Genomic DNA, 1010562 nt, shown 5'->3' on the forward strand with positions numbered 1-1010562 from the left:
GGAACAACCCAAGCTGGGAATTGTTTTGGAAGAACCCTCGGTTCCCGAGCTGAAGGGGCAAGTGAGTTTTCATTTTGGTTCTTGGGACGGTCCCTTGAAAACCAGCTTAATTATTATGTGGGAACTCAAGAAGCCTTCTTGGTGTCCACATCCAAACGCCGGTTTAATCTGGGATATAACGGTAGATATTACGTTGGACTTGGATGATGACGCGAGTTTACACGATCTGGCCATGATACACCATCTGCTGGCCATGAGAGTAACGAAGCAGAAGAACAACCCATCCACGGAACCATCCGAAGGAAGTCCATCGAGTGACTGGCAGAGACAGGGCACCTGTCTAGCTCACAATAGTGGAATGGACGGACATGTGTGCAACTCGGAACATTGCTTGATTACACTGAGCGAGCAGTATCGCCAATTGGCACAACTTTATGGGAGATTGAGCATGTCAGATAAGAGTGGAATGGAGTTGATCGCGGAATGTCAGTGAGTATTGGAAGTAAACTTGATCACTGCCTTGGGATTTTGCAGCATGACGAGCTCGATAGAATCACTGGAACGCCTGAAGCGTGCCCATGGGCTAGTGACGTCCCTCAGTGTGGAAGTATTCCCTGGAGCACTACAGACAGAGCAAAAGATCGGAGGCTGGCGAGAAGCTCTGGAAAATGAAATGAAATTGAAGGATAGTGAGGCCTATCATAGAACTACTGGCTCGAAATATCTGGTGGGTTCCAGCTCTGCACCATATTGCAATAGTAGATACCCTACACACATGGTGGTGATGGATGCGAGGACACAGCAGGTGTTGGTCGACCAACTCTTCTCTGTACCAAAGTGCGTGAGGTTGGCCAGAATGTCGGAAAGGTCGCATGATTTGTTGGCGAAGATCATTCGGGCCGTCCCGAAGAGATCTGAAGGTGAGTTGCAAGATGTGGTGGGTGGAGAATTAATGAGATTGAACGAGGGTAATGTGAGTGAATTCCAGAAGAAACAAACGAGTGGAGCGCTATCATAGTGAGGCCTATCATAGAACTACTGGCTCGAAACATCTGGTGGGTTCGAGCTCTGCACCATATTGCAATAGTAGATACCCTACACACATTCTTAAGATACCCTTTCTTAACGCACAGAAGAAAAGGACGATGTGCATAGAGTAATGATGGAAGTGGAACCGTTGTTGGGAGCCTCAGGGTATCGGACCCGAAGGAACATACTAATGACCCATGGGGAGTATCCTTGCCACTGCCTGGCGCAGACGTTATGGTACCCCAAACGCGGGAATCTGGTGTTAGTGTGGGACGTGGAGGAGTTGTATTCCACGGGGTTGCCCGATCAAAGTCAACAAGTATCAATCGTAGTGGTTGGTGCCATTCTTGCGGTGAGATGGTTGGAGGCCAACGCGGGTACAAGTGGGCAGGAGACGGCCGTGCCGACACCTGAGCAGCTAAGCAACTTAAAGATGAACCGCAACCTAGATCTTTTCAGAACCACCTGCAAGGTTCTGAGAATACCCAAAGCCATTCAAGGAATATGGTCAAGGCAAAGGTTGATGGCTTGGTTCCGTGCGGTGATGACATCATGGATGTATGAACGCGCGAAGCGTCACATGTCTAGGAACACGGAAGCCTATCAACCTTTCCAGCTAGATATAGGACCGGGAGCCTATAAAAGAGCATTCTTAACGCACAGAAAAGCTGTTACCACGGCGGTGAAGCGAGTGGCTGGAGCACCTTGTGTGACTGAAACTGAAAAGAGAGAGGTCTTACGAGCTGACCTAGAACGGAATGTGAACCTGTGTCTTCACAACCGCTTTTGCAGGAACCGGGAGCAAAAGTTGAATGTGGACTTGCTACCTTGTTGCAAACCGAGGCTGTTGGGACAGGAGAGTTGGGGGACGGCCCGCAACTCCATGGACATGTTGGAGAAAGTCCTGGAAGACAGTGAAACTGAAGAGTAAGAACAAGAAGCGATGGAATGAGGAAAAGTGAAGACGTAAAAAAGAAAGGGAGAGAAGGAGAAAAACTTGATTGTCTCTGTGCGTTAAAACTTATACCAATCAACCAAGTTTGATTATTGAAACTGTTAAACTTATTGTTTTGATTTAGTTTGGTGAATTGAAAATTGTTGCAATTGTTGAAATTGTTGAAAGAAAATTTTAGTTGTGCTACTTATGTATTTATATAGAACATAGGTGAGTATATTTACCTATTTAAACACGACTGATGTTTTTAATCTGCGTAAGACACGTGTTCACTGTGTGGCGACCTGGTAAGTTTGGGTAAGCTCGCTCGAAGAAGGTGAGTAACTCAATAACTTTCCTAGCCACAGAGTTTCTTAGTTTTAATATCAAATAGGACCGCATAAATAACTAAATATACTTGGTCAGTGACATTAAGTTAATTTTAATGGGTGCGTGGCCGTGCCACGTCCCAACTTTTTAATCAGCAAGAGCGAAAAAGAAGTTTATGGCGAGATGACGTGAGAATGACGAAAAAGAAATTTTATCTAGGACACTCCTCATGGTGCAAATTTTGTGAAAATATTGAACGGCAGTAGATTACGTATGATGCCATTTGTGACACGTAGCGAATTGAGGTGGAGTAGATAAATTTTATTTTCTTATGCAATTTTTAAGGTTGATTGTAGAGAACTGGAACACTACTTGACAATAACCCGGTGTTATGCGATCAATAGGGACATTGATGGTGACTGTCCGGGGAGTATGTGCCAGTCTGCCAGACTGGCAGAGAGCAACTTTCCGGCGGCGAAACACGAAAAAACGGTTATTGGCCTTAACGACGAAAAAGTGCTGCGAAGGAGGGTAGAGATATTCTAGAAATTTCAATTTTCATAATTTCGATTGTCGGACGAATATTTCCCAGAAATACGAAAAACGGCCATTTTGACTGAAAAAGGCGAAAAAGTCAGAACAACAGCAAATCTAGTGGAAAACAGTCGCACGTTAAGACAGAAAAACGAAGCCTCTTATCGTGACGATCACGCACGATAAGGCTCTTAGCAGAAGAAGATAGTGGTAAAGGAGGCTTCAGTGGGGAAGTGGTGGAGAGCAGTACCCTCCCGTGCCACAAATTGGGAGTGATAACGACGTTATCTCGAGGAAAACACGGAAGCGGAGGCTCGGTCCCCCAGAGACTGATATATGGTGAAAGACTATGGTAAACTAATTTTTTAGCTACTCTGATGCCATAGAACTTTGAATTAACACCGGTATTATTTAATATTTTAGAATATGAGTAGCTAGGAAGAGGAAAGGGTCAATCCATATCCAATGGATTTAACATAGAACTGTCACCAAAAACATAATAAAATAGGACACTCGAGCCGTGTTTTCAATAGCAATCACGTAGTCTGAGGATCCGAGACCCAGCTATGTGGTTGTGTTTGCATGTAAACGAAAGCTGATCAAAAAACGTTTGACTTATGGCCTAAACATAGTAACTTTTTACTTGGCCCTAAACAGACCAGAAAATCAACTGGCAAGGTCGAGACGATGAAAAACGAGTAGGATTAAGGTAACTGACGCCTGCCAGTCGTTAATAGGTACTTTTTCTACGCTCCGTCACTGTGTAGTATTTGGGCGAATGTTACAGCATCTTTCGCTCCTACTGCTGAGGCTAATAAAGTGCGTAAAGCGAGTAGACGAGCGGAAGAAACGCCCAAACCGCCTTTGGCTGCCGGGAGAACTGCTTGTAAAAACTGGTTATCATCCATATTCACATTAATGACCTTGCATAACGAATTTCTTAATAATTTGTCGTAGCGTTCCAAAAAATTCAGTTTGCAAAAAACATGGGCTCGTATGCAAAATTTATAGGAGTTTTGGCATGCTAAAGCAATTTTTCAGGAGGTAAAAACCAAAATAGGCGTCTAGTTTGTCAATGACATCCGAGATTTTTTCAAGCTCCTTAATTTTTTCGTCGAGCAATTCTTTTCGGCGAAATTCGCCGATTGGAGATCCTAAACTGAGGAGTTCTTCTTTTGTTTTTATTTTTATTTTGTGGCATATTTTTCGAAATTGTGTTAAAATTGAATTATATGTGTGCTAGTAGTCGGTCCCAAAAAACAAAGTTCGCACTTCTCAGCGTTCAAGCTCAGGCCGTAAATTTGTTCCGATTTCGGAATGTTTTTAAGGTCCCGGAGTACTACCTTATAGTCGTCGGCTAAATTTCCATCATCTAAATACCAGATGTTAATTTTCGACTCCAACTGTTTGGATAGTGTATGAGTTATTTCCGCAAAAAGGGTGGGGCTTCAATATCACCATGCTTAGTTCCGTCTTCTGACATTATGACAGAGCTTCCGTAAAAAAGGTAACTAGGTTTACCATACGCGCATTTTGTGTAATTATACAATTCGGGGCGATTTGAATAAACGTGATTCAGCATCGTTTCTCTGTTTAGAGAATTGAAGGCATTCCTAAAATCTAGTTTTAAAGGAACAGTGCATTTTGGATTGTCGTCGCGTTCAATTGTGTTTCGAAACGAGTGTGCAGCTATTGCTGCTCCTCGTTTGGTATCGCATCCTACCTGTACATTTCAGAAAAAATTTTGTCGCATGGAGAAGGCCTTGCTTCCAGCTCATTTAGACGCGATACGTCTCAGCGTGTTGCCTATGGCAATCTGTCTCAACCCTCCGTCTATCTTTTTGAGGGCGATAAGCTTTGCGCCAAAAAAGAAAGATCTAAGGGGTTCGGGTTTTTTGCCATCTTCAATGAGGTTTATCAGCTTAGTTAGCGATTTCAGAAAACTAAGTCCTGCACTGCCATTCGACTTACTAACAAGATCTTTAAAAACTTGAGGATATATTTTATCAGTACCTGCCGATGATCCGTTCGGAAAGGACATCATCGCTTTGTATAGGTCGAAATCGGTTACGAAAAAACTATCCAAATTTTCTGGATTTGGAGCTGCAAATTTGGCTCGCTGAGGGTGCTTAGCCAACAATGTTTGATAGTTATCAGTTGAAAAAGGAGCAATTTTGTCGTCCGAAGCAGCAAGCTTTTTTCCTCCCTTTACATTTCCTTCATAGAGCTTACTATTATTAGCTTTATTCTCTGCTCGAGGTCACTCAGAGGCGGGCTTGAAACTTGGGGATGGTGTTTTGGAAGTGACACATCATTTGCTAGATTTTTTTTAATCATCAAAGAGCTCATGCTTGTGGTCTGTTTCCGTCCACTTCTTTTGGGTTGCTCCAAAAAAAAAACAAGAACAACGTTTAAAAAAAAAGCCATTTTCTAACATCATCTACAATGTAGACGATCTCATTTATTTTGTCTGACAGACTTTCCGCCAAGGGAACACGCGAGTCTTTTGCTACTCTCGTGAGTACTCGGACATTTGAGATGGCTGTATTAACATAATTGTCTAGCACTAAATCATTACCTATTGTTGCTTTATTAACAGATTTTACACCAACGCATAAAAGACACTGAAACCGTTGGGTTTTTCTAGAGTCGCTAAGAGAAATATTTACACAACTGATATCATACCAACTAGAAGAACAACAATCACATATAATCCAATTTATCAGTCCTGAAGGTTTTAAGCAACGTTTGCTTGTAGACTCTTTGTTGTTTTTCCTCATCTTGACGCAGCATATAGGTAAAAAAAGGATTTTGACTGGATTTTAGGGGACTGAACTAACCCATGATAAGCGATTAGTAGGAATTTTATAAATCAGCGAATAAACAAAAATAAAAGACAATTAAATTAAATTAAATTTTGAAATCGAAATATAAAAACCAAAAACAAGGAACAATCTCACCCGAGCTCAGTAGGTCCAGCGGTGCACCACAAGATTCTTCAAGCCAGTTCCAGTTTCCTACCTCCCCACAGAAAGCCACTTGACAGACCTGTCTCTAAAATCCCTCAGAGGGCGCTCCACAAACAGGCACAAACATCAAACATAACAAATCTGTTTAATAAGTTTATCACAACAATTAGGCTAAAAGCCTAATCGGTCGATAATGGATATTTTTGCAACCGCAATACAGATACAATGGAGTACAAAAAAATTCGGCAAGTATTAGGTATTTGAAACAAGAAAAACTTTTTGATTGGAAACAGAGAAATTTTTAAAGGAAGATACGGGCGTGGAGGCGTGGTCTGTTGAACTTCAAGAGGAGGCAAACGACCAGTAAGTGGTAAGATACTGTTGTGATTGTTTTTTTGCTGAGAGCCACATGAGTTTAAGTGCTCGTGTCCCGCAAAAAACAAAGATCACCGCAATATTGCTGCCACTATCACTCCTTAGATTGGTTCTGGAAAAAAACCTCTCCTGGAAACTTGTGTTAGATTATCTGAAACATTTTAACTAAATTTCTCAGAAAATCACTTGAAAACATTATACAAGATTTTCTACGGTTTCGCGTTCCTGATAACGGTGTTTTTTTTGGAAGAAGCGGTGCACAGCTTTCAATTAAAAAGATTTTTGATTAAGTAATTTTCAAACGTTTTCGCAACTATGTGCATCGTCAGGATTTTTACAATAAACTAATCTAAATAACTTGAGAAAGCGTTACAAATGTAAACTCAAACAAACGGTTTCGCACATTTTCGTGCATCTTCAGCTTTCAAAAACTCTAAACTAACTGTACAAAATGATCAAAGATCATAAAACATGTCATACACATCACTATTTTAAAATTTAACTATGGTTACGATTATCTTCTATTTAAACTCCTACCTACCACTCTCACTACCACACTGCCTGATATGCTGTCCAACTGGGGATACTGAAATCAAAAGTGGTGTACAGACTTCAATGTTGTGGGGGCAAATCTATCTATGTAGGCCAGACGGTCCGACATCTCAACACAAGGACTGAGGAACATCGAAAAGAGGATACCCCAACTGGACAGCACATAATGCAGTGTGGTAGTGAGAGTGGTAAGTCGGAGTTTAAATGGAAAATAATCGACCAGGCGTCCAGCAGCTTTATGTTACTTACATTAGAGGCGCTGCAGATTAGGAAAGAGAGACCGGCAACTAACACGGGCGACGAATTTAAAAGTTGGGAGCTGACACTGAGGCTATAGTTACAGTATCGGAAAATGGCCTAAACATAGTAACTTTTTACTTGGCCCTAAACAGACCAGAAAATCAACTGGCAAGGTCGAGACGATGAAAAACGAGTAGGATTAAGGTAACTGACGCCTGCCAGTCGTTAATAGGTACTTTTTCTACGCTCCGTCACTGTGTAGTATTTGGGCGAATGTTACAGCATCTTTCGCTCCTACTGCTGAGGCTAATAAAGTGCGTAAAGCGAGCAGACGAGCGGAAGAAACGCCCAAACCGCCATTGGCTGCCGGGAGAACTGCTTGTAAAAACTGGTTATCATCCATATTCACATTAATGACCTTGCACAACGAATTTCTTAATAATTTGTCGTAGCGTTCCAAAAAATTCAGTTTGCAAAAAACATGGGCTCGTATGCAAAATTTATAGGAGTTTTGGCATGCTAAAGCAATTTTTCAGGAGGTAAAAACCAAAATAGGCGTCTAGTTTGTCAATGACATCCGAGATTTTTTCAAGCTCCTTAATTTTTTCGTCGAGCAATTCTTTTCGGCGAAATTCGCCGATTGGAGATCCTAAACTGAGGAGTTCTTCTTTTGTTTTTATTTTTATTTTGTGGCATATTTTTCGAAATTGTGTTAAAATTGAATTATATGTGTGCTAGTAGTCGGTCCCAAAAAACAAAGTTCGCACTTCTCAGCGTTCAAGCTCAGGCCGTAAATTTGTTCCGATTTCGGAATGTTTTTAAGGTCCCGGAGTACTACCTTATAGTCGTCGGCTAAATTTCCATCATCTAAATACCAGATGTTAATTTTCGACTCCAACTGTTTGGATAGTGTATGAGTTATTTCCGCAAAAAGGGTGGGGCTTCAATATCACCATGCTTAGTTCCGTCTTCTGACATTATGACAGAGCTTCCGTAAAAAAGGTAACTAGGTTTACCATACGCACATTTTGTGAAATTATACAATTCGGGGCGATTTGAATAAACGTGATTCAGCATCGTTTCTCTGTTTAGAGAATTGAAGGCATTCCTAAAATCTAGTTTTAAAGGAACAGTGCATTTTGGATTGTCGTCGCGTTCAATTGTGTTTCGAAACGAGTGTGCAGCTATTGCTGCTCCTCGTTTGGTATCGCATCCTACCTATACATTTCAGAAAAAATTTTGTCACTCGGAGAAGGCCTTGCTTCCAGCTCATTTAGACGCGATACGTCTCAGCGTGTTGCCTATGGCAATCTGTCTCAACCCTCCGTCTATCTTTTTGAGGGCGATAAGCTTTGCGCCAAAAAAGAAAGATCTAAGGGGTTCGGGTTTTTTTGCCATCTTCAATGAGGTTTATCAGCTTAGTTAGCGATTTCAGAAAACTAAGTCCTGCACTGCCATTCGACTTACTAACAAGATCTTTAAAAACTTGAGGATATATTTTATCAGTACCTGCCGATGATCCGTTCGGAAAGGACATCATCGCTTTGTATAGGTCGAAATCGGTTACGAAAAAACTATCCAAATTTTCTGGATTTGGAGCTGCAAATTTGGCTCGCTGAGGGTGCTTAGCCAACAATGTTTGATAGTTATCAGTTGAAAAAGGAGCAATTTTGTCATCCGAAGCAGCAAGCTTTTTTCCTCCCTTTACATTTCCTTCATAGAGCTTACTATTATTAGCTTTATTCTCTGCTCGAGGTCACTCAGAGGCGGGCTTGAAACTTGGGGATGGTGTTTTGGAAGTGACACGTCATTTGCTAGATTTTTTTTAATCATCAAAGAGCTCATGCCATGCTTGTGGTCTGTTTCCGTCCACTTCTTTTGGGTTGCTCCAAAAAAAAACAAGAACAACGTTAAAAAAAAAAGCCATTTTCTAACATCATCTACATTGTAGACGATGTCATTTATTTTGTCTGACAGACTTTCCGCCAAGGGAACACGCGAGTTTTTTGCTACTCTCGTGAGTACTCGGACATTTGAGATGGCTGTATTAACATAATTGTCTAGCACTAAATCATTACCTATTGTTGCTTTATTAACAGATTTTACACCAACGCATAAAAGACACTGAAACCGTTGGGTTTTTCTAGAGTCGCTAAGAGAAATATTTACACAACTGATATCATACCAACTAGAAGAACAACAATCACATATAATCCAATTTATCAGTCCTGAAGGTTTTAAGCAACCTTTGCTTGTAGACTCTTTGTTGTTTTTCCTCATCTTGACGCAGCATATAGGTAAAAAAAGGATTTTGACTGGATTTTAGGGGACTGAACTAACCCATGATAAGCGATTAGTAGGAATTTTATAAATCAGCGAATAAACAAAAATAAAAGACAATTAAATTAAATTAAATTTTGAAATCGAAATATAAAACCAAAAACGAGGAACAATCTCACCCGAGCTCAGTAGGTCCAGCGGTGCACCACAAGACTCTTCAAGCCAGTTCCAGTTTCCTACCTCCCCACAGAAAAACACTTGACAGACCTGTCTCTAAAATCCCTCAGAGGGCGCTCCACAAACAGGCACAAACATCAAACATAACAAATCTGTTTAATAAGTTTATCACAACAATTAGGCTAAAAGCCTAATCGGTCGATAATGGATATTTTTGCAACCGCAATACAGATACAATGGAGTACAAAAAAATTCGGCAAGTATTAGGTATTTGAAACAAGAAAAACTTTTTGATTGGAAACAGAGAAATTTTTAAAGGAAGATACGGGCGTGGAGGCGTGGTCTGTTGAACTTCAGGAGGAGGCAAACGACCAGTAAGTGGTAAGATACTGTTGTGATTGTTTTTTTTTGCTGAGAGCCACATGAGTTTAAGTGCTCGTGTCCCGCAAAAAACAAAGATCACCGCAATATTGCTGCCACTATCACTCCTTAGATTGGTTCTGGAAAAAAACCTCTCCTGGAAACTTGTGTTAGATTATCTGAAACATTTTAACTAAATTTCTCAGAAAATCACTTGAAAACATTATACAAGATTTTCTACGGTTTCGCGATCCTGATAACGGTGTTTTTTTTTTGGAAGAAGCGGTGCACAGCTTTCAATTAAAAAGATTTTTGATTAAGTAATTTTCAAACGTTTTCGCAACTATGTGCATCGTCAGGATTTTTACAATAAACTAATCTAAATAACTTGAGAAAGCGTTACAAATGTAAACTCAAACAAACGGTTTTGCACATTTTCGTGCATCTTCAGCTTTCAAAAACTCTAAACTAACTGTACAAAATGATCAAAGATCATAAAACATGTCATACACATCACTATTTTAAAATTTAACTATGGTTACGATTATCTTCTATTTAAACTCCTACCTACCACTCTCACTACCACACTGCCTGATATGCTGTCCAACTGGGGATACTGTAACCAAAAGTGGTGTACAGACTTCAATGTTGTGGGGGCAAATCTATCTATGTAGGCCAGACGGTCCGACATCTCAACACAAGGACTGAGGAACATCGAAAAGAGGATACCCCAACTGGACAGCATATAAGGCAGTGTGGTAGTGAGAGTGGTAAGTCGGAGTTTAAATGGAAAATAATCGACCAGGCGTCCAGCAGCTTTATGTTACTTACATTAGGGGCGCTGCAGATTAGGAAAGAGAGACCGGCAACTAACACGGGCGACGAATTTAAAAGTTGGGAGCTGACACTGAGGCTATAGTTACAGTATCGGAAAATTTTGGCTGAAACAAAAAATTTTGAAATGAACTACATGTTAGCATAAAAATTAGCGACAAACGAACTTGTATACACAAAAAAGTTGAAAAAAATTTGTGACAAAATGTTCAAAATTGTAATATAACAAATGTTACATAATTTCAGTAATATTTGTAAAGTTTTCATTGGTTGACTTTTTTAAAATTTGAAATAATGATGTGTATGACACTTTTTATGAACTTTGATCATTTTGTACAGATAGTTTGGAATTTTTAAAACCTGAAGATGCACAAAAATGTGCGAAAACGTTTGTTTGAAATTACAATTTTAACGCGTTCTCAAAATATTTATATGTAAAATTTTGAAATTATAAATGACGATAAAGCATCAATTTGCAAATTTTATTTACAATAATTCACATGAATTTTGGTTTTAAACCATCATGTTAGGAAAATGGCTAATCACAGTTGATTTCTAAAACTACTAATTAGACTAAATTACTTATAACCTCTAAAAATAAATCAAAACTTTTTGTTTAATTTGTTTGGAATTTTCTGAGTCATTACTTCAATTTAGACATGTACGTTTTAAATAAAAATCCAAAAATTATTTTGGGACTAAATTTTCAGTGAACACCGTAAAGGGGACTACCCAGTAGGGAAACACTTGTTAGAATGTAATAAAGAGTTAGGTGGTACTGCTGAGCTGAAGTCAGAGAATATAGACCAAACAGCCCACACTCATAACCTACTCACACTAGAGGCTTTGCATATTTGGAGGGAGATGCCGAGGATCAATACACGCGATGATTTCAGGAAGGGATTAAACACTAAAATTATAGTCTATACATGGCTAAAAATTGAAAAACTGATAGGCTTCGACAACCGACGGTAAACCGTTTGTATGTTTGACAATTCGACGTATTTTATCCATCACATCTACGAAATTCCCCGAGACATTCTAGCCCAGTCAGGTAATTTTGTCTTGGAAGTAGTCGTCGCCTCAATAGAAACGACAAATTTCTCTAACGAAATAAGTACCCTGGGTATTATGTTTGCTTGGGATTGGGATCGATTCGGGCTGATCGGCACTTTCCCGTGTATTCGCTCCCCCACCTGGCTTCCCTTTTGTGGTCGGCTGATAGTCATGCCACCCGTTAAGCCTGACGCTGCTTGTAGTAGTACGTTAAATTCCTCATCAGACGTATCTCGGCTCTCACCACATTCATTCCTTGCGTTTCCATTGTGACCGCACCTGTGAAGAAACGTTCTCCCAAAAATCTCGGCGATCATCTTTAGCTGAGTGGCCTCGTATTATGCCTCAGGACCAGTTTAGGGGTCTGAACCAATGGGCTGCTCCAACTCGGCCCCTCCTACAAAGAGTTCTCCGTGGTATGTCCCGTCATAGCTCTCTCTGTTTCGATCGCCTCCGGGGTCGATGTCAACTCGCCTTCCTCTTTACTCTGTACGATTCCCTCCTGTGTTGCCATGGGATGTCCTATTCGGCGCATCCTCCCCCTCGTCCGTGGATGATAACACGATCGGCGTTGACTGTTTTCCTACGTTCGTACAACACTGTTCTCTTCCGAACTCGAACATGGCATAATGAGAACTTTGGTCGGGATTTTAACTCTCTTGTCTTCTGTTATCCCGGCTGTTGATTCGGCTGTTCTTTCGGCTGATCGTTTGTGAGCCGTTGTACCAGTCGTAGGCATCACCTTGATGGCATCGCGGTTAGCCGTCGGTTTATCCATGGACGTCAAACCTTTGGATGAACTATCGATACAGATGGGGTTGTTCGCTGTGCCCGTGACATTGCCAAACGGTAGCCGTAGTGTTCTTTATTAGGTTCCTAAGTGGTAGTTCGGTTGTGGCATCTAGCACCGCTTCCTTGCAAGGATCTGTTGGCCGTGGCGGCGAAGATTTATTCAGCGTCGTTGGTGACTCTGTCTCTGTGTCGAAACCACCTCAGCTGATCAAAAAATCAGATTTATGTTCCACCTTTCCTGAATCCAACGTAACGGTTTGTTCTGATTCCCGTATTACTCTCTAAATTTGATTTTCTCTAGAAGTTCAAAGTATGGTTGCGATTTCATTGATCCTGATTTTTCCAAAATATATGATAACATTTCTGTTGAGCGGTTAGGACCGGCGCCTTACTCGTGGAACTGCTTGGTTCTCCACTCGGAAAAAAAATTGATTCCGCGAGGGGATGCTCTACCCGATTGTACATGCCCATGGTAATGTCGTCATCTGGGGAAGTATATTTCTGCATAACTCGTGTCGGAATTAGGTTCAACAATGTAATTTAAGATTTCATCAAACTTCCTTAGGATTGCAAAAAATTCTGGCCACTCAAATATGATGCTAGGAAACATAGCCGGTGAGATAACGCCAAAATCAGCCGTTGGCTGCCGATTTGACGTTGTTCCGTGATAGTTGATCGACGGTGACGTTTTGGAAATTGGGGCCTCTAGCCCCTCTTCGTTTCGGCATTTGAATCCGTAATCATGCTACTCATCGGCAATGGGTTCAGTAACATACAATTTGAACACTTCTCTGTACGCGAGTGACTTGAAGTACAGCATCTGATCTAATGGCCATTCTTAATTGTGTCGATGCGTTGCTTCGCTGCCCATTACTTTTTACATTCTTTTCGTTCCTTTTTCTTTTTACACATTACGTTATTATTTCGGTTACGCGTTATTTTGTTACTGTCCATCGACGGTTATCATAGCCTATTAATACTCCTAATTTGCGCAACAACAAAATAATATTCAATTTCGATACTATCGAAGCGTCCCCATCTGGATGCTTGGATAAATAGTCAACTAGTCTCATATTCTTCCCAGTGATTTGCTCTATTTCGTAACCGAAAGGCAAAAACAATCGACACAACGGGCTAACCGCGTTTGTGTTGTTTTAGAATTCTTCTCTTCCGACAAGCTAGATAACAGCGCCTTATGATCCGTAACAGTCTTGAACACAGCCTCAAATAAGTAGTTCTGGTAATCAGCCACCGCCCAAAACACCGTTAATAGTTGTCCAGCCTCCTTTAAGAACCTCGATGCATCGGTACCGCGTCTCAGCCGTCGATATGAAGTTGCTCTTAAACGGCCTTCAACCCTTGTTTTGAAGCGTCGCTTTTTATTCTTGTTTATTTTCGACATCGAAATAATGGTTTTGGACGAAACTCCCAACCGTATTCTTAATTTCAGCAAAAGCCTTTTAATTATTAAATCCCCACTCAAACCTAGAATGTTTTTTTCATCAAGTTTCGAAATGGTTCCGTTGTTGCCTCGAGATTCGGAATAAATCAAATAAATTGGTTTCTCGAACCGAGCAGTGAACGGATATCGGTAACATTTTCTGGTTCTTTCATGTTAACGATAGATTCGAGCATTCTTTCTACGTGGACTGTAATTTTATTGGACATTCGGAACCCCAGCCAATCTATTTCTTTTACAAAGAAGGTAGATATCCTCCATTTGACTTCAGCATTATTAGTGTTTGGTATGTTCTGGACGGTTTTAACTTCACGCCAATTTTCTTCATACCCACTGGTTGCAACTTAAGAGTCATCTAGGTAAACATGCAGCCCCAGCAATTGCCCCAACTTGAAACTCGTTTGGCATAGCATCCAAACCGTAGAACACAGTTATACTTCCTACAACAGCACTAAAGTTGCATTGGCGACTTAATTCTCACTGAATTTCATGTGAGAAGTCAATGTTCGAAAACCATATTGGTGCACTTTTATCGCCTCTTATGATCAAAGCCACAATATCAACCAACTCATTCATGTTTGGCAATTGCTACCGGTTCCGATAAATCTGTTTTTGATCATTTTCGAGTTTAAGGGCAATTTGACTGATTCATCCCGTTTTGCCGTAATGACCGTAGGCAAAATGAAACAGTCCTCTGTGCGTTTCACAACTTTACAATATGCCATCTCTCAGCAAATTCTCGTTGGTATGTTCTACTTTAGGTAAGATTTGTATCGGAACTCGCTCGCCCTTAACTTGAATTGGTCAAAACGGTTGATGGAAATGAGTTCGTAATTCACAATTTTTGAGCAAACCCTTGCTTTGGCATATCAAGGACAAGCGATATGCCTATTCGTACATTCAACCATTATTAATGTGAACGTTTAAGGTACTTACGTTGAATATACGAGGACGTCGTTTGCCTCTGGTCTTGTGGCCCCCTGGCAACAACGTTCACACCTCGTGAAACTCAGTTTTGATGCACTTCAAGTCTCAATGAGGTTAATAAGTTGTTTCCAAGGATGTCCATCTGGCCTCCTGCGGTAATGGAATCCAGCCTCGAAAATTCAGCCCTCGGATTCGATTCTGACGACAATTTGTCTCAATTATTGTGTTGACCTAGCCCGTTAAGCTATTGAACACGTTGCGGAGATCATTCGGGACTGTTTTTACAGCTAGGTAGCAATCCCGAACTTTTGTTCTTGAAGCTTATTCTGAGAAATGAACGAGACAGGGCTAGCACCAACAAATTGGTATTCAGTTTCCCACTGGTTTGTGCCTATTCGCACGCAAAGCAATTTTTGATTATCTTTTCTTGCCTGATCCCACACAGTTCTATGCCAAATACTCCAAATTCGTCCTCTTCTATCTGCCTTTCCAATTTATGGATCACTTTTGTTTCGAATTCAGTGAAATCATAAGAATCGTCGATCTGATTCACCACAGCCTTCCTGCAAAACTTCGCAAGTTTACCCCTTCCGCTGCAATTGTTGCAGATGATGTTTTTTGTTGGAGAATTCTTCCGATGGTTCCGCTTCAACCAATTTCCACAATTGTGACCTTTGTCTGATCTTTGCCCTTTAATGGCGTTAATTGGTTCTCTTTTGATTTATCCTTGCTGATTGTTTTCGTTGGCGTTCTGTTGCCCCTGGTGAAACTTTTTTCGACCGAATTTTGAGATACCACCACGCACGCGTTTGTACGTTGTCTCTCCTCCTTCTCTCACCACCACAAAATGAAGGGCATCATTGAAGCTCATCGTATTCATGCAAAGCTAATTTCTCATTCTCATGCTTCATATAAAATTTGAAACGGTCTCTCACGATCATATCCTCCTCGGGGCTAAAATCACAGTCTTTGGCTAAGTCACTGAGAGCTCCAAAAAACTGCTCCATTCATTCTTAATCTCGCTGCTCACGTCCATACATGATGAACCTGACTGCGCAGTGTGGAAGTACTTCTAACCTCCGTATAGAAATAAGCTATGTTTAACAAAACAGTTAAGAAAAGATAATGTTCTAAAATATCTAGGACACGTTCGCCACTGGTGATCCGCAGTACAAACGTTCTCTATAACGCTGGCCTAGATCAAGTTACTTAAGTACCATACATAATAATGTTCCTAACATAAGTACATAACTACTTTGACAGTCTCCACCTCAGATGTGATCCACTTTAGGCACGAGATGGTTGAACAATTTTTCCAACGACATATCAATAGACTTGAGAGGGAATATGTGGTGACCGAACTCTTCATTTTTAGTCCGCCTCCGGAGAGACTCCAAGGACAGTTCTGGGAATAGCAGTAATGTGCTTCCGGGCACCACTTCGCACAAAAAAGAGACTAGGTGATCTCTCATTTTCAGTTCGGTGACAGAACAAGGAGGTGAAAGAAGAACCATGACTCGAGTTCAGGAAGACTGGACGGTCAAGTCCAGGTATCTCGAGCAACTTGAGAAATCAGATCTACAAAAATTGACGATTCGACAAGGGCTGATGGATGCACTGGAGCGAGGAACTGGGTGACCGTTATTGAGTGAATTTATTGAGGGCTCATGAGGTCCAATTTTCTCGAACCCCAATTATAGAAATGGCCGAGCTTCCCGGACTGTCGAGAGGAGGATATTTTGTTCTGTCAAACATAGGGTACTCAAGGGACTGTGGGGTCAAAGACTCCTTGTGGGGCCAGCATCACATAGGTCCAACAATTTGTCAATCCCATGCTGCCACTGATCACGGATAGCAGCGCACCTAGGACGCTTATAGCTGAGGGGCTCCTATGAACTCGCTGATATCTTGATTGAAGTACTGTGTCCAAAGATCTCGAACTTCGTGCTACAGCTAAAGTTGAATTAGATACTCAGTAACTTAGCAGCCAATGTGTAGTTTAGGAGCACAAAATCATGATTCAGGACTGGTTCAGCGACTCCGCTGCCCAATTGCAAGAAACTGGTGGATACGATGAAGTTCCTAGAGGCGATGGTGTACCACCTCACTTGCGAAAGAGGCAAGCGGCCATTCTTGACAGCTCGACTGGGAAAGATGGGAGACAAGTTCAAGGAGGGTGCACCTCTGCTTATAGACCAGTTTTGGAAACTCATGAAGGATCATCCTGAGCAAATGGAACGAAAGCAGATGACAATGGGAAAAATGGGCACACTGGCAAATGACACCACTACGTCGATCTTTTGGAAGGATCAAGTATGGAGGTATCTAAAAACGAAGAAGGTACAAGAGACTTTGAAATACTTGAGTCCTTTTGGAAAGAGACTTCCTGGATGCCCTATTCTCCACGATGGGGACCCTGTTTGAGTCTTTCATGGAAAAATCCTGAGCATGTCCATTAACGTGCTACTCGCGTTACTTCTATTGTTACCTAGAAACCTTTTCCACTTAGGGCCAGCCTTCTTCTTTGGTAAGGGCGTGGAAACTTTGACTATCGATGGATACTTGACAGCAAGCCTTTGACTCACGGAACTTTGGCAGTGTTTCATTGCCTGATGAAATATGTGGACCCAATATCTTTGGGCAGGGCCCACTCAAAACTAGAGACGTATTCATACACGTATGTCGAGGGAAGACAAAACACCTTCCTGGAGAATAAGTCTGACTATATAAAAGTCACTATCGGAGAAATGAGACACACGTTTTACTTGAGTTCAATTAGCGGGTACAGAGAAAGGTAGATAAGATGCATTTCAACGATGAGATATGGAGAATATGTCTTGTTTGGGACGGGATCATAAGGCACGCAAATGAATTTGGACTCTTTATCTAGAAACAGACCCAAATTTGGCGTTTCCTGTTCCATGACATCGATCTCCATTAGCTTTTTTTCCCAAACTACAACAACTCACCGAGCTCAAAATACAAATATGCGCTCCCTGCTTCATCATTCAAGAACGGGTTGTAGGAAACACCCATAATACCTGACACGTAATAATTTTCGCCCCTTTTCTGTGGTTTTGAATAGTCTTCAGCCTTCGTCGTTTTATTGGAAAACCTTCTTATTTCATCGATCTTTGCATGATTCTCTCGGGACTCTCTAGACATCTCATCATTCTCAACTCCCACACTCTGGTCGAGTCCAGAATGACTCTCGAGACCCGTATTTCTGAGGCTATTCTAATCTGATGATAGGCTATATTTTTAGCATGAAGAATCGCGGACATTAAGTATCTCAAGAAACACATCGCATCTTTCCTTCTAGCCAGACTCAAACGGACTTGCCCTGAAACAATTTGCCGATGAAGGGCTCCTCATTTTGTTCCCAAGGGACTCTTCCCCAAAAAGGTTTTCCCGGTTTTGGCCCAGCTGGCTCTTTTGATCTATACTGTTTATGTCAACTTCTTCTATTCTTCGCAACGCCATTATCCAATTGTTTAGGCAGCTTTCTAGCTCCTTTACTGTATGCAAGATAAGGCAAGGCATCATGAAGAAGCAATATTGCTGAATAATTTCTTCTCAAGTGATTCCTCAGTGACTTGTTCGCCAATGTGTTTTTAATGGCTCGAGGCCCGTTCAGAGCCCATGCCAAGTTCCCACGTTTGTACAATAGTGGAGCCCTTTCTTATCTTCACCCGTTGAGGTCGGAAATCTGGTTCTGTACTTGGCTCTGGGTCCGATGTCTATTTCCGCAGATGAACCCTGCTCCTGAACTTCACGCCCTTTTCCTAGTACTCTCTCGCTCTTAGTTTTTTTGGCTAAAAGTGTCAACTCAGGAGCAGCAGGTTGTGTTTTCTTTTCGAATCCTCTTGAATTGATTTTTGTACACAATCTTTTGACTTCTCAAGTTTCTCTAGTCCCCCTTTAATCTTAAAATAATAGTATTTTTTAAAATAGTGAGAAGTTTTACTTTATTAATAGGTTTTGCTCTAGTGACTTTCTTTTACGCTGAATTTTGAAGTAGAGATGTCTTCACAGGAATTAAGCTTCGTTGCCGGTCTCGTATCTCCAGATTGCACCATTTTCTTCAGCAGCCTCTCTCGAGCGACCTAGTCCAATCCCGTCCCAATCCAGACATGTTCTCCATATTCCAAAACAATGTTTCAAGGATCATCATTGAAATGCATCTTATCTACCTTTCTCTGTACCCGCTAACTGAACTCAAGTAAAACGTGTGTCTCATTTCTCCGATGTTGACTTTTAGATAGTCATACTTATGCTCCGCGAAGGTATTTTGTCTTCCCTCGACATACGTGTATGAATACGACTCTAGTTTTGAGTGGGTCCTGTCCAAAGATATTGGGTCCATATATATTATCAAGCAATGAAACACTGCCAACGTTCCGTGAGTCGAGAGGCTCACTGTCAAGTATCCATCGACAGTCAAGGTTTCCACGCTCTTACAAAAGAAGAAGGCTGGCCCTAATTTGAAAAGGTTTCTAGGTAACAATAGAGGTAACGCGAGTAGCACGTTCATGGACATGCTCAGGATTTTTCCATGAAAGACTCAAACAGGGTCCCCAACGCGGAGAATAGGCCATCCAGGAAGTCTCTTTTCAACAGGACTCAAGTATTTCAAAATCTTTTGTACCTTCTTCGTTTTTGGATACCTCCATACTTGATCCATCCAAAAGATCGACGTAGTGGTGTCATTTGCCAGTGTGCCCATTTATCCCCTTGTCATCTGCTTTCGTTCCACTTGCTCAGGTTGATCGTTCATGAGTTTCCACAACTGGTCTATAAGCAGAGGTGCACCCTCCTTGAACTTGTCTCTCATTTTTCCCAGTCGAGCTGTCAAGAATGGCCGCTTACCTCTTTCGCAAGTGAGGTGGTACACCATCGCCCGCCTCTAGGAACTTCATAGTATCCACCAGGTTCTTGCAATTGGGCAGCGGAGTCGCTGAACCAGTCGTGGAAGTCACAAAAATGATTTTGTGCTCCTAAACTACACATTGGCTGCTAAGTTACTGACTACCTAATTCAACTTCAGCTGTCGCACGAAGCTTGAGATCTGTGGACACAGTACTTCAATCAAGATATCAGCGAGTTCTTAGGAGCCCCTTAGCTATAAGCCTCCTAGGTGCGCTGCTATCCGTGACCAGCGGCAGCATGGGATTGACAAATTGTTGGATCTATGTGATGCTGGCACCAAGATTTTGGTGGCCCCACAACGAGTCTTTGACCCCACAGAAAATTGGACCTCATGAGCCCACAATAAATTCACTCAATAACGGTCACCCTGTTCCTCGCTCCAGTGCATCCATCAGCCCTTGTCGAATCGTCAATTTTTGTAGATCTGATTTCTCAAGTTGCTCGAGATACCTGGACTTGACCGTCCAGTCTTCCTGAACTCGAGTCATGGTTCTTCTTTCACCTCCTTGTTCTGTCACCGAACTGAAAATGAGAGATCACCTAGTCTCTTTTTTGTGCGAAGTGGTGCCCGGAAGCACATTACTGCTATTCCCAGAACTGTCCTTGGAGTCTCTCCGGAGGCGGACTAAAAATGAAGAGTTCGGTCACCACATATTCCCTCTCAAGGCTATTGATATGTTGCTGGAAAAACTGTTCAACCATCTAGTGCCTAAAGTTGATCGCATCTGAGGTGGAGACTGTCAAAGTAATTATGTACTTATGTTAGGAACACTATTATGTATGTTACTTAAGTAACTTGATCTAGGCCAGCGTTATAGAGAACGTTTGTACTGCGACTCGCCAGTGGCGAACGTGTCCTAGAGATTTTAGAACATTATCTTTTCTCAACTGTTTTGTTAAACATAGCTTATTTCTATACGGAGGTTAGAAGTACTTCCACATGGCGCAGTCAGGTTCATCCTGTTTGGATGTGAGCAGCGAGATAATGAAAGAATGGAGCAGTTTTTTGGAGCTGTCAGTGACTTAGCCAAAGGCTGTGATTTTAGCCCCGAGGAGGATTTGATCGTGAGAGACTTTATAAAATTTAATATGCAGCATGAGGGTGAGAAATTAGCTTTGCACGAATGCGATGAGCTTCAATGATGCCCATCATTTTGAGCTGGTGAGAGAAAGAGGAGAGACAATGTAAAAACGCGTGAGGGGTGGTGTCTCAAAATTCGGTCTAAACATGTTTCACCAGGGGCAAAAGAACGGCAACGAAAACAATCAGCAAGGATAAATCAAAAGAAAACCAATTAACGCCATTAAAGGGCAAAGATCAGACAAAGGTCTTAATTGTGAAAATTGGTTGAAGCGGAACAATCGGAAGAATTCTCCAGCAAAAAACATCATCTGCAACAATTTTAGCGGAAGGGGTAAACTTGAGAAGTTTTGCAAGAAAGCTGTGGTGAATCAGATCGACGATTCTTATGACTTCAATGAATTCAAAATAAAAGTGATCCATAAATTGGAAAGGCAGATATAAGAGGACGATTTTGGAGTATTTGGGATAGGACTGTGTGATATCAAGCAGGAAAAGAAAATCCAAATTTGCTTAGCGTGCGAATAGGCATAAACCAGCGGGAAACTGATTATCAATTTGTTTGTGCTAGCCCTGTCTCGTTCATTTCTCAGAATAAGCTTCACGAGCTACAGTTCGGGGTTGCTACCTAGCAGTAAAAACAGTCCCGAATGATCTCCGCAACGTGTTCAATAGCGCAACGGGCTACGTCAACACAATTATTGAGAAAAATTATCGTCAGAATCGAATCCGAGGGCTGAATTTCCCAGGCTGGATTTCATTACCGCTGGAGACCAGATGGACAACCTTGGAAACAACTTATTAACCTCCTTGAGGATTGAAGTGCATCAAAACAGAGTTTCACGATGTGTGAACATTGTTGCGAGGGGGCCACAAGACCAGAGGCAAACGACGTACTCGCACATTCAACGCAAGTACCTTAAACGTTCACATTAACAGTGGTTGAATGTACGAATAGGCCTATCGCTTGTCCATGATATGCCAAAGCAAGGGTTTGCTCAAAAATTGTGAAGTACGAACTCATTTCCATCAACCATTACGAACAATATAAGATAAGGGCGAGCGAATTCCGATAAAAGAAGATACCATCGAGAATTTGTTAAGAGATGAAAAATTGTAAAGTTGTGAAATGCACAGAGGACTGTTTCATCTTGCCTACGCTCATTACGGCAAAGCGGGATGAATCAGTCAAATTGGCCTTAAACTCGAAATTGATCAAAAAACAGATTTATCGCAACCGGTAACAATTGCCAAACGTGAATGATTTAGTTGATAGTGTGGCTTTGGTCATAAGCGGCGATACGAGTGCACCAATATGGTTTTCGAACATTGTTTCCCACATGAAATTGAATGAAAAATTAAGTCGCCAATGCAACTTTAGTACTGTTGTGGGAAGTATAACGGTGTTCTACGGTTTGGATGGTATGCAAACGAGTTTTATGTTGGGGCAATTGCCGGGGATGCATGTTTACCTAAATGATACTTAAGTTGCAACCAGTGGGTCTGAAGAACGCCATTGGCGTGAAGTGAAAACCGTCATGAACATAGAAACACTAATAATGCTGAAGTCAAATGGAGGAAATCTACATTCTTTGTAAAAGAAAAAGAGTGGCTGGGGTTCCGAATGTCCAATAAAATTACAGTCCCCGTAGAAAGAATGCTCGAATCTATCGTTAACAAGAAAGAACCAGAAAATATTATTGATATCCGTTCACTGCTTGGTTCGATAAACCAATTTATTTGATTTATTCCGAATCTCGAGGCAACAACGGAACCTTTTCGAAACTTGATGAAAAAACATTCTAGGTTTGAGTGGGGTTTTAATCATAAAAAGGTTTTTGCTGAAATGAAGAAAACGGTCGGGAGTTTCGTCCAAAACCATCATTTCGATGTCGAAAAACAAACAAGAATAAAAAGTGACGTTTCAAAACACGGGTTGGAGGCCGCTTAACAGCAACTTCACATCAACGGCTGAAACCCGATTCTGATGCAACGAGGTTCTTAAAGGAGGCTGAGGAAAAATTCAGCCTTAAGGAGTTACAACTATTAACGGTTGTTTGGGCGGTGACTGATTACCAGAATTACTTATTTGGGGCTCCGTTCAAGATTGTTATGGACCATAAGGCGCTATTATCTAGCTTGTCGGAAATGAAGAATTCTAAAACAACACAAACGCGGTTAGCCCGTTGTGTCCATTGTTTTTGTCTTTCGGTTACGAATCAAAGCAAACCACAGGGAAAAATATGAGACTAGTTGACTATTTATCCAGAAATCCAGATGGGGACGCTTCGATAATGTCGATATTGGATAATATTTTGTTGTTGCGCAAATTAGGAGTATTAATAGACTATGACAACCGTCGGCGGTCAGTAGCAAAATAACGCGTAACCGAAAAACTGACGTAATGTGTAAAAAGAAAACGGAACGAAAAGAATGTGAAAGGGAATGTGCAGCGAAGCAACGCATCGACGCACTTAAGAATTGCCATTAGATCAAAAGCTGTACTTCAAGTCACTGGCGTACAGAGAAGTGTTCAAATTGTATGTTATCGAACCCATTGCCGATGAGTAGCATGATACGGATTCAAATGCCGAAACTAAGAGGGGCTAGAGACTCCAAGTTCCAAAACGTCACCGACGATCAATTATCACGGAACAACGTCAAATTGGCAGCCAACGGCTGATTTTGGCGTTATCTCACCGGCTATGTTTCCTAGCATCTTATTTGAGTGGCCAGATTTCTTTGATGCAGAATTTTTTGCAATCCTAACGAAGTTTGATGAAATCTTAAATTGCATTGTTGAACCTTTACTTGATAAAAATTATGACCAAATTCGAAATCTGGGTCACTATTTTAATCATTATCTCGACAAAACTCCTACGTCACATGGAACTTTCTCCCTCGAGGACAGAATATTTATGCCACCTCAGCTTAGAGCACCAGTCATGATGCGGTGACACCAGGGATATACGGACATGATCAAGATGCGAGTTGTCGCAAACAACTATTTCTGGTGGTCATATATGAATCGGCAAATCCAACTCACCGCGCCTAATTGTAAAGAGCGTTTAAAGTCCTGCAAGATTTTGAAGTCAGCAAATCGGGAGGGGGACGTTACTCAGTTGAATATCTTAGAAGAACCCAATTAAGAGTTGCAGTTGGATTTTCTGGGTCCTCAAGCGCCGGAATCTGGTGACAATTAGTATTTGCTTGTTTCGATCGTTAGATTTTCAAAGTTTCCTTGAATGGAGATCACCACAAGAACTACTGTTACTGTGATTAAAAAATTTCTTGAAAATTATATCGCACTGCACATAAGTCCAAGAAGCTTTAGTACGGACCAGGGGTCAAGTTTCCTTGCAAAATCAATACGGGAATATTGTGCCACTAATAACAATCAGTTACTTTTCGACCCGGTAGGGTAGCATTGTGCCACGGGATTAGTGGAAAGATAACGATACATACGTACACTGCGAGAACGTTTTATGGATCGACGGCTGAGACCCGGTTCGATGCACCGAGGTTTTTCAATGAGGCTGAGCAAAAATACAGCCTTAAGGAATTACAACTATTAACGGATGTTTGGGCGATGACTGATTACCAGAACTACTTATTTGGGGCTACGTTCAAGATTGTTACGGATCAAAAAGCGCTTTTATCTAGCTTGTCAGAAGCAAAAAATTCCAAAACAACACAAACGCGGTTAGCCCGTTGTGTCGATTGTTTGTTGCCTTTCGGTTACGAAATAGAGCAAATCACTGGAAAAAAAATGAGAATAATTGACTATTTATCCAGGCACCCAGATGGGTACGCTCCGATAGTATCGAAATTGGGAATATTTTGTTGTTGCGCAAATTAGGAGTAATAATAGGCTATGACAACCGTCGGCGGCCAGTAACAATAGAACGCGTAACCGAAAAGTGACGTAATGTGTAAAAAGAAAATGGAACGAAAAGAATGTGAAAAGGAATGGGCAGTGAAGCAACGCATCGACGCATTTAAGAATGGCCATTAGATCAAAAGTGTACTTCAAGTCACTCGCGTACAGAGAAGTGTTCAGATTGTATGTTACTGAACCCATTGCCGATGAGTAGCATGATTACGGATTCAAATGCCGAAACGAAGAAGGGCTAGAGACCTTAATTTCCAAACTGCCACCGACGATCAATTGTCACGGAACAACGTCAAATGGGCAGCCATCGGCTGATTTTGGCGTTATCTCACCGGTTATGTTTCCTAGCATCTTATTTGAGTGGCCAGATTTCTGTGATGCAGAATTGTTTGCAATCGTATCGAAGGCCGATGAAATCTTAAATTGCATTGTTGAACCTTTACTTGATAAAAATTATGACCAAACTCGAAATCTGGGTCACTATTTTAATCATTATCTCGACGAAATTCCTACGTCACATGGAATTGTCTCCCTCGAGGACAGAATATTTATGCCACCTCAGCTTAGAGCACCAGTCTTGATGCGATTGCATCAGGTGACATACATACATGATCAAGATGCGAGCTGTCGCAAACAACTATTTCTGGTGGTCACATATGAATCGGTAAATCCAACTCAACGCGTCTTATTCCAAAGAACGTGTAAAGTCCTGTAAGAATTTGAAGTCAGCGAATCCGGAGTGGGACGTTACTTAATTGAATCTCGGTGATTAAAAACTTTTTAACGGTGATTAAAAAATTTCTTGAAAATTATTTTGCACTGCACACAAATCCAAGAGGGGTCGGGTTTCCTTGCAAATCAATTTGGGGAATATTGTGCCACTAATAGCGTTCAATTAATTTTCGCCCCAGTAGGGCAGCATTGTGCCACTTTATTAGTGGAACGATGACGATGCATACATACACTGCGAGAACGTCTTATGGCATACTCGTTTCAAAAATCACGGCCGACGCGTAAATCAGCACTAACGGAAATTTTGTACACAATTCGAACATCAATTCATGTTCGCCATGGGATGTTTGCCATTTGAGGCCCATTTTGGTTGTAAACCAAATATCGTCTGGCATAGGGTCCCGAATTGTGCTTCGTCGAGTAACTTATCTCGAAGAAAAGTTTTGTATTCTCTAGATTGCAACAAGAAGATGTTTCCGACACGAGTTATGCAGAAACATACTAGCCCATGTGACGACACTACCATGGGCATGAACAATCGGTTAGAACATCCGCTCGCGGAATCAACTTTTTTTCCGAGTGGAGAACCAAGCAGTTCCACGAGTAAGGCGCCGGTCCTAACCGCTCAACAGAAATGTTATCATATATTTTGGAAAAATCAGGATCTATGAAATCGCAACCATACTTTAAATTTCTAAAGAAAATCAATTTAAGAGAGTAATACGGGAGCCAGAACATACCGTTACGTTGGCTTGAGGAAAGGTGGAACATAAATCTAATTTTTCGATCAGCTGAGGTGGTTTCGACACAGAGACAGAGTCAGTAACGACGCTGGATAAATCTTCGCCGCCACGGCCAACAGATCCCCGCAAGGAAGCGGTGCTAGAGGCCACAACCAAACAACCGCTTAAGAACCTAATAATGAACACCACGACTACCGTTTGGCAATGTCACGGCCACAGCCAACAACCCCATCCGTATTGATAGTTCATCCAAGGGTTTGACGTCTATGAATAGACCGACGGCTAAACACGATGCCATCAGGGTGATGCCTACGACTGGTACAACGGCTCACCAAACGATCAGCCGAATCTACAGCCGGGATAACAGAAGACAAGGGAGATAAAAAAACGACCAAAGTTCTCATTATGCCGTGTTCGAGTTCGGAAGAGGACAGTGTTGTACGAACAGAGACAGTAACTCGAGGAAAACAGTCAACGCCGATCGTGTTATCATCCACGGACGAGGGAGAGGATGCGCCGAATAAGACATCCCATGGCACCACAGAAGGGAACCGTATAGGGTAAAGAGGAAGGCGAGTTGACATCGACCCCGGAGGCGATCGAAACAGAGAGAGCTATGACGGGACATACACCGGAGAACTCTTTGCAGGAGGGGCCGAGTACGAGCAGCTCATTGGTTCAGACTCCTAAACTGGTCCTGCGGGATAATACGAGGCCACTCAGCTAAAGATGACCGCCGAGAGTTTTGGGAGAACGTTTCTTCACATGTGCGGTCGCAATGGAAACGCAAGGAATAAATGTGGTGAAGGCCGAGATACGTCTGATGAGGCACATAACGTACTACCACGAGTATCTTCAGGTTTAACCGGTGGCATCACTATTAGCCGACCACAAAGAGAAGCCAGGTGGGGGAGCGAACACACAGGAAAGTGCCGATCAGCCCGAATCGATCCCAATCCCAAACAAACGTAATACCCAAGGTACTAGTTCAAACATTTGCTCAACAACTGCACAGGGGTTTATTTTTTTTAGTCTTGAGAAGTTTTAGTCTCTGCCCAACCGTTTGGGTCTTAGGAAAATCGAACAACTTCTAACACTTTTGGTCTTGGGGACTACTTTCGTTTTTATAAAATTAAGCAGTTACCTAACACTTTCTCAGCTGAGTTTTGGAAAATCAAATAGCTGCCCAGAGGTACACTTTTTGAGTCTTTTAAGCTCAAACAACTGCTCAACACTTTTTGCTTTGGGAAGGTTAAACAACCGATCAATTTTTTTTTCACTTGTGTCTGCCAAAGTTCGAACAACTGGTCAACAACTTTTTTTTAAACTTGGGAAGGTGTTTGAAGGCTGTAAAGATCATTTGAAATTGATAATCAATCTAAAAAGCTTAAATTTTAAATACATGAATGAGCTAAACTAATCATTAATGTATAGTTGAAGACAGATTAAAAAAAAGACCGGTGTAACCAAACGGGAAGTGTTTGAAACAGCGGAGATAATTAAGAAAGGTTAGAGATTGGAAGTAATGATGAAAAGAAAATTTTTTCAAAATCAAATTCGCCCATTATGACAATCACATATATTAATGTCGGCCCAGACATTGAATTTCAAAAAAAGTCTTCCAGTGAAAAATGTGAACACGCGACGAAATAATCAAATGGTAAATTCTAAATTATAGTTGAATTTTTTTTAGTCTTGGGAAATCAAACAGCTGCCCGACAGTTTGGATCCTGAAAAATTCAAACAAATGCCTAACATTTTTGTTTCTGGATAGTTCAAGCAACTGCCCAACACTTTCGGCCTTGGGAAGTTCAAGCAGCTGCCCAATACTTTTGTTCTTGAGAAATTCAAACAACTCACTAACATTTTATCACATGAGTTTGTGAAAACCCAAGTAACTGCCCAGGGGTACGATTTTTGAATCGTTGTAAATCAATTAACTGCTCAACAGTTTTGGCCTTGGGAAGTTTAAGCAGCTGCCCAACATTTTATCTCTTGTGTAAGCCGAAATTCAAACAATAGCTCAAAATTTTTTTTTCAAATTTGGGAAGTTGTTTGAAGGCTGTAGAGATCAATTGAAATCGATAAGCGTTCTACAAAAATTGAACTTTAAATTACCTGACTGAGATAAACTTAGTATTAAGGTATAGTTGTGGACAGATAAAAAAAATAAGATCGGTGTAACCAAACGGGGAGTTTTTATAACAAGGGGATGATAATTAAGAAAGGGAGTTAGAGATTCAAAATAATGATGAAAACAAAAATTTCTCAAAACCAAAACCGCCCATAATGACAATCACAGACATTATTGTCGGACCAGACATTAAAACTTAAAAAAATATATGTGAACACCCGACGAAATCAACAAATGGCTGAGAAATAAGAAAGGGAAAAACTGGAGTCGTTCTTGAGCAGAAAGCCAAGATACAAGAAGGGGAACTTGAGACAACAGATCACAGCCTAAATGAGCTGGTGCAAAGTGAAAGAATCATACAAACACCAGCTAAAACTAAAAAAAAATTCAAAAACGTTGAGGTCATCACCAATAGGCGATGATACTGACACAAATGGCAACACTCCTGTAACGGTAAAAGATGACTCTCAAAAACCGCAATTATCTTTAACCAAAAAAACTCAAAGCAGGGCTAATGAACATGGTTGGCATGAGGTCTAAATTTAAGAAAGGTTTTTTTTTGTAGAAAGACAACAAAAACCACAGACACCGCGGCAACGCAAGAAGATACCACGCGCGAACAGAGATTGAAAGCGCTGGAAATACAAAAGCAACTGAAACTCGTAGCGAGAAAAAAGAGTAGACAACTGCGGCATGAATTTAAAAATTGCAGAGGAGAAGTTTGCACAATTGATGGAAAAATTAGAGTTATAGAAAAAAAAGAAAAAAATCACTCGTAGGTATATTTTTCCTGATTCTTGGGAAGTTCAAACAGCTGCCCAATGGTTTGAGTCATAGGAAAAATATACAACTGCCCAACATTTCTGGTCTTGGAAAGCTGAAACAACTGCCCAATACTTTTGTTCTTGGATAGTTGACACAACTGGCCAACACTTTTGATCACGGGAAGTTCAAACAACTGCCCAAGACTTTTGGTCATCGGAAGCTCAAACAACTGCCAATCAATTTTTCACTTGACTCTTGAGAAGTGCAATTAACTGCACGTAGGTACATTTTCTTGAGTCTTGTGAAGTCCAAACAGCTTTCCAACAGTTTGGGTCTTCAAAAGTTCAAAAAACTGCTCAACGTTTTTTCAGATCAGCAAACATTTTTTAAAAAATCAAATCGACATATTTCACAAGATGTTAATATTTAGACTGTTAATAACTGCCCAGAGGTGCATTTTCTTGAATCTTGGGAAGCTGAAACAAATAGACAACGGTTTGGATCTTGAGATGTTTGAACAACTGCCCAACAGCTAAATAACTGCCCAGAGGTGCATTTTCTTGAATATTGGGAAGCTAAAACAAATAGACAACGGTTTGGATCTTGAGATGTTTAAACAACTGCCCAACAGTTTTGGTCACGAGAAGTTCCAGACACTCCCCAACACTTTTGGCCTTCCGAAGTTCAAACAGCTGCCGATAACTTTTTCACTTGAGTCTTGAGAAATCTTATACAGCTCGTAGGTACATTTTCTCGGGTCTTGGGAAGTTCAAACCGCTGCCGAATGGTTTGCGTCTTGGGAAAATCAAATAACTGCCCAAAGTTTTTGTTCTTGGGTAGTTCAAACAAATGTCCAACACTTTTGATCATGGGAAGTTCAAACAACTGCCCATGACTTTTGGTCTTCGGAAGCCCTAACAACTGCAAGTCATTTTTTGTAATAACTTTTTCACCTGAGTCTTGAGAAGTTCAATTAACTGCACGTTGGTACATTTTCTTGAGTCTTGTGAAGTTCAAACAGCGCTCCAACAGCTTGGGTCTTCGAAAAGTCAATAAAAGGCCCAACACTTTTGTTCTTGGAAAGTTCAAACAACTGCCTAGAAGTACAATTTTTTAGTATTGGGACGTTGAGACAACTGCTCAAAAATATTTTTTACTTCAGTGTTGGAAAAGTTTGACAACTTCCCAGAGGAGTTTTTTTAAATCTTGGGAGACTCAAAAAACTTCTGTCTGGGGAAAGCTCAAACAACTACCCAACCCGTTTGGTATTCGGAAGTGCAAACAGCTGCGATGAATTTTTCACTTCAGTCTGGAAAAGCCAATTAACTGATCAGAGGTACTTTTTCTTGAGTCTTGGGAAGTTCAAACAGCTGCCCAACAGTTTGGTTTTTAAGTATTTCGAACAACTGCCCAAAACTTTTAATTTTGGGTACTTCAAACAACTGACCAAATTTTTCGGCCTTGGGAAGTTCAAACAACTAACCAACATTTTTGATTCCGATAAGTTCAAACATTTGCTCAACAACTGCTCAGAGGTATATTTTTTTAGTCTTGGGAAGTTGAGACAGCTGCCCAACCGTTTGGGTCTTAGGAAAATCGAACAACTTCTAACACTTTCGGTCTTGGGGAATACTTTCGTTTTTATAAAGTTAAGCAGTTACCTAACACTTTCTCAGCTGTCTTTTGGAAAATCAAATAGCTGCTCAGAGGTACACTTTTTGAGTCTCTTAAGCTCAAACATTTGCTCAACACTTTTTGCTTAGGGAAGGTTGAACAACTGACCAACTTTTTTCACTTGTGTCTGCCGAAGTTCGAACAACTGGTCGAAAAAATGTTTTCAAATTTGAGAAGGTTATTGAAGGCTGTAAAGATCATTTGAAATTGATAATCAATCTAAAAAAAACTTACATTTTATATACATGACTGAGGTAAACTAATCATTAAGGTTTAGTTGTAGACAGATAAAAAAATATCGGTGTAACCAAACGGGAAGTGTTTAAAACAGCAGAGATAATTAAGAAAGATTAGAGATTAGAAACAATGATGAATCAAATTCGCCCATACTGACAATCACATACATTAATGTCGGCCCGGACATTGAATTTCAAAAACAGTTTTTCAGTGAAATATGTGAACACCCGAGGAAAAAAATGGTAATCTCTAAATGAGAGGTAAACTGTTTTTTTTTCATGGGAAATTCAAACGTATGTCCAACAGTTTGGGTCCTGAGAAAATCAAGCAACTGCCCAACACTTTTGGCCTTGGGAAGTTCAAACAACTGCCCAATACTTTCGTTCTTGAGAAGTTCAAGCAAATCACTAACAATTTTTCACATGAGTTTGTGGAAACTCAAGTAATTGCCCAGATTTACAATTTTTTGAGTCTCGGGAAGTTCAGACAGCTGCCCAACGGCTCGGATCTTAGGAACATCAAACAACTGTTAACACTTTCGGTATTAGGGAATAGTTTTGTTCTAGAGAAGTTTAAGCAATTACCCAGTTTTTTTTTTTTCAGTTGAGTTTTGGAAAATCGAGCAACTGCCAGAGGTACACTTTTTGAGTCTTTGAAGTTCAAGCAATTGCTCAACACTTTTGGCCTTGGGAATTTTGAACAACTGCCCAGTTTTTTTTTCACTTGTATCTCCTGAAGTTCAAACAACTGGTAAAATCTAAATCTTAGTTGAATTTTCTTTAGTCTTGGGAAAATCAAACAGCTGCCCAACAGTTTGGGTCCTGAGAAAATCAAACAACTGCCGAACACTTTTGTTTTGGGTAGTTCAAGCAATAGTCTAACACTTTTGGCCTTGGGAAGTTCAAACAACTGCCCAATACTTTTGTTCTTGAGAAGTTCAAACAACTCACTAACATTTTTTCACATGAGTTTGTTAAAACCCAAGTAACTGCCCAGGGGTACGATTTTTGAGTCTTTGAAAATCAAGCAACTGCTCAACACTTTTGGCCTTGGGAATTTTGAACAACTGCCCAGTTTTTTTCACTTGTATCTCCTGAAGTTCAAACAACTGGTAAAATCTAAATCATAGTTCAATTTTCTTTAGTCATGGGAAAATCAAACAGCTGGCCAACAGTTTGGGTCCTGAGAAATTCAAACAACTGCCCAACACTTTTGTTTTTGGGTAGTTCAAGCAACTGTCTAACACTTTTGGCCTTGGGAAGTTCAACAACTGCCTAATACTTTTGTTCTTGAGAAGTTCAAACAACTCACTAACATTTTTTCACATGAGTTTGTAAAAACCCAAGTAACTGCCCAGGGGTACAATTTTTGAGTCTTTGAAAATCAAACATTTGCTCAACAGTTTTAGGCTGGGAAGTTTAAACAACTGCTCAACCTTTTTTCATTTGTGTCTGCCGAAGCTCAAACAACTGCCCAAAAATATTTTTTTAAATTTGGGAATTTGTTTGAAGGTTGTAAAAATCATTTGAAATCGATTATCATTCAAAAAAAAATTTCTGTTTTAAACACTTGACTGAGGTAAACTAAGTATCAAAGTTTAATTGTAGACAGATCAAAAACAATAAGATCGGTGTAACCAAACGGGGAGTTTTTATAACATGGGGAGATAATTGAGAAAGGGAGTCAGAGATTTGAATTACTGATCAAAACAAAATTCCTCAAAAGCAAGACAGTCAATAAGGACAATCACAGATATTAATGTCAGCCCAGGCATTAAAACTCAAAAAAATCTTTCAGTGAAATATGTGAACCCCCGACGAAATAAACAAAAGCCTGAGAATAAGGAAAAGAAAAAACTGGAGTTGTTCTTGAGCAGAAAGAAGAAGCAAAAGCCAAGACACCAGAAGTGCAACATCAGACAACTGATCACATCATAAACGAGGTTGGCGCTTAAAGAATCTACACAAATGTCAGCTACAACTAAAAAAATCAAAAACAGTAAGATCATCAACAATAGGCGATGATACTGATACAAACGCCAACAATCCTGTGACATTAAAAAGGGGACTTAGTAGCACGAGCGATCGAGAAAAAACTGGGACAAGAAATTGTGTCAATCTTGAGCGAAACAAGGAGCCGAAAGATACTCATTAGGTCAGAAGCAGCTGCGATTCATTTAAAATGTCACTGGGAAACCTTTTGGAATCAAATTGAAAAGTTTTTTGCCGATTCCCAAAATTACTGAAAGTTTATCCAAAAGTGGCCCTCTTGGCTGCAGAAGAAACATATTGCCTCTATCTTAGTTATTAATTTTATGTCCGAGGTGGTCCACTCATAGAGTAATTTCAGATAAGGCACACCGTCTGTGTGTCACGTTATCTTTTTTTCGGCCGGATAGATTCTTGCAACTTCTTTGTATAATACCAATCTTAATCTTACTCTTATATCTCCTACTCTCAAAAGATCTAGTGTATACTGGTGTTTGCGAAGCTTGATATCAAGAAGCGTTCTAGGAACAGCAACTACTTGCTAAGTTAAATTTATTCTGTTCTGGCTGAAAGTATAAATAGTTTCAGCTTTACACATAATGGTAAGTGTTAGTTATGGATAGTGATTGATTAGTTCTAAATAATTTACAGAGATAGTTGATCATGAACATAGGTTTGATCATGTAGTTGATCAGATGATCAATTTGATCATGTAGTTGATGATGATAGATTTGATCATGTAGTTGATCAACAAGAGATTTCATCATATAGTTGATCATGAATATTTTATCAGAAGATAGTTGATCAGGTTTTCAAATTTGGGAAGGTTATTGAAGGCTGTAAAGATCATTTGAAATTGATAATCAATCTAAAAAAAACTTAGTTTTTATATACATGACTGAGGTACACTAATCATTAAGGTAAAGTTGTAGACAGATAAAAAAAGATCGGTGTAACCAAACGGGAAGTGTTTAAAACAGCGGATATAATTAAGAAAGGTTAGAGATTAGAAACAATGATGAAATCAAATTTTTGCAAAATCAAATTCGCCCATACTGACAATCACATACATTATTGTCGGCCCGGACATTGAATTTTCAAAAAAAGTTTTTCAGTGAAATATGTGAACACCCGAGGAAAAAAATTGGTAAATTCTAAATCAGAGGTAAACTGTTTTTGTCTTGGGAAACTCAAACAGCTGCCCAACAGTTTGGGTCCTGAGAAACTCAAACAACTGCCCAACACTTTTGTCTTTGGGTAGTTCAAGCAATTGTCTAACACTTTTGGCCTTGGGAAGTTCAAACAACTGCCCAATACTTTTGTTCTTGAGAAGTTCAAACAACTCACTAACATTTTTTCACATGAGTTGGTGAAAACCCAAGTAATTGCGCAGGGGTACAATTTTTGAGTCTTTGAAAATCAAACAACTGCTCAACAGTTTTAGGCTGGGAAGCTTAAACAACTGCTCAACCTTTTTTCACTTGTGTCTGCCGAAGTTCAAACAACTGCCCAAAAAATTATTTTTTTTAAACTTGGGAATTTGTTTGAAGGCTGTAAAAATCATTTGAAATCGATTATCATTCTAAAAAAACTTAAGATTTAAACACCTGAATGAGGTAAACTAAGTATTAAAGTTTAAATGTAGACAGATCAAAAACAATAAGATCGGTGTAACCAAATGGGGAGTTTTTAAAACATGGGGAGATAATTGAGAAAGGGAGTCAGAGATTTGAATTAATGATGAAAATAAAATTCCTCAAAACCAAGACAATCAATAAGGACAATCACAGATATTAATGTCAGCCCAGACTTTAAAACTCAAAAAAAATCTTTCAGTGAAATATGTGAACACCCAACGAAATAAACAAAAGCCTGAGATTAAAGAAAGGAAAAAACTAGAGTTGTTCTTGAGCAGAAAGAAGAAGCAAAAGCCAAGATACCAGAAGTGCAACATCAGACAACTGATCACATCATAAACGAGGTTGGCGCTTAAAGAATCAACACAAATGTCAGCTACAACTAAAAAAAAATCAAAAACGTTAAGATCATCAACAATAGGCGATGATACTGATACAAACGCCAACAATCCTGTAACATTATAAAGTGACTCCCAAAAAAATAAAACATCTTCGACTGAAAAATTCAAAGCAGGACTAACGATAATGGTTGGCATGAGATCTAATGAAACGAGAAAAGGTTCGTCGGGTGTTCACATATATTTTTTTGAGTTTTATGTCTGGTCCGACAATAAAGTCTGTGAGTGTCATTATGGGCGGTTTTGGTTTTTGTTTTCACCATTACTTCGAATCTCTAACTCTCTTTCTTATTTATCTCCCCTTGTTGTAAAAACTCCCCGTTTGGTTAAACCGATCTTATTTTTTTTATCTGTCGACAACTATTCCTTAATACTAAGTTTACCTCAGTCAGGTATTTCAAATTTCAGTTTTTGTAGAACGCTTGTTGTTTTCAAATGATCTTTACAGCCTTCAAACAACTTTCCAAATTTGAAAAAAAAATTGAGCTGTTGTTTGAACTTCGGCAGACACAAGTGAGAAAATGTTGGGCAGCTGCTAAAATTCCCAACGCTAAAACGGTTGAGCAATTGTTTGATTTTCAAAGACAAAAAAATCGTACCCCTGGGCACTTACTTGGATTTTCACAAACTCATGTGAAAAAATGTTAGTGAGTTGTTTCAACTTCTCAAGAACAAAGTATTGGGCAGTTGCTTGAACTTCCCAAGGCCAAAACTGTTGGACATTTGTTTGAATTTCTCAGGACCGAAACTGTTGCGCAGCTGTTTTATTTTCCCAAGACTAAAAAAATTTAACTAAGATTTAGAATTTACCATTTGATTATTTCGTCGCGTGTTCACATTTTTCACTGAAAGACTTTTTTTGAAATTTAATGTCAAGGTCGACCTTAATGTATGTGATTGTCATTATGGGCGGTTTTGATTTTGAGAAGTTTTTATTTCATCATTATTTCCAACCTCTAACCTTTCTTAGTTATCTCTGTCTAAAATTATACCTTAATGATAAGCTTACCCCAGTCATGTATTTAAAATTTAAGTTTTTTTAGATTGATTGTTTATTTCAAATGATCTTTACAGCCTTCAAACATCTTCCCGAGTTTGAAAAAACAATTTTTGAGCAGTTGTTTGAACTTCAGGAGATACAAGTGAAAAAAACTGGGCAGTTGTTCAAAATTCCCAAGGCAAAAAGTGTTGAGCAGTTGTTTGAACTTCAAAGACTCAAAAAGTGTTACCCAGTTACTCACTTTTCCAAATTTCAACTGCATTACGAGGCCAAACTGTGCATTCTCTGCATTGTAAGCGGAATCCGCAACAGGCCGTGATCTTCTATGCTGTCTTGGATTCCAGAAACAAATACCTAAATCATTGTACCGCTCAAAAGCGCTCCAAAAGTATGTGAATTTGCGGAATCCGCAACAGTAACTGTGGAATCCAGAACAGTTTGCGGAATCCACAAATAAATGATAAAACATTTGTATCGTTAAATTGAGCTGTTGCGGAATCCGCAACTGTAACTGGAATCCGCAAATTGTAAATGGAACCCGCAAATTGTAATTGGAATCCGCATTTTGTTTGCGGATTCCATTTACAAATATGTTTATATGTGGTAACGTTTTATTTTATATCTTTAATTTACAGCAGATGACGACTTCCCATGAGCTGTCAAGTAAAGTTACAAACATTTACTCAAAGCAGAAGTGGGCAACCCATGACCTGAAGAAGGTGGTTGACCATGTGGCGAAGCTGCTCAATGGTGGATCAAAGAGGAAGTTTCAGCCGCTTGAGAAAACCACAAACCTGAAACATACCGCCAACGACATTGAGAGCTTTCCATATGAGGCTCAGGAAGAGTTGCAGAGTCGTGCATTGGACCAGAGCTGGGTCGGCATATGTGATGTGATATTTCCTGCCTTGGGAAGAGGTACTTTATATTTTTGATAACTCGATAAATATATCTTACTAAAAAACTTCTTTTTTAAATCAGTTAATTTTTCAATCAGTGATTTCTTTTTTACTAGGTTTGATTGCTTTGCAATCGTTCAAGAAAGAAGACGAGTTGGTGGATTACCACGGCAAAAGAGTCACCAACATAAATGCCGACCAGTACTGTCTCCAACCAGGAGTTCTAAGCGAATACGTATTGCAAGTTGCGGGTCCTCCTAGGTCATTGATCGACGCTTCAAATGAGGAGTGCTCGTTACGCAATTGGAACGTTTGCCTGGGTCGCTTAGCGAACCACGCCACCCAGAAGAAAAACGAGGCCAACATGAAGATGGTAGAAGTTGTACTTTCCAGCATAAGTGAAAGAATAATCATCCTAAAAGCCAGGAGAGACATTGCGCCTTTCGAGCAACTGCGCTTTGATTATGGAGACAAATTGCTCAAGCGTTGTTTGACGACAGCAGTTAAATGGATTTTGGGTATTCTACAAAACTTTAACCTCGTTTCGTTCTGTGGAACTTTTTATCAGTTTTCGAGTCAATTTACAAATTATAAGAGTGCGTTTGTGTTCATGATTTTATACTTTAAACCTGTTCTAATTTATGGTCAAATTTACTAATTAAACTTTCTAATATTAAACCCTGAATATATACATTTATGTGCATTTACTGAGAAATTGAGAAAATAACGTGATTAGGAATGAATTAACATTAAAAAGTGAATGATCGAACTAAACTGAAAAATCAAATGTTTAAATCTAAAAGGGTATATCCACGAATTTAGTTGAGTAATGATTTACGATTTGTTCGCGGATTCCACAGACAATGGTTAAGTATTTTTTCGTAATTTCATGATTCGTTGTTCTAGCTAGCCATTGTTCAAGCTCGTTAGTGCTGGATATCTCACTTACAATCTGCGGAATCCACTAACAGTTTGTGGACTCAATAATAACAAACTGTCGCCCTCTAAAACAAATTTATTAGTAAATATTACGTGAGATCATAAAAAATCACGGTTGCCCAAAAATGGTACAAGGCGATTGATAGACGCTTCAAATTGATCGACTAAGAAATTGAGAGAATAACATGATTGAGAATGAATTACGAATGTCTTAATCTAAGGCAACCATGAAAAGTGAATGATCGACCAATGGTCGATATGAAACATACTAAACACGTGTCTAATTAGTGATAAATTAGCCAAAACTAAGTCTACAAGCTCTACAAATCGTAAAATGAAGAAATTGGAAGTTCTATAAGTTTTAAATGTATTCGGCGTCAAACTCTTCTAAAGCTTGCTGTACGTCCTGATCTATCGTCGACAATATTTCGCTCCTGGAATTTTGCTCTGCGACTATGACGGGTGATTTCCCGGTGGGAGACTTCCGCGATGTCTGCACGTACCCCGATTTCGCGAGGGGAAAGAGGTAATCAGAAGGTGACCAGCGCAAGAAAGCAGGCTGTCTGATTGTAGATCTGGGCTGGGGTGGCAACAGGATGCGTTTCCTCTGGTGTGCTGTCCAGCAATATTGGGTCTAGAGCGGATCCGAAGGATAATGATCCAGGAAGACTGCTGTCTTGAGACAATTTCTGAGAGGAATCCGGCATGACGATAACTTCTGTCGACGAATTTGTGGTCGTTTATATGAGCGTCGGGTTTCCGCCAGTCAACTTCCCACTGGTCGTCTTTTTCTGATGGTTGGCTCTGGTTGACTTCTGGGGAGTTGATGATTTCCTCTTTCCGGCTAGAATATGTCAATTTTCCAAAGTGACCGTGTGGTTCGAAGAATCAACAATCGCCTCTTTAAATGGATTAAGATACGATTCTCCAAAACAATAAAAAAGATAACCTCCCGCAGTCGCCAATTTTGGCAGAGTAGGCAGTTTCCGATTAGGGATTGTCAGTGGAGATTATTGGGTTTCAGTGGGTCAGATGTCCGAGTCTGAGGAGATGATTGGGGTTGCTCGACTTCCATGGGTAATCTTTGCCAGTGGGAAGTCCGAGTCTGAGGAGAAGATTGGGGTTGCGCGACTTCCTTGGATAATCATTGCCAGTGGGATGTCCGAGGCCGAGGAGGAGTCAATCACCGCGTCTTCTTATCCGTCCTCTGCTCCATCGTGTATCTCCCAATTCTTTGCCCGGCGGTCTGATATGATTGACTTTCCTTGATCTAAACGATTATCAATATAGATCAGAAAGCGCCCAAAGGGCCGGCGAAATCTAAATTAGCCATTTAACGTTGATAACAGTTCCGGCATTTGCTCATATGCTCCGATCCCAACAACACCTTAAGGTTCTTAGCGGCTTTTGAACATTGTTTGCAAGCTTTGCCGTGGTGATATATTTCCCTATAAATATGTGGTCACCAGATAAATTCAGCCAAAAACTTCATGCCAAACTGGCCTGGATGGGACTCGTGTAACATCGAGGTGAATGCGCTTCGGGCCCCAGCTGATAATCCCATTTTGTTGTCCAAGAAAAGTAGACCATCTCTGGTGTGCAGGTCCTTCTCATAGTTTTTCATGTAGAATCTATGAATTTCCAGTGGGCGTCCTGTCTTCAGTGTTGTGATTAGATACCATAAGACTTTGTCATCCTTGGTCATTATTAGTAGTAACTTCTTGGAGCATTGATTTTCTGGTATAATTGGGGAAGAAGGTAAAGATAAGTTAGCCTTGTAGCGTTTCAATAAGTTCAAGTGGTCCTTGTTAAGTAGGTTGTCTTTAAATTTCAAAGCAATATTGTGTTCCTCTGGTACGGGGACCGATAGTTTAGCAGACCAATCTGGGACGATTACTAAAGGTTCAGAAAAGTTCGATGATGAAGTTCCCGTGGTATTCAATTTTTTTGGTAGCAAACTATGATTCAGCATTATGAAATATAGTAGGGCCAAAACGAAATGATTTTGTAGTTAAAAAGCGAGGTATCTAGCGGTAAATAAAAGCAGCAATATTTCTATGATTAAATGAAGTTTAAGAGCTATTGATTCTAATTTCACCAATTGATTCTAATTTCGACTAGTCTTGCGAGGAACCACATGCTTCGAAAATTGAATATAATGGTGCCTGTTTAAGGATGCGGTTGCTCAACTTCTTGATGCGGTTGCTGAACTTCCATTAGTCCTTGGAGGCTAATTCTATGACATCGAACATAAAACAGAACTTGGCGCCAAAATTTTTCAGACCCATTTGGAGTGCGCCATTCTTGTAGTTTCTCCAGTACTCTCTTCCAAGTAGTCTTGCGAGGAATCACATGCTTCGAAAACTGAATTTGATGTTGCCTGTTTAAGGATGCGGTTGCTGAACTTCTTGATGGTTCTGAGGGTGATGGAAGAGCTAATGGTTGTGAGATTGCTGATTCTATTGATGTCGGGGTCTTGATGATTTTCCTAATTGTTCTAAGGGCGGTGTCGATCTGTTCTGATGGTTTTTAACACTAAAAGGTGAATATTCGGGTAGCATTGTTTCTGAAAAGAGAAACCTGACCAGGTTTCTCCGTTTTTCGTTCCACGGTATTTCCTTGAAGCCCCGTAGAATTGTTCCTGCTGCTTCTGCAATCGAATGACTGCATTGCCGTGGTATTGCTATTTTTCGTACAAAATCGTCAACTTCCAATTTAGTTCCATCGACCAATTCTGAAAATAGTTTTTTCATTGTTCGATATTTGTTAGCCAAATCTTTTCCTGCTAGTTCGTCAAGAATTTTGGCGTCTACAAATTTTCGATTCTTTTCTGATGCTATCGAACAGCGATTCCACAATTGTTGATCCATACTTGTCTCGGTCATCGAAGAGTGGTTTTTTGTATCAAGCGAGTCGTTCATTTGTATGTCGTTTCGTACACGTCGGTTTGTGCGTCCCGATTCGTATCTCGGTTATTTGACTGCCGATTCGAATGTCGGTTTGATTGTCGGTACTTCGAGTGCCGTATCGGGTTTTGTCGATATTCGTGTCGGTTTTATTTGTCGAAATGTTTCAGGTGCAGTACAAATGAATTTAGAAGATTTTCAAACTGAATTTGAAAGAGGTGCAGCGATGAATGAACAGAGGGTGTTACTTAAGTTATCCATAGCCGTGGAATTACCAATTTGCTTAGTTGGAAAACTTGGCCTAACCGGCTTGGCTAAACTTATCGAAACAATTATGAAGTTTTATAGGGTCATAAGTGTTTCGATACTTTTTAAGCCGTCAACTAAAATAGTCACTAATAGTTTCTTGAGTTTGATTGATTGGATTTTCAAGTGTTTAGATTTCATAATCCAAATGATTATGGTAATCGATCTTTCGAAGATTCCCGTTGCTTAATTAGGCGAGTAATTGTAAAACGGAACGAAAAATTAAATCTACACTTTCTGCGACCACCTTTACCGCGTTTTATTCTCTGGGAGTCTTTTTCAGCTACTTCCATTAGTCCTTGGAGGCTAATTCTATGACATCGAACATAAAACAGAACTTGGCGCCAAAATCTTTCAGACCCATTTGGAGTGCGCCATTCTTGTAGTTTCTCCAGTACTCTCTTCCGACTAGTCTTGCGAGGAATCACATGCTTCGAAAATTGAATATAATGGTGCCTGTTTAAGGATGCTGTTGCTCAACTTCTTGATGCGGTTGCTGAACTTCCATTAGTCCTTGGAGGCTAATTCTACGACATCGAACAATAAACAGAACTTGGCGCCAAAATCTTTCAGACCCATTTGGAGTGTGCCATTCTTGTAGTTTCTCCAGTACTCTCTTCCGACTAGTCTTGCGAGGAACCACATGCTTCGAAAATTGAATATAATAGTGCCTGTTTAAGGATGCGGTTGCTCAACTTCTTGATGCGGTTGCTGAACTTCCATTAGTCCTTGGAGGCTAATTCTATGACATCGAACATAAAACAGAACTTGGCGCCAAAATCTTTCAGACCCATTTGGAGTGCGCCATTCTTGTAGTTTCTCCAGTACTCTCTTCCAAGTAGTCTTGCGAGGAATCACCTGCTTCGAAAACTGAATTTGATGTTGCCTGTTTAAGGATGCGGTTGCTGAACTTCTTGATGGTTCTGAGGGTGATGGAAGAGCTAATGGTTGTGAGATTGCTGATTCTATTGATGTCGGGGTCTTGATGAATTTCCTAATTGTTCTAAGGGCGGTGTCGATCTGTTCTGATGGTTTTTAACACTAAAAGGTGAATATTCGGGTAGCATTGTTTCTGAAAAGAGAAACTTGACCAGGTTTCTCCGTTTTTCGTTCCACGGTATTTCCTTGAAGCCCCGTAGAATTGTTCCTGCTGCTTCTGCAATCGAATGACTGCATTGCCGTGGTATTGCTATTTTTCGTGCAAGATCGTCAACTTCCAATTTAGTTCCATCGACCAATTCTGAAAATAGTTTTTTCATTGTTCGATATTTGTTAGCCAAATCTTTTCCTACTAGTTCGTCAAGAATTTTGGCGTCTACAAATTTTCGATTCTTTTCTGATGCTATCGAATAGCGATTCCACAATTGTTGATCCATACATTTCTCGGTCATCGAAGAGTGATTTTTTGTATCAAGCGAGTCGTTCATTTGTATGTCGTTTCGTACACGTCGGTTTGTGCGTCCCGATTCGTATCTCGGTTATTTGACTGCCGATTCGAATGTCGGTTTGATTGTCGGTACGTCGAGTGCCGTATCGGGTTTTGTCGATATTCGTGTCGGTTTTATTTGTCGGAATTGTTTCAGGTGCAGTACAAATGAATTTAGAAGATTTTCAAACTGAATTTGAAAGAGGTGCAGCGATGAATGAACAGAGGGTGTTACTTAAGTTATCCATAGCCGTAGAATTACCAATTTGCTTAGTTGGAAAACTTGGCCTAACCGGCTTGGCTAAACTTATCGAAACAATTATGAAGTTTCATAGGGTCATAATTGTTTGGATACTTTTTAAGCCGTCAACTAAAATAGTCACTAATAGTTTCTTGAGTTTGATTGATTGGATTTTCAAGTGTTTAGAATTCATAATCCAAATGATTATGGTAATCGATCTTCCGAAGATTCCCGTTGCTTAATTAGGCGAGTAATTGTAAGACGGATCGGAAAATTAAATCTACACTTTCTGCGACCACCTTTACCGCGTTTTATTCTCTGGGAGTCTTTTTCAGCTACTTCCATTAGTCCTTGGAGGCTAATTCTATGACATCGAACATAAAACAGAACTTGGCGCCAAAATCTTTCAGACCCATTTGGAGTGTGCCATTCTTGTAGTTTCTCCAGTACTCTCTTCCGACTAGTCTTGCGAGGAATCACGTGCTTCGAAAATTGAATATAATGGTGCCTGTTTAAGGATGCGGTTGCTCAACTTCTTGATGCGGTTGCTGAACTTCCATTAGTCCTTGGAGGCTAATTCTATGACATTGAACATAAAACAGAACTTGGCGCCAAAATCTTTCTGACCCATTTGGAGTGTGCCATTCTTGTAGTTTCTCCAGTACTCTCTTCCGACTAGTCTTGCGAGGAATCACATGCTTCGAAAATTGAATATAATGGTGCCTGTTTAAGGATGCGGTTGCTCAACTTCTTGATGCGGTTGCTGAACTTCCATTAGTCCTTGGAGGCTAATTCTATGACATCGAACATAAAACAGAACTTGGCGCCAAAATCTTTCAGACCCATTTGGAGTGCGCCATTCTTGTAGTTTCTCCAGTACTCTCTTCCGAGTAGTCTTGCGAGGAATCACATGCTTCGAAAATTGAATTTGATGTTGCCTGTTTGAGGATGCGGTTGCAATTAGAATTATTCCTGCTGCTTCTGCAATCGAATGACTGCGTTGCCGTGGTTTTGCTATTTTTCGTACCAGATCGTCAACTTCCAATGTAGGTCCATCGAGCAATTCTGAAACTAGTCTTTTCTCTGTTCGATATTTGTTTGCCAAATCTTTTCCTGCTATTTCGTCAAGAGTTTTGGCGTCTCATTTTCTGATGCTATCGAATAGCGATTCCACAATTGTTGATCCATGGAAGGGTGGTTTTTCGTATCCAGCGAGTCGTTCATTTGTATGTCGTTTCGTACGCATCGGTTTGTGCGTCCCGATTCGTATCTCGGTTATTTGACTGTCAATTCGAATGTCGGTTTGTTTGTCGGTACGTCGAGTGTCGTATCGGTTTTTGTCGATATTCGTGTCGGTTTTGTTTGTCGGAATTGTTTCAGGTGCAGTAACGAATGAATTTAGAAGATTTCCAAACTGAATTTGAAAGAGGTGCAGTGATGAATGAATTGAGGGTGTTTCTTAAGTTATCCATAGCCGTGGAATTACCATTTTGCTTAATTGGAAAACTTGGCCTAACCGGCTTGGCCAAACTTATCGAAACAATCATGAAGTTTCATAGCGTCATAATTGTTTCGATACTTTTTAAGCCGTCAACTAAAAAAGTCACTAATAGTTTCTTGAGTTTGATTGATTGGACTTTCAAGTGTGTAGATTTCATAATCCAAATGGTTATGGTTATCGGAGGAGATAAACCAAATGGTTATGGTAATCGGAGGAGATCAATAAATGAAACACCCAGTTTAACTATACCGTTTAATTCTAGGTTATACCCTTTTTTCCTGTGATTTTTAACTTGGCCTAACTGACTTGGCCAAACTTGGGTCAAGCTTCAAAGCGATCGGATAGACTTCATTTCCAACTAAAGTCATAATTGTTTCGATACTTTTTAAGCCGTCAATAAAAGAGTCATTAATTAGTGTGTCTTGAGTTTGATTAATTGGATTTTCATGCGTTAGATAACATAATTCGTGATTACCATACGCTCCTCATATACGCTCCTCATTTTTCCTGTTTTTCTGTTCATCTTCTAAAATATTTTTTTCTTTCCAGTAAACAAAACACTAACTATATCATCGTTTCTGAATTGTATGTGTAGCCGTTTAGTTTATTAACCCACCCGAAATAGTCCGTTCAGTTTTACAAAATCTCAAAACTGTCAGGAGTTAATGGCGCCGTTCAGTCTATTTCTCATCCCAAATACTGAAGTAGTCGTTCGTTCGATTTTGTAAAATCTCAAATCTTGACGGAGAGGAATGTGTAATGGCGCCGTGCAGTCTATCCCAAATACTGAAAATCTCAAATTTTGACCGAAAGGAATGTGTGATGGCGCCGCGCAGTCTATTGCCTATCCTAAAAACTGAAATAGTTTGTTCTAGTTTCGCAAAACCTCAATAGTTCTTGTTGCAGTTCAAGTCAATCTCAAGTACTGATCAGTTCGTTCCAACTTCGGTCCAAATTCGTTCCATTTTACATTACAAATTTTAACTCAATGAGAAAACCTCAATATACACTGACAAGTTTTTTGCAACTGCAAAATCCAAAACACTGACAAAATCCCAATACTGAAAAAATCCCAAATACTGACAAAATCCCAGTTACTGACAAAACCCCAAATACTGACGAAACCCCAATTACTGACAAAATCCTAAGTACTGACAAAATACCAAATACTGACAAAAGCCCAATACTGACAAAATCCCAAATACTGACAAAATCCCAATAACTGACACAATCCCAAAAACTGACAAAATCCCAATACTGACAAAATCCCAAATACTGACAAAATCCCAATAACTGACAAAATCCCAAAAACTGACAAAATCCCAATTACTGGCAAAATCCGAAATACTGACAAAATCCGAAATACTGACAAAATCCCAAATACTGACAAAATCCCAAATACTGACAAAATCCCAAATACTGACAAAATCCCAATACTGTCAAAATCCTAAATACTGACAATATCCCAATTACTGCAACGAACTATAATCAGTATTTGGGATTTTGCAGAACTGCAACGAATTATAATCAGTATTTGGGATTTTGAAATGGGGGATGGATAGTTAACAGGGTACAAAAGTCGTGGGGGCAATTTAAGGGGATATGTCTTTATAGGGTGATATTCCCCGGCTTGCGCCTTATGGTGGGCAACCCGGGTCGCTATAAAAGGTACCGCAGAGGGGAAAAAAAACGAGATCCAAAACCTCCCCTTTATTTTCTCCCCTTTATGGTACCTTGTAACAAATATGCCATCAAGAATTTTGATTTAAAATATTTTTCCTCGAAGTGAAAAACCGCGGTTGATCCTACCAATTTAATTTAAAATCATTTTCAGATCTGATTCGGTTTCATTTTCGACTTGATTTTTTTAATTCATTACCGATCAACACGATATATGACTGGCTTTGAGTGCAAAAGTAAATTAATCATAATTCTTAACGTTTATCTTGGGATACTAACGGGTCTGATGGTAAAAACTATCGCTCCCAAACAAAAGGTTAAGGATCGAATCCGCGCCTCTGCAGGATGTTTTTAAAACAACGAAGTAAACGTGCATCACAATTATTGTGGACTAGAAGACGTTTTTTTAAAAAAAAATGTATATTATTTTAAAATTTAAGCCTCGCATTTCACAATTGAAGTTCCGGTTTCAGAGCCTTAACGGTATCACAAGTTTGATATGGCAAAAACTCAAAAATGTTTGATCCTGGTTTCTAAAAAAAAAAACGATTTAGATAGTGATTAAGATTTTGCGGATTCCACTAAAATCATTGGAACTTTTTTCTTTTCCCCCACCTCACATAGGAATCAATTTTTTATTGTATGGAGAACTTTGCTATTAATCCTTTCTTGGACTGATTTTATTTTTCTTTCCGTATCCAGAGTGCGAACTACAATTTTCGCAAAAAAGCAACATGGTCCGCCATTTTGCTGAAAAGCGATGCCAGAAGAGGGCTGCGAAACTGCAGAAACTGACTTTCATGTTCTGTGGCACGGAGGGCTTCAGCGACCGCTACAGAACTACAGAGCATTTGTTGTCGTCTGGATGCTGGGAGAGAATAAGAGCCAATCGAAGATCTGGGCTCAAACGAAAGCTGCTCTCTCCCACTCGGAAAAGTTATAATTTTGTGCGGGAAACTTATGAGGGGTGCCATTTACCATTCAGAACGAAGCAGAGGAGGCTAAATTTGATCTGCGAGGATGAAATCGGCGATGATCAGAGTGAGTGAAGATGTGTGCTTTTGAAATAAGATATAAAACAAGATATGTTTATTGACTTCATATTCAAACTGTTATAGCACTAAGACAAATGATTCAGTCGACGTCTGCGCAATTAGACTGTATCACGACAACGACAAAGAGACAGAAGACGAGACGGACTTCCGTAAGAAAACCGTTGGGAATCAGCAGAAAGACGACCAAGACCAAGATGACGAGCAGGATGACCTCCTGGAACAAACATGAGCACGCAGAAATGGGCATGATGTGACGACTATCTGGTGCAAGCAGGAATCACACGATGCAGATGCGACGAGCAGGTACAAGCAGGAACAATTGGCGACGTTTTGGTGCAAATTGGAGCCGGAGGATGAGGAACCCATTTTGGCGATTCAAATTGTATGTAACAAAACACCGTTTTTCTTTTTTATAATATAGTCTGCAATTAGATCAACATCACTGTTTTAGCTCTCTATTTCACTGAATGACGATGAAATCTCCAAGGGCACTGCTTCAGGAACTGTTGGTACTACAGTTACTGCTCTAGAAGTGACAAGTACTATCAATGAACATACCTCGAAAGTCACACATTGGTGCGCCAAATTGCCCATCGGTGCGCCAGCTGCGCCAATTAGGATGGTACCACTTCCCGAGGTGGATGAGGCCAAATACACTTCCTCTCGTACCAGAATTCGTTTCGCCCTTTCCTCTACCAGGCTCCATTTTGCAAGTTCGTCTGGTTGAAGCAGATCTGAGGACAGATGAACGACCTCCTCTGGTGCAGATACAGAAATCAAAAGCTCTTCGGGAAAAACCGCAGAGTTTTGTCGTGGTTTCAGGCAGCTCTTGTTGAACGAGTGCCATTCAGATTGACATGTTACCTCCAATTGACCACGGCAAAGTAGGAGAGAGACTTTCGCGAATAAGCACCTGAACCTAAAACTAGCTCAAAGTCGTTATAATTAAATTTCGATCATCTTTTTTGGGTATTTTGTTAGATCATGCCTGCCTCAATTCTAATACAGTGCGTGCCTGCGGTTGATCTTGTCAGCTGGATCCAGTCAGACTGGTTTATTGGCCAACAAGCAGCTTTGTTAGTTCCTTCGGCTAAATCCATCAAAGGGTTCAAAAGTCAACTAGCGGATAGTTGCCAGTTTGACAGCCAAATGTATAGGGACAATGTCCTTGACAAAATTTTGAAGGAATTCCCCGATGAATTCAGAGCTAGACGGTACAATTTAAAATAAAAGGTTATCAGTTTGTAAAGTAATTAGACTCCTAGTAAGACTCCAGTTTTCAAATAATCTGGAGTCTTTCTTTTCAGTTTTAATTAAACGAGGATTTTTAATCCAGTTTTCAGAGGACATTTCAGTTCAGCTTTCAAAAAATACAATCGATGCGTCCTTTATCTCGTCTCAAATGCTGATGAGTGCAATGATAAATTCTGAACCAACTGAACCATCTCATCTCAAAAACTTATGAGTGCGATGATAACTTCTGAACCATCTCATCTCAAATACTGATGATGATGCCTTAACCATAATTAAACCATCTCATCCCAAATTCTGATGAGTGACTTGCCCTCATATCAAACATGAACTGCCATTTCAAACCCTAAACAGCTTTTTCAAAACCGCATAGTTAACCAATAATTTAAGATTGGTTTGTGAATTCCGCTGACAAATGGATAAGTCATTTTGCGTTCAATTTTCTACGGATAATAAATCAAATGTTCCACCTCTAGCTTTTAATTGTTCATATGCAAGTTCAGTAATAAACAAAAATGCGGAATCCACTTACAATTTGCGGAATCCGGAACAACTAGCTATATTTGCTTGTTGCGGAATCCGCAAAAAAACAAATGTGCTTACAAAACTTACGTTACAGGTATATGTATGCGGAATCCACTGAAAATTTTTTTGTGGAATCCACTTACATTTTGGAACATATTTCAAGACTTGTCTCTGGAATCCAGGAACATACAGACACAAAATTGTGCTCCTATCCAGTGCAAAGTTTGGCCTCGTAATGCGAAAAAAAAAACTGGGTAATTGCTTAAACTTCTGAAACTATTCCCCAAGACCAAAAGTGTTAACAGTTGTTTGATTTTCATAATATCCATACCGTTGGGCAGCTGTCTGAACTTACAAAGACTCAAAAAATTGTACCTCAGAGCAGTTACTTGAGTTTTCACAAACGCATGTGAAAAAATGTTAGTGATTTGCTTGAACTTCTCAAGAACCAAAGTATTGGGCAGGTGTTTAAATTTTCAGGACCCAAGCTGTTGGGCACATGTTTCAATTTCCCATGTATGACAAAAAAATTACCTCTGATTTAGAAATTACCATCTTTTTTTTTCTTCGGGTGTTCACATATTTCACTGAAAGACCTTTTTTTGAAATTTAATGTCTGGGGGCCGACATTAATGTATGTGATTGTCATTATGGGCGGTTTTGATTTTGAGAAAATTTGATTTCATCATTATTTCTAATCTCTAACCTTTCCTAATTATCTCTGTCTACAACTATACCATAATTAAAAAAGTTGGTCAGTTGTTTAACCTTGCCAATGCAAAAAGGGTTTACTGGATGGACGGACGGCCCGATGGATTCTCCTATGGGGTAAAGTGGATAAGCCGCTGACAATTAAGGGCTGGCTGAGATGGGTGAATCGTTTGATGGATGAACAGATGGCAGTAAAAATGGAGGTCGCATTGATTGATGGAAGACTTGTTGAACTGATGCATTGCTAGTTGAATGGGCGGCTGGTTGGAGTAATCAATCGAAGATTAGTTGTATGTTGCTTGATGGATGGATGAATGGCTCATTGGGTGGATGAATGGGCGCATTCACAGGAGCTAGAAAAGCGGAGAGTTAGTTGGTTACGTAAACAGCAGGATAGTTGAAAAATTGATGGCTAGAAGAATGGTTGAATGGATGGCTGCCTGAACTGATGGGTCGCTTGAGTGGCTCCTGAATTGATGGATGGCTGATTTGATGGATGGATTGCTGGATGGTTGAGTGGTTCCAAGGGTGTTTGGATGGATGACTGAAAGGCTGGCTGAGTAAGTGGATGAATAGCTAGGTGATTAATGGCTGGCTATGATGGATAGATCGTTTGATGAATGAAAAGATTGATGCAGGTCTAAAAAAGAAAGATTGATGGAGGTCTTATTTGATAGATGAGCGATGGATCCTGCCTTTGGTTCGAGTGGATGAACCGAGTTAGAATAATGGCTGGCTGAGATAGGTGCATTGTTTGATGCTTGAACAGATGGCAGGAATGATGAAGGTCAACATTGATAAATGGAAGACTGGTTGACTGAAGGGATTGTTAGTTGGATGAATGGATGGCAGGATGAATGGTTGGCTGATTGCATTGATCAATCGATGATTAGGTGTATGGTGCCTTGATGGATGGTTGTATGGCTGGTTGGGTGGATAGATGGTAAAATTGAGAGGATCTAGACAGGGGGAGAGCTAGTTGGATACAGAGATAACAAGGGAGATGAAAAATTGCATGGCCAGATGGCTGGTTGAATGGATGACTGCTTGGAGTGATAGTTTGCTTGAGTGATGGCTGAATTTATGGTTGGTTGGGTAGTTCCAAGGATGTTTGTTTGAATGACTTGAGAACTGTTTGAGTTGGTGGATCAACAGCCGGGTTATCGATGGCTGGGTTACATGATTGGATTGTTAGATCGAAAAAAGGAAGGCAGGATTCGTGGAACTATTTAATGATAGATGGAAGACTGGTTGCTTGGTTGGATTTCTATTTGAATGGACGGATGACAAGATGAATGGGTGCTTGATTGGATTGATCAGTCAATGTTTAATTGCTTCATGGATGGATGAATGGCTGGTTGGGTTGATTGATGCTAATTTTGACAGGAGCTAGACAAGTGGTAGAGGATTGCTAGGAGTGATGGGTTGCTTGAGGTATGGCCGAATAGGTAGCTGAACAGCCAGATGGTCGATGGCTGGCTAAGTTGGGTGGATCGACGGATGAATGAACAAATTATGGATTGATGGAGGTCTATCGGAAGAATGGTTTACTGGATGAACGGACGGCCAGATGTTTATTAGCTGGTTTAGATGGTTGAATTGTTGAATGGATAAACAGAAGGCAGGTTTGGTAGAGGTCATTTTTGATAGATCGCTGATTGGTTGATTGGATAGATTGCTAGTTAGAGGGACGGATGACAAGGTGAAAAGATGGCTGATTGGATTGTTCAATCGTTGATTAGTTGTATGATGGCTTTTTTGATCGGTGAATGGCTGGTTGAGTGGATGCATGGGAGTATTGGGAAGAGTTAGACAGGTGGAGAAGTAGTTGGATTCAAAGATGGCAGCACAGATGAAAAATGGTTGGCTAAATGAGTGACTAAATGGATGACTGTTTGGACTGATGGGTTGCTTGAGCGGCATCTGAAATGATGGTGTTCTGATTTCAGATTAAAACAGAAACATGAATTAGTTTTTTTGTGCTGACAAAGCGTGACGCCGCCGCCACCACAAAATAAATATGTTTTGATCCCCTTGCAAAAGGGGGAAATGACATTAGAACAACTCGTATAACGTTTTAAGCATTGGGAATTAAAACGAATATTCTCGCTCAATGCTAATAATAACGAATCCTCTCGTAAAATAAGAGCATACAAAAGATTTTTCCGTGAAATACGAATGCACGAATAATATTCACAAAAGCACGAAAGAATACGAAAATAAAAAGTATTTTCTCACTCGATACGACAAATTTGGAGATTTCCCATTTGAGTATAGATAGAAGCTAAAAACTACTAGAATTCATTCCAACAAGTTCTCACAAAATACCAACACCACTCTCCTGAACAACACCACCCCAACCCTTCTTTATGAAATACTATCCATTCTCAGTAAAAAAATATCTATAATCTCACCCTTAAAATAAATATTGAGCCAAAAGGCAACTTGCAGTAAGTTCATACTAACTTCTTTTCTAATAAAATTTTTCTCAGCGAATTTTAGATTTATTTTCTAATATAGAAATTAAAAAGGACCCTATAGTATTCGCAAGCATTTTGTCCGGCGTAAATAGTATTGCTAGCGTTTTAAATTGGTGCGACCAGTGAGGCACGTCTTCTAAAAGCTCGCTAAAATTGCGAAAATCTCAAAAAGAGAAAAAAGCAAATAATTCAATTCTCAAACTGGACAATTGTTGATTTTCCCCTTACATTTAAGAAAAGTAGTAAATTTCCAAATCGGAAATTTAAATTGTCTAAGTGAATTTTTAAATTTTTCTATCTTTCTTCTTTTGATAATCTAACTTTTAAGCTAAATCTAATATGGCTGATTCGCTAATATTCCATTCCAAATTGTCCTTGATGATATTCTCGGGAAACGACCCGGATCAAAATGCTACAGAATTTTGGAATTCAGTTGAAAACAAAATATTTTATCATTAGGTCAAAGACCTAATGATTGCGACGCACGACGTAGCTATGATAGCAGACAACGATCCCTATTCGGATAATTGTTAACTGATACATCTCTTGAATGGTTCAATGATACTGTAACCAATACTACCACATGGGCACAGCTCAAAGATATCTTCATAAGCAGATTTACTGACGGACGAGATCAATTCAAACATATAACTGATGCTGAAAATGCAGCTCGCCAAGATGGCGAATTGAATAAAAACTACTCCCACAGAATCAAATCATCTGTAGACAGAGGATGGCCCGAATGTATTGATGTAACTGTCCACGCTGATGAAGCCGCTCAAAATGCTGAACGAAACATACAGACCAGGCAAAGAAGTCAAAAATATATTGATTTCTCAATGAACAGATTGAGACCTCTAGCCCTTAAACAAAAAGCTCATGAATATATGATAGAACATCCAAATTCAAATTGGGATCAATTCACTAATCATGTTATCACTAAGGATCTAATTTTCATTGTTGCTACTGATCCTGCTAATAAGTCAACAACGGATAAAATGACTTCGTTAGAAACTCAAATTAGAGAACCAACCAAAATGATCAACAATCAAGACCTACTAGTACACGATTTTGCGAATATTACAGAATATCTAGATAGAACTTGTTTTTATATTTAGATTTTAAAAAAAACAAGTTTAGGACGAGGTACAAAAAAACTCACAACAAAAAATCAACGAAAATTTCATTTGAAACCGATTATGAAAGAAATCGAAGACCGAACACTTTCTCTAACCAGAATGCCCCTAACCAAAGCAACCGGTTTCGGGATACCCAAAACAGAACTAACAATTCAAATCCTTGCCAAAATAATTATGGCATTCGTCATAATAATAACTACAATGGAAACAACTTCCAAAAGGCTAATGCACAATCATCCTTCAATGCCAAGAGGCCTCAAACCTATAATGATAGGTATCCTGGAGAAAACAGATTGCTAGAAAATGAACATATTGCTAAACAGTTCTACGACCAAAAAAATAGGCAATTTAATATTAATATAACACTGAAAGCTATAATAGCAATAACAGTCGAGACTCAACGCGATCTCAGTCACCAAAATTAGATCGAATCAAATACAGTCTGAATATAATCACTGGGTTGTGGAAGAAGTCAATTACTGTGATGCGATCACTGATTTCTTTCCTTTTAACTATTAAAGTCTCCGAAACCAAGCGATGATTGTAATCCTAAATCAAGGATATACCTTAGCTTATATCATTTTGCCAGCGGAGACAAAAGTTACAATAGTGGACTTGAATTCATGATTGTCCCAGGATCAACTTGTAGTATCATAAACCACCCAACTTATCAGGAATAGGAAAAACTAGGTCAGAAATGACAATTTAACGATCCAAAATTTGGCCATACATCTATCCAATCTTGTTTCGACACTGCTTTTCAAACTTTCCTTTAACCCGGTTGGAAAGGAATTATATACTAAACCAAACTAACCAACGCAGCTTACTAAACACCACAAATCATAAAATAACAGCATGACTAAGAAAAGAAAACCAACGGTACCCAAACCGGATTAACCCAGTTTAAAACTGGATAATTTATTCTTTTGAAGACTATTATAAAGTCTAAGAAAGAAATAATAAAACACAAAAAAGTCGAAAGACAAACCCATAACAAAAACAATTTGATTTTTGAAAAAAGGACACAACCAAAGGAACATAAGAAAGACCAACACAAACCAAACATAAAATGTTATCACATAACAGGACTTCTCAAAGAAACCGCACGAAATCATACTCCCACTCCTGGCCTAACCCACCAGAGAGGACTTCCTGAGCATGATCTATAGCCGGCCTAACCCACCGCGCTACATCCACGCTTTGTGACCACACTTCTATTTTTAATAAGAGGTACTCAAGGGTGAGTAGCTCTTCAAAATAACCGAACTAAAACAAAATGCTTTTGTGAAAACAACTAATTAAATTCATAATTAAAAAACTGAACTAACAAAAATTTTATAAAATGTAAATCATACCTTGCAGTATATAGATCAGCACGCAACAACAAAGACGAAAATCCAAAGACAAAATGACCCCACTACACTCGAACAAGAATGGCTAACCACAACCGATATGCCGTCCACAATCACAACTCAAAGGATTTAGAGTACGACTTGACTTCGCAGAAAAGGACTTCATTGGACTAGACCAATGACCACCTCGATGTTCAAGTATACGTACAGAGTTACAAGGCATCCCCTCCACGCACAATCTCCACGCCATTCCCAGACGAGGTTGAACAAAAAACAAGTTCTCTACATAATACAGAAAAACCCGTCATAGCAAACCATTTTAAAATCAGATTGATTTCGTTGGGAAACACAGTCGTTGTCACAAGAAGACACAACGATTGATGCCCCTAACTCCAGCGTCTTGGAACTTCTCTAACAGGAGGAACCGAACAAGAATACGATGTTCGCCAAATACCAACGTTCATCATCCATCCTTTGAATTGCAGAAAGGTAATTCTAAAAAACTCTGTAAAACCCGGATTGGTGGAACCTGATCTAAACTACATTTTATGATTGGATAAATTAGATATTTTACCACTGTAAAGTATTCAATATTAACCAATCATGATCCACCTAACTAACAACCCACTTATTTGTAAGTGCTGAAATTACTGGTAATTTCAGCACCAGAGAGATTTGAATTTAACTTAGAAATTAGTTGTCTCTCCAAAAGAACTTCAGCAGCCGCAACAAACCAGTATACCCTAGATCTATTGAGCCTAGCAGAGACTAGTTAAACACCCTGAGACTAGAAAGTATAAGAGTAAGATTAGGATCGGTATTAGACTAAGAAGTTGCACGAATCTATCCGGCCGAAAATAAGATAGCGTGACGAGCAGACGGTGTACCCTATCCGAAATCACTCTATGAGTTAACCACATCGGACATAACTCACATACATCTATCCAATCTTGTTTCGACACTGAAGGAAAGTATCCATCTAACCCCAAAGTGCGGGTAACTGAGGAAAAGACTGCTAATCTATTGGGAGTAGATTTTTCTCACCTATTCTTAAAAACTCTTTACTTTGTTATCCCCGCAGTTGAGCTTAAATCAAAAGAAGGTGTAATTTCCTAAGGGTTAATGAACACCGACAAAGAATATCCAAACGTGTCAAAAAATGTTGCAATTAACTTGAAAGAACCCCTGTTCATTCCAGCACGCTCAACGTACCTATACAAACACTCAGCTGAACCAAATCCATACTTCGAAAAAGGGACTACATTCCTGATTCATATGAAAACAACCAAAACTGAATTGGTTTTCATAAATCCAGTTCGCACTCAAATTGAGCAGAGCCTGCCAATCGTAATTGAGAATCAGAAAGATTATCCAGTCATCTTGAACAAGTGTGTACTAGGTCATGCAGTAACTGATATTCAAGGATACGAGAATAAAATATTTGCTATCCACGATTGTGATGAGTTCTCAACGACATTTTTAAACAAAAGTTCGGAATTCGATAGCTGTTTCACGCTGAACACTGTTGTCAATACTACACAGGAAAGCAACACCCAATTATCCAGCCCATGTCTACAATAAAATTACTTCAAAAAAGGTCCATATTCGAATCGACTATTCCCAATACCCATACAATCTCTGCAGATCGAGAAATGAAAAAAGGATTTGCTGAATGAATTTGCAAAAGGTATCCTGTGTTACGACACTTTTGTAACTCAATACATGCTAACAAAAAAGTTACTCTCAGCTTCACTGATCAAAAAGCTGGAAAAATTATATATAACCTTATGACCAACCAGAGGACCCACTTACGACCCTATTTTCAGGAACCCACTTACGACAAAACATTCAACACCTTGTCCGAAATCAAAGATGTTGTTATAGCAAATAATATTCGATCAATCGCAATGCCCAAAATCGCTTGTGGCTTAAAAAAATGAATTGGGAAGAAGTTTCAAAAATCATTGTCAATGTGCTCCAACAATCTGGAATTACTATCTTTGTCTATGCTTCAGGACAAGAAATCAAGGAAATGCTTGCCCTTGAAGTATTTGATACAGAAAATGTATCAGAAATATTTGAACAAATTGGTTCAGATATAGTTAAAATATGCAAAAACTAAAATGAGATAGCAACCGATTTTTCACATGATGCAAAGAACCTTTGCAGACCTCCCTTGAAAGAAAAAATACCGAAATAAAGAACATAATGATCGGCTAATTGCCTTTCTAGTCAACAAAACATTTATCCAATACTCTTCAATTGATAAGGACAATAGTACTAACTTAGAAAAAATTGAAACTACCATTAAACTCTTATCTGACTTCAATTTCACACGAAGTGATATATCGGATGATGATTTTGCAGACCTAATTTAGATGCTGATAGAGGATCAGGATGTATATTCTCATCACAAATATGACTTTGGAAAAACAAAGCATAAATTACATATACCACTCAAAAAGGACGCAACGTTCAAAAAGCAATGACCTAGTAAAATTCCAGTCCATCTAAAAGATGAATTGGAAAAATTGATGGATGAACTAATACAAGCAGGCATAGTCAGAGAACTAAATGGAAAAGATGATAGGAACTCATGGTTTGTAAACCCAGTCATCATCCTTCCAAAAAAGCCTTTGTTAAATTGGTTTTCGATGCTAGATATCTAAACTCAATCACAGATACTAGCAATTCTATTTGGCATTAGAACCACTACAAGTTCTCATGACCAGAATAAATGCATCATACTTCACAAGTAGTGATCTTTTATGCGCCTACCATCAAGTTCCTCTAACAGATGAGGCCCAGAAATTAACAAGCTTTATGGTAGGAGGCAGACAATACACCTACCAAGTTGGTTTCTATGGCCACTTCCCAATTTCTTTGTAGACTGATGAGATATGCTTTCTGACCCCTCTTTAAAGAAAAAAATCAATCACTTACATAGACGACACTCTGTTACGGAGTCAAAATAAAAACGAAAACTTTGATACAATTCGAGAATATCATTCTCTGTTACGGAAAGCCAAATTAAAAGCTGCCCCTGATAAAACTTTCTTCTTTCAAAGAAAAGTTAAATTTCTAGGCCATGTTGTATCTAAAGATGGCCTTTCTCCAATTGCATCACGAATTGATGATATGAAAAAATTGAAATCCCCTGAATCAAAAACAGAAGCTCTAGGTGTATTAAGTGTCATGGGATTCTATAGCACATACATCATCAATTTTCATGTAGACGCAAAAAATCTATATGAACTGGCAAATAGTAACGATAAATTTCGATGGCTACCATGCCACAAAGAGGTTTTTCAAAAACTGAAAGACAAATTCTGTCATGATATATCAAAAGCTATCCCAAACGTAAACTACCTATTCCACATTGACGCCGACTACTGAAATGTAGGAACCGGGTGCATACTCATCCAAGACCTTCCTGAAGAAAAAAGAATTGTTTCTGCTAAATTGAGAGTCTTTGATACAGCTGAGCAGAAAATGTCTACTCAACATCGTGAACTATGTGGAATAATATCTGCTTTGCAAACCTATGAATTCTACATTAAAGCATCGCACTTTCCTCTATAATTATACTGTGATCATAGACCTGTTCTTTTTTTATGGTCCAGAAAAGGACAACTTTCTCATCGATTCTTCAAATATCAAGTCGTATTGACAACTTTTAGCAATCTGAAAATAAAATATACCCCAGGTTCAAACATAGCCTTTCCTGACTTATTGAACCGAAATATGTCCATCGCTAATAGAAAAAAAAATCAATTCGAACACGAAACTATTCCGAATGATTTAAAGTTTATCCTGGACAATGGAGAGCAAATATGCTATTCAGTACTCCATAAAGATGATAACAACATCTTTCTGAACGATTGCTATCCAGTCATTGCTCAAATGCAACGCAGAAAAAAGAAGTTGAGCAATATATGTGACAGAGGAGACTTCAGTATTGAAGACGCTCAAGACTATTTGAGGAATCCTGTAGTTCGATTCAGAATATAACAGATTTCTTTAACAAACAAATCAATCAAATCAAAAGACTGTCTATCCCAGATATAAATGATCAAAGCATTTATGAGGAAATACCAGATGAAGTATCTGCACTGATGATCTTTTAGAAAATTCAGATTGGCTTGACTTATATGAGGGTAATGTTAAGAACAACCTCCTCAATGATTTGGTTAAAGCAAAAACTGATTTTGAAATTTAAACAAGAAACCTGAAATTAAGTGAACCTTTTAGTCTCCAATCTGAAGAGAATAAATCTGATTCTCTTGAATTGATAGCTAAAATGACTGAATTTGCAAAAGAAGCAAGTTTGGATTTTGAAACACTTGTGCAAGAACAATGTAACGATACTGTAATTATCGACATCAAAAATTGCATAAAGCAAAATGAAAAGCCAGAAAGAAACAAAAAAAATGCTTATCGTGAAGAAAAATGATCAAAAGTGTATATCAGGCAATTTGAATTACAATTCACTGAAGACCAACTTGATCTTCTATGTATTAATGAATACAAGGATGACTACACTAAGATTCCAAAAATTTGCTTGCCCATCTCCCTAGTGTTAAATTGCTTTGAACAAGCTCATAAACATCCTCCTAGCGGTCATCATGGTGAAACAAAAACTTTGGAAATCATCAAAAGAAATTACTATTGGCCTGGACTCTATAAATGGGTCAACATGCTTCTTCATGATTGTATAGAATGTCAGAAGAATAAACTTTAAAAAAAAGACCCCAAAGAAGCTCCCTTGCATTAGTGGGGGCATTTAGAAACAATACCAATGAAACAGTTCACATTGATCATACAAGTCCACTCAGACTATCAAGTCACGGCAAAACTTTTTGCTTAGTTGTAATAGATGCCTTCTCTAGATATCTTCAAGTATACCCATGCACCCATGCAGACTCTGAAGAAACTATCAAGCTCTTAGAGAATTACATCACAACCTCTGTATCCCACAACAAATTATTCATGATAATGGAAGTGCATTCATGAGTAACGATTTTGCTCATTGGTCCTCTGAATTGGGAATAACACTGTGACCCAGAACTTTATACTCACCTTGGACTAACGGAAAAGTCAAAGTCCAGAATAAATATTTAACCCAGTACTTTCGGCATTTCTTGAGTACCTCAAGCTCAAATTGGTCTGGATTAACAAAAAAATTTGCCTTTGCTCATTACACCGCTATTTATTCAAGTACAGGCTACACTCCATACGAGACAGTTTTGAGAATAAAACCTCAGGTTCACCTTAGCCTTAAATTAGGCCTCTACCGCGACCGGATTAAAAGATGTACGTCTGAATTCTGCGCTGGTCTCGAAAGTCATGCTCAAACCGAGCACAAGTCAAAAAATGAGACCATAGATAGATTTCTAAAAAATCAAAATTCAGCCGAAATAATAAAAGGGGAAAACGATTTTAAGTTGATTTATAGTAACACCTATACCCATTGCCGCCGCCTCACGAGTAAGGCCCACATGTTCTGAAATCAATTTAAATTAGGGCGGCCTATAAAAGAAGGCACAAAAGTGTTAGTAGAAAACAGATCCAAACCACTATTGAAGTCTCAAAAGCTTCTGAATTTATACCATAGCTCTGAATTTATACCATACCTTATACCATAGTTCAAAAAATCACGGAAGTTACGTACGGAATTCAAAGTTATTTCACTAACGAAAAAAAAGTGTTCACCGCAACCATATTGTTGAATACTTTCCTATAGAACAACAAATGCCCAAACTACTACAAGAGTACTCTATTGATTAGCTTTCAAGTGGTTTCAAGGATCATATAACAAATCAACAAATCAACTGTTTCAATAAATTTAAACCGGTTGAAAATATGCAATACACAATTTGGCCACTAGTCAACAATGGTTATCAGCAAATGACTCAGCATAACTCTACAAATGGAAATCAAAACAAAACAATCATACATGAACAATCAGTGGATCCAGGTAGAGACCATGCATCTCAGAGCCTTGTTCGATGTAACTGCGATTGATCAAAACCTTAGACCAATCCGCAGTTCCACTCTCTATTCTATTGATACAACTCCTAATCCTTCTGCTAGTCAATCTAGTAGTTACATCCACCGCCACCAATCTAACCGCAGTATAAGTCCTAGCACTAGTCATTCAAATGAGTTTGGCCGCCGCCACATTATAACAACCCAATATAATACTCCCTGTCCTCCTGATTTCTCACGTTTATCTGAATCATCAGATAGCTTTGCTGATAGACAAAATTTTCCTCATAGGTCTTGGGACATTTTCCATGAAAACACCCGATCCGCATCTGGATCCTTTTCTGAATCTAAAAGACCCAAATGGACAAATCGTCCTTCAAACTTTTATGGAACTAAATTCCATCTAGTCTAATTGGTAAATTTAAAAAGAAATAATGAACAATAACTGTTTATTTGGACAAACATGATATTTTTTAAACTCTTGTTTAATGGGTTTTCTCATGTGTAATAAATCTTTTCAATAAAACAACGAAAACTCAAAAATAATTTATATACATTAGCTTACGTTAAAAAATTTTTTATAAATCGGCGAATTTGCAACCGCAAAGAATTTGACTAAATTCCACGATGCCATTTTCTTGAGCGAATTCTCCGCGGCACTACTCAGGCTCCTCACTGCAATTTGCAGAGCTGAGTAGGGCCGCCACCAAGCCTGATAGACTTTTTTCAACATCCTATCCCACTCTATTTTTCTTGTGAAGTCTTCTTCCCTCCCAGGCTTTTTTAGGAATTCTTCTTGAAAATAAAACAAATATATATTCTTTCATCAACGAAATTCATTTTTAACCAGAGAAATTTTTTTTGATTAATAAACAATAAATGAATTTCAACCAAAGCGCTACAAAATGATGTTGCATTCGGTCCTTTTTTTAATGAAGAGATGCTTTTAATTTTTTTCCTCCTCCAATCGGGAAGAGGAATGCAGTCATTAAAGTTTAACATCAGCATAAACGACTAAAATCCTTTCGCCGCTTCAACTTAGCAACTAAAAATGAGTGGAAAAACTACGACATTAAACACGAGGCAACCAACCACCACATTTTAAAAAAACGCCGAAAGAAACACGATTTAAAACAAGTCACCTCCGAAAGACGCCGAATAACAACGGCCAATCAGAGCTTAGATTTGCAAAAAAGCAAAAGCAACCTTTAAAATCTAAGTGATTTACAGTTACTTCAATCCAACTCAATTTCACATTTTGCAATCTTAACCTCCTCTCTCCAACTAATTAACCTTCTGAATTCTCATAAAAAAAATAAATTTAACTCAGTTTTGTCATCGAAAAAATAGCCACAAAATGACAAATCTTAATACTGAACTAGAGGAAGGTGAATTGATGGATAAAATCTGAGTTAGATTTATTTCGAGGATTTGCTTAAAGTGAATACTCAAAAAAAAAATTGCTATTTATTCACCAAAAAATAAATTTGCAGCAAATTTATTTGGTTGGTCTTCCAATTCTAATAATCGGTTCAAATCAGACCTCAGCATTCGATCCGAAAGAACAATTGTATGCAAAAACTGCTAATAATCTTAGGGCTGCTCATTTTGATTGTCAATTGAAGACTTCTAACAAAATATTCTCTCTAAACAAAGTTGCACCTTGCAAAGTTCAACCAGAAAGTATTGAAGTAACCCATGCTTATGTTATTTTTTGCGAATTTAACACGAATTAACACGAATTTAACACCAATAAATGCGTTGGTTCTGCGATTCATTTGATTCGAGCGGTACCGACAACTGATCTCCATTTAGCTGCCGATCAATGTAAATCGGCCGCCAACAGAGGCTATTTTAACCTAGGCTATGCTAGTGTTGGAAAAATTCCTTTCAACTTTAATGTTAAATTAAAAACAAATGCCCATGCTGGCAAGTTGACGGCAAAAATCATGATGAATGTGATGGCCGTTCATGGAGAAAACTGCACACTTTTGAAACTTACGTGCAAAATGTATTTTTAACTGTTAACCTCGAAGATGGAACAGTCAACAATTGGCGAAACATTCCTTTGCTTTCCAGTGTCTACAAATGGATGTGAAACATTATCCTTAGACGCTTTTCCTTTTACTTGGGAAGAACCCAAAAATTGTATTTTTACTGTTTTAAACAGATTTCCGGCTAAAATGATTCAAAACAAAGAATCATACTAAATAATTAAAGACACTTCTAGCCCGTCTATTCTTTCTACCCAAACAAAGAATTCTCAAAAGTTCATTTTATGCTGCAGGTGATGAATAAACCGCAAGCTCTTTGTGTTCATCCCAGAATAGTGTATCCAACTTTAAATGATTCACTTTTTGTTGCATACACTGAAGGTTTCAATATCGATACTGGAATCCAAATTAAACCCTACCCCAGAAACGGGAACTATTCAAAATACTGGCCAACCAAATTGTACTTTTCTCACAAGTGAAGATTTGCCGCTACTTAAATTCTTAACTAGTCAAAATGACTACGAAGCTCATATAGGAACCAAAATGGACTATAATCTTTTCAATAGCTTCTAAATGCTTAGAACGGCCTAATTGGCCTTTTTGCAAAATCAATGTGAGCTAGAACGCTCCGCAATCTTAAATACTTTAATGCTTTCACTTGAAAGCCCACGTTTGGCTGGCCACATTTTAACTCAGAACCGTTCCATGTTGTCTGAGACCAATAGCTATGTTGCCTGGCTCTACCATTGTCCAAAACTTTATTCACTTTGCAATTAATGGATCAATGCTATAATCGCATTCCCATTGTGTATAAGGAAAATATTCGATTTGTCGATCCAATTACACAACAAACCTTTCAAACGGCAGATCTACAAGACTGTTCCAACAAACATTTAAATCTTTTTCAGCTAGTTGTTGATGATGACAAGTCCTCGATTGAATTAACACACCAAATCACACGGGTTACAAGAGCATATCTCTTTAAACCAAAAGAAATAATTCAACAAATTAAGCATTCTTTAGCATCTAGTCATTTGAGCGTAAGTGTAACATAATTTCCGATAATTCAGAAATGAAAGGAATACTGCAAAAAGTATCCAGGTCTTTTCTAAACGCTCCAAATTTTTTTTCTCAGACTCATATGGCCCGCTAGGCTCTTCTCAAAAAAAATATTTGGATTATCTCATTTCTCCAGATTTTTGGAAAAACTAATATTCTCGTATATTCGGGAAAATACAGTACTAGTAAGAAAAATGCGGAATAGTCTTCGCCTTTTTTCTCTTTGACTGAAACAGTCTGATTCAGTCTGAAACTACTCACTGGGTTGATGAAGAAGTCAATTACTGTAATGCGATCACTGATTTCTTTCCTTTAAACTATTAAAGTCTCCAAAACCAAGCGATGATTGTAATCCTAAATCAAGGATATACCTTAGCTTATATCATTTTGCCACCGGAGAAAAAAGTTACAATAGTGGACTTGAAACTGAATTTATGATTGACCCAGGATCAACTTGTAGTATCATAAACCACCCAATTTATCAGGAATTAGAAAAAATTAGGTCAGAAATGAAAATTTAACGATCCAAAATTAAAGCAAAGAATGATAATGGATCCGATAACCGTATGTTTGGCCATACATCTATCCAATATTGTTTCGACACTGATGGAAAGTATCCATCTAACCCCAAAGTGTGGGTAACTGATGAAAAGACTGCTAATCTATTGGGAGTAGACTTTTCTCACCTATTCTTAAAAACTCTTTACTTTGTTATCCCCGCAGTTGAGCTTAAATCAAAAGAAGGTGTAATTTCCTAAGGGTTGATGAACACCGACAAAGAATATCCAAATGTGTCAAAAAATATTGCAATTAACTTGAAAGAACACCTGTTCATTCCAGCACGCTCAACGTACCTATACAAACACTCAGCTGAACCAAATCCAAACTTCGAAAAAGGGACCACATTCCTGACTCATATGAAAACAACCAAAACTGAATTGGTTTTCATAAATACAGTTCGCACTCAAATTGAGCAGAGCCTGCCAATTGTAATTGAGAATCAGAAAGATTATCCAGTCACCTTGAACAAGTGTGTACTAGGTCATGCAGTAACTGATTTTCAAGGATACGATGATAAAATATTTGCTATCCACGATTGTGATGAGTTCTCAACGAGATTTTTAAACGAAAGTTTGGAATTCGATAGCTGTCTCATGCTGAACACTGTTGTCAATACTACACAGGAAAGCAATACCCAATTATCCAGCCCATGTCTACAAAAAAGTTACTTCAAAAAAGGTCCACATTCGAATAGACTATTCCCAATACCCATACAATCTCTGCAGATTGAGAAATGAAAAAAGGATTTGCTGAATCAATTTGCAGAAGGTATCCTGAGTTACGACACTTTTGTTACTGAATACATGCTAACATTAACGTTATTCTCATCTTCACTGATCTAAAGTCTGGAAAAATTATATATAACCTCATAACTCACCAGAGGTATTTTCAGAAACCCACATACGACAAAACATTCAACACCCTGTCCGAAATGAAAGATCAAGCTATAGCAAATAACCTTCGATCAATCGCAACGCCCAAAATTGCTTGTGGCTTAGATAAAGGGAATTGGGAAGAAGTTTCCAAAATCATTGTCGATGTGCTCCAACATTCCGGAATTACTATCTTTGTATAAGCTTCAGGACAAGAAATCAAGGAAATGCTTGCCCTTGAAGTATTTGATACAGAAAATGTATCAAAAATATTCGAACAAATTGGTTCAGATATAGTCATAATATGCAAAAATAAAAATGAGATAGCAACCAACTTTTCACACGATACAAAGAACCTTTGCAGACTTCCCTTGAAAAAACAATTTAAAAAATACTGAAACACAGATTATAATGATCGGCTAATTGCCTTTCTAGTCAACAACACGTTTACCCAATACTCCTCAATTGATAAGGACAATAGTACTAACATAGCAAAAACTTAAACTACTATTCAATTTTTATCTGACTTCGATTTCACACAAAGTGATATATCGGATGATGAGTTTGCAGACCTAATTCAGATGCTGATAGAGGATCAGGATGTATATTCTCATCACAAAAATGACATTGGAAAAACAAGCATAAATTCCATATACCACTCAAAAAGGACGCAACGTTCAAAAAGCAATGATCTAGTAAAATTCCAGTCCATCTAAGAGATAAATTGGACAAATTGGTGGATGAACTATTCCAAGCAGGCATAGTCAGAGAACTAAATGAAAAAGATGATAGGAACTCATGGTTTGTAAACCCAGTCATCATCCTTCCAAAAAAACTTTGTTAAATTGGTTTTCGATGCTAGATATCTAAACTCAATCACAGATACTAGCAATTGTAGTTGGCCATTAGAACCACTATAAGTTCTCATGACCAGAATAAATGCATCATACTTCACAAGTAGGGATCATTTATGCGCCTACCATCGAGTTCCTCTAACAGATGAGGCCCAGAAAATAACAAGCTTAAATGTAGGAGGTAGACAATACACCTACCAAGTTGATTTCTATGGCTTGAAGCCACTTCCCAATTTCTTCAATAAATTAATGAGATATGCTTTCGGACCCCTCATTAAAGAAAAAATAGCAATGAATTACATAGACGACACTCGTTTACGGATTCAAAGTAAAAACAAAAAAATTGATACAATTCGAGAATATCATTCTCTGTTACGGAAAGCCAATTTAAAAGCTGCCCCTGATAAAATTTTCTTCTTTATAAGAAAAGTTAAATTCTAGGCCATGTTGTATTTAAAGTTGGCCTTTCTCCAATTGCATCACGAATTGATGATATGAAAAAAATGAAATTCCTGAATCAAAAACAGAAGTTCTAGGTGTATTACGCGTCATGGGATTCTATAGCACATACATCATCAATTTTCATGTAGACACAAAAAACCTATATGAACTGGCAAATAGTAACGAAAAAATTCGATGGCTACCAAGCCACAAAGAAGTTCTTCAAAAACTGAAAGACAAATTCTGTCCTTATAAAACAAATGCTATCCCAAACGTAAACTTTCCATTCCACATTCACGCCGACTCCTCAAATGTAGGAACCGGGTGCATACTCATCCAAGACCTTCCTGAAGGAAATAGAATTGTTTCTGCTAAATTGAGATTCTTTGGTAAAGCTGAGCAGAAAATGTCTACTCAACACCGTTAACTATGTGGAATAATACCTGTTTTGCAAGCCTATGATTTCTACTTTATAGCATCGCACTTTCCACTATAAATATACTGTGAGCCTAGACCTATCCTCTTTTTATGGTCCAGAAAAGGACAATTCTCTAATCGATTCTTCAAATATCAAGTCGTTTTGACAAAATTTAGCAATCTGAAAATAAAATATACCCCAGGCTCAAACCTAGCCTTTCCTGACTTATTGAGCCGAAATGTGTCCAAAGCTGTGGCCATCGCCGCCAATTTAGCCGAGGTACAAATCCTAGCACTAGTCATTCAAATGATTTTGGCCGCCGCCATAGTATAACAACACAATATAATACTCCCTGTCTTCCTGATTTCTCACGTTTATCTGAATCATCAGATAGCTTTGCTGATAGAAAAAATAATCGTCATAGGTCTTGGGACATTTTCCATGAAAAGAACCGATCCGCACCTGGATCTTTTTCTGATTTTAAAAGACTTAAGCGGACAAATCGATCTTCAAAATTTTATGGAACTACATTTCCATCTAGTCTAACTGGTAAATTTAAAAACAAATAATAAACAAAAATTGTTTATTTGACCAAACATAATTTTTTAAAACTCTTTTTTAATGGCCTTTTTCATGTGTAATAAATCTAAATCTTAATTCTATTTATATACATTAACACACATTAAAAAATAATTTTTATAAATCGGCGAATTTGCAACCGCAAAGAATTTGATTAATTTTCACGATGCCATTTTCTCGAGCGAATTCTCCGCGGCCCTACTCAGGCTCCTCACTGCAAACTGCAGAGCTGAGTAGGGCCGCCACCCAGCCTGATAGATTTCTTTCAACATCATATCCCACTCTATCTTTCTTGTCAAGCCTTTTTAAGAATTCTTAGGCCTTTTTAAGAATTCTTCTCGAAACTAAAACAAATATATACTCTTTCTTCAATGTTTTTGTTGTTGCCGTCCCACAAAAATAAAAAATATATATTTTTCAATTTTTATTATAGGTGTATAGCTAAAAAAAACTTACATTCTGTCCAAGGAATTATTATAGGTGTATTGATAAAAAAATTTACATTCTGTCCAAGCAATAAGGACAAAAGTCCATCGTCTCCACTGAGACCACATCACCTCCAATCCAAAGACTCCAGTTTTTTTTGCGTGGTAATGGCTCTGGATTGAGCCTAGCATGAATAACTCCCCTGATTTCAACACCGGATAGCTCCAGATGAAACTCCTATCTATCCAGAGCATCGTTTCCATTGGTGTAAAGTTCAGGCCTTTTGCAATTAATCCATCGTTAATACCAACCCTCCTTCCAACTTCTTTGTCCTCCATCAAGGCTTCGTCCTTATAATCTAACTCGTATCTCAATTTTAAAAATCTCTCCAAGAAATCCACTAGGTTATCTTCCGACTCAACGAAATTCATTTTTAACCAGAGAAATTTTTTTTGAATAATAAACGATAAATGAATTTCAACCAAAGCGCCACAAAATGATGTTGCCTTTAGTCCTTTTTTTTAATGAAGAGATGCTTTTAATTTTTTTCCTCCTCCAATCGTGAAGAGGAATGCAGTGGTTAGAGTTTAACATCAGCATAAACGAATAAAATCTTTTCGCCGCTTCAACTTAGCAACTAAAAAAAGAGTGGAAAAACTACGACATTAAACACGAGGAAACCAACCACCACATTTAAAAAAAAACGCCGAAAGAAATACGATTTAAAACAAGTCACCTCCGAAAGACGCCGAATAACAACGGCCAATCAGAGCTTAGATTTGCAAAAAAGCAAAACAACCTTTAACATCTAACTGATATACAGTTACTTTCAATTCAACTCATTTTCACATTTTGCAATCTAAAGCTCCTCTCTCCAACTAATAAATCTCCTGACTTCTCATAAAAAAAATAAGTCCAACTCAAATTTGTCATCCAAAAAACAGCCAAAAATTGACAAATCTTAATATTGAACTAGAGGAAGGTGAACTGATGGATCAAATCTGAGTTAGAATTATTTCGAGCTTTTATTAAAGTGAGTGCTCAAAACAACTCTCGAGGATTTGATTAAAGTGAGTACTCAAAAAAAATTGCTATCGTTAACCACCAAAAAATAAATTTGCAACAATTTTATTTGGTTGGGTTTTTTATTTCTAATAATCGGTTCATATCAGACCTCAGCATTTGATTCGAAAGAACAATTGTATGCAAATTCTTCAAATAATCCTCGGATTGCCCAATTTGATTGTCAATTGATGACTTCTAACAAAATGTTCTCTCTAAACAAAGTTGCACCTTGCAAAATTCAACCAGAAAATATTGAAGTAACCCATGCTTATGTTATTCTTTATCAGAGACATTCTCGCAATAAAGTAAATGCGACAAGATAACAAAATTAACACCAATAAAAGCGTTGGTTCTGCGATTCATTTGATTCGAGCGGTACCGACGCTCGACAAAATGTAATCACTACTGATCTCCATTTAACTGCCGATCAATGTAAATCGACCGCCGACAGATGCTATCTTAACCTAGGTTATGCTAGTGTTGGAAAAACTCCCCACAAATTCAATGTTAAAACAAAAACAAATGCCCAAGCTGGCAAGTTGACGTCAAAAATCATAATGAATGTGATGGCCGTTCATGGATTAAACTGCACACTTTTGAAACTTACAAGCAAAATGTAACTCTAACTGTTAACCTCAAAGATGGAACAGTCAACAACTGGCGAAACATTCCTTTGCCTTGTCCAGTTTCTACAAATGGATGTGAAACAACATCCTTAGACGCTTTTGCTCATAGTTGGGAACAACCCAAAAATTGTATTTTTACTGTTTTAAACAGATTTCCGGCTAAAATGATTCAAAACAAAGAATCATACTATATAATTTAAGACACTTCTAGCCCGTCTATTCATTCTACCCAAACAAGGGATTCTCAAAAGTTTATTATGCTGCTGATGAATTAACCGCAAGCTCTTTGTGGTCATCTCAGAATAGTGTATCCAACTTTGAATGTTTCACTTTTTGTTGCATACACTGACGGTTTCAATATCGATACTGGAATCCGAGTTAAATCCTACCCCAGAAACGGGAGTTTTCAAAATGCCGGCCAACCAAAATCTATTTTTCTCACAAGTGAAGATTTGCCGCCACTTAAATTCTCAACTAGTCAAAATGACTACGAAGCTCATATAGGAACCAAAATGGACTATAACCTTTTCAATAGCTTCTACATGCTTAGAACCGCCTAATTGGCCTTTTTGCAAAATCAATGTGAGCTAGAACGCTCCTCAATCTTAAATACTTTAATGCTTTCACTTGAATGCCCTTGTTTGGCTGGCTACATTTTAACTCAGAACCGTTCCATGTTCTTTGAGACCAATAGCTATGTTGCCTGGCTCTACCATTGTCCAAAACTTTATTCACTTTGCAATTAATGGATCAATGCTATAATCGCATTCCCATTGTGTAAAGGAAAATATTGGATTTGTCGATCCAATTACACAACAAACCTTTCAAACAGGCAGATCTACAAGACTGTTCCGACAAACATTTGAACTTTTTCAGCTAGTTGTTGATGATGACAAGTCCTGGATTGAATTAACACCCCTAATATCACGGGTTACAGGAGCATATCTTTTTAAACCAAAAGAGATAATTCAACAAACTAAGCATTCTTTAGCATCTAGTCATTTGAGCGTAAGTGTAACATGATTTCCGATAATTCAGAAATGAAAAGAATACTGCAAAAAGCATCCAGGCTTTTACTAAACGCTCAAAATTTCTTTTCTCAGACTCATATGGCTCGCTAGGCTCTTCTCAAACAAAATATTTGGATTATCTCATTTCTCCAGACTTTTGGAAAAACAAATATACCCGTATATTTGGGAAAATACAGTACTAATAAGAAAAATGCGGAATAGTCATCGTCTCTTTTCTCTTTGACTGAAACAGTCTGATACAGTCTGAAACTACTCACTGGGTTGAGGAAGAAGTCAATTACTGTAATGCGATCACTGATTTCTTTCCTTTAAACTATTAAAGTCTCCGAAACCAAGCGATGATTGTAATCCTAAATCAAGGATATATCTTAGCTTATATCATTTTGTTACCGGAGACAAAAGTTACAATAGTGGACTTGAAATTGAATTCATGAACGACCCAGGATCAACTTGTAGTATCATAAACCACCCAACTTATCAGGAATTGGAAAAATTAGGTCAGAAATGACAATTTAACGATCCAAAATAAAGTAAAGAATTATAATGGATCCGATAACTGTATGTTTGGCCATACATATATCCAATATTGTTTCGACACTGATGGAAAGTATCCATCTAACCCCAAAGTGTGGGTAACTGAGGAAAAGACTGCTAATCTATTGGGAGTAGAATTTTTTCACCTATTCTTGAAAACTCTTTACTTTGTTATCCCCGCAGTTGAGCTTAGATCAAAAGAAGGTGTAATTTCCTACGGGTTGATGAACACCGACAAAGAATATCCAAACGTGTCAAAAAATGTTGCAATTAACTTGAAAGAACCCCTGTTCATTCCGGTACGCTCAACGTACCTAATCAAACACTCAGCTGAACCAAGTCCATACTTCGAAAAAAGGACTACATTCCTGACTCATATGAAAACAACCAAAACTGAATTGGTTTTCATAAATACAGTTCTCACTCAAATTGAGCAGAGCCTGCCAATCGTAATTGAGAATCAGAAAGATCATCCTGTCACGTTGAACAAGTGTGTACTAGGTCATGCAGTAACTGATATTCAAGGATATGAGGATAAAATATTTGCTATCCACGATTGTGATGAGTTCTCAACGAGATTTTTAAACGAAAGTTCGGAATTCGATAGCTGTTCCATGCTGAACACTGTTGTAAATACTACACAGGAAAGCAATACCCAATTATCCAGCCCATGTCTACATTAAAATGACTTCAAAAAAGATTCATATTCGAATCGACTATGCCCATTACCCATACAATCTCTGCAGATTGAGAAATGAACAAAGGATTTGCTGAATCAATTTGCAAAAGGTATCCTGAGTTACGACCATTTTGTAATTCAGTACATGCTAACATTAACGTTATTCTTTATTCTCATCTTCACTGATCTAAAGTCTGGAAAAATCATATATAACCTCGTAACCAACCAGAGGTATTTTCAGAAACCCACTTACAACAAAACATTCAACATCTTGTCCGAAATGAAAGATCATGCTATAGCAAATAACCTTCGATCAATCGCAACGCCCAAAATGGCTTGTGGCTTAGATAAGGGGAATTGGGAAGAAGTTTCCAAAATCATTGTCAATGTGCTCCAACAATCTGGAATTACTATCTTTGTCTATGCTTCAGGACAAGAAATCAAGGAAATGCTTGCCCTTGAAGTATTTGATACAGAAAATGTATCAGAAATATTTGAACAAATTAGTTCAGATATAGTCATGATATGCAAAATGAAAATGAGATAGAACCGGACTTTTCACACGATGCAAAGAACCTTTGCAGACCTCCCTTGAAAGAACAATTTAAAAAATACTGAAACACAGAACATAATGATTGGCTAATTGCCTTCCTAGTCAACAACACATTTACCCAATATTCCTCAATTGATAAGGACAATAGTACTTACTTAGAAAAAACTTAAACTACTATTCAATTCTTATCTGACTTCGATTTCACACAAAGTGATATATCGGATGATGAATTTGCAGACCTAATTCAGATGGTGATAGAGGATCAGGATGTATATTCTCATCACAAATATGACATTGGAAAAACAAAGCATAATACCCATATACCACTCAATAAGGACGCAACGTTCAAAAAGCAATGATAGAGTAAAATTGCAGTCCATCTAAGAGATAAATTAGACAAATTGATGGATGAACTGATCCAAGCAGGCATAGTCAGAGAACTAAATGAAAAAGATGATAGGAACTCATGGTTTGTAAACCCAGTCATCATCCTTCCAAAAAGACTTTGTTCAATTGGTTTTCGATGCTAGATATCTAAACTCAATCACAGATACTAGCAATTGTAGTTGGCCATTAGAATTAGAACCACTATAAGTTCTCATTACCAGAATAAATGCATCATACTTCACAAGTAAAGATCATTTATGCGCCTACCATCGATTTCCTCTAACATATGAGGCCCAGAAATTAACAAGCTTTAATGTAGGAGGTAGACAATACACCTACCAAGTTGATTTCTATGACTTGAAAGCACTTCCCATTTTCTTAAGTAAACTAATGAGATATGCTTTCTGACCTCTCATTAAAGAAAAAATTGCAATCAATTACATAGACGACACTCGTTTACGGAGTCAAAGTAAAAACGAAAAAATTGATACAATTCGAGAATATCATTCTCTGTTACAGAAAACCAATTTAAAAGCTGCCCCTGATAAAACTTTCTTCTTTCTAAGAAAAGTTAAATTTCTAGGCCATGTTGTATCTAAAGATGGCCTTTCTCCAATTGCATGACGAAATGATGATATGAAAAAATTGAAATCCCTGAATCAAAAACAGAAGTTCTATGTGTATTACGTGTCATGGGATTCTATAGCACATACATCATCAATTTTCATGTAGACGCAAAAAGTCTATATGAACTGGCAAATAATAACGAAAAATTTCGATGGCTACCAAGCCACAAAATTTTTTTTTCAAAAACTGAAAGACAAATTCTGTCATGATATATCAAATGCTATCCCAAACGTAAACTTTCCATTCCACATTTACGCCGACTCCTCAAATGTAGGAACCGGGTGCATTCTCATACAAGACCTTCCTGAAGGAAAAAGAATTGTTTCTGCTACACTGAGAGTCTTTGATAAAGCTGAGCAGAAAATGTCTACTCAACATCGTGAACTATGTGGAATAATATCTGCTTTGCAAACCTATGAATTCTACTTTATAGCATCGCACTTTCCTCTATAAACATACTTTGATCATAGACCTATTCTCTTTATATGGTCCAGAAAAAGACAACTCTCTCATCGACTCTTCAAATATCAAGTCGTATTGACAAAATTTAGCAATCTGAAAATAAAATATACCCCAGGTTCAAAGCTAGCCTTTCCTGACTTATTGAGCCGAAATGTGTCCGAAGCTGTGGCCACCGCTGCCAATCTAGCCGCAGTACAAATCCTAGCACTAGTCATTCAAATGATTTTGGCCGCCGCCACAATATAACAACACAATATAATACTCCCTGTCTTCCTGATTTCTCACGTTTATCTGAACCATCAGATAGCTTTGCTGATAGAAAAAATATTCCTCATAGGTCTTGGGACATTTTTCATGAAAACAGCCGACCCGCACCTGGATCTTTTTCTGAATCTAAAAGACCTAAGCGGACAAATCGTCCTTAAAAATTTTATGGAACTACATTTCCATCTAGTCTAATTGGTAAATTTAAAACGAAATAATAAACAAAAACTGTTGATTTGACCAAACATAAAATTTTCAAACTCTTTTTTATTGGCCTTTTTCATGTGTAATAAATCTAAATTTTAAATCTAAATTCAAAAATAATTTATATACATTAACATACATTAAAAAATAATTTTTAAAAATCGGCGAATTTGCAACCGCAAAGAATTGGATTAATTTTCACGATGCCCTTTTCTCGAGCGAATTCTCCGCAGCACTACTCAGGCTACTCACTGCAAACTGCAGAGCTGAGTAGGGCCGCCACCCAGCCTGATAGATTTCTTTCAACATCATATCCCCCTTGTTTTTCTTGTCAAGCCTTCTTAAGAATTCTTAGGCCTTTTTAAGAATTCTTCTCGAAACTAAAACAAATGTATACTCTTTCTTCAAAGTTTTTGTTGTTGCCGTCCCACAAAAAAAATTTTTTTTTCAATTTTTATTATAGGTGTATAGCTAAAGAAACTTACACTCTGTCCAAGGAATTATTATAGGTGTATTGCTAAAGAAATTTTACATTCTGTCCAAGGAATAAGGACAAAAGTCCATGGTCTCCACTGAGACCACATCACCTCCAATCAAAGGACTCCATATTTTTTTGCGTTGTAATGGCTCTGGATTGAGCCTAGCTTGAATAACTCCCCTGATTTCAACACCGGGTAGCTCCAGATGAAACTCCTTTCCATCCACAGCATCGTTTCCATTGGTTTTAAGTTTAGGCCTTTTGCAATCAATCCATCGTAAATACCAACCCTCCTTTCAATTTCTTTGTCCTCCATCAAGGCTTCGGCCTTAAAATCTAACTCGTCTCTTAATTTTAAAAATCTCAACGGGAAATCGAAGGGTTATCTTCCGGCCCAACGAAATTCATTTTTAACCAGAGAATTTTTTTTTGAATAATAAACGATAAATGAATTTCAACCAAAGCGCTACAAAATGATGTTGCCTTCAGTCCTTTTTTTAATGAAGAGATGGTTTTAATTTTTTTCCTCCTCCAATCGGGAAGAGGAATACAGTGATTAAAGTTTAACATCAGCATAAACGAATAAAATCTTTTCGCCGCTTCAACTTAGCAACTAAAAAAAGAGTGGAAAAACTACGACATTAAACACGAGGAAACCAACCACCTTAAAAACGGCGAAAGAAATACGACTTGAAACGAGTCACCTCCGAAAGACGCCGAATAACATTTGCTGAATAACAGAGCTTAGATTTGCAAAAAAGCAAAAGCAACCTTTAAAATCTAACTGATATACAGTTACTTTCAATCCAACTCAATTTCACATTTTGCAATCTAAAGCTCCTCTCTCCAACTAATAAATCTCCTGACTTCTCATAAGAAAAATAAATCTAACTCAAATTTGTCATCCAAAAAACAGCCACAAATTGACAAATCTTAATATTGAACTAGAGGAAGGTGAACTGATGGATCAAATCTGAGTTAGATTTATTTCGAGGTTTTGCTTAAAGTGAGTGCTCAAAACAACTCTCGAGGATTTGATTAAAGTGAGTACTCAAAAAAAAAATAGCTATCGTTAACCACCAAAAAATAATTTTTGCAACAATTTTATTTGGTTGGTCTTTTATTTCTAATAATCGGTTCAAATCAGACCTCAGCATTTGATTCGAAAGAACAATTGTATGCAAATCCTGCAAATAATCTTCGGATTGCCCAATTTGATTGTCAATTGATGACTTCTAACAAAATGTTCTCTCTAAACAAAGTTGCACCTTGCAAAGTTCAACCAGAAAATATTGAAGTAACCCATGCTTATGTTATTCTTTATCAGAGACATTCTCGCAATAAAGTAAATGCGACAATATAACGAAATTAACACCAATAAATGCGTTGGTTCTGCGATTCATTTGATTCGAGCGGTATCGACGCTCGACAAAATGTAATCACTACTGATCTCCATTTAACTGCCGATCAATGTAAATCGACCGCCGACAGATGCTATCTTAACCTAGGCTATGCTAGTGTTGGAAAAACTCCCTACAAATTCAATGTTAAAACAAAAACAAATGCCCATGCTGGCAAGTTGACGTCAAAAATCATAATGAATGTGATGGCCGTTCATGGATTAAACTGCACACTTTTGAAACTTACAAGCAAAATGTAACTTTAACTGTTAACTTCAAAGATGGAACAGTCAACAACTGGCGAAACATTCCTTTGCCTTGTCCAGTGTCTACAAATGGATGTGAAACAACATCCTTAGATGCTTTTGCTCATACTTTCATTCTGCCCAAACAAGGGATTCTCAAAAGTTTATGATGCTGGTGATGAATAAACCGCAAGCTCTTTGTGGTCATCCCAGAATAGTGTATCCAACTTTGAATGTTTCACTTTTTGTTGCATACACTGACGGTTTCAAAATCGATACTGGAATCCAAGTTAAACCCTACCCCAGAAACGGGAGTTTTCAAAATGCCGGCCAACCAAAATCTACTTTTCTCACAAGTGAAGATTTGCCGCCACTTAAATTCTTAACTAGTCAAAATGACTACGAAGCTCATATAGGAACCAAAATGGACTATAATCTTTTCAATAGCTTCTAAATGCTTAGAACGGCCTAATTGGCCTTTTTGCAAAATCAATGTGAGCTAGAACGCTCCGCAATCTTAAATACTTTAATGCTTTCACTTGAAAACCCACGTTTGGCTGGCCACATTTTAACTCAGAACCGTTCCATGTTGTCTGAGACCAATAGCTATGTTGCCTGGCTCTACCATTGTCCAAAACTTTATTCACTTTGCAATTAATGGATTAATGATATAATCGCATTCCCATTGTGTATAAGGAAAATATTCGATTTGTCGATCCAATTACACAACAAGCCTTTGAAACGGCAGATCTACAAGACTGTTCCAACAAACATTTAAATCTTTTTCAGCTAGTTGTTGATGATGACAAGTCCTGGATTGAAATAACACCCCTAATATCACGGGTTTCAGGAGCATATCTTTTTAAACCAAAAGAGATAATTCAACAAACTAAGCATTCTTTAGCATCTAGTCATATGAGCGTAAGTGTAACTTGATTTCCGATAATTCAGAAATGAAAGGAATACTGCAAAAAGTATCCAGGCTTTTTCTAAACGCTCAAAATTATTTTTCTCAGAATCATATGGCCCGCTAGGCTCTTCTCAAACAAAATATTTGGATTATCTCATTTCTCCAGACTTTTGGAAAAACGAATATTCCCGTATATTGGGGAAAATACAGTACTATTAAGAAAAATGCGGAATAGTCTTCGCCTTTCTTTTCTTTGACTGAAACAGTTTGATACAGTCTGAAACTACTCATGGGGTTGAGGAAGAAGTCATTTACTCTAATGCGATCACTGATTTCTTTCCTTTAAACTATTAGAGTCTCCGAAACCAAGCGATGATTGTAATCCTAAATCAAGGATATATCTTAGCTTATATCATTTCGCCACCGGAGACAAAAGTTACAATAGTGGACTTGAATTCATGATTGTCCCAGGATCAATTTTTAGTATCATAAACCACCCAACTTATCAGAAATAGGAAAAACTAGGTCAGAAATGACAATTTAACGATCCAAAATTTGGGCATACATCTATCCAATCTTGTTTCGACACTGATGGAAGGTATCCATCTAACCCCAGAGTGCGGGTAACTGAGGAAAAGACTGCTAATCTATTGGGAGTAGATTTTTCTCACCTATTCTTAAAAACTCTTTACTTTGTTATCCCCGCAGTTGGGCTTAAATCAAAAGAAGGTGTAATTTCCTAAGGGTTGATGAACACCGACAAAGAATAGCCAAACGTGTCAAAAAATGTTGCGATTAACTTGAAAGAACACCTGTTTATTCCAGCACGCTCAACGTACCTATACAAACACTGAGCTGAACCAAATCCATACTTCAAAAAAGGGAGTACATTCCTGACTCATATGAAAACAACCAAAACTGAATTGGTTTTCATAAATCCAGTTCGCACTCAAATTGAACAGAGCCTGCCAATCGTAATTGAGAATCAGAAAGATTATCCAGTCACCTTGAACAAGTGTGTACTATGTCATGCAGTAACTGATATTCAAGGATACGAGGATAGAATATTTGCTATCCACGATTGTGATGAGTTCTCAACGAGATTTTTAAACGAAAGTTCGGAATTCGATAGCTGTTTCATGCTGAACACTGTTGGCAATACTACACAGGAAAGCAATACCCAATTATCCAGCCCATGTCTACAATAAAATGACTTCAAAAAAGGTCCATATTCGAATCGACTATGCCCATTACCCATACAATCTCTGCAGATCGAGAAATGAAAAAAAGATTTGCTGAGTCAATTTGCAAAAGGTATCCTGAGTTACGACACTTTTGTAACTCAATGCATGCTAACATTAACGTTATTCTCATCTGCACTGATCTAAAATCTGGAAACATCATATATAACCTCATAACCAACTAGAGGTTTTTTCAAAAACCCACTTACGACAAAACATTCAACACCTTGTCCGAAATGAAAGATCTTGCTATAGCAAATAGCATTCGATCAATCGCAATGCCCAAAATCGCTTGTGGCTTAGATAAAAAGAATTGGGAAGAAGTTTCCAAAACCATTGTGGATGTGTTCCAACATTCTGGAATTACTATATTTGTCTATGCTTCAGGACAAGAAATCAAGGAAATGCTTGCCCTTGAAGTATTTGATACAGAAAATGTATCAGAAAAATTTGAACAAATTGGTTCAGATATAGTCAAAATATGCAAAAATGAAAATGAGATAGCAGCCGACTTTTCACATGATGCAAAAAACCTTTGCAGACCTCCCTTGAAAGAACAATTCAAAAAATCAAAAAATACTGAAAGACAGAAAATAATGATCGGCTAATTGCCTTTCTAGCCAACAACACGTTTACCAAATACTCCTCAATTGATAAGGACAATAGTACTAACTTAGAAAAAATTGAAACTACTATTAAATTTATATCTGACTTCGATTTCACACAAAGTGATATATCGGATGATGAGTTTGCAGACCGGATTCAGATTCTTATAGAGGATCAGGATGTATATTCTCATCACAAATATGACATTGAAAAAACAAAGCATAAATTCCATATACCACTCAAAAAGGACGCAATGTTCAAAAAGCATTGATGTAATAAAAATCCAGTCCATCTAAGAAATAAATTGGACAACTTCATGGATGAACTAATCCAAGCAGGCATAGTCAGAGAACTAAATGAAAAAGATGACAGGAACTCATGATTTGTAAACCCAGTCATCATCCTTCCAAAAAGATATCTAAACTCAATCACAGATACTAGCAATTGTAGTTGGCCAATAGAACCACTACAAGTTCTCATGACCAGAATAAATGCATCATAATTCACAAGTAGTGATCATTTATGCGCCTACCACCAAGTTCCTCAAACAGATGAGGCCCAGAAATTAACAAGCTTTAATGTAGGAGGTAGACAATACACCTACCAAGTTGATTTGTATAGCTTGAAGCCACTTCCCAATTTCTTCAGTAAACTAATGAGATATGATTTCTGACCCCTCATTAAAGAAAAAAAGGCAATCAATTACATAGACGACAATCTGTTACGGAGTCAAAAAAAAATTTTGATACAATTCGAGAATATCATTCTCTGTAAGGAAAGCCAATTTAAAAGCTGCCCCTGATAAAACTTTCTTCTTTTTCAGAAAAATTAAATTTCTAGGCCATGTTGTATCTAAAGATGGCCTTTCTCCAATTGCATCACAGATTGATGATATGAAAAAACTGAAATCCCCTGAACAGAACTGGAACACTTCTGTGATTTTGTTCCAGTTCAGTGATTTAGTTCCAGTTCAAAAACAGAATTTCTGGGTGTATTACGTGTCATGGGATTCTATAGCACATACATCAACAATTTTCATGTAGACGCAAAAAGTCTATATGAACTGGCAAATAGTAACGAAAAATTTCGATGGCTACCAAGCCACAAAGAGGTTTTTCAAAAACTGAAAGATAAATTCTATCATGATATATCAAATGCTATCCCAAACGTAAACTTTCCAGTCCACATTCTTGCCGACTCCTCAAATGTAGGAACCGGGTGCATACTCATCCAAGACCTTCCTGAAGGAAAAAGAATTGTTTCTGCTAAATTGAGAGTCTTTGATAAAGCTGAGCAGAAAATGTCTACTCAACATCGTGAACTATGTGGAATAATATCTGCTTTGCAAACCTATGAATTCTACTTTATAGCATCGCACTTTCCTCTATAAATATACTGTGATCATAGACCTATTCTCTTTTTATGGTCCAGAAAAGGACAACTCTCTCATCGATTCTTCAAATATCAAGTCGTTTTGACAAAATTTAGCAATCTGAAAATAAAATATACCCCAGGTTCAAACATAGCTTTTCCTGACTTATTGAACCGAAATGTGTCCATCGCTAATAGAAAAAAAAATCAATTCGAACACGAAACTATTCCGAATGATTTAAAGTTTATCCTGGACAATGGAGAGCAAGAATGCTATTCAGTACTCCATAAAGATGATAACAACATCTTTCTGAACGATTGCTATCCAGTCATTGCTCAAATGCAACGCAGGAAAAAGAAATTGAGCAATATCAGTGACAGAGGAGACTTCAGTATTGAAGACGCTCCAGACTATTTGAGGAATCCTGTAGTGCGATTCAGAATATAACAGATTTCTTTCGATTTGACAAACAAATCAATCAAATCAAACGACTGTTTATCCCAGATATAAATGATCAAAGCTTTTATGAGGAAAAACCAGATGAAGTATCTGCACTGATGATCTTTTAGAAAATTCAGAATGGCTTGACTTATATGAGGGTAATGTTAAGAACAACCTCCTCAATGATTTGGTTAAAGCAAAAACTGATTTTGAAATTTAAACAAGAAAGCTGAAATTAATTGAACCTCTTAGTCTCCAATCTGAAGAGAATAAATCTGATTCTCTTGAATTGATAGCTAAAATGACTGAATTTGCAAAAGAAGCAAGTTTAGATTTTGAAACACTTATGCAAGAATAATGTAACGATACTGTAATTATCGACATCAAAAATTGCATAAAGCAAAATGAAAAGCCAGAAAGAAACAAAAAAAATGCTTATCGTGAAGAAAAATGATCAAAAGTGTATATCAGGCAATTTGAATTACAATTCATTGAAGACCAACATGATCTTCTTTGTATTAATGAATACAAGGATGACTACACTAAGATTCAAAAAATTTGCTTGCCCATCTCCCTAGTGTTAAATTGCTTTGAACTAGCTCATACACATCCTCCTAGCGGTCATCATGGTGAAACAAAAACTTTGGAAATCATCAAAAGAAATTTCTATTGGCCTGGACTCTATAAATGGGTCAACTTTTTGCTTAGTTGTAATAGATGCCTTCTCTAGATATCCTCAAGTATACCCATGCACCCATGCAGACTCTGAAGAAACTATTAAGCTCTTAGAGAATTACATCACAACCTCTGTATCCCACAACAAATTATTCATGATAATGAAAGTGCATTCGTGAGTAACCATTTTGTTCATTGGTCCTCTGAATTTGGAATAACACTGTGACCAAGAGCTTTTTACTCACCTTGGACTTACGGAAAAGTCGAAGTCCAGAATAAATATATAATCCATTACTTTCGGCATTTTTTGAGTACCTCAAGCTCAAAATGGTCTGAATTAACAAATAAACTTGCTTTTGCTCATTACACCGCTATTTATTCAAGTACAGGCTACACTCCATACGAGACAGTTTTGAGAATAAAACCTCAGGTTCACCTTAGCCTTAAATTAGGCCTCTACCGCGACCGGATTAAAAGATGTACGTCTGAATTCTGCGCTGGTCTCGAAAGTCATGCTCAAACCGAGCACAAGTCAAAAAATGAGACCATAGATAGATTTCTAAAAAATCAAAATTCAGCCGAAATAATAAAAGGGGAAAACGATTTTAAGTTGATTTATAGTAACACCTATACCCATTGCCGCCGCCTCACGAGTAAGGCCCACATGTTCTGAAATCAATTTAAATTAGGACGGCCTATAAAAGAAGGCACAAAAGTGTTAGTAGAAAATAGATACAAACCACTATTGAAGCCTCAAAAGCTTCTGAATTTACGATCTGGACTTTATACCATAATTGAAAAAATCACAGAAGTTACGTACGGAATTCAAAATGATTTCACTGACAAAAAAAATTGTTCACCGCAACCATATTGTTGAATACTTTCCTATAGAACAACAAATGCCCATACTACTACAAGAGTACTCTATTGATTAATTTTCAAATGATTTCTATGATCATATAACAAATCAACAAATCAACTCTTTTAATAAACCTAAACCGGTTGGAAATATGCAATACACGTTTTGGCCAGTAGTCAACAATGGTTATCAGCAAATGACTCAGCATAACTCTACAAATGGAGATAAAAACAAAACAATCATACATGAACAATCAGTGGATTCAGGTAGAGAAACCATGCATCTCAGAACCTTGTTCGATGTAACTGCGATTGATCAAAACCTTAGACCAATCCGCAGTTCCACTCCCTATCCTACTGATAAAACTCCTAATCCTTCTGCTAGTCAATCTAGTAGTTATGGCCACCGCCGCCAATCTAGCCGCAGTACAAATCCTAGCACTAGTCATTCAAATGATTTTGGCCGTCGCCACAATATAACAACACAATATAATATTCCCTGTCTTCCTGATTTCTCACGTTTATCTGAACCATCAGATAGCTTTGCTGATAGAAAAAATTTTCCTCATAAGTCTTGGGACATTTTCCATGAAAACACCCGATCCGCACCTGGATCTTTTTCTGAATCTTAAAGACCTAAGCGGACAAATCGTCCTTCAAATTTTTATGGAACTACAATTCCATCTAGACTAATTGGTAAATTTAAAAAGAAATACTAAACATTAACTGTTTATTTGGCCAAACATAATTTTTTTTAAATTCTTTTTTAATTGCCTTTCTCATGCGTAATAAAGTCTAAATTCTAAATTCAAAAATAATTTATATACATTAACATACATTAAAAATAATTTTTATAAATCGGCGAATTTGCAACCGCAAAGAATTTGATTAATTTTCACGATGCCATTTTCTCGACCGAATTCTCCGCGGCACTACTCAGGCTCCTCACGGCAAACTGCAGAGCTGAGTAGGGCCGCTACCAAGCCTGATAGATTTCTTTCAACATCATATCCCACTCTGTTTTTCTTGTGAAGTCTTCTTAAGATTTCTTAGGCCTTTTTAAGAATTCTTCTCGAAACTAAAAGAAATATATGCTCTTTCTTCAATGTTTTTGTTGTTTGCATCCCACAAAAACAAAAATAAATTATTTTTCAATTTTTATTATAGGTGTATAGTTAAAGAAATTTACGTTCTGTCCCAGGAATTATTATAGGTGTATTGCTACAGAAACTTACATTCTGTCCAAGGAATAAGGACAAAAAGTCCATCGGCTGCACTGAGACCACATCACCTCCAATCCAAGGACTCTAAATTTTTGTTGCGTGGTACTGGCTCTGGATTGAGCGTAGCTTGAATAACTCACCTAATTTTAACACCGGATAGCTCCAGATGAAACTCCTTTCCATCCACAGCATCGTTTTCATTGGTGTTAAGTTCAGGCCTTTTGCAATCAATCCATCGTAAATACTAACCCTCCTTTCAACTTCTTTGTCCTCCATCAAGTCTTCGTCCTTAAAATCTAACTCGTCTCTTAATTTAAAAAACTCTCCGGGAAATCGAAGGGTTATCTTCCGGCTCAACGAAATTCATTTTTAACCAGAGAATTTTTTTTTTGAATAATAAACGATAATTGAATTTCAACCAAAGCGCTACAAAATGATGTTGCCTTCAGTCCTTTTTTTAATGAAGAGATGCTTTTAATTTTTTTTCTCCTCCAATCGGGAAGAGGAATGCAGTCATTAAAGTTTAACATCAGCATAAACGACTAAAATCCTTTCGCCGCTTCAACTTAGCAACTAAAAATGAGTGGAAAAACTACGACATTAAACACGAGGCAACCAACCACCACATTTTAAAAAAACGCCGAAAGAAACACGATTTAAAACAAGTCACCTCCGAAAGACGCCGAATAACAACGGCCAATCAGAGCTTAGATTTGCAAAAAAGCAAAAGCAACCTTTAAAATCTAAGTGATATACAGTTACTTCAATCCAACTCAATTTCACATTTTGCAATCTTAACCTCCTCTCTCCAACTAATTAACCTTCTGAATTCTCATAAAAAAAATAAATCTAACTCAGTTTTGTCATCGGAAAAATAGCCACAAAATGACAAATCTTTATATTGAACTAGAGGAAGGTGAACTGATGAATCAAATCTTAGTTAGATTTATTTCGAGGATTTGCTTAAAGTGAGTACTCAAAACAACTCTCCAGGATTTGCTTAAAGTGAGTACTCAAAAAAAACTGCTATTGTTTATCACCAAAAAATAAATTTGCAACAAATTCGTTTGGTTGGTCTTTTAATTCTAATAATCGGTTCAAATCAGACCTCAGCATTTGATCCGAAAGAACAATTGTATGCAAATACAGCAAATAATCTTCGGATTGCCCATTTTGATTGTCAATTGATGACTTCTAACAAAATATTCTCTCTAAACAGAGTTGCACCTTGCAAAGTTCAACCAGAAAATATTGATATAACCCATGCTTGTGTTATTCTTTATCAGAGACATTATCGCAATAAAGTAAATGCGACAATATAACGAAATTAACACCAATAAGTGCGTTGGTTCTGCGATTCATTTGATTCGAGTGGTACCGACGCTCGACAAAATCTAATCACTACTGATCTCCGTTTAGCTGCCGATCAATGTAAATCGACCGCCGACAGAGGCGATCTTAACCTAGGCTATGCTAGTGTTGGAAAAACTCCCTACAAATTCAATGTTGAAATAAAAACAAAAACCCATGCTGGTAAGTTGACGTCAAAAATCATAATGAATGTGATGGCTGTTCATGGATTGAACTGCACACTTTTGAAACTTACATTTTCAATTGGTACTTTACTCTTCGATGCAATCGCAAAATCAGTAGACTGAAAACGATTTTGATCTGACAGGTTTTCAGTTTCATCCAAATTTTAACTACAATCAGGGTAGTGACGCAGTTTTTAAACTATGAGTTTAAACTACGTCTCTATTCTCCAAAAATTTCAATATTTGATACAGTTATCGATGAGATTAGAAAACGTCTCTAATATCCCAATAATTCAAAACTTTTTCAAGACTTCGAAAACAACTCATCATCAACTGCCCAAACACCTTTTGTTCAGTCTCCGGGCGGCTGCCTGGCAAACTCAATAAGAGCCCACATGCCATAAAAAAGCTTGTTGATGTACTGAAAATTAAACTACATTTATTCCTTAATCCGGGTATCAAGAAAACAAGTCAGTTAGAAAGATTATTTTTTCACGATGTTGGAATCCTTGCACTAGCTTCTTTTCGAAACTCTATTCTTGTGAGGGTTCCGTTGTGGATCAGACGTCTGCAAATTGTTATAAAGCGTATAGCTTGAAGGTGAATATTATAAGACGTAAAAATTAAAATGTCTAAAAACCACGCTGCTTTCAGATCCGAATCTTTACTGCAAAAAAGAAGGTTATTTGAAACAATCAAAACCAAAAATTATACTGTAAAAGACGTTGCAATCAAACAATTGCAATCGAATTAATTCAATCGAAAAAAATCGAGCAACTTCTAATTCGGACTGGCACAAACCACAAGAAAATAGAAAAGTTGTTAAACTAACTAAAAAATCATTGGGAAAAGTTAAGATATTCAAAGAAAATTTTTACTTTTTCATAAGTTAGCGCTTTCATGCATTGATTGTTCAAACGTGCTTGAACTGTTCAAAGTTAGGACTGAAGGAAACAAAAAAAAACAAAATAAATTTTTATGAATAATTTTATATAAAACTTAATTTTCACATATCGTGAAGTGTTCCCTTGAAATTTTCCAAAAACTTTAGTCTAAAGTAATGACTGCAGCGGTATTTGACTTAGGCGAGCCCTTTTGTGCTGATTACTAGATCTAAAAACTGCGTTATCTGAGCAGATGATTGAAAGCTCATGCAACGGAAAAAAAATCTTTTCAGAGAAGATACGAAAATTGACGTAAAAAAGATGAAAAATATCCTGGCTTGCTAGGCTTTGAAAGTGCAAGTTTAAATAATGTAAGTATTCGGTCTGAATATGAATTTAAGAGTTGAAACAAAAGTCATAATTACGAGTTCAATGTACTATAGTCTAATAACCAGTTAGCGAATGCAAAAAACTTCTCTCTTTATGAAGAGTTGTTTAGCCAGAGAAAAAGGTTTTTTTTTTGGTAACGAACACCTCTGAGCGAATGAGAATCATTTCCAATTATAACTGTTCTTCTATAATTTATGTTTGACTGAAGTGTTAAGGAAAACACAAACAAACGGATGATGCATATTGAAAGCTTCAAGTGCTTAATCTAACATAAATTTAATGGAAAAAATAAGCAAATTTTAGGAATTTTGAGCAATCAACAAATTTGCTTAAAAATTTTAATGCAACCTAAGGATTTATTTCAAATTAGACGGTTAATTTCCCGATTTGAAACGCTTATAAAAATTGATATACATTTTAATGATCTCTAAGTCTTTCTTTTATGCAGACATTTTTGCCTAATTTAGATTGTTAGAGGACTTAATTGCAAGTAATCAGCTTTGGAGTCAAAATTGATTGTTTTATGGATGTTCTACTGTCAATTTTGCTTTTCTGAGTTTTCTTTTATGCAAAAGAAAATTTTTTTACCAATTGGAACTGACAGTTTTGAAATCACAAGTTTAAACTACGACGTCACTTTTATCCCAATACTTCAAATTTCGACTCAAATTTTGATTAGGTTACAATACGTCTCGAATATCCAAATATTTCTCAAATGATTTCGAAAGAAATTTGTTCTCAACTGTTCAAAACGTTTTTTGTTCAATTTCTTGCTGACTGCCTGGCAAACCCAAAACAATTGGAACTTCGATATCTTCGGAACAAAGACATAGTAAAGATTTTTAAAAAATCTAAATTTATGCAAAAAATAGCATACCTACACACTAGAGAACCTGTTCTAGATTCAGCTATAAATAGGGTTAGAAAAGAATTACAATGTATATTTATTATTACATCATTTGTAATAGGTTGGTTGTTGATGATGTAGGCAGTCAAACTCTCGAAACTGAGAATTCATTCAAATTGAAACTGTTTTCTTTACTGATTTTGCTTCAATTCCTTTTCTACGGATAGTAATGCGCAATTTAGATTTCAAGAGGTATTTTTGCAAGTCACCTCTTCGGGAGTCAAAATAATTTTTGTGGTATTTTTTTGCCCTCAACTTTTTTTCTACTGATTTTTTGTATGCAAACGTTCAATTGTAACTATTCCTACTTACTTACTCGATCTTGTGTACTTCCTCAATTTCAAGCAGTTTAAAAATTCAGTTTTAGTTCTTTTCTTCCGGTTATTTCTTTTCAGATCTATAGAAGCTTGTTCAGTATACAACGCACTAACATTCATGAGTGAACAAAACAATCCAACTCAATGAGTTATATCATCAGAATTCGGCGACTCTAAGTTCACTGAATTTTATTTCAAAAGTAATTTAAATATTAAATTTCATGATTCGTGTTTCTAGGGAATATGAAAATGGTAAACTTTTTTCGACATTTTGACTTACTTTTTTTTCGACTTTGCGTCTTCCATTTGCTAGCTTGCAATACTATGAGCGCTAAACAGCAAGTGTTGCAAGGCTCTGCTTCACCACTTTGTATGATATCACCTTTCACACGATATGAGCTGTCTTTGAAGTAGCTACACGGTTTCGATTCCAAACCATTTCGTCATAAGAATGGACAGTACGTCTCTGATAGTAAGCCAGCTCTTGAACTTAAATTTATTATGAGCCAAACTATCATTTATTATGAGCCAAACTGATTCACTTATTCTATATTAACAAGTCGTAAAACTGAAAAAAGTCTAAGCTCCGATTTGATGTTTGCTGATTGCAAAAATAATTACGCTCCAAAAGAATCAAAACGTTTCATCAGTTTAACTGCTCATCATTGGATATAATCGATATTGCAGTTTAACAGAAATGACAAATCTAAAAGATATTTGGCAACAAGTTTATCGACCAAAGAAAACCCCAAAAACAACAATAGACTTTTTTCATTAATTAACAATTATTTCAAAAGATAATATCACCGAACTGAAGGACCGCAGCTGATAAATGTTCTCAATATACTGTTATATTTTTCCTCTTTCTAAAGGTAGGAAGAAAAATATTCGCTGCAAGCCTTCAAACAAAGAAAGAATTAGTTCAGAGTATATTCCGAGTTTCAGAATTTTGTATTTCGTAGTTTTATTGCTATTTATGACTGAGCCGCCTGTGTACACTCTTTTTTAGCGGGAGGAGGTTGAGGGTTTCCGTCTTTTTTCACTGATGGATCAAATCTGAGTTAGATTTATTTCGAGGATTTGCTTAAAGTGAGTACTCAAAACAACTCTCGAGGATTTGCTTAAAGTTATAATTCAAAAAAAAATGCTATCGTGCACCACCAAAAAATTAAATTGCAACAAATTTATTTGGTTGGTCTTTTAATTCTAATAATTGGTTCAAATCAGACCTCAGCATTTGATCCGAAGTAATTCTGCAAATAATCTTCGGGTTGCTCATTTTGATTGTCAATTGATGACTTCTAACGAAAAGTTCTCTCTAAACAAAGTTGCACCTTGCAAAGCTCAACCAGAAAATTTTGAAGTAACCCATGCCTATGTTATTCTCTATCAGAGACATTATCGCACTAAAGTAAATGCGACAATGTAACGAAATTAACACCAATAAATGGTTGGTTCTGCGATTCATTTGATTCGAGCGGTACCGACGCTCGACAAAATGTAATCACTACTGATCTCCAATTAGCTGCTATCTTAACCTAGGCTATGCTAATGTTGGAAAAATTCCTTTCAAATTCAATGTTAAATCAAAAACAAATGCCCATGCTGGCAAGTTGACGGCAGAAAACATAATGAATGTGATGGCCGTTCATGGATTAAACTGCACACTTTTGAAACTTACATGCAAAATATAACTTTAACTGTTAACCTCAAAGATGGAACAGTCAGCAATTGGCAAAACATTCCTTTGCCTTATCCAGTGTCTACAAATGGATGTGAAATAACATCCTTAGACGCTTTTGCTTATACTTGGGAAGAACCCAAAAATTGTATTTTCTTTGTTTTAAACAGATTTCCGGCTAAAATGATTCAAAACAAAGAATCAGACTATATAATTAAAGACACTTCCTGCCCGTCTATTCATTCTACCCAAACAAGGTATTCTGAAAAGTTTATGCAGCAGGTGATGAATAAACCGCAAGCTCTTTGTGGTCATCCCACAATAGTGTATCCAACTTTAAATGATTCACTTTTTGTTGCATACACTGACGATACTGGAAACCAAGTTAAACCCTACCCCAGAAACGGGAACTATTCAAAATGCCGGCCAACCAAAATCTACTTTTCTCACAAGTGAAGATTTGCCGCCACTTAAATTCTTAACTATTCAAATTGACTACGAAGCTCATATAGGAACCAAATTGGACTATATTCTTTTCAATAGCTTCTTCATGCTTAGAACGGCCTAATTGGACCTTTTGCAAAATCAATGTGAGCTAGAACGCGCCTCAATCCTAAATACTTTAATGCTTTCACTTGAATGCCCACGTTTGGCTGGCTATATTTTAACTCAGAACCGTTCCATGTTCTTTGAGACCAATAGCTATGTTGCTTGTCTCTACCATTGTCCAAAGTTTTTTTCACTTTGCAATTAATGGATCAATGCTATAATCGCATTCCCATTGTGTATAAGGAAAATATTCGATTTGTCGATCCAATTACACGACAAACCTGTCAAACGGCAGATCTACAAGACTGTTCCGACAAACAATTAAATCTTTTTCAACTAGTTGTTGATGATGACAAGTCCTGGATTGAAATAACACTCCAATTCACACGGGTTATAGGACCATATCTCTTTAAACAAAAAGAAAAAATTCAACAAATTAAGCATTCTTTAGATTCTAGTCATTTGAGCGTAAGGGTAACATGATTTCCAATAATTCAGAAATGAAAAGAATACTGCAAAAAGTATCCAGGTCTTTTCTAAACGCTCAAAAATTGCTTTTCCCAGTTTCATATGGCCCGCTAGGCTCTTCTCAGACAATATATTTGAATTATCTCATTTTCCAGACTTTTGGAAAAACGAATATACCCGTATATTCGGGAAAATACAGTACTTCTAAGAAAATTGCGGAATAGTCTTTGCCTCTTTTCTCGTTGAGAACTTCATACTAGATTGCATAGTTTTCATAATAAAAGCCATGCATATTCACAAAATTTCCGGCCGCGCACTACATTTTGGCAAAGTTTTGCTTGCTGCCTCATATAACATACTTTTCACTTCTATAGTGAACTCGATTTTCACTCAAGTTGAGCAAACTGAAAAATTAGAAGAAGAACGTGATCAAAATATACAAGAACCTCTTTTAGAGGAAGTTGATAATATCAACCAGGATCGCATGTATCCTCGCATCCAATTATCAGGTTTTGATAGACGAAATCAAAAGTTGGAGCACCCAACAAACCCAGTCTAATAAAAATTTTCTACTTGTTCTAGGATATACCAGCGGATTCACCAACTTTCAACTTAACACTTGATGACGGCTTGAGAGGTTTTGAGAAATCTTCTCCCTCTACTACCACCAACCGATCCACTGGACTCGCAGCTTTCAACACCGACTCAACCACCTACTACTTCGACTACAACGGCCCCTACTGCAATGTCGGCCTCAACACGATCCTTCGTTGTACCACGACCTCACACAACTTCAGCTGTCTCAATAGCTACAGCATCACAGCCACCAATATCTAAAAGTTTCACCCCCTAATTTCAAAATACCCCGGGATCCCACAAATTGTCGAATTGAGAAACGAACCCAGATAGTAAGACCATATAAGATACTGACGGCAAATACACTGGTATCAATTTCTCAAGATCCTATGACCATTAGGCGACAGCCATTACACACCACTGAATTACATACCAAGTTACATATTCAGTTAAATCGAGAACGGCATATAAATTCCATCACTAATCCTGGCTTCGATATGGATCTCAATTATGCTTTGAATCCGTTAATCAGTCACTTTAAATTAGAAGCCTACCATCCCATAAAGAAAATGTACTCAATAACCAATTCCCTTCTTGAGAATCAAAAAATATATGTTCACGCAAAGTAACTCACTGCAAAATTGCAAACCCCGCAGTTGGATGTTTACCCTGAGCAATTTCAATGTAGCCATATATATGAAACCCATCAAGTCCGGAAGCTAAAAAAGCAAATTCACAATTTAAAACAAAAAACCTCCAACTTATAGCCCGGTTGGAAGAAAAATTATAAAAGTTTATCTTTTCTTTTTGTTTAACTATGTAGTATAGCTACTAATTGTGTCTTTTCAACAATTTTGATTTTGTGTACTTAAAAAAACAAAAAACTAAAAATACACCCTTTTATATAAACCAGTCCTCCCCAATTACGCATACGGACACCCACTTCTTATACTTCACGACGAAAAGGAAACTTCAAGAAAAAGATATCCAAGGAATGATAATAATGAACTGAACTTCAAACTTTTGAGAAATAAATTAAATTTGATGTATTTAATTTTATAATTTGATCATTTGGTTGTGTAAATTTTATTTGATTTATGAATGTAACTGTTGCATTCAAATTCAAAACAAAGAATCAGACTATATAATTAAAGACACTTCCTGCCCGTCTATTCATTCTACCCAAACAAGGTATTCTGAAAAGTTTATGCAGCAGGTGATGAATAAACCGCAAGCTCTTTGTGGTCATCCCACAATAGTGTATCCAACTTTAAATGATTCACTTTTTGTTGCATACACTGACGATACTGGAAACCAAGTTAAACCCTACCCCAGAAACGGGAACTATTCAAAATGCCGGCCAACCAAAATCTACTTTTCTCACTAGTGAAGATATGCCGCCACTTAAATTCTTAACTATTCAAATTGACTACGAAGCTCATATAGGAACCAAATTGGACTATATTCTTTTCAATAGCTTCTTCATGCTTAGAACGGCCTAATTGGACCTTTTGCAAAATCAATTTGAGCTAGAACGCGCCTCAATCCTAAATACTTTAATGCTTTCACTTGAATGCCCACGTTTGCCTGGCTATATTTTAACTCAGAACCGTTCCATGTTCTTTGAGACCAATAGCTATGTTGCTTGTCTCTACCATTGTCCAAAGTTTTTTTCACTTTGCAATTAATGGATCAATGCTATAATCACATTCCCATTGTGTATAAGGAAAATATTCGATTTGTCGATCCAATTACACGACAAACCTGTCAAACGGCAGATCTACAAGACTGTTCCGACAAACAATTAAATCTTTTTCAACTAGTTGTTGATGATGACAAGTCCTGGATTGAAATAACACTCCAATTCACACGGGTTATAGGACCATATCTCTGTAAACAAAAAGAAAAAATTCAACAAATTAAGCATTCTTTAGATTCTAGTCATTTGAGCGTAAGGGTAACATGATTTCCAATAATTCAGAAATGAAAAGAATACTGCAAAAAGTATCCAGGTCTTTTCTAAACGCTCAAAAATTGCTTTTCCCAGTTTCATATGGCCCGCTAGGCTCTTCTCAGACAATATATTTGAATTATCTCATTTTCCAGACTTTTGGAAAAACGAATATACCCGTATATTTGGGAAAATCCAGTACTTCTAAGAAAATTGCGGAATAGTCTTTGCCTCTTTTCTCGTTGAGAACTTCATACTAGATTGCATAGTTTTCATAATAAAAGCCATGCATATTCACAAAAATTTCCGGCCGCGCACTACATTTTGGCAAAGTTTTGCTTGCTGCCTCATATAACATACTTTTCACTTCTATAGTGAACTCGATTTTCACTCAAGTTGAGCAAACTGAAAAATTAGAAGAAGAACGTGATCAAAATATACAAGAACCTCTTTTAGAGGAAGTTGATAATATCAACCAGGATCGCATGTATCCTCGCATCCAATTATCAGGTTTTGATAGACGAAATCAAAAGTTGGAGCACCCAACAAACCCAGTCTAATAAAAATTTTCTACTTGTTCTAGGATATACCAGCGGATTCACCAACTTTCAACTTAACACTTGATGACGGCTTGAGAGGTTTTGAGAAATCTTCTCCCTCTACTACCACCAACCGATCCACTGGACTCGCAGCTTTCAACACCGACTCAACCACCTACTACTTCGACTACAACGGCCCCTACTGCAATGTCGGCCTCAACACGATCCTTCGTTGTACCACGACCTCACACAACTTCAGCTGTCTCAATAGCTACAGCATCACAGCCACCAATATCTAAAAGTTTCACCCCCTAATTTCAAAATACCTCGGGATCCCACAAATTGTCGAATTGAGAAACGAACCCAGATAGTAAGACCATATAAGATACTGACGGCAAATACACTGGTATCAATTTCTCAAGATCCTATGACCATTAGGCGACAGCCATTACACACCACTGAATTACATACCAAGTTACATATTCAGTTAAATCGAGAACGGCATATAAATTCCATCACTAATCCTGGCTTCGATATGGATCTCAATTATGCTTTGAATCCGTTAATCAGTCGCTTTAAATTAGAAGCCTACCATCCCATAAAGAAAATGTACTCAATAACCAATTCCCTTCTTGAGAATCAAAAAATATATGTTCACGCAAAGTAACTCACTGCAAAATTGCAAACCCCGCAGTTGGATGTTTACCCTGAGCAATTTCAATGTAGCCATATATATGAAACCCATCAAGTCCGGAAGCTAAAAAAGCAAATTCACAATTTAAAAACAAAAAACCACCAACTTATAGCCCGGTTGGAAGAAAAATTATAAAAGTTTATCTTTTCTTTTTGTTTAACTATGTAGTATAGCTACTAATTGTGTCTTTTCAACAATTTTGATTTTGTGTACTTAAAAAAATAAAAAACTAAAAATACACCCTTTTATATAAACCAGTCCTCCCCAATTACGCATACGGACACCCACTTCTTATACTTCACGACCAAAAGGAAACTTCAAGAAAAAGATATCCAAGGAATGATAATAATGAACTGAACTTCAAACTTTTGAGAAATAAATTAATTTTGATGTATTTAATTTTATAATTTGATCATTTGGTTGTGTAAATTTTATTTGATTTATGAATGTAACTGTTGCATTCAAATTCCTTTAAGGCTGACCCAAAATTAGGTCGAGCATAACATCTGCTAACGATAATCAACTATTTGAACAAAGATCAACGGTTGACTGCAACATCTGCTACCGATAATAAACTAATTGAACAACATCAGGAAGATGAACGAAAATAGCTCCGGTTGATTATTAATTACCTCGCTTGATTAGCAGCGTAAACTAGAAAAATATCCTTAGTTTTTTCTTCTCCCAATAGGAGGATGCATATGTTATGATTTAAGATTGAAACAGAAACATGCGTTATTTAATTTTGCTCACAAAGCGTGACGCCGCCGCCACCACAAAATCAAAATGTTTTTATCCCTTTGCAAAAGGAAGGGAAATGCTATCGGAATAACTCGTATAAAGTTTTAAGCATTGGGAAATAAAACGACTATTCTCGCTCTATGCGAAGAATAACGATTCTTCTCGTAAAATACGAGCATAGGAAAGATTCTTCTCGTGAATTACGAATGCACGAATAGCGTTCACGAAAGAATACGAAGTTGAAAAGTAACTTCTCATTTGATACGACAAATTGGGAGAATTCCCATTTGAGTATAAATAGAAGCTAAAAACTACTGGAATTCATTCCAACAAATTCTAACAAAATACCAACACCACTCTCCTCAACCACTCCAACCCTTCTCTAAAAAATACTATCCATTCTCAGTAAAAATATCTCTAATCCTACCCTTGAAATAAATATTGAGTCAAAAGGCAACTTGCAGTAAATTCATACTAACTTATTTTCTAATAAAAAATTTCTCAGGGAATTTTAGATTTACTTTCTACGATAGAAAGTAGAAAGGACCCTATATTACTAGCAAGCGTTTCATCCGGCGTAAATAATATTGCTAGCGTAATAATGGAGGGCTGCTTTGATCGATGGATGGCTGGATGGATGATTGGATCCAAAGATGTTTGGTTGGATGACTGAAGGACTGGCTGAATAAGTGGATGAACAGCCAGATGATCGATGGCTGGCTACAATGAATTAAAAGATGAATTAAAAAAATGAATAAAAAGATGGCAGGATTGATGGAGGTCTATTTTGATAGGTGGAAGACTGATTCACTGGGCCAGATGGATCCTTCCTTCTGGTAAAGTGGATGACCCGCAGATGATTAATGGCTTGCTGAAATGGGTGAATCATTTTTGATATTTTTGATAGATGGAAGACTAGTTGACTGGATCTACTGCTACTTTGATGGACGGATGGCAAGATGAATGAATTGCTGATTGGATTGATCAATCGATGAATAATTCTATGGTGGCTTGATGGATTGGATAAAGGGCTGGTTGGGTCGATTCATGGAAAATTGAGAGGAGCTATAGAGAGGGAGAGGTAGTTGAATACATGGATGGCAGAAGAGATGAACAAATGGATAGCTAGATGGATAGTTGAATGGATGACTGCTTGCATTGCTGGGTTGCTCGAGTGATGGCTGATCTGATGGATGGCCGTTTTGATGGATGGATGGGTATTTCAAGGAGTTTTATTGGGATAACCGGAGGACTGTTTGAATATATGGATGAACAGCCGTTTTATTGATAGCTGGTTTAGATGGCTGGATTGTTAGAAGATTGGTGGGGGTCTTTTTTGATAGATGGAAGAATTGTTGAATGGATGGATTGCTAGTTGGAAGGATAGATGACAAGATGAAAGGTTGGCTGATTGGATTGATCAACCGATGACTAGTTGTATGGTTGCTTGATGGATGGATAAATTGCCTGTTGGGTCGATTGATGGAAATATTGAGAGGAGCTAGAGAGGGCGAGAGTTAGTTGGGTTTATAGATGGCAGGAGAGATGAACATTTGGATAGCTAGATGTGTTGTTTAATGAACGAATGCTTGAAGGTGCTTGAAGGGTTGGGTTGCTTGAGTGATGGCTGATCTGAGGGATGCCTGTTTGGATGGATAGATGGGTGGTTCCAAGGATGCTTAGTTGGATGACCGTAGGATTGTTAGAATAAGGGGATCAACAGCCGGATTATTGATGACTGGCTTGGATGGTTGCAATGCTGGATGGATAAACAGAAAGCAGGTTTGGTGGAGGTCTGTATTTATAGATGGAAAAATTGTTGGCTGCTTAAATTGTTTGTTCGATGGACGGATAGCGAGTTGACTAGATGGTTGATTGGATTGATAAGTCGATGTTTAGTTGTATGATGGCTTTATCGATGGATGAAAGGCTGATTGAGTGGATGCATGGGAGTATTGAGAGGAGTTAGACAGGTAGAGAGGTAGTTGGACACAAAGATGGCAAGACAGATGAAAAGTGGATGGCTAGGTGAGTGGTTAAAAGCATGAATACGTGGAATTATGGGTTGCATGAGTGGTACCAGAATTGATGGACGGCTGCTTTAATCGATGGATGGCCGGATGGATGAGTGGGTCCAAGGATGTTTGCTTGGATGACTGAAGGTTTGGTAGAATCAGTAGATGAAGAGCCAGATGATTGATGGCTGGCTATGATGGATGGATTGTTTGATGAATGAAAAATTGAAGGATGTTTAAAAGGGCAGGATTGATTGAGGCCTAAATTGATAGATGGTCGACTGGTTGACTGGTTGGATTGACGGCCGGATGGATTATATCTTCCCTTCAAGTGAATGAATCGCGGATAAGTAATCGCTGGCTTAGATGGGTGCATCGTTTGCTGATTGAACAGATGGCAGGAATGATGAAGGCCAGTTTTTATAGATTGAAGACTGGTTGACTGGATCGACTGCTAGTTGGAAGGACGGATGGCAAGACGAAGGGATAGCTGATTGAGTTGATCAATCGATGAGTAGTTGTATGGTGGCTTGATGATTGGATAAACTGTCGGTTGGATGGATGCGTGGGAATATTGAGAGCAGCTAGACAACCGGAGGCGTGGTTGGATACAAAGATGGCAGGAGAGACGAAAAATTGGGCAGCTAGTTGGTTGGTTGAGTAGATGACTGCTTGGAGTGATGGGTTGCTTGAGTGATGACTGATTTGATGGATGGCCGTTTTGATAGATGAATGGGTGGTTTTGAGGATGATTGGTTGAATGATAAGAGGGTTGATTGAATAAATGGATGAACAGCCGGATTATCGATGGCTGGCTTAGATGGTTGAATTGTCAAATAGATAAAAAAAAGGCAGGTTTGGTGCAGGTCATTTTTGATAGATCGAAGACTGGTTGATTGGATGGATTGCTAATTGGATGGACCGATGGCAAGGTAAAAGGATGACTGATTGGATTGATCAGCCGACGACTAATTGTATGCTGATTGATTACTAGATTGATTGAGGACTCAATGCATAGCGAGATGGGTAAACGACTAGCCGAATGGATGACCAATTGGGTGAATGGCTGAATTGAGAGTGGAATTTATTAAGGTATTTATGGTCAGGAGCATAGATAGCTGGTGGGATGGTTGACTGGACAGATGAGTTCTTTGGCGGAGAGATGGCTGGTTGCATTGGTTGCTAGATCGACAGTGGACGGCTGCATGGTTGCCTGATGGGATGCAAAACTGGCTGCATGGATGGATGGGGAACGGGTGGTTATCTAGATGAATGGATATCTAGATCTTTTATCTAGGTCCAAAAAGATTAACTTATGTTGGTTTGAATTAGAAAATTTTCTTAAACAGACTTTTTGCTTACCTGAATCTGCATTATCAACCTATTTAAAGCCAAATGTAGTAAAAAATATTAAGCTCATGCACAAAATTGAACTTTGATTCATTGAAATTGTAATCCAATGACGGATCTGTTTAAACTTGGTGACTTGTGTAAGGAAATTCAAGCTCTGATCATTATGTAAGAAAACTACTAAAAGAGATTAAAAGTTGAAAAAATTAAAAATAACACAAATTAGAACTTTATATCAAATCGGAAGATGTATATATACAAAATACACACCTAGTCAGGTTTACGTCACCAAAAATCGGTTGCACATCGATATATTAGATCAATCGTTAGGTCGCAGATTTCAATTGAAGAGGTGGTATCAAAATGCAATCGCAAAATCAGTAGACTGAAAACGATTTTGATCTAACAGGTGTTCAGTTTCATCCAAATTTTATCTGCCATCAGGGTAGTGACGCAGTTTTTAAACTATGAGTTTAAACTACGTCTCTATTCTCCAAAAACTTCATTATTTGATACAGTTATCGATGAGATTAGAAAACGTCTCTAATATCCAATAATTCAAACTTCTTCAAGACTTCGAAAACAACTCATCATCAACTGCCCAAACACTTTTTGTTCAGTCTCCGGGCTGTTGCCTGGCAAACTCAATAAGAGCCCACATGCCATAAAAAGCCTGTTGATGTACTGAAAATTAAATTACATTTATTCCTTAATCCGGGTATCAAGAAAACAAGGCAGTTAGAAAGATTGTTTTTTCACGATGTTGGAATTCTTGCACTAGCTTCTTTTCGAAACTCTATTCTTGTGAGGGTTCAGTTGTGGATCAGAAGTCTGCAAATTGTAATAAAGCGTATAGCTTGGAGGTGAATATTCAAAAAAAATTTATACTTTTTCATAAGTTAGCGTTTTCATGCATTGATTGTTCATACGTGCTTCAACTGTTCAAAGTTAGGACTGAAGGAAACAAAAAAAAACAAAATTAATTTCAATGAATAATTATATATAAAACTTAATTTTCACGTATCGTGAAGTGTTCCCTTGAAAATTTCCAAAAAATTCAGTCTAAAGTAATGACTGCAGCGGTATTTGACTTAGGCGAGCCCTTTTGTGCTGATTACTAGATCTAAAAACTGCGTTATCAGAGCAGATGATTGAAAGCTCATGCATCGGAAAAAAATCTTTTCAGAGAAGGTACGAAAGTTGACGTAAAAAAGATGAAAAATATCCTGGCTTGCTAGGCTTTGAAAGTGCAAGTTTAAATAATGTACGTATTCGGTCTGAATATGAATTCAAGAGTTGAAACTAAAGTCATAATTACGAGTTCAATGTACTATAATCTAATAACCAGTTAGCGAATGCATTAAATTTCTCTCTTTATGAAGAGTTGTTTAGCCAGAGAAAAAGGTTTTTTTTTTCTCGTAACAAACACCTCTGAGCGAATGAGAATCATTTACAATTATAACTGTTCTTCTATAATTTAATTTTGACTGAAGTGTTAAGGAAAACACATACAAACGGATGATGCATATTGAAAGCTTCAAGTGCTTAATCTAACTTGAAGTTAATGGAACAAATAAGTCCAATTGCAAATTTTAGGAATTTTGAGCAATCATTAAATTTGCTTAAAAATTTTAATGCAACCTAAGGATTTGTTTCAAATTAGACAGTTAATTTCCCAATTTTAAACGCTCATGAAAATTGATATACATATTTATTATCTCTAAGTCTTTCTTTTATGCAGACATATTTGCATAATTTAGATTGTTAGAGGACTTATTTGCAAGTAATCAGCTTTGGAGTCAAAATTGATTGTTTTATGGATGTTCTACTGTCAATTTCGCTTTTCAGTTTTCTTTTATGCAAAAGAAAAAATTTTTTTACCAGCTGGAAGTGACAGTTTTGAAATCTTAAGTTTAAACTACGACGTCTCTTTTCTTCCAATACTTCAAAATTCGACGCAAATTTTGATTAGGTTACAATACGTCTCGAATATCCAAATATTTCTCAAATGATTTCGAAAGAAGTTTGTTCTCAACTGTCCAAAGCGTTTTTTGTTCAATTTCTTGCTGACTGCCTGGCAAACCCAAAACAATTTAACTTCGATATCTTGGGAACAAAGACATAGTAAAGATTTTCAAAAATCTAAATTTATGCAAAAAATAGCATACCTACACACTAGAGAACCTGTTCTAGATTCAGCTATAAATAGGGTTAGAAAAGAATTACAATGTATATTTATTATTACATCATTTGTAATAGGTTGGTTGTTGATGATGTAGTATGAAATAAATCGTAGTCATCACTTAATCCATGTACCAAGACAGTTAGAAAGAATTTTATTCACGATGCCGAAAGCCTTACAATCGTTCCACCAATAAACTCATTCTTAGTGACCGCTCCTCAATTTGTGCTAAACAAAATCTTTACTTACAAGCTGGAAGCTTTCAGTGCATAATAAAACTAATGGAAAAATCACAAGTTGACTTAATCAATTAAGATATCATTTAAATTGAAACTTTTCTTTTCTGATTTTGCTTCAATTCCTTTTCTACGGATAATTATGCGCAATTTAGACTTTAAGAGGACTTTTTCGCAAGTCACCTCTTCGGGTGTCAAAATTATTTTTGTGGTATAATTTTGCCCTCAACTTTATTTCTTCTGAGTTTTTGTATGCAAACGGTCAATTGTAACTATTCTTACATAATCGATCCTGTGTACTTCCTCAATTTCAAGCAGTTTAATTTTAGTTTTTTTTCATCCGGTTGTTCTATTTCAGATCTAGTAGCTTGTTCAGTATACAACGCACTGACATTTATGAGTGATCAAAACAATCCAACTCAATTAATTATATCATCAGAATTTGGCGACTTCAAGTTCACTGAATTTTATTAGAAAAACAATTTAAATATTAAATTTCATGATTCGTGTTTCTACCAGGAATATGAAAAAAGTAATTTTTTTTCGACATTTTTGACTTATTTTTTTCCGTCTTTGCGTCTTCCATTTGCTAGCTTGCAATGCTATGAGTGCTGAACAGCAAGTGGTGCAAGGCTCTGCTTCACCACTTTGTATGACATCACCTTTCACACGATATGAGCTGTCTTTGAAGTAGCTACAGTTTCGATTCCAAACCATTTCGTCATAAGAATGGACAGTACGTCTCTGATAGTAAGCCAGCTCTTGAACTTAAATTTATTATGAGCCAAACTATCATTTATTATGAGCCAAACTGATTCACTCATTCTATATTAACAAGTCGTAAAACTGAAAAGTCTAAGCTCCGATTTGATGTTTGCTGATTGCAAAAATAGTTACGCTCCAAAAGAATCAAAACGTTTCATCAGTTTAACTGCCCATCATTGGATATCATCGATATTGCAGTTTAACAGAAATGACAAATCTAAAAGACATTTGGCAACAAGTTTATGGACCGAAGAAAACCCCAAAAACAACAAGACTTTTTTCATTAATTAACACTTATTTCAAAAGATAATATCAACCAACTGAAGGACCGCAGCTGATAAATGTTCTTAATATACTGTTATGTTTTTCCTTTTTCTAAAGGTAGGAAGAAAAATATTTGCTGCAAGCCTTCAAACAAAGAAAAAATTAGTTCAATGTTCCGAGTTTCAGAATTTTGTATTTGGTAGTTTTATTGCTATTTATGACTGCGCCGCCTGTGTACACTCCTTTTTAGCGGGAGGAGGTTGAGGGTTTCCGTCTTTTTTCTCCGCAGTGACCAGATGGTCTGCTACGGACTCAGATTCCACAGTATTGCCGGATGATTTCCCGGCGGCAGCACTGTGCTTTTCTGTAGTCTCTTCTATGTCCCCAGCCAATTCATGTTCGACCACCTTGCGTTTTTTGTCCGTCGTTCCGAGTATTTTATCAGTTTGACCTAGAGCTATCAGCCGGAGAGCATGCTGAGAACTGGTTGTAATGTCCTAAAAAATATTAACTGCTATTTTGACAGAGGGCGGTACGCCAGCAAGCAAGGTAATGTAGAAAAAGATCTGAGTGCTACACTCATAGCTGAACTGACCTGACAATCTTGCAGCTTGACAACCCTGGCTGCATTAGAGTTTGACTTTTCACATGGATCAAGCACTCCCGCCTCTCCTGGAAGCAGAAGACCAGAAGCGATGATTTCAAAGAACCGACGCAACAACTCGGCGGGACCCATCTGATGTGCCACAGTTCGTAATGCCTTGTCGCAAATGAGTTCCATGATGTAGCACGGGAACGAGTTCCAAGTGGGGATCCTGCGACAGAGATCTCGTAGAATACGGACGACTAGACAGAGTGTCGGCTGGCTTTTGCACTTGAGGTCGAACCACTTGGCTCTTCGAGTGTCGGCTAAAGATGCCGCGCATTTAGCCTGGTCCAGAATTCTCTCATGGCCATTATTGCCGTCCAAAGTATCTGGTTCTCGCATTTCGGGAGAAGTGATGTGAACTGTACATTGCAGCGCACTCTCGCTCTTGCTTTTCACTGTTATCCAAGCATTTTTGGCGCTCCAAGACACAAGGAATGTCTCATCAGTGATCAACTCCTCCAGCTTATCGTTGAGCACGTGACATACATTCGCAGCCAGTACTTCAGTTGGCTTCTTGTCACATAAGACCACAAGCTCTAATTGTTTCTCTCCTTTTAGGAGGATGTTTTTGGCCAGATACCCCACACGCATTACGCCCTTCAACTCTTTCGTTTTGTGCTCGTGGTCAGCTGCTAGTTTTTCTGCTACTGCTTTCAGACAAGTCTCTATGTTCATGAGGAAACTGTCCGCCACCTGAACAGAACGACTCAACATGCGCCACAGCCAAACTGACAACTTCATATGACGACACTTCTACAGTACTGATTTAAATTATCCGGACAAAACGAACAAAATTTGAATTTCAAACGCGTTTTTCCCAAATTTGGTTAATATTAGACTTCTTATCAATTGACAAAGTAGTTTCAGCGTAATTTTTGATTAATTGAAAAAAGCCGAAATCACCAATTTTTGGGTTAAGTTTTTGGTTGAGATTTTCGGAGAAAAAATGCACCATATTAGTTCTGATTGATTTCTAAGCAACTTTTGTTCTCTTCACGTTTTGTCTAATATTAACCAAATTTGGGAAAAACGCGTTTGAAATTTCAAATTTTGTTCGTTTTGTCCGGATAATTTAAATCAGTACTGTAAAAGTGTCCTGATATGAAGAGAACAAAAGAGAACTAATATGGTGCAATTTTCTCAACCAAAAACTTCATCCAAAAATGGGTCATTTTGGCTTTTTACAATTAATCAAAAATTACGCTGAAGCTACTTTGTCAATTGATAACAAATATATATCACAAGAAGCCTCTTACACAGCCCAACCAAATCCCAGAAGAGTTAAATATCCAAAATCCTGTATAAGAGAAAATATTTTTGCTAGATAGTTGTGGTAAGGTGATGTAATGATGTAAGCTCAATTGAAAAAGATATTGTTTCAAGAGTTAATTCTAATCCGAAACTTAGTTTTCTCAATCATTAGACAGTTCCGTGAACCAGCTCATTTTGTCGTATCATCGTACGCAGAGCCAACGTAAAACTAAGGTCTATTCAGTGATCAACACTGAATGACCTTGACTTCAGTTTAACAAAATATATAATTACAGATAACGATATGCGTCCCAAGGTTAATGTGCAGCGAGGTTAACATGATTACTGCACATGCAGTATGTGCTGTACCACACTCCCCTTGGGATAAATAAATTTTATATAGTATACTTACAAAATTTAAAATAACTATGAGTTTTAGTACTCAGTTTAATCAGTTTTGAACAGAGTTTTGTTCACCTGCAGGTGCCCTCGCATTTCAATTTTCCTCTGGTCTGTTTTGTTCCTCTGCCAAATTGTCATAAGAATTTAGTGGGACCCGCCATGCAGCATTCCAGGTTTTCGTAATATCCAGTGCCTCGCTTCCAAATTTTCGTCGAAAAAGATGTTTTTCAAGCAATCCTATTTTCGTTTCCACTGGCTTGTTTACATCAGTTTTAAACGTTGCCAGTTTAATCCTGTACGCCTCCAGTGCCGCCTTATTGAGGTCTGTTATATCATGTTGTGAAGTAATGAGTTTGACTGAGTGTTTTACAGGACTTCCATATCGACTGGGACCTTTGTTTTTTGTCTGCCTTTCGCTGCGTCTCACTGTTATGTCGCTTTCGTCTGATTCGTCTTAGAATCCCGGGGGTGCGTTGTTGCCTTCATCGCCGCTCGTAACCACAGTTTTTAAAATATTTAATATTTTCTGCAGCTTTCTGCGCTCCCCTTGTTAGGACCTGGTCGCCTAACAGATTCCAGTCCTCTGTGATTAGGTCGCGACTTTGGAATATTTCCAGTATTTTTTCCGCTGGTGTATTTCGAGTGATTTCTTTGCTTTTATCTTTCATCTCCTTCCTTCGGGTGGACGTGTTCAACGTATAAGTTTTCGCCGGAGATGAGTTTGTTTGTTTCTTCTTGTTCGTCTGTTTTGTCTTTCTGACTTACTGCTGCTGCAGCTTTTTGTTTTCTCGCCTCTTGACACGTTAGTTTTTTGTCCTTTTTCGGGCTCCTTTTGTTTCCGAGCTACTCGCATTTCCCAACACTGGACCTCCGTTTAACTCTATGTCTTTAGATGTTACATTTTGTTGGCTATCTTGGTATAGCGCCGCTGCATTCTCCATTTCCGAGCTCTCCTGGATTTCAGTCATTTCTTCCGAGTCACTGTTTGTTTCTCTTGTTCCGCCGTCTATTTTCTTTGTTTTTGATTTGGGTTCGTCTCCATGAGGGCTTCTTCTAGATTGATCTTTTTTCGGGCTTTTGTCTCTGAAGTCACTGGTGTCAATTTTTGATTCGGCGATATCGCTCTTTCTGTAGATTGCCCCCGCAGCTGTTTTTACTGTGTGTGGAGTTTCCGATCGCACTTTTCGCTTTAAAGGGTTTGTTAGAGCCTTCCCGCTCTTACTGCCCTCGTCTACCTCAGTAGGTTTGGTGATCTTTGGTCGTCCTCTTCTGGCTTGTTCTCGATGAAGCCGTAAACCACGAGCATAGGAGCTCTTTTCTTAAATCTGGGTTGATTGTGCTCGTCTCGTCGACTATCCGTTTTATATCGTTAGCCGATGTGTCCCTCCTGGTCGCATTCCATCGAGCGTTTGCTTCTAGCAGTGTCTTTAGAGCTTTTGCCCGGTCTCTGTCCTTTACTGACTCTACTTCTGATTTGAATAGAGTACTAACCTCTCTACTGCTTTGCCCTTTTCTCACGATTTTGACGTTGTCCCTTGACTGATTTATCCGGCTTTTTAGTTTTGAGGCAAGGAGGGCTGATCGCTTCAGGTGTTCCTTATCTAAACGATCAAAGTTTTTAATGAACTTATCCCTTAAGATTTTGAACTCGGTTTTTGGAAGTCGTCCGAAATGAGCTTCGAATGGGGAGCATTTAATCGTTTTTTGTTTGCTCCACCGAGGATCTCGAACTATCGTGCTAAGAGCAAGTTTTATTGATGTGACATTTGCATCCAATAACATAACTCCCAGTCTTCGTTTTATGGTTCGTTCGACCAGACCATATCTCCTGTGGTCCCCTACTGGGCAGAATTTTTGATCAATATTATGTTCGGAACAGAACTTTTTCATCGTTTTGCCTTTAAATCCCGAGAACTGGCCGGTTCTTATTTATTCCGGTATTCCGTGTGTATCAATATAATTACGTAGAAATTTCACCGACGAATTGCCCCCAGTCGAATTGTGACTTCTACCGACAGGAATTTTGTATATCTATCTATGGCTGTAAGTAGGTAAATTTTCTTCCTCTTCTTATCTTCTAAGGGACCCGCATAATCTAATTGCAACTCTTGCCCCGGCTGCGTAAGCAGTGGAAGGGTTTTGACGCATTTTTTGGTACAATATATATTTAACATTCTTACCATAGCGGGTACAGCTTCTACATTCCTCTGCCATACTCACAATATCTTTAAGCATGTGTGGCCACCACAGGTATCTAGATACGTCCAGCATGGCTTCCTGTCCTGGTTGGCCTCAATGGATTCTTTTCAAGACTGCATGACTTCTACCGACAGGAATTTTGTATATCTATCTATGGCTGTAACTAGGTAAATTTTCTTCCTCTTCTTATCTTCTAAGGGACCCACATAATCTAATTGCAACTCTTGCCCCGGCTGCGTAAGCAGTGGAAGGGTTTTGACGCATTTTTTGGTATAATATATATTTAACATTCTTACCATAGCGGGTACAGCTTCTAAATTCCTCTGCCATACTCACAATATCTTTAAGCATGTGTGGCCACCACAGGTGTCTAGATACGTCCAGCATGGCTTCCTGTCCTGGTTGGCCTCAATGGATTCTTTTCAAGACTGCATGACGTAGTTGTCCTGCGACGGCTAGTCGCCCGTCTACGAGGATGCAGTCGTCTACAACGGACATTTGGTGCCAGAGCGAATTCGTATACGGCCCCATCATTTCAAATGTGTGACGATCTTTTCGTTCTATCACCCTCCTCAGCCTGTCCGTCCATCCATGTATCCTCCGTTGTTAGTTCAGCAAGGAGATTTCGGTCAAAGAGCTTTGACAAGTTGAACGGATTGTTGTCTTCTATATGTTCTGTTTGCCGAAATTCGTCTTTTCTTGATTTTCTATCAATTTTTCGTCCCCCAACTAGGCTAATTTCTGGGCTTGTTGTCGGGCTATCAGCCGTAAGATCCACTTCTATAATCCTCGAGTCGTTCTTTTCGGGTATGTTCGCTTTTGGGCTGGACATTTCTGTTGACGCTTCTAGCTCCAGTAAATTTACAGGTATTACTCTGTCTGCTCGTTCTGATCCTACAAAATCCCAGAAGGCCATAAGCTTTTTGGGTTCTGAATAAGTTGAGGTTGATTGCCCCGTTTCCTTTCTCTGATTTATGATATCCACAAAATGAATGGCGGAAAGTGGATATCATGTCTTCTACCGAACTGTCAGATTCGTGCCCTCGTTGTACTGTTCTTGTTTTTCTGTACGTCGTTTCAGTCACCTGTTCGAGCATCTGGTCTGTATTCTTTTCGCGCTCCATTATTTTTACGGTCTTTTTCGGTTTTTTTCCATTCTACTTTTTCTGTTTTGACAATGTTTGTTTTTGTATTTTTGCAATTGTTTCGAGTGTCAACCGACTGTTCACAATGAGATAGCTTGCTTAAAGTGTTTTGCTCACAATTTGAGAGACGTGAGTTTTGACGTTATTCGTTCCGATCGAGCCCTGTTCGTTTTTGAACAGTACGGTTGCTAAAGCAACAGTGGGATGGCGTGTCTTTTAATTTATCCAGCGTATCTCTCAATCCAGAATGTTCTAGAATGTTTTCGTTCTGAATTGTGTTTACTGTATCGTTTAGCCGACTGCTTAAGCAATCGAGTGCTTTATGAAAACGTTCGATCGACGCTACAACGAATTTTTTATCTAAATATGACTCCGGCCACGGTTCGCCGTTTGGGTCTCTTGACAGACAATCAACAATCCCCATGTCTTTACCTGGTATGTGTACCACTTTAAATTGATAGGGTAACAACCGGTCTATCCACCTAGTTAGTCTAGATTGGTCCGTTTTGTCACATATGTTCTCCTAGTGCTGATGTAAGGGCTTTGTGATCTGTCGCTAATATGAATTCTTTTCCTAGTAAATAGTGTTCAAATCTATCTACCGACCATACTACTGCGAGCAGTTCTAACTCGTTTGTCGAGAGCTTTTTCTCTTGGGTGTTAAGATAACGTGATGCGAACGCAATAGGTACCCATTCTTTATCATCTGTTTTCTGCTCTAGAGTTGCACCGAGACCGCTGTGACTTGCGTCACATTTTACCCGAGTATCCTTTTTGGGGTCATAATAGTGAATTTGTGCTATCCTTGCCATCACCTTTTTTATGTCTTCGAAAATTAGGGAGTGCTGCTCCCCCCACTCAAATTTTTTCACGGGCAATTTAATATTTTTCATCTTCTTTTTCTCGTTTTCTTCTCTTAACAGTGGTCTAAGCTGATCGGTTAGACTCGCAGCGTTAGGGCTGAATTTAGAGAGGTGGTTAATACTACCCATAAACGATCTTAATTGCTTTAAGGACTTTGGGTGTTGCAGTTTTAGTATTGCCTCTATCTTGGTGACTTTTGGTGTTATGCCGCCTGGTGTAAGTTTATGACCTAGCCAGTTAGCTTCTGTCTGAAAAAATTCGCACTTTTCCAATTTTAACGCTAGATTTTCATTGTCCAATTTTTTTAACACGTCGATTACTAGTTTTTCATGTTCATGATTTTCACCCTTCGAAACGATCGAAATATCATCAAGGAAACAGAAGGTGTCCTTTACATGATTTAATGTTCGGTCCATGGCTTTTTGGAATTAAGCAGGCATGTCTGCTAATCCGTAGAACCCGGTGAGGAACCTGATGTTGCTGTTGCATGCCCACCTACTATGTTAAAGTTACACTGCTTAGCTGTTTCTGCATTTAATCTGATTTGACTATAGGCGTATTTCAGGTCGAGTACCGTGAAATAAAGCGTACCGACTGTATTGGCAGTTACTATATGACTTACTCCATCCAGTAATTCATCCATATTTGGCATCTGGTATTTGTTATTATACAGTTGCCTGTTTATGGGTTTTGCGTCTAACGCCAATTTAATCGCTAGTCTTTTTTCACCGTGATGACTATTGGCGCAATGAAACAGTCGCTTGTGCATTCGTCAAGTTTTGTTATATGACCCTCTGATAACAACTTCGATAGTTCTGCTTGCACCTTTTCTTGTATATGTATAGGAATCCTCCTACCTTTTTCTTGCATTGGGCATAGTGGGTATTTGAATTTTGTGTTAACCACGTGATTTTTTGATCCCCCTTTCGATCAAATAGAGGCGGGAATTTTTTGTAAGATTGATATTTCATACCTTCCGACTGCTCGCACAGTAGCACGTCAAACCTGGACCTTTTTGAAGGTGCTGATTTATGTGAAGTATGGATTCCCAATTTTCCTTGTAAATCTAGACCCAGAATTCATCTTGCTCGGCGTTCTGTAATTAACAACGATGCGTCTTTCACTTCCCACCCCGCTGAACGGATACTAGTACATAATGCTCCTAGTATTTGAATTGTTTATTTAATGTAGTTAACAAACTGCGTCGTCAGGTTCAATTCTTCAGCTGGAATGAGTTTGATCTGTGGAGCTCCCCCCAGTAATTGTTTTGCCGTTGTCCGGTTTAGAAACGATACTTAGAAACGATAGACTTCCAGTATCTATGGTCATGTTTATAACTTGCTTGTTTATTCTTACCAGCGCCTTCAACGCTTTTATTTAGAGCGACTTTGGGTCTCTTCGAATGTCAATTTTTCGAACATCTTTCGTAGCTTTGATCTCACTGTTGTCATTTACTCCTGATGTAATTTTTCCAATTATTCTTTCCTGTGCGTTGTTTAGCCTTGATTTGACCACCATAATTTCAAACTCATCGCAGGAATCAAAACTGTGAATTAAGTTACATTCTTCGTCTGAACTAGAGTTTTCTTCCGTAATCTCGTTCACTTGATTCGAGCGACACATTTTTGCAAAGTGGTTTTGCTTATTGCAGCTTTTGCAGGTTTTCCCCATAGCTGAACAACTTTTCAAATGTCCTTCGCCGAATGTTTTGCCACATCTGGTACATGGTTTTTGATCAGTTCGGGTTTTTGTTATCATTCCATCTCTTTTTGAATTGGTTCCTATTCCATCTCCTGTAGTTCTGGTTTTTATTCCCCACTGCCATTATTGGCTCTTGTTTTATTTTGATTTGAGGCCCAGGGAACTGGCCTCCACTTGAGCTTCGTATTACCGATTTTTGGAACGCTTGTGGTTTGCTTGCTTTGTTCAAATTTGATAGCTCGTTTGAGTTATTCATCTGGTGCGAACGTTTCGAACGTCGGGGTATCTTGAAGTGCAGTAATTTTCATTCGGTATATGAATAGGTCTCGGACCAGTTCTTCTTCCAATCCACCCAATTCGGCCGTTGCTGCTTGTGTAGTTAGTGCTGCATGAAAAGACTCCAGTGTCTCACCGGATTCTTGTGCTCTGGTGAATAATCTATAGCGTTCATATGTGATGTTTTTCGTTTTTTCAAATGATACCTTAGCTAATCTCACCATGTCTCTGAACTCAAGTTTTGATATTTCAGTATGTGGATTTTTCTGCACGACTTTTTCCCGTCTGTGCCTAGCGCCAGGAATAAACGAGACGTAAGTCGTTTTTGGACTTCATTGTAGAACACATTATATCCGACTTTAGGTCCGCGTTCCCTTCTTTCTTGTTTTTCTAGTATTGCTTTGTCTCTTCTTAGTCTATCTCTCGCTTTCCGGTCCGTTACTGCCTGTACATCTTCGGTTGCTCCCGGAGTTTCTGGGCGAGGCATTGGTTCATCAATAACTTCTTTTTGGTTCCTCTAGTAATATCTCAGGATTCACATTCTCTTTCACCGTTACTGCTAACATAAATTGGTCCAACCAAATTTTAAAATTCCACGGTGGAACCGAACTAGCTGATATCCAGAACACTGGGATACCCATTTCCGTTCGGTTATCCTGTGCCATGAATTCTGCTGGCTGCGTCATGTGGTAAGGTGATGTAATGCTGTAAGCTCAATGGAAAAAGATATAGTTTCAAGAGCTAATTCTAATCCGAAACTTAGTTTGATCGATCAATAGACGGTTCCGTGAACCAGCTCATTTTTTCGCATCATCGTACGCAGAGCCAACGTAAAACTAAGGTCTATTCAGTGATCAACACTGAATGACCTTGACTTCAGTCTAGTAACAATATATATAATTACAGATAACGCTATGCGTCCCAAGGTTAGTGTGCAGCGAGGTTAACATGATTACTGCACATGCAGTATGTGCTGTACCACAATAGTCAAGAAATGTGATTTTTTACTATATAAAGCCCAAAATATTTGCTTAAAAACAAATTTAATACAGTTTACTCAAATTTTTAGAGATTGAAACCGTCTGGAGCTTTGTTGTGCTGTGTAAGAGGCTTCCTGTGATATATATTTCTCATCAATGAACAAAGTAGCTTCAGCGTAATTCTTGATTATTTAAAAAAGCCAAAATGACCCATTTTTCTGGTAAAATGTTTGTTGAGAATTTTGGTGAAAAAATTGCACCATTTTAATTCTGGTGAAAATCTCAGCAACTTTTGTTCTCTTCCCTTTTTGTTTAAGCTTAACCAAATTTGGGAAAAACGCGTTTGAAGTTTCAAATGTTGTTAGTTTTGTCCGGTTAATTTAAATCAGCACTTCATGAGAAGACAATATAATATTGAATGTTTAATTCATCGGACAGTTAAAAATACCTTCAGTTCCATGGGGGGTGGGTTTATCTCCAAGTGTTTAGCTGTGATGAGGTTGTCGTCTGTGGATCTGTATTCGCTCACTTGGCAACAGTTAGGGTAAGCCTTCAGAAGCTCGTGCTCTCTACTCCTGATCTTCGCTATCATGTTATTCTCACGCACCTACACACAAAATGTTCCATCACAACAACCAAGATGCAGCTTTTCTAGCATTATCAGAAAACGATTATTCTTTTGCCACTTCAAAACACTGATAGCATATATTTAAGCTGTGTAAAAAGAAGAAAGGGAGACATGATCAGCATAGTCTTGATGATTTATTGAAGATAAGTCTTGTAAAAGATCGCTCATAGACACCGAAAACCGAACGAACGCCTCACAAAACTTAAACTGTTCCAAAATTGATGCATCCATTGACCATTTGATTACAGTTTTTGACGTCAATACAAGGGCACTCAACAGTTAGTGTGTCAATTTTTCCTTGTGTTTACCCAATTGGCTACATGTTTTGAAAACCTATACAAAAAATTATAAAGCTCAGCGGTGAAGACAATCGTCTCATATTTGGTCTTAACAGGAGAGATCCCAGGAAGCTTGAAATAGCGGTTATAACAAACGAATTTGATCAGCGCAGTGTTGAGATTCACATTGATGGCGAGGCGATTGAGCGATGCTTGAGATCTACACACCTGGCGTCTCTTGAGCTCCTCCTGTTCGTTCTGCTGTCTCACTCTTTCTATTCTGTTGAACTCAGACTGCAGTTTGGGGTCTGCCACCTTAAGATTGGGCTGTATCTTCATCTTAAATTCCGTCAAGTGCTTCCTGCCCTTCAAATGCTCGTCTCTCATGTACACATTGTTCATGTCGCACTTGCACAACTCGCACTTGTAGTTCACCACTCGGCCCATTGAGTCCTTCTCCTCTTGGATCCACTCCACTCCCACCGACGGCCTATCAGATGACGATGACAACGAAACCACACTCCCACCCCCACCCCCCACTCCACCCGGCACAGAACTCGAACTTTGTCCAGACAGACCCGATGCTTGCATCTAGGTTGCGATGATGATTATTGTGAAACTCAAACGGTCCTATGATCACTTTTGAACTTGTAAAAAACAAACACCGCTAAAATTTCATTATCCTATTGTGGCACCAGAAATAACCAAACCTTCAAAAAATGAATTCTAACAAAAAATAGTAACACATGAGTTGTTTAACCTTTCATCTGGAATGTTTTTTTCCGCAAAACACTTTTTTGACTGGAAGAGCTAAACTCGAAACATATCACTGCCCAAATCAGCCATCGAAGGCTAGAAAGTTTTCCGGAAAATTATCTGCAGCGCAGCATCTAGATATATATCTCTAGTATGCATTAAAGAGGTAAAGCCAAATTTTCAAACTGAATCTCTCAAACTTTCTAAAGCAAATGACAAATTCCCACAACAGCACCCTGGAGCCCTAAAATAAGTGAATTAAATCAGAAAAACAACAAACCAGTCGAAAATAACAAAAAAGCTAAATGGATTGAGTTTCTTGGAAACGTTGACATTGATGAGCAACAAGTAAACTCTGGGCTGCAGTCCAAGAACAATTCAACACCAAAGCCAAAACACCACGAAACACACCTATACTTTTTGATGACGAACCAATTCACAAGACCCAAGCAAAAACAAAATTTAAGCAAGATAAAGCGCTGTGCTTTTTTTTACTGGACCTAATTGCATCTTCCACCATTTTCCTGGAAATTTGAACTTTAATCTCTAGGAACTAGAGATTAAAGTTAAAATTTCCAGGAAAATGGTGGAAGATGCAATTAGGTCCAGAAGAAAACCACAGCGCTCGGACCAGACAAGATAGCACCAATACATCTTCGTTTCATTGGAAAACAAGTCATAAAATTTTTGAGTAAAATAGTAAGCTTCTCACTGAGATGAGTAATCATACCAGAAAACTGGAAAGTGGGAAGAGTTATACCCCAGGAAAAGATCCAGAACAAGCCAGCTAAGAGCTGCAGACCAATTGCACTGCTCTCTCCAGTAGCAAAACTCGTACAGCGCATACTTTTACCTGAACTTAACTTGAGATTTTTGAGAACATTGGCACGACATAGAAAAGAAAGTACTGCTCTTAACTGCATCTCGTTCCACATTAAAGCTGGCTTAAACAAGGCAAAACCATGTCAAAGAACACTAATGGTCGCTCCAGATTAGACTGCAGCCTTCGATACTGTTGATAACTACTATCTGCTCAACGATATCGCCAGGTCGAATCTATCTAATACCAAACGATGGATTCATGCCTATCTTCGTGGTACATACATAAACTCATGGAGAACTCAGAGATACTAAATCCAAACGCAGAAAGGTGATACAAGGTGTTCTATCCTAGGTTTTTTTTACATACACATGTCTCAAATGCCACTATCTGAGAATAATAAGGCCAGACATACGCAGACGATATTACAACATACTCAGACGATATTACCATAAGAACACCAGGTCCCAACATCAGCAACTTAACCCAGCCTGTGAACCATACTTATAAAACCTGAACACCTGGCATACAAAATCTTTCACTATCAAAAAATAAATTCGGAACATCCATCTTTTCAAATTGGGCAAATTAGTTCAACCTAGAACCAAATGTCATTGTCGACGGCACCAAGCCACCAGCCAACCAAAACCTTAAGACTCTAGGCGTTCCGTTCGAAAACCAGGTTATCTTTAACAAACACTGTAAGAAGGTCTGAAAAACTTCAAAAAAAGGAATTGAATTCCGAAAAAACTTGCCCGCACTACTTGGGGTTACTCCAAAGAAACAATCATTATTACTTACAAGGCAATTGGCAAGATTGTACCAAAATATGCATCACCCATTCGAACTTCCACACGGAGCTACACAAACTGGCAGCGTCTACAGGTTAAACAAAACAATGCTCCACGAACAGTTACTAGTTGCGTGAAAGTGAGCCATATCACGCATTTACACGATGAATTAAAACACTTCCGGTCAGAAAATATAATGAAATACTCTCCAAGCAGTTTTTTCTGAATGTTATCAAGAGCGCACAGCAGATACCTATACTGTAAACTATATAGGGTACAACCTGAATATCAGGTCCACCCTCGAACACAAGTTCAAACCCGAAACTAAGCACTTGCTTACGAACAACCAGGAGAGCGTCTCTTAGCTTGAATATGTTTGCGGGATCAAAAATCTTCAAAATTTCCTTCACGAGAAAGCTAATCTAATTGCCTGAACTCCACCAATAATATCAGCTAATGAAAACAAAATTGATCGGGAAACAGATGTACGCTAGCACAACTTAGATCAAGTAATTCAACCTAACTGAATATTTACCACCATGGAAAGATTAATGATATACCTTACGCCTGCCCAAGTTGTTAGAAAAGGATCACAGACCACTGATTATCTGTTGAAATGTCGGGTACAGCCTGCCTCAGTTACCATCGATAGCCTAAGGAAAACCCCCGCAGAAGCTGCCAATATTGTAACACAAACCCAACTTTGAGTCCGTATAGATAGCTACTGTAAACAGAGCTAAGAAGGATAGCCGGTTGCTGTGCAAGTATTGATCTCTCCAATTCCATCTGAAGTTTGGAACCGAAATCAGTGTAGCTACAACAACAACAAAAATCTAAAAAGGTGGTCATCCTAAATTTTAGTGATAGCCTTACTTTTAACCCGAACTTTGAGTCCTTCTAGATTGCTACTGTAGCACAGAAAATTCGGATCATATTTATACAAACTAATTACCTTGTTTTCTTTTCAAATCACGTTGCTCAGTGTTTTTGGTGTGATCATTGAATCTAAATGAAAACCTAGAGCTACAATGAAAAAAAATCATGTAATTTCGACAAAAGCTTTCTATGTACAATAATTACAGTGTTATACTAAAATAAACAATCTGTACAACGAGCTACAAGACAAATTGATACTCTCATACCCCAAAGGACAAGATTCCCGCAAACTATTTCCATGTTTATCAAACCAAGCACTTCACACCACATTCGAATGCTAGAAACACAGAAAACAATACTCAAAGACAACCTACCAGCTACAGGAAAAGCGAAGTGAGTGAAAGAGATCAAACTTGTTACCAGGACCAAACATTCGGATCCAGAAACACCAGTTTCATCTTCAAGCATCTAAAGCATATCAACCGAGTTTCAAACATTCCAAAATCAACCATTTACAAGAATAAATCTTCTTAGATCTGCAAGAAAAAGTTGATCTCTTCAACCATTTCACCAAAAGAAACCTTCAACCTCAATGATATGAAGCGCGACACACCGACCTTAACGAACTTATCTATCTCGACTACGACAATTCACAATATAACAAATGAACTTGACACAACAAAAACCCGAGGCCCGAATGGCCTGCCACCTGTCTTCTAACATCGCTCAGGAAAGCAGATGAGATTGATCCTCAACAAGCTCTTCAAAAACATCAAACGCATGCAAAAACCACCATATGCATAAAGAGTGTTGCAGGCACCCCCATCCACAATAAAAACGACCCGAAACACGTTGAAAACTACCGTCCTATCTCTCTCCTCAATTTTATTAGCAAAGTATTTAAGAAATGAATGTATGCTTCTACGGACTTTTTGAAGAATTTGTGTCTGAAAACTAACAAGGGTTTGTAAAAAAGATCTGTAAAGATGATCCATTTTCTAAATAGAATTTATGAAGCCCTCGATTGTAACCCCCATGAAGACAATCACTATCTATGCTTACTTCTCAAAGGCGTTTGACAAAGTAATATCAGAAATTACTACAAAAATTAGTATCACTTGCCATAGTTGGATGTTTTCTTGATGGTCTTCATGATTATCTGAGCCATCGTCAGCAAATTGTTCGCATTGAAAATAACGCATCAGCTGTACTTGAGGTCACAAAATGTTGTTGTAGTAGCTAAGCCCAACGCCATAGGCTGCGGGATTTTTTGGGGTTGGGTTCGTTTTGATTTCGTTCTTGGTTACCATTGCTTTCCAGTACTTCATCAGAACAGTTAGAGATGAAGGTTGATTGGGTTTCCGCTAGTCCCTGCTTAGAGCCTTTGCCCCACGGCAGAACAGTTGGAGCAGGACACATGCGTGGTTACACGAATACCGTTTAAGATCTGGACTTACCATAGTTGGATGTTTTCTTGATGGTCTTCATGATTATCTGAGCCATCGTCAGCAAATTGTTCGCATTGAAAATAACGCATCAGCTGTAATTGAGGTCACAAGTTGTTGTTGTAGTAGCTTAGCCCAACGCCATAGGCTGCGGGATTTTTTGGGGTTGGGTTCGTTTTGATTTCGTTCTTGGTTACCATTGCTTTCCAGTACTTCATCAGAACAGTTAGAGATGAAGGTTGATTGGGTTTCCGCTAGTCCCTGCTTAGAGCCCTTGCCACGCGGCAGAACAGTTGGAGCAGGACACATGCGTGGTTACACGAATACCGTTTAAGATCTGGACTTGTTTAGATCCATAAATTGAAGTCAGCTCTTCGTCGTTGTCGATGTGTGCTGTTTAGAAGTCAGCATATTCGTCCTTATTTTGACTGATGTCACAAGTTGGGTCTCACAAGGATCGCTTCTGGGCCCACCATTTTTCTGCAATTTTGATAACGCTCTTCCCGATATTTTGAAATTCAATTATCCCTTCAAATTCGCAGGCGACCCCAAAACTCTATCGAAAGGACAAAAGTCTAAGAATATTCGACGCAAACCGGAAAAAAATGACAATTGCGTCTTGAAAAAAACATGACCCCAGACAAGTGTCCCCAATTAAATTTCAGAGGAAATAATATAAAACACAAAATCATGAGAAATCAGTCGTACAGCACGAAGTCATCAAAGACAGATACGAGACACGAGTCCATGGGACAGATTAATAAAATTCGAGCACTCATTCGACAGAACGCTCAAAAAGCCAATCGAAAACTGTTCTGTCTGAGACAAAATGTTGATACAAAACTTTGTCAAAGTGGGTCAATACAAATCTATCATGTTACCAATACTGACCTATGCAAAATTAAAACTTTTGTCAAATTGGATCGACACAAATGTATCAATTTTTTAATACTGACCTACAGTTATCACAGCGCGAAATTTTTTATGAAAGGACGTTTAGAAGCTTGAATTATTCCAGAGGACAGTTCTCAAATGCGTACGTCGAAATCTTACTCAAGACTATAATTGACAACTCTGACTGCTGATTGTTTTGCTTCTCACTCTATTTATGCAGATAAAAGATCTTTCTCCTTTCAAAACTCCGCAGATAGAGAACACCAAAAGATAGCGATACCAACCATCAACTCCATAGAATATAGAAGACAGGAGTTGTTTATGATGCCAAAGTCACGAACCGGGAAAAGCAGAGGAGAAATTATAGTCCGCACAACCAGAGTAGCTAACAGGATACATCCCGCGGTCGACTTCATAGCCGAAGCAGGACTCAAAAGTCGCATTACAGACCTCATGTGGAGATTTGTGAATGAAAACTTCTCATCTTCCAAAATGTGCACATGGGAACTATGTTGTGATTGTGCAATCAGCAGAAACAATTGGACAAAACTATAAATGCTGAGGAAGACATCCCATATTTAACCGCTGGAAAGCCACAACAACAACAAAAACAAATAAGTCACAACAACAACAAAAACAAATAGACCACATAAGTTTCATTTTTTTTTTCGATTTTCATAGACGATTGAACAGTAAGCTAAAACGAAAACAAACTGTAGGTCAAAACATATTAAAACTGATTTTTGGAGTTTTTGAAGAACTTGGATTTTTGAATGATTTTTTTTGAAAGCAGATGAGATTGATCCTCAACAAGCTCTTTAAAAACATCAAACGCATGCAAAAACCACCATATGCATAAAGAGTGTTGCAGGCAAACCCATCCACAATAAAAACGACCCGAAACACGTTGAAAACTACCGTCCTATCTCTCTCCTCAATTTTGATAGCAAAGTATTTAAGAAATGAATGTATGCTTCTACGGACTTTTTGAAGAATTTGTGTCTGAAAACTAACAAGGGTTTGTAAAAAAAGATCTGTAAAGATGATCCATTTTCTAAATAGAATTTATGAAGCCCTCGATTGTAAACCCCATGAAGACAATCACTATCTATGCTTACTTCTCAAAGGCGTTTGACAAAGTAATATCAGAAATTACTACAAAAATTAGTATCACTTGCCATAGTTGGATGTTTTCTTGATGGTCTTCATGATTATCTGAGCCATCGTCAGCAAATTGTTCGCATTGAAAATAACGCATCAGCTGTACTTGAGGTCACAAAATGTTGTTGTAGTAGCTAAGCCCAACGCCATAGGCTGCGGGATTTTTTGGGGTTGGGTTCGTTTTGATTTCGTTCTTGGTTACCATTGCTTTCCAGTACTTCATCAGAACAGTTAGAGATAAAGGTTGATTGGGTTTCCGCTAGTCCCTGCTTAGAGCCTTTGCCCCACGGCAGAACAGTTGGAGCAGGACACATGCGTGGTTACACGAATACCGTTTAAGATCTGGACTTGTTTATATCCATAAATTGAAGTCAGCTCTTCGTCGTTGTCGATGTGTGCTGTTTAGAAGTCAGCATCTTCCATCTTCGTCCTTACTCTGACTGAGGTCACAAGTTGGGTCCCACAAGGATCGCTTCTGGGCCCACTATTTTTCTGCAATTTTGATAACGCTTTTCCCGATATTTTGAAATTCAATTATCCCTTCAAATTCGCAGGCGACCCCAAAACTCTATCGAAAGGACAAAAATCTAAAAATATTCGATGCAAACCGGAAAAAAATGACAATTTGGTCTTGAAAAAACATGACCCTAGACAAGTGTCCCCAATTAAAATTCAGAGGAAATAATATAAAACACAAAATCATGAGAAATCAGTCGTACAGCACAAAGTCATCAAAGACAGATACGATACACGAGTCCATGAGACAGATTAAAAAAATTCGAGTACTCATTCGACAGAACGCTCAAAAAGCCAATCGAAAACTGTTCTGTCTGAGACAAAATGTTGATACAAAATTAAAACTTTGTCAAATTGGGTCGATACAAATCTATCATGTTACCAATACTGACCTATACAAAATTAAAACTTTTGTCAAATTGGGTCGATACAAATGTATCATGTTACTAATACTGACCTGCAGTTACCACTGCGCGAATTTTTTTAAGAAAGGACGTTTAGAAGCTTGAATTATTCCAGAGGACAGTTCTCAAATGCGTACGTCGAAATCGTACTCAAGACTATAATTTACAACTCAGACTGCTGATTGTTTTGCTTCTCACTCTATTCCTGCAGATAAATGATCTTTCTCCTTTCAAAACTCCGCAGATAGAGAACACCAAAAGATAGCGATACCAACCATCAACCCCACAGAATATAGAAGACAGGAGTTGTTTATGTTGCCAAAGTCACGAACAGGGAAAAGCAGAGGCGAAATTATAATCCGCACAACCAGAGTAGCTAACAGGATACATCCCGCAGTCGACTTCATAGCCGAAACAGAACTCAAAAGTCGCATTACAGACATCATGTGGAGATTTGTGAATGAATACTTCTCATCTTCCAAAATGTGCACATGGGAACTATGTTGTGATTGTGCAATCAGCAGAAACAATTGGACAAAACTTTAAATGTTGAGGAAGACATCCCATATTTAACCGCTGGAAAGCCACAACAACAACAAAAACAAATAAGTCACAACAACAACAAAAACAAATAGGCCACATAAGTTTCATTTTTTTTCGATTTTCATAGACGATTGAACAGTAAGCTAAAACGAAAACAAACTGTAGGTCAAAACATAATAAAACTTATTTTTGGAGTTTTTGAAGAACTTGGATTTTCGAATGATTTTTTTTTCAAATTATTGAGACTTGAAATTTTATTTCATTTGTGTTTTTTTTCTCTGTAATTATAGGGAAGTGATAAATGGAAACTTTTGCTCAAGGAAATACAGCTGGGCAAATTAAAAACTTTTTACACTTCTTGTAAATTTAGGAAACGTTTCAACAAAACTTCAAATTTTTGTCTTATCATTTATCTTTTCTTAGTTATCAAAACCAATGATCATAAAACTCGGTAGTTTCAGGTAATTCAAGTCTAATTAAATTGGAGAAGTGTTACTTTTTTGAAATTATAAGCCGACATTTTTTCAGCAGAAATATATTCATATATACTTTTGCTATTTTCCGTAGAGAAAAGCAAGGAATGAAAACTCATTTTGATTCATAAGTGAAACAATTACTGAAATTCAACAAAAATAATAAATTTGAAAAAAAACAAGGTATTATTGAAAATTAACAACTTTCTATTTCATTTGATTTGATAACATTTCAAATACACATTATTCAATTGCAATGATACTTAAACCGAAACGATTGCTAGCAGATGATAAAAATATCAATTAGGTTAAAGAACAAGCATGAATATGACGTTGAAATTGTTTCTCTACAAAATAAGAGAAAAACGTAGAAGCTTTTGAGACAATTAATTTTTTGCAAGATAACTTTTCTTTGACAGAAAATAAGGAATCGCCTCTATTGCAGGGACCATTATCGATAACCCGTTCTTTTTAAACTTAAATTTTCATCTCAGATTTGATAAGAAAATTCAAAATGTTTATTAAAAACGGTCAAACGTTTTTGCGAAACTCTCAATTTTTTCTACAAAAAGCAGGTCGAGGCCTCTGACAATAAGATTACCAAAACCGGGTTTTCCGATGATTAAATTGTCAACCTGAGAATAAGCACGTTTTTGAAAAAAATTCCAAAAAACGGTAAAAAAAATCTAGAAAACGGTCACAAGACAATCCGAAATTCATGAATTTTTCTGCAAAAGCAAGTCGTGCAAAAAGCAGAAAACATTCCCAAAATCGGGTTTCTCGATTGAACAAAGCCTGAGAATTAGCTCGATAGTTTTCGCGTAAAGGCAAGTTTCCAAAAAAAAACTGGGTTTCAGAACGTGGATGCCATGATTTTTTATTAAAACAAACTGGGCTAACCGAGTTCAAAGCTAGCGTTCAAAAACTCGTTGTTTCCATTAAACCAATGATATCAGATTTGGCAGGATAGTAAGCGAGAAAAGTCCAAAAACACCTTCAACAAATCAAAATTTGACAGTTCCGGGAATCATAGATTTTTTGAAAAATAGGACGTAGCCGCTCACACAGAAATAAATCACGCGGCCTGTAACTTCAGTTGAGCCTTAAATCTCAGATTTGGGAGGAGAGTTCGAGAAAAGTGAAAACCTTGTTAAAAAACGTACAAAAATCAAAATTTTGACTTTTCCGACGGCCATAACTTTTGTTGTCAAAAAAGACTGGGCGTAGTCGCACCAGCAAACAAACTGCCCACAACACGTTCTTTGAATAGACCCCAAGGTCTCAGATATGGCATCGTAGTTTTCGAGAAATTTTAATAAGTTTAAAAAAGGTAGAAAAATCGAAAGCTTGATTTATCCGAGGACAATAATTTTTGGTATGAAAAGTTTTCTGAGTGGCGCTAATGCAGAGCAACTTCCCAATAGCCATCATTTCCATTGGGTCTGCAATGTCAGAATAAAGCGCTTAGTTTTCGAAAAAAAAGTCAAAAGGATTAACAAAACGGTCACAATCAAAATCTTGACTTTTCTGTGGGCCCTAATTTATAGGTAAGAAAAAATAAGGCGTAGCCGCCTATGCATGGGAGCTTTTCAAAACCGTTCTATTCATTGAAATCAGACTTGAGACAGGTAGTTTACGAGAAATCGAAAAAAATATGGGTCAAATTGTGCCCACACAGTTTTTCGAAGGCTGTAGACAGAGGGGTCAGGAAAAAATGTGAATATGCAGGGACACAAGGGAGTAGGTGGTCTTTCAATTGATAACCCTTTTTTTGAAAATCAGTAAAAGTTTCTGAGAAAAACTTTTGCAAGTAAAAATATTAAAAAACATAAAATTTCAACATACCAATTTGTAAACTTATAACCACGTTAAAAAAGCGGAGGAGAGCATTAAAATTGTTATTTCCTTGCAATGACCCAAAATTAGCTCATTTATCATACTAAAAAAATAAGCCAAAACAATTTGGTCGGATGAACTTTTTTTCAGCAAAACAAAAAAACAGTAAAAACGAAGTTAACCTGATTGAAACCTCAAATTGCAAGAGTAACTCCAACAATAAAAGAAACACTATAGAAAAGAGCGCGCAACAAAAAATGAATCCAAGATGTGACAACCAGGACGACAACAGATAAGCAGACATATTTGGCCGACAAAGCAAGTTTTCCCGAAAAAAAAATCATATTCAAATATATTGAAAAACACAAGGTCCGGCCGGGACTCGAATCCCAGACATTAGGATATCAACGCAACTGAATTACCTACAGACAAAGTGAACAGTAAACTAAGTGACAAAGGTTCACAAATAAAATAACCAACTTCTTAAAAAATGTAATGAAAATTGCTGGCGGGGAAAAAAGTCTTAGTTCCCAATTACAAGACACTTACTCTAATGATGCTAGTTCAAAAAAGCTAGTTTAAGCTAGTTTAAGTTTCAAACATAATACAATAAATATTGTAAGCAAGTTGAAAAAATAAAAATTATTTTGAGAATTAAGCTGACAGATATAGAGCCGACATCCAAACAATTTCCAAATTCAAGGTTCTTTTTAAACTGAAATTAACACATCTGCAAACTTACTGGGTTTTAGATCTTCGTATTTCTAACTCTGAAGCAAAACCCTAAAAGGGCCGACAGCATACCATTGCATTTTCCTTGTTTCAAAAACAAATTAAAACGATTTCTTTTGCTAAACCATTTTATTCTTTAATTAGGGTGTTTATAAAATAAAAAACATAGGGTAAATAAGAAAAACGGCGAGATTAAGCGGGTCGATAAAAAGCGGAAAACAAAAAAAGCAATAAGGAAAAATTGTCCTAAAAACATTGAGCGATAAAAAAACTGAGCCGATATGAGATAAACTGAAACCACGTGGGTCAAACAAAACTTTTGAGTGAACGAGAAACCAAGGTTTAGCAAATTTTAAATTACAGGAGAAAATTAGCTATTCTTGCAATTACAGCTAAAAAGCTTACAGCACAAAAACAATCCCTGATGTGTCCCAATTACAAGGCACTTGCTATAAATATGCTAGTTTAAAAAGGCTCAATCAAAAAAATTAAGAAAAAAATTGAGTAACACGACAAAATCAGAAAGATTATTTTCAGAACTGCCAGATATAAACCCGACATCTAAAAAAACTTTGATTTTCTTGTCCTTTTTCAGGTAGTGTTTTTTTAGATGTCGGGTTTATATCTGGCAGTTCTCAAAAAAATCTTTCTGATGGACCGGGACAGAGATCAAACAACAGGCGCTTTCGGTCAGTACCAACCCAGCGGGGAGAAACGTAATAGAATGGTGCAAAGAACAGGACCTCTGCTGGCTTAACTCCTTTCCAACCAGAAGAGAAGGGGGACGTGGAGGAACCCAGTGACAGGGACGTGGCATGAAATAGATGGATTCATGACACGGGTCAAATACCGGAAAACCGTGACAAGCACATGGACAGCGAGGATGTCGGACCACCTTCAAAAGGCCATGAGACTCCGGATCCAAGCCAGAGAGACTCCCAAACCCCACAAAGGACCACAGCCAATCGCATGCGACCGGCTACACGAACCAAAGAAAGCCGAAGAGTACAACAAAGATGTTGAGAGCAGACTTCAAGGGAGTGAAGACATCGAGGCAGTACTAAAGGCAATGGAGGCAAGCGGGCAGCAAATCTGTGGAAAGAAGGCTAAATCCAGCCTAAACCCATGGATGGAGGGGAACTCTGATACGATAAAAGGATACCAACGAAGGATTCAGGTTTTGACCGCCAAGGCAAAACGAGGAATAGACAATGCCAAGGTAGAAAGGAATAAAGTCAGATCAGAATTCAAGAAGAAGAAGGAATGAGAAGATGCCTGGTGGATGAGACTCGTCGGTGAGATAAAAGAGGCTGAGTTATCAGGAGACACCAGGAGAATGTACCAGACCCTTCGGAGAATTGGTATCAAGGACATGCAGACAATGCAAGAAGATACTTTTACCGCCGAAGAATACCGAGCACATCTCTCTCAACACGAGGGTCATGCGTTCGAATCCCGCTTCGGTCACGGCTGGAGGGGTCCCAGTGTCATCCGCCTCCTCAAGGTGGAACCGGCTGCGGCAAAATGGATGACATCTCCCCCTCCCCCACGGTTGGTCCTGCACTGCGCAGGCCGGGGGCTAATAAAAAAAAAAAAAAAAAAAAAAAAAAAAGCGCATTTCCAAAACGTGTCTGAGAAAAGATACGAAAGAGAGGCAGACGAGATTGACGAAATATGTGCCAGCATACCGGAAGCGCGAGGTCAAGCTTTCATGGCAGCGGCCCTGGAGCTTGAAAGTGGCCAGAGATAGTTAAGGAAGGATGGATAGTACCACTATTCAAAAAGGGAGAAAAGACGACCTAAACAATTACAGGGGGTTATTGCTATCCTATTTGATATAACCAAGGCATATCCAAGGATGAGTAAACCCATCCTTTGGTCTTTATTCCGGAAGTTCCAGATACCAGAAAAGACAGTAAAGAAATAACAGGATCTGCATAGCACACCGCATACAGGATCAAGGGAAGAGGGGGCCTTAGCGATTCGTGGATACCTGCAAGGGGGTTAAGAGAGGGATGTGCGACTAGCCCGATAATGTTTAACGTATACCACGCACAGGCGACGGCAGATGCGGGGAAAAAGGGAACAGGAAGCACACAGAAGAAACATGGAATGTGGCCTCTCGTGGAGCTGGGTAGAAGGAAGTAGCCTACCACCGCAGGACACCCGAAGAGCGCTAAGGAGCACAAACAGGAAAGATTTCACCATCACTGAAACGTTGTTTGCAGATGACACGACGTTAATAGGCAATCTGGAAGAGCTAAAACAGGGCAAGGTAAAGGAAGTTCTATGGAAACCCAGGAAAAGAAGAAAACATGGCAAACAAGAATGCTCGCTACGAGAATCGGAAGGGGATGACGTCAATGCCAGACTGCAAGAGGATACCACGTCTGGAGCAAGATTCGGCGGTGGTTTTGGCAATCAAACCTGAGCAAAAGGACAAGCAATAGTGGTTCAGGCGGTAGTTGAATCGTCATTACGCTTCGACTGTAACGTGAGACCGTGGTTACAAGGAGACATCAAGAAGATGCAAGGCATGGTCGATAAATGTTACCGGTCAGTCTGGAATCATGGAAAGGGCCCTCCTCTAATGAGAATGCAACAGGAGGGTGTGAACTCTTATGGGGTGCGCAGAGAATTGGGCATCGACAGATGAATGCTGAAGATAGAAAAGCGAACTCTGGAAAGGGTAGGACATGTTCTGAGAATGGGAAATGAAAGAACAGTGAGGGAAGTCGTGTAAGGTCAGTGGAACATGGAGGAAACTAAAGAAGGCAAGTTGATGGGAGGGACGATATCCTACTGGAGACGCTTAGTCCGCGAGGCCGGTGAAGACGACAACAACCTTGAACAGTTGACCCGAGACCGTAGATCCTGGAAAACATTCATCATGAGACGTGTCAACTTCATCCAAGACTGAGAGGAGAAGATGAGTCTCATTGGTAGAAACGATAGTAAGCCTGTCAGGACACAGAGGACGGCCCAAGACGACACTGTCTTTAAATGCAGGTGGGACTACTGTGAAAAGGCGTGCAGGACGGCCGCAGGTAGAGTCCAATATGAAAAATCAATCCACAGGCCAACAGACACAAAATTCATATGCCCCAAATGCAATAGCAGCTTTAAAGAGAACAGCCAACTGACAAATCATGAAAAAAGCTGTGGGAAGAAGAAAAGTAAAGTGGCCTGTAAACAGTGCTGAGTTATGACCGATGTGGTTAACTCATAGAGTAATTTCGGATAGGGTACACCGTCTGCTCGTCACGCTATCTTATTTTCGGCCGGATAGATTCGTGCAACTTCTTAGTCTAATACCGATCCTAATCTTACTCTTATACTTACTAGTCTCAGGGTGTTTAACTAGTCTCTGCTAGGCTCAATAGATCTAGGGTATACTGGTTTATTGCGGCTGCTGAAGTTCTCTTGGAGAGGCAACTAATTTCTAAGTTAAATTAAAATCTCTCTGGTGCTGAAATTACAAGTAATTTCAGCACTTACAAATAAGTGGGTTGTTAGTTAGGTGAATTATGATTGGTTAATATTAAATATTTTACAGTGGTAAAATATCCAATTTATCCAATTAAAAAATGTAGTTTAGATCAGGTTCCACCCATCCGGGTTTTACAGAGTTTTTTAGAATTATCTTTCTGCAATTTGAAGGATGGACGATGAACGTTGGTATTTGGCGAACATCATATTCTTGTCCGGTTCCTTTTGTTAAAGAAGTTCCAGGACGCTGGAGTTAGGGACATACAATCGTTGCGTCGTCTTGTGACAACGACTGTGATCCCCAATGAAATCAATCTGATTTTAAAATGATTTGCTATGACGGGTTTTTCTGTATTGTAGAGAACTTGTTTTGTGTTCAACCTCGTCTGGGAATGGTGTGGAGATCGTGCGTGGAAGGGATGCCTCGTAACTCGGATCTGTACGTATACTTGAACATCGAGGTGGTCATTGGTCTAGTTCAATGAAGTCCTTTTCTGCGAAGTCAAGTCGTACTCTAAATCCTTTGAGTTGTGATTGTGGACGGCATATCGGTTGTGCTTAGCCATTCTTTGTTTGAGTATGATGGGATCATCTAGTCTTGGATGTTCGTCTTTGTTATTGTGTATTGATCTACATACCGCAAAGTATGATTTACATTTTACAAAATTATGTTAGTCCGATTTTTTTAATCATGATTTTAGTTAATCGTTTTCACAAAAGCGTTTTATTTTAGTTTGGTTATTTTGAAGAGTTACCCACCCTTGAGTACCTCTTATTAAAAATAGAAGTGTGGTCACAAAGCGTGGATGTAGCGCGGTGGGTTAGGCCGGCTATAGAGCATGCTCAGGACGTCCTCTCTGTTTTCTTTGAGCATGCTCTATAGCCGGCCTAACCCACCGCACTACATCCACGCTTTGCGACCACACTTCTATTTTTAATAAGAGGTACTCAAGGGTGAGTAACTGTTGAGTACCTCTTATGATTTCGTGCTGTTTCTTTGAGAAGTCCTGTTATGTGATAACTTTTCATGCTGGGTTTATGTTGATCTTTCTTATGTTACTGTGGTCGTGTCCTTTTTTTTTCAAAAATCAAATTGTTTTTTGGCATGGGTTTGTCTTGCGACTTTTTTGTGTTTTATTATTTCTTTCTTAGACTTTATAATAGTCTTCAAAAGAATAAATTATCCAGTTTTAAACTGGGTTAATCCGGTTTGGGTACCGTTGGTTTTCTTTTCTTAGTCATGCTGTTATTTTATGATTTGGGGTGTTTAGTAAGCTGCGTTGGTTAGTTTGGTTTAGTATATAATTCCTTTCCAACCGGGTTAAAGGAAAGTTTGAAACTTGTTATCATGTGTTAGAATTGTTGAGTGTGAGAACTTGAAGTTTAAAATCATTTTTTTAAGCAATTCTTCGTGGGCGGGCTGTGCGAGTTTGGATAGAATTCTTGTGCGAGTGAATGAAAATATCAAAAGATTAGTACTGCATTTTCGTTTTATCAATTTATTACATAGAATTTGAATTTTACTGCGTTTGGGGGAAATTTTAAAATTATAAATTTTCATCGTATTTAATTTTACTGCTTTATGGGGAAATAATTTATAGATTAATTTACTACATTTGGTATCAATTTTATTAAATTATTCAGTGCAAGATATTAATGAATTTTAAAAGAATTTTAACAAGTTTGTATTTTTATTTTGCTTTTCTGTTTTTGTAGGTGATCGTGGTATGAAGACTAGAAACATAAATGAAACATTAATAAAAAATGGTTAGTACTAATTTGAATTTATTAGTGAAGAGTAGTTTAAAATAAACTTACCTGTTAATCGTCTGGGAAAAAGCCGTGGGGGAAGATGTCGTGTATCATATCTGATGTAGTTAGTAATTTGGCTAGTATGCGAATGATGTTTTTAGTTTGGAGCAGTGGCCAAAGCAATTGAAGTGCTTTAATGGTTTTTAGTTCTTCGGTGCCTACTGCAAACTCGTAAGGTGTGTTTTGAATGAGGTTATATATTTTGTGATTATATTTAGTATTGTGAATGAATTCTAATATTGGGATTTCTATAGGCTGGATAAATTCATGCGGGATAAGGAAGGGTCGGGATTCTTCAGCGTTAAAGGTCTTCGTGATGGGACAAAATATATACATTTGTGTTACTGGGTCATAATTGCGGAGGATGCCGTGGAGGTTAGTATCTTTGATGCAATAAGTGAAATTAAGGAAAAATGGAGATGTGTATATTGAGTTAAGAAACTGAAAACGATGATGTGGTTGTCTCGATGGGGTATGCAAATCAAAATGATTTTGTATGAAACGATAGTATGTATTTGTGTGAGTTTGTTTAGTGCGCAACATAATATCGTGGGAACAGTGCAAATCGCGTTCATGTGGTGCAAGAAAGTGAAAAGTTAGTGAAAATAACTGAAATTTGTCATGGAAACTTTCGTAAGCTTGAATATCATTTAGTGCTTCAGAAATGATGTGATCATATTTTCTATCAAAAATATTAAGTGTGAATACATATGACGTTTTGATGAAAAATTTTTCTGTTCTGTTAGTTGTGGGTTAGCGAAGCGGTCTTCATCTAAAAATTGATCTTGATTAGGTCGGATGATATTGTGGTCGTAATATTCTATTGTAAATTCGTTAGCTCGGGGTGCAGTGAATGTTTTTAGTAACTTTTTATATCCTACGTAAGTAAATTGTCTAGGCGTTAGTGTTGCAGTGAGTCTATATCACATGTTTTTGTTCTTTTCTATGTCGCCATGAGTATTAGTTAATGGCAGGCAAAGGGGGTTAGTAAAATGATAATAGGCTGTCCAATGAAGTGTGGGCATTAAAACATGTTCATCTACAAAACTACGTGTGTCATTAGTGTCGTTAGGTGTATTTAATGTATATTGTGGAAATGAGGGTAAGGTGATCGCTAGGAAATCTTTTGTGTTGGTGTGTTGTGGGTGATTAATATATTCGCGGGCTGTTCCGGGTTTGGTCGTGAATGGGTGATTTGGGAATTTTCGTTTAAAAGTGCGATAAGCTCGGTTAGTGCTACTAGGTGTTTCGGTGGATGTGGATGATTGTGCTAATGATGCAGTGTAAGATGGGTTTGAGGATTCTATTGTGGATGAAAGTTGATTTATCGTGAGGGTGTTAGGGTGTATTAACTGTTGTTGTAGGGTAATGAAATTATCGAGTTCCTGGGAAATTTGGGGGGTATCTGGAGAATTATTATATGATCGGTCGGAATGAAGTGGAGAGTAAGTTGGGGTCACTTGCGAAGCATAAGAAGGAGTGGAAAGGGATGGGAGTGAATTATTTGAAGGGATTGGTTGAAAAGGGGGTTTTGAAAAAACTGAGGAGTTGGTCTGAAAATTATTTGAAGGAGATGGTTCGGAGTCTGCAAATTCGTCAGGGGTTTCTACATTAGGGTTATTTAGTTGTGAGATAGAGTATAAAACTGAGATATCTGAGTTAGTATCAGAATTCGTGCTTGATGATAGATAAATAATCGGAAAATTGGGTGGTGGGAAAGCAAAAAGTGGGATTATTGGGATTGGAGTTTGGAGGTTGGCTGGGTGGGAATTTGAGCGGTGTAGGGATCCAAGTTGTCGGCTCATCGTGGGCTAAAAAAATGATTATTTTGAGACTGAAAAGTGGTGGTATGGGGTTGTTCGATAATTTGTTCGTATGTATTATCATTTGGTCTAGAATTTGGGTTATTTGTAATTGCTAGGTTTCGAAAATTACGTGGGACTAAAGATAATGGATGGTTTTGTGGTAGGGGTGGCAACTGTGGTGCGGTAGGTGTTACTTCTATATTATTATGTTCTTCGTCGTAAGTGTTCTGTCTTGTCGCTATTTTCGTGTTATATTCTTTGATTTGTGCGTCTAAAAGTATCTTGTTTATTGATGATGAAAAAATTCCAAAAAATCCTGCAAACAGTATGCGTGCTACACTTGCTTGTCTGTTTACTTGTGTGTGTGTATAGCGCATGTGTTATAGATTCATTTTAAGAGTGAGAAAAGAAATCCTATAAAGTTAAACATTGCGTATAAGATAGTTAACTTTTCTAAGATGTAATAGGGCCATCCTAGAAAAGCTAGAATTTCATTCTTTAGGGTGACAAAACTAAAAAAATTTATAGGTGAAATATCTTGTGGTCTGTATTTTTTGCCGTTTAGATATATATATAATCTTTAATGTCTTTAAAATATCAGCTATAATCTTGTGTATAAATATCTGCAAATCCTGCGGTTTCAGCAAGTTTTCTTAAATTTTGATCAATTGATTGTCTTTGTATAGTGTCCATTTGTGTTAAAAATTCTTGGAATTGTTGTGTTCTAATGTGATGTTGGATATCTGATTTAGAATATATTCCAATTGATTGTAAATCAATATTTGGGTTTACAATCAATTGGAATATATTGATTGTAAACCCAAATATTGATTTGGGTTTAGCTCTGATGCTTTCGGGCAATAGCTCTGATGCTTTCGGGTGAAAAATTTTTGAGTGGTTGCATTAACGTAGGGTATGGAGTGAGATATTAATCTTCATCAGGATTCAACTGTACTACATTGTGGCTATTTTCTGATCCACATGGGACTGCGGTATCCCAAAAATATGTTCGTCTTGAGAGTGTGTCAACAAATTGTACTTTATTTTTATAGAATATAGGGATTCTTTTATAACAACGTTTATCTTCAAAAACATATAGTGGTGATACTTTTTGGGTACAAGTATAAAAGCATAAAATATTTCCTTCGTAGTCTAAAAAATTTGATCTATTTCCTGATAATAAGTATCCTGCGTAGGGTATTTTTAATACTGCTAGTGCGAGTGATTGTAGGATTTGTGTCCTCTCTAATTCACATGATTGGTGAAGTGTTTCTAATTCGGAGAGTGACATTTCTTGAAAAATTCGACTAATTGTGTAGTCTAACTTCATATCTAAGTAAATATCATAATGGATATTACCAAAGTAGGTGTTATTCATTAGTGATAATTCTTGTAAACGTGTACTTCTACTGTCATGTGGCTTTAGTTTTCCACCAGGTTGACCTGTGCTTTTTTGAAAGTTAACTGGTATGTATGATGTTTCTTCGTTTAGAGGGAAATTTTTCCAGTGGTCATGTCGAAACCTTTTTCGTATTCGACAAGTATTTCTGAATATTGTGTTTTATAAAATGGGTTTCTGTATTTGCATGCAATTTCTGTTTCTTGATATATTTGGAAACGTGTTAATTTATTTTCTATATTATGAATGTTTCTAAAATCATTACTTTGTTTTCGAGATGGATTTACTTGTTCGTACGGGATTGATTCGACAAAATATTTTTCGTGAAATTTTATCATTCGAGCGTGTATTTTCGCTACTTGAAATGTTGTGCATGTATCTTCGGGAAACCAAACAATTGTTGCTTGTGTCCGTGTTGTAGGGTCACAATAACCTTGATCATTTTTGCAGGGTAATCTAATTCCTTGATAGATCATTGTGTTATCTGATAAATCTCGTGTGAGTTGTATTTTTTCGAGTTGTATTTTCCAATCGAAAAACATTATTTCTTGATATCCTTTATTTTTTGTGTCCGCTTTGCAGTTTGAGGGATCATTTATTCCAATGTTTGGTATCCAGTGTTTATCGTGTATGTCGTAAGTTAATCTTCCGTGTGCGCCGTTGTATGGGTATTTTTCGTCTAGTCTTATATGTCCTTGATATCTTTCAAGTTCTACTTGATGTACAGAATCAGCAAAGACTTGAAAATTTACTATTTTTCTGTCTGTGTTTTTATTTCTTGTGATATTTAGTCTTAGTAACTCGTTTTTACAATCTTCGGGATTGAGATGTAAAAGTCGTTCTATATTACTCTGGTAGAATGATTCGTGGTCAAGTCGGTTTTTATTTCCATTTGAGACTTGTGAACAATGTACTTTCTTTTCAGAAAATGTTGCTGTGAATTTATATCCTATAACTGTTGTTGCTCGGGCTTTTGAATAAAGTGTCGCTATTACATTTGTAGTTTCTATAGCTTGTGGTTCTGTTTCGCATTGTGATACTTGATTTATTGCATATTTGTGTAGTGTTTTTTGTTCGTTTTCTTCACAATCGTAGTGTGTTACTAATAAATCCTGGAGTCCTGTGCGAGGAGAAGGATTTGTGTTCTGGTCGGAAAATATTAGAAAGAAATGTTAATATTTATATTTTTAGAATATACATGTGTATGATAATCCTGAGTATGGGTTATAAAATGTGATGTAACCAATTGTGTTTTTGGTATATCTATCGTACTTATATATTAGTTCAGTTGTTATAAATGGTGGTGGCGATTGAGCTGTTATATTTGGTGGATTTAATGGGTAAGGATGTTGAGCAATATTATTAAGTTTGATCGTGATTTCGAATTTTAATTGGAGACTATTTTGTTGGAGTATTTGAATATTATGTTCACGAATATCTTCGTGGATATCTTGTCTATATTGTAGTCTATTGAGTGCCCAACTGTGGAGTCGGTTACTATCTTGATGTTGCCCAAATAATGGTGGGGGTGCTACGAATGTATTCCAATCTAATCAAAAAGGGATATTTGTTGATGATTGTTCTCGATATCTAGCGTCGAGGTTATTTGGGAAATTTAAAGGGAAAAGCGTCGGTGAAGTCTGACTTAATGATGGTGTTGACGGTAGTGACAGTGTTTCTGGTAGTGATGATGATGTTAATGTATCTGTAGAAATGTCTATTGGGTCGTTTACTAAGTTTGGTTCACCTTGTGTATATGAGTGCGTTGTCCAATATGGTAGTCGTGTTGAGTTTGGGGGGGTTAAAGGGATTTTCACGTATTTGTTCAGATGTTGGTGTTGAACCTAAGTAATCTGAGGGTATACTTGAGGTGCTACATTGTGAAAGGAGTGGGGGAGCTTCTTGTAATGTACTATTTGGGTTTTCTGAAGTGGTTGGTGTTGGTGATTGGGGTATATCAAAATGAACTCTGGGGGTTTGAAAACTTCTGTTTCGTCGTGGATGTATAATTTGTCTATTTACTTCGATTGTGTTTTGGTTTTGACTAATATTTCTTACTCTACTTAATCCTTGTGGTAATGTTGGGTAAAAATTATATGTTGGTTCACTTAGGGGTGCCTGTCGCTGAACTGGTTCTAATGGTTCGGATAAGCGGGCGTGTCGTTCTTCAAAAGTGTATGGGTTATCTTGGACAGAAATTCGTGTGGATGTTTGGGAGTTTTGGGTAGTTGTAGGTATTGTCGGGTTTTCTTGGGATGATGTCGGTGAAGACTGATTTTGTGATTGTTGGTTAGCAATTTTTGAAAGTATTGATTGATTTTTTTTAGTGGAAAAATTTATGTTTATTGTAGTATTCTTCAAGGAAAAGAGTTAAAAGGATTGTGGCTAAAGCGAATGTGATTATTGCCTTTTTTATACATTTGCACATTGTCAATATTAGGGATGATAAAAATGTTATGAAAATTACAAATAGTAAAAAAATATCAGTTCTACTAAAAATTGTTCGTATCATTTAAATATACTTTGGATTATCGTACCTGTGAATATGGTCAATGATTTGGGAAAGTTGGAGATATATTTCAAATAGGGAGTAGAAAATTTTAAAAAATGTTGCAAAAAATTATTAAAATGATTATAAAAGCTTCAAAAGTATCAAATAGAAATATGAATCAAAGTTTGAGTAGTATAAAAAGGTTTATGAAAATGTTGAAAATTGTATTGTTAAAGAGATTAACTGATCGAGAGAAGAGCATTTAAGAAATGATTCCATTGCCGAATATTTTTTGTTGTTTGAGGCGAGGTTCAAGTGTGGTCGAGTTATTTATTGGTTTTTTGACAAGTGGGTTGAGTTTTGTGAAAAGTTGTTGGGGGCTAATTTTATGGTGTTCGGGAGGTCTTCTTTGCTTTATTTTTATTTGTTGGGTGATCTGGGGTATTTTTGAGATATTTGTACTTTAGGCCAAATGAATATGGTCCTTTTTTACTTTAGGCTAATTTACCATTTTTGGTTGGAGGGTTTTTGAGGTCTGAGTTGGGAAAATATTGTTGATCTTTGCGTTATTAGATAGGGGAGGGTTATGATATTATGGTGGTATTTATTTTAGTTGTCAAGTTTGAGCGGTTTGCTTATTTTTGACCTGGAGGTTGTAAAGTTATAGTTATAGATATGCCTGGAGTTTAATATCTTTAGTCTAATAGCTTGGAGTTAGAGATGTAGAAGGTGACGGATTTAAGTGAATCCTATTGGCTGAATCTGAACTAGAATTGTTGTGTTTGTCAGCATGTTATTTTGAAAAATGAAAGTTCAAAATAATTCAGAGGTGCAAAGATTGTTAATTTGAAAATTAAAGTTGTTTTTGAAATTCAACTTTTTAAAATGTTTTAGATTGTGGGATGAATAATTTGTAGTTTTTACGTGGTTGATTTCTAAGTCGTGATGATTCTCTGTGTTTTGATTTCTCTACTTGTTCTTGTGGTAGAATTTTTTCTATCATTTTCCTATTTTTTCTTTCTTTTTGAGGTATTTTTTGGTTTGGCGTTTTAATATTGTTTTGAGTTGTGGTTTGTTTTGAATTTTGTTTTTCATGATGAACGTTGTGTGGTTCATTTATTTCTTTTTCTATATGATTTTGAATAACTTTTAAACCTGTGAAAGAATATAATTGAGTTAACTCGCGTAGCGCGTCCTCTTTTGGGTAATAGGGCAATAGATTGTTGCGATGTTGAACAATTTCCTTTTGATTCGAGTCTGTGAGTTTATACGTTACGTCAGTGGGTTTGGCAATTATTTGGTATGGTCCTTTTCGAAGGGGTTGTAATTTTTTTAGAAATTCCTTTTTGTGTATTAAAGTTAGGTATTAAGACAAATGTTCCAGTTTTTAAATCTGTGGCTGGTGTAAAGCGTGAATTAATTTGGTCGTTAATATTTTGCCTTTGTAACAATTTCTTTGTTACTTTTTGGTAAATTTCATTGTGTTTTTTTATCTCTATTTAAAATCCATTCGGTGTGTGTGCCGGAGGCTAATTTAAGAATTTGTGGGTGATGAAAATGATCTTCATCATGTGTGTGTAAAGGTAGGTTATAAAAAATTGAGTCTTTGCTTGGTTGACAATAACCTTGTGCATTTTTATGAGAATTTGCTGTAAACATAATAGGCTTACGTGGCTTTTGATTAAAAACCATTTCGTATGGTGACATTCCTAAAGTTGTCGTGATTTGTGAATTATATGCTAAGGGAAATAATTTTACATCTGCTGACCATTCTGTGTACTTTGTATCATTTCAATTTATGATACATCTGAGATATTCTTGTAGTGAACGGTTCATACCTTCGACTAAACCGTTTGTCCAAGGTGCATGAGATGTACGTGGTTTATGTTTGATGTTATATAAGTGGCATAATGTGATGATTTCATTATTTATGAATTCTGTACCATTGTCTGTAACTAAGATTTCGGGTAATCCGAACTTAGCTATCCAGTGTTCATAAAGTGTCGTGTAGGCATAATAAGCGTTACAATGCGGTACTGGGTTGAGTGCTACATAATGTGTAAATGCGTCGACAATTACCATAATGTAGGAGTTTCCTTCAGAGGATGGTGAAATTGGTCCTTTTGTATCGAATGAAATACGATGGTTAAAATATAAACTTTGTCCTTTAAAATCTTGTTTTTGTGCTGTTTGTTTTTGATTTGGGTATGGTTTCTTTAAATGACATACTATGCAATCATTGCATAATACTTTTATCCAAATTGGTGCATTTGGAAAAAAAAATGTTGTGTAAAGTTTGAGTATGTTTTCTCTGTTTTTTTGTTTGAGTATGTTTTCTCTGATCCGGAGTGGCCTTTGGTATTTTGGGTATTTGAGATGTTAAAAGCTATTAATATCATACTTAAAGGAAGACAGGGAACTCTAGAATCATTTAATTGATATTCTAGAAGATCTGTATTTTCATTAATTGCTGTGTTATTAAATTTTCGGAAATATCGGAGGAGTGTTTTATTTCCTAAAATTGTGGTATCTGTTTTTGCGGACTGAGTTTTGTATTTGTGCCATGATTTTAATTGTCTAATTACTGGATCAAGATTTTGATATTGTTTTGAGAGTTCAAGTGTAATTTTATCTGTTGGAGGGAGAAAATAATTGTCAATTTCTATTTTTGACAGGGGAATTGTATCAAGTGGTTCATGGAGGTCAAAAACTTGACTTATAGTGTATTTTGAATCATTTGTTTGTGGTCCTGATAAATTTATTTTATCAGTTAAATTTTCTTTTCAATTAATGGAAAAAGGTCTTTTTTATGCGAGTGGTGTTTTATTCGTTTTTGTTGAGTGTTATTTTTTATCCATTGTGAGTATGGAATTGGTTTGAAAATTGATGTTCCTAGTAAATCAACTTCGTAATGATTATTCTGGCAATCTAAGTAATATGGAAAATGTTGTAGGTTATTTATCTGTGATTGATCAATGTCAGTTTTTACTGCATATTTGCATTCTAGTCGGGGTGATGTTTCATCTTTTGCGAGATAAAATTTAATATTTTTTGGTATTTCAACTGTAGTTTTTCGTGTAAGTAATTCAGGTGGCGTATTTTGACTTAATGTATCTGATAACGCAAGATTTTCTCCTGCTGTCCAAACTATATGTAAGTTTGGAAATTTCATTAGAATTAGTTGAAATCTATAAACTCTATGATTAGGGTTGGATTTTTGTGTAAAGAGAAAAATAATTGGTTTATGATCTGTGAATAGAACTGTTGGGTGTTTTGATCCAAGTATCAGAAATTCATATTCTGTAAGTGTATAGATTATAGCTGTACATTCTCTCATTAGAGTTGAGAGTCGTAGCTCTGCTTGAGTGAATAATCGTGAATTTGCTGATATAAGGTTCATTTTGTCTGTACCACTATGTGATTGTAGCAATGATGCGCCGATGCCAAAATTTGAAGCATCGCACATTGCGTAGATTGGTTGATTTGGATCTGGAATTGTATTTGAGATTTGTTCAGTCAAAAGTTTTTTAATTTCTTCAAATCGTGTTTGATGTTCAGTGGTCCATTCAAAGTTATTTTGTTGTCTGAGGATATTAAAGAAGGGTCATAAGTATAATTGCATTTTATAAACATATTTGCTTGATAAATTTAACATTCCAAGGAATTCTTGGATTTTCTTTTTGTTTGTTGGTGGCTGAAGTTTTTGAATAGCATCAATGCGTGATTTTAATGGAGTGATAGTGTTTCGTTCAATATTATGTCCTAAAAATTTAACTCGTGTTAGAAAGAAGTGTGATTTATCGGGAGCGGCCTTCAGATTTTCTTTCTGAAGTATTTTGTGATATTGTTCTAAAACTGTAAACATTTCTTCTTTAGTTTGTGATTGCATAAAAACAGCGTCTAAATAGGTGATTGCGTTTTTCTTGAGTATTAGTGGTCTAAAAATTTTACTCATAAAAGCTGAAAAAGCTGCTGGTCCTATGGAAATTCCATAGAATAAGCGATTAAATTCATATTGTTGATTTCCAATAACAAATTGTGTTAAACGTCGTGATTGTTCATCTAGTGGCATTTGGTTGTATGCACTATTCATATCTGCGGTTGTAAAGTATTTTCCATTTATCTTTGTTAAGATAACTTGTATTGGTTCAATAGTCCAATTGCATTTTGATTCATCAATTAGTGAATTGAGATATCTGGCGTCTAAAATTATTTTTAATGATTCACCTTTTGCTAGAATGATAACAGGGTTGATAAAAGTGTTACCTTTTGGTTGTTCTTCTTTATTTACTGGTGAGATAATTTTGTATTGTTCTAAAATATCAAGTAATCTATTTACTTTGTCGTGTAAATGAATTGGTACTTTACTGGCTCTTTGTTCTTTAAAAACTGCGTCGGGTTTTAACGGGAGATGTAGTGATGAACTGATTTTTCCAACGTCAAATTTTGATGTTGCGTAGACTGTTGATTATTTTAATAGTTGCTTTGCTAATTTATCAAATTCGGTTTGTGTAATTTGTGAATGTTCAAAATTAAACACTGTTAGAAATTTTTGTTGGTCATTTGTGTAATTTGTTATATTGAATGTTGGTTTAAAATATGGTGTTTTTGTAAAGTAATCTGTGTTTCTTTTTTCATTACTTATTATATTATTTATAGATAATTCTTCGTCAAGAATTGTGGATTGACAAATATCTAATAATTGGAGTATAAAATTAACGCGGTAGGCTACTTCATTTATGGGTGAAATCGTAGCATTTGTTTCACAATATCCTAAAAGTCCTAAGGGTAATGTTACTTGATATGGTGTATTGTTATACACGTGTAACGAAATGATGTCGGAATTCGTGTTTTTCAAATATTTGATGGATGAGATCGTGATTTTGAAAATTTTGTGAATAGGTTTAAATTCGAAATCTGACATAAAAAGTTGTTGTTTATTTTGACTTTTATCATACTGGTGAACTTGTTTTATTGAGAAATTATAAATATTTCCTGATAGTGGTTTCAGGTGTTTCCGTTGTTGATTGTAAATTGGGTAAAATTTTGAGAAGAATGGTGGTTGTTTGTTTAATCTCTGAAAGAATGTTAGGGCTGTATTTTTTGTCTTTGTGTACTTATCTTTGATTAGTATTTTACTATTTAAGATGTTGATTGTTGGTATATATTTGGATATAAATGGTATGCCAATGATATTGTGCTTAATATCGGTAATATGAAATATTTGTTTAAACGGTTTGTTTAAAATTTTATTTTGTTCCATTGTTCTCGTGGGGAGAAGGAATAATTGGATTTTTCCATAATTTACTAATGTTGATCCTTGTGCTGTTGCTAATTTACTAGAGGTTGCAAGAGGCGTTAATTTTGGATGTAATGTTTTGATTTCATTCCACGTGGGAATATTAATTATATTTGATTCTGCTCCTGAATCAATAAAAAAATCAATTTCAAGATCTGGTGGTTGAAATTCTTTGTTTCTTGGGCTTTCTAAAGGAAATGGGATTGTCCAAATTTTCTCTCTGGGTTGTTCTTTTTGTATATTTTGATAAATATGTTTTGTGTTTGAGCATTGTGTTTCATCTTTTTCATCTGGTTTAATTACCGTGTTAATTTCATTTACTTCTTGTGTAGTTTGTGTAGTATGACTGGGTCCAACATAATAGTTATGAAGGAGTTCCAATTGATTTTCATATATGTGTGATGTAAAAGGTTGTTCATATATGATAGGTTCATAGTCGTTTTCGGGGGGTTCTGATGTTGTTTCTTCATTTGTTTGCACTTGATTAATGTGTCTTTGATGTTTTGGTGTGCTACTTCTGTATCGATGTTTAGAATCATGATAATGGTTATTATTCCTGTGTGGTGACTGGGAATAATTTCTATATCGATTATTGTAACTTGAGTTTCGATTTTGTGAACTGTTTCGTGATCTGTTTTGATAATTATCGTTTGATCTGTGATAGTTTGATCTATTAGATGAATTATTTCTTGATCGATTGTTCGGATAATTTTGATTTCGATTGTTTGAGTAACTTCTATTTCTATTATGTGAATAGTTTCTATTTCTGTTGTATGATGAATTTTGCGATTGATTATTGGAATAGTGTCTATTCCTTGGGTTTGATTGGGAACTGGATCCAGAAACAAATTGTGTTGCATTGGAATTTGATCGTGAATAGCTATTTTGGTTATTTTGGCTATTCGATCGATTATATCTATTTTGTGAAGAATATCGTGTATTTCTTCGTTCTGGTGATCTTCCTCTATAACTTGAGTTATATGGTGATTGATTCCTTGTGTAATTGGTGTTGTTCGGAAGTGGTTTTCCTGAACTGTTATTACTATATATATTTTTGTTTGGTAGATTTTGATCTTTTTTCATGTATTGATAGAACGATTTATTTGGTTCTTTATGCTTTTGAGGTTTATTCTGATTGTCTTGTTGTTTTTGTCTACATTCGGAGATACTGTGTCCGTATCGTCGGCAATAATTACCCCATTTTTTTGATGGATGGTTTGCCTTTAAAGTTTGGATGTTTTTCATAGATATTTAGTATTTCAGTGATTTTTTCAATCATGTCTGTATCTGATTCCTGTATGTTATTTATATGTGTAGTGTTTGCACCACTATGGTAAAACTATGTTGAAGACTAGCCTGAAAAAAACACCGAGAGAAAACTGTCACGGAGGAAAAGTCGCGAACGAACCAGAAGAAGAAAGACAATTCCAACTCCCCAGGGAACAATGTAAGCTATGCCACAAAGTGACCGCAAAGACAAATATGTCAAGACATCGACGGGACATACACGGTGACCGCAGCGGAAAACAGGCAAAAACTGTGACGTCCGACATGTCTCAGCGATGGTGGCAAACAGTCTGAGCAGCGACGTGGAGACAAACCCGGGACCATGGGCGTGTACAGGGTGCAAAGGACCAATGAGGAGATCCGAGTGGTCAGTGAAATGCAATAGTTGCAAGCAATGGATTCATTGGAACTGCATAGAACTGGGGGAAAACGGGCGGCGGAGCAAGGACTTTAAGAGGCCATGTTGTACAGAAGGGCAAAGTCTTCGGCAGCCACCGAAACCCACGCCTCTGCAACCACCAGGCCCCTCAAGGGGAGATAAAAGACGCGAGCAGAGGGAAAGAAGAAGAACGCGACGCAAATACATAAAGAATCCCAAATGGGACGAGCGAGCGAAAGTGACGGGGAATAACAGGGAGACAGTAATATGGACGTGGAATATACAAAGGGCCAGAGTGACCTTTCCCAAAAGAAATCGTTTTGCTGACATAATAAAAGTTATAGTAAAAAGCAAAGCGGAAATCGTTCTCTTCTCAGAACTCAACGACGAAAGAGCAGCCATGCAATGGATAAAAGCCAAACAGATATACGGGGCACTAGTCCATGGAAAAAAGAGCGGCATTTTTCATAGGGATGGGTGGACACAGTTAATTGGAAAACTTAAGGGCGCCGGAAAGAGATCGGAACCAGGAGCACCGCCGTAGAAATTGACCAGTTAAGGCTCGAGGTAACACACCAACCGATCTGGTGCGGTGAGTCAATGGAGTTCAGGGCTTAGAGAGAAGAGTTAGAAGCATGCGCAACAACAAAGAGTGAGAAAACTACCCTTATAGTAGGGGGTGACTTCAATGCCTCTGTAGGGGACACCAGTCACCGGGACAGAGATCAAACAACAGGCGCTTTCGGTCAGTACCAACCCAGCGGGGAGAAACGTAATAGAATGGTGCAAAGAACAGGACCTCTGCTGGCTTAACTCCTTTCCAACCAGAAGAGAAGGGGGACGTGGAGGAACCCAGTGACAGGGACGTGGCATGAAATAGATGGATTCATGACACGGGTCAAATACCGGAAAACCGTGACAAGCACATGGACAGCGAGGATGTCGGACCACCTTCAAAAGGCCATGAGACTCCGGAGCCAAGCCAGAGATACTCCCAAACCCCACAAAGGACCTATTCAAGACAATTTGATGAACATGTCTTAAAAGTCACTTTGTTGAAGTCAAATTTAGTACTCATTAGTTCGGAACAAATCATGCTATTATTAAAAGATTTTACCGCATTTTATATTTAATGTGAGACAATTCATGTCATGAATATCCTCGGGGGAGGGAAATCTTATTTGGAACCGAAGGGGAAGGAGTTGAGCCAAGTTTTTTTGTTGTTGTTGTTGTTGTAGTACAATTAAAGTGGTCTTAAGTCTTCTTTTTTTGGGGATACGAGGGCAAGTTTCACCGCTGGTCTCGTTAAAGTACCTAGAGCTGTTTTCAGTTTACACGAGCGCGCGATGCCATCCGAGCCGGTAAAAATTTCTAACACTCGACCCAGTGGCCAGATGCCTCGTGGTGTAAAGTCCTCAAGTATCCACACGAGGTCATCTTTTTCGAGTGGTTTCTCGGGTTGCGTCCATTTATTCCTTCTGATGAGAGTCGGAGCGTACTCTTTAAGTAGACGCCTCCAGAAGCTGTCAAGTCTATCTTTTGCTCGCTTCCAGGACTTGTTGGACAGTTTACTGGTAGATGCTTCGTAGAAGGCTGCTGCTGGAGCGTAGACGAGTGGACGACCCATTAAGAAGTGGTTGGGTGTCAGTGGAAGGTCTTCGTCAAGGTCAATACTGACATGAGTTAGCGGACGTGAGTTGAGGATTGCCTCGGTCTCGGCTACGATAGTAGCAAATAGATATCTTGATTCGATCAGAACCAAGATTTAGTAAAGAATGCTCGTTTTATCATTGAGACGAGTCGCTCCCACACGCCGCCAAAATGGGTGGCAGCCGGAGGATTCGGGCGCCATTCAACATTGTGGATTTGTAGCGTTTCAGTTAGGGTGGTTTCGTTGAAGTTGATTGGTTCTGAGCGTAGTTGTTTACGCGCGCCGACGAAGTAAGTAGCGTTGTCGGAGATAAAAAGCTTAGGTGTGCCTCTCCTAGCAATGAAACGTCTAATTGCCGTTAAACAGTTGTTCGTAGTAACGTTCTCTGTTAATTCCAGGTGAACCGCGCGAGTAGAGAGGCATGTGAAGAGGCAAATATAGCTTTTTTCAGTTGTATCCTTTGTTGCTATGCAGAATGGCCCGATATAGTCAATTCCTGTGTTTTTGAACGGAAATGGGTCATCAGACGGATCGTCGATACAAGTTGGCGGCAAGTCGGCCATGAGTGGATGTAGCCCTTTGCCTTGGAATCTTCTGCAGAGATAGCAGTTATGTCTTATCTGTCTGAGTGTTTTTCGGAGCCAAATGATGACAAAATTTTGTTGCAGGTGGTTGCTAATGTACTCAGTGCCGTGATGCATGCAGCGGCTATGAGCTCTGTCGATCATCATGCGCACAATTGGGTCCTTTGCGTTAAGAACTATTGGATGCTTTGTTGCGTCCGGTAAAGGTGAGTTTCGTAGTCGCCCTCGCGCGCGAATAATACCGTTGTCGAGAAAAGGTGACAGCTGTTGCAGTTTGTCTTTGTTTTCAACTTGCTGCTTGGTTCGTAGTTGGTTGTAGGTGTCACAAAAAGTTTCTTGCTGTGATTGTTGATAAAGGAGGAGCTTAGCTTTTTCTAGGTCTTCCATAGTGGTAGAACGTTTATCGTTTCCCTTCAGTATATCGACAAAAACTATAACCCGAGCTGTGACCCGAACTAATCGAAACCAGTCTGAAAACCTGGAAGAATCGATTAAGGGTATAGTTGAGGGGCTAACCGTTGTAGCATTACTTTGTTCCATTAATTCGTTGATCCCCAAAATAGGCTCATTATGAGTAGAAATTGTGTCTACCAGGGATGTGTTTCCATTGTTCGGCTTTGCATAAAGTAAGTATTTCACCAACTGTGTTTGCGCAGTAAGTTTTCAGTTTACCAGGTGATGCGATCCAGGACAAAACAGTAGTGCTATCCGTCCAAAAGTGAGTGAGAGGGGCTTTAATCGCATTTCATCAGTAGCGAACTTGCATAGCCGAGCACCCACAAGGGGTAATTCCAGTTTAGGAATGCTCTCTTGGTTCAGTGGTGCTACCTTTGTTCTGCCAATCAAAAAGGTAGCGTGTATGCCAGAGCTAAAAGCAGTTCGGAAGTAGATACACGTAGCCATTGCGTCTTACGACGCGTCGCAGAAAACATGAAGCTGTATATCAATAGGTGACAGCTGTGGACCAAGTAAGCGCGGCAGCCTAACAGGGGGTACTTGTTTGCATTGGTCGACCCATTTGTCAATTATCGGAACAAAGTCACTGGGCACGGTTTCGTCCCAAGAGATACCAGACTTCCACAAATTTTGCAGAAGAATTTTGAGTTTTATGACAAACGGCGCTAGGATGCCTTGGGGGTCGAAAACCCCTGCTACTGTAGAGAGAACTGTTCGGAGTGTAGATGATGTAGTATTAGTTAGCTTGGTTGTTGGTTGCACGAATATCGCATCGTCAGTTGTGTCCCAGGACACGATGCACTGTAGCATTAGTAGAAACTTCGCCTCCATCAATGGAGTAGACCGCGTCATTAGTGTTAGATACGAACTTAGTTAGGTTGAATCCCCCCTGTCTTAGGGAGGATTTTGGTTGCGTAGTAGAGTCTCTAGCCTCGTGTGTCGTGTTGAGCGAGTGAACAAAGTCGTCCATGTAAAAGCTTTTGTGAAGCAGTTGAGCAATAATGGGTTTGATTACGCATTAATCGACAGCTGTTTGATGAAGCGCAAAGATGGCAATGGATGGTGAGCATTATGCACCAAAGATTAGTCGCGTGTATTGGTATTGTTTGATACCATTTTTAGTAGGCCAAAGGAAGCGAAGCGTATTTTGATCTTAATCTTTAATACCTATTTGCATAAACATACCTTCAATATCCGCCGATACAGCCACAGGTTTTTTCCGGAATCGTCGTAGACGTCCAAACATGTTGTTCAGGAGGTCAGGTCCAGTTTCGAGGCAAGAGTTCAGCGAGACGCCTTTGTACGTTGAGGCAGCGTTGGCCACTCTGCGTACCTTCCCGGGCTTGTTTGGATTAGTTACAGGGTGATGTGGGAGGTACCAAAGTAATTCAGGTTGTGGATATTGGAAAGTAACGGGCTTAATGTAGTTTTTTTTCCAGGTCAGTAGTAAGCGATTTCTCAAAGTTGCATGGTTTCAGGGTCTTTTCTGAGCCGTTTTTGTAGCGATAGTAGTTGAGCTTTAGCTACCGGATAATTGTTCGGCAATTTCATTTCGTTTTTCCGGAGTAGATTTATTTTGTAGCGATCTCCATCGTGCTCAATGCTTTTTTCCATAAATCTTAGTTGTCATTTGCTTTTATCAGAGTACGTAGCTTTGTTATCTTCCTGGATGCCTGATCCTTCCACTTTCCAGAATTTTTCCACTAACTCAGTGATATTAGCGTCTTCTTGATCATTTAAGTCAATGAACTTAGTTGAGTCTGAATTTGATCCGGAACTATTAGATTTCTGGTTGAGTGGGCCAGTGATCGTCCAACCTAGTAGGTTTTTTACAGCGTAGGGGGTGCCTGTAGGACCTTTCCTCATATCGCGCTCCGCAACATTCCAGAAAGCATCTACGTCAAGCAAAAATTGAACTGTGTTGTCGCCTAGTTCAGGAAAGTTGACATGTCGAAGGTGATTGTAGAGTGAGCACGTTTTGTTAAGGTTGTTTGTGTCGATGGCGTCAAAACTCAGAGCTTCAACTGAATAGACTGATTGTAGGTTGAAAGTAGGCTTTGTAGCGTTATGTGGTCCGATACTAAGCTGGACCAGCGAGGAAGACACTTTGTCCTTACTGAAAGCACCTCGTACGCTAAGCTGTAGTTGTTGGCTTGGTTTGCACTGAAGTGTTTCAGCTGTTTTGCTGAGGATATATGAGCAGCGGCTGCAGTTGTCGAGTATGGCGTAGCAATCTAGTTTGATGCCATTGTTAAACAGTGTTACCGGCATAAATTGTAACTGATTTCTGATGTTGTTCATATTTTGGATTGGATCCTCAGCTTCTTCCGAGGGCTTGGCTACTGTAGTGCCAAGCTGCATGTTATTTGATTTTTGGTTGTGCGTTTGAAACGGTTTTTTTGTCGATGTGTAGAGTTGAATGGTGTTTCCCTCCGCATTTGTTGATGAAACATCGCTTAGACGATGTGCATTCACTAAATATGTGTTGGCCTAAGCAGTTGAAGGACAGCTTATGTTGCTTCACCAGCTCTGCCCGTTGATCTACGGGAAGTTTCAAAAAGTCCGGACATTTTCCAACGTAGTGAACTTGGTTATCTATTGGACATGTTAAAGTTGTTGGTCTTGCTGATATGCCTGAAGATTTGTCGTAGTTTTGCCTGGACATAGAAGTAAATTGGTTGGGTCGGCTGTCGGATTGTTGTTGCTTCATAGGTTGGCGATTTCGACCCGCTTGGTTTGGAGTCGACGGCTCTATGTCCAGATTCTCGCATGCTCGCGAGTAGTTATTGAGGTACTGCGTCAAGTCTTTGAGTGTAGCATAATCGAGATCGTGCAGCACGCAGTGTTCTTCCCACTTCATTAGTAGACTTACTGGGAGTTTTGAGCGAGCAAGTCGGGTCAGGTTACTAGAATTTAGATCAGCGGTGTAGCCGTTGAGTTCGAAGTTGTGGATTAGTTTCCGTAGGAAAGCAGCGTATCTTATAAAGCCCTGTGGTTCGCTTAGTATTAATTTGTCAAACTTTTCAAGTTCCCTGATGAACGCTGACACCACATATTTTGGGTTACCGCATCTACACACTAATTCAAATATTGCCTGTTCATACTGAGAAGAATTGGTTCCGTAGCTCTCTATTAAAGATTTAGCATTATCAGTGCATAATGACTGCAAGTAAGTAATTTTTTCAAGCGGGCTTAGGCGTTGGTTGTTGCCAATCGCAGTCTGGAAGAGTTCGAACCAGTTGTTCCACTCCAGTGGGTTGCCGTCAAACTTTTGTAGTTTTATATCTGGCAATTTGAATCCTTTCATTTGAGTCCTTCCATATAAGCAATTTGAATTTTACTTATATGTTTTCAATTTCAAAAACTGAACGATAAAAAATTTTCAACTAATAGGTTAATTTTTACACTGAATGCTGGGCTTCAGATCAAAACCAAAAAAAATAAAAAAAACCCTGGACTGGCCGACGACATACAACTGCACTTTGCAGCCTGATTTTTGAAAAAAGTATACTGAGCCAATAAATTAAACCGAAATCATGTAGGCCGAATGAAACTTGCAAGTGAAAAACAGGGAAAATACACAAAGCCAGCATTACAGAACACCAGAAAAAATTGTATTTCCAGATGAAAATGGTTTCATCACAAGAACAACCCCTACTGTGTCAACTAAGCCGACAAAACAATTTACAGCGGAAAAAGACTCAAGTACACTGAACAAAAACAAGGTGCGGCCAAAACTTAAAGCCCAGTCCTTAGGACGTCAAGGCAACAGCATTACCTAAAGACAATGTGAGAAGGAGCCTTGATGTTATAAAGTTTGACTACTAAAGCAAAACCAATTTCTTACAAAGTTGGTTACAGGAATGAAGTCTAAATACCAATTTCAAGATACTTGCTCTAGTTATGCTAGTTTAAAAGAGCTCAACTATAAAATAAGAAAGATTTAAAGCAACTTGAAAAAATAACAAGTATTAAGAAAACTAAGCTGACATATATCCAAACAATTTTACCTCAAACAGAACTGAAAAAAAATCAAAGGAAATCAGTGCGAGGATCCCTCAAAAACGCAAGCACTCACTTATATGATAATGGTCGATTCAAATTTTACTTATTTTACTTGCAACGCATTACTTTGTTCAGAACGATTGTCAGTAGATAATAACAACATCAATTAGGTCAACCATCAAAATTTAAGGCAGAGGCGAAGCGGAGTTTCGCAACACTTGCGATACAACACAGCCATTACGTAACGAAGAAATGAAGAGAAGGAAATGAAATAAAAACTACATGAAACTCTAGCACAAAGAAAAACTAAACTTACAAAATTCCATGTTTGTTTTGAATGACGTTCAAAAACAGCCCTAAAAACATTTGGAATCATTCGGCAATGGAAAACTATGTCGACAAATTTGGTTTACTCATGTTGTTTCGATAACAAAACTTAGAGCAGAAAGATACAAGCGTATAATGCTTCTCCAGTGCTTCGAACCGATAAATGAACGTGAATTGTTCGTATTTATAAAGTATATGTTTGTTGGAAAAAAGTAATGAACGCAGTTGGAAAAGAGTAATGAACGCGAGGAAACTGAAAAAAAAAATAGTTTTTTTTTTCAAGAGCCTTCAACTTTTCTATTTCGAAGAAAAAAATAGTTGACGTTAAGGCTCTTTGAATTTGAAAACCATTTATGATGGATACTTTTTTGTTAAAATTAACGCAATCTGAGAAAACTGGATCAATGCGTAAAGTTTTTATTTCGTTGGAAAATCTGATAATTAATTTACATTTTCGAAATCATAAGTCGGTCACGTTTTTCGTGACCTTTACACTTTTGCTGTTCAAAAGTGGAGTTTGCCTTCTTTTTAACAATAGAAATGCACTGAACTTAAAAAGAAAACACAAGTCAAACCGCGAAAAATCAAAATTGAGCGAGAGCAAAAAAAAAGTCAGCAAGACCTATATAAGACTACTCACAAAAATATACTCTTAAAAATAAATGCATTTGTAAAAAAGAGACGGTGGCTTTCAACATTGTTTTAAAGTTCAAACATTGAACGATAAAACTAAATTCAACTTCGTATTTCGAGTTCAACTTCAGCAAAACCCTAAAATGGCACACAAAACTGGCCGACAGCATACAACTGCACTTTTTGTTTAAAAAACTTTTCAAACGATTTATTTAGCGAAATTACTAAAATCATTAAAAAGGATGGTGACCACCCTCTTGCAACTTGACATCACCCCACCGCTCGACAATTTCACATATTGATAAGCATTTTTTAAAATAGGACCTGTCAACACTTTAAACAAATCCTAAACGTCGTGCGTCGCAAGTTATGATGATTTGAGCAGTCGAAGTTGGAGGCAAAAATTGCAACCTTTGAGAGTTCCTTGAGAGCATCCCGCTAAAGGGGTGAGAATTTCAAACTTTGTGAAAAAAACTCAATTCCAGAAGAACTTTAGGTGTAAAAACTTAAAATACAAGGTACTGAGCTGTCGAAACTGGAGGCAAGTTTACCAACCACTGAAAGTACCCTCAAAGCATTCGACTATAGGATTGGGAAATTCAAATTTTGTAAAGTTTTTAAATTCATGTTTTTTTTTGAAAAAATATTAGAAAAACTTCATCTTCCGGAAACTAAATTGATTTCATCAGTCATATTTAAAGAGTAGAGTTGCAGCCTGTGAAAATACTTTGGCAGCACTCAGCTATAGGCCTAACAAATCCAATTTGGTGAAACTTTGCATATCTGTTTTCTGAAAAAATCATAAAAAACGTCAATTCTCGGAAACTAATAAACCATTTGGGCAGTCACATTTGGAGGCAAGAATTGCCGCCTCGGAGAAAATTTTGACAGCACCCATCTAAAGGTTTGAAAAATTTAAATTTTGCGAATGTTGATAACTGTACTTTCGATGAAAATTTTTGGAAAACTCAAGTTTGAGGCATAATTCGCAACCCCTGCAGCAACCCTGACAGCATCCCACTATTGGGTTGCTGCCTAAAAACTTCGAAGTAAGTACTACCCTCTGTTGGCAAGCTCGCAACACGTTGGCGCGACTGAGGTGGTCAGTATATTGCGAGATGTCAGTTAATACGCGTTGTATTTATTGCGAGCTGTCTTTTATTGCGATTTGTGGCATTACGAAAACAAACACTGAATTCAAACTGGGAAATCAAAAAAGTCTTAAGCATTGCAATTTACGATATAGCTTAAACGTGAAAAATATCACGTTGACAGGGTTAAAAATGGCGATAGTGAAGACAGCATTTAAATGTATAATATATAATATTTTACCACCCATCCGTTCAACAGTAACTTATTTTCAGCTCATTTATTCTGTAGCTGGTTTATACTTCGGCTGGTGTATATACAATCCAGGATATCATTATTCAGAAAGAACATACCATTCACTCTTTTCAACTGAACTGCTAACCAGAGTATATTAAATCCGCTGCATAGAAATAATACATCTCGAAGTTAATAGTTTCAAACTAGTCCCGTCCAAGCCACTGCAACCATATGCGAGCTTTATTAAGGTGCAATGCGAAGTTCAATCTTAGTTTCAAATTTTTAAAATCATCATCGCAAAATTACTTGTGCAGAGCCTAGCGGTACAGAAGTCAAATTGGTTGTTGGAATGACTTTGAAAACCTGTTGCTGCTGCTGCAGCGAGCCAGGTATCGGCTTTCCCATTTTCGTGTGCAGGCTCAGCGCTCTCTGATGCTTTTGGCCCCTGAGATGGGCGGCAAAAGCATCAGCATTAGTACAATGACAATTGCAAATTTCACAAAAATTGGGTGGTGGCGGGAGCGCGCTAGCGGTGGCGGCGGACCCACCAGTGGGACTGATAGATTCTATAGAGTCTCCCATTTCTTCCTCGTTGCCCCCGTTCAAGTACATGTTGGCTGGAATGCGCTTGCCTTGCTTCTCGGCAAGCTTCACTTTTTTAACATGCTGCTGGCCTTTCAAGTGCGCTCGCCACGAGTCTTTTCCCAGACAGTCGCAACAGCAGATCTCACAGTGGAACCGTGTCACCTTGTCCGGGTTTCTGGCAAACCAGGCCATGCGATTTTTGGAGCCCATGCCGTCGTAGGAGAAGGGTCGCTTCGGTTTGTTCGCTCCTGGTGCCCTGTGGTGGTGAATTGGGTTGGGCCTGTGAGGCAGAGTTGAAATCTGCTGGGGGGTCTGACCTGCAGGCGTGAAATTTGAGTAGCTGTTTGCCAAGCCATACGAACTGAAGTTCGGAGTCACCACAGTTTTGGTGGCACCACCAGATTGATAAGGGTTAAAGGTTGTCATCTTATCCTTTATAGCAAACACAACACTTCTCTGAAACTATTCTCATATGTTTTCATGGAGGTAATCACAGACGAAGCATCCTCCAATTCATTTATAGCCAACAGGTGGTTAGAAAAACGTAATCGGTCTCAAGGAAACCGAAAAAATGACTGTTCTTTTCCTCCAGGGTTCTTAGGTTTTACAAAAAATAGGCCACCTTAATACTCTTTAAATTTCAAGAAATTAAGTGGCTAAAAGTTTCTGACCACAAGTAACCTTATTTCAGAAAACTGGATCAATAGGCATAGCTTTTTTATTCCGATGGGCTAATCAACTAAAAATTTAAAAAAAGTTAAATACGAGGTAATAGATGAATGGTGAATCCTTTTTTAACCAGAAAAGGGTCCCAGACAACATTCGAACCTCCGCCCGTTTTGTTTCAATCGTTAACAGGTGCCTCAACCATCTGCCGTCTGAGCCATCGGACCTTTATTTGGGTCGATAATACACATGAGGAAATTAGCAAGTAAATTGTTGAAAAGTTTATTAAACATTTGAGATTCCCGTAAAAATACAAGTGAGTAAAAACTCCGCATAGAAAAATACTGCTAAAAAACTTCAAACCTCTGAGAAAATATGAGTGAAAACCTTGAGCATAATGCAAGACCATATAACAGACAACTTGAGATCAAATGATGGCTTTCTGTTAAAAAAAGGAACTCAAACAAACTTCCGACATAAAAGGCAGAAACTATATAACTTGAAAGCCTTAATATGACACAAAAATGCCAAACACAAATTACGTTGATTTCAAACTACAACCTGATTTAAATCATGCGGATAAAATAAATAAATTTTGAACTGTACACGCCTTTTTAAAGGGGCTTTGGTAAATTAGTTATTTTTGGCTCTATTTTGTGAATCAAAAAGTACGCTCCGGTCAATTATTGAGCAAATAATATCAAAACGAACCTCTTATGCAGCTCAACAGAATTTTAGAGTGGTAAAACTTTCAAAAATTAGAGTAAAACATTACAAATATGTACTTTTGTATGATTGTCCAATTTTTTAGTAACGCAGTTTCGCTTTAAATTTTAGAGTTCTACTTTTCTTAAGTTTTGTTGCTCTGCATGAGAGGATCACTTTAAAGTAATGGGCTAAGCAACCACTTACCGCGTAATTTTATGCGTAACTTTTGATTGACTAAATGAATAAAGTTTGGAATCAAACTTTAGGTCCAAATATCGCACAATATTTTTTTGTCATTTTACTTTTAGTAAAATTTTTTAGTTAAAACCAAATTTTGTCTCAAGCTAGCCTCATCTTTCGCGTTTTAATTTTCCAAATTTGATTCTTGGCATTCTAATCAGGTCTGTATTTCTTTCAACTTGCAAAAAACGGACACAAATAAGTCGAGGAAAATTAGTCGAAACCAGTTGGCCGTAGAGAACCCTACAACGTATTGTACGAAAAATGTTTTCAGCGAAAATTATATTCAGTGTCTTCTTGATAGCTGAAATGTTTTGTAATAAATTTCTATAGTCACTACAGCTGGTATTTGAAATAAACAGTATCTAGCCCGAAGAATATTTAACCGAACGGATCAAAGCGAAAACGATATTTTTATTCAGGAAAAAAAATTACCCGAAATGTCTTTGGCGCATATAAAACGTGGATACTTGTCACAAAAAATTGATCTCAAATCAGTAAAATATAGCCAATCGAAGAGTAATGAACGCAAGTAAATATATGAAAAAAACGCTGACTTTGTTGAAAAAATCTCAACTTTCGAATTTCAAAGAAAAAAATAGAGGCCCTTTAAGCTCTTTGAACTTCTAGAGCGAATTATGATTGGCTCTTTTTTGATAACATAAACCCAACTGGAGAAAACTGGATCAATAGGTTAAGTTTTTATTCCGCTGGGAAATCTTAAAAACAAATTCCACTTTCGAAACTAAAAATCGTTCACATTTTTTGTGCCATTTCCACGTTCGTATTTGGAGAGTGCTATTTATGTCACTTTCAGCAGATGAATTTCAATTGAAGTCACAAATTGCATTATACCTAAGTGCATCAGTATTTAAAGAATTTTTCCTAAAAAGAAAACAAACAAAAATCAGCAAGACCTATATAAGGGTCTTCACTACGTTCATTACTCCTAAACAAGCAATTTGGAAGAAAAGAACAGCTTAGCGCAATTTAACCGGGATGTACACAAAGATGTCAATAACAAACAATGGTCAGTTAAGTAATAAAACAATATTAATCAAGAGGTAACTAAGCAGGCACCATTTTGACTAGACCACCGTGGAGTAAAAAAAAATGTTATAAATAATATTAATCATAATAAAATTGTTTCCAGTATAGGTTCACAGCGATTTCTTGACATTCTTTAGAACGACCGTTATCTGGAAATTGAGCCCTGTGTTTTTGATAATTATTTTAGACTCGTTTAGACTATCTTATTCGGAAATGATCCAATATATTCCTAGAGATGACGAGACACTCCGTTCTTAAGGATTTTTTAAAATTATTTCTTAGAACATCTCCTCCTTATAGTGGTAGCAATCTGATTGTTAAGGCTGATTGGAGCGTTGTTTGAGGGCGTTTGTCTTCAGCAAGACTTCTAACATACGAGTGACGAATACTATGGTGTACTTCGGATGAACTAAATAATTTTCATTTTGCTGTTAACAAAGCTATCTCTTGTTTGTTACGTGCTGCCATTTCAAGAGTCAAGTTAAATAGTACAAAAGTCGATTCAATATCCGCTGTAGAGAACGGTATCGAATGTTTATCCTTTATTCTTGCTGTCCAAGTTTTTACAACCGATCCTGTTACAACTCCAATATCCCAAGCTTACCAAAAAAATGACGAAATCAGAATTCTAGATATTCCCGAAAGCTCCTCACCCACCAGAGCTGAGCGATTCAAAAACGATTCAAAAGAAGTGACTGATATATTGGAATTGATAGAATCAAACTTCTTTTGTTGTGTACAGACAACTGAAAATAGTTAAATTGTTGTCCTTCCAGAATTTTGGTACCTTCTGCGCCACTAAAACTTGGCTGAATAGCTGTACCAATTCTATATGGGTTTATCGTTTTTTTTTTCTGATTAGGTTGTTATTGCACGTTTTGACAGATCTAGTGGTTATTACGGTGGATGTCTCATAGCCATCAAGTCGACTTTGAAGGCCAAGGTGGACATCACACCGCTTGATTGTAACTCTGATGTTTGATGGGCTGCAATTCAGCAACTGCATGAAATCCTCCCGCATCATCGTCATTAACACTATCTTATTCATGAAACTTTTGAGTTTTTGTCTTCTTTATATTCTATCTATAGAAAGAAATATTCGAGGATTGGTTGCTTTGAGAAAATGTCCATCTTGGCGGTGAATTGAACTTACCAGGTTTTGATTGGAAAAGAGTATTATACAAAGTATGAAACGAGTATTCTTTTCATATTCAAGGATAACACTTTGCAGCAAATCATTCAGAAACCAACTAAGAAAACAAGGAAATTCTTGACATTCTTTAGAACGAAGGTTACCTGTAAATTGAGCCCTGTAATTTTGATAATTAGTTTCGACTCGTTTAGACTATCTTATTCGGAAATAATCCAGTATACTCCTAGAGTTGACGAGACTCCGTTCATTAGGATTTGTTTTTTTATTTCCTAAAACGTCTCTTCCTTATATTGATCGCACTCTGTTTGTTGAGGCTGATTGCAACATTGTTTGAGGGCGGTTGGCTTCAGCAAGACTTCTAACATACGAGTGACGAATACTAGGGTGTACTTCGGATGAATTTAACAATTTTCTCTTTGCTGTTAACAAAGCTATCTCTTGTTTGTTTTGTGATGCCATTTCAAGAGTCAAGTTAAATAGTACAAAATTCGATTCAATATCCGCTGTAGAGAACGGTACCAAGTGTTTGTCATTTATTCTTGCTGACCAGCTTGTTACAAATGATCCTGTTACAACTCCAATATCCGGATCGTACCACAAAAATGACGTTATTGCAAGTTCTGACAGTTGTACTGGTTACCGCGATTGTCCTCTCACAGCCATCAAATCGAATTTCAATTCCAAGTTAGACACCTTACCGGTTGATTGTAATTCTAGTTTTGGATAAGAAGCTACTTCTTTTCTATATCTTCGTTTCTGTACAAAGCAACAGTATGTAATCCTCGCGCATCATCGTCGACCTCGCGCTTCATCGTCGATATTCTCAAAACTTTCGATTTTTCGTCTTCTCTACATTCTATTCATTAAAAGAAACATTCGAAACTTGGTTGCTTTGAAAAAAAAACTTCCTTCCTGGCGGTGAATTCAACTTACCAGGTTTTGATTGGAATTATTATTTATGAAACGATTATTAAACAAAACCAAACGAGTATTCTTTTCATATGCAACGATAAAAATTTAAAATTTGCTCGATCTTAAACCAACTCAAAAAAGCGAGAATATTCTTGTCACTTTTTTGACTGATGGTTATCTGGAAATTGAGCCGTGTTTTTGATAATAACTTTTCCAATCACCAAGGTGCTGGGGTAACTTTCTCAAAGCATACATAATCTGAAGCAGTTCCGCCTGCTTAATCATGATTTTTTTTTTGACTTTACACACTTCCTTTTGACTTTAAATACTTCTTGGTTTTCTAGAATAATGCTATGATGCTTTACTTTACCCTGATGCTTTACTTTACTTGAAAACTTCGGCATATTTTATCTACCCTAAATAGCAGCCGTGTTGAGTCTATCTGCTTAAGCTTGAAGGGAAAAAGAGCCAATCTCTTTCGTTACACTACAGTTCCTCTTCTGACACCTGATGAACAAACTTCATTCAAAAAGAAAATTTCTCCAATTTTCTGATGATAGTTCTCCGAGTCGTGAACTTAAAACTTTAGAGCTTGGTAAAACTTGTTTGCTCTGCTTATTGGAACTTTGGATGCAAGCAACTCCTTTGAAGTTCAACGGAGTACTTCCAACCAGTCCTCAAAACCTGTCATTTTGTTTTGGGGATCGTAATAACTCAGAAATACTGTTTCAGACAAAACAAATCTATTCAATCGCTTTTTTGCCTCAGTTTTCAAACAGTAGTCCAGTTCTTGTGATGTGACGCTGCTTTATACTTAGTCCTCAATTCTTTTGAACACAATCAAAAAATCGTTTCATAAAGTAATCCATTTCTTATGCTCTTCAAATGATTCCTTGTCTGGCCTTCGCGACATTGTACCTCTCGCACGTCTTACGTTTTATTCAAATCAACTTTCTCCGTTGGTTATTGCTCTTTACCAAGATGTTTCCAAGCGCAAGATCTGGCCTGACAATTGGAAAACTGCAGAAATAAAGCTTATGCACAAGGAAAACAATCATAGCGATGTTACTAATTACTGTCAAATTAGTTTGTTACCGAAGTCATCGCTCGTTTTGGAAAAACGATCATATTTATTTGGAAATCAGAGAGAGTTTTAAGTTCACATTATGCTTTCATGTCTCGGAGGTCAACTGTAACTCAGCTGTTGAAGTGCTATGATAAAGTTTTTGAAGGACATGAAGGTAGTATTTCAGGCATTGTGCTTCGATTCACTACGTCATGACCGGCTCTTGAAAAAACTAGCGTCATTTGGCTTTGATTTGAGCTCTTGTAATTAATAAAAAAGATTTTTATCCAATTGCTTCCAAAGCGTTCGAATAAACGACGTATTATCCGAAAAAAACGCCGCAGTAACTAGTCGCGTACCCCAAGGCAGCAATCTTGGACCTTTGTTTCTCTTACTGTTTATTAATGGCCTTACCGAGTCATTGCAGGATTCTTCTTTTCTTAATGATCTCAAAGGCTGCAGCGTTGATCCCGTTTGTTTACAAATTGATCTGTTGACTCTACAGCAGTTGCGTTACAAAAACTCGCTTGATTTACATCCTGAGAGTCTGTTCAAGTTACATCTGTTAAGTAAGTCTCTATATAAGTTGTATTTTTCACATTCTAACTTATGCTTCTCATTTTTGATTTCCGAACAAAAAAGATCTTAAGCTAGAGTCTTTCGATAAATGATGCTTTAAACGGATTGTGATGACTGGTGATTATAACTGGTCTTTCTTGGGCTTGAATATTTTCCCGATTTGTTATAACTCTGTTCAATTCATAAAACAAAATTAAATCATGACCAATTTTTGTTTTTTGACTGGATTGTCAGATTGATCAACCAGCTCAAAATTGATGCTCGATGTCCTTTTTATGAATGGAAAAAGAAAGTTCAGTTGTTCTACAGGAAAAGGTTGATGACTTTTATTCGGAGCGTATGCTGTACTTGGTTAGCAAACTGTAACTGCCTTTATTGTCGATCCTTATTTCGCAAGATTTTTAAAAAGTTTTTGGGGTAAATTAAGCCCTTCTGTCTGTCTGTATGTCTGTCTGTCTCTGTCTCTCTCTCTCTCTCTCTCCCTCACTCTCCCCTCTCTCTCTCTCTCTCTCCCTCTCCCTCTCCCTCTCCCTCTCCCTCTCCCTCTCCCTCTCCCTCCCCCTCCCCCTTGCCCTCCCCCTCCCCCTCCCCCTCCCCCTTCCCCCTCAACCTCCCAGAAGTCATCTGAAAAATCGTTTGAACTCATCGAAGCTGGGCTTGACATGAGCTACAAAATAGGAGATTTAAAACCATTTTCAACTGAGAAAGAGATCACGACAAATGCTGCGGAAGACTGACTAAACTTTTAAATCGTTTGTCTTTTTCAATTAATAAAGATTAATTTCCTGCACAGACAACTGAAAATAGTTAAATTGTTGTTCTTCAAGAATTATTGTCCTTCCAAAAAAATCATCTGAAAAACTGGTTTAAACTCATCGAAGCTGGGCTTGACATGAGCTACAAAGTAGGATATCTAAAACGATTTTCAATTGAGAAAGATCACGACAAATTCTCCTGAAAGTTAATCTTTATTATTTCAGAAAGAAACTAGAGATTTCAAAATTTAGTCAGTCCACAAATCTCTAGCGTCTTTCTGAAATAATAAAGAATAATTTTCTGGACAGACGACTGAAAATAGTTAACTTGTTGACCTTCTGGAATTTTGGTACCTTCTGCGCCACTAAAACTTGGCTGAATAGCTGTACCAATTCTATATGGGTTTATCGTTTTTTTTCTGATTAGGTTGTTATTGCACGTTTTGACAGATCTAGTGGTTATCACGGTGGGTGTCTCATAGCCATCAAGTCGACTTTGAAGGCCAAGGTAGACATCACACCGCTTGATTGTAACTCTGATGTTTGATGGGCTGCAATTCAGCAACTGCATGAAATCCTCCCGCATCATCGTCATTAACACTATCTTATTCATGAAACTTTTGAGTTTTTGTCTTCTTTATATTCTATCTATAGAAGGAAATATTCGAGGATTGGTTGCTTTGAGAAAATGTCCATCTTGGCGGTGAATTGAACTTACCAGGTTTTGATTGGAAAAGAGTATTATACAAATTATGAAACGAGTATTCTTTCCATATTCAAGGATAACACTTTGCAGCAAATCATTCAGAAACCAACTAAGAAAACAAGCATATTCTTGACATTCTTTAGAACGAAGGTTACCTGTAAATTGAGCCCTGTAATTTTGATAATTAGTTTCGACTCGTTTAGACTATCTTATTCGGAAATAATCCAGTATACTCCTAGAGTTGACGAGACTCCGTTCATTAGGATTTGTTTTTTATTTCCTAAAACGTCTCCTCCTTATATTGGTCGCACTCTGTTTGTTGAGGCTGATTGCAACATTGTTTGAGGGCAGTTGGCTTCAACAAGACGTCTAACATACGGTGACGAATACTAGGGTGTACTTCGGATGAATTTAACAATTTTCTCTTTGCTGTTAACAAAGCTATCTCTTGTTTGTTTTGTGATGCCATTTTAAGAGTCAGGTTAAATAGTACAAAATTCGATTCAATATCCGCTGTAGAGAACGGTACCAAGTGTTTGTCATTTATTCTTGCTGACCAGCCTGTTACAAATGATCCTGTTACAACTCCAATATCCGTAGCGTACCACAAAAATGACGTTATTGCAAGTTCTGACAGTTGTACTGGTTACCGCGATTGTCCTCTCACAGCCATCAAATCGAATTTCAATTCCAATTAGACACATTACCGGTTGATTGTAATTCTAGTTTTGGATAAGAAGCTACTTCTTTTCTATATCTTCGTTTCTGTACAAAGCAACAGTATATAATCCTCGCGCATCATCGTCGATCTCGCGCTTCATCGTCGATATTCTCAAAACTTTCGATTTTTCGCCTTCTCTACATTCTATCCATTAAAAGAAACATTCGAAACTTGGTTGCTTTGAAAAAAAACTTCCTTCCTGGCGGTGAATTCAACTTACCAGGTTTTGATTGGAATCGTCCAAACGTCATGACCGGCTCTTGAAAAAACTAGCGTCATTTGGCTTTGATTTGAGCTCTTATAATTAATAAAAAAAGATTTTTATTCAATTGCTTCGAAAGCGTTCGAATAAACGACGTATTATCCGAAAAAATCGCCGCAATAACTAGTCGCGTACCCCAAGGCAGCAATCCTGGACCTTTGTTTCTCTTACTGTTTATTAATGGCCTTACCGAGTCATTGCAGGATTCTTCTTTTCTTAATGATCTCAAAGGCTGCAGCGTTGATCCCGTTTGTTTACAAATTGATCTGTTGACTCTATAGCAGTGGCGTTACAAAAACTCGCTTGATTTACATCCTGAGAGTCTGTTTAAGTTACATCTGTTAAGTAAGTCTCTATATAAGTTGTATTTTTCACATTACAACTTATGCTTCTCATTTTTGATTTCCGAACAAAAAAGATCTTAAGCTAGAGTCTTTCGATAAATGATGCTTTAAACGGATTGTGATGACTGGTGATTATAACTGGTCTTTCTTGTGATTGATTATTTTCCCGATTTGTTATAACTCTGTTCAATTCGAAAAACATAATTAAATCATGACCAATTTTTGTTTTTTGACCGGATTGTCAGATGGATCAACCAGCTCAAAATTGATGCTCGATGTCCTTTTTATGAATGGAAAAAGAAAATTCAGTTGTTCTACAGGAAAAGGTTGATGAATTTTATTCGGAGCGTATGCTGTACTTGGTTAGCAAACTGTAACTGCCTTTATTGTCGTAAGATTTTTTAAAAGTTTTTGGGGTAAATTAAGCCCTTCTGTCTGTCTGTATGTCTGTCTGTCTCTGTCTCTGTCTCTCTCTCCCTCACTCTCCCCTCTCTCTCTCTCTCTCTCTCTCTCTCTTTCTCTCTTTTTCTTTTTCTCTCTCTCTCTCTCTCTCTCTCTCTCTCCCTTTCCCTCTAACTCTCGATCTCCCTCCCCCTCCCCCTCCCCCTCAACCTCCCAGAAGTCATCTGAAAAAACGTTTGAACTCATCGAAGCTGGGCTTGACATGAGCTACAAAATAGGAGATGTAAAATCATTTTCAACTGAGAAAGAGATCACGACAAATGCTGCGGAAGACTGACTAAACTTTTAAATCGTTTGTGTCTTTTTCAATTAATAAAGATTAATTTCCTGCACAGACAACTGAAAATAGTTAAATTGTTGTCCTTCCAGAGTTATTGTCCTTCCAAAAAAAATCATCTGAAAAACTGGTTTAAACTCATCGAAGCTGGGCTTGACATGAGCTACAAAGTAGGATATCTAAAACGATTTTCAATTGAGAAAGATCACGACAAATGCTCCTGAAAACTAATCTTTATTATTTCAGAAAGACACTAGAGATTTCAAAATTTAGTCAGTCCACAAATCTCTAGCGTCTTTCTGAAATAATAAAGATTAATTTTCTGGACAGACGACTGAAAATAGTTAACTTGTTGACCTTCTGGAATTTTGGTACCTTCTGCTTCACTAAAACTTGGCTGAATAGCTGTACCAATTCTATATGGGTTTATCTTTTTTTTTTCTGATTAGGTTGTTATTGCACGTTTTGACAGATCTAGTGGTTATCACGGTGGGTGTCTCATAGCCATCAAGTCGACTTTGAAGGCCAACGTAGACATCACACCGCTTGATTGTAACTCTGATGTTTGATGGGCTGCAATTCAGCAACTGCATGAAATCCTCCCGCATCATCGTCAATAACACTATCTTATTCATGAAACTTTTCAGTTTTTGTCTTCTTTATATTCTATATATGGAAGGAAATATTCGAGGATTGGTTGCCTTGAGAAAATTTCCATCTTGGCGGTGAATTGAACTTACCAGGTTTTGATTGGAAAAGAGTATTATACAAATTATGAAACGAGTATTCTTTCCATATTCAAGGATAACACTTTGCAGCAAATCATTCAGAAACCAACTAAGAAAACAAGCAAATTCTTGACATTTTTTAGAACGACGGTTACCTGGAAATTGAGCCCTGTGATTTTGATAATTAGTTTAGACTCGTTTAGACTATCTTATTCGGAAATAATCCAGTATACTCCTAGAGGTGACGAGATTCCGTTCATTAGGATTTGTTTTTTATTTCCTAAAACGTCTCCTCCTTATATTGGTCGCACTCTGTTTGTTGAGGCTGATTGCAACATTGTTTGAGGGCAGTTTGCTTCAGCCAGACGTCTAACATACGGTGACGAATACTAGGGTGTACTTCGGATGAATTTAACAATTTGCTCTTTGCTGTTAACAAAGCTATCTCTTGTTTGTTTTGTGATGCCATTTTAAGAGTCAAGTTAAATAGTACAAAATTCGATTCAATATCCGCTGTAGAGAACAGTACCAAGTGTTTGTTATTTATTCTTGCTGACCAGCTTGTTACAAAAGATCCTGTTACAACTCCAATATCCGGAGCGTACCACAAAAATGACGTTATTGCAAGTTCTGACAGTTGTAATGGTTACCGCGATTGTCCTCTCACAGCCATCAAATCGAATTTCAATTCCAATTAGACACCTTACCGGTTGATTGCAATTCTAGTTTTGGATAAGAAGCTACTTCTTTTCTATATCTTCGTTTCTGTACAAAGCAACAGTATGTAATCCTCGCGCATCATCGTCGACCTCGCGCTTCATCGTCGATATTCTCAAAACTTTCGATTTTTCGTCTTCTCTACATTCTATCCATTAAAAGAAACATTCGAAACTTGGTTGCTTTGAACAAAAACTTCCTGGCGGTGAATTCAACTTACCAGGTTTTGATTGGAATTATTATTTATGAAACGATTAAACAAAACCAAACGAGTATTCTTTTCATATGCAACGATAAAAATTTAAAATTTGCTCGATCTTAAACCAACTCAAAAAAGCGATAATATTCTTGTCACTTTTTTGACTGATGGTTATCTGGAAATTGAGCCGTGTTTTTGATAATAAATTTTCCAATCACCAAGGTGCTGGGGTAACTTTCTCAAAGCATACATAATCTGAAGCAATTCCGCCTGCTTAATCATGATTTTTTTTTTGACTTTACACACTTCCTTTTGACTTTAATTACTTCCTGGTTTTCTAGAATAATGCTATGATGCTTTACTTTACCCTGATGCTTTACTTTACTTGAAAATTTCGGCATATTTTATCTACCCTAAATAGCAGCCGTGTTGAGTCTATCTGCTTATGCTTGAAGGGAAAAAGAGCCAATCTCTTTCGTTACACTACAGTTCCTCTTCTGACACCTGATGAAAAAACTTAATTCAAAAAAAAATTCTCCAATTTTCTGACGATAGTTCTCCAAGTCGTGAACTTGAAACTTTAGAGCTTGATAAAACTTGTTTGCTCTACTTATTGGAAATTTGGATGCAAGCAACTCCTTTGAAGTTCTATGGAGTACTTTCAATCAGTCCTCAAAACCTGTCAATTTGTTTTGGGGATCGTAAAAACTCAGAAATACTGTTTCAGACAAAACAAATCTATTCAATCGCTTTTTTGCCTCAGTTTTCAAACAGTAGTCCAGTTCTTGTGATGTGACGCTGCTTTATACTTAGTCCTCAATTCTTTTAAACACAATCAAAAAATCGTTTCATAAAGGAATCCATTTCTTATGCTCTTCAATTGATTCCTTATCTGGTCTTCGCGCCATTGTACCTCTCGCACCTCTTAAGTTTTATTCAAATCAATTTTGTCCGTTGGTTATTGCTCTTTACCAAGATGTTTCCAAGCGCAGGATCTGGCCTGACAATTGGAAAACTGCATAAATTAAGCTTATGCACAAGAAAAACAATCATAGCGATGTTACTAATTACTGTCGAATTAGTTTATTACCGAATTCATCGCTCGTTTTGGAAAAACGATCATACTTATCTGGAAATCAGAGAGAGTTTCAAGTTCACATTATGCTTTCATGTCTCGGAGGTCTACTGTAACTCAGCTGTTGAAGTGCGATGATAAAGTTTTTGAAGGACTTGAAGGTAGTATTTCATGCAATGTGCTTCGATTCAGTACGTCATGACCGGCTCTTCAAAAAAACTAGCGTCATTTGGCTTTGATTTGAGCTCTTATAATTAATAAAAAAGATTTTTATCCAATTCTTCCAAAGCGTTCGAATAAACGACGTATTATCCGAAATAAAACGCCGCAGTAACTAGTCGCGTGCCCCAAGGCAGCAATCCTGGACCTTTGTTTCTCTTACTGTTTATTAATGGCCTTACCGAGTCATTGCAGGATTCTTCTTTTCTTAATGATCTCAAACGCTGCAGCGTTGATCCCGTTTGTTTACAAATTGATCTGTTGACTCTACAGCAGTGGCGTTACGAAAACTCGCTTGATTTACATCGTGAGAGTCTGTTTAAGTTACACCTGTTAAGTAAGTCTGTATATAAGTTGTAATCTTCACATTCTAACTTATACTTCTCATTTTTGATTTCCGAACATCTTAAGCTAGAGTCTTTCGATAAACGATGCTTTAAACGGATTGTGATGACTGGTGATTATAACTGGTCTTTCTTGTGCTTGAATATTTTCCCGATTTGTTATAATCCTGTTCAATTCATAAAACATAATTAAATCATGACCAATTTTTGTTTTTTGACCGGATTGTCAGATGGGTCAACCACCTCAAAATTGATGCCCGATGTCCTTTTTATGAATGGAAAAAGAAAGTTCAGTTGTTCTACAGGAAAAGAGTGATGACTTTTATTCGGAGCGTATGCTGTACTTGGTTAGCAAACTGTAACTGCCTTTATTGTCGATCCTTATTTCGTAAGATTTTTTTTAGTTTTTGGGGTAAATTAAGCCCTTCTGTCTGTCTGTCTGTCTATCTGTCTCTCGCTCGCTCGCTCTCTCTCTCTCTCTCCCTCTCTCTCTCTCTCTCTCTCTCTCCCTCCCTCTCTCTCTCTCTCTCTCTCTCTTTCTCTCTTTCTCTCTTTCTCTCTTTCTCTTTCTCTTTCTCTCTTTCTCTTTCTCTCTTTCTCTCTCTCTCTCTCTCTCTCTCTCTCTCTCTCTCTCTCTCCTTCTCTCTCTCTCTCTCCTTCTCTCTCTCTCTCTCCTTTTCTCTCTAACTCTCGATCTTCCTCTCCCTCCCCCTCCCCTAAAACGATTTTCAATTGAGAAAGATCACGACAAATTTGGTTAGGTAACTTGGTTAGCAAACTGTAACTGCCTTTATTGTCGATCCTTATTTCGTAAGATTTTTTAAAAGTTTTTGGGGTAAATTAAGCCCTTCTGTCTGTCTGTCTGTCTGTCTCTCTCTCTCTCTCTCTCTCTCTCTCTCTCTCTCTCCCTTCCTTCCTCCCTCCCTCCCTCTCTCTCTCTCTCTCTCTCTCTCTCTCTCTCTCTCTCCCTCACTCCCCCTCTCCCTCACTCCCCCTCTCTTTCTCTCTCTCTTTCTCTTTCTCTTTCTTTCTCTCTCTCTCTCTCTCTCTCTCTCTCTCTCTCTCCCTTTCCCTCTAACTCTCGATCTCTCTCTCCCTCCCCCTAAAACGATTTTCAATTGAGAAAGATCACGACAAATGCTCCTGAAAACTAATCTTTATTATTTCAGAAAGACAAGAGAGATTTCAAAATTTAGTCAGTCTAGAAATCTCTAGCGTCTTTCTGAAATAATAAAGATTAATTTTCTGGACAGACGACTGAAAATAGTTAATTTGTTGACCTTCTGGAATTTTGGTACCTTCTGCGCCACTAAAACTTGGCTGAATAGCTGTACCAATTCTATATGGGTTTATCGTTTTTTTTTCTGATTACAATGTTATTGCACGTTTTGACAGATCTAGTGGTTATCACGGTGGGTGTCTCATAGCCATCAAGTCGACTTTGAAGGCCAAGGTAGACATCACACCGCTTGATTGTAACTCTGATGTTTGATGGGCTGCAATTCAGCAACTGCATGAAATCCTCCCGCATCATCGTCATTAACACTATCTTATTCATGAAACTTTTGAGTTTTTGTCTTCTTTATATTCTATCTTTATATTCTATTCGAGGATTGGTTGCTTTGAGAAAATGTCCATCTTGGCGGTGAATTGAACTTACCAAGTTTTGATTGGAAAAGAGTATTATACAAATTATGAAACGAGTATTCTTTCCATATTCAAGGATAACACTTTGCAGCAAATCATTCAGAAACCAACTAAGAAAACGAGCAAATTCTTGACATTCATTAGAACGACGGTTACCTAGAAATTGAGCCCTGTGTTTTTGATAATTAGTTTCGACTCGTTTAGACTATCTTATTCGGAAATAATCTAGTATACTCCTAGAGGTGACGTTCATTAGGATTTGTTTTTTTTATTTCCTAAAACGTCTCCTACTTATATTGGTCGCACTCTGTTTGTTGAGGCTGATTGCAACATTGTTTGAGGGCAGTTGGCTTCAGCAAGACTTCTAACATACGGTGACGAATACTAGGGTGTACTTCGGATGAATTTAACAATTTTCTCTTTGCTGTTAACAAAGCTATCTCTTGTTTGTTATGTGATGCCATTTTAAGAGTCAAGTTAAATAGTACAAAATTCGATTCAATATCCGCTGTAGAGAACGGTACCAAGGGTTTGTCATTTATTCTTGCTGACCAGCTTGTTACAAATGATCCTGTTACAACTCCAATATCCGGAGCGTACCACAAAAACGACGTTATTGCAAGTTCTGACAGTTGTACTGGTTACCGCGATTGTCCTCTCACAGCCATCAAATCGAATTTCAATTCCAATTAGACACCTTACCGGTTGATTGTAATTCTAGTTTTGGATAAGAAGCTACTTCTTTTCTATATCTTCGTTTCTGTACAAAGCAACAGTATGTAATCCTCGCGCATCATCGTCGACCTGGCGCTTCATCGTCGATATTCTCAAAACTTTCGATTTTTCGTCTTCTCTACATTCTATCCATTAAAAGAAACATTCGAAACTTGGTTGCTTTGAAAAAAAACTTCCTTCCTGGCGGTGAATTCAACTTACCAGGTTTTGATTGGAATTATTATTTATGAAACGATTATTAAACAAAACCAAACGAGTATTCTTTTCATATGCGACGATGCAAATTCAAAATTTGCTCGATCTTGAACCAACTCAAAAAAGCGAGAAAATTCTTGTCACTTTTTTGACTGATGGTTATCTGGAAATTGAGCCGTGTTTTTGATAATAACTTTTCCAATCACCAAGGTGCTGGGGTAACTTTCTCAAAGCAGACATAATCTGAAGCAATTCCGCCTGCTTGATCATGATTTTTTTTTACTTTACTCATTTCCTTTTGACTTTAATTACTTCCTGGTTTTCAAGAATAATGCTATGATGCTTCACTTTACCCTGATGCTTTACTTTACTTGAAAACTTCGGCATACTTTATCTACCCTAAATAGCAGCCGTGTTGAGTCTATCTGCTTAAGCTTGAAGGGAAAAAGAGCCAATCTCTTTCGTTACACTACAGTTCCTCTTCTGACACCTGATGAACAAACTTCATTCAAAAAGAAAATTTCTCTAATTTTCTGATGATAGTTCTCCAAGTCGTGAACTTAAAACTTTAGAGCTTGATAAAACTTGTTTGCTCTGCTTATTGGAACTTTGGATGCAAGCAACTCCTTTGAAGTTCTACGGAGTACTTCCAACCAGTCCTCAAAACCTGTCATTTTGTTTTGGGGATCGTAATAACTCAGAAATACTGTTTCAGACAAAACAAATCTATTCAATCGCTTTTTTGCCTCAGTTTTCAAACAGTAGTCCAGTTCTTGTGATGTGACGCTGCTTTATACTTAGTCCTCAATTCTTTTAAACACAATCAAAAAATCGTTTCATAAAGGAATCCATTTCTTATGCTCTTCAAATGATTCCTTATCTGGTCTTCGCGACATTGTACCTCTCGCACCTCTTAAGATTTATTCAAATCAACTTTGTCCGTTGGTTATTGCTCTTTACCAAGATGTTTCCAAGCGCAAGATCTGGCCTGACAATTGGAAAACTACATAAATTAAGCTTATGCACAAGAAAAACAATCATAGCGATGTTACTAATTACTGTCGAATTAGTTTGTTACCGAAGTCATCGCTCGTTTTGGAAAAACGATCATACTTATTTGGAAATCAGAGAGAGTTTCAAGTTCACATTATGCTTTCATGTCTCGGAGGTCAACTGTAACTCAGCTGTTGAAGTGCTATGATAAAGTTTTTGAAGTAGATGAAGGTAGTATTTCATGCATTGTGCTTCGATTCAGTACGTTATGACCGGCTCTTAAAAAAACTAGCGTCATTTGGCTTTGATTTGAGCTCTTATAATTAATAAAAAATTTTTTATCCAATTGCTTCCGCAGCGTTCGAATTAACGACGTATTATCCGAAATAAAACGCCGCAGTAACTATTCGCGTACCCCAAGGCAGTAATCCTGGACCTTTGTTTCTCTTACTGTTTATAAATGGCCTTACCGAGTCATTGCAGGATTCTTCTTTTCTTAAGGATCTCAAAGGCTGCAGCGTTGATCCCGTTGGTTTACAAATTGATCTGTTGACTCTATAGCAGTGGCGTTACTAAAACTCGCTTGATTCACATCCTGAGAGTCTGTTTAAGTTACATTTGTTAAGTAAGTCTGTATATAAGTTGTAATCTTCACATTCTAACTTATGCTTCTCATTTTTGATTTCCGAACAAAAAAGATCTTAAGCTAGAGTCTTTCGATAAACGATGCTTTAAACGGATTGTGATGACTGGTGATTATAACTGGTTTTTCTTGTGCTTGAATATTTTCCCGATTTGTTATAATCCTGTTCAATTCATAAAACATAATTAAATCATGACCAATTTTTTTTTTTTGACCGGATTGTCAGATGGGTCAACCAGCTCAAAATTGATGCTCGATGTCCTTTTTATGAATGAAAAAAGAAAGTTCAGTTGTTCTACAGGAAAAGGTTGATGACTTTTATTCGGAGCGTATGCTGTACTTGGTTAGCAAACTGTAACTGCCTTTATTGTCGATCCTTATTTCGTAAGGTTTTTTAAAAGTTTTTGGGGTAAATTAAGCCCTTCTGTCTGTCTGTCTGTCTGTCTGTCTCTCTTTCTCTCTCTCTCTCTCTGTCTCTGTCTCTGTCTTTGTCTCTGTCTCTCTCTCTCTCTCTCTCTCTCTCTCTCTCTCTCTCTCTCTCTCTCTCCCTTTCCCTTTAACTCTCGATCTTCCTCTCCCTCTCCCTCTCCCTCTCCCTCCCCCTCCCCCTCAACCTCCCAGATATTTTTCCGTTTTGAGCACTGTGTTTTGTTGTATATTAGACAGCCATAAAGTGTTTTTGAATTCAATATTAATTTTTTAAGTATTGCAGACAAAATTTTCAAGGCAAGACATGATTATCAAAAGCAAGAGTTGAAACTCGAAGAAAACAAAGTAGATATCAAGAACATGCTTTCAACTCATACTTAAACTTGAATCTCATCAGAAAATTGATGGTTAAGAAAATTTATAATGTTTCAAGTCCAGCTACTTGATGCTACAAAGAGCAACACTTGCACTTGCAATGAAAGTTGCTTACAAGGAAAACAAGATGTGTTCTGTGGCAACTAAACAGACAAAATTTAAGCAGAATAACAGAAGTCAAACAATTTAATTTTTAACGAAATTTTGTTTCAGTTGCATACATACTGACAAAAAAAGGTCCGGCCGAGAGCCGAACTCCAGACTTTAGGGTACAGAGGCGACTGCGTAAGCTCAAGGCCAAGTGGGAAGGAACCTGGAAGTTAAAAAAAGACGAGTAAGAAATTTGTCTCCTGGAACTAGTCTTGTTCTCGATTTCAAGACACTTGCTCTCGCAAGTCTAATAAAACCTGAATTTGTCGAACAGGAATTTTTAACCGCGAAACAACGCAATATATTTCCATTGTGCCATAAAACATAAACCGAAACCGTGAAATAAAAAAAATATAAAAAAACGCATTGTTAAAAATCTCTCGGTAAAATGATTTAAAAAACCTTCAACAAGACTAAAAAGCATTGTTATAAATGACTTGGTAAAATGATTTAAAAAACCTTCAACAGGTGTCTTCAAAAAACATAACCAAATAAAACAATGGGAAAAATGGTCATTAAAAAAGGGAAAAGAACCGACTGAAACTAGACCGAAAACCACGAATCCGAAAAATATCATCATTTTCCAAGAAAAAAATTTTGGAAAAAAAAGTAACACCGGAAAAGGACTACACCTGATTACTACCTAAATGAAGCTAGTTTTATCAGAATTTTCGAGAAATTGAGCATGCTTGAAACTTACCATTCCTACACATTTGACCATTCTGTGCCGTAATTATTTGCGGGAAAAAGACTAGTAGCCGATTGCAATACCCTTGCTTATCGCAAGGGTAAAAAGTAAATTAGACAAGAAATCAAAAACTTCAAACCAGAATTGCTCGAGTGGGAAAACTTCTTCAAAACTTTTTAATGCCGTTCGAATCACAACTAACAGGTCTTTAATATGTATCACTTGGGTAAAACGTTACCCTTGGGTTTTTACCCTCTGTATCACTTGCGTTTTTTTCAGTTTATCTTATATCTAAAAATTATCCGCCTATTACAAATTAGAAGAAAAACCAAAATTTTCGAATCGAGTTTTCTCGACACTGGGTAAATTACTTGGAAATTATGAAATGTTCAAATCAACCGAATACAAAATTCCGCCCAATTTTCAATGGTTGGAACAACAACATTATTATCGTTAAACAATAACTACACGACCTGCGTCATTTCATGAATTTTTCGATTCGACCTGAGATTCGCAGTATAACTTTTCAGCTATATGCTCGAAACCAGTAAACTTATTCACGCGGCAGCATTACTCCACGTGTGCCATAGAAAAAATTGCAAGAAACCACTTTCCTGTCTCGAATTTCTGAAATTGTTGGATAATTTTATAAGCGCATTATATACTTGAATGAAGTAAACAATTTGAGAAAATGGAAGAGATAATAAAAGGAAAAAATTTGGAGGGTAATTTGAAACGGAAATTGAACGGAAGAAAAATCTGTATATTGACTCATCAATTTTAATCGAGTTTGCTTTTTTTCTCGGGAATTTGGCCGCCGACGTCGTCTGTAATTTCAATTTTTACAGAAGCTGGCGGCGCATGGTGTTTCAATAACTGCAAGGGCGGTTTCATCTGCGAAGCTCCCTGTGGCTGATTGCTATAATCTTGCTCCTGACAACTTGCTCCATTAATTGCACTAAGCTCACCGCTGCTATCATTTTCCCGCTTCATGAGGGGACGTTCTCTGGTCAATGAAGTCAGTGGTTTCAAAGGAGTCAGGGGCGGCGCTGCTGCTGTTACTGCCGGTTTAGTGGTCATAACTTGTTCCTTTTGTGAATATGTGACTGCCCGTTGTTCCGCCACCGATCGCACATTCACAGGCGCTAATGCTGGTGTTAGATTGGGTAGAGGAGGCGTGGTGTCCAATACAGAAGGAGTTGGAAGTGGAGGCAGCTTAGTTTTAAGACCCAATACTTTCTCCGTTTGATTCATGGCTATTAGTCGAAGCGCATGCTGGGCGCTAGTTGTTATGTCCTAAGTAACAAAAAAAGAGCTCCCATTAGACCAACTGGGCATACATAAATCGATGATCTCCCTCTTAACCCTACTTGGCGGAGCATATCTGGTTTTGTTCACTCACCTGACAGTCCTGTTGCTCTACATCTTTGGCCGCATTCACATTATTCTTCTCGCATGGGTCATACACACCATTATGAGCAGGTAGCAGAACTGCAGCAGATACTATCTCGAAGAACCTTCTCAGCAGCTCTCCGGGACCCATTTCATGAGCGACCGTTCGCAGTGCCTTGTCACACAGCAATTCGATCACGTAGACTGGGAACACATGCCATGTTGGTATACGCCGCTTCAGATCCCTCAGACACCTTAGCACCACGATCAATGACGAATTGAGTTTCGATTTGGAGTCGAACCACTTCGCACGGCGCATTTCGGCCAGCGATAGATTGCACAAGTCTTTGTCTAGCATCTTAGGGGGATCGGTGGTGGGATCTGGGTCTTCGCGTACGGCTGGTGATGTTATGTTTACGGCACAAGTATATCCTAAATTTTTAGCCTTTATGTTAATGCAGCAGTCTTGAATGCGCAGCGTGACCTCAAATTCTTCGTTTTCAAAAATATTAACTTGAGGGATCTTTTCAGACACTAATGTGTGGATGCTCATAATTATTTTCTGATCCGGTTTCTTAGCACATAGCACCACTAGTTCGAATGCAGTTTCCCCCTTCAGCGAGATGCCTTTGGCGAAACAGCCGATACGCATCACAGCCTTCAGATTCTTCTCCGCACTGTTGTTTGGAGCACACATACATTCTGACACCAGTTTGAGAGCGCTCTCAATCACCGACAGGAACTGATCGGCCAACTAAACATGCAACGTCACTGACCTATATCGACTAAACACTACAAAAATAACATAGCTACACAGAGGCGAAGCTGAGCTTTGCACCACTTGAGATACAACACAAGAAAAAAAATCGAAAATGTCGAAAAAACAATCTATCAAAATGAATCAGGGAATATTTTTTCAAATTGAAGGAAAAAATAACGCATTTAAGTTCTTTGACATTCGAGGAACAGTTATGATTGTCATTTTTTACGATAAAATTAAGTCAACTAGAGAAAACTGGAATCAACGGTAAAGTTCATATTTCGCTGGGAAATCTGAAAATTAAAATCCACTTTCGAAATTTTAAGTCGATTACATTTTTCATGACCTTTACACATTTCTGCTTTTCTATACTGGAGTTTGCCTTCCTTCCCAAGTGAAATGAAGTGAACTTGAGAAACAAAAAGTCAAACGGCGAAAAGCCAAATTGGAATTTGAACAAAATAAGACTTTTCCTGAAAAAAAAATATCACAATCTATATATAAATTTATATTTTGTTAGCCCCCGGCCTGCTCAGTGCAGGACTAACCGTGCAGGACAAACCCCGAAAAAACAAATATGAGCACGAACAAAAAATAGACTTTTCTCAGAAAAAATAAACAACAAATCATCACAACCTATATAAGAGTCTTGGCTTCGTTCATTGACTCTTAAAACAAAAGAAGGGTTAAAGCTGCACTTCTCAAACAAGCCAAAAGTCTCTCTAGAGAGGTCCAATGAAACGCCACTAAGGAAAACGCAAGGAAAATCAGAAATATAAATTGCAAAAAAAAAGAATTTATTTCTCCGGTATACATATGATATGATACATCAAAACAAATTACAAAATCAAATTGACAATTTTTTTTCGTTATGCTCAATTATAATCAACAGAACACCGTGGAGAGGACAGGCTAAAGGCACGCTTAGGTGCCCTATTAATACCTACCCTTAAAATTAAATTATTTCCACAAACAAAACAAAAAACTTTTTTTTGTTAAATGATTTTAATTTTTCTTCTTTCTTTTCTTCCTATATTTCTTCCAGGAATAAGACGCCCACTGCAACAATAAACAAACATATCTACCACAAACTACAAACACACCTATCTAAAACTAAGCTTCCTAGGATGATAGAAGGAAAAAATTAAAACATCGATTATCAAATTGATAAATCATAAAAACATCGAAGTCTCGAAAACTATTTTCTCAGGATAGATTCGACACCCTACGTCTATTATCTATCAGCATCTAAATACGGGTTAAAAAACCAAAATAATAAATTGAATTGTTCATTATATAGCGGGCGGGTAAGTTCTGAATTTCCTAGAAGATAATTGTTTTTTAATTTGTGCACAAACAAAAATTTGCTTGCTATTCATTTGTCCAAAATTATCTGTTGTTACACAATTTTCGCATTAAACAATGAGAAGCTTTGCTCCATGGTTCTGGATTGATGCAGATTTGATTTTTTTGAAGCACGCTGGTTTTTTAAAAGCTTGAAGTGATGATGTACAGGTATTATATGCAAAATCACTTTCTGTAAATAAATGATTCAAAAAACTTATCGAATGCATTTTTTTCACAACTGATCAAAGGCAAAATTTTATTAGATCGTATCCATAAAGTTCAAGTACCGACAAAATCTTATTATTTTGAAATTCATCTGAAATAAATCATTTTGATCAGTTTCTTTTGATTTAGAAAAATTTCGTTCGAACTCAAAAAAGACGTACATTCCTAAGCAACAAACCAAATTGTATACTTAGTTGAACGTAAGCATTATGATATTTAATCATAACTGCTCTGGGTACAAAATATCTCAATTTGGAAAAAAAACATCGCAATGGCTACCTAGTGTCGATTTGATTTTTGCAATATGACTTTTGAAAATTAATTTATTGTCTACAATAATACCTTAATACTTACACGACTCTTTAGGACACAAACGATATTACCTGGAGCAACATGCAGATTTTATTTTTGAAAAAACTATTCAACGAAGTTTTATCTGTATTTAGTGTTAATTAGCGTTTAATGCACCGCCGGTGCCTCGAATTTTTTAGACAGCTCATGAAAAACCGCATATAAATTTGAAGCAAAATCTGCAAACTTTTAGTGTACTCTAACTGCACCGAATTAGAGGGTTGGTAATTTCAAAATTTGTAACTTTTTTAATTCCCATTTTGAAAAACCATAAAAGCGTCATCTTGAAAACTTAACTAGCCTCTGGAGAAATTTGGAGGCCAGATTTGCAACCACTGAGAGCCTCTGATAGCACCCCACTATACGGTTGGGAATTTCAAATTTCATGATTTTTTTTTACATAAGATTCCCGACAAAAAGTGAATAAATGATGAAAAACGTCTTATCTCGGAAACTAAAAGGATTTGAGCATTCATATTTAGAGATAAAATTTGAGACGCCTGGGTATACGCTGACATTAAGGTTGTGTCTTCATCAAGTTGGTAGTTTCAAATTTTGCGAATTTCTTTGTAGATAATTTCTTGGAGAAATTTTGAAAAAAAAATCAAAAACGTCACATCTCGGAAACTTAAAGGCTTTTAAAATCAGCGCTACACCCTGAATGTTCCGATTACCTTGAGTCGTGTCTGAAGCAGGATTTGGCAGAATTTTTGCAGTTTTTTTTATTTCTGTTTAAGTTCGATTCAAATTCATTTGCTAAAAAGAAGGCAAATTTATTCTCAAGTAACAAAAGTGAAATTGGCGCAAAAAATGCGTTTGTCGTTAGTTTTGGAAGTGTTTTTAATTTTTGAGAATTGCAACAATGTCTATTCACCCAGTGTTCAACCCAGTTTTCTCTAATTGTGTTGTTTTTATGAACAAAAGGTCACTCATCACAGATAATTGAAATTGAAAGAGCTTGAGCAGTCGCATGCGGCAAGATTTGTAACTCCTGAGAGTGCCCAGAGAGCAGTCAATTACAAAGTTAGGAATTTCAAACTAAGAAAAAAAAACTTTCTGAAATTTTTGAAAAAAAATCACAAAAATGTCATATCTCGAAAACTACAAGGCTTTGAACAGTAATATTTGGAGGCAAGATTTGCATCACTTTAGAGTACCCTGACAGCACCCAACTACAGGTTTGGGAATTTCAGCTTTTGCGAAAAAAATTAATATACGCTTTCTGGAAAATTTATGAAAAAATCACAAAAAACGTCATATCTCGAAAACAACAAAGATTTGAGCAGTCATAATTGGAGCCAATATTCGGAATCCTTGAGAGTACTCTGGCAGAACCCAAATACAGGGTTGCGAATTTCTGCTTTTGCGAAAAGAAAACTAAAATACCTTCTCTGAAAATTTTTTGAAAAAATCACCAAAAAAGTCATATCTCGAAAAATTCAAGGATTTGAACAGTCATTTTTGGAAACAACACTTGCAACAATTTAGAGTACCCTGACAGCACCCAACTACAGGTTTGGGAGTTTCAGCTTTTGCGAAAAAAATTATAAACGTTTTCTGAAAAACTTTTGAAAATATCACAAAAAACGTCATATCTCGACAACAAAAAAAATTGAGCAGTCACAATTGGAGGCAAGATTCGGAATCTTTGAGAGTACTCTGGAAGAACTCAAACACAGGGTTGGGAATGGCAGCTTTTGCGAAAAAAAATTTTATAAGTTCTTTTGAATATTTTTTAAAAAAATCACAAAAAACGTCATATCTCGAAAAGTACAAGAATTTGAACAGTCATATTTGGAGGCGAGATTCGGAATCATTGAGAGTACTCTGGCAGAACCCGACTACAGGGTTGCGAATTTCTGCTTTTGCGAAAAGAAAACTAAAATACCTTCTCTGAAAATTTTTTGAAAAAATCACCAAAAAAGTCATATCTCGAAAAATTCAAGGATTTGAACAGTCATTTTTGGAAACAACACTTGCAACAATTTAGAGTACCCTGACAGCACCCAACTACAGGTTTGGGAGTTTCAGCTTTTGCGAAAAAAATTATAAACGTTTTCTGAAAAACTTTTGAAAATATCACAAAAAACGTCATATCTCGACAACAAAAAAAATTGAGCAGTCACAATTGGAGGCAAGATTCGGAATCTTTGAGAGTACTCTGGAAGAACTCAAACACAGGGTTGGGAATGGCAGCTTTTGTGAAAAAAAATTTTATAAGTTTTTTTGAATATTTTTTGAAAAAATCACAAAAAACGTCATATCTCGAAAAGTACAAGAATTTGAACAGTCATATTTGGATGCGAGATTCGGAATCGTTGAGAGTACTCTAGCAGAACCCGACTACAGGGTTCCGAACTTCTGCTTTTGCGAAAAAAAAATTAAAATACCTTTTCTGAAATATTTTTGAAAAAACCACAAAAAAAGTCATATCTCGAAAACAACAAGGATTTGAGCAGTCATGAATTTATTAAACAACTGAGGATAATAAGCAGTAGAACAAACGTAGACACAAGACAATTGATAAGAGTAGGCTTGTCATGAGATGTGTCTACGTTCGTTCTACTGCTTATTATCCTCAGTTGTTTAATAAATTCATGAGTTGCTTCCTTCTCGGATCATCAGAATCATCTATTGAAGAAAATCTAAATCTAGCAAAGAAGGTCGAAGGTGCGATATCAAATTCAGTTAATGCGTTGATCCCAAAGTTGCTTGATGACATCGAAGTGCAAACCAAGGAAGTTACAAAATTGGCGATAAGCAAAATCAAAAGTGAAAGATCTGTGTAAAGGACGAAATATCTCACAACGAAAAGAATGTCAATCTCAAAACACTGTCGGAGTCTGAGTTGTTAGAGAATTACAACCGCAGGGATAATGTGAAAATCCTCGGGCTCAAAGAAACAAATAACGGGCAAAGGGAGATGATGGAAACAACAATTAAAAAAGTTGTTGACATAAGCGATGCACTAGAGGCCCAAATATCAGAGAACGATATATCCATTGCGCATAGGCTACCATCTCGAAACTCCGGCAACAAGCCAGTAATTGTTAGATTTGCCAGAAGAATGAAAAAAATCGATCTCCTAAAAAAGAAAAAGAATTTGGTAAACCATGAAGAGTTGAGAGATCAAAATATTCGAAGATCTTAGTGCTGCAAGAGTCAATTTCTTCAAAATCATGAGGTCGGATGAGAGAATTCAATACACTTCGACTCGCGAAGGAACAATATTTTTTTTTCATTTGGAAAGCAGACGAAAAATTGTACAAAACTAATGGGCTGTATGAAGGTGGTCAGTTCCTGGAATATAAACTGGATGTTGTTAGAAACTGTTTCAATGGCGTTTTCCGGAGCTCAGCCGGACAAATGGGATCGTGAAATGGATAAAGTGCAGGAACCAATTAGCCAAAAAATTAATGGTGCTACTGTTAACTTATTACTTTCTAATGTTCAATCATTAAAAAAACACCTTGAAGATGTGGAAACACTTCTAGGTAGTCTCGAGTCTCCGATGAATTTACTAGGTCTTACAGAAACGAGGCTTAGGGAAATTGATGATGTTAACTTGTTTAAAATCACAGGTTTCCATACCATCATAACTAATACCAAAAAAACTAGAGGTAGGGGAACTATGCTACAGCTAGGCGATAAGGTTAACTTATAAGAACAGCTTGAGAGTGGCTTTCCAGAATCCTTATCAATCCTTGTTGAAGTTAGTGGTAAACAATTTATAGTTGTGTTGGCATGTACCCCCACGATATGATTAAATTTGTCAATGAGCTCGATAAGGAACTAGAGCGTCTTGCTCAGTATAAAAAACCGATAATTCTAACGGGAGATATCAACATCGATACACTACAGAAAAATAAGTTACAGCAATCATATCTGAACACAATAATAGCAAATGGGTTTGAACTTTTGAGTAAATCTGCAACTCGAATGAATGACACATCAAAAACTTGTATAGAACATTTTATAATCAGGAATTTAGAAAATCCGACCATTGAAGTATTAGATAATGAATGCTTTTCTGATCATTATCCCATACTATTGAAATCTAATTTTGACATTAAAGGTGCTTTATCAAGTAATTCATTTCGTGATACGTCCTTCTTAACAAAAGAAAATAAAATGAAGGATTTTTTGGTTAAGTTTGAAAAAAAACTTAGAAGATGCAAATCTGATCAGCGATAACAACATAGACCTTGCGTACAAAAAGTTCAAGCACAGCTTGATGAAATCCTTAAACCTTTTGCATCATTACGTAATATGATACGCAAAAGCAAAACTAATGCTCCTTGGTTCACTAAAGGCTTGAAGAAATTGTTTATAAAAAGAAAATCGCTTGTACAAATTGTGGAAGTCAGACAAATTGAATTCTCTTAGAAAAGTTTACTTTCTTAAGCATCGTCAAAAAGTCGAAAAATTTATAAGAATCGCGAAAAAAGATTATTTCTATCAAAAATTTAATATATGTATTGGAGACCCGCGACAAGTTTTAAAGTTTTAAATGAAATAAATGGCAAGACCGCAAAATCATCAAAAATTTCAGCTCTTTTAATCAATAACAATAAATTATCTGACCCCGTTCTAAAATCTAACGCTTTTAATGATTTTTTCGCTTCGGTAGGAACCAAGTTAGCAAGCAAAATTGATCACGTGGAGCCAGTGATTAAAATAGAAGACGTAAGCCAATCTATGTATCTCTTTAATAGTACAATTTGTGAGATAATTGATGTGATAGAGAGTCTGAAGCCCAAGCATACTTGTGGCATCGATGGAATTAGTAACCTTTTTTTTAGTTAAAAGCAGGTATGTGTTAGCACCTTATTTAACATACTTAACTATTCTCTCATTTTGCTCCGGTATGTTTCCTTAAAGCCTCAAGTATACTCGGGTTTTACCTCTTCATAAAGCTGATAGCAGAATAATTATGAACAATTACTGTCCAATATCACTTTTAAGTAGCTGCAGCAAAGTTATTGAAAAAATCATGCACTCTCGATTTTACAATTATCTTGAAAAGTTTGATTTACTGTATCGTCGTCAGTTTGGGTTCCGGGAGAAGTTTGCCACATTTGATGCATTAGCTGAATTGACTAAAAGATTAAGACTAGGTGTTGATAAAAACATTAAAAAGCGAGATTATTTTGAATTTTTTTTTTAATTTGAAACTCCTACCATGTAGTTGGGGGGCTGTCAGAGTAATCTCAGGAATTGTAAGCTCGGCCTCAAATGAAGAATGCCCAAATCATTTCTGTTTAAGGGATAAAACAATTTTTGTGATTTTTTTTGGAAATTTTCAGAAAGCTCAAAATACAAAAAAATTTGTTAAAGTGAAATTCCCAACCCTGTAGGCAAGGTAATTAGAATGCTATGGAGTTCTTGGAAAATTATAAATGATTCGAAAGCTATCTATCCAATAGGTAGCAATGTGTACATGTAAACAACTGTTCATCTGATTGGTTGCAAGTAAACACGGGAATACCTCAAGGCTCTGTTTTAGGCCCTCTTGTTTCTTGTTTATTTTAACAACATACAGCACGCAGTTTGCAATTCAAATGTGTTTCTATTTGCAGATGATACAAACATATCATGTCAAACATCCATCTATAAAGAATACAGTTAGACTTGACCAACATTTCTTCCTGGCTTTGTTCAAATAAATTAACCTTAAACTCAGAGAAAACTACTTTAATTAATTTTACTAAGGATAGAAGTGCTTCCATTCTTTCTATTGATATACTTGATTTTACTTTTCAGCCAAAACTTTTTTTGCAAATACCTAGGTGTCATTGTAGATGATAAGCTTAAATTTTTTCACCATATACAGAATGTTCAATCAGAACTAGGTCGTCACAGTGGTGTAATATCAAAAATGAGACTTTTTGTATCAAGATCCATCCTACTGAAACAATATGTCGAATATCAAGCCAATAATACAAAATGGCTTGCTCGTCTACGGCGGCACGAGTTCTTCTTTTTTAACTTTGAATATGCAACGAAAAATTGTTCGCATGATCTGCTTCAAAAGGAAATTTGATATCATTACTAAATTCTTTTCTGATAACAAAATACTAACAGTTCATGAGTTATGTGTACGATTTGATGAAGTTTTGTTTACGATCACTAAATCAAAAACATCCAACTTGTTTTCTCAATTCTTTGTTTACTTTTAAAAATTTTGCCTATAATACGCGATTTTCAGAAGGTCAATCATTTGTTCCACCATTCTGTAAGAATAAGAAAAAATCATGTTCTCTGGCTAATAGGGGTTCAAAGTTATTGAATATTATGAGTAGAAATAAGCTGTTACCCGAAAATATTGGATTGATGTCAAAAAATGAAGAATAAAGCTTCGTCCATAAATTTAAAGATAATTGCATTTCTGGCAATTAAGAGTTGGTGCAAAACATATTTCTATGAAATTTTTTTAAATGGTACCCGCTATCAAACAACCATTCTAGGGTTGCGATTCTATGCTGAAAAAATGACACTCCAAATCCTTGTAGTTTTCGAGATATCTCATTTTTTTTTCTTTCATATTATTTCTCATACCCTTAGTTCGTCAGAGGGAATGAGAATTGGCCGAAATGACAGGACCAGATGTAAAAACTATTCCTTAATGAGGGCTTAATTTTAGGGGGAAAATAAATTTTTCCCACAATCCTATATTTATTCGAATGCAAATTTATCTTTATTACTTAGTTGCAATCATAATTTGTTCAACGGGTAGACGCCAAGTAGGCACATACTGCGCCTTTTGTCTATCCCCTCCATTTTGTTGATTTGATAATTTAAATAAATTGATGCTTGTATTATCAACTATATGGAGAAATAAATTCTTCTTCTAATTAAACCAAAAACAAAGAGGCAAAGCTAAGCTTCGCCCCAGTTGTAATACAAATAGATCTATCAAAATGAATGAAGACAGTTGCAAAAAAAATCTTGCAAAAAATCATACCCAAATAGCATAATGCAAAACCAGCTTCGGATTAGCACCAACCAGGCGGCGACAAAGCCGAAAATACCTGAGCAGAAACTCGTAGAGACAAAATCGCTGAAATTGTTTCAAAAACTTTATAATCAATATATTTACAATCATTTCATTATTTTCAGTATCCAAGTTAGCTGCGTACTTTCATAAGAAAAATTGAGCACTTCAACCTCATTGGTTAACTTCAAATTACGTTCCACGTAGAGGCTTTATTCTGATCGAACAATTTGAAAAATAATGAGAAAATACCTGAGCAGAAACTCTTCCAGCCAAATTTTTTAATTTCATAAAATTTTCAAACACAGGCGAAGCGGAGCTTCGCACCGCTTGCGATGCAACAAAAAACGGCACGGCAGCTAGCCCAAAAAAGATACGCAAGATGAATTGAAAAAAAAATTAAAAACTAATTTTTTAAAGTTTGTCTGGAATGCAGGTAAATTTAATGAAAAATGCAATTGCCAGTTTAAATAATCATTAAGAATAAAGTTCGTTGAGCGGATAATGAGGAGACAAAATTTGAGTAGACAATTGTCAAGCCGAACTAAAATCAAACTCAAGCTATAAAACATTTTGAGCCAAAAAAAAATTCTAAGCAACCCCCACCTTCCCTTCCGTAATCACAAAAGCAATTTGAAAAATTTGATGCTTCATACACCGAATTAACAAGGAACTAAACTAATATGCATCAGCCGAAACCATTTAAGCCGAAAAAACCTTAGTAAAAAAAGCAAAGATAAAAAAGCGAAAAAAGATAATTAAAAACAGGAGTTGATTTACAACCAACAATAAAATTTCGAATAGAACGGCCAATTAAAATAAAAGGCAGACATGCTCAGAAAAAAATCTCTTGACAGGCATTCTGTTCTGTTGCTATCAGCTACCTTCGACAGCGACTAACAGCCGAGCGAAGTGACTCAACTGATTTTGTTAAACTAGTTGTAAACTAGGAAAAAGTCTATATACCAGTTTGATAACGCTTGCTAATCGCAAACAGAAATACTTACTTTCCACTTCCCTTGATAGCACGCCAGTTTTTTTTCGCGTATCAAACGACGCAAAAAGCGACTACTAAGCTGATATAAAACAAGCCGAAATCTATCAAGCCGAAAAAAAGAACAAGCCGAGTGGTAAAAATATAACCAATTGAAAACGTGCGGAAGGAAGCGCAAAAAACGTGTTTTCGTTGAAACGACACAAAATTTGGTCACTAAATTGATAAACAACAGGCCTAAATAAATAAGCTGATTGGGACAATGTAATAAGATAAACGATGTCTTGTGATTGGAACATGAAGAATCACAAAAACTGGACTAGCATAGATAGATGGACGCTATTAAGAGAAAGTAGATACCTAAAACCCAAAATACCGAGATACTTAAGAGCCGATTCTATGTCACCCAAATTACCTCAACCTACAAAAAAACTGTCTCTGCTGCGTGGCTTCGTAGGATTTTGATAGATAAATATTTTTCAATATTCTCTCTCCCACCTCTGAAAATGAATGGTACTCAAAAAAACATAGCAGATAATTGAACTTTACAGCACAGCAACTTCAACAGGTTGGGTGGGGAGGCAAACCATCCATCACTATTGTGGTTGTTTTTATGTAGTGTTTTTAACCTGTATCTCCTCAGCAGACGGACATATCTCAGTGTGTTTTCTCAGTATGGTGTTGTCGTTGTTGGAGGGCACCGCACTGATCTGTACACAGCCTGGAAACATAGTCAACACTTCCCTCTCACGCTGCCCAATTTTAGCCCTCATACCTTGCTCGCGATGCTCACGTCGCAACATCTCCTGGTGCTCGGCCTGCAGTCGTATTTGCTCAATCTGCTGGAAGGCCTGGGTGAGTTTCTTGTCGTGTGCTTTAAGATTGGGGTTCACCTTCAACTTGTACTCAGTCAAGTGTTTGCGGCCTTTGAGATGGTCGTCGCGCATGTATTTGTTGTTCATGTCGCAGTCACAAATAGTGCACTTGTAGTTGATGACCTTGCCGTGTTTATCCTTCTCCTCCACAATGCACTCCCTGCCCACTATAGGCTTCTCCTCTTTCACCGGCGGGGCAGCAACTGGCATCACTTGCTCCTGTGACTTCTGCGGTCGATCAGAAGTGAGCTCCATCTGAACAGAACATGCATATTTACAGCACAAAACAGTCACAGTCATTGCCCAGTCAGTCAGAATCTAACGCAGTGTCGCAAATTTAGCTTTACTGTTGTGGTAAACTTGTTGAATAATTCAAATGAAGCAAAGCTACTGTACATCCACTAACAACAATTGAATTGACAATAATTTCAGGATGCTGTGTTTGAAAGAAACTGACGAACGAGAAAGAATGCACTATAAAAAGACTGTTTTTGAAAACAAATCAGTTTTTGAAAACACCTCAAGGATACTCGAGGAGACCGTTGGATACAACGCCCGCCACATAAATAGACGAGATCACGCTCAAAAATCTAAGCAACTAACAAGCGGCAGCGAAAAGTCAGCTCGACTCTCCTTCGAGCTACTCCGCCTCATATCAAGTTTGGTTATTGCATTCATTATACAGTGTTGATTTGAAGCTTTTCAAGGGTAAAGATACACAAAAAGTAATGAGAAAAAAATTTGCTTAGAATTTCACCAGAATCGACATGGTGCATCCGAAATTCTCAACCAAAACTTTACCCCAAAAATGGGCCATTTTTTTAATTAATCAGAAATTACTCTGAAACTACTTCTTAATAGATGCGAATACTATATCGCAAGAATCCTGTTAAACAGCCCAACAAGGTTAAAGAAGGATCAAATCTCCAAAAACATGTATAATAGAAAAGAAAATATTTTTGCTTTTGATAGTCAATAAATGTGATTTTTACTATATAAAACCCAAAATCTTCGCTTATAAACAAATTGTAAGCAATTTGCGCAAATTGTTGGAGATTCAAACCTTCTAGAAGATTGTTGGGCTGTGTAGGAGACTTCTTGTGATATAATTTTTTCATCTATTAACAAATTAGTTTCAGCGTAATTCTTGATTCATTAAAAAAAGCCAAAATGACCCATTTTGAGGTAAAATTTTGGTTCAGAATTTCGGAGAATTATAACAACTTATAAATTATATTGATAAGCAACTTCTCTTCTTTTCGTTTTTTGTCTGACTTCAGCTCTATTTGAGAAAAACGCTTTTTGAAAATTCAAGTTTCGTTTTGACCGGATAATATAAATCGGCTAGATCTGCTCCAAGATGTTTATAATCTGATTGGTTGCTTTGAATCCTTAAATGCAAGAAAATTACTGATTTAATCAAAACATTTCACTGAAAAACGTTTGGTAATTACTTGTGATTACTGAAAAAGAGAAATGATTTTTGTGAGATTTTTAAGCTATCAAGACTGACATTCTAAGCTGTATATTCCTGCTAAATGTTTTTTCAAAAAACCTTTTCAAAATTTGAAAATAGTATTGAGTATTCATAGCTAATAATACTACTACTAATGCGTTTATTATCCGTTTTCCAATAGTGGCGGGGTTGGACTTCCAGAAAGCGCGTTAGTTATGGTTTAGATGGATACAACCAAAATCAGCACTATACTCTACCGCATACGACGGCTAGATCTGCTCCAAGATGTTTATAATCTGATTGGTTGCTTTAAATCCTTAAATGCGAGACAATGACTGATTTAATCAAGACATTTCACAAAACTACGTTTAATGGTTATTTAGGATTACTGAAAAAGTTCTGTCTTTTCTGAGATTTTTAAGCTATCAAGACTGACACTCTAAGCTGTATATAGTGCAAAATGTTTTTTTTTTCAAAAACCTTATCGATATCTGAAATGGGTATTGAGTATTTACAGCTACTAATACTACTACAAAAGCATTTATTATCCCTTTTTGCATTGTGGCGGGGTTGGACATCAAGAAAGCGCGTAAGCAATGGTTCAGATGAGGGCATTCTCAATAACATTCAAGCTATTAAATGGAGGATAACACGTTTTTCCATGTCGTTCGATCAAAACAGTCTGTAGATTTGAGGCCTAAAGTACTCAGGACACGTTTAACACAACCGATCCAGCGTTTTTTAGGCCTTCCTGGTTTTTACCAGGGACTAAAACATGGTGCTGATTTTAGCGCATGGTCATTTTCTCTTCGGTGAACATGGCCATACCATCGTAGCAGCGACCGCGCTCGTAGCTTGTCCAGATTAACAAGACATCTCATTTTAATTTCTGCTTCGTTGATAACTTTGTCTTTATAAGCGAATCCTACGCAGATCTTTCATGTCAGCACTCTTAAGAGAGCTGGATATTGTATTGGTTTGCGCCCAAGTTTCGGAGCAGCACATCAGAACTGTCCGGAGACAAGCTCCGTAGATATGACACCTTGTAATCAAGTCAAAATCTTTATTCAGCAGCAGAGGGGCACTTTGCCTTCATTTAATTCAGAAAGCTGCTATTCTGACCAATGATACACATACTGCGTCACTATCAACGGAGAACACATCACCCAGATAGCAAAACTCTTTGACAGTACTAAGGATTTCAAATTGATTAGGCCGCAGAGTAGCATTCTGATTTGAGTGATAATTGGAAGGATTATTGCATCTTGGACAAACATAACTAGTATTTTGTTTAGGTATTTTTCTCAGGCTACTGCATTTTTCATGCACACAATGATGACAAGAATTGTAACGTATTGAATTGACGCCGGCTCCCTTCAAACAAGAAGATGGATATTTTCCAATTTTTTGAGGAGTAGAACTATGGCCTGGAAAAAAACGCTTTAAACCTCGACTTTTAAACCACGTTTTCGCAAAGACCTGTTCCAAGTATTCGAGTTCTCAATAGACCGGTATTCCGTTTCAGCGAACATCACGAGATCATTTGCATATAGCAAATCCCATGATATCATGGTACGATATCTCGTAGCCTCTTGCATTACCTCGTAGCCTCTTGCATTACTATTATAAAAAACAAAGGGCTTAGTGCCGATCCTTGATGCACGCCTACTTTAACTTCAAAGTAATCACTTTCAACTGGGTGTGCAAACAAATTATTAGTAGTACCAAATTTTTTTTCATGATGCTTATTGAGTATTCACTAAATTTTTGAACTAAACTCACACAAAAAACACAAGAAAGGTGGATGAACAACATGGAGGACTCCTAATAATTTTTATTTCATTATCTTCAGTATCCAAGTTAACTGTGTACTTTCCCAAAAACGCATTTGTTTAATTCAACCTGATTGGTTAATTTCACATTCAATCGCAACAATATTTGCGTCGCAACAATATTTGCGACTTAGGTTGGAAAAAAAAGATAGTTCATACTATTACACAAGCTATGCATGTGTAAAGACAAAAAAAACCTACCATAGAAAAGAAGTTGTTTCGATTATGCTCGTCGAATGTTGGCACACTTAAAAGAAAATGCCTTGAGATATGCAAAACTCTAGAACAAAGACAGGTATCGGTGAAAGTTTTGGAGACGGCGAAAAGAAAATTAATTTTTCTGGTAGAGGAACTCAGAAGGCACAAATATTGTTGCAATAGCCATCAATTGTCAACTTATTAAAAAACGTACTGAAGTCAGTATAGTAAAAGAACGTGTTCTAAGCCTTATACTTGTAAGAAACTCATGGTGCTAAGAATCTCATGGTTTCAACTACTTATATGACTAATACTAATATATAAACATACACAGGCGAAGTTGTACTTCGCATACACAAGCAAAAAATGACCAATAGTGCGACTGGGATCGCATGAGTGAAACTTTGAGTCTACAAAATTTCTCAAGTGACACAAGCCACTTAGCATTACCAGAAAATTCGAAAAACGAAAAATTTATCATATTCACATGCCTCAGTTTATAGAGCGGACGCATTTTAGCTAGCATACGAAAAACTTCATTAAAAACATGCGACCTCACCCAGGTTCAAAGCTTCTTATTTTGTTGCGGGTCTCCTCCCTACCTCTACGCTACAGACCCATGATACCTTAAAGCTAAAGTGCCATTTGTAATATAAAATCAAAATGAACAAATTTTGTCGCAGCGATAATTGCGACTTAGGTTTAGAAAAAAAAAGAGCTCACACTATAACACAAGCTATGCTTGCATTAGGACGAAAAAACCTATCATAGAAAACAAGCCGTTCCGATTATGCTCGTGGAACGTTGGCACACTAAAAAGAAAATGCCTTGAGATATGCAAAACTCTAGAACAAAGACAGGTATCGGTGAAAGTTTTGGAGACGGCGAAAAGAAAATTAATTTTTCTGGTAGAGGAACTCAGAAGGCACAAATATTGTTGCAATAGCCATCAATTGTCAACTTATTAAAAAACGTACTGAAGTCAGTATAGTAAAAGAACGTGTTCTAAGCCTTATACTTGTAAGAAACTCATGGTGCTAAGAATCTCATGGTTTCAACTACTTATATGACTAATACTAATATATAAACATACACAGGCGAAGTTGTACTTCGCATACACAAGCAAAAAATGACCAATAGTGCGACTGGGATCGCATGAGTGAAACTTTGAGTCTACAAAATTTCTCAAGTGACACAAGCCACTTAGCATTACCAGAAAATTCGAAAAACGAAAAATTTATCATATTCACATGCCTCAGTTTATAGAGCGGACGCATTTTAGCTAGCATACGAAAAACTTCATTAAAAACATGCGACCTCACCCAGGTTCAAAGCTTCTTATTTTGTTGCGGGTCTCCTCCCTACCTCTACGCTACAGACCCATGATACCTTAAAGCTAAACTGCTATTTGTAAAATAAGATCAAAATGAACACTTTCAAAGTGAACACATTTTGTCGCAACAAAATTTGCGACTTAGGTTGAAAAAAAAGAGAGTTCATACTATAACACAAGCTATGCTTGCGCAAAGAGGAAAAAACCAACCCCAGAAGTCGTTCCAATTATGCTCGTGGAACGTTGACACACTAAAAGGAAAATGCTTTGAGATAAGCGAAACTCTAGAAAAAAGAAGGTATCGGTGAGCTATCTACAAAAAACTCGTTTCAAAGGAAACGACAAGAAAGCTTTGGAGATGGCGACAAGAAATTTAGTTTTTCTGAAAAAGAAACTCAGAAGGCACAAATATTGTTGCAAAAGCCATCAATAGACAACTTATTGCAAACGTACTGGAAGTCAGTAGAGTAAATTAACGTGTTCTGTGCCTTAACCTTGTAAGAATCTCATGGTGCTAAAAATCTCTTGGTTTCAACTACTAATATGACTAATACTAATATGTAAACGTACACAGAGGCGAAGTTTCACTTCGCATACACAAGCAAAAATATGACCGATAATGATACTGGAAAAAACGTCATGAGTAAAAATTTGAGTCTACAAAACTTCTCAAATGACGCAATCTAATTAGCAGTACCAGACATTTCGAAAAAAAAAAATTTTTACATATGCACAAGCCTCAATTTATAGAGCGGACGCCTTTAAGCTAGCATACGAAAAACTTCATCAAAAACATTCGACCTTGCCCAGGTTCGAAGCCTTTTATTTTGTTGCGGGTCACCTCCCTACCTCTACACTAAAGATCCATGAAACCTTAAACCTTAAGTGCTATTTATAAAATAAGATCAAAATGAACACTTTGAAAATGAATATATTTTGTCACAACAAAATTTCCGACTTAGGTTGAAAAAAGAATTCATACTATAACACAAGCTATGCTTGCGTAAAGATGAAAAAACCTACCCCAGAAAAGAAGTCGTTCCGATTATGCTCGTGCAACGTTGACACACTAGAAAGAAAATGCCTTGAGATATGCGAAACTCTAGAAAAAAGAAGGTATCGGTGTGCTTCCTACAAAAAACTCGTTTCAAAGGAAACGACAAGAAAGTTTTGGAGATTGAAGAAAGAAAGATTGGAGAAATTTAGTTTTTCTGGCAAGGAAACTCACACTCCACAAAAATTGTTGCAATAGCCATCAATAGTCAACTTATTGCAAACGTACTGGAAGTCAGTAGAGTAAATTAACGTGTTCTGTGCCTTAAACTTAAGAATCTCATGTTGCTAAGAGTCTCATGGTTTCAACTACTCATATGACTAAAACTAATTTGTATATACAGAGGCGAAGTTGCGCTTGGCATACACAAGTAAAAACATGACCGATAATGCTAATAGGAAAAATCGCACCAATAAAACTTTTTAGGTGACGCAATTCAAATAGCAGTACCAGATAGTTCGAAAAAAAAAGAAATTTATCAATTGCACATGCCTCAATTTATAGAGCGGAGGCCTTTTAGCTAGTAGACGAAAAAGTTACAATAAAAACAAGCGACCTTGTCATGTTCGAAGTCTCTTATTTTGTTGCGGTTCTCCACCCTACCTCTACGCTACATATCCAAGATACCTTGAAGCTAAAGTGCTGTTTGGAATACAAAACTGATTGTATCAGGGAGAAACCCTGAATGTTCTGGCTGCCTTTGAACAACAATAAACGTTAATTAAAATGATTCTTTTTAGTTTGAGTAACATTTGAGTAACAACATTTGAGTAACAACAATAAACGTTAATTAAAATGAGAACTTTTTAATTCGAGATTTTTGTGAAAATCAATCCCCCACAAGCTATATGAGCTACAAAGTGATAACTTCGCTCCTAGTAACAAATCAATTATGGCAAAGAGGTTTTTTTCAACCAATTTGGACCAATTTCCAAGACCGATCAAATCTCCGCTTACGCGTTAATCGCACGAAATATATTGCGCATTAATTTCCTTAAAATGACAGGTGAAATAATTTTCCAGGACAACAATACCTTTTGAATGATATAAAAAAACTCAACAAAATAAATTGTTGAAACGTCGAGATTTCTCTGAAGAAAATAAAAACCAACCCGAGCACATATATTCCGTTACTTTCGTTACGAAAGTTGGAACAATAATAGTCGGTGTTAACATCCTTAGCATTGGCTCTATTTAATACCTGGTATTGGTCAAACTGAACTTAAATTTCATTGCAACAAAATTTGCGTCGCAACAATATTTGCGACTTAGGTTAGTTGATACTACAACACAAGCTATGCTTGCGTAAAGACGAAAAAACCTACCCTAGAAAAGAAGTCATTCCGATTATGCTCGTGGAACATTGGCACACTAAAAAAAAGCGTTGAGATATGCGGAACTCTAGAAAAAAGAAAGGTATCGGTGCGCTGTCTCTAAGAAACTCGTTTCAAAGGAAATGAGAGGGAATTTTTGGAGATGGCGACCAGAAATTTAGTTTTTCTGGCAAGAAAACTCACACTCCACAAAAATTGTTGCAATAGCCATCAATGGTCAACTTATTGAAAACGTACTGGAAGTCAGTAGAGTAAACTAACGTGTTCTGTGCCTTAAACTTAAGAATCTCATGTTGCTAAGAGTCTCATGGTTTCAACTACTCATATGACTAAAACTAATTTGTATATACAGAGGCGAAGTTGCGCTTGGCATACACAAGTAAAAACATGACCGATAATGCTACTAGGAAAAATCGCACTAATAGAACTTCTTAGGTGACGCAATTCAAATAGCAGTACCAGATAGTTGGAAAAAAAGAGATTTATCAATTGCACATGCCTCAATTTATAGAGCGGACGCCTTTTAGCTAGTAGACGAAAAAGTTACAATAAAAACAAGCGACCTTGCCAGGTTCGAAGTCTCTTATTTTGTTGCCGGTCTCCACCCTACCTCTACGCTACACATCCAAGATACCTTGAAGCTAAAGTGCTGTTTGGAATACAAAACTGATTGTAACAGGGCGAAGCCCTGAATGTTCTGGCTGCCTTTGAACAACAATAAACGTTAATTAAAATGATTCTTTTTAGTTTGAGTAACATTTGAGTAACATCATTTGAGTAACAACATTAAACGTTAATTAAAATGAGAACTGTTTAATTCCAGATTTTTGTGAAAATCAATCCCCCACAAGCTATATGAGCTACAAAGTGATAACTTCGCTCCTAGTAACAAATCAATTATGGCAAAGAGGTTTTTTTCAACCAATTTGGACCAATTTCCAAGACGGATCAAATCTCCGCTTACGCGTTAATCGCGCGAAATATATTGCGAATTAATTTCCTTAAAATGACAGGTGAAATAACTTTCCAGGACAACAATACCTTTAGAATGATAAAAAACTCAACAAAATAAATTGTTGAAACGTCGAGAATTGTCTGAAGAAAATAAAAACCACCCGAGCACATATATTCCGTTACTTTCGTTACGAAAGTTGGAACAATAATAGTCGGTGTTAATATCCTTAGCATTGGCTCTACTTAATACCTGGTATTGATGAAACTGAACTTGAATTTCATTGCAACAAAATTTGCGTCGAAACAATATTTGCGACTTAGGTTAGTTGATACTACAACACAAGCTATGCTTGCGTAAAGACGAAAAAACCTACCCTAGGAAAGAAGTCGTTCCGATTATGCTCGTGGAACATTGGCACACTAAAAAAAATGCGTTGAGATATGCGGAACTCTAGAAAAAAGAAAGGTATCGGTGCGCTGTCTCTAAGAAACTCGTTTCAAAGGAAATGAGAGGGAATTTTTGGAGATGGCGACCAGAAATTTAGTTTTTCTGGCAAGGAAACTCACTCCACAAAAATTGTTGCAATAGCCATCAATGGTCAACTTATTGAAAACGTACTGGAAGTCAGTAGAGTAAACTAACGTGTTCTGTGCCTTAAACTTAAGAATCTCATGTTGCTAAGAGTCTCATGGTTTCAACTACTCATATGACTAAAACTAATTTGTATATACAGAGGCGAAGTTGCGCTTGGCATACACAAGTAAAAACATGACCGATAATGCTACTAGGAAAAATCGCACTAATAGAACTTCTTAGGTGACGCAATTCAAACAGCAGTACCAGATAGTTCGAAAAAAAAGATATTTATCAATTGCACATGCCTCAATTTATAGAGCGGACGCCTTTTAGCTAGTAGACGAATAAGTTAAAATAAAAACAAGCGACCTTGCCATGTTCGAAGTCTCTTATTTTGTTGCGGGTCTCCACCCTACCTCTATGCTACACATCCAAGATACCTTGAAGCTAAAGTGCTGTTTGGAATACAAAACTGATTGTAACAGGGCGAAGCCCTGAATGTTCTGACTGCCTTTGAACAACAATAAACGTTAATTAAAATGATTCTTTTTAGTTTGAGTAACATTTGAGTAACAACATTTGAGTAACAACATTTGAGTAACAACATTAAACTTTTATTAAAATGAGAACTTTTTAATTCAAGATTTTTGTGAAAATCAATCCCCCACAAGCTATATGAGCTACAAAGTGATAACTTCGCTCCTAGTAACAAATCAATTATGGCAAAGAGGTTTTTTTCAACCAATTTGGACCAATTTCCAAGACGGATCAAATCTCCGCTTACGCGTTAATCGCGCGAAATAAATTGCGCATTAATTTCCTTAAAATGACAGGTGAAATAACTTTCCAGGACAACAACACCTTTAGAATGATAAAAAACTCAACAAAATAAATTGTTGAAACGTCGAGATTTGTCTGAAGAAAATAAAAACCACCCGAGCACATATATTCCGTTACTTTCGTTACGAAAGTTGGAACAATAATAGTCGGTGTTAACATCCTTAGCATTGGCTCTACTTAATACCTGGTATTGATGAAACTGAACTTGAATTTCATTGCAACAAAATTTGCGTCGCAACAATATTTGCGACTTAGGTTAGTTGATACTACAACACAAGCAATGCTTGCGTAAAGACGAAAAAACCTACCCTAGAAAAGAAGTCGTTCAGATTATGCTCGTGGAACGTTGGCACACTAAAAAAATGCGTTGAGATATGCGGAACTCTAGAAAAAAGAAAGGTATCGGTGCGCTGTCTCTAAGAAACTTTTAAAAATTGTTGCAATAGCCATCAATGGTCAGTATTGAAAACGTAATGGCAGTCAGTATAGTAAATGAACGTGTTCTGTACCTTAAACTTGTATTAGGGCATACTGTGTGTATTGTTGTACCTGCGTATGCACCACAACTGGCAGAGATGATTCGGAGCAATATTTGTATAACACGCTACAGATACTTTATCTATACGTGAACAAGAATATACATTCCTATGTGGTGACTTGAATGGACATATTTGAGATGGGCGTCTGGATGACTGCTAAACTGGCCCATTTTGCTTTGGTACTCAAAACTCAGAAAACAGAGACTTCTCAATTTCTGCCAGTCACAAATTCTAGGGTCAAATATTTGTTCAAGGCAGTTTAGCCGGAGATTGGAAATGTGTCTAATGGTAAATTTCTTTGTTAAAAAAGCTCTAGTTTTGTATCGCATACATCAACTGAGAAAAACCTTTGACAAAATCTTTTGTTCATTCAGTTTATACTTACGTTCCCTCAAAATCAAATAAGTATACAGAAAGTACGTACATCGGAAAAATGTTTGCTCCTTTGCAGATGCTCATGTTCTTGCTAATGGCTGGACTTCAAGTTCTGACACTGCTATTCCGCAGCGGAATAGAACTAAACCCGCCTAACTGAAGCATCTGTCACACCAGATTTTTAGTCAACCAATTTAGTGTATAGTGTCTCTTCGGAGGTTTGATACACCTTAAATGCTCCACCCTCACAGATTAGACAATATTCACCAAGTTTTTATGGTGGGCAACGTGATCGTTCAAAAATTAACCGCACGACACCCTCAACAAACAACAGCAACCAGCCTCATCACAGTATGATCATCAACTCAAAGTCCTGCAACTCAATGCAAACGGCCTAAGACGTAAATTAGACAAAAAAATACACCAAAAGCAAACAACTGACACCAAAATTGCAGCAAAACAACAGATATTCCTCGTTAAAGAATAATGAACCCAAGCCCATACATAGATACCAAACTGTCACTCAAAACCGACCTAGCAATCACGGCAAAGGAGGGACTTGCATTGATTATCAAGGATAATATCAAATATCAAACTCTTAAACTACCCCCAAAATGACCCCCACAGAACAAGAAACAATGAAAAAAGTAACCAGCGCATCCAACCTTACACTTAATAATATTTACTTCCCTACTTCCCTCCACACTCAAGCTGTAGTCCTTGATACACTGCGTCACTTCAAAAACTGCTTCAAAATATATGCAATCATAGTGACGTCAACGCACATAATGCTCTGTGGTTTTCCGAACTACAACCTGACTCGCGCGCCATGAAAAGGCACAAAAAAATGCTGGGTCCGGCTTTGTTGTACTCAAGGAACACACACCCACCAGAAAACAACAAATAGAGCTCACCTGACATTAGCTCAGCAACATCAAATTTTGCAATGTCCACAGATTGGTACTGTAACATCGTAATTGGGGTTGATCACTCTGCAATCAATAAAAGTCACCTGTGAAAAGCAAACGGTCAAGGCATCCAAGAAAACTTATAATTTTAAGAAAGCGAACTGGAGAAATTTACAAAATCAGAGCAAAAAAGACTTTCGAGAACTTCCACTGCCCAAATCAGCCATCGAAAGCGAGAAAGTTTACCGGAAAACCATATGCGGCGCGGCATCTAGACATATACTCAAAAATGCACTGAAGGGGTAATACCCGACTTTCAAAGTGAAGCTCTTAAGCTTTCACAAGAAAGGGACAAACTACAACAACAGCTTCCTGGAGCCCCCAAAAACAGTGAACTAAATCGTCGAATATAGTCGAAGATAACAAAAAGGCTAAATGGATAGTTTCTTGAAAAATTTGACCACCGAACACCAAAGACTATCGAACACCAATGCCAAAACACCAAGAAATACGCCCAACTTTTTCGATGATAAACCAATTTACCACACCCAAAAAAGTTCAACTAATAATTTAACACACCGCCTCCCCCCAAACAAAAAGAGACAGTTATACGCAAGATAAAACAAACAGAAACTGAAGAAGTTAAAAGTTCCATGAAAATAGTGGAAAATGCAGCTGAGTCAAGCAACTAAAGCAAAGCGCTCGGAGCAGTCAGCAGAGTATCAATACTTTCACAATTCATTGGAAAAAAAGCTATCAAAATTTTGCCCATTGTTATTTAAAGTAATAGAATCGACAACGAGAAACTGTCGTTCCATGGTACTAAGGAATACGATAAATGCAGATGACCATGTGATATCCGCTGAAACAGAATCATAGACTTTTGAGAAGTTTAACACTTGGAATTAAGCTCTTCAAAATCGTGGCTTAAAAATCAAAGTGGATAAGAAAGCTTATGATTTCAGACTAAAAGTCGATTCCTCAAAAACCGGAAAAGATCCATGCGCTCATTGTTTAAATGGAGTCAGCGCCAATTCAATATGCTGCAGTTCCTGTAATCAATGGGTGTAAGTTATTCATTTAAGACAACCGTTATCAATTATGCCTAACTCACTAGCTGTTTTAGCGTTTGTACGATGCTTGCATCATAGCATGCACAAAAAAATGAGAACGATTTGAAGAAAAATAATGAGTTTTCTTTGGTAGAACCGATACCGAAAAGAATGAACTTTGTTCGAAAGAACTGTCTATCAGGTTCAATTGAAAAAGCAGCGGGCGAGTCGTGAACATGTTATGATTATTTTTTCGACAAAACTTGCCAACACGAAAAAAAAAATTATCAAAAATTATTTTTTATTGCCCTGAAAAAAATCAACTTTGAAACAAATTTAATCAGTATACGAAATCGAATTGGGCTTGAAAAGACAAAAAATAATACATCGAGTAAAGGTCAACATCACGCATTAGCAACTGTTATGGCTGCACGAAAATAATGGTTTTGTATAGAAAACAAAGCGTTGGTCAAGATGTTTGTTAGAAACTTGACAAGTTTAAAAACGGTTACTTTCCCAAAAAGTATAAATTCCAAGTTTTTACGCTTTGCAACTACTATTTCTCCTAGAAGCGAAAACACGAATTCTGAATTAATCGTTTCCAAAAAATGTTGAGTGACAATTCTGCTGGAGAAAACGATCACGAGAACTTTTTAGTAACAGCAAGTTTGTAACTTTTCATAAGAGTTCTGATTTTTTATTTTCGAGATAAAACTTCAATCGTTATTTAAACTTTACTAGCTTTCTACCTTTTTCGCAAAATGGTTCTCATTAAAAAAAGTTTTCAATGAAACTGTTGCATAGAAAATATGACATTTGGGACTCTTTGTTATTTTTAGGCCATTTAGGAGGGATGCCATTTGAGCGTTAATCGTAAAAACTACGCACTATGAATTCATATTTATACGTATAATTTTTTTAATTCTGCTAGGAAATGTTGAAATTGAAATCTATTTGTGAAGACTTTCGTTTACTCTCCTGACTTGTAAAGTTGCAATTGGAGAGCGTAAATTTCCTTCCATTCCAAAATTATGCTTGAAAACGCAGTTCAAAAGGCAAGAAAATTTCGTTCATGGCCGCTCATCAGAGATCGGCGTACATAAAACAACATATCCAAATGGCAATAAATGCCATTTGCTTAAGCGAATAAAGCCCGATAGAAAACCGCAAAAATTAAGCTGTACACAATTTAAATTGAAAATTAAGTTGCGAGTTAGATTCAAAAAGTTAACAGATCTTATACTACAAGTAAAAAAACACGCATAAAGAGCATCAGATTAAAATTGAGAATAACAACTAATCTCTCAATTGGCCCTGGAAAAAAAGCGTTTCTAAGCAAGTGACCTCATTTGCAAAAACGCTGTTCAAAAACCAAAGCATTTTATTTCAGACCAAAAGTCGATTCCTCAAAAAACCGGAAAATATCCATGCGCTTATGGTTTGAATGGAGTCCGCGCCAATTCATGATGCTGCAGTTCTTGTAAACAATGTTAAACTTTGAACATTGATTTGTGATAGTTATTCTTTTAAGACAACCGTTATCGACTATGCCTAAATCACTAGCTGTTTTAGCGTTAGTACAGTTCTTTCATCACAGCAGGCAAAAAAATGACAATGATTTGAAGAAAAAGAATAAATTTTGTTTGGTAGAACTGACTATCATAAGAATGAACTTTGTTCGAAAGAACTGACTATCAGATTCTATTGAATAGGCAGCGGGCGAGCTCGCATACCAATGCTGGTATTGTGTCAACCTTGTTGAAACCATCATTTTAGATTATTTTGCTCAAACATTTTAATGATTGCGTTATTTTAAACGTTTTTGTTTTCATTGATAGAAATGCCTGATGACGATATTGTTATCGAAATGCATTGCGAGTTATAATCTATTTCTTATTTTATCTGATTTGTTTTCCCTGCCTATTTATTTGTTAGTTTTTAATGAATGCGGTCGGAACATTCTGTGGTACTCAGCTTGGCCTCTCTTACACTCGACATCAGCTTCCGTTTGAGATAGACGAATTTTCTTTGATCAATTAGTCTCCCTTGGAATTTATTAAGTCTAAGCCTTTCTAGACATAAAAGAGCTACGCGCCCAAGTATTTAATTGGTTTTATCTTTTCATTTAAGAAAATCAAAGAAAGCGCAAAACTTCCGAAATTATTATAGGCTTCCAATTCCTAATTACAAACAATTTGTCATCTTTTCATTTCTAAACAAAAGAAAGATTTCTTTGAGAAAGTAAGAAGCTGTACTTGAATGACAATCGACTACTTGATGACATGCTCATTGGTTGCAAATTTTTACTTTTCAATAAAGCAAACTTTTCAGCAGTAATCAGTTTTTTAACCATAAAAACTGGAAGCATTTTTTAAACATAGCAGTTTTTAAACATAGCCGAAAGACAGCTGGAAAATTGTCAAAGAACTGAAGAAGGTCGATAAAATGAACAACTTTTTACGCTTTGCAACTAATATTTCTCCTAGAAGCGAAAACACGAATTGTGAAATAATCGCTTCTAAAAAATGTTGAGTTACAACTTTACTAGCTTTCTACCTTGTTCACAAAATGGTTCCCATCGAAAAACTTCTCAATATAACTGTTGCATAGAAAATATGAAATTTGGGATTTTTCTTCATTTTTATGCCACTTAGGAGTTATGCCATTTGAGCCTTTATCGTAAAAACTACGCATTATGAATTGAATTTATATTTATACGTATAAAGTTTTTTTATTCTGCTAGGAAGTCTTAAAATTGAAGTCTATTTACGAAGACTTTCGTTTATTCTCCTGACTTGTAACTTTGCTTTTGGAGAGCGAAAATTTTCTTTTATTCCACAAATATGCTTGAAAACCCAGTGCAAAAAGCTAGAAAATTGTCTTCATTTCGTTCATGGTCGCTCAACAGAGATCGGTGTACGTAAAACGACATATCCAAATGGCAATAAATGCCATTTGCTTAAGCAAATAATACCCGATAGAAAACCGCAAAAATTAAGCTGTACACAATTTCAATTGAAAATTAAGTTGCGAGTTAGATTCAAAAAGTTAAGATCTTATACCACAAGTAGAAAAACACGCATAAAGAGCATCAGACTAATATTGAGCACAACAACCTATCTCTCAATTTCTACACCCTTCGTGGCCCTAGAAAAGAAGCGTTTTTACGCAAGAGACCTCATGATCAGCAAAACGAATACACAGCAACTTTGAGAAACTCTCTATAGCCAGAAAAAAAAACAACCTATGACACTTTTGATTTGAATCCTTTACTTATTTAGTCTATTCTAGATTCGCTCGGAAATGCCGCCGAAAAGTCCTATCGGAAAAATACACAAGCAGAAAACACCTTGACAGCATACATGATGCACAACAATTCACTTGCTCAAGGTTGATTCAAGCTATCCGCAAAAAGAACGGAAACTTGAATCAGCACTGTTATATAGTTTTTTAATCATGTACGCTGTCTCGGTGTCTGAACATCTTCGAAACCCTCACTTTGCCGGTTAATGTGTTGAGAGTTCCTCCCACAGTGAAGTTTGTCTTCGGAATCACTTTCACAACCTGCGGCTTCAGTGATTCGGGAATCGGCTTTCCTAGCGACTGCCACAACTTCATCGACTTCTGATGTTTTTGGCCTCTAATGTGTGCAGTGTATGCCTCCGAACTACTACATGCAACATTACACACTTGGCAGAAATTCTCAGGCGCTTTGGTTGCCACTCCGCCTCCCGAAGTGCTAGCGTTTTCCATCTCTTTTTGCTGTATCGCAGCATTTCTCACTCTCTTTAAATGCGGTTGACCCGACATATGCGCTTCGAAAGACTGCTCGCCAACGCAATTTACACAGCAGACATCGCAATAGTACTTAGCCTGTCGCTTCCATCCCGGCTCTGGTGGTTTGCGGTGGTCTCCTCGATCGCTCACACGCGAAGACGAATACCTACTATTGCTGCTTCCGGATCGACTGCTGTTCGAATACCTTCCCCAGTCCTCTCCTCCTCCACGACCACCCGAACTACTGCTTTGTCTGCTGCTATTTCTTACACCGTCGGACGGAGAAAGTCGCCTGCTGTTGTTGTGATTGGACGATGACGATGAATTGTTGTTGAAAGCACTGAAATTTGGCACCATCACAGTTTTTGCCGGCTCTTTTGTGCGAACATGGTCGCCAGTCATTTTGACTTGATTGCCATACAGAGCACACATGTTGATCTGAACAAATTCTCAATATTTCAGTAATCATACATCATTCTGTACTTAAGTCAGGATGTTTATCAAGAAACGTAGATATTCTGGTGACAAGTATTATAGATTTATTGAAACAAATAATTTCGGGCCATTTGAGATATACATATATTTATACATATACTCATACACATACATATATGCATATATGTATATACATATATGTATATACATACATATACATAATATATACAAGCGTGTAACTCACCTCCGGTGCTTCGAATTTTGAACAACACATAAAACCGTCTATATTCGTAATAAGAACTGCATCCTCTGACTGTACTCTGACAGCACCCAATTACATGGTTGGAAATTTCAAATGTTGTAAAGATTTTTTAAAATTCAAACCATAAAAATTTGTGAGGTTTTTTATATCTAACTTCTTTAAAAAAATTACAAAATGAATTCGGAAACATCAAACCTCATAAACTAAATGAAATTGAGCAGCCGCATTTAGATGCAAGACTTGCAACACCTCAGAGCACTCTTGCAGTACCCAACTACAGAGTTGAGAATTTCAAACTTTGAAATACTTTAAATGAAAGTTTTCTATTTTTTTTTTCGAAAAATCATTTAAGACGTTATATCTCGAAAACTACCATCAATTGAGCAGTCACATTTGGAGGCAAGATTCGCTACCTCTGCAAGTACTTTGACCGCCCCCGCAGTTACAAATTTCAATTTTTGGAAAAAATAACTAATTTAATTTTTTCTGATTTTTTTTTGAAAGTCACAAAAAATGTCATTACTCGAAAACTCAAAAAACTTGAGCAGTCAAATTTAGAGTCAAAAGTTGCAACTCCTGGGATTACCCTGACAGAGCCTCACTAAAGAGATGGGAACTTCGAATTTTGTAAAGTGTTTTATATCTAACAAAGTTATTTGAACAATTTAAAAAAATACAAACGTAACATCTTGGAAACTAAGAGCATTTGAACAGTGGGTTTTGGACGCAACAATTTCCATTTAGAACTCTTGAGAGTACCCTCACCACAAGGAAGGTTTGAAATTTCGATTCTTTCGATTTTTTAAACTATAAGTTGAATAAAAAATTTCAAAAGTCATGAAACACGTCATATTTCGAAAACTACGAGGATTTGAGCAGTCAAGGCAAGATTCACAATCCTTGAGAGTACTCTAACAGCACCCAATTACAGGGTTGGGAATTTCAAGTTTTGTTTTTAATTTGAAATTTGAGTTTTCTGAAAAAATCGACGTATCTCGTACATTAAAAAGATAAGGGGATTCAAAACTGGAGGCCAAATGCACAACCCCTGGGACAACCCTGACACCATCCCACTATTGAGCTGCATATTTAAAACTCGGTGAAATAAACACTTAAATCAAACAGCAAAATCGAAAAAAAAATCTTAACCATTGTAATAAACTATTCTAAATCTACGGTCTATGTACAACTAATGTACAGATACTTAAAAGAATAAAACTAATAAAAGATAAGGTGTTAATTTAAAACAATCTAAAAGGACAACTGACTACACACTGCGATCGACCGATGGTCGTATCGAAATTAGTTAACAGTTATTAATTAATTCCGAAGGTCATTTAAGACAACTAAAACAAATCACAATTTCCCACCGGGAATAAAAATTAAACTGCTTAATCACTAACTTATTCAATATACACCCTTTTACCCCCCTTCAAAGTAGAAACAAAATTTTGCAAACTGCGTCATGGAGGGAAAAACACAGCAAGCAAAACAGCATCTACAAGTAAAAGAGAAGGTAAAGAGTACAGGGTGAATATACAGAATTTACAGATTTACAAAATAAAACAAATAACTAAACTAAGACTAAAAATAAGCAGTAATCTACAACACGTACATTTAACACGTACAATCTTATATACAGTTAACTAATGAAACTGGAGAGTAGGGTAGGAATAAAGTTTTTAAAAATCAGTTAAATTGTTCATCAAAGTCATCAAGTTTTGCTTTTACTTCTGAATCAATTGTCGAGGAAATTTCGCTGCAATTATCTATCTCGTCCGAGGAGTCCTTGATGGTCTGGTGAGCTGAATGAGATCCCGACGAATTGTCATTTAATAGGGTCGTGATTGTAAAATGGACTGATCTGACCAAAGGGCATGAATTCTTTGTAGACCAAGTTAGGGTTGTTTCTGCAATGAGAGTTTGTCGGGGAGGAGCCTCCGCTAACGGTGTCAGAAAATCGGACTGAGAGGAAATCGTGAAGGTTGCCCTAGATTTCTCGGGAGAGGCGATAAATGAAGAGTGTGACGTCCCTATGTTGTCTTTTTCCACAACTACGTCGATAAATTGTCGATTTCCGTAAAATTGAGGGGGTCCCAAATTCCTGCGTGGCCCTGATTGACGTTGTTGAGTAGTCGGATTGGTCGCGGCTTTCGGAATACTGTCGATCAAGATGGAATTCTCTTCCGACCCTTCTATCTCGGCCGAGTCGGGAACGTTGATGATCTCCCGAAGGTCGGTGTTAACTGACAGTTTTGAGCTCAAGTGCGGGGAGTCAGCCGTACCTGTAACACTTAATCCCTGGTTAAATTCGGGTTGGTGGCTCTGGGGTAAGTTATTATTAGTCACGTCGTCGAAGTAACTATGAATGATCCCGTCCCACGGGTTTAGATTTAATGATGAGGAAGAACCTGAAGAGCTTCGGGTGAGGTCTTGAGTAGCCTCGGCCACTGTCGGTGCACCTGTCGACGATATATTTCTGCCTGCTCCTGAGGTGCCTTGATCTGAATGCAATGAGGGTGCCACTACTGACTTCTTCGGGGGTGAGAGCATCTTTTTTCCGGCTAAACTCGAATGAGAGTGATGTCTGTGCCCGGTGGGTGTTTGGACCACCACGATTTTATTAGGGCCAGGGAGTATTTTTCCTGTGATTGCCAAGTCTGATTTACGTAAAATATGGCCCTTATCAAGGGTTATAGTGTGTTCTGATAAGTCAATGATGTCTTTCTATACCAAGTTAAAATAAGGATCCCTGTTTTTCCTGTTAGTAGCCTTCTATATAGATTACCTCCCATGACTGATTTTCTCTTTGAAGGAGATCCTGGAGGTTGTCGGTGTCCCTCTGGGATGAGATTGCTCGTGATGGTCCTTGCTAGTAGCAGATTGTCTTCCGGGTCCGAAGGGCTGTCCTTTTCCTCGTCAGGTACCCATCTTCTGTCCTGTCATTAAGTTCCCAGTTTCTGGCCCGTTGTTTGGATATGATCGATTTCCCTTTATCTAAATGATCATTATCGGACATAAGATTTTCCATCTAATGTTCGCCGTTCTATTAAAATGTTTTTCGAAAGGGGTACAGCCGATTGCCGTTTGTTTCTAAATTCTCAGGTTCCAAATAATTTTCTCGATCGAAGCATTTAATGGAGGTTTAGGTAATTCGAAAGACATTGCCAGTAATTTCAATTTGATCGTATAAACTAATCTTTCCACTAGCCCATTGGATCTGTGATCGTTGACTGACAGTGAATAATCTCGATGTTGAATTTTTCGCAGAAGTTTTTAAAATCAGAAGATAAAAAATACGACCCGTGGTCAACTCTAATTTTTCTTGGAAACCCGTGAATGTGACAGTAATCGTTTAAGAAAGAAATCACGTTTTTCGCGGAAGTGTTATTTACGATCTTGGCCGAAGGAAACTTTGTAAAGCGGTCAATTCATAGAAAGATGTATTTTTTAATTCCTCAGAACGCGTCTAACGGGCCTGCAAAGTCCAGATTGATTTCTTCATTCGCGAATTTCAGAGTAGGTAGTTTTGAAATGTTGTTTGTACCTAGTAAGACTTTAAGGTTCTTACCAGCTTTCAAGCTTTGGCTGCACGTTCTCCCGTGGTGATAAGTTTCTCTGTAAATGCGTGGTCACCACATGTATTCGGCAAGCGATTTCATCCCAAACTGTCCTGAATGGGTCTCGTGGAGCGTAGAAATAAAAGTTCCCCTGATAGTGGCTGGTACGACTAGTTTGTTGTCGAGGAAAAGTAAATCATCCTTCACGTGTAGGTCGTTGGCAAAATTTTTCATGTAGGCTCCGTGGATGCCCATTGGTCGATTCGTCTTTATCGTCTCGATCAAGTCCCACCGCACTTTGTCTTCCCTGGTCATGATTTGTAAAAGTTTCTTTGAGCAATGGTTTTCTGGACGAATTGGGGATTAAGGTAAGTTTAAGTCCGATTGTATCTCCTTACAAGATTCGCGTGATCAGTTGAGAGCCGGTCGTCTCTGAATTTGAGGGCAATGTTGTGTTCTTCAGGGATAATTAATAGAGGTTCAATAAGTTTGTCCATTAGAAAATCTAAACGCGTTTTAGAAGATGGTAAAATTGTCTATTTTCGAGGATAAAATGTAAAAGGACTTTGTCCGAAAAGGTAATGCTTTTAAAATTGAAATTCGAATTATCAATGGTTAGGCAATTAGAGGTACAGTTTTCTGTCCGAGTATGGTGGTTATGGCAAATTTTTATCGACCGAGCAACAAAGATATGATAGCAACAATAATCTTGAGATTGAAGTAAGCTAGAGCTGTTTAAAATGTTTTGACCAATCACGTCGCTTGAATTTTCTATTCCCGACGGGATATTATTATTAACGAGAGAGTAAGTATTTACAGCGACCGCCGGTCTATCTACAGTATTAACAACTACAGAGTTAGAATGTGGTCTATTTAATAGAATTTTCTGAATTTTGTCGATTGAAGCGACTACAAATTCATCGTCATAATGGTAAGTTGGGAGGGCTTTGCCCGAAGGAAGTCTAGATAAAAGATCTGTAAAGCCCATATCTTTTCCAGGTAAATGGGATATTTTAAAATTGAGTGGTAAAAAAGTATTCTCCCAACGGGTCAGTCGACTATGCATCGTTTTCTTCCCGTCGTTTGCTGAAAGTGCTGAGAGTAAGGCTTTATGGTGTATTACTATTTTGAATTCTGTTCCATAAAGGTAATTTCTAAAGTGTTCTGAAGCCCACACCACTCCCAGTAGCTCTAATTCATTTGCTGAGTACTTCATTTCATGATTGTTCAAAAATCTAGATGCATACGCAATTGTTTTCCACTGTTCTCCTTGTAGTTGTTCTAGAGTCGCACCTAGTCCGTTGTGCGAAGCGTCTGTTTTCAGCCTGGTCTTCTCTTTTATATCAAAATGAATGTTTTCTGTAATATTTACAATTTCTGCTTATAGTTTTTCAATGCATCAATGCCCATTTGTAAACCGGTTTTTTATTCGGTAGAGGACGAAGAGGAGAGCTTAGAGTCGATAAATTAGGAACGAATTTTACATACTGACTTATCGAGCCGAAGAACGAGCGTAGTTCGGAAATGTTCTTGGGGATTGGCAAGTTTTTTATAGCGTCTGCTTTACCGACCAATGGTCGTACTCCATCGCCGGAGATTCTGAAGCCAAGTCATTCTATTTCTGATTTTAAAAAATGCGCACTTCCCCCATTTAACCGCCAATTTGTTCTTATCTAAGATTGATAAAATTTTGTACACTATTACTTTGTGTTCTTCCAAAGTTCCCCTCGAGACTACTAGAATGTCGTCTATGTAACAGTGAGTCCATGACCCGTTGGAATTCATTTGGCATGTCCCCCAGTTTGAAATGGCTGTAGGCGTTTTTCAGATCCAGATTGCTAAACCAGACTCGCCCGTTGTATTTCTCTGATATTTGTAGGGCTACATTATCTATGAGTTCATGTATGTTCGGCATTTGGTACTTATTTTTAAAAATTTGGTCGTTTAATAATTTGGAGTCTAAAGCCAGTTTGATCGAAGCATCCTTTTTGAGTAATTACAATTGGGCTGATGAAGCAATCTTCGTCGCATTTTTCCAATTTTATTATATGACCTTCGGTCTCCATTCTTTTCAATTCTTCGTTCACCCCCGCGAGTAAGTGAAGAGGGACTCTTCTCCCTTTAGATTGTACTGGTTTCAATGTTGAGTAGAAATGTGTTACTTTGCGATCGTTAGGTATTTTCCCCACTAGTGAATAGTTCTTTGAACTCATTAAAGATCTTGTCAGTTAAAGAAGGCAAGTTTTTGTACTTTCTCTCGAGTGGAGGTTGGTTGACCATGGTTGACCAGATCAAGAAGGAACCGAGCCTGAACATAGAACGGAGTAATTCATGCATGAAATGTGGGAACGCATTTACGAAAGGGCATTTAAACGTTTGCCCAGCGAAGGACATAACTTGTAAAAATTGTAATTATAAAGGACACTTCGCCAAATTATGTAAATCCTGTAATAAACGACTCACTGTAAATGCCGTAATGGATAATTATGTAAATACCGAGAATTGTACATATGTCCCTCCGGAAAACTCGTGGGCGGAGAATCAAGAATCGTGTGATGTAATAAACGCTTGGAACGAGTACGGACAGAGCGACGATGACGATTTCTCAGTGTTGAGCGTGAAAACCATCTACGACAAAAACGGACTTGAAACGAAGAAACTCCTGAACATAGGCATTGGCTGGGATATGATTGTGAAGCCGTCTCGCATGCTCCAAGAGCTTGGATGTCTTCGGCAGATTCATACTGTTTCATTGCGTTTTTGTTCCTTGTCTCTCTGTTGGCTCTTTCCGTGTCCGACTCGCTACCTGTCACTTGTTCCAAAATGGGGATTTGCGTTTCTGGAGTCTCTGGTCCGTGTAGGCTCTCTATATCCAGATTTTCTTTAGCAATAATCGCCAATTGAAATTGGTCGCTCCATTGGGTCCAGGTAAACGGTGACTCTAAGGTATGATTAGGCCAGAAGGGGGAATTCCACGCACGTTCGAATCATTAGACTGCGCCATAATTAACTATTCTAAATCTACGTTCTATGTACAACTAATGTACATATACTTAAAAGAATAAAACTAATAAAAGATAGTGTGTTAATTTAAAACGTTCTAAAAGGACAACTGACTACACACTGCGATCGACCGATGGTCGTATCGAAATTAGTTAACAGGTATTAATTAATACCAAAGGTCATTTAAAACAACTAAAACAAATCACAACACATATCAGATATCCATGTTGTATAGATCAGTAACCCGAGTATAACTGCAGTTTAACAAAATTCAGGTGAGAAAACAGTGAGTGGGCAGTGAGGAGTAGGACACCAATACCTGGCCAGCAGTAACGTCGCATTAAGTTTTTGTAAGACGGACAGCTGCTGTAAAAAGTACACAGCAGCTAGCCTCGGGTCACGCTTGGCGGAGCGGAAGGCAGTCGATAGAGGCGACACGGCACAGAGGGTTGCAGGCTGCAGGGAAATTATAATGGTGACCACCAGATCGGCGGAACAACCACGAGACTAGCAAGAAAGGAAATGTCACTTGGACGAGAACGCGATTCTCTGAGATGGGCTTTCTCAAGGACTGGAGAAATGACGGCTTTGGAGGCAAGGTTATAAATAAGGTCGCGTAAACTCGATGGACTCGGTCGCCACCAGAGGAACAGGCGAGGGCATGGTCGCCGAAGACATCCAAGCTCTTGGAGCACTTAGGGCATATGGACTCTTCGCTTAACAGAGGTATGGCTAGTCGGAAACACAAGGCGACTCTGAACTCAGCGGCAGACAAGGAGAGACCGAGGTCCTTCAAAGGGACAACCGAAAGCCAGTCGCCACTATTGACCAGAGAGCAGGAAAACAACCTGGCTGTTTCCCGTTCCGTGGTAGCCGCAGCAAGACACTCATGCGAGCTGCCGCCATTGACATTTGTGTCACTGACACGGGGCAGACTGAATAATTGGTTAGTGTCCTTGGAGGACGCAGACAGAGTTTCGCACAGAGCCTGGAGCTTGCGGGGAGGAGTTGTTACAAATCTGGCCAGCGGTGGTCTTCGTGTCGACATAACTACCTAGAAACGCGGCATGGCAGAGCTTGGAGGCGATGGGTAGCCCAATGCTTCCCTTCAAAACTGGTAGCGAAGACTGCAAACGTTGACTCTCGGTAACAGCGGAGCCGGTTATTGCTTCAAGAGCACTGTGAACAGCACTGTCGAAATCTGCGAGGGGCGAGGAGACTGAACTGTTCGTCGAGGTAACAGATGTTGCAGAGGAGCTCAGGATCTTGGACTTCAGCGACTCAATGATCGGCTGGATGGTAATGGCAAAAAGAAGCAGGGCGAGGGGCTCGCCTTGATGAACACCACAGGCGGAGAGCACGAGAGAATCACCAAACTTGAGCCAAGACAGCTGGCTGTAGCAAAACTTGACCCAAGGATGAAGTTCCGGAAACTGTTCAGCTACCCGGGAAAGAATGGCTGACCTACTCAAACTGTTGAAGGCATTCTCAGGTCAACTTGGAGAACGGCGAGGTCGGTCGAGACGCTGAGGGAGCTGACCAGATCGTTGAGAGCATGCGAGACGGCTTCGCAGCCTCCTGAAATGCCAACCAAAACCTGCAGAGGGAACAAGAAGAGTAGCCGTTGCGTCCACGGCGCATTAAGACGTTCATTTATTATATAAGATATAAGATTGAAATATTTATATTTATTTCATGGACCGATTCGGTTTTCGAAAAAATTATCTCAGCATGGAGGTTGCTGTTTTCAGTCAAACCGTTTCTGACTGAAATGAATCTGTAAACGCAAAATTTTGGACAAAAATAGGCAAGTACTGTCCAGCCTTGAAATTGGATCGAGTTCGTGTCTCTGATGGTTGCTTCGAATGATTCTTAAACGTTGATCTCGATAGAAAAGTTAAAAAGTTGCGTCCATAGAGCATTAAGACTTTCATTTAATATATAAGATTGAAATATTTATATTTATTTCATGGACAGAATCAGTTTTTGAAAAAATTATCTCAGCATGGGGTTGCTTTTTTCAGTTAATTCATTTCAGACTGAAATGAATCTGTAAACGCAAAATTTTGGACAAAAATAGGCAAGTACTGTCCAGCCTTGAAATTGGATCGAGTTTGTTTCTCTGATGGTTGCTTTGAATGATTCTTAAACGTTGTGCTTGATAGAAAAGTTAAAAACGTTGCGTCCACAGCGCATTAAGACTTTCAATTAGTATATAAGATATAAGATTGAAATATTTATATTTATTTCATGGACCGATTCGGTTTTCGAAAAAATTATCTCAGCATGGAGGTTGCTGTTTGCAGTCAATTCGTTTCAGACTGAAAAGAATCTGTAAACTCAAAACTTTGGACAAAAATAGGCAAAAACTGTCCAGCCTTGAAATTGGATCGAGTTCATTTTTCTCTGATGGTTGCTTTGAATGATTCTTAAACGTTGTTCTCGATAGAAAAGTTAAAACGTTGCGTCCATGGCGCATTAGGACTTTCATTTAATTTATAAGAATCAATTATTTATATTTATTTCATGGACCGAATCAGTTTTCGAAAAAATTATCTCAGCATGGGGGTTGCTGTTTTCAGTTAATTCGTTTCAGACTGAAATGAATCTGTAAACGCAAAATTTTGGACAAAAATAGGCAAGTACTGTCCAGTCTTGAAATTGGATCGAGTTCATTTTTCTCTGATGGTTGCTTTGAATGATTCTTAAACGTTGTTCTCGATAGAAAAGTTAAAACGTTGCGTCCATGGCGCATTAGGACTTTCATTTAATTTATAAGAATCAATTATTTATATTTATTTCATGGACCGAATCAGTTTTCGAAAAAATTATCTCAGCATGGGGGTTGCTGTTTTCAGTTAATTCGTTTCAGACTGAAATGAATCTGTAAACGCAAAATTTTGGACAAAAATAGGCAAGTACTGTCCAGTCTTGAAATTGGATCGAGTTCGTTTTTCTCTGGAGGTTGCTTTGAATGATTCTTAAAAGTTGTGCTCGATAGAAAAGTTAAAACGTTGCGTCCATGGCGCATTAGGACTTTCATTTAATTTATAAGAATCAATTATTTATATTTATTTCATGGACCGAATCAGTTTTCGAAAAAATTATCTCAGCATGGGGGTTGCTGTTTTCAGTTAATTCGTTTCAGACTGAAATGAATCTGTAAACGCAAAATTTTGGACAAAAATAGGCAAGTACTGTCCAGTCTTGAAATTGGATCGAGTTCGTTTTTCTCTGGAGGTTGCTTTGAATGATTCTTAAAAGTTGTGCTCGATAGAAAAGCTAAAAACGTTGCGTCCACAGCGCATTAAGACTTTCAATTAGTGTATAAGATATAAGATTGAAATATTTATATTTATTTCATGGACCGATTCGGTTTTCGAAAAATTAACTCAGCTTGGAGGTTGCTGTTTTCAGTTAATTCGTTTCAGACTGAAATGAATCTGTAAACTCAAAACTTTGGACAAAAATAGGCAAAAACTGTCCAGCCTTGAAATTGGATCGAGTTCATTTTTCTCTGATGGTTGCTTTGAATGATTCTTAAACGTTGATCTCGATAGAAAAGTGAAAACGTTGCGTCCATAGCGCATTAAGACTTTCATTTAATATATAAGATTGAAATATTTATATTTATTTCATGAACCGAATCAGTTTTTGAAAAAATTATCTCTGCATGGGGTTGCTTTTTTCAGTTAATTCATTTCAGACTGAAATGAATCTGTAAACGCATAATTTTGGATAAAAAGAGGCAAGTACTGTCCAGCCTTGAAATTGGATCGAGTTCGTATTTCTCTGATGGTTGCTTTGAATGATTCTTAAACGTTGTGCTCGATAGAAAAATTAAAAACGTTGCGTCCACAGCGCATTAAGACTTTCAATTAGTATATAAGATATAAGATTGAAATATTTATATTTATTTCATGGACCGAATGAGTTTTTGAAAAAATTATCTCAGCATGGGGTTGCTTTTTTCAGTTAATTCATTTCAGACTGAAATGAATCTGTAAACGCATAATTTTGGACAAAAAGAGGCAAGTACTGTCCAGCCTTGAAATTGGATCGAGTTCGTTTTTCTCTGATGGTTGCTTTGAATGATTCTTAAACGTTGTGCTCGATAGAAAAATTAAAAACGTTGCGTCCACAGCGCATTAAGACTTTCAATTAGTATATAAGATATAAGATTGAAATATTTATATTTATTTCATGGACCGAATGAGTTTTTGAAAAAATTATCTCAGCATGGGGTTGCTTTTTTCAGTTAATTCATTTCAGACTGAAATGAATCTGTAAACGCATAATTTTGGACAAAAAGAGGCAAGTACTGTCCAGCCTTGAAATTGGATCGAGTTCGTTTTTCTCTGATGGTTGCTTTGAAAGATTCTTAAACGTTGTGCTCGATAGAAAAATTAAAAACGTTGCGTCCACAGCGCATTAAGACTTTCAATTAGTATATAAGATATAAGATTGAAATATTTATATTTATTTCATGGACTGAATCAGTTTTTGAAAAAATTATCTCAGCATGGGGTTGCTTTTTTCAGTTAATTCATTTCAGACTGAAATGAATCTGTAAACGCAAAATTTTGGACAAAAATAGGTAAGTACTGTCGAGCCTTGAAATTGAATCGAGTTCATTTTCTCTGATGGTTGCTTTGAATGATTCTTAAACGTTGATCTCGATAGAAAAGTTAAAAAGTTGCGTCCATAGCGCATTAAGACTTTCAATTAATATATAAGATTGAAATATTTATATTTATTTCATGGGCCGAATCAGTTTTTGAAAAATTTATCTCAGCATGGGGTTGCTTTTTTCAGTTAATTCATTTCAGACTGAAATGAATCTGTAAACGCAAAATTTTGGACAAAAATAGGCAAGTACTGTCCAGCCTTGAAATTGGATCGAGTTCATTTTTCTCTGATGGTTGCTTTGAATGATTCTTAAACGTTGATCTCGATAGAAAAGTTAAAACGTTGCGTCCATAGCGCATTAAGACTTTCATTTAATATATAAGATTGAAATATTTATATTTATTTCATGGAACGAATCAGTTTTTGAAAAAATTATCTCAGCATGGGGTTGCTTTTTTCAGTTAATTCATTTCAGACTGAAATGAATCTGTAAACTCAAAACTTTGGACAAAAATAGGCAAAAACTGTCCAGCCTTGAAATTGGATCGAGTTCATTTTTCTCTGATGGTTGCTTTGAATGATTCTTAAACGTTGATCTCGATAGAAAAGTTAAAACGTTGCGTCCATAGCGCATTAAGACTTTCATTTAATATATAAGATTGAAATATTTATATTTATTTCATGGACCGAATCAGTTTTTGAAAAAATTATCTCAGCATGGGGTTGCTTTTTTCAGTTAATTCATTTCAGACTGAAATGAATCTGTAAACGCAAAATTTTGGACAAAAATAGGCAAGTACTGTCCAGCCTTGAAATTGGATCGAGTTCATTTTTCTCTGATGGTTGCTTTGAATGATTCTTAAACGTTGATCTCGATAGAAAAGTTAAAACGTTGCGTCCATAGCGCATTAAGACTTTCATTTAATATATAAGATTGAAATATTTATATTTATTTCATGGAACGAATCAGTTTTTGAAAAAATTATCTCAGCATGGGGTTGCTTTTTTCAGTTAATTCATTTCAGACTGAAATGAATCTGTAAACTCAAAACTTTGGACAAAAATAGGCAAAAACTGTCCAGCCTTGAAATTGGATCGAGTTCATTTTTCTGTGATGGTTGCTTTGAATGATTCTTAAACGTTGATCTCGATAGAAAAGTTAAAACGTTGCGTCCATAGCGCATTAAGACTTTCATTTAATATATAAGATTGAAATATTTATATTTATTTCATGGACCGAATCAGTTTTTGAAAAAATTATCTCAGCATGGGGTTGCTTTTTTCAGTTAATTCATTTCAGACTGAAATGAATCTGTAAACGCAAAATTTTGGACAAAAATAGGCAAGTACTGTACAGCGCATTAAGACTTTCAATTAGTATATAAGATGTAAGATTGAAATATTTATATTTATTTCATGGACCGATTCGGTTTTCGAAAAAATTATCTCAGCTTGGAGGTTGCTGTTTTCAGTTAATTCTTTTCAGACTGAAATGAATCTGTAAACTCAAAACTTTGGACAAAAATAGGCGAAAACTGTCCAGCCTTGAATTGGATTGAGTTCATTTTTCTCTGATGGTTGCTTTGAATGATTCTTAAACGTTGATCTCGATAGAAAAGTTAAAGTTGCGTCCATAGCGCATTAAGACTTTCATTTAAAATATAAGATTGAAATATTTATATTTATTTCATGGACCGAATCAGTTTTTGAAAAAATTATCTCAGCATGGGGTTGCTTTTTTCAGTTAATTCATTTCACACTGAAATGAATCTGTAAACGCATAATTTTGGACAAAAAGAGGCAAGTACTGTCCAGCCTGGAAATTGGATCGAGTTCGTTTTTCTCTGATGGTTGCTTTGAATGATTCTTAAACGTTGTGCTCGATAGAAAAATTAAAAACGTTGCGTCCACAGCGCATTAAGACTTTCAATTAGTATATAAGATATAAGATTGAAATTTTTATATTTATTTCATGGACTGAATCAGTTTTTGAAAAAATCATCTCAGCATGGGGTTGCTTTTTTCAGTTAATTCATTTCAGACTGAAATGAATCTGTAAACGCAAAATTTTGGACAAAAATAGGCAAGTACTGTCGAGCCTTGAAATTGAATCGAGTTCATTTTTCTCTGATGGTTGCTTTGAATGATTCTTAAACGTTGATCTCGATAGAAAAGTTAAAAAGTTGCGTCCATAGCGCATTAAGACTTTCATTTAATATATAAGATTGAAATATTTATATTTATTTCATGGACCGAATCAGTTTTTGAAAAATTTATCTCAGCATGGGGTTGCTTTTTTCAGTTAATTCATTTCAGACTGAAATCAATCTGTAAAAAGGCAAAATTTTGGACAAAAATAGGCAAGTACTGTCCAGCCTTGAAATTGGATCGAGTTCATTTTTCTCTGATGGTTGCTTTGAATGTTTCTTAAACGTTGATCTCGATAGAAAAGTTAAGACGTTGCGTCCATAGCGCATTAAGACTTTCATTTAATATATAAGATTGAAATATTTATATTTATTTCATGGACCGAATCAGTTTTTGAAAAAATTATCTCAGCATGGGGTTGCTTTTTTCAGTTAATTCATTTCAGACTGAAATGAATCTGTAAACTCAAAACTTTGGACAAAAATAGGCAAAAACTGTCCAGCCTTGAAATTGGATCGAGTTCATTTTTCTCTGATGGTTGCTTTGAATGATTCTTAAACGTTGATCTCGATAGAAAAGTTAAAACGTTGCGTCCATAGCGCATTAAGACTTTCATTTAATATATAAGATTGAAATATTTATATTTATTTCATGGACCGAATCAGTTTTTGAAAAAATTATCTCAGCATGGGGTTGCTTTTTTCAGTTAATTCATTTCAGACTGAAATGAATCTGTAAAGGCAAAATTTTGGACAAAAATAGGCAAGTACTGTACAGCGCATTAAGACTTTCAATTAGTATATAAGATATAAGATTGAAATATTAATATTTATTTCATGGACCGATTCGGTTTTCGAAAAAATTATCTCAGCTTGGAGGTTGCTGTTTTCAGTTAATTCGTTTCAGACTGAAATGAATCTGTAAACTCAAAACTTTGGACAAAAATAGGCGAAAACTGTCCAGCCTTGAATTGGATCGAGTTCATTTTTCTCTGATGGTTGCTTTGAATGATTCTTAAACGTTGATCTCGATAGAAAAGTTAAAACGTTGCGTCCATAGCGCATTAAGACTTTCATTTAATATATAAGATTGAAATATTTATATTTATTTCATGGACCGAATCAGTTTTTGAAAAATTTATCTCAGCATGGGGTTGCTTTTTTCAGTTATTTCATTTCAGACTGAAATGAATCTGTAATCGCAAAATTTTGGACAAAAATAGGCAAGTACTGTACAGCGCATTAAGACTTTCAATTAGTATATAAGATATAAGATTGAAATATTTATATTTATTTCATGGACCGATTCGGTTTTCGAAAAAATTATCTGAGCTTGGAGGTTGCTGTTTTCAGTTAATTCGTTTCAGACTGAAATGAATCTGTAAACTCAAAACTTTGGACAAAAATAGGCGAAAACTGTCCAGCCTTGAATTGGATCGAGTTCATTTTTCTCTGATGGTTGCTTTGAATGATTCTTAAACGTTGATCTCGATAGAAAAGTTAAAAAGTGTCGTCCATAGCGCATTAAGACTTTCATTTAAAATATAAGATTGAAATATTTATATTTATTTCATGGACCGAATCAGTTTTTGAAAAAATTATCTCAGCATGGGGTTGCTTTTCCAGTTAATTCATTTCAGACTGAAATGAATCTGTAAACGCAAAATTTTGGACAAAAATAGGCAAGTACTGTCCAGCCTTGAAATTGGATCGAGTTCGTTTTTCTCTGATGGTTGCTTTGAACGATTCTTAAACGTTGTGCTCGATAGAAAAGTTAAAAACGTTGCGTCCACAGCGCATTAAGACTTTCAATTAGTATATAAGTTATAAGATTGAAATATTTATATTTATTTCATGGACCGATTCGGTTTTCGAAAAAAATATCTCAGCATGGAGGTTGCTGTTTTCAGTCAATTCGTTTCAGACTGAAATGAATCTGTAAACGCAAAACTTTGGACAAAAATAGGCAAGTACTGTCCAGCCTTGAAATTGGATCGAGTTCATTTTTCTCTGATGGTTGCTTTGAATGATTCTTAAACGTTGATCTCGATAGAAAAGTTAAAACGTTGCGTCCATAGCGCATTAAGACTTTCATTTAATATATAAGATTGAAATATTTATATTTATTTCATGGACCGGATCAGTTTTTGAAAAAATTATCTCAGCATGGGGTTGCTTTTTTCAGTTAATTCATTTCAGACTGAAATGAATCTGTAAACGCAAAATTTTGGACAAAAATAGGCAAGTACTGTCCAGCCTTGAAATTGGATCGAGTTCGTTTTTCTCTGATGGTTGCTTTGAACGATTCTTAAACGTTGTGCTCGATAGAAAAGTTAAAAACGTTGCCTCCACAGCGCATTAAGACTTTCAATTAGTATATAAGTTATAAGATTGAAATATTTATATTTATTTCATGGACCGATTCGGTTTTCGAAAAAAATATCTCAGCATGGAGGTTGCTGTTTTCAGTCAATTCGTTTCAGACTGAAATGAATCTGTAAACGCAAAACTTTGGACAAAAATAGGCAAGTACTGTCCAGCCTTGAAATTGGATCGAGTTCATTTTTCTCTGATGGTTGATTTGAATGATTCTTAAACGTTGATCTCGATAGAAAAGTTAAAACGTTGCGTCCATAGCGCATTAAGACTTTCATTTAATATATAAGATTGAAATATTTATATTTATTTCATGGACCGGATCAGTTTTTGAAAAAATTATCTCAGCATGGGGTTGCTTTTTTCAGTTAATTCATTTCAGACTGAAATGAATCTGTAAACGCATAATTTTGGATAAAAAGAGGCAAGTACTGTCCAGCCTTGAAATTGGATCGAGTTCGTATTTCTCTGATGGTTGCTTTGAATGATTCTTAAACGTTGTGCTCGATAGAAAAATTAAAAACGTTGCGTCCACAGCGCATTAAGACTTTCAATTAGTATATAAGATATAAGATTGAAATATTTATATTTATTTCATGGACCGAATCAGTTTTTGAAAAAATTATCTCAGCATGGGGTTGCTTTTTCCAGTTAATTCATTTCAGACTGAAATGAATCTGTAAACGCAAAAATTTGGACAAAAATAGGCAAGTACTGTCCAGCCTTGAAATTGGATCGAGTTCGTTTTTCTCTGATGGTTGCTTTGAACGATTCTTAAACGTTGTGCTCGATAGAAAAGTTAAAAACGTTGCGTCCACAGCGCATTAAGACTTTCAATTAGTATATAAGTTATAAGATTGAAATATTTATATTTATTTCATGGACCGGATCAGTTTTTGAAAAAATTATCTCAGCATGGGGTTGCTTTTTTCAGTTAATTCATTTCAGACTGAAATGAATCTGTAAACGCATAATTTTGGATAAAAATAGGCAAGTACTGTCGAGCCTTGAAATTGAATCGAGTTCATTTTTCTCTGATGGCTGCTTTGAATGATTCTTAAACGTTGATCTCGATAGAAAAGTTAAAAAGTTGCGTCCATAGCGCATTAAGACTTTCATTTAATATATAAGATTGAAATATTTATATTTATTTCATGGACCGAATCAGTTTTTGAAAAATTTATCTCAGCATGGGGTTGCTTTTTTCAGTTAATTCATTTCAGACTCAAATGAATCTGTAAACGCAAAATTTTGGACAAAAATAGGCAAGTACTGTACAGCGCATTAAGACTTTCAATTAGTATATAAGATATAAGATTGAAATATTTATATTTATTTCATGGACCGATTCGGTTTTCGAAAAAATTATCTCAGCTTGGAGGTTGCTGTTTTCAGTTAATTCGTTTCAGACTGAAATGAATCTGTACACTCAAAACTTTGGACAAAAATAGGCGAAAACTGTCCAGCCTTGAATTGGATCGAGTTCATTTTTCTCTGATGGTTGCTTTGAATGATTCTTAAACGTTGATCTCGATAGAAAAGTTAAAAAGTGTCGTCCATAGCGCATTAAGACTTTCATTTAAAATATAAGATTGAAATATTTATATTTATTTCATGGACCGAATCAGTTTTTGAAAAAATTATCTCAGCATGGGGTTGCTTTTTTCAGTTAATTCATTTCAGACTGAAATGAATCTGTAAACGCATAATTTTGGATAAAAATAGGCAAGTACTGTCGAGCCTTGAAATTGAATCGAGTTCATTTTTCTCTGATGGCTGCTTTGAATGATTCTTAAACGTTGATCTCGATAGAAAAGTTAAAAAGTTGCGTCCATAGCGCATTAAGACTTTCATTTAATATATAAGATTGAAATATTTATATTTATTTCATGGACCGAATCAGTTTTTGAAAAATTTATCTCAGCATGGGGTTGCTTTTTTCAGTTAATTCATTTCAGACTGAAATGAATCTGTAAACGCAAAATTTTGGACAAAAATAGGCAAGTACTGTACAGCGCATTAAGACTTTCAATTAGTATATAAGATATAAGATTGAAATATTTATATTTATTTCATGGACCGATTCGGTTTTCGAAAAAATTATCTCAGCTTGGAGGTTGCTGTTTTCAGTTAATTCGTTTCAGACTGAAATGAATCTGTACACTCAAAACTTTGGACAAAAATAGGCGAAAACTGTCCAGCCTTGAATTGGATCGAGTTCATTTTTCTCTGATGGTTGCTTTGAATGATTCTTAAACGTTGATCTCGATAGAAAAGTTAAAAAGTGTCGTCCATAGCGCATTAAGACTTTCATTTAAAATATAAGATTGAAATATTTATATTTATTTCATGGACCGAATCAGTTTTTGAAAAAATTATCTCAGCATGGGGTTGCTTTTTCCAGTTAATTCATTTCAGACTGAAATGAATCTGTAAACGCAAAATTTTGGACAAAAATAGGCAAGTACTGTCCAGCCTTGAAATTGGATCGAGTTCGTTTTTCTCTGATGGTTGCTTTGAACGATTCTTAAACGTTGTGCTCGATAGAAAAGTTAAAAACGTTGCGTCCACAGCGCATTAAGACTTTCAATTAGTATATAAGTTATAAGATTGAAATATTTATATTTATTTCATGGACCGATTCGGTTTTCGAAAAAAATATCTCAGCATGGAGGTTGCTGTTTTCAGTCAATTCGTTTCAGACTGAAATGAATCTGTAAACGCAAAACTTTGGACAAAAATAGGCAAGTACTGTCCAGCCTTGAAATTGGATCGAGTTCATTTTTCTCTGATGGTTGCTTTGAATGATTCTTAAACGTTGATCTCGATAGAAAAGTTAAAACGTTGCGTCCATAGCGCATTAAGACTTTCATTTAAAATATAAGATTGAAATATTTATATTTATTTCATGGACCGGATCAGTTTTTGAAAAAAATATCTCAGCATGGGGTTGCTTTTTTCAGTTAATTCATTTCAGACTGAAATGAATCTGTAAACTCAAAACTTTGGACAAAAATAGGCAAAAACTGTCCAGCCTTGAAATTGGATCGAGTTCATTTTTCTCTGATGGTTGCTTTGAATGATTCTTAAACGTTGATCTCGATAGAAAAGTTAAAAACGTTGCGTCCACAGCGCATTAAGACTTTCAATTAGTATATAAGATATAAGATTGAAATATTTATATTTATTTCATGGACCGATTAGGTTTTCGAAAAAAATTATCTCAGCTTGGAGGTTGCTGTTTTCAGTTAATTCGTTTCAGACTGAAATGACTCTGTAAACTCAAAACTTTGGACAAAAATAGGCAAAAACTGTCCAGCCTTGAAATTGGATCGAGTTCGTTTTTCTCTGATGGTTGCTTTGAATGATTCTTAAACGTTGCGCTCGATAGAAAAGTTAAAAACGTTGCGTCCACAGCGCATTAAGACTTTCAATTAGTATATAAGATATAAGATTGAAATATTTATATTTATTTCATGGACCGAATCAGTTTTTGAAAAACTTATCTCAGCATGGGGTTGCTTTTTTCAGTAAATTCATTTCAGACTGAAATGAATCTGTAAACGCAAAATTTTGGACAAGAATAGGCAAGTACTGTACAGCGCATTAAGACTTACAATTAGTATATAAGATATAAGATTGAAATATTTATATTTATTTCATGGACCGATTAGGTTTTCGAAAAAAATTATCTCAGCTTGGAGGTTGCTGTTTTCAGTTAATTCGTTTCAGACTGAAATGACTCTGTAAACTCAAAACTTTGGACAAAAATAGGCAAAAACTGTCCAGCCTTGAAATTGGATCGAGTTCGTTTTTCTCTGATGGTTGCTTTGAATGATTCTTAAACGTTGCGCTCGATAGAAAAGTTAAAAACGTTGCGTCCACAGCGCATTAAGACTTTCAATTAGTATATAAGATATAAGATTGAAATATTTATATTTATTTCATGGACCGAATCAGTTTTTGAAAAACTTATCTCAGCATGGGGTTGCTTTTTTCAGTAAATTCATTTCAGACTGAAATGAATCTGTAAACGCAAAACTTTGGACAAAAATAGGCAAGTACTGTCCGGCCTTGAAATTGGATCGAGTTCATTTTTCTCTGATGGTTGCTTTGAATGATTCTTAAACGTTGATCTCGATAGAAAAGTTAAAACGTTGCGTCCATAGCGCATTAAGACTTTCATTTAAAATATAAGATTGAAATATTTATATTTATTTCATGGACCGGATCAGTTTTTGAAAAAAATATCTCAGCATGGGGTTGCTTTTTTCAGTTAATTCATTTCAGACTGAAATGAATCTGTAAACTCAAAACTTTGGACAAAAATAGGCAAAAACTGTCCAGCCTTGAAATTGGATCGAGTTCATTTTTCTCTGATGGTTGCTTTGAATGATTCTTAAACGTTGATCTCGATAGAAAAGTTAAAAACGTTGCGTCCACAGCGCATTAAGACTTTCAATTAGTATATAAGATATAAGATTGAAATATTTATATTTATTTCATGGACCGATTAGGTTTTCGAAAAAAATTATCTCAGCTTGGAGGTTGCTGTTTTCAGTTAATTCGTTTCAGACTGAAATGACTCTGTAAACTCAAAACTTTGGACAAAAATAGGCAAAAACTGTCCAGCCTTGAAATTGGATCGAGTTCGTTTTTCTCTGATGGTTGCTTTGAATGATTCTTAAACGTTGCGCTCGATAGAAAAGTTAAAAACGTTGCGTCCACAGCGCATTAAGACTTTCAATTAGTATATAAGATATAAGATTGAAATATTTATATTTATTTCATGGACCGAATCAGTTTTTGAAAAACTTATCTCAGCATGGGGTTGCTTTTTTCAGTAAATTCATTTCAGACTGAAATGAATCTGTAAACGCAAAATTTTGGACAAGAATAGGCAAGTACTGTACAGCGCATTAAGACTTACAATTAGTATATAAGATATAAGATTGAAATATTTATATTTATTTCATGGACCGATTCGGTTTTCGAAAAAATTATCTCAGCTTGGAGGTTGCTGTTTTCAGTTAATTCGTTTCAGACTGAAATGAATCTGTAAACGCAAAATTTTGGACAAAAATAGGCAAGTACTGTCCAGCCTTGAAATTGGATCGAGTTCATTTTTCTCTGATGGTTGCTTTGAATGATTCTTAAACGTTGATCTCGATAGAAAAGTTAAAAACGTTGCGTCCACAGCGCATTAAGACTTTCAATTAGTATATAAGATATAAGATTGAAATATTTATATTTATTTCATGGACCGATTCGGTTTTCGAAAAAAATTATCTCAGCTTGGAGGTTGCTGTTTTCAGTTAATTCGTTTCAGACTGAAATGACTCTGTAAACTCAAAACTTTGGACAAAAATAGGCAAAAACTGTCCAGCCTTGAAATTGGATCGAGTTCATTTTTCTCTGATGGTTGCTTTGAATGATTCTTAAACTTTGTTCTCGATAGAAAAAATAAAACGTTGCGTCCATAGCGCATTAAGACTTTCATTTAATATATAAGATTGAAATATTTATATTTATTTCATGGACCGAATCAGTTTTTGAAAAACTTATCTCAGCATGGGGTTGCTTTTTTCAGTAAATTCATTTCAGACTGAAATGAATCTGTAAACGCAAAATTTTGGACAAGAATAGGCAAGTACTGTACAGCGCATTAAGACTTACAATTAGTATAAAAGATATAAGATTGAAATATTTATATTTATTTCATGGACCGATTCGGTTTTCGAAAAAATTATCTCAGCTTGGAGGTTGCTGTTTTCAGTTAATTCGTTTCAGACTGAAATGAATCTGTAAACGCAACATTTTGGACAAAAATAGGCAAGTACTGTCCAGCCTTGAAATTGGATCGAGTTCATTTTTCTCTGATGGTTGCTTTGAATGATTCTTTAACGTTGATCTCGATAGAAAAGTTAAAACGTTGCGTCCATAGCGCATTAAGACTTTCATTTAATATATAAGATTGAAATATTTATATTTATTTCATGGACCGAATCAGTTTTTGAAAAAATTATCTCAGCATGGGGTTGCTTTTTTCAGTTAATTCATTTCAGACTGAAATGAATCTGTAAACTCAAAACTTTGGACAAAAATAGGCAAAAACTGTCCAGCCTTGAAATTGGATCGAGTTCATTTTTCTCTGATGGTTGCTTTGAATGATTCTTAAACGTTGATCTCGATAGAAAAGTTAAAACGTTGCGTCCATAGCGCATTAAGACTTTCATTTAATATATAAGATTGAAATATTTATATTTATTTCATGGACCGAATCAGTTTTTGAAAAAATTATCTCAGCATGGGGTTGCTTTTTTCAGTTAATTCATTTCAGACTGAAATGAATCTGTAAACTCAAAACTTTGGACAAAAATAGGCAAAAACTGTCCAGCCTTGAAATTGGATCGAGTTCATTTTTCTCTGATGGTTGCTTTGAATGATTCTTAAACGTTGATCTCGATAGAAAAGTTAAAAACGTTGCGTCCACAGCGCATTAAGACTTTCAATTAGTATATAAGATATAAGATTGAAATATTTATATTTATTTCATGGACCGATTCGGTTTTCGAAAAAAATTATCTCAGCTTGGAGGTTGCTGTTTTCAGTTAATTCGTTTCAGACTGAAATGACTCTGTAAACTCAAAACTTTGGACAAAAATAGGCAAAAACTGTCCAGCCTTGAAATTGGATCGAGTTCATTTTTCTCTGATGGTTGCTTTGAATGATTCTTAAACTTTGTTCTCGATAGAAAAAATAAAACGTTGCGTCCATAGCGCATTAAGACTTTCATTTAATATATAAGATTGAAATATTTATATTTATTTCATGGACCGAATCAGTTTTTGAAAAAATTATCTCAGCATGGGGTTGCTTTTTTCAGTTAATTCATTTCAGACTGAAATGAATCTGTAAACTCAAAACTTTGGACAAAAATAGGCAAAAACTGTCCAGCCTTGAAATTGGATCGAGTTCATTTTTCTCTGATGGTTGCTTTGAATGATTCTTAAACGTTGATCTCGATAGAAAAGTTAAAACGTTGCGTCCATAGCGCATTAAGACTTTCATTTAATATATAAGATTGAAATATTTATATTTATTTCATGGACCGAATCAGTTTTTGAAAAAATTATCTCAGCATGGGGTTGCTTTTTTCAGTTAATTCATTTCAGACTGAAATGAATCTGTAAATTCAAAACTTTGGACAAAAATAGGCAAAAACTGTCCAGCCTTGAAATTGGATCGAGTTCATTTTTCTCTGATGGTTGCTTTGAATGATTCTTAAACGTTGATCTCGATAGAAAAGTTAAAACGTTGCGTCCATAGCGCATTAAGACTTTATTTAATATATAAGATTGAAATATTTATATTTATTTCATGGACCGAATCAGTTTTCGAAAAAATTATATCAGCATGGGGGTTGCTGTTTCCAGTTAATTCGTTTCAGACTGAAATGACTCTGTAAACTCAAAACTTTGGACAAAAATAGGCAAGTACTGTACAGCGCATTAAGACTTTCAATTAGTATATAAGATATAAGATTGAAATATTTATATTTATTTCATGGACCGATTCGGTTTTCGGAAAAATTATCTCAGCTTGGAGGTTGCTGTTTTCAGTTAATTCGTTTCAGACTGAAATGACTCTGTAAACTCAAAACTTTGGACAAAAATAGGCAAAAACTGTCCAGCCTTGAAATTGGATCGAGTTCATTTTTCTCTGATGGTTGCTTCGAATGATTCTTAAACGTTGTTCTCGATAGAAAAAATAAAACGTTGCGTCCATAGCGCATTAAGACTTTCATTTAATATATAAGATTGAAATATTTATATTTATTTCATGGACCGAATCAGTTTTTGAAAAAATTATCTCAGCATGGGGTTGCTTTTTTCAGTTAATTCATTTCAGACTGAAATGAATCTGTAAACGCAAAATTTTGGACAAAAATCGGCAAGTATTGTACAGCGCATTAAGACTTTCAATTAGTATATAAGATATAAGATTGAAATATTTATATTTATTTCATGGACCGATTCGGTTTTCGGAAAAATTATCTCAGCTTGGAGGTTGCTGTTTTCAGTTAATTCGTTTCAGACTGAAATGAATCTGTAAACTCAAAACTTTGGACAAAAATAGGCGAAAACTGTCCAGCCTTGAATTGGATCGAGTTCATTTTTCTCTGATGGTTGCTTTGAATGATTCTTAAACGTTGATCTCGATAGAAAAGTTAAAAAGTTGCGTCCATAGCGCATTAAGACTTTCATTTAAAATATAAGATTGAAATATTTATATTTATTTCATGGACCGAATCAGTTTTCGAAAAAATTATCTCAGCATGGGGGTTGCTGTTTTCAGTTAATTCGTTTCAGACTGAAATGAATCTGTAAACCCAAAATTTTGGACAAAAATAGGCAAGTACTGTCCAGCCTTGAAATTGGATCGAGTTCGTTTTTCTCTGATGGTTGCTTTGAATGATTCTTAACGTTGTGCTCGATAGAAAAGTTAAAAACGTTGCGTCCACAGCGCATTAAGACTTTCAATTAGTATATAAGATATAAGATTGAAATATTTATATTTATTTCATGGACCGATTCGGTTTTCGAAAAAAATTATCTCAGCTTGGAGGTTGCTGTTTTCAGTTAATTCGTTTCAGACTGAAATGACTCTGTAAACTCAATACTTTGGACAAAAATAGGCAAAAACTGTCCAGCATTGAAATTGGATCGAGTTCATTTTTCTCTGATGGTTGCTTTGAATGATTCTTAAACGTTGTTCTCGATAGAAAAAATAAAACGTTGCGTCCATAGCGCATTAAGACTTTCATTTAATATATAAGATTGAAATATTTATATTTATTTCATGGACCGAATCAGTTTTTGAAAAAATTATCTCAGCATGGGGTTGCTTTTTTCAGTTAATTCATTTCAGACTGAAATGAATCTGTAAACGCAAAATTTTGGACAAAAATAGGCAAGTACTATCCAGCCTTGAAATTGGATCGAGTTCGTTTTTCTCTGATGGTTGCTTTGAATGATTCTTAAACGTTGTGCTCGATAGAAAAGTTAAAAACGTTGCGTCCACAGCGCATTAAGACTTTCAATTAGTATATAAGATATAAGATTGAAATATTTATATTTATTTCATGGACCGAATCAGTTTTCGAAAAAATTATCTCAGCATGGGGGTTGCTGTTTTCAGTTAATTCGTTTCAGACTGAAATGAATTTGTAAACCCAAAATTTTGGACAAAAATAGGCAAGTACTGTCCAGCCTTGAAATTGGATCGAGTTCGTTTTTCTCTGATGGTTGCTTTGAATGATTCTTAAACGTTGTGCTCGATAGAAAAGTTAAAAACGTTGCGTCCACAGCGCATTAAGACTTTCAATTAGTATATAAGATATAAGATTGAAATATTTATATTTATTTCATGGACCGATTCGGTTTTCGGAAAAATTATCTCAGCTTGGAGGTTGCTGTTTTCAGTTAATTCGTTTCAGACTGAAATGAATCTGTAAACTCAAAACTTTGGACAAAAATAGGCGAAAACTGTCCAGCCTTGAATTGGATCGAGTTCATTTTTCTCTGATGGTTGCTTTGAATGATTCTTAAACGTTGATCTCGATAGAAAAGTTAAAAAGTTGCGTCCATAGCGCATTAAGACTTTCATTTAAAATATAAGATTGAAATATTTATATTTATTTCATGGACCGAATCAGTTTTCGAAAAAATTATCTCAGCATGGGGGTTGCTGTTTTCAGTTAATTCGTTTCAGACTGAAATGAATCTGTAAACCCAAAATTTTGGACAAAAATAGGCAAGTACTGTCCAGCCTTGAAATTGGATCGAGTTCGTTTTTCTCTGATGGTTGCTTTGAATGATTCTTAAACGTTGTGCTCGATAGAAAAGTTAAAAACGTTGCGTCCACAGCGCATTAAGACTTTCAATTAGTATATAAGATATAAGATTGAAATATTTATATTTATTTCATGGACCGATTCGGTTTTCGAAAAAAATTATCTCAGCTTGGAGGTTGCTGTTTTCAGTTAATTCGTTTCAGACTGAAATGACTCTGTAAACTCAAAACTTTGGACAAAAATAGGCAAAAACTGTCCAGCATTGAAATTGGATCGAGTTCATTTTTCTCTGATGGTTGCTTTGAATGATTCTTAAACGTTGTTCTCGATAGAAAAAATAAAACGTTGCGTCCATAGCGCATTAAGACTTTCATTTAATATATAAGATTGAAATATTTATATTTATTTCATGGACCGAATCAGTTTTTGAAAAAATTATCTCAGCATGGGGTTGCTTTTTTCAGTTAATTCATTTCAGACTGAAATGAATCTGTAAACGCAAAATTTTGGACAAAAATAGGCAAGTACTATCCAGCCTTGAAATTGGATCGAGTTCGTTTTTCTCTGATGGTTGCTTTGAATGATTCTTAAACGTTGTGCTCGATAGAAAAGTTAAAAACGTTGCGTCCACAGCGCATTAAGACTTTCAATTAGTATATAAGATATAAGATTGAAATATTTATATTTATTTCATGGACCGAATCAGTTTTCGAAAAAATTATCTCAGCATGGGGGTTGCTGTTTTCAGTTAATTCGTTTCAGACTGAAATGAATTTGTAAACCCAAAATTTTGGACAAAAATAGGCAAGTACTGTCCAGCCTTGAAATTGGATCGAGTTCGTTTTTCTCTGATGGTTGCTTTGAATGATTCTTAAACGTTGTGCTCGATAGAAAAGTTAAAAACGTTGCGTCCACAGCGCATTAAGACTTTCAATTAGTATATAAGATATAAGATTGAAATATTTATATTTATTTCATGGACCGATTCGGTTTTCGAAAAAAATTATCTCAGCTTGGAGGTTGCTGTTTTCAGTTAATTCGTTTCAGACTGAAATGACTCTGTAAACTCAAAACTTTGGACAAAAATAGGCAAAAACTGTCCAGCCTTGAAATTGGATCGAGTTCATTTTTCTCTGATGGTTGCTTTCAATGATTCTTAAACGTTGTTCTCGATAGAAAAAATAAAACGTTGCGTCCATAGCGCATTAAGACTTTCATTTAATATATAAGATTGAAATATTTATATTTATTTCATGGACCGAATCAGTTTTTGAAAAAATTATCTCAGCATGGGGTTGCTTTTTTCAGTTAATTCATTTCAGACTGAAATGAATCTGTAAACGCAAAATTTTGGACAAAAATAGGCAAGTACTATCCAGCCTTGAAATTAGATCGAGTTCGTTTTTCTCTGATGGTTGCTTTGAATGATTCTTAAACGTTGTGCTCGATAGAAAAGTTAAAAACGTTGCGTCCACAGCGCATTAAGACTTTCAATTAGTATATAAGATATAAGATTGAAATATTTATATTTATTTTATGGACCGATTCGGTTTTCGAAAAAATTATCTCAGCATGGCGGTCGCTGTTTTCAGTCAATTCGTTTCAGACTGAAATGAATCTGTAAACTCAAAACTTTGGACAAAATAGGCAAAAACTGTCCAGCCTTGAAATTGGATCGAGTTCATTTTTCTCTGATGGTTGCTTTGAATGATTCTTAAACGTTGTTCTCAATAGAAAAGTTAAAACGTTGCGTCCGTAGCGCATTAAGACTTTCATTTATTATATAAGATATAAGATTGAAATATTTATATTTATTTCATGGACCGATTCGGTTTTCGAAAAAAATATCTCAGCATGGAGGTTGCTGTTTTCAGTCAATTCGTTTCAGACTGAAATGAATCTGTAAAGTCAAAACTTTGGACAAAAATAGGCAAAAACTGTCCAGCCCTGAAATTGGATCGAGTTCATTTTTCTCTTATGGTTGCTTTGAATGATTCTTAAACGTTGTTCTCGATAGAAAAGTTAAAACGTTGCGTCCATAGCGCATTAAGACTTTCATTTAATATATAAGATTGAATTATTTATATTTATTTCATGGACCGAATCAGTTTTCGAAAAAATTATCTCAGCATGGGGGTTGCTGTTTTCAGTTAATTCGTTTCAGACTGAAATGAATCTGTAAACCCAAAATTTTGGACAAAAATAGGCAAGTACTGTCCAGCCTTGAAATTGGATCGAGTTCGTTTTTCTCTGATGGTTGCTTTGAATGATTCTTAAACGTTGTGCTCGATAGAAAAGTTAAAAACGTTGCGTCCACAGCGCATTAAGACTTTCAATTAGTATATAAGATATAAGATTGAAATATTTATATTTATTTCATGGACCGATTCGGTTTTCGAAAAAAATTATCTCAGCTTGGAGGTTGCTGTTTTCAGTTAATTCGTTTCAGACTGAAATGACTCTGTAAACTCAAAACTTTGGACAAAAATAGGCAAAAACTGTCCAGCATTGAAATTGGATCGAGTTCATTTTTCTCTGATGGTTGCTTTGAATGATTCTTAAACGTTGTTCTCGATAGAAAAAATAAAACGTTGCGTCCATAGCGCATTAAGACTTTCATTTAATATATAAGATTGAAATATTTATATTTATTTCATGGACCGAATCAGTTTTTGAAAAAATTATCTCAGCATGGGGTTGCTTTTTTCAGTTAATTCATTTCAGACTGAAATGAATCTGTAAACGCAAAATTTTGGACAAAAATAGGCAAGTACTATCCAGCCTTGAAATTGGATCGAGTTCGTTTTTCTCTGATGGTTGCTTTGAATGATTCTTAAACGTTGTGCTCGATAGAAAAGTTAAAAACGTTGCGTCCACAGCGCATTAAGACTTTCAATTAGTATATAAGATATAAGATTGAAATATTTATATTTATTTCATGGACCGAATCAGTTTTCGAAAAAATTATCTCAGCATGGGGGTTGCTGTTTTCAGTTAATTCGTTTCAGACTGAAATGAATTTGTAAACCCAAAATTTTGGACAAAAATAGGCAAGTACTGTCCAGCCTTGAAATTGGATCGAGTTCGTTTTTCTCTGATGGTTGCTTTGAATGATTCTTAAACGTTGTGCTCGATAGAAAAGTTAAAAACGTTGCGTCCACAGCGCATTAAGACTTTCAATTAGTATATAAGATATAAGATTGAAATATTTATATTTATTTCATGGACCGATTCGGTTTTCGAAAAAAATTATCTCAGCTTGGAGGTTGCTGTTTTCAGTTAATTCGTTTCAGACTGAAATGACTCTGTAAACTCAAAACTTTGGACAAAAATAGGCAAAAACTGTCCAGCCTTGAAATTGGATCGAGTTCATTTTTCTCTGATGGTTGCTTTGAATGATTCTTAAACGTTGTTCTCGATAGAAAAAATAAAACGTTGCGTCCATAGCGCATTAAGACTTTCATTTAATATATAAGATTGAAATATTTATATTTATTTCATGGACCGAATCAGTTTTTGAAAAAATTATCTCAGCATGGGGTTGCTTTTTTCAGTTAATTCATTTCAGACTGAAATGAATCTGTAAACGCAAAATTTTGGACAAAAATAGGCAAGTACTATCCAGCCTTGAAATTAGATCGAGTTCGTTTTTCTCTGATGGTTGCTTTGAATGATTCTTAAACGTTGTGCTCGATAGAAAAGTTAAAAACGTTGCGTCCACAGCGCATTAAGACTTTCAATTAGTATATAAGATATAAGATTGAAATATTTATATTTATTTTATGGACCGATTCGGTTTTCGAAAAAATTATCTCAGCATGGCGGTCGCTGTTTTCAGTCAATTCGTTTCAGACTGAAATGAATCTGTAAACTCAAAACTTTGGACAAAATAGGCAAAAACTGTCCAGCCTTGAAATTGGATCGAGTTCATTTTTCTCTGATGGTTGCTTTGAATGATTCTTAAACGTTGTTCTCAATAGAAAAGTTAAAACGTTGCGTCCGTAGCGCATTAAGACTTTCATTTATTATATAAGATATAAGATTGAAATATTTATTTCATGGACCGATTCGGTTTTCGAAAAAATTATCTTAGCATGGAGGTTGCTGTTTTCAGTCAATTCGTTTCAGACTGAAATGAATCTGTAAAGTCAAAACTTTGGACAAAAATAGGCAAAAACTGTCCAGCCCTGAAATTGGATCGAGTTCATTTTTCTCTTATGGTTGCTTTGAATGATTCTTAAACGTTGTTCTCGATAGAAAAGTTAAAACGTTGCGTCCATAGCGCATTAAGACTTTCATTTAATATATAAGATTGAATTATTTATATTTATTTCATGGACCGAATCAGTTTTCGAAAAAAATATCTCAGCATGGGGGTTGATGTTTTCAGTTAATTCGTTTCAGACTGAAATGAATCTGTTAACTCAAAACTTTGGACAAAAATAGGCAAAAACTGTCCAGCCTTGAAATTGGATCGAGTTCATTTTTCTCTGATGGTTGCTTTGAATGGTTCTTAAACGTTGTTCTTGATAGAAAAGTTAAAACGTTGCGTCCATAGCGCATTAAGACTTTCATTTAATATATAAGATTGAAATATTTATATTTCTTTCATGGCCGAATCAGTTTTTGAAAAAATTATCTCAGCATGGGGTTGCTTTTTTCAGTTAATTCATTTCAGACTGAAATGAATCTGTAAACGCAAAATTTTGGACAAAAATAGGCAAGTACTGTCCAGCCTTGAAATTGGATCGAGTTCGTTTTTCTCTGATGGTTGCTTTGAATGATTCTTAAACGTTGTGCCCGATAGAAAAGTTAAAAACGTTGCGTCCACAGCGCATTAAGACTTTCAATTAGTATATAAGGTATAAGATTGAAATATTTATATTTATTTCATGGACCGATTCGGTTTTTGAAAAAATTATCTCCGCATGGAGGTCGCTGTTTTCAGTCAATTCGTTTCAGACTGAAATGAATCTGTAAACTCAAAACTTTGGACAAAAATAGGCAAAAACTGTCCAGCCTTGAAATTGGATCGAGTTCAATTTTCTCTGATGGTTGCTTTGAATGATTCTTAAACGATGTTCTCGATAGAAAAGTTAAAACGTTGCGTCCATAGCGCATTAAGACTTTCATTTAATATATAAGGTTGAATTATTTATATTTATTTCATGGACCGAATCAGTTTTCGAAAAAATTATCTCAGCATGGGGGTTCCTGTTTTCAGTTAATTCGTTTCAGACTGAAATGAATCTGTAAACGCAAAACTTTGGACAAAAATAGGCAAGTACTGTCCAGCCTTGAAATTGGATCGAGTTCGTTTTTCTCTGATGGTTGCTTTGAATGATTCTTAAACGTTGATCTCGATAGAAAAGTTAAAAAGTTGCGTCCATAGCGCATTAAGACTTTCATTTAAAATATAAGGTATAAGATTGAAATATTTATATTTATTTCATGGACCGATTCGGTTTTCGAAAAAAATATCTCAGCATGGAGGTTGCTGTTTTCAGTCAATTCATTTCAGACTGAAATGAATCTGTAAACGCAAAATTTTGGACAAAAATAGGCAAGTACTGTCCAGCCTTGAAATTGGATCGAGTTCGTTTTTCTCTGATGGTTGCTTTGAATGATTCTTAAACGTTGTGCCCGATAGAAAAGTTAAAAACATTGCGTCCACAGCGCATTAAGACTTTCAATTAGTATATAAGGTATAAGATTGAAATATTTATATTTATTTCATGGACCGATTCGGTTTTCGAAAAAATTATCTCAGCATGGAGGTCGCTGTTTTCAGTCAATTCGTTTCAGACTGAAATGAATCTGTAAACTCAAAACTTTGGACAAAAATAGGCAAAAACTGTCCAGCCTTGAAATTGGATCGAGTTCAATTTTCTCTGATGGTTGCTTTGAATGATTCTTAAACGATGTTTTCGATAGAAAAGTTAAAACGTTGCGTCCATAGCGCATTAAGACTTTCATTTAATATATAAGGTTGAATTATTTATATTTATTTCATGGACCGAATCAGTTTTCGAAAAAATTATCTCAGCATGGGGGTTCCTGTTTTCAGTTAATTCGTTTCAGACTGAAATGAATCTGTAAACGCAAAACTTTGGACAAAAATAGGCAAGTACTGTCCAGCCTTGAAATTGGATCGAGTTCGTTTTTCTCTGATGGTTGCTTTGAATGATTCTTAAACGTTGATCTCGATAGAAAAGTTAAAAAGTTGCGTCCATAGCGCATTAAGACTTTCATTTAAAATATAAGGTATAAGATTGAAATATTTATATTTATTTCATGGACCGATTCGGTTTTCGAAAAAAATATCTCAGCATGGAGGTTGCTGTTTTCAGTCAATTCGTTTCAGACTGAAATGAATCTGTAAAGTCAAAACTTTGGATAAAAATAGGCATAAACTGTCCAGCCCTGAAATTGGATCGAGTTCATTTTTCTCTGATGGTTGCTTTGAATGATTCTTAAACGTTGTTCTCGATAGAAAAGTTAAAACGTTGCGTCCATAGCGCATTAAGACTTTCATTTAATATATAAGATTGAATTATTTATATTTATTTCATGGACCGAATCAGTTTTCGAAAAAAATATCTCAGCATGGGGGTTGCTGTTTTCAGTTAATTCGTTTCAGACTGAAATGAATCTGTTAACTCAAAACTTTGGACAAAAATAGGCAAAACTGTCCAGCCTTGAAATTGGATCGAGTTCATTTTTCTCTGATGGTTGCTTTGAATGGTTCTTAAACGTTGTTCTTGATAGAAAAGTTAAAACGTTGCGTCCATAGCGCATTAAGACTTTCATTTAATATATAAGATTGAAATATTTATATTTATTTCATGGCCGAATCAGTTTTTGAAAAAATTATCTCAGCATGGGGTTGCTTTTTTCAGTTAATTCATTTCAGACTGAAATGAATCTATAAACGCAAAATTTTGGACAAAAATAGGCAAGTACTGTCCAGCCTTGAAATTGGATCGAGTTCGTTTTTCTCTAATGGTTGCTTTGAATGATTCTTAAACGTTGTGCCCGATAGAAAAGTTAAAAACGTTGCGTCCACAGCGCATTAAGACTTTCAATTAGTTTATCAGATATAAGATTGAAATATTTATATATATTTCATGGACCGATTCGGTTTTCGAAAAAATTATCTCAGCATGGAGGTCGCTGTTTTCAGTCAATTCGTTTCAGACTGAAATGAAACTGTAAACTCAAAACTTTGGACAAAAATAGGCAAAAACTTTCCAGCCTTGAAATTGGATCGAGTTCAATTTTCTCTGATGGTTGCTTTGAATGATTCTTAAACGATGTTCTCGATAGAAAAGTTAAAACGTTGCGTCCATAGCGCATTAAGACTTTCATTTAATATATAAGGTTGAATTATTTATATTTATTTCATGGACCGAATCAGTTTTCGAAAAAATTATCTCAGCATGGGGGTTCCTGTTTTCAGTTAATTCGTTTCAGACTGAAATGAATCTGTAAACGCAAAACTTTGGACAAAAATAGGCAAGTACTGTCCAGCCTTGAAATTGGATCGAGTTCGTTTTTCTCTGATGGTTGCTTTGAATGATTCTTAAACGTTCTGCTCGATAGAAAAGTTAAAAACGTTGCGTCCACAGCGCATTAAGACTTTCAATTAGTATATAAGATATAAGATTGAAATATTTATATTTATTTCATGGACTGAATCAGTTTTTGAAAAAATTATCTCAGCATGGGGTTGCTTTTTTCAGTTAATTCATTTCAGACTGAAATGAATCTGTAAACGCAAAATTTTGGACAAAAATAGGCAAGTACTGTCCAGCCTTGAAATTGGATCGAGTTCGTTTTTCTCTGATGGTTGCTTTGAATGATTCTTAAACGTTGTGCCCGATAGAAAAGTTAAAAACGTTGTGTCTACAGCGCATTAAGACTTTCAATTAGTTTATAAGATATAAGATTGAAATATTTATATTTATTTCATGGACCGATTCGGTTTTCAAAAAAATTATCTCAGCATGGAGGTCGCTGTTTTCAGTCAATTCGTTTCAGACTGAAATGAAACTGTAAACTCAAAACTTTGGACAAAAATAGGCAAAAACTTTCCAGCCTTGAAATTGGATCGAGTTCAATTTTCTCTGATGGTTGCTTTGAATGATTCTTAAACGATGTTCTCGATAGAAAAGTTAAAACGTAGCGTCCACAGCGCATTAAGACTTTCAATTAGTATATAAGATATAAGATTGAAATATTTATATTTATTTCATGGACCGATTCGGTTTTCGAAAAAACTATCTCAGCTTGGAGGTTGCTGTTTTCAGTTAATTCGTTTCAGACTGAAATGAATCTGTAAACTCAAAACTTTGGACAAAAATAGGCAAAAACTTTCCAGCCTTGAAATTGGATCGAGTTCATTTTTCTCTGATGGTTGCTTTGAATGATTCTTAAATGTTGTTCTCGATAGAAAAGTTAAAACGTTGCGTCCATAGCGCATTAAGACTTTCATTTAATATATAAGATTGAAATATTTATATTTATTTCATGGACCGAATCAGTTTTTGAAAAAATTATCTCAGCATGGGGTTGCTTTTTTCAGTTAATTCATTTCAGACTGAAATGAATCTGTAAACGCAAAATTTTGGACAAAAATAGGCAAGTACTGTCCAGCCTTGAAATTGGATCGAGTTCGTTTTTCTCTGATGGTTGCTTTGAATGATTCTTAAACGTTGATCTCGATAGAAAAGTTAAAAAGTTGCGTCCATAGCGCATTAAGACTTTCAATTAGTATATAAGATATAAGATTGAAATATTTATATTTATTTCATGGACCGAATCAGTTTTCGAAAAAACTATCTCAGCTTGGAGGTTGCTGTTTTCAGTTAATTCGTTTCAGACTGAAATGAATCTGTAAACTCAAAACTTTGGACAAAAATAGGCAAAAACTTTCCAGCCTTGAAATTGGATCGAGTTCATTTTTCTCTGATGGTTGCTTTGAATGATTCTTAAATGTTGTTCTCGATAGAAAAGTTAAAACGTTGCGTCCATAGCGCATTAAGACTTTCATTTAATATATAAGATTGAAATATTTATATTTATTTCATGGACCGAATCAGTTTTTGAAAAAATTATTTCAGCATGGGGTTGCTTTTTTCAGTTAATTCATTTCAGACTGAAATGAATCTATAAAAAACGCAAAATTTTGGACAAAAATAGGCAAGTACAGTCCAGCCTTGAAATTGGATCGAGTTCGTTTTTCTCTGATGGTTGCTTTGAATGATTCTTAAACGTTGATCTCGATAGAAAAGTTAAAAAGTTGCGTCCATAGCGCATTAAGACTTTCAATTAGTATATAAGATCAAAGATTGAAATATTTATATTTATTTCATGGACCGAATCAGTTTTCGAAAAAACTATCTCAGCTTGGAGGTTGCTGTTTTCAGTTAATTCGTTTCAGACTGAAATGAATCTGTAAACTCAAAACTTTGGACAAAAATAGGCAAAAACTTTCCAGCCTTGAAATTGGATCGAGTTCATTTTTCTCTGATGGTTGCTTTGAATGATTCTTAAATATTGTTCTCGATAGAAAAGTTAAAACGTTGCGTCCATAGCGCATTAAGACTTTCATTTAATATATAAGATTGAAATAATTATATTTATTTCATGGACCGAATCAGTTTTTGAAAAAATTATCTCAGCATGGGGTTGCTTTTTTCAGTTAATTCATTTCAGACTGAAATGAATCTGTAAACGCAAAATTTTGGACAAAAATAGGCAAGTACTGTCCAGCCTTGAAATTGGATCGAGTTCGTTTTTCTCTGATGGTTGCTTTGAATGATTCTTAAACGTTGATCTCGATAGAAAAGTTAAAAAGTTGCGTTCATAGCGCATTAAGACTTTCAATTAGTATATAAGATATAAGATTGAAATATTTATATTTATTTCATGGACCGAATCAGTTTTCGAAAAAACTATCTCAGCTTGGAGGTTGCTGTTTTCAGTTAATTCGTTTCAGACTGAAATGAATCTGTAAACTCAAAACTTTGGACAAAAATAGGCAAAAACTTTCCAGCCTTGAAATTGGATCGAGTTCATTTTTCTCTGATGGTTGCTTTGAATGATTCTTAAATGTTGTTCTCGATAGAAAAGTTAAAACGTTGCGTCCATAGCGCATTAAGACTTTCATTTAATATATAAGATTGAAATATTTATATTTATTTCATGGACCGAATCAGTTTTTGAAAAAATTATCTCAGCATGGGGTTGCTTCTTTCAGTTAATTCATTTCAGACTGAAATGAATCTGTAAACGCAACATTTTGGACAAAAATAGGCAAGTACTGTCCAGCCTTGAAATTGGATCGAGTTCGTTTTTCTCTGATGGTTGCTTTGAATGATTCTTAAACGTTGTGCTCGATAGAAAAGTTAAAAACGTTGCGTCCACAGCGCATTAAGACTTTCAATTAGTATATAAGATATAAGATTGAAATATTTATATTAATTTCATGGACCGATTCGGTTTTCGAAAAAAGTATCTCAGCATGGAGGTCGCTGTTTTCAGTCAATTCGTTTCAGACTGAAATGAATCTGTTAACTCAAAACTTTGGACAAAAATAGGCAAAAACTCTCCAGCCTTGAAACTGGATCGAGTTCATTTTTCTCTGATGGTTGCTTTGAATGATTCTTAAACGTTGTTCTTGATAGAAAAGTTAAAACGTTGCGTCCATAGCGCATTAAGACTTTCATTTAATATATAAGATTGAATTATTTATATTTATTTCATGGACCGAATCAGTTTTCGAAAAAATTATCTCAGCATGGAGGTTGCTGCTTTCAGTTAATTCGTTTCAGACTGAAATGAATCTGTAAACGCAAAATTTTGGACAAAAATAGGCCAGTACTGTCCAGCCTTGAAATTGGATCGAGTTCGTTTTTCTCTGATGGTTGCTTTGAATGATTCTTAAACGTTGTGCTCGATAGAAAAGTTAAAAAGGTTGCGTCCACAGCGCATTAAGACTTTCAATTAGTAGGTAGATATAAGATTGAAATATTTATATTTATTTCATGGACCGAATCGGTTTTCGAAAAAATTATCTCAGCTTGGAGGTTGCTGTTTTCAGTTAATTCGTTTCAGACTGAAATGAATCTGTAAGCTCAAAACTTTGGACAAAAATAGGCAAAAACTGTCCAGCCTTGAAATTGGATCGAGTTCATTTTTCTCTGACGGTTGCTTTGAAAGATTCTTTAACGTTGTTCTCGATAGAAAAGTTAAAACGTTGCGTCCATAGCGCATTAAGACTTTCATTTAATATATAAGATTGAATTATTTATATTTATTTCATGGACCGAATCAGTTTTCGAAAAAATTATCTCAGCATGAGGGTAGCTGTTTTCAATTAATTCGTTTCAGACTGAAATGAATCTGTAAACGCAAAATTTTGGACAAAAATAGGCAAGTACTGTCCAGCCTTGAAGTTGGATCGAGCTCATTTTTCTCTGATGGTTGCTTTGAATGATTCTTGAACATTGTGCTCGATAGAAAAGTTAAAACGTTGCGTCCAAAGCGCATTAAGACTTTCATTTAATATATAAGATTAAAATATTTTTATTTATTTCATGGACCGAATCGGTTTCCGAAAAAACTATCTCAGCATGGAGGTTGCTGTTTTCAGTTTATTCGTTTCAGACTGAAATGAATCTGTAAACGCAACATTTTGGACAAAATAGGCAAGTACTGTCCAGCCTTGAAATTGGATCGAGTTCATTTTTCTCTGCTGGTTGCTTTGATTGATTCCTAAACGTTGTGCTCGATAGAAAAGTTAAAATGTTGCGACCATAGCGCATTAAGAATTTCAATTAATATATAAGATTGAAATATTTATATTTATTTCATGGAACGAATCAGATTTCGAAAAAATTATCTCAGCATGGGGGTTGCTGTTTTCAGTTAATTCGTTTCAGACTGAAAAGAATCTGCAAACGCAAAATTTAGGACAAAAATAGGCAAGTACTGTCCAGCCTTGAAATTGGATCGAGTTCATTTTTCTCTGATGGTTGCTTTGAATGATTCTTAAACGTTCTCGATAGAAAAGTTAAAACGTTGCGTCCATAGCGCATTAATACTTTCATTTAATATATAAGATTGAAATATTTATATTTATTTCATGGACCGAATCGGTTTCCGAAAAAATTATCTCAGCATGGAGGTTGCTGTTTTCAGTGTATTCGTTTCAGACTGAAATGAATCTGCAAACGCAACATTTAGGACAAAATAGGCAAGTACTGTCCAGCCTTGAAATTGGATCGAGTTCATTTTTCTCTGCTGGTTGCTTTGATTGATTCCTAAACGTTGTGCTCGATAGAAAAGTTAAAATGTTGCGTCCATAGCGCATTAAGAATTTCATTTAATATATAAGATTGAAATATTTATATTTATTTCATGGACCGAATCAGTTTTCGAAAAAATTATCTCAGCATGGGGGTTGCTGTTTTCAGTTAATTCGTTTCAGACTGAAAAGAATCTGCAAACGCAAAATTTAGGACAAAAATAGGCAAGTACTGTCCAGCCTTGAAATTGGATCGAGTTCATTTTTCTCTGATGGTTGCTTTGAATGATTCTTAAACGTTCTCGATAGAAAAGTTAAAACGTTGCGTCCATAGCGCATTAATACTTTCATTTAATATATAAGATTGAAATATTTATATGTATTTCATGGACCGAATCGTTTTTCGAAAATAAAAATTTCTCAGAATGGAGGTTGCAGTTTCAATTTAATTCGTTTCAGACTGAAATGAACCTGTAAACGCACAATTTTGGACAAAAGTAGGCAAGTACTGTCCAGCCTTGAAATTGGATCGAGTTCATTTTTCTCTGCTGGTTGCTTTGAATGATTCCTAAACGTTGTGCTCGATAGAAAAGTTAAAATGTTGCGTCAATAGCGCATTAAGACTTTCATTTAATATAAAGATTTAGGTTAACGCTACACAACCCAACATGTCAAGAATCTACTTTCAAGATGTCAGTAGCGTTCATGTTATTAATATCTTTCGCATTTGTGGATTCTTTCTGTAAGATTTGACCAAAGTTGAACAGTGCCATGGCATCTGACGTAAATTGCGATAATTTCATCAAAAATTGTTCAATTATTTATTTTAGGAGATAATTGACGAGCTCTTTTCAATGATTAGTCTTAATTTTTTTTCATTTAATTTGTTTTGGCTACAGAATTTTTTCTTGGCTTTGTTCTTGATTTGATGAGCATAATGTTTTGCCTACCAAATATATTTTCAGCATCCTCAGTATCGACTAAATTATGTCTATGAGAAAGCTCCATTTTGATTTGCAATTAGCGCTTGCGGAACACAATTAAATGTATACATGCGCATTCCTTTAGAAGAATAAAAAATTCAAAATTTTTCATAGACTTTCCATTATGAACACTGGTTCCTTATTAACCGAGTTAAGTACATTTTAGGAAATATTTTACGACCGTTAACCCTATTTTTGCCTCAACTTAATCAAAATTAACTCTAACAGCAGTTTTCTGGTTCCTACTACGGTACCCAGGGAATGGCAGGCCTGATTGTTTTGTTATTATACATTTAAAAAAGCCATTTCGAGTGTCATCACCTGCGAAGCAGTGCTTCGCAAACACTAGCAAGAACTGTAATAAAAACAGCACTATAAAGTGCAAACAGAAAATACAAAAACTATTATCTACACGCAAGCGTCTTATCCCTGCCTCAGTGAAATTTAGCAGGCTTTCAGTTACAACATACGAATCCGCACACCTCGGCAATGTTGTATGGATGGGCAGAGCAGCTGAAAAAGCTTTTGCATGAAAGTTGCGCCCTTCCGGCGCCATTACAAAACACTGGAAATGATGGTTTAAAAATCAGCAACGATGTTTTTATTTCTAATTTTTGTATTATTCCGAGACGGATGCTATTCTATTGGGCCCTAAGGGGCCAACAAAGTAGCAAACGAGATTGTCAATTAAATCTTAAAAAAATTTCTGAAATTTTTTTATGATAGTTTCAGCATTTTTTACAACAGACCTCAACCTATCCGGCAGCTTACAATGAATGTTAGTAGTTCAGACTTTCCCTATTGCTATGGTTAACCTAAACTATGAAAATAAACAAGAAAAATACAAACACAACAAAATACTAAAAAAAAGATGTTTTCAGCATTTTTTCCACTAAGAACTTCATAATACTCAATGGGAAACTCGTTTTTGACATCAAAATCCATTAATTGTGAAATTTTTTAATTTTCTCAAAACCAAAAATATATATATGCCAAACGGTTAAATTTATTATGCCACATGTCTTGGGCACGATTAAAAAGGTCTTCTTGACCAAAGCCGAAAAATTTACTGAATTAGAGATAATAAAAAAAAACTTTTTGGAGTCACTGGAAAAAGGCTAAAAATGACCAAAACCCATCTTAAAAATAAAACCATCGCCAAACGGCATATATCAAATGCCATTATTTCCGGGTTCTAGAGTCGCATGCAAAACATAAGGGAATTCCAGCAAGGAGTTTTCAAGCACCCGACTAATTTTTTCAATAAAGACAAAATAAGTTAAGCTGGACAAATGTCAAACGTTCCGAGGGGCCCTACCCCCTCTCAATGGGTTTCTATAGCGTCAGGGGCACGAACCCATCAAGCCACAAATTAGTAGAAAATTCGGCTAGGTCTCGGATTTTTATGATTTCGAGGCTTAGTCTCAAATAAAGCACTAGCCTCAAATAAATTTCAGGCGTTGAACATAGCCGAGCAAACCATTGAACATAGCCATCAAATAATTGAAACAGTGCTACGGCGTTTTGACCTTTGGCCTGTACTCATAGAGTAATTTCAGATAAGGTACACCGTCTGCTCGTCGCGCAATCTTATTTTCGGCCGGATAGATTCGTGCAACTTCTTAGTCTAATACCGATCTTTATCTTACTCTTATATCTCCTAGTCTCAATAGATCTAGTGTATACTGGTTTATGCGAGTTAGTTCTTGGAGTTTATCCAGAAGGAAAACAACTGTATTCAAAGTTTTATTCAAATTGTTCTGGTGCTGAAACTACAAGTAGTTTCAGCACTTACAAATAAGTGTCAATGTTAGAGATGGAATATGATTGGTTAGTTAGTAATATTTAACAGTGATAATTTATCAATAAGATAATTGGTTCATAAATACTAGTTTATTACTGATTCCACTACTGAGGCAAAAAAGTCCTTTTCTAGTTTGTAATTGATTAGAGCCAAGTACATCAAAAGAGAGTGCTATCTGTTTCAAGAAACTTCTGTGGGTACTGGTCTGTCTTATTATCACGTCCTTTAGAAAAACAAATCGACCTTGATTTAATGTTGAAAACCTTGTTTGCAACAAAAAAGAACGAGTGATAAAATGAGTTAAATAATTTTCATTTCAGATTTCGAATAAAGATATTCATATAATCGAATAATAGCACCAACTTAAAACCAAACGATTTATCACTGAAAATTAGATAAAATGGTCACTGTTAATTTAACTCTACTAAATCGCAATAGTTTGAAAGCTAACACTTTCTATAGCATGCCGATCCGTAGGTGCGATCGTATCTCCCTTAATTTTGTTTGAGAAGTTTTTGAGAGGGTCGCTTACCTATTTGATACTATTTTACATCTATCTTTGGCCGTAAAACTCAAAAATTTGGTATCGAAAAGTAATAATTTGATCCCACCGAAAAAAAATCCGGCGGCTTTGGTTCATTTTAGTGCATCGGTGAAGCTCGAAAAATCTGTCAGCCCTAAAAAAATTGTCAAAATTTTTTCCAAAAACCACCGAACCTACTCGTCAGAAAACCCTGCGGACGTCACTGATTACAAATAGAGTGAAATGGAATTGGGCAAGCAATAATACACTTATTTTTTTCGAGTTTTTCTATTCGATAAAAATTTATAGAGGCAAATGACAGCCGGTTACCGATTTCCGAAAAAAAAACCTATTCATTTTCATACGACTAAATTACATCATTAAAACTCTTACGGCAATTGCTACGGTTTAAACATAGTAAACATTAGCAAACCAAGTTGAAAATTTGCGTTCTGAAGGTGAAATTAGACATTTACTCTTATTTCGAAACTTTTTTCGATTTGAGATTGATATTCAAGATTAACCCGGTAAAACATAAATTGAGAAATTTTTCTTAAGACTGAATGCTTCATAGCACAGAAGAATTCACTCAACCTGAACAGTGTGTTTGCTACCTTGTCTTGAGTAACACTAAATGACCAGAAATATTATCTAACAAACTAAATAGTTCTCCGTCCGTCCTCACTTTGTGACTTAGATTGGGACTGACTTGACCTAGCGCTGTGGTGCAGTCTGTCCATTACCATTGTCCATCTGGTCGCAAGCGGCGGCGGCCGAAGAGTTCAATTGAGCACGAGCTGCAGCCGCTGTTGATGACGAGGACGAAGAAGAAGACTCGAGTGAGGAGGTGGTCACATCTGCTCGCAGACTATGTACCCTAAGTTTGAGTCTATTCTCGAACTGATAGCCACTGAAATGCATAGTTTTGCTCAACAGCTCCTCCACCTCATCTGTGGTAGCAGATGAAAATTTGGGCGGTGATTTAGAATGGAGTAGCAACATGAGTTTGTATTTGGCCAGAGCCAGCTCGTACAGTCCGTAGGCCTTTTCCAGACTGAAACTACTGTGAGATGATGATTTCTGAACGGTTGAGAGATACGCTCGGAGTGAGGTTAAAGTGTCAATTGCGGAGTGGTATTCAGATGAGATGGTTTGCAAGGCCCCACAGAGGAGATTGGCCATCGGTCTGAGCTTCCTGTCAAACTGGTCCAACTTACCCATCCACTCGATTGCATCAGTCCTATTCTCTTCCGACAGGAGATTCAGATGGTTCCAAAAGTACAACATCTCGAAGATGAGCAACCTCAAGTGTGATTGTAACGTTGCCTCTTTCTTGTCCCCCTCTTTCTCTATATTGTAGCACAGTTTTGCTCGTGAAATTACGTAAAACTCTGAGTTGTTGGGGTGTTTCTTCTTAATCATGGCCACCCTTTTGATCATTGACAGAGCCTGTTTGGAACCGTTGCCGCCAAGGACTCCAACACAAAGCGCATTCGCATAAAGGTACAGTCCCTCGGACCAATATGAGCAGTCTTTAATTGTGGAGAAATGCTCGACTGCTTTTCGAAAGTGACATTTAATAACCCAACACCACCCGATCTCGAACACCAGCAGCACACGAAGCTTCTCTAAATCACTTTCTCCGCTGCTGATGCAACAGCTGTCTTTCGCAAGCATGTACAGCCTCAGACCATCTTCAACATCATTCTTACGCAGGATTGACAATTTACCTTTGAAAAAGTGAACAATCCACGAACACTCACTCAGAGCATGTGGAGATTCGGTCAAAATTTCTTCGGCTACGGAGAATCCGACTTCTAAGTCCTCCTTATTGCAGCACATGAGGGGCTTGGCGATTAAATAGTACCAGAGTAAAATTAGAGAGGCAAGTGGAGAGTGGAAATCATTTCCACGTCGACACAAGTCTAGATTCTTCAGACCTTTGACTCTGTCGCTCTCATAGCCCATCACATTCATCACTGATGCATAGGAGGGCGGCAGGATACTGAGAAGCAAGTTGGTGAAGCCAACACCAAAACACACCGCAGCGTACAGGCCATCATATGCACCTGTGCCGGCGGTGGCAAAAGCTGTGGGGCCGGCAGATGGGGTGAAGCGGCGGAGCACCTGTGACTCTCGCTGCTGTTTCAGCTTCATCAACGCCACCTCGTTCTGGTGAAACAACTTGGCCGCCTTCCTCACATACCAGCCACATTGCAACGCAACTGATATCTCGAACTTGATGAGCAATAGCGACGCTTTAAACAAGTAGGCATCTGCTTGACACACACTTGCGTACAGCTTCGCAAACTCACTGCTATGTTTGCAGTTTCTTATTTGTTTGTACATACTCTCGCATTCCTTCACCACCGCTCTAGCTTTCACAATATGGGCCGTATCTTGACTCAAAATTGCCTTTACAACATGTACAAAGGAGTATCCGTTAGCCATTGGCGCGCTGTATATTTTGAAGGACTGGAAATGTGACTCTGCTATTGCTAGACTAGTTCCACTGAGCACTAGTTTCACACCTTCGAATGCTGCATTGCTCTCGTCGAATTCTATTTCGTCTGGCGAGAACTCCACTTCCTCGAAACTTTCATCTGAAGAGTCGCCTGCTGTGCCACCACATTCACAATGGTTGAAAGAGTTGACGCTATCTGCGTTCGTACAGGCAGCAGCCCCATTAGAAGGCTCAGTTTGAAATTCAAGCTCTTCTCGGTCATGGTGAGGATAACCAGTTACATATATCTCGTCACATGCAATCTCAGCAGCAAAACCAGACTCTGTGCCCACCTTGTCCTCATCCTTTCTCAAGACGACTGCATCAGCCGCCACAGTATAAGACGAAGACGGCGACGAAACTCCCGTCTCCGCCTGGTCAAACGCATCACACATTACGATCTTAAAAGCAGATAGATATTTTTTCTTTCTTTTTTTTTAATAAATCAGGGACGAAAATATCATGATTACCGAAGTCACTTCACTAGTCCTTCATCTTATCACCCAGCCAAAAACCATTGAATTTCATAGATTAGAAATCATCAACAGAGGTTACTTGTTTCAGCCTGTCGCATTCGAAATACAAGGAGGCGCAGGACCAGCCACCAAACGTTTTCTTTCTAAGCTCGGCAAGCTGATTCAAGATTCCACCAACGAAGCCCGTGCTTCTGCCTTCCTTAGGCAAAGAATATCAGTTTGCATACAGATGTCTAACGCAGCATGTGTCATCGAAACTCTACGCCCTCAAGCTTCTCTCGATGAAGTTTTTATGATCCTCTAATTCTCTGTCACCTTGTATCTCACTTTCGGCTAATTTCTTATCATGTCATTGCCAACATCCGGCCTTTTTATCTGATAGATTTCCCATATGGTGCACTCTTTCACTCCCGGTGCTATCTTGGTTTCATGCTTCAGTTGTTGTTTTGCTATTTGAAATAAATTTAAAAAATAAAGTATAACGTGAATGAAAGTTACTACTGCTACTGCGGCCAAGTCAGAAATGGGCTAGGGCTTCCAATTTTTTTTAAAAAACCTCTGCATGTAGTACAATTGAAGTTTGTAGCCAAATAAAGCATCTCAAAGCATATTTTCACCGATTGCGCTTGTAACGGTACACTTTGGCCTGAAAAAAAAAATCAAAAAACAGTGGTTTTTTTAACATTGAATTTTTTTAAGTTTTTTTTCTCAAAAGTTTCTGAAAGTTTTATTTTTCATTTTTAAACCTACTGTATAGCTTAATCGGTTTGCAAATTATCTTAGCTTTCCTGGGATACTAAAATTGTTGGGTTGGGATTAAATTTTAAAGATTTTTTAAATTTTAGGACTGGAGGTACTTTTTTGGCCACCTATGTAGTAATTTTTAACATCCTGAAAAACACCTTTACCGAGTGTTTTTTTACCTAATTTTGAACCAGTAAGTTTGTATATGCCTCTTCTTTGTAAAAATAATACTTCTTGAGTTCTAACTTTTATCGGACTCGGGCCTGGAATTTTTGCTCAACTTTTGAAAGTGAGAAAAAGGCTAGGGACTTTCTGGCCAGCTCAAAGAAAGATGTTCTCCTCTGAAAACTACGACATTCTGAAAATTTGCATGTGTATAGATCTTTCCAAGCTGATTCCAATGATATATATTTCGTAGGGTTTCAAAATTTTACATCTAAATATTTTGAGAATGCGTTAAAATTGTAAATTCAAACAAACGTTTTCGCACATTTTGTGCATCTTCAGGTTTTAAAAATTCTAAACTATCTGTACAAAATGACCAAAGATCATGAAAAGTGTCACACACATCATTACTTCAAAATTTTAAAAATTCAACCAATCAAAACTTTACAAATATCACTGAAATTATGTAACAACTATTTTGTAACAACAGGCTGAGACGGGGATGGAATAACATTTCTATGCTCCTTCTTTTATGCGCTGGTGATATTGAAATTAATCCTGGCCCGGCTGTCGACCCTACTCAGTTGTTCAGATTTGTTAACGCCGCGGAGATCTTAGTCGGGTCGTCTGTGGCCATCTCGGACCTAACCTCCGGTATCTATGATGCTTCTATCCTCAAAGTTGACAACGATCGCTTCTTTGCTCACTTTCGTGGTTGGAATAAAAGCTATGACTCCTGGGTCAACCTTGATCAAATTTTCCGGCTCCCTGATGGTTATGTTCCGATAGGCCGGAATTCTCGCGGTCCTATTTGCCTTCTCCCGCCTCCTGTCTCCAGTCCTATCTCTGTCGCTTTAACGAGTTCTCCTTCTCGGGATGCTCCTGTTAGCTCTGGCCTCTCTCAAGGGATGTCAAGTATGACGATCTCGGCTGAGCTCGCCGAAAGCGCTGTGCCGGATCTTTCTGACGTCATGTCTTCCAGAGATGACACTGTCCGGTTCGTTCCGATTTCTCTTCGTAACGAGTGGTCTAAGGTTGTTGGTCACGCCCTTGACAACTGCGCCACCGCTCCGGACAATCTGAAAAACTGGACTCGGTTGCTCATGCTCCCCAAATGTATCTTGAAAGCCCCTCGCCGCGGAGGCAAGTCTCACGCCGCTAATAACTGCAGAGACATTCGCCAAAGAATCAAGTCCTGGAAGGAGGGCAATATTTCGGACCTCTGGTCTAACGCTACCAAAGGATCTAAAGAGCGAACGAAGAAAAACAGCAAACCTTCTCGTGACTTTAATGTCCGCAGAGCCAAAGAGCTAGCAGGCCTCGGTCAGTTCGGCAGAGCAGCTAAAGCCCTGTGTTCCGATGGCCTCGTGTCCAAAAGTGACGAGTCGCTTAAGGACCTTCGCAGTCTTCATCCTTCCGCTGACCCTCCCGTCTTTTCTGGCCGGGATGAATCCCCTCTTGCCTACCAATTCGAATCTGAGTTCGTTCATAAGTCTCTCAAAAGTTTTCCTAGCGGCACTGCTGCCGGTCCTTCGCGCTGGTTTCCTATGCACTTTGTTCACGCCGTTGAGTGCCCCACTCCTCAGACTGCTGCCAGAACGTTAGAGTCTCTCAACAGGGTTGTTAATATCCTCGCTGCCAGGCAAGCCCCTTCTAGTCTCTCTCCGTGGCTGTGCAGTGCGAATCTCTTTGCCACCGCTAAACCCAAGGGTGGTGTCCGGCCTATTGCGGTCGGCGAAGTGCTCCGAAGGCTCACTGCTAAATGCCTTGCTAAAGCCGCCAACGCTGAAGCTCGTGATTTTCTGTGTCCTCACCAGCTTGGAGTCGCTACCAGCGGTGGCTCGGAAGCCATCGTCCACGCTACTAAAATGACAGTCAAAAAGTGCTCGGAACATGGTCACCAAGGCGTCTTAACAGTGGATTTTGAGAACGCTTTCAACACGCTAGACCGCACCGAGATCCTCCTTCAAGTTCGCAACCGTCTTCCCGGTCTCTCCGCCTTTGTTGAGTTTACCTACGGTCACCACAGTCATCTGCTGTTCGAGGATGTCATTCTCAACAGCGAGAAAGGAGTTCAACAGGGGGGATCCGCTAGGGCCTCTCATTTTTGCGGTCACCCTGCACTCTCTAGTCGAATCTCTCAAGTCGGAAGTCCCCGGTCTCACCCTCAACTGCTGGTACCTTGATGATGGGATTTGTGCCGGCGACGAAGACTCCTTGCTCAAGGCTCTCGAACTCATCACTTCCAACGGCTTGCATCTCGGCCTCAAAGTCAAGCACAGTAAGTGTGAGTTGTGGGCCCCTGTGGAGTTCTCCTCCATCCCCGTCTCTATCCCGAGAGCAGCGTCTAATGGCTTCGAGCTTCTTGGCGCCCCCATTGGTGATACTGAGTTCTCAGTTAAAGTCCTGGACAAACGCATCTCGAAGGCCACCAAATGTCTTGAAAAGTTACCTCTTCTTGATGACCCCCAGCTCTCACTTGGCATCACTCGCACTTGCCTTGCTGCTCCCAAGCTGACGTACTCTCTTCGCACTCAGCCGCCCTCTCGGCCTGTCTCAGCTTCCCTGCAAGTTTTTGATGAACTCCTCCGCGATGCTCTTTCTGTCATAGTTGGCTCACCTGTTCCTGATCTTGCCTGGTCCCAGTCTTCCCTGCCTATCAAAGATGGCGGACTTGGCGTCCGGCAAGCTCGCGACCAACACATCCCTGCCTTCCTAGGGTCTTCGTGTCAGTCAGCTCATTTGGTCTCGTTTCTTACCGAATGCGACATCACTGATACGCCGGAGTTCCTGCGTGCCTCGAACGACTTCCGTGAACAGTCTGGAAGCGTTAACACTCCCGGTTTTACTCAAGAAGCTTTCCAAGAGAAACTCGATAAGGCCACCTACAACGCTTTCTTCTCGTCTCTTCCCGATTCCCGCGAGCAAGCTCGTCTTCAGTCGCTCTCTCTGCCTTACGCCGGCGCTTGGCTTACCGCAGTCCCCATTAAAGGTCTTGGCCTGCACCTGCTACCTGCTGAGTTCCAAGCTGCTGTCAGATACCGCCTTGGTCTTCCTGTGTTCGCGTCTGCTCGTAGGTGCCCCGCGTGTCCGTCTGGCATTCTGGACGTCCTCGGGGACCACGCTGTCGCTTGTGGGGGGAGTGGTGGCCGGATCTCCCGTCACGACAGACTACGGGACATTATTTTCAATGCTACCTCGGCTGCCTCTTTAGCCCCCATCAAGGAGCAACGGAACCTCATCCCTGGAGAACGGTCCAGACCCGGCGATATTTTTATCCCTACTTGGAGCGCTGGTCGCCCAGCTGCTTTCGACGTCACCGTGACATCCCCGCTGCAGTTATCTCTTCTCTCTCGTGCGGCGGAGACCCCCGGGGCGTCCCTGGAAGTTGCTGAGGACCGCAAATTTTCGAAACACGAGAAAAACTGTGAGGAACATGGAATCAGTTTTTTCCCGTTAGCAGTCGAAACGCTCGGGGGTTGGTCCGCTTTAGCTATCAAAACCCTCAAGTCAGTTGCTATCCTCGCTGATGCCAGACTTTCTGGTTCACGTGATGCTCGTGTTGCCCCAGTTCGCCCTCTCCAGAGCCTCTCAGTGTGCCTCATGAGAGGAAACGCCACTATGATTGTCAGCCGGGCCATCTAGTCTTGTGCAGTTTGTTACGTTTTTTGCATTCCCAATTCTGGTGCTCCTTTGTTCCTTTGCTGTTAGCGCATTCCCCCTCTCTTTTCAATCCTCAATGATTCATCCCACATTTGTTGTTTGTTTTGTATATGTAAGCAATTTTTATTATCGTATATTATTTTTATTTTACTAACTGTTATATTAATTCAAAATTTTGTAACATTTTAAAACATTTTGTCACAAATTTCTGAGAGTTTTCTTCATTTTTATTTTCACATTTTCGTTTTGTGGCTAATTTTTATGCTAACATGTAAGTTGTTTCAAAATTTTGTTGTTTTAGCCAGAATTTTTCGATTCTGGAACTATAGCCTTAGTTCCAGAAACTGCTCACTTTGTAAGCCTGAGTTTAATTGGAAAATAATCGACCAGGCGTCCAGCAGCATCAAGTTACTTACATTAGAGGCGCTGCACATTAGGAAAGAGAGACCGGCAATTAACACGCGCCACGAGTTTAGAAGTAGGGAGCTGACACTAAGGCTATACTTCCAGAATCGAAAAATTCTGGCTAAAACAACAAAGTGCTAAAAACGGCAGATCAATGTAAAATAAATTCCAGAAACGTTTTCGACATAAAAGTCATCATCAGCCAATCTAAAAAACAAAGCACCTGTAAAACCGGAATGGAAATGGATGTGTAGAAATTACAAAAAATGTATAAAAACTAACATTAAAAAGAATATAAAAAAGCATCAGTTAAGACCCGAGTTTGTCATGTGACTAAAACAAACGGACTTAAAAAACCTCACAACTTGACTGTGAGGTGCCGCTGCCGGTATTCCTCGCGCGTGTTGAGGGCAGGTCTTCTCCTCGAAATAAAAAGCGCTTCTAAGGTCAAAAGTTTATTCGTGTCTAAGCATCTGTCTAAAATTCTCGCCTCAACTGCAGCCTTGTCTGCTCCGCATTCCTTTAGATAACTACCCACCGGCGCAGAGTCCCTAAGGTGTTCAATTTTTTGGGGGATCAGGTGTCGGACGGTCTGTCCAACACAGCAGGAATTGCATCCTGGACAACATATCTCATAAACCACCCTACTCGTCAAATGCCCAGGGAAATCTGTTTTCAAAGTGGGAAGACAGGTTCTGAGTTTGCGGGTCGTGAATATTGTAGAAATACCGCAGTTTTGCAGCCTTTTCGAGAAAAAATATCAGATACTTTTTCTCGATACTCGAGCCGGATAACTGGTTTCTCGATACTTTCAGGCTTTATTGAGTTGGTTGTTGCTTGTGTGGTCGTGTCCTGGTTTTCCTTGATTTAAAGAAGAGAATCTGTCACTATGGTTTCATAAAAAGCCGGAGAAAACTGATTTGCTTCCCAATCATTTTTTGCTTTCCTCAAACCTTTATCAAAGGCCTCCCAAGTGGAAGTGGAGAGATCAATTCTGTGCAAGGTGCCCTGAACAATGTTTCTCTTGTATTTTGTTGGCGCACAGGCGTGAAACCCAAGGGTGAGTCCAGTGTCTGTAGGTTTGCTGTACCATTCTGTGCTGATAGTACGGCCGGACTGTCTAATAAGCATATCGAGAAAAGGAAGCGTCCCATTGAGCTGTAATTCTATTGTGAACTCCAGGTTTGGATGTAGCGTATTCACATATGACAACAAGCGATCAATCTCAGCAACCTTGACCGAGCGCAGGATGTCATCTACGTACCTACCAAAATTGTTGCACCGCAACCACAATTCCAATAATTATCAAAATAAAACAACAAAATTTTGAAACAACTTACATGTTAGCATAAAAATTAGCCACAAAACGAAAATGTGAAAATAAAAATGAAGGAAACTCTCAGAAATTTGTGAAAAAATGTTTTAAAATGTTACATAATAGTTGTTACATAATTTCAGTGATATTTGTAAAGTTTTGATTGGTTGAATTTTTAAAACTTTGAAGTAATGATGTGTGTGACACTTTTTATGATCTTTGATCATTTTGTACAGATAGTTTAGAATTTTTAAAACCTGAAGTTGCGTAAAATGTGCGAAAACGTTTGTTTGAACTTACAATTTTAACGCATTCTCAAGATATATATTTCTTTGGGTGTGTCTGTAGAAAAAAGAAACTTTCCTCGAAAAACTGATCAAGTCAGAAATGGGCTCCAACCCCTTTGGCCCATATAAAAAAAATTGATAGATTCTCGTGTAACCCCCATATTGCTCTTTTTTGTTGTTATTTAGACTAAGTCATACTCCACGTTCCATACTTTGCCAGAAAAAAAATTAAGTGGACAAAAACTGCTCAATACATCGAAAATGAACCTTTTCAGAGAAATTCCTTTAATAAATAAATCATGGCCAACATATGCCAAGTCATTATTCCACAACAATTTTTGGATCAATCGGTCACATAAACGTTCAGCTACAATTAGCAAATGTTTTGGGACAAGCTGATAACGGTTTCCAGTCAAATTTGTTTTGAAAAAAATCCCAATGGTCGTTTTTTGATCACAAATTTTTCTGGCAGAAACAGAACGTTGAACTCTCGAATCAAACTGAAGGTGCTCTTATGCAAAACACATTCTTCTTGTCTACTCTTGCTGACTGTTTTGAAACTGAAAAATACCCAAATTTCAATTTTTTTTCCATAAAATGTTTGATCTGGTCATTCGAACAAAAGTTGTATGAATTCAGTCAAAAATGGACTTGTAACATTCGCCCGGAAGATACATATTGACGGAAAATAAAACTAAGTCCTAAGACGACTGGCTAACGTCTAAACAGAGCTTTACATGTTTTTAACCGTCTCTACCAAGCCAGTACTTTCGGTGGTCTTTCTAACATCGGGTCGACAAAAAACGTTACTGCTTTCGGCTTCGGTCAAAACACTCAAATTAACTTAATTACATGCAGAAATAGTGAGCTCAGGGCTGGGTCTTAGTATCCTAAGACCGCGAGATCACTCCTAAAATCAGGGCTACTACTATTTATTGAATTATTATTGTTTTTGTTCAGTAGATAAAAATCATCATCTCCATCGAAAATGGATCAACCCTTTCCCCCAACTCCTAGCTTCTCATCCTAACAAAATGAATTCAGATGTTAATTAAATTCAACTCGGGAAATGACAGGGAAGCTAAAAGTTTATATAAGTTAATAAAAGTTCCAGTCCCGAGACCCCTCCGGATTCCTAAAATCGGGGAAATAAGGATCTTATTCTCCTTCCGGAAGGCTGGTTTTCCACCCTTTACCGTTGTTCGCAACGGCCTTGCAGCTATTGTAGCGACACAATAGTTGCAACTCGGAGCGGTCTCTGCTACTTCTGCAATTCTTCGTTGTTTTTCAACCACAATTCTCGTTGTTCTCGCTATCGCAACTAATGTTGTTGTGTTTTTCTTCCGGTTTTCTGCCAAAATGGCCGTTTCTGACCTTTCTCAGAAATATGACGTCATACTTCGAATTTTTAAAATTTCAAAACACCAGAATATCTTGACCTTCACCGTTTGACTAATCGTCCCAATAACGCTCGTATTCCTTCAAAATCGCAAATTCGGAAGGTTCGCTGCTAAAAACTCGAATATGCTGAATCTGCATTTTGGTCCATTCTGGTCGAATGTCACATACTCCCCGGACAGTCCGGTCAATGTCCTCATTGAATCTCGCAATGTTCGTAAAATAGGTACAGTGTCATCGAACAGAATTTACAAAATGCACGAAATTACTTTTATCCACGTCATATCGACTCACTGCAGAATATAAATGGCATCATACTACATTACTATAGCCTTCAATTTCTTTCATTAATCTGCACATTGAGGATATGACCTAAGATAAAACATATTTTCCGACTTCCAATGTCAATGCCCTGATTAAAAACTTTTTCTCCTAGATTTAAAAGGTGTTGGTTTGCAGGACAGTCCTGCCAACCAACAAGCTAAAATTATCCTACTATGCTTCTTCCCTTCGGAAATCTTGCTTGTTATTGTCCTGAATATTAAAACTAAGAATTTCTGTGGTTAGAAAGAACAATGAAACAATCTCCCTCTTCGAGAGATTACCCAAGACTTTCATGTCACCACAAAGTGATCAGTTCTCCTAGCTGATTAAAAACAGTCATGCAGGCTGGAATATTTAAATATACTCTTTCACTCAAGCCTTTCTAAATAAATAGTAAGTAAGTGTCTCTAAAGCAACAATTTCAAAACTCAACTAAATGTTTCAGTTTTCAATTACAACTTGGTTGCTTAGTTTCTCACTTGAGTTTTTTCACACTCATAAAACAATTCTGAGTTTTAACTTTTTCTTCATCACTCCTTTGTTTTCTTCTTATTTTGTCGTTTAGAAGTTCTAAAACGTCTAAATTCTCCTAATTTCGTCTCTTTTTGCATCTCGTTTTTCGGCCTTTTGTCAATGTTCCATCTCTTCCTCCTGTGATACTGACTCTGCACTTTCAGTTTCTGTGTCTTGCAACACATCATTAGCTATTCTGACGCTGTTGGAAGCAGTCCTCCAACACTTCTGCTCTTCTACCCTCTGTTTGCAACAAGGTAGGGGATCCACGTTAGATTCTCTGTTCCTGCAGAAGCTGTTGTGGAGGCACAACGTCACATTTCTCTCCAAATCTTCCCTCAACATCTCTGCCTTCTCCTTTCCACTACGTTCACTTGTCCTGGAAATTTTTTTCACAGCGGTGGTCACTGCATTCCGATGAGTCACGAGAGCTCGCTTGAAAGCTCCTGCTCCGATGTCCAGCTGATATTCACTGTACACTCTGCTGTGCTTCGACATATGCTTTTTAGCATATTCGTTCAAGCATGCAGTCATGTTAGCTCTGAACAATGGCATCAATCGATTTTTTGCCACTATCGTCTTCACTTCCATCGGAATGTTTAGAATCTTGCACATTGTCTCAAAAAGATTTGTCTCATTTGAGCCTGGTGAATTGAAAAATTCCAACGAGCCCAAAACGACTTCTGTAGCTTCAGTGTTCGTGGAGTAATCATCAGTTGAAATTTTGGGGGGAGCTGAAATTCGGCCATTTTGGAAGAAAATTGACCTAAAAGCTAACTTTTAAGTTAGTGCAATTTTTTTTCTTGCATTTTTCATAAAATGGGGTGCTCTCTGCTATCGCAGAGTGCATTCAAAGAAAACTTATCAAATAGATTTGAATACTTACCTATTTAATAAGTTTATCACAACAATTAGGGTAAAAGCATCTATCAGTATCCTGGCTGGTATTCCACCATATGCCACTAACGTTGAGTGAGCGGCTATCATGCCATAGATGGTCATCTAAGACACCCTGTACATGCTCCGTAGGTTTTGACCAGCCGATTTGGCCATAAAACTCATTGGGCAAAAAAATTCTGAAAATTGTCAATTTTTCAAATTTTGTTTGAATTGCATAAATTATAACGTGAGCGTGCAAATTTTTACATGGTATAAGAGCATATTTCTACTCTCGAGCGAGGGCGAGTGTTTTGAAGGCAATGTACATAGTTATATGCTAGTCAGGATATAAATGGAAGCGGAATTACTCAAATGCCTAAGGCAGAACCGCAGATTCTGTCTTTGTCCACATCGTTAAGCCCATGTCGTATGTAACGGCACAAACGCAGATGGTTATAATGTAGTCTACTGTACTCTCACGATAGATTTACTAGCCAGCAGGGGAGTTTTGTTAGGGCGAAGTATCATTATGGCTACCTCTTTTCAACTTTCCCCCATGACCTTTCATAAGTTCGTCCGGGAGCAACCCAGCTCTCAACCCAGTCGGATAAATAAAAATTTTTATGATGCGAGCTGTTTTTTCATTGTTGTGTTCAAGGCATGTACCAAAATTAGGAAAAGGTTTAGTTATCGCTTCTCGGCCTTTTGGCTAAGATCATGTGTAGTATCTGTCTTGTCAGCTTAATATCTGGCATGCTGGGCATTGCCTGGCACCAATTTTAAACTGATTTTTACTTCCCGAGTTGACACCGAGGCTTGCTTCAGTTGACTCACGGATTGTCCCGGTCTTACACTACCATCGGAAGCAGTCCACCTGAAAATTCTGAACCCGCACTATGCAATTTACCTTAACAGAGTGAAGATGTCAGTATGAAGAGTCTAATTGAGCCTGGTGAATTGCGCGAACGGCCATAACTTGCCCAAAAAACTTAGGACTTCCAAATTTTTCTATTTCTATCGTAAGACCATCGTCAAATCTTGGGGGACTGCCAAAATGAACCAATTTTGTAGAACCAGTTCAAAGTTATGAGTTCTTGAAAGCTCGGTGATGCCAAAAAGTTAAGCCTAATCGAGCGTGGTGCAAAAAACGAAAATTTCAAATATTTTGTTCTTTTCTGTCTAAACTTTTTTTTTTCAATATTGTATCATAATATTGGACTCAGAAAAATTCCAACGAGCCTAAAACGACTTCTGTAGCTTCAGTGTTCGTGGAGTAATCATCAGTTGAAATTTTGGGGGGAGCTGAAATTCGGCCATTTTGGAAGAAAATCGACCTAAAAGCTAATTTTTAAGTTAGTGCAATTTTTTTCTTGCATTTTTCATAAAATGGGGTGCTCTCTGTTGTCGCAGAGTGCATTCAAAGAAACTTATCAAATAGATTTGAAAACTTACCTATTTAATAAGTTTATCACAACAATTAGGCTAAAAGCATCTATCAGTATCCAGGCTGGTATTCGACCATATACCACTAACGTTGAGTGAGCGGCTATCATGCCATAGATGGTCATCTAAGACAACCTGTACACGCTCCGTAGGTTTTGACCAGCCGATTTGGCCATAAAACTCATTGGGCCAAAAAAATTCTGAAAATTGTCAATTTTTCAAATTTTGTTTGAATTGCATAAATTATAACGTGAGCGTGCAAAATTTTACATGGTATAAGAGCATATTTCTACTCTCGCGCAAGGGCGTGTGTTTTAAAAGTAATGTACATAGTTATATGCTAGTCAGGATATAAATGGAAGCGGAATTACTCAAATGCCTAAGGCAGAACCGCAGATTCTGTCTTTGTCCACATCGTTAAGCCCATGTCGTATGTAACGGCACAAACGCAGATGGTTATAATGTAGTCTACTGTACTCTTACGATAGATTTACTAGCCAGCAGGGGAGTTTTGTTAGGGCGAAGTGTCATTATGGCTACCTCTTTTCAACTTTCCCCCTTGACCTTTCATAAGTTGGTCCGGGAGCAACCCAGCTCTCAACCCAGTCGGATAAATATAATTTTTTATGATGCGAGCTGTTTTTTCATTGTTGTGTTCAAGGCATCTACCAAAATTAGGAAAAGGTTTGGTTATCGCTTCTCGGCCTTTTGGCTAAGATCATGTGTAGTATCTGTTCTTGTCAGCTTCATATCTGGCATGCTGGGCATAGCCTGGCAACAATATTAAACTGATTTTTACTTCCCGAGTTAACACCGAAGCTTGCTTCAGTTGACTCACGGATTGTCCCGGTCTTACACTACCATCGGGAGCAGTCCACCTGAAAATTCTGAACCTGCAAATTACCTTAATAGAGTGAAGATGTCAGTATGAAGAGTCTAATTGAGCCTGGTGAATTGCGCGAACGGCCATAACTTGCCCAAAAAACTTAAAACTTCCAAATTTTTCTATTTCTATCGTAAGATCATCGTCGAATCTTGGGGGACTGAGAAAATGAACCAATTTCGTTGAACCAGTTCAAAGTTATGAGTTCTTGAAAGCTCGGTGATGCCAAAAAGTTAAGCCTAATCGAGCGTGGTGCAAAAAACGAAAATTTCAAAATTTTTGTTCTTTTCTGTCTAAATTTTATTTTTTCAATATTGTATCATAATATTGGACTCAAAAAAATTCCAACGAGCCCAAAACGACTTCTGTAGCTTCAGTGTTCGTGGAGTAATCATCATTTGAAATTTTGGGGGGAGCTGAAATTCGGCCATTTTGGAAGAAAATCGACCTAAAAGCTAACTTTTAAGATAGTGCATTTTTTTTCTTGCAATTTTCATAAAATGGGGTGCTCTCTGCTGTCGCATAGTGCATTCAAAGAAAACTTATCAAATAGATTTGAATACTTACCTATTTAATAAGTTTATCACAACAATTAGGCTAAAAGCATCTATCAGTATCCTGGCTGGTATTCCACCATATGCCACTAACGTTGAGTGAGCGGCTATCATGCCATAGATGGTCATCTAAGACACCCTGTACACGCTCCGTAGGTTTTGACCAGCCGATTTGGCCTTAAAACTCATTGGGCCAAAAAAATTCTGAAAATTGTGAAATTTTCAAATATTGTTTGAATTGCATAAATTATAACGTGAGCGTGCAAAATTTTACATGGTATGAGAGCATATTTCTACTCTCGCGCGAGGGCGAGTGTTTTAAAAGTAATGTACATAGTTATATGCTAGTCAGGATATAAATGGAAGCGGAATTACTCAAATGCCTAAGGCAGAACCGCAGATTCTGTCTTTGTCCACATCGTTAAGCCCATGTCGTATGTAACGGCACAAACGCAGATGGTTATAATGTAGTCTACTGTACTCTTACGATAGATTTACTAGCCAGCAGGGGAGTTTTGTTAGGGCGAAGTGTCATTATGGCTACCTCTTTTCAACTTTCCCCCTTGACCTTTCATAAGTTTGTCCGGGAGCAACCCAGCTCTCAACCCAGTCGGATAAATATAAATTTTTATGATGCGAGCTGTTTTTTCATTGTTGTGTTCAAGGCATCTACCAAAATTAGGAAAAGGTTTAGTTATCGCTTCTCGGCCTTTTGGCTAAGATCATGTGTAGTATCTGTTCTTGTCAGCTTCATATCTGGCATGCTGGGCATAGCCTGGCAACAATATTAAACTGATTTTTACTTCCCGAGTTAACACCGAAGCTTGCTTCAGTTGACTCACGGATTGTCCCGGTCTTACACTACCATCGGGAGCAGTCCACCTGAAAATTCTGAACCTGCAAATTACCTTAATAGAGTGAAGATGTCAGTATGAAGAGTCTAATTGAGCCTGGTGAATTGCGCGAACGGCCATAACTTACCCAAAAAACTTAAGACTTCCAAGTTTTTCTATTTCTATCGTAAGACCATTGTCAAATCTTGGGGGACTGAGAAAATGAACCAATTTCGTCGAACTAGTTCAAAGTTATGAGTTCTTGAATGCTCGGTGATGCCAAAAAGTTAAGCCTAATCGAGCGTGGTGCAAAAAACGAAAATTTTAAAATTTTTGTTTTTTTTTCTGGCTAAATTTTATTTTTTCAATAGTGTATCACAATTTTGGACTCAGAACAATTCCAACGAGCCCAAAATAATTTCTGTAGCTTCAGTGTTCCTGGAGTAATCATCAGTTGAAATTTTGGGGGGAGCTGAAATTCGGCCATTTTGGAAGAAAATCGACCTAAAAGCTAATTTTTAAGTTAGTGCAATTTTTTTTCTTGCATTTTTCCAAAAAATGTGGTGCTCTCTGCTGTCGCAGAGTGCATTCAAAGAAAACTTATCCAATAGATTTGAATACTTACCTATTTAATAAATTTATCACAACAATTAGGCTAAAAGCATCTATCAGTATCCTGGCTGGTATTCCACCATATGCCACTAACGTTGAGTGAGCGGCTATCATGCCATAAATGGTCATCTAAGACACCTTGTACACGCTCCGTAGGTTTTGACCAGCCGATTTGGCCATAAAACTCATTGGGCCAAAAAATTCTGAAAATTGTCAATTTTTCAAATTTTGTTTGAATTGCATAAATTATAACGTTAGCGTGCAAAATTTTACATGGTATAAGAGCATATTTCTACTCTCGCGCGAGGGCGAGTGTTTTAAAAGTAATGTACATAGTTATATGCTAGTCAGGATATAAATGGAAGCGGAATTACTCAAATGCCTAAGGCAGAACCGCAGATTCTGTCTTTGTCCACATCGTTAAGCCCATGTCGTATGTAACGGCACAAACGCAGATGGCTATAATGTAGTCTACTGTACTCTTACGATAGATTTACTAGCCAGCAGGGGAGTTTTGTTAGGGTGAAGTGTCATTATGGCTACCTCTTTTCAACTTTCCCCCTTGACCTTTCATAAGTTGGTCCGGGAGCAACCCAGCTCTCAACCCAGTCGGATAAATATAAATTTTTATGATGCGAGCTGTTTTTTCATTGTTGTGTTCAAGGCATGTAACAAAATTAGGAAAAGGTTTAGTTATCGCTTCTCGGCCTTTTGGCTAAAATCATGTGTAGTATCTGTTCTTGTCAGCTTAATATCTGGCATGCTGGGCATTGACTGGCACAAATATTAAACTGATATTTACTTCCCGAGTTGACACCGAAGCTTGCTTCAGTTGGGATTGTACCGGTCTTACACTACCATCGGGAGCAGTCCACCTGAAAATTTTGAACCCGCACTATGCATTTTACCTTAACAGAGTGAAGATGTCAGTATGAAGAGTCTAATTGAGCCTGGTGAATTGCGCGAACGGCCATAACTTGCCCAAAAAACTTAGGACTTCCAAATTTTTCTATTTCTATCGTAAGACCATCGTCAAATCTTGGGGGACTGCGAAAATGAACCAATTTTGTCGAACCAGTTCAAAGTTATGAGTTCTTGAAAGCTCGGTGATGCCAAAAAGTTAAGCCTAATCGAGCGTGGTGCAAAAAACGAAAATTTCAAAATTTTTGTTCTTTTCTGACTAAATTTTTTTTCAATATTGTATCACAATTTTGGACTCAGAAAAATTCCAACGAGCCCAAAACGACTTCTGTAGCTTCAGTGTTCGTGGAGTAATCATCAGTTGAAATTTTGGGGGGAGCTGAAATTCGGCCATTTTGTTAGTGCAGTTTTTTCTTGCATTTTTCATAAAATGGGGTGCTCTCTGCTGCCGCCGAGTGCATTCAAAGAAAACTTATCAATAGATTTGAATATTTACATATTTAATAAGTTTATCACAACAATTAGGCTAAAAGCATCTATCAGTATCCTGGCTGGTATTCGACCATATGCCACTAACGTTGAGTGAGCGGCTATCATGCCATAGATGGTCATCTAAGACACCCTGTACATGCTCCGTAGGTTTTGACCAGCCGATTTGGCCAGAAAACTCATTGGGCCAAAAAAATTCTGAAAATTGTCAATTTTTCAAATTTTGTTTGAATTGCATAAATTATAACGTGAGCGTGCAAAATTTTACATGGTATAAGAGCATATTTCTACTCTCGCGCGAGGGCGAGTGTTTTAAAAGTATTGTACATAGTTTAATGCTAGTCAGGATATAAATGGAAGCGGAATTACTCAAATGCCTAAGGCAGAACCGCAGATTCTGTCTTTGTCCACATCGTTAAGCCCATGTCGTATGTAACGGCACAAACGCAGATGGTTATAATGTAGTCTACTGTACTCTTACGATAAATTTACTAGCCAGCAGGGGAGTTTTGTTAGGGCGAAGTGTCATTATGGCTACCTCTTTTCAACTTTCCCCCTTGACCTTTCATAAGTTGGTCCGGGAGCAACCCAGCTCTCAACCCAGTCGGATAAATATAAATTTTTATGATGCGAGCTGTTTTTTCATTGTTGTGTTCAAGGCATGTACCAAAATTAGGAAAAGGTTTAGTTATCGCTTCTCGGCTTTTTGGCTAAGATCATGTGTAGTATCTGTTCTTGTCAGCTTAATATCTGGCATGCTGGGCATTGCCTGGCACCAATATTAATCTGATTTTTACTTCCCGAGTTGACACCGAAGCTTGCTTCAGTTGACTCACGGATTGTCCCGGTCTTACACTACCATCGGGAGCAGTCCACCTGAAAATTTTGAACCCGCACTATGCAATTTACCTTAACAGAGTGAAGATGTCAGTATGAAGAGTCTAATTGAGCCTGGTGAATTGCGCGAACGGCCATAACTTGCCCAAAAAACTTAGGTCTTCCAAATTTTTCTATTTCTATCGTAAGACCATCGTCAAATCTTGGGGGACTGCGAAAATGAACCAATTTTGTCGAACCAGTTCAAAGTTATGAGTTCTTGAAACCTCGGTGATGCCAAAAAGTTAAGCCTAATCGAGCGTGGTGCAAAAAAGGAAAATTTAAAAATTTTTGTTCTTTTCTGTCTAAATTTTATTTTTTCAATATTGTATCACAATTTTGGACTCAGAAAAATTCCAACGAGCCCAAAACGACTTCTGCAGCTTCAGTGTTCGTGGAGTAATCATCAGTTGAATTTTTGGGGGGAGCTGAAATTCGGCCATTTTGGAAGAAAATCGACCTGAAAGCTAACTTTTAAGATAGTGCATTTTTTTTCTGGCATTTTTCATAAAATGGGGTGCTCTCTGCTGTCGCAGAGTGCATTCAAAGAAAACTTATCAAATAGATTTGAATACTTACCTATTTAATAAGTTTATCACAACAATTAGGCTAAAAGCATCTATCAGTATCCTGGCTGGTATTCCACCATATGCCACTAACGTTGAGTGAGCGGCTATCATGCCATAGATGGTCATCTAAGACACCCTGTACACGCTCCGTAGGTTTTGACCAGCCGATTTGGCCTTAAAACTCATTGGGCCAAAAAAATTCTGAAAATTGTCAATTTTTCAAATTTTGTTTGAATTGCATAAACTATAACGTGAGCGTGCAAAATTTTACATGGTATGAGAGCATATTTCTACTCTCGCGCGAGGGCGAGTGTTTTAAAAGTAATGTACAGAGTTATATGCTAGTCAGGATATAAATGGAAGCGGAATTACTCAAATGCCTAAGGCAGAACCGCAGATTCTGTCTTTGTCCACATCGTTAAGCCCATGTCGTATGTAACGGCACAAACGCAGATGGTTATAATGTAGTCTACTGTACTCTTACGATAAATTTACTAGCCAGCAGGGGAGTTTTGTTAGGGCGAAGTGTCATTATGGCTACCTCTTTTCAACTTTCCCCCTTGACCTTTCATAAGTTGGTCCGGGAGCAACCCAGCTCTCAACCCAGTCGGATAAATATAAATTTTTATGATGCGAGCTGTTTTTTCATTGTTGTGTTCAAGGCATGTACCAAAATTAGGAAAAGGTTTAGCTATCGCTTCTCGGCCTTTTGGCTAAGATCATGTGTAGTATCTGTTCTTGTCAGCTTAATATCTGGCATGCTGGGCATTGCCTGGCACCAATATTAAACTGATTTTTACTTCCCGAGTTAACACCGAAGATTGCTTCAGTTGACTCACGGATTGTCCCGTTCTTACACTACCATCGGGAGCAGTCCACCTGAAAATTCTGAACCTGCAAATTACCTTAATAGAGTGAAGATGTCAGTATGAAGAGTCTAATTGAGCCTGGTGAATTGCGCGAACGGCCATAACTTGCCCAAAAAACTTAGGATTCCAAATTTTTCTATTTCTATCGTAAGACCATCGTCAAATCTTGGGGGACTGCGAAAATGAACCAATTTTGTCGAACCAGTTCAAAGTTATGAGTTCTTGAAACCTCGGTGATGCCAAAAAGTTAAGCCTAATCGAGCGTGGTGCAAAAAAGGAAAATTTAAAAGTTTTTGTTCTTTTCTGTCTAAATTTTATTTTTTCAATATTGTATCACAATTTTGGACTCAGAAAAATTCCAACGAGCCCAAAACGACTTCTGCAGCTTCAGTGTTCGTGGAGTAATCATCAGTTGAATTTTTGGGGGGAGCTGAAATTCGGCCATTTTGGAAGAAATTCGACCTGAAAGCTAACTTTTAAGATAGTGCATTTTTTTTCTGGCATTTTTCATAAAATGGGGTGCTCTCTGCTGTCGCAGAGTGCATTCAAAGAAAACTTATCAAATAGATTTGAATACTTACCTATTTAATAAGTTTATCACAACAATTAGGCTAAAAGCATCTATCAGTATCCTGGCTGGTATTCCACCATATGCCACTAACGTTGAGTGAGCGGCTATCATGCCATAGATGGTCATCTAAGACACCCTGTACACGCTCCGTAGGTTTTGACCAGCCGATTTGGCCTTAAAACTCATTGGGCCAAAAAAATTCTGAAAATTGTCAATTTTTCAAATTTTGTTTGAATTGCATAAACTATAACGTGAGCGTGCAAAATTTTACATGGTATGAGAGCATATTTCTATTCTCGCGCGAGGGCGAGTGTTTTAAAAGTAATGTACAGAGTTATATGCTAGTCAGGATATAAATGGAAGCGGAATTACTCAAATGCCTAAGGCAGAACCGCAGATTCTGTCTTTGTCCACATCGTTAAGCCCATGTCGTATGTAACGGCACAAACGCAGATGGTTATAATGTAGTCTACTGTACTCTAACGATAGATTTACTAGCCAGCAGGGGAGTTTTGTTAGGGCGAAGTGTCATTATGGCTACCTCTTTTCAACTTTCCCCCTTGACCTTTCATAAGTTGGTCCGGGAGCAACCCAGCTCTCAACCCAGTCGGATAAATATAAATTTTTATGATGCGAGCTGTTTTTTCATTGTTGTGTTCAAGGCATCTACCAAAATTAGGAAAAGGTTTAGTTATCGCTTCTCGGCCTTTTGGCTAAGATCATGTTTAGTATCTGTTCTTGCCAGCCTAATATCTGGCATGCTGGGCATTGCCTGGCACCAATATTAAACTGATTTTTACTTCCCGAGTTGACATCGAAGCTTGCTTCAGTTGACTCACGGATTGTCCCGGTCTTACATTACAATTGGGAGCAGTCCACCAGAAAATTCTGAACCCGCACTATGCAATTTACCTTAACAGAGTGAAGATGTCAGTATGAAGAATCTAATTGAGCATGGTGAATTGCGCGAACGGCCATAACTTGCCCAAAGAACTTAGGACTTCCAAATTTTTCTATTTCTATTGTAAGACCATTGTCAAATCATGGGGGACTGCGAAAATGAACCAATTTTGTCGAACGAGTTCAAAGTTTGAGTTCTTGAAAGCTCGGTGATGCCAAAAAGTTAAGCCTAATCGAGCGTGGTGCAAAAAACGAAAATTTCAAAATTTTTGTTTTTTTTTTCTGTCTAAATTTTATTTTTCAATATTGTATCACAATTTTGGACTCAGAAAAATTCCAACGAGCCCAAAACAACTTCTGTAGCTTCAGTGTTCGTGGAGTAATCATCAGTTGAAATTTTGGGGGGAGCTGAAATTCGGCCATTTTGGAAGAAAATCGACCTAAAAGCTAACTTTTCAGTTAGTGCAGTTTTTTTTCTTGCATTTTTCATAAAATGGGGTGCTCTCTACTGTCGCAGAGTGCTTTCAAAGAAAATTTATCAAATAGATTTGAATACTTACCTATTTAATAAGTTTGTCGCAACAATTAGGCTAAAAGCATCTATCAGTATCCTGGCTGGTATTTCACCATATGCCACCAACGTTGAGTGAGCGGCTATCATGCCATAGATGGTCATCTAAGACACCCTGTACACGCTCCGTAGGTTTTGACCAGCCGATTTGGCCATAAAACTCATTGGGCCAAAAAAATTCGGAAAATTGTCAATTTTTCAAATTTTGTTTGAATTGCATAAATTATAACGTGAGCGTGCAAAGTTTTACATGGTATAAGAGCATATTTCTACTCTCGCGCGAGGGCGAGTGTTTTAAAAGTAATGTACATAGTTATATGCTAGTCAGGATATAAATGGAAGCGGAATTACTCAAATGCCTAAGGCAGAACCGCAGATTCTGTCTTTGTCCACATCGTTAAGCCCATGTCGTATGTAACGGCACAAACGCAGATGGTTATAATGTAGTCTACTGTACTCTTAAGATAGATTTACTAGTCAGCAGGGGAGTTTTGTTAGGGCGAAGTGTCATTATGGCTACCTCTTTTCAATTTTCCCCCTTGACCTTTCATAAGTTGGTCCGGGAGCAACCCAGCTCTCAACCCAGTCGGATAAATATAAATTTTTATGATGCGAGCTGTTTTTTCATTGTTGTGTTCAAGGCATGTACCAAAACTAGGAAAAAGTTTAGTTATCGCTTCTCGGCCTTTTGGCTAAGATCATGTGTAGTATCTGGTCTTGCCAGCTTAATATCTGGCATGCTGGGCATTGCCTGGCACCAATATTAAACTGATTTTTACTTCCCGAGTTGACATCGAAGCTTGCTTCAGTTGACTCACTGATTGTCCCGGTCTTACACTACCGTCGATAGCAGTCCACCTGAAAATTCTGAACCCGCACTATGCAATTTACCTTAACAGAGTGAAGATGTCAGTATGAAGAGTCTAATTGAGCCTGGTGAACTGCGCGAACGGCCATAACTTGCCCAAAAAACTTAGGACTTCCAAATTTTTCTATTTCTATCGTAAGACCATCGTCAAATCTTGGGGGACTGCGAAAATGAACCAATTTTGTCGAACGAGTTCAAAGTTATGAGTTCTTGAAAGCTTGGTGATGCCAAAAAGTTAAGCCTAATCGAGCGTGGTGCAAAACAACGAAAATTTCAAAATTTTTGTTCTTTTCTGTCTAAATTTTATTTTTCAAAATTGTATCACAATTTTGGACTCAGAAAAATTCCAACGAGCCTAAAACGACTTCTGTAGCTTCAGTGTTCGTGGAGTAATCATCAGTTGAAATTTTGGGGGGAGCTGAAATTCGGCCATTTTGGAAGAAAATCGACCTAAAAGCTAACTTTTCAGTTAGTGCAGTTTTTTTTCTTGCATTTTTCATAAAATGGGGTGCTCTCTGCTGTCGCAGAGTGCATTCAAAGAAAACTTATCAAATAGATTTGAATACTTACCTATTTAATAAGTTTATCACAACAATTAGGCTAAAAGCATCTATCAGTATCCTGGCTGGTATTCCACCATATGCCACTAACGTTGAGTGAGCGGCTATCATGCCATAGATGGTCATCTAAGACACCCTGTACACGCTCCGTAGGTTTTGACCAGCCGATTTGGCCATAAAACTCATTGGGCCAAAAAAATTCTGAAAATTGTCAATTTTTCAAATTTTGTTTGAATTGCATAAATTATAACGTGAGCGTGCAAAATTTTACATGGTATAAGAGCATATTTCTACTCTCGCGCAAGGGCGTGTGTTTTAAAAGTAATGTACATAGTTATATGCTAGTCAGGATATAAATGGAAGCGGAATTACTCAAATGCCTAAGGCAGAACCGCAGATTCTGTCTTTGTCCACATCGTTAAGCCCATGTCGTATGTAACGGCACAAACGCAGATGGTTATAATGTAGTCTACTGTACTCTTACGATAGATTTACTAGCCAGCAGGGGAGTTTTGTTAGGGCGAAGTGTCATTATGGCTACCTCTTTTCAACTTTCCCCCTTGACCTTTCATAAGTTGGTCCGGGAGCAACCCAGCTCTCAACCCAGTCGGATAAATATAATTTTTTATGATGCGAGCTGTTTTTTCATTGTTGTGTTCAAGGCATCTACCAAAATTAGGAAAAGGTTTAGTTATCGCTTCTCGGCCTTTTGGCTAAGATCATGTGTAGTATCTGTTTTTATCAGCTTAATATCTGGCATGCTGGGCATTGCCTGGCACCAATATTAAACTGATTTTTACTTCCCGAGTTGACATCGAAGCTTGCTTCAGTTGACTCACGGATTGTCCCGGTCTTACACTTCCATCGGGAGCAGTCCACCTGAAAATTCTGAACCCGCACTATGCAATTTACCTTAACAGAGTGTAGATGTCAGTATGAAGAGTCTAATTGAGCCTGGTGAATTGCGCGAACGGCCATAACTTGCCCAAAAAACTTAGTACTTCCAATTTTTTCTATTTCTATCGTAAGACCATTGTCAAATCTTGTGGGACTGCGAAAATGAACCAATTTTGTCGAACGAGTTCAAAGTTATGAGTTCTTGAAAGCTCGGTGATGCCAAAAAGTTAAGCCTAATCGAGCGTGTTGCAAAAAACGAAAATTTCAAAATTTTTGTTCTTTTCTGACTAAATTTTTTTTCAATATTGTATCACAATTTTGGACTCAGAAAAATTCCAACGAGCCCAAAACGACTTCTGTAGCTTCAGTGTTCGTGGAGTAATCATCAGTTGAAATTTTGGGGGGAGCTGAAATTCGGCCATTTTGGAAGAAAATCGACCTAAAAGCTAACTTTTCAGTTAGTGCAGTTTTTTTTCTTGCATTTTTCATAAAAATTGGGTGCTCTCTGCTGTCGCAGAGTGCATTCAATGAAAACTTATCAAATAGATTTGAATACTTACCTAGTTAATAAGTTTATCACAACAATTGGGCTAAAAGCATCTATCAGTATCCTGGCTGGTATTCCACCATATGCCACCAATGTTGAGTGAGCGGCTGTCAAGCCACAGATGGTCATCTAAGACACCCTGTACAGGCTCCGTAGGTTTTGACCAGCCGATTTGGCCATAAAATTCATTGGGCCAAAAAAATTCTGAAAATTGTCAATTTTTCAAATTTTGTTTGAATTGCATAAATTATAACGTGAGCGTGCAAAGTTTTACATGGTATAAGAGCATATTTCTACTCTCGCGCGAGGGCGAGTGTTTTAAAAGTAATGTACATAGTTATATGCTAGTCAGGATATAAATGGAAGCGGAATTACTCAAATGCCTAAGGCAGAACCGCAGATTCTGTCTTTGTCCACATCGTTAAGCCCATGTCGTATGTAACGGCACAAACGCAGATGGTTATAATGTAGTCTACTGTACTCTTACGATAGATTTACTAGCCAGCAGGGGAGTTTTGTTAGGGCGAAGTGTCATTATGGCTACCTCTTTTCAACTTTCCCCCTTGACCTTTCATAAGTTGGTCCGGGAGCAACCCAGCTCTCAACCCAGTCGGATAAATATAATTTTTTATGATGCGAGCTGTTTTTTCATTGTTATGTTCAAGGCATGTACCAAAATTAGGAAAAGGTTTAGTTATCGCTTCTCGGCCTTTTGGCTAAGATCATGTGTAGTATCTGTTCTTGTCAGCTTAATATCTGGCATGCTGGGCATTGCCTGGCACCAATATTAAACTGATTTTTACTTCCCGAGTTGATCCCAAAAAGTTCGGTGATGCCAAAAAGTTAAGCCTAATCGAGCGTGGTGCAAACAACGAAAATTTCAAAATTTTTGTTCTTTTCTGACTAATTTTTTTTTTCAATATTGTATCACAATTTTGGACTCAGAAAAATTCCAACGAGCCCAAAACGACTTCTGTAGCTTCAGTGTTCGTGGAGTAATCATCAGTTGAAATTTTGGGGGGAGCTGAAATTCGGCCATTTTGGAAGAAAATCGACCTAAAAGCTAACTTTTCAGTTAGTGCAGTTTTTTTTCTTGCATTTTTCAAAAAAATTGGGTGCTCTCTGCTGTCGCAGAGTGCATTCAATGAAAACTTATCAAATAGATTTGAATACTTACCTAATTAATAAGTTTATCACAACAATTAGGCTAAAAGCATCTATCAGTATCCTGGCTGGTATTCCACCATATGCCACCAATGTTGAGTGAGCGGCTATCAAGCCACAGATGGTCATCTAAGACACCCTGTACAGGCTCCGTAGGTTTTGACCAGCCGATTTGGCCATAAAACTCATTGGGCCAAAAAAATTCTGAAAATTGTCAATTTTTCAAATTTTGTTTGAATTGCATAAATTATAACGTGAGCGTGCAAAATTTTACATGGTATAAGAGCATATTTCTACTCTCGCGCGAGGGCGAGTGTTTTAAAAGTAATGTACATAGTTATATGCTAGTCAGGATATAAATGGAAGCGGAATTACTCAAATGCCTAAGGCAGAACCGCAGATTCTGTCTTTGTCCACATCGTTAAGCCCATGTCCTATGTAACGGCACAAACGCAGATGGTTATAATGTAGTCTACTGTACTCTTACGATAGATTTACTAGCCAGCAGGGGAGTTTTGTTAGGGCGAAGTGTCATTATGGCTACCTCTTTTCAACTTTCCCCCTTGACCTTTCATAAGTTGGTCCGGGAGCAACCCAGCTCTCAACCCAGTCGGATAAATATAAATTTTTATGATGCGAGCTGTTTTTTCATTGTTGTGTTCAAGGCATGTACCAAAATTAGGAAAAGGTTTAGTTATCGCTTCTCGGCCTTTTGGCTAAGATCATGTGTAGTATCTGTTCTTGTCAGCTTAATATCTGGCATGCTGGGCATTGCCTGGCACCAATATTAAACTGATTTTTACTTCCCGAGTTGACATCGAAGCTTGCTTCAGTTGACTGACGGATTGTCCCGGTCTTACACTACCATCGGGAGCAGTCCACCTGAAAATTCTGAACCCGCACTATGCAATTTACCTTAACAGAGTGAAGATGTCAGTATGAAGAGTCTAATTGAGCCTGGTGAATTGCGCGAACGGCCATAACTTGCCCAAAAAACTTAGGACTTCCAAATTTTTCTATTTCTATCGTAAGGCCATCGTCAAATCTTGGGGGACTGCGAAAATGAACCAATTTTGTCGAACCAGTTCAAAGTTATGAGTTCTTGAAAGCTCGGTGATGCCAAAAAGTTAAGCCTAATCGAGCGTGGTGCAAAAAACGAAAATTTCAAAATTTTTGTTCTTTTCTGTCAAAATTTTATTTTTTCAATATTGTATCACAATTTTGGACTCAAAACAATTCCAACGAGCCCAAAACGACTTCTTTAGCTTCAGTGTTCGTGGAGTAATCATCAGTTGAAATTTTGAGGGGAGCTGAAATTCGGCCATTTTGGAAGAAAATCGACCTAAAAGCTAACTTTTCAGTTAGTGCAGTTTTTTTTCTGGCATTTTTCATAAAATGTGGTGCTCTCTGCTGTCGCAGTGTGCATTCAAAGAAAACTTATCAAATAGATTTGAATACTTACCTTTTTAATAAGTTTATCACAACAATTAGGCTAAAAGCATCTATCAGTATCCTGGCTGGTATCCGACCATATGCCACTAACGTTGAGTGAGCGGCTATCATGCCACAGATGGTCATCTAAGACACCCTGTACACGCTCCGTAGATTTTGACCAGCCGATTTGGCCATAAAACTCATTGGGCCAAAAAAATTCTGAAAATTGTCAATTTTTCAAATTTTGTTTGAATTGCATAAATTATAACGTGAGCGCGCAAAATTTTACATGGTATAAAAGCATATTTCTACTCTCGCGCGAGGGCGAGTGTTTTAAAAGTAATGTACATAGTTATATGCTAGTCAGGATATAAATGGAAGCGGAATTACTCAAATGCCTAAGGCAGAACCGCAGATTCTGTCTTTGTCCACATCGTTAAGCCCATGTCGTATGTAACGGCACAAACGCAGATAGTTATAATATAGTCTTCTGTACTCTTACGATAGATTTACTAGCCAGCAGGGGAGTTTTGTTAGGGCGAAGTGTCATTATGGCTACCTCTTTTCAACTTTCCCCCTTGACCTTCCATAAGTTGGTCCGGGAGCAACCCAGCTCTCAACCCAGTCGGATAAATATAAAATTTTATGATGCGAGCTGTTTTTTCATTGTTGTGTTCAAGGCATGTACCAAAATTAGGAAAAGGTTTAGGTATCGCTTCTCGGCCTTTTGGCTAAGATCATGTGTAGTATCTGTTCTTGTCAGCTTGATATCTGGCATGCTGGGCATAGCTTGGCACCAATATTAAACTGATTTTTACTTCCCGAGTTGACACCGAAGCTTGCTTCAGTTGACTCACGGATTGTCCCGGTCTTACACTACCATCGTGAAAATTCTGAACCTGCAAATTACCTTAATAGAGTGAAGATGTCAGTATGAAGAGTCTAATTGAGCCTGGTGAATTGCGCGAACGGCCATAACTTGCCCAAAAAACTTAAGACTTCCAAATTTTTTTATTTCTATCGTAAGACCATCGTCAAATCTTGGGGGACTGAGAAAATGAACCAATTTCGTCGAACCAGTTCAAAGTTATGAGTTCTTGAAAGCTCGGTGATGCCAAAAAGTTAAGCCTAATCGAGCGTGGTGCAAAAAACGAAAATTTCAAAATTTTTTTTGTTCTTTTTGGTCTAAATTTTATTTTTTTTTAATTTTGTATCACAATTTTGAACTCAGAACAATTCCAACGAGCCCAAAACGACTTCTGTAGCTTCAGTGTTCGTGGAGTAATCATCAGTTGAAATTTTGGGGGGAGCTGAAATTCGGCCATTTTGGAAGAAAAACGACCTAAAAGCTAACTCTTCAGTTAGTGCAGTTTTTTTTCTTGCATTTTTCAAAAAATGGGGTGCTCTCTGCTGTCGCAGAGTGCATTCAAAGAAAAGTTATCAAATAGAATTGAATACTTACCTATTTAATAAGTTTACCACAACAATTAGGCTTTCAAATAATTTATTAAAGATTGTAATTACAAATTACAAAAAGGGAAAGCAATTAGTTACACATAATTAGTTACAGTTAGCAGAGAAAAAATATGACATCAAATGTAATATAATACACCATGAAGATAATCATTTTATGGAATGGAACCAAGTTTTTTGATATATTCAGATGTATCTTGACACCATGATGATATCAGCTTAGCTACAATGTATTTCATGCCTATTACAGTTTCTTCAACAAGCAGATCTTTTATTGAATTGAATTTAAGTTTTTCTTTAAAAGTAAAGCAGTTTTCACAAGCGAAAAACAAATGTTGCATGGTTTCGAACTCTCTTTCACAAGAGTAACAAAGTGGGTGGTCCACTAAATTTTTAATCCATTTCCTGGGCTTATCCAGATAACTGTTTAGGAAAAATAAGTAGAGAATGTTTTTATCTAGAAGGGTGAACTTTTTGTGTTTCCATATTTTGGTTAAAAATTGAAAAATCAAAGATTTGTCTGATAGATTAAGATCCGGGTAGAAATTCGCAATTTTTCTAGCTATAACTTTCGTTTTATAATTTGGAAGCATCAGCTCTGCATAAAGAATAGATATGTTCATCTTCATTGGATCAATCACTTTTCCATTTTGGACTAGCTTGAAACTATCTCGAGCAAACTCGAGGATGAAAATGTTCTTTTTAATTAAGAAATTTTTGAAGGATCTAAAAATTTTAGATTTTTTGAAGTAGATCACTTCTTTGTTGCTACCCAAGGTACTAAGTAGGGATACCATGTCAAAAATTTTTGCAGCCGCAATAAAAAAATTTAAATTTTTGAAGCCAGTGCCTCCATTATTGAATGGAAGGTATAAGATCTGCTTGTTGATTGAATGTTTTCCTCCAAGCCATACACTGTTAATCAATTTCATTTCTAACCTATCAATGAAAGTTTTTGTCAACTCCAAGTGCCTCATCACATATACAAGTCTTGAGGTCACAAAAGTCTCAATATCCAGGCTTCGCGCCCGGAGAGTCATACATTTTAAGCTGAATTTAGCTGAACTATTGATCGTTTCTTCCAATATCTTGATTTTTATTTTCAATGAATCATTCAAGCTTAAGCGTATGCCTAATAATTTAAGGGCTGATACTTTCTTCAAATGTTTAGGCACGAAACCTAAACTCAGAACGTTGGTTTTATTGACATTTATAGCAAGTTTTGATACCAAATTGAACTTATTGATTTCATCAAGTAAATTTCCGATACAAGCGCGTTTAATGAAAACACTAATATCATCGGCGTAGGCCACAATTTTAAGTACTTGGTTGGATTTGATAGATTTATTGTAGCGTATGGCTTGGAGTAAAAGTTCCATTCCTAAAATGAACAAAAGCGCCGAAAGAGGGCATCCTTGTTTAATCCCATTGTCGACTCTAATTGATCGTGATAGGTAAGCCACCTATTTCTATCATCGCTTTGGTATCAGTTTATATGATGGATATCAAAGAAGTTATGATTTCTGGACAGCCTATGGCTGTTAAAACGTTCAAAATGTAATCACGGTCCATACGATCAAAAGCCTTACTGAACTCGATGGCTACCACACAATTAGATTTTCCGAGTTTTTCTTGAGCTAATCTAGCCCTAATTATGGCTGTATGAATACTGCGCTTTGGCAAATAAGCAAGTTGATGTTTGCGTATTAGATTATTTGAAGGGTCTCTTAAACGAGATGCCAGAACATGGGAAAGAATTTTGAGATCAGTGTTAAGGAGGCTTATTGGTCGGAATTCGTCCACATTTAAACTGTTTTCAATTTTTGGGATGAGTTTTATTATTGAAATGAGAAACGACCTAGGTGCCGCTTTATTGTAGCACATCGAGTTAAATAATTCAGCGAGCAACGGAGCGAAAAAATTTGAGTGGCTTTTATACAAGTCTGAAGTAAGACCATCAGATCCAGGTGCGCTATTTTTACTTAATTTATTTATAGCTTGCTTCACTTCCTCTTCACCTATTGGCGAATTATTAAACATTTTGGTAATTTTCTTTATTCGTTTTGAATTTCGCAGCTTGAAAACATTCAAAAGCTCCTCCCTAGGTGCGTAGTTGGCGTCAGCAACCGTTTTTTTATAGTAAATATTGGAGTAAAAGCTCGAGAATTCGTTCAAAATTTCATCAATGTCATTGGAAATTTCACCACTTTTCAGCTTTATTTGCTTAATACTTTTATTAACTTTGAAGTAACTTAGCAGTGATTTAAGCGCACCCGAATCACCATGGTTGAGGTCCAAATAAAATCCACGAATGGACTTAAATTTGGTCCTCAAGTCCATCTCATCTCTGAGAGAAGAGAAAGGACAGTTGGCCTGTCTAGAGGCCAACTGGGGCTGTCTGGTTGTCTCTGAATTGATAGAAAGTATATCTGCAGGCGTACTACTTTGTATGTAGGGTGCGTTATCTTTATTCAATTGTCTATGGCCATTAATGCATAAAAAACGCAACCAGTCACGAAGTCTGGCTTTAAATTTTTTTGTATGTCCCTGATAATGGCAGTTTCAGAGACTCATCAGACAGCCCCTGGAGTGTTTCTACCAGTTCTGATGGCTTATTGTGCTCTCTAACTACGTTATAATTCAATTTCCAGTAACTTTGGCCATTTACATGCATCAAATCTTGAAAATTTGAAAAACATGCATGTAATGCATTATGGTCGCTATAATTTGTGTATAATGTAGTCAAGGTCGTTATTTCGTCAATTTTATTGCTAAAAATGTAGTCTAGACGCGATTCGGATTTTGATTTTTGGTCAAAATGGGTGGGATACATTTTGTTCCAGACCTTGAAAAGGTCAAAGCATCCAATTGATTCGAAAATGTTGCAAATTATGTGATATCTTTGAACCCGCCGGTCACTACGATGTAATGCAAGATTGCATAATTCAGAACTTGATCGGCTGTTAAAATCACCCCCAAACAAAAAACTATATATCTCTTCGTTGCTCGGCTAATTTGTTAGCCAGGCCAGTAAGGACTGAGTAGTCCTTGCTGAGGGGATTGATATATATAGAGCAGTAAATGCTGCCAGATTCTGACTCTTTCAGAGCCAAAGCCATCTGGCTTTGGTAAAAACTCTGAATTTTCCATTTATTGGGAAATAATAAAAGTAAAACTCCTGAAATATTATGGCTGCATGGCTGGATTAGATAATTCAATTTATAGCTGGTCAAAATGGCCTTATGCTTTGAGCTTAATACATACATTTTTGTTTCTTGTAACGCTATAACGTAGTCATGATGTAATTTCCCCCCATGTTTTGGCTTATTCAGATCAACCAGGATGCCTAGAAGTTTGAGGTGGTTACCTAGATCTCTACAGTTTAATGTATAAAAGCACGTCATGACTATATTATAAGTCTGTTGGAAATAATTTTGCATGCGAATTTGAATATTTAAAGATAGCCGGTTTCATGATGTTATTCGGGGTTCTATGATTAAAGACCCGATGGGGTTTTAAAATCACCACCACCAAAATCAACGTTTCTCCCCGTTGCCTATCATGCTCTCTAGCTAGGGCAGTAAGGAATGAAAAGTCCTTACTGTGGGGATTGATGCAAATATAGCAGTAAATACTGCCAGATTCTGACTTTATCAAATCCGAAACTTTTCGGATTTGGTAAAATCTCTGAAAAAATGATTGGAATAAAGTATACAGTTCATGATTGATCAAAATGGCGTTTTCCTTTAAACTTAAAACATACAGTTTTGATTCTGGAAATGCTATAACGTAGTCATGTCGTAGTTTTCTTTCAAAATTTGGCTTACTGAGGTCAATATAGATGCAATTCATACTGATGTGGTCCTTATAACCTCTAGGACGTTCTGAAAATAGGCACGTCTTGACTAAGTTATAAATGTTTCCTATGTAATTCGCATGCAAAATTACTAATTTTGTTTTAGCCGTTATTACGATGTAAGTCAAGGTTAGATGTACCAGTACGTGATGTCTTGCATTGCCCATCCCCAAGAAATTTCTCTCGTCTCTCCGGTGTCCAGTCAAACAATTGATTAGACCACCAAGGTCTGAAAAGGCCTTGCTGAGGACATTGACATACCTATTGCAGCAAACGTTGCAAGATTCAAAAATTTTAAAGATCAAAGCAATTTGACTTTCAAAAAACTTGTCAAAATTCCAATTAAGGGTAAAAAATGTAGCCAATAGTACTGAACTATGCAAACTGTCTGTCTGGAGTTTAAAGCCCCGACCTCTATTAGAGGAAAAGACTGTTTTTTTAGAGGTTAGAACGTCTAGTTTTTTAAATTTTAGACCTAAAATGTAGTGTTTATGCGACGTTTTCCCACGTTCTGGCTTTCCTATTGGAACAAGGATGCCTAGAGGTTTCAGCTTCTCAGTGAAACCGCTGCTCTTTAGAAATATAAAGCAAAACATTATGAAAAAGTTATGTATGAGAAGTTTTTAGACTGTTCGATACCTGTTGTTCTCTTTTTTGCAGTTTTGATGGAGTCTGCTTCTCCGCGTCTGGGCTGCTGTGTCGTCTCTGCGATTTCTGGCGGCTGAACGCCCCACTCCTTCTGAGGCTACTGCGCGCCTTCATCACATGCCAGTCCTCCTCATCCATTCGGCCCTCAGAAGCCGGAGTCCCATCAGCAGAATTGCTTATGGCCAAATCAGATGTCGTCTGGTTGACCTCTGGTGGTTGTTGTCTCCTGATCCGACACCAGGAATCATCATGACCAATATAAGGCTTCTTCTCTTCCTTGCAGAGACTGCAGGAATGAATTGACGGGACATGCGCGTTGAAGGGTAGATCGAGCCATTTGAATGGCCGAGTTTTGACAGCGTTGAACGACCACTGCCTCAGGTCAGTTTCAGCGCTCTCATTGGGGATTATGGTAACGGCCGAAGCTTTACCATTGAAGAAGCTCCCCTGTCCACACTTCTCGCGTTGACGCGTAACTTCTCCCTCCACATGAACTTTTGGGGGGAGCTGCAGGGCTTCGAGGACTGCCTCATCGTCACAAAGCCCGGGCACCTGGTTCATGCGTAGCATGGCCGTCTTTGGAAACCCGGTTGGATCGTATCTCCAGAAGTGGTCTCCAGTGTGGAAGATAGTCTTGTCAAGGAGCTGCAGTCCTTCTGTCTTCATGGTGGTCAGGTCATCCTCCGCCTCAGTTGGAGCGATAACGATTAAAGAATGTAATCTTTTTTCTTTGACAGTAGAGAAAGCTTTGGAGATGGTAATTTGATCTCGATGATGGGGTTTAAAGGAGGACAAGATGTCAACAATGGTTTTTTTTTGAGGCAGCGTCAAAACTAGCATTAGACTTGAAGTGTTCTTTTGTAAAGGGAGGAATGATGGTCATTTTTAAGAATGAAGTGACTTTAGTATGAGGTCTTGCAATGCCCTCAGCGAGAACTTCAGAGAAAGAAGGCGACTGGCTATCAGCCATGTCCAAAAATAGGTAATGTGAGGAAAACAATGCAAAGTTTTCTTCAGTTGGATTTCAGTAACAAAATAAAAAGTAATTTTGATATTATCACGCGCCAAATTATCACAACAATTAGGCTAAAAGCATCTATCAGTATCCTGGCTGGTATTCCACCATATGCCACCAACGTTGAGTGAGCGGCTATCATGCCATAGATGGTCATCTAAGACACCCTGTACACGCTCCGTAGGTTTTGATCAGCCGATTTGGCCATAAAACTCATTGGGCTACAAAAATTCTGAAAATTGTCAATTTTTCAAATTTTGTTTGAATTGCATAAATTATAACGTGAGCGTGCAAAAATTTACATGGTATAAGAGCATATTTCTACTCTCGCGCGAGGGCGAGTGTTTTAAAAGTAATTTACATAGTTATATGCTAGTCAGGATATAAATGGAAGCGGAATTACTCAAATGCCTAAGGCAGAACCGCAGATTCTGTCTTTGTCGACATCGTTAAGCCCATGTCGTAAGTAACGGCACAAACGCAGATGGCTATAACGTAGTCTACTGTACTCTTACGATAGATTTATTAGCCAGCAGGGGAGTTTTGTTAGGGCGAAGTGTCATTATGGCTACCTCTTTTCAAATTTCCCCCTTGACCTTTCATAAGTTGGTCCGGGAGCAACCCAGCTCTCAACCCAGTCGGATAAATATAAATTTTTATGATGCGAGCTGTTTTTTCATTGTTGTGTTCAAGGCATGTACCAAAATTAGGAAAAGGTTTAGTTATCGCTTCTCGGCCTTTTGGCTAAGATCATGTGTAGTATCTGTTCTTGTCAGCTTAATATCTGGCATGCTGATTTTTACATCCCGAGTTAACACCGAAGCATGCTTCAGTTGACTCACGGATTGTCCCGGTCTTACACTACCATCGGGATCAGTCCACCTGAAATTTCTGAACCCGCACTAAGCAATTTACCTTAACAGAGTGAAGATGTCAGTATGAAGAGTCTAATTGAGCCTGGTGAATTGCGCGAACGGCCATAACTTGCCCAAAAAATTAAAGACTTCCAAATTTTTCTATTTCTTTCGTAAGACCATCGTCAAATCTTGGGGGACTGAGAAAATGAACCAATTTCGTCGAACCAGTGCAAAATTATGAGTTCTTGAAAGCTCGGTGATGCCAAAAAGTTAAGCCTAATCGAGTGTGGTGCAAAAAACGAAAATTTCAAAATTTTTGTTCTTTTCTGTCTAAATTTTATTTTTTCAATTTTGTATCACAATTTTGGACTTAGAACAACTCCAACGAGCCTAAAACGACTTCTGTAGCTTCAGTGTTCGTGGAGTAATCATCAGTTGAAATTTTGGGGGGAGCTGAAATTCGGCCATTTTGGAAGAAAATCGACCTAAAAGCTAATTCTTAAGTTAGTGCAATTTTTTTCTTGCATTTTTCATAAAATGGGGTGCTCTCTGTTGTCGCAGAGTGCATTCAAAGAAACTTATCAAATAGATTTGAAAACTTACCTATTTAATAAGTTTATCACAACAATTAGGTTAAAAGCATCTATCAGTATCCTGGCTGGTATTCGACCATATGCCACTAACGTTGAGTGAGCGGCTATCATGCCATAGATGGTCATCTAAGACACCCTGTACACGCTCCGTAGGTTTTGACCAGCCGATTTGGCCATAAAACTCATTGGGCCAAAAAAATTCTGAAAATTGTCAATTTTTCAAATTTTGTTTGAATTGCATAAATTATAACGTGAGCGTGCAAAATTTTACATGGTATAAGAGCATATTTCTACTCTCGCGCGAGAGCGAGTGTTTTAAAAGTAATGTACATAGTTATATGCTAGTCAGGATATAAATGGAAGCGGAATTACTCAAATGCCTAAGGCAGAACCGCAGATTCTGTCTTTGTCCACATCGTTAAGCCCATGTCGTATGTAACGGCACAAATGCAGATGGTTATAATGTAGTCTACTGTACTCTTACGATAAATTTACTAGCCAGCAGGGGAGTTTTGTTAGGGCGAAGTGTCATTATGGCTACCTCTTTTCAACTTTCCCCCTTGACCTTTCATAAGTTGGTCCGGGAGCAACCCAGCTCTCAACCCAGTCGGATAAATATAAATTTTTATGATGCGAGCTGTTTTTTCATTGTTGTGTTCAAATAATGTACCAAAATTAGGAAAAGGTTTAGCTATCGCTTCTCGGCCTTTTGGCTAAGATCATGTGTAGTATCTGTTCTTGTCAGCTTAATATCTGGCATGCTGGGCATAGCCTGGCACCAATATTAAACTGATTTTTACTTCCCGAGTTAACACCGAAGCTTGCTTCAGTTGACTCACGGATTGTCCCGATCTTACACTACCATCGGGAGCAGTCCACCTGAAAATTCTGAACCTGCAAATTACCTTAATAGAGTGAAGATGTCAGTATGAAGAGTCTAATTGAGCCTGGTGAATTGCGCGAACGGCCATAACTTGCCCAAAAAACTTAAGACTTCCAAATTTTTCTATTTCTATCGTAAGACCATCGTCAAATCTTGGGGGACTGAGAAAATGAACCAATTTCGTCGAACCAGTTCAAAGTTATGAGTTCTTGAAAGCTCGGTGATGCCAAAAAGTTAAGCCTAATCGAGCGTGGTGCAAAAAACGAAAATTTCAAAATTTTTGTTCTTTTCTGTCTAAATTTTATTTTTTCAATATCGTATCACAATTTTGGACTCAGAAAAATTCCAACGAGCCCAAAACGACTTCTTTAGCTTCAGTGTTCGTGGAGTAATCATCAGTTGAAATTTTGGGGGGAGCTGAAATTCGGCCATTTTGGAAGAAAATCGACCTAAAAGCTAACTTTTAAGTTAGTGCAATTTTTTTCTTGCATTTTTCATAAAATGGGGTGCTCTCTGTTGTCGCAGAGTGCATTCAAAGAAACTTATCAAATAGATTTGAAAACTTACCTATTTAATAAGTTTATCACAACAATTAGGCTAAAAGCATCTATCAGTATCCTGGCTGGTATTCGACCATATGCCACTAACGTTGAGTGAGCGGCTATCATGCCATAGATGGTCATCTAAGACACCCTGTACACGCTCCGTAGGTTTTGACCAGCCGATTTGGCCATAAAACTCATTGGGCCAAAAAAATTCTGAAAATTGTCAATTTTTCAAATTTTGTTTGAATTGCATAAATTATAACGTGAGCGTGCAAAATTTTACATGGTATAAGAGCATATTTCTACTCTCGCGCGAGAGCGAGTGTTTTAAAAGTAATGTACATAGTTATATGCTAGTCAGGATATAAATGGAAGCGGAATTACTCAAATGCCTAAGGCAGAACCGCAGATTCTGTCTTTGTCCACATCGTTAAGCCCATGTCGTATGTAACGGCACAAATGCAGATGGTTATAATGTAGTCTACTGTACTCTTACGATAAATTTACTAGCCAGCAGGGGAGTTTTGTTAGGGCGAAGTGTCATTATGGCTACCTTATTTTCAACTTTCCCCCTTGACCTTTCATAAGTTGGTCCGGGAGCAACCCAGCTCTCAACCCAGTCGGATAAATATAAATTTTTATGATGCGAGCTGTTTTTTCATTGTTGTGTTCAAATAATGTACCAAAATTAGGAAAAGGTTTAGCTATCGCTTCTCGGCCTTTTGGCTAAGATCATGTGTAGTATCTGTTCTTGTCAGCTTAATATCTGGCATGCTGGGCATAGCCTGGCACCAATATTAAACTGATTTTTACTTCCCGAGTTAACACTGAAGCTTGCTTCAGTTGACTCACGGATTGTCCCGATTTTACACTACCATCGGGAGCAGTCCACCTGAAAATTCTGAACCTGCAAATTACCTTAATAGAGTGAAGATGTCAGTATGAAGAGTCTAATTGAGCCTGGTGAATTGCGCGAACGGCCATAACTTGCCCAAAAAACTTAAGACTTCCAAATTTTTCTATTTCTATCGTAAGACCATCGTCAAATCTTGGGGGACTGAGAAAATGAACCAATTTCGTCGAACCAGTTCAAAGTTATGAGTTCTTGAAAGCTCGGTGATGCCAAAAAGTTAAGCCTAATCGAGCGTGGTGCAAAAAACGAAAATTTCAAAATTTTTGTTCTTTTCTGTCTAAATTTTATTTTTTCAATATCGTATCACAATTTTGGACTCAGAACAATTCCAACGAGCGCAAAACGACTTCTTTAGCTTCAGTGTTCGTGGAGTAATCATCAGTTGAAATTTTGGGGGGAGCTGAAATTCGGCCATTTTGGAAGAAAATTGACCTAAAATCTAACTTTTAAGTTAGTGCAATTTTTTTCTTGCATTTTCTTATTTCTATCGTAAGACCATCGTCAAATCTTGGGGGAAAGAGAAAATGAACCAGTTTCGTCGAACCAGTTCAAAGTTATGAGTTCTTGAAAGCTCGGTGATGCCAAAAAGTTAAGCCTAATCGAGCGTGGTGCAAAAAAAGAAAATTTCAAAATTTTTGTTCTTTTCTGTCTAAATTTTGTTTTTTCAATATCGTATCACAATTTTGGACTCAGAACAATTCCAACGAGCCCAAAACGACTTCTTTAGCTTCAGTGTTCGTGGAGTAATCATCAGTTGAAATTTTGGGGGGAGCTGAAATTCGGCCAGTTTGGAAGAAAATCGACCTAAAAGCTAACTTTTAAGTTAGTGCAATTTTTTTCTTGCATTTTTCATAAAATGGGGTGCTCTCTGTTGTCGCAGAGTGCATTCAAAGAAACTTATCAAATAGATTTGAAAACTAACCTATTTAATAAGTTTATCACAACAATTAGGCTAAAAGCATCTATCAGTATCCTGGCTGGTATTCGACCATATGCCACTAACGTTGAGTGAGCGGCTATCATGCCATAGATGGTCATCTAAGACACCCTGTACACGCTCCGAAGGTTTTGACCAGCCGATTTGGCCATAAAACTCATTGGGCCAAAAAAGTTCTGAAAATTGTCAATTTTTCAAATTTTGTTTGAATTGCATAAATTATAACGTGAGCGTGCAAAATTTTACATGGTATAAGAGCATATTTCTACTCTCGCGCAAGGGCGAGTGTTTTAAAAGTAATGTACATAGTTATATGCTAGTCAGGATATAAATGGAAGCGGAATTACTCAAATGCCTAAGGCAGAACCGCAGATTCTGTCTTTGTCCACATCGTTAAGCCCATGTCGTATGTAACGGCACAAACGCAGATGGTTATAATGTAGTATACTGTACTCTTACGATAGATTTACTAGCCAGCAGGGGAGTTTTGTTAGGGCGAAGTATCATTATGGCTACCTCTTTTCAACTTTCCCCCTTGACCTTTCATAAGTTGGTCTTGGAGCAACCCAGCTCTCAACCCAGTCGGATAAATATAAATTTTTATGATGCGAGCTGTTTTTTCATTGTTGTGTTCAAGGCATGTACCAAAATTAGAAAAGGTTTAGCTATCGCTTCTCGGCCTTTTGGCTAAGATCATGTGTAGTATCTGTTCTTGTCAGCTTAATATCTGGCATGCTGGGCATAGCCTGGCACCAATATTAAACTGATTTTTACTTCCCGAGTTAACACCGAAGCTTGCTTCAGTTGACTCACGGATTGTCTCGGTCTTACACTACCATCGGGAGCAGTCCACCTGAAAATTCTGAACCTGCAAATTACCTTAATAGAGTGAAGATGTCAGTATGAAGAGTCTAATTGAGCCTGGTGAATTGCGCGAACGGCCATAACTTGCCCAAAAAACTTTAGACTCCCAAATTTTTCTATTTATATCGAAAGACCATCGTCAAATCTTGGGGGTCTGAGAAAATGAACCAATTTCGTCGAACCAGTTCAAAGTTATGAGTTCTTGAAAGCTCGTTAATGCCAACAAGTTAAGCCTAATCGAGCGTGGTGCAAAAAAGGAAAAAATTCAAAATTTTTGTTATTTTCTGTCTAAATTTTATTTTTTCAATATCGTATCACAATTTTGGACTCAGAACAATTCCAACGAGCCCAAAACGACTTCTTTAGCTTCAGTGTTCGTGGAGTAATCATCAGTTGAAATTTTGGGGGGAGTTGAAATTCGGCCATTTTGGAAGAAAATCGACCTAAAAGCTAACTTTTAAGTTAGTGCAATTTTTTTCTTGCACTTCTCATAAAATGGGGTGCTCTCTGTTGTCGCAGAGTGCATTCAAAGAAAACTTATCAAATAGATTTGAATACTTACCTTTTTAATAAGTTTATCACAACAATTAGGCTAAAAGCATCTATCAGTATCCTGGCTGGTATCCGACCATATGCCACTAACGTTGAGTGAGCGGCTATCATGCCATAGATGGTCATCTAAGACACCCTGTACACGCTCCGTAGGTTTTGACCAGCCGATTTGGCCATAAAACTCATTGGGCCAAAAAAATTCTGAAAATTGTCAATTTTTCAAATTTTGTTTGAATTGCATAAATTATAACGTGAGCGTGCAAAATTTTACATGGTATAAGAGCATATTTCTATTCTCGCTCGAGGGCGAGTGTTTTAAAAGTAATGTACATAGTTATATGCTAGTCAGGATATAAATGGAAGCGGAATTACTCAAATGCCTAAGGCAGAACCGCAGATTCTGTCTTTGTCCACATCGTTAAGCCCATGTCGTATGTAACGGCACAAACGCAGATGGTTATAATGTAGTCTACTGTACTCTTACGATAAATTTACTAGCCAGCAGGGGAGTTTTGTTAGGGCGAAGTGTCATTATGGCTGCCTCTTCTCAAATTCCCCCCTTGACCTTTCATAAGTTGGTCCGGGAGCAACCCAGCTCTCAACCCAGTCGGATAAACATAAATTTTTATGATGCGAGCTGTTTTTTCATTGTTGTGTTCAAGGCATCTACCAAAATTAGGAAAAGGTTTAGTTATTGCTTCTCGGCCTTTTGGCTAAGATCATGTGTAGTATCTGTTCTTGTCAGCTTAATATCTGGCATGCTGGGCATAGCCTGGCACCAATATTAAACTGATTTTTACATCCCGAGTTAACACCGAAGCTTGCTTCAGTTGACTCACGGATTGTTCCGGTCTTACACTACCATCGGCATCAGTCCACCTGAAAATTCTGAACCCGCACTATGCAATTTACCTTAACAGAGTGAAGATGTCAGTATGAAGAGTCTAATTGAGCCTGGTGAATTGCGCGAACGGCCATAACTTGCCCAAAAAACTTAATACTTCCAAATTTTTCTATTTCTATCGTAAGACCATCGTCAAATCTTGGGGGTCTGAGAAAATGAACCAATTTCGTCGAACCAGTTCAAAGTTATGAGTTCTTGAAAGCTCGGTAATGCCAACAAGTTAAGCCTAATCGAGCGTGGTGCAAAAAAGGAAAAAATTCAAAATTTTTGTTATTTTCTGTTTAAATTTTATTTTTTCAATATCGTATCACAATTTTGGACTCAGAACAATTCCAACGAGCCCAAAACGACTTCTTTAGCTTCAGTGTTCGTGGAGTAATCATCAGTTGAAATTTTGGGGGGAGTTGAAATTCGGCCATTTTGGAAGAAAATCGACCTAAAAGCTAACTTTTAAGTTAGTGCAATTTTTTTCTTGCATTTTTCATAAAATGGGGTGCTCTCTGTTGTCGCAGAGTGCATTCAAAGAAACTTATCAAAAAGATTTGAAAACTTACCTATTTAATAAGTTTATCACAACAATTAGGCTAAAAGCATCTATCAGTATCCTGGCTGGTATTCGACCATATGTCACTAACGTTGAGTGAGCGGCTATCATGCCATAGATGGTCATCTAAGACACCCTGTACACGCTCCGTAGGTTTTGACCAGCCGATTTGGCCATAAAACTCATTGGGCCAAAATAGTCTGAAAATTGTCAATTTTTCAAATTTTGTTTGAATTGCATAAATTATAACGTGAGCGTGCAAAATTTTACATGGTATAAGAGCATATTTCTACTCTCGCGCGAGGGCGAGTGTTTTAAAAGTAATGTACATGGTTATATGCTAGTCAGGATATAAATGGAAGCGGAATTACTCAAATGCCTAAGGCAGAACCGCAGATTCTGTCTTTGTCCACATCGTTAAGCCCATGTCGTATGTAACGGCACAAACGCAGATGGTTATAATGTAGTCTACTGTACTCTTACGATAGATTTACTAGCCAGCAGGGGAGTTTTGTTAGGGCGAACTGTCATTATGGCTACCTCTTTTCAACTTTCCCCCTTGACCTTTCATAAGTTGGTCCGGGAGCAACCCAGCTCTCAACCCAGTCGGATAAATATAAATTTTTATGATGCGAGCTGTTTTTTCATTGTTGTGTTCAAGGCATGTACCAAAATTAGAAAAGGTTTAGCTATCGCTTCTCGGCCTTTTGGCTAAGATCATGTGTAGTATCGGTTCTTGTCAGCTTAATATCTGGCACCAATATTAAACTGATTTTTACTTCCCGAGGTAACACCGAAGCTTGCTTCAGTTGACTCACGGATTGTCCCGGTCTTACACTACCATCGGGAGCAGTCCACCTGAAAATTCTGAACCTGCAAATTACCTTAATAGAGTGAAGATGTCAGTATGAAGAGTATAATTGAGCCTGGTGAATTGCGCGAACGGCCATAACTTGCCCAAAAAACTTAAGACTCCCAAACTTTTCTATTTCTATCGTAAGACCATCGTCAAATCTTGGGGGTCTGAGAAAATGAACCAATTTCGTCGAACCAGTTCAAAGTTATGAGTTCTTGAAAGCTCGGTGATGCCAAAAAGTTAAGCCTAATCGAGCGTGGTGCAAAAAACGAAAAATTCAAAATTTTTGTTCTTTTCTGTCTAAATTTTATTTTTTCAATATCGTATCACAATTTTGGACTCAGAACAATTCCAACGAGCCCAAAACGACTTCTTTTGCTTCAGTGTTCGTGGAGTAATCATCAGTTGAAATTTTGGGGGGAGTTGAAATTCGGCCATTTTGGAAGAAAATCGACCTAAAAGCTAACTTTTAAGTTAGTGCAATTTTTTTCTTGCATTTTTCATAAAATGGGGTGCTCTCTGTTGTCGCAGAGTGCATTCAAAGAAAACTTATCAACTAGATTTGAATACTTACCTTTTTAATAAGTTTATCACAACAATTAGGCTAAAAGCATCTATCAGTATCCTGGCTGGTATCCGACCATATGCCACTAACGTTGAGTGAGCGGCTATCATGCCATAGATGGTCATCTAAGACACCCTGTACACGCTCCGTAGGTTTTGACCAGCCGATTTGGCCATAAAACTCATTGGGCCAAAAAAATTCTGAAAATTGTCAATTTTTCAAATTTTGTTTGAATTGCATAAATTATAACGTGAGCGTGCAAAATTTTACATGGTATAAGAGCATATTTCTATTCTCGCGCGAGGGCGAGTGTTTTAAAAGTAATGTACATAGTTATATGCTAGTCAGGATATAAATGGAAGCGGAATTACTCAAATGCCTAAGGCAGAACCGCAGATTCTGTCTTTGTCCACATCGTTAAGCCCATGTCGTATGTAACGGCACAAACGCAGATGGTTATAATGTAGTCTACTGTACTCTTACGATAGATTTACTAGCCAGCAGGGGAGTTTTGTTAGGGCGAAGTGTCATTATGGCTACCTCTTTTCAAATTTCCCCCTTGACCTTTCATAAGTTGGTCCGGGAGCAACCCAGCTCTCAACCCAGTCGTATAAATATAAATTTTTATGATGCGAGCTGTTTTTTCATTGTTGTGTTCAAGGCATCTACCAAAATTAGGAAAAGGTTTAGTTATTGCTTCTCGGCCTTTTGGCTAAGATCATGTGTAGTATCTGTTCTTGTCAGCTTAATATCTGGCATGCTGCGCATAGCCTGGCACCAATATTAAACTGATTTTTACATACCAGGTTAACACCGAAGCTTGCTTCAGTTGACTCACGGATTGTTCCGGTCTTACACTACCATCGGCATCAGTCTACCTGAAAATTCTGAACCCGCACTATGCAATTTACCATATCAGAGTGAAGATGTCAGTATGAAGAGTCTAATTGAGCCTGGTGAAATGCGCGAACGGCCATAAGTTGCCCAAAAAACTTAAGACTTCCAAATTTTTCTATTTCTATCGTAAGACCATTGTCAAATCTTGGGGGACTGAGAAAATGAACCAATTTCGTCGAACCAGTTCAAAGTTATGAGTACTTGAAAGCTCGGTGATGCCAAAAAGTTAAGCCTAATCGAGCGTGGTGCAAAAAACGAAAATTTCAAAATTTTTGTTCTTTTCTGTCTAAATTTTTTTTTTCAATATTGTATCACAATTTTGGACTCAGAACAACTCCAACGAGCCCAAAACGACTTCTGTAGCTTCAGTGTTCGTGGAGTAATCATCAGTTGAAATTTTGGGGTGAGCTGAAATTCGGCCATTTTGGAAGAAAATCGACCTAAAAGCTAATTTTTAAGTTAGTGCAATTTTTTTTCTTGCATTTTTCATAAAATGGGGTGCTCTCTGCTGTCGCAGAGTGCATTCAAAGAAATTCTATCAAATAGATTTGAATACTTACCTATTTAATAAGTATATCACAACAATTAGGCTTAAAGCATCTATCAGTATCCTGGCTGGTATTCGACCATATGCCACTAACGTTGAGTGAGCGGCTATCATGCCATAGATGGTCATCTAAGACACCCTGTACACGCTCCGTAGGTTTTGACCAGCCGATTTCGCCATAAAACTCATTGGGCCAAAAAAATTCTGAAAATTGTCAGTTTTTCAAATTTTGTTTGAAATGCATAAATTATAACGTGAGCGTGCAAAATTTTACATGGTATAAGAGCATATTTCTACTCTCGCGCGAGTGCAAGTGTTTTAAAAGTAATGTACATAGTTATATGCTAGTCAGGATATAAATGGAAGCGGAATTACTCAAATGCCTAAGGCAGAACCGCAGATTCTGTCTTTGTCCACATCGTTAAGCCCATGTCGTATGTAACGGCACAAACGCAGATGGTTATAATGTAGTCTACTGTACTCTTACGATAGATTTACTAGCCAGCAGGGGAGTTTTGTTAGGGCGAAGTGTCGTTATGGCTACCTCTTTTCAACTTTCCCCCTTGACCTTTCATAAGTTGGTCCGGGAGCAACCCAGCTCTCAACACAGTCGGATAAAAATAAATTTTTATGATGCGAGCTGTTTTTTCATTGTTGTGTTCAAGGCATGTACCAAAATTAGGAAAAGGTTTAGTTATCGCTTCTCGGCCTTTTGGCTAAGATCATGTGTAGTATCTGTTCTTGTCAGCTTAATATCTGGCATGCTGGGCATAGCCTGGCACCAATATTAAACTGATTTTTACTTCCCGAGTTAACACCGAAGCTTGCTTCAGTTGACTCACGGATTGTCCCGGTCTTACACTACCATCGGCATCAGTCCACCTGAAAATTCTGAACCCGCACTATGCAATTTACTTTATCAGAGTGAAGATGTCAGTATGAAGAGTCTAATTGAGCCTGGTGAATTGCGCGAACGGCCATAAGTTGCCCAAAAAACATAAGACTTCCAAATTTTTCTGTTTCTATCGTAAGACCATCGTCAAATCTTGGGGGACTGAGAAAATGAACCAATTTCGTCGAACCAGTTCAAAGTTATGAGTTCTTGAAAGCTCGGTGATGCCAAAAAGTTAAGCCTAATCGAGCGTGGTGCAAAAAACGAAAATTTCAAAATTTTTGTTCTTTTCTGTCTAAATTTTATTTTTTCAATATTGTATCACAATTTTGGACTCAGAACAACTCCAACGAGCCCAAAACGACTTCTGTAGCTTCAGTGTTCGTGGAGTAATCATCAGTTGAAATTTTGGGGGGGAGCTGAAATTCGGCCATTTTGGAAGAAAATCGACCTAAAAGCTAATTTTTAAGTTAGTGCAATTTTTTTTCTTGCATTTTTCATAAAATGTGGGGTGCTCTCTGCTGTCGCAGAGTGCATTCAAAGAAAACTTATCAAATATATTTGAATACTTACCTATTTAATAAGTATATCACAACAATTAGGCTAAAAGCATCTATCAGTATCCTGGCTGGTATTCGACCATATGCCACTAACGTTGAGTGAGCGGCTATCATGCCATAGATGGTCATCTAAGACACCCTGTACACGCTCCGTAGGTTTTGACCAGCCGATTTGGCCATAAAACTCATTGGGCCAAAAAAATTCTGAAAATTGTCAATTTTTCAAATTTTGTTTGAAATGCATAACTTATAACGTGAGCGTGCAAAATTTTACATGGTATAAGAGCATATTTCTACTCTCGCGCGAGGGCGAGTGTTTTAAAAGTAATGTACATAGTTATATGCTAGTCAGGATATAAATGGAAGCGGAATTACTCAAATGCTTAAGGCAGAACCGCAGATTCTGTCTTTGTCCACATCGTTAAGCCCATGTCGTATGTAACGGCACAAACGCAGATGGTTATAAAGTAGTCTACTGTACTCTTACGATAGATTTACTAGCCAGCAGGGGAGTTTTGTTAGGGCGAAGTGTCGTTATGGCTACCTCTTTTCAACTTTCCCCCTTGACCTTTCATAAGTTGGTCCGGGAGCAACCCAGCTCTCAACACAGTCGGTTAAATGTAAATTTTTATGATGCGAGCTGTTTTTTCATTGTTGTGTTCAAGGCATGTACCAAAATTAGGAAAAGGTTTAGTTATCGCTTCTCGGCCTTTTGGCTAAGATCATGTGTAGTATCTGATCTTGTCAGCGTAATATCTGGCATGCTGGGCATAGCCTGGCACCAATATTAAACTGATTTTTACTTCCCGAGTTAACACCGAAGCTTGCTTCAGTTGACTCATGGATTGTCCCGGTTATACACTACCATCGGGAGCAGTCCACCTGAAAATTCTGAACCTGCAAATTACCTTAATAGAGTGAAGATGTCAGTATGAAGAGTCTAATTGAGCCTGGTGAATTGCGCGAACGGCCATAAGTTGCCCAAAAAACTTAAGACTTCCAAATTTTTCTATTTCTATCGTAAGACCATCGTCAAATCTTGGGGGACTGAGAAAATGAACCAATTTCGTCGAACCAGTTCAAAGTATGAGTTCTTGAAAGCTCGGTGATGCCAAAAAGTTAAGCCTAATCGAGCGTGGTGCAAAAAACGAAAATTTCAAAATTTTTGTTCTTTTCTGTCTAAATTTTGTTTTTTCAATATCGTATCACAATTTTGGACTCAGAAAAATTCCAACGAGCCCAAAACGACTTCTTTAGCTTCAGTGTTCGTGGAGTAATCATCAGTTGAAATTTTGGGGGGAGCTGAAATTCGGCCAGTTTGGAAGAAAATCGACCTAAAAGCTAACTTTTAAGTTAGTGCAATTTTTTTTTGCATTTTTCATAAAATGGGGTGCTCTCTGCTGTCGCAGAGTGCATTCAAAGAAACTTATCAAATAGATTTGAAAACTTACCTATTTAATAAGTTTATCACAACAATTAGGCTAAAAGCATCTATCAGTATCCTGGCTGGTATTCGACCATATGCCACTAACGTTGAGTGAGCGGCTATCATGCCATAAATGGTCATCTAAGACACCTTGTACACGCTCCGTAGGTTTTGACCAGCCGATTTGGCCATAAAACTCATTGGGCCAAAAAAATTCTGAAAATTGTCAATTTTTCAAATTTTGTTTGAATTGCATAAATTATAACGTGAGCGTGCAAAATTTTACATGGAGCATATTTCTACTCTCGCGCGAGGGCGAGTGTTTTAAAAGAAATGTACATAGTTATATGCTAGTCAGGATATATATGGAAGCGGAATTACTCAAATTCCTAAGGCAGAACCGCAGATTCTGTCTTTGTCCACATCGTTAAGCCCATGTCGTATGTAACGGCATAAACGCAGATGGTTATAATGTAGTATTCTGTACTCTTACGATAGATTTACTAGCCAGCAGGGGAGTTTTGTTAGGGCGAAGTGTCATTATGGCTACCTCTTTTGAATTTTCCCCCTTGACCTTTCATAAGTTGGTCCGGGAGCAACCCAGCTCTCAACCCAGTCGGATAAATATAAATTTTTATGATGCGAGCTGTTTTTTCATTGTTGTGTTCAAGGCATGTACCAAAATTAGGAAAAGGTTTAGTTATCGCTTCTCGGCCTTTTGGCTAAGATCATGTGTAGTGTCTGTTCTTGTCAGCTTAATATCTGGCAAGCTGGGCATAGACTGGCACCAATATTAAACTGATTTTTACTTCCCGAGTTAACACCGAAGCTTGCTTCAGTTGACTCACGGATTGTCCCGGTCTTACACTACCATCGGGAGCAGTCCACCTGACAATTCTGAACCTGCAAATTACCTTAATAGAGTGAAGATGTCAGTATGAAGAGTCTAATTGAGCCTGGTGAATTGCGCGAACGGCCATAAGTTGCCCAAAAAACTTAAGACTTCCAAATTTTTCTATTTCTATCGTAAGACCATCGTCAAATCTTGGGGGACTGAGAAAATGAACCAATTTCGTCGAACCAGTTCAAAGTTATGAGTTCTTGAAAGCTCGGTGATGCCAAAAAGTTAAGCCTAATCGAGCGTGGTGCAAAAAACGAAAATTTCAAAATTTTTGTTCTTTACTGTCTAAATTTTGTTTTTTCAATATCGTATCACAATTTTGGACTCAGAACAATCCCAACGAGCCCAAAACGACTTCTTTAGCTTCAGTGTTCGTGGAGTAATCATCAGTTGAAATTTTGGGGGGAGCTGAAATTCGGCCAGTTTGGAAGAAAATCGACCTAAAAGCTAACTTTTATGTTAGTGCAATTTTTTTTTTGCATTTTTCATAAAATCGCATGCTCTCTGCTGTCGCAGAGTGCATTCAAAGAAACTTATCAAATAGATTTGAAAACTTACCTATTTAATATGTTTATCATAACAATTAGGCTAAAAGCATCTATCAGTATCCTGGCTGGTATTCGACCATATGCCACTAACGTTGAGTGAGCGGCTATCATGCCATAGATGGTCATCTAAGACACCCTGTACACGCTCCGTAGGTTTTGACCAGCCGATTTGGCCATAAAACTCATTGGGCCAAAAAAATTCTGAAAATTGTCAATTTTTCTAATTTTGTTTGAAATGCATAAATTATAACGTGAGCGTGCAAAATTTTACATGGTATAAGAGCATATTTCTACTCTCGCGCGAGGGCGAGTGTTTTAAAAGTAATGTACATAGTTATATGCTAGTCAGGATATAAATGGAAGCGGAATTACTCAAATGCCTAAGGCAGAACCGCAGATTCTGTCTTTGTCCACATCGTTAAGCCCATGTCGTATGTAACGGCATAAACGCAGATGGTTATAATGTAGTCTACTGTACTCTTACGATAGATTTACTAGCCAGCAGGGGAGTTTTGTTAGGGCGAAGTGTCATTATGGCTACCTCTTTTCAATTTTCCCCCTTGACCTTTCATAAGTTGGTCCGGGAGCAACCCAGCTCTCAACCCAGTCGGATAAATATAAATTTTTATGATGCGAGCTGTTTTTTCATTGTTGTGTTCAAGGCATGTATCAAAATTAGGAAAAGGTTTAGTTATCGCTTCTCGGCCTTTTGGCTAAGATTATGTGTAGTATCTGTTCTTGTCAGCTTAATATCTGGCATGCTGGGCATAGCCTGGCACCAATATTAAACTGATTTTTACTTCCCGAGTTAACACCGAAGCTTGCTTCAGTTGACTCACGGATTGTCCCGGTCCTACACTACCATCGGGAGCAGTCCACCTGAAAATTCTGAACCTGCAAATTACCTTAATAGAGTGAAGATGTCAGTATGAAGAGTCTAATTGAGCCTGGTGAATTGCGCGAACGGCCATAAGTTGCCCAAAAAACTTAAGATTTCCAAATTTTTCTATTTCTATGGTAAGACCATCGTCAAATCTTGGGGGACTGAGAAAATGAACCAGTTTCGTCGAACCAGTTCAAAGTTATGAGTTCTTGAAAGCTCGGTTAAGCCTAATCGAGCGTGGTGCAAAAAACGAAAATTTCAAAAATTTTGTTCTTTTCTGTCTAAATTTTGTTTTTTCAATATCGTATCACAATTTTGGACTCAGAACAATTCCAACGAGCCCAAAACGACTTCTTTAGCTTCAGTGTTCGTGGAGTAATCATCAGTTGAAATTTTTGGGGGAGCTGAAATTCGGCCAGTTTGGAAGAAAATCGACCTAAAAGCTAACTTTTAAGTTAGTGCAATTTTTTTTTTGCATTTTTCATAAAATGGGGTGCTCTCTGTTGTCGCAGAGTGCATTCAAAGAAACTTATGAAATAGATTTGAAAACTTACCTATTTAATAAGTTTATCACAACAGTTAGGCTAAAAGCATCTATCAGTATCCTGGCTGGTATTCGACCATATGCCACTAACGTTGAGTGAGCGGCTATCATGCCATAAATGGTCATCTAAGACACCTTGTACACGCTCCGTAGGTTTTGACCAGCCGATTTGGCCATAAAACTCATTGGGCCAAAAAAATTCTGAAAATTGTCAATTTTTCAAATTTTGTTTGAATTGCATAAATTATAACGTGAGCGTGCAAAATTTTACATGGTATAAGAGCATATTTCTACTCTCGCGCGAGGGCGAGTGTTTTAAAAGTAATGTACATAGTTATATGCTAGTCAGGATATAAATGGAAGCGGAATTACTCAAATGCCTAAGGCAGAACCGCAGATTCTGTCTTTGTCCACATCGTTAAGCCCATGTCGTATATAACGGCACAAACGCAGATGGTTATAACGTAGTCTACTGTACTCTTACGATAGATTACTAGCCAGCAGGGGAGTTTTGTTAGGGCGAAGTGTCATTATGGCTACCTCTTTTCAACTTTCCCCCTTGACCTTTCATAAGTTGGTCCGGGAGCAACCCAGCTCTCAACCCAGTCGGATAAATATAATTTTTTATGATGCGAGCTGTTTTTTCATTGTTATGTTCAAGGCATGTACCAAAATTAGGAAAAGGTTTAGTTATCGCTTCTCGGCCTTTTGGCTAAGATCATGTGTAGTATCTGCTCTTGTCAGCTTAATATCTGGCATGCTGGGCATAGCCTGGCACCAATATTAAACTGATTTTTACATCCCGAGTTAACACCGAAGCTTGCTTCAGTTGACTCACGGATTGTTCCGGTCTTGCACTACCATCGGCATCAGTCCACCTGAAAATTCTGAACCCGCACTATGCAATTTACCTTAACAGAGTGAAGATGTCAGTATGAAGAGTCTAATTGAGCCTGGTGAATTGCGCGAACGGCCATAAGTTGCCCAAAAAACTTAAGACTTCCAAATTTTTCTATTTCTATCGTAAGACCATCGTCAAATCTTGGGGGACTGAGAAAATGAACCAATTTCGTCGAACCAGTTCAAAGTTATGAGTTCTTGAAAGCTCGGTGATGCCAAAAAGTTAAGCCTAAACGAGCGTGGTGCAAAAAACGAAAATTTCAAAATTTTTGTTCTTTTCTGTCTAAATTTTGTTTTTTCAATATCGTATCACAATTTTGGACTCAGAACGATTCCAACGAGCCCAAAACGACTTCTTTAGCTTCAGTGTTCGTGGAGTAATCATCAGTTGAAATTTTTGGGGGAGCTGAAATTCGGCCAGTTTGGAAGAAAATCGACCTAAAAGCTAACTTTTAAGTTAGTGCAATTTTTTTTTTGCATTTTTCATAAAATGGGGTGCTCTCTGTTGTCGCAGAGTGCATTCAAAGAAACTTATCAAATAGATTTGAAAACTTACCTATTTAATAAGTTTATCACAACAGTTAGGCTAAAAGCATCTATCAGTATCCTGGCTGGTATTCGACCATATGCCACTAACGTTGAGTGAGCGGCTATCATGCCATAAATGGTCATCTAAGACACCTTGTACACGCTCCGTAGGTTTTGACCAGCCGATTTGGCCATAAAACTCATTGGGCCAAAAAAATTCTGAAAATTGTCAATTTTTCAAATTTTGTTTGAATTGCATAAATTATAACGTGAGCGTGCAAAATTTTTCATGGTATAAGAGCATATTTCTACTCTCGCGCGAGGGCGAGTGTTTTAAAAGTAATGTACATAGTTATATGCTAGTCAGGATATAAATGGAAGCGGAATTACTCAAATGCCTAAGGCAGAACCGCAGATTCTGTCTTTGTCCACATCGTTAAGCCCATGTCGTATATAACGGCACAAACGCAGATGGTTATAACGTAGTCTACTGTACTCTTACGATAGATTTACTAGCCAGCAGGGGAGTTTTGTTAGGGCGAAGTGTCATTATGGCTACCTCTTTTCAACTTTCCCCCTTGACCTTTCATAAGTTGGTCCGGGAGCAACCCAGCTCTCAACCCAGTCGGATAAATATAATTTTTTATGATGCGAGCTGTTTTTTCATTGTTATGTTCAAGGCATGTACCAAAATTAGGAAAAGGTTTAGTTATCGCTTCTCGGCCTTTTGGCTAAGATCATGTGTAGTATCTGTTCTTGTCAGCTTAATATCTGGCATGCTGGGCATAGCCTGGCACCAATATTAAACTGATTTTTACTTCCCGAGTTAACACCGAAGCTTGCTTCAGTTGACTCACGGATTGTCCCGGTCTTACACTACCATCGGGAGCAGTCCACCTGAAAATTCTGAACCTGCAAATTACCTTAATAGAGTGAAGATGTCAGTATGAAGAGTCTAATTGAGCCTGGTGAATTGCGCGAACGGCCATAAGTTGCCCAAAAAACTTAAGATTTCCAAATTTTTCTATTTCTATCGTAAGACCATCGTCAAATCTTGGGGGACTGAGAAAATGAACCAGTTTCGTCGAACCAGTTCAAAGTTATGAGTTCTTGAAAGCTCGGTGATGCCAAAAAGTTAAGCCTAATCGAGCGTGGTGCAAAAAAAGAAAATTTCAAAATTTTTGTTCTTTTCTGTCTAAATTTTGTTTTTTCAATATCGTATCACAATTTTGGACTCAGAACAATTCCAACGAGCCCAAAACGACTTCTTTAGCTTCAGTGTTCGTGGAGTAATCATCAGTTGAAATTTTGGGGGGAGCTGAAATTCGGCCAGTTTGGAAGAAAATCGACCTAAAAGCTAACTTTTAAGTTAGTGCAATTTTTTTTTTGCATTTTTCATAAAATGGGGTGCTCTCTGCTGTCGCAGAGTGCATTCAAAGAAACTTATCAAATAGATTTGAAAACTTACCTATTTAATAAGTTTATCACAACAGTTAGGCTAAAAGCATCTATCAGTATCCTGGCTGGTATTCGACCATATGCCACTAACGTTGAGTGAGCGGCTATCATGCCATAAATGGTCATCTAAGACACCTTGTACACGCTCCGTAGGTTTTGACCAGCCGATTTGGCCATAAAACTCATTGGGCCAAAAAAATTCTGAAAAATGTCAATTTTTCAAATTTTGTTTGAATTGCATAAATTATAACGTGAGCGTGCAAAATTTTACATGGTATAAGAGCATATTTCTACTCTCGCGCGAGGGCGAGTGTTTTAAAAGTAATGTACATAGTTATATGCTAGTCAGGATATAAATGGAAGCGGAATTACTCAAATGCCTAAGGCAGAACCGCAGATTCTGTCTTTGTCCACATCGTTAAGCCCATGTCGTATATAACGGCACAAACGCAGATGGTTATAACGTAGTCTACTGTACTCTTACGATAGATTTACTAGCCAGCAGGGGAGTTTTGTTAGGGCGAAGTGTCATTATGGCTACCTCTTTTCAACTTTCCCCCTTGACCTTTCATAAGTTGGTCCGGGAGCAACCCAGCTCTCAACCCAGTCGGATAAATATAATTTTTTATGATGCGAGCTGTTTTTTCATTGTTATGTTCAAGGCATGTACCAAAATTAGGAAAAGGTTTAGTTATCGCTTCTCGGCCTTTTGGCTAAGATCATGTGTAGTATCTGCTCTTGTCAGCTTAATATCTGGCATGCTGGGCATAGCCTGGCACCAATATTAAACTGATTTTTACATCCCGAGTTAACACCGAAGCTTGCTTCAGTTGACTCACGGATTGTTCCGGTCTTACACTACCATCGGCATCAGTCCACCTGAAAATTCTGAACCCGCACTATGCAATTTACCTTAACAGAGTGAAGATGTCAGTATGAAGAGTCTAATTGAGCCTGGTGAATTGCGCGAACGGCCATAAGTTGACCAAAAAACTTAAGACTTCCAAATTTTTCTATTTCTATCGTAAGACCATCGTCAAATCTTGGGGGACTGAGAAAATGAACCAATTTCGTCGAACCAGTTCAAAGTTATGAGTTCTTGAAAGCTCGGTGATGCCAAAAAGTTAAGCCTAAACGAGCGTGGTGCAAAAAACGAAAATTTCAAAATTTTTGTTATTTTCTGTCTAAATTTTATTTTTTCAATATCGTATCACAATTTTGGACTCAGAACAATTCCAACGAGCTCAAAACGACTTCTTTAGCTTCAGTGTTCGTGGAGTAATCATCAGTTGAAATTTTGGGGGGAGCTGAAATTCGGCCATTTTGGAAGAAAATCGACCTAAAAGCTAACTTTTAAATTAGTTCAATTTTTTTCTTGCATTTTTCATAAAACGGGGTGCTCTCTGCTGTCGCAGAGTGCATTCAAAGAAACTTATCAAATAGATTTGAAAACTTACCTATTTAATAAGTTTATCACAACAATTAGGCTACAAGGATCTATCAGTATCCTGGCTGGTATTCGACCATATGCCACTAACGTTGAGTGAGCGGCTATCATGCCATAAATGGCCATCTAAGACACCTTGTACACGCTCCGTAGGTTTTGACCAGCCGATTTGGCCATAAAACTCATTGGGCCAAAAAAATTCTGAAAATTGTCAATTTTTCAAATTTTGTTTGAATTGCATAAATTATAACGTGAGCGTGCAAAATTTTACATGGTATAAGAGCATATTTCTACTCTCGCGCGAGGGCGAGTGTTTTAAAAGTAATGTACATAGTTATATGCTAGTCAGGATATAAATGGAAGCGGAATTACTCAAATGCCTAAGGCAGAACCGCAGATTCTGTCTTTGTCCACATCGTTAAGCCCATGTCGTATATAACGGCACAAACGCAGATGGTTATAACGTAGTCTACTGTACTCTTACGATAGATTTACTAGCCAGCAGGGGAGTTTTGTTAGGGCGAAGTGTCATTATGGCTACCTCTTTTCAACTTTCCCCCTTGACCTTTCATAAGTTGGTCCGGGAGCAACCCAGCTCTCAACCCAGTCGGATAAATATAAATTTTTATGATGCGAGCTGTTTTTTCATTGTTATGTTCAAGGCATGTACCAAAATTAGGAAAAGGTTTAGTTATCGCTTCTCGGCCTTTTGGCTAAGATCATGTGTAGTATCTGTTCTTGTCAGCTTAATATCTGGCATGCTGGGCATAGCCTGGCACCAATATTAAACTGATTTTTACATCCCGAGTTAACACCGAAGCTTGCTTCAGTTGACTCACGGATTGTTCCGGTCTTACACTACCATCGGCATCAGTCCACCTGAAAATTCTGAACCCGCACTATGCAATTTACCTTAACAGAGTGAAGATGTCAGTATGAAGAGTCTAATTGAGCCTGGTGAATTGCGCGAACGGCCATAAGTTGACCAAAAAACTTAAGACTTCCAAATTTTTCTATTTCTATCGTAAGACCATCGTCAAATCTTGGGGGACTGAGAAAATGAACCAATTTCGTCGAACCAGTTCAAAGTTATGAGTTCTTGAAAGCTCGGTGATGCCAAAAAGTTAAGCCTAAACGAGCGTGGTGCAAAAAACGAAAATTTCAAAATTTTTGTTATTTTCTGTCTAAATTTTATTTTTTCAATATCGTATCACAATTTTGGACTCAGAACAATTCCAACGAGCTCAAAACGACTTCTTTAGCTTCAGTGTTCGTGGAGTAATCATCAGTTGAAATTTTGGGGGGAGCTGAAATTCGGCCATTTTGGAAGAAAATCGACCTAAAAGCTAACTTTTAAATTAGTTCAATTTTTTTCTTGCATTTTTCATAAAACGGGGTGCTCTCTGCTGTCGCAGAGTGCATTCAAAGAAACTTATCAAATAGATTTGAAAACTTACCTATTTAATAAGTTTATCACAACAATTAGGCTACAAGGATCTATCAGTATCCTGGCTGGTATTCGACCATATGCCACTAACGTTGAGTGAGCGGCTATCATGCCATAAATGGCCATCTAAGACACCTTGTACACGCTCCGTAGGTTTTGACCAGCCGATTTGGCCATAAAACTCATTGGGCCAAAAAAATTCTGAAAATTGTCAATTTTTCAAATTTTGTTTGAATTGCATAAATTATAACGTGAGCGTGCAAAATTTTACATGGTATAAGAGCATATTTCTACTCTCGCGCGAGGGCGAGTGTTTTAAAAGTAATGTACATAGTTATATGCTAGTCAGGATATAAATGGAAGCGGAATTACTCAAATGCCTAAGGCAGAACCGCAGATTCTGTCTTTGTCCACATCGTTAAGCCCATGTCGTATATAACGGCACAAACGCAGATGGTTATAACGTAGTCTACTGTACTCTTACGATAGATTTACTAGCCAGCAGGGGAGTTTTGTTAGGGCGAAGTGTCATTATGGCTACCTCTTTTCAACTTTCCCCCTTGACCTTTCATAAGTTGGTCCGGGAGCAACCCAGCTCTCAACCCAGTCGGATAAATATAAATTTTTATGATGCGAGCTGTTTTTTCATTGTTATGTTCAAGGCATGTACCAAAATTAGGAAAAGGTTTAGTTATCGCTTCTCGGCCTTTTGGCTAAGATCATGTGTAGTATCTGTTCTTGTCAGCTTAATATCTGGCATGCTGGGCATAGCCTGGCACCAATATTAAACTGATTTTTACATCCCGAGTTAACACCGAAGCTTGCTTCAGTTGACTCACGGATTGTTCCGGTCTTACACTACCATCGGCATCAGTCCACCTGAAAATTCTGAACCCGCACTATGCAATTTACCTTAACAGAGTGAAGATGTCAGTATGAAGAGTCTAATTGAGCCTGGTGAATTGCGCGAACGGCCATAAGTTGCCCAAAAAACTTAAGACTTCCAAATTTTTCTATTTCTATCGTAAGACCATCGTCAAATCTTGGGGGACTGAGAAAATGAACCAATTTCGTCGAACCAGTTCAAAGTTATGAGTTCTTGAAAGCTCGGTGATGCCAAAAAGTTATGCCTAAACGAGCGTGGTGCAAAAAACGATAATTTCAAAATTTTTGTTCTTTTCTGTCTAAATTTTGTTTTTTCAGTATCGTATCACAATTTTGGACTCAGAGAAATTCCAACGATTCCAAAACGACTTCTTTAGCTTCAGTGTTCGTGGAGTAATCATCAGTTGAAATTTTGGGGGGAGCTGAAATTCGGCCAGTTTGGAAGAAAATCGACCTAAAAGCTAACTTTTAAGTTAGTGCAATTTTTTTTGCATTTTTCATAAAATGGGGTGCTCTCTGCTGTCGCAGAGTGATTTCAAAGAAACTTATCAAATAGATTTGAAAACTTACCTATTTAATAAGTTTATCACAACAATTAGGCTACAAGCATCTATCAGTATCCTGGCTGGTCTTCGACCATATGCCACTAACGTTGAGTGAGCGGCTATCATGCCATAAATGGCCATCTAAGACACCTTGTACACGCTCCGTAGGTTTTGACCAGCCGATTTGGCCATAAAACTCATTGGGCCAAAAAAATTCTGAAAATTGTCAATTTTTCAAATTTTGTTTGAATTGCATAAATTATAACGTGAGCGTGCAAAATTTTACATGGTATAAGAGCATATTTCTACTCTCGCGCGAGGGCGAGTGTTTTAAAAGTAATGTACATAGTTATATGCTAGTCAGGATATAAATGGAAGCGGAATTACTCAAATGCCTAAGGCAGAACCGCAGATTCTGTCTTTGTCCACATCGTTAAGCCCATGTCGTATGTAACGGCACAAACGCAGATGGTTATAACGTAGTCTACTGTACTCTTACGATAGATTTACTAGCCAGCAGGGGAGTTTTGTTAGGGCGAAGTGTCATTATGGCTACCTCTTTTTAACTTTCCCCCTTGACCTTTCATAAGTTGGTCCGGGAGCAACCCAGCTCTCAACCCAGTCGGATAAATATAAATTTTTATGATGCGAGCTGTTTTTTCATTGTTGTGTTCAAGGCATGTACCAAAATTAGGAACAGGTTTAGTTATCGCTTCTCGGCCTTTTGGCTAAGATCATGTGTAGTATCTGTTCTCGTCAGCTTAATATCTGGCATGCTGGGCATAGCCTGGCACCAATATTAAATTGATTTTTACATCCCGAGTTAACACCGAAGCTTGCTTCGGTTGACTCACGGATTGTTCCGGTCTTACACTACCATCGGCATCAGTCCACCTGAAAATTCTGAACCCGCACTATGCAATTTACCTTAACAGAGTGAAGATGTCAGTATGAAGAGTCTAATTGAGCCTGGTGAATTGCGCGAACGGCCATAAGTTGCCCAAAAAATTTAAGATTTCCAAATTTTTCTATTTCTATCGTAAGACCATCGTAAAATCTTGGGGGACTGAGAAAATGAACTAATTTCGTCGAACCAGTTCAAAGTTATGAGTTCTTGAAAGCTCGGTGATGCCAAAAAGTTAAGCCTAATCGAGCGTGGTGCAAAAAAGAAAAAATTTCAAAATTTTTGTTGTTTTCTGTCTAAATTTTGTTTTTTCAATATCGTATCACAATTTTGGACTCAGAACAATTCCAACGACCCAAAACGACTTCTTTAGCTTCAGTTTTCGTGGAGTAATCATCAGTTGAAATTTTGGGGGGAGCTGAAATTCGGCCAGTTTGGAAGAAAATCGACCTAAAAGCTAAATTTTAAGTTAGTGCAATTTTTTTTTGCGTTTTCATAAAATGGGGTGCTCTCTGCTGTCGCAGAGTGCATTCAAAGAAACTTATCAATAGATTTGAAAACTTACCTATTTGATAAGTTTATCACAACAATTAGGCTAAAAGCATCTATCAGTATCCTGGCTGGTATTCGACCATATGCCACTAACGTTGAGTGAGCGGCTATCATGCCATAAATGGTCATCTAAGACACCTTGTACACGCTCCGTAGGTTTTGACCAGCCGATTTGGCCATAAAACTCATTGGGCCAAAAAAATTCTGAAAATTGTCAATTTTTCAAATTTTGTTTGAATTGCATAAATTATAATGTGAGCGTGCAAAATTTTACATGGTATAAGAGCATATTTCTACTCTCGCGCGAGGGCGAGTGTTTTAAAAGTAATGTACATAGTTATATGCTAGTCAGGATATAAATGGAAGCGGAATTACTCAAATGCCTAAGGCAGAACCGCAGATTCTGTCTTTGTCCACATCGTTAAGCCCATGTCGTATGTAACGGCACAAACGCAGATGGTTATAATGTAGTCTACTGTACTCTTACGATAGATTTACTAGCCAGCAGGGGAGTTTTGTTAGGGCGAAGTGTCGTTATGGCTACCTCTTTTCAACTTTCCCCCTTGACCTTTCATAAGTTGGTCCGGGAGCAACCCAGCTCTCAACCCAGTCGGATAAATATAAATTTTTATGATGCGAGCTGTTTTTTCATTGTTGTGTTCAAGGCATGTACCAAAATTAGGAAAAGGTTTAGTTATCGCTTCTCGGCCTTTTGGCAAAGATCATGTGTAGTATCTGTTCTTGTCAGCTTAATATCTGGCATGCTGGGCATAGCCTGGCACCAATATTAAACTGATTTTTACTTCCCGAGTTAACACCGAAGCTTGCTTCAGTTGACTCACGGATTGTCCCGGTCTTACAATACCATCGGGAGCAGTCCACCTAAAATTTCTGAAACTGCAAATTACCTTAATAGAGTGAAGATGTCAGTATGAAGAGTCTAATTGAGCCTGGTGAATTGCGCGAACGGCCATAACTTGCCCAAACAACTTAAGACTTCCAAATTTTTCTATTTCTATTGTAAGACCATCGTCAAATCTTGGGGGACTGAGAAAATGAACCAAGTTCGTCGAACCAGTTCAAAGTTATGAGTTCTTGAAAGCTCGGTGATGCCAAAAAGTTAAGCCTAATCGAGCGTGGTGCAAAAAACGAAAATTTCAAAATTTTTGTTCTTTTCTGTCTAAATTTTATTTTTTCAATATCGTATCACAATTTTGGACTCAGAAAAATTCCAACGAGCCCAAAACGACTTCTTTAGCTTCAGTGTTCGTGGAGTAATCATCAGTTGAAATTTTGGGGGGAGCTGAAATTCGGCCATTTTGGAAGAAAATCGACCTAAAAGCTAACTTTTAGGTTAGTGCAATTTTTTTCTTGCATTTTTCATAAAATGGGGTGCTCTCTGCTGTCGCAGAGTGCATTCAAAGAAACTTATCAAATAGATTTGAAAACTTACCTATTTAATAAGTTTATCACAACAATTAGGCTTTCAAATAATTTATTAACGATTGTAATTACAAATTACAAAAAAGGAAAGCAATTAGTTACACATTTTTAGTTACAGTTAGCAGAAAAGAAATACGACATCAAATGTAATATAATACACCATGAAGATAATCATTTTATGGAATGGAACCAAGTTTTTTGAGATATTCAGATGTATCTTGACACCATGATGATATCAGCTTAGCTACAATGTATTTCATGCCTATTACATTTTCTTCAACAAGCAGATCTTTTATTGAATTGAAATTAAGTTTTTCTTTAAAAGTAGAGCAGTTTTCACAAGCGAAAAACAAATGTTGCATGGTTTCGAACTCTCTTTCACAAGAGTAACAAAGGGGGTGGTCCACCAAGTTTTTAATCCATTTCCTGGGCTTATCCAGATAACTGTTTAAGAAAAATTAATAGAGAATGTTTTTATCTAGAGGGGTGAACTTTTTATGTTTCCATATTTTGGTTAGGAATTGAAAAATCAAAGATTTGTCTGATAGATTAAGATCCGGGTAGAAATTCGAAATTTTTCTAGCTATAACCTTCGTTTTATAACTTGGAAGCATCAACTCTGCATAAAGACTAGATATGTTCATCTTCATAGGATTAATTACTTTTCCATTTTGAACTAGCTGAAAACTATCTCGAGCAAACTCGAGAATGAAAATGTTTTTTTTTAATTAAGAAATTTTTGAAGGATCTGAAAATTTTAGATTTTTTGAAGTAGATCACTTCTCTGTTGCTACCCAAGGTATTAAGTAGGGATACCATGTCAAAAATTTTTGCAGCCGCAATATAAAAATTTAAATTTTTGAAGCCTGTGCCTCCATTATTGAATGGAAGGTATAAGATCTGCTTGTTGATTGAATGTTTTCCTCCAAGCCATACACTGTTAATCAATTTCATTTCTAACCTATCAATGAAAGTTTTTGTCAACTCCAAGTGCCTCATCACATATAATAGTCTTGAGGTCACAAAAGTCTCAATATTCAGGCTTCGCGCCCGGAGAGTCATACATTTTAAGCTGAATTTAGCTGAATTATTAATTGTATCTTCCAATATCTTGGTTTTAATTTTCAATGAATCATTCAAGCTTAAGCGTATGCCTAATAATTTAAGGGATGATATTTTCTTCAACTGTTTAGGCACGAAACCTAAACTCAGAATTTTGGTTTTATCTACATTTATAGCAAGTTTTGATATCAAATTGAACTTATTGATTTCATCAAGTAAATTTCCGATACAAGCGCGTTTAATGAAAACACTAATATCATCGGTGTAGGCCACAATTTTAAGTGCTTGGTTGGATTTGATAGATTTACTATAGCGTATGGCTTGGAGTAAAGGTTCCATTCCTAAAATGAACAAAAGCGCCGAAAGAGGGCATCCTTGTTTAATCCCATTGTCGACTCTAATTGATCGTGATAGGTAGCCACCTATTTCTATCATCGCTTTGGTATCAGTATATATGATGGATATCAAAGAAGTTATGATTTCCGGACAGCCTATGGCTGTTAAAACGTTCAAAATGTAATCACGGTCCATACGGTCAAAAGCCTTACTGAAATCGATGGCTACCACACAATTAGATTTTCCGAGTTTTTCTTGAGCTAATCTAGCCCTAATTATGGCTGTATGAATACTGCGCTTTGGCAAATAAGCAAGTTGATGTTTGCGTATTAGATTATTTGAAGGGTCTCTTAAACGAGATGCCAGAACATGGGAAAGAATTTTGAGATCAGTGTTAAGGAGGCTTATTGGTCGGAATTCGTCCACATTTAAACTGTTTTCAATTTTTGGGATGAGTTTTATTATTGAAATGAGAAACGACCTAGGTGCCGCTTTTTTGTAGCACATCGAGTTAAATAATTCAGCGAGCAACGGAGCGAAAAAATTTGAGTGGCTTTTATACAAGTCTGAAGTAAGACCATCAGATCCAGGTGCGCTATTTTTACTTAATTTATTTATAGCTTGCTTCACTTCCTCTTCACCTATTGGCAAATTATTAAACATTTTGGTAATTTTCTTTATTCGTTTTGAATTTCGCAGCTTGAAAACATTCAAAAGCTCCTCCTTAGGTGCGTAGTTGGCGTCAGCAACCGTTTTTTTATAGTAAATATTGGTGTAAAAGCTCGAGAATTCGTTCAAAATTTCATCAATGTCATTGGAAATTTCACCATTTTTCAGCTTTATTTGCTTAATACTTTTATTAACTTTGAAGTAACTTAGCAGTGATTTAAGCGCACCCGAATCAGCATGGTTGAGGTCCAAATAAAATCCACGAATGGACTTAAATTTGGTCCTCAAGTCCATCACATTTTCCAAAATTCCAATTAAGGGTAAAAAATGTAGACAATAGTACTGAACTATGCAAACTGCCTGTCTGGAGTTTAAAGCTCAGACCTCTATTAACGAAAAAGACTGTTTTTCTAGAGGTAAGAGCATCTAGTTTTTTAAATTTTAGACCTAAAATGTAGTGTTTATGCGACGTTTTCCCACGTTCTGGCTTTCTTATTGGAACAAGGATGCCTAGAGGTTTCAGCTTCTCAGTGAAACCGCTGCTCTTTAGAAATTGAAAGCACAACATTATGAAAAAGTTTATGTATGAGAAGTTTTTAGACTCGATACCTGTTGTTCTCTTTTTTGCAGTTTTGATGGATCCTGCTTCTCCGCGTCTGGGCTGCTGTGTCGTCTCTGTGATTTCTGCCGCTGAACGCCCCACTCCTTCTGAGGCTACTGCGCGCCTTCATCACATGCCAGTCCTCCTCATCCATTCGGCCCTCAGAGGCCGGAGTCCCATAAGCAGAATTGCTTGTGGCCAAATCAGATGTCGTCTGGTTGACCTCTGGTGGTTGTTGTCTCCTGATCCGAAACCAGGAATCATCATGACCAATATAAGGCTTTTTCTCTTCCTTGCATAGACTGCAGGAATGGATTGACGGGACATGCGCGTTGAAGGGTAGATCGAGCCATTTGAATGGCCGAGTTTTGACAGCGTTGAACGACCACTGCCTCAGGTCAGTTTCAGCGCTCTCATTGGGGATTCTGATAATGGCCGAAGCTTTACCGTTGAAGAAGCTCCCCTGTCCACACTTCTCGCGTTGACACGTAACTTCTCCCTCCACATGAACTGTTGGGGGGGGCTGCAGGGCTTCGAGGACTGCCTCATCTTCACAAAGCCCGGGCACCTGGTTCATGCGTAGCATGGCCGTCTTTGGAAACCCGGTTGGATCGTATCTCCAGAAGTGGTCACCCGTTGGGAAGATAGTTTTGTCAAGGAGCTGCAGTCCTTTTGTCTTCATGATGGTCAGGTCGTCCTCCGCCTCAGTTGGCGCGATAACGATTAAAGAATGTAATCTTTTTTCTTTGACAGTAGAGAAAGCTTTGGAGATGGTAATTTGATCTCGATGATGGGGTTTAAAGGAGGACAAGATGTCAACAATGGTTTTGTTTTGAGGCAGCTTCGAAACTAGCATTAGACTTGAAATGTTCTTTTGTAAAGGGAGGAATGATGGTCATTTTTAAGAATGAAGTGACTTTAATATGAGGTCTTGCAATGCCCTCAGCGAGAACTTCAGAGAAAGAAGGCGACTGGCTATCAGCCATGTCCAAAAGTAAGTAATGCGTGGAAAACAATGCAAATTTATCTTCAGTTTAATCTCGGTAACAAAAGAAAAGTTAATTTTGATATAATCACGAGCCAAATTATCACAACAATTAGGCTAAAAGCATCTATCAGTATCCTGGCTGGTATTCGACCATATGCCACTAACGTTGAGTGAGCGGCTATCATGCCATAGATGGTCATCTAAGACACCCTGTACACGCTCCGTAGGTTTTGACCAGCCGATTTGGCCATAAAACTCATTGGGCCAAAAAAATTCTGAAAATTGTCAATTTTTCAAATTTTGTTTGAATTGCATAAATTATAACGTGAGCGTGCAAAATTTTACATGGTATAAGAGCATATTTCTACTCTCGCGTTTTAAAAGTAATGTACATAGTTATATGCTAGTCAGGATATAAATGGAAGCGGAATTACTCAAATGCCTAAGGCAGAACCGCAGATTCTGTCTTTGTCCACATCGTTAAGCCCATGTCGTATGTAACGGCACAAACGCAGATGGTTATAATGTAGTCTACTGTACTCTTACGATAGAATTACTAGCCAGCAGGGGAGTTTTGTTAGGGCGAAGTGTCGTTATGGCTACCTCTTTTCAACTTTCCCCCTTGACCTTTCATAAGTTGGTCCGGGAGCAACCCAGCTCTCAACCCAGTCGGATAAATATAAATTTTTATGATGCGAGCTGTTTTTTCATTGTTGTGTTCAAGGCATGTACCAAAATTAGGAAAAGGTTTAGTTATCGCTTCTCGGCCTTTTGACTAAGATCATGTGTAGTATCTGTTCTTGTCAGCTTAATATCTGGCATGCTGGGCATAGCCTGGCACCAATATTAAACTGATTTTTACATCCCGAGTTAACACCGAAGCTTGCTTCAGTTGACTCACGGATTGTTCCGGTCTTACACTACCATTGGCATCAGTCCACCTGAAAATTCTGAACCCGCACTATGCAATTTAACTTAACAGAGTGAAGATGTCAGTATGAAGAGTCTAATTGAGCCTGGTGAATTGCGCGAACGGCCATATCTTGCCCAAAAAACTTAAGACTTCCAATTTTTTCTATTTCTATCGTAAGAACATCGTCAAATCTTGGGGGACTGAGAAAATGAACCACTTTCGTCGAACCAGTTCAAAGTTATGAGTTCTTGAAAGCTCGGTGATGCCAAAAAGTTAAGCCTAATCGAGCGTGGTGCAAAAAACGAAAATTTCAAAATTTTTGTTCTTTTCTGTCTAAATTTTATTTTTTCAATATCGTATCATTATTTTGGACTCAGAACAATTCCAACGATCCCAAAACGACTTCTCTAGCTTCAGTGTTCGTGGAGTAATCATCAGTTGAAATTTTGGGGGGAGCTGAAATTCGGCCATTTTGGAAGAAAATCGACCTAAAAGCTAACTTTTCAGTTAGTGCAGTTTTTTTTCTTGCATTTTTCATAAAATGGGGTGCTCTTTGCTGTCGCAGAGTGCATTCAAAGAAAACTTATCAAATAGATTTGAATACTTACCTATTTAATAAGTTTATCACAACAATTAGGCTAAAAGCATCTATCAGTATCCTGGCTGGTATTCGACCATATGCCACTAACGTTGAGTGAGCGGCTATCATGCCATAGATGGTCATCTAAGACACCCTGTACACGCTCCGTAGGTTTTGACCAGCCGATTTGGCCATAAAACTCATTGGGCCAAAAAAATTCTGAAAATTGTCAATTTTTCAAATTTTGTTTGAATTGCATAAATTATAACGTGAGCGTGCAAAATTTTACATGGTATAAGAGCATATTTCTACTCTCGCGTTTTAAAAGTAATGTACATAGTTATATGCTAGTCAGGATATAAATGGAAGCGGAATTACTCAAATGCCTAAGGCAGAACCGCAGATTCTGTCTTTGTCCACATCGTTAAGCCCATGTCGTATGTAACGGCACAAACGCAGATGGTTATAATGTAGTCTACTGTACTCTTACGATAGAATTACTAGCCAGCAGGGGAGTTTTGTTAGGGCGAAGTGTCGTTATGGCTACCTCTTTTCAACTTTCCCCCTTGACCTTTCATAAGTTGGTCCGGGAGCAACCCAGCTCTCAACCCAGTCGGATAAATATAAATTTTTATGATGCGAGCTGTTTTTTCATTGTTGTGTTCAAGGCATGTACCAAAATTAGGAAAAGGTTTAGTTATCGCTTCTCGGCCTTTTGACTAAGATCATGTGTAGTATCTGTTCTTGTCAGCTTAATATCTGGCATGCTGGGCATAGCCTGGCACCAATATTAAACTGATTTTTACATCCCGAGTTAACACCGAAGCTTGCTTCAGTTGACTCACGGATTGTTCCGGTCTTACACTACCATTGGCATCAGTCCACCTGAAAATTCTGAACCCGCACTATGCAATTTAACTTAACAGAGTGAAGATGTCAGTATGAAGAGTCTAATTGAGCCTGGTGAATTGCGCGAACGGCCATATCTTGCCCAAAAAACTTAAGACTTCCAATTTTTTCTATTTCTATCGTAAGAACATCGTCAAATCTTGGGGGACTGAGAAAATGAACCACTTTCGTCGAACCAGTTCAAAGTTATGAGTTCTTGAAAGCTCGGTGATGCCAAAAAGTTAAGCCTAATCGAGCGTGGTGCAAAAAACGAAAATTTCAAAATTTTTGTTCTTTTCTGTCTAAATTTTATTTTTTCAATATCGTATCATTATTTTGGACTCAGAACAATTCCAACGATCCCAAAACGACTTCTCTAGCTTCAGTGTTCGTGGAGTAATCATCAGTTGAAATTTTGGGGGGAGCTGAAATTCGGCCATTTTGGAAGAAAATCGACCTAAAAGCTAACTTTTCAGTTAGTGCAGTTTTTTTTCTTGCATTTTTCATAAAATGGGGTGCTCTTTGCTGTCGCAGAGTGCATTCAAAGAAAACTTATCAAATAGATTTGAATACTTACCTATTTAATAAGTTTATCACAACAATTAGGCTAAAAGCATCTATCAGTATTCTGGCTGGTATTCGACCATATGCCACTAACGTTGAGTGAGCGGCTATCATGCCATAGATGGTCATCTAAGACACCCTGTACACGCTCCGTAGGTTTTGACCAGCCGATTTGGCCATAAAACTCATTGGGCCAAAAAAATTCTGAAAATTGTCAATTTTTCAAATTTTGTTTGAATTGCATAAATTATAACGTGAGCGTGCAAAATTTTACACGGTATAAGAGCATATTTCTACTCTCGCGCGAGGACGAGTGTTTTAAAAGTAATGTACATAGTTATATGCTAGTCAGGATATAAATGGAAGCGGAATTACTCAAATGCCTAAGGCAGAACCGCAGATTCTGTCTTTGTCCACATCGTTAAGCCCATGTCGTATGTAACGGCACAAACGCAGATGGTTATAATGTAGTCTACTGTACTCTTACGATAGAATTACTAGCCAGCAGGGGAGTTTTGTTAGGGCGAAGTGTCGTTATGGCTACCTCTTTTCAACTTTCCCCCTTGACCTTTCATAAGTTGGTCCGGGAGCAACCCAGCTCTCAACCCAGTCGGATAAATATAAAGTTTTATGATGCGAGCTGTTTTTTCATTGTTGTGTTCAAGGCATGTACCAAAATTAGGAAAAGGTTTAGTTATCGCTTCTCGGCCTTTTGGCTAAGATCATGTGTAGTATCTGTTCTTGTCAGCTTAATATCTGGCATGCTGGGCATAGCCTGGCACCAATATTAAACTGATTTTTACATCCCGAGTTAACACCGAAGCTTGCTTCAGTTGACTCACGGATTGTTCCGTCTTACACTACCATCGGCATCAGTCCACCTGAAAATTCTGAACCCGCACTATGCAATTTACCTTAACAGAGTGAAGATGTCAGTATGAAGAGTCTAATTGAGCCTGGTGAATTGCGCGAACGGCCATAACTTGCCCAAAAAACTTAAGACTTCCAAATTTTTCTATTTCTATCGTAAGAACATCGTCAAATCTTGGGGGACTGAGAAAATGAACCAATTTCGTCGAACCAGTTCAAAGTTATGATTGCTTGAAAGCTCGGTGATGCCAAAAAGTTAAGCCTAATCGAGCGTGGTGCAAAAAACGAAAATTTCAAAATTTTTGTTCTTTTCTGTCTAAATTTTATTTTTTCAATATCGTATCATTATTTTGGACTCAGAACAATTCCAACGAGCCCAAAACGACTTCTCTAGCTTCAGTGTTCGTGGAGTAATCATTAGTTGAAATTTTGGGGGGAGCTGAAATTCGGCCATTTTGGAAGAAAATCGACCTAAAAGCTAACTTATCAGTTAGTGCAGTTTTTTTTCTTGCATTTTTCATAAAATGGGGTGCTCTCTGCTGTCGCAGAGTGCATTCAAAGAAAACTTATCAAATAGATTTGAATACTTACCTATTTAATAAGTTTATCACAACAATTAGGCTAAAAGCATCTATCAGTATCCTGGCTGGTATTCGACCATATGCCACTAACGTTGAGTGAGCGGCTATCATGCCATAGATGGTCATCTAAGACACCCTGTACACGCTCCGTAGGTTTTGACCAGCCGATTTGGCCATAAAACTCATTGGGCCAAAAAAATTCTGAAAATTGTCAATTTTTCAAATTTTGTTTGAATTGCATAAATTATAACGTGAGCGTGCAAAATTTTACACGGTATAAGAGCATATTTCTACTCTCGCGCGAGGACGAGTGTTTTAAAAGTAATGTACATAGTTATATGCTAGTCAGGATATAAATGGAAGCGGAATTACTCAAATGCCTAAGGCAGAACCGCAGATTCTGTCTTTGTCCACATCGTTAAGCCCATGTCGTATGTAACGGCACAAACGCAGATGGTTATAATGTAGTCTACTGTACTCTTACGATAGAATTACTAGCCAGCAGGGGAGTTTTGTTAGGGCGAAGTGTCGTTATGGCTACCTCTTTTCAACTTTCCCCCTTGACCTTTCATAAGTTGGTCCGGGAGCAACCCAGCTCTCAACCCAGTCGGATAAATATAAAGTTTTATGATGCGAGCTGTTTTTTCATTGTTGTGTTCAAGGCATGTACCAAAATTAGGAAAAGGTTTAGTTATCGCTTCTCGGCCTTTTGGCTAAGATCATGTGTAGTATCTGTTCTTGTCAGCTTAATATCTGGCATGCTGGGCATAGCCTGGCACCAATATTAAACTGATTTTTACATCCCGAGTTAACACCGAAGCTTGCTTCAGTTGACTCACGGATTGTTCCGGTCTTACACTACCATCGGCATCAGTCCACCTGAAAATTCTGAACCCGCACTATGCAATTTACCTTAACAGAGTGAAGATGTCAGTATGAAGAGTCTAATTGAGCCTGGTGAATTGCGCGAACGGCCATAACTTGCCCAAAAAACTTAAGACTTCCAAATTTTTCTATTTCTATCGTAAGATCATCGTCAAATCTTGGGGGACTGAGAAAATGAACCAATTTGGTCGAACCAGTTCAAAGTTATGAGTTCTTGAAAGCTCGGTGATGCCAAAAAGTTAAGCCTAATCGAGCGTGGTGCAAAAAAAGAAAATTTCAAAATTTTTGTTCTTTTCTGTCTAAATTTTATTTTTTCAATATCGTATCACAATTTTGGACTCAGAACAATTCCAACGAGCCCAAAACGACTTCCTTAGCTTCAGTGTTCGTGGAGTAATCATCAGTTGAAATTTTGGGGGGAGCTGAAATTCGGCCATTTTGGAAGAAAATCGACCTAAAAGCTAACTGTTAAGTTAGTGCAATTTTTTTCTTGCATTTTTCATAAAATGGGGTGCTCTCTGCTGTCGCAGAGTGCATTCAAACAAACTTATCAAATAGATTTGAAAACTTACCTATTTAATAAATTTATCACAACATTTAGGCTAAAAGCATCTATCAGTATCCTGGCTGGTATTCGACCATATGCCACTAACGTTGAGTGAGCGGCTATCATGCCATAGATGGTCATCTAAAACACCTTGTACACGCTCCGTAGGTTTTGACCAGCCGATTTGGCCATAAAACTCATTGGGCCAAAAAAATTCTGAAAATTGTCAATTTTTCAAATTTTGTTTGAATTGCATAAATTATAACGTGAGCGTGCAAAATTTTACATGGTATAAGAGCATATTTCTACTCTCGCGCGAGGGCGAGTGTTTTAAAAGTAATGTACATAGTTATATGCTAGTCAGGATATAAATGGAAGCGGAATTACTCAAATGCCTAAGGCAGAACCGCAGATTCTGTCTTTGTCCACATCGTTAAGCCAATGTCGTATGTAACGGCACAAACGCAGATGGTTATAACGTAGTCTACTGTACTCTTACGATAGATTTACTAGCCAGCAGGGGAGTTTTGTTAGGGCGAAGTGTCCTTATGGCTACCTCTTTTCAACTTTCCCCCTTGACCTTTCATAAGTTGGTCCGGGAGCAACCCAGCTCTCAACCCAGTCGGATAAATATAAATTTTTATGATGCGAGCTGTTTTTTCATTGTTGTGTTCAAGGCATGTACCAAAATTAGGAAAAGGTTTAGCTATCGCTTCTCGGCCTTTTGGCTAAGATCATGTGTAGTATCTGTTCTTGTCAGCTTAATATCTGGCATGCTTGGCATAGCCTGGCACCAATATTAAACTGATTTTTACTTCCCGAGTTAACACCGAAGCTTGCTTCAGCTGACTCACGGATTGTCCCGGTCTTACACTACCATCGGGAGCAGTCCACCTGAAAATTCTGAACCTGCAAATTACCTTAATAGAGTGAAGATGTCAGTATGAAGAGTCTAATTGAGCCTGGTGAATTGCGCGAACGGCCATAACTTGCCCAAAAAACTTAAGACTTCCAAATTTTTCTATTTCTATCGTAAGATCATCGTCAAATCTTGGGGGACTGAGAAAATGAACCAATTTGGTCGAACCAGTTCAAAGTTATGAGTTCTTGAAAGCTCGGTGATGCCAAAAAGTTAAGCCTAATCGAGCGTGGTGCAAAAAAAGAAAATTTCAAAATTTTTGTTCTTTTCTGTCTAAATTTTATTTTTTCAATATCGTATCACAATTTTGGACTCAGAACAATTCCAACGAGCCCAAAACGACTTCTTTAGCTTCAGTGTTCGTGGAGTAATCATCAGTTGAAATTTTGGGGGGAGCTGAAATTCGGCCATTTTGGAAGAAAATCGACCTAAAAGCTAACTGTTAAGTTAGTGCAATTTTTTTCTTGCATTTTTCATAAAATGGGGTGCTCTCTGCTGTCGCAGAGTGCATTCAAACAAACTTATCAAATAGATTTGAAAACTTACCTATTTAATAAATTTATCACAACAATTAGGCTAAAAGCATCTATCAGTATCCTGGCTGGTATTCGACCATATGCCACTAACGTTGAGTGAGCGGCTATCATGCCATAGATGCTCATCTAAGACACCTTGTACACGCTCCGTAGGTTTTGACCAGCCGATTTGGCCATAAAACTCATTGGGCCAAAAAAATTCTGAAAATTGTCAATTTTTCAAATTTTGTTTGAATTGCATAAATTATAACGTGAGCGTGCAAAATTTTACATGGTATAAGAGCATATTTCTACTCTCGCGCGAGGGCGAGTGTTTTAAAAGTAATGTACATAGTTATATGCTAGTCAGGATATAAATGGAAGCGGAATTACTCAAATGCCTAAGGCAGAACCGCAGATTCTGTCTTTGTCCACATCGTTAAGCCCATGTCGTATGTAACGGCACAAACGCAGATGGTTATAACGTAGTCTACTGTACTCTTACGATAGATTTACTAGCCAGCAGGGGAGTTTTGTTAGAGCGAAGTGTCATTATGGCTACCTCTTTTCAACTTTCCCCCTTGACCTTTCATAAGTTGGTCCGGGAGCAACCCAGCTCTCAACCCAGTCGGATAAATATAAATTTTTATGATGCGAGCTGTTTTTTCATTGTTGTGTTCAAGGCATGTACCAAAAGTAGGAAAAGGTTTAGCTATCGCTTCTCGGCCTTTTGGCTAAGATCATGTGTAGTATCTGTTCTTGTCAGTTTAATATCTGGCATGCTGGGCATAGCCTGGCACCAGTATTAAACTGATTTTTACTTCCCGAGTTAACACCGAAGCTTGCTTCAGTTGACTCACGGATTGTCCCGGTCTTACACTACCATCGGGAGCAGTCCACCTGAAAATTCTGAACCTGCAAATTACCTTAATAGAGTGAAGATGTGAGTATGAAGAGTCTAATTGAGCCTGGTGAATTGCGCGAACGGCCATAACTTGCCCAAAAAACTTAAGACTTCCAAATTTTTTCTATTTCTATCGTAAGACCATCGTCAAATCTTGGGGGACTGAGAAAATGAACCAATTTCGTCGAACCAGTTCAAAGTTATGAGTTCTTGAAAGCTCGGTGATGCCAAAAAGTTAAGCCTAATCGAGCGTGGTGCAAAAAACGAAAATTTCAAAATTTTTGTTCTTTTCTGTCTAAATTTTATTTTTTCAATATCGTATCACAATTTTGGACTCAGAAAAATTCCAACGAGCCCAAAACGACTTCTTTAGCTTCAGTGTTCGTGGAGTAATCATCAGTTGAAATTTTGGGGGGAGCTGAAATTCGGCCATTTTGGAAGAAAATCGACCTAAAAGCTAACTTTTAAGTTAGTGCAATTTTTTTCTTGCATTTTTCATAAAATGGGGTGCTCTCTGCTGTCGCAGAGTGCATTCAAACAAACTTATCAAATAGATTTGAAAACTTACCTATTTAATAAGTTTATCACAACAATTAGGCTTTCAAATAATTTATTAACGATTGTAATTACAAATTACAAAAAAGGAAAGCAATTAGTTACACATATTTAGTTACAGTTAGCAGAAAAGAAATACGACATCAAATGTAATATAATACACCATGAAGATAATCATTTTATGGAATGGAACCAAGTTTTTTGAGATATTCAGATGTATCTTGACACCATGATGATATCAGCTTAGCTACAATGTATTTCATGCCTATTACATTTTCTTCAACAAGCAGATCTTTTATTGAATTGAAATTAAGTTTTTCTTTAAAAGTAGAGCAGTTTTCACAAGCGAAAAACAAATGTTGCATGGTTTCGAACTCTCTTTCACAAGAGTAACAAAGGGGGTGGTCCACCAAATTTTTAATCCATTTCCTGGGCTTATCCAGATAACTGTTTAAGAAAAATAAGTAGAGAATGTTTTTATCTAGAGGGGTGAACTTTTTATGTTTCCATATTTTGGTTAGGAATTGAAAAATCAAAGATTTGTCTGATAGATTAAGATCCGGGTAGAAATTCGCAATTTTTCTAGCTATAACCTTCGTTTTATAATTTGGAAGCATCAACTCTGCATAAAGACTAGACATGTTCATCTTCATAGGATTAATTACTTTTCCATTTTGAACTAGCTGAAAACTATCTCGAGCAAACTCGAGAATGAAAATGTTTTTTTTTAATTAAGAAATTTTTGAAGGATCTGAAAATCTTAGATTTTTTGAAGTAGATCACTTCTTTGTTGCTACCCAAGGTATTAAATAGGGATACCATGTCGAAAATTTTTGCAGCCGCAATATAAAAATTTAAATTTTTGAAGCCTGTGCCTCCATTATTGAATGGAAGGTATAAGATCTGCTTGTTGATTGAATGTTTTCCTCCAAGCCATACACTGTTAATCAATTTCATTTCTAACCTATCAATGAAAGTTTTTGTCAACTCCAAGTGCCTCATCACATATACGAGTCTTGAGGTCACAAAAGTCTCAATATTCAGGCTTCGCGCCCGGAGAGTCATACATTTTAAGCTGAATTTAGCTGAATTATTAATCGTATCTTCCAATATCTTGGTTTTAATTTTCAATGAATCATTCAAGCTTAAGCGTATGCCTAATAATTTAAGGGATGATACTTTCTTCAACTGTTTAGGCACGAAACCTAAACTCAGAACGTTGGTTTCATCTACATTTATAGCAAGTTTTGATATCAAATTGAACTTATTGATTTCATCAAGTAAATTTCCGATACAAGCGCGTTTAATGAAAACACTAATATCATCGGCGTAGGCCACAATTTTAAGTGCTTGGTTGGATTTGATAGAAATATTATAGCGTATGGCTTGGAGTAAAGGTTGCATTCCTAAAATGAACAAAAGCGCCGAAAGAGGGCATCCTTGTTTAATCCCATTGTCGACTCTAATTGATCGTGATAGGTAAGCCACCTATTTCTATCATCGCTTTGGTATCAGTTTATATGATGGATATCAAAGAAGTTATGATTTCTGGACAGCCTATGGCTGTTAAAACGTTCAAAATGTAATCACGGTCCATACGATCAAAAGCCTTACTGAACTCGATGGCTACCACACAATTAGATTTTCCGAGTTTTTCTTGAGCTAATCTAGCCCTAATTATGGCTGTATGAATACTGCGCTTTGGCAAATAAGCAAGTTGATGTTTGCGTATTAGATTATTTGAAGGGTCTCTTAAACGAGATGCCAGAACATGAGAAAGAATTTTGAGATCAGTGTTAAGGAGGCTTATTGGTCGGAATTCGTCCACATTTAAACTGTTTTCAATTTTTGGGATGAGTTTTATTATTGAAATGAGAAACGACCTAGGTGCCGCTTTATTGTAGCACATCGAGTTAAATAATTCAGCGAGCAACGGAGCGAAAAAATTTGAGTGGCTTTTATACAAGTCTGAAGTAAGACCATCAGATCCAGGTGCGCTATTTTTATTTAATTTATTTATAGCTTGCTTCACTTCCTCTTCACCTATCGGCGAATTATTAAACATTTTGGTAATTTTCTTTATTCGTTTTGAATTCCGCAGCTTAAAAACATTCAAAAGCTCCTCCCTAGGTGCGTAGTTGGCGTCAGCAACCGTTTTTTTATAGTAAATATTGGAGTAAAAGCTCGAGAATTCGTTCAAAATTTCATCAATGTCATTGGAAATTTCACCACTTTTCAGCTTTATTTGCTTAATACTTTTATTAACTTTGAAGTAACTTAGCAGTGATTTAAGCGCACCCAAATCACCATGGTTGAGGTCTAAATAAAATCCACGAATGGACTTAAATTTGGTCCTCAAGTCCATCTCATCTCGGAGAGAAGAGTAAGGACAGTTGGCCTGTCTAGAGGCCAACTGGGGCTGTCTGGTTGTCTCTGAATTGATGGAATGTATATCTGCAGGCTTACTACTTTGTATGTAGGGGGCGATATTTTTATTCAATTGTCTATGGCCATTAATGCATAAAAAACGCAACCAGTCACGAAGTCTGGCTTTAAATTTGTCGTATGTCCCTGATAATGGCAGTTTCAGAGACTCATCAGACAGCCCCTGGAGTGTTTCTACCAGTTCTGAAGGCTCATTGTGCTCTCTAACTACGTTATAATTCAATTTCCAGTAACTTTGGCCATTTACATGCATAAAATCTTGAAAATTTGAAAAACATGCATGTAATGCATTATGGTCGCTATAATTTGTGTATAATGTAGTCAAGGTCGTTATTTCGTCAATTTTATTGCTAAAAATGTAGTCTAGACGCGATTCGGATTTTGATTTTTGGTCAAAATGGGTGGGATACACTTTCTTCCAGACCTTGAAAAGGTCAAAGCATCCAATTGATTCGAAAATGTTGCAAATTATGTGATATCTTTGGACCTGCCGGTCACTACGATGTAATGCAAGATTGCATAATTCAGAACTTCGGCAGTTAAAATCACCCCCAACCAAAATCAATGTATCTCTCCGTTGCTCGGCTAATTTGTTAGCTAGGCCAGTAAGGACTGAGTAGTCCTTGCTGAGGGGATTGATATATATAGAGCAGTAAATGCTGCCAGATTTTGACTCTTTCAGAGCCAAAGCCATGTGGCTTTGGTAAAAACTCTGAATTTTCCATTTATTGGGAAATAATAAAAGTAAACGTCCTGAGTTATTTTGGCTGCATGGCTGGATTAGATAATTCAATTTATAGCTGGTCAAAATGGCCTTATGCTTTGAGCTTAATACATACATTTTTGTTTCTTGTAACGCTATAACGTAGTCATGATGTAATTTCCCCCCATGTTTTGGCTTATTCAGATCAACCAGGATGCCTAGAAGTTTGAGGTGGTTACCTAGACCTCTACAGTTTAATGTATAAAAGCACGTCATGACTATATTATAAGTCTGTTGGAAATAATTTTGCATGCGAATTTGAATATTTAAAGATAGCCGGTTTCATGATGTTATTCGGGGTTCTATGATTAAAGACCCGATGGGGTTTTAAAATCACCACCACCAAAATCAACGTATCTCCCCGTTGCCTATCATGCTTTCTAGCTAGGGCTGTGGGGATTGATGCAAATAGAGTAGTATATACTGCCAGATTCTGACTTTGTCAAAGCCGAAAATTTTCGGATTTGGTAAAATCTCTGAAAATTCCAGTTTTCGGTTGAGAAAAAGTTCAAAATTTCTAACTTACACTGTTTGCATGTTTGGAATGATTTATACAGTTTAAAATTGATCAAGATGGCGTTTTCTTTTAAGCTTAATACATACAGTTTTGATTCTGGAAATGCTATAACGTAGCCATGTCGTACTTTTCTTTCAAAATTTGGCTTGCTGAGGTCAATATAGATGCAATTCATACTGATGTGGTCCTTATAACCTCTAGGACGTTCTGAAAACAGGCACGTCTTGACTAAGTTATAAGTTTTTCCTATGCAAATCGCATGCAAAGTTACTAATTTCGTCTTAGCCGTTATTACGATGTAAGTCAAGGTTAAATGTACCAGTAAGTGATGTCTTGCATTACCCATCGACAAGAAAACTTTCTCGCTCTCCGGTGTTCAGTCAAACAATTGACTAGACCACCAAGGTCTGAAAAGGCTTTGCTGATGAGATTGACATACCTCTTGCAGCAAACGTTGCATGATACAAAAATTTAAAAGGTCAAAGCATTTTGACTTTCAAAAAATGTGTTAAAATTCCAATTAAGCGTAAAAAATGTAGACAATAGTACTGAACTATGCAAACTGCCTGTCTGGAGTTTAAAGCTCAGACTTCTATTAACGAAAAAGACTGTTTTTTTAGAGGTTAGAGCGTCTAGTTTTTTAAATTTTAGACCTAAAATGTAGTGTTTGTGCGACGTTTTCCCACGTTCTGGCTTTCTTATTGGAACAAGGATGCCTAGAGGTTTCAGCTTCTCAGTGAAACCGCTGCTCTTTAGAAATTTAAAGCACAACATTATGAAAAAGTTTATGTATGAGAAGTTTTTAGACTCGATACCTGTTGTTCTCTTTTTTGCAGTTTTGATGGAGTCTGCTTCTCCGCGTCTGGGCTGCTGTGTCGTCTCTGTGATTTCTGGCGGCTGAACGCCCCACTCCTTCTGAGGCTACTGCGCGCCTTCATCACATGCCAGTCCTCCTCATCCATTCGGCCCTCAGAGGCCGGAGTCCCATCAGCAGAATTGCTTGTGGCCAAATCAGATGTCGTCTGGTTGACCTCTGGTGGTTGTTGTCTCCTGATCCGACACCAGGAATCATCATGACCAATATAAGGCTTTTTCTCTTCCTTGCATAGACTGCAGGAATGAATTGACGGGACATGCGCGTTGAAGGGTAGATCGAGCCATTTGAATGGCCGAGTTTTGACAGCGTTGAACGACCACTGCCTCAGGTCAGTTTCAGCGCTCTCATTGGGGATTCTGATAATGGCCGAAGCTTTACCGTTGAAGAAGCTCCCCTGTCCACACTTCTCGCGTTGACGCGTAACTTCTCCCTCCACATGAACTGTTGGGGGGAGCTGCAGGGCTTCGAGGACTGCCTCATCGTCACAAAGCCCGGGCACCTGGTTCATGCGTAGAATGGCCGTCTTTGGAAACCCGGTTGGATCATATCTCCAGAAGTGGTCACCCGTTGGGAAGATAGTTTTGTCAAGGAGCTGCAGTCCTTCTGTCTTCATGATGGTCAGCTCGTCCTCCGCCTCAGTTGGCGCGATAACGATTAAAGAATGTAATCTTTTTTCTTTGACAGTAGAGAAAGCTTTGGAGATGGTAATTTGATCTCGATGATGGGGTTTAAAGGAGGACAAGATGTCAACAATGTTTTTTTTTGAGGCAGCTTCGAAACTAGCATTAGACTTGAAATGTTCTTTTGTAAAGGGAGGAATGATGGTCATTTTTAAGAATGAAGTGACTTTAATATGAGGTCTTGCAATGCCCTCAGCGAGAACTTCAGAGAAAGAAGGCGACTGGCTATCAGCCATGTCCAAAAGTATGTAATGCGTGGAAAACAATGCAAATTTATTTTCAGGTTAATCTCGGTAACAAAAGAAAAGGTAATTTTGATATAATCACGTGCCAAATTATCACAAGAGGCTAAAAGCATCTATCAGTATCCTGGCTGGTATTCGACCATATGCCACTAACGTTGAGTGAGCGATTATCATGCCATAGATGGTCATCTAAGACACCCTGTACACGCTCCGTAGGTTTTGACCAGCCGATTTCGCCATAAAACTCATTGGGCCAAAAATATTCTGAAAATTGTCAATTTTTCAAATTTTGTTTGAATTGCATAAATTATAACGTGAGCGTGCAAAATTTTACATGGTATAAGAGCATATTTCTTCTCTCGCGCGAGGGCGAGTGTTTTAAAAGTAATGTACATAGTTATATGCTAGTCAGGATATAAATGGAAGCGGAATTACTCAAATGCCTAAGGCAGAACCGCAGATTCTGTCTTTGTCCACATCGTTAAGCCCATGTCGTATGTAACGGCACAAACGCAGATGGTTATAACGTAGTCTACTGTACTCTTACGATAGATTTACTAGCCAGCAGGGGAGTTTTGTTAGGGCGAAGTGTCATTATGGCTACCTCTTTTCAACTTTCCCCCTTGACCTTTCATAAGTTGGTCCGGGAGCAACCCAGCTCTCAACCCAGTCGGATAAATATAAATTTCTATGATGCGAGCTGTTTTTTCATTGTTGTGTTCAAGGCATGTACCAAAATTAGGAAAAGGTTTAGCTATCGCTTCTCGGCCTTTTGGCTAAGATCATGTGTAGTATCTGTTCTTGTCAGCTTAATATCTGGCATGCTGGGCATAGCCGGCACCAATATTAAACTGATTTTTACTTCCCGAGTTAACACCGAAGATTGCTTCAGTTGACTCACGGATTGTCCCGTTCTTACACTACCATCGGGAGCAGTCCACCTGAAAATTCTGAACCTGCAAATTACCTTAATAGAGTGAAGATGTCAGTATGAAGAGTCTAATTGAGCCTGGTGAATTGCGCGAACGGCCATAACTTGCCCAAAAAACTTAAGACTTCCAAATTTTTCTATTTCTATCGTAAGACCATCGTCAAATCTTGGCGGACTGAGAAAATGAACCAATTTCGTCTAACCAGTTCAAAGTTATGAGTTCTTGAAAGCTCGGTGATGCCAAAAAGTTAAGCCTAGTCGAGCGTGGTGCAAAAAACGAAAATTTCAAAATTTTTGTTCTTTTCTGTCTAAATTTTATTTTTTCAATATCGTATCACAATTTTGGACCCAGAACAATTCCAACGAGCCCAAAACGACTTCTTTAGCTTCAGTGTTCGTGGAGTAATCATCAGTTGAAATTTTGGGGGGAGCTGAAATTCGGCCATTTTGGAAGAAAATTGACCTAAAAGCTAACTTTTAAGTTAGTGCAATTTTTTTCTTGCATTTTTCATAAAATAGGGTGCTCTCTGCTGTCGCAGAGTGCATTCAAAGAAACTTATCAAATAGATTTGAAAACTTACCTATTTAATAAGTTTATCACAACAATTAGGCTAAAAGCATCTATCAGTATCCTGGCTGGTATTCGACCATATGCCACTAACGTTGAGTGAGCGGCTATCATGCCATAGATGGTCATCTAAGACACCCTGTACACGCTCCGTAGGTTTTGACCAGCCGATTTCGCCATAAAACTCATTGGGCCAAAAATATTCTGAAAATTGTCAATTTTTCAAATTTTGTTTGAATTGCATAAATTATAACGTGAGCGTGCAAAATTTTACATGGTATAAGAGCATATTTCTTCTCTCGCGCGAGGGCGAGTGTTTTAAAAGTAATGTACATAGTTATATGCTAGTCAGGATATAAATGGAAGCGGAATTACTCAAATGCCTAAGGCAGAACCGCAGATTCTGTCTTTGTCCACATCGTTAAGCCCATGTCGTATGTAACGGCACAAACGCAGATGGTTATAACGTAGTCTACTGTACTCTTACGATAGATTTACTAGCCAGCAGGGGAGTTTTGTTAGGGCGAAGTGTCATTATGGCTACCTCTTTTCAACTTTCCCCCTTGACCTTTCATAAGTTGGTCCGGGAGCAATCCAGCTCTCAACCCAGTCGGATAAATATAAATTTCTATGATGCGAGCTGTTTTTTCATTGTTGTGTTCAAGGCATGTACCAAAATTAGGAAAAGGTTTAGCTATCGCTTCTCGGCCTTTTGGCTAAGATCATGTGTAGTATCTGTTCTTGTCAGCTTAATTTCTGGCATGCTGCGCATAGCCTGGCACCAATATTAAACTGATTTTTACATACCAGGTTAACACCGAAGCTTGCTTCAGTTGACTCACGGATTGTCCCGGTCTTACACTGCCATCGGGAGCAGTCCACCTGAAAATTCTGAACCTGCAAATTACCTTAACAGAGTGAAGATGTCAGTATGAAGAGTCTAATTGAGCCTGGTGAATTGCGCGAACGGCAAAAACTTGCCCAAAAAACTTAAGACTTCCAAATTTTTCTATTTCTATCGTAAGACCATCGTCAAATCTTGGGGGACTGAGAAAATGAACCAATTTCGTCTAACCAGTTCAAAGTTATGAGTTCTTGAAAGCTCGGTGATGCCAAAAAGTTAAGCCTAATCGAGCGTGGTGCAAAAAACGAAAATTTCAAAATTTTTGTTCTTTTCTGTCTAAATTTTATTTTTTCAATATCGTATCACAATTTTGGACTCAGAACAATTCCAACGAGCCCAAAACGACTTCTTTAGCTTCAGTGTCCGTGGGGTAATCATCAGTTGAAATTTTGGGGGGAGCTGAAATTCGGCCATTTTGGAAGAAAATTGACCTAAAAGCTAACTTTTAAGTTAGTGCAATTTTTTTCTTGCATTTTCCATAAAATGGGGTGCTCTCTGCTGTCGCAGAGTGCATTCAAACAAACTTATTAAATAGATTTGAAAACTTACCTATTTAATAAGTTTATCACAACAATTAGGCTAGGCTGGTATTCGACCATATGCCACTAACGTTGAGTGAGCGGCTATCATACCATAGATGGTCATCTAAGACACCCTGTACACGCTCCGTAGGTTTTGACCAGCCGATTTGGCCATAAAACTCATTGGGCCAAAAAAATTCTGAAAATTGTCAATTTTTCAAATTTTGTTTGAATTGCATAAATTATAACGTGAGCGTGCAAAATTTTACATGGTATAAGAGCATATTTCTACTCTCGCGCGAGGGCGAGTGTTTTAAAAGTAATGTACATAGTTATATGCTAGTCAGGATATAAATGGAAGCGGAATTACTCAAATGCCTAAGGCAGAACCGCAGATTCTGTCTTTGTCCACATCGTTAAGCCCATGTCGTATGTAACGGCACAAACGCAGATAGTTATAACGTAGTCTACTGTACTCTTACGATAGATTTACTAGCCAGCAGGGGAGTTTTGTTAGGGCGAAGTGTCATTATGGCTACCTCTTTTCAACTTTCCCCCTTGACCTTTCATAAGTTGGTCCGGGAGCAACCCAGCTCTCAACCCAGTCGGATAAATATAAATTTTTATGATGCGAGCTGTTTTTTCATTGTTGTGTTCAAGGCATGTACCAAAATTAGGAAAAGGTTTAGCTATCGCTTCTCGGCCTTTTGGCTAAGATCATGTGTAGTATCTGTTCTTGTCAGCTAAATATCTGGCATGCTGGGCATAGCCGGCACCAATATTAAACTGATATTTACTTCCCGAGTTAACACCGAAGCTTGCTTCAGTTGACTCACGGATTGTCCCGGTCTTACACTACCATCGGTAGCAGTCCACCTGAAAATTCTGAACCTGCAAATTACCTTAATAGAGTGAAGATGTCAGTATGAAGAGTCTAATTGAGCCTGGTGAATTGCGCGAACGGCCATAACTTGCCCAAAAAACTTAAGACTTCCAAATTTTTTTATTTCTATCGTAAGACCATCGTCAAATCTTGGGGGACTGAGAAAATGAACCAATTTCGTCGAACCAGTTCAAAGTTATGAGTTCTTGAAAGCTCGGTGATGCCAAAAAGTTAAGCCTAATCGAGCGTGGTGCAAAAAAAAAACGAAAATTTCAAAATTTTTGTTCTTTTCTGTCTAAATTTTATTTTTTCAATATCGTATCACATTTTTGGACTCAGAAAAATTCCAACGAGCCCAAAACGACTTCTTTAGCTTCAGTGTTCGTGGAGTAATCATCAGTTGAAATTTTGGGGGGAGCTGAAATTCGGCCATTTTGAAAGAAAATCGACCTAAAAGCTAACTTTTACGTTAGTGCAATTTTTTTCTTGCATTTTTCATAAAATGGGGTGCTCTCTGCTGTCGCAGAGTGCATTCAAACAAACTTATCAAATAGATTTGAAAACTTACCTATTTAATAAGTTTATCACAACAATTAGGCTAAAAGCATCTATCAGTATCCTGGCTGGTATTCGACCATATGCCACTAACGTTGAGTGAGCAGCTATCATGCCATAGATGGTCATCTAAGACACCCTGTACACGCTCCGTAGGTTTTGACCAGCCGATTTGGCCATAAAACTCATTGGGCCAAAAAATTCTGAAAATTGTCAATTTTTCAAATTTTGTTTGAATTGCATAAATTATAACGTGAGCGTGCAAAATTTTACATGGTATAAGAGCATATTTCTACTCTCGCGCGAGGGCGAGTGTTTTAAAAGTAATGTACATAGTTATATGCTAGTCAGGATAAAAATGGAAGCGGAATTACTCAAATGCCTAAGGCAGAACCGCAGATTCTGTCTTTGTCCACATCGTTAAGCCCATGTCGTATGTAACGGCACAAACGCAGATGGTTATAACGTAGTCTACTGTACTCTTACGATGGATTTACTAGCCAGCAGGGGAGTTTTCTTAGGGCGAAGTGTCATTATGGCTACCTCTTTTCAACTTTCCCCCTTGATCTTTCATAAGTTGGTCCGGGAGCAACCCAGCTCTCAACCCAGTCGGATAAATATAAATTTTTATGATGCGAGCTGTTTTTTCATTGTTGTGTTCAAGGCATGTACCAAAATTAGGAAAAGGTTTAGCTATCGCTTCTCGGCCTTTTGGCTAAAATCATGTGTAGTATCTGTTCTTGTCAGCTTAATATCTGGCATGCTGGGCATAGCCGGCACCAATATTAAACTGATTTTTACTTCCCGAGTTAACACCGAAGCTTGCTTCAGTTGACTCACGGATTGTCCCGGTCTTTCACTACCATCGGGAGCAGTCCACCTGAAAATTCTGAACCTGCAAATTACCTTAATAGAGTGAAGATGTCAGTATGAAGAGTCTAATTGAGCCTGGTGAATTGCGCGAACGGCCATAACTTGCCCAAAAAACTTAAGACTTCCAAATTTTTCTATTTCTATCGTAAGATCATCGTCAAATCTTGGGGGACTGAGAAAATGAACCAATTTCGTCGAACCAGTTCAAAGTTATGAGTTCTTGAAAGCTCGGTGATGCCAAAAAGTTAAGCCTAATCGAGCGTGGTGCAAAAAACGAAAATTTCAAACTTTTTGTTCTTTTCTGTCTAAATTTTATTTTTTCAATATCGTATCACAATTTTGGACTCAGAACAATTCCAACGAGCCCAAAACGACTTCTTTAGCTTCAGTGTTTGTGGAGTAATCATCAGTTGAAATTTTGGGGGGAGCTGAAATTCGGCCATTTTGGAAGAAAATCGACCTAAAATCAACTTTTAAGTTAGTGCAATTTTTTTCTTGCATTTTTCATAAAATGGGGTGCTCTCTGCTGTCGCAGAGTGCATTCAAAGAAACTTATCAAATAGATTTGAAAACTTACCTATTTAATAAGATTATCACAACAATTAGGCTTTCAAATAATTTATTAACGATTGTAATTACAAATTACAAAAAAGGAAAGCAATTAGTTACACATATTTAGTTACAGTTAGCAGAAAAACAATACGACATCAAATGTAATATAATACACCATGAAGATAATCATTTTATGGAATGGAAGCAAGTTTTTTGAGATATTCAGATGTATCTTGACACCATGATGATATCAGCTTAGCTACAATGTATTTCATGCCTATTACATTTTCTTCAACAAGCAGATCTTTTATTGAATTGAAATTAAGTTTTTCTTTAAAAGTAGAGCAGTTTTCACAAGCGAAAAACAAATGTTGCATGGTTTCGAACTCTCTTTCACAAGAGTAACAAAGGGGATGGTCCACCAATTTTTTAATCCATTTCCTGGGCTTATCCAGATAACTGTTTAAGAAAAATAAGTAGAGAATGTTTTTATCTAGAGGGGTGAACTTTTTATGTTTCCATATTTTGGTTAGGAATTGAAAAATCAAAGATTTGTCTGATAGATTAAGATCCGGGTAGAAATTCGCAATTTTTCTAGCTATAATCTTCGTTTTATAATTTGGAACCTTTACTCCAAGCCATACGCTATAATAATTCTATCAAATCCAACTAAAATTGTGGCCTACGCCGATGATATTAGTGTTTTCATTAAACGCGCTTGTATCGGAAATTTACTTGATGAAATCAATAAGTTCAATTTGGTATCAAAACTTGCTATAAATGTAGATAAAACCAAAGTTCTGAGTTTAGGTTTCGTGCCTAAACAGTTGAAGAAAGTATCAGCCCTTAAATTATTAGGCATACGCTTAAGCTTGAATGATTCATTGAAAATTAAAACCAAGATATTGGAAGATACGATTAATAATTCAGCTAAATTCAGCTTAAAATGTATGACTATCCGGGCGCGAAGCCTAAATATTGAGACTTTTGTGACATCAAGACTCGTATATGTGATGAGGCACTTGGAGTTGACAAAAACTTTCATTGATAGGTTAGAAATGAAATTGATTAACAGTGTATGGCTTGGAGGAAAACATTCAATCAACAAGCAGATCTTATACCTTCCATTCAAAAATGGAGGCACAGGCTTCAAAAATTTAAATTTTTATATTGCGGCTGCAAAAATGTTCGACATGGTATCCCTACTTAATACCTTGGGTAGCAACAAAGAAATGATCTACTTCAAAAAATCTAAGATTTTCAGATCCTTCAAAAATTTCTTAATTAAAAAAAACATTTTCATTCTCGAGTTTGCTCGAGATAGTTTTCAGTTAGTTCAAAATGGAAAAGTAATTGATCCTATGAAGATGAACATATCTAGTCTTTATGCAGAGTTGATGCTTCCAGATCACAACAATTAGGCTAAAAGCATCTATCAGTATCCTGGCTGGTATTCGACCATATGCCACTAACGTTGAGTGAGCGGCTATCAGGCCATAGATGGTCATCTAAGACACCCTGTACACGCTCCGTAGGTTTTGACCAGCCGATTTGGCCATAAAACTCATTGGGCCAAAAAAATTCTGAAAATTGTCAATTTTTCAAATTTTGTTTGAAATGCATAAATTATACCGTGAGCGTGCAAAATTTTACATGGTATAAGAGCATATTTCTACTCTTGCGCGAGGGCGAGTGTTTTAAAAGTAATGTACATAGTTATATGCTAGTCAGGATATAAATGGAAGCGGAATTACTCAAATGCCTAAGGCAGAACCGCAGATTCTGTCTTTGTCCACATCGTTAAGCCCATGTCGTATGTAACGGCACAAACGCAGATGGTTATATCGTAGTCTACTGTACTCTTACGATAGATTTACTAGCCAGCGGGGGAGTTTTGTTAGGGCGAAGTGTCATTATGGCTACCTCTTTTCAACTTTCCCCCTTGACCTTTCATAAGTTGGTCCGGGAGCAACCCAGCTCTCAACCCAGTCGGATAAATATAAATTTTTATGATGCGAGCTGTTTTTTCATTGTTGTGTTCAAGGCATGTACCAAAATTAGGAAAAGGGTTAGCTATCGCTTCTCGGCCTTTTGGCTAAGATCATGTGTAGTATCTGTTCTTGTCAGCTTAATATCTGGCACCAATATTAAACTGATTATTACTTCCCGAGTTAACACCGAAGCTTGCTTCAGTTGACTCACGGATTGTCCCGGTCTTAGACTACCATCGGGAGCAGTCCACCTGAAAATTCTGAACCTGCAAATTACCTTAATAGAGTGAAGATGTCAGTATGAAGAGTCTAATTGAGCCTGGTGAATTGCGCGAACGGCCATAACTTGCCCAAAAAACTTAAGACTTCCAAATTTTTCTGTTTCTATCGTAAGACCATTGTCAAATCTTGGGGGACTGAGAAAATGAACCAATTTCGTCGAACCAGTTCAAAGTTATGAGTTCTTGAAAGCTCGGTGATGCCAAAAAGTTAAGCCTAATCGAGCGTGGTGCAAAAAACGAAAATTTCAAAATTTTTGTTCTTTTCTGTCTAAATTTTATTTTTTCAATATCGTATCACAATTTTGGACTCAGAACAATTCCAACGAGCACAAAACGACTTCTTTAGCTTCAGTGTTCGTGGAGTAATCATCAGTTGAAATTTTGGGGGGAGCTGAAATTCGGCCATTTTGGAAGAAAATCGACCTAAAAGCTAACTTTTAAGTTAGTGCAATTTTTTTCTTGCATTTTTCATAAAATGGGGTGCTTTCTGCTGTCGCAGAGTGCATTCAAACAAACTTATCAAATAGATTTGAAAACTTACCTATTTAATAAGTTTATCACAACAATTAGGCTAAAAGCATCTATCAGTATCCTGGCTGGTATTCGACCATATGCCACTAACGTTGAGTGAGCGGCTATCATGCCATAGATGGTCATCTAAGACACCCTGTACACGCTCCGTAGGTTTTGACGAGCCGATTTCGCCATAAAACTCATTGGGCCAAAAATATTCTGAAAATTGTCAATTTTTCAAATTTTGTTTGAATTGCATAAATTATAACGTGAGCGTGCAAAATTTTACATGGTATAAGAGCATATTTCTACTCTCGCGCGAGGGCGAGTGTTTTAAAAGTAATGTACATAGTTATATGCTAGTCAGGATAAAAATGGAAGCGGAATTACTCAAATGCCTAAGGCAGAACCGCAGATTCTGTCTTTGTCCACATCGTTAAGCCCATGTCGTATGTAACGGCACAAACGCAGATGGTTATAACGTAGTCTACTGTACTCTTACGATAGATTTACTAGCCAGCAGGGGAGTTTTCTTAGGGCGAAGTGTCATTATGGCTACCTCTTTTCAACTTTCCCCCTTGACCTTTCATAAGTTGGTCCGGGAGCAACCCAGCTCTCAACCCAGTCGGATAAATATAAATTTTTATGATGCGAGCTGTTTTTTCATTGTTGTGTTCAAGGCATGTACCAAAATTAGGAAAAGGTTTAGCTATCGCTTCTCGGCCTTTTGGCTAAAATCATGTGTAGTATCTGTTCTTGTCAGCTTAATATCTGGCATGCTGGGCATAGCCGGCACCAATATTAAACTGATTTTTACTTCCCGAGTTAACACCGAAGCTTGCTTTAGTTGACTCACGGATTGTCCCGGTCTTACACTACCATCGGGAGCAGTCCACCTGAAAATTCTGAACCTGCAAATTACCTTAATAGAGTGAAGATGTCAGTATGAAGAGTCTAATTGAGCCTGGTGAATTGCGCGAACGGCCATAACTTGCCCAAAAAACTTAAGACTTCCAAATTTTTCTATTTCTATCGTAAGATCATTGTCAAATCTTGGGGGACTGAGAAAATGAACCAATTTCGTCGAACCAGTTCAAATTTATGAGTTCTTGAAAGCTCGGTGATGCTTGAAAGCTCGGTGAATTTTATTTTTTCAATATCGTATCACAATTTTGGACTCAGAACAATTCCAACGAGCACAAAACGACTTCTTTAGCTTCAGTGTTCGTGGAGTAATCATCAGTTGAAATTTTGGGGGGAGCTGAAATTCGGCCATTTTGGAAGAAAATCGACCTAAAAGCTAACTTTTAAGTTAGTGCAATTTTTTTCTTGCATTTTTCATAAAATGGGGTGCTTTCTGCTGTCGCAGAGTGCATTCAAACAAACTTATCAAATAGATTTGAAAACTTACCTATTTAATAAGTTTATCACAACAATTAGGCTAAAAGCATCTATCAGTATCCTGGCTGGTATTCGACCATATGCCACTAACGTTGAGTGAGCGGCTATCATGCCATAGGTGGTCATCTAAGACACCCTGTACACGCTCCGTAGGTTTTGACGAGCCGATTTCGCCATAAAACTCATTGGGCCAAAAATATTCTGAAAATTGTCAATTTTTCAAATTTTGTTTGAATTGCATAAATTATAACGTGAGCGTGCAAAATTTTACATGGTATAAGAGCATATTTCTACTCTCGCGCGAGGGCGAGTGTTTTAAAAGTAATGTACATAGTTATATGCTAGTCAGGATAAAAATGGAAGCGGAATTACTCAAATGCCTAAGGCAGAACCGCAGATTCTGTCTTTGTCCACATCGTTAAGCCCATGTCGTATGTAACGGCACAAACGCAGATGGTTATAACGTAGTCTACTGTACTCTTACGATAGATTTACTAGCCAGCAGGGGAGTTTTCTTAGGGCGAAGTGTCATTATGGCTACCTCTTTTCAACTTTCCCCCTTGACCTTTCATAAGTTGGTCCGGGAGCAACCCAGCTCTCAACCCAGTCGGATAAATATAAATTTTTATGATGCGAGCTGTTTTTTCATTGTTGTGTTCAAGGCATGTACCAAAATTAGGAAAAGGTTTAGCTATCGCTTCTCGGCCTTTTGGCTAAAATCATGTGTAGTATCTGTTCTTGTCAGCTTAATATCTGGCATGCTGGGCATAGCCGGCACCAATATTAAACTGATTTTTACTTCCCGAGTTAACACCGAAGCTTGCTTTAGTTGACTCACGGATTGTCCCGGTCTTACACTACCATCGGGAGCAGTCCACCTGAAAATTCTGAACCTGCAAATTACCTTAATAGAGTGAAGATGTCAGTATGAAGAGTCTAATTGAGCCTGGTGAATTGCGCGAACGGCCATAACTTGCCCAAAAAACTTAAGACTTCCAAATTTTTCTATTTCTATCGTAAGATCATTGTCAAATCTTGGGGGACTGAGAAAATGAACCAATTTCGTCGAACCAGTTCAAATTTATGAGTTCTTGAAAGCTCGGTGATGCCAAAAAGTTAAGCCTAATCGAGCGTGGTGCAAAAAACGAAAATTTCAAAATTTTTGTTCTTTTCTGTCTAAATTTTATTTTTTCAATATCGTATCACAATTTTGGACTCAGAACAATTCCAACGAGCCCAAAACGACTTCTTTAGCTTCAGTGTTTGTGGAGTAATCATCAGTTGAAATTTTGGGGGGAGCTGAAATTCGGCCATTTTGGAAGAAAATCGACCTAAAATCAACTTTTAAGTTAGTGCAATTTTTTTCTTGCATTTTTCATAAAATGGGGTGCTCTCTGCTGTCGCAGAGTGCATTCAAAGAAACTTATCAAATAGATTTGAAAACTTACCTATTTAATAAGATTATCACAACAATTAGGCTTTCAAATAATTTATTAACGATTGTAATTACAAATTACAAAAAAGGAAAGCAATTAGTTACACATATTTAGTTACAGTTAGCAGAAAAACAATACGACATCAAATGTAATATAATACACCATGAAGATAATCATTTTATGGAATGGAAGCAAGTTTTTTGAGATATTCAGATGTATCTTGACACCATGATGATATCAGCTTAGCTACAATGTATTTCATGCCTATTACATTTTCTTCAACAAGCAGATCTTTTATTGAATTGAAATTAAGTTTTTCTTTAAAAGTAGAGCAGTTTTCACAAGCGAAAAACAAATGTTGCATGGTTTCGAACTCTCTTTCACAAGAGTAACAAAGGGGATGGTCCACCAATTTTTTAATCCATTTCCTGGGCTTATCCAGATAACTGTTTAAGAAAAATAAGTAGAGAATGTTTTTATCTAGAGGGGTGAACTTTTTATGTTTCCATATTTTGGTTAGGAATTGAAAAATCAAAGATTTGTCTGATAGATTAAGATGCGGGTAGAAATTCGCAATTTTCTAGCTATAACCTTCGTTTTATAATTTGGAACCTTTACTCCAAGCCATACGCTATAATAATTCTATCAAATCCAACTAAAATTGTGGCCTACGCCGATGATATTAGTGTTTTCATTAAACGCGCTTGTATCGGAAATTTACTTGATGAAATCAATAAGTTCAATTTGGTATCAAAACTTGCTATAAATGTAGATAAAACCAAAGTTCTGAGTTTAGGTTTCGTGCCTAAACAGTTGAAGAAAGTATCAGCCCTTAAATTATTAGGCATACGCTTAAGCTTGAATGATTCATTGAAAATTAAAACCAAGATATTGGAAGATACGATTAATAATTCAGCTAAATTCAGCTTAAAATGTATGAATATCCGGGCGCGAAGCCTAAATATTGAGACTTTTGTGACATCAAGACTCGTATATGTGATGAGGCACTTGGAGTTGACAAAAACTTTCATTGATAGGTTAGAAATGAAATTGATTAACAGTGTATGGCTTGGAGGAAAACATTCAATCAACAAGCAGATCTTATACCTTCCATTCAAAAATGGAGGCACAGGCTTCAAAAACTTAAATTTTTATATTGCGGCTGCAAAAATGTTCGACATGGTATCCCTACTTAATACCTTGGGTAGCAACAAAGAAATGATCTACTTCAAAAAATCTAAGATTTTCAGATCCTTCAAAAATTTCTTAATTAAAAAAAACATTTTCTTTCTCGAGTTTGCTCGAGATAGTTTTCAGTTAGTTCAAAATGGAAAAGTAATTGATCCTATGAAGATGAACATATCTAGTCTTTATGCAGAGTTGATGCTTCCAGATCACAACAATTAGGCTAAAAGCATCTATCAGTATCCTGGCTGGTATTCGACCATATGCCACTAACGTTGAGTGAGCGGCTATCATGCCATAGATGGTCATCTAAGACACCCTGTACACGCTCCGTAGGTTTTGACCAGCCGATTTGGCCATAAAACTCATTGGGCCAAAAAAATTCTGAAAATTGTCAATTTTTCAAATTTTGTTTGAAATGCATAAATTATACCGTGAGCGTGCAAAATTTTACATGGTATAAGAGCATATTTCTACTCTTGCGCGAGGGTGAGTGTTTTAAAAGTAATGTACATAGTTATATGCTAGTCAGGATATAAATGGAAGCGGAATTACTCAAATGCCTAAGGCAGAACCGCAGATTCTGTCTTTGTCCACATCGTTAAGCCCATGTCGTATGTAACGGCACAAACGCAGATGGTTATAACGTAGTCTACTGTACTCTTACGATAGATTTACTAGCCAGCAGGGGAGTTTTGTTAGGGCGAAGTGTCATTATGGCTACCTCTTTTCAATTTTCCCCCTTGACCTTTCATAAGTTGGTCCGGGAGCAACCCAGCTCTCAACCCAGTCGGATAAATATAAATTTTTATGATGCGAGCTGTTTTTTCATTGTTGTGTTCAAGGCATGTACCAAAATTAGGAAAAGGTTTAGTTATCGCTTCTCCGCCTTTTGGCTAAGATCATGTGTAGTATCTGTTCTTGTCAGCTTAATATCTGGCATGCTGGGCATAGCCCGGCACCAATATTAAACTGATTTTTACTTCCCGAGTTAACACCGAAGCTTGCTTCAGTTGACTCACGGATTGTCCCAGTCTTACACTACCTTCGGGAGCAGTCCACCTGAAAATTCTGAACCTGCAAATTACCTTAATAGAGTGAAGATGTCAGTATGAAGAGTCTAATTGAGCCTAGTGAATTGCGCGAACGAACATAACTTGCCCAAAAAACTTAAGACTTCCAAATTTTTCTATTTCTATCGTAAGACCATCGTCAAATCTTGGGGGACTGAGAAAATGAACCAATTTCGTCGAACCAGTTCAAAGTTATGAGTTCTTGAAAGCTCGGTGATGCCAAAAAGTTAAGCCTAATCGAGCGTGGTGCAAAAACCGAAAATTTCAAAATTTTTGTTCTTTTCTGTCTAAATTTTATTTTTTCAACATCGTATCACAATTTTGGACTCAGAACAATTCCAACGAGCCCAAAACGACTTCTTTAGCTTCAGTGTTCGTGGAGTAATCATCAGTTGAAATTTTGGGGGGAGCTGAAATTCGGCCATTTTGGAAGAAAATCGACCTAAAAGCTAACTTTTAAGTTAGTGCAATTTTTTTCTTGCATTTTTCATAAAATGGGGTGCTCTCTGCTGTCGCAGAGTGCATTCAAAGAAACTTATCAAATAGATTTGAAAACTTACCTATTTAATAAGTTTATCACAACAATTAGGCTAAAAGCATCTATCAGTATCCTGGCTGGTATTCGACCATATGCCACTAACGTTGAGTGAGCGGCTATCATGCCATAGATGGTCATCTAAGACACCCTGTACACGCTCCGTAGGTTTTGACCAGCCGACTTGGCCATAAAACTCATTGGGCCAAAAAAATTCTGAAAATTGTCAATTTTTCAAATTTTGTTTGAATTGCATAAATTATAACGTGAGCGTGCAAAATTTTACATGGTATAAGAGCATATTTCTACTCTCGCGCGAGGGCGAGTGTTTTAAAAGTAATGTACATAGTTATATGCTAGTCAGGATATAAATGGAAGCGGAATTACTCAAATGCCTAAGGCAGAACCGCAGATTCTGTCTTTGTCCGCATCGTTAAGCCCATGTCGTATGTAACGGCACAAACGCAGATGGTTATAACGTAGTCTACTGTACTCTTACGATAGATTTACTAGCCAGCAGGGGAGTTTTGTTAGGGCGAAGTGTCATTATGGCTACCTCTTTTCAACTTTCCCCCTTGACCTTTCATAAGTTGGTCCGGGAGCAACCCAGCTCTCAACCCAGTCGGATAAATATAAATTTTTATGATGCGAGCTGTTTTTTCATTGTTGTGTTCAAGGCATGTACCAAAATTAGGAAAAGGGTTAGCTATCGCTTCTCGGCCTTTTGGCTAAGATCATGTGTAGTATCTGTTCTTGTCAGCTTAATATCTGGCATGCTGGGCATAGCCTGGCACCAATATTAAACTGATTATTACTTCCCGAGTTAACACCGAAGCTTGCTTCAGTTGACTCACGGATTGTCCCGGTCTTAGACTACCATCGGGAGCAGTCCACCTGAAAATTCTGAACCTGCAAATTACCTTAATAGAGTGAAGATGTCAGTATGAAGAGTCTAATTGAGCCTGGTGAATTGCGCGAACGGCCATAACTTGCCCAAAAAACTTAAGACTTCCAAATTTTTCTGTTTCTATCGTAAGACCATCGTCAAATCTTGGGGGACTGAGAAAATAAACCAATTTCGTCGAACCAGTTCAAAGTTATGAGTTCTTGAAAGCTCGGTGATGCCAAAAAGTTAAGCCTAATCGAGCGTGGTGCAAAAAACGAAAATTTCAAAATTTTTGTTCTTTTCTGTCTAAATTTTATTTTTTCAATATCGTATCACAATTTTGGACTCAGAACAATTCCAACGAGCACAAAACGACTTCTTTAGCTTCAGTGTTCGTGGAGTAATCATCAGTTGAAATTTTGGGGGGAGCTGAAATTCGGCCATTTTGGAAGAAAATCGACCTAAAAGCTAACTTTTAAGTTAGTGCAATTTTTTTCTTACATTTTTCATAAAATGGGGTGCTTTCTGCTGTCGGAGAGTGCATTCAAACAAACTTATCAAATAGATTTGAAAACTTACCTATTTAATAAGTTTATCACAACAATTAGGCTAAAAGCATCTATCAGTATCCTGGCTGGTATTCGACCATATGCCACTAACGTTGAGTGAGCGGCTATCATGCCATAGATGGTCATCTAAGACACCCTGTACACGCTCCGTAGGTTTTGACCAGCCGATTTGGCCATAAAACTCCTTGGGCCAAAAAAACTCTGAAAGTTGTCAATTTTTCAAATTTTGTTTGAATTGCATAAATTATAACGTGAGCGTGCAAAATTTTACATGGTATAAGAGCATATTTCTACTCTCGCGCGAGGGCGAGTGTTTTAAAAGTAATGTACATAGTTATATGCTAGTCAAGATATAAATGGAAGCGGAATTACTCAAATGCCTAAGGCAGAACCGCAGATTCTGTCTTTGTCCACATCGTTAAGCCCATGTCGTATGTAACGGCACAAACGCAGATGGTTATAACGTAGTCTACTGTACTCTTACGATAGATTTACTAGCCAGCAGGGGAGTTTTGTTAGGGCGAAGTGTCATTATGGCTACCTCTTTTCAACTTTCCCCCTTGACCTTTCATAAGTTGGTCCGGGAGCAACCCAGCTCTCAACCCAGTCGGATAAATATAAATTTTTATGATGCGAGCTGTTTTTTCATTGTTGTGTTCAAGGCATGTACCAAAATTAGGAAAAGGTTTAGTTATCGCTTCTCGGCATTTTGGCTAAGATCATGTGTAGTATATGTTCTTGTCAGCTTAATATCTGGCATGCTGGGCATAGCCCGGCACCAATATTAAACTGATTTTTACTTCCCGAGTTAACACCGAAGCTTGCTTCAGTTGACTCACGGATTGTCCCGGTCTAACACTACCATCGGGAGCAGTCCACCTGAAAATTCTGAACCTACAAATTACCTTAATAGAGTGAAGATGTCAGTATGAAGAGTCTAATTGAGCCTAGTGAATTGCGCGAACGGACATAACTTGCCCAAAAAACTTAAGACTTCCAAATTTTTCTATTTCTATCGTAAGACCATCGTCAAATCTTGGGGGACTGAGAAAATGAACCAATTTCGTCGAACCAGTTCAAAGTTATGAGTTCTTGAAAGCTCGGTGATGCCAAAAAGTTAAGCCTAATCGAGCGTGGTGCAAAAAACGAAAATTTCAAAATTTTTGTTCTTTTCTGTCTAAATTTTATTTTTTCAATATCGTATCACAATTTTGGACTCAGAACAATTCCAACGAGCACAAAACGACTTCTTTAGCTTCAGTGTTCGTGGAGTAATCATCAGTTGAAATTTTGGGGGGAGCTGAAATTCGGCCAATTTGGAAGAAAATCGACCTAAAAGCTAACTTTTAAGTTAGTGCAATTTTTTTCTTGCATTTTTCATAAAATGGGGTGCTTTCTGCTGTCGCAAAGTGCATTCAAACAAACTTATCAAATAGATTTGAAAACTTACCTATTTAATAAGTTTATCACAACAATTAGGCTAAAAGCATCTATCAGTATCCTGGCTGGTATTCGACCATATGCCACTAACGTTGAGTGAGCGGCTATCATGCCATAGATGGTCATCTAAGACACCCTGTACACGCTCCGTAGGTTTTGACCAGCCGATTTCGCCATAAAACTCATTGGGCCAAAAATATTCTGAAAATTGTCAATTTTTCAAATTTTGTTTGAATTGCATAAATTATAACGTGAGCGTGCAAAATTTTACATGGTATAAGAGCATATTTCTACTCTCGCGCGAGGGCGAGTGTTTTAAAAGTAATGTACATAGTTATATGCTAGTCAAGATATAAATGGAAGCGGAATTACTCAAATGCCTAAGGCAGAACCGCAGATTCTGTCTTTGTCCACATCGTTAAGCCCATGTCGTATGTAACGGCACAAACGCAGATGGTTATAACGTAGTCTACTGTACTCTTACGATAGATTTACTAGCCAGCAGGGGAGTTTTGTTAGGGCGAAGTGTCATTATGGCTACCTCTTTTCAACTTTCCCCCTTGACCTTTCATAAGTTGGTCCGGGAGCAACCCAGCTCTCAACCCAGTCGGATAAATATAAATTTTTATGATGCGAGCTGTTTTTTCATTGTTGTGTTCAAGGCATGTACCAAAATTAGGAAAAGGTTTAGCTATCGCTTCTCGGCCTTTTGGCTAAAATCATGTGTAGTATCTGTTCTTGTCAGCTTAATATCTGGCATGCTGGGCATAGCCGGCACCAATATTAAACTGATTTTTACTTCCCGAGTTAACACCGAAGCTTGCTTCAGTTGACTCACGGATTGTCCCGGTCTTACACTACCATCGGGAGCAGTCCACCTGAAAATTCTGAACCTGCAAATTACCTTAATAGAGTGAAGATGTCAGTATGAAGAGTCTAATTGAGCCTAGTGAATTGCGCGAACGGACATAACTTGCCCAAAAAACTTAAGACTTCCAAATTTTTCTATTTCTATCGTAAGACCATCGTCAAATCTTGGGGGACTGAGAAAATGAACCAATTTCGTCGAACCAGTTCAAAGTTATGAGTTCTTGAAAGCTCGGTGATGCCAAAAAGTTAAGCCTAATCGAGCGTGGTGCAAAAAACGAAAATTTCAAAATTTTTGTTCTTTACTGTCTAAATTTTATTTTTTCAATATCGTATCACAATTTTGGACTCAGAACAATTCCAACGAGCACAAAACGACTTCTTTAGCTTCAGTGTTCGTGGAGTAATCATCAGTTGAAATTTTGGGGGGAGCTGAAATTCGGCCAATTTGGAAGAAAATCGACCTAAAAGCTAACTTTTAAGTTAGTGCAATTTTTTTCTTGCATTTTTCATAAAATGGGGTGCTTTCTGCTGTCGCAGAGTGCATTCAAACAAACTTATCAAATAGATTTGAAAACTTACCTATTTAATAAGTTTATCACAACAATTAGGCTAAACGCATCTATTAGTATCCTGGCTGGTATTCGACCATATGCCACTAACGTTGAGTGAGCAGCTATCATGCCATCGATGGTCATCTAAGACACCCTGTACACGCTCCGTAGGTTTTGACCAGCCGATTTCGCCATAAAACTCATTGGGCCAAAAATATTCTGAAAATTGTCAATTTTTCAAATTTTGTTTGAATTGCATAAATTATAACGTGAGCGTGCAAAATTTTACATGGTATAAGAGCATATTTCTACTCTCGCGCGAGGGCGAGTGTTTTAAAAGTAATGTACATAGTTATATGCTAGTCAAGATATAAATGGAAGCGGAATTACTCAAATGCCTAAGGCAGAACCGCAGATTCTGTCTTTGTCCACATCGTTAAGCCCATGTCGTATGTAACGGCACAAACGCAGATGGTTATAACGTAGTCTACTGTACTCTTACGATAGATTTACTAGCCAGCAGGGGAGTTTTGTTAGGGCGAAGTGTCATTATGGCTACCTCTTTTCAACTTTCCCACTTGACCTTTCATAAGTTGGTCCGGGAGCAACCCAGCTCTCAACCCAGTCGGATAAATATAAATTTTTATGATGCGAGCTGTTTTTTCATTGTTGTGTTCAAGGCATGTACCAAAATTAGGAAAAGGTTTAGTTGTCGCTTCTCGGCCTTTTGGCTAAGATCATGTGTAGTATCTGTTCTTGTCAGCTAAATATCTGGCATGCTGGGCATAGCCCGGCACCAATATTAAACTGATTTTTACTTCCCGAGTTAACACCGAAGCTTGCTTCAGTTGACTCACGGATTGTCCCGGTCTTACACTACCATCGGGAGCAGTCCACCTGAAAATTCTGAACCTGCAAATTACCTTAATAGAGTGAAGATGTCAGTATGAAGAGTCTAATTGAGCCTAGTGAATTGCGCGAACGGACATAACTTGCCCAAAAAACTTAAGACTTCCAAATTTTTCTATTTCTATCGTAAGACCATCGTCAAATCTTGGGGGACTGAGAAAATGAACCAATTTCGTCGAACCAGTTCAAAGTTATGAGTTCTTGAAAGCTCGGTGATGCCAAAAAGTTAAGCCTAATCGAGCGTGGTGCAAAAAACGAAAATTTCAAAATTTTTGTTCTTTTCTGTCTAAATTTTATTTTTTCAAAATCGTATCACAATTTTGGACTCAGAACAATTCCAACGAGCCCAAAACGACTTCTTTAGCTTCAGTGTTCGTGGAGTAATCATCAGTTGAAATTTTGGGGGGAGCTGAAACTCGGCCATTTTGGAAGAAAATCGACCTAAAAGCTAACTTTTAAGTTAGTGCAATTTTTTCTTGCATTTTTCATAAAATGGGGTGCTCTCTGCTGTCGCAGAGTGCATTCAAAGAAACTTATCAAATAGATTTGAAAACTTACCTATTTAATAAGTTTATCACAACAATTAGGCTAAAAGCATCTATCAGTATCCTGGCTGGTATTCGACCATATGCCACTAACGTTGAGTGAGCGGCTATCATGCCATAGATGGTCATCTAATACACCCTGTACACGCTCCGTAGGTTTTGACCAGCCGACTTGGCCATAAAACTCATTGGGCCAAAAAAATTCTGAAAATTGTCAATTTTTCAAATTTTGTTTGAATTGCATAAATTATAACGTGAGCGTGCAAAATTTTACATGGTATAAGAGCATATTTCTACTCTCGCGCGAGGGCGAGTGTTTTAAAAGTAATGTACATAGTTATATGCTAGTCAGGATATAAATGGAAGCGGAATTACTCAAATGCCTAAGGCAAAACCGCAGATTCTGTCTTTGTCCACATCGTTAAGCCCATGTCGTATGTAACGGCACAAACGCAGATGGTTATAACGTAGTCTACTGTACTCTTACGATAGATTTACTAGCCAGCAGGGGAGTTTTGTTAGGGCGAAGTGTCATTATGGCTACCTCTTTTCAACTTTCCCCCTTGACCTTTCATAAGTTGGTCCGGGAGCAACCCAGCTCTCAACCCAGTCGGATAAATATAAATTTTTATGATGCGAGCTGTTTTTTCATTGTTGTGTTCAAGGCATGTACCAAAATTAAAAAAAGGTTTAGCTATCGCTTCTCGGCCTTTTGGCTAAGATCATGTGTAGTATCTGTTCTTGTCAGCTTAATATCTGGCATGCTGGGCATAGCCTGGCACCAATATTAAACTGATTTTTACTTCCCGAGTTAACACCGAAGCATGCTTCAGTTGACTCACGGATTGTCCCGGTCTTACACTACCATCGGGAGCAGTCCACCTGAAAATTCTGAACCTGCAAATTACCTTAATAGAGTGAAGATGTCAGTATGAAGAGTCTAATTGAGCCTGGTGAATTGCGCGAACGGCCATAACTTGCCCAAAAAACTTAAGACTTCCAAATTTTTCTATTTCTATCGTAAGACCATCGTCAAATCTTGGGGGACTGAGAAAATGAACCAATTTCGTCGAACCAGTTCAAAGTTATGAGTTCTTGAAAGCTCGGTGATGCCAAAAAGTTAAGCCTAATCGAGCGTGGTGCAAAAAACGAAAATTTCACAAAATTTTTGTTCTTTTCTGTCTAAATTTTATTTTTTCAAAATCGTATCACAATTTTGGACTCAGAACAATTCCAACGAGCCCAAAACGACTTCTTTAGCTTCAGTGTTCATGGAGTAATCATCAGTTGAAATTTTGGGGGGAGCTGAAACTCGGCCATTTTGGAAGAAAATCGACCTAAAAGCTAACTTTTAAGTTAGTGCAATTTTTTCTTGCATTTTTCATAAAATGGGGTGCTCTCTGCTGTCGCAGAGTGCATTCAAAGAAACTTATCAAATAGATTTGAAAACTTACCTATTTAATAAGTTTATCACAACAATTAGGCTAAAAGCATCTATCAGTATCCTGGCTGGTATTCGACCATATGCCACTAACGTTGAGTGAGCGGCTATCATGCCATAGATGGTCATCTAAGACACCCTGTACACGCTCCGTAGGTTTTGACCAGCCGACTTGGCCATAAAACTCATTGGGCCAAAAAAGTTCTGAAAATTGTCAATTTTTCAAATTTTGTTTGAATTGCATAAATTATAACGTGAGCGTGCAAAATTTTACATGGTATAAAAGCATATTTCTACTTTCGCGCGAGGGCGAGTGTTTTAAAAGTAATGTACATAGTTATATGCTAGTCAGGATATAAATGGAAGCGGAATTACTCAAATGCCTAAGGCAGAACCGCAGATTCTGTCTTTGTCCACATCGTTAAGCCCATGTCGTATGTAACGGCACAAACGCAGATGGTTATAACGTAGTCTACTGTACTCTTACGATAGATTTACTAGCCAGCAGGGGAGTTTTGTTAGGGCGAAGTGTCATTATGGCTACCTCTTTTCAACTTTCCCCCTTGACCTTTCATAAGTTGGTCCGGGAGCAACCCAGCTCTCAACCCAGTCGGATAAATATAAATTTTTATGATGCGAGCTGTTTTTTCATTGTTGTGTTCAAGGCATGTACCAAAATTAGGAAAAGGTTTAGCTTCTCGGCCTTTTGGCTAAGATCATGTGTAGTATCTGTTCTTGTCAGCTTAATATCTGGCATGCTGGGCATAGCCTGGCACCAATATTAAACTGATTTTTACTTCCCGAGTTAACACCGAAGCTTGCTTCAGTTGACTCACGGATTGTCCCGGTCTTACACTACCATCGGGAGCAGTCCACCTGAAAATTCTGAACCTGCAAATTACCTTAATAGAGTGAAGATGTCAGTATGAAGAGTCTAATTGAGCCTGGTGAATTGCGCGAACGGCCATAACTTGCCCAAAAAACTTAAGACTTCCAAATTTTTTTATTTCTATCGTAAGACCATCGTCAAATCTTGGGGGACTGAGAAAATGAACCAAAAATGAACCAATTTCGTCGAACCAGTTCAAAGTTATGAGTTCTTGAAAGCTCGGTGATGCCAAAAAATTAAGCCTAAACGAGCGTGGTGCAAAAAACGACCATATGCCACTAACGTTGAGTGAGCGGCTATCATGCCATAGATGGTCATCTAAGACACCCTGTACACGCTCCGTAGGTTTTGACCAGCCGATTTGGCCATAAAACTCATTGGGCCAAAAAAATTCTGAAAATTGTCAATTTTTCAAACTTTGTTTGAATTGCATAAATTATAATGTGAGCGTGCAAAATTTTACATGGTATAAGAGCATATTTCTACTCTCGCGCGAGGGCGAGTGTTTTAAAAGTAATGTACATAGTTATATGCTAGTCAGGATATAAATGGAAGCGGAATTACTCAAATGCCTAAGGCAGAACCGCAGATTCTGTCTTTGTCCAAATCGTTAAGCCCATGTCGTATGTAACGGCACAAACGCAGATGGTTATAACGTAGTCTACCGTACTCTTACGATAGATTTACTAGCCAGCAGGGGAGTTTTGTTAGGGCGAAGTGTCATTATGGCTACCTCTTTTCAACTTTCCCCCTTGACCTTTCATAAGTTGGTCTGGGAGCAACCCAGCTCTCAACCCAGTCGGATAAATATAAATTTTTATGATGCGAGCTGTTTTTTCATTGTTGTGTTCAAGGCATTTACCAAAATTAGGAAAAGTTTTAGCTATCGCTTCTCGGCCTTTTGGCTAAGATCATGTGTAGTATCTGTTCTTGTCAGCTTAATATCTGGCATGCTGGGCATAGCATGCACCAATATTAAACTGATTTTTACTTCCCGAGTTAACACCGAAGCTTGCTTCAGTTGACTCACGGATTGTCCCAGACTTACACTACCATCGGGAGCAGTCCACCTGAAAATTCTGAACCTGCAAATTACCTTAATAGAGTGAAGATGTCAGTATGAAGAGTCTAATTGAGCCTGGTGAATTGCGCGAACGGCCATAACTTGCCCAAAAAACTTAAGACTTCCAAATTTTTCTATTTCTATCGTAAGAACATCGTCAAATCTTGGGGGACTGAGAAAATGAACCAATTTCGTCGAACCAGTTCAAAGTTATGAGTTCTTGAAAGCTCGGTGATGCCAAAAAGTTAAGCCTAATCGAGCGTGGTGCAAAAAACGAAAATTTCAAAATTTTTTTTCTTTTCTGTCTAAATTTTATTTTTTCAATATCGTATCACAATTTTGGACTCAGAAAAATTCCAACGAGCCCAAAACGACTTCTTTAGCTTCAGTGTTCGTGGAGTAATCATCAGTTGAAATTTTGGGGGGAGCTGAAATTCGGCCATTTTGGAAGAAAATCGACCTAAAAGCTAACTTTTAAGTTAGTGCAATTTTTTTCTTGCATTTTTCATAAAATGGGGTGCTCTCTGCTGTCGCAGAGTGCATTCAAAGAAACTTATCAAATAGATTTGAAAACTTACCTATTTAATAAGTTTATCACAACAATTAGGCTAGGCTGGTATTCGACCATATGCCACTAACGTTGAGTGAGCGGCTATCATACCATAGATGGTCATCTAAGACACCCTGTACACGCTCCGTAGGTTTTGACCAGCCGATTTGGCCATAAAACTCATTGGGCCAAAAAAATTCCGAAAATTGTCAATTTTTCAAATTTTGTTTGAATTGCATAAATTATAACGTGAGCGTGCAAAATTTTACATGGTATAAGAGCATATTTCTACTCTCGCGCGAGGGCGAGTGTTTTAAAAGTAATGTACATAGTTATATGCTAGTCAGGATATAAATGGAAGCGGAATTACTCAAATGCCTAAGGCAGAACCGCAGATTCTGTCTTTGTCCACATCGTTAAGCCCATGTCGTATGTAACGGCACAAACGCAGATGGTTATAACGTAGTCTACTGTACTCTTACGATAGATTTACTAGCCAGCAGGGGAGTTTTGTTAGGGCGAAGTGTCATTATGGCTACCTCTTTTCAACTTTGCCCCTTGACCTTTCATAAGTTGGTCCGGGAGCAACATAGCTCTCAACCCAGTCGGATAAATATAAATTTTTATGATGCGAGCTGTTTTTTCATTGTTGTGTTCAAGGCATGTACCAAAATTAGGAAAAGGTTTAGCTATCGCTTCTCGGCCTTTTGGCTAAGATCATGTGTAGTATCTGTTCTTGTCAGCTTAATATCTGGCATGCTGGGCATAGCCTGGCACCAATATTAAACTGATTTTTACTCTCCGAGTTAACACCGAAGCTTGCTTCAGTTGACTCACGGATTGTCCCGGTCTTACACTACCATCGGGAGCAGTCCACCTGAAAATTCTGAACCTGCAAATTACCTTAATAGAGTGAAGATGTCAGTATGAAGAGTCTAATTGAGCCTGGTGAATTGCGCGAACGGCCATAACATGCCCAAAAAACTTAAGACTTCCAAATTTTTCTATTTCTATCGTAAGACCATCGTCAAATCTTGGGGGACTGAGAAAATGAACCAATTTCGTCGAACCAGTTCAAAGTTATGAGTTCTTGAAAGCTCGGTGATGCCAAAAAGTTAAGCCTAAACGAGCGTGGTGCAAAAAACGACCATATGCCACTAACGTTGAGTGAGCGGCTATCATGCCATAGATGGTCATCTAAGACACCCTGTACACGCTCCGTAGGTTTTGACCAGCCGATTTGGCCATAAAACTCATTCGGCCAAAAAAATTCTGAAAATTGTCAATTTTTCAAATTTTGTTTGAATTGCATAAATTATAATGTGAGCGTGCAAAATTTTCCATGGTATAAGAGCATATTTCTACTCTCGCGCGAGGGCGAGTGTTTTAAAAGTAATGTACATAGTTATATGCTAGTCAGGATATAAAAGGAAGCGGAATTACTCAAATGCCTAAGGCAGAACCGCAGATTCTGTCTTTGTCCAAATCGTTAAGCCCATGTCGTATGTAACGGCACAAACGCAGATGGTTATAACGTAGTCTACCGTACTCTTACGATAGATTTACTAGCCAGCAGGGGAGTTTTTTTAGGGCGAAGTGTCATTATGGCTACCTCTTTTCAACTTTCCCCCTTGACCTTTCATAAGTTGGTCTGGGAGCAACCCAGCTCTCAACCCAGTCGGATAAATATAAATTTTTATGATGCGAGCTGTTTTTTCATTGTTGTGTTCAAGGCATGTACCAAAATTAGGAAAAGGTTTAGCTATCGCTTCTCGGCCTTTTGGCTAAACTCATGTGTAGTATCTGTTCTTGTCAGCTTAATATCTGGTATGCTGGGCATAGCATGCACCAATATTAACCTGATTTTTACTTCCCGAGTTAACACCGAAGCTTGCTTCAGTTGACTCACGGATTGTCCCAGTCTTACACTACTATCGGGAGCAGTCAACCTGAAAATTCTGAACCTGCAAATTACCTTAATAGAGTGAAGATGTCAGTATGAAGAGTCTAATTGAGCCTGGTGAATTGCGCGAACGGCCATAACTTGCCCAAAAAATTTAAGACTTCCAAATTTTTCTATTTCTATCGTAAGAACATCGTCAAATCTTGGGGGACTGAGAAAATGAACCAATTTCGTCGAACCAGTTCAAAGTTATGAGTTCTTGAAAGCTCGGTGATGCCAAAAAGTTAAGCCTAATCGAGCGTGGTGCAAAAAACGAAAATTTCAAAATTTTTGTTCTTTTCTGTCTAAATTTTATTTTTTCAATATCGTATCACAATTTTGGACTCAGAAAAATTCCAACGAGCCCAAAACGACTTCTTTAGCTTCAGTGTTCGTGGAGTAATCATCAGTTGAAATTTTGGGGGGAGCTGAAATTCGGCCATTTTGGAAGAAAATCGACCTAAAAGCTAACTTTTAAGTTAATGCAATTTTTTTCTTGCATTTTTCATAAAATGGGGTGCTCTCTGCTGTCGCAGAGTGCATTCAAAGAAACTTATCATATAGATTTGAAAACTTACCTATTTAACAAGTTTATCACAACAATTAGGCTAGGCTGGTATTGGACCATATGCCACTAACGTTGAGTGAGCGGCTATCATACCATAGATGGTCATCTAAGACACCCTGTACACGCTCCGTAGGGTTTGACCAGCCGATTTGGCCATAAAACTCATTGGGCCAAAAAAATTCCGAAAATTGTCAATTTTTCAAATTTTGTTTGAATTGCATAAATTATAACGTGAGCGTGCAAAATTTTACATGGTATAAGAGCATATTTCTACTCTCGCGCGAGGGCGAGTGTTTTAAAAGTAATGTACATAGTTATATGCTAGTCAGGATATAAATGGAAGCGGAATTACTCAAATGCCTAAGGCAGAACCGCAGATTCTGTCTTTGTCCACATCGTTAAGCCCATGTCGTATGTAACGGCACAAACGCAGATGGTTATAACGTAGTCTACTGTACTCTTACGATAGATTTACTAGCCAGCAGGGGAGTTTTGTTAGGGCGAAGTGTCATTATGGCTACCTCTTTTCAACTTTCCCCCTTGACCTTTCATAAGTTGGTCCGGGAGCAACATAGCTCTCAACCCAGTCGGATAAATATAAATTTTTATGATGCGAGCTGTTTTTTCATTGTTGTGTTCAAGGCATGTACCAAAATTAGGAAAAGGTTTAGCTATCGCTTCTCGGCCTTTTGGCTAAGATCATGTGTAGTATCTGTTCTTGTCAGCTTAATATCTGGCATGCTGGGCATAGCCTGGCACCAATATTAAACTGATTTTTACTCTCCGAGTTAACACCGAAGCTTGCTTCAGTTGACTCACGGATTGTCCCGGTCTTACACTACCATCGGGAGCAGTCCACCTGAAAATTCTGAACCTGCAAATTACCTTAATAGAGTGAAGATGTCAGTATGAAGAGTCTAATTGAGCCTGGTGAATTGCGCGAACGGCCATAACTTGCCCAAAAAACTTAAGACTTCCAAATTTTTCTATTTCTATCGTAAGACCATCGTCAAATCTTGGGGGACTGAGAAAATGAACCAATTTCGTCGAACCAGTTCAAAGTTATGAGTTCTTGAAAGCTCGGTGATGCCAATAAGTTAAGCCTAAACGAGCGTGGTGCAAAAAACGACCATATGCCACTAACGTTGAGTGAGCGGCTATCATGCCATAGATGGTCATCTAAGACACCCTGTACACGCTCCGTAGGTTTTGACCAGCCGATTTGGCCATAAAACTCATTGGGCCAAAAAAATTCTGAAAATTGTCAATTTTTCAAATTTTGTTTGAATTGCATAAATTATAATGTGAGCGTGCAAAATTTTCCATGGTATAAGAGCATATTTCTACTCTCGCGCGAGGGCGAGTGTTTTAAAAGTAATGTACATAGTTATATGCTAGTCAGGATATAAATGGAAGCGGAATTACTCAAATGCCTAAGGCAGAACCGCAGATTCTGTCTTTGTCCACATCGTTAAGCCCATGTCGTATGTAACGGCACAAACGCAGATGGTTATAACGTAGTCTACTGTACTCTTACGATAGATTTACTAGCCAGCAGGGGAGTTTTGTTAGGGCGAAGTGTCATTATGGCTACCTCTTTTCAACTTTCCCCCTTGACCTTTCATAAGTTGGTCCGGGAGCAACCCAGCTCTCAACCCAGTCGGATAAATATAAATTTTTATGATGCGAGCTGTTTTTTCATTGTTGTGTTCAAGGCATGTACCAAAATTAGGAAAAGGTTTAGCTATCGCTTCTCGGCCTTTTGGCTAAGATCATGTGTAGTATCTGTTCTTGTCAGCTTAATATCTGGCATGCTGGGCATAGCCTGGCACCAATATTAAACTGATTTTTACTCTCCGAGTTAACACCGAAGCTTGCTTCAGTTGACTCACGGATTGTCCCGGTCTTACACTACCATCGGGAGCAGTCCACCTGAAAATTCTGAACCTGCAAATTACCTTATTAGAGTGAAGATGTCAGTATGAAGAGTCTAATTGAGCCTGGTGAATTGCGCGAACGGCCATAACTTGCCCAAAAAACTTAAGACTTCCAAATTTTTCTATTTCTATCGTAAGACCATCGTCAAATCTTGGGGGACTGAGAAAATGAACTAATTTCGTCGAACCAGTTCAAAGTTATGAGTTCTTGAAAGCTCGGTGATGCCAAAAAGTTAAGCCTAAACGAGCGTGGTGCAAAAAACGACCATATGCCACTAACGTTGAGTGAGCGGCTATCATGCCATAGATGGTCATCTAAGACACCCTGTACACGCTCCGTAGGTTTTGACCAGCCGATTTGGCCATAAAACTCATTGGGCCAAAAAAATTCTGAAAATTGTCAATTTTTCAAATTTTGTTTGAATTGCATAAATTATAATGTGAGCGTGCAAAATTTTACATGGTATAAGAGCATATTTCTACTCTCGCGCGAGGGCGAGTGTTTTAAAAGTAATGTACATAGTTATATGCTAGTCAGGATATAAAAGGAAGCGGAATTACTCAAATGCCTAAGGCAGAACCGCAGATTCTGTCTTTGTCCAAATCGTTAAGCCCATGTCGTATGTAACGGCACAAACGCAGATGGTTATAACGTAGTCTACCGTACTCTTACGATAGATTTACTAGCCAGCAGGGGAGTTTTGTTAGGGCGAAGTGTCATTATGGCTACCTCTTTTCAACCTTCCCCCTTGACCTTTCATAAGTTGGTCTGGGAGCAACCCAGCTCTCAACCCAGTCGGATAAATATAAATTTTTATGATGCGAGCTGTTTTTTTATTGTTGTGTTCAAGGCATGTACCAAAATTAGGAAAAGGTTTAGCTATCGCTTCTCGGCCGTTTGGCTAAGATCATGTGTAGTATCTGTTCTTGTCAGCTTAATATCTGGTATGCTGGGCATAGCATGCACCAATATTAAACTGATTTTTACTTCCCGAGTTAACACCGAAGCTTGCTTCAGTTGACTCACGGATTGTCCCGGTCTTACACTACCATCGGGAGCAGTCCACCTGAAAATTCTGAACCTGCAAATTACCTTATTAGAGTGAAGATGTCAGTATGAAGAGTCTAATTGAGCCTGGTGAATTGCGCGAACGGCCATAACTTGCCCAAAAAACTTAAGACTTCCAAATTTTTCTATTTCTTTCGTAAGACCATCGTCAAATCTTGGGGGACTGAGAAAATGAACTAATTTCGTCGAACCAGTTCAAAGTTATGAGTTCTTGAAAGCTCGGTGATGCCAAAAAGTTAAGCCTAAACGAGCGTGGTGCAAAAAACGACCATATGCCACTAACGTTGAGTGAGCGGCTATCATGCCATAGATGGTCATCTAAGACACCCTGTACACGCTCCGTAGGTTTTGACCAGCCGATTTGGCCATAAAACTCATTGGGCCAAAAAAATTCTGAAAATTGTCAATTTTTCAAATTTTGTTTGAATTGCATAAATTATAACGTGAGCGTGCAAAATTTTACATGGTATAAGAGCATATTTCTACTCTCGCGCGAGGGCGAGTGTTTTAAAAGTAATGTACATAGTTATATGCTAGTCAGGATATAAAAGGAAGCGGAATTACTCAAATGCCTAAGGCAGAACCGCAGATTCTGTCTTTGTCCAAATCGTTAAGCCCATGTCGTATGTAACGGCACAAACGCAGATGGTTATAACGTAGTCTACCGTACTCTTACGATAGATTTACTAGCCAGCAGGGGAGTTTTGTTAGGGCGAAGTGTCATTATGGCTACCTCTTTTCAACCTTCCCCCTTGACCTTTCATAAGTTGGTCTGGGAGCAACCCAGCTCTCAACCCAGTCGGATAAATATAAATTTTTATGATGCGAGCTGTTTTTTTATTGTTGTGTTCAAGGCATGTACCAAAATTAGGAAAAGGTTTAGCTATCGCTTCTCGGCCGTTTGGCTAAGATCATGTGTAGTATCTGTTCTTGTCAGCTTAATATCTGGTATGCTGGGCATAGCATGCACCAATATTAAACTGATTTTTACTTCCCGAGTTAACACCGAAGCTTGCTTCAGTTGACTCACGGATTGTCCCAGTCTTACACTACTATCGGGAGCAGTCAACCTGAAAATTCTGAACCTGCAAATTACCTTAATAGAGTGAAGATGTCAGTATGAAGAGTCTAATTGAGCCTGGTGAATTGCGCGAACGGCCATAACTTGCCCAAAAAACTTAAGACTTCCAAATTTTTCTATTTCTATCGTAAGAACATCGTCAAATCTTGGGGGACTGAGAAAATGAACCAATTTCGTCGAACCAGTTCAAAGTTATGAGTTCTTGAAAGCTCGGTGATGCCAAAAAGTTAAGCCTAATCGAGCGTGGTGCAAAAAACGAAAATTTCAAAATTTTTGTTCTTTTCTGTCTAAATTTTATTTTTTCAATATCGTATCACAATTTTGGACTCAGAAAAATTCCAACGAGCCCAAAACGACTTCTTTAGCTTCAGTGTTCGTGGAGTAATCATCAGTTGAAATTTTGGGGGGAGCTGAAATTCGGCCATTTTGGAAGAAAATCGACCTAAATGCTAACTTTTAGTTAGTGCAATTTTTTTCTTGCATTTTTCATAAAATGGGGTGCTCTCTGCTGTCGCAGAGTGCATTCAAAGAAACTTATCAAATAGATTTGAAAACTTACCTATTTAATAAGTTTATCACAACAATTAGGCTAGGCTGGTATTCGACCATATGCCACTAACGTTGAGTGAGCGGCTATCATACCATAGATGGTCATCTAAGACACCCTGTACACGCTCCGTAGGTTTTGACCAGCCGATTTGGCCATAAAACTCATTGGGCCAAAAAAATTCCGAAAATTGTCAATTTTTCAAATTTTGTTTGAATTGCATAAATTATAACGTGAGCGTGCAAAATTTTACATGGTATTAGAGCATATTTCTACTCTCGCGCGAGGGCGAGTGTTTTAAAAGTAATGTACATAGTTATATGCTAGTCAGGATATAAATGGAAGCGGAATTACTCAAATGCCTAAGGCAGAACCGCAGATTCTGTCTTTGTCCACATCGTTTAGCCCATGTCGTATGTAACGGCACAAACGCAGATGGTTATAACGTAGTCTACTGTACTCTTACGATAGATTTACTAGCCAGCAGGGGAGTTTTGTTAGGGCGAAGTGTCATTATGGCTACCTCTTTTCAACTTTCCCCTTGACCTTTCATAAGTTGGTCCGGGAGCAACCCAGCTCTCAACCCAGTCGGATAAATATAAATTTTTATGATGCGAGCTGTTTTTTCATTGTTGTGTTCAAGGCATGTACCAAAATTAGGAAAAGGTTTAGCTATCGCTTCTCGGCCTTTTGGCTAAGATCATGTGTAGATTCTGTTCTTGTCAGCTTAATATCTGGCATGCTGGGAATAGCCTGTCACCAATATTAAACTAATTTTTACTTCCCGAGTTAACACCGAAACTTGCTTCAGTTGACTCACGGATTGTCCCGGTCTTACACTACCATCGGGAGCAGTCCACCTGAAAATTCTGAACCTGCAAATTACCTTAACAGAGTGAAGATGTCAGTAAGAAGAGTCTAATTGAGCCTGGTGAATTGCGCGAACGGCAAAAACTTGCCCAAAAAACTTAAGACTTCCAAATTTTTCTATTTCTATCGTAAGACCATCGTCAAATCTTGGGGGACTGAGAAAATGAACCAATTTCGTCGAACCAGTTCAAAGTTATGAGTTCTTGAAAGCTCGGTGATGCCAAAAAGTTAAGCCTAATCGAGCGTGGTGCAAAAAACGAAAATTTCAAAATTTTTGTTCTTTTCTGTCTAAATTTTATTTTTTCAATATCGTATCACAATTTTGGACTCAGAAAAATTCCAACGAGCCCAAAACGACTTCTTTAGCTTCAGTGTTCGTGGAGTAATCATCAGTTGAAATTTTGGGGGGAGCTGAAATTCGGCCATTTTGGAAGAAAATCGACCTAAAAGCTAACTTTTAGGTTAGTGCAATTTTTTTCTTGCATTTTTCATAAAATGGGGTGCTCTCTGCTGTCGCAGAGTGCATTCAAAGAAACTTATCAAATAGATTTGAAAACTTACCTATTTAATAAGTTTATCACAACAATTAGGCTAAAAGCATCTATCAGTATCCTGGCTGGTATTCGACCATATGCCACTAACGTTGAGTGAGCGGCTATCATGCCATAAATGGTCATCTAAGACACCTTGTACACGCTCCGTAGGTTTTGACCAGCCGATTTCGCCATAAAACTTATTGGGCCAAAAAAATTCTGAAAATTGTCAGTTTTTCAAATTTTGTTTGAAATGCATAAATTATAACGTGAGCGTGCAAAATTTTACATGGTATAAGAGCATATTTCTACTCTCGCGCGAGGGCAAGTGTTTTAAAAGTAATGTACATAGTTATATGCTAGTCAGGATATAAATGGAAGCGGAATTACTCAAATGCCTAAGGCAGAACCGCAGATTCTGTCTTTGTCCACATCGTTAAGCCCATGTCGTATGTAACGGCACAAACGCAGATGGTTATAACGTAGTCTACTGTACTCTTACGATAGATTTACTAGCCAGCAGGGGAGTTTTGTTAGGGCGAAGTGTCATTATGGCTACCTCTTTTCAACTTTCCCCCTTGACCTTTCATAAGTTGGTCCGGGAGCAACCCAGCTCTCAACCCAGTCGGATAAATATAAATTTTTATGATGCGAGCTGTTTTTTCATTGTTGTGTTCAAGGCATGTACCAAAATTAGGAAAAGGTTTAGCTATCGCTTCTCGGCCTTTTGGCTAAGATCATGTGTAGATTCTGTTCTTGTCAGCTTAATATCTGGCATGCTGGGAATAGACTGTCACCAATATTAAACTAATTTTTACTTCCCGAGTTAACACCGAAACTTGCTTCAGTTGACTCACGGATTGTCCCGGTCTTACACTGCCATCGGGAGTAGTCCACCTGAAAATTCTGAACCTGCAAATTACCTTAACAGAGTGAAGATGTCAGTATGAAGAGTCTAATTGAGCCTGGTGAATTGCGCGAACGGCAAAAACTTGCCCAAAAAACTTAAGACTTCCAAATTTTTCTATTTCTATCGTAAGACCATCGTCAAATCTTGGGGGACTGAGAAAATGAACCAATTTCGTCGAACCAGTTCAAAGTTATGAGTTCTTGAAAGCTCGGTGATGCCAAAAAGTTAAGCCTAATCGAGCGTGGTGCAAAAAACGAAAATTTCAAAATTTTTGTTCTTTTCTGTCTAAATTTTATTTTTTCAATATCGTATCACAATTTTGGACTCAGAAAAATTCCAACGAGCCCAAAACGACTTCTTTAGCTTCAGTGTTCGTGGAGTAATCATCAGTTGAAATTTTGGGGGGAGCTGAAATTCGGCCATTTTGGAAGAAAATCGACCTAAAAGCTAACTTTTAAGTTAGTGCAATTTTTTTCTTGCATTTTTCATAAAATGGGGTGCTCTCTGCTGTCGCAGAGTGCATTCAAAGAAACTTATCAAATAGATTTGAAAACTTACCTATTTAATAAGTTTATCACAACAATTAGGCTAAAAGCATCTATCAGTATCCTGGCTGGTATTCGACCATATGCCACTAACGTTGAGTGAGCGGCTATCATGCCATAAATGGTCATCTAAGACACCTTGTACACGCTCCGTAGGTTTTGACCAGCCGATTTCGCCATAAAACTCATTGGGCCAAAAAAATTCTGAAAATTTTCAGTTTTTCAAATTTTGTTTGAAATGCATAAATTATAACGTGAGCGTGCAAAATTTTACATGGTATAAGAGCATATTTCTACTCTCGCGCGAGGGCAAGTGTTTTAAAAGTAATGTACATAGTTATATGCTAGTCAGGATATAAATGGAAGCGGAATTACTCAAATGCCTAAGGCAGAACCGCAGATTCTGTCTTTGTCTACATCGTTAAGCCCATGTCGTATGTAACGGCACAAACGCAGATGGTTATAACGTAGTCTACTGTACTCTTACGATAGATTTACTAGCCAGCAGGGGAGTTTTGTTAGGGCGAAGTGTCATTATGGCTACCTCTTTTCAACTTTCCCCCTTGACCTTTCATAAGTTGGTCCGGGAGCAACCCAGCTCTCAACCCAGTCGGATAAATATAAATTTTTATGATGCGAGCTGTTTTTTCATTGTTGTGTTCAAGGCATGTACCAAAATTAGGAAAAGGTTTAGCTATCGCTTCTCGGCCTTTTGGCTAAGATCATGTGTAGATTCTGTTCTTGTCAGCTTAATATCTGGCATGCTGGGAATAGACTGTCACCAATATTAAACTAATTTTTACTTCCCGAGTTAACACCGAAACTTGCTTCAGTTGACTCACGGATTGTCCCGGTCTTACACTGCCATCGGGAGTAGTCCACCTGAAAATTCTGAACCTGCAAATTACCTTAACAGAGTGAAGATGTCAGTATGAAGAGTCTAATTGAGCCTGGTGAATTGCGCGAACGGCAAAAACTTGCCCAAAAAACTTAAGACTTCCAAATTTTTCTATTTCTATCGTAAGACCATCGTCAAATCTTGGGGGACTGAGAAAATGAACCAATTTCGTCGAACCAGTTCAAAGTTATGAGTTCTTGAAAGCTCGGTGATGCCAAAAAGTTAAGCCTAATCGAGCGTGGTGCAAAAAACGAAAATTTCAAAATTTTTGTTCTTTTCTGTCTAAATTTTATTTTTTCAATATCGTATCACAATTTTGGACTCAGAAAAATTCCAACGAGCCCAAAACGACTTCTTTAGCTTCAGTGTTCGTGGAGTAATCATCAGTTGAAATTTTGGGGGGAGCTGAAATTCGGCCATTTTGGAAGAAAATCGACCTAAAAGCTAACTTTTAAGTTAGTGCAATTTTTTTCTTGCATTTTTCATAAAATGGGGTGCTCTCTGCTGTCGCAGAGTGCATTCAAAGAAACTTATCAAATAGATTTGAAAACTTACCTATTTAATAAGTTTATCACAACAATTAGGCTAAAAGCATCTATCAGTATCCTGGCTGGTATTCGACCATATGCCACTAACGTTGAGTGAGCGGCTATCATGCCATAAATGGTCATCTAAGACACCTTGTACACGCTCCGTAGGTTTTGACCAGCCGATTTCGCCATAAAACTCATTGGGCCAAAAAAATTCTGAAAATTTTCAGTTTTTCAAATTTTGTTTGAAATGCATAAATTATAACGTGAGCGTGCAAAATTTTACATGGTATAAGAGCATATTTCTACTCTCGCGCGAGGGCAAGTGTTTTAAAAGTAATGTACATAGTTATATGCTAGTCAGGATATAAATGGAAGCGGAATTACTCAAATGCCTAAGGCAGAACCGCAGATTCTGTCTTTGTCTACATCGTTAAGCCCATGTCGTATGTAACGGCACAAACGCAGATGGTTATAATGTAGTCATTTGTACTCTTACGATAGATTTACTAGCCAGCAGGGGAGTTTTGTTAGGGCGAAGTGTCGTTATGGCTACCTCTTTCCAACTTTTCCCCTTGACCTTTCATAAGTTGGTCCGGGAGCAACCCAGCTCTCAACCCAGTCGGATAAATATAAATTTTTATGATGCGAGCTGTTTTTTCATTGTTGTGTTCAAGGCATGTACCAAAATTAGGAAAAGGTTTAGTTATCGCTTCTCGGCCTTTTGACTAAGATCATGTGTAGTATCTGTTCTTGTCAGCTTAATATCTGGCATGCTGGGCATAGCCTGGCACCAATATTAAACTGATTTTTACTTCCCGAGTTAACACCGAAGCTTGCTTCAGTTGACTCACGGATTGTCCCGGTCTTACACTACCATCGGGAGCAGTCCACCTGAAAATTCTGAACCTGCAAATTACCTTAATAGAGTGAAGATGTCAGTATGAAGAGTCTAATTGAGACTGGTGAATTGCGCGAACGGCCATAACTTGCCCAAAAAACTTAAGATTTCCAAATTTTGCTATTTCTATCGTAAGACCATCGTCAAATCTTGGGGGACTGAGAAAATGAACCAATTTCGTCGAACCAGTTCAAAGTTATGAGTTCTTGAAAGCTCGGTGATGCCAAAAAGTTAAGCCTAATCGAGCGTGGTGCAAAAAACGAAAATTTCAAAATTTTTGTTCTTTTCTGTCTAAATTTTATTTTTTCAATATCGTATCACAATTTTGGACTCAGAACAATTCCAACGAGCCCAAAACGACTTCTTTAGCTTCAGTGTTCGTGGAGTAATTATCAGTTGAAATTTTGGGGGGGAGCTGAAATTCGGCCATTTTGGAAGAAAATCGACCTAAAAGCTAACTTTTCAGATAGTGCAATTTTTTTCTTGCATTTTTCATAAAATGGGGTGCTCTCTGCTGTCGCAGAGTGCATTCATAGAAACTTATCAAATAGATTTGAAAACTTACCTATTTAATAAGTTTATCACAACAATTAGGCTAAAAGCATCTTTCAGTATCCTGGCTGGTATTCGACCATAAGCCACTAACGTTGAGTGAGCGGCTATCATGCCATAGATGGTCATCTAAGACACCCTGTACACGCTCCGTAGGTTTTGACCAGCCGATTTGGCCATAAAACTCATTGGGCCAAAAAAATTCTGAAAATTGTCAATTTTTCAAATTTTGTTTGAATTGCATAAATTATAACGTGAGCGTGCAAAATTTTACATGGTATAAGAGCATATTTCTACTCTCGCAAGAGGGCGAGTGTTTTAAAAGTAATGTACATAGTTATATGCTAGTCAGGATATAAATGGAAGCGGAATTACTCAAATGCCTAAGGCAGAACCGCAGATTCTGTCTTTGTCTACATCGTTAAGCCCATGTCGTATGTAACGGCACAAACGCAGATGGTTATAACGTAGTCTACTGTACTCTTACGATAGATTTACTAGCCAGCAGGGGAGTTTTGTTAGGGCGAAGTGTCATTATGGCTACCTCTTTTCAACTTTCCCCCTTGACCTTTCATAAGTTGGTCCGGGAGCAACCCAGCTCTCAACCCAGTCGGATAAATATAAATTTTTATGATGCGAGCTGTTTTTTCATTGTTGTGTTCAAGGCATGTACCAAAATTAGGAAAAGGTTTAGCTATCGCTTCTCGGCCTTTTGGCTAAGATCATGTGTAGTATCTGTTCTTGTCAGCTTAATATCTGGCATGCTGGGCATAGCCTGGCACCAATATTAAACTGAATTTTACTTCCCGAGTTAACACCGAAGCTTGCTTCAGTTCACTCACGGATTGTCCCGGTCTTACACTACCATCGGGAGCAGTCCACCTGAAAATTCTGAACCTGCAAATTACCTTAATAGAGTGAAGATGTCAGTATGAAGAGTCTAATTGAGCCTGGTGAATTGCGCGAACGGCCATAACTTGCCCAAAAAACTTAAGACTTCCAAATTTTTCTATTTCTATCGTGAGACCATCGTCAAATCTTGGGGGACTGAGAAAATGAACCAATTTGGTCGAACCAGTTCGAAGTTATGAGTTCTTGAAAGCTCGGTGATGCCAAAAAGTTAAGCCTAATCGAGCGTGGTGCAAAAAACGAAAATTTCAAAATTTTTGTTCTTTTCTGTCTAAATTTTATTTTTTCAATATCGTATCACAATTTTGGACTCAGAACAATTCCAACGAGCCCAAAACGACTTCTTTAGCTTCAGTGTTCGTGGAGTAATCATCAGTTGAAATTTTGGGGGGAGCTGAAATTCGGCCATTGGGGAAGAAAATCGACCTAAAAGCTAACTTTTAAGTTACTGCAATTTTTTTCTTGCATTTTTCATAAAATGGGGTGCTCTCTGCTGTCGCAGAGTGCATTCAAAGAAACTTATCAAATAGATTTGAAAACTTACCTATTTAATAAGTTTATCACATTAATTAGGCTAAAAGCATCTATCAGTATCCTGGCTGTTATTCGACCATATGCCACTAACGTTGAGTGAGCAGCTATCATGCCATAGATGGTCATCTAAGACACCCTGTACACGCTCCGTAGGTTTTGACCAGCCGATTTGGCCATAAAACTCCTTGGGCCAAAAAATTTCTGAAAGTTGTCAATTTTTCAAATTTTGTTTGAATTGCATAAATTATAACGTGAGCGTGCAAAATTTTACATGGTATAAGAGCATATTTCTACTCTCGCGCGAGGGCGAGTGTTTTAAAAGTAATGTACATAGTTATATGCTAGTCAGGATATAAATGGAAGCGGAATTACTCAAATGCCTAAGGCAGAACCGCAGATTCTGTCTTTGTCCACATCGTTACGCCCATGTCGTATGTAACGGCACAAACGCAGATGGTTATAACGTAGTCTAGTGTACTCTTACGATAGATTTACTAGCCAGCAGGGGAGTTTTGTTAGGGCGAAGTGTTGTTATGGCTACCTCTTTCCAACTTTCCCCCTTGACCTTTCATAAGTTGGTCCGGGAGCAACCCAGCTCTCAACCCAGTCGGATAAATGTAAATTTTTATGATGCGAGCTGTTTTTTCATTGTTGTGTTCAAGGCATGTACCAAAATTAGGAAAAGGTTTAGTTATCGCTTCTCGGCCTTTTGACTAAGATCATGTGTAGTATCTGTTCTTGTCAGCTTAATATCTGGCATGCTGGGCATAGCCTGGCACCAATATTAAACTGATTTTTACTTCCCGAGTTAACACCGAAGCTTGCTTCAGTTGACTCACGGATTGTCCCGGTCTTACACTACCATCGGGAGCAGTCCACCTGTAAATTCTGAACCTGCAAATTACCTTAATAGAGTGAAGATGTCAGTATGAAGAGTCTAATTGAGACTGGTGAATTGCGCGAACGGCCATAACTTGCCCAAAAAACTTAAGACTTCCAAATTTTGCTATTTCTATCCTAAGACCATCGTCAAATCTTGGGGGACTGAGAAAATGAACCAATTTCGTCGAACCAGTTCAAAGTTATGAGTTCTTGAAAGCTCGGTGATGCCAAAAAGTTAAGCCTAATCGATTGTGGTGCAAAAAACGAAAATTTCAAAATTTTTGTTCTTTTCTGTCTAAATTTTATTTTTTCAATATTGTATCACAATTTTGGACTCAGAACAATTCCAACGAGCCCAAAACGACTTCTTTAGCTTCAGTGTTCGTGGAGTAATTATCAGTTGAAATTTTGGGGGGAGCTGAAATTCGGCCATTTTGGAAGAAAATCGACCTAAAAGCTAACTTTTAAGTTAGTGCAATTTTTTTCTTGCATTTTTCATAAAATGGGGTGCTCTCTGCTGTCGCAGAGTGCATTCAAAGAAACTTATCAAATAGATTTGAAAACTTACCTATTTAATAAGTTTATCACAATAATTAGGCTAAAAGTATCTATCAGTATCCTGGCTGGTATTCGACCATATGCCACTAACGTTGAGTGAGCGGCTATCATGCCATAGATGGTCATCTAAGACACCCTGTACACGCTCCGTAGGTTTTGACCAGCCGATTTGGCCATAAAACTCATTGGGCCAAAAAAATTCTGAAAATTGTTAATTTTTCAAATTTTGTTTGAATTGCATAAATTATAACGTGAGCGTGCAAAATTTTACATGGTATAAGAGCATATTTCTACTCTCGCGCGAGGGCGAGTGTTTTAAAAGTAATGTACATAGTTATATGCTAGTCAGGATATAAATGGAAGCGGAATTACTCAAATGCCTAAGGCAGAACCGCAGATTCTGTCTTTGTCTACATCGTTAAGCCCATGTCGTATGTAACGGCACAAACGCAGATGGTTATAACGTAGTCTACTGTACTCTTACGATAGATTTACTAGCCAGCAGGGGAGTTTTGTTAGGGCGAAGTGTCATTATGGCTACCTCTTTTCAACTTTCCCCCTTGACCTTTCATAAGTTGGTCCGGGAGCAACCCAGCTCTCAACCCAGTCGGATAAATATAAATTTTTATGATGCGAGCTGTTTTTTCATTGTTGTGTTCAAGGCATGTACCAAAATTAGGAAAAGGTTTAGTTATCGCTTCTCGGCCTTTTGACTAAGATCATGTGTAGTATCTGTTCTTGTCAGCTTAATATCTGGCATGCTGGGCATAGCCTGGCACCAATATTAAACTGATTTTTACTTCCCGAGTTAACACCGAATCTTGCTTCAGTTGACTCACGGATTGTCCCGGTCTTACACTACCATCGGGAGCAGTCCACCTGTAAATTCTGAACCTGCAAATTACCTTAATAGAGTGAAGATGTCAGTATGAAGAGTCTAATTGAGACTGGTGAATTGCGCGAACGGCCATAACTTGCCCAAAAAACTTAAGACTTCCAAATTTTGCTATTTCTATCGTAAGACCATCGTCAAATCTTGGGGGACTGAGAAAATGAACCAATTTCGTCGAACCAGTTCAAAGTTATGAGTTCTTGAAAGCTCGGTGATGCCAAAAAGTTAAGCCTAATCGAGCGTGGTGCAAAAAAAGAAAATTTCAAAATTTTTGTTCTTTTCTGTCTAAATTTTATTTTTTCAATATTGTATCACAATTTTGGACTCAGAACAATTCCAACGAGCCCAAAACGACTTCTTTAGCTTCAGTGTTCGTGGAGTAATTATCAGTTGAAATTTTGGGGGGAGCTGAAATTCGGCCATTTTGGAAGAAAATCGACCTAAAAGCTAACTTTTAAGTTAGTGCAATTTTTTTCTTGCATTTTTCATAAAATGGGGTGCTCTCTGCTGTCGCAGAGTGCATTCAAAGAAACTTATCAAATAGATTTGAAAACTTACCTATTTAATAAGTTTATCACAATAATTAGGCTAAAAGCATCTATCAGTATCCTGGCTGGTATTCGACCATATGCCACTAACGTTGAGTGAGCGGCTATCATGCCATAGATGGTCATCTAAGACACCCTGTACACGCTCCGTAGGTTTTGACCAGCCGATTTGGCCATAAAACTCATTGGGCCAAAAAAATTCTGAAAATTGTTAATTTTTCAAATTTTGTTTGAATTGCATAAATTATAACGTGAGCGTGCAAAATTTTACATGGTATAAGAGCATATTTCTACTCTCGCGCGAGGGCGAGTGTTTTAAAAGTAATGTACATAGTTATATGCTAGTCAGGATATAAATGGAAGCGGAATTACTCAAATGCCTAAGGCAGAACCGCAGATTCTGTCTTTGTCTACATCGTTAAGCCCATGTCGTATGTAACGGCACAAACGCAGATGGTTATAACGTAGTCTACTGTACTCTTACGATAGATTTACTAGCCAGCAGGGGAGTTTTGTTAGGGCGAAGTGTCATTATGGCTACCTCTTTTCAACTTTCCCCCTTGACCTTTCATAAGTTGGTCCGGGAGCAACCCAGCTCTCAACCCAGTCGGATAAATATAAATTTTTATGATGCGAGCTGTTTTTTCATTGTTGTGTTCAAGGCATGTACCAAAATTAGGAAAAGGTTAAGCTATCGCTTCTCGGCCTTTTGGCTAAGATCATGTGTAGTATCTGTTCTTGTCAGCTTAATATCTGGCATGCTGGGCATAGCCTGGCACCAATATTAAACTGAATTTTACTTCCCGAGTTAACACCGAAACTTGCTTCAGTTGACTCACGGATTGTTCCGGTCTTACACTACCATCGTGAGCAGTCCACCTGAAAATTCTGAACCTGCAAATTACCTTAATAGAGTGAAGATGTCAATATGAAGAGTCTAATTGAGCCTGGTGAATTGCGCGAACGGCCATAACTTGCCCAAAAAACTTAAGACTTCCAAATTTTTCTATTTCTATCGTAAGACCATCGTCAAATCTTGGGGGACTGAGAAAATGAACCAATTTGGTCGAACCAGTTCAAAGTTATGAGTTCTTGAAAGCTCGGTGATGCCAAAAAGTTAAGCCTAATCGAGCGTGGTGCAAAAAACGAAAATTTCAAAATTTTTGTTCTTTTCTGTCTAAATTTTATTTTTTCAATATCGTATCACAATTTTGGACTCAGAACAATTCCAACGAGCCCAAAACGACTTCTTTAGCTTCAGTGTTCGTGGAGTAATCATCAGTTGAAATTTTGGGGGGAGCTGAAATTCGGCCATTTTGGAAGAAAATCGACCTAAAAGCTAACTTTTATGTTAGTGCAATTTTTTTCTTGCATTTTTCTTAAAATGGGGTATTCTCTGCTGTCGCAGAGTGCATTCAAACAAACTTATCAAATAGATTTGAAAACTTACCTATTTAATAAGTTTATCACAACAATTAGGCTAAAAGCATCTATCAGTATCCTGGCTGGTATTCGACCATATGCCACTAACGTTGAGTGAGCGGCTATCATGCCATAGATGGTCATCTAAGACACCCTGTACACGCTCCGTAGGTTTTGACCAGCCGATTTGGCCATAAAACTCCTTGGGCCAAAAAAACTCTGAAAGTTGTCAATTTTTCAAATTTTGTTTGAATTGCATAAATTATAACGTGAGCGTGCAAAATTTTACATGGTATAAGAGCATATTTCTACTCTCGCGCGAGGGCGAGTGTTTTAAAAGTAATGTACATAGTTATATGCTAGTCAGGATATAAATGGAAGCGGAATTACTCAAATGCCTAAGGCAGAACCGCAGATTCTGTCTTTGTCCACATCGTTAAGCCCATGTCGTATGTAACGGCACAAACGCAGATGGTTATAACGTAGTCTACTGTACTCTTACGATAGATTTACTAGCCAGCAGGGGAATTTTGTTAGCGCGAAGTGTCATTATGGCTACCTCTTTTCAACTTTCCCCCTTGACCTTTCATAAGTTGGTCCGGGAGCAACCCAGCTCTCAACCCAGTCGGATAAATATAAATTTTTATGATGCGAGCTGTTTTTTCATTGTTGTGTTCAAGGCATGTACCAAAATTAGGAAAAGGTTTAGCTATCGCTTCTCGGCCTTTGGCTAAGATCATGTGTAGTATCTGTTCTTGTCAGCTTAATATCTGGCATGCTGGGCATAGCCTGGCACCAATATTAAACTGAATTTTACTTCCCGAGTTAACACCGAAACTTGCTTCAGTTGACTCACGGATTGTTCCGGTCTTACACTACCATCGGGAGCAGTCCACCTGAAAATTCTGAACCTGCAAATTACCTTAATAGAGTGAAGATGTCAGTATGAAGAGTCTAATTGAGACTGGTGAATTGCGCGAAGGGCCATAACTTGCCCAAAAAACTTAAGACTTCCAAATTTTTCTATTTCTATCGTAAGACCATCGTCAAATCTTGGGGGACTGAGAAAATGAACCAATTTGGTCGAACCAGTTCAAAGTTATGAGTTCTTGAAAGCTCGGTGATGCCAAAAAGTTAAGCCTAATCGAGCGTGGTGCAAAAAACGAAAATTTCAAAATTTTTGTTCTTTTCTGTCTAAATTTTATTTTTTCAATATCGTATCACAATTTTGGACTCAGAACAATTCCAACGAGCCCAAAACGACTTCTTTAGCTTCAGTGTTCGTGGAGTAATCATCAGTTGAAATTTTGGGGGGAGCTGAAATTCGGCCATTTTGGAAGAAAATCGACCTAAAAGCTAACTTTTATGTTATTGCAATTTTTTCTTGCATTTTTCATAAAATGGGGTATTCTCTGCTGTCGCAGAGTGCATTCAAAAAAACTTATCAAATAGATTTGAAAACTTACCTATTTAATAAGTTTATCACAACAATTAGGCTAAAAGCATCTATCAGTATCCTGGCTGGTATTCGACCATATGCCACTAACGTTGAGTGAGCGGCTATCATGCCATAGATGGTCATCTAAGACACCCTGTACACGCTCCGTAGGTTTTGACCAGCCGATTTGGCCATAAAACTCCTTGGGCCAAAAAAACTCTGAAAGTTGTCAATTTTTCAAATTTTGTTTGAATTGCATAAATTATAACGTGAGCGTGCAAAATTTTACATGGTATAAGAGCATATTTCTACTCTCGCGCGAGGGCGAGTGTTTTAAAAGTAATGTACATAGTTATATGCTAGTCAGGATATAAATGGAAGCGGAATTACTCAAATGCCTAAGGCAGAACCGCAGATTCTGTCTTTGTCCACATCGTTAAGCCCATGTCGTATGTAACGGCACAAACGCAGATGGTTATAACGTAGTCTACTGTACTCTTACGATAGATTTACTAGCCAGCAGGGGAATTTTGTTAGCGCGAAGTGTCATTATGGCTACCTCTTATCAACTTTCCCCCTTGACCTTTCATAAGTTGGTCCGGGAGCAACCCAGCTCTCAACCCAGTCGGATAAATATAAATTTTTATGATGCGAGCTGTTTTTTCATTGTTGTGTTCAAGGCATGTACCAAAATTAGGAAAAGGTTTAGCTATCGCTTCTCGGCCTTTTGGCTAAGATCATGTGTAGTATCTGTTCTTGTCAGCTTAATATCTGGCATGCTGGGCATAGCCTGGCACCAATATTAAACTGATTTTTACTTCACGAGTTAACACCGAAACTTGCTTCAGTTGACTCACGGATTGTTCCGGTCTTACACTACCATCGGGAGCAGTCCACCTGAAAATTCTGAACCTGCAAATTACCTTAATAGAGTGAAGATGTCAGTATGAAGAGTCTAATTGAGCCTGGTGAATTGCGCGAACGGCCATAACTTGCCCAAAAAACTTAAGACTTCCAAATTTTTCTATTTCTATCGTAAGACCATCGTCAAATCTTGGGGGACTGAGAAAATGAACCAATTTCGTCGAACCAGTTCAAAGTTATGAGTTCTTGAAAGCTCGGTGATGCCAAAAAGTTAAGCCTAATCGAGCGTGGTGCAAAAAACGAAAATTTCAAAATTTTTGTTCTTTTCTGTCTAAATTTTATTTTTTGCAATATCGTATCACAATTTTGGACTCAGAACAATTCCAACGAGCCCAAAACGACTTCTTTAGCTTCAGTGTTCGTGGAGTAATCATCAGTTGAAATTTTGGGGGGAGCTGAAATTCGGCCATTTTGGAAGAAAATCGACCTAAAAGCTAACTTTTATGTAAGTGCAATTTTTTTCTTGCATTTTTCATAAAATGGGGTATTCTCTGCTGTCGCAGAGTGCATTCAAACAAACTTATCAAATAGATTTGAAAACTTACCTATTTAATAAGTTTATCACAACAATTAGGCTAAAAGCATCTATCAGTATCCTGGCTGGTATTCGACCATATGACACTAACGTTGAGTGAGCGGCTATCATGCCATAGATGGTCATCTAAGACACCCTGTACACGCTCCGTAGGTTTTGACCAGCCGATTTGGCCATAAAACTCCTTGGGCCAAAAAAACTCTGAAAGTTGTCAATTTTTCAAATTTTGTTTGAATTGCATAAATTATAACGTGAGCGTGCAAAATTTTACATGGTATAAGAGCATATTTCTACTCTCGCGCGAGGGCGAATGTTTTAAAAGTAATGTACATAGTTATATGCTAGTCAGGATATAAATGGAAGCGGAATTACTCAAATGCCTAAGGCAGAACCGCAGATTCTGTCTTTGTCCACATCGTTAAGCCCATGTCGTATGTAACGGCACAAACGCAGATGGTTATAACGTAGTCTACTGTACTCTTACGATAGATTTACTAGCCAGCAGGGGAATTTTGTTAGCGCGAAGTGTCATTATGGCTACCTCTTTTCAACTTTCCCCCTTGACCTTTCATAAGTTGGTCCGGGAGCAACCCAGCTCTCAACCCAGTCGGATAAATATAAATTTTTATGATGCGAGCTGTTTTTTCATTGTTGTGTTCAAGGCATGTACCAAAATTAGGAAAAGGTTTAGCTATCGCTTCTCGGCCTTTTGGCTAAAATCATGTGTAGTATCTGTTCTTGTCAGCTTAATATCTGGCATGCTGGGCATAGCCTGGCACCAATATTAAACTGAATTTTACTTCCCGAGTTAACACCGAAACTTGCTTCAGTTGACTCACGGATTGTTCCGGTCTTACACTACCATCGGGAGCAGTCCACTTGAAAATTCTGAACCTGCAAATTACCTTAATAGAGTGAAGATGTCAGTATGAAGAGTCTAATTGAGCCTGGTGAATTGCGCGAACGGCCATAACTTGCCCAAAAAACTTAAGACTTCCAAATTTTTCTATTTCTATCGTAAGACCATCGTCAAATCTTGGGGGACTGAGAAAATGAACCAATTTGGTCGAACCAGTTCAAAGTTATGAGTTCTTGAAAGCTCGGTGATGCCAAAAAGTTAAGCCTAATCGAGCGTGGTGCAAAAAACGAAAATTTCAAAATTTTTGTTCTTTTCTGTCTAAATTTTATTTTTTGCAATATCGTATCACAATTTTGGACTCAGAACAATTCCAACGAGCCCAAAACGACTTCTTTAGCTTCAGTGTTCGTGGAGTAATCATCAGTTGAAATTTTGGGGGGAGCTGAAATTCGGCCATTTTGGAAGAAAATCGACCTAAAAGCTAACTTTTATGTTAGTGCAATTTTTTTCTTGCATTTTTCATAAAATGGGGTATTCTCTGCTGTCGCAGAGTGCATTCAAACAAACTTATCAAATAGATTTGAAAACTTACCTATTTAATAAGTTTATCACAACAATTAGGCTAAAAGCATCTATCAGTATCCTGGCTGGTATTCGACCATATGCCACTAACGTTGAGTGAGCGGCTATCATGCCATAGATGGTCATCTAAGACACCCTGTACACGCTCCGTAGGTTTTGACCAGCCGATTTGGCCATAAAACTCCTTGGGCCAAAAAAACTCTGAAAGTTGTCAATTTTTCAAATTTTGTTTGAATTGCATAAATTATAACGTGAGCGTGCAAAATTTTACATGGTATAAGAGCATATTTCTACTCTCGCGCGAGGGCGAGTGTTTTAAAAGTAATGTACATAGTTATATGCTAGTCAGGATATAAATGGAAGCGGAATTACTCAAATGCCTAAGGCAGAACCGCAGATTCTGTCTTTGTCCACATCGTTAAGCCCATGTCGTATGTAACGGCACAAACGCAGATGGTTATAACGTAGTCTACTGTACTCTTACGATAGATTTACTAGCCAGCAGGGGAATTTTGTTAGCGCGAAGTGTCATTATGGCTACCTCTTTTCAACTTTCCCCCTTGACCTTTCATAAGTTGGTCCGGGAGCAACCCAGCTCTCAACCCAGTCGGATAAATATAATTTTTTATGATGCGAGCTGTTTTTTCATTGTTGTGTTCAAGGCATGTACCAAAATTAGGAAAAGGTTTAGCTATCGCTTCTCGGCCTTTTGGCTAAGATCATGTGTAGTATCTGTTCTTGTCAGCTTAATATCTGGCATGCTGGGCATAGCCTGGCACCAATATTAAACTGATTTTTACTTCACGAGTTAACACCGAAGCTTGCTTCAGTTGACTCACAGATTGTCCCGGTCTTACACTACCATCGGGAGCAGTCCACCTGAAAATTCTGAACCTGCAAATTACCTTAATAGAGTGAAGATGTCAGTATGAAGAGTCTAATTGAGCCTGGTGAATTGCGCGAACGGCCATAACTTGCCCAAAAAACTTAAGACTTCCAAATTTTTCTATTTCTATCGTAAGACCATCGTCAAATCTTGGGGGACTGAGAAAATGAACCAATTTCGTCGAACCAGTTCAAAGTTATGAGTTCTTGAAAGCTCGGTGATGCCAAAAAGTTAAGCCTAATCGAGCGTGGTGCAAAATACGAAAATTTCAAAATTTTTGTTCTTTTCTGTCTAAATTTTATTTTTTCAATATCGTATCACAATTTTGGACTCAGAAAAATTCCAACGAGCCCAAAACGACTTCTTTAGCTTCAGTGTTCGTGGAGAAATCATCAGTTGAAATTTTGGGGGGAGCTGAAATTCGGCCATTTTGGAAGAAAATCGACCTAAAAGCTAACTTTTAAGTTAGTGCAATTTTTTTCTTGCATTTTTTATAAAATGGGGTGCTCTCTGCTGTCGCAGAGTGCATTCAAACAAACTTATCAAATAGATTTGAAAACTTACCTATTTAATAAGTTTATCACAACAATTAGGCTAAAAGCATCTATCAGTATCCTGGCTGGTATTCGACCATATGCCACTAACGTTGAGTGAGCGGCTATCATGCCATAGATGGTCATCTAAGACACCCTGTACACGCTCCGTAGGTTTTGACCAGCCGATTTGGCCATAAAACTCCTTGGGCCAAAAAAACTCTGAAAGTTGTCAATTTTTCAAATTTTGTTTGAATTGCATGAATTATAACGTGAGCGTGCAAAATTTTACATGGTATAAGAGCATATTTCTACTCTCGCGCGAGGGCGAGTGTTTTAAAAGTAATGTACATAGTTATATGCTAGTCAGGATATAAATGGAAGCGGAATTACTCAAATGCCTAAGGCAGAACCGCAGATTCTGTCTTTGTCCACATCGTTAAGCCCATGTCGTATGTAACGGCACAAACGCAGATGGTTATAACGTAGTCTACTGTACTCTTACGATAGATTTACTAGCCAGCAGGGGAATTTTGTTAGCGCGAAGTGTCATTATGGCTACCTCTTTTCAACTTTCCCCCTTGACCTTTCATAAGTTGGTCCGGGAGCAACATAGCTCTCAACCCAGTCGGATAAATATAAATTTTTATGATGCGAGCTGTTTTTTCATTGTTGTGTTCAAGGCATGTACCAAAATTGGGAAAAGGTTTAGCTATCGCTTCTCGGCCTTTTGGCTAAGATCATGTGTAGTATCTGTTCTTGTCAGCTTAATATCTGGCATGCTGGGCATAGCCTGGCACCAATATTAAACTGATTTTTACTTCACGAGTTAACACCGAAGCTTGCTTCAGTTGACTCACAGATTGTCCCGGTCTTACACTACCATCGGGAGCAGTCCACCTGAAAATTCTGAACCTGCAAATTACCTTAATAGAGTGAAGATGTCAGTATGAAGAGTCTAATTGAGCCTGGTGAATTGCGCGAACGGCCATAACTTGCCCAAAAAACTTAAGACTTCCAAATTTTTCTATTTCTATCGTAAGACCATCGTCAAATCTTGGGGGACTGAGAAAATGAACCAATTTCGTCGAACCAGTTCAAAGTTATGAGTTCTTGAAAGCTCGGTGATGCCAAAAAGTTAAGCCTAATCGAGCGTGGTGCAAAATACGAAAATTTCAAAATTTTTGTTCTTTTCTGTCTAAATTTTATTTTTACAATATCGTATCACAATTTTGGACTCAGAAAAATTCCAACGAGCTCAAAACGACTTCTTTAGCTTCAGTGTTCGTGGAGAAATCATCAGTTGAAATTTTGGGGGGAGCTGAAATTCGGCCATTTTGGAAGAAAATCGACCTAAAAGCTAACTTTTAAGTTAGTGCAATTTATTTCTTGCATTTTTTATAAAATGGGGTGCTCTCTGCTGTCGCAGAGTGCATTCAAAGAAACTTATCAAATAGATTTGAAAACTTACCTATTTAATAAGTTTGTCACAACAATTAGGCTAAAAGCATGTATCAGTATCCTGGCTGGTATTCGACCATATGCCACTAACGTTGAGTGAGCGGCTATCATGCCATAAAGGGTCATCTAAGACACCTTGTACACGCTCCGTAGGTTTTGACCAGCCGATTTGGCCATAAAACTCATTGGGCCAAAAAAATTCTGAAAATTGTCAATTTTTCAAATTTTGTTTGAATTGCATAAATTATAACGTGAGCGTGCAAAATTTTACATGGTATAAGAGCATATTTCTACTCTCGCGCGAGGGCGAGTGTTTTAAAAGTAATGTACATAGTTATATGCTAGTCAGGATATAAATGGAAGCGGAATTACTCAAATGCCTAAGGCAGAACCGCAGATTCTGTCTTTGTCCACATCGTTAAGCCCATGTCGTATGTAACGGCACAAACGCAGATGGTTATAATGTAGTCTACTGTACTCTTACGATAGATTTACTAGCCAGCAGGGGAGTTTTGTTAGGGCGAAGTGTCGTTATGGCTACCTCTTTTCAACTTTCCCCCTTGACCTTTCATAAGTTGGTCCGGGAGCAACCCAGCTCTCAACCCAGTCGGATAAATATAAATTTTTATGATGCGAGCTGTTTTTTCATTGTTGTGTTCAAGGCATGTACCAAAATTAGGAAAAGGTTTAGTTATCGCTTCTCGGCCTTTTGGCTAAGATCATGTGTAGTATCTGTTCTTGTCAGCTTAATATCTGGCATGCTGGGCATAGCCTGGCACCAATATTAAACTGATTTTTACTTCCCGAGTTAACACCGAAGCTTGCTTCAGTTGACTCACGGAATGTCCCGGTCTTACACTACCATCGGGAGCAGTCCACCTGAAAATTCTGAACCTGCAAATTACCTTAATAGAGTGAAGATGTCAGTATGAAGAGTCTAATTGAGACTGGTGAATTGCGCGAACGGCCATAACTTGCCCAAAAAACTTAACACTTCCAAATTTTGCTATTTCTATCGTAAGACCATCGTCAAATCTTGGGGGACTGAGAAAATGAACCAATTTTGTCGAACCAGTTCAAAGTTATGAGTTCTTGAAAGCTCGGTGATGCCAAAAAGTTAAGCCTAATCGAGCGTGGTGCAAAAAACGAAAATTTCAAAATTTTTGTTCTTTTCTGTCTAAATTTTATTTTTTCAATATCCTATCACAATTTTGGACTCAGAACTATTCCAACGAGCCCAAAACGACTTCTTTAGCTTCAGTATTCGTGGAGAAATCATCAGTTGAAATTTTGGGGGGAGCTGAAATTCGGCCATTTTGGAAGAAAATCGACCTAAAAGCTAACTTTTAAGTTAGTGCAATTTTTTTCTTGCATTTTTTATAAAATGGGGTGCTCTCTGCTGTCGCAGAGTGCATTCCAAGAAACTTATCAAATAGATTTGAAAACTTACCTATTTAATAAGTTTGTCACAACAATTAGGCTAAAAGCATCTATCAGTATCCTGGCTGGTATTCGACCATATGCCACTAACGTTGAGTGAGCGGCTATCATGCCATAAATGGTCATCTAAGACACCTTGTACACGCTCCGTAAGTTTTGACCAGCCGATTTGGCCATAAAACTCATTGGGCCAAAAAAATTCGAAAATTGTCAATTTTTCAAATTTTGTTTGAATTGCATAAATTATAACGTGAGCGTGCAAAATTTTACATGGTATAAGAGCATATTTCTACTCTCGCGCGAGGGCGAGTGTTTTAAAAGTAATGTACATAGTTATATGCTAGTCAGGATATAAATGGAAGCGGAATTACTCAAATGCCTAAGGCAGAACCGCAGATTCTGTCTTTGTCCACATCGTTAAGCCCATGTCGTATGTAACGGCACAAACGCAGATGGTTATAATGTAGTCTACTGTACTCTTACGATAGATTTACTAGCCAGCAGGGGAGTTTTGTTAGGGCGAAGTGTCGTTATGGCTACCTCTTTTCAACTTTCCCCCTTGACCTTTCATAAGTTGGTCCGGGAGCAACCCAGCTCTCAACCCAGTCGGATAAATATAAATTTTTATGATGCGAGCTGTTTTTTCATTGTTGTGTTCAAGGCATGTACCAAAATTAGGAAAAGGTTTAGTTATCGCTTCTCGGCCTTTTGGCTAAGATCATGTGTAGTATCTGTTCTTGTCAGCTTAATATCTGGCATGCTGGGCATAGCCTGGCACCAATATTAAACTGAATTTTACTTCCCGAGTTAACACCGAAACTTGCTTCAGTTGACTCACGGATTGTTCCGGTCTTACACTACCATCGGGAGCAGTCCACTTGAAAATTCTGAACCTGCAAATTACCTTAATAGAGTGAAGATGTCAGTATGAAGAGTCTAATTGAGCCTGGTGAATTGCGCGAACGGCCATAACTTGCCCAAAAAACTTAAGACTTCCAAATTTTTCTATTTCTATCGTAAGACCATCGTCAAATCTTGGGGGACTGAGAAAATGAACCAATTTGGTCGAACCAGTTCAAAGTTATGAGTTCTTGAAAGCTCGGTGATGCCAAAAAGTTAAGCCTAATCGAGCGTGGTGCAAAAAACGAAAATTTCAAAATTTTTGTTCTTTTCTGTCTAAATTTTATTTTTTCAATATCGTATCACAATTTTGGACTCAGAACTATTCCAACGAGCTCAAAACGACTTCTTTAGCTGCAGTGTTCGTGGAGTAATCATCAGTTGAAATTTTGGGGGGAGCTGAAATTCGGCCATTTTGGAAGAAAATCGACCTAAAAGCTAACTTTAAAGTTAGTGCAATTTTTTTCTTGCATTTTTCATAAAATGGGGTGCTCTCTGCTGTCGCAGAGTGCATTCAAAGAAACTTATCAAATATATTTGAAAACTTACCTATTTAATAAGTTTATCACAACAATTAGGCTAAAAGCATCTATCAGTATCCTGGCTGGTATTCGACCATATGCCACTAACGTTGAGTGAGCGGCTATCATGCCATAAATGGTCATCTAAGACACCTTGTACACGCTCCGTAGGTTTTGACCAGCCGATTTGGCCATAAAACTCATTGGGCCAAAAAAATTCGAAAATTGTCAATTTTTCAAATTTTGTTTGAATTGCATAAATTATAACGTGAGCGTGCAAAATTTTACATGGTATAAGAGCATATTTCTACTCTCGCGCGAGAGCGAGTGTTTTAAAAGTAATTTACGTAGTTATATGCTAGTCAGGATATAAATGGAAGCGGAATTACTCAAATGCCTAAGGCAGAACCGCAGATTCTGTCTTTGTCCACATCGTTAAGCCCATGTCGTATGTAACGGCACAAACGCAGATGGTTATAATGTAGTCTACTGTACTCTTACGATAGATTTACTAGCCAGCAGGGGAGTTTTGTTAGGGCGAAGTGTCGTTATGGCTACCTCTTTTCAACTTTCCCCCTTGACCTTTCATAAGTTGGTCCGGGAGCAACCCAGCTCTCAACCCAGTCGGATAAATATAAATTTTTATGATGCGAGCTGTTTTTTCATTGTTGTGTTCAAGGCATGTACCAAAATTAGGAAAAGGTTTAGTTATCGCTTCTCGGCCTTTTGGCTAAGATCATGTGTAGTATCTGTTCTTGTCAGCTTAATATCTGGCATGCTGGGCATAGACTGGCACCAATATTAAACTGATTTTTACTTCCCGAGATAACACCGAAGCTTGCTTCAGTTGACTCACGGATTGTCCCGGTCTTACACTACCATCGGGAGCAGTCCACCTGAAAATTCTGAACCTGCAAATTACCTTAATAGAGTGAAGATGTCAGTATGAAGAGTCTAATTGAGACTGGTGAATTGCGCGAACGGCCATAACTTGCCCAAAAAACTTAACACTTCCAAATTTTGCTATTTCTATCGTAAGACCATCGTTAAATCTTGGGGGACTGAGAAAATGAACCAATTTTGTCGAACCAGTTCAAAGTTATGAGTTCTTGAAAGCTCGGTGATGCCAAAAAGTTAAGCCTAATCGAGCGTGGTGCAAAAAACGAAAATTTCAAAATTTTTGTTCTTTTCTGTCTAAATTTTATTTTTTCAATATCGTATCACAATTTTGGACTCAGAACTATTCCAACGAGCTCAAAACGACTTCTTTAGCTTCAGTGTTCGTGGAGTAATCATCAGTTGAAATTTTGGGGGGAGCTGAAATTCGGCCATTTTGGAAGAAAATCGACCTAAAAGCTAACTTTTAAGTTAGTGCAATTTTTTTCTTGCATTTTTCATAAAATGGGGTGCTCTCTGCTGTCGCAGAGTGCATTCAAAGAAACTTATCAAATAGATTTGAAAACTTACCTATTTAATAAGTTTGTCACAACAATTAGGCTAAAAGCATCTATCAGTATCCTGGCTGGTATTCGACCATATGCCACTAACGTTGAGTGAGCGGCTATCATGCCATAAAGGGTCATCTAAGTGAGCGTGCAATTATAACGTGAGCGTGCAAAATTTTACATGGTATAAGAGCATATTTCTACTCTCGCGCGAGGGCGAGTGTTTTAAAAGTAATGTACATAGTTATATGCTAGTCAGGATATAAATGGAAGCGGAATTACTCAAATGCCTAAGGCAGAACCGCAGATTCTGTCTTTGTCCACATCGTTAAGCCCATGTCGTATGTAACGGCACAAACGCAGATGGTTATAATGTAGTCTACTGTACTCTTACGATAGATTTACTAGCCAGCAGGGGAGTTTTGTTAGCGCGAAGTGTCATTATGGCTACCTCTTTTCAACTTTCCCCCTTGACCTTTCATAAGTTGGTCCGGGAGCAACCCAGCTCTCAACCCAGTCGGATAAATATAAATTTTTATGATGCGAGCTGTTTTTTCATTGTTGTGTTCAAGGCATGTACCAAAATTAGGAAAAGGTTTAGCTATCGCTTCTCGGCCTTTTGGCTAAGATCATGTGTAGTATCTGTTCTTGTCAGCTTAATATCTGGCATGCTGGGCATAGCCTGGCACCAATATTAAACTGATTTTTACTTCACGAGTTAACACCGAAGCTTGCTTCAGTTGACTCACAGATTGTCCCGGTCTTACACTACCATCGGGAGCAGTCCACCTGAAAATTCTGAACCTGCAAATTACCTTAATAGAGTGAAGATGTCAGTATGAAGAGTCTAATTGAGCCTGGTGAATTGCGCGAACGGCCATAACTTGCCCAAAAAACTTAAGACTTCCAAATGTTTCTATTTCTATCGTAAGACCATCGTCAAATCTTGGAGGACTGAGAAAATGAACCAATTTCGTCGAACCAGTTCAAAGTTATGAGTTCTTGAAAGCTCGGTGATGCCAAAAAGTTAAGCCTAATCGAGCGTGGTGCAAAATACGAAAATTTCAAAATTTTTGTTCTTTTCTGTCTAAATTTTATTTTTTCAATATCGTATCACAATTTTGGACTCAGAAAAATTCCAACGAGCCCAAAACGACTTCTTTAGCTTCAGTGTTCGTGGTGAACTCATCAGTTGAAATTTTGGGGGGAGCTGAAATTCGGCCATTTTGGAAGAAAATCGACCTAAAAGCTAACTTTTAAGTTAGTGCAATTTTTTTCTTGCATTTTTTATAAAATGGGGTGCTCTCTGCTGTCGCAGAGTGCATTCAAAGAAACTTATCAAATAGATTTGAAAACTTACCTATTTAATGAGTTTGTCACAACAATTAGGCTAAAAGCATCTATCAGTATCCTGGCTGGTATTCGACCATATGCCACTAACGTTGAGTGAGCGGCTATCATGCCATAAAGGGTCATCTAAGACACCTTGTACACGCTCCGTAGGTTTTGACCAGCCGATTTGGCCATAAAACTCATTGGGCCAAAAAAATTCTGAAAATTGTCAATTTTTCAAATTTTGTTTGAATTGCATAAATTATAACGTGAGCGTGCAAAATTTTACATGGTATAAGAGCATATTTCTACTCTCGCGCGAGGGCGAGTGTTTTAAAAGTAATGTACATAGTTATATGCTAGTTAGGATATAAATGGAAGCGGAATTACTTAAATGCCTAAGGCAGAACCGCAGATTCTGTCTTTGTCCACATCGTTAAGCCCATGTCGTATGTAACGGCACAAACGCAGATGGTTATAATGTAGTCTACTGTACTCTTACGATAGATTTACTAGCCAGCAGGGGAGTTTTGTTAGGGCGAAGTGTCGTTATGGCTACCTCTTTTCAACTTTCCCCCTTGACCTTTCATAAGTTGGTCCGGGAGCAACCCAGCTCTCAACCCAGTCGGATAAATATAAATTTTTATGATGCGAGCTGTTTTTTCATTGTTGTGTTCAAGGCATGTACCAAAATTAGGAAAAGGTTTAGTTATCGCTTCTCGGCCTTTTGGTTAAGATCATGTGTAGTATCTGTTCTTGTCAGCTTAATATCTGGCATGCTGGGCATAGCCTGGCACCAATATTAAACTGATTTTTACTTCCCGAGTTAACACCGACGCTTGCTTCAGTTGACTCACGGATTGTCCCGGTCTTACACTACCATCGGGAGCAGTCCACCTGAAAATTCTGAACCTGCAAATTACCTTAATAGAGTGAAGATGTCAGTATGAAGAGTCTAATTGAGACTGGTGAATTGCGCGAACGGCCATAACTTGCCCAAAAAACTTAACACTTCCAAATTTTGCTATTTCTATCGTAAGACCATCGTCAAATCTTGGGGGACTGAGAAAATGAATCAATTTCGTCGAACCAGTTCAAAGTTATGAGTTCTTGAAAGCTCGGTGATGCCAAAAAGTTAAGCCTAATCGAGCGTGGTGCAAAAAACGAAAATTTCAAAATTTTTGTTCTTTTCTGTCTAAATTTTATTTTTTCAATATCGTATCACAATTTTGGACTCAGAACAATTCCAACGAGCCCAAAACGACTTCTTTAGCTTCAGTGTTCGTGGAGAAATCATCAGTTGAAATTTTGGGGGGAGCTGAAATTCGGCCATTTTGGAAGAAAATCGACCTAAAAGCTAACTTTTAAGTTAGTGCAATTTTTTTCTTACATTTTTTATAAAATGGGGTGCTCTCTGCTGTCGCAGAGTGCATTCAAAGAAACTTATCAAATAGATTTGAAAACTTACCTATTTAATAAGTTTGTCACAACAATTAGGCTAAAAGCATCTATCAGTATCCTGGCTGGTATTCGACCATATGCCACTAACGTTGAGTGAGCGGCTATCATGCCATAAATGGTCATCTAAGACACCTTGTACACGCTCCGTAGGTTTTGACCAGCCGATTTGGCCATAAAACTCATTGGGCCAAAAAAATTCGAAAATTGTCAATTTTTCAAATTTTGTTTGAATTGCATAAATTATAACGTGAGCGTGCAAAATTTTACATGGTATAAGAGCATATTTCTACTCTCGCGCGAGGGCGAGTGTTTTAAAAGTAATGTACATAGTTATATGCTAGTCAGGATATAAATGGAAGCGGAATTACTCAAATGCCTAAGGCAGAACCGCAGATTCTGTCTTTGTCCACATCGTTAAGCCCATGTCGTATGTAACGGCACAAACGCAGATGGTTATAATGTAGTCTACTGTACTCTTACGATAGATTTACTAGCCAGCAGGGGAGTTTTGTTAGGGCGAAGTGTCGTTATGGCTACCTCTTTTCAACTTTCCCCCTTGACCTTTCATAAGTTGGTCCGGGAGCAACCCAGCTCTCAACCCAGTCGGATAAATATAAATTTTTATGATGCGAGCTGTTTTTTCATTGTTGTGTTCAAAGCATGTACCAAAATTAGGAAAAGGTTTAGTTATCGCTTCTTGGCCTTTTGATTAGATCATGTGTAGTATCTGTTCTTGTCAGCTTAATATCTGGCATGCTGGGCATAGCCTGGCACCAATATTAAACTGATTTTTACTTCCCGAGTTAACACCGAAGCTTGCTTCAGTTGACTCACGGATTGTCCCGGTCTTACACTACCATCGGGAGCAGTCCACCTGAAAATTCTGAACCTGCAAATTACCTTAATAGAGTGAAGATGTCAGTATGAAGAGTCTAATTGAGACTGGTGAATTGCGCGAACGGCCATAACTTGCCCAAAAAACTTAACACTTCCAAATTTTGCTATTTCTATCGTAAGACCATCGTCAAATCTTGGGGGACTGAGAAAATGAACCAATTTTGTCGAACCAGTTCAAAGTTATGAGTTCTTGAAAGCTCGGTGATGCCAAAAAGTTAAGCCTAATCGAGCGTGGTGCAAAAAACGAAAATTTCAAAATTTTTGTTCTTTTCTGTCTAAATTTTATTTTTTCAATATCGTATCACAATTTTGGACTCAGAACTATTCCAACGAGCTCAAAACGACTTCTTTAGCTTCAGTGTTCGTGGAGTAATCATCAGTTGAAATTTTGGGGGGAGCTGAAATTCGGCCATTTTGGAAGAAAATCGACCTAAAAGCTAACTTTTAAGTTAGTGCAATTTTTTTCTTGCATTTTTCATAAAATGGGGTGCTCTTTGCTGTCGCAGAGTGCATTCAAAGAAACTTATCAAATAGATTTGAAAACTTACCTATTTAATAAGTTTATCACAACAATTAGGCTAAAAGCATCTATCAGTATCCTGGCTGGTATTCGACCATATGCCACTAACGTTGAGTGAGCGACTATCATGCCATAAATGGTCATCTAAGACACTTTGTACACGCTCCGTAGGTTTTGACCAGCCGATTTGGCCATAAAACTCATTGGGCCAAAAAAATTCGAAAATTGTCAATTTTTCAAATTTTGTTTGTATTGCATAAATTATAACGTGAGCGTGCAAAATTTTACATGGTATAAGAGCATATTTCTACTCTCGCGCGAGGGCGAGTGTTTTAAAAGTAATGTACAAAGTTATATGCTAGTCAGGATATAAATGGAAGCGGAATTACTCAAATGCCTAAGGCAGAACCGCAGATTCTGTCTTTGTCCACATCGTTAAGCCCATGTCGTATGTAACGGCACAAACGCAGATGGTTATAATGTAGTCTACTGTACTCTTACGATAGATTTACTAGCCAGCAGGGGAGTTTTGTTAGGGCGAAGTGTCGTTATGGCTACCTCTTTTCAACTTTCCCCCTTGACCTTTCATAAGTTGGTCCGGGAGCAACCCAGCTCTCAACCCAGTCGGATAAATATAAATTTTTATGATGCGAGCTGTTTTTTCATTGTTGTGTTCAAGGCATGTACCAAAATTAGGAAAAGGTTTAGTTATCGCTTCTCGGCCTTTTGGCTAAGATCATGTGTAGTATCTGTTCTTGTCAGCTTAATATCTGGCATGCTGGGCATAGCCTGGCACCAATATTAAACTGATTTTTACTTCCCGAGTTAACACCGAAGCTTGCTTCAGTTGACTCACGGATTGTCCCGGTCTTACACTACCATCGGGAGCAGTCCACTTGAAAATTCTGAACCTGCAAATTACCTTAATAGAGTGAAGATGTCAGTATGAAGAGTCTAATTGAGACTGGTGAATTGCGCGAACGGCCATAACTTGCCCAAAAAACTTAAGACTTCCAAATTTTGCTATTTCTATCGTAAGACCATCGTCAAATCTTGGGGGACTGAGAAAATGAACCAATTTTGTCGAACCAGTTCAAAGTTATGAGTTCTTGAAAGCTCGGTGATGCCAAAAAGTTAAGCCTAATCGAGCGTGGTGCAAAAAACGAAAATTTCAAAATTTTTGTTCTTTTCTGTCTAAATTTTATTTTTTCAATATCGTATCACAATTTTGGACTCAGAACTATTCCAACGAGCTCAAAACGACTTCTTTAGCTTCAGTGTTCGTGGAGTAATCATCAGTTGAAATTTTGGGGGGAGCTGAAATTCGGCCATTTTGGAAGAAAATCGACCTAAAAGGTAACTTTTAAGTTAGTGCAATTTTTTTCTTGCATTTTTCATAAAATGGGGTGCTCTTTGCTGTCGCAGAGTGCATTCAAAGAAACTTATCAAATAGATTTGAAAACTTACCTATTTAATAAGTTTATCACAACAATTAGGCTAAAAGCATCTATCAGTATCCTGGCTGGTATTCGACCATATGCCACTAACGTTGAGTGAGCAGCTATCATGCCATCGATGGTCATCTAAGACACCCTGTACACGCTCCGTAGGTTTTGACCAGCCGATTTGGCCATAAAACTCATTGGGCCAAAAAAATTCTGAAAATTGTCAATTTTTCAAATTTTGTTTGAATTGCATAAATTATAACGTGAGCGTGCAAAATTTTACATGGTATAAGAGCATATTTCTACTCTCGCGCGAGGGCGAGTGTTTTAAAAGTAATGTACATAGTTATATGCTAGTCAGGATATAAATGGAAGCGGAATTACTCAAATGCCTAAGGCAGAACCGCAGATTCTGTCTTTGTCTACATCGTTAAGCCCATGTCGTATGTAACGGCACAAACGCAGATGGTTATAACGTAGTCTACTGTACTCTTACGATAGATTTACTAGCCAGCAGGGGAGTTTTGTTAGGGCGAAGTGTCATTATGGCTACCTCTTTTCAACTTTCCCCCTTGACCTTTCATAAGTTGGTCCGGGAGCAACATAGCTCTCAACCCAGTCGGATAAATATAAATTTTTATGATGCGAGCTGTTTTTTCATTGTTGTGTTCAAGGCATGTACCAAAATTAGGAAAAGGTTTAGCTATCGCTTCTCGGCCTTTTGGCTAAGATCATGTGTAGTATCTGTTCTTGTCAGCTTAATATCTGGCATGCTGGGCTTAGCCTGGCACCAATATTAAACTGATTTTTACTTCCCGAGTTAACACCGAAGCTTGCTTCAGTTGACTCACGGATTGTCCCGGTCTTACACTACCATCGGGAGCAGTCCACTTGAAAATTATGAACCTGCAAATTACCTTAATAGAGTGAAGATGTCAGTATGAAGAGTCTAATTGAGACTGGTGAATTGCGCGAACGGCCATAACTTGCCCAAAAAATTAACACTTCCAAATTTTGCTATTTCTATCGTAAGACCATCGTCAAATCTTGGGGGACTGAGAAAATGAACCAATTTTGTCGAACCAGTTCAAAGTTATGAGTTCTTGAAAGCTCGGTGATGCCAAAAAGTTAAGCCTAATCGAGCGTGGTGCAAAAAACGAAAATTTCAAAATTTTTGTTCTTTTCTGTCTAAATTTTATTTTTTCAATATCGTATCACAATTTTGGACTCAGAACTATTCCAACGAGCTCAAAACGACTTCTTTAGCTTCAGTGTTCGTGGAGTAATCATCAGTTGAAATTTTGGGGGGAGCTGAAATTCGGCCATTTTGGAAGAAAATCGACCTAAAAGCTAACTTTTAAATTAGTGCAATTTTTTTCTTGCTTTTTTCATAAAATGGGGTGCTCTCTGCTGTCGCAGAGTGCATTCATAGAAACTTATCAAATAGATTTGAAAACTTACCTATTTAATAAGTTTATCACAACAATTAGGCTAAAAGCATCTATCAGTATCCTGGCTGGTATTCGACCATATGCCACTAACGTTGAGTGAGCAGCTATCATGCCATCGATGGTCATCTAAGACACCCTGTACACGCTCCGTAGGTTTTGACCAGCCGATTTGGCCATAAAACTCATTGGGCCAAAAAAATTCTGAAAATTGTCAATTTTTCAAATTTTGTTTGAATTGCATAAATTATAACGTGAGCGTGCAAAATTTTACATGGTATAAGAGCATATTTCTACTCTCGCGCGAGGGCGAGTGTTTTAAAAGTAATGTACATAGTTATATGCTAGTCAGGATATAAATGGAAGCGGAATTACTCAAATGCCTAAGGCAGAACCGCAGATTCTGTCTTTGTCTACATCGTTAAGCCCATGTCGTATGTAACGGCACAAACGCAGATGGTTATAACGTAGTCTACTGTACTCTTACGATAGATTTACTAGCCAGCAGGGGAGTTTTGTTAGGGCGAAGTGTCATTATGGCTACCTCTTTTCAACTTTCCCCCTTGACCTTTCATAAGTTGGTCCGGGAGCAACATAGCTCTCAACCCAGTCGGATAAATATAAATTTTTATGAAGCGAGCTGTTTTTTCATTGTTGTGTTCAAGGCATGTACCAAAATTAGGAAAAGGTTTAGCTATCGCTTCTCGGCCTTTTGGCTAAGATCATGTGTAGTATCTGTTCTTGTCAGCTTAATATCTGGCATGCTGGGCTTAGCCTGGCACCAATATTAAACTGATTATTACTTCCCGAGTTAACACCGAAGCTTGCTTCAGTTGACTCACGGATTGTCCCGGTCTTACACTACCATCGGGAGCAGTCCACCTGAAAATTCTGAACCTGCATATTACCTTAATAGAGTGAAGATGTCAGTATGAAGAGTCTAATTGAGACTGGTGAATTGCGCGAACGGCCATAACTTGCCCAAAAAATTAACACTTCCAAATTTTGCTATTTCTATCGTAAGACCATCGTCAAATCTTGGGGGACTGAGAAAATGAACCAATTTTGTCGAACCAGTTCAAAGTTATGAGTTCTTGAAAGCTCGGTGATGCCAAAAAGTTAAGCCTAATCGAGCGTGGTGCAAAAAACGAAAATTTCAAAATTTTTGTTCTTTTCTGTCTAAATTTTATTTTTTCAATATCGTATCACAATTTTGGACTCAGAACTATTCCAACGAGCTCAAAACGACTTCTTTAGCTTCAGTGTTCGTGGAGTAATCATCAGTTGAAATTTTGGGGGGAGCTGAAATTCGGCCATTTTGGAAGAAAATCGACCTAAAAGCTAACTTTTATGTTAGTGCAATTTTTTTCTTGCATTTTTCATAAAATGGGGTATTCTCTGCTGTCGCAGAGTGCATTCAAACAAACTTATCAAATAGATTTGAAAACTTACCTATTTAATAAGTTTATCACAACAATTAGGCTAAAAGCATCTATCAGTATCCTGGCTGGTATTCGACCATATGCCACTAACGTTGAGTGAGCAGCTATCATGCCATCGATGGTCATCTAAGACACCCTGTACACGCTCCGTAGGTTTTGACCAGCCGATTTGGCCATAAAACTCATTGGGCCAAAAAAATTCTGAAAATTGTCAATTTTTCAAATTTTGTTTGAATTGCATAAATTATAACGTGAGCGTGCAAAATTTTACATGGTATAAGAGCATATTTCTACTCTCGCGCGAGGGCGAGTGTTTTAAAAGTAATGTACATAGTTATATGCTAGTCAGGATATAAATGGAAGCGGAATTACTCAAATGCCTAAGGCAGAACCGCAGATTCTGTCTTTGTCTACATCGTTAAGCCCATGTCGTATGTAACGGCACAAACGCAGATGGTTATAACGTAGTCTACTGTACTCTTACGATAGATTTACTAGCCAGCAGGGGAGTTTTGTTAGGGCGAAGTGTCATTATGGCTACCTCTTTTCAACTTTCCCCCTTGACCTTTCATAAGTTGGTCCGGGAGCAACATAGCTCTCAACCCAGTCGGATAAATATAAATTTTTATGATGCGAGCTGTTTTTTCATTGTTGTGTTCAAGGCATGTACCAAAATTAGGAAAAGGTTTAGCTATCGCTTCTCGGCCTTTTGGCTAAGATCATGTGTAGTATCTGTTCTTGTCAGCTTAATATCTGGCATGCTGGGCATAGCCTGGCACCAATATTAAACTGATTTTTACTTCCCGAGTAAACACCGAAGCTTGCTTCAGTTGACTCACGGATTGTCCCGGTCTTACACTACCATCGGGAGCAGTCCACCTGAAAATTCTGAAACTGCAAATTACCTTAATAGAGTGAAGATGTCAGTATGAAGAGTCTAATTGAGACTGGTGAATTGCGCGAACGGCCATAACTTGCCCAAAAAACTTAAGACTTCCAAATTTTGCTATTTCTATCGTAAGACCATCGTCAAATCTTGGGGGACTGAGAAAATGAATCAATTTCGTCGAACCAGTTCAAAGTTATGAGTTCTTGAAAGCTCGGTGATGCCAAAAAGTTAAGCCTAATCGAGCGTGGTGCAAAAAACGAAAATTTCAAAATTTTTGTTATTTTCTGTCTAAATTTTATTTTTTCAATATCGTATCACAATTTTGGACTCAGAACAATTCCAACGAGCTCAAAACGACTTCTTTAGCTTCAGTGTTCGTGGAGTAATCATCAGTTGAAATTTTGGGGGGAGCTGAAATTCGGCCATTTTGGAAGAAAATCGACCTAAAGGCTAACTTTTAAGTTAGTGCAATTTTTTTCTTGCATTTTTCATAAAATGGGGTGCTCTCTGCTCTCGCAGAGTGCATTCAAAGAAACTTATCAAATAGATTTGAAAACTTACCTATTTAATAAGTTTATCACAACAATTAGGCTAAACGCATCTATTAGTATCCTGGCTGGTATTCGACCATATGCCACTAACGTTGAGTGAGCGGCTATCATGCCATAGATGGTCATCTAAGACACCCTGTACACGCTCCGTAGGTTTTGACCAGCCGATTTGGCCATAAAACTCATTGGGCCAAAAAAATTCTGAAAATTGTCAATTTTTCAAATTTTGTTTGAATTGCATAAATTATAACGTGAGCGTTCAAAATTTTACATGGTATAAGAGCATATTTCTACTCTCGCGCGAGGGCGAGTGTTTTAAAAGTAATGTACATAGTTATATGCTAGTCAGGATATAAATGGAAGCGGAATTACTCAAATGCCTAAGGCAGAACCGCAGATTCTGTCTTTGTCTACATCGTTAAGCCCATGTCGTATGTAACGGCACAAACGCAGATGGTTATAACGTAGTCTACTGTACTCTTACAATAGATTTACTAGCCAGCAGGGGAGTTTTGTTAGGGCGAAGTGTCATTATGGCTACCTCTTTTCAACTTTCCCCCGTGACCTTTCATAAGTTGGTCCGGGAGCAACATAGCTCTCAACCCAGTCGGATAAATATAAATTTTTATGATGCGAGCTGTTTTTTCATTGTTGTGTTCAAGGCATGTACCAAAATTAGGAAAAGGTTTAGCTATCGCTTCTCGGCCTTTTGGCTAAGATCATGTGTAGTATCTGTTCTTGTCAGCTTAATATCTGGCATGCTGGGCATAGCCTGGCACCAATATTAAACTGATTTTTACTTCCCGAGTAAACACCGAAGCCTGCTTCAGTTGACTCACGGATTGTCCCGGTCTTACACTACCATCGGGAGCAGTCCACCTGAAAATTCTGAAACTGCAAATTACCTTAATAGAGTGAAGATGTCAGTATGAAGAGTCTAATTGAGACTGGTGAATTGCGCGAACGGCCATAACTTGCCCAAAAAACTTAAGACTTCCAAATTTTGCTATTTCTATCGTAAGACCATCGTCAAATCTTGGGGGACTGAGAAAATGAATCAATTTCGTCGAACCAGTTCAAAGTTATGAGTTCTTGAAAGCTCGGTGATGCCAAAAAGTTAAGCCTAATCGAGCGTGGTGCAAAAAACGAAAATTTCAAAATTTTTGTTATTTTCTGTCTAAATTTTATTTTTTCAATATCTATCACAATTTTGGACTCAGAACAATTCCAACGAGCTCAAAACGACTTCTTTAGCTTCAGTGTTCGTGGAGTAATCATCAGTTGAAATTTTGGGGGGAGCTGAAATTCGGCCATTTTGGAAGAAAATCAACCTAAAAGCTAACTTTTAAGTTAGTGCAATTTTTTTCTTGCATTTTTCATAAAATGGGGTGCTCTCTGCTGTCGCAGAGTGCATTCAAAGAAACTTATCAAATAGATTTGAAAACTTACCTATTTAATAAGTTTATCACAACAATTAGGCTAAACGCATCTATTAGTATCCTGGCTGGTATTCGACCATATGCCACTAACGTTGAGTGAGCGGCTATCATGCCATAGATGGTCATCTAAGACACCCTGTACACGCTCCGTAGGTTTTGACCAGCCGATTTGGCCATAAAACTCATTGGGCCAAAAAAATTCTGAAAATTGTCAATTTTTCAAATTTTGTTTGAATTGCATAAATTATAACGTGAGCGTGCAAAATTTTACATGGTATAAGAGCATATTTCTACTCTCGCGCGAGGGCGAGTGTTTTAAAAGTAATGTACATAGTTATATGCTAGTCAGGATATAAATGGAAGCGGAATTACTCAAATGCCTAAGGCAGAACCGCAGATTCTGTCTTTGTCTACATCGTTAAGCCCATGTCGTATGTAACGGCACAAACGCAGATGGTTATAACGTAGTCTACTGTACTCTTACGATAGATTTACTAGCCAGCAGGGGAGTTTTGTTAGGGCGAAGTGTCATTATGGCTACCTCTTTTCAACTTTCCCCCTTGACCTTTCATAAGTTGGTCCGGGAGCAACATAGCTCTCAACCCAGTCGGATAAATATAAATTTTTATGATGCGAGCTGTTTTTTCATTGTTGTGTTCAAGGCATGTACCAAAATTAGGAAAAGGTTTAGCTATCGCTTCTCGGCCTTTTGGCTAAGATCATGTGTAGTATCTGTTCTTGTCAGCTTAATATCTGGCATGCTGGGCATAGCCTGGCACCAATATTAAACTGATTTTTACTTCCCGAGTAAACACCGAGGCCTGCTTCAGTTGACTCACGGATTGTCCCAGTCTTACACTACCATCGGGAGCAGTCCACCTGAAAATTCTGAAACTGCAAATTACCTTAATAGAGTGAAGATGTCAGTATGAAGAGTCTAATTGAGACTGGTGAATTGCGCGAACGGCCATAACTTGCCCAAAAAACTTAAGACTTCCAAATTTTGCTATTTCTATCGTAAGACCATTGTCAAATCTTGGGGGACTGAGAAAATGAATCAATTTCGTCGAACCAGTTCAAAGTTATGAGTTCTTGAAAGCTCGGTGATGCCAAAAAGTTAAGCCTAATCGAGCGTGGTGCAAAAAACGAAAATTTCAAAATTTTTGTTATTTTCTGTCTAAATTTTATTTTTTCAATATCTATCACAATTTTGGACTCAGAACAATTCCAACGAGCTCAAAACGACTTCTTTAGCTTCAGTGTTCGTGGAGTAATCATCAGTTGAAATTTTGGGGGGAGCTGAAATTCGGCCATTTTGGAAGAAAATCGACCTAAAAGCTAACTTTTAAGTTAGTGCAATTTTTTTCTTGCATTTTTCATAAAATGGGGTGCTCTCTGCTCTCGCAGAGTGCATTCAAAGAAACTTATCAAATAGATTTGAAAACTTACCTATTTAATAAGTTTATCACAACAATTAGGCTAAACGCATCTATTAGTATCCTGGCTGGTATTCGACCATATGCCACTAACGTTGAGTGAGCGGCTATCATGCCATAGATGGTCATCTAAGACACCCTGTACACGCTCCGTAGGTTTTGACCAGCCGATTTGGCCATAAAACTCATTGGGCCAAAAAAATTCTGAAAATTGTCAATTTTTCAAATTTTGTTTGAATTGCATAAATTATAACGTGAGCGTTCAAAATTTTACATGGTATAAGAGCATATTTCTACTCTCGCGCGAGGGCGAGTGTTTTAAAAGTAATGTACATAGTTATATGCTAGTCAGGATATAAATGGAAGCGGAATTACTCAAATGCCTAAGGCAGAACCGCAGATTCTGTCTTTGTCTACATCGTTAAGCCCATGTCGTATGTAACGGCACAAACGCAGATGGTTATAACGTAGTCTACTGTACTCTTACGATAGATTTACTAGCCAGCAGGGGAGTTTTGTTAGGGCGAAGTGTCATTATGGCTACCTCTTTTCAACTTTCCCCCTTGACCTTTCATAAGTTGGTCCGGGAGCAACATAGCTCTCAACCCAGTCGGATAAATATAAATTTTTATGATGCGAGCTGTTTTTTCATTGTTGTGTTCAAGGCATGTACCAAAATTAGGAAAAGGTTTAGCTATCGCTTCTCGGCCTTTTGGCTAAGATCATGTGTAGTATCTGTTCTTGTCAGCTTAATATCTGGCATGCTGGGCATAGCCTGGCACCAATATTAAACTGATTTTTACTTCCCGAGTAAACACCGAAGCCTGCTTCAGTTGACTCACGGATTGTCCCGGTCTTACACTACCATCGGGAGCAGTCCACCTGAAAATTCTGAAACTTCAAATTACCTTAATAGAGTGAAGATGTCAGTATGAAGAGTCTAATTGAGACTGGTGAATTGCGCGAACGGCCATAACTTGCCCAAAAAACTTAAGACTTCCAAATTTTGCTATTTCTATCGTAAGACCATTGTCAAATCTTGGGGGACTGAGAAAATGAATCAATTTCGTCGAACCAGTTCAAAGTTATGAGTTCTTGAAAGCTCGGTGATGCCAAAAAGTTAAGCCTAATCGAGCGTGGTGCAAAAAACGAAAATTTCAAAATTTTTGTTATTTTCTGTCTAAATTTTATTTTTTCAATATCTATCACAATTTTGGACTCAGAACAATTCCAACGAGCTCAAAACGACTTCTTTAGCTTCAGTGTTCGTGGAGTAATCATCAGTTGAAATTTTGGGGGGAGCTGAAATTCGGCCATTTTGGAAGAAAATCGACCTAAGCTAACTTTTAAGTTAGTGCAATTTTTTTCTTGCATTTTTCATAAAATGGGGTGCTCTCTGCTGTCGCAGAGTGCATTCAAAGAAACTTATCAAATAGATTTGAAAACTTACCTATTTAATAAGTTTATCACAACAATTAGGCTAAAAGCATCTATCAGTATCCTGGCTGGTATTCGACCATATGCCACTAACGTTGAGTGAGCAGCTATCATGCCATCGATGGTCATCTAAGACACCCTGTACACGCTCCGTAGGTTTTGACCAGCCGATTTGGCCATAAAACTCATTGGGCCAAAAAAATTCTGAAAATTGTCAATTTTTCAAATTTTGTTTGAATTGCATAAATTATAACGTGAGCGTGCAAAATTTTACATGGTATAAGAGCATATTTCTACTCTCGCGCGAGGGCGAGTGTTTTAAAAGTAATGTACATAGTTATATGCTAGTCAGGATATAAATGGAAGCGGAATTACTCAAATGCCTAAGGCAGAACCGCAGATTCTGTCTTTGTCTACATCGTTAAGCCCATGTCGTATGTAACGGCACAAACGCAGATGGTTATAACGTAGTCTACTGTACTCTTACGATAGATTTACTAGCCAGCAGGGGAGTTTTGTTAGGGCGAAGTGTCATTATGGCTACCTCTTTTCAACTTTCCCCCTTGACCTTTCATAAGTTGGTCCGGGAGCAACATAGCTCTCAACCCAGTCGGATAAATATAAATTTTTATGATGCGAGCTGTTTTTTCATTGTTGTGTTCAAGGCATGTACCAAAATTAGGAAAAGGTTTAGCTATTGCTTCTCGGCCTTTTGGCTAAGATCATGTGTAGTATCTGTTCTTGTCAGCTTAATATCTGGCATGCTGGGCATAGCCTGGCACCAATATTAAACTGATTTTTACTTCCCGAGTTAACACCGAAGCTTGCTTCAGTTGACTCACGGATTGTCCCCGGTCTTACACTACCATCGGGAGCAGTCCACCTGAAAATTCTGAACCTGCAAATTACCTTAATAGAGTGAAGATGTCACAATGAAGAGTCTAATTGAGACTGGTGAATTGCGCGAACGGCCATAACTTGCCCAAAAAACTTAAGACTTCCAAATTTTGCTATTTCTATCGTAAGACCATCGTCAAATCTTGGGGGACTGAGAAAATGAATCAATTTCGTCGAACCAGTTCAAAGTTATGAGTTCTTGAAAGCTCGGTGATGCCAAAAGTTAAGCCTAATCGAGCGTGGTGCAAAAAACGAAAATTTCAAAATTTTTGTTATTTTCTGTCTAAATTTTATTTTTTCAATATCGTATCACAATTTTGGACTCAGAACAATTCCAACGAGCTCAAAACGACTTCTTTAGCTTCAGTGTTCGTGGAGTAATCATCAGTTGAAATTTTGGGGGGAGCTGAAATTCGGCCATTTTGGAAGAAAATCGACCTAAAAGCTAACTTTTAAATTAGTGCAATTTTTTTCTTGCATTTTTCATAAAATGGGGTGCTCTCTGCTGTCGCAGAGTGCATTCAAAGAAACTTCTCAAATAGATTTGAAAACTTACCTATTTAATAAGTTTATCACAACAATTAGGCTAAAAGCATCTATCAGTATCCTGGCTGGTATTCGACAATATGCCACTAACGTTGAGTGAGCAGCTATCATGCCATCGATGGTCATCTAAGACACCCTGTACACGCTCCGTAGGTTTTGACCAGCCGATTTGGCCATAAAACTCATTGGGCCAAAAAAATTCTGAAAATTGTCAATTTTTCAAATTTTGTTTGAATTGCATAAATTATAACGTGAGCGTGCAAAATTTTACATGGTATAAGAGCATATTTCTACTCTCGCGCGAGGGCGAGTGTTTTAAAAGTAATGTACATAGTTATATGCTAGTCAGGATATAAATGGAAGCGGAATTACTCAAATGCCTAAGGCAGAACCGCAGATTCTGTCTTTGTCTACATCGTTAAGCCCATGTCGTATGTAACGGCACAAACGCAGATGGTTATAACGTAGTCTACTGTACTCTTACGATAGATTTACTAGCCAGCAGGGGAGTTTTGTTAGGGCGAAGTGTCATTATGGCTACCTCTTTTCAACTTTCCCCCTTGACCTTTCATAAGTTGGTCCGGGAGCAACATAGCTCTCAACCCAGTCGGATAAATATAAATTTTTATGATGCGAGCTGTTTTTTCATTGTTGTGTTCAAGGCATGTACCAAAATTAGGAAAAGGTTTAGCTATCGCTTCTCGGCCTTTTGGCTAAGATCATGTGTAGTATCTGTTCTTGTCAGCTTAATATCTGGCATGCTGGGCATAGCCTGGCACCAATATTAAACTGATTTTTACTTCCCGAGTTAACACCGAAGCTTGCTTCAGTTGACTCACGGATTGTCCCGGTCTTACACTACCATCGGGAGCAGTCCACCTGAAAATTCTGAACCTGCAAATTACCTTAATAGAGTGAAGATGTCAGTATGAAGAGTCTAATTGAGACTGGTGAATTGCGCGAACGGCCATAACTTGCCCAAAAAAATTAAGACTTCCAAATTTTGCTATTTCTATCGTAAGACCATCGTCAAATCTTGGGGGACTGAGAAAATGAATCAATTTCGTCGAACCAGTTCAAAGTTATGAGTTCTTGAAAGCTCGGTGATGCCAAAAAGTTAAGCCTAATCGAGCGTGGTGCAAAAAACGAAAATTTCAAAATTTTTGTTATTTTCTGTCTAAATTTTATTTTTTCAATATCGTATCACAATTTTGGACTCAGAACAATTCCAACGAGCTCAAAACGACTTCTTTAGCTTCAGTGTTCGTGGAGTAATCATCAGTTGAAATTTTGGGGGGAGCTGAAATTCGGCCATTTTGGAAGAAAATCGACCTAAAAGCTAACTTTTAAGTTAGTGCAATTTTTTTCTTGCATTTTTCATAAAATGGGGTGCTCTCTGCTGTCGCAGAGTGCATTCAAAGAAACTTATCAAATAGATTTGAAAACTTACCTATTTAATAAGTTTATCACAACAATTAGGCTAAAAGCATCTATCAGTATCCTGGCTGGTATTCGACCATATGCCACTAACGTTGAGTGAGCGGCTATCATGCCATAGATGGTCATCTAAGACACCCTGTACACGCTCCGTAGGTTTTGACCAGCCGATTTGGCCATAAAACTCATTGGGCCAAAAAAATTCTGAAAATTGTCAATTTTTCAAATTTTGTTTGAATTGCATAAATTATAACATGAGCGTGCAAAATTTTACATGGTATAAGAGCATATTTCTACTCTCGCGCGAGGGCGAGTGTTTTAAAAGTAATGTACATAGTTATATGCTAGTCAGGATATAAATGGAAGCGGAATTACTCAAATGCCTAAGGCAGAACCGCAGATTCTGTCTTTGTCTACATCGTTAAGCCCATGTCGTATGTAACGGCACAAACGCAGATGGTTATAACGTAGTCTACTGTACTCTTACGATAGATTTACTAGCCAGCAGGGGAGTTTTGTTAGGGCGAAGTGTCATTATGGCTACCTCTTTTCAACTTTCCCCCTTGACCTTTCATAAGTTGGTCCGGGAGCAACATAGCTCTCAACCCAGTCGGATAAATATAAATTTTTATGATGCGAGCTGTTTTTTCATTGTTGTGTTCAAGGCATGTACCAAAATTAGGAAAAGGTTTAGCTATCGCTTCTCGGCCTTTTGGCTAAGATCATGTGTAGTATCTGTTCTTGTCAGCTTAATATCTGGCATGCTGGGCATTGCCTGGCACCAATATTAAACTGATTTCTACTTCCCGAGTTAACACCGAAGCTTGCTTCAGTTGACTCACGGATTGTCCCGGTCTTACACTACCATCGGGAGCAGTCCACCTGAAAATTCTGAACCTGCATATTACCTTAATAGAGTGAAGATGTCAGTATGAAGAGTCTAATTGAGACTGGTGAATTGCGCGAACGGCCATAACTTGCCCAAAAAAATTAAGACTTCCAAATTTTGCTATTTCTATCGTAAGACCATCGTCAAATCTTGGGGGACTGAGAAAATGAATCAATTTCGTCGAACCAGTTCAAAGTTATGAGTTCTTGAAAGCTCGGTGATGCCAAAAAGTTAAGCCTAATCGAGCGTGGTGCAAAAAACGAAAATTTCAAAATTTTTGTTATTTTCTGTCTAAATTTTATTTTTTCAATATCGTATCACAATTTTGGACTCAGAACAATTCCAACGAGCTCAAAACGACTTCTTTAGCTTCAGTGTTCGTGGAGTAATCATCATTTGAAATTTTGGGGGGAGCTGAAATTCGGCCATTTTGGAAGAAAATCGACCTAAAAGCTAACTTTTAAGTTAGTGCAATTTTTTTCTTGCATTTTTCATAAAATGGGGTGCTCTCTGCTGTCGCAGAGTGCATTCAAAGAAACTTATCAAATAGATTTGAAAACTTACCTATTTAATAAGTTTATCACAACAATTAGGCTAAAAGCATCTATCAGTATCCTGGCTGGTATTCGACCATATGCCACTAACGTTGAGTGAGCGGCTATCATGCCATAGATGGTCATCTAAGACACCCTGTACACGCTCCGTAGGTTTTGACCAGCCGATTTGGCCATAAAACTCATTGGGCCAAAAAAATTCTGAAAATTGTCAATTTTTCAAATTTTGTTTGAATTGCATAAATTATAACATGAGCGTGCAAAATTTTACATGGTATAAGAGCATATTTCTACTCTCGCGCGAGGGCGAGTGTTTTAAAAGTAATGTACATAGTTATATGCTAGTCAGGATATAAATGGAAGCGGAATTACTCAAATGCCTAAGGCAGAACCGCAGATTCTGTCTTTGTCTACATCGTTAAGCCCATGTCGTATGTAACGGCACAAACGCAGATGGTTATAACGTAGTCTACTGTACTCTTACGATAGATTTACTAGCCAGCAGGGGAGTTTTGTTAGGGCGAAGTGTCATTATGGCTACCTCTTTTCAACTTTCCCCCTTGACCTTTCATAAGTTGGTCCGGGAGCAACATAGCTCTCAACCCAGTCGGATAAATATAAATTTTTATGATGCGAGCTGTTTTTTCATTGTTGTGTTCAAGGCATGTACCAAAATTAGGAAAAGGTTTAGCTATCGCTTCTCGGCCTTTTGGCTAAGATCATGTGTAGTATCTGTTCTTGTCAGCTTAATATCTGGCATGCTGGGCATAGCCTGGCACCAATATTAAACTGATTTTTACTTCCCGAGTTAACACCGAAGCTTGCTTCAGTTGACTCACGGATTGTCCCGGTCTTACACTACCATCGGGAGCAGTCCACCTGAAAATTCTGAACCTGCATATTACCTTAATAGAGTGAAGATGTCAGTATGAAGAGTCTAATTGAGACTGGTGAATTGCGCGAACGGCCATAACTTGCCCAAAAAAATTAAGACTTCCAAATTTTGCTATTTCTATCGTAAGACCATCGTCAAATCTTGGGGGACTGAGAAAATGAATCAATTTCGTCGAACCAGTTCAAAGTTATGAGTTCTTGAAAGCTCGGTGATGCCAAAAAGTTAAGCCTAATCGAGCGTGGTGCAAAAAACGAAAATTTCAAAATTTTTGTTATTTTCTGTCTAAATTTTATTTTTTCAATATCGTATCACAATTTTGGACTCAGAACAATTCCAACGAGCTCAAAACGACTTCTTTAGCTTCAGTGTTCGTGGAGTAATCATCAGTTGAAATTTTGGGGGGAGCTGAAATTCGGCCATTTTGGAAGAAAATCGACCTAAAAGCTAACTTTTAAGTTAGTGCAATTTTTTTCTTGCATTTTTCATAAAATGGGGTGCTCTCTGCTGTCGCAGAGTGCATTCAAAGAAACTTATCAAATAGATTTGAAAACTTACCTATTTAATAAGTTTGTCACAACAATTAGGCTAAAAGCATCTATCAGTATCCTGGCTGGTATTCGAACATATGCCACTAACGTTGAGTGAGCGGCTATCATGCCATAGATGGTCATCTAAGACACCCTGTACACGCTCCGTAGGTTTTGACCAGCCGATTTGGCCATAAAACTCATTGGGCCAAAAAAATTCTGAAAATTGTCAATTTTTCAAATTTTGTTTGAATTGCATAAATTATAACGTGAGCGTGCAAAATTTTACATGGTATAAGAGCAGATTTCTACTCTCGCGCGAGGGCGAGTGTTTTAAAAGTAATGTACATAGTTATATGCTAGTCAGGATATAAATGGAAGCGGAATTACTCAAATGCCTAAGGCAGAACCGCAGATTCTGTCTTTGTCTACATCGTTAAGCCCATGTCGTATGTAACGGCACAAACGCAGATGGTTATAACGTAGTCTACTGTACTCTTACGATAGATTTACTAGCCAGCAGGGGAGTTTTGTTAGGGCGAAGTGTCATTATGGCTACCTCTTTTCAACTTTCCCCCTTGACCTTTCATAAGTTGGTCCGGGAGCAACATAGCTCTCAACCCAGTCGGATAAATATAAATTTTTATGATGCGAGCTGTTTTTTCATTGTTGTGTTCAAGGCATGTACCAAAATTAGGAAAAGGTTTAGCTATTGCTTCTCGGCCTTTTGGCTAAGATCATGTGTAGTATCTGTTCTTGTCAGCTTAATATCTGGCATGCTGGGCATAGCCTGGCACCAATATTAAACTGATTTTTACTTCCCGAGTTAACACCGAAGCTTGCTTCAGTTGACTCACGGATTGTCCCCGGTCTTACACTACCATCGGGAGCAGTCCACCTGAAAATTCTGAACCTGCAAATTACCTTAATAGAGTGAAGATGTCAGTATGAAGAGTCTAATTGAGACTGGTGAATTGCGCGAACGGCCATAACTTGCCCAAAAAACTTAAGACTTCCAAATTTTGCTATTTCTATCGTAAGACCATCGTCAAATCTTGGGGGACTGAGAAAATGAATCAATTTCGTCGAACCAGTTCAAAGTTATGAGTTCTTGAAAGCTCGGTGATGCCAAAAGTTAAGCCTAATCGAGCGTGGTGCAAAAAACGAAAATTTCAAAATTTTTGTTATTTTCTGTCTAAATTTTATTTTTTCAATATCGTATCACAATTTTGGACTCAGAACAATTCCAACGAGCTCAAAACGACTTCTTTAGCTTCAGTGTTCGTGGAGTAATCATCAGTTGAAATTTTGGGGGGAGCTGAAATTCGGCCATTTTGGAAGAAAATCGACCTAAAAGCTAACTTTTAAATTAGTGCAATTTTTTTCTTGCATTTTTCATAAAATGGGGTGCTCTCTGCTGTCGCAGAGTGCATTCAAAGAAACTTCTCAAATAGATTTGAAAACTTACCTATTTAATAAGTTTATCACAACAATTAGGCTAAAAGCATCTATCAGTATCCTGGCTGGTATTCGACAATATGCCACTAACGTTGAGTGAGCAGCTATCATGCCATCGATGGTCATCTAAGACACCCTGTACACGCTCCGTAGGTTTTGACCAGCCGATTTGGCCATAAAACTCATTGGGCCAAAAAAATTCTGAAAATTGTCAATTTTTCAAATTTTGTTTGAATTGCATAAATTATAACGTGAGCGTGCAAAATTTTACATGGTATAAGAGCATATTTCTACTCTCGCGCGAGGGCGAGTGTTTTAAAAGTAATGTACATAGTTATATGCTAGTCAGGATATAAATGGAAGCGGAATTACTCAAATGCCTAAGGCAGAACCGCAGATTCTGTCTTTGTCTACATCGTTAAGCCCATGTCGTATGTAACGGCACAAACGCAGATGGTTATAACGTAGTCTACTGTACTCTTACGATAGATTTACTAGCCAGCAGGGGAGTTTTGTTAGGGCGAAGTGTCATTATGGCTACCTCTTTTCAACTTTCCCCCTTGACCTTTCATAAGTTGGTCCGGGAGCAACATAGCTCTCAACCCAGTCGGATAAATATAAATTTTTATGATGCGAGCTGTTTTTTCATTGTTGTGTTCAAGGCATGTACCAAAATTAGGAAAAGGTTTAGCTATCGCTTCTCGGCCTTTTGGCTAAGATCATGTGTAGTATCTGTTCTTGTCAGCTTAATATCTGGCATGCTGGGCATAGCCTGGCACCAATATTAAACTGATTTTTACTTCCCGAGTTAACACCGAAGCTTGCTTCAGTTGACTCACGGATTGTCCCGGTCTTACACTACCATCGGGAGCAGTCCACCTGAAAATTCTGAACCTGCAAATTACCTTAATAGAGTGAAGATGTCAGTATGAAGAGTCTAATTGAGACTGGTGAATTGCGCGAACGGCCATAACTTGCCCAAAAAAATTAAGACTTCCAAATTTTGCTATTTCTATCGTAAGACCATCGTCAAATCTTGGGGGACTGAGAAAATGAATCAATTTCGTCGAACCAGTTCAAAGTTATGAGTTCTTGAAAGCTCGGTGATGCCAAAAAGTTAAGCCTAATCGAGCGTGGTGCAAAAAACGAAAATTTCAAAATTTTTGTTATTTTCTGTCTAAATTTTATTTTTTCAATATCGTATCACAATTTTGGACTCAGAACAATTCCAACGAGCTCAAAACGACTTCTTTAGCTTCAGTGTTCGTGGAGTAATCATCAGTTGAAATTTTGGGGGGAGCTGAAATTCGGCCATTTTGGAAGAAAATCGACCTAAAAGCTAACTTTTAAGTTAGTGCAATTTTTTTCTTGCATTTTTCATAAAATGGGGTGCTCTCTGCTGTCGCAGAGTGCATTCAAAGAAACTTATCAAATAGATTTGAAAACTTACCTATTTAATAAGTTTATCACAACAATTAGGCTAAAAGCATCTATCAGTATCCTGGCTGGTATTCGACCATATGCCACTAACGTTGAGTGAGCGGCTATCATGCCATAGATGGTCATCTAAGACACCCTGTACACGCTCCGTAGGTTTTGACCAGCCGATTTGGCCATAAAACTCATTGGGCCAAAAAAATTCTGAAAATTGTCAATTTTTCAAATTTTGTTTGAATTGCATAAATTATAACGTGAGCGTGCAAAATTTTACATGGTATAAGAGCATATTTCTACTCTCGCGCGAGGGCGAGTGTTTTAAAAGTAATGTACATAGTTATATGCTAGTCAGGATATAAATGGAAGCGGAATTACTCAAATGCCTAAGGCAGAACCGCAGATTCTGTCTTTGTCTACATCGTTAAGCCCATGTCGTATGTAACGGCACAAACGCAGATGGTTATAACGTAGTCTACTGTACTCTTACGATAGATTTACTAGCCAGCAGGGGAGTTTTGTTAGGGCGAAGTGTCATTATGGCTACCTCTTTTCAACTTTCCCCCTTGACCTTTCATAAGTTGGTCCGGGAGCAACATAGCTCTCAACCCAGTCGGATAAATATAAATTTTTATGATGCGAGCTGTTTTTTCATTGTTGTGTTCAAGGCATGTACCAAAATTAGGAAAAGGTTTAGCTATTGCTTCTCGGCCTTTTGGCTAAGATCATGTGTAGTATCTGTTCTTGTCAGCTTAATATCTGGCATGCTGGGCATAGCCTGGCACCAATATTAAACTGATTTTTACTTCCCGAGTTAACACCGAAGCTTGCTTCAGTTGACTCACGGATTGTCCCCGGTCTTACACTACCATCGGGAGCAGTCCACCTGAAAATTCTGAACCTGCAAATTACCTTAATAGAGTGAAGATGTCAGTATGAAGAGTCTAATTGAGACTGGTGAATTGCGCGAACGGCCATAACTTGCCCAAAAAACTTAAGACTTCCAAATTTTGCTATTTCTATCGTAAGACCATCGTCAAATCTTGGGGGACTGAGAAAATGAATCAATTTCGTCGAACCAGTTCAAAGTTATGAGTTCTTGAAAGCTCGGTGATGCCAAAAGTTAAGCCTAATCGAGCGTGGTGCAAAAAACGAAAATTTCAAAATTTTTGTTATTTTCTGTCTAAATTTTATTTTTTCAATATCGTATCACAATTTTGGACTCAGAACAATTCCAACGAGCTCAAAACGACTTCTTTAGCTTCAGTGTTCGTGGAGTAATCATCAGTTGAAATTTTGGGGGGAGCTGAAATTCGGCCATTTTGGAAGAAAATCGACCTAAAAGCTAACTTTTAAATTAGTGCAATTTTTTTCTTGCATTTTTCATAAAATGGGGTGCTCTCTGCTGTCGCAGAGTGCATTCAAAGAAACTTCTCAAATAGATTTGAAAACTTACCTATTTAATAAGTTTATCACAACAATTAGGCTAAAAGCATCTATCAGTATCCTGGCTGGTATTCGACAATATGCCACTAACGTTGAGTGAGCAGCTATCATGCCATCGATGGTCATCTAAGACACCCTGTACACGCTCCGTAGGTTTTGACCAGCCGATTTGGCCATAAAACTCATTGGGCCAAAAAAATTCTGAAAATTGTCAATTTTTCAAATTTTGTTTGAATTGCATAAATTATAACGTGAGCGTGCAAAATTTTACATGGTATAAGAGCATATTTCTACTCTCGCGCGAGGGCGAGTGTTTTAAAAGTAATGTACATAGTTATATGCTAGTCAGGATATAAATGGAAGCGGAATTACTCAAATGCCTAAGGCAGAACCGCAGATTCTGTCTTTGTCTACATCGTTAAGCCCATGTCGTATGTAACGGCACAAACGCAGATGGTTATAACGTAGTCTACTGTACTCTTACGATAGATTTACTAGCCAGCAGGGGAGTTTTGTTAGGGCGAAGTGTCATTATGGCTACCTCTTTTCAACTTTCCCCCTTGACCTTTCATAAGTTGGTCCGGGAGCAACATAGCTCTCAACCCAGTCGGATAAATATAAATTTTTATGATGCGAGCTGTTTTTTCATTGTTGTGTTCAAGGCATGTACCAAAATTAGGAAAAGGTTTAGCTATCGCTTCTCGGCCTTTTGGCTAAGATCATGTGTAGTATCTGTTCTTGTCAGCTTAATATCTGGCATGCTGGGCATAGCCTGGCACCAATATTAAACTGATTTTTACTTCCCGAGTTAACACCGAAGCTTGCTTCAGTTGACTCACGGATTGTCCCGGTCTTACACTACCATCGGGAGCAGTCCACCTGAAAATTCTGAACCTGCAAATTACCTTAATAGAGTGAAGATGTCAGTATGAAGAGTCTAATTGAGACTGGTGAATTGCGCGAACGGCCATAACTTGCCCAAAAAAATTAAGACTTCCAAATTTTGCTATTTCTATCGTAAGACCATTGTCAAATCTTGGGGGACTGAGAAAATGAATCAATTTCGTCGAACCAGTTCAAAGTTATGAGTTCTTGAAAGCTCGGTGATGCCAAAAAGTTAAGCCTAATCGAGCGTGGTGCAAAAAACGAAAATTTCAAAATTTTTGTTATTTTCTGTCTAAATTTTATTTTTTCAATATCGTATCACAATTTTGGACTCAGAACAATTCCAACGAGCTCAAAACGACTTCTTTAGCTTCAGTGTTCGTGGAGTAATCATCAGTTGAAATTTTGGGGGGAGCTGAAATTCGGCCATTTTGGAAGAAAATCGACCTAAAAGCTAACTTTTAAGTTAGTGCAATTTTTTTCTTGCATTTTTCATAAAATGGGGTGCTCTCTGCTGTCGCAGAGTGCATTCAAAGAAACTTATCAAATAGATTTGAAAACTTACCTATTTAATAAGTTTATCACAACAATTAGGCTAAAAGCATCTATCAGTATCCTGGCTGGTATTCGACCATATGCCACTAACGTTGAGTGAGCGGCTATCATGCCATAGATGGTCATCTAAGACACCCTGTACACGCTCCGTAGTTTTTGACCAGCCGATTTGGCCATAAAACTCATTGGGCCAAAAAAATTCTGAAAATTGTCAATTTTTCAAATTTTGTTTGAATTGCATAAATTATAACGTGAGCGTGCAAAATTTTACATGGTATAAGAGCATATTTCTACTCTCGCGCGAGGGCGAGTGTTTTAAAAGTAATGTACATAGTTATATGCTAGTCAGGATATAAATGGAAGCGGAATTACTCAAATGCCTAAGGCAGAACCGCAGATTCTGTCTTTGTCTACATCGTTAAGCCCATGTCGTATGTAACGGCACAAACGCAGATGGTTATAACGTAGTCTACTGTACTCTTACGATAGATTTACTAGCCAGCAGGGGAGTTGTGTTAGGGCGAAGTGTCATTATGGCTACCTCTTTTCAACTTTCCCCCTTGACCTTTCATAAGTTGGTCCGGGAGCAACATAGCTCTCAACCCAGTCGGATAAATATAAATTTTTATGATGCGAGCTGTTTTTTCATTGTTGTGTTCAAGGCATGTACCAAAATTAGGAAAAGGTTTAGCTATTGCTTCTCGCCTTTTGGCTAAGATCATGTGTAGTATCTGTTCTTGTCAGCTTAATATCTGGCATGCTGGGCATAGCCTGGCACCAATATTAAACTGATTTTTACTTCCCGAGTTAACACCGAAGCTTGCTTCAGTTGACTCACGGATTGTCCCCGGTCTTACACTACCATCGGGAGCAGTCCACCTGAAAATTCTGAACCTGCAAATTACCTTAATAGAGTGAAGATGTCAGTATGAAGAGTCTAATTGAGACTGGTGAATTGCGCGAACGGCCATAACTTGCCCAAAAAACTTAAGACTTCCAAATTTTGCTATTTCTATCGTAAGACCATCGTCAAATCTTGGGGGACTGAGAAAATGAATCAATTTCGTCGAACCAGTTCAAAGTTATGAGTTCTTGAAAGCTCGGTGATGCCAAAAGTTAAGCCTAATCGAGCGTGGTGCAAAAAACGAAAATTTCAAAATTTTTGTTATTTTCTGTCTAAATTTTATTTTTTCAATATCGTATCACAATTTTGGACTCAGAACAATTCCAACGAGCTCAAAACGACTTCTTTAGCTTCAGTGTTCGTGGAGTAATCATCAGTTGAAATTTTGGGGGGAGCTGAAATTCGGCCATTTTGGAAGAAAATCGACCTAAAAGCTAACTTTTAAATTAGTGCAATTTTTTTCTTGCATTTTTCATAAAATGGGGTGCTCTCTGCTGTCGCAGAGTGCATTCAAAGAAACTTATCAAATAGATTTGAAAACTTACCTATTTAATAAGTTTATCACAACAATTAGGCTAAAAGCATCTATCAGTATCCTGGCTGGTATTCGACCATATGCCACTAACGTTGAGTGAGCAGCTATCATGCCATCGATGGTCATCTAAGACACCCTGTACACGCTCCGTAGGTTTTGACCAGCCGATTTGGCCATAAAACTCATTGGGCCAAAAAAATTCTGAAAATTGTCAATTTTTCAAATTTTGTTTGAATTGCATAAATTATAACGTGAGCGTGCAAAATTTTACATGGTATAAGAGCATATTTCTACTCTCGCGCGAGGGCGAGTGTTTTAAAAGTAATGTACATAGTTATATGCTAGTCAGGATATAAATGGAAGCGGAATTACTCAAATGCCTAAGGCAGAACCGCAGATTCTGTCTTTGTCTACATCGTTAAGCCCATGTCGTATGTAACGGCACAAACGCAGATGGTTATAACGTAGTCTACTGTACTCTTACGATAGATTTACTAGCCAGCAGGGGAGTTTTGTTAGGGCGAAGTGTCATTATGGCTACCTCTTTTCAACTTTCCCCCTTGACCTTTCATAAGTTGGTCCGGGAGCAACATAGCTCTCAACCCAGTCGGATAAATATAAATTTTTATGATGCGAGCTGTTTTTTCATTGTTGTGTTCAAGGCATGTACCAAAATTAGGAAAAGGTTTAGCTATCGCTTCTCGGCCTTTTGGCTAAGATCATGTGTAGTATCTGTTCTTGTCAGCTTAATATCTGGCATGCTGGGCATAGCCTGGCACCAATATTAAACTGATTTTTACTTCCCGAGTTAACACCGAAGCTTGCTTCAGTTGACTCACGGATTGTCCCGGTCTTACACTACCATCGGGAGCAGTCCACCTGAAAATTCTGAACCTGCATATTACCTTAATAGAGTGAAGATGTCAGTATGAAGAGTCTAATTGAGACTGGTGAATTGCGCGAACGGCCATAACTTGCCCAAAAAAATTAAGACTTCCAAATTTTGCTATTTCTATCGTAAGACCATCGTCAAATCTTGGGGGACTGAGAAAATGAATCAATTTCGTCGAACCAGTTCAAAGTTATGAGTTCTTGAAAGCTCGGTGATGCCAAAAAGTTAAGCCTAATCGAGCGTGGTGCAAAAAACGAAAATTTCAAAATTTTTGTTATTTTCTGTCTAAATTTTATTTTTTCAATATCGTATCACAATTTTGGACTCAGAACAATTCCAACGAGCTCAAAACGACTTCTTTAGCTTCAGTGTTCGTGGAGTAATCATCAGTTGAAATTTTGGGGGGAGCTGAAATTCGGCCATTTTGGAAGAAAATCGACCTAAAAGCTAACTTTTAAGTTAGTGCAATTTTTTTCTTGCATTTTTCATAAAATGGGGTGCTCTCTGCTGTCGCAGAGTGCATTCAAAGAAACTTATCAAATAGATTTGAAAACTTACCTATTTAATAAGTTTATCACAACAATTAGGCTAAAAGCATCTATCAGTATCCTGGCTGGTATTCGACCATATGCCACTAACGTTGAGTGAGCGGCTATCATGCCATAGATGGTCATCTAAGACACCCTGTACACGCTCCGTAGGTTTTGACCAGCCGATTTGGCCATAAAACTCATTGGGCCAAAAAAATTCTGAAAATTGTCAATTTTTCAAATTTTGTTTGAATTGCATAAATTATAACGTGAGCGTGCAAAATTGTACATGGTATAAGAGCAGATTTCTACTCTCGCGCGAGGGCGAGTGTTTTAAAAGTAATGTACATAGTTATATGCTAGTCAGGATATAAATGGAAGCGGAATTACTCAAATGCCTAAGGCAGAACCGCAGATTCTGTCTTTGTCTACATCGTTAAGCCCATGTCGTATGTAACGGCACAAACGCAGATGGTTATAACGTAGTCTACTGTACTCTTACGATAGATTTACTAGCCAGCAGGGGAGTTTTGTTAGGGCGAAGTGTCATTATGGCTACCTCTTTTCAACTTTCCCCCTTGACCTTTCATAAGTTGGTCCGGGAGCAACATAGCTCTCAACCCAGTCGGATAAATATAAATTTTTATGATGCGAGCTGTTTTTTCATTGTTGTGTTCAAGGCATGTACCAAAATTAGGAAAAGGTTTAGCTATTGCTTCTCGGCCTTTTGGCTAAGATCATGTGTAGTATCTGTTCTTGTCAGCTTAATATCTGGCATGCTGGGCATAGCCTGGCACCAATATTAAACTGATTTTTACTTCCCGAGTTAACACCGAAGCTTGCTTCAGTTGACTCACGGATTGTCCCCGGTCTTACACTACCATCGGGAGCAGTCCACCTGAAAATTCTGAACCTGCAAATTACCTTAATAGAGTGAAGATGTCAGTATGAAGAGTCTAATTGAGACTGGTGAATTGCGCGAACGGCCATAACTTGCCCAAAAAACTTAAGACTTCCAAATTTTGCTATTTCTATCGTAAGACCATCGTCAAATCTTGGGGGACTGAGAAAATGAATCAATTTCGTCGAACCAGTTCAAAGTTATGAGTTCTTGAAAGCTCGGTGATGCCAAAAGTTAAGCCTAATCGAGCGTGGTGCAAAAAACGAAAATTTCAAAATTTTTGTTATTTTCTGTCTAAATTTTATTTTTTCAATATCGTATCACAATTTTGGACTCAGAACAATTCCAACAAGCTCAAAACGACTTCTTTAGCTTCAGTGTTCGTGGAGTAATCATCAGTTGAAATTTTGGGGGGAGCTGAAATTCGGCCATTTTGGAAGAAAATCGACCTAAAAGCTAACTTTTAAATTAGTGCAATTTTTTTCTTGCATTTTTCATAAAATGGGGTGCTCTCTGCTGTCGCAGAGTGCATTCAAAGAAACTTCTCAAATAGATTTGAAAACTTACCTATTTAATAAGTTTATCACAACAATTAGGCTAAAAGCATCTATCAGTATCCTGGCTGGTATTCGACAATATGCCACTAACGTTGAGTGAGCAGCTATCATGCCATCGATGGTCATCTAAGACACCCTGTACACGCTCCGTAGGTTTTGACCAGCCGATTTGGCCATAAAACTCATTGGGCCAAAAAAATTCTGAAAATTGTCAATTTTTCAAATTTTGTTTGAATTGCATAAATTATAACGTGAGCGTGCAAAATTTTACATGGTATAAGAGCATATTTCTACTCTCGCGCGAGGGCGAGTGTTTTAAAAGTAATGTACATAGTTATATGCTAGTCAGGATATAAATGGAAGCGGAATTACTCAAATGCCTAAGGCAGAACCGCAGATTCTGTCTTTGTCTACATCGTTAAGCCCATGTCGTATGTAACGGCACAAACGCAGATGGTTATAACGTAGTCTACTGTACTCTTACGATAGATTTACTAGCCAGCAGGGGAGTTTTGTTAGGGCGAAGTGTCATTATGGCTACCTCTTTTCAACTTTCCCCCTTGACCTTTCATAAGTTGGTCCGGGAGCAACATAGCTCTCAACCCAGTCGGATAAATATAAATTTTTATGATGCGAGCTGTTTTTTCATTGTTGTGTTCAAGGCATGTACCAAAATTAGGAAAAGGTTTAGCTATCGCTTCTCGGCCTTTTGGCTAAGATCATGTGTAGTATCTGTTCTTGTCAGCTTAATATCTGGCATGCTGGGCATAGCCTGGCACCAATATTAAACTGATTTTTACTTCCCGAGTTAACACCGAAGCTTGCTTCAGTTGACTCACGGATTGTCCCGGTCTTTCACTACCATCGGGAGCAGTCCACCTGAAAATTCTGAACCTGCAAATTACCTTAATAGAGTGAAGATGTCAGTATGAAGAGTCTAATTGAGACTGGTGAATTGCGCGAACGGCCATAACTTGCCCAAAAAAATTAAGACTTCCAAATTTTGCTATTTCTATCGTAAGACCATCGTCAAATCTTGGGGGACTGAGAAAATGAATCAATTTCGTCGAACCAGTTCAAAGTTATGAGTTCTTGAAAGCTCGGTGATGCCAAAAAGTTAAGCCTAATCGAGCGTGGTGCAAAAAACGAAAATTTCAAAATTTTTGTTATTTTCTGTCTAAATTTTATTTTTTCAATATCGTATCACAATTTTGGACTCAGAACAATTCCAACGAGCTCAAAACGACTTCTTTAGCTTCAGTGTTCGTGGAGTAATCATCAGTTGAAATTTTGGGGGGAGCTGAAATTCGGCCATTTTGGAAGAAAATCGACCTAAAAGCTAACTTTTAAGTTAGTGCAATTTTTTTCTTGCATTTTTCATAAAATGGGGTGCTCTCTGCTGTCGCAGAGTGCATTCAAAGAAACTTCTCAAATAGATTTGAAAACTTACCTATTTAATAAGTTTATCACAACAATTAGGCTAAAAGCATCTATCAGTATCCTGGCTGGTATTCGACAATATGCCACTAACGTTGAGTGAGCAGCTATCATGCCATCGATGGTCATCTAAGACACCCTGTACACGCTCCGTAGGTTTTGACCAGCCGATTTGGCCATAAAACTCATTGGGCCAAAAAAATTCTGAAAATTGTCAATTTTTCAAATTTTGTTTGAATTGCATAAATTATAACGTGAGCGTGCAAAATTTTACATGGTATAAGAGCATATTTCTACTCTCGCGCGAGGGCGAGTGTTTTAAAAGTAATGTACATAGTTATATGCTAGTCAGGATATAAATGGAAGCGGAATTACTCAAATGCCTAAGGCAGAACCGCAGATTCTGTCTTTGTCTACATCGTTAAGCCCATGTCGTATGTAACGGCACAAACGCAGATGGTTATAACGTAGTCTACTGTACTCTTACGATAGATTTACTAGCCAGCAGGGGAGTTTTGTTAGGGCGAAGTGTCATTATGGCTACCTCTTTTCAACTTTCCCCCTTGACCTTTCATAAGTTGGTCCGGGAGCAACATAGCTCTCAACCCAGTCGGATAAATATAAATTTTTATGATGCGAGCTGTTTTTTCATTGTTGTGTTCAAGGCATGTACCAAAATTAGGAAAAGGTTTAGCTATCGCTTCTCGGCCTTTTGGCTAAGATCATGTGTAGTATCTGTTCTTGTCAGCTTAATATCTGGCATGCTGGGCATAGCCTGGCACCAATATTAAACTGATTTTTACTTCCCGAGTTAACACCGAAGCTTGCTTCAGTTGACTCACGGATTGTCCCGGTCTTTCACTACCATCGGGAGCAGTCCACCTGAAAATTCTGAACCTGCAAATTACCTTAATAGAGTGAAGATGTCAGTATGAAGAGTCTAATTGAGACTGGTGAATTGCGCGAACGGCCATAACTTGCCCAAAAAAATTAAGACTTCCAAATTTTGCTATTTCTATCGTAAGACCATCGTCAAATCTTGGGGGACTGAGAAAATGAATCAATTTCGTCGAACCAGTTCAAAGTTATGAGTTCTTGAAAGCTCGGTGATGCCAAAAAGTTAAGCCTAATCGAGCGTGGTGCAAAAAACGAAAATTTCAAAATTTTTGTTATTTTCTGTCTAAATTTTATTTTTTCAATATCGTATCACAATTTTGGACTCAGAACAATTCCAACGAGCTCAAAACGACTTCTTTAGCTTCAGTGTTCGTGGAGTAATCATCAGTTGAAATTTTGGGGGGAGCTGAAATTCGGCCATTTTGGAAGAAAATCGACCTAAAAGCTAACTTTTAAGTTAGTGCAATTTTTTTCTTGCATTTTTCATAAAATGGGGTGCTCTCTGCTGTCGCAGAGTGCATTCAAAGAAACTTATCAAATAGATTTGAAAACTTACCTATTTAATAAGTTTATCACAACAATTAGGCTAAAAGCATCTATCAGTATCCTGGCTGGTATTCGACCATATGCCACTAACGTTGAGTGAGCGGCTATCATGCCATAGATGGTCATCTAAGACACCCTGTACACGCTCCGTAGGTTTTGACCAGCCGATTTGGCCATAAAACTCATTGGGCCAAAAAAATTCTGAAAATTGTCAATTTTTCAAATTTTGTTTGAATTGCATAAATTATAACGTGAGCGTGCAAAATTTTACATGGTATAAGAGCATATTTCTACTCTCGCGCGAGGGCGAGTGTTTTAAAAGTAATGTACATAGTTATATGCTAGTCAGGATATAAATGGAAGCGGAATTACTCAAATGCCTAAGGCAGAACCGCAGATTCTGTCTTTGTCTACATCGTTAAGCCCATGTCGTATGTAACGGCACAAACGCAGATGGTTATAACGTAGTCTACTGTACTCTTACGATAGATTTACTAGCCAGCAGGGGAGTTTTGTTAGGGCGAAGTGTCATTATGGCTACCTCTTTTCAACTTTCCCCCTTGACCTTTCATAAGTTGGTCCGGGAGCAACATAGCTCTCAACCCAGTCGGATAAATATAAATTTTTATGATGCGAGCTGTTTTTTCATTGTTGTGTTCAAGGCATGTACCAAAATTAGGAAAAGGTTTAGCTATCGCTTCTCGGCCTTTTGGCTAAGATCATGTGTAGTATCTGTTCTTGTCAGCTTAATATCTGGCATGCTGGGCATAGCCTGGCACCAATATTAAACTGATTTTTACTTCCCGAGTTAACACCGAAGCTTGCTTCAGTTGACTCACGGATTGTCCCGGTCTTACACTACCATCGGGAGCAGTCCACCTGAAAATTCTGAACCTGCATATTACCTTAATAGAGTGAAGATGTCAGTATGAAGAGTCTAATTGAGACTGGTGAATTGCGCGAACGGCCATAACTTGCCCAAAAAACTTAAGACTTCCAAATTTTGCTATTTCTATCGTAAGACCATCGTCAAATCTTGGGGGACTGAGAAAATGAATCAATTTCGTCGAACCAGTTCAAAGTTATGAGTTCTTGAAAGCTCGGTGATGCCAAAAGTTAAGCCTAATCGAGCGTGGTGCAAAAAACGAAAATTTCAAAATTTTTGTTATTTTCTGTCTAAATTTTATTTTTTCAATATCGTATCACAATTTTGGACTCAGAACAATTCCAACGAGCTCAAAACGACTTCTTTAGCTTCAGTGTTCGTGGAGTAATCATCAGTTGAAATTTTGGGGGGAGCTGAAATTCGGCCATTTTGGAAGAAAATCGACCTAAAAGCTAACTTTTAAATTAGTGCAATTTTTTTCTTGCATTTTTCATAAAATGGGGTGCTCTCTGCTGTCGCAGAGTGCATTCAAAGAAACTTCTCAAATAGATTTGAAAACTTACCTATTTAATAAGTTTATCACAACAATTAGGCTAAAAGCATCTATCAGTATCCTGGCTGGTATTCGACAATATGCCACTAACGTTGAGTGAGCAGCTATCATGCCATCGATGGTCATCTAAGACACCCTGTACACGCTCCGTAGGTTTTGACCAGCCGATTTGGCCATAAAACTCATTGGGCCAAAAAAATTCTGAAAATTGTCAATTTTTCAAATTTTGTTTGAATTGCATAAATTATAACGTGAGCGTGCAAAATTTTACATGGTATAAGAGCATATTTCTACTCTCGCGCGAGGGCGAGTGTTTTAAAAGTAATGTACATAGTTATATGCTAGTCAGGATATAAATGGAAGCGGAATTACTCAAATGCCTAAGGCAGAACCGCAGATTCTGTCTTTGTCTACATCGTTAAGCCCATGTCGTATGTAACGGCACAAACGCAGATGGTTATAACGTAGTCTACTGTACTCTTACGATAGATTTACTAGCCAGCAGGGGAGTTTTGTTAGGGCGAAGTGTCATTATGGCTACCTCTTTTCAACTTTCCCCCTTGACCTTTCATAAGTTGGTCCGGGAGCAACATAGCTCTCAACCCAGTCGGATAAATATAAATTTTTATGATGCGAGCTGTTTTTTCATTGTTGTGTTCAAGGCATGTACCAAAATTAGGAAAAGGTTTAGCTATCGCTTCTCGGCCTTTTGGCTAAGATCATGTGTAGTATCTGTTCTTGTCAGCTTAATATCTGGCATGCTGGGCATAGCCTGGCACCAATATTAAACTGATTTTTACTTCCCGAGTTAACACCGAAGCTTGCTTCAGTTGACTCACGGATTGTCCCGGTCTTACACTACCATCGGGAGCAGTCCACCTGAAAATTCTGAACCTGCATATTACCTTAATAGAGTGAAGATGTCAGTATGAAGAGTCTAATTGAGACTGGTGAATTGCGCGAACGGCCATAACTTGCCCAAAAAAATTAAGACTTCCAAATTTTGCTATTTCTATCGTAAGACCATCGTCAAATCTTGGGGGACTGAGAAAATGAATCAATTTCGTCGAACCAGTTCAAAGTTATGAGTTCTTGAAAGCTCGGTGATGCCAAAAAGTTAAGCCTAATCGAGCGTGGTGCAAAAAACGAAAATTTCAAAATTTTTGTTATTTTCTGTCTAAATTTTATTTTTTCAATATCGTATCACAATTTTGGACTCAGAACAATTCCAACGAGCTCAAAACGACTTCTTTAGCTTCAGTGTTCGTGGAGTAATCATCAGTTGAAATTTTGGGGGGAGCTGAAATTCGGCCATTTTGGAAGAAAATCGACCTAAAAGCTAACTTTTAAGTTAGTGCAATTTTTTTCTTGCATTTTTCATAAAATGGGGTGCTCTCTGCTGTCGCAGAGTGCATTCAAAGAAACTTATCAAATAGATTTGAAAACTTACCTATTTAATAAGTTTATCACAACAATTAGGCTAAAAGCATCTATCAGTATCCTGGCTGGTATTCGACCATATGCCACTAACGTTGAGTGAGCGGCTATCATGCCATAGATGGTCATCTAAGACACCCTGTACACGCTCCGTAGGTTTTGACCAGCCGATTTGGCCATAAAACTCATTGGGCCAAAAAAATTCTGAAAATTGTCAATTTTTCAAATTTTGTTTGAATTGCATAAATTATAACGTGAGCGTGCAAAATTGTACATGGTATAAGAGCAGATTTCTACTCTCGCGCGAGGGCGAGTGTTTTAAAAGTAATGTACATAGTTATATGCTAGTCAGGATATAAATGGAAGCGGAATTACTCAAATGCCTAAGGCAGAACCGCAGATTCTGTCTTTGTCTACATCGTTAAGCCCATGTCGTATGTAACGGCACAAACGCAGATGGTTATAACGTAGTCTACTGTACTCTTACGATAGATTTACTAGCCAGCAGGGGAGTTTTGTTAGGGCGAAGTGTCATTATGGCTACCTCTTTTCAACTTTCCCCCTTGACCTTTCATAAGTTGGTCCGGGAGCAACATAGCTCTCAACCCAGTCGGATAAATATAAATTTTTATGATGCGAGCTGTTTTTTCATTGTTGTGTTCAAGGCATGTACCAAAATTAGGAAAAGGTTTAGCTATTGCTTCTCGGCCTTTTGGCTAAGATCATGTGTAGTATCTGTTCTTGTCAGCTTAATATCTGGCATGCTGGGCATAGCCTGGCACCAATATTAAACTGATTTTTACTTCCCGAGTTAACACCGAAGCTTGCTTCAGTTGACTCACGGATTGTCCCCGGTCTTACACTACCATCGGGAGCAGTCCACCTGAAAATTCTGAACCTGCAAATTACCTTAATAGAGTGAAGATGTCAGTATGAAGAGTCTAATTGAGACTGGTGAATTGCGCGAACGGCCATAACTTGCCCAAAAAACTTAAGACTTCCAAATTTTGCTATTTCTATCGTAAGACCATCGTCAAATCTTGGGGGACTGAGAAAATGAATCAATTTCGTCGAACCAGTTCAAAGTTATGAGTTCTTGAAAGCTCGGTGATGCCAAAAGTTAAGCCTAATCGAGCGTGGTGCAAAAAACGAAAATTTCAAAATTTTTGTTATTTTCTGTCTAAATTTTATTTTTTCAATATCGTATCACAATTTTGGACTCAGAACAATTCCAACAAGCTCAAAACGACTTCTTTAGCTTCAGTGTTCGTGGAGTAATCATCAGTTGAAATTTTGGGGGGAGCTGAAATTCGGCCATTTTGGAAGAAAATCGACCTAAAAGCTAACTTTTAAATTAGTGCAATTTTTTTCTTGCATTTTTCATAAAATGGGGTGCTCTCTGCTGTCGCAGAGTGCATTCAAAGAAACTTCTCAAATAGATTTGAAAACTTACCTATTTAATAAGTTTATCACAACAATTAGGCTAAAAGCATCTATCAGTATCCTGGCTGGTATTCGACAATATGCCACTAACGTTGAGTGAGCAGCTATCATGCCATCGATGGTCATCTAAGACACCCTGTACACGCTCCGTAGGTTTTGACCAGCCGATTTGGCCATAAAACTCATTGGGCCAAAAAAATTCTGAAAATTGTCAATTTTTCAAATTTTGTTTGAATTGCATAAATTATAACGTGAGCGTGCAAAATTTTACATGGTATAAGAGCATATTTCTACTCTCGCGCGAGGGCGAGTGTTTTAAAAGTAATGTACATAGTTATATGCTAGTCAGGATATAAATGGAAGCGGAATTACTCAAATGCCTAAGGCAGAACCGCAGATTCTGTCTTTGTCTACATCGTTAAGCCCATGTCGTATGTAACGGCACAAACGCAGATGGTTATAACGTAGTCTACTGTACTCTTACGATAGATTTACTAGCCAGCAGGGGAGTTTTGTTAGGGCGAAGTGTCATTATGGCTACCTCTTTTCAACTTTCCCCCTTGACCTTTCATAAGTTGGTCCGGGAGCAACATAGCTCTCAACCCAGTCGGATAAATATAAATTTTTATGATGCGAGCTGTTTTTTCATTGTTGTGTTCAAGGCATGTACCAAAATTAGGAAAAGGTTTAGCTATCGCTTCTCGGCCTTTTGGCTAAGATCATGTGTAGTATCTGTTCTTGTCAGCTTAATATCTGGCATGCTGGGCATAGCCTGGCACCAATATTAAACTGATTTTTACTTCCCGAGTTAACACCGAAGCTTGCTTCAGTTGACTCACGGATTGTCCCGGTCTTTCACTACCATCGGGAGCAGTCCACCTGAAAATTCTGAACCTGCAAATTACCTTAATAGAGTGAAGATGTCAGTATGAAGAGTCTAATTGAGACTGGTGAATTGCGCGAACGGCCATAACTTGCCCAAAAAAATTAAGACTTCCAAATTTTGCTATTTCTATCGTAAGACCATCGTCAAATCTTGGGGGACTGAGAAAATGAATCAATTTCGTCGAACCAGTTCAAAGTTATGAGTTCTTGAAAGCTCGGTGATGCCAAAAAGTTAAGCCTAATCGAGCGTGGTGCAAAAAACGAAAATTTCAAAATTTTTGTTATTTTCTGTCTAAATTTTATTTTTTCAATATCGTATCACAATTTTGGACTCAGAACAATTCCAACGAGCTCAAAACGACTTCTTTAGCTTCAGTGTTCGTGGAGTAATCATCAGTTGAAATTTTGGGGGGAGCTGAAATTCGGCCATTTTGGAAGAAAATCGACCTAAAAGCTAACTTTTAAGTTAGTGCAATTTTTTTCTTGCATTTTTCATAAAATGGGGTGCTCTCTGCTGTCGCAGAGTGCATTCAAAGAAACTTATCAAATAGATTTGAAAACTTACCTATTTAATAAGTTTATCACAACAATTAGGCTAAAAGCATCTATCAGTATCCTGGCTGGTATTCGACCATATGCCACTAACGTTGAGTGAGCGGCTATCATGCCATAGATGGTCATCTAAGACACCCTGTACACGCTCCGTAGGTTTTGACCAGCCGATTTGGCCATAAAACTCATTGGGCCAAAAAAATTCTGAAAATTGTCAATTTTTCAAATTTTGTTTGAATTGCATAAATTATAACGTGAGCGTGCAAAATTTTACATGGTATAAGAGCATATTTCTACTCTCGCGCGAGGGCGAGTGTTTTAAAAGTAATGTACATAGTTATATGCTAGTCAGGATATAAATGGAAGCGGAATTACTCAAATGCCTAAGGCAGAACCGCAGATTCTGTCTTTGTCTACATCGTTAAGCCCATGTCGTATGTAACGGCACAAACGCAGATGGTTATAACGTAGTCTACTGTACTCTTACGATAGATTTACTAGCCAGCAGGGGAGTTTTGTTAGGGCGAAGTGTCATTATGGCTACCTCTTTTCAACTTTCCCCCTTGACCTTTCATAAGTTGGTCCGGGAGCAACATAGCTCTCAACCCAGTCGGATAAATATAAATTTTTATGATGCGAGCTGTTTTTTCATTGTTGTGTTCAAGGCATGTACCAAAATTAGGAAAAGGTTTAGCTATCGCTTCTCGGCCTTTTGGCTAAGATCATGTGTAGTATCTGTTCTTGTCAGCTTAATATCTGGCATGCTGGGCATAGCCTGGCACCAATATTAAACTGATTTTTACTTCCCGAGTTAACACCGAAGCTTGCTTCAGTTGACTCACGGATTGTCCCGGTCTTACACTACCATCGGGAGCAGTCCACCTGAAAATTCTGAACCTGCATATTACCTTAATAGAGTGAAGATGTCAGTATGAAGAGTCTAATTGAGACTGGTGAATTGCGCGAACGGCCATAACTTGCCCAAAAAAATTAAGACTTCCAAATTTTGCTATTTCTATCGTAAGACCATCGTCAAATCTTGGGGGACTGAGAAAATGAATCAATTTCGTCGAACCAGTTCAAAGTTATGAGTTCTTGAAAGCTCGGTGATGCCAAAAAGTTAAGCCTAATCGAGCGTGGTGCAAAAAACGAAAATTTCAAAATTTTTGTTATTTTCTGTCTAAATTTTATTTTTTCAATATCGTATCACAATTTTGGACTCAGAACAATTCCAACGAGCTCAAAACGACTTCTTTAGCTTCAGTGTTCGTGGAGTAATCATCAGTTGAAATTTTGGGGGGAGCTGAAATTCGGCCATTTTGGAAGAAAATCGACCTAAAAGCTAACTTTTAAGTTAGTGCAATTTTTTTCTTGCATTTTTCATAAAATGGGGTGCTCTCTGCTGTCGCAGAGTGCATTCAAAGAAACTTATCAAATAGATTTGAAAACTTACCTATTTAATAAGTTTATCACAACAATTAGGCTAAAAGCATCTATCAGTATCCTGGCTGGTATTCGACCATATGCCACTAACGTTGAGTGAGCGGCTATCATGCCATAGATGGTCATCTAAGACACCCTGTACACGCTCCGTAGGTTTTGACCAGCCGATTTGGCCATAAAACTCATTGGGCCAAAAAAATTCTGAAAATTGTCAATTTTTCAAATTTTGTTTGAATTGCATAAATTATAACGTGAGCGTGCAAAATTTTACATGGTATAAGAGCAGATTTCTACTCTCGCGCGAGGGCGAGTGTTTTAAAAGTAATGTACATAGTTATATGCTAGTCAGGATATAAATGGAAGCGGAATTACTCAAATGCCTAAGGCAGAACCGCAGATTCTGTCTTTGTCTACATCGTTAAGCCCATGTCGTATGTAACGGCACAAACGCAGATGGTTATAACGTAGTCTACTGTACTCTTACGATAGATTTACTAGCCAGCAGGGGAGTTTTGTTAGGGCGAAGTGTCATTATGGCTACCTCTTTTCAACTTTCCCCCTTGACCTTTCATAAGTTGGTCCGGGAGCAACATAGCTCTCAACCCAGTCGGATAAATATAAATTTTTATGATGCGAGCTGTTTTTTCATTGTTGTGTTCAAGGCATGTACCAAAATTAGGAAAAGGTTTAGCTATCGCTTCTCGGCCTTTTGGCTAAGATCATGTGTAGTATCTGTTCTTGTCAGCTTAATATCTGGCATGCTGGGCATAGCCTGGCACCAATATTATTTAAACTGATTTTTACTTCCCGAGTTAACACCGAAGCTTGCTTCAGTTGACTCACGGATTGTCCCGGTCTTACACTACCATCGGGAGCAGTCCACCTGAAAATTCTGAAACTGCAAATTACCTTAATAGAGTGAAGATGTCAGTATGAAGAGTCTAATTGAGACTGGTGAATTGCGCGAACGGCCATAACTTGCCCAAAAAACTTAAGACTTCCAAATTTTGCTATTTCTATCGTAAGACCATCGTCAAATCTTGGGGGACTGAGAAAATGAATCAATTTCGTCGAACCAGTTCAAAGTTATGAGTTCTTGAAAGCTCGGTGATGCCAAAAAGTTAAGCCTAATCGAGCGTGGTGCAAAAAACGAAAATTTCAAAATTTTTGTTATTTTCTGTCTAAATTTTATTTTTTCAATATCGTATCACAATTTTGGACTCAGAACAATTCCAACGAGCTCAAAACGACTTCTTTAGCTTCAGTGTTCGTGGAGTAATCATCAGTTGAAATTTTGGGGGGAGCTGAAATTCGGCCATTTTGGAAGAAAATCGACCTAAAAGCTAACTTTTAAGTTAGTGCAATTTTTTTCTTGCATTTTTCATAAAATGGGGTGCTCTCTGCTGTCGCAGAGTGCATTCAAAGAAACTTATCAAATAGATTTGAAAACTTACCTATTTAATAAGTTTATCACAACAATTAGGCTAAAAGCATCTATCAGTATCCTGGCTGGTATTCGACCATATGCCACTAACGTTGAGTGAGCGGCTATCATGCCATAGATGGTCATCTAAGACACCCTGTACACGCTCCGTAGGTTTTGACCAGCCGATTTGGCCATAAAACTCATTGGGCCAAAAAAATTCTGAAAATTGTCAATTTTTCAAATTTTGTTTGAATTGCATAAATTATAACGTGAGCGTGCAAAATTTTACATGGTATAAGAGCATATTTCTACTCTCGCGCGAGGGCGAGTGTTTTAAAAGTAATGTACATAGTTATATGCTAGTCAGGATATAAATGGAAGCGGAATTACTCAAATGCCTAAGGCAGAACCGCAGATTCTGTCTTTGTCTACATCGTTAAGCCCATGTCGTATGTAACGGCACAAACGCAGATGGTTATAACGTAGTCTACTGTACTCTTACGATAGATTTACTAGCCAGCAGGGGAGTTTTGTTAGGGCGAAGTGTCATTATGGCTACCTCTTTTCAACTTTCCCCCTTGACCTTTCATAAGTTGGTCCGGGAGCAACATAGCTCTCAACCCAGTCGGATAAATATAAATTTTTATGATGCGAGCTGTTTTTTCATTGTTGTGTTCAAGGCATGTACCAAAATTAGGAAAAGGTTTAGCTATCGCTTCTCGGTCTTTTGGCTAAGATAATGTGTAGTATCTGTTCTTGTCAGCTGAATATCTGGAATGCTGGGCATAGCCTGGCACCAATATTAAACTGATTTTTACTTCCCGAGTTAACACCGAAGCTTGCTTCAGTTGACTCACGGATTGTCCCGGTCTTACACTACCATCGGGAGCAGTCCACCTGAAAATTCTGAAACTGCAAATTACCTTAATAGAGTGAAGATGTCAGTATGAAGAGTCTAATTGAGACTGGTGAATTGCGCGAACGGCCATAACTTGCCCAAAAAACTTAAGACTTCCAAATTTTGCTATTTCTATCGTAAGACCATCGTCAAATCTTGGGGGACTGAGAAAATGAATCAATTTCGTCGAACCAGTTCAAAGTTATGAGTTCTTGAAAGCTCGGTGATGCCAAAAAGTTAAGCCTAATCGAGCGTGGTGCAAAAAACGAAAATTTCAAAATTTTTGTTATTTTCTGTCTAAATTTTATTTTTTCAATATCGTATCACAATTTTGGACTCAGAACAATTCCAACGAGCTCAAAACGACTTCTTTAGCTTCAGTGTTCGTGGAGTAATCATCAGTTGAAATTTTGGGGGGAGCTGAAATTCGGCCATTTTGGAAGAAAATCGACCTAAAAGCTAACTTTTAAGTTAGTGCAATTTTTTTCTTGCATTTTTCATAAAATGGGGTGCTCTCTGCTGTCGCAGAGTGCATTCAAAGAAACTTATCAAGTAGATTTGAAAACTTACCTATTTAATAAGTTTATCACAACAATTAGGCTAAAAGCATCTATCAGTATCCTGGCTGGTATTCGACCATATGCCACTAACGTTGAGTGAGCGGCTATCATGCCATAGATGGTCATCTAAGACACCCTGTACACGCTCCGTAGGTTTTGACCAGCCGATTTGGCCATAAAACTCATTGGGCCAAAAAAATTCTGAAAATTGTCAATTTTTCAAATTTTGTTTGAATTGCATAAATTATAACGTGAGCGTGCAAAATTTTACATGGTATAAGAGCATATTTCTACTCTCGCGCGAGGGCGAGTGTTTTAAAAGTAATGTACATAGTTATATGCTAGTCAGGATATAAATGGAAGCGGAATTACTCAAATGCCTAAGGCAGAACCGCAGATTCTGTCTTTGTCTACATCGTTAAGCCCATGTCGTATGTAACGGCACAAACGCAGATGGTTATAACGTAGTCTACTGTACTCTTACGATAGATTTACTAGCCAGCAGGGGAGTTTTGTTAGGGCGAAGTGTCATTATGGCTACCTCTTTTCAACTTTCCCCCTTGACCTTTCATAAGTTGGTCCGGGAGCAACATAGCTCTCAACCCAGTCGGATAAATATAAATTTTTATGATGCGAGCTGTTTTTTCATTGTTGTGTTCAAGGCATGTACCAAAATTAGGAAAAGGTTTAGCTATCGCTTCTCGGCCTTTTGGCTAAGATAATGTGTAGTATCTGTTCTTGTCAGCTGAATATCTGGAATGCTGGGCATAGCCTGGCACCAATATTAAACTGATTTTTACTTCCCGAGTTAACACCGAAGCTTGCTTCAGTTGACTCACGGATTGTCCCGGTCTTACACTACCATCGGGAGCAGTCCACCTGAAAATTCTGAAACTGCAAATTACCTTAATAGAGTGAAGATGTCAGTATGAAGAGTCTAATTGAGACTGGTGAATTGCGCGAACGGCCATAACTTGCCCAAAAAACTTAAGACTTCCAAATTTTGCTATTTCTATCGTAAGACCATCGTCAAATCTTGGGGGACTGAGAAAATGAATCAATTTCGTCGAACCAGTTCAAAGTTATGAGTTCTTGAAAGCTCGGTGATGCCAAAAAGTTAAGCCTAATCGAGCGTGGTGCAAAAAACGAAAATTTCAAAATTTTTGTTATTTTCTGTCTAAATTTTATTTTTTCAATATCGTATCACAATTTTGGACTCAGAACAATTCCAACGAGCCCAAAACGACTTCTTTAGCTTCAGTGTTCGTGGAGTAATCATCAGTTGAAATTTTGGGGGGAGCTGAAATTCGGCCATTTTGGAAGAAAATCGACCTAAAAGCTAACTTTTAAGTTAGTGCAATTTTTTTCTTGCATTTTTCAAAAAATGGGGTGCTCTCTGCTGTCGCAGAGTGCATTCAAAGAAACTTATCAAATAGATTTGAAAACTTACCTATTTAATAAGTTTATCACAACAATTAGGCTAAAAGCATCTATCAGTATCCTGGCTGGTATTCGACCATATGCCACTAACGTTGAGTGAGCAGCTATCATGCGATCGATGGTCATCTAAGACACCCTGTACACGCTCCGTAGGTTTTGACCAGCCGATTTGGCCATAAAACTCATTGGGCCAAAAAAATTCTGAAAATTGTCAATTTTTCAAATTTTGTTTGAATTGCATAAATTATAACGTGAGCGTGCAAAATTTTACATGGTATAAGAGCATATTTCTACTCTCGCGCGAGGGCGAGTGTTTTAAAAGTAATGTACATAGTTATATGCTAGTCAGGATATAAATGGAAGCGGAATTACTCAAATGCCTAAGGCAGAACCGCAGATTCTGTCTTTGTCTACATCGTTAAGCCCATGTCGTATGTAACGGCACAAACGCAGATGGTTATAACGTAGTCTACTGTACTCTTACGATAGATTTACTAGCCAGCAGGGGAGTTTTGTTAGGGCGAAGTGTCATTATGGCTACCTCTTTTCAACTTTCCCCCTTGACCTTTCATAAGTTGGTCCGGGAGCAACATAGCTCTCAACCCAGTCGGATAAATATAAATTTTTATGATGCGAGCTGTTTTTTCATTGTTGTGTTCAAGGCATGTACCAAAATTAGGAAAAGGTTTAGCTATCGCTTCTCGGCCTTTTGGCTAAGATCATGTGTAGTATCTGTTCTTGTCAGCTTAATATCTGGCATGCTGGGCATAGCCTGGCACCAATATTAAACTGATTTTTACTTCCCGAGTTAACACCGAAGCTTGCTTCAGTTGACTCACGGATTGTCCCGGTCTTACACTACCATCGGGAGCAGTCCACCTGAAAATTCTGAAACTGCAAATTACCTTAATAGAGTGAAGATGTCAGTATGAAGAGTCTAATTGAGACTGGTGAATTGCGCGAACGGCCATAACTTGCCCAAAAAACTTAAGACTTCCAAATTTTGCTATTTCTATCGTAAGACCATCGTCAAATCTTGGGGGACTGAGAAAATGAATCAATTTCGTCGAACCAGTTCAAAGTTATGAGTTCTTGAAAGCTCGGTGATGCCAAAAAGTTAAGCCTAATCGAGCGTGGTGCAAAAAACGAAAATTTCAAAATTTTTGTTATTTTCTGTCTAAATTTTATTTTTTTCAATATCGTATCACAATTTTGGACTCAGAAAAACTCCAACGAGCTCAAAACGACTTCTTTAGCTTCAGTGTTCGTGGAGTAATCATCAGTTGAAATTTTGGGGGGAGCTGAAATTCGGCCATTTTGGAAGAAAATCGACCTAAAAGCTAACTTTTAAGTTAGTGCAATTTTTTTCTTGCATTTTTCATAAAATGGGGTGCTCTCTGCTGTCGCAGAGTGCATTCAAAGAAACTTATCAAATAGATTTGAAAACTTACCTATTTAATAAGTTTATCACAACAATTAGGCTAAAAGCATCTATCAGTATCCTGGCTGGTATTCGACCATATGCCACTAACGTTGAGTGAGCGGCTATCATGCCATAGATGGTCATCTAAGACACCCTGTACACGCTCGGTAGGTTTTGACCAGCCGATTTGGCCATAAAACTCATTGGGCCAAAAAAATTCTGAAAATTGTCAATTTTTCAAATTTTGTTTGAATTGCATAAATTATAACGTGAGCGTGCAAAATTTTACATGGTATAAGAGCATATTTCTACTCTCGCGCGAGGGCGAGTGTTTTAAAAGTAATGTACATAGTTATATGCTAGTCAGGATATAAATGGAAGCGGAATTACTCAAATGCCTAAGGCAGAACCGCAGATTCTGTCTTTGTCTACATCGTTAAGCCCATGTCGTATGTAACGGCACAAACGCAGATGGTTATAACGTAGTCTACTGTACTCTTACGATAGATTTACTAGCCAGCAGGGGAGTTTTGTTAGGGCGAAGTGTCATTATGGCTACCTCTTTTCAACTTTCCCCCTTGACCTTTCATAAGTTGGTCCGGGAGCAACATAGCTCTCAACCCAGTCGGATAAATATAAATTTTTATGATGCGAGCTGTTTTTTCATTGTTGTGTTCAAGGCATGTACCAAAATTAGGAAAAGGTTTAGCTATCGCTTCTCGGCCTTTTGGCTAAGATAATGTGTAGTATCTGTTCTTGTCAGCTGAATATATGGAATGCTGGGCATAGCCTGGCACCAATATTAAACTGATTTTTACTTCCCGAGTTAACACCGAAGCTTGCTTCAGTTGACTCACGGATTGTCCCGGTCTTACACTACCATCGGGAGCAGTCCACCTGAAAATTCTGAAACTGCAAATTACCTTAATAGAGTGAAGATGTCAGTATGAAGAGTCTAATTGAGACTGGTGAATTGCGCGAACGGCCATAACTTGCCCAAAAAACTTAAGACTTCCAAATTTTGCTATTTCTATCGTAAGACCATCGTCAAATCTTGGGGGACTGAGAAAATGAATCAATTTCGTCGAACCAGTTCAAAGTTATGAGTTCTTGAAAGCTCGGTGATGCCAAAAAGTTAAGCCTAATCGAGCGTGGTGCAAAAAACGAAAATTTCAAAATTTTTGTTATTTTCTGTCTAAATTTTATTTTTTCAATATCGTATCACAATTTTGGACTCAGAACAATTCCAACGAGCCCAAAACGACTTCTTTAGCTTCAGTGTTCGTGGAGTAATCATCAGTTGAAATTTTGGGGGGAGCTGAAATTCGGCCATTTTGGAAGAAAATCGACCTAAAAGCTAACTTTTAAGTTAGTGCAATTTTTTTCTTGCATTTTTCATAAAATGGGGTGCTCTCTGCTGTCGCAGAGTGCATTCAAAGAAACTTATCAAATAGATTTGAAAACTTACCTATTTAATAAGTTTATCACAACAATTAGGCTAAAAGCATCTATCAGTATCCTGGCTGGTATTCGACCATATGCCACTAACGTTGAGTGAGCGGCTATCATGCCATAGATGGTCATCTAAGACACCCTGTACACGCTCCGTAGGTTTTGACCAGCCGACTTGGCCATAAAACTCATTGGGCCAAAAAAATTCTGAAAATTGTCAATTTTTCAAATTTTGTTTGAATTGCATAAATTATAACGTGAGCGTGCAAAATTTTACATGGTATAAGAGCATATTTCTACTCTCGCGCGAGGGCGAGTGTTTTAAAAGTAATGTACATAGTTATATGCTAGTCAGGATATAAATGGAAGCGGAATTACTCAAATGCCTAAGGCAGAACCGCAGATTCTGTCTTTGTCTACATCGTTAAGCCCATGTCGTATGTAACGGCACAAACGCAGATGGTTATAACGTAGTCTACTGTACTCTTACGATAGATTTACTAGCCAGCAGGGGAGTTTTGTTAGGGCGAAGTGTCATTATGGCTACCTCTTTTCAACTTTCCCCCTTGACCTTTCATAAGTTGGTCCGGGAGCAACATAGCTCTCAACCCAGTCGGATAAATATAAATTTTTATGATGCGAGCTGTTTTTTCATTGTTGTGTTCAAGGCATGTACCAAAATTAGGAAAAGGTTTAGCTATCGCTTCTCGGCCTTTTGGCTAAGATAATGTGTAGTATCTGTTCTTGTCAGCTGAATATCTGGAATGCTGGGCATAGCCTGGCACCAATATTAAACTGATTTTTACTTCCCGAGTTAACACCGAAGCTTGCTTCAGTTGACTCACGGATTGTCCCGGTCTTACACTACCATCGGGAGCAGTCCACCTGAAAATTCTGAAACTGCAAATTACCTTAATAGAGTGAAGATGTCAGTATGAAGAGTCTAATTGAGACTGGTGAATTGCGCGAACGGCCATAACTTGCCCAAAAAACTTAAGACTTCCAAATTTTGCTATTTATATCGTAAGACCATCGTCAAATCTTGGGGGACTGAGAAAATGAATCAATTTCGTCGAACCAGTTCAAAGTTATGAGTTCTTGAAAGCTCGGTGATGCCAAAAAGTTAAGCCTAATCGAGCGTGGTGCAAAAAACGAAAATTTCAAAATTTTTGTTATTTTCTGTCTAAATTTTATTTTTTCAATATCGTATCACAATTTTGGACTCAGAACAATTCCAACGAGCCCAAAACGACTTCTTTAGCTTCAGTGTTCGTGGAGTAATCATCAGTTGAAATTTTGGGGGGAGCTGAAATTCGGCCATTTTGGAAGAAAATCGACCTAAAAGCTAACTTTTAAGTTAGTGCAATTTTTTTCTTGCATTTTTCATAAAATGGGGTGCTCTCTGCTGTCGCAGAGTGCATTCAAAGAAACTTATCAAATAGATTTGAAAACTTACCTATTTAATAAGTTTATCACAACAATTAGGCTAAAAGCATCTATCAGTATCCTGGCTGGTATTCGACCATATGCCACTAACGTTGAGTGAGCGGCTATCATGCCATAGATGGTCATCTAAGACACCCTGTACACGCTCCGTAGGTTTTGACCAGCCGACTTGGCCATAAAACTCATTGGGCCAAAAAAATTCTGAAAATTGTCAATTTTTCAAATTTTGTTTGAATTGCATAAATTATAACGTGAGCGTGCAAAATTTTACATGGTATAAGAGCATATTTCTACTCTCGCGCGAGGGCGAGTGTTTTAAAAGTAATGTACATAGTTATATGCTAGTCAGGATATAAATGGAAGCGGAATTACTCAAATGCCTAAGGCAGAACCGCAGATTCTGTCTTTGTCTACATCGTTAAGCCCATGTCGTATGTAACGGCACAAACGCAGATGGTTATAACGTAGTCTACTGTACTCTTACGATAGATTTACTAGCCAGCAGGGGAGTTTTGTTAGGGCGAAGTGTCATTATGGCTACCTCTTTTCAACTTTCCCCCTTGACCTTTCATAAGTTGGTCCGGGAGCAACATAGCTCTCAACCCAGTCGGATAAATATAAATTTTTATGATGCGAGCTGTTTTTTCATTGTTGTGTTCAAGGCATGTACCAAAATTAGGAAAAGGTTTAGCTATCGCTTCTCGGCCTTTTGGCTAAGATAATGTGTAGTATCTGTTCTTGTCAGCTGAATATCTGGAATGCTGGGCATAGCCTGGCACCAATATTAAACTGATTTTTACTTCCCGAGTTAACACCGAAGCTTGCTTCAGTTGACTCACGGATTGTCCCGGTCTTACACTACCATCGGGAGCAGTCCACCTGAAAATTCTGAAACTGCAAATTACCTTAATAGAGTGAAGATGTCAGTATGAAGAGTCTAATTGAGACTGGTGAATTGCGCGAACGGCCATAACTTGCCCAAAAAACTTAAGACTTCCAAATTTTGCTATTTCTATCGTAAGACCATCGTCAAATCTTGGGGGACTGAGAAAATGAATCAATTTCGTCGAACCAGTTCAAAGTTATGAGTTCTTGAAAGCTCGGTGATGCCAAAAAGTTAAGCCTAATCGAGCGTGGTGCAAAAAACGAAAATTTCAAAATTTTTGTTATTTTCTGTCTAAATTTTATTTTTTCAATATCGTATCACAATTTTGGACTCAGAACAATTCCAACGAGCCCAAAACGACTTCTTTAGCTTCAGTGTTCGTGGAGTAATCATCAGTTGAAATTTTGGGGGGAGCTGAAATTCGGCCATTTTGGAAGAAAATCGACCTAAAAGCTAACTTTTAAGTTAGTGCAATTTTTTTCTTGCATTTTTCATAAAATGGGGTGCTCTCTGCTGTCGCAGAGTGCATTCAAAGAAACTTATCAAATAGATTTGAAAACTTACCTATTTAATAAGTTTATCACAACAATTAGGCTAAAAGCATCTATCAGTATCCTGGCTGGTATTCGACCATATGCCACTAACGTTGAGTGAGCAGCTATCATGCGATCGATGGTCATCTAAGACACCCTGTACACGCTCCGTAGGTTTTGACCAGCCGATTTGGCCATAAAACTCATTGGGCCAAAAAAATTCTGAAAATTGTCAATTTTTCAAATTTTGTTTGAATTGCATAAATTATAACGTGAGCGTGCAAAATTTTACATGGTATAAGAGCATATTTCTACTCTCGCGCGAGGGCGAGTGTTTTAAAAGTAATGTACATAGTTATATGCTAGTCAGGATATAAATGGAAGCGGAATTACTCAAATGCCTAAGGCAGAACCGCAGATTCTGTCTTTGTCTACATCGTTAAGCCCATGTCGTATGTAACGGCACAAACGCAGATGGTTATAACGTAGTCTACTGTACTCTTACGATAGATTTACTAGCCAGCAGGGGAGTTTTGTTAGGGCGAAGTGTCATTATGGCTACCTCTTTTCAACTTTCCCCCTTGACCTTTCATAAGTTGGTCCGGGAGCAACATAGCTCTCAACCCAGTCGGATAAATATAAATTTTTATGATGCGAGCTGTTTTTTCATTGTTGTGTTCAAGGCATGTACCAAAATTAGGAAAAGGTTTAGCTATCGCTTCTCGGCCTTTTGGCTAAGATCATGTGTAGTATCTGTTCTTGTCAGCTTAATATCTGGCATGCTGGGCATAGCCTGGCACCAATATTAAACTGATTTTTACTTCCCGAGTTAACACCGAAGCTTGCTTCAGTTGACTCACGGATTGTCCCGGTCTTACACTACCATCGGGAGCAGTCCACCTGAAAATTCTGAAACTGCAAATTACCTTAATAGAGTGAAGATGTCAGTATGAAGAGTCTAATTGAGACTGGTGAATTGCGCGAACGGCCATAACTTGCCCAAAAAACTTAAGACTTCCAAATTTTGCTATTTTTATCGTAAGACCATCGTCAAATCTTGGGGGACTGAGAAAATGAATCAATTTCGTCGAACCAGTTCAAAGTTATGAGTTCTTGAAAGCTCGGTGATGCCAAAAAGTTAAGCCTAATCGAGCGTGGTGCAAAAAACGAAAATTTCAAAATTTTTGTTATTTTCTGTCTAAATTTTATTTTTTCAATATCGTATCACAATTTTGGACTCAGAACAATTCCAACGAGCTCAAAACGACTTCTTTAGCTTCAGTGTTCGTGGAGTAATCATCAGTTGAAATTTTGGGGGGAGCTGAAATTCGGCCATTTTGGAAGAAAATCGACCTAAAAGCTAACTTTTAAGTTAGTGCAATTTTTTTCTTGCATTTTTCATAAAATGGGGTGCTCTCTGCTGTCGCAGAGTGCATTCAAAGAAACTTATCAAATAGATTTGAAAACTTACCTATTTAATAAGTTTATCACAACAATTAGGCTAAAAGCATCTATCAGTATCCTGGCTGGTATTCGACCATATGCCACTAACGTTGAGTGAGCGGCTATCATGCCATAGATGGTCATCTAAGACACCCTGTACACGCTCCGTAGGTTTTGACCAGCCGATTTGGCCATAAAACTCATTGGGCCAAAAAAATTCTGAAAATTGTCAATTTTTCAAATTTTGTTTGAATTGCATAAATTATAACGTGAGCGTGCAAAATTTTACATGGTATAAGAGCATATTTCTACTCTCGCGCGAGGGCAAGTGTTTTAAAAGTAATGTACATAGTTATATGCTAGTCAGGATATAAATGGAAGCGGAATTACTCAAATGCCTAAGGCAGAACCGCAGATTCTGTCTTTGTCTACATCGTTAAGCCCATGTCGTATGTAACGGCACAAACGCAGATGGTTATAACGTAGTCTACTGTACTCTTACGATAGATTTACTAGCCAGCAGGGGAGTTTTGTTAGGGCGAAGTGTCATTATGGCTACCTCTTTTCAACTTTCCCCCTTGACCTTTCATAAGTTGGTCCGGGAGCAACATAGCTCTCAACCCAGTCGGATAAATATAAATTTTTATGATGCGAGCTGTTTTTTCATTGTTGTGTTCAAGGCATGTACCAAAATTAGGAAAAGGTTTAGCTATCGCTTCTCGGCCTTTTGGCTAAGATAATGTGTAGTATCTGTTCTTGTCAGCTGAATATCTGGAATGCTGGGCATAGCCTGGCACCAATATTAAACTGATTTTTACTTCCCGAGTTAACACCGAAGCTTGCTTCAGTTGACTCACGGATTGTCCCGGTCTTACACTACCATCGGGAGCAGTCCACCTGAAAATTCTGAAACTGCAAATTACCTTAATAGAGTGAAGATGTCAGTATGAAGAGTCTAATTGAGACTGGTGAATTGCGCGAACGGCCATAACTTGCCCAAAAAACTTAAGACTTCCAAATTTTGCTATTTCTATCGTAAGACCATCGTCAAATCTTGGGGGACTGAGAAAATGAATCAATTTCGTCGAACCAGTTCAAAGTTATGAGTTCTTGAAAGCTCGGTGATGCCAAAAAGTTAAGCCTAATCGAGCGTGGTGCAAAAAACGAAAATTTCAAAATTTTTGTTATTTTCTGTCTAAATTTTATTTTTTCATTATCGTATCACAATTTTGGACTCAGAACAATTCCAACGAGCCCAAAACGACTTCTTTAGCTTCAGTGTTCGTGGAGTAATCATCAGTTGAAATTTTGGGGGGAGCTGAAATTCGGCCATTTTTGAAGAAAATCGACCTAAAAGCTAACTTTTAAGTTAGTGCAATTTTTTTCTTGCATTTTTCATAAAATGGGGTGCTCTCTGCTGTCGCAGAGTGCATTCAAAGAAACTTATCAAATAGATTTGAAAACTTACCTATTTAATAAGTTTATCACAACAATTAGGCTAAAAGCATCTATCAGTATCCTGGCTGGTATTCGACCATATGCCACTAACGTTGAGTGAGCAGCTATCATGCCATCGATGGTCATCTAAGACACCCTGTCTACGCTCCGTAGGTTTTGACCAGCCGATTTGGCCATAAAACTCATTGGGCCAAAAAAATTCTGAAAATTGTCAATTTTTCAAATTTTGTTTGAATTGCATAAATTATAACGTGAGCGTGCAAAATTTTACATGGTATAAGAGCATATTTCTACTCTCGCGCGAGGGCGAGTGTTTTAAAAGTAATGTACATAGTTATATGCTAGTCAGGATATAAATGGAAGCGGAATTACTCAAATGCCTAAGGCAGAACCGCAGATTCTGTCTTTGTCTACATCGTTAAGCCCATGTCGTATGTAACGGCACAAACGCAGATGGTTATAACGTAGTCTACTGTACTCTTACGATAGATTTACTAGCCAGCAGGGGAGTTTTGTTAGGGCGAAGTGTCATTATGGCTACCTCTTTTCAACTTTCCCCCTTGACCTTTCATAAGTTGGTCCGGGAGCAACATAGCTCTCAACCCAGTCGGATAAATATAAATTTTTATGATGCGAGCTGTTTTTTCATTGTTGTGTTCAAGGCATGTACCAAAATTAGGAAAAGGTTTAGCTATCGCTTCTCGGCCTTTTGGCTAAGATCATGTGTAGTATCTGTTCTTGTCAGCTTAATATCTGGCATGCTGGGCATAGCCTGGCACCAATATTAAACTGATTTTTACTTCCCGAGTTAACACCGAAGCTTGCTTCAGTTGACTCACGGATTGTCCCGGTCTTACACTACCATCGGGAGCAGTCCACCTGAAAATTCTGAACCTGCAAATTACCTTAATAGAGTGAAGATGTCAGTATGAAGAGTCTAATTGAGACTGGTGAATTGCGCGAACGGCCATAACTTGCCCAAAAAACTTAAGACTTCCAAATTTTGCTATTTCTATCGTAAGACCATCGTCAAATCTTGGGGGACTGAGAAAATGAATCAATTTCGTCGAACCAGTTCAAAGTTATGAGTTCTTGAAAGCTCGGTGATGCCAAAAAGTTAAGCCTAATCGAGCGTGGTGCAAAAAACGAAAATTTCAAAATTTTTGTTATTTTCTGTCTAAATTTTATTTTTTCAATATCGTATCACAATTTTGGACTCAGAACAATTCCAACGAGCTCAAAACGACTTCTTTAGCTTCAGTGTTCGTGGAGTAATCATCAGTTGAAATTTTGGGGGGAGCTGAAATTCGGCCATTTTGGAAGAAAATCGACCTAAAAGCTAACTTTTAAATTAGTGCAATTTTTTTCTTGCATTTTTCATAAAATGGGGTGCTCTCTGCTGTCGCAGAGTGCATTCAAAGAAACTTCTCAAATAGATTTGAAAACTTACCTATTTAATAAGTTTATCACAACAATTAGGCTAAAAGCATCTATCAGTATCCTGGCTGGTATTCGACAATATGCCACTAACGTTGAGTGAGCAGCTATCATGCCATCGATGGTCATCTAAGACACCCTGTACACGCTCCGTAGGTTTTGACCAGCCGATTTGGCCATAAAACTCATTGGGCCAAAAAAATTCTGAAAATTGTCAATTTTTCAAATTTTGTTTGAATTGCATAAATTATAACGTGAGCGTGCAAAATTTTACATGGTATAAGAGCATATTTCTACTCTCGCGCGAGGGCGAGTGTTTTAAAAGTAATGTACATAGTTATATGCTAGTCAGGATATAAATGGAAGCGGAATTACTCAAATGCCTAAGGCAGAACCGCAGATTCTGTCTTTGTCTACATCGTTAAGCCCATGTCGTATGTAACGGCACAAACGCAGATGGTTATAACGTAGTCTACTGTACTCTTACGATAGATTTACTAGCCAGCAGGGGAGTTTTGTTAGGGCGAAGTGTCATTATGGCTACCTCTTTTCAACTTTCCCCCTTGACCTTTCATAAGTTGGTCCGGGAGCAACATAGCTCTCAACCCAGTCGGATAAATATAAATTTTTATGATGCGAGCTGTTTTTTCATTGTTGTGTTCAAGGCATGTACCAAAATTAGGAAAAGGTTTAGCTATCGCTTCTCGGCCTTTTGGCTAAGATCATGTGTAGTATCTGTTCTTGTCAGCTTAATATCTGGCATGCTGGGCATAGCCTGGCACCAATATTAAACTGATTTTTACTTCCCGAGTTAACACCGAAGCTTGCTTCAGTTGACTCACGGATTGTCCCGGTCTTACACTACCATCGGGAGCAGTCCACCTGAAAATTCTGAACCTGCAAATTACCTTAATAGAGTGAAGATGTCAGTATGAAGAGTCTAATTGAGACTGGTGAATTGCGCGAACGGCCATAACTTGCCCAAAAAACTTAAGACTTCCAAATTTTGCTATTTCTATCGTAAGACCATCGTCAAATCTTGGGGGACTGAGAAAATGAATCAATTTCGTCGAACCAGTTCAAAGTTATGAGTTCTTGAAAGCTCGGTGATGCCAAAAAGTTAAGCCTAATCGAGCGTGGTGCAAAAAACGAAAATTTCAAAATTTTTGTTATTTTCTGTCTAAATTTTATTTTTTCAATATCGTATCACAATTTTGGACTCAGAACAATTCCAACGAGCCCAAAACGACTTCTTTAGCTTCAGTGTTCGTGGAGTAATCATCAGTTGAAATTTTGGGGGGAGCTGAAATTCGGCCATTTTGGAAGAAAATCGACCTAAAAGCTAACTTTTAAGTTAGTGCAATTTTTTTCTTGCATTTTTCATAAAATGGGGTGCTCTCTGCTGTCGCAGAGTGCATTCAAAGAAACTTATCAAATAGATTTGAAAACTTACCTATTTAATAAGTTTATCACAACAATTAGGCTAAAAGCATCTATCAGTATCCTGGCTGGTATTCGACCATATGCCACTAACGTTGAGTGAGCAGCTATCATGCGATCGATGGTCATCTAAGACACCCTGTACACGCTCCGTAGGTTTTGACCAGCCGATTTGGCCATAAAACTCATTGGGCCAAAAAAATTCTGAAAATTGTCAATTTTTCAAATTTTGTTTGAATTGCATAAATTATAACGTGAGCGTGCAAAATTTTACATGGTATAAGAGCATATTTCTACTCTCGCGCGAGGGCGAGTGTTTTAAAAGTAATGTACATAGTTATATGCTAGTCAGGATATAAATGGAAGCGGAATTACTCAAATGCCTAAGGCAGAACCGCAGATTCTGTCTTTGTCTACATCGTTAAGCCCATGTCGTATGTAACGGCACAAACGCAGATGGTTATAACGTAGTCTACTGTACTCTTACGATAGATTTACTAGCCAGCAGGGGAGTTTTGTTAGGGCGAAGTGTCATTATGGCTACCTCTTTTCAACTTTCCCCCTTGACCTTTCATAAGTTGGTCCGGGAGCAACATAGCTCTCAACCCAGTCGGATAAATATAAATTTTTATGATGCGAGCTGTTTTTTCATTGTTGTGTTCAAGGCATGTACCAAAATTAGGAAAAGGTTTAGCTATCGCTTCTCGGCCTTTTGGCTAAGATCATGTGTAGTATCTGTTCTTGTCAGCTTAATATCTGGCATGCTGGGCATAGCCTGGCACCAATATTAAACTGATTTTTACTTCCCGAGTTAACACCGAAGCTTGCTTCAGTTGACTCACGGATTGTCCCGGTCTTACACTACCATCGGGAGCAGTCCACCTGAAAATTCTGAAACTGCAAATTACCTTAATAGAGTGAAGATGTCAGTATGAAGAGTCTAATTGAGACTGGTGAATTGCGCGAACGGCCATAACTTGCCCAAAAAACTTAAGACTTCCAAATTTTGCTATTTTTATCGTAAGACCATCGTCAAATCTTGGGGGACTGAGAAAATGAATCAATTTCGTCGAACCAGTTCAAAGTTATGAGTTCTTGAAAGCTCGGTGATGCCAAAAAGTTAAGCCTAATCGAGCGTGGTGCAAAAAACGAAAATTTCAAAATTTTTGTTATTTTCTGTCTAAATTTTATTTTTTCAATATCGTATCACAATTTTGGACTCAGAACAATTCCAACGAGCTCAAAACGACTTCTTTAGCTTCAGTGTTCGTGGAGTAATCATCAGTTGAAATTTTGGGGGGAGCTGAAATTCGGCCATTTTGGAAGAAAATCGACCTAAAAGCTAACTTTTAAGTTAGTGCAATTTTTTTCTTGCATTTTTCATAAAATGGGGTGCTCTCTGCTGTCGCAGAGTGCATTCAAAGAAACTTATCATATAGATTTGAAAACTTACCTATTTAATAAGTTTATCACAACAATTAGGCTAAAAGCATCTATCAGTATCCTGGCTGGTATTCGACCATATGCCACTAACGTTGAGTGAGCGGCTATCATGCCATAGATGGTCATCTAAGACACCCTGTACACGCTCCGTAGGTTTTGACCAGCCGATTTGGCCATAAAACTCATTGGGCCAAAAAAATTCTGAAAATTGTCAATTTTTCAAATTTTGTTTGAATTGCATAAATTATAACGTGAGCGTGCAAAATTTTACATGGTATAAGAGCATATTTCTACTCTCGCGCGAGGGCAAGTGTTTTAAAAGTAATGTACATAGTTATATGCTAGTCAGGATATAAATGGAAGCGGAATTACTCAAATGCCTAAGGCAGAACCGCAGATTCTGTCTTTGTCTACATCGTTAAGCCCATGTCGTATGTAACGGCACAAACGCAGATGGTTATAACGTAGTCTACTGTACTCTTACGATAGATTTACTAGCCAGCAGGGGAGTTTTGTTAGGGCGAAGTGTCATTATGGCTACCTCTTTTCAACTTTCCCCCTTGACCTTTCATAAGTTGGTCCGGGAGCAACATAGCTCTCAACCCAGTCGGATAAATATAAATTTTTATGATGCGAGCTGTTTTTTCATTGTTGTGTTCAAGGCATGTACCAAAATTAGGAAAAGGTTTAGCTATCGCTTCTCGGCCTTTTGGCTAAGATAATGTGTAGTATCTGTTCTTGTCAGCTGAATATCTGGAATGCTGGGCATAGCCTGGCACCAATATTAAACTGATTTTTACTTCCCGAGTTAACACCGAAGCTTGCTTCAGTTGACTCACGGATTGTCCCGGTCTTACACTACCATCGGGAGCAGTCCACCTGAAAATTCTGAAACTGCAAATTACCTTAATAGAGTGAAGATGTCAGTATGAAGAGTCTAATTGAGACTGGTGAATTGCGCGAACGGCCATAACTTGCCCAAAAAACTTAAGACTTCCAAATTTTGCTATTTCTATCGTAAGACCATCGTCAAATCTTGGGGGACTGAGAAAATGAATCAATTTCGTCGAACCAGTTCAAAGTTATGAGTTCTTGAAAGCTCGGTGATGCCAAAAAGTTAAGCCTAATCGAGCGTGGTGCAAAAAACGAAAATTTCAAAATTTTTGTTATTTTCTGTCTAAATTTTATTTTTTCATTATCGTATCACAATTTTGGACTCAGAACAATTCCAACGAGCCCAAAACGACTTCTTTAGCTTCAGTGTTCGTGGAGTAATCATCAGTTGAAATTTTGGGGGGAGCTGAAATTCGGCCATTTTTGAAGAAAATCGACCTAAAAGCTAACTTTTAAGTTAGTGCAATTTTTTTCTTGCATTTTTCATAAAATGGGGTGCTCTCTGCTGTCGCAGAGTGCATTCAAAGAAACTTATCAAATAGATTTGAAAACTTACCTATTTAATAAGTTTATCACAACAATTAGGCTAAAAGCATCTATCAGTATCCTGGCTGGTATTCGACCATATGCCACTAACGTTGAGTGAGCAGCTATCATGCCATCGATGGTCATCTAAGACACCCTGTCTACGCTCCGTAGGTTTTGACCAGCCGATTTGGCCATAAAACTCATTGGGCCAAAAAAATTCTGAAAATTGTCAATTTTTCAAATTTTGTTTGAATTGCATAAATTATAACGTGAGCGTGCAAAATTTTACATGGTATAAGAGCATATTTCTACTCTCGCGCGAGGGCGAGTGTTTTAAAAGTAATGTACATAGTTATATGCTAGTCAGGATATAAATGGAAGCGGAATTACTCAAATGCCTAAGGCAGAACCGCAGATTCTGTCTTTGTCTACATCGTTAAGCCCATGTCGTATGTAACGGCACAAACGCAGATGGTTATAACGTAGTCTACTGTACTCTTACGATAGATTTACTAGCCAGCAGGGGAGTTTTGTTAGGGCGAAGTGTCATTATGGCTACCTCTTTTCAACTTTCCCCCTTGACCTTTCATAAGTTGGTCCGGGAGCAACATAGCTCTCAACCCAGTCGGATAAATATAAATTTTTATGATGCGAGCTGTTTTTTCATTGTTGTGTTCAAGGCATGTACCAAAATTAGGAAAAGGTTTAGCTATCGCTTCTCGGCCTTTTGGCTAAGATCATGTGTAGTATCTGTTCTTGTCAGCTTAATATCTGGCATGCTGGGCATAGCCTGGCACCAATATTAAACTGATTTTTACTTCCCGAGTTAACACCGAAGCTTGCTTCAGTTGACTCACGGATTGTCCCGGTCTTACACTACCATCGGGAGCAGTCCACCTGAAAATTCTGAACCTGCAAATTACCTTAATAGAGTGAAGATGTCAGTATGAAGAGTCTAATTGAGACTGGTGAATTGCGCGAACGGCCATAACTTGCCCAAAAAACTTAAGACTTCCAAATTTTGCTATTTCTATCGTAAGACCATCGTCAAATCTTGGGGGACTGAGAAAATGAATCAATTTCGTCGAACCAGTTCAAAGTTATGAGTTCTTGAAAGCTCGGTGATGCCAAAAAGTTAAGCCTAATCGAGCGTGGTGCAAAAAACGAAAATTTCAAAATTTTTGTTATTTTCTGTCTAAATTTTATTTTTTCAATATCGTATCACAATTTTGGACTCAGAACAATTCCAACGAGCTCAAAACGACTTCTTTAGCTTCAGTGTTCGTGGAGTAATCATCAGTTGAAATTTTGGGGGGAGCTGAAATTCGGCCATTTTGGAAGAAAATCGACCTAAAAGCTAACTTTTAAATTAGTGCAATTTTTTTCTTGCATTTTTCATAAAATGGGGTGCTCTCTGCTGTCGCAGAGTGCATTCAAAGAAACTTCTCAAATAGATTTGAAAACTTACCTATTTAATAAGTTTATCACAACAATTAGGCTAAAAGCATCTATCAGTATCCTGGCTGGTATTCGACAATATGCCACTAACGTTGAGTGAGCAGCTATCATGCCATCGATGGTCATCTAAGACACCCTGTACACGCTCCGTAGGTTTTGACCAGCCGATTTGGCCATAAAACTCATTGGGCCAAAAAAATTCTGAAAATTGTCAATTTTTCAAATTTTGTTTGAATTGCATAAATTATAACGTGAGCGTGCAAAATTTTACATGGTATAAGAGCATATTTCTACTCTCGCGCGAGGGCGAGTGTTTTAAAAGTAATGTACATAGTTATATGCTAGTCAGGATATAAATGGAAGCGGAATTACTCAAATGCCTAAGGCAGAACCGCAGATTCTGTCTTTGTCTACATCGTTAAGCCCATGTCGTATGTAACGGCACAAACGCAGATGGTTATAACGTAGTCTACTGTACTCTTACGATAGATTTACTAGCCAGCAGGGGAGTTTTGTTAGGGCGAAGTGTCATTATGGCTACCTCTTTTCAACTTTCCCCCTTGACCTTTCATAAGTTGGTCCGGGAGCAACATAGCTCTCAACCCAGTCGGATAAATATAAATTTTTATGATGCGAGCTGTTTTTTCATTGTTGTGTTCAAGGCATGTACCAAAATTAGGAAAAGGTTTAGCTATCGCTTCTCGGCCTTTTGGCTAAGATCATGTGTAGTATCTGTTCTTGTCAGCTTAATATCTGGCATGCTGGGCATAGCCTGGCACCAATATTAAACTGATTTTTACTTCCCGAGTTAACGCCGAAGCTTGCTTCAGTTGACTCACGGATTGTCCCGGTCTTACACTACCATCGGGAGCAGTCCACCTGAAAATTCTGAACCTGCAAATTACCTTAATAGAGTGAAGATGTCAGTATGAAGAGTCTAATTGAAACTGGTGAATTGCGCGAACGGCCATAACTTGCCCAAAAAAATTAAGACTTCCAAATTTTGCTATTTCTATCGTAAGACCATCGTCAAATCTTGGGGGACTGAGAAAATGAATCAATTTCGTCGAACCAGTTCAAAGTTATGAGTTCTTGAAAGCTCGGTGATGCCAAAAAGTTAAGCCTAATCGAGCGTGGTGCAAAAAACGAAAATTTCAAAATTTTTGTTATTTTCTGTCTAAATTTTATTTTTTCAATATCGTATCACAATTTTGGACTCAGAACAATTCCAACGAGCTCAAAACGACTTCTTTAGCTTCAGTGTTCGTGGAGTAATCATCAGTTGAAATTTTGGGGGGAGCTGAAATTCGGCCATTTTGGAAGAAAATCGACCTAAAAGCTAACTTTTAAGTTAGTGCAATTTTTTTCTTGCATTTTTCATAAAATGGGGTGCTCTCTGCTGTCGCAGAGTGCATTCAAAGAAACTTATCAAATAGATTTGAAAACTTACCTATTTAATAATTTTATCACAACAATTAGGCTAAAAGCATCTATCAGTATCCTGGCTGGTATTCGACCATATGCCACTAACGTTGAGTGAGCGGCTATCATGCCATAGATGGTCATCTAAGACACCCTGTACACGCTCCGTAGGTTTTGACCAGCCGATTTGGCCATAAAACTCATTGGGCCAAAAAAATTCTGAAAATTGTCAATTTTTCAAATTTTGTTTGAATTGCATAAATTATAACGTGAGCGTGCAAAATTTTACATGGTATAAGAGCATATTTCTACTCTCGCGCGAGGGCGAGTGTTTTAAAAGTAATGTACATAGTTATATGCTAGTCAGGATATAAATGGAAGCGGAATTACTCAAATGCCTAAGGCAGAACCGCAGATTCTGTCTTTGTCTACATCGTTAAGCCCATGTCGTATGTAACGGCACAAACGCAGATGGTTATAACGTAGTCTACTGTACTCTTACGATAGATTTACTAGCCAGCAGGGGAGTTTTGTTAGGGCGAAGTGTCATTATGGCTACCTCTTTTCAACTTTCCCCCTTGACCTTTCATAAGTTGGTCCGGGAGCAACATAGCTCTCAACCCAGTCGGATAAATATAAATTTTTATGATGCGAGCTGTTTTTTCATTGTTGTGTTCAAGGCATGTACCAAAATTAGGAAAAGGTTTAGCTATCGCTTCTCGGCCTTTTGGCTAAGATCATGTGTAGTATCTGTTCTTGTCAGCTTAATATCTGGCATGCTGGGCATAGCCTGGCACCAATATTAAACTGATTTTTACTTCCCGAGTTAACACCGAAGCTTGCTTCAGTTGACTCACGGATTGTCCCGGTCTTACACTACCATCGGGAGCAGTCCACCTGAAAATTCTGAACCTGCAAATTACCTTAATAGAGTGAAGATGTCAGTATGAAGAGTCTAATTGAGACTGGTGAATTGCGCGAACGGCCATAACTTGCCCAAAAAACTTAACACTTCCAAATTTTGCTATTTCTATCGTAAGACCATCGTCAAATCTTGGGGGACTGAGAAAATGAACCAATTTTGTCGAACCAGTTCAAAGTTATGAGTTCTTGAAAGCTCGGTGATGCCAAAAAGTTAAGCCTAATCGAGCGTGGTGCAAAAAACGAAAATTTCAAAATTTTTGTTCTTTTCTGTCTAAATTTTATTTTTTCAATATCGTATCACAATTTTGGACTCAGAACAATTCCAACGAGCTCAAAACGACTTCTTTAGCTTCAGTTTTCGTGGAGTAATCATCAGTTGAAATTTTGGGGGGAGCTGAAATTCGGCCATTTTGGAAGAAAATCGACCTAAAAGCTAACTTTTAAATTAGTGCAATTTTTTTCTTGCATTTTTCATAAAATGGGGTGCTCTCTGCTGTCGCAGAGTGCATTCAAAGAAACTTCTCAAATAGATTTGAAAACTTACCTATTTAATAAGTTTATCACAACAATTAGGCTAAAAGCATCTATCAGTATCCTGGCTGGTATTCGACAATATGCCACTAACGTTGAGTGAGCAGCTATCATGCCATCGATGGTCATCTAAGACACCCTGTACACGCTCCGTAGGTTTTGACCAGCCGATTTGGCCATAAAACTCATTGGGCCAAAAAAATTCTGAAAATTGTCAATTTTTCAAATTTTGTTTGAATTGCATAAATTATAACGTGAGCGTGCAAAATTTTACATGGTATAAGAGCATATTTCTACTCTCGCGCGAGGGCGAGTGTTTTAAAAGTAATGTACATAGTTATATGCTAGTCAGGATATAAATGGAAGCGGAATTACTCAAATGCCTAAGGCAGAACCGCAGATTCTGTCTTTGTCTACATCGTTAAGCCCATGTCGTATGTAACGGCACAAACGCAGATGGTTATAACGTAGTCTACTGTACTCTTACGATAGATTTACTAGCCAGCAGGGGAGTTTTGTTAGGGCGAAGTGTCATTATGGCTACCTCTTTTCAACTTTCCCCCTTGACCTTTCATAAGTTGGTCCGGGAGCAACATAGCTCTCAACCCAGTCGGATAAATATAAATTTTTATGATGCGAGCTGTTTTTTCATTGTTGTGTTCAAGGCATGTACCAAAATTAGGAAAAGGTTTAGCTATCGCTTCTCGGCCTTTTGGCTAAGATCATGTGTAGTATCTGTTCTTGTCAGCTTAATATCTGGCATGCTGGGCATAGCCTGGCACCAATATTAAACTGATTTTTACTTCCCGAGTTAACGCCGAAGCTTGCTTCAGTTGACTCACGGATTGTCCCGGTCTTACACTACCATCGGGAGCAGTCCACCTGAAAATTCTGAACCTGCAAATTACCTTAATAGAGTGAAGATGTCAGTATGAAGAGTCTAATTGAGACTGGTGAATTGCGCGAACGGCCATAACTTGCCCAAAAAAATTAAGACTTCCAAATTTTGCTATTTCTATCGTAAGACCATCGTCAAATCTTGGGGGACTGAGAAAATGAATCAATTTCGTCGAACCAGTTCAAAGTTATGAGTTCTTGAAAGCTCGGTGATGCCAAAAAGTTAAGCCTAATCGAGCGTGGTGCAAAAAACGAAAATTTCAAAATTTTTGTTATTTTCTGTCTAAATTTTATTTTTTCAATATCGTATCACAATTTTGGACTCAGAACAATTTCAACGAGCTCAAAACGACTTCTTTAGCTTCAGTGTTCGTGGAGTAATCATCAGTTGAAATTTTGGGGGGAGCTGAAATTCGGCCATTTTGGAAGAAAATCGACCTAAAAGCTAACTTTTAAGTTAGTGCAATTTTTTTCTTGCATTTTTCATAAAATGGGGTGCTCTCTGCTGTCGCAGAGTGCATTCAAAGAAACTTATCAAATAGATTTGAAAACTTACCTATTTAATAATTTTATCACAACAATTAGGCTAAAAGCATCTATCAGTATCCTGGCTGGTATTCGACCATATGCCACTAACGTTGAGTGAGCGGCTATCATGCCATAGATGGTCATCTAAGACACCCTGTACACGCTCCGTAGGTTTTGACCAGCCGATTTGGCCATAAAACTCATTGGGCCAAAAAAAATTCTGAAAATTGTCAATTTTTCAAATTTTGTTTGAATTGCATAAATTATAACGTGAGCGTGCAAAATTTTACATGGTATAAGAGCATATTTCTACTCTCGCGCGAGGGCGAGTGTTTTAAAAGTAATGTACATAGTTATATGCTAGTCAGGATATAAATGGAAGCGGAATTACTCAAATGCCTAAGGCAGAACCGCAGATTCTGTCTTTGTCTACATCGTTAAGCCCATGTCGTATGTAACGGCACAAACGCAGATGGTTATAACGTAGTCTACTGTACTCTTACGATAGATTTACTAGCCAGCAGGGGAGTTTTGTTAGGGCGAAGTGTCATTATGGCTACCTCTTTTCAACTTTCCCCCTTGACCTTTCATAAGTTGGTCCGGGAGCAACATAGCTCTCAACCCAGTCGGATAAATATAAATTTTTATGATGCGAGCTGTTTTTTCATTGTTGTGTTCAAGGCATGTACCAAAATTAGGAAAAGGTTTAGCTATCGCTTCTCGGCCTTTTGGCTAAGATCATGTGTAGTATCTGTTCTTGTCAGCTTAATATCTGGCATGCTGGGCATAGCCTGGCACCAATATTAAACTGATTTTTACTTCCCGAGTTAACACCGAAGCTTGCTTCAGTTGACTCACGGATTGTCCCGGTCTTACACTACCATCGGGAGCAGTCCACCTGAAAATTCTGAACCTGCAAATTACCTTAATAGAGTGAAGATGTCAGTATGAAGAGTCTAATTGAGACTGGTGAATTGCGCGAACGGCCATAACTTGCCCAAAAAACTTAACACTTCCAAATTTTGCTATTTCTATCGTAAGACCATCGTCAAATCTTGGGGGACTGAGAAAATGAACCAATTTTGTCGAACCAGTTCAAAGTTATGAGTTCTTGAAAGCTCGGTGATGCCAAAAAGTTAAGCCTAATCGAGCGTGGTGCAAAAAACGAAAATTTCAAAATTTTTGTTCTTTTCTGTCTAAATTTTATTTTTTCAATATCGTATCACAATTTTGGACTCAGAACTATTCCAACGAGCCCAAAACGACTTCTTTAGCTTCAGTGTTCGTGGAGAAATCATCAGTTGAAATTTTGGGGGGAGCTGAAATTCGGCCATTTTGGAAGAAAATCGACCTAAAAGCTAACTTTTAAGTTAGTGCAATTTTTTTCTTGCATTTTTTATAAAATGGGGTGCTCTCTGCTGTCGCAGAGTGCATTCAAAGAAACTTCTCAAATAGATTTGAAAACTTACCTATTTAATAAGTTTATCACAACAATTAGGCTAAAAGCATCTATCAGTATCCTGGCTGGTATTCGACAATATGCCACTAACGTTGAGTGAGCAGCTATCATGCCATCGATGGTCATCTAAGACACCCTGTACACGCTCCGTAGGTTTTGACCAGCCGATTTGGCCATAAAACTCATTGGGCCAAAAAAATTCTGAAAATTGTCAATTTTTCAAATTTTGTTTGAATTGCATAAATTATAACGTGAGCGTGCAAAATTTTACATGGTATAAGAGCATATTTCTACTCTCGCGCGAGGGCGAGTGTTTTAAAAGTAATGTACATAGTTATATGCTAGTCAGGATATAAATGGAAGCGGAATTACTCAAATGCCTAAGGCAGAACCGCAGATTCTGTCTTTGTCTACATCGTTAAGCCCATGTCGTATGTAACGGCACAAACGCAGATGGTTATAACGTAGTCTACTGTACTCTTACGATAGATTTACTAGCCAGCAGGGGAGTTTTGTTAGGGCGAAGTGTCATTATGGCTACCTCTTTTCAACTTTCCCCCTTGACCTTTCATAAGTTGGTCCGGGAGCAACATAGCTCTCAACCCAGTCGGATAAATATAAATTTTTATGATGCGAGCTGTTTTTTCATTGTTGTGTTCAAGGCATGTACCAAAATTAGGAAAAGGTTTAGCTATCGCTTCTCGGCCTTTTGGCTAAGATCATGTGTAGTATCTGTTCTTGTCAGCTTAATATCTGGCATGCTGGGCATAGCCTGGCACCAATATTAAACTGATTTTTACTTCCCGAGTTAACGCCGAAGCTTGCTTCAGTTGACTCACGGATTGTCCCGGTCTTACACTACCATCGGGAGCAGTCCACCTGAAAATTCTGAACCTGCAAATTACCTTAATAGAGTGAAGATGTCAGTATGAAGAGTCTAATTGAGACTGGTGAATTGCGCGAACGGCCATAACTTGCCCAAAAAAATTAAGACTTCCAAATTTTGCTATTTCTATCGTAAGACCATCGTCAAATCTTGGGGGACTGAGAAAATGAATCAATTTCGTCGAACCAGTTCAAAGTTATGAGTTCTTGAAAGCTCGGTGATGCCAAAAAGTTAAGCCTAATCGAGCGTGGTGCAAAAAACGAAAATTTCAAAATTTTTGTTATTTTCTGTCTAAATTTTATTTTTTCAATATCGTATCACAATTTTGGACTCAGAACAATTTCAACGAGCTCAAAACGACTTCTTTAGCTTCAGTGTTCGTGGAGTAATCATCAGTTGAAATTTTGGGGGGAGCTGAAATTCGGCCATTTTGGAAGAAAATCGACCTAAAAGCTAACTTTTAAGTTAGTGCAATTTTTTTCTTGCATTTTTCATAAAATGGGGTGCTCTCTGCTGTCGCAGAGTGCATTCAAAGAAACTTATCAAATAGATTTGAAAACTTACCTATTTAATAATTTTATCACAACAATTAGGCTAAAAGCATCTATCAGTATCCTGGCTGGTATTCGACCATATGCCACTAACGTTGAGTGAGCGGCTATCATGCCATAGATGGTCATCTAAGACACCCTGTACACGCTCCGTAGGTTTTGACCAGCCGATTTGGCCATAAAACTCATTGGGCCAAAAAAAATTCTGAAAATTGTCAATTTTTCAAATTTTGTTTGAATTGCATAAATTATAACGTGAGCGTGCAAAATTTTACATGGTATAAGAGCATATTTCTACTCTCGCGCGAGGGCGAGTGTTTTAAAAGTAATGTACATAGTTATATGCTAGTCAGGATATAAATGGAAGCGGAATTACTCAAATGCCTAAGGCAGAACCGCAGATTCTGTCTTTGTCTACATCGTTAAGCCCATGTCGTATGTAACGGCACAAACGCAGATGGTTATAACGTAGTCTACTGTACTCTTACGATAGATTTACTAGCCAGCAGGGGAGTTTTGTTAGGGCGAAGTGTCATTATGGCTACCTCTTTTCAACTTTCCCCCTTGACCTTTCATAAGTTGGTCCGGGAGCAACATAGCTCTCAACCCAGTCGGATAAATATAAATTTTTATGATGCGAGCTGTTTTTTCATTGTTGTGTTCAAGGCATGTACCAAAATTAGGAAAAGGTTTAGCTATCGCTTCTCGGCCTTTTGGCTAAGATCATGTGTAGTATCTGTTCTTGTCAGCTTAATATCTGGCATGCTGGGCATAGCCTGGCACCAATATTAAACTGATTTTTACTTCCCGAGTTAACACCGAAGCTTGCTTCAGTTGACTCACGGATTGTCCCGGTCTTACACTACCATCGGGAGCAGTCCACCTGAAAATTCTGAACCTGCAAATTACCTTAATAGAGTGAAGATGTCAGTATGAAGAGTCTAATTGAGACTGGTGAATTGCGCGAACGGCCATAACTTGCCCAAAAAACTTAACACTTCCAAATTTTGCTATTTCTATCGTAAGACCATCGTCAAATCTTGGGGGACTGAGAAAATGAACCAATTTTGTCGAACCAGTTCAAAGTTATGAGTTCTTGAAAGCTCGGTGATGCCAAAAAGTTAAGCCTAATCGAGCGTGGTGCAAAAAACGAAAATTTCAAAATTTTTGTTCTTTTCTGTCTAAATTTTATTTTTTCAATATCGTATCACAATTTTGGACTCAGAACTATTCCAACGAGCCCAAAACGACTTCTTTAGCTTCAGTGTTCGTGGAGAAATCATCAGTTGAAATTTTGGGGGGAGCTGAAATTCGGCCATTTTGGAAGAAAATCGACCTAAAAGCTAACTTTTAAGTTAGTGCAATTTTTTTCTTGCATTTTTTATAAAATGGGGTGCTCTCTGCTGTCGCAGAGTGCATTCAAAGAAACTTCTCAAATAGATTTGAAAACTTACCTATTTAATAAGTTTATCACAACAATTAGGCTAAAAGCATCTATCAGTATCCTGGCTGGTATTCGACAATATGCCACTAACGTTGAGTGAGCAGCTATCATGCCATCGATGGTCATCTAAGACACCCTGTACACGCTCCGTAGGTTTTGACCAGCCGATTTGGCCATAAAACTCATTGGGCCAAAAAAATTCTGAAAATTGTCAATTTTTCAAATTTTGTTTGAATTGCATAAATTATAACGTGAGCGTGCAAAATTTTACATGGTATAAGAGCATATTTCTACTCTCGCGCGAGGGCGAGTGTTTTAAAAGTAATGTACATAGTTATATGCTAGTCAGGATATAAATGGAAGCGGAATTACTCAAATGCCTAAGGCAGAACCGCAGATTCTGTCTTTGTCTACATCGTTAAGCCCATGTCGTATGTAACGGCACAAACGCAGATGGTTATAACGTAGTCTACTGTACTCTTACGATAGATTTACTAGCCAGCAGGGGAGTTTTGTTAGGGCGAAGTGTCATTATGGCTACCTCTTTTCAACTTTCCCCCTTGACCTTTCATAAGTTGGTCCGGGAGCAACATAGCTCTCAACCCAGTCGGATAAATATAAATTTTTATGATGCGAGCTGTTTTTTCATTGTTGTGTTCAAGGCATGTACCAAAATTAGGAAAAGGTTTAGCTATCGCTTCTCGGCCTTTTGGCTAAGATCATGTGTAGTATCTGTTCTTGTCAGCTTAATATCTGGCATGCTGGGCATAGCCTGGCACCAATATTAAACTGATTTTTACTTCCCGAGTTAACGCCGAAGCTTGCTTCAGTTGACTCACGGATTGTCCCGGTCTTACACTACCATCGGGAGCAGTCCACCTGAAAATTCTGAACCTGCAAATTACCTTAATAGAGTGAAGATGTCAGTATGAAGAGTCTAATTGAGACTGGTGAATTGCGCGAACGGCCATAACTTGCCCAAAAAAATTAAGACTTCCAAATTTTGCTATTTCTATCGTAAGACCATCGTCAAATCTTGGGGGACTGAGAAAATGAATCAATTTCGTCGAACCAGTTCAAAGTTATGAGTTCTTGAAAGCTCGGTGATGCCAAAAAGTTAAGCCTAATCGAGCGTGGTGCAAAAAACGAAAATTTCAAAATTTTTGTTATTTTCTGTCTAAATTTTATTTTTTCAATATCGTATCACAATTTTGGACTCAGAACAATTCCAACGAGCTCAAAACGACTTCTTTAGCTTCAGTGTTCGTGGAGTAATCATCAGTTGAAATTTTGGGGGGAGCTGAAATTCGGCCATTTTGGAAGAAAATCGACCTAAAAGCTAACTTTTAAGTTAGTGCAATTTTTTTCTTGCATTTTTCATAAAATGGGGTGCTCTCTGCTGTCGCAGAGTGCATTCAAAGAAACTTCTCAAATAGATTTGAAAACTTACCTATTTAATAAGTTTATCACAACAATTAGGCTAAAAGCATCTATCAGTATCCTGGCTGGTATTCGACAATATGCCACTAACGTTGAGTGAGCAGCTATCATGCCATCGATGGTCATCTAAGACACCCTGTACACGCTCCGTAGGTTTTGACCAGCCGATTTGGCCATAAAACTCATTGGGCCAAAAAAATTCTGAAAATTGTCAATTTTTCAAATTTTGTTTGAATTGCATAAATTATAACGTGAGCGTGCAAAATTTTACATGGTATAAGAGCATATTTCTACTCTCGCGCGAGGGCGAGTGTTTTAAAAGTAATGTACATAGTTATATGCTAGTCAGGATATAAATGGAAGCGGAATTACTCAAATGCCTAAGGCAGAACCGCAGATTCTGTCTTTGTCTACATCGTTAAGCCCATGTCGTATGTAACGGCACAAACGCAGATGGTTATAACGTAGTCTACTGTACTCTTACGATAGATTTACTAGCCAGCAGGGGAGTTTTGTTAGGGCGAAGTGTCATTATGGCTACCTCTTTTCAACTTTCCCCCTTGACCTTTCATAAGTTGGTCCGGGAGCAACATAGCTCTCAACCCAGTCGGATAAATATAAATTTTTATGATGCGAGCTGTTTTTTCATTGTTGTGTTCAAGGCATGTACCAAAATTAGGAAAAGGTTTAGCTATCGCTTCTCGGCCTTTTGGCTAAGATCATGTGTAGTATCTGTTCTTGTCAGCTTAATATCTGGCATGCTGGGCATAGCCTGGCACCAATATTAAACTGATTTTTACTTCCCGAGTTAACACCGAAGCTTGCTTCAGTTGACTCACGGATTGTCCCGGTCTTAAACTACCATCGGGAGCAGTCCACCTGAAAATTCTGAACCTGCAAATTACCTTAATAGAGTGAAGATGTCAGTATGAAGAGTCTAATTGAGACTGGTGAATTGCGCGAACGGCCATAACTTGCCCAAAAAACTTAACACTTCCAAATTTTGCTATTTCTATCGTAAGACCATCGTCAAATCTTGGGGGACTGAGAAAATGAACCAATTTTGTCGAACCAGTTCAAAGTTATGAGTTCTTGAAAGCTCGGTGATGCCAAAAAGTTAAGCCTAATCGAGCGTGGTGCAAAAAACGAAAATTTCAAAATTTTTGTTCTTTTCTGTCTAAATTTTATTTTTTCAATATCGTATCACAATTTTGGACTCAGAACTATTCCAACGAGCCCAAAACGACTTCTTTAGCTTCAGTGTTCGTGGAGAAATCATCAGTTGAAATTTTGGGGGGAGCTGAAATTCGGCCATTTTGGAAGAAAATCGACCTAAAAGCTAACTTTTAAGTTAGTGCAATTTTTTTCTTGCATTTTTCATAAAATGGGGTGCTCTCTGCTGTCGCAGAGTGCATTCAAAGAAACTTATCAAATAGATTTGAAAACTTACCTATTTAATAATTTTATCACAACAATTAGGCTAAAAGCATCTATCAGTATCCTGGCTGGTATTCGACCATATGCCACTAACGTTGAGTGAGCGGCTATCATGCCATAGATGGTCATCTAAGACACCCTGTACACGCTCCGTAGGTTTTGACCAGCCGATTTGGCCATAAAACTCATTGGGCCAAAAAAAATTCTGAAAATTGTCAATTTTTCAAATTTTGTTTGAATTGCATAAATTATAACGTGAGCGTGCAAAATTTTACATGGTATAAGAGCATATTTCTACTCTCGCGCGAGGGCGAGTGTTTTAAAAGTAATGTACATAGTTATATGCTAGTCAGGATATAAATGGAAGCGGAATTACTCAAATGCCTAAGGCAGAACCGCAGATTCTGTCTTTGTCTACATCGTTAAGCCCATGTCGTATGTAACGGCACAAACGCAGATGGTTATAACGTAGTCTACTGTACTCTTACGATAGATTTACTAGCCAGCAGGGGAGTTTTGTTAGGGCGAAGTGTCATTATGGCTACCTCTTTTCAACTTTCCCCCTTGACCTTTCATAAGTTGGTCCGGGAGCAACATAGCTCTCAACCCAGTCGGATAAATATAAATTTTTATGATGCGAGCTGTTTTTTCATTGTTGTGTTCAAGGCATGTACCAAAATTAGGAAAAGGTTTAGCTATCGCTTCTCGGCCTTTTGGCTAAGATCATGTGTAGTATCTGTTCTTGTCAGCTTAATATCTGGCATGCTGGGCATAGCCTGGCACCAATATTAAACTGATTTTTACTTCCCGAGTTAACGCCGAAGCTTGCTTCAGTTGACTCACGGATTGTCCCGGTCTTACACTACCATCGGGAGCAGTCCACCTGAAAATTCTGAACCTGCAAATTACCTTAATAGAGTGAAGATGTCAGTATGAAGAGTCTAATTGAGACTGGTGAATTGCGCGAACGGCCATAACTTGCCCAAAAAAATTAAGACTTCCAAATTTTGCTATTTCTATCGTAAGACCATCGTCAAATCTTGGGGGACTGAGAAAATGAATCAATTTCGTCGAACCAGTTCAAAGTTATGAGTTCTTGAAAGCTCGGTGATGCCAAAAAGTTAAGCCTAATCGAGCGTGGTGCAAAAAACGAAAATTTCAAAATTTTTGTTATTTTCTGTCTAAATTTTATTTTTTCAATATCGTATCACAATTTTGGACTCAGAACAATTCCAACGAGCTCAAAACGACTTCTTTAGCTTCAGTGTTCGTGGAGTAATCATCAGTTGAAATTTTGGGGGGAGCTGAAATTCGGCCATTTTGGAAGAAAATCGACCTAAAAGCTAACTTTTAAGTTAGTGCAATTTTTTTCTTGCATTTTTCATAAAATGGGGTGCTCTCTGCTGTCGCAGAGTGCATTCAAAGAAACTTATCAAATAGATTTGAAAACTTACCTATTTAATAATTTTATCACAACAATTAGGCTAAAAGCATCTATCAGTATCCTGGCTGGTATTCGACCATATGCCACTAACGTTGAGTGAGCGGCTATCATGCCATAGATGGTCATCTAAGACACCCTGTACACGCTCCGTAGGTTTTGACCAGCCGATTTGGCCATAAAACTCATTGGGCCAAAAAAAATTCTGAAAATTGTCAATTTTTCAAATTTTGTTTGAATTGCATAAATTATAACGTGAGCGTGCAAAATTTTACATGGTATAAGAGCATATTTCTACTCTCGCGCGAGGGCGAGTGTTTTAAAAGTAATGTACATAGTTATATGCTAGTCAGGATATAAATGGAAGCGGAATTACTCAAATGCCTAAGGCAGAACCGCAGATTCTGTCTTTGTCTACATCGTTAAGCCCATGTCGTATGTAACGGCACAAACGCAGATGGTTATAACGTAGTCTACTGTACTCTTACGATAGATTTACTAGCCAGCAGGGGAGTTTTGTTAGGGCGAAGTGTCATTATGGCTACCTCTTTTCAACTTTCCCCCTTGACCTTTCATAAGTTGGTCCGGGAGCAACATAGCTCTCAACCCAGTCGGATAAATATAAATTTTTATGATGCGAGCTGTTTTTTCATTGTTGTGTTCAAGGCATGTACCAAAATTAGGAAAAGGTTTAGCTATCGCTTCTCGGCCTTTTGGCTAAGATCATGTGTAGTATCTGTTCTTGTCAGCTTAATATCTGGCATGCTGGGCATAGCCTGGCACCAATATTAAACTGATTTTTACTTCCCGAGTTAACGCCGAAGCTTGCTTCAGTTGACTCACGGATTGTCCCGGTCTTACACTACCATCGGGAGCAGTCCACCTGAAAATTCTGAACCTGCAAATTACCTTAATAGAGTGAAGATGTCAGTATGAAGAGTCTAATTGAGACTGGTGAATTGCGCGAACGGCCATAACTTGCCCAAAAAAATTAAGACTTCCAAATTTTGCTATTTCTATCGTAAGACCATCGTCAAATCTTGGGGGACTGAGAAAATGAATCAATTTCGTCGAACCAGTTCAAAGTTATGAGTTCTTGAAAGCTCGGTGATGCCAAAAAGTTAAGCCTAATCGAGCGTGGTGCAAAAAACGAAAATTTCAAAATTTTTGTTATTTTCTGTCTAAATTTTATTTTTTCAATATCGTATCACAATTTTGGACTCAGAACAATTCCAACGAGCTCAAAACGACTTCTTTAGCTTCAGTGTTCGTGGAGTAATCATCAGTTGAAATTTTGGGGGGAGCTGAAATTCGGCCATTTTGGAAGAAAATCGACCTAAAAGCTAACTTTTAAGTTAGTGCAATTTTTTTCTTGCATTTTTCATAAAATGGGGTGCTCTCTGCTGTCGCAGAGTGCATTCAAAGAAACTTATCAAATAGATTTGAAAACTTACCTATTTAATAATTTTATCACAACAATTAGGCTAAAAGCATCTATCAGTATCCTGGCTGGTATTCGACCATATGCCACTAACGTTGAGTGAGCGGCTATCATGCCATAGATGGTCATCTAAGACACCCTGTACACGCTCCGTAGGTTTTGACCAGCCGATTTGGCCATAAAACTCATTGGGCCAAAAAAAATTCTGAAAATTGTCAATTTTTCAAATTTTGTTTGAATTGCATAAATTATAACGTGAGCGTGCAAAATTTTACATGGTATAAGAGCATATTTCTACTCTCGCGCGAGGGCGAGTGTTTTAAAAGTAATGTACATAGTTATATGCTAGTCAGGATATAAATGGAAGCGGAATTACTCAAATGCCTAAGGCAGAACCGCAGATTCTGTCTTTGTCTACATCGTTAAGCCCATGTCGTATGTAACGGCACAAACGCAGATGGTTATAACGTAGTCTACTGTACTCTTACGATAGATTTACTAGCCAGCAGGGGAGTTTTGTTAGGGCGAAGTGTCATTATGGCTACCTCTTTTCAACTTTCCCCCTTGACCTTTCATAAGTTGGTCCGGGAGCAACATAGCTCTCAACCCAGTCGGATAAATATAAATTTTTATGATGCGAGCTGTTTTTTCATTGTTGTGTTCAAGGCATGTACCAAAATTAGGAAAAGGTTTAGCTATCGCTTCTCGGCCTTTTGGCTAAGATCATGTGTAGTATCTGTTCTTGTCAGCTTAATATCTGGCATGCTGGGCATAGCCTGGCACCAATATTAAACTGATTTTTACTTCCCGAGTTAACACCGAAGCTTGCTTCAGTTGACTCACGGATTGTCCCGGTCTTAAACTACCATCGGGAGCAGTCCACCTGAAAATTCTGAACCTGCAAATTACCTTAATAGAGTGAAGATGTCAGTATGAAGAGTCTAATTGAGACTGGTGAATTGCGCGAACGGCCATAACTTGCCCAAAAAACTTAACACTTCCAAATTTTGCTATTTCTATCGTAAGACCATCGTCAAATCTTGGGGGACTGAGAAAATGAATCAATTTCGTCGAACCAGTTCAAAGTTATGAGTTCTTGAAAGCTCGGTGATGCCAAAAAGTTAAGCCTAATCGAGCGTGGTGCAAAAAACGAAAATTTCAAAATTTTTGTTATTTTCTGTCTAAATTTTATTTTTTCAATATCGTATCACAATTTTGGACTCAGAACAATTCCAACGAGCTCAAAACGACTTCTTTAGCTTCAGTGTTCGTGGAGTAATCATCAGTTGAAATTTTGGGGGGAGCTGAAATTCGGCCATTTTGGAAGAAAATCGACCTAAAAGCTAACTTTTAAGTTAGTGCAATTTTTTTCTTGCATTTTTCATAAAATGGGGTGCTCTCTGCTGTCGCAGAGTGCATTCAAAGAAACTTATCAAATAGATTTGAAAACTTACCTATTTAATAATTTTATCACAACAATTAGGCTAAAAGCATCTATCAGTATCCTGGCTGGTATTCGACCATATGCCACTAACGTTGAGTGAGCGGCTATCATGCCATAGATGGTCATCTAAGACACCCTGTACACGCTCCGTAGGTTTTGACCAGCCGATTTGGCCATAAAACTCATTGGGCCAAAAAAAATTCTGAAAATTGTCAATTTTTCAAATTTTGTTTGAATTGCATAAATTATAACGTGAGCGTGCAAAATTTTACATGGTATAAGAGCATATTTCTACTCTCGCGCGAGGGCGAGTGTTTTAAAAGTAATGTACATAGTTATATGCTAGTCAGGATATAAATGGAAGCGGAATTACTCAAATGCCTAAGGCAGAACCGCAGATTCTGTCTTTGTCTACATCGTTAAGCCCATGTCGTATGTAACGGCACAAACGCAGATGGTTATAACGTAGTCTACTGTACTCTTACGATAGATTTACTAGCCAGCAGGGGAGTTTTGTTAGGGCGAAGTGTCATTATGGCTACCTCTTTTCAACTTTCCCCCTTGACCTTTCATAAGTTGGTCCGGGAGCAACATAGCTCTCAACCCAGTCGGATAAATATAAATTTTTATGATGCGAGCTGTTTTTTCATTGTTGTGTTCAAGGCATGTACCAAAATTAGGAAAAGGTTTAGCTATCGCTTCTCGGCCTTTTGGCTAAGATCATGTGTAGTATCTGTTCTTGTCAGCTTAATATCTGGCATGCTGGGCATAGCCTGGCACCAATATTAAACTGATTTTTACTTCCCGAGTTAACACCGAAGCTTGCTTCAGTTGACTCACGGATTGTCCCGGTCTTAAACTACCATCGGGAGCAGTCCACCTGAAAATTCTGAACCTGCAAATTACCTTAATAGAGTGAAGATGTCAGTATGAAGAGTCTAATTGAGACTGGTGAATTGCGCGAACGGCCATAACTTGCCCAAAAAACTTAACACTTCCAAATTTTGCTATTTCTATCGTAAGACCATCGTCAAATCTTGGGGGACTGAGAAAATGAACCAATTTTGTCGAACCAGTTCAAAGTTATGAGTTCTTGAAAGCTCGGTGATGCCAAAAAGTTAAGCCTAATCGAGCGTGGTGCAAAAAACGAAAATTTCAAAATTTTTGTTCTTTTCTGTCTAAATTTTATTTTTTCAATATCGTATCACAATTTTGGACTCAGAACTATTCCAACGAGCCCAAAACGACTTCTTTAGCTTCAGTGTTCGTGGAGAAATCATCAGTTGAAATTTTGGGGGGAGCTGAAATTCGGCCATTTTGGAAGAAAATCGACCTAAAAGCTAACTTTTAAGTTAGTGCAATTTTTTTCTTGCATTTTTTATAAAATGGGGTGCTCTCTGCTGTCGCAGAGTGCATTCAAAGAAACTTCTCAAATAGATTTGAAAACTTACCTATTTAATAAGTTTATCACAACAATTAGGCTAAAAGCATCTATCAGTATCCTGGCTGGTATTCGACAATATGCCACTAACGTTGAGTGAGCAGCTATCATGCCATCGATGGTCATCTAAGACACCCTGTACACGCTCCGTAGGTTTTGACCAGCCGATTTGGCCATAAAACTCATTGGGCCAAAAAAATTCTGAAAATTGTCAATTTTTCAAATTTTGTTTGAATTGCATAAATTATAACGTGAGCGTGCAAAATTTTACATGGTATAAGAGCATATTTCTACTCTCGCGCGAGGGCGAGTGTTTTAAAAGTAATGTACATAGTTATATGCTAGTCAGGATATAAATGGAAGCGGAATTACTCAAATGCCTAAGGCAGAACCGCAGATTCTGTCTTTGTCTACATCGTTAAGCCCATGTCGTATGTAACGGCACAAACGCAGATGGTTATAACGTAGTCTACTGTACTCTTACGATAGATTTACTAGCCAGCAGGGGAGTTTTGTTAGGGCGAAGTGTCATTATGGCTACCTCTTTTCAACTTTCCCCCTTGACCTTTCATAAGTTGGTCCGGGAGCAACATAGCTCTCAACCCAGTCGGATAAATATAAATTTTTATGATGCGAGCTGTTTTTTCATTGTTGTGTTCAAGGCATGTACCAAAATTAGGAAAAGGTTTAGCTATCGCTTCTCGGCCTTTTGGCTAAGATCATGTGTAGTATCTGTTCTTGTCAGCTTAATATCTGGCATGCTGGGCATAGCCTGGCACCAATATTAAACTGATTTTTACTTCCCGAGTTAACGCCGTAGCTTGCTTCAGTTGACTCACGGATTGTCCCGGTCTTACACTACCATCGGGAGCAGTCCACCTGAAAATTCTGAACCTGCAAATTACCTTAATAGAGTGAAGATGTCAGTATGAAGAGTCTAATTGAGACTGGTGAATTGCGCGAACGGCCATAACTTGCCCAAAAAAATTAAGACTTCCAAATTTTGCTATTTCTATCGTAAGACCATCGTCAAATCTTGGGGGACTGAGAAAATGAATCAATTTCGTCGAACCAGTTCAAAGTTATGAGTTCTTGAAAGCTCGGTGATGCCAAAAAGTTAAGCCTAATCGAGCGTGGTGCAAAAAACGAAAATTTCAAAATTTTTGTTATTTTCTGTCTAAATTTTATTTTTTCAATATCGTATCACAATTTTGGACTCAGAACAATTCCAACGAGCTCAAAACGACTTCTTTAGCTTCAGTGTTCGTGGAGTAATCATCAGTTGAAATTTTGGGGGGAGCTGAAATTCGGCCATTTTGGAAGAAAATCGACCTAAAAGCTAACTTTTAAGTTAGTGCAATTTTTTTCTTGCATTTTTCATAAAATGGGGTGCTCTCTGCTGTCGCAGAGTGCATTCAAAGAAACTTATCAAATAGATTTGAAAACTTACCTATTTAATAATTTTATCACAACAATTAGGCTAAAAGCATCTATCAGTATCCTGGCTGGTATTCGACCATATGCCACTAACGTTGAGTGAGCGGCTATCATGCCATAGATGGTCATCTAAGACACCCTGTACACGCTCCGTAGGTTTTGACCAGCCGATTTGGCCATAAAACTCATTGGGCCAAAAAAAATTCTGAAAATTGTCAATTTTTCAAATTTTGTTTGAATTGCATAAATTATAACGTGAGCGTGCAAAATTTTACATGGTATAAGAGCATATTTCTACTCTCGCGCGAGGGCGAGTGTTTTAAAAGTAATGTACATAGTTATATGCTAGTCAGGATATAAATGGAAGCGGAATTACTCAAATGCCTAAGGCAGAACCGCAGATTCTGTCTTTGTCTACATCGTTAAGCCCATGTCGTATGTAACGGCACAAACGCAGATGGTTATAACGTAGTCTACTGTACTCTTACGATAGATTTACTAGCCAGCAGGGGAGTTTTGTTAGGGCGAAGTGTCATTATGGCTACCTCTTTTCAACTTTCCCCCTTGACCTTTCATAAGTTGGTCCGGGAGCAACATAGCTCTCAACCCAGTCGGATAAATATAAATTTTTATGATGCGAGCTGTTTTTTCATTGTTGTGTTCAAGGCATGTACCAAAATTAGGAAAAGGTTTAGCTATCGCTTCTCGGCCTTTTGGCTAAGATCATGTGTAGTATCTGTTCTTGTCAGCTTAATATCTGGCATGCTGGGCATAGCCTGGCACCAATATTAAACTGATTTTTACTTCCCGAGTTAACGCCGAAGCTTGCTTCAGTTGACTCACGGATTGTCCCGGTCTTACACTACCATCGGGAGCAGTCCACCTGAAAATTCTGAACCTGCAAATTACCTTAATAGAGTGAAGATGTCAGTATGAAGAGTCTAATTGAGACTGGTGAATTGCGCGAACGGCCATAACTTGCCCAAAAAAATTAAGACTTCCAAATTTTGCTATTTCTATCGTAAGACCATCGTCAAATCTTGGGGGACTGAGAAAATGAATCAATTTCGTCGAACCAGTTCAAAGTTATGAGTTCTTGAAAGCTCGGTGATGCCAAAAAGTTAAGCCTAATCGAGCGTGGTGCAAAAAACGAAAATTTCAAAATTTTTGTTATTTTCTGTCTAAATTTTATTTTTTCAATATCGTATCACAATTTTGGACTCAGAACAATTCCAACGAGCTCAAAACGACTTCTTTAGCTTCAGTGTTCGTGGAGTAATCATCAGTTGAAATTTTGGGGGGAGCTGAAATTCGGCCATTTTGGAAGAAAATCGACCTAAAAGCTAACTTTTAAGTTAGTGCAATTTTTTTCTTGCATTTTTCATAAAATGGGGTGCTCTCTGCTGTCGCAGAGTGCATTCAAAGAAACTTATCAAATAGATTTGAAAACTTACCTATTTAATAATTTTATCACAACAATTAGGCTAAAAGCATCTATCAGTATCCTGGCTGGTATTCGACCATATGCCACTAACGTTGAGTGAGCGGCTATCATGCCATAGATGGTCATCTAAGACACCCTGTACACGCTCCGTAGGTTTTGACCAGCCGATTTGGCCATAAAACTCATTGGGCCAAAAAAAATTCTGAAAATTGTCAATTTTTCAAATTTTGTTTGAATTGCATAAATTATAACGTGAGCGTGCAAAATTTTACATGGTATAAGAGCATATTTCTACTCTCGCGCGAGGGCGAGTGTTTTAAAAGTAATGTACATAGTTATATGCTAGTCAGGATATAAATGGAAGCGGAATTACTCAAATGCCTAAGGCAGAACCGCAGATTCTGTCTTTGTCTACATCGTTAAGCCCATGTCGTATGTAACGGCACAAACGCAGATGGTTATAACGTAGTCTACTGTACTCTTACGATAGATTTACTAGCCAGCAGGGGAGTTTTGTTAGGGCGAAGTGTCATTATGGCTACCTCTTTTCAACTTTCCCCCTTGACCTTTCATAAGTTGGTCCGGGAGCAACATAGCTCTCAACCCAGTCGGATAAATATAAATTTTTATGATGCGAGCTGTTTTTTCATTGTTGTGTTCAAGGCATGTACCAAAATTAGGAAAAGGTTTAGCTATCGCTTCTCGGCCTTTTGGCTAAGATCATGTGTAGTATCTGTTCTTGTCAGCTTAATATCTGGCATGCTGGGCATAGCCTGGCACCAATATTAAACTGATTTTTACTTCCCGAGTTAACACCGAAGCTTGCTTCAGTTGACTCACGGATTGTCCCGGTCTTACACTACCATCGGGAGCAGTCCACCTGAAAATTCTGAACCTGCAAATTACCTTAATAGAGTGAAGATGTCAGTATGAAGAGTCTAATTGAGACTGGTGAATTGCGCGAACGGCCATAACTTGCCCAAAAAACTTAACACTTCCAAATTTTGCTATTTCTATCGTAAGACCATCGTCAAATCTTGGGGGACTGAGAAAATGAACCAATTTTGTCGAACCAGTTCAAAGTTATGAGTTCTTGAAAGCTCGGTGATGCCAAAAAGTTAAGCCTAATCGAGCGTGGTGCAAAAAACGAAAATTTCAAAATTTTTGTTCTTTTCTGTCTAAATTTTATTTTTTCAATATCGTATCACAATTTTGGACTCAGAACAATTCCAACGAGCTCAAAACGACTTCTTTAGCTTCAGTGTTCGTGGAGTAATCATCAGTTGAAATTTTGGGGGGAGCTGAAATTCGGCCATTTTGGAAGAAAATCGACCTAAAAGCTAACTTTTAAGTTAGTGCAATTTTTTTCTTGCATTTTTCATAAAATGGGGTGCTCTCTGCTGTCGCAGAGTGCATTCAAAGAAACTTATCAAATAGATTTGAAAACTTACCTATTTAATAATTTTATCACAACAATTAGGCTAAAAGCATCTATCAGTATCCTGGCTGGTATTCGACCATATGCCACTAACGTTGAGTGAGCGGCTATCATGCCATAGATGGTCATCTAAGACACCCTGTACACGCTCCGTAGGTTTTGACCAGCCGATTTGGCCATAAAACTCATTGGGCCAAAAAAAATTCTGAAAATTGTCAATTTTTCAAATTTTGTTTGAATTGCATAAATTATAACGTGAGCGTGCAAAATTTTACATGGTATAAGAGCATATTTCTACTCTCGCGCGAGGGCGAGTGTTTTAAAAGTAATGTACATAGTTATATGCTAGTCAGGATATAAATGGAAGCGGAATTACTCAAATGCCTAAGGCAGAACCGCAGATTCTGTCTTTGTCTACATCGTTAAGCCCATGTCGTATGTAACGGCACAAACGCAGATGGTTATAACGTAGTCTACTGTACTCTTACGATAGATTTACTAGCCAGCAGGGGAGTTTTGTTAGGGCGAAGTGTCATTATGGCTACCTCTTTTCAACTTTCCCCCTTGACCTTTCATAAGTTGGTCCGGGAGCAACATAGCTCTCAACCCAGTCGGATAAATATAAATTTTTATGATGCGAGCTGTTTTTTCATTGTTGTGTTCAAGGCATGTACCAAAATTAGGAAAAGGTTTAGCTATCGCTTCTCGGCCTTTTGGCTAAGATCATGTGTAGTATCTGTTCTTGTCAGCTTAATATCTGGCATGCTGGGCATAGCCTGGCACCAATATTAAACTGATTTTTACTTCCCGAGTTAACACCGAAGCTTGCTTCAGTTGACTCACGGATTGTCCCGGTCTTACACTACCATCGGGAGCAGTCCACCTGAAAATTCTGAACCTGCAAATTACCTTAATAGAGTGAAGATGTCAGTATGAAGAGTCTAATTGAGACTGGTGAATTGCGCGAACGGCCATAACTTGCCCAAAAAACTTAACACTTCCAAATTTTGCTATTTCTATCGTAAGACCATCGTCAAATCTTGGGGGACTGAGAAAATGAACCAATTTTGTCGAACCAGTTCAAAGTTATGAGTTCTTGAAAGCTCGGTGATGCCAAAAAGTTAAGCCTAATCGAGCGTGGTGCAAAAAACGAAAATTTCAAAATTTTTGTTCTTTTCTGTCTAAATTTTATTTTTTCAATATCGTATCACAATTTTGGACTCAGAACTATTCCAACGAGCCCAAAACGACTTCTTTAGCTTCAGTGTTCGTGGAGAAATCATCAGTTGAAATTTTGGGGGGAGCTGAAATTCGGCCATTTTGGAAGAAAATCGACCTAAAAGCTAACTTTTAAGTTAGTGCAATTTTTTTCTTGCATTTTTTATAAAATGGGGTGCTCTCTGCTGTCGCAGAGTGCATTCAAAGAAACTTCTCAAATAGATTTGAAAACTTACCTATTTAATAAGTTTATCACAACAATTAGGCTAAAAGCATCTATCAGTATCCTGGCTGGTATTCGACAATATGCCACTAACGTTGAGTGAGCAGCTATCATGCCATCGATGGTCATCTAAGACACCCTGTACACGCTCCGTAGGTTTTGACCAGCCGATTTGGCCATAAAACTCATTGGGCCAAAAAAATTCTGAAAATTGTCAATTTTTCAAATTTTGTTTGAATTGCATAAATTATAACGTGAGCGTGCAAAATTTTACATGGTATAAGAGCATATTTCTACTCTCGCGCGAGGGCGAGTGTTTTAAAAGTAATGTACATAGTTATATGCTAGTCAGGATATAAATGGAAGCGGAATTACTCAAATGCCTAAGGCAGAACCGCAGATTCTGTCTTTGTCTACATCGTTAAGCCCATGTCGTATGTAACGGCACAAACGCAGATGGTTATAACGTAGTCTACTGTACTCTTACGATAGATTTACTAGCCAGCAGGGGAGTTTTGTTAGGGCGAAGTGTCATTATGGCTACCTCTTTTCAACTTTCCCCCTTGACCTTTCATAAGTTGGTCCGGGAGCAACATAGCTCTCAACCCAGTCGGATAAATATAAATTTTTATGATGCGAGCTGTTTTTTCATTGTTGTGTTCAAGGCATGTACCAAAATTAGGAAAAGGTTTAGCTATCGCTTCTCGGCCTTTTGGCTAAGATCATGTGTAGTATCTGTTCTTGTCAGCTTAATATCTGGCATGCTGGGCATAGCCTGGCACCAATATTAAACTGATTTTTACTTCCCGAGTTAACGCCGAAGCTTGCTTCAGTTGACTCACGGATTGTCCCGGTCTTACACTACCATCGGGAGCAGTCCACCTGAAAATTCTGAACCTGCAAATTACCTTAATAGAGTGAAGATGTCAGTATGAAGAGTCTAATTGAGACTGGTGAATTGCGCGAACGGCCATAACTTGCCCAAAAAAATTAAGACTTCCAAATTTTGCTATTTCTATCGTAAGACCATCGTCAAATCTTGGGGGACTGAGAAAATGAATCAATTTCGTCGAACCAGTTCAAAGTTATGAGTTCTTGAAAGCTCGGTGATGCCAAAAAGTTAAGCCTAATCGAGCGTGGTGCAAAAAACGAAAATTTCAAAATTTTTGTTATTTTCTGTCTAAATTTTATTTTTTCAATATCGTATCACAATTTTGGACTCAGAACAATTCCAACGAGCTCAAAACGACTTCTTTAGCTTCAGTGTTCGTGGAGTAATCATCAGTTGAAATTTTGGGGGGAGCTGAAATTCGGCCATTTTGGAAGAAAATCGACCTAAAAGCTAACTTTTAAGTTAGTGCAATTTTTTTCTTGCATTTTTCATAAAATGGGGTGCTCTCTGCTGTCGCAGAGTGCATTCAAAGAAACTTATCAAATAGATTTGAAAACTTACCTATTTAATAAGGTTATCACAACAATTAGGCTAAAAGCATCTATCAGTATCCTGGCTGGTATTCGACCATATGCCACTAACGTTGAGTGAGCGGCTATCATGCCATAGATGGTCATCTAAGACACCCTGTACACGCTCCGTAGGTTTTGACCAGCCGATTTGGCCATAAAACTCATTGGGCCAAAAAAAATTCTGAAAATTGTCAATTTTTCAAATTTTGTTTGAATTGCATAAATTATAACGTGAGCGTGCAAAATTTTACATGGTATAAGAGCATATTTCTACTCTCGCGCGAGGGCGAGTGTTTTAAAAGTAATGTACATAGTTATATGCTAGTCAGGATATAAATGGAAGCGGAATTACTCAAATGCCTAAGGCAGAACCGCAGATTCTGTCTTTGTCTACATCGTTAAGCCCATGTCGTATGTAACGGCACAAACGCAGATGGTTATAACGTAGTCTACTGTACTCTTACGATAGATTTACTAGCCAGCAGGGGAGTTTTGTTAGGGCGAAGTGTCATTATGGCTACCTCTTTTCAACTTTCCCCCTTGACCTTTCATAAGTTGGTCCGGGAGCAACATAGCTCTCAACCCAGTCGGATAAATATAAATTTTTATGATGCGAGCTGTTTTTTCATTGTTGTGTTCAAGGCATGTACCAAAATTAGGAAAAGGTTTAGCTATCGCTTCTCGGCCTTTTAGCTAAGATCATGTGTAGTATCTGTTCTTGTCAGCTTAATATCTGGCATGCTGGGCATAGCCTGGCACCAATATTAAACTGATTTTTACTTCCCGAGTTAACGCCGAAGCTTGCTTCAGTTGACTCACGGATTGTCCCGGTCTTACACTACCATCGGGAGCAGTCCACCTGAAAATTCTGAACCTGCAAATTACCTTAATAGAGTGAAGATGTCAGTATGAAGAGTCTAATTGAGACTGGTGAATTGCGCGAACGGCCATAACTTGCCCAAAAAAATTAAGACTTCCAAATTTTGCTATTTCTATCGTAAGACCATCGTCAAATCTTGGGGGACTGAGAAAATGAATCAATTTCGTCGAACCAGTTCAAAGTTATGAGTTCTTGAAAGCTCGGTGATGCCAAAAAGTTAAGCCTAATCGAGCGTGGTGCAAAAAACGAAAATTTCAAAATTTTTGTTATTTTCTGTCTAAATTTTATTTTTTCAATATCGTATCACAATTTTGGACTCAGAACAATTCCAACGAGCTCAAAACGACTTCTTTAGCTTCAGTGTTCGTGGAGTAATCATCAGTTGAAATTTTGGGGGGAGCTGAAATTCGGCCATTTTGGAAGAAAATCGACCTAAAAGCTAACTTTTAAGTTAGTGCAATTTTTTTCTTGCATTTTTCATAAAATGGGGTGCTCTCTGCTGTCGCAGAGTGCATTCAAAGAAACTTATCAAATAGATTTGAAAACTTACCTATTTAATAAGGTTATCACAACAATTAGGCTAAAAGCATCTATCAGTATCCTGGCTGGTATTCGACCATATGCCACTAACGTTGAGTGAGCGGCTATCATGCCATAGATGGTCATCTAAGACACCCTGTACACGCTCCGTAGGTTTTGACCAGCCGATTTGGCCATAAAACTCATTGGGCCAAAAAAAATTCTGAAAATTGTCAATTTTTCAAATTTTGTTTGAATTGCATAAATTATAACGTGAGCGTGCAAAATTTTACATGGTATAAGAGCATATTTCTACTCTCGCGCGAGGGCGAGTGTTTTAAAAGTAATGTACATAGTTATATGCTAGTCAGGATATAAATGGAAGCGGAATTACTCAAATGCCTAAGGCAGAACCGCAGATTCTGTCTTTGTCTACATCGTTAAGCCCATGTCGTATGTAACGGCACAAACGCAGATGGTTATAACGTAGTCTACTGTACTCTTACGATAGATTTACTAGCCAGCAGGGGAGTTTTGTTAGGGCGAAGTGTCATTATGGCTACCTCTTTTCAACTTTCCCCCTTGACCTTTCATAAGTTGGTCCGGGAGCAACATAGCTCTCAACCCAGTCGGATAAATATAAATTTTTATGATGCGAGCTGTTTTTTCATTGTTGTGTTCAAGGCATGTACCAAAATTAGGAAAAGGTTTAGCTATCGCTTCTCGGCCTTTTAGCTAAGATCATGTGTAGTATCTGTTCTTGTCAGCTTAATATCTGGCATGCTGGGCATAGCCTGGCACCAATATTAAACTGATTTTTACTTCCCGAGTTAACACCGAAGCTTGCTTCAGTTGACTCACGGATTGTCCCGGTCTTACACTACCATCGGGAGCAGTCCACCTGAAAATTCTGAACCTGCAAATTACCTTAATAGAGTGAAGATGTCAGTATGAAGAGTCTAATTGAGACTGGTGAATTGCGCGAACGGCCATAACTTGCCCAAAAAAATTAAGACTTCCAAATTTTGCTATTTCTATCGTAAGACCATCGTCAAATCTTGGGGGACTGAGAAAATGAATCAATTTCGTCGAACCAGTTCAAAGTTATGAGTTCTTGAAAGCTCGGTGATGCCAAAAAGTTAAGCCTAATCGAGCGTGGTGCAAAAAACGAAAATTTCAAAATTTTTGTTATTTTCTGTCTAAATTTTATTTTTTCAATATCGTATCACAATTTTGGACTCAGAACAATTCCAACGAGCTCAAAACGACTTCTTTAGCTTCAGTGTTCGTGGAGTAATCATCAGTTGAAATTTTGGGGGGAGCTGAAATTCGGCCATTTTGGAAGAAAATCGACCTAAAAGCTAACTTTTAAGTTAGTGCAATTTTTTTCTTGCATTTTTCATAAAATGGGGTGCTCTCTGCTGTCGCAGAGTGCATTCAAAGAAACTTATCAAATAGATTTGAAAACTTACCTATTTAATAAGGTTATCACAACAATTAGGCTAAAAGCATCTATCAGTATCCTGGCTGGTATTCGACCATATGCCACTAACGTTGAGTGAGCGGCTATCATGCCATAGATGGTCATCTAAGACACCCTGTACACGCTCCGTAGGTTTTGACCAGCCGATTTGGCCATAAAACTCATTGGGCCAAAAAAAATTCTGAAAATTGTCAATTTTTCAAATTTTGTTTGAATTGCATAAATTATAACGTGAGCGTGCAAAATTTTACATGGTATAAGAGCATATTTCTACTCTCGCGCGAGGGCGAGTGTTTTAAAAGTAATGTACATAGTTATATGCTAGTCAGGATATAAATGGAAGCGGAATTACTCAAATGCCTAAGGCAGAACCGCAGATTCTGTCTTTGTCTACATCGTTAAGCCCATGTCGTATGTAACGGCACAAACGCAGATGGTTATAACGTAGTCTACTGTACTCTTACGATAGATTTACTAGCCAGCAGGGGAGTTTTGTTAGGGCGAAGTGTCATTATGGCTACCTCTTTTCAACTTTCCCCCTTGACCTTTCATAAGTTGGTCCGGGAGCAACATAGCTCTCAACCCAGTCGGATAAATATAAATTTTTATGATGCGAGCTGTTTTTTCATTGTTGTGTTCAAGGCATGTACCAAAATTAGGAAAAGGTTTAGCTATCGCTTCTCGGCCTTTTAGCTAAGATCATGTGTAGTATCTGTTCTTGTCAGCTTAATATCTGGCATGCTGGGCATAGCCTGGCACCAATATTAAACTGATTTTTACTTCCCGAGTTAACACCGAAGCTTGCTTCAGTTGACTCACGGATTGTCCCGGTCTTACACTACCATCGGGAGCAGTCCACCTGAAAATTCTGAACCTGCAAATTACCTTAATAGAGTGAAGATGTCAGTATGAAGAGTCTAATTGAGACTGGTGAATTGCGCGAACGGCCATAACTTGCCCAAAAAAATTAAGACTTCCAAATTTTGCTATTTCTATCGTAAGACCATCGTCAAATCTTGGGGGACTGAGAAAATGAATCAATTTCGTCGAACCAGTTCAAAGTTATGAGTTCTTGAAAGCTCGGTGATGCCAAAAAGTTAAGCCTAATCGAGCGTGGTGCAAAAAACGAAAATTTCAAAATTTTTGTTATTTTCTGTCTAAATTTTATTTTTTCAATATCGTATCACAATTTTGGACTCAGAACAATTCCAACGAGCTCAAAACGACTTCTTTAGCTTCAGTGTTCGTGGAGTAATCATCAGTTGAAATTTTGGGGGGAGCTGAAATTCGGCCATTTTGGAAGAAAATCGACCTAAAAGCTAACTTTTAAGTTACTGCAATTTTTTTCTTGCATTTTTCATAAAATGGGGTGCTCTCTGCTGTCGCAGAGTGCATTCAAAGAAACTTATCAAATAGATTTGAAAACTTAACTATTTAATAAGTTTATCACAACAATTAGGCTAAAAGCATCTATCAGTATCCTGGCTGGTATTCGACCATATGCCACTAACGTTGAGTGAGCGGCTATCATGCCATAGATGGTCATCTAAGACACCCTGTACACGCTCCGTAGGTTTTGACCAGCCGATTTGGCCATAAAACTCATTGGGCCAAAAAAATTCTGAAAATTGTCAATTTTTCAAATTTTGTTTGAATTGCATAAATTATAACGTGAGGGTGCAAAATTTTACATGGTATAAGAGCATATTTCTACTCTCGCGCGAGGGCGAGTGTTTTAAAAGTAATGTACATAGTTATATGCTAGTCAGGATATAAATGGAAGCGGAATTACTCAAATGCCTAAGGCAGAACCGCAGATTCTGTCTTTGTCTACATCGTTAAGCCCATGTCGTATGTAACGGCACAAACGCAGATGGTTATAACGTAGTCTACTGTACTCTTACGATAGATTTACTAGCCAGCAGGGGAGTTTTGTTAGGGCGAACTGTCATTATGGCTACCTCTTTTCAACTTTCCCCCTTGACCTTTCATAAGTTGGTCCGGGAGCAACATAGCTCTCAACCCAGTCGGATAAATATAAATTTTTATGATGCGAGCTGTTTTTTCATTGTTGTGTTCAAGGCATGTACCAAAATTAGGAAAAGGTTTAGCTATCGCTTCTCGGCCTTTTGGCTAAGATCATGTGTAGTATCTGTTCTTGTCAGCTTAATTTCTGGCATGCTGGGCATAGCCTGGCACCAATATTAAACTGATTTTTACTTCCCGAGTTAACACCGAAGCTTGCTTCAGTTGACTCACGGATTGTCCCGGTCTTACACTACCATCGGGAGCAGTCCACCTGAAAATTCTGAAACTGCAAATTACCTTAATAGAGTGAAGATGTCAGTATGAAGAGTCTAATTGAGACTGGTGAATTGCGCGAACGGCCATAACTTGCCCAAAAAACTTAAGACTTCCAAATTTTGCTATTTCTATCGTAAGACCATCGTCAAATCTTGGGGGACTGAGAAAATGAATCAATTTCGTCGAACCAGTTCAAAGTTATGAGTTCTTGAAAGCTCGGTGATGCCAAAAAGTTAAGCCTAATCGAGCGTGGTGCAAAAAACGAAAATTTCAAAATTTTTGTTATTTTCTGTCTAAATTTTATTTTTTCAATATCGTATCACAATTTTGGACTCAGAACAATTCCAACGAGCTCAAAACGACTTCTTTAGCTTCAGTGTTCGTGGAGTAATCATCAGTTGAAATTTTGGGGGGAGCTGAAATTCGGCCATTTTGGAAGAAAATCGACCTAAAAGCTAACTTTTGAGTTAGTGCAATTTTTTTCTTGCATTTTTCATAAAATGGGGTGCTCTCTGCTTTCGCAGAGTGCATTCAAAGAAACTTATCAAATAGATTTGAAAACTTAACTATTTAATAAGTTTATCACAACAATTAGGCTAAAAGCATCTATCAGTATCCTGGCTGGTATTCGACCATATGCCACTAACGTTGAGTGAGCGGCTATCATGCCATAGATGGTCATCTAAGACACCCTGTACACGCTCCGTAGGTTTTGACCAGCCGATTTGGCCATAAAACTCATTGGGCCAAAAAAATTCTGAAAATTGTCAATTTTTCAAATTTTGTTTGAATTGCATAAATTATAACGTGAGCGTGCAAAATTTTACATGGTATAAGAGCATATTTCTACTCTCGCGCGAGGGCGAGTGTTTTAAAAGTAATGTACATAATTATATGCTAGTCAGGATATAAATGGAAGCGGAATTACTCAAATGCCTAAGGCAGAACCGCAGATTCTGTCTTTGTCTACATCGTTAAGCCCATGTCGTATGTAACGGCACAAACGCAGATGGTTATAACGTAGTCTACTGTACTCTTACGATAGATTTACTAGCCAGCAGGGGAGTTTTGTTAGGGCGAACTGTCATTATGGCTACCTCTTTTCAACTTTCCCCCTTGACCTTTCATAAGTTGGTCCGGGAGCAACATAGCTCTCAACCCAGTCGGATAAATATAAATTTTTATGATGCGAGCTGTTTTTTCATTGTTGTGTTCAAGGCATGTACCAAAATTAGGAAAAGGTTTAGCTATCGCTTCTCGGCCTTTTGGCTAAGATCATGTGTAGTATCTGTTCTTGTCAGCTTAATATCTGGCATGCTGGGCATAGCCTGGCACCAATATTAAACTGATTTTTACTTCCCGAGTTAACACCGAAGCTTGCTTCAGTTGACTCACGGATTGTCCCGGTCTTACACTACCATCGGGAGCAGTCCACCTGAAAATTCTGAAACTGCAAATTACCTTAATAGAGTGAAGATGTCAGTATGAAGAGTCTAATTGAGACTGGTGAATTGCGCGAACGGCCATAACTTGCCCAAAAAACTTAAGACTTCCAAATTTTGCTATTTCTATCGTAAGACCATCGTCAAATCTTGGGGGACTGAGAAAATGAATCAATTTCGTCGAACCAGTTCAAAGTTATGAGTTCTTGAAAGCTCGGTGATGCCAAAAAGTTAAGCCTAATCGAGCGTGGTGCAAAAAACGAAAATTTCAAAATTTTTGTTATTTTCTGTCTAAATTTTATTTTTTCAATATCGTATCACAATTTTGGACTCAGAACAATTCCAACGAGCCCAAAACGACTTCTTTAGCTTCAGTGTTCGTGGAGTAATCATCAGTTGAAATTTTGGGGGGAGCTGAAATTCGGCCATTTTGGAAGAAAATCGACCTAAAAGCTAACTTTTAAGTTAGTGCAATTTTTTTCTTGCATTTTTCATAAAATGGGGTGCTCTCTGCTGTCGCAGAGTGCATTCAAAGAAACTTATCAAATAGATTTGAAAACTTACCTATTTAATAAGTTTATCACAACAATTAGGCTAAAAGCATCTATCAGTATCCTGGCTGGTATTCGACCATATGCCACTAACGTTGAGTGAGCGGCTATCATGCCATAGATGGTCATCTAAGACACCCTGTACACGCTCCGTAGGTTTTGACCAGCCGATTTGGCCATAAAACTCATTGGGCCAAAAAAATTCTGAAAATTGTCAATTTTTCAAATTTTGTTTGAATTGCATAAATTATAACGTGAGCGTGCAAAATTTTACATGGTATAAGAGCATATTTCTACTCTCGCGCGAGGGCGAGTGTTTTAAAAGTAATGTACATAGTTATATGCTAGTCAGGATATAAATGGAAGCGGAATTACTCAAATGCCTAAGGCAGAACCGCAGATTCTGTCTTTGTCTACATCGTTAAGCCCATGTCGTATGTAACGGCACAAACGCAGATGGTTATAACGTAGTCTACTGTACTCTTACGATAGATTTACTAGCCAGCAGGGGAGTTTTGTTAGGGCGAAGTGTCATTATGGCTACCTCTTTTCAACTTTCCCCCTTGACCTTTCATAAGTTGGTCCGGGAGCAACATAGCTCTCAACCCAGTCGGATAAATATAAATTTTTATGATGCGAGCTGTTTTTTCATTGTTGTGTTCAAGGCATGTACCAAAATTAGGAAAAGGTTTAGCTGTCGCTTCTCGGCCTTTTGGCTAAGATCATGTGTAGTATCTGTTCTTGTCAGCTTAATATCTGGCATGCTGGGCATAGCCTGGTACCAATATTACACTGATTTTTACTTCCCGATTTAACACCGAAGCTTCCTTCATTTGACTCACGGATTGTCCCGGTCTTACACTACCATCGGGAGCAGTCCACCTGAAAATTCTGAAACTGCAAATTACCTTAATAGAGTGAAGATGTCAGTATGAAGAGTCTAATTGAGACTGGTGAATTGCGCGAACGGCCATAACTTGCCCAAAAAACTTAAGACTTCCAAATTTTGCTATTTCTATCGTAAGACCATTGTCAAATCTTGGGGGACTGAGAAAATGAATCAATTTCGTCGAACCAGTTCAAAGTTATGAGTTCTTGAAAGCTCGGTGATGCCAAAAAGTTAAGCCTAATCGAGCGTGGTGCAAAAAACGAAAATTTCAAAATTTTTGTTATTTTCTGTCTAAATTTTATTTTTTCAATATCGTATCACAATTTTGGACTCAGAACAATTCCAACGAGCCCAAAACGACTTCTTTAGCTTCAGTGTTCGTGGAGTAATCATCAGTTGAAATTTTGGGGGGAGCTGAAATTCGGCCATTTTGGAAGAAAATCGACCTAAAAGCTAACTTTTAAGTTAGTGCAATTTTTTTCTTGCATTTTTCATAAAATGGGGTGCTCTCTGCTGTCGCAGAGTGCATTCAAAGAAACTTATCAAATAGATTTGAAAACTTACCTATTTCATAAGTTTATCACAACAATTAGGCTAAAAGCATCTATCAGTATCCTGGCTGGTATTCGACCATATGCCACTAACGTTGAGTGAGCGGCTATCATGCCATAGATGGTCATCTAAGACACCCTGTACACGCTCCGTAGGTTTTGACCAGCCGATTTGGCCATAAAACTCATTGGGCCAAAAAAATTCTGAAAATTGTCAATTCTTCAAATTTTGTTTGAATTGCATAAATTATAACGTGAGCGTGCAAAATTTTACATGGTATAAGAGCATATTTCTACTCTCGCGCGAGGGCGAGTGTTTTAAAAGTAATGTACATAGTTATATGCTAGTCAGGATATAAATGGAAGCGGAATTACTCAAATGCCTAAGGCAGAACCGCAGATTCTGTCTTTGTCTACATCGTTAAGCCCATGTCGTATGTAACGGCACAAACGCAGATGGTTATAACGTAGTCTACTGTACTCTTACGATAGATTTACTAGCCAGCAGGGGAGTTTTGTTAGGGCGAAGTGTCATTATGGCTACCTCTTTTCAACTTTCCCCCTTGACCTTTCATAAGTTGGTCCGGGAGCAACATAGCTCTCAACCCAGTCGGATAAATATAAATTTTTATGATGCGAGCTGTTTTTTCATTGTTGTGTTCAAGGCATGTACCAAAATTAGGAAAAGGTTTAGCTGTCGCTTCTCGGCCTTTTGGCTAAGATCATGTGTAGTATCTGTTCTTGTCAGCTTAATATCTGGCATGCTGGGCATAGCCTGGTACCAATATTACACTGATTTTTACTTCCCGATTTAACACCGAAGCTTCCTTCATTTGACTCACGGATTGTCCCGGTCTTACACTACCATCGGGAGCAGTCCACCTGAAAATTCTGAAACTGCAAATTACCTTAATAGAGTGAAGATGTCAGTATGAAGAGTCTAATTGAGACTGGTGAATTGCGCGAACGGCCATAACTTGCCCAAAAAACTTAAGACTTCCAAATTTTGCTATTTCTATCGTAAGACCATCGTCAAATCTTGGGGGACTGAGAAAATGAATCAATTTCGTCGAACCAGTTCAAAGTTATGAGTTCTTGAAAGCTCGGTGATGCCAAAAAGTTAAGCCTAATCGAGCGTGGTGCAAAAAACGAAAATTTCAAAATTTTTGTTATTTTCTGTCTAAATTTTATTTTTTCAATATCGTATCACAATTTTGGACTCAGAACAATTCCAACGAGCCCAAAACGACTTCTTTAGCTTCAGTGTTCGTGGAGTAATCATCAGTTGAAATTTTGGGGGGAGCTGAAATTCGGCCATTTTGGAAGAAAATCGACCTAAAAGCTAACTTTTAAGTTAGTGCAATTTTTTTCTTGCATTTTTCATAAAATGGGGTGCTCTCTGCTGTCGCAGAGTGCATTCAAAGAAACTTATCAAATAGATTTGAAAACTTACCTATTTAATAAGTTTATCACAACAATTAGGCTAAAAGCATCTATCAGTATCCTGGCTGGTATTCGACCATATGCCACTAACGTTGAGTGAGCGGCTATCATGCCATAGATGGTCATCTAAGACACCCTGTACACGCTCCGTAGGTTTTGACCAGCCGATTTGGCCATAAAACTCATTGGGCCAAAAAAATTCTGAAAATTGTCAATTTTTCAAATTTTGTTTGAATTGCATAAATTATAACTTGAGCGTGCAAAATTTTACATGGTATAAGAGCATATTTCTACTCTCGCGCGAGGGCGAGTGTTTTAAAAGTAATGTACATAGTTATATGCTAGTCAGGATATAAATGGAAGCGGAATTACTCAAATGTCTAAGGCAGAACCGCAGATTCTGTCTTTGTCTACATCGTTAAGCCCATGTCGTATGTAACGGCACAAACGCAGATGGTTATAACGTAGTCTACTGTACTCTTACGATAGATTTACTAGCCAGCAGGGGAGTTTTGTTAGGGCGAAGTGTCATTATGGCTACCTCTTTTCAACTTTCCCCCTTGACCTTTCATAAGTTGGTCCGGGAGCAACATAGCTCTCAACCCAGTCGGATAAATATAAATTTTTATGATGCGAGCTGTTTTTTCATTGTTGTGTTCAAGGCATGTACCAAAATTAGGAAAAGGTTTAGCTATCGCTTCTCGGCCTTTTGGCTAAGATCATGTGTAGTATCTGTTCTTGTCAGCTTAATATCTGGCATGCTGGGCATAGCCTGGCACCAATATTAAACTGATTTTTACTTCCCGAGTTAACACCGAAGCTTGCTTCAGTTGACTCACGGATTGTCCGGGTCTTACACTACCATCGGGAGCAGTCCACCTGAAAATTCTGAAACTGCAAATTACCTTAATAGAGGGAAGATGTCAGTATGAAGAGTCTAATTGAGACTGGTGAATTGCGCGAACGGCCATAACTTGCCCAAAAAACTTAAGACTTCCAAATTTTGCTATTTCTTTCGTAAGACCATCGTCAAATCTTGGGGGACTGAGAAAATGAATCAATTTCGTCGAACCAGTTCAAAGTTATGAGTTCTTGAAAGCTCGGTGATGCCAAAAAGTTAAGCCTAATCGAGCGTGGTGCAAAAAACGAAAATTTCAAAATTTTTGTTATTTTCTGTCTAAATTTTATTTTTTCAATATCGTATCACAATTTTGGACTCAGAACAATTCCAACGAGCTCAAAACGACTTCTTTAGCTTCAGTGTTCGTGGAGTAATCATCAGTTGAAATTTTGGGGGGAGCTGAAATTCGGCCATTTTGGAAGAAAATCGACCTAAAAGCTAACTTTTAAGTTAGTGCAATTTTTTTCTTGCATTTTTCATAAAATGGGGTGCTCTCTGCTGTCGCAGAGTGCATTCAAAGAAACTTATCAAATAGATTTGAAAACATACCTATTTAATAAGTTTATCACAACAATTAGGCTAAAAGCATCTATCAGTATCCTGGCTGGTATTCGACCATATGCCACTAACGTTGAGTGAGCGGCTATCATGCCATAGATGGTCATCTAAGACACCCTGTACACGCTCCGTAGGTTTTGACCTGCCGATTTGGCCATAAAACTCATTGGGCCAAAAAAATTCTGAAAATTGTAAATTTTTCAAATTTTGTTTGAATTGCATAAATTATAACGTGAGCGTGCAAAATTTTACATGGTATAAGAGCATATTTCTACTCTCGCGCGAGGGCGAGTGTTTTAAAAGTAATGTACATAGTTATATGCTAGTCAGGATATAAATGGAAGCGGAATTACTCAAATGCCTAAGGCAGAACCGCAGATTCTGTCTTTGTCTACATCGTTAAGCCCATGTCGTATGTAACGGCACAAACGCAGGTGGTTATAACGTAGTCTACTGTACTCTTACGATAGATTTACTAGCCAGCAGGGGAGTTTTGTTAGGGCGAAGTGTCATTATGGCTACCTCTTTTCAACTTTCCCCCTTGACTTTTCATAAGTTGGTCCGGGAGCAACATAGCTCTCAACCCAGTCGGATAAATATAAATTTTTATGATGCGAGCTGTTTTTTCATTGTTGTGTTCAAGGCATGTACCAAAATTAGGAAAAGGTTTAGCTATCGCTTCTCGGCCTTTTGGCTAAAATCATGTGTAGTATCTGTTCTTGTCAGCTTAATATCTGGCATGCTGGGCATAGCCTGGCACCAATATTAAACTGATTTTTACTTCCCGAGTTAACACCGAAGCTTGCTTCAGTTGACTCACGGATTGTCCCGGTCTTACACTACCATCGGGAGCAGTCCACCTGAAAATTCTGAAACTGCAAATTACCTTAATAGAGTGAAGATGTCAGTATGAAGAGTCTAATTGAGACTGGTGAATTGCGCGAACGGCCATAACTTGCCCAAAAAACTTAAGACTTCCAAATTTTGCTATTTCTATCGTAAGACCATCGTCAAATCTTGGGGGACTGAGAAAATGAATCAATTTCGTCGAACCAGTTCAAAGTTATGAGTTCTTGAAAGCTCGGTGATGCCAAAAAGTTAAGCCTAATCGAGCGTGGCGCAAAAAACGAATATTTCAAAATTTTTGTTATTTTCTGTCTAAATTTTATTTTTTCAATATCGTATCACAATTTTGGACTCAGAACAATTCCAACGAGCTCAAAACGACTTCTTTAGCTTCAGTGTTCGTGGAGTAATCATCAGTTGAAATTTTGGGGGGACCTGAAATTCGGCCATTTTGGAAGAAAATCGACCTAAAAGCTAACTTTTAAGTTAGTGCAATTTTTTTCTTGCATTTTTCATAAAATGGGGTGCTCTCTGCTGTCGCAGAGTGCATTCAAAGAAACTTATCAGATAGATTTGAAAACTTACCTATTTAATAAGTTTATCACAACAATTAGGCTAAAAGCATCTATCAGTATCCTGGCTGGTATTCGACCATATACCACTAACGTTGAGTGAGCAGCTATCATGCCATCGATGGTCATCTAAGACACCCTGTACACGCTCCGTAGGTTTTGACCAGCCGATTTGGCCATAAAACTCATTGGGCCAAAAAAATTCTGAAAATTGTCAATTTTTCAAATTTTGTTTGAATTGCATAAATTATAACGTGAGCGTGCAAAATTTTACATGGTATAAGAGCATATTTCTACTCTCGCGCGAGGGCGAGTGTTTTAAAAGTAATGTATATAGTTATATGCTAGTCAGGATATAAATGGAAGCGGAATTACTCAAATGCCTAAGGCAGAACCGCAGATTCTGTCTTTGTCTACATCGTTAAGCCCATGTCGTATGTAACGGCACAAACGCAGATGGTTATAACGTAGTCTACTGTACTCTTACGATAGATTTACTAGCCAGCAGGGGAGTTTTGTTAGGGCGAAGTGTCATTATGGCTACCTCTTTTCAACTTTCCCCCTTGACCTTTCATAAGTTGGTCCGGGAGCAACATAGCTCTCAACCCAGTCGGATAAATATAAATTTTTATGATGCGAGCTGTTTTTTCATTGTTGTGTTCAAGGCATGTACCAAAATTAGGAAAAGGTTTAGCTATCGCTTCTCGGCCTTTTGGCTAAGATCATGTGTAGTATCTGTTCTTGTCAGCTTAATATCTGGCATGCTGGGCATAGCCTGGCACCAATATTAAACTGATTTTTACTTCCCGAGTTAACACCGAAGCTTGCTTCAGTTGACTCACGGATTGTCCCGGTCTTACACTACCATCGGGAGCAGTCCACCTGAAAATTCTGAACCTGCAAATTACCTTAATAGAGTGAAGATGTCAGTATGAAGAGTCTAATTGAGACTGGTGAATTGCGCGAACGGCCATAACTTGCCCAAAAAACTTAAGACTTCCAAATTTTGCTATTTCTATCGTAAGACCATCGTCAAATCTTGGGGGACTGAGAAAATGAACCAATTTTGTCGAACCAGTTCAAAGTTATGAGTTCTTGAAAGCTCGGTGATGCCAAAAAGTTAAGCCTAATCGAGCGTGGTGCAAAAAACGAAAATTTCAAAATTTTTGTTCTTTTCTGTCTAAATTTTATTTTTTCAATATCGTATCACAATTTTGGACTCAGAACTATTCCAACGAGCCCAAAACGACTTCTTTAGCTTCAGTGTTCGTGGAGAAATCATCAGTTGAAATTTTGGGGGGAGCTGAAATTCGGCCATTTTGGAAGAAAATCGACCTAAAAGCTAACTTTTAAGTTAGTGCAATTTTTTTCTTGCATTTTTCATAAAATGGGGTGCTCTCTGCTGTCGCAGAGTGCATTAAAACTAAACTCATCAAATAGATTTAAAAACTTACCTATTTAATAAGTTTATCACAACAATTAGGCTAAAAGCATCTATCAGTATCCTGGCTGGTATTCGACCATATGCCACTAACGTTGAGTGAGCAGCTATCATGCCATCGATGGTCATCTAAGACACCCTGTACACGCTCCGTAGGTTTTGACCAGCCGATTTGGCCATAAAACTCATTGGGCCAAAAAAATTCTGAAAATTGTCAATTTTTCAAATTTTGTTTGAATTGCATAAATTATAACGTGAGCGTGCAAAATTTTACATGGTATAAGAGCATATTTCTACTCTCGCGCGAGGGCGAGTGTTTTAAAAGTAATGTACATAGTTATATGCTAGTCAGGATATAAATGGAAGCGGAATTACTCAAATGCCTAAGGCAGAACCGCAGATTCTGTCTTTGTCTACATCGTTAAGCCCATGTCGTATGTAACGGCACAAACGCAGATGGTTATAACGTAGTCTACTGTACTCTTACGATAGATTTACTAGCCAGCAGGGGAGTTTTGTTAGGGCGAAAGGTCATTATGGCTACCTCTTTTCAACTTTCCCCCTTGACCTTTCATAAGTTGGTCCGGGAGCAACATAGCTCTCAACCCAGTCGGATAAATATAAATTTTTATGATGCGAGCTGTTTTTTCATTGTTGTGTTCAAGGCATGTACCAAAATTAGGAAAAGGTTTAGCTATCGCTTCTCGGCCTTTTGGCTAAGATCATGTGTAGTATCTGTTCTTGTCAGCTTAATATCTGGCATGCTGGGCATAGCCTGGCACCAATATTAAACTGATTTTTACTTCCCGAGTTAACACCGAAGCTTGCTTCAGTTGACTCACGGATTGTCCCGGTCTTACACTACCATCGGGAGCAGTCCACCTGAAAATTCTGAACCTGCAAATTACCTTAATAGAGTGAAGATGTCAGTATGAAGAGTCTAATTGAGACTGGTCAATTGCGCGAACGGCCATAACTTGCCCCAAAAACTTAAGACTTCCAAATTTTGCTATTTCTATCGTAAGACCATCGTCAAATCTTGGGGGACTGAGAAAATGAATCAATTTCGTCGAACCAGTTCAAAGTTATGAGTTCTTGAAAGCTCGGTGATGCCAAAAAGTTAAGCCTAATCGAGCGTGGTGCAAAAAACGAAAATTCCAAAATTTTTGTTATTTTCTGTCTAAATTTTATTTTTTCAATATCGTATCACAATTTTGGACTCAGAACAATTCCAACGAGCTCAAAACGACTTCTTTAGCTTCAGTGTTCGTGGAGTAATCATCAGTTGAAATTTTGGGGGGAGCTGAAATTCGGCCATTTTGGAAGAAAATCGACCTAAAAGCTAACTTTTAAGTTAGTGCAATTTTTTTCTTGCATTTTTCATAAAATGGGGTGCTCTCTGCTATCGCAGAGTGCATTAAAACAAAACTCATCAAATAGATTTAAAAACTTACCTATTTAATAAATTTATCACATCAATTAGGCTAAAAGCATCTATCAGTATCCTGGCTGGTATTCGACCATATGCCACTAACGTTGAGTGAGCAGCTATCATGCCATCGATGGTCATCTAAGACACCCTGTACACGCTCCGTAGGTTTTGACCAGCCGATTTGGCCATAAAACTCATTGGGCCAAAAAAATTCTGAAAATTGTCAATTTTTCAAATTTTGTTTGAATTGCATAAATTATAACGTGAGCGTGCAAAATATTACATGGTATAAGAGCATATTTCTACTCTCGCGCGAGGGCGAGTGTTTTAAAAGTAATGTACATAGTTATATGCTAGTCAGGATATAAATGGAAGCGGAATTACTCAAATGCCTAAGGCAGAACCGCAGATTCTGTCTTTGTCTACATCGTTAAGCCCATGTCGTATGTAACGGCACAAACGCAGATGGTTATAACGTAGTCTACTGTAATCTTACGATAGATTTACTAGCCAGCAGGGGAGTTTTGTTAGGGCGAAGTGTCATTATGGCTACCTCTTTTCAACTTTCCCCCTTGACCTTTCATAAGTTGGTCCGGGAGCAACATAGCTCTCAACCCAGTCGGATAAATATAAATTTTTATGATGCGAGCTGTTTTTTCATTGTTGTGTTCAAGGCATGTACCAAAATTAGGAAAAGGTTTAGCTATCGCTTCTCGGCCTTTTGGCTAAGATCATGTGTAGAATCTGTTCTTGTCAGCTTAATATCTGGCATGCTTGGCATAGCCTGGCACCAATATTAAACTGATTTTTACTTCCCGAGTTAACACCGAAGCTTGCTTCAGTTGACTCACGGATTGTCCCGGACTTACACTACCATCGGGAGCAGTCCACCTGAAAATTCTGAACCTGCAAATTACCTTAATAGAGTGAAGATGTCAGTATGAAGAGTCTAATTGAGACTGGTGAATTGCGCGAACGGCCATAACTTGCCCAAAAAACTTAAGACTTCCAAATTTTGCTATTTCTATCGTAAGACCATCGTCAAATCTTGGGGGACTGAGAAAATGAATCAATTTCGTCGAACCAGTTCAAAGTTATGAGTTCTTGAAAGCTCGGTGATGCCAAAAAGTTAAGCCTAATCGAGCGTGGTGCAAAAAACGAAAATTTCAAAATTTTTGTTATTTTCTGTCTAAATTTTATTTTTTCAACATCGTATCACAATTTTGGACTCAGAACAATTCCAACGAGCTCAAAACGACTTCTTCAGCTTCAGTGTTCGTGGAGTAATCATCAGTTGAAATTTTGGGGGGAGCTGAAATTCGGCCATTTTGGAAGAAAATCGACCTAAAAGCTAACTTTATTAAGTTAGTGCAATTTTTTTCTTGCATTTTTCATAAACTGGGGTGCTCTCTGCTGTCGCAGAGTGCATTAAAACTAAACTCATCAAATAGATTTGAAAACTTACCTATTTAATAAGTTTATCACAACAATTAGGCTAAAAGCATCTATCAGTATCCTGGCTGGTATTCGACCATATGCCACTAACGTTGAGTGAGCAGCTATCATGCCATCGATGGTCATCTAAGACACCCTGTACACGCTCCGTAGGTTTTGACCAGCCGATTTGGCCATAAAACTCATTGGGCCAAAAAAATTCTGAAAATTGTCAATTTTTCAAATTTTGTTTGAATTGCATAAATTATAACGTGAGCGTGCAAAATTTTACATGGTATAAGAGCATATTTCTACTCTCGCGCGAGGGCGAGTGTTTTAAAAGTAATGTACATAGTTATATGCTAGTCAGGATATAAATGGAAGCGGAATTACTCAAATGCCTAAGGCAGAACCGCAGATTCTGTCTTTGTCTACATCGTTAAGCCCATGTCGTATGTAACGGCACAAACGCAGATGGTTATAACGTAGTCTACTGTAATCTTACGATAGATTTACTAGCCAGCAGGGGAGTTTTGTTAGGGCGAAGTGTCATTATGGCTACCTCTTTTCAACTTTCCCCCTTGACCTTTCATAAGTTGGTCCGGGAGCAACATAGCTCTCAAACCAGTCGGATAAATATAAATTTTTATGATGCGAGCTGTTTTTTCATTGTTGTGTTCAAGGCATGTACCAAAATTAGGAAAAGGTTTAGCTATCGCTTCTCGGCCTTTTGGCTAAGATCATGTGTAGTATCTGTTCATGTCAGCTTAATATCTGGCATGCTGGGCATAGCCTGGCACCAATATTAAACTGATTTTTACTTCCCGAGTTAACACCGAAGCTTGCTTCAGTTGACTCACGGATTGTCCCGGTCTTACACTACCATCGGGAGCAGTCCACCTGAAAATTCTGAACCTGCAAATTACCTTAATAGAGTGAAGATGTCAGTATGAAGAGTCTAATTGAGACTGGTGAATTGCGCGAACGGCCATAACTTGCCCAAAAAACTTAAGACTTCCAAATTTTGCTATTTCTATCGTAAGACCATCGTCAAATCTTGGGGGACTGAGAAAATGAATCAATTTTGTCGAACCAGTTCAAAGTTATGAGTTCTTGAAAGCTCGGTGATGCCAAAAAGTTAAGCCTAATCGAGCGTGGTGCAAAAAACGAAAATTTCAAAATTTTTGTTATTTTCTGTCTAAATTTTATTTTTTCAATATCGTATCACAATTTTGGACTCAGAACAATTCCAACGAGCTCAAAACGACTTCTTTAGCTTCAGTGTTCGTGGAGTAATCATCAGTTGAAATTTTCGGGGGAGCTGAAATTCGGCCATTTTGGAAGAAAATCGACCTAAAAGCTAACTTTTAAGTTAGTGCAATTTTTTTCTTGCATTTTTCATAAAATGGGGAGCTCTCTGCTGTCGCATAGTGCATTCAAAGAAACTTATCAAATAGATTTGAAAACTTACCTATTTAATAAGTTTATCACAACAATTAGGCTAAAAGCATCTATCAGTATCCTGGCTGGTGTTCGACCATATGCCACTAACGTTGAGTGAGCGGCTATCATGCCATAAATCGTCATCTAAGACACCTTGTACACGCTCCGTAGGTTTTGACCAGCCGATTTGGCCATAAAACTCATTGGGCCAAAAAAATTCTGAAAATTGTCAATTTTTCAAATTTTGTTTGAATTGCATAAATTATAACGTGAGCGTGCAAAATTTTACATGGTATAAGAGCATATTTCTACTCTCGCGCGAGAGCGAGTGTTTTAAAAGTAATGTACATAGTTATATGCTAGTCAGGATATAAATGGAAGCGGAATTACTCAAATGCCTAAGGCAGAACCGCAGATTCTGTCTTTGTCCACATCGTTAAGCCCATGTCGTATGTAACGGCACAAACGCAGATGGTTATAATGTAGTCTACTGTACTCTTACGATAGATTTACTAGCCAGCAGGGGAGTTTTGTTAGGGCGAAGTGTCGTTATGGCTACCTCTTTTCAACTTTCCCCCTTGACCTTTCATAAGTTGGTCCGGGAGCAACCCAGCTCTCAACCCAGTCGGATAAATATAATTTTTTATGATGCGAGCTGTTTTTTCATTGTTGTGTTCAAGGCATGTACCAAAATTAGGAAAAGGTTTAGTTATCGATTCTCGGCCTTTTGGTTAAGATCATGTGTAGTATCTGTTCTTGTCAGCTTAATATCTGGCATGCTGGGCATAGCCTGGCACCCATATTAAACTGATTTTTACTTCCCGAGTTAACACCGAAGCTTGTTTCAGTTGACTCACGGATTGTCCCGGTCTTACACTACCATCGGGAGCAGTCCACCTGAAAATTCTGAACCTGCAAATTACCTTAATAGAGTGAAGATGTCAGTATGAAGAGTCTAATTGAGACTGGTGAATTGCGCGAACGGCCATAACTTGCCCAAAAAACTTAAAACTTCCAAATTTTGCTATTTCTATCGTAAGACCATCGTCAAATCTTGGGGGACTGAGAAAACGAACCAATTTTGTCGAACCAGTTCAAAGTTATGAGTTCTTGAAAGCTCGGTGATGCCAAAAAGTTAAGCCTAATCGAGCGTGGTGCAAAAAACGAAAATTTCAAAATTTTTGTTCTTTTCTGTCTAAATTTTATTTTTTCAATATCGTATCACAATTTTGGACTCAGAACTATTCCAACGAGCCCAAAACGACTTCTTTAGCTTCAGTGTTCGTGGAGAAATCATCAGTTGAAATTTTGGGGGGAGCTGAAATTCGGCCATTTTGGAAGAAAATCGACCTAAAAGCTGACTTTTAAGTTAGTGCAATTTTTTTCTTGCATTTTTTATAAAATGGGGTGCTGTCTGCTGTCGCAGAGTGCATTCAAAGAAACTTATCAAATAGATTTGAAAACTTACCTATTTAATAAGTTTGTCACAACAATTAGGCTAAAACCATCTATCAGTATCCTGGCTGGTATTCGACCATATGCCACTAACGTTGAGTGAGCGGCTATCATGCCATAAATGGTCATCTAAGACACCTTGTACACGCTCCGTAGGTTTTGACCAGCCGATTTGGCCATAAAACTCATTGGGCCAAAAAAATTCGAAAATTGTCAATTTTTCAAATTTTGTTTGAATTGCATAAATTATAACGTGAGCGTGCAAAATTTTACATGGTATAAGAGCATATTTCTACTCTCGCGCGAGGGCGAGTGTTTTAAAAGTAATGTACATAGTTATATGCTAGTCAGGATATAAATGGAAGCGGAATTACTCAAATGCCCAAGGCAGAACCGCAGATTCTGTCTTTGTCCACATCGTTAAGCCCATGTCGTATGTAACGGCACAAACGCAGATGGTTATAATGTAGTCTACTGTACTCTTACGATAGATTTACTAGCCAGCAGGGGAGTTTTGTTAGGGCGAAGTGTCGTTATGGCTACCTCTTTTCAACTTTCCCCCTTGACCTTTCATAAGTTGGTCCGGGAGCAACCCAGCTCTCAACCCAGTCGGATAAATATAAATTTTTATGATGCGAGCTGTTTTTTCATTGTTGTGTTCAAGGCATGTACCAAAATTAGGAAAAGGTTTAGTTATCGCTTCTCGGCCTTTTGGCTAAGATCATGTGTAGTATCTGTTCTTGTCAGCTTAATATCTGGCATGCTGGGCATAGCCTGGCACCAATATTAAACAGATTTTTACTTCCCGAGTTAACACCGAAGCTTGCTTCAGTTGACTCACGGATTGTCCCGGTCTTACACTACCATCGGGAGCAGTCCACCTGAAAATTCTGAACCTGCAAATTACCTTAATAGAGTGAAGATGTCAGTATGAAGAGTCTAATTGAGACTGGTGAATTGCGCGAACGGCCATAACTTGCCCAAAAAACTTAACACTTCCAAATTTTGCTATTTCTATCGTAAGACCATCGTCAAATCTTGGGGGACTGAGAAAATGAACCAATTTTGTCGAACCAGTTCAAAGTTATGAGTTCTTGAAAGCTCGGTGATGCCAAAAAGTTAAGCCTAATCGAGCGTGGTGCAAAAAACGAAAATTTCAAAATTTTTGTTCTTTTCTGTCTAAATTTTATTTTTTCAATATCGTATCACAATTTTGGACTCAGAACTATTCCAACGAGCCCAAAACGACTTCTTTAGCTTCAGTGTTCGTGGAGAAATCATCAGTTGAAATTTTGGGGGGAGCTGAAATTCGGCCATTTTGGAAGAAAATCGACCTAAAAGCTAACTTTTAAGTTAGTGCAATTTTTTTCTTGCATTTTTTATAAAATGGGGTGCTCTCTGCTGTCGCAGAGTGCATTCAAAGAAACTTATCAAATAGATTTGAAAACTTACCTATTTAATAAGTTTGTCACAACAATTAGGCTAAAAGCATCTATCAGTATCCTGGCTGGTATTCGACCATATGCCACTAACGTTGAGTGAGCGGCTATCATGCCATAAATGGTCATCTAAGACACCTTGTACACGCTCCGTAGGTTTTGACCAGCCGATTTGGCCATAAAACTCATTGGGCCAAAAAAATTCGAAAATTGTCAATTTTTCAAATTTTGTTTGAATTGCATAAATTATAACGTGAGCGTGCAAAATTTTACATGGTATAAGAGCATATTTCTACTCTCGCGCGAGGGCGAGTGTTTTAAAAGTAATGTACATAGTTATATGCTAGTCAGGATATAAATGGAAGCGGAATTACTCAAATGCCCAAGGCAGAACCGCAGATTCTGTCTTTGTCCACATCGTTAAGCCCATGTCGTATGTAACGGCACAAACGCAGATGGTTATAATGTAGTCTACTGTACTCTTACGATAGATTTACTAGCCAGCAGGGGAGTTTTGTTAGGGCGAAGTGTCGTTATGGCTACCTCTTTTCAACTTTCCCCCTTGACCTTTCATAAGTTGGTCCGGGAGCAACCCAGCTCTCAACCCAGTCGGATAAATATAAATTTTTATGATGCGAGCTGTTTTTTCATTGTTGTGTTCAAGGCATGTACCAAAATTAGGAAAAAGTTTAGTTATCGCTTCTCGGCCTTTTGGCTAAGATCATGTGTAGTATCTGTTCTTGTCAGCTTAATATCTGGCATGCTGGGCATAGCCTGGCACCAATATTAAACTGATTTTTACTTCCCGAGTTAACACCGAAGCTTGCTTCAGTTGACTCACGGATTGTCCCGATCTTACACTACCATCGGGAGCAGTCCACCTGAAAATTCTGAACCTGCAAATTACCTTAATAGAGTGAAGATGTCAGTATGAAGAGTCTAATTGAGACTGGTGAATTGCGCGAACGGCCATAACTTGCCCAAAAAACTTAACACTTCCAAATTTTGCTATTTCTATCGTAAGACCATCGTCAAATCTTTGGGGACTGAGAAAATGAACCAATTTTGTCGAACCAGTTCAAAGTTATGAGTTCTTGAAAGCTCGGTGATGCCAAAAAGTTAAGCCTAATCGAGCGTGGTGCAAAAAACGAAAATTTCAAAATTTTTGTTCTTTTCTGTCTAAATTTTATTTTTTCAATATCGTATCACAATTTTGGACTCAGAACCATTCCAACGAGCCCAAAACGACTTCTTTAGCTTCAGTGTTCGTGGAGTAATCATCAGTTGAAATTTTGGGGGGAGCTGAAATTCGGCCATTTTGGAAGAAAATCGACCTAAAACCTAACTTTTAAGTTAGTGCAATTTTTTTCTTGCATTTTTTATAAAATGGGGTGCTCTCTGCTGTCGCAGAGTGCATTCAAAGAAACTTATCAAATAGATTTGAAAACTTACCTATTTAATAAGTTTGTCACAACAATTAGGCTAAAAGCATCTATCAGTATCCTGGCTGGTATTCGACCATATGCCACTAACGTTGAGTGAGCGGCTATCATGCCATAAATGGTCATCTAAGACACCTTGTACACGCTCCGTAGGTTTTGACCAGCCGATTTGGCCATAAAACTCATTGGGCCAAAAAAATTCGAAAATTGTCAATTTTTCAAATTTTGTTTGAATTGCATAAATTATAACGTGAGCGTGCAAAATTTTACATGGTATAAGAGCATATTTCTACTCTCGCGCGAGGGCGAGTGTTTTAAAAGTAATGTACATAGTTATATGCTAGTCAGGATATAAATGGAAGCGGAACTACTCAAATGCCCAAGGCAGAACCGCAGATTCTGTCTTTGTCCACATCGTTAAGCCCATGTCGTATGTAACGGCACAAACGCAGATGGTTATAATGTAGTCTACTGTACTCTTACGATAGATTTACTAGCCAGCAGGGGAGTTTTGTTAGGGCGAAGTGTCGTTATGGCTACCTCTTTTCAACTTTCCCCCTTGACCTTTCATAAGTTGGTCCGGGAGCAACCCAGCTCTCAACCCAGTCGGATAAATATAAATTTTTATGATGCGAGCTGTTTTTTCATTGTTGTGTTCAAGGCATGTACCAAAATTAGGAAAAGGTTTAGTTATCGCTTCTCGGCCTTTTGGCTAAGATCATGTATAGTATCTGTTCTTGTCAGCTTAATATCTGGCATGCTGGGCATAGCCTGGCACCAATATTAAACTGATTTTTACTTCCCGAGTTAACACCGAAGCTTGCTTCAGTTGACTCACGGATTGTCCCGGTCTTACACTACCATCGGGAGCAGTCCACCTGAAAATTCTGAACCTGCAAATTACCTTAATAGAGTGAAGATGTCAGTATGAAGAGTCTAATTGAGACTGGTGAATTGCGCGAACGGCCATAACTTGCCCAAAAAACTTAACACTTCCAAATTTTGCTATTTCTATCGTAAGACCATCGTCAAATCTTGGGGGACTGAGAAAACGAACCAATTTTGTCGAACCAGTTCAAAGTTATGAGTTCTTGAAAGCTCGGTGATGCCAAAAAGTTAAGCCTAATCGAGCGTGGTGCAAAAAACGAAAATTTCAAAATTTTTGTTTTTTTTTCTGTCTAAATTTTATTTTTTCAATATTGTATCACAATTTTGGACTCAGAACTATTCCAACGAGCCCAAAACGACTTCTTTAGCTTCAGTGTTCGTGGAGAAATCATCAGTTGAAATTTTGGGGGGAGCTGAAATTCGGCCATTTTGGAAGAAAATCGACCTAAAAGCTAACTTTTAATTTAGTGCAATTTTTTTCTTGCATTTTTTATAAAATGGGGTGCTCTCTGCTGTCGCAGAGTGCATTCAAAGAAACTTATCAAATAGATTTGAAAACTTACCTATTTAATAAGTTTGTCACAACAATTAGGCTAAAAGCATCTATCAGTATCCTGGCTGGTATTCGACCATATGCCACTAACGTTGAGTGAGCGGCTATCATGCCATAAATGGTCATCTAAGACACCTTGTACACGCTCCGTAGGTTTTGACCAGCCGATTTGGCCATAAAACTCATTGGGCCAAAAAAATTCGAAAATTGTCAATTTTTCAAATTTTGTTTGAATTGCATAAATTATAACGTGAGCGTGCAAAATTTTACATGGTATAAGAGCATATTTCTACTCTCGCGCGAGGGCGAGTGTTTTAAAAGTAATGTACATAGTTATATGCTAGTCAGGATATAAATGGAAGCGGAATTACTCAAATGCCCAAGGCAGAACCGCAGATTCTGTCTTTGTCCACATCGTTAAGCCCATGTCGTATGTAACGGCACAAACGCAGATGGTTATAATGTAACCTACTGTACTCTTACGATAGATTTACTAGCCAGCAGGGGAGTTTTGTTAGGGCGAAGTGTCGTTATGGCTACCTCTTTTCAACTTTCCCCCTTGACCTTTCATAAGTTGGTCCGGGAGCAACCCAGCTCTCAACCCAGTCGGATAAATATAAATTTTTATGATGCGAGCTGTTTTTTCATTGTTGTGTTCAAGGCATGTACCAAAATTAGGAAAAGGTTTAGTTATCGCTTCTCGGCCTTTTGGCTAAGATCATGTGTAGTATCTGTTCTTGTCAGCTTAATATCTGGCATGCTGGGCATAGCCTGGCACCAATATTAAACAGATTTTTACTTCCCGAGTTAACACCGAAGCTTGCTTCAGTTGACTCACGGATTGTCCCGGTCTTACACTACCATCGGGAGCAGTCCACCTGAAAATTCTGAACCTGCAAATTACCTTAATAGAGTGAAGATGTCAGTATGAAGAGTCTAATTGAGACTGGTGAATTGCGCGAACGGCCATAACTTGCCCAAAAAACTTAACACTTCCAAATTTTGCTATTTCTATCGTAAGAACATCGTCAAATCTTGGGGGACTGAGAAAATGAACCAATTTTGTCGAACCAGTTCAAAGTTATGAGTTCTTGAAAGCTCGGTGATGCCAAAAAGTTAAGCCTAATCGAGCGTGGTGCAAAAAACGAAAATTTCAAAATTTTTGTTCTTTTCTGTCTAAATTTTATTTTTTCAATATCGTATCACAATTTTGGACTCAGAAATATTCCAACGAGCCCAAAACGACTTCTTTAGCTTCAGTGTTCGTGGAGAAATCATCAGTTGAAATTTTGGGGGGAGCTGAAATTCGGCCATTTTGGAAGAAAATCGACCTAAAAGCTAACTTTTAAGTTAGTGCAATTTTTTTTCTTGCATTTTTTATAAAATGGGGTGCTCTCTGCTGTCGCAGAGTGCATTCAAAGAAACTTATCAAATAGATTTGAAAACTTACCTATTTAATAAGTTTGTCACAACAATTAGGCTAAAAGCATCTATCAGTATCCTGGCTGGTATTCGACCATATGCCACTAACGTTGAGTGAGCGGCTATCATGCCATAAATGGTCATCTAAGACACCTTGTACACGCTCCGTAGGTTTTGACCAGCCGATTTGGCCATAAAACTCATTGGGCCAAAAAAATTCGAAAATTGTCAATTTTTCAAATTTTGTTTGAATTGCATAAATTATAACGTGAGCGTGCAAAATTTTACATGGTATAAGAGCATATTTCTACTCTCGCGCGAGGGCGAGTGTTTTAAAAGTAATGTACATAGTTATATGCTAGTCAGGATATAAATGGAAGCGGAATTACTCAAATGCCCAAGGCAGAACCGCAGATTCTGTCTTTGTCCACATCGTTAAGCCCATGTCGTATGTAACGGCACAAACGCAGATGGTTATAATGTAGTCTACTGTACTCTTACGATAGATTTACTAGCCAGCAGGGGAGTTTTGTTAGGGCGAAGTGTCGTTATGGCTACCTCTTTTCAACTTTCCCCCTTGACCTTTCATAAGTTGGTCCGGGAGCAACCCAGCTCTCAACCCAGTCGGATAAATATAAATTTTTATGATGCGAGCTGTTTTTTCATTGTTGTGTTCAAGGCATGTACCAAAATTAGGAAAAGGTTTAGTTATCGCTTCTCGGCCTCTTGGCTAAGATCATGTGTAGTATCTGTTCATGTCAGCTTAATATCTGGCATGCTGGGCATAGCCTGGCACCAATATTAAACTGATTTTTACTTCCCGAGTTAACACCGAAGCTTGCTTCAGTTGACTCACGGATTGTCCCGGTCTTACACTACCATCGGGAGCAGTCCACCTGAAAATTCTGAACCTGCAAAGTACCTTAATAGAGTGAAGATGTCAGTATGAAGAGTCTAATTGAGACTGGTGAATTGCGCGAACGGCCATAACTTGCCCAAAAAACTTAACACTTCCAAATTTTGCTATTTCTATCGTAAGACCATCGTCAAATCTTGGGGGACTGAGAAAATGAACCAATTTTGTCGAACCAGTTCAAAGTTATGAGTTCTTGAAAGCTCGGTGATGCCAAAAAGTTAAGCCTAATCGAGCGTGGTGCAAAAAACGAAAATTTCAAAATTTTTGTTCTTTTCTGTCTAAATTTTATTTTTTCAATATCGTATCACAATTTTGGACTCAGAACTATTCCAACGAGCCCAAAACGACTTCTTTAGCTTCAGTGTTCGTGGAGAAATCATCAGTTGAAATTTTGGGGGGAGCTGAAATTCGGCCATTTTGGAAGAAAATCGACCTAAAAGCTAACTTTTAAGTTAGTGCAATTTTTTTCTTGCATTTTTTATAAAATGGGGTGCTCTCTGCTGTCGCAGAGTGCATTCAAAGAAACTTATCAAATAGATTTGAAAACTTACCTATTTAATAAGTTTGTCACAACAATTAGGCTAAAAGCATCTATCAGTATCCTGGCTGGTATTCGACCATATGCCACTAACGTTGAGTGAGCGGCTATCATGCCATAAATGGTCATCTAAGACACCTTGTACACGCTCCGTAGGTTTTGACCAGCCGATTTGGCCATAAAACTCATTGGGCCAAAAAAATTCGAAAATTGTCAATTTTTCAAATTTTGTTTGAATTGCATAAATTATAACGTGTGCGTGCAAAATTTTACATGGTATAAGAGCATATTTCTACTCTCGCGCGAGGGCGAGTGTTTTAAAAGTAATGTACATAGTTATATGCTAGTCAGGATATAAATGGAAGCGGAATTACTCAAATGCCCAAGGCAGAACCGCAGATTCTGTCTTTGTCCACATCGTTAAGCCCATGTCGTATGTAACGGCACAAACGCAGATGGTTATAATGTAGTCTACTGTACTCTTACGATAGATTTACTAGCCAGCAGGGGAGTTTTGTTAGGGCGAAGTGTCGTTATGGCTACCTCTTTTCAACTTTCCCCCTTGACCTTTCATAAGTTGGTCCGGGAGCAACCCAGCTCTCAACCCAGTCGGATAAATATAAATTTTTATGATGCGAGCTGTTTTTTCATTGTTGTGTTCAAGGCATGTACCAAAATTAGGAAAAGGTTTAGTTATCGCTTCTCGGCCTTTTGGCTAAGATCATGTGTAGTATCTGCTCTTGTCAGCTTAATATCTGGCATGCTGGGCATAGCCTGGCACCAATATTAAACTGATTTTTACTTCCCAAGTTAACACCGAAGCTTGCTTCAGTTGACTCACGGATTGTCCCGGTCTTACACTACCATCGGGAGCAGTCCACCTGAAAATTCTGAACCTGCAAATTATATTAATAGAGTGAAGATGTCAGTATGAAGGGTCTAATTGAGCCTGGTGAATTGCTCGAACGGCCATAACTTGCCCAAAAAACTTAAGACTTCCACATTTTTCTATTTCTATCGTAAGACCATCGTCAAATCTTGGGGGACTGAGAAAATTAACCAATTTTGTCGAACCAGTTCAAAGTTATGAGTTCTTGAAAGCTCGGTGATGCCAAAAAGTTAAGCCTAATCGAGCGTGGTGCAAAAAACGAAAATTTCAAAATTTTTGTTCTTTTCTGTCTAAATTTTATTTTTTCAATATCGTATCACAATTTTGGACTCAGAACTATTCCAACGAGCCCAAAACGACTTCTTTAGCTTCAGTGTTCGTGGAGAAATCATCAGTTGAAATTTTGGGGGGAGCTGAAATTCGGCCATTTTGGAAGAAAATCGACCTAAAAGCTAACTTTTAAGTTAGTGCAATTTTTTTCTTGCATTTTTCATAAAATGGGGAGCTCTCTGCTGTCGCAGAGTGCATTCAAAGAAACTTATCAAATATATTTGAAAACTTACCTATTTAATAAGTTTATCACAACAATTAGGCTAAAAGCATCTATCAGTATCCTGGCTGGTATTCGACCATATGCCACTAACGTTGAGTGAGCGGCTATCATGCCATAGATGGTCATCTAAGACACCCTGTACATGCTCCGTAGGTTTTGACCAGCCGATTTGGCCATAAAACTCATTGGGCCAAAAAAATTCTGAAAATTGACAATTTTTCAAATTTTGTTTGAATTGCATAAATTATAACGTGAGCGTGCAAAATTTTACATGGTATAAGAGCATATTTCTACTCTCGCGCGAGGGCGAGTGTTTTAAAAGTAATGTACATAGTTATATGCTAGTCAGGATATAAATGGAAGCGGAATTACTCAAATGCCTAAGGTAGAACCGCAGATTCTGTCTTTGTCTACATCGTTAAGCCCATGTCGTATGTAACGGCACAAACGCAGATGGTTATAACGTAGTCTACTGTACTCTTACGATAGATTTACTAGCCAGCAGGGGAGTTTTGTTAGGGCGAAGTGTCATTATGGCTACCTCTTTTCAACTTTCCCCCTTGACCTTTCATAAGTTGGTCCGGGAGCAACATAGCTCTCAACCCAGTCGGATAAATATAAATTTTTATGATGCGAGCTGTTTTTTCATTGTTGTGTTCAAGGCATGTACCAAAATTAGGAAAAGGTTTAGCTATCGCTTCTTGGCCTTTTGGCTAAGATCATGTGTAGTATCTGTTCTTGTCAGCTTAATATCTGGCATGCTGGGCATAGCCTGGCACCAATATTAAACTGATTTTTACTTCCCGAGTTAACACCGAAGCTTGCTTCAGTTGACTCACGGATTGTCCCGGGCTTACACTACCATCGGTAGCAGTCCACCTGAAAATTCTGAACCTGCAAATTACCTTAATAGAGTGAAGATGTCAGTATGAAGAGTCTAATTGCGACTGGTGAATTGCGCGAACGGCCATAACTTGCCCAAAAAACTTAAGACTTCCAAATTTTGCTATTTCTATCGTAAGACAATCGTCAAATCTTGGGGGACTGAGAAAATGAATCAATTTTGTCGAACCAGTTCAAAGTTATGAGTTCTTGAAAGCTCGGTGATGCCAAAAAGTTAAGCCTAATCGAGCGTGGTGCAAAAAACGAAAATTTCAAAATTTTTGTTATTTTCTGTCTAAATTTTATTTTTTCAATATCGTATCACAATTTTGGACTCAGAACAATTCCAACGAGCTCAAAACGACTTCTTTAGCTTCAGTGTTCGTGGAGTAATCATCAGTTGAAATTTTCGGGGGAGCTGAAATTCGGCCATTTTGGAAGAAAATCGACCTAAAAGCTAACTTTTAAGTTAGTGCAATTTTTTTCTTGCATTTTTCATAAAATGGGGAGCTCTCTGCTGTCGCAGAGTGCATTCAAAGAAACTTATCAAATAGATTTGAAAACTTACCTATTTAATTAGTTTATCACAACAATTAGGCTAAAAGCATCTATCAGTATCCTGGCTGGTATTCGACCATATGCCACTAACGTTGAGTGAGCGGCTATCATGCCAAAAATGGTCATCTAAGACACCTTGTACACGCTCCGTAGGTTTTGACCAGCCGATTTGGCCATAAAACTCATTGGGCCAAAAAAATTCTGAAAATTGTCAATTTTTCAAATTTTGTTTGAATTGCATAAATTATAACGTGAGCGTGCAAAATTTTACATTGTATAAGAGCATATTTCTACTCTCGCGCGAGAGCGAGTGTTTTAAAAGTAATGTACATAGTTATATGCTAGTCAGGATATAAATGGAAGCGGAATTACTCAAATGCCTAAGGCAGAACCGCAGATTCTGTCTTTGTCCACATCGTTAAGCCCATGTCGTATGTAACGGCACAAACGCAGATGGTTATAATGTAGTCTACTGTACTCTTACGATAGATTTACTAGCCAGCAGGGGAGTTTTGTTAGGGCGAAGTGTCGTTATGGCTACCTCTTTTCAACTTTCCCCCTTGACCTTTCATAAGTTGGTCCGGGAGCAACCCAGCTCTCAACCCAGTCGGATAAATATAAATTTTTATGATGCGAGCTGTTTTTTCATTGTTGTGTTCAAGGCATGTATCAAAATTAGGAAAAGGTTTAGTTATCGCTTCTCGGCCTTTTGGCTAAGATCATGTGTACTATCTGTTCTTGTCAGCTTAATATCTGGCATGCTGGGCATAGCCTGGCACCAATATTAAACTGATTTTTACTTCCCGAGTTAACACCGAAGCTTGCTTCAGTTGACTCACGGATTGTCCCGGTCTTACACTACCATCGGGAGCAGTCCACCTGAAAATTCTGAACCTGCAAATTACCTTAATAGAGTGAAGATGTCAGTATGAAGAGTCTAATTGAGACTGGTGAATTGCGCGAACGGCCATAACTTGCCCAAAAAACTTAACACTTCCAAATTTTGCTATTTCTATCGTAAGACCATCGTCAAATCTTGGGGGACTGAGAAAATGAACCAATTTTGTCGAACCAGTTCAAAGTTATGAGTTCTTGAAAGCTCGGTGATGCCAAAAAGTTAAGCCTAATCGAGCGTGGTGCAAAAAACGAAAATTTCAAAATTTTTGTTCTTTTCTGACTAAATTTTATTTTTTCAATATCGTATCACAATTTTGGACTCAGAACTATTCCAACGAGCCCAAAACGACTTCTTTAGCTTCAGTGTTCGTGGAGAAATCATCAGTTGAAATTTTGGGGGGAGCTGAAATTCGGCCATTTTGGAAGAAAATCGACCTAAAAGCTAACTTTTAAGTTAGTGCAATTTTTTTCTTGCATTTTCATAAAATGGGGTGCTCTCTGCTGTCGCAGAGTGCATTCAAAGAAACTTATCAAATAGATTTGAAAACTTACCTATTTAATAAGTTTATCACAACAATTAGGCTAAAAGCATCTATCAGTATCCTGGCTGGTATTCGACCATATGCCACTAACGTTGAGTGAGCAGCTATCATGCCATAGATGGTCATCTAAGACACCCTGTACACGCTCCGTAGGTTTTGACCAGCCGATTTGGCCATAAAACTCATTGGGCCAAAAAAATTCTGAAAATTGTCAATTTTTCAAATTTTGTTTGAATTGCATAAATTATAACGTGAGCAAGCAAAATTTTACATGGTATAAGAGCATATTTCTACTCTCGCGCGAGGGCGAGTGTTTTAAAAGTAATGTACATAGTTATATGCTAGTCAGGATATAAATGGAAGCGGAATTACTCAAATGCCTAAGGCAGAACCGCAGATTCTGTCTTTGTCCACATCGTTAAGCCCATGTCGTATGTAACGGCACAAACGCAGATGGTTAGAATGTAGTCTACTGTACTCTTACGATAGATTTACTAGCCAGCAGGGGAGTTTTGTTAGGGCGAAGTGTCGTTATGGCTACCTCTTTTCAACTTTCCCCCTTGACCTTTCATAAGTTGGTCCGGGAGCAACCCAGCTCTCAACCCAGTCGGATAAATATAAATTTTTATGATGCGAGCTGTTTTTTCATTGTTGTGTTCAAGGCATGTACCAAAATTAGGAAAAGGTTTAGCTATCGCTTCTCGGCCTTTTGGCTAAGATCATGTGTAGTATTTGTTCTTGTCAGCTTAATATCTGGCATGCTGGGCATAGCCTGGCACCAATATTAAACTGATTTTTACTTCCCGAGTTAACACCGAAGCTTGCTTCAGTTGACTCACGGATTGTCCCGGTCTTACACTACCATCGGGAGCAGTCCACCTGAAAATTCTGAACCTGCAAATTATCTTAATAGAGTGAAGATGTCAGTATGAAGAGTCTAATTAAGCCTGGTGAATTGCGCGAACGGCCATAACTTGCCCAAAAAACTTAACACTTCCAAATTTTGCTATTTCTATCGTAAGACCATCGTCAAATCTTGGGGGACTGAGAAAATGAACCAATTTTGTCGAACCAGTTCAAAGTTATGAGTTCTTGAAAGCTCGGTGATGCCAAAAAGTTAAGCCTAATCGAGCGTGGTGCAAAAAACGAAAATTTCAAAATTTTTGTTCTTTTCTGTCTAAATTTTATTTTTTCAATATCGTATCACAATTTTGGACTCAGAACAATTCCAACGAGCTCAAAACGACTTCTTTAGCTTCAGTGTTCGTGGAGTAATCATCAGTTGAAATTTTGGGGGGAGCTGAAATTCGGCCATTTTGGAAGAAAATCGACCTAAAAGCTAACTTTTAAGTTAGTGCAATTTTTTTCTTGCATTTTTCATAAAATGGGGTGCTCTCTGCTGTCGCAGAGTGCATTCAAAGAAACTTATCAAATAGATTTGAAAACTTACCTATTTAATAAGTTTGTCACAACAATTAGGCTAAAAGCATCTATCAGTATCCTGGCTGGTATTCGACCATATGCCACTAACGTTGAGTGAGCGGCTATCATGCCATAAATGGTCATCTAAGACACCTTGTACACGCTCCGTAGGTTTTGACCAGCCGATTTGGCCATAAAACTCATTGGGCCAAAAAAATTCGAAAATTGTCAATTTTTCAAATTTTGTTTGAATTGCATAAATTATAACGTGAGCGTGCAAAATTTTACATGGTATAAGAGCATATTTCTACTCTCGCGCGAGGGCGAGTGTTTTAAAAGTAATGTACATAGTTATATGCTAGTCAGGAAATAAATGGAAGCGGAACTACTCAAATGCCTAAGGCAGAACCGCAGATTCTGTCTTTGTCCACATCGTTAAGCCCATGTCGTATGTAACGGCACAAACGCAGATGGTTATAATGTAGTCTACTGTACTCTTACGATAGATTTACTAGCCAGCAGGGGAGTTTTGTTAGGGCGAAGTGTCGTTATGGCTACCTCTTTTCAACTTTCCCCCTTGACCTTTCATAAGTTGGTCCGGGAGCAACCCAGCTCTCAACCCAGTCGGATAAATATAAATTTTTATGATGCGAGCTGTTTTTTCATTGTTGTGTTCAAGGCATGTACCAAAATTAGGAAAAGGTTTAGTTATCGCTTCTCGGCCTTTTGGCTAAGATCATGTGTAGTATCTGTTAATATCTGGCATGCTGGGCATAGCCTGGCACCAATATTAAACTGATTTTTACTTCCCGAGTTAACACCGAAGCTTGCTTCAGTTGACTCACGGATTGTCCCGGTCTTACACTACCATCGGGAGCAGTCCACCTGAAAATTCTGAACCTGCAAATTACCTTAATAGAGTGAAGATGTCAGTATGAAGAGTCTAATTGAGACTGGTGAATTGCGCGAACGGCCATAACTTGCCCAAAAAACTTAACACTTCCAAATTTTGCTATTTCTATCGTAAGACCATCGTCAAATCTTGGGGGACTGAGAAAATGAACCAATTTTGTCGAACCAGTTCAAAGTTATGAGTTCTTGAAAGCTCGGTGATGCCAAAAAGTTAAGCCTAATCGAGCGTGGTGCAAAAAACGAAAATTTCAAAATTTTTGTTCTTTTCTGTCTAAATTTTATTTTTTCAATATCGTATCACAATTTTGGACTCAGAACTATTCCAACGAGCTCAAAACGACTTCTTTAGCTTCAGTGTTCGTGGAGTAATCATCAGTTGAAATTTTGGGGGGAGATGAAATTCGGCGATTTTGGAAGAAAATCGACCTAAAAGCTAACTTTTAAGTTAGTGCAATTTTTTTCTTGCATTTTTCATAAAATGGGGTGCTCTCTGCTGTCTCAGAGTGCATTCAAAGAAACTTATCAAATAGATTTGAAAACTTACCTATTTAATAAGTTTATCACAACAATTAGGCTAAAAGCATCTATCAGTATCCTGGCTGGTATTCGACCATATGCCACTAACGTTGAGTGAGCGGCTATCATGCCATAGATGGTCATCTAAGACACCCTGTACACGCTCCGTAGGTTTTGACCAGCCGATTTGGCCATAAAACTCATTGGGCCAAAAAAATTCTGAAAATTGTCAATTTTTCAAATTTTGTTTGAATTGCATAAATTATAACGTGAGCGTGCAAAATTTTACATGGTATAAGAGCATATTTCTACTCTCGCGCGAGGGCGAGTGTTTTAAAAGTAATGTACATAGTTATATGCTAGTCAGGATATAAATGGAAGCGGAATTACTCAAATGCCTAAGGCAGAACCGCAGATTCTGTCTTTGTCCACATCGTTAAGCCCATGTCGTATGTAACGGCACAAACGCAGATGGTTATAATGTAGTCTACTGTACTCTTACGATAGATTTACTAGCCAGCAGGGGAGTTTTGTTAGGGCGAAGTGTCGTTATGGCTACCTCTTTTCAACTTTCCCCCTTGACCTTTCATAAGTTGGTCCGGGAGCAACCCAGCTCTCAACCCAGTCGGATAAATATAAATTTTTATGATGCGAGCTGTTTTTTCATTGTTGTGTTCAAGGCATGTACCAAAATTAGGAAAAGGTTTAGTTATCGCTTCTCGGCCTTTTGGCTAAGAGCATGTGTAGTATCTGTTCTTGTCAGCTTAATATCTGGCATGCTGGGCATAGCCTGGCACCAATATTAAACTGATTTTTACTTCCCGAGTTAACACCGAAGCTTGCTTCAGTTGACTCACGGATTGTCCCGGTCTTACACTACCATCGGGAGCAGTCCACCTGAAAATTCTGAACCTGCAAGTTACATTAATAGAGTGAAGATGTCAGTATGCAGAGTCTAATTGAGACTGGTGAATTGCGCGAACGGCCATAACTTGCCCAAAAAACTTAACACTTCCAAATTTTGCTATTTCTATCGTAAGACCATTGTCAAATCTTGGGGGACTGAGAAAATGAACCAATTTTGTCGAACCAGTTCAAAGTTATGAGTTCTTGAAAGCTCGGTGATGCCAAAAAGTTAAGCCTAATCGAGCGTGGTGCAAAAAACGAAAATTTCAAAATTTTTGTTCTTTTCTGTCTAAATTTTATTTTTTCAATATCGTATCACAATTTTGGACTCAGAACTATTCCAACGAGCTCAAAACGACTTCTTTAGCTTCAGTGTTCGTGGAGTAATCATCAGTTGAAATTTTGGGGGGAGATGAAATTCGGCGATTTTGGAAGAAAATCGACCTAAAAGCTAACTTTTAAGTTAGTGCAATTTTTTTCTTGCATTTTTCATAAAATGGGGTGCTCTCTGCTGTCGCAGAGTGCATTCAAAGAAACTTATCAAATAGATTTGAAAACTTACCTATTTAATAAGTTTATCACAACAATTAGGCTAAAAGCATCTATCAGTATCCTGGCTGGTATTCGACCATATGCCACTAACGTTGAGTGAGCGGCTATCATGCCATAGATGGTCATCTAAGACACCCTGTACACGCTCCGTAGGTTTTGACCAGCCGATTTGGCCATAAAACTCATTTGGCCAAAAAAATTCTGAAAATTGTCAATTTTTCAAATTTTGTTTGAATTGCATAAATTATAACGTGAGCGTGCAAAATTTTACATGGTATAAGAGCATATTTCTACTCTCGCGCGAGGGCGAGTGTTTTAAAAGTAATGTACATAGTTATATGCTAGTCAGGATATAAATGGAAGCGGAATTACTCAAATGCCTAAGGCAGAACCGCAGATTCTGTCTTTGTCCACATCGTTAAGCCCATGTCGTATGTAACGGCACAAACGCAGATGGTTATAATGTAGTCTACTGTACTCTTACGATAGATTTAATAGCCAGCAGGGGAGTTTTGTTAGGGCGAAGTGTCGTTATGGCTACCTCTTTTCAACTTTCCCCCTTGACCTTTCATAAGTTGGTCCGGGAGCAACCCAGCTCTCAACCCAGTCGGATAAATATAAATTTTTATGATGCGAGCTGTTTTTTCATTGTTGTGTTCAAGGCATGTACCAAAATTAGGAAAAGGTTTAGTTATCGCTTCTCGGCCTTTTGGCTAAGAGCATGTGTAGTATCTGTTCTTGTCAGCTTAATATCTGGCATGCTGGGCATAGCCTGGCACCAATATTAAACTGATTTTTACTTCCCGAGTTAACACCGAAGCTTGCTTCAGTTGACTCACGGATTGTCCCGGTCTTACACTACCATCGGGAGCAGTCCACCTGAAAATTCTGAACCTGCAAATTACCTTAATAGAGTGAAGATGTCAGTATGCAGAGTCTAATTGAGACTGGTGAATTGCGCGAACGGCCATAACTTGCCCAAAAAACTTAACACTTCCAAATTTTGCTATTTCTATCGTAAGACCATTGTCAAATCTTGGGGGACTGAGAAAATGAACCAATTTTGTCGAACCAGTTCAAAGTTATGAGTTCTTGAAAGCTCGGTGATGCCAAAAAGTTAAGCCTAATCGAGCGTGGTGCAAAAAACGAAAATTTCAAATTTTTTGTTCTTTTCTGTCTAAATTTTATTTTTTCAATATCGTATCACAATTTTGGACTCAGAACTATTCCAACGAGCTCAAAACGACTTCTTTAGCTTCAGTGTTCGTGGAGTAATCATCAGTTGAAATTTTGGGGGGAGATGAAATTCGGCCATTTTGGAAGAAAATCGACCTAAAAGCTAACTTTTAAGTTAGTGCAATTTTTTTCTTGCATTTTTCATTAAAAACGGGGTGCTCTCTGCTGTCGCAGAGTGCATTCAAAGAAACCTATCAAATAGATTTGAAAACTTACCTATTTAATAAGTTTATCACAACAATTAGGCTAAAAGCATCTATCAGTATCCTGGCTGGTATTCGACCATATGCCACTAACGTTGAGTGAGCGGCTATCATGCCATAGATGGTCATCTAAGACACCCTGTACACGCTCCGTAGGTTTTGACCAGCCGATTTGGCCATAAAACTCATTGGGCCAAAAAAATTCGAAAATTGTCAATTTTTCAAATTTTGTTTGAATTGCATAAATTATAACGTGAGCGTGCAAAATTTTACATGGTATAAGAGCATATTTCTACTCTCGCGCGAGGGCGAGTGTTTTAAAAGTAATGTACATAGTTATATGCTAGTCAGGATATAAATGGAAGCGGAATTACTCAAATGCCTAAGGCAGAACCGCAGATTCTGTCTTTGTCTACATCGTTAAGCCCATGTCGTATGTAACGGCACAAACGCAGATGGTTATAACGTAGTCTACTGTACTCTTACGATAGATTTACTAGCCAGCAGGGGAGTTTTGTTAGGGCGAAGTGTCATTATGGCTACCTCTTTTCAACTTTCCCCCTTGACCTTTCATAAGTTGGTCCGGGAGCAACATAGCTCTCAACCCAGTCGGATAAATATAAATTTTTATGATGCGAGCTGTTTTTTCATTGTTGTGTTCAAGGCATGTACCAAAATTAGGAAAAGGTTTAGCTATCGCTTCTCGGCCTTTTGGCTAAGATCATGTGTAGTATCTGTTCTTGTCAGCTTAATATCTGGCATGCTGGGCATAGCCTGGCACCAATATTAAACTGATTTTTACTTCCCGAGTTAACACCGAAGCTTGCTTCAGTTGACTCACGGATTGTCCCGGTCTTACACTACCATCGGGAGCAGTCCACCTGAAAATTCTGAACCTGCAAATTACCTTAATAGAGTGAAGATGTCAGTATGAAGAGTCTAATTGAGACTGGTGAATTGCGCGAACGGCCATAACTTGCCCAAAAAACTTGAGACTTCCAAATTTTGCTATTTCTATCGTAAGACCATCGTCAAATCTTGGGGGACTGAGAAAATGAATCAATTTCGTCGAACCAGTTCAAAGTTATGAGTTCTTGAAAGCTCGGTGATGCCAAAAAGTTAAGCCTAATCGAGCGTGGTGCAAAAAACGAAAATTTCAAAATTTTTGTTATTTTCTGTCTAAATTTTATTTTTTCAATATCGTATCACAATTTTGGACTCAGAACAATTCCAACGAGCTCAAAACGACTTCTTTAGCTTCAGTGTTCGTGGAGTAATCATCAGTTGAAATTTTGGGGGGAGCTGAAATTCGGCCATTTTGGAAGAAAATCGACCTAAAAGCTAACTTTTACGTTAGTGCAATTTTTTTCTTGCATTTTCATAAAATGGGGTGCTCTCTGCTGTCGCAGAGTGCATTCAAAGAAACTTATCAAATAGATTTGAAAACTTACCTATTTAATAAGTTTATCACAACAATTAGGCTAAAAGCATCTATCAGTATCCTGGCTGGTATTCGACCATATGCCACTAACGTTGAGTGAGCAGCTATCATGCCATAGATGGTCATCTAAGACACCCTGTACACGCTCCGTAGGTTTTGACCAGCCGATTTGGCCATAAAACTCATTGGGCCAAAAAAATTCTGAAAATTGTCAATTTTTCAAATTTTGTTTGAATTGCATAAATTATAACGTGAGCGTGCAAAATTTTACATGGTATAAGAGCATATTTCTACTCTCGCGCGAGGGCGAGTGTTTTAAAAGTAATGTACATAGTTATATGCTAGTCAGGATATAAATGGAAGCGGAATTACTCAAATGCCTAAGGCAGAACCGCAGATTCTGTCTTTGTCTACATCGTTAAGCCCATGTCGTATGTAACGGCAGAAACGCAGATGGTTATAACGTAGTCTACTGTACTCTTACGATAGATTTACTAGCCAGCAGGGGAGTTTTGTTAGGGCGAAGTGTCATTATGGCTACCTCTTTTCAACTTTCCCCCTTGACCTTTCATAAGTTGGTCCGGGAGCAACATAGCTCTCAACCCAGTCGGATAAATATAAATTTTTATGATGCGAGCTGTTTTTTCATTGTTGTGTTCAAGGCATGTATCAAAATTAGGAAAAGGTTTAGTTATCGCTTCTCGGCCTTTTGGCTAAGATCATGTGTAGTATCTGTTCTTGTCAGCTTAATATCTGGCATGCTGGGCATAGCCTGGCACCAATATTAAACTGATTTTTACTTCCCGAGTTAACACCGAAGCTTGCTTCAGTTGACTCACGGATTGTCACGGTCTTACACTACCATCGGGAGCAGTCCACCTGAAAATTCTGAACCTGCAAATTACCTTAATAGAGTGAAGATGTCAGTATGAAGAGTCTAATTGAGACTGGTGAATTGCGCGAACGGCCATAACTTGCCCAAACAACTTAACACTTCCAAATTTTGCTATTTCTATCGTAAGACCATCGTCAAATCTTGGGGGACTGAGAAAATGAACCAATTTTGTCGAACCAGTTCAAAGTTATGAGTTCTTGAAAGCTCGGTGATGCCAAAAAGTTAAGCCTAATCGAGCGTGGTGCAAAAAACGAAAATTTCAAAATTTTTGTTCTTTTCTGTCTAAATTTTATTTTTTCAATATCGTATCACAATTTTGGACTCAGAACTATTCCAACGAGCCCAAAACGACTTCTTTAGCTTCAGTGTTCGTGGAGTAATCATCAGTTGAAATTTTGGGGGGAGCTGAAATTCGGCCATTTTGGAAGAAAATCGACCTAAAACCTAACTTTTAAGTTAGTGCAATTTTTTTCTTGCATTTTTCATAAAATGGGGTGCTCTCTGCTGTCGCAGAGTGCATTCAAAGAAACTTATCAAATAGATTTGAAAACTTACCTATTTAATAAGTTTATCACAACAATTATGCTAAAAGCATCTATCAGTATCCTGGCTGGTATTCGACCATATGCCACTAACGTTGAGTGAGCGGCTATCATGCCATAGATGGTCATCTAAGACACCCTGTACACGCTCCGTAGGTTTTGACCAGCCGATTTGGCCATAAAACTCATTGGGCCAAAAAAATTCGAAAATTGTCAATTTTTCAAATTTTGTTTGAATTGCATAAATTATAACGTGAGCGTGCAAAATTTTACATGGTATAAGAGCATATTTCTACTCTCGCGCGAGGGCGAGTGTTTTAAAAGTAATGTACATAGTTATATGCTAGTCAGGATATAAATGGAAGCGGAATTACTCAAATGCCTAAGGCAGAACCGCAGATTCTGTCTTTGTCTACATCGTTAAGCCCATGTCGTATGTAACGGCACAAACGCAGATGGTTATAACGTAGTCTACTGTACTCTTACGATAGATTTACTAGCCAGCAGGGGAGTTTTGTTAGGGCGAAGTGTCATTATGGCTACCTCTTTTCAACTTTCCCCCTTGACCTTTCATAAGTTGGTCCGGGAGCAACATAGCTCTCAACCCAGTCGGATAAATATAAATTTTTATGATGCGAGCTGTTTTTTCATTGTTGTGTTCAAGGCATGTACCAAAATTAGGAAAAGGTTTAGCTATCGCTTCTCGGCCTTTTGGCTAAGATCATGTGTAGTATCTGTTCTTGTCAGCTTAATATCTGGCATGCTGGGCATAGCCTGGCACCAATATTAAACTGATTTTTACTTCCCGCGTTATCACCGAAGCTTGCTTCAGTTGACTCACGGATTGTCCCGGTCTTACACTACCATCGGGAGCAGTCCACCTGAAAATTCTGAACCTGCAAATTACCTTAATAGAGTGAAGATGTCAGTATGAAGAGTCTAATTAAGACTGGTGAATTGCGCGAACGGCCATAACTTGCCCAAAAAACTTAAGACTTCCAAATTTTGCTATTTCTATCGTAAGACCATCGTCAAATCTTGGGGGACTGAGAAAATGAATCAATTTCGTCGAACCAGTTCAAAGTTATGAGTTCTTGAAAGCTCGGTGATGCCAAAAAGTTAAGCCTAATCGAGCGTGGTGCAAAAAACGAAAATTTCAAAATTTTTGTTATTTTCTGTCTAAATTTTATTTTTTCAATATCGTATCACAATTTTGGACTCAGAACAATTCCAACGAGCTCAAAACGACTTCTTTAGCTTCAGTGTTCGTGGAGTAATCATCAGTTGAAATTTTGGGGGGAGCTGAAATTCGGCCATTTTGGAAGAAAATCGACCTAAAAGCTAACTTTTAAGTTAGTGCAATTTTTTTCTTGCATTTTTCATAAAATGGGGTGCTCTCTGCTGTCGCAGAGTGCATTCAAAGAAACTTATCAAATAGATTTGAAAACTTACCTATTTAATAAGTTTATCACAACAATTAGGCTGAAAGCATCTATCAGTATCCTGGCTGGTATTCGACCATATGCCACTAACGTTGAGTGAGCAGCTATCATGCCATCGATGGTCATCTAAGACACCCTGTACACGCTCCGTAGGTTTTGACCAGCCGATTTGGCCATAAAACTCATTGGGCCAAAAAAATTCTGAAAATTGTCAATTTTTCAAATTTTGTTTGAATTGCATAAATTATAACGTGAGCGTGCAAAATTTTACATGGTATAAGAGCATATTTCTACTCTCGCGCGAGGGCGAGTGTTTTAAAAAAAATGTACATAGTTATATGCTAGTCAGGATATAAATGGAAGCGGAATTACTCAAATGCCTAAGGCAGAACCGCAGATTCTGTCTTTGTCTACATCGTTAAGCCCATGTCGTATGTAACGGCACAAACGCAGATGGTTATAACGTAGTCTACTGTACTCTTACGATAGATTTACTAGCCAGCAGGGGAGTTTTGTTAGGGCGAAGTGTCATTATGGCTACCTCTTTTCAACTTTCCCCCTTGACCTTTCATAAGTTGGTCCGGGAGCAACATAGCTCTCAACCCAGTCGGATAAATATAAATTTTTATGATGCGAGCTGTTTTTTCATTGTTGTGTTCAAGGCATGTACCAAAATTAGGAAAAGGTTTAGCTATCGCTTCTCGGCCTTTTGGCTAAGATCATGTGTAGTATCTGTTCTTGTCAGCTTAATATCTGGCATGCTGGGCATAGCCTGGCACCAATATTAAACTGATTTTTACTTCCCGAGTTAACACCGAAGCTTGCTTCAGTTGACTCACGGATTGTCCCGGTCTTACACTACCATCGGGAGCAGTCCACCTGAAAATTCTGAACCTGCAAATTACCTTAATAGAGTGAAGATGTCAGTATGAAGAGTCTAATTGAGACTGGTGAATTGCGCGAACGGCCATAACTTGCCCAAAAAACTTAAGACTTCCAAATTTTGCTATTTCTATCGTAAGACCATCGTCAAATCTTGGGGGACTGAGAAAATGAATCAATTTCGTCGAACCAGTTCAAAGTTATGAGTTCTTGAAAGCTCGGTGATGCCAAAAAGTTAAGCCTAATAGAGCGTGGTGCAAAAAACGAAAATTTCAAAATTTTTGTTATTTTCTGTCTAAATTTTATTTTTTCAATATCGTATCACAATTTTGGACTCAGAACAATTCCAACGAGCTCAAAACGACTTCTTTAGCTTCAGTGTTCGTGGAGTAATCATCAGTTGAAATTTTCGGGGGAGCTGAAATTCGGCCGTTTTGGAAGAAAATCGACCTAAAAGCTAACTTTTAAGTTAGTGCAATTTTTTTCCTGCATTTTTCATAAAATGGGGAGCTCTCTGCTGTCGCAGAGTGCATTCAAAGAAACTTATCAAATAGATTTGAAAACTTACCTATTTAATAAGTTTATCACAACAATTAGGCTAAAAGCATCTATCAGTATCCTGGCTGGTATTCGACCATATGCCACTAACAATGAGTGAGCGGCTATCATGCCATAAATGGTCATCTAAGACACCTTGTACACGCTCCGTAGGTTTTGACCAGCCGATTTGGCCATAAAACTCATTGGGCCAAAAAAATTCTGAAAATTGTCAATTTTTCAAATTTTGTTTGAATTGCATAAATTATAACGTGAGCGTGCAAAATTTTACATGGTATAAGAGTATATTTCTACTCTCGCGCGAGGGCGAGTGTTTTAAAAGTAATGTACATAGTTATATGCTAGTCAGGATATAAATGGAAGCGGAATTACTCAAATGCCTAAGGCAGAACCGCAGATTCTGTCTTTGTCCACATCGTTAAGCCCATGTCGTATGTAACGGCACAAACGCAGATGGTTATAATGTAGTCTACTGTACTCTTACGATAGATTTACTAGCCAGCAGGGGAGTTTTGTTAGGGCGAAGTGTCGTTATGGCTACCTCTTTTCAACTTTCCCCCTTGACCTTTCATAAGTTGGTCCGGGAGCAACCCAGCTCTCAACCCAGTCGGATAAATATAAATTTTTATGATGCGAGCTGTTTTTTCATTGTTGTGTTCAAGGCATGTACCAAAATTAGGAAAAGGTTTAGTTATCGCTTCTCGGCCTTTTGGCTAAGATCATGTGTAGTATCTGTTCTTGTCAGCTTAATATCTGGCATGCTGGGCATAGCCTGGCACCAATATTAAACTGATTTTTACTTCCCGAGTTAACACCGAAGCTTGCTTCAGTTGACTCACGGATTGTCCCGGTCTTACACTACCATCGGGAGCAGTCCACCTGAAAATTCTGAACCTGCAAATTACCTTAATAGAGTGAAGATGTCAGTATGAAGAGTCTAATTGAGACTGGTGAATTGCGCGAACGGCCATAACTTGCCCAAAAAACTTAACACTTCCAAATTTTGCTATTTCTATCGTAAGACCATCGTCAAATCTTGGGGGACTGAGAAAATGAACCAATTTTGTCGAACCAGTTCAAAGTTATGAGTTCTTGAAAGCTCGGTGATGCCAAAAAGTTAAGCCTAATCGAGCGTGGTGCAAAAAACGAAAATTTCAAAATTTTTGTTCTTTTCTGTCTAAATTTTATTTTTTCAATATCGTATCACAATTTTGGACTCAGAACAATTCCAACGAGCTCAAAACGACTTCTTTAGCTTCAGTGTTCGTGGAGTAATCATCAGTTGAAATTTTGGGGGGAGCTGAAATTCGGCCATTTTGGAAGAAAATCGACCTAAAAGCTAACTTTTAACTTAGTGCAATTTATTTCTTGCATTTTTCATAAAATGGGGTGCTCTCTGCTGTCGCAGAGTGCATTCAAAGAAACTTATCAAATAGATTTGAAAACTTACCTATTTAATAAGTTTATCACAACAATTAGGCTAAAAGCATCTATCAGTATCCTGGCTGGTATTCGACCATATGCCACTAACGTTGAGTGAGCAGCTATCATGCCATAGATGGTCATCTAAGACACCCTGTACACGCTCCGTAGGTTTTGACCAGCCGATTTGGCCATAAAACTCATTGGGCCAAAAAAATTCTGAAAATTGTCAATTTTTCAAATTTTGTTTGAATTGCATAAATTATAACGTGAGCGTGCAAAATTTTACATGGTATAAGAGCATATTTCTACTCTCGCGCGAGGGCGAGTGTTTTAAAAGTAATGTACATAGTTATATGCTAGTCAGGATATAAATGGAAGCGGAATTACTCAAATGCCTAAGGCAGAACCGCAGATTCTGTCTTTGTCTACATCGTTAAGCCCATGTCGTATGTAACGGCAGAAACGCAGATGGTTATAACGTAGTCTACTGTACTCTTACGATAGATTTACTAGCCAGCAGGGGAGTTTTGTTAGGGCGAAGTGTCATTATGGCTACCTCTTTTCAACTTTCCCCCTTGACCTTTCATAAGTTGGTCCGGGAGCAACATAGCTCTCAACCCAGTCGGATAAATATAAATTTTTATGATGCGAGCTGTTTTTTCATTGTTGTGTTCAAGGCATGTACCAAAATTAGGAAAAGGTTTAGTTATCGCTTCTCGGCCTTTTGGCTAAGATCATGTGTAGTATCTGTTCTTGTCAGCTTAATATCTGGCACCAATATTAAACTGATTTTTACTTCCCGAGTTAACACCGAAGCTTGCTTCAGTTGACTCACGGATTGTCCCGGTCTTACACTACCATCGGGAGCAGTCCACCTGAAAATTCTGAACCTGCAAATTCCCTTAATAGAGTGAAGATGTCAGTATGAAGAGTCTAATTGAGACTGGTGAATTGCGCGAACGGCCATAACTTGCCCAAAAAACTTAACACTTCCAAATTTTGCTATTTCTATCGTAAGACCATCGTCAAATCTTGGGGGACTGAGAAAATGAACCAATTTTGTCGAACCAGTTCAAAGTTATGAGTTCTTGAAAGCTCGGTGATGCCAAAAAGTTAAGCCTAATCGAGCGTGGTGCAAAAAACGAAAATTTCAAAATTTTTGTTCTTTTCTGTCTAAATTTTATTTTTTCAATATCGTATCACAGTTTTGGACTCAGAACAATTCCAACGAGCTCAAAACGACTTCTTTAGCTTCAGTGTTCGTGGAGTAATCATCAGTTGAAATTTTGGGGGGAGCTGAAATTCGGCCATTTTGGAAGAAAATCGACCTAAAAGCTAACTTTTAACTTAGTGCAATTTTTTTCTTGCATTTTTCATAAAATGGGGTGCTCTCTGCTGTCGCAGAGTGCATTCAAAGAAACTTATCAAATAGATTTGAAAACTTACCTATTTAATAAGTTTATCACAACAATTAGGCTAAAAGCATCTATCAGTATCCTGGCTGGTATTCGACCATATGCCACTAACGTTGAGTGAGCAGCTATCATGCCATCGATGGTCATCTAAGACACCCTGTACACGCTCCGTAGGTTTTGACCAGCCGATTTGGCCATAAAACTCATTGGGCCAAAAAAATTCTGAAAATTGTCAATTTTTCAAATTTTGTTTGAATTGCATAAATTATAACGTGAGCGTGCAAAAATTTACATGGTTTAAGAGCATATTTCTACTCTCGCGCGAGGGCGAGTGTTTTAAAAGTAATGTACATAGTTATATGCTAGTCAGGATATAAATGGAAGCGGAATTACTCAAATGCCTAAGGCAGAACCGCAGATTCTGTCTTTGTCTACATCGTTAAGCCCATGTCGTATGTAACGGCAGAAACGCAGATGGTTATAACGTAGTCTACTGTACTCTTACGATAGATTTACTAGCCAGCAGGGGAGTTTTGTTAGGGCGAAGTGTCATTATGGCTACCTCTTTTCAACTTTCCCCCTTGACCTTTCATAAGTTGGTCCGGGAGCAACATAGCTCTCAACCCAGTCGGATAAATATAAATTTTTATGATGCGAGCTGTTTTTTCATTGTTGTGTTCAAGGCATGTACCAAAATTAGGAAAAGGTTTAGCTATCGCTTCTCGGCCTTTTGGCTAAGATCATGTGTAGTATTTGTTCTTGTCAGCTTAATATCTGGCATGCTGGGCATAGCCTGTCACCAATATTAAACTGATTTTTACTTCCCGAGTTAACACCGAAGCTTGCTTCAGTTGACTCACGGATTTTCCCGGTCTTACACTACCATCGGGAGCAGTCCACCTGAAAATTCTGAACCTGCAAATTACCTTAATAGAGTGAAGATGTCAGTATGAAGAGTCTAATTGAGACTGGTGAATTGCGCGAACGGCCATAACTTGCCCAAAAAACTTAACACTTCCAAATTTTGCTATTTCTATCGTAAGACCATCGTCAAATCTTGGGGGACTGAGAAAATGAACCAATTTTGTCGAACCAGTTCAAAGTTATGAGTTCTTGAAAGCTCGGTGATGCCAAAAAGTTAAGCCTAATCGAGCGTGGTGCAAAAAACGAAAATTTCAAAATTTTTGTTCTTTTCTGTCTAAATTTTATTTTTTCAATATCGTATCACAATTTTGGACTCAGAACAATTCCAACGAGCTCAAAACGACTTCTTTAGCTTCAGTTTTCGTGGAGTAATCATCAGTTGAAATTTTGGGGGGAGCTGAAATTCGGCCATTTTGGAAGAAAATAGACCTAAAAGCTAACTTTTAACTTAGTGCAATTTTTTTCTTGCACTTTTCATAAAATGGGGAGCTCTCTGCTGTCGCAGAGTGCATTCAAAGAAACTTATCAAATAGATTTGAAAACTTACCTATTTAATAAGTTTATCACAACAATTAGGCTAAAAGCATCTATCAGTATCCTGGCTGGTATTCGGCCATATGCCACTAACGTTGAGTGAGCAGCTATCATGCCATAGATGGTCATCTAAGACACCCTGTACACGCTCCGTAGGTTTTGACCAGCCGATTTGGCCATAAAACTCATTGGGCCAAAAAAATTCTGAAAATTGTCAATTTTTCAAATTTTGTTTGAATTGCATAAATTATAACGTGAGCGTGCAAAATTTTACATGGTATAAGAGCATATTTCTACTCTCGCGCGAGGGCGAGTGTTTTAAAAGTAATGTACATAGTTATATGCTAGTCAGGATATAAATGGAAGCGGAATTACTCAAATGCCTAAGGCAGAACCGCAGATTCTGTCTTTGTCTACATCGTTAAGCCCATGTCGTATGTAACGGCAGAAACGCAGATGGTTATAACGTAGTCTACTGTACTCTTACGATAGATTTACTAGCCAGCAGGGGAGTTTTGTTAGGGCGAAGTGTCATTATGGCTACCTCTTTTCAACTTTCCCCCTTGACCTTTCATAAGTTGGTCCGGGAGCAACATAGCTCTCAACCCAGTCGGATAAATATAAATTTTTATGATGCGAGCTGTTTTTTCATTGTTGTGTTCAAGGCATGTACCAAAATTAGGAAAATGTTTAGATATCGCTTCTCGGCCTTTTGGCTAAGATCATGTGTAGTATTTGTTCTTGTCAGCTTAATATCTGGCATGCTGGGCATAGCCTGGCACCAATATTAAACTGATTGTTGCTTCCCGAGTTAACACCGAAGCTTGCTTCAGTTGACTCACGGATTGTCCCGGTCTTACACTACCATCGGGAGCAGTCCACCTGAAAATTCTGAACCTGCAAATTCCCTTAATAGAGTGAAGATGTCAGTATGAAGAGTCTAATTGAGACTGTTGAATTGCGCGAACGGCCATAACTTGCCCAAAAAACTTAACACTTCCAAATTTTGCTATTTCTATCGTAAGACCATCGTCAAATCTTGGGGGACTGAGAAAATGAACCAATTTTGTCGAACCAGTTCAAAGTTATGAGTTCTTGAAAGCTCGGTGATGCCAAAAAGTTAAGCCTAATCGAGCGTGGTGCAAAAAACGAAAATTTCAAAATTTTTGTTCTTTTCTGTCTAAATTTTATTTTTTCAATATCGTATCACAGTTTTGGACTCAGAACAATTCCAACGAGCTCAAAACGACTTCTTTAGCTTCAGTGTTCGTGGAGTAATCATCAGTTGAAATTTTGGGGGGAGCTGAAATTCGGCCATTTTGGAAGAAAATAGACCTAAAAGCTAACTTTTAACTTAGTGCAATTTTTTTCTTGCACTTTTCATAAAATGGGGAGCTCTCTGCTGTCGCAGAGTGCATTCAAAGAAACTTATCAAATAGATTTGAAAACTTACCTATTTAATAAGTTTATCACAACAATTAGGCTAAAAGCATCTATCAGTATCCTGGCTGGTATTCGGCCATATGCCACTAACGTTGAGTGAGCAGCTATCATGCCATAGATGGTCATCTAAGACACCCTGTACACGCTCCGTAGGTTTTGACCAGCCGATTTGGCCATAAAACTCATTGGGCCAAAAAAATTCTGAAAATTGTCAATTTTTCAAATTTTGTTTGAATTGCATAAATTATAACGTGAGCGTGCAAAATTTTACATGGTATAAGAGCATATTTCTACTCTCGCGCGAGGGCGAGTGTTTTAAAAGTAATGTACATAGTTATATGCTAGTCAGGATATAAATGGAAGCGGAATTACTCAAATGCCTAAGGCAGAACCGCAGATTCTGTCTTTGTCTACATCGTTAAGCCCATGTCGTATGTAACGGCAGAAACGCAGATGGTTATAACGTAGTCTACTGTACTCTTACGATAGATTTACTAGCCAGCAGGGGAGTTTTGTTAGGGCGAAGTGTCATTATGGCTACCTCTTTTCAACTTTCCCCCTTGACCTTTCATAAGTTGGTCCGGGAGCAACATAGCTCTCAACCCAGTCGGATAAATATAAATTTTTATGATGCGAGCTGTTTTTTCATTGTTGTGTTCAAGGCATGTACCAAAATTAGGAAAATGTTTAGATATCGCTTCTCGGCCTTTTGGCTAAGATCATGTGTAGTATTTGTTCTTGTCAGCTTAATATCTGGCATGCTGGGCATAGCCTGGCACCAATATTAAACTGATTGTTGCTTCCCGAGTTAACACCGAAGCTTGCTTCAGTTGACTCACGGATTGTCCCGGTCTTACACTACCATCGGGAGCAGTCCACCTGAAAATTCTGAACCTGCAAATTACCTTAATAGAGTGAAGATGTCAGTATGAAGAGTCTAATTGAGACTGGTGAATTGCGCGAACGGCCATAACTTGCCCAAAAAACTTAAGACTTCCAAATTTTGCTATTTCTATCGTAAGACCATCGTCAAATCTTGGGGGACTGAGAAAATGAATCAATTTCGTCGAACCAGTTCAAAGTTATGAGTTCTTGAAAGCTCGGTGATGCCAAAAAGTTAAGCCTAATCGAGCGTGGTGCAAAAAACGAAAATTTCAAAATTTTTGTTCTTTTCTGTCTAAATTTTATTTTTTCAATATCGTATCACAATTTTGGACTCAGAACAATTCCAACGAGCTCAAAACGACTTCTTTAGCTTCAGTGTTCGTGGAGTAATCATCAGTTGAAATTTTGGGGGGAGCTGAAATTCGGCCATTTTGGAAGAAAATCGACCTAAAAGCTAACTTTTAACTTAGTGCAATTTTTTTCTTGCACTTTTCATAAAATGGGGAGCTCTCTGCTGTCGCAGAGTGCATTCAAAGAAACTTATCAAATAGATTTGAAAACTTACCTATTTAATAAGTTTATCACAACAATTAGGCTAAAAGCATCTATCAGTATCCTGGCTGGTATTCGGCCATATGCCACTAACGTTGAGTGAGCAGCTATCATGCCATAGATGGTCATCTAAGACACCCTGTACACGCTCCGTAGGTTTTGACCAGCCGATTTGGCCATAAAACTCATTGGGCCAAAAAAATTCTGAAAATTGTCAATTTTTCAAATTTTGTTTGAATTGCATAAATTATAACGTGAGCGTGCAAAATTTTACATGGTATAAGAGCATATTTCTACTCTCGCGCGAGGGCGAGTGTTTTAAAAGTAATGTACATAGTTATATGCTAGTCAGGATATAAATGGAAGCGGAATTACTCAAATGCCTAAGGCAGAACCGCAGATTCTGTCTTTGTCTACATCGTTAAGCCCATGTCGTATGTAACGGCAGAAACGCAGATGGTTATAACGTAGTCTACTGTACTCTTACGATAGATTTACTAGCCAGCAGGGGAGTTTTGTTAGGGCGAAGTGTCATTATGGCTACCTCTTTTCAACTTTCCCCCTTGACCTTTCATAAGTTGGTCCGGGAGCAACATAGCTCTCAACCCAGTCGGATAAATATAAATTTTTATGATGCGAGCTGTTTTTTCATTGTTGTGTTCAAGGCATGTACCAAAATTAGGAAAATGTTTAGATATCGCTTCTCGGCCTTTTGGCTAAGATCATGTGTAGTATTTGTTCTTGTCAGCTTAATATCTGGCATGCTGGGCATAGCCTGGCACCAATATTAAACTGATTGTTACTTCCCGAGTTAACACCGAAGCTTGCTTCAGTTGACTCACGGATTGTCCCGGTCTTACACTACCATCGGGAGCAGTCCACCTGAAAATTCTGAACCTGCAAATTACCTTAATAGAGTGAAGATGTCAGTATGAAGAGTCTAATTGAGACTGGTGAATTGCGCGAACGGCCATAACTTGCCCAAAAAACTTAAGACTTCCAAATTTTGCTATTTCTATCGTAAGACCATCGTCAAATCTTGGGGGACTGAGAAAATGAATCAATTTCGTCGAACCAGTTCAAAGTTATGAGTTCTTGAAAGCTCGGTGATGCCAAAAAGTTAAGCCTAATCGAGCGTGGTGCAAAAAACGAAAATTTCAAAATTTTTGTTCTTTTCTGTCTAAATTTTATTTTTTCAATATCGTATCACAATTTTGGACTCAGAACAATTCCAACGAGCTCAAAACGACTTCTTTAGCTTCAGTGTTCGTGGAGTAATCATCAGTTGAAATTTTGGGGGGAGCTGAAATTCGGCCATTTTGGAAGAAAATCGACCTAAAAGCTAACTTTTAACTTAGTGCAATTTTTTTCTTGCACTTTTCATAAAATGGGGAGCTCTCTGCTGTCGCAGAGTGCATTCAAAGAAACTTATCAAATAGATTTGAAAACTTACCTATTTAATAAGTTTATCACAACAATTAGGCTAAAAGCATCTATCAGTATCCTGGCTGGTATTCGGCCATATGCCACTAACGTTGAGTGAGCAGCTATCATGCCATAGATGGTCATCTAAGACACCCTGTACACGCTCCGTAGGTTTTGACCAGCCGATTTGGCCATAAAACTCATTGGGCCAAAAAAATTCTGAAAATTGTCAATTTTTCAAATTTTGTTTGAATTGCATAAATTATAACGTGAGCGTGCAAAATTTTACATGGTATAAGAGCATATTTCTACTCTCGCGCGAGGGCGAGTGTTTTAAAAGTAATGTACATAGTTATATGCTAGTCAGGATATAAATGGAAGCGGAATTACTCAAATGCCTAAGGCAGAACCGCAGATTCTGTCTTTGTCTACATCGTTAAGCCCATGTCGTATGTAACGGCAGAAACGCAGATGGTTATAACGTAGTCTACTGTACTCTTACGATAGATTTACTAGCCAGCAGGGGAGTTTTGTTAGGGCGAAGTGTCATTATGGCTACCTCTTTTCAACTTTCCCCCTTGACCTTTCATAAGTTGGTCCGGGAGCAACATAGCTCTCAACCCAGTCGGATAAATATAAATTTTTATGATGCGAGCTGTTTTTTCATTGTTGTGTTCAAGGCATGTACCAAAATTAGGAAAATGTTTAGATATCGCTTCTCGGCCTTTTGGCTAAGATCATGTGTAGTATTTGTTCTTGTCAGCTTAATATCTGGCATGCTGGGCATAGCCTGGCACCAATATTAAACTGATTGTTACTTCCCGAGTTAACACCGAAGCTTGCTTCAGTTGACTCACGGATTGTCCCGGTCTTACACTACCATCGGGAGCAGTCCACCTGAAAATTCTGAACCTGCAAATTACCTTAATAGAGTGAAGATGTCAGTATGAAGAGTCTAATTGAGACTGGTGAATTGCGCGAACGGCCATAACTTGCCCAAAAAACTTAAGACTTCCAAATTTTGCTATTTCTATCGTAAGACCATCGTCAAATCTTGGGGGACTGAGAAAATGAATCAATTTCGTCGAACCAGTTCAAAGTTATGAGTTCTTGAAAGCTCGGTGATGCCAAAAAGTTAAGCCTAATCGAGCGTGGTGCAAAAAACGAAAATTTCAAAATTTTTGTTATTTTCTGTCTAAATTTTATTTTTTCAATATCGTATCACAATTTTGGACTCAGAACAATTCCAACGAGCTCAAAACGACTTCTTTAGCTTCAGTTTTCGTGGAGTAATCATCAGTTGAAATTTTCGGGGGAGCTGAAATTCGGCCATTTTGGAAGAAAATCGACCTAAAAGCTAACTTTTAAGTTAGTGCAATTTTTTTCTTGCATTTTTCATAAAATGGGGAGCTCTCTGCTGTCGCAGAGTGCATTCAAAGAAACTTATCAAATAGATTTGAAAACTTACCTATTTAATAAGTTTATCACAACAATTAGGCTAAAAGCATCTATCAGTATCCTGGCTGGTATTCGACCATATGCCACTAACAATGAGTGAGCGGCTATCATGCCATAAATGGTCATCTAAGACACCTTGTACACGCTCCGTAGGTTTTGACCAGCCGATTTGGCCATAAAACTCATTGGGCCAAAAAAATTCTGAAAATTGTCAATTTTTCAAATTTTGTTTGAATTGCATAAATTATAACGTGAGCGTGGAAAATTTTACATGGTATAAGAGCATATTTCTACTCTCGCGCGAGGGCGAGTGTTTTAAAAGTAATGTACATAGTTATATGCTAGTTAGGATATAAATGGAAGCGGAATTACTCAAATGCCTAAGGCAGAACCGCAGATTCTGTCTTTGTCCACATCGTTAAGCCCATGTCGTATGTAACGGCACAAACGCAGATGGTTATAATGTAGTCTACTGTACTCTTACGATAGATTTACTAGCCAGCAGGGGAGTTTTGTTAGGGCGAAGTGTCGTTATGGCTACCTCTTTTCAACTTTCCCCCTTGACCTTTCATAAGTTGGTCCGGGAGCAACCCAGCTCTCAACCCAGTCGGATAAATATAAATTTTTATGATGCGAGCTGTTTTTTCATTGTTGTGTTCAAGGCATGTACCAAAATTAGGAAAAGGTTTAGTTATCGCTTCTCGGCCTTTTGGCTAAGATCATGTGTAGTATCTGTTCTTGTCAGCTTAATATCTGGCATGCTGGGCATAGCCTGGCACCAATATTAAACTGATTTTTACTTCCCGAGTTAACACAGAAGCTTGCTTCAGTTGACTCACGGATTGTCCCGGTCTTACACTACCATCGGGAGCCGTCCACCTGAAAATTCTGAACCTGCAAATTACCTTAATAGAGTGAAGATGTCAGTATGAAGAGTCTAATTGAGACTGGTGAATTGCGCGAACGGCCATAACTTGCCCAAAAAACTTAACACTTCCAAATTTTGCTATTTCTATCGTAAGACCATCGTCAAATTTTGGGGGACTGAGAAAATGAACCAATTTTGTCGAACCAGTTCAAAGTTATGAGTTCTTGAAAGCTCGGTGATGCCAAAAAGTTAAGCCTAATCGAGCGTGGTGCAAAAAACGAAAATTTCAAAATTTTTGTTCTTTTCTGTCTAAATTTTATTTTTTCAATATCGTATCACAATTTTGGACTCAGAAATATTCCAACGAGCCCAAAACGACTTCTTTAGCTTCAGTGTTCGTGGAGAAATCATCAGTTGAAATTTTGGGGGGAGCTGAAATTCGGCCATTTTGGAAGAAAATCGACCTAAAAGCTAACTTTTAAGTTAGTGCAATTTTTTTCTTGCATTTTTTATAAAATGGGGTGCTCTCTGCTGTCGCAGAGTGCATTCAAAGAAACTTATCAAATAGATTTGAAAACTTACCTATTTAATAAGTTTGTCACAACAATTAGGCTAAAAGCATCTATCAGTATCCTGGCTGGTATTCGACCATATGCCACTAACGTTGAGTGAGCGGCTATCATGCCATAATCGGTCATCTAAGACACCTTGTACACGCTCCGTAGGTTTTGATCAGCCGATTTGGCCATAAAACTCATTGGGCCAAAAAAATTCGAAAATTGTCAATTTTTCAAATTTTGTTTGAATTGCATAAATTATAACGTGAGCGTGCAAAATTTTACATGGTATAAGAGCATATTTCTACTCTCGCGCGAGGGCGAGTGTTTTAAAAGTTATGTACATAGTTATATGCTAGTCAGGATATAAATGGAAGCGGAATTACTCAAATGCCTAAGGCAGAACCGCAGATTCTGTCTTTGTCCACATCGTTAAGCCCATGTCGTATGTAACGGCACAAACGCAGATGGTTATAATGTAGTCTACTGTACTCTTACGATAGATTTACTAGCCAGCAGGGGAGTTTTGTTAGGGCGAAGTGTCGTTATGGCTACCTCTTTTCAACTTTCCCCCTTGACCTTTCATAAGTTGGTCCGGGAGCAACCCAGCTCTCAACCCAGTCGGATAAATATAAATTTTTATGATGCGAGCTGTTTTTTCATTGTTGTGTTCAAGGCATGTACCAAAATTAGGAAAAGGTTTAGTTATCGCTTCTCGGCCTTTTGGCTAAGATCATGTGTAGTATCTGTTCTTGTCAGCTTAATATCTGGCATGCTGGGCATAGCCTGGCACCAATATTAAACTGATTTTTACTTCCCGAGTTAACACCGAAGCTTGATTCAGTTGACTCACGGATTGTCCCGGTCTTACACTACCATCGGGAGCAGTCCACCTGAAAATTCTGAACCTGCAAATTACCTTAATAGAGAGAAGATGTCAGCATGAAGAGTCTAATTGAGACTGGTGAATTGCGCGAACGGCCATAACTTGCCCAAAAAACTTAACACTTCCAAATTTTGCTATTTCTATCGTAAGACCATCGTCAAATCTTGGGGGACTGAGAAAATGAACCAATTTTGTCGAACCAGTTCAAAGTTATGAGTTCTTGAAAGCTCGGTGATGCCAAAAAGTTAAGCCTAATCGAGCGTGGTGCAAAAAACGAAAATTTCAAAATTTGTGTTCTTTTCTGTCTAAATTTTATTTTTTCAATATCGTATCACAATTTTGGACTCAGAACTATTCCAACGAGCCCAAAACGACTTCTTTAGCTTCAGTTTTCGTGGAGAAATCATCAGTTGAAATTTTGGGGGGAGCTGAAATTCTGCCATTTTGGAAGAAAATCGACCTAAAAGCTAACTTTCTTGCATTTTTTATAAAATGGGGTGCTCTCTGCTGTCGCAGAGTGCATTCAAAGAAACTTATCAAATAGATTTGAAAACTTACCTATTTAATAAGTTTGTCACAACAATTAGGCTAAAAGCATCTTTCAGTATCCTGGCTGGTATTCGACCATATGCCACTAAAGTTGAGTGAGCGGCTATCATGCCATAAATGGTCATCTAAGACACCTTGTACACGCTCCGTAGGTTTTGACCAGCCGATTTGGCCATAAAACTCATTGGGCCAAAAAAATTCGAAAATTGTCAATTTTTCAAATTTTGTTTGAATTGCATAAATTATAACGTGAGCGTGCAAAATTTTACATGGTATAAGAGCATATTTCTACTCTCGCGCGAGGGCGAGTGTTTTAAAAGTAATGTACATAGTTATATGCTAGTCAGGATATAAATGGAAGCGGAATTACTCAAATGCCTAAGGCAGAACCGCAGATTCTGTCTTTGTCTACATCGTTAAGCCCATGTCGTATGTAACGGCAGAAACGCAGATGGTTATAACGTAGTCTACTCTACTCTTACGATAGATTTACTAGCCAGCAGGGGAGTTTTGTTAGGGCGAAGTGTCATTATGGCTACCTCTTTTCAACTTTCCCCCTTGACCTTTCATAAGTTGGTCCGGGAGCAACATAGCTCTCAACCCAGTCGGATAAATATAAATTTTTATGATGCGAGCTGTTTTTTCATTGTTGTGTTCAAGGCATGTACCAAAATTAGGAAAATGTTTAGATATCGCTTCTCGGCCTTTTGGCTAAGATCATGTGTAGTATTTGTTCTTGTCAGCTTAATATCTGGCATGCTGGGCATAGCCTGGCACCAATATTAAACTGATTGTTACTTCCCGAGTTAACACCGAAGCTTGCTTCAGTTCACTCACGGATTGTCCCGGTCTTACACTACCATCGGGAGCAGTCCACCTGAAAATTCTGAACCTGCAAATTACCTTAATAGAGTGAAGATGTCAGTATGAAGAGTCTAATTGAGACTGGTGAATTGCGCGAACGGCCATAACTTGCCCAAAAAACTTAAGACTTCCAAATTTTGCTATTTCTATCGTAAGACCATCGTCAAATCTTGGGGGACTGAGAAAATGAATCAATTTCGTCGAACCAGTTCAAAGTTATGAGTTCTTGAAAGCTCGGTGATGCCAAAAAGTTAAGCCTAATCGAGCGTGGTGCAAAAAACGAAAATTTCAAAATTTTTGTTATTTTCTGTCTAAATTTTATTTTTTCAGTATCGTATCACAATTTTGGACTCAGAACAATTCCAACGAGCTCAAAACGACTTCTTTAGCTTCAGTTTTCGTGGAGTAATCATCAGTTGAAATTTTCGGGGGAGCTGAAATTCGGCCATTTTGGAAGAAAATCGACCTAAAAGCTAACTTTTAAGTTAGTGCAATTTTTTTCTTGCATTTTTCATAAAATGGGGAGCTCTCTGCTGTCGCAGAGTGCATTCAAAGAAACTTATCAAATAGATTTGAAAACTTACCTATTTAATAAGTTTATCACAACAATTAGGCTAAAAGCATCTATCAGTATCCTGGCTGGTATTCGACCATATGCCACTAACAATGAGTGAGCGGCTATCATGCCATAAATGGTCATCTAAGACACCTTGTACACGCTCCGTAGGTTTTGACCAGCCGATTTGGCCATAAAACTCATTGGGCCAAAAAAATTCTGAAAATTGTCAATTTTTCAAATTTTGTTTGAATTGCATAAATTATAACGTGAGCGTGCAAAATTTTACATGGTATAAGAGCATATTTCTACTCTCGCGCGAGGGCGAGTGTTTTAAAAGTAATGTACATAGTTATATGCTAGTTAGGATATAAATGGAAGCGGAATTACTCAAATGCCTAAGGCAGAACCGCAGATTCTGTCTTTGTCCACATCGTTAAGCCCATGTCGTATGTAACGGCACAAACGCAGATGGTTATAATGTAGTCTACTGTACTCTTACGATAGATTTACTAGCCAGCAGGGGAGTTTTGTTAGGGCGAAGTGTCGTTATGGCTACCTCTTTTCAACTTTCCCCCTTGACCTTTCATAAGTTGGTCCGGGAGCAACCCAGCTCTCAACCCAGTCGGATAAATATAAATTTTTATGATGCGAGCTGTTTTTTCATTGTTGTGTTCAAGGCATGTACCAAAATTAGGAAAAGGTTTAGTTATCGCTTCTCGGCCTTTTGGCTAAGATCATGTGTAGTATCTGTTCTTGTCAGCTTAATATCTGGCATGCTGGGCATAGCCTGGCACCAATATTAAACTGATTTTTACTCCCCGAGTTAACACAGAAGCTTGCTTCAGTTGACTCACGGATTGTCCCGGTCTTACACTACCATCGGGAGCAGTCCACCTGAAAATTCTGAACCTGCAAATTACCTTAATAGAGTGAAGATGTCAGTATGAAGAGTCTAATTGAGACTGGTGAATTGCGCGAACGGCCATAACTTGCCCAAAAAACTTAACACTTCCAAATTTTGCTATTTCTATCGTAAGACCATCGTCAAATTTTGGGGGACTGAGAAAATGAACCAATTTTGTCGAACCAGTTCAAAGTTATGAGTTCTTGAAAGCTCGGTGATGCCAAAAAGTTAAGCCTAATCGAGCGTGGTGCAAAAAACGAAAATTTCAAAATTTTTGTTCTTTTCTGTCTAAATTTTATTTTTTCAATATCGTATCACAATTTTGGACTCAGAAATATTCCAACGAGCCCAAAACGACTTCTTTAGCTTCAGTGTTCGTGGAGAAATCATCAGTTGAAATTTTGGGGGGAGCTGAAATTCGGCCATTTTGGAAGAAAATCGACCTAAAAGCTAACTTTTAAGTTAGTGCAATTTTTTTCTTGCATTTTTTATAAAATGGGGTGCTCTCTGCTGTCGCAGAGTGCATTCAAAGAAACTTATCAAATAGATTTGAAAACTTACCTATTTAATAAGTTTGTCACAACAATTAGGCTAAAAGCATCTATCAGTATCCTGGCTGGTATTCGACCATATGCCACTAACGTTGAGTGAGCGGCTATCATGCCATAATCGGTCATCTAAGACACCTTGTACACGCTCCGTAGGTTTTGATCAGCCGATTTGGCCATAAAACTCATTGGGCCAAAAAAATTCGAAAATTGTCAATTTTTCAAATTTTGTTTGAATTGCATAAATTATAACGTGAGCGTGCAAAATTTTACATGGTATAAGAGCATATTTCTACTCTCGCGCGAGGGCGAGTGTTTTAAAAGTTATGTACATAGTTATATGCTAGTCAGGATATAAATGGAAGCGGAATTACTCAAATGCCTAAGGCAGAACCGCAGATTCTGTCTTTGTCCACATCGTTAAGCCCATGTCGTATGTAACGGCACAAACGCAGATGGTTATAATGTAGTCTACTGTACTCTTACGATAGATTTACTAGCCAGCAGGGGAGTTTTGTTAGGGCGAAGTGTCGTTATGGCTACCTCTTTTCAACTTTCCCCCTTGACCTTTCATAAGTTGGTCCGGGAGCAACCCAGCTCTCAACCCAGTCGGATAAATATAAATTTTTATGATGCGAGCTGTTTTTTCATTGTTGTGTTCAAGGCATGTACCAAAATTAGGAAAAGGTTTAGTTATCGCTTCTCGGCCTTTTGGCTAAGATCATGTGTAGTATCTGTTCTTGTCAGCTTAATATCTGGCATGCTGGGCATAGCCTGGCACCAATATTAAACTGATTTTTACTTCCCGAGTTAACACCGAAGCTTGATTCAGTTGACTCACGGATTGTCCCGGTCTTACACTACCATCGGGAGCAGTCCACCTGAAAATTCTGAACCTGCAAATTACCTTAATAGAGAGAAGATGTCAGTATGAAGAGTCTAATTGAGACTGGTGAATTGCGCGAACGGCCATAACTTGCCCAAAAAACTTAACACTTCCAAATTTTGCTATTTCTATCGTAAGACCATCGTCAAATCTTGGGGGACTGAGAAAATGAACCAATTTTGTCGAACCAGTTCAAAGTTATGAGTTCTTGAAAGCTCGGTGATGCCAAAAAGTTAAGCCTAATCGAGCGTGGTGCAAAAAACGAAAATTTCAAAATTTGTGTTCTTTTCTGTCTAAATTTTATTTTTTCAATATCGTATCACAATTTTGGACTCAGAACTATTCCAACGAGCCCAAAACGACTTCTTTAGCTTCAGTGTTCGTGGAGAAATCATCAGTTGAAATTTTGGGGGGAGCTGAAATTCTGCCATTTTGGAAGAAAATCGACCTAAAAGCTAACTTTCTTGCATTTTTTATAAAATGGGGTGCTCTCTGCTGTCGCAGAGTGCATTCAAAGAAACTTATCAAATAGATTTGAAAACTTACCTATTTAATAAGTTTGTCACAACAATTAGGCTAAAAGCATCTTTCAGTATCCTGGCTGGTATTCGACCATATGCCACTAAAGTTGAGTGAGCGGCTATCATGCCATAAATGGTCATCTAAGACACCTTGTACACGCTCCGTAGGTTTTGACCAGCCGATTTGGCCATAAAACTCATTGGGCCAAAAAAATTCGAAAATTGTCAATTTTTCAAATTTTGTTTAAATTGCATAAATTATAACGTGAGCGTGCAAAATTTTACATGGTATAAGAGCAGATTTCTACTCTCGCGCGAGGGCGAGTGTTTTAAAAGTAATGTACATAGTTATATGCTAGTCAGGATATAAATGGAAGCGGAATTACTCAAATGCCTAAGGCAGAACCGCAGATTCTGTCTTTGTCCACATCGTTAAGCCCATGTCGTATGTAACGGCACAAACGCAGATGGTTATAATGTAGTCTACTGTACTCTTACGATAGATTTACTAGCCAGCAGGGGAGTTTTGTTAGGGCGAAGTGTCGTTATGGCTACCTCTTTTCAACTTTCCCCCTTGACCTTTCATAAGTTGGTCCGGGAGCAACCCAGCTCTCAACCCAGTCGGATAAATATAAATTTTTATGATGCGAGCTGTTTTTTCATTGTTGTGTTCAAGGCATGTACCAAAATTAGGAAAAGGTTTAGTTATCGCTTCTCGGACTTTTGGCTAAGATCATGTGTAGTATCTGTTCTTGTCAGCTTAATATCTGGCATGCTGGGCATAGCCTGGCACCAATATTAAACTGATTTTTACTTCTCGAGTTAACACCGAAGCTTGCTTCAGTTGACTCACGGATTGTCCCGGTCTTACACTACCATCGGGAGCAGTCCACCTGAAAATTCTGAACCTGCAAATTACCTTAATAGAGTGAAGATGTCAGTATGAAGAGTCTAATTGAGACTGGTGAATTGCGCGAACGGCCATAACTTGCCCAAAAAACTTAACACTTCCAAATTTTGCTATTTCTATCGTAAGACCATCGTCAAATCTTGGGGGACTGAGAAAATGAACCAATTTTGTCGAACCAGTTCAAAGTTATGAGTTCTTGAAAGCTCGGTGATGCCAAAAAGTTAAGCCTAATCGAGCGTGGTGCAAAAAACGAAAATTTCAAAATTTTTGTTCTTTTCTGTCTAAATTTTATTTTTTCAATATCGTATCACAATTTTGGACTCAGAACTATTCCAACGAGCCCAAAACGACTTCTTTAGCTTCAGTGTTCGTGGAGAAATCATCAGTTGAAATTTTGGGGGGAGCTGAAATTCGGCCATTTTGGAAGAAAATCGACCTAAAAGCTAACTTTTAAGTTAGTGCAATTTTTTTCTAGCATTTTTTATAAAATGGGGTGCTCTCTGCTGTCGCAGAGTGCATTCAAGGAAACTTATCAAATAGATTTGAAAACTTACCTATTTAATAAGTTTGTCACAACAATTAGGCTAAAAGCATCTATCAGTATCCTGGCTGGTATTCGACCATATGCCACTAACGTTGAGTGAGCGGCTATCATGCCATAAATGGTCATCTAAGACACCTTGTACACGCTCCGTAGGTTTTGACCAGCCGATTTGGCCATAAAACTCATTGGGCCAAAAAAATTCGAAAATTGTCAATTTTTCAAATTTTGTTTGAATTGCATAAATTATAACGTGAGCGTGCAAAATTTTACATGGTATAAGAGCATATTTCTACTCTCGCGCGAGGGCGAGTGTTTTAAAAGTAATGTACATAGTTATATGCTAGTCAGGATATAAATGGAAGCGGAATTACTCAAATGCCTAAGGCAGAACCGCAGATTCTGTCTTTGTCCACATCGTTAAGCCAATGTCGTATGTAACGGCACAAACGCAGATGGTTATAATGTAGTCTACTGTACTCTTACGATAGATTTACTAGCCAGCAGGGGAGTTTTGTTAGGGCGAAGTGTCGTTATGGCTACCTCTTTTCAACTTTCCCCCTTGACCTTTCATAAGTTGGTCCGGGAGCAACCCAGCTCTCAACCCAGTTGGATAAATATAAATTTTTATGATGCGAGCTGTTTTTTCATTGTTGTGTTCAAGGCATGTACCAAAATTAGGAAAAGGTTTAGTTATCGCTTCTCGGCGTTTTGGCTAAGATCATGTGTAGTATCTGTTCTTGTCAGCTTAATATCTGGCATGCTGGGCATAGCCTGGCACCAATATTAAACTGATTTTTACTTCCCGAGTTAACACCGAAGCTTGCTTCAGTTGACTCACGGATTGTCCTGGTCTCACACTACCATCGGGAGCAGTCCACCTGAAAATTCTGAACCTGCAAATTACCTTAATAGAGTGAAGATGTCAGTATGAAGAGTCCAATTGAGACTGGTGAATTGCGCGAACGGCCATAACTTGCCCAAAAAACTTAACACTTCCAAATTTTGCTATTTCTATCGTAAGACCATCGTCAAATCTTGGGGGACTGAGAAAATGAACCAATTTTGTCGAACCAGTTCAAAGTTATGAGTTCTTGAAAGCTCGGTGATGCCAAAAAGTTAAGCCTAATCGAGCGTGGTGCAAAAAACGAAAATTTCAAAATTTTTGTTTTTTTCTGTCTAAATTTTATTTTTTCAATATCGTATCACAATTTTGGACTCAGAACAATTCCAACGAGCTCAAAACGACTTCTTTAGCTTCAGTGTTCGTGGAGTAATCATCAGTTGAAATTTTGGGGGGAGCTGAAATTCGGGCATTTTGGAAGAAAATCGACCTAAAAGCTAACTTTTAAGTTAGTGCAATTTTTTTCTTGCATTTTTCATAAAATGGGGTGCTCTCTGCTGTCGCAGAGTGCATTCAAAGAAACTTATCAAATAGATTTGAAAACTTACCTATTTAATAAGTTTATCACAACAATTAGGCTAAAAGCATCTATCAGTATCCTGGCTGGTATTCGATCATATGCCACTAACGTTGAGTGAGCGGCTATCATGCCATAGATGGTCATCTAAGACACCCTGTACACGCTCCGTAGGTTTTGACCAGCCGATTTGGCCATAAAACTCATTGGGCCAAAAAAATTCTGAAAGTTGTCAATTTTTCAAATTTTGTTTGAATTGCATAAATTATAACGTGAGCGTGCAAAATTTTACATGGTATAAGAGCATATTTCTACTCTCGCGCGAGGGCGAGTGTTTTAAAAGTAATGTACATAGTTATATGCTAGTCAGGATATAAATGGAAGCGGAATTACTCAAATGCCTAAGGCAGAACCGCAGATTCTGTCTTTGTCTACATCGTTAAGCCCATGTCGTATGTAACGGCACAAACGCAGATGGTTATAACGTAGTCTACTGTACTCTTACGATAGATTTACTAGCCAGCAGGGGAGTTTTGTTAGGGCGAAGTGTCATTATGGCTACCTCTTTTCAACTTTCCCCCTTGACCTTTCATAAGTTGGTCCGGGAGCAACATAGCTCTCAACCCAGTCGGATAAATATAAATTTTTATGATGCGAGCTGTTTTTTCATTGTTGTGTTCAAGGCATGTACCAAAATTAGTAAAAGGTTTAGCTATCGCTTCTCGGCCTTTTGGCTAAGATCATGTGTAGTATCTGTTCTTGTCAGCTTAATATCTGGCATGCTGGGCATAGCCTGGCACCAATATTAAACTGATTTTTACTTCCCGAGTTAACACCGAAGCTTGCTTCAGTTGACTCACGGATTGTCCCGGTCTTACACTACCATCGGGAGCAGTCCACCTGAAAATTCTGAACCTGCAAATTACCTTCCCGGGTTGACCAAAACTTCTTATCATACAATTTCCATATATGAGAAACTTCTTGTCATACAATTTCATACAATTCCATACGTACAGAAAATTGTATGAAAACTCTATGATAATCATTTTTCCATATATGAAAATTGTATGATAGGTGTTTTCCCATAAACCAAAAATTTTGATTTTTTCTTTCTTAATTTAGTTTTTGAAATTTTTTGGTTGTGTTTGCAACCGAACACAAGTGACAAAGACATTGGTTACTCAAAACACCGAAGGTTGGACGGTCTTGCATTAACAATGCATAAAAAACGACCTGAATATGGCTGTCTTTCACAATTCATATAACAAAAGAAACAACTTTTATTTTTTGGCAAAATTTTTTAATGATGATTATTTTAAATTTTTGAATTTTCAATTTATCAAACATTGATCAAGGCATACATTAACACTCCATACAAAAGAAATAGGAATTTTTACCGTTTTTGAAAAAAAATTTAAGTGAAAAGAAAATAAAAACCAATTTTATCGTATCCAGGACTACGTTATGGACACAAAATATTAAATTTTGCATGCAAAAAAAATTTTTCGAAAAATGTTTGTTTGCGTACGAAATTCGATTTGCGGTTGAAAAAAAATGAAAAATTTTTGGGCCAAATTTTCAAAATTACTTGAAAATTTTTTTGTGTCGCCATCAAAAAAATGCCAGTCATACAATTTCCATATATGGGAATTGTATGATCGGCATTTTTTTCAAAAAACTAAAACCTCAGTTTTTTTATCATCAGACTGTTTTATTAGAATGAAACAGCCACAGAAATAAGTTTATACCAGTTTTCAACCATTTTTAGAAATTGTATGAAAATTGTATGATAAGCATTTTTCCACACACTTGATGTATGGAATTGTATGATAAGCATTTTCGGTGTATGGAGGTCAACCCGGGTTAATAGAGTGAAGATGTCAGTATGAAGAGTCTAATTGAGACTGGTGAATTGCGCGAACGGCCATAACTTGCCCAAAAAACTTAAGACTTCCAAATTTTGCTATTTCTATCGTAAGACCATCGTCAGATCTTGGGGGACTGAGAAAATGAATCAATTTCGTAAAAACCAGTTCAAAGTTATGAGTTCTTGAAAGCTCGGTGATGCCAAAAAGTTAAGCCTAATCGAGCGTGGTGCAAAAAACGAAAATTTCAAAATTTTTGTTATTTTCTGTCTAAATTTTATTTTTTCAATATCGTATCACAATTTTGGACTCAGAACAATTCCAACGAGCTCAAAACGACTTCTTTAGCTTCAGTGTTCGTGGAGTAATCATCAGTTGAAATTTTGGGGGGAGCTGAAATTCGGGCATTTTGGAAGAAAATCGACCTAAAAGCTAACTTTTAAGTTAGTGCAATTTTTTTCTTGCATTTTTCATAAAATGGGGTGCTCTCTGCTGTCGCAGAGTGCATTCAAAGAAACTTATCAAATAGATTTGAAAACTTACCTATTTAATAAGTTTATCACAACAATTAGGCTAAAAGCATCTATCAGTATCCTGGCTGGTATTCGATCATATGCCACTAACGTTGAGTGAGCGGCTATCATGCCATAGATGGTCATCTAAGACACCCTGTACACGCTCCGTAGGTTTTGACCAGCCGATTTGGCCATAAAACTCATTGGGCCAAAAAAATTCTGAAAATTGTCAATTTTTCAAATTTTGTTTGAATTGCATAAATTATAACGTGAGCGTGCAAAATTTTACATGGTATAAGAGCATATTTCTACTCTCGCGCGAGGGCGAGTGTTTTAAAAGTAATGTACATAGTTATATGCTAGTCAGGATATAAATGGAAGCGGAATTACTCAAATGCCTAAGGCAGAACCGCAGATTCTGTCTTTGTCTACATCGTTAAGCCCATGTCGTATGTAACGGCACAAACGCAGATGGTTATAACGTAGTCTACTGTACTCTTACGATAGATTTACTAGCCAGCAGGGGAGTTTTGTTAGGGCGAAGTGTCATTATGGCTACCTCTTTTCAACTTTCCCCCTTGACCTTTCATAAGTTGGTCCGGGAGCAACATAGCTCTCAACCCAGTCGGATAAATATAAATTTTTATGATGCGAGCTGTTTTTTCATTGTTGTGTTCAAGGCATGTACCAAAATTAGTAAAAGGTTTAGCTATCGCTTCTCGGCCTTTTGGCTAAGATCATGTGTAGTATCTGTTCTTGTCAGCTTAATATCTGGCATGCTGGGCATAGCCTGGCACCAATATTAAACTGATTTTTACTTCCCGAGTTAACACCGAAGCTTGCTTCAGTTGACTCACGGATTGTCCCGGTGTTACACTACCATCGGGAGCAGTCCACCTGAAAATTCTGAACCTGCAAATTACCTTAATAGAGTGAAGATGTCAGTATGAAGAGTCTAATTGAGACTGGTGAATTGCGCGAACGGCCATAACTTGCCCAAAAAACTTAAGACTTCCAAATTTTGCTATTTCTATCGTAAGACCATCGTCAGATCTTGGGGGACTGAGAAAATGAATCAATTTCGTAAAAACCAGTTCAAAGTTATGAGTTCTTGAAAGCTCGGTGATGCCAAAAAGTTAAGCCTAATCGAGCGTGGTGCAAAAAACGAAAATTTCAAAATTTTTGTTATTTTCTGTCTAAATTTTATTTTTTCAATATCGTATCACAATTTTGGACTCAGAACAATTCCAACGAGCTCAAAACGACTTCTTTAGCTTCAGTGTTCGTGGAGTAATCATCAGTTGAAATTTTGGGGGGAGCTGAAATTCGGCCATTTTGGAAGAAAATCGACCTAAAAGCTAACTTTTAAGTTAGTGCAATTTTTTTCTTGCATTTTTCATAAAATGGGGTGCTCTCTGCTGTCGCAGAGTGCATTCAAAGAAACTTATCAAATAGATTTGAAAACTTACCTATTTAATAAGTTTATCACAACAATTAGGCTAAAAGCATCTATCAGTATCCTGGCTGGTATTCGACCATATGCCACTAACGTTGAAAGAGCAGCTATCATGCCATCGATGGTCATCTAAGACACCCTGTACACGCTCCGTAGGTTTTGACCAGCTGATTTGGCCATAAAACTCATTGGGCCAAAAAAATTCTGAAAATTGTCAATTTTTCAAATTTTGTTTGAATTGCATAAATTATAACGTGAGCGTGCAAAATTTTACATGGTATAAGAGCATATTTCTACTCTCGCGCGAGGGCGAGTGTTTTAAAAGTAATGTACATAGTTATATGCTAGTCAGGATATAAATGGAAGCGGAATTACTCAAATGCCTAAGGCAGAACCGCAGATTCTGTCTTTGTCTACATCGTTAAGCCCATGTCGTATGTAACGGCACAAACGCAGATGGTTATAACGTAGTCTACTGTACTCTTACGATAGATTTACTAGCCAGCAGGGGAGTTTTGTTAGGGCGAAGTGTCATTATGGCTACCTCTTTTCAACTTTCCCCCTTGACCTTTCATAAGTTGGTCCGGGAGCAACATAGCTCTCAACCCAGTCGGATAAATATAAATTTTTATGATGCGAGCTGTTTTTTCATTGTTGTGTTCAAGGCATGTACCAAAATTAGGAAAAGGTTTAGCTATCGCTTCTCGGCCTTTTGGCTAAGATCATGTGTAGTATCTGTTCTTGTCAGCTTAATATCTGGCATGCCGGGCATAGCCTGGCACCAATATTAAACTGATTTTTACTTCCCGAGGTAACACCGAAGCTTGCTTCAGTTGACTCACGGATTGTCCCGGTCTTACACTACCATCGGGAGCAGTCCACCTGAAAATTCTGAACCTGCAAATTACCTTAATAGAGTGAAGATGTCAGTATGAAGAGTCTAATTGAGACTGGTGAATTGCGCGAACGGCCATAACTTGCCCAAAAAACTTAAGACTTCCAAATTTTGCTATTTCTATCGTAAGACCATCGTCAAATCTTGGGGGACTGAGAAAATGAATCAATTTCGTCGAACCAGTTCAAAGTTATGAGTTCTTGAAAGCTCGGTGATGCCAAAAAGTTAAGCCTAATCGAGCGTGGTGCAAAAAACGAAAATTTCAAAATTTTTGTTATTTTCTGTCTAAATTTTATTTTTTCAATATCGTATCACAATTTTGGACTCAGAACAATTCCAACGAGCTCAAAACGACTTCTTTAGCTTCAGTGTTCGTGGAGTAATCATCAGTTGAAATTTTGGGGGGAGCTGAAATTCGGGCATTTTGGAAGAAAATCGACCTAAAAGCTAACTGGGCCAAAAAAATTCTGAAAATTGTCAATTTTTCAAATTTTGTTTGAATTGCATAAATTATAACGTGAGCGTGCAAAATTTTACATGGTATAAGAGCATATTTCTACTCTCGCGCGAGGGCGAGTGTTTTAAAAGTAATGTACATAGTTATATGCTAGTCAGGATATAAATGGAAGCGGAATTACTCAAATGCCTAAGGCAGAACCGCAGATTCTGTCTTTGTCTACATCGTTAAGCCCATGTCGTATGTAACGGCACAAACGCAGATGGTTATAACGTAGTCTACTGTACTCTTACGATAGATTTACTAGCCAGCAGGGGAGTTTTGTTAGGGCGAAGTGTCATTATGGCTACCTCTTTTCAACTTTCCCCCTTGACCTTTCATAAGTTGGTCCGGGAGCAACATAGCTCTCAACCCAGTCGGATAAATATAAATTTTTATGATGCGAGCTGTTTTTTCATTGTTGTGTTCAAGGCATGTACCAATATTAGGAAAAGGTTTAGCTATCGCTTCTCGGCCTTTTGGCTAAGATCATGTGTAGTATCTGTTCTTGTCAGCTTAATATCTGGCATGCCGGGCATAGCCTGGCACCAATATTAAACTGATTTTTACTTCCCGAGGTAACACCGAAGCTTGCTTCAGTTGACTCACGGATTGTCCCGGTCTTACACTACCATCGGGAGCAGTCCACCTGAAAATTCTGAACCTGCAAATTACCTTAATAGAGTGAAGACGTCAGTATGAAGAGTCTAATTGAGACTGGTGAATTGCGCGAACGGCCATAACTTGCCCAAAAAACTTAAGACTTCCAAATTTTGCTATTTCTATCGTAAGACCATCGTCAAATCTTGGGGGACTGAGAAAATGAATCAATTTCGTCGAACCAGTTCAAAGTTATGAGTTCTTGAAAGCTCGGTGATGCCAAAAAGTTAAGCCTAATCGAGCGTGGTGCAAAAAACGAAAATTTCAAAATTTTTGTTATTTTCTGTCTAAATTTTATTTTTTCAATATCGTATCACAATTTTGGACTCAGAACAATTCCAACGAGCTCAAAACGACTTCTTTAGCTTCAGTGTTCGTGGAGTAATCATCAGTTGAAATTTTGGGGGGAGCTGAAATTCGGGCATTTTGGAAGAAAATCGACCTAAAAGCTAACTTTTAAGTTAGTGCAATTTTTTTCTTGCATTTTTCATAAAATGGGGTGCTCTCTGCTGTCGCAGAGTGCATTCAAAGAAACTTAGCAAATAGATTTGAAAACTTACCTATTTAATAAGTTTATCACAACAATTAGGCTAAAAGCATCTATCAGTATCCTGGCTGGTATTCGACCATATGCCACTAACGTTGAGTGAGCAGCTATCATGCCATAGATGGTCATCTAAGACACCCTGTACACGCTCCGTAGGTTTTGACCAGCCGATTTGGCCATAAAACTCATTGGGCCAAAAAAATTCTGAAAATTGTCAATTTTTCAAATTTTGTTTGAATTGCATAAATTATAACGTGAGCGTGCAAAATTTTACCTGGTATAAGAGCATATTTCTACTCTCGCGCGAGGGCGAGTGTTTTAAAAGTAATGTACATAGTTATATGCTAGTCAGGATATAAATGGAAGCGGAATTACTCAAATGCCCAAGGCAGAACCGCAGATTCTGTCTTTGTCCACATCGTTAAGCCCATGTCGTATGTAACGGCACAAACGCAGATGGTTATAATGTAGTCTACTGTACTCTTACGATAGATTTACTAGCCAGCAGGGGAGTTTTGTTAGGGCGAAGTGTCGTTATGGCTACCTCTTTTCAACTTTCCCCCTTGACCTTTCATAAGTTGGTCCGGGAGCAACATAGCTCTCAACCCAGTCGGATAAATATAAATTTTTATGATGCGAGCTGTTTTTTCATTGTTGTGTTCAAGGCATGTACCAAAATTAGGAAAAGGTTTAGCTATCGCTTCTCGGCCTTTTGGCTAAGATCATGTGTAGTATCTGTTCTTGTCAGCTTAATATCTGGCATGCCGGGCATAGCCTGGCACCAATATTAAACTGATTTTTACTTCCCGAGGTAACACCGAAGCTTGCTTTAGTTGACTCACGGATTGTCCCGGTCTTACACTACCATCGGGAGCAGTCCACCTGAAAATTCTGAACCTGCAAATTACCTTAATAGAGTGAAGATGTCAGTATGAAGAGTCTAATTGAGACTGGTGAATTGCGCGAACGGCCATAACTTGCCGAAAAAACTTAAGACTTCCAAATTTTGCTATTTCTATCGTAAGACCATCGTCAAATCTTGGGGGACTGAGAAAATGAATCAATTTCGTCGAACCAGCTCAAAGTTATGAGTTCTTGAAAGCTCGGTGATGCCAAAAAGTTAAGCCTAATCGAGCGTGGTGCAAAAAACGAAAATTTCAAAATTTTTGTTATTTTCTGTCTAAATTTTATTTTTTCAATATCGTATCACAATTTTGGACTCAGAACAATTCCAACGAGCTCAAAACGACTTCTTTAGCTTCAGTGTTCGTGGAGTAATCATCAGTTGAAATTTTGGGGGGAGCTGAAATTCGGGCATTTTGGAAGAAAATCGACCTAAAAGCTAACTTTTAAGTTAGTGCAATTTTTTTCTTGCATTTTTCATAAAATGGGGTGCTCTCTGCTGTCGCAGAGTGCATTCAAAGAAACTTATCAAATAGATTTGAAAACTTACCTATTTAATAAGTTTATCACAACAATTAGGCTAAAAGCATCTATCAGTATCCTGGCTGGTATTCGACCATATGCCACTAACGTTGAGTGAGCAGCTATCATGCCATAGATGGTCATCTAAGACACCCTGTACACGCTCCGTAGGTTTTGACCAGCCGATTTGGCCATAAAACTCATTGGGCCAAAAAAATTCTGAAAATTGTCAATTTTTCAAATTTTGTTTGAATTGCATAAATTATAACGTGAGCGTGCAAAATTTTACCTGGTATAAGAGCATATTTCTACTCTCGCGCGAGGGCGAGTGTTTTAAAAGTAATGTACATAGTTATATGCTAGTCAGGATATAAATGGAAGCGGAATTACTCAAATGCCTAAGGCAGAACCGCAGATTCTGTCTTTGTCTACATCGTTAAGCCCATGTCGTATGTAACGGCACAAACGCAGATGGTTATAACGTAGTCAACTGTACTCTTACGATAGATTTACTAGCCAGCAGGGGAGTTTTGTTAGGGCGAAGTGTCATTATGGCTACCTGTTTTCAACTTTCCCCCTTGACCTTTCATAAGTTGGTCCGGGAGCAACATAGCTCTCAACCCAGTCGGATAAATATAAATTTTTATGATGCGAGCTGTTTTTTCATTGTTGTGTTCAAGGCATGTACCAAAATTAGGAAAAGGTTTAGCTATCGCTTCTCGGCCTTTTGGCTAAGATCATGTGTAGTATTTGTTCTTGCATTTTTCATAAAATGGGGTGCTTTCTGCTGTCGCAGAGTGCATTCAAAGAAACTTATCAAATAGATTTGAAAACTTACCTATTTAATAAGTTTATCACAACAATTAGGCTAAAAGCACCTATCAGTATCCTGGCTGGTATTCGACCATATGCCACTAACGTTGAGTGAGCAGCTATCATGCCATCGATGGTCATCTAAGACACCCTGTACACGCTCCGTAGGTTTTGATCAGCCGATTTGGCCATAAAACTCATTGGGCCAAAAAAATTCTGAAAATTGTCAATTTTTCAAATTTTGTTTGAATTGCATAAATTATAACGTGAGCGTGCAAAATTTTACATGGTGTAAGAGCATATTTCTACTCTCGCGCGAGGGCGAGTGTTTTAAAAGTAATGTACATAGTTATTTGCTAGTCAGGATATAAATGGAAGCGGAATTACTCAAATGCCTAAGGCAGAACCGCAGATTCTGTCTTTGTCTACATCGTTAAGCCCATGTCGTATGTAACGGCACAAACGCAGATGGTTATAACGTAGTCTACTGTACTCTTACGATAGATTTACTAGCCAGCAGGGGAGTTTTGTTAGGGCGAAGTGTCATTATGGCTACCTCTTTTCAACTTTCCCCCTTGACCTTTCATAAGTTGGTCCGGGAGCAACCCAGCTCTCAACCCAGTCGGATAAATATAAATTTTTATGATGCGAGCTGTTTTTTCATTGTTGTGTTCAAGGCATGTACCAAAATTAGGAAAAGGTTTAGCTATCGCTTCTCGGCCTTTTGGCTAAGATCATGTGTAGTATCTGTTCTTGTCAGCTTAATATCTGGCATGCTGGGCATAGCCTGGCACCAATATTAAACTGATTTTTACTTCCCGAGTTAACACCGAAGCTTGCTTCAGTTGACTCACGGATTGTCCCGGTCATACACTACCATCGGGAGCAGTCCACCTGAAAACTCTGAAACTGCAAATTATCTTAATAGAGTGAAGATGTCAGTATGAAGAGTCTAATTGAGCCTGGTGAATTGCGCGAACGGCCATAACTTGCCCAAAAAACTTAAGACTTCCAAATTTTTCTATTTCTATCGTAAGACAATCGTCAAATCTTGGGGGACTGAGAAAATGAACCAATTTGGTCGAACCAGTTCAAAGTTATGAGTTCTTGAAAGCTCGGTGATGCCAAAAAGTTAAGCCTAATCGAGCGTGGTGCAAAAAACGAAAATTTCAAAATTTTTGTTCTTTTCTGTCTAAATTTTATTTTTTCAATATCGTATCACAATTTTGGACTCAGAACAATTCCAACGAGCCCAAAATGACTTCTTTAGCTTCAGTGTTCGTGGAGTAATCATCAGTTGAAATTTTGGGGGGAGCTGAAATTCGGCCATTTTGGAAGAAAATCGACCTAAAAGCTAACTTTTAAGTTAGTGCAATTTTTTTCTTGCATTTTTCATAAAATGGGGTGCTCTCTGCTGTCGCAGAGTGCATTCAAAGAAACTTATCAAATAGATTTGAAAACTTACCTATTTAATAATTTTATCACAACAATTAGGCTAAAAGCATCTATCAGTATCCTGGCTGGTATTCGACCATATGCCACTAACGTTGAGTGAGCAGCTATCATGCCATCGATGGTCATCTAAGACACCCTGTACACGCTCCGTAGGTTTTGACCAGCCGATTTGGCCATAAAACTCATTGGGCCAAAAAAATTCTGAAAATTGTCAATTTTTCAAATTTTGTTTGAATTGCATAAATTATAATGTGAGCGTGCAAAATTTTACATGGTATAAGAGCATATTTCTACTCTCGCGCGAGGGCGAGTGTTTTAAAAGTAATGTACATAGTTATATGCTAGTCAGGATATAAATGGAAGCGGAATTACTCAAATGCCTAAGGCAGAACCGCAGATTCTGTCTTTGTCTACATCGTTAAGCCCATGTCGTATGTAACGGCACAAACGCAGATGGTTATAACGTAGTCTACTGTACTCTTACGATAGATTTACTAGCCAGCAGGGGAGTTTTGTTAGGGCGAAGTGTCATTATGGCTACCTCTTTTCAACTTTCCCCCTTGACCTTTCATAAGTTGGTCCGGGAGCAACCCAGCTCTCAACCCAGTCGGATAAATATAAATTTTTATGATGCGAGCTGTTTTTTCATTGTTGTGTTCAAGGCATGTACCAAAATTAGGAAAAGGTTTAGCTATCGCTTCTCGGTTTTTTGGCTAAGATCATGTGTAGTATCTGTTCTTGTCAGCTTAATATCTGGCATGCTGGGCATAGCCTGGCACCAATATTAAACTGATTTTTACTTCCCGAGTAAACACCGAAGCTTGCTTCAGTTGACTCACGGATTGTTCCGGCCTTACACTACCATCGGGAGCAGTCCACTTGAAAATTCTGAACCTGCAAATTATCTTAATAGAGTGAAGATGTCAGTATGAAGAGTCTAATTGAGCCTGGTGAATTGCGCGAACGGCCATAACTTGCCCAAAAAACTTAAGACTTCCAAATTTTTCTATTTCTATCGTAAGACCATCGTCAAATCTTGGGGGACTGAGAAAATGAACCAATTTGGTCGAACCAGTTCAAAGTTATGAGTTCTTGAAAGCTCGGTGATGCCAAAAAGTTAAGCCTAATCGAGCGTGGTGCAAAAAACGAAAATTTCAAAATTTTTGTTCTTTTCTGTCTAAATTTTATTTTTTCAATATCGTATCACAATTTTGGACTCAGAAAAATTCCAACGAGCCCAAAACGACTTCTTTAGCTTCAGTGTTCGTGGAGTAATCATCAGTTGAAATTTTGGGGGGAGCTGAAATTCGGCCATTTTGGAAGAAAATCGACCTAAAAGCTAACTTTTAAGTTAGTGCAATTTTTTTCTTGCATTTTTCATAAAATGGGGTGCTCTCTGCTGTCGCAGAGTGCATTCAAAGAAACTTATCAAATAGATTTGAAAACTTACCTATTTAATAATTTTATCACAACAATTAGGCTAAAAGCATCTATCAGTATCCTGGCTGGTATTCGACCATATGCCACTAACGTTGAGTGAGCAGCTATCATGCCATCGATGGTCATCTAAGACACCCTGTACACGCTCCGTAGGTTTTGACCAGCCGATTTGGCCATAAAACTCATTGGGCCAAAAAAATTCTGAAAATTGTCAATTTTTCAAATTTTGTTTGAATTGCATAAATTATAATGTGAGCGTGCAAAATTTAACATGGTATAAGAGCATATTTCTACTCTCGCGCGAGGGCGAGTGTTTTAAAAGTAATGTACATAGTTATATGCTAGTCAGGATATAAATGGAAGCGGAATTACTCAAATGCCTGAGGCAGAACCGCAGATTCTGTCTTTGTCTACATCGTTAAGCCCATGTCGTATGTAACGGCACAAACGCAGATGGTTATAACGTAGTCTACTGTACTCTTACGATAGATTTACTAGCCAGCAGGGGAGTTTTGTTAGGGCGAAGTGTCATTATGGCTACCTCTTTTCAACTTTCCCCCTTGACCTTTCATAAGTTGGTCCGGGAGCAACCCAGCTCTCAACCCAGTCGGATAAATATAAATTTTTATGATGCGAGCTGTTTTTTCATTGTTGTGTTCAAGGCATGTACCAAAATTAGGAAAAGGTTTAGCTATCGCTTCTCGGCCTTTTGGCTAAAATCATGTGTAGTATCTGTTCTTGTCAGCTTAATATCTGGCATGCTGGGCATAGCCTGGCACCAATATTAAACTGATTTTTACTTCCCGAGTTAACACCGAAGCTTGCTTCAGTTGACTCACGGTTTGCCCCGGCCTTACACTACCATCGGGAGCAGTCCACCTGAAAATTCTGAACCTGCAAACTATCTTAATAGAGTGAAGATGTCAGTATGAAGAGTCTAATTTAGCCTGGTGAATTGCGCGAACGGCCATAACTTGCCCAAAAAACTTAAGACTTCCAAATTTTTCTATTTCTATCGTAAGACCATTGTCAAATCTTGGGGGACTGAGAAAATGAACCAATTTGGTCGAACCAGTTCAAAGTTATGAGTTCTTGAAAGCTCGGTGATGCCAAAAAGTTAAGCCTAATCGAGCGTGGTGCAAAAAACGAAAATTTCAAAATTTTTGTTCTTTTCTGTCTAAATTTTATTTTTTCAATATCGTATCACAATTTTGGACTCAGAACAATTCCAACGAGCCCAAAACGACTTCTTTAGCTTCAGTGTTCGTGGAGTAATCATCAGTTGAAATTTTGGGGGGAGCTGAAATTCGGCCATTTTGGAAGAAAATCGACCTAAAAGCTAACTTTTAAGTTAGTGCAATTTTTTTCTTGCATTTTTCATAAAATGGGGTGCTTTCTGCTGTCGCAGAGTGCATTCAAAGAAACTTATCAAATAGATTTGAAAACTTACCTATTTTATAATTTTATCACAACAATTAGGCTAAAAGCATCTATCAGTATCCTGGCTGGTATTCGACCATATGCCACTAACGTTGAGTGAGCAGCTATCATGCCATCGATGGTCATCTAAGACACCCTGTACACGCTCCGTAGGTTTTGACCAGCCGATTTGGCCATAAAACTCATTGGGCCAAAAAAATTCTGAAAATTGTCAATTTTTCAAATTTTGTTTGAATTGCATAAATTATAATGTGAGCGTGCAAAATTTTACATGGTATAAGAGCATATTTCTACTCTCGCGCGAGGGCGAGTGTTTTAAAAGTAATGTACATAGTTATATGCTAGTCAGGATATAAATGGAAGCGGAATTACTCAAATGCCTAAGGCAGAACCGCAGATTCTGTCTTTGTCTACATCGTTAAGCCCATGTCGTATGTAACGGCACAAACGCAGATGGTTATAACGTAGTCTACTGTACTCTTACGATAGATTTACTAGCCTGCAGGGGAGTTTTGTTAGGGCGAAGTGTCATTATGGCTACCTCTTTTCAACTTTCCCCCTTGACCTTTCATAAGTTGGTCCGGGAGCAACCCAGCTCTCAACCCAGTCGGATAAATATAAATTTTTATGATGCGAGCTGTTTTTTCATTGTTGTGTTCAAGGCATGTACCAAAATTAGGAAAAGGTTTAGCTATCGCTTCTCGGCCTTTTGGCTAAGATCATGTGTAGTATCTGTTCTTGTCAGCTTAATATCTGGCATGCTGGGCATAGCCTGGCACCAATATTAAACTGATTTTTACTTCCCGAGTTAACACCGAAGCTTGCTTCAGTTGACTCACGGATTGTCCCGGTCTTACACTACCATCGGGAGCAGTCCACCTGAAAATTCTGAACCTGCAAATTATCTTAATAGAGTGAAGATGTCAGTATGAAGAGTCTAATTAAGCCTGGTGAATTGCGCGAACGGCCATAACTTGCCCAAAAAACTTAAGACTTCCAAATTTTTCTATTTCTATCGTAAGACCATCGTCAAATCTTGGGGGACTGAGAAAATGAACCAATTTGGTCGAACCAGTTCAAAGTTATGAGTTCTTGAAAGCTCGGTGATGCCAAAAAGTTAAGCCTAATCGAGCGTGGTGCAAAAAACGAAAATTTCAAAATTTTTGTTCTTTTCTGTCTAAATTTTATTTTTTCAATATCGTATCACAATTTTGGACTCAGAAAAATTCCAACGAGCCCAAAACGACTTCTTTAGCTTCAGTGTTCGTGGAGTAATCATCAGTTGAAATTTTGGGGGGGAGCTGAAATTCGGCCATTTTGGAAGAAAATCGACCTAAAAGCTAACTTTTAAGTTAGTGCAATTTTTTTCTTGCATTTTTCATAAAATGGGGTGCTCTCTGCTGTCGCAGAGTGCATTCAAAGAAACTTATCAAATAGATTTGAAATTTTACCTATTTAATAAGTGTATCACAACAATTAGGCTTTCAAATAATTTATTAACGATTGTAATTACAAATTACAAAAGAGGAAAGCAACTAGTTACACATATTTAGTTACAGTTAGCAGAAAAAATATGACATCAAATGTAATATAATACACCATGAAGATAATCATTTTATGGAATGGAACCAAGTTTTTTGAGATATTCAGATGTATCTTGACACCATGATGATATCAGCTTAGCTACAATGTATTTCATGCCTATTACATTTTCTTCAACAAGCAGATCTTTTATTGAATTGAAATTAAGTTTTTCTTTAAAAGTAGAGCAGTTTTCACAAGCGAAAAACAAATGTTGCATGGTTTCGAACTCTCTTTCACAAGAGTAACAAAGGGGGTGGTCCACCAAACTTTTAATCCATTTCCTGGGCTTATCCAGATAACTGTTTAAGAAAAATAAGTAGAGAATGTTTTTATCTAGAGGGGTGAACTTTTTATGTTTCCATATTTTGGTTAGGAATTGAAATATCAAGGATTTGTCTGATAGATTAAGATCCGGGTAGAAGTTCGCAATTTTTCTAGCTATAACCTTCGTTTTATAATTTGGAAGCATCAACTCTGCATAAAGACTAGATATGTTCATCTTCATAGGATCAATTACTTTTCCATTTTGAACTAGCTGAAAACTATCTCGAGCAAACTCGAGAATGAAAATGTTTTTTTTTGATTAAAAAATTTTTGAAGGATCTGAAAATCTTAGATTTTTTGAAGTAGATCACTTCTTTGTTGCTACCCAAGGTATTAAGTAGGGATACCATGTCGAAAATTTTTGCTGCCGCAATATAAAAATTTAAATTTTTGAAGCCTGTGCCTCCATTATTGAATGGAAGGTATAAGATCTGCTTGTTGATTGAATGTTTTCCTCCAAGCCATACACTGTTAATCAATTTCATTTCTAACCTATCAATGAAAGTTTTTGTCAACTCCAAGTGCCTCATCACATATACGAGTCTTGATGTCACAAAAGTCTCAATATTCAGGCTTCGCGCCCGGATAGTCATACATTTTAAGCTGAATTTAGCTGAATTATTAATCGTATCTTCCAATATCTTGGTTTTAATTTTCAATGAATCATTCAAGCTTAAGCGTATGCCTAATAATTTAATGGCTGATACTTTCTTCAATTGTTTAGGCACGAAACCTAAACTCAGAACTTTTGTTTTATCTACATTTATAGCAAGTTTTGATACCAAATTGAATTTATTGATTTCATCAAGTAAATTTCCGATACAAGCGCGTTTAATGAAAACACTAATATCATCGGCGTAGGCCACAATTTTAAGTGCTTGGTTGGATTTGATAGAATTATTATAGCGTATGGCTTGGAGTAAAGGTTCCATTCCTAAAATGAACAAAAGCGCCGAAAGAGGGCATCCTTGTTTAATCCCATTGTCGACTCTAATTGATCGTGATAGGTAGCCACCTATTTCTATCATCGCTTTGGTATCAGTATATATGATGGATATCAAAGAAGTTATGATTTCTGGACAGCCTATGGCTGTTAAAACGTTCAAAATGTAATCACGGTCCATACGGTCAAAAGCCTTACTGAAATCGATGGCTACCACACAATTAGATTTTCCGAGTTTTTCTTGAGCTAATCTAGCCCTAATTATGGCTGTATGAATACTGCGCTTTGGCAAATAAGCAAGTTGATGTTTGCGTATTAGATGATTTAAAGGGTCTCTTAAACGAGATGCCAGAACATGGGAAAGAATTTTGAGATCAGTGTTAAGGAGGCTTATTGGTCGGAATTCGTCCACATTTAAACTGTTTTCAATTTTTGGGATGAGTTTTATTATTGAAATGAGAAATGACCTAGGTGCCGCTTTATTGTAGCACATCGAGTTAAATAATTCAGCGAGCAACGGAGCGAAAAAATTTGAGTGGCTTTTATACAAGTCTGAAGTAAGACCATCAGATCCAGGTGCGCTATTTTTATTTAATTTATTTATAGCTTGCTTCACTTCCTCTTCACCTATTGGCGAATTATTAAACATTTTGGTAATTTTCTTTATTCGTTTTGAATTCCGCAGCTTAAAAACATTCAAAAGCTCCTCCCTGGGTGCGTAGTTGGCGTCAGCAACCGTTTTTTTAAAGTAAATATTGGAAAAAAAGCTCGAGAATTCGTTCAAAATTTCATCAATGTCATTGGAAATTTCACCACTTTTCAGCTTTATTTGCTTAATACTTTTATTAACTTTGAAGTAACTTAGCAGTGATTTGAGCGCACCCGAATCACCATGGTTGAGGTCCAAATAAAATCCACGAATGGACTTAAATTTGGTCCTCAAGTCCATCTCGTCTCGGAGAGAAGAGTAAGGACAGTTGGCCTGTCTAGAGGCCAACTGGGGCTGTCTGGTTGTCTCTGAATTGATGGAATGTATATCTGCAGGCGTACTACTTTGTATGTAGGGGGCGATATCTTTATTCAATTGTCTATGGCCATTAATGCATAAAAAACGCAACCAGTCACGAAGTCTGGCTTTAAATTTGTCGTATGTCCCTGATAATGGCAGTTTCAGAGACTCATCAGACAGCCCCTGGAGTGTTTCTACCAGTTCTGAAGGCTTATTGTGCTCTCTAACTACGTTATAATTCAATTTCCAGTAACTTTGGCCAACCAAAACTTTGCCCAACCAAAATCAATGAATCTCTACGTTGCTCGGCTAATTTGTTAGCTAGGCCAGTAAGGACTGAGTAGTCCTTGCTGAGGGGATTGATATATATAGAGCAGTAAATGCTGCCAGATTCTGACTCTTTCAGAGCCAAAGCCATGTGGCTTTGGTAGAAACTCTGAATTTTCCATTTATTGGGAAATAATAAAAGTAAACCTCCTGAGTTATTTTGGCTGCATGGCTGGATTAGATAATTCAATTTATAGCTGGTCAAAATGGCCTTATGCTTTGAGCTTAATACATACAATTTTGTTTCTTGTAACGCTATAACGTAGTCATGATGTAATTTCCCCCCATGTTTTGGCTTATTCAGGTCAACCAGGATGCCTAGAAGTTTGAGGTGGTTACCTAGACCTCTACAGTTCAATGTATAAAAGCACGTCATGACTAGATTATAAGTCTGTTGGAAATATTTTTGCATGCGAGTTTGAATAGTTAAAGATAGCCGGTTTCATAATGTTATTCGGGGTTTTATGAGTAAAGACCTGATGGGGTTTTAATATCACCACCACCAAAATCAACGTATCTCCCCGTATCATGCTTTCGAGCTAGGGCAGTAAGGACTGAAAAGTCCTTACTGTGGGGATTGATGCAAATAGAGCAGTATATACTGCCAGATTCTGACTTTGTCAAAGCCGAAACTTTTCGGATTTGGTAAAATCTCTGAAAATTCCAGTTTTCGGTTGAGAAAAAGTTGGAAATTTCTAACTTACACTATTTGCATGTTTGGAATGAATTATTTAGTTTAAAATTGATCAAGATGGCGTTTTCTTTTAAGCTTAATACATACAGTTTTGATTCTGGAAATGCTATAACGTAGTCATGTCGTACTTTTCTTTCAAAATTTGGCTTGCTGAGGTCAATATAGATGCAATTCATACTGATGTGGTCCTTATAACCTCTAGGACGTTCTGAAAACATGCATGTCTTGACTAAGTTATACGTTTTTCCTATGCAAATCGCATGCAAAGTTACTAATTTCGTCTTAGCCGTTATTACGATGTAAGTCAAGGTTAAAAGTACCAGTAAGTGATGTCTTGCTTTACCCATCCCCAAGAAAACCTTCTCGTCTCTCCGGTGTCCAGTCAAACAATTGACTAGACCACCAAGGTCTGAAAAGGCCTTGCTGAGGAGATTGACATACCTCTTGCAGCAAACGTTGCATGATTCAAAATTTTTAAAGGTCAAAGCATTTTGACTTTCAAAAAATGTGTCAAAATTCCAATTAAGGGTAAAAAATGTAGACAATAGTACTGAATTATGCAAACTGCCTGTCTGGAGTTTAAAGCTCAGACCTCTATTAACGAAAAAAGACTGTTTTTTTAGAGGTTAGAGCGTCTAGTTTTTTAAATTTTAGACCTAAAATGTAGTGTTTATGCGACGTTTTCCCACGTTCTGGCTTTCTTATTGGAACAAGGATGCCTAGAGGTTTCAGCTTCTCAGTGAAACCGCTGCTCTTTAGAAATTTAAAGCACAACATTATGAAAAAGTTTATGTATGAGAAGTTTTTAGACTCGATACCTGTTGTTCTCTTTTTTGCAGTTTTGATGGAGTCTGCTTCTCCGCGTCAGGGCTGCTGTGTCGTCTCTGTGATTTCTGGCGGCTGAACGCCCCACTCCTTCTGAGGCTACTGCGCGCCTTCATCACATGCCAGTCCTCCTCATCCACTCGGCCCTCAGAGGCCGGAGTCCCATCAGCAGAATTGCTTTTGGCCAAATCAGATGTCGTCTGGTTGACCTCTGGTGGTTGTTGTCTCCTGATCCGACGCCAGGAATCATCATGACCAATATAAGGCTTTTTCTCTTCCTTGCATAGACTGCAGGAATGAATTGACGGGACATGCGCGTTGAAGGGTAGATCGAGCCATTTGAATGGCCGAGTTTTGACAGCGTTGAACGACCACTGCCTCAGGTCAGTTTCAGCGCTCTCATTGGGGATTCTGATAATGGCCGAAGCTTTACCATTGAAGAAGCTCCCCTGTCCACACTTCTCGCGTTGACGCGTAACTTCTCCCTCTACATGAACTGTTGGGGGGAGCTGCAGGGCTTCGAGGACTGCCTCATCGTCACAAAGCCCGGGCACCTGGTTCATGCGTAGCATGGCCGTCTTTGGAAACCCGGTTGGATCGTATCTCCAGAAGTGGTCACCCGTTGGGAAGATAGTTTTGTCAAGGAGCTGCAGTCCTTCTGTCTTCATGATGGTCAGGTCGTCCTCCGCCTCACTTGGAGCGATAACGATTAAAGAATGTAATCTTTTTTCTTTGACAGTAGAGAAAGCTTTGGAGATGGTAATTTGCTCTCGATGATGGGGTTTAAAGGAGGACAAGATGTCAACAATGGTTTTTTTTGAGGCAGTTTCGAAACTAGCATTAGACTTGAAATGTTCTTTTGTAAAGGGAGGAATGATTGTCATTTTTAAGAATGAAGTGACTTTAATATGAGGTCTTGCAATGCCCTCAGCGAGAACTTCAGAGAAAGAAGGCGACTGGCTATCAGCCATGTCCAAAAGTAAGTAATGCGTGGAAAACAATGCAAATTTATCTTCAGTTTAATCTCGGTAACAAAAGAAAAAGTAATTTTGATATAATCACGAGCCAAATTATCACAACAATTAGGCTAAAAGCATCTATCAGTATCCTGGCTGGTATTCGACCATATGCCACTAACGTTGAGTGAGCAGCTATCATGCCATCGATGGTCATCTAAGACACCCTGTACACGCTCCGTAGGTTTTGACCAGCCGATTTGGCCATAAAACTCATTGGGCCAAAAAAATTCTGAAAATTGTCAATTTTTCAAATTTTGTTTGAATTGCATAAATTATAACGTGAGCGTGCAAAATTTTACATGGTATAAGAGCATATTTCTACTCTCGTGCGAGGGCGAGTGTTTTAAAAGTAATGTACATAGTTATATGCTAGTCAGGATATAAATGGAAGCGGAATTACTCAAATGCCTAAGGCAGAACCGCAGATTCTGTCTTTGTCTACATCGTTAAGCCCATGTCGTATGTAACGGCACAAACGCAGATGGTTATAACGTAGTCTACTGTACTCTTACGATAGATTTACTAGCCAGCAGGGGAGTTTTGTTAGGGCGAAGTGTCATTATGGCTACCTCTTTTCAACTTTCCCCCTTGACCTTTCATAAGTTGGTCCGGGAGCAACCCAGCTCTCAACCCAGTCGGATAAATATAAATTTTTATGATGCGAGCTGTTTTTTCATTGTTGTGTTCAAGGCATGTACCAAAATTAGGAAAAGGTTTAGCTATCGCTTCTCGGCCTTTTGGCTAAGATCATGTGTAGTATCTGTTCTTGTCAGCTTAATATCTGGCATGCTGGGCATAGCCTGGCACCAATATTAAACTGATTTTTACTTCCCGAGTTAACACCGAAGCTTGCTTCAGTTGACTCACGGATTTTCCCGGTCTTACACTACCATCGGGAGCAGTCCACCTGAAAATTCTGAACCTGCAAATTATCTTAATAGAGTGAAGATGTCAGTATGAAGAGTCTAATTGAGCCTGGTGAATTGCGCGAACGGCCATAACTTGCCCAAAAAACTTAAGACTTCCAAATTTTTCTATTTCTATCGTAAGACCATCGTCAAATCTTGGGGGACTGAGAAAATGAACCAATTTGGTCGAACCAGTTCAAAGTTATGAGTTCTTGAAAGCTCGGTGATGCCAAAAAGTTAAGCCTAATCGAGCGTGGTGCAAAAAACGAAAATTTCAAAATTTGTGTTCTTTTCTGTCTAAATTTTATTTTTTCAATATCGTATCACAATTTTGGACTCAGAACAATTCCAACGAGCCCAAAACGACTTCTTTAGCTTCAGTGTTCGTGGAGTAATCATCAGTTGAAATTTTGGGGGGAGCTGAAATTCGGCCATTTTGGAAGAAAATCGACCTAAAAGCTAACTTTTAAGTTAATGCAATTTTTTTCTTGCATAAAATGGGGTGCTCTCTGCTGTCGCAGAGTGCATTCAAAGAAACTTATCAAATATATTTGAAAACTTACCTATTTAATAAGTTGATCACAACAATTAGGCTAAAAGCATCTATCAGTATCCTGGCTGGTAATCGACCATATGCCACTAACGTTGAGTGAGCAGCTATCATGCCATCGATGGTCATCTAAGACACCCTGTACACGCTCCGTAGGTTTTGACCAGCCGATTTGGCCATAAAACTCATTGGGCCAAAAAAATTCTGAAAATTGTCAATTTTTCAAATTTTGTTTGAATTGCATAAATTATAACGTGAGCGTGCAAAATTTTACATGGTATAAGAGCATATTTCTACTCTCGCGCGAGGGCGAGTGTTTTAAAAGTAATGTACATAGTTATATGCTAGTCAGGATATAAATGGAAGCGGAATTACTCAAATGCCTAAGGCAGAACCGCAGATTCTGTCTTTGTCTACATCGTTAAGCCCATGTCGTATGTAACGGCACAAACGCAGATGGTTATAACGTAACCTACTGTACTCTTACGATAGATTTACTAGCCAGCAGGGGAGTTTTGTTAGGGCGAAGTGTCATTATGGCTACCTCTTTTCAACTTTCCCCCTTGACCTTTCATAAGTTGGTCCGGGAGCAACCCAGCTCTCAACCCAGTCGGATAAATATAAATTTTTATGATGCCAGCTGTTTTTTCATTGTTGTGTTCAAGGCATGTACCAAAATTAGGAAAAGGTTTAGCTATCGCTTCTCGGCCTTTTGGCGAAGATCATGTGTAGTATCTGTTCTTGTCAGCTTAATATCTGGCATGCTGGGCATAGCCTGGCACCAATATTAAACTGATTTTTACTTCCCGAGTTAACACCGAAGCTTGCTTCAGTTGACTCACGGATTGTCCCGGTCTTACACTACCATCGGGAGCAGTCCACCTGAAAATTCTGAACCTGCAAATTATCTTAATAGAGTGAAGATGTCAGTATGAAGAGTCTAATTGAGCCTGGTGAATTGCGCGAACGGCCATAACTTGCCCAAAAAACTTAAGACTTCCAAATTTTTCTATTTCTATCGTAAGACCATCGTCAAATCTTGGGGGACTGAGAAAATGAACCAATTTGGTCGAACCAGTTCAAAGTTATGAGTTCTTGAAAGCTCGGTGATGCCAAAAAGTTAAGCCTAATCGAGCGTGGTGCAAAAAACGAAAATTTCAAAATTTTTGTTCTTTTCTGTCTAAATTTTATTTTTTCAATATCGTATCACAATTTTGGACTCAGAACAATTCCAACGAGCCCAAAACGACTTCTTTAGCTTCAGTGTTCGTGGAGTAATCATCAGTTGAAATTTTGGGGGGAGCTGAAATTCGGCCATTTTGGAAGAAAATCGACCTAAAAGCTAACTTTTAAGTTAGTGCAATTTTTTTCTTGCATTTTTCATAAAATGGGGTGCTCTCTGCTGTCGCAGAGTGCATTCAAAGAAACTTATCAAATAGATTTGAAAACTTACCTATTTAATAATTTTATCACAACAATTAGGCTAAAAGCATCTATCAGTATCCTGGCTGGTATTCGACCATATGCCACTAACGTTGAGTGAGCAGCTATCATGCCATCGATGGTCATCTAAGACACCCTGTACACGCTCCGTAGGTTTTGACCAGCCGATTTGGCCATAAAACTCATTGGGCCAAAAAAGTTCTGAAAATTGTCAATTTTTCAAATTTTGTTTGAATTGCATAAATTAAAACGTGAGCGTGCAAAATTTTACATGGTATAAGAGCATATTTCTACTCTCGCGCGAGGGCGAGTGTTTTAAAAGTATTGTACATAGTTATATGCTAGTCAGGATATAAATGGAAGCGGAATTACTCAAATGCCTAAGGCAGAACCGCAGATTCTGTCTTTGTCTACATCGTTAAGCCCATGTCGTATGTAACGGCACAAACGCAGATGGTTATAACGTAGTCTACTGTACTCTTACGATAGATTTACTAGCCAGCAGGGGAGTTTTGTTAGGGCGAAGTGTCATTATGGCTACCTCTTTTCAACTTTCCCCCTTGACCTTTCATAAGTTGGTCCGGGAGCAACCCAGCTCTCAACACAGTCGGATAAATATAAATTTTTATGATGCGAGCTGTTTTTTCATTGTTGTGTTCAAGGCATGTACCAAAATTAGGAAAAGGTTTAGCTATCGCTTCTCGGCCTTTTGGCTAAGATCTTGTGTAGAATCTGTTCTTGTCAGCTTAATATGTGGCATGCTGGGCATAACCTGGCACCAATATTAAACTGATTTTTACTTCCCGAGTTAACACCGAAGCTTGCTTCAGTTGACTCACGGATTGTCCCGGTCTTACACTACCATCGGGAGCAGTCCACCTGAAAATTCTGAACCTGCAAATTATCTTAATAGAGTGAAGATGTCAGTATGAAGAGTCTAATTGAGCCTGGTGAATTGCGCGAACGGCCATAACTTGCCCAAAAAACTTAAGACTTCCAAATTTTTCTATTTCTATCGTAAGACCATCGTCAAATCTTGGGGGACTGAGAAAATGAACCAATTTGGTCGAACCAGTTCAAAGTTATGAGTTCTTGAAAGCTCGGTGATGCCAAAAAGTTAAGCCTAATCGAGCGTGGTGCAAAAAACGAAAATTTCAAAATTTTTGTTCTTTTCTGTCCAAATTTTATTTTTTCAATATCGTATCACAATTTTGGACTCAGAACAATTCCAACGAGCCCAAAACGACTTCTTTAGCTTCAGTGTTCGTGGAGTAATCATCAGTTGAAATTTTGGGGGGAGCTGAAATTCGGCCATTTTGGAAGAAAATCGACCTAAAAGCTAACTTTTAAGTTAGTGCAATTTTTTTCTTGCATTTTTCATAAAATGGGGTGCTCTCTGCTGTCGCAGAATGCATTCAAAGAAACTTATCAAATAGATTTGAAAACTTACCTATTTAATAAGTTTATCACAACAATACACTAAAAGCATCTATCAGTATCCTGGCTGGTATTCGACCATATGCCACTAACGTTGAGTGAGCAGCTATCATGCCATCGATGGTCATCTAAGACACCCTGTACACGCTCCGTAGGTTTTGACCAGCCGATTTGGCCATAAAACTCATTGGGCCAAAAAAATTCTGAAAATTGTCAATTTTTCAAATTTTGTTTGAATTGCATAAATTATAACGTGAGCGTGCAAAATTTTACATATTATAAGAGCATATTTCTACTCTCGCGCGAGGGCGAGTGTTTTAAAAGTAATGTACATAGTTATATGCTAGTCAGGATATAAATGGAAGCGGAATTACTCAAATGCCTAAGGCAGAACCGCAGATTCTTTCTTTGTCTACATCGTTAAGCCCATGTCGTATGTAACGGCACAAACGCAGATGGTTATAACGTAGTCTACTGTACTCTTACGATAGATTTACTAGCCAGCAGGGGAGTTTTGTTAGGGCGAAGTGTCATTATGGCTACCTCTTTTCAACTTTCCCCCTTGACCTTTCATAAGTTGGTCCGGGAGCAACCCAGCTCTCAACCCAGTCGGATAAATATAAATTTTTATGATGCGAGCTGTTTTTTCATTGTTGTGTTCAAGGCATGTACCAAAATTAGGAAAAGGTTTAGCTATCGCTTCTCGGCCTTTTGGCGAAGATCATGTGTAGTATCTGTTCTTGTCAGCTTAATATCTGGCATGCTGGGCATAGCCTGGCACCAATATTAAACTGATTTTTACTTCCCGAGTTAACACCGAAGCTTGCTTCAGTTGACTCACGGATTGTCCCGGTCTTACACTACCATCGGGAGCAGTCCACCTGAAAATTCTGAACCTGCAAATTATCTTAATAGAGTGAAGATGTCAGTATGAAGAGTCTAATTGAGCCTGGTGAATTGCGCGAACGGCCATAACTTGCCCAAAAAACTTAAGACTTCCAAATTTTTCTATTTCTATCGTAAGACCATCGTCAAATCTTGGGGGACTGAGAAAATGAACCAATTTGGTCGAACCAGTTCAAAGTTATGAGTTCTTGAAAGCTCGGTGATGCCAAAAAGTTAAGCCTAATCGAGCGTGGTGCAAAAAACGAAAATTTCAAAATTTTTGTTCTTTTCTGTCTAAATTTTATTTTTTCAATATCGTATCACAATTTTGGACTCAGAACAATTCCAACGAGCCCAAAACGACTTCTTTAGCTTCAGTGTTCGTGGAGTAATCATTAGTTGAAATTTTGGGGGGAGCTGAAATTCGGCCATTTTGGAAGAAAATCGACCTAAAAGCTAACTTTTAAGTTAATGCAATTTTTTTCTTGCATAAAATGGGGTGCTCTCTGCTGTCGCAGAGTGCATTCAAAGAAACTTATCAAATAGATTTGAAAACTTACCTATTTAATAAGTTTATCACAACAATTAGGCTAAAAGCATCTATCAGTATCCTGGCTGGTATTCGACCATATGCCACTAACGTTGAGTGAGCAGCTATCATGCCATCGATGGTCATCTAAGACACCCTGTACACGCTCCGTAGGTTTTGACCAGCCGATTTGGCCATAAAACTCATTGGGCCAAAAAAATTCTGAAAATTGTCAATTTTTCAAATTTTGTTTGAATTGCATAAATTATAACGTGAGCGTGCAAAATTTTACATGGTATAAGAGCATATTTCTACTCTCGCGCGAGGGCGAGTGTTTTAAAAGTAATGTACATAGTTATATGCTAGTCAGGATATAAATGGAAGCGGAATTACTCAAATGCCTAAGGCAGAACCGCAGATTCTTTCTTTGTCTACATCGTTAAGCCCATGTCGTATGTAACGGCACAAACGCAGATGGTTATAACGTAGTCTACTGTACTCTTACGATAAATTTGCTAGCCAGCAGGGGAGTTTTGTTAGGGCGAAGTGTCATTATGGCTACCTCTTTTCAACTTTCCCCCTTGACCTTTCATAAGTTGGTCCGGGAGCAACCCAGCTCTCAACCCAGTCGGATAAATATAAATTTTTATGATGCGAGCTGTTTTTTCATTGTTGTGTTCAAGGCATGTACCAAAATTAGGAAAAGGTTTAGCTATCGCTTCTCGGCCTTTTGGCTAAGATCATGTGTAGTTTCTGTTCTTGTCAGCTTAATATCTGGCATGCTGGGCATAGCCTGGCATCAATATTAAACTGATTTTTACTTCCCGAGTTAACACCGAAGCTTGCTTCAGTTGACTCACGGATTGTCCCGGTCTTACACTACCATCGGGAGCAGTCCACCTGAAAATTCTGAACCTGCAAATTATCTTAATAGAGTGAAGATGTCAGTATGAAGAGTCTAATTGAGCCTGGTGAATTGCGCGAACGGCCATAACTTGCCCAAAAAACTTAAGACTTCCAAATTTTTCTATTTCTATCGTAAGACCATCGTCAAATCTTGGGGGACTGAGAAAATGAACCAATTTGGTCGAACCAGTTCAAAGTTATGAGTTCTTGAAAGCTCGGTGATGCCAAAAAGTTAAGCCTAATCGAGCGTGGTGCAAAAAACGAAAATTTCAAAATTTTTGTTCTTTTCTGTCTAAATTTTATTTTTTCAATATCGTATCACAATTTTGGACTCAGAACAATTCCAACGAGCCCAAAACGACTTCTTTAGCTTCAGTGTTCGTGGAGTAATCATCAGTTGAAATTTTGGGGGGAGCTGAAATTCGGCCATTTTGGAAGAAAATCGACCTAAAAGCTAACTTTTAAGTTAGTGCAATTTTTTTCTTGCATTTTTCATAAAATGGGTTGCTCTCTGCTGTCGCAGAGTGCATTCAAAGAAACTTACCAAATAGATTTGAAAACTTACCTATTTAATAAGTTTATCACAACAATTAGGCTAAAAGCATCTATCAGTATCCTGGCTGGTATTCGACCATATGCCACTAACGTTGAGTGAGCAGCTATCATGCCATCGATGGTCATCTAAGACACCCTGTACACGCTCCGTAGGTTTTGACCAGCCGATTTGGCCATAAAACTCATTGGGCCAAAAAAATTCTGAAAATTGTCAATTTTTCAAATTTTGTTTGAATTGCATAAATTATAACGTGAGCGTGCAAAATTTTACATGGTATAAGAGCATATTTCTACTCTCGCGCGAGCGCGAGTGCTTTAAAAGTAATGTACATAGTTATATGCTAGTCAGGATATAAATGGAAGCGGAATTACTCAAATGCCTAAGGCAGAACCGCAGATTCTTTCTTTGTCTACATCGTTAAGCCCATGTCGTATGTAACGGCACAAACGCAGATGGTTATAACGTAGTCTACTGTACTCTTACGATAGATTTACTAGCCAGCAGGGGAGTTTTGTTAGGGCGAAGTGTCATTATGGCTACCTCTTTTCAACTTTCCCCCTTGACCTTTCATAAGTTGGTCCGGGAGCAACCCAGCTCTCAACCCAGTCGGATAAATATAAATTTTTATGATGCGAGCTGTTTTTTCATTGTTGTGTTCAAGGCATGTACCAAAATTAGGAAAAGGTTTAGCTATCGCTTCTCGGCCTTTTGGCGAAGTTCATGTGTAGTATTTGTTCTTGTCACCTTAAAATCTGGCATGCTGGGCATAGCCTGGCACCAATATTAAACTGATTTTTACTTCCCGAGTTAACACCGAAGCTTGCTTCAGTTGACTCACGGGTTGTCCCGGTCTTACACTACCATTGGGAGCAGTCCACCTGAAAATTCTGAACCTGCAAATTATCTTAATAGAGTGAAGATGTCAGTATGAAGAGTCTAATTGAGCCTGGTGAATTGCGCGAACGGCCATAACTTGCCCAAAAAACTTAAGATTTCCAAATTTTTCTATTTCTATCGTAAGACCATCGTCAAATCTTGGGGGACTGAGAAAATGAACCAATTTGGTCGAACCAGTTCAAAGTTATGAGTTCTTGAAAGCTCGGTGATGCCAAAAAGTTAAGCCTAATCGAGCGTGGTGCAAAAAACGAAAATTTCAAAATTTTTGTTCTTTTCTGTCTAAATTTTATTTTTTCAATATCGTATCACAATTTTGGACTCAGAACAATTCCAACGAGCCCAAAACGACTTCTTTAGCTTCAGTGTTCGTGGAGTAATCATCAGTTGAAATTTTGGGGGGAGCTGAAATTCGGCCATTTTGGAAGAAAATGGACCTAAAAGCTAACTTTTAAGTTAGTGCAATTTTTTTCTTGCATTTTTCATAAAATGGGGTGCTCTCTGCTGTCGCAGAGTGCATTCAAAGAAACTTACCAAATAGATTTGAAAACTTACCTATTTAATAAGTTTATCACAACAATTAGGCTAAAAGCATCTATCAGTATCCTGGCTGGTATTCGACCATATGCCACTAACGTTGAGTGAGCAGCTATCATGCCATCGATGGTCATCTAAGACACCCTGTACACGCTCCGTAGGTTTTGACCAGCCGATTTGGCCATAAAACTCATTGGGCCAAAAAAATTCTGAAAATTGTCAATTTTTCAAATTTTGTTTGAATTGCATAAATTATAACGTGAGCGTGCAAAATTTTACATGGTATAAGAGCATATTTCTACTCTCGCGCGAGGGCGAGTGTTTTAAAAGTAATGTACATAGTTATATGCTAGTCAGGATATAAATGGAAGCGGAATTACTCAAATGCCTAAGGCAGAACCGCAGATTCTGTCTTTGTCTACATCGTTAAGCCCATGTCGTATGTAACGGCACAAACGCAGATGGTTATAACGTAGTCTACTGTACTCTTACGATAGATTTACTAGCCAGCAGGGGAGTTTTGTTAGGGCGAAGTGTCATTATGGCTACCTCTTTTCAACTTGCCCCCTTGACCTTTCATAAGTTGGTCCGGGAGCAACCCAGCTCTCAACCCAGTCGGATAAATATAAATTTTTATGATGCGAGCTGTTTTTTCATTGTTGTGTTCAAGGCATGTACCAAAATTAGGAAAAGGTTTAGCTATCGCTTCTCGGCCTTTTGGCTAAGATCATGTGTAGTATCTGTTCTTGTCAGCTTAATATCTGGCATGCTGGGCATAGCCTGGCACCAATATTAAACTGATTTTTACTTCCCGAGTTAACACCGAAGCTTGCTTCAGTTGACTCACGGATTGTCCCGGTCTTACACTACCATCGGGAGCAGTCCACCTGAAAATTCTGAACCTGCAAATTATCTTAATAGAGTGAAGATGTCAGTATGAAGAGTCTAATTAAGCCTGGTGAATTGCGCGAACGGCCATAACTTGCCCAAAAAACTTAAGACTTCCAAATTTTTCTATTTCTATCGTAAGACCATCGTCAAATCTTGGGGGACTGAGAAAATGAACCAATTTGGTCGAATCAGTTCAAAGTTATGAGTTCTTGAAAGCTCGGTGATGCCAAAAAGTTAAGCCTAATCGAGCGTGGTGCAAAAAACGAAAATTTCAAAATTTTTGTTCTTTTCTGTCTAAATTTTATTTTTTCAATATCGTATCACAATTTTGGACTCAGAACAATTCCAACGAGCTCAAAACGACTTCTTTAGCTTCAGTGTTCGTGGAGTAATCATCAGTTGAAATTTTGGGGGGAGCTGAAATTCGGCCATTTTGGAAGAAAATCGACCTAAAAGCTAACTTTTAAGTTAGTGCAATTTTTTTCTTGCATTTTTCATAAAATGGGGTGCTCTCTGCTGTCGCAGAGTGCATTCAAAGAAACTTATCAAATAGATTTGAAAACTTACCTATTTAATAAGTTTATCACAACAATTAGGCTTTCAAATAATTTATTAACGATTGTAATTACAAATTACAAAAAAGGAAAGCAATTAGTTACACATATTTAGTTAGAGTTAGCAGAAAAGAAATACGACATCAAATGTAATATAATACACAATGAAGATAATCATTTTATGGAATGGAACCAAGTTTTTTGAGATATTCAGATGTATCTTGACACCATGATGATATCAGCTTAGCTACAATGTATTTCATGCCTATTACATTTTCTTCAACAAGCAGATCTTTTATTGAATTGAAATTAAGTTTTTCTTTAAGAGTAGAGCAGTTTTCACAAGCGAAAAACAAATGTTGCATGGTTTCGAATTCTCTTTCACAAGAGTAACAAAGGGGGTGGTCCACCAAATTTTTAATCCATTTCCTGGGCTTATCCAGATAACTGTTTAAGAAAAAAAAGTAGAGAATGTTTTTATCTAGAGGGGTGAACTTTTTATGTTTCCATATTTTGGTTAGGAATTGAAAAATCAAAGATTTGTCTGATAGATTAAGATCCGGGTAGAAATTCGCAATTTTTCTAGCTATAACCTTCGTTTTATAATTTGGAAGCATCAACTCTGCATAAAGACTAGACATGTTCATCTTCATAGGATTAATTACTTTTCCATTTTGAACTAGCTGAAAACTATCTCGAGCAAACTCGAGAATGAAAATGTTTTTTTTTAATTAAGAAATTTTTGAAGGATCTGAAAATCTTAGATTTTTTGAAGTAGATCACTTCTTTGTTGCTACCCAAGGTATTAAGTAGGGATACCATGTCGAAAATTTTTGCAGCCGCAATATAAAAATTTAAATTTTTGAAGCCTGTGCCTCCATTATTGAATGGAAGGTATAAGATCTGCTTGTTGATTGAATGTTTTCCTCCAAGCCATACACTGTTAATCAATTTCATTTCTAACCTATCAATGAAAGTTTTTGTCAACTCCAAGTGCCTCATCACATATACGAGTCTTGAGGTCACAAAAGTCTCAATATTCAGGCTTCGCGCCCGGAGAGTCATACATTTTAAGCTGAATTTAGCTGAATTATTAATCGTATCTTCCAATATCTTGGTTTTAATTTTCAATGAATCATTCAAGCTTAAGCATATGCCTAATAATTTAAGGGCTGATACTTTCTTCAACTGTTTAGGCACGAAACCTAAACTCAGAACTTTGGTTTTATCTACAATTATAGCAAGTTTTGATACCAAATTGAACTTATTGATTTCATCAAGTAAATTTCCGATACAAGCGCGTTTAATGAAAACACTAATATCATCGGCGTAGGCCACAATTTTAAGTGCTTGGTTGGATTTGATAGAATTATTATAGCGTATGGCTTGGAGTAAAGGTTCCATTCCTAAAATGAACAAAACCGCCGAAAGAGGGCATCCTTGTTTAATACCATTGTCGACTCTAATTGATCGTGATAGGTAGCCACCTATTTCTATCATCGCTTTGGTATCAGTATATATGATGGATATCAAAGAAGTTATGACTTCTGGACAGCCTATGGCTGTTAAAACGTTCAAAATGTAATCACGGTCCTTACGGTCAAAAGCCTTACTGAAATCGATGGCTACCACACAATTAGATTTTCCGAGTTTTTCTTGAGCTAATCTAGCCCTAATTATGGCTGTATGAATACTGCGCTTTGGCAAATAAGCAAGTTGATGTTTGCGTATTAGATTATTTAAAGGGTCTCTTAAACGAGATGCCAGAACATGGGAAAGAATTTTGAGATCAGTGTTAAGGAGGCTTATTGGTCGGAATTCGTCCACATTTAAACTGTTTTCAATTTTTGGGATGAGTGTTATTATTGAAATGAGAAACGACCTAGGTGCCGCTTTATTGTAGCACATCGAGTTAAATAATTCAGCGAGCAACGGAGTGAAAAAATTTGAGTGGCTTTTATACAAGTCTGAAGTAAGACCATCAGATCCAGGTGCGCTATTTTTATTTAATTTATTTATAGCTTGGTTCACTTCCTCTTCACCTATTGGCGAATTATTAAACATTTTGGTAATTTTCTTTATTCGTTTTGAATTCCGCAGCTTAAAAACATTCAAAAGCTCCTCCCTAGGTGCGTAGTTGGCGTCAGCAACCTTTTTTTTTAAGTAAAAATTGGAGTAAAATCTCGAGAATTCGTTCAAAATTTCATCAATGTCATTGGAAATTTCACCACTTTTCAGCTTTATTTGCTTAATACTTTTATTAACTTTGAAGTAACTTAGCAGTGATTTAAGCGCACCCGAATCACCATGGTTGAGGTCTAAATAAAATCCACGAATGGACTTAAATTTGGTCCTCAAGTCCATCTCATCTCGGAGAGAAGAGTAAGGACAGTTGGCCTGTCTAGAGGCCAACTGGGGCTGTCTGGTTGTCTCTGAATTGATGGAATGTATATCTGCAGGATTACTACTTTGTATGTAGGGGGCGATATTTTTATTCAACTGTCTATGGCCATTAATGCATAAAAAACGCAACCAGTCACGAAGTCTGGCTTTAAATTTGTCGTATGTCCCTGATAATGGCAGTTTCAGAGACTCATCAGACAGCCCCTGGAGTGTTTCTACCAGTTCTGAAGGCTTATTGTGCTCTCTAACTACGTTATATTTCAATTTCCAGTAACTTTGGCCATTTACATGCATAAAATCTTGAAAATTTGAAAAACATGCATGTAATGCATTATGGTCGCTATAATTTGTGTATAATGTAGTCAAGGTCGTTATTTCGTCAATTTTATTGCTAAAAATGTAGTCTAGACGCGATTCGGATTTTGATTTTTGGTCAAAATGGGTGGGATACACTTTGTTCCAGACCTTGAAAAGGTCAAAGCATCCAATTGATTCGAAAATGTTGCAAATTATGTGATATCTTTGGACCCGCCGGTCACTACGATGTAATGCAAGATTGCATAACTCAGAACTTGATCGGCAGTTAAAATCACCCCCAACCAAAATCAATGTATCTCTCCGTTGCTCGGCTAATTTGTTAGCTAGGTCAGTAAGGACTGAGTAGTCCTTGCTGAGGGGATTGATATATATATATATATATATATAGAGCAGTAAATGCTGCCAGATTCTGACTCTTTCAGATCCAAAGCAATGTGGCTTTGGTAAAAACTCTGAATTTTCCATTTATTGGGAAATAATAAAAGTAAACCTCCTGAGTTATTTTGGCTGCATGGCTGGATTAGATATTTCAATTTATAGCTGGTCAAAATTGCCTTATGCTTTGAGCTTAATACATACAATTTTGTTTCTTGTAACGCTATAACGTAGTCATGATGTAATTTCCCCCCATGTTTTGGCTTATTCAGGTCAACCAGGATGCCTAGAAGTTTGAGGTGATTACCTAGACCTCTACAGTTTAAGGTATAAAAGCACGTCATGAATAGATTATAAGTCTGTTGGAAATAATTTTGCATGCGAATTTGAATAGTTAAAGATAGCCGGTTTCATAATGTTATTCGGGGTTCTATGAGTAAAGACCTGATGCGGTTTTACTATCACCACCACCAAATTCAACGTATCTCCCCGTTGCCTATCATGCTTTCTAGCTAGGGCAGTTAGGACTGAAAAGTCCTTACTGTGGGGTTTGATGCAAATAGAGCAGTATATACTGCCAGATTCTGACTTTGTCAAAGCCGAAAATTTTCGGTTTTGGTAAAATCTCTGAAAATTCCAGTTTTCGGTTGAGAAAAAATTCAAAATTTCTAACTTACACTGTTTGCTTGTTTGGACTGAATTATACAGTTTAAAATTGATCAAGATGGCGTTTTCTTTTAAGCTTAATACATACAGTTTTGATTCTGGAAATGCTATAACGTAGTCATGTCGTACTTTTCTTTCAAAATTTGGCTTGCTGAGGTAAATATAGATGCAATTCATACTGATGTGGTCCTTATAACCTCTAGGACGTTCTGAAAACAGGCACGTCTTGACTAAGTTATAAGTTTTTCCTATGCAAATCGCATGCAAAGTTACTAATTTCGTCTTAGCCGTTATTACGATGTAAGTCAAGGTTAAATGTACCAGTAAGTGATGTCTTGCATTACCCATCGCCCAGAAAACTTTCTCGTCTCTCCGGTGTTCAGTCAAACAATTGACTAGACCACCAAGGTCTGAAAAGGTTTTGCTGAGGAGATTGACATACCTCTTGCAGCAAACGTTGCATGATACAAAAATTTTAAAGGTCAAAGCATTTTGACAATCAAAAAATGTGTTAAAATTCCAATTAAGGGTAAAAAATGTAGACAATAGTACTGAACTATGCAAACTGCCTGTCTGGAGTTTAAAGCTCAGACTTCTATTAACGAAAAAGACTGTTTTTTTAGAGGTTAGAGCGTCTAGTTTTTTAAATTTTAGACCTAAAATGTAGTGTTTATGCGACGTTTTCCCACGTTCTGGCTTTCTTATTGGAACAAGGATGCCTAGAGGTTTCAGCTTCTCAGTGAAACCGCTGCTCTTTAGAAATTTAAAGCACAACATTATGAAAAAGTTTATGTATGAGAAGTTTTTAGACTCGATACCTGTTGTTCTCTTTTTTGCAGTTTTGATGGAGTCTGCTTGTCCGCGTCTGGGCTGCTGTGTCGTCTCTGCGATTTCTGGCGGCTGAACGCCCCACTCCTTCTGAGGCTACTGCGCGCCTTCATCACATGCCAGTCCTCCTCATCCATTCGGCCCTCAGAGGCCGGAGTCCCATCAGCAGAATTGCTTGTGGCCAAATCAGATGTCGTCTGGTTGACCTCTGGTGGTTGTTGTCTCCTGATCCGACACCAGGAATCATCATGACCAATATAAGGCTTTTTCTCTTCCTTGCATAGACTGCAGGAATGAATTGACGGGACATGCGCGTTGAAGGGTAGATCGAGCCATTTGAATGGCCGAGTTTTGACAGCGTTGAACGACCACTGCCTCAGGTCAGTTTCAGCGCTCTCATTGGGGATTCTGATAATGGCCGAAGCTTTACCGTTGAAGAAGCTCCCCTGTCCACACTTCTCGCGTTGACGCGTAACTTCTCCCTCCACATGAACTGTTGGGGGGAGCTGCAGGGCTTCGAGGACTGCCTCATCGTCACAAAGCCCGGGCACCTGGTTCATGCGTAGCAAAGCCGTCTTTGGAAACCCGGTTGGATCATATCTCCAGAAGTGGTCACCCGTTGGGAAGATAGTTTTGTCAAGGAGCTGCAGTCCTTCTGTCTTCATGATGGTCAGCTCGTCCTCCGCCTCAGTTGGCGCGATAACGATTAAAGAATGTAATCTTTTTTCTTTGACAGTAGAGAAAGCTTTGGAGATGGTAATTTGATCTCGATGATGGGGTTTAAAGGAGGACAAGATGTCAACAATGGTTTTTTTTTGAGGCAGCTTCGAAACTAGCATTAGACTTGAAATGTTCTTTTGTAAAGGGAGGAATGATGGTCATTTTTAAGAATGAAGTGACTTTAATATGAGGTCCTGCAATGCCCTCAGCGAGAACTTCAGAGAAAGAAGGCGACTGGCTATCAGCCATGTCCAAAAGTAAGTAATGCGTGTAAAACAATGCAAATTTATTTTCAGTTTAATCTCGGTAACAATTAGGCTAAAAGCATCTATCAGTATCCTGGCTGGTATTCGACCATATGCCACTAACGTTGAGTGAGCAGCTATCATGCCATCGATGGTCATCTAAGACACCCTGTACACGCTCCGTAGGTTTTGACCAGCCGATTTGGCCATAAAACTCATTGGGCCAAAAAAATTCTGAAAATTGTCAATTTTTCAAATTTTGTTTGAATTGCATAAATTATAACGTGAGCGTGCAAAATTTTACATGGTATAAGAGCATATTTCTACTCTCGCGCGAGGGCGAGTGTTTTAAAAGTAATGTACATAGTTATATGCTAGTCAGGATATAAATGGAAGCGGAATTACTCAAATGCCTAAGGCAGAACCGCAGATTCTGTCTTTGTCTACATCGTTAAGCCCATGTCGTATGTAACGGCACAAACGCAGATGGTTATAACGTAGTCTACTGTACTCTTACGATAGATTTACTAGCCAGCAGGGGAGTTTTGTTAGGGCGAAGTGTCATTATGGCTACCTCTTTTCAACTTTCCCCCTTGACCTTTCATAAGTTGGTCCGGGAGCAACCCAGCTCTCAACCCAGTCGGATAAATATAAATTTTTATGATTCGAGCTGTTTTTTCATTGTTGTGTTCAAGGCATGTACCAAAATTAGGAAAAGGTTTAGCTATCGCTTCTCGGCCTTTTGGCTAAGATCATGTGTAGTATCTGTTCTTGTCAGCTTAATATCTGGCGTGCTGGGCATAGCCTGGCACCAATATTAAACTGATTTTTACTTCCCGAGTTAACACCGAAGATTGCTTCAGTTGACTCACGGATTGTCCCGGTCTTACACTACCATCGGGAGCAGTCCACCTGAAAATTCTGAACCTGCAAATTATCTTAATAGAGTGAAGATGTCAGTATGAAGAGTCTAATTAAGCCTGGTGAATTGCGCGAACGGCCATAACTTGCCCAAAAAACTTAAGACTTCCAAATTTTTCTATTTCTATCGTAAGACCATCGTCAAATCTTGGGGGACTGAGAAAATGAACCAATTTGGTCGAACCAGTTCAAAGTTATGAGTTCTTGAAAGCTCGGTGATGCCAAAAAGTTAAGCCTAATCGAGCGTGGTGCAAAAAACGAAAATTTCAAAATTTTTGTTCTTTTCTGTCTAAATTTTATTTTTTCAATATCGTATCACAATTTTGGACTCAGAACAAATCCAACGAGCTCAAAACGACTTCTTTAGCTTCAGTGTTCGTGGAGTAATCATCAGTTGAAATTTTGGGGGAGCTGAAATTCGGCCACTTTGGAAGACAATCGACCTAAAAGCTAACTTTTAAGTTAGTGCAATTTTTTTCTTGCATTTTTCATAAATTGGGGTGCTCTCTGCTGTCGCAGAGTGCATTCAAAGAAACTTATCAAATAGATTTGAAAACTTACCTATTTAATAAGTTTATCACAACAATTAGGCTAAAAGCATCTATCAGTATCCTGGCTGGTATTCGACCATATGCCACTAACGTTGAGTGAGCAGCTATCATGCCATCGATGGTCATCTAAGACACCCTGTACACGCTCCGTAGGTTTTGACCAGCCGATTTGGCCATAAAACTCATTGACAATCAAAAAATGTGTTAAAATTCCAATTAAGGGTAAAAAATGTAGACAATAGTACTGAACTATGCAAACTGCCTGTCTGGAGTTTAAAGCTCAGACTTCTATTAACGAAAAAGACTGTTTTTTTAGAGGTTAGAGCGTCTAGTTTTTTAAATTTTAGACCTAAAATGTAGTGTTTATGCGACGTTTTCCCACGTTCTGGCTTTCTTATTGGAACAAGGATGCCTAGAGGTTTCAGCTTCTCAGTGAAACCGCTGCTCTTTAGAAATTTAAAGCACAACATTATGAAAAAGTTTATGTATGAGAAGTTTTTAGACTCGATACCTGTTGTTCTCTTTTTTGCAGTTTTGATGGAGTCTGCTTGTCCGCGTCTGGGCTGCTGTGTCGTCTCTGCGATTTCTGGCGGCTGAACGCCCCACTCCTTCTGAGGCTACTGCGCGCCTTCATCACATGCCAGTCCTCCTCATCCATTCGGCCCTCAGAGGCCGGAGTCCCATCAGCAGAATTGCTTGTGGCCAAATCAGATGTCGTCTGGTTGACCTCTGGTGGTTGTTGTCTCCTGATCCGACACCAGGAATCATCATGACCAATATAAGGCTTTTTCTCTTCCTTGCATAGACTGCAGGAATGAATTGACGGGACATGCGCGTTGAAGGGTAGATCGAGCCATTTGAATGGCCGAGTTTTGACAGCGTTGAACGACCACTGCCTCAGGTCAGTTTCAGCGCTCTCATTGGGGATTCTGATAATGGCCGAAGCTTTACCGTTGAAGAAGCTCCCCTGTCCACACTTCTCGCGTTGACGCGTAACTTCTCCCTCCACATGAACTGTTGGGGGGAGCTGCAGGGCTTCGAGGACTGCCTCATCGTCACAAAGCCCGGGCACCTGGTTCATGCGTAGCATGGCCGTCTTTGGAAACCCGGTTGGATCATATCTCCAGAAGTGGTCACCCGTTGGGAAGATAGTTTTGTCAAGGAGCTGCAGTCCTTCTGTCTTCATGATGGTCAGCTCGTCCTCCGCCTCAGTTGGCGCGATAACGATTAAAGAATGTAATCTTTTTTCTTTGACAGTAGAGAAAGCTTTGGAGATGGTAATTTGATCTCGATGATGGGGTTTAAAGGAGGACAAGATGTCAACAATGGTTTTTTTTTGAGGCAGCTTCGAAACTAGCATTAGACTTGAAATGTTCTTTTGTAAAGGGAGGAATGATGGTCATTTTTAAGAATGAAGTGACTTTAATATGAGGTCTTGCAATGCCCTCAGCGAGAACTTCAGAGAAAGAAGGCGACTGGCTATCAGCCATGTCCAAAAGTAAGTAATGCGTGTAGAACAATGCAAATTTATTTTCAGTTTAATCTCGGTAACAATTAGGCTAAAAGCATCTATCAGTATCCTGGCTGGTATTCGACCATATGCCACTAACGTTGAGTGAGCAGCTATCATGCCATCGATGGTCATCTAAGACACCCTGTACACGCTCCGTAGGTTTTGACCAGCCGATTTGGCCATAAAACTCATTGGGCCAAAAAAATTCTGAAAATTGTCAATTTTTCAAATTTTGTTTGAATTGCATAAATTATAACGTGAGCGTGCAAAATTTTACATGGTATAAGAGCATATTTCTACTCTCGCGCGAGGGCGAGTGTTTTAAAAGTAATGTACATAGTTATATGCTAGTCAGGATATAAATGGAAGCGGAATTACTCAAATGCCTAAGGCAGAACCGCAGATTCTGTCTTTGTCTACATCGTTAAGCCCATGTCGTATGTAACGGCACAAACGCAGATGGTTATAACGTAGTCTACTGTACTCTTACGATAGATTTACTAGCCAGCAGGGGAGTTTTGTTAGGGCGAAGTGTCATTATGGCTACCTCTTTTCAACTTTCCCCCTTGACCTTTCATAAGTTGGTCCGGGAGCAACCCAGCTCTCAACCCAGTCGGATAAATATAAATTTTTATGATTCGAGCTGTTTTTTCATTGTTGTGTTCAAGGCATGTACCAAAATTAGGAAAAGGTTTAGCTATCGCTTCTCGGCCTTTTGGCTAAGATCACGTGTAGTATCTGTTCTTGTCAGCTTAATATCTGGCATGCTGGGCATAGCCTGGCACCAATATTAAACTGATTTTTACTTCCCGAGTTAACACCGAAGATTGCTTCAGTTGACTCACGGATTTTCCCGGTCTTACACTACCATCGGGAGCAGTCCACCTGAAAATTCTGAACCTGCAAATTATCTTAATAGAGTGAAGATGTCAGTATGAAGAGTCTAATTAAGCCTGGTGAATTGCGCGAACGGCCATAACTTGCCCAAAAAACTTAAGACTTCCAAATTTTTCTATTTCTATCGTAAGACCATCGTCAAATCTTGGGGGACTGAGAAAATGAACCAATTTGGTCGAACCAGTTCAAAGTTATGAGTTCTTGAAAGCTCGGTGATGCCAAAAAGTTAAGCCTAATCGAGCGTGGTGCAAAAAACGAAAATTTCAAAATTTTTGTTCTTTTCTGTCTAAATTTTATTTTTTCAATATCGTATCACAATTTTGGACTCAGAACAAATCCAACGAGCTCAAAACGACTTCTTTAGCTTCAGTGTTCGTGGAGTAATCATCAGTTGAAACTTTGGGGGGAGCTGAAATTCGGCCATTTTGGAAGAAAGTCGACCTAAAAGCTAACTTTTAAGTTAGTGCAATTTTTTTCTTGCATTTTTCATAAAATGGGGTGCTCTCTGCTGTCGCAGAGTGCATTCAAAGAAACTTATCAAATAGATTTGAAAACTTACCTATTTAATAAGTTTATCACAACAATTAGGCTAAAAGCATCTATCAGTATCCTGGCTGGTATTCGACCATATGCCACTAACGTTGAGTGAGCAGCTATCATGCCATCGATGGTCATCTAAGACACCCTGTACACGCTCCGTAGGTTTTGACCAGCCGATTTGGCCATAAAACTCATTGGGCCAAAAAAATTCTGAAAATTGTCAATTTTTCAAATTTTGTTTGAATTGCATAAATTATAACGTGAGCGTGCAAAATTTTACATGGTATAAGAGCATATTTCTACTCTCGCGCGAGGGCGAGTGTTTTAAAAGTAATGTACATAGTTATATGCTAGTCAGGATATAAATGGAAGCGGAATTACTCAAATGCCTAAGGCAGAACCGCAGATTCTGTCTTTGTCTACATCGTTAAGCCCATGTCGTATGTAACGGCACAAACGCAGATGGTTATAACGTAGTCTACTGTACTCTTACGATAGATTTACTAGCCAGCAGGGGAGTTTTGTTAGGGCGAAGTGTCATTATGGCTACCTCTTTTCAACTTTCCCCCTTGACCTTTCATAAGTTGGTCCGGGAGCAACCCAGCTCTCAACCCAGTCGGATAAATATAAAATTTTATGATGCGAGCTGTTTTTTCATTGTTGTGTTCAAGGCATGTACCAAAATTAGGAAAAGGTTTAGCTATCGCTTCTCGGCCTTTTGGCTAAGATCATGTGTAGTATCTGTTCTTGTCAGCTTAATATCTGGCATGCTGGGCATAGCCTGGCACCAATATTAAACTGATTTTTACTTCCCGAGTTAACACCGAAGCTTGCTTCAGTTGACTCACGGATTGTCCCGGTCTTACACTACCATCGGGAGCAGTCCACCTGAAAATTCTGAACCTGCAAATTATCTTAATAGAGTGAAGATGTCAGTATGAAGAGTCTAATTAAGCCTGGTGAATTGCGCGAACGGCCATAACTTGCCCAAAAAACTTAAGACTTCCAAATTTTTCTATTTCTATCGTAAGACCATCGTCAAATCTTGGGGGACTGAGAAAATGAACCAATTTGGTCGAACCAGTTCAAAGTTATGAGTTCTTGAAAGCTCGGTGATGCCAAAAAGTTAAGCCTAATCGAGCGTGGTGCAAAAAACGAAAATTTCAAAATTTTTGTTCTTTTCTGTCTAAATTTTATTTTTTCAATATCGTATCACAATTTTGGACTCAGAACTATTCCAACGAGCTCAAAACGACTTCTTTAGCTTCAGTGTTCGTGGAGTAATCATCAGTTGAAATTTTGGGGGGAGCTGAAATTCGGCCATTTTGGAAGAAAATCGACCTAAAAGCTAACTTTTAAGTTAGTGCAATTTTTTTCTTGCATTTTTCATAAAATGGAGTGCTCTCTGCTGTCGCAGAGTGCATTCAAAGAAACTTATCAAATAGATTTGAAAACTTACCTATTTAATAAGTTTATCACAACAATTAGGCTAAAAGCATCTATCAGTATCCTGGCTGGTATTCGACCATATGCCACTAACGTTGAGTGAGCAGCTATCATGCCATCGATGGTCATCTAAGACACCCTGTACACGCTCCGTAGGTTTTGACCAGCCGATTTGGCCATAAAACTCATTGGGCCAAAAAAATTCTGAAAATTGTCAATTTTTCAAATTTTGTTTGAATTGCATAAATTATAACGTGAGCGTGCAAAATTTTATTTTACATGGTATAAGAGCATATTTCTACTCTCGCGCGAGGGCGAGTGTTTTAAAAGTAATGTACATAGTTATATGCTAGTCAGGATATAAATGGAAGCGGAATTACTCAAATGCCTAAGGCAGAACCGCAGATTCTGTCTTTGTCTACATCGTTAAGCCCATGTCGTATGTAACGGCACAAACGCAGATGGTTATAACGTAGTCTACTGTACTCTTACGATAGATTTACTAGCCAGCAGGGGAGTTTTGTTAGGGCGAAGTGTCATTATGGCTACCTCTTTTCAACTTTCCCCCTTGACCTTTCATAAGTTGGTCCGGGAGCAACCCAGCTCTCAACCCAGTCGGATAAATATAAATTTTTATGATGCGAGCTGTTTTTTCATTGTTGTGTTCAAGGCATGTACCAAAATTAGGAAAAGGTTTAGCTATCGCTTCTCGACCTTTTGGCTAAGATCATGTGTAGTATCTGTTCTTGTCAGCTTAATATCTGGCATGCTGGGCATAGCCTGGCACCAATATTAAACTGATTTTTACTTCCCGAGTTAACACCGAAGCTTGCTTCAGTTGACTCACGGATTGTCCCGGTCTTACACTACCATCGGGAGCAGTCCACCTGAAAATTCTGAACCTGCAAATTATCTTAATAGAGTGAAGATGTCAGTATGAAGAGTCTAATTAAGCCTGGTGAATTGCGCGAACGGCCATAACTTGCCCAAAAAACTTAAGACTTCCAAATTTTTCTATTTCTATCGTAAGACCATCGTCAAATCTTGGGGGACTGAGAAAATGAACCAATTTGGTCGAACCAGTTCAAAGTTATGAGTTCTTGAAAGCTCGGTGATGCCAAAAAGTTAAGCCTAATCGAGCGTGGTGCAAAAAACGAAAATTTCAAAATTTTTGTTCTTTTCTGTCTAAATTTTATTTTTTCAATATCCTATCACAATTTTGGACTCAGAACAATTCCAACGAGCCCAAAACGACTTCTTTAGCTTCAGTGTTCGTGGAGTAATCATCAGTTGAAATTTTGGGGGGAGCTGAAATTCGGCCATTTTGGAAGAAAATCGACCTAAAAGCTAACTTTTAAATTAGTGCAATTTTTTTCTTGCATTTTTCATAAAATGGGGTGCTCTCTGCTGTCGCAGAGTGCATTCAAAGAAACTTTTCAAATAGATTTGAAAACTTACCTATTTAATAAGTTTATCACAACAATTAGGCTAAAAGCATCTATCAGTATCCTGGCTGGTATTCGACCATATGCCACTAACGTTGAGTGAGCAGCTATCATGCCATCGATGGTCATCTAAGACACCCTGTACACGCTCCGTAGGTTTTGACCAGCCGATTTGGCCATAAAACTCATTGGGCCAAAAAAATTCTGAAAATTGTCAATTTTTCAAATTTTGTTTGAATTGCATAAATTATAACGTGAGCGTGCAAAATTTTACATGGTATAAGAGCATATTTCTACTCTCGCGCGAGGGCGAGTGTTTTAAAAGTAATGTACATAGTTATATGCTAGTCAGGATATAAATGGAAGCGGAATTACTCAAATGCCTAAGGCAGAACCGCAGATTCTGTCTTTGTCTACATCGTTAAGCCCATGTCGTATGTAACGGCACAAACGCAGATGGTTATAACGTAGTCTACTGTACTCTTACGATAGATTTACTAGCCAGCAGGGGAGTTTTGTTAGGGCGAAGTGTCATTATGGCTACCTCTTTTCAACTTTCCCCCTTGACCTTTCATAAGTTGGTCCGGGAGCAACCCAGCTCTCAACCCAGTCGGATAAATATAAATTTTTATGATGCGAGCTGTTTTTTCATTGTTGTGTTCAAGGCATGTACCAAAATTAGAAAATCGCTTCTCGGCCTTTTGGCTAAGATCATGTGTAGTATCTGTTCTTGTCAGCTTAATATCTGGCATGCAGAGTGAAGATGTCAGTATGAAGAGTCTAATTAAGCCTGGTGAATTGCGCGAACGGCCATAACTTGCCCAAAAAACTTAAGACTTCCAAATTTTTCTATTTCTATCGTAAGACCATTGTCAAATCTTGGGGGACTGAGAAAATGAACCAATTTGGTCGAACCAGTTCAAAGTTATGAGTTCTTGAAAGCTCGGTGATGCCAAAAAGTTAAGCCTAATCGAGCGTGGTGCAAAAAACGAAAATTTAACGGCACAAACGCAGATGGTTATAACGTAGTCTACTGTACTCTTACGATAGATTTACTAGCCAGCAGGGGAGTTTTGTTAGGGCGAAGTGTCATTATGGCTACCTCTTTTCAACTTTCCCCCTTGACCTTTCATAAGTTGGTCCGGGAGCAACCCAGCTCTCAACCCAGAGCGTAACGGCACAAACGCAGATGGTTATAACGTAGTCTACTGTACTCTTACGATAGATTTACTAGCCAGCAGGGGAGTTTTGTTAGGGCGAAGTGTCATTATGGCTACCTCTTTTCAACTTTCCCCCTTGACCTTTCATAATTTGGTCCGGGAGCAACCCAGCTCTCAACCCAGTCGGATAAATATAAATTTTTATGATGCGAGCTGTTTTTTCATTGTTGTGTTCAAGGCATGTACCAAAATTAGAAAATCGCTTCTCGGCCTTTTGGCTAAGATCATGTGTAGTATCTGTTCTTGTCAGCTTAATATCTGGCATGCTGGGCATAGCCTGGCTCCAATATTAAACTGATTTTTACTTCCCGAGTTAACACCGAAGCTTGCTTCAGTTGACTCACGGATTGTCCCGGTCTTACACTACCATCGGGAGCAGTCCACCTGAAAATTCTGAACCTGCAAATTATCTTAATAGAGTGAAGATGTCAGTATGAAGAGTCTAATTAAGCCTGGTGAATTGCGCGAACGGCCATAACTTGCCCAAAAAACTTAAGACTTCCAAATTTTTCTATTTCTATCGTAAGACCATTGTCAAATCTTGGGGGACTGAGAAAATGAACCAATTTGGTCGAACCAGTTCAAAGTTATGAGTTCTTGAAAGCTCGGTGATGCCAAAAAGTTAAGCCTAATCGAGCGTGGTGCAAAAAACGAAAATTTCAAAATTTTTGTTCTTTTCTGTCTAAATTTTATTTTTTCAATATCGTATCACAATTTTGGACTCAGAACAATTCCAACGAGCCCAAAACGACTTCTTTAGCTTCAGTGTTCGTGGAGTAATCATCAGTTGAAATTTTGGGGGGAGCTGAAGTTCGGCCATTTTGGAAGAATATCGACCTAAAAGCTAACTTTTAAGTTAGTGCAATTTTTTTCTTGCATTTTTCATAAAATGGGTTGCTCTCTGCTGTCGCAGAGTGCATTCAAAGAAACTTATCAAATAGATTTGAAAACTTACCTACTTAATAAGTTTATCACAACAATTAGGCTAAAAGCATCTATCAGTATCCTGGCTGGTATTCGACCATATGCCACTAACGTTGAGTGAGCGGCTATCATGCCATAGATGGTCATCTAAGACACCCTGTACACGCTCCGTAGGTTTTGACCAGCCGATTTGGCCATAAAACTCATTGGGCCAAAAAAATTCTGAAAATTGTCAATTTTTCAAATTTTGTTTGAATTGCATAAATTATAACGTGAGCGTGCAAAATTTTACATGGTATAAGAGCATATTTCTACTCTCGCGCGAGGGCGAGTGTTTTAAAAGTAATGTACATAGTTATATGCTAGTCAGGATATAAATGGAAGCGGAATTACTCAAATGCCTAAGGCAGAACCGCAGATTCTGTCTTTGTCTACATCGTTAAGCCCATGTCGTATGTAACGGCACAAACGCAGATGGTTATAACGTAGTCTACTGTACTCTTACGATAGATTTACTAGCCAGCAGGGGAGTTTTGTTAGGGCGAAGTGTCATTATGGCTACCTCTTTTCAACTTTCCCCCTTGACCTTTCATAAGTTGGTCCGGGAGCAACCCAGCTCTCAACCCAGTCGGATAAATATAAATTTTTATGATGCGAGCTGTTTTTTCATTGTTGTGTTCAAGGCATGTACCAAAATTAGAAAATCGCTTCTCGGCCTTTTGGCTAAGATCATGTGTAGTATCTGTTCTTGTCAGCTTAATATCTGGCATGCAGAGTGAAGATGTCAGTATGAAGAGTCTAATTAAGCCTGGTGAATTGCGCGAACGGCCATAACTTGCCCAAAAAACTTAAGACTTCCAAATTTTTCTATTTCTATCGTAAGACCATTGTCAAATCTTGGGGGACTGAGAAAATGAACCAATTTGGTCGAACCAGTTCAAAGTTATGAGTTCTTGAAAGCTCGGTGATGCCAAAAAGTTAAGCCTAATCGAGCGTGGTGCAAAAAACGAAAATTTAACGGCACAAACGCAGATGGTTATAACGTAGTCTACTGTACTCTTACGATAGATTTACTAGCCAGCAGGGGAGTTTTGTTAGGGCGAAGTGTCATTATGGCTACCTCTTTTCAACTTTCCCCCTTGACCTTTCATAAGTTGGTCCGGGAGCAACCCAGCTCTCAACCCAGAGCGTAACGGCACAAACGCAGATGGTTATAACGTAGTCTACTGTACTCTTACGATAGATTTACTAGCCAGCAGGGGAGTTTTGTTAGGGCGAAGTGTCATTATGGCTACCTCTTTTCAACTTTCCCCCTTGACCTTTCATAAGTTGGTCCGGGAGCAACCCAGCTCTCAACCCAGTCGGATAAATATAAATTTTTATGATGCGAGCTGTTTTTTCATTGTTGTGTTCAAGGCATGTACCAAAATTAGAAAATCGCTTCTCGGCCTTTTGGCTAAGATCATGTGTAGTATCTGTTCTTGTCAGCTTAATATCTGGCATGCTGGGCATAGCCTGGCTCCAATATTAAACTGATTTTTACTTCCCGAGTTAACACCGAAGCTTGCTTCAGTTGACTCACGGATTGTCCCGGTCTTACACTACCATCGGGAGCAGTCCACCTGAAAATTCTGAACCTGCAAATTATCTTAATAGAGTGAAGATGTCAGTATGAAGAGTCTAATTAAGCCTGGTGAATTGCGCGAACGGCCATAACTTGCCCAAAAAACTTAAGACTTCCAAATTTTTCTATTTCTATCGTAAGACCATTGTCAAATCTTGGGGGACTGAGAAAATGAACCAATTTGGTCGAACCAGTTCAAAGTTATGAGTTCTTGAAAGCTCGGTGATGCCAAAAAGTTAAGCCTAATCGAGCGTGGTGCAAAAAACGAAAATTTCAAAATTTTTGTTCTTTTCTGTCTAAATTTTATTTTTTCAATATCGTATCACAATTTTGGACTCAGAACAATTCCAACGAGCCCAAAACGACTTCTTTAGCTTCAGTGTTCGTGGAGTAATCATCAGTTGAAATTTTGGGGGGAGCTGAAATTCGGCCATTTTGGAAGAATATCGACCTAAAAGCTAACTTTTAAGTTAGTGCAATTTTTTTCTTGCATTTTTCATAAAATGGGGTGCTCTCTGCTGTCGCAGAGTGCATTCAAAGAAACTTATCCAATAGATTTGAAGACTTACCTATTTAATAAGTTTATCAAAACAATTAGGCTAAAAGCATCTAACAGTATCCTGGCTGGTATTCGACCATATGCCACTAACGTTGAGTGAGCAGCTATCATGCCATCGATGGTCATCTAAGACACCCTGTACACGCTCCGTAGGTTTTGACCAGCCGATTTGGCCATAAAACTCATTGGGCCAAAAAAATTCTGAAAATTGTCAATTTTTCAAATTTTGTTTGAATTGCATAAATTATAACGTGAGCGTGCAAAATTTTACATGGTATAAGAGCATATTTCTACTCTCGCGCGAGGGCGAGTGTTTTAAAAGTAATGTACATAGTTATATGCTAGTCAGGATATAAATGGAAGCGGAATTACTCAAATGCCTAAGGCAGAACCGCAGATTCTGTCTTTGTCTACATCGTTAAGCCCATGTCGTATGTAACGGCACAAACGCAGATGGTTATAACGTAGTACTCTTACGATAGATTTACTAGCCAGCAGGGGAGTTTTGTTAGGGCGAAGTGTCATTATGGCTACCTCTTTTCAACTTTCCCCCTTGACCTTTCATAAGTTGGTCCGGGAGCAACCCAGCTCTCAACCCAGTCGGATAAATATAAATTTTTATGATTCGAGCTGTTTTTTCATTGTTGTGTTCAAGGCATGTACCAAAATTAGGAAAAGGTTTAGCTATCGCTTCTCGGCCTTTTGGCTAAGATCATGTGTAGTATCTGTTCTTGTCAGCTTAATATCTGGCATGCTGGGCATAGCCTGGCACCAATATTAAACTGATTTTTACTTCCCGAGTTAACACCGAAGCTTGCTTCAGTTGACTCACGGATTGTCCCGGTCTTACACTACCATCGGGAGCAGTCCACCTGAAAATTCTGAACCTGCAAATTATCTTAATAGAGTGAAGATGTCAGTATGAAGAGTCTAATTAAGCCTGGTGAATTGCGCGAACGGCCATAACTTGCCCAAAAAACTTAAGACTTCCAAATTTTTCTATTTCTATCGTAAGACCATTGTCAAATCTTGGGGGACTGAGAAAATGAACCAATTTGGTCGAACCAGTTCAAAGTTATGAGTTCTTGAAAGCTCGGTGATGCCAAAAAGTTAAGCCTAATCGAGCGTGGTGCAAAAAACGAAAATTTCAAAATTTTTGTTCTTTTCTGTCTAAATTTTATTTTTTCAATATCGTATCACAATTTTGGACTCAGAACAATTCCAACGAGCCCAAAACGACTTCTTTAGCTTCAGTGTTCGTGGAGTAATCATCAGTTGAAATTTTGGGGGGAGCTGAAATTCGGCCATTTTGGAAGAAAATCGACCTAAAAGCTAACTTTTAAATTAGTGCAATTTTTTTCTTGCATTTTTCATAAAATGGGGTGCTCTCTGCTGTCGCAGAGTGCATTCAAAGAAACTTATCAAATAGATTTGAAAACTTACCTATTTAATAAGTTTATCACAACAATTAGGCTAAAAGCATCTATCAGTATCCTGGCTGGTATTCGACCATATGCCACTAACGTTGAGTGAGCAGCTATCATGCCATCGATGGTCATCTAAGACACCCTGTACACGCTCCGTAGGTTTTGACCAGCCGATTTGGCCATAAAACTCATTGGGCCAAAAAAATTCTGAAAATTGTCAATTTTTCAAATTTTGTTTGAATTGCATAAATTATAACGTGAGCGTGCAAAATTTTACATGGTATAAGAGCATATTTCTACTCTCGCGCGAGGGCGAGTGTTTTAAAAGTAATGTACATAGTTATATGCTAGTCAGGATATAAATGGAAGCGGAATTACTCAAATGCCTAAGGCAGAACCGCAGATTCTGTCTTTGTCTACATCGTTAAGCCCATGTCGTATGTAACGGCACAAACGCAGATGGTTATAACGTAGTCTACTGTACTCTTACGATAGATTTACTAGCCAGCAGGGGAGTTTTGTTAGGGCGAAGTGTCATTATGGCTACCTCTTTTCAACTTTCCCCCTTGACCTTTCATAAGTTGGTCCGGGAGCAACCCAGCTCTCAACCCAGTCGGATAAATATAATTTTTATGATGCGAGCTGTTTTTTCATTGTTGTGTTCAAGGCATGTACCAAAATTAGGAAAAGGTTTAGCTATCGCTTCTCGGCCTTTTGGCTAAGATCATGTGTAGTATCTGTTCTTGTCAGCTTAATATCTGGCATGCTGGGCATAGCCTGGCTCCAATATTAAACTGATTTTTACTTCCCGAGTTAACACCGAAGCTTGCTTCAGTTGACTCACGGATTGTCCCGGTCTTACACTACCATCGGGAGCAGTCCACCTGAAAATTCTGAACCTGCAAATTATCTTAATAGAGTGAAGATGTCAGTATGAAGAGTCTAATTAAGCCTGGTGAATTGCGCGAACGGCCATAACTTGCCCAAAAAACTTAAGACTTCCAAATTTTTCTATTTCTATCGTAAGACCATTGTCAAATCTTGGGGGACTGAGAAAATGAACCAATTTGGTCGAACCAGTTCAAAGTTATGAGTTCTTGAAAGCTCGGTGATGCCAAAAAGTTAAGCCTAATCGAGCGTGGTGCAAAAAACGAAAATTTCAAAATTTTTGTTCTTTTCTGTCTAAATTTTATTTTTTCATTATCGTATCACAATTTTGGACTCAGAACAATTCCAACGAGCCCAAAACGACTTCTTTAGCTTCAGTGTTCGTGGAGTAATCATCAGTTGAAATTTTGGGGGGAGCTGAAATTCGGCCATTTTGGAAGAAAATCGACCTAAAAGCTAACTTTTAAGTTAGTGCAATAATTTTCTTGCATTTTTCATAAAATGGGGTGCTCTCTGCTGTCGCAGAGTGCATTCAAAGAAACTTATCAAATAGATTTGAAGACTTACCTATTTAATAAGTTTATCACAACAATTAGGCTAAAAGCATCTATCAGTATCCTGGCTGGTATTCGACCATATGCCACTAACGTTGAGTGAGCAGCTATCATGCCATCGATGGTCATCTAAGACACCCTGTACACGCTCCGTAGGTTTTGACCAGCCGATTTGGCCATAAAACTCATTGGGCCAAAAAAATTCTGAAAATTGTCAATTTTTCAAATTTTGTTTGAATTGCATAAATTATAACGTGAGCGTGCAAAATTTTACATGGTATAAGAGCATATTTCTACTCTCGCGCGAGGGCGAGTGTTTTAAAAGTAATGTACATAGTTATATGCTAGTCAGGATATAAATGGAAGCGGAATTACTCAAATGCCTAAGGCAGAACCGCAGATTCTGTCTTTGTCTACATCGTTAAGCCCATGTCGTATGTAACGGCACAAACGCAGATGGTTATAACGTAGTCTTCTGTACTCTTACGATAGATTTACTAGCCAGCAGGGGAGTTTTGTTAGGGCGAAGTGTCATTATGGCTACCTCTTTTCAACTTTCCCCCTTGACCTTTCATAAGTTGGTCCGGGAGCAACCCAGCTCTCAACCCAGTCGGATAAATGTAAATTTTTATGATGCGAGCTGTTTTTTCATTGTTGTGTTCAAGGCATGTACCAAAATTAGGAAAAGGTTTAGCTATCGCTTCTCGGCCTTTTGGCTAAAATCATGTGTAGTATCTGTTCTTGTCAGCTTAATATCTGGCATGCTGGGCATAGCCTGGCTCCAATATTAAACTGATTTTCACTTCCCGAGTTAACACCGAAGCTTGCTTCAGTTGACTCACGGATTGTCCCGGTCTTACACTACCATCGGGAGCAGTCCACCTGAAAATTCTGAACCTGCAAATTATCTTAATAGAGTGAAGATGTCAGTATGAAGAGTCTAATTAAGCCTGGTGAATTGCGCGAACGGCCATAACTTGCCCAAAAAACTTAAGACTTCCAAATTTTTCTATTTCTATCGTAAGACCATCGTCAAATCTTGGGGGGCTGAGAAAATGAACCAATTTGGGCGAACCAGTTCAAAGTTATGAGTTCTTGAAAGCTCGGTGATGCCAAAAAGTTAAGCCTAATCGAGCGTGGTGCAAAAAACGAAAATTTCAAAATTTTTGTTCTTTTCTGTCTAAATTTTATTTTTTCAATATCGTATCACAATTTTGGACTCAGAACAATTCCAACGAGCCCAAAACGACTTCTTTAGCTTCAGTGTTCGTGGAGTAATCATCAGTTGAAATTTTGGGGGGAGCTGAAATTCGGCCATTTTGGAAGAAAATCGACCTAAAAGCTAACTTTTAAATTAGTGCAATTTTTTTCTTGCATTTTTCATAAAATGGGGTGCTCTCTGCTGTCGCAGAGTGCATTCAAAGAAACTTATCAAATAGATTTGAAAACTTACCTATTTAATAAGTTTATCACAACAATTAGGCTAAAAGCATCTATCAGTATCCTGGCTGGTATTCGACCATATGCCACTAACGTTGAGTGAGCAGCTATCATGCCATCGATGGTCATCTAAGACACCCTGTACACGCTCCGTAGGTTTTGACCAGCCGATTTGGCCATAAAACTCATTGGGCCAAAAAAATTCTGAAAATTGTCAATTTTTCAAATTTTGTTTGAATTGCATAAATTATAACGTGAGCGTGCAAAATTTTACATGGTATAAGAGCATATTTCTACTCTCGCGCGAGGGCGAGTGTTTTAAAAGTAATGTACATAGTTATATGCTAGTCAGGATATAAATGGAAGCGGAATTACTCAAATGCCTAAGGCAGAACCGCAGATTCTGTCTTTGTCTACATCGTTAAGCCCATGTCGTATGTAACGGCACAAACGCAGATGGTTATAACGTAGTCTACTGTACTCTTACGATAGATTTACTAGCCAGCAGGGGAGTTTTGTTAGGGCGAAGTGTCATTATGGCTACCTCTTTTCAACTTTCCCCCTTGACCTTTCATAAGTTGGTCCGGGAGCAACCCAGCTCTCAACCCAGTCGGATAAATATAAAATTTTATGATGCGAGCTGTTTTTTCATTGTTGTGTTCAAGGCATATACCAAAATTAGGAAAAGGTTTAGCTATCGCTTCTCGGCCTTTTGGCTAAAATCATGTGTAGTATCTGTTCTTGTCAGCTTAATATCTGGCATGCTGGGCATAGCCTGGCTCCAATATTAAACTGATTTTTACTTCCCGAGTTAACACCGAAGCTTGCTTCAGTTGACTCACGGATTGTCCCGGTCTTACACTACCATCGGGAGCAGTCCACCTGAAAATTCTGAACCTGCAAATTATCTTAATAGAGTGAAGATGTCAGTATGAAGAGTCTAATTAAGCCTGGTGAATTGCGCGAACGGCCATAACTTGCCCAAAAAACTTAAGACTTCCAAATTTTTCTATTTCTATCGTAAGACCATTGTCAAATCTTGGGGGACTGAGAAAATGAACCAATTTGGTCGAACCAGTTCAAAGTTATGAGTTCTTGAAAGCTCGGTGATGCCAAAAAGTTAAGCCTAATCGAGCGTGGTGCAAAAAACGAAAATTTCAAAATTTTTGTTCTTTTCTGTCTAAATTTTATTTTTTCAATATCGTATCACAATTTTGGACTCAGAACAATTCCAACGAGCCCAAAACGACTTCTTTAGCTTCAGTGTTCGTGGAGTAATCATCAGTTGAAATTTTGGGGGGAGCTGAAATTCGGCCATTTTGGAAGAAAATCGACCTAAAAGCTAACTTTTAAGTTAGTGCAATTTTTTTCTTGCATTTTTCATAAAATGGGGTGCTCTCTGCTGTCGCAGAGTGCATTCAAAGAAACTTATCAAATAGATTTGAAGACTTACCTATTTAATAAGTTTATCACAACAATTAGGCTAAAAGCATCTATCAGTATCCTGGCTGGTATTCGACCATATGCCACTAACGTTGAGTGAGCAGCTATCATGCCATCGATGGTCATCTAAGACACCCTGTACACGCTCCGTAGGTTTTGACCAGCCGATTTGGCCATAAAACTCATTGGGCCAAAAAAATTCTGAAAATTGTCAATTTTTCAAATTTTGTTTGAATTGCATAAATTATAACGTGAGCGTGCAAAATTTTACATGGTATAAGAGCATATTTCTACTCTCGCGCGAGGGCGAGTGTTTTAAAAGTAATGTACATAGTTATATGCTAGTCAGGATATAAATGGAAGCGGAATTACTCAAATGCCTAAGGCAGAACCGCAGATTCTGTCTTCGTCTACATCGTTAAGCCCATGTCGTATGTAACGGCACAAACGCAGATGGTTATAACGTAGTCTACTGTACTCTTACGATAGATTTACTAGCCAGCAGGGGAGTTTTGTTAGGGCGAAGTGTCATTATGGCTACCTCTTTTCAACTTTCCCCCTTGACCTTTCATAAGTTGGTCCGGGAGCAACCCAGCTCTCAACCCAGTCGGATAAATATAAATTTTTATGATGCGAGCTGTTTTTTCATTGTTGTGTTCAAGGCATGTACCAAAATTAGGAAAAGGTTTAGCTATCGCTTCTCGGCCTTTTGGCTAAGATCATGTGTAGTATCTGTTCTTGTCAGCTTAATATCTGGCATGCTGGGCATAGCCTGGCTCCAATATTAAACTGATTTTTACTTCCCGAGTTAACACCGAAGCTTGCTTCAGTTGACTCACGGATTGTCCCGGTCTTACACTACCATCGGGAGCAGTCCACCTGAAAATTCTGAACCTGCAAATTATTTTAATAGAGTGAAGATGTCAGTATGAAGAGTCTAATTAAGACTGGTGAATTGCGCGAACGGCCATAACTTGCCCAAAAAACTTAAGACTTCCAAATTTTTCTATTTCTATCGTAAGACCATTGTCAAATCTTGGGGGACTGAGAAAATGAACCAATTTGGTCGAACCAGTTCAAAGTTATGAGTTCTTGAAAGCTCGGTGATGCCAAAAAGTTAAGCCTAATCGAGCGTGGTGCAAAAAACGAAAATTTCAAAATGTTTGTTCTTTACTGTCTAAATTTTATTTTTTCAATATCGTATCACAATTTTGGACTCAGAACAATTCCAACGAGCCCAAAACGACTTCTTTAGCTTCAGTGTTCGTGGAGTAATCATCAGTTGAAATTTTGGGGTGAGCTGAAATTCGGCCATTTTGGAAGAAAATCGACCTAAAAGCTAACTTTTAAGTTAGTGCAATTTTTTTCTTGCATTTTTCATAAAATGGGGTGCTCTCTGCTGTCGCAGAGTGCATTCAAAGAAACTTATCAAATAGATTTGAAAACTTACCTATTTAATAAGTTTATCACAACAATTAGGCTAAAAGCATCTATCAGTATCCTGGCTGGTATTCGACCATATGCCACTAACGTTGAGTGAGCAGCTATCATGCCATCGATGGTCATCTAAGACACCCTGTACACGCTCCGTAGGTTTTGACCAGCCGATTTGGCCATAAAACTCATTGGGCCAAAAAAATTCTGAAAATTGTCAATTTTTCAAATTTTGTTTGAATTGCATAAATTATAACGTGAGCGTGCAAAATTTTACATGGTATAAGAGCATATTTCTACTCTCGCGCGAGGGCGAGTGTTTTAAAAGTAATGTACATAGTTATATGCTAGTCAGGATATAAATGGAAGCGGAATTACTCAAATGCCTAAGGCAGAACCGCAGATTCTGTCTTTGTCTACATCGTTAAGCCCATGTCGTATGTAACGGCACAAACGCAGATGGTTATAACGTAGTCTACTGTACTCTTACGATAGATTTACTAGCCAGCAGGGGAGTTTTGTTAGGGCGAAGTGTCATTATGGCTACCTCTTTTCAACTTTCCCCCTTGACCTTTCATAAGTTGGTCCGGGAGCAACCCAGCTCTCAACCCAGTCGGATAAATATAAATTTTTATGATGCGAGCTGTTTTTTCATTGTTGTGTTCAAGGCATGTACCAAAATTAGGAAAAGGTTTAGCTATCGCTTCTCGGCCTTTTGGCTAAGATATGTGTAGTATCTGTTCTTGTCAGCTTAATATCTGGCATGCTGGGCATAGCCTGGCTCCAATATTAAACTGATTTTTACTTCCCGAGTTAACACCGAAGCTTGCTTCAGTTGACTCACGGATTGTCCCGGTCTTACACTACCATCGGGAGCAGTCCACCTGAAAATTCTGAACCTGCAAATTATCTTAATAGAGTGAAGATGTCAGTATGAAGAGTCTAATTAAGACTGGTGAATTGCGCGAACGGCCATAACTTGCCCAAAAAACTTAAGACTTCCAAATTTTTCTATTTCTATCGTAAGACCATTGTCAAATCTTGGGGGACTGAGAAAATGAACCAATTTGGTCGAACCAGTTCAAAGTTATGAGTTCTTGAAAGCTCGGTGATGCCAAAAAGTTAAGCCTAATCGAGCGTGGTGCAAAAAACGAAAATTTCAAAATTTTTGTTCTTTACTGTCTAAATTTTATTTTTTCAATATCGTATCACAATTTTGGACTCAGAACAATTCCAACGAGCCCAAAACGACTTCTTTAGCTTCAGTGTTCGTGGAGTAATCATCAGTTGAAATTTTGGGGGGAGCTGAAATTCGGCCATTTTGGAAGAAAATCGACCTAAAAGCTAACTTTTAAGTTAGTGCAATTTTTTTCTTGCATTTTTCATAAAATGGGGTGCTCTCTGCTGTCGCAGAGTGCATTCAAAGAAACTTATCAAATAGATTTGAAAACTTACCTATTTAATAAGTTTATCACAACAATTAGGCTAAAAGCATCTATCAGTATCCTGGCTGGTATTCGACCATATGCCACTAACGTTGAGTGAGCAGCTATCATGCCATCGATGGTCATCTAAGACACCCTGTACACGCTCCGTAGGTTTTGACCAGCCGATTTGGCCATAAAACTCATTGGGCCAAAAAAATTCTGAAAATTGTCAATTTTTCAAATTTTGTTTGAATTGCATAAATTATAACGTGAGCGTGCAAAATTTTACATGGTATAAGAGCATATTTCTACTCTCGCGCGAGGGCGAGTGTTTTAAAAGTAATGTACATAGTTATATGCTAGTCAGGATATAAATGGAAGCGGAATTACTCAAATGCCTAAGGCAGAACCGCAGATTCTGTCTTTGTCTACATCGTTAAGCCCATGTCGTATGTAACGGCACAAACGCAGATGGTTATAACGTAGTCTACTGTACTCTTACGATAGATTTACTAGCCAGCAGGGGAGTTTTGTTAGGGCGAAGTGTCATTATGGCTACCTCTTTTCAACTTTCCCCCTTGACCTTTCATAAGTTGGTCCGGGAGCAACCCAGCTCTCAACCCAGTCGGATAAATATAAATTTTTATGATGCGAGCTGTTTTTTCATTGTTGTGTTCAAGGCATGTACCAAAATTAGGAAAAGGTTTAGCTATCGCTTCTCGGCCTTTTGGCTAAGATCATGTGTAGTATCTGTTCTTGTCAGCTTAATATCTGGCATGCTGGGCATAGCCTGGCACCAATATTAAACTGATTTTTACTTCCCGAGTTAACACCGAAGCTTGCTTCAGTTGACTCACGGATTGTCCCGGTCTTACACTACCATCGGGAGCAGTCCACCTGAAAATTCTGAACCTGCAAATTGTCTTAATAGAGTGAAGATGTCAGTATGAAGAGTCTAATTAAGCCTGGTGAATTGCGCGAACGGCCATAACTTGCCCAAAAAACTTAAGACTTCCAAATTTTTCTATTTCTATCGTAAGACCATCGTCAAATCTTGGGGGACTGAGAAAATGAACCAATTTGGTCGAACCAGTTCAAAGTTATGAGTTCTTGAAAGCTCGGTGATGCCAAAAAGTTAAGCCTAATCGAGCGTGGTGCAAAAAACGAAAATTTCAAAATTTTTGTTCTTTTCTGTCTAAATTTTATTTTTTCAATATCGTATCACAATTTTGGACTCAGAACTATTCCAACGAGCTCAAAACGACTTCTTTAGCTGCAGTGTTCGTGGAGTAATCATCAGTTGAAATTTTGGGGGGAGCTGAAATTCGGCCATTTTGGAAGAAAATCGACCTAAAAGCTAACTTTTAAGTTAGTGCAATTTTTTTCTTGCATTTTTCATAAAATGGGGTGCTCTCTGCTGTCGCAGAGTGCATTGAAAGAAACTTATCAATAGATTTGAAAACTTACCTATTTAATAAGTTTATCACAACAATTAGGCTAAAAGCATCTATCAGTATCCTGGCTGGTATTCGACCATATGCCACTAACGTTGAGTGAGCAGCTATCATGCCATCGATGGTCATCTAAGACACCCTGTACACGCTCCGTAGGTTTTGACCAGCCGATTTGGCCATAAAACTCATTGGGCCAAAAAAATTCTGAAAATTGTCAATTTTTCAAATTTAGTTTGAATTGCATAAATTATAACGTGAGCGTGCAAAATTTTACATGGTATAAGAGCATATTTCTACTCTCGCGCGAGGGCGAGTGTTTTAAAAGTAATGTACATAGTTATATGCTAGTCAGGATATAAATGGAAGCGGAATTACTCAAATGCCTAAGGCAGAACCGCAGATTCTGTCTTTGTCTACATCGTTAAGCCCATGTCGTATGTAACAAAACAAACGCAGATGGTTATAACGTAGTCTACTGTACTCTTACGATAGATTTACTAGCCAGCAGGGGAGTTTTGTTAGGGCGAAGTGTCATTATGGCTACCTCTTTTCAACTTTCCCCCTTGACCTTTCATAAGTTGGTCCGGGAGCAACCCAGCTCTCAACCCAGTCGGATAAATACAAATTTTTATGATGCGAGCTGTTTTTTCATTGTTGTGTTCAAGGCATGTACCAAAATTAGGAAAAGGTTTAGCTATCGCTTCTCGGCCTTTTGGCTAAGATCATGTGTAGTATCTGTTCTTGTCAGCTTAATATCTGGCATGCTGGGCATAGCCTGGCACCAATATTAAACTGATTTTTACTTCCCGAGTGAACAACGAAGCTTGCTTCAGTTGACTCACGGATTGTCCCGGTCTTACACTACCATCGGGAGCAGTCCACCTGAAAATTCTGAACCTGCAAATTATCTTAATAGAGTGAAGATGTCAGTATGAAGAGTCTAATTAAGCCTGGTGAATTGCGCGAACGGCCATAACTTGCCCAAAAAACTTAAGACTTCCAAATTTTTCTATTTCTATCGTAAGACCATTGTCAAATCTTGGGGGACTGAGAAAATGAACCAATTTGGTCGAACCAGTTCAAAGTTATGAGTTCTTGAAAGCTCGGTGATGCCAAAAAGTTAAGCCTAATCGAGCGTGGTGCAAAAAACGAAAATTTCAAAATTTTTGTTCTTTTCTGTCTAAATTTTATTTTTTCAATATCGTATCACAATTTTGGACTCAGAACTATTCCAACGAGCTCAAAACGACTTCTTTAGCTTCAGTGTTCGTGGAGTAATCATCAGTTGAAATTTTGGGGGGAGCTGAAATTCGGCCATTTTGGAAGAAAATCGACCTAAAAGCTAACTTTTAAGTTAGTGCAATTTTTTTCTTGCATTTTTCATAAAATGGGGTGCTCTCTGCTGTCGCAGAGTGCATTCAAAGAAACTTATCAAATAGATTTGAAAACTTACCTATTTAATAAGTTTATCACAACAATTAGGCTAAAAGCATCTATCAGTATCCTGGCTGATATTCGACCATATGCCACTAACGTTGAGTGAGCAGCTATCATGCCATCGATGGTCATCTAAGACACCCTGTACACGCTCCGTAGGTTTTGACCAGCCGATTTGGCCATAAAACTCATTGGGCCAAAAAAATTCTGAAAATTGTCAATTTTTCAAATTTTGTTTGAATTGCATAAATTATAACGTGAGCGTGCAAAATTTTACATGGTATAAGAGCATATTTCTACTCTCGCGCGAGGGCGAGTGTTTTAAAAGTAATGTACATAGTTATATGCTAGTAAGGATATAAATGGAAGCGGAATTACTCAAATGCCTAAGGCAGAACCGCAGATTCTGTCTTTGTCTACATCGTTAAGCCCATGTCGTATGTAACGGCACAAACGCAGATGGTTATAACGTAGTCTACTGTACTTTTACGATAGATTTGACCGATAGATTGACCTTTCATAAGTTGGTCCGGGAGCAACCCAGCTCTCAACCCAGTCGGATAAATATAAATTTTTATGATGCGAGCTGTTTTTTCATTGTTGTGTTCAAGGCATGTACCAAAATTAGGAAAAGGTTTAGCTATCGCTTCTCGGCCTTTTGGCTAAGATCATGTGTAGTATCTGTTCTTGTCAGCTTAATGTCTGGCATGCTGGGCATAGCCTGGCACCAATATTAAACTGATTTTTACTTCCCGAGTTAACACCGAAGCTTGCTTCAGTTGACTCACGGATTGTCCCGGTCTTACACTACCATCGGGAGCAGTCCACCTGAAAATTCTGAACCTGCAAATTATCTTAATAGAGTGAAGATGTCAGTATGAAGAGTCTAATTAAGCCTGGTGAATTGCGCGAACGGCCATAACTTGCCCAAAAAACTTAAGACTTCCAAATTTTTCTATTTCTATCGTAAGACCATCGTCAAATCTTGGGGGACTGAGAAAATGAACCAATTTGGTCGAACCAGTTCAAAGTTATGAGTTCTTGAAAGCTCGGTGATGCCAAAAAGTTAAGCCTAATAGAGCGTGGTGCAAAAAACGAAAATTTCAAAATTTTTGTTCTTTTCTGTCTAAATTTTATTTTTTCAATATCGTATCACAATTTTGGACTCAGAACAATTTCAACGAGCCCAAAACGACTTCTTTAGCTTCAGTGTTCGTGGAGTAATCATCAGTTGAAATTTTGGGGTTAGCTGAAATTCGGTCATTTTGGAAGAAAATCGACCTAAAAGCTAACTTTTAAGTTAGTGCAATTTTTTTCTTGCATTTTTCATAAAATGGGGTGCTCTCTGCTGTCGCAGAGTGCATTCAAAGAAACTTATCAAATAGATTTGAAAACTTACCTATTTAATAAGTTTATCACAACAATTAGGCTAAAAGCATCAATCAGTATCCTGGCTGGTATTCGACCATATGCCACTAACGTTGAGTGAGCAGCTATCATGCCATCGATGGTCATCTAAGACACCCTGTACACGCTCCGTAGGTTTTGACCAGCCGATTTGGCCATAAAACTCATTGGGCCAAAAAAATTCTGAAAATTGTCAATTTTTCAAATTTTGTTTGAATTGCATAAATTATATTGTGAGCGTGCAAAATTTTACATGGTATAAGAGCATATTTCTACTCTCGCGCGAGGGCGAGTGTTTTAAAAGTAATGTACATAGTTATATGCTAGTCAGGATATAAATGGAAGCGGAATTACTCAAATGCCTAAGGCAGAACCGCAGATTCTGTCTTTGTCTACATCGTTAAGCCCATGTCGTATGTAACGGCACAAACGCAGATGGTTATAACGTAGTCTACTGTACTCTTACGATAGATTTACTAGCCAGCAGGGGAGTTTTGTTAGGGCGAAGTGTCATTATGGCTACCTCTTTTCAACTTTCCCCCTTGACATTTCATAAGTTGGTCCGGGAGCAACCCAGCTCTCAACCCAGTCGGATAAATATAAATTTTTATGATGCGAGCTGTTTTTTCATTGTTGTGTTCAAGGCATGTACCAAATTTAGGAAAAGGTTTAGCTATCGCTTCTCGGCCTTTTGGCTAAGATCATGTGTAGTATCTGTTCTTGTCAGCTTAATATCTGGCATGCTGGGCATAGCCTGGCACCAATATTAAACTGATTTTTACTTCCCGAGTTAACACCGAAGCTTGCTTCAGTTGACTCACGGATTGTCCCGGTCTTACACTACCATCGGGAGCAGTCCACCTGAAAATTCTGAACCTGCAAATTATCTTAATAGAGTGAAGATGTCAGTATGAAGAGTCTAATTAAGCCTGGTGAATTGCGCGAACGGCCATAACTTGCCCAAAAAACTTAAGACTTCCAAATTTTTCTATTTCTATCGTAAGACCATCGTCAAATCTTGGGGGACTGAGAAAATGAACCAATTTGGTCGAACCAGTTCAAAGTTATGAGTTCTTGAAAGCTCGGTGATGCCAAAAAGTTAAGCCTAATCGAGCGTGGTGCAAAAAACGAAAATTTCAAAATTTTTGTTCTTTTCTGTCTAAATTTTATTTTTTCAATATCGTATCACAATTTTGGACTCAGAACAATTCCAACGAGCCCAAAACGACTTCTTTAGCTTCAGTGTTCGTGGAGTAATCATCAGTTGAAATTTTGGGGGGAGCTGAAATTCGGCCATTTTGGAAGAAAATCGACCTAAAAGCTAACTTTTAAGTTAGTGCAATTTTTTTCTTGCATTTTTCATAAAATGGGGTGCTCTCTGCTGTCGCAGAGTGCATTCAAAGAAACTTATCAAATAGATTTGAAAACTTACCTATTTAATAAGTTTATCACAACAATTAGGCTAAAAGCATCTATCAGTATCCTGGCTGGTATTCGACCATATGCCACTAACGTTGAGTGAGCAGCTATCATGCCATCGATGGTCATCTAAGACACCCTGTACACGCTCCGTAGGTTTTGACCAGCCGATTTGGCCATAAAACTCATTGGGCCAAAAAAATTCTGAAAATTGTCAATTTTTCAAATTTTGTTTGAATTGCATAAATTATAACGTGAGCGTGCAAAATTTTACATGGTATAAGAGCATATTTCTACTCTCGCGCGAGGGCGAGTGTTTTAAAAGTAATGTACATAGTTATATGCTAGTCAGGATATAAATGGAAGCGGAATTACTCAAATGCCTAAGGCAGAACCGCAGATTCTGTCTTTGTCTACATCGTTAAGCCCATGTCGTATGTAACGGCACAAACGCAGATGGTTATAACGTAGTCTACTGTACTCTTACGATAGATTTACTAGCCAGCAGGGGAGTTTTGTTAGGGCGAAGTGTCATTATGGCTACCTCTTTTCAACTTTCCCCCTTGACCTTTCATAAGTTGGTCCGGGAGCAACCCAGCTCTCAACCCAGTCGGATAAATATAAATTTTTATGATGCGAGCTGTTTTTTCATTGTTGAGTTCAAGGCATGTACCAAAATTAGGAAAAGGTTTAGCTATCACTTCTCGGCCTTTTGGCTAAGATCATGTGTAGTATCTGTTCTTGTCAGCTTAATATCTGGCATGCTGGGCATAGCCTGGCACCAATATTAAACTGATTTTTACTTCCCGAGTTAACACCGAAGCTTGCTTCAGTTGACTCACGGATTGTCCCGTTCTTTCACTACCATCGGGAGCAGTCCACCTGAAAATTCTGAACCTGCAAATTATCTTAATAGAGTGAAGATGTCAGTATGAAGAGTCTAATTAAGCCTGGTGAATTGCGCGAACGGCCATAACTTGCCCAAAAAACTTAAGACTTCCAAATTTTTCTATTTCTATCGTAAGACCATCGTCAAATCTTGGGGGACTGAGAAAATGAACCAATTTGGTCGAACCAGTTCAAAGTTATGAGTTCTTGAAAGCTCGGTGATGCACAAAAGTTAAGCCTAATCGAGCGTGGTGCAAAAAACGAAAATTTCAAAATTTTTGTTCTTTTCTGTCTAAATTTTATTTTTTCAATATCGTATCACAATTTTGGACTCAGAACAATTCCAACGAGCCCAAAACGACTTCTTTAGCTTCAGTGTTCGTGGAGTAATCATCAGTTGAAATTTTGGGGGGAGCTGAAATTCGGCCATTTTGGAAGAAAATCGACCTAAAAGCTAACTTTTAAGTTAGTGCAATTTTTTTCTTGCATTTTTCATAAAATGGGGTGCTCTCTGCTGTCGCAGAGTGCATTCAAAGAAACTTATCAAATAGATTTGAAAGATTACCTATTTAATAAGTTTATCACAACAATTAGGCTAAAAGCATCTATCAGTATCCTGGCTGGTATTCGACCATATGCCACTAACGTTGAGTGAGCAGCTATCATGCCATCGATGGTCATCTAAGACACCCTGTACACGCTCCGTAGGTTTTGACCAGCCGATTTGGCCATAAAACTCATTGGGCCAAAAAAATTCTGAAAATTGTCAATTTTTCAAATTTTGTTTGAATTGCATAAATTATAACGTGAGCGTGCAAAATTTTACATGGTATAAGAGCATATTTCTACTCTCGCGCGAGGGCGAGTCTTTTAAAAGTAATGTACATAGTTATATGCTAGTCAGGATATAAATGGAAGCGGAATTACTCAAATGCCTAAGGCAGAACCGCAGATTCTGTCTTTGTCTACATCGTTAAGCCCATGTCGTATGTAACGGCACAAACGCAGATGGTTATAACGTAGTCTACTGTACTCTTACGATAGATTTACTAGCCAGCAGGGGAGTTTTGTTAGGGCGAAGTGTCATTATGGCTACCTCTTTTCAACTTTCCCCCTTGACCTTTCATAAGTTGGTCCGGGAGCAACCCAGCTCTCAACCCAGTCGGATAAATATAAATTTTTATGATGCGAGCTGTTTTTTCATTGTTGAGTTCAAGGCATGTACCAAAATTAGGAAAAGGTTTAGCTATCACTTCTCGGCCTTTTGGCTAAGATCATGTGTAGTATCTGTTCTTGTCAGCTTAATATCTGGCATGCTGGGCATAGCCTGGCACCAATATTAAACTGATTTTTACTTCCCGAGTTAACACCGAAGCTTGCTTCAGTTGACTCACGGATTGTCCCGTTCTTACACTACCATCGGGAGCAGTCCACCTGAAAATTCTGAACCTGCAAATTATCTTAATAGAGTGAAGATGTCAGTATGAAGAGTCTAATTAAGCCTGGTGAATTGCGCGAACGGCCATAACTTGCCCAAAAAACTTAAGACTTCCAAATTTTTCTATTTCTATCGTAAGACCATCGTCAAATCTTGGGGGACTGAGAAAATGAACCAATTTGGTCGAACCAGTTCAAAGTTATGAGTTCTTGAAAGCTCGGTGATGCCAAAAAGTTAAGCCTAATCGAGCGTGGTGCAAAAAACGAAAATTTCAAAATTTTTGTTCTTTTCTGTCTAAATTTTTTTTTTTCAATATCGTATCACAATTTTGGACTCAGAACAATTCCAACGAGCCCAAAACGACTTCTTTAGCTTCAGTGTTCGTGGAGTAATCATCAGTTGAAATTTTGGGGGGAGCTGAAATTCGGCCATTTTGGAAGAAAATCGACCTAAAAGCTAACTTTTAAGTTAGTGCAATTTTTTTCTTGCATTTTTCATAAAATGGGGTGCTCTCTGCTGTCGCAGAGTGCATTCAAAGAAACTTATCAAATAGATTTGAAAACTTACCTATTTAATAAGTTTATCACAACAATTAGGCTAAAAGCATCTATCAGTATCCTGGCTGGCATTCGACCATATGCCACTAACGTTGAGTGAGCAGCTATCATGCCATCGATGGTCATCTAAGACACCCTGTACACGCTCCGTAGGTTTTGACCAGCCGATTTGGCCATAAAACTCATTGGGCCAAAAAAATTCTGAAAATTGTCAATTTTTCAAATTTTGTTTGAATTGCATAAATTATAACGTGAGCGTGCAAAATTTTACATGGTATAAGAGCATATTTCTACTCTCGCGCGAGGGCGAGTCTTTTAAAAGTAATGTACATAGTTATATGCTAGTCAGGATATAAATGGAAGCGGAATTACTCAAATGCCTAAGGCAGAACCGCAGATTCTGTCTTTGTCTACATCGTTAAGCCCATGTCGTATGTAACGGCACAAACGCAGATGGTTATAACGTAGTCTACTGTACTCTTACGATAGATTTACTAGCCAGCAGGGGAGTTTTGTTAGGGCGAATTGTCATTATGGCTACCTCTTTTCAACTTTCCCCCTTGACCTTTCATAAGTTGGTCCGGGAGCAACCCAGCTCTCAACCCAGTCGGATAAATATAAATTTTTATGATGCGAGCTGTTTTTTCATTGTTGAGTTCAAGGCATGTACCAAAATTAGGAAAAGGTTTAGCTATCACTTCTCGGCCTTTTGGCTAAGATCATGTGTAGTATCTGTTCTTGTCAGCTTAATATCTGGCATGCTGGGCATAGCCTGGCACCAATATTAAACTGATTTTTACTTCCCGAGTTAACACCGAAGCTTGCTTCAGTTGACTCACGGATTGTCCCGTTCTTACACTACCATCGGGAGCAGTCCACCTGAAAATTCTGAACCTGCAAATTATCTTAATAGAGTGAAGATGTCAGTATGAAGAGTCTAATTAAGCCTGGTGAATTGCGCGAACGGCCATAACTTGCCCAAAAAACTTAAGACTTCCAAATTTTTCTATTTCTATCGTAAGACCATCGTCAAATCTTGGGGGACTGAGAAAATGAACCAATTTGGTCGATCCAGTTCAAAGTTATGAGTTCTTGAAAGCTCGGTGATGCCAAAAAGTTAAGCCTAATCGAGCGTGGTGCAAAAAACGAAAATTTCAAAATTTTTGTTCTTTTCTGTCTAAATTTTATTTTTTCAATATCGTATCACAATTTTGGACTCAGAACAATTCCAACGAGCCCAAAACGACTTCTTTAGCTTCAGTGTTCGTGGAGTAATCATCAGTTGAAATTTTGGGGGGAGCTGAAATTCGGCCATTTTGGAAGAAAATCGACCTAAAACCTAACTTTTAAGTTAGTGAAATTTTTTTCTTGCATTTTTCATAAAATGGGGTGCTCTCTGCTGTCGCAGAGTGCATTCAAAGAAACTTATCAAATAGATTTGAAAACTTACCTATTTAATAAGTTTATCACAACAATTAGGCTAAAAGCATCTAACAGTATCCTGGCTGGTATTCGACCATATGCCACTAACGTTGAGTGAGCAGCTATCATGCCATCGATGGTCATCTAAGACACCCTGTACACGCTCCGTAGGTTTTGACCAGCCGATTTGGCCATAAAACTCATTGGGCCAAAAAAATTCTGAAAATTGTCAATTTTTCAAATTTTGTTTGAATTGCATAAATTATAACGTGAGCGTGCAAAATTTTACATGGTATAAGAGCATATTTCTACTCTCGCGCGAGGGCGAGTCTTTTAAAAGTAATGTACATAGTTATATGCTAGCCAGGATATAAATGGAAGCGGAATTACTCAAATGCCTAAGGCAGAACCGCAGATTCTGTCTTTGTCTACATCGTTAAGCCCATGTCGTATGTAACGGCACAAACGCAGATGGTTATAACGTAGTCTACTGTACTCTTACGATAGATTTACTAGCCAGCAGGGGAGTTTTGTTAGGGCGAAGTGTCATTATGGCTACCTCTTTTCAACTTTCCCCCTTGACCTTTCATAAGTTGGTCCGGGAGCAACCCAGCTCTCAACCCAGTCGGATAAATATAAATTTTTATGATGCGAGCTGTTTTTTCATTGTTGAGTTCAAGGCATGTACCAAAATTAGAAAAAGGTTTAGCTGTCACTTCTCGGCCTTTTGGCTAAGATCATGTGTAGTATCTGTTCTTGTCAGCTTAATATCTGGCATGCTGGGCATAGCCTGGCACCAATATTAAACTGATTTTTACTTCCCGAGTTAACAGCGAAGCTTGCTTCAGTTGACTCACGGATTGTCCCGTTCTTACACTACCATCGGGAGCAGTCCACCTGAAAATTCTGAACCTGCAAATTATCTTAATAGAGTGAAGATGTCACCTCTTTTCAACTTTCCCCCTTGACCTTTCATAAGTTGGTCCGGGAGCAACCCAGCTCTCAACCCAGTCGGATAAATATAAATTTTTATGATGCGAGCTGTTTTTTCATTGTTGAGTTCAAGGCATGTACCAAAATTAGGAAAAGGTTTAGCTATCACTTCTCGGCCTTTTGGCTAAGATCATGTGTAGTATCTGTTCTTGTCAGCTTAATATCTGGCATGCTGGGCATAGCCTGGCACCAATATTAAACTGATTTTTACTTCCCGAGTTAACACCGAAGCTTGCTTCAGTTGACTCACGGATTGTCCCGTTCTTACACTACCATCGGGAGCAGTCCACCTGAAAATTCTGAACCTGCAAATTATCTTAATAGAGTGAAGATGTCAGTATGAAGAGTCTAATTAAGCCTGGTGAATTGCGCGAACGGCCATAACTTGCCCAAAAAACTTAAGACTTCCAAATTTTTCTATTTCTATCGTAAGACCATCGTCAAATCTTGGGGGACTGAGAAAATGAACCAATTTGGTCGAACCAGTTCAAAGTTATGAGTTCTTGAAAGCTCGGTGATGCCAAAAAGTTAAGCCTAATCGAGCGTGGTGCAAAAAACGAAAATTTCAAAATTTTTGTTCTTTTCTGTCTAAATTTTATTTTTTCAATATCGTATCACAATTTTGGACTCAGAACAATTCCAACGAGCCCAAAACGACTTCTTTAGCTTCAGTGTTCGTGGAGTAATCATCAGTTGAAATTTTGGGGGGAGCTGAAATTCGGCCATTTTGGAAGAAAATCGACCTAAAAGCTAACTTTTAAGTTAGTGCAATTTTTTTCTTGCATTTTTCATAAAATGGGGTGCTCTCTGCTGTCGCAGAGTGCATTCAAAGAAACTTATCAAATAGATTTGAAAACTTACCTATTTAATAAGTTTATCACAACAATTAGGCTAAAAGCATCTATCAGTATCCTGGCTGGTATTCGACCATATGCCACTAACGTTGAGTGAGCAGCTATCATGCCATCGATGGTCATCTAAGACACCCTGTACACGCTCCGTAGGTTTTGACCAGCCGATTTGGCCATAAAACTCATTGGGCCAAAAAAATTCTGAAAATTGTCAATTTTTCAAATTTTGTTTGAATTGCATAAATTATAACGTGAGCGTGCAAAATTTTACATGGTATAAGAGCATATTTCTACTCTCGCGCGAGGGCGAGTCTTTTAAAAGTAATGTACATAGTTATATGCTAGTCAGGATATAAATGGAAGCGGAATTACTCAAATGCCTAAGGCAGAACCGCAGATTCTGTCTTTGTCTACATCGTTAAGCCCATGTCGTATGTAACGGCACAAATGCAGATGGTTATAACGTAGTCTACTGTACTCTTACGATAGATTTACTAGCCAGCAGGGGAGTTTTGTTAGGGCGAACTGTCATTATGGCTACCTCTTTTCAACTTTCCCCCTTGACCTTTCATAAGTTGGTCCGGGAGCAACCCAGCTCTCAACCCAGTCGGATAAATATAAATTTTTATGATGCGAGCAGTTTTTTCATTGTTGTGTTCAAGGCATGTACCAAAATTAGGAAAAGGTTTAGCTATCGCTTCTCGGCCTTTTGGCTAAGATCATGTGTAGTATCTGTTCTTGTCAGCTTAATATCTGGCATGCTGGGCATAGCCTGGCACCAATATTAAACTGATTTTTACTTCCCGAGTTAACACCGAAGCTTGCTTCAGTTGACTCACGGATTGTCCCGGTCTTACACTACCATCGGGAGCAGTCCACCTGAAAATTCTGAACCTGCAAATTATCTTAATAGAGTGAAGATGTCAGTATGAAGGGTCTAATTGAGCCTGGTGAATTGCTCGAACGGCCATAACTTGCCCAAAAAACTTAAGACTTCCAAATTTTTCTATTTCTATCGTAAGACCATCGTCAAATCTTGGGGGACTGAGAAAATGAACCAATTTGGTCGAACCAGTTCAAAGTTATGAGTTCTTGAAAGCTCGGTGATGCCAAAAAGTTAAGCCTAATCGAGCGTGGTGCAAAAAACGAAAATTTCAAAATTTTTGTTCTTTTCTGTCTAAATTTTATTTTTTCAATATCGTATCACAATTTTGGACTCAGAACAATTCCAACGAGCCCAAAACGACTTCTTTAGCTTCAGTGTTCGTGGAGTAATCATCAGTTGAAATTTTGGGGGGAGCTGAAATTCGGCCATTTTGGAAGAAAATCGACCTAAAAGCTAACTTTTAAGTTAGTGCAATTTTTTTCTTGCATTTTTCATAAAATGGGGTGCTCTCTGCTGTCGCAGAGTGCATTCAAAGAAACTTATCAAATAGATTTGAAAACTTACCTATTTAATAAGTTTATCACAACAATTAGGCTAAAAGCATCTATCAGTATCCTGGCTGGTATTCGACCATATGCCACTAACGTTGAGTGAGCAGCTATCATGCCATCGATGGTCATCTAAGACACCCTGTACACGCTCCGTAGGTTTTGACCAGCCGATTTGGCCATAAAACTCATTGGGCCAAAAAAATTCTGAAAATTGTCAATTTTTCAAATTTTGTTTGAATTGCATAAATTATAACGTGAGCGTGCAAAATTTTACATGGTATAAGAGCATATTTCTACTCTCGCGCGAGGGCGAGTCTTTTAAAAGTAATGTACATAGTTATATGCTAGTCAGGATATAAATGGAAGCGGAATTACTCAAATGCCTAAGGCAGAACCGCAGATTCTGTCTTTGTCTACATCGTTAAGCCCATGTCGTATGTAACGGCACAAATGCAGATGGTTATAACGTAGTCTACTGTACTCTTACGATAGATTTACTAGCCAGCAGGGGAGTTTTGTTAGGGCGAAGTGTCATTATGGCTACCTCTTTTCAACTTTCCCCCTTGACCTTTCATAAGTTGGTCCGGGAGCAACCCAGCTCTCAACCCAGTCGGATAAATATAAATTTTTATGATGCGAGCAGTTTTTTCATTGTTGTGTTCAAGGCATGTACCAAAATTAGGAAAAGGTTTAGCTATCGCTTCTCGGCCTTTTGGCTAAGATCATGTGTAGTATCTGTTCTTGTCAGCTTAATATCTGGCATGCTGGGCATAGCCTGGCACCAATATTAAACTGATTTTTACTTCCCGAGTTAACACCGAAGCTTGCTTCAGTTGACTCACGGATTGTCCCGGTATTACACTACCATCGGGAGCAGTCCACCTGAAAATTCTGAACCTGCAAATTATCTTAATAGAGTGAAGATGTCAGTATGAAGGGTCTAATTGAGCCTGGTGAATTGCTCGAACGGCCATAACTTGCCCAAAAAACTTAAGACTTCCAAATTTTTCTATTTCTATCGTAAGACCATCGTCAAATCTTGGGGGACTGAGAAAATGAACCAATTTGGTCGAACCAGTTCAAAGTTATGAGTTCTTGAATGCTCGGTGATGCCAAAAAGTTAAGCCTAATCGAGCGTGGTGCAAAAAACGAAAATTTCAAAATTTTTGTTCTTTTCTGTCTAAATTTTATTTTTCAATATCGTATCACAATTTTGGACTCAGAAAAATTCCAACGAGCCCAAAACGACTTCTGTAGCTTCAGTGTTCGTGGAGTAATCATCAGTTGAAATTTTGGGGGGAGCTGAAATTCGGCCATTTTGGAAGAAAATCGACCTAAAACCTAACTTTTAAGTTAGTGCAATTTTTTTCTGGCATTTTTCATAAAATGGGGTGCTCTCTGCTGTCGCAGAGTGCATTCAAAGAAACTTATCAAATAGATTTGAAAACTTACCTATTTAATAAGTTTATCACAACAATTAGGCTAAAAGCATCTATCAGTATCCTGGCTGGTATTCGACCATATGCCACTAACGTTGAGTGAGCAGCTATCATGCCATCGATGGTCATCTAAGACACCCTGTACACGCTCCGTAGGTTTTGACCAGCCGATTTGGCCATAAAACTCATTGGGCCAAAAAAATTCTGAAAATTGTCAATTTTTCAAATTTTGTTTGAATTGCATAAATTATAACGTGAGCGTGCAAAATTTTACATGGTATAAGAGCATATTTCTACTCTCGCGCGAGGGCGAGTGTTTTAAAAGTAATGTACATAGTTATATGCTAGTCAGGATATAAATGGAAGCGGAATTACTCAAATGCCTAAGGCAGAACCGCAGATTCTGTCTTTGTCTACATCGTTAAGCCCATGTCGTATGTAACGGCACAAACGCAGATGGTTATAACGTAGTCTACTGTACTCTTACGATAGATTTATTAGCCAGCAGGGGAGTTTTGTTAGGGCGAAGTGTCATTATGGCTACCTCTTTTCAACTTTCCCCCTTGACCTTTCATAAGTTGGTCCGGGAGCAACCCAGCTCTCAACCCAGTCGGATAAATATAAATTTTTATGATGCGAGCTGTTTTTTCATTGTTGTGTTCAAGGCATGTACCAAAATTAGGAAAAGGTTTAGCTATCGCTTCTCGGCCTTTTGGCTAAGATCTTGTGTAGTATCTGTTCTTGTCAGCTTAATATCTGGCATGCTGGGCATAGCCTGGCACCAATATTAAACTGATTTTTACTTCCCGAGTTAACACCGAAGCTTGCTTCAGTTGACTCACGGATTGTCCCGGTCTTACACTACCATCGGGAGCAGTCCACCTGAAAATTCTGAACCTGCAAATTATCTTAATAGAGTGAAGATGTCAGTATGAAGAGTCTAATTAAGCCTGGTGAATTGCGCGAACGGCCATAACTTGCCCAAAAAACTTAAGACTTCCAAATTTTTCTATTTCCATCGTAAGACCATCGTCAAATCTTGGGGGACTGAGAAAATGAACCAATTTGGTCGAACCAGTTCAAAGTTATGAGTTCTTGAAAGCTCGGTGATGCCAAAAAGTTAAGCCTAATCGAGCGTGGTGCAAAAAACGAAAATTTCAAAATTTTTGTTCTTTTCTGTCTAAATTTTATTTTTTCAATATCGTATCACAATTTTGGACTCAGAAAAATTCCAACGAGCCCAAAACGACTTCTGTAGCTTCAGTGTTCGTGGAGTAATCATCAGTTGAAATTTTGGGGGGAGCTGAAATTCGGCCATTTTGGAAGAAAATCGACCTAAAACCTAACTTTTAAGTTAGTGCAATTTTTTTCTTGCATTTTTCATAAAATGGGGTGCTCTCTGCTGTCGCAGAGTGCATTCAAAGAAACTTATCAAATAGATTTGAAAACTTACCTATTTAATAAGTTTATCACAACAATTAGGCTAAAAGCATCTATCAGTATCCTGGCTGGTATTCGACCATATGCCACTAACGTTGAGTGAGCAGCTATCATGCCATCGATGGTCATCTAAGACACCCTGTACACGCTCCGTAGGTTTTGACCAGCCGATTTGGCCATAAAACTCATTGGGCCAAAAAAATTCTGAAAATTGTCAATTTTTCAAATTTTGTTTGAATTGCATAAATTATAACGTGAGCGTGCAAAATTTTACATGGTATAAGAGCATATTTCTACTCTCGCGCGAGGGCGAGTGTTTTAAAAGTAATGTACATAGTTATATGCTAGTCAGGATATAAATGGAAGCGGAATTACTCAAATGCCTAAGGCAGAACCGCAGATTCTGTCTTTGTCTACATCGTTAAGCCCATGTCGTATGTAACGGCACAATCGCAGATGGTTATAACGTAGTCTACTGTACTCTTACGATATATTTATTAGCCAGCAGGGGAGTTTTGTTAGGGCGAAGTGTCATTATGGCTACCTCTTTTCAACTTTCCCCCTTGACCTTTCATAAGTTGGTCCGGGAGCAACCCAGCTCTCAACCCAGTCGGATAAATATAAATTTTTATGATGCGAGCTGTTTTTTCATTGTTGTGTTCAAGGCATGTACCAAAATTAGGAAAAGGTTTAGCTATCGCTTCTCGGCCTTTTGGCTAAGATCATGTGTAGTATCTGTTCTTGTCAGCTTAATATCTGGCATGCTGGGCATAGCCTGGCACCAATATTAAACTGATTTTTACTTCCCGAGTTAACACCGAAGCTTGCTTCAATTGACTCACGGATTGTCCCGGTCTTACACTACCATCGGGAGCAGTCCACCTGAAAATTCTGAACCTGAAAATTATCTTAATAGAGTGAAGATGTCAGTATGAAGAGTCTAATTAAGCCTGGTGAATTGCGCGAACGGCCATAACTTGCCCAAAAAACTTAAGACTTCCAAATTTTTCTATTTCCATCGTAAGACCATCGTCAAATCTTGGGGGACTGAGAAAATGAACCAATTTGGTCGAACCAGTTCAAAGTTATGAGTTCTTGAAAGCTCGGTGATGCCAAAAAGTTAAGCCTAATCGAGCGTGGTGCAAAAAACGAAAATTTCAAAATTTTTGTTCTTTTCTGTCTAAATTTTATTTTTTCAATATCGTATCACAATTTTGGACTCAGAACAATTCCAACGAGCCCAAAACGACTTCTTTAGCTTCAGTGTTCGTGGAGTAATCATCAGTTGAAATTTTGGGGGGAGCTGAAATTCGGCCATTTTGGAAGAAAATCGACCTAAAACCTAACTTTTAAGTTAGTGAAATTTTTTTCTTGCATTTTTCATAAAATGGGGTGCTCTCTGCTGTCGCAGAGTGCATTCAAAGAAACTTATCAAATAGATTTGAAAACTTAACTATTTAATAAGTTTATCACAACAATTAGGCTAAAAGCATCTATCAGTATCCTGGCTGGTATTCGACCATATGCCACTAACGTTGAGTGAGCAGCTATCATGCCATCGATGGTCATCTAAGACACCCTGTACACGCTCCGTAGGTTTTGACCAGCCGATTTGGCCATAAAACTCATTGGGCCAAAAAAATTCTGAAAATTGTCAATTTTTCAAATTTTGTTTGAATTGCATAAATTATAACGTGAGCGTGCAAAATTTTACATGGTATAAGAGCATATTTCTACTCTCGCGCGAGGGCGAGTGTTTTAAAAGTAATGTACATAGTTATATGCTAGTCAGGATATAAATGGAAGCGGAATTACTCAAATGCCTAAGGCAGAACCGCAGATTCTGTCTTTGTCTACATCGTTAAGCCCATGTCGTATGTAACGGCACAAACGCAGATGGTTATAACGTAGTCTACTGTACTCTTACGATAGATTTATTAGCCAGCAGGGGAGTTTTGTTAGGGCGAAGTGTCATTATGGCTACCTCTTTTCAACTTTCCCCCTTGACCTTTCATAAGTTGGTCCGGGAGCAACCCAGCTCTCAACCCAGTCGGATAAATATAAATTTTTATGATGCGAGCTGTTTTTTCATTGTTGTGTTCAAGGCATGTACCAAAATTAGGAAAAGGTTTAGCTATCGCTTCTCGGCCTTTTGGCTAAGATCATGTGTAGTATCTGTTCTTGTCAGCTTAATATCTGGCATGCTGGGCATAGCCTGGCACCAATATTAAACTGATTTTTACTTCCCGAGTTAACACCGAAGCTTGCTTCAATTGACTCACGGATTGTCCCGGTCTTACACTACCATCGGGAGCAGTCCACCTGAAAATTCTGAACCTGAAAATTATCTTAATAGAGTGAAGATGTCAGTATGAAGAGTCTAATTAAGCCTGGTGAATTGCGCGAACGGCCATAACTTGCCCAAAAAACTTAAGACTTCCAAATTTTTCTATTTCCATCGTAAGAACATCGTCAAATCTTGGGGGACTGAGAAAATGAACCAATTTGGTCGAACCAGTTCAAAGTTATGAGTTCTTGAAAGCTCGGTGATGCCAAAAAGTTAAGCCTAATCGAGCGTGGTGCAAAAAACGAAAATTTCAAAATTTTTGTTCTTTTCTGTCTAAATTTTATTTTTTCAATATCGTATCACAATTTTGGACTCAGAACAATTCCAACGAGCCCAAAACGACTTCTTTAGCTTCAGTGTTCGTGGAGTAATCATCAGTTGAAATTTTGGGGGGAGCTGAAATTCGGCCATTTTGGAAGAAAATCGACCTAAAACCTAACTTTTAAGTTAGTGAAATTTTTTTCTTGCATTTTTCATAAAATGGGGTGCTCTCTGCTGTCGCAGAGTGCATTCAAAGAAACTTATCAAATAGATTTGAAAACTTACCTATTTAATAAGTTTATCACAACAATTAGGCTAAAAGCATCTATCAGTATCCTGGCTGGTATTCGACCATATGCCACTAACGTTGAGTGAGCAGCTATCATGCCATCGATGGTCATCTAAGACACCCTGTACACGCTCCGTAGGTTTTGACCAGCCGATTTGGCCATAAAACTCATTGGGCCAAAAAAATTCTGAAAATTGTCAATTTTTCAAATTTTGTTTGAATTGCATAAATTATAACGTGAGCGTGCAAAATTTTACATGGTATAAGAGCATATTTCTACTCTCGCGCGAGGGCGAGTGTTTTAAAAGTAATGTACATAGTTATATGCTAGTCAGGATATAAATGGAAGCGGAATTACTCAAATGCCTAAGGCAGAACCGCAGATTCTGTCTTTGTCTACATCGTTAAGCCCATGTCGTATGTAACGGCACAAACGCAGATGGTTATAACGTAGTCTACTGTACTCTTACGATAGATTTATTAGCCAGCAGGGGAGTTTTGTTAGGGCGAAGTGTCATTATGGCTACCTCTTTTCAACTTTCCCCCTTGACCTTTCATAAGTTGGTCCGGGAGCAACCCAGCTCTCAACCCAGTCGGATAAATATAAATTTTTATGATGCGAGCTGTTTTTTCATTGTTGTGTTCAAGGCATGTACCAAAATTAGGAAAAGGTTTAGCTATCGCTTCTCGGCCTTTTGGCTAAGATCATGTGTAGTATCTGTTCTTGTCAGCTTAATATCTGGCATGCTGGGCATAGCCTGGCACCAATATTAAACTGATTTTTACTTCCCGAGTTAACACCGAAGCTTGCTTCAATTGACTCACGGATTGTCCCGGTCTTACACTACCATCGGGAGCAGTCCACCTGAAAATTCTGAACCTGAAAATTATCTTAATAGAGTGAAGATGTCAGTATGAAGAGTCTAATTAAGCCTGGTGAATTGCGCGAACGGCCATAACTTGCCCAAAAAACTTAAGACTTCCAAATTTTTCTATTTCCATCGTAAGACCATCGTCAAATCTTGGGGGACTGAGAAAATGAACCAATTTGGTCGAACCAGTTCAAAGTTATGAGTTCTTGAAAGCTCGGTGATGCCAAAAAGTTAAGCCTAATCGAGCGTGGTGCAAAAAACGAAAATTTCAAAATTTTTGTTCTTTTCTGTCTAAATTTTATTTTTTCAATATCGTATCACAATTTTGGACTCAGAACAATTCCAACGAGCCCAAAACGACTTCTTTAGCTTCAGTGTTCGTGGAGTAATCATCAGTTGAAATTTTGGGGGGAGCTGAAATTCGGCCATTTTGGAAGAAAATCGACCTAAAACCTAACTTTTAAGTTAGTGAAATTTTTTTCTTGCATTTTTCATAAAATGGGGTGCTCTCTGCTGTCGCAGAGTGCATTCAAAGAAACTTATCAAATAGATTTGAAAACTTACCTATTTAATAAGTTTATCACAACAATTAGGCTAAAAGCATCTAACAGTATCCTGGCTGGTATTCGACCATATGCCACTAACGTTGAGTGAGCAGCTATCATGCCATCGATGGTCATCTAAGACACCCTGTACACGCTCCGTAGGTTTTGACCAGCCGATTTGGCCATAAAACTCATTGGGCCAAAAAAATTCTGAAAATTGTCAATTTTTCAAGTTTTGTTTGAATTGCATAAATTATAACGTGAGCGTGCAAAATTTTACATGGTATAAGAGCATATTTCTACTCTCGCGCGAGGGCGAGTGTTTTAAAAGTAATGTACATAGTTATATGCTAGTCAGGATATAAATGGAAGCGGAATTACTCAAATGCCTAAGGCAGAACCGCAGATTCTGTCTTTGTCTACATCGTTAAGCCCATGTCGTATGTAACGGCACAAACGCAGATGGTTATAACGTAGTCTACTGTACTCTTACGATAGATTTATTAGCCAGCAGGGGAGTTTTGTTAGGGCGAAGTGTCATTATGGCTACCTCTTTTCAACTTTCCCCCTTGACCTTTCATAAGTTGGTCCGGGAGCAACCCAGCTCTCAACCCAGTCGGATAAATATAAATTTTTATGATGCGAGCTGTTTTTTCATTGTTGTGTTCAAGGCATGTACCAAAATTAGGAAAAGGTTTAGCTATCGCTTCTCGGCCTTTTGGCTAAGATCATGTGTAGTATCTGTTCTTGTCAGCTTAATATCTGGCATGCTGGGCATAGCCTGGCACCAATATTAAACTGATTTTTACTTCCCGAGTTAACACCGAAGCTTGCTTCAATTGACTCACGGATTGTCCCGGTCTTACACTACCATCGGGAGCAGTCCACCTGAAAATTCTGAACCTGAAAATTATCTTAATAGAGTGAAGATGTCAGTATGAAGAGTCTAATTAAGCCTGGTGAATTGCGCGAACGGCCATAACTTGCCCAAAAAACTTAAGACTTCCAAATTTTTCTATTTCCATCGTAAGACCATCGTCAAATCTTGGGGGACTGAGAAAATGAACCAATTTGGTCGAACCAGTTCAAAGTTATGAGTTCTTGAAAGCTCGGTGATGCCAAAAAGTTAAGCCTAATCGAGCGTGGTGCAAAAAACGAAAATTTCAAAATTTTTGTTCTTTTCTGTCTAAATTTTATTTTTTCAATATCGTATCACAATTTTGGACTCAGAACAATTCCAACGAGCCCAAAACGACTTCTTTAGCTTCAGTGTTCGTGGAGTAATCATCAGTTGAAATTTTGGGGGGAGCTGAAATTCGGCCATTTTGGAAGAAAATCGACCTAAAACCTAACTTTTAAGTTAGTGAAATTTTTTTCTTGCATTTTTCATAAAATGGGGTGCTCTCTGCTGTCGCAGAGTGCATTCAAAGAAACTTATCAAATAGATTTGAAAACTTACTTATTTAATAAGTTTATCACAACAATTAGGCTAAAAGCATCTATCAGTATCCTGGCTGGTATTCGACCATATGCCACTAACGTTGAGTGAGCAGCTATCATGCCATCGATGGTCATCTAAGACACCCTGTACACGCTCCGTAGGTTTTGGCCAGCCGATTTGGCCATAAAAGTCATTGGGCCAAAAAAATTCTGAAAATTGTCAATTTTTCAAATTTTGTTTGAATTGCATAAATTATAACGTGAGCGTGCAAAATTTTACATGGTATAAGAGCATATTTCTACTCTCGCGCGAGGGCGAGTGTTTTAAAAGTAATGTACTTAGTTATATGCTAGTCAGGATATAAATGGAAGCGGAATTACTCAAATGCCTAAGGCAGAACCGCAGATTCTGTCTTTGTCTACATCGTTAAGCCCATGTCGTATGTAATGGCACAAATGCAGATGGTTATAACGTAGTCTACTGTACTCTTACGATAGATTTACTAGCCAGCAGGGGAGTTTTGTTAGGGCGAAGTGTCATTATGGCTACCTCTTTTCAACTTTCCCCCTTGACCTTTCATAAGTTGGTCCGGGAGCAACCCAGCTCTCAACCCAGTCGGATAAATATAAATTTTTATGATGCGAGCTGTTTTTTCATTGTTGTGTTCAAGGCATGTACCAAAATTAGGAAAAGGTTTAGCTATCGCTTCTCGGCCTTTTGGCTAAGATCATGTGTAGTATCTGTTCTTGTCAGCTTAATATCTGGCATGCTGGGCATAGCCTGGCACCAATATTAAACTGATTTTTACTTCCCGAGTTAACACCGAAGCTTGCTTCAGTTGACTCACGGATTGTCCCGGTCTTACAATACCATCGGGAGCAGTCCACCTGAAAATTCTGAACCTGCAAATTATCTTAATAGAGTGAAGATGTCAGTATGAAGGGTCTAATTGAGCCTGGTGAATTGCTCGAACGGCCATAACTTGCCCAAAAAACTTAAGACTTCCAAATTTTTCTATTTCTATCGTAAGACCATCGTCAAATCTTGGGGGACTGAGAAAATGAACCAATTTGGTCGAACCAGTTCAAAGTTATGAGTTCTTGAAAGCTCGGTGATGCCAAAAAGTTAAGCCTAATCGAGCGTGGTGCAAAAAACGAAAATTTCAAAATTTTTGTTCTTTTCTGTCTAAATTTTATTTTTTCAATATCGTATCACAATTTTGGACTCAGAACAATTCCAACGAGCCCAAAACGACTTCTTTAGCTTCAGTGTTCGTGGAGTAATCATCAGTTGAAATTTTGGGGGGAGCTGAAATTCGGCCATTTTGGAAGAAAATCGACCTAAAACCTAACTTTTAAGTTAGTGCAATTTTTTTCTTGCATTTTTCATAAAATGGGGTGCTCTCTGCTGTCGCAGAGTGCATTCAAAGAAACTTATCAAATAGATTTGAAAACTTACCTATTTAATAAGTTTATCACAACAATTAGGCTAAAAGCATCTATCAGTATCCTGGCTGGTATTCGACCATATGCCACTAACGTTGAGTGAGCAGCTATCATGCCATCGATGGTCATCTAAGACACCCTGTACACGCTCCGTAGGTTTTGACCAGCCGATTTGGCCATAAAACTCATTGGGCCAAAAAAATTCTGAAAATTGTCAATTTTTCAAATTTTGTTTGAATTGCATAAATTATAACGTGAGCGTGCAAAATTTTACATGGTATAAGAGCATATTTCTACTCTCGCGCGAGGGCGAGTGTTTTAAAAGTAATGTACATAGTTATATGCTAGTCAGGATATAAATGGAAGCGGAATTACTCAAATGCCTAAGGCAGAACCGCAGATTCTGTCTTTGTCTACATCGTTAAGCCCATGTCGTATGTAACGGCACAAACGCAGATGGTTATAACGTAGTCTACTGTACTCTTACGATAGATTTACTAGCCAGCAGGGGAGTTTTGTTAGGGCGAAGTGTCATTATGGCTACCTCTTTTCAACTTTCCCCCTTGACCTTTCATAGTTGGTCCGGGAGCAACCCAGCTCTCAACCCAGTCGGACGAATATAAATTTTTATGATGCGAGCTGTTTTTTCATTGTTGTGTTCAAGGCATGTACCAAAATTAGGAAAAGGTTTAGCTATCGCTTCTCGGCCTTTTGGCTAAGATCATGTGTAGTATCTGTTCTTGTCAGCTTAATATCTGGCATGCTGGGCATAGCCTGGCACCAATATTAAACTGATTTTTACTTCCCGAGTTAACACCGAAGCTTGCTTCAGTTGACTCACGGATTGTCCCGGTCTTACACTTCCATCGGGAGCAGTCCACCTGAAAATTCTGAACCTGCAAATTATCTTAATAGAGTGAAGATGTCAGTATGAAGGGTCTAATTGAGCCTGGTGAATTGCTCGAACGGCCATAACTTGCCCAAAAAACTTAAGACTTCCAAATTTTTCTATTTCTATCGTAAGACCATCGTCAAATCTTGGGGGACTGAGAAAATGAACCAATTTGGTCGAACCAGTTCAAAGTTATGAGTTCTTGAAAGCTCGGTGATGCCAAAAAGTTAAGCCTAATCGAGCGTGGTGCAAAAAACGAAAATTTCAAAATTTTTGTTCTTTTCTGTCTAAATTTTATTTTTTCAATATCGTATCACAATTTTGGACTCAGAACAATTCCAACGAGCCCAAAACGACTTCTTTAGCTTCAGTGTTCGTGGAGTAATCATCAGTTGAAATTTTGGGGGGAGCTGAAATTCGGCCATTTTGGAAGAAAATCGACCTAAAACTTAACTTTTAAGTTAGTGCAATTTTTTTCTTGCATTTTTCATAAAATGGGGTGCTCTCTGCTGTCGCAGAGTGCATTCAAAGAAACTTATCAAATAGATTTGAAAACTTACCTATTTAATAAGTTTATCACAACAATTAGGCTAAAAGCATCTATCAGTATCCTGGCTGGTATTCGACCATATGCCACTAACGTTGAGTGAGCAGCTATCATGCCATCGATGGTCATCTAAGACACCCTGTACACGCTCCGTAGGTTTTGACCAGCCGATTTGGCCATAAAACTCATTGGGCCAAAAAAATTCTGAAAATTGTCAATTTTTCAAATTTTGTTTGAATTGCATAAATTATAACGTGAGCGTGCAAAATTTTACATGGTATAAGAGCATATTTCTACTCTCGCGCGAGGGCGAGTGTTTTAAAAGTAATGTACTTAGTTATATGCTAGTCAGGATATAAATGGAAGCGGAATTACTCAAATGCCTAAGGCAGAACCGCAGATTCTGTCTTTGTCTACATCGTTAAGCCCATGTCGTATGTAACGGCACAAACGCAGATGGTTATAACGTAGTCTACTGTACTCTTACGATAGATTTACTAGCCAGCAGGGGAGTTTTGTTAGGGCGAAGTGTCATTATGGCTACCTCTTTTCAACTTTCCCCCTTGACCTTTCATAAGTTGGTCCGGGAGCAACCCAGCTCTCAACCCAGTCGGATAAATATAAATTTTTATGATGCGAGCTGTTTTTTCATTGTTGTGTTCAAGGCATGTACCAAAATTAGGAAAAGGTTTAGCTATCGCTTCTCGGCCTTTTGGCTAAGATCATGTGTAGTATCTGTTCTTGTCAGCTTAATATCTGGCATGCTGGGCATAGCCTGGCACCAATATTAAACTGATTTTTACTTCCCGAGTTAACACCGAAGCTTGCTTCAGTTGACTCACGGATTGTCCCGGTCTTACACTACCATCGGGAGCAGTCCACCTGAAAATTCTGAACCTGCAAATTATCTTAATAGAGTGAAGATGTCAGTATGAAGGGTCTAATTGAGCCTGGTGAATTGCTCGAACGGCCATAACTTGCCCAAAAAACTTAAGACTTCCAAATTTTTCTATTTCTATCGTAAGACCATCGTCAAATCTTGGGGGACTGAGAAAATGAACCAATTTGGTCGAACCAGTTCAAAGTTATGAGTTCTTGAAAGCTCGGTGATTCCAAAAAGTTAAGCCTAATCGAGCGTGGTGCAAAAAACGAAAATTTCAAAATTTTTGTTCTTTTCTGTCTAAATTTTATTTTTTCAATATCGTATCACAATTTTGGACTCAGAACAATTCCAACGAGCCCAAAACGACTTCTTTAGCTTCAGTGTTCGTGGAGTAATCATCAGTTGAAATTTTGGGGGGAGCTGAAATTCGGCCATTTTGGAAGAAAATCGACCTAAAACCTAACTTTTAAGTTAGTGCAATTTTTTTCTTGCATTTTTCATAAAATGGGGTGCTCTCTGCTGTCGCAGAGTGCATTCAAAGAAACTTATCAAATAGATTTGAAAACTTACCTATTTAATAAGTTTATCACAACAATTAGGCTAAAAGCATCTATCAGTATCCTGGCTGGTATTCGACCATATGCCACTAACGTTGAGTGAGCAGCTATCATGCCATCGATGGTCATCTAAGACACCCTGTACACGCTCCGTAGGTTTTGACCAGCCGATTTGGCCATAAAACTCATTGGGCCAAAAAAATTCTGAAAATTGTCAATTTTTCAAATTTTGTTTGAATTGCATAAATTATAACGTGAGCGTGCAAAATTTTACATGGTATAAGAGCATATTTCTACTCTCGCGCGAGGGCGAGTGTTTTAAAAGTAATGTACATAGTTATATGCTAGTCAGGATATAAATGGAAGCGGAATTACTCAAATGCCTAAGGCAGAACCGCAGATTCTGTCTTTGTCTACATCGTTAAGCCCATGTCGTATGTAACGGCACAAACGCAGATGGTTATAACGTAGTCTACTGTACTCTTACGATAGATTTACTAGCCAGCAGGGGAGTTTTGTTAGGGCGAAGTGTCATTATGGCTACCTCTTTTCAACTTTCCCCCTTGACCTTTCATAGTTGGTCCGGGAGCAACCCAGCTCTCAACCCAGTCGGACGAATATAAATTTTTATGATGCGAGCTGTTTTTTCATTGTTGTGTTCAAGGCATGTACCAAAATTAGGAAAAGGTTTAGCTATCGCTTCTCGGCCTTTTGGCTAAGATCATGTGTAGTATCTGTTCTTGTCAGCTTAATATCTGGCATGCTGGGCATAGCCTGGCACCAATATTAAACTGATTTTTACTTCCCGAGTTAACACCGAAGCTTGCTTCAGTTGACTCACGGATTGTCCCGGTCTTACACTTCCATCGGGAGCAGTCCACCTGAAAATTCTGAACCTGCAAATTATCTTAATAGAGTGAAGATGTCAGTATGAAGGGTCTAATTGAGCCTGGTGAATTGCTCGAACGGCCATAACTTGCCCAAAAAACTTAAGACTTCCAAATTTTTCTATTTCTATCGTAAGACCATCGTCAAATCTTGGGGGACTGAGAAAATGAACCAATTTGGTCGAACCAGTTCAAAGTTATGAGTTCTTGAAAGCTCGGTGATGCCAAAAAGTTAAGCCTAATCGAGCGTGGTGCAAAAAACGAAAATTTCAAAATTTTTGTTCTTTTCTGTCTAAATTTTATTTTTTCAATATCGTATCACAATTTTGGACTCAGAACAATTCCAACGAGCCCAAAACGACTTCTTTAGCTTCAGTGTTCGTGGAGTAATCATCAGTTGAAATTTTGGGGGGAGCTGAAATTCGGCCATTTTGGAAGAAAATCGACCTAAAACCTAACTTTTATGTTAGTGCAATTTTTTTCTTGCATTTTTCATAAAATGGGGTGCTCTCTGCTGTCGCAGAGTGCATTCAAAGAAACTTATCAAATAGATTTGAAAACTTACATATTTAATAAGTTTATCACAACAATTAGGCTAAAAGCATCTATCAGTATCCTGGCTGGTATTCGACCATATGCCACTAACGTTGAGTGAGCAGCTATCATGCCATCGATGGTCATCTAAGACACCCTGTACACGCTCCGTAGGTTTTGACCAGCCGATTTGGCCATAAAACTCATTGGGCCAAAAAAATTCTGAAAATTGTCAATTTTTCAAATTTTGTTTGAATTGCATAAATTATAACGTGAGCGTGCAAAATTTTACATGGTATAAGAGCATATTTCTACTCTCGCGCGAGGGCGAGTGTTTTAAAAGTAATGTACATAGTTATATGCTAGTCAGGATATAAATGGAAGCGGAATTACTCAAATGCCTAAGGCAGAACCGCAGATTCTGTCTTTGTCTACATCGTTAAGCCCATGTCGTATGTAACGGCACAAACGCAGATGGTTATAACGTAGTCTACTGTACTCTTACGATAGATTTACTAGCCAGCAGGGGAGTTTTGTTAGGGCGAAGTGTCATTATGGCTACCTCTTTTCAACTTTCCCCCTTGACCTTTCATAGTTGGTCCGGGAGCAACCCAGCTCTCAACCCAGTCGGACGAATATAAATTTTTATGATGCGAGCTGTTTTTTCATTGTTGTGTTCAAGGCATGTACCAAAATTAGGAAAAGGTTTAGCTATCGCTTCTCGGCCTTTTGGCTAAGATCATGTGTAGTATCTGTTCTTGTCAGCTTAATATCTGGCATGCTGGGCATAGCCTGGCACCAATATTAAACTGATTTTTACTTCCCGAGTTAACACCGAAGCTTGCTTCAGTTGACTCACGGATTGTCCCGGTCTTACACTTCCATCGGGAGCAGTCCACCTGAAAATTCTGAACCTGCAAATTATCTTAATAGAGTGAAGATGTCAGTATGAAGGGTCTAATTGAGCCTGGTGAATTGCTCGAACGGCCATAACTTGCCCCAAAAACTTAAGACTTCCAAATTTTTCTATTTCTATCGTAAGACCATCGTCAAATCTTGGGGGACTGAGAAAATGAACCAATTTGGTCGAACCAGTTCAAAGTTATGAGTTCTTGAAAGCTCGGTGATGCCAAAAAGTTAAGCCTAATCGAGCGTGGTGCAAAAAACGAAAATTTCAAAATTTTTGTTCTTTTCTGTCTAAATTTTATTTTTTCAATATCGTATCACAATTTTGGACTCAGAACAATTCCAACGAGCCCAAAACGACTTCTTTAGCTTCAGTGTTCGTGGAGTAATCATCAGTTGAAATTTTGGGGGGAGCTGAAATTCGGCCATTTTGGAAGAAAATCGACCTAAAACTTAACTTTTAAGTTAGTGCAATTTTTTCTTGCATTTTTCATAAAATGGGGTGCTCTCTGCTGTCGCAGAGTGCATTCAAAGAAACTTATCAAATAGATTTGAAAACTTACCTATTTAATAAGTTTATCACAACAATTAGGCTAAAAGCATCTATCAGTATCCTGGCTGGTATTCGACCATATGCCACTAACGTTGAGTGAGCAGCTATCATGCCATCGATGGTCATCTAAGACACCCTGTACACGCTCCGTAGGTTTTGACCAGCCGATTTGGCCATAAAACTCATTGGGCCAAAAAAATTCTGAAAATTGTCAATTTTTCAAATTTTGTTTGAATTGCATAAATTATAACGTGAGCGTGCAAAATTTTACATGGTATAAGAGCATATTTCTACTCTCGCGCGAGGGCGAGTGTTTTAAAAGTAATGTACATAGTTATATGCTAGTCAGGATATAAATGGAAGCGGAATTACTCAAATGCCTAAGGCAGAACCGCAGATTCTGTCTTTGTCTACATCGTTAAGCCCATGTCGTATGTAACGGCACAAACGCAGATGGTTATAACGTAGTCTACTGTACTCTTACGATAGATTTACTAGCCAGCAGGGGAGTTTTGTTAGGGCGAAGTGTCATTATGGCTACCTCTTTTCAACTTTCCCCCTTGACCTTTCATAAGTTGGTCCGGGAGCAACCCAGCTCTCAACCCAGTCGGATAAATATAAATTTTTATGATGCGAGCTGTTTTTTCATTGTTGTGTTCAAGGCATGTACCAAAATTAGGAAAAGGTTTAGCTATCGCTTCTCGGCCTTTTGGCTAAGATCATGTGTAGTATCTGTTCTTGTCAGCTAAATATCTGGCATGCTGGGCATAGCCTGGCACCAATATTAAACTGATTTTTACTTCCCGAGTTAACACCGAAGCTTGCTTCAGTTGACTCACGGATTGTCCCGGTCTTACACTACCATCGGGAGCAGTCCACCTGAAAATTCTGAACCTGCAAATTATCTTAATAGAGTGAAGATGTCAGTATGAAGGGTCTAATTGAGCCTGGTGAATTGCTCGAACGGCCATAACTTGCCCAAAAAACTTAAGACTTCCAAATTTTTCTATTTCTATCGTAAGACCATCGTCAAATCTTGGGGGACTGAGAAAATGAACCAATTTGGTCGAACCAGTTCAAAGTTATGAGTTCTTGAAAGCTCGGTGATTCCAAAAAGTTAAGCCTAATCGAGCGTGGTGCAAAAAACGAAAATTTCAAAATTTTTGTTCTTTTCTGTCTAAATTTTATTTTTTCAATATCGTATCACAATTTTGGACTCAGAACAATTCCAACGAGCCCAAAACGACTTCTTTAGCTTCAGTGTTCGTGGAGTAATCATCAGTTGAAATTTTGGGGGGAGCTGAAATTCGGCCATTTTGGAAGAAAATCGACCTAAAACCTAACTTTTAAGTTAGTGCAATTTTTTTCTTGCATTTTTCATAAAATGGGGTGCTCTCTGCTGTCGCAGAGTGCATTCAAAGAAACTTATCAAATAGATTTGAAAACTTACCTATTTAATAAGTTTATCACAACAATTAGGCTAAAAGCATCTATCAGTATCCTGGCTGGTATTCGACCATATGCCACTAACGTTGAGTGAGCAGCTATCATGCCATCGATGGTCATCTAAGACACCCTGTACACGCTCCGTAGGTTTTGACCAGCCGATTTGGCCATAAAACTCATTGGGCCAAAAAAATTCTGAAAATTGTCAATTTTTCAAATTTTGTTTGAATTGCATAAATTATAACTTGAGCGTGCAAAATTTTACATGGTATAAGAGGATATTTCTACTCTCGCGCGAGGGCGAGTGTTTTAAAAGTAATGTACATAGTTATATGCTAGTCAGGATATAAATGGAAGCGGAATTACTCAAATGCCTAAGGCAGAACCGCAGATTCTGTCTTTGTCTACATCGTTAAGCCCATGTCGTATGTAACGGCACAAACGCAGATGGTTGTAACGTAGTCTACTGTACTCTTACGATAGATTTACTAGCCAGCAGGGGAGTTTTGTTAGGGCGAAGTGTCATTATGGCTACCTCTTTTCAACTTTCCCCCTTGACCTTTCATAAGTTGGTCCGGGAGCAACCCAGCTCTCAACCCAGTCGGATAAATATAAATTTTTATGATGCGAGCTGTTTTTTCATTGTTGTTTTCAAGGCATGTACCAAAATTAGGAAAAGGTTTAGCTATCGCTTCTCGGCCTTTTGGCTAAAATCATGTGTAGTATCTGTTCTTGTCAGCTTAATATCTGGCATGCTGGGCATAGCCTGGCACCAATATTAAACTGATTTTTACTTCCCGAGTTAACACCGAAGCTTGCTTCAGTTGACTCACGGATTGTCCCGGTCTTACACTACCATCGGGAGCAGTCCACCTGAAAATTCTGAACCTGCAAATTATCTTAATAGAGTGAAGATGTCAGTATGAAGAGTCTAATTGAGCCTGGTGAATTGCGCGAACGGCCATAACTTGCCCAAAAAACTTAAGACTTCCAAATTTTTCTATTTCTATCGTAAGACCATTGTCAAATCTTGGGGGACTGAGAAAATGAACCAGTTTGGTCGAACCAGTTCAAAGTTATGAGTTCTTGAAAGCTCGGTGATGCCAAAAAGTTAAGCCTAATCGAGCGTGGTGCAAAAAACGAAAATTTCAAAATTTTTGTTCTTTTCTGTCTAAATTTTATTTTTTCAATATCGTATCACAATTTTGGACTCAGAACAATTCCAACGAGCCCAAAACGACTTCTTTAGCTTCAGTGTTCGTGGAGTAATCATCAGTTGAAATTTTGGGGGGAGCTGAAATTCGGCCATTTTGGAAGAAAATCGACCTAAAACCTAACTTTTAGGTTAGTGCAATTTTTTTCTTGCATTTTTCATAAAATGGGGTGCTCTCTGCTGTCGCAGAGTGCATTCAAAGAAACTTATCAAATAGATTTGAAAACTTACCTATTTAATAAGTTTATCACAACAATTAGGCTAAAAGCATCTATCAGTATCCTGGCTGGTATTCGACCATATGCCACTAACGTTGAGTGAGCAGCTATCATGCCATCGATGGTCATCTAAGACACCCTGTACATGCTCCGTAGGTTTTGACCAGCCGATTTGGCCATAAAACTCATTGGGCCAAAAAAATTCTGAAAATTGTCAATTTTTCAAATTTTGTTTGAATTGCATAAATTATAACGTGAGCGTGCAAAATTTTACATGGTATAAGAGCATATTTCTACTCTCGCGCGAGGGCGAGTGTTTTAAAAGTAATGTACATAGTTATATGCTAGTCAGGATATAAATGGAAGCGGAATTACTCAAATGCCTAAGGCAGAACCGCAGATTCTGTCTTTGTCCACATCGTTAAGCCCATGTCGTATGTAACGGCACAAACGCAGATGGTTATAACGTAGTCTACTGTACTCTTACGATAGATTTACTAGCCAGCAGGGGAGTTTTGTTAGGGCGAAGCGTCATTATGGCTACCTCTTTTCAACTTTCCCCCTTGACCTTTCATAAGGTGGTCCGGGAGCAACCCAGCTCTCAACCCAGTCGGATAAATATAAATTTTTATGATGCGAGCTGTTTTTTCATTGTTGTGTTCAAGGCATGTACCAAAATTAGGAAAAGGTTTAGCTATCGCTTCTCGGCCTTTTGGCTAAGATCATGTGTAGTATCTGTTCTTGTCAGCTTAATATCTGGCATGCTGGGCATAGCCTGGCACCAATATTAAACTGATTTTTACTTCCCGAGTTAACACCGAAGCTTGCTTCAGTTGACTCACGGATTGTCACGGTCTTACACTACCATCGGGAGCAGTCCACCTGAAAATTCTGAACCTGCAAATTATCTTAATAGAGTGAAGATGTCAGTATGAAGAGTCTAATTGAGCCTGGTGAATTGCGCGAACGGCCATAACTTGCCCAAAAAACTTAAGACTTCCAAATTTTTCTATTTCTATCGTAAGACCATCGTCAAATCTTGGGGGACTGAGAAAATGAACCAATTTGGTCGAACCAGTTCAAAGTTATGAGTTCTTGAAAGCTCGGTGATGCCAAAAAGTTAAGCCTAATCGAGCGTGGTGCAAAAAACGAAAATTTCAAAATTTTTGTTCTTTTCTGTCTAAATTTTATTTTTTCAATATAGTATCACAATTTTGGACTCAGAAAAATTCCAAATAGCCCAAAACGACTTCTTTAGCTTCAGTGTTCGTGGAGTAATCATCAGTTGAAATTTTGGGGGGAGCTGAAATTCGGCCATTTTGGAAGAAAATCGACCTAAAACCTAACTTTTAGGTTAGTGCAATTTTTTTCTTGCATTTTTCATAAAATGGGGTGCTCTCTGCTGTCGCAGAGTGCATTCAAAGAAACTTATCAAATAGATTTGAAAACTTACCTATTTAATAAGTTTATCACAACAATTAGGCTAAAAGCATCTATCAGTATCCTGGCTGGTATTCGACCATATGCCACTAACGTTGAGTGAGCAGCTATCATGCCATCGATGGTCATCTAAGACACCCTGTACACGCTCCGTAGGTTTTGACCAGCCGATTTGGCCATAAAACTCATTGGGCCAAAAAAATTCTGAAAATTGTCAATTTTTCAAATTTTGTTTGAATTGCATAAATTATAACGTGAGCGTGCAAAATTTTACATGGTATAAGAGCATATTTCTACTCTCGCGCGAGGGCGAGTGTTTTAAAAGTAATGTACATAGTTATATGCTAGTCAGGATATAAATGGAAGCGGAATTACTCAAATGCCTAAGGCAGAACCGCAGATTCTGTCTTTGTCCACATCGTTAAGCCCATGTCGTATGTAACGGCACAAACGCAGATGGTTATAACGTAGTCTAATGTACTCTTACGATAGATTTACTAGCCAGCAGGGGAGTTTTGTTAGGGCGAAGTGTCATTATGGCTACCTCTTTTCAACTTTCCCCCTTGACCTTTCATAAGTTGGTCCGGGAGCAACCCAGCTCTCAACCCAGTCGGATAAATATAAATTTTTATGATGCGAGCTGTTTTTTCATTGTTGTGTTCAAGGCATGTACCAAAATTAGGAAAAGGTTTAGCTATCGCTTCTCGGCCTTTTGGCTAAGATCATGTGTAGTATCTGTTCTTGTCAGCTTAATATCTGGCATGCTGGGCATAGCCTGGCACCAATATGACACTGATTTTTACTTCCCGAGTTAACACCGTAGCTTGCTTCAGTTGACTCACGGATTGTCCCGGTCTTACACTACCATCGGGAGCAGTCCACCTGAAAATTCTGAACCTGCAAATTATCGTAATAGAGTGAAGATGTCAGTATGAAGAGTCTAATTGAGCCTGGTGAATTGCGCGAACGGCCATAACTTGCCCAAAAAACTTAAGACTTCCAAATTTTTCTATTTCTATCGTAAGACCATTGTCAAATCTTGGGGGACTGAGAAAATGAACCAATTTGGTCGAACCAGTTCAAAGTTATGAGTTCTTGAAAGCTCGGTGATGCCAAAAAGTTAAGCCTAATCGAGCGTGGTGCAAAAAACGAAAATTTCAAAATTTTTGTTCTTTTCTGTCTAAATTTTATTTTTTCAATATCGTATCACAATTTTGGACTCAGAACAATTCCAACGAGCCCAAAACGACTTCTTTAGCTTCAGTGTTCGTGGAGTAATCATCAGTTGAAATTTTGGGGGGAGCTGAAATTCGGCCATTTTGGAAGAAAATCGACCTAAAACCTAACTTTTAAGTTAGTGCAATTTTTTTCTTGCATTTTTCATAAAATGGGGTGCTCTCTGCTGTCGCAGAGTGCATTCAAAGAAACTTATCAAATATATTTGAAAACTTACCTATTTAATAAGTTTATCACAACAATTAGGCTAAAAGCATCTATCAGTATCCTGGCTGGTATTCGACCATATGCCACTAACGTTGAGTGAGCAGCTATCATGCCATCGATGGTCATCTAAGACACCCTGTACACGCTCCGTAGGTTTTGACCAGCCGATTTGGCCATAAAACTCATTGGGCCAAAAAAATTCTGAAAATTGTCAATTTTTCAAATTTTGTTTGAATTGCATAAATTATAACGTGAGCGTGCAAAATTTTACATGGTATAAGAGCATATTTCTACTCTCGCGCGAGGGCGAGTGTTTTAAAAGTAATGTACATAGTTATATGCTAGTCAGGATATAAATGGAAGCGGAATTACTCAAATGCCTAAGGCAGAACCGCAGATTCTGTCTTTGTCCACATCGTTAAGCCCATGTCGTATGTAACGGCACAAACGCAGATGGTTATAACGTAGTCTACTGTACTCTTACGATATATTTACTAGCCAGCAGGGGAGTTTTGTTAGGGCGAAGTGTCATTATGGCTACCTCTTTTCAACTTTCCACCTTGACCTTTCATAAGTTGGTCCGGGAGCAACCCAGCTCTCAACCCAGTCGGATAAATATAAATTTTTATGATGCGAGCTGTTTTTTCATTGTTGTGTTCAAGGCATGTACCAAAATTAGGAAAAGGTTTAGCTATCGCTTCGCGGCCTTTTGGCTAAGATCATGTGTAGTATCTGTTCTTGTCAGCTTAATATCTGACATGCTGGGCATAGCCTGGCACCAATATTAAACTGATTTTTACTTCACGAGTTAACACCGAAGCTTGCTTCAGTTGACTCACGGATTGTCCCGGTCTTACACTACCATCGGGAGCAGTCCACCTAAAAATTCTGAACCTGCAAATTATCTTAATAGAGTGAAGATGTCAGTATGAAGAGTCTAATTGAGCCTGGTGAATTGCGCGAACGGCCATAACTTGCCCAAAAAACTTAAGACTTCCAAATTTTTCTATTTCTATCGTAAGACCATCGTCAAATCTTGGGGGACTGAGAAAATGAACCAATTTGGTCGAACCAGTTCAAAGTTATGAGTTCTTGAAAGCTCGGTGATGCCAAAAAGTTAAGCCTAATCGAGCGTGGTGCAAAAAACGAAAATTTCAAAATTTTTGTTCTTTTCTGTCTAAATTTTATTTTTTCAATATCGTATCACAATTTTGGACTCAGAACAATTCCAACGAGCCCAAAACGACTTCTTTAGCTTCAGTGTTCGTGGAGTAATCATCAGTTGAAATTTTGGGGGGAGCTGAAATTCGGCCATTTTGGAAGAAAATCGACCTAAAACCTAACTTTTAACTTAGTGCAATTTTTTTCTTGCATTTTTCATAAAATGGGGTGCTCTCTGCTGTCGCAGAGTGCATTCAAAGAAACTTATCAAATAGATTTGAAAACTTACCTATTTAATAAGTTTATCACAACAATTAGGCTAAAGCATCTATCAGTATCCTGGCTGGTATTCGACCATATGCCACTAACGTTGAGTGAGCAGCTATCATGCCATCGATGGTCATCTAAGACACCCTGTACACGCTCCGTAGGTTTTGACCAGCCGATTTGGCCATAAAACTCATTGGGCCAAAAAAATTCTGAAAATTGTCAATTTTTCAAATTTTGTTTGAATTGCATAAATTATAACGTGAGCGTGCAAAATTTTACATGGTATAAGAGCATATTTCTACTCTCGCGCGAGGGCGAGTGTTTTAAAAGTAATGTACATAGTTATATGCTAGTCAGGATATAAATGGAAGCGGAATTACTCAAATGCCTAAGGCAGAACCGCAGATTCTGTCTTTGTCTACATCGTTAAGCCCATGTCGTATGTAACGGCACAAACGCAGATGGTTATAACGTAGTCTACTGTACTCTTACGATAGATTTACTAGCCAGCAGGGGAGTTTTGTTAGGGCGAAGTGTCATTATGGCTACCTCTTTTCAACTTTCCCCCTTGACCTTTCATAAGTTGGTCCGGGAGCAACCCAGCTCTCAACCCAGTCGGATAAATATAAATTTTTATGATGCGAGCTGTTTTTTCATTGTTGTGTTCAAGGCATGTACCAAAATTAGGAAAAGGTTTAGCTATCGCTTCTCGGCCTTTTGGCTAAGATCATGTGTAGTATCTGTTCTTGTCAGCTTAATATCTGGCATGCTGGGCATAGCCTGGCACCAATATTAAACTGATTTTTACTTCCCGAGTTAACACCGAAGCTTGCTTCAGTTGACTCACGGATTGTCGCGGTCTTACACTACCATCGGGAGCAGTCCACCTGAAAATTCTGAACCTGCAAATTATCTTAATAGAGTGAAGATGTCAGTATGAAGAGTCTAATTGAGCCTGGTGAATTGCGCGAACGGCCATAACTTGCCCAAAAAACTTAAGACTTCCAAATTTTTCTATTTCTATCGTAAGACCATCGTCAAATCTTGGGGGACTGAGAAAATGAACCAATTTGGTCGAACCAGTTCAAAGTTATGAGTTCTTGAAAGCTCGGTGATGCCAAAAAGTTAAGCCTAATCGAGCGTGGTGCAAAAAACGAAAATTTCAAAATTTTTGTTCTTTTCTGTCTAAATTTTATTTTTTCAATATCGTATCACAATTTTGGACTCAGAACAATTCCAACGAGCCCAAAACGACTTCTTTAGCTTCAGTGTTCGTGGAGTAATCATCAGTTGAAATTTTGGGGGGAGCTGAAATTCGGCCATTTTGGAAGAAAATCGACCTAAAACCTAACTTTTCAGTTAGTGCAATTTTTTTCTTGCATTTTTCATAAAATGGGAAGCTCTCTGCTGTCGCAGAGTGCATTCAAAGAAACTTATCAAATAGATTTGAAAACTTACCTATTTAATAAGTTTATCACAACAATTAGGCTAAAAGCATCTATCAGTATCCTGGCTGGTATTCGACCATATGCCACTAACGTTGAGTGAGCAGCTATCATGCCATCGATGGTCATCTAAGACACCCTGTACACGCTCCGTAGGTTGCGACCAGCCGATTTGGCCATAAAACTCATTGGGCCAAAAAAATTCTGAAAATTGTCAATTTTTCAAATTTTGTTTGAATTGCATAAATTATAACGTGAGCGTGCAAAATTTTACATGGTATAAGAGCATATTTCTACTCTCGCGCGAGGGCGAGTGTTTTAAAAGTAATGTACATAGTTATATGCTAGTCAGGATATAAATGGAAGCGGAATTACTCAAATGCCTAAGGCAGAACCGCAGATTCTGTCTTTGTCCACATCGTTAAGCCCATGTCGTATGTAACGGCACAAACGCAGATGGTTATAACGTAGTCTACTGTACTCTTACGATAGATTTACTAGCCAGCAGGGGAGTTTTGTTAGGGCGAAGTGTCATTATGGCTACCTCTTTTCAACTTTCCCCCTTGACCTTTCATAAGTTGGTCCGGGAGCAACCCAGCTCTCAACCCAGTCGGATAAATATAAATTTTTATGATGCGAGCTGTTTTTTCATTGTTGTGTTCAAGGCATGTACCAAAATTAGGAAAAGGTTTAGCTATCGCTTCTCGGCCTTTTGGCTAAGATCATGTGTAGTATCTGTTCTTGTCAGCTTAATATCTGGCATGCTGGGCATAGCCTGGCACCAATATTAAACTGATTTTTACTTCCCGAGTTAACACCGAAGCTTGCTTCAGTTGACTCACGGATTGTCCCGGTCTTACACTACCATCGGGAGCAGTCCATCTGAAAATTCTGAACCTGCAAATTATCTTAATAGAGTGAAGATGTCAGTATGAAGAGTCTAATTGAGCCTGGTGAATTGCGCGAACGGCCATAACTTGCCCAAAAAACTTAAGACTTCCAAATTTTTCTATTTCTATCGTAAGACCATCGTCAAATCTTGGGGGACTGAGAAAATGAACCAATTTGGTCGAACCAGTTCAAAGTTATGAGTTCTTGAAAGCTCGGTGATGCCAAAAAGTTAAGCCTAATCGAGCGTGGTGCAAAAAACGAAAATTTCAAAATTTTTGTTCTTTTCTGTCTAAATTTTATTTTTTCAATATCGTATCACAATTTTGGACTCAGAACAATTCCAACGAGCCCAAAACGACTTCTTTAGCTTCAGTGTTCGTGGAGTAATCATCAGTTGAAATTTTGGGGGGAGCTGAAATTCGGCCATTTTGGAAGAAAATCGACCTAAAACCTAACTTTTAACTTAGTGCAATTTTTTTCTTGCATTTTTCATAAAATGGGGTGCTCTCTGCTGTCGCAGAGTGCATTCAAAGAAACTTATCAAATAGATTTGAAAACTTACCTAGTTAATAAGTTTATCACAACAATTAGGCTTGGCAAAAAGCATCTATCAGTATCTTGGCTGGTATTCGACCATATACCACTAACGTTGAGTGAGCAGCTATCATGCCATCGATGGTCATCTAAGACACCCTGTACACGCTCCGTAGGTTTTGACCAGCCGATTTCGCCATAAAACTCATTGGGCCAAAAAAATTCTGAAAATTGTCAATTTTTCAAATTTTGTTTGAATTGCATAAATTATAACGTGAGCGTGCAAAATTTTACATGGTATAAGAGCATATTTCTACTCTCGCGCGAGGGCGAGTGTTTTAAAAGTATTGTACTTAGTTATATGCTAGTCAGGATATAAATGGAAGCGGAATTACTCAAATGCCTAAGGCAGAACCGCAGATTCTGTCTTTGTCTACATCGTTAAGCCCATGTCGTATGTAACGGCACAAACGCAGATGGTTATAACGTAGTCTACTGTACTCTTACGATAGATTTACTAGCCAGCAGGGGAGTTTTGTTAGGGCGAAGTGTCATTATGGCTACCTCTTTTCAACTTTCCCCCTTGACCTTTCATAAGTTGGTCCGGGAGCAACCCAGCTCTCAACCCAGTCGGATAAATATAAATTTTTATGATGCGAGCTGTTTTTTCATTGTTGTGTTCAAGGCATGTACCAAAATTAGGAAAAGGTTTAGCTATCGCTTCTCGGCCTTTTGGCTAAGATCATGTGTAGTTTCTGTTCTTGTCAGCTTAATATCTGGCATGCTGGGCATAGCCTGGCACCAATATTAAACTGATTTTTACTTCCCGAGTTAACACCGAAGCTTGCTTCAGTTGACTCACGGATTGTCCCGGTCTTACACTACCATCGGGAGCAGTCCACTTGAAAATTCTGAACCTGCAAATTATCTTAATAGAGTGAAGATGTCAGTATGAAGAGTCTAATTGAGCCTGGTGAATTGCGCGAACGGCCATAACTTGCCCCAAAAACTTAAGACTTCCAAATTTTTCTATTTCTATCGTAAGACCATCGTCAAATCTTGGGGGACTGAGAAAATGAACCAATTTGGTAGAACCAGTTCAAAGTTATGAGTTCTTGAAAGCTCGGTGATGCCAAAAAGTTAAGCCTAATCGAGCGTGGTGCAAAAAACGAAAATTTCAAAATTTTTGTTCTTTTCTGTCTAAATTTTATTTTTTCAATATCGTATCACAATTTTGGACTCAGAACAATTCCAACGAGCCCAAAACGACTTCTTTAGCTTCAGTGTTCGTGGAGTAATCATCAGTTGAAATTTTGGGGGGAGCTGAAATTCGGCCATTTTGGAAGAAAATCGACCTAAAACCTAACTTTTAAGTTAGTGCAATTTTTTTCTTGCATTTTTCATAAAATGGGGTGCTCTCTGCTGTCGCAGAGTGCATTCAAAGAAACTTATCAAATAGATTTGAAAACTTACCTATTTAATAAGTTTATCACAACAATTAGGCTTGGCAAAAAGCATCTATCAGTATCCTGGCTGGTATTCGACCATATACCACTAACGTTGAGTGAGCAGCTATCATGCCATCGATGGTCATCTAAGACACCCTGTACACGCTCCGTAGGTTTTGACCAGCCGATTTCGCCATAAAACTCATTGGGCCAAAAAAATTCTGAAAATTGTCAATTTTTCAAATTTTGTTTGAATTGCATAAATTATAACGTGAGCGTGCAAAATTTTACATGGTATAAGAGCATATTTCTACTCTCGCGCGAGGGCGAGTGTTTTAAAAGTATTGTACTTAGTTATATGCTAGTCAGGATATAAATGGAAGCGGAATTACTCAAATGCCTAAGGCAGAACCGCAGATTCTGTCTTTGTCTACATCGTTAAGCCCATGTCGTATGTAACGGCACAAACGCAGATGGTTATAACGTAGTCTACTGTACTCTTACGATAGATTTACTAGCCAGCAGGGGAGTTTTGTTAGGGCGAAGTGTCATTATGGCTACCTCTTTTCAACTTTCCCCCTTGACCTTTCATAAGTTGGTCCGGGAGCAACCCAGCTCTCAACCCAGTCGGATAAATATAAATTTTTATGATGCGAGCTGTTTTTTCATTGTTGTGTTCAAGGCATGTACCAAAATTAGGAAAAGGTTTAGCTATCGCTTCTCGGACTTTTGGCTAAGATCATGTGTAGTTTCTGTTCTTGTCAGCTTAATATCTGGCATGCTGGGCATAGCCTGGCACCAATATTAAACTGATTTTTACTTCCCGAGTTAACACCGAAGCTTGCTTCAGTTGACTCACGGATTGTCCCGGTCTTACACTACCATCGGGAGCAGTCCACTTGAAAATTCTGAACCTGCAAGTTATCTTAATAGAGTGAAGATGTCAGTATGAAGAGTCTAATTGAGCCTGGTGAATTGCGCGAACGGCCATAACTTGCCCAAAAAACTTAAGACTTCCAAATTTTTCTATTTCTATCGTAAGACCATCGTCAAATCTTGGGGGACTGAGAAAATGAACCAATTTGGTCGAACCAGTTCAAAGTTATGAGTTCTTGAAAGCTCGGTGATGCCAAAAAGTTAAGCCTAATCGAGCGTGGTGCAAAAAACGGAAATTTCAAAATTTTTGTTCTTTTCTGTCTAAATTTTATTTTTTCAATATCGTATCACAATTTTGGACTCAGAACAATTCCAACGAGCCCAAAACGACTTCTTTAGCTTCAGTGTTCGTGGAGTAATCATCAGTTGAAATTTTGGGGGGAGCTGAAATTCGGCCATTTTGGAAGAAAATCGACCTAAAACCTAACTTTTAAGTTAGTGCAATTTTTTTCTTGCATTTTTCATAAAATGGGGTGCTCTCTGCTGTCGCAGAGTGCATTCAAAGAAACTTATCAAATTGATTTGAAAACTTACCTATTTAATAAGTTTATCACAACAATTAGGCTAAAAGCATCTATCAGTATCCTGGCTGGTATTCGACCATATGCCACTAACGTTGAGTGAGCAGCTATCATGCCATCGATGGTCATCTAAGACACCCTGTACACGCTCCGTAGGTTTTGACCAGCCGATTTGGCCATAAAACTCATTGGGCCAAAAAAATTCTGAAAATTGTCAATTTTTCAAATTTTGTTTGAATTGCATAAATTATAACGTGAGCGTGCAAAATTTTACATGGTATAAGAGCATATTTCTACTCTCGCGCGAGGGCGAGTGTTTTAAAAGTAATGTACATAGTTATATGCTAGTCAGGATATAAATGGAAGCGGAATCACTCAAATGCCTAAGGCAGAACCGCAGATTCTGTCTTTGTCTACATCGTTAAGCCCATGTCGTATGTAACGGCACAAACGCAGATGGTTATAACGTAGTCTACTGTACTCTTACGATAGATTTACTAGCCAGCAGGGGAGTTTTGTTAGGGCGAAGTGTCATTATGGCTACCTCTTTTCAACTTTCCCCCTTGACCTTTCATAAGTTGGTCCGGGAGCAACCCAGCTCTCAACCCAGTCGGATAAATACAAATTTTTATGATGCGAGCTGTTTTTTCATTGTTGTGTTCAAGGCATGTACCAAAATTAGGAAAAGGTTTAGCTATCGCTTCTCGGCCTTTTGGCTAAGATCATGTGTAGTTTCTGTTCTTGTCAGCTTAATATCTGGCATGCTGGGCATAGCCTGGCACCAATATTAAACTGATTTTTACTTCCCGAGTTAACACCGAAGCTTGCTTCAGTTGACTCACGGATTGTCCCGGTCTTACACTACCATCGGGAGCAGTCCACTTGAAAATTCTGAACCTGCAAATTATCTTAATAGAGTGAAGATGTCAGTATGAAGAGTCTAATTGAGCCTGGTGAATTGCGCGAGCGGCCATAACTTGCCCAAAAAACTTAAGACTTCCAAATTTTTCTATTTCTATCGTAAGACCATCGTCAAATCTTGGGGGACCGAGAAAATGAACCAATTTGGTCGAACCAGTTCAAAGTTATGAGTTCTTGAAAGCTCGGTGATGCCAAAAAGTTAAGCCTAATCGAGCGTGGTGCAAAAAACGAAAATTTCAAAATTTTTGTTCTTTTCTGTCTAAATTTTATTTTTTCAATATCGTATCACAATTTTGGACTCAGAAAAATTCCAACGAGCCCAAAACGACTTCTTTAGCTTCAGTGTTCGTGGAGTAATCATCAGTTGAAATTTTGGGGGGAGCTGAAATTCGGCCATTTTGGAAGAAAATCGACCTAAAACCTAACTTTTCAGTAAGTGCAATTTTTTTCTTGCATTTTTCATAAAATGGGAAGCTCTCTGCTGTCGCAGAGTGCATTCAAAGAAACTTATCAAATAGAGTTGAAAACTTACCTATTTAATAAGTTTATCACAACAATTAGGCTAAAAGCATCTATCAGTATCCTGGCTGGTATTCGACCATATGCCACTAACGTTGAGTGAGCAGCTATCATGCCATCGATGATCATCTAAGACACCCTGTACACGCTCCGTAGGTTGCGACCAGCCGATTTGGCCATAAAACTCATTGGGCCAAAAGAATTCTGAAAATTGTCATTTTTTCAAATTTTGTTTGAATTGCATAAATTATAACGTGAGCGTGCAAAATTTTACATGGTATAAGAGCATATTTCTACTCTCGCGCGAGGGCGAGTGTTTTAAAAGTAATGTACATAGTTATATGCTAGTCAGGATATAAATGGAAGCGGAATTACTCAAATGCCTAAGGCAGAACCGCAGATTCTGTCTTTGTCCACATCGTTAAGCCCATGTCGTATGTAACGGCACAAACGCAGATGGTTATAACGTAGTCTACTGTACTCTTACGATAGATTTACTAGCCAGCAGGGGAGTTTTGTTAGGGCGAAGTGTCATTATGGCTACCTCTTTTCAACTTTCCCCCTTGACCTTTCATAAGTTGGTCCGGGAGCAACCCAGCTCTCAACCCAGTCGGATAAATATAAATTTTTATGATGCGAGCTGTTTTTTCATTGTTGTGTTCAAGGCATGTACCAAAATTAGGAAAAGTTTTAGCTATCGCTTCTCGGCCTTTTGGCTAAGATCATGTGTAGTTTCTGTTCTTGTCAGCTTAATATCTGGCATGCTGGGCATAGCCTGGCACCAATATTATAGTGATTTTTACTTCCCGAGTTAACACCGAAGCTTGCTTCAGTTGACTCACGGATTGTCCCGGTCTTACACTACCATCGGGAGCAGTCCACCTGAAAATTCTGAACCTGCAAATTATCTTAATAGAGTGAAGATGTCAGTATGAAGAGTCTAATTGAGCCTGGTGAATTGCGCGAACGGCCATAACTTGCCCAAAAAACTTAAGACTTCCAAATTTTTCTATTTCTATCGTAAAACCATCGTCAAATCTTGGGGGACTGAGAAAATGAACCAATTTGGTCGAACCAGTTCAAAGTTATGAGTTCTTGAAAGCTCGGTGATGCCAAAAAGTTAAGCCTAATCGAGCGTGGTGCAAAAAACGAAAATTTCAAATTTTTTGTTCTTTTCTGTCTAAATTTTGTTTTTTCAATATCGTATCACAATTTTGGACTCAGAACAATTCCAACGAGCCCAAAACGACTTCTTTAGCTTCAGTGTTCGTGGAGTAATCATCAGTTGAAATTTTGGGGGGAGCTGAAATTCGGCCATTTTGGAAGAAAATCGACCTAAAACCTAACTTTTAAGTAAGTGCAATTTTTTTCTTGCATTTTTCATAAAATAGGGTGCTCTCTGCTGTCGCAGAGTGCATTCAAAGAAACTTATCAAATAGATTTGAAAACTTACCTATTTAATAAGTTTATCACAACAATTAGGCTGTAAGCATCTATCAGTATCCTGGCTGGTATTCGACCATATGCCACTAACGTTGAGTGAGCAGCTATCATGCCATCGATGGTCATCTAAGACACCCTGTACACGCTCCGTAGGTTTTGACCAGCCGAACTGGCTATAAAACTCATTGGGCCAAAAAAATTCTGAAAATTGTCAATTTTTCAAATTTTGTTTGAATTGCATAAATTATAACGTGAGCGTGCAAAATTTTACATGGTATAAGAGCATATTTCTACTCTCGCGCGAGGGCGAGTGTTTTAAAAGTAATGTACATAGTTATATGCTAGTCAGGATATAAATGGAAGCGGAATTACTCAAATGCCTAAGGCAGAACCGCAGATTCTGTCTTTGTCCACATCGTTAAGCCCATGTCGTATGTAACGGCACAAACGCAGATGGTTATAACGTAGTCTACTGTACTCTTACGATAGATTTACTAGCCAGCAGGGGAGTTTTGTTAGGGCGAAGTGTCATTATGGCTACCTCTTTTCAACTTTCCCCCTTGACCTTTCATAAGTTGGTCCGGGAGCAACCCAGCTCTCAACCCAGTCGGATAAATATAAATTTTTATGATGCGAGCTGTTTTTTCATTGTTGTGTTCAAGGCATGTACCAAAATTAGGAAAAGGTTTAGCTATCGCTTCTCGGCCTTTTGGCTAAGATCATGTGTAGTATCTGTTCTTGTCAGCTTAATATCTGGCATGCTGGGCATAGCCTGGCACCAATATTAAACTGATTTTTACTTCCCGAGTTAACACCGAAGCTTGCTTCAGTTGACTCACGGATTGTCCCGGTCTTACACTACCATCGGGAGCAGTCCACCTGAAAATTCTGAACCTGCAAATTATCTTAATAGAGTGAAGATGTCAGTATGAAGAGTCTAATTGAGCCTGGTGAATTGCGCGAACGGCCATAACTTGCCCAAAAAACTTAAGACTTCCAAATTTTTCTATTTCTATCGTAAAACCATCGTCAAATCTTGGGGGACTGAGAAAATGAACCAATTTGGTCGAACCAGTTCAAAGTTATGAGTTCTTGAAAGCTCGGTGATGCCAAAAAGTTAAGCCTAATCGAGCGTGGTGCAAAAAACGAAAATTTCAAATTTTTTGTTCTTTTCTGTCTAAATTTTGTTTTTTCAATATCGTATCACAATTTTGGACTCAGAACAATTCCAACGAGCCCAAAACGACTTCTTTAGCTTCAGTGTTCGTGGAGTAATCATCAGTTGAAATTTTGGGGGGAGCTGAAATTCGGCCATTTTGGAAGAAAATCGACCTAAAACCTAACTTTTAAGTAAGTGCAATTTTTTTCTTGCATTTTTCATAAAATAGGGTGCTCTCTGCTGTCGCAGAGTGCATTCAAAGAAACTTATCAAATAGATTTGAAAACTTACCTATTTAATAAGTTTATCACAACAATTAGGCTATAAGCATCTATCAGTATCCTGGCTGGTATTCGACCATATGCCACTAACGTTGAGTGAGCAGCTATCATGCCATCGATGGTCATCTAAGACACCCTGTACACGCTCCGTAGGTTTTGACCAGCCGAACTGGCTATAAAACTCATTGGGCCAAAAAAATTCTGAAAATTGTCAATTTTTCAAATTTTGTTTGAATTGCATAAATTATAACGTGAGCGTGCAAAATTTTACATGGTATAAGAGCATATTTCTACTCTCGCGCGAGGGCGAGTGTTTTAAAAGTAATGTACATAGTTATATGCTAGTCAGGATATAAATGGAAGCGGAATTACTCAAATGCCTAAGGCAGAACCGCAGATTCTGTCTTTGTCCACATCGTTAAGCCCATGTCGTATGTAACGGCACAAACGCAGATGGTTATAACGTAGTCTACTGTACTCTTACGATAGATTTACTAGCCAGCAGGGGAGTTTTGTTAGGGCGAAGTGTCATTATGGCTACCTCTTTTCAACTTTCCCCCTTGACCTTTCATAAGTTGGTCCGGGAGCAACCCAGCTCTCAACCCAGTCGGATAAATATAAATTTTTATGATGCGAGCTGTTTTTTCATTGTTGTGTTCAAGGCATGTACCAAAATTAGGAAAAGGTTTAGCTATCGCTTCTCGGCCTTTTGGCTAAGATCATGTGTAGTATCTGTTCTTGTCAGCTTAATATCTGGCATGCTGGGCATAGCCTGGCACCAATATTAAACTGATTTTTACTTCCCGAGTTAACACCGAAGCTTGCTTCAGTTGACTCACGGATTGTCCCGGTCTTACACTACCATCGGGAGCAGTCCACCTGAAAATTCTGAACCTGCAAATTATCTTAATAGAGTGAAGATGTCAGTATGAAGATTCTAATTGCGCGAACGGCCATAACTTGCCCAAAAAACTTAAGACTTCCAAATTTTTCTATTTCTATCGTAAGACCATCGTCAAATCTTGGGGGACTGAGAAAATGAACCAATTTGGTCGAACCAGTTCAAAGTTATGAGTTCTTGAAAGCTCGGTGATGCCAAAAAGTTAAGCCTAATCGAGCGTGGTGCAAAAAAAGAAAAATTTCAAAATTTTTGTTCTTTTCTGTCTAAATTTTATTTTTTCAATATCGTATCACAATTTTGGACTCAGAACAATTCCAACGAGCCCAAAACGACTTCTTTAGCTTCAGTGTTCGTGGAGTAATCATCAGTTGAAATTTTGGGGGGAGCTGAAATTCGGCCATTTTGGAAGAAAATCGACCTAAAACCTAACTTTTATGTTAGTGCAATTTTTTTCTTGCATTTTTCATAAAATGGGGTGCTCTCTGCTGTCGCAGAGTGCATTCAAAGAAACTTATCAAATAGATTTGAAAACTTACCTATTTAATAAGTTTATCACAACAATTAGGCTAAAAGCATCTATCAGTATCCTGGCTGGTATTCGACCATATGCCACTAACGTTGAGTGAGCAGCTATCATGCCATCGATGGTCATCTAAGACACCCTGTACACGCTCCGTAGGTTTTGACCAGCCGATTTGGCCATAAAACTCATTGGGCCAAAAAAATTCTGAAAATTGTCAATTTTTCAAATTTTGTTTGAATTGCATAAATTATAACGTGAGCGTGCAAAATTTTACATGGTATAAGAGCATATTTCTACTCTCGCGCGAGGGCGAGTGTTTTAAAAGTAATGTACATAGTTATATGCTAGTCAGGATATAAATGGAAGCGGAATTACTCAAATGCCTAAGGCAGAACCGCAGATTCTGTCTTTGTCTACATCGTTAAGCCCATGTCGTATGTAACGGCACAAACGCAGATGGTTATAACGTAGTCTACTGTACTCTTACGATAGATTTACTAGCCAGCAGGGGAGTTTTGTTAGGGCGAAGTGTCATTATGGCTACCTCTTTTCAACTTTCCCCCTTGACCTTTCATAAGTTGGTCCGGGAGCAACCCAGCTCTCAACCCAGTCGGATAAATATAAATTTTTATGATGCGAGCTGTTTTTTCATTGTTGTGTTCAAGGCATGTACCAAAATTAGGAAAAGGTTTAGCTATCGCTTCTCGGCCTTTTGGCTAAGATCATGTGTAGTATCTGTTCTTGTCAGCTTAATATCTGGCATGCTGTGCATAGCCTGGCACCAATATTAAACTGATTTTTACTTCCCGAGTTAACACCGAAGCTTGCTTCAGTTTACTCACGGATTGTCCCGGTCTTACACTACCATCGGGAGCAGTCCACCTGAAAATTCTGAACCTGCAAATTATCTTAATAGAGTGAAGATGTCAGTATGAAGAGTCTAATTGAGCCTGGTGAATTGCGCGAACGGCCATAACTTGCCCAAAAAACTTAAGACTTCCAAATTTTTCTATTTCTATTGTAAGACCATCGTCAAATCTTGGGGGACTGAGAAAATGAACCAATTTGGTCGAACCAGTTCAAAGTTATGAGTTCTTGAAAGCTCGGTGATGCCAAAAAGTTAAGCCTAATCGAGCGTGGTGCAAAAAACGAAAATTTCAAAATTTTTGTTCTTTTCTGTCTAAATTTTATTTTTTCAATATCGTATCACAATTTTGGACTCAGAACAATTCCAACGAGCCCAAAACGACTTCTTTAGCTTCAGTGTTCGTGGAGTAATCATCAGTTGAAATTTTGGGGGGAGCTGAAATTCGGCCATTTTGGAAGAAAATCGACCTAAAACCTAACTTTTAAGTTAGTGCAATTTTTTTCTTGCATTTTTCGTAAAATGGGGTGCTCTCTGCTGTCGCAGAGTGCATTCAAAGAAACTTATCAAATAGATTTGAAAACTTACCTATTTAATAAGTTTATCAGAACAATTAGGCTAAATGCATCTATCAGTATCCTGGCTGGTATTCGACCATATGCCACTAACGTTGAGTGAGCAGCTATCATGCCATCGATGGTCATCTAAGACACCCTGTACACGCTCCGTAGGTTTTGACCAGCCGATTTGGCCATAAAACTCATTGGGCCAAAAAAATTCTGAAAATTGTCAATTTTTCAAATTTTGTTTGAATTGCATAAATTATAACGTGAGCGTGCAAAATTTTACATGGTATAAGAGCATATTTCTACTCTCGCGCGAGGGCGATGGTTTTAAAAGTAATGTACATAGTTATATGCTAGTCAGGATATAAATGGAAGCGGAATTACTCAAATGCCTAAGGCAGAACCGCAGATTCTGTCTTTGTCCACATCGTTAAGCCCATGTCGTATGTAACGGCACAAACGCAGATGGTTATAACGTAGTCTACTGTACTCTTACGATAGATTTACTAGCCAGCAGGGGAGTTTTGTTAGGGCGAAGTGTCATTATGGCTACCTCTTTTCAACTTTCCCCCTTGACCTTTCATAAGTTGGTCCGGGAGCAACCCAGCTCTCAACCCAGTCGGATAAATATAAATTTTTATGATGCGAGCTGTTTTTTCATTGTTGTGTTCAAGGCATGTACCAAAATTAGGAAAAGGTTTAGCTATCGCTTCTCGGCCTTTTGGCTAAGATCATGTGTAGTATCTGTTCTTGTCAGCGTAATATCTGGCACCAATATTAAACTGATTTTTACTTCCATAGTTAACACCGAAGCTTGCTTCAGTTGACTCACGGATTGTCCCGGTCTTACACTACCATCGGGAGCAGTCCACCTGAAAATTCTGAACCTGCAAATTATCTTAATAGAGTGAAGATGTCAGTATGAAGAGTCTAATTGAGCCTGGTGAATTGCGCGAACGGCCATAACTTGCCCAAAAAACTTAGGACTTCCAAATTTTTCTATTTCTATCGTAAGACCATCGTCAAATCTTGGGGGACTGAGAAAATGAACCAATTTGGTCGAACCAGTTCAAAGTTATGAGTTCTTGAAAGCTCGGTGATGCCAAAAAGTTAAGCCTAATCGAGCGTGGTGCAAAAAACGAAAATTTCAAAATTTTTGTTCTTTTCTGTCTAAATTTTATTTTTTCAATATCGTATCACAATTTTGGACTCAGAACAATTCCAACGAGCCCAAAACGACTTCTTTAGCTTCAGTGTTCGTGGAGTAATCATCAGTTGAAATTTTGGGGGGAGCTGAAATTCGGCCATTTTGGAAGAAAATCGACCTAAAACTTAACTTTTAAGTTTGTGCAATTTTTTTCGTGCATTTTTCATAAAATGGGGTGCTCTCTGCTGTCGCAGAGTGCATTCAAAGAAACTTATCAAATAGATTTGAAAACTTACCTATTTAATAAGTTTATCACAACAATTAGGCTAAAAGCATCTATCAGTATCCTGGCTGGTATTCGACCATATGCCACTAACGTTGAGTGAGCAGCTATCATGCCATCGATGGTCATCTAAGACACCCTGTACACGCTCCGTAGGTTTTGACCAGCCGATTTGGCCATAAAACTCATTGGGCCGAAAAAATTCTGAAAATTGTCAATTTTTCAAATTTTGTTTGAATTGCATAAATTATAACGTGAGCGTGCAAAATTTTACATGGTATAAGAGCATATTTCTACTCTCGCGCGAGGGCGAGTGTTTTAAAAGTAATGTACATAGTTATATGCTAGTCAGGATATAAATGGAAGCGGAATTACTCAAATGCCTAAGGCAGAACCGCAGATTCTGTCTTTGTCTACATCGTTAAGCCCATGTCGTATGTAACGGCACAAACGCAGATGGTTATAACGTAGTCTACTGTACTCTTACGATAGATTTACTAGCCAGCAGGGGAGTTTTGTTAGGGCGAAGTGTCATTATGGCTACCTCTTTTCAACTTTCCCCCTTGACCTTTCATAAGTTGGTCCGGGAGCAACCCAGCTCTCAACCCAGTCGGATAAATATAAATTTTTATGATGCGAGCTGTTTTTTCATTGTTGTGTTCAAGGCATGTGCCAAAATTAGGAAAAGGTTTAGCTATCGCTTCTCGGCCTTTTGGCTAAGATCATGTGTAGTATCTGTTCTTGTCAGCTTAATATCTGGCATGCTGTGCATAGCCTGGCACCAATATTAAACTGATTTTTACTTCCCGAGTTAACACCGAAGCTTGCTTCAGTTGACTCACGGATTGTCCCGGTCTTACACTACCATCGAGAGCAGTCCACCTGAAAATTCTGAACCTGCAAATTATCTTAATAGAGTGAAGATGTCAGTATGAAGAGTCTAATTGAGCCTGGTGAATTGCGCGAACGGCCATAACTTGCCCAAAAAACTTAAGACTTCCAAATTTTTCTATTTCTATTGTAAGACCATCGTCAAATCTTGGGGGACTGAGAAAATGAACCAATTTGGTCGAACCAGTTCAAAGTTATGAGTTCTTGAAAGCTCGGTGATGCCAAAAAGTTAAGCCTAATCGAGCGTGGTGCAAAAAACGAAAATTTCAAAATTTTTGTTCTTTTCTGTCTAAATTTTATTTTTTCAATATCGTATCACAATTTTGGACTCAGAACAATTCCAACGAGCCCAAAACGACTTCTTTAGCTTCAGTGTTCGTGGAGTAATCATCAGTTGAAATTTTGGGGGGAGCTGAAATTCGGCCATTTTGGAAGAAAATCGACCTAAAACCTAACTTTTAAGTTAGTGCAATTTTTTTCTTGCATTTTTCGTAAAATGGGGTGCTCTCTGCTGTCGCAGAGTGCATTCAAAGAAACTTATCAAATAGATTTGAAAACTTACCTATTTAATAAGTTTATCACAACAATTAGGCTAAATGCATCTATCAGTATCCTGGCTGGTATTCGACCATATGCCACTAACGTTGAGTGAGCAGCTATCATGCCATCGATGGTCATCTAAGACACCCCGTAGGTTTTGACCAGCCGATTTGGCCATAAAACTCATTGGGCCAAAAAAATTCTGAAAATTGTCAATTTTTCAAATTTTGTTTGAATTGCATAAATTATAACGTGAGCGTGCAAAATTTTACATGGTATAAGAGCATATTTCTACTCTCGCGCGAGGGCGAGTGTTTTAAAAGTAATGTACATAGTTATATGCTAGTCAGGATATAAATGGAAGCGGAATTACTCAAATGCCTAAGGCAGAACCGCAGATTCTGTCTTTGTCCACATCGTTAAGCCCATGTCGTATGTAACGGCACAAACGCAGATGGTTATAACGTAGTCTACTGTACTCTTACGATAGATTTACTAGCCAGCAGGGGAGTTTTGTTAGGGCGAAGTGTCATTATGGCTACCTCTTTTCAACTTTCCCCCTTGACCTTTCATAAGTTGGTCCGGGAGCAACCCAGCTCTCAACCCAGTCGGATAAATATAAATTTTTATGATGCGAGCTGTTTTTTCATTGTTGTGTTCAAGGCATGTACCAAAATTAGGAAAAGGTTTAGCTATCGCTTCTCGGCCTTTTGGCTAAGATCATGTGTAGTATCTGTTCTTGTCAGCGTAATATCTGGCACCAATATTAAACTGATTTTTACTTCCATAGTTAACACCGAAGCTTGCTTCAGTTGACTCACGGATTGTCCCGGTCTTACACTACCATCGGGAGCAGTCCACCTGAAAATTCTGAACCTGCAAATTATCTTAATAGAGTGAAGATGTCAGTATGAAGAGTCTAATTGAGCCTGGTGAATTGCGCGAACGGCCATAACTTGCCCAAAAAACTTAGGACTTCCAAATTTTTCTATTTCTATCGTAAGACCATCGTCAAATCTTGGGGGACTGAGAAAATGAACCAATTTGGTCGAACCAGTTCAAAGTTATGAGTTCTTGAAAGCTCGGTGATGCCAAAAAGTTAAGCCTAATCGAGCGTGGTGCAAAAAACGAAAATTTCAAAATTTTTGTTCTTTTCTGTCTAAATTTTATTTTTTCAATATCGTATCACAATTTTGGACTCAGAACCATTCCAACGAGCCCAAAACGACTTCTTTAGCTTCAGTGTTCGTGGAGTAATCATCAGTTGAAATTTTGGGGGGAGCTGAAATTCGGCCATTTTGGAAGAAAATCGACCTAAAACCTAACTTTTATGTTAGTGCAATTTTTTTCTTGCATTTTTCATAAAATGGGGTGCTCTCTGCTGTCGCAGAGTGCATTCAAAGAAACTTATCAAATAGATTTGAAAACTTACCTATTTAATAAGTTTATCACAACAATTAGGCTAAAAGCATCTATCAGTATCCTGGCTGGTATTCGACCATATGCCACTAACGTTGAGTGAGCAGCTATCATGCCATCGATGGTCATCTAAGACACCCTGTACACGCTCCGTAGGTTTTGACCAGCCGATTTGGCCATAAAACTCATTGGGCCGAAAAAATTCTGAAAATTGTCAATTTTTCAAATTTTGTTTGAATTGCATAAATTATAACGTGAGCGTGCAAAATTTTACATGGTATAAGAGCATATTTCTACTCTCGCGCGAGGGCGAGTGTTTTAAAAGTAATGTACATAGTTATATGCTAGTCAGGATATAAATGGAAGCGGAATTACTCAAATGCCTAAGGCAGAACCGCAGATTCTGTCTTTGTCTACATCGTTAAGCCCATGTCGTATGTAACGGCACAAACGCAGATGGTTATAACGTAGTCTACTGTACTCTTACGATAGATTTACTAGCCAGCAGGGGAGTTTTGTTAGGGCGAAGTGTCATTATGGCTACCTCTTTTCAACTTTCCCCCTTGACCTTTCATAAGTTGGTCCGGGAGCAACCCAGCTCTCAACCCAGTCGGATAAATATAAATTTTTATGATGCGAGCTGTTTTTTCATTGTTCTGTTCAAGGCATGTACCAAAATTAGGAAAATGTTTAGCTATCGCTTCTCGGCCTTTTGGCTAAGATCATGTGTAGTATCTGTTCTTGTCAGCTTAATATCTGGCATGCTGGGCATAGCCTGGAACCAATATTAAACTGATTTTTACTTCCCGAGTTAACACCGAAGCTTGCTTCAGTTGACTCACGGATTGTCCCGGTCTTACACTACCATCGGGAGCAGTCCACCTGAAAATTCTGAACCTGCAAATTATCTTAATAGAGTGAAGATGTCAGTATGAAGAGTCTAATTGAGCCTGGTGAATTGCGCGAACGGCCATAACTTGCCCAAAAAACTTAAGACTTCCAAATTTTTCTATTTCTATTGTAAGACCATCGTCAAATCTTGGGGGACTGAGAAAATGAACCAATTTGGTCGAACCAGTTCAAAGTTATGAGTTCTTGAAAGCTCGGTGATGCCAAAAAGTTAAGCCTAATCGAGCGTGGTGCAAAAAACGAAAATTTCAAAATTTTTGTTCTTTTCTTTCTAAATTTTATTTTTTCAATATCGTATCACAATTTTGGACTCAGAACAATTCCAACGAGCCCAAAACGACTTCTTTAGCTTCAGTGTTCGTGGAGTAATCATCAGTTGAAATTTTGGGGGAGCTGAAATTCGGCCATTTTGGAAGAAAATCGACCTAAAACCTATTTTTCAAGTTAGTGCAATTTTTTTCTTGCATTTTTCATAAAATGGGGTGCTCTCTGCTGTCGCAGAGTGCATTCAAAGAAACTTATCAAATAGATTTGAAAACTTACCTATTTAATAAGTTTATCACAACAATTAGGCTAAAAGCATCTATCAGTATCCTGGCTGGTATTCGACCATATGCCACTAACGTTGAGTGAGCAGCTATCATGCCATCGATGGTCATCTAAGACACCCTGTACATGCTCCGTAGGTTTTGACCAGCCGATTTGGCCATAAAACTCATTGGGCCAAAAAAATTCTGAAAATTGTCAATTTTTCAAATTTTGTTTGAATTGCATAAATTATAACGTGAGCGTGCAAAATTTTACATGGTATAAGAGCATATTTCTACTCTCGCGCGAGGGCGAGTGTTTTAAAAGTAATGTACATAGTTATATGCTAGTCAGGATATAAATGGAAGCGGAATTACTCAAATGCCTAAGGCAGAACCGCAGATTCTGTCTTTGTCTACATCGTTAAGCCCATGTCGTATGTAACGGCACAAACGCAGATGATTATAACGTAGTCTACTGTACTCTTACGATAGATTTACTAGCCAGCAGGGGAGTTTTGTTAGGGCGAAGTGTCATTATGGCTACCTCTTTTCAACTTTCCCCCTTGACCTTTCATAAGTTGGTCCGGGAGCAACCCAGCTCTCAACCCAGTCGGATAAATATAAATTTTTATGATGCGAGCTGTTTTTTCATTGTTGTGTTCAAGGCATGTACCAAAATTAGGAAAAGGTTTAGCTATCGCTTCTCGGCCTTTTGGCTAAGATCATGTGTAGTATTTGTTCTTGTCAGCGTAATATCTGGCACCAATATTAAACTGATTTTTACTTCCATAGTTAACACCGAAGCTTGCTTCAGTTGACTCACGGATTGTCCCGGTCTTACACTACCATCGGGAGCAGTCCACCTGAAAATTCTGAACCTGCAAATTATCTTAATAGAGTGAAGATGTCAGTATGAAGAGTCTAATTGAGCCTGGTGAATTGCGCGAACGGCCATAACTTGCCCAAAAAACTTAGGACTTCCAAATTTTTCTATTTCTATCGTAAGACCATCGTCAAATCTTGGGGGACTGAGAAAATGAACCAATTTGGTCGAACCAGTTCAAAGTTATGAGTTCTTGAAAGCTCGGTGATGCCAAAAAGTTAAGCCTAATCGAGCGTGGTGCAAAAAACGAAAATTTCAAAATTTTTGTTCTTTTCTGTCTAAATTTTATTTTTTCAATATCGTATCACAATTTTGGACTCAGAACAATTCCAACGAGCCCAAAACGACTTCTTTAGCTTCAGTGTTCGTGGAGTAATCATCAGTTGAAATTTTGGGGGGAGCTGAAATTCGGCCATTTTGGAAGAAAATCGACCTAAAACCTAACTTTTATGTTAGTGCAATTTTTTTCTTGCATTTTTCATAAAATGGGGTGCTCTCTGCTGTCGCAGAGTGCATTCAAAGAAACTTATCAAATAGATTTGAAAACTTACCTATTTAATAAGTTTATCACAACAATTAGGCTAAAAGCATCTATCAGTATCCTGGCTGGTATTCGACCATATGCCACTAACGTTGAGTGAGCAGCTATCATGCCATCGATGGTCATCTAAGACACCCTGTACACGCTCCGTAGGTTTTGACCAGCCGATTTGGCCATAAAACTCATTGGGCCGAAAAAATTCTGAAAATTGTCAATTTTTCAAATTTTGTTTGAATTGCATAAATTATAACGTGAGCGTGCAAAATTTTACATGGTATAAGAGCATATTTCTACTCTCGCGCGAGGGCGAGTGTTTTAAAAGTAATGTACATAGTTATATGCTAGTCAGGATATAAATGGAAGCGGAATTACTCAAATGCCTAAGGCAGAACCGCAGATTCTGTCTTTGTCTACATCGTTAAGCCCATGTCGTATGTAACGGCACAAACGCAGATGGTTATAACGTAGTCTACTGTACTCTTACGATAGATTTACTAGCCAGCAGGGGAGTTTTGTTAGGGCGAAGTGTCATTATGGCTACCTCTTTTCAACTTTCCCCCTTGACCTTTCATAAGTTGGTCCGGGAGCAACCCAGCTCTCAACCCAGTCGGATAAATATAAATTTTTATGATGCGAGCTGTTTTTTCATTGTTGTGTTCAAGGCATGTACCAAAATTAGGAAAAGGTTTAGCTATCGCTTCTCGGCCTTTTGGCTAAGATCATGTGTAGTATCTGTTCTTGTCAGCTTAATATCTGGCATGCTGGGCATAGCCTGGCACCAATATTAAACTGATTTTTACTTCCCGAGTTAACACCGAAGCTTGCTTCAGTTGACTCACGGATTGTCCCGGTCTTACACTACCATCGGGAGCAGTCCACCTGAAAATTCTGAACCTGCAAATTATCTTAATAGAGTGAAGATGTCAGTATGAAGAGTCTAATTGAGCCTGGTGAATTGCGCGAACGGCCATAACTTGCCCAAAAAACTTAAGACTTCCAAATTTTTCTATTTCTATTGTAAGACCATCGTCAAATCTTGGGCGACTGAGAAAATGAACCAATTTGGTCGAACCAGTTCAAAGTTATGAGTTCTTGAAAGCTCGGTGATGCCAAAAAGTTAAGCCTAATCGAGCGTGGTGCAAAAAACGAAAATTTCAAAATTTTTGTTCTTTTCTGTCTAAATTTTATTTTTTCAATATCGTATCACAATTTTGGACTCAGAACAATTCCAACGAGCCCAAAACGACTTCTTTAGCTTCAGTGTTCGTGGAGTAATCATCAGTTGAAATTTTGGGGGAGCTGAAATTCGGCCATTTTGGAAGAAAATCGACCTAAAACCTATTTTTCAAGTTAGTGCAATTTTTTTCTTGCATTTTTCATAAAATGGGGTGCTCTCTGCTGTCGCAGAGTGCATTCAAAGAAATTTATCAAATAGATTTGAAAACTTACCTATTTAATAAGTTTATCACAACAATTAGGCTAAAAGCATCTATCAGTATCCTGGCTGGTATTCGACCATATGCCACTAACGTTGAGTGAGCAGCTATCATGCCATCGATGGTCATCTAAGACACCCTGTACATGCTCCGTAGGTTTTGACCAGCGGATTTGGCCATAAAACTCATTGGGCCAAAAAAATTCTGAAAATTGTCAATTTTTCAAATTTTGTTTGAATTGCACAAATTATAACGTGAGCGTGCAAAATTTTAGATGGTTTAAGAGCATATTTCTACTCTCGCGCGAGGGCGAGTGTTTTAAAAGTAATGTACATAGTTATATGCTAGTCAGGATATAAATGGAAGCGGAATTACTCAAATGCCTAAGGCAGAACCGCAGATTCTGTCTTTGTCCACATCGTTAAGCCCATGTCGTATGTAACGGCACAAACGCAGATGGTTATAACGTAGTCTACTGTACTCTTACGATAGATGTACTAGCCAGCAGGGGAGTTTTGTTAGGGCGAAGTGTCATTATGGCTACCTCTTTTCAACTTTCCCCCTTGACCTTTCATAAGTTGGTCCGGGAGCAACCCAGCTCTCAACCCAGTCGGATAAATATAAGTTTTTATGATGCGAGCTGTTTTTTCATTGTTGTGTTCAAGGCATGTACCAAAATTAGGAAAAGGTTTAGCTATCGCTTCTCGGCCTTTTGGCTAAGATCATGTGTAGTTTGTGTTCTTGACAGCTTAATATCTGGCATGCTGGGCATAGCCTGGCACCAATATTAAACTGATTTTTACTTCCCGAGTTAACACCGAAGCTTGCTTCAGTTGACTCACGGATTGTCCCGGTTTTACACTACCATCGGGAGCAGTCCACCTGAAAATTCTGAACCTGCAAATTATCTTAATAGAGTGAAGATGTCAGTATGAAGAGTCTAATTGAGCCTGGTGAATTGCGCGAACGGCCATAACTTGCCCAAAAAATTTAAGACTTCCAAATTTTTCTATTTCTATCGTAAGACCATCGTCAAATCTTGGGGGACTGAGAAAATGAACCAATTTGGTCGAACCAGTTCAAAGTTATGAGTTCTTGAAAGCTCGGTGATGCCAAAAAGTTAAGCCTAATCGAGCGTGGTGCAAAAAACGAAAATTTCAAAATTTTTGTTCTTTTCTGTCTAAATTTTATTTTTTCAATATCGTATCACAATTTTGGACTCAGAACAATTCCAACGAGCCCAAAACGACTTCTTTAGCTTCAGTGTTCGTGGAGTAATCATCAGTTGAAATTTTGGGGGAGCTGAAATTCGGCCATTTTGGAAGAAAATCGACCTAAAACCTATTTTTCAAGTTAGTGCAATTTTTTTCTTGCATTTTTCATAAAATGGGGTGCTCTCTGCTGTCGCAGAGTGCATTCAAAGAAACTTATCAAATATATTTGAAAACTTACCTATTTAATAAGTTTATCACAACAATTAGGCTAAAAGCATCTATCAGTATCCTGGCTGGTATTCGACCATATGCCACTAACGTTGAGTGAGCAGCTATCATGCCATCGATGGTCATCTAAGACACCCTGTACATGCTCCGTAGGTTTTGACCAGCCGATTTGGCCATAAAACTCATTGGGCCAAAAAAATTCTGAAAATTGTCAATTTTTCAAATTTTGTTTGAATTGCATAAATTATAACGTGAGCGTGCAAAATTTTAGATGATTTAAGAGCATATTTCTACTCTCGCGCGAGGGCGAGTGTTTTAAAAGTAATGTACATAGTTATATGCTAGTCAGGATATAAATGGAAGCGGAATTACTCAAATGCCTAAGGCAGAACCGCAGATTCTGTCTTTGTCCACATCGTTAAGCCCATGTCGTATGTAACGGCACAAACGCAGATGGTTATAACGTAGTCTACTGTACTCTTACGATAGATGTACTAGCCAGCAGGGGAGTTTTGTTAGGGCGAAGTGTCATTATGGCTACCTCTTTTCAACTTTCCCCCTTGACCTTTCATAAGTTGGTCCGGGAGCAACCCAGCTCTCAACCCAGTCGGATAAATATAAGTTTTTATGATGCGAGCTGTTTTTTCATTGTTGTGTTCAAGGCATGTACCAAAATTAGGAAAAGGTTTAGCTATCGCTTCTCGGCCTTTTGGCTAAGATCATGTGTAGTTTGTGTTCTTGACAGCTTAATATCTGGCATGCTGGGCATAGCCTGGCACCAATATTAAACTGATTTTTACTTCCCGAGTTAACACCGAAGCTTGCTTCAGTTGACTCACGGATTGTCCCGGTTTTACACTACCATCGGGAGCAGTCCACCTGAAAATTCTGAACCTGCAAATTATCTTAATAGAGTGAAGATGTCAGTATGAAGAGTCTAATTGAGCCTGGTGAATTGCGCGAACGGCCATAACTTGCCCAAAAAATTTAAGACTTTCAAATTTTTCTATTTCTATCGTAAGACCATCGTCAAATCTTGGGGGACTGAGAAAATGAACCCATTTGGTCGAACCAGTTCAAAGTTATGAGTTCTTGAAAGCTCGGTGATGCCAAAAAGTTAAGCCTAATCGAGCGTGGTGCAAAAAACGAAAATTTCAAAATTTTTGTTCTTTTCTGTCTAAATTTTATTTTTTCAATATCGTATCACAATTTTGGACTCAGAACAATTCCAACGAGCACAAAACGACTTCTTTAGCTTCAGTGTTCGTGGAGTAATCATCAGTTGAAATTTTGGGGGGAGCTGAAATTCGGCCATTTTGGAAGAAAATCGACCTAAAACCTAACTTTTAAGTTAGTGCAATTTTTTTCTTGCATTTTTCATAAAATGGGGTGCTCTCTGCTGTCGCAGAGTGCATTCAAAGAAACTTATCAAATAGATTTGAAAACTTACCTATTTAATAAGTTTATCACAACAATTAGGCTAAAAGCATCTATCAGTATCCTGGCTGGTATTCGACCATATGCCACTAACGTTGAGTGAGCAGCTATCATGCCATCGATGGTCATCTAAGACACCCTGTACACGCTCCGTAGGTTTTGACCAGCCGATTTGGCCATAAAACTCATTGGGCCAAAAAAATTCTGAAAATTGTCAATTTTTCAAATTTTGTTTGAATTGCATAAATTATAACGCGAGCGTGCAAAATTTTACATGGTTTAAGAGCATATTTCTACTCTCGCGCGAGGGCGAGTGTTTTAAAAGTAATGTACATAGTTATATGCTAGTCAGGATATAAATGGAAGCGGAATTACTCAAATGCCTAAGGCAGAACCGCAGATTCTGTCTTTGTCCACATCGTTAAGCCCATGTCGTATGTAACGGCACAAACGCAGATGGTTATAACGTAGTCTACTGTACTCTTACGATAGATGTACTAGCCAGCAGGGGAGTTTTGTTAGGGCGAAGTGTCATTATGGCTACCTCTTTTCAACTTTCCCCCTTGACCTTTCATAAGTTGGTCCGGGAGCAACCCAGCTCTCAACCCAGTCGGATAAATATAAATTTTTATGATGCGAGCTGTTTTTTCATTGTTGTGTTCAAGGCATGTACCAAAATTAGGAAAAGGTTTAGCTATCGCTTCTCGGCCTTTTGGCTAAGATCATGTGTAGTTTCTGTTCTTGACAGCTTAATATCTGGCATGCTGGGCATAGCCTGGCACCAATATTATACTGATTTTTACTTCCCGAGTTAACACCGAAGCTTGCTTCAGCTGACTCACGGATTGTCCCGGTCTTACACTACCATCGGGAGCAGTCCACCTGAAAATTCTGAACCTGCAAATTATCTTAATAGAGTGAAGATGTCAGTATGAAAAGTCTAATTGAGCCTGGTGAATTGCGCGAACGGCCATAACTTGCCCAAAAAACTTAAGACTTCCAAATTTTTCTATTTCTATCGTAAGACCATCGTCAAATCTTGGGGGACTGAGAAAATGAACCAATTTGGTCGAACCAGTTCAAAGTTATGAGTTCTTGAAAGCTCGGTGATGCCAAAAAGTTAAGCCTAATCGAGCGTGGTGCAAAAAACGAAAATTTCAAAATTTTTGTTCTTTTCTGTCTAAATTTTATTTTTTCAATATCGTATCACAATTTTGGACTCAGAACAATTCCAACGAGCCCAAAACGACTTCTTTAGCTTCAGTGTTCGTGGAGTAATCATCAGTTGAAATTTTGGGGGAGCTGAAATTCGGCCATTTTGGAAGAAAATCGACCTAAAACCTATTTTTCAAGTTAGTGCAATTTTTTTCTTGCATTTTTCATAAAATGGAGTGCTCTCTGCTGTCGCAGAGTGCATTCAAAGAAACTTATCAAATAGATTTGAAAACTTACCTATTTAATAAGTTTATCACAACAATTAGGCTAAAAGCATCTATCAGTATCCTGGCTGGTATTCGACCATATGCCACTAACGTTGAGTGAGCAGCTATCATGCCATCGATGGTCATCTAAGACACCCTGTACATGCTCCGTAGGTTTTGACCAGCCGATTTGGCCATAAAACTCATTGGGCCAAAAAAATTCTGAAAATTGTCAATTTTTCAAATTTTGTTTGAATTGCATAAATTATAACGTGAGCGTGCAAAATTTTAGATGGTTTAAGAGCATATTTCTACTCTCGCGCGAGGGCGAGTGTTTTAAAAGTAATGTACATAGTTATATGCTAGTCAGGATATAAATGGAAGCGGAATTACTCAAATGCCTAAGGCAGAACCGCAGATTCTGTCTTTGTCCACATCGTTAAGCCCATGTCGTATGTAACGGCACAAACGCAGATGGTTATAACGTAGTCTACTGTACTCTTACGATAGATGTACTAGCCAGCAGGGGAGTTTTGTTAGGGCGAAGTGTCATTATGGCTACCTCTTTTCAACTTTCCCCCTTGACCTTTCATAAGTTGGTCCGGGAGCAACCCAGCTCTCAACCCAGTCGGATAAATATAAATTTTTATGATGCGAGCTGTTTTTTCATTGTTGTGTTCAAGGCATGTACCAAAATTAGGAAAAGGTTTAGCTATCGCTTCTCGGCCTTTTGGCTAAGATCATGTGTAGTTTGTGTTCTTGACAGCTTAATATCTGGCATGCTGGGCATAGCCTGGCACCAATATTAAACTGATTTTTACTTCCCGAGTTAACACCGAAGCTTGCTTCAGTTGACTCACGGATTGTCCCTGTCTTACACTACCATCGGGAGCAGTCCACCTGAAAATTCTGAACCTGCAAATTATCTTAATAGAGTGAAGATGTCAGTATGAAGAGTCTAATTGAGCCTGGTGAATTGCGCGAACGGCCATAACTTGCCCAAAAAATTTAAGACTTCCAAATTTTTCTATTTCTATCGTAAGACCATCGTCAAATCTTGGGGGACTGAGAAAATGAACCAATTTGGTCGAACCAGTTCAAAGTTATGAGTTCTTGAAAGCTCGGTGATGCCAAAAAGTTAAGCCTAATCGAGCGTGGTGCAAAAAACGAAAATTTCAAAATTTTTGTTCTTTTCTGTCTAAATTTTATTTTTTCAATATCGTATCACAATTTTGGACTCAGAACAATTCCAACGAGCCCAAAACGACTTCTTTAGCTTCAGTGTTCGTGGAGTAATCATCAGTTGAAATTTTGGGGGGAGCTGAAATTCGGCCATTTTGGAAGAAAATCGACCTAAAACCTAACTTTTAAGTTAGTGCAATTTTTTTCTTGCATTTTTCATAAAATGGGGTGCTCTCTGCTTTCGCAGAGTGCATTCAAAGAAACTTATCAAATAGATTTGAAAACTTACCTATTTAATAAGTTTATCACAACAATTAGGCTAAAAGCATCTATCAGTATCCTGGCTGGTATTCGACCATATGCCACTAACGTTGAGTGAGCAGCTATCATGCCATCGATGGTCATCTAAGACACCCTGTACACGCTCCGTAGGTTTTGACCAGCCGATTTGGCCATAAAACTCATTGGGCCAAAAAAATTCTGAAAATTGTCAATTTTTCAAATTTTGTTTGAATTGCATAAATTATAACGTGAGCGTGCAAAATTTTAGATGGTTTAAGAGCATATTTCTACTCTCGCGCGAGGGCGAGTGTTTTAAAAGTAATGTACATAGTTATATGCTAGTCAGGATATAAATGGAAGCGGAATTACTCAAATGCCTAAGGCAGAACCGCAGATTCTGTCTTTGTCCACATCGTTAAGCCCATGTCGTATGTAACGGCACAAACGCAGATGGTTATAACGTAGTCTACTGTACTCTTACGATAGATGTACTAGCCAGCAGGGGAGTTTTGTTAGGGCGAAGTGTCATTATGGCTACCTCTTTTCAACTTTCCCCCTTGACCTTTCATAAGTTGGTCCGGGAGCAACCCAGCTCTCAACCCAGTCGGATAAATATAAATTTTTATGATGCGAGCTGTTTTTTCATTGTTGTGTTCAAGGCATGTACCAAAATTAGGAAAAGGTTTAGCTATCGCTTCTCGGCCTTTTGGCTAAGATCATGTGTAGTTTCTGTTCTTGACAGCTTAATATCTGGCATGCTGGGCATAGCCTGGCACCAATATTAAACTGATTTTTACTTCCCGAGTTAACACCGAAGCTTGCTTCAGTTGACTCACGGATTGTCCCTGTCTTACACTACCATCGGGAGCAGTCCACCTGAAAATTCTGAACCTGCAAATTATCTTAATAGAGTGAAGATGTCAGTATGAAGAGTCTAATTGAGCCTGGTGAATTGCGCGAACGGCCATAACTTGCCCAAAAAATTTAAGACTTCCAAATTTTTCTATTTCTATCGTAAGACCATCGTCAAATCTTGGGGGACTGAGAAAATGAACCAATTTGGTCGAACCAGTTCAAAGTTATGAGTTCTTGAAAGCTCGGTGATGCCAAAAAGTTAAGCCTAATCGAGCGTGGTGCAAAAAACGAAAATTTCAAAATTTTTGTTCTTTTCTGTCTAAATTTTATTTTTTCAATATCGTATCACAATTTTGGACTCAGAACAATTCCAACGAGCCCAAAACGACTTCTTTAGCTTCAGTGTTCGTGGAGTAATCATCAGTTGAAATTTTGGGGGGAGCTGAAATTCGGCCATTTTGGAAGAAAATCGACCTAAAACCTAACTTTTAAGTTAGTGCAATTTTTTTCTTGCATTTTTCATAAAATGGGGTGCTCTCTGCTTTCGCAGAGTGCATTCAAAGAAACTTATCAAATAGATTTGAAAACTTACCTATTTAATAAGTTTATCACAACAATTAGGCTAAAAGCATCTATCAGTATCCTGGCTGGTATTCGACCATATGCCACTAACGTTGAGTGAGCAGCTATCATGCCATCGATGGTCATCTAAGACACCCTGTACACGCTCCGTAGGTTTTGACCAGCCGATTTGGCCATAAAACTCATTGGGCCAAAAAAATTCTGAAAATTGTCAATTTTTCAAATTTTGTTTGAATTGCATAAATTATAACGTGAGCGTGCAAAATTTTAGATGGTTTAAGAGCATATTTCTACTCTCGCGCGAGGGCGAGTGTTTTAAAAGTAATGTACATAGTTATATGCTAGTCAGGATATAAATGGAAGCGGAATTACTCAAATGCCTAAGGCAGAACCGCAGATTCTGTCTTTGTCCACATCGTTAAGCCCATGTCGTATGTAACGGCACAAACGCAGATGGTTATAACGTAGTCTACTGTACTCTTACGATAGATGTACTAGCCAGCAGGGGAGTTTTGTTAGGGCGAAGTGTCATTATGGCTACCTCTTTTCAACTTTCCCCCTTGACCTTTCATAAGTTGGTCCGGGAGCAACCCAGCTCTCAACCCAGTCGGATAAATATAAATTTTTATGATGCGAGCTGTTTTTTCATTGTTGTGTTCAAGGCATGTACCAAAATTAGGAAAAGGTTTAGCTATCGCTTCTCGGCCTTTTGGCTAAGATCATGTGTAGTTTCTGTTCTTGACAGCTTAATATCTGGCATGCTGGGCATAGCCTGGCACCAATATTAAACTGATTTTTACTTCCCGAGTTAACACCGAAGCTTGCTTCAGTTGACTCACGGATTGTCCCGGTCTTACACTACCATCGGGAGCAGTCCACCTGAAAATTCTGAACCTGCAAATTATCTTAATAGAGTGAAGATGTCAGTATGAAGAGTCTAATTGAGCCTGGTGAATTGCGCGAACGGCCATAACTTGCCCAAAAAACTTAAGACTTCCAAATTTTTCTATTTCTATCGTAAGACCATCGTCAAATCTTGGGGGACTGAGAAAATGAACCAATTTGGTCGAACCAGTTCAAAGTTATGAGTTCTTGAAAGCTCGGTGATGCCAAAAAGTTAAGCCTAATCGAGCGTGGTGCAAAAAACGAAAATTTCAAAATTTTTGTTTTTTTCTGTCTAAATTTTATTTTTTCAATATCGTATCACAATTTTGGACTCAGAACAATTCCAACGAGCCCAAAACGACTTCTTTAGCTTCAGTGTTCGTGGAGTAATCATCAGTTGAAATTTTGGGGGGAGCTGAAATTCGGCCATTTTGGAAGAAAATCGACCTAAAACCTAACTTTTAAGTTAGTGCAATTTTTTTCTTGCATTTTTCATAAAATGGGGTGCTCTCTGCTGTCGCAGAGTGCATTCAAAGAAACTTATCAAATAGATTTGAAAACTTACCTATTTAATAAGTTTATCACAACAATTAGGCTAAAAGCATCTATCAGTATCCTGGCTGGTATTCGACCATATGCCACTAACGTTGAGTGAGCAGCTATCATGCCATCGATGGTCATCTAAGACACCCTGTACACGCTCCGTAGGTTTTGACCAGCCGATTTGGCCATAAAACTCATTGGGCCAAAAAAATTCTGAAAATTGTCAATTTTTCGAATTTTGTTTGAATTGCATAAATTATAACGTGAGCGTGCAAAATTTTACATGGTATAAGAGCATATTTCTACTCTCGCGCGAGGGCGAGTGTTTTAAAAGTAATGTACATAGTTATATGCTAGTCAGGATATAAATGGAAGCGGAATTACTCAAATGCCTAAGGCAGAACCGCAGATTCTGTCTTTGTCCACATCGTTAAGCCCATGTCGTATGTAACGGCACAAACGCAGATGGTTATAACGTAGTCTACTGTACTCTTACGATAGATTTACTAGCCAGCAGGGGAGTTTTGTTAGGGCGAAGTGTCATTATGGCTACCTCTTTTCAACTTTCCCCCTTGACCTTTCATAAGTTGGTCCGGGAGCAACCCAGCTCTCAACCCAGTCGGATAAATATAAATTTTTATGATGCGAGCTGTTTTTTCATTGTTGTGTTCAAGGCATGTACCAAAATTAGGAAAAGGTTTAGCTATCGCTTCTCGGCCTTTTGGCTAAGATCATGTGTAGTATCTGTTCTTGTCAGCTTAATATCTGGCATGCTGGGCATAGCCTGGCACCAATATTAAACTGATTTTTACTTCCCGAGTTAACACCGAAGCTTGCTTCAGTTGACTCACGGATTGTCCCGGTCTTACACTACCATCGGGAGCAGTCCACCTGAAAATTCTGAACCTGCAAATTATCTTAATAGAGTGAAGATGTCAGTATGAAGAGTCTAATTGAGCCTGGTGAATTGCGCGAACGGCCATAACTTGCCCAAAAAACTTAAGACTTCCAAATTTTTCTATTTCTATCGTAAGACCATCGTCAAATCTTGGGGGACTGTGAAAATGAACCAATTTAGTCGAACCAGTTCAAAGTTATGAGTTCTTGAAAGCTCGGTGATGCCAAAAAGTTAAGCCTAATCGAGCGTGGTGCAAAAAACGAAAATTTCAAAATTTTTGTTCTTTTCTGTCTAAATTTTATTTTTTCAATATCGTATCACAATTTTGGACTCAGAACAATTCCAACGAGCCCAAAACGACTTCTTTAGCTTCAGTGTTCGTGGAGTAATCATCAGTTGAAATTTTGGGGGGAGCTGAAATTCGGCCATTTTGGAAGAAAATCGACCTAAAACCTAACTTTTAAGTTAGTGCAATTTTTTTCTTGCATTTTTCATAAAATGGGGTGCTCTCTGCTGTCGCAGAGTGCATTCAAAGAAACTTATCAAATAGATTTGAAAACTTACCTATTTAATAAGTTTATCACAACAATTAGGCTAAAAGCATCTATCAGTATCCTGGCTGGTATTCGACCATATGCCACTAACGTTGAGTGAGCAGCTATCATGCCATCGATGGTCATCTAAGACACCCTGTACACGCTCCGTAGGTTTTGACCAGCCGATTTGGCCATAAAACTCATTGGGCCAAAAAAATTCTGAAAATTGTCAATTTTTCAAATTTTGTTTGAATTGCATAAATTAAACGTGAGCGTGCAAAATTTTACATGGTATAAGAGCATATTTCTACTCTCGCGCGAGGGCGAGTGTTTTAAAAGTAATGTACATAGTTATATGCTAGTCAGGATATAAATGGAAGCGGAATTACTCAAATGCCTAAGGCAGAACCGCAGATTCTGTCTTTGTCCACATCGTTAAGCCCATGTCGTATGTAACGGCACAAACGCAGATGGTTATAACGTAGTCTACTGTACTCTTACGATAGATTTACTAGCCAGCAGGGGAGTTTTGTTAGGGCGAAGTGTCATTATGGCTACCTCTTTTCAACTTTCCCCCTTGACCTTTCATAAGTTGGTCCGGGAGCAACCCAGCTCTCAACCCAGTCGGATAAATATAAATTTTTATGATGCGAGCTGTTTTTTCATTGTTGTGTTCAAGGCATGTACCAAAATTAGGAAAAGGTTTAGCTATCGCTTCTCGGCCTTTTGGCTAAGATCATGTGTAGTATCTGTTCTTGTCAGCTTAATATCTGGCATGCTGGGCATAGCCTGGCACCAATATTAAACTGATTTTTACTTCCCGAGTTAACACCGAAGCTTGCTTCAGTTGACTCACGGATTGTCCCGGTCTTACACTACCATCGGGAGCAGTCCACCTGAAAATTCTGAACCTGCAAATTATCTTAATAGAGTGAAGATGTCAGTATGAAGAGTCTAATTGAGCCTGGTGAATTGCGCGAACGGCCATAACTTGCCCAAAAAACTTAAGACTTCCAAATTTTTCTATTTCTATCGTAAGACCATTGTCAAATCTTGGGGGACTGAGAAAATGAACCAATTTGGTCGAACCAGTTCAAAGTTATGAGTTCTTGAAAGCTCGGTGATGCCAAAAAGTTAAGCCTAATCGAGCGTGGTGCAAAAAACGAAAATTTCAAAATTTTTGTTCTTTTCTGTCTAAATTTTAGTTTTTCAATATCGTATCACAATTTTGGACTCAGAACAATTCCAACGAGCCCAAAACGACTTCTTTAGCTTCAGTGTTCGTGGAGTAATCATCAGTTGAAATTTTGGGGGGAGCTGAAATTCGGCCATTTTGGAAGAAAATCGACCTAAAACCTAACTTTTATGTTAGTGCAATTTTTTTCTTGCATTTTTCATAAAACGGGGTGCTCTCTGCTGTCGCAGAGTGCATTCAAAGAAACTTATCAAATAGATTTGAAAACTTACCTATTTAATAAGTTTATCACAACAATTAGGCTAAAAGCATCTATCAGTATCCTGGCTGGTATTCGACCATATGCCACTAACGTTGAGTGAGCAGCTATCATGCCATCGATGGTCATCTAAGACACCCTGTACACGCTCCGTAGGTTTTGACCAGCCGATTTGGCCATAAAACTCATTGGGCCAAAAAAATTCTGAAAATTGTCAATTTTTCAAATTTTGTTTGAATTGCATAAATTATAACGTGAGCGTGCAAAATTTTACATGGTATAAGAGCATATTTCTACTCTCGCGCGAGGGCGAGTGTTTTAAAAGTAATGTACATAGTTATATGCTAGTCAGGATATAAATGGAAGCGGAATTACTCAAATGCCTAAGGCAGAACCGCAGATTCTGTCTTTGTCTACATCGTTAAGCCCATGTCGTATGTAACGGCACAAACGCAGATGGTTATAACGTAGTCTACTGTACTCTTACGATAGATTTACTAGCCAGCAGGGGAGTTTTGTTAGGGCGAAGTGTCATTATGGCTACCTCTTTTCAACTTTCCCCCTTGACCTTTCATAAGTTGGTCCGGGAGCAACCCAGCTCTCAACCCAGTCGGATAAATATAAATTTTTATGATGCGAGCTGTTTATTCATTGTTGTGTTCAAGGCATGTACCAAAATTAGGAAAAGGTTTAGCTATCGCTTCTCGGCCTTTTGGCTAAGATCATGTGTAGTTTCTGTTCTTGTCAGCTTAATATCTGGCATGCTGGGCATAGCCTGGGACCAATATTAAACTGATTTTTACTTCCCGAGTTAACACCGAAGCTTGCTTCAGTTGACTCACGGATTGTCCCGGTCTTACACTACCATCGGGAGCAGTCCACCTGAAAATTCTGAACCTGCAAATTATCTTAATAGAGTGAAGATGTCAGTATGAAGAGTCTAATTGAGCCTGGTGAATTGCGCGAACGGCCATAACTTGCCCAAAAAACTTAAGACTTCCAAATTTTTTCTATTTCTATCGTAAGACCATCGTCAAATCTTGGGGGACTGAGAAAATGAACCAATTTGGTCGAACCAGTTCAAAGTTATGAGTTCTTGAAAGCTCGGTGATGCCAAAAAGTTAAGCCTAATCGAGCGTGGTGCAAAAAACGAAAATTTCAAAATTTTTGTTCTTTTCTGTCTAAATTTTATTTTTTCAATATCGTATCACAATTTTGGACTCAGAAAAATTCCAACGAGCCCAAAACGACTTCTTTAGCTTCAGTGTTCGTGGAGTAATCATCAGTTGAAATTTTGGGGGGAGCTGAAATTCGGCCATTTTGGAAGAAAATCGACCTAAAACCTAACTTTTAAGTTAGTGCAATTTTTTTCTTGCATTTTTCATAAAATGGGGTGCTCTCTGCTGTCGCAGAGTGCATTCAAAGAAACTTATCAAATAGATTTGAAAACTTACCTATTTAATAATTTTATCACAACAATTAGGCTAAAAGCATCTATCAGTATCCTGGCTGGTATTCGACCATATGCCACTAACGTTGAGTGAGCAGCTATCATGCCATCGATGGTCATCTAAGACACCCTGTACACGCTCCGTAGGTTTTGACCAGCCGATTTGGCCATAAAACTCATTGGGCCAAAAAAATTCTGAAAATTGTCAATTTTTCAAATTTTGTTTGAATTGCATAAATTATAACGTGAGCGTGCAAAATTTTACATGGTATAAGAGCATATTTCTACTCTCGCTCGAGGGCGAGTGTTTTAAAAGTAATGTACATAGTTATATGCTAGTCAGGATATAAATGGAAGCGGAATTACTCAAATGCCTAAGGCAGAACCGCAGATTCTGTCTTTGTCCACATCGTTAAGCCCATGTCGTATGTAACGGCACAAACGCAGATGGTTATAACGTAGTCTACTGTACTCTTACGATAGATTTACTAGCCAGCAGGGGAGTTTTGTTAGGGCGAAGTGTCATTATGGCTACCTCTTTTCAACTTTCCCCCTTGACCTTTCATAAGTTGGTCCGGGAGCAACCCAGCTCTCAACCCAGTCGGATAAATATAAATTTTTATGATGCGAGCTGTTTTTTCATTGTTGTGTTCAAGGCATGTACCAAAATTAGGAAAAGGTTTAGCTATCGCTTCTCGGCCTTTTGGCTAAGATCATGTGTAGTTTCTGTTCTTGACAGCTTAATATCTGGCATGCTGGGCATAGCCTGGCACCAATATTAAACTGATTTTTACTTCCCGAGTTAACACCGAAGCTTGCTTCAGTTGACTCACGGATTGTCCCTGTCTTACACTACCATCGGGAGCAGTCCACCTGAAAATTCTGAACCTGCAAATTATCTTAATAGAGTGAAGATGTCAGTATGAAGAGTCTAATTGAGCCTGGTGAATTGCGCGAACGGCCATAACTTGCCCAAAAAATTTAAGACTTCCAAATTTTTCTATTTCTATCGTAAGACCATCGTCAAATCTTGGGGGACTGAGAAAATGAACCAATTTGGTCGAACCAGTTCAAAGTTATGAGTTCTTGAAAGCTCGGTGATGCCAAAAAGTTAAGCCTAATCGAGCGTGGTGCAAAAAACGAAAATTTCAAAATTTTTGTTCTTTTCTGTCTAAATTTTATTTTTTCAATATCGTATCACAATTTTGGACTCAGAACAATTCCAAAGAGCCCAAAACGACTTCTTTAGCTTCAGTGTTCGTGGAGTAATCATCAGTTGAAATTTTGGGGGGAGCTGAAATTCGGCCATTTTGGAAGAAAATCGACCTAAAACCTAACTTTTAAGTTAGTGCAATTTTTTTCTTGCATTTTTCATAAAATGGGGTGCTCTCTGCTTTCGCAGAGTGCATTCAAAGAAACTTATCAAATAGATTTGAAAACTTACCTATTTAATAAGTTTATCACAACAATTAGGCTAAAAGCATCTATCAGTATCCTGGCTGGTATTCGACCATATGCCACTAACGTTGAGTGAGCAGCTATCATGCCATCGATGGTCATCTAAGACACCCTGTACACGCTCCGTAGGTTTTGACCAGCCGATTTGGCCATAAAACTCATTGGGCCAAAAAAATTCTGAAAATTGTCAATTTTTCAAATTTTGTTTGAATTGCATAAATTATAACGTGAGCGTGCAAAATTTTAGATGGTTTAAGAGCATATTTCTACTCTCGCGCGAGGGCGAGTGTTTTAAAAGTAATGTACATAGTTATATGCTAGTCAGGATATAAATGGAAGCGGAATTACTCAAATGCCTAAGGCAGAACCGCAGATTCTGTCTTTGTCCACATCGTTAAGCCCATGTCGTATGTAACGGCACAAACGCAGATGGTTATAACGTAGTCTACTGTACTCTTACGATAGATGTACTAGCCAGCAGGGGAGTTTTGTTAGGGCGAAGTGTCATTATGGCTACCTCTTTTCAACTTTCCCCCTTGACCTTTCATAAGTTGGTCCGGGAGCAACCCAGCTCTCAACCCAGTCGGATAAATATAAATTTTTATGATGCGAGCTGTTTTTTCATTGTTGTGTTCAAGGCATGTACCAAAATTAGGAAAAGGTTTAGCTATCGCTTCTCGGCCTTTTGGCTAAGATCATGTGTAGTTTCTGTTCTTGACAGCTTAATATCTGGCATGCTGGGCATAGCCTGGCACCAATATTAAACTGATTTTTACTTCCCGAGTTAACACCGAAGCTTGCTTCAGTTGACTCACGGATTGTCCCGGTCTTACACTACCATCGGGAGCAGTCCACCTGAAAATTCTGAACCTGCAAATTATCTTAATAGAGTGAAGATGTCAGTATGAAGAGTCTAATTGAGCCTGGTGAATTGCGCGAACGGCCATAACTTGCCCAAAAAACTTAAGACTTCCAAATTTTTCTATTTCTATCGTAAGACCATCGTCAAATCTTGGGGGACTGAGAAAATGAACCAATTTGGTCGAACCAGTTCAAAGTTATGAGTTCTTGAAAGCTCGGTGATGCCAAAAAGTTAAGCCTAATCGAGCGTGGTGCAAAAAACGAAAATTTCAAAATTTTTGTTTTTTTCTGTCTAAATTTTATTTTTTCAATATCGTATCACAATTTTGGACTCAGAACAATTCCAACGAGCCCAAAACGACTTCTTTAGCTTCAGTGTTCGTGGAGTAATCATCAGTTGAAATTTTGGGGGGAGCTGAAATTCGGCCATTTTGGAAGAAAATCGACCTAAAACCTAACTTTTAAGTTAGTGCAATTTTTTTCTTGCATTTTTCATAAAATGGGGTGCTCTCTGCTGTCGCAGAGTGCATTCAAAGAAACTTATCAAATAGATTTGAAAACTTACCTATTTAATAAGTTTATCACAACAATTAGGCTAAAAGCATCTATCAGTATCCTGGCTGGTATTCGACCATATGCCACTAACGTTGAGTGAGCAGCTATCATGCCATCGATGGTCATCTAAGACACCCTGTACACGCTCCGTAGGTTTTGACCAGCCGATTTGGCCATAAAACTCATTGGGCCAAAAAAATTCTGAAAATTGTCAATTTTTCGAATTTTGTTTGAATTGCATAAATTATAACGTGAGCGTGCAAAATTTTACATGGTATAAGAGCATATTTCTACTCTCGCGCGAGGGCGAGTGTTTTAAAAGTAATGTACATAGTTATATGCTAGTCAGGATATAAATGGAAGCGGAATTACTCAAATGCCTAAGGCAGAACCGCAGATTCTGTCTTTGTCCACATCGTTAAGCCCATGTCGTATGTAACGGCACAAACGCAGATGGTTATAACGTAGTCTACTGTACTCTTACGATAGATTTACTAGCCAGCAGGGGAGTTTTGTTAGGGCGAAGTGTCATTATGGCTACCTCTTTTCAACTTTCCCCCTTGACCTTTCATAAGTTGGTCCGGGAGCAACCCAGCTCTCAACCCAGTCGGATAAATATAAATTTTTATGATGCGAGCTGTTTTTTCATTGTTGTGTTCAAGGCATGTACCAAAATTAGGAAAAGGTTTAGCTATCGCTTCTCGGCCTTTTGGCTAAGATCATGTGTAGTATCTGTTCTTGTCAGCTTAATATCTGGCATGCTGGGCATAGCCTGGCACCAATATTAAACTGATTTTTACTTCCCGAGTTAACACCGAAGCTTGCTTCAGTTGACTCACGGATTGTCCCGGTCTTACACTACCATCGGGAGCAGTCCACCTGAAAATTCTGAACCTGCAAATTATCTTAATAGAGTGAAGATGTCAGTATGAAGAGTCTAATTGAGCCTGGTGAATTGCGCGAACGGCCATAACTTGCCCAAAAAACTTAAGACTTCCAAATTTTTCTATTTCTATCGTAAGACCATCGTCAAATCTTGGGGGACTGTGAAAATGAACCAATTTAGTCGAACCAGTTCAAAGTTATGAGTTCTTGAAAGCTCGGTGATGCCAAAAAGTTAAGCCTAATCGAGCGTGGTGCAAAAAACGAAAATTTCAAAATTTTTGTTCTTTTCTGTCTAAATTTTATTTTTTCAATATCGTATCACAATTTTGGACTCAGAACAATTCCAACGAGCCCAAAACGACTTCTTTAGCTTCAGTGTTCGTGGAGTAATCATCAGTTGAAATTTTGGGGGGAGCTGAAATTCGGCCATTTTGGAAGAAAATCGACCTAAAACCTAACTTTTAAGTTAGTGCAATTTTTTTCTTGCATTTTTCATAAAATGGGGTGCTCTCTGCTGTCGCAGAGTGCATTCAAAGAAACTTATCAAATAGATTTGAAAACTTACCTATTTAATAAGTTTATCACAACAATTAGGCTAAAAGCATCTATCAGTATCCTGGCTGGTATTCGACCATATGCCACTAACGTTGAGTGAGCAGCTATCATGCCATCGATGGTCATCTAAGACACCCTGTACACGCTCCGTAGGTTTTGACCAGCCGATTTGGCCATAAAACTCATTGGGCCAAAAAAATTCTGAAAATTGTCAATTTTTCAAATTTTGTTTGAATTGCATAAATTAAACGTGAGCGTGCAAAATTTTACATGGTATAAGAGCATATTTCTACTCTCGCGCGAGGGCGAGTGTTTTAAAAGTAATGTACATAGTTATATGCTAGTCAGGATATAAATGGAAGCGGAATTACTCAAATGCCTAAGGCAGAACCGCAGATTCTGTCTTTGTCCACATCGTTAAGCCCATGTCGTATGTAACGGCACAAACGCAGATGGTTATAACGTAGTCTACTGTACTCTTACGATAGATTTACTAGCCAGCAGGGGAGTTTTGTTAGGGCGAAGTGTCATTATGGCTACCTCTTTTCAACTTTCCCCCTTGACCTTTCATAAGTTGGTCCGGGAGCAACCCAGCTCTCAACCCAGTCGGATAAATATAAATTTTTATGATGCGAGCTGTTTTTTCATTGTTGTGTTCAAGGCATGTACCAAAATTAGGAAAAGGTTTAGCTATCGCTTCTCGGCCTTTTGGCTAAGATCATGTGTAGTATCTGTTCTTGTCAGCTTAATATCTGGCATGCTGGGCATAGCCTGGCACCAATATTAAACTGATTTTTACTTCCCGAGTTAACACCGAAGCTTGCTTCAGTTGACTCACGGATTGTCCCGGTCTTACACTACCATCGGGAGCAGTCCACCTGAAAATTCTGAACCTGCAAATTATCTTAATAGAGTGAAGATGTCAGTATGAAGAGTCTAATTGAGCCTGGTGAATTGCGCGAACGGCCATAACTTGCCCAAAAAACTTAAGACTTCCAAATTTTTCTATTTCTATCGTAAGACCATTGTCAAATCTTGGGGGACTGAGAAAATGAACCAATTTGGTCGAACCAGTTCAAAGTTATGAGTTCTTGAAAGCTCGGTGATGCCAAAAAGTTAAGCCTAATCGAGCGTGGTGCAAAAAACGAAAATTTCAAAATTTTTGTTCTTTTCTGTCTAAATTTTATTTTTTCAATATCGTATCACAATTTTGGACTCAGAACAATTCCAACGAGCCCAAAACGACTTCTTTAGCTTCAGTGTTCGTGGAGTAATCATCAGTTGAAATTTTGGGGGGAGCTGAAATTCGGCCATTTTGGAAGAAAATCGACCTAAAACCTAACTTTTATGTTAGTGCAATTTTTTTCTTGCATTTTTCATAAAACGGGGTGCTCTCTGCTGTCGCAGAGTGCATTCAAAGAAACTTATCAAATAGATTTGAAAACTTACCTATTTAATAAGTTTATCACAACAATTAGGCTAAAAGCATCTATCAGTATCCTGGCTGGTATTCGACCATATGCCACTAACGTTGAGTGAGCAGCTATCATGCCATCGATGGTCATCTAAGACACCCTGTACACGCTCCGTAGGTTTTGACCAGCCGATTTGGCCATAAAACTCATTGGGCCAAAAAAATTCTGAAAATTGTCAATTTTTCAAATTTTGTTTGAATTGCATAAATTATAACGTGAGCGTGCAAAATTTTACATGGTATAAGAGCATATTTCTACTCTCGCGCGAGGGCGAGTGTTTTAAAAGTAATGTACATAGTTATATGCTAGTCAGGATATAAATGGAAGCGGAATTACTCAAATGCCTAAGGCAGAACCGCAGATTCTGTCTTTGTCTACATCGTTAAGCCCATGTCGTATGTAACGGCACAAACGCAGATGGTTATAACGTAGTCTACTGTACTCTTACGATAGATTTACTAGCCAGCAGGGGAGTTTTGTTAGGGCGAAGTGTCATTATGGCTACCTCTTTTCAACTTTCCCCCTTGACCTTTCATAAGTTGGTCCGGGAGCAACCCAGCTCTCAACCCAGTCGGATAAATATAAATTTTTATGATGCGAGCTGTTTATTCATTGTTGTGTTCAAGGCATGTACCAAAATTAGGAAAAGGTTTAGCTATCGCTTCTCGGCCTTTTGGCTAAGATCATGTGTAGTTTCTGTTCTTGTCAGCTTAATATCTGGCATGCTGGGCATAGCCTGGGACCAATATTAAACTGATTTTTACTTCCCGAGTTAACACCGAAGCTTGCTTCAGTTGACTCACGGATTGTCCCGGTCTTACACTACCATCGGGAGCAGTCCACCTGAAAATTCTGAACCTGCAAATTATCTTAATAGAGTGAAGATGTCAGTATGAAGAGTCTAATTGAGCCTGGTGAATTGCGCGAACGGCCATAACTTGCCCAAAAAACTTAAGACTTCCAAATTTTTTCTATTTCTATCGTAAGACCATCGTCAAATCTTGGGGGACTGAGAAAATGAACCAATTTGGTCGAACCAGTTCAAAGTTATGAGTTCTTGAAAGCTCGGTGATGCCAAAAAGTTAAGCCTAATCGAGCGTGGTGCAAAAAACGAAAATTTCAAAATTTTTGTTCTTTTCTGTCTAAATTTTATTTTTTCAATATCGTATCACAATTTTGGACTCAGAAAAATTCCAACGAGCCCAAAACGACTTCTTTAGCTTCAGTGTTCGTGGAGTAATCATCAGTTGAAATTTTGGGGGGAGCTGAAATTCGGCCATTTTGGAAGAAAATCGACCTAAAACCTAACTTTTAAGTTAGTGCAATTTTTTTCTTGCATTTTTCATAAAATGGGGTGCTCTCTGCTGTCGCAGAGTGCATTCAAAGAAACTTATCAAATAGATTTGAAAACTTACCTATTTAATAATTTTATCACAACAATTAGGCTAAAAGCATCTATCAGTATCCTGGCTGGTATTCGACCATATGCCACTAACGTTGAGTGAGCAGCTATCATGCCATCGATGGTCATCTAAGACACCCTGTACACGCTCCGTAGGTTTTGACCAGCCGATTTGGCCATAAAACTCATTGGGCCAAAAAAATTCTGAAAATTGTCAATTTTTCAAATTTTGTTTGAATTGCATAAATTATAACGTGAGCGTGCAAAATTTTACATGGTATAAGAGCATATTTCTACTCTCGCTCGAGGGCGAGTGTTTTAAAAGTAATGTACATAGTTATATGCTAGTCAGGATATAAATGGAAGCGGAATTACTCAAATGCCTAAGGCAGAACCGCAGATTCTGTCTTTGTCCACATCGTTAAGCCCATGTCGTATGTAACGGCACAAACGCAGATGGTTATAACGTAGTCTACTGTACTCTTACGATAGATTTACTAGCCAGCAGGGGAGTTTTGTTAGGGCGAAGTGTCATTATGGCTACCTCTTTTCAACTTTCCCCCTTGACCTTTCATAAGTTGGTCCGGGAGCAACCCAGCTCTCAACCCAGTCGGATAAATATAAATTTTTATGATGCGAGCTGTTTTTTCATTGTTGTGTTCAAGGCATGTACCAAAATTAGGAAAAGGTTTAGCTATCGCTTCTCGGCCTTTTGGCTAAGATCATGTGTAGTATCTGTTCTTGTCAGCTTAATATCTGGCATGCTGGGCATAGCCTGGCACCAATATTAAACTGATTTTTACTTCCCGTGTTAACACCGAAGCTTGCTTCAGTTGACTCACGGATTGTCCCGGTCTTACACTACCATCGGGAGCAGTCCACCTGAAAATTCTGAACCTGCAAATTATCTTAATAGAGTGAAGATGTCAGTATGAAGAGTTTAATTGAGCCTGGTGAATTGCGCGAACGGCCATAACTTGCCCAAAAAACTTAAGACTTCCAAATTTTTCTATTTCTATCGTAAGACCATCGTCAAATCTTGGGGGACTGAGAAAATGAACCAATTTGGTCGAACCAGTTCAAAGTTATGAGTTCTTGAAAGCTCGGTGATGCCAAAAAGTTAAGCCTAATCGAGCGTGGTGCAAAAAACGAAAATTTCAAAATTTTTGTTCTTTTCTGTCTAAATTTTATTTTTTCAATATCGTATCACAATTTTGGACTCAGAACAATTCCAACGAGCCCAAAACGACTTCTTTAGCTTCAGTGTTCGTGGAGTAATCATCAGTTGAAATTTTGGGGGGAGCTGAAATTCGGCCATTTTGGAAGAAAATCGACCTAAAACCTAACTTTTAGGTTAGTGCAATTTTTTTCTTGCATTTTTCATAAAATGGGGTGCTCTCTGCTGTCGCAGAGTGCATTCAAAGAAACTTATCAAATAGATTTGAAAACTTACCTATTTAATAATTTTATCACAACAATTAGGCTAAAAGCATCTATCAGTATCCTGGCTGGTATTCGACCATATGCCACTAACGTTGAGTGAGCAGCTATCATGCCATCGATGGTCATCTAAGACACCCTGTACACGCTCCGTAGGTTTTGACCAGCCGATTTGGCCATAAAACTCATTGGGCCAAAAAAATTCTGAAAATTGTCAATTTTTCAAATTTTGTTTGAATTGCATAAATTATAACGTGAGCGTGCAAAATTTTACATGGTATAAGAGCATATTTCTACTCTCGCGCGAGGGCGAGTGTTTTAAAAGTAATGTACATAGTTATATGCTAGTCAGGATATAAATGGAAGCGGAATTACTCAAATGCCTAAGGCAGAACCGCAGATTCTGTCTTTGTCCACATCGTTAAGCCCATGTCGTATGTAACGGCACAAACGCAGATGGTTATAACGTAGTCTACTGTACTCTTACGATAGATTTACTAGCCAGCAGGGGAGTTTTGTTAGGGCGAAGTGTCATTATGGCTACCTCTTTTCAACTTTCCCGCTTGACCTTTCATAAGTTGGTCCGGGAGCAACCCAGCTCTCAACCCAGTCGGATAAATATAAATTTTTATGATGCGAGCTGTTTTTTCATTGTTGTGTTCAAGGCATGTACCAAAATTAGGAAAAGGTTTAGCTATCGCTTCTCGGCCTTTTGGCTAAGATCATGTGTAGTATCTGTTCTTGTCAGCTTAATATCTGGCATGCTGGGCATAGCCTGGCACCAATATTAAACTGATTTTTACTTCCCGAGTTAACACCGAAGCTTGCTTCAGTTGACTCACGGATTGTCCCGGTCTTACACTACAATCGGGAGCAGTCCACCTGAAAATTCTGAACCTGCAAATTATCTTAATAGAGTGAAGATGTCAGTATGAAGAGTCTAATTGAGCCTGGTGAATTGCGCGAACGGCCATAACTTGCCCAAAAAACTTAAGACTTCCAAATTTTTCTATTTCTATCGTAAGACCATTGTCAAATCTTGGGGGACTGAGAAAATGAACCAATTTGGTCGAACCAGTTCAAAGTTATGAGTTCTTGAAAGCTCGGTGATGCCAAAAAGTTAAGCCTAATCGAGCGTGGTGCAAAAAAGGAAAATTTCAAAATTTTTGTTCTTTTCTGTCTAAATTTTATTTTTTCAATATCGTATCACAATTTTGGACTCAGAACAATTCCAACGAGCCCAAAACGACTTCTTTAGCTTCAGTGTTCGTGGAGTAATCATCAGTTGAAATTTTGGGGGGAGCTGAAATTCGGCCATTTTGGAAGAAAATCGACCTAAAACCTAACTTTTAAGTTAGTGCAATTTTTCTTTCATTTTTCATAAAATGGGGTGCTCTCTGCTGTCGCAGAGTGCATTCAAAGAAACTTATCAAATAGATTTGAAAACTTACCTATTTAATAAGTTTATCACAACAATTAGGCTAAAAGCATCTATCAGTATCCTGGCTGGTATTCGACCATATGCCACTAACGTTGAGTGAGCAGCTATCATGCCATCGATGGTCATCTAAGACACCCTGTACACGCTCCGTAGGTTTTGACCAGCCGATTTGGCCATAAAACTCATTGGGCCAAAAAAATTCTGAAAATTGTCAATTTTTCAAATTTTGTTTGAATTGCATAAATTATAACGTGAGCGTGCAAAATTTTACATGGTATAAGAGCATATTTCTACTCTCGCGCGAGGGCGAGTGTTTTAAAAGTAATGTACATAGTTATATGCTAGTCAGGATATAAATGGAAGCGGAATTACTCAAATGCCTAAGGCAGAACCGCAGATTCTGTCTTTGTCCACATCGTTAAGCCCATGTCGTATGTAACGGCACAAACGCAGATGGTTATAACGTAGTCTACTGTACTCTTACGATAGATTTACTAGCCAGCAGGGGAGTTTTGTTAGGGCGAAGTGTCATTATGGCTACCTCTTTTCAACTTTCCCCCTTGACCTTTCATAAGTTGGTCCGGGAGCAACCCAGCTCTCAACCCAGTCGGATAAATATAAATTTTTATGATGCGAGCTGTTTTTTCATTGTTGTGTTCAAGGCATGTACCAAAATTAGGAAAAGGTTTAGCTATCGCTTCTCGGCCTTTTGGCTAAGATCATGTGTAGTATCTGTTCTTGTCAGCTTAATATCTGGCATGCTGGGCATAGCCTGGCACCAATATTAAACTGATTTTTACTCCCCGAGTTAACACCGAAGCTTGCTTCAGTTGACTCACGGATTGTCCCGGTCTTACACTACCATCGGGAGCAGTCCACCTGAAAATTCTGAACCTGCAAATTATCTTAATAGAGTGAAGATGTCAGTGAAGAGTCTAATTGAGCCTGGTGAATTGCGCGAACGGCCATAACTTGCCCAAAAAACTTAAGACTTCCAAATTTTTCTATTTCTATCGTAAGACCATCGTCAAATCTTGGGGGACTGAGAAAATGAACCAATTTGGTCGAACCAGTTCAAAGTTATGAGTTCTTGAAAGCTCGGTGATGCCAAAAAGTTAAGCCTAATCGAGCGTGGTGCAAAAAAGGAAAATTTCAAAATTTTTGTTCTTTTCTGTCTAAATTTTATTTTTTCAATATCGTATCACAATTTTGGACTCATAACAATTCCAACGAGCCCAAAACGACTTCTTTAGCTTCAGTGTTCGTGGAGTAATCATCAGTTGAAATTTTGGGGGGAGCTGAAATTCGGCCATTTTGGAAGAAAATCGACCTAAAACCTAACTTTTAAGTTAGTGCAATTTTTTTCTTGCATTTTTCATAAAATGGGGTGCTCTCTGCTGTCGCAGAGTGCATTCAAAGAAACTTATCAAATAGATTTGAAAACTTACCTATTTAATAAGTTTATCACAACAATTAGGCTAAAAGCATCTATCAGTATCCTGGCTGGTATTCGACCATATGCCACTAACGTTGAGTGAGCAGCTATCATGCCATCGATGGTCATCTAAGACACCCTGTACACGCTCCGTAGGTTTTGACCAGCCGATTTGGCCATAAAACTCATTGGGCCAAAAAAATTCTGAAAATTGTCAATTTTTCAAATTTTGTTTGAATTGCATAAATTATAACGTGAGCGTGCAAAATTTTACATGGTATAAGAGCATATTTCTACTCTCGCGCGAGGGCGAGTGTTTTAAAAGTAATGTACATAGTTATATGCTAGTCAGGATATAAATGGAAGCGGAATTACTCAAATGCCTAAGGCAGAACCGCAGATTCTGTCTTTGTCTACATCGTTAAGCCCATGTCGTATGTAACGGCACAAACGCAGATGGTTATAACGTAGTCTACTGTACTCTTACGATAGATTTACTAGCCAGCAGGGGAGTTTTGTTAGGGCGAAGTGTCATTATGGCTACCTCTTTTCAACTTTCCCCCTTGACCTTTCATAAGTTGGTCCGGGAGCAACCCAGCTCTCAACCCAGTCGGATAAATATAAATTTTTATGATGCGAGCTGTTTTTTCATTGTTGTGTTCAAGGCATGTACCAAAATTAGGAAAAGGTTTAGCTATCGCTTCTCGGCCTTTTGGCTAAGATCATGTGTAGTATCTGTTCTTGTCAGCTTAATATCTGGCATGCTGGGCATAGCCTGGCACCAATATTAAACTGATTTTTACTTCCCGAGTTAACACCGAAGCTTGCTTCAGTTGACTCACGGATTGTCCCGGTCTTACACTACCATCGGGAGCAGTCCACCTGAAAATTCTGAACCTGCAAATTATCTTAATAGAGTGAAGATGTCAGTATGAAGAGTCTAATTGAGCCTGGTGAATTGCGCGAACGGCCATAACTTGCCCAAAAAACTTAAGACTTCCAAATTTTTCTATTTCTATCGTAAGACCATTGTCAAATCTTGGGGGACTGAGAAAATGAACCAATTTGGTCGAACCAGTTCAAAGTTATGAGTTCTTGAAAGCTCGGTGATGCCAAAAAATTAAGCCTAATCGAGCGTGGTGCAAAAAACGAAAATTTCAAAATTTTTGTTCTTTTCTGTCTAAATTTTATTTTTTCAATATCGTATCACAATTTTGGACTCAGAACAATTCCAACGAGCCCAAAACGACTTCTTTAGCTTCAGTGTTCGTGGAGTAATCATCAGTTGAAATTTTGGGGGGAGCTGAAATTCGGCCATTTTGGAAGAAAATCGACCTAAAACCTAACTTTTATGTTAGTGCAATTTTTTTCTTGCATTTTTCATAAAATGGGGTGCTCTCTGCTGTCGCAGAGTGCATTCAAAGAAACTTATCAAATAGATTTGAAAACTTACCTATTTAATAAGTTTATCACAACAATTAGGCTAAAAGCATCTATCAGTATCCTGGCTGGTATTCGACCATATGCCACTAACGTTGAGTGAGCAGCTATCATGCCATCGATGGTCATCTAAGACACCCTGTACACGCTCCGTAGGTTTTGACCAGCCGATTTGGCCATAAAACTCATTGGGCCAAAAAAATTCTGAAAATTGTCAATTTTTCAAATTTTGTTTGAATTGCATAAATTATAACGTGAGCGTGCAAAATTTTACATGGTATAAGAGCATATTTCTACTCTCGCGCGAGGGCGAGTGTTTTAAAAGTAATGTACATAGTTATATGCTAGTCAGGATATAAATGGAAGCGGAATTACTCAAATGCCTAAGGCAGAACCGCAGATTCTGTCTTTGTCTACATCGTTAAGCCCATGTCGTATGTAACGGCACAAACGCAGATGGTTATAACGTAGTCTACTGTACTCTTACGATAGATTTACTAGCCAGCAGGGGAGTTTTGTTAGGGCGAAGTGTCATTATGGCTACCTCTTTTCAACTTTCCCCCTTGACCTTTCATAAGTTGGTCCGGGAGCAACCCAGCTCTCAACCCAGTCGGATAAATATAACTTTTTATGATGCGAGCTGTTTTTTCATTGTTGTGTTCAAGGCATGTACCAAAATTAGGAAAAGGTTTAGCTATCGCTTCTCGGCCTTTTGGCTAAGATCATGTGTAGTATCTGTTCTTGTCAGCTTAATATCTGGCATGCTGGGCATAGCCTGGCACATATTAAACTGATTTTTACTTCCCGAGTTAACACCGAAGCTTGCTTCAGTTGACTCACGGATTGTCCCGGTCTTACACTACCATCGGGAGCAGTCCACCTGAAAATTCTGAACCTGCAAATTATCTTAATAGAGTGAAGATGTCAGTATGAAGAGTCTAATTGAGCCTGGTGAATTGCGCGAACGGCCATAACTTGCCCAAAAAACTTAAGACTTCCAAATTTTTCTATTTCTATCGTAAGACCATTGTCAAATCTTGGGGGTCTGAGAAAATGAACCAATTTCGTCGAACCAGTTCAAAGTTATGAGTTCTTGAAAGCTCGGTGATGCCAAAAAGTTAAGCCTAATCGAGCGTGGTGCAAAAAACGAAAATTTCAAAATTTTTGTTCTTTTCTGTCTAAATTTTATTTTTTCAATATCGTATCACAATTTTGGACTCAGAACAATTCCAACGAGCCCAAAACGACTTCTTTAGCTTCAGTGTTCGTGGAGTAATCATCAGTTGAAATTTTGGGGGGAGCTGAAATTCGGCCATTTTGGAAGAAAATCGACCTAAAAGCTAACTTTTAATTTAGTGCAATTTTTTTCTTGCATTTTTCATAAAATGGGGTGCTCTCTGCTGTCGCAGAGTGCATTCAAAGAAACTTATCATATAGATTTGAAAACTTACCTATTTAATAAGTTTATCACAACAATTAGGCTAAAAGCATCTATCAGTATCCTGGCTGGTATTCGACCATATGCCACTAACGTTGAGTGAGCAGCTATCATGCCATCGATGGTCATCTAAGACACCCTGTACATGCTCCGTAGGTTTTGACCAGCCGATTTGGCCATAAAACTCATTGGGCCAAAAAAATTCTGAAAATTGTCAATTTTTCAAATTTTGTTTGAATTGCATAAATTATAACGTGAGCGTGCAAAATTTTACATGGTTTAAGAGCATATTTCTACTCTCGCGCGAGGGCGAGTGTTTTAAAAGTAATGTACATAGTTATATGCTAGTCAGGATATAAATGGAAGCGGAATTACTCAAATGCCTAAGGCAGAACCGCAGATTCTGTCTTTGTCCACATCGTTAAGCCCATGTCGTATGTAACGGCACAAACGCAGATGGTTATAATGTAGTCTACTGTACTCTTACGATAGATGTACTAGCCAGCAGGGGAGTTTTGTTAGGGCGAAGTGTCATTATGGCTACCTCTTTTCAACTTTCCCCCTTGACCTTTCATAAGTTGGTCCGGGAGCAACCCAGCTCTCAACCCAGTCGGATAAATATAAATTTTTATGATGCGAGCTGTTTTTTCATTGTTGTGTTCAAGGCATGTACCAAAATTAGGAAAAGGTTTAGCTATCGCTTCTCGGCCTTTTGGCTAAGATCATGTGTAGTTTCTGTTCTTGTCAGCTTAATATCTGGCATGCTGGGCATAGCCTGGCACCAATATTAAACTGATTTTTACTTCCCGAGTTAACACCGAAGCTTGCTTCAGTTGACTCACGGATTGTCCCGGTCTTACACTACCATCGGGAGCAGTCCACCTGAAAATTCTGAACCGGCAAATTATCTTAATAGAGTGAAGATGTCAGTATGAAGAGTCTAATTGAGCCTGGTGAATTGCGCGAACGGCCATAACTTGCCCAAAAAACTTAAGACTTCCAAATTTTTTCTATTTCTATCGTAAGACCATCGTCAAATCTTGGGGGACTGAGAAAATGAACCAATTTGGTCGAACCAGTTCAAAGTTATGAGTTCTTGAAAGCTCGGTGATGCCAAAAAGTTAAGCCTAATCGAGCGTGGTGCAAAAAAGGAAAATTTCAAAATTTTTGTTCTTTTCTGTCTAAATTTTATTTTTTCAATATCGTATCACAATTTTGGACTCAGAACAATTCCAACGAGCCCAAAACGACTTCTTTAGCTTCAGTGTTCGTGGAGTAATCATCAGTTGAAATTTTGGGGGGAGCTGAAATTCGGCCATTTTGGAAGAAAATCGACCTAAAACCTAACTTTTAAGTTAGTGCAATTTTTTTCTTGCATTTTTCATAAAATGGGGTGCTCTCTGCTGTCGCAGAGTGCATTCAAAGAAACTTATCAAATAGATTTGAAAACTTACCTATTTAATAATTTTATCACAACAATTAGGCTAAAAGCATCTATCAGTATCCTGGCTGGTATTCGACCATATGCCACTAACGTTGAGTGAGCAGCTATCATGCCATCGATGGTCATCTAAGACACCCTGTACATGCTCCGTAGGTTTTGACCAGCCGATTTGGCCATAAAACTCATTGGGCCAAAAAAATTCTGAAAATTGTCAATTTTTCAAATTTTGTTTGAATTGCATAAATTATAACGTGAGCGTGCAAAATTTTACATGGTTTAAGAGCATATTTCTACTCTCGCGCGAGGGCGAGTGTTTTAAAAGTAATGTACATAGTTATATGCTAGTCAGGATATAAATGGAAGCGGAATTACTCAAATGCCTAAGGCAGAACCGCAGATTCTGTCTTTGTCCACATCGTTAAGCCCATGTCGTATGTAACGGCACAAACGCAGATGGTTATAATGTAGTCTACTGTACTCTTACGATAGATGTACTAGCCAGCAGGGGAGTTTTGTTAGGGCGAAGTGTCATTATGGCTACCTCTTTTCAACTTTCCCCCTTGACCTTTCATAAGTTGGTCCGGGAGCAACCCAGCTCTCAACCCAGTCGGATAAATATAAATTTTTATGATGCGAGCTGTTTTTTCATTGTTGTGTTCAAGGCATGTACCAAAATTAGGAAAAGGTTTAGCTATCGCTTCTCGGCCTTTTGGCTAAGATCATGTGTAGTTTCTGTTCTTGTCAGCTTAATATCTGGCATGCTGGGCATAGCCTGGCACCAATATTAAACTGATTTTTACTTCCCGAGTTAACACCGAAGCTTGCTTCAGTTGACTCACGGATTGTCCCGGTCTTACACTACCATCGGGAGCAGTCCACCTGAAAATTCTGAACCTGCAAATTATCTTAATAGAGTGAAGAAATCAGTATGAAGAGTCTAATTGAGCCTGGTGAATTGCGCGAACGGCCATAACTTGCCCAAAAAACTTAAGACTTCCAAATTTTTTCTATTTCTATCGTAAGACCATCGTCAAATCTTGGGGGACTGAGAAAATGAACCAATTTGGTCGAACCAGTTCAAAGTTATGAGTTCTTGAAAGCTCGGTGATGCCAAAAAGTTAAGCCTAATCGAGCGTGGTGCAAAAAAGGAAAATTTCAAAATTTTTGTTCTTTTCTGTCTAAATTTTATTTTTTCAATATCGTATCACAATTTTGGACTCAGAACAATTCCAACGAGCCCAAAACGACTTCTTTAGCTTCAGTGTTCGTGGAGTAATCATCAGTTGAAATTTTGGGGGGAGCTGAAATTCGGCCATTTTGGAAGAAAATCGACCTAAAACCTAACTTTTAAGTTAGTGCAATTTTTTTCTTGCATTTTTCATAAAATGGGGTGCTCTCTGCTGTCGCAGAGTGCATTCAAAGAAACTTATCAAATAGATTTGAAAACTTACCTATTTAATAATTTTATCACAACAATTAGGCTAAAAGCATCTATCAGTATCCTGGCTGGTATTCGACCATATGCCACTAACGTTGAGTGAGCAGCTATCATGCCATCGATGGTCATCTAAGACACCCTGTACACGCTCCGTAGGTTTTGACCAGCCGATTTGGCCATAAAACTCATTGGGCCAAAAAAAATTCTGAAAATTGTCAATTTTTCAAATTTTGTTTGAATTGCATAAATTATAACGTGAGCGTGCAAAATTTTACATGGTATAAGAGCATATTTCTACTCTCGCGCGAGGGCGAGTGTTTTAAAAGTAATGTACATAGTTATATGCTAGTCAGGATATAAATGGAAGCGGAATTACTCAAATGCCTAAGGCAGAACCGCAGATTCTGTCTTTGTCCACATCGTTAAGCCCATGTCGTATGTAACGGCACAAACGCAGATGGTTATAACGTAGTCTACTGTACTCTTACGATAGATTTACTAGCCAGCAGGGGAGTTTTGTTAGGGCGAAGTGTCATTATGGCTACCTCTTTTCAACTTTCCCCCTTGACCTTTCATAAGTTGGTCCGGGAGCAACCCAGCTCTCAACCCAGTCGGATAAATATAAATTTTTATGATGCGAGCTGTTTTTTCATTGTTGTGTTCAAGGCATGTACCAAAATTAGGAAAAGGTTTAGCTATCGCTTCTCGGCCTTTTGGCTAAGATCATGTGTAGTATCTGTTCTTGTCAGCTTAATATCTGGCATGCTGGGCATAGCCTGGCACCAATATTAAACTGATTTTTACTTCCCGAGTTAACACCGAAGCTTGCTTCAGTTGACTCACGGATTGTCCCGGTCTTACACTACCATCGGGAGCAGTCCACCTGAAAATTCTCAACCTGCAAATTATCTTAATAGAGTGAAGATGTCAGTATGAAGAGTTTAATTGAGCCTGGTGAATTGCGCGAACGGCCATAACTTGCCCAAAAAACTTAAGACTTCCAAATTTTTCTATTTCTATCGTAAGACCATCGTCAAATCTTGGGGGACTGAGAAAATGAACCAATTTGGTCGAACCAGTTCAAAGTTATGAGTTCTTGAAAGCTCGGTGATGCCAAAAAGTTAAGCCTAATCGAGCGTGGTGCAAAAAAGGAAAATTTCAAAATTTTTGTTCTTTTCTGTCTAAATTTTATTTTTTCAATATCGTATCACAATTTTGGACTCAGAACAATTCCAACGAGCCCAAAACGACTTCTTTAGCTTCAGTGTTCGTGGAGTAATCATCAGTTCAAATTTTGGGGGGAGCTGAAATTCGGCCATTTTGGAAGAAAATCGACCTAAAACCTAACTTTTAAGTTAGTGCAATTTTTTTCTTGCATTTTTCATAAAATGGGGTGCTCTCTGCTGTCGCAGAGTGCATTCAAAGAAACTTATCAAATAGATTTGAAAACTTACCTATTTAATAAGTTTATCACAACAATTAGGCTAAAAGCATCTATCAGTATCCTGGCTGGTATTCGACCATATGCCACTAACGTTGAGTGAGCAGCTATCATGCCATCGATGGTCATCTAAGACACCCTGTACACGCTCCGTAGGTTTTGACCAGCCGATTTGGCCATAAAATTCATTGGGCCAAAAAAATTCTGAAAATTGTCAATTTTTCAAATTTTGTTTGAATTGCATAAATTATAACGTGAGCGTGAAAAATTTTACATGGTATAAGAGCATATTTCTACTCTCGCGCGAGGGCGAGTGTTTTAAAAGTAATGTACATAGTTATATGCTAGTCAGGATATAAATGGAAGCGGAATTACTCAAATGCCTAAGGCAGAACCGCAGATTCTGTCTTTGTCCACATCGTTAAGCCCATGTCGTATGTAACGGCACAAACGCAGATGGTTATAACGTAGTCTACTGTACTCTTACGATAGATTTACTAGCCAGCAGGGGAGTTTTGTTAGGGCGAAGTGTCATTATGGCTACCTCTTTTCAACTTTCCCCCTTGACCTTTCATAAGTTGGTCCGGGAGCAACCCAGCTCTCAACCCAGTCGGATAAATATAAATTTTTATGATGCGAGCTGTTTTTTCATTGTTGTGTTCAAGGCATGTACCAAAATTAGGAAAAGGTTTAGCTATCGCTTCTCGGCCTTTTGGCTAAGATCATGTGTAGTATCTGTTCTTGTCAGCTTAATATCTGGCATGCTGGGCATAGCCTGGCACCAATATTAAACTGATTTTTACTTCCCGAGTTAACACCGAAGCTTGCTTCAGTTGACTCACGGATTGTCCCGGTCTTACACTACCATCGGGAGCAGTCCACCTGAAAATTCTGAACCTGCAAATTATCTTAATAGAGTGAAGATGTCAGTATGAAGAGTCTAATTGAGCCTGGTGAATTGCGCGAACGGCCATAACTTGCCCAAAAAACTTAAGACTTCCAAATTTTTCTATTTCTATCGTAAGACCATTGTCAAATCTTGGGGGACTGAGAAAATGAACCAATTTGGTCGAACCAGTTCAAAGTTATGAGTTCTTGAAAGCTCGGTGATGCCAAAAAGTTAAGCCTAATCGAGCGTGGTGCAAAAAAGGAAAATTTCAAAATTTTTGTTCTTTTCTGTCTAAATTTTATTTTTTCAATATCGTATCACAATTTTGGACTCAGAACAATTCCAACGAGCCCAAAACGACTTCTTTAGCTTCAGTGTTCGTGGAGTAATCATCAGTTGAAATTTTGGGGGGAGCTGAAATTCGGCCATTTTGGAAGAAAATCGACCTAAAACCTAACTTTTACGTTAGTGCAATTTTTTTCTTGCATTTTTCATAAAATGGGGTGCTCTCTGCTGTCGCAGAGTGCATTCAAAGAAACTTATCAAATAGATTTGAAAACTTACCTATTTAATAAGTTTATCACAACAATTAGGCTAGAAGCATCTATCAGTATCCTGGCTGGTATTCGACCATATGCCACTAACGTTGAGTGAGCAGCTATCATGCCATCGATGGTCATCTAAGACACCCTGTACACGCTCCGTAGGTTTTGACCAGCCGATTTGGCCATAAAACTCATTGGGCCAAAAAAATTCTGAAAATTGTCAATTTTTCAAATTTTGTTTGAATTGCATAAATTATAACGTGAGCGTGCAAAATTTTACATGGTATAAGAGCATATTTCTACTCTCGCGCGAGGGCGAGTGTTTTAAAAGTAATGTACATAGTTATATGCTAGTCAGGATATAAATGGAAGCGGAATTACTCAAATGCCTAAGGCAGAACCGCAGATTCTGTCTTTGTCCACATCGTTAAGCCCATGTCGTATGTAACGGCACAAACGCAGATGGTTATAACGTAGTCTACTGTACTCTTACGATAGATTTACTAGCCAGCAGGGGAGTTTTGTTAGGGCGAAGTGTCATTATGGCTACCTCTTTTCAACTTTCCCCCTTGACCTTTCATAAGTTGGTCCGGGAGCAACCCAGCTCTCAACCCAGTCGGATAAATATAAATTTTTATGATGCGAGCTGTTTTTTCATTGTTGTGTTCAAGGCATGTACCAAAATTAGGAAAAGGTTTAGTTATCGCTTCTCGGCCTTTTGGCTAAGATCATGTGTAGTATCTGTTCTTGTCAGCTTAATATCTGGCATGCTGGGCATAGCCTGGCACCAATATTAAACTGATTTTTACTTCCCGAGTTAACACCGAAGCTTGCTTCAGTTGACTCACGGATTGTCCCGGTCTGACACTACCATCGGGAGCAGTCCACCTGAAAATTCTGAACCTGCAAATTATCTTAATAGAGTGAAGATGTCAGTATGATGAGTCTAATTGAGCCTGGTGAATTGCGCGAACGGCCATAACTTGCCCAAAAAACTTAAGACTTCCAAATTTTTCTATTTCTATCGTAAGACCATCGTCAAATCTTGGGGGACTGAGAAAATGAACCAATTTGGTCGAACCAGTTCAAAGTTATGAGTTCTTGAAAGCTCGGTGATGCCAAAAAGTTAAGCCTAATCGAGCGTGGTGCAAAAAACGAAAATTTCAAAATTTTTGTTCTTTTCTGTCTAAATTTTATTTTTTCAATATCGTATCACAATTTTGGACTCAGAACAATTCCAACGAGCCCAAAACGACTTCTTTAGCTTCAGTGTTCGTGGAGTAATCATCAGTTCAAATTTTGGGGGGAGCTGAAATTCGGCCATTTTGGAAGAAAATCGACCTAAAACCTAACTTTTAAGTTAGTGCAATTTTTTTCTTGCATTTTTCATAAAATGGGGTGCTCTCTGCTGTCGCAGAGTGCATTCAAAGAAACTTATCAAATATATTTGAAAACTTACCTATTTAATAAGTTTATCACAACAATTAGGCTAAAAGCATCTATCAGTATCCTGGCTGGTATTCGACCATATGCCACTAACGTTGAGTGAGCAGCTATCATGCCATCGATGGTCATCTAAGACACCCTGTACACGCTCCGTAGGTTTTGACCAGCCGATTTGGCCATAAAACTCATTGGGCCAAAAAAATTCTGAAAATTGTCAATTTTTCAAATTTTGTTTGAATTGCATAAATTATAACGTGAGCGTGCAAAATTTTACATGGTATAAGAGCATATTTCTACTCTCGCGCGAGGGCGAGTGTTTTAAAAGTAATGTACATAGTTATATGCTAGTCAGGATATAAATGGAAGCGGAATTACTCAAATGCCTAAGGCAGAACCGCAGATTCTGTCTTTGTCCACATCGTTAAGCCCATGTCGTATGTAACGGCACAAACGCAGATGGTTATAACGTAGTCTACTGTACTCTTACGATAGATTTACTAGCCAGCAGGGGAGTTTTGTTAGGGCGAAGTGTCATTATGGCTACCTCTTTTCAACTTTCCCCCTTGACCTTTCATAAGTTGGTCCGGGAGCAACCCAGCTCTCAACCCAGTCGGATAAATATAAATTTTTATGATGCGAGCTGTTTTTTCATTGTTGTGTTCAAGGCATGTACCAAAATTAGGAAAAGGTTTAGTTATCGCTTCTCGGCCTTTTGGCTAAGATCATGTGTAGTATCTGTTCTTCTCAGCTTAATATCTGGCATGCTGGGCATAGCCTGGGACCAATATTAAACTGATTTTTACTTCCCGAGTTAACACCGAAGCTTGCTTCAGTTGACTCACGGATTGTCCCGGTCTGACACTACCATCGGGAGCAGTCCACCTGAAAATTCTGAACCTGCAAATTATCTTAATAGAGTGAAGATGTCAGTATGAAGAGTCTAATTGAGCCTGGTGAATTGCGCGAACGGCCATAACTTGCCCAAAAAACTTAAGACTTCCAAATTTTTCTATTTCTATCGTAAGACCATCGTCAAATCTTGGGGGACTGAGAAAATGAACCAATTTGGTCGAACCAGTTCAAAGTTATGAGTTCTTGAAAGCTCGGTGATGCCAAAAAGTTAAGCCTAATCGAGCGTGGTGCAAAAAACGAAAATTTCAAAATTTTTGTTCTTTTCTGTCTAAATTTTATTTTTTCAATATCGTATCACAATTTTGGACTCAGAACAATTCCAACGAGCCCAAAACGACTTCTTTAGCTTCAGTGTTCGTGGAGTAATCATCAGTTCAAATTTTGGGGGGAGCTGAAATTCGGCCATTTTGGAAGAAAATCGACCTAAAACCTAACTTTTCAGTTAGTGCAATTTTTTTCTTGTATTTTTCATAAAATGGGAAGCTCTCTGCTGTCGCAGAGTGCATTCAAAGAAACTTATCAAATAGATTTGAAAACTTACCTATTTAATAAGTTTATCACAACAATTAGGCTAAAAGCATCTATCAGTATCCTGGCTGGTATTCGACCATATGCCACTAACGTTGAGTGAGTAGCTATCATGCCATCGATGGTCATCTAAGACACCCTGTACACGCTCCGTAGGTTTTGACCAGCCGATTTGGCCATAAAACTCATTGGGCCAAAAAAATTCTGAAAATTGTCAATTTTTCAAATTTTGTTTGAATTGCATAAATTATAACGTGAGCGTGCAAAATTTTACATAGTATAAGAGCATATTTCTACTCTCGCGCGAGCGCGAGTGTTTTAAAAGTAATGTACATAGTTATATGCTAGTCAGGATATAAATGGAAGCGGAATTACTCAAATGCCTAAGGCAGAACCGCAGATTCTGTCTTTGTCCACATCGTTAAGCCCATGTCGTATGTAACGGCACAAACGCAGATGGTTATAACGTAGTCTACTGCACTCTTACGATAGATTTACTAGCCAGCAGGGGAGTTTTGTTAGGGCGAAGTGTCATTATGGCTACCTCTTTTCAACTTTCCCCCTTGACCTTTCATAAGTTGGTCCGGGAGCAACCCAGCTCTCAACCCAGTCGGATAAATATAAATTTTTATGATGCGAGCTGTTTTTTCATTGTTGTGTTCAAGGCATGTACCAAAATTAGGAAAAGGTTTAGTTATCGCTTCTCGGCCTTTTGGCTAAGATCATGTGTAGTATCTGTTCTTGTCAGCTTAATATCTGGCATGCTGGGCATAGCCTGGCACCAATATTAAACTGATTTTTACTTCCCGAGTTAACACCGAAGCTTGCTTCAGTTGACTCACGGATTGTCCCGGTCTGACACTACCATCGGGAGCAGTCCACCTGAAAATTCTGAACCTGCAAATTATCTTAATAGAGTGAAGATGTCAGTATGAAGAGTCTAATTGAGCCTGGTGAATTGCGCGAACGGCCATAACTTGCCCAAAAAACTTAAGACTTCCAAATTTTTCTATTTCTATCGTAAGACCATCGTCAAATCTTGGGGGACTGAGAAAATGAACCAATTTGGTCGAACCAGTTCAAAGTTATGAGTTCTTGAAAGCTCGGTGATGCCAAAAAGTTAAGCCTAATCGAGCGTGGTGCAAAAAACGAAAATTTCAAAATTTTTGTTCTTTTCTGTCTAAATTTTATTTTTTCAATATCGTATCACAATTTTGGACTCAGAACAATTCCAACGAGCCCAAAACGACTTCTTTAGCTTCAGTGTTCGTGGAGTAATCATCAGTTCAAATTTTGGGGGGAGCTGAAATTCGGCCATTTTGGAAGAAAATCGACCTAAAACCTAACTTTTCAGTTAGTGCAATTTTTTTCTTGTATTTTTCATAAAATGGGAAGCTCTCTGCTGTCGCAGAGTGCATTCAAAGAAACTTATCAAATAGATTTGAAAACTTACCTATTTAATAAGTTTATCACAACAATTAGGCTAAAAGCATCTATCAGTATCCTGGCTGGTATTCGACCATATGCCACTAACGTTGAGTGAGCAGCTATCATGCCATCGATGGTCATCTAAGACACCCTGTACACGCTCCGTAGGTTTTGACCAGCCGATTTGGCCATAAAACTCATTGGGCCAAAAAAGTTCTGAAAATTGTCAATTTTTCAAATTTTGTTTGAATTGCATAAATTATAACGTAAGCGTGCAAAATTTTACATGGTATAAGAGCATATTTCTACTCTCGCGCGAGGGCGAGTGTTTTAAAAGTAATGTACATAGTTATATGCTAGTCAGGATATAAATGGAAGCGGAATTACTCAAATGCCTAAGGCAGAACCGCAGATTCTGTCTTTGTCTACATCGTTAAGCCCATGTCGTATGTAACATCACAAACGCAGATGGTTATAACGTAGTCTACTGTACTCTTACGATAGATTTACTAGCCAGCAGGGGAGTTTTGTTAGGGCGAAGTGTCATTATGGCTACCTCTTTTCAACTTTCCCCCTTGACCTTTCATAAGTTGGTCCGGGAGCAACCCAGCTCTCAACCCAGTCGGATAAATATAAATTTTTATGATGCGAGCTGTTTTTTCATTGTTGTGTTCAAGGCATGTACCAAAATTAGGAAAAGGTTTAGCTATCGCTTCTCGGCCTTTTGGCTAAGATCATGTGTAGTAGCTGCTCTTGTCAGCTTAATATCTGGCATGCTGGGCATAGCCTGGCACCAATATTAAACTGATTTTTACTTCCCGAGTTAACACCGAAGCTTGCTTCAATTGACTCACGGATTGTCCCGGTCTTACACTACCATCGGGAGCAGTCCACCTGAAAATTCTGAACCTGCAAATTATCTTAATAGAGTGAAGATGTCAGTATGAAGAGTCTAATTGAGCCTGGTGAATTGCGCGAACGGCCATAACTTGCCCAAAAAACTTAAGACTTCCAAATTTTTCTATTTCTATCGTAAGACCATCGTCAAATCTTGGGGGACTGAGAAAATGAACCAATTTGGTCGAACCAGTTCAAAGTTATGAGTTCTTGAAAGCTCGGTGATGCCAAAAAGTTAAGCCTAATCGAGCGTGGTGCAAAAAACGAAAATTTCAAAATTTTTGTTCTTTTCTGTCTAAATTTCATTTTTTCAATATCGTATCACAATTTTGGACTCAGAACAATTCCAACGAGCCCAAAACGACTTCTTTAGCTTCAGTGTTCGTGGAGTAATCATCAGTTCAAATTTTGGGGGGAGCTGAAATTCGGCCATTTTGGAAGAAAATCGACCTAAAACCTAACTTTTCAGTTAGTGCAATTTTTTTCTTGTATTTTTCATAAAATGGGAAGCTCTCTGCTGTCGCAGAGTGCATTCAAAGAAACTTATCAAATAGATTTGAAAACTTACCTATTTAATAAGTTTATCACAACAATTAGGCTAAAAGCATCTATCAGTATCCTGGCTGGTATTCGACCATATGCCACTAACGTTGAGTGAGCAGCTATCATGCCATCGATGGTCATCTAAGACACCCTGTACACGCTCCGTAGGTTTTGACCAGCCGATTTGGCCATAAAACTCATTGGGCCAAAAAAATTCTGAAAATTGTCAATTTTTCAAATTTTGTTTGAATTGCATAAATTATAACGTGAGCGTGCAAAATTTTACATGGTATAAGAGCATATTTCTACTCTCGCGCGAGGGCGAGTGTTTTAAAAGTAATGTACATAGTTATATGCTAGTCAGGATATAAATGGAAGCGGAATTACTCAAATGCCTAAGGCAGAACCGCAGATTCTGTCTTTGTCTACATCGTTAAGCCCATGTCGTATGTAACATCACAAACGCAGATGGTTATAACGTAGTCTACTGTACTCTTACGATAGATTTACTAGCCAGCAGGGGAGTTTTGTTAGGGCGAAGTGTCATTATGGCTACCTCTTTTCAACTTTCCCCCTTGACCTTTCATAAGTTGGTCCGGGAGCAACCCAGCTCTCAACCCAGTCGGATAAATATAAATTTTTATGATGCGAGCTGTTTTTTCATTGTTGTGTTCAAGGCATGTACCAAAATTAGGAAAAGGTTTAGCTATCGCTTCTCGGCCTTTTGGCTAAGATCATGTGTAGTAGCTGTTCTTGTCAGCTTAATATCTGGCATGCTGGGCATAGCCTGGCACCAATATTAAACTGATTTTTACTTCCCGAGTTAACACCGAAGCTTGCTTCAGTTGACTCACGGATTGTCCCGGTCTTACACTAACATCGGGAGCAGTCCACCTGAAAATTCTGAACCTGCAAATTATCTTAATAGAGTGAAGATGTCAGTATGAAGAGTCTAATTGAGCCTGGTGAATTGCGCGAACGGCCATAACTTGCCCAAAAAACTTAAGACTTCCAAATTTTTCTATTTCTATCGTAAGACCATCGTCAAATCTTGGGGGACTGAGAAAATGAACCAATTTGGTCGAACCAGTTCAAAGTTATGAGTTCTTGAAAGCTCGGTGATGCCAAAAAGTTAAGCCTAATCGAGCGTGGTGCAAAAAACGAAAATTTCAAAATTTTTGTTCTTTTCTGTCTAAATTTTATTTTTTCAATATCGTATCACAATTTTGGACTCAGAACAATTCCAACGAGCCCAAAACGACTTCTTTAGCTTCAGTGTTCGTGGAGTAATCATCAGTTGAAATTTTGGGGGGAGCTGAAATTCGGCCATTTTGGAAGAAAATCGACCTAAAACCTAACTTTTCAGTTAGTGCAATTTTTTTCTTGCATTTTTCATAAAATGGGAAGCTCTCTGCTGTCGCAGAGTGCATTCAAAGAAACTTATCAAATAGATTTGAAAACTTACCTATTTAATAAGTTTATCACAACAATTAGGCTAAAAGCATCTATCAGTATCCTGGCTGGTATTCGACCATATGCCACTAACGTTGAGTGAGCAGCTATCATGCCATCGATGGTCATCTAAGACACCCTGTACACGCTCCGTAGGTTTTGACCAGCCGATTTGGCCATAAAACTCATTGGGCCAAAAAAATTCTGAAAATTGTCAATTTTTCAAATTTTGTTTGAATTGCATAAATTATAACGTGAGCGTGCAAAATTTTACATGGTATAAGAGCATATTTCTACTCTCGCGCGAGGGCGAGTGTTTTAAAAGTAATGTACATAGTTATATGCTAGTCAGGATATAAATGGAAGCGGAATTACTCAAATGCCTAAGGCAGAACCGCAGATTCTGTCTTTGTCCACATCGTTAAGCCCATGTCGTATGTAACGGCACAAACCCAGATGGTTATAACGTAGTCTACTGTACTCTTACGATAGATTTACTAGCCAGCAGGGGAGTTTTGTTAGGGCGAAGTGTCATTATGGCTACCTCTTTTCAACTTTCCCCCTTGACCTTTCATAAGTTGGTCCGGGAGCAACCCAGCTCTCAACCCAGTCGGATAAATATAAGTTTTTATGATGCGAGCTGTTTTTTCATTGTTGTGTTCAAGGCATGTACCAAAATTAGGAAAAGGTTTAGTTATCGCTTCTCGGCCTTTTGGCTAAGATCATGTGTAGTATCTGTTCTTGTCAGCTTAATATCTGGCATGCTGGGCATAGCCTGGCACCAATATTAAACTGATTTTTACTTCCCGAGTTAACACCGAAGCTTGCTTCAGTTGACTCACGGATTGTCCCGGTCTGACACTACCATCGGGAGCAGTCCACCTGAAAATTCTGAACCTGCAAATTATCTTAATAGAGTGAAGATGTCAGTATGAAGAGTCTAATTGAGCCTGGTGAATTGCGCGAACGGCCATAACTTGCCCAAAAAACTTAAGACTTCCAAATTTTTCTATTTCTATCGTAAGACCATCGTCAAATCTTGGGGGACTGAGAAAATGAACCAATTTGGTCGAACCAGTTCAAAGTTATGAGTTCTTGAAAGCTCGGTGATGCCAAAAAGTTAAGCCTAATCGAGCGTGGTGCAAAAAACGAAAATTTCAAAATTTTTGTTCTTTTCTGTCTAAATTTTACTTTTTCAATATCGTATCACAATTTTGGACTCAGAACAATTCCAACGAGCCCAAAACGACTTCTTTAGCTTCAGTGTTCGTGGAGTAATCATCAGTTCAAATTTTGGGGGGAGCTGAAATTCGGCCATTTTGGAAGAAAATCGACCTAAAACCTAACTTTTCAGTTAGTGCAATTTTTTTCTTGTATTTTTCATAAAATGGGAAGCTCTCTGCTGTCGCAGAGTGCATTCAAAGAAACTTATCAAATAGATTTGAAAACTTACCTATTTAATAAGTTTATCACAACAATTAGGCTAAAAGCATCTATCAGTATCCTGGCTGGTATTCGACCATATGCCACTAACGTTGAGTGAGCAGCTATCATGCCATCGATGGTCATCTAAGACACCCTGTACACGCTCCGTAGGTTTTGACCAGCCGATTTGGCCATAAAACTCATTGGGCCAAAAAAATTCTGAAAATTGTCAATTTTTCAAATTTTGTTTGAATTGCATAAATTATAACGTGAGCGTGCAAAATTTTACATGGTATAAGAGCATATTTCTACTCTCGCGCGAGGGCGAGTGTTTTAAAAGTAATGTACATAGTTATATGCTAGTCAGGATATAAATGGAAGCGGAATTACTCAAATGCCTAAGGCAGAACCGCAGATTCTGTCTTTGTCTACATCGTTAAGCCCATGTCGTATGTAACGGCACAAACGCAGATGGTTATAACGTAGTCTACTGTACTCTTACGATAGATTTACTAGCCAGCAGGGGAGTTTTGTTAGGGCGAAGTGTCATTATGGCTACCTCTTTTCAACTTTCCCCCTTGACCTTTCATAAGTTGGTCCGGGAGCAACCCAGCTCTCAACCCAGTCGGATAAATATAAATTTTTATGATGCGAGCTGTTTTTCCATTGTTGTGTTCAAGGCATGTACCAAAATTAGGAAAAGGTTTAGCTATCGCTTCTCGGCCTTTTGGCTAAGATCATGTGTAGTAGCTGTTCTTGTCAGCTTAATATCTGGCATGCTGGGCATAGCCTGGCACCAATATTAAACTGATTTTTACTTCCCGAGTTAACACCGAAGCTTGCTTCAGTTGACTCACGGATTGTCCCGGTCTTACACTACCATCGGGAGCAGTCCACCTGAAAATTCTGAACCTGCAAATTATCTTAATAGAGTGAAGATGTCAGTATGAAGAGTCTAATTGAGCCTGGTGAATTGCGCGAACGGCCATAACTTGCCCAAAAAACTTAAGACTTCCAAATTTTTCTATTTCTATCGTAAGACCATCGTCAAATCTTGGGGGACTGAGAAAATGAACCAATTTGGTCGAACCAGTTCAAAGTTATGAGTTCTTGAAAGCTCGGTGATGCCAAAAAGTTAAGCCTAATCGAGCGTGGTGCAAAAAACGAAAATTTCAAAATTTTTGTTCTTTTCTGTCTAAATTTTATTTTTTCAATATCGTATCACAATTTTGGACTCAGAACAATTCCAACGAGCCCAAAACGACTTCTTTAGCTTCAGTGTTCGTGGAGTAATCATCAGTTGAAATTTTGGGGGGAGCTGAAATTCGGCCATTTTGGAAGAAAATCGACCTAAAACCTAACTTTTCAGTTAGTGCAATTTTTTTCTTGCATTTTTCATAAAATGGGAAGCTCTCTGCTGTCGCAGAGTGCATTCAAAGAAACTTATCAAATAGATTTGAAAACTTACCTATTTAATAAGTTTATCACAACAATTAGGCTTTCAAATAATTTATTAACGATTGTAATTACAAATTACAAAAAAGGAAAGCAATTAGTTACACATATTTAGTTACAGTTAGCAGAAAAGAATACGACATCAAATGTAATATGATACACCATGAAGATAATCATGTTATGGAATGGAACCAAGTTTTTTGAGATATTCAGATGTATCTTGACACCATGATGATATCAGCTTAGCTACAATGTATTTCATGCCTATTACATTTTCTTCAACAAGCAGATCTTTTTTTGAATTGAAATTAAGTTTTTCTTTAAAAGTAGAGCAGTTTTCCCAAGCGAAAAACAAATGTTGCATGGTTTCGAACTCTCTTTCACAAGAGTAACAAAGGGGGTGGTCCACCAAATTTTTAATCCATTTCCTGGGCTTATCCAGATAACTGTTTAAGAAAAATAAGTAGAGAATGTTTTTATCTAGAGGGGTGAACTTTTTATGTTTCCATATTTTGGTTAGGAATTGAAAAATCAAAGATTTGTCTGATAGATTAAGATCCGGGTAGAAATTCGCAATTTTTCTAGCTATAACCTTCGTTTTATAATTTGGAAGCATCAACTCTGCATAAAGACTAGATATGTTCATCTTCATAGGATCAATTACTTTTCCATTTTGAACTAGCTGAAAACTATCTCGAGCAAACTCGAGAATGAAAATGTTTTTTTTAATTAAGAAATTTTTGAAGGATCTGTAAATCTTAGATTTTTTGAAGTAGATCACTTCTTTGTTGCTACCCAAGGTATTAAGTAGGGATACCATGTCGAAAATTTTTGCAGCCGCAATATAAAAATTTAAATTTTTGAAGCCTGTGCCTCCATTTTTGAATGGAAGGTATAAGATCTGCTTGTTGATTGAATGTTTTCCTCCAAGCCATACACTGTTAATCAATTTCATTTCTAACCTATCAATGAAAGTTTTTGTCAACTCCAAGTGCCTCATCACATATACGAGTCTTGAGGTCACAAAAGTCTCAATATTTAGGCTTCGCGCCCGGAGAGTCATACATTTTAAGCTGAATTTAGCTGAATTATTAATCGTATCTTCCAATATCTTGGTTTTAATTTTCAATGAATCATTCAAGCTTAAGCGTATGCCTAATAATTTACGGGCTGATACTTTCTTCAACTGTTTAGGCACGAAACCTAAACTCAGAACTTTGGTTTTATCTACATTTATAGCAAGTTTTGATACCAAATTGAACTTATTGATTTCATCAAGTAAATTTCCGATACAAGCGCGTTTAATGAAAACACTAATATCATCGGCGTAGGCCACAATTTTAAGTGCTTGGTTGGATTTGATAGAATTACTATAGCGTATGGCTTGGAGTAAAGGTTCCATTCCTAAAATGAACAAAAGCGCCGAAAGAGGGCATCCTTGTTTAATCCCATTGTCGACTCTAATTGATCGTAATAGGTAGCCACCTATTTCTATCATCGCTTTGGTATCAGTATATATGATGGATATCAAAGAAGTTATGATTTCTGGACAGCCTATGGCTGTTAGAACGTTCAAAATGTAATCACGGTCCATACGGTCAAAAGCCTTACTGAAATCGATGGCTACCACACAATTAGATTTTCCGAGTTTTTCTTGAGCTAATCTAGCCCTAATTATGGCTGTATGAATACTGCGCTTTGGCAAATAAGCAAGTTGATGTTTGCGTATTAGATTATTTAAAGGGTCTCTTAAACGAGATGCCAGGACATGGGAAAGAATTTTGAGATCAGTGTTAAGGAGGCTTATTGGTCGGAATTCGTCCACATTTAAACTGTTTTCAATTTTTGGGATGAGTTTTATTATTGAAATGAGAAACGACCTAGGTGCCGCTTTATTGTAGCACATCGAGTTAAATAATTCAGCGAGCAACGGAGCGAAAAAATTTGAGTGGTTTTTATACAAGTCTGAAGTAAGACCATCAGATCCAGGTGCGCTATTTTTATTTAATTTATTTATAGCTTGCTTCACTTCCTCTTCACCTATTGGCGAATTATTAAACATTTTGGTAATTTTCTTTATTCGTTTTGAATTCCGCAGCTTAAAAACATTCAAAAGCTCCTCCCTGGGTGCGTAGTTGGCGTCAGCAACCGTTTTTTTATAGTAAATATTGGAGTAAAAGCTCGAGAATTCGTTCAAAATTTCATCAGTGTCATAGGAAATTTCACCACTTTTCAGCTTTATTTGCTTAATACTTTTATTAACTTTGAAGTAACTTAGCAGTGATTTAAGCGCACCCGAATCACCATGGTTGAGGTCCAAATAAAATCCACGAATAGACTTAAATTTGGTCCTCAAGTCCATCTCATCTCGGAGAGAAGAGTAAGGACAGTTCGCCTGTCTAGAGGCCAACTGGGGCTGTCTGGTTGTCTCTGAATTGATGGAATGTATATCTGCAGGCGTACTACTTTGTATGTAGGGGGCGATATCTTTATTCAATTGTCTATGGCCATTAATGCATAAAAAACGCAACCAGTCACGAAGTCTGGCTTTAAATTTGTCGTATGTCCCTGATAATGGCAGTTTCAGAGACTCATCAGACAGCCCCTGGAGTGTTTCTACCAGTTCTGAAGGCTTATTGTGCTCTCTAACTACGTTATAATTCAATTTCCATTAACTTTGGCCATTTACATGCATAAAATCTTGAAAATTTGAAAAACATGTATGTAATGCATTATGGTCGCTATAATTTGTGTATAGTGTAGTCAAGGTCGTTATTTCGTCAATTTTATTGCTAAAAATGTAGTCTAGACGCGATTCGGATTTTGATTTTTGGTCAAAATGGGTGGGATACACTTTGTTCCAGACCTTGAAAAGGTCAAAGCATCCAATTGATTCGAAAATGTTGCAAATTATGTGATATCTTTGCCTAAGGCAGAACCGCAGATTCTGTCTTTGTCCACATCGTTAAGCCCATGTCGTATGTAACGGCACAAACGCTCTTTTCAACTTTCCCCCTTGACCTTTCATAAGTTGGTCCGGGAGCAACCCAGCTCTCAACCCAGTCGGATAAATATAAATTTTTATGATGCGAGCTGTTTTTTCATTGTTGTGTTCAAGGCATGTACCAAAATTAGGAAAAGGTTTAGCTATCGCTTCTCGGCCTTTTGGCTAAGATCATGTGTAGTTTCTGTTCTTGTCAGCTTAATATCTGGCATGCTGGGCATAGCCTGGCACCAATATTAAACTGATTTTTACTTCCCGAGTTAACACCGAAGCTTGCTTCAGTTGACTCACGGATTGTCCCGGTCTTACACTTCCATAGGGAGCAGTCCACCTGAAAATTCTGAACCTGCAAATTATCTTAATAGAGTGAAGATGTCAGTATGAAGAGTCTAATTGAGCCTGGTGAATTGCGCGAACGGCCATAACTTGCCCAAAAAACTTAAGACTTCCAAATTTTTCTATTTCTATCGTAAGACCATCGTCAAATCTTGGGGGACTGAGAAAATGAACCAATTTGGTCGAACCAGTTCAAAGTTATGAGTTCTTGAAAGCTCGGTGATGCCAAAAAGTTAAGCCTAATCGAGCGTGGTGCAAAAAACTAAAATTTCAAAATTTTTGTTCTTTTCTGTCTAAATCTTATTTTTTCAATATCGTATCACAATTTTGGACTCAGAACAATTCCAACGAGCCCAAAACGACTTCTTTAGCTTCAGTGTTCGTGGAGTAATCATCAGTTGAAATTTTGGGGGGAGCTGAAATTCGGCCATTTTGGAAGAAAATCGACCTAAAACCTAACTTTTAAGTTAGTGCAATTTTTTTCTTGCATTTTTCATAAAATGGGGTGCTCTCTGCTGTCGCAGAGTGCATTCAAAGAAACTTATCAAATAGATTTGAAAACTTACCTACTTAATAAGTTTATCACAACAATTAGGCTAAAAGCATCTATCAGTATCCTGGCTGGTATTCGACCATATGCCACTAACGTTGAGTGAGCGGCTATCATGCCATAGATGGTCATCTAAGACACCCTGTACACGCTCCGTAGGTTTTGATCAGCCGATTTGGCCATAAAACTCATTGGGCCAAAAAAATTCTGAAAATTGTCAATTTTTCAAATTTTGTTTGAATTGCATAAATTATAACGTGAGCGTGCAAAATTTTACATGGTATAAGAGCATATTTCTACTCTCGCGCGAGGGCGAGTGTTTTAAAAGTAATGTACATAGTTATATGCTAGTCAGGATATAAATGGAAGCGGAATTACTCAAATGCCTAAGGCAGAACCGCAGATTCTGTCTTTGTCCACATCGTTAAGCCCATGTCGTATGTAACGGCACAAACGCAGATGGTTATAATGTAGTCTACTGTACTCTTACGATAGATTTACTAGCCAGCAGGGGGTTTTGTTAGGGCGAAGTGTCGTTATGGCTACCTCTTTTCAACTTTCCCCTTTGACCTTTCATAAGTTGGTCCGGGAGCAACCCAGCTCTCAACCCAGTCGGATAAATATAAATTTTTATGATGCGAGCTGTTTTTTCATTGTTGTGTTCAAGGCATGTACCAAAATTAGGAAAAGGTTTAGCTATCGCTTCTCGGCATTTTGGCTAAGATCATGTGTAGTTTCTGTTCTTGTCAGCTTAATATCTGGCATGCTGGGCATAGCCTGGCACCAATATTAAACTGATTTTTACTTCCCGAGTTAACACCGAAGCTTGCTTCAGTTGACTCACGGATTGTCCCGGTCTTACACTACCATCGGGAACAGTCCACCTGAAAATTCTGAACCTGCAAATTATCTTAATAGAGTGAAGATGTCAGTATGAATAGTCTAATTGAGCCTGGTGAATTGCCGGAACGGCCATAACTTGCCCAAAAAACTTAAGACTTCCAAATTTTTCTATTTCTATCGTAAGACCATCGTCAAATCTTGGGGGACTGAGAAAATGAACCAATTTGGTCGAACCAGTTCAAAGTTATGAGTTCTTGAAAGCTCGGTGATGCCAAAAAGTTAAGCCTAATCGAGCGTGGTGCAAAAAACGAAAATTTCAAAATTTTTGTTCTTTTCTGTCTAAATTTTATTTTTTCAATATCGTATCACAATTTTGGACTCAGAACAATTCCAACGAGCCCAAAACGACTTCTCTAGCTTCAGTGTTCGTGGAGTAATCATCAGTTGAAATTTTGGGGGGAGCTGAAATTCGGCCATTTTGGAAGAAAATCGACCTAAAACCTAACTTTTAAGTCAGTGCAATTTTTTTCTTGCATTTTTCATAAAATGGGGTGCTCTCCGCTGTCGCAGAGTGCATTCAAAGAAACTTATCAAATAGATTTGAAAACTTACCTATTTAATAAGTTTATCACAACAATTAGGCTAAAAGCATCTATCAGTATCCTGGCTGGTATTCGACCATATGCCACTAACGTTGAGTGAGCGGCTATCATGCCATAGATGGTCATCTAAGACACCCTGTACACGCTCCGTAGGTTTTGACCAGCCGATTTGGCCATAAAACTCATTGGGCCAAAAAAATTCTGAAAATTGTCAATTTTTCAAATTTTGTTTGAATTGCATAAATTATAACGTGAGCGTGCAAAATTTTACATGGTATAAGAGCATATTTCTACTCTCGCGCGAGGGCGAGTGTTTTAAAAGTAATGTACATAGTTATATGCTAGTCAGGATATAAATGGAAGCGGAATTACTCAAATGCCTAAGGCAGAACCGCAGATTCTGTCTTTGTCCACATCGTTAAGCCCATGTCGTATGTAACGGCACAAACGCAGATGGTTATAATGTAGTCTACTGTACTCTTACGATAGATTTACTAGCCAGCAGGGGAGTTTTGTTAGGGCGAAGTGTCGTTATGGCTACCTCTTTTCAACTTTCCCCCTTGACCTTTCATAAGTTGGTCCGGGAGCAACCCAGCTCTCAACCCAGTCGGATAAATATAAATTTTTATGATGCGAGCTGTTTTTTCATTGTTGTGTTCAAGGCATGTACCAAAATTAGGAAAAGGTTTAGTTATCGCTTCTCGGCCTTTTGGCTAAGATCATGTGTAGTTTCTGTTCTTGTCAGCTTAATATCTGGCATGCTGGGCATAGCCTGGCACCAATATTAAACTGATTTTACTTCCCGAGTTAACAGCGAAGCTTGCTTCACGTTCCCGGTCTTACACTACCATCGGGAGCAGTCCACCTGAAAATTCTGAACCTGCAAATTATCTTAATAGAGTGAAGATGTCAGTATGAAGAGTCTAATTGAGCCTGGTGAATTGCGCGAACGGCCATAACTTGCCCAAAAAACTTAAGACTTCCAAATTTTTCTATTTCTATCGTAAGACCATCGTCAAATCTTGGGGGACTGAGAAAATGAACCAATTTGGTCGAACCAGTTCAAAGTTATGAGTTCTTGAAAGCTCGGTGATGCCAAATAGTTAAGCCTAATCGAGCGTGGTGCAAAAAACGAAAATTTCAAAATTTTTGTTCTTTTCTGTCTAAATTTTATTTTTTCAATATCGTATCACATTTTTGGACTCAGAACAATTCCAACGAGCCCAAAACGACTTCTTTAGCTTCAGTGTTCGTGGAGTAATCATCAGCTGAAATTTTGGGGGGAGCTGAAATTCGGCCATTTTGGAAGAAAATCGACCTAAAACCTAACTTTTAAGTTAGTGCAATTTTTTTCTTGCATTTTTCATAAAATGGGGTGCTCTCTGCTGTCGCAGAGTGCATTCAAAGAAACTTATCAAATAGATTTGAAAACTTACCTACTTAATAAGTTTATCACAACAATTAGGATAAAAGCATCTATCAGTATCCTGGCTGGTATTCGACCATATGCCACTAACGTTGAGTGAGCGGCTATCATGCCATAGATGGTCATCTAAGACACCCTGTACACGCTCCGTAGGTTTTGACCAGCCGATTTGGCCATAAAACTCATTGGGCCAAAAAAAATTCTGAAAATTGTCAATTTTTCAAATTTTGTTTGAATTGCATAAATTATAACGTGAGCGTGCAAAATTTTACATGGTATAAGAGCATATTTCTACTCTCGCGCGAGGGCGAGTGTTTTAAAAGTAATGTACATAGTTATATGCTAGTCAGGATTAAAATGGAAGCGGAATTACTCAAATGCCTAAGGCAGAACCGCAGATTCTGTCTTTGTCCACATCGTTAAGCCCATGTCGTATGTAACGGCACAAACGCAGATGGTTATAATGTAGTCTACTGTACTCTTACGATAGATTTACTAGCCAGCAGGGGAGTTTTGTTAGGGCGAAGTGTCGTTATGGCTACCTCTTTTCAACTTTCCCCCTTGACCTTTCATAAGTTGGTCCGGGAGCAACCCAGCTCTCAACCCAGTCGGATAAATATAAATTTTTATGATGCGAGCTGTTTTTTCATTGTTGTGTTCAAGGCATGTACCAAAATTAGGAAAAGGTTTAGTTATCGCTTCTCGGCCTTTTGGCTAAGATCATGTGTAGTATCTGTTCTTGTCAGCTTAATATCTGGCATGCTGGGCATAGCCTGGCACCAATATTAAACTGATTTTTACTTCCCGAGTTAACAGCGAAGCTTGCTTCAGTTGACTCACGGATTGTCCCGGTCTTACACTACCATCGGGAGCAGTCCACCTGAAAATTCTGAACCTGCAAATTATCTTAATAGAGTGAAGATGTCAGTATGAAGAGTCTAATTGAGCCTGGTGAATTGCGCGAACGGCCATAACTTGCCCAAAAAACTTAAGACTTCCAAATTTTTATATTTCTATCGTAAGACCATCGTCAAATCTTGGGGGACTGAGAAAATGAACCAATTTGGTCGAACCAGTTCAAAGTAATGAGTTCTTGAAAGCTCGGTGATGCCAAAAAGTTAAGCCTAATCGAGCGTGGTGCAAAAAACGAAAATTTCCAAAATTTTTGTTCTTTTCTGTCTAAATTTTATTTTTTCAATATCGTATCACAATTTTGGACTCAGAAAAATTCCAACGAGCCCCAAACGACTTCTTTAGCTTCAGTGTTCGTGGAGTAATCATCAGTTGAAATTTTGGGGGGAGCTGAAATTCGGCCATTTTGGAAGAAAATCGACCTAAAACCTAACTTTTAAGTTAGTGCAATTTTTTCTTGCATTTTTCATAAAATGGGGTGCTCTCTGCTGTCGCAGAGTGCATTCAAAGAAACTTATCAAATAGATTTGAAAACTTACCTACTTAATAAGTTTATCACAACAATTAGGCTAAAAGCATCTATCAGTATCCTGGCTGGTATTCGACCATATGCCACTAACGTTGAGTGCGCGGCTATCATGCCATAGATGGTCATCTAAGACACCCTGTACACGCTCCGTAGGTTTTGACCAGCCAATTTGGCCATAAAACTCATTGGGCCAAAAAAATTCTGAAAATTGTCAATTTTTCAAATTTTGTTTGAATTGCATAAATTATAACGTGAGCGTGCAAAATTTTACATGGTATAAGAGCATATTTCTACTCTCGCGCGAGGGCGAGTGTTTTAAAAGTAATGTACATAGTTATATGCTAGTCAGGATATAAATGGAAGCGGAATTACTCAAATGCCTAAGGCAGAACCGCAGATTCTGTCTTTGTCCACATCGTTAAGCCCATGTCGTATGTAACGGCACAAACGCAGATGGTTATAATGTAGTCTACTGTACTCTTACGATAGATTTACTAGCCAGCAGGGGAGTTTTGTTAGGGCGAAGTGTCGTTATGGCTACCTCTTTTCAACTTTCCCCCTTGACCTTTCATAAGTTGGTCCGGGAGCAACCCAGCTCTCAACCCAGTCGGATAAATATAAATTTTTATGATGCGAGCTGTTTTTTCATTGTTGTGTTCAAGGCATGTACCAAAATTAGGAAAAGGTTTAGTTATCGCTTCTCGGCCTTTTGGTTAAGATCATGTGTAGTATCTGTTCTTGTCAGCTTAATATCTGGCATGCTGGGCATAGCCTGGCACCAATATTAAACTGATTTTTACTTCCCAAGTTAACAGCGAAGCTTGCTTCAGTTGACTCACGGATTGTCCCGGTCTTACACTACCATCGGGAGCAGTCCACCTGAAAATTCTGAACCTGCAAATTATCTTAATAGAGTGAAGATGTCAGTATGAAGAGTCTAATTGAGCCTGGTGAATTGCGCGAACGGCCATAACTTGCCCAAAAAACTTAAGACTTCCAAATTTTTCTATTTCTATCGTAAGACCATCGTCAAATCTTGGGGGACTGAGAAAATGAACCAATTTGGTCGAACCAGTTCAAAGTTATGAGTTCTTGAAAGCTCGGTGATGCCAAAAAGTTAAGCCTAATCGAGCGTGGTGCAAAAAACGAAAATTTCAAAATTTTTGTTCTTTTCTGTCTAAATTTTATTTTTTCAATATCGTATCACAATTTTGGACTCAGAACAATTCCAACGAGCCCAAAACGACTTCTTTAGCTTCAGTGTTCGTGGAGTAATCATCAGTTGAAATTTTGGGGGGAGCTGAAATTCGGCCATTTTGGAAGAAAATCGACCTAAAACCTAACTTTTAAGTTAGTGCAATTTTTTTCTTGCATTTTTCATAAAATGGGGTGCTCTCTGCTGTCGCAGAGTGCATTCAAAGAAACTTATCAAATAGATTTGAAAACTTACCTACTTAATAAGTTTATCACAACATTTAGGCTTTCAAATAATTTATTAACGATTGTAATTACAAATTACAAAAAAGGAAAGCAATTAGTTACACATATTTAGTTACAGTTAGCAGAAAAGAAATACGACATCAAATGTAATATAATACACCATGAAGATAATCATTTTATGGAATGGAACCAAGTTTTTTGAGATATTCAGATGTATCTTGACACCATGATGATATCAGCTTAGCTACAATGTATTTCATGCCTATTACATTTTCTTCAACAAGCAGATCTTTTATTGAATTGAAATTAAGTTTTTCTTTAAAAGTAGAGCAGTTTTCACAAGCGAAAAACAAATGTTGCATGGTTTCGAACTCTCTTTCACAAGACTAACAAAGGGGGTGGTCCACCAAATTTTTAATCCATTTCCTGGGCTTATCCAGATAACTGTTTAAGAAAAATAAGTAGAGAATGTTTTTATCTAGAGGGGTGAACTTTTTATGTTTCCATATTTTGGTTAGGAATTGAAAAATCAAAGATTTGTCTGATAGATTAAGATCCGGGTAGAAATTCGCAATTTTTCTAGCTATAACCTTCGTTTTATAATTTGGAAGCATCAACTCTGCATAAAGACTAGACATGTTCATCTTCATAGGATTAATTACTTTTCCATTTTGAACTAGCTGAAAACTATCTCGAGCAAACTCGAGAATGAAAATGTTTTTTTTAATTAAGAAATTTTTGAAGGATCTGAAAATCTTAGATTTTTTGAAGTAGATCACTTCTTTGTTGCTACCCAAGGTATTAAGTAGGGATACCATGTCGAAAATTTTTGCAGCCGCAATATAAAAATTTAAATTTTTGAAGCCTGTGCCTCCATTATTGAATGGAAGGTGTAAGATCTGCTTGTTGATTGAATGTTTTCCTCCAAGCCATACACTGTTAATCAATTTCATTTCTAACCTATCAATGAAAGTTTTTGTCAACTCCAAGTGCCTCATCACATATACGAGTCTTGAGGTCACAAAAGTCTCAATATTCAGGCTTCGCGCCCGGAGAGTCATACATTTTAAGCTGAATTTAGCTGAATTATTAATCGTATCTTCCAATATCTTGGTTTTAATTTTCAATGAATCATTCAAGCTTAAGCGTATGCCTAATAATTTAAGGGATGATACTTTCTTCAACTGTTTAGGCACAAAACCTAAACTCAGAACTTTGGTTTTATCTACATTTATAGCAAGTTTTGATACCAAATTGAACTTATTGATTTGATCAAGTAAATTTCCGATACAAGCGCGTTTAATGAAAACACTAATATCATCGGCGTAGGCCACAATTTTAAGTGCTTGGTTGGATTTGATAGAATTATTATAGCGTATGGCTTGGAGTAAAGGTTCCATTCCTAAAATGAACAAAAGCGCCGAAAGAGGGCATCCTTGTTTAATCCCATTGTCGACTCTAATTGATCGTGATAGGTAGCCACCTATTTCTATCATCGCTTTGGTATCAGTATATATGATGGATATCAAAGAAGTTATGATTTCTGGACAGCCTATGGCTGTTAAAACGTTCAAAATGTAATCACGGTCCATACGGTCAAAAGCCTTACTGAAATCGATGGCTACCACACAATTAGATTTTCCGAGTTTTTCTTGAGCTAATCTAGCCCTAATTATGGCTGTATGAATATTGCGCTTTGGCAAATAAGCAAGTTGATGTTTGCGTATTAGATTATTTAAAGGGTCTCTTAAACGAGATGCCAGAACATGGGAAAGAATTTTGAGATCAGTGTTAAGGAGGCTTATTGGTCGGAATTCGTCCACATTTAAACTGTTTTCAATTTTTGGGATGAGTTTTATTATTGAAATGAGAAATGACCTAGGTGCCGCTTTATTGTAGCACATCGAGTTAAATAATTCAGCGAGCAACGGAGCGAAAAAATTTGAGTGGCTCTTATACAAGTCTGAAGTAAGACCATCAGATCCAGGTGCGCTATTTTTATTTAATTTATTTATAGCTTGCTTCACTTCCTCTTCACCTATTGGCGAATTGTTAAACATTTTGGTAATTTTCTTTATTCGTTTTGAATTCCGCAGCTTAAAAACATTCAACGGCTCCTTCCTGGGTGCGTAGTTGGCGTCAGCAACCGTTTTTTTAAAGTAAATATTGGAGTAAAAGCTCGAGAATTCGTTCAAAATTTCATCAATGTCATTGGAAATTTCACCACTTTTCAGCTTTATTTGCTTAATACTTTTATTAACTTTGAAGTAACTTAGCATGGTTGAGGTCCAAATAAAATCCACGAATGGACTTAAATTTGGTCCTCAAGTCCATCTCATCTCGGAGAGAAGAGTAAGGACAGTTGGCCTGTCTAGAGGCCAACTGGGGCTGTCTGGTTGTCTCTGAATTGATGGAATGTATATCTGCAGGCGTACTACTTTGTATGTAGGGGGCGATATCTTTATTCAATTTTCTATGGCCATTAATGCATAAAAAACGCAACCAGTCACGAAGTCTGGCTTTAAATTTGTCGTATGTCCCTGATAATGGCAGTTTCAGAGACTCATCAGACAGCCCCTGGAGTGTTTCTACCAGTTCTGAAGGCTTATTGTGCTCTCTAACTACGTTATAATTCAATTTCCAGTAACTTTGGCCATTTACATGCATAAAATCTTGAAAATTTGAAAAACATGCATGTAATGCATTATGGTCGCTATAATTTGTGTATAATGTAGTCAAGGTCGTTATTTCGTCAATTTTATTGCTAAAAATGTAGTCTAGACGCGATTCGGATTTTGATTTTTGGTCAAAATGGGTGGGATACACTTTGTTCCAAACCTTGAAAAGGTCAAAGCATCCAATTGATTCGAAAATGTTGCAAATTATGTGATATCTTTGGACCCGCCGGTCACTACGATGTAATGCAAGATTGCATAATCCAGAACTTGATCGGCAGTTAAAATCACCCCCAACCAAAATCATTGTATCTCTCCGTTGCTCGGCTAATTTGTTAGCTAGGCCAGTAAGGACTGAGTAGTCCTTGCTGAGGGGATTGATATATATAGAGCAGTAAATGCTGCCAGATTCTGACTCTTTCAGAGCCAAAGCCATGTGGCTTTGGTAAAAAATCAGAATTTTCCATTTATTGGGAAATAATAAAAGTAAACCTCCTGAGTTATTTTGGCTGCATGGCTGGATTAGATAATTCAAATTATAGCTGGTCAAAATGGCCTTATGCTTTGAGCTTAATACATACAATTTTGTTTCTTGTAACGCTATAACGTAGTCATGATGTAATTTCCCCCCATGTTTTGGCTTATTCAGGTCAACCAGGATGCCTAGAAGTTTGAGGTGGTTACCTAGACCTCTACAGTTTAATGTATAAAAGCACGTCATGACTAGATTATAAGTCTGTTGGAAATAATTTTGCATGCGAATTTGAATAGTTAAAGATAGCCGGTTTCATAATGTTATTCGGGGTTCTATGAGTAAAGACATGATGGGGTTTTAATATCACCACCACCAAAATCAACGTATCTCCCCGTTGCCTATCATGCTTTCGAGCTAGGGCAGTAAGGACTGAAAAGTCCTTACTGTGGGGATTGATGCAAATAGAGCAGTATATACTGCCAGATTCTGACTTTGTCAAAGCCGAAACTTTTCGGATTTGATAAATCTCTGAAAATTCCAGTTTTCGTTTGAGAAAAAATTCAAAATTTCTAACTTATACTGTTTGCATGTTTGGAATGAATTATACAGTTTAAAATTGATCAAGATGGCGTTTTCTTTTAAGCTTAATACATACAGTTTTGATTCTGGAAATGATATAACGTAGTCATTTCGTACTTTTCTTTCAAAATTTGGCTTGCAGAGGTCAATGTAGATGCAATTCATACTGATGTGGTCCTTATAACCTCTAGGACGTTCTGAAAACAGGCACGTCTTGACTAAGTTATAAGTTTTTCCTATGCAAATCGCATGCAAAGTTACTAATTTCGTCTTAGCCGTTATTACGATGTAAGTCAAGGTTAAATGTACCAGTAAGTGATGTCTCCCATTACCCATCCCCAAGAAAACTTTCTCGTCTCTCCGGTGTCCAGTCAAACAATTGACTAGACCACCAAGGTCTGAAAAGGCTTTGCTGAGGAGATTGACATAACTCTTGCAGCAAACGTTGCATGATTCAAAAATTATAAAGGTCAAAGGATTTTGACTTTCAAAAAATGTGTCAAAATTCCAATTAAGGGTAAAAACTGTAGACAATAGTACTGAGCTATGCAAACTGCCTGTCCGGAGTTTAAAGCTCAGACCTCTATTAACGAAAAAGACTGTTTTTTTAGAGGTTAGAGCGTCTAGTTTTTTAAATTTTAGACCTAAAATGTAGTGTTTATGCGACGTTTTCCCACGTTCTGGCTTTCTTATTGGAACAAGGATGCCTAGAGGTTTCAGCTTCTCAGTGAAACCGCTGCTCTTTAGAAATTTAAAGCACAACATTATGAAAAAGTTTATGTATGAGAAGTTTTTAGACTCGATACCTGTTGTTCTCTTTTTTGCAGTTTTGATGGAGTCTGCTTCTCCGCGTCTGGGCTGCTGTGTCGTCTCTGTGATTTCTGGCGGCTGAACGCCCCACTCCTTCTGAGGCTACTGCGCGCCTTCATCACATGCCAGTCCTCCTCATCCATTCGGCCCTCAGAGGCCGGAGTCCCATCAGCAGAATTGCTTGTGGCCAAATCAGATGTCGTCTGGTTGACCTCTGGTGGTTGTTGTCTCCTGATCCGACACCAGGAATCATCATGACCAATATAAGGCTTTTTCTCTTCCTTGCATAGACTGCAGGAATGAATTGACGGGACATGCGCGTTGAAGGGTAGATCGAGCCATTTGAATGGCCGAGTTTTGACAGCGTTGAACGACCACTGCCTCAGGTCAGTTTCAGCGCTCTCATTGGGGATTCTGATAATGGCCGAAGCTTTACCATTGAAGAAGCTCCCCTGTCCACACTTCTCGCGTTGACGCGTAACTTCTCCCTCCACATGAACTGTTGGGGGGAGCTGCAGGGCTTCGAGGACTGCCTCATCGTCACAAAGCCCGGGCACCTGGTTCATGCGTAGCATGGCCGTCTTTGGAAACCCGGTTGGATCGTATCTCCACAAGTGGTCACCCGTTGGGAAGATAGTTTTGTCAAGGAGCTGCAGTCCTTCTGTCTTCATGATGGTCAGGTCGTCCTCCGCCTCAGTTGGAGCGATAACGATTAAAGAATGTAATCTTTTTTCTTTGACAGTAGAGAAAGCTTTGGAGATGGTAATTTGATCTCGATGATGGGGTTTAAAGGAGGACAAGATGTCAACAATGGTTTTTTTTGAGGCAACTTCGAAACTAGCATTAGACTTGAAATGTTCTTTTGTAAAGGGAGGAATGATGGTCATTTTTAAGAATGAAGTGACTTTAATATGAGGTCTTGCAATGCCCTCAGCGAGAACTTCAGAAAAAGAAGGCGACTGGCTATCAGCCATGTCCAAAAGTAAGTAATGCGTGGAAAACAATGCAAATTTATCTTCAGTTTATTCTCGGTAACAAAAGAAAAGGTAATTTTGGTATAATCACGAGCCAAATTATCACAACAATTAGGCTAAAAGCATCTATCAGTATCCTGGCTGGTATTCGACCATATGCCACTAACGTTGAGTGAGCGGCTATCATGCCATAGATGGTCATCTAAGACACCCTGTACACGCTCCGTAGGTTTTGACCAGCCGATTTGGCCATAAAACTCATTGGGCCAAAAAAATTCTGAAAATTGTCAATTTTTCAAATTTTGTTTGAATTGCATAAATTATAACGTGAGCGTGCAAAATTTTGCATGGTATAAGAGCATATTTCTACTCTCGCGCGAGGGCGAGTGTTTTAAAAGTAATGTACATAGTTATATGCTAGTCAGGATATAAATGGAAGCGGAATTACTCAAATGCCTAAGGCAGAACCGCAGATTCTGTCTTTGTCCACATCGTTAAGCCCATGTCGTATGTAACGGCACAAACGCAGATGGTTATAATGTAGTCTACTGTACTCTTACGATAGATTTACTAGCCAGCAGGGGTGTTTTGTTAGGGCGAAGTGTCGTTATGGCTACCTCTTTTCAACTTTCCCCCTTGACCTTTCATAAGTTGGTCCGGGAGCAACCCAGCTCTCAACCCAGTCTGATAAATATAAATTTTTATGATGCGAGCTGTTTTTTCATTGTTGTGTTCAAGGCATGTACCAAAATTAGGAAAAGGTTTAGTTATCGCTTCTCGGCCTTTTGGCTAAGATCATGTGTAGTATCTGTTCTTGTCAGCTTAATATCTGGCATGCTGGGCATAGCCTGGCACCAATATTAAACTGATTTTTACTTCCCGAGTTAACACCGAAGCTTGTTTCAGTTGACTCACGGATTGTCCCGGTCTTACACTACCATCGGGAGCAGTCCACCTGAAAATTCTGAACCTGCAAATTATCTTAATAGAGTGAAGATGTCAGTATGAAGAGTCTAATTGAGCCTGGTGAATTGCGCGAACGGCCATAACTTGCCCAAAAAACTTAAGACTTCCAAATTTTTCTATTTCTATCGTAAGACCATCGTCAAATCTTGGGGGACTGAGAAAATGAACCAAATTGGTCGAACCAGTTCAAAGTTATGAGTTCTTGAAAGCTCGGTGATGCCAAAAAGTTAAGCCTAATCGAGCGTGGTGCAAAAAACGAAAATTTCAAAATTTTTGTTCTTTTCTGTCTAAATTTTATTTTTTCAATATCGTATCACAATTTTGGACTCAGAACAATTCCAACGAGCCCAAAACGACTTCTTTAGCTTCAGTGTTCGTGGAGTAATCATCAGTTGAAATTTTGGGGGGAGCTGAAATTCGGCCATTTTGGAAGAAAATCGACCTAAAACCTAACTTTTAAGTTAATGCAATTTTTTTCTTGCATTTTTCATAAAATGGGTTGCTCTCTGCTGTCGCAGAGTGCATTCAAAGAAACTTATCAAATAGATTTGAAAACTTACCTACTTAATAAGTTTATCACAACAATTAGGCTAAAAGCATCTATCAGTATCCTGGCTGGTATTCGACCATATGCCACTAACGTTGAGTGAGCGGCTATCATGCCATAGATGGTCATCTAAGACACCCTGTACACGCTCCGTAGGTTTTGACCAGCCGATTTGGCCATAAAACTCATTGGGCCAAAAAAATTCTGAAAATTGTCAATTTTTCAAATTTTGTTTGAATTGCATAAATTATAACGTGAGCGTGCAAAATTTTGCATGGTATAAGAGCATATTTCTACTCTCGCGCGAGGGCGAGTGTTTTAAAAGTAATGTACATAGTTATATGCTAGTCAGGATATAAATGGAAGCGGAATTACTCAAATGCCTAAGGCAGAACCGCAGATTCTGTCTTTGTCCACATCGTTAAGCCCATGTCGTATGTAACGGCACAAACGCAGATGGTTATAATGTAGTCTACTGTACTCTTACGATAGATTTACTAGCCAGCAGGGGAGTTTTGTTAGGGCGAAGTGTCGTTATGGCTACCTCTTTTCAACTTTCCCCCTTGACCTTTCATAAGTTGGTCCGGGAGCAACCCAGCTCTCAACCCAGTCGGATAAATATAAATTTTTATGATGCGAGCTGTTTTTTCATTGTTGTGTTCAAGGCATGTACCAAAATTAGGAAAAGGTTTAGTTATCGCTTCTCGGCCTTTTGGCTAAGATCATGTGTAGTATCTGTTCTTGTCAGCTTAATATCTGGCATGCTGGGCATAGCCTGGCACCAATATTAAACTGATTTTTACTTCCCGAGTTAACACCGAAGCTTGCTTCAGTTGACTCACGGATTGTCCCGGTCTTACACTACCATCGGGAGCAGTCCACCTGAAAATTCTGAACCTGCAAATTATCTTAATAGAGTGAAGATGTCAGTATGAAGAGTCTAATTGAGCCTGGTGAATTGCGCGAACGGCCATAACTTGCCCAAAAAACTTAAGACTTCCAAATTTTTCTATTTCTATCGTAAGACCATCGTCAAATCTTGGGGGACTGAGAAAATGAACCAATTTGGTCGAACCAGTTCAAAGTTATGAGTTCTTGAAAGCTCGGTGATGCCAAAAAGTTAAGCCTAATCGAGCGTGGTGCAAAAAACGAAAATTTCAAAATTTTTGTTCTTTTCTGTCTAAATTTTATTTTTTCAATATCGTATCACAATTTTGGACTCAGAACAATTCCAACGAGCCCAAAACGACTTCTTTAGCTTCAGTGTTCGTGGAGTAATCATCAGTTGAAATTTTGGGGGGAGCTGAAATTCGGCCATTTTGGAAGAAAATCGACCTAAAACCTAACTTTTAAGTTAGTGCAATTTTTTTCTTGCATTTTTCATAAAATGGGGTGCTCTCTGCTGTCGCAGAGTGCATTCAAAGAAACTTATCAAATAGATTTGAAAACTTACCTACCTAATAAGTTTATCACAACAATTAGGCTAAAAGCATCTATCAGTATCCTGGCTGGTATTCGGCCATATGCCACTAACGTTGAGTGAGCGGCTATCATGCCATAGATGGTCATCTAAGACACCCTGTACACGCTCCGTAGGTTTTGACCAGCCGATTTGGCCATAAAACTCATTGGGCCAAAAAAATTCTGAAAATTGTCAATTTTTCAAATTTTGTTTGAATTGCATAAATTATAACGTGAGCGTGCAAAATTTTACATGGTATAAGAGCATATTTCTACTCTCGCGCGAGGGCGAGTGTTTTAAAAGTAATGTACATAGTTATATGCTAGTCAGGATATAAATGGAAGCGGAATTACTCAAATGCCTAAGGCAGAACCGCAGATTCTGTCTTTGTCCACATCGTTAAGCCCATGTCGTATGTAACGGCACAAACGCAGATGGTTATAATGTAGTCTACTGTACTCTTACGATAGATTTACTAGCCAGCAGGGGAGTTTTGTTAGGGCGAAGTGTCGTTATGGCTACCTCTTTTCAACTTTCCCCCTTGACCTTTCATAAGTTGGTCCGGGAGCAACCCAGCTCTCAACCCAGTCGGATAAATATAAATTTTTATGATGCGAGCTGTTTTTTCATTGTTGTGTTCAAGGCATGTACCAAAATTAGGAAAAGGTTTAGTTATCGCTTCTCGGCCTTTTGGCTAAGATCATGTGTAGTATCTGTTCTTGTCAGCTTAATATCTGGCATGCTGGGCATAGCCTGGCACCAATATTAAACTGATTTTTACTTCCCGAGTTAACAGCGAAGCTTGCTTCAGTTGACTCACGGATTGTCCCGGTCTTACACTACCACATGGAGCAGTCCACCCGAAAATTCTGAACCTGCAAATTATCATAATAGAGTGAAGACGTCAGTATGAAGAGTCTAATTGAGCCTGGTGAATTGCGCGAACGGCCATAACTTGCCCAAAAAACTTAAGACTTCCAAATTTTTCTATTTCTATCGTAAGACCATCGTCAAATCTTGGGGGACTGAGAAAATGAACCAATTTGGTCGAACCAGTTCAAAGTTATGAGTTCTTGAAAGCTCGGTGATGCCAAAAAGTTAAGCCTAATCGAGCGTGGTGCAAAAAACGAAAATTTCAAAATTTTTGTTCTTTTCTGTCTAAATTTTATTTTTTCAATATCGTATCACAATTTTGGACTCAGAACAATTCCAACGAGCCCAAAACGACTTCTTTAGCTTCAGTGTTCGTGGAGTAATCATCAGTTGAAATTTTGGGGGGAGCTGAAATTCGGCCATTTTGGAAGAAAATCGACCTAAAACCTAACTTTTAAGTTAGTGCAATTTTTTTCTTGCATTTTTCATAAAATGGGGTGCTCTCTGCTGTCGCAGAGTGCATTCAAAGAAACTTATCAAATAGATTTGAAAACTTACCTACTTAATAAGTTTATCACAACAATTAGGCTAAAAGCATCTATCAGTATCCTGGCTGGTATTCGACCACATGCCACTAACGTTGAGTGAGCGGCTATCATGCCATAGATGGTCATCTAAGACACCCTGTACACGCTCCGTAGGTTTTGACCAGCCGATTTGGCCATAAAACTCATTGGGCCAAAAAAATTCTGAAAATTGTCAATTTTTCAAATTTTGTTTGAATTGCATAAATTTAACGTGAGCGTGCAAAGTTTTACATGGTATAAGAGCATATTTCTACTCTCGCGCGAGGGCGAGTGTTTTAAAAGTAATGTACATAGTTATATGCTAGTCAGGATATAAATGGAAGCGGAATTACTCAAATGCCTAAGGCAGAACCGCAGATTCTGTCTTTGTCCACATCGTTAAGCCCATGTCGTATGTAACGGCACAAACGCAGATGGTTATAATGTAGTCTACTGTACTCTTACGATAGATTTACTAGCCAGCAGGGGAGTTTTGTTAGGGCGAAGTGTCGTTATGTCTACCTCTTTTCAACTTTCCCCCTTGACCTTTCATAAGTTGGTCCGGGAGCAACCCAGCTCTCAATCCAGTCGGATAAATATAAATTTTTATGATGCGAGCTGTTTTTTCATTGTTGTGTTCAAGGCATGTACCAAAATTAGGAAAAGGTTTAGTTATCGCTTCTCGGCCTTTTGGCTAAGATCATGTGTAGTATCTGTTCTTGTCAGCTTAATATCTGGCATGCTGGGCATAGCCTGGCACCAATATTAAACTGATTTTTACTTCCCGAGTTAACACCGAAGCTTGCTTCAGTTGACTCACGGATTGTCCCGGTCTTACACTACCATCGGGAGCAGTCCACCTGAAAATTCTGAACCTGCAAATTAGCTTAATAGAGTGAAGATGTCAGTATGAAGAGTCTAATTGAGCCTGGTGAATTGCGCGAACGGCCATAACTTGCCCAAAAAACTTAAGACTTCCAAATTTTTCTATTTCTATCGTAAGACCATCGTCAAATCTTGGGGGACTGAGAAAATGAACCAATTTGGTCGAACCAGTTCAAAGTTATGAGTTCTTGAAAGCTCGGTGATGCCAAAAAGTTAAGCCTAATCGAGCGTGGTGCAAAAAACGAAAATTTCAAAATTTTTGTTCTTTTCTGTCTAAATTTTATTTTTTCAATATCGTATCACAATTTTGGACTCAGAACAATTCCAACGAGCCCAAAACGACTTCTTTAGCTTCAGTGTTCGTGGAGTAATCATCAGTTGAAATTTTGGGGGGAGCTGAAATTCGGCCATTTTGGAAGAAAATCGACCTAAAACCTAACTTTTAAGTTAGTGCAATTTTTTTCTTGCATTTTTCATAAAATGGGGTGCTCTCTGCTGTCGCAGAGTGCATTCAAAGAAACTTATCAAATAGATTTGAAAACTTACCTATTTAATAAGTTTATCACAACAATTAGGCTAAAAGCATCTATCAGTATCCTGGCTGGTATTCGACCATATGCCACTAACGTTGAGTGAGCAGCTATCATGCCATCGATGGTCATCTAAGACACCCTGTACACGCTCCGTAGGTTTTGACCAGCCGATTTGGCCATAAAACTCATTGGGCCAAAAAAATTCTGAAAATTGTCAATTTTTCAAATTTTGTTTGAATTGCATAAATTATAACGTGAGCGTGCAAAATTTTACATGGTATAAGAGCATATTTCTACTCTCGCGCGAGGGCGAGTGTTTTAAAAGTAATGTACATAGTTATATGCTAGTCAGGATATAAATGGAAGCGGAATTACTCAAATGCCTAAGGCAGAACCGCAGATTCTGTCTTTGTCTACATCGTTAAGCCCATGTCGTATGTAACGGCACAAACGCAGATGGTTATAACGTAGTCTACTGTACTCTTACGATAGATTTACTAGCCAGCAGGGGAGTTTTGTTAGGGCGAAGTGTCATTATGGCTACCTCTTTTCAACTTTCCCCCTTGACCTTTCATAAGTTGGTCCGGGAGCAACCCAGCTCTCAACCCAGTCGGATAAATATAAATTTTTATGATGCGAGCTGTTTTTTCATTGTTGTGTTCAAGGCATGTACCAAAATTAGGAAAAGGTTTAGCTATCGCTTCTCGGCCTTTTGGCTAAGATCATGTGTAGTATCTGGCATGCTGGGCATAGCCTGGCACCAATATTAAACTGATTTTTACTTCCCGAGTTAACACCGAAGCTTGCTTCAGTTGACTCACGGATTGTCCCGGTCTTACACTACCATCGGGAGCAGTCCACCTGAAAATTCTGAACCTGCAAATTATCTTAATAGAGTGAAGATGTCAGTATGAAGAGTCTTCTTGAAAGCTCGGTGATGCCAAAAAGTTAAGCCTAATCGAGCGTGGTGCAAAAAACGAAAATTTCAAAATTTTTGTTCTTTTTTGTCTAAATTTTATTTTTTCAATATCGCATCACAATTTTGGACTCAGAACAATTCCAACGAGCCCAAAACGACTTCTTTAGCTTCAGTGTTCGTGGAGTAATCATCAGTTGAAATTTTGGGGGGAGCTGAAATTCGGCCATTTTGGAAGAAAATCGACCTAAAACCTAACTTTTAAGTTAGTGCAATTTTTTTCTTGCATTTTTCATAAAAGTAAATATTAAACTGATTTTTACTTCCCGAGTTAACACCGAAGCTTGCTTCAGTTGACTCACGGATTGTCCCGGTCTTACACTACCTTCGGGAGCAGTCCACCTGAAAATTCTGAACCTGCAAATTATCTTAATAGAGTGAAGATGTCAGTATGAAGAGTCTAATTGAGCCTGGTGAATTGCGCGAACGGCCATAACTTGCCCAAAAAACTTAAGACTTCCAAATTTTTCTATTTCTATCGTAAGACCATCGTCAAATCTTGGGGGACTGAGAAAATGAACCAATTTGGTCGAACCAGTTCAAAGTTATGAGTTCTTGAAAGCTCGGTGATGCCAAAAAGTTAAGCCTAATCGAGCGTGGTGCAAAAAACGAAAATTTCAAAATTTTTGTTCTTTTTTGTCTAAATTTTATTTTTTCAATATCGCATCACAATTTTGGACTCAGAACAATTCCAACGAGCCCAAAACGACTTCTTTAGCTTCAGTGTTCGTGGAGTAATCATCAGTTGAAATTTTGGGGGGAGCTGAAATTCGGCCATTTTGGAAGAAAATCGACCTAAAACCTAACTTTTAAGTTAGTGCAATTTTTTCTTGCATTTTTCATAAAATGGGGTGCTCTCTGCTGTCGCAGAGTGCATTCAAAGAAACTTATCAAATAGATTTGAAAACTTACCTATTTAATAAGTTTATCACAACAATTAGGCTAAAAGCATCTATCAGTATCCTGGCTGGTATTCGACCATATGCCACTAACGTTGAGTGAGCAGCTATCATGCCATCGATGGTCATCTAAGACACCCTGTACACGCTCCGTAGGTTTTGACCAGCCGATTTGGCCATAAAACTCATTGGGCCAAAAAAATTCTGAAAATTGTCAATTTTTCAAATTTTGTTTGAATTGCATAAATTATAACGTGAGCGTGCAAAATTTTACATGGTATAAGAGCATATTTCTACTCTCGCGCGAGGGCGAGTGTTTTAAAAGTAATGTACATAGTTATATGCTAGTCAGGATATAAATGGAAGCGGAATTACTCAAATGCCTAAGGCAGAACCGCAGATTCTGTCTTTGTCTACATCGTTAAGCCCATGTCGTATGTAACGGCACAAACGCAGATGGTTATAACGTAGTCTACTGTACTCTTACGATAGATTTACTAGCCAGCAGGGGAGTTTTGTTAGGGCGAAGTGTCATTATGGCTACCTCTTTTCAACTTTCCCCCTTGACCTTTCATAAGTTGGTCCGGGAGCAACCCAGCTCTCAACCCAGTCGGATAAATATAAATTTTTATGATGCGAGCTGTTTTTTCATTGTTGTGTTCAAGGCATGTACCAAAATTAGGAAAAGGTTTAGCTATCGCTTCTCGGCCTTTTGGCTAAGATCATGTGTAGTATCTGGCATGCTGGGCATAGCCTGGCACCAATATTAAACTGATTTTTACTTCCCGAGTTAACACCGAAGCTTGCTTCAGTTGACTCACGGATTGTCCCGGTCTTACACTACCATCGGGAGCAGTCCACCTGAAAATTCTGAACCTGCAAATTATCTTAATAGAGTGAAGATGTCAGTATGAAGAGTCTTCTTGAAAGCTCGGTGATGCCAAAAAGTTAAGCCTAATCGAGCGTGGTGCAAAAAACGAAAATTTCAAAATTTTTGTTCTTTTTTGTCTAAATTTTATTTTTTCAATATCGCATCACAATTTTGGACTCAGAACAATTCCAACGAGCCCAAAACGACTTCTTTAGCTTCAGTGTTCGTGGAGTAATCATCAGTTGAAATTTTGGGGGGAGCTGAAATTCGGCCATTTTGGAAGAAAATCGACCTAAAACCTAACTTTTAAGTTAGTGCAATTTTTTTCTTGCATTTTTCATAAAAGTAAATATTAAACTGATTTTTACTTCCCGAGTTAACACCGAAGCTTGCTTCAGTTGACTCACGGATTGTCCCGGTCTTACACTACCTTCGGGAGCAGTCCACCTGAAAATTCTGAACCTGCAAATTATCTTAATAGAGTGAAGATGTCAGTATGAAGAGTCTAATTGAGCCTGGTGAATTGCGCGAACGGCCATAACTTGCCCAAAAAACTTAAGACTTCCAAATTTTTCTATTTCTATCGTAAGACCATCGTCAAATCTTGGGGGACTGAGAAAATGAACCAATTTGGTCGAACCAGTTCAAAGTTATGAGTTCTTGAAAGCTCGGTGATGCCAAAAAGTTAAGCCTAATCGAGCGTGGTGCAAAAAACGAAAATTTCAAAATTTTTGTTCTTTTTTGTCTAAATTTTATTTTTTCAATATCGCATCACAATTTTGGACTCAGAACAATTCCAACGAGCCCAAAACGACTTCTTTAGCTTCAGTGTTCGTGGAGTAATCATCAGTTGAAATTTTGGGGGGAGCTGAAATTCGGCCATTTTGGAAGAAAATCGACCTAAAACCTAACTTTTAAGTTAGTGCAATTTTTTTCTTGCATTTTTCATAAAATAGGGTGCTCACTGCTGTCGCAGAGTGCATTCAAAGAAACTTATCAAATAGATTTGAAAACTTACCTATTTAATAAGTTTATCACAACAATTAGGCTAAAAGCATCTATCAGTATCCTGGCTGGTATTCGACCATATGCCACTAACGTTGAGTGAGCAGCTATCAAGCCATCGATGGTCATCTAAGACACCCTGTACATGCTCCGTAGGTTTTGACCAGCCGATTTGGCCATAAAACTCATTGGGCCAAAAAAATTCTGAAAATTGTCAATTTTTCAAATTTTGTTTGAATTGCATAAATTATAACGTGAGCGTGCAAAATTTTACATGGTATAAGAGCATATTTCTACTCTCGCGCGAGGGCAAGTGTTTTAAAAGTAATGTACATAGTTATATGCTAGTCCGGATATAAATGGAAGCGGAATTACTCAAATGCCTAAGGCAGAACCGCAGATTCTGTCTTTGTCCACATCGTTAAGCCCATGTCGTATGTAACGGCACAAACGCAGATGGTTATAATGTAGTCTACTGTACTCTTAAGATAGATTTACTAGCCAGCAGGGGAGTTTTGTTAGGGCGAAGTGTCGTTATTGCTACCTCTTTTCAACTTTCCCCCTTGACCTTTCATAAGTTGGTCCGGGAGCAACCCAGCTCTCAACCCAGTCGGATAAATATAAATTTTTATGATGCGAGCTGTTTTTTCATTGTTGTGTTCAAGGCATGTACCAAAAATAGGAAAAGGTTTAGTTATCGCTTCTCGGCCTTTTGGCTAAGATCATGTGTAGTATCTGTTCTTGTCAGCTTAATATCTGGCATGCTGGGCATAGCCTGGCACCAATATTAAACTGATTTTTACTTCCCGAGTTAACACCGAAGCTTGCTTCAGTTGACTCACGGATTGTCCCGGTCTTACACTACCATCGGGAGCAGTCCACCTGAAAATTCTGAACCTGCAAATTATCTTAATAGAGTGAAGATGTCAGTATCAAGAGTCTAATTGAGCCTGGTGAATTGCGCGAACGGCCATAACTTGCCCAAAAAACTTAAGACTTCCAAATTTTTCTATTTCTATCGTAAGACCATCGTCAAATCTTGGGGGACTGAGAAAATGAACCAATTTGGTCGAACCAGTTCAAAGTTATGAGTTCTTGAAAGCTCGGTGATGCCAAAAAGTTAAGCCTAATCGAGCGTGGTGCAAAAAACGAAAATTTCAAAATTTTTGTTCTTTTCTGTCTAAATTTTATTTTTTCAATATCGTATCACAATTTTGGACTCAGATCAATTCCAACGAGCCCAAAACGACTTCTTTAGCTTCAGTGTTCGTGGAGTAATCATCAGTTGAAATTTTGGGGGGAGCTGAAATTCGGCCATTTTGGAAGAAAATCGACCTAAAACCTAACTTTTAAGTTAGTGCAATTTTTTTCTTGCATTTTTCATAAAATGGGGTGCTCTCTGCTGTCGCAGAGTGCATTCAAAGAAACTTATCAAATAGATTTGAAAACTTACCTACTTAATAAGTTTATCACAACAATTAGGCTAAAAGCAACTATCAGTATCCTGGCTGGTATTCGACCACATGCCACTAACGTTGAGTGAGCGGCTATCATGCCATAGATGGTCATCTAAGACACCCTGTACACGCTCCGTATGTTTTGACCAGCCGATTTGGCCATAAAACTCATTGGGCCAAAAAAATTCTGAAAATTGTCAATTTTTCAAATTTTGTTTGAATTGCATAAATTATAACGTGAGCGTGCAAAATTTTACATAGTATAAGAGCATCTTTCTACTCTCGCGCGAGGGCGAGTGTTTTAAAAGTAATGTACATAGTTATATGCTAGTCAGGATATAAATGGAAGCGGAATTACTCAAATGCCTAAGGCAGAACCGCAGATTCTGTCTTTGTCCACATCGTTAAGCCCATGTCGTATGTAACGGCACAAACGCAGATGGTTATAACGTAGTCTACTGTACTCTTACGATAGATTTACTAGCCAGCAGGGGAGTTTTGTTAGGGCGAAGGGTCATTATGGCTACCTCTTTTCAACTTTCCCCCTTGACCTTTCATAAGTTGGTCCGGGAGCAACCCAGCTCTCAACCCAGTCGGATAAATATAAATTTTTATGATGCGAGCTGTTTTTTCATTGTTGTGTTCAAGGCATGTACCAAAATTAGGAAAAGGTTTAGCTATCGCTTCTCGGCCTTTTGGCTAAGATCATGTGTAGTATCTGTTCTTGTCAGCTTAATATCTGGCATGCTGGGCATAGCCTGGCACCAATATTAAACTGATTTTTACTTCCCGAGTTGACACCGAAGCTTGCTTCAGTTGACTCACGGATTGTCCCGGTCTTACACTACCATCGGGAGCAGTCCACCTGAAAATTCTGAACCTGCAAATTATCTTAATAGAGTGAAGATGTCAGTATGAAGAGTCTAATTGAGCCTGGTGAATTGCGCGAACGGCCATAACTTGCCTAAAAAACTTAAGACTTCCAAATTTTTCTATTTCTATCGTAAGACCATCGTCAAATCTTGGGGGACTGAGAAAATGAACCAATTTGGTCGAACCAGTTCAAAGTTATGAGTTCTTGAAAGCTCGGTGATGCCAAAAAGTTAAGCCTAATCGAGCGTGGTGCAAAAAACGAAAATTTCAAAATTTTTGTTCTTTTCTGTCTAAATTTTATTTTTTCAATATCGTATCACAATTTTGGACTCAGAACAATTCCAACGAGCCCAAAACGACTTCTTTAGCTTCAGTGTTCGTGGAGTAATCATCAGTTGAAATTTTGGGGGGAGCTGAAATTCGGCCATTTTGGAAGAAAATCGACCTAAAACCTAACTTTTAACTTAGTGCAATTTTTTTCTTGCATTTTTCATAAAATGGGGTGCTCTCTGCTGTCGCAGAGTGCATTCAAAGAAACTTATCAAATAGATTTGAAAACTTACCTACTTAATAAGTTTATCACAACAATTAGGCTAAAAGCATCTATCAGTATCCTGGCTGGTATTCGACCATATGCCACTAACGTTGAGTGAGCGGCTATCATGCCATATATGGTCATCTAAGACACCCTGTACACGCTCCGTAGGTTTTGACCAGCCGATTTGGCCATAAAACTCATTGGGCCAAAAAAATTCTGAAAATTGTCAATTTTTCAAATTTTGTTTGAATTGCATAAATTATAACGTGAGCGTGCAAAATTTTACATGGTATAAGAGCATATTTCTACTCTCGCGCGAGGGCGAGTGTTTTAAAAGTAATGTACATAGTTATATGCTAGTCAGGATATAAATGGAAGCGGAATTACTCAAATGCCTAAGGCAGAACCGCAGATTCTGTCTTTGTCCACATCGTTAAGCCCATGTCGTATGTAACGGCACAAACGCAGATGGTTATAATGTAGTCTACTGTACTCTTACGATAGATTTACTAGCCAGCAGGGGAGTTTTGTTAGGGCGAAGTGTCGTTATGGCTACCTCTTTTCAACTTTCCCCCTTGACCTTTCATAAGTTGGTCCGGGAGCAACCCAGCTCTCAACCCAGTCGGATAAATATAAATTTTTATGATGCGAGCTGTTTTTTCATTGTTGTGTTCAAGGCATGTACCAAAATTAGGAAAAGGTTTAGTTATCGCTTCTCGGCCTTTTGGCTAAGATCATGTGTAGTATCTGTTCTTGTCAGCTTAATATCTGGCATGCTGGGCATAGCCTGGCACCAATATTAAACTGATTTTTACTTCCCGAGTTAACAGCGAAGCTTGCTTCAGTTGACTCACGGATTGTCCCGGTCTTACACTACCATCGGGAGCAGTCCACCTGAAAATTCTGAACCTGCAAATTATCTTAATAGAGTGAAGATGTCAGTATGAAGAGTCTAATTGAGCCTGGTGAATTGCGCGAACGGCCATAACTTGCCCAAAAAACTTAAGACTTCCAAATTTTTCTATTTCTATCGTAAGACCATCGTCAAATCTTGGGGGACTGAGAAAATGAACCAATTTGGTCGAACCAGTTCAAAGTTATGAGTTCTTGAAAGCTCGGTGATGCCAAAAAGTTAAGCCTAATCGAGCGTGGTGCAAAAAAAGAAATTTTCCAAATTTTTGTTCTTTTCTGTCTAAATTTTATGTTTTCAATATCGTATCACAATTTTGGACTCAGAACAATTCCAACGAGCCCAAAACGACTTCTTTAGCTTCAGTGTTCGTGGAGTAATCATCAGTTGAAATTTTGGGCGGAGCTGAAATTCGGCCATTTTGGAAGAAAATCGACCTAAAACCTAACTTTTAAGTTAGTGCAATTTTTTTCTTGCATTTTTCATAAAATGGGGTGCTCTCTGCTGTCGCAGAGTGCATTCAAAGAAACTTATCAAATAGATTTGAAAACTTACCTACTTAATAAGTTTATCACAACAATTAGGCTAAAAGCATCTATCAGTATCCTGGCTGGTATTCGACCATATGCCACTAACGTTGAGTGAGCGGCTATCATGCCATAGATGGTCATCTAAGACACCCTGTACACGCTCCGTAGGTTTTGACCAGCCGATTTGGCCATAAAACTCATTGGGCCAAAAAAATTCTGAAAATTGTCAGTTTTTCAAATTTTGTTTGAATTGCATAAATTATAACGTGAGCGTGCAAAATTTTACATGGTATAAGAGCATATTTCTACTCTCGCGCGAGGGCGAGTGTTTTAAAAGTAATGTACATAGTTATATGCTAGTCAGGATTAAAATGGAAGCGGAATTACTCAAATGCCTAAGGCAGAACCGCAGATTCTGTCTTTGTCCACATCGTTAAGCCCATGTCGTATGTAACGGCACAAACGCAGATGGTTATAATGTAGTCTACTGTACTCTTACGATAGATTTACTAGCCAGCAGGGGAGTTTTGTTAGGGCGAAGTGTCGTTATGGCTACCTCTTTTCAACTTTCCCCCTTGACCTTTCATAAGTTGGTCCGGGAGCAACCCAGCTCTCAACCCAGTCGGATAAATATAAATTTTTATGATGCGAGCTGTTTTTTCATTGTTGTGTTCAAGGCATGTACCAAAATTAGGAAAAGGTTTAGTTATCGCTTCGCGGCCTTTTGGCTAAGATCATGTGTAGTATCTGTTCTTGTCAGCTTAATATCTGGCATGCTGGGCATAGCCTGGCACCAATATTAAACTGATTTTAACTTCCCGAGTTAACAGCGAAGCTTGATTCAGTTGACTCACGGATTGTCCCGGTCTTACACTACCATCGGGAGCAGTCCACCTGAAAATTCTGAACCTGCAAATTATCTTAATAGAGTGAAGATGTCAGTATGAAGAGTCTAATTGAGCCTGGTGAATTGCGCGAACGGCCATAACTTGCCCAAAAAACTTAAGACTTCCAAATTTTTCTATTTCTATCGTAAGACCATCGTCAAATCTTGGGGGACTGAGAAAATGAACCAATTTGGTCGAACCAGTTCAAAGTTATGAGTTCTTGAAAGCTCGGTGATGCCAAAAAGTTAAGCCTAATCGAGCGTGGTGCAAAAAAAGAAAATTTCAAAATTTTTGTTCTTTTCTGTCTAAATTTTATTTTTTCAATATCGTATCACAATTTTGGACTCAGAACAATTCCAACGAGCCCAAAACGACTTCTTTAGCTTCAGTGTTCGTGGAGTAATCATCAGTTGAAATTTTGGGGGGAGCTGAAATTCGGCCATTTTGGAAGAAAATCGACCTAAAACCTAACTTTTATGTTAGTGCAATTTTTTCTTGCATTTTTCATAAAATGGGGTGCTCTCTGCTGTCGCAGAGTGCATTCAAAGAAACTTATCAAATAGATTTGAAAACTTACCTACTTAATAAGTTTATCACAACAATTAGGCTAAAAGCATCTATCAGTATCCTGGCTGGTATTCGACCATATGCCACTAACGTTGAGTGAGCCGCTATCATGCCATAGATGGTCATCTAAGACACCCTGTACACGCTCCGTAGGTTTTGACCAGCCGATTTGGCCATAAAACTCATTGGGCCAAAAAAATTCTGAAAATTGTCAATTTTTCAAATTTTGTTTGAATTGCATAAATTATAACGTGAGCGTGCAAAATTTTACATGGTATAAGAGCATATTTCTACTCTCGCGCGAGGGCGAGTGTTTTAAAAGTAATGTACATAGTTATATGCTAGTCAGGATTAAAATGGAAGCGGAATTACTCAAATGCCTAAGGCAGAACCGCAGATTCTGTCTTTGTCCACATCGTTAAGCCCATGTCGTATGTAACGGCACAAACGCAGATGGTTATAATGTAGTCTACTGTACTCTTACGATAGATTTACTAGCCAGCAGGGGAGTTTTGTTAGGGCGAAGTGTCGTTATGGCTACCTCTTTTCAACTTTCCCCCTTGACCTTTCATAAGTTGGTCCGGGAGCAACCCAGCTCTCAACCCAGTCGGATAAATATAAATTTTTATGATGCGAGCTGTTTTTTCATTGTTGTGTTCAAGGCATGTACCAAAATTAGGAAAAGGTTTAGTTATCGCTTCTCGGCCTTTTGGCTAAGATCATGTGTAGTATCTGTTCTTGTCAGCTTAATATCTGGCATGCTGGGCATAGCCTGGCACCAATATTAAACTGATTCTACTTCCCGAGTTAACACCGAAGCTTGCTTCAGTTGACTCACGGATTGTCCCGGTCTGACACTACCATCGGGAGCAGTCCACCTGAAAATTCTGAACCTGCAAATTATCTTAATAGAGTGAAGATGTCAGTATGAAGAGTCTAATTGAGCCTGGTGAATTGCGCAAACGGCCATAACTTGCCCAAAAAACTTAAGACTTCCAAATTTTTCTATTTCTATCGTAAGACCATCGTCAAATCTTGGGGGACTGAGAAAATGAACCAATTTGGTCGAACCAGTTCAAAGTTATGAGTTCTTGAAAGCTCGGTGATGCCAAAAAGTTAAGCCTAATCGAGCGTGGTGCAAAAAACGAAAATTTCAAAATTTTTGTTCTTTTCTGTCTAATTTTTATTTTTTCAATATCGTATCACAATTTTGGACTCAGAAAAATTCCAACGAGCCCAAAACGACTTCTTTAGCTTCAGTGTTCGTGGAGTAATCATCAGTTGAAATTTTGGGGGGAGCTGAAATTCGGCCATTTTGGAAGAAAATCGACCTAAAACCTAACTTTTAAGTTAGTGCAATTTTTTTCTTGCATTTTTCATAAAATGGGGTGCTCTCTGCTGTCGCAGAGTGCATTCAAAGAAACTTATCAAATAGATTTGAAAACTTACCTACTTAATAAGTTTATCACAACAATTAGGCTAAAAGCATCTATCAGTATCCTGGCTGGTATTCGACCATATGCCACTAACGTTGAGTGAGCGGCTATCATGCCATAGATGGTCATCTAAGACACCCTGTACACGCTCCGTAGGTTTTGACCAGCCGATTTGGCCATAAAACTCATTGGGCCAAAAAAATTCTCAAAATTGTCAATTTTTCAAATTTTGTTTGAATTGCATAAATTATAACGTGAGCGTGCAAAATTTTACATGGTATAAGAGCATATTTCTACTCTCGCGCGAGGGCGAGTGTTTTAAAAGTAATGTACATAGTTATATGCTAGTCAGGATTAAAATGGAAGCGGAATTACTCAAATGCCTAAGGCAGAACCGCAGATTCTGTCTTTGTCCACATCGTTAAGCCCATGTCGTATGTAACGGCACAAACGCAGATGGTTATAATGTAGTCTACTGTACTCTTACGATAGATTTACTAGCCAGCAGGGGAGTTTTGTTAGGGCGAAGTGTCGTTATGGCTACCTCTTTTCAACTTTCCCCCTTGACCTTTCATAAGTTGGTCCGGGAGCAACCCAGCTCTCAACCCAGTCGGATAAATATAAATTTTTATGATGCGAGCTGTTTTTTCATTGTTGTGTTCAAGGCATGTACCAAAATTAGGAAAAGGTTTAGTTATCGCTTCGCGGCCTTTTGGCTAAGATCATGTGTAGTATCTGTTCTTGTCAGCTTAATATCTGGCATGCTGGGCATAGCCTGGCACCAATATTAAACTGATTTTTACTTCCCGAGTTAACAGCGAAGCTTGATTCAGTTGACTCACGGATTGTCCCGGTCTTACACTACCATCGGGAGCAGTCCACCTGAAAATTCTGAACCTGCAAATTATCTTAATAGAGTGAAGATGTCAGTATGAAGAGTCTAATTGAGCCTGGTGAATTGCGCGAACGGCCATAACTTGCCCAAAAAACTTAAGACTTCCAAATTTTTCTATTTCTATCGTAAGACCATCGTCAAATCTTGGGGGACTGAGAAAATGAACCAATTTGGTCGAACCAGTTCAAAGTTATGAGTTCTTGAAAGCTCGGTGATGCCAAAAAGTTAAGCCTAATCGAGCGTGGTGCAAAAAAAGAAAATTTCAAAATTTTTGTTCTTTTCTGTCTAAATTTTATTTTTTCAATATCGTATCACAATTTTGGACTCAGAACAATTCCAACGAGCCCAAAACGACTTCTTTAGCTTCAGTGTTCGTGGAGTAATCATCAGTTGAAATTTTGGGGGGAGCTGAAATTCGGCCATTTTGGAAGAAAATCGACCTAAAACCTAACTTTTAAGTTAGTGCAATTTTTTCTTGCATTTTTCATAAAATGGGGTGCTCTCTGCTGTCGCAGAGTGCATTCAAAGAAACTTATCAAATAGATTTGAAAACTTACCTACTTAATAAGTTTATCACAACAATTAGGCTAAAAGCATCTATCAGTATCCTGGCTGGTGTTCGACCATATGCCACTAACGTTGAGTGAGCGGCTATCATGCCATAGATGGTCATCTAAGACACCCTGTACACGCTCCGTAGGTTTTGACCAGCCGATTTGGCCATAAAACTCATTGGGCCAAAAAAATTCTCAAAATTGTCAATTTTTCAAATTTTGTTTGAATTGCATAAATTATAACGTGAGCGTGCAAAATTTTACATGGTATAAGAGCATATTTCTACTCTCGCGCGAGGGCGAGTGTTTTAAAAGTAATGTACATAGTTATATGCTAGTCAGGATTAAAATGGAAGCGGAATTACTCAAATGCCTAAGGCAGAACCGCAGATTCTGTCTTTGTCCACATCGTTAAGCCCATGTCGTATGTAACGGCACAAACGCAGATGGTTATAATGTAGTCTACTGTACTCTTACGATAGATTTACTAGCCAGCAGGGGAGTTTTGTTAGGGCGAAGTGTCGTTATGGCTACCTCTTTTCAACTTTCCCCCTTGACCTTTCATAAGTTGGTCCGGGAGCAACCCAGCTCTCAACCCAGTCGGATAAATATAAATTTTTATGATGCGAGCTGTTTTTTCATTGTTGTGTTCAAGGCATGTACCAAAATTAGGAAAAGGTTTAGTTATCGCTTCTCGGCCTTTTGGCTAAGATCATGTGTAGTATCTGTTCTTGTCAGCTTAATATCTGGCATGCTGGGCATAGCCTGGCACCAATATTAAACTGATTCTACTTCCCGAGTTAACACCGAAGCTTGCTTCAGTTGACTCACGGATTGTCCCGGTCTGACACTACCATCGGGAGCAGTCCACCTGAAAATTCTGAACCTGCAAATTATCTTAATAGAGTGAAGATGTCAGTATGAAGAGTCTAATTGAGCCTGGTGAATTGCGCAAACGGCCATAACTTGCCCAAAAAACTTAAGACTTCCAAATTTTTCTATTTCTATCGTAAGACCATCGTCAAATCTTGGGGGACTGAGAAAATGAACCAATTTGGTCGAACCAGTTCAAAGTTATGAGTTCTTGAAAGCTCGGTGATGCCAAAAAGTTAAGCCTAATCGAGCGTGGTGCAAAAAACGAAAATTTCAAAATTTTTGTTCTTTTCTGTCTAATTTTTATTTTTTCAATATCGTATCACAATTTTGGACTCAGAAAAATTCCAACGAGCCCAAAACGACTTCTTTAGCTTCAGTGTTCGTGGAGTAATCATCAGTTGAAATTTTGGGGGGAGCTGAAATTCGGCCATTTTGGAAGAAAATCGACCTAAAACCTAACTTTTAAGTTAGTGCAATTTTTTTCTTGCATTTTTCATAAAATGGGGTGCTCTCTGCTGTCGCAGAGTGCATTCAAAGAAACTTATCAAATAGATTTGAAAACTTACCTACTTAATAAGTTTATCACAACAATTAGGCTAAAAGCATCTATCAGTATCCTGGCTGGTATTCGACCATATGCCACTAACGTTGAGTGAGCGGCTATCATGCCATAGATGGTCATCTAAGACACCCTGTACACGCTCCGTAGGTTTTGACCAGCCGATTTGGCCATAAAACTCATTGGGCCAAAAAAATTCTCAAAATTGTCAATTTTTCAAATTTTGTTTGAATTGCATAAATTATAACGTGAGCGTGCAAAATTTTACATGGTATAAGAGCATATTTCTACTCTCGCGCGAGGGCGAGTGTTTTAAAAGTAATGTACATAGTTATATGCTAGTCAGGATATAAATGGAAGCGGAATTACTCAAATGCCTAAGGCAGAACCGCAGATTCTGTATTTGTCCACATCGTTAAGCCCATGTCGTATGTAACGGCACAAACGCAGATGGTTATAATGTAGTCTACTGTACTCTTACGATAGATTTACTAGCCAGCAGGGGAGTTTTGTTAGGGCGAAGTGTCGTTATGGCTACCTCTTTTCAACTTTCCCCCTTGACCTTTCATAAGTTGGTCCGGGAGCAACCCAGCTCTCAACCCAGTCGGATAAATATAAATTTTTATGATGCGAGCTGTTTTTTCATTGTTGTGTTCAAGGCATGTACCAAAATTAGGAAAAGGTTTAGTTATCGCTTCTCGGCCTTTTGGCTAAGATCATGTGTAGTATCTGTTCTTGTCAGCTTAATATCTGGCATGCTGGGCATAGCCTGGCACCAATATTAAACTGATTCTACTTCCCGAGTTAACACCGAAGCTTGCTTCAGTTGACTCACGGATTGTCCCGGTCTGACACTACCATCGGGAGCAGTCCACCTGAAAATTCTGAACCTGCAAATTATCTTAATAGAGTGAAGATGTCAGTATGAAGAGTCTAATTGAGCCTGGTGAATTGCGCAAACGGCCATAACTTGCCCAAAAAACTTAAGACTTCCAAATTTTTCTATTTCTATCGTAAGACCATCGTCAAATCTTGGGGGACTGAGAAAATGAACCAATTTGGTCGAACCAGTTCAAAGTTATGAGTTCTTGAAAGCTCGGTGATGCCAAAAAGTTAAGCCTAATCGAGCGTGGTGCAAAAAACGAAAATTTCAAAATTTTTGTTCTTTTCTGTCTAATTTTTATTTTTTCAATATCGTATCACAATTTTGGACTCAGAAAAATTCCAACGAGCCCAAAACGACTTCTTTAGCTTCAGTGTTCGTGGAGTAATCATCAGTTGAAATTTTGGGGGGAGCTGAAATTCGGCCATTTTGGAAGAAAATCGACCTAAAACCTAACTTTTAAGTTAGTGCAATTTTTTTCTTGCATTTTTCATAAAATGGGGTGCTCTCTGCTGTCGCAGAGTGCATTCAAAGAAACTTATCAAATAGATTTGAAAACTTACCTACTTAATAAGTTTATCACAACAATTAGGCTAAAAGCATCTATCAGTATCCTGGCTGGTATTCGACCATATGCCACTAACGTTGAGTGAGCGGCTATCATGCCATAGATGGTCATCTAAGACACCCTGTACACGCTCCGTAGGTTTTGACCAGCCGATTTGGCCATAAAACTCATTGGGCCAAAAAAATTCTCAAAATTGTCAATTTTTCAAATTTTGTTTGAATTGCATAAATTATAACGTGAGCGTGCAAAATTTTACATGGTATAAGAGCATATTTCTACTCTCGCGCGAGGGCGAGTGTTTTAAAAGTAATGTACATAGTTATATGCTAGTCAGGATATAAATGGAAGCGGAATTACTCAAATGCCTAAGGCAGAACCGCAGATTCTGTCTTTGTCCACATCGTTAAGCCCATGTCGTATGTAACGGCACAAACGCAGATGGTTATAATGTAGTCTACTGTACTCTTACGATAGATTTACTAGCCAGCAGGGGAGTTTTGTTAGGGCGAAGTGTCGTTATGGCTACCTCTTTTCAACTTTCCCCCTTGACCTTTCATAAGTTGGTCCGGGAGCAACCCAGCTCTCAACCCAGTCGGATAAATATAAATTTTTATGATGCGAGCTGTTTTTTCATTGTTGTGTTCAAGGCATGTACCAAAATTAGGAAAAGGTTTAGTTATCGCTTCTCGGCCTTTTGGCTAAGATCATGTGTAGTATCTGTTCTTGTCAGCTTAATATCTGGCATGCTGGGCATAGCCTGGCACCAATATTAAACTGATTTTTACTTCCCGAGTTAACACCGAAGCTTGCTTCAGTTGACTCACGGATTGTCCCGGTCTTACACTACCATCGGGAGCAGTCCACCTGAAAATTCTGAACCTGCAAGTTATCTTAATAGAGTGAAGATGTCAGTATGAAGAGTCTAATTGAGCCTGGTGAATTGCGCGAACGGCCATAACTTGCCCAAAAAACTTAAGACTTCCAAATTTTTCTATTTCTATCGTAAGACCATTGTCAAATCTTGGGGGACTGAGAAAATGAACCAATTTGGTCGAACCAGTTCAAAGTTATGAGTTCTTGAAAGCTCGGTGATGCCAAAAAGTTAAGCCTAATCGAGCGTGGTGCAAAAAACGAAAATTTCAAAATTTTTGTTCTTTTCTGTCTAAATTTTATTTTTTCAATTTCGTATCACAATTTTGGACTCAGAACAATTCCAACGAGCCCAAAACGACTTCTTTAGCTTCAGTGTTCGTGGAGTAATCATCAGTTGAAATTTTGGGGGGAGCTGAAATTCGGCCATTTTGGAAGAAAATCGACCTAAAACCTAACTTTTAAGTTAGTGCAATTTTTTTCTTGCATTTTTCATAAAATGGGGTGCTCTCTGCTGTCGCAGAGTGCATTCAAAGAAACTTATCAAATAGATTTGAAAACTTACCTACTTAATAAGTTTATCACAACAATTAGGCTAAAAGCATCTATCAGTATCCTGGCTGGTATTCGACCATATGCCACTAACGCTGAGTGAGCAGCTATCATGCCATCGATGGTCATCTAAGACACCCTGTACATGCTCCGTAGGTTTTGACCAGCCGATTTGGCCATAAAACTCATTGGGCCAAAAAAATTCTGAAAATTGTCAATTTTTCAAATTTTGTTTGAATTGCATAAATTATAACGTGAGCGTGCAAAATTTTACATGGTATAAGAGCATATTTCTACTCTCGCGCGAGGGCGAGTGTTTTAAAAGAAATGTACATAGTTATATGCTAGTCAGGATATAAATGGAAGCGGAATTACTCAAATGCCTAAGGCAGAACCGCAGATTCTGTCTTTGTCCACATCGTTAAGCCCATGTCGTATGTAACGGCACAAACGCAGATGGTTATAACGTAGTCTACTGTACTCTTACGATAGATTTACTAGCCAGCAGGGGAGTTTTGTTAGGGCGAAGTGTCATTATGGCTACCTCTTTTCAACTTTCCCCCTTGACCTTTCATAAGTTGGTCCGGGAGCAACCCAGCTCTCAACCCAGTCGGATAAATATAAATTTTTATGATGCGAGCTGTTTTTTCATTGTTGTGTTCAAGGCATGTACCAAAATTAGGAAAAGGTTTAGCTATCGCTTCTCGGCCTTTTGGCTAAGATCATGTGTAGTATCTGTTCTTGTCAGCTTAATATCTGGCATGCTGGGCATAGCCTGGCACCAATATTAAACTGATTTTTACTTCCCGAGTTAACACCGAAGCTTGCTTCAGTTGACTCACGGATTGTCCCGGTCTTACACTACCATCGGGAGCAGTCCACCTGAAAATTCTGAACCTGCAAATTATCTTAATAGAGTGAAGATGTCAGTATGAAGAGTCTAATTGAGCCTGGTGAATTGCGCGAAAAACTTAAGAATTCCAAATTTTTCTATTTCTATCGTAAGACCATTGTCAAATCTTGGGGGACTGAGAAAATGAACCAATTTGGTCGAACCAGTTCAAAGTTATGAGTTCTTGAAAGCTCGGTGATGCCAAAAAGTTAAGCCTAATCGAGCGTGGTGCAAAAAACGAAAATTTCAAAATTTTTGTTCTTTTCTGTCTAAATTTTATTTTTTCAATATCGTATCACAGTTTTGGACTCAGAACAATTCCAACGAGCCCAAAACGACTTCTTTAGCTTCAGTGTTCGTGGAGTAATCATCAGTTGAAATTTTGGGGGGAGCTGAAATTCGGCCATTTTGGAAGAAAATCGACCTAAAACCTAACTTTTAAGTTAGTGCAATTTTTTTCTTGCATTTTTCATAAAATGGGGTGCTCTCTGCTCTCGCAGAGTGCATTCAAAGAAACTTATCAAATAGATTTGAAAACTTACCTACTTAATAAGTTTATCACAACAATTAGGCTAAAAGCATCTATCAGTATCCTGGCTGGTATTCGACCATATGCCACTAACGTTGAGTGAGCGGCTATCATGCCATAGATGGTCATCTAAGACACCCTGTACACGCTCCGTAGGTTTTGACTAGCCGATTTGGCCATAAAACTCATTGGGCCAAAAAAATTCTGAAAATTGTCAATTTTTCAAATTTTGTTTGAATTGCATAAATTATAACGTGAGCGTGCAAAATTTTACATGGTATAAGAGCATATTTCTACTCTCGCGCGAGGGCGAGTGTTTTAAAAGTAATGTACATAGTTATATGCTAGTCAGGATATAAATGGAAGCGGAATTACTCAAATGCCTAAGGCAGAACCGCAGATTCTGTCTTTGTCCACATCGTTAAGCCCATGTCGTATGTAACGGCACAAACGCAGATGGTTATAATGTAGTCTACTGTACTCTTACGATAGATTTACTAGCCGGCAGGGGAGTTTTGTTAGGGCGAAGTGTCGTTATGGCTACCTCTTTTCAACTTTCCCCCTTGACCTTTCATAAGTTGGTCCGGGAGCAACCCAGCTCTCAACCCAGTCGGATAAATATAAATTTTTATGATGCGAGCTGTTTTTTCATTGTTGTGTTCAAGGCATGTACCAAAAGTAGGAAAAGGTTTAGTTATCGCTTCTCGGCCTTTTGGCCAAGATCATGTGTAGTATCTGTTCTTGTCAGCTTAATATCTGGCATGCTGGGCATAGCCTGGCACCAATATTAAACTGATTTTTACGTCCCGAGTTAACAGCGAAGCTTGCTTCAGTTGACTCACGGATTGTCCCGGTCTTACACTACCATCGGGAGCAGTCCACCTGAAAATTCTGAACCTGCAAATTATCTTAATAGAGTGAAGATGTCAGTATGAAGAGTCTAATTGAGCCTGGTGAATTGCGCGAACGCCCATAACTTGCCCAAAAAACTTAAGACTTCCAAATTTTTCTATTTCTATCGTAAGACCATCGTCAAATCTTGGGGGACTGAGAAAATGAACCAGTTCAAAGTTATGAGTTCTTGAAAGCTCGGTGATGCCAAAAAGTTAAGCCTAATCGAGCGTGGTGCAAAAAACGAAAATTTCAAAATTTTTGTTCTTTTCTGTCTAAATTTTATTTTTTCAATATCGTATCACAATTTTGGACTCAGAACAATTCCAACGAGCCCAAAACGACTTCTTTAGCTTCAGTGTTCGTGGAGTAATCATCAGTTGAAATTTTGGGGGGAGCTGAAATTCGGCCATTTTGGAAGAAAATCGACCTAAAACCTAACTTTTAAGTTAGTGCAATTTTTTTCTTGCATTTTTCATAAAATGGGGTGCTCTCTGCTCTCGCAGAGTGCATTCAAAGAAACTTATCAAATAGATTTGAAAACTTACCTACTTAATAAGTTTATCACAACAATTAGGCTAAAAGCATCTATCAGTATCCTGGCTGGTATTCGACCATATGCCACTAACGTTGAGTGAGCGGCTATCATGCCATAGATGGTCATCTAAGACACCCTGTACACGCTCCGTAGGTTTTGACTAGCCGATTTGGCCATAAAACTCATTGGGCCAAAAAAATTCTGAAAATTGTCAATTTTTCAAATTTTGTTTGAATTGCATAAATTATAACGTGAGCGTGCAAAATTTTACATGGTATAAGAGCATATTTCTACTCTCGCGCGAGGGCGAGTGTTTTAAAAGTAATGTACATAGTTATATGCTAGTCAGGATATAAATGGAAGCGGAATTACTCAAATGCCTAAGGCAGAACCGCAGATTCTGTCTTTGTCCACATCGTTAAGCCCATGTCGTATGTAACGGCACAAACGCAGATGGTTATAATGTAGTCTACTGTACTCTTACGATAGATTTACTAGCCAGCAGGGGAGTTTTGTTAGGGCGAATTGTCGTTATGGCTACCTCTTTTCAACTTTCCCCCTTGACCTTTCATAAGTTGGTCCGGGAGCAACCCAGCTCTCAACCCAGTCGGATAAATATAAATTTTTATGATGCGAGCTGTTTTTTCATTGTTGTGTTCAAGGCATGTACCAAAATTAGGAAAAGGTTTAGTTATCGCTTCTCGGCCTTTTGGCTAAGATCATGTGTAGTATCTGTTCTTGTCAGCTTAATATCTGGCATGCTGGGCATAGCCTGGCACCAATATTAAACTGATTTTTACTTCCCGAGTTAACAGCGAAGCTTGCTTCAGTTGACTCACGGATTGTCCCGGTCTTACACTACCATCGGGAGCAGTCCACCTGAAAATTCTGAACCTGCAAATTATCTTAATAGAGTGAAGATGTCAGTATGAAGAGTCTAATTGAGCCTGGTGAATTGCGCGAACGGCCATAACTTGCCCAAAAAACTTAAGACTTCCAAATTTTTCTATTTCTATCGTAAGACCATCGTCAAATCTTGGGGGACTGAGAAAATGAACCAGTTCAAAGTTATGAGTTCTTGAAAGCTCGGTGATGCCAAAAAGTTAAGCCTAATCGAGCGTGGTGCAAAAAACGAAAATTTCAAAATTTTTGTTCTTTTCTGTCTAAATTTTATTTTTTCAATATGGTATCACAATTTTGGACTCAGAACAATTCCAACGAGCCCAAAACGACTTCTTTAGCTTCAGTGTTCGTGGAGTAATCATCAGTTGAAATTTTGGGGGGAGCTGAAATTCGGCCATTTTGGAAGAAAATCGACCTAAAACCTAACTTTTAAGTTAGTGCAATTTTTTTCTTGCATTTTTCATAAAATGGGGTGCTCTCTGCTCTCGCAGAGTGCATTCAAAGAAACTTATCAAATAGATTTGAAAACTTACCTACTTAATAAGTTTATCACAACAATTAGGCTAAAAGCATCTATCAGTATCCTGGCTGGTATTCGACCATATGCCACTAACGTTGAGTGAGCGGCTATCATGCCATAGATGGTCATCTAAGACACCCTGTACACGCTCCGTAGGTTTTGACTAGCCGATTTGGCCATAAAACTCATTGGGCCAAAAAAATTCTGAAAATTGTCAATTTTTCAAATTTTGTTTGAATTGCATAAATTATAACGTGAGCGTGCAAAATTTTACATGGTATAAGAGCATATTTCTACTCTCGCGCGAGGGCGAGTGTTTTAAAAGTAATGTACATAGTTATATGCTAGTCAGGATATAAATGGAAGCGGAATTACTCAAATGCCTAAGGCAGAACCGCAGATTCTGTCTTTGTCCACATCGTTAAGCCCATGTCGTATGTAACGGCACAAACGCAGATGGTTATAATGTAGTCTACTGTACTCTTACGATAGATTTACTAGCCAGCAGGGGAGTTTTGTTAGGGCGAATTGTCGTTATGGCTACCTCTTTTCAACTTTCCCCCTTGACCTTTCATAAGTTGGTCCGGGAGCAACCCAGCTCTCAACCCAGTCGGATAAATATAAATTTTTATGATGCGAGCTGTTTTTTCATTGTTGTGTTCAAGGCATGTACCAAAATTAGGAAAAGGTTTAGTTATCGCTTCTCGGCCTTTTGGCTAAGATCATGTGTAGTATCTGTTCTTGTCAGCTTAATATCTGGCATGCTGGGCATAGCCTGGCACCAATATTAAACTGATTTTTACTTCCCGAGTTAACAGCGAAGCTTGCTTCAGTTGACTCACGGATTGTCCCGGTCTTACACTACCATCGGGAGCAGTCCACCTGAAAATTCTGAACCTGCAAATTATCTTAATAGAGTGAAGATGTCAGTATGAAGAGTCTAATTGAGCCTGGTGAATTGCGCGAACGGCCATAACTTGCCCAAAAAACTTAAGACTTCCAAATTTTTCTATTTCTATCGTAAGACCATCGTCAAATCTTGGGGGACTGAGAAAATGAACCAGTTCAAAGTTATGAGTTCTTGAAAGCTCGGTGATGCCAAAAAGTTAAGCCTAATCGAGCGTGGTGCAAAAAACGAAAATTTCAAAATTTTTGTTCTTTTCTGTCTAAATTTTATTTTTTCAATATGGTATCACAATTTTGGACTCAGAACAATTCCAACGAGCCCAAAACGACTTCTTTAGCTTCAGTGTTCGTGGAGTAATCATCAGTTGAAATTTTGGGGGGAGCTGAAATTCGGCCATTTTGGAAGAAAATCGACCTAAAACCTAACTTTTAAGTTAGTGCAATTTTTTTCTTGCATTTTTCATAAAATGGGGTGCTATCTGCTCTCGCAGAGTGCATTCAAAGAAACTTATCAAATAGATTTGAAAACTTACCTAATTAATAAGTTTATCACAACAATTAGGCTAAAAGCATCTATCAGTATCCTGGCTGGTATTCGACCATATGCCACTAACGTTGAGTGAGCGGCTATCATGCCATAGATGGTCATCTAAGACACCCTGTACACGCTCCGTAGGTTTCGACCAGCCGATTTGGCCATAAAACTCATTGGGCCAAAAAAATTCTGAAAATTGTCAATTTTTCAAATTTTGTTTGAATTGCATAAATTATAACGTGAGCGTGCAAAATTTTACATGGTATAAGAGCATGTTTCTACTCTCGCGCGAGGGCGAGTGTTTTAAAAGTAATGTACATAGTTATATGCTAGTCAGGATTAAAATGGAAGCGGAATTACTCAAATGCCTAAGGCAGAACCGCAGATTCTGTCTTTGTCCACATCGTTAAGCCCATGTCGTATGTAACGGCACAAACGCAGATGGTTATAATGTAGTCTACTGTACTCTTACGATAGATTTACTAGCCAGCAGGGGAGTTTTGTTAGGGCGAAGTGTCGTTATGGCTACCTCTTTTCAACTTTCCCCCTTGACCTTTCATAAGTTGGTCCGGGAGCAACCCAGCTCTCAACCCAGTCGGATAAATATAAATTTTTATGATGCGAGCTGTTTTTTCATTGTTGTGTTCAAGGCATGTACCAAAATTAGGAAAAGGTTTAGTTATCGCTTCTCGGCCTTTTGGCTAAGATCATGTGTAGTATCTGTTCTTGTCAGCTTAATATCTGGCATGCTGGGCATAGCCTGGCACCAATATTAAACTGATTTTTACTTCCCGAGTTAACACCGAAGCTTGCTTCAGTTGACACACGGATTGTCCCGGTCTGACACTACCAGCGGGAGCAGTCCACCTGAAAATTCTGAACCTGCAAATTATCTTAATAGAGTGAAGATGTCAGTATGAAGAGTCTCTTGAGCCTGGTGAATTGCGCGAACGGCCATAACTTGCCCAAAAAACTTAAGACTTCCAAATTTTTCTATTTCTATCGTAAGACCATCGTCAAATCTTGGGGGACTGAGAAAATGAACCAATTTGGTCGAACCAGTTCAAAGTTATGAGTTCTTGAAAGCTCGGTGATGCCAAAAAGTTAAGCCTAATCGAGCGTGGTGCAAAAAACGAAAATTTCAAAATTTTTGTTCTTTTCTGTCTAAATTTTATTTTTTCAATATCGTATCACAATTTTGGACTCAGAACAAATCCAACGAGCTCAAAACGACTTCTTTAGCTTCAGTGTTCGTGGAGTAATCATCAGTTGAAATTTTGGGGGAGCTGAAATTCGGCCATTTTGGAAGAAAATCGACCTAAAACCTAACTTTTATGTTAGTGCAATTTTTTTCTTGCATTTTTCATAAAATGGGGTGCTCTCTGCTGTCGCAGAGTGCATTCAAAGAAACATATCAAATAGATTTGAAAACTTACCTACTTAATAAGTTTATCACAACAATTAGGCTAAAAGCATCTATCAGTATCCTGGCTGGTATTCGACCATATGCCACTAACGTTGAGTGAACGGCTATCATGCCATAGATGGTCATCTAAGACACCCTGTACACGCTCCGTAGGTTTTGACCAGCCGATTTGGCCATAAAACTCATTGGGCCAAAAAAATTCTCAAAATTGTCAATTTTTCAAATTTTGTTTGAATTGCATAAATTATAACGTGAGCGTGCAAAATTTTACATGGTATAAGAGCATATTTCTACTCTCGCGCGAGGGCGAGTGTTTTAAAAGTAATGTACATAGTTTTATGCTAGTCAGGGTTAAAATGGAAGCGGAATTACTCAAATGCCTAAGGCAGAACCGCAGATTCTGTCTTTGTCCACATCGTTAAGCCCATGTCGTATGTAACGGCACAAACGCAGATGGTTATAATGTAGTCTACTGTACTCTTACGATAGATTTACTAGCCAGCAGGGGAGTTTTGTTAGGGCGAAGTGTCGTTATGGCTACCTCTTTTCAACTTTCCCCCTTGACCTTTCATAAGTTGGTCCGGGAGCAACCCAGCTCTCAACCCAGTCGGATAAATATAAATTTTTATGATGCGAGCTGTTTTTTCATTGTTGTGTTCAAGGCATGTACCAAAATTAGGAAAAGGTTTAGTTATCGCTTCTCGGCCTTTTGGCTAAGATCATGTGTAGTATCTGTTCTTGTCAGCTTAATGTCTGGCATGCTGGGCTTAGCCTGGCACCAATATTAAACTGATTATTACTTCCCGAGTTAACACCGAAGCTTGCTTCAGTTGACTCACGGATTGTCCCGGTCTGACACTACCATCGGGAGCAGTCCACCTGAAAATTCTGAACCTGCAAATTATCTTAATAGAGTGAAGATGTCAGTATGAAGAGTCTAATTGAGCCTGGTGAATTGCGCGAACGGCCATAACTTGCCCAAAAAAATTAAGACTTCCAAATTTTTCTATTTCTATCGTAAGACCATTGTCAAATCTTGGGGGACTGAGAAAATGAACCAATTTGGTCGAACCAGTTCAAAGTTATGAGTTCTTGAAAGCTCGGTGATGCCAAAAAGTTAAGCCTAATCGAGCGTGGTGCAAAAAACGAAAATTTCAAAATTTTTGTTCTTTTCTGTCTAAATTTTATTTTTTCAATATCGTATCACAGTTTTGGACTCAGAACAATTCCAACGAGCCCAAAACGACTTCTTTAGCTTCAGTGTTCGTGGAGTAATCATCAGTTGAAATTTTGGGGGGAGCTGAAATTCGGCCATTTTGGAAGAAAATCGACCTAAAACCTAACTTTTAAGTTAGTGCAATTTTTTTCTTGCATTTTTCATAAAATGGGGTGCTCTCTGCTGTCGCAGAGTGCATTCAAAGAAACTTATCAAATAGATTTGAAAACTTACCTACTTAATAAGTTTATCACAACAATTAGGCTAAAAGCATCTATCAGTATCCTGGCTGGTATTCGACCATATGCCACTAATGTTGAGTGAGCGGCTATCATGCCATAGATGGTCATCTAAGACACCCTGTACATGATCCGTAGGTTTTGACCAGCCGATTTGGCCATAAAACTCATTGGGCCAAAAAAATTCTGAAAATTGTCAATTTTTCAAATTTTGTTTGAATTGCATAAATTATAACGTGAGCGTGCAAAATTTTACATGGTATAAGAGCATATTTCTACTCTCGCGCGAGGGCGAGTGTTTTAAAAGTAATGTACATAGTTATATGCTAGTCAGGATATAAATGGAAGCGGAATTACTCAAATGCCTAAGGCAGAACCGCAGATTCTGTCTTTGTCCACATCGTTAAGCCCATGTCGTATGTAACGGCACAAACGCAGATGGTTATAATGTAGTCTACTGTACTCTTACGATAGATTTACTAGCCAGCAGGGGAGTTTTGTTAGGGCGAAGTGTCGTTATGGCTACCTCTTTTCAACTTTCCCCCTTGACCTTTCATAAGTTGGTCCGGGAGCAACCCAGCTCTCAACCCAGTCGGATAAATATAAATTTTTATGATGCGAGCTGTTTTTTCATTGTTGTGTTCAAGGCATGTACCAAAATTAGGAAAAGGTTTAGTTATCGCTTCTCGGCCTTTTGGCTAAGATCATGTGTAGTATCTGTTCTTGTCAGCTTAATATCTGGCATGCTGGGCATAGCCTGGCACCAATATTAAACTGATTTTTACTTCCCGAGTTAACACCGAAGCTTGCTTCAGTTGACTCACGGATTGTCCCGGTCTTACACTACCATCGGGAGCAGTCCACCTGAAAATTCTGAACCTGCAAATTATCTTAATAGAGTGAAGATGTCAGTATGAAGAGTCTAATTGAGCCTGGTGAATTGCGCGAACGGCCATAACTTGCCCAAAAAACTTAAGACTTCCAAATTTTTCTATTTCTATCGTAAGACCATTGTCAAATCTTGGGGGACTGAGAAAATGAACCAATTTGGTCGAACCAGTTCAAAGTTATGAGTTCTTGAAAGCTCGGTGATGCCAAAAAGTTAAGCCTAATCGAGCGTGGTGCAAAAAACGAAAATTTCAAAATTTTTGTTCTTTTCTGTCTAAGTTTTATTTTTTCAATATCGTATCACAGTTTTGGACTCAGAACAATTCCAACGAGCCCAAAACGACTTCTTTAGCTTCAGTGTTCGTGGAGTAATCATCAGTTGAAATTTTGGGGGGAGCTGAAATTCGGCCATTTTGGAAGAAAATCGACCTAAAACCTAACTTTTAAGTTAGTGCAATTTTTTTCTTGCATTTTTCATAAAATGGGGTGCTCTCTGCTGTCGCAGAGTGCATTCAAAGAAACTTATCAAATAGATTTGAAAACTTACCTACTTAATAAGTTTATCACAACAATTAGGCTAAAAGCATCTATCAGTATCCTGGCTGGTATTCGACCATATGCCACTAACGTTGAGTGAGCGGCTATCATGCCATAGATGGTCATCTAAGACACCCTGTACATGCTCCGTAGGTTTTGACCAGCCGATTTGGCCATAAAACTCATTGGGCCAAAAAAAATTCTGAAAATTGTCAATTTTTCAAATTTTGTTTGAATTGCATAAATTATAACGTGAGCGTGCAAAATTTTACATGGTATAAGAGCATATTTCTACTCTCGCGCGAGGGCGAGTGTTTTAAAAGTAATGTACATAGTTATATGCTAGTCAGGATATAAATGGAAGCGGAATTACTCTAATGCCTAAGGCAGAACCGCAGATTCTGTCTTTGTCCACATCGTTAAGCCCATGTCGTATGTAACGGCACAAACGCAGATGGTTATAATGTAGTCTACTGTACTCTTACGATAGATTTACTAGCCAGCAGGGGAGTTTTGTTAGGGCGAAGTGTCGTTATGGCTACCTCTTTTCAACTTTCCCCCTTGACCTTTCATAAGTTGGTCCGGGAGCAACCCAGCTCTCAACCCAGTCGGATAAATATAAATTTTTATGATGCGAGCTGTTTTTTCATTGTTGTGTTCAAGGCATGTACCAAAATTAGGAAAAGGTTTAGTTATCGCTTCTCGGCCTTTTGGCTAAGATCATGTGTAGTATCTGTTCTTGTCAGCTTAATATCTGGCATGCTGGGCATAGCCTGGCACCAATATTAAACTGATTTTTACTTCCCGAGTTAACACCGAAGCTTGCTTCAGTTGACTCACGGATTGTCCCGGTCTTACACTACCATCGGGAGCAGTCCACCTGAAAATTCTGAACCTGCAAATTATATTAATAGAGTGAAGATGTCAGTATGAAGAGTCTAATTGAGCCTGGTGAATTGCGCGAACGGCCATAACTTGCCCAAAAAACTTAAGACTTCCAAATTTTTCTATTTCTATCGTAAGACCATTGTCAAATCTTGGGGGACTGAGAAAATGAACCAATTTGGTCGAACCAGTTCAAAGTTATGAGTTCTTGAAAGCTCGGTGATGCCAAAAAGTTAAGCCTAATCGAGCGTGGTGCAAAAAACGAAAATTTCAAAATTTTTGTTCTTTTCTGTCTAAGTTTTATTTTTTCAATATCGTATCACAGTTTTGGACTCAGAACAATTCCAACGAGCCCAAAACGACTTCTTTAGCTTCAGTGTTCGTGGAGTAATCATCAGTTGAAATTTTGGGGGGAGCTGAAATTCGGCCATTTTGGAAGAAAATCGACCTAAAACCTAACTTTTAAGTTAGTGCAATTTTTTTCTTGCATTTTTCATAAAATGGGGTGCTATCTGCTGTCGCAGAGTGCATTCAAAGAAACTTATCAAATAGATTTGAAAACTTACCTACTTAATAAGTTTATCACAACAATTAGGCTAAAAGCATCTATCAGTATCCTGGCTGGTATTCGACCATATGCCACTAACGTTGAGTGAGCGGCTATCATGCCATAGATGGTCATCTAAGACACCCTGTACATGCTCCGTAGGTTTTGACCAGCCGATTTGGCCATAAAACTCATTGGGCCAAAAAAATTCTGAAAATTGTCAATTTTTCAAATTTTGTTTGAATTGCATAAATTATAACGTGAGCGTGCAAAATTTTACATGGTATAAGAGCATATTTCTACTCTCGCGCGAGGGCGAGTGTTTTAAAAGTAATGTACATAGTTATATGCTAGTCAGGATATAAATGGAAGCGGAATTACTCAAATGCCTAAGGCAGAACCGCAGATTCTGTCTTTGTCCACATCGTTAAGCCCATGTCGTATATAACGGCACAAACGCAGATGGTTATAATGTAGTCTACTGTACTCTTACGATAGATTTACTAGCCAGCAGGGGAGTTTTGTTAGGGCGAAGTGTCGTTATGGCTACCTCTTTTCAACTTTCCCCCTTGACCTTTCATAAGTTGGTCCGGGAGCAACCCAGCTCTCAACCCAGTCGGATAAATATAAATTTTTATGATGCGAGCTGTTTTTTCATTGTTGTGTTCAAGGCATGTACCAAAATTAGGAAAAGGTTTAGTTATCGCTTCTCGGCCTTTTGGCTAAGATCATGTGTAGTATCTGTTCTTGTCAGCTTAATATCTGGCATGCTGGGCATAGCCTGGCACCAATATTAAACTGATTTTTACTTCCCGAGTTAACACCGAAGCTTGCTTCAGTTGACTCACGGATTGTCCCGGTCTTACACTACCATCGGGAGCAGTCCACCTGAAAATTCTGAACCTGCAAATTATCTTAATAGAGTGAAGATGTTAGTATGAAGAGTCTAATTGAGCCTGGTGAATTGCGCGAACGGCCATAACTTGCCCAAAAAACTTAAGACTTCCAAATTTTTCTATTTCTATCGTAAGACCATCGTCAAATCTTGGGGGACTGAGAAAATGAACCAATTTGGTCGAACCAGTTCAAAGTTATGAGTTCTTGAAAGCTCGGTGATGCCAAAAAGTTAAGCCTAATCGAGCGTGGTGCAAAAAACGAAAATTTCAAAATTTTTGTTCTTTTCTGTCTAAATTTTATTTTTTCAATATCGTATCACAATTTTGGACTCAGAACAATTCCAACGAGCCCAAAACGACTTCTTTAGCTTCAGTGTTCGTGGAGTAATCATCAGTTGAAATTTTGGGGGGAGCTGAAATTCGGCCATTTTGGAAGAAAATCGACCTAAAACCTAACTTTTAAGTTAGTGCAATTTTTTTCTTGCATTTTTCATAAAATGGGGTGCTCTCTGCTGTCGCAGAGTGCATTCAAAGAAACTTATCAAATAGATTTGAAAACTTACCTACTTAATAAGTTTATCACAACAATTAGGCTAAAAGCATCTATGAGTATCCTGGCTGGTATTCGACCATATGCCACTAACGTTGAGTGAGCGGCTATCATGCCATAGATGGTCATCTAAGACACCCTGTACACGCTCCGTAGGTTTTGACCAGCCGATTTGGCCATAAAACTCATTGGGCCAAAAAAATTCTCAAAATTGTCAATTTTTCAAATTTTGTTTGAATTGCATAAATTATAACGTGAGCGTGCAAAATTTTACATGGTATAAGAGCATATTTCTACTCTCGCGCGAGGGCGAGTGTTTTAAAAGTAATGTACATAGTTATATGCTAGTCAGGATTAAAATGGAAGCGGAATTACTCAAATGCCTAAGGCAGAACCGCAGATTCTGTCTTTGTCCACATCGTTAAGCCCATGTCGTATGTAACGGCACAAACGCAGATGGTTATAATGTAGTCTACTGTACTCTTACGATAGATTTACTAGCCAGCAGGGGAGTTTTGTTAGGGCGAAGTGTCGTTATGGCTACCTCTTTTCAACTTTCCCCCTTGACCTTTCATAAGTTGGTCCGGGAGCAACCCAGCTCTCAACCCAGTCGGATAAATATAAATTTTTATGATGCGAGCTGTTTTTTCATTGTTGTGTTCAAGGCATGTACCAAAATTAGGAAAAGGTTTATTTATCGCTTCTCGGCCTTTTGGCTAAGATCATGTGTAGTATCTGTTCTTGTCAGCTTAATATCTGGCATGCTGGGCTTAGCCTGGCACCAATATTAAACTGATTATTACTTCCCGAGTTAACACCGAAGCTTGCTTCAGTTGACTCACGGATTGTCCCGGTCTGACACTACCATCGGGAGCAGTCCACCTGAAAATTCTGAACCTGCAAATTATCTTAATAGAGTGAAGATTAGTATGAAGAGTCTAATTGAGCCTGGTGAATTGCGCGAACGGCCATAACTTGCCCAAAAAAATTAAGACTTCCAAATTTTTCTATTTCTATCGTAAGACCATCGTCAAATCTTGGGGGACTGAGAAAATGAACCAATTTGGTCGAACCAGTTCAAAGTTATGAGTTCTTGAAAGCTCGGTGATGCCAAAAAGTTAAGCCTAATCGAGCGTGGTGCAAAAAACGAAAATTTCAAAATTTTTGTTCTTTTCTGTCTAAATTTTATTTTTTCAATATCGTATCACAGTTTTGGACTCAGAACAATTCCAACGAGCCCAAAACGACTTCTTTAGCTTCAGTGTTCGTGGAGTAATCATCAGTTGAAATTTTGGGGGGAGCTGAAATTCGGCCATTTTGGAAGAAAATCGACCTAAAACCTAACTTTTAAGTTAGTGCAATTTTTTTCTTGCATTTTTCATAAAATGGGGTGCTCTCTGCTGTCGCAGAGTGCATTCAAAGAAACTTATCAAATAGATTTGAAAACTTACCTACTTAATAAGTTTATCACAACAATTAGGCTAAAAGCATCTATCAGTATCCTGGCTGGTATTCGACCATATGCCACTAACGTTGAGTGAGCGGCTATCATGCCATAGATGGTCATCTAAGACACCCTGTACACGCTCTGTAGGTTTTGACCAGCCGATTTGGCCATAAAACTCATTGGGCCAAAAAAATTCTGAAAATTGTCAATTTTTCAAATTTTGTTTGAATTGCATAAATTATAACGTGAGCGTGCAAAATTTTACATGGTATAAGAGCATATTTCTACTCTCGCGCGAGGGCGAGTGTTTTAAAAGTAATGTACATAGTTATATGCTAGTCAGGATATAAATGGAAGCGGAATTACTCAAATGCCTAAGGCAGAACCGCAGATTCTGTCTTTGTCCACATCGTTAAGCCCATGTCGTATGTAACGGCACAAACGCAGATGGTTATAATGTAGTCTACTGTACTCTTACGATAGATTTACTAGCCAGCAGGGGAGTTTTGTTAGGGCGAAGTGTCGTTATGGCTACCTCTTTTCAACTTTCCCCCTTGACCTTTCATAAGTTGGTCCGGGAGCAACCCAGCTCTCAACCCAGTCGGATAAATATAAATTTTTATGATGCGAGCTGTTTTTTCATTGTTGTGTTCAAGGCATGTACCAAAATTAGGAAAAGGTTTAGTTATCGCTTCTCGGCCTTTTGGCTAAGATCATGTGTAGTATCTGTTCTTGTCAGCTTAATATCTGGCATGCTGGGCATAGCCTGGCACCAATATTAAACTGATTTTTACTTCCCGAGTTAACACCGAAGCTTGCTTCAGTTGACTCACGGATTGTCTCGGTCTTACACTACCATCGGGAGCAGTCCACCTGAAAATTCTGAACCTGCAAATTATCTTAATAGAGTGAAGATGTCAGTATGAAGAGTCTAATTGAGCCTGGTGAATTGCGCGAACGGCCATAACTTGCCCAAAAAACTTAAGACTTCCAAATTTTTTCTATTTCTATCGTAAGACCATCGTCAAATCTTGGGGGACTGAGAAAATGAACCAATTTGGTCGAACCAGTTCAAAGTTATGAGTTCTTGAAAGCTCGGTGATGCCAAAAAGTTAAGCCTAATCGAGCGTGGTGAAAAAAACGAAAATTTCAAAATTTTTGTTCTTTTCTGTCTAAATTTTATTTTTTCAATATCGTATCACAATTTTGGACTCAGAACAATTCCAACGAGCCCAAAACGACTTCTTTAGCTTCAGTGTTCGTGGAGTAATCATCAGTTGAAATTTTGGGGGGAGCTGAAATTCGGCCATTTTGGAAGAAAATCGACCTAAAACCTAACTTTTAAGTTAGTGCAATTTTTTTCTTGCATTTTTCATAAAATGGGGTGCTCTCTGCTGTCGCAGAGTGCATTCAAAGAAACTTATCAAATAGATTTGAAAACTTACCTACTTAATAAGTTTATCACAACAATTAGGCTAAAAGCATCTATCAGTATCCTGGCTGGTATTCGACCATATGCCACTAACGTTGAGTGAGCGGCTATCATGCCATAGATGGTCATCTAAGACACCCTGTACACGCTCCGTAGGTTTTGACCAGCCGATTTGGCCATAAAACTCATTGGGCCAAAAAAATTCTCAAAATTGTCAATTTTTCAAATTTTGTTTGAATTGCATAAATTATAAGGTGAGCGTGCAAAATTTTACATGGTATAAGAGCATATTTTTACTCTCGCGCGAGGGCGAGTGTTTTAAAAGTAATGTACATAGTTATATGCTAGTCAGGATATAAATGGAAGCGGAATTACTCAAATGCCTAAGGCAGAACCGCAGATTCTGTCTTTGTCCACATCGTTAAGCCCATGTCGTATGTAACGGCACAAACGCAGATGGTTATAATGTAGTCTACTGTACTCTTACGATAGATTTACTAGCCAGCAGGGGATCTTTGTTAGGGCGAAGTGTCGTTATGGCTACCTCTTTTCAACTTTCCCCCTTGACCTTTCATAAGTTGGTCCGGGAGCAACCCAGCTCTCAACCCAGTCGGATAAATATAAATTTTTATGATGCGAGCTGTTTTTTCATTGTTGTGTTCAAGGCATGTACCAAAATTAGGAAAAGGTTTAGTTATCGCTTCTCGGCCTTTTGGCTAAGATCATGTGTAGTATCTGTTCTTGTCAGCTTAATATCTGGCATGCTGGGCATAGCCTGGCACCAATATTAAACTGTTTTTTACTTCCCGAGTTAACACCGAAGCTTGCTTCAGTTGACTCACGGATTGTCCCGGTCTTACACTACCATCGGGAGCAGTCCACCTGAAAATTCTGAACCTGCAAATTATCTTAATAGAGTGAAGATGTCAGTATGAAGAGTCTAATTGAGCCTGGTGAATTGCGCGAACGGCCATAACTTGCCCAAAAAACTTAAGACTTCCAAATTTTTCTATTTCTATCGTAAGACCATCGTCAAATCTTGGGGGACTGAGAAAATGAACCAATTTGGTCGAACCAGTTCAAAGTTATGAGTTCTTGAAAGCTCGGTGATGCCAAAAAGTTAAGCCTAATCGAGCGTGGTGCAAAAAACGAAAATTTCAAAATTTTTGTTCTTTTCTGTCTAAATTTTATTTTTTCAATATCGTATCACAATTTTGGACTCAGAAAAATTCCAACGAGCCCAAAACGACTTCTTTAGCTTCAGTGTTCGTGGAGTAATCATCAGTTGAAATTTTGGGGGGAGCTGAAATTCGGCCATTTTGGAAGAAAATCGACCTAAAACCTAACTTTTAACTTAGTGCAATTTTTTTCTTGCATTTTTCATAAAATGGGGTGCTCTCTGCTGTCGCAGAGTGCATTCAAAGAAACTTATCAAATAGATTTGAAAACTTACCTACTTAATAAGTTTATCACAACAATTAGGCTAAAAGCATCTATCAGTATCCTGGCTGGTATTCGACCATATGCCACTAACGTTGAGTGAGCGGCTATCATGCCATAGATGGTCATCTAAGACACCCTGTACACGCTCCGTAGGTTTTGACCAGCCGATTTGGCCATAAAACTCATTGGGCCAAAAAAATTCTCAAAATTGTCAATTTTTCAAATTTTGTTTGAATTGCATAAATTATAACGTGAGCGTGCAAAATTTTACATGGTATAAGAGCATATTTCTACTCTCGCGCGAGGGCGAGTGTTTTAAAAGTAATGTACATAGTTATATGCTAGTCAGGATATAAATGGAAGCGGAATTACTCAAATGCCTAAGGCAGAACCGCAGATTCTGTCTTTGTCCACATCGTTAAGCCCATGTCGTATGTAACGGCACAAACGCAGATGGTTATAATGTAGTCTACTGTACTCTTACGATAGATTTACTAGCCAGCAGGGGAGTTTAGTTAGGGCGAAGTGTCGTTATGGCTACCTCTTTTCAACTTTTGACCTTTCATAAGTTGGTCCGGGAGCAACCCAGCTCTCAACCCAGTCGGATAAATATAAATTTTTATGATGCGAGCTGTTTTTTCATTGTTGTGTTCAAGGCATGTACCAAAATTAGGAAAAGGTTTAGTTATCGCTTCTCGGCCTTTTGGCTAAGATCATGTGTAGTATCTGTTCTTGTCAGCTTAATATCTGGCATGCTGGGCATAGCCTGGCACCAATATTAAACTGATTTTTACTTTCCGAGTTAACAGCGAAGCTTGCTTCAGTTGACTCACGGATTGTCCCGGTCTTACACTACCATTGGGAGCAGTCCACCTGAAAATTCTGAACCTGCAAATTATCTTAATAGAGTGAAGATGTCAGTATGAAGAGTCTAATTGAGCCTGGTGAATTGCGCGAACGGCCATAACTTGCCCAAAAAACTTAAGACTTCCAAATTTTTCTATTTCCATCGTAAGACCATCGTCAAATCTTGGGGGACTGAGAAAATGAACCATTTTGGTCGAACCAGTTCAAAGTTATGAGTTCTTGAAAGCTCGGTGATGCCAAAAAGTTAAGCCTAATCGAGCGTGGTGCAAAAAACGAAAATTTCAAAATTTTTGTTCTTTTCTGTCTAAATTTTATTTTTTCAATATCGTATCACAATTTTGGACTCAGAACAATTCCAACGAGCCCAAAACGACTTCTTTAGCTTCAGTGTTCGTGGAGTAATCATCAGTTGAATCTTTGGGGGGAGCTGAAATTCGGCCATTTTGGAAGAAAATCGACCTAAATCCTAACTTTTAAGTTAGTTCAATTTTTTTCTTGCATTTTTCATAAAATGGGGTGCTCTCTGCTGTCGCAGAGTGCATTCAAAGAAACTTATCAAATAGATTTGAAAACATACCTATTTAATAAGTTTATCACAACAATTAGGCTAAAAGCATCTATCAGTATCCTGGCTGGTATTCGACCATATGCCACTAACGTTGAGTGAGCAGCTATCATGCCATCGATGGTCATCTAAGACACCCTGTACACGCTCCGTAGGTTTTGACCAGCCGATTTGGCCATAAAACTCATTGGGCCAAAAAAATTCTGAAAATTGTCAATTTTTCAAATTTTGTTTGAATTGCATAAATTATAACGTGAGCGTGCAAAATTTTACATGGTATAAGAGCATATTTCTACTCTCGCGCGAGGGCGAGTGTTTTAAAAGTAATGTACATAGTTATATGCTAGTCAGGATATAAATGGAAGCGGAATTACTCAAATGCCTAAGGCAGAACCGCAGATTCTGTCTTTGTCTACATCGTTAAGCCCATGTCGTATGTAACGGCACAAACGCAGATGGTTATAACGTAGTCTACTGTACTCTTACGATAGATTTACTAGCCAGCAGGGGAGTTTTGTTAGGGCGAAGTGTCATTATGGCTACCTCTTTTCAACTTTCCCCCTTGACCTTTCATAAGTTGGTCCGGGAGCAACCCAGCTCTCAACCCAGTCGGATAAATATAAATTTTTATGATGCGAGCTGTTTTTTCATTGTTGTGTTCAAGGCATGTACCAAAATTAGGAAAAGGTTTAGCTTTCGCTTCTCGGCCTTTTGGCTAAGATCATGTGTAGTATCTGTTCTTGTCAGCTTAATATCTGGCATGCTGGGCATAGCCTGGCACCAATATTAAACTGATTTTTACTTCCCGAGTTAACACCGAAGCTTGCTTCAGTTGACTCACGGATTGTCCCGGTCTTACACTACTATCGGGAGCAGTCCACCTGAAAATTCTGAACCTGCAAATTATCTTAATAGAGTGAAGATGTCAGTATGAAGAGTCTAATTGAGCCTGGTGAATTGCGCGAACGGCCATAACTTGCCCAAAAAACTTAAGACTTCCAAATTTTTCTATTTCTATCGTAATACCATCGTCAAATCTTGGGGGACTGAGAAAATGAACCAATTTGGTCGAACCAGTTCAAAGTTATGAGTTCTTGAAAGCTCGGTGATGCCAAAAAGTTAAGCCTAATCGAGCGTGGTACAAAAAACGAAAATTTCAAAATTTTTGTTCTTTTCTGTCTAAATTTTTTTTTTCAATATCGTATCACAATTTTGGACTCAGAACAATTCCAACGAGCCCAAAACGACTTCTTTAACTTCAGTGTTCGTGGAGTAATCATCAGTTGAAATTTTGGGGGGAGCTGAAATTCGGCCATTTTGGAAGAAAATCGACCTAAAACCTAACTTTTAAGTTAGTGCAATTTTTTTCTTGCATTTTTCATAAAATGGGGTGCTCTCTGCTGTCGCAGAGTGCATTCAAAGAAACTTATCAAATAGATTTGAAAACTTACCTATTTAATAAGTTTATCACAACAATTAGGCTAAAAGCATCTATCAGTATCCTGGCTGGTATTCGACCATATGCCACTAACGTTGATTGAGCAGCTATCATGCCATCGTTGGTCATCTAAGACACCCTGTACATGCTCCGTAGGTTTTGACCAGCCGATTTGGCCATAAAACTCATTGGGCCAAAAAAATTCTGAAAATTGTCAATTTTTCAAATTTTGTTTGAATTGCATAAATTATAACGTGAGCGTGCAAAACTTTACATGGTATAAGAGCATATTTCTACTCTCGCGCGAGGGCGAGTGTTTTAAAAGAAATGTACATAGTTATATGCTAGTCAGGATATAAATGGAAGCGGAATTACTCAAATGCCTAAGGCAGAACCGCAGATTCTGTCTTTGTCCACATCGTTAAGCCCATGTCGTATGTAACGGCACAAACGCAGATGGTTATAACGTAGTCTACTGTACTCTTACGATAGATTTACTAGCCAGCAGGGGAGTTTTGTTAGGGCGAAGTGTCATTATGGCTACCTCTTTTCAACTTTTCCCCTTGACCTTTCATAAGTTGGTCCGGGAGCAACCCAGCTCTCAACCCAGTCGGATAAATATAAATTTTTATGATGCGAGCTGTTTTTTCATTGTTGTGTTCAAGGCATGTACCAAAATTATGAAAAGGTTTAGCTATCGCTTCTCGGCCTTTTGGCTAAGATCATGTGTAGTATCTGTTCTTGTCAGCTTAATATCTGGCATGCTGGGCATAGCCTGGCACCAATATTAAACTGATTTTTACTTCCCGAGTTAACACCGAAGCTTGCTTCAGTTGACTCACGGATTGTCCCGGTCTTACACTACCATCGGGAGCAGTCCACCTGAAAATTCTGAACCTGTAAATTATCTTAATAGAGTGAAGATGTCAGTATGAAGAGTCTAATTGAGCCTGGTGAATTGCGCGAACGGCCATAACTTGCCCAAAAAACTTAAGACTTCCAAATTTTTCTATTTCTATCGTAAGACCATTGTCAAATCTTGGGGGACTGAGAAAATGAACCAATTTGGTCGAACCAGTTCAAAGTTATGAGTTCTTGAAAGCTCGGTGATGCCAAAAAGTTAAGCCTAATCGAGCGTGGTGCAAAAAATGAAAATTTCAAAATTTTTGTTCTTTTCTGTCTAAATTTTATTTTTTCAATATCGTATCACAATTTTGGACTCAGAACAATTCCAACGAGCCCAAAACGACTTCTTTAGCTTCAGTGTTCGTGGAGTAATCATCAGTTGAAATTTTGGGGGGAGCTGAAATTCGGCCATTTTGGAAGAAAATCGACCTAAAACCTAACTTTTAAGTTAGTGCAATTTTTTTCTTGCATTTTTCATAAAATGGGGTGCTCTCTGCTGTCGCAGAGTGCATTCAAAGAAACTTATCAAATAGATTTGAAAACATACCTATTTAATAAGTTTATCACAACAATTAGGCTAAAAGCATCTATCAGTATCCTGGCTGGTATTCGACCATATGCCACTAACGTTGAGTGAGCAGCTATCATGCCATCGATGGTCATCTAAGACACCCTGTACACGCTCCGTAGGTTTTGACCAGCCGATTTGGCCATAAAACTCATTGGGCCAAAAAAATTCTGAAAATTGTCAATTTTTCAAATTTTGTTTGAATTGCATAAATTATAACGTGAGCGTGCAAAATTTTACATGGTATAAGAGCATATTTCTACTCTCGCGCGAGGGCGAGTGTTTTAAAAGTAATGTACATAGTTATATGCTAGTCAGGATATAAATGGAAGCGGAATTACTCAAATGCCTAAGGCAGAACCGCAGATTCTGTCTTTGTCTACATCGTTAAGCCCATGTCGTATGTAACGGCACAAACGCAGATGGTTATAACGTAGTCTACTGTACTCTTACGATAGATTTACTAGCCAGCAGGGGAGTTTTGTTAGGGCGAAGTGTCATTATGGCTACCTCTTTTCAACTTTCCCCCTTGACCTTTCATAAGTTGGTCCGGGAGCAACCCAGCTCTCAACCCAGTCGGATAAATATAAATTTTTATGATGCGAGCTGTTTTTTCATTGTTGTGTTCAAGGCATGTACCAAAATTAGGAAAAGGTTTAGCTATCGCTTCTCGGCCTTTTGGCTAAGATCATGTGTAGTATCTGTTCTTGTCAGCTTAATATCTGGCATGCTGGGCATAGCCTGGCACCAATATTAAACTGATTTTTACTTCCCGAGTTAACACCGAAGCTTGCTTCAGTTGACTCACGGATTGTCCCGGTCTTACACTACTATCGGGAGCAGTCCACCTGAAAATTCTGAACCTGCAAATTATCTTAATAGAGTGAAGATGTCAGTATGAAGAGTCTAATTGAGCCTGGTGAATTGCGCGAACGGCCATAACTTGCCCAAAAAACTTAAGACTTCCAAATTTTTCTATTTCTATCGTAATACCATCGTCAAATCTTGGGGGACTGAGAAAATGAACCAATTTGGTCGAACCAGTTCAAAGTTATGAGTTCTTGAAAGCTCGGTGATGCCAAAAAGTTAAGCCTAATCGAGCGTGGTACAAAAAACGAAAATTTCAAAATTTTTGTTCTTTTCTGTCTAAATTTTTTTTTTCAATATCGTATCACAATTTTGGACTCAGAACAATTCCAACGAGCCCAAAACGACTTCTTTAGCTTCAGTGTTCGTGGAGTAATCATCAGTTGAAATTTTGGGGGGAGCTGAAATTCGGCCATTTTGGAAGAAAATCGACCTAAAACCTAACTTTTAAGTTAGTGCAATTTTTTTCTTGCATTTTTCATAAAATGGGGTGCTCTCTGCTGTCGCAGAGTGCATTCAAAGAAACTTATCAAATAGATTTGAAAACTTACCTATTTAATAAGTTTATCACAACAATTAGGCTAAAAGCATCTATCAGTATCCTGGCTGGTATTCGACCATATGCCACTAACGTTGATTGAGCAGCTATCATGCCATCGATGGTCATCTAAGACACCCTGTACATGCTCCGTAGGTTTTGACCAGCCGATTTGGCCATAAAACTCATTGGGCCAAAAAAATTCTGAAAATTGTCAATTTTTCAAATTTTGTTTGAATTGCATAAATTATAACGTGAGCGTGCAAAACTTTACATGGTATAAGAGCATATTTCTACTCTCGCGCGAGGGCGAGTGTTTTAAAAGAAATGTACATAGTTATATGCTAGTCAGGATATAAATGGAAGCGGAATTACTCAAATGCCTAAGGCAGAACCGCAGATTCTGTCTTTGTCCACATCGTTAAGCCCATGTCGTATGTAACGGCACAAACGCAGATGGTTATAACGTAGTCTACTGTACTCTTACGATAGATTTACTAGCCAGCAGGGGAGTTTTGTTAGGGCGAAGTGTCATTATGGCTACCTCTTTTCAACTTTCCCCCTTGACCTTTCATAAGTTGGTCCGGGAGCAACCCAGCTCTCAACCCAGTCGGATAAATATAAATTTTTATGATGCGAGCTGTTTTTTCATTGTTGTGTTCAAGGCATGTACCAAAATTATGAAAAGGTTTAGCTATCGCTTCTCGGCCTTTTGGCTAAGATCATGTGTAGTATCTGTTCTTGTCAGCTTAATATCTGGCATGCTGGGCATAGCCTGGCACCAATATTAAACTGATTTTTACTTCCCGAGTTAACACCGAAGCTTGCTTCAGTTGACTCACGGATTGTCCCGGTCTTACACTACCATCGGGAGCAGTCCACCTGAAAATTCTGAACCTGTAAATTATCTTAATAGAGTGAAGATGTCAGTATGAAGAGTCTAATTGAGCCTGGTGAATTGCGCGAACGGCCATAACTTGCCCAAAAAACTTAAGACATCCAAATTTTTCTATTTCTATCGTAAGACCATTGTCAAATCTTGGGGGACTGAGAAAATGAACCAATTTGGTCGAACCAGTTCAAAGTTATGAGTTCTTGAAAGCTCGGTGATGCCAAAAAGTTAAGCCTAATCGAGCGTGGTGCAAAAAATGAAAATTTCAAAATTTTTGTTCTTTTCTGTCTAAATTTTATTTTTTCAATATCGTATCACAATTTTGGACTCAGAACAATTCCAACGAGCCCAAAACGACTTCTTTAGCTTCAGTGTTCGTGGAGTAATCATCAGTTGAAATTTTGGGGGGAGCTGAAATTCGGCCATTTTGGAAGAAAATCGACCTAAAACCTAACTTTTAAGTTAGTGCAATTTTTTTCTTGCATTTTTCATAAAATGGGGTGCTCTCTGCTGTCGCAGAGTGCATTCAAAGAAACTTATCAAATAGATTTGAAAACTTACCTATTTAATAAGTTTATCACAACAATTAGGCTAACAGCATCTATCAGTATCCTGGCTGGTATTCGACCATATGCCACTAACGTTGAGTGAGCGGCTATCATGCCATAGATGGTCATCTAAGACACCCTGTACACGCTCCGTAGGTTTTGACCAGCCGATTTGGCCATAAAACTCATTGGGCCAAAAAACTTCTGAAAATTGTCAATTTTTCAAATTTTGTTTGAATTGCATAAATTATAACGTGAGCGTGCAAAATTTTACATGGTATAAGAGCATATTTCTACTCTCGCGCGAGGGCGAGTGTTTTAAAAGTAATGTACATAGTTATATGCTAGTCAGGATATAAATGGAAGCGGAATTACTCAAATGCCTAAGGCAGAACCGCAGATTCTGTCTTTGTCCACATCGTTAAGCCCATGTCGTATGTAACGGCACAAACGCAGATGGTTATAACGTAGTCTACTGTACTCTTACGATAGATTTACTAGCCAGCAGGGGAGTTTTGTTAGGGCGAAGTGTCATTATGGCTACCTCTTTTCAACTTTCCCCCTTGACCTTTCATAAGTTGGTCCGGGAGCAACCCAGCTCTCAACCCAGTCGGATAAATATAAATTTTTATGATGCGAGCTGTTTTTTCATTGTTGTGTTCAAGGCATGTACCAAAATTATGAAAAGGTTTAGCTATCGCTTCTCGGCCTTTTGGCTAAGATCATGTGTAGTATCTGTTCTTGTCAGCTTAATATCTGGCATGCTTGGCATAGCCTGGCACCAATATTAAACTGATTTTTACTTCCCGAGTTAACACCGAAGCTTGCTTCAGTTGACTCACGGATTGTCCCGGTCTTACACTACCATCGGGAGGAGTCCACCTGAAAATTCTGAACCTGTAAATTATCTTAATAGAGTGAAGATGTCAGTATGAAGAGTCTAATTGAGCCTGGTGAATTGCGCGAACGGCCATAACTTGCCCAAAAAACTTAAGACTTCCAAATTTTTCTATTTATATCGTAAGACCATTGTCAAATCTTGGGGGACTGAGAAAATGAACCAATTTGGTCGAACCAGTTCAAAGTTATGAGTTCTTGAAAGCTCGGTGATGCCAAAAAGTTAAGCCTAATCGAGCGTGGTGCAAAAAATGAAAATTTCAAAATTTTTGTTCTTTTCTGTCTAAATTTTATTTTTTCAATATCGTATCACAATTTTGGACTCAGAACAATTCCAACGAGCCCAAAACGACTTCTTTAGCTTCAGTGTTCGTGGAGTAATCATCAGTTGAAATTTTGGGGGGAGCTGAAATTCGGCCATTTTGGAAGAAAATCGACCTAAAACCTAACTTTTAAGTTAGTGCAATTTTTTTCTTGCATTTTTCATAAAATGGGGTGCTCTCTGCTGTCGCAGAGTGCATTCAAAGAAACTTATCAAATAGATTTGAAAACTTACCTATTTAATAAGTTTATCACAACAATTAGGCTAACAGCATCTATCAGTATCCTGGCTGGTATTCGACCATATGCCACTAACGTTGAGTGAGCGGCTATCATGCCATAGATGGTCATCTAAGACACCCTGTACACGCTCCGTAGGTTTTGACCAGCCGATTTGGCCATAAAACTCATTGGGCCAAAAAAATTCTGAAAATTGTCAATTTTTCAAATTTTGTTTGAATTGCATAAATTATAACGTGAGCGTGCAAAATTTTACATGGTATAAGAGCATATTTCTACTCTCGCGCGAGGGCGAGTGTTTTAAAAGTAATGTACATAGTTATATGCTAGTCAGGATATAAATGGAAGCGGAATTACTCAAATGCCTAAGGCAGAACCGCAGATTCTGTCTTTGTCCACATCGTTAAGCCCATGTCGTATGTAACGGCACAAACGCAGATGGTTATAACGTAGTCTACTGTACTCTTACGATAGATTTACTAGCCAGCAGGGGAGTTTTGTTAGGGCGAAGTGTCATTATGGCTACCTCTTTTCAACTTTCCCCCTTGACCTTTCATAAGTTGGTCCGGGAGCAACCCAGCTCTCAACCCAGTCGGATAAATATAAATTTTTATGATGCGAGCTGTTTTTTCATTGTTGTGTTCAAGGCATGTACCAAAATTATGAAAAGGTTTAGCTATCGCTTCTCGGCCTTTTGGCTAAGATCATGTGTAGTATCTGTTCTTGTCAGCTTAATATCTGGCATGCTTGGCATAGCCTGGCACCAATATTAAACTGATTTTTACTTCCCGAGTTAACACCGAAGCTTGCTTCAGTTGACTCACGGATCGTCCCGGTCTTACACTACCATCGGGAGCAGTCCACCTGAAAATTCTGAACCTGTAAATTATCTTAATAGAGTGAAGATGTCAGTATGAAGAGTCTAATTGAGCCTGGTGAATTGCGCGAACGGCCATAACTTGCCCAAAAAACTTAAGACTTCCAAATTTTTCTATTTATATCGTAAGACCATTGTCAAATCTTGGGGGACTGAGAAAATGAACCAATTTGGTCGAACCAGTTCAAAGTTATGAGTTCTTGAAAGCTCGGTGATGCCAAAAAGTTAAGCCTAATCGAGCGTGGTGCAAAAAATGAAAATTTCAAAATTTTTGTTCTTTTCTGTCTAAAGTTTATTTTTTCAATATCGTATCACAATTTTGGACTCAGAACAATTCCAACGAGCCCAAAACGACTTCTTTAGCTTCAGTGTTCGTGGAGTAATCATCAGTTGAAATTTTGGGGGGAGCTGAAATTCGGCCATTTTGGAAGAAAATCGACCTAATGCATTATGGTCGCTATAATTTGTGTATAATGTAGTCAAGGTCGTTATTTCGTCAATTTTATTGCTAAAAATGTAGTCTAGACGCGATTCGGATTTTGATTTTTGGTCAAAATGGGTGGGATACACTTTGTTCCAGACCTTGAAAAGGTCAAAGCATCCAATTGATTCGAAAATGTTGCAAATTGTGTGATATCTTTGGACCCGCCGGTCACTACGATGTAATGCAAGATTGCATAATTCAGAACTTGATCGGCAGTTAAAATCACCCCAACCAAAATCAATGTATCTCTCCGTTGGTCGGCTAATTTGTTAGCTAGGCCAGTAAGGACTGAGTAGTCCTTGCTGAGGGGATTGATATATATAGAGCAGTAAATGCTGCCAGATTCTGACTCTTTCAGAGCCAAAGCCATGTGGCTTTGGTAAATACTCTGAATTTTCCACTTATTGGGAAATAATAAAAGTAAACCTCCTGAGTTATTTTGGCTGCATGGCTGGATTAGATAATTCAATTTATAGCTGGTCAAAATGGCCTTATGCTTTGAGCTTAATACATACAATTTTGTTTCTTGTAACGCTATAACGTAGTCATGATGTAATTTCCCCCCATGTTTTGGCTTATTCAGGTCAACCAGGATGCCTAGAAGTTTGAGGTGATTACCTAGACCTCTACAGTTTAATGTATAAAAGCACGTCATGACTAGATTATAAGTCTGTTGGAAAAAACTTTGCATGCGAATTTGAATAGTTAAAGATAGCCGGTTTCATAATGTTATTCGGGGTTCTATGAGTAAAGACCTGATGGGGTTTTACTATCACCACCACCAAAATCAACGTATCTCCCCGTTGCCTATCATGCTTTCTAGCTAGGGCAGTAAGGACTGAAATGTCCTTACTGTGGGGATTGATGCAAATAGAGCAGTATATACTGCCAGATTCTGACTTTGTCAAAGCCGAAAATTTTCGGATTTGGTAAAATCTATGAAAATTTGAGTTTTCGGTTGAGAAAAAGTTCAAAAATTCTACTTTACACTGTTTGCATGTTTGGAATGAATTATACAGTTTAAAATTGATCAAGATGGCGTTTTCTTTTAAGCTTAATACATACAGTTTTGATTCTGGAAATGCTATAACGTAGTCATGTCGTACTTTTCTTTCAAAATTTGGCTTGCTGAGGTCAATATAGATGCAATTCATACTGATGTGGTCCTTATAACCTCTAGGACATTCTGAAAACAGGCACGTCTTGACTAAGTTATAAGTTTTTCCTATGCAAATTGCATGCAAAGTTCCTAATTTCGTCTTAGCCGTTATTACGATGTAAGTCAAGGTTAAATGTACCAGTAAGTGATGTCTTGCATTACCCATCGCCAAGAAAACTGTCTCGTCTCTCCGGTGTTCAGTCAAACAATTGACTAGACCACCAAGGTCTGAAAAGGCTTTGGTGAGGAGATTGACACACCTCTTGCAGCAAACGTTGCATGATACAAAAATTTTAAAGGTCAAAGCATTTTGACTTTCAAAAAATGTGTTAAAATTCCAATTAAGGGTAGAAGAGGGCATCCTTGTTTAATCCCATTGTCGACTCTAATTGATCGTGATAGGTAGCCACCTATTTCTATCATCGCTTTGGTATCAGTATATATGATGGATATCAAAGAAGTTATGATTTCTGGACAGCCTATGGCTGTTAAAACGTTCAAAATGTAATCACGGTCCATACGGTCAAAAGCCTTACTGAAATCGATGGCTACCACACAATTAGATTTTCCGAGTTTTTCTTGAGCTAATCTAGCCCTAATTATGGCTGTATGAATACTGCGCTTCGGCAAATAAGCAAGTTGATGTTTGCGTTTTAGATTATTTAAAGGGTCTCTTAAACGAGATGCCAGAACATGGGAAAGAATTTTGAGATCAGTGTTAAGGAGGCTTATTGGTCGGAATTCGTCCACTTTTAAACTGTTTTCAATTTTTGGGATGAGTTTTATTATTGAAATGAGAAACGACCTAGGTGCCGCTTTATTGTAGCACATCGAGTTAAATAATTCAGCGAGCAACGGAGCGAAAAAATTTGAGTGGCTTTTATACAAGTCTGAAGTAAGACCATCAGATCCAGGTGCGCTATTTTTATTTAATTTATTTATAGCTTGCTTCACTTCCTCTTCACCTATTGGCGAATTATTAAACATTTTGGTAATTTTCTTTATTCGTTTTGAATTCCGCAGCTTAAAAACATTCAAAAGCTCCTCCCTAGGTGCGTAGTTGGCGTCAGCAACCGTTTTTTTATAGTAAATATTGGAGTAAAAGCTCGAGAATTCGTTCAAAATTTCATCAATGTCATTGGAAATTTCACCACTTTTCAGCTTTATTTGCTTAATACTTTTATTAACTTTGAAGTAACTTAGCAGTGATTTAAGCGCACCCGAATCACCATGGTTGAGGTCTAAATAAAATCCACGAATGGACTTAAATTTGGTCCTCAAGTCCATCTCATCTCGGAGAGAAGAGTAAGGACAGTTGGCCTGTCTAGAGGCCAACTGGGGCTGTCTGGTTGTCTCTGAATTGATGGAATGTATATCTGCAGGCTTACTACTTTGTATGTAGGGGGCGATATTTTTATTCAATTGTCTATGGCCATTAATGCATAAAAAACGCAACCAGTCACGAAGTCTGGCTTTAAATTTGTCGTATGTCCCTGATAATGGCAGTTTCAGAGACTCATCAGACAGCCCCTGGAGTGTTTCTACCAGTTCTGAAGGCTTATTGTGCTCTCTAACTACGTTATAATTCAATTTCCAGTAACTTTGGCCATTTACATGCATAAAATCTTGAAAATTTGAAAAACATGCATGTAATGCATTATGGTCGCTATAATTTGTGTATAATGTAGTCAAGGTCGTTATTTCGTCAATTTTATTGCTAAAAATGTAGTCTAGACGCGATTCGGATTTTGATTTTTGGTCAAAGCATCCAATTGATTCGAAAATGTTGCAAATTGTGTGATATCTTTGGACCCGCCGGTCACTACGATGTAATGCAAGATTGCATAATTCAGAACTTGATCGGCAGTTAAAATCACCCCCAACCAAAATCAATGTATCTCTCCGTTGGTAGGCTAATTTGTTAGCTAGGCCAGTAAGGACTGAGTAGTCCTTGCTGAGGGGATTGATATATATAGAGCAGTAAATGCTGCCAGATTCTGACTCTTTCAGAGCCAAAGCCATGTGGCTTTGGTAAAAACTCTGAATTTTCCATTTATTGGGAAATAATAAAAGTAAACCTCCTGAGTTATTTTGGCTGCATGGCTGGATTAGATAATTCAATTTATAGCTGGTCAAAATGGCCTTATGCTTTGAGCTTACTACATACAATTTTGTTTCTTGTAACGCTATAACGTAGTCATGATGTAATTTCCCCCCATGTTTTGGCTTATTCAGGTCAACCAGGATGCCTAGAAGTTTGAGGTGATTACCTAGACCTCTACAGTTTAATGTATAAAAGCACGTCATGACTAGATTATAAGTCTGTTGGAAAAAATTTTGCATGCGAATATGAATAGTTAAAGATAGCCGGTATCATAATGTTATTCGGGGTTCTATGAGTAAAGACCTGATGGGGTTTTACTATCACCACCACCAAAATCAACGTATCTCCCCGTTGCCTATCATGCTTTCTAGCTAGGGCAGTAAGGACTGAAATGTCCTTACTGTGGGGATTGATGCAAATAGAGCAGTATATACTGCCAGATTCTGACTTTGTCAAAGCCGAAAATTTTCGGATTTGGTAAAATCTCTAAAAATTCGTGTTTTCGGTTGAGAAAAAGTTCAAAAATTCTAACTTACACTGTTTGCATGTTTGGAATGAATTATACAGTTTAAAATTGATCAAGATGGCGTTTTCTTTTAAGCTTAATACATACAGTTTTGATTCTGGAAATGCTATAACGTAGTCATGTCGTACTTTTCTTTCAAAATTTGGCTTGCTGAGGTCAATATAGATGCAATTCATACTGATGTGGTCCTTATAACCTCTAGGACATTCTGAAAACAGGCACGTCTTGACTAAGTTATAAGTTTTTCCTATGCAAATTGCATGCAAAGTTCCTAATTTCGTCTTAGCCGTTATTACGATGTAAGTCAAGGTTAAATGTACCAGTAAGTGATGTCTTGCATTACCCATCGCCAAGAAAACTTTCTCGTCTCTCCGGTGTTCAGTCAAACAATTGACTAGACCACCAAGGTCTGAAAAGGCTTTGGTGAGGAGATTGACACACCTCTTGCAGCAAACGTTGCATGATACAAAAATTTTAAAGGTCAAAGCATTTTGACTTTCAAAAAATGTGTTAAAATTCCAATTAAGGGTAGAAGAGGGCATCCTTGTTTAATCCCATTGTCGACTCTAATTGATCGTGATAGGTAGCCACCTATTTCTATCATCGCTTTGGTATCAGTATATATGATGGATATCAAAGAAGTTATGATTTCTGGACAGCCTATGGCTGTTAAAACGTTCAAAATGTAATCACGGTCCATACGGTCAAAAGCCTTACTGAAATCGATGGCTACCACACAATTAGATTTTCCGAGTTTTTCTTGAGCTAATCTAGCCCTAATTATGGCTGTATGAATACTGCGCTTTGGCAAATAAGCAAGTTGATGTTTGCGTATTAGATTATTTAAAGGGTCTCTTAAACGAGATGCCAGAACATGGGAAAGAATTTTGAGATCAGTGCTAAGGAGGCTTATTGGTCGGAATTCGTCCACGAGTAAGTGATGTCTTGCATTACCCATCGCCAAGAAAACTTTCTCGTCTCTCCGGTGTTCAGTCAAACAATTGACTAGACCACCAAGGTCTGAAAAGGCTTTGGTGAGGAGATTGACACACCTCTTGCAGCAAACGTTGCATGATACAAAAATTTTAAAGGTCAAAGCATTTTGACTTTCAAAAAATGTGTTAAAATTCCAATTAAGGGTAGAAAATATAGACAATAGTACTGAACTATGCAAACTGCCTGTCTGGAGTTTAAAGCTCAGACTTCTATTAACGAAAAAGACTGTTTTTTTAGAGGTTAGAGCGTCTAGTTTTTTAAATTTTAGACCTAAAATGTAGTGTTTATGCGACGTTTTCCCACGTTCTGGCTTTCTTATTGGAACAAGGATGCCTAGAGATTTCAGCTTCTCAGTGAAACCGCTGCTCTTTAGAAATTTAAAGCACAACATTATGAAAAAGTTTATGTATGAGAAGTTTTTAGACTCGATACCTGTTGTTCTCTTTTTTGCAGTTTTGATGGAGTCTGCTTCTCCGCGTCTGGGCTGCTGTGTCGTCTCTGTGATTTCTGGCGGCTGAACGCCCCAATCCTTCTGAGGCTACTGCGCGCCTTCATCACATGCCAGTCCTCCTCATCCATTCGGCCCTCAGAGGCCGGAGTTTCATCAGCAGAATTGCTTGTGGCCAAATCAGATGTCGTCTGGTTGACCTCTGGTGGTTGTTGTCTCCTGATCCGACACCAGGAATCATCATGACCAATATAAGGCTTTTTCTCTTCCTTGCATAGACTGCAGGAATGAATTGACGGGACATGCGCGTTGAAGGGTAGATCGAGCCATTTGAATGGCCGAGTTTTGACAGCGTTGAACGACCACTGCCTCAGGTCAGTTTCAGCGCTCTCATTGGGGATTCTGATAATGGCCGAAGCTTTACCGTTGAAGAAGCTCCCCTGTCCACACTTCTCGCGTTGACGCGTAACTTCTCCCTCCACATGAACTGTTGGGGGGAGCTGCAGGGCTTCGAGGACTGCCTCATCGTCACAAAGCCCGGGGACCTGGTTCATGCGTAGCATGGCCGTCTTTGGAAACCCGGTTGGATCATATCTCCAGAAGTGGTCACCCGTTGGGAAGATAGTTTTGTCAAGGAGCTGCAGTCCTTCTGTCTTCAAGATGGTCAGCTCGTCCTCCGCCTCAGTTGGCGCGATAACGATTAAAGAATGTAATCTTTTTTCTTTGACAGTAGAGAAAGCTTTGGAGATGGTAAATTGATCTCGATGATGGGGTTTAAAGGAGGACAAGATGTCAACAATGTTTTTTTTCGAGGCAGCTTCGAAACTAGCATTAGACTTGAAATGTTCTTTTGTAAAAGGAGGAATGATGGTCATTTTTAAGAATGAAGTGACTTTAATATGAGGTCTTGCAATGCCCTCAGCGAGAACTTCAGAGAAAGAAGGCGACTGGCTATCAGCCATGTCCAAAAGAAAGTAATGCGTGGAAAACAATGCAAATTTATCTTCAGTTTAATCTCGGTAACAAAAGAGAAGGTAATTTTGATATAATCACGGTCGCTTTGAATTATGGTCGCTATAATTTGTGTATAATGTAGTCAAGGTCGTTATTTCGTCAATTTTATTGCTAAAAATGTAGTCTAGACGCGATTCGGATTTTGATTTTTGGTCAAAATGGGTGGGATACACTTTGTTCCAGACCTTGAAAAGGTCAAAGCATCCAATTGATTCGAAAATGTTGCAAATTGTGTGATATCTTTGGACCCGCCGGTCACTACGATGTAATGCAAGATTGCATAATTCAGAACTTGATCGGCAGTTAAAATCACCCCAACCAAAATCAATGTATCTCTCCGTTGGTCGGCTAATTTGTTAGCTAGGCCAGTAAGGACTGAGTAGTCCTTGCTGAGGGGATTGATATATATAGAGCAGTAAATGCTGCCAGATTCTGACTCTTTCAGAGCCAAAGCCATGTGGCTTTGGTAAATACTCTGAATTTTCCACTTATTGGGAAATAATAAAAGTAAACCTCCTGAGTTATTTTGGCTGCATGGCTGGATTAGATAATTCAATTTATAGCTGGTCAAAATGGCCTTATGCTTTGAGCTTAATACATACAATTTTGTTTCTTGTAACGCTATAACGTAGTCATGATGTAATTTCCCCCCATGTTTTGGCTTATTCAGGTCAACCAGGATGCCTAGAAGTTTGAGGTGATTACCTAGACCTCTACAGTTTAATGTATAAAAGCACGTCATGACTAGATTATAAGTCTGTTGGAAAAAACTTTGCATGCGAATTTGAATAGTTAAAGATAGCCGGTTTCATAATGTTATTCGGGGTTCTATGAGTAAAGACCTGATGGGGTTTTACTATCACCACCACCAAAATCAACGTATCTCCCCGTTGCCTATCATGCTTTCTAGCTAGGGCAGTAAGGACTGAAATGTCCTTACTGTGGGGATTGATGCAAATAGAGCAGTATATACTGCCAGATTCTGACTTTGTCAAAGCCGAAAATTTTCGGATTTGGTAAAATCTATGAAAATTTGAGTTTTCGGTTGAGAAAAAGTTCAAAAATTCTAACTTACACTGTTTGCATGTTTGGAATGAATTATACAGTTTAAAATTGATCAAGATGGCGTTTTCTTTTAAGCTTAATACATACAGTTTTGATTCTGGAAATGCTATAACGTAGTCATGTCGTACTTTTCTTTCAAAATTTGGCTTGCTGAGGTCAATATAGATGCAATTCATACTGATGTGGTCCTTATAACCTCTAGGACATTCTGAAAACAGGCACGTCTTGACTAAGTTATAAGTTTTTCCTATGCAAATTGCATGCAAAGTTCCTAATTTCGTCTTAGCCGTTATTACGATGTAAGTCAAGGTTAAATGTACCAGTAAGTGATGTCTTGCATTACCCATCGCCAAGAAAACTGTCTCGTCTCTCCGGTGTTCAGTCAAACAATTGACTAGACCACCAAGGTCTGAAAAGGCTTTGGTGAGAAGATTGACACACCTCTTGCAGCAAACGTTGCATGATACAAAAATTTTAAAGGTCAAAGCATTTTGACTTTCAAAAAATGTGTTAAAATTCCAATTAAGGGTAGAAGAGGGCATCCTTGTTTAATCCCATTGTCGACTCTAATTGATCGTGATAGGTAGCCACCTATTTCTATCATCGCTTTGGTATCAGTATATATGATGGATATCAAAGAAGTTATGATTTCTGGACAGCCTATGGCTGTTAAAACGTTCAAAATGTAATCACGGTCCATACGGTCAAAAGCCTTACTGAAATCGATGGCTACCACACAATTAGATTTTCCGAGTTTTTCTTGAGCTAATCTAGCCCTAATTATGGCTGTATGAATACTGCGCTTCGGCAAATAAGCAAGTTGATGTTTGCGTTTTAGATTATTTAAAGGGTCTCTTAAACGAGATGCCAGAACATGGGAAAGAATTTTGAGATCAGTGTTAAGGAGGCTTATTGGTCGGAATTCGTCCACATTTAAACTGTTTTCAATTTTTGGGATGAGTTTTATTATTGAAATGAGAAACGACCTAGGTGCCGCTTTATTGTAGCACATCGAGTTAAATAATTCAGCGAGCAACGGAGCGAAAAAATTTGAGTGGCTTTTATACAAGTCTGAAGTAAGACCATCAGATCCAGGTGCGCTATTTTTATTTAATTTATTTATAGCTTGCTTCACTTCCTCTTCATCTATTGGCGAATTATTAAACATTTTGGTAATTTTCTTTATTCGTTTTGAATTCCGCAGCTTAAAAACATTCAAAAGCTCCTCCCTAGGTGCGTAGTTGGCGTCAGCAACCGTTTTTTTATAGTAAATATTGGAGTAAAAGCTCGAGAATTCGTTCAAAATTTCATCAATGTCATTGGAAATTTCACCACTTTTCAGCTTTATTTGCTTAATACTTTTATTAACTTTGAAGTAACTTAGCAGTGATTTAAGCGCACCCGAATCACCATGGTTGAGGTCTAAATAAAATCCACGAATGGACTTAAATTTGGTCCTCAAGTCCATCTCATCTCGGAGAGAAGAGAAAGGACAGTTGGCCTGTCTAGAGGCCAACTGGGGCTGTCTGGTTGTCTCTGAATTGATGGAATGTATATCTGCAGGCTTACTACTTTGTATGTAGGGGGCAATATTTTTATTCAATTGTCTATGGCCATTAATGCATAAAAAACGCAACCAGTCACGAAGTCTGGCTTTAAATTTGTCGTATGTCCCTGATAATGGCAGTTTCAGAGACTCATCAGACAGCCCCTGGAGTGTTTCTACCAGTTCTGAAGGCTTATTGTGCTCTCTAACTACGTTATAATTCAATTTCCAGTAACTTTGGCCATTTACATGCATAAAATCTTGAAAATTTGAAAAACATGCATGTAATGCATTATGGTCGCTATAATTTGTGTATAATGTAGTCAAGGTCGTTATTTCGTCAATTTTATTGCTAAAAATGTAGTCTAGACGCGATTCGGATTTTGATTTTTGGTCAAAGCATCCAATTGATTCGAAAATGTTGCAAATTGTGTGATATCTTTGGACCCGCCGGTCACTACGATGTAATGCAAGATTGCATAATTCAGAACTTGATCGGCAGTTAAAATCACCCCCAACCAAAATCAATGTATCTCTCCGTTGGTAGGCTAATTTGTTAGCTAGGCCAGTAAGGACTGAGTAGTCCTTGCTGAGGGGATTGATATATATATATATATAGAGCAGTAAATACTGCCAGATTCTGACTCTTTCAGAGCCAAAGCCATGTGGCTTTGGTAAAAACTCTGAATTTTCCATTTATTGGGAAATAATAAAAGTAAACCTCCTGAGTTATTTTGGCTGCATGGCTGGATTAGATAATTCAATTTATAGCTGGTCAAAATGGCCTTATGCTTTGAGCTTAATACATACAATTTTGTTTCTTGTAACGCTATAACGTAGTCATGATGTAATTTCCCCCCATGTTTTGGCTTATTCAGGTCAACCAGGATGCCTAGAAGTTTGAGGTGATTACCTAGACCTCTACAGTTTAATGTATAAAAGCACGTCATGACTAGATTATAAGTCTGTTGGAAAAAATTTTGCATGCGAATATGAATAGTTAAAGATAGCCGGTATCATAATGTTATTCGGGGTTCTATGAGTAAAGACCTGATGGGGTTTTACTATCACCACCACCAAAATCAACGTATCTCCCCGTTGCCTATCATGCTTTCTAGCTAGGGCAGTAAGGACTGAAATGTCCTTACTGTGGGGATTGATGCAAATAGAGCAGTATATACTGCCAGATTCTGACTTTGTCAAAGCCGAAAATTTTCGGATTTGGTAAAATCTCTAAAAATTCGAGTTTTCGGTTGAGAAAAAGTTCAAAAATTCTAACTTACACTGTTTGCATGTTTGGAATGAATTATACAGTTTAAAATTGATCAAGATGGCGTTTTCTTTTAAGCTTAATACATACAGTTTTGATTCTGGAAATGCTATAACGTAGTCATGTCGTACTTTTCTTTCAAAATTTGGCTTGCTGAGGTCAATATAGATGCAATTCATACTGATGTGGTCCTTATAACCTCTAGGACATTCTGAAAACAGGCACGTCTTGACTAAGTTATAAGTTTTTCCTATGCAAATTGCATGCAAAGTTCCTAATTTCGTCTTAGCCGTTATTACGATGTAAGTCAAGGTTAAATGTACCAGTAAGTGATGTCTTGCATTACCCATCGCCAAGAAAACTTTCTCGTCTCTCCGGTGTTCAGTCAAACAATTGACTAGACCACCAAGGTCTGAAAAGGCTTTGGTGAGGAGATTGACACACCTCTTGCAGCAAACGTTGCATGATACAAAAATTTTAAAGGTCAAAGCATTTTGACTTTCAAAAAATGTGTTAAAATTCCAATTAAGGGTAGAAGAGGGCATCCTTGTTTAATCCCATTGTCGACTCTAATTGATCGTGATAGGTAGCCACCTATTTCTATCATCGCTTTGGTATCAGTATATATGATGGATATCAAAGAAGTTATGATTTCTGGACAGCCTATGGCTGTTAAAACGTTCAAAATGTAATCACGGTCCATACGGTCAAAAGCCTTACTGAAATCGATGGCTACCACACAATTAGATTTTCCGAGTTTTTCTTGAGCTAATCTAGCCCTAATTATGGCTGTATGAATACTGCGCTTTGGCAAATAAGCAAGTTGATGTTTGCGTATTAGATTATTTAAAGGGTCTCTTAAACGAGATGCCAGAACATGGGAAAGAATTTTGAGATCAGTGTTAAGGAGGCTTATTGGTCGGAATTCGTCCACGAGTAAGTGATGTCTTGCATTACCCATCGCCAAGAAAACTTTCTCGTCTCTCCGGTGTTCAGTCAAACAATTGACTAGACCACCAAGGTCTGAAAAGGCTTTGGTGAGGAGATTGACACACCTCTTGCAGCAAACGTTGCATGATACAAAAATTTTAAAGGTCAAAGCATTTTGACTTTCAAAAAATGTGTTAAAATTCCAATTAAGGGTAGAAAATGTAGACAATAGTACTGAACTATGCAAACTGCCTGTCTGGAGTTTAAAGCTCAGACTTCTATTAACGAAAAAGACTGTTTTTTTAGAGGTTAGAGCGTCTAGTTTTTTAAATTTTAGACCTAAAATGTAGTGTTTATGCGACGTTTTCCCACGTTCTGGCTTTCTTATTGGAACAAGGATGCCTAGAGATTTCAGCTTCTCAGTGAAACCGCTGCTCTTTAGAAATTTAAAGCACAACATTATGAAAAAGTTTATGTATGAGAAGTTTTTAGACTCGATACCTGTTGTTCTCTTTTTTGCAGTTTTGATGGAGTCTGCTTCTCCGCGTCTGGGCTGCTGTGTCGTCTCTGTGATTTCTGGCGGCTGAACGCCCCACTCCTTCTGAGGCTACTGCGCGCCTTCATCACATGCCAGTCCTCCTCATCCATTCGGCCCTCAGAGGCCGGAGTTTCATCAGCAGAATTGCTTGTGGCCAAATCAGATGTCGTCTGGTTGACCTCTGGTGGTTGTTGTCTCCTGATCCGACACCAGGAATCATCATGACCAATATAAGGCTTTTTCTCTTCCTTGCATAGACTGCAGGAATGAATTGACGGGACATGCGCGTTGAAGGGTAGATCGAGCCATTTGAATGGCCGAGTTTTGACAGCGTTGAACGACCACTGCCTCAGGTCAGTTTCAGCGCTCTCATTGGGGATTCTGATAATGGCCGAAGCTTTACCGTTGAAGAAGCTCCCCTGTCCACACTTCTCGCGTTGACGCGTAACTTCTCCCTCCACATGAACTGTTGGATGGAGCTGCAGGGCTTCGAGGACTGCCTCATCGTCACAAAGCCCGGGGACCTGGTTCATGCGTAGCATGGCCGTCTTTGGAAACCCGGTTGGATCATATCTCCAGAAGTGGTCACCCGTTGGGAAGATAGTTTTGTCAAGGAGCTGCAGTCCTTCTGTCTTCAAGATGGTCAGCTCGTCCTCCGCCTCAGTTGGCGCGATAACGATTAAAGAATGTAATCTTTTTTCTTTGACAGTAGAGAAAGCTTTGGAGATGGTAAATTGATCTCGATGATGGGGTTTAAAGGAGGACAAGATGTCAACAATGGTTTTTTTCGAGGCAGCTTCGAAACTAGCATTAGACTTGAAATGTTTTTTTGTAAAAGGAGGAATGATGGTCATTTTTAAGAATGAAGTGACTTTAATATGAGGTCTTGCAATGCCCTCAGCGAGAACTTCAGAGAAAGAAGGCGACTGGCTATCAGCCATGTCCAAAAGAAAGTAATGCGTGGAAAACAATGCAAATTTATCTTCAGTTTAATCTCGGTAACAAAAGAGAAGGTAATTTTGATATAATCACGAGCCAAATTATCACAACAATTAGGCTAAAAGCATCTATCAGTATCCTGGCTGGTATTCGACCATATGCCACTAACGTTGAGTGAGCGGCTATCACGCCATAAATGGTCATCTAAGACACCTTGTACACGCTCCGTAGGTTTTGACCAGCCGATTTGGCCATAAAATTTATTGGGCCAAAAAAATTCTGAAAATTGTCAATTTTTCAAATTTTGTTTGAATTGCATAAATTATAACGTGAGCGTGCAAAATTTTACATGGTATAAGAGCATATTTCTACTCTCGCGCGAGGGCGAGTGTTTTAAAAGTAATGTACATATTTATATGCTAGTCAGGATGTGAATGGAAGCGGAATTACTCAAATGCCTAAGGCAGAACCGCAGATTCTGTCTTTGTCCACATCGTTAAGCCCATGTCGTATGTAACGGCCCAAACGCAGATGGTTATAACGTAGTCTACTGTACTCTTACGATAGATTTACTAGCCAGCAGGGGAGTTTTGTTAGGGCGAAGTGTCATTATGGCTACCTCTTTTCAACTTTCCCCCTTGACCTTTCATAAGTTGGTCCGGGAGCGACCCAGCTCTCAACCCAGTCGGATAAACATAAATTTTTATGATGCGAGCTGTTTTTTCATTGTTGTGTTCAAGGCATGTACCAAAATTAGGAAAAGGTTTAGTTATCGCTTCTCGGCATTTTGGCTAAGATCATGTGTAGTATCTGTTCTTTTCAGCTTAATATCTGGCATGCTGGGCATAGCCTGGCACCAATATTAAACTGATTTTTACTTCCCGAGTTAACACCGAAGCTTGCTTCAGTTGACTCACGGATTGTCCCGGTCTTACACTACCATCGGGAGCAGTCCACCTGAAAATTCTGAACCTGCAAATTACCTTAATAGAGTGAAGATGTCAGTATGAAGAGTCTAATTGAGACTGGTGAATTGCGCGAACGGCCATAACTTGCCCAAAAAACTTAAGACTTCCAAATTTTGCTATTTCTATCGTAAGACCATCGTCAAATCTTGGGGGACTGAGAAAATGAATCAATTTCGTCGAACCAGTTCAAAGTTATGAGTTCTTGAAAGCTCGGTGATGCCAAAAAGTTAAGCCTAATCGAGCGTGGTGCAAAAAACGAAAATTTCAAAATTTTTGTTCTTTTCTGTCTAAATTTTATTTTTTCAATATCGTATCACAATTTTGGACTCAGAACAATTCCAACGAGCTCAAAACGACTTCTTTAGCTTCAGTGTTCGTGGAGTAATCATCAGTTGAAATTTTGGGGGGAGCTGAAATTCGGCCATTTTGGAAGAAAATCGACCTAAAAGCTAACTTTTAAGTTAGTGCAATTTTTTTCTTGCATTTTTCATAAAATGGGATGCTCTCTGCTGTCGCAGAGTGCATTCAAAGAAACTTATCAAATAGATTTGAAAACTTACTTATTTAATAAGTTTATCACAACAATTAGGCTTTCAAATAATTTATTAACGATTGTAATTACAAATTACAAAAAAGGAAAGCAATTAGTTACACATATTTAGTTACAGTTAGCAGAAAAGAAATACGACATCAAATGTAATATAATACACCATGAAGATAATCATTTTATGGAATGGAACCAAGTTTTTTGAGATATTCAGATGTATCTTGACACCATGATGATATCAGCTTAGCTACAATGTATTTCATGCCTATTACATTTTCTTCAACAAGCAGATCTTTTATTGAATTGAAATTAAGTTTTTCTGTAAAAGTAGAGCAGTTTTCACAAGCGAAAAACAAATGTTGCATGGTTTCGAACTCTCTTTCACAAGAGTAACAAAGGGGGTGGTCCACCAAATTTTTAATCCATTTCCTGGGCTTATCCAGATAACTGTTTAAGAAAAATAAGTAGAGAATGTTTTGATCTAGAGGGGTGAACTTTTTATGTTTCCATATTTTGGTTAAGAATTGAAAAATCAAAGATTTGTCTGATAGATTAAGATCCGGGTAGAAATTCGCAATTTTTCTAGCTATAACCTTCGTTTTATAATTTGGAAGCATCAACTCTGCATAAAGACCAGACATGTTCATCTTCATAGGATTAATTACTTTTCCATTTTGAACTAGCTGAAAACTATCTCGAGCAAACTCGAGAATGAAAATGTTTTTTTTAGTTAAGAAATTTTTGAAGGATCTGAAAATCTTAGATTTTTTCAAGTAGATCACTTCTTTGTTGCTACCCAAGGTATTAAGTAGGGATACCATGTCGAAAATTTTTGCAGCCGCAATATAAAAATTTAAATTTTTGAAGCCTGTGCCTCCATTATTGAATGGAAGGTATAAGATCTGCTTGTTGATTGAATGTTTTCCTCCAAGCCATACACTGTTAATTAATTTCATTTCTAACCTATCAATGAAAGTTTTTGTCAACTCCAAGTGCCTCATCACATATACGAGTCTTGAGGTCACAAAAGTCTCAATATTCAGGCTTCGCGCCCGGAGAGTCATACATTTTAAGCTGAATTTAGCTGAATTATTAATCGTATCTTCCAATATCTTGGTTTTAATTTTCAATGAATCATTCAAGCTTAAGCGTATGCCTAATAATTTAAGGGATGATACTTTCTTCAACTGTTTAGGCACGAAACCTAAACTCAGAACTTTGGTTTTATCTACATTTATAGCAAGTTTTGATACCAAATTGAACTTATTGATTTCATCAAGTAAATTTCCGATACAAGCGCGTTTAATGAAAACACTAAAATCATCGGCGTAGGCCACAATTTTAAGTGCTTGGTTGGATTTGATAGAATTATTATAGCGTATGGCTTGGAGTAAAGGTTCCATTCCTAAAATGAACAAAAGCGCCGAAAGAGGGCATCCTTGTTTAATCCCATTGTCGACTCTAATTGATCGTGATAGGTAGCCACCTATTTCTATCATCGCTTTGGTATCAGTATATATGATGGATATCAAAGAAGTTATGATTTCTGGACAGCCTATGGCTGTTAAAACGTTCAAAATGTAATCACGGTCCATACGGTCAAAAGCCTTACTGAAATCGATGGCTACCACACAATTAGATTTTCCGAGTTTTTCTTGAGCTAATCTAGCCCTAATTATGGCTGTATGAATACTGCGCTTTGGCAAATAAGCAAGTTGATGTTTGCGTATTAGATTATTTAAAGGGTCTCTTAAACGAGATGCCAGAACATGGGAAAGAATTTTGAGATCAGTGTTAAGGAGGCTTATTGGTCGGAATTCGTCCACATTTAAACTGTTTTCAATTTTTGGGATGAGTTTTATTATTGAAATGAGAAACGACCTAGGTGCCGCTTTATTGTAGCACATCGAGTTAAATAATTCAGCGAGCAACGGAGCGAAAAAATTTGAGTGGCTTTTATACAAGTCTGAAGTAAGACCATCAGATCCAGGTGCGCTATTTTTATTTAATTTATTTATAGCTTGCTTCACTTCCTCTTCACCTATTGGCGAATTATTAAACATTTTGGTAATTTTCTTTATTCGTTTTGAATTCCTCAGCTTAAAAACATTCAAAAGCTCCTCCCTAGTTGCGTAGTTGGAGTCAGCAACCGTTTTTTTATAGTAAATATTGGAGTAAAAGCTCGAGAATTCGTTCAAAATTTCATCGATGTCATTGGAAATTTCACCACTTTTCAGCTTTATTTGCTTAATACTTTTATTAACTTTGAAGTAACTTAGCAGTGATTTAAGCGCACCCGAATCACCATGGTTGAGGTCTAAATAAAATCCACGAATGGACTTAAATTTGGTCCTCAAGTCCATCTCATCTCGGAGAGAAGAGTAAGGACAGTTGGCCTGTCTAGAGGCCAACTGGGGCTGTCTGGTTGTCTCTGAATTGATGGAATGTATATCTGCAGGCGTACTACTTTGTATGTAGGGGGCGATATTTTTATTCAATTGTCTATGGCCATTAATGCATAAAAAACGCAACCAGTCACGAAGTCTGGCTTTAAATTTGTCGTATGTCCCTGATAATGGCAGTTTCAGAGACTCATCAGACAGCCCCTGGAGTGTTTCTACCAGTTCTGAAGGCTTATTGTGCTCTCTAACTACGTTATAATTCAATTTCCAGTAACTTTGGCCATTTACATGCATAAAATCTTGAAAATTTGAAAAACATGCATGTAATGCATTATGGTCGCTATAATTTGTGTATAATGTAGTCAAGGTCGTTATTTCGTCAATTTTATTGCTAAAAATGTAGTCTAGACGCGATTCGGATTTTGATTTTTGGTCAAAATGGGTGGGATACACTTTGTTCCAGACCTTGAAAAGGTCAAAGCATCCAATTGATTCGAAAATGTTGCAAATTATGTGATATCTTTGGACCCGCCGGTCACTACGATGTAATGCAAGATTGCATAATCCAGAACTTGATCGGCAGTTAAACTCACCCCCATCCAAAATCAATGTATCTCTCCGTTGCTCGGCTAATTTGTTAGCTAGGCCAGTAAGGACTGAGTAGTCCTCGCTGAGGGGATTGATATAAATAGAGCAGTAAATGCTGCCAGATTCTGACTCTTTCAGAGCCAAAGCCATGTGGCTTTGGTAAAAACTCTGAATTTTCCATTTATTGGGAAATAAAAAAAGTAAACCTCCTGAGTTATTTTGGCTGCATGGCTGGATTAGATAATTCAATTTATAGCTGGTCAAAATGGCCTTATGCTTTGAGCTTAATACATACAATTTTGTTTCTTGTAACGCTATAACGTAGTCATGATGTAATTTCCCCCCATGTTTTGGCTTATTCAGGTCAACCAGGATGCCTAGAAGTTTGAGGTGATTACCTAGACCTCTACAGTTTAATGTATAAAAGCACGTCATGACTAGATTATAAGTGTGTTGGAAAAAATTTTGCATGCGAATTTGAATAGTTAAAGATAGCCGGTTTCATAATGTTATTCGGGGTTCTATGAGTAAAGACCTGATGGGGTTTTACTATCACCACCAAAATCAACGTATCTCCCCGTTGCCTATTATGCTTTCTAGCTAGGGCCTTATGCTTTGAGCTTAATGGCCTGCAAATAGAGCAGTATATACTGAGCAGATTCTGACTTTGTCAAAGCCGAAAATTTTCGGATTTGGTAAAATCTCTGAAAATTCGAGTTTTCGGTTGAGAAAAAGTTCAAAATATCTAACTTACACTGTTTGCATGTTTGGAATGAATTATACAGTTTAAAATTGATCAAGATGGCGTTTTCTTTTAAGCTTAATACATAAAGTTTTGATTCTGGAAATGCTATAACGTAGTCATGTCGTACTTTTCTTTCAAAATTTGGCTTGCTGAGGTCAATATAGATGCAATTCATACTGATGTGGTCCTTATAACCTCTAGGACGTTCTGAAAACAGGCACATCTTGACTAAGTTATAAGTTTTTCCTATGCAAATTGCATGCAAAGTTCCTAATTTCGTCTTAGCCGTTATTACGATGTAAGTCAAGGTTAAATGTACCAGTAAGTGATGTCTTGCATTACCCATCATCAAGAAAACTTTCTCGTCTCTCCGGTGTTCAGTCAAACAATTGACTAGACCACCAAGGTCTGAAAAGGCTTTGCTGAGGAGATTGACACACCTCTTGCAGCAAATCTTGCATGATACAAAAATTTTAAAGGTCAAAGCATTTTGACTTTCAAAAAATGTGTTAAAATTCCAATTAAGGGTAGAAAATGTAGACAATAGTACTGAACTATGCAAACTGCCTGTCTGGAGTTTAAAGCTCAGACTTCTATTAACGAAAAAGACTGTTTTTTTAGAGGTTAGAGCGTCTAGTTTTTTAAATTTTAGACCTAAAATGTAGTGTTTATGCGACGTTTTCCCACGTTCTGGCTTTCTTATTGGAACAAGGATGCCTAGAGGTTTCAGCTTCTCAGTGAAACCGCTGCTCTTTAGAAATTTAAAGCACAACATTATGAAAAAGTTTATGTATGAGAAGTTTTTAGACTCGATACCTGTTGTTCTCTTTTTTGCAGTTTTGATGGAGTCTGCTTCTCCGCGTCTGGGCTGCTGTGTCGTCTCTGTGATTTCTGGCGGCTGAACGCCCCACTCCTTCTGAGGCTACTGCGCGCCTTCATCACATGCCAGTCCTCCTCATCCATTCGGCCCTCAGAGGCCGGAGTCCCATCAGCAGAATTGCTTGTGGCCAAATCAGATGTCGTCTGGTTGACCTCTGGTGGTTGTTGTCTCCTGATCCGACACCAGGAATCATCATGACCAATATAAGGCTTTTTCTCTTCCTTGCATAGACTGCAGGAATGAATTGACGGGACATGCGCGTTGAAGGGTAGATCGAGCCATTTGAATGGCCGAGTTTTGACAGCGTTGAACGACCACTGTCTCAGGTCAGTTTCAGCGCCCTCATTGGGGATTCTGATAATGGCCGAAGCTTTACCGTTGAAGAAGCTCCCCTGTCCACACTTCTCGCGTTGACGCGTAACTTCTCCCTCCACATGAACTGTTGGGGGGAGCTGCAGGGCTTCGAGGACTGCCTCATCGTCACAAAGCCCGGGGACCTGGTTCATGCGTAGCATGGCCGTCTTTGGAAACCCGGTTGGATCATATCTCCAGAAGTGGTCACCCGTTGGGAAGATAGTTTTGTCAAGGAGCTGCAGTCCTTCTGTCTTCAAGATGGTCAGCTCGTCCTCCGCCTCAGTTGGCGCGATAACGATTAAAGAATGTAATCTTTTTTCTTTGACAGTAGAGAAAGCTTTGGAGATGGTAATTTGATCTCGATGATGGGGTTTAAAGGAGGACAAGATGTCAACAATGGTTTTTTTTGAGGCAGCTTCGAAACTAGCATTAGACTTGAAATGTTCTTTTGTAAAAGGAGGAATGATGGTCATTTTTAAGAATGAAGTGACTTTAATATGAGGTCTTGCAATGCCCTCAGCGAGAACTTCAGAGAAAGAAGGCGACTGGCTATCAGCCATGTCCAAAAGTAAGTAATGCGTGGAAAACAATGCAAATTTATTTTCAGGTTAATCTCGGTAACAAAAGAAAAGGTAATTTTGATATAATCACAAGCCAAATTATCACAACAATTAGGCTAAAAGCATCTATCAGTATCCTGGCTGGTATTCGACCATATGCCACTAACGTTGAGTGAGCGGCTATCATGCCATAGATGGTCATCTAAGACACCCTGTACACGCTCCGTAGGTTTTGACCAGCCGATTTGGCCATAAAACTCATTGGGCCAAAAATATTCTGAAAATTGTCAATTTTTCAAATTTTGTTTGAATTGCATAAATTATAACGTGAGCGTGCAAAATTTTACGTGGTATAAGAGCATATTTCTACTCTCGCGCGAGGGCGAGTGTTTTAAAAGTAATGTACATAGTTATATGCTAGTCAGGATATAAATGGAAGCGGAATTACTCAAATGCCTAAGGCAGAACCGCAGATTCTGTCTTTGTCCACATCGTTAAGCCCATGTCGTATGTAACGGCACAAACGCAGATGGTTATAATGTAGTCTACTGTACTCTTACGATAGATTTACTAGCCAGCAGGGGAGTTTTGTTAGGGCGAAGTGTCGTTATGGCTACCTCTTTTCAACTTTCCCTCTTGACCTTTCATAAGTTGGTCCGGGAGCAACCCAGCTCTCAACCCAGTCGGATAAATATAAATTTTTATGATGCGAGCTGTTTTTTCATTGTTGTGTTCAAGGCATGTACCAAAATTAGGAAAAGGTTTAGTTATCGCTTCTCGGCCTTTTGGCTAAGATCATGTGTAGTATCTGTTCTTGTCAGCTTATTATCTGGCATGCTGGGCATAGCCTGGCACCAATATTAAACTGATTTTTACTTCCCGAGTTAACACCGAAGCTTGCTTCAGTTGACTCACGGATTGTCCCGGTCTTACACTACCATCGGGAGCAGTCCACTTGAAAATTCTGAACCTGCAAATTACCTTAATAGAGTGAAGATGTCAGTATGAAGAGTCTAATTGAGACTGGTGAATTGCGCGAACGGCCATAACTTGCCCAAAAAACTTAAGACTTCCAAATTTTGCTATTTCTATCGTAAGACCATCGTCAAATCTTGGGGGAATGAGAAAATGAACCAATTTCGTCGAACCAGTTCAGAGTTATGAGTTCTTGAAAGCTCGGTGATGCCAAAAAGTTAAGCCTAATCGAGCGTGGTGCAAAAAACGAAAATTTCAAAATTTTTGTTCTTTTCTGTCTAAATTTTATTTTTTCAAAATCGTATCACAATTTTGGACTCAGAGCAATTCCAACGAGCTCAAAACGACTTCTTTAGCTTCAGTGTTCGTGGAGTAATCATCAGTTGAAATTTTGGGGGATCTGAAATTCGGCCATTTTGGAAGAAAATCGACCTAAAAGCTAACTTTTAAGTTAGTGCAATTTTTTTCTTGCATTTTTCATAAAATGGGATGCTCTCTGCTGTCGCAGAGTGCATTCAAAGAACCTTATCAAATAGATTTGAAAACTTACCTATTTAATAAGTTTATCACAACAATTAGGCTAAAAGCATCTATCAGTATCCTGGCTGGTATTCGACCATATGCCACTAACGTTGAGTGAGCGGCTATCATGCCATAGATGGTCATCTAAGACACCCCCGTGTACACGCTCCGTAGGTTTTGACCAGCCGATTTGGCCATAAAACTCATTGGGCCAAAAAAATTCTGAAAATTGTCAATTTTTCAAATTTTGTTTGAATTGCATAAATTATAACGTGAGCGTGCAAAATTTTACATGGTATAAGAGCATATTTCTACTCTCGCGCGAGGGCGAGTGTTTTAAAAGTAATGTACATAGTTATATGCTAGTCAGGATATAAATGGAAGCGGAATTACTCCAATGCCTAAGGCAGAACCGCAGATTCTGTCTTTGTCCACATCGTTAAGCCCATGTCGTATGTAACGGCACAAACGCAGATGGTTATAACGTAGTCTACTGTACTCTTACGATAGATTTACTAGCCAGCAGGGGAGTTTTGTTAGGGCGAAGTGTCATTATGGCTACCTCTTTTCGACTTTCCCCCTTGACCTTTCATAAGTTGGTCCGGGAGCAACCCAGCTCTCAACCCAGTCGGATAAATATAAATTTTTATGATGCGAGCTGTTTTTTCATTGTTGTGTTCAAGGCATGTACCAAAATTAGGAAAAGGTTTAGCTATCGCTTCTCGGCCTTTTGGCTAAGATCATGTGTAGTATCTGTTCTTGTCAGCTTAATATCTGGCATGCTGGGCATAGCCTGGCACCAATATTAAACTGATTTTTACTTCCCGAGTTAACACCGAAGCTTGCTTCAGTTGACTCACGGATTGTCCCGGTCTTACACTACCATCGGGAGCAGTCCACCTGAAAAGTCTGAACCTGCAAATTACCTTAATAGAGTGAAGATGTCAGTATTAAGAGTCTAATTGAAACTGGTGAATTGCGCCAACGGCCATAACTTGCCCAAAAAACTTAAGACTTCCAAATTTTGCTATTTCTATCGTAAGACCATCGTCAAATCTTGGGGGACTGAGAAAATGAACCAATTTCGTCGAACCAGTTCAAAGTTATGAGTTCTTGAAAGCTCGGTGATGCCAAAAAGTTAAGCCTAATCGAGCGTGGTGCAAAAAACGAAAATTTCAAAATTTTTGTTCTTTTCTGTCTAAATTTTATTTTTTCAATATCGTATCACAATTTTGGACTCAGAAAAATTCCAACGAGCCCAAAACGACTTCTTTAGCTTCAGTGTTCGTGGAGTAATCATCAGTTGAAATTTTGGGGGGAGCTGAAATTCGGCCATTTTGGAAGAAAATCGACCTAAAAGCTAACTTTTAAGTTTGTGCAATTTTTTTCTTGCATTTTTCATAAAATGGGGTGCTCTCTGCTGTCGCAGAGTGCATTCAAAGAAACTTATCAAATAGATTTGAAAACTTACCTATTTAATAAGTTTATCACAACAATTAGGCTAAAAGCATTTATCAGTATCCTGGCTGGTATTCGACCATATGCCACTAACGTTGAGTGAGCGGCTATCACGCCATAAATGGTCATCTAAGACACCTTGTACACGCTCCGTAGGTTTTGACCAGCCGATTTGGCCATAAAACTTATTGGGCCAAAAAAATTCTGAAAATTGTCAATTTATCAAATTTTGTTTCAATTGCATAAATTATAACGTGAGCGTGCAAAATTTTACATGGTATAAGAGCATATTTCTACTCTCGCGCGAGGGCGAGTGTTTCAAAAGTAATGTACATAGTTATATGCTAGTCAGGATAAAAATGGAAGCGGAATTACTCAAATGCCTAAGGCAGAACCGCAGATTCTGTCTTTGTCCACATCGTTAAGCCCATGTCGTATGTAACGGCACAAACGCAGATGGTTATAATGTAGTCTACTGTACTCTTACGATAGATTTACCAGCCAGCAGGGGAGTTTTGTTAGGGCGAAGTGTCGTTATGGCTACCTCTTTTCAACTTTCCCCCTTGACCTTTCATAAGTTGGTCCGGGAGCAACCCAGCTCTCAACCCAGTCGGATAAATATAAATTTTTATGATGCGAGCTGTTTTTTCATTGTTGTGTTCAAGGCATGTACCAAAATTAGGAAAAGGTTTAGTTATCGCTTCTCGGCCTTTTGGCTAAGATCATGTGTAGTATCTGTTCTTGTCAGCCTAATATCTGGCATGCTGGGCATAGCCTGGAACCAATATTAAACTGATTTTTACTTCCCGAGTTAACACCGAAGCTTGCTTCAGTTGACTCACGGATTGTCCCGGTCTTACACTACCATCGGGAGCAGTCCACCTGAAAATTCTGAACCTGGAAATTACCTTAATAAAGTGAAGATGTCAGTATGAAGAGTCTAATTGAGACTGGTGAATTGCGCGAACGGCCATAACTTGCCCAAAAAACTTAAGACTTCCAAATTTTGCTATTTCTATCGTAAGACCATCGTCAAATCTTGGGGGACTGAGAAAATGAACCAATTTCGTCGAACCAGTTCAAAGTTATGAGTTCTTGAAAGCTCGGTGATGCCAAAAAGTTAAGCCTAATCGAGCGTGGTGCAAAAAACGAAAATTTCAAAATTTTTGTTCTTTTCTGTCTAAATTTTATTTTTTCAATATCGTATCACAATTTTGGACTCAGAACAATTCCAACGAGCTCAAAACGACTTCTTTAGCTTCAGTGTTCGTGGAGTAATCATCAGTTGAAATTTTGGGGGGAGCTGAAATTCGGCCATTTTGGAAGAAAATCGACCTAAAAGCTAACTTTTAAGTTAGTGCAATTTTTTTCTTGCATTTTTCATAAAATGGGGTGCTCTCTGCTGTCGCAGAGTGCATTCAAAGAAACTTATCACATAGATTTGAAAACTTACCTATTTAATAAGTTTATCACAACAATTAGGCTAAAAGCATCTATCAGTATCCTGGCTGGTATTCGACCATATGCCACTAACGTTGAGTGAGCGGCTATCACGCCATAAATGGTCATCTAAGACACGTTGTACACGCTCCGTAGGTTTTGACCGGCCGATTTGGCCATAAAACTTATTGGGCCAAAAAAATTCTGAAAATTGTCAATTTTTCAAATTTTGTTTGAATTGCATAAATTATAACGTGAGCGTGCAAAATTTTACATGGTATAAGAGCATATTTCTTTTCTCGCGCGAGGGCGAGTGTTTTAAAAGTAATGTACATAGTTATATGCTAGTCAGGATATAAATGGAAGCGGAATTACCCAAATGCCTAAGGCAGAACCGCAGATTCTGTCTTTGTCCACATCGTTAAGCCCATGTCGTATGTAACGGCACAAACGCAGATGGTTATAATGTAGTCTACTGTACTCTTACGATAGATTTACTAGCCAGCAGGGGAGTTTTGTTAGGGCGAAGTGTCGTTATGGCTACCTCTTTTCAACTTTCCCCTTTGACCTTTCATAAGTTGGTCCGGGAGCAACCCAGCTCTCAACCCAGTCGGAAATATAAATTTTTATGATGCGAGCTGTTTTTTCATTGTTGTGTTCAAGGCATGTACCAAAATTAGGAAAAGGTTTAGTTATCGCTTCTCGGCCTTTTGGCTAAGATCATGTGTAGTATCTGTTCTTGTCAGCTTAATATCTGGCCTGCTGGGCATAGCCTGGCACCAATATTAAACTGATTTATACTTCCCGAGTTAACACCGAAGCTTGCTTCAGTTGACTCACGGATTGTCCCGGTCTTACACTACCATCGGGAGCAGTCCACCTGAAAATTCTGAACCTGCAAATTACCTAATAGAGTGAAGATGTCAGTATGAAGAGTCTAATTGAGACTGGTGAATTGCGCGAACGGCCATAACTTGCCCAAAAAACTTAAGTTTTCCAAATTTTGCTATTTCTATCGTAAGACCATCGTCAAATCTTGGGGGACTGAGAAAATGAACCAATTTTGTCGAACCAGTTCAAAGTTATGAGTTCTTGAAAGCTCGGTGATGCCAAAAAGTTAAGCCTAATCGAGCGTGGTGCAAAAAACGAAAATTTCAAAATTTTTGTTCTTTTCTGTCTAAATTTTATTTTTTCAATATCGTATCACAATTTTGGACTCAGAACAATTCCAACGAGCTCAAAACGACTTCTTTAGCTTCAGTGTTCGTGGAGTAATCATCAGTTGAAATTTTGGGGGGAGCTGAAATTCGGCCATTTTGGAAGAAAATCGACCTAAAAGCTAACTTTTTAGTTAGTGCATTTTTTTCTTGCATTTTTCATAAAATGGGGTGCTCTCTGCTGTCGCAGAGTGCATTCAAAGAAACTTATCAAATAGATTTGAAAACTTACCTATTTAATAAGTTTATCACAACAATTAGGCTAAAAGCATCTATCAGTATCCTGGCTGGTATTCGACCATATGCCACTAATGTTGAGTGAGCGGCTATCATGCCATAGATGGTCATCTAAGACACCCTGTACACGCTCCGTAGGTTTTGACCAGCCGATTTGGCCATAAAACTCATTGGGCCAAAAATATTCTGAAAATTGTCAATTTTTCAAATTTTGTTTGAATTGCATAAATTATAACGTGAGCGTGCAAAATTTTACATGGTATAAGAGCATATTTCTACTCTCGCGCGAAGGCGAGTGTTTTAAAAGTAATGTACATAGTTATATGCTAGTCAGGATATAAATGGAAGCGGAATTACTCCAATGCCTAAGGCAGAACCGCAGATTCTGTCTTTGTCCACATCGTTAAGCCCATGTCGTATGTAACGGCACAAACGCAGATGGTTATAACGTAGTCTACTGTACTCTTACGATAGATTTACTAGCCAGCAGGGGAGTTTTGTTAGGAGAAGTGTCATTATGGCTACCTCTTTTCAACTTTCCCCCTTGACCTTTCATAAGTTGGTCCGGGAGCAACCCAGATCTCAACCCAGTCGGATAAATATAAATTTTTACGATGCGAGCTGTTTTTTCATTGTTGTGTTCAAGGCATGTACCAAAATTAGGAAAAGGTTTAGCTATCGCTTCTCGGCCTTTTGGCTAAGATCATGTGTAGTATCTGTTCTTGTCAGCTTAATATCTGGCATGCTGGGCATAGCCTGGCACCAATATTAAACTGATTTTTACTTCCCGAGTTAACACCGAAGCTTGCTTCAGTTGACTCACGGATTGTCCCGGTCTTACACTACCATCGGGAGCAGTCCTCCTGAAAATTCTGAACCTGCAAATTACCTTAATAGAGTGAAGATGTCAGTATGAAGAGTCTAATTGAGCCTGGTGAATTGCGCGAACGGCCATAACTTGCCCAAAAAACTTAAGACTTCCAAATTTTTCTATTTCTATCGTAAGACCATCGTCAAATCTTGGGGGACTGAGAAAATGAACCAATTTCGTTGAACCAGTTCAAAGTTATGAGTTCTTGAAAGCTCGGTGATGCCAAATAGTTAAGCCTAATCGAGCGTGGTGCAAAAAACGAAAATTTCAAAATTTTTGTTCTTTTCTGTCTAAATTTTATTTTTTCAATATCGTATCACAATTTTGGACTCAGAAAAACTCCAACGATCCCAAAACGACTTCTTTAGCTTCAGTTTTCGTGGAGTAATCATCAGTTGAAATTTTGGGGGGAGCTGAAATTCGGCCATTTTGGAAGAAAATCGACCTAAAAGCTAACTTTTAAGTTGGTGCAATTTTTTTCTTGCATTTTTCATAAAATGGGGTGCTCTCTGCTGTCGCAGAGTGCATTCAAAGAAACTTATCAAATAGATTTGAAAACTTACCTATTTAATAAGTTTATCACAACAATTAGGATAAAAGCATCTATCAGTATCCTGGCTGGTATTCGACCATATGCCACTAACGTTGAGTGAGCGGCTATCACGCCATAAATGGTCATCTAAGACACCTTGTACACGCTCCGTAGGTTTTGACCAGCCGATTTGGCCATAAAACTTATTGGGCCAAAAAAATTCTAAAAATTGTCAATTTTTCAAACTTTGTTTGAATTGCATAAATTATAACGTGAGCGTGCAAAATTTTACATGGTATAAGAGCATATTTCTACTCTCGCGCGAGGGCGAGTGTTTTAAAAGTAATGTACATAGTTATATGCTAGTCAGGATATAAATGGAAGCGGAATTACTCAAATGCCTAAGGCAGAACCGCAGATTCTGTCTTTGTCCACATCGTTAAGCCCATGTCGTATGTAACGGCACAAACGCAGATGGTTATAATGTAGTCTACTGTACTCTTACGATAGATTTACTAGCCAGCAGGGGAGTTTTGTTAGGGCGAAGTGTCGTTATGGCTACCTCTTTTCAACTTTCCCCCTTGACCTTTCATAAGTTGGTCCGGGAGCAACCCAGCTCTCAACCCAGTCGGATAAATATAAATTTTTATGATGCGAGCTGTTTTTTCATTGTTGTGTTCAAGGCATGTACCAAAATTAGGAAAAGGTTTAGTTATCGCTTCTCGGCCTTTTGGCTAAGATCATGTGTAGTATCTGTTCTTGTCAGCTTAATATCTGGCATGCTGGGCATAGCCTGGCACCAATATTAAACTGATTTTTACTTCCCGAGTTAACACCGAAGCTTGCTTCAGTTGACTCACGGATTGTCCCGGTCTTACACTACCATCGGGAGCAGTCCACCTGAAAAGCTGAACCTGCAAATTACCTTAATAGAGTGAAGATGTCAGTATGATGAGTCTAATTGAGACTGGTGAATTGCGCGAACGGCCATAACTTGCCCAAAAAACTTAACAGTTCCAAATTTTGCTATTTCTATCGTAAGACCATCGTCAAATCTTGGGGGACTGAGAAAATGAACCAATTTCGTCGAACCAGTTCAAAGTTATGAGTTCTTGAAAGCTCGGTGATGCCAAAAAGTTAAGCCTAATCGAGCGTGGTGCAAAAAACGAAAATTTCAAAATTTTTGTTCTTTTCTGTCTAAATTTTATTTTTTCAATATTGTATCACAATTTTGGACTCAGAACAATTCCAACGAGCCCAAAATGACTTCTTTAGCTTCAGTGTTCGTGGAGTAATCATCAGTTGAAATTTTGGGGGGAGCTGAAATTCGGCCATTTTGGAAGAAAATCGACCTAAAAGCTAACTTTTAAATTAGTGCAATTTTTTTCTTGCTTTTTTCATAAAATGAGGTGCTCTCTGCTGTCGCAGAGTGCATTCAAAGAAACTTATCAAATAGATTTGAAATTTTACCTATTTAATAAGTTTATCACAACAATTAGGCTAAAAGCATCTATCAGTATCCTGGCTGGTATTCGACCATATGCCACTAACGTTGAGTGAGCGGCTATCATGCCATAGATGGTCATCAAAGACACCCTGTACACGCTCCGTAGGTTTTGACCAGCCGATTTGGCCATAAAACTCATTGGGCCAAAAAAATTCTGAAAATTGTCAATTTTATTTTCAAATTTTGTTTGAATTGCATAAATTATAACGTGAGCGTGCAAAATTTTACATGGTATAAGAGCATATTTCTACTCTCGCGCAAGGGCGAGTGTTTTAAAAGTAATGTACATAGTTATATGCTAGTCAGGATATAAATGGAAGCGGAATTACTCAAATGCCTAAGGCAGAACCGCAGATTCTGTCTTTGTCTACATCGTTAAGCCCATGTCGTATGTAACGGCACAAACGCAGATGGTTATAACGTAGTCTAATGTACTCTTACGATAGATTTACTAGCCAGCAGGGGAGTTTTGCTAGGGCAAAGTGTCATTATGGCTACCTCTTTTCAACTTTCCCCCTTGACCTTTCATAAGTTGGTCCGGGAGCAACCCAGCTCTCAACCCAGTCGGATAAATATAAATTTTTCTGATGCGAGCTGTTTTTTCATTGTTGTGTTCAAGGCATGTACCAAAATTAGGAAAAGGTTTAGCTATCGCTTCTCGGCCTTTTGGCTAAGATCATGTGTAGTATCTGTTCTTGTCAGCTTAATATCTGGCATGCTGGGCATAGCCTGGCACCAATATTAAACTGATTTTTACTTCCCGAGTTAACACCGAAGCTTGCTTCAGTTGACTCACGGATTGTCCCGGTCTTACACTACCATCGGGAGCAGTCCACCTGAAAATTCTGAACCTGCAAATTACCTTAATATAATGAAGATGTCAGTATGAAGAGTCTAATTGAGCCTGGTGAATTGCGCGAACGGCCATAACTTGCCCAAAAAACTTAAGACTTCCAAATTTTTCTATTTCTATCGTAAGACCATCGTCAAATCTTGGGGGACTGAGAAAATGAACCAACTTGGTCGAACCAGTTCAAAGTTATGAGTTCTTGAAAGCTCGGTGATGCCAAAAAGTTAAGCCTAATCGAGCGTGGTGCAAAAAACGAAAATTTCCAAATTTTTGTTCTTTTCTGTCTAAATTTTATTTTTTCAATATCGTATCACATTTTTGGACTCAGAACAATTCCAACGAGCCCAAAACGACTTCTTTAGCTTCAGTGTTCGTCGAGTAATCATCAGTTGAAATTTTGGGGGGAGCTGAAATTCGGCCATTTTGGAAGAAAATCGACCTAAAAGCTAACTTTTAAGTTAGTGCAATTTTTTTCTTGCATTTTTCATAAAATGGGGTGCTATCTGCTGTCGCAGAGTGCATTCAAAGAAACTTATCAAATAGATTTGAAAACTTACCTATTTAATAAGTTTATCACAACAATTAGGCTAAAAGCATCTATCAGTATCCTGGCTGGTATTCGACCATATGCCACTAACGTTGAGTGAGCGGCTATCATGCCATAGATGGTCATCTAAGACACCCTGTACACGCTCCGTAGGTTTTGACCAGCCGATTTGGCCATAAAACTCATTGGGCCAAAAATATTCTGAAAATTGTCAATTTTTCAAATTTTGTTTGAATTGCATAAATTATAACGTGAGCGTGCAAAATTTTACATGGTATAAGAGCATATTTCTACTCTCGCGCGAGGGCGAGTGTTTTAAAAGTAATGTACATAGTTATATGCTAGTCAGGATATAAATGGAAGCGGAATTACTCAAATGCCTAAGGCAGAACCGCAGATTCTGTCTTTGTCCACATCGTTAAGCCCATGTCGTATGTAACGGCACAAACGCAGATGGTTATAACGTAGTCTACTGTACTCTTACGATAGATTTACTAGCCAGCAGGGAAGTTTTGTTAGGGCGAAGTGTCATTATGGCTACCTCTTTTCAACTTTCCCCCTTGACCTTTCATAAGTTGGTCCGGGAGCAACCCAGCTCTCAACCCAGTCGGATAAATATAAATTTTTATGATGCGAGCTGTTTTTTCATTGTTGTGTTCAAGGCATCTACCAAAATTAGAAAACGGTTTAGCTATCGCTTCTCGGCCTTTTGGCTAAAATCATGTGTAGTATCTGTTCTTGTCAGCTTAATATCTGGCATGCTGGGCATAGCCTGGCACCAATATTAAACTGATTTTTACTTCCCGAGTTAACACCGAAGCTTGCTTCAGTTGACTCACGGATTGTCCCGGTCTTACACTACCATCGGGAGCAGTCCACCTGAAAATTCTGAACCTGCAAATTACCTTAATAGAATGAAGATGTCAGTATGAAGAGTCTAATTGAGCCTGGTGAATTGCGCGAACGGCCATAACTTGCCCAAAAAACTTAAGTTTTCCAAATTTTTCTATTTCTATCGTAAGACCATCATCAAATCTTGGGGGACTGAGAAAATGAACCAATTTGGTCGAACCAGTTCAAAGTTATGAGTTCTTGAAAGCTCGGTGATGCCAAAAAGTTAAGCCTAATCGAGCGTGGTGCAAAAAAGGAAAATTTCAAAATTTTTGTTCTTTTCTGTCTAAATTTTATTTTTTCAATATCGTATCACATTTTTGGACTCAGAACAATTCCAACGAGCCCAAAACGACTTCTTTAGCTTCAGTGTTCGTGGAGTAATCATCAGTTGAAATTTTGGGGGGAGCTGAAATTCGGCCATTTTGGAAGAAAATCGACCTAAAAGCTAACTTTTAAGTTAGTGCAATTTTTTTCTTGCATTTTTTATAAAATGGGGTGCTCTCTGCTGTCGCAGAGTGCATTCAAAGAAACTTATCAAATAGATTTGAAAACTTACCTATTTAATAAGTTTATCACAACAATTAGGCTTTCAAATAATTTATTAACGATTGTAATTACAAATTACAAAAAAGGAAAGCAATTAGTTACACATATTTAGTTACAGTTAGCAGAAAAAAAATACGACATCAAATGTAATATAATACACCATGAAGATAATCATTTTATGGAATGGAACCAAGTTTTTTGAGATATTCAGATGTATCTTGACACCATGATGATATCAGCTTAGCTACAATGTATTTCATGCCTATTACATTTTCTTCAACAAGCAGATCTTTGTTTGAACTGAATTTAAGTTTTTCTTTAAAAGTAGAGCAGTTTTCACAAGCAAAAAACAAATGTTGCATGGTTTCGAACTCTCTTTCACAAGAGTAACAAAGGGGGTGGTCCACCAAATTTTTAATCCATTTCCTGGGCTTATCCAGATAACTGTTTAAGAAAAATAAGTAGATAATGTTTTTATCTAGAGGGGTGAACTTTTTATGTTTCCATATTTTGGTTAGGAATTGAAAAATCAAAGATTTGTCTGATAGATTAAGATCCGGGTAGAAACTCGCAATTTTTCTAGCTATAACCTTCGTTTTATAATTTGGAAGCATCAACTCTGCATAAAGACTAGATATGTTCATCTTCATAGGATCAATTACTTTTCCATTTTGAACTAGCTGAAAACTATCTCGAGCAAACTCGAGAATGAAAATGTTTTTTTAATTAAGAAATTTTTGAAGGATCTGAAAATCTTAGATTTTTTGAAGTAGATCACTTCTTTGTTGCTACCCAAGGTATTAAGTAGGGATACCATGTCGAAAATTTTTGCAGCCGCAATATAAAAATTTAAATTTTTGAAGCCTGTGCCTCCATTATTGAATGGAAGGTATAAGATCTGCTTGTTGATTGAATGTTTTCCTCCAAGCCATACACTGTTAATCAGTTTCATTTCTAACCTATCAATGAAAGTTTTTGTCAACTCCAAGTGCCTCATCACATATACGAGTCTTGAGGTCACAAAAGTCTCAATATTCAGGCTTCGCGCCCGGAGAGTCATACATTTTAAGCTGAATTTAGCTGAATTATTAATCGTATCTTCCAATATCTTGGTTTTAATTTTCAATGAATCATTCAAGCTTAAGCGTATGCCTAATAATTTAAGGGCTGATACTTTCTTCAACTGTTTAGGCACGAAACCTAAACTCAGAATTTTGGTTTTATCTACATTTATAGCAAGTTTTGATACCAAATTGAACTTATTGATTTCATCAAGTAAATTTCCGATACAAGCGCGTTTAATGAAAACACTAATATCATCGGCGTAGGCCACAATTTTAAGTGCTTGGTTGGATTTGATAGAATTATTATAGCGTATGGCTTGGAGTAAAGGTTCCATTCCTAAAATGAACAAAAGCGCCGAAAGAGGGCATCCTTGTTGAATACCATTGTCGACTCTAATTGATCGTGATAGGTAGCCACCTATTTCTATCATCGCTTTGGTATCAGTATATATGATGGATATCAAAGAAGTTATGATTTCTGGACAGCCTATGGCTGTTAAAACGTTCAAAATGTAATCACGGTCCATACGGTCAAAAGCCTTACTGAAATCGATGGCTACCACACAATTAGATTTTCCGAGTTTTTCTTGAGCTAATCTAGCCCTAATTATGGCTGTATGAATACTGCGCTTTGGCAAATAAGCAAGTTGATGTTTGCGTATTAGATTATTTAAAGGGTCTCTTAAACGAGATGCCAGAACATGGGAAAGAATTTTGAGATCAGTGTTAAGGAGGCTTATTGGTCGGAATTCGTCCACATTTAAACTGTTTTCAATTTTTGGGATGAGTTTTATTATTGAAATGAGAAATGACCTAGGTGCCGCTTTATTGTAGCACATCGAGTTAAATAAATCAGCGAGCAACGGAGCGAAAAAATTTGAGTGGCTTTTATACAAGTCTGAAGTAAGACCATCAGATCCAAGTGCGCTATTTTTATTTAATTTATTTATAGCTTGCTTCACTTCCTCTTCACCTATTGGCGAATTGTTAAACATTTTGGTAATTTTCTTTATTCGTTTTGAATTCCGCAGCTTAAAAACATTCAAAAGCTCCTCCCTGGGTGCGTAGTTGGCGTCAGCAACCGTTTTTTTAAAGTAAATATTGGAGTAAAAGCTCGAGAATTCATTCAAAATTTCATCAATGTCATTGGAAATTTCACCACTTTTCAGCTTTATTTGCTTAATACTTTTATTAACTTTGAAGTAACTTAGCAGTGATTGCGCACCCGAATCACCATGGTTGAGGTCCAAATAAAATCCACGAATGGACTTAAATTTGGTCCTCAAGTCCATCTCATCTCGGAGAGAAGAGTAAGGACAGTTGGCCTGTCTAGAGGCCAACTGGGGCTGTCTGGTTGTCTCTGAATTGATGGAATGTATATCTGCAGGCGTACTACTTTGTATGTAGGGGGCGATATCTTTATTCAATTGTCTATGGCCATTAATGCATAAAAAACGCAACCAGTCACGAAGTCTGGCTTTAAATTTGTCGTATGTCCCTGATAATGGCAGTTTCAGAGACTCATCAGACAGCCCCTGGAGTGTTTCTACCAGTTCTGAAGGCTTATTGTGCTCTCTAACTACGTTATAATTCAATTTCCAGTAACTTTGGCCATTTACATGCATACAATCTTGAAAATTTGAAAAACATGCATGTAATGCATTATGGTCGCTATAATTTGTGTATAATGTAGTCAAGGTCGTTATTTCGTCAATTTTATTGCTAAAAATGTAGTCTAGACGCGATTCGGATTTTGATTTTTGGTCAAAATGGGTGGGATACACTTTGTTCCAGACCTTGAAAAGGTCAAAGCATCCAATTGATTCGAAAATGTTGCAAATTATGTGATATCTTTGGACCCGCCGGTCACTACGATGTAATGCAAGATTGCATAATTCAGAACTCGATCGGCAGTTAAAATCACCCCCAACCAAAATCAATGTATCTCTCCGTTGCTCGGCTAATTTGTTAGCTAGGCCAGTAAGGACTGAGTAGTCCTTGCTGAGGGGATTGATATATATAGAGCAGTAAATGCTGCCAGATTCTGACTCTTTCAGAGCCAAAGCCATGTGTCTTTGGTAAAAATTCTGAATTTTCCATTTATTGGGAAATAATAAAAGTAAACCTCCTGAGTTTTTATGGCTGCATGGCTGGATTAGATAATTCAAATTATAGCTGGTCAAAATGGCCTTATGCTTTGAGCTTAATACATACAATTTTGTTTCTTGTAACGCTATAACGTAGTCATGATGTAATTTCCCCCCATGTTTTGGCTTATTCAGGTCAACCAGGATGCCTAGAAGTTTGACCTAGACCTCTACAGTTTAATGTATAAAAGCACGTCATGACTAGATTATAAGTCTGTTGGAAAAAATTTTGCATGCGAATTTGAATAGTTAAAGATAGCCGGTTTCATAATGTTATTCGGGGTTCTATGAGTAAAGACCTGATGGGGTTTTAATATCACCACCACCAAAATCAACGTATCTCCCCGTTGCCTATCATGCTTTCGAGCTAGGGCAGTAACGACTGAAAAGTCCTTACTGTGGGGATTGATGCAAATAGAGCAGTAAATACTGCCAGATTCTGACTTTGTCAAAGCCGAAAATTTTCGGATTTGGTAAAATCTCTGAAAATTCCAGTTTTCGGTTGAGAAAAAGTTCAAAATTTCTAACTTACACTGTTTGCATGTTTGGAATGAATTATACAGTTTAAAATTGATCAAGATGGCGTTTTCTTTTAAGCTTAATACATACAGTTTTGATTCTGGAAATGCTATAACGTAGTCATGTCGTACTTTTCTTTCAAAATTTGGCTTGCTGAGGTCAATAAAGATGCAATTCATACTGATGTGGTCCTTATAACCTCTAGGACGTTCTGAAAACAGGCACGTCTTGACTAAGTTATAAGTTTTTCCTATGCAAATCGCATGCAAAGTTACTAATTTCGTCTTAGCCGTTATTACGATGTAAGTCAAGGTTAAATGTACCAGTAAGTGATGTCTTGCATTACCCATCGCCAAGAAAACTTTCTCGTCTCTCCGGTGTTCAGTCAAACAATTGACTAGACCACCAAGGTCTGAATAGGCTTTGCTGAGGAGATTGACACACCTCTTGCAGCAAACGTTGCATGAGACAAAAATTTTAAAGGTCAAAGCATTTTGACTTTCAAAAATTGTGTTAAAATTCCAATTAATGGTAAAAAATGTAGACAATAGTATTGAACTATGCAAACTGCCTGTCTGGAGTTTAAAGCTCAGACTTCTATTAACGAAAAAGACTGTTTTTTTAGAGGTTAGAGCGTCTAGTTTTTTAAATTTTAGACCTAAAATGTAGTGTTTATGCGACGTTTTCCCACGTTCTGGCTTTCTTATTGGAACAAGGATGCCTAGAGGTTTCAGCTTCTCAGTGAAACCGCTGCTCTTTAGAAATTTAAAGCACATCATTATGAAAGAGTTTATGTATGAGAAGTTTTTAGACTCGATACCTGTTGTTCTCTTTTTTTGCAGTTTTGATGGAGTCTGCTTCTCCGCGTCTGGGCTGCTGTGTCGTCTCTGTGATTTCTGGCGGCTGAACGCCCCACTCCTTCTGAGGCTACTGCGCGCCTTCATCACATGCCAGTCCTCCTCATCCATTCGGCCCTCAGAGGCCGGAGTCCCATCAGCAGAATTGCTTGTGGCCAAATCAGATGTCGTCTGGTTGACCTCTGGTGGTTGTTGTCTCCTGATCCGACACCAGGAATCATCATGACCAATATAAGGCTTTTTCTCTTCCTTGCATAGATTGCAGGAATGAATTGACGGGACATGCGCGTTGAAGGGTAGATCGAGCCATTTGAATGGCCGAGTTTTGACAGCGTTGAACGACCACTGCCTCAGGTCAGTTTCAGCGCTCTCATTGGGGATTCTGATAATGGCCGAGGCTTTACCGTTGAAGAAGCTCCCCTGTCCACACTTCTCGCGTTGACGCGTAACTTCTCCCTCCACATGAACTATTGGGGGGAGCTGCAGGGCTTCGAGGACTGCCTCATCGTCACAAAGCCCGGGCACCTGGTTCATGCGTAGCATGGCCGTCTTTGGAAACCCGGTTGGATCATATCTCCAGAAGTGGTCACCCGTTGGGAAGATAGTTTTGTCAAGGAGCTGCAGTCCTTCTGTCTTCATGATGGTCAGCTCGTCCTCCGCCTCAGTTGGCGCGATAACGATTAAAGAATGTAATCTTTTTTCTTTGACAGTAGAGAAAGCTTTGGAGATGGTAATTTGATCTCGATGATGGGGTTTAAAGGAGGACAAGATGTCAACAATGGTTTTTTTTGAGGCAGCTTCGAAACTAGCATTAGACTTTTGTAAAGGGAGGAATGATGGTCATTTTTAAGAATGAAGTGACTTTAATATGAGGTCTTGCAATGCCCTCAGCGAGAACTTCAGAGAAAGAAGGCGACTGGCTATCAGCCATGTCCAAAAGTAAGTAATGCGTGGAAAACAATGCAAATTTATTTTCAAGTTAATCTCGGTAACAAAAGAAAAGGTAATTTTGATATAATCACGAGCCAAATTATCACAACAATTAGGCTAAAAGCATCTATCAGTATCCTGGCTGGTATTCGACCATATGCCACTAACGTTGAGTGAGCGGCTATCATGTCATAGATGGTCATCTAAGACACCCTGTACACGCTCCGTAGGTTTTGACCAGCCGATTTGGCCATAAAACTCATTGGGCCAAAAAAATTCTGAAAATTGTCAATTTTTCAAATTTTGTTTGAATTGCATAAATTATAACGTGAGCGTGCAAAATTTTACATGGTATAAGAGCATATTTCTACTCTCGCGCGAGGGCCAGTGTTTTAAAAGTAATGTACATAGTTATATGCTAGTCAGGATATAAATGGAAGCGGAATTACTCAAATGCCTAAGGCAGAACCGCAGATTCTGTCTTTGTCCACATCGTTAAGCCCATGTCGTATGTAACGGCACAAACGCAGATGGTTATAACGTAGTCTACTGTACTCTTACGATAGATTTACTAGCCAGCAGGGGAGTTTTGTTAGGGCGAAGTGTCATTATGGCTACCTCTTTTCAACTTTCCCCCTTGACCTTTCATAAGTTGGTCCGGGAGCAACCCAGCTCTCAACCCAGTCGGATAAATATAAATTTTTATGATGCGAGCTTTTTTTTCATTGTTGTGTTCAAGGCATGTACCAAAATTAGGAAAAGGTTTAGTTATCGCTTCTCGGCCTTTTGGCTAAGATCATGTGTAGTATCTGTTCTTGTCAGCTTAATATCTGGCATGCTGGGCATAGCCTGGCACCAATATTAAACTGATTTTTACTTCCCGAGTTAACACCGAAGCTTGCTTCAGTTGACTCACGGATTGTCCCGGTCTTACACTACCATCGGGAGCAGTCCACCTGAAAATTCTGAACCTGCAAATTATCTTAATAGAGTGAAGATGTCAGTATCAAGAGTCTAATTGAGCCTGGTGAATTGCGCGAACGGCCATAACTTGCCCAAAAAACTTAAGACTTCCAAATTTTTCTATTTCTATCGTAAGACCATCGTCAAATCTTGGGGGACTGAGAAAATGAACCAATTTGGTCGAACCAGTTCAAAGTTATGAGTTCTTGAAAGCTCGGTGATGCCAAAAAGTTAAGCCTAATCGAGCGTGGTGCAAAAAACGAAAATTTCAAAATTTTTGTTCTTTTCTGTCTAAATTTTATTTTTTCAATATCGTATCATAGTTTTGGACTCAGAACAATTCCAACGAGCCCAAAATGACTTCTTTAGCTTCAGTGTTCGTGGAGTAATCATCAGTTGAAATTTTGGGAAGAGCTGAAATTCGGCCATTTTGGAAGAAAATCGACCTAAAAGCTAACTTTTAAGTTAGTGCAATTTTTTCTTGCATTTTTCATAAAATGAGGTGCTCTCTGCTGTCGCAGAGTGCATTCAAAGAAATTTATCAAATATATTTGAAAACTTACCTATTTAATAAGTTTATCACAACAATTAGGCTAAAAGCATCTATCAGTATCCTGGCTGGTATTCGACCATATGCCACTAACGTTGAGTGAGCGGCTATCATGCCATAGATGGTCATCTAAGACACCCTGTACACGCTCCGTAGGTTTTGACCAGCCGATTTGGCCATAAAACTCATTGGGCCAAAAAATTCTGAAAATTGTCAATTTTATTTTCAAGTTTTGTTTGAATTGCATAAATTATAACGTGAGCGTGCAAAATTTTACATGGTATAAGAGCATATTTCTACTCTCGCGCAAGGGCGAGTGTTTTAAAAGTAATGTACATAGTTATATGCTAGTCAGGATATAAATGGAAGCGGAATTACTCAAATGACTAAGGCAGAACCGCAGATTCTGTCTTTGTCTACATCGTTAAGCCCATGTCGTATGTAACGGCACAAACGCAGATGGTTATAACGTAGTCTACTGTACTCTTACGATAGATTTACTAGCCAGCAGGGGAGTTTTGCTAGGGCGAAGTGTCATTATGGCTACCTCTTTTCAATTTTTCCACTTGACCTTTCATAAGTTGGTCCGGGAGCAACCCAGCTCTCAACCCAGTCGGATAAATATAAATTTTTATGATGCGAGCTGTTTTTTCATTGTTGTGTTCAAGGCATGTACCAAAATTAGGAAGAGGTTTAGCTATCGCTTCTCGGCCTTTTGGCTAAGATCTTGTGTAGTATCTGTTCTTGTCAGCTTAATATCTGGCATGCTGGGCATAGCCTGGCACCAATATTAAACTGATTTTTACTTCCCGAGTTAACACCGAAGCTTGCTTCAGTTGACTCACGGATTGTCCCGGTCTTACACAACCATCGGGAGCAGTCCACCTGAAAATTCTGAACCTGCAAATTACCTTAATATAATGAAGATGTCAGTATGAAGAGTCTAATTGAGCCTGGTGAATTCCGCGAACGGCCATAACTTGCCCAAAAAACTTAAGACTTCCAAATTTTTCTATTTCTATCGTAAGACCATCGTCAAATCTTGGGGGACTGAGAAAATGAACCAATTTGGTCGAACCAGTTCAAAGTTATGAGTTCTTGAAAGCTCGGTGATGCCAAAAGTTAAGCCTAATCGAGCGTGGTGCAAAAAACGAAAATTTCAAAATTTTTGTTCTTTTCTGTCTAAATTTTATTTTTTCAATATCGTATCACATTTTTGGACTCAGAACAATTCCAACGAGCCCAAAACGACTTCTTTAGCTTCAGTGTTCGTCGAGTAATCATCAGTTGAAATTTTGGGGGGAGCTGAAATTCGGCCATTTTGGAAGAAAATCGACCTACAAGCTAACTTTTAAGTTAGTGCAATTTTTTTCTTGCATTTTTCATAAAATGGGGTGCTATCTGCTGTCGCAGAGTGCATTCAAAGAAACTTAACAAATAGATTTGAAAACTTACCTATTTAATAAGTTTATCACAACAATTAGGCTAAAAGCATCTATCAGTATCCTGGCTGGTATTCGACCATATGCCACTAACGTTGAGTGAGCGGCTATCATGCCATAGATGGTCATCTAAGACACCCTGTACACGCTCCGTAGGTTTTGACCAGCCGATTTGGCCATAAAACTCATTGGGCCAAAAATACTCTGAAAATTGTCAATTTTTCAAATTTTGTTTGAATTGCATAAATTATAACGTGAGCGTGCAAAATTTTACATGGTATAAGAGCATATTTCTACTCTCGCGCGAGGGCGAGTGTTTTAAAAGTAATGTACATAGTTATATGCTAGTCAGGATATAAATGGAAGCGGAATTACTCAAATGCCTAAGGCAGAACCGCAGATTCTGTCTTTGTCCACATCGTTAAGCCCATGTCGTATGTAACGGCACAAACGCAGATGGTTATAACGTAGTCTACTGTACTCTTACGATAGATTTACTAGCCAGCAGGGGAGTTTTGTTAGGGCGAAGTGTCATTATGGCTACCTCTTTCCAACTTTCCCCCTTGACCTTTCATAAATTGGTCCGGGAGCAACCCAGCTCTCAACCCAGTCGGATAAATATAAATTTTTATGATGCGAGCTGTTTTTTCATTGTTGTGTTCAAGGCATGTACCAAAATTAGGAAAAGGTTTAGCTATCGCTTCTCGGCCTTTTGGCTAAGATCATGTGTAGTATCTGTTCTTGTCAGCTTAATATCTGGCATGCTGGGCATAGCCTGGCACCAATATTAAACTGAATTTTACTTCCCGAGTTAACACCGAAGCTTGCTTCAGTTGACTCACGGATTGTCCAGGTCTTACACTACCTTCGGGAGCAGTCCACCTGAAAATTCTGAACCTGCAAACTACCTTAATAGAATGAAGATGTCAGTATGAAGAGTCTAATTGAGCCTGGTGAATTGCGCGAACGGCCATAACTTGCCCAAAAAACTTAAGACTTCCCAATTTTTCTATTTCTATCGTAAGACCATCATCAAATCTTGGGGGACTGAGAAAATGAACCAATTTGGTCGAACCAGTTCAAAGTTATGAGTTCTTGAAAGCTCGGTGATGCCAAAAAGTTAAGCCTAATCGAGCGTGGTGCAAAAAACGAAAATTTCAAAATTTTTGTTCTTTTCTGTCTAAATTTTATTTTTTCAATATCGTATCACATTTTTGGACTCAGAACAATTCCAACGAGCCCAAAACGACTTCTTTAGCTTCAGTGTTCGTGGAGTAATCATCAGTTGAAATTTTGGGGGGAGCTGAAATTCGGCCATTTTGGAAGAAAATCGACCTAAAACCTAACTTTTAAGTTAGTGCAATTTTTTTCTTGCATTTTTCATAAAATGGGGTGCTCTCTGCTGTCGCAGAGTGCATTCAAAGAAACTTATCAAATAGATTTGAAAACTTACCTATTTAATAAGTTTATCACAACAATTAGGCTAAAAGCATCTATCAGTATCCTGGCTGGTATTCGACCATATGCCACTAACGTTGAGTGAGCGGCTATCATGCCATAGATGGTCATCTAAGACACCCTGTACACGCTCCGTAGGTTTTGACCAGCCGATTTGGCCATAAAACTCATTGGGCCAAAAATACTCTGAAAATTGTCAATTTTTCAAATTTTGTTTGAATTGCATAAATTATAACGTGAGCGTGCAAAATTTTACATGGTATAAGAGCATATTTCTACTCTCGCGCGAGGGCGAGTGTTTTAAAAGTAATGTACATAGTTATATGCTAGTCAGGATATAAATGGAAGCGGAATTACTCAAATGCCTAAGGCAGAACCGCAGATTCTGTCTTTGTCCACATCGTTAAGCCCATGTCGTATGTAACGGCACAAACGCAGATGGTTATAACGTAGTCTACTGTACTCTTACGATAGATTTACTAGCCAGCAGGGGAGTTTTGTTAGGGCGAAGTGTCATTATGGCTACCTCTTTCCAACTTTCCCCCTTGACCTTTCATAAATTGGTCCGGGAGCAACCCAGCTCTCAACCCAGTCGGATAAATATAAATTTTTATGATGCGAGCTGTTTTTTCATTGTTGTGTTCAAGGCATGTACCAAAATTAGGAAAAGGTTTAGCTATCGCTTCTCGGCCTTTTGGCTAAGATCATGTGTAGTATCTGTTCTTGTCAGCTTAATATCTGGCATGCTGGGCATAGCCTGGCACCAATATTAAACTGAATTTTACTTCCCGAGTTAACACCGAAGCTTGCTTCAGTTGACTCACGGATTGTCCAGGTCTTACACTACCTTCGGGAGCAGTCCACCTGAAAATTCTGAACCTGCAAACTACCTTAATAGAATGAAGATGTCAGTATGAAGAGTCTAATTGAGCCTGGTGAATTGCGCGAACGGCCATAACTTGCCCAAAAAACTTAAGACTTCCCAATTTTTCTATTTCTATCGTAAGACCATCATCAAATCTTGGGGGACTGAGAAAATGAACCAATTTGGTCGAACCAGTTCAAAGTTATGAGTTCTTGAAAGCTCGGTGATGCCAAAAAGTTAAGCCTAATCGAGCGTGGTGCAAAAAACGAAAATTTCAAAATTTTTGTTCTTTTCTGTCTAAATTTTATTTTTTCAATATCGTATCACATTTTTGGACTCAGAACAATTCCAACGAGCCCAAAACGACTTCTTTAGCTTCAGTGTTCGTGGAGTAATCATCAGTTGAAATTTTGGGGGGAGCTGAAATTCGGCCATTTTGGAAGAAAATCGACCTAAAAGCTAACTTTTAAGTTAGTGCAATTTTTTTCTTGCATTTTTCATAAAATGGGGTGCTCTCTGCTGTCGCAGAGTGCATTCAAAGAAACTTATCAAATAGATTTGAAAACTTACCTATTTAATAAGTTTATCACAACAATTAGGCTAAAAGCATCTATCAGTATCCTGGCTGGTATTCGACCATATGCCACTAACGTTGAGTGAGCGGCTATCATGCCATAGATGGTCATCTAAGACACCCTGTACACGCTCCGTAGGTTTTGACCAGCCGATTTGGCCATAAAACTCATTGGGCCAAAAAAATTCTGAAAATTGTCAATTTTTCAAATTTAGTTTGAATTGCATAAATTATAACGTGAGCGTGCAAAATTTTACATGGTATAAGAGCATATTTCTACTCTCGCGTGAGGGCGAGTGTTTTAAAAGTAATGTACATAGCTATATGCTAGTCAGGATATAAATGGAAGCGGAATTACTCAAATGCCTAAGGCAGAACCGCAGATTCTGTCTTTGTCCACATCGTTAAGCCCATGTCGTATGTAACGGCACAAACGCAGATGGTTATAACGTAGTCTACTGTACTCTTACGATAGATTTACTAGCCAGCAGGGGAGTTTTGTTAGGGCGAAGTGTCATTATGGCTACCTCTTTTCAACTTTCCCCCTTGACCTTTCATAAGTTGGTCCGGGAGCAACCCAGCTCTCAACCCAGTCGGATAAATATAAATTTTTATGATGCGAGCTGTTTTTTCATTGTTGTGTTCAAGGCATGTACCAAAATTAGGAAAAGGTTTAGTTATCGCTTCTCGGCCTTTTGGCTAAGATCATGTGTATTATCTGTTCTTGTCAGCTTAATATCTGGCATGCTGGGCATAGCCTGGCACCAATATTAAACTGATTTTTACTTCCCGAGTTAACACCGAAGCTTGCTTCAGTTGACTCACGGATTGTCCCGGTCTTACACTACCATCGGGAGCAGTCCACCTGAAAATTCTGAACCTGCAAATTACCTTAATAGAGTGAAGATGTCAGTATGAAGAGTCTAATTGAGCCTGGTGAATTGCGCGAACGGCCATAAATTGCCCAAAAAACTTAAGAATTCCAAATTTTTCTATTTCTATCGTAAGACCATCGTCAAATCTTGGGGGACTGAGAAAATGAACCAATTTCGTCGAACCAGTTCAAAGTTATGAGTTCTTGAAAGCTCGGTGATGCCAAAAAGTTAAGCCTAATCGAGCGTGGTGCAAAAAACAAAAATTTCAAAATTTTTGTTCTTTTCTGTCTAAATTTTGTTTTTTCAATATCGTATCACAATTTTGGACTCAGAACAATTCCAACGAGCCCAAAACGACTTCTTTAGCTTCAGTGTTCGTGGAGTAATCATCAGTTGAAATTTTGGGGGGAGCTGAAATTCGGCCAGTTTGGAAGAAAATCGACCTAAAAGCTAACTTTTAAGTTAGTGCAATTTTTTTCTTGCATTTTTCATAAAATGTGGTGCTCTCTTCTGACGCAGAGTGCATTCAAAGAAACTTATCAAATAGATTTGAAACCTTACCTATTTAATAAGTTTATCACAACAATTAGGCTAAAAGCATCTATCAGTATCCTGGCTGGTATTCGACCATATGCCACTAACGTTGAGTGAGCGGCTATCATGCCATAAATGGTCATCTAAGACACCTTGTACACGCTCCGTAGGTTTTGACCAGCCGATTTGGCCATAAAACTCATTGGGCCAAAAAAATTCTGAAAATTGTCAATTTTTCAAATTTTGTTTGAATTGCATAAATTATAACGTGAGCGTGCAAAATTTTACATGGTATAAGAGCATATTTCTACTCTCGCGCGAGGGCGAGTGTTTTAAAAGTAAAGTACATAGTTATATGCTAGTCAGGATATAAATGGAAGCGGACTTACTCAAATGCCTAAGGCAGAACCGCAGATTCTGTCTTTGTCCACATCGTTAAGCCCATGTCGTATGTAACGGCACACACGCAGATGGTTATAACGTAGTCTACTGTACTCTTACGATAGATTTACTAGCCAGCAGGGGAGTTTTGTTAGGGCGAAGTGTCATTATGGCTACCTCTTTTCAACTTTCCCCCTTGACCTTTCATAAGTTGGTCCGGGAGCAACCCAGCTCTCAACCCAGTCGGATAAAAATAAATTTTTATGATGCGAGCTATTTTTCCATTGTTGTGTTCAAGGCATGTACCAAAATTAGGAAAAGGTTTAGTTATCGCTTCTCGGCCTTTTGGCTAAGATCATGTGTAGTATCTGTTCTTGTCAGCTTAATATCTGGCATGCTGGGCATAGCCTGGCACCAATATGAAACTGATTTTTAATTCCCGAGTTAACACCGAAGCTTGCTTCAGTTGACTCACGGATTGTCCCGGTCTTACACTACCATCGGGAGCAGTCCACCTGAAAATTCTGAACCTGCAAATTACCTTAATAGAGTGAAGATGTCAGTATGAAGAGTCTAATTGAGCCTGGTGAATTGCGCGAACGGCCATAAGTTGCCCAAAAAACTTAAGACTTCCAAATTTTTTTATTTCCATCGTAAGACCATCGTCAAATCTTGGGGGACTCAGAAAATGAACCAATTTCGTCGAACCAGTTCAAAGTTTTGAGTTCTTGAAAGCTCGGTGATGCCAAAAAGTTAAGCCTAATGGAGCGTGGTGCAAAAAACGAAAATTTCAAAATTTTTGTTCTTTTCTGTCTAAATTTTGTTTTTTCAATATCGTATCACAATTTTGGACTCAGAACAATTCCAACGAGCCCAAAACGGCTTCTTTAGCTTCAGTGTTCGTGGAGTAATCGTCAGTTGAAATTTTGGGGGGAGCTGAAATTCGGCCATTTTGGAAGAAAATCGACCTAAAACCTAACTTTTAAGTTAGTGCAATTTTTTTCTTGCATTTTTCATAAAATGGGGTGCTCTCTTCTGTCGCAGAGTGCATTCAAAGAAACTTATCAAATAGATTTGAAAACTTACCTATTTAATAAGTTTATCACAACAATTAGGCTAAAAGCATCTATGAGTATCCTGGCTGGTATTCGACCATATGCCACTAACGTTGAGTGAGCGGCTATCATGCCATAAATGGTCATCTAATACACCTTGTACACGCTCCGTAGGTTTTGACCAGCCGATTTGGCCATAAAACTCATTGGGCCAAAAAAATTCTGAAAATTGTCAATTTTTCAAATTTTGTTTGAATTGCATAAATTATAACGTGAGCGTGCAAAATTTTACATGGTATAAGAGCAGATTTCTACTCTCGCGCGAGGGCGAGTGTTTTAAAAGTAATGTACATAGTTATATGCTAGTCAGGATATAAATGGAAGCGGAATTACTCAAATGCCTAAGGCAGAACCGCAGATTCTGTCTTTGTCCACATCGTTAAGCCCATGTCGTATGTAACGGCACAAACGCAGATGGTTATAACGTAGTCTACTGTACTCTTACGATAGATTTACTAGCCAGCAGGGGAGTTTTGTTAGGGCGAAGTGTCATTATGGCTACCTCTTTTCAACTTTCCCCCTTGACCTTTCATAAGTTGGTCCGGGAGCAACCCAGCTCTCAACCCAGTCGGATAAATATAAATTTTTATGATGCGAGCTGTTTTTTCATTGTTGTGTTCAAGGCATGTACCAAAATTAGGAAAAGGTTTAGCTATCGCTTCTCGGCCTTTTGGCTAAGATCATGTGTAGTATCTGTTCTTGTCAGATTAATATCTGGCATGCTGGGCATAGCCTGGCACCAATATTAAACTGATTTTTACTTCACGAGTTAACACCGAAGCTTGCTTCAGTTGACTCACAGATTGTCCCGGTCTTACACTACCATCGGGAGCAGTCCACCTGAAAATTCTGAACCTGCAAATTACCTTAATAGAGTGAAGATGTCAGTATGAAGAGTCTAATTGAGCCTGGTGAATTGCGCGAACGGCCATAACTTGCCCAAAAAACTTAAGACTTCCAAATTTTTCTATTTCTATCGTAAGACCATCGTCAAATCTTGGGGGACTGAGAAAATGAACCAATTTTGTCGAACCAGTTCAAAGTTATGAGTTCTTGAAAGCTCGGTGATGCCAAAAAGTTAAGCCTAATCGAGCGTGGTGCAAAAACGAAAATTTCAAAATTTTTGTTCTTTTCTGTCTAAATTTTATTTTTTCAATATCGAATCACAATTTTGGACTCAGAACAATTCCAACGAGCCCAAAACGACTTCTTTAGCTTCAGTGTTCGTGGAGTAATCATCAGTTGAAATTTTGGGGGGAGCTGAAATTCGGCCAGTTTGGAAGAAAATCGACCTAAACGCTAACTTTTAAGTTAGTGCAATTTTTTTCTTGCATTTTTCATAAAATGGGGTGCTCTCTTCTGACGCAGAGTGCATTCAAAGAAACTTATCAAATAGATTTGAAAACTTACCTATTTAATAAGTTTATCACAACAATTAGGCTAAAAGCATCTATGAGTATCCTGGCTGGTATTCGACCATATGCCACTAACGTTGAGTGAGCGGCTATCATGCCATAAATGGTCATCTAAGACACCTTGTACACGCTCCGTAGGTTTTGACTAGCCGATTTGGCCATAAAACTCATTGGGCCAAAAAAATTCTGAAAATTGTCAATTTTTCAAATTTTGTTTGAATTGCATAAATTATAACGTGAGCGTGCAAAATTTCACATGGTATAAGAGCATATTTCTACTCTCGCGCGAGGGCGAGTGTTTTAAAAGTAATGTACATAGTTATATGCTAGTCAGGATATAAATGGAAGCAGAATTACTCAAATGCCTAAGGCAGAACCGCAGATTCTGTCTTTGTCCACATCGTTAAGCCCATGTCGTATGTAACGGCACAAACGCAGATGGTTATAACGTAGTCTACTGTACTCTTACGATAGATTTACTGGCCAGCAGGGGAGTTTTGTTAGGGCGAAGTGTCATTATGGCTACCTCTTTTCAACTTTCCCCCTTGACCTTTCATATGTTGGTCCGGGAGCAACCCAGCTCTCAACCCAGTCGGATAAATACAAATTTTTATGATGCGAGCTGTTTTTTCATTGTTGTGTTCAAGGCATGTACCAAAATTAGGAAAAGGTTTAGCTATCGCTTCTCGGCCTTTTGGCTAAGATCATGTGTAGTATCTGTTCTTGTCAGATTAATATCTGGCATGCTGGGCATAGCCTGGCACCAATATTAAACTGATTTTTACTTCACGAGTTAACACCGAAGCTTGCTTCAGTTGACTCACAGATTGTCCCGGTCTTACACTACCATCGGGAGCAGTCCACCTGAGAATTCTGAACCTGCAAATTACTTTAATAGAGTGAAGGTGTCAGTATGAAGAGTCTAATTGAGCCTGGTGAATTGCGCGAACGGCCATAACTTGCCCAAAAAACTTAAGACTTCCAAATTTTTCTATTTCTATCGTAAGACCATCGTCAAATCTTGGGGGACTGAGAAAATGAACCAATTTCGTCGAACCAGTTCAAAGTTATGAGTTCTTGAAAGCTCGGTGATGCCAAAAAGTTAAGCCTAATCGAGCGTGGTGCAAAAAACGAAAATTTCAAAATTTTTGTTCTTTTCTGTCTAAATTTTATTTTTTCAATATTGTATCAAAATTTTGGACTCAGAACAATTCCGACGAGCCCAAAACGACTTCTGTAGCTTCAGTGTTCGTGGAGTAATCATCAGTTGAAATTTTGGGGGGAGCTGAAATTCGGCCATTTTGGAAGAAAATCGACCTAAAAGCTAACTTTTAAGTTAGTGCAATTTTTTTCTTGCATTTTTCATAAAATGGGGTGCAAACTTACCTATTTAATAAGTTTATCACAACAATTAGGCTAAAAGCATCTATCAGTATCCTGGCTGGTATTCGACCATATGCCACTAACGTTGAGTGAGCGGCTATCATGCCATAAATGGTCATCTAAGACACCTTGTACACGCTCCGTAGGTTTTGACCAGCCGATTTGGCCATAAAACTCATTGGGCCAAAAAATTCTGAAAATTGTCAATTTTTCAAATTTTGTTTGAATTGCATAAATTATAACGTGAGCGTGCAAAATTTTACATGGTATAAGAGCATATTTCTACTCTCGCGCGAGGGCGAGTGTTTTAAAAGTAATGTACATAGTTATATGCTAGTCAGGATATAAATGGAAGCGGAATTACTCAAATGCCTAAGGCAGAACCGCAGATTCTGTCTTTGTCCACATCGTTAAGCCCATGTCGTATGTAACGGCACAAACGCAGATGGTTATAATGTAGTCTACTGTACTCTTACGATAGATTTACTAGCCAGCAGGGGAGTTTTGTTAGGGCGAAGTGTCGTTATGGCTACCTCTTTTCAACTTTCCCCCTTGACCTTTCATAAGTTGGTCCGGGAGCAACCCAGCTCTCAACCCAGTCGGATAAATATAAATTTTTATGATGCGAGCTGTTTTTTCATTGTTGTGTTCAAGGCATGTACCAAAATTAGGAAAAGGTTTAGTTATCGCTTCTCGGCCTTTTGGCTAAGATCATGTGTAGTATCTGTTCTTGTCAGCTTAATATCTGGCATGCTGGGCATAGACTGGCACCAATATTAAACTGATTTTTACTTCCCGAGTTAACACCGAAGCTTGCTTCAGTTGACTCACGGATTGTCCCGGTCTTACATTACCATCGGGAGCAGTCCACCTGAAAATTCTGAACCTGCAAATTACCTTAATAGAGTGAAGATGTCAGTATGAAGAGTCTAATTGAGACTGGTGAATTGCGCGAACGGTCATAACTTGCCCAAAAAACTTAAGACTTCCAAATTTTGCTATTTCTATCGTAAGACCATCGTCAAATCTTGGGGGACTGAGAAAATGAACCAATTTCGTCGAACCAGTTCAAAGTTATGAGTTCTTGAAAGCTCGGTGATGCCAAAAAGTTAAGCCTAATCGAGCGTGGTGCAAAAACGAAAATTTCAAAATTTTTGTTCTTTTCTGTCTAAATTTTATTTTTTCAATATCGAATCACAATTTTTGACTCAGAACAATTCCAACGAGCCCAAAACGACTTCTTTAGCTTCAGTGTTCGTGGAGTAATCATCAGTTGAAATTTTGGGGGGAGCTGAAATTCGGCCATTTTGGAAGACAATCGACCTAAAAGCTAACTTTTAAGTTAGTGCAATTTTTTTCTTGCATTTTTCATAAAATGGGGTGCTCTCTGCTGTCGCAGAGTGCATTCAAAGAAACTTATCAAATAGATTTGAAAACTTACCTATTTAATAAGTTCATCACAACAATTAGGCTAAAAGCATCTATCAGTATCCTGGCTGGTATTCGACCATATGCCACTAACGTTGAGTGAGCGGCTATCATGCCATAGATGGTCATCTAAGACACCCTGTACACGCTCCGTAGGTTTTGACCAGCCGATTTGGCCATAAAACTCAACGGGCCAAAAAAATTCTGAAAATTGTCAATTTTTCAAATTTTGTTTGAATTGCATAAATTATATCGTGAGCGTGCAAAATTTTACATGGTATAAGAGCATATTTCTACTCTCGCGCGAGGGCGAGTGTTTTAAAAGTAATGTACATAGTTATATGCTAGTCAGGATATAAATGGAAGCGGAATTACTCAAATGCCTAAGGCAGAACCGCAGATTCTGTCTTTGTCTACATCGTTAAGCCCATGTCGTATGTAACGGCACAAACGCAGATGGTTATAATGTAGTCTACTGTACTCTTACGATAGATTTACTAGCGAGCAGGGGAGTTTTGTTAGGGCGAAGTGTCATTATGGCTACCTCTTTTCAACTTTCCCCCTTGACCTTTCATAAGTTGGTCCGGGAGCAACCCAGCTCTCAACCCAGTCGGATAAATATAAATTTTTATGATGCGAGCTGTTTTTTCATTGTTGTGTTCAAGGCATGTACCAAAATTAGGAAAAGGTTTAGTTATCGCTTCTCGGCCTTTTGGATAAAATCATGTGTAGTATCTGTTCTTGTCAGCTTAATATCTGTCATGCTGGGCATAGCCTGGCACCAATATTAAACTGATTTTTACTTCCCGAGTTAACACCGAAGCTTGCTTCAGTTGACTCACGGATTGTCCCGGTCTTACACTACCATCGGGAGCAGTCCACCTGAAAATTCTGAACCTGCAAATTACCTTAATAGAGTGAAGATGTCAGTATGAAGAGTCTAATTGAGCCTGGTGAATTGCGCGAACGGCCATAACTTGCCCAAAAACTTAAGACTTCCAAATTTTTCTATTTCTATCGTAAGACCATCGTCAAATCTTGGGGGACTGAGAAAATGAACCAATTAGGTCGAACCAGTTCAAAGTTATGAGTTCTTGAAAGCTCGGTGATGCCAAAAAGTTAAGCCTAATCGAGCGTGGTGCAAAAAACGAAAATTTCAAAATTTTTGTTCTTTTCTGTCTAAATTTTATTTTTTCAATATTGTATCAAAATTTTGGACTCAGAACAATTCCGACGAGCCCAAAACGACTTCTGTAGCTTCAGTGTTCGTGGAGTAATCATCAGTTGAAATTTTGGGGGGAGCTGAAATTCGGCCATTTTGGAAGAAAATCGACCTAAAAGCTAACTTTTAAGTTAGTGCAATTTTTTTCTTGCACTTTTCATAAAATGGGGTGCTCTCTGCTGTCGCAGAGTGCATTCAAAGAAACTTATCAAATAGATTTGAAAACTTACCTATTTAATAAGTTTATCACAACAATTAGGCTAAAAGCATCTATCAGTATCCTGGCTGGTATTCGACCATATGCCACTAACGTTGAGTGAGCGGCTATCATGCCATAGATGGTCATCTAAGACACCCTGTACACGCTCCGTAGGTTTTGACCAGCCGATTTGGCCATAAAACTCATTGGGCCAAAAAAATTCTCAAAATTGTCAATTTTTCAAATTTTGTTTGAATTGCATAAATTGTATCATGAGCGTGCAAAATTTTACATGGTATAAGAGCATATTTCTACTCTCGCGCGAGGGCGAGTGTTTTAAAAGTAATGTACATAGTTATATGCTAGTCAGGATATAAATGGAAGCGGAATTACTCAAATGCCTAAGGCAGAACCGCAGATTCTGTCTTTGTCTACATCGTTAAGCCCATGTCGTATGTAACGGCACAAATGCAGATGGTTATAATGTAGTCTACTGTACTCTTACGATAGATTTACTAGCCAGCAGGGGAGTTTTGTTAGGGCGAAGTGTCATTATGGCTACCTCTTTTCAACTTTCCCCCTTGACCTTTCATAAGTTGGTCCGGGAGCAACCCAGCTCTCAACCCAGTCGGATAAATATAAATTTTTATGATGCGAGCTGTTTTTTCATTGTTATGTTCAAGGCATGTACCAAAATTAGGAAAAGGTTTAGTTATCGCTTCTCGGCCTTTTGGCTAAAATCATGTGTAGTATCTGTTCTTGTCAGCTTAATATCTGGCATGCTGGGCATAGCCTGGCACCAATATTAAACTGATTTTTACTTCCCGAGTTAACACCGAAGCTTGCTTCAGTTGACTCACGGATTGTCCCGGTCTTACACTACCATCGGGAGCAGTCCACCTGAAAATTCTGAACCTGCAAATTACCTTAATAGAGTGAAGATGTCAGTATGAAGAGTCTAATTGAGCCTGGTGAATTGCGCGAACGGCCATAACTTGCCCAAAAACTTAAGACTTCCAAATTTTTCTATTTCTATCGTAAGACCATCGTCAAATCTTGGGGGACTGAGAAAATGAACCAATTTGGTCGAACCAGTTCAAAGTTATGAGTTCTTGAAAGCTCGGTGATGCCAAAAAGTTAAGCCTAATCGAGCGTGGTGCAAAAAACGAAAATTTCAAAATTTTTGTTCTTTTCTGTCTAAATTTTATTTTTTCAATATTGTATCAAATTTTTGGACTCAGAACAATTCCAACGAGCCCAAAACGACTTCTGTAGCTTCAGTGTTCGTGGAGTAATCATCAGTTGAAATTTTGGGGGGAGCTGAAATTCGGCCATTTTGGAACAAAATCGACCTAAAAGCTAACTTTTAAGTTAGTGCAATTTTTTTCTTGCACTTTTCATAAAATGGGGTGCTCTCTGTTGTCGCAGAGTGCATTCAAAGAAACTTATCAAATAGATTTGAAAACTTACCTATTTAATAAGTTTATCACAACAATTAGGCTAGAAGCATCTATCAGTATCCTGGCTGGTATTCGACCATATGCCACTAACGTTGAGTGAGCGGCTATCATGCCATAGATGGTCATCTAAGACACCCTGTACACGCTCCGTAGGTTTTGACCAGCCGATTTGGCCATAAAACTCATTGGGCCAAAAAAATTCTCAAAATTGTCAATTTTTCAAATTTTGTTTGAATTGCATAAATTGTATCATGAGCGTGCAAAATTTTACATGGTATAAGAGCATATTTCTACTCTCGCGCGAGGGCGAGTGTTTTAAAAGTAATGTACATAGTTATATGCTAGTCAGGATAAAAATGGAAGCGGAATTACTCAAATGCCTAAGGCAGAACCGCAGATTCTGTCTTTGTCTACATCGTTAAGCCCATGTCGTATGTAACGGCACAAATGCAGATGGTTATAATGTAGTCTACTGTACTCTTACGATAGATTTACTAGCCAGCAGGGGAGTTTTGTTAGGGCGAAGTGTCATTATGGCTACCTCTTTTCAACTTTCCCCCTTGACCTTTCATAAGTTGGTCCGGGAGCAACCCAGCTCTCAACCCAGTCGGATAAATATAAATTTTTATGATGCGAGCTGTTTTTTCATTGTTGTGTTCAAGGCATGTACCAAAATTAGGAAAAGGTTTAGTTATCGCTTCTCGGCCTTTTGGCTAAAATCATGTGTAGTATCTGTTCTTGTCAGCTTAATATCTGGCATGCTGGGCATAGCCTGGCACCAATATTAAACTGATTTTTACTTCCCGAGTTAACACCGAAACTTGCTTCAGTTGACTCACGGATTGTCCCGGTCTTACACTACCATCGGGAGCAGTCCACCTGAAAATTCTGAACCTGCAAATTACCTTAATAGAGTGAAGATGTCAGTATGAAGAGTCTAATTGAGCCTGGTGAATTGCGCGAACGGCCATAACTTGCCCAAAAACTTAAGACTTCCAAATTTTTCTATTTCTATCGTAAGACCATCGTCAAATCTTGGGGGACTGAGAAAATGAACCAATTTGGTCGAACCAGTTCAAAGTTATGAGTTCTTGAAAGCTCGGTGATGCCAAAAAGTTAAGCCTAATCGAGCGTGGTGCAAAAAACGAAAATTTCAAAATTTTTGTTCTTTTCTGTCTAAATTTTATTTTTTCAATATTGTATCAAATGTTTGGACTCAGAAAAATTCCAACGAGCCCAAAACGACTTCTGTAGCTTCAGTGTTCGTGGAGTAATCATCAGTTGAAATTTTGGGGGGAGCTGAAATTCGGCCATTTTGGAACAAAATCGACCTAAAAGCTAACTTTTCAGTTAGTGCAATTTTTTTTCTTGCATTTTTCATAAAATGGGGTGCTCTCTGCTATCGCAGAGTGCATTCAAAGAAAACTTATCAAATAGATTTGAATACTTACCTATTTTATAAGTTTATCACAACAATTAGGCTAAAAGCATCTATCAGTATCCTGGCTGGTATTCGACCATATGCCACTAACGTTGAGTGAGCGGCTATCATGCCATAGATGGTCATCTAAGACACCCTGTACACGCTCCGTAGGTTTTGACCAGCCGATTTGGCCATAAAACTCATTGGGCCAAAAAAATTCTCAAAATTGTCAATTTTTCAAATTTTGTTTGAATTGCATAAATTATAACGTGAGCGTGCAAAATTTTACATGGTATAAGAGCATATTTCTACTCTCGCGCGAGGGCGAGTGTTTTAAAAGTAATGTACATAGTTATATGCTAGTCAGGATATAAATGGAAGCGGAATTACTCAAATGCCTAAGGCAGAACCGCAGATTCTGTCTTTGTCCACATCGTTAAGCCCATGTCGTATGTAACGGCACAAACGCAGATGGTTATAACGTAGTCTACTGTACTCTTACGATATATTTACTAGCCAGCAGGGGAGTTTTGTTAGGGCGAAGTGTCGTTATGGCTACCTCTTTTCAACTTTCCCCCTTGACCTTTCATAAGTTGGTCCGGGAGCAACCCAGCTCTCAACCCAGTCGGATAAATATAAATTTTTATGATGCGAGCTATTTTTTCATTGTTGTGTTCAAGGCATGTACCAAAATTAGGAAAAGGTTTAGTTATCGCTTCTCGGCCTTTTGGCTAAGATCATGTGTAGTATCTGTTCTTGTCAGCTTAATATCTGGCATGCTGGGCATAGCCTGGCACCAATATTAAACTGATTTTTACTTCCCGAGTTAACACCGAAGCTTGCTTCAGTTGACTCACGGATTGTCCCGGTCTTACACTACCATCGGGAGCAGTCCACCTGAAAATTCTGAACCTGCAAATTACCTTAATAGAGTGAAGATGTCAGTATGAAGAGTCTAATTGAGACTGGTGAATTGCGCGAACGGTCATAACTTGCCCAAAAAACTTAAGACTTCCAAATTTTGCTATTTCTATCGTAAGACCATCGTCAAATCTTGGGGGACTGAGAAAATGAACCAATTTCGTCGAGCCAGTTCAAAGTTATGAGTTCTTGAAAGCTCGGTGATGCCAAAAAGTTAAGCCTAATCGAGCGTGGTGCAAAAACGAAAATTTCAAAATTTTTGTTCTTTTCTGTCTAAATTTTATTTTTTCAATATCGAATCACAATTTTTGACTCAGAGCAATTCCAACGAGCCCAAAACGACTTCTTTAGCTTCAGTGTTCGTGGAGTAATCATCAGTTGAAAATTTGGGGGGAGCTGAAATTCGGCCATTTTGGAAGACAATCGACCTAAAAGCTAACTTTTAAGTTAGTGCAATTTTTTTCTTGCATTTTTCATAAAATGGGGTGCTCTCTGTTGTCGCAGAGTGCATTCAAAGAAACTTATCAAATAGATTTGAAACCTTACCTATTTAATAAGTTTATCACAACAATTAGGCTAAAAGCATCTATCAGTATCCTGGCTGGTATTCGACCATATGCCACTAACGTTGAGTGAGCGGCTATCATGCCATAAATGGTCATCTAAGACACCCTGTACACGCTCCGTAGGTTTTGACCAGCCGATTTGGCCATAAAACTCAACGGGCCAAAAAAATTCTGAAAATTGTCAATTTTTCAAATTTTGTTTGAATTGCATAAATTATATCGTGAACGTGCAAAATTTTACATGGTATAAGAGCATATTTCTACTCTCGCGCGAGGGCGAGTGTTTTAAAAGTAATGTACATAGTTATATGCTAGTCAGGATATAAATGGAAGCGGAATTACTCAAATGCCTAAGGCAGAACCGCAGATTCTGTCTTTGTCCACATCGTTAAGCCCATGTCGTATGTAACAGCCCAAACGCAGATGGTTATAACGTAGTCTACTGTACTCTTACGATAGATTTACTAGCCAGCAGGGGAGTTTTGTTAGGGCGAAGTGTCATTATGGCTACCTCTTTTCAACTTTCCCCCTTGACCTTTCATAAGTTGGTCCGGGAGCAACCCAGCTCTCAACCCAGTCGGATAAATATAAATTTTTATGATGCGAGCTGTTTTTTCATTGTTGTGTTCAAGGCATGTACCAAAATTAGGAAAAGGTTTAGTTATCGCTTCTCGGCCTTTTGGCTAAACTCATGTGTAGTATCTGTTCTTGTCAGCTTAATATCTGGCATGCTGGGCATAGCCTGGCACCAATATTAAACTGATTTTTACTTCCCGAGTTAACACCGAAGCTTGCTTCAGTTGACTCACGGATTGTCCCGGTCTTACACTACCATCGGGAGCAGTCAACCTGAAAATTCTGAACCTGCAAATTACCTTAATAGAGTGAAGATGTCAGTATGAAGAGTCTAATTGAGCCTGGTGAATTGCGCGAACGGCCATAACTTGCCCAAAAACTTAAGACTTCCAAATTTTTCTATTTCTATCGTAAGACCATCGTCAAATCTTGGGGGACTGAGAAAATGAACCAATTTGGTCGAACCAGTTCAAAGTTATGAGTTCTTGAAAGCTCGGTGATGCCAAAAAGTTAAGCCTAATCGAGCGTGGTGCAAAAAACGAAAATTTCAAAATTTTTGTTCTTTTCTGTCTAAATTTTATTTTTTCAATATTGTATCAAAATTTTGGACTCAGAACAATTCCAACGAGCCCAAAACGACTTCTGTAGCTTCAGTGTTCGTGGAGTAATCATCAGTTGAAATTTTGGGGGGAGCTGAAATTCGGCCATTTTGGAAGAAAATCGACCTAAAAGCTAACTTTTCAGTTAGTGCAATTTTTTTTCTTGCATTTTTCATAAAATGGGGTGCTCTCTGCTATCGCAGAGTCCATTCAAAGAAAGCTTATCAAATAGATTTGAATACTTACCTATTTAATAAGTTTTTCACAACAATTAGGCTAAAAGCATCTATCAGTATCCTGGCTGGTATTCGACCATATGCCACTAACGTTGAGTGAGCGGCTATCATGCCATAGATGGTCATCTAAGACACCCTGTACACGCTCCGTAGGTTTTGACCAGCCGATTTGGCCATAAAACTCATTGGGCCAAAAAAATTCTCAAAATTGTCAATTTTTCAAATTTTGTTTGAATTGCATAAATTATAAGTGAGCGTGCAAAATTTTACATGGTATAAGAGGGCGAGTGTTTTAAAAGTAATGTACATAGTTATATGCTAGTCAGGATATAAATGGAAGCGGAATTACTCAAATGCCTAAGGCAGAACCGCAGATTCTGTCTTTGTCCACATCGTTAAGCCCATGTCGTATGTAACGGCACAAACGCAGATGGTTATAATGTAGTCTACTGTACTCTTACGATAGATTTACTAGCCAGCAGGGGAGTTTTGTTAGGGCGAAGTGTCATTATGGCTACCTCTTTTCAACTTTCCCCCTTGACCTTTCATAAGTTGGTTGGGAGCAACCCAGCTCTTAACCCAGTCGGATAAATATAAATTTTTATGATGCGAGCTGTTTTTTCATTGTTGTGTTCAAGGCATGTACCAAAATTAGGAAAAGGTTTAGTTATCGCTTCTCGGCCTTTTGGCTAAGATCATGTGTATTATCTGTTCTTGTCAGCTTAATATCTGGCATGCTGGGCATAGCCTGGCACCAATATTAAACTGATTTTTACTTCCCGAGTTAACACCGAAGCTTGCTTCAGTTGACTCACGGATTGTCCCGGTCTTACACTACCATCGGGAGCAGTCCACCTGAAAATTCTGAACCTGCAAATTACCTTAATAGAGTGAAGATGTCAGTATGAAGAGTCTAATTGAGCCTGGTGAATTGCGCGAACGGCCATAACTTGCCCAAAAACTTAAGACTTCCAAATTTTTCTATTTCTATCGTAAGACCATCGTCAAATCTTGGGGGACTGAGAAAATGAACCAATTTGGTCGAACCAGTTCAAAGTTATGAGTTCTTGAAAGCTCGGTGATGCCAAAAAGTTAAGCCTAATCGAGCGTGGTGCAAAAAACGAAAATTTCAAAATTTTTGTTCTTTTCTGTCTAAATTTTATTTTTTCAATATTGTATCAAAATTTTGGACTCAGAACAATTCCAACGAGCCCAAAACGACTTCTGTAGCTTCAGTGTTCGTGGAGTAATCATCAGTTGAAATTTTGGGGGGAGCTGAAATTCGGCCATTTTGGAAGAAAATCGACCTAAAAGCTAACTTTTCAGTTAGTGCAATTTTTTTTCTTGCATTTTTCATAAAATGGGGTGCTCTCTGCTATCGCAGAGTCCATTCAAAGAAAGCTTATCAAATAGAATTGAATACTTACCTATTTAATAAGTTTATCACAACAATTAGGCTAAAAGCATCTATCAGTATCCTGGCTGGTATTCGACCATATGCCACTAACGTTGAGTGAGCGGCTATCATGCCATAGATGGTCATCTAAGACACCCTGTACACGCTCCGTAGGTTTTGACCAGCCGATTTGGCCATAAAACTCATTGGGCCAAAAAAATTCTCAAAATTGTCAATTTTTCAAATTTTGTTTGAATTGCATAAATTATAAGTGAGCGTGCAAAATTTTACATGGTATAAGAGGGCGAGTGTTTTAAAAGTAATGTACATAGTTATATGCTAGTCAGGATATAAATGGAAGCGGAATTACTCAAATGCCTAAGGCAGAACCGCAGATTCTGTCTTTGTCCACATCGTTAAGCCCATGTCGTATGTAACGGCACAAACGCAGATGGTTATAATGTAGTCTACTGTACTCTTACGATAGATTTACTAGCCAGCAGGGGAGTTTTGTTAGGGCGAAGTGTCATTATGGCTACCTCTTTTCAACTTTCCCCCTTGACCTTTCATAAGTTGGTTGGGAGCAACCCAGCTCTTAACCCAGTCGGATAAATATAAATTTTTATGATGCGAGCTGTTTTTTCATTGTTGTGTTCAAGGCATGTACCAAAATTAGGAAAAGGTTTAGTTATCGCTTCTCGGCCTTTTGGCTAAGATCATGTGTATTATCTGTTCTTGTCAGCTTAATATCTGGCATGCTGGGCATAGCCTGGCACAAATATTAAACTGATTTTTACTTCCCGAGTAAACACCGAAGCTTGCTTAAGTTGACTCACGGATTGTCCCGGTCTTACACTACCATCGGGAGCAGTCCACCTGAAAATTCTGAACCTGCAAAATACCTTAATAGAGTGAAGATGTCAGTATGAAGAGTCTAATTGAGCCTGGTGAATTGCGCGAACGGCCATAACTTGCCCAAAAAACTTAAGACTTCCAAATTTTTCTATTACTATCGTAAGACCATCGTCAAATCTTGGGGGACTGAGAAAATGAAGCAATTTCGTCGAACCAGTTCAAAGTTATGAGTTCTTGAAAGCTCGGTGATGCCAAAAAGTTAAGCCTTATCGAGCGTGGTGCAAAAAACGAAAATTTCAAAATTTTTGTTCTTTTCTGTCTAAATTTTATTTTTTCAATATCGTATCACAATTTTGGACTCAGAACAATTCCAACGAGCCCAAAACGACTTCTTTAGCTTCAGTGTTCGTGGAGTAATCATCAGTTGAAATTTTGGGGGGAGCTGAAATTCGGCCATTTTGGAAGAAAATCGACCTAAAAGCTAACTTTTAAGTTAGTGCAATTTTTTTCTTGCACTTTTCATAAAATGGGGTGCTCTCTGCTGTCGCAGAGTGCATTCTAAGAAACTTATCAAATAGATTTGAAAACTTACCTATTTAATAAGTTTATCACAACAATTAGGCTAAAAGCATCTATCAGTATCCTGGCTGGTATTCGACCATATGCCACTAACGTTGAGTGAGCGGCTATCATGCCATAGATGGTCATCTAAGACACCCTGTACACGCTCCGTAGGTTTTGACCAGCCGATTTGGCCATAAAACTCATTGGGCCAAAAAAATTCTCAAAATTCTCAATTTTTCAAATTTTGTTTGAATTGCATAAATTATTTCATGAGCGTGCAAAATTTTACATGGTATAAGAGCATATTTCTACTCTCGCGCGAGGGCGAGTGTTTTAAAAGTAATGTACATAGTTATATGCTAGTCAGGATATAAATGGAAGCGGAATTACTCAAATGCCTAAGGCAGAACCGCAGATTCTGTCTTTGTCTACATCGTTAAGCCCATGTCGTATGTAACGGCACAAATGCAGATGGTTATAATGTAGTCTACTGTACTCTTACGATAGATTTACTAGCCAGCAGGGGAGTTTTGTTAGGGCGAAGTGTCATTATGGCTACCTCTTTTCAACTTTCCCCCTTGACCTTTCATAAGTTGGTCCGGGAGCAACCCAGCTCTCAACCCAGTCGGATAAATATAAATTTTTATGATGCGAGCTGTTTTTTCATTGTTGTGTTCAAGGCATATACCAAAATTAGGAAAAGGTTTAGTTATCGCTTCTCGGCCTTTTGGCTAAAATCATGTGTAGTATCTGTTCTTGTCAGCTTAATATCTGGCATGCTGGGCATAGCCTGGCACCAATATTAAACTGATTTTTACTTCCCGAGTTAACACCGAAGCTTGCTTCAGTTGACTCACGGATTGTCCCGGTCTTACACTACCATCGGGAGCAGTCCACCTGAAAATTCTGAACCTGCAAATTACCTTAATAGAGTGAAGATGTCAGTATGAAGAGTCTAATTGAGCCTGGTGAATTGCGCGAACGGCCATAACTTGCCCAAAAACTTAAGACTTCCAAATTTTTCTATTTCTATCGTAAGACCATCGTCAAATCTTGGGGGACTGAGAAAATGAACCAATTTGGTCGAACCAGTTCAAAGTTATGAGTTCTTGAAAGCTCGGTGATGCCAAAAAGTTAAGCCTAATCGAGCGTGGTGCAAAAAACGAAAATTTCAAAATTTTTGTTCTTTTCTGTCTAAATTTTATTTTTTCAATATTGTATCAAAATTTTGGACTCAGAACAATTCCAACGAGCCCAAAACGACTTCTGTAGCTTCAGTGTTCGTGGAGTAATCATCAGTTGAAATTTTGGGGGGAGCTGAAATTCGGCCATTTTGGAAGAAAATCGACCTAAAAGCTAACTTTTCAGTTAGTGCAATTTTTTTTCTTGCATTTTTCATAAAATGGGGTGCTCTCTGCTATCGCAGAGTGCATTCAAAGAAAACTTATCAAATAGATTTGAATACTTACCTATTTAATAAGTTTATCACAACAATTAGGCTTTCAAATAATTTATTAACGATGGTAATTACAAATTACAAAAAAGGAAAGCAATTAGTTACACATATTTAGTTACAGTTAGCAGAAAAGAAATACGACATCAAATGTAATATAATACACCATGAAGATAATCATTTTATGGAATGGAACCAAGTTTTTTGAGATATTCAGATGTATCTTGACACCATGATGATATCAGCTTAGCTACAATGTATTTCATGCCTATTACATTTTCTTCAACAAGCAGATCTTTTATTGAATTGAAATTAAGTTTTTCTTTAAAAGTAGAGCAGTTTTCACAAGCGAAAAACAAATGTTGCATGGTTTCGAACTCTCTTTCACAAGAGTAACAAAGGGGGTGGTCCACCAAATTTTTAATCCATTTCCTGGGCTTATCCAGATAACTGTTTAAGAAAAATAAGTAGAGAATGTTTTTATCTAGAGGGGTGAACTTTTTATGTTTCCATATTTTGGTTAGGAATTGAAAAATCAAAGATTTGTCTGATAGATTAAGATCCGGGTAGAAATTCGCAATTTTTCTAGCTATAACCTTCGTTTTATAATTTGGAAGCATCAATTCTGCATAAAGACTAGACATGTTCATCTTCATAGGATTAATTACTTTTCCATTTTGAACTAGCTGAAAACTATCTCGAGCAAACTCGAGAATGAAAATGTTTTTTTTAATTAAGAAATTTTTGAAGGATCTGAAAATCTTAGATTTTTTGAAGTAGATCAATTCTTTGTTGCTACCCAAGGTATTAAGTAGGGATACCATGTCGAAAATTTTTGCAGCCGCAATATAAAAATTTAAATTTTTGAAGCCTGTGCCTCCATCATTGAATGGAAGGTATAAGATCTGCTTGTTGATTGAATGTTTTCCTCCAAGCCATACACTGTTAATCAATTTCATTTCTAACCTATCAATGAAAGTTTTTGTCAACTCCAAGTGCCTCATCACATATACGAGTCTTGAGGTCACAAAAGTCTCAATATTCAGGCTTCGCGCCCGGAGAGTCATACATTTTAAGCTGAATTTAGCTGAATTATTAATCGTATCTTCCAATATCTTGGTTTTAATTTTCAATGAATCATTCAAGCTTAAGCGTATGCCTAATAATTTAAGGGATGATACTTTCTTCAACTGTTTAGGCACGAAACCTAAACTCAGAACGTTGGTTTTATCTACATTTATAGCGAGTTTTGATACCAAATTGAACTTATTGATTTCATCAAGTAAATTTCCGATACAAGCGCGTTTAATGAAAACACTAATATCATCGGCGTAGGCCACAATTTTAAGTGCTTGGTTGGATTTGATAGAATTATTATAGCGTATGGCTTGGAGTAAAGGTTCCATTCCTAAAATGAACAAAAGCGCCGAAAGAGGGCATCCTTGTTTAATCCCATTGTCGACTCTAATTGATCGTGATAGGTAGCCACCTATTTCTATCATCGCTTTGGTATCAGTATATATGATGGATATCAAAGAAGTTATGATTTCTGGACAGCCTATGGCTGTTAAAACGTTCAAAATGTAATCACGGTCCATACGGTCAAAAGCCTTACTGAAATCGATGGCTACCACACAATTAGATTTTCCGAGTTTTTCTTGAGCTAATCTAGCCCTAATTATGGCTGTATGAATACTGCGCTTTGGCAAATAAGCAAGTTGATGTTTGCGTATTAGATTATTTAAAGGGTCTCTTAAACGAGATGCCAGAACATGGGAAAGAATTTTGAGATCAGTGTTAAGGAGGCTTATTGGTCGGAATTCGTCCACATTTAAACTGTTTTCAATTTTTGGGATGAGTTTTATTATTGAAATGAGAAACGACCTAGGTGCCGCTTTATTGTAGCACATCGAGTTAAATAATTCAGCGAGCAACGGAGCGAAAAAATTTGAGTGGCTTTTGTACAAGTCTGAAGTAAGACCATCAGATCCAGGTGCGCTATTTTTATTTAATTTATTTATAGCTTGCTTCACTTCCTCTTCACCTATTGGCGAATTATTAAACATTTTGGTAATTTTCTTTATTCGTTTTGAATTCCGCAGCTTAAAAACATTCAAAAGCTCCTCCCTAGGTGCGTAGTTGGCGTCAGCAACCGTTTTTTTATAGTAAATATTGGAGTAAAAGCTCGAGAATTCGTTCAAAATTTCATCAATGTCATTGGAAATTTCACCACTTTTCAGCTTTATTTGCTTAATACTTTTATTAACTTTGAAGTAACTTAGCAGTGATTTAAGCGCACCCGAATCACCATGGTTGAGGTCTAAATAAAATCCACGAATGGACTTAAATTTGGTCCTCAAGTCCATCTCATCTCGGAGAGAAGAGAAAGGACAGTTGGCCTGTCTAGAGGCCAACTGGGGCTGTCTGGTTGTCTCTGAATTGATGGAATGTATATCTGCAGGCTTACTACTTTGTATGTAGGGGGCAATATTTTTATTCAATTGTCTATGGCCATTAATGCATAAAAAACGCAACCAGTCACGAAGTCTGGCTTTAAATTTGTCGTATGTCCCTGATAATGGCAGTTTCAGAGACTCATCAGACAGCCCCTGGAGTGTTTCTACCAGTTCTGAAGGCTTATTGTGCTCTCTAACTACGTTATAATTCAATTTCCAGTAACTTTGGCCATTTACATGCATAAAATCTTGAAAATTTGAAAAACATGCATGTAATGCATTATGGTCGCTATAATTTGTGTATAATGTAGTCAAGGTCGTTATTTCGTCAATTTTATTGCTGAAAATGTAGTCTAGACGCGATTCGGATTTTGATTTTTGGTCAAAATGGGTGGGATACACTTTGTTCCAGACCTTGAAAAGGTCAAAGCATCCAATTGATTCGAAAATGTTGCAAATTATGTGATATCTTTGGACCCGCCGGTCACTACGATGTAACGCAAGATTGCATAATCCAGAACTTGATCGGCAGTTAAAATCACCCCCAACCAAAATCAATGTATCTCTCCGTTGCTCGGCTAATTTGTTAGCTAGGCCAGTAAGGACTGAGTAGTCCTTGCTGAGGGGATTGATATATATAGAGCAGTAAATGCTGCCAGATTCTGACTCTTTCAGAGCCAAAGCCGTATGGCTTTGGTAAAAACTCTGAATTTTCCATTTATTGGGAAATAATAAAAGTAAGCCTCCTGAGTTATTTTGGCTGCATGGCTGGATTAGATAATTCAATTTATAGCTGGTCAAAATGGCCTTATGCTTTGAGCTTAATACATACAATTTTGTTTCTTGTAACGCTATAACGTAGTCATGATGTAATTTCCCCCCATGTTTTGGCTTATTCAGGTCAACCAGGATGCCTAGAAGTTTGAGGTGATTACCTAGACCTCTACAGTTTAATGTATAAAAGCACGTCATGACTAGATTATAAGTCTGTTGGAAATAATTTTGCATGCGAATTTGGATAGTTAAAGATAGCCGGTTTCATAATATTATTCGGGGTTCTATGAGTAAAGACCTAATGGGGTTTTACTATCACCACCACCAAAATCAACGTATCTCGCCGTTGCCTATCATGCTTTCTAGCTAGGGCAGTAAGGACTGAAAAGTCCTTACTGTGGGGATTGATGCAAATAGAGCAGTATATACTGCCAGATTCTGACTTTGTCAATGCCGAAACTTTTCGGATTTGGTAAAATCTCTGAAAATTCCAGTTTTCGCTTGAGTAAAAATTCAAAATTTCTAACTTACACTGTTTGCATGTTTGGAATGAATTATACAGTTTAAAATTGATCAAGATGGCGTTTTCTTTTAAGCTTAATACATACAGTTTTGATTCTAGAAATGCTATAACGTAGTCCTGTCGTACTTTTCTTTCAAAATTTGGCTTGCTGAGGTCAATAAAGATGCAATTCATACTGATGTGGTCCTTATAACCTCTAGGACGTTCTGAAAACAGGTACGTCTTGACTAAGTTATAAGTTTTTCCTATGCAAATCGCATGCAAAGTTACTAATTTCGTCTTAGCCGTTATTACGATGTAAGTCAAGGTTAAATGTACGAGTAAGTGATGTCTTGCATTACCCATCCCCAAGAAAACTTTCTCGTCTCTCCGGTGTCCAGTCAAACAATCGACTAGACCACCAAGGTCTGAAAAGGCTTTGGTGAGGAGATTGACACACCTCTTGCAGCAAACGTTGCATGATACAAAAATTTTAAAGGTCAAAGCATTTTGACTTTCAAAAAATGTGTTAAAATTCCAATTAAGGGTAGAAAATGTAGACAATAGTACTGAACTATGCAAACTGCCTGTCTGGAGTTTAAAGCTCAGACTTCTATTAACGAAAAAGACTGTTTTTTTAGAGGTTAGAGCGTCTAGTTTTTTAAACTTTAGACCTAAAATGTAGTGTTTATGCGACGTTTTCCCACGTTCTGGCTTTCTTATTGGAACAAGGATGCCTAGAGATTTCAGCTTCTCAGTGAAACCGCTGCTCTTTAGAAATTTAAAGCACAACATTATGAAAAAGTTTATGTATGAGAAGTTTTTAGACTCGATACCTGTTGTTCTCTTTTTTGCAGTTTTGATGGAGTCTGCTTCTCCGCGTCTGGGCTGCTGTGTCGTCTCTGTGATTTCTGGCGGCTGAACGCCCCACTCCTTCTGAGGCTACTGCGCGCCTTCATCACATGCCAGTCCTCCTCAGCCATTCCTCAACCGCAGATTCTGTCTTTGTCCACATCGTTAAGCCCATGTCGTATGTAACGGCACAAACGCAGATGGTTATAACGTAGTCTACTGTACTCTTACGATAGATTTACTAGCCAGCAGGGGAGTTTTGTTAGGGCGAAGTGTCATTATGGCTACCTCTTTTCAACTTTCCCCCTTGACCTTTCATAAGTTGGTCCGGGAGCAACCCAGCTCTCAACCCAGTCGGATAAATATAAATTTTTATGATGCGAGCTGTTTTTTCATTGTTGTGTTCAAGGCATGTACCAAAATTAGGAAAAGGTTTAGCTATCGCTTCTCGGCCTTTTGGCTAAGATTATGTGTAGTATCTGTTCTTGTCAGCTTAATATCTGGCATGCTGGGCATAGCCTGGCACCAATATTAAACTGATTTTTACTTCCCGAGTTAACACCGAAGCTTGATTCAGTTGACTCACGGATTGTCCCGGTCTTACACTACCATCGGGAGCAGTCCACCTGAAAATTCTGAACCTGCAAGTTATCTTAATAGAGTGAAGATGTCAGTATGAAGAGTCTAATTGAGCCTGGTGAATTGCGCGAACGGCCATAACTTGCCTAAAAAACTTAAGACTTCCAAATTTTTCTGTTTCTATCGTAAGACCATCGTCAAATCTTGGGAGACTGAGAAAATGAACCAATTTGGTCGAACCAGTTCAAAGTTATGAGTTCTTGAAAGCTCGGTGATGCCAAAAAGTTAAGCCTAATCGAGCGTGGTGCAAAAAACGAAAATTTCAAAATTTTTGTTCTTTTCTGTCTAAATTTTATTTTTTCAATATCGTATCACAATTTTGGACTCAGAACAATTCCAACGAGCCCAAAACGACTTCTTTAGCTTCAGTGTTCGTGGAGTAATCATCAGTTGAAATTTTGGGGGGAGCTGAAATTCGGCCATTTTGGAAGAAAATCGACCTAAAACCTAACTTTTAAGTTAGTGCAATTTTTTTCTTGCATTTTTCATAAAATGGGGTGCTCTCTGCTGTCGCAGAGTGCATTCAAAGAAACTTATCAAATAGATTTGAAAACTTACATACTTAATAAGTTTATCACAACAATTAGGCTAAAAGCATCTATCAGTATCCTGGCTGGTATTCGACAATATGCCACTAACGTTGAGTGAGCGGCTATCATGCCATAGATGGTCATCTAAGACACCCTGTACACGCTCCGTAGGTTTTGACCAGCCGATTTGGCCATAAAACTCATTGGGCCAAAAAAATTCTGAAAATTGTCAATTTTTCAAATTTTGTTTGAATTGCATAAATTATAACGTGAGCGTGCAAAATTTTACATGGTATAAGAGCATATTTCTACTCTCGCGCGAGGGCGAGTGTTTTAAAAGTAATGTACATAGTTATATGCTAGTCAGGATATAAATGGAAGCGGAATTACTCAAATGCCTAAGGCAGAACCGCAGATTCTGTCTTTGTCCACATCGTTAAGCCCATGTCGTATGTAACGGCACAAACGCAGATGGTTATAATGTAGTCTACTGTACTCTTACGATAGATTTACTAGCCAGCAGGGGAGTTTTGTTAGGGCGAAGTGTCGTTATGGCTACCTCTTTTCAACTTTCCCCCTTGACCTTTCATAAGTTGGTCCGGGAGCAACCCAGCTCTCAACCCAGTCGGATAAATATAAATTTTTATGATGCGAGCTGTTTTTTCATTGTTGTGTTCAAGGCATGTACTAAAATTAGGAAAAGGTTTAGTTATCGCTTCTCGGCCTTTTGGCTAAGATCATGTGTAGTATCTGTTCTTGTCAGCTTAATATCTGGCATGCTGGGCATAGCCTGGCACCAATATTAAACTGATTTTTACTTCCCGAGTTAACAGCGAAGCTTGCTTCAGTTGACTCACGGATTGTCCCGGTCTTACACTACCATCGGGAGCAGTCCACCTGAAAATTCTGAACCTGCAAATTATCTTAATAGAGTGATGATGTCAGTATGAAGGAGACTAATTGAGCCTGGTGAATTGCGCGAACGGCCATAACTTGCCCAAAAAACTTAAGACTTCCAAATTTTTCTATTTCTATCGTAAGACCATCGTCAAATCTTGGGGGACTGAGAAAATGAACCAATTTGGTCGAACCAGTTCAAAGTTATGAGTTCTTGAAAGCTCGGTGATGCCAAAAAGTTAAGCCTAATCGAGCGTGGTGCAAAAAACGAAAATTTCAAAATTTTTGTTCTTTTCTGTCTAAATTTTATTTTTTCAATATCGTATCACAATTTTGGACTCAGAACAATTCCAACGAGCCCAAAACGACTTCTTTAGCTTCAGTGTTCGTGGAGTAATCATCAGTTGAAATTTTGGGGGGAGCTGAAATTCGGCCATTTTGGAAGAAAATCGACCTAAAACCTAACTTTTAAGTTAGTGCAATTTTTTTCTTGCATTTTTCATAAAATGGGGTGCTCTCTGCTGTCGCAGAGTGCATTCAAAGAAACTTATCAAATAGATTTGAAAACTTACCTACTTAATAAGTTTATCACAACAATTAGGCTAAAAGCATCTATCAGTATCCTGGCTGGTATTCGACCATATGCCACTAACGTTGAGTGAGCGGCTCTCATGCCATAGATGGTCATCTAAGACACCCTGTACACGCTCCGTAGGTTTTGACCAGCCGATTTGGCCATAAAACTCATTGGGCCAAAAAAATTCTGAAAATTGTCAATTTTTCAAATTTTGTTTGAATTGCATAAATTATAACGTGAGCGTGCAAAATTTTACATGGTATAAGAGCATATTTCTACTCTCGCGCGAGGGCGAGTGTTTTAAAAGTAATGTACATAGTTATATGCTAGTCAGGATATAAATGGAAGCGGAATTACTCAAATGCCTAAGGCAGAACCGCAGATTCTGTCTTTGTCCACATCGTTAAGCCCATGTCGTATGTAACGGCACAAACGCAGATGGTTATAATGTAGTCTACTGTACTCTTACGATAGATTTACTAGCCAGCAGGGGAGTTTTGTTAGGGCGAAGTGTCGTTATGGCTACCTCTTTTCAACTTTCCCCCTTGACCTTTCATAAGTTGGTCCGGGAGCAACCCAGCTCTCAACCCAGTCGGATAAATATAAATTTTTATGATGCGAGCTGTTTTTTCATTGTTGTGTTCAAGGCATGTACTAAAATTAGGAAAAGGTTTAGTTATCGCTTCTCGGCCTTTTGGCTAAGATCATGTGTAGTATCTGTTCTTGTCAGCTTAATATCTGGCATGCTGGGCATAGCCTGGCACCAATATTAAACTGATTTTTACTTCCCGAGTTAACAGCGAAGCTTGCTTCAGTTGACTCACGGATTGTCCCGGTCTTACACTACCATCGGGAGCAGTCCACCTGAAAATTCTGAACCTGCAAATTATCTTAATAGAGTGATGATGTCAGTATGAAGGAGACTAATTGAGCCTGGTGAATTGCGCGAACGGCCATAACTTGCCCAAAAAACTTAAGACTTCCAAATTTTTCTATTTCTATCGTAAGACCATCGTCAAATCTTGGGGGACTGAGAAAATGAACCAATTTGGTCGAACCAGTTCAAAGTTATGAGTTCTTTAAAGCTCGGTGATGCCAAAAAGTTAAGCCTAATCGAGCGTGGTGCAAAAAACGAAAATTTCAAAATTTTTGTTCTTTTCTGTCTAAATTTTATTTTTTCAATATCGTATCACAATTTTGGACTCAGAACAATTCCAACGAGCCCAAAACGACTTCTTTAGCTTCAGTGTTCGTGGAGTAATCATCAGTTGAAATTTTGGGGGGAGCTGAAATTCGGCCATTTTGGAAGAAAATCGACCTAAAACCTAACTTTTAAGTTAGTGCAATTTTTTTCTTGCATTTTTCATAAAATGGGGTGCTCTCTGCTGTCGCAGAGTGCATTCAAAGAAACTTATCAAATAGATTTGAAAACTTACCTACTTAATAAGTTTTTCACAACAATTAGGCTAAAAGCATCTATCAGTATCCTGGCTGGTATTCGACCATATGCCACTAACGTTGAGTGAGCGGCTATCATGCCATAGATGGTCATCTAAGACACCCTGTACACGCTCCGTAGGTTTTGACCAGCCGATTTGGCCATAAAACTCATTGGGCCAAAAAAATTCTGAAAATTGTCAATTTTTCAAATTTTGTTTGAATTGCATAAATTATAACGTGAGCGTGCAAAATTTTTCATGGTATAAGAGCATATTTCTACTCTCGCGCGAGGGCGAGTGTTTTAAAAGTAATGTACATTGTTATATGCTAGTCAGGATTAAAATGGAAGCGGAATTACTCAAATGCCTAAGGCAGAACCGCAGATTCTGTCTTTGTCCACATCGTTAAGCCCATGTCGTATGTAACGGCACAAACGCAGATGGTTATAATGTAGTCTACTGTACTCTTACGATAGATTTACTAGCCAGCAGGGGAGTTTTGTTAGGGCGAAGTGTCGTTATGGCTACCTCTTTTCAACTTTCCCCCTTGACCTTTCATAAGTTGGTCCGGGAGCAACCCAGCTCTCAACCCAGTCGGATAAATATAAATTTTTATGATGCGAGCTGTTTTTTCATTGTTGTGTTCAAGGCATGTACCAAAATTAGGAAAAGGTTTAGTTATCGCTTCTCGGCCTTTTGGCTAAGATCATGTGTAGTATCTGTTCTTGTCAGCTTAATATCTGGCATGCTGGGCATAGCCTGGCACCAATATTAAACTGATTTTTACTTCCCGAGTTAACAGCGAAGCTTGCTTCAGTTGACTCACGGATTGTCCCGGTCTTACACTACCATCGGGAGCAATCCACCTGAAAATTCTGAACCTGCAAATTATCTTAATAGAGTGAAGATGTCAGTATGAAGAGTCTAATTGAGCCTGGTGAATTGCGCGAACGGCCATAACTTGCCCAAAAAACTTAAGACTTCCAAATTTTTCTATTTCTATCGTAAGACCATTGTCAAATCTTGGTGGACTGAGAAAATGAACCAATTTGGTCGAACCAGTTCAAAGTTATGAGTTCTTGAAAGCTCGGTGATGCCAAAAAGTTAAGCCTAATCGAGCGTGGTGCAAAAAACGAAAATTTCAAAATTTTTGTTCTTTTCTGTCTAAATTTTATTTTTTCAATATCGAATCACAATTTTGGACTCAGAACAATTCCAACGAGCCCAAAACGACTTCTTTAGCTTCAGTGTTCGTGGAGTAATCATCAGTTGAAATTTTGGGGGGAGCTGAAATTCGGCCATTTTGGAAGAAAATCGACCTAAAACCTAACTTTTAAGTTAGTGCAATTTTTTTCTTGCATTTTTCATAAAATGGGGTGCTCTCTGCTGTCGCAGAGTGCATTCAAAGAAATTTATCAAATAGATTTGAAAACTTACCTACTTAATAAGTTTATCACAACAATTAGGCTAAAAGCATCTATCAGTATCCTGGCTGGTATTCGACCATATGCCACTAACGTTGAGTGAGCGGCTATCATGCCATAGATGGTCATCTAAGACACCTTGTACACGCTCCGTAGGTTTTGACCAGCCGATTTGGCCATAAAACTCATTGGGCCAAAAAAATTCTGAAAATTGTCAATTTTTCAAATTTTGTTTGAATTGCATAAATTATAACGTGAGCGTGCAAAATTTTACATGGTATAAGAGCATATTTCTACTCTCGCGCGAGGGCGAGTGTTTTAAAAGTAATGTACATAGTTATATGCTAGTCAGGATTAAAATGGAAGCGGAATTACTCAAATGCCTAAGGCAGAACCGCAGATTCTGTCTTTGTCCACATCGTTAAGCCCATGTCGTATGTAACGGCACAAACGCAGATGGTTATAATGTAGTCTACTGTACTCTTACGATAGATTTACTAGCCAGCAGGGGAGTTTTGTTAGGGCGAAGTGTCGTTATGGCTACCTCTTTTCAACTTTCCCCCTTGACCTTTCATAAGTTGGTCCGGGAGCAACCCAGCTCTCAACCCAGTCGGATAAATATAAATTTTTATGATGCGAGCTGTTTTTTCATTGTTGTGTTCAAGGCATGTACCAAAATTAGGAACAGGTTTAGTTATCGCTTCTCGGCCTTTTGGCTAAGATCATGAGTAGTATCTGTTCTTGTCAGCTTAATATCTGGCATGCTGGGCATAGCCTGGCACCAATATTTAACTGATTTTTACTTCCCGAGTTAACACCGAAGCTTGCTTCAGTTGACTCACGGATTGTCCCGGTCTGACACTACCATCGGGAGCAGTCCACCTGAAAATTCTGAACCTGCAAATTATCTTAATAGAGTGAAGATGTCAGTATGAAGAGTCTAATTGAGCCTGGTGAATTGCGCGAACGGCCATAACTTGCCCAAAAAACTTAAGACTTCCAAATTTTTCTATTTCTATCGTAAGACCATCGTCAAATCTTGGGAGACTGAGAAAATGAACCAATTTGGTCGAACCAGATCAAAGTTATGAGTTCTTGAAAGCTCGGTGATGCCAAAAAGTTAAGCCTAATCGAGCGTGGTGCAAAAAACGAAAATTTCAAAATTTTTGTTCTTTTCTGTCTAAATTTTATTTTTTCAATATCGTATCACAATTTTGGACTCAGAACAATTCCAACTAGCCCAAAACGACTTCTTTAGCTTCAGTGTTCGTGGAGTAATCATCAGTTGAAATTTTGGGGGGAGCTGAAATTCGGCCATTTTGGAAGAAAATCGACCTAAAACCTAACTTTTAAGTTAGTGCAATTTTTTTCTTGCGTTTTTCATAAAATGGGGTGCTCTCTGCTGTCGCAGAGTGCATTCAAAGAAACTTATCAAATAGATTTGAAAACTTACCTACTTAATAAGTTTATCACAACAATTAGGCTAAAAGCATCTATCAGTATCCTGGCTGGTATTCGACCATATGCCACTAACGTTGAGTGAGCGGCTATCATGCCATAGATGGTCATCTAAGACACCCTGTACACGCTCCGTAGGTTTTGACCAGCCGATTTGGCCATAAAACTCATTGGGCCAAAAAAATTCTCAAAATTGTCATTTTTTCAAATTTTGTTTGAATTGCATAAATTATAACGTGAGCGTGCAAAATTTTACATGGTATAAGAGCATATTTCTACTCTCGCGCGAGGGCGAGTGTTTTAAAAGTAATGTACATAGTTATATGCTAGTCAGGATATAAATGGAAGCGGAATTACTCAAATGCCTAAGGCAGAACCGCAGATTCTGTCTTTGTCCACATCGTTAAGCCCATGTCGTATGTAACGGCACAAACGCAGATGGTTATAATGTAGTCTACTGTACTCTTACGATAGATTTACTAGCCAGCAGGGGAGTTTTGTTAGGGCGAAGTGGCGTTATGGCTACCTCTTTTCAACTTTCCCCCTTGACCTTTCATAAGTTGGTCCGGGAGCAACCCAGCTCTCAACCCAGTCGGATAAATATAAATTTTTATGATGCGAGCTGTTTTTTCATTGTTGTGTTCAAGGCATGTACCAAAATTAGGAAAAGGTTTAGTTATCGCTTCTCGGCCTTTTGGCTAAGATCATGTGTAGTATCTGTTCTTGTCAGCTTAATATCTGGCATGCTGGACATAGCCTGGCACCAATATTAAACTGATTTTTACTTCCCGAGTTAACACCGAAGCTTGCTTCAGTTGACTCACGGATTGTCCCGGTCTTACACTACCATCGGGAGCAGTCCACCTGAAAATTCTGAACCTGTAAATTATCTTAATAGAGTGAAGATGTCAGTATGAAGAGTCTAATTGAGCCTGGTGAATTGCGAGAACGGCCATAACTTGCCCAAAAAACTTAAGACTTCCAAATTTTTCTATTTCTATCGTAAGACCATCGTCAAATCTTGGGGGACTGAGAAAATGAACCAATTTGGTCGAACCAGTTCAAAGTTATGAGTTCTTGAAAGCTCGGTGATGCCAAAAAGTTAAGCCTAATCGAGCGTGGTGCAAAAAACGAAAATTTCAAAATTTTTGTTCTTTTCTGTCTAAATTTTATTTTTTCAATATCGTATCACAATTTTGGACTCAGAAAAATTCCAACGAGCCCAAAACGACTTCTTTAGCTTCAGTGTTCGTGGAGTAATCATCAGTTGAAATTTTGGGGGGAGCTGAAATTCGGCCATTTTGGAAGAAAATCGACCTAAAACCTAACTTTTAAGTTAGTGCAATTTTTTTCTTGCATTTTTCATAAAATGGGGTGCTCTCTGCTGTCGCAGAGTGCATTCAAAGAAACTTATCAAATAGATTTGAAAACTTACCTACTTAATAATTTTATCACAACAATTAGGCTAAAAGCATCTATCAGTATCCTGGCTGGTATTCGACCATATGCCACTAACGTTGAGTGAGCGGCTATCATGCCATAGATGGTCATCTAAGACACCCTGTACACGCTCCGTAGGTTTTGACCAGCCGATTTGGCCATAAAACTCATTGGGCCAAAAAAATTCTCAAAATTGTCAATTTTTCAAATTTTGTTTGAATTGCATAAATTATAACGTGAGCGTGCAAAATTTTACATGGTATAAGAGCATATTTCTACTCTCGCGCGAGGGCGAGTGTTTTAAAAGTAATGTACATAGTTATATGCTAGTCAGGATTAAAATGGAAGCGGAATTACTCAAATGCCTAAGGCAGAACCGCAGATTCTGTCTTTGTCCACATTGTTAAGCCCATGTCGTATGTAACGGCACAAACGCAGATGGTTATAATGTAGTCTACTGTACTCTTACGATAGATTTACTAGCCAGCAGGGGAGTTTTGTTAGGGCGAAGTGTCGTTATGGCTACCTCTTTTCAACTTTCCCCCTTGACCTTTCATAAGTTGGTCCGGGAGCAACCCAGCTCTCAACCCAGTCGGATAAATATAAATTTTTATGATGCGAGCTGTTTTTTCATTGTTGTGTTCAAGGCATGTACCAAAATTAGGAAAAGGTTTAGTTATCGCTTCTCGGCCTTTTGGCTAAGATCATGTGTAGTATCTGTTCTTGTCAGCTTAATATCTGGCATGCTGGGCATAGCCTGGCACCAATATTAAACTGATTTTTACTTCCCGAGTTAACACCGAAGCTTGCTTCAGTTGACTCACGGATTGTCCCGGTCTTACACTACCATCGGGAGCAGTCCACCTGAAAAATCTGAACCTGCAAGTTATCTTAATAGAGTGAAGATATCAGTATGAAGAGTCTAATTGAGCCTGGTGAATTGCGCGAACGGCCATAACTTGCCCAAAAAACTTAAGACTTCCAAATTTTTCTATTTCTATCGTAAGACCATCGTCAAATCTTGGGGGACTGAGAAAATGAACCAATTTGGTCGAACCAGTTCAAAGTTATGAGTTCTTGAAAGCTCGGTGATGCCAAAAAGTTAAGCCTAATCGAGCGTGGTGCAAAAAACGAAAATTTCAAAATTTTTGTTCTTTTCTGTCTAAATTTTATTTTTTCAATATCGTATCACAATTTTGGACTCAGAACAATTCCAACGAGCCCAAAACGACTTCTTTAGCTTCAGTGTTCGTGGAGTAATCATCAGTTGAAATTTTGGGGGGAGCTGAAATTCGGCCATTTTGGAAGAAAATCGACCTAAAACCTAACTTTTAAGTTAGTGCAATTTTTTTCTTGCATTTTTCATAAAATGGGGTGCTCTCTGCTGTCGCAGAGTGCATTCAAAGAAACTTATCAAATAGATTTGAAAACTTACCTACTTAATAAGTTTATCACAACAATTAGGCTAAAAGCATCTATCAGTATCCTGGCTGGTATTCGACCATATGCCACTAACGTTGAGTGAGCGGCTATCATGCCATAGATGGTCATCTAAGACACCCTGTACACGCTCCGTAGGTTTTGACTAGCCGATTTGGCCATAAAACTCATTGGGCCAAAAAAAATTCTGAAAATTGTCAATTTTTCAAATTTTGTTTGAATTGCATAAATTATAACGTGAGCGTGCAAAATTTTACATGGTATAAGAGCATATTTCTACTCTCGCGCGAGGGCGAGTGTTTTAAAAGTAATGTACATAGTTATATGCTAGTCAGGATATAAATGGAAGCGGAATTACTCAAATGCCTAAGGCAGAACCGCAGATTCTGTCTTTGTCCACATCGTTAAGCCCATGTCGTATGTAACGGCACAAACGCAGATGGTTATAATGTAGTCTACTGTACTCTTACGATAGATTTACTAGCCAGCAGGGGAGTTTTGTTAGGGCGAAGTGTCGTTATGGCTACCTCTTTTCAACTTTCCCCCTTGACCTTTCATAAGTTGGTCCGGGAGCAACCCAGCTCTCAACCCAGTCGGATTAATTTAAATTTTTATGATGCGAGCTGTTTTTTCATTGTTGTGTTCAAAGCATGTACCAAAATTAGGAAAAGGTTTAGTTATCGCTTCTCGGCCTTTTGGCTAAGATCATGTGTAGTATCTGTTCTTGTCAGCTTAATATCTGGCATGCTGGGCATAGCCTGGCACCAATATTAAACTGATTTTTACTTCCCGAGTTAACAGCGAAGCTTGCTTCAGTTGACTCACGGATTGTCCCGGTCTTACACTACCATCGGGAGCAGTCCACCTGAAAATTCTGAACCTGCAAATTATCTTAATAGAGTGAAGATGTCAGTATGAAGAGTCTAATTGAGCCTGGTGAATTGCGCGAACGGCCATAACTTGCCCAAAAAACTTAAGACTTCCAAATTTTTCTATTTCTATCGTAAGACCATCGTCAAATCTTGGGGGACTGAGAAAATGAACCAATTTGGTAGAACCAGTTCAAAGTTATGAGTTCTTGAAAGCTCGGTGATGCCAAAAAGTTAAGCCTAATCGAGCGTGGTGCAAAAAACGAAAATTTCAAAATTTTTGTTCTTTTCTGTCTAAATTTTATTTTTTCAATATCGTATCACAATTTTGGACTCAGAACAATTCCAACGAGCCCAAAACGACTTCTTTAGCTTCAGTGTTCGTGGAGTAATCATCAGTTGAAATTTTGGGGGGAGCTGAAATTCGGCCATTTTGGAAGAAAATCGACCTAAAACCTAACTTTTAAGTTAGTGCAATTTTTTTCTTGCATTTTTCATAAAATGGGGTGCTCTCTGCTCTCGCAGAGTGCATTCAAAGAAACTTATCAAATAGATTTGAAAACTTACCTACTTAATAAGTTTATCACAACAATTAGGCTAAAAGCATCTATCAGTATCCTGGCTGGTATTCGACCATATGCCACTAACGTTGAGTGAGCGGCTATCATGCCATAGATGGTCATCTAAGACACCCTGTACACGCTCCGTAGGTTTCGACCAGCCGATTTGGCCATAAAACTCATTGGGCCAAAAAAATTCTGAAAATTGTCAATTTTTCAAATTTTGTTTGAATTGCATAAATTATAACGTGAGCGTGCAAAATTTTACATGGTATAAGAGCATATTTCTACTCTCGCGCGAGGGCGAGTGTTTTAAAAGTAATGTACATAGTTATATGCTAGTCAGGATTAAAATGGAAGCGGAATTACTCAAATGCCTAAGGCAGAACCGCAGATTCTGTCTTTGTCCACATCGTTAAGCCCATGTCGTATGTAACGGCACAAACGCAGATGGTTATAATGTAGTCTACTGTACTCTTACGATAGATTTACTAGCCAGCAGGGGAGTTTTGTTAGGGCGAAGTGTCGTTATGGCTACCTCTTTTCAACTTTCCCCCTTGACCTTTCATAAGTTGGTCCGGGAGCAACCCAGCTCTCAACCCAGTCGGATAAATATAAATTTTTATGATGCGAGCTGTTTTTTCATTGTTGTGTTCAAGGCATGTACCAAAATTAGGAAAAGGTTTAGTTATCGCTTCTCGGCCTTTTGGCTAAGATCATGTGTAGTATCTGTTCTTGTCAGCTTAATATCTGGCATGCTGGGCATAGCCTGGCACCAATATTAAACTGATTTTTACTTCCCGAGTTAACACCGAAGCTTGCTTCAGTTGACTCACGGATTATCCCGGTCTGACACTACCATCGGGAGCAGTCCACCTGAAAATTCTGAACCTGCAAATTATCTTAATAGAGTGAAGATGTCAGTATGAAGAGTCTAATTGAGCCTGGTGAATTGCGCGAACGGCCATAACTTGCCCAAAAAACTTAAGACTTCCAAATTTTTCTATTTCTATCGTAAGACCATCGTCAAATCTTGGGGGACTGAGAAAATGAACCAATTTGGTCGAACCAGTTCAAAGTTATGAGTTCTTGAAAGCTCGGTGATGCCAAAAAGTTAAGCCTAATCGAGCGTGGTGCAAAAAACGAAAATTTCAAAATTTTTGTTCTTTTCTGTCTAAATTTTATTTTTTCAATATCGTATCACAGTTTTGGACTCAGAACAATTCCAACGAGCCCAAAACGACTTCTTTAGCTTCAGTGTTCGTGGAGTAATCATCAGTTGAAATTTTGGGGGAGCTGAAATTCGGCCATTTTGGAAGAAAATCGACCTAAAACCTAACTTTTAAGTTGGTGCAATTTTTTTCTTGCATTTTTCATAAAATGGGGTGCTCTCTGCTGTCGCAGAGTGCATTCAAAGAAACTTATCAAATAGATTTGAAAACTTACCTACTTAATAAGTTTATCACAACAATTAGGCTAAAAGCATCTATCAGTATCCTGGCTGGTATTCGACCATATGCCACTAACGTTGAGTGAGCGGCTATCATGCCATAGATGGTCATCTAAGACACCCTGTACACGCTCCGTAGGTTTTGACCAGCCGATTTGGCCATAAAACTCATTGGGCCAAAAAAATTCTCAAAATTGTCAATTTTTCAAATTTTGTTTGAATTGCATAAATTATAACGTGAGCGTGCAAAATTTTACATGGTATAAGAGCATATTTCTACTCTCGCGCGACGGCGAGTGTTTTAAAAGTAATGTACATAGTTATATGCTAGTCAGGATTAAAATGGAAGCGGAATTACTCAAATGCCTAAGGCAGAACCGCAGATTCTGTCTTTGTCCACATCGTTAAGCCCATGTCGTATGTAACGGCACAAACGCAGATGGTTATAATGTAGTCTACTGTACTCTTACGATAGATTTACTAGCCAGCAGGGGAGTTTTGTTAGGGCGAAGTGTCGTTATGGCTACCTCTTTTCAACTTTCCCCCTTGACCTTTCATAAGTTGGTCCGGGAGCAACCCAGCTCTCAACCCAGTCGGATAAATATAAATTTTTATGATGCGAGCTTGTTTTTCATTGTTGTGTTCAAGGCATGTACCAAAATTAGGAAAAGGTTTAGTTATCGCTTCTCGGCCTTTTGGCTAAGATCATGTGTAGTATCTGTTCTTGTCAGCTTAATATCTGGCATGCTGGGCATATCCTGGCACCAATATTAAACTGATTAATACTTCCCGAGTTAACACCGAAGCTTGCTTCAGTTGACTCACGGATTGTCCCGGTCTGACAATACCATCGGGAGCAGTCCACCTGAAAATTCTGAACCTGCAAATTATCTTAATAGAGTGAAGATGTCAGTATGAAGAGTCTAATTGAGCCTGGTGAATTGCGCGAACGGCCATAACTTGCCCAAAAAACTTAAGACTTCCAAATTTTTCTATTTCTATCGTAAGACCATCGTCAAATCTTGGGGGACTGAGAAAATGAACCAATTTGGTCGAACCAGTTCAAAGTTATGAGTTCTTGAAAGCTCGGTGATGCCAAAAAGTTAAGCCTAATCGAGCGTGGTGCAAAAAACGAAAATTTCAAAATTTTTGTTCTTTTCTGTCTAAATTTTATTTTTTCAATATCGTATCACAGTTTTGGACTCAGAACAATTCCAACGAGCCCAAAACGACTTCTTTAGCTTCAGTGTTCGTGGAGTAATCATCAGTTGAAATTTTGGGGGGAGCTGAAATTCGGCCATTTTGGAAGAAAATCGACCTAAAACCTAACTTTTAAGTTAGTGCAATTTTTTTCTTGCATTTTTCATAAAATGGGGTGCTCTCTGCTGTCGCAGAGTGCATTCAAAGAAACTTATCAAATAGATTTGAAAACTTACCTACTTAATAAGTTTATCACAACAATTAGGCTAAAAGCATCTATCAGTATCCTGGCTGGTATTCGACCATATGCCACTAACGTTGAGTGAGCGGCTATCATGCCATAGATGGTCATCTAAGACACCCTGTACACGCTCCGTAGGTTTTGACCAGCCGATTTGGCCATAAAACTCATTGGGCCAAAAAAATTCTCAAAATTGTCAGTTTTTCAAATTTTGTTTGAATTGCATAAATTATAACGTGAGCGTGCAAAATTTTACATGGTATAAGAGCATATTTCTACTCTCGCGCGAGGGCGAGTGTTTTAAAAGTAATGTACATAGTTATATGCTAGTCAGGATATAAATGGAAGCGGAATTACTCAAATGCCTAAGGCAGAACCGCAGATTCTGTCTTTGTCCACATCGTTAAGCCCATGTCGTATGTAACGGCACAAACGCAGATGGTTATAATGTAGTCTACTGTACTCTTACGATAGATTTACTAGCCAGCAGGGGAGTTTTGTTAGGGCGAAGTGTCGTTATGGCTACCTCTTTTCAACTTTCCCCCTTGACCTTTCATAAGTTGGTCCGGGAGCAACCCAGCTCTCAACCCAGTCGGATAAATATAAATTTTTATGATGCGAGCTGTTTTTTCATTGTTGTGTTCAAGGCATGTACCAAAATTAGGAAAAGGTTTAGTTATCGCTTCTCGGCCTTTTGGCTAAGATCATGTGTAGTATCTGTTCTTGTCAGCTTAATATCTGGCATGCTGGGCATAGCCTGGCACCAATATTAAACTGATTTTTACTTCCCGAGTTAACACCGAAGCTTGCTTCAGTTGACTCACGGATTTTCCCGGTCTTACACTACCATCGGGAGCAGTCCACCTGAAAATTCTGAACCTGCAAATTATCTTAATAGAGTGAAGATGTCAGTATGAAGAGTCTAATTGAGCCTGGTGAATTGCGCGAACGGCCATAACTTGCCCAAAAAACTTAAGACTTCCAAATTTTTCTATTTCTATCGTAAGACCATCGTCAAATCTTGGGGGACTGAGAAAATGAACCAATTTGGTCGAACCAGTTCAAAGTTATGAGTTCTTGAAAGCTCGGTTATGCCAAAAAGTTAAGCCTAATCGAGCGTTGTGCAAAAAACGAAAATTTCAAAATTTTTGTTCTTTTCTGTCTAAATTTTATTTTTTCAATATCGTATCACAATTTTGGACTCAGAACAATTCCAACGAGCCCAAAACGACTTCTTTAGCTTCAGTGTTCGTGGAGTAATCATCAGTTGAAATTTTGGGGGGAGCTGAAATTCGGCCATTTTGGAAGAAAATCGACCTAAAACCTAACTTTTAAGTTAGTGCAATTTTTTTCTTGCATTTTTCATAAAATGGGGTGCTCTCTGCTGTCGCAGAGTGCATTCAAAGAAACTTATCAAATAGATTTGAAAACTTACCTACTTAATAAGTTTATCACAACAATTAGGCTAAAAGCATCTATCAGTATCCTGGCTGGTATTCGACCATATGCCACTAACGTTGAGTGAGCGGCTATCATGCCATAGATGGTCATCTAAGACACCCTGTACACGCTCCGTAGGTTTTGACCAGCCGATTTGGCCATAAAACTCATTGGGCCAAAAAAATTCCCAAAATTGTCAATTTTTCAAATTTTGTTTGAATTGCATAAATTATAAGGTGAGCGTGCAAAATTTTACATGGTATAAGAGCATATTTCTACTCTCGCGCGAGGGCGAGTGTTTTAAAAGTAATGTACATAGTTATATGCTAGTCAGGATAAAAATGGAAGCGGAATTACTCAAATGCCTAAGGCAGAACCGCAGATTCTGTCTTTGTCCACATCGTTAAGCCCATGTCGTATGTAACGGCACAAACGCAGATGGTTATAATGTAGTCTACTGTACTCTTACGATAGATTTACTAGCCAGCAGGGGAGTTTTGTTAGGGCGAAGTGTCGTTATGGCTACCTCTTTTCAACTTTGCCCCTTGACCTTTCATAAGTTGGTCCGGGAGCAACCCAGCTCTCAACCCAGTCGGATAAATATAAATTTTTATGATGCGAGCTGTTTTTTCATTGTTGTGTTCAAGGCATGTACCAAAATTAGGAAAAGGTTTAGTTATCGCTTCTCGGCCTTTTGGCTAAGATCATGTGTAGTATCTGTTCTTGTCAGCTTAATATCTGGCATGCTGGGCATAGCCTGGCACCAATATTAAACTGATTTTTACTTCCCGAGTTAACACCGAAGCTTGCTTCAGTTGACTCACGGATTGTCCCGGTCTTGCACTACCATCGGGAGCAGTCCACCTGAAAATTCTGAACCTGCAAATTACCTTAATAGAGTGAAGATGTCAGTATGAAGAGTCTAATTGAGCCTGGTGAATTGCGCGAACGGCCATAACTTGCCCAAAAAAATTAAGACTTCCCAATTTTTCTATTTCTATCGTAAGACCATCGTCAAATCTTGGGGGATTGAGAAAATGAACCAATTTGGTCGAACCAGTTCAAAGTTATGAGTTCTTGAAAGCTCGGTGATGCCAAAAAGTTAAGCCTAATCGAGCGTGGTGCAAAAAACGAAAATTTCAAAATTTTTGTTCTTTTCTGTCTAAATTTTATTTTTTCATTATCGTATCACAATTTTGAACTCAGAACAATTCCAACGAGCCCAAAACGACTTCTTTAGCTTCAGTGTTCGTGGAGTAATCATCAGTTGAAATTTTGGGGGGAGCTGAAATTCGGCCATTTTGGAAGAAAATCGACCTAAAACCTAACTTTTAACTTAGTGCAATTTTTTTCTTGCATTTTTCATAAAATGGGGTGCTCTCTGCTGTCGCAGAGTGCATTCAAAGAAACTTATCAAATAGATTTGAAAACTTACCTACTTAATAAGTTTATCACAACAATTAGGCTAAAAGCATCTATCAGTATCCTGGCTGGTATTCGACCATATGCCACTAACGTTGAGTGAGCGGCTATCATGCCATAGATGGTCATCTAAGACACCCTGTACACGCTCCGTAGGTTTTGACCAGCCGATTTGGCCATAAAACTCATTGGGCCAAAAAAATTCTCAAAATTGTCAATTTTTCAAATTTTGTTTGAATTGCATAAATTATAACGTGAGCGTGCAAAATTTTACATGGTATAAGAGCATATTTCTACTCTCGCGCGAGGGCGAGTGTTTTAAAAGTAATGTACATAGTTATATGCTAGTCAGGATATAAATGGAAGCGGAATTACTCAAATGCCTAAGGCAGAACCGCAGATTCTGTCTTTGTCCACATCGTTAAGCCCATGTCGTATGTAACGGCACAAACGCAGATGGTTATAATGTAGTCTACTGTACTCTTACGATAGATTTACTAGCCAGCAGGGGAGTTTTGTTAGGGCGAAGTGTCGTTATGGCTACCTCTTTTCAACTTTCCCCCTTGACCTTTCATAAGTTGGTCCGGGAGCAACCCAGCTCTCAACCCAGTCGGATAAATATAAATTTTTATGATGCGAGCTGTTTTTTCATTGTTGTGTTCAAGGCATGTACCAAAATTAGGAAAAGGTTTAGTTATCGCTTCTCGGCCTTTTGGCTAAGATCATGTGTAGTATCTGTTCTTGTCAGCTTAATATCTGGCATGCTGGGCATAGCCTAGCACCAATATTAAACTGATTTTTACTTCCCGAGTTAACAGCGAAGCTTGCTTCAGTTGACTCACGGATTGTCCCGGTCTTACGCTACCATCGGGAGCAGTCCACCTGAAAATTCTGAACCTGCAAATTATCTTAATAGAGTGAAGATGTCAGTATGAAGAGTCTAATTGAGCCTGGTGAATTGCGCGAACGGCCATAACTTGCCCAAAAAACTTAAGACTTCCAAATTTTTCTATTTCTATCGTAAGACCATCGTCAAATCTTGGGGGACTGAGAAAATGTACCATTTTGGTCGAACCAGTTCAAAGTTATGAGTTCTTGAAAGCTCGGTGATGCCAAAAAGTTAAGCCTAATCGAGCGTGGTGCAAAAAACGAAAATTTCAAAATTTTTGTTCTTTTCTGTCTAAATTTTATTTTTTCAATATCGTATCACAATTTTGGACTCAGAACAATTCCAACGAGCCCAAAACGACTTCTTTAGCTTCAGTGTTCGTGGAGTAATCATCAGTTGAATCTTTGGGGGGAGCTGAAATTCGGCCATTTTGGAAGAAAATCGACCTAAATCCTAACTTTTAAGTTAGTGCAATTTTTTTCTTGCATTTTTCATAAAATGGGGTGCTCTCTGCTGTCGCAGAGTGCATTCAAAGAAACTTATCAAATAGATTTGAAAACATACCTACTTAATAAGTTTATCACAACAATTAGGCTAAAAGCATCTATCAGTATCCTGGCTGGTATTCGACCATATGCCACTAACGTTGAGTGAGCAGCTATCATGCCATCGATGGTCATCTAAGACACCCTGTACACGCTCCGTAGGTTTTGACCAGCCGATTTGGCCATAAAACTCATTGGGCCAAAAAAATTCTGAAAATTGTCAATTTTTCAAATTTTGTTTGAATTGCATAAATTATAACGTGAGCGTGCAAAATTTTACATGGTATAAGAGCATATTTCTACTCTCGCGCGAGGGCGAGTGTTTTAAAAGTAATGTACATAGTTATATGCTAGTCAGGATATAAATGGAAGCGGAATTACTCAAATGCCTAAGGCAGAACCGCAGATTCTGTCTTTGTCCACATCGTTAAGCCCATGTCGTATGTAACGGCACAAACGCAGATGGTTATAATGTAGTCTACTGTACTCTTAAGATAGATTTACTAGCCAGCAGGGGAGTTTTGTTAGGGCGAAGTGTCGTTTTGGCTACCTCTTTTCAACTTTCCCCCTTGACCTTTCATAAGTTGGTCCGGGAGCAACCCAGCTCTCAACCCAGTCGGATAAATATAAATTTTTATGATGCGAGCTGTTTTTTCATTGTTGTGTTCAAGGCATGTACCAAAATTAGGAAAAGGTTTAGTTATCGCTTCTCGGCCTTTTGGCTAAGATCATGTGTAGTATCTGTTCTTGTCAGCTTAATATCTGGCATGCTGGGCATAGCCTGGCACCAATATTAAACTGATTTTTACTTCCCGAGTTAACAGCGAAGCTTGCTTCAGGTGACTCACGGATTGTCCCGGTCTTACACTACCATCGGGAGCAGTCCACCTGAAAATTCTGAACCTGCAAATTATCTTAATAGAGTGAAGATGTCAGTATGAAGAGTCTAATTGAGCCTGGTGAATTGCGCGAACGGCCATAACTTGCCCAAAAAACTGAAGACTTCCAAATTTTTCTATTTCTATCGTAAGACCATCGTCAAATCTTGGGGGACTGAGAAAATGAACCATTTTGGTCGAACCAGTTCAAAGTTATGAGTTCTTGAAAGCTCGGTGATGCCAAAAAGTTAAGCCTAATCGAGCGTGGTGCAAAAAACGAAAATTTCAAAATTTTTGTTCTTTTCTGTCTAAATTTTATTTTTTCAATATCGTATCACAATTTTGGACTCAGAACAATTCCAACGAGCCCAAAACGACTTCTTTAGCTTCAGTGTTCGTGGAGTAATCATCAGTTGAATCTTTGGGGGGAGCTGAAATTCGGCCATTTTGGAAGAAAATCGACTTAAATCCTAACTTTTAAGTTAGTGCAATTTTTTTCTTGCATTTTTCATAAAATGGGGTGCTCTCTGCTGTCGCAGAGTGCATTCAAAGAAACTTATCAAATAGATTTGAAAACATACCTATTTAATAAGTTTATCACAACAATTAGGCTAAAAGCATCTATCAGTATCCTGGCTGGTATTCGACCATATGCCACTAACGTTGAGTGAGCAGCTATCATGCCATCGATGGTCATCTAAGACACCCTGTACACGCTCCGTAGGTTTTGACCAGCCGATTTGGCCATAAAACTCATTGGGCCAAAAAAATTCTGAAAATTGTCAATTTTTCAAATTTTGTTTGAATTGCATAATTATGTGAGCGTGCAAAATTTTACATGGTATAAGAGCATATTTCTACTCTCGCGCGAGGGCGAGTGTTTTAAAAGTAATGTACATAGTTATATGCTAGTCAGGATATAAATGGAAGCGGAATTACTCAAATGCCTAAGGCAGAACCGCAGATTCTGTCTTTGTCTACATCGTTAAGCCCATGTCGTATGTAACGGCACAAACGCAGATGGTTATAACGTAGTCTACTGTACTCTTACGATAGATTTACTAGCCAGCAGGGGAGTTTTGTTAGGGCGAAGTGTCATTATGGCTACCTCTTTTCAACTTTCCCCCTTGACCTTTCATAAGTTGGTCCGGGAGCAACCCAGCTCTCAACCCAGTCGGATAAATATAAATTTTTATGATGCGAGCTGTTTTTTCATTGTTGTGTTCAAGGCATGTACCAAAATTAGGAAAAGGTTTAGCTATCGCTTCTCGGCCTTTTGGCTAAGATCATGTGTAGTATCTGTTCTTGTCAGCTTAATATCTGGTATGCTGGGCATAGCCTGGCACCAATATTAAACTGATTTTTACTTCCCGAGTTAACACCGAAGCTTGCTTCAGTTGACTCACGGATTGTCCCGGTCTTACACTACCATCGGGAGCAGTCCACCTGAAAATTCTGAACCTGCAAATTATCTTAATAGAGTGAAGATGTCAGTATGAAGAGTCTAATTGAGCCTGGTGAATTGCGCGAACGGCCATAACTTGCCCAAAAAACTTAAGACTTCCAAATTTTTCTGTTTCTATCGTAATACCATCGTCAAATCTTGGGGGACTGAGAAATTGAACCAATTTGGTCGAACCAGTTCAAAGTTATGAGTTCTTGAAAGCTCGGTGATGCCAAAAAGTTAAGCCTAATCGAGCGTGGTACAAAAAACGAAAATTTCAAAATTTTTGTTCTTTTCTGTCTAAATTTTTTTTTTCAATATCGTATCACAATTTTGGACTCAGAACAATTCCAACGAGCCCAAAACGACTTCTTTAGCTTCAGTGTTCGTGGAGTAATCATCAGTTGAAATTTTGGGGGGAGCTGAAATTCGGCCATTTTGGAAGAAAATCGACCTAAAACCTAACTTTTAAGTTAGTGCAATTGTTTTCTTGCGTTTTTCATAAAATGGGGTGCTCTCTGCTGTCGCAGAGTGCATTCAAAGAAACTTATCAAATAGATTTGAAAACTTACCTATTTAATAAGTTTATCACAACAATTAGGCTAAAAGCATCTATCAGTATCCTGGCTGGTATTCGACCATATGCCACTAACGTTGAGTGAGCAGCTATCATGCCATCGATGGTCATCTAAGACACCCTGTACATGCTCCGTAGGTTTTGACCAGCCGATTTGGCCATAAAACTCATTGGGCCAAAAAAATTCTGAAAATTGTCAATTTTTCAAATTTTGTTTGAATTGCATAAATTATAACGTGAGCGTGCAAAATTTTACATGGTATAAGAGCATATTTCTACTCTCGCGCGAGGGCGAGTGTTTTAAAAGTAATGTACATAGTTATATGCTAGTCCGGATATAAATGGAAGCGGAATTACTCAAATGCCTAAGGCAGAACCGCAGATTCTGTCTTTGTCCACATCGTTAAGCCCATGTCGTATGTAACGGCACAAACGCAGATGGTTATAACGTAGTCTAATGTACTCTTACGATAGATTTACTAGCCAGCAGGGGAGTTTTGTTAGGGCGAACTGTCATTATGGCTACCTCTTTTCAACTTTCCCCCTTGACCTTTCATAAGTTGGTCCGGGAGCAACCCAGCTCTCAACCCAGTCGGATAAATATAAATTTTTATGATGCGAGCTGTTTTTTCATTGTTGTGTTCAAGGCATGTACCAAAATTAGGAAAAGGTTTAGCTATCGCTTCTCGGCCTTTTGGCTAAGATCATGTGTAGTATCTGTTTATGTCAGCTTAATATCTGGCATGCTGGGCATAGCCTGGCACCAATATTAAACTGATTTTTACTTCTCGAGTTAACACCGAAGCTTGCTTCAGTTGACTCACGGATTGTCCCGGTCTTACACTACCATCGGGCGCAGTCCACCTGAAAATTCTGAACCTGCAAATTACCTTAATAGAGTGAAGATGTCAGTATGAAGAGTCTAATTGAGCCTGGTGAATTGCGCGAACGGCCATAACTTGCCCAAAAAACTTAAAACTTCCAAATTTTTCTATTTCTATCGTAAGACCATCGTCAAATCTTGGGGGACTGAGAAAATGAACCAATTTGGTCGAACCAGTTCAAAGTTATGAGTTCTTGAAAGCTCGGTGATGCCAAAAAGTTAAGCCTAATCGAGCGTGGTGCAAAAAATGAAAATTTCAAAATTTTTGTTCTTTTCTGTCTAAATTTTATTTTTTCAATATCGTATCACATTTTTGGACTCAGAACAATTCCAACGAGCCCAAAACGACTTCTTTAGCTTCAGTGTTCGTGGAGTAATCATCAGTTGAAATTTTGGGGGGAGCTGAAATTCGGCCATTTTGGAAGAAAATCGACCTAAAACCTAACTTTTAAGTTAGTGCAATTTTTTTCTTGCATTTTTCATAAAATGGGGTGCTCTCTGCTGTCGCAGAGTGCATTCAAAGAAACTTATCAAATAGATTTGAAAACTTACCTATTTAATAAGTTTATCACAACAATTAGGCTAACAGCATCTATCAGTATCCTGGCTGGTATTCGACCATATGCCACTAACGTTGAGTGAGCGGCTATCATGCCATAGATGGTCATCTAAGACACCCTGTACACGCTCCGTAGGTTTTGACCAGCCGATTTGGCCATAAAACTCATTGGGCCAAAAAAATTCTGAAAATTGTCAATTTTTCAAATTTTGTTTGAATTGCATAAATTATAACGTGAGCGTGCAAAATTTTACATGGTATAAGAGCATATTTCTACTCTCGCGCGAGGGCGAGTGTTTTAAAAGTAATGTACATAGTTATATGCTAGTCAGGATATAAATGGAAGCGGAATTACTCAAATGCCTAAGGCAGAACCGCAGATTCTGTCTTTGTCCACATCGTTAAGCCCATGTCGTATGTAACGGCACAAACGCAGATGGTTATAACGTAGTCTACTGTACTCTTACGATAGATTTACTAGCCAGCAGGGGAGTTTTGTTAGGGCGAAGTGTCATTATGGCTACCTCTTTTCAACTTTCCCCCTTGACCTTTCATAAGTTGGTCCGGGAGCAACCCAGCTCTCAACCCAGTCGGATAAATATAAATTTTTATGATGCGAGCTGTTTTTTCATTGTTGTGTTCAAGGCATGTACCAAAATTAGGAAAAGGTTTAGCTATCGCTTCTCGGCCTTTTGGCTAAGATCATGTGTAGTATCTGTTCTTGTCAGCTTAATATCTGGCATGCTGGGCATAGCCTGGCACCAATATTAAACTGATTTTTACTTCCCGAGTTAACACCGAAGCTTGCTTCAGTTGACTCACGGATTGTCCCGGTCTTACACTACCATCGGGAGCAGTCCGCCTGAAAATTCTGAACCTGCAAATTACGTTAATAGAGTGAAGATGTCAGTATGAAGAGTCTAATTGAGCCTGGTGAATTGCGCGAACGGCCATAACTTGCCCAAAAAACTTAAGACTTCCAAATTTTTCTATTTCTAGCGTAAGACCATTGTCAAATCTTGGGGGACTGAGAAAATGAACCAATTTGGTCGAACCAGTTCAAAGTTATGAGTTCTTGAAAGCTCGGTGATGCCAAAAAGTTAAGCCTAATCGAGCGTGGTGCAAAAAATGAAAATTTCAAAATTTTGGTTCTTTTCTGTCTAAATTTTTTTTTTTCAATATCGTATCACAATTTTGGACTCAGAACAATTCCAACGAGCCCAAAACGACTTCTTTAGCTTCAGTGTTCGTGGAGTAATCATCAGTTGAAATTTTGGGGGGAGCTGAAATTCGGCCATTTTGGAAGAAAATCGACCTAAAACCTAACTTTTAAGTTAGTGCAATTTTTTTCTTGCATTTTTCATAAAATGGGGTGCTCTCTGCTGTCGCAGAGTGCATTCAAAGAAATTTATCAAATAGATTTGAAAACTTACCTACTTAATAAGTTTATCACAACAATTAGGCTAAAAGCATCTATCAGTATCCTGGCTGGTATTCGACCATATGCCACTAACGTTGAGTGAGCGGCTATCATGCCATAGATGGTCATCTAAGACACCCTGTACACGCTCCGTAGGTTTTGACCAGCCGATTTGGCCATAAAACTCATTGGGCCAAAAAAATTCTGAAAATTGTCAATTTTTCAAATTTTGTTTGAATTGCATAAATTATAACGTGAGCGTGCAAAATTTTACATGGTATAAGAGCATATTTCTACTCTCGCGCGAGGGCGAGTGTTTTAAAAGTAATGTACATAGTTATATGCTAGTCAGGATATAAATGGAAGCGGAATTACTCAAATGCCTAAGGCAGAACCGCAGATTCTGTCTTTGTCCACATCGTTAAGCCCATGTCGTATGTAACGGCACAAACGCAGATGGTTATAACGTAGTCTACTGTACTCTTACGATAGATTTACTAGCCAGCAGGGGAGTTTTGTTAGGGCGAAGTGTCATTATGGCTACCTCTTTTCAACTTTCCCCCTTGACCTTTCATAAGTTGGTCCGGGAGCAACCCAGCTCTCAACCCAGTCGGATAAATATAAATTTTTATGATGCGAGCTGTTTTTTCATTGTTGTGTTCAAGGCATGTACCAAAATTAGGAAAAGGTTTAGCTATCGCTTCTCGGCCTTTTGCCTAAGATCATGTGTAGTATCTGTTCTTGTCAGCTTAATATCTGGCATGCTGGGCATAGCCTGTCACCAATATTAAACTGATTTTTACTTCCCGAGTTAACACCGAAGCTTGCTTCAGTTGACTCACGGATTGTCCCGGTCTTACACTACCATCGGGAGCAGTCCACCTGAAAATTCTGAACCTGCAAATTATCTTAATAGAGTGAAGATGTCAGTATGAAGAGTCTAATTGAGCCTGGTGAATTGCGCGAACGGCCATAACTTGCCCAAAAAACTTAAGACTTCCAAATTTTTCTATTTCTATCGTAAGACCATCGTCAAATCTTGGGGCACTGAGAAAATGAACCAATTTGGTCGAACCAGTTCAAAGTTATGAGTTCTTGAAAGCTCGGTGATGCCAAAAAGTTAAGCCTAATCGAGCGTGGTGCAAAAAACTAAAATTTCAAAATTTTTGTTCTTTTCTGTCTAAATCTTATTTTTTCAATATCGTATCACAGTTTTGGACTCAGAAAAATTCCAACGAGCCCAAAACGACTTCTTTAGCTTCAGTGTTCGTGGAGTAATCATCAGTTGAAATTTTGGGGGGAGCTGAAATTCGGCCATTTTGGAAGAAAATCGACCTAAAACCTAACTTTTAAGTTAGTGCAATTTTTTTCTTGCATTTTTCATAAAATGTAGTGCTCTCTGCTGTCGCAGAGTGCATTCAAAGAAACTTATCAAATAGATTTGAAAACTTACCTATTTAATAAGTTTATCACAACAATTAGGCTAAAAGCATCTATCAGTATCCTGGCTGGTATTCGACCATATGCCACTAACGTTGAGTGAGCGGCTATCATGCCATAGATGGTCATCTAAGACACCCTGTACACGCTCCGAAGGTTTTGACCAGCCGATTTGGCCATAAAACTCATTGGGCCAAAAAAATTCTGAAAATTGTCAATTTTTCAAATTTTGTTTGAATTGCATAAATTATAACGTGAGCGTGCAAAATTTTACATGGTATAAGAGCATATTTCTACTCTCGCGCGAGGGCGAGTGTTTTAAAAGTAATGTACATAGTTATATGCTAGTCAGGATATAAATGGAAGCGGAATTACTCAAATGCCTAAGGCAGAACCGCAGATTCTGTCTTTGTCCACATCGTTAAGCCCATGTCGTATGTAACGGCACAAACGCAGATGGTTATAACGTAGTCTACTGTACTCTTACGATAGATTTACTGGCCATCAGGGGAGTTTTGTTAGGGCGAAGTGTCATTATGGCTACCTCTTTTCAACTTTCCCCCTTGACCTTTCATAAGTTGGTCCGGGAGCAACCCAGCTCTCAACCCAGTCGGATAAATATAAATTTTTATGATGCGAGCTGTTTTTTCATTGTTGTGTTCAAGGCATGTACCAAAATTAGGAAAAGGTTTAGCTATCACTTCTCGGCCTTTTGGCTAAGCTCATGTGTAGTATCTGTTCTTGTCAGCTTAATATCTGGCATGCTGGGCATAGCCTGGCACCAATATTAAACTGATTTTTACTTCCCGAGTTAACACCAAAGCTTGCTTCAGTTGACTCACGGATTGTCCCGGTCTTACACTACCATCGGGAGCAGTCCGCCTGAAAATTCTGAACCTGCAAATTACCTTAATAGAGTGAAGATGTCAGTATGAAGAGTCTAATTGAGCCTGGTGAATTGCGCGAACGGCCATAACTTGCCCAAAAAACTTAAGACTTCCAAATTTTTCTATTTCTATCGTAAGACCATTGTCAAATCTTGGGGGACTGAAAAAATGAACCAATTTTGTCGAACCAGTTCAAAGTTATGAGTTCTTGAAAGCTCGGTGATGCCAAAAAGTTAAGCCTAATCGAGCGTGGTGCAAAAAACAAAAATTTCAAAAATTTTGTTCTTTTCTGACTAAATTTTATTTTTTCAATATCGTATCACAATTTTGGACTCAGAACAATTCCAACGAGCCCAAAACGACGTCTTTAGCTTCAGTGTTCGTGGAGTAATCATCAGTTGAAATTTTGGGGGGAGCTGAAATTCGGCCATTTTGGAAGAAAATCGACCTAAAAGCTAACTTTTAATTTAGTGCAATTTTTTTCTTGCATTTTTCATAAAATGGGGTGCTCTCTGCTGTCGCAGAGTGCATTCAAAGAAACTTATCAAATAGATTTGAAAACTTACCTATTTAATAAGTTTATCACAACAATTAGGCTAAAAGCATCTATCAGTATCCTGGCTGGTATTCGACCATATGCCACTAACGTTGAGTGAGCGGCTATCATGCCATAGATGGTCATCTAAGACACCCTGTACACGCTCCGTAGGTTTTGACCAGCCGATTTGGCCATAAAACTCATTGGGCCAAAAATATTCTGAAATATGTCAATTTTTCAAATTTTGTTTGAATTGCATAAATTATAACGTGAGCGTGCAAAATTTTACATGGTATAAGAGCATATTTCTACTCTCGCGCGAGGGCGAGTGTTTTAAAAGTAATGTACATAGTTATATGCTAGTCAGGATATAATTGGAAGCGGAATTACTCCAATGCCTCAGGCAGAACCGCAGATTCTGTCTTTGTCCACATCGTTAAGCCCATGTCGTATGTAACGGCACAAACGCAGATGGTTATAACGTAGTCTACTGTACTCTTACGATAGATTTACTAGCCAGCAGGGGAGTTTTGTTAGGGCGAAGTGTCATTATGGCTACCTCTTTTCAACTTTCCCCCTTGACCTTTCATAAGTTGGTCCGGGAGCAACCCAGCTCTCAACCCAGTCGGATAAATATAGATTTTTATGATGCGAGCTGTTTTTTCATTGTTGTGTTCAAGGCATGTACCAAAATTAGGAAAAGGTTTAGCTATCGCTTCTCGGCCTTTTGGCTAAGATCATGTGTAGTATCTGTTCTTGTCAGCTTAATATCTGGCAAGCTGGGCATAGCCTGGCACCAATATTAAACTGATTTTTACTTCCCGAGTTAATACCGAAGCTTGCTTCAGTTGACTCACGGATTGACCCGGTTTTCGACTACCATCGGGAGCAGTCCACCTGAAAATTCTGAACCTGCAAATTACCTTAATAGAGTGAAGATGTCAGTATGAAGAGTCTAATTGAGCCTGGTGAATTGCGCGAACGGCCATAACTTGCCCAAAAAACTTAACACTTCCAAATTTTGCTATTTCTATCGTAAGACCATCGTCAAATCTTGGGGGACTGAGAAAATGAACCAATTTTGTCGAACCAGTTCAAAGTTATGAGTTCTTGAAAGCTCGGTGATGCCAAAAAGTTAAGCCTAATCGAGCGTGGTGCAAAAAACGAAAATTTCAAAATTTTTGTTCTTTTCTGTCTAAATTTCATTTTTTCAATATCGTATCACAATTTTGGACTCAGAACTATTCCAACGAGCCCAAAACGACTTCTTTAGCTTCAGTGTTCGTGGAGAAATCATCAGTTGAAATTTTGGGGGGAGCTGAAATTCGGCCATTTTGGAAGAAAATCGACCTAAAAGCTAACTTTTAAGTTAGTGCAATTTTTTTCTTGCATTTTTTATAAAATGGGGTGCTCTCTGCTGTCGCAGAGTGCATTCAAAGAAACTTATCAAAAAGATTTGAAAACTTACCTATTTAATAAGTTTGTCACAACAATTAGGCTAAAAGCATCTATCATTATCCTGGCTGGTATTCGACCATATGCCACTAACGTTGAGTGAGCGGCTATCATGCCATAAATGGTCATCTAAGACACCTTGTACACGCTCCGTAGGTTTTGACCAGCCGATTTGGCCATAAAACTCATTGGGCCAAAAAAATTCTGAAAATTGTCAATTTTTCAAATTTTGTTTGAATTGCATAAATTATAACGTGAGCGTGCAAAATTTTACATGGTATAAGAGCATATTTCTACTCTCGCGCGAGGGCGAGTGTTTTAAAAGTAATGTACATAGTTATATGCTAGTCAGGATATAAATGGAAGCGGAATTACTCAAATGCCTAAGGCAGAACCGCAGATTCTGTCTTTGTCCACATCGTTAAGCCCATGTCGTATGTAACGGCACAAACGCAGATGGTTATAACGTAGTCTACTGTACTCTTACGATAGATTTACTAGCCAGCAGGGGAGTTTTGTTAGGGCGAAGTGTCATTATGGCTACCTCTTTTCAACTTTCCCCCTTGACCTTTCATAAGTTGGTCCGGGAGCAACCCAGCTCTCAACCCAGTCGGATAAATATAAATTTTTATGATGCGAGCTGTTTTTTCATTGTTGTGTTCAAGGCATGTACCAAAATTAGGAAAAGGTTTAGCTATCACTTCTCGGCCTTTTGGCTAAGATCATGTGTAGTATCTGTTCTTGTCAGCTTAATATCTGGCATGCTGGGCATAGCCTGGCACCAATATTAAACTGATTTTTACTTCCCGAGTTAACACCAAAGCTTGCTTCAGTTGACTTACGGATTTTCCCGGTCTTACACTACCATCGGGAGCAGTCCACCTGAAAATTCTGAACCTGCAAATTACCTTAATAGAGTGAAGATGTCAGTATGAAGAGTCTAATTGAGCCTGGTGAATTGCGCGAACGGCCATAACTTGCCCAAAAAACTTAAAACTTCCAAATTTTTCTATTTCTATCGTAAGACCATCGTCAAATCTTGGGGGTCTGAGAAAATGAACCAATTTCGTCGAACCAGTTCAAAGTTATGAGTTCTTGAAAGCTCGGTGATGCCAAAAAGTTAAGCCTAATTGAGCGTGGTGCAAAAAACAAAAATTTCAAAATTTTTGTTCTTTTCTGTCTAAATTTTATTTTTTCAATATCTTATCACAATTTTGGACTCAGAACAATTCGAACGAGCCCAAAACGATTTCTTTAGCTTCAGTGTTCGTGGAGTAATCATCAGTTGAAATTTTGGGGGGAGCTGAAATTCGGCCATTTTGGAAGAAAATCGACCTAAAAGCTAACTTTTAATTTAGTGCAATTATTTTCTTGCATTTTTCATAAAATGGGGTGCTCTCTGCTGTCGCAGAGTGCATTCAAAGAAACTTATCAAATAGATTTGAAAACTTACCTATTTAATAAGTTTATCACAACAATTAGGCTAAAAGCATCTATCAGTATCCTGGCTGGTATTCGACCATATACCACTAACGTTGAGTGAGCGGCTATCATGCCATAGATTGTCATCTAAGACACCCTGTACACGCTCCGTAGGTTTTGACTAGCCGATTTGGCCATAAAACTCATTGGGCCAAAAAAATTCTGAAAATTGTCAATTTTTCAAATTTTGTTTGAATTGCATAAATTATAACGTGAGCGTGCAAAATTTTACATGGTATAAGAGCATATTTCTACTCTCGCGCGAGGGCGAGTGTTTTAAAAGTAATGTACATAGTTATATGCTAGTCAGTTTATAAATGGAAGCGGAATTACTCCAATGCCTCAGGCAGAACCGCAGATTCTGTCTTTGTCCACATCGTTAAGCCCATGTCGTATGTAACGGCACAAACGCAGATGGTTATAACGTAGTCTACTGTACTCTTACGATAGATTTACTAGCCAGCAGGGGAGTTTTGTTAGGGCGAAGTGTCATTATGGCTACCTCTTTTCAACTTTCCCCCTTGACCTTTCATAAGTTGGTCCGGGAGCAACCCAGCTCTCAACCCAGTCGGATAAATATAAATTTTTATGATGCGAGCTGTTTTTTCATTGTTGTGTTCAAGGCATGTACCAAAATTAGGAAAAGGTTTAGCTATCGCTTCTCGGCCTTTTGGCTAAGATCATGTGTAGTATCTGTTCTTGTCAGCTTAATATCTGGCATGCTGCGCATAGCCTGGCACCAATATTAAACTGATTTTTACTTCCCGAGTTAACACCAAAGCTTGCTTCAGTTGACTCACGGATTGTCCCGGTCTTACACTACCATCGGGAGCAGTCCACCTGAAAATTCTGAACCTGCAAATTACCTTAATAGAGTGAAGATGTCAGTATGAAGAGTCTAATTGAGCCTGGTGAATTGCGCGAACGGCCATAACTTGCCCAAAAAACTTAAAACTTCCAAATTATTCTATTTCTATCGTAAGACCATCGTCAAATCTTGGGGGTCTGAGAAAATGAACCAATTTCGTCGAACCAGTTCAAAGTTATGAGTTCTTGAAAGCTCGGTGATGCCAAAAAGTTAAGCCTAATCGAGCGTGGTGCAAAAAACAAAAATTTCAAAATTTTTGTTCTTTTCTTTCTAAATTTTATTTTTTCAATATCGTATCACAATTTTGGACTCAGAACAATTCCAACGAGCCCAAAACGATTTCTTTAGCTTCAGTGTTCGTGGAGTAATCATCAGTTGAAATTTTGGGGGGAGCTTAAATTCGGCCATTTTGGAAGAAAATCGACCTAAAAGCTAACTTTTAATTTAGTGCAATTTTTTTCTTGCATTTTTCATAAAATGGGGTGCTCTCTGCTGTCGCAGAGTGCATTCAAAGAAACTTATCAAATAGATTTGAAAACTTACCTATTTACTAAGTTTATCACAACAATTAGGCTAAAAGCATCTATCAGTATCCTGGCTGGTATTCGACCATATGCCACTAACGTTGAGTGAGCGGCTATCATGCCATAGATGGTCATCTAAGACACCTTGTACACGCTCCGTAGGTTTTGACCAGCCGATTTGGCCATAAAACTCATTGGGCCAAAAATATTCTGAAAATTGTCAATTTTTCAAATTTTGTTTGAATTGCATAAATTATAACGTGAGCGTGCAAAATTTTACATGGTATAAGAGCATATTTCTACTCTCGCGCGAGGGCGAGTGTTTTAAAAGTAATGTACATAGTTATATGCTAGTCAGGATATAAATGGAAGCGGAATTACTCCAATGCCTCAGGCAGAACCGCAGATTCTATCTTTGTCCACATCGTTAAGCCCATGTCGTATGTAACGGCACAAACGCAGATGGTTATAACGTAGTCTACTGTACTCTTACGATAGATTTACTAGCCAGCAGGGGAGTTTTGTTAGGGCGAAGTGTCATTATGGCTACCTCTTTTCAACTTTCCCCCTTGACCTTTCATAAGTTGGTCCGGGAGCAACCCAGCTCTCAACCCAGTCGGATAAATATAAATTTTTATGATGCGAGCTGTTTTTTCATTGTTGTGTTCAAGGCATGTACCAAAATTAGGAAAAGGTTTAGCTATCGCTTCTCGGCCTTTTGGCTAAGATCATGTGTAGTATCTGTTCTTGTCAGCTTAATATCTGGCATGCTGGGCATAGCCTGGCACCAATATTAAACTGATTTTACTTCCCGAGTTAACACCGAAGCTTGCTTCAGTTGACTCACGGATTGTCCCGGTCTTACACTACCATCAGGAGCAGTCCACCTGAAAATTCTGAACCTGCAAATTACCTTAATAGAGTGAAGATGTCAGTATGAAGAGTCTAATTGAGCCTGGTGAATTGCGCGAACGGCCATAACTTGCCCAAAAAACTTAACACTTCCAAATTTTGCTATTTCTATCGTAAGACCATCGTCAAATCTTGGGGGACTGAGAAAATGAACCAATTTTGTCGAACCAGTTCAAAGTTATGAGTTCTTGAAAGCTCGGTGATGCCAAAAAGTTAAGCCTAATCGAGCGTGGTGCAAAAAACAAAAATTTCAAAATTTTTGTTCTTTTCTGTCTAAATTTTATTTTTTCAATATCGTATCACAATTTTGGACTCAGAACAATTCCAACGAGCCCAAAACGACTTCTTTAGCTTCAGTGTTCGTGGAGTAATCATCAGTTGAAATTTTGGGGGAGCTGAAATTCGGCCATTTTGGAAGAAAATCGACCTAAAAGCTAACTTTTAATTTAGTGCAATTTTTTTCTTGCATTTTTCATAAAATGGGGTGCTCTCTGCTGTCGCAGAGTGCATTCAAAGAAACTTTTCAAATAGATTTGAAAACTTACCTATTTAATAAGTTTATCACAACAATTAGGCTAAAAGCATCTATCAGTATCCTGGCTGGTATTCGACCATATGCCACTAACGTTGAGTGAGCGGCTATCATGCCATAGATGGTCATCTAAGACACCCTGTACACGCTCCGTAGGTTTTGACCAGCCGATTTGGCCATAAAACTCATTGGGCCAAAAATATTCTGAAAATTGTCAATTTTTCAAATTTTGTTTGAATTGCATAAATTATAACGTGAGCGTGCAAAATTTTACATGGTATAAGAGCATATTTCTACTCTCGCGCGAGGGCGAGTGTTTTAAAAGTAATGTACATAGTTATATGCTAGTCAGAATATAAATGGAAGCGGAATTACTCCAATGCCTCAGGCAGAACCGCAGATTCTGTCTTTGTCCACATCGTTAAGCCCATGTCGTATGTAACGGCACAAACGCAGATGGTTATAACGTAGTCTACTGTACTCTTACGATAGATTTACTAGCCAGCAGATGAGTTTTGATAGGGCGAAGTGTCATTATGGCTACCTCTTTTCAACTTTCCCCCTTGACCTTTCATAAGTTGGTCCGGGAGCAACCCAGCTCTCAACCCAGTCGGATAAATATAAATTTTTATGATGCGAGCTGTTTTTTCATTGTTGTGTTCAAGGCATGTACCAAAATTAGGAAACGGTTTAGCTATCGCTTCTCGGCCTTTTGGCTAAGATCATGTGTAGTATCTGTTCTTGTCAGCTTAATATCTGGCATGCTGCGCATAGCCTGGCACCAATATTAAACTGATTTTTACTTCCCGAGTTAACACCGAAGCTTGCTTCAGTTGACTCACGGATTGTCCCGGTCTTACACTACCATCGGGAGCAGTCCACCTGAAAATTCTGAACCTGCAAATTACCTTAATAGAGTGAAGATGTCAGTATGAAGAGTCTAATTGAGCCTGGTGAATTGCGCGAACGGCCATAACTTGCCCAAAAAACTTAACACTTCCAAATTTTGCTATTTCTATCGTAAGACCATCGTCAAATCTTGGGGGACTGAGAAAATGAACCAATTTTGTCGAACCAGTTCAAAGTTATGAGTTCTTGAAAGCTCGGTGATGCCAAAAAGTTAAGCCTAATCGAGCGTGGTGCAAAAAACGAAAATTTCAAAATTTTTGTTCTTTCTGTCTAAATTTCATTTTTTCAATATCGTATCACAATTTTGGACTCAGAACTATTCCAACGAGCCCAAAACGACTTCTTTAGCTTCAGTGTTCGTGGAGAAATCATCAGTTGAAATTTTGGGGGGAGCTGAAATTCGGCCATTTTGGAAGAAAATCGACCTAAAAGCTAACTTTTAAGTTAGTGCAATTTTTTCTTGCATTTTTTATAAAATGGGGTGCTCTCTGCTGTCGCAGAGTGCATTCAAAGAAACTTATCAAATAGATTTGAAAACTTACCTATTTAATAAGTTTGTCACAACAATTAGGCTAAAAGCATCTATCAGTATCCTGGCTGGTATTCGACCATATGCCACTAACGTTGAGTGAGCGGCTATCATGCCATAAATGGTCATCTAAGACACCTTGTACACGCTCCGTAGGTTTTGACCAGCCGATTTGGCCATAAAACTCATTGGGCCAAAAAAATTCTGAAAATTGTCAATTTTTCAAATTTTGTTTGAATTGCATAAATTATAACGTGAGCGTGCAAAATTTTACATGGTATAAGAGCATATTTCTACTCTCGCGCGAGGGCGAGTGTTTTAAAAGTAATGTACATAGTTATATGCTAGTCAGGATATAAATGGAAGCGGAATTACTCAAATGCCTAAGGCAGAACCGCAGATTCTGTCTTTGTCCACATCGTTAAGCCCATGTCGTATGTAACGGCACAAACGCAGATGGTTATAATGTAGTCTACTGTACTCTTACGATAGATTTACTAGCCAGCAGGGGAGTTTTGTTAGGGCGAAGTGTCGTTATGGCTACCTCTTTTCAACTTTCCCCCTTGACCTTTCATAAGTTGGTCCGGGAGCAACCCAGCTCTCAACCCAGTCGGATAAATATAAATTTTTATGATGCGAGCTGTTTTTTCATTGTTGTGTTCAAGGCATGTACCAAAATTAGGAAAATGTTTAGTTATCACATCTCGGCCTTTTGGCTAAGATCATGTGTAGTATCTGTTCTTGTCAGCTTAATATCTGGCATGCTGGGCATAGCCTGGCACCATTATTAAACTGATTTTTACTTCCCGAGTTAACACCGAAGCTTGCTTCAGTTGACTCACGGATTGTCCCGGTCTTACACTACCATCGGGAGCAGTCCACCTGAAAATTCTGAACCTGCAAATTACCTTAATAGAGTGAAGATGTCAGTATGAAGAGTCTAATTGAGACTGGTGAATTGCGCGAACGGCCATAACTTGCCCAAAAAACTTAACACTTCCAAATTTTGCTATTTCTATCGTAAGACCATCGTCAAATCTTGGGGGACTGAGAAAATGAACCAATTTTGTCGAACCAGTTCAAAGTTATGAGTTCTTGAAAGCTCGGTGATGCCAAAAAGTTAAGCCTAATCGAGCGTGGTGCAAAAAACGAAAATTTCAAAATTTTTGTTCTTTTCTGTCTAAATTTTATTTTTTCAATATCGTATCACAATTTTGGACTCAGAACTATTCCAACGAGCTCAAAACGACTTCTTTAGCTTCAGTGTTCGTGGAGTAATCATCAGTTGAAATTTTGGGGGGAGCTGAAATTCGGCCATTTTGGAAGAAAATCGACCTAAAAGCTAACTTTTAAGTTAGTGCAATTTTTTCTTGCATTTTTTATAAAATGGGGTGCTCTCTGCTGTCGCAGAGTGCATTCAAAGAAACTTATCAAATAGATTTGAAAACTTACCTATTTAATAAGTTTGTCACAACAATTAGGCTAAAAGCATCTATCAGTATCCTGGCTGTTATTCGACCATATGCCACTAACGTTGAGTGAGCAGCTATCATGCCATAGATGGTCATCTAAGACACCCTGTACACGCTCCGTAGGTTTTGACCAGCCGATTTGGCCATAAAACTCATTGGGCCAAAAAAATTCTGAAAATTGTCAATTATTCAAATTTTGTTTGAATTGCATAAATTATAACGTGAGCGTGCAAAATTTTACATGGTATAAGAGCATATTTCTACTCTCGCGCGAGGGCGAGTGTTTTAAAAGTAATGTACATAGTTATATGCTAGTCAGGATATAAATGGAAGCGGAATTACTCAAATGCCTAAGGCAGAACCGCAGATTCTGTCTTTGTCTACATCGTTAAACCCATGTCGTATGTAACGGCACAAACGCAGATGGTTATAACGTAGTCTACTGTACTCTTACGATAGATTTACTAGCCAGCAGGGGAGTTTTGTTAGGGCGAAGTGTCATTATGGCTACCTCTTTTCAACTTTCCCCCTTGACCTTTCATAAGTTGGTCCGGGAGCAACATAGCTCTCAACCCAGTCGGATAAATATAAATTTTTATGATGCGAGCTGTTTTTTCATTGTTGTGTTCAAGGCATGTACCAAAATTAGGAAAAGGTTTAGCTATCGCTTCTCGGCCTTTTGGCTAAGATCATGTGTAGTATCTGTTCTTGTCAGCTTAATATCTGGCATGCTGGGCATAGCCTGGCACCAATATTAAACTGATTTTTACTTCCCGAGTTAACATCGAAGCTTGCTTCAGTTGACTCACGGATTGTCCCGGTCTTACACTACCATCGGGAGCAGTCCACCTGAAAATTCTGAACCTACAAATTACCTTAATAGAGTGAAGATGTCAGTATGAAGAGTCTAATTGAGACTAGTGAATTGCGCGAACGGCCATAACTTGCCCAAAAAACTTAAGACTTCCAAATTTTGCTATTTCTATCGTAAGACCATCGTCAAATCTTGGGGGACTGAGAAAATGAATCAATTTTGTCGAACCAGTTCAAAGTTATGAGTTCTTGAAAGCTCGGTGATGCCAAAAAGTTAAGCCTAATCGAGCGTGGTGCAAAAAAACGAAAATTTCAAAATTTTTGTTATTTTCTGTCTAAATTTTAATTTTTCAATATCGTATCACAATTTTGGACTCAGAACAATTCCAACGAGCTCAAAACGACTTCTTTAGCTTCAGTGTTCGTGGAGTAATCATCAGTTGAAATTTTGGGGGGAGCTGAAATTCGGCCTTTTTGGAAGAAAATCGACCTAAAAGCTAACTTTTACGTTAGTACAATTTTTTTCTTGCATTTTTCATAAAATGGGGTGCTCTCTGCTGTCGCAGAGTGCATTCAAAGAAACTTATCAAATAGATTTGAAAACTTACCTATTTAATAAGTTTATCACAACAATTAGGCTAAAAGCATCTATCAGTATCCTGGCTGGTATTCGACCATATGCCACTAACGTTGAGTGAGCGGCTATCATGCCATAGATGGTCATCTAAGACACCCTGTACACGCTCCGTAGGTTTTGACCAGCCGATTTGGCCATAAAACTCATTGGGCCAAAAAAATTCTGAAAATTGTCAATTTTTCAAATTTTGTTTGAATTGCATAAATTATAACGTGAGCGTGCAAAATTTTACATGGTATAAGAGCATATTTCTACTCTCGCGCGAGGGCGAGTGTTTTAAAAGTAATGTACATAGTTATATGCTAGTCAGGATATAAATGGAAGCGGAATTACTCAAATGCCTAAGGCAGAACCGCAGATTCTGTCTTTGTCTACATCGTTAAGCCCATGTCGTATGTAACGGCACAAACGCAGATGGTTATAACGTAGTCTACTGTACTCTTACGATAGATTTACTAGCCAGCAGGGGAGTTTTGTTAGGGCGAAGTGTCATTATGGCTACCTCTTTTCAACTTTCCCCCTTGACCTTTCATAAGTTGGTCCGAGAGCAACATAGCTCTCAACCCAGTCGGATAAATATAAATTTTTATGATGCGAGCTGTTTTTTCATTGTTGTGTTCAAGCATGTACCAAAATTAGGAAAAGGTTTAGCTATCGCTTCTCGGCCTTTTGGCTAAGATCATGTGTAGTATCTGTTCTTGTCAGCTTAATATCTGGCATGCTGGGCATAGCCTGGCACCAATATTAAACTGATTTTTACTTCCCGAGTTAACACCGAAGCTCGCTTCAGTTGACTCACGGATTGTCCCGGTCTTACACTACCATCGGGAGCAGTCCACCTGAAAATTCTGAACCTGCAAATTACCTTAATAGAGTGAAGATGTCAGTATGAAGAGTCTAATTGAGACTGGTGAATTGCGCGAACGGCCATAACTTGACCAAAAAACTTAAGACTTCCAAATTTTGCTATTTCTATCGTAAGACCATCGTCAAATCTTGGGGGACTGAGAAAATGAATCAATTTCGTCGAACCAGTTCAAAGTTATGAGTTCTTGAAAGCTCGGTGATGCCAAAAAGTTAAGCCTAATCGAGCGTGGTGCAAAAAACGAAACAAAATTTTTGTTATTTTCTGTCTAAATTTTATTTTTTCAATATCGTATCACAATTTTGGACTCAGAACAATTCCAACGAGCTCAAAACGACTTCTTTAGCTTCAGTTTTCGTGGAGTAATCATCAGTTGAAATTTTGGGGGGAGCTGAAATTCGGCCATTTTGGAAGAAAATCGACCTAAAAGCTAACTTTTAAGTTAGTGCAATTTTTTGCTTGCATTTTTCATAAAATGAAGTGCTCTCTGCTGTCGCAGAGTGCATTCAAAGAAACTTATCAAATAGATTTGAAAACTTACCTAATTAATAAGTTTATCACAACAATTAGGCTAAAAGCATCTATCAGTATCCTGGCTGGTATTCGACCATATGCCACTAACGTTGAGTGACCAGCTATCATGCCATCGATGGTCATCTAAGACACCCTGTACACGCTCCGTAGGTTTTGACCAGCCGATTTGGCCATAAAACTCATTGGGCCAAAAAAATTCTGAAAATTGTCAATTTTTCAAATTTTGTTTGAATTGCATAAATTATAACGTGAGCGTGCAAAATTTTACATGGTATAAGAGCATATTTCTACTCTCGCACGAGGCCGAGTGTTTTAAAAGTAATGTACATAGTTATATGCTAGTCAGGATATAAATGGAAGCGGAATTACTCAAATGCCTAAGGCAGAACCGCAGATTCTGTCTTTGTCTACATCGTTAAGCCCATGTCGTATGTAACGGCACAAACGCAGATTGTTATAACGTAGTCTACTGTACTCTTACGATAGATTTACTAGCCAGCAGGGGAGTTTTGTTAGGGCGAAGTGTCATTATGGCTACCTCTTTTCAACTTTCCCCCTTGACCTTTCATAAGTTGGTCCGGGAGCAACCCAGCTCTCAACCCAGTCGGATAAATATAAATTTTTATGATGCGAGCTGTTTTTTCATTGTTGTGTTCAAGGCATGTACCAAAATTAGGAAAAGGTTTAGCTATCGCTTCTCGGCCTTTTGGCTAAGATCATGTGTAGTTTCTGTTCTTGTCAGCTTAATATCTGGCATGCTGGGCATAGCCTGGCACCAATATTAAACTGATTTTTACTTCCCGAGTTAACACCGAAGCTTGCTTCAGTTGACTCACGGATTGTCCCGGTCTTACACTACCATCGGGAGCAGTCCACCTGAAAATTCTGAACCTGCAAATTATATTAATAGAGTGAAGATGTCAGTATGAAGAGTCTAATTAAGCCTGGTGAATTGCGCGAACGGCCATAACTTGCCGAAAAAACTTAAGACTTACAAATTTTTCTATTTCTATCGTAAGACCATTGTCAAATTTTGGGGGACTGAGAAAATGAACCAATTTGGTCGAACCAGTTCAAAGTTATGAGTTCTTGAAAGCTCGGTGATGCCAAAAAGTTAAGCCTAATCGAGCGTGGTGCAAAAAAGAAAATTTCAAAATTTTTGTTCTTTTCTGTCTAAATTTTATTTTTTCAATATCGTATCACAATTTTGGACTCATAACAATTCCAACGAGCCCAAAACGACTTCTTTAGCTTCAGTGTTCGTGGAGTAATCATCAGTTGAAATTTTGGGGGGAGCTGAAATTCGGCCATTTTGGAAGAAAATCGACCTAAAACCTAACTTTTAAGTTAGTGCAATTTTTTTCTTGCATTTTTCATAAAATGAGGTGCTCTCTGCTGTCGCAGAGTGCATTCAAAGAAACTTATCAAATAGATTTGAAAACTTACCTATTTAATAAGTTTATCACAACAATTAGGCTAAAAGCATCTATCAGTATCCTGGCTGGTATTCGACCATATGCCACTAACGTTGAGTGAGCAGCTATCATGCCATCGATGGTCATCTAAGACACCCTGTACACGCTCCGTAGGTTTTGACCAGCCGATTTGGCCATAAAACTCATTGGGCCAAAAAAATTCTGAAAATTGTCAATTTTTCAAATTTTGTTTGAATTGCATAAATTATAACGTGAGCGTGCAAAATTTTACATGGTATAAGAGCATATTTCTACTCTCGCGCGAGGGCGAGTGTTTTAAAAGTAATGTACATAGTTATATGCTAGTCAGGATATAAATGGAAGCGGAATTACTCAAATGCCTAAGGCAGAACCGCAGATTCTGTCTTTGTCTACATCGTTAAGCCCATGTCGTATGTAACGGCACAAACGCAGATGGTTATAACGTAGTCTACTGTACTCTTACGATAGATTTACTAGCCAGCAGGGGAGTTTTGTTAGGGCGAAGTGTCATTATGGCTACCTCTTTTCAACTTTCCCCCTTGACCTTTCATAAGTTGGTCCGGGAGCAACCCAGCTCTCAACCCAGTCGGATAAATATAAATTTTTATGATGCGAGCTGTTTTTTCATTGTTGTGTTCAAGATATGTACCAAAATTAGGAAAAAGTTTAGCTATCGCTTCTCGGCCTTTTGGCTAAGATCATGTGTAGTTTCTGTTCTTGTCAGCTTAATATCTGGCATGCTGGGCATAGCCTGGCACCAATATTAAACTGCTTTTTACTTCCCGAGTTAACACCGAAGCTTGCTTCAGTTGACTCACGGATTGTCCCGGTCTTACACTACCATCGGGAGCAGTCCACCTGAAAATTCTGAACCTGCAAATTATCTTAATAGAGTGAAGATGTCAGTATGAAGAGTCTAATTGAGCCTGGTGAATTGCGCGAACGGCCATAACTTGCCCAAAAAACTTAAGACTTCCAAATTTTTCTATTTCTATCGTAAGACCATCGTCAAATCTTGGGGGACTGAGAAAATGAACCAATTTGGTCGAACCAGTTCAAAGTTATGAGTTCTTGAAAGCTCGGTGATGCCAAAAAGTTAAGCCTAATCGAGCGTGGTGCAAAAAACGAAAATTTCAAAATTTTTGTTCTTTTTTGTCTAAATTTTATTTTTTCAATACCGTATCACAATTTTGGACTCAGAACAATTCCAACGAGCCCAAAACGACTTCTTTAGCTTCAGTGTTCGTGGAGTAATCATCAGTTGAAATTTTTGGGGGGATTTGAATTTCGGCCATTTTGGAAGAAAATCGACCTAAAACCTAACTTTTAAGTTAGTGCAATTTTTTTCTTGCATTTTTCATAAAATGGGGTGCTCTCTGCTGTCGCAGAGTGCATTCAAAGAAACTTATCAAATAGATTTGAAAACTTACCTATTTAATAAGTTTATCACAACAATTAGGCTAAAAGCATCTATCAGTATCCTGGCTGGTATTCGACCATATGCCACTAACGTTGAGTGAGCAGCTATCATGCCATCGATGGTCATCTAAGACACCCTGTACACGCTCCGTAGGTTTTGACCAGCCGATTTGGCCATAAAACTCATTGGGCCAAAAAAATTCTGAAAATTGTCAATTTTTCAAATTTTGTTTGAATTGCATAAATTATAACGTGAGCGTGCAAAATTTTACATGGTATAAGAGCATATTTCTACTCTCGCGCGAGGGCGAGTGTTTTAAAAGTAATGTACATAGTTATATGCTAGTCAGGATATAAATGGAAGCGGAATTACTCAAATGCCTAAGGCAGAACCGCAGATTCTGTCTTTGTCTACATCGTTAAGCCCATGTCGTATGTAACGGCACAAACGCAGATGGTTATAACGTAGTCTACTGTACTCTTACGATAGATTTACTAGCCAGCAGGGGAGTTTTGTTAGGGCGAAGTGTCATTATGGCTACCTCTTTTCAACTTTCCCCCTTGACCTTTCATAAGTTGGTCCGGGAGCAACCCAGCTCTCAACCCAGTCGGATAAATATAAATTTTTATGATGCGAGCTGTTTTTTCATTGTTGTGTTCAAGGCATGTACCAAAATTAGGAAAAGGTTTAGCTATCGCTTCTCGGCCTTTTGGCTAAGATCATGTGTAGTATCTGTTTTTGTCAGCTAAATATCTGGCATGCTGGGCATAGCCTGGCACCAATATTAAACTGATTTTTACTTCCCGAGTTAACACCGAAGCTTGCTTCAGTTGACTCACGGATTGTCCTGGTCTTACACTACCATCGGGAGCAGTCCACCTGAAAATTCTGAACCTGCAAATTATCTTAATAGAGTGAAGATGTCAGTATGAAGAGTCTAATTGAGACTGGTGAATTGCGCGAACGGCCATAACTTGCCCAAAAAACTAAAGACTTCCAAATTTTTCTATTTCTATCGTAAGACCATCGTCAAATCTTGGGGGACTGAGAAAATGAACCAATTTGGTCGAACCAGTTCAAAGTTATGAGTTCTTGAAAGCTCGGTGATGCCAAAAAGTTAAGCCTAATCGAGCGTGGTGCAAAAAACGAAAATTTCAAAATTTTTGTTCTTTTCTGTCTAAATTTTATTTTTTCAATATCGTATCACAATTTTGGACTCAGAACAATTCCAACGAGCCCAAAACGACTTCTTTAGCTTCAGTGTTCGTGGAGTAATCATCAGTTGAAATTTTGGGGGGAGCTGAAATTCGGCCATTTTGGAAGAAAATCGACCTAAAACCTAACTTTTAAGTTAGTGCAATTTTTTTCTTGCATTTTTCATAAAATGGGGTGCTCTCTGCTGTCGCAGAGTGCATTCAAAGAAACTTATCAAATAGATTTGAAAACTTACCTATTCATTAAGTTTATCACAACAATTAGGCTAAAAGCATCTATCAGTATCCTGGCTCGTATTCGACCATATGCCACTAACGTTGAGTGAGCAGCTATCATGCCATCGATGGTCATCTAAGACACCCTGTACACGCTCCGTAGGTTTTGACCAGCCGATTTGGCCATAAAACTCATTGGGCCAAAAAAATTCTGAAAATTGTCAATTTTTCAAATTTTGTTTGAATTGCATAAATTATAACGTGAGCGTGCAAAATTTTACATGGTATAAGAGCATATTTCTACTCTCGCGCGAGGGCGAGTGTTTTAAAAGTAATGTACATAGTTATATGCTAGTCAGGATATAAATGGAAGCGGAATTACTCAAATGCCTAAGGCAGAACCGCAGATTCTGTCTTTGTCTACATCGTTAAGCCCATGTCGTATGTAACGGCACAAACGCAGATGGTTATAACGTAGTCTACTGTACTGTTACGATAGATTTACTAGCCAGCAGGGGAGTTTTGTTAGGGCGAAGTGTCATTATGGCTACCTCTTTTCAACTTTCCCCCTTGACCTTTCATAAGTTGGTCCGGGAGCAACCCAGCTCTCAACCCAGTCGGATAAATATAAATTTTTATGATGCGAGCTGTTTTTTCATTGTTGTGTTCAAGGCATGTACCAAAATTAGGAAAAGGTTTAGCTATCGCTTCTCGGCCTTTTGGCTAAAATCATGTGTAGTATCTGTTCTTGTCAGCTTAATATCTGGCATGCTGGGCATAGCCTGGCACCAATAATAAACTGATTTTTACTTCCCGAGTTAACACCGAAGCTTGCTTCAGTTGACTCACGGATTGTCTCGGTCTTACACTACCATCGGGAGCAGTCCACCTGAAAATTCTGAACCTGCAAATTATCTTAATAGAGTGAAGATGTCAGTATGAAGAGTCTAATTGAGCCTGGTGAATTGCGCGAACGGCCATAACTTGCCCAAAAAACTTAAGACTTCCAAATTATTCTATTTCTATCGTAAGACCATCGTCAAATCTTGGGGGACTGAGAAAATGAACCAATTTGGTCGAACCAGTTCAAAGTTATGAGTTCTTGAAAGCTCGGTGATGCCAAAAAGTTAAGCCTAATCGAGCGTGGTGCAAAAAACGAAAATTTCAAAATTTTTGTTCTTTTCTGTCTAAATTTTATTTTTTCATTATCGTATCACAATTTTGGACTCAGAACAATTCCAACGAGCCCAAAACGACTTCTTTAGCTTCAGTGTTCGTGGAGTAATCATCAGTTGAAATTTTGGGGCGAGCTGAAATTCGGCCATTTTGGAAGAAAATCGACCTAAAACCTAACTTTTAAGTTAGTGCAATTTTTTTCTTGCATTTTTCATAAAATGGGGTGCTCTCTGCTGTCGCAGAGTGCATTCAAAGAAACTTATCAAATAGATTTGAAAACTTACCTATTCAATAAGTTTATCACAACAATTAGGCTAAAAGCATCTATCAGTATCCTGGCTCGTATTCGACCATATGCCACTAACGTTGAGTGAGCAGCTATCATGCCATCGATGGTCATCTAAGACACCCTGTACACGCTCCGTAGGTTTTGACCAGCCGATTTGGCCATAAAACTCATTGGGCCAAAAAAATTCTGAAAATTGTCAATTTTTCAAATTTTGTTTGAATTGCATAAATTATAACGTGAGCGTGCAAAATTTTACATGGTATAAGAGCATATTTCTACTCTCGCGCGAGGGCGAGTGTTTTAAAAGTAATGTACATAGTTATATGCTAGTCAGGATATAAATGGAAGCGGAATTACTCAAATGCCTAAGGCAGAACCGCAGATTCTGTCTTTGTCCACATCGTTAAGCCCATGTCGTATGTAACGGCACAAACGCAGATGGTTATAACGTAGTCTACTGTACTCTTACGATAGATTTACTAGCCAGCAGGGGAGTTTTGTTAGGGCGAAGTGTCATTATGGCTACCTCTTTTCAACTTTCCCCCTTGACCTTTCATAAGTTGGTCCGGGAGCAACCCAGCTCTCAACCCAGTCGGATAAATATAAATTTTTATGATGCGAGCTGTTTTTTCATTGTTGTGTTCAAGGCATGTACCAAAATTAGGAAAAGGTGTAGCTATCGCTTCTCGGCCTTTTGGCTAAGATCATGTGTAGTATCTGTTTTTGTCAGCTAAATATCTGGCATGCTGGGCATAGCCTGGCACCAATATTAAACTGATTTTTACTTCCCGAGTTAACACCGAAGCTTGCTTCAGTTGACTCACGGATTGTCCTGGTCTTACACTACCATCGGGAGCAGTCCACCTGAAAATTCTGAACCTGCAAATTATCTTAATAGAGTGAAGATGTCAGTATGAAGAGTCTAATTGAGACTGGTGAATTGCGCGAACGGCCATAACTTGCCCAAAAAACTAAAGACTTCCAAATTTTTCTATTTCTATCGTAAGACCATCGTCAAATCTTGGGGGACTGAGAAAATGAACCAATTTGGTCGAACCAGTTCAAAGTTATGAGTTCTTGAAAGCTCGGTGATGCCAAAAAGTTAAGCCTAATCGAGCGTGGTGCAAAAAACGAAAATTTCAAAATTTTTGTTCTTTTCTGTCTAAATTTTATTTTTTCAATATCGTATCACAATTTTGGACTCAGAACAATTCCAACGAGCCCAAAACGACTTCTTTAGCTTCAGTGTTCGTGGAGTAATCATCAGTTGAAATTTTGGGGGGAGCTGAAATTCGGCCATTTTGGAAGAAAATCGACCTAAAACCTAACTTTTAAGTTAGTGCAATTTTTTTCTTGCATTTTTCATAAAATGGGGTGCTCTCTGCTGTCGCAGAGTGCATTCAAAGAAACTTATCAAATAGATTTGAAAACTTACCTATTCATTAAGTTTATCACAACAATTAGGCTAAAAGCATCTATCAGTATCCTGGCTCGTATTCGACCATATGCCACTAACGTTGAGTGAGCAGCTATCATGCCATCGATGGTCATCTAAGACACCCTGTACACGCTCCGTAGGTTTTGACCAGCCGATTTGGCCATAAAACTCATTGGGCCAAAAAAATTCTGAAAATTGTCAATTTTTCAAATTTTGTTTGAATTGCATAAATTATAACGTGAGCGTGCAAAATTTTACATGGTATAAGAGCATATTTCTACTCTCGCGCGAGGGCGAGTGTTTTAAAAAAAATGTACATAGTTATATGTTAGTCAGGATATAAATGGAAGCGGAATTACTCAAATGCCTAAGGCAGAACCGCAGATTCTGTCTTTGTCTACATCGTTAAGCCCATGTCGTATGTAACGGCACAAACGCAGATGGTTATAACGTAGTCTACTGTACTGTTACGATAGATTTACTAGCCAGCAGGGGAGTTTTGTTAGGGCGAAGTGTCATTATGGCTACCTCTTTTCAACTTTCCCCCTTGACCTTTCATAAGTTGGTCCGGGAGCAACCCAGCTCTCAACCCAGTCGGATAAATATAAATTTTTATGATGCGAGCTGTTTTTTCATTGTTGTGTTCAAGGCATGTACCAAAATTAGGAAAAGGTTTAGCTATCGCTTCTCGGCCTTTTGGCTAAAATCATTTGTAGTATCTGTTCTTGTCAGCTTAATATCTGGCATGCTGGGCATAGCCTGGCACCAATAATAAACTGATTTTTACTTCCCGAGTTAACACCGAAGCTTGCTTCAGTTGACTCACGGATTGTCTCGGTCTTACACTACCATCGGGAGCAGTCCACCTGAAAATTCTGAACCTGCAAATTATCTTAATAGAGTGAAGATGTCAGTATGAAGAGTCTAATTGAGCCTGGTGAATTGCGCGAACGGCCATAACTTGCCCAAAAAACTTAAGACTTCCAAATTTTTCTATTTCTATCGTAAGACCATCGTCAAATCTTGGGGGACTGAGAAAATGAACCAATTTGGTCGAACCAGTTCAAAGTTATGAGTTCTTGAAAGCTCGGTGATGCCAAAAAGTTAAGCCTAATCGAGCGTGGTGCAAAAAACGAAAATTTCAAAATTTTTGTTCTTTTCTGTCTAAATTTTATTTTTTCAATATCGTATCACAATTTTGGACTCAGAACAATTCCAACGAGCCCAAATCGACTTGTTTAGCTTCAGTGTTCGTGGAGTAATCATCAGTTGAAATTTTGGGGCGAGCTGAAATTCGGCCATTTTGGAAGAAAATCGACCTAAAACCTAACTTTTAAGTTAGTGCAATTTTTTTCTTGCATTTTTCAATAAATGGGGTGCTCTCTGCTGTCGCAGAGTGCATTCAAAGAAACTTATCAAATAGATTTGAAAACTTACCTATTCAATAAGTTTATCACAAAAATTAGGCTAAAAGCATCTAACAGTATCCTGGCTCGTATTCGACCATATGCCACTAACGTTGAGTGAGCAGCTATCATGCCATCGATGGTCATCTAAGACACCCTGTACACGCTCCGTAGGTTTTGACCAGCCGATTTGGCCATAAAACTCATTGGGCCAAAAAAATTCTGAAAATTGTCAATTTTTCAAATTTTGTTTGAACTGCATAAATTATAACGTGAGCGTGCAAAATTTTACATGGTATAAGAGCATATTTCTACTCTCGCGCGAGGGCGAGTGTTTTAAAAGTAATGTACATAGTTATATGCTAGTCAGGATATAAATGGAAGCGGAATTACTCAAATGCCTAAGGCAGAACCGCAGATTCTGTCTTTGTCTACATCGTTAAGCCCATGTCGTATGTAACGGCACAAACGCAGATGGTTATAACGTAGTCTACTGTACTGTTACGATAGATTTACTAGCCAGCAGGGGAGTTTTGTTAGGGCGAAGTGTCATTATGGCTACCTCTTTTCAACTTTCCCCCTTGACCTTTCATAAGTTGGTCCGGGAGCAACCCAGCTCTCAACCCAGTCGGATAAATATAAATTTTTATGATGCGAGCTGTTTTTTCATTGTTGTGTTCAAGGCATGTACCAAAATTAGGAAAAGGTTTAGCTATCGCTTCTCGGCCTTTTGGCTAAGATCATGTGTAGTATCTGTTCTTGTCAGCTTAATATCTGGCATGCTGGGCATAGCCTGGCACCAATATTAAACTGATTTTTACTTCCCGAGTTAACACCGAAGCTTGCTTCAGTTGACTCACGGATTGTCTCGGTCTTACACTACCATCGGGAGCAGTCCACCTGAAAATTTTGAACCTGCAAATTATCTTAATAGAGTGAAGATATCAGTATGAAGAGTCTAATTGAGCCTGGTGAATTGCGCGAACGGCCATAACTTGCCCAAAAAACTTAAGACTTCCAAATTTTTCTATTTCTATCGTAAGACCATCGTCAAATCTTGGGGGACTGAGAAAATGAACCAATTTGGTCGAACCAGTTCAAAGTTATGAGTTCTTGAAAGCTCGGTGATGCCAAAAAGTTAAGCTAAAATGGGGTGCTCTCTGCTGTCGCAGAGTGCATTCAAAGAAACTTATCAAATAGATTTGAAAACTTACCTATTCAATAAGTTTATCACAACAATTAGGCTAAAAGCATCTATCAGTATCCTGGCTCGTATTCGACCATATGCCACTAACGTTGAGTGAGCAGCTATCATGCCATCGATGGTCATCTAAGACACCCTGTACACGCTCCGTAGGTTTTGACCAGCCGATTTGGCCATAAAACTCATTGGGCCAAAAAAATTCTGAAAATTGTCAATTTTTCAAATTTTGTTTGAATTGCATAAATTATAACGTGAGCGTGCAAAATTTTACATGGTATAAGAGCATATTTCTACTCTCGCGCGAGGGCGAGTGTTTTAAAAGTAATGTACATAGTTATATGCTAGTCAGGATATAAATGGAAGCGGAATTACTCAAATGCCTAAGGCAGAACCGCAGATTCTGTCTTTGTCTACATCGTTAAGCCCATGTCGTATGTAACGGCACAAACGCAGATGGTTATAACGTAGTCTACTGTACTGTTACGATAGATTTACTAGCCAGCAGGGGAGTTTTGTTAGGGCGAAGTGTCATTATGGCTACCTCTTTTCAACTTTCCCCCTTGACCTTTCATAAGTTGGTCCGGGAGCAACCCAGCTCTCAACCCAGTCGGATAAATATAAATTTTTATGATGCGAGCTGTTTTTTCATTGTTGTGTTCAAGGCATGTACCAAAATTAGGAAAAGGTTTAGCTATCGCTTCTCGGCCTTTTGGCTAAGATCATGTGTAGTATCTGTTCTTGTCAGCTTAATATCTGGCATGCTGGGCATAGCCTGGCACCAATATTAAACTGATTTTTACTTCCCGAGTTAACACCGAAGCTTGCTTCAGTTGACTCACGGATTGTCTCGGTCTTACACTACCATCGGGAGCAGTCCACCTGAAAATTCTGAACCTGCAAATTATCTTAATAGAGTGAAGATGTCAGTATGAAGAGTCTAATTGAGCCTGGTGAATTGCGCGAACGGCCATAACTTGCCCAAAAAACTTAAGACTTCCAAATTTTTCTATTTCTATCGTAAGACCATCGTCAAATCTTGGGGGACTGAGAAAATGAACCAATTTGGTCGAACCAGTTCAAAGTTATGAGTTCTTGAAAGCTCGGTGATGCCAAAAAGTTAAGCTAAAATGGGGTGCTCTCTGCTGTCGCAGAGTGCATTCAAAGAAACTTATCAAATAGATTTGAAAACTTACCTATTCAATAAGTTTATCACAACAATTAGGCTAAAAGCATCTATCAGTATCCTGGCTCGTATTCGACCATATGCCACTAACGTTGAGTGAGCAGCTATCATGCCATCGATGGTCATCTAAGACACCCTGTACACGCTCCGTAGGTTTTGACCAGCCGATTTGGCCATAAAACTCATTGGGCCAAAAAAATTCTGAAAATTGTCAATTTTTCAAATTTTGTTTGAATTGCATAAATTATAACGTGAGCGTGCAAAATTTTACATGGTATAATAGCATATTTCTACTCTCGCGCGAGGGCGAGTGTTTTAAAAGTAATGTACATAGTTATATGCTAGTCAGGATATAAATGGAAGCGGAATTATTCAAATGCCTAAGGCAGAACCGCAGATTCTGTTTTTGTCTACATCGTTAAGCCCATGTCGTATGTAATGGCACAAACGCAGATGGTTATAACGTAGTCTACTGTACTGTTACGATAGATTTACTAGCCAGCAGGGGAGTTTTGTTAGGGCGAAGTGTCATTATGGCTACCTCTTTTCAACTTTCCCCCTTGACCTTTCATAAGTTGGTCCGGGAGCAACCCAGCTCTCAACCCAGTCGGATAAATATAAATTTTTATGATGCGAGCTGTTTTTTCATTGTTGTGTTCAAGGCATGTACCAAAATTAGGAAAAGGTTTAGCTATCGCTTCTCGCCCTTTTGGCTAAGATCATGTGTAGTATCTGTTCTTGTCAGCTTAATATCTGGCATGCTGGGCATAGCCTGGCACCAATATTAAACTGATTTTTACTTCCCGAGTTAACACCGAAGCTTGCTTCAGTTGACTCACGGATTGTCTCGGTCTTACACTACCATCGGGAGCAGTCCACCTGAAAATTCTGAACCTGCAAATTATCTTAATAGAGTGAAGATGTCAGTATGAAGAGTCTAATTGAGCCTGGTGAATTGCGCGAACGGCCATAACTTGCCCAAAAAACTTAAGACTTCCAAATTTTTCTATTTCTATCGTAAGACCATCGTCAAATCTTGGGGGACTGAGAAAATGAACCAATTTGGTCGAACCAGTTCAAAGTTATGAGTTCTTGAAAGCTCGGTGATGCCAAAAAGTTAAGCTAAAATGGGGTGCTCTCTGCTGTCGCAGAGTGCATTCAAAGAAACTTATCAAATAGATTTGAAAACTTACCTATTCAATAAGTTTATCACAACAATTAGGCTAAAAGCATCTATCAGTATCCTGGCTCGTATTCGACCATATGCCACTAACGTTGAGTGAGCAGCTATCATGCCATCGATGGTCATCTAAGACACCCTGTACACGCTCCGTAGGTTTTGACCAGCCGATTTGGCCATAAAACTCATTGGGCCAAAAAAATTCTGAAAATTGTCAATTTTTCAAATTTTGTTTGAATTGCATAAATTATAACGTGAGCGTGCAAAATTTTACATGGTATAATAGCATATTTCTACTCTCGCGCGAGGGCGAGTGTTTTAAAAGTAATGTACATAGTTATATGCTAGTCAGGATATAAATGGAAGCGGAATTATTCAAATGCCTAAGGCAGAACCGCAGATTCTGTCTTTGTCTACATCGTTAAGCCCATGTCGTATGTAACGGCACAAACGCAGATGGTTATAACGTAGTCTACTGTACTGTTACGATAGATTTACTAGCCAGCAGGGGAGTTTTGTTAGGGCGAAGTGTCATTATGGCTACCTCTTTTCAACTTTCCCCCTTGACCTTTCATAAGTTGGTCCGGGAGCAACCCAGCTCTCAACCCAGTCGGATAAATATAAATTTTTATGATGCGAGCTGTTTTTTCATTGTTGTGTTCAAGGCATGTACCAAAATTAGGAAAAAGTTTAGCTATCGCTTCTCGCACTTTTGGCTAAGATCATGTGTAGTATCTGTTCTTGTCAGCTTAATATCTGGCATGCTGGGCATAGCCTGGCACCAATATTAAACTGATTTTTACTTCCCGAGTTAACACCGAAGCTTGCTTCAGTTGACTCACGGATTGTCTCGGTCTTACACTACCATCGGGAGCAGTCCACCTGAAAATTCTGAACCTGCAAATTATCTTAATAGAGTGAAGATGTCAGTATGAAGAGTCTAATTGAGCCTGGTGAATTGCGCGAACGGCCATAACTTGCCCAAAAAACTTAAGACTTCCAAATTTTTCTATTTCTATCGTAAGACCATCGTCAAATCTTGGGGGACTGAGAAAATGAACCAATTTGGTCGAACCAGTTCAAAGTTATGAGTTCTTGAAAGCTCGGTGATGCCAAAAAGTTAAGCCTAATCGAGCGTGGTGCAAAAAACGAAAATTTCAAAATTTTTGTTCTTTTCTGTCTAAATTTTATTTTTTCAATATCGTATCACAATTTTGGACTCAGAACAATTCCAACGAGCCCAAAACGACTTCTTTAGCTTCAGTGTTCGTGGAGTAATCATCAGTTGAAGTTTTGGGGGGAGCTGAAATTCGGCCATTTTGGAAGAAAATCGACCTAAAACCTAACTTTTAAGTTAGTGCAATTTTTTTCTTGCATTTTTCATAAAATGGGGTGCTCTCTGCTGTCGCAGAGTGCATTCAAAGAAACTTATCAAATAGATTTGAAAACTTACCTATTTAATAAGTTTATCACAACAATTAGGCTAAAAGCATCTATCAGTATCCTGGCTGGTATTCGACCATATGCCACTAACGTTGAGTGAGCAGCTATCATGCCATCGATGGTCATCTAAGACACCCTGTACACGCTCCGTAGGTTTTGACCAGCCGATTTGGCCATAAAACTCATTGGGCCAAAAAAATTCTAAAAATTGTCAATTTTTCAAATTTTGTTTGAATTGCATAAATTATAACGTGAGCGTGCAAAATTTTACATGGTATAAGAGCATATTTCTACTCTCGCGCGAGGGCGAGTGTTTTAAAAGTAATGTACATAGTTATATGCTAGTCAGGATATAAATGGAAGCGGAATTACTCAAATGCCTAAGGCAGAACCGCAGATTCTGTCTTTGTCTACATCGTTAAGCCCATGTCGTATGTAACGGCAGAAACGCAGATGGTTATAACGTAGTCTACTGTACTCTTACGATTATTTTACTAGCCAGCAGGGGAGTTTTGTTAGGGCGAAGTGTCATTATGGCTACCTCTTTTCAACTTTCCCCCTTGACCTTTCATAAGTTGGTCCGGGAGCAACCCAGCTCTCAACCCAGTCGGATAAATATAAATTTTTATGATGCGAGCTGTTTTTTCATTGTTGTGTTCAAGGCATGTACCAAAATTAGGAAAAAGTTTAGCTATCGCTTCTCGGCCTTTTGGCTAAGATCATGTGTAGTATCTGTTTTTGTCAGCTTAATATCTGGCATGCTGGGCATAGCCTGGCACCAATATTAAACTGATTTTTACTTCCCGAGTTAACACCGAAGCTTGCTTCAGTTGGCTCACGGATTGTCTCGGTCTTACACTACCATCGGGAGCAGTCCACTTGAAAATTCTGAACCTGCAAATTATCTTAATAGAGTGAAGATGTCAGTATGAAGAGTCTAATTGAGCCTGGTGAATTGCGCGAACGGCCATAACTTGCCCAAAAAACTTAAGACTTCCAAATTTTTCTATTTCTATCGTAAGACCATCGTCAAATCTTGGGGGACTGAGAAAATGAACCAATTTGGTCGAACCAGTTCAAAGTTATGAGTTCTTGAAAGCTCGGTGATGCCAAAAAGTTAAGCCTAATCGAGCGTGGTGCAAAAAACGAAAATTTCAAAATTTTTGTTCTTTTCTGTCTAAATTTTATTTTTTCAATATCGTATCACAATTTTGGACTCAGAACAATTCCAACGAGCCCAAAACGACTTCTTTAGCTTCAGTGTTCGTGGAGTAATCATCAGTTGAAATTTTGGGGGGAGCTGAAATTCGGCCATTTTGGAAGAAAATCGACCTAAAACCTAACTTTTAAGTTAGTGCAATTTTTTTCTTGCATTTTTCATAAAATGGGGTGCTCTCTGCTGTCGCAGAGTGCATTCAAAGAAACTTATCAAATAGATTTGAAAACTTACCTATTTAATAAGTTTATCACAACAATTAGGCTAAAAGCATGTATCAGTATCCTGGCTGGTATTCGACCATATGCCACTAACGTTGAGTGAGCGGCTATCATGCCATAGATGGTCATCTAAGACACCCTGTACACGCTCCGTAGGTTTTGACCAGCCGATTTGGCCATAAAACTCATTGGGCCAAAAAAATTCTGAAAATTGTCAATTTTTCAAATTTTGTTTGAATTGCATAAATTATAACGTGAGCGTGCAAAATTTTACATGGTATAAGAGCATATTTCTACTCTCGCGCGAGGGCGAGTGTTTTAAAAGTAATGTACATAGTTATATGCTAGTCAGGATATAAATGGAAGCGGAATTACTCAAATGCCTAAGGCAGAACCGGAGATTCTGTCTTTGTCTACATCGTTAAGCCCATGTCGTATGTAACGGCACAAACGCAGATGGTTATAACGTAGTCTACTGTACTCTTACGATAGATTTACTAGCCAGCAGGGGAGTTTTGTTAGGGCGAAGTGTCATTATGGCTACCTCTTTTCAACTTTCCCCCTTGACCTTTCATAAGTTGGTCCGGGAGCAACCCAGCTCTCAACCCAGTCGGATAAATATAAATTTTTATGATGCGAGCTGTTTTTTCATTGTTGTGTTCAAGGCATGTACCAAAATTAGGAAAAAATTTAGCTATCGCTTCTCGGCCTTTTGGCTAAGATCATGTGTAGTATCTGTTTTTGTCAGCTTAATATCTGGCATGCTGGGCATAGCCTGGCACCAATATTAAACTGATTTTTACTTCCCGAGTTAACACCGAAGCTTGCTTCAGTTGACTCACGGATTATCCCGGTCTTACACTACCATCGGGAGCAGTCCACCTGAAAATTCTGAACCTGCAAATTATCTTAATAGAGTGAAGATGTCAGTATGAAGAGTCTAATTGAGCCTGGTGAATTGCGCGAACGGCCATAACTTGCCCAAAAAACTTAAGACTTCCAAATTTTTCTATTTCTATCGTAAGACCATCGTCAAATCTTGGGGGACTGAGAAAATGAACCAATTTGGTCGAACCAGTTCAAAGTTATGAGTTCTTGAAAGCTCGGTGATGCCAAAAAGTTAAGCCTAATCGAGCGTGGTGCAAAAAACGAAAATTTCAAAATTTTTGTTCTTTTCTGTCTAAATTTTATTTTTTCAATATCGTATCACAATTTTGGACTCAGAGCAATTCCAACGAGCCCAAAACGACTTCTTTAGCTTCAGTGTTCGTGGAGTAATCATCAGTTGAAATTTTGGGGGGAGCTGAAATTCGGCCATTTTAGAAGAAAATCGACCTAAAACCTAACTTTTAAGTTAGTGCAATTTTTTTCTTGCATTTTTCATAAAATGGGGTGCTCTCTGCTGTCGCAGAGTGCATTCAAAGAAACTTATCAAATAGATTTGAAAACTTACCTATTTAATAAGTTTATCACAACAATTAGGCTAAAAGCATCTATCAGTATCCTGGCTGGTATTCGACCATATGCCACTAACGTTGAGTGAGCGGCTATCATGCCATAGATGGTCATCTAAGACACCCTGTACACGCTCCGTAGGTTTTGACCAGCCGATTTAGCCATAAAACTCATTGGGCCAAAAAAATTCTGAAAATTGTCAATTTTTCAAATTTTGTTTGAATTGCATAAATTATAACGTGAGCGTGCAAAATTTCACATGGTATAAGAGCATATTTCTACTCTCGCGCGAGGGCGAGTGTTTTAAAAGTAATGTACATACTTATATGCTAGTCAGGATATAAATGGAAGCGGAATTACTCAAATGCCTAAGGCAGAACCGGAGATTCTGTCTTTGTCTACATCGTTAAGCCCATGTCGTATGTAACGGCACAAACGCAGATGGTTATAACGTAGTCTACTGTACTCTTACGATAGATTTACTAGCCAGCAGGGGAGTTTTGTTAGGGCGAAGTGTCATTATGGCTACCTCTTTTCAACTTTCCCCCTTGACCTTTCATAAGTTGGTCCGGGAGCAACCCAGCTCTCAACCCAGTCGGATAAATATAAATTTTTATGATGCGAGCTGTTTTTTCATTGTTGTGTACAAGGCATGTACCAAGCTTCTCGGCCTTTTGGCTAAGATCATGTGTAGTATCTGTTCTTGTCAGCTTAATATCTGGCATGCTGGGCATAGCCTGGCACCAATATTAAACTGATTTTTACTTCCCGAGTTAACACCGAAGCTTGCTTCAGTTGACTCACGGATTTTCCCGGTCTTACACTACCATCGGGAGCAGTCCACCTGAAAATTCTGAACCTGCAAATTATCTTAATAGAGTGAAGATGTCAGTATGAAGAGTCTAATTGAGCCTGGTGAATTGCGCGAACGGCCATAACTTGCCCAAAAAACTTAAGACTTCCAAATTTTTCTATTTCTATCGTAAGACCATCGTCAAATCTTGGGGGACTGAGAAAATGAACCAATTTCGTCGAACCAGTTCAAAGTTATGAGTTCTTGAAAGCTCGGTGATGCCAAAAAGTTAAGCCTAATCGAGCGTGGTGCAAAAAACGAAAATTTCAAAATTTTTGTTCTTTTCTGTCTAAATTTTATTTTTTCAATATCGTATCACAATTTTGGACTCAGAACAATTCCAACGAGCCCATAACGACTTCTTTAGCTTAAGTGTTTGTGGAGTAATCATCAGTTGAAATTTTGGGGGGAGCTGAAATTCGGCCATTTTGGAAGAAAATCGACCTAAAACCTAACTTTTAAGTTAGTGCAATTTTTTTCTTGCATTTTTCATAAAATGGGGTGCTCTCTGCTGTCGCAGAGTGCATTCAAAGAAACTTATCAAATAGATTTGAAAACTTACCTATTTAATAAGTTTATCACAACAATTAGGCTAAAAGCATCTATCAGTATCCTGGCTGGTATTCGACCATATGCCACTAACGTTGAGTGAGCGGCTATCATGCCATAGATGGTCATCTAAGACACCCTGTACACGCTCCGTAGGTTTTGACCAGCCGATTTGGCCATAAAACTCATTGGGCCAAAAAAATTCTGAAAATTGTCAATTTTTCAAATTTTGTTTGAATTGCATAAATTATAACGTGAGCGTGCAAAATTTTACATGGTATAAGAGCATATTTCTACTCTCGCGCGAGGGCGAGTGTTTTAAAAGTAATGTACATAGTTATATGCTAGTCAGGATATAAATGGAAGCGGAATTACTCAAATGCCTAAGGCAGAACCGCAGATTCTGTCTTTGTCCACATCGTTAAGCCCATGTCGTATGTAACGGCACAAACGCAGATGGTTATAACGTAGTCTACTGTACTCTTACGATAGATTTACTAGCCAGCAGGGGGCTAAGTTTTGTTAGGGCGAAGTGTCATTATGGCTACCTCTTTTCAACTTTCCCCCTTGACCTTTCATAAGTTGGTCCGGGAGCAACCCAGCTCTCAACCCAGTCGGATAAATATAAATTTTTATGATGCGAGCTGTTTTTTCATTGTTGTGTTCAAGGCATGTACCAAAAATAGGAAAAGGTTTAGCTATCACTTCTCGGCCTTTTGGCTAAAATCATGTGTAGTATCTGTTCTTGTCAGCTTAATATCTGGCATGCTGGGCATAGCCTGGCACCAATATTAAACTGATTTTTACTTCCCGAGTTAACACCAAAGCTTGCTTCAGTTGACTCACGGATTGTCCCGGTCTTACACTACCATCGGGAGCAGTCCACCTGAAAATTCTGAACCTGCAAATTACCTTAATAGAGTGAAGATGTCAGTATGAAGAGTCTAATTGAGCCTGGTGAATTGCGCGAACGGCCATAACTTGCCCAAAAAACTTAAAACTTCCAAATTTTTCTATTTCTATCGTAAGACCATCGTCAAATCTTGGGGGTCTGAGAAAATGAACCAATTTCGTCGAACCAGTTCAAAGTTATGAGTTCTTGAAAGCTCGGTGATGCCAAAAAGTTAAGCCTAATCGAGCGTGGTGCAAAAAACAAAAATTTCAAAATTTTTGTTCTTTTCTGTCTAAATCTTATTTTTTCAATATCGTATCACAATTTTGGACTCAGAACAATTCCAACGAGCCCAAAACGACTTCTTTAGCTTCAGTGTTCGTGGAGTAATCATCAGTTGAAATTTTGGGGGGAGCTGAAATTCGGCCATTTTGGAAGAAAATCGACCTAAAAGCTAACTTTTAATTTAGTGCAATTTTTTTCTTGCATTTTTCATAAAATGGGGTGCTCTCTGCTGTCGCAGAGTGCATTCAAAGAAACTTATCAAATAGATTTGAAAACTTACCTATTTAATAAGTTTATCACAACAATTAGGCTAAAAGCATCTATCAGTATCCTGGCTGGTATTCGACCATATGCCACTAACGTTGAGTGAGCGGCTATCATGCCATAGATGGTCATCTAAGACACCCTGTACACGCTCCGTAGGTTTTGACCAGCCGATTTGGCCATAAAACTCATTGGGCCAAAAGTATTCTGAAAATTGTCAATTTTTCAAATTTTGTTTGAATTGCATAAATTATAACGTGAGCGTGCAAAATTTTACATCGTATAAGAGCATATTTCTACTCTCGCGCGAGGGCGAGTGTTTTAAAAGTAATGCACATAGTTATATGCTAGTCAGGATATAAATGGAAGCGGAATTACTCCAATGCCTCAGGCAGAACTGCAGATTCTGTCTTTGTCCACATCGTTAAGCCCATGTCGTATGTAACGGCACAAACGCAGATGGTTATAACGTAGTCTACTGTACTCTTACGATAGATTTACTAGCCAACAGGGGAGTTTTGTTAGGGCGAAGTGTCATTATGTCTACCTCTTTTCAACTTTCCCCCTTGACCTTTCATAAGTTGGTCCGGGAGCAACCCAGCTCTCAACCCAGTCGGATAAATATAAATTTTTATGATGCGAGCTGTTTTTTCATTGTTGTGTTCAAGGCATCTACCAAAATTAGGAAAAGGTTTAGCTATCGCTTCTCGGCCTTTTGGCTAAGATCATGTGTAGTATCTGTTCTTGTCAGCTTAATATCTGGCATGCTGGGCATAGCCTGGCACCAATATTAAACTGATTTTTACTTCCCGAGTTAACACCGAAGCTTGCTTCAGTTGTCTCACGGATTGTCCCGGTCTTACACTACCATCGGGAGCAGTCCACCTGAAAATTCTGAACCTGCAAATTACCTTAATAGAGTGAAGATGTCAGTATGAAGAGTCTAATTGAGACTGGTGAATTGCGCGAACGGCCATAACTTGCCCAAAAAACTTAAGACTTCCAAATTTTGCTGTTTCTATCGTAAGACCATTGTCAAATCTTGGGGGACTGAGAAAATGAACCAATTTCGTCGAACCAGTTCAAAGTTATGAGTTCTTGAAAGCTCGGTGATGCCAAAAAGTTAAGCCTAATCGAGCGTGGTGCAAAAAACGAAAATTTCAAAATTTTTGTTCTTTTCTGTCTAAATTTTATTTTTTTAATATCGTATCACAATTTTGGACTCAGAACAGTTCCAACGAGCTCAAAACGACTTCTTTAGCTTCAGTGTTCGTGGAGTAATCATCAGTTGAAATTTTGGGGGGAGCTGAAATTCGGCCATTTTGGAAGAAAATCGACCTAAAAGCTAACTTTTAAGTTAGTGCAATTTTTTTCTTGCATTTTTCATAAAACGGGGTGCTCTCTGCTGTCGCAGAGTGCATTCAAAGAAACTTATCAAATAGATTTGAAAACTTACCTATTTAATAAGTTTATCACAACAATTATGCTTTCAAATAATTTATTAACGATTGTAATTACAAATTACAAAAAAGGAAAGCAATTAGTTACACATATTTAGTTACAGTTAGCAGAAAAAAATACGACATCAAATGTAAAATAATACACCATGAAGATAATCATTTTATGGAATGGAACCAAGTTTTTTGAGATATTCAGATGTATCTTGACACCATGATGATATCAGCTTAGCTACAATGTATTTCATGCCTATTACATTTTCTTCAACAAGCAGATCTTTTATTGAATTGAAATTAAGTTTTTCTTTAAAAGTAGAGCAGTTTTCACAAGCAAAAAACAAATGTTGCATGGTTTCGAACTCTCTTTCACAAGAGTAACAAAGGGGGTGGTCCACCAAATTTTTAATCCATTTCCTGGGCTTATCCAGATAACTGTTTAAGAAAAATAAGTAGAGAATGTTTTTATCTAGAGGGGTGAACTTTTTATGTTTCCATATTTTGGTTAGGAATTGAAAAATCAAAGATTTGTCTGATAGATTAAGATCCGGGTAGAAACTCGCAATTTTTCTAGCTATAACCAGCGTTTTATAATTTGGAAGCATCAACTCTGCATAAAGACTAGATATGTTCATCTTCATAGGATCAATTACTTTTCCATTTTGAACTAGCTGAAAACTATCTCGAGCAAACTCGAGAATGAAAATGTTTTTTTTAATTAAGAAATTTTTGAAGGATCTGAAAATCTTAGATTTTTTGAAGTAGATCACTTCTTTGTTGCTACCCAAGGTATTAAGTAGGGATACCATGTCGATAATTTTTCCAGCCGCAATATAAAAATAGAATTTTTTGAAGCCTGTCCCTCCATTATTGAATGGAAGGTATAAGATCTGCTTGTTGATTGAATGTTTTCCTCCAAGCCATACACTGTTAATCAATTTCATTTCTAACCTATCAATGAAAGTTTTTGTCAACTCCAAGTGCCTCATCACATATACGAGTCCTGAGGTCACAAAAGTCTCAATACTCAGGCTTGGCGCCCGGAGAGTCATACATTTTAAGCTGAATTTAGCTGAATTATTAATCGTATCTTCCAATATCTTGGTTTTAATTTTCAATGAATCATTCAAGCTTAAGCGTATGCCTAATAATTTAAGGGCTGATACTTTCTTCAACTGTTTAGGCACGAAACCTAAACTCAGAACTTTGGTTTTATCTACATTTATAGCAAGTTTTGATACCAAATTGAACTTATTGATTTCATCAAGTAAATTTCCGATACAAGCGCGTTTAATGAAAACACTAATATCATCGGCGTAGGCCACAATTTTAAGTGCTTGGTTGGATTTGATAGAGTGCATTCAAAGAAACTTATCAAATAGATTTGAAAACTTACCTATTTAATAAGTTTATCACAACAATTAGGCTAAAAGCATCTATCAGTATCCTGGCTGGTATTCGACCATATGCCACTAACGTTGAGTGAGCGGCTATCATGCCATAGATGGTCATCTAAGACACCCTGTACACGCTCCGTAGGTTTTGACCAGCCGATTTGGCCATAAAACTCATTGGGCCAAAAGTATTCTGAAAATTGTCAATTTTTCAAATTTTGTTTGAATTGCATAAATTATAACGTGAGCGTGCAAAATTTTACATCGTATAAGAGCATATTTCTACTCTCGCGCGAGGGCGAGTGTTTTAAAAGTAATGTACATAGTTATATGCTAGTCAGGATATAAATGGAAGCGGAATTACTCAAATGCCTAAGGCAGAACCGCAGATTCTGTCTTTGTCCACATCGTTAAGCCCATGTCGTATGTAACGGCACAAACGCAGATGGTTATAACGTAGTCTACTGTACTCTTACGATAGATTTACTAGCCAGCAGGGGGCTAAGTTTTGTTAGGGCGAAGTGTCATTATGGCTACCTCTTTTCAACTTTCCCCCTTGACCTTTCATAAGTTGGTCCGGGAGCAACCCAGCTCTCAACCCAGTCGGATAAATATAAATTTTTATGATGCGAGCTGTTTTTTCATTGTTGTGTTCAAGGCATGTACCAAAAATAGGAAAAGGTTTAGCTATCACTTCTCGGCCTTTTGGCTAAAATCATGTGTAGTATCTGTTCTTGTCAGCTTAATATCTGGCATGCTGGGCATAGCCTGGCACCAATATTAAACTGATTTTTACTTCCCGAGTTAACACCAAAGCTTGCTTCAGTTGACTCACGGATTGTCCCGGTCTTACACTACCATCGGGAGCAGTCCACCTGAAAATTCTGAACCTGCAAATTACCTTAATAGAGTGAAGATGTCAGTATGAAGAGTCTAATTGAGCCTGGTGAATTGCGCGAACGGCCATAACTTGCCCAAAAAACTTAAAACTTCCAAATTTTTCTATTTCTATCGTAAGACCATCGTCAAATCTTGGGGGTCTGAGAAAATGAACCAATTTCGTCGAACCAGTTCAAAGTTATGAGTTCTTGAAAGCTCGGTGATGCCAAAAAGTTAAGCCTAATCGAGCGTGGTGCAAAAAACAAAAATTTCAAAATTTTTGTTCTTTTCTGTCTAAATCTTATTTTTTCAATATCATATCACAATTTTGGACTCAGAACAATTCCAACGAGCCCAAAACGACTTCTTTAGCTTCAGTGTTCGTGGAGTAATCATCAGTTGAAATTTTGGGGGGAGCTGAAATTCGGCCATTTTGGAAGAAAATCGACCTAAAAGCTAACTTTTAATTTAGTGCAATTTTTTTCTTGCATTTTTCATAAAATGGGGTGCTCTCTGCTGTCGCAGAGTGCATTCAAAGAAACTTATCAAATAGATTTGAAAACTTACCTATTTAATAAGTTTATCACAACAATTAGGCTAAAAGCATCTATCAGTATCCTGGCTGGTATTCGACCATATGCCACTAACGTTGAGTGAGCGGCTATCATGCCATAGATGGTCATCTAAGACACCCTGTACACGCTCCGTAGGTTTTGACCAGCCGATTTGGCCATAAAACTCATTGGGCCAAAAGTATTCTGAAAATTGTCAATTTTTCAAATTTTGTTTGAATTGCATAAATTATAACGTGAGCGTGCAAAATTTTACATCGTATAAGAGCATATTTCTACTCTCGCGCGAGGGCGAGTGTTTTAAAAGTAATGCACATAGTTATATGCTAGTCAGGATATAAATGGAAGCGGAATTACTCCAATGCCTCAGGCAGAACTGCAGATTCTGTCTTTGTCCACATCGTTAAGCCCATGTCGTATGTAACGGCACAAACGCAGATGGTTATAACGTAGTCTACTGTACTCTTACGATAGATTTACTAGCCAACAGGGGAGTTTTGTTAGGGCGAAGTGTCATTATGTCTACCTCTTTTCAACTTTCCCCCTTGACCTTTCATAAGTTGGTCCGGGAGCAACCCAGCTCTCAACCCAGTCGGATAAATATAAATTTTTATGATGCGAGCTGTTTTTTCATTGTTGTGTTCAAGGCATCTACCAAAATTAGGAAAAGGTTTAGCTATCGCTTCTCGGCCTTTTGGCTAAGATCATGTGTAGTATCTGTTCTTGTCAGCTTAATATCTGGCATGCTGGGCATAGCCTGGCACCAATATTAAACTGATTTTTACTTCCCGAGTTAACACCGAAGCTTGCTTCAGTTGTCTCACGGATTGTCCCGGTCTTACACTACCATCGGGAGCAGTCCACCTGAAAATTCTGAACCTGCAAATTACCTTAATAGAGTGAAGATGTCAGTATGAAGAGTCTAATTGAGACTGGTGAATTGCGCGAACGGCCATAACTTGCCCAAAAAACTTAAGACTTCCAAATTTTGCTGTTTCTATCGTAAGACCATTGTCAAATCTTGGGGGACTGAGAAAATGAACCAATTTCGTCGAACCAGTTCAAAGTTATGAGTTCTTGAAAGCTCGGTGATGCCAAAAAGTTAAGCCTAATCGAGCGTGGTGCAAAAAACGAAAATTTCAAAATTTTTGTTCTTTTCTGTCTAAATTTTATTTTTTTAATATCGTATCACAATTTTGGACTCAGAACAGTTCCAACGAGCTCAAAACGACTTCTTTAGCTTCAGTGTTCGTGGAGTAATCATCAGTTGAAATTTTGGGGGGAGCTGAAATTCGGCCATTTTGGAAGAAAATCGACCTAAAAGCTAACTTTTAAGTTAGTGCAATTTTTTTCTTGCATTTTTCATAAAACGGGGTGCTCTCTGCTGTCGCAGAGTGCATTCAAAGAAACTTATCAAATAGATTTGAAAACTTACCTATTTAATAAGTTTATCACAACAATTATGCTTTCAAATAATTTATTAACGATTGTAATTACAAATTACAAAAAAGGAAAGCAATTAGTTACACATATTTAGTTACAGTTAGCAGAAAAAAATACGACATCAAATGTAAAATAATACACCATGAAGATAATCATTTTATGGAATGGAACCAAGTTTTTTGAGATATTCAGATGTATCTTGACACCATGATGATATCAGCTTAGCTACAATGTATTTCATGCCTATTACATTTTCTTCAACAAGCAGATCTTTTATTGAATTGAAATTAAGTTTTTCTTTAAAAGTAGAGCAGTTTTCACAAGCAAAAAACAACTGTTGCATGGTTTCGAACTCTCTTTCACAAGAGTAACAAAGGGGGTGGTCCACCAAATTTTTAATCCATTTCCTGGGCTTATCCAGATAACTGTTTAAGAAAAATAAGTAGAGAATGTTTTTATCTAGAGGGGTGAACTTTTTATGTTTCCATATTTTGGTTAGGAATTGAAAAATCAAAGATTTGTCTGATAGATTAAGATCCGGGTAGAAACTCGCAATTTTTCTAGCTATAACCAGCGTTTTATAATTTGGAAGCATCAACTCTGCATAAAGACTAGATATGTTCATCTTCATAGGATCAATTACTTTTCCATTTTGAACTAGCTGAAAACTATCTCGAGCAAACTCGAGAATGAAAATGTTTTTTTTAATTAAGAAATTTTTGAAGGATCTGAAAATCTTAGATTTTTTGAAGTAGATCACTTCTTTGTTGCTACCCAAGGTATTAAGTAGGGATACCATGTCGATAATTTTTCCAGCCGCAATATAAAAATAGAATTTTTTGAAGCCTGTCCCTCCATTATTGAATGGAAGGTATAAGATCTGCTTGTTGATTGAATGTTTTCCTCCAAGCCATACACTGTTAATCAATTTCATTTCTAACCTATCAATGAAAGTTTTTGTCAACTCCAAGTGCCTCATCACATATACGAGTCCTGAGGTCACAAAAGTCTCAATACTCAGGCTTGGCGCCCGGAGAGTCATACATTTTAAGCTGAATTTAGCTGAATTATTAATCGTATCTTCCAATATCTTGGTTTTAATTTTCAATGAATCATTCAAGCTTAAGCGTATGCCTAATAATTTAAGGGCTGATACTTTCTTCAACTGTTTAGGCACGAAACCTAAACTCAGAACTTTGGTTTTATCTACATTTATAGCAAGTTTTGATACCAAATTGAACTTATTGATTTCATCAAGTAAATTTCCGATGCAAGCGCGTTTAATGAAAACACTAATATCATCGGCGTAGGCCACAATTTTAAGTGCTTGGTTGGATTTGATAGAATTATTATAGCGTATGGCTTGGAGTAAAGGTTCCATTCCTAAAATGAACAAAAGCGCCGAAAGAGGGCATCCTTGTTTAATACCATTGTCGACTCTAATTGATCGTGATAGGTAGCCACCTATTTCTATCATCGCTTTGGTATCAGTATATATGATGGATATCAAAGAAGTTATGATTTCTGGACAGCCTATGGCTGTTAAAACGTTCAAAATGTAATCACGGTCCATACGGTCAAAAGCCTTACTGAAATCGATGGCTACCACACAATTAGATTTTCCGAGTTTTTCTTGAGCTAATCTAGCCCTAGTTATGGCTGTATGAATACTGCGCTTTGGCAAATAAGCAAGTTGATGTTTGCGTATTAGATTATTTAAAGGGTCTCTTAAACGAGATGCCAGAACATGGGAAAGAATTTTGAGATCAGTGTTAAGGAGGCTTATTGGTCGGAATTCGTCCACATTTAAACTGTTTTCAATTTTTGGGATGAGTTTTATTATTGAAATGAGAAATGACCTAGGTGCCGCTTTATTGTAGCACATCGAGTTAAATAATTCAGCGAGCAACGGAGCAAAAAAATTTGAGTGGCTTTTATACAAGTCTGACGTAAGACCATCAGATCCAGGTGCGCTATTTTTATTTAATTTATTTATAGCTTGCTTCACTTCCTCTTCACCTATTGGCGAATTGTTAAACATTTTGGTAATTTTCTTTATTCGTTTTGAATTCCGCAGCTTAAAAACATTCAAAAGCTCCTCCCTGGGTGCGTAGTTGGCGTCAGCAACCGTTTTTTTAAAGTAAATATTGGAGTAAACGCTCGAGAATTCGTTCAAAATTTCGTCAATGTCATTGGAAATTTCACCACTTTTCAGCTTTATTTGCTTAATACTTTTATTAACTTTGAAGTAACTTAGCAGTGATTTAAGCGCACCCGAATCACCATGGTTGAGGTCCAAAAAAAATCCACGAATGGACTTAGACTTGGTCCTCAAGTCCATCTCATCTCGGAGAGAAGAGAAAGGACAGTTGGCCTGTCTAGAGGCCAACTGGGGCTGTCTGGTTGTCTCTGAATTGATGGAATGTATATCTGCAGGCGTACTACTTTGTATGTAGGGGGCGATATCTTTATTCAATTGTCTATGGCCATTAATGCATAAAAAACGCAACCAGTCACGAAGTCTGGCTTTAAATTTGTCGTATGTCCCTGATAATGGCAGTTTCAGAGACTCATCAGACAGCCCCTGGAGTGGTTCTACCAGTTCTGAAGGCTTATTGTGCTCTCTAACTACGTTATAATTCAATTTCCAGTAACTTTGGCCATTTACATGTATAAAATCTTGAAAATTTGAAAAACATGCATGTAATGCATTATGGTCGCTATAATTTGTGTATAATGTAGTCAAGGTCGTTATTTCGTCAATTTTATTGCTAAAAATGTAGTCTAGACGCGATTCGGATTTTGATTTTTGGTCAAAATGGGTGGGATACACTTTGTTCCAGACCTTGAAAAGGTCAAAGCATCCAATTGGTTCGAAAATGTTGCAAATTATGTGATATCTTTGGACCCGCCGGTCACTACGATGTCATGCAAGATTGCATAATTCAGAACTCGATCGGCAGTTAAAATCACCCCCAACCAAAATGTATCTCAATGTATCTCTCCGTTGTATCTCTCTCCCAATGTATCTCTCTCCCAATGTATCTCTCCGTTGCTCGGCTAATTTGTTAGCTAGGCCAGTAAGGACTGAGTAGTCCTTGCTGAGGGGATTGATATATATAGAGCAGTAAATGCTGCCAGATTCTGACTCTTTCAGAGCCAAAGCCATGTGGCTTTGGTAAAAATTCTGAATTTTCCATTTATTGGGAAATAATAAAAGTAAACCTCCTGAGTTATTTTGGCTGCATGGCTGGATTAGATAATTCAAATTATAGCTGGTCAAAATGGCCTTATGCTTTGAGCTTAATACATACAATTTTGTTTCTTGTAACGCTATAACGTAGTCATGATGTAATTTCCCCCCATGTTTTGGCTTATTCAGGTCAACCAGGATGCCTAGAAGTTTGAGGTGGTTACCTAGACCTCTACAGTTTAATGTATAAAAGCACGTCATGACTAGATTATAAGTCTGTTGGAAATAATTTTGCATGCGAATTTGAATAGTTAAAGATAGCCGGTTTCATAATGTTATTCGGGGTTCTATGAGTAAAGACCTGATGGGGTTTTAATATCACCACCACCAAAATCAACGTATCTCCCCGTTGCCTAACATGCTTTCGAGCTAGGGCAGTAAGGACTGAAAAGTCCTTACTGTGGGGATTGATGCAAATAGAGCAGTATATACTGCCAGATTCTGACTTTGTCAAAGCCGAAAATTTTCGGATTTGGTAAAATCTCTGAAAATTCCAGTTTTCGGTTGAGAAAAAGTTCAAAATTTCTAACTTACACTGTTTGCATGTTTGGAATGAATTATACAGTTTAAAATTGATCAAGATGGCGTTTTCTTTTAAGCTTAATACATACAGTTTTGATTCTGGAAATGCTATAACGTAGTCATGTCGTACTTTTCTTTCAAAATTTGGCTTGCTGAGGTCAATAAAGATGCAATTCATACTGATGTGGTCCTTATAACCTCTAGGACGTTCTGAAAACAGGTACGTCTTGACTAAGTTATAAGTTTTTCCTATGCAAATCGCATGCAAAGTTACTAATTTCGTCTTAGCCGTTATTACGATGTAAGTCAAGGTTAAATGTACGAGTAAGTGATGTCTTGCATTACCCATCCCCAAGAAAACTTTCTCGTCTCTCCGGTGTCCAGTCAAACAATCGACTAGACCACCAAGGTCCGAAAAGGCTCCGCTGAGGAGACTGACACACCTCCTGCAGCAAACGTTGCATGATTCAAAAATTTTAAAGGTCAAAGCATTTTGACTTTCAAAAAATGTGTCAAAATTCCAATTAAGGGTAAAAAATGTAGACAATAGTACTGAACTATGCAAACTGCCTGTCTGGAGTTTAAAGCTCAGACCTCTATTAACGAAAAAGACTGTTTTTTTAGAGGTTAGAGCGTCTAGTTTTTTAAGTTTTAGACCTAAAATGTAGTGTTTATGCGACGTTTTCCCACGTTCTGGCTTTCTTATTGGAACAAGGATGCCTAGAGGTTTCAGCTTCTCAGTGAAACCGCTGCTCTTTAGAAATTTAAAGCACAACATTATGAAAAATTTTATGTATGAGAAGTTTTTAGACTCGATACCTGTTGTTCTCTTTTTTGCAGTTTTGATGGAGTCTGCTTCTCCGCGTCTGGGCTGCTGTGTCGTCTCTGTGATTTCTGGCGGCTGAACGCCCCACTCCTTCTGAGGCTACTGCGCGCCTTCATCACATGCCAGTCCTCCTCATCCATTCGGCCCTCAGAGGCCGGAGTCCCATCAGCAGAATTGCTTGTGGCCAAATCAGATGTCGTCTGGTTGACCTCTGGTGGTTGTTGTCTCCTGATCCGACACCAGGAATCATCATGACCAATATAAGGCTTTTCCTCTTCCTTGCATAGACTGCAGGAATGAATTGACGGGACATGCGCGTTGAAGGGTAGATCGAGCCATTTGAATGGCCGAGTTTTGACAGCGTTGAACGACCACTGCCTCAGGTCAGTTTCAGCGCTCTCATTGGGGATTCTGATAATGGCCGAGGCTTTACCGTTGAAGAAGCTCCCCTGTCCACTCTTCTCGCGTTGACGCGTAACTTCTCCCTCCACATGAACTGTTGGGGGGAGCTGCAGGGCTTCGAGGACTGCCTCATCGTCACAAAGCCCGGGCACCTGGTTCATGCGTAGCATGGCCGTCTTTGGAAACCCGGTTGGATCATATCTCCAGAAGTGGTCACCCGTTGGGAAGATAGTTTTGTCAAGGAGCTGCAGTCCTTATGTCTTCGTGATGGTCAGCTCGTCCTCCGCCTCAGTTGGCGCGATAACGATTAAAGAATGTAATCTTTTTTCTTTGACAGTAGAGAAAGCTTTGGAGATGGTAATTTGATCTCGATGATGGGGTTTAAAGGAGGACAAGATGTCAACAATGGTTTTTTTGAGGCAGCTTCGAAACTAGCATTAGACTTGAAATGTTCTTTAATAAAGGGAGGAATGATGGTCATTTTTAAGAATGAAGTGACTTTAACATGAGGTCTTGCAATGCCCTCAGCGAGAACTTCAGAGAAAGAAGGCGACTGGCTATCAGCCATGTCCAAAAGTAAGTAATGCGTGGAAAAACAATGCAAATTTATTTTCAGGTTAATCTCGGTAACAAAAGAAAAGGTAATTTTGATATAATCACGAGCCAAATTATCACAACAATTAGGCTAAAAGCATCTATCAGTATCCTGGCTGGTATTCGACCATATGCCACTAACGTTGAGTGAGCGGCTATCATGCCATAGATGATCATCTAAGACACCCTGTACACGCTCCGTAGGTTTTGACCAGCCGATTTGGCCATAAAACTCATTGGGCCAAAAATATTCTGAAAATTGTCAATTTTTCAAATTTTGTTTGAATTGCATAAATTATAACGTGAGCGTGCAAAATTTTACATGGTATAAGAGCATATTTCTACTTTCGCGCGAGGGCGAGTGTTTTAAAAGTAATGTACATAGTTATATGCTAGTCAGGATATAAATGGAAGCGGAATTACTCCAATGCCTCAGGCAGAACCGCAGATTCTGTCTTTGTCCACATCGTTAAGCCCATGTCGTATGTAACGGCACAAACGCAGATGGTTATAACGTAGTCTACTGTACTCTTACGATGGATTTACTAGCCAGCAGGGGAGTTTTGTTAGGGCGAAGTGTCATTATGGCTACCTCTTTTCAACTTTCCCCCTTGACCTTTCATAAGTTGGTCCGGGAGCAACCCAGCTCTCAACCCAGTCGGATAAATATAAATTTTTATGATGCGAGCTGTTTTTTCATTGTTGTGCTCAAGGCATGTACCAAAATTAGGAAAAGGTTTAGCTATCGCTTCTCGGCCTTTTGGCTAAGATCATGTGTAGTATCTGTTCTTGTCAGCTTAATATCTGGCATGCTGGGCATAGCCTGGCACCAATATTAAACTGATTTTTACTTCCCGAGTTAACACCGAAGCTTGCTTCAGTTGACTCACGGATTGTCCCGGTCTTACACTACCATCGGGAGCAGTCCACCTGAAAATTCTGAACCTGCAAATTACCTTAATAGAGTGAAGATGTCAGTATGAAGAGTCTAATTGAGCCTGGTGAATTGCGCGAACGGCCATAACTTGCCCAAAAAACTTAAGACTTCCAAATTTTTCTATTTCTATCGTAAGACCATCGTCAAATCTTGGGGGACTGAGAAAATGAACCAATTTCGTTGAACCAGTTCAAAGTTATGAGTTCTTGAAAGCTCGGTGATGCCAAAAAGTTAAGCCTAATCGAGCGTGGTGCGAAAAACGAAAATTTCAAAATTTTTGTTCTTTTCTGTCTAAATTTTATTTTTTCAATATCGTATCACAATTTTGGACTCAGAACAATTCCAACGAGCTCAAAACGACTTCTTTAGCTTCAGTGTTCGTGGAGTAATCATCAGTTGAAATTTTGGGGGGAGCTGAAATTCGGCCATTTTGGAAGAAAATCGACCTAAAAGCTAACTTTTAAGTTAGTGCAATTTTTTTCTTGCATTTTTCATAAAATTGGGTGCTCTCTGCTGTCGCAGAGTGCATTCAAAGAAACTTATCAAATAGATTTGAAAACTTACCTATTTAATAAGTTTATCACAACAATTAGGCTAAAAGCATCTATCAGTATCCTGGCTGGTATTCGACCATATGCCACTAACGTTGAGTGAGCGGCTATCATGCCATAGATGGTCATCTAAGACACCCTGTACACGCTCCGTAGGTTTTGACCAGCCGATTTGGCCATAAAACTCATTGGGCCAAAAATATTCTGAAAATTGTCAATTTTTCAAATTTTGTTTGAATTGCATAAATTATAACGTGAGCGTGCAAAATTTTACATGGTATAAGAGCATATTTCTACTCTCGCGCGAGGGCGAGTGTTTTAAAAGTAATGTACATAGTTATATGCTAGTCAGGATATAAATGGAAGCGGAATTACTCCAATGCCTAAGGCAGAACCGCAGATTCTGTCTTTGTCCACATCGTTAAGCCCATGTCGTATGTAACGGCACAAACGCAGATGGTTATAACGTAGTCTACTGTACTCTTACGATAGATTTACTAGCCAGCAGGGGAGTTTTGTTAGGGCGAAGTGTCATTATGGCTACCTCTTTTCAACTTTCCCCCTTGACCTTTCATAAGTTGGTCCGGGAGCAACCCAGCTCTCAACCCAGTCGGATAAATATAAATTTTTATGATGCGAGCTGTTTTTTCATTGTTGTGTTCAAGGCATGTACCAAAATTAGGAAAAGGTTTAGCTATCGCTTCTCGGCCTTTTGGCTAAAATCATGTGTAGTATCTGTTCTTGTCAGCTAAATATCTGGCATGCTGGGCATAGCCTGGCACCAATATTAAACTGATTTTTACTTCCCGAGTTAACACCGAAGCTTGCTTCATTTGACTCACGGATTGTCCCGGTCTTACACTACCATCGGGAGCAGTCCACCTGAAAATTCTGAACCTGCAAATTACCTTAATAGAGTGAAGATGTCAGTATTAAGAGTCTAATTGAGACTGGTGAATTGCGCCCAAAAAACTTAAGACTTCCAAATTTTGCTATTTCTATCGTAAGACCATCGTCAAATCTTGGGGGACTGAGAAAATGAACCAATTTCGTCGAACCAGTTCAAAGTTATGAGTTCTTGAAAGCTCGGTGATGCCAAAAAGTTAAGCCTAATCGAGCGTGGTGCAAAAAACGAAAATTTCAAAATTTTTGTTCTTTTCTGTCTAAATTTTATTTTTTCAATATCGTATCACAATTTTGGACTCAGAACAATTCCAACGAGCTCAAAACGACTTCTTTAGCTTCAGTGTTTGTGGAGTAATCATCAGTTGAAATTTTGGGGGGAGCTGAAATTCGGCCATTTTGGAAGAAAATCGACCTAAAAGCTAACTTTTAATTTAGTGCAATTTTTTTCTTGCATTTTTAATAAAATGGGGTGCTCTCTGCTGTCGCAGAGTGCATTCAAAGAAACTTATCAAATAGATTTGAAAACTTACCTATTTAATAAGTTTATCACAACAATTAGGCTAAAAGCATCTATCAGTATCCTGGCTGGTATTCGACCATATGCCACTAACGTTGAGTGAGCGGCTATCATGCCATAGATGGTCATCTAAGACACCCTGTACACGCTCCGTAGGTTTTGACCAGCCGATTTGGCCATAAAACTCATTGGGCCAAAATATTCTGAAAATTGTCAATTTTTCAAATTTTGTTTGAATTGCATAAATTATAACGTGAGCGTGCAAAATTTTACATGGTATAAGAGCATGTTTCTACTCTCGCGCGAGGGCGAGTGTTTTAAAAGTAATGTACATAGTTATATGCTAGTCAGGATATAAATGGAAGCGGAATTACTCAAATGCCTAAGGCAGAACCGCAGATTCTGTCTTTGTCCACATCGTTAAGCCCATGTCGTATGTAACGGCACAAACGCAGATGGTTATAACGTAGTCTACTGTACTCTTACGATACATTTACTAGCCAGCAGGGGAGTTTTGTTAGGGCGAAGTGTCATTATGGCTACCTCTTTTCAACTTTCCCCCTTGACCTTTCATAAGTTGGTCCGGGAGCAACCCAGCTCTCAACCCAGTCGGATAAATAAAAATTTTTATGATGCGAGCTGTTTTTTCATTGTTGTGTTCAAGGCATGTATCAAAATTAGGAAAAGGTTTAGCTATCGCTTCTCGGCCTTTTGGCTAAGATCATGTGTAGTATCTGTTCTTGTCAGCTTAATATCTGGCATGCTGGGCATAGCCTGGCACCAATATTAAACTGATTTTTACTTCCCGAGTTAACACCGAAGCTTGCTTCAGTTGACTCACGGATTGTCCCGGTCTTACACTACCATCGGGAGCAGTCCACCTGAAAATTCTGAACCTGCAAATTACCTTAATAGAGTGAAGATGTCAGTATGAAGAGTCTAATTGAGCCTGGTGAATTGCGCGAACGGCCATAACTTGCCCAAAAAACTTAAGACTTCCAAATTTTTCTATTTCTATCGTAAGACCATCGTCAAATATTGGGGGACTGAGAAAATGAACCAATTTCGTTGAACCAGTTCAAAGTTATGAGTTCTTGAAAGCTCGGTGATGCCAAAAAGTTAAGCCTAATCGAGCGTGGTGCGAAAAACGAAAATTTCAAAATTTTTGTTCTTTTCTGTCTAAATTTTATTTTTTCAATATCGTATCACAATTTTGGACTCAGAACAATTCCAACGAGCCCAAAACGACTTCTTTAGCTTCAGTGTTCGTGGAGTAATCATCAGTTGAAATTTTGGGGGGAGCTGAAATTCGGCCATTTTGGAAGAAAATCGACCTAAAAGCTAACTTTTAAGTTAGTGCAATTTTTTTTCTTGCATTTTTCATAAAATGGGGTGCTCTCTGCTGTCGCAGAGTGCATTCAAAGAAACTTATCAAATAGATTTGAAAACTTACCTATTTAATAAATTTATCACAACAATTAGGCTTTCAAATAATTTATTAACGATTGTAATTACAAATTACAAAAAAGGAAAGCAATTTGTTACACATATTTAGTTGCAGTTAGCAGAAAAGAAATACGACATCAAATGTAATATAATACACCATGAAGATAATCATTTTATGGAATGGAACCAAGTTTTTTGAGATATTCAGATGTATCTTGACACCATGATGATATCAGCTTAGCTAAAATGTATTTCATGCCTATTACATTTTCTTCAACAAGCAGATCTTTTATTGAATTGAAATTAAGTTTTTCTTTAAAAGTAGAGCAGTTTTCACAAGCGAAAAACAAATGTTGCATGGTTTCGAACTCTCTTTCACAAGAGTAACAAAGGGGGTGGTCCACCAAATTTTTAATCCATTTCCTGGGCTTATCCAGATAACTGTTTAAGAAAAATAAGTAGAGAATGTTTTTATCTAGAGGGGTGAACCTTTTATGTTTCCATATTTTGGTTAGGAATTGAAAAATCAAAGATTTGTCTGATAGATTAAGATCCGGGTAGAAATTCGCAATTTTTCTAGCTATAACCTTCGTTTTATAATTTGGAAGCATCAACTCTGCATAAAGACTAGACATGTTCATCTTCATAGGATTAATTACTTTTCCATTTTGAACTAGCTGAAAACTATCTCGAGCAAACTCGAGAATGAAAATGTTTTTTTTAATTAAGAAATTTTTGAAGGATCTGAAAATCTTAGATTTTTTGAAGTAGATCACTTCTTTGTTGCTACCCAAGGTATTAAGTAGGGATACCATGTCGAAAATTTTTGCAGCCGCGATATAAAAATTTAAATTTTTGAAGCCTGTGCCTCCATTATTGAATGGAAGGTATAAGATCTGCTTGTTGATTGAATGTTTTCCTCCAAGCCATACACTGTTAATTAATTTCATTTCTAACCTATCAATGAAAGTTTTTGTCAACTCCAAGTGCCTCATCACATATACGAGTCTTGAGGTCACAAAAGTCTCAATATTCAGGCTTCGCGCCCGGAGAGTCATACATTTTAAGCTGAATTTAGCTGAATTATTAATCGTATCTTCCAATATCTTGGTTTTAATTTTCAATGAATCATTCAAGCTTAAGCGTATGCCTAATAATTTAAGGGATGATACTTTTTTCAACTGTTTAGGCACGAAACCTAAACTCAGAACTTTGGTTTTATCTACATTTATAGCAAGTTTTGATACCAAATTGAACTTATTGATTTCATCAAGTAAATCTCCGATACAAGCGCGTTTAATGAAAACACTAATATCATCAGCGTAAACCACAATTTTAAGTGCTTGGTTGGATTTGATAGAATTATTATAGCGTATGGCTTGGAGTAAAGGTTCCATTCCTAAAATGAACAAAAGCGCCGAAAGAGGGCATCCTTGTTTAATCCCATTGTCGACTCTAATTGATCGTGATAGGTAGCCACCTATTTCTATCATCGCTTTGGTATCAGTATATATGATGGATATCAAAGAAGTTATGATTTCTGGACAGCCTATGGCTGTTAAAACGTTCAAAATGTAATCACGGTCCATACGGTCAAAAGCCTTACTGAAATCGATGGCTACCACACAATTAGATTTTCCTGAGCTTTTTCTTGAGCTAATCTAGCCCTAATTATGGCTGTATGAATACTGCGCTTTGGCAAATAAGCAAGTTGATGTTTGCGTATTAGATTATTTAAAGGGTCTCTTAAACGAGATGCCAGAACATGGGAAAGAATTTTGAGATCAGTGTTAAGGAGGCTTATTGGTCGGAATTCGTCCACATTTAAACTGTTTTCAATTTTTGGGATGAGTTTTATTATTGAAATGAGAAACGACCTAGGTGCCGCTTTATTGTAGCACATCGAGTTAAATAATTCAGCGAGCAACGGAGCGAAAAAATTTGAGTGGCTTTTATACAAGTCTGAAGTAAGACCATCAGATCCAGGTGCGCTATTTTTATTTAATTTATTTATAGCTTGCTTCACTTCCTCTTCACCTATTGGCGAATTATTAAACATTTTGGTAATTTTCTTTATTCGTTTTGAATTCCGCAGCTTAAAAACATTCAAAAGCTCCTCCCTAGGTGCGTAGTTGGCGTCAGCAACCGTTTTTTTATAGTAAATTTTGGAGTAAAAGCTCGAGAATTCGTTCAAAATTTCATCAATGTCATTGGAAATTTCACCACTTTTCAGCTTTATTTGCTTAATACTTTTATTAACTTTGAAGTAACTTAGCAGTGATTTAAGCGCACCCGAATCACCATGGTTGAGGTCTAAATAAAATCCACGAATGGACTTAAATTTGGTCCTCAAGTCCATCTCATCTCGGAGAGAAGAGTAAGGACAGTTGGCCTGTCTAGAGGCCAACTGGGGCTGTCTGGTTGTCTCTGATTTGATGGAATGTATATCTGCAGGCTTACTACTTTGTATGTAGGGGGCGATATTTTTATTCAATTGTCTATCGCCATTAATGCATAAAAAACGCAACCAGTCACGAAGTCTGGCTTTAAATTTGTCGTATGTCCCTGATAATGGCAGTTTCAGAGACTCATCAGACAGCCCCTGGAGTGTTTCTACCAGTTCTGAAGGCTTATTGTGCTCTCTAACTACGTTATAATTCAATTTCCAGTAACTTTGGCCATTTACATGCATAAAATCTTGAAAATTTGAAAAACATGCATGTAATGCATTATGGTCGCTATAATTTGTGTATAATGTAGTCAAGGTCGTTATTTCGTCAATTTTATTGCTAAAAATGTAGTCTAGACGCGATTCGGATTTTGATTTTTGGTCAAAATGGGTGGGATACACTTTGTTCCAGACCTTGAAAAGGTCAAAGCATCCAATTGATTCGAAAATGTTGCAAATTGTGTGAAATCTTTGGACCCGCCGGTCACTACGATGTAATGCAAGATTGCATAATTCATAACTTGATCGGCAGTTAAAATCACCCCCAACCAAAATCAATGTATCTCTCCGTTGGTCGGCTAATTTGTTAGCTAGGCCAGTAAGGACTGAGTAGTCCTTGCTGAGGGGGTTGATATATATAGAGCAGTAAATGCTGCCAGATTCTGACTCTTTCAGAGCCAAAGCCATGTGGCTTTGGTAAAAACTCTGAATTTTCCACTTATTGGGAAATAATAAAAGTAAACCTCCTGAGTTATTTTGGCTGCATGGCTGGATTAGATAATTCAATTTATAGCTGGTCAAAATGGCCTTATGCTTTGAGCTTAATACATACAATTTTGTTTCTTGTAACGCTATAACGTAGTCATGATGTAATTTCCCCCCATGTTTTGGCTTATTCAGGTCAACCAGGATGCCTAGAAGTTTGAGGTGATTACCTAGACCTCTACAGTTTAATGTATAAAAGCACGTCATGACTAGATTATAAGTCTGTTGGAAATAATTTTGCATGCGAATTTGGATAGTTAAAGATAGCCGGTTTCATAATATTATTCGGGGTTCTATGAGTAAAGACCTGATGGGGTTTTACTATCACCACCACCAAAATCAACGTATCTCCCCGTTGCCTATCATGCTTTCTAGCTAGGACAGTAAGGACTGAAAAGTCCTTACTGTGGGGATTGATGCAAATAGAGCAGTATATACTGCCAGATTCTGACTTTGTCAATGCCGAAACTTTTCGGATTTGGTAAAATCTCTGAAAATTCCAGTTTTCGGTTGAGTAAAAATTCAAAATGTCTAACTTACACTGTTTGCATGTTTGGAATGAATTATACAGTTTAAAATTGATCAAGATGGCGTTTTCTTTTAAGCTTAATACATACAGTTTTGATTCTAGAAATGCTATAACGTAGTCCTGTCGTACTTTTCTTTCAAAATTTGGCTTGCTGAGGTCAATAAAGATGCAATTCATACTGATGTGGTCCTTATAACCTCTAGGACGTTCTGAAAACAGGTACGTCTTGACTAAGTTATAAGTTTTTCCTATGCAAATCGCATGCAAAGTTACTAATTTCGTCTTAGCCGTTATTACGATGTAAGTCAAGGTTAAATGTACGAGTAAGTGATGTCTTGCATTACCCATCCCCAAGAAAACTTTCTCGTCTCTCCGGTGTCCAGTCAAACAATCGACTAGACCACCAAGGTCCGAAAAGGCTCCGCTGAGGAGACTGACACACCTCCTGCAGCAAACGTTGCATGATTCAAAAATTTTAAAGGTCAAAGCATTTTGACTTTCAAAAAATGTGTCAAAATTCCAATTAAGGGTAAAAAATGTAGACAATAGTACTGAACTATGCAAACTGCCTGTCTGGAGTTTAAAGCTCAGACCTCTATTAACGAAAAAGACTGTTTTTTTAGAGGTTAGAGCGTCTAGTTTTTTAAGTTTTAGACCTAAAATGTAGTGTTTATGCGACGTTTTCCCACGTTCTGGCTTTCTTATTGGAACAAGGATGCCTAGAGGTTTATTGGAAGAAAATCGACCTAAAAGCTAACTTTTCAGTTAGTGCAGTTTTTTTTCTGGCATTTTTCATAAAATGGGGTGCTCTCTGCTGTCGCAGAGTGCATTCAAAGAAACTTATCAAATAGAATTGAAAACTTACCTATTTAATAAGTTTATCACAACAATTAGGCTAAAAGCATCTATCAGTATCCTGGCTGGTATTCGACCATATGCCACTAACGTTGAGTGAGCGGCTATCATACCATAGACGGTCATCTAAGACACCCTGTACACGCTCCGTAGGTTTTGACCAGCCGATTTGGCCATAAAACTCATTGGGCCAAAAAAATTCTCAAAATTGTCAATTTTTCAAATTTTGTTTGAATTGCATAAATTATAACGTGAGCGTGCAAAATTTTACATGGTATAAGAGCATAATTCTACTCTCGCGCGAGGGCGAGTGTTTTAAAAGTAATGTACATAGTTATATGCTAGTCAGGATATAAATGGAAGCGGAATTACTCAAATGCCTAAGGCAGAACCGCAGATTCTGTCTTTGTCCACATCGTTAAGCCCATGTCGTATGTAACGGCACAAACGCAGATGGTTATAACGTAGTCTACTGTACTCTTACGATAGATTTACTAGCCAGCAGGGGAGTTTTGTTAGGGCGAAGTGTCATTATGGCTACCTCTTTTCAACTTTCCCCCTTGACCTTTCATAAGTTGGTCCGGGAGCAACCCAGCTCTCAACCCAGTCGGATAAATATAAATTTTTATGATGCGAGCTGTTTTTTCATTGTTGTGTTCAAGGCATGTACCAAAATTAGGAAAAGGTTTAGTTATCGCTTCTCGGCCTTTTGGCTAAGATCATGTGTATTATCTGTTCTTGTCAGCTTAATATCTGGCATGCTTGTCATAGCCTGGCACCAATATTAAACTGATTTTTACTTCCCGAGTTAACACCGAAGCTTGCTTCAGTTGACTCACGGATTGTCCCGGTCTTACACTACCATCGGGAGCAGTCCACCTGAAAATTCTGAACCTGCAAATTACCTTAATAGAGTGAAGATGTCAGTATGAAGAGTCTAATTGAGCCTGGTGAATTGCGCGAACGGCCATAACTTGCCCAAAAAACTTAAGACTTCCAAATTTTTCTATTACTATCGTAAGACCATCGTCAAATCTTGGGGGACTGAGAAAATGAACCAATTTCGTCGAACCAGTTCAAAGTTATGAGTTCTTGAAAGCTCGGTGATGCCAAAAAGTTAAGCCTTATCGAGCGTGGTGCAAAAAACGAAAATTTCAGAATTTTTGTTCTTGTCTGTCTAAATTTTATTTTTTCAATATCGTATCACAATTTTGGACTCAGAACAATTCCAACGAGCCCAAAACGACTTCTTTAGCTTCAGTGTTCGTGGAGTAATCATCAGTTGAAATTTTGGGGGGAGCTGAAATTCGGCCATTTTGGAAGAAAATCGACCTAAAAGCTAACTTTTAAGTTAGTGCAATTTTTTTCTTGCACTTTTCATAAAATGGGGTGCTCTCTGCTGTCGCAGAGTGCATTCAAAGAAACTTATCAAATATATTTGAAAACTTACCTATTTAATAAGTTTATCACAACAATTAGGCTAAAAGCATCTATCAGTATCCTGGCTGGTATTCGACCATATGCCACTAACGTTGAGTGAGCGGCTATCATGCCATAGATGGTCATCTAAGACACCCTGTACACGCTCCGTAGGTTTTGACCAGCCGATTTGGCCATAAAACTCATTGGGCCAAAAAACTTCTCAAAATTGTCAATTTTTCAAATTTTGTTTGAATTGCATAAATTATAACGTGAGCGTGCAAAATTTTACATGGTATAAGAGCATATTTCTACTCTCGCGCGAGGGCGAGTGTTTTAAAAGTAATGTACATAGTTATATGCTAGTCAGGATATAAATGGAAGCGGAATTACTCAAATGCCTAAGGCAGAACCGCAGATTCTGTCTTTGTCCACATCGTTAAGCCCATGTCGTATGTAACGGCACAAACGCAGATGGTTATAACGTAGTCTACTGTACTCTTACGATAGATTTACTAGCCAGCAGGGGAGTTTTGTTAGGGCGAAGTGTCATTATGGCTACCTCTTTTCAGCTTTCCCCCTTGACCTTTCATAAGTTGGTCCGGGAGCGACCCAGCTCTCAACCCAGTCGGATAAAAATAAATTTTTATGATGCGAGCTGTTTTTTCATTGTTGTGTTCAAGGCATTTACCAAAATTAGGAAAAGGTTTAGCTATCGCTTCTCGGCCTTTTGGCTAAGATCATGTGTAGTATCTGTTCTTGAAAGCTTAATATCTGGCATGCTGGGCATAGCCTGGCTCCAATATTAACCTGATTTTCACTTCCCGAGTAAACACCGAAGCTTGCTTTAGTTGACTCACGGATTGCCCCGGTCTTACACTACCATCGGGAGCAGTCCACCTGAAAGTTCTGAACCTGCAAATTACCTTAATAGAGTGAAGATGTCAGTATGAAGAGTCTAATTGAGCCTGGTGAATTGCGCGAACGGCCATAACTTGCCCAAAAAATTTAAGACTTCCAAATTTTTCTATTTCTATCGTAAGACCATCGTCAAATCTTGGGGGACTGAGAAAATGAACCAATTTCGTCGAACCAGTTCAAAGTTATGAGTTCTTGAAAGCTCGGTGATGCCAAAAAGTTAAGCCTAATCGAGCGTGGTGCAAAAAACGAAAATTTCAAAATTTTTGTTCTTTTCTGTCTAAATTTTATTTTTTCAATATCGTATCACAATTTTGGACTCAGAACAATTCCAACGAGCCCAAAACTACTTCTTTAGCTTCAGTGTTCGTGGAGTAATCATCAGTTGAAATTTTGGGGGGAGCTGAAATTCGGCCATTTTGGAAGAAAATCGACCTAAAAGCTAACTTTTAAGTTAGTGCAATTTTTTTCTTACATTTTTCATAAAATGGGATGCTCTCTGCTGTCGCAGAGTGCATTCAATGAAACTTATCAAATAGATTTGAAAACTTACCTATTTAATAAGTTTATTACAACAATTTGGCTAAAAGCATCTATCAGTATCCTGGCTGGTATTCGACCATATGCCACTAACGTTGAGTGAGCGGCTATCATGCCATAGATGGTCATCTAAGACACCCTGTACACGCTCCGTAGAATTTGACCAGCCGATTTGGCCATAAAACTCATTGGGCCAAAAAATTTCTGAAAATTGTCAATTTTTCAAATTTTGTTTAAATTGCATAAATTATAACGTGAGCGTGCAAAATTTTACATGGTATAAGAGCATATTTCTACTCTCGCGCGAGGGCGAGTGTTTTAAAAGTAATGTACATAGTTATATGCTAGTCAGGATATAAATGGAAGCGGAATTACTCAAATGCCTAAGGCAGAACCGCAGATTCTGTCTTTGTCCACATCGTTAAGCCCATGTCGTATGTAACGGCCCAAACGCAGATGGTTATAACGTAGTCTACTGTACTCTTACGATAGATTTACTAGCCAGCAGGGGAGTTTTGTTAGGGCGAAGTGTCATTATGGCTACCTCTTTTCAACTTTCCCCCTTGACCTTTCATAAGTTGGTCCGGGAGCGACCCAGCTCTCAACCCAGTCGGATAAAAATAAATTTTTATGATGCGAGCTGTTTTTTCATTGTTGGGTTCAAGGCATGTACCAAAATTAGGAAAAGGTTTAGCTATCGCTTCTCGGCCTTTTGGCTAGGATCATGTGTAGTATCTGTTCTTGTCAGCTTAATATCTGGCATGCTGGGCATAGCCTGGCACCAATATTAAACTGATTTTTACTTCCCGAGTTAACACCGAAGCTTGCTTCAGTTGACTCACGGATTGTCCCGGTCTTACACTACCATCGGGAGCAGTCCACCTGAAAATTCTGAACCTGCAAATTACCTTAATAGAGTGAAGATGTCAGTATGAAGAGTCTAATTGAGCCTGGTGAATTGCGCGAACGGCCATAACTTGCCCAAAAAACTTAATACTTCCAAATTTTTCTATTTCTATCGTAAGACCATCGTCAAATCTTGGGGGACTGAGAAAATGAACCAATTTCGTCGAACCAGTTCAAAGTTATGAGTTCTTGAAAGCTCGGTGATGCCAAAAAGTTAAGCCTAATCGAGCGTGGTGCAAAAAACGAAAATTTCAAAATTTTTGTTCTTTTCTGTCTAAATTTTATTTTTTCAATATCGTATCACAATTTTGGACTCAGAACAATTCCAACGAGCCCAAAACTACTTCTTTAGCTTCAGTGTTCGTGGAGTAATCATCAGTTGAAATTTTGGGGGGAGCTGAAATTCGGCCATTTTGGAAGAAAATCGACCTAAAAGCTAACTTTTAAGTTAGTGCAATTTTTTTCTTACATTTTTCATAAAATGGGATGCTCTCTGCTGTCGCAGAGTGCATTCAATGAAACTTATCAAATAGATTTGAAAACTTACCTATTTAATAAGTTTATTACAACAATTTGGCTAAAAGCATCTATCAGTATCCTGGCTGGTATTCGACCATATGCCACTAACGTTGAGTGAGCGGCTATCATGCCATAGATGGTCATCTAAGACACCCTGTACACGCTCCGTAGAATTTGACCAGCCGATTTGGCCATAAAACTCATTGGGCCAAAAAAATTCTGAAAATTGTCAATTTTTCAAATTTTGTTTAAATTGCATAAATTATAACGTGAGCGTGCAAAATTTTACATGGTATAAGAGCATATTTCTACTCTCGCGCGAGGGCGAGTGTTTTAAAAGTAATGTACATAGTTATATGCTAGTCAGGATATAAATGGAAGCGGAATTACTCAAATGCCTAAGGCAGAACCGCAGATTCTGTCTTTGTCCACATCGTTAAGCCCATGTCGTATGTAACGGCCCAAACGCAGATGGTTATAACGTAGTCTACTGTACTCTTACGATAGATTTACTAGCCAGCAGGGGAGTTTTGTTAGGGCGAAGTGTCATTATGGCTACCTCTTTTCAACTTTCCCCCTTGACCTTTCATAAGTTGGTCCGGGAGCGACCCAGCTCTCAACCCAGTCGGATAAAAATAAATTTTTATGATGCGAGCTGTTTTTTCATTGTTGGGTTCAAGGCATGTACCAAAATTAGGAAAAGGTTTAGCTATCGCTTCTCGGCCTTTTGGCTAGGATCATGTGTAGTATCTGTTCTTGTCAGCTTAATATCTGGCATGCTGGGCATAGCCTGGCACCAATATTAAACTGATTTTTACTTCCCGAGTTAACACCGAAGCTTGCTTCAGTTGACTCACGGATTGTCCCGGTCTTACACTACCATCGGGAGCAGTCCACCTGAAAATTCTGAACCTGCAAATTACCTTAATAGAGTGAAGATGTCAGTATGAAGAGTCTAATTGAGCCTGGTGAATTGCGCGAACGGCCATAACTTGCCCAAAAAACTTAAAACTTCCAAATTTTTCTATTTCTATCGTAAGACCATCGTCAAATCTTGGGGGACTGAGAAAATGAACCAATTTCGTCGAACCAGTTCAAAGTTATTAGTTCTTGAAAGCTCGGTGATGCCAAAAAGTTAAGCCTAATCGAGCGTGGTGCAAAAAACGAAAATTTCAAAATTTTTGTTCTTTTCTGTCTAAATTTTATTTTTTCAATATCGGATCACAATTTTGGACTCAGAACAATTCCAACGAGCCCAAAACGACTTCTTTAGCTTCAGTGTTCGTGGAGTAATCATCAGTTGAAATTTTGGGGGGAGCTGAAATTCGGCCATTTTGGAAGAAAATCGACCTAAAAGCTAACTTTTAAGTTAGTGCAATTTTTTTCTTGCATTTTTCATAAAATGGGATGCTCTCTGCTGTCGCAGAGTGCATTCAATGAAACTTATCAAATAGATTTGAAAACTTACCTATTTAATAAGTTTATTACAACAATTTGGCTAAAAGCATCTATCAGTATCCTGGCTGGTATTCGACCATATGCCACTAACGTTGAGTGAGCGGCTATCATGCCATAGATGGTCATCTAAGACACCCTGTACACGCTCCGTAGAATTTGACCAGCCGATTTGGCCATAAAACTCATTGGGCCAAAAAAATTCTGAAAATTGTCAATTTTTCAAATTTTGTTTGAATTGCATAAATTATAACGTGAGCGTGCAAAATTTTACATGGTATAAGAGCATATTTCTACTCTCGCGCGAGGGCGAGTGTTTTAAAAGTAATGTACATAGTTATATGCTAGTCAGGATATAAATGGAAGCGGAATTACTCAAATGCCTAAGGCAGAACCGCAGATTCTGTCTTTGTCCACATCGTTAAGCCCATGTCGTATGTAACGGCCCAAACGCAGATGGTTATAACGTAGTCTACTGTACTCTTACGATAGATTTACTAGCCAGCAGGGGAGTTTTGTTAGGGCGAAGTGTCATTATGGCTACCTCTTTTCAACTTTCCCCCTTGACCTTTCATAAGTTGGTCCGGGAGCGACCCAGCTCTCAACCCAGTCGGATAAAAATAAATTTTTATGATGCGAGCTGTTTTTTCATTGTTGTGTTCAAGGCATGTACCAAAATTAGGAAAAGGTTTAGCTATCGCTTCTCGGCCTTTTGGCTGGGATCATGTGTAGTATCTGTTCTTGTCAGCTTAATATCTGGCATGCTGGGCATAGCCTGGCACCAATATTAAACTGATTTTTACTTCCCGAGTTAACACCGAAGCTTGCTTCAGTTGACTCACGGATTGTCCCGGTCTTACACTACCATCGGGAGCAGTCCACCTGAAAATTCTGAACCTGCAAATTACCTTAATAGAGTGAAGATGTCAGTATGAAGAGTCTAATTGAGCCTGGTGAATTGCGCGAACGGCCATAACTTGCCCAAAAAACTTAAGACTTCCAAATTTTTCTATTTCTATCGTAAGACCATCGTCAAATCTTGGGGGACTGAGAAAATGAACCAATTTCGTGGAACCAGTTCAAAGTTATGAGTTCTTGAAAGCTCGGTGATGCCAAAAAGTTAAGCCTAATCGAGCGTGGTGCAAAAAACGAAAATTTCAAAATTTTTGTTCTTTTCTGCCTAAATTTTATTTTTTCAATTTTGTATCACAATTTTGGACTCAGAACAATTCAAACGAGCCCAAAACGACTTCTTTAGCTTCAGTGTTCGTGGAGTAATCATCAGTTGAAATTTTGGGGGGAGCTGAAATTCGGCCATTTTGGAAGAAAATCGACCTAAAAGCTAACTTAAATTTTTTTCTTGCATTTTTCATAAAATGGGGTGCTCTCTGCTGTCGCAGAGTGCATTCAAAGAAACTTATCAAATAGATTTGAAAACTTACCTATTTAATAAGTTTATCACAACAATTAGGCTAAAAGCATCTATCAGTATCCTGGCTGGTATTCGACCATATGCCACTAACGTTGAGTGAGCGGCTATCATGCCATAGATGGTCATCTAAGACACCCTGTACACGCTCCGTAGGTTTTGACCAGCCGATTTGGCCATAAAACTCATTGGGCCAAAAAAATTCTCAAAATTGTCAATTTTTCAAATTTTGTTTGAATTGCATAAATTATAACGTGAGCGTGCAAAATTTTACATGGTATAAGAGCATATTTCTACTCTCGCGCGAGGGCTAGTGTTTTAAAAGTAATGTACATAGTTATATGCTAGTCAGGATATAAATGGAAGCGGAATTACTCAAATGCCTAAGGCAGAACCGCAGATTCTGTCTTTGTCCACATCGTTAAGCCCATGTCGTATGTAACAGCCCAAACGCAGATGGTTATAACGTAGTCTACTGTACTCTTACGATAGATTTACTAGCCAGCAGGGGAGTTTTGTTAGGGCGAAGTGTCATTATGGCTACCTCTTTTCAACTTTCCCCCTTGACCTTTCATAAGTTGGTCCGGGAGCGACCCAGCTCTCAACCCGTTCGGATAAAAATAAATTTTTATGATGCGAGCTGTTTTTTCATTGTTGTGTTCAAGGCATGTACCAAAATTAGGAAAAGGTTTAGCTATCGCTTCTCGGCCTTTTGGCTAAGATCATGTGTAGTATCTGTTCTTGTCAGCTTAATATCTGGCATGCTGGGCATAGCCTGGCTCCAATATTAAACTGATTTTTACTTCCCGAGTTAACACCGTAGGTTGCTTCAGTTGACTCACGGATTGTCCCGGTCTTACACTACCATCGGGAGCAGTCCACCTGAAAATTCTGAACCTGCAAATTACCTTAATAGAGTGAAGATGTCAGTATGAAGAGTCTAATTGAGCCTGGTGAATTGCGCGAACGGCCATAACTTGCCCAAAAAACTTAAGACTTCCAAATTTTTCTATTTCTACCGTAAGACCATCGTCAAATCTTGGGGGACTGAGAAAATGAACCAATTTCGTCGAACCAGTTCAAAGTTATGAGTTCTTGAAAGCTCGGTGATGCCAAAAAGTTAAGCCTAATCGAGCGTGGTGCAAAAAACGAAAATTTCAAAATTTTTGTTCTTTTCTGTCTAAATTTTATTTTTTCAATATCGTATCACAATTTTGCACTCAGAACATTTCCAACGAGCCCAAAACGACTTCTTTAGCTTCAGTGTTTGTGGAGTAATCATCATTTGAAATTTTGGGGGGAGCTGAAATTCGGCAATTTTGGAAGAAAATCGACCTAAAAGCTAACTTTTTAGTGCAATTTTTTTCTTGCATTTTTCATAAAATGGAGTGCTCTCTGCTGTCGCAGAGTGAATTCAAAGAAACTTATCAAATAGATTTGAAAACTTACCTATTTAATAAGTTTATCACAACAATTAGGCTAAAAGCATCTATCAGTATCCTGGCTGGTATTCGACCATATGCCACTAACGTTGAGTGAGCGGCTATCATGCCATAGATGGTCATCTAAGACACCTTGCACACGCTCCGTAGGTTTTGACCAGCCGATTTGGCCATAAAACTCATTGGGCCAAAAAAATTCTGAAAATTGTCAATTTTTCAAAATTTGTTTGAATTGCATAAATTATAACGTGAGCGTGCAAAATTTTACATGGTATAAGAGCATAATTCTACTCTCGCGCGAGGGCGAGTGTTTTAAAAGTAATGTACATAGTTATATGCTAGTCAGGATATAAATGGAAGCGGAATTACTCAAATGCCTAAGGCAGAACCGCAGATTCTGTCTTTGTCCACATCGTTAAGCCCATGTCGTATGTAACGGCACAAACGCAGATGGTTATAACGTAGTCTACTGTACTCTTACGATAGATTTACTAGCCAGCAGGGGAGTTTTGTTAGGGCGAAGTGTCATTATGGCTACCTCTTTTCAACTTTCCCCCTTGACCTTTCATAAGTTGGTCCGGGAGCGACCCAGTTCTCAACCCAGTCGGATAAAAATAAATTTTTATGATGCGAGCTGTTTTTTCATTGTTGTGTTCAAGGCATGTACCAAAATTAGGAAACGGTTTAGCTATCGCTTCTCGGCCTTTTGGCTAAGATCATGTGTACTATCTGTTCTTGTCAGCTTAATATCTGGCATGCTGGGCATAGCCTGGCACCAATATTAAACTGATTTTTACTTCCCGAGTTAACACCGAAGCTTGCGTCAGTTGACTCACGGATTGTCCCGGTCTTACACTACCATCGGGAGCAGTCCACCTGCAAATTACCTTAATAGAGTGAAGATGTCAGTATGAAGAGTCTAATTGAGCCTGGTGAATTGCGCGAACGGCCATAACTTGCCCAAAAAACTTAAGACTTCCAATTTTTTCTATTTCTATCGTAAGACCATCGTCAAATCTTGGGGGACTGAGAAAATGAACCAATTTCGTCGAACCAGTTCAAAGTTATGAGTTCTTGAAAGCTCGGTGATGCCAAAAAGTTAAGCCTAATCGAGCGTGGTGCAAAAAACGAAAATTTCAAAATTTTTGTTCTTTTCTGTCTAAATTTTATTTTTTCAATATCGTATCACAATTTTGGACTCAGAACAATTCCAACGAGCCCAAAACGACTTCTTTAGCTTCAGTGTTTGTGGAGTAATCATCAGTTGAAATTTTGGGGGGAGCTGAAATTCGGCCATTTTGGAAGAAAATCGACCTAAAAGCTAACTTTTAAGTTAGTGCAATTTTTTTCTTGCATTTTTCATAAAATGGGGTGCTCTCTGCTGTCGCAGAGTGCATTCAAAGAAACTTATCAAATAGATTTGAAAACTTACCTATTTAATAAGTTTATCACAAACAATTAGGCTTACAAATAATTTATTAACGATTGTAATTACAAATTACAAAAAAGGAAAGCAATTAGTTACACATATTTAGTTACAGTTAGCAGAAAAGAAATACGGCATCAAATGTAATATAATACACCATGAAGATAATCATTTTATGGAATGGAACCAAGTTTTTTGAGATATTCAGATGTATCTTGACACCATGATGATATCAGCTTAGCTACAATGTATTTCATACCTATTACATTTTCTTCAACAAGCAGATCTTTTATTGAATTGAAATTAAGTTTTTCTTTAAAAGTAGAGCAGTTTTCACAAGCGAAAAACAAATGTTGCATGGTTTCGAACTCTCTTTCACAAGAGTAACAAAGGGGGTGGTCCACCAAATTTTTAATCCATTTCCTGGGCTTATCCAGATAACTGTTTAAGAAAAATAAGTAGAGAATGTTTTTATCTAGAGGGGTGAACTTTTTATGTTTCCATATTTTGGTTAGGAATTGAAAAATCAAAGATTTGTCTGATAGACTAAGATCCGGGTAGAAATTCGCAATTTTTCTAGCTATAACCTTCGTTTTATAATTTGGAAGCATCAACTCTGGATAAAGACTAGACATGTTCATCTTCATAGGATTAATTACTTTTCCATTTTGAACTAGCTGAAAACTATCTCGAGCAAACTCGAGAATGAAAATGTTTTTTTTTCATTAAGAAATTTTTGAAGGATCTGAAAATCTTAGATTTTTTGAAGTAGATCACTTCTTTGTTGCTACCCAAGGTATTAAGTAGGGATACCATGTCGAAAATTTTTGCAGCCGCAATATAAAAATTTAAATTTTTGAAGCCTGTGCCTCCATTATTGAATGGAAGGTATAAGATCTGCTTGTTGATTGAATGTTTTCCTCCAAGCCATACACTGTTAATCAATTTCATTTCTAACCCATCAATGAAAGTTTTTGTCAACTCCAAGTGCCTCATCACATATACGAGTCTTGAGGTCACAAAAGTCTCAATATTCAGGCTTCGCGCCCGGAGAGTCATACATTTTAAGCTGAATTTAGCTGAATTATTAATCGTATCTTCCAATATCTTGGTTTTAATTTTCAATGAATCATTCAAGCTTAAGCATATGCCTAATAATTTAAGGGCTGATACTTTCTTCAACTGTTTAGGCACGAAACCTAAACTCAGAACTTTGGTTTTATCTACATTTATAGCAAGTTTTGATACCAAATTGAACTTATTGATTCCATCAAGTAAATTTCCGATACAAGCGCGTTTAATGAAAACACTAATATCATCGGCGTAGGCCACAATTTTAAGTGCTTGGTTGGATTTGATAGAATTATTATAGCGTATGGCTTGGAGTAAAGGTTCCATTCCTAAAATGAACAAAAGCGCCGAAAGAGCGCATCCTTGTTTAATCCCATTGTCGACTCTAATTGATCGTGATAGGTAGCCACCTATTTCTATCATCGCTTTGGTATCAGTATATATGATGGATATCAAAGAAGTTATGATTTCTGGACAGCCTATGGCTGTTAAAACGTTCAAAATGTAATCACGGTCCATACGGTCAAAAGCCTTACTGAAATCGATGGCTACCACACAATTAGATTTTCCGAGTTTTTCTTGAGCTAATCTAACGAGCCCAAAACGACTTTATCTAACAATTCTAACAATTCTAACGCTAATCTAACAATTCCAACGAGCCCAAAACGACTTCTTTAGCTTCAGTGTTCGTGGAGTAATCATCAGTTGAAATTTTGGGGGGAGCTGAAATTCGGCCATTTTGGAAGAAAATCGACCTAAAAGCTAACTTTTAAGTTAGTGCAATTTTTTTCTTACATTTTTCATAAAATGGGATGCTCTCTGCTGTCGCAGAGTGCATTCAATGAAACTTATCAAATAGATTTGAAAACTTACCTATTTAATAAGTTTATTACAACAATTTGGCTAAAAGCATCTATCAGTATCCTGGCTGGTATTCGACCATATGCCACTAACGTTGAGTGAGCGGCTATCATGCCATAGATGGTCATCTAAGACACCCTGTACACGCTCCGTAGAATTTGACTAGCCGATTTGGCCATAAAACTCATTGGGCCAAAAAAATTCTGAAAATTGTCAATTTTTCAAATTTTGTTTGAATTGCATAAATTATAACGTGAGCGTGCAAAATTTTACATGGTATAAGAGCATATTTCTACTCTCGCGCGAGGGCGAGTGTTTTAAAAGTAATGTACATAGTTATATGCTAGTCAGGATATAAATGGAAGCGGAATTACTCAAATGCCTAAGGCAGAACCGCAGATTCTGTCTTTGTCCACATCGTTAAGCCCATGTCGTATGTAACGGCCCAAACGCAGATGGTTATAACGTAGTCTACTGTACTCTTACGATAGATTTACTAGCCAGCAGGGGAGTTTTGTTAGGGCGAAGTGTCATTATGGCTACCTCTTTTCAACTTTCCCCCTTGACCTTTCATAAGTTGGTCCGGGAGCGACCCAGCTCTCAACCCAGTCGGATAAAAATAAATTTTTATGATGCGAGCTGTTTTTTCATTGTTGTGTTCAAGGCATGTACCAAAATTAGGAAAAGGTTTAGCTATCGCTTCTCGGCCTTTTGGCTAAGATCATGTGTAGTAACAGTTCTTGTCAGCTTAATATCTGGCATGCTGGGCATCGCCTGGCACCAATATTAAACTGATTTTTACTTCCCGAGTTAACACCGAAGCTTGCTTCAGTTGACTCACGGATTGTCCCGGTCTTACACTACCATCGGGAGCAGTCCACCTGAAAATTCTGAACCTGCAAATTACCTTAATAGAGTGAAGATGTCAGTATGAAGAGTCTAATTGAGCCTGGTGAATTGCGCGAACGGCCATAACTTGCCCAAAAAACTTAAGACTTCCAAATTTTTCTATTTCTATCGTAAGACCATCGTAAAATCTTGGGGGATTGAGAAAATGAACCAATTTCGTCGAACCAGTTCAAAGTTATGAGTTCTTGAAAGCTCGGTGATGCCAAAAAGTTAAGCCTAATCGAGCGTGGTGCAAAAAACGAAAATTTCAAAATTTTTGTTCTTTTCTGTCTAAATTTTATTTTTTCAATTTCGTATCACAATTTTGGACTCAGAACAATTCCAACGAGCCCAAAACGACTTCTTTAGCTTCAGTGTTCGTGGAGTAATCATCAGTTGAAATTTTGGGGGGAGCTGAAATTCGGCCATTTTGGAAGAAAATCGACCTAAAAGCTAACTTAAATTTTTTTCTTGCATTTTTCATAAAATGGGGTGCTCTCTGCTGTCGCAGAGTGCATTCAAAGAAACTTATCAAATAGATTTGAAAACTTACCTATTTAATAAGTTTATCACAACAATTAGGCTAAAAGCATCTATCAGTATCCTGTGAGTTAGATCGAGTTGGTTAACTCATAGAGTAATTTCGGATAGGGTACACCGTCTGCTCGTCACGCTATCTTATTTTCGGCCGGATAGATTCGTGCAACTTCTTAGTCTAATACCGATCCTAATCTTACTCTTATACTATCTAGTCTCAGGTTGTTTAACTAGTCTCTGCTAGGCTCAATAGATCTAGGGTATACTGGTTTATTGCGGCTGCTGAAGTGCTCGGGAGAGTCCAACTATTTTCTAAGTTAAATTCAAATCTCTCTGGTGCTGAAATTACAAGTAACTTCAGCACTTACAAATAAGTGGGTTGTTAGTTAGATGGATCATGATTGGTTAATATTAAATACTTTACATTGGTAAAATATCTAAATTATCCAATCATAAAATGTAGTCTAGATCAGGTTCCACCCATCCGGGTTTTACAGAGTTTTTTAGAATAGTTCTTCTGCAATTCGAAGGATGGATGATGGACGTTGGTGTTTGGCGAACATCTTATTTCTTCTGTTTCTTCTTTGTTAAAGAAGTTCCAGGAAGCTGGAGTTTAGAGACGTAAGACGTTGTGTCTTCTAGTGACAACGACTAAGTCTTTGCAACAAACTCAAATCTGATTTCAGAATGGTTTGCTATGTCAGGTTTTTCTGTTCTGCGTGGAGATTGTGCGTGGAGGGGATGCCTGGTTACTCGGATCTGTACGTATACTTGAACATCGAGGTGGTCATTGGTCTAGTTCAATGAAGTCCTTTTCTGCGAAGTCAAGTCGTACTCTAAATCCTTTGAGTTGTGATTGTGAGTGGCATATCGATTGTGGTTGGTCATTCTCTCTCGAGTGTAGTGGGGTCGTTTTGTCTTTTGATGTTCGTCCTTGGTGTTGTATTCTGATCTATGTATTGCATAATGTAATTTACATTTTATAAAACATTTATTAGTTTAATATTTTTTAATTATGATTTTAGTTAGTTGTTTTCACAAAAGCTTTTTGTTTTAGTTCGGTTATTTTGAAGAGTTACTCACACTTGAGTAGCTCTTATTAAAAATAGAGGTGTGGTCACAAAGCGTGGATGTAGCGCGGTGGGTTAGGCCGGCTATAGAGCATGCTCAGGACGTCCTTCCTGGTGGGTTAGGCCAGGAGTGGGAGTATGATTTCATGCGGTTTTTGTGAGGGGTCCTGTTATGTGACAACGTTTTATGTTGGGTTTGTTGTGGTTTTTCTTATGTCTTGTTGGTTATGTCCTTTTTCCAAAAAGCAAATTGTTCGTGGTATGGGTTTGTCTTTCGACTTTTTTGTGTTTTATTATTTCTTTCTTAGACTTTATAATAGTCTTCAAAAGAATAAATTATCCAGTTTTAAACTGGGTTAATCCGGTTTGGGTACCGTTGGTTTCCTTTTCTTAGTCATGCTGTTATGCTTTGTGTTGTGGTGTTTAGTAAGCTGCATTGGTTAGTTTTGTTTAGTATATAATTCCTTTCCAACCGGGTTAAAGGAAAGTTTGAAACATGTTATTATATGTTAGAGTTGTTGAGTGTGAAAACTTGAAACTGAAATTCATTATTTTAAACAATTCTTCGTGGGCGAGCTGTGCGAGTGTGGATAGAATTTCTGTGCGAATGAATGAAAATATCAAAAGGTTAGTACTGCAATTGCATTTTACTAATTTACTGCAAAGAATTTGGAAATTTACTGCTAGTTATGGGGGAATTTTAAGTTACAAATTTTCATTATAATTAGATTTACTGCTTGTGGGGAAAATTTTAGAAATGAATTTACTGCATTGGTATTAAATTTATAAATTTATAAGTGTAAGAGATTAATAGAATTTTTGATATCTGTTTGATGAAATTTGCGATCTTTATTTATTTTTTGTGGTTTTTGTAGGTGATTGTCGGATGAAGGCTAAAAATCTAAAGAAAACATGGATAAAGTATGGTGAGTTTTTTAATATTTTAATTAGTTAGTAATATTCATTTAATTCATACTTACCTGTTAGTCGTCGGGGAAAAAACCGTGGGGGAAGATGTTAGTATCTTGCGTTAGTATCTTGCGATCTTTATTTATTTTTTGTGGTTTTTGTAGGTGATTGTCGGATGAAGGCTAAAAATCTAAAGAAAACATGGATAAAGTATGGTGAGTTTTTTAATATTTTAATTAGTTAGTAATATTCATTTAATTCATACTTACCTGTTAGTCGTCGGGGAAAAAACCGTGGGGGAAGATGTCGTGAATTAGTTCTGAAGTTGTTAGTAGTTTAGCTAAGATGCGGATGATATTTTTAGTCTGAAGCAGTGGCCAAAGCAATTGAAGTGCCTTAATAGTGGTTAGTTCTTCAGTGCCAACTGCAAACTCATAAGGTGTGTTTTGGATTAGATTATATAATTTGTGATTGAATTTAGTGTTGTGGATGAATTCTAAAATTGGGATTTCTATAGGTTGTACAAACTCGTGCGGGATAAGGAAGGGTCGGGATTCTTCGGCGTTGAAGGTCTTGGTGATGGGACAGAAGATGTACATTTGGGTTATGGGGTCATAATTACGAAGAATACCATGAAGGTTAGTATCTTTAATGCAATATGTGAAATTTAGGAAAAATGGTGAAGTGTATTTGGAATTAATGAATTGAAAGCGATGGTGTGGTTGTCTAGAGGGTGTGTGTAGGTCAAAGTGATTTTGGATGAAGCGATAATAACTATATGTGTGGGTTTGTTTAGTGCGCAACATAATATCGTGTGAGCAGTGTAAATCTCTTTCGTGTGGTGCAAGGAAATGAAAGGTTAGTGAAAATATTTGGAAGCGTTCTTTAAAACTTTCGTATGCTTGTGTGTCTGTTAGTGCTTCTGAAATAATGTGATCAAACTTTCGGTCGAAGATGTTTAGTGTAAATATATATGGTGTCTTGATGAAAAATTTCTCGGTAATTTGTGGATTAGCGAAGCGATCGTCGTCTAAGAATTGATCTTGGTTAGCTCTGATGATGTTGTGATCATAGTATTCGAGTGTATATTCGTTAGCTCTAGGTGCAGTGTGTGTTTTTAGTGATTTTTTATATCCAACGTAAGTAAATTGTCTAGCGGTTAGTGGTGTAGTGAGTCGATATAGCATGTCCGTATTTCGCTCTATATCGATGTGAGTGTTAGATAAAGGTAAGCAAAGAGGGTTAGTAAAATGATAATATGAGGTCCAAGAGAGAGTGGGCATTAAAACGTATTCATCTACAAAGTTGCGTGTTTCGTTAGTGTCGTGGGGGGTGTTTAAGGTGTATTGTGGGAATGAGGGTAAGGTGATGGCTAAAAATTCTTTTGTGTTAGTATGCTTGGGGTGGTTGATGTATTCACGGGCTGTTCCTGGTTTTGCTGGGAAAGGATGGTTGGGGAACTTTCTTTTAAAAGTGCGGTAAGCTCTATTAGTATTGTGTGAAGATTCAGTTGATGTGGATGATGGTGCTAATGATTCAGTATAATTTGAAGAGGGTGTAGGGGTAGGGGGGTTGGATGAATTTATAGTGGAGGAGATTTGGTTTATGGTTGGGGTATTAAGGTGGTAGGGTTGTTGTTGAAGGGTAATAAAATTATCTAGCTCTGGGGAGATTCGGGGGGTGTCTGGAGAATGAGATGATTGGTCAGAATGGTATGAGGAGTAGGTTGGGGTAACTTGGGAAGCATAAGAGGGTGTGGGAGTGATTGGGTCAGGGTTATTGGATAATATGGGTTGAAAAGGGGGTTGAGAAAAATTAGAAGAGTTATGAAAATTATTGGATGGGGATGGTTCTGAGTCGGCAAATTCATCGGGGGTTTCAATATTCGGGTTATTGAGTTGTGAGATGGAATATAAAACTGAGATGTGTGAATTAGTGTCGGAATTCATGCCTGATGTTACATTACTAGATGGAAAATCGGGTGGCGGAAAAGCAAAAAGTGGTATTATTGGGATTGGAGAGGTAAGATTGGTTGGGTGGGAATGTGATCGGTGTAGTGATCCAAGTTGGCGGCTCATCGTGGGCTAAAAAAATGATTATTTTGAGACTGAAAAGCGGTGGTATGGGGTTGTTCAATAATTTGTTCATAAGTATTTTGATCTTGTGACTGGTGTGTCATTATATGTTGGATGGGACTTTGTGATGTGGTGAGTCGAAAATTTGGATTATGTGTGATGGCTAAATTTCGAAAATTTCGTGGGACTAGGGATAGTGGATGGTTATTTGGTAGGGGTGGTAATTGTGGTGCCGTTGGCGTTATGTCTACATTGTTATGTTCCTCGTCGTATGTATTTTGTCGTGTTGCTATTTTTGTGTTATATTCTTTTATTTGTGCGTCTAAAAGAATTTTGTTTATAGATGTAGAAAAGATTCCAAAAAATCCTGCAAAGAGTATGCGTGCTACACTTGCTTGTCTGTTTACTTGTGTGTGTATAGCACATGTGTTGTAGATTCCTTTTAAGAGTGAGAAAAGAAATCCAATAAAGTTAAACATTGCGTATAAAATAGTCAATTTTTCTAAGATGTAGTAGGGCCATCCTAGAAAATCGAGGATCTCATTTTTTAGTGTAACAAAGCTAAAAATGTTAATTGGTGATATATCTTGGGGACGGTATTTTTCACCGTTTAGATATATATAATCTTTAATGTCTTTAAAATATCCGCTATAGTCTTGCGTGTAGATATCGGCAAATCCTGCGGTTTCTGCAAGTTTGCGTAAATTTTGGTCTATTGATTGTCTTTGTATAGTGTCCATTTGTGTTAATAATTCTTGGAATTGTTGTGTTCTAATGTGATGTTGAATATCGGATTTTGAATAGATTCCTATTGATTGTAAGTCTATATTTGGGTTTCGAGCAATAGCGCGAATGCTTTCTGGTGAAAATTTTTTGAGTGATTGCATTAATGTGGGATATGGAGTGAGAAGATAATATTTATTTTCATCAGGGTTTAGTTGTACTACATTGTGGCTGTTTTCTGATCCACATGGGACTGCGGTATCCCAGAAATAGGTTCTTCGTGAAAGTGTATCCACGAAATGTACTTTATTCTTATAAAAGATAGGGATTCTTTTATAACATCGTTTATCTTCAAAAACGTATAGTGGTGATACTTTTTTAGTACAAGTATAAAACCATAAGATGTTTCCTTCATAGTCTAAAAAATTTGATCTATTTCCTGATAGTAAATATCCTGCATAGGGTATTTTTAATACTGCTAGTGCAAGTGATTGTAATATTTGTGTCCGTTCTAATTCGCATAGTTGGTGTAGTGTTTCTAATTCGGAGAGTGACATTTCTTGAAAAATTCGGCTAATTGTATAATCTAGTTTCATATCTAAATGAATATCATAGTGGATATTACCGAAATATGTAGTATTCATTAGTGATAATTCTTGTAAGCGTGTGCTTCTGGTGTCATGGGGTTTTAGATGTCCACCAGGTTGTCCGTTGCTTTTTTCAAAATTAACTGGTATATAGGATGTTCCTTCGTTTGGAGGATGACCTGTGGCATATGGGTCGATTTTTATTTTTCCAGTGGTCATGTCGAATCCTTTTTCGTATTCAACTAATATTTCAGAGTATTGTGTTCTGTGAAGTGGATTCCTGTATTTACATGCAAGTTCTGTTTCTTGATATATTTGAAAACGTGTCAATTTATTTTCTATATTGTCTATGTTTCTAAAATTAGAACCTAGTTTTCGTGATGGATGGACTTGTTCATATGGAATTGATTGTATAAAATATTTTTCGTGAAATTTTATCATACGAGCGTGTATTTTTGCTACTTGAAATGTTGTACATGTATCTTCGGGGAACCAAACAATTGTTGCTTGTGTTCTCGTTGTAGGGTCGCAATAACCTTGATCATTTTTACAAGGTAATCGGATTCCTTGATAGATCATTGTATTATCTGATAAATCTCGTGTTAGTTGTATTTTTTCGAGTTGTATTTTCCAATCGAAAAACATTATTTCTTGGTATTCTTTATTTTTTGTGTCTGCTTTGCAGTTTGATGGGTCATTTATACCAATGTGTGGTATCCAATGTTTATCGTGTAGGTCATAGGTTAATCGTCCGTGTGCGCCGTTATACGGGTATTTTTCGTCTAGTTTTATATGTCCTTGGTGTCTTTCAAGTTGTGATTGATGTACAGAGTCTGAAAAAACTTGAAAATTAACTAACTTTCTTGCGGAGTTTTTATTTTGTGTGATGTTTAGTCTAAGTAATTCACTTTTACAATCGTCGGGATTGAGATGTAAAAGACGTTCTATATTACTCTGATAGAATGATTCATGATCAAGTCGGTTTTTGTTTCCGTTCGAGACTTGTGAACAATGTACCTTCTTTTCGGAAAATGTTGCTGTGAATTTATAACCTGTAACTGTTGTTGCTCGGGCTTTTGAATAGAGTGTTGCTATTACATCTGTGGTTTCTATAGCTTGTGGTTCTGTTTCACATTGTGATACTTGATTTATTGCATATTTATGTAGTGTTTTTTGTTCATTTTCTTCACAATCGTAATGTGTTACTAATAAATCTTGTGGTCCTGTACGAGGGGAAGGGTTTATGTTTTGATTTGAGATTACTAGAAAAAGGAGTTGGAGAAAAATTAATAATTTTAGAATATACATGTGTATGATAATCCTGAGTATGGATTATAAAATGTAATGTAGCCAATTGTGTTTTTGGTATATCTGTCGTATTTGTATATTACTTCAGTAGTTATAAACGGTGGTGGTAGTGATTGAGCTGTTATGTTAGGTGGATTTAATGGGTAGGGATGTTGGGTAATATTATTTAACTTAACTGTGATTTCAAACTTTAATTGTAAACTGTTTTGTTGGAGTATTTGAATATTGTGATCACGGATATCGTTGTGAATATCTTGGCGATATTGTAATCTATTAAGTGCCCAGTTATGAAGGCGGTTACTTTCTTGATGTTGTCCAAATAATGGTGGAGGTGCTGTAAATGTATTCCAATCTAGTCTTAAAGGAATATTTATTGATGATTGTTCTCGATATCTGGCGTCGAGATTATTTGGAAAATTTAAGTTAAAAGGTGGTGGTGAAATCTGGCTTATTGATGGTGTTGATGGTAGTGATAATGTTTCTGGTAGTGATGAGGATGTTGTTGTATCCGTAGAAATATCTATTGGATTATTGACTAAATTTAATTCACCTTGTGTAAATGAATGTGTTGTCCAATATGGTAGTCGTGATGCCTGGTTTGGGGGGTTAAAGGGATTTTCACGTATTTGTTCAGATGTTGGTGTTGAACCTAAGTAATCTGATGGTAGGCTTGAGGTGCTACGTTGTGAAAGAAGCGTAGGGGTTTCTGGTAATATACCAATGGGGTTTTCTGGAGTGTTTTGTGATGGGGATTGAGGTATATCAAAATGAATTCGGGGAGTTTGAAAATTTCTGTTTCGTCGAGGATGTATAATTTGTCTATTTATTTCGACTGTATTTTGGTTTTGACTAGGATTTCTTATTCTACTTAGTTCTTGTGGTAGTGTTGGGTATAGGTTATATGTTGGTTCGCTTAGAGGTGCTTGTCGTTGAACTGGTTCTAGTGGTTCTGATAAACGAGCATGTCGTTCTTCAAAAGTGTATGGATTGTCTTGAAAAGAAATTCGTGTAGATGTTTGAGGATTTTGAGTAGTTGAAGGTGGTGTTGGGTTATCTTGGGATGATGTCGGTGAAGACTGATTCTGTGACTGTTGGGTAGCAATTTTTGATGGATTTTTGAATTGTTAATTTAGTGGGAAGGTTTATGTTTATTATAATATTCTTCTAAAAAAAGAATTAGGAGGATTGTTGCTAGGGCAAATGTGAAGATTGCTTTCTTTATACATTTACATATGGTCAAAATGAGGGATGATAAAAATGTTATGAAAATTACAAACAATAAAAAAATATCAGTTCTACTGAAAATTGTTCGTATCATTTAGACAAGTTATATGAATCGTACCTGTGGATGTAATCAAGGGTTTTGGAAAGTTGGAGGAATAGTTCGAGTATAGTGTAGAAAATTAAAAAAATGTTACAAAAAATGATTAGGATTATTAGAAAAGATTCAAGTATATCAAAAAGAAAATGAAACATAAAGGTTTCAAATATTGTAAAAAAATGTTTTAAATTTATGAGTATTTGAGTAACTGATTGAGAGAAGAGCATTTAAGAAATGATCTCTTGGTCGAATATTTTTTGCTGTTCGAGGCGATTTTCTAGTGTGGTCGGATTATTTATTAGTTTTTTGACAAGTGGGTTGAGTTTTGTAAAAAATTGTTGGGGGCAATTTTCATGGTGATTGGGAGGTCTTCTTTGTCTTTATTTTCATTTGTCAAATGATCTGGGGTATTTTTGAGATTTTTATACTTTAGGCTAAATAAAATGTTCATTTTGTTATTTTAGGCTAAGTTAACAAATTTGTTTTGGGGGTATTCGTGGTCTGAGTTGGGGAAATATTGTTGATCTTTGGGTTATTAGATAAGGGAGGGGTACGGTATTATGATGATATTTATTTTAGTTGTCAAGTTGGAGTGGTTTGCTTATTTTTGACCTGGAGGTCGTAAAGTTATAGTTATAAATGTGCCTGGAGTTCTATATGATTCGTCTAATTGGTCTTAGTTTGAGTTAGAGAAAGTGACGGATTGGATGAATCCTATTGGTCTATTTTGAACTAGAATTATTACGTACTTGTCAGCATGTTATTTTGAAAAATGTAAATGAAAAATGTTTCGAAGGTTTCAAGATAGTGAAGTATAATGTTAAAATTACTTTTGAAATTCCACTTTCTTTAAAATTTTAGATTGGGGGATGAATATTTTATAGTTTTTACGTGGTTGATTTCGGAGTCTTGTTGTTTTTCTATTTTCTGATTTGTCGATTTGTTCTTGGGGTATTATTTGTTCGGTCATTTTTCTATTTTTTCTTTGTTTTGGGGATTCTTTATGGTTTTGTGTATTGTTTTTGGTGGCGGTTGGTTTTGTGTTTTGATTTCCGGTGGGGTTATCATTTTGTTCTGTGTTTTTCAGATGTGGTTCATTTTGAATGATTTTTAATCCTGTGAAAGAATATAATTGAGTTAATTCGCGGAGTGCGTATTCTTTTGGGTAATAAGGTAATAGGTTGTTTCGATGTTGAACGATTTCTTTTTTGTTTGAGTCGGTAATTTTATATGTGACATCAGTGGGTTTTGCAATTATTTGGTATGGTCCTTTTCGAAGGGGTTGTAATTTTTTAGAAATTCCTTTTTGAGTATTAAAATTAGGTTTTAAAACAAATGTTCCAATTTTTAATTCGGAGGCTGGTGTAAAACGTGAATTTATTTGTTCATTAATATTTTGCCTTTGTAACAACTTTTTTGTTACCTTTTGGTAGATTTCATTGTGTTTTTTATCTCTGTTTAAAATCCATTCGGTGTGTGTACCGGAGGCTAGTTTAAGAATTTGTGGGTGATGAAAATGATCTTCATCGTGTGTATGTAAAGGTAGGTTATAACAAATTGAGTCTTTATTTGGTTGACAATAACCTTGTGCGTTTTTATGAGAATTTGCTGTAAACATTATTGGTTTGCGTGGCTTTTGGTTAAAAACCATTTCGTATGGTGATATTCCTAAAGTTGTCGTAATTTGTGAATTATACGCTAATGGAAATAATTTTACATCTGCTGACCATTCGGTATATTTTGTATCATTTCCGTTGATGATACATCTAAGATATTCTTGTAATGAACGGTTCATACCTTCGACTAAGCCGTTTGTCCAAGGTGCATGAGATGTACGTGGTTTGTGTTTAATGTTATATAAATGACATAGTGTGATAATTTCATTATTTATGAATTCTGTACCGTTGTCTGTAACTAAAATTTCTGGTAGTCCGAATTTTGCTATCCAGTGTTCATAGAGTGTTGTGTAAGCGTAATAAGCGTTACAATGTGGTACTGGGTTAAGTGCTACATAATGTGTAAATGCGTCAACAATTACCATAATGTAGGAGTTTCCTTCGGATGAGGGTGAAATTGGTCCTTTGGTATCAAATGAGATACGATGGTTAAAGTACAAGCTTTGTCCTTTAAAATCTTGTTTTTGTGCTATTTGTTTTTGATTTGGGTAAGGTTTATTTAGTTGACATACTATACAGTCATTGCATAGTACTTTTATCCAAATTGGTGCATTTGGGAAGTAAAAATTTTGTATAAAATTTGAATATGTTTTTTCTGATCCAGAGTGTCCTTTAATATTTTGTGTATGTGAAATATTAAAAGCTATAAGAATCATACTTAAAGGGAGACAGGGAACTGTAGATTCATTCAGGTTATACTCTAAAAGGTCTGTATTTTCGTTAATTGTTGTGTTGTTAAATTTGCGAAAGTATCGGAGGAGTGTTTTGTTTCCTAGAATGGTTGAATCTGCCTTGACAGGTTTAGTTTTATATTTGTGCCATGATTTTAGTTGTCTAATTATCGGGTCAAGATTTTGATATTGTTTCAGTGTTGAAATTGTAATTGTTTCTGTTGGAGGGAGAAAAATGTTTTCAATTTCGAATTTAGATAAGGGTATTGTATCAAGTGGGTCGTGGAGGTCAAAAACTTGATTTATTGTGTATTTTGAATCATTTGTTTGTGGTCCTGATAAATTTATTTTATCAGTTAAATTTTCTTTTTCAATTAGTGGAAAATGGTCTTTCTTAGGTGGGTGTTGTTTTGTTCGTTTTTGTTGGGTGTTATTTTTTATCCATTGAGAATATGGGATTGGTTTGAAAGTTGATGTTCCAAGTAGATCAACTTCATAATGATTATTTTGACAATCTAAATAAAGTGGGAAATGTTGTAAACTATTTATTTGTGATTGTTCAATATCAGTTTTTACTGCATATTTGCATTCCAATCGTGGTGATGTTTCGTTTTCTGCAAGGTAGAATTTTATGTTTTTGGGTATTTCAACTGTTGTTTTTCGTGTAAGTAATTCAGGTGGTGTATTTCGACTTAAGGTGTCTGGTAATGCAAGATTTTTTCCTGCAGTCCAAACTATATGTAAGTTTGGAAATTTCATTAGAATTAGTTGAAATCTGTAAACTCGGTGGTTTGGGTTAGATTTTTGTGTAAAGAGAAAGATGATTGGTTTATGGTCTGTGAATAGAACTGTTGGATGTTTTGATCCAAGTATCAGAAATTCATATTCTGTCAGTGTATATATTATGGCTGTACATTCTCTCATTAGAGTTGAGAGTCGTAGCTCTGCTTGAGTGAATAATCGAGAATTTGCTGATATGAGGTTCATTTTATTTGTACCATTATGTGATTGTAATAGTGCTGCACCGATGCCAAAGTTCGAAGCATCGCACATTGCATAAAATGGTTGATTTGAATCTGGAATTGTGTTTGAAATTTGTTCAGTTAAAAGTTTCTTTATTTCTTCAAATCGTGTTTGATGTTCTGTGTTCCATTCAAAATTATTTTGTTGTCTAAGGATGTTATAAAATGGTCGTAGATATAATTGCATTTTATAAACATATTTACTTAAAAAGTTTAACATTCCAAGAAATTCTTGGATTTTCTTTTTATTTGTTGGTGGTTGAAGTTTTTGAATAGCGTCAATGCGTGATTTCAATGGAGTGATTGTTTTTCTTTCTATATTATGTCCTAAGAATTTAACTCTTGTCAAAAAGAAGTGTGATTTATCGGGGGCGGCCTTCAGATTTTCGTTCTGAAGTATTTGGTGATATTTTTCTAAAACATTGAACATCTCGTCTTTTGTTTGTGATTGCATAAAAACATCGTCTAAATAGGTGATTGCGTTTTTCTTGAGTATTAGTGGTCTAAAAATTTTGCTCATAAAAGCTGAAAATGCTGCTGGTCCTATGGATATTCCATAGAATAAGCGGTTGAATTCATATTGTTGGTTTCCGATAACAAATTGTGTTAAACGTCGTGATTGTTCATCTAGTGGCATTTGATTGTATGCACTATTCATATCGGCGGTTGTAAAGTATTTGCCGTTTATTTTTGTTAAAATAACTTGTATTGGTTCAATGGGCCAATTACATTTTGATTCATCTATAAGTGAATTGAGGTATCTAGCATCGAGAACGATTTTTAATGATTCTCCTTTAGCTAGAATGATAACGGGGTTGATAAATGTGTTCCCTTTTGGTTGTTCTTCTTTATTAACTGGTGATATAATGTTGTATTGTTCTAAAATATCGAGTAATCTGTTCACTTTATCATGTAAGTGAATTGGTACTTTACTTGCTCTCTGTTTTTTGAAAACTGCGTCTGGTTTTAATGGGAGATGTAGTGATGAACTGATTTTTCCAACATCGAATTTTGATGTTGCATAGACTGATGAATATTCAATTAGTTGTTTGGCTAATTTTTCGAATTCGTCTTGTGTTATTTGTGAATGTTGGAAATTAAACATTGTTAAAAATTTTTGTTGGTCCTCTGTGTAGTTACTTATGTTGAATGTAGGTTTGAAATATGGAGTTTTTGTGAAATAATCCGTATTTCTGTTTTCGTTACTTATTATATTATTTATAGATAATTCTTCATTAAGAATTGTAGATTGGCAAATATCTAGTAATTGGAGTATATTATTTACGCGATAGGCTTTTTCGTGTATTGGTGATATTGTAGCGTTGGTTTCACAATATCCTAAAAGTCCTAAAGGTAATGTTACTTGGTAAGGTGTGTTGTTATAGACATGTAAGGAAATGATATCGGAATTCGAATTTTTCAAATATTTTATGGATGAGATTGTGATTTTGAAAAATTTGTGAATAGGTTTGAATTCAAATTCTGACATATAAAATTTTTGTTTGTTTTGTTCTTTATCATATTGGTGAACTTGTTTGATTGAAAAATTATAGATATTTCCTGATAGTGGTTTTAGGTGTTTTCTTTGTTGGTTAAATATCGGGTAGAATTTTGAAAAGAATGGTGTTTGTTTATTTAATCTTTGAAAAAATGTTAAGGATGTTTCTTTTGTTTTTGTATATTTATCTTTGACTAATATTTTACTATTTAGTATGTTAATTGTTGGTATATACTTCGAAATAAATGGTATTCCAATGATATTATATTTAATATCAGTGATATGGAATATTTGTTTAAATGGCTTATTTAAAATTTTGCTTTGCTCCATTGTTCTGGTGGGGAGGAGAAATAATTGGATTTTTCCGTAGTTTATCAACGCTGATCCTTGTGCTGTTGCTAACTTACTGGATGTTTCAAGAGGTGTTAGCTTTGGGTGTAAAGTTTTTATTTCATTCCATGTGGGGATGTTTATTATGTTTGATTCTGCTCCTGAATCAATTAAAAAATCTATTTCAAGGTCTGGTGGTTGAAATTCTTTATTTCTTGGGCTTTCTAAGAGAAATGGTATTGTCCAAATTTTTTCTTTGGGTTGTTCTTTTTGTATATTTTGATAAATGTGGTTTGTATTCAAGCATTTTGTTTTGGTATTTTTATTGGTTTGATTTGTAGTGTTAATCTCATTTGTTTCTTGCGTCGTTGGTGTGGAATTTATGGGTGTAGTGTAATAATTTTGAAGAAATTCTGATTGATTTTCATATATGTGTGATGAAAAGGGTTGTTCATATATGACAGATTCATAGTCATTTTCGACTTTTATCATATTGATAGAAAGAGTGTTTTCAGTATCACTTTCTGAATCTGATGATGTACAGTTTATTTGATTGAGTTGTAACGTATCAGTTACTGTGTCATCAATACCTGGAGGGTCTGATGTTGTTTCTGGATTAGATTGTACTTGATTGATTTGTCTTTGATGTTTAGGTGTACTACTTCTGTGGCGATTATTAGAATTATTATAGTTATTATTATTCCGGTGTGGTGATTGGGAGTAATTTCTATAACGATTATTATAACTTGAGTGTCGATTTTGTGAATTATTTCGCGATCTGTTTTGGTAATTATTGTTTGGTCTGTTATAGTTCGATCTATTATATGAGTTATTCCTTGATTGATTGTTCGGGTAATTCTGGTTTCGGTTGTTTGAATAACTTCTATTTCGATTATAGGAGTAGTTTCTATTCCTATTGTATGATGAATTTCGTGATTGGTTGTTTGGATAGTAGTTATTTCTTGATTGGGAATTAGATCTAGAAACAAATCGTTGTGTATTTGAATTTGATCTGGAGTAGTTATTTCGACTATTTGGTCTATTGTAGTGATTTTGTGATGAATTATTCGTGTTTCTTCGTTCTGGTGATCTTCCTCTATAACTTGAGTTATATGGTGATTGATTTCTTGTATAATTTGTATTGTTCGGGAGTGGTTTTCCTGAACTGTTGTTGCTGTAGACTGTTTTGTTCGGTAGATTTTGATCTTTTTTCATGTATTGATAGAATGATTTATTTGGTTCTTTATATTTTTGAGGTTTATTTTGATTGTCTTGCTGTTTTTGTCTACATTCGGAAATACTATGTCCGTATCGTCGGCAATAATTACACCATTTTTTGAAAGATGGTTTGCCTTTAAAGTTTGGGTTCTTTTCGTAAATATTGAGTATTTCAGTGATTTTTTCAACGAGGTCTGTCTCTGATTCCTGTATATTATTAATATTAGTGGGAGTCGTTTCAATTCTGTTAACGTATTGTAATTTCAGATTTTCCGTTTCTTCTAGTTTCATCGTGATTTCTGCTTGTTCTAATTTGTCTACTAGTTTTCGAAAATCTAAATCGGGTTCTCGAATTGAAGAAGGATGGGATGCTCTCTTTTTTATTGCTATTTTCCTTAATTGTGGTGTTAAGGTCATCATTAAGATTTCTGTCATCTTTGTGTTTTTATAGTCGTGTGTATTTAATGAATATGCTTTTCGAACTAGTGTTTCGATTCGTACTGCTATTTGCTTGATGGTTTCGTTTGGTAATCTGCGAATTTCATTACATAAAACTCTTTGTTGTTGTTTGTTTCTTTCGGAGTCAAACATTTTTGAAAATTCTTGTGTAAATCTTTTCCAGTTTGATTTTATTTCTAGAGGTAGTACTGAAAACCATTTTTGGGCTGCGCCATCTAAGGTTGTTTGTATTAACGCTGTGCGTCGATGTATCCAGTTTTGATGTAGTGGCGTATTAATTGGTTCAGGTCCAATATTTAAAATCAGGTTTGCTGTTACTGCATTTAAATAATCTTCTACAGAGTATTCAGGGTCTGTTCCTGTGAAAACCATTAAAGGTTTGTTTGATGTTATTGATGATCCACCCATAAGGTATGGATTCATTGTCATTTGTAATGATTCTGCTGCATTTGGCATTTGAGAAAAATTTGAAAGTTGGTTTCTTGTTATTTCATGTTGTTGGAGATAATATGGGAGTGGTATTTCATTTTGCATTTGTGATGCTTGATACGAGTGTGCAGTCATTGGATTTTGTTGTTGAATTGGTTGAAAAGATTGTGTATTAATTAGATTTTGTTGTTGAATTGGTTGTTGATGTTGTGCATCTATTGGTTGTGGAGAAAATTTTCTATGATTTGTACGTGTTTTCTGTATTCCTTGTCTACGATATTCTTGAGTATTTGGTGCAAATATATCTGGTTGTAAGAAATCATCATCTGAGGATAAATAATCCATTTGATAAGATGTCTGTTTTTTATTTTTATTTTGTTGAAAAAATGGGTAATTTTCACTGTGATCCTGTGGAGGATTTGTTTGGAAATTTATTGAATTAGGTTGGGTCATTGGGTTATCCCAATTTCGAGATCTTGTATATTGGTTAAAATTTCTTTGTGGTTGGTTATATGTTTTTGATGGATGTGTATAATTATAATTATGGTCTGCAAAGTTGTTTCTAGTGAATGTTTTGCGTGTTTTTGATGGTATTGTCATGGGTCTGTATGTTTGGTAATCCATATGTGAATATTTAGGAGCAACCGAAGGTTTAACGGTTGATTGTAAGGTTACCTGTGTTTGTGAAGGATTTGTATTTCTTGGTGTTGTTAAATTTGGGCGTATTGGTGAAATACTTTGTTGTGTAGTTGTTGTGTGTACAATTTCTTCATTTATGAAGTGTGATGGTGTCTGGATATCTTGTTGAGTAAGATTCCTAGTTCCATTGAGGTTTTCATTGTGTATGACTGTAGAGTTTAAACTATTATTTTGTGTATCGGGCAAAAATGTATTATAGTTTAATGGTGTTGCATCAATGGTTAATGGTATTACTTTTACATAATCTCTTATGTAAGATATCGTACTTATTGCTTGACTTGAGATTGATTGTGGGAAGCTTATAAATGCGGGATGAGACCATTCGGGGTCCCAAACATAATCTGATTGTTCTGTGATAGCGGTATCATCGTTCGAGTTTTGGGGTCTAAAATTTTTTCTTGCTTGTGCAATTAAATCAATATTGTGTGTGAAATAATCTATTATGAACCATGCCAAAATTTTTTGTAGATCGTGTTTTGTATGTTGTGAAACGTCATCTTTCGTGAAATTTTCTTTAATGATGTTTAAATAACTAGAGAGTAGTGTGATTTCATGTCGTACTTTCAAATGTTTAGATGTTTCTGTCGGTGAGACATTTGTTATTGGGATTTCGTTTTCTAATATCGAAATATAACTATATATTATTGCGAAAACTTCATTGGTGAATATGGAGTTTGCTCTTTGTGAGTTATGATATTGGATGCTTTTTATATATTCTGAAAAAACTTTTGAAAATTCTAAATCAAGATCGTCTGTTTGAATTGTATATTTTCTATTATTATGGTTTGGTGAGGTGAATTCTATGGAGTAGATTCCATACTGTTGTGTTATGTTGCATATATCTTTTAAGTAGTGGTCTATGATTTGTCTTTTGATTTTTATATCTGGGAATTCTGTTTTACATGGACTGATTCCGGGTTCAAATAAATTTAATAGTAAATTTTTGCAAAATATATGCTGTCCTCTATCAGTGGTTGTATCTACTATAAAAGGAAAGATTTCATCATCATCTGGACTTTCTTCACCTGGGGTGTGCGTTGAGCTCATTTTTTCGTTCGATGACTGTTAATATGTAATTGTTAATGTGTCGAATTGGTTGATTCCAATTGTATAAATGTACTGGTTTGTGTTTATACTGCTTTTTTATTCTTCTTTTTCCTCTTTTTGATGAATTTGAAGTTGTTTCTGAGTCAGAAAAATATAATTGATCGTGAAGTGGGCAATTTTTATCTATTGATTCTTTTAGTTTGTAAAGTTCGTCTAAACTGTTGGTTTCTGATTCTGAAAATGCGTTTCGATTTTTTGAAAATCTTTTCCGTGTTATTTGTCTTTGTTTCGTTATTATTTTTCTTTTTAGTGTTTGTCGTTTTGTTCGAATGTATCCAACTGTTTGTGTATGAGGTGTGATTACAAGGTCGTATTTTTTGTTATCTATTTCACAATTGTGTAAAACGATTGTTTGTTTATTTCCTAGGTTTTTAAATGACATAAGGTTTAGGATGACGGATGCAAAAGGTTGTTAAATGGTTTCTATTTTCTTAAACTGTTAGTTCTTACGATTTTTTGGTTAGCTTAACCTCCTGGGTCTGTTTGTTCAGGGTTGGAGAGAAAAGTATATCGATTCCGAAGAATGATTTTTTACTTTCTCGTGGCTAGTATAAGTTAAGGTGTTAACTTACTTAATCTTACTTAGGGGTAGTGATTGTGTTCAAGGGTTGGAGAGTAGTAAATCGATCCACAAGGTTCAGGTATAATTAGAACGCGAGTAGTTCGTTAGATACTATTTTAAACTTACTAAGTCTAAGATTTATCCTGGGTCTGGTAAGAGGGGGGGTCAAGTGAAGGATGAATAACCGAAGTTCTTCACTGTTTATCCTAATTTGAATGATTAGTTTTGTTTAAAAATTTCTATTAGTCTTAGGTCTTTAGAAAGGGTTGGGTAGTGAATCGACGTTTGAGGTCGTTAGACACTAATTAAGTGGGTGGGGGAGAACAAAGTTGTTCTGTTTGATCCAAGGATAAGCCTTGATGATCAAATTTGAAATTTAATTAAGTAGAAAATGATTTAAGATCCAAGGATAAGCCTTGATGATCTGGTTTTAAAATTAAGTGAATTTAAGTTTTAATAAAATTTTAAATGTGTGTAAAGGAAAGGTTTAGTGTTTTGATGATATTAGTGGGTTTATGATTGCTGTTATGTTTTAGATGATGGAGCTGGAACAACAGGATGATTTATGATTACTAACCATTTATTGTCATGCTACTAATTTTTATTTTTTATTTTTCAATAAATATTTTTCAAACATGTTTTGTATATTACTGCAGAGTTTTAGGAAAACGATCTTAGATCTTTTTATCAATCGTTATTGTATATTAATAATTTTGTTTAGCGCCTGAAATGATTTTGAAGATTAACTTCAAGGTTTTATGTTTGCAAATGAAAATCTAAATTCATTGCTAGTAGTATTCTAAATATAAAAGTTTGTTCTGGTTTTTGCCTAACTATCATATAGCTATATGGCAAGTTTCTACTTTGTCGTATGTCGTCTCTGGTTCGAGGTCTTCTTCCAATTCCGGGTAGTTCTGTTATGGTTCGGAATATTGGCTCTGATCTATTGAGTCGTAGAGACATTTCGATTAAATTATTGTCGTATAACATTTTGTAAATGTTTTTGTCTAATTTCTAATCTATTTTGGTTAATTCTAAGCTATTAAGGTCTTGTTCGAGACTTATGGTCGCACCAGATGAGTTAGATCGAGTTGGTTAACTCATAGAGTAATTTCGGATAGGGTACACCGTCTGCTCGTCACGCTATCTTATTTTCGGCCGGATAGATTCGTGCAACTTCTTAGTCTAATACCGATCCTAATCTTACTCTTATACTATCTAGTCTCAGGTTGTTCAACTAGTCTCTGCTAGGCTCAATAGATCTAGGGTATACTGGTTTATTGCGGCTGCTGAAGTGCTCGGGAGAGTCCAACTATTTTCTAAGTTAAATTCAAATCTCTCTGGTGCTGAAATTACAAGTAACTTCAGCACTTACAAATAAGTGGGTTGTTAGTTAGATGGATCATGATTGGTTAATATTAAATACTTTACATTGGTAAAATATCTAAATTATCCAATCATAAAATGTAGTCTAGATCAGGTTCCACCTGGCTGGTATTCGACCATATGCCACTAACGTTGAGTGAGCGGCTATCATGCCATAGATGGTCATCTAAGACACCCTGTACACGCTCCGTAGGTTTTGACCAGCCGATTTGGCCATAAAACTCATTGGGCCAAAAAAATTCTCAAAATTGTCAATTTTTCAAATTTTGTTTGAATTGCATAAATTATAACGTGAGCGTGCAAAATTTTACATGGTATAAGAGCATATTTCTACTCTCGCGCGAGGGCGAGTGTTTTAAAAGTAATGTACATAGTTATATGCTAGTCAGGATATAAATGGAAGCGGAATTACTCAAATGCCTCAGGCAGAACCGCAGATTCTGTCTTTGTCCACATCGTTAAGCCCATGTCGTATGTAACGGCACAAACGCAGATGGTTATAACGTAGTCTACTGTACTCTTACGATAGATTTACTAGCCAGCAGGGGAGTTTTGTTAGGGCGAAGTGTCATTATGGCTACCTCTTTTCAACTTTCCCCCTTGACCTTTCATAAGTTGGTCCGGGAGCGACCCAGCTCTCAACCCAGTCGGATAAAAATAATTTTTTTTATGAAGCGAGCTGTTTTTTCATTGTTGTGTTCAAGGCATGTACCAAAATTAGGAAAAGGTTTAGCTATCGCTTCTCGGCCTTTTGGCTAAGATCATGTGTAGTATCTGTTCTTGTCAGCTTAATATCTGGCATGCTGGGCATAGCCTGGCTCCAATATTAAACTGATTTTCACTTCCCGAGTTAACACCGAAGCTTGCTTCAGTTGACTCACGGATTGCCCCGGTCTTACACTACCATCGGGAGCAGTCCACCTGAAAATTCTGAACCTGCAAATTACCTTAATAGAGTGAAGATGTCAGTATGAAGAGTCTAATTGAGCCTGGTGAATTGCGCGAACGGCCATAACTTGCCCAAAAAATTTAAGACTTCCAAATTTTTCTATTTCTATCGTAAGACCATCGTCAAATCTTGGGGGACTGAGAAAATGAACCAATTTCGTCGAACCAGTTCAAAGTTATGAGTTCTTGAAAGCTCGGTGATGCCAAAAAGTTAAGCCTAATCGAGCGTGGTGCAAAAAACGAAAATTTCAAAATTTTTGTTGTTTTCTGTCTAAATTTTATTTTTTCAATATCGTATGACAATTTTGGACTCAGAACAATTCCAACGAGCCCAAAACGACTTCTTTAGCTTCCGTGTTCGTGGAGTAATCATCAGTTGAAATTTTGGGGGGAGCTGAAATTCGGCCATTTTGGAAGAAAATCGACCTAAAAGCTAACTTTTAAGTTAGTGCAATTTTTTTCTTGCATTTTTCATAAAATGGGATGCTCTCTGCTGTCGCAGAGTGCATTCAATGAAACTTATCAAATAGATTTGAAAACTTACCTATTTAATAAGTTTATCACAACAATTTGGCTAAAAGCATCTATCAGTATCCTGGCTGGTATTCGACCATATGCCACTAACGTTGAGTGAGCGGCTATCATGCCATGGATGGTCATCTAAGACACCCTGTACACGCTCCGTAGAATTTGACCAGCCGATTTGGCCATAAAACTCATTGGGCCAAAAAAATTCTGAAAATTGTCAATTTTTCAACTTTTGTTTGAATTGCATAAATTATAACGTGAGCGTGCAAAATTTTACATGGTATAAGAGCATATTTCTACTCTCGCGAGGGCGAGTGTTTTAAAAGTAATGTACATAGTTATATGCTAGTCAGGATATAAATGGAAGCGGAATTACTCAAATGCCTAAGGCAGAACCGCAGATTCTGTCTTTGTCACATCGTTAAGCCCATGTCGTATGTAACAGCCCAAACGCAGATGGTTATAACGTAGTCTACTGTACTCTTACGATAGATTTACTAGCCAGCAGGGGAGTTTTGTTAGGGCGAAGTGTCATTATGGCTACCTCTTTTCAACTTTCCCCCTTGACCTTTCATAAGTTGGTCCGGGAGTGACCCAGCTCTCAACCCAGTCGGATAAAAATAAATTTTTATGATGCGAGCTGTTTTTTCATTGTTGTGTTCAAGGCATGTACCAAAATTAGGAAAAGGTTTAGCTATCGCTTCTCGGCCTTTTGGCTAAGATCATGTGTAGTATCTGTTCTTGTCAGCTTAATATCTGGCATGCTGGGCATAGCCTGGCTCCAATATTAAACTGATTTTTACTTCCCGAGTTAACACCGAAGCTTGCTTCAGTTGACTCGGGGATTGTCCCGGTCTTACACTACCATCGGGAGCAGTCCACCTGAAAATTCTGAACCTGCAAATTACCTTAATAGAGTGAAGATGTCAGTATGAAGAGTCTAATTGAGCCTGGTGAATTGCGCGAACGGCCATAACTTGCCCAAAAAACTTAAGACTTCCAAATTTTTCTATTTCTATCGTAAGACCATCGTCAAATCTTGGGGGACTGAGAAAATGAACCAATTTCGTCGAACCAGTTCAAAGTTATGAGTTCTTGAAAGCTCGGTGATGCCAAAAAGTTAAGCCTAATCGAGCGTGGTGCAAAAAACGAAAATTTCAAAATTTTTGTTCTTTTCTGTCTAAATTTTATTTTTTCAAAATCGTATCACAATTTTGCACTCAGAACAATTCCAACGAGCCCAAAACGACTTCTTTAGCTTCAGTGTTTGTGGAGTAATCATCATTTGAAATTTTGGGGGGAGCTGAAATTCGGCAATTTTGGAAGAAAATCGACCTAAAAGCTAACTTTTTAGTGCAATTTTTTTCTTGCATTTTTCATAAAATGGGGTGCTCTCTGCTGTCGCAGAGTGAATTCAAAGAAGTTATCAAATAGATTTGAAAACTTACCTATTTAATAAGTTTATCACAACAATTAGGCTAAAAGCATCTATCAGTATCCTGGCTGGTATTCGACAATATGCCACTAACGTTGAGTGAGCGGCTATCATGCCATAGATGGTCATCTAAGACACCTTGCACACGCTCCGTAGGTTTTGACCAGCCGATTTGGCCATAAAACTCATTGGGCCAAAAAAATTCTGAAAATTGTCAATTTTTCAAATTTTGTTTGAATTGCATAAATTATAACGTGAGCGTGCAAAATTTTACATGGTATAAGAGCATACTTCTACTCTCGCGCGAGGGCGAGTGTTTTAAAAGTAATGTACATAGTTATATGCTAGTCAGGATATAAATGGAAGCGGAATTACTCAAATGCCTAAGGCAGAACCGCAGATTCTGTCTTTGTCCACATCGTTAAGCCCATGTCGTATGTAACGGCGAAAACGCAGATGGTTATAACGTAGTCTACTGTACTCTTACGATAGATTTACTAGCCAGCAGGGGAGTTTTGTTAGGGCGAAGTGTCATTATGGCTACCTCTTTTCAACTTTCCCCCTTGACCTTTCATAAGTTGGTCCGGGAGCGACCCAGCTCTCAACCCAGTCGGATAAAAATAAATTTTTATGATGCGAGCTGTTTTTTCATTGTTGTGTTCAAGGCATGTACCAAAATTAGGAAACGTTTTAGCTATCGCTTCTCGGCCTTTTGGCTAAGATCATGTGTAGTATCTGTTCTTGTCAGCTTAATATCTGGCATGCTGGGCATAGCCTGGCACCAATATTAAACTGATTTTTACTTCCCGAGTTAACACCGAAGCTTGCTTCAGTTGACTCACGGATTGTCCCGGTCTTACACTACCATCGGGAGCAGTCCACCTGAAAATTCTGAACCTGCAAATTACCTTAATAGAGTGAAGATGTCAGTATGAAGAGTCTAATTGAGCCTGGTGAATTGCGCGAACGGCCATAACTTGCCCAAAAAACTTAAGACTTCCAAATTTTTCTATTTCTATCGTAAGACCATCGTCAAATCTTGGGGGACTGAGAAAATGAACCAATTTCGTCGAACCAGTTCAAAGTTATGAGTTCTTGAAAGCTCGGTGATGCCAAAAAGTTAAGCCTAATCGAGCGTGGTGCAAAAAACGAAAATTTCAAAATTTTTGTTCTTTTCTGTCTAAATTTTATTTTTTCAATATCGTATCACAATTTTAGACTCAGAACAATTCCAACGAGCCCAAAACGACTTCTTTAGCTTCAGTGTTCGTGGAGTAATCATCAGTTGAAATTTTGGGGGGAGCTGAAATTCGGCCATTTTGGAAGAAAATCGACCTAAAAGCTAACTTTTAAGTTAGTGCAATTTTTTTCTTGCATTTTTCATAAATTGGGATGCTCTCTGCTGTCGCAGAGTGCATTCAAAGAAACTTATCAAATAGATTTGAAAACTTACCTATTTAGTAAGTTTATCACAACAATTAGGCTAAAAGCATCTACCAGTATCCTGGCTGGTATTCGACCATATGCCACTAACGTTGAGTGAGCGGCTATCATGCCATAGATGGTCATCTAAGACACCCTGTACACGCTCCGTAGGTTTTGACCAGCCGATTTGGCCATAAAACTCATTGGGCCAAAAAAATTCTGAAAATTGTCAATTTTTCAAATTTTGTTTGAATTGCATAAATTATAACGTGAGCGTGCAAAATTTTACATGGTATAAGAGCATATTTCTACTCTCGCGCGAGGGCGAGTGTTTTAAAAGTAATGTACATAGTTATATGCTAGTCAGGATATAAATGGAAGCGGAATTACTCAAATGCCTAAGGCAGAACCGCAGATTCTGTCTTTGTCCACATCGTTAAGCCCATGTCGTATGTAACGGCCCAAACGCAGATGGTTATAACGTAGTCTACTGTACTCTTACGATAGATTTACTAGCCAGCAGGGGAGTTTTGTTAGGGCGAAGTGTCATTATGGCTACCTCTTTTCAACTTTCCCCCTTGACCTTTCATAAGTTGGTCCGGGAGCGACCCAGCTCTCAACCCAGTCGGATAAAAATAAATTTTTATGATGCGAGCTGTTTTTTCATTGTTGTGTTCAAGGCATGTACCAAAATTAGGAAAAGGTTTAGCTATCGCTTCTCGGCCTTTTGGCTAAGATCATGTGTAGTATCTGTTCTTGTCAGCTTAATATCTGGCATGCTGGGCATAGCCTGGCACCAATATTAAACTGATTTTTACTTCCCGAGTTAACACCGAAGCTTGCTTCAGTTGACTCACGGATTGTCCCGGTCTTACACTACCATCGGGAGCAGTCCACCTGAAAATTCTGAACCTGCAAATTACCTTAATAGAGTGAAGATGTCAGTATGAAGAGTCTAATTGAGCCTGGTGAATTGCGCGAACGGCCATAACTTGCCCAAAAAACTTAAGACTTCCAAATTTTTCTATTTCTATCGTAAGACCATTGTCAAATCTTGGGGGACTGAGAAAATGAACCAATTTCGTCGAACCAGTTCAAAGTTATGAGTTCTTGAAAGCTCGGTGATGCCAAAAAGTTAAGCCTAATCGAGCGTGGTGCAAAAAACGAAAATTTCAAAATTTTTGTTCTTTTCTGTCTAAATTTTATTTTTTCAATATCGTATCACAATTTTGGACTCAGAACAATTCCAACGAGCCCAAAACGACTTCTTTAGCTTCAGTGTTTGTGGAGTAATCATCAGTTGAAATTTTGGGGGGAGCTGAAATTCGGCCATTTTGGAAGAAAATCGACCTAAAAGCTAACTTTTAAGTTAGTGCAATTTTTTTCTTGCATTTTTCATAAAATGGGGTGCTCTCTGCTGTCGCAGAGTGCATTCAAAGAAATTTATCAAATAGATTTGAAAACTTACCTATTTAATAAGTTTATCAAAACAATTAGGCTTTCAAATAATTTATTAACGATTGTAATTACAAATTACAAAAAAGTAAAGCAATTAGTTACACATATTTAGTTACAGTTAGCAGAAAAGAAATACGGCATCAAATGTAATATAATACACCATGAAGATAATCATTTTATGGAATGGAACCAAGTTTTTTGAGATATTCAGATGTATCTTGACACCATGATGATATCAGCTTAGCTACAATGTATTTCATGCCTATTACCTTTTCTTCAACAAGCAGATCTTTTATTGAATTGAAATTAAGTTTATCTTTAAAAGAAGAGCAGTTTTCACAAGCGAAAAACAAATGTTGCATGGTTTCGAACTCTCTTTCACAAGAGTAACAAAGGGGGTGGTCCACCAAATTTTTAATCCATTTCCTGGGCTTATCCAGATAACTGTTTAAGAAAAATAAGTAGAGAATGTTTTTATCTAGAGGGGTGAACTTTTTATGTTTCCATATTTTGGTTAGGAATTGAAAAATCAAAGATTTGTCTGATAGACTAAGATCCGGGTAGAAATTCGCAATTTTTCTAGCTATAACCTTCGTTTTATAATTTGGAAGCATCAACTCTGCATAAAGACTAGACATGTTCATCTTCATAGGATTAATTACTTTTCCATTTTGAACTAGCTGAAAACTATCTCGAGCAAACTCGAGAATGAAAATGTTTTTTTTAATTAAGAAATTTTTGAAGGATCTGAAAATCTTAGATTTTTTGAAGTAGATCACTTCTTTGTTGCTACCCAAGGTATTAAGTAGGGATACCATGTCGAAAATTTTTGCAGCCGCAATATAAAAATTTAAATTTTTGAAGCCTGTGCCTCCATTATTGAATGGAAGGTATAAGATCTGCTTGTTGATTGAATGTTTTCCTCCAAGCCATACACTGTTAATCAATTTCATTTCTAACCCATCAATGAAAGTTTTTGTCAACTCCAAGTGCCTCATCACATATACGAGTCTTGAGGTCACAAAAGTCTCAATATTCAGGCTTCGCGCCCGGAGAGTCATACATTTTAAGCTGAATTTAGCTGAATTATTAATCGTATCTTCCAATATCTTGGTTTTAATTTTCAATGAATCATTCAAGCTTAAGCATATGCCTAATAATTTAAGGGCTGATACTTTCTTCAACTGTTTAGGCACGAAACCTAAACTCAGAACTTTGGTTTTATCTACATCTATAGCAAGTTTTGATACCAAATTGAACTTATTGATTTCATCAAGTAAATTTCCGATACAAGCGCGTTTAATGAAAACACTAATATCATCGGCGTAGGCCACAATTTTAAGTGCTTGGTTGGATTTGATAGAATTATTATAGCGTATGGCTTGGAGTAAAGGTTCCATTCCTAAAATGAACAAAAGCGCCGAAAGAGCGCATCCTTGTTTAATCCCATTGTCGACTCTAATTGATCGTGATAGGTAGCCACCTATTTCTATCATCGCTTTGGTATCAGTATATATGATGGATATCAAAGAAGTTATGATTTCTGGACAGCCTATGGCTGTTAAAACGTTCAAAATGTAATCACGGTCCATACGGTCAAAAGCCTTACTGAAATCGATGGCTACCACACAATTAGATTTTCCGAGTTTTTCTTGAGCTAATCTAGCCCTAATTATGGCTGTATGAATACAGCGCTTTGGCAAATAAGCAAGTTGATGTTTGCGTATTAGGTTATTTAAAGGGTCTCTTAAATGAGATGCCAGAACATGGGAAAGAATTTTGAGATCAGTGTTAAGGAGGCTTATTGGTCGGAATTCGTCCACATTTAAACTGTTTTCAATTTTTGGGATGAGTTTTATTATTGAAATGAGAAACGACCTAGGTGCCGCTTTATTGTAGCACATCGAGTTAAATAACTCAGCGAGCAACGGAGCGAAAAAATTTGAGTGGTTTTTATACAAGTCTGAAGTAAGACCATCAGATCCAGGTGCGCTATTTTTATTTAATTTATTTATAGCTTGCTTCACTTCCTCTTCACCTATTGGCGAATTATTAAACATTTTGGTAATTTTCTTTATTCGTTTTGAATTCCGCAGCTTAAAAACATTCAAAAGCTCCTCCCTGGGTGCGTAGTTGGCGTCAGCAACCGTTTTTTTATAGTAAATATTGGAGTAAAAGCTCGAGAATTCGTTCAAAATTTCATCAATGTCATTGGAAATTTCACCACTTTTCAGCTTTATTTGCTTAATACTTTTATTAACTTTGAAGTAACTTAGCAGTGATTTAAGCGCACCCGAATCACCATGGTTGAGGTCTAAATAAAATCCACGAATGTACTTAAATTTGGTCCTCAAGTCCATCTCATCTCGGAGAGGCCAACTGGGGCTGTCTGGTTGTCTCTGAATTGATGAAATGTATATCTGCAGGCTTACTACTTTGTATGTAGGGGGCGATGTTTTTATTCAGTTGTCTATGGCCATTAATGCATAAAAAACGCAACCAGTCACGAAGTCTGGCTTTAAATTTGTCGTATTTAAAATTGTGTGATATCTTTGGACCCGCCGGTCACTACGATGTAATGCAAGATTGCATAATTCAGAACTTGATCGGCAGTTAAAATCACCCCCAACCAAAATCAATGTATCTCTCCGTTGCTCGGCTAATTTGTTAGCTAGGCCAGTAAGGACTGAGTAGTCCTTGCTGAGGGGATTGATTTATATAGAGCAGTAAATGCTGCCAGATTCTGACTCTTTCAGAGCCAAAGCCATGTGGCTTTGGTAAAAACTCTGAACTTTCCATTTATTGGAAAATATCCTGAGTTATTTTGGCTGCATGGCTGGATTAGATAATTCAATTTATAGCTGGTCAAAATGGCCTTATGCTTTGAGCTTAATACATACAATTTTGTTTCTTGTAACGCTATAACGTAGTCATGATGTAATTTCCCCCCATGTTTTGGCTTATTCAGGTCAACCAGGATGCCTAGAAGTTTGAGGTGATTACCTAGACCTCTACAGTTTAATGTATAAAAGCACGTCATGACTAGATTATAAGTCTGTTGGAAATAATTTTGCATGCGAATTTGAATAGTTAAAGATAGCCGGTTTCATAATGTTATTCGGGGTTCTATGAGTAAAGACCTGATGGGGTTTTACTATCACCACCACCAAAATCAACGTATCTCCCCGTTGCCTATCATGCTCTCTAGCTAGGGCAGTAAGGACTGAAAAGTCCTTACTGTGGGGATCGATGCAAATAGAGGAGTATATACTGCCAGATTCTGACTTTGTCAAAGCCGAAAATTTTCGGATTTGGTAAAATCTCCGAAAATTCCAGTTTTCGGTTGAGAAAAAGTTCAAAATTTCTAACTTACACTGTTTGCGTGTTTGGAATGAATTATACAGTTTAAAATTGATCAAGATGGCGTTTTCTTTTAAGCTTAATACATACCGTTTTGATTCTGGAAATGCTATAACGTAGTCATGTCGTACTTTTCTTTCAAAATTTGGCTTGCTGAGGTCAATATAGATGCAATTCATACTGATGTGGTCCTTATAACCTCTAGGACGTTCTGAAAACAGGCACGTCTTGACTAAGTTATAAGTTTTTCCTATGCAAATCGCATGCAAAGTTACTAATTTCGTCTTAGCCGTTATTACGATCACAACAATTAGGCTAAAAGCATCTATCAGTATCCTGGCTGGTATTCGACCATATGCCACTAACGTTGAGTGAGCGGCTATCATGCCATAGATGGTCATCTAAGACACCTTGTACACGCTCCGTAGGTTTTGACCAGCCGATTTGGCCATAAAACTCATTGGGCCAAAAAAATTCTGAAAATTGTCAATCTTTCAAATTTTGTTTGAATTGCATAAATTATAACGTGAGCGTGCAAAATTTTACATGGTATAAGAGCATATTTCTACTCTCGCGCGAGGGCGAGTGTTTTAAAACTAATGTACATAGTTATATGCTAGTCAGGATATAAATGGAAGCGGAATTACTCAAATGCCTAAGGCAGAACCGCAGATTCTGTCTTTGTCCACATCGTTAAGCCCATGTCGTATGTAACGGCACAAACGCAGATGGTTATAACGTAGTCTACTGTACTCTTACGATAGATTTACTAGCCAGCAGGGGAGTTTTGTTAGGGCGAAGTGTCATTATGGCTACCTCTTTTCAACTTTCCCCCTTGACCTTTCATAAGTTGGTCCGGGAGCGACCCAGCTCTCAACCCAGTCGGATAAAAATAAATTTTTATGATGCGAGCTGTTTTTTCATTGTTGTGTTCAAGGCATGTACCAAAATTAGGAAAAGGTTTAGCTATCGCTTCTCGGCCTTTTGGCTAAGATCATGTGTAGTATCTGTTCTTGTCAGCTTAATATCTGGCATGCTGGGCATAGCCTGGCTCCAATATTAAACCGATTTTCACTTCCCGAGTTAACACCGAAGCTTGCTTCAGTTGACTCACGGATTGCCCCGGTCTTACACTACCATCGGGAGCAGTCCACCTGAAAATTCTGAACCTGCAAATTACCTTAATAGAGTGAAGATGTCAGTATGAAGAGTCTAATTGAGCCTGGTGAATTGCGCGAACGGCTAAAACTTGCCCAAAAAACTTAAGACTTCAAAATTTTTCTATTTCTATCGTAAGACCATTGTCAAATCTTGGGGGACTGAGAAAATGAACCAATTTCGTCGAACCAGTTCAAAGTTATGAGTTCTTGAAAGCTCGGTGATGCCAAAAAGATAAGCCTAATCGAGCGTGGTGCAAAAAACGAAATTTTCAAAATTTTTGTTCTTTTCTGTCTAAATTTTATTTTTTCAATATCGTATCACAATTTTGGACTCAGAACAATTCCAACGAGCCCAAAACGACTTCTTTAGCTTCAGTGTTCGTGGAGTAATCATCAGTTGAAATTTTGGGGGGAGCTGAAATTCGGCCATTTTGGAAGAAAATCGACCTAAAAGCTAACTTTTAAGTTAGTGCAATTTTTTTCTTGCATTTTTCATAAAATGGGATGCTCTCTGCTGTCGCAGAAAGCATTCAAAGAAACTTATCAAATAGATTTGAAAACTTACCTATTTAATAAGTTTATCACAACAATTTGGCTGAAAGCATCTATCAGTATCCTGGCTGGTATTCGACCATATGCCACTAACGTTGAGTGTGCGGCTATCATGCCATAGATGGTCATCTAAGACACCCTGTACACGCTCCGTAGGTTTTGACCAGCCGATTTGGCCATAAAACTCATTGGGCCAAAAAAATTCTGAAAATTGTCAATGTTTCAAATTTTGTTTGAATTGCATAAATTATAACGTGAGCGTGCAAAATTTTACATGGTATAAGAGCATATTTCTACTCTCGCGCGAAGGCGAGTGTTTTAAAAGTAATGTACATAGTTATATGCTAGTCAGGATATAAATGGAAGCGGAATTACTCAAATGCCTAAGGCAGAACCGCAGATTCTGTCTTTGTCCACATCGTTAAGCCCATGTCGTATGTAACGGCACAAACGCAGATGGTTATAACGTAGTCTACTGTACTCTTACGATAGATTTACTAGCCAGCAGGGGAGTTTTGTTAGGGCGAAGTGTCATTATGGCTACCTCTTTTCAACTTTCCCCCTTGACCTTTCATAAGTTGGTCCGGGAGCGGCCCAGCTCTCAACCCAGTCGGATAAAAATAAATTTTTATGATGCGAGCTGTTTTTTCATTGTTGTGTTCAAGGCATGTACCAAAATTAGGAAACGGTTTAGCTATCGCTTCTCGGCCTTTTGGCTAAGATCATGTGTAGTATCTGTCCTTGTCAGCTTAATATCTGGCATGCTGGGCATAGCCTGGCACCAATATTAAACTGATTTTTACTTCCCGAGTTAACACCGAAGCTTGCTTCAGTTGACTCACGGATTGTCCCGGTCTTACACTACCATCGGGAGCAGTCCACCTGAAAATTCTGAACCTGCAAATTACCTTAAAAGAGTGAAGATGTCAGTATGAAGAGTCTAATTGAGCCTGGTGAATTGCGCGAACGGCCATAACTTGCCCAAAAAACTTAGGACTTCCAAATTTTTCTATTTCTATCGTAAGACCACCGTCAAATCTTGGGGGACTGAGAAAATGAACCAATTTCGTCGAACCAGTTCAAAGTTATGAGTTCTTGAAAGCTCGGTGATGCCAAAAAGTTAAGCCTAATCGAGCGTGGTGCAAAAAACGAAATTTTCAAAATTTTTGTTCTTTTCTGTCTAAATTTTATTTTTTCAATATCGTATCACAATTTTGGACCCAGAACAATTCCAACGAGCCCAAAACGACTTCTTTAGCTTCAGTGTTCGTGGAGTAATCATCAGTTGAAATTTTGGGGGGAGCTGAAATTCGGCCATTTTGGAAGAAAATCGACCTAAAAGCTAACTTTTAAGTTAGTGCAATTTTTTTCTTGCATTTTTCATAAAATGGGATGCTCTCTGCTGTCGCAGAAAGCATTCAAAGAAACTTATCAAATAGATTTGAAAACTTACCTATTTAATAAGTTTATCACAACAATTTGGCTAAAAGCATCTATCAGTATCCTGGCTGGTATTCGACCATATGCCACTAACGTTGACTGTGCGGCTATCATGCCATAGATGGTCATCTAAGACACCCTGTACACGCTCCGTAGGTTTTGACCAGCCGATTCGGCCATAAAACTCATTGGGCCAAAAAAATTCTGAAAATTGTCAATTTTTCAAATTTTGTTTGAATTGCATAAATTATAACGTGAGCGTGCAAAATTTTACATGGTATAAGAGCATATTTCTACTCTCGCGCGAAGGCGAGTGTTTTTTTTAAAGTAATGTACATAGTTATATGCTAGTCAGGATATAAATGGAAGCGGAATTACTCAAATGCCTAAGGCCGAACCGCAGATTCTGTCTTTGTCCACATCGTTAAGCCCATGTCGTATGTAACGGCACAAACGCAGATGGTTATAACGTAGTCTACTGTACTCTTACGATAGATTTACTAGCCAGCAGGGGAGTTTTGTTAGGGCGAAGTGTCATTATGGCTACCTCTTTTCAACTTTCCCCCTTGACCTTTCATAAGTTGGTCCGGGAGCGACCCAGCTCTCAACCCAGTCGGATAGGTTCCAGACAAGGCCGCCTTTTCGTGGTGGAACCAACACCAGCTGACAGTTGGTGCAAATGGCCGTTCAGCGGACCTCAAAACCCGCCGGACAAAAAACCCTCCTTCGTGCACGAAGAGAGGTCCATCCCCAGTCCGTGTTTTTGTGGACGGAGCAGGACAGGCCAGCAACCCTGCTCCGTATTCTTCTCATCCGAGCTGGCATTGAAAGCAACCCGGGACCGCCTAAAAGGCAAAAGTGCTGCAACTGCGCCAAGCCCCTCAACAAGAAAGGAAGCGTCAAATGCTCATCTTGTCGGAAGCACGCGCACTTCCCATGCACACCCTTTACAGATAGTTCCGAAGTGGTGTCTGACTGGACATGCATCACCTGCACACCAGAAACTCCAGCATCTCCGGTCAACGCCAACACCCACGCGACACCCACGACACCCAGTCCTACCCTGAACATCCTACAACTGAACTGCAACGGCATTGGGGGCAAAACACCGGAAATTGCAGCATACCTCAATGCACACGATATCAATTTCGCTGCTATACAAGAAACCAAACTCACTGCTAAAAGCAGAGACCCTAACTTTGGTTCGTACACAGTACTTCGTCAAGACAGACCAGCCAACAGAGAAGGAGGCGGCTGGCTTTCCTCATCCACGAAGACATTGTGTACACCCCAATGCAACTACCACAAGATGGGACTATGGAGTGCATGGGTATCAAAGTAGACCACAATAACACCTCGTTCAGGGTCATAAACTACTACATCCCACCCACTAGCTCATGCCCCGAAGGGTACAGCGCCTCTACAGAGCCGCTTCTGAAAACAGACAATACCCTCGTACTAGGAGATGCCAATGCGCACGATCCCCTTTGGCACTCACCACTAGTCGACACTCGAGGCAACAAGTTAGCAGGGGAAATCGAGTTTTCTGACTACGGAGTTCTCAATGAAAACACTCCCACAAGGATCCCATCTAACAACCAGCCGACGTCACCGGACGTCTCTTTAGCCTCAATGTCTCTGCTAACCTCAGCAGAATGGAGCACTGAGACATCCCTCAGCTCTGACCACTTGCCAATCACCATCAAACTGGCGATGAGCTCCGAGACGACACCAGTTAGATCAGTCAAGAAAACCTACACCAATCTCGCCAAGGCCGACTGGGAAGCTTTCTCAACCGAAGTGGAAACCATCATACACTCGTCCAGGAGTATAAACTGTCCAGATAAGGCCTTAATTGGCGCGCCTGGCGTGAGCTGCAGAAGTCAAACTAGGGGGGGGGGGGGGGGGGGTTGGGATTGGGCGAACCCCAGATCCCGGATGTGTACTCTGGCGAACGCCTCCTGAGAGACGCCATCAATACAGCATCCAAACATCACATCCCTTCTGGCCGCCGCAAGGATGTGATACCCCAACTTCCGGAGTCAGCTTCCAGATGGATCATCGAGCGTGACAACATCCGCTCTCATGACCCGACTTCACCGGAGATCGAGATTCTGAACAACCGCATTCAAATGGCCATCCGACAGAGCAAAACAGCCAAATGGAGGGAGTTCGTCAGCAGTTTCGACCACCGGACCGACGCAGCAAAACTTTGGAGGACGATAAAAGCGCTGGACAACAAGACGAGCAAACAGCGGAGAAACCAGCCTATCAAGTTCAAGGGGAAAAAGAGGAAGAAGACGTTCACCTCCGCAAAAGACCTGGCACACAGATTCAACAAGCAGTTCACCACCCCGAGGCCCCACACGACGTCGCAAGCCTACACGACCATCACCAAGAGTATCCAAAACAGGTCCCTCGAAGACCATCCGACAATCACCACAACCCAGGTGATCAAGGCACTGAAGAAAGCGAAAAACTCGAAAGCCACAGGCCCAGATGGCATCACAATGATCCATCTTAAACACCTGGGACCCAAAGCCATAGAACATCTGACGAGCACGTTCAACCTGTCGATTTCAAGAAGTCAAATACCCGCCATCTGGAAGACTTCTATCATTATTCCACTACTGAAGCCAGGAAAACCCGCCAATGAGAGTGCCTCGTACCGGCCGATATCACTTCTTTGCCCCGCAGTCAAGATACTCGAGAAGTGCCTTCTCCCGATACTCCAGAAACACCTCAAGACGGCAGAACATCAACACGGCTTCAGACCGCGACACTCAACAGTCACAGCGCTCAATGAGCTATCAACTGTAATCGCAGACGGCTTCAATCAACGAAAACCCGCTGCCCGTACTGTTCTCGTTGCATTAGACCTCTCGAAAGCTTTCGATACTGTGTGTCACGCTACCCTCCTCAAGCTGATTAACGATTCCACGCTTCCAGGAGCACTTGTACGCTGGTTAGCCACGTACTTGCACGGTAGACAGGCCCGCACACTGTTCAGAGACACGGTGTCAAGCAGTCGTATTGTCAGATTTGGAGTTCCACAAGGATCGGTTGTGGCTCCTACGCTGTCCAATTTCTACGTGGCAGATGCTCCAATGCCTCCACCGACAATTTTCTTAGTATCCTATGCTGACGACTTCACAGTTTTCGCCCTTGGGACCGACATAGAGACACTAAGCAAAGACATCAACAGCTACCTGACGACGCTCTGCAATTTTCTAGACTCTAGAGATTTGGAGGTTTCAACACCGAAATGTTCCGTCACGCTCTTCACGCCCAGCACCAAAGAACACAAAATCACACCAGACGTGAAGATCAACGGGAAAGCCCTCATTCTAGCGAAAACACCAAAAATACTAGGCGTCACCTTCGATACAGCCCTGACATTCGGCCCACACTGCAAACTAGCCGCAGCTAGAGGAAGGAGCAGAGTGAATATCTTGAAAGCGCTGGCAGGAACTACCTGGGGACAGAGCAAGGAAACCCTCATAGTAGCCTACCAAGCCTTCATCAGGCCCGTCTTAGAGTACGCATCACCAGTCTGGACTCCGATCGCTGCACAGACCCACGTAGAAACGCTGCAGAAAGTCCAAAACTCAGCCCTAAGAGTGGCCACAGGATGCACCACGATGACCGCTATTCAGCACCTGCACGACGAGACGAAAATTCTACCTGTCAGGCGGCATATCCGTATGAAAGCAGTCCAGCACCAGCTAGCCCATCATCTCGAAGGACACCCTGGCAACAGGCTGCTAGACCGACCGGAACCGCCCAGAAACATGAAGGAAACGCTCTTCAGCAGGTACGAGAGGTACATCACTGCACTCCTCGAAACATCCGATTCAGAAGAAGACGACGACACGCACATTACCGAAGAGGACTACAGAGGGCTCCTCAAAAAAGTGCACACAAATGAGGTCAAAGACGCCCTAGACAACCGGGACAACAACAAAGTGCTCGACGAACCAGCCCCCAAACTGAGCAAGGATGAATTACGACTGCCGAGAGGTACTAGACGGACCCTTGCCCAGTTACGGAGCGGCTACTCCCCATTCCTACAAAGCTACCTACACAGACTAGATGAATCAACCCCAGAAACATGCCCACAGTGCAACTCAGAAACCCACACAACGGGTCACCTATTCAGGTGCAGCGCAAACCCGACTACAATCACCCCCCACGCACTCTGGGAAAACCCGATCGAAGCAACTGCTTTCCTGCAACTCGAAACAGAAGAAGCCACAAATGAGGGACAAGAGGAGGGCCAAACTACGGGCACCTAGGCAACAACAACAACAACACCCAGTCGGATAAAAATAAATTTTTATGATGCGAGCTGTTTTTTCATTGTTGTGTTCAAGGCATGTACCAAAATTAGGAAACGGTTTAGCTATCGCTTCTCGGCCTTTTGGCTAAGATCATGTGTAGTATCTGTTCTTGTCAGCTTAATATCTGGCATGCTGGGCATAGCCTGGCACCAATATTAAACTGATTTTTACTTCCCGAGTTAACACCGAAGCTTGCTTCAGTTGACTCACGGATTGTCCCGGTCTTACACTACCATCGGGAGCAGTCCACCTGAAAATTCTGAACCTGCAAATTACCTTAAAAGAGTGAAGATGTCAGTATGAAGAGTCTAATTGAGCCTGGTGAATTGCGCGAACGGCCATAACTTGCCCAAAAAACTTAAGACTTCCAAATTTTTCTATTTCTATCGTAAGACCATCGTCAAATCTTGGGGGACTGAGAAAATGAACCAATTTCGTCGAACCAGTTCAAAGTTATGAGTTCTTGAAAGCTCGGTGATGCCAAAAAGTTAAGCCTAATCGAGCGTGGTGCAAAAAACGAAAATTTCAAAATTTTTGTTCTTTTCTGTCTAAATTTTATTTTTTCAATATCGTATCACAATTTTGAACTCAGAACAATTCCAACGAGCCCAAAACGACTTCTTTAGCTTCAGTGTTTGTGGAGTAATCATCAGTTGAAATTTTGGGGGGAGCTGAAATTCGGCCATTTTGGAAGAAAATCGACCTAAAAGCTAACTTTTAAGTTAGTGCAATTTTTTTCTTGCATTTTTCATAAAATGGGGTGCTCTCTGCTGTCGCAGAGTGCATTCAAAGAAACTTATCAAATAGATTTGAAAACTTACCTATTTAATAAGTTTATCACAACAATTAGGCTAAAAGCATCTATCAGTATCCTGGCTGGTATTCGACCATATGCCACTAACGTTGAGTGAGCGGCTATCATGCCATAGATGGTCATCTAAGACACCTTGTACACGCTCCGTAGGTTTTGACCAGCCGATTTGGCCATAAAACTCATTGGGCCAAAAAAATTCTGAAAATTGTCAATTTTTCAAATTTTGTTTGAATTGCATAAATTATAACGTGAGCGTGCAAAATTTTACATGGTATAAGAGCATATGTCTACTCTCGCGCGAGGGCGAGTGTTTTAAAAGTAATGTACATAGTTATATGCTAGTCAGGATATAAATGGAAGCGGAATTACTCAAATGCCTAAGGCAGAACCGCAGATTCTGTCTTTGTCCACATCGTTAAGCCCATGTCGTATGTAACGGCACAAACGCAGATGGTTATAACGTAGTCTACTGTACTCTTACGATAGATTTACTAGCCAGCAGGGTAGTTTTGTTAGGGCGAAGTGTCATTATGGCTACCTCTTTTCAACTTTCCCCCTTGACCTTTCATAAGTTGGTCCGGGAGCGACCCAGCTCTCAACCCAGTCGGATAAAAATAAATTTTTATGATGCGAGCTGTTTTTTCATTGTTGTGTTCAAGGCATGTACCAAAATTAGGAAACGGTTTAGCTATCGCTTCTCGGCCTTTTGGCTAAGATCATGTGTAGTATCTGTTCTTGTCAGCTTAATATCTGGCATGCTGGGCATAGCCTGGCACCAATATTAAACTGATTTTTACTTCCCGAGTTAACACCGAAGCTTGCTTCAGTTGACTCACGGATTGTCCCGATCTTACAATACCATCGGGAGCAGTCCACCTGAAAATTCGGAACCTGCAAATTACCTTAATAGAGTGAAGATGTCAGTATGAAGAGTCTAATTGAGCCTGGTGAATTGCGCGAACGGCCATAACTTGCCCAAAAAACTTAAGACTTCCAAATTTTTCTATTTCTATCGTAAGACCATCGTCAAATCTTGGGGGACTGAGAAAATGAACCATTTTCGTCGAACCAGTTCAAAGTTATGAGTTCTTGAAAGCTCGGTGATGCCAAAAAGTTAAGCCTAATCGAGCGTGGTGCAAAAAACGAAAATTTCAAAATTTTTGTTCTTTTCTGTCTAAATTTTATTTTTTCAATATCGTATCACAATTTTGGACTCAGAACAATTCCAACGAGCCCAAAACGACTTCTTTAGCTTCAGTGTTGGTGGAGTAATCATCAGTTGAAATTTTGGGGGGAGCTGAAATTCGGCCATTTTGGAAGAAAATCGACCTAAAAGCTAACTTTTAAGTTAGTGCAATTTTTTTCTTGCATTTTTCATAAAATGGGGTGCTCTCTGCTGGTTATAACGTAGTCTACTGTACTCTTACGATAGATTTACTAGCCAGCAGGGGAGTTTTGTTAGGGCGAAGTGTCATTATGGCTACCTCTTTTCAACTTTCCCCCTTGACCTTTCATAAGTTGGTCCGGGAGCGACCCAGCTCTCAACCCAGTCGGATAAAAATAAATTTTTATGATGCGAGCTGTTTTTTCATTGTTGTGTTCAAGGCATGTACCAAAATTAGGAAACGGTTTAGCTATCGCTTCTCGGCCTTTTGGCTAAGATCATGTGTAGTATCTGTTCTTGTCAGCTTAATATCTGGCATGCTGGGCATAGCCTGGCACCAATATTAAACTGATTTTTACTTCCCGAGTTAACACCGAAGCTTGCTTCAGTTGACTCACGGATTGTCCCGGCCTTACACTACCATCGGGAGCAGTCCACCTGAAAATTCTGAACCTGCAAATTACCTTAATAGAGTGAAGATGTCAGTATGAAGAGTCTAATTGAGCCTGGTGAATTGCGCGAACGGCCATAACTTGCCCAAAAAACTTAAGACTTCCAAATTTTTCTATTTCTATCGTAAGACCATCGTCAAATCTTGGGGGACTGAGAAAATGAACCATTTTCGTCGAACCAGTTCAAAGTTATGAGTTCTTGAAAGCTCGGTGATGCCAAAAAGTTAAGCCTAATCGAGCGTGGTGCAAAAAACGAAAATTTCAAAATTTTTGTTCTTTTCTGTCTAAATTTTATTTTTTCAATATCGTATCACAATTTTGGACTCAGAAAAATTCCAACGAGCGCAAAACGACTTCTTTAGCTTCAGTGTTGGTGGAGTAATCATCAGTTGAAATTTTGGGGGGAGCTGAAATTCGGCCATTTTGGAAGAAAATCGACCTAAAAGCTAACTTTTAAGTTAGTGCAATTTTTTTCTTGCATTTTTCATAAAATGGGGTGCTCTCTGCTGTCGCAGAGTGCATTCAAAGAAAATTATCAAATAGATTTGAAAACTTACCTATTTAATAAGTTTATCACAACAATTAGGCTAAAAGCATCTATCAGTATCCTGGCTGGTATTCGACCATATGCCACTAACGTTGAGTGAGCGGCTATCATGCCATAGATGGTCATCTAAGACACCTTGTACACGCTCCGTAGGTTTTGACCAGCCGATTTGGCCATAAAACTCATTGGGCCAAAAAAATTCTGAAAATTGTCAATTTTTCAAATTTTGTTTGAATTGCATAAATTATAACGTGAGCGTGCAAAATTTTACATGGTATAAGAGCATATTTCTACTCTCGCGCGAGGGCGAGTGTTTTAAAAGTAATGTACATAGTTATATGCTAGTCAGGATATAAATGGAAGCGGAATTACTCAAATGCCTAAGGCAGAACCGCAGATTCTGTCTTTGTCCACATCGTTAAGCCCATGTCGTATGTAACGGCACAAACGCAGATGGTTATAACGTAGTCTACTGTACTCTTACGATAGATTTACTAGCCAGCAGGGGAGTTTTGTTAGGGCGAAGTGTCATTATGGCTACCTCTTTTCAACTTTCCCCCTTGACCTTTCATAAGTTGGTCCGGGAGCGACCCAGCTCTCAACCCAGTCGGATAAAAATAAATTTTTATGATGCGAGCTGTTTTTTCATTGTTGTGTTCAAGGCATGTACCAAAAATAGGAAACGGTTTAGCTATCGCTTCTCGGCCTTTTGGCCAAGATCATGTGTAGTATCTGTTCTTGTCAGCTTAATATCTGGCATGCTGGGCATAGCCTGGCACCAATATTAAACTGATTTTTACTTCCCGAGTTAACACCGAAGCTTGCTTCAGTTGACTCACGGATTGTCCCGGTCTTACACTACCATCGGGAGCAGTCCACCTGAAAATTCTGAACCTGCAAATTACCTTAATAGAGTGAAGATGTCAGTATGAAGAGTCTAATTGAGCCTGGTGAATTGCGCGAACGGCCATAACTTGCCCACAAAACTTAAGACTTCCAAATTTTTCTATTTCTATCGTAAGACCATCGTCATATCTTGGGGGACTGAGAAAATGAACCATTTTCGTCGAGCCAGTTCAAAGTTATGAGTTCTTGAAAGCTCGGTGATGCCAAAAAGTTAAGCCTAATCGAGCGTGGTGCAAAAAACGAAAATTTCAAAATTTTTGTTCTTTTCTGTCTAAATTTTATTTTTTCAATATCGTATCACAATTTTGGACTCAGAACAACTCCAACGAGCCCAAAACGACTTCTTTAGCTTCAGTGTTGGTGGAGTAATCATCAGTTGAAATTTTTTTTTGGGGGGAGCTGAAATTCGGCCATTTTGGAAGAAAATCGACCTAAAAGCTAACTTTTAAGTTAGTGCAATTTTTTTCTTGCATTTTTCATAAAATGGGGTGCTCTCTGCTGGTTATAACGTAGTCTACTGTACTCTTACGATAGATTTACTAGCCAGCAGGGGAGTTTTGTTAGGGCGAAGTGTCATTATGGCTACCTCTTTTCAACTTTCCCCCTTGACCTTTCATAAGTTGGTCCGGGAGCGACCCAGCTCTCAACCCAGTCGGATAAAAATAAATTTTTATGATGCGAGCTGTTTTTTCATTGTTGTGTTCAAGGCATGTACCAAAATTAGGAAACGGTTTAGCTATCGCTTCTCGGCCTTTTGGCTAAGATCATGTGTAGTATCTGTTCTTGTCAGCTTAATATCTGGCATGCTGGGCATAGCCTGGCACCAATATTAAACTGATTTTTACTTCCCGAGTTAACACCGAAGCTTGCTTCAGTTGACTCACGGATTGTCCCGGTCTTACACTACCATCGGGAGCAGTCCACCTGAAAATTCTGAACCTGCAAATTACCTTAATAGAGTGAAGATGTCAGTATGAAGAGTCTAATTGAGCCTGGTGAATTGCGCGAACGGCCATAACTTGCCCAAAAAACTTAAGACTTCCAAATTTTTCTATTTCTATCGTAAGACCATTGTCAAATCTTGGGGGACTGAGAAAATGAACCATTTTCGTCGAACCAGTTCAAAGTTATGAGTTCTTGAAAGCTCGGTGATGCCAAAAAGTTAAGCCTAATCGAGCGTGGTGCAAAAAACGAAAATTTCAAAATTTTTGTTCTTTTCTGTCTAAATTTTATTTTTTCAATATCGTATCACAATTTTGGACTCAGAACAATTCCAACGAGCCCAAAACGACTTCTTTAGCTTCAGTGTTGGTGGAGTAATCATCAGTTGAAATTTTGGGGGGAGCTGAAATTCGGCCATTTTGGAAGAAAATCGACCTAAAAGCTAACTTTTATGTTAGTGCAATTTTTTTCTTGCATTTTTCATAAAATGGGATGCTCTCTGCTGTCGCAGAGTGCATTCAAAGAAACTTATCAAATAGATTTGAAAACTTACCTATTTAATAAGTTTATCACAACAATTAGGCTAAAAGCATCTATCAGTATCCTGGCTGGTATTCGACCATATGCCACTAACGTTGAGTGAGCGGCTATCATGCCATAGATGGTCATCTAAGACACCCTGTACACGCTCCGTAGGTTTTGACCAGCCGATTTGGCCATAAAACTCATTGGGCCAAAAAAATTCTGAAAATTGTCAATTTTTCAAATTTTGTTTGAATTGCATAAATTATAACGTGAGCGTGCAAAATTTTACATGGTATAAGAGCATATTTCTACTCTCGCGCGAGGGCGAGTGTTTTAAAAGTAATGTACATAGTTATATGCTAGTCAGGATATAAATGGAAGCGGAATTACTCAAATCCCTAAAGCAAAACCGCAGATTCTGTCTTTGTCCACATCGTTAAGCCCATGTCGTATGTAACGGCACAAACGCAGATGGTTATAACGTAGTCTACTCTACTCTTACGATAGATTTACTGGCCAGCAGGGGAGTTTTGTTAGGGCGAAGTGTCATTATGGCTACCTCTTTTCAACTTTCCCCCTTGACCTTTCATAAGTTGGTCCGGGAGCGACCCAGCTCTCAACCCAGTCGGATAAAAATAAATTTTTATGATGCGAGCTGTTTTTTCATTGTTGTGTTCAAGGCATGTACCAAAAATAGGAAACGGTTTAGCTATCGCTTCTCGGCCTTTTGGCCAAGATCATGTGTAGTATCTGTTCTTGTCAGCTTAATATCTGGCATGCTGGGCATAGCCTGGCACCAATATTAAACTGATTTTTACTTCCCGAGTTAACACCGAAGCTTGCTTCAGTTGACTCACGGATTGTCCCGGTCTTACACTACCATCGGGAGCAGTCCACCTGAAAATTCTGAACCTGCAAATTACCTTAATAGAGTGAAGATGTCAGTATGAAGAGTCTAATTGAGCCTGGTGAATTGCGCGAACGGCCATAACTTGCCCAAAAAACTTAAGACTTCCAAATTTTTGTATTTCTATCGTAAGACCATCGTCATATCTTGGGGGACTGAGAAAATGAACCATTTTCGTCGAACCAGTTCAAAGTTATGAGTTCTTGAAAGCTCGGTGATGCCAAAAAGTTAAGCCTAATCGAGCGTGGTGCAAAAAACGAAAATTTCAAAATTTTTGTTCTTTTCTGTCTAAATTTTATTTTTTCAATATCGTATCACAATTTTGGACTCAGAACAACTCCAACGAGCCCAAAACGACTTCTTTAGCTTCAGTGTTGGTGGAGTAATCATCAGTTGAAATTTTGGGGGGAGCTGAAATTCGGCCATTTTGGAAGAAAATCGACCTAAAAGCTAACTTTTAAGTTAGTGCAATTTTTTTCTTGCATTTTTCATAAAATGGGGTGCTCTCTGCTGGTTATAACGTAGTCTACTGTACTCTTACGATAGATTTACTAGCCAGCAGGGGAGTTTTGTTAGGGCGAAGTGTCATTATGGCTACCTCTTTTCAACTTTCCCCCTTGACCTTTCATAAGTTGGTCCGGGAGCGACCCAGCTCTCAACCCAGTCGGATAAAAATAAATTTTTATGATGCGAGCTGTTTTTTCATTGTTGTGTTCAAGGCATGTACCAAAATTAGGAAACGGTTTAGCTATCGCTTCTCGGCCTTTTGGCTAAGATCATGTGTAGTATCTGTTCTTGTCAGCTTAATATCTGGCATGCTGGGCATAGCCTGGCACCAATATTAAACTGATTTTTACTTCCCGAGTTAACACCGAAGCTTGCTTCAGTTGACTCACGGATTGTCCCGGTCTTACACTACCATCGGGAGCAGTCCACCTGAAAATTCTGAACCTGCAAATTACCTTAATAGAGTGAAGATGTCAGTATGAAGAGTCTAATTGAGCCTGGTGAATTGCGCGAACGGCCATAACTTGCCCAAAAAACTTAAGACTTCCAAATTTTTCTATTTCTATCGTAAGACCATCGTCAAATCTTGGGGGACTGAGAAAATGAACCATTTTCGTCGAACCAGTTCAAAGTTATGAGTTCTTGAAAGCTCGGTGATGCCAAAAAGTTAAGCCTAATCGAGCGTGGTGCAAAAAATGAAAATTTCAAAATTTTTGTTCTTTTCTGTCTAAATTTTATTTTTTCAATATCGTATCACAATTTTGGACTCAGAACAATTCCAACGAGCCCAAAACGACTTCTTTAGCTTCAGTGTTGGTGGAGTAATCATCAGTTGAAATTTTGGGGGGAGCTGAAATTCGGCCATTTTGGAAGAAAATCGACCTAAAAGCTAACTTTTATGTTAGTGCAATTTTTTTCTTGCATTTTTCATAAAATGGGATGCTCTCTGCTGGTTATAACGTAGTCTACTGTACTCTTACGATAGATTTACTAGCCAGCAGGGGAGTTTTGTTAGGGCGAAGTGTCATTATGGCTACCTCTTTTCAACTTTCCCCCTTGACCTTTCATAAGTTGGTCCGGGAGCGACCCAGCTCTCAACCCAGTCGGATAAAAATAAATTTTTATGATGCGAGCTGTTTTTTCATTGTTGTGTTCAAGGCATGTACCAAAATTAGGAAACGGTTTAGCTATCGCTTCTCGGCCTTTTGGCTAAGATCATGTGTAGTATCTGTTCTTGTCAGCTTAATATCTGGCATGCTGGGCATAGCCTGGCACCAATATTAAACTGATTTTTACTTCCCGAGTTAACACCGAAGCTTGCTTCAGTTGACTCACGGATTGTCCCGGTCTTACACTACCATCGGGAGCAGTCCACCTGAAAATTCTGAACCTGCAAATTACCTTAATAGAGTGAAGATGTCAGTATGAAGAGTCTAATTGAGCCTGGTGAATTGCGCGAACGGCCATAACTTGCCCAAAAAACTTAAGACTTCCAAATTTTTCTATTTCTATCGTAAGACCATCGTCAAATCTTGGGGGACTGAGAAAATGAACCATTTTCGTCGAACCAGTTCAAAGTTATGAGTTCTTGAAAGCTCGGTGATGCCAAAAAGTTAAGCCTAATCGAGCGTGGTGCAAAAAATGAAAATTTCAAAATTTTTGTTCTTTTCTGTCTAAATTTTATTTTTTCAATATCGTATCACAATTTTGGACTCAGAACAATTCCAACGAGCCCAAAACGACTTCTTTAGCTTCAGTGTTGGTGGAGTAATCATCAGTTGAAATTTTGGGGGGAGCTGAAATTCGGCCATTTTGGAAGAAAATCGACCTAAAAGCTAACTTTTATGTTAGTGCAATTTTTTTCTTGCATTTTTCATAAAATGGGATGCTCTCTGCTGTCGCAGAGTGCATTCAAAGAAACTTATCAAATAGATTTGAAATCTTACCTATTTAATAAGTTTATCACAACAATTAGGCTAAAAGCATCTATCAGTATCCTGGCTGGTATTCGACCATATGCCACTAACGTTGAGTGAGCGGCTATCATGCCATAGATGGTCATCTAAGACACCCTGTACACGCTCCGTAGGTTTTGACCAGCCGATTTGGCCATAAAACTCATTGGGCCAAAAAAATTCTGAAAATTGTCAATTTTTCAAATTTTGTTTGAATTGCATAAATTATAACGTGAGCGTGCAAAATTTTACATGGTATAAGAGCATATTTCTACTCTCGCGCGAGGGCGAGTGTTTTAAAAGTAATGTACATAGTTATATGCTAGTCAGGATATAAATGGAAGCGGAATTACTCAAATCCCTAAAGCAAAACCGCAGATTCTGTCTTTGTCCACATCGTTAAGCCCATGTCGTATGTAACGGCACAAACGCAGATGGTTATAACGTAGTCTACTCTACTCTTACGATAGATTTACTAGCCAGCAGGGGAGTTTTGTTAGGGCGAAGTGTCATTATGGCTACCTCTTTTCAACTTTCCCCCTTGACCTTTCATAAGTTGGTCCGGGAGCAACCCAGCTCTCAACCCAGTCGGATAAATATAAATTTTTATGATGCGAGCTGTTTTTTCATTGTTGTGTTCAAGGCATGTACCAAATTAGGAAAAGGTTTAGCTATCGCTTCTCGGCCTTTTGGCTAAGATCATGTGTAGTATCTGTTCTTGTCAGCTTAATATCTGGCATGCTGGGCATAGCTTGGCACCAATATTAAATTGATTTTTACTTCCCGAGTTAACACCGAAGCTTGCTTCAGTTGACTCACGGATTGTCCCGGTCTTACACTACCATCGGTAGCAGTCCACCTGAAAGTTCTGAAGCTGCAAATTACCTTAATAGAGTGAAGATGTCAGTATGAAGAGTCTAATTGAGCCTGGTGAATTGCGCGAACGGCCATAACTTGCCCAAAAAACTTAAGACTTCCAAATTTTTCTATTTCTATCGTAAGACCATCGTCAAATCTTGGGGGACACTGAGAAAATGAACCAATTTCGCCGAACCAGTTCAAAGTTATGAGTTCTTGAAAGCTCGGTGATGCCAAAAAGTTAAGCCTAATCGAGCGTGGTGCAAAAAACGAAAATTTCAAAATTGTTGTTCTTTTCTGTCTAAATTTTATTTTTTCAATATCGTATCACAATTTTGGACTCAGAACAATTCCAACGAGCCCAAAACGACTTCTTTAGCTTCAGTGTTCGTGGAGTAATCATCAGTTGAAATTTTGGGGGGAGCTGAAATTCGGCAATTTTGGAAGAAAATCGACCTAAAAGCTAACTTTTAAGTTGGTGCAATTTTTTACTTGCATTTTTCATAAAATGGGGTGCTCTCTGCTGCGCAGAGTGCATTCAAAGAAACTTATCAAATAGATTTGAAAACTAACCTTTTTAATAAGTTTATCACAACAATTAGGCTAAAAGCATCTATCAGTATCCTGGCTGGTATTCGACCATATGCCACTAACGTTGAGTGAGCGGCTATCATGCCATAGATAGTCATCTAAGACACCCTGTACACGCTCCGTAGGTTTTGACCAGCCGATTTGGCCATAAAACTCATTGGGCAAAAAAAATTCTGAAAATTGTCAATTTTTCAAATTTTGTTTGAATTGCATAAATTATACCGTGAGCGTGCAAAATTTTACATGGTATAAGAGCATATTTCTACTCTCGCGCGAGGGCGAGTGTTTTAAAAGTAATGTACATAGTTATATGCTAGTCAGGATATAAATGGAAGCGGAATTACTCAAATGACTAAGGCAGAACCGCAGATTCTGTCTTTGTCCACATCGTTAAGCCCATGTCGTATGTAACGGCACAAACGCAGATGGTTATAACGTAGTCTACTGTACTCTTACGATAGATTTACTAGCCAGCAGGGGAGTTTTGTTAGGGCGAAGTGTCATTATGGCTACCTCTTTTCAACTTTCCCCCTTGACCTTTCATAAGTTGGTCCGGGAGCGACCCAGCTCTCAACCCAGTCGGATAAATATAAATTTTTATGATGCGAGCTGTTTTTTCATTGTTGTGTTCAAGGCATGTACCAAAATTAGGAAAAGGTTTAGCTATCGCTTCTCGGCCTTTTGGCTAAGATCATGTGTAGTATCTGTTCTTGTCAGCTTAATATCTGGCATGCTGGGCGTAGCCTGGCACCAATATTAAACTGATTTTTACTTCCCGAGTTAACACCGAAGCTTGCTTCAGTTGACTCACGGATTGTCCCGGTCTTACACTACCATCGGGAGCAGTCCACCTGAAAATTCTGAACCTGCAAATTACCTTAATAGAGGGAAGATGTCAGTAAGAAGAGTCTAATTGAGCCTGGTGAATTGCGCGAACGGCCATAATTTGCCCAAAAAACGTAAGACTTCCAAATTTTTCTATTTCTATCGTAAGCCCATCGTCAAATCTTGGGGGACTGAGAAAATGAACCAATTTCGTCGAACCAGTTCAAAGTTATGAGTTCTTGAAAGCTCGGTGATGCCAAAAAGTTAAGCCTAATCGAGCGTGGTGCAAAAAACGAAAATTTCAATATTTTTGTTCTTTTCTGTCTAAATTTTATTTTTTCAATATCGTATCACAATTTTGGACTCAGAAAAATTCCAACGAGCCCAAAACGACTTCTTTAGCTTCAGTGTTCGTGGAGTAATCATCAGTTGAAATTTTGGGGGGAGCTGAAATTCGGCCATTTTGGAAGAAAATCGACCTAAAAGCTAACTTTTAATTTAGTGCAATTTTTTTCTTGCATTTTTCATAAAATGAGGTGCTCTCTGCTGTCGCAGAGTGCATTCAAAGAAACTTATCAAATAGATTTGAAACTTACCTATTTAATAAGTTTATCACAACAATTAGGCTAAAAGCATCTATCAGTATCCTGGCTGGTATTCGACCATATGCCACTAACGTTGAGTGAGCGGCTATCATGCCATAGATGGTCATCTAAGACACCCTGTACACGCTCCGTAGGTTTTGACCAGCCGATTTGGCCATAAAACTCATTGGGCCAAAAAAATTCTGAAAATTGTCAATTTTTCAAATTTTGTTTGAATTGCATAAATTATAACGTGAACGTGCAAAATTTTACATGATATAAGAGCATCTTTCTACTCTCGCGCGAGGGCGAGTGTTTTAAAAGTAATGTACATAGTTATATGCTAGTCAGGATATAAATGGAAGCGGAATTACTCAAATGCCTAAGGCAGAACCGCAGATTCTGTCTTTGTCCACATCGTTAAGCCCATGTCGTATGTAACGGCACAAACGCAGATGGTTATAACGTAGTCTACTGTACTCTTACGATAGATTTACTAGCCAGCAGGGGAGTTTTGTTAGAGCGAAGTGTCATTATGGCTACCTCTTTTCAATTTTCCCCCTTGACCTTTCATAAGTTGGTCCGGGAGCAACCCAGCTCTCAACCCAGTCGGATAAATATAAATTTTTATGATGCGAGCTGTTTTTTCATTGTTGTGTTCAAGGCATATACCAAAAATGGGAAAGGTTTAGTTATCGCTTCTCGGCCTTTTGGCTAAGATCATGTGTAGTATCTGTTCTTGTCAGCTTAAAATCTGGCATGCTGGGCATAGCCTGGCACCAATATTAAACTGATGTTTACTTCCCGAGTTAACACCGAAGCTTGCTTCAGTTGACTCACGGATTGTCCCGGTGTTACACTACCATCGGGATCAGTCCACCTGAAAATTCTGAACCTGCAAATTACCTTAATAGAGTGAAGATGTCAGTATGAAGAGTCTAATTGAGCCTGGTGAATTGCGCGAACGGCCATAACTTGCCCAAAAAACTTAAGACTTCCAAATTTTTCTATTTCTATCGTAAGACCATCGTCAAATCTTGGGGGACTGAGAAAATGAACCAATTTTGTCGAACCAGTTCAAAGTTATGAGTTCTTGAAAGCTCGGTGATGCCAAAAAGTTAAGCCTAATCGAGCGTGGTGCAAAAAAATAAAATTTCAAAATTTTTGTTCTTTTCTGTCTAAATTTTATTTTTTCAATATCGTATCACAATTTTGGACTCAGAACAATTCCAACGAGCCCAAAACGACTTCTTTAGCTTCAGTGTTCGTGGAGTAATCATCAGTTGAAATTTTGGGGGGAGCTGAAATTCGGCCATTTTGGAAGAAAATCGACCTAAAAGCTAACTTTTTAGTTAGTGCAATTTTTTTCTTGCATTTTTCATAAAATGGGGTGCTCTCTGCTGTCGCAGAGTGCATTCAAAGAAACTTATCAAATAGACTTGAAAACTTACCTATTTAATAAGTTTATCACAACAATTAGGCTAAATGCATCTATCAGTATCCTGGCTGGTATTCGACCATATGCCACTAACGTTGAGTGAGCGGCTATCATGCCATAGATGGTCATCTAAGTTACCTTGTACACGCTCCGTAGGTTTTGACCAGTCGATTTGGCCATAAAACTCATTGGGCCAAAAAAAATCTGAAAATTGTCAATTTTTCAAATTTTGTTTGAATTGCATAAATTATAACGTGAGCGTGCAAAATTTTACATGGTATAAGAGCATATTTCTACTCTCGCGCGAGGGCGAGTGTTTTAAAAGTAATGTACATAGTTATATGCTAGTCAGGATATAAATGGAAGCGGAATTACTCAAATGCCTAAGGCAGAACCGCAGATTCTGTCTTTGTCCACATCGTTAATCCCATGTCGTATGTAACGGCACAAACGCAGATGGTTATAACGTAGTCTACTGTACTCTTACGATAGATTTACTAGCCAGCAGGGGAGTTTTGTTAGGGCGAAGTGTCATTATGGCTACCTCTTTTCAACTTTCCCCCTTGACCTTTCATAAGTTGGTCCGGGAGCGACCCAGCTCTCAACCCAGTCGGATAAAAATAAATTTTTATGATGCGAGCTGTTTTTTCATTGTTGTGTTCAAGTCATGTACCAAAATTAGGAAAAGGTTTAGCTATCGCTTCTCGGCCTTTTGGCTAAGATCATGTGTAGTATCTGTTCTTGTCAGCTTAATATCTGGCATGCTGGGCATAGCCTGGCACCAATATTAAACTGATTTTTACTTCCCGAGTTAACACCGAAGCTTGCTTCAGTTGACTCACGGATTGTCCCGGTCTTACACTACCATCGGGAGCAGTCCACCTGAAAATTCTGAACCTGCAAATTACCTTAATAGAGTGAAGATGTCAGTATGAAGAGTCTAATTGAGCCTGGTGAATTGCGCGAACGGCCATAACTTGCCCAAAAAACTTAAGACTTCCAAATTTTTCTATTTCTATCGTAAGACCATCGTCAAATCTTGGGGGACTGAGAAAATGAACCAATTTCGTCGAACAAGTTCAAAGTTATGAGTTCTTGAAAGCTCGGTGATGCCAAAAAGTTAAGCCTTATCGAGCGTGGTGCAAAAAACGAAAATTTCAAAATTTTTGTTCTTTTCTGTCTAAATTTTATTTTTTCAATATCGTATCACAATTTTGGACTCAGAACAATTCCAACGAGCCCAAAACGACTTCTTTAGCTTCAGTGTTCGTGGAGTAATCATCAGTTGAAATTTTGGGGGGAGCTGAAATTCGGCCATTTTGGAAGAAAATCGAACTAAAAGCTAACTTTTAACTTAGTGCAATTTTTTTCTTGCATTTTTCATTAAATGGGATGCTCTCTGCTGTCGCAGAGTGCATTCAAAGAAACTTATCAAATAGATTTGAAAACTTAACTATTTAATAAGTTTATCACAACAATTAGGCTAAAAGCATCTATCAGTATCCTGGCTGGTATTCGACCATATGCCACTAACGTTGAGTGAGCGGCTATCATGCCATAGATGGTCATCTAAGACACCCTGTACACGCTCCGTAGGTTTTGACCAGCCGATTTGGCCATAAAACTCATTGGGCCAAAAAAATTCTGAAAATTGTCAATTTTTCAAATTTTGTTTGAATTGCATAAATTATAACGTGAGCGTGCAAAATTTTACATGGTATAAGAGCATATTTCTACTCTCGCGCGAGGGCGAGTGTTTTAAAAGTAATGTACATAGTTATATGCTAGTCAGGATATAAATGGAAGCGGAATTACTCAAATCCCTAAGGCAGAACCGCAGATTCTGTCTTTGTCCACATCGTTAAGCCCATGTCGTATGTAACGGCATAAACGCAGATGGTTATAACGTAGTCTACTGTACTCTTACGATAGATTTACTAGCCAGCAGGGGAGTTTTGTTAGGGCGAAGTGTCATTATGGCTACCTCTTTTCAATTTTCCCCCTTGACCTTTCATAAGTTGGTCCGGGAGCAACCCAGCTCTCAACCCAGTCGGATAAATATAAATTTTTATGATGCGAGCTGTTTTTTCATTGTTGTGTTCAAGGCATATACCAAAAATGGGAAAGGCTTAGTTATCGCTTCTCGGCCTTTTGGCTAAGATCATGTGTAGTATCTGTTCTTGTCAGCTTAATATCTGGCATGCTGGGCATAGCCTGGCACCAATATTAAACTGATTTTTTCTTCCCGAGTTAACACCGAGCTTGCTTCAGTTGACTCACGGATTGTCCTGGTCTTACACTACCATCGGGAGCAGTCCACCTGAAAATTCTGAACCTGCAAATTACCTTAATAGAGTGAAGATGTCAGTATGAAGAGTCTAATTGAGCCTGGTGAATTGCGCGAACGGCCATAACTTGCCCAAAAAACTTAAGACTTCCAAATTTTTCTATTTCTATTGTAAGACCATCGTCAAATCTTGGGGGACTGAGAAAATGAACCAATTTCGCCGAACCAGTTCAAAGTTATGAGTTCTTGAAAGCTCGGTGATGCCAAAAAGTTAAGCCTAATCGAGCGTGGTGCAAAAAACGAAAATTTCAAAATTTTTGTTCTTTTTTCTGTCTAAATTTTATTTTTTCAATATCGTATCACAATTTTGGACTCAGAAAAATTCCAACGAGCCCAAAACGGATTCTTTAGCTTCAGTGTTCGTGGAGTAATCATCAGTTGAAATTTTGGGGGGAGCTGAAATTCGGCCATTTTGGAAGAAAATTGACCTAAAAGCTAACTTTTAAGTTAGTGCAATTTTTTTTCTTGCATTTTTCATAAAATGAGATGCTCTCTGCTATCGCAGAGTGCATTCAAACAAAACTTATCAAATAGATTTGAAAACTAACCTATTTAATAAGTTTATCACAACAATTAGGCTTTCAAATAATTTATTAACGATTGTAATTACAAATTACAAAAAAGGAAAGCAATTAGTTACACATATTTAGTTAGAGTTAGCAGAAAAGAAATACGACATCAAATGTAATATAATACACCATGAAGATAATCATTTTATGGAATGGAACCAAGTTTTTTGAGATATTCAGATGTATCTTGACACCATGATGATATCAGCTTAGCTACAATGTATTTCATGCCTATTACATTTTCTTCAACAAGCAGATCTTTTATTGAATTGAAATTAAGTTTTTCTTTAAAAGTAGAGCAGTTTTCACAAGCGAAAAACAAATGTTGCATGGTTTCGAACTCTCTTTCACAAGAGTAACAAAGGGGGTGGTCCACCAAATTTTTAATCCATTTCCTGGGCTTATCCAGATAACTGTTTAAGAAAAATAAGTAGAGAATGTTTTTATCTAGAGGGGTGAACTTTTTATGTTTCCATATTTTGGTTAGGAATTGAAAAATCAAAGATTTGTCTGATAGATTAAGATCCGGGTAGAAATTCGCAATTTTTCTAGCTATAACCTTCGTTTTATAATTTGGAAGCATCAACTCTGCATAAAGACTAGGCATGTTCATCTTCATAGGATTAATTACTTTTCCATTTTGAACTAGCTGAAAACTATCTCGAGCAAACTCGAGAATGAAAATGTTTTTTTTAATTAAGAATTTTTTGAAGGATCTGAAAATCTTAGATTTTTTGAAGTAGATCACTTCTTTGTTGCTACCCAAGGTATTAAGTAGGGATACCGTGTCGAAAATTTTTGCAGCCGCAATATAAAAATTTAAATTTTTGAAGCTTGTGCCTCCATTATTGAATGGAAGGTATAAGATCTGCTTGTTGATTGAATGTTTTCCTCCAAGCCATACACTGTTAATTAATTTCATTTCTAACCTATCAATGAAAGTTTTTGTCAACTCCAAGTGCCTCATCACATATACGAGTCTTGAGGTCACAAAAGTCTCAATATTCAGGCTTCGCGCCCGAGAGTCATACATTTTAAGCTGAATTTAGCTGAATTATTAATCGTATCTTCCAATATCTTGGTTTTAATTTTCAATGAATCATTCAAGCTTAAGCGTATGCCTAATAATTTAAGGGATGATACTTTCTTCAACTGTTTAGGCACGAAACCTAAACTCAGAACTTTGGTTTTATCTACGTTTATAGCAAGTTTTGATACCAAATTGAACTTATTGATTTCATCAAGTAAATTTCCGATACAAGCGCGTTTAATGAAAACACTAATATCATCGGCGTAGGCCACAATTTTAAGTGCTTGGTTGGATTTGATAGAATTATTATAGCGTATGGCTTGGAGTAAAGGTTCCATTCCTAAAATGAACAAAAGCGCCGAAAGAGGGCATCCTTGTTTAATCCCATTGTCGACTCTAATTGATCGTGATAGGTAGCCACCTATTTCTATCATCGCTTTGGTATCAGTGTATATGATGGATATCAAAGAAGTTATGATTTCTGGACAGCCTATGGCTGTTAAAACGTTCAAAATGTAATCACGGTCCATACGGTCAAAAGCCTTACTGAAATCGATGGCTACCACACAATTAGATTTTCCGAGTTTTTCTTGAGCTAATCTAGCCCTAATTATGCAAGTTGATGTTTGCGTATTAGATTATTTAGAGGGTCTCTTAAACGAGATGCCAGAACATGGGAAAGAATTTTGAGATCAGTGTTAAGGAGGCCTATTGGTCGGAATTCGTCCACATTTAAACTGTTTTCAATTTTTGGGATGAGTTTTATTATTGAAATGAGAAACGACCTAGGTGCCGCTTTATTGTAGCACATCGAGTTAAATAATTCAGCCAATAACTGAGCGAAAAAATTTGAGTGGCTTTTATACAAGTCTGAAGTAAGACCATCAGATCCAGGTGCGCTATTTTTATTTAATTTATTTATCGCTTGCTTCACATCCTCTTCACCTATTGGCGAATTATTAAACATTTTGGTAATTTTCTTTATTCGTTTTGAATTCCGCAGCTTAAAAACCTTCAAAAGCTCCTCCCTAGGTGCGTAGTTGGCGTCAGCAACCGTTTTTTTATAGTAAATATTGGAGTAAAAGCTCGAGAATTCGTTCAAAATTTCATCAATGTCATTGGAAATTTCACCACTTTTCAGCTTTATTTGCTTAATACTTTTATTAACTTTGAAGTAACTTAGCAGTGATTTAAGCGCACCCGAATCACCATGGTTGAGATCTAAATAAAATCCACGAATGGACTTAAATTTGGTCCTCAAGTCCATCTCATCTCGGAGAGAAGAGTAAGGACAGTTGGCCTGTCTAGAGGCCAACTGGGGCTGTCTGGTTGTCTCTGAATTGATGGAATGTATATCTGCAGGCTTACTACTTTGTATGTAGGGGGCGATATTTTTATTCAATTGTCTATGGCCATTAATGCATAAAAAACGCAACCAGTCACGAAGTCTGGCTTTAAATTTGTCGTATGTCCCTGATAATGGCAGTTTCAGAGACTCATCAGACAGCCCCTGGAGTGTTTCTACCAGTTCTGAAGGCTTATTGTGCTCTCTAACTACGTTATAATTCAATTTCCAGTAACTTTGGCCATTTACATGCATAAAATCTTGAAAATTTGAAAAACATGCATGTAATGCATTATGGTCGCTATAATTTGTGTATAATGTAGTCAAGGTCGTTATTTCGTCAATTTTATTGCTAAAAATGTAGTCTAGACGCGATTCGGATTTTGATTTTTGGTCAAAATGGGTGGGATACACTTTGTTCCAGACCTTGAAAAGGTCAAAGCATCCAATTGATTCGAAAATGTTGCAAATTATGTGATATCTTTGGACCCGCCGGTCACTACGATGTAATGCAAGATTGCATAATTCAGAACTTGATCGGCAGTTAAAGTCACCCCCAACCAAAATCTATGTATCTCTGCGTAGCTCGGCTAATTTGTTAGCTAGGCCAGTAAGGACTGAATAGTCCTTGCTGAGGGGATTGATATATATAGAGCAGTAAATGCTGCCAGATTCTGACTCTTTCAGAGCCAAAGCCATGTGGCTTTGGTTAAAACTCTGAATTTTCCATTTATTGGGAAATAATAAAAGTAAACCTCCTGAGTTATTATGGCTGCATGGCTGGATTAGATAATTCAATTTATAGCTGGTCAAAATGGCCTTATGCTTTGAGCTTAATACATACAATTTTGTTTCTTGTAACGCTATAACGTAGTCATGATGTAATTTCCCCCCATGTTTTGGCTTATTCAGGTCAACCAGGATGCCTAGAAGTTTGAGGTGATTACCTAGACCTCTACAGTTTAATGTATAAAAGCACGTCATGACTAGATTAAAAGTCTGTTGGAAAAAATTTTGCATGCGAATTTGAATAGTTAAAGATAGCCGGTTTCATAATGTTATTCGGGGTTCTATGAGTAAAGACCTGATGGGGTTTTACTATCACCACCACCAAAATCAACGTATCTCCCCGTTGCCTATCATGCTTTCTAGCTAGGGCAGTAAGGACTGAAAAGTCCTTACTGTGGGGATTGATGCAAATAGAGCAGTATATACTGCCAGATTCTGACTTTGTCAAAGCCGAAATTTTTCGGATTTGGTAAAATCTCTGAAAATTCGAGTTTTCGGTTGAGAAATAGTTCAAAACTTCTAACTTACACTGTTTGCGTGTTTGGAATGAATTATACAGTTTAAAATTGATCAAGATGGCGTTTTCTTTTAAGCTTAATACATACAGTTTTGATTCTGGAAATGCTATAACGTAGTCATGTCGTACTTTTCTTTCAAAATTTGGCTTGCTGAGGTCAATATAGATGCAATTCATACTGATGTGGTCCTTATAACCTCTAGGACGTTCTGAAAACAGGCACGTCTTGACTAAGTTATAAGTTTTTCCTAAGCAAATCGCATGCAAAGTTACTAATTTCGTCTTGGCCGTTATTATGATGTAAGTCACAACAATTAGGCTAAAAGCATCTATCAGTATCCTGGCTGTTATTCGACCATATGCCACTAACGTTGAGTGAGCGGCTATCATGCCATAGATAGTCATCTAAGACACCCTGTACACGCTCCGTAGGTTTTGACCAGCCGATTTGGCCATAAACCTCATTGGGCCAAAAAAATTCTGAAAATTGTCAATTTTTCAAATTTTGTTTGAATTGCATAAATTATAACGTGAGCGTGCAAAATTTTACATGGTATAAGAGCATATTTCTACTCTCGCGCGAGGGCGAGTGTTTTAAAAGTAATGTACATAGTTATATGCTAGTCAGGATATAAATGGAAGCGGAATTACTCAAATGCCTATGGCAGAACCGCAGATTCTGTCTTTGTCCACATCGTTAAGCCCATGTCGTATGTAACGGCACAAACGCAGATGGTTATAACGTAGTCTACTGTACTCTTACGATAGATTTACTAGCCAGCAGGGGAGTTTTGTTATGGCTACCTCTTTTCAATTTTCCCCCTTGACCTTTCATAAGTTGGTCCGGGAGCAACCCAGCTCTCAACCCAGTCGGATAAATATAAATTTTTATGATGCGAGCTGTTTTTTCATTGTTGTGTTCAAGGCATATACCAAAAATGGGAAAGGTTTAGTTATCGCTTCTCGGCCTTTTGGCTAAAATCATGTGTAGTATCTGTTCTTGTCAGCTTAATATCTGGCATGCTGGGCATAGCCTGGCACCAATATTAAACTGATTTTTACTTCCCGAGTTAACACCGAAGCTTGCTTCAGTTGACTCACGGATTGTCCCGGTCTTACACTACCATCGGGAGCAGTCCACCTGAAAATTCTGAACCTGCAAATTACCTTAATAGAGTGAAGATGTCAGTATGAAGAGTCTAATTGAGCCTGGTGAATTGCGCGAACGGCCATAACTTGCCCAAAAAACTTAAGACTTCCAAATTTTTCTATTTCTATCGTAAGACCATCATCAAATCTTGGGGGACTGAGAAAATGAACCAATTTTGTCGAACCAGTTCAAAGTTATGAGTTCTTGAAAGCTCGGTGATGCCAAAAAGTTAAGCCTAATCGAGCGTGGTGCAAAAAACGAAAATTTCAAAATTTTTGTTCTTTTCTGTCTAAATTTTATTTTTTCAATATCGTATCACAATTTTGGACTCAGAAAAATTCCAACGAGCCCAAAACGACTTCTTTAGCTTCAGTGTTCGTGGAGTAATCATCAGTTGAAATTTTGGGGGGAGCTGAAATTCGGCCATTTTGGAAGAAAATCGACCTAAAAGCTAACTTTTAAGTTAGTGCAATTTTTTTCTTGCATTTTTCATAAAATGGGGTGCTCTCTGCTGTCGCAGAGTGCATTCAAAGAAACTTATCAAATAGATTTGAAAACTTACCTATTTAATAAGTTTATCACAACAATTAGGCTAAAAGCATCTATCAGTATCCTGGCTGGTATTCGACCATATGCCACTAACGTTGAGTGAGCGGCTATCATGCCATAGATGGTCATCTAAGACACCTTGTACACGCTCCGTAGGTTTTGACCAGCCGATTTGGCCATAAAACTCATTGGACCAAAAAATTCTGAAAATTGTCAATTTTTCAAATTTTGTTTGAATTGCATAAATTATAACGTGAGCGTGCAAAATTTTACATGGTATAAGAGCATATTTCTACTCTCGCGCGAGGGCGAGTGTTTTGAAAGTAATGTACATAGTTATATGCTAGTCAGGATATAAATGGAAGCGGAATTACTCAAATGCCTAAGGCAGAACCGCAGATTCTGTCTTTGTCCACATCGTTAATCCCATGTCGTATGTAACGGCACAAACGCAGATGGTTATAACGTAGTCTACTGTACTCTTACGATAGATTTACTAGCCAGCAGGGGAGTTTTGTTAGGGCGAAGTGTCATTATGGCTACCTCTTTTCAACTTTCCCCCTTGACCTTTCATAAGTTGGTCCGGGAGCGACCCAGCTCTCAACCCAGTCGGATAAAAATAAATTTTTATGATGCGAGCTGTTTTTTCATTGTTGTGTTCAAGGCATGTACCAAAATTAGGAAAAGGTTTAGCTATCGCTTCTCGGCCTTTTGGCTAAGATCATGTGTAGTATCTGTTCTTGTCAGCTTAATATCTGGCATGCTGGGCATAGCCTGGCACCAATATTAAACTGATTTTTACTTCCCGAGTTAACACCGAAGCTTGCTTCAGTTGACTCACGGATTGTCCCGGTCTTACACTACCATCGGGAGCAGTCCACCTGAAAATTCTGAACCTGCAAATTACCTTAATAGAGTGAAGATGTCAGTATGAAGAGTCTAATTGAGCCTGGTGAATTGCGCGAACGGCCATAACTTGCCCAAAAAACTTAAGACTTCCAAATTTTTCTATTTCTATCGTAAGACCATCGTCAAATCTTGGGGGACTGAGAAAATGTACCAATTTCGTCGAACCAGTTCAAGGTTATGAGTTCTTGAAAGCTCGGTGATGCCAAAAAGTTAAGCCTAATCGAGCATGGTGCAAAAAAAGAAAATTTCAAAATTTTTGTTCTTTTCTGACTAAATTTTATTTTTTCAATATCGTATCACAATTTTGGACTCAGAACAATTCCAACGAGCCCAAAACGACTTCTTTAGCTTCAGTGTTCGTGGAGTAATCATCAGTTGAAATTTTGGGGGGAGCTGAAATTCGGCCATTTTGGAAGAAAATCGACCTAAAAGCTAACTTTTAACTTAGTGCAATTTTTTTCTTGCACTTTTCATAAAATGGGGAGCTCTCTGCTGTCGCAGAGTGCATTCAAAGAAACTTATCAAATAGATTTGAAAACTTACCTATTTAATAAGTTTATCACAACAATTAGGCTAAAAGCATCTATCAGTATCCTGGCTGGTATTCGACCATATGCCACTAACGTTGAGTGAGCGGCTATCATGCCATAGATGGTCATCTAAGACACCCTGTACACGCTCCGTAGGTTTTGACCAGCCGATTTGGCCATAAAACTCATTGGGCCAAAAAATTCTGAAAATTGTCAATTTTTCAAATTTTGTTTGAATTGCATAAATTATAACGTGAACGTGCAAAATTTTACATGGTATAAGAGCATATTTCTACTCTCGCGCGAGGGCGAGTGTTTTAAAAGTAATGTACATAGTTATATGCTAGTCAGGATATAAATGGAAGCGGAATTACTCAAATGCCTAAGGCAGAACCGCAGATTCTGTCTTTGTCCACATCGTTAAGCCCATGTCGTATGTAACGGCATAAACGCAGATGGTTATAATGTAGTCTACTGTACTCTTACGATAGATTTACTAGCCAGCAGGGGAGTTTTGTTAGGGCGAAGTGTCCTTATGGCTACCTCTTTTCAATTTTCCGCCTTGACCTTTCATAAGTTGGTCCGGGAGCAACCCAGCTCTCAACCCAGTCGGATAAATATAAATTTTTATGATGCGAGCTGTTTTTTCATTGTTGTGTTCAAGGCATATACCAAAATTGGGAAAGGTTTAGTTATCGCTTCTCGGCCTTTTGGCTAAGATCATGTGTATATCTGTTCTTGTCAGCTTAATATCTGGCATGCTGGGCATAGCCTGGCTCCAATATTAAACTGATTTTTACTTCCCGAGTTAACACCGAAGCTTGCTTCAGTTGACTCACGGATCGTCCCGGTCTTACACTACCATCGGGAGCAGTCCACCTGAAAATTCTGAACCTGCAAATTACCTTAATAGAGTGAAGATGTCAGTATGAAGAGTCTAATTGAGCCTGGTGAATTGCGCGAACGGCCATAACTTGCCCAAAAAAATTAAGACTTCCAAATTTTTCTATTTCTATCGTAAGACCATTGTCAAATCTTGGGGGACTGAAAAAATGAACCAATTTTGTCGAACCAGTTCAAAGTTATGAGTTCTTGAAAACTCGGTGATGCCAAAAAGTTAAGCCTAATCGAGCGTGGTGCAAAAAATGAAAATTTCAAAATTTTTGTTCTTTTCTGTCTAAATTTTATTTTTTTAATATTGTATCAAAATTTTGGACTCAGAACAATTCCAACGAGCCCAAAACGACTTCTGTAGCTTCAGTGTTCGTGGAGTAATCATCAGTTGAAATTTTGGGGGGAGCTGAAATTCGGCCATTTTGGAAGAAAATCGACCTAAAAGCTAACTTTTAAGTTAGTGCAATTTTTTTTCTTGCATTTTTCATAAAATGGGATGCTCTCTGCTGTCGCAGAGTGCATTCAAAGAAACTTATCAAATAGATTTGAAAACTTACTTATTTAGTAAGTTTATCACAACAATTAGGCTAAAAGCATCTATCAGTATCCTGGCTGGTATTCGACCATATGCCACTAACGTTGAGTGAGCGGCTATCATGCCATAGATGGTCATCTAAGACACCCTGTACACGCTCCGTAGGTTTTGACCAGCCGATTTGGCCATAAAACTCATTGGGCCAAAAAAATTCTGAAAATTGTCAATTTTTCAAATTTTGTTTGAATTGCATAAATTATAACGTTAGCGTGCAAAATTTTACATGATATAAGAGCATATTTCTACTCTCGCGCGAGGGCGAGTGTTTTAAAAGTAATGTACATAGTTATATGCTAGTCAGGATATAAATGGAAGCGGAATTACTCAAATGCCTAAGGCAGAACCGCAGATTCTGTCTTTGTCCACATCGTTAAGCCCATGTCGTATGTAACGGCACAAACGCAGATGGTTATAACGTAGTCTACTGTACTCTTACGATAGATTTACTAGCCAGCAGGGGAGTTTTGTTAGGGCGAAGTGTCATTATGGCTACCTCTTTTCAACTTTCCCCCTTGACCTTTCATAAGTTGGTCCGGGAGCGACCCAGCTCTCAACCCAGTCGGATAAAAATAAATTTTTATGATGCGAGCTGTTTTTTCATTGTTGTGTTCAAGGCATGTACCAAAATTAGGAAAAGGTTTAGCTATCGCTTCTCGGCCTTTTGGCTAAGATCATGTGTAGTATCTGTTCTTGTCAGCTTAATATCTGGCATGCTGGGCATAGCCTGGCACCAATATTAAACTGATTTTTACTTCCCGAGTTAACACCGAAGCATACTTCAGTTGACTCACGGATTGTCCCGGTCTTACACTACCATCGGGAGCAGTCCACCTGAAAATTCTGAACCTGCAAATTACCTTAATAGAGTGAAGATGTCAGTATGAAGAGTCTAATTGAGCCTGGTGAATTGCGCGAACGGCCATAACTTGCCCAAAAAACTTAAGACTTCCAAATTTTTCTATTTCTATCGTAAGACCATCGTCAAATCTTGGGGGACTGAGAGAATGAACCAATTTCGTCGAACCAGTTCAAAGTTATGAGTTCTTGAAAGCTCGGTGATGCCAAAAAGTTAAGCCTAATCGAGCGTGGTGCAAAAAACGAAAATTTCAAAATTTTTGTTCTTTTCTGTCTAAATTTTATTTTTTCAATATCGTATCACAATTTTGGACTCAGAACAATTCCAACGAGCCCAAAACGACTTCTTTAGCTTCAGTGTTCGTGGAGTAATCATCAGTTGAAATTTTGGGGGGAGCTGAAATTCGGCCATTTTGGAAGAAAATCGACCTAAAAGCTAACTTTTAAGTTAGTGCAATTTTTTTCTTGCATTTTTCATAAAATGGGGTGCTCTCTGCTGCGCAGAGTGCATTCAAAGAAACTTATCAAATAGATTTGAAAACTAACCTATTTAATAAGTTTATCACAACAATTAGGCTAAAAGCATCTATCAGTATCCTGGCTGGTATTCGACCATATGCCACTAACGTTGAGTGAGCGGCTATCATGCCATAGATGGTCATCTAAGACACCCTGTACACGCTCCGTAGATTTTGACCAGCCGATTTGGCCAAAAAACTCATTGGGCCAAAAAAATTCTGAAAATTGTCAATTTTTCAAATTTTGTTTGAATTGCATAAATTATAACGTGAGCGTGCAAAATTTTACATGGTATAAGAGCATATTTCTACTCTCGCGCGAGGGCGAGTGTTTTAAAAGTAATGTAAATAGTTATATGCTAGTCAGGATATAAATGGAAGCGGAATTACTCAAATGACTAAGGCAGAACCGCAGATTCTGTCTTTGTCCACATCGTTAAGCCCATGTCGTATGTAACGGCACAAATGCAGATGGTTATAACGTAGTCTACTGTACTCTTACGATAGATTTACTAGCCAGCAGGGGAGTTTTGTTAGGGCGAAGTGTCATTATGGCTACCCCTTTTCAACTTTCCCCCTTGACCTTTCATAAGTTGGTCCGGGAGCGACCCAGCTCTCAACCCAGTCGGATAAATAAAGAAATTTTTATGATGCGAGCTGTTTTTTCATTGTTGTGTTCAAGGCATGTACCAAAATTAGGAAAAGGTTTAGCTATCGCTTCCCGGCCTTTTGGCTGAGATCATGTGTAGTATCTGTTCTTGTCAGCTTAATATCTGGCATGCTGGGCGTAGCCTGGCACCAATATTAAACTGATTTTTACTTCCCGAGTTAACACCGAAGCTTGCTTCAGTTGACTCACGGATTGTCCCGGTCTTACACTACCATCGGGAGCAGTCCACCTGAAAATTCTGAACCTGCAAATTACCTTAATAGAGTGAAGATGTCAGTAAGAAGAGTCTAATTGAGCCTGGTGAATTGCGCGAACGGCCATAACTTGCCCAAAAAACTTAAGACTTCCAAATTTTTCTATTTCTATCGTAAGACCATCGTCAAATCTTGGGGGACTGAGAAAATGAACCAATTTCGTCGAACCAGTTCAAAGTTATGAGTTCTTGAAAGCTCGGTGATGCCAAAAAGTTAAGCCTAATCGAGCGTGGTGCAAAAAACGAAAATTTCAAAATTTTTGTTCTTTTCTGTCTAAATTTTATTTTTTCAATATCGTATCACAATTTTGGACTCAGAACAATTCCAACGAGCCCAAAACGACTTCTTTAGCTTCAGTGTTCGTGGAGTAATCATCAGTTGAAATTTTGGGGGGGGGAGCTGAAATTCGGCCATTTTGGAAGAAAATCGACCTAAAAGCTAACTTTTAAATTAGTGCAATTTTTTTCTTGCATTTTTCATAAAATGGGGTGCTCTCTGCTGTCGCAGAGTGAATTCAAAGAAACTTATCAAATAGATTTGAAAACTTACCTATTTAATAAGTTTATCACAACAATTAGGCTAAAAGCATCTATCAGTATCCTGGCTGCTATTCGACCATATGCCACTAACGTTGAGTGAGCGGCTATCATGCCATAGATGGTCATCTAAGACACCCTGTACACGCTCCGTAGGTTTTGACCAGCCGATTTGGCCATAAAACTCATTGGGCCAAAAATATTCTGAAAATTGTCAATTTTTCAAATTTTGTTTGAATTGCATAAATTATAACGTGAGCGTGCAAAATTTTACATGGTATAAGAGCATATTTCTACTCTCGCGCGAGTGCGAGTGTTTTAAAAGTAATGTACATAGTTATATGCTAGTCAGGATATAAATGGAAGCGGAATTACTCAAATGCCTAAGGCAGAACCGCAGATTCTGTCTTTGTCCACATCGTTAAGCCCATGTCGTATGTAACGGCACAAACGCAGATGGTTATAATGTAGTCTACTGTACTCTTACGATAGATTTACTAGCCAGCAGGGGAGTTTTGTTAGGGCGAAGTGTCATTATGGCTACCTCTTTTCAACTTTCCCCCTTGACCTTTCATAAGTTGGTCCGGGAGCAACCCAGCTCTCAACCCAGTCGGATAAATAAAAATTTTTATGATGCGAGCTGTTTTTTCATTGTTGTGTTCAAGGCATGTACCAAAATTAGGAAAAGGTTTAGTTCACGCTTCTCGGCCTTTTGGCTATGATCATGTGTAGTATCTGTTCTTGTCACCTTAATATCTGGAATGCTGGGCAGAGCCTGGCACCAATATTAAACTGATTTTTACTTCCCGAGTTAACACCGAAGCTTGCTTCAGTTGACTCACGGATTGTCCCGGTCTTACACTACCATCGGGAGCAGTCCACCTGAAAATTCTGAACCTGCAAATTACCTTAATAGAGTGAAGATGTCAGTATGAAGAGTCCAATTGAGCCTGGTGAATTGCGCCAACGGCCATAACTTGCCCAAAAAACTTAAGACTTCCAAATTTTTCTATTTCTATCGTAAGACCATCGTCAAATCTTAGAGGACTGAGAAAATGAACCAATTTCGTCGAACCAGTTCAAAATTATGAGTTCTTGAAAGCTCGGTGATGCCAAAAAGTTAAGCCTAATCGAGCGTGGTGCAAAAAATGAAAATTTCAAAATTTTTGTTCTTTTCTGTCTAAATTTTAATTTTTCAATATTGTATCACAATTTTGGACTCAGAAAAATTCCAACGAGCCCAAAACGACTTCTGTAGCTTCAGTGTTCGTGGAGTAATCATCAGTTGAAATTTTGGGGGCAGCTGAAATTCGGCCACTTTGGAAGAAAATCGACCTAAAAGCTAACTTTTAATTTAGTGCAATTTTTTTTCTTGCATTTTTCATAAAATGGGGTGCTCTCTGCTGTCGCAGAGTGCATTCAAAGAAAACTTATCAAATAGATTTGAATACTTACCTATTTAATAAGTTTATCACAACAATTAGGCTAAAAGCATCTATCAGTATCCTGGCTGGTATTCCACCATATGCCACTAACGTTGAGTGAGCGGCTATCATGCCATAGATGGTCATCTAGGACACCCTGTACACGCTCCGTAGGTTTTGACCAGCCGATTTGGCCATAAAACTCATTGGGCCAAAAAAATTCTGAAAATTGTCAATTTTTCAAATTTTGTTTGAATTGCATAAAATATAACGTGAGCGTGCAAAATTTTACATGGTATAAGAGCATATTTCTACTCTCGCGCGAGGGCGAGTGTTTTAAAAGTAATGTACATAGTTATATGCTAGTCAGGATATAAATGGAAGCGGAATTACTCAAATGCCTAAGGCAGAACCGCAGATTCTGTCTTTGTCCACATGGTTAAGCCCATGTCGTATGTAACGGCACAAACGCAGATGGTTATAATGTAGTCTACTGTACTCTTACGATAGATTTACTAGCCAGCAGGGGAGTTTTGTTAGGGCGAAGTGTCATTATGGCTACCTCTTTTCAATTTTCCCCCTTGACCTTTCATAAGTTGGTCCGGGAGCATTCCAGCTCTCAACCCAGTCGGATAAATAAAAATTTTTATGATGCGAGCTGTTTTTTCATTGTTGTGTTCAAGGCATATACCAAAAATGGGAAAGGTTTAGTTATCGCTTCTCGGCCTTTTGGTTAAGATCATGTGTAGTATCTGATCTTGTCAGCTTAATATCTGCCATGCTCGGCATAGCCTGGCACCAATATTAAACTGATTTTTACTTCCCGAGTTAACACCGAAGCTTGCTTCAGTTGACTCACGGATTGTCCCGGCTTTACACTACCATCGGGAGCAGTTCACCTGAAAATTATGAACCTGAAAATTACCTTAATAGAGTGAAGATGTCAGTATGCAGAGTCTAATTGAGCCTGGTGAATTGCGCGAACGGCCATAACTTGCCCAAAAAACTTAAGACTTCCAAGTTTTTCTATTTCTATCGTAAGACCATTGTCAAATCTTGGGGGACTGAAAAAATGAACCAATTTCGTCGAACCAGTTGAAAGTTATGAGTTCTTGAAAGCTCGGTGATGCCAAAAAGTTAAGCCTAATCGATTGTGGTGCAAAAAACGAAAATTTCAAAATTTTTGTTCTTTTCTGTCTAAATTTTATTTTTTCAATATTGTATCAAAATTTTGAACTCAGAACAATTCCAACGAGCCAAAAACAACTTCTGTAGCTTCAGTGTTCGTGGAGTAATCATCAGTTGAAATTTTGGGGGGAGCTGAAATTCGGCCATTTTGGAAGAAAATCGACCTAAAAACTAACTTTTCAGTTAGTGCAGTTTTTTTTCTGGCATTTTTCATAAAATGGGGTGCTCTCTGCTGTCGCAGAGTGCATTCAAAGAAACTTATCAAATAGATTTGAAAACTTACCTATTTAATAAGTTTATCACAACAATTAGGCTAAAAGCATCTATCAGTATCCTGGCTGGTATCCGACCATATGCCACTAACGTTGAGTGAGCGGCTATCATGCCATAGATGGTCATCTAAGACACCCTGTACACGCTCCGTAGGTTTTGACCAGCCGATTTGGTCATAAAACTCTTTGGGCCAAAAAAATTCTGAAAATTGTCAATTTTTCAAATTTTGTTTGAATTGCATAAATTATAACGTGAGCGTGCAAAATTTTACATGGTATAAGAGCATATTTCTACTCTCGCGCGAGGGCGAGTGTTTTAAAAGTAATGTACATAGTTATATGCTAGTCAGGATATAAATGGAAGCGGAATTACTCAAATGCCTAAGGCAGAACCGCAGATTCTGTCTTTGTCCACATCGTTAAGCCCATGTCGTATGTAACGGCACAAACGCAGATGGTTATAATGTAGTCTACTGTACTCTTACGATAGATTTACTAGCCAGCAGGGGAGTTTTGTGAGGGCGAAGTGTCCCTATGGCTACCTCTTTTCAATTTTCCCCCTCGACCTTTCATAAGTTGGTCCGGGAGCAACCCAGCTCTCAACCCAGTCGGATAAATATAAATTTTTATGATGCGAGCTGTTTTTTCATTGTTGTGTTCAAGGCATGTACCAAAATTGGGAAAAGGTTTAGTTCTCGCTTCTCGGCCTTTTGGCTAAGATCATGTGTAGTATCTGTTCTTGTCAGCTTAATATCTGCATGCTGGGCATAGCCTGGCACCAATATTAAACTGATTTTTACTTCCCGAGTTAACACCGAAGCTTGCTTCAGTTGACTCACGGATTGTACCGGTCTTACACTACCATCGGGAGCAGTTCACCTGAAAATTCTGAACCTGCAAATTACCTTAATAGAGTGAAGATGTCAGTATGAAGAGTTTAATTGAGCCTGGTGAATTGCGCGAACGGCCATAACTTGCCCAAAAAATTTAAGACTTCCAAATTTTTCTATTTCTATCGTAAGACCATTGTCAAATCTTAGGGGACTGAAAAAATGAACCAATTTCGTCGAACCAGTTCAAAGTTATGAGTTCTTGAAAGCTCGGTGATGCCAAAAAGTTAAGCCTAATCAAGCGTGGTGCAAAAAACGAAAATTTCAAAATTTTTGTTCTTTTCTGTCTAAATTTTATTTTTTCAATATTGTATCAAAATTTTGGACTCAGAAAAATTCCAACGAGCCCAAAACAACTTCTGTAGCTTCAGTGTTTGTGGAGTAATCATCAGTTGAAATTTTGGGGGGAGCTGAAATTCGGCCATTTTGGAAGAAAATCGACCTAAAAGCTAACTTTTAAGTTAGTGCAATTTTTTTTCTTGCATTTTTCATAAAATGGGGTGCTCTCTGCTATCGCAGAGTGCATTCAAAGAAAACTTATCAAATAGATTTGAATACTTACCTATTTAATAAGTTTATCACAACAATTAGGCTAAAAGCATCTATCAGTATCCTGGCTGGTATTCCACCATATGCCACTAACGTTGAGTGAGCGGCTATCATGCCATAGATGGTCATCTAAGACACCCTGTACACGCTCCGCCATAAAACTCATTGGGCCAAAAAAATTCTGAAAATTGTCAATTTTTCAAATTTTGTTTGAATTGCATAAATTATAACGTGAGCGTGCAAAATTTTACATGGTATAAGAGCATATTTCTACTCTCGCGCGAGGGCGAGTGTTTTAAAAGTAATGTACATAGTTATATGCTAGTCAGGATATAAATGGAAGCGGAATTACTCAAATGCCTAAGGCAGAACCGCAGATTCTGTCTTTGTCCACATCGTTAAGCCCATGTCGTATGTAACGGCACAAACGCAGATGGTTATAATGTAGTCTACTGTACTCTTACGATAGATTTACTAGCCAGCAGGGGAGTTTTGTTAGGGCGAAGTGTCATTATGGCTACCTCTTTTCAACTTTCCCCCTTGACCTTTCATAAGTTGGTCCGGGAGCAACCCAGCTCTCAACCCAGTCGGATAAATATAAATTTTTATGATGCGAGCTGTTTTTTCATTATTGTGTTCAAGGCATGTACCAAAATTGGGAAAAGGTTTAGTTATCGCTTCTCGGCCTTTTGGCTAAGATCATGTGTAGTATCTGTTCTTGTCAGCTTAATATCTGGCATGCTGGGCATAGCCTGGCACCAATATTAAACTGATTTTTACTTCCCGAGTTAACACCGAAGCTTGCTTCAGTTGACTCACGGATTGTCCCGGTCTTACACTACCATCGGGAGCAGTCCACGTGAAAATTCTGAACCTGCAAATTACCTTAATAGAGTGAAGATGTCAGTATGAAGAGTTTAATTGAGCCTGGTGAATTGCGCGAACGGCCATAACTTGCCCAAAAAACTTAAGACTTCCAAATTTTTCTATTTCTATCGTAAGACCATTGTCAAATCTTGGGGGACTGAAAAAATGAACCAATTTCGTCGAACCAGTTCAAAGTTATGAGTTCCTGAAAGCTCGGTGATGCCAAAAAGTTAAGCCTAATCGAGCGTGGTGCAAAAAACGAAAATTTCAAAATTTTTGTTTTTTTCTTTCTAAATTTTATTTTTTCAATATTGTATCAAAATTTTGGACTCAGAACAATTCCAACGAGCCCAAAACGACTTCTGTAGCTGCAGTGTTTGTGGAGTAATCATCAGTTGAAATTTTGGGGGGAGCTGAAATTCGGCCATTTTGGAAGAAAATCGACCTAAAAGCTAACTTTTAAGTTAGTGCAATTTTTTTCTTGCATTTTTCATAAAATGGGGTGCTCTCTGCTATCGCAGAGTGCATTCAAAGAAAACTTATCAAATAGATTCGAATACTTACCTATTTAATAAGTTTATCACAACAATTAGGCTAAAAGCATCTATCAGTATCCTGGCTGGTATTCCACCATATGCCACTAACGTTGAGTGAGCGGCTATCATGCCATAGATGGTCATCTAAGACACCCTGTACACGCTCCGCCATAAAACTCATTGGGCCAAAAAAATTCTGAAAATTGTCAATTTTTCAAATTTTGTTTGAATTGCATAAATTATAACGTGAGCGTGCAAAATTTTACATGGTATAAGAGCATATTTCTACTCTCGCGCGAGGGCGAGTGTTTTAAAAGTAATGTACATAGTTATATGCTAGTCAGGATATAAATGGAAGCGGAATTACTCAAATGCCTAAGGCAGAACCGCAGATTCTGTCTTTGTCCACATCGTTAAGCCCATGTCGTATGTAACGGCACAAACGCGGATGGTTATAATGTAGTCTACTGTACTCTTACGATAGATTTACTAGCCAGCAGGGGAGTTTTGTTAGGGCGAAGTGTCATTATGGCTACCTCTTTTCAATTTCCCCCTTGACCTTTCATAAGTTGGTCCGGGAGCAACCCAGCTCTCAACCCAGTCGGATAAATATAAATTTTTATGATGCGAGCTGTTTTTTCATTGTTGTGTTCAAGGCATGTACCAAAATTGGGAAAATGTTTAGTTATCGCTTCTCGGCCTTTTGGCTAAGATCATGTGTAGTATCTGTTCTTGTCAGTTTAATATCTGGCATGCTGGGCATAGCCTGGCACCAATATTAAACTGATTTTTACTTCCCGAGTTAACACCGAAGCTTGCTTCAGTTGACTCACGGATTGTCCCGGTCTTACACTACCATCGGGAGCAGTCCACCTGAAAATTCTGAACCTGCAAATTACCTTAATAGAGTGAAGATGTCAGTATGAAGAGTTTAATTGAGCCTGGTGAATTGCGCGAACGGCCATAACTTGCCCAAAAAACTTAAGACTTCCAAATTTTTCTATTTCTATCGTAAGACCATTGTCAAATCTTGGGGGACTGAAAAAATGAACCAATTTCGTCGAACCAGTTCAAAGTTATGAGTTCTTGAAAGCTCGGTGATGCCAAAAAGTTAAGCCTAATCGAGCGTGGTGCAAAAAACGAAAAATTCAAAATTTTTGTTCTTTTCTGTCTAAATTTTATTTTTTCAATATTGTATCAAAATTTTGGACTCAGAACAATTCCAACGAGCCTAAAACAACTTCTCTAGCTTCAGTGTTCGTGGAGTAATCATCAGTTGAAATTTTGGGGGGAGCTGTAATTCGGCCATTTTGTAAGAAAATCGACCTAAAAGCTAATTTTTAAGTTAGTGCAATATTTTTCTTGCATTTTTCATAAAATGGGGTGCTCTCTGCTATCGCAGAGTGCATTCAAAGAAAACTTATCAAATAGATTCGAATACTTACCTATTTAATAAGTTTATCACAACAATTAGGCTAAAAGCATCTATCAGTATCCTGGCTGGTATTCCACCATATGCCACTAACGTTGAGTGAGCGGCTATCATGCCATAGATGGTCATCTAAGACACCCTGTACACGCTCCGCCATAAAACTCATTGGGCCAAAAAAATTCTGAAAATTGTCAATTTTTCAAATTTTGTTCGAATTGCATAAATTATAACGTGAGCGTGCAAAATTTTACATGGTATAAGAGCATATTTCTACTCTCGCGCGAGGGCGAGTGTTTTCAAAGTAATGTACATAGTTATATGCTAGTCAGGATATAAATGGAAGCGGAATTACTCAAATGCCTAAGGCAGAACCGCAGATTCTGTCTTTGTCCACATCGTTAAGCCCATGTCGTATGTAACGGCACAAACGCAGATGGTTATAATGTAGTCTACTGTACTCTTACGATAGATTTACTAGCCAGCAGGGGAGTTTTGTTAGGGCGAAGTGTCATTATGGCTACCTCTTTTCAATTTTCCCCCTTGACCTTTCATAAGTTGGTCCGGGAGCAACCCAGCTCTCAACCCAGTCGGATAAATATAAATTTTTATGATGCGAGCTGTTTTTTCATTGTTGTGTTCAAGGCATGTACCAAAATTGGGAAAAGGTTTAGTTATCGCTTCTCGGCCTTTTGGCTAAGATCATGTGTAGTATCTGTTCTTGTCAGCTTAATATCTGGCATGCTGGGCATAGCCTGGCACCAATATTAAACTGATTTTTACTTCCCGAGTTAACACCGAAGCTTGCTTCAGTTGACTCACGGATTGTCCCGGTCTTACACTACCATCGGGAGCAGTCCACCTGAAAATTCTGAACCTGCAAATTACCTTAATAGAGTGAAGATGTCAGTATGAAGAGTTTAATTGAGCCTGGTGAATTGCGCGAACGGCCATAACTTGCCCAAAAAACTTAAGACTTCCAAATTTTTCTATTTCTATCGTAAGACCATTGTCAAATCTTGGGGGACTGAAAAAATGAACCAATTTCGTCGAACCAGTTCAAAGTTATGAGTTCTTGAAAGCTCGGTGATGCCAAAAAGTTAAGCCTAATCGAGCGTGGTGCAAAAAACGAAAATTTCAAAATTTTTGTTCTTTTCTGTCTAAATTTTATTTTTTCAATATTGTATCAAAATTTTGGACTCAGAACAATTCCAACGAGCCCAAAACAACTTCTGTAGCTTCAGTGTTTGTGGAGTAATCATCAGTTGAAATTTTGGGGGGAGCTGTAATTTGGCCATTTTGTAAGAAAATCGACCTAAAAGCTAACTTTTAAGTTAGTGCAATTTTTTTCTTGCATTTTTCATAAAATGGGGTGCTCTCTGCTATCGCAGAGTGCATTCAAAGAAAACTTATCAAATAGATTCGAATACTTACCTATTTAATAAGTTTATCACAACAATTAGGCTAAAAGCATCTATCAGTATCCTGGCTGGTATTCCACCATATGCCACTAACGTTGAGTGAGCGGCTATCATGCCATAGATGGTCATCTAAGACACCCTGTACACGCTCCGCCATAAAACTCATTGGGCCAAAAAAAATCTGAAAATTGTCAATTTTTCAAATTTTGTTTGAATTGCATAAATTATAAGGTGAGCGTGCAAAATTTTACATGGTATAAGAGCATATTTCTACTCTCGCGCGAGGGCGAGTGTTTTAAAAGTAATGCACATAGTTATATGCTAGTCAGGATATAAATGGAAGCGGAATTACTCAAATGCCTAAGGCAGAACCGCAGATTCTGTCTTTGTCCACATCGTTAAGCCCATGTCGTATGTAACGGCACAAACGCGGATGGTTATAATGTAGTCTACTGTACTCTTACGATAGATTTACTAGCCAGCAGGGGAGTTTTGTTAGGGCGAAGTGTCATTATGGCTACCTCTTTTCAATTTTCCCCCTTGACCTTTCATAAGTTGGTCCGGGAGCAACCCAGCTCTCAACCCAGTCGGATAAATATAAATTTTTATGATGCGAGCTGTTTTTTCATTGTTGTGTTCAAGGCATGTACCAAAATTGGGAAAAGGTTTAGTTATCGCTTCTCGGCCTTTTGGCTAAGATCATGTGTAGTATCTGTTCTTGTCAGCTTAATATCTGGCATGCTGGGCATAGCCTGGCACCAATATTAAACTGATTTTTACTTCCCGAGTTAACACCGAAGCTTGCTTCAGTTGACTCACGGATTGTCCCGGTCTTACACTACCATCGGGAGCAGTCCACGTGAAAATTCTGAACCTGCAAATTACCTTAATAGAGTGAAGATGTCAGTATGAAGAGTTTAATTGAGCCTGGTGAATTGCGCGAACGGCCATAACTTGCCCAAAAAACTTAAGACTTCCAAATTTTTCTATTTCTATCGTAAGACCATTGTCAAATCTTGGGGGACTGAAAAAATGAACCAATTTCGTCGAACCAGTTCAAAGTTATGAGTTCCTGAAAGCTCGGTGATGCCAAAAAGTTAAGCCTAATCGAGCGTGGTGCAAAAAACGAAAATTTCAAAATTTTTGTTCTTTTCTGTCTAAATTTTATTTTTTCAATATTGTATCAAAATTTTGGACTCAGAACAATTCCAACGAGCCCAAAACGACTTCTGTAGCTGCAGTGTTTGTGGAGTAATCATCAGTTGAAATTTTGGGGGGAGCTGAAATTCGGCCATTTTGTAAGAAAATCGACCTAAAAGCTAACTTTTAAGTTAGTGCAATTTTTTTCTTGCATTTTTCATAAAATGGGGTGCTCTCTGCTGTCTCAGAGTGCATTCAAAGAAACTTATCAAATAGATTTGAAAACTTACCTATTTAATAAGTTTATCACAACAATTAGGCTAAAAGCATCTATCAGTATCCTGGCTGGTATTCGACCATATGCCACTAACGTTGAGTGAGCGGCTATCATGCCATAGATGGTCATCTAAGACACCCTGTACACGCTCCGCCATAAAACTCATTGGGCCAAAAAATTCTGAAAATTGTCAATTTTTCAAATTTTGTTTGAATTGCATAAATTATAACGTGAGCGTGCAAAATTTTACATGGTATAAGAGCATATTTCTACTCTCGCGCGAGGGCGAGTGTTTTAAAAGTAATGTACATAGTTATATGCTAGTCAGGATATAAATGGAAGCGGAATTACTCAAATGCCTAAGGCAGAACCGCAGATTCTGTCTTTGTCCACATCGTTAAGCCCATGTCGTATGTAACGGCACAAACGCAGATGGTTATAATGTAGTCTACTGTACTCTTACGATAGATTTACTAGCCAGCAGGGGAGTTTTGTTAGGGCGAAGTGTCATTATGGCTACCTCTTTTCAATTTTCCCCCTTGACCTTTCATAAGTTGGTCCGGGAGCAACCCAGCTCTCAACCCAGTCGGATAAATATAAATTTTTATGATGCGAGCTGTTTTTTCATTGTTGTGTTCAAGGCATGTACCAAAATTGGGAAAAGGTTTAGTTATCGCTTCTCGGCCTTTTGGCTAAGATCATGTGTAGTATCTGTTCTTGTCAGCTTAATATCTGGCATGCTGGGCAAAGCCTGGCACCAATATTAAACTGATTTTTACTTCCCGAGTTAACACCGAAGCTTGCTTCAGTTGACTCACGGATTGTCCCGGTCTTACACTACCATCGGGAGCAGTCCACCTGAAAATTCTGAACCTGCAAATTACCTTAATAGAGTGAAGATGTCAGTATGAAGTGTCTAATTGAGCCTGGTGAATTGCGCGAACGGCCATAACTTGCCCAAAAAACTTAAGACTTCCAAATTTTTCTATTTCTATCGTAAGACCATTGTCAAATCTTGGGGGACTGAAAAAATGAACCAATTTTGTCGAACCAGTTCAAAGTTATGAGTTCTTGAAAGCTCGGTGATGCCAAAAAGTTAAGCCTAATCGAGCGTGGTGCAAAAAAGGAAAATTTCAAAATTTTTGTTCTTTTCTGTCTAAATTTTATTTTTTCAATATTGTATCAAAATTTTGGACTCAGAACAATTCCAACGAGCCCAAAACGACTTCTGTAGCTTCAGTGCTCGTGGAGTAATCATCAGTTGAAATTTTGGGGGGAGCTGAAATTCGGCCATTTTGTAAGAAAATCGACCTAAAAGCTAACTTTTAATTTAGTGCAATTATTTTCTTGCATTTTTCATAAAATGGGGTGCTCTCTGCTGTCGCAGAGTGCATTCAAAGAAACTTATCAAATAGATTTGAAAACTTACCTATTTAATAAGTTTATCACAACAATTAGGCTAAAAGCATCTATCAGTATCCTGGCTGGTATTCCACCATATGCCACTAACGTTGAGTGAGCGGCTATCATGCCATAGATGGTCATCTAAGACACCCTGTACACGCTCCGTAGGTTTTGACCAGCCGATATGGCCATAAAACTCATTGGGCCAAAAAAATTCTGAAAACTGTCAATTTTTCAAATTTTGTTTGAATTGCATAAATTATAACGTGAGCGTGCAAAATTTTACATGGTATAAGAGCATATTTCTACTCTCGCGCGAGGGCGATTGTTTTAAAAGTAATGTACATAGTTATATGCTAGTCAGGATATAAATGGAAGCGGAATTACTCAAATGCCTAAGGCAGAACCGCAGATTCTGTCTTTGTCCACATCGTTAAGCCCATGTCGTATGTAACGGCACAAACGCAGATGGTTATAATGTAGTCTACTGTACTCTTACGATAGATTTACTAGCCATCAGGGGAGTTTTGTTAGGGCGAAGTGTCATTATGGCTACCTCTTTTCAATTTTCCCCCTTGACCTTTCATAAGTTGGTCCGGGAGCAACCCAGCTCTCAACCCAGTCGGATAAATATAAACTTTTATGATGCGAGCTGTTTTTTCATTGTTGTGTTCAAGTCATATACCAAAATTGGGAAAGGTTTAGTTATCGCTTCTCGGCCTTTTGGCTAAGATCATGTGTAGTATCTGTTCTTGTCAGCTTAATATCTGGCATGCTGGGCATAGCCTGGCACCAATATTAAACTGATTTTTACTTCACGAGTTAACACCGAAGCTTGCTTCAGTTGACTCACAGATTGTCCCGGTCTTACACTACCATCGGGAGCAGTCCACCTGAAAATTCTGAACCTGCAAATTACCTTAATAGAGTGAAGATGTCAGTATGAAGAGTCTAATTGAGCCTGGTGAATGGCGCGAACGGCCATAACTTGCCCAAAAAACTCAAGACTTCCTAATTTTTCTATTTCTATCGTAAGACCATTGTCAAATCTTGGGGGACTGAAAAAATGAACCAATTTCGTCGAACCAGTTCAAAGTTATGAGTTCTTGAAAGCTCGGTGATGCCAAAAAGTTAAGCCTAATCGAGCGTGGTGCAAAAAACGAAAATTTCAAAATTTTTGTTCTTTTCTGTCTAAATTTTATTTTTTCAATATTGTATCAAAATTTTGGACTCAGAACAATTCCAACGAGCCCAAAACGACTTCTGTAGCTTCAGTGTTCGTGGAGTAATCATCAGTTGAAATTTTGGGGGGAGCTGAAATTCGGCCACTTTGGAAGAAAATCGACCTAAAAGCTAACTTCTAATTTAGTGCAATTTTTTTTCTTGCATTTTTCATAAAATGGGGTGCTCTCTGTACATAGTTATATGCTAGTCAGGATATAAATGGAAGCGGAATTACTCAAATGCCTAAGGCAGAACCGCAGAATCTGTCTTTGTCCACATCGTTAAGCCCATGTCGTATGTAACGGCACAAACGCAGATGGTTATAATGTAGTCTACTGTACTCATACGATAGATTTACTAGCCAGCAGGGGAGTTTTGTAAGGGCTAAGTGTCCTTATGGCTACCTCTTTTCAATTTTCCCCCTTGACCTTTCATAAGTTGGTCCGGGAGCAACCCAGCTCTCAACCCAGTCGGATAAATATAAATTTTTATGATGCGAGCTGTTTTTTCATTGTTGTGTTCAAGGCATGTACCAAAATTGGGAAAAGGTTTAGTTATCGCTTCTCGGCCTTTTGGCTAAGATCATGTGTAGTATCTGTTCTTGTCAGCTTAATATCTGGCATGCTGGGCATAGCCTGGCACCAATATTAAACTGATTTTTACTTCCCGAGTTGACACCGAAGCTTGCTTCAGTTGACTCACGGATTGTCCCGGTCTTACACTACCATCGGGAGCAGTCCACCTGAAATTTCTTAACCTGCAAATTACCTTAATAGAGTGAAGATGTCAGTATGAAGAGTTTAATTGAGCCTGGTGAATTGCGCGAACGGCCATAACTTGCCCAAAAAACTTAAGACTTCCAAATTTTTCTATTTCTACCGTAAGACCATTGTCAAATCTTGGGGGACTGAAAAAATGAACCAATTTCGTCGAACCAGTTCAAAGTTATGAGTTCTTGAAAGCTCGGTGATGCCAAAATGTTAAGCCTAATCGAGCGTGGTGCAAAAAACGAAAATTTCAAAATTTTTGTTCTTTTCTGTCTAAATTTTATTTTTTCAATATTGTATCAAAATTTTGGACTCAGAACAATTCCAACGAGCCCAAAACGACTTCTGTAGCTTCAGTGTTCGTGGAGTAATCATCAGTTGAAATTTTGGGGGGAGCTGAAATTCGGCCATTTTGGAAGAAAATCGACCTAAAAGCTAACTTTCAGTTAGTGCAATTTTTTTTCTTTAATTTTTCATAAAATGGTGTGCTCTCTGCTATCGCAGAGTGCATTCAAAGAAAACTTATCAAATAGATTTGAATACTTACCTATTTAATAAGTTTATCACATCAATTAGGCTAAAAGCATCTATCAGTATCCTGGCTGGTATTCCACCATATGCCACTAACGTTGAGTGAGCGGCTATCATGCCATAGATGGTCATCTAAGACACCCTGTACACGCTCCGTAGGTTTTGACCAGCCGATATGGCCATAAAACTCATTGGGCCAAAAAAATTCAGAAAATTGTCAATTTTTCAAATTTTGTTTGAATTGCATAAATTATAACGTGACCGTGCAAAATTTTACATGGTATAAAAGCATATTTCTACTCTCGCGTGAGGGCGAGTGTTTTAAAAATAATGTACATAATATATGCTAGTCAGGATATAAATGGAAGCGGAATTACTCAAATGCCTAAGGCAGAACCGCAGATTCTGTCTTTGTCCACATCGTTAAGCCCATGTCGTATGTAACGGCACAAACGCAGATGGTTATAATGTAGTCTACTGTACTCTTACGATAGATTTACTAGCCAGCAGGGGAGTTTTGTTAGGGCGAAGTGTCATTATGGCTACCTCTTTTCAATTTTCCCCCTTGACCTTTCATAAGTTGGTCCGGGAGCAACCCAGCTCTCAACCCAGTCGGATAAATATAAATTTTTATGATGCGAGCTGTTTTTTCATTGTTGTGTTCAATTTCTATCATCGCTTTGGTATCAGTATATATGATGGATATCAAAGAAGTTATGATTTCTGGACAGCCTATGGCTGTTAAAACGTTCAAAAAGTAATCACGGTCCATACGGTCAAAAGCCTTACTGAAATCGATGGCTACCACACAATTAGATTTTCCGAGTTTTTCTTGAGCTAATCTAGCCCTAATTATGGCTGTATGAATACTGCGCTGTATGAATACTGAAGCAGTTAAACTGTTTTCAATTTTTGGGATGAGTTTTATTATTGAAATGAGAAATGACCTAGGTGCCGCTTTATTGTAGCACATCGAGTTAAATAATTCAGCAAGCAACGGAGCGAAAAAATTTGAGTGGCTTTTATACAAGTCTGAAGTAAGACCATCAGATCCAGGTGCGCTATTTTTATTTAATTTATTTATAGCTTGCTTCACTTCCTCTTCACCTATTGGCGAATTATTAAACATTTTGGTAATTTTCTTTATTCGTTTTGAATTCCGCAGCCTAAAAACATTCAAAAGCTCCTCCCTAGGTGCGTAGTTGGCGTCAGCAACCGTTTCTTTATAGTAAATATTGGAGTAAAAGCTCGAGAATTCGTTCAAAATTTCATCAATGTCATTGGAAATTTCACCACTTTTCAGCTTTATTTGCTTAATACTTTTATTAACTTTGAAGTAACTTAGCAGTGATTTAAGCGCACCCGAATCACCATGGTTGAGGTCCAAATAAAATCCACGAATGGACTTAAATTTGGTCCTCAAGTCCATCTCATCTCGGAGAGAAGAGTAAGGACAGTTGGCCTGTCTAGAGGCCAACTGGGGCTGTCTGGTTGTCTCTGAATTGATGGAATGTATATCTGCAGGCGTACTACTTTGTAGGGGGCGATATCTTTATTCAATTGTCTATGGCCTTTAATGCATAAAAAACGCAACCAGTCACGAAGTCTGGCTTTAAATTTGTCGTATGTCCCTGATAATGGCAGTTTCAGAGACTCATCAGACAGCCCCTGGAGTGTTTCTACCAGTTCTGAAGGCTTATTGTGCTCTCTAACTACGTTATAATTCAATTTCCAGTAACTTTGGCCATTTACATGCATAAAATCTTGAAAATTTGAAAAACATGCATGTAATGCATTGTGGTCGCTATAATTTGTGTATAATGTAGTGAAGGTCGTTATTTCGTCAATTTTATTGCTAAAAATGTAGTCTAGACGCGATTCGGATTTTGATTTTTGGTCAAAATGGGTGGGATACACTTTGTTCCAGACCTTGAAAAGGTCAAAGCATCCAATTGATTCGAAAATGTTGCAAATTATGTGATATCTTTGGACCCGCCGGTCACTACGATGTAATGCAAGATTGCATAATTCAGAACTTGATCGGCAGTTAAATCACCCCCAACCAAAATCAATGTATCTCTCCGTTGCTCGGCTAATTTGTTAGCTAGGCCAGTAAGGTCTGAGTAGTCCTTGCTGAGGGGATTGATATATATGGAGCAGTAAATGCTGCCAGATTCTGACTCTTTCAGAGCCAAAGCCGTGTGGCTTTGGTAAAAACTCTGAATTTTCCATTTATTGGGAAATAATAAAAGGTAAACCTCCTGAGTTGTTTTGGCTGCATGGCTGGATTAGATAATTCAATTTATAGCTGGTCAAAATGGCCTTATGCTTTGAGCTTAATACATACAATTTTGTTTCTTGTAACGCTATAATGTAGTCATGATGTAATTTCCCCCCATGTTTTGGCTTTTTCAGGTCAACCAGGATGCCTAGAAGTTTGAGGTGATTACCTAGACCTCTACAGTTTAAGGTATAAAAGCACGTCATGACTAGATTATAAATCTGTTGGAAATATTTTTGCATGCGAATTTGAATAGTTAAAGATAGCCGGTTTCATAATGTTATTCGGGGTTCTATGAGTAAAGACCTGATGGGGTTTTAATATCACCACCACCAAAATCATCGTATCTCCCCGTTGCCTATCATGCTTTCTAGCTAGGGCAGTAAGGACTGAAAAGTCCTTACTGTGGGGATTGATGCAAATAGAGCAGTATATACTGCCAGATTCTGACTTTGTCAAAGCCGAATCTTTTCGGATTTGGTAAAATCTCTAAAAATTCCAGTTTTCGGTTGAGAAAAAGTTCAAAATTTCTAACTTACACTGTTTGCATGTTTGGAATGAATTATACAGTTTAAAATTGATCAAGATGGCGTTTTGTTTTAAGCTTAATACATACAGTTTTGATTCTGGAAATGCTATAACGTAGTCATGTCGTACTTTTCTTTCAAAATTTGGCTCGCTGAGGTCAATATAGATGCAATTCATACTGATGTGGTCCTTATAACCTCTAGGACGTTCTGAAAACAGGCACGTCTTGACTAAGTTATAAGTTTTTCCTATGCAAATCGCATGCAAAGTTACTAATTTCGTCTTAGCTGTTATTACGATGTAAGTCAAGGTTAAATGTACCAGTAAGTGATGTCTTGCATTACCCATCCCCAAGAAAACTTTCTCGTCTCTCCGGTGTCCAGTCAAACAATTGACTAGACCACCAAGGTCTGAAAAGGCTTTGCTGAGGAGATTGACACACCTCCCGCAGCAAACGTTGCATGATGCAAAAATTTTAAAGGTCAAAGCATTTTGACTTTCAAAAAATGTGTTAAAATTCCAATTAAGGGTAAAAAATGTAGACAATAGTACTGAACTATGCAAACTACCTGTCTGGAGTTTAAAGCTCAGACCTCTATTAACGAAAAAGACTGTTTTTTTTAGAGGTTAGAGCGTCTAGTTTTTTAAATTTTAGACCTAAAATGTAGTGTTTATGCGACGTTTTCCCACGTTCTGGCTTTCTTATTGGAACAAGGATGCCTAGAGGTTTCAGCTTCTCAGTGAAACCGCTGCTCTTTAGAAATTTAAAGCACAACATTATGAAAAAGTTTATGTATAAGAAGTTTTTAGACTCGATACCTGTTGTTCTCTTTTTTGCAGTTTTGATGGAGTCTGCTTCTCCGCGTCTGGGCTGCTGTGTCGTCTCTGTGATTTCTGGCGGCTTAACGCCCCACTCCTTCTGAGGCTACTGCGCGCCTTCATCACATGCCAGTCCTCCTCATCCATTCGGCCCTCAGAGGCCGGAGTCCCATCAGCAGAATTGCTTGTGGCCAAATCAGATGTCGTCTGGTTGACCTCTGGTGGTTGTTGTCTCCTGATCCGACACCAGGCATCATCATGACCAATATAAGGCTTTTTCTCTTCCTTGCATAGACTGCAGGAATGAATTGACGGGACATGCGCGTTGAAGGGTAGATCGAGCCATTTGAATGGCCGAGTTTTGACAGCGTTGAACGACCACTGCCTCAGGTCAGTTTCAGCGCTCTCATTGGGGATTCTGATAATGGCCGAAGCTTTACCGTTGAAGAAGCTCCCCTGCCCACACTTCTTGCGTTGACGCGTAACTTCTCCCTCCACATGAACTGTTGGGGGGAGCTGCAGGGCTTCGAGGACTGCCTCATCGTCACAAAGCCCGGGCACCTGGTTCATGCGTAGCATGGCCGTCTTTGGAAACCCGGTTGGATCGTATCTCCTGAAGTGGTCACCCGTTGGGAAGATAGTTTTGTCAAGGAGCTGCAGTCCTTCTGTCTTCATGATGGTCAGGTCGTCCTCCGCCTCAGTTGGCGCGATAACGATTAAAGAATGTAATCTTTTTTCTTTGACAGAAGAGAAAGCTTTGGAGATGATAATTTGATCTCGATGATGGGGTTTAAAGGAGGACAAGATGTCAACAATGGTTTTTTTTGAGGCAGCTTCGAAACTAGCATTAGACTTGAAATGTTCTTTTGTAAAGGGAGGAATCATGGTCATTTTTAAGAATGAAGTGACTTTAATATGAGGTCTTGCAATGCCCTCAGCAAGAACTTCAGAGAAAGAAGGCGACTGGCTATCAGCCATGTCCAAAAGTAAGTAATGCGTGGAAAACAATGAAAATTTATCTTCAGTTTAATCTCGGTAACAAAAGAAAAGGTAATTTTGATATAATCATGAGCTAAATTATCACAACAATTAGGCTAAAAGCATCTATCAGTATCCTGGCTGGTATTGCACCATATGCCACTAACGTTGAGTGAGCGGCTATCATGCCATAGATGGTCATCTAAGACACCTTGTACACGCTCCGTAGGTTTTGACCAGCCGATATGGCCATAAAACTCTGACCAGCCGATATGGTCCTTATAACCTCTAGGACGTTCTGAAAACAGGCACGTCTTGACTAAGTTATAAGTTTTTCCTATGCAAATCGCATGCAAAGTTACTAATTTCGTCTTAGCCGTTATTACGATGTAAGTCAAGGTTAAATGTACCAGTAAGTGATGTCTTGCATTACCCATCCCCAAGAAAACTTTCTCGTCTCTCCGGTGTCCAGTCAAACAATTGACTAGACCACCAAGGTCTGAAAAGGCTTTGCTGAGGAGATTGACACACCTCCCGCAGCAAACGTTGCATGATGCAAAAATTTTAAAGGTCAAAGCATTTTGACTTTCAAAAAATGTGTTAAAATTCCAATTAAGGGTAAAAAATGTAGACAATAGTACTGAACTATGCAAACTACCTGTCTGGAGTTTAAAGCTCAGACCTCTATTAACGAAAAAGACTGTTTTTTTTAGAGGTTAGAGCGTCTAGTTTTTTAAATTTTAGACCTAAAATGTAGTGTTTATGCGACGTTTTCCCACGTTCTGGCTTTCTTATTGGAACAAGGATGCCTAGAGGTTTCAGCTTCTCAGTGAAACCGCTGCTCTTTAGAAATTTAAAGCACAACATTATGAAAAAGTTTATGTATAAGAAGTTTTTAGACTCGATACCTGTTGTTCTCTTTTTTGCAGTTTTGATGGAGTCTGCTTCTCCGCGTCTGGGCTGCTGTGTCGTCTCTGTGATTTCTGGCGGCTTAACGCCCCACTCCTTCTGAGGCTACTGCGCGCCTTCATCACATGCCAGTCCTCCTCATCCATTCGGCCCTCAGAGGCCGGAGTCCCATCAGCAGAATTGCTTGTGGCCAAATCAGATGTCGTCTGGTTGACCTCTGGTGGTTGTTGTCTCCTGATCCGACACCAGGCATCATCATGACCAATATAAGGCTTTTTCTCTTCCTTGCATAGACTGCAGGAATGAATTGACGGGACATGCGCGTTGAAGGGTAGATCGAGCCATTTGAATGGCCGAGTTTTGACAGCGTTGAACGACCACTGCCTCAGGTCAGTTTCAGCGCTCTCATTGGGGATTCTGATAATGGCCGAAGCTTTACCGTTGAAGAAGCTCCCCTGCCCACACTTCTTGCGTTGACGCGTAACTTCTCCCTCCACATGAACTGTTGGGGGGAGCTGCAGGGCTTCGAGGACTGCCTCATCGTCACAAAGCCCGGGCACCTGGTTCATGCGTAGCATGGCCGTCTTTGGAAACCCGGTTGGATCGTATCTCCTGAAGTGGTCACCCGTTGGGAAGATAGTTTTGTCAAGGAGCTGCAGTCCTTCTGTCTTCATGATGGTCAGGTCGTCCTCCGCCTCAGTTGGCGCGATAACGATTAAAGAATGTAATCTTTTTTCTTTGACAGAAGAGAAAGCTTTGGAGATGATAATTTGATCTCGATGATGGGGTTTAAAGGAGGACAAGATGTCAACAATGGTTTTTTTTGAGGCAGCTTCGAAACTAGCATTAGACTTGAAATGTTCTTTTGTAAAGGGAGGAATCATGGTCATTTTTAAGAATGAAGTGACTTTAATATGAGGTCTTGCAATGCCCTCAGCAAGAACTTCAGAGAAAGAAGGCGACTGGCTATCAGCCATGTCCAAAAGTAAGTAATGCGTGGAAAACAATGAAAATTTATCTTCAGTTTAATCTCGGTAACAAAAGAAAAGGTAATTTTGATATAATCATGAGCTAAATTATCACAACAATTAGGCTAAAAGCATCTATCAGTATCCTGGCTGGTATTGCACCATATGCCACTAACGTTGAGTGAGCGGCTATCATGCCATAGATGGTCATCTAAGACACCTTGTACACGCTCCGTAGGTTTTGACCAGCCGATATGGCCATAAAACTCTGACCAGCCGATATGGTCCTTATAACCTCTAGGACGTTCTGAAAACAGGCACGTCTTGACTAAGTTATAAGTTTTTCCTATGCAAATCGCATGCAAAGTTACTAATTTCGTCTTAGCCGTTATTACGATGTAAGTCAAGGTTAAATGTACCAGTAAGTGATGTCTTGCATTACCCATCCCCAAGAAAACTTTCTCGTCTCTCCGCTGTCCAGTCAAACAATTGACTAGACCACCAAGGTCTGAAAAGGCTTTGCTGAGGAGATTGACACACCTCCCGCAGCAAACGTTGCATGATTCAAAAATTTTAAAGGTCAAAGCATTTTGACTTTCAAAAAATTTGTTAAAATTCCAATTAAGGGTAAAAAATGTAGACAATAGTACTGAACTATGCAAACTGCCTGTCTGGATTTTAAAGCTCAGACCTCTATTAACGAAAAAGACTGTTTTTTTTAGAGGTTAGAGCGTCTAGTTTTTTAAATTTTAGACCTAAAATGTAGTGTTTATGCGACGTTTTCCCACGTTCTGGCTTTCTTATTGGAACAAGGATGCCTAGAGGTTTCAGCTTCTCAGTGAAACCGCTGCTCTTTAGAAATTTAAAGCAAAACATTATGAAAAAGTTTATGTATGAGAAGTTTTTAGACTCTATACCTGTTGTTCTCTTTTTTGCAGTTTTGATGGAGTCTGCTTCTCCGCGTCTGGGCTGCTGTGTCGTCTCTGTGATTTCTGGCGGCTGAACGCCCCACTCCTTCTGAGGCTACTGCGCGCCTTCATCACATGCCAGTCCTCCTCATCCATTCGGCCCTCAGAGGCCGGAGTCCCATCAGCAGAATTGCTTGTGGCCAAATCAGATGTCGTTTGGTTGACCTCTTGTGGTTGTTGTCTCCTGATCCGACACCAGGCATCATCATGACCAATATAAGGCTTTTTCTCTTCCTTGCATAGACTGCAGGAATGAATTGACGGGACATGCGCGTTGAAGGGTAGATCGAGCCATTTGAATGGCCGAGTTTTGACAGCGTTGAACGACCACTGCCTCAGGTCAGTTTCAGCGCTCTCATTGGGGATTCTGATAATGGCCGAAGCTTTACCGTTGAAGAAGCTCCCCTGTCCACACTTCTCGCGTTGACGCGTAACTTCTCCCTCCACATGAACTGTTGGGGGGAGCTGCAGGGCTTCGAGGACTGCCTCATCGTCACAAAGCCCGGGCACCTGGTTCATGCGTAGCATGGCGGTCTTTGGAAACCCGGTTGGATCGTATCTCCAGAAGTGGTCACCCGTTGGGAAGATAGTTTTGTCAAGGAGCTGCAGTCCTTCTGTCTTCATGATGGTCAGGTCGTCCTCCGCCTCAGTTGGCGCGATAACGATTAAAGAATGTAATCTTTTTTCTTTGACAGAAGAGAAAGCTTTGGAGATGGCAATTTGATCTCGATGATGGGGTTTAAAGGAGGACAAGATGTCAACAATGGTTTTTTTGAGGCAGCTTCGAAACTAGCATTAGACTTGAAATGTTCTTTTGTAAAGGGAGGAATGATGGTCATTTTTAAGAATGAAGTGACTTTAATACGAGGTCTTGCAATGCCCTCAGCAAGAACTTCAGAGAAAGAAGGCGACTGGCTATCAGCCATGTCCAAAAGTAAGTAATGCGTGGAAAACAATGAAAATTTATCTTCAGTTTAATCTCGGTAACAAAAGAAAAGGTAATTTTGATATAATCACGAGCCAAATTATCACAACAATTAGGCTAAAAGCATCTATCAGTATCCTGGCTGGTATTCCACCATATGCCACTAACGTTGAGTGAGCGGCTATCATGCCATAGATGGTCATCTAAGACACCTTGTACACGCTCCGTAGGTTTTGACCAGCCGATATGGCCATAAAACTCATTGGGCCAAAAAAATTCTGAAAATTGTCAATTTTTCAAATTTTGTTTGATATGCATAAATTATAACGTGAGCGTGCAAAATTTTACATGGTATAAGAGCATATTTCTACTCTCGCGCGAGTGCGAGTGTTTTAAAAGTAATGTACATAGTTATATGCTAGTCAGGATATAAATGGAAGCGGAATTACTCAAATGCCTAAGGCAGAACCGCAGATTCTAACTTTGTCCACATCGTTAAGCCCATGTCGTATGTAACGGCATAAACGCAGATGGTTATAATGTAGTCTACTGTACTCTTACGATAGATTTACTAGCCAGCAGGGGAGTTTTGTTAGGGCGAAGTGTCATTATGGCTACCTCTTTTCAATTTTCCCCCTTGACCTTTCATAAGTTGGTCCGGGAGCAACCCAGCTCTCAACCCAGTCGGATAAATATAAATTTTTATGATGCGAGCTGTTTTTTCATTGTTGTGTTCAAGGCTTATACCAAAATTGGGAAAGGGTTAGTTATCGCTTCTCGGCCTTTTGGCTAAGATCATGTGTAGTATCTGTTCTTGTCAGCTTAATATCTGGCATGCTGGGCAGAGCCTGGCACCAATATTAAACTGATTTTTACTTCCCGAGTTAACACCGAAGCTTGCTTCAGTTGACTCACGGATTGTCCCGGTGTTACACTACCATAGGGAGCAGTCCACCTGAAAATTCTGAACCTGCAAATTACCTTAGTAGAGTGAAGATGTCAGTATGAAGAGTCTAATTGAGCATGGTGAATTGCGCGAACGGCCATAACTTGCCCAAAAAACTTAAGACTTCCAAATTTTTCTATTTCTATCGTAAGACCATTGTCAATTCTTGGGGGACTGAAAAAATGAACCGATTTTGTCGAACCAGTTCAAAGTTATGAGTTCTTGAAAGCTCGGTGATGCCAAAAAGTTAAGCCTAATCGAGCGTGGTGCAAAAAACGAAAATTTCAAAATTTTTGTTCTTTTCTGTCTAAATTTTATTTTTTCAATATCGTATCACAATTTTGGACTCAGAACAATTCCAACGAGCCCAAAACGACTTCTTTAGCTTCAGTGTTCGTGGAGTAACCATCTGTTGAAATTTTGGGGGGAGCTGAAATTCGGCCATTTTGGAAGAAAATCGACCTAAAAGCTAACTTTTAATTTAGTGCAATTTTTTTCTTGCATTTTTCATAAAATGGGGTGCTCTGTGCTGTCGCAGAGTGCATTCAAAGAAAAAAAATCAAATAGATTTGAATACTTACCTATTTAATAAGTTTATCACAACAATTAGGCTTTCAAATAATTTATTAACGATTGTAATTACAAATTACAAAAAAGAAAAGCAATTAGTTACACATATTTAGTTACAGTTAGCAGAAAAAAAATACGACATCAAATGTAATATAATACACCATGAAGATAATCATTTTATGGAATGGAAGCAAGTTTTTTGAGATATTCAGATGTATCTTGACACCATGATGATATCAGCTTAGCTACAATGTATTTCATGCCTATTACATTTTCTTCAACAAGCAGATCTTTTATTGAATTGAAATTAAGTTTTTCTTTAAAAGTAGAGCAGTTTTCACAAGCGAAAAACAAATGTTGCATGGTTTCGAACTCTCTTTCACAAAAGTAACAAAGGGGGTGGTCCACCAAATTTTTAGTCCATTTCCTGGGCTTATCCAGATAACTGTTTAAGAAAAATAAGTAGAGAATGTTTTCATCTAGAGGGGTGAACTTTTTATGTTTCCATATTTTGGTTAGGAATTGAAAAATCAAAGATTTGTCTGATAGATTAAGATCCGGGTAGAAATTCGCAATTTTTCTAGCTATAACCTTCGTTTTATAATTTGGAAGCATCAACTCTGCATGAAGACTAGATATGTTCATCTTCATAGGATCAATTTTTTTCCATTTTGAACTAGCTGAAAACTATCTCGAGCAAACTCGAGATTGAAAATGTTTTTTTTTAATTAAGAAATTTTTGAAGGATCTGAAAATCTTAGATTTTTTGAAGTAGATCACTTCTTTGTTGCTACCCAAGGTATTAAGTAGGGATACCATGTCGAAAATTTTTGCAGCCGCAATATAAAAATTTAAATTTTTGAAGCCTCTACCTCCATTATTGAATGTAAGGTATAAGAGCTGCTTGTTGATTGAATGTTTTCCTCCAAACCATACACTGTTCATCAATTTCATTTCTAACCTATCAATGAAAGTTTTTGTCAACTCCAAGTGCCTCATCACATATACGAGTCTTGATGTCCCAAAAGTCTCAATATTCAGGCTTCGCGCCCGGATAGTCATACATTTTAAGCTGAATTTAGCTGAATTATTAATCGTATCTTCCAATATCTTGGTTTTAATTTTCAATGAATCATTCAAGCTTAAGCGTATGCCTAATAATTTAAGGGCTGATACTTTCTTCAACTGTTTAGGCACGAAACCTAAACTCAGAACTTTGGTTTTATCTACATTTATAGCAAGTTTTGATACCAAATTGAACTTATTGATTTCATCAAGTAAATTTCCGATACAAGCGCGCTTAATGAAAACACTAATATCATCGGCGTAGGCCACAATTTTAAGTGCTTGGTTGGATTTGATAGAATTATTATAGCGTATGGCTTGGAGTAAAGGTTCCATTCCTAAAATGAACAAAAGCGCCGAAAGAGGGCATCCTTGTTTAATCTCATTGTCGACTCTAATTGATCGTGATAGGTAGCCACCTATTTCTATCATCGCTTTGGTATCAGTATATATGATGGATATCAAAGAAGTTATGATTTCTGGACAGCCTATGGCTGTTAAAACGTTCAAAATGTAATCACGGTCCATACGGTCAAAAGCCTTACTGAAATCGATGGCTACCACACAATTAGATTTTCCGAGTTTTTCTTGAGCTAATCTAGCCTTAATTATGGCTGTATGAATACTGCGCTTTGGCAAATAAGCAAGTTGATGTTTGCGTATTAGATTATTTAAAGGGTCTCTTAAACGAGATGCCAGAACATGGGAAAGAATTTTGAGATCAGTGTTAAGGAGGCTTATTGGTCGGAATTCGTCCACATTTAAACTGTTTTCAATTTTTGGGATGAGTTTTATTATTGAAATGAGAAATGACCTAGGTGCCGCTTTATTGTAGCACATCGAGTTAAATAATTCAGCAAGCAACGGAGCGAAAAAATTTGAGTGGTTTTTATACAAGTCTGAAGTAAGACCATCAGATCCAGGTGCGCTATTTTTATTTAATTTATTTATAGCTTGCTTCACTTCCTCTTCACCTATTGGCGAATTGTTAAACGTTTTGGTAATTTTCTTTATTCGTTTTGAATTCCGCAGCTTAAAAACATTCAAAAACTCCTCCCTGGGTGCGTAGTTGGCGTCAGCAACCGTTTTTTTAAAGTAAATATTGGAGTAAAAGCTCGAGAATTTGTTATAAAATTTCATCAATGTCATTGGAAATTTCACCACTTTTCAGCTTTATTTGCTTAATACTTTTTATTAACTTTGAAGTAACTTAGCAGTGATTTAAGCGCACCCGAATCACCATGGTTGAGGTCCAAATAAAATCCACGAATGGACTTAAATTTGGTCCTCAAGTCCATCTCATCTCGGAGAGAAGAGTAAGGACAAATGGCCTGTCTAGAGGTCAACTGGGGCTGTCTGGTTGTCTCTGAAATGATGGAATGTATATCTGCAGGCGTACCACTTTGTATGTAGGGGGCGATATCTTTATTCAATTGTCTATGGCCATTAATGCATAAAAAACGCAACCAGTCACGAAGTCTGGCTTTAAATTTGTCGTATGTCCCTGATAATGGCAGTTTCAGAGACTCATCAGACAGCCCCTGGAGTGTTTCTACCAGTTCTGAAGGCTTATTGTGCTCTCTAACTACGTTATAATTCAATTTCCAGTAACTTTGGCCATTTAGATGCATAAAATCTTGAAAATTTGAAAAACATGCATGTAATGCATTATGGTCGCTATAATTTGTGTATAATGTAGTCAAGGTCGTTATTTCGTCAATTTTATTGCTAAAAATGTAGTCTAGACGCGATTCGGATTTTGATTTTTGGTCAAAATGGGTGGGATACACTTTGTTCCAGACCTTGAAAAGGTCAAAGCATCCAATTGATTCGAAAATGTTGCAAATTATGTGATATCTTTGGACCCGCCGGTCACTACGATGTAATGCAAGATTGCATAATCCAGAACTTGATCAGCAGTTAAAGTCACCCCCAACCAAAATCTATGTATCTCTCCGTAGCTCGGCTAATTTGTTAGCTAGGCCAGTAAGGACTGAATAGTCCTTGCTGAGGGGATTGATATATATAGAGCAGTAAATGCTGCCAGATTCTGACTCTTTCAGAGCCAAAGCCATGTGGCTTTGGTAAAAATTCTGAATTTTCCTTTTATTGGGAAATAATAAAAATAAACCTTCTGAGGTATTTTGGCTGAATGGCTGGATTAGATAATTCAAATTATAGCTGGTCAAAATGGCCTTATGCTTTGATCTTAATACATACAATTTTGTTTCTTGTAACGCTATAACGTAGTCATGATGTAATTTCCCCCCATGTTTTGGCTTATTCAGGTCAACCAGGATGCCTAGAAGTTTGAGGTGGTTACCTAGACCTCTACAGTTTAATGTATAAAAGCACGTCATGACTAGATTATATGTCTGTTGGAAATAATTTTGCATGCGAATTTGAATAGTTAAAGATAGCCGGTTTCATAATGTTATTCGGGGTTCTATGAGTAAAGACCTGACGGGGTTTTAATATCACCACCACCAAAATCAACGTATCTCCCCGTTGCCTATCATGCTTTCGAGCTAGGGCGGTAAGGACTGAAAAGTCCTTACTGTGGGGATTGATGCAAATCGAGCAGTGTATACTGCCAGATTCTGACTTTTTCAAAGCCGAAACTTTTCGGATTTGGTAAAATCTCTGGAAATTCCAGTTTTCGGTTGAGAAAAAATTCAAATTTCTAACTTACACTGTTTTAATGTTTGGAATGAATTATACAGTTTAAAATTGATCAAGATGGCGTTTTCTTTTAAGCTTAATACATACAGTTTTGATTCTGGAAATGCTATAACGTAGTCATGTCGTACTTTTCTTTCAAAATTTGGCTTGCTGAGGTCAATATAGATGCAATTCATACTGATGTGGTTCTTATAACCTCTAGGACGTTCTGAAAACAGGCACGTCTTGACTAAGTTATAAGTTTTTCCTATGCAAATCGCATGCAAAGTTACTAATTTCGTCTTAGCCGTTATTACGATGTAAGTCAAGTTTAAATGTACCAGTAAGTGATGTCTTGCATTACCCATCCCCAAGAAAACTTTCTCGTCTCTCCGGTGTCCAGTCAAACAATTGACTAGACCACCAAGGTCTGAAAAGGCTTTGCTGAGGAGATTGACATAACTCTTGGAGCAAACGTTGCATGATTCAAAAATTTTAAAGGTCAAAGCATTTTGACTTTCCAAAATGTGTCAAAATTCCAATTAAGGGTAAAAAATGTAGACAATAGTACTGAACTATGCAAACTGCCTGTCTGGAGTTTAAAGCTCAGACCTCTATTAACGAAAAAGACTGTTTTTTTTAGAGGTTAGAGCTTCTAGTTTTTTCAATTTTAGACCTAAAATGTAGTGTTTATGCGACGTTTTCCCACGTTCTGGCTTTCTTATTGGAACAAGGATGCCTAGAGGTTTCAGCTTCTCAGTGAAACCGCTGCTCTTTAGAAATTTAAAGCACAACATTATGAAAAAGTTTATGTATGAGAAGTTTTTAGACTCGATACCTGTTGTTCTCTTTTTTGCAGTTTTGATGGAGTCTGCTTCTCCGCGTCTGGGCTGCTGTGTCGTCTCTGTGATTTCTGGCGGCTGAACGCCCCACTCCTTCTGAGGCTACTGCGCGCCTTCATCACATGCCAGTCCTCCTCATCCATTCGGCCCTCAGAGGCCGGAGTCCCATCAGCAGAATTGCTTGTGGCCAAATCAGATGTCGTCTGGTTGACCTCTGGTGGTTGTTGTCTCCTGATCCGACACCAGGAATCATCATGACCAATATAAGGCTTTTTCTCTTCCTTGCATAGACTGCAGGAATGAATTGACGGGACATGCGCGTTGAAGGGTAGATCGAGCCATTTGAATGGCCGAGTTTTGACAGCGTTGAACGACCACTGCCTCAGGTCAGTTTCAGCGCTCTCATTGGGAATTCTGATAATGGCCGAAGCTTTACCATTGAAGAAGCTCCCCTGTCCACACTTCTCGCGTTGACGCGTAACTTCTCCCTCCACATGAACTGTTGGGGTGAGCTGCAGGGCTTCGAGGACTGCCTCATCGTCACAAAGCCCGGGCACCTGGTTCATGCGTAGCATGGCCGTCTGTGGAAACCCGGTTGGATCGTATCTCCAGAAGTGGTCACCCGTTGGGAAGACAGTTTTGTCAAGGAGCTGCAGTCCTTCTGTCTTCATGATGGTCAGGTCGTCCTCCGCCTCAGTTGGAGCGATAACGATTAAAGAATGTAATCTTTTTTCTTTGACAGTAGAGAAAGCTTTGGAGATGGTAATTTGATCTCGATGATGGGGTTTAAAGGAGGACAAGATGTCAAAAATGTTTTTTTGAGGCACTTCGAAACTAGCGTTAGACTTGAAATGTTCTTTTGTAAAGGGAGGAATGATGGTCATTTTTAAGAATGAAGTGACTTTAATATGAGGTCTTGCAATGCCCTCAGCGAGAACTTCAGAGAAAGAAGGCGACTGGCTATCAGCCATGTCCAAAAGTAAGTAATGCGTGGAAAACAATGAAAATTTATCTTCAGTTTAATCTCGGTAACAAAAGAAAAGGTAATTTTGATATAATCACGAGCCAAATTATCACAACAATTAGGCTAAAAGCATCTATCAGTATCCTGGCTGGTATTCCACCATATGCCACTAACGTTGAGTGAGCGGCTATCTTGCCATAGATGGTCATCTAAGACACCCTGTACACGCTCCGTAGGTATTGACCAGCCGATATGGCCATAAAACTCATTGGGCCAAAAAAATTCTGAAAATTGTCAATTTTTCAATTTTTGTTTGAATTGCATAAATTATAACGTGAGCGTGCAAAATTTTACATGGTATAAGAGCATATTTCTACTCTCGCGCGAGGGCGAGTGTTTTAAAAGTAATGTACATAGTTATATGCTAGTCAGGATATAAATGGAAGCGGATTTACTCAAATGCCTAAGGCAGAACCGCAGATTCTGTCTTTGTCCACATCGTTAAGCCCATGTCGTATGTAACGGCACAAACGCAGATGGTTATAATGTAGTCTACTGTACTCTTACGATAGATTTACTAGCCAGCAGGGGAGTTTTGTTAGGGCGAAGTGTCATTATGGCTACCTCTTTTCAATTTTGCCCTTGACCTTTCATAAGTTGGTCCGGGAGCAACCCAGCTCTCAACCCAGTCGGATAAATATAAATTTTTATGATGCGAGCTGTTTTTTCATTGTTGTGTTCAAGGCATATACCAAAATTGGGAAAAGTTTAGTTATCGCTTCTCGGCCTTTTGGCTAAGATCATGTGTAGTATCTGTTCTCGTCAGCTTAATATCTGGCATGCTGGGCATAGCCTGGCTCCAATATTAAACTGATTTTTACTTCCCGAGTTAACACCGAAGCTTGCTTCAGTTGACTCACGGATTGTCCCGGTCTTACACTACCATCGGGAGCAGTCCACCTGAAAATTCTGAACCTGCAAATTACCTTAATAGAGTGAAGATGTCAGTATGAAGAGTCTAATTGAGCCTGGTGAATTGCGCGAACGGCCATAACTTGCCCAAAAAACTTAAGACTTCCAAATTTTTCTATTTCTATCGTAAGACCATTGTCAAATCTTGGGGGACTGAAAAAATGAAACAATTTCGTCGAACCAGTTCAAAGTTATGAGTTCTTGAAAGCTCGGTGATGCCAAAAAGTTAAGCCTAATCGAGCGTGGTGCAAAAAACGAAAATTTCAAAATTTTTCTTTTTTTCTGTCTAAATTTTATTTTTTCAATATTGTATCAAAATTTTGGACTCAGAAAAATTCCAACGAGCCCAAAACGACTTCTGTAGCTTCAGTGTTCGTGGAGTAATCATCAGTTGAAATTTTGGGGGGAGCTGAAATTCGGCCTTTTTGGAAGAAAATCGACCTAAAAGCTAACTTTTCAGTTGGTGCAGTTTTTTTTCTTGCATTTTTCATGAAATGGGGTGCTCTCTGCTGTCGCAGAGTGCATTCAAAGAAATCTTATTAAATAGATTTGAATACTTACCTATTTAATAAGTTTATCACAACAATTAGGCTAAAAGCATCTATCAGTATCCTGACTGGTATTCCATCATATGCCACTAACGTTGAGTGAGCGGCTATCATGCCATAGATGGTCATCTAAGACACCCTGTACACGCTCCGTAGGTTTTGACCAGCCGATAGGGCCATAAAACTCATTGGGCCAAAAAAATTCTGAAAATTGTCAATTTTTCAAATTTTGTTTGAATTGCATAAATTATAACGTCAGCGTGCAAAATTTTACATGGTATAAGAGCATATTTCTACTCTCGCGCGAGGGCGAGTGTTTTAAAAGTAATGTACATAGTTATATGCTAGTCAGGATATAAATGGAAGCGGAATTACTCAAATGCCTAAAGCAGAACCGCAGAATCTGTCTTTGTCCACATCGTTAAGCCCATGTCGTATGTAACGGCATAAACGCAGATGGTTATAATGTAGTCTACTGTACTCTTACGATAGATTTAGTACCCAGCAGGAGAGTTTTGTTAGGGCGAAGTGTCATTATGGCTACCTCTTTTCAATTTTCCCCCTTGACCTTTCATAAGTTGGTCCGGGAGCAACCCAGCTCTCAACCCAGTCGGATAAATATAAATTTTTATGATGCGAGCTGTTTTTTCATTGTTGTGTTCAAGGCTTATACCAAAATTGGGAAAGGGTTAGTTATCGCTTCTCGGCCTTTTGGCTAAGATCATGTGTAGTATCTGTTCTTGTCAGCTTAATATCTGGCATGCTGGGCAGAGCCTGGCACCAATATTAAACTGATTTTTACTTCCCGAGTTAACACCGAAGCTTGCTTCAGTTGACTCACGGATTGTCCCGGTCTTACACTACCATCGGGAGCAGTACACCTGAAAATTCTGAACCTGCAAATTACCCCTATAGAGTGAAGATGTCAGTATGAAGAGTTTAATTGAGCCTGGTGAATTGCGCGAACGGCCATAACTTGCCCAAAAAACTTAAGACTTCCAAACTTTTCTATTTCTATCGTAAGACCATTGTCAAATCTTGGGGGACTGAAAAAATGAACCAATTTAGTCGAACCAGTTCAAAGTTATGAGTTCTTGAAAGCTCGGTGATGCCAAAAAGTTAAGCCTAATCGAGCGTGGTGCAAAAAACGAAAATTTCAAAATTTTTGTTCTTTTCTGTCTAAATTTTATTTTTTCAATATTGTATCAAAATTTTAGACTCAGAACAATTCCAACGAGCCCAAAACGACTTCTGTAGCTTCAGTGTTTGTGGAGTAATCATCAGTTGAAATTTTGGGGGGAGCTGAAATTCGGCCATTTTGGAAGAAAATCGACCTAAAAGCTAATTTTTTTCCTGCATTTTTCATAAAATGGGGTGCTCTCTGCTATCGCAGAGTGCATTCAAAGAAAACTTATCAAATATATTTGAATACTTACCTATTTAATAAGTTTATCACAACAATTAGGCTAAATAGAAGTAGAAGTAGAAATATGCTCTTATACCATGTAAAATTTTGCACGCTTACGTTATAATTTATGCAATTCAAACAAAATTTGAAAAATTGACAATTTTCAGAATTTTTTTGTTTTTTGGCCCAATGAGTTTTATGGCCATATCGGCTGGTCAAAACCTACGGAGCGTGTACAGGGTGTCTTAGATGACCATCTATGGCATGATAGCCGCTCACTCAACGTTAGTGGCATATGGTCGAATACCAGCCAGGATACTGATAGATGCTTTTAGCCTAATTGTTGTGATAAACTTATTAAATAGGTAAGTTTTCAAATCTTTTTGATAAGTTTCTTTGAATGCACTCTGCGACAGCAGAGAGCATCCCATTTTATGAAAAATGCAAGAAAAAATTTTGAGTTAGTGCATTTTTTTTCTTGCATTTTTCATAAAATGGGGTGCTCTCTGCTGTCGCAGAGTGCATTCAAAGAAAACTTATCAAATATATTTGAATACTTACCTATTTAATAAGTTTATTACAACAATTAGGCTAAATGCATCTATCAGTATCCTGGCTGGTATTCCACCATATGCCACTAACGTTGAGTGAGCGGCTATCATGCCATAGATGGTCATCTAAGACACCTTGTACACGCTCCGTAGGTTTTGACCAGCCGATATGGCCATAAAACTCATTGGGCCTAAACAAAAAAATTCTGAAAATTGTCAATTTTTCAAATTTTGTTTGAATTGCATAAATTATAACGTAAGCGTGCAAAATTTTACATGGTATAAGAGCATATTTCTACTTCGCGCGAGGGCGGGTGTTTTAAAAGTAATGTACATAGTTATATGCTAGTCAGGATATAAATGGAAGCGGAATTACTCAAATGCCTAAGGCAGAACCGCAGATTCTGTCTTTGTCCACATCGTTAAGCCCATGTCGTATGTAACGGCATAAACGCAGATGGTTATAATGTAGTCTACTGTACTCTTACGATAGATTTACTACCCAGCAGGGGAGTTTTGTTAGGGCGAAGTGTCATTATGGCTACCTCTTTTCAATTTTCCCCCTTGACCTTTCATAAGTTGGTCCGGGAGCAACCCAGCTCTCAACCCAGTCGGATAAATATAAATTTTTATGATGCGAGCTGTTTTTTCATTGTTGTGTTCAAGGCTTATACCAAAATTGGGAAAGGTTTAGTTATCGCTTCTCGGCCTTTTGGCTAAGATCATGTGTAGTATCTGTTCTTGTCAGCTTAATATCTGGCATGCTGGGCAGAGCCTGGCACCAATATTAAACTGATTTTTACTTCCCGAGTTAACACCGAAGCTTGCTTCAGTTGACTCACGGATTGTCCCGGTCTTACACTACCATCGGGAGCAGTCCACCTGAAAATTCTGAACCTGCAAATTACCTTAATAGAGTGAAGATGTCAGTATGAAGAGTTTAATTGAGCCTGGTGAATTGCGCGAACGGCCATAACTTGCCCAAAAAACTTAAGACTTCCAAACTTTTCTATTTCTATGGTAACACCATTGTCAAATCTTGGGGGACTGAAAAAATGAACCAATTTCGTCGAACCAGTTCAAAGTTATGAGTTCTTGAAAGCTCGGTGATGCCAAAAAGTTAAGCCTAATCGAGCGTGGTGCAAAAAACGAAAATTTCAAAATTTTTGTTCTTTTCTGTCTAAATTTTATTTTTTCAATATTGTATCAAAATTTTGGACTCAGAACAATTCCAACGAGCCCAAAACGACTTCTGTAGCTTCAGTGTTCGTGGAGTAATCATCAGTTGAAATTTTGGGGGGAGCTGAAATTCGGCCATTTTGGAAGAAAATCGACCTAAAAGCTAACTTTTAAGTTAGTGCAATTTTTTTCGTGCATTTTTCATAAAATGGGGTGCTCTCTGCTATCGCAGAGTGCATTCAAAGAAAACTTATCAAATATATTTGAATACTTACCTATTTAATACGTTTATCACAACAATTAGGCTAAATGCATCTATCAGTATCCTGGCTGGTATTCCACCATATGCCACTAACGTTGAGTGAGCGGCTAGCATGCCATAGATGGTCATCTAAGACACCTTGTACACGCTCCGTAGGTTTTGACCAGCCGATATGGCCATAAAACTCATTGGGCCAAAAAACGAAAAAATTCTGAAAATTGTCAATTTTTCAAATTTTGTTTGAATTGCATAAATTATAACGTAAGCGTGCAAAACTTTACATGGTATAAGAGCATATTTCTACTTCGCGCGAGGGCGGGTGTTTTAAAAGTAGTTTACATAGTTATATGCTAGTCAGGATATAAATGGAAGCGGAATTACTCAAATGCCTAAGGCAGAACCGCAGATTCTGTCTTTGTCCACATCGTTAAGCCCATGTCGTATGTAACGGCATAAACGCAGATGGTTATAATGTAGTCTACTGTACTCTTACGATAGATTTACTACCCAGCAGGGGAGTTTTGTTAGGGCGAAGTGTCATTATGGCTACCTCTTTTCAATTTTCCCCCTTGACCTTTCATAAGTTGGTCCGGGAGCAACCCAGCTCTCAACCCAGTCGGATAAAAATAAATTTTTATGATGCGAGCTGTTTTTTCATTGTTGTGTTCAAGGCTTATACCAAAATTGGGAAAAGTTTAGTTATCGCTTCTCGGCCTTTTGGCTAAGATCATGTGTAGTATCTGTTCTTGTCAGCTTAATATCTGGCATGCTGGGCAGAGCCTGGCACCAATATTAAACTGATTTTTACTTCCCGAGTTAACACCGAAGCTTGCTTCAGTTGACTCACGGATTGTCCCGGTCTTACACTACCATCGGGAGCAGTCCTGTTGAAAATTCTGAACCTGCAAATTACCTTAATAGAGTGAAGATGTCAGTATGAAGAGTTTAATTGAGCCTGGTGAATTGCGCGAACGGCCATAACTTGCCCAAAAAACTTAAGACTTCCAAACTTTTCTATTTCTATCGTAAGACCATTGTCAAATCTTGGGGGACTGAAAAAATGAACCAATTTCGTCGAACCAGTTCAAAGTTTTGAGTTCTTGAAAGCTCGGTGATGCCAAAAAGTTAAGCCTAATCGAGCGTGGTGCAAAAAACGAAAATTTCAAAATTTTTGTTCTTTTCTGTCTAAATTTTATTTTTTCAATATTCTGTCTTTGTCCACATCGTTAAGCCCATGTCGTATGTAACGGCATAAACGCAGATGGTTATAATGTAGTCTACTGTACTCTTACGATAGATTTACTACCCAGCAGGGGAGTTTTGTTAGGGCGAAGTGTCATTATGGCTACCTCTTTTCAATTTTCCCCCTTGACCTTTCATAAGTTGGTCCGGGAGCAACCCAGCTCTCAACCCAGTCGGATAAATATAAATTTTTATGATGCGAGCTGTTTTTTCATTGTTGTGTTCAAGGCTTATACCTAAGTTGGGAATGGTTTAGTTATCGCTTCTCGGCCTTTTGGCTAAGATCATGTGTAGTATCTGTTCTTGTCAGCTTAATATCTGGCATGCTGGGCAGAGCCTGGCACCAATATTAAACTGATTTTTACTTCCCGAGGTAACACCGAAGCTTGCTTCGGTTGACTCACGGATTGTCCCGGTCTTACACTACCATCGGGAGCAGTCCACCTGAAAATTCTGAACCTGCAAATTACCTTAATAGAGTGAAGATGTCAGTATGAAGAGTTTAATTGAGCCTGGTGAATTGCGCGAACGGCCATAACTTGCCCAAAAAACTTAAGACTTCCAAACTTTTCTATTTCTATCGTAAGACCCTTGTCAAATCTTGGGGGACTGAAAAAATGAACCAATTTCGTCGAACCAGTTCAAAGTTATGAGTTCTTGAAAGCTCGGTGATGCCAAAAAGTTAAGCCTAATCGAGCGTGGTGCAAAAAACGAAAATTTCAAAATTTTTGTTCTTTTCTGTCTAAATTTTATTTTTTCAAAAATGTATCAAAATTTTGGACTCAGAACAATTCCAACGAGCCCAAAACGACTTCTGTAGCTTCAGTGTTCGTGGAGTAATCATCAGTTGAAATTTTGGGGGGAGCTGAAATTCGGCCATTTTGGAAGAAAATCGACCTAAAAGCTAACTTTTAAGTTAGTGCAATTTTTTTCGTGCATTTTTCATAAAATGGGGTGCTCTCTGCTATCGCAGAGTGCATTCAAAGAAAACTTATCAAATATATTTGAATACTTACCTATTTAATAAGTTTATCACAACAATTAGGCTAAATGCATCTATCAGTATCCTGGCTGGTATTCCACCATATGCCACTATCGTTGAGTGAGCGGCTATCATGCCATAGATGGTCATCTAAAACACCTTGTACACGCTCCGTAGGTTTTGACCAGCCGATATGGCCATAAAACTCATTGGGCCAAAAACAAAAAAATTCTGAAAATTGTCAATTTTTCAAATTTTGTTTGAATTGCATAAATTATAACGTAAGCGTGCAAAATTTTACATGGTATAAGAGCATAATTCTACTTCGCGCGAGGGCGGGTGTTTTAAAAGTAATGTACATAGTTATATGCTAGTCAGGATAAAAATAGAAGCGGAATTACTCAAATGCCTAAGGCAGAACCGCAGATTCTGTCTTTGTCCACATCGTTAAGCCCATGTCGTATGTAACGGCATAAACGCAGATGGTTATAATGTAGTCTACTGCACTCTTACGATAGATTTACTACCCAGCAGGGGAGTTTTGTTAGGTCGAAGTGTCATTATGGCTACCTCTTTTCAATTTTCCCCCTTGACCTTTCATAAGTTGGTCCGGGAGCAACCCAGCTCTCAACCCAGTCGGATAAATATAAATTTTTATGATGCGAGCTGTTTTTTCATTGTTGTGTTCAAGGCTTATACCAAAATTGGGAAAGGTTTAGTTATCGCTTCTCGGCCTTTTGGCTAAGATCATGTGTAGTATCTGTTCTTGTCAGCTTAATATCTGGCATGCTGGGCAGAGCCTGGCACCAATATTAAACTGATTTTTACTTCCCGAGTTAACACCGAAGCTTGCTTCAGTTGACTCACGGATTGTCCCGGTCTTACACTACCATCGGGGCAGTCCACCTGAAAATTCTGAACCTGCAAATTACCTTAATAGAGTGAAGATGTCAGTATGAAGAGTTTAATTGAGCCTGGTGAATTGCGCGAACGGCCATAATTGCCCAAAAAACTTAAGACTTCCAAACTTTTCTATTTCTATCGTAAGACCATTGTCAAATCTTGGGGGACTGAAAAAATGAACCAATTTTGTCGAACCAGTTCAAAGTTATGAGTTCTTGAAAGCTCGGTGATGCCAAAAAGTTAAGCCTAATCAAGCGTGGTGCAAAAAACGAAAATTTCAAAATTTTTGTTCTTTTCTGTCTAAATTTTATTTTTTTAATATTGTATCAAAATTTTGGACTCAGAACAATTCCAACGAGCCCAAAACGACTTCTGTAGCTTCAGTGTTCGTGGAGTAATCATCAGTTGAAATTTTGGGGGGAGCTGAAATTCGGCCATTTTGGAAGAAAATCGACCTAAAAGCTAACTTTTAAGTTAGTGCAATTTTTTTTCTTACATTTTTCATAAAATGGGGTGCTCTCTGCTATCGCAGAGTGCATTCAAACAAAACTTATCAAATAGATTTGAATACTTACCTATTTAATAAGTTTATCACAACAATTAGGCTAAATGCATCTATCAGTATCCTGGCTGGTATTCCACCATATGCCACTAACGTTGAGTGAGCGGCTATCATGCCATAGATGGTCATCTAAGACACCCTGTACACGCTCCGCCATAAAACTCATTGGGCCAAAAAATTCTGAAAATTGTCAATTTTTCAAATTTTGTTTGAATTGCATAAATTATAACGTGAGCGTGCAAAATTTTACATGGTATAAGAGCATATTTCTACTCTCGCGCGAGGGCGGGTGTTTTAAAAGTAATGTACATAGTTATATGCTAGTCAGGATATAAATGGAAGCGGAATTACTCAAATGCCTAAGGCAGAACCGCAGATTCTGTCTTTGTCCACATCGTTAAGCCCATGTCGTATGTAACGGCACAAACGCAGATGGTTATAATGTAGTCTACTGTACTCTTACGATAGATTTACTAGCCAGCAGGGGAGTTTTGTTAGGGAGAAGTGTCATTATGGCTACCTCTTTTCAATTTTCCCCCTTGACCTTTCATAAGTTGGTCCGGGAGCAACCCAGCTCTCAACCCAGTCGGATAAATATAAATTTTTATGATGCGAGCTGTTTTTTCATTGTTGTGTTCAAGGCATATACCAAAATTGGGAAAGGTTTAGTTATCGCTTCTCGGCCTTTTGGCTAAGATCATGTGTAGTATCTGTTCTTGTCAGCTTAATATCTGGCATGCTGGGCATAGCCTGGCTCCAATATTAAACTGATTTGTACTGCCCGAGTTAACACCGAAGCTTGCTTCAGTTGACTCACGGATTGTCCCGGTCTTACACTACCATCGGGAGCAGTCGACCTGAAAATTCTGAACCTGCAAATTACCTTAATAGAGTGAAGATGTCAGTATGAAGAGTCTAATTGAGCCTGGTGAATTGCGCGAACGGCCATAACTTGCCCAAAAAACTTAAAACTTCCAAATTTTTCTATTTCTATCGTAAGACCATTGTCAAATCTTGGGGGACTGAAAAAATGAACCAATTTTGTCGAACCAGTTCAAAGTTATGAGTTCTTGAAAGCTCGGTGATGCCAAAAAGTTAAGCCTAATCGAGCGTGGTGCAAAAAACGAAAATTGCAAAATTTTTCTTTTTTTTTTCTGTCTAAATTTTATTTTTTCAATATCGTATCAAAATTTTGGACTCAGAAAAATTCCAACGAGCCCAAAACGACTTCTGTAGCTTCAGTGTTCGTGGAGTAATCATCAGTTGAAATTTTGGGGGGAGCTGAAATTCGACCATTTTGGAAGAAAATCGACCTAAAAGCTAACTTTTAATTTAAGCAATTTTTTTTCTTGCATTTTTCATAAAATGGGGTGCTCTCTGCTGTCGCATAGTGCATTCAAAGAAAACTTATCGAATAGATTTGAATACTTACCTATTTATTAAGTTAATCACAACAATTAGTCTAAAAGCATCTATCAGTATCCTGGCTGGTATTCCACCATATGCCACTAACGTTGAGTGAGCGGCTATCATGCCATAGATGGTCATCTAAGACACCCTGTACACGCTCCGTAGGTTTTGACAGCCCATAGGGCCATAAAACTCATTGGGCCAAAAAAATTCTGAAAATTGTCAATTTTTCAAATTTTGTTTGAATTGCATAAATTATAACGTGAGCGTGCAAAATTTTACATGGTTTAAGAGCATATTTCTACTCTCGCGCGAGGGCGAGTGTTTTAAAAGTAATGTACATAGTTATATGCTAGTCAGGATATAAATGGAAGCGGAATTACTCAAATGCCTAAGGCAGAACCGCAGATTCTGTCTTTGTCCACATCGTTAAGCCCATGTCGTATGTAACGGCACAAACGCAGATGGTTATAATGTAGTCTACTGTACTCTTACGGTAGGTTTACTAGCCAGCAGGGGAGTTTTAGTAGGGCGAAGTGTCATTATGGCTACCTCTTTTCAATTTTCCCCCTTGACCTTTCATAAGTTGGTCCGGGAGCAACCCAGCTCTCAACCCAGTCGGATAAATATAAATTTTTATGATGCGAGCTGTTTTTTCATTGTTGTGTTCAAGGCATATACCAAAATTGGGAAAGGTTTAGTTATCGCTTCTCGGCCTTTTGGCTAAGATCATGTGTAGTATCTGTTCTTGTCAGCTTAATATCTGGCATGCTGGGCATAGCCTGGCTCCAATATTAAAACTGATTTGTACTGCCCGAGTTACCACCGAAGCTTGCTTCAGTTGACTCACGGATTGTCCCGGTCTTACACTAACATCTGGAGCAGTCCACCTGAAAATTCTGAACCTGCAAATTACCTTAATAGAGTGAAGATGTCAGTATGAAGAGTCTAATTGAGCCTGGTGAATTGCGCGAACGGCCATAACTTGCCCAAAAAACTTAAGACTTCCAAATTTTTCTATTTCTATCGTAAGACCATTGTCAAATCTTGGGGGACTGAAAAAATGAACCAATTTCGTCGAACCAGTTCAAAGTTATGAGTTCTTGAAAGCTCGGTGATGCCAAAAAGTTAAGCCTAATCGAGCGTGGTGCAAAAAACGAAAATTCCAAAATTTTTCTTTTTTTTCTGTCTAAATTTTATTTTTTCAATATTGTATCAAAATTTTGGACTCAGAACAATTCCAACGAGCCCAAAACGACTTCTGTAGCTTCAGTGTTCGTGGAGTAATCATCAGTTGAAATTTTGGGGGGAGCTGAAATTCGGCCATTTTGGAAGAAAATCGACCTAAAAGCTAACTTTTAATTTAGTGCAATTTTTTTTCTTGCATTTTTCATAAAATGGGGTGCTCTCTGCTGTCGCATAGTGCATTCAAAGAAAACTTATCAAACAGATTTGAATACTTACCTATTTATTAAGTTAATCACAACAATAAGGCTAAAAGCATTTATCAGTATCCTGGCTGGTATTCCACCATATGCCACTAACGTTGAGTGAGCGGCTATCATGCCATAGATGGTCATCTAAGACACCCTGTACACGCTCCGTAGGTTTTGACCAGCCGATATGGCCATAAAACTCATTGGGCCAAAAACAAAAAAATTCTGAAAATTGTCAATTTTTCAAATTTTGTTTGAATTGCATAAATTATAACGTGACCGTGCAAAATTTTACATGGTATAAGAGCATATTTCTACTCTCGCGCGAGGGCGGGTGTTTTAAAAGTAATGTACATAGTTATATGCTAGTCAGGATATAAATGGAAGCGGAATTACTCAAATGCCTAAGGCAGAACCGTAGATTCTGTCTTTGTCCACATCGTTAAGCCCATGTCGTATGTAACGGCACAAACGCAGATGGTTATAATGTAGTCTACTGCACTCTTACGATAGATTTACTAGCCAGCAGGGGAGTTTTGTTAGGGCGATGTGTCATTATGGCTACCTCTTTTCAATTTTCTCCCTTGACCTTTCAAAAGTTGGTCCGGGAGCAACCCAGCTCTCAACCCAGTCGGATAAATATAAATTTTTATGATGCGAGCTGTTTTTTCATTGTTGTGTTCAAGGCATATACCAAAAAAGGGAAAGGTTTAGTTATCGCTTCTCGGCCTTTTGGCTAAGATCATGTGTAGTATCTGATCTTGTCAGCTTAATATCTGGCATGCTGGGCATTGCCTGGCACCAATGTTAAACTGATTTTTACTTCCCGAGTAAACACCGAGGCTTGCTTCAGTTGACTCACGGATTGTCCCGGTCTTACACTACCATCGGGAGCAGTCCACCTGAAAATTTTGAACCTGCAAATTACCTTAATAGAGTGAAGATGTCAGTATGAAGAGTCTAATTGAGCCTGGTGAATTGCGCGAACGGCCATAACTTGCCCAAAAAACTTAAGACTTCCAAATTTTTCTATTTCTATCGTAAGCCCATTGTCAAATCTTGGGGGACTGAAAAAATGAACCAATTTCGTCGAACCAGTTCAAAGTTATGAGTTCTTGAAAGCTCGGTGATGCCAAAAAGTTAAGCCTAATCGAGCGTGGTGCAAAAAACGAAAATTTCAAAAGTTTTGCTCTTTTCTGTCTAAATTTTATTTTTTCAATATTGTATCAAAATTTTGGACTCAGAACAATTCCAACGAGCCCAAAACGACTTCTGTAGCTTCAGTGTTCGTGGAGTAATAATCAGTTGAAATTTTGGGGGGAGCTGAAATTCGGCCATTTTGGAAGAAAATCGACCTAAAAGCTAACTTTTAACTTAGTGCAATTTTTTTTCTTGCTTTTTTCATAAAATTGGGTGCTCTCTGCTATCGCAGAGTGCATTCAAAGAAAACTTGTCAAATAGATTTGAATACTTACCTATTTAATAATTTATCACAACAATTAGGCTAACGTTGAGTGAGCGGCTATCATGCCATAGATGGTCATCTAAGACACCCTGTACACGCTCCGTAGGTTTCGACCAGCCGATATGGCCATAAAACTCATTGGGCCAAAAAAATTCTGAAAATTGTCAATTTTTCAAATTTTGTTTGAATTGCATAAATTATAACGTGAGCGTGCAAAATTTTACATGGTATAAGAGCATATTTCTACTCTCGCGCGAGGGCGGGTGTTTTAAAAGTAATGTACATAGTTATATGCTAGTCAGGATATAAATGGAAGCGGAATTACTCAAATGCCTAAGGCAGAACCGCAGATTCTGTCTTTGTCCACATCGTTAAGCCCATGTCGTATGTAACGGCATAAACGCAGATGGTTATAATGTAGTCTACTGTACTCTAACGATAGATTTACTAGCCAGCAGGGGAGTTTTGTTAGGGCGAAGTGTCATTATGGCTACCTCTTTTCAATTTTCCCCCTTGACCTTTCATAAGTTGGTCCGGGAGCAACCCAGCTCTCAACCCAGTCGGATAAATATAAATTTTTATGATGCGAGCTGTTTTTTCATTGTTGTGTTCAAGGCTTATACCAAAATTGGGAAAGGTTAAGTTATCGCTTCTCGGCCTTTTGGCTAAGATCATGTGTAGTATCTGTTCTTGTCAGCTTAATATCTGGCATGCTGGGCATAGCCTGGCACCAATATTAAACTGATTTTTACTTCCCGAGTAAACACCGAGGCTTGCTTCAGTTGACTCACGGATTGTCCCGGTCTTACACTACCATCGGGAGCAGTCCACCTGAAAATTCTGAACCTGCAAATTACCTTAATAGAGTGAAGATGTCAGTATGAAGAGTCTAATTGAGCCTGGTGAATTGCGCGAACGGCCATAACTTGCCCAAAAAACTTAAGACTTCCAAATTTTTCTATTTCTATCGTAAGACCATTGTCAAATCTTGGGGGACTGAAAAAATGAACCAATTTTGTCGAACCAGTTCAAAGTTATTAGTTCTTGAAAGCTCGGTGATGCCAAAAAGTTAAGCCTAATCGAGCGTGGTGCAAAAAAAGAAAATTTCAAAATTTTTGTTCTTTTCTGTCTAAATTTTATTTTTTCAATATTGTATCAAAATTTTGGACTCAGAACAATTCCAACGAGCCCAAAACGACTTCTGTAGCTTCAGTGTTCGTGGAGTAATCATCAGTTGAAATTTTGGGGGGAGCTGAAATTCGGCCGTTTTGGAAGAAAATCGACCTAAAAGCTACTTTTTAACTTAGTGCAATTTTTTTTCTTGCATTTTTCATAAAATGGGGTGCTCTCTGCTATCGCAGAGTGCATTCAAATAAAACTTGTCAAATATATTTGAATACTTACCTATTTAATAATTTATCACAACAATTAGGCTAAATGCATCTATCAGTATCCTGGCTGGTATTCCACCATATGCCACTAACGTTGAGTGAGCGGCTATCATGCCATAGATGGTCATCTAAGACACCCTGTACACGCTCCGTAGGTTTTGACCAGCCGATATGGCCATAAAACTCATTGGGCCAAAAAAATTCTGAAAATTGTCAATTTTTCAAATTTTGTTTGAATTGCATAAATTATAACGTGAGCGTGCAAAATTTTACATGGTATAAGAGCATATTTCTACTCTCGCGCGAGGGCGGGTGTTTTAAAAGTAATGTACATAGTTATATGCTAGTCAGGATATAAATGGAAGCGGAGTTACTCAAATGCCTAAGGCAGAACCGCAGATTCTGTCTTTGTCCACATCGTTAAGCCCATGTCGTATGTAACGGCACAAACGCAGATGGTTATAATGTAGTCTACTGTACTCTTACGATAGATTTACTAGCCAGCAGGGGAGTTTTGTTAGGGCGAAGTGTCATTATGGCTACCTCTTTTCAATTTTCCCCCTTGACCTTTCATAAGTTGGTCCGGGAGCAACCCAGCTCTCAACCCAGTCGGATAAAAATAAATTTTTATGATGCGAGCTGTTTTTTCATTGTTGTGTTCAAGGCTTATACCAAAATTGGGAAAGGTTAAGTAATCGCTTCTCGGCCTTTTGGCTAAGATCATGTGTAGTATCTGTTCTTGTCAGTTTAATATCTGGCATGCTGGGCATAGCCTGGCACCAATATTAAACTGATTTTTACTTCCCGAGTAAACACCGAGGCTTGCTTCAGTTGACTCACGGATTGTCCCGGTCTTACACTACCATCGGGAGCAGTCCACCTGAAAATTCTGAACCTGCAAATTACCTTAATAGAGTGAAGATGTCAGTATGAAGAGTCTAATTGAGCCTGGTGAATTGCGCGAACGGCCATAACTTGCCCAAAAAACTTAAGACTTCCAAATTTTTCTATTTCTATCGTAAGACCATTGTCAAATCTTGGGGGACTGAAAAAATGAACTAATTTCGTCGAACCAGTTCAAAGTTATGAGTTCTTGAAAGCTCGGTGATGCCAAAAAGTTAAGCCTAATCGAGCGTGGTGCAAAAAACGAAAATTTTAAAATTTTTGTTCTTTTCTGTCTAAATTTTATTTTTTCAATATTGTATCAAAATTTTGGACTCAGAACAATTCCAACGAGCCCAAAACGACTTCTGTAGCTTCAGTGTTCGTGGAGTAATCATCAGTTGAAATTTTGGGGGGAGCTGAAATTCGGCCGTTTTGGAAGAAAATCGACCTAAAAGCTACTTTTTAACTTAGTGCAATTTTTTTTCTTGCATTTTTCATAAAATTGGGTGCTCTCTGCTATCGCAGAGTGCATTCAAAGAAAACTTGTCAAATAGATTTGAATACTTACCTATTTAATAATTTATCACAACAATTAGGCTAAATGCATCTATCAGTATCCTGGCTGGTATTCCACCATATGCCACTAACGTTGAGTGAGCGGCTATCATGCCATAGATGGTCATCTAAGACACCCTGTACACGCTCCGTAGGTTTTGACCAGCCGATATGGCCATAAAACTCATTGGGCCAAAAAAATTCTGAAAATTGTCAATTTTTCAAATTTTGTTTGAATTGCATAAATTATAACGTGAGCGTGCAAAATTTTACATGTTATAAGAGCATATTTCTACTCTCGCGCGAGGGCGGGTGTTTTAAAAGTAATGTACATAGTTATATGCTAGTCAGGATATAAATGGAAGCGGAGTTACTCAAATGCCTAAGGCAGAACCGCAGATTCTGTCTTTGTCCACATCGTTAAGCCCATGTCGTATGTAACGGCACAAACGCAGATGGTTATAATGTAGTCTACTGTACTCCTACGATAGATTTACTAGCCAGCAGGGGAGTTTTGTTAGGGCGAAGTGTCATTATGGCTACCTCTTTTCAATTTTCCCCCTTGACCTTTCATAAGTTGGTCCGGGAGCAACCCAGCTCTCAACCCAGTCGGATAAAAATAAATTTTTATGATGCGAGCTGTTTTTTCATTGTTGTGTTCAAGGCTTATACCAAAATTGGGAAAGGTTAAGTTATCGCTTCTCGGCCTTTTGGCTAAGATCATGTGTAGTATCTGTTCTTGTCAGCTTAATATCTGGCATGCTGGGCATAGCCTGGCACCAATATTAAACTGATTTTTACTTCCCGAGTAAACACCGATGCTTGCTTCAGGCGACTCACGGATTATCCCGTTCTTACACTACCATCGGGAGCAGTCCACCTGAAAATTCTGAACCTGCAAATTACCTTAATATCTTACAAAGATGTCAGTATGAAGAGTCTAATTGAGCCTGGTGAATTGCGCAAACGGCCATAA

General features: G+C 38.5%; 3 protein-coding genes, 430 non-coding genes and 17 pseudogenes across 433 annotated transcripts; 447 read left to right on the top strand and 3 right to left on the bottom strand.

The window, feature by feature from the left end:
* Window positions 1-101470: 101470 nt before the first annotated feature.
* Window positions 101471-151195, bottom strand: LOC134848884 (zinc finger RNA-binding protein-like). The gene is made up of 5 exons (XM_063866400.1): window positions 150456-151195; window positions 112188-112550; window positions 111502-111660; window positions 102182-102928; window positions 101471-102083 (listed from the first exon to the last, which is right to left on the bottom strand). The coding sequence occupies exons 1-5, from the start codon at window positions 151158-151160 to the stop codon at window positions 101802-101804; spliced, it is 2256 nt and encodes a 751-aa protein (XP_063722470.1). The 5' UTR covers window positions 151161-151195; the 3' UTR covers window positions 101471-101801.
* Window positions 151196-170485: 19290 nt separating this feature from the next.
* Window positions 170486-199373, bottom strand: LOC134848069 (zinc finger RNA-binding protein-like). The gene is made up of 4 exons (XM_063865409.1): window positions 198661-199373; window positions 182465-182965; window positions 171175-171918; window positions 170486-171068 (listed from the first exon to the last, which is right to left on the bottom strand). The coding sequence occupies exons 1-4, from the start codon at window positions 199369-199371 to the stop codon at window positions 170553-170555; spliced, it is 2472 nt and encodes an 823-aa protein (XP_063721479.1). The 5' UTR covers window positions 199372-199373; the 3' UTR covers window positions 170486-170552.
* A 40860-nt stretch (window positions 199374-240233) lies between these two features.
* Window positions 240234-243732, bottom strand: LOC134848140 (tetratricopeptide repeat protein 39C-like). The gene has a single exon (XM_063865497.1). It carries the CDS (start codon window positions 243723-243725, stop codon window positions 241542-241544), a length of 2184 nt encoding a protein of 727 aa, XP_063721567.1. The 5' UTR covers window positions 243726-243732; the 3' UTR covers window positions 240234-241541.
* Window positions 243733-254188: 10456 nt separating this feature from the next.
* On the top strand, window positions 254189-254378 carry LOC134849720 (U2 spliceosomal RNA). Its single transcript, XR_010163730.1, has one exon. It is a non-coding gene; the product is annotated as a U2 spliceosomal RNA (small nuclear RNA).
* Window positions 254379-255634: 1256 nt separating this feature from the next.
* Window positions 255635-255825, top strand: LOC134849454 (U2 spliceosomal RNA). Its single transcript, XR_010163472.1, has one exon. It is a non-coding gene; the product is annotated as a U2 spliceosomal RNA (small nuclear RNA).
* A 1250-nt stretch (window positions 255826-257075) lies between these two features.
* On the top strand, window positions 257076-257266 carry LOC134849455 (U2 spliceosomal RNA). The gene has a single exon (XR_010163473.1). It is a non-coding gene; the product is annotated as a U2 spliceosomal RNA (small nuclear RNA).
* Window positions 257267-258519: 1253 nt separating this feature from the next.
* Window positions 258520-258704, top strand: LOC134849777 (U2 spliceosomal RNA). The gene has a single exon (XR_010163777.1). It is a non-coding gene; the product is annotated as a U2 spliceosomal RNA (small nuclear RNA).
* A 1220-nt stretch (window positions 258705-259924) lies between these two features.
* On the top strand, window positions 259925-260115 carry LOC134849515 (U2 spliceosomal RNA). Its single transcript, XR_010163532.1, has one exon. It is a non-coding gene; the product is annotated as a U2 spliceosomal RNA (small nuclear RNA).
* A 1257-nt stretch (window positions 260116-261372) lies between these two features.
* Window positions 261373-261563, top strand: LOC134849614 (U2 spliceosomal RNA). Its single transcript, XR_010163629.1, has one exon. It is a non-coding gene; the product is annotated as a U2 spliceosomal RNA (small nuclear RNA).
* Window positions 261564-262812: 1249 nt separating this feature from the next.
* On the top strand, window positions 262813-263003 carry LOC134849656 (U2 spliceosomal RNA). The gene has a single exon (XR_010163669.1). It is a non-coding gene; the product is annotated as a U2 spliceosomal RNA (small nuclear RNA).
* A 1259-nt stretch (window positions 263004-264262) lies between these two features.
* On the top strand, window positions 264263-264453 carry LOC134849740 (U2 spliceosomal RNA). Its single transcript, XR_010163749.1, has one exon. It is a non-coding gene; the product is annotated as a U2 spliceosomal RNA (small nuclear RNA).
* Window positions 264454-265711: 1258 nt separating this feature from the next.
* LOC134849648 (U2 spliceosomal RNA) lies at window positions 265712-265902 on the top strand. The gene has a single exon (XR_010163662.1). It is a non-coding gene; the product is annotated as a U2 spliceosomal RNA (small nuclear RNA).
* A 1256-nt stretch (window positions 265903-267158) lies between these two features.
* Window positions 267159-267283, top strand: LOC134849784 (U2 spliceosomal RNA; annotated as a pseudogene).
* Window positions 267284-268322: 1039 nt separating this feature from the next.
* Window positions 268323-268513, top strand: LOC134849594 (U2 spliceosomal RNA). The gene has a single exon (XR_010163610.1). It is a non-coding gene; the product is annotated as a U2 spliceosomal RNA (small nuclear RNA).
* Window positions 268514-269771: 1258 nt separating this feature from the next.
* On the top strand, window positions 269772-269962 carry LOC134849761 (U2 spliceosomal RNA). Its single transcript, XR_010163768.1, has one exon. It is a non-coding gene; the product is annotated as a U2 spliceosomal RNA (small nuclear RNA).
* Window positions 269963-276776: 6814 nt separating this feature from the next.
* On the top strand, window positions 276777-276939 carry LOC134849775 (U2 spliceosomal RNA; annotated as a pseudogene).
* A 1256-nt stretch (window positions 276940-278195) lies between these two features.
* On the top strand, window positions 278196-278386 carry LOC134849277 (U2 spliceosomal RNA). Its single transcript, XR_010163303.1, has one exon. It is a non-coding gene; the product is annotated as a U2 spliceosomal RNA (small nuclear RNA).
* A 1250-nt stretch (window positions 278387-279636) lies between these two features.
* Window positions 279637-279827, top strand: LOC134849274 (U2 spliceosomal RNA). The gene has a single exon (XR_010163300.1). It is a non-coding gene; the product is annotated as a U2 spliceosomal RNA (small nuclear RNA).
* A 1620-nt stretch (window positions 279828-281447) lies between these two features.
* On the top strand, window positions 281448-281638 carry LOC134849442 (U2 spliceosomal RNA). Its single transcript, XR_010163460.1, has one exon. It is a non-coding gene; the product is annotated as a U2 spliceosomal RNA (small nuclear RNA).
* Window positions 281639-282889: 1251 nt separating this feature from the next.
* On the top strand, window positions 282890-283080 carry LOC134849514 (U2 spliceosomal RNA). Its single transcript, XR_010163531.1, has one exon. It is a non-coding gene; the product is annotated as a U2 spliceosomal RNA (small nuclear RNA).
* Window positions 283081-284335: 1255 nt separating this feature from the next.
* Window positions 284336-284507, top strand: LOC134849769 (U2 spliceosomal RNA; annotated as a pseudogene).
* A 1250-nt stretch (window positions 284508-285757) lies between these two features.
* LOC134849747 (U2 spliceosomal RNA) lies at window positions 285758-285948 on the top strand. Its single transcript, XR_010163754.1, has one exon. It is a non-coding gene; the product is annotated as a U2 spliceosomal RNA (small nuclear RNA).
* Window positions 285949-287205: 1257 nt separating this feature from the next.
* LOC134849534 (U2 spliceosomal RNA) lies at window positions 287206-287396 on the top strand. The gene has a single exon (XR_010163551.1). It is a non-coding gene; the product is annotated as a U2 spliceosomal RNA (small nuclear RNA).
* A 1261-nt stretch (window positions 287397-288657) lies between these two features.
* Window positions 288658-288848, top strand: LOC134849612 (U2 spliceosomal RNA). Its single transcript, XR_010163627.1, has one exon. It is a non-coding gene; the product is annotated as a U2 spliceosomal RNA (small nuclear RNA).
* A 1241-nt stretch (window positions 288849-290089) lies between these two features.
* LOC134849644 (U2 spliceosomal RNA) lies at window positions 290090-290280 on the top strand. Its single transcript, XR_010163658.1, has one exon. It is a non-coding gene; the product is annotated as a U2 spliceosomal RNA (small nuclear RNA).
* Window positions 290281-291529: 1249 nt separating this feature from the next.
* Window positions 291530-291720, top strand: LOC134849566 (U2 spliceosomal RNA). The gene has a single exon (XR_010163582.1). It is a non-coding gene; the product is annotated as a U2 spliceosomal RNA (small nuclear RNA).
* Window positions 291721-292955: 1235 nt separating this feature from the next.
* LOC134849588 (U2 spliceosomal RNA) lies at window positions 292956-293146 on the top strand. Its single transcript, XR_010163604.1, has one exon. It is a non-coding gene; the product is annotated as a U2 spliceosomal RNA (small nuclear RNA).
* Window positions 293147-294402: 1256 nt separating this feature from the next.
* On the top strand, window positions 294403-294593 carry LOC134849283 (U2 spliceosomal RNA). The gene has a single exon (XR_010163309.1). It is a non-coding gene; the product is annotated as a U2 spliceosomal RNA (small nuclear RNA).
* A 1249-nt stretch (window positions 294594-295842) lies between these two features.
* On the top strand, window positions 295843-296033 carry LOC134849621 (U2 spliceosomal RNA). Its single transcript, XR_010163635.1, has one exon. It is a non-coding gene; the product is annotated as a U2 spliceosomal RNA (small nuclear RNA).
* A 1256-nt stretch (window positions 296034-297289) lies between these two features.
* On the top strand, window positions 297290-297480 carry LOC134849488 (U2 spliceosomal RNA). Its single transcript, XR_010163505.1, has one exon. It is a non-coding gene; the product is annotated as a U2 spliceosomal RNA (small nuclear RNA).
* A 1256-nt stretch (window positions 297481-298736) lies between these two features.
* LOC134849489 (U2 spliceosomal RNA) lies at window positions 298737-298927 on the top strand. Its single transcript, XR_010163506.1, has one exon. It is a non-coding gene; the product is annotated as a U2 spliceosomal RNA (small nuclear RNA).
* Window positions 298928-300181: 1254 nt separating this feature from the next.
* Window positions 300182-300372, top strand: LOC134849637 (U2 spliceosomal RNA). The gene has a single exon (XR_010163651.1). It is a non-coding gene; the product is annotated as a U2 spliceosomal RNA (small nuclear RNA).
* A 1253-nt stretch (window positions 300373-301625) lies between these two features.
* Window positions 301626-301816, top strand: LOC134849595 (U2 spliceosomal RNA). Its single transcript, XR_010163611.1, has one exon. It is a non-coding gene; the product is annotated as a U2 spliceosomal RNA (small nuclear RNA).
* Window positions 301817-306783: 4967 nt separating this feature from the next.
* Window positions 306784-306974, top strand: LOC134849704 (U2 spliceosomal RNA). Its single transcript, XR_010163715.1, has one exon. It is a non-coding gene; the product is annotated as a U2 spliceosomal RNA (small nuclear RNA).
* Window positions 306975-308220: 1246 nt separating this feature from the next.
* On the top strand, window positions 308221-308411 carry LOC134849705 (U2 spliceosomal RNA). The gene has a single exon (XR_010163716.1). It is a non-coding gene; the product is annotated as a U2 spliceosomal RNA (small nuclear RNA).
* A 1258-nt stretch (window positions 308412-309669) lies between these two features.
* LOC134849652 (U2 spliceosomal RNA) lies at window positions 309670-309859 on the top strand. Its single transcript, XR_010163666.1, has one exon. It is a non-coding gene; the product is annotated as a U2 spliceosomal RNA (small nuclear RNA).
* A 1258-nt stretch (window positions 309860-311117) lies between these two features.
* LOC134849490 (U2 spliceosomal RNA) lies at window positions 311118-311308 on the top strand. The gene has a single exon (XR_010163507.1). It is a non-coding gene; the product is annotated as a U2 spliceosomal RNA (small nuclear RNA).
* A 1256-nt stretch (window positions 311309-312564) lies between these two features.
* Window positions 312565-312755, top strand: LOC134849520 (U2 spliceosomal RNA). The gene has a single exon (XR_010163537.1). It is a non-coding gene; the product is annotated as a U2 spliceosomal RNA (small nuclear RNA).
* Window positions 312756-314004: 1249 nt separating this feature from the next.
* Window positions 314005-314195, top strand: LOC134849369 (U2 spliceosomal RNA). The gene has a single exon (XR_010163391.1). It is a non-coding gene; the product is annotated as a U2 spliceosomal RNA (small nuclear RNA).
* Window positions 314196-321032: 6837 nt separating this feature from the next.
* Window positions 321033-321222, top strand: LOC134849715 (U2 spliceosomal RNA). Its single transcript, XR_010163725.1, has one exon. It is a non-coding gene; the product is annotated as a U2 spliceosomal RNA (small nuclear RNA).
* Window positions 321223-322471: 1249 nt separating this feature from the next.
* Window positions 322472-322662, top strand: LOC134849723 (U2 spliceosomal RNA). The gene has a single exon (XR_010163733.1). It is a non-coding gene; the product is annotated as a U2 spliceosomal RNA (small nuclear RNA).
* A 1229-nt stretch (window positions 322663-323891) lies between these two features.
* LOC134849748 (U2 spliceosomal RNA) lies at window positions 323892-324081 on the top strand. Its single transcript, XR_010163755.1, has one exon. It is a non-coding gene; the product is annotated as a U2 spliceosomal RNA (small nuclear RNA).
* A 1252-nt stretch (window positions 324082-325333) lies between these two features.
* Window positions 325334-325523, top strand: LOC134849703 (U2 spliceosomal RNA). Its single transcript, XR_010163714.1, has one exon. It is a non-coding gene; the product is annotated as a U2 spliceosomal RNA (small nuclear RNA).
* A 2615-nt stretch (window positions 325524-328138) lies between these two features.
* Window positions 328139-328310, top strand: LOC134849767 (U2 spliceosomal RNA; annotated as a pseudogene).
* A 1249-nt stretch (window positions 328311-329559) lies between these two features.
* On the top strand, window positions 329560-329749 carry LOC134849717 (U2 spliceosomal RNA). The gene has a single exon (XR_010163727.1). It is a non-coding gene; the product is annotated as a U2 spliceosomal RNA (small nuclear RNA).
* A 1193-nt stretch (window positions 329750-330942) lies between these two features.
* LOC134849718 (U2 spliceosomal RNA) lies at window positions 330943-331132 on the top strand. The gene has a single exon (XR_010163728.1). It is a non-coding gene; the product is annotated as a U2 spliceosomal RNA (small nuclear RNA).
* Window positions 331133-333746: 2614 nt separating this feature from the next.
* Window positions 333747-333937, top strand: LOC134849635 (U2 spliceosomal RNA). The gene has a single exon (XR_010163649.1). It is a non-coding gene; the product is annotated as a U2 spliceosomal RNA (small nuclear RNA).
* Window positions 333938-335186: 1249 nt separating this feature from the next.
* On the top strand, window positions 335187-335377 carry LOC134849587 (U2 spliceosomal RNA). The gene has a single exon (XR_010163603.1). It is a non-coding gene; the product is annotated as a U2 spliceosomal RNA (small nuclear RNA).
* Window positions 335378-336626: 1249 nt separating this feature from the next.
* Window positions 336627-336817, top strand: LOC134849681 (U2 spliceosomal RNA). The gene has a single exon (XR_010163694.1). It is a non-coding gene; the product is annotated as a U2 spliceosomal RNA (small nuclear RNA).
* Window positions 336818-338066: 1249 nt separating this feature from the next.
* Window positions 338067-338256, top strand: LOC134849693 (U2 spliceosomal RNA). The gene has a single exon (XR_010163705.1). It is a non-coding gene; the product is annotated as a U2 spliceosomal RNA (small nuclear RNA).
* Window positions 338257-339505: 1249 nt separating this feature from the next.
* Window positions 339506-339696, top strand: LOC134849560 (U2 spliceosomal RNA). Its single transcript, XR_010163576.1, has one exon. It is a non-coding gene; the product is annotated as a U2 spliceosomal RNA (small nuclear RNA).
* Window positions 339697-340944: 1248 nt separating this feature from the next.
* LOC134849448 (U2 spliceosomal RNA) lies at window positions 340945-341135 on the top strand. Its single transcript, XR_010163466.1, has one exon. It is a non-coding gene; the product is annotated as a U2 spliceosomal RNA (small nuclear RNA).
* Window positions 341136-342379: 1244 nt separating this feature from the next.
* On the top strand, window positions 342380-342570 carry LOC134849425 (U2 spliceosomal RNA). The gene has a single exon (XR_010163444.1). It is a non-coding gene; the product is annotated as a U2 spliceosomal RNA (small nuclear RNA).
* An 893-nt stretch (window positions 342571-343463) lies between these two features.
* On the top strand, window positions 343464-343653 carry LOC134849742 (U2 spliceosomal RNA). The gene has a single exon (XR_010163750.1). It is a non-coding gene; the product is annotated as a U2 spliceosomal RNA (small nuclear RNA).
* Window positions 343654-344882: 1229 nt separating this feature from the next.
* Window positions 344883-345073, top strand: LOC134849405 (U2 spliceosomal RNA). The gene has a single exon (XR_010163425.1). It is a non-coding gene; the product is annotated as a U2 spliceosomal RNA (small nuclear RNA).
* Window positions 345074-345955: 882 nt separating this feature from the next.
* On the top strand, window positions 345956-346145 carry LOC134849779 (U2 spliceosomal RNA). The gene has a single exon (XR_010163778.1). It is a non-coding gene; the product is annotated as a U2 spliceosomal RNA (small nuclear RNA).
* A 1229-nt stretch (window positions 346146-347374) lies between these two features.
* On the top strand, window positions 347375-347565 carry LOC134849406 (U2 spliceosomal RNA). Its single transcript, XR_010163426.1, has one exon. It is a non-coding gene; the product is annotated as a U2 spliceosomal RNA (small nuclear RNA).
* Window positions 347566-348447: 882 nt separating this feature from the next.
* On the top strand, window positions 348448-348638 carry LOC134849407 (U2 spliceosomal RNA). The gene has a single exon (XR_010163427.1). It is a non-coding gene; the product is annotated as a U2 spliceosomal RNA (small nuclear RNA).
* Window positions 348639-349520: 882 nt separating this feature from the next.
* LOC134849736 (U2 spliceosomal RNA) lies at window positions 349521-349710 on the top strand. Its single transcript, XR_010163745.1, has one exon. It is a non-coding gene; the product is annotated as a U2 spliceosomal RNA (small nuclear RNA).
* Window positions 349711-350592: 882 nt separating this feature from the next.
* Window positions 350593-350782, top strand: LOC134849768 (U2 spliceosomal RNA). Its single transcript, XR_010163772.1, has one exon. It is a non-coding gene; the product is annotated as a U2 spliceosomal RNA (small nuclear RNA).
* Window positions 350783-352009: 1227 nt separating this feature from the next.
* On the top strand, window positions 352010-352200 carry LOC134849762 (U2 spliceosomal RNA). The gene has a single exon (XR_010163769.1). It is a non-coding gene; the product is annotated as a U2 spliceosomal RNA (small nuclear RNA).
* A 1249-nt stretch (window positions 352201-353449) lies between these two features.
* LOC134849773 (U2 spliceosomal RNA) lies at window positions 353450-353640 on the top strand. Its single transcript, XR_010163774.1, has one exon. It is a non-coding gene; the product is annotated as a U2 spliceosomal RNA (small nuclear RNA).
* Window positions 353641-354889: 1249 nt separating this feature from the next.
* On the top strand, window positions 354890-355080 carry LOC134849774 (U2 spliceosomal RNA). The gene has a single exon (XR_010163775.1). It is a non-coding gene; the product is annotated as a U2 spliceosomal RNA (small nuclear RNA).
* A 1249-nt stretch (window positions 355081-356329) lies between these two features.
* On the top strand, window positions 356330-356520 carry LOC134849609 (U2 spliceosomal RNA). Its single transcript, XR_010163624.1, has one exon. It is a non-coding gene; the product is annotated as a U2 spliceosomal RNA (small nuclear RNA).
* Window positions 356521-357770: 1250 nt separating this feature from the next.
* Window positions 357771-357961, top strand: LOC134849524 (U2 spliceosomal RNA). Its single transcript, XR_010163541.1, has one exon. It is a non-coding gene; the product is annotated as a U2 spliceosomal RNA (small nuclear RNA).
* A 1249-nt stretch (window positions 357962-359210) lies between these two features.
* LOC134849593 (U2 spliceosomal RNA) lies at window positions 359211-359401 on the top strand. The gene has a single exon (XR_010163609.1). It is a non-coding gene; the product is annotated as a U2 spliceosomal RNA (small nuclear RNA).
* Window positions 359402-360650: 1249 nt separating this feature from the next.
* Window positions 360651-360841, top strand: LOC134849708 (U2 spliceosomal RNA). The gene has a single exon (XR_010163719.1). It is a non-coding gene; the product is annotated as a U2 spliceosomal RNA (small nuclear RNA).
* Window positions 360842-362090: 1249 nt separating this feature from the next.
* Window positions 362091-362281, top strand: LOC134849706 (U2 spliceosomal RNA). Its single transcript, XR_010163717.1, has one exon. It is a non-coding gene; the product is annotated as a U2 spliceosomal RNA (small nuclear RNA).
* Window positions 362282-363530: 1249 nt separating this feature from the next.
* On the top strand, window positions 363531-363720 carry LOC134849726 (U2 spliceosomal RNA). Its single transcript, XR_010163736.1, has one exon. It is a non-coding gene; the product is annotated as a U2 spliceosomal RNA (small nuclear RNA).
* Window positions 363721-364968: 1248 nt separating this feature from the next.
* Window positions 364969-365159, top strand: LOC134849617 (U2 spliceosomal RNA). Its single transcript, XR_010163632.1, has one exon. It is a non-coding gene; the product is annotated as a U2 spliceosomal RNA (small nuclear RNA).
* A 1250-nt stretch (window positions 365160-366409) lies between these two features.
* LOC134849744 (U2 spliceosomal RNA) lies at window positions 366410-366600 on the top strand. The gene has a single exon (XR_010163752.1). It is a non-coding gene; the product is annotated as a U2 spliceosomal RNA (small nuclear RNA).
* Window positions 366601-367850: 1250 nt separating this feature from the next.
* LOC134849470 (U2 spliceosomal RNA) lies at window positions 367851-368041 on the top strand. Its single transcript, XR_010163487.1, has one exon. It is a non-coding gene; the product is annotated as a U2 spliceosomal RNA (small nuclear RNA).
* Window positions 368042-369290: 1249 nt separating this feature from the next.
* Window positions 369291-369481, top strand: LOC134849471 (U2 spliceosomal RNA). The gene has a single exon (XR_010163488.1). It is a non-coding gene; the product is annotated as a U2 spliceosomal RNA (small nuclear RNA).
* Window positions 369482-370730: 1249 nt separating this feature from the next.
* LOC134849533 (U2 spliceosomal RNA) lies at window positions 370731-370921 on the top strand. The gene has a single exon (XR_010163550.1). It is a non-coding gene; the product is annotated as a U2 spliceosomal RNA (small nuclear RNA).
* Window positions 370922-372169: 1248 nt separating this feature from the next.
* Window positions 372170-372360, top strand: LOC134849679 (U2 spliceosomal RNA). Its single transcript, XR_010163692.1, has one exon. It is a non-coding gene; the product is annotated as a U2 spliceosomal RNA (small nuclear RNA).
* Window positions 372361-373608: 1248 nt separating this feature from the next.
* Window positions 373609-373799, top strand: LOC134849582 (U2 spliceosomal RNA). The gene has a single exon (XR_010163598.1). It is a non-coding gene; the product is annotated as a U2 spliceosomal RNA (small nuclear RNA).
* A 1147-nt stretch (window positions 373800-374946) lies between these two features.
* Window positions 374947-375137, top strand: LOC134849472 (U2 spliceosomal RNA). Its single transcript, XR_010163489.1, has one exon. It is a non-coding gene; the product is annotated as a U2 spliceosomal RNA (small nuclear RNA).
* Window positions 375138-376386: 1249 nt separating this feature from the next.
* On the top strand, window positions 376387-376577 carry LOC134849647 (U2 spliceosomal RNA). The gene has a single exon (XR_010163661.1). It is a non-coding gene; the product is annotated as a U2 spliceosomal RNA (small nuclear RNA).
* Window positions 376578-377825: 1248 nt separating this feature from the next.
* Window positions 377826-378015, top strand: LOC134849743 (U2 spliceosomal RNA). The gene has a single exon (XR_010163751.1). It is a non-coding gene; the product is annotated as a U2 spliceosomal RNA (small nuclear RNA).
* A 1248-nt stretch (window positions 378016-379263) lies between these two features.
* On the top strand, window positions 379264-379454 carry LOC134849381 (U2 spliceosomal RNA). Its single transcript, XR_010163402.1, has one exon. It is a non-coding gene; the product is annotated as a U2 spliceosomal RNA (small nuclear RNA).
* A 1249-nt stretch (window positions 379455-380703) lies between these two features.
* Window positions 380704-380894, top strand: LOC134849447 (U2 spliceosomal RNA). Its single transcript, XR_010163465.1, has one exon. It is a non-coding gene; the product is annotated as a U2 spliceosomal RNA (small nuclear RNA).
* Window positions 380895-382142: 1248 nt separating this feature from the next.
* LOC134849527 (U2 spliceosomal RNA) lies at window positions 382143-382333 on the top strand. Its single transcript, XR_010163544.1, has one exon. It is a non-coding gene; the product is annotated as a U2 spliceosomal RNA (small nuclear RNA).
* A 1248-nt stretch (window positions 382334-383581) lies between these two features.
* Window positions 383582-383772, top strand: LOC134849440 (U2 spliceosomal RNA). The gene has a single exon (XR_010163458.1). It is a non-coding gene; the product is annotated as a U2 spliceosomal RNA (small nuclear RNA).
* Window positions 383773-385021: 1249 nt separating this feature from the next.
* LOC134849536 (U2 spliceosomal RNA) lies at window positions 385022-385212 on the top strand. The gene has a single exon (XR_010163553.1). It is a non-coding gene; the product is annotated as a U2 spliceosomal RNA (small nuclear RNA).
* A 1248-nt stretch (window positions 385213-386460) lies between these two features.
* On the top strand, window positions 386461-386651 carry LOC134849670 (U2 spliceosomal RNA). The gene has a single exon (XR_010163683.1). It is a non-coding gene; the product is annotated as a U2 spliceosomal RNA (small nuclear RNA).
* Window positions 386652-387899: 1248 nt separating this feature from the next.
* LOC134849537 (U2 spliceosomal RNA) lies at window positions 387900-388090 on the top strand. Its single transcript, XR_010163554.1, has one exon. It is a non-coding gene; the product is annotated as a U2 spliceosomal RNA (small nuclear RNA).
* A 1246-nt stretch (window positions 388091-389336) lies between these two features.
* LOC134849546 (U2 spliceosomal RNA) lies at window positions 389337-389528 on the top strand. Its single transcript, XR_010163562.1, has one exon. It is a non-coding gene; the product is annotated as a U2 spliceosomal RNA (small nuclear RNA).
* Window positions 389529-390776: 1248 nt separating this feature from the next.
* LOC134849284 (U2 spliceosomal RNA) lies at window positions 390777-390967 on the top strand. The gene has a single exon (XR_010163310.1). It is a non-coding gene; the product is annotated as a U2 spliceosomal RNA (small nuclear RNA).
* A 1249-nt stretch (window positions 390968-392216) lies between these two features.
* On the top strand, window positions 392217-392407 carry LOC134849418 (U2 spliceosomal RNA). Its single transcript, XR_010163437.1, has one exon. It is a non-coding gene; the product is annotated as a U2 spliceosomal RNA (small nuclear RNA).
* Window positions 392408-393656: 1249 nt separating this feature from the next.
* On the top strand, window positions 393657-393847 carry LOC134849285 (U2 spliceosomal RNA). The gene has a single exon (XR_010163311.1). It is a non-coding gene; the product is annotated as a U2 spliceosomal RNA (small nuclear RNA).
* A 1249-nt stretch (window positions 393848-395096) lies between these two features.
* On the top strand, window positions 395097-395288 carry LOC134849547 (U2 spliceosomal RNA). The gene has a single exon (XR_010163563.1). It is a non-coding gene; the product is annotated as a U2 spliceosomal RNA (small nuclear RNA).
* A 1248-nt stretch (window positions 395289-396536) lies between these two features.
* LOC134849287 (U2 spliceosomal RNA) lies at window positions 396537-396727 on the top strand. Its single transcript, XR_010163313.1, has one exon. It is a non-coding gene; the product is annotated as a U2 spliceosomal RNA (small nuclear RNA).
* Window positions 396728-397976: 1249 nt separating this feature from the next.
* Window positions 397977-398168, top strand: LOC134849548 (U2 spliceosomal RNA). The gene has a single exon (XR_010163564.1). It is a non-coding gene; the product is annotated as a U2 spliceosomal RNA (small nuclear RNA).
* A 1248-nt stretch (window positions 398169-399416) lies between these two features.
* On the top strand, window positions 399417-399607 carry LOC134849288 (U2 spliceosomal RNA). The gene has a single exon (XR_010163314.1). It is a non-coding gene; the product is annotated as a U2 spliceosomal RNA (small nuclear RNA).
* Window positions 399608-400856: 1249 nt separating this feature from the next.
* Window positions 400857-401047, top strand: LOC134849711 (U2 spliceosomal RNA). Its single transcript, XR_010163722.1, has one exon. It is a non-coding gene; the product is annotated as a U2 spliceosomal RNA (small nuclear RNA).
* Window positions 401048-402295: 1248 nt separating this feature from the next.
* On the top strand, window positions 402296-402486 carry LOC134849289 (U2 spliceosomal RNA). Its single transcript, XR_010163315.1, has one exon. It is a non-coding gene; the product is annotated as a U2 spliceosomal RNA (small nuclear RNA).
* Window positions 402487-403735: 1249 nt separating this feature from the next.
* Window positions 403736-403927, top strand: LOC134849549 (U2 spliceosomal RNA). Its single transcript, XR_010163565.1, has one exon. It is a non-coding gene; the product is annotated as a U2 spliceosomal RNA (small nuclear RNA).
* Window positions 403928-405175: 1248 nt separating this feature from the next.
* LOC134849376 (U2 spliceosomal RNA) lies at window positions 405176-405366 on the top strand. Its single transcript, XR_010163398.1, has one exon. It is a non-coding gene; the product is annotated as a U2 spliceosomal RNA (small nuclear RNA).
* Window positions 405367-406615: 1249 nt separating this feature from the next.
* On the top strand, window positions 406616-406806 carry LOC134849378 (U2 spliceosomal RNA). Its single transcript, XR_010163399.1, has one exon. It is a non-coding gene; the product is annotated as a U2 spliceosomal RNA (small nuclear RNA).
* Window positions 406807-408055: 1249 nt separating this feature from the next.
* On the top strand, window positions 408056-408246 carry LOC134849290 (U2 spliceosomal RNA). Its single transcript, XR_010163316.1, has one exon. It is a non-coding gene; the product is annotated as a U2 spliceosomal RNA (small nuclear RNA).
* A 1248-nt stretch (window positions 408247-409494) lies between these two features.
* Window positions 409495-409685, top strand: LOC134849291 (U2 spliceosomal RNA). The gene has a single exon (XR_010163317.1). It is a non-coding gene; the product is annotated as a U2 spliceosomal RNA (small nuclear RNA).
* A 1249-nt stretch (window positions 409686-410934) lies between these two features.
* Window positions 410935-411126, top strand: LOC134849550 (U2 spliceosomal RNA). The gene has a single exon (XR_010163566.1). It is a non-coding gene; the product is annotated as a U2 spliceosomal RNA (small nuclear RNA).
* A 1248-nt stretch (window positions 411127-412374) lies between these two features.
* LOC134849379 (U2 spliceosomal RNA) lies at window positions 412375-412565 on the top strand. The gene has a single exon (XR_010163400.1). It is a non-coding gene; the product is annotated as a U2 spliceosomal RNA (small nuclear RNA).
* Window positions 412566-413814: 1249 nt separating this feature from the next.
* Window positions 413815-414005, top strand: LOC134849292 (U2 spliceosomal RNA). Its single transcript, XR_010163318.1, has one exon. It is a non-coding gene; the product is annotated as a U2 spliceosomal RNA (small nuclear RNA).
* A 1249-nt stretch (window positions 414006-415254) lies between these two features.
* LOC134849555 (U2 spliceosomal RNA) lies at window positions 415255-415449 on the top strand. Its single transcript, XR_010163571.1, has one exon. It is a non-coding gene; the product is annotated as a U2 spliceosomal RNA (small nuclear RNA).
* Window positions 415450-416698: 1249 nt separating this feature from the next.
* Window positions 416699-416889, top strand: LOC134849759 (U2 spliceosomal RNA). Its single transcript, XR_010163766.1, has one exon. It is a non-coding gene; the product is annotated as a U2 spliceosomal RNA (small nuclear RNA).
* Window positions 416890-418138: 1249 nt separating this feature from the next.
* Window positions 418139-418329, top strand: LOC134849728 (U2 spliceosomal RNA). Its single transcript, XR_010163738.1, has one exon. It is a non-coding gene; the product is annotated as a U2 spliceosomal RNA (small nuclear RNA).
* Window positions 418330-419578: 1249 nt separating this feature from the next.
* On the top strand, window positions 419579-419769 carry LOC134849294 (U2 spliceosomal RNA). Its single transcript, XR_010163319.1, has one exon. It is a non-coding gene; the product is annotated as a U2 spliceosomal RNA (small nuclear RNA).
* A 1250-nt stretch (window positions 419770-421019) lies between these two features.
* On the top strand, window positions 421020-421210 carry LOC134849764 (U2 spliceosomal RNA). The gene has a single exon (XR_010163771.1). It is a non-coding gene; the product is annotated as a U2 spliceosomal RNA (small nuclear RNA).
* A 1249-nt stretch (window positions 421211-422459) lies between these two features.
* On the top strand, window positions 422460-422650 carry LOC134849729 (U2 spliceosomal RNA). The gene has a single exon (XR_010163739.1). It is a non-coding gene; the product is annotated as a U2 spliceosomal RNA (small nuclear RNA).
* Window positions 422651-423899: 1249 nt separating this feature from the next.
* Window positions 423900-424090, top strand: LOC134849731 (U2 spliceosomal RNA). Its single transcript, XR_010163740.1, has one exon. It is a non-coding gene; the product is annotated as a U2 spliceosomal RNA (small nuclear RNA).
* Window positions 424091-425339: 1249 nt separating this feature from the next.
* On the top strand, window positions 425340-425530 carry LOC134849295 (U2 spliceosomal RNA). The gene has a single exon (XR_010163320.1). It is a non-coding gene; the product is annotated as a U2 spliceosomal RNA (small nuclear RNA).
* A 1249-nt stretch (window positions 425531-426779) lies between these two features.
* LOC134849732 (U2 spliceosomal RNA) lies at window positions 426780-426970 on the top strand. Its single transcript, XR_010163741.1, has one exon. It is a non-coding gene; the product is annotated as a U2 spliceosomal RNA (small nuclear RNA).
* A 1249-nt stretch (window positions 426971-428219) lies between these two features.
* LOC134849296 (U2 spliceosomal RNA) lies at window positions 428220-428410 on the top strand. Its single transcript, XR_010163321.1, has one exon. It is a non-coding gene; the product is annotated as a U2 spliceosomal RNA (small nuclear RNA).
* Window positions 428411-429659: 1249 nt separating this feature from the next.
* LOC134849297 (U2 spliceosomal RNA) lies at window positions 429660-429850 on the top strand. Its single transcript, XR_010163322.1, has one exon. It is a non-coding gene; the product is annotated as a U2 spliceosomal RNA (small nuclear RNA).
* A 1249-nt stretch (window positions 429851-431099) lies between these two features.
* Window positions 431100-431290, top strand: LOC134849299 (U2 spliceosomal RNA). Its single transcript, XR_010163324.1, has one exon. It is a non-coding gene; the product is annotated as a U2 spliceosomal RNA (small nuclear RNA).
* Window positions 431291-432539: 1249 nt separating this feature from the next.
* On the top strand, window positions 432540-432730 carry LOC134849733 (U2 spliceosomal RNA). Its single transcript, XR_010163742.1, has one exon. It is a non-coding gene; the product is annotated as a U2 spliceosomal RNA (small nuclear RNA).
* Window positions 432731-433979: 1249 nt separating this feature from the next.
* LOC134849300 (U2 spliceosomal RNA) lies at window positions 433980-434170 on the top strand. The gene has a single exon (XR_010163325.1). It is a non-coding gene; the product is annotated as a U2 spliceosomal RNA (small nuclear RNA).
* A 1249-nt stretch (window positions 434171-435419) lies between these two features.
* On the top strand, window positions 435420-435610 carry LOC134849384 (U2 spliceosomal RNA). The gene has a single exon (XR_010163405.1). It is a non-coding gene; the product is annotated as a U2 spliceosomal RNA (small nuclear RNA).
* A 1249-nt stretch (window positions 435611-436859) lies between these two features.
* Window positions 436860-437050, top strand: LOC134849301 (U2 spliceosomal RNA). The gene has a single exon (XR_010163326.1). It is a non-coding gene; the product is annotated as a U2 spliceosomal RNA (small nuclear RNA).
* A 1249-nt stretch (window positions 437051-438299) lies between these two features.
* On the top strand, window positions 438300-438490 carry LOC134849385 (U2 spliceosomal RNA). The gene has a single exon (XR_010163406.1). It is a non-coding gene; the product is annotated as a U2 spliceosomal RNA (small nuclear RNA).
* A 1250-nt stretch (window positions 438491-439740) lies between these two features.
* Window positions 439741-439931, top strand: LOC134849302 (U2 spliceosomal RNA). The gene has a single exon (XR_010163327.1). It is a non-coding gene; the product is annotated as a U2 spliceosomal RNA (small nuclear RNA).
* A 1249-nt stretch (window positions 439932-441180) lies between these two features.
* On the top strand, window positions 441181-441371 carry LOC134849386 (U2 spliceosomal RNA). The gene has a single exon (XR_010163407.1). It is a non-coding gene; the product is annotated as a U2 spliceosomal RNA (small nuclear RNA).
* Window positions 441372-442621: 1250 nt separating this feature from the next.
* LOC134849303 (U2 spliceosomal RNA) lies at window positions 442622-442812 on the top strand. The gene has a single exon (XR_010163328.1). It is a non-coding gene; the product is annotated as a U2 spliceosomal RNA (small nuclear RNA).
* Window positions 442813-444061: 1249 nt separating this feature from the next.
* On the top strand, window positions 444062-444252 carry LOC134849387 (U2 spliceosomal RNA). The gene has a single exon (XR_010163408.1). It is a non-coding gene; the product is annotated as a U2 spliceosomal RNA (small nuclear RNA).
* Window positions 444253-445501: 1249 nt separating this feature from the next.
* LOC134849496 (U2 spliceosomal RNA) lies at window positions 445502-445692 on the top strand. The gene has a single exon (XR_010163513.1). It is a non-coding gene; the product is annotated as a U2 spliceosomal RNA (small nuclear RNA).
* A 1250-nt stretch (window positions 445693-446942) lies between these two features.
* LOC134849388 (U2 spliceosomal RNA) lies at window positions 446943-447133 on the top strand. Its single transcript, XR_010163409.1, has one exon. It is a non-coding gene; the product is annotated as a U2 spliceosomal RNA (small nuclear RNA).
* Window positions 447134-448383: 1250 nt separating this feature from the next.
* Window positions 448384-448574, top strand: LOC134849389 (U2 spliceosomal RNA). The gene has a single exon (XR_010163410.1). It is a non-coding gene; the product is annotated as a U2 spliceosomal RNA (small nuclear RNA).
* Window positions 448575-449824: 1250 nt separating this feature from the next.
* LOC134849497 (U2 spliceosomal RNA) lies at window positions 449825-450015 on the top strand. Its single transcript, XR_010163514.1, has one exon. It is a non-coding gene; the product is annotated as a U2 spliceosomal RNA (small nuclear RNA).
* A 1250-nt stretch (window positions 450016-451265) lies between these two features.
* Window positions 451266-451456, top strand: LOC134849498 (U2 spliceosomal RNA). Its single transcript, XR_010163515.1, has one exon. It is a non-coding gene; the product is annotated as a U2 spliceosomal RNA (small nuclear RNA).
* Window positions 451457-452705: 1249 nt separating this feature from the next.
* LOC134849480 (U2 spliceosomal RNA) lies at window positions 452706-452896 on the top strand. The gene has a single exon (XR_010163497.1). It is a non-coding gene; the product is annotated as a U2 spliceosomal RNA (small nuclear RNA).
* A 1250-nt stretch (window positions 452897-454146) lies between these two features.
* LOC134849390 (U2 spliceosomal RNA) lies at window positions 454147-454337 on the top strand. The gene has a single exon (XR_010163411.1). It is a non-coding gene; the product is annotated as a U2 spliceosomal RNA (small nuclear RNA).
* A 1250-nt stretch (window positions 454338-455587) lies between these two features.
* On the top strand, window positions 455588-455778 carry LOC134849304 (U2 spliceosomal RNA). The gene has a single exon (XR_010163329.1). It is a non-coding gene; the product is annotated as a U2 spliceosomal RNA (small nuclear RNA).
* Window positions 455779-457028: 1250 nt separating this feature from the next.
* On the top strand, window positions 457029-457219 carry LOC134849305 (U2 spliceosomal RNA). Its single transcript, XR_010163330.1, has one exon. It is a non-coding gene; the product is annotated as a U2 spliceosomal RNA (small nuclear RNA).
* Window positions 457220-458468: 1249 nt separating this feature from the next.
* Window positions 458469-458659, top strand: LOC134849392 (U2 spliceosomal RNA). Its single transcript, XR_010163413.1, has one exon. It is a non-coding gene; the product is annotated as a U2 spliceosomal RNA (small nuclear RNA).
* Window positions 458660-459909: 1250 nt separating this feature from the next.
* On the top strand, window positions 459910-460100 carry LOC134849565 (U2 spliceosomal RNA). Its single transcript, XR_010163581.1, has one exon. It is a non-coding gene; the product is annotated as a U2 spliceosomal RNA (small nuclear RNA).
* A 1250-nt stretch (window positions 460101-461350) lies between these two features.
* Window positions 461351-461541, top strand: LOC134849541 (U2 spliceosomal RNA). The gene has a single exon (XR_010163558.1). It is a non-coding gene; the product is annotated as a U2 spliceosomal RNA (small nuclear RNA).
* A 1250-nt stretch (window positions 461542-462791) lies between these two features.
* LOC134849543 (U2 spliceosomal RNA) lies at window positions 462792-462982 on the top strand. The gene has a single exon (XR_010163559.1). It is a non-coding gene; the product is annotated as a U2 spliceosomal RNA (small nuclear RNA).
* Window positions 462983-464231: 1249 nt separating this feature from the next.
* LOC134849441 (U2 spliceosomal RNA) lies at window positions 464232-464422 on the top strand. Its single transcript, XR_010163459.1, has one exon. It is a non-coding gene; the product is annotated as a U2 spliceosomal RNA (small nuclear RNA).
* Window positions 464423-465671: 1249 nt separating this feature from the next.
* On the top strand, window positions 465672-465862 carry LOC134849306 (U2 spliceosomal RNA). The gene has a single exon (XR_010163331.1). It is a non-coding gene; the product is annotated as a U2 spliceosomal RNA (small nuclear RNA).
* Window positions 465863-467111: 1249 nt separating this feature from the next.
* On the top strand, window positions 467112-467302 carry LOC134849753 (U2 spliceosomal RNA). The gene has a single exon (XR_010163760.1). It is a non-coding gene; the product is annotated as a U2 spliceosomal RNA (small nuclear RNA).
* Window positions 467303-468551: 1249 nt separating this feature from the next.
* Window positions 468552-468742, top strand: LOC134849754 (U2 spliceosomal RNA). Its single transcript, XR_010163761.1, has one exon. It is a non-coding gene; the product is annotated as a U2 spliceosomal RNA (small nuclear RNA).
* Window positions 468743-469991: 1249 nt separating this feature from the next.
* LOC134849500 (U2 spliceosomal RNA) lies at window positions 469992-470182 on the top strand. Its single transcript, XR_010163517.1, has one exon. It is a non-coding gene; the product is annotated as a U2 spliceosomal RNA (small nuclear RNA).
* A 1249-nt stretch (window positions 470183-471431) lies between these two features.
* Window positions 471432-471622, top strand: LOC134849601 (U2 spliceosomal RNA). The gene has a single exon (XR_010163616.1). It is a non-coding gene; the product is annotated as a U2 spliceosomal RNA (small nuclear RNA).
* A 1249-nt stretch (window positions 471623-472871) lies between these two features.
* Window positions 472872-473062, top strand: LOC134849307 (U2 spliceosomal RNA). Its single transcript, XR_010163332.1, has one exon. It is a non-coding gene; the product is annotated as a U2 spliceosomal RNA (small nuclear RNA).
* Window positions 473063-474312: 1250 nt separating this feature from the next.
* Window positions 474313-474503, top strand: LOC134849308 (U2 spliceosomal RNA). The gene has a single exon (XR_010163333.1). It is a non-coding gene; the product is annotated as a U2 spliceosomal RNA (small nuclear RNA).
* Window positions 474504-475753: 1250 nt separating this feature from the next.
* On the top strand, window positions 475754-475944 carry LOC134849591 (U2 spliceosomal RNA). The gene has a single exon (XR_010163607.1). It is a non-coding gene; the product is annotated as a U2 spliceosomal RNA (small nuclear RNA).
* Window positions 475945-477196: 1252 nt separating this feature from the next.
* Window positions 477197-477387, top strand: LOC134849538 (U2 spliceosomal RNA). Its single transcript, XR_010163555.1, has one exon. It is a non-coding gene; the product is annotated as a U2 spliceosomal RNA (small nuclear RNA).
* Window positions 477388-478636: 1249 nt separating this feature from the next.
* On the top strand, window positions 478637-478827 carry LOC134849685 (U2 spliceosomal RNA). The gene has a single exon (XR_010163697.1). It is a non-coding gene; the product is annotated as a U2 spliceosomal RNA (small nuclear RNA).
* A 1248-nt stretch (window positions 478828-480075) lies between these two features.
* Window positions 480076-480266, top strand: LOC134849410 (U2 spliceosomal RNA). Its single transcript, XR_010163429.1, has one exon. It is a non-coding gene; the product is annotated as a U2 spliceosomal RNA (small nuclear RNA).
* Window positions 480267-481514: 1248 nt separating this feature from the next.
* On the top strand, window positions 481515-481705 carry LOC134849278 (U2 spliceosomal RNA). Its single transcript, XR_010163304.1, has one exon. It is a non-coding gene; the product is annotated as a U2 spliceosomal RNA (small nuclear RNA).
* Window positions 481706-482953: 1248 nt separating this feature from the next.
* On the top strand, window positions 482954-483144 carry LOC134849486 (U2 spliceosomal RNA). Its single transcript, XR_010163503.1, has one exon. It is a non-coding gene; the product is annotated as a U2 spliceosomal RNA (small nuclear RNA).
* A 1250-nt stretch (window positions 483145-484394) lies between these two features.
* Window positions 484395-484585, top strand: LOC134849411 (U2 spliceosomal RNA). The gene has a single exon (XR_010163430.1). It is a non-coding gene; the product is annotated as a U2 spliceosomal RNA (small nuclear RNA).
* Window positions 484586-485834: 1249 nt separating this feature from the next.
* On the top strand, window positions 485835-486025 carry LOC134849616 (U2 spliceosomal RNA). Its single transcript, XR_010163631.1, has one exon. It is a non-coding gene; the product is annotated as a U2 spliceosomal RNA (small nuclear RNA).
* A 1248-nt stretch (window positions 486026-487273) lies between these two features.
* On the top strand, window positions 487274-487464 carry LOC134849649 (U2 spliceosomal RNA). Its single transcript, XR_010163663.1, has one exon. It is a non-coding gene; the product is annotated as a U2 spliceosomal RNA (small nuclear RNA).
* Window positions 487465-488713: 1249 nt separating this feature from the next.
* On the top strand, window positions 488714-488904 carry LOC134849622 (U2 spliceosomal RNA). Its single transcript, XR_010163636.1, has one exon. It is a non-coding gene; the product is annotated as a U2 spliceosomal RNA (small nuclear RNA).
* A 1249-nt stretch (window positions 488905-490153) lies between these two features.
* On the top strand, window positions 490154-490344 carry LOC134849532 (U2 spliceosomal RNA). Its single transcript, XR_010163549.1, has one exon. It is a non-coding gene; the product is annotated as a U2 spliceosomal RNA (small nuclear RNA).
* A 1248-nt stretch (window positions 490345-491592) lies between these two features.
* LOC134849511 (U2 spliceosomal RNA) lies at window positions 491593-491783 on the top strand. Its single transcript, XR_010163528.1, has one exon. It is a non-coding gene; the product is annotated as a U2 spliceosomal RNA (small nuclear RNA).
* Window positions 491784-493031: 1248 nt separating this feature from the next.
* On the top strand, window positions 493032-493211 carry LOC134849778 (U2 spliceosomal RNA; annotated as a pseudogene).
* Window positions 493212-494460: 1249 nt separating this feature from the next.
* LOC134849529 (U2 spliceosomal RNA) lies at window positions 494461-494651 on the top strand. Its single transcript, XR_010163546.1, has one exon. It is a non-coding gene; the product is annotated as a U2 spliceosomal RNA (small nuclear RNA).
* Window positions 494652-495900: 1249 nt separating this feature from the next.
* On the top strand, window positions 495901-496091 carry LOC134849530 (U2 spliceosomal RNA). Its single transcript, XR_010163547.1, has one exon. It is a non-coding gene; the product is annotated as a U2 spliceosomal RNA (small nuclear RNA).
* A 1250-nt stretch (window positions 496092-497341) lies between these two features.
* Window positions 497342-497532, top strand: LOC134849311 (U2 spliceosomal RNA). Its single transcript, XR_010163335.1, has one exon. It is a non-coding gene; the product is annotated as a U2 spliceosomal RNA (small nuclear RNA).
* Window positions 497533-498780: 1248 nt separating this feature from the next.
* On the top strand, window positions 498781-498971 carry LOC134849509 (U2 spliceosomal RNA). Its single transcript, XR_010163526.1, has one exon. It is a non-coding gene; the product is annotated as a U2 spliceosomal RNA (small nuclear RNA).
* Window positions 498972-500219: 1248 nt separating this feature from the next.
* Window positions 500220-500410, top strand: LOC134849578 (U2 spliceosomal RNA). Its single transcript, XR_010163594.1, has one exon. It is a non-coding gene; the product is annotated as a U2 spliceosomal RNA (small nuclear RNA).
* A 1249-nt stretch (window positions 500411-501659) lies between these two features.
* On the top strand, window positions 501660-501850 carry LOC134849312 (U2 spliceosomal RNA). The gene has a single exon (XR_010163336.1). It is a non-coding gene; the product is annotated as a U2 spliceosomal RNA (small nuclear RNA).
* A 1249-nt stretch (window positions 501851-503099) lies between these two features.
* LOC134849313 (U2 spliceosomal RNA) lies at window positions 503100-503290 on the top strand. The gene has a single exon (XR_010163337.1). It is a non-coding gene; the product is annotated as a U2 spliceosomal RNA (small nuclear RNA).
* Window positions 503291-504539: 1249 nt separating this feature from the next.
* On the top strand, window positions 504540-504711 carry LOC134849741 (U2 spliceosomal RNA; annotated as a pseudogene).
* Window positions 504712-505960: 1249 nt separating this feature from the next.
* On the top strand, window positions 505961-506151 carry LOC134849687 (U2 spliceosomal RNA). The gene has a single exon (XR_010163699.1). It is a non-coding gene; the product is annotated as a U2 spliceosomal RNA (small nuclear RNA).
* A 1249-nt stretch (window positions 506152-507400) lies between these two features.
* Window positions 507401-507591, top strand: LOC134849576 (U2 spliceosomal RNA). Its single transcript, XR_010163592.1, has one exon. It is a non-coding gene; the product is annotated as a U2 spliceosomal RNA (small nuclear RNA).
* A 1249-nt stretch (window positions 507592-508840) lies between these two features.
* Window positions 508841-509031, top strand: LOC134849577 (U2 spliceosomal RNA). The gene has a single exon (XR_010163593.1). It is a non-coding gene; the product is annotated as a U2 spliceosomal RNA (small nuclear RNA).
* A 1249-nt stretch (window positions 509032-510280) lies between these two features.
* LOC134849597 (U2 spliceosomal RNA) lies at window positions 510281-510471 on the top strand. Its single transcript, XR_010163613.1, has one exon. It is a non-coding gene; the product is annotated as a U2 spliceosomal RNA (small nuclear RNA).
* A 1249-nt stretch (window positions 510472-511720) lies between these two features.
* On the top strand, window positions 511721-511911 carry LOC134849599 (U2 spliceosomal RNA). Its single transcript, XR_010163614.1, has one exon. It is a non-coding gene; the product is annotated as a U2 spliceosomal RNA (small nuclear RNA).
* Window positions 511912-513160: 1249 nt separating this feature from the next.
* LOC134849526 (U2 spliceosomal RNA) lies at window positions 513161-513351 on the top strand. The gene has a single exon (XR_010163543.1). It is a non-coding gene; the product is annotated as a U2 spliceosomal RNA (small nuclear RNA).
* Window positions 513352-514599: 1248 nt separating this feature from the next.
* LOC134849610 (U2 spliceosomal RNA) lies at window positions 514600-514790 on the top strand. Its single transcript, XR_010163625.1, has one exon. It is a non-coding gene; the product is annotated as a U2 spliceosomal RNA (small nuclear RNA).
* A 1228-nt stretch (window positions 514791-516018) lies between these two features.
* On the top strand, window positions 516019-516209 carry LOC134849645 (U2 spliceosomal RNA). The gene has a single exon (XR_010163659.1). It is a non-coding gene; the product is annotated as a U2 spliceosomal RNA (small nuclear RNA).
* A 1249-nt stretch (window positions 516210-517458) lies between these two features.
* LOC134849382 (U2 spliceosomal RNA) lies at window positions 517459-517649 on the top strand. Its single transcript, XR_010163403.1, has one exon. It is a non-coding gene; the product is annotated as a U2 spliceosomal RNA (small nuclear RNA).
* A 1248-nt stretch (window positions 517650-518897) lies between these two features.
* Window positions 518898-519088, top strand: LOC134849611 (U2 spliceosomal RNA). Its single transcript, XR_010163626.1, has one exon. It is a non-coding gene; the product is annotated as a U2 spliceosomal RNA (small nuclear RNA).
* Window positions 519089-520316: 1228 nt separating this feature from the next.
* On the top strand, window positions 520317-520507 carry LOC134849632 (U2 spliceosomal RNA). Its single transcript, XR_010163646.1, has one exon. It is a non-coding gene; the product is annotated as a U2 spliceosomal RNA (small nuclear RNA).
* Window positions 520508-521755: 1248 nt separating this feature from the next.
* LOC134849660 (U2 spliceosomal RNA) lies at window positions 521756-521946 on the top strand. Its single transcript, XR_010163674.1, has one exon. It is a non-coding gene; the product is annotated as a U2 spliceosomal RNA (small nuclear RNA).
* Window positions 521947-523195: 1249 nt separating this feature from the next.
* Window positions 523196-523386, top strand: LOC134849314 (U2 spliceosomal RNA). Its single transcript, XR_010163338.1, has one exon. It is a non-coding gene; the product is annotated as a U2 spliceosomal RNA (small nuclear RNA).
* A 2186-nt stretch (window positions 523387-525572) lies between these two features.
* LOC134849282 (U2 spliceosomal RNA) lies at window positions 525573-525763 on the top strand. The gene has a single exon (XR_010163308.1). It is a non-coding gene; the product is annotated as a U2 spliceosomal RNA (small nuclear RNA).
* A 1250-nt stretch (window positions 525764-527013) lies between these two features.
* LOC134849421 (U2 spliceosomal RNA) lies at window positions 527014-527204 on the top strand. Its single transcript, XR_010163440.1, has one exon. It is a non-coding gene; the product is annotated as a U2 spliceosomal RNA (small nuclear RNA).
* Window positions 527205-528171: 967 nt separating this feature from the next.
* On the top strand, window positions 528172-528362 carry LOC134849422 (U2 spliceosomal RNA). Its single transcript, XR_010163441.1, has one exon. It is a non-coding gene; the product is annotated as a U2 spliceosomal RNA (small nuclear RNA).
* Window positions 528363-529611: 1249 nt separating this feature from the next.
* Window positions 529612-529802, top strand: LOC134849485 (U2 spliceosomal RNA). Its single transcript, XR_010163502.1, has one exon. It is a non-coding gene; the product is annotated as a U2 spliceosomal RNA (small nuclear RNA).
* Window positions 529803-531051: 1249 nt separating this feature from the next.
* On the top strand, window positions 531052-531223 carry LOC134849787 (U2 spliceosomal RNA; annotated as a pseudogene).
* A 638-nt stretch (window positions 531224-531861) lies between these two features.
* Window positions 531862-532052, top strand: LOC134849429 (U2 spliceosomal RNA). The gene has a single exon (XR_010163448.1). It is a non-coding gene; the product is annotated as a U2 spliceosomal RNA (small nuclear RNA).
* Window positions 532053-533301: 1249 nt separating this feature from the next.
* Window positions 533302-533492, top strand: LOC134849724 (U2 spliceosomal RNA). The gene has a single exon (XR_010163734.1). It is a non-coding gene; the product is annotated as a U2 spliceosomal RNA (small nuclear RNA).
* Window positions 533493-534741: 1249 nt separating this feature from the next.
* On the top strand, window positions 534742-534932 carry LOC134849700 (U2 spliceosomal RNA). The gene has a single exon (XR_010163711.1). It is a non-coding gene; the product is annotated as a U2 spliceosomal RNA (small nuclear RNA).
* Window positions 534933-536181: 1249 nt separating this feature from the next.
* Window positions 536182-536372, top strand: LOC134849315 (U2 spliceosomal RNA). The gene has a single exon (XR_010163339.1). It is a non-coding gene; the product is annotated as a U2 spliceosomal RNA (small nuclear RNA).
* A 6562-nt stretch (window positions 536373-542934) lies between these two features.
* LOC134849493 (U2 spliceosomal RNA) lies at window positions 542935-543125 on the top strand. Its single transcript, XR_010163510.1, has one exon. It is a non-coding gene; the product is annotated as a U2 spliceosomal RNA (small nuclear RNA).
* Window positions 543126-544367: 1242 nt separating this feature from the next.
* Window positions 544368-544558, top strand: LOC134849580 (U2 spliceosomal RNA). The gene has a single exon (XR_010163596.1). It is a non-coding gene; the product is annotated as a U2 spliceosomal RNA (small nuclear RNA).
* Window positions 544559-545807: 1249 nt separating this feature from the next.
* Window positions 545808-545998, top strand: LOC134849750 (U2 spliceosomal RNA). The gene has a single exon (XR_010163757.1). It is a non-coding gene; the product is annotated as a U2 spliceosomal RNA (small nuclear RNA).
* A 1248-nt stretch (window positions 545999-547246) lies between these two features.
* On the top strand, window positions 547247-547437 carry LOC134849581 (U2 spliceosomal RNA). The gene has a single exon (XR_010163597.1). It is a non-coding gene; the product is annotated as a U2 spliceosomal RNA (small nuclear RNA).
* A 1242-nt stretch (window positions 547438-548679) lies between these two features.
* LOC134849516 (U2 spliceosomal RNA) lies at window positions 548680-548870 on the top strand. Its single transcript, XR_010163533.1, has one exon. It is a non-coding gene; the product is annotated as a U2 spliceosomal RNA (small nuclear RNA).
* A 1249-nt stretch (window positions 548871-550119) lies between these two features.
* On the top strand, window positions 550120-550310 carry LOC134849776 (U2 spliceosomal RNA). The gene has a single exon (XR_010163776.1). It is a non-coding gene; the product is annotated as a U2 spliceosomal RNA (small nuclear RNA).
* Window positions 550311-551559: 1249 nt separating this feature from the next.
* LOC134849316 (U2 spliceosomal RNA) lies at window positions 551560-551750 on the top strand. The gene has a single exon (XR_010163340.1). It is a non-coding gene; the product is annotated as a U2 spliceosomal RNA (small nuclear RNA).
* A 6834-nt stretch (window positions 551751-558584) lies between these two features.
* Window positions 558585-558775, top strand: LOC134849663 (U2 spliceosomal RNA). Its single transcript, XR_010163677.1, has one exon. It is a non-coding gene; the product is annotated as a U2 spliceosomal RNA (small nuclear RNA).
* Window positions 558776-561542: 2767 nt separating this feature from the next.
* On the top strand, window positions 561543-561733 carry LOC134849686 (U2 spliceosomal RNA). Its single transcript, XR_010163698.1, has one exon. It is a non-coding gene; the product is annotated as a U2 spliceosomal RNA (small nuclear RNA).
* Window positions 561734-562982: 1249 nt separating this feature from the next.
* On the top strand, window positions 562983-563173 carry LOC134849317 (U2 spliceosomal RNA). The gene has a single exon (XR_010163341.1). It is a non-coding gene; the product is annotated as a U2 spliceosomal RNA (small nuclear RNA).
* A 1254-nt stretch (window positions 563174-564427) lies between these two features.
* Window positions 564428-564618, top strand: LOC134849589 (U2 spliceosomal RNA). Its single transcript, XR_010163605.1, has one exon. It is a non-coding gene; the product is annotated as a U2 spliceosomal RNA (small nuclear RNA).
* Window positions 564619-565856: 1238 nt separating this feature from the next.
* Window positions 565857-565955, top strand: LOC134849785 (U2 spliceosomal RNA; annotated as a pseudogene).
* A 634-nt stretch (window positions 565956-566589) lies between these two features.
* On the top strand, window positions 566590-566780 carry LOC134849370 (U2 spliceosomal RNA). The gene has a single exon (XR_010163392.1). It is a non-coding gene; the product is annotated as a U2 spliceosomal RNA (small nuclear RNA).
* Window positions 566781-568018: 1238 nt separating this feature from the next.
* On the top strand, window positions 568019-568117 carry LOC134849786 (U2 spliceosomal RNA; annotated as a pseudogene).
* A 634-nt stretch (window positions 568118-568751) lies between these two features.
* LOC134849371 (U2 spliceosomal RNA) lies at window positions 568752-568942 on the top strand. Its single transcript, XR_010163393.1, has one exon. It is a non-coding gene; the product is annotated as a U2 spliceosomal RNA (small nuclear RNA).
* A 1242-nt stretch (window positions 568943-570184) lies between these two features.
* On the top strand, window positions 570185-570375 carry LOC134849318 (U2 spliceosomal RNA). The gene has a single exon (XR_010163342.1). It is a non-coding gene; the product is annotated as a U2 spliceosomal RNA (small nuclear RNA).
* A 1248-nt stretch (window positions 570376-571623) lies between these two features.
* LOC134849372 (U2 spliceosomal RNA) lies at window positions 571624-571814 on the top strand. The gene has a single exon (XR_010163394.1). It is a non-coding gene; the product is annotated as a U2 spliceosomal RNA (small nuclear RNA).
* Window positions 571815-573063: 1249 nt separating this feature from the next.
* On the top strand, window positions 573064-573254 carry LOC134849659 (U2 spliceosomal RNA). The gene has a single exon (XR_010163672.1). It is a non-coding gene; the product is annotated as a U2 spliceosomal RNA (small nuclear RNA).
* Window positions 573255-574503: 1249 nt separating this feature from the next.
* On the top strand, window positions 574504-574694 carry LOC134849613 (U2 spliceosomal RNA). Its single transcript, XR_010163628.1, has one exon. It is a non-coding gene; the product is annotated as a U2 spliceosomal RNA (small nuclear RNA).
* Window positions 574695-575943: 1249 nt separating this feature from the next.
* LOC134849373 (U2 spliceosomal RNA) lies at window positions 575944-576134 on the top strand. Its single transcript, XR_010163395.1, has one exon. It is a non-coding gene; the product is annotated as a U2 spliceosomal RNA (small nuclear RNA).
* A 1249-nt stretch (window positions 576135-577383) lies between these two features.
* Window positions 577384-577573, top strand: LOC134849668 (U2 spliceosomal RNA). Its single transcript, XR_010163681.1, has one exon. It is a non-coding gene; the product is annotated as a U2 spliceosomal RNA (small nuclear RNA).
* Window positions 577574-578822: 1249 nt separating this feature from the next.
* Window positions 578823-579013, top strand: LOC134849319 (U2 spliceosomal RNA). The gene has a single exon (XR_010163343.1). It is a non-coding gene; the product is annotated as a U2 spliceosomal RNA (small nuclear RNA).
* A 1248-nt stretch (window positions 579014-580261) lies between these two features.
* Window positions 580262-580452, top strand: LOC134849451 (U2 spliceosomal RNA). The gene has a single exon (XR_010163469.1). It is a non-coding gene; the product is annotated as a U2 spliceosomal RNA (small nuclear RNA).
* A 1192-nt stretch (window positions 580453-581644) lies between these two features.
* On the top strand, window positions 581645-581835 carry LOC134849475 (U2 spliceosomal RNA). Its single transcript, XR_010163492.1, has one exon. It is a non-coding gene; the product is annotated as a U2 spliceosomal RNA (small nuclear RNA).
* Window positions 581836-583084: 1249 nt separating this feature from the next.
* LOC134849320 (U2 spliceosomal RNA) lies at window positions 583085-583275 on the top strand. Its single transcript, XR_010163344.1, has one exon. It is a non-coding gene; the product is annotated as a U2 spliceosomal RNA (small nuclear RNA).
* Window positions 583276-584524: 1249 nt separating this feature from the next.
* On the top strand, window positions 584525-584715 carry LOC134849453 (U2 spliceosomal RNA). Its single transcript, XR_010163471.1, has one exon. It is a non-coding gene; the product is annotated as a U2 spliceosomal RNA (small nuclear RNA).
* Window positions 584716-585964: 1249 nt separating this feature from the next.
* LOC134849432 (U2 spliceosomal RNA) lies at window positions 585965-586155 on the top strand. Its single transcript, XR_010163451.1, has one exon. It is a non-coding gene; the product is annotated as a U2 spliceosomal RNA (small nuclear RNA).
* A 1249-nt stretch (window positions 586156-587404) lies between these two features.
* Window positions 587405-587595, top strand: LOC134849433 (U2 spliceosomal RNA). The gene has a single exon (XR_010163452.1). It is a non-coding gene; the product is annotated as a U2 spliceosomal RNA (small nuclear RNA).
* A 1249-nt stretch (window positions 587596-588844) lies between these two features.
* On the top strand, window positions 588845-589035 carry LOC134849559 (U2 spliceosomal RNA). The gene has a single exon (XR_010163575.1). It is a non-coding gene; the product is annotated as a U2 spliceosomal RNA (small nuclear RNA).
* A 195-nt stretch (window positions 589036-589230) lies between these two features.
* On the top strand, window positions 589231-589421 carry LOC134849434 (U2 spliceosomal RNA). Its single transcript, XR_010163453.1, has one exon. It is a non-coding gene; the product is annotated as a U2 spliceosomal RNA (small nuclear RNA).
* Window positions 589422-590670: 1249 nt separating this feature from the next.
* On the top strand, window positions 590671-590861 carry LOC134849322 (U2 spliceosomal RNA). Its single transcript, XR_010163346.1, has one exon. It is a non-coding gene; the product is annotated as a U2 spliceosomal RNA (small nuclear RNA).
* A 1249-nt stretch (window positions 590862-592110) lies between these two features.
* Window positions 592111-592301, top strand: LOC134849279 (U2 spliceosomal RNA). The gene has a single exon (XR_010163305.1). It is a non-coding gene; the product is annotated as a U2 spliceosomal RNA (small nuclear RNA).
* Window positions 592302-593549: 1248 nt separating this feature from the next.
* Window positions 593550-593740, top strand: LOC134849499 (U2 spliceosomal RNA). Its single transcript, XR_010163516.1, has one exon. It is a non-coding gene; the product is annotated as a U2 spliceosomal RNA (small nuclear RNA).
* A 1249-nt stretch (window positions 593741-594989) lies between these two features.
* LOC134849465 (U2 spliceosomal RNA) lies at window positions 594990-595180 on the top strand. Its single transcript, XR_010163483.1, has one exon. It is a non-coding gene; the product is annotated as a U2 spliceosomal RNA (small nuclear RNA).
* Window positions 595181-596429: 1249 nt separating this feature from the next.
* LOC134849467 (U2 spliceosomal RNA) lies at window positions 596430-596620 on the top strand. The gene has a single exon (XR_010163484.1). It is a non-coding gene; the product is annotated as a U2 spliceosomal RNA (small nuclear RNA).
* A 1249-nt stretch (window positions 596621-597869) lies between these two features.
* Window positions 597870-598060, top strand: LOC134849468 (U2 spliceosomal RNA). The gene has a single exon (XR_010163485.1). It is a non-coding gene; the product is annotated as a U2 spliceosomal RNA (small nuclear RNA).
* A 1249-nt stretch (window positions 598061-599309) lies between these two features.
* On the top strand, window positions 599310-599500 carry LOC134849469 (U2 spliceosomal RNA). Its single transcript, XR_010163486.1, has one exon. It is a non-coding gene; the product is annotated as a U2 spliceosomal RNA (small nuclear RNA).
* Window positions 599501-600749: 1249 nt separating this feature from the next.
* On the top strand, window positions 600750-600940 carry LOC134849428 (U2 spliceosomal RNA). The gene has a single exon (XR_010163447.1). It is a non-coding gene; the product is annotated as a U2 spliceosomal RNA (small nuclear RNA).
* Window positions 600941-602188: 1248 nt separating this feature from the next.
* LOC134849401 (U2 spliceosomal RNA) lies at window positions 602189-602379 on the top strand. The gene has a single exon (XR_010163421.1). It is a non-coding gene; the product is annotated as a U2 spliceosomal RNA (small nuclear RNA).
* A 1249-nt stretch (window positions 602380-603628) lies between these two features.
* On the top strand, window positions 603629-603819 carry LOC134849323 (U2 spliceosomal RNA). The gene has a single exon (XR_010163347.1). It is a non-coding gene; the product is annotated as a U2 spliceosomal RNA (small nuclear RNA).
* Window positions 603820-605067: 1248 nt separating this feature from the next.
* LOC134849402 (U2 spliceosomal RNA) lies at window positions 605068-605258 on the top strand. Its single transcript, XR_010163422.1, has one exon. It is a non-coding gene; the product is annotated as a U2 spliceosomal RNA (small nuclear RNA).
* A 1248-nt stretch (window positions 605259-606506) lies between these two features.
* On the top strand, window positions 606507-606697 carry LOC134849404 (U2 spliceosomal RNA). Its single transcript, XR_010163424.1, has one exon. It is a non-coding gene; the product is annotated as a U2 spliceosomal RNA (small nuclear RNA).
* Window positions 606698-607945: 1248 nt separating this feature from the next.
* Window positions 607946-608136, top strand: LOC134849540 (U2 spliceosomal RNA). Its single transcript, XR_010163557.1, has one exon. It is a non-coding gene; the product is annotated as a U2 spliceosomal RNA (small nuclear RNA).
* A 1249-nt stretch (window positions 608137-609385) lies between these two features.
* Window positions 609386-609576, top strand: LOC134849602 (U2 spliceosomal RNA). Its single transcript, XR_010163617.1, has one exon. It is a non-coding gene; the product is annotated as a U2 spliceosomal RNA (small nuclear RNA).
* Window positions 609577-610825: 1249 nt separating this feature from the next.
* LOC134849510 (U2 spliceosomal RNA) lies at window positions 610826-611016 on the top strand. Its single transcript, XR_010163527.1, has one exon. It is a non-coding gene; the product is annotated as a U2 spliceosomal RNA (small nuclear RNA).
* Window positions 611017-612265: 1249 nt separating this feature from the next.
* On the top strand, window positions 612266-612456 carry LOC134849569 (U2 spliceosomal RNA). The gene has a single exon (XR_010163585.1). It is a non-coding gene; the product is annotated as a U2 spliceosomal RNA (small nuclear RNA).
* Window positions 612457-613705: 1249 nt separating this feature from the next.
* LOC134849416 (U2 spliceosomal RNA) lies at window positions 613706-613896 on the top strand. Its single transcript, XR_010163435.1, has one exon. It is a non-coding gene; the product is annotated as a U2 spliceosomal RNA (small nuclear RNA).
* Window positions 613897-615144: 1248 nt separating this feature from the next.
* LOC134849512 (U2 spliceosomal RNA) lies at window positions 615145-615335 on the top strand. The gene has a single exon (XR_010163529.1). It is a non-coding gene; the product is annotated as a U2 spliceosomal RNA (small nuclear RNA).
* Window positions 615336-616584: 1249 nt separating this feature from the next.
* LOC134849408 (U2 spliceosomal RNA) lies at window positions 616585-616775 on the top strand. Its single transcript, XR_010163428.1, has one exon. It is a non-coding gene; the product is annotated as a U2 spliceosomal RNA (small nuclear RNA).
* A 1254-nt stretch (window positions 616776-618029) lies between these two features.
* LOC134849570 (U2 spliceosomal RNA) lies at window positions 618030-618220 on the top strand. The gene has a single exon (XR_010163586.1). It is a non-coding gene; the product is annotated as a U2 spliceosomal RNA (small nuclear RNA).
* Window positions 618221-619474: 1254 nt separating this feature from the next.
* LOC134849716 (U2 spliceosomal RNA) lies at window positions 619475-619665 on the top strand. Its single transcript, XR_010163726.1, has one exon. It is a non-coding gene; the product is annotated as a U2 spliceosomal RNA (small nuclear RNA).
* Window positions 619666-620914: 1249 nt separating this feature from the next.
* LOC134849571 (U2 spliceosomal RNA) lies at window positions 620915-621105 on the top strand. The gene has a single exon (XR_010163587.1). It is a non-coding gene; the product is annotated as a U2 spliceosomal RNA (small nuclear RNA).
* A 1249-nt stretch (window positions 621106-622354) lies between these two features.
* LOC134849615 (U2 spliceosomal RNA) lies at window positions 622355-622545 on the top strand. Its single transcript, XR_010163630.1, has one exon. It is a non-coding gene; the product is annotated as a U2 spliceosomal RNA (small nuclear RNA).
* A 1249-nt stretch (window positions 622546-623794) lies between these two features.
* Window positions 623795-623985, top strand: LOC134849324 (U2 spliceosomal RNA). Its single transcript, XR_010163348.1, has one exon. It is a non-coding gene; the product is annotated as a U2 spliceosomal RNA (small nuclear RNA).
* A 1249-nt stretch (window positions 623986-625234) lies between these two features.
* LOC134849325 (U2 spliceosomal RNA) lies at window positions 625235-625425 on the top strand. The gene has a single exon (XR_010163349.1). It is a non-coding gene; the product is annotated as a U2 spliceosomal RNA (small nuclear RNA).
* A 1236-nt stretch (window positions 625426-626661) lies between these two features.
* Window positions 626662-626852, top strand: LOC134849545 (U2 spliceosomal RNA). Its single transcript, XR_010163561.1, has one exon. It is a non-coding gene; the product is annotated as a U2 spliceosomal RNA (small nuclear RNA).
* Window positions 626853-628101: 1249 nt separating this feature from the next.
* LOC134849765 (U2 spliceosomal RNA) lies at window positions 628102-628273 on the top strand (annotated as a pseudogene).
* A 1249-nt stretch (window positions 628274-629522) lies between these two features.
* LOC134849627 (U2 spliceosomal RNA) lies at window positions 629523-629713 on the top strand. The gene has a single exon (XR_010163641.1). It is a non-coding gene; the product is annotated as a U2 spliceosomal RNA (small nuclear RNA).
* A 1238-nt stretch (window positions 629714-630951) lies between these two features.
* LOC134849766 (U2 spliceosomal RNA) lies at window positions 630952-631123 on the top strand (annotated as a pseudogene).
* A 1249-nt stretch (window positions 631124-632372) lies between these two features.
* Window positions 632373-632563, top strand: LOC134849491 (U2 spliceosomal RNA). Its single transcript, XR_010163508.1, has one exon. It is a non-coding gene; the product is annotated as a U2 spliceosomal RNA (small nuclear RNA).
* Window positions 632564-633811: 1248 nt separating this feature from the next.
* On the top strand, window positions 633812-633983 carry LOC134849770 (U2 spliceosomal RNA; annotated as a pseudogene).
* A 1249-nt stretch (window positions 633984-635232) lies between these two features.
* On the top strand, window positions 635233-635423 carry LOC134849326 (U2 spliceosomal RNA). The gene has a single exon (XR_010163350.1). It is a non-coding gene; the product is annotated as a U2 spliceosomal RNA (small nuclear RNA).
* A 1248-nt stretch (window positions 635424-636671) lies between these two features.
* LOC134849709 (U2 spliceosomal RNA) lies at window positions 636672-636862 on the top strand. The gene has a single exon (XR_010163720.1). It is a non-coding gene; the product is annotated as a U2 spliceosomal RNA (small nuclear RNA).
* A 1248-nt stretch (window positions 636863-638110) lies between these two features.
* On the top strand, window positions 638111-638301 carry LOC134849710 (U2 spliceosomal RNA). Its single transcript, XR_010163721.1, has one exon. It is a non-coding gene; the product is annotated as a U2 spliceosomal RNA (small nuclear RNA).
* A 1249-nt stretch (window positions 638302-639550) lies between these two features.
* On the top strand, window positions 639551-639741 carry LOC134849691 (U2 spliceosomal RNA). The gene has a single exon (XR_010163703.1). It is a non-coding gene; the product is annotated as a U2 spliceosomal RNA (small nuclear RNA).
* A 1248-nt stretch (window positions 639742-640989) lies between these two features.
* On the top strand, window positions 640990-641180 carry LOC134849758 (U2 spliceosomal RNA). Its single transcript, XR_010163765.1, has one exon. It is a non-coding gene; the product is annotated as a U2 spliceosomal RNA (small nuclear RNA).
* A 1249-nt stretch (window positions 641181-642429) lies between these two features.
* Window positions 642430-642620, top strand: LOC134849721 (U2 spliceosomal RNA). Its single transcript, XR_010163731.1, has one exon. It is a non-coding gene; the product is annotated as a U2 spliceosomal RNA (small nuclear RNA).
* A 1249-nt stretch (window positions 642621-643869) lies between these two features.
* On the top strand, window positions 643870-644060 carry LOC134849638 (U2 spliceosomal RNA). The gene has a single exon (XR_010163652.1). It is a non-coding gene; the product is annotated as a U2 spliceosomal RNA (small nuclear RNA).
* A 1249-nt stretch (window positions 644061-645309) lies between these two features.
* Window positions 645310-645500, top strand: LOC134849328 (U2 spliceosomal RNA). The gene has a single exon (XR_010163352.1). It is a non-coding gene; the product is annotated as a U2 spliceosomal RNA (small nuclear RNA).
* Window positions 645501-646748: 1248 nt separating this feature from the next.
* On the top strand, window positions 646749-646939 carry LOC134849329 (U2 spliceosomal RNA). Its single transcript, XR_010163353.1, has one exon. It is a non-coding gene; the product is annotated as a U2 spliceosomal RNA (small nuclear RNA).
* A 1249-nt stretch (window positions 646940-648188) lies between these two features.
* LOC134849650 (U2 spliceosomal RNA) lies at window positions 648189-648379 on the top strand. The gene has a single exon (XR_010163664.1). It is a non-coding gene; the product is annotated as a U2 spliceosomal RNA (small nuclear RNA).
* Window positions 648380-649629: 1250 nt separating this feature from the next.
* LOC134849722 (U2 spliceosomal RNA) lies at window positions 649630-649820 on the top strand. The gene has a single exon (XR_010163732.1). It is a non-coding gene; the product is annotated as a U2 spliceosomal RNA (small nuclear RNA).
* Window positions 649821-651069: 1249 nt separating this feature from the next.
* On the top strand, window positions 651070-651260 carry LOC134849639 (U2 spliceosomal RNA). Its single transcript, XR_010163653.1, has one exon. It is a non-coding gene; the product is annotated as a U2 spliceosomal RNA (small nuclear RNA).
* A 1249-nt stretch (window positions 651261-652509) lies between these two features.
* LOC134849330 (U2 spliceosomal RNA) lies at window positions 652510-652700 on the top strand. Its single transcript, XR_010163354.1, has one exon. It is a non-coding gene; the product is annotated as a U2 spliceosomal RNA (small nuclear RNA).
* Window positions 652701-653948: 1248 nt separating this feature from the next.
* Window positions 653949-654139, top strand: LOC134849331 (U2 spliceosomal RNA). The gene has a single exon (XR_010163355.1). It is a non-coding gene; the product is annotated as a U2 spliceosomal RNA (small nuclear RNA).
* A 1249-nt stretch (window positions 654140-655388) lies between these two features.
* On the top strand, window positions 655389-655579 carry LOC134849651 (U2 spliceosomal RNA). The gene has a single exon (XR_010163665.1). It is a non-coding gene; the product is annotated as a U2 spliceosomal RNA (small nuclear RNA).
* A 1250-nt stretch (window positions 655580-656829) lies between these two features.
* LOC134849456 (U2 spliceosomal RNA) lies at window positions 656830-657020 on the top strand. The gene has a single exon (XR_010163474.1). It is a non-coding gene; the product is annotated as a U2 spliceosomal RNA (small nuclear RNA).
* A 1249-nt stretch (window positions 657021-658269) lies between these two features.
* Window positions 658270-658460, top strand: LOC134849413 (U2 spliceosomal RNA). Its single transcript, XR_010163432.1, has one exon. It is a non-coding gene; the product is annotated as a U2 spliceosomal RNA (small nuclear RNA).
* Window positions 658461-659707: 1247 nt separating this feature from the next.
* Window positions 659708-659898, top strand: LOC134849383 (U2 spliceosomal RNA). The gene has a single exon (XR_010163404.1). It is a non-coding gene; the product is annotated as a U2 spliceosomal RNA (small nuclear RNA).
* Window positions 659899-661145: 1247 nt separating this feature from the next.
* On the top strand, window positions 661146-661336 carry LOC134849332 (U2 spliceosomal RNA). Its single transcript, XR_010163356.1, has one exon. It is a non-coding gene; the product is annotated as a U2 spliceosomal RNA (small nuclear RNA).
* Window positions 661337-662585: 1249 nt separating this feature from the next.
* On the top strand, window positions 662586-662774 carry LOC134849521 (U2 spliceosomal RNA). Its single transcript, XR_010163538.1, has one exon. It is a non-coding gene; the product is annotated as a U2 spliceosomal RNA (small nuclear RNA).
* Window positions 662775-664023: 1249 nt separating this feature from the next.
* On the top strand, window positions 664024-664214 carry LOC134849552 (U2 spliceosomal RNA). Its single transcript, XR_010163568.1, has one exon. It is a non-coding gene; the product is annotated as a U2 spliceosomal RNA (small nuclear RNA).
* Window positions 664215-665464: 1250 nt separating this feature from the next.
* On the top strand, window positions 665465-665655 carry LOC134849553 (U2 spliceosomal RNA). The gene has a single exon (XR_010163569.1). It is a non-coding gene; the product is annotated as a U2 spliceosomal RNA (small nuclear RNA).
* A 1251-nt stretch (window positions 665656-666906) lies between these two features.
* Window positions 666907-667097, top strand: LOC134849334 (U2 spliceosomal RNA). The gene has a single exon (XR_010163358.1). It is a non-coding gene; the product is annotated as a U2 spliceosomal RNA (small nuclear RNA).
* A 1249-nt stretch (window positions 667098-668346) lies between these two features.
* LOC134849335 (U2 spliceosomal RNA) lies at window positions 668347-668537 on the top strand. Its single transcript, XR_010163359.1, has one exon. It is a non-coding gene; the product is annotated as a U2 spliceosomal RNA (small nuclear RNA).
* Window positions 668538-669786: 1249 nt separating this feature from the next.
* On the top strand, window positions 669787-669977 carry LOC134849481 (U2 spliceosomal RNA). Its single transcript, XR_010163498.1, has one exon. It is a non-coding gene; the product is annotated as a U2 spliceosomal RNA (small nuclear RNA).
* Window positions 669978-671226: 1249 nt separating this feature from the next.
* Window positions 671227-671417, top strand: LOC134849694 (U2 spliceosomal RNA). The gene has a single exon (XR_010163706.1). It is a non-coding gene; the product is annotated as a U2 spliceosomal RNA (small nuclear RNA).
* A 1249-nt stretch (window positions 671418-672666) lies between these two features.
* On the top strand, window positions 672667-672857 carry LOC134849482 (U2 spliceosomal RNA). Its single transcript, XR_010163499.1, has one exon. It is a non-coding gene; the product is annotated as a U2 spliceosomal RNA (small nuclear RNA).
* A 1249-nt stretch (window positions 672858-674106) lies between these two features.
* Window positions 674107-674297, top strand: LOC134849683 (U2 spliceosomal RNA). The gene has a single exon (XR_010163695.1). It is a non-coding gene; the product is annotated as a U2 spliceosomal RNA (small nuclear RNA).
* Window positions 674298-675546: 1249 nt separating this feature from the next.
* Window positions 675547-675737, top strand: LOC134849556 (U2 spliceosomal RNA). Its single transcript, XR_010163572.1, has one exon. It is a non-coding gene; the product is annotated as a U2 spliceosomal RNA (small nuclear RNA).
* A 1249-nt stretch (window positions 675738-676986) lies between these two features.
* On the top strand, window positions 676987-677177 carry LOC134849483 (U2 spliceosomal RNA). The gene has a single exon (XR_010163500.1). It is a non-coding gene; the product is annotated as a U2 spliceosomal RNA (small nuclear RNA).
* A 1249-nt stretch (window positions 677178-678426) lies between these two features.
* Window positions 678427-678617, top strand: LOC134849513 (U2 spliceosomal RNA). Its single transcript, XR_010163530.1, has one exon. It is a non-coding gene; the product is annotated as a U2 spliceosomal RNA (small nuclear RNA).
* A 3702-nt stretch (window positions 678618-682319) lies between these two features.
* Window positions 682320-682510, top strand: LOC134849689 (U2 spliceosomal RNA). Its single transcript, XR_010163701.1, has one exon. It is a non-coding gene; the product is annotated as a U2 spliceosomal RNA (small nuclear RNA).
* Window positions 682511-683758: 1248 nt separating this feature from the next.
* On the top strand, window positions 683759-683949 carry LOC134849680 (U2 spliceosomal RNA). The gene has a single exon (XR_010163693.1). It is a non-coding gene; the product is annotated as a U2 spliceosomal RNA (small nuclear RNA).
* Window positions 683950-685198: 1249 nt separating this feature from the next.
* LOC134849782 (U2 spliceosomal RNA) lies at window positions 685199-685370 on the top strand (annotated as a pseudogene).
* A 1255-nt stretch (window positions 685371-686625) lies between these two features.
* Window positions 686626-686816, top strand: LOC134849394 (U2 spliceosomal RNA). Its single transcript, XR_010163414.1, has one exon. It is a non-coding gene; the product is annotated as a U2 spliceosomal RNA (small nuclear RNA).
* Window positions 686817-688065: 1249 nt separating this feature from the next.
* LOC134849667 (U2 spliceosomal RNA) lies at window positions 688066-688256 on the top strand. Its single transcript, XR_010163680.1, has one exon. It is a non-coding gene; the product is annotated as a U2 spliceosomal RNA (small nuclear RNA).
* A 6838-nt stretch (window positions 688257-695094) lies between these two features.
* On the top strand, window positions 695095-695285 carry LOC134849502 (U2 spliceosomal RNA). Its single transcript, XR_010163519.1, has one exon. It is a non-coding gene; the product is annotated as a U2 spliceosomal RNA (small nuclear RNA).
* A 1249-nt stretch (window positions 695286-696534) lies between these two features.
* On the top strand, window positions 696535-696725 carry LOC134849336 (U2 spliceosomal RNA). Its single transcript, XR_010163360.1, has one exon. It is a non-coding gene; the product is annotated as a U2 spliceosomal RNA (small nuclear RNA).
* A 1249-nt stretch (window positions 696726-697974) lies between these two features.
* LOC134849618 (U2 spliceosomal RNA) lies at window positions 697975-698165 on the top strand. Its single transcript, XR_010163633.1, has one exon. It is a non-coding gene; the product is annotated as a U2 spliceosomal RNA (small nuclear RNA).
* A 1248-nt stretch (window positions 698166-699413) lies between these two features.
* LOC134849337 (U2 spliceosomal RNA) lies at window positions 699414-699604 on the top strand. Its single transcript, XR_010163361.1, has one exon. It is a non-coding gene; the product is annotated as a U2 spliceosomal RNA (small nuclear RNA).
* A 1249-nt stretch (window positions 699605-700853) lies between these two features.
* On the top strand, window positions 700854-701023 carry LOC134849780 (U2 spliceosomal RNA; annotated as a pseudogene).
* A 324-nt stretch (window positions 701024-701347) lies between these two features.
* Window positions 701348-701480, top strand: LOC134849788 (U2 spliceosomal RNA; annotated as a pseudogene).
* Window positions 701481-702728: 1248 nt separating this feature from the next.
* On the top strand, window positions 702729-702898 carry LOC134849781 (U2 spliceosomal RNA; annotated as a pseudogene).
* A 324-nt stretch (window positions 702899-703222) lies between these two features.
* LOC134849790 (U2 spliceosomal RNA) lies at window positions 703223-703355 on the top strand (annotated as a pseudogene).
* A 1249-nt stretch (window positions 703356-704604) lies between these two features.
* On the top strand, window positions 704605-704795 carry LOC134849338 (U2 spliceosomal RNA). Its single transcript, XR_010163362.1, has one exon. It is a non-coding gene; the product is annotated as a U2 spliceosomal RNA (small nuclear RNA).
* A 1249-nt stretch (window positions 704796-706044) lies between these two features.
* On the top strand, window positions 706045-706235 carry LOC134849419 (U2 spliceosomal RNA). The gene has a single exon (XR_010163438.1). It is a non-coding gene; the product is annotated as a U2 spliceosomal RNA (small nuclear RNA).
* Window positions 706236-707484: 1249 nt separating this feature from the next.
* Window positions 707485-707675, top strand: LOC134849395 (U2 spliceosomal RNA). Its single transcript, XR_010163415.1, has one exon. It is a non-coding gene; the product is annotated as a U2 spliceosomal RNA (small nuclear RNA).
* Window positions 707676-708924: 1249 nt separating this feature from the next.
* On the top strand, window positions 708925-709115 carry LOC134849735 (U2 spliceosomal RNA). Its single transcript, XR_010163744.1, has one exon. It is a non-coding gene; the product is annotated as a U2 spliceosomal RNA (small nuclear RNA).
* Window positions 709116-710363: 1248 nt separating this feature from the next.
* LOC134849695 (U2 spliceosomal RNA) lies at window positions 710364-710553 on the top strand. Its single transcript, XR_010163707.1, has one exon. It is a non-coding gene; the product is annotated as a U2 spliceosomal RNA (small nuclear RNA).
* Window positions 710554-711802: 1249 nt separating this feature from the next.
* On the top strand, window positions 711803-711993 carry LOC134849699 (U2 spliceosomal RNA). The gene has a single exon (XR_010163710.1). It is a non-coding gene; the product is annotated as a U2 spliceosomal RNA (small nuclear RNA).
* Window positions 711994-713241: 1248 nt separating this feature from the next.
* LOC134849696 (U2 spliceosomal RNA) lies at window positions 713242-713431 on the top strand. The gene has a single exon (XR_010163708.1). It is a non-coding gene; the product is annotated as a U2 spliceosomal RNA (small nuclear RNA).
* A 1249-nt stretch (window positions 713432-714680) lies between these two features.
* On the top strand, window positions 714681-714870 carry LOC134849697 (U2 spliceosomal RNA). Its single transcript, XR_010163709.1, has one exon. It is a non-coding gene; the product is annotated as a U2 spliceosomal RNA (small nuclear RNA).
* A 1249-nt stretch (window positions 714871-716119) lies between these two features.
* On the top strand, window positions 716120-716310 carry LOC134849339 (U2 spliceosomal RNA). Its single transcript, XR_010163363.1, has one exon. It is a non-coding gene; the product is annotated as a U2 spliceosomal RNA (small nuclear RNA).
* A 1249-nt stretch (window positions 716311-717559) lies between these two features.
* LOC134849340 (U2 spliceosomal RNA) lies at window positions 717560-717750 on the top strand. The gene has a single exon (XR_010163364.1). It is a non-coding gene; the product is annotated as a U2 spliceosomal RNA (small nuclear RNA).
* Window positions 717751-718980: 1230 nt separating this feature from the next.
* On the top strand, window positions 718981-719171 carry LOC134849507 (U2 spliceosomal RNA). Its single transcript, XR_010163524.1, has one exon. It is a non-coding gene; the product is annotated as a U2 spliceosomal RNA (small nuclear RNA).
* A 1235-nt stretch (window positions 719172-720406) lies between these two features.
* On the top strand, window positions 720407-720597 carry LOC134849396 (U2 spliceosomal RNA). Its single transcript, XR_010163416.1, has one exon. It is a non-coding gene; the product is annotated as a U2 spliceosomal RNA (small nuclear RNA).
* Window positions 720598-721832: 1235 nt separating this feature from the next.
* On the top strand, window positions 721833-722023 carry LOC134849397 (U2 spliceosomal RNA). The gene has a single exon (XR_010163417.1). It is a non-coding gene; the product is annotated as a U2 spliceosomal RNA (small nuclear RNA).
* A 1235-nt stretch (window positions 722024-723258) lies between these two features.
* Window positions 723259-723449, top strand: LOC134849661 (U2 spliceosomal RNA). The gene has a single exon (XR_010163675.1). It is a non-coding gene; the product is annotated as a U2 spliceosomal RNA (small nuclear RNA).
* A 1247-nt stretch (window positions 723450-724696) lies between these two features.
* On the top strand, window positions 724697-724887 carry LOC134849677 (U2 spliceosomal RNA). Its single transcript, XR_010163690.1, has one exon. It is a non-coding gene; the product is annotated as a U2 spliceosomal RNA (small nuclear RNA).
* Window positions 724888-726136: 1249 nt separating this feature from the next.
* Window positions 726137-726327, top strand: LOC134849341 (U2 spliceosomal RNA). The gene has a single exon (XR_010163365.1). It is a non-coding gene; the product is annotated as a U2 spliceosomal RNA (small nuclear RNA).
* A 1250-nt stretch (window positions 726328-727577) lies between these two features.
* LOC134849342 (U2 spliceosomal RNA) lies at window positions 727578-727768 on the top strand. The gene has a single exon (XR_010163366.1). It is a non-coding gene; the product is annotated as a U2 spliceosomal RNA (small nuclear RNA).
* Window positions 727769-729017: 1249 nt separating this feature from the next.
* On the top strand, window positions 729018-729208 carry LOC134849343 (U2 spliceosomal RNA). Its single transcript, XR_010163367.1, has one exon. It is a non-coding gene; the product is annotated as a U2 spliceosomal RNA (small nuclear RNA).
* A 1249-nt stretch (window positions 729209-730457) lies between these two features.
* LOC134849625 (U2 spliceosomal RNA) lies at window positions 730458-730648 on the top strand. The gene has a single exon (XR_010163639.1). It is a non-coding gene; the product is annotated as a U2 spliceosomal RNA (small nuclear RNA).
* A 1247-nt stretch (window positions 730649-731895) lies between these two features.
* Window positions 731896-732086, top strand: LOC134849443 (U2 spliceosomal RNA). The gene has a single exon (XR_010163461.1). It is a non-coding gene; the product is annotated as a U2 spliceosomal RNA (small nuclear RNA).
* Window positions 732087-733336: 1250 nt separating this feature from the next.
* Window positions 733337-733527, top strand: LOC134849427 (U2 spliceosomal RNA). The gene has a single exon (XR_010163446.1). It is a non-coding gene; the product is annotated as a U2 spliceosomal RNA (small nuclear RNA).
* A 1243-nt stretch (window positions 733528-734770) lies between these two features.
* LOC134849508 (U2 spliceosomal RNA) lies at window positions 734771-734961 on the top strand. Its single transcript, XR_010163525.1, has one exon. It is a non-coding gene; the product is annotated as a U2 spliceosomal RNA (small nuclear RNA).
* Window positions 734962-736210: 1249 nt separating this feature from the next.
* Window positions 736211-736401, top strand: LOC134849430 (U2 spliceosomal RNA). Its single transcript, XR_010163449.1, has one exon. It is a non-coding gene; the product is annotated as a U2 spliceosomal RNA (small nuclear RNA).
* Window positions 736402-737649: 1248 nt separating this feature from the next.
* On the top strand, window positions 737650-737840 carry LOC134849346 (U2 spliceosomal RNA). Its single transcript, XR_010163369.1, has one exon. It is a non-coding gene; the product is annotated as a U2 spliceosomal RNA (small nuclear RNA).
* Window positions 737841-739089: 1249 nt separating this feature from the next.
* On the top strand, window positions 739090-739280 carry LOC134849367 (U2 spliceosomal RNA). The gene has a single exon (XR_010163389.1). It is a non-coding gene; the product is annotated as a U2 spliceosomal RNA (small nuclear RNA).
* Window positions 739281-740528: 1248 nt separating this feature from the next.
* On the top strand, window positions 740529-740719 carry LOC134849347 (U2 spliceosomal RNA). Its single transcript, XR_010163370.1, has one exon. It is a non-coding gene; the product is annotated as a U2 spliceosomal RNA (small nuclear RNA).
* Window positions 740720-741968: 1249 nt separating this feature from the next.
* On the top strand, window positions 741969-742159 carry LOC134849561 (U2 spliceosomal RNA). Its single transcript, XR_010163577.1, has one exon. It is a non-coding gene; the product is annotated as a U2 spliceosomal RNA (small nuclear RNA).
* Window positions 742160-743408: 1249 nt separating this feature from the next.
* On the top strand, window positions 743409-743599 carry LOC134849558 (U2 spliceosomal RNA). Its single transcript, XR_010163574.1, has one exon. It is a non-coding gene; the product is annotated as a U2 spliceosomal RNA (small nuclear RNA).
* Window positions 743600-757397: 13798 nt separating this feature from the next.
* LOC134849676 (U2 spliceosomal RNA) lies at window positions 757398-757588 on the top strand. Its single transcript, XR_010163689.1, has one exon. It is a non-coding gene; the product is annotated as a U2 spliceosomal RNA (small nuclear RNA).
* Window positions 757589-764439: 6851 nt separating this feature from the next.
* LOC134849575 (U2 spliceosomal RNA) lies at window positions 764440-764630 on the top strand. Its single transcript, XR_010163591.1, has one exon. It is a non-coding gene; the product is annotated as a U2 spliceosomal RNA (small nuclear RNA).
* A 1251-nt stretch (window positions 764631-765881) lies between these two features.
* Window positions 765882-766072, top strand: LOC134849348 (U2 spliceosomal RNA). The gene has a single exon (XR_010163371.1). It is a non-coding gene; the product is annotated as a U2 spliceosomal RNA (small nuclear RNA).
* Window positions 766073-767321: 1249 nt separating this feature from the next.
* On the top strand, window positions 767322-767512 carry LOC134849572 (U2 spliceosomal RNA). The gene has a single exon (XR_010163588.1). It is a non-coding gene; the product is annotated as a U2 spliceosomal RNA (small nuclear RNA).
* A 1247-nt stretch (window positions 767513-768759) lies between these two features.
* On the top strand, window positions 768760-768950 carry LOC134849646 (U2 spliceosomal RNA). The gene has a single exon (XR_010163660.1). It is a non-coding gene; the product is annotated as a U2 spliceosomal RNA (small nuclear RNA).
* A 1246-nt stretch (window positions 768951-770196) lies between these two features.
* On the top strand, window positions 770197-770387 carry LOC134849439 (U2 spliceosomal RNA). The gene has a single exon (XR_010163457.1). It is a non-coding gene; the product is annotated as a U2 spliceosomal RNA (small nuclear RNA).
* Window positions 770388-771636: 1249 nt separating this feature from the next.
* LOC134849349 (U2 spliceosomal RNA) lies at window positions 771637-771827 on the top strand. The gene has a single exon (XR_010163372.1). It is a non-coding gene; the product is annotated as a U2 spliceosomal RNA (small nuclear RNA).
* A 1252-nt stretch (window positions 771828-773079) lies between these two features.
* LOC134849350 (U2 spliceosomal RNA) lies at window positions 773080-773270 on the top strand. The gene has a single exon (XR_010163373.1). It is a non-coding gene; the product is annotated as a U2 spliceosomal RNA (small nuclear RNA).
* Window positions 773271-774519: 1249 nt separating this feature from the next.
* Window positions 774520-774710, top strand: LOC134849603 (U2 spliceosomal RNA). The gene has a single exon (XR_010163618.1). It is a non-coding gene; the product is annotated as a U2 spliceosomal RNA (small nuclear RNA).
* Window positions 774711-781553: 6843 nt separating this feature from the next.
* Window positions 781554-781744, top strand: LOC134849351 (U2 spliceosomal RNA). The gene has a single exon (XR_010163374.1). It is a non-coding gene; the product is annotated as a U2 spliceosomal RNA (small nuclear RNA).
* Window positions 781745-782995: 1251 nt separating this feature from the next.
* LOC134849573 (U2 spliceosomal RNA) lies at window positions 782996-783186 on the top strand. Its single transcript, XR_010163589.1, has one exon. It is a non-coding gene; the product is annotated as a U2 spliceosomal RNA (small nuclear RNA).
* Window positions 783187-784434: 1248 nt separating this feature from the next.
* Window positions 784435-784625, top strand: LOC134849583 (U2 spliceosomal RNA). Its single transcript, XR_010163599.1, has one exon. It is a non-coding gene; the product is annotated as a U2 spliceosomal RNA (small nuclear RNA).
* A 1249-nt stretch (window positions 784626-785874) lies between these two features.
* LOC134849584 (U2 spliceosomal RNA) lies at window positions 785875-786065 on the top strand. The gene has a single exon (XR_010163600.1). It is a non-coding gene; the product is annotated as a U2 spliceosomal RNA (small nuclear RNA).
* A 1249-nt stretch (window positions 786066-787314) lies between these two features.
* On the top strand, window positions 787315-787505 carry LOC134849503 (U2 spliceosomal RNA). The gene has a single exon (XR_010163520.1). It is a non-coding gene; the product is annotated as a U2 spliceosomal RNA (small nuclear RNA).
* A 1249-nt stretch (window positions 787506-788754) lies between these two features.
* Window positions 788755-788945, top strand: LOC134849417 (U2 spliceosomal RNA). The gene has a single exon (XR_010163436.1). It is a non-coding gene; the product is annotated as a U2 spliceosomal RNA (small nuclear RNA).
* A 1249-nt stretch (window positions 788946-790194) lies between these two features.
* LOC134849487 (U2 spliceosomal RNA) lies at window positions 790195-790385 on the top strand. The gene has a single exon (XR_010163504.1). It is a non-coding gene; the product is annotated as a U2 spliceosomal RNA (small nuclear RNA).
* Window positions 790386-791633: 1248 nt separating this feature from the next.
* Window positions 791634-791824, top strand: LOC134849523 (U2 spliceosomal RNA). The gene has a single exon (XR_010163540.1). It is a non-coding gene; the product is annotated as a U2 spliceosomal RNA (small nuclear RNA).
* A 1199-nt stretch (window positions 791825-793023) lies between these two features.
* Window positions 793024-793214, top strand: LOC134849519 (U2 spliceosomal RNA). Its single transcript, XR_010163536.1, has one exon. It is a non-coding gene; the product is annotated as a U2 spliceosomal RNA (small nuclear RNA).
* Window positions 793215-794462: 1248 nt separating this feature from the next.
* LOC134849745 (U2 spliceosomal RNA) lies at window positions 794463-794653 on the top strand. The gene has a single exon (XR_010163753.1). It is a non-coding gene; the product is annotated as a U2 spliceosomal RNA (small nuclear RNA).
* Window positions 794654-795901: 1248 nt separating this feature from the next.
* LOC134849604 (U2 spliceosomal RNA) lies at window positions 795902-796092 on the top strand. The gene has a single exon (XR_010163619.1). It is a non-coding gene; the product is annotated as a U2 spliceosomal RNA (small nuclear RNA).
* Window positions 796093-797340: 1248 nt separating this feature from the next.
* LOC134849692 (U2 spliceosomal RNA) lies at window positions 797341-797531 on the top strand. Its single transcript, XR_010163704.1, has one exon. It is a non-coding gene; the product is annotated as a U2 spliceosomal RNA (small nuclear RNA).
* Window positions 797532-798781: 1250 nt separating this feature from the next.
* Window positions 798782-798972, top strand: LOC134849352 (U2 spliceosomal RNA). The gene has a single exon (XR_010163375.1). It is a non-coding gene; the product is annotated as a U2 spliceosomal RNA (small nuclear RNA).
* Window positions 798973-800220: 1248 nt separating this feature from the next.
* LOC134849757 (U2 spliceosomal RNA) lies at window positions 800221-800411 on the top strand. Its single transcript, XR_010163764.1, has one exon. It is a non-coding gene; the product is annotated as a U2 spliceosomal RNA (small nuclear RNA).
* A 1226-nt stretch (window positions 800412-801637) lies between these two features.
* Window positions 801638-801828, top strand: LOC134849504 (U2 spliceosomal RNA). Its single transcript, XR_010163521.1, has one exon. It is a non-coding gene; the product is annotated as a U2 spliceosomal RNA (small nuclear RNA).
* A 1226-nt stretch (window positions 801829-803054) lies between these two features.
* On the top strand, window positions 803055-803245 carry LOC134849636 (U2 spliceosomal RNA). The gene has a single exon (XR_010163650.1). It is a non-coding gene; the product is annotated as a U2 spliceosomal RNA (small nuclear RNA).
* Window positions 803246-804494: 1249 nt separating this feature from the next.
* LOC134849605 (U2 spliceosomal RNA) lies at window positions 804495-804685 on the top strand. The gene has a single exon (XR_010163620.1). It is a non-coding gene; the product is annotated as a U2 spliceosomal RNA (small nuclear RNA).
* Window positions 804686-810260: 5575 nt separating this feature from the next.
* On the top strand, window positions 810261-810451 carry LOC134849684 (U2 spliceosomal RNA). Its single transcript, XR_010163696.1, has one exon. It is a non-coding gene; the product is annotated as a U2 spliceosomal RNA (small nuclear RNA).
* Window positions 810452-811700: 1249 nt separating this feature from the next.
* On the top strand, window positions 811701-811891 carry LOC134849398 (U2 spliceosomal RNA). Its single transcript, XR_010163418.1, has one exon. It is a non-coding gene; the product is annotated as a U2 spliceosomal RNA (small nuclear RNA).
* Window positions 811892-813141: 1250 nt separating this feature from the next.
* LOC134849399 (U2 spliceosomal RNA) lies at window positions 813142-813332 on the top strand. The gene has a single exon (XR_010163419.1). It is a non-coding gene; the product is annotated as a U2 spliceosomal RNA (small nuclear RNA).
* Window positions 813333-814582: 1250 nt separating this feature from the next.
* LOC134849414 (U2 spliceosomal RNA) lies at window positions 814583-814773 on the top strand. Its single transcript, XR_010163433.1, has one exon. It is a non-coding gene; the product is annotated as a U2 spliceosomal RNA (small nuclear RNA).
* Window positions 814774-816022: 1249 nt separating this feature from the next.
* LOC134849657 (U2 spliceosomal RNA) lies at window positions 816023-816213 on the top strand. Its single transcript, XR_010163670.1, has one exon. It is a non-coding gene; the product is annotated as a U2 spliceosomal RNA (small nuclear RNA).
* A 1249-nt stretch (window positions 816214-817462) lies between these two features.
* Window positions 817463-817653, top strand: LOC134849505 (U2 spliceosomal RNA). The gene has a single exon (XR_010163522.1). It is a non-coding gene; the product is annotated as a U2 spliceosomal RNA (small nuclear RNA).
* A 1249-nt stretch (window positions 817654-818902) lies between these two features.
* Window positions 818903-819093, top strand: LOC134849353 (U2 spliceosomal RNA). Its single transcript, XR_010163376.1, has one exon. It is a non-coding gene; the product is annotated as a U2 spliceosomal RNA (small nuclear RNA).
* Window positions 819094-820343: 1250 nt separating this feature from the next.
* LOC134849400 (U2 spliceosomal RNA) lies at window positions 820344-820534 on the top strand. Its single transcript, XR_010163420.1, has one exon. It is a non-coding gene; the product is annotated as a U2 spliceosomal RNA (small nuclear RNA).
* Window positions 820535-821783: 1249 nt separating this feature from the next.
* On the top strand, window positions 821784-821974 carry LOC134849592 (U2 spliceosomal RNA). The gene has a single exon (XR_010163608.1). It is a non-coding gene; the product is annotated as a U2 spliceosomal RNA (small nuclear RNA).
* A 1248-nt stretch (window positions 821975-823222) lies between these two features.
* LOC134849712 (U2 spliceosomal RNA) lies at window positions 823223-823413 on the top strand. The gene has a single exon (XR_010163723.1). It is a non-coding gene; the product is annotated as a U2 spliceosomal RNA (small nuclear RNA).
* A 1249-nt stretch (window positions 823414-824662) lies between these two features.
* LOC134849494 (U2 spliceosomal RNA) lies at window positions 824663-824853 on the top strand. The gene has a single exon (XR_010163511.1). It is a non-coding gene; the product is annotated as a U2 spliceosomal RNA (small nuclear RNA).
* A 1249-nt stretch (window positions 824854-826102) lies between these two features.
* LOC134849280 (U2 spliceosomal RNA) lies at window positions 826103-826293 on the top strand. The gene has a single exon (XR_010163306.1). It is a non-coding gene; the product is annotated as a U2 spliceosomal RNA (small nuclear RNA).
* A 1249-nt stretch (window positions 826294-827542) lies between these two features.
* On the top strand, window positions 827543-827733 carry LOC134849457 (U2 spliceosomal RNA). Its single transcript, XR_010163475.1, has one exon. It is a non-coding gene; the product is annotated as a U2 spliceosomal RNA (small nuclear RNA).
* Window positions 827734-828982: 1249 nt separating this feature from the next.
* On the top strand, window positions 828983-829173 carry LOC134849492 (U2 spliceosomal RNA). Its single transcript, XR_010163509.1, has one exon. It is a non-coding gene; the product is annotated as a U2 spliceosomal RNA (small nuclear RNA).
* A 1245-nt stretch (window positions 829174-830418) lies between these two features.
* LOC134849449 (U2 spliceosomal RNA) lies at window positions 830419-830609 on the top strand. Its single transcript, XR_010163467.1, has one exon. It is a non-coding gene; the product is annotated as a U2 spliceosomal RNA (small nuclear RNA).
* A 1248-nt stretch (window positions 830610-831857) lies between these two features.
* Window positions 831858-832048, top strand: LOC134849640 (U2 spliceosomal RNA). The gene has a single exon (XR_010163654.1). It is a non-coding gene; the product is annotated as a U2 spliceosomal RNA (small nuclear RNA).
* A 1249-nt stretch (window positions 832049-833297) lies between these two features.
* LOC134849452 (U2 spliceosomal RNA) lies at window positions 833298-833488 on the top strand. The gene has a single exon (XR_010163470.1). It is a non-coding gene; the product is annotated as a U2 spliceosomal RNA (small nuclear RNA).
* Window positions 833489-834737: 1249 nt separating this feature from the next.
* LOC134849707 (U2 spliceosomal RNA) lies at window positions 834738-834928 on the top strand. Its single transcript, XR_010163718.1, has one exon. It is a non-coding gene; the product is annotated as a U2 spliceosomal RNA (small nuclear RNA).
* A 1249-nt stretch (window positions 834929-836177) lies between these two features.
* LOC134849727 (U2 spliceosomal RNA) lies at window positions 836178-836368 on the top strand. The gene has a single exon (XR_010163737.1). It is a non-coding gene; the product is annotated as a U2 spliceosomal RNA (small nuclear RNA).
* A 1249-nt stretch (window positions 836369-837617) lies between these two features.
* On the top strand, window positions 837618-837808 carry LOC134849600 (U2 spliceosomal RNA). The gene has a single exon (XR_010163615.1). It is a non-coding gene; the product is annotated as a U2 spliceosomal RNA (small nuclear RNA).
* A 1249-nt stretch (window positions 837809-839057) lies between these two features.
* Window positions 839058-839248, top strand: LOC134849662 (U2 spliceosomal RNA). Its single transcript, XR_010163676.1, has one exon. It is a non-coding gene; the product is annotated as a U2 spliceosomal RNA (small nuclear RNA).
* Window positions 839249-840497: 1249 nt separating this feature from the next.
* LOC134849624 (U2 spliceosomal RNA) lies at window positions 840498-840688 on the top strand. Its single transcript, XR_010163638.1, has one exon. It is a non-coding gene; the product is annotated as a U2 spliceosomal RNA (small nuclear RNA).
* A 1249-nt stretch (window positions 840689-841937) lies between these two features.
* Window positions 841938-842127, top strand: LOC134849664 (U2 spliceosomal RNA). The gene has a single exon (XR_010163678.1). It is a non-coding gene; the product is annotated as a U2 spliceosomal RNA (small nuclear RNA).
* Window positions 842128-843375: 1248 nt separating this feature from the next.
* Window positions 843376-843566, top strand: LOC134849531 (U2 spliceosomal RNA). Its single transcript, XR_010163548.1, has one exon. It is a non-coding gene; the product is annotated as a U2 spliceosomal RNA (small nuclear RNA).
* A 1247-nt stretch (window positions 843567-844813) lies between these two features.
* Window positions 844814-845004, top strand: LOC134849501 (U2 spliceosomal RNA). The gene has a single exon (XR_010163518.1). It is a non-coding gene; the product is annotated as a U2 spliceosomal RNA (small nuclear RNA).
* Window positions 845005-846252: 1248 nt separating this feature from the next.
* On the top strand, window positions 846253-846443 carry LOC134849281 (U2 spliceosomal RNA). Its single transcript, XR_010163307.1, has one exon. It is a non-coding gene; the product is annotated as a U2 spliceosomal RNA (small nuclear RNA).
* A 1249-nt stretch (window positions 846444-847692) lies between these two features.
* On the top strand, window positions 847693-847883 carry LOC134849477 (U2 spliceosomal RNA). The gene has a single exon (XR_010163494.1). It is a non-coding gene; the product is annotated as a U2 spliceosomal RNA (small nuclear RNA).
* A 1245-nt stretch (window positions 847884-849128) lies between these two features.
* LOC134849554 (U2 spliceosomal RNA) lies at window positions 849129-849319 on the top strand. Its single transcript, XR_010163570.1, has one exon. It is a non-coding gene; the product is annotated as a U2 spliceosomal RNA (small nuclear RNA).
* Window positions 849320-850567: 1248 nt separating this feature from the next.
* On the top strand, window positions 850568-850758 carry LOC134849629 (U2 spliceosomal RNA). The gene has a single exon (XR_010163643.1). It is a non-coding gene; the product is annotated as a U2 spliceosomal RNA (small nuclear RNA).
* Window positions 850759-852008: 1250 nt separating this feature from the next.
* On the top strand, window positions 852009-852199 carry LOC134849671 (U2 spliceosomal RNA). The gene has a single exon (XR_010163684.1). It is a non-coding gene; the product is annotated as a U2 spliceosomal RNA (small nuclear RNA).
* Window positions 852200-853448: 1249 nt separating this feature from the next.
* On the top strand, window positions 853449-853639 carry LOC134849688 (U2 spliceosomal RNA). Its single transcript, XR_010163700.1, has one exon. It is a non-coding gene; the product is annotated as a U2 spliceosomal RNA (small nuclear RNA).
* A 1249-nt stretch (window positions 853640-854888) lies between these two features.
* On the top strand, window positions 854889-855079 carry LOC134849673 (U2 spliceosomal RNA). Its single transcript, XR_010163686.1, has one exon. It is a non-coding gene; the product is annotated as a U2 spliceosomal RNA (small nuclear RNA).
* Window positions 855080-856328: 1249 nt separating this feature from the next.
* On the top strand, window positions 856329-856519 carry LOC134849739 (U2 spliceosomal RNA). Its single transcript, XR_010163748.1, has one exon. It is a non-coding gene; the product is annotated as a U2 spliceosomal RNA (small nuclear RNA).
* A 1249-nt stretch (window positions 856520-857768) lies between these two features.
* On the top strand, window positions 857769-857959 carry LOC134849445 (U2 spliceosomal RNA). Its single transcript, XR_010163463.1, has one exon. It is a non-coding gene; the product is annotated as a U2 spliceosomal RNA (small nuclear RNA).
* A 992-nt stretch (window positions 857960-858951) lies between these two features.
* On the top strand, window positions 858952-859142 carry LOC134849446 (U2 spliceosomal RNA). Its single transcript, XR_010163464.1, has one exon. It is a non-coding gene; the product is annotated as a U2 spliceosomal RNA (small nuclear RNA).
* Window positions 859143-860134: 992 nt separating this feature from the next.
* LOC134849669 (U2 spliceosomal RNA) lies at window positions 860135-860325 on the top strand. The gene has a single exon (XR_010163682.1). It is a non-coding gene; the product is annotated as a U2 spliceosomal RNA (small nuclear RNA).
* A 992-nt stretch (window positions 860326-861317) lies between these two features.
* LOC134849752 (U2 spliceosomal RNA) lies at window positions 861318-861508 on the top strand. The gene has a single exon (XR_010163759.1). It is a non-coding gene; the product is annotated as a U2 spliceosomal RNA (small nuclear RNA).
* A 1249-nt stretch (window positions 861509-862757) lies between these two features.
* LOC134849633 (U2 spliceosomal RNA) lies at window positions 862758-862948 on the top strand. Its single transcript, XR_010163647.1, has one exon. It is a non-coding gene; the product is annotated as a U2 spliceosomal RNA (small nuclear RNA).
* A 1249-nt stretch (window positions 862949-864197) lies between these two features.
* LOC134849623 (U2 spliceosomal RNA) lies at window positions 864198-864388 on the top strand. The gene has a single exon (XR_010163637.1). It is a non-coding gene; the product is annotated as a U2 spliceosomal RNA (small nuclear RNA).
* Window positions 864389-865614: 1226 nt separating this feature from the next.
* Window positions 865615-865805, top strand: LOC134849630 (U2 spliceosomal RNA). Its single transcript, XR_010163644.1, has one exon. It is a non-coding gene; the product is annotated as a U2 spliceosomal RNA (small nuclear RNA).
* Window positions 865806-867058: 1253 nt separating this feature from the next.
* LOC134849674 (U2 spliceosomal RNA) lies at window positions 867059-867249 on the top strand. Its single transcript, XR_010163687.1, has one exon. It is a non-coding gene; the product is annotated as a U2 spliceosomal RNA (small nuclear RNA).
* Window positions 867250-868498: 1249 nt separating this feature from the next.
* LOC134849458 (U2 spliceosomal RNA) lies at window positions 868499-868689 on the top strand. The gene has a single exon (XR_010163476.1). It is a non-coding gene; the product is annotated as a U2 spliceosomal RNA (small nuclear RNA).
* A 2647-nt stretch (window positions 868690-871336) lies between these two features.
* On the top strand, window positions 871337-871527 carry LOC134849675 (U2 spliceosomal RNA). Its single transcript, XR_010163688.1, has one exon. It is a non-coding gene; the product is annotated as a U2 spliceosomal RNA (small nuclear RNA).
* A 1249-nt stretch (window positions 871528-872776) lies between these two features.
* Window positions 872777-872967, top strand: LOC134849459 (U2 spliceosomal RNA). Its single transcript, XR_010163477.1, has one exon. It is a non-coding gene; the product is annotated as a U2 spliceosomal RNA (small nuclear RNA).
* Window positions 872968-879882: 6915 nt separating this feature from the next.
* On the top strand, window positions 879883-880073 carry LOC134849354 (U2 spliceosomal RNA). The gene has a single exon (XR_010163377.1). It is a non-coding gene; the product is annotated as a U2 spliceosomal RNA (small nuclear RNA).
* Window positions 880074-881322: 1249 nt separating this feature from the next.
* On the top strand, window positions 881323-881513 carry LOC134849719 (U2 spliceosomal RNA). The gene has a single exon (XR_010163729.1). It is a non-coding gene; the product is annotated as a U2 spliceosomal RNA (small nuclear RNA).
* Window positions 881514-882744: 1231 nt separating this feature from the next.
* LOC134849355 (U2 spliceosomal RNA) lies at window positions 882745-882935 on the top strand. Its single transcript, XR_010163378.1, has one exon. It is a non-coding gene; the product is annotated as a U2 spliceosomal RNA (small nuclear RNA).
* Window positions 882936-888786: 5851 nt separating this feature from the next.
* Window positions 888787-888977, top strand: LOC134849643 (U2 spliceosomal RNA). Its single transcript, XR_010163657.1, has one exon. It is a non-coding gene; the product is annotated as a U2 spliceosomal RNA (small nuclear RNA).
* A 1249-nt stretch (window positions 888978-890226) lies between these two features.
* Window positions 890227-890417, top strand: LOC134849755 (U2 spliceosomal RNA). Its single transcript, XR_010163762.1, has one exon. It is a non-coding gene; the product is annotated as a U2 spliceosomal RNA (small nuclear RNA).
* A 1249-nt stretch (window positions 890418-891666) lies between these two features.
* Window positions 891667-891857, top strand: LOC134849463 (U2 spliceosomal RNA). The gene has a single exon (XR_010163481.1). It is a non-coding gene; the product is annotated as a U2 spliceosomal RNA (small nuclear RNA).
* A 1249-nt stretch (window positions 891858-893106) lies between these two features.
* On the top strand, window positions 893107-893297 carry LOC134849464 (U2 spliceosomal RNA). The gene has a single exon (XR_010163482.1). It is a non-coding gene; the product is annotated as a U2 spliceosomal RNA (small nuclear RNA).
* A 1249-nt stretch (window positions 893298-894546) lies between these two features.
* LOC134849535 (U2 spliceosomal RNA) lies at window positions 894547-894737 on the top strand. The gene has a single exon (XR_010163552.1). It is a non-coding gene; the product is annotated as a U2 spliceosomal RNA (small nuclear RNA).
* Window positions 894738-895975: 1238 nt separating this feature from the next.
* On the top strand, window positions 895976-896166 carry LOC134849658 (U2 spliceosomal RNA). The gene has a single exon (XR_010163671.1). It is a non-coding gene; the product is annotated as a U2 spliceosomal RNA (small nuclear RNA).
* A 1245-nt stretch (window positions 896167-897411) lies between these two features.
* LOC134849641 (U2 spliceosomal RNA) lies at window positions 897412-897602 on the top strand. Its single transcript, XR_010163655.1, has one exon. It is a non-coding gene; the product is annotated as a U2 spliceosomal RNA (small nuclear RNA).
* Window positions 897603-900774: 3172 nt separating this feature from the next.
* Window positions 900775-900965, top strand: LOC134849579 (U2 spliceosomal RNA). The gene has a single exon (XR_010163595.1). It is a non-coding gene; the product is annotated as a U2 spliceosomal RNA (small nuclear RNA).
* A 20324-nt stretch (window positions 900966-921289) lies between these two features.
* Window positions 921290-921480, top strand: LOC134849478 (U2 spliceosomal RNA). Its single transcript, XR_010163495.1, has one exon. It is a non-coding gene; the product is annotated as a U2 spliceosomal RNA (small nuclear RNA).
* A 1246-nt stretch (window positions 921481-922726) lies between these two features.
* Window positions 922727-922917, top strand: LOC134849479 (U2 spliceosomal RNA). The gene has a single exon (XR_010163496.1). It is a non-coding gene; the product is annotated as a U2 spliceosomal RNA (small nuclear RNA).
* Window positions 922918-924161: 1244 nt separating this feature from the next.
* On the top strand, window positions 924162-924352 carry LOC134849357 (U2 spliceosomal RNA). Its single transcript, XR_010163380.1, has one exon. It is a non-coding gene; the product is annotated as a U2 spliceosomal RNA (small nuclear RNA).
* A 1249-nt stretch (window positions 924353-925601) lies between these two features.
* Window positions 925602-925792, top strand: LOC134849358 (U2 spliceosomal RNA). Its single transcript, XR_010163381.1, has one exon. It is a non-coding gene; the product is annotated as a U2 spliceosomal RNA (small nuclear RNA).
* Window positions 925793-930676: 4884 nt separating this feature from the next.
* On the top strand, window positions 930677-930867 carry LOC134849525 (U2 spliceosomal RNA). The gene has a single exon (XR_010163542.1). It is a non-coding gene; the product is annotated as a U2 spliceosomal RNA (small nuclear RNA).
* A 1249-nt stretch (window positions 930868-932116) lies between these two features.
* Window positions 932117-932307, top strand: LOC134849518 (U2 spliceosomal RNA). Its single transcript, XR_010163535.1, has one exon. It is a non-coding gene; the product is annotated as a U2 spliceosomal RNA (small nuclear RNA).
* A 4957-nt stretch (window positions 932308-937264) lies between these two features.
* Window positions 937265-937455, top strand: LOC134849359 (U2 spliceosomal RNA). Its single transcript, XR_010163382.1, has one exon. It is a non-coding gene; the product is annotated as a U2 spliceosomal RNA (small nuclear RNA).
* A 1249-nt stretch (window positions 937456-938704) lies between these two features.
* Window positions 938705-938895, top strand: LOC134849374 (U2 spliceosomal RNA). The gene has a single exon (XR_010163396.1). It is a non-coding gene; the product is annotated as a U2 spliceosomal RNA (small nuclear RNA).
* Window positions 938896-939650: 755 nt separating this feature from the next.
* LOC134849462 (U2 spliceosomal RNA) lies at window positions 939651-939841 on the top strand. The gene has a single exon (XR_010163480.1). It is a non-coding gene; the product is annotated as a U2 spliceosomal RNA (small nuclear RNA).
* A 1249-nt stretch (window positions 939842-941090) lies between these two features.
* On the top strand, window positions 941091-941281 carry LOC134849436 (U2 spliceosomal RNA). The gene has a single exon (XR_010163454.1). It is a non-coding gene; the product is annotated as a U2 spliceosomal RNA (small nuclear RNA).
* A 760-nt stretch (window positions 941282-942041) lies between these two features.
* Window positions 942042-942232, top strand: LOC134849360 (U2 spliceosomal RNA). The gene has a single exon (XR_010163383.1). It is a non-coding gene; the product is annotated as a U2 spliceosomal RNA (small nuclear RNA).
* A 1249-nt stretch (window positions 942233-943481) lies between these two features.
* Window positions 943482-943672, top strand: LOC134849437 (U2 spliceosomal RNA). The gene has a single exon (XR_010163455.1). It is a non-coding gene; the product is annotated as a U2 spliceosomal RNA (small nuclear RNA).
* Window positions 943673-944427: 755 nt separating this feature from the next.
* On the top strand, window positions 944428-944618 carry LOC134849362 (U2 spliceosomal RNA). Its single transcript, XR_010163384.1, has one exon. It is a non-coding gene; the product is annotated as a U2 spliceosomal RNA (small nuclear RNA).
* A 755-nt stretch (window positions 944619-945373) lies between these two features.
* On the top strand, window positions 945374-945564 carry LOC134849363 (U2 spliceosomal RNA). Its single transcript, XR_010163385.1, has one exon. It is a non-coding gene; the product is annotated as a U2 spliceosomal RNA (small nuclear RNA).
* A 1248-nt stretch (window positions 945565-946812) lies between these two features.
* LOC134849567 (U2 spliceosomal RNA) lies at window positions 946813-947003 on the top strand. The gene has a single exon (XR_010163583.1). It is a non-coding gene; the product is annotated as a U2 spliceosomal RNA (small nuclear RNA).
* Window positions 947004-948253: 1250 nt separating this feature from the next.
* On the top strand, window positions 948254-948444 carry LOC134849476 (U2 spliceosomal RNA). The gene has a single exon (XR_010163493.1). It is a non-coding gene; the product is annotated as a U2 spliceosomal RNA (small nuclear RNA).
* Window positions 948445-949691: 1247 nt separating this feature from the next.
* LOC134849522 (U2 spliceosomal RNA) lies at window positions 949692-949882 on the top strand. The gene has a single exon (XR_010163539.1). It is a non-coding gene; the product is annotated as a U2 spliceosomal RNA (small nuclear RNA).
* Window positions 949883-951131: 1249 nt separating this feature from the next.
* LOC134849364 (U2 spliceosomal RNA) lies at window positions 951132-951322 on the top strand. The gene has a single exon (XR_010163386.1). It is a non-coding gene; the product is annotated as a U2 spliceosomal RNA (small nuclear RNA).
* A 1248-nt stretch (window positions 951323-952570) lies between these two features.
* On the top strand, window positions 952571-952760 carry LOC134849590 (U2 spliceosomal RNA). The gene has a single exon (XR_010163606.1). It is a non-coding gene; the product is annotated as a U2 spliceosomal RNA (small nuclear RNA).
* Window positions 952761-957987: 5227 nt separating this feature from the next.
* LOC134849606 (U2 spliceosomal RNA) lies at window positions 957988-958178 on the top strand. The gene has a single exon (XR_010163621.1). It is a non-coding gene; the product is annotated as a U2 spliceosomal RNA (small nuclear RNA).
* Window positions 958179-959426: 1248 nt separating this feature from the next.
* LOC134849365 (U2 spliceosomal RNA) lies at window positions 959427-959617 on the top strand. The gene has a single exon (XR_010163387.1). It is a non-coding gene; the product is annotated as a U2 spliceosomal RNA (small nuclear RNA).
* A 1247-nt stretch (window positions 959618-960864) lies between these two features.
* Window positions 960865-961054, top strand: LOC134849701 (U2 spliceosomal RNA). Its single transcript, XR_010163712.1, has one exon. It is a non-coding gene; the product is annotated as a U2 spliceosomal RNA (small nuclear RNA).
* A 1250-nt stretch (window positions 961055-962304) lies between these two features.
* LOC134849634 (U2 spliceosomal RNA) lies at window positions 962305-962495 on the top strand. The gene has a single exon (XR_010163648.1). It is a non-coding gene; the product is annotated as a U2 spliceosomal RNA (small nuclear RNA).
* Window positions 962496-963745: 1250 nt separating this feature from the next.
* On the top strand, window positions 963746-963936 carry LOC134849654 (U2 spliceosomal RNA). Its single transcript, XR_010163668.1, has one exon. It is a non-coding gene; the product is annotated as a U2 spliceosomal RNA (small nuclear RNA).
* A 1252-nt stretch (window positions 963937-965188) lies between these two features.
* On the top strand, window positions 965189-965379 carry LOC134849763 (U2 spliceosomal RNA). Its single transcript, XR_010163770.1, has one exon. It is a non-coding gene; the product is annotated as a U2 spliceosomal RNA (small nuclear RNA).
* Window positions 965380-966629: 1250 nt separating this feature from the next.
* On the top strand, window positions 966630-966820 carry LOC134849756 (U2 spliceosomal RNA). Its single transcript, XR_010163763.1, has one exon. It is a non-coding gene; the product is annotated as a U2 spliceosomal RNA (small nuclear RNA).
* A 1250-nt stretch (window positions 966821-968070) lies between these two features.
* Window positions 968071-968260, top strand: LOC134849751 (U2 spliceosomal RNA). Its single transcript, XR_010163758.1, has one exon. It is a non-coding gene; the product is annotated as a U2 spliceosomal RNA (small nuclear RNA).
* Window positions 968261-969488: 1228 nt separating this feature from the next.
* Window positions 969489-969679, top strand: LOC134849423 (U2 spliceosomal RNA). The gene has a single exon (XR_010163442.1). It is a non-coding gene; the product is annotated as a U2 spliceosomal RNA (small nuclear RNA).
* Window positions 969680-970905: 1226 nt separating this feature from the next.
* LOC134849276 (U2 spliceosomal RNA) lies at window positions 970906-971096 on the top strand. Its single transcript, XR_010163302.1, has one exon. It is a non-coding gene; the product is annotated as a U2 spliceosomal RNA (small nuclear RNA).
* Window positions 971097-972323: 1227 nt separating this feature from the next.
* Window positions 972324-972514, top strand: LOC134849366 (U2 spliceosomal RNA). The gene has a single exon (XR_010163388.1). It is a non-coding gene; the product is annotated as a U2 spliceosomal RNA (small nuclear RNA).
* Window positions 972515-973741: 1227 nt separating this feature from the next.
* Window positions 973742-973932, top strand: LOC134849424 (U2 spliceosomal RNA). Its single transcript, XR_010163443.1, has one exon. It is a non-coding gene; the product is annotated as a U2 spliceosomal RNA (small nuclear RNA).
* Window positions 973933-975157: 1225 nt separating this feature from the next.
* LOC134849375 (U2 spliceosomal RNA) lies at window positions 975158-975348 on the top strand. Its single transcript, XR_010163397.1, has one exon. It is a non-coding gene; the product is annotated as a U2 spliceosomal RNA (small nuclear RNA).
* Window positions 975349-976596: 1248 nt separating this feature from the next.
* LOC134849474 (U2 spliceosomal RNA) lies at window positions 976597-976787 on the top strand. Its single transcript, XR_010163491.1, has one exon. It is a non-coding gene; the product is annotated as a U2 spliceosomal RNA (small nuclear RNA).
* Window positions 976788-977669: 882 nt separating this feature from the next.
* On the top strand, window positions 977670-977860 carry LOC134849420 (U2 spliceosomal RNA). The gene has a single exon (XR_010163439.1). It is a non-coding gene; the product is annotated as a U2 spliceosomal RNA (small nuclear RNA).
* Window positions 977861-987556: 9696 nt separating this feature from the next.
* On the top strand, window positions 987557-987747 carry LOC134849628 (U2 spliceosomal RNA). The gene has a single exon (XR_010163642.1). It is a non-coding gene; the product is annotated as a U2 spliceosomal RNA (small nuclear RNA).
* Window positions 987748-994609: 6862 nt separating this feature from the next.
* LOC134849568 (U2 spliceosomal RNA) lies at window positions 994610-994800 on the top strand. Its single transcript, XR_010163584.1, has one exon. It is a non-coding gene; the product is annotated as a U2 spliceosomal RNA (small nuclear RNA).
* Window positions 994801-996050: 1250 nt separating this feature from the next.
* LOC134849586 (U2 spliceosomal RNA) lies at window positions 996051-996241 on the top strand. The gene has a single exon (XR_010163602.1). It is a non-coding gene; the product is annotated as a U2 spliceosomal RNA (small nuclear RNA).
* A 1769-nt stretch (window positions 996242-998010) lies between these two features.
* LOC134849431 (U2 spliceosomal RNA) lies at window positions 998011-998201 on the top strand. The gene has a single exon (XR_010163450.1). It is a non-coding gene; the product is annotated as a U2 spliceosomal RNA (small nuclear RNA).
* A 1255-nt stretch (window positions 998202-999456) lies between these two features.
* On the top strand, window positions 999457-999647 carry LOC134849562 (U2 spliceosomal RNA). The gene has a single exon (XR_010163578.1). It is a non-coding gene; the product is annotated as a U2 spliceosomal RNA (small nuclear RNA).
* A 608-nt stretch (window positions 999648-1000255) lies between these two features.
* Window positions 1000256-1000446, top strand: LOC134849564 (U2 spliceosomal RNA). The gene has a single exon (XR_010163580.1). It is a non-coding gene; the product is annotated as a U2 spliceosomal RNA (small nuclear RNA).
* A 1254-nt stretch (window positions 1000447-1001700) lies between these two features.
* Window positions 1001701-1001890, top strand: LOC134849544 (U2 spliceosomal RNA). Its single transcript, XR_010163560.1, has one exon. It is a non-coding gene; the product is annotated as a U2 spliceosomal RNA (small nuclear RNA).
* Window positions 1001891-1003115: 1225 nt separating this feature from the next.
* Window positions 1003116-1003306, top strand: LOC134849626 (U2 spliceosomal RNA). Its single transcript, XR_010163640.1, has one exon. It is a non-coding gene; the product is annotated as a U2 spliceosomal RNA (small nuclear RNA).
* A 1251-nt stretch (window positions 1003307-1004557) lies between these two features.
* LOC134849738 (U2 spliceosomal RNA) lies at window positions 1004558-1004749 on the top strand. The gene has a single exon (XR_010163747.1). It is a non-coding gene; the product is annotated as a U2 spliceosomal RNA (small nuclear RNA).
* Window positions 1004750-1006006: 1257 nt separating this feature from the next.
* On the top strand, window positions 1006007-1006197 carry LOC134849607 (U2 spliceosomal RNA). Its single transcript, XR_010163622.1, has one exon. It is a non-coding gene; the product is annotated as a U2 spliceosomal RNA (small nuclear RNA).
* A 1203-nt stretch (window positions 1006198-1007400) lies between these two features.
* LOC134849460 (U2 spliceosomal RNA) lies at window positions 1007401-1007591 on the top strand. Its single transcript, XR_010163478.1, has one exon. It is a non-coding gene; the product is annotated as a U2 spliceosomal RNA (small nuclear RNA).
* Window positions 1007592-1008840: 1249 nt separating this feature from the next.
* Window positions 1008841-1009031, top strand: LOC134849412 (U2 spliceosomal RNA). Its single transcript, XR_010163431.1, has one exon. It is a non-coding gene; the product is annotated as a U2 spliceosomal RNA (small nuclear RNA).
* A 1249-nt stretch (window positions 1009032-1010280) lies between these two features.
* On the top strand, window positions 1010281-1010471 carry LOC134849734 (U2 spliceosomal RNA). Its single transcript, XR_010163743.1, has one exon. It is a non-coding gene; the product is annotated as a U2 spliceosomal RNA (small nuclear RNA).
* The last annotated feature ends 91 nt before the right edge of the window (window positions 1010472-1010562 follow it).

This window comes from Symsagittifera roscoffensis, chromosome 6 (genome assembly GCF_963678635.1).
Source record: "Symsagittifera roscoffensis chromosome 6, txSymRosc1.1, whole genome shotgun sequence".
NCBI lineage: Eukaryota > Metazoa > Xenacoelomorpha > Acoela > Convolutidae > Symsagittifera > Symsagittifera roscoffensis.

Excerpts from the sequence above, each read along its gene's own strand:
- LOC134848884 (XM_063866400.1), bottom strand. The coding sequence starts at position 151,160 with ATGACAACCTTTAACCCTTATCAATCTGGTGGTGCCACCAAAACTGTG. Across the intron at positions 112,551-150,455 it reads TACCGCTAGGCTCTGCACAA|ATGCAAGCATCGGGTCTGTC; the intron begins GTAATTTTGCGA and ends ATCGCAACCTAG. Across the intron at positions 111,661-112,187 it reads AGGAGCTCAAGAGACGCCAG|GTGCGTGAGAATAACATGAT; the intron begins GTGTGTAGATCT and ends TTTTGTGTGTAG.
- LOC134848069 (XM_063865409.1), bottom strand. The coding sequence starts at position 199,371 with ATGTGTGCTCTGTATGGCAATCAAGTCAAAATGACTGGCGACCATGTT. Across the intron at positions 182,966-198,660 it reads TCAACACATTAACCGGCAAA|ATGGAGCTCACTTCTGATCG; the intron begins GTGAGGGTTTCG and ends TGTTCTGTTCAG. Across the intron at positions 171,919-182,464 it reads CGTCTGCTGAGGAGATACAG|TTGGCCGATCAGTTCCTGTC; the intron begins GTTAAAAACACT and ends TTGCATGTTTAG.
- LOC134848140 (XM_063865497.1), bottom strand. The coding sequence starts at position 243,725 with ATGTGTGATGCGTTTGACCAGGCGGAGACGGGAGTTTCGTCGCCGTCT.